The 1,078,091-nt window shown below is 39.5% G+C and overlaps 11 protein-coding genes and 4 long non-coding RNA genes across 49 annotated transcripts; 8 read left to right on the top strand and 7 right to left on the bottom strand.

Moving 5' to 3' along the window:
• The first annotated feature begins 10,027 nt into the window (after positions 1-10,027).
• On the top strand, positions 10,028-90,916 carry RICTOR (RPTOR independent companion of MTOR complex 2). Its single transcript, XM_080572866.1, has 38 exons — positions 10,028-10,230; positions 10,390-10,437; positions 25,759-25,856; positions 36,458-36,522; positions 40,932-41,063; positions 42,077-42,140; positions 45,769-45,895; positions 46,716-46,885; positions 47,131-47,198; positions 48,515-48,582; positions 50,194-50,276; positions 51,340-51,427; positions 52,472-52,562; positions 52,687-52,753; positions 52,874-52,954; positions 55,930-56,030; positions 58,306-58,468; positions 58,731-58,832; positions 60,834-60,880; positions 63,130-63,265; positions 63,829-64,028; positions 64,658-64,784; positions 69,253-69,417; positions 69,868-69,944; positions 70,054-70,132; positions 71,044-71,153; positions 71,289-71,376; positions 72,037-72,129; positions 73,035-73,141; positions 73,767-73,996; positions 75,006-76,032; positions 80,042-80,219; positions 81,462-81,546; positions 82,824-83,057; positions 83,870-84,022; positions 84,800-84,923; positions 85,849-85,987; positions 86,157-90,916. The coding sequence occupies exons 1-38, from the start codon at positions 10,182-10,184 to the stop codon at positions 86,229-86,231; spliced, it is 5,139 nt and encodes a 1,712-aa protein (XP_080428992.1). The 5' UTR covers positions 10,028-10,181; the 3' UTR covers positions 86,232-90,916.
• Positions 90,917-91,097: 181 nt separating this feature from the next.
• Positions 91,098-123,492, bottom strand: OSMR (oncostatin M receptor). 5 transcript variants are annotated; one of them, XM_080572891.1, is made up of 18 exons: positions 123,354-123,492; positions 114,435-114,532; positions 110,961-111,121; positions 108,280-108,439; positions 106,362-106,646; positions 105,598-105,727; positions 104,125-104,291; positions 102,881-103,017; positions 101,443-101,599; positions 100,839-100,915; positions 100,199-100,421; positions 99,387-99,587; positions 98,565-98,666; positions 97,955-98,134; positions 96,407-96,571; positions 94,838-94,916; positions 94,488-94,560; positions 91,098-93,120 (listed from the first exon to the last, which is right to left on the bottom strand). In XM_080572891.1, the coding sequence occupies exons 2-18, from the start codon at positions 114,505-114,507 to the stop codon at positions 92,671-92,673; spliced, it is 2,820 nt and encodes a 939-aa protein (XP_080429017.1). In that variant the 5' UTR covers positions 114,508-114,532; positions 123,354-123,492; the 3' UTR covers positions 91,098-92,670. The 5 variants fall into 5 exon arrangements, with proteins under 5 accessions (XP_080429017.1, XP_080429020.1, XP_080429021.1 ...); XM_080572894.1 differs by having other exon boundaries at positions 94,838-94,913; XM_080572895.1 differs by having other exon boundaries at positions 100,205-100,421.
• Positions 123,493-123,864: 372 nt separating this feature from the next.
• On the top strand, positions 123,865-133,137 carry LOC308185135. The gene is made up of 3 exons (XR_013943147.1): positions 123,865-124,002; positions 126,220-126,309; positions 130,854-133,137. It is a non-coding gene; the product is annotated as an uncharacterized lncRNA (long non-coding RNA).
• Positions 133,138-184,144: 51,007 nt separating this feature from the next.
• On the top strand, positions 184,145-275,325 carry LOC308185127 (leukemia inhibitory factor receptor-like). 3 transcript variants are annotated; one of them, XM_080572869.1, is made up of 21 exons: positions 184,145-184,353; positions 227,515-227,621; positions 240,062-240,216; positions 240,904-241,024; positions 243,095-243,246; positions 245,508-245,671; positions 247,084-247,258; positions 247,533-247,802; positions 250,638-250,767; positions 252,655-252,818; positions 254,034-254,179; positions 256,948-257,113; positions 257,260-257,330; positions 257,784-257,997; positions 260,835-261,014; positions 262,621-262,722; positions 264,306-264,473; positions 265,114-265,275; positions 266,320-266,413; positions 266,968-267,046; positions 267,666-275,325. In XM_080572869.1, the coding sequence occupies exons 3-21, from the start codon at positions 240,135-240,137 to the stop codon at positions 268,302-268,304; spliced, it is 3,279 nt and encodes a 1,092-aa protein (XP_080428995.1). In that variant the 5' UTR covers positions 184,145-184,353; positions 227,515-227,621; positions 240,062-240,134; the 3' UTR covers positions 268,305-275,325. The 3 variants fall into 3 exon arrangements, with proteins under 3 accessions (XP_080428995.1, XP_080428996.1, XP_080428994.1); XM_080572870.1 differs by lacking the exon at positions 184,145-184,353 and adding an exon at positions 218,718-218,892; XM_080572868.1 differs by lacking the exon at positions 184,145-184,353 and adding an exon at positions 218,918-219,082.
• EGFLAM (EGF like, fibronectin type III and laminin G domains) lies at positions 271,868-357,326 on the bottom strand. Of its 7 annotated transcripts, none has more exons than XM_080572871.1 (25): positions 357,030-357,325; positions 338,834-338,946; positions 336,774-336,857; positions 335,011-335,037; positions 330,670-330,787; positions 329,920-330,055; positions 323,280-323,446; positions 315,014-315,129; positions 314,447-314,783; positions 311,750-311,850; positions 308,692-308,792; positions 307,446-307,590; positions 304,774-304,963; positions 300,939-301,064; positions 299,920-300,163; positions 295,062-295,173; positions 293,317-293,433; positions 290,660-290,840; positions 288,762-288,785; positions 286,690-286,768; positions 285,840-285,872; positions 285,636-285,746; positions 284,238-284,321; positions 283,138-283,241; positions 271,868-282,644 (listed from the first exon to the last, which is right to left on the bottom strand). In XM_080572871.1, the coding sequence occupies exons 1-25, from the start codon at positions 357,145-357,147 to the stop codon at positions 282,490-282,492; spliced, it is 3,123 nt and encodes a 1,040-aa protein (XP_080428997.1). In that variant the 5' UTR covers positions 357,148-357,325; the 3' UTR covers positions 271,868-282,489. The 7 variants fall into 7 exon arrangements, with proteins under 7 accessions (XP_080428997.1, XP_080428999.1, XP_080429002.1 ...); XM_080572873.1 differs by having other exon boundaries at positions 338,834-338,943; XM_080572876.1 differs by lacking the exon at positions 285,840-285,872 and having other exon boundaries at positions 285,636-285,779; positions 338,834-338,943; positions 357,030-357,326.
• A 120-nt stretch (positions 357,327-357,446) lies between these two features.
• On the top strand, positions 357,447-368,982 carry LOC308185136. The gene is made up of 3 exons (XR_013943148.1): positions 357,447-357,672; positions 359,230-359,346; positions 367,853-368,982. It is a non-coding gene; the product is annotated as an uncharacterized lncRNA (long non-coding RNA).
• On the bottom strand, positions 359,340-522,816 carry LOC308185134 (uncharacterized protein). 11 transcript variants are annotated; one of them, XM_080572901.1, is made up of 6 exons: positions 450,643-452,237; positions 433,541-433,590; positions 388,310-388,342; positions 369,029-369,101; positions 365,598-365,802; positions 359,340-365,131 (listed from the first exon to the last, which is right to left on the bottom strand). In XM_080572901.1, the coding sequence occupies exons 2-6, from the start codon at positions 433,568-433,570 to the stop codon at positions 365,095-365,097; spliced, it is 378 nt and encodes a 125-aa protein (XP_080429027.1). In that variant the 5' UTR covers positions 433,571-433,590; positions 450,643-452,237; the 3' UTR covers positions 359,340-365,094. The 11 variants fall into 11 exon arrangements, 1 of the variants encoding a protein (XP_080429027.1); XR_013943138.1 differs by lacking the exons at positions 369,029-369,101; positions 388,310-388,342; positions 450,643-452,237 and adding an exon at positions 503,226-503,617 and having other exon boundaries at positions 359,340-365,802; XR_013943139.1 differs by lacking the exons at positions 369,029-369,101; positions 388,310-388,342 and having other exon boundaries at positions 359,340-365,802.
• LOC308185138 lies at positions 393,529-604,467 on the top strand. Its single transcript, XR_013943150.1, has 2 exons — positions 393,529-393,984; positions 603,264-604,467. It is a non-coding gene; the product is annotated as an uncharacterized lncRNA (long non-coding RNA).
• Positions 532,016-554,495, top strand: GDNF (glial cell derived neurotrophic factor). 3 transcript variants are annotated; one of them, XM_080572899.1, is made up of 3 exons: positions 532,016-532,771; positions 535,403-535,600; positions 551,555-554,495. In XM_080572899.1, exons 2-3 carry the CDS (start codon positions 535,429-535,431, stop codon positions 552,037-552,039), a joined length of 657 nt encoding a protein of 218 aa, XP_080429025.1. In that variant the 5' UTR covers positions 532,016-532,771; positions 535,403-535,428; the 3' UTR covers positions 552,040-554,495. The 3 variants fall into 3 exon arrangements, with proteins under 3 accessions (XP_080429025.1, XP_080429026.1, XP_080429024.1); XM_080572900.1 differs by lacking the exon at positions 532,016-532,771 and adding an exon at positions 533,168-534,154 and having other exon boundaries at positions 535,403-535,501; XM_080572898.1 differs by lacking the exon at positions 532,016-532,771 and adding an exon at positions 533,168-534,154.
• On the bottom strand, positions 576,404-714,410 carry WDR70 (WD repeat domain 70). Its single transcript, XM_080572896.1, has 18 exons — positions 714,317-714,410; positions 714,169-714,231; positions 713,842-713,925; positions 711,271-711,385; positions 705,821-706,010; positions 676,990-677,049; positions 672,346-672,479; positions 667,987-668,140; positions 665,672-665,748; positions 637,760-637,934; positions 614,384-614,483; positions 608,602-608,686; positions 607,344-607,482; positions 590,084-590,184; positions 588,578-588,657; positions 585,550-585,666; positions 585,033-585,195; positions 576,404-577,372 (listed from the first exon to the last, which is right to left on the bottom strand). Exons 1-18 carry the CDS (start codon positions 714,333-714,335, stop codon positions 577,288-577,290), a joined length of 1,941 nt encoding a protein of 646 aa, XP_080429022.1. The 5' UTR covers positions 714,336-714,410; the 3' UTR covers positions 576,404-577,287.
• An 11-nt stretch (positions 714,411-714,421) lies between these two features.
• NUP155 (nucleoporin 155) lies at positions 714,422-745,128 on the top strand. Its single transcript, XM_080572867.1, has 35 exons — positions 714,422-714,698; positions 715,492-715,629; positions 715,961-716,057; positions 717,185-717,255; positions 717,848-717,940; positions 718,831-718,997; positions 719,138-719,243; positions 719,504-719,577; positions 719,886-719,977; positions 720,111-720,208; positions 721,209-721,361; positions 721,852-721,952; positions 723,120-723,290; positions 724,303-724,413; positions 725,335-725,429; positions 726,963-727,051; positions 729,249-729,311; positions 729,422-729,572; positions 730,419-730,485; positions 731,357-731,475; positions 731,677-731,780; positions 732,834-732,967; positions 735,228-735,419; positions 735,806-735,944; positions 736,627-736,762; positions 737,185-737,338; positions 737,623-737,727; positions 737,863-738,017; positions 738,486-738,615; positions 738,857-738,970; positions 739,462-739,582; positions 740,356-740,466; positions 741,738-741,874; positions 742,686-742,786; positions 744,116-745,128. Exons 1-35 carry the CDS (start codon positions 714,563-714,565, stop codon positions 744,252-744,254), a joined length of 4,164 nt encoding a protein of 1,387 aa, XP_080428993.1. The 5' UTR covers positions 714,422-714,562; the 3' UTR covers positions 744,255-745,128.
• A 1,975-nt stretch (positions 745,129-747,103) lies between these two features.
• CPLANE1 (ciliogenesis and planar polarity effector complex subunit 1) lies at positions 747,104-810,984 on the top strand. 5 transcript variants are annotated; one of them, XM_080572854.1, is made up of 52 exons: positions 747,104-747,767; positions 748,322-748,468; positions 749,935-750,070; positions 750,263-750,382; positions 751,251-751,477; positions 751,799-751,905; positions 752,449-752,605; positions 753,416-753,519; positions 753,684-753,866; positions 755,351-755,600; positions 756,701-756,853; positions 757,531-758,291; positions 759,531-759,712; positions 760,383-760,463; positions 761,110-761,274; positions 762,009-762,182; positions 765,793-766,021; positions 766,254-766,393; positions 768,995-769,212; positions 769,555-769,719; positions 774,532-774,670; positions 775,017-775,126; positions 777,075-777,236; positions 777,392-777,500; positions 777,857-778,163; positions 778,612-779,545; positions 780,663-780,826; positions 782,283-782,419; positions 782,961-783,028; positions 784,010-784,092; positions 785,559-785,627; positions 787,201-787,393; positions 787,976-788,263; positions 788,461-789,213; positions 789,778-789,944; positions 790,952-791,078; positions 792,032-792,086; positions 793,482-793,586; positions 793,948-794,040; positions 794,955-795,067; positions 795,276-795,474; positions 795,734-795,975; positions 797,566-797,659; positions 798,649-798,807; positions 800,632-800,665; positions 803,718-803,883; positions 805,469-805,530; positions 806,098-806,262; positions 807,857-807,969; positions 808,314-808,397; positions 809,825-809,994; positions 810,422-810,984. In XM_080572854.1, exons 2-52 carry the CDS (start codon positions 748,388-748,390, stop codon positions 810,560-810,562), a joined length of 9,438 nt encoding a protein of 3,145 aa, XP_080428980.1. In that variant the 5' UTR covers positions 747,104-747,767; positions 748,322-748,387; the 3' UTR covers positions 810,563-810,984. The 5 variants fall into 5 exon arrangements, with proteins under 5 accessions (XP_080428980.1, XP_080428981.1, XP_080428979.1 ...); XM_080572855.1 differs by lacking the exon at positions 747,104-747,767 and adding an exon at positions 747,774-748,114; XM_080572853.1 differs by lacking the exon at positions 747,104-747,767 and adding an exon at positions 747,774-748,193.
• Positions 810,985-813,136: 2,152 nt separating this feature from the next.
• On the bottom strand, positions 813,137-816,829 carry LOC308185137. Its single transcript, XR_013943149.1, has 3 exons — positions 815,505-816,829; positions 814,722-814,780; positions 813,137-814,590 (listed from the first exon to the last, which is right to left on the bottom strand). It is a non-coding gene; the product is annotated as an uncharacterized lncRNA (long non-coding RNA).
• An 8,862-nt stretch (positions 816,830-825,691) lies between these two features.
• NIPBL (NIPBL cohesin loading factor) lies at positions 825,692-993,943 on the bottom strand. Of its 7 annotated transcripts, none has more exons than XM_080572858.1 (47): positions 993,804-993,943; positions 934,451-934,594; positions 932,170-932,335; positions 931,028-931,158; positions 923,704-923,803; positions 921,953-922,104; positions 920,316-920,476; positions 911,231-911,324; positions 900,848-901,480; positions 886,605-888,179; positions 870,978-871,160; positions 867,620-867,817; positions 867,352-867,423; positions 867,164-867,253; positions 866,020-866,123; positions 864,360-864,446; positions 862,469-862,700; positions 861,925-862,076; positions 861,461-861,541; positions 860,332-860,432; positions 856,165-856,303; positions 855,859-855,941; positions 854,747-854,879; positions 852,463-852,606; positions 849,580-849,669; positions 849,147-849,361; positions 848,932-849,034; positions 847,907-848,005; positions 847,656-847,802; positions 846,292-846,426; positions 844,769-844,867; positions 843,412-843,465; positions 841,262-841,370; positions 840,501-840,637; positions 838,681-838,821; positions 838,263-838,356; positions 838,003-838,157; positions 837,654-837,744; positions 833,833-834,006; positions 833,078-833,268; positions 832,216-832,323; positions 830,618-830,818; positions 830,039-830,185; positions 828,305-828,600; positions 827,802-827,976; positions 826,959-827,144; positions 825,692-826,395 (listed from the first exon to the last, which is right to left on the bottom strand). In XM_080572858.1, the coding sequence occupies exons 2-47, from the start codon at positions 934,512-934,514 to the stop codon at positions 826,030-826,032; spliced, it is 8,388 nt and encodes a 2,795-aa protein (XP_080428984.1). In that variant the 5' UTR covers positions 934,515-934,594; positions 993,804-993,943; the 3' UTR covers positions 825,692-826,029. The 7 variants fall into 7 exon arrangements, with proteins under 7 accessions (XP_080428984.1, XP_080428985.1, XP_080428988.1 ...); XM_080572859.1 differs by lacking the exon at positions 993,804-993,943 and adding an exon at positions 935,823-935,864; XM_080572860.1 differs by having other exon boundaries at positions 826,308-826,395; positions 826,918-827,144.
• On the bottom strand, positions 976,218-995,958 carry LOC308185178 (uncharacterized protein; the record flags this gene model as incomplete). Its single annotated transcript, XM_080572969.1, has 3 exons — positions 976,218-988,694; positions 993,050-995,129; positions 995,938-995,958. The coding sequence occupies 2 exons, from the start codon at positions 995,956-995,958 to the stop codon at positions 993,480-993,482; spliced, it is 1,671 nt and encodes a 556-aa protein (XP_080429095.1). The 3' UTR covers positions 976,218-988,694; positions 993,050-993,479.
• Positions 995,959-1,078,091: the final 82,133 nt, after the last annotated feature.

Raw genomic sequence — 1,078,091 nt, 5'->3', positions numbered from 1 at the left:
AGCTTCCTACCACCACATCTCTCACCAGTCCTTTTCTGTTCATGAATGTTCAGGTCTAGCGGAGCACCCCCTCTGGTAGGCTCACTAACCAGCTGAGTCAGGAAGCTGTCTTCCAGGCACTCCAGAAACCTTCTAGACTGCTTCCTCAGGGCTGTACTGTATTTCCGGCATATGTCTGGGAATATGAAGCCCCCCATGAGAACAAATGCTGGCAATTGAGCGACTTCTGCCAGCTGCTTATAGAGCACCTCATCGTTCTCTTTGTCCTGTTTGGCAGTCTGTAACAGACCCCCACCAGGATGTACACCTTGTTGGCCAACTCCCTGACCCTTATCCACAGGGACTCTACCTTATCATTCCCAGCCCAAAGCTCAACAACATCAAAACACTCTCTAATATAGAGAGCCACACCACTGTGCCTCCTTTGTTGCCTGTCCTTTCTGAAGAGCTTGTAGCCATCCACTGCAGCACTCCAGTCATGGGAGTGGTCCCACCACATTTCAGTGATGGCAACTAAGAACTTCTCAGCTTGGTGGCACAGCTTTGGGAGGAGATGGGCAGGTTGAGGAGCATCGGGGAGTTGGAGAAGGAGATTGACTGGTGGAATCATACCCTACCAACCATGAGAGAGATGTGTCAGCCAGCCACAACACAAGAAGGGAAGAGGATCCACTACCCTCTCACCACCAGGTAGAAGAAAGGGACCTAAGATAGAGGAGGGAATGGAAGCAGGTTTCTGCTTGGGGTGGCAGACAAATGCCCTCCCTGCCTACCTCACCTTTCCAGGTGCCCTTACACAATGGGCACCAGGCTCTGGAGCTTCCTCACTAGGGGAATGAAGGGGCAGGCGCTGAGCTCTGCTCTCTGGGGACAGAGACAGGACCCGAGGGAATGGCATGGAGCTGGGACAGGGAAGGGTCAGGAAGGGCGTTAGGGAAAGGTTCTGCATCCAGAGGGTATTTGGGTACTGGGACAGGCTCCCCACCTCATGGCCTCATGGCACCAAGCTGCTGGAGTTCAAGAAGCATTTGGACAACGTTCTCAGATATATGGTTTGGGTTTTTTGGGTGGTGTGGAGCCAGGAGTTGGACACAATGATCCTTCTGGGTCCTTCCAACTCAGGATATTCTCTGATTCTATGATTATTTTTTAGACTGGACTTGGGGGAAAGAGAGTATCTAAATAAGGCATTTCCATGCTAATCCATTGTAAAAACAACATCTATTCCTAAAGTGGCCAAGATCATTGGTGATGCTTGTAGTTGCATGAGCAGATAGCAAAACAAAGTAAAGTGAATGGTTGTGCCATAATAATAATCTCTTTGCACTTGCTTATATATGAGAACTCACTGGAAATCAAAAGTTTACAGTCAATAAAGAAGGCGATCAAGTACAGAAAATGAAAAGTGTTTGCAATGCATGATGCTTTTGCTGTTTTGCAAGATAATCAAAAAACTGTCACAACCAATGCGTCTGCATCAGTGCAAGTTCTCTAGGTAATCAAGTCTCTTGTGATCTTCAAGGGCAGTGAAATACACTATGCAAAACAGTACAACGTAGCAAGCTAGCAAGTTTAGCTTATAAATATAAAGAAAATAAAATTGTCTCTGTTTAAATCAGTGAGACATTTGGTCTCACTTTCAGTGGAGATGAGATTTCATCTTATGCAAGAGCCTTTTACTGATGGTTCTAAGTACAGTAAATTTCTAAAGAAGTATAATGTTATGATAACAAATGAAATTAATTGTAGAGATAATAGCCCATAAGCTGCTTTACACTGTATTTAAAATCACTGATAATATACTGAAAAGCTACATGCAAACTTGCATTTCCAGTCCTAAATTTGTTGTTCAAACTGTCTTCCAGGCATACAAACACCAGTTCTATGAGTAAACATCAGCACCAGCACACAAATTTAAAATGTTACATTTTACGTTAAGCACAATGAATCTGGCTGGCTAATGAGCTTCTGGTGGTTGATTTACTTTTGGGGGACCTTCTAGAGAGTATATGCATCAAACTAGTGATGTGCCAATGAACTGGAGTGAACTCTGGTTTAGAAACTTGCACATTCAGAAATATATGATCCCTTGTCAGTTAATAATAGGATAAAAATTTTCATGCTTTATATAGCTAATTATCTCAAAATGAGTTTGTGTTAAATTTCTAAGTATGTGCACAATCCTGTTTTAGTTTCAACTGACAGAAGAACTCCACGTGTTGCCGTAAAACCAACAAGGGAAATTCCCTGTTGTTTTATCTTGCATTAAAGGACCTCAGCAGAATATAAATCTCTTTTGTTCCCCTGCAGAGATGTAAATTTTATTCTTTGTCACATTTTTGGTTGCATATTTTGAATAGTTTTTCCAGTTTCTTAACCTTGATGTGATGTAGGCAACATGTTCCCTTACCTAACTTTAGACCGGTCTTATGATACATTAAATTATCACAAGAAATAATCATAACTTGCTTTAAGCTAAAAAATGTGCATTGTTTGATTTGTGCATTGTTTGATTTGTGTATTTTTTGACCAAAACTTAGTGTGAGAGGCACAGAGCATTGAAATGTATTATAAGTTAGCATACACAGAAAAATTACCTTCTTTCTTTCTTTTTATTATTATTTTACCAATGTCATTTGCTGGATACAATCTTTTTCTTCCTTCTGAATAAAAATGTCCTCACAAGACATGTGGGCACACCATCTTCTGCCAAACTAGAGCAGCAGTAGCTGAAAAATAATTTCTGGAAACTATCGCTTAGCAGCACAGTGAAAATCAACTTTATTATTGCTGCAATGACAGCACAGCTACAGTGCAGCATTTGTTTGTCAGTAATTGCTGTTCAGAAAATGAAATGTAAGCAGAAAAACTTCCAGACAGGAAAATCTATGCTTAGGCAGTTTAATAAAGACTATACTTAAGGGTTTCTCACCTGTAATTTATTGTATTATCTTTTCAAAGTCGTACAGAAATAAAAGGAAAGCTGTTCTCTCTCTTGACACTTTTCCCTCTCCTAAGTCCATCCTGGAGTATTTTACTGTGCCTGCTAAAATACTCAGCACTGAAAACAGCAACATATTGACATAAAAAGCGGGCTTTGGTATGGACACCCCAGTCAAGTTAAATACTACTGGTTTCCATCCATGTTGTACCTCTATGGTGCCCTGGTAAACAGGCTAAGCAAAACAAAAACTGGGAGGGTGAAAAGAACTCTTTCCTCTGATTCAGCAGCTTTAGAGCATTTTCCCTGCTTTGACCACAGGCCTTTTCCTGGGCAGCAGGAATGCCACTGATCTCCTGCGCATTCCTGTGTTAAGAGGTTTATATTTTCGATCCTCATAATTGCAGATCCCTTGGCTACTCCTCCCTTGGTGGTAACAAAACTCTCCTCTATGTGCGATCTGCTTGCATAATCCACCTCAACAGCAAAGACTGGTGCTTTACTATGAGGAAGGAAATTCAGTGTAGGAGTCCAGATTCACTGGGTTAAGGATTAGCCTTTAGCATCGCATTTCTTTACAACTAAAATGGGTGCACGCATGCATGTGTGCATCTCTGTGTGTGCATTTTATGGCAAATAAGGCAACTTCTCTGGAAACAGATGGATCCGTAAAAGGAGTCTTATGACTTCTGAATAGCAGCCACAGACCATCCGACAAGGAAAGGGTTTTTCACACACAGCTTCACTACTCAGTGAAGCACCCAGACACTAGAGAGGGCAAGAAATGAGTTTGTATTTGCGCTACCTCGGTCCTGCCTGCCTCTGTGGGTATGTCTTTAAATGTGTGTGCAGTCTGTAATTACCGGATGGCTCAGGAGTTTTTTCCACAGGATCCCCGCCTCATTTAGTGCATGGGCTGGACGAGAGTTAACAAAAAAGGCAGTTGTTCAGCCCTGTTCATTCAGTTTCTGGCCACTCCTTTCTTTAGTGCAAATCTTCCCCAGTCTCTGCTGCACCCAGAAGTATTAGCGTCTCATGGTATTCATCACAACGCTATCTCTGATTTCCATGAATAGGAATGGATTTTTCTTGCGAGACAAAGAAAATACTTTATCCTCATATTAGTGTATGAAAGGAAGGCACAAACAGAACAATTTGTGGCACATATCCACAGTTCTGGGTATAAATGCAAACTGCTAAATCTAGATTAATGACATTTTTAGTGCTTTTGTTTTCCTTATTACCTGTGGTTAAATATAAACCACATCATGCTTAAAAAGTACAAGCATCCAAAAACTTATATTTTTAATCCAAGTTTGCAGTAATAGAGGGTACTGATTAAAATTGATGAAAATAGTAGTGTAGATGATATTTTGGAATGTAAGAAACACTGGGGGCAAATTCTAGATTTGGATGGTCTGCTTTATTCCCTCTGCTTACAACATTTTCTTTCTCATGAGTCCCATGTCGACACCAAGTTTGCTGGCATGGTTTTGAGTCAGCTGTACAGCTTTGTCCAGAATTACTCCCTTACATGTGCATGCTCTGGGGACACGCCAGGCTGTGACACCCAGACACGTTCGGAGAACATTCACTTATTTCTCAGAAGTTGTTCATCCAGAAGAGCAACACAGCCCTCCACCTTGAATACTAAGGGAGCAAGTTAGTGGTCCCCCTGAAAGGTTGTCCATCCCAAGCACTTCTAGCACCTGTGCTGGCTGGGAGAGATCTCCATGCCACCCAGCTCTGCCGCAGCACTGCAGAATGCTGCCTGCAGCAGCATGACAGACCCAGCTCCCCTTCTTTTGCTTGGGTGAAGCAAAATTGCAATGAGCCCACAAAGCTTTTATTTTCTGTGCTCAAGTCTAGCTAGCTGGCTCCTGAACATACATGAATTTGTTAAATTTTCTGCCTCCTTCTAAAGCACTTTGAGAGAGAAGGTTAAGCTGGTTTTGAATATATAGAGTTTAACCCTCAAGGCTTTTGTATCATGGGCCTTGTTGAAAAGAATACGGGAAAGTTTATTTTCTTTCTTAATGCACATAGAAACACTGCTTAACCTTAATATGTTCACCATTAGGTGGCAAGGAAGCATGCAAAATGTCAACACGTACGTGAATGAAATGTGAATTAGGTGGATACTGAAGGTTTTAGGAAACACACTGCAATTTGCATTACTTCGCAATTTGCATTACTTCAGTAATATCGTAAAATCCTACAGCTCAGGCATCATGAGACTGACAAAGAAAAGAAAAATCAGCACTGGCTTTTTTTTCCTGGTTTTAATTCTGTTGTTTGGCCAGATTCCTGATTTTCAAGTTCTTAGCAGGAAAAGCCGCCTGCTCCTTCATTTGCACATGCATGTGCTGGAAAATGCACCCGAAACCCAGGAACGGGGTGCGGGGCTCCCATCCCCTCCTTGTGCTGGCTGAAGGGACACCCTGCCATGAGCCCTTTCCTTCTCCTGTGTCTTGGCCTCCTTCGCATGCTCCTGCCCCAGTACACTGCCCGGCTGTGGTGGTTTTACTCGGGTGGGCGGCCGAGCTCCACCATAACCGCTCTCTCACTCCCCCTCCTCAAAGAGGAATGGGGAGAAAATACGATGAAAATGGCTCAAGGGTTGAGATAAGGACAGGGAGATGGCACAGTAATTACCGTGACAGGCAAATGAAACTCAGCATAGGGAGATAGTAAGATTTATTACCAATTACTAACAAGCTAGAGAAGTGAAAAACAAAGGAAAGAAACCAAAAGCACCTTCCCTCCATCCACCCTCTTCCACCTCCTCCCCCCGAGCGGCGCAGGGGAACAGGGGAATGGGGGTTATGGTCAGTCTATAGCGCTGCTTCTCTGCCGCTCCTTCTCGGTCACTCTCATCCCCTGTGCTGTGGGGTCCCTCCCATGGGATGCAGTCCTTGCTGAACTGATCCGGTGTGAACTGCTCCAGATATGGGTCTGTACCACGGGGTCCATCCCTCAGGAGCGAACTGCTCCAACCTGGATCCCCCACGGGCAGCAGCTCCTGCCCGGTCACCTGCTCCTGTGTGGTCTCCTCTCCACGGGCTACAGGTCCGGCCCGGAATCTGCTCTGGCAGGGGTCTTCCACAGGCCGCAGCCTCCGTCGGTGCAGGTCCACCTGTTCCACCGTAGTCTCCTCCACGGGCTGCAGCGTGGAACCCTGCTCCACCGTGGTACTCCATGGGCTGCAGGGGGACAGCCTGCTTCACCATGGGCCTCACCACAGGCCGCAGGGGACTTCTGCTCCAGCGCCTGGAGCACCTCTCCCCCTCCTTCTTCACTGACATTGGTGCCTGCAGGGCTGTTCCTCACTCCTCTCACTCTCCCAGCTGCTGTGTGGTGCAGTGTTTTTTTTTTTTTTCCTGTCTTAAATATGCTCTCACAGAGGTGCAAAACACCACCACTTATTGGCTCAGCTCTGGTCAGCAGTGGGGCCCTTACCAAACATGGGGCAGCTTCTAGATCCACCCCTATGGCCACCTGCTACCAAACCCTTGCCACGTAAACCCACTACACCGGCTCACACAGGTAAGCCCAGCTTCTTCTTTCTTTATCCACCCGAAGACGTCCTGGGTTTTGGGGTGACTGCCCTCTTTTACCACCTGGGATACTCTCTGTATGCTTCCACTCACTTGTTCAGTTGCTTCCTCTTCCTCATAGTTATTCCTCTTTTCCTTGATCCTCTGAGACTGTGGTGTTCTGTCCTTCGCTTCCCTGCCTCTCCTGCCTCTTTCTGTTTTTTTTTGTTTGTTTGTTTGTTTTTTTCCTTTCTCTTTTCATCCTGTTGAACCCTTCCCCTACTTCTGCATTCCTCTCCTGGCACTTGCACTTTTGTCTCGTTTTTAAAAGCTGCTCTGTATAAATGCCCATTTTTGGACCCACTCTGTGAGTGACACCATCAGAGGTTTTATGACTCACTGACCACTGAGAGGACTTAACAATTCTTGTATTTTGTGTTCTATGCTGTTTTTCCCATAGCATTTCAAATCCAGCCAAACATACCTTCCTTCTGTGTTTGGAAGAGGTTTTTTTCAGTAGTTAAGTTGGACTGCTGTATGTAAGTAAATCTTACTACTTACAGCTTAAATAAAAATAAATAAATAGATCAATTTTAAATACATTCAAATATTTCCCAATGGATAGCATGACGTATAATAGTACTGCTATTAAAATGACAGCAAGCCTTTTACAGCCAAAGCCCAAAGAAAATGTTTGTGGGCTTCTTCAGTTTCAGAAAAGAGCAATGAAAAATTAAAAAAAAAAAAAATAATAAAAAAAATCTGCTGCCCTATAGATTTTAAATTGAGTAATGATAAATTATACTTATACACATAAGTATAGGGCTTCAGCCCTATAACTAGAGTTTATTTGGACTGAAACACTTAGCAGCTGTGTGTTTTTTATTTTTATTTTTTATTTTTTTTACTCAGGTCTAATTAATATGCTAACCATATGCCAACTGAACACCTGTTGCTTTTCACAGCTTCAATAGTATTATGCAGCACAGAATGCTGTGAAAAATCTGACATGAATGGGTGCCTAAATGTGAGGTTACACTAATTCACTAATTAACCATCTAGTTAGCAACCTGTCCAGTTAATCAGGAAGACTTGTTGCATCACTTGACATGCTGTTATTCTACAGCTGGTCACTGTTGCTTTAGTATGCTACTTATTGACACTCTTACATCATTTTCCGCTATATGTTCTGTGTTCATTTTTTAATTCTTTCCATTATTGTATACTTAAGAAATACTAACTTTTTACCCAGTTGCAATCATTTCAGCTTTTATTAATCATTTTTATTTCTAGCTGTATTTAAAGGCACTACATTCATGAATTAACTTAGATTGCATTGCTTTTCAAAATCAGAGCAACTCCAGAAACATGGTTACTGAGTTAAACATTTTGTTAGGAGTTGTCTTTTCCTTAGCCAAATCATTTTGCTTTTGCAAACTGTATTACTGTTAATTTAATTATTGGTTTGTGTTTTGTTTTTGTGTAACTTAAAACATTATTTATAGAACTCCTTTTCCGTAACAGTATATGTAGAAAGACACCTGTTGGACTGTATTTGAAAAGACTAGCATAGGAATGTGTTAGGAATACACCACATTCACCAGGCAAGCAATCACCTCAAAAAGCAAATCCAGTGAAAAAAAAGCCTCCCTAGGGAGCAAACAGCAAAATGCCCCTTGTTTTTTCTCCAAGCAGCTTGGTGAACATGAGACCAAAAGTTACGAATAAAGTTCAAAACAAAGCAGGATGTGGAGCTTTACATGCGTGGCTTAAAATTTCACCAGAAAATATTCAGCATCCACCTAAACCTCGTGGTGCCTTCACACACTTTCTGCACCACCCCAGTCTGAGCAGTCTGTCTGCCCCTTACCCATAACCAGCTGAAGCCCAGGCAGTGTGGCTGTGCCCGTACTAGTCACTTAAAACAGTGCCAGGGAGCAGCCAGTTTGGCCACCAATCCCCCTTTAAGATACTTTGTTCAATGTGTGATTGTTTCTTTATACCTTTATGCTTTATATGTGTTGACTATTTTTCTCGACAGTACAAAACAGCTCAGGTTTTACCCTGTCTTAAGCAGTCTGATGGGTTTCACATGAAGAAAAAAATTAGACAAATGATTGCAAAATTCTTGTTAATGGTATAGATAGCAAAAAAAAAAAAACCAATGATTTTTTCAAACCTTTTCATTCACTAGATTTTCAATTCCTCTTCATCCCATTGTCATTCGGGATTTAACATCTATTTAAAGCCGATTTTATGATATTGAAAATTAAGGAATATTGTTACAAATACGCTTGGGTAAGACAAAATGCTCAACAAGTACAAACCACCATAGCTCAGTTGAATTCACTAGGCTAACTTCTCATCAACATAGCTTGATTAAAGTTTTTATAAAGTTTATTAACAGACTCCTCATACTAGTTATGGCCATTATATTTTAAGTGCCAGGCTCACTTTTGCAACACACATTTTTTTATTTTATTTATTTATTTACTTTTTCTTGTGGAGAGCTCCTACCTAACTGGTAGTCAAAGCTAGCTCTTACTTGCTATTTTCCATGTCACCATAGACATTTAAATATATATATATATATTTCAGTCGTGGCAAATATTTATTACAACCCAAATTATCTTCAATGTACCCTTGTGGGTTTCCTCTTATAAGTGATGTTATGACATTATTTTGCATGTCGGTATCATAGACAACCTGAATTTTGTCTGTATAAGTCAAATGTAAGTGAGAGAGAGATGAAGCCCAAAGGGTTAAGTGAAGTATTTTGATTATTAAACAGTGTCTTCTGTCAGCAGGAACAAAATGTTAAAAGAGTACCCTAGATTTTAAACATTACTCCTTTCTTGCTATCTTTTTTTTGTAAGACGTTGTGGTTGCCTCAAAATGCAGTTTGTCTGACTGCTTATTTTATCTGTAAGGGAAGAACTAAGTGCTGTGTGGCACCAGCATTGAGTGCGAGGGTCCAAAGCATTCCATATGCAGATTACTGGCTCAAATACAACCCAGAAGTTTAAGACAGGGCCGACACTCAGAGGTGCTTCAATTTTTTTTAATGTGAATTTAATTAGTCCCAGTAGTGTTTTTAGAAATGGGGTACAGTACTACCACTAGAAGCAGCAGTTCATTTAGCATTCTTAGGAAGCCAGGGGCTCCCTGGACGTGAAATTTTGACTATCAGCCCTGAGGGAGGTTGATGAAACCACTAAAGCGAGTTTGTTGTGGTCCTGTGTTACGGACGGATGAGATACTATCATTTATACCTTGTAGTTTTGGGAACCTCGGTCCCTCAAGAACATTATTTTCTTATTTAATAAACAAAAACTGAAGTAAGGAAGTAGTTAAAATGAATGCGTTTGTTTGAACTGAAGGAACCCACTCCAGCAACCACCTCTCGGGGCGGGGACGGGGCCTCCCGGGGGGGGGGGGGGGAGGGGGCACTCTGTGTGGGGAGGGCGCGTGGCCGCCGCGTAAGAAGGGGCGTGGCCTATAGGGGGCGTGGCCTGAGGGAGAGGACGGGGGCTCGGGGGCGTGGCCTCCCAGTGGGAGGGGGCGGGGCTCCTCGCGAGGCGGGCGGAGAGAGGGAGGTGGTAGCGGCGGCGGCGGCGGCGTCGCCCCGTGCCGTCCCGTCCCGCCGGGCGTCTCCTCGCGAGATCGGGCGAGGTTTCCGGTGTTGTGACTGCGGGGCCGCGAACATGGCGGTCAGCCTCCGCGCCCGCTCGCTGAGGCACCTCCGCATCCGAGGTGAGGGCCCCGCGCGGCGGCGGCGGAGGCGGGGCAAGGAGGGGGATTCGGCCCCGAGCGGCCCGCACCCGGCCCCCGTTGTCCCCCCGCCGGTGCCCGCTGCCCCCACCCCGCCCCTCCCTCCGTCCTGACGCGCTCTCTTTCTCCCCCGTCCCGCAGGTCGCAACGACAGCGGCGAGGAGAACGTCCCGCTGGATCTCAACCGAGGTACGGGGACGGGCACGGGCCGGGGGGCGCCGCCTCCTCCCCCGCCGCCGCCGAGCAGGAGGAGGAGGAGGAGGAAGGCGGAGGCCTGCCCGCGGGTGGGAGCCTCGCCCCGGGGCCGCCGCCCGGCAGTCCCGGCTCCGCCGAAGGGCCGGGGGAAGGCAGGGGGAGAGGCGGCAGGTCCGGGGCCGGGGGGAGGTGCAGGGCCGCCGCCGTGCTGGGGAGCTCGGCTCTGCGAGGAACCGGGCGGAGAAGTGACAGGATCGGTGAAACGAAAGTGGGCTGCGGAACGTAAAGGAAGCGCGAATATTAGCGGTGGCAGTAACGTTTTCGGCTTGGAATTAGGCTGTATCGCACCGATTCCACCTCCGATTCGTTCTTTTTCCCCAGTACAAACTATTTTTAGAGTTTCATTCTTAAGCAGTTTTACCTTGGGCTGAAAATTATCTCTGCATACATATATCTTATTTACAATTGTGTTTTAGTTCTTGAGGAAAAGCTCTGAGTTTTTTTCAGTTTAAAGGAACAGGCTCTTTTCTGTCCTCCCACCCCATCTCCACATGCACATGGTTGCTTTTGTGCCTTTAAAATAAAAAACGAGTGAAACTTCGTCAACAAAATGCAGGACAAAGGCCTTAACAGTTCAGACACATGACACAGCTATTACTGTAAGTAGTGTTATCTGTTTATGAAACTTACAGAATCGGGATTTTAATGAATGTCTTTAGTAACCTTTTTTTACATTGTGTAACGCTAAATTGTTCTGATGTGACAGAACAATACACAAAATTTAAATGCTGGAGTTAGTGATGTTTAGATGTGGTCTGTTTGAAATCTCTTACTCAGGATTCAAAAGGTGACTGTCATTGAGATTGATTTTTTTTTTTCCTATGAGGTGTTTTAAGCCTCCTACTGATCCCATGAGACCTGTAGTAATAGCATTGTAACTATCTTGTGTATCCTGTTGTAAAAAAAAAAGTCTCAGTTAAGATGCAAAATGAGTTCTTAAAGCAAGGAAAAAAATATTTTGCACTGTGTAGTGCCTGTTTAAAAAAAAAAAAACAAAAAAAAAATAAAAAAACCATTAGTATGGTAATCACAATTACATAAGGTACAGCTTTACCTTTAGTCATCTAGCCCCTGTCAAAAATCTTTTTTTTTTTTTGTTGGAGGAACTATAACTGACTGAGCAGTAATTGGATAGAGAATTTTAAAGAAAAAAAATAAAAAATGTCTCAGCATGGCATTAACTAAGCTAGATGATAACTTGATTTCCCCACTGAACACACAATCACAATGAACGCTTATTTTTTCCAACTGTTACTATAGTTACATAAGCAATTAGTTTAAATATTTTAAATTGTTACACTAATTCTGTACTAGTAATACCCTGTTTTGATTCACTATGTTGAGCCAATCACATAGTTTTTCATAAGGCTCATGCTTTCAATATCTTAAAAGATTATTCTATTGTTTTTTTGTTTCCCCCAGACAATTGAATTTTGTGTTGATTAATCTAGAATATCTGTGTTGGGCAAAGTAGAGAGTTGCCAGAAACAATGCCTCAGCCATGTGCTTCTAGCTGCAGTGGTCTCTGTTACGAATATGTGAAATCAAATTGGTATTGCCTTGTTTTAAGCAGGTTCTCATTTAGTGATGGTTAGACAAAAATAACTTAATATACAAGTCAGGCCTTCAGTAGTCCGTAACTGTGGACTGTGCAAGAGGCCAGTGCTGTTATTAAGTATTTCAGAACTAATAATAGATGCAGGGAGGATGCTAGCCTTGTTTGTGCTGCTTTAGTTCCTACTTCTTCCTGGCTTTTTGTGCAGTAAGACTCCGTGAGCGCCTTGCTGCATGTAGAGCTGATGCACCTTTCTCTGCTTACTTCTTGTTTGCTCCTCACTGCTCCTTGAGGGTTGCCCATGTTTTCCCAGAACTCACCTTGTTGTTCTCTTGTTATGTGTTTTTACCACGCCTGGAACAGCAGGAGTTCCCTCTTCGGAGCTTTTTAATGCTCTGCATTTTCAAAAGTGATGTAATAAAGTTTATGAAGGGTGTTTTATGTTACAGTGCACTGCATGTGTGAAGTCTCTGTATGAGATTAGCCTGGTTAGAGATATTAATGTAAAGTTTGTGGTTTTCTGGGTTCTGTTTGTTTTTGAAACTTTTTAGCTGCTCAGCCCAGGCAGCGCACTGTCTTTAAAGATGATTCTGATTAATTTTATTTTAGGACAATGATTTTCTTAACCTTTTTTCCCTAGAAAATTAGTTTTCTGAAAACATGATCAGCTCCAGAAAAATTGTCCCCAACATGAATATATGTTGGACATAATGTTAGTACAGTCGGTAATGTTGTTACAGTAAGAAAAAACCCTAAAGATAGATGTTGAACTGGTCACTTTTGACTATTTAAGGCTATACATCATGTCTTCTGTTGGTTATGAAATTAAAATTGTTAATTGGGATTCACCGTACTCAGATTTTGGCCTTGTGTTCTATTACCTGCTCAGAATAGAACAGAAGAGGAAAAGGAGGACAGATTCACCACCAGCGCAACTCCCATTGCAGTCATCTGGAAGGAATTAGCAATGGGATGAGGCATACTGGTTTAATTAGACTCCTGAAATCAAGCTCATAACTTCTTAAGGCCAGAGAGGACAATTGGAATTATTGACCAAGTTATCGCATTTGGTAGGAATTCTTGCTTTGAGTCCGGTTGCGGCTGTGTACGTAACCGTGCCGCAAGTATGCTGTGCTTTTAGCAAAATTCGTCTTGGTTCTGACTATTTTGCAGGGATTCCAAGCTGAGCTGCAGAGCTGGTGTACCTCCCAGAGCCCTAGGCACTGTGAAAGGCTTGTGTAATCCAGGCTTGGTTTGCTGCAAAGTTCTTTGCTCCTGTCTGTAACTGAGTATACTTACCAACTGATTTTGAAAATTTGTTACTGCTTCAGTAACAAGTTATCCTGTTAGGTGACCTACACTCCTGCCTTGCTGGTGTTTCTGCTGCTGGCTTTGAACTGTGCAGGCCTGGGTGAGGAGAATCGCAGGCAGTGCCTTATCTGTCGACAGACACCTTTAAGTGTCCTTCCGTCAAGAGATTCCTGTTTCTTGGTGTATTTTTTTTTTGGTTTGGGATTGGTGGTGGTTTCTTTTTTTTTATATTCCTGTAGTTCTGACTCTGCATTGCCTATTAGGAACTATCCAGTTGATTTACTGAAGTATTTGAGATAAACAAGGGTGCAAATAGAACTGCTGATGATGGATGAGGACAAGTGCTGTTTGTGACTATATGTCTCAATTTCCTTCTTTCTGAGGGTAACAGTCTTCACTTCTTGTTATTGTGCTTTTTAATTAATTGAAAGGTACCTATCTTCAGCACTGATACTTTCATTTATTATTAATTAACAGGCATTGCAAGACACTACTTTGATTTAGCAGCTCTTTGTACATCCAATTTTCTGTTCTGCAAGTGTGGAGTCTCTTAGTTACAACAGGAGACAAATATGAATAAAGTAGCTGAGGACTGGCTTTTTTCTCCTCAAGAATGAGTTTGGCCCAGTGTTATGAGGAAAAAAAAATCTTTTTCCTTTTTTTCTTACTTAGGCATTGTTTGCTTCTAATACATAAGCAGAACTTTTGTGTCTAACTTCACAACTATACTGCTTTTTTTACTGTGCTTACATCACTTTAAACCATGTTGTATTTGATTCCCTGTGCCCACATGGCAAATTGCAGTGCATTGCATGCAGGGCAAATGTCTCAGGAGGCTATTTGCAGTTTACAGCCCACAAAAATGTTGGGCATTTTCAAGGGTTATTTGAGGGATAGTCAAAGAAGGCTAGATGAATTTTGTTTCCAAATTCAGCTTGAGATTTGGTGACCACTCCATTTCCAACTTTCTTCATCAGTAAAGAAGAAGCAGGGAGGAATGTTGCGCACCTGTCTAGTACTGAGAGTTCAAGTCATCGAGAGGGGGAAATATATTTGGAGTCCTTGTAGCAAGGCAGTAAGGAGGATGCAGAGATTCTGGTGGGTGTGTGCTTTCTTGGTGGCTCAAAGGCAGTGAGTGTTGCACACTGGTGGCAGGACTGTTACAGAAAGACTTCAGGCTCTTCTTTGCATGCTCTTGTGATAGGTGATCCATCTCGAAAATAGGGGGAAGTGGGGCTCCTCAGCCGCATAGAAATATTGCTTTAAAAATATCCAGATAAACAAAATGTGTGGGCGCCTTTACCCCTTCCTTCGCTGCATACCATGATTGTGATGGTTAACTGTAACAGGTAACTCCTATTAGAGCAAATCACACAGTGCTGTGTTTTACTTCCTTCTTTGTGAATCTGTAACAGAAACCCTGATAGGAGCAAGAAGGTATTTAGCAAGTTTTTATTTCAGTTGTTCTGGGATACAGACGGTGAACTTGAAAAACAGTTGGAGTCTTACATCTTGCTTGCCTTGCTGTCTGAGAAATTCTATACTGCAATTATTCTTGAATATCGATCTTTTGTTTTTTTTTTTTACCTATCTGGACTCCAAGGGGTACATGACTGCTGATGGTGGCCTGCTAACTTTTTAGGCAAAACCTACCTTTTGGTAGGTTTTAAAAGCAAGTTAGAGGAGCTCAGTATATGCACTCCAAAATTAAGGCATACGCTTAGCTTTTCTATCTGCACTTGTGCTTTAAATTGGCATTGTTTTCAAATTGTAAAGCACTCTAGCCTGGTTATATTGATAACATTTGCATACCTCTGGCTATGTTTCCTAGGTTATTACTACTTCTACAATCTTAAGACTTTTCAGAACTACTAAAATGGTATGTGCTTACAGTATTTTCACTTTCATTTCTTGAAAACAGGAACTAGATGTTTAATGAGGTGAAAATCTCATAAAAAGGCAACTTTAAACCCTTGCTCACCATTAAAGTATCTGTAGGAGCTGGGCACTACTATGTCTTTCAAAATCTGTGCTCGTGTTTCTTTAAAAGTTTTGTGTATGGCAACTTATTTTTTTATGGGTGGATTTTTGTATATTTTTTCCTGCAGTGGTTCAGGTTTGTCAACAAATGTCAGCACTTTTCTTCTGAAGGGCAGAAACTAAAACTACCATTCTAATATTTTGTGGTTTCTTTTTATATTTGACAAAAGGGGTTGTTTGGGGATTTGGATCGGTAAAAATAAGTTCTTAGGTGTTTAAGCAATGCTGTGTTTTCACATTACAGTTTTCTGCTGTTTTTTTGATCTGGTCATTTGAATCTTACAAAATGCTGAAATACCAAAATCTCTTGATTACTGCTGCCCTCTTGATAGGAGTTTCAGGTTTTTTTTTTTTTGTCAGAGTCCATCCAGGGTAGATGCTATGTAAAGAAACACACACCCTTCATCATAATTACAGTAAATAAGGAAGCTAAGTCAATGATAGCCTTTCCAGAAAGAAATGCATCAGACTTCTGCCCAATCTTGGAATCTTCCAGCATACTTTACCAATTAGCTGGGAAGCTAGAAAGTTTTTCCTTACCAGCATGTAAGAGATGCTCAATGTCAGGTGGAGTGTTAACAGTGGGAAGAAGTGTAATAGGTATACTGAAAAACATCTGTTTACAAACTAACTGGTTAGACCTATCCAAATCCAAACATTGAAGGAAAGTTCCAGGGTGGCTTGAGAGTTGATGTTGAAATTGTGGCTGATTGGTTTTAGGAATGTGGTGAAGAATTGTTTGTGTTTTATCTTTCAGGCTAAATGGGACTCTTCCCTGTGACTTTTTTTTTAGACATGAGTTATCCACCTTAAAACAAACTATTTTCTTACAACTAAGACATAAGCATGTGACATGAGGCTTTGACTACACAATAGATTGCATAAAATAAGGGGTGTGTTTTTCATTGGAAGCATGCTTTATGGCATGCAGGTGGGCAGGTGCTTATACCATAACACAGGTCACTGCATACAGCAACACTCACGTGGTATATCCTGATACAGAAGGGAAGGTGCTGTAATGCTATGAAACCAGTGCTGGCTGATAGCTGACAAATTGCTTTAACTGGAACACTGAGAACTTTCATAATGAAATATATTTTGCTTTATTGTAGTTTAGAAATCTCCAATATTAGTATATTCATGTATACTGCACAAGCAGTTTTTTTTTCATTTGCCAAACATTTGCTGTGGTGATGGAAAATTTGGGTAGAATGGGTCAGAAGAAAAGTAGAAGTTAGCAGAACTTCGGAACATTATTAATGAAGAGTGTATTTACCAAGTCCTTGCAGCTGATAAAGAGGAGGAATGCTGGTAAAGATGTAAAAAACAAAACAAAACAAAACCCTACTTAGCTGCATTTTCGTAGTTGCATAACTGAATTTTTATAGCTATGTAAGACTCATTTTGTTTCTCTTACATTCATCAGTGTGTAGCAAGCCACATCTAAACAGCGGCTTGAATATGTTTAGGTAATTAAATATTATGAGGAAGTGTCTTCACGAAATTGTGGCAATGTTCTTGGAATCCAAGTAGTTCATCCATACCTTAGGCTGAGTGAAAAGGCTTTTATGAAAGTTTTCTAAAAGGTGTGATATTTTTTTTGACACCATCCCTGGGGGTGTTTAAGGAAAGGTTGGACGTGGTGCTTAGGGACATGGTTTAGTGGGTGACATTGGTAGTAGGGTGATGGTAAGATGATCTTGGAGGTCTTTTCCAACCTTAATGATCCTATGATTCTACTTATTACTGTTTTTGTTGTATCTGATCTTTTGTTCAGGTAGCTAGCAGCTTCTCAAATAGTTCAGTGAGCTACTTTTTTCCCTTTTTTTTTTCTTGTGGAAGCTGAAGATATTTATTGTCCAAGGTGTAAAATAAAAAGCATAAAGATTCTGAATTCCATTTCCACTGAAGAAATGTTTAGTTAACAATTTCATGCTGTTTATCAGTGATACTTCGAACAAGATTGTCCTTGTGAGCCTAAGACCAACAGGATGGCAAAGATGAAATAGGACGGTTATCAACCATCTATCTGAGGTGGCTAGGGACAGTTAACACTTCTGGTTAAAATGAAGGAGGTACAATCTCTATACCTAATTTACATGGAATGTAATGGTTGTGAAATAAACTACAGCTGCTGATTTAAGACTACAGAATGTTTAGTGGGAGATCAGTTGTGCATAGACAAAAGGTATTTGAAACAAAACAATATGGTCTTGGTCTATAGAAAATGTGTAATTACAATGGAATATTAACAAAGAATAATTTTGTTAATCTCTTCATATAAAAATGTATGGAGGCAAGTATGTTGCCTGACAATTAGTGCTGTAAAAAAAAAAAAGAGTAAACCTGTAATCCGTCTTTTCCCTTTATTATCTTCTGAACACTAATGATGTCGGAAATTAGCGTTAGCAACCTCATATCTAGAGAATTTTAAAATCCGTTCATCTGCTTTATGTAAACCGTATGTGATTCTCATGGATGATTTAGTGGATTTTTTTCTTGAAATTCAAAAAAAGAAATGGAAAAAACATTGCTGTTGCCCTGTTTCCATAAATGTGGTGTTTCCAGCTCAGTTTTGTAGGTTAGCCTGTTACTTCATACAGGTAGATTTGAGTCAAAATGTAGCTATGAATTAGATCTCCTCTGTGCTTAAAAGGATGAACTTAAATTTTCTTGTTTATCGTATGTAAAAATTTATAATATAATCGACTTCTTCTGTCCTTTCTTTGAGATTTTTTTAGGAAAAAGAGCAAAAGGCTTGAATGGTCACAACTGTGGGCAGATGAGACTGTCCTGTTGCTAGCATGATGGGCTGGAGTTCCCAACAGTCTTCAGTCAGTCTGTGCGCTATTTTGAAATGTTCTGGTCATAAGATTTTGAGGTCAGTAGTTATCACGTCATACAATCACCGCAGTGTAAAGGTTTCCTGCTGCTGTTAGGGCTGTTTCTGAGTTACCTGCAGCTTACAGTTGCATGTACCTTTATTAGTGTTTCAATTTGGAGATGTTGTTACTTCGCTCTTTCCCTTTTACAAATTGCCCTTAGTGTCTTTGTCGGGAGACTGGGTGATCCTACATCTGATAATGGGGCTAGGTTATTGCTTCTTACACAGCATCTTATGTAACAGGATTTTTGGGGGACAGTGGCTAACTACTGACAGCTTGAACTTCTATCAGTAAGGGCCTTTTAGCTGGATAGTATTTATGTTTTGGCGTTCTTGAGCAAGTTAAGATGATGCAGAGAATAATCAAAATGCTAATAGGGAAACACGTTCTTAGATATGATCATGTTCTTCCCTTTCAGAAATTTTCTTCTAATCTCATTGATAGTATTCCCAACCTGCTTGTGTGCTCAATAATATTCAAAGAAATGCATGGTCAGAATTTTTGAGTAGTTTTGAAAGATTTCCCTGATAAACAAACAAAGAGTAGTTGCATGATGTGACGCAGTCAGTGTATATATTTTGTTTAAAGCAAATAGATATTGTGACTGGTCTGAATTTTCTGTTCAGAATTGTTGGCAAGAAATAAGAAAATGAGTTTGGAAGAACGAAGAATAAATTTTCTAAATGATTACAGTAACCCCGTGTCCCCCATTCAAATGCGATGTTTTCGATTTCCATACTGATTTGATTTCCATCCTAACATAGCCAGCATTACGGATCAGGGAAAGGCTTGTCCTCCAAGATTTTACCTGCTTTTGAACGCAAGAGCAGTTGTACTGGGTCACCCCAACCTTGTGGCCTGTCAGTGACAACAGCTGCTAATTGGTGCACAGGAGAGAGTTGCAGAACAAGGCAGGCAGGCATGCAGTCACACTGCCATGGAGCATTCCCCAGCCTCCAGCAGTTTATGGATCAGTTTGTGCTTTTTTTCCTGTCTTTTTTTCTTAATATGTAAACCTTTAGGTGTGTTAGAACAAGTTCTTCTAGAGTTTAACCATACATTCTAGAATAATTTATACCTCTATTTTACTATGAAGTGGTAATGACAGGAATTTTACTAGGAGACTGTAATTTCAGCTTGGTTTTAATCATCACAGTGTGCACTAGTTACAGGAATGTGTCTAATACTGTAGAAAGATGGAATAATATGTTTTTTTGGGGGGACGAGTAATATATGAAGATTGTACATCATAAGGATGATTGCTAAGGTTCTTGGCATTAATGTTGTATCTTCCTAGTATTTGAAGACTAGAGCAGGTATTCATTCTCTAAACTGACAAGTTACTTGAAGAATTTGCAAACCTATTGTGGTACGTTATGTGGTTCTAACTTGAAAATTATTTTCAGAACTAGTAAGTGAGGAAACGTACGTATGTCTTATACTACTATAAGATATCAAAATCGCTAAAAAAATGAGTTAAAGCATGAATTTTCAAATCAGTGTTATATTTTGGAATGGTCTTTGGTTATCTTTTACTGTGTTTAAAGTTTAAAGGTATTTTAAGTTCTCACCATCAATCAAAAAATTTGTATGTGGCTACTCTTCAGCTTTGTTCTGTGCTTCTGTTGGAGGGATAATATTGTAGCTTTAGATGCTATGAAAGTTGTTAACATTTCAACTATAAAACCTGTTTTTCAGGAGCTTTAGCAGTAAAGGAAGTCTGTCTACAAATTTGGCATACAAGATCACACACTAGGAGTAATTAACATAGTTCCAAGGGTGAGAATGTAAGTTTAGGGTGGCTTTTCTACATGTATAATCCCAGTGTGTTGGTTAGATACATAATACTGCAAGAAAATAATTTGGAAAGTGGTCCATTTTTTGAACTGCTTTCACCACTTCAAGCTGATTATAAAACCAGAATGTTATTTGATGTAACCTCTATCTCTACTGAGGAATCTTTTTAAAAGGAAAAACGAAAACATTTAATTTACGGTATTTTGTACAAATCTCCAAATGAGAATTCTATACAGTCATAATAGGTTTTTAAATTCTACTTGCATGTTTACTTACAGAAAGATGTATGTGTAAGTGTAGATCTACATATAGTAAGATATGAAGGGTTAGCTTTGTAAATGTAGTCCCAATATAAGACTTTTTTTTTTCTGAAATTGTAGCAATTCCTGGATCCTACCTTGGATATTCTGTCTCTTGTATCGCTTTCTACTTAAAAGACAATTTTGTAAATATGAAGCTTAATTTCTACCTGACTGATGTAAGCAGAGGAACGGTTCTTTTACTTTCCTTTCTAACTACAATGAAAGAGATGAGCTTTTTTTTCTGTATTACTGAGGCACTTTTATCTATTCATAACTTTCTTAAGCAGCAAGAGTGAAAGTAATCTGAGTTTTTTATTTCTCTCTTTTCATGAATATGGTTTACTGAATCTTCTAAGTTGTATTTAGACAGCAGTACTTTATCTATTGTTCATCTATGAAACGTGTATAGGAAACAACAAATTGCTGCTTACATTCTGCTGGAATCACTGGTTTTGGTCATTTCTACCTTTCAAGGGGATGTTCAAAGTTGTTAAACTTGTAATACATTCTCTTTTTTTCTAAATTTTTATCAGAAAATATAAGTAAAACTTACACATCATGCTATACCAGTGAAAAGTGTATTGCACCTTACCGATTCAAGGGTAGTAATAGACACCCTCTATGATTAGTGTTAAAACTTTTATATTTTTCAACATAATAGTAACTAAATAAATCTAACATAGAGATAATTTTCTGTAATGTTTTTACCTGTTTAATTCTCTGTTTTAAATACTTTAGATAATGTGTATTACTGTGTTTTTGAGAATGATAGGCTGAATGTGAATTTTTTTTCAGTCTGGCAGAGTTTGGTCTTTGCTGTGTTCAAATCAATAATTCAGAAGTGATCTCTGTGTCATGCAGTTTTCTTTCTTATGTAGCTGTCTTTTCTTCCACTGTTCTCAGAACTTGGTTGTTTTTCTTTTGTGCAGTTTCCACATCTTGAATTAGATGTAAATTAAAAATACTTCATGTTATGAGAGATTACATAATTGCCCTGATTTTTTTCAGCAAATTCATAATGGAAGGTTATGCAGTTTTCACTGGTGTTTCACTTCACTCTTTCAGATGTTGATAAAAAGTGTTTTAGCAGACTGATTACCTGTCGTCTGAGCTTGCATGGCACCTTCAAGTAACATATTTTAACAGCTTTCACTAACTGATAACTCATGGCTGCTTCAGTGGAAAAGGAGAACATTGCATTCGTGTTCCTAGTTGTTTCGTTCATTTTTGCAGCATGTAGTTTAAGAAGCCACTAAAAGCAACCTTGAAATGTACAGTTGTGTAGTGGTCAGACTTGAAAATTTTTTTATCTTGATTTTTTTATTAAACAGAGGTGTAAGTTAACCAAGGTCATCCGTTTATACTGTGATTCTTCCCTTCAGTAAGAGGAAGATATCTCTTGTGTCATTGTTCTTAGACAATTATTAAATGCTTAACTTACTGAAGTACAACTTCCTCCTCTAAGAGGAGTCTTTAGCCAAATTTAGTCTCTTATCTCACTTTTTGGCACTGTGACTCTAGTATGTGTGATAAGCAGCTACTAGCACAGTCTCTCACTTGTGAGTTTATTTACTGTATGTGTGTTAGTTGCTGTGTTCAGCTACTGCCTAGCATCTCAGAAGTGATGCATATAAAATGTATGCTCCTCAGTTTAACTTGTTATGCCAGACTTAGGAGTTACTGAATTGTGTGCTGAAGCCTGCTGTTCTTGTTGGCCTGTTCTTAACATGTGCATAACAGGACGGTGAATTGGCACGCCGCTAGCCTTGCCAATGTGGTCAACAATGCTGCTCTATCTGCCAGGATGGTAGGGGGGAAAGGAGTCGTCACTCATGCTAATATAGCTATTGCTAGTCCTGTTTCATCCCTGCATTAGATGGAGCACTGTTTGTTTTGTGTAGCTGGAGCTCTCTGGTGGTATTGTTTTCTCTCTGGAGAATGGGATCTGTCAGAACACATCATGACTTTCACTGGGGAAAAACAATGTCATGGTCCTGAAGGGGTGTAAAAATGAGTCAAGCCCTAAAAGGTCATTTGGAAGCAAACAAAAGTTCAGAAGTTTAGAAGAGTTTAGAAGCAAACAAAAACGACTTTGAAGATTTTTTTAATATATATGCATCTATGGATTACTTTAAGGTACACAGATGACTGAATTCTCGAGGCTAGGGTTTTTAAAACGTAAATATCACTATATGCTGAAGATTATCACTGTAGGTACTGGATGTTATTTGGTGCAAACAGCTGTGGATAAAGAACTGTGTTTTATGGAGTAGAAATACAAAGAACTATTTTGCCTCTTCAATGTGCTTGCTGTCCAAAAGGGAAAACGTATAGAAAATAAGAAGGTAATGATCAGCAAGCTAAGCTGTTGTTGCAGATCACAAGTGGTCTAGCTTGGAAGTTTTGTATGCATCCACAGGTTTTTAGATGATATTTGAGACTGTGGCTTTGTATGCATTAATCAGGACAAGTGTAGAAGTGCAGGTGGAAAAAAAAAGTCTGACTTTTCAGCTGAAAAGATTCATTAGGTAAGAGTGTGTCCTGATTCCACCGGTCTGCTTATGAACATCTCGATGGCGGAGATGCTTGTGCGCAGGTGCTTGTTTGTCTTAGGGATTCAATTTGATTCAGTAACCCAGCAGAAAACTAAAATGACCAAAGGAACAAAAAGCATTTTGCAGAATTGGTATGCAGAATCATTTTAATGTGAAGTTGATGTAGAACCAGAGTAGTGTATAGGGTAGAGGGAAAGAAAGTAAGGGAAGGGGTTGTGCATCTTTCAGCAGAGGAAAGTGCTAAGATCAGCTACATTGTTTTGCACAACTCCACCCTCAGAAGCACCATGGGAAAGAATGTGAAGATACTTTGTTGCTGTTGTGGGCCAACTCACAATGAGTCAGCATCTCAGTGATAAATGAGGTAAGTCAGGAAATAATAGGTTATTGTGAGGGTCTTAAAATTATGATGAGTAGCTTCTCTTTATCTTTTTCAGATAGAAAAGCAAGAGCCACTGAAGGAGTAAAGAATAAGGGCCTGTTAATCAGAGCTAAGAAATCTCTATGGCTTTAGTCTGACCTGGGGTCATCAAAAAAAAGTTTGTCCTTATCAACACTAACATATCCTGTTAAGCTTGACAATGAAAAGTTAGGGACATAATATTTCTTCTTTGGGGAGATCAGTTTCGGATTGTGTGCCATGTGTTTTATTTTATTTTATTTCTCGGCTAATCTGTGTTTTTCAGTGCTTTTGAATTGAGACTTCGTGGCAGGAAGATGAGCAGTCCTGGCTCTGATCTTTGATTAACAGACAGCCATGTTGATTAGACTAAATATATTCTGCATTCTCCCAACTATTTTAAGACATTTTATTAGAAAGCGTATAATAGCAAGAGACTATATCTGTGAAGTCACATCGTTTTGTTTAAATTCTTTTACATCTGCAACTCGTGCAGTTCTGTTAGACTTACATATCTTCTGGGATGGCTTTATTTTTAATAGAAATGAATTATGTTAGAGTATGAATAAAATTTCTGCTTTTTTTTCTAATACATGATACATTTCCAGAAGAGGGAAAATGGGATAGGCTCTTCTTGAAGTTAAAATGTCACAATCCTTTTGTTTGAACCTTCTTGAAAAAAATCTCTTCCCACATTAAAGCCAGGACTTGAACTGACACAGCTGACTGAAAAGGCTTCCATAATTTTAGTTCTTTCTGAGGACTTAAGCTATTTCTTTCTTTCCTGTCTTTTTTTGTTTGTATATTTTTTTCCTACAGTACTAGAACTGTTGATACAATCAAACTATGAGGAAAATAATTTGCTATATTCATATGATCAATACTATCAATTCAATTTGGTAGTAGAAATGTGTTCTTATTGTGTTCTAGATCTGTTGCTGGAGTTTTTGCTTCAAATTACTTTGAAAATGCTGGCTGCTCTGCTAAACACTACAAAGTTGGTTTTCATCTAACTTTTCTGACCCTGGAAATGAGGGTTTTTCTGTGCAGAAAGAGGACAATATTAGAAAAGTTGCTCTGACTTTACATATACATGTAGAATAAAATGGTTTTGGTGCACATTTTAATTGTGCAGCCTCATTATAAATGTATGTCATAGCTGCAGAGGTATTGAAATGGGACATGGGATGTGGTAGCATCATCGTGTTCCGGTTTCTTCAAATCCAGATTGGCCGCCTTTCTGCAGAGAACATGCTACTTGGTTCCAAGTTACACCCACAGCATCAGGCAACCAGATAGAGATGTTCTTTGCCAATAATATGTCAGAGATTGTCTGGCTGATCTCGTGTCTTTCCTGTCTGTATAGTGAGCTTAGTTTCAGTAGAGGTTTAACTTTGTGTGTAACTATCCACATGTTCAAAATTAAAATTTACAAGAATATTTCTACTTTGTGAAGTTATTGTTGCTGCTTGCTCTTCAGAGAATAGAGGTTGAACATTCTGAGACTGCTCACATCTGGTCGGTCTTGTGGTGTAAATGGGGATATGGTATGGGTTCAAAAGTGTTGTGATACGGGGATGTTCATACCCATAATTTTCAATTTTTATTGCTCTCTTAAATTTTTAAACTAGAGAAGCTAGTAATCAACTTGATTTGCTGTGTAGACAGGTGGTGAGAACCTGCTTTCTTTGGATCTCTGCTTTGGGTTTCGTTTAGATGATGAAAAATATACAAATATTCTTTCATACTAAGATACCCTGCATGGTAATATTAGGATATCCTTTCATACTAGGACGTTCTTCCATATTAGGGCCCTTAGGAAGAAAGTTAGGAGAAAAAGTTCCCAGTCACCTTGCTTACCTAGTATTCTTCTTCACATACTGCTTGAAACTCCCAGCTGTCTAGTAAGTTTACAGTGTTTGTGGAGAGAAATTCATAGGAGAGCAGAAGAGAGTCCTGTCTTCCCAAAATCCTACTGACCCTTTATTTATAGAGGAAAAAAGTCATATGGTGTTGTAGTAAACTGCTGTCTTTTTTACTTCTGTCTTTAAGTTTACTATTTGCCTTTAAAATACAGGGGGATTAAGGATAAGTGGTCAGCTATGACATACTAGGACTGGAGTTCAAGTCACTAAATGGATATCTTGTCAACTGTAAATCTAAGATTTGATTAAAATCTGTTTTAAAGTAGGAGTCTCTCTCCCCAGTGGACTTTAGCACTTCAGAACTTGGGTATACCTGGCTTGCATTCTAGACATAAATCCAGTTGGTGTTTTTTGAATGAAGATGATCTACAACCTTAAGTGAGATTAGCAAAATAGCATTTTATGTTTTGGAAGCTGCATGTTGAGTGTATGTTTATACTTCTGATTCTTGTAATTGTCTACTAATAACCTGTTTTCTTTTGCAGAACCCTGTGATAATATGAGAGAGATTCTCCAAAATGTGGCCAAATTGCAAGGCGTCTCAAATATGAGGAAACTAGGTCACTTGAATAATTTTACTAAGGTAGGTGCTTGAATGGTGTCAGAACATGTGATCATATGGACAAAATATTTTATGTCCTCTATCAAATATCTAGGAGATTCACGAAGCGGTTTTGTATAATGGAACAGTACATGTTGTGAGAAAGTAAGAGTAAACAAGGACAAGTAAATATGTGAATGCAAGATCATGCTGAAATTTGTGTTCTGCAGGAAGGATTGTTATAGTGCTTAGAATTATCTCCTAAGTCAGAGATTAAGTTGCATAAATAAAGCTAAAGGATTGGTTCCTAGTCCACAGGATTGAATCAAAAATTAGGAATGGCAGACACGTTTGATGTAAACTGGCAAAGTATGGTAAGGAGGAGGACTATATCACTGAGCAGGATTTTCAGTGTCTTGGGCACTAACAGGATAGGAACTGTTAACTTCTATTATCTTTTTTTTAGTGAAAAAGATCTAAAGGGTTGATTTCTAAAAACTGTATGGCTGATTTTTTGAGGTACTTTTTCCGATTGTAAGCTTCCAGATATTGAGAATGTGAAAGATACTTGCCTGAAAGTTTGATGGAGATGTTGGGAGCTTGCTGGAGGCAAGAATTAATAACTTACTGTAGAATGAAAGATGATAGACTGAGGAAAGAGACCATGAAAGGCTTTCAGAATGAGAGTAAAGACAGTTTTTTGGTAGATGAAGAACTGGTGAAGAAGAGCAGAGAGGCCAGATGGGAGGTGAGCAGTGAATTAGGTAAATGGTGTTTGTTGTAACACAGTGAGAGGCTGTAGCTGGACAGTGTTCCAGCTGTTAAGGTAAGGTAAAAGTAAGTACATTGCAGTATGTGAGGTTGGAGACAATGAAGCTTTGGTGTGCGTGTTACCTGAATTAATGTACCGATACACAGAAAAAGTTGGGGAATTGTATGCATCTCTGACAGTGTCACAGATAGGGCAACATGCCTGGAAATGAAACCCAACTTTCAGTGACACAGAATGGGTTCTGCACTGAGCAGTAGATAGGAAAGGAGGTAGTAATGGATAGTTTAGTGGGGAAAGTAAGGTTTAAATTCATTGTTGTATGTGATAACATTGAGTAAGATAAGCAGGAGGCTGCTTAACACTTCTGAGACAATCTCAAGTGAAGGAATGAATGCTGAAGAGCAGATCTGGGGGACCAGTTGATACGAGAAGGACAAACATAAATCATAATCTTTGAAGTAGGAATGCTTCTTGGCTGTTGAAAGCACTTGTAAGATTCAACAACATTTCAGTGGTAGTGTATGAGTTTCAATTGGCAGAAGAGTGAGTACAGAGAACAAAGTTACCACAGCAAGTCAATTTATCTTCTAGTGTTTTAGGAAGAAATCTGCGAGTGCTTTGTTTTCTGAGGTTTAGGGTACATGGGGGTACAAAGCATTTGCAGAGAATCGGATCTTATTTACACTCAAATCTCTTCTTTGTGTCATTGTTTTATTGCATCTGCATCCACTATGACAAACACTGCTGTTGTTACTGAGATTCTGAACTATTTCAAGAAAGTCCCCTTTAAGTTGCTAGGAAAGGCTGAGGCATAACTATATTTCTTTTTTTGTGCTGATATGGAAACTTAATTTAGGTACCTCCAAATTCTCTAGTTGCCTTACAATGAAAGAGATGGATTTAGGTTTGCAGGTGTGTGATTCCTAGCAAAAAGCTAGTATTTGAACAGGTCTTAAAGCAATATTGATTTTTCTACTGAAAATCATCACATAGTAAGTACCTGTAAATGTGGTCAATTAGTAGATATGCATAATGTAATTAAAGGATGAACCAAAAGTTCTTTTAAAATAAATTAGTTTTGAAAAAATGAATAGTATCATAATTAAATATTTGAAAAATGTTACTGCTCTTTAAACTGACCTAATGTGAAAATTGGAAAATATGCTCAAAAACACTAGGAAGGTTTTCGTAAACTGAACTTAAGACTGGCAAGGAATGAGAAGTTTCTGAAGGCAACTCACATCCCTAACTCCTGGAGACAAACCGTAATTCATAACTGGGCTTTGATCCTAAATCAGAGTGACCACATAATCATCCTACTCCTTGATGTTTAGCATTTGTTTAGCACTTACAAAGCAGATATTTCAGTGAGGCCAATATATATGTATAACTTGTACATTTGATTTTGAAAACTGTTAGTACTTTTGTCTGAATTGTGAATTCAGTTATGAAGATAGAATAAAAGTTGCAAAACATACTGTATTGTCTCCTTGGTGGTTGGAACAGTTCTGTGTTTTTCATTCCAGTGGTTAAGAGTGAAAGCATGGAGACAGGGAGAGATGGTTTTATTTCCTTTTTGCACTCCAGTCTAATACCATGAATTGACGTAGTCTCAGTTCCTTGTTTGTGAAATAGGAGTGTGGGGAAGACAGTGGGGTTTTGTGATGTTTGATATGTTAGCAGCTGAGGATGTTTGTATTTTCAGCTTGGAGGATATTGGTGGTGATAAACTTGATTTGTCCATTAATTCTTGTATTTCATTTTCTGTGCGAAAGGCTGCGAATTCGCAGAATCTGAGAATGGTTAAGGGTGGAAAGGACCTCAGGAGGTCATGTGGCTTAACATCCCCCTCATGCTCAAGCAGATCAAACTGGAGCCAGTTGCCTAGGACCATGTCCAGATGGCTTTTGTATATGTGTCCCAGGAGGGAGACTCCAAAACCTCTCTGGGCAACCCATTCCAGTTCTCAGTCACCCTGGTTATCTATTGTATGGGCAGGGAAAGTACCTTTGGAAAAAAAAATTATAGAATACTTCCGGTAAAATAATGTGGAAAAATCTATAAAACTTACCTCTCCTCTAGAAATATTACACTAAAAAAAAAGGCAAAACAAGAAGGTAGGAAAATGTCAGTACCAGGCAGTTGCTCACTACTGTCCTAGTTCTTTTCCTTCAAAGATAGCTCTCACATTTGGAAGAAATATTATTCTACTCTTCTGGTCAGATAAAGCAAAATACCTATATGCATGTGAAAACAAGTAATTTTAGCTAACATGGACTTTCATGACGGAGACTGTGGTAGACTTTGTTTGGCATTAATAACAAGACATCTGAGATACGTTAAGTTTGGGTTTCTTTCCTTGAAAGAGGACTGGATTTTTGATTCTTTTTGATTTTTTCGTATTTTTAATTAAGGAGAAGGAAAATAAATATCCTTTAAAAAAATCATTGAACTAGACTCCAGGATTTTATGCAGAAATAAAATAACGTTATGTAAATTGATTAAAATAACCATAGTTAGCAGTCAGCATGATTTCTTGCTTTATGTTCAAGAATGAAGCTATGAGGCACATATTTTTGTATTAAATTTGCACGTCAGATATATTTTATTTTCATTTTTCCTTCCCTTCAAGAGGAGTTTTAACTAGTGGTGTCTGAATCACCACTTACTGGTTCTTAACTGCGCGAAGTATACTGTATACATGGTATTTTTTTAGAAACTTGTTTTCATTCATCAAATATTAGATAGTACTTGTTTTTAATAATAAAACAATGTTCATATTCTTGGCTTTTTGAGTGAACGTGGGGTTATTCTTACCTAATAGTTGCTGTAACATTTACATTTTATTCTCAAAGACATTCGTATTCACAGTTCTGGTGATATTCAGACTATTGAAAAGTACATTTTATTACAAATTTTTTCTCCTTGTCTGCTGCTCATCAGCTAATGTTTGAAACTGGAGTTTTGTGGGTAAAATGGTTTATGAACTACTGCCTAGCCTGTATTAGACAAAAGTAATCCAGTTCCTTTCAAACTACCTGTCTCACTATTTAAACTAACCTGAATTTTGACCTGGAAACTGAGAATTTGACCTCTCGTAAATGGTCAGGGCCATCTTCGGTTATCGCAGCAGTTCATAAGGCTGGTATGTGCCTTTGGCTTCAGCGAGCTGACTAGGCTTAACCAATTTTCGTTTGTATGGCCACACAGATAAAGCAAGCACCTTGAAGTTTCCCAACTTCTGCTGATTAATAGCAAAACATGATGGTTATTTCTTTGGGTTTTTCCCCACCCCCATGAGAAGTAGTAAGTGATAAATTACTGAAAACCAGAAGGAACTGTATAATTGCATTTACCTAGTGGAAAATTATCTTTTGGATTTGAAGTATTCATTTAGAATCCTGTATTAAAGAAGGTTTATTCCACTCCTAGCTTCTGAGAGATTGTTTATACCTTTTTAACTAAAATCATATTTAAATAATACATTTTTTTAAAATGTTCACAGATGCTGTTAGATGTTTTTTATTAATTCAAAGAGAAAGTTTCTTCTTTAAGGATAAAATGAAACAATTCATTTTAGCTTGGCCCTAGCAGTTGAATAGCATCAATGATACTGAAAATTATATTTTCAGTCTGCTCAAGACTAATTCCATCATTTAATGAAGCTCTACTGCTCTGCTCTGTGTGTCTGTTTGCTTTTGACTATGCTGATGAATTCTGATAAGATGTGGATTGAGTTTGGGGCTACAGAGGTTTTTCACAGAGTTTCTCTATCTGATTCATAGTCCATTGCATGGTTTTATGCTCCGCTTCTGTTGTCATTTTAGGGTCTTGTCCATCCTTTGCAAAACCCAAATATCTCTGAATCTGAATGCAGTTGTTGGTGACTGTAATATTTGTCCAAATACCTATACCACTATAGACAAAACTTGATACCACTTCATAAACTTATGTAGCAGATAGGAACAGAACACCTGCTTAGTGGCATTCTGCTGCAGGACAAAATTGGAGAGTAAATGGGTCTAAATCTAGAGTCTATAGTTTTGGTAAAGTCTTATAGTAAGACTAGAATCTACTAGGTGTTCTACTCATAAATATTACCACTGGTGGATCAAACTATTTCTAAAATTACAGTGTAATAATTGCATTTTGGACATACGGAATACTATCAAAATTTACCTATTAATTGCTATGGCTATTGTGTAAAATGTAAAATTGCACTCAGTGTGCACTCAATTTGTGTGTGCTGTTGACCTCCTGTGGTTTTGTTGTTTTGAACTACTGTTTCCAAGACATGTTGATGTGTTACTCATATTGCTGTGACTCATCCAAGTAGCATGAAAAACTCATAGCTGACAGTAAACACACAAAAAACCTTCACTGTAAGTTAGTCACTGTCTGACCTAGAGTAAGGATCATTTTGTACTAGTATTAAATCATCTGCTCAAAGATACTCTGTGCTGTTCACATTCATTTATATGAATATCAAAAACTCTGAATTTTAGAGTTGACTTGCAGGCAGTTCAAACAAGCAAAACATATGTTGTGTTTGTGTACAAAATATAAGTGTATTTGCTTAATCCCATGAATTTTAATGATATGATAATCTATTGCAATTCTAGTGAATTATGGCAATATCAAGCCACAAGCAGATTGTAGTATTCTGGTACTGCCTGTGCCTACAGACTTATAGTACTACAAAATACATATTACTTGTTCAATATTACAGTCAAAAACATGACAGCTTTGTCAGGAATTGAGCTATCAACAAAAATCACTGCTTTTGGTCCATAATCACTAACTTGCTTAATGTTATTTGAAAGTGAAATGTAAAGAAAGTGGCAAGGTTTCGCCTTTAAAATATTTAAGGCCAGACATTTGTAACTGAGCAAATACCTAAAGTATGAAGACCAGCTGAACAGTATCCTCTTTATAGCAGCTTCCATGACTTTATTCCCTTTTAAACGTATGTCAATCCAGCCTTACTTTTGCCAGTCTTCTTTTTTAACAGACTAGATAAACCCAGTTGCTCAACCTTCATGGGTGTATTTTCTGCCTGCCTTGTATGTTTTGCTGCTGTACTTCTTCCAGTTTCTCCAGTCTTAAAACACAATTTGGGGCACTGCATTTTAAGAGTAGCCTGAGTAGAAAAATATCTCTTAATCTGACATAATGCAATCCTATTATTATTTCCAATGGTAAAATTACTTTTTGGAGATGACATCACATTAATTCATTTAGTTTATAGGTTACTGTAACTCAGATCTTGCTTTACTTTCAGAATTGTTACTGTATTTGACATTCTGAATGCTTTCTGGACAGCTTGTATTTCTCTGCTGGGCTCCTTTTAGTTTCTCTATGACTCTTAATGTGTTAACTTGACATGATACACTGTTCCCTTTATTTAATTGAATTTTATTACCCATTTTGGGCACTCCTTTTAAATCACTGTAAGATTTTGAATTTTGATCTTGCTGTCCATCTTTTAAATTGTTTTCTAGCTGGAAATCCTGTAAGCACACTACATTATGTAAGTTCTAAGGAAAGTCAATACTTAGGTAACTGGCCTCTTGGAATGAGAATAAACAGCCAGTAGCTAGTTCTGTATTTTTTCAGCCAATTTTGTGTTCATTGTCTCTGTGAGATGTTCCACATGCATGTAAACGCTATCATGTTTTGATAATGATTATCGCATTCAGATATTTGTATCCACAGAGCAATTAAACTTGAGGAAACTTCCAAAATACAATTAGGTTTCATGATTGAACTTCAAGATAAGACCAGGTGTATCTATCAATGAAGTCGTGCTTGGTGGGAGTACTCACATAAAGAAAAATAGTCATTACTGAAGAGGTAACACTGCATGCATTTGGTAAAGAGCGGTTACTTTGGACTACTTCTAGTCCAGCCCTGAGAACTGAATGCCCTTTAGCAGTTGCAGCAGGCTAGGTGTGTTCCTGGAACACATCTTCTGCTTTAGTTTCATTTTGGGACCACTGAAACAAAATGTGTGGTAAGCGCAGTGACAGAAGAGTTGCCTCAGAAGAGTGCGTGTGTTCCAGATGATAGGGCCAATGTAGTGGCACTTCAGAATCTGACCTTTGTCCACAGGCTACTGTTGTGTGCATGGCAGCTGCAACACCTCTTTTAATTAATGGAAGAATAAAAAAGATCTTGTTCCTTTGAAAGGCATGAGAGTACCTGTAATGACAGTCTTTTATCAGGACCAGTGATTTGTCACGTTTCATCTTGCCAATTGCCTTCTGAGTAAAATCTCTGCATTTTGTAATGATAGTTCCCTTTGCAAGTTAAACAGGAGTGTGTGTCAGTAGGGACATGTTTTGAGACTGTGGTCCATGGAACTATTACAATAAGCACTAAGTACATTTATTTTCATGCCGGTGTTTTGGACTTAGCGGGACAGAACCATTAGCAAGTACAAAAAGGTACATAACTTTGGCACATGGAAAACACTGGTGGGGGGGGGACACAAAGCAAAACACTTGATAGGTGCAATGAGCAAGTTACAGGAGGTTTTTATCTATCCATAAGTGCTGTTAGAATTAACAAAATTAGTGAAGAATTAATGGTGGGTGGGAAAATGATGCAGTAGGGAAAATAAATAAAATTAGATGTTCTTGGAAGGACTAAACTAAAATGAGAAGATGAGCATCTTTGCTTTTCAGAGTTCTGCTTAATGTACCATTTAAATCTAGCAATGAATGTCACTTGAGTAAGGGTGGGAAACAGATATGGGCAATGCACTTACTTTCCGATGTAAACTTAAACAGAATTTTCCGTATCTTTGCATTTACTTATAATTTATTCTGCAAAAGCAAGGTTTTGATTTTGTTCAATTTGGAGCAATGATGATGAGCAGTGCTTAATATTCTTCACAGTATAAAGCATATTGACAGTGTCTGTAAGGGTAAATACCTGTTACATTTTTAGTTAATTTCTGTTTACGTGGTAGTTTACCACCAGTAAGTATTAATACACACATAAGTTAGGGAAGAGCTTCAGGCTGCTGCTAACAAAGCTGAATGACTTCTTCTCTACTCCTTATCCCCTTGATATTTTGGTGACTACGGAACTGGTTGCCCTAAAGCGTTTCCAAGTCCTTGCTAAGCAGTCTTCTGACTTCTCTTAATTAAAGGCTACTTCTCTAGTCTATTTAGAAATAAATAATGCAGAATTGTTCTGCAGTTGTATAGCTGAAATTAAGTGTCATATTAGAAAGACTTGTTTTTGTGCGTTGGGTTTAAAGGCTTGAAAGAGTTGCACATACTTTCAGCTGTTGCTAAATTGCAGCTACTTTGTAAACTTTATTGCTTATCTTTTATTTCCTCAGAAAAGAAAGTCCACGTAACAGAATTACAATTCCTTTTTAATTTTTTTGAAATAGGAAAAAGGCTGTTGAAGATAGTCTGGTGTATGTTAAATTAGGATTTCTCATTTCTGTCTAGGATAGAATGATGGGGTGAGGTTAGATGTATAAATGACAAGCCTAAACAACTGTTGATGAGCCTGTCTGAAACTGAACAAAAGTGTTTTTACTCAGTCTTCTCACACTATCTTGCTTACACTCTGCCAGCCAATTTTTACAGTTCATAAGATGTCAATAGAAATGCTAAAGCAGCAGTGGTGGCCTTAGGCAGTCCAACAACATGGCAAAAATAGACTGATTGTAGGATATGACATATTGTCATGACTAGTTAATGCACATGATTGCCTAGTTTCATTTTGGCTGGGAAGCTGCCCGGCGGAAAGGGAGCTGAAGGTGTTGGTCAATAGCTGACTGAATATGAACCAGCAATGTGCTCAGGTGGCCAAGAAGGCCAACAGCATCCTAGTTTGGATCAGAAATAGTGTGGTCAGCAGGACTTGGGAAGTGATCATCCCCATGTACTCGGCTCTGGCGGGGCCGCACCTCGAGTACTGTGTTCAGTTTTGGGCCTCTCAGTACAGGGAGCACTGAGGTGCTGGAGTGTGTCCAGAGAAGGGAAACGAAGCTGGTGAAGGGTCTAGAGAACAAGTCTTATGAGGGGTGGCTGAGGGAGCTGAGGAGTCTGGAGGACAGGAGGCTTAGGCTCACTCTCTACAACTACCTCAAAGGAGGCTGTAGAAGGATGGGAGTCAGTCTCTTTTCCCAAGCAACAAGTAATAGGACAAGAGGAAATGGCCTCAGGCTGCAACAGGGGAGTTTTGGATGTTTGAAGGGGAAAAAAAATCTTCACTGAAAGGCTTGGGAAGCATTGGAACAGGCTGCCGGGGAAGTAGTAGTTGTGTCACTATACCTGGAGGTATTGAAAAGACATGTAGATGTAGTGCTTAGGGACATGGTTTATTGGTAGACTTGGCAGTGAGTGCCAGTTTAACAGTTGGACTTGATGATGCAGGAGGTCTTTTCCAACCTGTGTGGTTCTATGTGGTTCTCAGTTAAAATGGAAAGATAGAGTAGAATGGGTTATGTAATAACTTTCTTTATTTTACAAGCCACTGCTAAGAAAAATGGAAAATCAAAAATATTTCAATTAAGTCTAGATTATTAAATTGGCATGGATCATCTCCATATTTGGCTCAAATAATCTTTCACTGATAACTTTGGATTTCAGTATAATCTAAATCATATTTTTTAAAATATAAAAAATAATTTCCTAAAATGTAATGTCATCTTTGGAAGAATTTGTTCTGATTGAGCATAAACCTAAATACAGTTTGAATTTGAACCATCATGCTAATAAAATGAGTTTAATAATAAATGGGCATAGTGTTTGATAAATGTTAATAACTTCAGACCAGTAGTATTCACTAGTTGTACAAACACTGAACTTCTCACTGAGGGCAAACTGGTGATACTGCAGTGGCTTAGATTTGAATGCATACCTATTTCAAAAGGAGAGGACAAAATGTAAATCTGTTGCAATTGGTATTAGTCATTTGAGTTCTTGGAAGTGCTTTGTCTGAATGCTTTGACATTTGAATCTAATACTAAATTATTTTATTATTTTAGGTAAATGAGAAGACTAGGACCTTTGCAACCATTGTAAAAGAGAACAATACCAGTACTTCTTAAAGGAGAGACTATTGTTCTTTTCTTGAGAGGTTAAAACATGGCAAGCAGTAGATTGTTCCTTTTGAGATTGGCTTTGGACGTAAAAACTGCACGTGTAAGTCTGCAGTTTTGTGCTCAAAACTGACAGATGAGGCTGAAGTATTTAGAAATTGCTACAGCTTGTGGGTGTAAACTCAACCTTTGCAATGATTTTTCAGAGGTACCAAAAAAAAAAAATCACAAATCCTGTGGAATGGATGGCAGGTCAGGGTAAATGGCAGCTGTGGGACCCTTTCCACTTGCAACTACTTCTCAGTTTTTTTCTGTGCTTGTGCTGCTGTGGTGAATGAAACATTACAGTGGACCATCAGTGTCCAGCTTTACTTCAAAACTGTCACCCAAGCTGTATTTTTGAATGCAAATGTTTTATGTGCTTTGACTTCAGTCTCTTTTGTCTGCTGAGGTAACCAATTGCCTAATCAGTGCTTTTTCCAAAAAGAGCCTAAAGGCAGCAAAAGGAGCAATCTGAAGCATAGCTTCTGAAAGTAGAGTTAAAAAACTGACCAGTAGGCAACTTAGGCAGTTGTGCAAGTTCCTATCTACTAAGAGAGGCCAAAGGCTTGTGTGTCTGGTGTGTATGTAGGAACTGAATACTGTCAGCAAAAATTTTCAGGGAAATCTGAAGTTGGTACACTTCCCTCCCCTTGCAATGAATGAAATTCCTTGTGTTACTTCAGAAGCATTACCAAATATCTTAGGTTTTAAATAGTAATTGTTAAAGAATTATAAGTAATAGATGACTTCTTTTGTTTTCAGCTTCTTTGTAATACTGGCCATGCTGAAGAAAAGCTAGGATTTACGTATGACAGCATCATAATATGGTAAGTAATAAGGAACACTAGGATAATACTTTGGGTACTGTGGTAATAGTAGGGTACTTTCATTGTTCTAGGTACAATTAAATCAATTTTATTTGTACTTTTGAAACTGGAATTTTGTATTTCCAGTATGTTTAAAATGTCATAATGCAAATGCATACTTTACAAGTACTTTAATGAGTAAAATCAGAAATACATTATACACTTTCAGGAAGAGGGGAAAAAAAACTCCAAATGAAAGTGTAGATTTCTCTGTTGTATTTTCTCAGAAATGTGAAAAATATAACATCTCAGTACTTGCAGAAAGGACTTGTATAAAAATGTTCTCTTAAACAATTTGGAGCATACTCTTAATGTAGTAGAACTAAGATTTTAAAGATGAACTTTTTGTTAATTTCTGTGTGTGTGTATGCTTTGTTGGACTGATTTCCTTACTCCTAAAACATTATGTATATACTTTCAAATGGAATTTTCCTATGTCTTGTCTCAATGTCTGACAGTCAAAAGAACTACATGCCTGTTTCCAGAACTTGTGTTTTTGTGCAGACGTTGGTAAATTGGTCCTTAGGCTCAGCTTTGGTGGTAGAAAAAAAACAGATTTAGGATTTAATGTTTTAATATTTCAATATTCTGTTTGCGGTTTATTTTGCTACATAGGTTAGAGCTATTCTGAGAAATTTGCAAGTGCAGAATTTTTAAATTATTTTAGGAAGCGACCTTGAGTTAGGCTAAGTATATATATTCCTTTGGAAATAACGTGTAATTTTATAATTTGCTCTTCTGATTTTCTCAACATTATCCTAGATTTTCATATACAAATCTTCTTGTAGTACAGAACAAACTTGTTTTTCTTTGAAGATGAGAACGGTTATTTGGGTGCAGGAAATAGTGTACAAGTTTCTTCATTTGGAGTATGAATTGTTAACTTCAAAGCATTAGACTATAAGGGAATCAGTGACTTCAAGAAGAATTAGAGGTTTTCCTATAAAGTTTTGGGTTTTGGAGTCAGTAACCTTGATGGACAATTTAACCAAACTAAAGACAGCTGTAGTCTGCACTTTTCTGATATACTAGTCTGCAGTAATTGCAGTTATTCTTGAGTTAAAAGATCTGTTTTTTAGAACTCATTCTCTTTTCACTCCAGGTACCTGATTATAGTTTCTTCTTGCCAGCAGTTGGAGATAATAGTGACACATTTTGTTGTCATTCCCAGTGTAGATTGGTCTTGCCGGTTCCCAGAGCACCATACCATTGACAGCTGAGAGGAAGCCTTGAGCCATGAAGAAAATGGAGTGTTGGTAGGCCTCAGTAACTTTTGAGGTCTTTTAGTAATGTGCCAAGAGGCTTTAGCCATACCAAATTCACAATATATACAATTATCTGACTGGATCAGAGATCTGTCAAAACCATTGTTATCTTACTGTAGTGAGTAGATGAGATGATTTAAGAGAAAAGTTTAAGAATGAACCTGTAGTAGTAGGTTCCTGTAGTACCTACTAGTTAGTCAATATTCTTTCTAATTCCATCCTTTTAGTTTTTCCAGACTTTTAGCAGTATTAAAGTTTTCAGTCCTAATGCTGTCTTAGGTGGCACTTCTCATTTCTGTAGTGACACTGAAAATACTTGGACAAATTTGCTGCTGTTCTTGCATCGTAATACGTTTTCAGCTTTCAGACACAGATGCACACAGTGTACAGATCAAAATCATTTTCGTGATCTGGTGGCTGTTCTAGAATTCTGTGCATTAACTCACACTTAACAATCTTCAGTTTTCTTCATCTTGCCAGTTTTCCATAGGCATAATTTTTAAATTCCCTTGAAGATTCTTATAGCTCCATCCTTAAGTCCCTGTAATCCCCCCCATCCTTTTTTCACATTACAAATTGTATATTAAGTACTGTCTACCAAAGGAGACTGTGAACCTGATACTTAAATGGATAAAAATCAGGATAAAATTTGTCAGGATAAAAATCTACCGTTCATTCACCTCTGCTCCTTGCGTTCATCTTTTCAGATTTTGATTTGTGTGATTACTTCTCATCACTCTATAACCTCTTCGTATCCTCTAATACAATCTTCAGCAATACCTTATGTGAAAGTTTCGGGTTATTACTATGTTAGGAAAGTGTTTCCTTTTTAGTACACTGTTGTAATAACTTTCCAACTCTTTCAAAAGATTAGCAGAATATAGTTCTCATAAACTATTCTGGTAAAGTAGTTAGCTTTTTTTAAGAGGATATCTGATAAACTGTCATCTGGGTGAGCTTTGGAATCCTTTTTGTGCAAATGCTAGCAAATATATGAAGATAGCTCATATTAATGTTCTTTCCAGACTCTTAGATGTGAAGCTTGGTGGGCCAGTGATAATACTGATGGATTTCCTCCATTCTTCCACCATTTTCACTTCTTAGTCTGATACTTAATATATTAAAAAAGACTTTAGGATAGGAATCTCCACATGCATCTCCAAAACAATGACTTAATATGAAGAAAATATTTGTTTGTCTCATACCTCTGTCTCTTAATTGCTTTATTCTTTCTGTGTTGTGATTCATTTTTAAAAACTTTCTGCTTGTGGAGTTCTGCCTGAGAAGCCAGAACCTATGTCCATGTGTACAAACACACACACCTACCTTTAAAGATTGTTTGCTCTGCTGTTCAAAAAAGGCTTTCCTCTCAAATATAAAAGTAAATTTACTTTTCTTGATGGAGGGGAAAAAAATCCAGATGCTGTATTTGGCTATCCTAATAAGAAATGTCATAGCCACATCATTGTGTTCATGGGAAATGGGTATCTTCTGTCTTAGAATCTCCACTGAAGTGTCTTAAACTGGAATATCCAAACCAATTACAAATAGTGAGGTAAAAGTCCAAATAGAAAAATACTGCTGAGAAGGTGTGAGTCTTATGCTCATCTCTGACTTCCATCTCTACCAATCTGCAACACTAGAAACAAAATATGATTCATGATCTAAAGAATACCTGTTATCTGTTCAAAGCAGATGAATGGTTACTTACCTTTCCTTTGGTCTGCTTTTCTTGAAGGACTTGGAAATAACTTGCGTAGTTCAGCTCTTGTAAAGGAAGTTTTCCTGATCTCATATTTTTCTACTAGCTTAGCTTAAAGTTTTTATATGAAGAATCGTATCTGATATTACAACAGTGATTGTCTTCCTTGGTGCTGAAAGCAGTAATCAGTTTATCTGTATTTGCATAAAGTATTGCAGCCTTTCTTCTTGGTCTAGACATCACCTGGAAGTAGATTCCTTTTATAGTGACTCTTACATGGACTGACTAACTCATCTTCAGAAAGATTCAGAAGATCTTGGTCTTGGAATGGTTTATGACCATGCATGACCATCTTAGAATAAGAACAAGAGAAAAATCTATTTGTATAGGTTGAAAGTCAGTCTCACTGGCTGCAGTGTTCACATTCTCAGATGTCTACTGAAACAATCCTCCTAAAATATGTGGCTAAGTTTTTTCTTCCTTTGTATTTAAGGAAGATGGTAAAATCTTTTGAGAAACTTCAGAAGGACAGTGTGTCACTTAATACTCTCAAACTCTATTTCTGGAGGTCTTCAAGATCTCATTTTTTCACATTTCCCTTTTTTTAAACCTTGCTGGTGGATTTAGGGATTACATTATCACGTTAGGTTTAGGAGAGCTCATTGGTGTGCAAGCAAAACGCTTTCAAAATCTCTCTAAAGAGAAATATGTTTCAATTATATTTTGAAATGAAATGTGTAGAAATCCATGCTATATAGCGCTGCTTAAGTTACGTGTTTTCCATTGACATCCATGTTTCATGTAAGCATACTGATGTCATAATATCTTTAGACAGCAATGCATGTAATAGTTAAGGTTCAAATTTCATAGGATGGAATGGCTTGGGTTGGAAGGGACCTCAAAGATCATCTAATTCCAACCCCCCTGCCATATGCAGGGGTGAGTTTTGTCTCAGTTGTCTAGACATTATTCTGAAGATCTATTCTGAAGATCCATACATACGGATTAACAGTGCAGCAGAGTACGAAGTGCTTTCTGTCTGTTAAACTTTCTGAAAATTTTAACTAATCTGGAATACTTTTTCAGGACTAATATTGTGCTCAACTGTTTTGTCAAATAAGTCATATACAGGTCTTGGTCATATTTTGTTTCAGGGGTATACAGACTTCTAAAACAACAAAAAATCTGAATTTGTTCAGATTAATATATTGTCTACATCTGCTGGCAAGGTGAGGGTTTGTCTTCTAGACTGCACAGGTGAATTTCTCAAAGAAAATTAATACAGGATATTTCTCTTCAAAAATCTGACTTATTTTAAACAAGTTGGTAGTATCTGCATCTCAGATGGTGAAGTGTACCTGCTGCTGTATAATTGTTTGCCCCCTTTGTTTCCTTCATTGTAGTCTGCGGTTAGCCTTACTAAATGAAGCAAAAGAGGTGCGAGCAGCAGGATTGCGAGCCCTCCGCTATCTCATTCGAGACTCCAGTATTCTCCAGAAGGTGCTAAAGTTGAAAGTGGATTACTTAATAGCCAGGTAATTTTCCCTTCTTCTTGCAAATTGCAAAATTGTACTTATTATTTTTTGTTGAGAGAGGTGAGAAAACATGGTTTCATATCCTCTTATATTCTTCACATATGCTTTTATAAAAGTCTGTTTTTTTCAGTGTGAATAATGTACTTCTTTAAAAAGTTGAATAATACATCACACCAAATAAAATAAATAAAATGCTATTCTAGTACATGGCATCCTAAGGATAATCTAAAAAATTAGACACATTAAAAATGTTTTTGTATCATAAATGCCATTAATTGTAAATTAGTCTATGGTATTATTAGCAAATTGAAACCATAGTAATATTCATGTCTCTAGTTTTGTGGGATTTGTTCCAATTCTTAGTATCATCACACTGCTTTAGGGCCTCTAGTACAAAGTCAGGACGAAAAAGTAGTTCATGCCCAAGAATTTATAATCTAAGTATAAACCATGACCCAACACAAAGATACCAAAGGGCAAACTAACAATGAGATAATAAGGCCAGTGTGGTGACTAGATCTAATTATCATTTCTAGTGCTTCCTTTGTTAAAATTATCAGATTTAATGTTCTGATATGTGTTTGTTTTCATATATACACACATTCTCAGTTTTAGTGTGATAATAAATTTTTTAGTGTGGTGATAAATTTTCTTGGCAAAGGGATTTTTCTGAAAGCATATAAAAAAATTGAAATATTACAAATGCTTTTGTTTAATCTTATTTGAAATGACACATGCAGCTAGCTCAGAATTGTTGAAACTGTTATGCTTTGTCATTGTACGTTTGAGAGCATTCTAGTGATTTACTTGTAATGAGGATAACTGAAAATAATATAAACTGAAACCAACTGTCTAACCATGAATATGTTTACTGAAAGGCAGATTTTTAAACAATCATTCATAATTTATGTTCTGTTTATTCAGTTGTATGAATATTATTAATGTGAGATGTTAACAGTTAAGGTGAAAGTTACTTTTGATATAAACAAAAATGTTTTTTTAACTTATTTTAGGTGCATTGACATACAGCAGAGTAATGAAGTAGAAAGAACACAAGCACTTCGATTAGTCAGAAAGGTAAAATCTAAGTATATGTGATCTTACCAGGGCTGGTAGTCAGCTGTGTTGACTCCAGGTTTTCTTCATTAGCAGATCTTTTTCACAGCCTCTCATTTTATCATGTGAGAAGAAACTATAGCTGTCAATTAAAAAAAAAAAAAAAGTGCTGAGACTTATTTTGATTTTAATCTCTTATGACTGAGAATCTTGAGTGGTTTACAAAAATTTTCGTGATCTTTTCCTTTGATGGACATAAAACTGAGTAAGATTTGGAAACAGTTTATCAAATGATGAGTGCAAGGGTTATAAAGGTATTATTAAGTTTCTTCTTATGATTTAACTTGATTTTATAATATCTTTAAGCATCTGTGAATGAAGGATTCAAGATTTTTCTGCCACTCAAGGAATAAGGCAAATTGCCATTGTTGGAATAATCAGATCAAGTAATGGTTCTGGCCTTACTGCTTTATCCTTGGAGGTTAATGCTATCCATACTTTTCTCAGTTACACAATAAAACATACTTAGTCTTTGCTGGTTACTGTAAGCTGATCCCTGAGAAACTAGCATATTACAGCTAGTTTCTATTCTAAGAAGCTATTTGCTTAGGTAATGTAGTACTCTGCCTTTGTACTGGACTTTTCTATTCTTGCTTTTATTTATCTTGCTCATATACTTCTACTGAACACCTTAAAAAAAAAAGTTAATGAAGACTTGGGTAAGGTTTGAATTATTTGGAAGAGTTGTTACCGAGGAGCATAGTGTTAATTAGTTTGCGTGTATGTGTACATGTGTATATGTTTAGGTTGAAAATATGGAGCCTTGATATGCAATTTCTTCTCTCTTTCAGAAGAGACGATATGCTTGTTTGGCACAATTGTTGAAAGTTTTAAAGCTTAAAAAAAGGCAAAAAAAAAATAATGGATCATCTGTGTAAGTTGCAGAGGTCCTTCAGGAAGTCTCCATTTATAAATGTTCTTTGATAACCTAAAGAGAGCTTCAGTGTCAGGCTGTAACAACTTAAATCTGAAGATGGAATGGAAACACGTTTATGATTCGTTTTTATTTGGCTCATACTTGGTTGTGTGACACCAGGATCCCTAAAAGATTGTATAAAGGTATAGGAGAGGATAATGAGCAGCAAATATTACAATTGGGCAGAATTAATTAATTTACACAGAAGATGCTATTAACTAGTGAGTTGTGGAACTGGGTCTTGTCAGCACTTCAGGACTATACTTTTCCATTCTAAAGTCTAGACACAATTCTTTACTTCAATTTGGTAGCAAAAATGCCTGCGAATAGTATAGATACAGAATTTTAAAACATTGTTTCTTTTTTCTCATCCTTTTCATAAAGAAGAACAGCAAAATGTAAAATATTGGTCCTGTTTTCTCAATTTAAAAAATGATAATTATGTTTTTAAAGAAGTGCAGGTTAAGGTAGTGGAACAAGAGAGAAGAAAAACAACTTTAAACTTTTAAAATTTGGTTTCTGATTTTTTTGAGGGCTTTGAGTGCTTATATTCTCTATCAACTGTACTTTTGTTGGTAATGTTTTGTTCTGTCAGTGGTGTTTCCTAGTGAGAGCTTAGTAATTTAAGTGTCTTCAGCCATGAGAACAATGATCTGAAGTTACTTCAGGAAGCATTTCTCTATCTAATAGAAGTCATGGTCAAACTGTCCATATTTTAAAATAATTTAAGAGGCAGGATGTTTTATTTTTGAAGCAGAAGTGAGGGTAAGGTATATGAACCACTTTCCTTCTATTATTTTTTATTAATGAATCTTTAAAGACCTCACAGTCTTTGTTACAGACTTCATCATACATGCTTATAATTCACCTTGCATCTATTGTGCTTTGTCTTTAAAATTGTAATTAAGTGTATAGAGCAGAATGAAATGCAAAACTTGTGTTTACTAAAGTACTTGAAATTGAATATTAAAAAAAAATCTTTCTCCTTTATCTCTTAAAACCAAAAAAACCCTCCCACAATATAACATTCTTAAGATGTTGCTTGTGTCCTCATGCCAATTACTGTTAATGTCAGTAGAAAGAGTGGATTAGTACACCCATTCTGTTGCTAATTCTTTTTCTTCAATACTTTTTGCTGTTGTAAAAATGAAAGACTGTGTGGGTGGGGAAGAGTATGGGTTTTCTTTAGAGCCCTATCTTAAGGCTTCCTGTTTTGTGGGTAACAACATTATGTTTGACAAGAAGTTTCTCAAAAACGTCTTAAAAATAAACTTGATAAAGTGTTCAAATATTTGTCATAATAGTTTATCTCTTCTCACTTGAACATTGCAAAGAAGGAGGAAAGTTTAACCTCCTTTGGCTGAGCACATGTCTGTGAGACATCTAAGGGGGCTGTAAAACAAATGAGACAAAACAATTTTGGGAGAGTAATGCAGATAAGCCTAGTTTTGTTGGAAATGAAATGATGTTAAATAAAATCTCTAGAAAACTAGCTTGCAAACGTGTTTAGATGTTTGATGGAGCATTTTTTGACATCTTAATTTTTTATTAGTAGAAAATGTGATGTGGTTGGGGAGGTTATAACATTGTTTTTTCCCTTTAAAACTGATAAAAAAAATTTCCCCTTAGTAATATATCTGTTTAACTCCAATAAATGTTCATGTTCCATAGTATGCAGGAGATATGCAATTAATTAATTTTATCAAACTGAAAAATGTGGGGAAATATCTTAGTCTTTGTATTCAAAGCCTTATTTGGGCTGGGGAGTTTATTGTTTTTTTCTTTATTGTGTTCATACAGTCTTGCTCCTTTATCTTGTTTAAATTCTGGTTATCTTAAACTAGCAGCTGAAGTTCTCCATGGCACAGTTCTTCAGTAGTGCAAAGGAGCATTGACTGTTAAACTCCTTTATTACATCCCAAATTTATTGCGTTTTTTTTCTTGCTTTAATGACTATTGATTTATGAAAGCAGTTCTTAAACTGAAAAGCAAAGATGAAACCAGATGTTTAAGATCTGTAGGGTTTATGACGTACCAGTATAATTTATGGTAAAGCTGAATTAATGTGGCAGTTTTAACATCAGGTACTACACAAGAGGATTCAGAGGTGAATCCAAATACAGTAGCTGCAGCTTTAGTTTAGACTATCCTTTTTTTGTAGTCTGTGACTGTCTCTTTCCTCATGAAAGTCCTTAAAAAACATGAGATTTCAGTCTTGGCTAATTAAGCCAAGTTTAATTAAAGTTGAATAGATATTGAAGAATTTGGTGCAGTATGAATTAATCTTCTAGAAGAGCATGTAGACTACTTTTTGACAGTGGATAGATTGGATTCTTAGTGGATAGAGTGGATTCTCTGTTGATAAAGAAATTCTTGGAAAAGATGTGAAAAAGGCAGCAATGGTTCTGTCTGCAGCAGTCATCTTTATTATTTTATCTTAGTAAGTAACAAAATAAAAATATAAAAAGCAGAAGCAGGAAGATAATGGTAAATTAAGTTAACAAACAGTTTCAAGAACAATGCAAATAGTTTTAGCATTCCCAGGATATAGCCAAGTTAATCTATAAAATGGTTTGTCTGGTGTTATCTAGGAAACAGAAAGCTGGTGAATCTGTGAGTATATTTAGAGAACTATGAAGAAACCAGAGGGTTTTTTCTTTTTATTTTTGGCAGATGATCACTGTGAATGCTTCATTGTTCCCCAGCTCTATTACTAATTCTTTGATAGCAGTTGGCAATGATGGTCTTCAAGAAAGAGACAGAATGGTTCGAGCATGTATAGCCATTATCTGTGAACTAGGTAAGATAACTGGAATCTAATTAAGAAAACTTTACGTGAGTGTCCTCATTTTTTTAAGGAATTCTCTTCTGGGGGTTTATATTAGATTTTTCGTATAATAGAGGGAATTTGTTTAATAACTATTGAGTCAGATGTTAAGTGTTGTAGATATGTTGCATAAATTTAGTCATTAGGTTGATGTAAAACAATTTTTTTAACTTACACTAAAGATGTTAAGTGCCTGAAGATTCTAAGTACTGTGCTGTACTTCAATACTTGCCAATTTTTGTGTTATCTTAATACTCCCTTGCTACAGCTGATGTTTCTAAAAATGAATGGACTGGATGTCATGAGAACTCCATACATGAAGTGCTATCAAATGTACCAGTGTTCAGAGAACTAAATATATATATATTTTTTTTTTTTACGAAGGATACTGTGATTAGCTGTGTTTTGGAAATCAGTATGTGTCCATGTAAAAGTTACTTGAACAGTGACCTATACTAAATCCCTATGTTGGTGCTGATTTTAAGTATTTTTAGTTTTGTATCAGCTAGTGTGAAACAATATGGGCTCTGCTGTATGGAAACTTGGTTGGAAACAAGCTGAGAAATTGCTGTACAATGGTAACTTCTTGACCAGAATTTTAGTTGATAAATTAGTCTAAAGTCACAATTCATTGCTAATGTTGGTCAGTTCCATTAAAAGCCTTCTGTGTGCTTCAGCAGTGTTCAGGAAGAAAAAGGTATATATACTAAACAGACAAATTTTCCATACCGAAAGTCTTGAAATGTTTTCTTTCATATCACTCATTGAAGTTACGTATTTTTTTGTCATCTAGCACTTCAGAATCCTGAGGTGGTGGCTCTTCGGGGTGGTTTAAGTACCATCTTGAAAAATGTGATTGATTGTCAGCTAAGCCGAATAAATGAGGCTCTGATAACTACAGTTTTACACCTCATTAATCATCCAAAGACCCGACAATATGTGCGAGCAGATGTAGAATTAGAGGTGGGTTCAGTTTTACTTATTTAGTGACAGAAATTAAACATTGTATTGCTAAAGAAGATGTTTAATTTTTACTTCAGATTTCACGCTGTGTTAATGCCAAATACTTAAAATGCAACATTTCAGGCTAACAGCTTAATGATTTATGAAGAAATAATGTGACAAATTGGAGTGGGACTGATTAAAGGGCAAAACCCATGAACTGTATTCTTATATGAAAGTAATGCATGTCTTTTTTTTTTGTTTAGCGAATTTTAGCTCCTTACACAGATTTTCACTACAGGCATAATCCAGACACAGCAGAAGGACAGCTCAAGTAAGTGTTATTGCTGTTACTTGTGCTACTAGTTGTGTTCATATAACTATAATTAAACTATTTTCCTTTCCAAAGTGACAAAATAACAACAATGAACTAACACTAAACTATATGAAGCTGAACACAAGAGCTAGTTAGAATTCAAATTCCTAAAACATTGTTAGGAATTGAAGATTTAAAAGGGAGATTAGATTTACTCTTCTTCTCTCCCCTATTATTTCTTTCAATTAATATATATAAAAAACCAACTTTCTTCAGGTATAGGTTCCTTTTTATGTTGCTTTAAATATCCCAAATGGGAGTATATTTATGCTAGTTTCATGTTTGGTGTTTGTATGGTCAGACTCAGAGGGTAGTAGTTAAGGCACTGGACTGTGTGGGATCTAGTAAAAAGTAGAGTACTATAGGGTTTTAGCCTGAAGCCTATCCTGTTTAATGTCTTTACGAATAACCTGGAGGATGGGATAGAGTGCACTCCTGTGAATTTTACAGATGATAACAAACTGGGGGAATAACTTACAGAATCAAGGGCATCCCTGACATCCAGAGGGATGTGGTTTTTGTCGTTTATTTTCTGTGCTGAAACTCATGTAAACCACTGTATCCAGTTTTGGGTCTAATACCATGCAGAGGTTTTCAAGAAGATGTAGTCTAACCCTTCGTGTTGGTGCATGGTACGAGGGAATGAAACAGCAGGGAAAAATAGGGGAAAAAAAAGTTCCAACTTGATATAAGAAAAAAAATTTCTGTGTGGCTAGTTAAGTATTGGAACTGGCTGTCCAAGAGAAGTCCTGTAGCCTTCATCCTTGAGAGTTTCTGAGAACCGACTTGATAAAGCCCTGAGTATATAACTGGTCTCATATCTGACAACTTCTTTGTGTAGAAAGTTGGAATAGAGACCTCATCTCTATTGACTTAATGGGTTTTGGTTTTTCGTGTTTTGTAATTGTCAAATGGCAATAGATGCTTAGGTCAGTGTAACTGAATCAGTGTCCAAATCCTTAGGCTCCTACTGTAGTCTCCCTGTTTTCAGAGTGACTTCAGAGTGACTGATCTGATAGGCCAAATATAGGTATCTATTTTGTGATCCTCCTGCTGTAGAAACTCCGCTGAAAATAATAAGTATCAATGCTTAAAAACTCTAATCTTTGTGTGTGCATATTGCATATATATACACACAAAAGGTGTAAGATTTTTCTTACTCTTGATTTTGTCCCCCATCCAAAAATTTCTTAACTATTTTTTTACTTGCTGTATTAATAACACTATTTTAGAGTAATTAACTGTGTATTGTGATATTTGTTGTTTCCTGACAGAGAGGACAGGGAAGCACGATTCCTAGCTAGCAAAATGGGGATAGTGGCAGCATTTCGTTCATGGGCAGGTAAGATTTATTTGTTTAAGTTGAATAACTGGCAGGGACTTTTCAGTGTAATAGAATGGTTTATTTAGCTACAGAATTTCTCTTGTTTTTTCTATTAACTACCTTCCTATAATGATACCAAAATATGTTTTGATATTGTCAAATTAGAGGACATGTACATAGTTTTCTTTACCCAACAAGCTGCAGCTTTATTTTCAGTATAGAATACCGTGTCCGCTATACTTTGGTGGTGGTACTTCCTATTTGATCGGTGAAAGGATGCTGAAAATAGCATCATATCATGAGAATTTGCCTTTGAGATAGTTCTGCCAGCATGAATAATAAATTTGTTTATACAAAGAATTTTCAACAGAAAAGTTTCATTAGCACCTGCTTTTACCAAGTGTTATAGCTGAAGATAAATTCCAGTATGGAACTATTTTTTGATTTTTTTCATGTAGAAAACATTTCTAAATCAAATAAAGTGAGCTTTTTCATTTTTCTTATGCCCTTCCCTGTAATGTTACAGTACCTAATGTGAATAATGCCTCAGGGGATTTCTCATTCTTTTAGTCAAGTCAGTGTCTCACAATAAACTAATCAGATGATATGATTACCTACCAACATTTGGATAGGCTCTTCACAGGTTATACGTAGAAAAGATTCAGAAATGATAGAAAACTTTCCTGATTTTTTAAGACAACTTGTATTATTTTTTAACAGTCTGGAAAGGATCAGTAATCTTAATTTAACATCCAGGTGTCCTTCAAAATTGTCTCGTGTTCTCAAATGACTGGGGAGGAAGTTTGGAGAGTTTGTGACAAGTATGAAAATTCTGAGAACTAGTTTCTCTTAGGAATGTTGCTGCATGTTCCCAAATTCAGATGCTTAGAATTAATGCCATAAGGCTGAAAAGGTCAAGTGACTGAAGAAGCAATTGTCTTGGAATACATTACTTGCAGTGGTACTTTTACAGTGAGCCTTAAGCTGAGCCTTAAAAATCAGTGTAATGGTTAGCTTCAGGTGGTATTCTATAACATTTAAAAAGAATTTGAGGGTTTGCCCTGTTAATATTAAAATATTAAACTCATTGAGTGAAATACAGTATAAAAGGAGCAAATTATGGGAGAGGCTGCAAGATTCTATAAAAAAAAAAGTGTTGAAAACTATGGAGATAAGCCCTTCTCATTTGTGTAAAGATGATTAAAAATGATGGATAGGGAATGTTATTCCAATTATGTTTAAACTTGCTGTTTAGCATTCACCAGAGGTTAGAAAGAACTAAATAATTGGTTAGGTTAAGAAAGTTTTTGATGCAGAAAGTGCTCAGTTCTACCTATATCTTTCATTTTTAAGAATGAATCTTTATTTGCAATTTTGTCTTTTCTGCCATTTCTTCAATGCAAATGAATAACTTAAATTCTGCTCACACTAGAAAGGGCAAAAGTAGCTATAGTTCTTAGTGAGGGAACAGTTGTACAATTAGTTTTGTTAAACATTGTTCTGTGGTGACACACAAAGGTGAAAAATCTTTGTCATTTGTACTTGCAGTCAAACTAGAAATTAAATTTAACAATGTGCCTAATGCTATTCTTGTTTGAGTGATTATTATGTGTTTAATGTTTTCTCTAGGTATTATTAGTCTGTGCAAACCTGGGAACTCTGGGATTCAGTCTCTTATTGGGGTACTCTGTATACCAAATATGGAAATACGGGTAGGTGGTAAATATTTAGCATTGGAATAGGAATACTATTGGATGTCTTAATTAACATAAATTACATTTTTTTAAAAACTTAGTGGTCTAAACACAGTCTCCAATTGAGAGACTACTAGCCTCAAGTTTATTTGGCCCCCAAATTCGAGTCTATAATTCTTGTATAAATTTCCTGTGTGATCTTAAACAAGCGACTTGTTCTTTCTGTGTCCATGAAGTGTGAATCAAAGCACGCCCTGTATGTCTGACAGGAGGGAATGGAGAAGCAAAAAGGGAAAAGACATGGGGAAGTAATAAAAGATTTGTATATGCTCAAATATTTTTATCAGTGAAATAGATTATAGAATATGGGAGTAAATGAAGGGTTTTTTTGTTTAGTTTTTAAGTTCCTTTTCATTATTTTATGTAGATTCTGAATTAACTCTAGAATTGTATTGTTATTTAAATGAAATTAAAAATGTGTTAATGTACTGTGAAATGCTTTCAGCTGTTGTTCTTGGTTTTAGGTTCTTTAGTTTCTTGTTCATACTTTGTATGGTAGAAGTCTCTGGTCTGCTGATAATTACTAGAAGCAGAGAACAGGCATTATGAAAGTCCATCACTTGCATGGACTCAGACTAGATCAGTAGTGCATAAATTATTTTTTTGCTTTGACCACAGGTCAAAGCAAACTCATGGTAGCTGTAGTTATGCGTTTAAAGCATTGAATTTTAGATAAATGAATATGTTTCTTCCCAATTACTGCTTAAAACAAAGAGTTGATGGTCACAGCGGTGACTGGTCAAAAAAAAAAATTAAAAAATGATCAAAGTAGCCTAAGCTTCTGTAGGATTCACAGTTACAGTGCAGCACAATTTTAAAGTGAGTAAGCCCCTTCCCTACTTCTCTTTTCCAGATTCCCTTAGATATTAAAATAAACATGTAATCCAAAAAAGAAACCCCAAAATAGGCACCAATTCTATTATGCTAAAGAAATGACTTTCAAGTTCTTTTTTAAATAATGAACAAAAAGACCATTTTTAAATCTATAAATTTGCTGTTTTGTTTTTGGTTTTTTTGGTAGAGAGGTCTGCTTGAGGTTCTCTATGATATATTTCGCCTTCCTCTCCCTGTTGTTGCCGAAGAATTTATTGAGGCACTTCTCAGTGTAGGTAAGTATCTAGGACTAGTTCACACAGGAATTCTGTCTGTTAAACTCATAGAAATTTGAACACTTTACTGTTTCCTCTGTTGTGAATTATGTCAGCTGGTTGGCTGTGTTAACTGTTTCAATGTATTAACTGCTTCATCACTGAATTCATTGGGTATTCTGAAGTCTGGTTTAAAATCTCTTATCAACAGTTCAGCAGTGATCAAGCTACCAGTCTAACTTTTTCTGATATCCTTACTATATAATTTGTTTGTTGCAAGCAGTAGTGGAGCATAATGGAACATTTACCCAAAACTGTGTACAATACTAGAAATTAGTCATCTTTGGAGTATTAAAGGCATTGGTAGCATGGAAGTGTTGGTGAATGTCACAAAATTTATTACGTTTTCTTTTTCTATATATTGTGTATCTGCTAATTATCCACTCTGCGATTCAGCAGACTTTTCCTAGGGCAAATATGTATCCTTTCATGTCTATAGTAGAGTTAACCATTTATATTTAGAATTATTGCTTTTTAAACCTTAAGAGTATCCTCTACTTTGTCTCACAAAAGCATGAGACTGAAAGGAGCAAGTCTGTCCAGCATTATTCAAACTCTGGTTATAAATGTCTGTCATGGTTTGATTATAAAAGCTTAATCCTTGTTCCACTTGTAAGTAAGTTATTCTTTGCTGCAGACTTGTGACTTTGCTACATGTGGAATGTACATTTTAAAATGATATTTGTTATGATTTCTGTTAAACAAGTTTGTGTTTAGGAATTGGAAGTTTTATTTTTTTGGTTGATATTTAGAGTCCTTTTCGTAGCTTTGAAGTTAGCATCACTTTGTGCAGGATTGTGGTTTAGATGACTTGTTGGAGATTCCTTCTGAACTAAAATTTTCCATAATATCAGGACTGAAGAAACAGCTGTTGAGAACTATTCTCCCACAGGCTACAGTTAAAATAACACTGAAATCCAGGGTTATAATTAACCCTGTTCATTGTTTTCATATACATATTTATTGTTTATATATGTATTTATACATATATTTTTGTTGTTACAGATCCAAGCAGGTTTCAGGACTGCTGGAGACTCTCTGATGGCTTTGTAGCTGCTGAAGCTAAAACTATATTACCCCACAGAGCCAGGTCAAGGTGGGCATTTCATGAACTCAGTCTAAGCTGTTGATATTTGTTGTTGACAATAATTGTTTTTCTCCTTCAGAAATAATAAAATAAATGTATTTTCTAAACTGTTTACATACTTTTTTCCTCTCAGGCCTGATCTCATGGATAACTACTTGGCTTTAGTGCTCTCAGCTTTTATCACCAATGGACTTCTAGAGGTAATTAGTTGACTTTTAAGTATGAATAGATGCTTGCTATTTCCATCCTATAAACATTTAAATAAGATACATTACATACGTCCTATGTTAAATGTTGTAATTTTTTAAACTTTTTTGAAGGGTCTGGTTGAAGTGATCACAAGTAGTGATGACCATGTATCTGTTAGAGCAACTATCCTTTTAGGAGAACTTTTGCACATGGTAAGTAAGCCTTCTTGCTGAGAATACGTAGTATAAGTAGCTCAATGAAAATAGTTATTTTTCTAGTATAACTTTGAATTTTCTAGGAACTTCAAACATCCATTTTTCATCAAAATAATGGCTTATTTTGTATTACACCATATGTCATTTTATATTATGAAAAACAACATGACATGATGGGAAGGCAGTTGATCCCCAGCTCCCAAATTCTTACCAGTTCTCCTTGCCTCAGTATCCAGTAGTATATTTAAGCTGGAGTCCTTCAAACTCACTCATCTGTTACTGTGTTCGGGAAAAGTCTACAGCTGATTTTTGCTTTTCTTTGAGTGATGGTAGCTTTGGCAGCATTCTTAGCTTTCTGTCTCACAGACTGGGCAGATGAAACTTCTGCATTTTCATCTGGGGCATTTCATATTGCATTCAAGTGACTCCCAACTTGAAGTGACTCCCAACTTGAAGTTATCTTTCAGCATTGCTATTGGTATCCCCTGCATAGCACAGAGAAGCTTGAAGGAACCTCGCTTCATGCCTCCTGCTTCTCTCTAACATATTTTACAGTAGCTTCTCCTTTTCCTTTATGCTGCATCCCAACAAGATTAAAGTCTTTACCATTCCACACTGACAGGATTTATACTTCCACAGCTGGAGAGGAGAAGGAATTTTAATTTTATTTTACTGTATTCGTCTTGCTTATGTTGTGCTAGACTGTTCCAGATCAAAAGCAACCAACCAAACATCCCCCATCCCCTACTCCCCCCTAAAAAAAAAAAAAAAAAAAACCACTGCTTGAAAAATAGAACTTAACCTAATTCTTTTAGCTGTTAGTCATGTGGGTTGGTAGGGACCTTAAAAATCAGCTAGTTCCAACTCCCCTGCCATGGTCAGGGACACCTCCCACTAGATCAGGTTGGCCAAGATCCCATACAGCTTGGCCTTAAACACCTCCAGCGATGGGGCATCCACAGCTTTGCAGGGCAACCTGCGCCAGAATTTCCTCCTAATGCCTAATCTAAATCTGTCCTCTTTTATTTTTAAACCATTCCCCATTGTCCTTTCATTATCTACCCGAGTAAAGAGTCCTTCTACATCCTTTTTATAAGACCCCTTTAAGTATTGAAAGGCTGCAGTGAGGTCTCCCAGGAGCCTTTTCTTCAGGCTGAACATTCCCAGCTCTCTGGCTTTCCTCACAGGAGAGGTACTCCTGCCTTCAGAGCATGTTTGTGGTCCTCCTTGGGACCCACTCTAACAGCCCCACATCCTTCTCGTGCTGGGGGCCCCAGACCAGGACGCAGCACTCCAGGTGGGGCCTCACAGGGACAGAGCAGAGGGGCACAATCCCCTCCCTTCACCTGCTGCCCACCCCTCTGTTGGTGCAGCCCAGGACGCAGTTGGCCTTCTGGGCTGCAGGCACACACTGCTGGCTCGTGTCGAGCTTTTTGTCCACCAGAGCCCCCAAGTCCTTCTCTGCAGGGCTGCTCTCAATGGGTTCTCCCAGTCTGTGCTCATGTCTGGGATTGCCCCGACCCAGGTACAGCACCTTGCACTTGGACTTGTTGAACCTCATTAGGTTCATGTAGGCCCGCTTTTCCAGCCTGTCCAGGTCCCTTTGTATCTATCTCTTCTTCCTTTTGTATCAACTGCACCACTCAGCCTGGTGTTGACTGCAGTCTTGCTGAGGGCGCACTCAATCCCATTGTCTGTGTCACTGAAGATATTGAAGAGCACTGGTCCCAAGACAGACCCCTGAGGGAATGTGGTATGATTTACCTTACTTGACCAACAGTTCTTTCGTTTTCACGTATTTTCTTGCCAGCAAGAATATTATCTGTAGTGGAGTACTTTTTGATTAGGTTTCTTGGGGATTGTTTTGTCTTTTTTCCAAATAATCATGTTACTCCAGAAGAGATGGTAAGATATCAAAATAAGCTTTTTCTTACAAAACTTATCATACATAGTCCATATCTTCAAATTATTGATTCATTTCAGTGGTACAGAATTGGCCTCCTCTTAATACTGCAGAAAACAAGACCACGGTTTTCAAATACAGGATTACTTATTACCATAGTGATTTACAATATCTCACTTCAGCAGCATGGTTCAAAACCAGAATGAATCTGTTCTTCAGTCTTTTCAGAGATATTTTTCTTTAAATAATTGGCACAATTTCTTGAGCATTCGTTTAGCTATGTAGCTTAAACAGAGGAGTATGGATTAGCATATGCTATTTTTGTTGGTTTCTGGAATGCTTTTGTGCAGGATTGACTAGATAAACTGCAGTTTCAGTTCATGGTTTGCTGCAAAGCACAGGTATTTTTTGGATTTCTGAAGAGGTGATTAGTCTGAAATGACTATCAAAATATTGAACAGATACTTGTACTATTAAGAAATTGAAGTAACCCTTTTATCTTCATTATTCTTCATAGTTTTCAAAAATATTTGCACAACTATCTGTGTATCCTAAAGTAAAAAGAACTAAATATCAAGTAACTTGGTTAAGTTACTTGGTTAAGTAACTTGGTTCATCGGATAATTCTTTTGTGTGTGTAGAAACATTGGTAGTTGCATGTATTGAATGGACATCATCAGCTTGAATTGTTTTTGATTTTCACATAAATATAGATATATATCAGTACTATTATGTTTTAGTACTTTTTGTACATATGATGTAAGGATGGCTGTTATGTATGTTTCTGCATGCTTCTGCATGCTACCACTTCAAAAACTACTAAAGGAAAAAAAAGGCTCAAAGTCCTAAAATTCCTTAATTACATTAGATTGTGCTTCAGATTAAATAGATAAAAATATTGAAAATGGTATGTTTAATTATTGCTGTGATGTTATACAAAATACATTTTTGTTTTCATTCATTTGTGGAAGTATTGTGAAAAATAATAGGTTCTACAAATTCTGATCCTTACAAGATGGCTGAAAATGTTGTAGTGGGTTATTCTAACTAGTCGTCTTTTGTTGTTTAGGCAAACACAATCCTTCCTCATTCTCACAGCCATCACCTGCACTGCTTACCGACGTTAATGAACATGGCAGCATCTTTTGACATCATGAAAGAGAAAAGACTGTAAGAATTCCAATTTGTACTAAAAAGCTAAAATACGTGCTTTTTCCCAGCAATTGAATGAAAACCTACATTACAAGCTTTCTGTTAGTTGAAATCATTGCTGTCTTTATTTAAAAATAAATGCATCCACATAGAAATGCTCTTTGGCTCATGCACTAGAAACTTCCTCTAGTAAGATTCCAGAAGTACATTACCGTAACAGCTTAGGAATTTAGAAAGTTTTCATATTTTTTTCAGAACACTCCTGCATATGCTGCAATATTTTTCCTATGTAAGTTTCCTAAATGAACTATAACCTGCTGTTTGACCAAACAACATCTGAATCATGTTCTGTTTATTTAACATCTCTATTGTTTCACATTTCTTTTTTTGGCATTTTGATGCAATTAAACCTTCTAACCTAAGAATGCCTGTGCCAATTCTTCTCTTCAGCTTTTGTTTATCTATAGGTAATTAAATAATAATTGACCAAATCAGTGAATTGTTATAGGTGTGAGCAACAGTAAAAATATAAAATAGGTACGGCTCTGTTTCATGGATCCTTTTTTTCAGCAGAAAATTGTTATTGTACAACAGTACCTTTGTTTAAAAAAAACTTTCTGCTGCTTTCTTTATTGAAGTTTGCATTGTTAATTTTTTGTAGTTCTTTTAAATTCCACTTAAATATAAGAATGAATGAACAAATTTTATATAATGTAGTGCAGCATACTGCAGTGGCATGTTATTAAGCAGTATTAGGAACTGTTTGGAACTCGTTAAGTAAGAGGTATATGTAGGCATATGATTTGAAATGAATGTTTATAGAAGCTTCTTACTCCTTGGTAAACTAGAAAAGCCTGAACTTTTGTCATTTTAGAAAATGTTTTTTTACTTATTTTTAAAGAATTTCTCTATACAACTGCTAAGCTTGCAATTTAACCTCTGAAGTGCTATGTAATAAAATGCCATCTCCTGGGTACTAAGCATCATTTAAGCTACTTGAAGAAAGTCCAGTTTTTTAAATTCCAGTTTCTTTAAAATGTGTGCCTGCAACTCAGGGTTCTTATTTGCATTTCTTTTTAGGCTATTTAAATTATGTTTGTATGTGTGTTTTTCTTCATATAGTAAGTTATAGGAAATGTTTTTGTTATCTGGTCGTTCTTGCCATTCTTGATCTGGCTTGTCAGTTCAGTATTCTGATAAAGTATCAACTTCACATTTTCTTCTGTTGTGTTTTCAGTGATAAATTACAAAGTCTTTCCAAACTGCTGCTGTAAAATGGTAAATGCTGCTGCAGATTGCTTCCAGAAAGCTTCTGCCTGTTTTTCTGGTTTTGAAGATTGATGTCACCAAAAGATTTTGATATTTGAAGACACAGTCGTTTTTGTTAGAAGAAAAATATTTTGTCAATAGTATTTGTTATATTAGGGGATCCTGTTTTTTGTGATCACTGCATTGTTTCATGCTCTGAAAACCTGTAAGCCTTTTCATATATTAAATTTATATAATTTAGGTGAACAAATTCACAGGTACTTACGTATTTGCAAATGTACAAAAATGAAAACATCTTCCTATCCTATGACTTTTTTGTTTATAGGAAAGACAGGCTTACCTACTAAATTTTATACTTCATTATTTTATTTGCTCGGCAGTGTTTACTGCTAGCAGCGTTTTTTTAGGTTAACTGTTCCTGCCCTCATCAGCTGTCATTTTTGTTTCCTATCTTTTCCTGCAAATTTTCTTACCTGAACAGCTTAGCAACACCATGTATATGGAGGAAGAAGTATACTACTGATAGTACACTGTGTCCTCAGGGCTGGATTTCATGGGAGAGAAGAGCTTAAATATTTCATTAGACAAAGTCAAAGCTAGCCCCCTCAAACATATACTGCAGAATGTTGATCTACAATGACATCTTAAAATACTTTATCAACTTTAAAATTTGCAATATGTTCTAGATGATCTGTGTAGGTCCCTTTCAACTGAACTGTTCTATTCTGTTCTTCTGTAGAGTCTGAAGGACACCAGTAATATCAGGGTAGAAGAAAAGGTGTTAGTAAGGCTCATTCTTCAGTACCAGAAATTCTCAAAGATAATTTTATGTAATTTCAATACAAGACTGAAGTTTATGGATGTATGAAAACTTGCATCAGGAAAAGTATAGTCTCTTTCATGGCTTCAGAATTCTTAGTGAATTCTTTCTTGAGCTACACTTATTTAACTCAGTATGTAGCACTGGAGTTCTTTTAGTTGGATAACAGTTGTCAAATATTGATTATAGTCTTTTTTCTATCAGACGAGCAAGTGCCGCGCTGAACTGCTTAAAACGCTTTCACGAGATGAAGAAAAGAGGGCCTAAACCTTACAGCCTCCATTTAGATCACATTATTCAGAAATCAATCTCAACACACCAAAAAAGAGATCAATACCGTGTGCAGAAAGACATCTTTATTTTAAAGGTATTACCATTGCTGAGCTTTCAAAACTAATTTGATGTATTTTGGAGACTTAAATCCCACCCCACCCCCCAGCTTTACTTTCTCATATAATTCAGTAATTTATATCCTGTTGTTAGATTCATAATGCAGTACTACAACCATACAATTTGCTCACAGATGCAAGTTGCTTTTTGGTTGTTACGTGAACAGTAAGTGTATCATGTGACAACACAGACAACAATGATGCAAGGAAACTTAATGTAACTTCTTGTATGTGTTCCAGGATACAGAAGAAGCACTTGTAATGAATCTGAGAGACAGCCAGGTTCTCAACCATAAAGAGAACCTTGAGTGGAATTGGAATCTGATAGGGACCATATTGAAGGTGAGCATAAATAGAGCAGGATAGTATTTCTTACGGAATTGTTTGAAAAAACTGTTTCCCTTTCACATGTGAGCTTTGATTTCTAGAATTAATTCTATACTATATGCCATAATTTGTTCTATTTCAGAAAATTGGGTTGTTATGGATTTAATCAGTATTGTTACAGTCTTTGTTTACAACCCTTAAACTGTGTGAATTTTACTGTAGTGATTTTTCCACAGTTTTCTTAATAAGCACGCAAAACTTGTATAACTTTATTTGCACAGAAATAGACTTTATAGAATGAGATGATAACTTTAAAGTTACTAATACTTCAGTCCAAGCGGAGTACTGCCTTGTTCAGTTTCATAGCAGCTTTTTTTCATATAACATGAGCTGAAGCTTAAGGTTGGTGGTAGGTTATAGATCAGGCTTAAAACGTGTAGACCAAGCCACATATGAAAGCGTTGCTTATTCAGTCTTATAATTTTGAACTAATAAAATTAGTCCCATAGCATCAAGTTCATTACAAAATTAACTTGTCTGTATGAAACACTTCCTAACTGGAAATACCTCTGATAGGGACGTCTTTTTCTTACGTATATTTAGTGCAAAGCTTTTAAGAGACTCTTTTTGAACAGAAAAGTTACTTTGAGTACTTAGTATAGTCTTAGAGACAAAATAGCTTCTGTCATTCTGTGTCAAAGCTTTCCTTCTGTTGTTGCCCCCAAGTAATGTTTTTCTTAAAGTTTTTACTATGTTGTTGTAAATATGGTGAAAGTAGAAAAAAGTACTCATGATGACAGACAAAAACAAAAGCAAACAAAAAACACAAACCACAAAATATTTTTGCGTTTTCTTAGCGATTGATTGAGAAAGCAAGACTGTCTGCTATTAAAACCTGAATATGTAGCCTTGCTCTGCTGAACTTTGCCTGTTTACATTTTTTTACAGTAATATTATGAAATTTACATTAATTGGATAATACTTTTGACTTATTAATATTCTCAAGAAACTGTTCTTTGGAATCTCACATTTAGTTAGCCTGTGTAGTTTTTTCGATAATGGAAATTTTATGTAGATGACCATGAAGAAATATTTTTATCCTGAAATGTAAGAGCAGAAAAACTTCTAAGTCAAGCTGTCAGTTTCCCTGCTGTCTCAGACCTCCTCTGCAGTATATTTTACAGTGCCCTGTCAAACAGTTTTAATTGCCTCAAAATTAGGGTCTTCTGTCTTTCAGAATGAGTAGTTACTATGTTTTCTGGTTAAATGCTAACCACTTCCCTTCCTGCTGATGTTATCTTAGTTTACATTGATGTTGTATAGTTGATCAGAGCTGTCCATCTGTAGTCCCTGAATGAACAGGACCAGATTCCAGTGTTCAGATTGCCACCTCCTTCCTCCCAGCTCTGTCACAGTGTTATGGCTGTGGAGCATTGCCTTTCCTCCACCTTACTACTTACTTCTCAATGGTCCTTTACTGCCTTTTTACTTGCTTAGCTTGCTGTTTAAACTGCTAAAAGAACATTAAAGGTGGCAGTGGTCAGGATGGAGGGGATAAGACTATCAACAGAAGAGTTTAAAGACCATTTAAATAAGCAGTATTTAAGTGAATGGTAATTTCTAAAATAAATCAGATTAATAGTGAAAACGAGAACAAAAAGCCAAAACACAATTTCCCCATTATGTGTATCAAAATTGCTTTTTTATTTACAGAGAAGAAGCTGACCAAAGTTGTGTATTTTCATTAGCATGTCATAGTTTGCTGTTTTCATTAGAATTGTGGACTTGTACACATAGCATGCTCGCAACATTTCCACTCCTTCTTTAGAAAAATTAAAACAGTTACTGGAGCAAGAAGTGTGGGCTTTTCAATAAAATAAGTTTTTTTAGCTAATAGATGCAAAAAACTTACATCTGTAACAATTAGGTGAATATAATAGAAATGAGTAAATTTTAGTGACTAATCAAAGACTGATGTACAAGTTTGATATAATCCTATATTTGCTGTTTTTCTAGTGGCCAAATGTAAATCTAAGGAACTATAAAGATGAACAATTGCACAGGTATGTAAAAATTATGTAGACTTCCTTTGAAGAAAGAAAATTGGAAAAGCCTCGTTTTTATAATTGCAATAAGCTATTCCTTGGATATGTCACATTTCTAAAATTTAATGTGGAGATGAGCAACAAAAACGAAATTTAGATAATTAGGTTGTAATATTTTTGCATTAAATAAATCACTACATCTTAAAGTTACTTCATATTTATGACCCAACAAGAGTAATACAGGCTTCACAAACCCTATTTAATTCTAAATCTTAAAATATTACCTCTCTGACATTTAATACATTAGTGTTTGATGTCAACACTTGACAAATTTTGGCAGAATAGGCCTGTAAGTATACAGCTGTAACATTGCAGCTTTCATCAAAACCTAAGAGGAAGTTGTTTCTAGTTGCTATTAATGGCAAGGGAAGTGTGTGAGACTTGAACCAAACAAATGAGGGGAAAAAAAAACCAGCACAGTACAACTCAGGTTTCTTTCATGTCTGTTGGCATTAAGGCATTTCTATTTGTGCATGTGCGGTAATCATGTTATAAATTAGTTCCCGTTTGTCACTTTCAACATGTACATCAAACTGATTTATTTAAATAAATTTTTTTGAAGAGTAGTTCTGTATTGGTAGGCACGGAAATCCACTTTGCAGAGATTTGAGGAAAAACCTAAAGCTAAAATGTATCCTGAAAGGCTCACGCTGCTCCATTTTACTTTTTTAATTAAAAAGTAATTGGGCTACTTTTGTATAGTGGTCCCAGCATAAGTGGTACTCCCATTGTGTAATCATAGTCATAATTTAATTTTGCATTTGTAATTTTTTTCCTTTACCTGAATATCAGTTGCTAATCTGTTCTGGGTGTTAAGGAATTATTTATCAAATTTGGTGGTTTTCTAATGTTCTTCTCTAAATGAGTGTCTGTAGTCTCCACTTCTTTACCTACTTACTTGCCTACCTGGGACAGTATTACTGTTTGCTGTGTTTTTACTGCACTCAGGTATTGTTCAGTGAGAAAACTGGAAAACCTAGGATTGAGTTAGTATTAAATTTCTAGAGTTAGCTGATCCTTTCTGTAGGATTGTGGGTTACGTGCTTTAACAGCTGTAAAATGCTGTTCTTCATGTTCAATTAAAACTATACTCCCAAATCTTTCTAGTTTTATTGCTGATCATAAAGCTTTTTCTGCAACATTGTGTTTTTGAGGTATAAAATAAATTGGCCTTCTGTACCTTGATTTTTTAATGTCTTATTTTTGTTAGTGTTTTTGTGATGATCTTACAGCTATTAAAGTGAAAATACAGTTATTTTTATATAGATGCCTTCATTTCAGAGAGAAATGTTAATGCACTGTACATATGCATATATGTGTAAATATACATGCACTCATATATGTATGTAATAGTCATATGAATGCATGTGCTAATATCTATAATGCGTATTTCACTAATAAGGAAATAAATTACACTTCGTTTGACAAATTTAAAGAAGCTCTCAGATTTGCTTTATAGTTAGTTTTTGTATTGGACTTCAAACAGTGGTTTACTTTTTTAACTAAAGACAATGCTGTAGTTAAGCTTTCTTATGCTTGACATACCTGCCTTCAGACAAAACATTGTGCTCTTATAAAACACAAATGTTTGGTTTTTGACTAAGAATTGACAGGGGGAAGCTCTGCTGAAGATTTATTTCTGCAATGCAGTATTTGGGCTATATTGTTCAGTGTAATTTCAGGAAGTCAAAGTGACAGTCTGCATTTGCTATCATTGCATTATGTTTCAAATGCTTAAGTGAGGTGAATGAAAATACTGTTGCTGAATAAATATGGCAGAACATGACATTTTTTCACAGTAGTACTAACTATTGTAGCTGAAGAAAAGTCATGTAACATAGACATGTTTAGCTCTTTAAAAGTCTAATTAGAACAGTCTTTGAAGCTTGCCACAGGAAGAAGTACAGCAGAATAAATTATAAACATGAGTGAGAAGGAAGCTATGTTTTTGAAGAGCACAGATTTTAAGTTCCTGTCCTTAGTGTAAATCATGACTGAAAACACTTTATAATCTATGATACAGGTACATTTCTGAAATTGTCTGAATAGACTCATTACTGATGCCCGCTACTCTCTTAACTTCTGAAAAAAATTGTTGCCAATAAGCTAATTTAATGATAAAGTATCTTTAATACTGCCGTCATTTTGTACTCTAAGGGATTCCTTGTCTTACTGAAAAAAATAACATTCTTTTTTACTTTCCTTAGGTTTGTAAGAAGATTACTATATTTCTACAAGCCTAGCAGTAAACTATATGCCAATCTGGATCTGGAGTATGCCAAGGCTAAGCAGCTCACTGTGGTGGGTTGTCAGTTTACAGAATTTCTTCTTGAATCAGAAGAGGTAAGAAATTTTCAGCCAGAAGATGAGATAGAGTGAATAAGCTGCTGTGTGCCACTTACAGGAAGAACTTTAATTTTAATAAAAACTTCCGTAGACTTTGGGTATTAAACCTAAAATCGTCAGCATAATTAAGAAAAATAGCTTAAAATTGTTAATTAATGAGACACTGGGGAGGTAACTATGTCTAAGTGATTTTATTAAATACAGTTTTATTGAATGCAGCTTAAGTTTCATTTTGTTTTTTGAAATTTTTGCTGTGTCTATCTGTCTTTTCTTTACCTTCTTTCTTCTTGTGTGCTATGCCTTGGGCCAGAGGACTAGGTGAAAATGTCATTGAACAGTCCTTTTCCTAGAAAGAACAGAATTGCTCCTAAGATGTTTCCAAGCTGAATTTGTTTCATTTGCCTTGAAACCTTTTTTAGTCTGAATTCATTGCCAATAAACACTTCTATTTTGCACCTGTGTTGTTTTTACATTTAAAAAACTTAAAGTGACAGATTTTGATTAAAAAAAAAAGTACAAGTTCCGTTGCTAATAAATACTGTTGCTCTTTGTTTTGTTAGGATGGACAAGGTTACCTGGAGGAATTAGTTAAAGATATTGTACATTGGCTCAACACTTCTTCAGGAATGAAACCTGAACGCAGTCTTCAAAATAATGGGTTACTAAATACGCTTAGTCAGCACTACTTTCTATTTTTTGGTACTCTTTCTTGTCACCCTCATGGAGTCAAAATGCTTGAAAAATGTAATGTGTTTCAGTGGTGAGTGGTTTTATTCTGTTCGAATTGTGCTTACAAGTATAATCATTATGAAACCTGTAAACTGTGCATGAGGACCACTGTCTATAAAGTTGGAAACTTCAAAATTCTTGTGATTATTTTCAAGTAGAAACTCCCCAGTTGTGGAGTGGGGTTTTTTGTTGGTGAATGGCAGTGTGGAGTGGCTTCTTTTTGTTTTGTTTTCTGAAGATCATAGAATCATAGACCAGAGAAGTGAGAAGTAAAAGCAAACTGAAAACGCCATCCCCTCTTCTATTCTTCTACCTCCTCCCTGGTTTTGCAGTGTTTTAGAATGAGGAATTGTTTACAAAGCTTCATGAACATTTATTTTTGTACTCAAAATCACTAATTCAAGTGTGCTGACAACTGTTGCAGAGCAGTTACAAAATGAAAGTTTTTTTCCTTGCAGTTTAGTTCATTATTCTGTCCCCTTTGGCTGTAACAGATGTAACAGTTTAAAGTTATTCCACTTCATGTGAGAACTTTGTATTCTTCTGCATTTATAGAAGTGAAAGATTTGTTCAGAGTACTTAAGTTTAAATTGTTGACTGGGTAAATAATTGGGTTTAACTGGATTCAAATACTGATACATTTTTTTTTCCCTTCCCCAGTCTTCTCAATCTTTGTTCCTTGAAGAACCAGGATCACTTGTTAAAACTGACTGTTTCTAGTTTGGATTACAGTAGAGATGGCTTAGCGAGAGTCATCCTCTCTAAAATCCTGACGGCAGCTACTGATGTAAGTTTGATTCAATTTATGTACTGTTGTTGTTTGCAAGTAGATATTCATTTTGTTTTTCAAGATGCATGACTTTGTTTTTAAGATTTTTTTATCATAGAATCATAGAATGGTTTGGGTTGGAAGGGACTTTAAAGGTCATGTAATTCCAACCCCCCTGCCATGGGCAGGGACACCTCCCACTACACCAGGCTGCTCAAAGCCCCATCCAGCCTGGCCTTGAACGCTTTCAGGGATGGGGCATTCACAGCTTTGCGGGGCAACCTGTTCCAGTGCCTAATCACCCTCTGAGTAAAGAATTTCCTTCTGATATCTAATCTACACCTACCGTCTTTTAGTTTAAGGCCATTCCCCCATGTCCTATCAATGTACCCCCAACAGCTTTCCTGTAAGACCCCTTTAGGTACTGGAAGGTCGCTCTAAGGTCTCCCAGGAGCCTTCTTCTCTGGGCTGAGCAATCCCAACTCACTCAGCCTATCCTCATACGAGAGGTGCTCCAGCCCTCCGATCATCTTTGTGGCTCTCCTCTGGACTTGTTCTAGTACATGCATACCCTTCTTATGTTGGGGGCCCCAGAGCTGAATGCAGAACTCCAGGTGGGGTCTCACGAGAGCAGAGCAGAGAGGGAGGGTCACCTCCCTCACCTGGCTAGCCATGCTTCTTCTGATGCAGCCCAGAATATGGTTGGCTTTTCGGGCTGCAAGAGCACATGGCCAGCTCATGTCAAGCTTCTCATCCACCAGCACTCCCAGATCCTTCTCCTCAGAGCTGCCCTCAATCCATTCTCTACCCAGCCTGCATTTGTGCTTGGGATCGCCCTGGTCCAGATGCAGAACCTTGCACATGGCATTGTTGAACTTCAGAAAAGTTTTTCCATTTTGTCTTTAGAGAAAAGAAACTCCCGGTTGGTGTAGATTTTGACCTTGCAGTGGACTTCTCACATTTTACTGTATTTGTGCTCAAGATATTAAGTCATTCAAACAGAATTTTCTCTCATTTATGAAGAGAATTGAAGTCTTTAAATGTGTAAACCAAGTATAACACTATCGTCTAGGTCATCAGACATCCTAAACCAATCCTGAAGGCACTGTTTTCACAAACAGAAATGTGTATTTCTAGCAGTAATAAATAGGGTAAGCTTCTAGTGTTTTGATAATGGTTGAGATCACTGTGGTGGAACTGACGAGAAGCTATCCCCCTTGGATTAAGGGAGTGGTTTCAAAATAGGCAATGGGATTTGTACTTTTGAATCAGAGATGAGTGGAAATAATATACAGATGTAAGAAAGGAAGCTCCTGAACTAAAAGTTCAAGAAACTGAGAGAAAAGAGAATTCAATCGGGTGTAATGGTAGACATGCAAGCATTGATATCAAGGAATTGACAATTACTAAGCTTAAATGTAACTAGGAAACAACTTCCAGTACTTTGCAAGACCTGTTCTTCCTTCAGGTGGACAAGGCAGAATGTATTCTAGAGTGGATGCAAGAGGGTAGACACTAGCTTTAAAAGTCTCACTGTATTTAAGAAGAGCAGAGAGAAAGAAATCAAGGATGTTTCTCAGAGGCTACTGAAGACTTAGATTCTTATATGTAAAGAGAGCAGTATAGAAGTAATGTAGATAATTGGGTTTAAAGGAATACCTCAGTGAAAGAAGAGGATGAGAATTCCTACTGACTATTTTTAAGTAATCTTTTAATGAAGCGGTGATTTTGATATCCTTTTTTCCAAGGATATTTTTTGCCTAGTCTGAGCAAGGAAATAGAAATTAACATGTCGTGAGGACGGTATCGTTATGTGATTTGTAAGCTTCTGTTAAATGACTGCTAGTTGAGAGCAGTTTAGGCTGTAGAACCTTGAGCTGTTTCAAATGAGATTGTGTGTCAATAGTTACTGATGTCAAATCCTCTCCACCAACCTCCCAGATATTTTTTCTTTAACGTAAAAAGAGGGGAAAAAAAAAAAGGTGAGGCAAGGGGGAAAAAGACACCAACATTTCAGTTGCTTCCAAATGCATCTAGTTAATAACAAGGAAAAAAAGTACAGATATGCTGTCCCAGTCTCTTCAATGAGGTATATAGTTATACGGATATTTTTTAGCATTTTATTGGGAATTAATATCTGTGCTTTAGCCTTTGGGAAGATTTCTTGATTGTGATATTTAGGTTATGATGATTTCTGTTTTGACATTTTCAAATATCCAATACTTACACCAAAATTTTGGGTTGTTGATCTTCTTCCATGCATTCCATAATGACCTACTTTTCTATTTTTTTAAATGTTAGGAAGGGAAAACAAATCTTAGTAAGGGAAAACCAAACAAAAAAACAAGGTATTAAACTCTGTTGAAGATATCACTAGCTGTTAGCAGACTAGCTTTAAATGGGGTGCAGATACTGTCTGAACATACTGTCCTGAGCGTATACAGAGCCAGAGAGCAGTTGGGAAGCTACCATTGCTGTTGAGATGGTAACCGAAAATGTAAATTCCATTGGTCAGTAGTTTGGCGTAATTAACAATGGGTTAATAAACACTTGTATTTTACACATGAATAGGGTAGATGTCACTCCCTGGCACCTTAGAAGTTAAGAGATTGTGAAGCCTCCAGGTTTACACATTTCAGCTCTCGTCTGTTTGTGATTGCAGTAAGGATTAGAGATCATGATCTGAAGTGTAATAGATTATGATCTATTACATGATAACATGATAGATCATGATCTATCTACTGGTATTACCTTAAGTATTTAATGCTGAACCTTGATGTATGTTGAGGTTGAACTCCTTGGAGAAAGCTATGATACATTCTACAAGTTCAGAAACATAAGAACTCAAAGTTTGGAGCTCAGACCTAAATAGTTTTAAAGGTAGGGATCTATCTTTCCAAATACACTGATATCTTCTTGCATCAGTGCTGTGTTATGGCTACTGAGTTCTAATGATTTAATTTACCAGTCTGTCATTGGTATGTTGATCTAGCACTGTTGTCTAAGAAAACACGAGAGACTATGTAACTACCTACTTTTTTGTCAGTCTTTTGAAATATAAAAGAATAGGGTATCTCTTTACAGCTGGCTGACCCTGACACTTTATGTAATTAAAATACACCTTTTTTTGCATGTGTAGTGATTTTGGCCAATAATCCTTTATATCAGGGTTGGTTGTGCAGTCAGTTGTAGTAGATCTGTAACTATAGTAATGTCAAACAAGTTCATAGCTGGAAGGTATGGTGACTTAAATTCTGCTATTTAGAGTTCAATATTGCGCTGGATGAGAGTATCCTTGGTTTTTGTATGCTGCAATGCCATCAGAATCCCGTCTACATTACTTCTTGAACCTCTTAAACAGTCAGACTTTTTGATACTTCTTGAACATTAGATGATAAGTCAGGGCATTTTTGTTTCCTGATTAGTTGACCTGCTTGGAGTTCCTGGAATTCATAAGGAAATACTTTAGTCTTTTTGATCTAAAAGAGGGAAAACTCCAAATAGAATGGACCATCTCAGCGACCAGAAATGAATCTACATGTGCATCTACCACAGATGATTTCATATATTGATGATTTACTTCCTTAAACTCTTTCCCAGCCACATGCATTCTTATCGTGGTGATGGAACTGATGGGATTTTGAGGAGAAAATTCTGTTGAATACCTCTTGACAAAAAAGCAGAATGTTAACCTGTTGAAGAGTACTTTGGCAGTGCATGGTGTAAAGAATGTTGTCAGTACCAAATGGACAAAATGCCTATGTTTAGAGTTCCTGGTGTATGTGTCCCCAGTAGAAGATAAAAGTTTAAAAACTTTATTTTTATGCAAAGGCTAAAGTCTTTTAATTATTCTGGATTAGCTGTATTAACTGTAATTTAGTGGTATAAATGGTATATTTGAGCTACTGTAATTGGCAAAACGAGTGTCTTCCAGAAATTATTTATGAGGTGGAAGGAGTAGTCAGTTCTGAGAGGATAAGATGCCAGAAGGGATATGGAAATATTGTACTCACATATTTGCATGGGTGGTTCCATTAACTGCAGAGTAATTTGAAAGTAAATCTACTTTAGGTGTTAGGGGAGGTATTTGCCATTTTCTGAGGTTTATGGTCTGGGTTTCTGAAACAACATTGTCAAAATATAGTACTTGTTTTATATGTAGCAAGCATGATAGGGAAAAATAAAAATGTGGTCCAATTTGTACCAGTCACTCTTCTGTCCCATGGGGAGAACCTATTTTTAAAAATTATTAGAACTAGCTTGGACAAGTGAATCTTAAGAATAATGAACATGCAGTTCAGATTAATCTCAGACTTGCATTTTCTGTTTGATAAGATACAGTTCTCTAAAAGATGACAGTTTTAACGCATAAGGCATGAATTGTACTTACTTGCTGTAAAATATGGTCATTGAAAATGTATTTTCAGTAGTGATAAATCATTAATTACATTAGCTATTTTTCTTGTATTCTCCTTGCTTTTTGCAGAGCTGCAGGTTGTATGCAACAAAACACTTAAGAGTGTTACTGAGAGCAAACGTAGAATTCTTCAGCAACTGGGGGATTGAGTTACTGGTGACACAGTTACATGATAAAAATAAAACTATTTCTTCTGAAGCACTTGATATTCTAGATGAGGCATGTGAAGACAAGGTGAGCATCATTTCCCACATCTTTTCCCTTTCAATCTTTGTGGTATGCTACTTTAAGCTGTTCCTCACCTCCCCCCTGCCCCCCCAGTAGCAAAGTATCCAAGAAGGTACTGATGGTTTGTTTTCTTGGTTGTCCTTGATTGACTTCATAATAGTCATTTCAGCATGGGTCTACAAACTACACAATTAATGACAAGAAAAAGTAGATGTTTGGATTACGCTTACTATTAAATATTAATTCACATTAATTCAGCTATTTTAATCATACTTTTTGTAAGGGATATATATCTAATGCCAGAAGGTACCAAAAGTGGACAATATTAGAATGAGGTTAGTTTCACACACTTATTTATGTGATAAATTGTTACATCATTGCTTGCAGATTGTTGTAATTGTTGTAGTTTTCAGAGTGTTACAATGTTCAGATAAAACTTATTTTTAATTATTTTAGGCCAATCTTCATGCCCTTATCCAGATGAAACCAGCTCTTTCTCACCTTGGAGATAAAGGTTTGCTTCTACTCCTAAGGTAAATGTTGAATATGCTGTTTGACTTATAATGTGGAAACAAAGCATTTGGTTTGTATTCAAGTTCTGGGATTTACGTGGGGTGCTGATTGTCTGATGTTACTTTACAGGTTTCTCTCCATTCCAAAGGGGTTTTCATATCTAAATGAAAGAGGTTATGTAACAAAACAAATGGAAAAGTGGCAAAAGGTAACGCTAAGCGTAAAAAGTGTGCATTAGCTTGAAATTAGGAGGAGGAAGAGTTTGAATACGCAGGCTTGAGAAGGTCAAAGATAATGATGTTGTGCATTCATATAGGTGTATTTCTATTGCCAGTGCATTTATTGCCTCAGTGACTTAGGAAATTCCTGAAAAATATTGACAGGGACTTGGAGGTGCATAGCTGCTCTGTACATGCATGCTTTTCATTTGACAAGGCCTTTTATATAATTTTGACCTTTTATATAATTTTGATATTCCAGAAAGTACTTAAAGGTGTAGTGACTTAATGAATTTCTAAAATAGGTAGTTGTAAGGTCTTATCCAGAAAAGTATGGAAAGGAACACAACTTTTCAAGATAGCTGTCAACTCTAGCTGTGGCTAATTAAGTTAAATCCAGAGCTCATGAAGATAGAATTAGCCTATGCAGTTAGGAAGTAGATAAACGCAAGACACATTAAGAAAAATACATCGTTGTCAGACTAAAGTCAGTAGTCATACATCATTTTGTAATTTAAGTGCTTATTTTCCTAAGGTAGTAGTTAAGCATTTTGTAAAGGTCAAAATCCTATGGGCCATTAGGTAATTTTTGACTAATTTATAAGCTGTTACTTCTCTAAGAATACTGAAACGTGTGATGGTCTGAGATGTTTCAGGTTAAAGTAAAAAGTGAAATATTTCTTTCCATTTTTAACTTTCTCTGAAGTAATTATGGAATCAATTGTTGACTCTGCAAAATCCTATGTATGAAGTACAGTACTTTTGGTGAGCACTGCATTCAAATTATAAAGAAATTCATCCTTTATAAGGAAGGAACAATTGAAGTGCTTAATGAAGTACCTTACTATAAAAAATAAACCACCTAAACATAGCGTGTCAACATTTGTCTATATTATTTTAGGAATATAACTTAAAGTATGTTGAGTTGATTGAAGAACAACTTAATGAAGCACTTACAACATATCGCAAACCTGTTGATGGTGATAACTATGTTCGTCGGAGCAATCAAAGGTAAACACTAACCACAAGAATCTTCTTCATCTGAAAAAGATGAAGAGTAACCCATTGCATTACAATGCAGTGTAACTTACATTAAAGGAAAGCTTCAGAATTCCTGAAAAAGGGTATGGTTTTTCTTCCTACCAGATTACAGCGACCACATGTCTACCTTCCAGTTCACCTTTATGGCCAACTGGTGCACCATAAAACAGGCTGCCATTTATTGGAGTCTCAGGTGAGGATAGTAATTACTTAAAATTTGAATGATTTTAAAGAGTACTGTAACTCTTTTTAAAGAAATGTTTTAAGAGATGTCATTTAAACAGTCACTGCAAAATAAGTAGATTACGAAAGTCTCAAGTGTTTTGGGGCCAAAAATTTGTGAAAACTATCTTTCCATCTAATTTCATGTAAAATTCTTTCTGGGCACTGAAATATCAGAAATACCTTGCACTATTTTTCTTAAAATGGCTAGCAAAAAAAAAAGTGAAGCAGCTAGTAAAGCAGCTTGCAAGTAGGAATAATTTTTTATTCTGTGTATAAGAATCAGTTCCTGATTAATTAAATTGACTTTTAATGTGATTTTACAAAATTATGTTTTGAATTATATTTAATAGTTGAAAAAATCAAGTGAAAAGTTATATATTTTCCTGTATCAAGCTGATGAACGTTACCCATATAAAATATGAATTGACCTGATACATTCACTGGTTATGTTACATTTTTCCACCTTCATTACCATTGATGTTAATTTATGCTTACTATGCCACAACTATGACTGTTTATTTCAGGGTGTGTACTTCAAATTAGTTCGTTTGCTAAAAATGCAAGAGAACTTGTTTCACTGAGGTCTGTCTCTCATTTTTAACTTTTTTTTTTGGTTTTTCTCCTTCAGAGTATTGTTACAGATCTGAGTTACACTGTTCGTTCCCCAATGCTGGATAAGTGGGAAGGAATTAAGCAGCTGAAAGCAGCCCTTTGGGCCTTGGTTAGTAATAGGTTTACAATCTTTTTGCAGCTGTTTGACTTCTGTTACAACTTTTGATTCTGAAATAGCTAAGCAAAATCCTTTAAAAAACACTGTTTAGGTATTTTTCTCATAAAATGTGCAACTTTTCCCTCCCCCTGCCAAGCTGACATTCTGTACCATAACTGGAATAACAGATGAAGATTGTTCACTGCATCTGTTTTATTCTAAGCTTTTTGTTGTCACTTTTTACAAATATAAAGAACAGATTGCCATGTGCAACAACAGTATTAGTGTGGAGCCAGAGATTACAACTTGCTGTGTGATACATCTACTGTAGTATTCCAAAATTCAAAGTTTTTGGAGGAAGGCTTGTGCTGCTGTTGATTGCCTGTGAATATATGGTTATGACATCCTCGGTACTGGGGATAACCTGGAAAAAAAACAGTGTATGTGTCTATCCAATCTACATTTCTAAAGCTGTTTTGTCACCTTAAGTGTTCATTTGCCTTTTTTCTGTCTTCCCCAAAGTTTGTTTTGGAACACTTGTTCAGGGTGACTATTACTGGAAGACATTGTAGGTATGTAATAAAATGCCTGTTAAGGAGGAATGTAAAATAAGTTTTAAAAAAAAAAGTTATACTGCTGGTTATAGTAGAACTGGTAAACTGAGGAATACGTAATAGTTACCTGTGACAGTCTTAGCTGTTACAGTATCCTCAGTCCTTTACTGGATTTGGAGATACCCATGGCATGACTAGGTGATATTAAAAAGTAGGGAGAAACTGCTCAATTTTCTAATACCTTTGAGAGGATTGTGGATGGGAACTCTACTACTTGCAAACAAAAGTGTTGAAAACTTTACATCAATGGTGCTGCAGATCACATCAAAATCAAAACTTACTCGACAAACTATTTTATTGCAGGGCAATATTGGATCATCAAATTGGGGTCTTAACCTGCTTCAGGAGGAGAATGTAATTCCTGATATAATGACGCTTGCCCAACACTGTGAGGTTCTCTCTGTTAGAGGGTATGTGTATTTAATTACTAAACAAAATGTAAAGATGGTAGTTGCAGTAGGTTTTCAAATACCCGTGCTTTACTCACATGGGTATATATTTTGCCACTGATTTGGTAATCAATTATTAGGAATTATTGATGACAGGGTTTGAGAGGATTCTCAGAATTGTTTGGGAAATTCAAAAGTACAAGCAAATGAAACTTACGGGGGGAAAAAAAAAGTTATATTACTCATTGCCTCCTTTAAAAAGCAATTAAAATATGTAGCGTGTATCTCTCTGGAATTAATTTATTATTCCATCATTTTTATTTATTATCTATTTTGAGTCTTTAAAAGAGAGCATAAATAGGTGGTCTTTTGCCTAATAGTGCTACTGTATCAATGTTTTATTTTATCAGGCTTTTTGTAATAATTGAGTTTTATTTTTGTATAGTATATTTTTTAATGTGTTTTGGATATTTTAGCGTACTTAAGTTTCTACTGATTTACAAATGAAAATCAGGAACAGAAAGTGGCAATTTTGTGAAGTTTCTTCTGAACTGTTCTGAAACTTTCCTTTCAAAAAAGGAAAAAAGCTTAGTTAAATTAGATGCTATTATTGTTGCTCTTTTTTCTATATATACGTTAAATACAGAACGTGTGTCTACGTGCTTGGTCTAATAGCCAAAACTAAACAAGGATGTGACATTTTGAAGCATCACAACTGGGATGCAGTGAGACACAGTCGTAGACAGCCTTGGCCAGTGGTCCCTGATGACATGGAGCAGCTCTGCAATGAACTTTCTTCTATACCCAGTACTCTTAGCTTGAACTCTGAGTCCACCAGTTCTAGGCATAACAGTGAAAGTGAATCTGCACCTTCAAGTAAGTTGGAAAAAAAAAGACAACACATATTCTGTTGTTGTTATCAACTTCTTGTCAGGATGAGGTTCAGGCAAGTGGTTCAAAGGTGATATTACCAACAAAGAAAAGTGCAAGCCAGGGGACAGTTTTATCTACTTTCAGAGAGATGTAGACAAGTGAGAGACAAGAAAACAACGTCTTAGGTTTACGTTTGGCATTGAAGGAATTTTAATATTAATTTAATTTAATTAATTAATTTAATAAGTAATTTTAATATTAGGGGAGTTTACTAATTTTTATGTCAAGTCATAAAAATCAGTCAGGTTGGAAAAGACTTCTAAGATCATCTAGTCCAACCTTTAATCTAGTACTAAAGTCCCCCATTAAACCATGTTACTAAGTTCTACAGCTACTTGTTTCTCAAAGACCTGCAAGGATGTTGACTCAACCAGTTCTCTAGGCAGCTTATTCCAGTGTTTCACAACTCTTTTAGTAAAGAAATTTCTCCTAAGGTCCAAACTAAACCTCCCCTGGTGCAACTTGAGGCCATTTCCCCTCATCTTATCACTTGGATAAGTCATGGCAGTTTGCTGTAATACCCTACAGAAAACTGCATAATTAAGTGTACATTTACTTTCTTGTTGTTGATGTCTAGAAAATAGAGTACATATAGCATTGCTATATTTAAATTGTTAGTGTCATTGATATTTGGAATTTGAATCCAGAAATATAGCATATTTAGATATCATTAAAGGAGTGTATCAGTTGTAGTCTTTGTAGCTGGTTATATGCACTGAAATAAGATACTGTGGCTTTTCTTTTGAAGCACAGAAACCTTCAACTCAGCACAGTAAATGAAGTATCTTCATGAATACCTGAGTTCTGAAGAAAAAATGTTGAATTTAAAGTTGCAATAAACCACATGCTCTGCAGTTTGGGCTTTTATCAGATAGGTTGCTTTTGCATGATTCAGTTGATGCATGTTGAAGAAATGATCTTTTTCATTGACAGAAGTCTCATCTCATTTCAGGTATGTTCATCATGGAGGATGACCGTTTTGGTAGTACTTCAACTAGTACGTTCTTCCTAGATATTACAGAAGATGCAGAACAAATATTTTACGACAGACCTGGACCTTCAAAGGACAAAGACCGTAGTCCCTTTCCTTTCTTTTCCTCTAGCAGACTTGTGAAAAATCGCATTCTAAATTCACTTACTCTCCCTAATAAAAAACACAGGAGTAGCAGTGATCCAAAAGGAGGAAAGCTGACATCTGACAGTAAATCGGGCTTGAGGCGAAATCGTACTGTAACAGAACCTTCCAGTAGCATAGACATTCCTGCTGGTGAAGATTTCAACCCTGTTTTCAGAGTTCCTAAAATCCAGACTTTACGATTAGAAACTTCTTTTGTTGGAAGTAAGCACATGGAAGATACTGATAGTACCCCGAGTATTGGTGAAAATGACTTGAAGCTGCCAAAAGGTCTTGGAAATGAAATTCACCGGGAAAACACAAGCAGAGAAAGGCTAATAGGAGATGGTACTACACAAACACATTTCAAGAGCCGTAGCTTAAGTTTTAATACAGATACCACAACAAGTGGCATAAGTTCAATGAGCTCTAGCCCTTCAAGGGAGACTGTAGGCGTGGACACTACAAATGTAGACACTGACTGTGGAAGTTTAAGTACTGTGGTAAGCACAAAAACAGTTAAACCATCTCACTGTTCAACACCACAGTCTAACCACCTGCCTCTCTCAAAATCCAACTCTGTATCCCTGGTACCCCCAGGGTCTTCTCATACACTTCCTCGAAGAGCTCAGTCTCTTAAAGCTCCTTCTCTTGCTACAATAAAAAGTCTTGCTGACTATAACTTTAGCTACACAAGTTCTCGAGATGCCTTTGGTTATGCTACACTAAAACGCTTACAACAGCAGAGGATGCATCCTTCACTATCTCACTCAGAAGCCCTCGCATCTCCAGCAAAGGATGTGCTTTTTACTGACACTATTACCATGAAGTCTGGCAGCCTGGATTCTCGGCTAACGCCAAGCAGGTAAGAGATTATTTTGTGCTAATTTCTTTCTTCAAAGCTAGAAAAGCAACTAAATAAGAGACATACTGTTCTAATATTTTTTCCATTTTCTAACTTCATCTAAACTTCATCTAAAAGTGACAGTTATTGCAGGGTGCTAGATATCTCCACTGAGAGCAGTACTGATATTAAGAGAATAATAAGTTAATGAGAACTTACCGAGTGCTGTAAAAAAAAATAAAATAAAAAAACACCTTGCTGAACTTCCTTAGGTTCACATGGCCCCACTTCTCAAGCTTGTCCAGGTTTGTCTGGATGGCAGCTCTTCTTTCTGTTGTATCAAACACACCACTCAACTTGGTGTCATCTGCACACTTACTGATGGTGCATTCGATCCCCCTGTCTATATTGCTGATAAAGATATTAAACAGGACAGACCCCTGAGGGACACCACTTGTCACTGGCCTTCACTTGGACATAGAGCTGTTGGCTGACCCCTCTCTTGGTGTGACCTTCAAGCCAATTCCTTATTCACTGAATGGTCCACCCATCAAGTCCATGTATCTCCAATTTAGGGATCGGGATGTCATGTGGGACTGTGTCGAAGGCCTTACAGAAGTCCAGGTAGATAACAGGCTTCCCTTGATAAGGTGGCCTGTAGCAGATACCGACCATAAGATGTCCTTTATTTAGTGTGGTCCTTAACTTTTACCCACAAGCTCTCAACCTGTCTGTGGCTGTTTCTCAGAGGCAGCTTTTCACAATCAATCCATTCCCTAACACAGAGGGTAACACCCCCACTCCTCCTTCCTTGCTTGTCTCTTTTGAAGAGCCTGTAGCCCTCGATTCCAGTGTTCAGTATTCCTAGTGCTTAGCTGGTCATGATATCTCATGTGCAAGGATTTGAGCTGACCTATGTACCATTGAACCAAAATGACTAAAGTTGTCATCCTTCTGAGAAGGTTAAAAAAATTAGATATACATATTGCAAAAGATGGTTGTCTTGACTTAGCTACAGATATAATTGATTGGAAAGGGTTTAATTTAACCAGTTTGTATGTTTTCCTTTCTTGGCAACAGCATAGTCTATCCACTGAATCATTGTGTTCTGTTTAATTTTAGCATAAATTACTGCTTCCAGTTAAATATTGTCCTTAACTGCTGTGCAAGTAGTAAATTGGAAAGAGATTCTGTCCCTTTTGTCTTCCAAAGCCAACTTTCTGTCAGTCTTATGAAAGACTTCCATGCTTTATTCACAAATTCAGATGATCATAGCGGTCAATTAGCTTCAGTGATTTTTCTAATTGTTTCATTCTGTCAAAAGGTTGAAAAGCTTGTTTCTTTGCATATGTTTTGTAAGGCTAAATTTTCCACCTGTTTTTAAAGACCAGTCAAAAATGTCAAGGTGCATATGTCAAATCCTATCATAGTGCTCTCCCCCAATTAACTGCAGACGTGATTTCATGAAAACTTACCAGCACTTGCCACTATTTGTAATGTATCCGGTTGCTTTTCTAGGAGAAGCAGGGGCAAATGTTTAGGATTAATACTTAGATCTGGAATTTTGTAATGAGAGCAATTGTTGAATGTTTTATTATGAGATAACTAGTGCAATGAGTAACTATGTGTGTTTTGAAGTATGGCTTGAGTCTTAATGGCAAGTCACTGCAACTGTAATTAACGTGGGTCAGAATTAGGTAATATCGGGAAAACTAGTGATGTCTCTAATCTGTTACGCATTCTCCCATTGTATAATAGTGTCTTGAGCATCACAATGTCAAAACACAATAGTTGATTCTTATCTCAGTATAAATTTGTTAAACTGTTAAGGATGGGAAGATACTCTAATTGCATATCTAAACCAAAAAATTATAGGAAGTTATTTTTGAAGTAGCATGTCCAGCCTAAGAAATCAAAAGTTTGCTGTACTTCAGCTCCTAGCGTGTAATAATTTCAAGTAATTTCCTTCCTTCTCCCTTTGTAAATATTATATAGAATTGTTCAAATCTGAATTTTAATAGGATCGTTCAGCTGCTCTGCAAATAAAATTTGAAACTTGGAAAGCATGTAGAGATTCCTGTAGAAAATGTTTTTTTGTAAACTACTCTTTTTATTAAAAAGTCAGTATGTTTGTCAGTAACACTGAATTTGTGGCTGAGTTAGTGATAAAATCAACTTCTCCAAATTCATTTTCCTTGACTTTTTTTGCCTATAATTATGTTATTGCCTTATTTTACTCAATGTTTTCCACTTCTGCTGTGAATAAAGCAGTGCTCCTTTGGACAATTGTTTGGCCAATACATGCAGTCTTTTTCAGTGCAGTTCAGTCGTGTACTACATATTAAATGAGGCAGTAATTCTGCTGAATAAATAATGTGTGATTTTTGTAATTAAGCCTTGGTCATTGTGGTTTAGCCCTGGTAGGCAGCTCAGCACCACACAGCTGCTCATCCCCCACCCAGTGGGAGGAGGGAGAGAATCAAAGAGGTAGAAGTGTGAGAACTCAGGGGGTTGAGACAAGGCCAGCTTACCAGGTAAAGAAAGCAAAGGCGCTCAGGCAGAGCAAACCAAGGAACCCACTCGCTGCTTCCCATCAGCAGGAGGTGTTCAGCCGCTCCAGGACAGCAGGGCTCGTCGCCTGTAATGGTTTCTTGGGCAGACAAACGCCATCACTCCGAACGTCCCCCCTTCCTCCTTTGTTCCCCCAGTTGTTATTGCCGAATATGGCACCACACGGTGTGGGACACCCCTTCGGCCAGCCTGGGCCGGCTGTCCTGGCCCTGTTCCCTCCCAGCTCCCGGTGTACCCCCAGCCCCTTGGTGGCAGGGCAGCACGAGGAGCTGAAACCCCCTGGGCTCTGTGTGAGCACTGCTGAACAGCAACCAACCCATCAGTGTGTTTTTATCAAAAATCCAAACCACAGCATCATACAAACCTCTCTGAAGAAAATTAACTGTATCCCAGCCTAAGTCATGACAGTGCTGTAATAATTCTTATGTGCTGTGCATAGTTAGTATTTTTAATATTTGTCTTCTTACCTTTTCAATTTTAATTCTTTTTTTTAACATAAGCCATAATATGACTTTCTAGGTGTAGTTTGTTTTTTTCCTTTTAAAACCATTTTGTGTAGGAAAGGTGATGAAAAGGAGAAGTTTGTCATGGCATATTAGCGCCTATATGGTCATGTTGGAGTAGGAAGTTTTATTCCACTGCATAGACAATCTGCTTTAGTTCAATTAACAAGAAAGCATTTATAGGTCTTTAATCTTCAATGAGAACTAAAATGAGAGGTGGCCATGTGAGACTTTCATTACCAGGATTCTGATCTGCACTGAGGGACATGCTCTCCAACCTCCAATCTCCTGTCTCATTTTCCCAGCCTATTTTTTTGTTTGTTCCTCCAGTTACTTGTCACAGTCACCACTGCTCACTGTGCAGCCTCAAGTTTGTTCTTCATACTATTAAGTTGACTAAATTCATCTTCCACACTTAAAAGTCACCTACTGAGTCTCCTTTAGAGTACAGGAAAAAATGTTCCTTTTTTGTGTCTCTGGTACCTAGCATGTCCATTCTTTGCATTTGCAGGAATGTGCCTGCTTAGGTCTGAGTTTGTGAATATCCAGTAAAGGTACATTCTGTGTATAGATAGGTATGCTCTAAAAATGAGACTTTTAGCAGTTCAAAAGGCTACATCTTCACTGATTTGTTTCTGGATTATACATTTGCAAAGACTGAAGCTGGAGAAGACTTCTACAGGGTTGTTTTTACAAGGTTGGCAGCTTCTTAAGTTTCATCCAGATATCTTTCAGGTCCATGTCCCAGGGCCCAAAGATCACAGTTTTTTACCCTAGGAACTGCCAAATGATGCAATACAACATGAGACAGTACAAAAATGAGCCTAAAGCTTAAGAGTAACAGGCTCTGGGTTCCACAATGGGAAGGTGAGGGGTAGTCTTTGTGACCGCAGTCCTTCTAATCTGTAATGTGCAAAAAATGGCAGATCAAGATTATTATTATTTTAATGTTACAGGTTCATGAAAGCTTTAAGTTATGCTTCATTAGACAAAGAAGATTTATTAAGTCCTATTAATCAAAATACACTTCAGCGTTCCTCTTCTGTTCGCTCCATGGTTTCTAATGCTACATATGGAAGCTCTGATGATTACATTGGGCTTGCTCTCCCAGTGGATATCAATGAAATATTTCAGGTATGTATGTGATAACATAGTGGGTTTGTTCACACTTTCTTACTGAAAGGTAATGAACAGTTGCATTTCCATTAGAATAGATCAGATATATAGAAAGAGAACAGGATGTGGTACTCTTAAGGAATGCGTTTTGGAGAACAAGAGTTTCTTTTCTAACCCTGTTAACAGAAAAGCAGTAGTCTGAAAAGGGCTAGTCTGTTTTGTGTTATTAGACAAATAACAGAATAGGTTAGAAGAGCATTAAACAATATTAGCATGAATATACTTGCATGGAATTTTACTTGGCAGCTAGTTTTGGCAGCTAGTTTTGGCAGCTAGTTTTTATACTGAAATTAACATAGTCTATGGGCATTTTTAATATCTCTTTAGCCAACTAGTAGATAACTAGTTCAACTAGCCAACCAGTTCATTAGTCAACTATAAATTGTGTGTGTAATCCCACAGTAAACTTTCTGCTACAGTGATTTTGATCTAATGTGACTCTATTAGTATGTATATCATCATAGTATTAAATTGTATTGCCTTAACTTCACAGGTATGTATCTTTAACTTAAAAACTGATTACTTCGATGTCTTATCATTTGCCTTTCTCTCTCTGCCTAGTTTAAATACATTACAATTTAACAGTGATGCATGATAATTTTATTCATTTTAATATTCCGTTACATAATTGTCAAAGACAGGACATGGTCAATGTCACAGGTAAATTAGTGTCTTTCTCATTTTTAGTTTATTTAATCTTTGCATTTCATACCTCAATTCCGTTTTACGAATTGTAAAAATTTCCGAAGATAGAGCAAAGGCAAGATCTTCTATCATACTGGTTTGTTTCCTCTGTGAAATGACTTTCTCTTTTTCCTTCACTCTTTATGGTGTATTTATGTTGCTTCAATTCTACAGCATTTTACAGGCAACATTTAAATGGCCTGGGTGTTCTTACTTTGCTCTCCTGAGATCTCCAGTATTGTAGAGATCATTAATAGTCACTTCTGGGTCACTAATTTTCTTACAGCCTGTCACCACTGTTTGTCTCTTTGCTTTCTTTTTATAAGCTTTGATTATTACATTTTCATTCACAAATGTATGCTTTTTGTTTTCATTGGCATTTCTTTAGTACTCAAGGCCCCTTCTTCATTTCATCCTCTAATTTGATCTTTTTCCTGAAATTGTCCTCACAAAATCTTTTTCCTCTGGGTATGATTATCACCCATGCTAATTTTTATTATCACCTGACTATACCAGGTAAAGGAGACTCCATATTTCCAGAAGAAAACTACACCTCCATTTGATGACCGTGGAGCTAGGGTCTTTGCACCTGATGCAGGAGGTATTGTTTTTGTTCCTCTTTTGTACCTTTCTTTATTTGTACATGCGTTGTTTGGGGTGGGATGTTGGTTTGTCTGTTTTTCTTTACAGAGAAGGTTATTTGAGAGCTGTGTTCTGGATTTAGGGATACTGGACCATTAATATCATTTGTGTAGTTCAAGATAATGCGCTGTTGTTTCAACATGAACTTGATCTAATAAATTGAAGCATGTCTATGTATCTTTGACTGTAATATGAGCTAATGCTAATTGAAGGAAGACTGGAAGCAACAGTGCATTAGAGAAAAAAACAAAATTTAAGCTAAGAAAGAAAAATATAATGTCAAATAGAAATTGAGCTATTACATTTTGACTCCCTTTGATTACACGTGAGTTTTTAGGAACAATAAAGCTGTCGCGTATATTTTGGAAAGTAAATTTTGTCTTTCTGTGTTGTTTCCAAGACAGTTTATCAGTGGAGATGATGAAACATAGTACAACAGAAGTGCAAGTGCTCTGTTATTCTTGGTCTGTTCTGGAAAGGGTTTTCTTTCTACTTCAAGAGCAGACAAAAATCTGTAGGGCATCAATATGTCTTTTTAGTAGGGCAACTTAAAACATTGATACTGATTCTAAAGTAGTACAGAATAACTGTAGTCCTACTTCTTAGTTAACTGCACTTTTTATTACAAGATTATTTGAAGATCTTTTTTTGTGTGTTTTCAGTATAATATATAAAGCTGATTTTCCTGAAAGTGTGTTTCTGTAGTTTGAGTTTTGTTGTAAAATAACTTTCATTCAAAATTGTGTATGTTGGTACTTTCCATCCAAGAAAGAGCCCATCACTGAAGTTTCTTAGTCCTGTTTCTACATTACTGGGTCGAGTTTCCTGCTGTTACAGGCACTAAGTTAGTGTTTTTAAATTGTTTGTTTTCATTTGTTTGTATCATTTATACACCTGGTATATTCTACCAGTGTTGTTTGATACAATGAAAATTTATAACATATGGGTGTTACTATTGTTGATACAATGTTGGAATTGACCGTGCCTTCGTACAGTAGGTGTTTAGAGGTTGAGGTCTATCCTTTGCAACATTCTGTTATATAGTATGTAGCTGAGACTAAAACACGATGTTCATTTCTGGAATGCTATGGCGAATCTTGGGAATTTAACTATTAAAAAAAAAAAGGTTTAGATCTTTCTAGATCTTCCACTCTTCGCCTTAACAGGGGAAATTTAATTTAAAGAGTGTTCTATTAACTATTGGTTGTTTTTTTCCTGATATCTGCCTATCTACAGGTCTTCCATCAGGTACAGGTGATGTAGTCAAAAGTCCTTTTCAGATGCTCCGACAGCAGATCAGTCTCACAGAAATAATGAACACCAGCCGTTCTGATGCCTCCCAGTTTTTAGAAAATACAGAGGATACTGGGCTACAGGAGCACACAGATGAAAACTGCCTTTATTGTGTCTGCATTCAAATTCTGGGTTATCAGCCTAACAACAAAGTGAACTCTTCATATACTCGTACAGGTTAGTGCTTCTTTTGGGGAAGTGTGATAAAACTGAATGAGAAAGCTCTGGCTTGTTCATCTTTTTTAGTCCTCAAATGCCATGTGGAGATTACAAGAGAGCCAAGGCCAGGCTCTTGACAGAGTTGCAAAGCCAAAGAACAGGAGGTCATGGACATATGCTGTAGGGAAGGAAATTCCAGTTGAACATAAAGGGGAAAAACTCTTCACGATGTAACCTGATCTAATTTTGAAGTGAGCCATTCTTTGTTAAACGGGTTGAACTAGGTGGTCTCCCAAAATCCTGTCAAACCAATGTGTTTTTTTTTGTGGCTTCATTAAATGCACAAAAACTTAAAAGTTTGGATTTTATATTCATCTTTTTGCATCCAAAATGTCAAAGGCTTTGTGTAGTGAAACTTCCCAGAATAATCCTTGATTGTTACACCTTTCTGTTGAAGTCAGAGCTCATTCTGCATGACCTGTGACAATTATATGCACAAATTCTTAGTTCATATACAAAAACCATCTCTCTTATACAAAAAAGCATAGATATATCAATAAGAGCTCTACATGTGAATGCATTTTTTTAGACTTCTGTCAGTGCATAAGAGTTGGTTATTTTTACCAAAGAATTTTAAGATTCAAAAAGTGATTTAAAAACATTTTTAGCATGCTTTGTCTAAAATCTAGTTTTCATCTCTTTTATATGTTGACATTTACCATACTTAGTGCATCAGAGTATTGCATACCTAACATTGCTGAAAAATATGAAAAGCATTTCAGGTAAGGAAAAATACAAATAACAAAGATGTGACATCTTATTTCTGTCAGATTTTTCAGACATTCCATATACTGACTGGTGTGGGCAGACCATACACAATCACTTAGATGTGCATTCCTCCAAATTTTCTGGAATTTCAGGCTGTAGTGATGCAGTATCTCATGGTTCGGCTAGCAGCACCAAAAGTACAGAACTTGTACTAGGTAAGTTTGAAAACCTTATATTATTAGAAGCTATAGCTCTTAAAGTATTTTTAAGTGTTATGAAAGAATCATACTTTATTTGTACTTACTGCAATAATGTCCATTACTCAAAAACAAACACCAAACAACAGGAAACAAACCACCTATAGATGCCCTAATCATTATCCAGGAAGATAGATGCATTGCCTGTTATTACGGCAGATGGAAGGACATACTTTAAAACTGTTCTGCTTATGCCGTACAACATTTTGCAGGTAATTAAACAGCTCTGTGTCCTACCTTGCAATCAAAATGATTTTTTTACCTAACTGTAGGAAAAAGTTTTTAAAAACAAAATTACCGAATTTCTGTTAGAGAGACATTTTGTTTCTAGACTTGAGTTTTCTGTTGTGAATTATCATAACTTGTTATGAAGTAGCTGGTTGCTAGCTTCTAGGATTTGATACAAACAGAAGGTTTTTTTTTTACCCCAGCAACATGCTCTAGTGATAGAGACAGTGCTGTAGCTGAATCTCACAGTGAGTCTTCAGTTCTTCCACGTCTCACAGAATTTATGAAATGCTAGTTTATCTTGAAAAAAAATCTTATATTAATTTCTTTAATTTTAAGTTTTAATTAGAATATTTATTGGTAGTTCATAATATATATGTAAATCTGTGCACATGTGTGTATGTATGTGCGTGTATATAAAATGCCAAAACAGACTTGTGTGGCATAAGATTAGCATAATCAAAGACTTCCTGCTTGAACTTCGTATGGTTGAATTTATTTTTCCAGGAGTAAAATCAATCCCAGATGATACACCAGTGTGCAGAATACTTCTGCGGAAAGAAGTCTTACGTTTAGTAATCAATTTGAGTAGTTCAGTGGGAACTAAGGGCCATGAAACTGGACTCCTGACGTAAGTTAAATATATTTCAAATGTTTTGTCAATATTTAGTTGTATGTATTTTCTAAGTCTTCTGAGACAGTGGTTCACCTTATTCTGACTTTTCACAATCCTGTCAACCAGGTATTATTGTGGATTACTGGAGATAGCTGAACGTAGTGTAAAAGCTAAGGAAATTATTTTCCTTATATTTTTTGCTCTATCTTCAATGTCCTACTCTTGCCCACTCTTCTTCAAATCAGTAATTTAACTGTAACGATGTTTCATTGTAAACTCAGTATGTCCTGCATCTTTGAAAAAGAAACAGTAACTAATTCATGTTTATTTGAGCCAAGTAAGATATATCAGGTAACCAGAGTGACAATCTGAAAGTAACTTCTTGAGAAACACAAATCTGCTTTAAGCACTAGTGTAACTACTGGCATTAATTTGTAGGCAAAACTAATGTTAAAAATACAGGAATAATATATATGTACTAAACAGTATAATAAGTGTAAATTTCTTGACTAGTGATGTTGAAAACCATCAGACAGCTGCTAAAAGAAAATTCAGTAGTGTTCATTTTACTTATAAAATACAGGTATTAAGTTAGACTTTCCATATTTATTTTTAGTATTGTTGTACATGTGGGTGTGTTTTTGATATGCTGTTCTCTTTCAAATTCTACTGTTAGCCTTGGTGATCTCAGATACTCTGTACAACTTTCAAAGTATATGTTCTGTTTCATCTCATCAATATAGATTTCTTCCAGTTAGGTAGAAAATCATGCTGTCTATTCTGATTTTTCTTCATTCACCAGATCCAGAATTTATAATGTCTTATTAGTGAAGAGTTCTAGTTCGTTAATGATGACAATCAAAACTTAATTGAACGGTTTTTAAAAATATGATGGAAATCTGCTCAGGACTTTTAAAATTCTGTTTTTCCTGTTGATCAGAATTAAGGAGAAGTATCCCCAAGCATTTGATGACATATGCCTTTACTCTGAGGTGTCCTACTTGTTAGCACATTGTACATTTCGACTCCCATCTCGAAGGTTCATTCAGGAGCTATTTCAAGATGTGCAGTTCTTACAAGTAAGTGGAGGGTTGAGATGCTTTGAATTCACCAAAATGTGCCAAAGGGGTGCAGGTTTCATGTTCTGAGTAATAAATGTTTTCAGGCATGTATTAAAGAAAACCATTTTGTGATGTCATTCTGGTAAAATCTCTAACAACATTAATACTTCATCTGTCTGTCTTTTAGATGCATGAGGAAGCAGAGGCTATTTTAGCAACACCAACAAAACAACCTGTAATTGATGCATCAGCTGAATCCTGACGTCTGTCTCACGCAGTGCATTGCATACAGACTTTCTGAAATCCTCAGACAACCGCTGATTGACTGGAAAATAAAGTTTGGAGTATCATCTTCTAGACCGTTCCAGAAGCTACTGGTACCTGAAGAGTGAACCGATAACTTTCTTCCTCAACCAACTGCCCCAGTCTTTTGAGCCCTTTGGGGATATATTAAACATTACCATAGTTCTAATAATAGTAATTACCAGAATATGCAAGAGCCGAGCACTGAACACCTCCACAAGTTTTCATTTCATTTTTTACCATAAATTCAAAACAACAACAAAAAAACACAGAGACATCTTATATGATTGACTTGATTGACTTCTAATTCTGTTCCGGAGAAGCAGAATGATGCCTTGCTTTTTGTTTTTTGCTTTTGTTTTTTTAAACCCCAGCATACCAGGAGTTGGTGAGATGAGGGTGCATTCCGTTGTCAGCAATGGGGAGCCATGCTGTGATCATGGACACCAGGGGATAAATGTTAGCTCTTCTCTGTTGGCTTTTGTACTGTTTGTAACACTACTATGGGGATTTGTAACTTCAGACAGAAAGAAAAGCCTCTGTGAATCTGAGGTTTCCTTTAAGTTATTTTAATATTACTGTAGTTGTAAGTCATTTTATTAGCAGTCTCTCCAATTTCATTGCATTTACATATATGTATCTTATCTGAACCAGTTAAGGATTTTCACTACAGTTTGATTTAAAAATAACAAATCATTTAAAGCTAAAATGCTGGAATCAAATTGTTTTTCCTGAATGATATGCATGTATTTGCAGTTACTACACTCATGCTCATATAGTATGAATGTTGGTCTTATTCTTAACTAAAAACCTTTAACAAGCATGATTTGTATCAGATAAATGAATATTGTATAAACTAAACTTGAAGACATTAATCATTGCTGCTTTTGTGAAAAGATGTAATATGAGCAATTTTCGAAGTTCCATGGAAAGAGCCTTTTGTAAAAACAAAGGCTTGATTGAATTTTCAGTGGATGAGTAATCAAGCATCAGATAGTACTAATAATTGTAGTGAAAAGCCTTAAGTACAAATTTTGAAGCAGCAGAACTTAAAATTTTATATTGGTGTTTGAGACTTGTTGAAAAAGTTACATAATACAGTGACTGTTAATGAGTAAAACAGTTGACTATTACGCTACTAGTGAGGTTTCTAAAGTAATGAGTGCAAGCTTAATGAAAAAAGTAGAAGTCCCCATCACTCATCATGCATCTAAAGATTCAGAAGCCTTTGTACAAAGGGTAATATAAATATATGCAAATGTGTATATATATATACAGTAGCATGGCCACCTTTGTTAGAATGCCTGTAATAGAAGGGGTTGCCCTTTGATTTTGATATAGGTGAATAACTCAGCTGGACTGTACTAAGTAGGACGTATTTTTATCCATTCACTTTTACCATTTTTTATAATCGTTGATTAATACATAAGTGAAAAATTTATCCTGATACTCATAATCCCGTTCTTACTAGCTATGCTACTGAAGATTTCAGTCAGTTGTCTTGTGAACAGTAAAACATTATTCCCAGTGAAATAGGAAATTTACTTGCTCTTATTGGAAATTTTATCTTGCCACATAGGCACTGCTTTGCAGATATCACTTCACTGAGTTTTTATGTGCACTGTATGCCATCAGGGTCTCATAAAGCAGATCTGTTTAGTTGCTGCTCATAGCAAAATCTAATTCCTGAGACTGTCGTTTCACGAGTTCCCACTGAAAGAAGGAGCAAAAAGAAACCTATTCAGATCTTTTGTGGTCAGTGACACAAATAAATGTCTACATGTCAAGACATGTTTGAAATGTTCTGAAAACATACCACACCAGTAACTATTGGACTTCTCTGGTCATAAGGAATAAATGCTTCTGTAAAACCAAAATCTGTCAAAGTAGACCAAATAGTGGTATATACTCCAAAGGAAATAATGTAGTTTTCCCAAAAATGGGGCTGGTGTATCTTATACCGTAGTTTCAAACACTACCTCAGTTAGGCTAGAGTATGAGATTTGTTTTAATAACTAGATGGGGTTACATCAAACAACTCCATGTTATTTTTCTGCATTTAAGCAAAATAAACAAGTTTTATCGCCGGTATTTGAATAAAACACCCTTGTTCATTTGTTACCAGTTTAATAGCACTTAAAGTAGAAAGCGCAATAGGAAGGCCTCTGAAAAAGGTAAGCAAAAGCAACGTCAATATACTTTTGAAAGCTTCTTCATCTTACTTTTTTCTGAAATACTCGCTTGTTTGGGGATCTATGACAACAGAAACTTGATGTAGGAATTACTGCTGCAAATACAGTTTAAATGTTTTTTCTAAAAGTGTATGAGTGTCAGTAGATTTCAACATGTACGCATAAAGGATGTAAAGTCTGTACATAACATACATTTCTAGAATTAATTTACATTAAGCTCACATTAGTGTTTCATTTTAATTGGCAAATGAAGGGATACTATTATTGAAGGAATTTGATATTGGTCTAGTTATAAACTGTGAATTTCTAATTCTATCAATTTCTTTTTTAAAATATCCCTTTTAAAGTTCTTAGTTTGGAGCTTTATTTGCTTCATGATAAAACTTCCCAAAAAAATAAGTGCATATATTAATCCTAATAAAGAATTCTTCCATGTTTCCTAGAAAGGGTAGGAAGGGAAGCTGACAGACCACCCACTTCATATTTTTCCAGTCCTAATGGTTTGGGATATGGTCAGACAATTGGTAAAGCAGATAGTGCTCATTGACACTGTATAGAAATTCAGTTTGCTGTGGCAAAGAAAACTCCTGACTGATGGAATATGCTAATACAGAATATTCAGACAGGTCTGAGGTGAAAGCCTTCGCAGAAAGAAGAGCCTGACTATGAAAACAGTGGAATTTAGCCTACTAAATTATCTGGCTTGCTTTCTTGGTTGTCATTTACAGTCAGTGAAAAGGGATGGTGCTTTCCAAAGGGCAGAGATCTTACTAAAGCACTCTGAATTATTTCCTGGAGGACCTGTTTCTCTCCACTGAGTGGGGAGGAGAACAAAGCTAGGTGGTGTGAGTATCCTTTTGGAGAAAGGGATGTTTTTGGTATCTGAAATTGAGATGCTGAATGCTCCCAGCTGTCATAAATTGTAGATGGTCAGGCTTTGAGGTACTTAGCCTATGTGCTGGACCCCTGGCATCTTGTACTGGAGACAGTCACTTTTCCTCATATGACAGTTCTTATATTCGATTTGACATATGTACCTGGAAGGTGCTCTCTTTGTTTTCTTCGTTGTCGGATGTTTTTTCTCCCAAGTCACAATGTTCAGTAGTTAAGGGTGAGGTGGTTGGCACAGTGAGGTAAGCTGCCTTATAAACATTTTAAAAGGAGTAAGACTACCACTCATCTTTTTGTTATGTTTTAAATATGTCTTGAATGAGGGAGTTCTAACTTGCACTGAGAAGATTTAAAAAAAAAAAAAAAGTATAGCACTGTCACTGATTCACAGTGCCTGAAGAGAAGGATAGCTATTTTGAGAAATGCTTCCAAAGGGTAGATAATTAAAGCACAGTGAGAGATAAAGAGTTGTTCCTGCTTCTTAGTCTATGTTCTTGTCTTGGTATCTGGTTTTTTGGACTTCAGGAATCTTATGTTAGCTTGTGAGTATGAGCTCAAGCTGTGGAGTTGAGGTGCAGGAATTCATGTCAGGCTTTGGAGCAGTTCCAAGCTCTCTGTTCTCCTCCCACAGGGCTGCACCAAAGTCCTGTTACTGGGTGCTTTGCTGTGGAGCCAGTTGAAAGCTTCTAACTTTTTTACTTTTAAGTTCTATCTACTGCTATCATGTGCATATTAAAGGTGTGTACAAGGTGAGAGTAAAATCTGGGAACTATAAGAGACCTTTGGGAACATGCTAGAAACCATGTCTGTATCTTGGTAGAAGCTCCATCTTTTTTTTGTTGTTTAACTCAGTTCTGGTTCCCTGGATAGTTCTTTTCAAGTAAAGAATGTGTATTTTCTTTGGATTATTTTTGTAACGTAGATTGATAGCAATGCCACAGCATGCAGAAATTGCACATTTTGCTTGAATTGCTTTGTAAACTACACTATTTAATTTGAGAAATGTAATTTATGCCAAAAAGTGTAACATGCCATTTCGCCACTGAATGAGTTTTTTCAGCACAAGATGCAATGTCTTAGGAGGTAAAGGCAGATGTTTTATAGATTTAATTGAAAAATTGTTCCTATACTGGGCTGTCAGCATCCCTAAAACTGCATTACAAGAGATAATGTAAATTAATCATTCTGAGGAGGGGTGGGGATCAAGGAAACTCTCAAAACTTATTCTCCCTGTTTCACATTGTCTTTTTTTATTTAGTAATACGCTGCTACATATTGGGAGGTTCTAGTGTTTGTAGGTCACTGAACAGACATTGAAATCTGATTTATATTGTATACCTGTAACATAGAAAGAAAAAGTATTTATATATTTTCCGTAAGAATATTGCATTGAGCTGTGTATAATTTAAACAGAGGCTTGTCCCAAAATGGTATTGCCCACCTTGATTTTTTTGTGTTTTTTTGTATAGTGTGTACAGTTCATGTCTATGGGCATTAGAAGCCTTCTGAAGCGTAATCTTATCAAAGGGATGCATTGTTAATAAAATGTACTTAAACTTCTTATAGTTGTTCTGGTCTCATATGTACGTCTCAGCACTAGGAATGAGTTGGAACTTTATTTATATTTGTAAGTTACTAATTAACTAGAACAACCTGAAGCTTTCCAAATAAACATTTTTTTGTCAAAAGTATATTTTACATTTTTACTTTAAGATGTCTTGTAAAAATAGAGGGGACTCTAATAGTTTGTAACCATATTTATTTAAAAATTTTGAGTACTGATAGAGACTTAGTTACTTTCCATTGTGATTTTCATACATTTTAAGTGTTAGCATTTCAACAACAGCTGCAAAAGTTGAATTATAAACAAGACAGAAAACTTTATATCTTTCATTTTTAATTCCTTTTCAAGCACTAGTACAAGACAGGTGTTTAAAAGAAACAAAAAAAATACATGTCTCTCTACCCTTATGTCAAAAATATTTTTGTAATTGGTAGTGCTAGTGCCCTGACTGCCCCCTTTAACCTGCACAAAGGCTTTATCCCCCTTGGAACAATTTGTTCCTGTATTTTACAGCACAGGCAGTTTCAAGAAACAGCAGCCATCAGGCCCAGCAAGTAGAACATTTTATAGATAGAGGTGGTAACCTCTTCTCATGTCTCCAAGCAGAGCAGTACCTGGTAAACTGTTGCCTTGCCTCCAGATTATAAAATGCCTTCAGTGGAGGATCTCCCCTGGAGTGACCAGGGGAGCCACTTCTGCTGGAGCTGAGATGGGAACTCCTGAGGGGGCCACAGTGTCTCACTGCACTACGAAGGCAGTGCTGGCTGCTTCACCTCCACCCCCAATATCCCGCCCGTTTACTCACTCTGCTGAATTACTGCAGCCAAGCTACAGCAGCTCAGCTCAGATGTAGGAAATCATGCCTTGTTAGAGCCATCCCCTCTGGCATGACTAACCTGCACCATGCTGAAATTTAAAACGAAACTTAATCTTGACTTCTTGAGTTTCTGTATCAGAATTCCTTATACATGTAGCTCTTGATATAGAATATCTTTCAAGCCTTTTTTAATACTACTTTTTGAAATGAAGGTCTTTCAGATACAATAGTATCTAGTCTGCTTCATTAGAAATGTACAGTTTTTAAAAATCATAATGGAAGACCAAGTTTACCTCAGCCTACTGTATGGATTCTGGGAGTTATAACAAATCTATGGTACTCGATTCCTTTTCTGCAAATGCTGCAAGATAAAAAGTGTAAGTATCAAAAGGAATGTTTTGGTAAGTTTTAAAATTACAGCTAGCATGTCTTTCAGCGCTAGCTAGAGGAAGATTTTTTTTTTTAAACATGCAAACAGCAGTGGAAGATCTAACTGATAGGGATCCTGCATATGATGTTCTTCAGAAAGGGGATTGATTTATGTATGCATGACTACTGTGTCTACTTACCTACTTGTCTGGAGTTTGCTAAGTGCAAGTGTTAATGCTGGAAAAGGTTATGTGCCTTAGTAACACCTCTGCAAACAGCTGCTCTGCTAGAAAAGTGGTTCCCTCTGCTTGTTATAGGCCATGCAACATTGGCTTGCAAATTTTACATAATAACAGTAATTTGTGTTCAAACTATAGTATGCATCACTCCAGTGCAAAGTTGGTGTTTTTGAACTAGTCCTGAACCAACAGCTTTGAACAGTTAACAGAAGTAAGGCATCTGGGCTTGTGAAAGCCTCTGTCAAAAAGAGAAGCTGCAGTGGTTTCAGAAATTCCTGTTTTCATTTTGTAACCCAAACATCAGATAGACGATCAAAGAGGGTACATCAAAGCCTCCTCCCAATGCAGTGTACATCTGTTTGTGAAATATATCTCAAATTGGTCTTCCTGCCAGCTGCCTCTCTGGGTGATGAGGGAGCATCATCATTCAAAATACTGAGGTAGTACTGGGGCTGGTATAGCACTGCTGACACTTCTGCCTTGCTGGTTTCTAGCGTCTCTGGCAATTGATAGGGGTCAGATTCAACTGCAAGATGAGAAGAATAAGCCAAATTTTCAAACCAAGTATGAGTCTGTGGTGTAGGTGTGGATGTAAAGTTCCTCTTTTCATTTTCATTATGATAATCCCAGGAAGAATTGTGAATGTCAGTCTTATCTTCTGTTGGCGTTGAAGACATCAGGCTCTGTAGATGTAATTTCTGGGCTTCAACCTTATTATCCACTGCCAGGGTGTCAGGCGTGCAGTCACTTATTTTTAGAACTTTCTCAGACCCAATCTACAGGAGAAACATAACAAAAAAAATTACTTAATGAAATAAGCCTAGAGTAAAGGAAAGTGAGTAATTACTTCAAGCACTTCTAAAATTACCTTATAGATTTTCTGAGTTTGGATTTTTCATATAAACCAACATAATGGAAAAATATACAAAATGTTTGATGGAAGATGGATTTTATGTGAAATTTATCAGAGTATTTCTGATACAGAAGGAAACATCATTGGAATGGCAGAGAGGGAAGTGCCAGAGCTCCCAGCCCTGGAGGCATTTAAGAGACACATCCATGACACTGAAGGGACAGGGTTTAGTGATGGCAGTTAGCAGGCCAGGCTGATGGTTGAACTTAATAAAAACTATTCCAACCTAGATGAATCTATTATGTCCCTCTATTTTAAAGACTTTGTCAGTGTTTTTAATCTGTGCAGTTTTTAAGTAAGTGTGAAAAAAGGGGAAGGCAGCAGCCTATGGCTTATGTTTTAGACTTTTCCCGTTGTGTGGAATGAATAGCAGCAGCAGCCACCACACTTGCCAGGGTGAGGCACACTCATTGTTTTGTTACTCTCATTTTACACACGGTGTTGAGGCAGCAGCTCCTGGCTCAAGGGCCTGCAGGGGAAGATGATGGCCTTCTGCCATTTCCTCCCTGCCAGATCTGTCAATGCCTGTCAGATGCTCTCAAGGACCATCAGGTGGATCAATTACCACGCTCTCCTGTACCTTACAGTAGGTGACACATGCAGCAGGATGGGTGGATGGACAGCATTCACAGGCTGCATGCAGCAAAGTGCACCATGATGCGGTATGGTCTGCTGAGTTCAGACAGTGCTGTGTTTTGAACAGTAATACTGAAGAAGCACCTATTCTATCAAAAAATTTCGTTTACTCTTTGATTTGTATGATGGCAGGCTCTGATTTGTCTCTGGGGACAGCGAGAGGACCCGAGGGAACGGCATGGAGCTGGGACAGGGGAGGGTCAGGCTGGGGTTTAGGGAAAGGTTCTGCACCCAGAGGGTGCTCGGGCACTGGGACAGGCTGTCCAGGGCAGCGGTCACAGCACTGAGCTGCTGGAGTTGTTTGGACAACGCGCTCAGACATAGGGTCTGATTTTTCAGTGGTCCTATGTACATCCAGGAGTTGGACTCAATAACTCTTGTGGGTCCATTCCAACTCAGACTAAGCTATGTTTTTGGTTTCACTTTTTGCAGTAACAGACTGCAGAATATAAACTGATCACTAAATTTTCCACTAAATTATGATGTTATATTAATTTCTGTATAATGAGTATCACTCATTTTGTATGTAGCCATCAAAGGAAAACCTTCATTAATCAAGAATGCAAAAATTAAAAATATTTTTAGTGGCCTTACCTTAAACTCTTTGAATGACAGCACTTTGCTTTTGTTAGGACTAGGTATTACAGGACAGCAGCACTCCTTCACCCTGGAAATAAGACAGCAATACAACTGAGTTTTGTTTTCTCATCAAAGCACATTCTACCAGCAGAAGCAACACACAGATGTGCACAGGAACAGATGTAAATGATGAGTGTCTCATAAATGCTGCAAGCCAAATATTTCCAATGTCCACACAGACAGACAGTCAAAGGAAAAATGAATGGGGCCTTACAACAGGCTGGGAGCAACAAGTGGCAGCTGCGGCTTGTGAATTACAGCAGTTGCGTTCTCTGGCTACAGAAATAAAATGCATTGTAACTTACCACTTCATCTTCCAGACGCATATAGCTACTATTAGTGAAGGAACTATCACTAGCAGGACTAGAAGGTACATCACGTCTGCTGTGAAAGAAAAATACTTTAAAATCTTGTTTTCTACTTCTCACCTGTTATAGTCTATACAGCCTGATTTTCTGGAACAAAAATATCATCAATATGGGATATGGGGCCACAAACTCAGCAGTGAAATTATGTGTTCTGTGGTTGCAATATATTTTGGCTGTAAGGTCTAGGATACAACTGTATGTCTTTGGATATCGATTACCACAATTTAAGTATTACTAGATTCCTTCATTTTGCACTCAAGTTGGCTTCTTAATTGTAACTGTAAATTTTCAAGAGCTAAAGCAGTAGTAATCTCACTTAACTATTTGTTAAATCTGGTTTCCTCCCAGATTTCCAAAGACTTTTTTTTTTTTTTTTTTTTACAGTAAGGCAAGGTTGACATAAACTCTGTACCTATAACAAGATAGACACCAGCAGTGTTCCTCTTCTAGGATTTATGCTGACATAATCTCTGTATTTTTAATTCTGGTTATAAAACACAGCCTTAGAAAATGTTTTTCACAAATGCTTCAGGCCACTACATGCAGGCCCGTACAAAGAACAAGTACTCTCTCCCCATTTGCGCTGGCTCCTGCCATCTTGGCCTGTCAGCCAACTTGTGTGTCCCTACCACAAACCACAGCAGGAAAAGAAACATGTTACATTCTCCTTTTTATCTTTCCTGACTTACTTAAGCCAGTACAAATGTCTGTATCTGCACAAAAGAAGGCTGGAGCATGGAAGCTGGAACACAGGTGCAAGAGGCAGAACTGCCTCTGTGAGGGAGCCATGAGCATTTAGACGCCTTTGCTGGTTAGCATAAAACACGCAGTGTCCTTGCATGAGTCAACACCTCATCTTTCCCTCCCCATCCACCTTCACTCCAGGCAAGTTTTTCAAAATGAGATATTTCCAATTTGGGTTACAAGTCTCACGGCTAAGACTACTGAGTGGTGTTTTCAAGAGAACAGAACTACAGCCATGTAATTTCCTGCTCTGCTTTTATCTGCCCAGTCAGTAAACTACAATACTCAAACCAACAGCCCTCTTACTGGCTTATGAAGGAATTAGCTTGGCAGGGGATTTAAAGACTGATGAGAATAACAACCAGCATTAGAAGTTCAAGAGTCTGTACAGAAATTCTCTATTTGCACTCAGGTCTGTAGTTTTTCCCATAGCAGATAACGACTTAAATCGAAATGCAACTCTTCAATGATCTAACAAACAGGACTCACTAGTCCTGCAAATCTGCATGCATTATGCTGCTTCCAAGAAGGATATGAGATTTAAATGTCATCGTAAATTTCTTTTTATTCTAAATTAAAGAAGTAGCTACTTCAAAGTACCAAAATGTCATGATGGCACGCGTATTTCATTTCTCAATTAGATCCTTTCTCAAGTGCATTGAAAATTAAATGGTTTTCCCTTGAGAAAGGAAGGTCATTCTAACCTCAAACATCCTCCGACCTTTCTTCTAGGAGAAAAAAGGTCTTACTGCCAATACTTACAGTCAAATGGTGTGTCTATGTATGTGAAGTTAAGCTCGGGAAACTCTCCTCCTCCAGTGTATGCTACAACTGCTAATTTGTATTTCGTGTTTGACGTTAGGTGTTTCACAGTGTATCTCCTTTCTTCTGGGTTTTCGATTGTGTATTTACATAGCACTGAGCCATCTAAAATGAAACAGATGTTACAAATCAGCTTAACCGAGTTTGCTAAACCACTGAAATAACAGAACATTTAGTTTGCTTTCTTTGTAATCTGCACACTTTCTTCTGAGAAAGATAGTCATCCTGACTCAGTGCTGCTGGGCTGGGCTCACATCCCTCCTAACTGGACTCTTGCAGCATTGACCGTCCTGTGGTAGACCACCTAACAACCTCCTGTCAGAAGCTGCAACTGTATTTCCATTTCCTCTTACTATAGCTTGATTTGGTTTTTAGGCTTTTTTTTTTTTTTCCTGGAATCTGGTAGCCCTTAAGCTTAGGTGAAGTTTTTTCAAGATAATTGAAAGCAAGAAAAATCTGCCTCAAAAACAAAAGAAAACAAAAACTCCTTATTGTGCAACTCCTAGACCCCTGGGAGAGAAGGGTTAGCTTATTTCCTGTTTTCAGTCACACTCTTTATCTGCCAGATCAGGCAACTGGAAAACAGCAAATATTTGATTTAAACACTTTAAGTCTAAGTGGGATTACTTGCAGAACTGTGGTACTTCAGTATTTAGTTTAGTTTTGGCAAGAACTTCATAATACTGCTCCAGTTCAACCTATGTTTTTCAGTTTGGTAATCGTCTGCCGAACAGAGGAATCAGAGAGGACATGACCCAACTAAAAGAAGAGGTAAGGAAAAAAAAAAGGGGGGGGGGGGGGGACAAACAAACAAAAAACACCTTTGGTTTTGTTTGAAAACATCTGGAAATTTTAATGCAAATTCATCTGGAGCAGTTTTGCGTGTGAAGCAGGAAAAACAGAAATAAAAAGTTGAACATGGTTTTGTGCCACCCCATGGCTTAGTTCTGCTGCCTGAGGAACTCCATGGTAGAGCACAGCCACAAATACTTTCATTATAAAGAAATTTAAATGGGGAATTTCCACTGTGATCCAATTCTGACTGACATAAATGGCATTCCATCTGTTTCTAAAAGCCTAGTAAAACTAACATGCTTCTTACGACTCTCATCCAAGCAGACCACAAACAGATGTTTTGGGAATTCTCCAGAACTCAGACTGCAAGAGGCAGAAACTGACTCCTCCTGCACAGGAGAATCTTTTCCCACAAGAATCCTTTCTGGAGCTCACAATAAAGTTGAAGGGATCTATGGAAAACAGGACAGGAGGCTACAGGTCTGTATAAAGCCAGGACCCTATTTCTGCCCACTAACACTTCAAACATGTGGGAGGAATCGAAAACAGCAGGTGTTGAAATCTATGCCTTACCTATGGGCCAATTTGCCTGCCTAATGTGAACTTGCCAAGAGTCTGCAGTATCAGCCACAAAAGTCTCTTCACCTCTCTCAGTGACAGAACTTCCTAAATCAAATCCCAAGGCTCAGTTACCTGAATGAACATGTTTTTTGGATCCTTTCAAATTGCAATCCTCTTGCACAGGTGATACATAAATGTGGTAGCCTCTTAGAAAACCACGGTCTGTCTTGTTTGTGGGGCAAGGATCCCAAAATAGTGTAACTGCATGGTTACTCAGTTCAATGTTTTTCACCTCAGTGCAGAACTCGGGAGCTGGAAGAATGGAAATTCATATTACACTTGTCATTATCCTTTATGAATGTGTATTGTCCCACTTGAAAAAGTTCTAAATTCCCATGTGGTGTTTCTATCTCGCTCTTAAAATATGAACAAAGCCAAAGTGCTCCAAAAAATCTGCCACCTTCAGAGTGTTCACGTAGCCCACGTTATATGCAAAACAGTGACTGCTAATCGTCATTTAGTTTCGCTAGTCTGATGGGACTCAACATGTTAACTGCACTAGTCACATATCTTCTGTATTGGGCATGCAGATTGTTTTACAACTTGTAAATGTTTCTCTGATGATACAGAAACAACACAGCAATTACATGTCACATCTATTCAGATGAGGGCTGTGGAATCGCTCTGTTTGTGACAGACAAATTTAGCAAATACACAAACCCTAAATACACTGCCAACTTACGTTGCTCCTTGAGATAACCAGTCTTCTTCTCCAACAAGGAGGCTCTATTAGCAGCTGATCCATAGACACGAAAGTTGTATCTTACCCCCGGAACAAAAGCAGCTAGAAAAGAGTAGAACTGATTACAAAAATAGGTGAGGAGGCAGGTTACCCTGATGGCTTGTTTTGTTTTGTTTGTTTTTAATCAATTGAGGTGCAGTTTCTTTATTGCATACTGAAATGTGTTCTGTCAAATTTTGATCAAATGTGTTTCAATCCAAAGTGAAATCGCATCTGCAAGAGACTCTGGGAAGGCTGTATTCCCGCAGCTGCAGAAGTATATCATGGTAGCTTTCACATGGCCTGAAAGAACTGAGGTCAAATGGCCACCACTGAGATAAAATACACCCAACTGCTGCTGAGATGCTCTCTGTGCTACACTGAGAGCACTAAACCTCTCACTGTGTAGTGGGTGTTACCTTGCCTGAGTCTAAACTTCTCACCCATCTTATAGATAAGGCAGAGCTCCATTTTGTCTCTCTTCTGCTGAAACAGATTTTGAACTCCTTCATCAACACCACCATGCCCCTTCAAGACGTTACTTCAAGCTACTCAGAAGAGGTTTGCTAAAATATTGTTCTGATTTCCAGGGCTCAGTGGTGCTGACACATTTATGGTGTTTATTTCAGCTGCGGGGCAAAACGTGATGTCACATGCTATTACAGAACTGCACCTGCACTGCACAGACTTCAATATTCCACGGGTTTCCTAAATTCAAATAAAATCTACAGCATAAAAGAATTGCTCCACAGGCATCAGAAAGAAAAATTATTCTGCTTTCACCTGACTTGATTAGAGCACTGGAAGTGTTGGGCCCAAATCTCTCCCATTGCAAATCACAATGCTGTGACATCAGAAAGTTACACCAATCAATAACGTAACTGTCATACATAAGTCTGGGCTCCCAGGAAATCAAAATGCCATCCTCTGTACCATTAACCTTCTCTTCTTTAAGCTCTGAACCATTGAGCATTTTTTCAATGCCTAGGAATAAACAAAACAGAGTTTTTATTACTTTCCTGCAGGAGACCTGCAGAAATGAAGGTCAATATAGTTCCTGTGTTAAGTAGTTGTAATAATAATAAAAGGGTGGTGCTCCTTCTTGATCAGACATTTAGGCTCTTTCACCTGCTGAAAGCTGATCCCTTCATACGGTGAAAAACGACTTCTCAAAAATCATCCAGTAATTATTATTATCAGAAAAAGAACTCAGCTGCATAAACCTGGAGTCATAAATGGCAGTCACAAGAGGCTAATCGCATGCACAAATTTCCCTGCAAGGAAGGCTGCTCCTTCGGGGCCCTTCCTGAAGGTGTGAGATGTAGCTGAAGGCTAACCACACTTTGCTCTGCAGAGACTCTCTGTGGAAAACAGACTTTCTGTTGTGAGGGATGGATCAAAGCACTTAAGCTTAATATGAACACAGTTACCACCATACAGGTCAAAATACAGTAATAATTTCCAGATAGCAGTGATTTCAGTTATCAGGCCTGGTTAATTTATTCCCCCAAGACGATGAATTACCTCTTCACTTATAACAAGTGCACATAAAACTCTGATAACAGAAATCTAGGTTTAGCTGAAAATACTCCTACTGTTACCCGTAGCTCCAGGGATGATCAGTATTGAAGGAAGTGAATAATTAACGTTGTTCTTTGCCATGATAGTGATTCTGTAGGGATGGTTATCAATGAAAATCCTTGTGCTATTATAGGTCGATGACAGGGAGATGCATTCAGGTTTAGATCTGTCTTCTACTTTTTCCCAGGTTATTTCATATGAAATACTTCTTCCATTTGCTCGAAATCCTGGTTCTTGCTAGGGAAAAAAATATGTGAGTAGACTCAAATTATGTAGCAAATTTTGCAGAAAAAAATGAGAGGAACAATTAGAACTCTAAGTAACTACTTTAATGTAATATTTCTGCAACAATATAGACACTTGTTTGCATACACGCATAACACATACTGGTTGAAATGGAAATGCAGTATCAGTAATATCATTTATCATGTTATAATGCTTGGTAAAACAGAAGTATACATACCTGAAATGACAAGAAAGCACACCATCATACAGCTAAAAACATCCTGAAATAGGTTATAAGTAATATTTGTCTTGGATGACATTTCCATACTGAAATGCTATTAAGTGTACATAGACTTGTTGAAGTCCATGGGAAAAGTTTCCAACCCATTTATTAAGAGTTTTATTTCCATTTCTGTACCCATATCATACCTTCCAGAACAAGGTCACGTTCCGCCCCCTCAGAACTGGTGTAATTTCTCTCCAGATGTCCACTTTCCCTGATGGAGCTGGAATAAATACAGCAAAACAAAGATGTTCTAGGTGCAGAGAGAATATTTAATTGTTTGCTCCCATTTGAACAGATTCAGCCCCCAAAACCTCTCTTTCCCAATCACTCTCAGGTCTTGCCAAAACATTATCCTGTAACTTCTTGTTGTCTTCAAATCTTTTTTTTTTCCTGAATGCATGTGTGGTTCGTCTCCCTAAAAAAAAACTTTCTTTGCTTTCAGTTCCCAGATATTTGTTCCCATCACTGCACCATTCCTCTAGCCCTCACAGAACAATGTTACTCAGTCCATCCATCCTCCCAGTCATCTGGATTTCCCCCTGTCTACAGTGGATGAAATGGCAAAGACCAGTGCATACAATGAGAGTTGTTTACAAAGCCACCTTTTTAAAGTTTGCTTAGTGTGCTTCTGCTCTCATGTATGCAGTGGCCTCTGCTTTAGCAACACAGCAGAATAGTAGAAAATAACAAACAAGTCCCAAATGAAGAACATCTTTCAAGCTTCCCTTCTCAATACAACAGACATACCTGCTTCCTTTGTTCTGATGGTTTGGGTTTTGCTCCATTCACTCCATCTCCAGAAGTTCTTTGCTGCCCCACAACGTACTCTAGTGGTGTATTTAGTGTATGGCTGCAGTCCACCCAAGGTGATGCTGGTATGATGTAGCTGCGCAGTACCATTGTACTGCAAAACAGAACAGCTCATTTTGGCTTCATAAGAAACAGGCTTTTGTTTGAAAAACTAGTTCTACTTCTAGATACTACAATAGCCAGTAAATCTAGACTTGGAGAAGATAACAGAGGAACAACAGTTTAAAAAAAAAAAAAAAGAGAGAAAAGAGAAAGAGAAAGAAAAAATATACACGAGATCCAAAGACTGGAAGATCCAAAAAGAGTTCTGCAAGCTGGCTGTATGTAATCATCTGAGTATGAGGCACTCACCACCAGTCAAATTAATACTGTTTACTTTAAAGCTGAGGGAATTTACTGGGACTTTGTTCTCATCTTATCTGGGTCTCTTACTCAGCTTATTTAAGTAGGATGCTGCTCTCGACATATGCACAGCTGCCTGTCTTTCCATTTCTCCCAGCCTTTTGCTTGCTCTCTCCTAAGAAACAGGGTGAGTTCCAGTAAGAGTCAAGAAGTGAGTATGCTTTTAAGCCTCTCATCTATACTGTCTCCTGCAATGGCCATCTGCAGCAATGATTTGATCTAACAGCTCTTAGGCAATACTTACGACAGAGCACAGGTTGTTCCTGATCTTCATAATGCCCTTTAACACACTAAAGGCAAGCTACTCTCATAAGAAAAAGGCTACAAAGAAACCACAGTACACATGCAAAAAGTCAGTCAACTTCATTGTTTGTAAAAGAGGTGGAACAAGATGAGGAGCCTACTGAAACAATCTTCAAGGAGGTTGAAGAGAATGTAAAGAAAAACTGTTCTGGGGTTTCCTCACTAGAAATCATACACGCTACCATTAAGTGCAGCCAATAGTACAGAGAAAGCTCCTGGACTAATATCAAACAAGTGTGGTCCCTGAAGAAACCTCTCTACCATTTGTGTGTGTAAGACGACATCAGTTATAAAAACACAGAAAAAAAAAAAAAAAAGATCTGCAGTAGTCATAACGACAGCAATTATACAGCCTATAATTGTTTTCATCTACTCCAGCAGATCTTGGAGTTAGAGGACATTCGGCAGAGGACAGAGCCATGTATGCAGACCAGCCACACCACACACTTCAGGCAGCAGCTTAGGCAGTGTTGGAAGTACGAACTAGTGCCAGCAACAGCTGGCCATGTGGGCCACACAATGCGCATCAAGCTTCGAAGCAAACAAAAAACAGACACATTAGCATGCTCACAAGATTTACAGTGTACTCATATTGCTGAGGAATTATTTTTGTATTTCAAGTCAAAAAGATTCTTGCTATGTTTTTGTGTATGAAATGCAGTTTTCATACCAGTTCTGCTTTCCCATTGGATTGGAGCACTTCAGTCTGACAAAAGAGTTCAATTCCTTTATTCTGATGGTTCCAATGTAACTTGATTTCTGTATCCGTGCATTCTTCCCACAGCTGGAAAGGTGGTAGGGGATAAACTGCCAAAAGAAAGTCTGTGTTAGCTCTTGTAAATCACAATATACACAAATGTATTTTAAGGTATTTCAGCTGAGCAATAAAAGCAAATATGAAATACAGTCTAAAATTTCTCTGCCAGTCTAGAAAAAGCAGATATAAATTAGTAAAAATTAATTTCAGAATTAAAATGTAATTCCTAAGGTCCTGGGCAGCCTGTTCTATAGGTGGCCCTGCTTGAACATGAGGGTTGGACGAGATGACCTCCAGGGGTCCCTTCCAATCTAAAATGTTCTGTGACTCTGTAAATGTTATACAAGTTATACCAGTTAAAAAATAATAATAATAATAAATAAATAATGATAATAATAATAATAACAACAACAACAATACCTTGTGCCGACTTGGAGATATTTTAGAACATCATGAACAAAAGAAACAGTCAGAGACTTTTATTGCAAATGCAGTCAAATTCTATAATCCAGGGCCTGGATACTCTTCCACTTTCTTCCTGCTCCATTTCCTCCTCAAATAATCAAATAATCAACTTGCGTGTCTGAGAGACACTTAACAGATGGGGACATTTAACATAGTTTTGTAGAAGTCATGAGAAAAAATGTGTCTTGCAAAACTGAAATCAGTGTCTCTGAGGAAGGAAGCACTGCTAGAACGCATCAGTTACACCAGCAGCCTCCTGGCCCATGCGGCTCTCTGCTTCCGAACCTGGCAGAGCACATTGCCTCCTGCTTCTTCACACAGGCAAGGAGGCTGAAGGACCATGGCAGCACTGGGTTGGATGTGGTGGGGCCAAAGGACACAAAGAGGACTGAAGAGAACGGGAAAGACTACTGGAGATGCAGGAAATACCCAGGTGTTTTTAGGTAGGAATAGACAAGAACTTAAGGGACCTGGGGCACACTGCTGTACACGACAAGGAACCACAGCCGTAGTTACTACTCAGAGAATAACCTGCAACTGAAGAGACAGCAGAAAACTACAGCACAGAGAGAACTAATAAAACCTGAGAAAACAAAAAGACTTCTACTTCAAACTGGCATCCGATTCTAAGATCAGAAGGAGGACAAGGCCTTCAACAAAGACCTTCAACAAAGAAATAGAAATGGCCTTACTTCTGTGAGTTACATCAAAAGCTTCCGTGGCAGTTTTCCTTCCCAGTGCGTTTACAACAGTCAGTGTGATATTATAAATCCTCTGTTGGCCTATATCCCAAGAACATGAGCACTGCGAGGACTGCTCAGAACAAGTTACTGTGCATGGAACCAAGTTTTGGGAAAACCTATCAAAGAAGGGAGGGAGGAAAAGGGGGAGGGGGAGGGGGAGAGAGAGAGAGGCATTTTTCCATAATGTAGAATCAAGATAGATGTCAAAATCATTGATGTCCAACTAAAACATAGCATCTCAGAAAACAAGGCTAAATGTTAGTATGGGAAGCTACCCAGTTCCTTCCCCTAGCCCTCACTAAGATGAATATAGGTATCGTTACAATTAGACGAAAGCTTTCTTTAAATAAGTTTATCTTTTTAAGTTACAGGTAAATTGCTTTTAGGTATTTCATCACGGGGTTGCAGCTTTCTAAATTAAGGACTTGGTTTACTGAGAATTAAAGCCTTCACATGTCCACAGTCATGCTTTTAAATGAAATAGTAATTTCAGTGCATCTTCTAACCTTCCATTTTTAAATCATCATTGTATCCTCACAGGAGTGAATGATCCAGAGACCATGAAGGTACTATGCAATGAAAATCTGCCTTCTTCTGAGATCTTTTGTTGAAAGCTTGTGGTGATGATATGAGCCTTCTGTACTGTTTTATGAGTTCCCTTTAATCTTTTTTCTCTGCAGCCCCTTCTGTAAAGCTTTGCCTTGCCTCCTCTCCTATGGGTTTAGATGCCTCTGTGGCAAGGAGACAATGCATAGGTCTGATATGCCACTGACTTCGACCCAGACTGTTAAGAAAGAGCTGTGAGAAAGTTACAGAGAGATTTAAAAAAAAAAAAAAAAAAGTTAAAAAGAAGAAAGAAGCCAAAATTATAGACAGAAGTAGGATTGTTGAGACAGCTCAGGAATTCAAGAAGGGAAACACCAGCATAGGAAGTTATAAAATCATAAAGAAAGAACTAGTGAGGCTAATCAGGCTAACTGGGGGCTAGCAGGGTACCATCAATTTCAGTAAGCGTTAATGTCAGCAGATTGTGAACACACTAATACTCAGCCTACCAGCTCTTTATCTGTTAGCTATTTATTCTGTGTCACCCCATAAATTACACTATACTTAAGCTGGGCATATACAGCTTGCAGGGTATCTTCATATAGCTTAAAGCTATCTGAACAAGTTAACCCAAAAGAGCTGTTACAGCAGGCTTTATCAAGCAGGAGCTGGTCTAACAGAGCAACAACTTTGTTATAGGTAGTCTAATTCTGCACTACTCAAGCTTTGTTAAATAAGCTGATAAGTGAGTTGGAAAGAGGCAAGCAGCTAATTGCAACATGGATAAAAATATTCCCACGAATCTTAAAGGGCAGAAAGAACCTGACTGTTTTGTACAACACAGGCTAGAGTTAATATAACAGTGAGGAGACTTACTCTTCAAACAAGGTGTGTTTTGATGAATGACGTCCATAAAGGTAGGTGTCTCTTCCTTGGCTCCAAGTACATGTCACTGTTGTCATGTTTCGAGTTTGGCAGGAAAAATTACTAGGTGTATCAGGTGGTCCTAGTCAGAGGGAATAACGATAAAAAGCCAACAGCATGGCAGTCAAGGCAAAAACCTTCAATGTTCTTTATACATTAACAAACTAGAAATAATGGATGTGTACAAAGCCTAGTTTACTACAGATGTTGTAATTATATTTCAGTTTTACTTATTCAATGACAACTCTGCAGCAAAAATCAGGACTACACCATAAATTAAATGCAACCCAAACACTTCTCTATATTTTTATTTTTTGTTATACTAATACTTTAATTAATTGAATCTGTATTGTTTTTTATCTGTAAAGCTTACTACCAGTCTTGGAAAGGGGGACTGTGCTGAAATTTTACCACATGCACACGGACAATGAAGCTGAATTCAAAATGGGTAAGTATATTCAAAAATTTTTGACCTGTACTGGGATTGATTGATGTGATGAATCTAAAAATGTTTAAAACAAAGGCTTCTGTTCTGTAATGCCTTCTACATGCAAGTGTGCATACCTTAAGTCAGAGATTAAACACAGTTCAGCTAGCCCTAACAGGACAATGCCAAATTACAGCTAGCTATTTTTATTTCTCTCCTCATAACCCTTACAGCCGTTTTTGACTTAATAGCAATAGGAAAACAGAATTGTAATAAAGCATTCACTTACTACCCACAAAGAAAAGTGCATGAGCATAGCAAGGTTCTTCACTGCAAGGCTCTTTACAGTAGACACTGACATGTCGAGACGCTCCTCGAACTGTCACATTTGTCACAGTGAGAAGTCCAACTTGTCTGTTTGTTTTATTGAAATAATGAACATCTGAATCCAGAAAGAATTCCTTTATGATTTGGCCTTTCCTTCCAATGCAACAAAGAGTGATGCCAAAGCCTTCCTCTATAACTTTTTCTTCTGGAAAGATTTTTGGTCCATAACTATCTGAAGCATCCAGGCCTGTAAATTAACACATAATAAACCATTTCAAAATTTGCTTACAGGAGCAGCCTTCAACCAGAACACATAACTGACCATTTACATGAGAATCTGCTGTCGTATTACCATTCGTGTTCTTTTATTTCATGTTCTTTCCTATACAGAGATCAATTAGACATGTAGATTTCTGTTAACACCCATCCACATATAATGTAGTACAACAAACAACCTAAGGGAGGCCTAAATCCGTCTCACAGCCTTTCACATGGGGAAAACAAATTATTTATTCAAGAACTGTCTTTACAGATGAATACTGCTCCTACACCTATGAACAGGATGATGCTTACAGCCAAAATGCCTGCTTTCACAGATTTTGAGCAGAGGACTAGAAAAACAAAACAAAACAAAACAAAACAAAAAAGCAAACATGTTCTGAACCTCACACAGAACTCAGCTAAGCTAAACCAACATGGAACAAATCAAACTGATAAGGGGATACTCAGATTAGAATGAGATTTCTATGGCTTTCAATGTTGGACTCCCTGCTGGGTGCAAAATTTAGTAATATTTAAGTGAATCACACACTGTTGAATAGGTTGCAGTTAAATCTGCTCTCAAGGATCTGATCTAAAATCTGAAGAAATTTAGAATCACCTTTCAGAAACCTCTAAACATGTCTCTAATGCAGGATCTGCTTCTGACAAGGAAATAGTCTTTTTGATTCCTATCCAAATTCAATTAAAAAAATTAAGTCTCCAAGACTGTGGTTAGTAAGAAAGAATGCGTCTTATCTCCCATTAAATGTGAAGGAGATGGGCAATTAGTTGGCCACAATCCAAGCATACAGACCTGTGTTGCTTCTACTAACAGTAACTTCTCCCATAAATAAAAACCCTTGCTAATGCAAACAAGAAGAGTGTTTCTTTACAAAACCACTTATCTTTTTTTCTAAAACAGTTACAAATTATGTTTAACCCAAATTCTCTGCATAGCAAACTGCTTTAATAAAACAGGTTATAATCTGAAAAGTGTTTTGTTTTGTTTTGTTTTTTCAGCATCATTTGATTATATTATTGGTGCACTTCCTGTTTACTCTCGTATAATTCACAACTCATTCCAAGTGACATAAGGAGCTGACTTGCTCCTCTCTCTACATCCTTAATACTAATCAAAGGTATGATTCCAAGACAAAGGAAAAGCTGATGAATCTGATGAAGTAGCCACAGATATGCACTTTCTCCTCTCCTCTCCACCAGGGTTGTGTCTGACCTGGTGAAAGGCTACGCTAGAGCCAAGGCCCCTGACTTATGCAAGAGCTTGCATCAAGAAAGCAGGACAGATTCTTCTTAAATCCAAGTTCCCATACCGCTCAATGTACTGTACTGTTGTAATGTGCGAGCAAGAGAAGCCCTAAAACTTTTGATCTACTAGCTTAGGAAGGTAGTCTGCAAATTAGAACAAGGGCTGAAACACTAATATTATTTCCAGCTAAATAGAGTTGGTTAGTGCTTAGATATAAAAAAGTTCAAATGCATTCTTTCTTCGATGTTGTCTCTCCTGAGTTGGACATGATTATTAAAGTCATCCACACATTAAAATCTAGCTTTGTACTGGAAAAAATAAAGCCAATGTTGCAAGGTCTTGTTCTGCTCACCCAGGACAGTCTCCCACGGACTCCACCGACTCCAGATTTTTGACGCCTCTGCTTTACTCCTGATTCTCACTGAGTGTGACATACACTCCAAAGGTAAGTCTGAATCCCATATCCAATGAAGAGGCTTTCCAGATTTATCAAGTGTCACATTATGAAAATCCTATAAAGAGAGGCCAGTAAGGCAAATTATTGAAAACACAGCAGTATGTAGATACTCTGGAAGTATGATCAAGAGTGAGAGAGAGAGAAAAGGTTTAAATGAAGAAAATGGTTTTGATAAATAAGTCTCTGAAATCCCACCTGATACGTGTGATCTCACTCTAAGTGATAGATTACAAATCTGCACTAGCAGTGGTGGAGTGATGGAGACATTGGCAAGACTACTTGGTTCTAACAATGTAATTGTGTGGTGTGTCAGGCCCCATTTCTCAAGAAACAGATTCACTCTCAGGGACTTTCAGTGGGCTATATGTGCCCGCTGTTACATCACTCTGCACACATGCTGCTGCCTGCAGGTGCACTTTGTCCAATGCTCTGGATTACCTGTCTCTGGTTCTGAATTACAGCAAGCATCTGCACTGGTCAGTAAGGAATTATGCAGATATTATATAACTGTAGTTCTGAGGCACAGTGTCTGAGGACCATCAGTACTAGGCAGAGTAGGAAAATACCTGCTGATTCCCCCCCAGTGTTTGCTGTAATAAACATATGCAAGAAACATGAAAAAACACATCCAAAAGTGTTAAGAGCTCCACAAAGGTAATAGAAGTAGGATGGCCTAATATGCAAAACAGAGTTCAAAAATCATCAGAGCAAAACACTCTGTAACTTGTCAAACATTTTTATATTAAATTATATAAATGCAGGCAAAGAGGAAAAAAAAAGTTCTGCTGTGCTCTAAGTGAAAATATCCTACAAACTTCTCTCAGCACATACCTACTAAGTCCTACCTGTGTATTAGTGGGCTTCACTAACACAGAGCACCGCAATTCAAACTAACCAGGGCACAAGGTAGTAACACAGACAGATTAAAAGATAACCTGAGTATGAATCTTTGCTGGCATAACAGCCCATAAGAGGCAGGAAAAAAATGTCTCAAAAATCGCATTAGTCACCTGTAATTATAAATGCATTTCAGAACAGAACATACATTTCAGTACTTCTTAGAGCAACTACACCAGATTCTGAGCATACAGATCTGTGCTGCTCCAGTGAACTGTACCAGAGCCCTGACTCACCCTGACAGCTAGACAACTGCTCCCCATCACTGCTTTCCATCAGCAACACCTGCACTTTCATAATAGCGCCACTTTGAGAAGAACTCTGCAATCACTACACAATTTAATTTTTCATTTGAAGAGTGTTGACAGTTGTACAGTCTAACTTTGAAAGTTAGACAGACTGTATGCACTTTGGTATGAGCAGACTCTCAGGATTTCTTTATTGGCACACGGTCTTCAGAAAAACACGGAAACAAATATATTCCTGTGTTGCAATGACATTCAAAATATTCTGTTTATTTTCCTTGTCATCTTTATTATGAGTAACATTACAAACTCTGTCCTTGGATTCAAAAAACTTTCCTCTAACAAGTTAACAAGAGTTTGCTGGAAGGATACTATAAGATAAAATAAAATATAAAATAAAATATAAAATAAAATATAAAATAAAATATGGACAGCATAAAAAGCCCTTCTCAAGTCTATATAATTTCTCGAAAATAAGAGTTTGGAAAGAGTTGGAGCAGTTTTCTGTTTTTACTAAGTTTTAACATGTTTTTACTAAGTTTTAACAAATTTAATTTCATTCCATAGTTCAATCAGCAGATGACTCCTTTTTAGGAGTAACATTTAGCTATAACATCCCTAAGACATGCACTTAGCTCCCAAAAGATTCTGCCAGATCCAAGGAGAGGAAATTCTCTTGGGAGACAAAAATTCTCACATTGAAGTGACAGATTTCGGAAAAAAATCCAGAGCAGGCCTAAGCCATAACGATTTGGGTGATGGTATCTCCATCTCTTCAGAAAAGTTGGGTGTTTCGGGTGTTAAAGAAAGTTACCAGGACAGGGATTTCGCAAAGGAGACATAACTACCTTCTTCCCTAAACAGAAGGGTTCAATATAAGGTAATTGCTGACAGGGCCAAGTACTGGGCCAAGTTCTTAAAAGGCCTCAGACACATTGAGACTATGCTGTTTGGTTTGTAAGGTGAGAGGAGTTGCAGCAACACATGACTCATTCTGAATTTGTCCCCAGTGACACTTAGTAATCATGCTACAAAAAAGCCTGCCTTCAGGAGCAAAGAAAGATTTTTTTCTGGGAGACTGCTTAGGGGACCTGCACCTCAGAAGGGAATTAGATCTCCTAAGTCTGCCCACCACAGCCTCTAAATAAAGATATACTAGGCATATCTACATTCTTTACCTCTTCTATTGAGACAATATTTTGTTTTCACAAAAACTGGACATAACATTAAACCAAGTCTGTCACCTAGTGAAATATGGAGGTACTTCTAGTACAGTTTTGGAGATACTACGTTGTAAGTCACAAACCTATGAGGCAGAAAGATCTGTATATGCACCTGAGCATATGCTTTTCCTTTAGATTCTTTTATAATGTAAATATATAATATATCTTTAAAACAAAAACAACAACAAAAACAACAACAAAAAACACTTACTGTCCACACTGTAGCTTCATCTGCTCGATGGACTTGTATTTCAAAAGACATTGCTAGTTCAGCATCATGTGCTGACTTGTCAACATCCCATTCCACAAGCAGACGCTGAAGAGCCAAATCCTTGGAAATATTAAAGTATGTTACAGGAAATATAAGGGATCCTAGGAGCACAAAAAGGACACAAAAATATTAATGTTTATGTATGCTTTAGTCCTTCAGATGTTGGTAAGCTACAAAAGACTAAAAATTTCCACACTACCCTTTTTTGGGAGTCATTAGTAAAGGCAAAGGAATACAATGGAGAGCAATGGGCACAAACTGGAACACAGGAGGATCAAGGCCAATGCTCTTAATATCAAAATCAGTTATAATCTTTCATCTTAAGGCATCAGAAGGCTGAAACAAGGTTCTTGAATCTACTCAATAGCCCCCCACCATTATTTTGGGTGTGCTCTTTAGTTTCATTATGCCCTCAGTTTACTAGCTACTTTATCAGAATATCGATCCTTCTCTTTATAGTCCAATGAAGAGCAACAACACGGTACACTAACAGGGACTAAATCTCGTGAAATTCCAACACACAGCAAACCTCTAAATGTTAGGGCAGAAAATCCAGACTCATTTTCACTCTGTGATGTAATGAAGATTGAATTAGTTAATGCAAATGGACTTTGGGGGCCTGGGTTTAATTCCCAAGATAAACTACAGATTAGAAGTCAGACTAAAGTCCTTTTACTTGTCAGAAAAGGAAAGGCTCCTCGAGCTTATGCATGGTTGTTCTTTTTAGGTATCTGTTCTGTCACCACTACACAAAAATTAGAAAAATGAAAGCAAATGCAAAAACAAAACCATAAACAATTCTTGGAAGAGATGAAATATGAGTGAGAATTCAAGGTTTCATTTTTCAACCACTAAGTCTCAGAAACAGGACTGATGTTGTCCTAAAAAGTTTTCAAGAAAGTACGCATCCATACAATCCAAAGTTTGACAAAGTTGTTATGGTTGCCTCAAACAAAAGTAAATCATGGTTTTTCTATGACAGTTTTAAAACTCTTCCTACCACAGAACTCAAATTGGCATGATGCTGTGATGAGTGCAATTGCCGTGCAATTGAAACCTAACAGGTTTCTATAATCTGCCCATGTCTCCACAACAGCTCTTTCATGACAGTTCACCTGATCCAGAACAAGACTGCCTTTCCTTACCCTAGGGAAGAAACCAAGCCTCTGTCTTGTCCTAGTAAAATAGCTGAGCACTCCTCCTTTAGCAGATGTACACTTAGTGGAGGTACAGGAGAGAGTCCAGCCAATGGCCCCTAAAATGATTATGGGACTGGAACATCTGTCATACGAGGAAAGGCTGAGAGAGCTTGGACCCCTGGAGAAGAGGAGGCTCAGCGAGTGTCTTATCAGTGTATGCAAGTAACTGAAGGGAGAGTGCAGAGAAGATGGAGCCAGGCTCTTTTCAGCAGTGCCCAGTGACATGACAAGAGGCAGTGGGCACAAACTGGAACACAGGAGGCTCCTCATCAACATAAAGAAACAATTCCTTACTATGAGGGAGACAGAGCATGGGAACAGGAAGCCCAGAGAAATTGAAAGTCCTTGGAGACATTCAAAAGCTACAAGGATGTGGTCCTGGGCAGTGTGCTTTAGGTAACCAGACTGAGCAGGAGGTTGGACAGCATGACCTCCAGAGGTCATATTAAAGAACATAATGACTTAAGATACCAGAGTTCATCTGTTAACGAATGTAAGATGCCTTGAAGTCAGGCAGAAGAAAGTTACTGTATACCAGATCAAAAATTAGCTATTGCAACTACTGGTTGCTTGTAAAAGACTCCACAAGTACTAAATATGATGCAGTTTCCTCACACCTTTATTTGCCCCTTCAGGGTGCACTATTAAAAGAAAGACTTGCTTATCTACTGAGTTTCTTCTCCTCTGGGCAACTCTAGCTGTAAGTGTCACTAATGTGCTTATTACACTGATGATGTGCTTGCCTCTTTCTCTCCATCTGCATCTTTCTGTTCTAGCTAAAAATCTCATCCTGTTTCTCACCATGGAGACCTACCTGCCACGTTTAATTACTCTGCCCAAAACAAAGCTCTCATTTTTATTTATTTATTTATTTTTTTTCTCCATCTGTACAAGTGTCCCTCCACTATCTCCTTTTATTTGGATAACCTCACAGAACTTAAGATGGTCTACATCACCAGCCAGGGCTCACACACAGTACCAATAAAAAGCACAAACAATACAGCTATGGATTCTTCTAGAGCCCAAGATTTTGAACACCACTGAATTGCAATTTGGGAAATAAAAACTCCTGCAGTATAATATATATTTGTGCATATAGAAATGTTCGTAGCATTCACAGTTGCAACCTTCTCCTCCTAGGAAATTTAAATAATCAAGGCATCTTATGACTTGTTCTAACTGAAAGCTAACTCAGACTACATGAATAGCTTTATGATTAACAGCAGAGACTAATTCTACTCCTGAAAAACAGCATGTGAAAACAAGTGACTTAGCTATTGTAACACAGTAACTGTTTGGACTTGCCTGCATTGCAATGGTTTGCCACCCTAGGGATATTGGTAACTAAGTAACTGGCACCTTGTTGGAATGCAGTGTGAACATGTGAATTTCAACAATGGAGAGGGGAAAAAATCTGAAATACATATGTCACCTCTTTGGTATGATACCGAGTACATTCATACAAAAAAAATAATTGTATATATATATCAAAAAACTCTCTCCATCCTTAAACAACTCAGTTAAGGCAATATGATTTCTATTGTGAGGACTGGTTTGTTAAGTTCTGCCTCTTAATTGTGGTCATAGAAATCCAATAAAAATATTCATTATTTTTTTCCTTTAAATGGAAAATGACCAATACTACTGCCAGTAGCAAGCATGCAAGCAAGAGTTTTACCTTAAAATACACAACCTTCTGGAAAATTCCTTACATTTATCTTTGTTCCTTCAGAATAGGAATAAATGAGTATTTTTTTTCTCCATATTACATGCAGATGTGAAGTGTATGAAATAAAAATGTGGTCCTGAGATTTGAAGGCACGACTAGGAAAGAGCCTATGTAAGTCCTAATGTTTTCACAGATGAGAAAGACAGGAAAGCGAAAGTGAAGGGAAGGTGTAGAAAGCATATAAGTTGTCAGAGAAGAATTATTTAAAGATGACTAAGCACAGATCAAAAACATATGAGAGAGTGGGAAGAGGTATACAAATATAATCAGGCTTTGTGGCATTGCAATTAATTGATTCAATGGGAAATTTTGCATGGAGTTACAACAGGTAGTTTTTAAAGTTGCTTCATCTCTGTAACAAAATGAATAACTTGATTAGTCATGTAACATGTTGCTTAATCAAAGGAGAGTTACAAATGAGCAAGTCCAAAGCTTCAGTTGTCCTTAAAAGTTCATAGATAGCTTCCCAATGAAAAAGGCATTTACCTTGCTGTGAGTATGCAGTGTGGCAAGTCCTTAGGGGGAGCAATACTGCCAGAATCATGAAGTGATTCATCATTCATCTGCCTTTTCCTGCACACGACCTAACAAAAAAGAAGATATTTCTATTTATGTGTTTCTTTTAGGAAAAATGTATGCTAGACAATTGCCCAGATACTATTACTGCATGTAAGAATAAGTAAATAAATAAATAAAAACCCAACCACACAACACTCCAGGCAGTTTATGAGACATACAGGAAGAATGAACAAAGAAAGATAAGGAATGAAAAAAAAAAAAAAAAAAAAGACTTATTTTTAGGACCTGGTTACAGTGTAGTGAAAAATACATCACGCTTAAAAAGTTCAATTCAATCTAAAGAAATAAAACACAACCACACACAAATGTGGTTTTCCTCCATGTGTTCCCAAAGAATGTTAAAACTAAAGTTTGTCCTGATGTATTTTTGGCTTTCCTCTTGCGTAAGTAATGAGAGATCCACTCTAAAAAGGAAAAAAGAAGTATCAGAGGTGCAAAAGGTCTTCCAGTTTCTGCTGTACCAAGAAGCTTGGATGACGATGAATCCTGCAAACTTTGGCAAGCATGGTCCCTCTCAGCCTTTGCCAGTACCCAGGACACTATATGGAGGGCTATATTTAGGCTGGAGTTGAAATACATGCGTTGAAGTCTTAGCGCCTTCCATTCCTAAAAGTACTGTCATCTCCAGCTCCATAGGGCTCTACCTAGCAGTCTGTCTCCAGCTTTCACACTGTGACAGGATGAAACTCTGACTTGCACAGTTCAGTGTTGTCCTGAGGGACTGGCCATGTCAGACCTCATAAAACATGAGTACTGCCTGCACATTCCCCCATGTGGAAGGGAGAGGCAAACATTCAGCAGCAGTATGGTTAAAAGCACTCAGAGGGTACAGAAGTACAAACAACAGGAACAGGACTATTGGATACAGTTATCTTTAACTTATAGCTTCCATACTACATTTCTGGAGCTGTGTAGAATATTGATAAAGAGAGTTAACTTTCGTAACAGAAGTAGAAACTGCTTAGCAGGAAAGATAACCAGAATGACCTTCTGTCCCCACAAAAGCCAAGGACAGAATATTTACTAATTTCAGAGGTGCCAGGAATTTACTCCAGAATATCTTCCTGGAAGAAAACCTCCAATTTATTACCTCAGAGCTGCAGAAAATGACCCTGCCTTAGATTCACTGTGGTTTTGGAAAACCCTGAATTTCTCCAATGGCTAGAGGTAAAAGATTCCAACCTTTTTCTGCCAGTTTCTGAAGGTCAAAGGGAAAACGGGGATGAGTTGAGTGCCATGCAGCAGCCTCAAGTATCCTTGCTAGAGTGTGCCCCAACCTTCTCCTCATAAGTACAGATGCTTCACATGTAGGCCCCCAAACATAAATAGTGAGAGTTGCCTTCCTTAATGTATGCGCTTATGCAGCCTTTCTTGCTCATATCCTCAAGAGTATTTGGACAACATTAAAATCAACATGAATAAAGAATCTACGTAGTTTTGAGTACTTACACTTAATTCACATTGCAGCTAAGAGTGTTCCAAGAGCTATGGGCAATCAGCTTCTTCACGAATTCTCAAAGTTTAGACTCTTCTATTTTATTTTATTTTTGATCAACTGATTAAATTCGATATCTAAAAGGAAAAACCATTTGATACATTTTGTTGAAATAACCACTGCAGAATGGTTCTTTGCTATGCAGCAGAATGGCAAGTAAGTAGCACAGAAAGTTTTCCTGAAGTAGATTGTGCTAAAAATTCTGAAAACTCTTCAGTACATTGTTTTTATTTTGAATTATAGGAAATGAATACAAAGCCAAATCTTGCACACCCTTTCTCAGGAAAACAACAACAATAATAATAATAATAAATAAACAAATTGCCTTTAAAGGCAATTGAGTTGACTGTACCCTAAGACCAATTTCATGCAAGTGTAGTCAGTTAGGTTCAGGGGCATAACTCCTCACCTAATTATATTAGTGTGAAGAAAACGTGGTCCCACAGGACATTTTGATTTTGTAAACATTTTTGGGTTTGGACACAAATCTGTTTGACCTATTTGTCATGTATCACCTAAAAACTACATCCAATGGGAAAGTATTGTGGAAGTCAAAACATAGTAGAGTACTTGTTAAACTACTTCCTATTTGGAAAAAAAAAAAATCCTTTCCTGCTGTACAGAGGCATTGTCAGCTACTGTACTGAAATACCCGTCTAATTTAACTACCTCTGTCTGGTCATTTACGCTACCAGTTCACTGATGACACATCCTATCTCATTTCTATTGCTGCACACTACAAATACGGTACTCTACTAAAGGAAAGTGTATTATAATAAATGACCATTGGAATATAAACATATTTGGAATTTTACAATGCTTTTCACTATTCAGTGTGCTAATAGTCTCATTTAACACTGTAAAGTAAACTGTGATAAAGTGCAACATTGTAGCTGTCAAACAAATTACCATGGGAAAGGCTTTGAAATTCTCTAACAAAAGAGAAAATGACTTATATTGAAATTAAAAAAAAAAAAATTATTTAAAAAAATAAAAAAGAAATACAGTCCTTTACAGTACTCATAAAAGAAATACATGAGTAGTATTTTGACCTAAATCATCTTGATGCAGAAACTTCTATTCACGCCCATTAATCATGTACAGTAATTGCTACCAACAAATGTCAAGCGCTTACTCTGCAATATCAATAATTAAATACTGTTATAAAGCAACCATTTAAAATGTGTCTAAGTTAAAAAGATTAAAAGAGAATCAAAATATTTGTAGAAAACACATCATCAATATCAATCAATGAAAAAAAAAATAACATGATGATATTATGATTAACTACTTCTTTGCCAAAAGTGAAAGCAATTGAACAACAAAGGAGATGGAGTAAGGTAGTCAGGGAATGTTTTCAGGTATCTAAATTCACTACCCTGAAACAGGCAAAGCACTGCCTCTGAGAACTATTGAGCTACTACCAAATGCCACCAGAAATGTGGCAATGTCACAACCATCGTTTTGCCAAATAGCTTGGTTGTCTATTTGCCAATCTGAAAAGTTACAGAGCAACGTTCTTTGAGAAACGCCACACTTGTATGCCACAGTTCTTCATCTGGGAATGAATCACTGTTGACTTTTTCTTTGAAGCCTAAGAGAAGTCATGTGTTGTCACCACACTCCAGCCTGGAATGCCTGTGACACTTGCTTCCATGAACCGCAGGTTAAGAACAAGAAGTTCTTATGCCAGAGATTTTGAATATGGGCAGCAGACACACAGTTTGAATACTTTTTCCTTTCTAGTTACTTCTGTCATCAAAATAATTTTGCAACAGCTTTTCTCTAGAATCAGAGTCATTCACCCAAGTTTTGAAGAACTCCGAGGATGGAGAAGACACAGCTCCTCTAAACAACTTGTTCCAGTGTATCTATGTGAATATTTTTTCCCTGTATATTCAAACTGAATTTTCCTTTCTACAATTTGCACTGTTTCCTCTTGTCTTTCTGCAAAAGGCTTAGTTTTGTCTTCTCCATGACTTCCCATTAGTTAGGTGAGGACAGTGGTTAGAGCTGCCCTTAGATTTTTTTTCTCAAGCCTAAGCAAACTCAGGTCCTGCAGCTACTCCTCCTACGCGCGCTCCAGCCTCCAAGCCCTCCTGGTCACTCTGCTGAACTCGGTCCAGTCTGTCAATTGTCATCGTATCAGGAGCCCCAAACTGGACACATACGTGGCATCACAAGTGCCAAACAAAAGGAAATAACCACTCTACTTGACTGACCACGTTCTTGCTCAGTACGTGGTAAGCCACCCTTGCCACCGAAGCCCACTGCTGACTAATATGCAGCAGGTCCTTTTTTGCTGTGTGACTGTTCTCAGCTCCCTGACTGCCCTGCTCCCTGCAACTCCACCCAGCAGGAGTTTGCATTTGTCTCTGCTAAATTTCCTAAGTTTTGTCAGCTCTGTTCATCCTGGTTGTTGTTTCCCTATAAATTGCATCCTTGCCTGACAGAGTATCAATTACTTATATCAATTTGGTGTCATCTGCCAACTATTTAAAGACACTTTTCATTCCACTGTCCAGAGCGTTGATGAAGATGTTAAGCAGCACTGGCTCAAATAGGGCATCACTCCAAATGTCTACCAGACATAAACTTTGAAGAACTGATCCTTAAGACTAACAGTCCAGACAGTTTTTGCTCCCAAATAGTAGTCTACTAATTTATTGCCTTAATTTGGACACATGTATACTGTGAAAAAATCATTAACATCCACTGTTCTGCTCTTGTCCACAGAGCCAGCCATTTCAACACTGGAAATAAATTGTGTCATTCACATTTGACTTCCCCTTGGTAGATCCATGGCATCTGTTCCCAAACACTGTCTTTTCCCTTACAAGCCTGGAAACGGCTTTCAGAAAGACTTGCTTCCCAATAGTCCCAGAGATTGAAGTGAGGCTGACCAGACTACAGTTTCTTAGGTTTGCTTTCTTGCCATTTTGTGAAGATGGGTGTAACATTTGCTTTTTCCAGTCATCAGGGACTTTCCCCAATCTCCAGAACTCTTAACAGAAAAGACAGTGAACAGACTCTTAGGAGAACCACGGAATCGTTTGATGATTCTGTTACAATTCTGCTCTCTGACGTCTTACTCAGTGCCTAGACAGTTACTACTCTGTGTTTATATAAATTAACTAGCATCTTCAGATGGACACTGGGTCTCACTCGTGAGGAATTCTGAACAGTTTCACAAAAGTTCCACGGTACTTTAAAGCATGACTCAATATAAAGATGACACAATCAGGCCCTTAGATTTTGTATTTACACTTGAAGTGAAACATCGGTCTCAGACAATGTAAAGAAGGTTTAAAGTACGTATAAACAAAACTACACTAACAGCCACTTCTGCAATGTGAATGTAACATAATATACACAAAAATGAAGATAAGCCTGTTATTGTTTCTTTTAGAAAAATAATACCACATTAGTTTGTTTCAATTTTCCATACAAAAAATATTTTTCTTCAAATTATTTTCTATTTACTGACTTACATACTTACTATACTTGCAGAAAAGTATACTTGTACTCAGACAATACATTTGACTACAATCCAAACCAATGTTCTAAAGTGGTTCTCAGAAAGAAAAAAAAAAAGAAAAGGAACATCCTTATGCATTAAATGTATGGGGATCATGTGTAAGGAACATCCTTATACATGAAATGCTAACCTGTTTTCAACTGTAATTTTCTTATGAGAACTTCTTCTACTGGTCTTCATTCTACAGTTGCCCTGATGATTTCCTGCCCCCTCACCTGTTCCATTCAGTTCTCTCTCTCCTTGCTTATGCTCTACTTTCCTCATCCACCTCTCTCCTTCCTCAGGGAAATATGCAAATGGAAGAAAAGAAGATTAAATTACGCTATTGGTGACCTAAGAGATTTTACTCTATGCAGTGAAGGTTGTGGGAAGAGAATCATGTGAATGCTCTCAGCTAGGAGCCACCAGGCCTCGCAGATGTCTGGATACCAAAAGAAAGCATAGAAAAATAGATTCATTTCAATTACAAATGACATTTAGCATGACAGCACCTAATGAAACTTACTGACACAAGCCAAAAAGCAAGATGGCATCCAGCCCACTCCCCACAAACCATGCAAAATATTGCTGCTCGTGTTTTTTCTTGGCTTTGCTTTAACATGGGAAGGAGAGACAGTGGTCCACAGAATGCCTGGTGTTTTCAAGGGACACAAAGCAAAAGCAGTTGACAGTGACTTTCTCTGTACTGCAATGCACTTTCTCTACACTGCAGTACACATCTTCAAGTGTTATCTGCTGGCTTAAAACTACACAAGCTTTAAGCAAACTTTTCTGTTTCACCCCTCTGACTTTCTTAGGCAGTATTGTATCAGTGACAGTTTACCTAAGTACTCCGCCAGCTTCCCCAGCCCACTCTAATTCTTCACCAGCATTAACAACAGTATCTCCAGTTCTCATTTCTGTGAGGAAATCAAATTACTGGAACACCGTGTGAAATGATCTATAAAATCAGTGATAATACTAAGCCTTAGGCTGAGGATGATTGGACACAAAATGGTCTGTCAGAGCTACAAAAGTTAGTTGCACAAGAAAATTTTCGTTTTTACCCTCCCTTTCTTTTCCCCCTTCTAAAAGTTCTGTGCAGGAAATAAAGCAGACAGGTGTCTTGTTGGACTGTAGACTGCACCACTGATAGGTTTTTCCACTCATCAATACATATTCTACTTGTAATTCTTCTATGGGAAAAATTCCCTTTCCATGTAACCTGAGGTGTAATAAGACAGACATAAGTGGACTTAGGACTGCCCAGTTTAACTTGGAATTAATCAGTCCTGATAGATATATCAGTAGCGCAGAACCACTTTGGAGACCTGGCAGCAACTGCAATAATAATATGCAGCAACAGGAATTGTTCAGAGACCTGACAACTACAAGCAATCACTCAAGAAGTGGAGACAGCACGGGAACAAATTACCATGGGAAGAGATAAAATCTCTTCCTGCAGGTAATTTGTGAATAGTCTAAATAAATATCTTCAATTAAATTGTTTCTTCTTCAGAGAAAAAAGATTGTTTAGATGATTGCTGTAAGTCCCCTTCTGGCCAATGCTTTTATGATTCCACGGAAAAGAGGAAAAAGAAATTCCAATTATTCATCTCATAAATATGCTTAAGATAAACATTTTGACAAAGTTCTCTTCCAAGGCACTAAAGCACCGAAATTCAGCTGAAACCTCTTTCAGGATCAGGGTCATGGTATTCATGAGCCAGTGGCTGTGAGCTGGAGCTGTACAATGCACATACTGCTGCAGTGCCTGGAATACACGTGTGTCTAAGAAAAGGAGGTCCCTGCTATGAATTTCTATCATTAATTCACCATAGATTTGATCTGCCTTGTCTTTGTCACATCACAAATCATGCTTCATACGATTTTCATTTCTCAGCCACCCTTTGCTTGTTTAAGACAGCTGCCACCTGCAACCCAAATCCTGAAATGAGCCAAAGCTTGTACACAGGCTGGAAAAAGAAATACTTTCAGTTCCTATGATCCATAAAAGTTAAAAGGAGAATATTAGACAGGGACACTAAGCCGTAAGCACTATCAATCAGAAAAATTTTCCCAAACCAGATGTGGAAGAGGACTGTCAGTGACACAAATGCAGTAATAAACATTTGGATTCATACGACATTTTTCATCATATATTCCTATTCCCTCTTCTTGGCAGACAAACAGACTGAGGACAGGAATCACAATTCTTATCAGGCAACACTAGGTCACTATCGTAGCTGATGTGTTTAGCATCAAAACATATCTTTATAAACTCCTTCCACAGCCACCAAAGAGAAAGAGGCAGCCATAGAGAGGAGGACTAACTCATCCCCTGCAGGCATTTTTTTCTCTTAAACAGGCAGATAGATAGAAAAGTGCCAAAAAGATCTAGAATGCCCTAAGCAAACAATTTGTACAAAGACCCTGGACTGAAGTGTATTGCTGCTCTCCTGACTCTGCAATCCCCAATATTGCATCCTCCCTTGCAAATGAACAGTGCGGAGCTGACGTCTGACTGAGGCGGCTTTACTTGCCCTCGAAGTGGGGAGCAATGTCGAATCATCTGAAACTTTGTGAGTTTTGGTAAAGTAGCATCTGCCAAAGCATCCTGCAACTACACTGCTCATTCTTTAAAATAAATGTCACAAAGTTTATACAAAATGTGATTTGCAACAATTCTGAAAAAAAAAAAGTGCATATTTGAGATCCACAGCAGATGAACAGTGCTTTTAGTCCTTGCATTCAACTCTTCTTTCTCCAAGTAATTTTAAAGATAGCTTCAACAACACTTAGCTTATTTACAGAAAATACAACTGTGTATAAGACACTGAAAGCTCCTAAAAAGCCTTTGAGATCTAATGAGTGAACAACAAGATTTTAAAAGCTGTATATGGAAGAAAGGATTTTATATAATTAAGGTCTGATACACATACAATCACTTCATTACTTAGGGATAACTTTATCTCCTGTATTTTGATACAGAGAAAGCTCTTTGATGTTGTTCTTCCGAACAGCTTTGCCAAAACAGGAAAACATTACTTATGATTTGTCCCACGAGGGTTGAAATCCAAACAAAAATGTAATTAAACTGGGGGGGGGGGGGGGGGGGAGCGGGGGGAAGGGGGCCTTTTTTCAGTACCTGTGATCCAGAAAAGTTTAAAGGAGAGTGTTAGACAGGGACACGAAGCTGTAAGCACTCGCTGCCACTTGGGCTGCCACGGCCCGCACCTCGCCATGCGCTGCAGGCATGGTCTGCTCGCAGTGCGAGGAGCTGCGGGAGCAGCAGCCAGCCCTGGCACACAAAGTCTACATAAAAAGAGGGATGGAAAGGTTGCGCCCCAAAACAGCCCGGCCCCACCGAACACGGTGGAGCTGACAGGAATCCACGGTGTTTTCTCACGTACCGCGCTGTCCTCTGGATTACGGGTGCTTCAAAGCAAAGCAGCGCTTCTCCGTGCCACCCTGGCTCCGGAGGCCGGGGTTTGTCAGGCTCGGGGCGCACCTGGCCTTTCGGTTCCGGCGCTGCCTCGGAGCAGCGACCTCCGAAGGGAGCGGGCGAGCAGCGGCGGCATCCCCGCTCCTCCTGGCTCCGGTGGCGGGGGAGCGGCAAGGTCCGAAGCCCGTTTTGGGGGACGAGGGGGCGGCTGGAATAGCGGGGAGCCACCGAACCCCAAAATGATGAAATTGCTCCCGAAAAGCCGGCGGGGAAGGGGTGAACCCCCTCAGCGAGAGAAGGAAGAGGGGGCGGCTGCTAGGACAACACCGCGGCGGTGGGAGGGAGGGGGGGGAGCCCGCCACAACTCACCTGCAGCTCCCTCAGGAACCCGGGGGAAAACACGTCTACCCCCGGCAGGACGTGCCGGGAAGGGCGACGGCGAGGCCAGGCAGGGCGGCCCCTCCTTCCGCGGGCAGGCTGGGTGAGGAGCGCCTCAGGAATTTCCTCCCGGCTCCGGGAAGCACGGCTAGGCTCCCCTGGCCGCCCTCCCGGAGGCGGTCGGGTCCCGCCTCCCTCAGTTCCTCAGGGCCCGTCGCCATCTTCCCGCTCCTCGAGGGGATGGCGCCGAGGCGCCATGCGGGGCTGTGTCCCCGCGGCTCGTGTGCCTCCCTGGGCTGGCCAGGGCTGGGGGGCTCGGCAGCAGCCTGCCTGGTTCCTCCGGCTGTCCGCCCAAAATCCCGCTGGGGAACCAGGGGTTGATGAAGGGTATGGTTCGCCAGGCCGAACTCTACTCTCTCAACGCCATGGGAGGAAGACAAGTCTTTCTCCTCATCCATTTCCCGGTGCTTCAGGACCACGCCTGGTGAGGTGTGAGGTGTTCCGGGAAGGACATGCCCCAAGCTCATTGGTCACTGCTTCCATTGCATGACTGAACCATCAGAAGGCCTCCTTCAAGCCTAGCACTTGTCCTTCTCAGTGTGTTCAAAGTGAAGGTTTCCCCAGTTCGTAGCAGTTTTAGGTAAGAGAAGTCTTCTGTCTCATGATTCCTTTTTCCTAAGCTGCTTTTACATGTTAAACTTTATTCATGCATTCTGTCTGTTTTCATTGCTCTCCTCCTGATTGTTGCCAATTCTTGGAGCTTGGTTACTTTTCTCTCGGTAGGATGTGGACTGAGAAGTCCTCACAGCCAGTATTACTTTTCTACCTCCTTATACATATTTTACCTTTTTTCATAACAGCATAATGTTGTCAACATGTTGCACTGAGGCACCCTGACACTTTTCTTCCGAATTGTTCTCTGGACGGATGTTTCCCACCCTCTATTAAGTAACACCCTGCTGCTTTAGTCAGGTTTTCTTTCCTTTTTTTTCATGATGCTTTTACTTTATAGTCAAGCAAATGATCTCCTGTGAGAGAGTAGTCTTATTCTTCAGTGTTACCCTGGAGAATTACATCTATTTCACCCATCCTGTGCATGGTGAGTCATGTAAACTGAACTTTTCATAGATGGTCACTGGTTACTCATTTTGCATTGCCCACATGGATGTTTGGAGGCACTAGTACTAACCATTTACTGCTCCATCAGAATGCAGAGGGGTTAAGTACATGAAAGGTCATCTAGCTGCATAGTTTTACTGAAAATTCGAGTCACAGATGTCTAAAGATCAGATGCCAAAATTGTGACATGTTTTTTCTTTTTTTTTCCTTATGCTCGTTAGCAACTCACTGTAATATGTTAATAATTTCTGTCTTCTGATGTGTTTAGACAGTATAATCAGAAAAGCATACTGAAAATTTATCAGTTCTATATGTGAGAGTAGGCTTTGAATAATATGCAATAAATATAACGTGGGAGGTTCATACATTAAACAATCTGGTAGGAAAAATGACATATCACGTAATGAAAACTAAAGGGAATAAACTAAGACAGCTTTGTTCTAGCACTTTTTAAATTTTGAATGGGGGTATTTGAACTCCTTTTGGCCTTTTAGTGTAGGGGTGGAAAAAATTGTACATACTATTTTAAAGATAAAATATGTTATTTTCTGCTTTAAGACCCCTTGTCTGTGTGTGAAAGCATTTCTTCTTTTAGGCATTTACTGGAGATACATGTTAAAAAATCTGCCAATATACTTAAAGGCTTCTTAATCATTTCAACTCTGCTGTGTATTACAAGTTTTCAGCCTCTTCTCACCTGACTGTTTGGATAGCAGCAGTAATGTCTGATGCTGCTTTTCCACACTGATCCACATAATCCAGCAGTTCCAGCATAAGCAATGTAGTAGCTTATCGTTTTTGAACGCACCATACTTCTGAACTGGCTTCTCACTGCTGTCTAGGTACTGATCAGTTCAGGGTACTGTTTAGTATCTAAAAACCTAAGAAGTTATGGAATAATATTTATAAAGAATTTATAAAGTGTTTCAAAAAACAAGTTGCCAGATTTTTCATATATGAGGCAGGAAAACTGAAATAGAATAGAAAAACACACAGATAAATCTAAAAGAGAACTGGGCACTGCGATGTACAGTGTTACAATGTCTAAAAAACTTTAAGTCCCAAGTTAGGTCCCAAAGATCTTTATATACTGAATCATAGAAATGTAGACTGTAAAGGCATAGACAAAGACATCCATTCCAGCCTGAGATCCTCTTTAACTTCAGCTCTGAATTCCCCCCCACCCCCCCTTAGATGTATAGTTGCTCACATACATGTATCCAAGGCCCTGCTCAGGTATGACACAGCTGCATAACCTTAACCCAGACTGCTATGAGATAGTTGTGAGAACATCTGTAGAGAGATAAGGAAGAAGTACAGATAGAAGTAGGGCTGTTGACATGAGATCAATGGCACTTCAAGGATTTAGGAGGGAAAACACCAGCATGAAGAGTTATAAAATCCCAAAAGGAAAAATCACCTGGGGAAGGCTAGTCAAGCTAGTCAGTCTAGTTGGGGACTAGCTGGGAATCAATATGTCTTACCATCATTGTTGATGGAGCTGGTGGAGGGTGGCAACTGGGCGATGCTGAGAATCCTGTCCAGGGGAGCCATGGGAAGTGACCCTTCCCATTCTTCTTCATGCCTTCCTGCCCTGCAAAGGCTTCTTGGGTAAATTAACAAAAGTGGCAGGCATAGTAATGCCTAGTCTAATAGCTCATTAAACCCTAGCTAGCTTTTGTGTGTGTTAGCGAATAAGTAACTGCTTTTTTTTGAATTATGTATATTCTTTTTACAGAGTGTCTGCACTTGCCTAAAAGTGTCTGAACAAACTGACCAAGGAGTACCATAATACAACTCCCATTCAAAGCAGGCCTTTGCCTGTCTGGTAAGTCTGGAAAGCCTTCAAGAATGGCAATTTCAGAACCTTCCTGGGTGACCTGTTTTAGCTTTCCTTCTAGAGAAGAAATTTTCCTAATATTCATCCTGAGCATCTCAAAGCAGTTTCTGACTGTTGCCTCTTTCTATCTTTAGTTATTTGCCATTTCCAAGAAATGTTGCTTGTCCACTTTGTAACTGTTTTTCAGATAGACATAGGTTGCCTTTGCGTGGTCTCTTAGTCTCCGCTTTGGAAAATTAAGCAGGTTTGCAGTTCATATGCTCTAAGCCCCTGACAGTCTTGGTACCCCTCTGCTGTATCTTCTCCTGTTTCTCAACATCTCGCTTGAACTAAACTGCCTAGAACTGGACACAGTATTCCAGTTTCCTCACTGCAAATTAGAGGGACTATCATAGCTCTGCACCTGCACACAGGGCTCTATCATGACTCCTGTTTGTTCCCCATGCTGTATCACTTCAGGTGGGCACCCAGGCATGATGATTTCTCCCAAAAGTATGAGAGCTCCCCCCATAAAGCTTTCAGCTTCCTTTATGTGTGCATAAGCTTGGGGTGGCAGCCAACAAGTCCACCACTTCCCACTCATGTATAAATGTCTGAAAGGAGGGTGTCAAGAGGATGGAGCCGGTCTCTTTTCACTTGTGCCCAGTGACAGGACAAGAGGCAACAGGCACAAACAGAAGCACAGGATGTTCTGGCTGAATATGAGAGGGCACTTCTTTACTGTGAGGGTGACAGAGCACTGGAACAGGTTGCCCAGAGAGGCCGTGGAGTCTCCTTCTCTGGAGATATTCAAAACCCGCCTGGGTGCCCTCCTGTACAATGTGCTCTAGGTGATCCTGCTTGGCAGGGTCGTTGGACTAGATGATCTTCAGAGGTCCCTTCCAACCCTGGCCATTCTGTGATTCTGTGATTCCCTCACTTCATTGTCAGTCATCATCTCTCTCTCCAGTATTCTAGTTTAAAGATCACTTTGGGATGGCCAACTTGTTGGGAAAGATGTTTTTGCCCTAGTTAGTCAGGTGGCTCTCATCTCCCAGCAGTCCTCAGTCCTCAACAAGTGTCCCATGGTCATAAAATCTGACTCCTTTGTGTTGACACCAGCTGTGCAAACATATATTGACCCTCAGAAATCTCCATTTCCTGAAGGAACCTTTTCCCTTCTATAGTAGGGTTGGGGAGGCACCGCCTGAGTTCACATGTCCTTAAGCATCACCTCCAAGCCAAATGTTCACACTTGATACACTCAAGGTCTCCTCTCATAGCATCATTGGTTCCCACATGCAAGATCAGCATGAGATACTAGTGTCAGTACCAGGCAAGCCTTAGCAGTCTCTCTCTCCACAATGTCCTGGATTCAAGTCCCAAGATGTTTTGATGCTTTGTTAAACAGAGTTCCCAGGCCTTCATCTGCATCCAGGACACTGAGCCTATTCTGTAGCTGCACATCTGCAGGCAGAGAAGGAGCCATCTTCCTGGTGCCAGAAGTTGAAGATTCCAGCTATCACCATCATGAGAGTCTCCATTTCCAACCCAATGCACACATGCTGCTTGCCCTCCTTTCAGTTGAGGTTTCAGGCTCTCGAATTTGTAGGACCTTGGAGAAGTTCTGGTGAGCTGCACTTAAACAGGCCTCTTTCTAGCATCCTTCCTCTCAGAGGAATGTTGGAAAGAAGAACTTAAAACACCCTTTTATAGAAGTTCATAGACCGTTTTAAAAGTCAAGATACCCTGAAGCTCTCTCTGTCCTGAAGCTCTCTCTTTCTGGCAGTAGCAGGCACCCTGAAGTTCATGGAATCATAGAACAGTAGAATGGTTTGGGTTGGAAGGGACCTTAAAGATCATCTAGTTCCACCCCCCTGCCATGGGCAGGGATACCTCCTACTAGATCAGGTTGCCCAGGTCCACATTCAACCTGGCCTTGAGCACTTCCAGGGAAGGGGCATCCACAAATTCTCTGGGCAAAGTGTTCCTTCCAGTGCCTCACCACCTCTTAGTAAAGAATTTCTTCCTAATGTCTAATCTAAATCTCCCCTGTTTTAGTTTAAAACTGTTCCCCCTTGTCCTATCACTATCTGACAATGTAAAAAGTCACTCTACATCTTTTTTATAAGCACCTTTTAAATACTCAAAGGTTTATATGAGGTATCCCTGGAGTCTTTTCTTCAGGCTGAACATCCTCAGCTCTCCTAGCCTGTCTTCATAGGAGAGCTGCTCCATCATTTTTGTGGCCCTCCTCTGGACCCGCTCTAACAGCCCCACATCCTTCTTGTGCTGGGGGCCCCAGACCAGGACGCAGCACTCCAGGTGGGGCCGCACAAGGGCAGAGCAGAGGGGCACCATCCCCTCCCTCCACCTGCTGCCCACCCCTCTGTTGGTGCAGCCCAGGACGCAGTTGGCCTTCTGGGCTGCAGGCACGCACTGCTGGCTCATGTCGAGCTTTTTGTCCACCAGAGCCCCCAAGTCCTTCTCTGCAGGGCTGCTCTCAATGGGTTCTTCTCCCAGTCTGTGCTCATGTCTGGGATTGCCCCGACCCAGGTGCAGCACCTTGCACTTGGACTTGTTGAACCTCGTTATGTTCACATGGGCCCAGTACTCAAGCTTGTCCAGGTCCCTTTGGATGGCTTCCCTTCCTTTTGTTGTAACAAACACGCCACTCAGCTTGGTGTCATCTGCAGTCTTGCTGAGGATGCAACGTCTATGTCATTGATAAAGATACTAAACAGCACTGGTCCCAAGATGGACCCCTCAGGGACGCTGCTCATCACCGGGGCCTCCACCTGGACATAGAGCCATTGACTACAACTCTCTGGATGCGCCCATCCAGCCAATTCTTTATCCACTGAATAGTTCACTCTTCAAATTTAGAGAAAAGGATGTCATGTGGGACCATGTCAAAGGCCTTGCAGAAGACATCAGTCAGTCTTCTCTTGTCAACTGATGCAGTCACTATATCATACAAGGCCACCAGATTGGTTAGGCAGAATTTGCTCTTGGTGAAGCCATGCTGGCTGTCTCAGATCACCTCCTTGTCCTGCATGTGCCTTGACGTTGCTTCCAGGAGGATCTGTTCCATGATCTTCCCAGGCACAGAGGTGAGGCTCACTGGTCTGTAGTTCCCCTGGTCTTCCTTTCTAACCTTTTTAAAAATGGGAGCGATGTTTCCTTTTCTCCAGTCACTGGGAACTTCACCTGCCAGGACTTTTCAAATAAGATGGAGAGAGGCTTGGCAACACCATCTGCCAGTTCCCTCAGGACCCTGGGATGTGTGGCATCAGAGAGTTCAATGACCTAGTGGAAGTTTCCATAAGGTCTAGAAAATCTACAGGCAGAGCATGGAAACTGATGTGTAAACTGCTGTCTGTTGGTTGCCTCTGTTAGTTGTCATTGTTATGTCATGTCTTTTCCTTTGCTTTGCTTTCTGCAGATACTAATATAAGCAGGTTTCATTATTAGGAGCACTCAGGTGAGAAGTATTGAGCTTATGCTTTAGGAACGCAAATTTTGAAATGATTACTATTTAGGATACTACAGCAGCCTACATTGGACTTGTGTAAGAAACTTTAAGTGGCAACACACCAAAATTTGGATTCTAAATAGCAAGTCCATGGAATATATAACACTAGAAGATTAAATGCATCAGATAAGTAAAAGGCATAAAGAGATTCCTCTGTGTGTGTGCATCTTTGTTTTTGTGTCTTTCTTCAGACAGGGATTGTTGATAATAAGTACTAATGTTAGGAATTCTTCACATTGTCTGCCTACATATTCAGGCCGTGTAGGGTTGAACTCACTAAGAATTCATGTGGGCATGATTCTGGGGTAAAAAATAAACAAGTCAGGAAAATACTCAGATCCTTCTGCATATTTTGCAAATCCTCTTTGCTGATGTTTGCCTGGACAGAAAAAATAACCTGCTCTAAGAGAGAAGAAGAGCTTGATTACAATTCTGATACTGAGTAGAAAAACAGTCATGACACTTAATCTCCTTGAGATTTGCTACATATGTTGAATCTCTTATGCAGTAACATGTATGGAAAAGCTTGAAGTTCTTTCAGTTGTAAATCTATATTTAAAATAGTGTGAAAGAGTCTGAAAGGCCATCCTTAACCCTATAGCAGAATGAATCATGCCCACATCCTAATTCTTGGAACATTCTTTAAAACTTTCATTGCCCGAAATTCTACTGCTTTCCAAGACAGTCTAGCTAGAGCTAGAACCTAACTATCCTTAGCAGTAGAAAATTCTCTAATATGTAAACCAAAAATCCTTACTAGCTTTTTATCCCCACCACTTTCTGCCTACAAAGTCCAAAGACCAAATTATTCTCTTATTTGGCAGACGCCTCTGAAGTATTGAAGGTAAATCACAGGATCAGCTCATCCCTCTCTAGGTTGAATAAATTCAGTTCTTTCAGTAGTTTAAAGAGTACTGATTGTGATCACTGCTATCCTCATCACTCCCGAAGTCCAGTTCTAAAAGAAGAAATAAAGGACACAACACTCACACCTCATCAACACTGTATTTTCTTACAGATGACACTTCTGTTCCTACCTGTCTGTTTATTTGCTCTTTCTTCTGAAGAAGGATGTTGTTGACTGAAGATCTGCCTGTGATTTTCTGTAAGCCACAGATCATGTTGTCAGCTTCTCTTTATCCTGATTGTTCAATTGATTATTTCTGCTTAACACTACAACATTGCACTGTCCCTATTGATACACCATTTCTCTATTTTGTCTATTTTCAATTTTAATTCTGTTTTCTAATGTGCTTGTAATCTTTCATAGCTTCATACCATTTGGAAATCCAATAAGCATCTTATCTTTTATCAGATTGCTGAGTGCTAACAGACAAAACAGATTCTTTGCAACTCCACTCAGGACATTGTTCCTTCTTAACAGTGAACCACTGTTAACTGCTTTCTGCCTGCACAGTGATAACTTCAAAAACCCAAATAAAACAAACTACTATTTTCCATAAACAGTGTTCCTCATGCAAGATTTAATTTCCTCCAGAAACAACTTTTATTTGACATCAGTAGTTGCAGAAGATTTGGTACTGATTTGGAGCAAAGGACAGCACTGTGTTCTCAAGCTGAGCTGTACTGGACTGAAGAATGTGTATTGAATCAGGTGTACTATGTAGTGCAGCCAGAATGCCAACAGGATTTCAACAGTATTCATGGAGTTCCTCTGTGAGTAATTTTGGTCATCCCACAGCTGCAGAGGAAAGTCAGTGAAACTGTGTAATTATATCAGTGGTGGACTGAGCTAATATTCTTTGCCTCTCGATAGGCATCTTGGAGTCAAGCTGGGATTCTTGGCTGCCAACATGAACTGTGTCTGGAAATGTAGGAGGAATGGTCTGCACTTGTTTTGCTGGTGTACCCTGAGTATCCTACATAAATAAACTTTGTGCTTTCTGTAGACATTTCCATTCTGCCTGTGGGAGGTTGCTGTAAAGGGCCTGAGCTTGTATCAAATTGCAATGTGTGGTACACAAACCTGTGTGGCTCCAGCAACATTCTCTCCTCCAGGCATATTTCTTTGATCAAGTAATAATTGTGGTTCTTAACAAGAGATGGTGCAAGTGTTATATGTGTGTAATCTGATAACAATCTCAGCTAACATGTAACAAGTGTACGTCTGTTCTAAAAATGAAAAGCACAGTAGCGTAAGTAAACTATGGGACTGCTGAAGAAAAAAAATGATCATTTATTTGCCATTAACTAATAACGGCACAAAATTCATGATGTTAAACAATATTTATTAAGGTATTTATTAAGAATTAATATGTCACTTCAAGTCTCCATCTGTACAATCCTTAAATTCAGTCCTTTAGTCATCCTTTGAGGTTGTTCCAAGCAAGCGTTTGAACGTCTTTCAGCTGAGGATAGAATTGAATCACACTCTTCACTTACAAGTAGAGCATTGTGGCCAGTAGGCTGTTAAAAAAGGACTGTGTGCCTTTACTTTTTAATAGGGGGTGTCCTCAACATGTTCCTGTGAGGGACAAATATGTGCAACATGCAATAATCATAAATATTCATACCCTTAGAAATGGACCTCCTGGGCATTCCTCCACCTAGCTTTTGACCTCAGAATTGTTTTTGCAGGCTATATGCACCTCACACTGAATTCTGTGTGTGTGAAGTCTAAGTGCTCTAGGAATTTGAATGAAGAGACGCCAGTTGTACTCAGACTTCCAGATTAGTGTATAACTAGATGGGATTTCAGAGGGAGAATTGTTTTTTTGCCTAAGAACCTCTTTAGATGACTATATGCTTTACTGGATCATCCCAGATAGAATCGGCTCAAAAACATCTATTCGTTGGGACACAGGATATTTTCCATTAGTTTTTCCTAGGAGAAACTCTGTGCTACCATCTTGTGGTAAACTAGAGGAAGATACATCAAGAGCAAACATTTTTTTCTTGTACGGGTGTCATGGGTTAAAATGCATTTCATATTTGGATCATTAGACTAGTAAAATATGGAGAGTGTGATGGAACACTCAAGGACAGCAGAGTAAACAGAACTTAGGGTGCTGAGACAAAGTTGTCATATATAGAGTTTGCGTGCTCAAAAAATCATGGGTTCATGCTTTTTTGCTGTGAAAAAGTTTGCTAGAATGTAAAACAGGGCCCAGGATTTGTGTGTGTGTGATCAAAACATTATAGTGTTAGCAGAGCTGCTTGCTTTCCTTTACACTGGACTTATTCAGGTCATCTCTACTCCACTGTCTGTCATGTCCAAATACAACAGCACATGTTTAGTGACTGTATAATGGAGGTGGGCATACCCAGAAGCAGGAAGAGAAGATTCTCTGTGGATTCTTGCTGCGCTATGGACTTTTCACCCCAATGTAAGAACAGTTAAAACCCCAGTATCTGACTCAGAAATCATGTCTATTTCCCACTGAAGCCAATAACAGTAAAAGAGCTTTAGTTGATATGCATTTTTGTCCAGCATAGAACGGATGGAATCAGGGTAACCAGAGGAGATCCAGGTAAGAATGAGGTCCCAATTTGACCAACATTTGCAGAGCAAAAATCAAGAATTTAAGAGTGAATACTCCAAGATCAGATCAATGCATGGACATTGATGCTTCCAGATGCAAAAAACAGTATTCCAGTAGGAGACAGCAGCTAGCAAGAGATGACACAAAGGTTACTTCTCTGAAGTCTCTTTGGTGTCATGATACTAGCCTGAGGCCATTCCTGAGTTCTGGGACACACAGAGCAACTGACAGGATCTGATGTAACACTGGCAGGCTTCTCTGCCAGCTGGTTACACAAGTAAGGAGGCAAAGAGCAGTTTTCCACAGGGTGAGTATTGGCTTGCTGCAGAAAATACTTGTTTCTATAGGTGTTTCATTTTCCAGAATTAGTGCTATGCTATTCTAACCCATGAGAGAATTGTCCAGTTCACACACAGTTTCAGAATATGAGCTGTAGACTGAATTGAGAAATCTGAAATAGTGGTTAAGTGGGTTTGACACAGTGCTTTGAGACATCTATTCTAGTTATTTATAATGAGTGGGTATTTCCACTGTAGCAAGCATGAGGGTATTGGAGCAACTCTGAACAGTCCCCAGATTTCCTTTAAAAATTGTTCTCAGAAGTTATTTGGACTGAAGTTTAATAAAAAATACAGCAGCCTACAGTAGATAACTAGCATAGAAAACTCCAGCCCAAAAGAGTGTCTGAAATGTATAAAGAACTAGAAGTAGTATCTCCAAATGGTAACACTACCTTTATAAATGGTACTATTATTAAACCTGCTTATATGTCAGTTCACAATAGTCAATGAAATTAATCAGAAATTAGATTCGTAGGGCCCTTGGTGATGTAAAAAAAAAAAAAAAAAAACTTCATTTTGTCCCATTCTTTGGCTTTAGATACTTGTATTCAGCATTTTTTCCTGGGGAATCTTATTCAGTAGAAAGTTCATGGAAAGGAGAATCGAGATCTAGAAGAGGAGGTATGCATTCTCAGATGTTATACAACTGAAAGTACCTCAGCAACAATCAGAATCAGTTAGTGAGTTAGTGCAGGATTTCCTATCTGCCATGCCAAATAAAAGAATCACAGATTAGAAGGGTTGGAAAGGACTTCTGAAGATAATCTAGTCCTGGAAACCTGAGCACGGGGAATGCCCTGAAGAGACCATCGAGGAGGACACGATAAGAAACTGAGGAACAACTTATCACCTGCTAAGGTGAAAAAGAGCCTGGGAATGAGGAAATTGGCCCGAGAAAGTGGAAACATGCATGAGAAATCAAGAGATATTTAAAGAATATCAGGAACATCATCAGCTATTGGCTGTCCAAGGAGGATGATAGAAACGAACCGCATCTCTTGGTTACCTGAAGTGGTGGTGTCATCATAGAATCATCACAGAACCACAGAATGGGTAGGGTTGGAAGTGACCTCTGAAGATCATCCAGTCCAACCCCCCTGCTGAGCAGGACCACCTAGAGCACATTGTGCAGGATGGCATCCAGGCAGGTTGTGAGCATCTCCAGAGAAGGAGTCTCCACAGCCTCTCCGGGCAACCTGTTGCAGTGCTCTGTCACCCTCACAGTAAAGAAGTGTCCTCTCATATTCAGTCAGAACATCCTGTGCATCTGTTTGTGCCCATTGCCTCTCATCCTGTCACTGGGCACAACTGAAAAGAGACCAGCTCCATCCTCTCCACACCCTCCCCTCAGATATTTATACACATTAATGAGGTCTCCCCTCAGTGTTCTCTTTTCCAGGCTAAACAGGCCCAGCTCTCTGCCTGTTCTCATAAGACAGGTGCTCCAGTCCTCTCATCATCTTAGTAGCCCTCCTCTGGACTCGCTCCAGTGGTTCTATGTCCCTCTTGTGCTGGGGAGCCCAGAACTGGACACAATACTCCAGGTATGGCCTCACGAAGGCTGAGTAGAGGGGGAGGATCACCTCCCTTGAGCTGCTGGCAACACTTTTCTGAATGCAGCCCAGGATACCGTTGGCCTTCTTGGCCACAAAGGCACATTGCTGGCTCATGGTCAGCCTGCTGACCACCAGGACTCCCCGGTCTCTCTCTGCAGAGCTGCTCTCCAGCAGGTCAGCCCCCAGCTGTACTGGTGCTTGGGGTTGTTCCTCCCTAGGTGCAGGACCCTGCGCTTGCCCTTGTTGAACTTCAGGAGGTTCCTCTCAGTCCTACCTTCCAGGTTGTCGAGGTCCCTCTGAATGGCAGCACAGCCCTCTGGGGTATCAGCCACTCCTCCCAGCTTTGTGTTGTCAGCAAACTTGCTGAGGGTGCACTCTGCCCTCACCCAGTTACCGAGTCCCATGATAAATTCCCATCCCCCAGATGACTTCCATCTGTGTTGCTTTTTAGGATTTTTATTTTTTCCTTAAATGCGGGGCCTGGCCTGGCGGCTTCTGTGGTCGCCAGCCCCAGGCTCCTCCTGCTGGACCCTATGCAGCCATGACGTGTCCCCGGCGTTGGTGTTTAGTGGGGACCGGGGCCGTCTGCACCCGTCTTGCTCTCAGTGCCACGAGAAGCTTTGGATGAGCTGTCGTGGCGTGGAGGGGCTGCGCTCCCTGCGCCTGGGCGAGACGCTGCAGGACCGGTAGCTGGAGGGGCTCCTCCGCTGCTGCTGCTGCCGTCGCCCTAGCCCTGCGTTGCGTTGGGCCCTTCCCCGGGGCCGGCGAGCCAAGGTGTCCCACACGGAGCGTGGCACCAGCCTCACGATGGCTAGGATGGGCCACTGGCAGAGTGGGCAGGAGGCTCTGTGGGCAGCCCACGGCTGGATGCACTCCGTGCAGAAGGAGTGCCTGCAGGGGTCCAGCCGAGCTGCGTCAGCCAGCGGGCCCAGGCAGATGGTGCATGACTCTTCTCTGGGTGCCTCCACTCGCAGCTCCTGGCGTGGCTGGCTCATGGTGCCTGCCTCTGTCCTGGTGGCGAGATGCTTGTCCTCTGTGGGACGCTGCTCTGATGACAAGCAGGTATCAAGCACCTCCGGTCCTCAGCACCTCCCTTGCGGGTCGCTGGCAGAATCTCAGAGAGCCGCAGCTCTCCAGCAGTACCTTGATGCCTTATGCTCCACCAGGAAGACCTTAATGCCTTGCCTGCAACCAGAGGGATCTCAACATCTTACGTGGCACCAGAAGGACGTTGACATTTTGTGTTCCACCAGAAGGACCGGGGTGCTTCAGCTGTCACCAGAAGGACCTCGCATCTCTCGTGTCACGGGAAGGACCTTGACGTCTCGTGTGCCACCAGAACGACCACGATGTCGTGCCTTCCACCAGCAACACCTCCAACTCTCACACTCCAGCAGTAGGATCTCGACCTCTCGAGTGCCACCAGCTGGACTGGACGCAGTCTGGACACTCAGGGCACTTATGGCCAGCTGCCTTTTGTGAGGCCATAGGGTGACAGCGACTCTCTGGTGACATCACAAGGCCCTTGGGGTGCCCCTGGTGGCAGCACTTAGGGAATTAACATGACTGTTGTGAGAAAATGCTGACGTGAAATGGGTTCTCCACACTGACAGGAGCAATGTCTGCCAGGCTGGGGTCCAGGCCAGGAGCTTGGCCTTCGGCCTGGGAACTGTGCCTGGGAGCCAGGGACATCCTTGATGTGCAGCTGGACACATGAGCATGGGAGATGCCCTGAAGAGACCATCGAGGAGGACACGATAAGAAACTGGGGAACAACTTATCGTCTGGGAAGGTGAAAGAGCCTGGGCATGAGGAGGTTGGCCCGAGAAAGTGGAAACATGCATGAGAAATCAAGAGATGTTTAAAGAATATCAGGAACATTATCAGCTATTGGCTGTCCAAGGAGGACGGTAGAATCGAACAGCATCTCTTGGTTACCTGAAGTGGTGGTGTCATCATAGAATCATCACAGAACCACAAAATCACAGAATGGGCAGGGTTGGAAGGGACCTCTGAAGATCATCCAGTCCAACGCCCCTGCTGTCCACCAGGACTCCCAGGATTCTCTCTGCAGTGCTGCTCTCCAACATGTCAGCCCCCAGCCTGTAGAGGTGCTTGGGGTTATTCCTCCTCAGGTGCGGGACCCTGCACTTTCCCTTGTTGAACTTCATGACGTTCCTCTCTGCCCAACTGTCTAAACTGTTCATGTCTCTCTGAATGGCAGCACGGCCCTCTGCTGTATTATAAAACTCCTCTCAGTTTTGTGTCATCAGCAATCTTGCTGAGGGTGCACTCTGTCCCTTCATCCAGGTCATTGATGAATAAGTTGAACAGGACTGGACCCAGTACAGACCCCTGGCGGACACCACTATCTACAGGCCCCCAACTAGACTCAACACCACAGATCACAACCCTCTGAGCTCTGCCATCCAGCCAGTTCTCAATCCACCTCACTGTCCACTCTTTCATCCCCTTGTTGGGTTTAGCAGTGCTTCTAGGCAAGGCTGGAAAAGCCTAGCTTTTGCGGAATAAGAGCAGTTGGAAGCAGACCATGGAGCAGTGGACTGAGAACACAAAGCAGTCAGCTACTCTGTAGAGTACTGGGAGCTGAGGTCTCTGTAGCTGCTGATGCTGGTAACAATCATTAATAGTGGGGATGCAGACTCTGGAAGAAACAACCCTGAGAATATGTCAGCATAGCTGTTTGTGGCTACACTCACAGGTGTCCATGTTTAGGGGGATTATGGTCGTTCCTACACCAGTTATTCCAGCCCTGGTGTTAAATCAGCAATACTCTGAGGCAGGTACAATTTAGACTAGAGAAAAGTTCTGTTCTCTTCATTGCTCACACTGCTTCTCAGAGAAGAGTAAGTGCTGCCGACTGGTGGCTTTTCTGCTGATGTAAGGTGTGTGGCTGTGTGCCACGCACAAGGTTGCAATACTTGTATCACTTGGCAGTATGATTTTTTTTTTCCTCTTCTGACATATGTATAGTGCAGATCAGGTCTTACTCTACAAGGGTACCTTTTCTGATTTAGTTCTAATGCTTTTCATGCAAGAAACACAGGCTAGAAAAATATCACCCTCATGCTAGATTGTGTCACTCGGAGAGGTATTTCAGTGTGTACTCAGTATTTAAATGCACTTCTTGGATGATACGCTGTTCAATGTCAGCAGTTTCTAAGAGTAAATACCCTCCAGCCAATGCTAGGTGGCGCAGTACGCTAATACACTAAAGTTTTTCAGCTGCTTTAAGGTCTGTAAATTCCTGTAAATTTCCACAGCCTCATATGTTTACTGACGCATTGATACATTGATTAATGTGGAAGAACATCACTGCTTTTTGTGGCCTTCCTGATTCATGCATTTTCATACTCATCTAAGTAAAAGTCCACACAGAAAAGCATTCAAGATGCTTCCTGCCCCCCGAAAAAACCGCTCTCATTTTTTGTGTGGTGCCTTCCAAGCAGAAGTACAGCTGAGGGTAAACAGAGTTTGGCTGCTTCTAATTTGGGAAAATGGGAGTTTATTTCATTCTCACTGCCCTCTTAAGCACTGCAGGGGTGTGTTTATAGAAGTTTTGTATACTAATAAACCACTGACTCCAAATACTTACAAAACATTAAAGAAAGCCTCAATGTCAGCTTTTTCTCCCATGGAAAAGGAAAAAAATCTGAAAATGCACTATTAGAGTGCCCTCAATACTTTTGCCTCTTACCATAAAAAAAAAAAAAAAAAAAAAAAAAAGAAAGCTGAGCCTAGTAGTGAAAAAATAGCCATTTTGATTGGAAAAAAAAATATAAAAATAAATAAATAAATAAATGGGAACTACCTGGACAGTTTTGTGAAGATACTTAGTGTTAAATGGAATAATTTTTTGTTTCCAAATTGGGTTGTAGCCAACTGTTCGTGTCTCAGATAGAGAATAGTGTTTACATAAAAAGCTCAAGATAAGTGTCTGTCTCATGTATTCTGTCTCATGTATTGTTATTTGCAGAAGATAACTAAGTGATGATTAATGAGTTATTTATATTCTTTAGAAGAGGTCAGGAGATGAGTTATCAATATTTGAGCAGCAGTATGTGGAATTTTATATAACCCTAATTATCAAAAAGGTTGAGGGTAACGGTCAGATGGTTAATGTACTGAACATTTAGCATCTGCTCCTGTGAGGTGTCAAGTGCCTCAGCAAGGCACTGAGTGCACTCAAATTACATTTAAATAATGAGGAAACTCACTTCCTAGCAGGAGATTCTCAGCCACTGGCAGGATAAAGCTATTAGCATCCAGGCAGTAATGGAGAGTAGGAAAAATCAGTTTCCTTCTTTCAATTTTTTTATTTATTTTTTTTAAGATTTCGACTCCTGAAATGGCTTGCAGAAGTTACCGATGCTCTGTAAACACAAGGCTGAGCTGAGTGTCTGCAAGCAAAATACCTTCTGTCTGCCCTAAGACACAGAATAAGAGCAAAAGCTATAGACAACACAGAGAAATTGCACAGAGCAAGAGGCAATGAAAACCTTGTGTGGTGGATTTACACCATTCACCACGATTTAGTCCTATAGGAGGATAGATGTCCTATAGGTTATCCATAGGATATCTTCATGCATGTCAGTTTGAAGTGGCCTACTTCTTTGTGTGCAGACACATTGGTGTTAGCTTTCTGCTGCCAAGCTCTGCTCTGAGCTAGAAGTGCAATTGCTTAGCAGGCTAATTCTGCAGAAATCTCAAGAATCACAGCACATGGCTCATTTCAAGTCTCACAGCTCATATTTGTAAATTGTTCCACGTTAAGCTGCTTGTCCTGTCATGGGGTTATGAAAGGGGCTTCTTTAGGTCCAGTTTGGTAATGTTCTGCTAGGATACCTATTCTTGAAATTGCCAGAGCCATGCCAGCTTTATGTGGTGTTTTCATACACTGCAAAACTCTTTCTGGCAGGAGTAAACCAGAAAAAAGGTAAATGATAGTAGTATCCTGCAGGAAAACAACTGAAAGGAACTAGGTGGATATAGAAGTGTGAACCAAGGTGATGCTGCCTGAGAACAGCAAATATCTCCTACTTCGATCCACTGAACCAGTTTTACTGAGTCAGTGTCCACACACTTTGTACAGTGTAATAATAAGAGATACATGCAGAAAGTTTGAGTAGTAAGGCACTCAGATGAAAAAGCCAGCAATAGGTGATTAAATTATTGAGAGATCTCTCTCCTGAACCCTTAATCTCCTCTGTGCTAGGTCCTGCACAAATATTGGACAAAGTGTAAACCCCAAACATCTGTGGAAATATAACATAAAAGACAGATGATGATGATATGCAGAAAGGGAAACACAAAGAAACAATGTTTGTTATAAATTACAGTAACAGGATTATATGGAAGTCTCAACAATGAAATTTCAGTGACCTTATGATATTTCATGTGAAGGTGCTCTGTGGAAGCAAACAGAGTACATCTGGTTCTCAAACCGTTCAACTATGGCTTCCATGATAGGTCTATGCCATGTCAACAGGGCTAAGCTGGAGCAAGCTACTGAGTATTCTGAAGGAGTATCTGTCTGTGGGAGACAGTAAGCCAGCAGGGGTTTCTGGAGCTGGCATTGTGAGGTAATCCTACGACCCAGCTTAACCCCAAACCACAGACAGAACTGTGGGCCTTCTGGGGAGCCACTGTCATCTTTGTGTGAACTATGCTCTTTCTCTACTCAACTCTCTGAGGGATATGGTAAGTGTCTTGTGGCTCCTAGCCCTCTGGTTTAAGGGTCAACAAGGTTGCCTGTCTTTGAAATAGTCCATGGAAGACCTTCAAAGTGAAGATGCTTGATATCACAAAGAAGGGAAGTCAGTGGTGTGGTACAGGAAGAAGGGTAACCAGTCAAAATGAAAGACAATGACAAGATGCTGGCAATAGCATACTGGATAGATATGAGCATGTCAAACTGTGCAAGGCCGGAGAGGGGAATTCGCTAGTGACTGACATGAGAGATAAGAACCTTCAGAAGATGTTTAGCTAGCTATGTGGATAGAAAAGTGTAAGTTGTAGGAAAGCTATGTGGAAAGGATATTTAAAATTTAGACCTAGCCTGCCAGTAAAGACATTGGAGAGTGCAGTCAATGATAATTTCTAGGTTATTGATCTGAGTGACTAAGTGGAGATATCTTAGAAAAGAAGAGTGTGGGAAGCATAGCAGATTTCTGAGAAAGTTAAGAGCATCATCAAATTTATCAGCAAATGGTTTACAGGTGGAAAAAATTATGGGTGATATGGTGATATGAATCAAATACCCATTAAGAGAACTGGACAAATTATTAGTGTATCTAGGTTTATTCTGCTGAATTAATGTCACAGAGTGAGTTTGGTTTTGCTGATTGGGTAGTAGGCATTGGCTCATTCTTTTAGGAATCTCCTTTTAGGGATTATTCTTCATACCCTATGTTATATGGTAGCATCAAGATTATACCAGGGAACTCATCATTACTGGAGGTTTGCTACCATGGCTTATGACTCAGAATTACCTGTTGAACCCATTTAAATCATTAAAGTACAAAGTTTAACTCCGTGTTGACATAATCATAGAGAAAATGCTCTTTCACTTCCACTCAACATCTTTCTGCTCTTTACACTGTTTCTTCATGTGATTCTCTGAACAGCAGAAGGGCAATCCCTTCTGCGTCCTTACCAATCCACTGTTTTACCATCAACTTCTATATCCTGTCCCAGGCATTGAATGACCACCCAGTTACCAGCTTGTAATTTGATATGTATAATATTGTTGTTCTTATGCCTAGCAGGCATAGAGAAGAAATCAAGAAGTGCCCTCAAATTCATGTAAATTTCCTTTTATGCAATTGCAAGTCATACCTTTGGTATAAAAAACACATTTATTTTGCTTAATCATTCTTATGAAGCATTATCCCAGAAGAAATGGTAAGTATAAGAATGGTAAGTATAAGAACTTTACGTAATCAGTCCTCATGAGAATGAAATACTCCTGAGCAAACCTATGTTACCTCTAATTCTTACCATAAGGCCACCTCATCTACCTTCTCACCAATTCTATTCACCCAAAAAGCTTTCTGGAGGATGCATAAACCCTACGTGAAAATACATGAATGTCAACTTGATCTTATCAATTTTTTGTTGTTGTTTTGGCCTTGATGAATGTTACCTTGCAGCTATCCTACACATGCAATGTGAAAGAAAAATAGGAATGATGAAAGACCAGTCATCTCTTTCTCAAGTAGCTGACATTTTTAATCTTTCAAGCTTCAAGTGAGTGCTTAGATTTACTTTGAAGAGTTTGTGGTTGCACTGGCTTTGGTTCATTTTGAGTAACAGAAAGGGATCACAAGATCATGATAACTCTGTTGTGGTTGCCCATGGCTGCATGATTTCTTTGTGGTAACTTGGAGTAATAAAATGCCTTGAAAGCTACTATGAAATCTGCCCAGTAGCTCACAGAACAGTAGATGTTTATGGATAAATGGAGTGTAGTTGTGTGACTGATGGGCAAGGAAGAAACCATGCAGGAGAGACAGGAGACAATAAAGACATTTTAAGGTGACCAGCAAACAGTGAGGAAAACATCTGGTTTGTTTGTTTGCTTCTTTGTTTGAACAAGTAATTATAAGGAGAATTATATTCTATATCCAGAAAATTGTATATCTGCAGGGTTATATACAGACTTCAAAATCTGTATGACCTAATAGATGAAAACCTGTTAAATCTCTTAACCTCGTCTGATCCAAGTTTTACTGAAGCATGATTTGTATTTTGGCTAAAGTATGTCTTTATCTATCACAATCACCAGTCGCAATCTAAGAATATTAAAAGATCTTTTCTGTGTTGTTTTTCCCATGTCATTCGAATGCCCTTCAGGTTACTCTAGTATGAATAAACCATTAGGCTGCTATTACTACCATGGGTACTCATGGCATCTTAAAAAGTCACAGTTTGTATTCATATCCTTTGGAAGAGGTGAATGGATTCATATTCTGGGCTGCTTTCAGTGGCTCTATAATAGTGTAACAACTCCCTCAGTGTGAGATATTCCTACCACCAGTCAATGACTAAATAATAAATACATTGTAAAAACTTTCTAATTAGTGTCCCTATTCTTTATTTTTTTCCCTAATAATAATTTCTTCAAGTCTGGTAAATGAGTACTTGTGTGGGTCTATGTATGTATACAAGTTTAGAACTCTTCTTGTCTGACAAATGCTTGTCATAATGGAAAATAAGCAGGTCAGGCAAAGACTTCTAATCTCAGCTTCTAATTCAGTGATTAATCCTCTCTATTGTTTTTTTTTAAAATGTGATGAAAGGAGTTTGGTGTAAACTTCCTAAATTCTAACAATGTTTGCTTTGCATCTGCAGAAGGCATCTAGCATCCATCTTCTAACACAGCATACGTCTCTAGCAACAGTCTCCCACTAAATTGAATGTTTACAAAATGTTTCATTATAATTTTCTAGGATGAGCACTCCTTATGGACCTTCAGTGGTACTTTCTTCGGGGTTATATTAGTGAACTGATTCATATGCATATTCCTCTGTTTGAAGTTGCAGTAATTCCAGAGCAGTTAATCTCTTCTGTACAGGACTTTTCCACTGGCCCTACCAAAGTTACCAGGTGACTTTACATTTCAGTCATGTAAATCAACCCTGGAGACTGCAATTCCCTTATCCAGGAGAATTTCCAGTTCTGTTTATTAGTAACCTGGAGATCCTGCTTTAGCATGTGATTAGTTCAGGACTTTCTTAATATCATTTGCTACATAGATTCAGTTTCTCTATTAAATACAGATTTTTCGCTTGTACAGACAGTATTTAGTTACTTTTTCTCATCCTCTACATCTGCCCTTTTCACTGGTAACCAAACATATCAGGTGCTTCCAACAGCTTGAACAAGAAGGATTTTAAAGAAACACATTGGAAAAAGTGTTCGGGTTTCACTGAAGGAATATTAAAGTACAGGGAAGCCAGGTTCCCTGAAATTATAAACTCAAGCCCAAGCAAAAAATGCCTATAGTAAAAATCTTACCAACACTGGGCTGATTGTACTGTATGAGACTAGAGATGGTAAATTGAAATAAATACTGTATTTTTGTCCTTTTACTACAAAGATGCAGTGACAAGAGAAGCAGAGTTTTTCAATGGCTGTGTGCTTTGACACAGACAGCCTGGTAATAGTGAAGGAAAGTGATACCAGAGCTGATCAACTTTCTACAGGAGTTGAAAATCCAAACTGATCCGACACAGCAGCTATACATACAGCATCTTGTTTGTGCTTCTCAAGTGAGATATTAATATGGGCATGAATAGCCACAACTCTGTCTCTGCTAATCAGCAGCACAAATACTCAATAATCCCTGGACAAAGTGGGAAGTACAGCGCCAGTTTAATTGCTGGAATAGGGTTGAAGGAAGTGTAATAGTTCACCTGTGAATCTTCTGAGAAGTTAGGAAGAGTGCAGCCTGCCAGAAATAATTGAATTTTTCATCTGCAATAAAACTCCCCTGCACAAATGTCAAGTCTCATCTTTATCTGCGTGTGCATGTGTAAGCAGGAGAGATAAAAATGACCTTGAAGAGGCTACAGGATATGACTGTGGCTGTTCCTAAATTGAAAACTTTAAGAGAGAAGAGTGGTGCTGCCAGAAGTTGTCTATCTTGTGTGACATTTGTGTACTCAGCAGCTTTGTCACAAGTTGTCCAATCTCAGCATGATTGATGTGTTCTGGAGACTTCTAGCAATTGTGCCCAGGTCTTTACTTCAGCCCAGTATGGATAGCACAGCCTTTCTATCATTTTAGCTAAGGAAAATGCAGCTTGGTGCAGACACGCAAGAGTCAGGAATAGTAACTACTATACTTTGCTGTTCCACAGCAGGTCTTTGGCTACCTAGTTCAGCATCCACCCACATTTAGAATTTCAATTTTATGAGAAAGTGCATTTGTACATCTGAACTCGCTGTTTAATTTCCATACAGTTCCATACATAGAGCAGCACAGAACTCTCCAGTACTAAGAAAAAGCCTCCACTATTTTTCTATATAAGGTTTCAGTCACAGTCAGACAGGAAAGCCAGGGGTAGAAGTCCAATGGGCAGACATGAAAGGCATATCTCCTGTCATCTGTGCTCAGCACAAGATGAAATGTTTGTAGCCTCTTTGTACCTACCCTGACCTTACCAGCTCAGGGGATGGGTAGGGTTGAACAGGGAACAGGTAGTGCCATTCCTAAACTGCCCAAGTTCTGAGAGCTGCATGTGGCACAGAACTGATTTTGTCCTGTGCTTAATTTGTCCAACCTTTATGCTTGGAAAATGGGTTTGCAAATGCTGATTTTTGTAACGATTGTTCTTCTTCAATGTGCTGTAATACCTAGAGCTGTTTTTTAGAAGCATGTGGAGGAAAAGTGTATATAATGCTTGGGAATTGTATGTCAGATTTGAGGTTGCAGTGGGACAAAGTGTTCTCACAGCCCTGTTCTGACAGCAGCGGTACAGTTATTCAGCTTGCTTTTACTTTTAAGCATGCTCTGCATTATGATGCAGAATTTTTCACCATCAACAATTGTGAGATCACACCATTGGTGTCTCTTCTGGGGCTGAGCTACGAATGCAGATTTTTTTTCAACATGAGTCAGTTCCATTGTTTGAGAGATGCAGTCTGCCTTTTGAAGTGTCCCTTGTAATCACAGTCTGTCTTTAAAATAGCAGATCTCATGATAAAACATAATTGGCATCCTCGTGATCTGCTTTTGTTTAATTAGCCAAAATCCTCTGGCTTGCCACTCTTCCCAAATACAGTAGAAAATATTTCTGATACTATCAGCATCTTAAAACCTACTAAAAGAGTAGAGAAAAGAAAAAAAAGAAAAAAAAAAAAAAGAAAAAATCTTCTGGGCCTAGAGCATTGCAACAGGGAGTGAATGTCCTTAGTGAATGTATTTTTTTCACACCAGTATTTGTAAGCCAGTCATAAGTGGTCACTCCTGAAGGGCAGCGTGTAGGCAGTCAGCTAGGAGACTCAGGAATACTGTATGGGACTCATACAGGAAAAATGGTGACAAAAGAATTTGGTTTTCTTTTCCTATTGTTTTTCTTGAAAAATAAGAAAAAAAAAAAGAAAAGAAAACACATATTGGAAATATTTTCATTCATTGCAAAAGGCAAAAGATCATCTAGACCAATTTTTAATTATGTTGCCAACATTTTTTTTCAAAATATTTCCTGTAAGAAATGAATTTGATTTTTTTTTCTAATTTTACAGTGTTAGCTAGATACTATGCCTTTGCAGTAAGACCTACATGTTAAGTAAACCCATGTATCTTCCTCATCTCATTATAAAAATAATGCACATATATCTGTTGTGTTTATTTTCCATTTTTCCCTAGAAACACAGATTTATTTTGTATTTTCATTCTAAAAGCACTTTCTTCAGATTTTATTTTTGACCATATAGATATAACCTTTCTTTGTTAGTCGGCATTACAAAAACTTCCTTTTCTTCTAAGTCTTAATTTTCTTGCCTATATCAACATGAAAGAAATACACCCAAGTATGCAGCACAAATCTATCCAAAGTGGTAGTGTGGTCTTTGTTCATAAAACTATTCTATATATTCCTTTAATATGTCTATTAATACTTCTTGTGTGCTGACAACTATACACAATACCTTTCTGATTACTGAACAGGCAGGTAAAGTCTGATTTTAATTATCCTTTTACAGATTTTTTGACTTCCTCCCAACTGTCTGCACTTTCTTATGAGTAGAGGGAGAAAATCAGGTTGTATTTAAGCCTTGAACATTTTGGTATTTGCTTCAACTCTAATTAGGAGATATGGGCTGCCTTTCTTACATGACTGTAAGCAAGCTGCTTTGCATCTTGTTTTTAATCGCTGTCCTTACCCACAAAATCTCTGTAAAGTACTTAGGTTTAAGGGACCTGAAGGTTCTGACAAACACAGAGTTCAGGTTTTCCAGCAGTGCCTAGTACTGGGTTTCCAGATGTAAGCTCCACTTTTCCAGCATACTTTCACTGGCTGTCTGTGTTACGAACATGAAGACATAGTTATGTTCTTCTCAGCATGACAAATGTTTATTTTGCCTTGATAAATAGCCTTAGTTTCTGATTCTTCACAGCTATTTACAAATTAATTTTCTATTTATACCAAAGAAACCCTGCTACACTGGAACAGCCAGGATTTAGAAATGCTCTAAATGTCAAACTTCAGCAATTTCTTTTTCCAGTCAAATTCACTGGACAAGAGAGCAGCAAATGATTTAGCATGGGTTACTAAGAAAGCTAGCTAATTGATCTAGGGGGAAGTCGTCACACTTTCCAGTTTTTGTGAGCCTTTTTTCTGACCAACGATCAAGTTCTTTCTCCTTTTTTCAGTGACACAGTTTATCTGAAAAAGTACCTTGATCATTATGCCCTGAAGTGTTTGAAATCTGTTGCAGTGCAAGAAAAAACAATGGCAACTTTTATGCCTGAGTGTAATTTGTTTGGCAACATAGCACAAATGCACATTCCAGCAGCTTAACTGTATCAAAAGGATAAACTTGTTAATGGAACTACTTTGCTGTAGTCTTGCCAATTGACTCTTGATATAATGAGCACCATTCAGTTTACTGCTAACTGCAACTGGGTGGATTTGTTCAGACTGCGTCATAGTTCTGTGTAGTGTTGTTAGGTGAAGGAAGCAGCCTTCCTTACTCATCAGTGTAATTGGGAAAAAAAAAAAAAGAAAAGTGTAGGAACACCTTTCAATGGCTTTAAACATTCCATGGAACAGCAAATTCATCCCTGCTGTCCAAAGAGATAATCAGAAAAAACATGATTGAAATAAATTAGATTCTTTAGCTTCTTACTTTTTTGAAAGATATTTTATATCTTTCAAAAGAATAGGTGAGTGATTTAATGAAAATACAATTTATACAAAAATCTTGACAAGGAAGCTTTTCACAGTCACTCTGATAGCATCCTTGCATCTTTCATAGTTTGGACTGATTTCAAGGAACCACCACTCTCTTGAAGAGTAACACATAAGATTCAAGCAAAGGACAAATATTGGAAAACAGGGACAGCAGAATAGTTCCTAGTTCCAGCTCTTCTGTTTCTGTATAAGAAAGTCTTTGGAGAAAGTCTGGACTGAAGGTAGAGAAATATGAGAAAATGAGAAGAACAGCCAAGTTGTGTCTCAGTTGAGTCTCAATTCAAATTGCAGCTCACAGAAAGTCAGAATATGCTTTGCATTCTAATAGGAAAGCTTAGAGAGGAGAGGTGGCCTGAAAGAATATATCACAATGACTGAAAGCAACAGGGCACTGAGTGATAGGGGAGAGGAGAAAAAATAGCTCCAAAGAAGCAGACATTGAAGTTTGAAGAGATTAAGGATACTTGTAATTCCACAAGAAAAAAATAATAATTTGGAAGTTACCTGACCTAAAACCCAAGCCTTGTTCTTTGCACCTGAAGGCGACAGGCAAGGTGTCTCACTGGGAATAGCCTAGTGTGCATAAGTAAATATTGGAAAGGGAGATTTTAAACAAATCTCATCTTCCTTTGTAACATTCCTTTATAACAAAATCTTTATAACGTAGACTCTTGTGTTCTCAAAATCTCTAAGCACATCTTCCTTTCCGAGCATTTTTTCATTTTTAATACAGGTCTATCTTTTTTTCCAATATATTTTTCATTTGCTGTCAAATAGCTTACTGATTTTTTTTTTTTTGATACATTTTTTCCTCAGCTCCTCATCTGAGCAGATACGTGTACTTGCTAAGTGTCGCTGCTGTCAACATTTAGAAACAGGGACAATGGCTTGGTTAAAGTCCAGCTGTCATTAGAAAAATCTTTCTAAAAAGAGCTCTGTGGGATTTTATTTTCATTCCATCTGCCCTTCTTCATGACTTCAAACATACTAGTATTTCTAAGAGCCAAGCTAAATTCCTTCTAGGTCAGTCATGATCTCCAGCGACAAAAGTCAAAAAGGAAAGCTTTAGATGATAGCTTTATTGATGATATATGAGGCAGAACAGAATTCAGTGCTTTCTACAGCTGTGTTAGTTATGCATTGTTGACAATTAAATACTTTTTTTTTTTTTTTTCTTGTAAAGAAAGCTAACACAGTACTTAGGGATGATTTCTTATCCCTTGTAAAGTTCTTGCATATTGGTGAGCAGTTATCATAGCACATCAGCAGTGGATGGCCTTGAAAAAAGGATTTGTAAGGATGTTAAAGGAACAGACTTGCGTGATTGTATATGTAAGCTCAGAGTACGTGTCTGAAATTTGAGCAAGAGGTATGGAGACTGGTATTTCAAACTGGTCAGTGAGAATCAGCCCTTAGATACTGAAAAGGAGATGATGAATAAGGAAGAAACTTTTTAAAGGAAGAAAAACCTCTCACATCAGAGAAAAGAGGAAACTGTTGGAATAAATCTATAGGATGGGATGGGATGGCCGGCATACTGTCTGGATCTAAACGAAGCTAAAATCTGACTCATACAGGGGCTGATGACTCCACAGGTAATTAGGAAGTGATGACCTAGGGGAAGATGATGAAAACTCCAGTGGATTGCCTGGGAAGGGAGCGAAGAGCAAAGAAGCTCTTTTGAGCAAGACTGTACGTGGGTTGTATAGCTTCTTCAGGACTTGCACCAGGCAAAAGTCTGGAATTGAACTGGGGGGTTCTCCAGTGCCCAGAGATCAGGGGTTTGTAAAGCAAGGTTCTTGCAATTGCAGTCTAGGAATTAGCTTCTGAATGGATCCATGGGATACGCTTTATCACAGAATCACAGAATCACAGAATCGTCTAGGTTGGAAGAGACCTCCAAGATCACCTAGTCCAACCTCAGCCCTAACACTAACAAGTCCTACACTAAACCATATCACTAAGGTCTACATCTAAACATCTTTTAAAGACCTCCAGGGATGGCGACTCAACCACCTCCCTGGGCAGCCCATTCCAATGCCTAACAACCCTTTCAGTAAAGAAGTTCTTCCTAATATCCAACCTAAACCTCCCCTGGCGCAACTTTAGCCCATTCCCCCTCGTCCTGTCACCAGGCACGTGGGAGAATAGACCAACCCCCACCTCTCTACAGCCTCCTTTAAGGTACCTACAGAGAGCGATGAGGTCTCCCCTGAGCCTCCTCTTCTCGAGGCTAAACATCCCCAGCTCCCTCAGCCGCTCCTTCTAAGACTTGTTCTCCAGACATCTCACCAGCTTCATTGCCCTCCTCTGGACTCTCTCAAGCACCTCCATGTCCTTCTTGTAGCGAGACTGGTGTTAACAGAGCATGGCAGAAACTTGTAGCTGTTAGAAAGTTTCAAATCAAAATCTTCCATTGCAGTTCAGAAAGCAAAGAAGAACCATGACAACTGACAGCATTCCCACAATTTTCCAGTTCCACAAAGCATATTTGCCATAGGTTCCAGACTTCAGGAGGCATCAGAACCCATCCTGGGATATCACACAATTCTGTTTGAAACCTGGCATCATCCAGAGCAGTCAGTGATTTTCTGTCTGAAGGTGATGGAATCCCTGACACTGCTTCTGAGCTATTAGCTAGTCAGTAAATAGGACACACATCACTTATGTATGGCCTTAGCTAGACACTAATAAACATGCCACACTTCAGATCTTCAGAAGATCAAGCCTGTGTGCAGTGGAGCAATGCTACTGATACTCTCTGTTACTGATACTGAAGAAATTGTATTTTGAATAGAAGACTATTGAGTTGGACATAATATATACAAAGAGATACATAAAAATGTGATCTAGAAGATAAAATAGCTCTGTTCTGATACCAAAACTAGGCTGCAAGTGATAGCAAGTGGAGTTTTACTTTGTGCAGGCAGTAAGATGCCTCATTGTTTTTCTCTGGCATACAAAAGAAAGAGATTTCTTGTCCACAGAGAAAAGAATTATCTTTAATTATGTCAAATTTATTTACTGTTGAAGAAAATGATCATTTTGGTCTTTCCTCAGAGGCTGTGGCTGTCCTACTTGGGGAATGCGGTAGCTTCATCAGCCCCAAAGTTATGAATGAGAGCAGATGTGATAAAGTCTTTTGGGCACTGTCAGTGGTTCATGCTTTAGAGAAGGACTTCACAAGGGGATAATATTTCAATTTAAGCTTTCAGTGTAAAATTACAGTATTGTTCTATTTCAGGATTGATGAGCATTTCAGGATAAGCACTGAGCACTAGTCTGAAAAAAAAATAAATCTCGTAAACATGGAAGAGCTTAACTAGATTTCCCCAAACAGACCACATAAAAATTTTTCAGCAGGGCCCACATTTGGAGGTCCTGCTGAAAATCCTCAGATGCTTCTAGGGTAGCCATGAAGGGGATGATTCAGATAATACAGTGCATTCCAAACAAGAATTTTAAGATCAAATATTTTCTTGAAATTTCTAAGACTCATTTGGAGCTCTGAAGAGACTTGCACTTCTGTTGCCTCCAAGTGTATACAATCCATATCCATTGATGCTTGTCTTAAATACAGAAGCCCTCCCATATAAATAAGGGGAATTATTGCCGTCAATGAGGATGACACAGTATCATAAATGTTATCCCTTTGGCTTCAGTACGACATTTTATGGATTAGGCTGCTTCTCAGTGCATGCATAGGATTCCTATATCCTTTTAGTGCAGTTCTTTGGAGCACATTGAAGAAATATCTGTGTCAGTTACTTCTGAAATTTGATTTTCCCTGCACTGGGAAGAATGTTGTACCAGGCTGGGTATATCAATCACTGAAGCTGTGTTGAGTAGGCATGTCCAGACACTTTGATAAAGCAAACCTTGAGGGCTATATTTCATTTTGTTCCAGGGCTGAACTGAGTCTTTTCTTTGGGGCTGGTGTCTTTGAACTGTTTTCTGTCTTCACGCATAATGTTTCTAGGGATGGAGTCCTTACCTGTGATACTCTGCTGGGAAGGAAACCATATATTCAAGGTCACGACTGCAGTCTGAGTGTTTAGAGTTGATTGAGCACTGATAGTCTCCACTGATAGTGGAGGAGATCCTACCTTCCAAAACTCCTAAGAGCTCTGCTCATGAGTTTTTAGCTGTAGGAACGAACACCAGTTCTGGGTCTTCATTTTCCAGGCCTGATAAGTTATTGCTAACCAACACAATTACAGAAGAAATTGCACAGCCTTAGGAGACTTTTAAGAATCTGTTTTTCACTGCCATGACTGGCAGTAATGTTACTGTTAACACAGTGAAATGATATAGCAGTACCTTAATCTCAGTGTAAGTGTTTGATACTAGAAGGTGACTTTAATTTGCTGAATGATAGTTCTATAAAGCGAAGTTCTGGGGATAACTACCACTTCCAGCTTTCAAACATCTGAAGTATAATTAGACAAATCTTAAGTACTTCTGAGCACTCTTTCCCAGTATGACAGCCCTGATCCCATGTAAGAACACAACTAATGCAAGCCCCTACATATTGCCCTTGCAAAGTGAATAAAGTTGGCAGAAACATCAAATAATGATACTCATCTCTTGAAGCATCTTTTGGCTGTAGATTGTCAGAGCCTTTCCAAGTATTGTTGCAGCATATTAAATTACAGCTGATAAGTGCAGGTACCCTCTCCTTTTTCTCTTTTTACTGCTCTGGCACTGGCATTAACTGACTCACCCCAGGAAATTTGTTGCAGCCAGAAATCAAAGCCCCTTTCTGTTTACCCTCTGGTGGAAGAGAGCTTTGTTTAAAGTACTTTCTTGTTTTTAGAAAAGCTTGGAGCTCTTGATGACTCTGTTTGGGGAGGCTGACACAGAACAGAGACTGTTTTGTCTTCCATCAGGTTCCACTTTCTATTCTGGAGCAGGATGGGAGGGAAACCACAGACCAGCTAATACTAGGAATGCCTACATACAAATTCAGGAAATAATGTATAATTAGAGTCATGTCCTCCCATTGCATGTAGGCATCTGCATAGATCTTCTATCCCTACAGGCTTCTCTGCATTCCAGAAAACTCCTAGGAGTGCTTCAAGGTTTCTGAGAAACACTTGCAAAAGGCTTGTATCTCATGACTCCTGCAATGCACATCAGCTGTTAATACAAGTTTCAGTTCTTTGTCCTGAAGTTTTCTGAAAGCCATATATATACACATATATTTAAACAGTAGGTAAAGACCAAGGGGTTGATTTTCAGACACTCATCAAATTCTTTTCCAGTGGACCCTGAGGAGTAAGATGGTGGGGAGCTACATGGTAAAAATAGAAGTAAACCTTGAAAAAATTCAACTTTTACTTCAAAAGTAAGAATGTGTATTAGATTTCAACAGTTTACAGTGCTAATTCTCATCTCTACTTGATTCCTAATTTATTTCTGTCTTCTGCTTTGTTTCCTGAGTGGAATGACCTTCATCAGCATTGCCTTGTCCCCACCTGATTTAGCAGTTCTGACTATAGCCAAGAGAGTCAGAGCATGCTTACAATATTAGTATCTCAGAGCAAAAGCCTGTTTTGTCCTTAAACAGCTTCAGAAAGCTTCAGAAGTTTCAGAGAATGAAACACTGTTTAGAAATTGCTTCAATTCCTTTAGCATATACTGTTCCCAAGCGAGATTGTCACTGCTGTCACACAGTAGAGCTAACAGGAGCTTTGCCTGTAAGATATCTTGAGCTTTTCAATACCCTTTCCCTTCTTTGAAAAGCTCAGACATGTAGGTTCTTCTAGGAGAAATTCAGAACCATCCATAGGCTGCAGGAATTATAAACTCTCAACCAACTCCAAACTTTGGGCAGAATTTGCTGCTCCAGCTGGATGCTAGATTCTATGGGGCCCAATGAGATTCATCCCAGGGTACGCAAAGACCTGGCATATGTCCTTGTGAGACCTCTCTCAATTATTTTTCAATGGTCTTAGGGATCTGAAGTGGTCCCAGTTGGCTGGAAGCTGGCAAACATTGTCCCACTTTTCAAGAAGGGCAAGTAAGAAGACACTGGTAATTACAGGCTTGCCATTCTCACAGGTAAAAGTATGGAAAAGATTATTCTGGGAGTTACTGAAGAACACCTGAAAGACAACTCATTCATTAGTAATAGCCAGCACGGGTTCACGAAAAGGAAGTCTTGTTTAATTAACTTAATTTCTTTTTATGACAAGGTCACCCATCTAGTTGACCAAGGGAAACTACTTGATAGTCTTTTTGGATTTCAGCAAAGATTTTGATGTTGTTTTTCACAGTATCCTTCTGGACAAAATGTCCAGCATACAGCTAAATAAATACATAATAAGATAGGTAAACAATTGGCTGATGGGTCAGGCTTAAAGGATTCTAGTAAATGGGGTTGCATCAGGCTGGTGGCCAGCCACTAGTGGGGTTTCACAGGGCTCCATTTTAGGGTCAGTTCTCTTCACTGTTTTCATAAAAGATCTGTATGCATACTTGAATGCATACTAAGTACGTTTGTGGATGACATTAAATTAGGAGGAGCTGTTGAGTCCCTTGTGGGTAGAGAGGCCTTGCAGAGAGATCTTGACAAATCAGATCTGTGCAACCACCACCAATATGAAGTTTAACAAGATCCAGTGCTGGATTCTGCATCTGGGAAGGGGGCAACCCTGGCTGTAAATACAGACCAGGGGGCAAGAGGCTGGAGATCAGCCCCATGGAAAGGGATCTGGGGCTTCTGGTCAACAGCAAGTTGAACATGAGCCAGCAGTGTGCCCTGGCAGCCAGGACAGCCAACCGCACCCTGCGGTGCATCAGGCACGGCATTGCTAGCTGGCCAAGGGAAGGGATTGTCCTGCTCTGCTCTGTGCTGGTGCGGCCTCACCTCCAGTACTGTGTGCAGGTTTGGGCACCACAGTATAAAAAGGACATAAAACTATTAGAAAGTGTTCAGAGGAGGGCTACAAAGATGGTGAAGGGTCTAGAGGGCAAGATGTGTGAGAAGCAGCAGTCCCTTGGTTTGTTCAGCCCAGAGCAGAGCAGGCCGAGGGGAGGCCTCATGGCGGCCTGCAGCTCCCTCACGAGGGGAGCGGAGGGGCAGGCGCTGAGCTCTGCTCTCTGGGGACAGCGACAGGACCCGAGGGAACGGCATGGAGCTGGGACAGGGGAGGGTCAGGCTGGGGGTTAGGGAAAGGTTCTGCACCCAGAGGGTGGTCGGGCACTGGGACAGGCTCCCCGGGGCAGTGGTCACGGCACCAAGCTGCCATTGTTCAAGAATCATTTGGGCAACGCTCTCAGACACGTGGTCTGTTTTTTGGGTGGTCCTGTGTGGAGCCAGGAGTTGGACTCAATGATCCTTGTGGGTCCCTTCTAACTGAAGATATTTTATGATTATAAGATTCCATAAAAGGGTACATAATTTCTGTTGTACAGAAACATTACAATATATTATTAATTATGTTTAGTATGGTGTAGTCACAATATCAGAACATTTTTTTTTCTGCTTTTTTCTGTAGGATATCTAGAGCTTTATCCAAGTTTGTTCTGCATCTGAACTGGCAAAGAACTGATCCTGAGGGTTCTAGTAACATCACCTTTGGAAAAATGTTCCTTTTGGAAACCTGAAAATAATAATTTGCTTAGAAATTCCAAGACAAAGTCAAGTGAAAGTCATGAGTAAAAGCGAAGAGAGAAGAAAGAAATCTTGTGGTAAGGTCTCCTGGGAAAGACTTGTTCCAGCCACTGAAAGCAAACACTGTTTTAATGTGTAATGACACGTTTCCTTTCCTTTGGTCTGGCTTCCCACTGGTAAAACTTTCAGTGCAGCTGAGTGGTAAGGAAAAGAAACTGATTTTCTCAGAGCAATGTTTCTTGGCTTTTTGTTGTAGTTTCATACTAGACATGTGCACAGAAGTACACAAGTAGGATCTCACCAGTGCCACAGAAATGGAAATATCTTCTATCCACCTGCTTTTCCAGTGATCTCAAAGTCTTCTACTGCTGAAGACAGAAGAATTTTCCCATCTTCTGAATGCAGAGATAGCCAAACCTAAAATACATGAATCAGAAAATGGTATTTGAAACAACATAAAGCTCCCACATGTCTTGGTCCTGGTTCTGCTCTGTGCACATATTTTCTACTGTTTGTTCTGTTACAGTTGCCAAAGGGCTAAATCCAATACTCCACCCCCAAACCACACAGCACGACCAATGCTTCGTCTCAGAACTGTGTGTGTGTTTCTCTTTCCCCACTTCAACACCTTTAAACTCATTGCAGGCATGACTAGAACTACCTAACCATATAGCAGTGATGAACACTAATGTTTATCCATAATGAGAAATATTAGTGCACTAATATGGAAAAGGACAAGCATTGCAGGAAAAACTGTTAAACTTGACAAACCACAATAGTAAGGTTGAACTCTCTTCTCAGAGAGCTGGGAAGATGCCAGGGAGAAATTCTAAAAAAGCACTAGGTTCTTTGATCAGGTGTTCCACCTGAGAGCAGCTAAGGACTTTTACACAAATGGTGTATGCATCCAGGTACATCAAAGGTCAAGAGGTACTTGGCATTGTCAAGACTGCAGCTTCAGCTGTGAGTGCTATCAGATGTCTGTGCAAAGTCCCAATAGGTGTGTGGCCTCACTGTACCACATCCTACTTAAATGTATTGAGAAGATGATTAAGAAGCTCATGATGAGATGCAAAAGACGATTAAAACACATAAAATAGCAGGCTGGGAAGGAGGGATCAGCAACAAAAGAGCATGTTTTTAAACAGGTTGCCTTCACTGGGCAACCAGCTGAACCTTGGTGTATGTAAATTGCATCGTTGCAGGGAGTATTGTCCTTGAGTGGTTAGTGCTACCTTAAAGCCACAGGTGAAAAAGGTCTGAAACACAACCTAATAGAAAAGATGGAAATAAAGGTGGCTTTTTAGTCTGCAGGAGAAACAACTGAGGAAGGGGCAGGATACAGCTTCAAATATGTTACACAGTGCTGAAAGGAGGAAAGGAATAAAATGTGTTTTCATGCCCTTCACAGTGAGGACAAGAAGTAGCTGGTATGAATTGCGACAACAGATACTTTATAAAAGCATTAGGTAAAGTTTATTTAGTTTGTTTCTGGGATAAATTGCTTGGGATATTGTTGAATCCCCATCCCTGAACCTAAGTATGAATTAGACAATTATCACTGAGAGTGACACAGATACTGATGATTCTGTCTTTGGGCAGTGAGATGACCCAGATGACCTTATGCTTTCTTCTAGCAGTAGTTTCAGTTATTTTTGTGGTATCTCTGTGTACTTAATGTCAAGGCTGTGTATTTTAGAAGCTGTTTATGAAGGTCCTCTCCTAATCTTTAAGGCTTAATTTAAGCGAGCTGCACAGAATATTTTGCTCAGGAAAACAAGTGGGTTTTTTTTTTTTTCCCTCTCAACCTTTCTTCAACAATCAATAGTGAAGAGGAACACAGGTAGCTCTTATTTGCAATTTCAGTACTTAACATGGTGAAGAGGTTTATTGTTTCATCTCTCTCCTTGTGTTTGCATTGAGTTTGTTTTGCTAACATTGTCTCCAGGTTCCAAGCAGAGGGTCTAGAAGCAGAAGAAATTTTGTAAAACATTCACAGCAATCCATCATACCATATCTCTGGCTGCAGTATGAAAGTGGGCTTTTTGTTTGTTTGCTTTGTTTTTCTGTAATTATCAGGACTGTCTGTGAGAAACAAACAAACCACAACCTATACTCAGGACTCATCTAACCCCAACCAACAGCAGCTAGTCCAAATGTGTAATGGTTTACAGGGAGCCGAGTGGTAGAAGTGCCAAGGATCTGTCTAATTCTGCAGTAAAGTAACATACCAGCAGTACAGAACTGACAGCTTACTTATCACGTTAGTATTTCAGTAAGGAGAAATAGGTCTCTCATCTTTTCACCACAGTCATTTCCTGGTCCAGTACTGAGGTGGTCATTGAAGTGGCTCTGTCTCCCTGCTTCCCCTCTGATCTTGTCATGTGTGTTTATGAGACTTCTTAATATCAATGGTGTGACTTTTTGCTTAAGAATAAGGCTCTTTGCCAGCTCTGATTAGGGAAAATGCTAGAAGGGTTACAACAGGATGGAGCTTGCTTGTTTTACTTAGCTTGTGCAGAAATTTAGGCAGCAATAACCTAAGGGTGCATATACAATGCATTGCATGCAGAGACACTGGATTGGGAGCCAAATAACCTTTTTTACATGGTACTGCATTGTGTTCAGACCTAGCTCAGATGTTCCTAAACATTCCTACAAATGATATTTTTATTAGTTTGTGATTTTTCCAAATCTGGATAGATTTTCATGCAAGCAATGCAAGGTCTTATATTCCCTGATTGTCCCATTACCATATTGTAAAATTTAGTCCAAACGTTGAAGCACTTGACAAGGAAATCCTTTGAAACTAATTAATAAATGTAATGTAATCTATTTTCTCCTTATTCTTCTCAGGAATGGATTGTTTGTTTTGTTTTGTTTTGTTTTTGCCAAAACTGGAAGCAAACCAGAATAACATAGCAACATTCCTTGAATGGTTAATGTTTGGGGAAAAACAAAAAAAAGTGAAGGTGTGTAATAACGTTATTGTAACAACTTAATATTTCCAGTTGCCTTGTTTATGGTAAATTTCATTTAATTCTTCATTCCACAGAGAAGAGGCAGTAATCAAGTAATTGATTTCTGGTTCTTAGAAAATTTGATACTTTTATCTTGAAGATTATTTATTGGTCATGTGAAAGTTAAGCTTTGGATGTGGCATGACCGTTGCATTTCTTATAACAGCCAGGTAATCCAAAGTTATTAATAATGTAGTATTTGGAAATGCTGTTCTAGTTCTGGGCTGACAAGTGGCATGCACTCTGTTATCAGTTGGCTCTCTCCTGCATACCTTCTTAGGGAAGTAAATAGCTGGCACACTTGGAGACCTCTGGTTAAGATAATCTGGGGACAAGTATGAGGGAACTGGAGGTGTTGGAGATAGACAGACACAATATCTGGCAAATACTTGCCTACGCTATTTGTGGCCCTAAGTTTTGCTTTATAATGATAATAATAATAATTATAATAATAATTATTAATTAATTATATTATATATGTATAAATATATATTAATAATAATAATTATTATTAAGCAAAATATTAGCCCTGTTAAGAATTTTAGATAAGAAGTTAAAGGAAAAATTTAAGTGCAATTTCTTTTGCAGCTGATAATTCAAAAACCTAAACCATCTCCTTTAACAGTGTGACTCAGAGAAGGGAGAGAAGGAGAGAAAGTAAGCCAAAGAGATGGTGACCTTTGCTGCTAGACACTTAGAAAGCACAAGAACTGTATCTTGGTAGGTGCTCCAGTGAATGGCCTTCTTCTGTAAAATACAAAAGACCAAGAGTGTAAGTCACCAAAATGTTTTTAAAATCTAACCCAGCTTCCTTCCATTTGCACTATACTGTGCAAAATCAAGGCTATCCACTGCTATGAAGGACACAACTGTCTGTCCTCCAACTAGAGAAGTACATGTGGTTTTTATACAATAAATTTGTTCAGAGCTGAGCTTAGCATCATGGCCTCTCTCCTGCTCCACATACCAGATACATCTGGTTGACCTTGTCAGTGCTTTCTTAATCACTGATACCTCTACATGTGGTCCTTAGTGACATAATGGTTATAATAAGGTGTTGCAGCCAGCACAGAAAGAGGGAAGATGTCAGTAACCCATAGCAGCTTTGACACAAACGATCCCTGCCAGAGGCACACTCCAGAACAACATGCAGTCCCTGTCCCACTGTGTCACATGTTGGCACCTGTTTTTAAAGAAAACACTCCCCTTCGTGTTTCCTAGCATGCATCTATCTGTCAATATCAAACAGAAAGTCACCTGCGAAGTCTGCATTCGTCATACAGTGAACAGCTAGTTTTCTAAAACATTGAGTCATTCCTTTCTTCTCTCAGACATAGCAGTAGATCTACAATTTGCAGTAAGACCAGTATCTGACTTTGTGATGTCAATTGTACATTAGTTTTAGTTCCCCTATTAGATATGAGTTTCAAGTGCCATGTTACCCACAGGTTTTATTTGTGACTCCTGAAGCCTGAATGTGATACAACTAAAGAAGTACAGCTACTGAATGAAAAATGAATACCTCAACTTGTTCTGCTACAGGTTTTCTTAAACCCAAATCAGCAAGATTATTATAAAATGATGGAAATATATCACTACGGATAGATCTCATGTCTTTTGTTGTTGTTGTTGTTGTTGTTAAAATGACTTTTTAAAAATAACTGAAGTGAAAATAAAGTTAGATTATCTCTTCATAAAAACTTATATGCGTGTATTATCAAATACTGAAAGATGATTTTATGCACACCTATTTGCCTTGTCCCAGTACCAAGTAAATACCTGGAATAATTGCAAGAGTGCATGCATGTGAAAAATCATGACAGATTAATTCTTTAGTGTATTTTGCCTTTGGGCAGGGATTGTCTGTAAAAAGGTGATGATTTTCTAAAACTGAGTCATCCTTTGTATGCAAAACAGCTGAAAATAATAAGATTCTAACAGAGACTTTAAGATTACAACTTTTGTGTATTTAAAATCCTTTTTCTTCCTAAGAAGCCAGTGTTTCTAAACACATGAAAAACCCAAGAATGTGCCTGATAGTAAGAAAACACATTAATTTTTTATCCATTATGTGAAACTGGCAGCCAAATTTTCCCAAAACAGACCACCTCCTCCATGTTCTGGTTCCCAAAACAAAGTGGTAGGCATATGAAAAATGTATCTTTCCCCTCCTCCCCTTCCCTTGAAGATCCAGTGATTACTCTGACGGCTTCGTAAGAATTGTCATGCTGACAAGCATGTCAAGCAGGCAAGACCTCTTGCTCAGTATCCTTTCTCTGACAAGGTCTGGTAACAAGCCTATAAAGAGCTACAGTAATGTGACCTGCTGCCTGGTGTACTGTCCGGGCAGTTGGTCTTTGGTGGCTTAATGACTTCCCAGCCTGTGTTTGTGTCTAGACAGTTCTTAACAGCCACTGACAGATTCAGTGTAATATTCTTAAATCCTTTCTCGAGCCTGCAAGGCTCGCCTTGTTTGTGTACTCTCCTGGAAGAAGCAGGTCAGGCAGCAGAGAGGATGTCTGCTTTTGATGACTCCTGTCCAAGAGCACTGGAATGTGCTGACCAGGAGCAGGAGGGAAAGGTGGTGAAAGGCAGCACTTCTCACAGTGTGGGGTGTGGCATGCTGAAGACAGAGGTGCACTAAGGCTGTGTTTCTGTTTCAAAATGAGATGGGCTTAGAAGGGGAATTCAAAGTGCTGGGCTGCTGCTTGGCTGGTACCACGCTGTGGTACAGTTTTGGCCTGTGCCAGCTAACACCCTCCGAATACTGCCTGAGTATGGGTCAGAAGATAAGACACTGTGTGCCAGGCTATTCCTAACAAGCATTCAAAGACTGAAGCCCTACCCTTGAACACAGCTCTTTTTCTGTTCTTAGACGTCTTAAATTGAAAGAAAAAAAACATGCAGAAAAATGTTTTATAGCCATATAATCACCACATGGAGCACAAAGGAGACCCAGAGCCAGTTCTGCACAGTGCGGACACAACCATTTGGCCCAGGGCATGGGAACAGCCTCTGCCCTTGAGCTGCTTGTTAGTATGAATGTTTCCAGAGAAAATGGGAAGCTGATGAGAAGAGAAGGAAGCACACCGCCAGCCGACCTCGGAGGAAGTACAGAGAGCAGTTTATACATGAACCTGAGGAATTATGAGGAACTGGTTGCACATCAGAAAGTCATTATACTGCTGAAATAAGAACAAGCCTGAATCCACAGCAAGGTTATTAGAAGACTTATAAACTCTCTTAGTATCTATGTTGTCTCAGTATGAGCTCCTCTATTTTAAACCGAGTTTATTCTCCTTCTTTATGATCTTTTATCTCAAAACTGTTAAACCTTAGCCAAAATCAAACTGCCAATGCCTTCACACAGACATCATGAAGTCTCCATTTGGCCTGAGCTCTGATACACTCAGAAAACACTGACGTGAGCTGTACCTTTCAGACATCCCGAATAGGACATTTGCCACATTCCATAGGAAAAATAATAATAATAATTTAAAAAATAAAAAGAAAAAAAGAAAAAAATAAGAAAAAAGAAAGGTAAAATTGTGCAACCACTCCCCTGTGAAAGCTGTCACCTATACTTCTTCCTTTTAGTCACCATTAAGATCACATAGCATGGTACTCAGCAACAGGGCCTGTGCCACACAACCTCAGTAATGCAGTCATGACGGGCACTGGACTTTCAAATTACCTCTTCTAATAGTCCCAATTCAACCAAGCTGTGCCAAGCACAGCTATTTTTTTTTGTGCCAAGCACCACGCTATCTGACAAACCGCATGTAACTTCGGCGTTGTTCCCACTGGCAAGTACTATCTATATGGGTTTGAAATGATGTTGGTTCTTTCAGTTTCTTGCTTTCCGAGATCTGAATATGTTTTTCCTGGAAATCAAAAAGTTATCTCTTAGCAGACATAAGTTCATGTAATCGTGAATATCATCTTCTGTCATTGAATTCATATACTTTGCTTCATAATTGATCTCATAAAAGTTGATTTCTCAGGTATATAAAAAGAAATATTCAGATCATAAAAAAAAAAAACACAAAAGAAATATAAAATATTTAAAAGGAGATGAAACATTTGCTGAAAGGACATGGGTATTGGGCAGATGTATAACAAATACTCACACTTTCTTGCTCATCTTCTCAGTGGCCACTTCATTCCCGCAAAGGGTAGAAGACAGGCAGGATAAAGACAGACATGTAACCTGAGAAAAATGAGAAATCTTGATGGTGCTAAATATATTCCTTCTATAAATCACTTCAGATGCCTCTTTCTCTGAATCCACAACCCTGTCAGAGTGCTTTCCAACACTTCATCAATTTGTTGTGGAGAATGAAATGGAATGCTAACTTGGGAGGGTTCCTTTTTTTCCATTGGCATCCACTGGTGCCAGTAAATCACTAGCCCCTGAGGTTGTCACAGCTGAGAAGTCAACATATTGAACTTAGCTAGACAAACTGGGACCTATTTTGAAAACTGTTCGGCTGAGCTCTTATTCCACATGGGGAATATTCACTGAGTGAACACAGATAAATTTAATAAACATGATGACAAAAGGCCAAAACAATCCCTCGAGTGCAAAATGGAAGGGACAGAAGTAGAAGTATTTGCTTCCTGACCCATTTCCTGGTCCAGAATGGTTAACAACACTGATTATTTTTCTGTGCTGCAAATGTCATTTTCTAACATGCAGGTCAAAGTGGACTGACAAAATATATCCTCCAAGAAAAAGGATTTTAGAGATTCAGAGCCCATAATATGGTGAGTTCACAGTTTCCTCTCTCTTCCTCAGTGCACCTTCAGAAGCATAAATACACTCTTGATGGAGTACATTAGCAACTTGATGCACAGGGACTTCACACCATGACACCAATTAAACTTAATGAAAGTTCTGCAGCTGAATTCCCACATGCCCTCAGCTGAAAATGTACTTCTAATGATGTTTGAACTCTGTTTTTCTCTATGAGCATTATACTTTTTCTATCTTTTATGCCTTTAAGAATTGCAGCACAATTTCCATTTCTTGCAGTCACTGTGTCCACATGTTCTAATCACGTTTTTTCCTCATCAGTTGAATTTGAGTAAAATTACTGCACATACCCTAATGGATAGAGCAGAAAATATTGATATATTGCATTGATCTCTACTACCATCTTCGCCTGCCAAATTGGATCCTGACTTTGTTCATTCGTGCAGGTCCCATTAATTTACTTATTGCCTTCAGTTTTTCTGACCATGTTTTTTATCTGCTTTCCTATAAGTGTTTTTCTTTTCCCTCCTTTCTACCTACTATCTTGATTTTTTTTCTCAATGTGTAATCAACCAAGAGCAACTTCTCATTATATATTAATGGCCTGAATGTTCCCAAAGCTTTTATCAGATCTTTTTACCTGAAAAAACAAAACAAAACAAAACAAAAAGTGAAGCCCTATCATGGGTCTTCAAAGGAGATCTGTTACTTTTTAATTTATCAGTGACATATTCCCTTTTCATTCAAACATTTACATAGATAATATTCTGTTCTGGACAGATTCTGACTCAGTTTAGATGCCATTATATATAGGAGAACTTCATGCAGTTTCTCTCTTTTTACAGTTTAGATGCTGAGATTGCAGATGGCCCAATCTATTGAATAGAAATGTGCAAGCGTTTGTTGAAAGAACACTAGTTTTGGTTTTGATCTTACACGCACTCATTCTAGTAGGGAAGATCCCTAAAATCTGTCTTGTGTGTCAGGGAACAGCAAGAGCAGAGCCAACCTACAAGAGACGACAAATCAAGAGCAACCACAGCAGATTGTGTCCTCACCAGAACACAGTCCCATCAGAGCTGAGCAGGTAGGGCAGAGTTAGTATGCTGATAACTGGTTCTATCAACAGTCCCATGCAAGTAGAAATGATCAGCCAGGTGCAGGGTCCATCCAGGGAGCTTAGCCAGGAACAACAGGAGGTAGAACCATAGACAGGACTGTAATGAATTTCTGAATGAATTTCTTACTGCCAGGTGTTTTTTTTTTGTTGTTGTTTTTGTTTTTTTTTTTTTAGAAACCTGTCTCCAAATGATATTTAGGTGTTCAACACGTAAGAGGCTTTCAAGCAAACCACTGAAGTCAGTAAGGCCATTTATTTAGTTGGCAAATACATTTTAGCTTTAATCCCTCTGTCTCTTAGTGTTGTTGTATTTAAGATGGAGGTATTGTGAAGATTAAATAGTTCCAGTCTACATCGTATGTGATGATCAAAAAATTTCTACAAAGTGCGAACTGTTATGCTAAGGGTTACTTTACATGGAAATCTAAACATTAGAGTAGGTATTCATACCATGCAAGTTAATGATAGATGAAATCCAGAACTCAAACTTCTCCACCTTCATGTGCCGGCACTTTGATTGGTTTGTTCTGCACTAACAGGTGTGTGGAATGTTAAAAACACAGAAACATTTCCTTGTAGTGCTTCAGTAGGTGAGAGGGAGGAACAATGTTAAGGAAATATGAATTTCATGTGTGTGAGGTTTGATGGATCTATAATTCCTTGTATTAAATAGCTCAGAATCCCACGGTGTCTCATAAACCATCCAGGAGAGCCAGAACAGAGCTCATGAGAGCACAAGTACGAGCTCAGACTGAATGCACTTTGTAATGGGGAGGGACTGGTCCTCAACACCCAGGTAGCAGATCCTGTTGCACTGTTGATCTTACAAACTCCAAATGCCATCATCACCTTTGACTTAAGAGTTACAGCTGAGGCTTTTGGCAGGACATCTAGGACATATATGGGACAAAATGTTAAGTCTTACTTCAAAAGTAGAAAGGGTAGAGAGTACAGACCAGCCTCTAATACACTCCTTGACTTCTATATCTAGTAAATATTGTGCATCTATCTGTAATTTCCGAGGCTTATTTTGTATTTTTAACAGTTCAGTTATGTGGCTATATAGCTGGGTTGCTAATTTTGTAGTAGTGCTATCTTTGGAAGGTGAGCCTTTACTAGCTGATTGCCGTACTGGTATGCTGAGCCAAATTTACCCTGACCTGACAGCTTCCTTGAGGGCAGCCATGCAGATCAGTTTATGGGATATCCAGACAGTAATTCATATCCTCCCCATGCTGAACACTTTCTATTTCAGCTCCATATATCCAGGCTTGGCTCAAAACTGAACTACTCCACATTTATGCTGGTGGAACTCCTTTGGGTGAGTTGATATAAAGTGTCACTGTGGAGGAACACAGTGATAAAGTAGGCTTCCTATCTTCATTTTCAGAACACTAAGACTACCTCCCTAAAAAGAGGATGAACAGGCAAATGCTGTCTTGATTGCTGCCTCAGCACGTACTTTTCACTTACTGCTTTGGATCCTTAGAGCTTTTAATATTTGCTGTATGTTTCTGAGCATCCCTATTGGATTATTATGATTTGTTTTTTCCCATAGAAAACCTGAATTAAGTAGTCCTTTTCCCAGCAATAATAATCTCATTTACTATAAATTATTTGTAGTACTTTTAAGATACTCTAGTGCTTTTACATAATAAAAGAGACATTTATTTCCAAATACTTTAAAGCTTTTTTTTTCTCATTTTAATATGGAAATCACGGAATTTGATAGAAAAAGAATCGCTGTTATTAAAAAAAAAAAAAACAGTTATAGAAGTGTATGTTTAACCATGTGAAGCAAAAGAAACAAGGTAACACCTATTTCTTAAAACATATAAAGGAAAATAAGATCTTTGTACAGATAAATGAAATGAAAAGTACAAGAAAGAAGTAAACCATGCACTGGAATGAGCCTTCCACTGACATTTACATTAAAGGTGACAGCTGTCTGCATGAAAGAGATGCTGCTGATAACAAGGCAGGTTTTTGAAACTCAACTTGCACTAGCATGACTTTGATTTCTAGGCAAGTCTAGCTAAAAGGAGGAAACTTTAAAAAATAATTTTGAAGGGAGGGTGAGGTCATTGTACAGGCTAAGAATTTACATAATCCTTTTTACATAATCCCAGCAATAATGCAGTCACTTATGGCTGATCAGTGTACACTGGAGAGAGGATACAAAAGGTACTAGAGCAGCCTAAAAATAAAGGAAAGCAGTTTTATATTCCTAGTGTTTACAGAATATGTTCCAGATGCAGAATTATTCTATGAGCCTCTGGATGAGCCCTGAATACTTTTTAGAGCTTTTGACACAGCTCATCTCCATGGTTCCTCACAGCTGAGGATCTGGGAGCTGTTTGATATTGGGACTTCCAGGGTGTGCCTCTAAATAAGCCATCATCTCTAGCTACATGTATGACATCCAGGCTTGAAAGGATTTATCACTGTCCCAATAGCATTTCTTATACCCAGGTCAAGTGTAGAGCAGATATAAATGTTGGTCCTCCTGAAAGACCCTGCGATGAGCGGCAGTGTGATGTGAAGCAGAACGCCTGGCTAATGGACCAGGCAACAGGGAGGTTGTGGGACATCATGTGGAAAGGGTGGGCTGTGGAGCATAGGGACTGCATGGGTTCTGGGCCATAAGGTGTTATTACTTGTATATAAATGCCACAAATTTTATTTGCATATATTTATTTCAGTTCCTTGCCTTCAGTTCAAGGCTTGGGGGACACTATGATGAATGTGTGTAAGTGCATACAGCTGTGTGTGTGTGAAAGATTACTGGTGCTGTTCAGTAATGCACTTTGCTCCCATCTGGCAGAAACAAAGAACTACCACATACACAATTCAGTGGATTTGATGCTCGAGTTTTACAGAGTTTTGTGGTACCTTTCCTAGTTGAAGGGTATTGTCCCACTGATGGCAGTCATCTAGAATTCTTCCTTTGTGGAGGGCTAACAAAATGAAAGCCCTGTGGGTTGTGGCACACATTATGAAACACTTTCAAATCATACTATCAGAAAGTCTGCCTGTTCTGAACTGGCAGAAGGGTTTAAAGAATAATTAATTAAAAAAAAAAAAAAAGTAAAGATTCTCCAGGTTGTGATGACTTTGCTTTGGTAAGGCCACTTTCCTTTGACTTTGATGCTTGTTTCCTATGAGCATTTGACCTTTTTTTCTTTCTTTCTTTTTTTTTTTTTTTTTTTTTAAATGCAAGAATTGGTCAGCATTTCCAGAGAACATTGTTCTCGTGTATCACTATTATCTTCCTTTGATATGACTACTTCTTAAACAATTATTTGTGTATTTACAGTGCTATGTTACACTTACAAAGCTAAACGTTCTACATGAATTATAAAGTATAACTGGTAGAGTTTGTTTTCCTACATACTTAGAGTGGATTTGCATTTTTCAGCCTAACCATCATGTTTTCCTGTTAAAGAAAGCACATACAGAAGTAGTCAGGAGCAGTTTTAGCAGTGGGACTGAAGGATTTTCATCTGCCATTGGACTGGTTTGACAAATGCTTGCTGAAAATGATCAACGTTCAACAACCAGAAAGGTACTCCAAATAGCAGTAGAGATGCTTTTGTGTAGGAATGTGCAGTACACAAAAAATATAATCTCTTCCACCAACCCAGCAGTAGATACTGCAGATGCCTATACTGGGCTTTTTACTTTACGGAGTGCTGTTAAAATATGGTGCAAACCTTTACATTTAATATAGGCTCTGCAGTGATGCTACAATTAAGAGGAAGGGCCACATTGATTTTCCAGTAAGAATTCTTTTTTTTTATCCTTAGCTCACAGAGAGCCAAGTTATTAGCTAACAGTAGAGGTTGCAGGATGTTTGAACTCTGCTTTTTAGTGGCAAGAAAGAGAGATTAATGGGAGTTCTAGTGTCTCTCTGCTGACAAGAAGCCCATTTCCATTTTTGCTTTTAAAGGAAAGCACTGCATTTCTCGTAATTTGCAGGAGAGCCATCAGCTTGATATAAAGAAAAGAACATATATTCAGCCTCCCTTATGAGACATGGCATCCTGGTTGTCACGCTTACTGGCAAATAAGAATGCAAAAGCAGTGCACTGTTGTGTTTGTTGGAAAGACCAGTTAAGTGCAGACTTTAGTAAATTGGGACTTAAAACCCTCCCACCTCCCAGTCAATTAACCTGCATGTTGACTTTGCATTCTTCTCCTGGTCTTTTGCCTTACATGTTTTTCGTCTGTCTGCTGCAGATGGTTTCACAGAAATCTGTGCTGAAACAGGGTCAACCCGAGTCCTTTGTCAAACAGCTCTTCCCCAGTGAAGCTTGCCTTTGGGAGCTGTCGGCTGTGGGGAGTGAAACAGTGAACAAGCCATTCTCTGTCTCCACTGGTTTGTGTGGGCAGAGTTATAACACAGACTTTTATTTGCCCTGAAAACTTGTCTGGCACTTCTTGATTTATTGTGCAATCATTAATTTCCTCCTTTTCTTTTCCCAGTCCACACGTACCAGTGCTGATAAGAGTCTGCACAAAGCCTTTTAGCCTATGCAGTTTCTGTAATGTAGCGTTTAACTCCTGGGCTCCTAAAGTTATCTCCATATCTAGGTTGTCCAAGAATGGCTTGCAATATATTACTTAGACTGCAAGTTCAGCCATAGCTTTTATGCCAGTCCTGATCAGAGAGCATCCAAAAAATCCACTGTTTTTCACTGTAGAGAGCAGAAAGGAGCTGACTGAGGAGGAGAATAGTGAAACCAACAGTGTAAGTATGTTAGGGTAATTAAGGCCTAACGGTGCTCTTGTGGCCCTGAGAGCCCTCTAGGAATATGATGGTGGTAGTGGTAAGTGCTACCAAGGAGAGAGGAGCCGTGAGAGACATTGCAGCAGTGAAGGCAAAGAGTGAGTTGGGAAGAATGAAAGTGAAGTGGCTGAGAAGTGTAGTGGAAGGAGGCAGGCAGTAGGAAGACTTGGGAAGATCCTGAGGGAAGACATAGCCTCATGTTGAGGGCTTGAAAGCTTCAATAGCTGCAGAAAGACAGGGAGTCCATTAGGATTATCAAGGTCTGAAGTAAAGGCAACACTTTCTGATTTTGTTTCATGAAGAGCAGAACACTGGAGTTATGAAAAACAAAGCCATGTTCAGCCAAGTCTCCTTATTTCAGTACGTGTTTTCCACAGTCACTCTCTGCACTAATTTTAGCACTGTAAAACAATGGGAGAAAGAATGTACATGACAGAGGTTTGTCCACAAGGCAGCAGGGAGGCTTTTGGAGCATCCTCAGCTTCTGAGTCACAAATGGGATGTCCAAATTTGCTGTCCTTTGAAATCCTCCTCCTTGTTCAAGTACCGTTTCTCTGTCATTGAGCCTCTTGATTTTACTCTCTTGCAGGTGTTATTGCTACCACCTAATATATCCCCATGGTTTAATATATCTACATGATCTGCTTAACAACTGTTTCAATGCATTGTCCTAATGCATCTCTTACTGCAGTCATCTGCAGTCAAAGGGAGAACTGGTGTCAGGCTACCCCAACTTCTGTACTGTCAGGGTTTATTTATGGCAGTTATATTGATGCAATTCCCACCATGGGGAGAAGACACGTACACTGGCAAAAGAGTTGTTTTGGTGTTACTGCTTTTAACAGTTCCTGGATTCAGTATCTTTGATGACTTTTAGGCTGGTACAACTATGGCTTTAGACCTCAGGTCAGCCTCAGTGAAAGGGAGCGAAGATAATTCAAACTACCTTGCCTCTCATGGGGGTTAAGCATACACACATAGCTACAGTTATCCTCCAGAAACTTGTTTTGTCTATCCAAGGACTCCTTCAGAGTGCCTGCCAGCGCAATTGTTGGAGTGATGTGTGACGTTTTCCCCACACTTTTGACCAGCAGGGCTCTGCCAGTAAAACTTCCAAGTTTAGATTGACCGTAGTGTGAGTGCAGCTGTATCAGCAACACTTGTTTCTGTATTAGAAGAGGACAATGTTGTACCACTGTCAAGTAGTTTTATCATCCCTCTTATAGTAGGGACTCTATCAGCATAGGCACTTTGGTAGAAGTGAGAATTAGGCCATTTATCTACCACACACCCTGCTGCTGACGAAAGGCCTCAGCTACAATCAGCTCTGAACCTTGAAAACTGCAGGATTTGCTGACTGAGACAGGCTTGTACATCACTGCTGAGATTCACAGTGTTGTGCAGTTTTAGCTGTTGTTTTGAAAGAAACCCAGGAGCCAATAGTTACCATACCATCATGATGGGCTACTGCGCATTTCCTGACTGATGGCATCACCCTTGTTTATGGGGTTTGTTGAGCTGGCCAAGGCTTTTTGATCTTGAAACTTCATGCAGTCCTTAATGAGATATGATTCTGTAGCCTCTTCAAAGGCTTTATTAAGCTGCAGGCAAGACTACACCTAGATTTTATGCATTTTATTTTCAGTAGGGTTGGTCAAGAGGAAAAAAGGCTCAGTTGACAGAATGCTGGAGTGTAAGAACATCATGACAATATGTAGAGACGTGCATTAACCTTAAAATGTTAATAGCTTGCTTATGAAGAAATGGCCCTGTCACATCCAGCTGTGTAATCATGAAAACCTTCTTATGTTATGTCTCCTACCAGATGTTGTGGGACACATCATGTTTGTGCTTTTTATGCAGACTGTGAGGAGTTGCAAGGTATTTAAGAAGACATTCGGTGTACGCCGCTGCTGAGAGGGAACTGTTTTCTCTGTTTCCCAGGGAATTCCACAATTTCAGAAGTGTTTCCTTCCCAAAACAGTCTTTGTGTCAGTAGTACCTATCTGCCATCAGAGAAAGATTTCTAAGCCTCTTATACTAATTAATGCGTAGAATCTAGAGGTGATATTTCTGCTACTACCTGAGACAGCCCACCCAACCCTGTCTGCACAGAAAAGATAGCAATGCTTTCTTCCTTTTAATAATACTGGGAGGAATCATACATTCATGTGTGTAAATGCCTCACAATACGCAGTGTCCTGTGAAAATGTCAGAAAAACTCTCGTCTCTGTCAAGCAGTAGTAAACTGTTTTGGATGAGCAGCAGTAGGGTTTAAAGGCAAAGCTTTTGCAAACTTTATCCTGAACTGACAAAACTTTTGCCAAAGTCCAGGATGAAGCCAGACACAATCCTTTTCTGAAACAGAAAATTGTGAAAGAGCGTTTACTTGTCTTGCCTGACTCAGACTACAGGAGTACACTGCAGGCTACCACCTCGGCACCCCAATGCTAGGCTGTGGTGTGGTCAGGCATCTTCTTGCTTTGCTCACAAAATTAATGTAAAACAACTTTGTCAGGAGAGTTAAGGCAAAGTGAAAAGCTGAAACAGATTCCTTAGTGTTTCAATTGTGCTGTTTGCTGGTTTTGGTTATTTTTACAAGAAAAATATGACAGTCTAGTTCTCCTTCTTAGATATACCACCACCAACAAATGGTGAAGCCTCCACACTTTTTTCTTGGAACAGAAGCGGTGTCCAGCATGTACAACATCCTAATCTCTGGATGGGTCTTTCCATGATTTCAAGAGCAAACTTCTGCCCTGCCTTCATAAGCTTGCCTCAGAGCAGAGGCAGAGCCCTCCTGTATTTCTGGCACAGTCCTTAGCACCCATTGGGGGCCTCAGCAGCAGCACATGCCAATAGTCTATCACTAAGAATTGGCAGTTAACCCTACACTGACAGCAAGCCTCCACTTCTCCCTTCTCCTCCTCTGGACCTTTGCACAGATGGCTCACCTTGGTAGGAGCAGAGTTTTAGAGGTCATGTTGTTCCAGCCCTTTGGACCTCAATGTTCTGTGCACCCTTTGAAACTTTCTGTCCTTTACTCATAGCTTCCAACCTGTTTCCATCAGCACATTTGGGGTAGGAATCTGCTCTCTGTGTCTCAGTAAATACAACCTATCTGACCTTTAAAGATGAGGACATGTTTAATCTCAAGTTCTCCTGTCAGCTTTTCTACCCTAAACCCATTTCTCAGGGGACGAAGCGCAAAAAGCAGCAGCTAGTTTCTGTAAATGTCTGGAACTGGTCTGAGGAATTTGGTGAAATTTGGGGGATTTGAATATAAAGGGTATAGTGTGTTTTCTGTTTTTGATTTTTCTGCCTCTGTGTTCATCTATAATTTGTGGAATCACAGTTAAGTCATGTTAAGCCACTGACATTTTTGTATGGTGTAATCATTCCTGATTGCTGTCTCTGCCCTTTGCTAGCTGGTTTCTGTCTGTGGTACAGTTCTCTTGAGGGACCACAGTTTTATTTTATTAAAAAAAAAAAATACCAGCAAGAGCACTTTATTTTCACCTCTGAAAGTCTGAGTAAAGTAGGTTTCCCGTACAAAGTGAAGCCAAATGAAATGCTGAGAAGAGTTAAAACACCACCTTGTCATTTTTCACACCAGTTCTTTCCAAAACAACACAATCTTGATCTCATCAGCAAATCCTAAGAAGCATTGGCTGCTCAAAAGGAAGCAGTACACATCCTAGTAAGGCATCGGCCTCACTATCAAGGCAAATAAAGTCATTATTAACATGAAATCTGTCCTGCTTCTGCACTGTACATGTGAACTTCTCTTGACATCCCGGCAGACCCTAGCACATGTGCCTTGCCATTTCTAGTTATTTTCTGTGTGCCTGGGCACAGAAAATGGACAGGTTGCAAAGAAGGCCTGTCCACCCGTACAGACAATGCCTTCTGCCAATTCTGTCCTATGCTGGCCTCAAACAGTGCAAAAAGGAAACTGTTCTCTGAACAAACTATTGCTCGTAGTGTGAATGAAAGGCAGTGTTGTGGCCTGGCACTGGAATTGTCAATAGAGGCTAGCTAGCTGGCTGGGAAACATTGGGAAGCTTCCTCCACTCTGGCCATCTGCCCGAAGTCTTTACTGAGTTGAACTCCCTATCCAGATGCCTGCATCTTCGAGGTCAGAAAATCTGTAGACAATACTGTCCTAGAGCCAAAAGAGTTTGTTGCTTTGGAGACATTGCATAGAACATATGAGCAGTGCTGCAATAGGGTTTTTACAAAGGCATTCACTTTTGTATCACTGGCATATTGTCTCAGGTAGCGTTTACCCCAGGTGGGTTTTAAACATTACTACAGTATGTCTGGTTCTGACAGGACAAGACATAATATCTGGGGTCTTTCTCATTCTGTTTGTAAGAAACGGTGAGCTGTTTATGGGACCTTTTTGAAAGCAGAAAATATTCTTTTGAAAAAACAAATTCTGGCCAGTCATCTTGGCGATACTAACTCCATCTAAAAACCTGCTAGTTGCTTCCTGGGGGTAACCATGTCATCAGTATCAGATAATTTCATCTGATAACTCATTAGATGATTTGTTGTTGTTGTTGTTGTTGTTGTTGTTTGTTTGTTTGTTTTTCCAGCTTGGGTTGGAAGGGACCTTAAAGACAATCTAGTTCCAACTCCCCTGCCATAGGCAGGGATACCACCCACTAGATCAGGTTGCCCAAAGCCCCATCCAGCCTGGTCTTGAATGCTTCCAGGGATGGGGCATCCACAGGCTTCTCTGGGCAACCTGTTCCAGTGCCCCACCACCTCTGAGTAAAGAATTTCTTCCTAATATCTAAATCTCCCCTCATTTAGTTTAAAACCATTCCCCCTTCTCCTGTCATTGTCTGAGTGAGTAAAAAGTTGCTCTCCATCTTTCTAATAAACACCCTTTAAGTATTGAAAAGCCGCAATGAGGTCACCCTGGAGCTTTCTCTTCTCCAGGCAGAACACCCCCAGCTCTCTCAGCCTGTCCTCATAGGAGAGGTGCTCCAGCTCTCTGATCATCCTCATGGCCCTCCCCTGGACCCGCGCTAACAGCCCCACACCCTTCTCGTGCTGGGTGCCCCAGACCAGGACGCAGCACTGCAGGTGGGGCCTCACAAGGGCAGAGCAGAGGGGCACCATCCCCTCCCTCCACCTGCTGCCCACCCCTCTGTTGGTGCAGCCCAGGACGCAGTTGGCCTTCTGTGCTGCAGGCACACACTGCTGGCTCATGTCGAGCTTTTTGTCCACCAGAGCCCCCAAGTCCTTCTCTGCAGGGCTGCTCTCAGTGGGTTCTTCTGCCAGTCTGTGCTCATGTCTGGGATTGCCCCGACCCAGGTGCAGCACCTTGCACTTGGACTTGTTGAACCTCTTTCAGTTCACATGGGCCCAGTACTCAAGCTTGTCCAGGTCCCTTTGGATGTCTTCCCTTCCTTCTGTTGTATCAACTGCACCGCTCAGCTTTCAGGATCTTTTCCATGATCTTCCCAGGCATTTGTGAGAGAGGACTGTGGGCACTGAATAGAGAGGATTCACTGACAGCTTACTGTCAGTGGCCATGCATATGATCTTATCTAAATCATTAGTACACATGATTATCCATAAAACAAATGAAAAATGTGTATTTTAAGTTACTTCTTTCCAAGCATACATCTCAATATGCAGAAGCAAAGAAACAAACAAAAAGGAATAAAAAAAGTGGATAGGCAATGTTTAGGCTATTTTTTTTGTGTTTATAAATCAGAATCATTATGGCAGTGTTACCTTACATGCCATTCGAATCGTTTGTTTAAATAAAAAAGCTGGGACATCTCCTCATGAGCTTATCTCAAGATTTATTTCTTTAGCATGAATGCTCTGTATTCTACAAATACAGTCTTCAGACCTTTTTGCCATTTTGAGTTCTTGTAGATTATAATATTTTGTGTAAATTCTCAGCTGTATTATCTATACAAGAAGTTGATATGAATAATGAACCTTTCAAAAAATGTATTATCTAAGTCAACCCCATGAAATCTGAACATACAGTCAATCTTTTTTGTATACTGGTGCCTGTTACCACACAAATTATAGGGTTATGCAAAAATTTTAATGGTAACATAGGTCCTTATATTTGAAAATCTGATCTTTAATATCTCTTTTAGGTCTCATTTGTAGAAATTCTATGAGATCTAATTGGCCTCTGCAAATTTTTTGATTAATAGAATTCAAGTCTGGATGGGACCATTGTAATTATGTAATCTGATGTTTTGCAGAAGATGGACTGATACACAGAGGTTACCAAGACCAGAGGGAATTTATTTTGCTTCATACAGTAAAAGAATAATGACAATGTCTCTTCCTTACAGTTGAACTACACTCTATTTTCCAGAAAGTTAATCAATTTGAAGACTTCGTGGGTGAAATTTGTCTATCATAATTTCAGCTCTAGTATTTGATGACTGTGCAGGTTCCCTCTCTAGTCAACACAGAGATATACCCCTTTCAGTAGGCTGGCATGTCTAAGGAAGATGGGCTCTATCACATCCAAGAGCTGTCTGTCTCTCCCCACTGACTACCAGAAGGAACCTAGACAACTAGATAAGGGCAAGTTTGCATACAGCAATCCCATCGCAAGTGCTGGCATGGAGCTATGCCATCAACTCTACAAATGGCATATCATTTTTAATTTTTCCCAAGTATAGCTTCTCACCACCACCACCTGCCTGGGACTTTGGTAGATTAGCTTGCCAGCCAGGTGACTGAGAACTTCTCCCTGTGGCAAATACTGAAAGACAGAGTTTCTAATCTCTTTCACAAACTTAGTAGATAAAACTCTTTTAAATGTCCGTAAATTAAGGTAGATTTTATAGGCCATGAATCATGTCTGCTGAAAAACAAAGGATCAGAAAATAATGCCGAAACAAACTTTTAGAGGGACTATTCAGTCCTTCTCCTTTTCCCCAGGGCAGGATCGTCTCTTTCCTCATGACAGAACATTTGTCTGTTGTAACAAATATTTGCATAACCTGTTCATGAAACCTTCCAAAAGGGAAGATTCCACAGCTCATAAATAAGCCACATCAGAGCTTTACTCTTTTTTCCTACAAGAAAGTTTTCTGTAAGGTTTAAGCTTCATTGGTGAGGCTGCCATTTAAAGTCCATCATTGATGCCTTTTTAGTTTTCCAGTCTGTGGATATAGAACAGTAGAGGTTTTCTCAAGGAGAAAGGTTTTGTCCAAAGGAAAGGCTTCACTTTGCCCCCCTACTTTTTTTTTTTTTTCATCAAAATGTGAAGGAGAGTGAGTATTTGATCTCTCTCTTTCTCCCTCTCTCTCTCTTTTTTTTTTTTTCCTTTTAACCTCTGTGTGGAGTATATATGTTACCTGGCAATCAGTCTTTGTCTGTCTATGCCCCACCAAAATAAATCCTTGTTAATTTTATACCAGAGAGACAATGGGATATAGTACATCAGTGAAACCTTCCTCCTAACTTTGGGATACTAAGCATAGAAAAAGCATGACTAGCAATTCTTAATAAGAAAGGGCATGCTCAAAATGTAATCAGACAAACTGAGTACAGAAATAAAAGCCATGGCTGTGGGAAAAGCATTCTGCTCATGAGTTATAGTATAGTTTCTCCAGGTTAGAAAAGAGCATCAGACTACAGCAGCTGACAGACAATTGTTCTTTCTACATACAGTATCTGCACAGACAGGAAAGTGAGGAGATGGGTAACTAAGTTTTAACTTGCTTGCAAATTACTGCCAGAATAAACAAGCTTTCCAGATCATTTCCTAACAAGCAATCAGGGATATCATGCTACTTCAAGGATTTATGACCATCAGAAAGTTGCTGAACTAATGAATTTCAGATCTTAGTGTCACGCAAAAGGCCACAAGCAAAAAGAGTTGGAACTGTCCAGTGAAAATGATTGTAACATTCAGTATGGAAAATGCCCGACTATAACCAATGGAGGTGCACTTATATTGTTTGGCTTACCTTTCTGCAACTGCGTGCGGTGTAAATAGAATTCAACACCATTTCGTAGTGATTTATGACAGCATCCTTTCCCCTGTGACACTTCTGAGTGGAGCAGCAGCTGAAAATACATACAACAGGGTATAGGGGTATAGTAACTCTACAGGTCCGCAATTTATACATCATATATTAATACTTATATTTATAAATCTGTAAGTTCTCCGGTTTCTTACAGATTTAATCTATATGCATATTAACCTGTCAGAGAGTCTTGTAGGCCCATGCCAGACACCCAGTGCATGTATCACAGAAACACATGATCTTAAGAGATAGGTGCTTGGAAGCATCTTAAAGTATACTTGCATGTCAATAGATATGGGATCTTTTCAATTACTCAATTGTAGAACTGTATATTCTTGATTCTTAGTTTAAATCTGAATGGAAGCCTGAAATAACAGTGCTGACTGTGACAGCTAATGTGAGGTATTGGCTTGAGTAATTATATGGAGAGTCAAATAAACCAGACATGCTAGAATCACAGAATCACAGAATGGGAGAATGGGCAGAGTTGGAAGGGACCTCTGAAAATCATATAGTCCAATGAACCTGCCGAGCAGGACCACCTAGAGCACATTGTGCAGGATGGCATCCAGGCAGGTTGTGAGTATCTCCAGAGAAGGAGTCTCCACAGCTTCTCTGGGCTACCTGTTGCAGTGCTCTGTCACCCTCACAGTAAAGAAGTGTCCTCTCATATTCAGTCAGAACATCCTGTGCATCTGTTTGTGCCCATTGCCTCTCATCCTGTCATTGGGCACAACTGAAAAGAGACCAGCTCCATCCTCTCCACACCCTCCCCTCAGATATTTATACACATTAATGAGGTCTCCCCTCAGTGTTCTCTTTTCCAGGCTAAACAGGCCCAGCTCTCTGCCTGTTCTCATAAGACAGGTGCTCCAGTCCTCTCATCATCTTAGTAGCCCTCCTCTGGACTCGCTCCAGTGGTTCTATGTCCCTCTTGTGCTGGGGAGCCCAGAACTGGACACAATACTCCAGGTATGGCCTCACGAAGGCTGAGTAGAGGGGGAGGATCACCTCCCTTGAGCTGCTGGCAACACTTTTCTGAATGCAGCCCAGGATACCGTTGGCCTTCTTGGCCACAAGGGCACATTGCTGGCTCATGGTCAGCCTGCTGACCACCAGGACTCCCAGGTCTCTCTCTGCAGAGCTGCTCTCCAGCAGGTCAGCCCCCAGCTGTACTGGTGCTTGGGGTTGTTCCTCCCTAGGTGCAGGACCCTGCGCTTGCCCTTGTTGAACTTCAGGAGGTTCCTCTCAGTCCTACCTTCCAGGTTGTCGAGGTCCCTCTGAATGGCAGCACAGCCCTCTGGGGTATCAGCCACTCCTCCCAGCTTTGTGTTGTCAGCAAACTTGCTGAGGGTGCACTCTGCCCTCACCCAGTTACCGAGTCCCATGATAAATTCCCATCCCCCAGATGACTTCCATCTGTGTTGCTTTTTAGGATTTTTATTTTTTCCTTAAATGCGGGGCCTGGCCTGGTGGCTTCTGTGGTCGCCAGCCCCCGGCTCCTCCTGCTGGACCCTATGCAGCCATGACGTGTCCCCGGCGTTGGTGTTTAGTGGGGACCGGGGCCGTCTGCGCCCGTCTTGCTCTCAGTGCCACGAGAAGCTTCGGATGAGCTGTCGTGGCATGGAGGGGCTGCGCTCCCTGCGCCTGGGCGAGACGCTGCAGGACCGGTAGCTGGAGGGGCTCCTCCGCTGCTGCTGCTGCCGTCGCCCTGGCCCCCCATTGCGTTGGGCCCTTCCCCGGGGCCGGCGAGCCCAGGCGTCCCACACGGAGCGTGGCACCAGCCTCACGATGGCTAGGATGGGCCACTGGCAGAGTGGGCAGGAGGCTCTGTGGGCAGCCCACGGCTGGATACACTCCGTGCAGAAGGAGTGCCTGCAGGGGTCCAGCCGAGCTGCGTCAGCCAGCGGGCCCAGGCAGATGGTGCATGACTCTTCTCTGGGTGCCTCCACTCGCAGCTCCTGGCGTGGCTGGCTCATGGTGCCTGCCTCTGTCCTGGTGGCGAGATGCTTGTCCTCTGCGGGACGCTGCTCTGATGACAAGCAGGTATCAAGCACCTCCGGTCCTCAGCACCTCCCTTGCGGGTCGCTGGCAGAATCTCAGAGAGCCGCAGCTCTCCAGCAGTACCTTGATGCCTTATGCTCCACCAGGAAGACCTTAATGCCTTGCCTGCAACCAGAGGGATCTCAACATCTTACGTGGCACCAGAAGGACGTTGACATTTTGTGTTCCACCAGAAGGACCGGGGTGCTTCACCTGTCACCAGAAGGACCTCGCATCTCTCGTGTCACAGGAAGGACCTTGACGTCTCATGTGCCACCAGAACGACCGCGATGTCGTGCCTTCCACCAGCAACACCTCCAACTCTCACACTCCAGCAGTAGGATCTCGACCTCTCGAGTGCCACCAGCTGGACTGGACGCAGGCTGGATGCTCAGGGCACTTACGGCCAGCTGCCTTTTGTGAGGCCATAGGGTGACAGCAACTCTCTGGTGACATCACAAGGCCCTTGGGGTGCCCCTGGTGGCAGCACTTAGGGAATTAACGTGACTGTTGTGAGAAAATGCTGACGTGAAATGGGTTCTCCACACTGACAGGAGCAATGTCTGCCAGGCTGGGGTCCAGGCCAGGAGCTTGGCCTTCGTCCTGGGAACTGTGCCTGGGAGCCAGGGACATCCTTGATGTGCAGCTGGACACATGAGCATGGGAGATGCCCTGAAGAGACCGTCGAGGAGGACACAACAAGAAACCGGGGAACAACTTATCGTCTGGGAAGGAGAAAAAGAGCCTGGGCATGAGGAGGTTGGACTGAGAAAGTGGGAACATGCATGAGAAATCAAGAGCTGTTTAAAGAATGTCAGGAGCATCAGCCCTCTGGGGTACCAGCCACTCCCCCACAATACTAATGCTTACAAAGTTATATGCAAACAAAATCATGCTCCCAAAATCTTTGAAATTCAGAGAAAGGGAAAATGGTCTTTCATTGCATTTTTTTCCTTTGAGCTCTTATTTTCTTCAGCTTGTCTATGATGCAGTGTTACTTGTGCTTCTTCTGAAGAGAATCAGCTTCATTGTAAAGGCCGTGACTGAGTACTTTCATGTCCACCTTCCTCAGAGCATGCAGTAAAACTAGAACATGCATTATCTGTGACCAGTTGTAACATCTCTATTTCTGAAACAGCTTTTGACTTGAGCCTCCATCCAAATATTTGTTGATTGAAGTGCCTTCTTGCATGACCTATGACTGATCAAGCATGAACAGTAAGTAATACATCAGATCAGCTTAATGCACTGAAAACAATGGTGTGGTCTAAGAACAACGTAATAAGGGCACAGAGAAAGAAATGTTTTCTTTTGCTACTGAAAATGAATTGTCTTCCAATAATGTCAGTATGAGAGTGAACAGAAGCTGAAAAGAAAGCAAAGAGAGCAGCAGTGAGTAAAGCTGCTGCAAAAAAAAAAAAAAAAAAAAAAGCTAAGCAAAAATTCTATTATACAAAAATTACATTATACTTTTATTACATTAAAATTACATTATAGTTCCATTATATAAGTGCTTATGATACACAAATTTTAAATATTATAAATATTATACGTACTATATGTAAAACACATACTCAAGCAGATAATGGGTTTTGTTATTCATGATCACTGAACTGTGTCTTGCCTTGGGTTGCCCTCACCAAATCTGATCCTGATCCTGACCTGTGGATTTACGTCCTGGCTTGACCTCAGACTTGCTGTATCACCAAGAACTTGCCTGATGATATGTGTCCTTTGTTGAGCTTTGCTACCATCTCTGATCTGCCATGGTCACCTTTCTTTGACACTGTGTGGTCTGGGCCCTGGCTGAGGACACCCCTCCCCTTCCACCCTTGTTGTTATGCTCAGCTCCAATCTCCCCATGCTTTAGGGCGCTGCCACCCTCAGCCGTACCATAAAAAATGTCCCCAAAGCACAGTTACCACTGTTGCTTTTCCAGATGACTCTGTTCAGATTACAGCAAAGCTTAAAATATTTATATTTCAGAGGCCCTTTAAAAGGATGTGATATCAATTTCCTCTCTGTCTATTGTACTGTAGAGACTTTACTTACTGTGGTATATTTACATGTTTGGTTATGTATGTAGCATTTTTGGTGCTCTGTGACAAATTTACCCTGAGAATAGATCAAAATGACCAAAATCAGATCCAAAGTGACATCTGAATTCAGCTCCCCAGAATGTATTATGCTCCAATTATGCTCTCAACCACAGGTTGAGATCCAAACTGGAAGCTACTACTGGCATCTGATCTCAAAGGACGTACATACATATGTGTGCATGCATCATACAATGCAGCACCATGCAGAATACTTCTGCCTTCTTAGTAGTTCTTTCGGAGCTAAAACCAATGCATCCCAACTCTCAGTCCGAGAACCTGTCTAGGAGACACTAAAATAGCAAATCTGTTTCCTGAAATGTTTTTGTGTAGGCTTAATGTATCAGCTCAATGGAGCTAGCTCAGCTCTTTAGCAGAGGTTGTGTTGTGCAGACTTGAAATCCTAACTCTCCCCTTTTACCACGGGATGTACGTGTCAGGTTAGTATGTCATCATGAAGATCTCTCTAGCCAGATATCTTGAGACATGTGTTTACCAAAGACAGTCACAGGGAGGACTTGCTTGCTGAGGTGTGTGTTCTTTGCTAACAGATCTGCTGTAGAGATTTGTATGTGAATGACAACTTCCTGCATTGACGAGTAGCCACCGTAGATACTCACAGAAATGAAAATTTCTTTCATTTCTCCCAAAGAATGTAGACACGTTTCGTCTAGACACAATTTCATCTTTCTTTAGGTTAAAAGTTAGATCTGTTAATGGTAAAAGATTTCCAAAACCTCCTGCAAGAAAGGGAAGTTAAATAGTTAAACCAGAGGCCAGAGCAAAACAAAATCCAGATTAGCAGTGTCTTTAAGAATGACTGAAAGAATAGAGATCTTCTCAAGTTTTATTAGATCCAAAACAAACTCCATACAGTTTGTAAAAGAGAAAGAGGGAGAAAGAGAGAGAGAAAGAGAGAGAGAGAGAAAGAGAGAGAGAGAGAGACAGAGAGACAGAGAGAGAGAGAGAGAGAGAGAGAGAGAGAGAGAGAGAGAGAGAGAGAAAAGAAATTGATTCCATTAAAGTCTGTGTCATTCCACATTCCACAAGAGATTGTGCTTCAAGTTTAATCAAGCTACAAAATTATGGTCCTATGGAAGTACCCAAATAAATGCATGCCAAGTAGTCAATTTTTTATACACACATCCTTAGCCAAAATTGGCATTATTAAGGAAGTTACTCAAATGTAAATACTTAAATATATCAAGAAGTTGGGATTTGGTTGTAAATTTTCCACATATGAATAAAATTTTATTTTTATTTTTTCCCAAAATATAGCCACGTGTGTGTGTGTATATATACAATAATGCGGCGATGTTCTTACAGTCAGATTCCAACATCTGTAGTCATTCCTACATCTGTGATACCAAGAACTGTGCTTGCAGGGTGGTACAAGTTGTTCAGTTCAGAACAGGAATATGAAATTGGAGGGAGTCTACTGGCAAGTGGCTGAGCAAGCTACTGTCTGTTCTTGAAAAAGAAATTATGATACAGAAGCATGACAACATAGCTATTACCTTTGAACAGGGGAGAAAAAGTTTGCCTACTCCCTGAATAGTGTGTGACTATAATGGAAACATTCAAGTTTGAGTCTGAAAGCTGTGGAAACACAAAGTCATCACAAAATAAATAAAGAAATATAAATACACACATTCCCACACATGCAAGCAGAACACAGAAAAATAATAATAAAAAAAATACAATAAACACTGAGTTCAGTTTATTTACTCAGTTGTGAATGAAAGCCAATGTCACAATTAAGGACAACAGGGGCCTTGGATTGTTTTTCAAATAGGTGAGGTAGTCTTTTGGTTAAAATTAGAAGAGAAGTATTGGTTTAAGACCATGTGCCTCAAGAAATGAGCCAGACTTTCAGAGTGCTTATGCCCCACTTAAATTTTACTTAAGCCTGAGGCCTTCATTAAGCCCTTAATTTTACAGGCTTTACTGGAGGCTTCTAAACTTCTAAAGTATTTGAGTCTAGTAATTATCCAGAGACATTTGGGTCAATAGCAGTTTTATGGATTTCCCAAGCTTGAGGTCATGTCCTTAATGAGAGCAATTTAGAACCTAGGTACATATGCACAATAAATATAATATATATATATATAATGCATGTATTTCTCTAGAACAAAGCTATATATTATATACAGCTTTTCCCTGTCTACTAAACATTAGTAAAGATGCTTAAGTATACCACATCCTTTTTTTTTTTCTTCCTTTTTTTTTTTTTCTCCAAAGTGCTAAGGCAACCTATTTCAGATATGAACAATCACATTTCTGCAAGTTAACTATTACACAGTGAGTTATTAACTTTAAACACCCTTCATTCCTGAAAGCTAAGTGGTAGAAACATTTTAAGTTGGGGCAACTCCTCTTACATAAGAGAGTCTTTCTGCCAAGTAATTACCTCAGTTGGTCTTTACGTTGTAGGTGAGTGTTTGTACAGAGATTTCCACTCCTCATGAAACAAAGAGCTACAGGAGAGTTCACATGCTCAGTATATGGCACAAACAGGACCAAAGCAGACTTGTGCTTGGTAAAACTGAAGAAAAACCTCTCCAAAAAGTACAGAGAAAAGGAGAACATATGCTGAACTGTAATCCTGTCTCCTGTGGAGTCCTTCTCACTGCTGCTGCTTCCAGCAAAACCAGAGATATCTTGACACCTTGCAGAAGCTCGGGAACACCTGGCTGGCTCTCAAGGGTAAGTCCAAACTTGTCTATGAGCTCATTAGAAAAGCACTAGTATATTTTTCCACCTGACTTTTCAGTTTACCTAGAGAGGCTTTGGTCAGCACACTTTCTGCTTCTCAGAAATTCCACCAGACAAATGCTTGGCTTGAAATTTAAAGTGCCAAGTTAAGCAGCTGTCCTGAAGGTCTTGTGCTCCCTTGAGTGCCTGAGGTTTCTATGACCTTGCAAAAAGAACATAAAAGACGACATAAACACATACTCCTCTATTTTTCTCTTTTCACTGGTTTGCTGGTCTGGGGACAGCATGTACTAGCTAACAAGTTCTGCCCTGTTCTATTGTTATCCTAAATTGGTACTCTTTGGTCAGACAATTAGATCAGGCAATTAGAGGGCTTTGTTGTTAGGCTCCCTTTTAACATGTATTTAGATGATGGGCAGCCTAAAAAGATTAATGTGGGTGTCTAGCTAGATCCATACAATACAGTTTGGAATGACTCAGTCAAACTCACTTTTTTCCCCGCAGCCAGGAAAAAAAATAGGAAGGAGGAAAGTGAGGGGTTTGTCCCTCAGCTGTAGTCAGACTATTAAGGAGTGATGTCTATGAATGAGCTTAGGGAAGTCTGAGAATTCTTACAGAAGAAAACTGATTTGGTCCAAAAAAAAAGAGGTGTGAGCAAAAATCTTTCAGACTTTGTCTTGATTCCCACTCCCACTGGAGGAAGTGTGGATACCTGGAATTGATTTCAAAAGGAAAAAAACATGCCAGCATTTGCACAGAAATGCTATTTTTCATATAATTCAACATGGCGGGGGGGCGGGCAAAGTTCCGGCCCTTCTGTAGATTATGCAGTGAAGTAACCTCCAAGGAAAGGGAAAACTGGCTGCTATGTGGATGTGGAAACATTCATTAATCACTGGATCAGTACTCTAAACATTTCCTGTTTATATCCAGAATGACACTTCTTTAAATGATACTGCCAGCTCCAATTTGGCATCAGTATCTTATTTTGTAAAAACAAGCTGTTATCAAGTTTAACAGAAATAGAAATGTTTCCATGAAGAAAAGGATTGTGAATGGCCTTTGATTCAGACCATGCTTCAGAAAACAAACTTTCTTCAGTAGTTGGAATCCGGTCACCTCAGAATGAAAAATTGAAGGGAATGTGCTTGAAAACAATAAGTTTGGAGTTATGCTGTATTGCACACTTAATGAGAAAAAAATATATATATATTATTATAGAGATTTCTAATTTACTGGCTCGGCTTATGGTAAATGAGCCTTTGATGGATGTGCTGTTAAACAGAAACTGCAGTTGTACTGCTCACACACCCAGAAACATCCATTCTGATTCTTGCTGTTCGTCGCTCACACTCTTTCAGAATTGCCATGATCAACAGTTCTCTCTTTTTTTATTTATTTTTTCTTCAGACCTAACCTTACCTCTTCTTTGTGGTCAGGACCCTAATAACACAGAGAATTCTGCATATCTGGGGCCACTGCAAGAATGTATAGGAAGATTTTGCAGGGAGAGAGAGAGACAGAGGGAATTGGGGTAGGAAAAATGAAAAAAAAAAAAAAAAAGACAAACCTTTCAGTACTCCATTTCTACCTGTCATCTTCAGCATGGCAAAGCCAGGCTTCTAAGTCTGCATATATAATACCAAATTCCTATGCTAGGAAACAAAAGCATACTTTGGTTCTGAGTTTAACTGGCACAAAATAACTGTGCCAATTCTGTTAAACTCTTTTGCCCTCCAAAACAGGCTGGCTGAATCCAAATTACCAGTTGGGAGAGATTCCAAGGAGCATGCCTGAGAATGGTCTGGGAGAGCCCTACTTGGCCTCTATGTGGTAATCACAAGTGTCATCCTGACAGGGGAGTATCTACCTCCTCTTCCCCAGCTCATACCTAGCCAGAGAAGGACCTACACAGTAGGATGCAGTGGTAGTAGCAAGTTACACATACCCTAACAAAGATGTGGCTTACATGGAAAAGGGAAAGGTCTTTTTGCCTTTTTTAGAGAAGACAATGAAGAAATACACCCAGACGTCATTTTTTTCCCTTGCATGTGTGTCTGAGCCACCAAACCAATGCATGAAAACACCATTTCCAAATCTCAAACTGTTTCCCTTGGAAAATGGGTGGGTGGCTAATTCACCAGACATGGTTCTTAAAATATTGTATGTACCAGAACACTATGCACGTTCATTTCTTATCTGTTTTACTGCTTCAGCACATGAAAATAACAGGCTTTCATGGCATATAAACTGCTGGTGGAAATGTGAGTTTCTTGTCATATATTATGTGAGCAGCTGTAATTCTTAGAGTTGAGTTTGCAAGGTAAAACCTATTTAGCAGCCTCAGCAGAAAATTGTGCTGGATGCTTCAGTGTTTTGGCATTTCTAAATCAAGTCAGGAAAAAAAAAAAAGGAGTTAAGAAGACTGTAGTTTCATCCAAGCAAATTCAGTTCAGTTCAGAGAAACTGTTTGCAGGTCAGAGGGTCATATCAAAGAATGCTATAGAATTTCTTAATCTGGTGCTGTCAGTTAAGTGTTTATACGTTCAGGTCCCTGGCTAGCAGAGGAACTGCAAAACTTTTGCTTTCTGTTCAAGCTGTCCTGATGTATATTACCCACAACAAAGTATTCGTCCTTTTCCTATACAACAAAGCCTTGTTCTGTGGCAGGGCCAGAAATGTAGGAATGTGGATCCCAGCCAAGTTGGTAGGGAGAGAATTCCCTTGACCTGGAGGATTCCAGCCCTCTCCATGTCTGCATCTTTTGTTCAGCGTGTTGGGCCATTTGTAGTGCATGCTCCTCCATGCTGCCCGCAGCTGTTATTCCCCCTCCTGCATCTGTAGTTCCCACAGGCGGCCTGGGTGGCCACGCTGGGTTTGTGCACTGTGGGGTAGCCAGGATGTGGCTAATGAGAGGGCAAATGTGGGGAAGGCCAGGACTTGGGTATATGTGCATAATATCAAGTAAGTCAGTGTTCACAGGGTGGGAATACCACAGCGTCTGAGCTAAGGGATGCTCTTTGTTTGCTTTTCCTTGCAGTAGTGACTGGGTTACTTAAGCCTAATAGAAGACTCTTTATTTTATGCTCTGTGAGACTGAGCCATCACAAATCAATTACAGATCTATAGGAGATCTCTTTTCTAGCTCCTCCCAGGAAGGGCAGCTGAGAATGATTCCTGATGAATAAACTGGATAGTTCCAAAGAGGGTTGTGTTCCATGAGCTCTAAGCGTTTCCTTCTGTTTCAAACTCACTCAGAAAGAGAGATGAGCTTCAGGTGAGGTAGTGGTGGTAGAAGAACAGGCATTTTACACATCTTCATCAGCAGGAAGTTCCTGCCTGCCCCCCTGTTATTGTAACCTTAGGAAACATTCACACAGGGTCCTCCCTGAGGGTGAAGTCTTCTGCTGAGTATTCATACAGCTGCAGAGGAGCAGGGCTCTGGACTCTTGATACAGAGGTGGAGTTTTACTTCAGAGTTCTCCTTGGAGGCTGAATGCAACAATTTCTGGGAAGTTTAGGGTTAAAGAAGTGAGTGGTTTGTTCTGTTATAAAGACAGGAATTACTGTGAATTTAGCCTGTGACTCCGGTCCAGATGTTAAAACTGACCAAGGCCCACCTCTCACACCGAATTCAGTGGTAGTTTACAAAGGAATGAAGCTAATCAGCAAGGATTTAAATGACATCTTTTTCCAAAGTCTGTTTATATTATCTGCTTTAATCATACTTTCATTGGGCCAGCAAATAATAACATTGTAATAACATTGTGCCAGATAAGCCACTTTAAAAACAGGAAGAAATAGAAATTATAAACACTGAACTGGCAGAGAAGAAGACCACTGGAGATTGCCCAAATGGTGCCGCAGTGTCTGCAGACATTGCAGGGAGACAATAGGAGACAATACAAGGGGTTAGAAATGGGTTCTAGAGGGGAGGGTGTTTGCTCAGAAGATGAAGATCACAGCCTCTGAGATTTGTATTTGATGAGCCTTATTTTAAGAAGTATTTAAGCATCTAAAGAGCCAGGTTGGAGTCTGTGGGACTTCAGACAGGAGCTGGGAATGTAGGTGCTTTTGAGATCTTACTAGTCACCATTCTGCTCCTTTACATACTGTAAGAGTCTGGCTTTTTGAGCCTGATTTCTCAAAAGTGCTTGGCATTCGCTGAGAGATGAAACAATAAAGCTTGAGAGAAGCCCCAGAGCCTGCAAGCATTGAGGAGTCTCGATATCGATGCACACTGGTGAGATATGAAAATCCTGTCCTCTGCCTCAGTGCTCCCACGACCTGTTACTTAAAATTCCTCAGACCGTACATAGTCTTTGACCTCCGTGAGATTGCTCTAACAAGTAATGGTTTGTTGCCAGCTTTTTAATTATCCTTTCCACCCTGCAAGGGTGTTGTGATGCATAATTTGAGTTTGTAAATTGCTTTGGCAGGAAAGCACTCTGACAAGCAATATGTTGTGTGCTGCAGTGCCTGGTTTTAGTCCAAAGAGAGAAAAGCAGCAGAAAGGAGGTAGGGACTTTATTTTATCCTCTGTATTCCTGAATCCATTTAGCATGTAGCTAAAAGGGCCCAGAAATCTCCAGATGATAGACAACCTGTGAATATGCTTAGTTGCTCTTCATGAAACTGTATTGGAATTTTTCCCATGCCATTAATTTCTGCAGGTCCAACACATTTAGTATCATGAGAACTGAGAGAGAAGGAACAGTAAAGTTCAGACTGAATAATGCAGATTCAAGAGATGCTTCCAGTTGTAAAGGGTGGAGAAGTCCTGATGCCTTCACCTCTTTGGATATTTGCAAGTGCAGTGAGTGGATTAGTTCACAAGGGACAGGAAAAGATGCTTAGTTCTTTGTAGTGTATGATGGAGGAGATATGAAAGTTTGTGCAAGGGGAGTACTGTCCACAACAAACAACCTCTGACTCTTTATGTAGTTATTAGCTAACTTCTTTAACTTAAAATTTTCTCTTAGTTAAAGGGGAACCTTGGAGGTTTGGAGTTTGTACATTCTTGCATCATTTTAATGGGCTTAGGAGGAGATGTGTTTAAACTGTCTATGGAGCTCAAGGACTGGCTTTTTTTTTGTTTTGTTTTGTTTTGTTGTTGTTTTATGATAATTCAAACACTTGGTTCTTCTTTGGTTTTGTGCTTAACCAGTCCCAACTATTAAGTGCACAGAGATTGCTGCTGCCAGTCTTTGAATTTTCTGCTTATTTGTTATCTGACAGGATGAAGGAGGACCTGATTTATTGCCTTTCTTTGAAGAGCTCAGATGATTTGTAGCACAAATAAAGAGGCAACTGCTTTGGGAGAATGATCAGAGGGGAATGGGCTTATACATGGGGCAATGCAGTCATGTATGTTAGCTTGGAACTTGATTACATTTTGTGTGTGTGCATATATATATATATACATGTGCACACACGTTCAAGTAACAGTGTGACTGATAATGTCTATGCAAGGAAAAGCAAAGAGGAATTCATAGCTATGTACAATACAGATAGCCCGCAGATGAGCTAGTCACTCCACACTTCCTTGGAGTCAATGGTGAGAACCATTAGCAGAACACAATTCATCTTATTGTCTGAAATGAATCACATTTTTAAAAGCCTTTTCCTCTCTATTGCCTATAGAGGAGCATAAGGCAACCTCTTGGTCTGCAGAGAGACGTTGCACAAGGTGTAGCATGAAGTGAGATGAATCCCTCCTTTCCTGTATGAGCTCTCCAGTGTATTCCACATACATTTTACCATATTATATGTTGCTTATGAAGCTTTTTGTGTGCATGCAGTGTTTTCTTGCCAAAAGACAATCTGATCCGAATCCAACTGAGGATTATAACAGATTTCTCAATAAGACAATCCCAGTATTTGTTACAACCCCACTATTTACTGCAGTGGGGTAACAGTTCTCAAATGCAATGTTCAGTCTAAGAGATCTTCAGTTTTTGGAAGTTTCTTTTTAGAATTAAGTTAGTTTATTGAACCAGATTATAAAATGATCCCACAGATATTACTCTTAGCACAGCTTAGAGAGCTCTTACTGGTACTATGGGGCAAGGGACAGAAACCTCTTAAGCCAATATTTCTGCTAAAATTTGTATTTGGAGAGAAAGTGTGACGTACTGGTCTAGCACACAGTTGTTGCATGCTGAATGAATTTACTTCATCGTTAAAAAAGTAGAGTAGAGACATTCTAGCCAGGTGTATATTCTCCAGGAGGAGTTAAACTGTATAATGTAAATGTTCACATATCAGTAACTTAGACACTGACGAAAGTTGTTACATGACATAAGGCATGTCTCTGAGCTGCTTAGGACAGTTCAGGTTCAAATTATACAGCGAAAACATCAGATGACACCAGCCTGGTTAAAAGAAGTTTTTTGCCTATTTCTACACAGAGATAGGGGCGTAGATGAAACTCAGGGGTTATCTGAGGCACTCAGATCCACTTTACCATCATGATGTCAGCATCAAACATCAGATGCTGAGATGCCCACATCAGAAATCTAGCTGTCTTAAATCCCTGTGTGGTTAGTGGAGAGAGAAAGGGGTACTCTCTGAGATCAGTTCAGATTCATATTTAGATTGCTGTCTGTAGATGCCTGTCTGCTGACTGTAGAGGGATCCTGTAGTGCCTAAGCACTGAGTTTAGGTGCTCTGACTAAATGGATTAATGCAGGTTCTATTGCTGTTGGCCCCTTGGTAGTCACTGTACGGTATTCATAAGGTCTGTGGGAAGTCCAGAATCAGATCTGCATTTGGTAAGCAAGGGAAAAGCATTTTTCCTTAGTTACTCTAGCACAGATTTATCAGTCAGCAGCATGTTTCTATGTTTGCTATTAATCTCAGGATCCCTTTCCTGAGAGCGCTGACAGAAGCTACGTGGATAGATTTCCAGGCTGCACTACCTAGAGAACAGTGCTTACAAGCAGTTCATTAACTCCACTTGCATTAGGTACTTACACAGCGGATGTTTACTTGCTGTCTTGGCCTTAGTTGTAATGGTAAGTGGTTGCTAGGAGGCAGGAATGGATTAATTCTAAACAGAAAGGCAAGAGAAGAATCAGCTTTTGAAAAGGAAAATTTGTGTCCCCTTAAAAAGAGGTGAATGACATGCAAGTACTTTGTCCTCTAGGAAAAAAAAAAAAAAAAAAAGACAAGACAAAACAAAACAAAGAAAACCAACAAAACATGACACCCAGCTAACCACCCCAAACCTGGTGCTAGTGCTAGGGAAAGTCTGAAGATGTAACACAGGGAATATATCAAACCTTCAGGGTCCTGCTTTCATGCTTCCAGTTTTGATGTTGCAGTGAAAAATAAATAAATAAATAAATAAAGGCAATACTGTTTTGGCTGAAGTTGCAAAGAACCAACAGAGGTTCTGTCACATCTACTAGTCTGATTTTTGAGTCTGATGATATGTTGGCAGCATCTGATGCATTGGACCTAGGAACATATTTTTCTCTTTTGATAAATTCTGTAACTGGTTTCAAACAAAAGGGTATGATATCCTATTTGGAAACAAACACTATGTTTTCTTTGTTCGTTCTGGAGATTGTGTAAGGAAGACCTAGAATGAGGAAGTTGAGGAAGTTTCTGCAAAATAGTTTTTTTAGTCTTTTTAAAGGGAGAATATTCTCAGAGGTAATTTTGTGATTTTTTTCCCTATTTTGTTTGTTTGCTTGCTTGCTTTGTTTGGTTTTTGGATGGTTACTTGGTTGTTTTTTAAAGGCATTCTGTAGTGCTAGAGAGTGTACAGCTCCACCAGGGAATAGGAAGGCACCGTAACACTGTCAGGATGGATTAAAAAATGGAGTTCTACAAATCCTACCTCTTCCAGCACATTTGTGAAGGGAAACAGAATTTCACTGAGACCATTGGGTGCTCTTCGCTGTTGTTAAAAATAAAAAGAAGCTGTAGCTGGTAGTATCTATATTTTATGGGTCCCCCAATATGAGATCATAGAATCCTAGAATCACTTAGGTTGGAAAAGACATTTAAGATCACTAAATCCTATGGAGGTAAAGGAGAGGGTCAAGAGAAGGGCCACTAAAATGTTTAAAGGACTAGAGCATCTCTCCACAAGTCGAGGCTGAGAGATCTGCGACTCTTCAGCCTGAAAGAGAAGGTTCAGGGCAGACCTCATCAATGTTTATAAATAATTGAAGGAAGGGTGTAAAGAAGACAGCTGCAGTCTCTTTCCAGTGATGCTCAGCAACAGAATAAGAGGCAGTGGGCACAAATTGAAACACAGGAGGCTCAATGTGAACACCAGGTGACACTTTTTTACGATGTGGGTGACTGAGCACAGGAACAGGTTGCCCATGGAGGTGGTGGGTTCTCCCTCCTTGGAGATATTCAAAAGGCTTCTGGACATAGTCTGGGGCAAGTGGTTCCAAGTGGTCCTGCTTCAGAGGGGACGCTGGACCAGGCGACCTCCAGAATTCCCTTCCAACACCAGCTATTCTGTGATTCTGTGTATGTGGGCCTGGAGAGCAGCTATGGATTTGTGGTTGTTAAAGCTCAAGAGAAAGAAGCTGTTCTTGTGCACAAGAGAAGAGATCAGTGGGGAAGAGATCACTTTCAGCTTATCCTTCTCTGATTTTTTGGGTAAACGCACAGGCTAGCACTAATGCTTGCAAGACTTGAGTCTGTGGAACAAACCGAACTATGTTCCTTCTAGGCAGGGGGAATAGTTGAAACAAAAAATGTTTCATTGTTACCAGTATTTGTTTGTACAACCATGAGCCAGCTTTTTTTGGCTTCTTTTCAGCTACCAGCAATCAGCCCAGGCTGCCAGCAACCTGGTTTGGGTTCAGCTGATCTTTTGTTTACTTGTTACTTTAACTGCCATAGACACAGAAGGTTAAAAAAGCAAAGGAGAAAAATGTAATAGCAAGGATGAATAAGAGTCCAGATCATTAGATTTTCTTTCACGATTGAGGTCCTCGTAACAAAGCATGTTTGGTGAACACCTGGCCTAGCTTTCCCTACTGTGTCATGACTGAGAGAAGTCCTGTGCATGCAGGTTTCTCCCCTTCCTCAAAAGAGGTAGCCCATGATCCAGGACACATAGCAGTAATGAGTCCTGATGTCTTTCACGAGTGACCTTAGATTCTTTCCAGAGCTCCTTCCTTGCAAATTCATCAGATAAATAGTAGGCTATAATTCTGCCTATTTAATAGGATACATTTTCAAATAAGCTGCTATTGCACTTGTTTAGACTCAGCAGGAGAAGAGAGTTCCTGTGAAAATAACTTAGGGATAAATCATTTTCAGGACCCTACTAAGAGGGCACGACAATCTTATTATCAGAAGTAGAGTAAATGTTGTAGAACACCTCAGGTAATTAAAGGGAGATCTTGGTGATCCCTGAGAGATTGAGTTGTATATGGCTGAAAAAACTCTGCAGGTGCTGTACCCAAACAGCCCTGACACAACTTTGCTTTCACATTCAGATGCTCTCAGCAGTTACAGGTTTTGTGCTCCTGGATCACATCTGCAGCCTTTGCAACAACAGGAGCTTTTCAGCACAATACACCTGCCACATCTGAAGCTGTATTCCAAGACCTTCCCAGTCAGTTGTGGCAGGGTTCCCTAATACAGAAAATCTCTTTGAAGAGTGGGCAGAAGAGGTAAATGTTACGTGGGCCTCTGTTTTTAAAGCTAATTTTGTTTATATACATAATGTGGCAAATCTGGTCTTTGTGTAGGAACTGAGAACAGAAATGTTACTAAGGTTTGTGGAGGATAAATGCTTCCTGTTGGTATTTTAGAGAATACAGTAGCAGCCTTAAAATAAAATACCAGCCCAAGAAGTTCTTTAAATAGCGCAGGGAATATGATGAGCTCTGGGTCCACCAGCAACAACACAGGAAGAGGAAAGCCAGAGAACAGACTCTTGGTAGCAGGAATGATGGTGGGACAAGTTATTTCTCCAGATGTCAGGGCATGTTTGACCCTGGTATAAGTAGACTCTCACTAATAAAGAGGAGAGTCTACCATGATGGATTATACTCTTCGAATTATGGAGCCCTTTCTGTAATAACAGACAGAAACCACATGCTCACCTAGGTTTTGATGTCTTGCTGCATGCATAGTTTTAATGGTAAGCTTCCAGAGAAATAAGCAGAAAGCAGAATGGTGACTTGTAGAAAGGAACAATGCAGGAAAATTTTGTCTTGCTGTCTTACTTGAACACATTGCTCCACTAACAAAAACAAAACAAAACAAACAAACAAAAAAAGTGATTCTGGCTACTTTTTATAGGAATTTTGGCTTATAAGCTCAGCATTGAGATTCAATGCCCTTCATGTGCTAGACAGAAATTACTCTTGCTATCAGAGATTATTGTTCAGTCCTACAACTACAACAGTATTCCACATTATAGGGAAAAACAAACAAACAAACAAACAAAAAACAAAAAAACTTAGTTTTGTCACTGATACATTGCTGCTGTTAAAACTACTGCAGAGTCCAGCTCCCTCCCCTTTGTCTGTTGATCTTTATGGGTGTTGCCTCACAGAATTAGTTGATAATCTCATTATAGCTAATCCTGTTTTCTCCTTTTACAAAACAATCCTGTTGTGACTGACTGAGCTTCCTTTTCTTCCTATTTCTCTTTTTCCTTAGTTATTTCAGTGAAGTTCTCTAGAAAACATGAACTCAATGTGAATGCATATCCTGTTTAGTGGCTACTACTCCAGACTCATCAATTTCATCTCCCTGCCCTATCAATAAATATTTTCTTTGAGACAAACAGCGTACAAATATCATCTGTAGCTCCTTTATGTTCAATTTACCAGTGCACATAATTGCCCTATTTTGAAGCAATTAAGACTTCTCAAATGACATTTTAGGTTTACATTATCTTTTATGCCTTTAAAAAGTGGTCTTCTTTACAAGGTTTCTTTACAGGCGCAAAATACAAATGGCTTATAAAACTGCAATTGCCTACAAATATTTTTGGCCCTTGGATACAAAGGTGCTTAATAAGGTAGATTCACTTAATCCAAGACATTTCTAAAGCATAACTAATCATGAGTACATTTGTGCTCACCAGCAGCTGTTAGTGAGTTTACTAAAAGCATGTAAATGTTGTTTTGGTGTGTACAAGCATTAGAAGTATGCACAGAGTAAACATAACTTTAAACAGCAGTTTAGGAAGGTGAAAAGCTTCCTAGCAGGAAGGTGATAACCACACCTCATCTACCTGTTTATTCTGCCAAATGCTAACTATATTCAAAAATAGTATCCTTGAATTGGAGAAGATTTGCACAGATATGCTTTGTGTTTTTTATTTTCCTCATTTAGCGCTTGTGAAAAGTGCTAAAGAAGCCAAAGCTTTTGTTTTTATTTACATGACATAGACAGTGAATAATCCCATTTCCTGAGTTTGTTTTAATCAGCTAATCCTATTTGGGAATAATGACTTTCAAAAGTAGAGAAGATACTTCAGTACACCCTACTTACCACAGGAGGTTTTGGAGGTAAAGAAAGCTCACAAACTTACTACTGATTACTTTTATACAGTTATATAAACTATAATGCAGTTAGTTATACTGTAATTCTTCATTATTAGTTGTGATAGAATTTCTGCACTAAATGAGGCAAGGATTGTAGGAGAAAGCAGTGTCTCATTTTGTTTCAGCCTGGAAAGAACAGATAAGCTTTTTGGGCATGTACCAAGATTAGTTCCGCTCAAAAATCTTGCCTTCAAACTTTTGGACCAAAAAGTATGCAACAAGGATATTTACAACCTCAATACTAAATATGGCTTAGTTATATTGTACATTACAAAACAATTTCAGCATAGTTACACAAGCTGTCATTTCATTATAAAAGGGTATCTCAGGACTGCCTGCCCAGAACTGACAGGTAAAGCAATGAGTGTTGTTCATTCCTTACACTTATTTTTCATTCAGCAACACCTTGGTCTGGATCCACTGAGCAGACTATTCTTGCCAGGAAAATTTTTCACTCTAAATAGGAAAGATCATCTGATTGTGGCAATGCAGAAGTACTGTGATTCTTACCAGAGAGAGGATGGGGAGGGAAAAGGTGTGAGCACAGACTCTAAGGACAAGTGAGTGCCTATATGCTAGTGCCCACATATCACGTGGAAACATTGGTAACATACCATGTTACCAATAAGAACTTCTACAACAGAGTCACTTGCTATGTAGCTGTCAAGCTGCTTAAAATCTTTCAGTGTCTGACTTGTGCTTATAAACTTATGGCTTCTAACTTTTCTACCATTAGAGACATTAGGCTTCCGCACTGGGCTTCAACTCAAAACTCAGACAGAAATAGGTGGTTCATGTATATAGAGGAACAGTGTTTAACTCCTTACTCCAAATTAATTAAAGAGGAAAGAATTTAAATCAGATCCTGCCATCTCCTAGCTGAACACTCTAGTCACTGCCTTCTGACATGTTCCACATAGATATGTTTCAAACTTTTCTGTTCAAGTTTTTCTTCTTCTCATAAAACACAGAAATACTGCTTGGAGCAGGGATGGTAATCCCAGTGCTCCTAAATGGTGTCTTCAGCATCACGAGACAGAAGGAGGATGCCCAGGAAAGTCACTATCCCTGGAAGTATCTAAAAAACGTGTAGGTGTGGTGATTAGGGACAAGGTTTAGTGTTAGACTTGGGAGTGTTAGGTTAGACTTGGTGATCTTGGAGGTCTTTTCCAATGTAAATGATTCTAGGATTCTAGGAAGCAGTTTTCTTTTTCTTGCCCAAAGACTATTTCAGTAATTCATATGGAGAGGGTTAACTTCTACAGGAGAAACAGAAAAAAATATATAAATAAAAAAAATTACCCCACTTGACAATAGAGCACGCATAGGAAAAATCTGTTCTCAGATTCAAACCAGAGTTGGTCCTAGGTCACGGTCTTGGTACTTTGATTAACAAGTCATTAAGTTATCAAGGGAAAACAGTGTTTCATGAGAACAGATGATCTGGCCACAAATGTGTCCAGAGAAGATGTTGACAAGCAGAAACAGGAGGTACACGTACACAGACTCCCTTGCATGTGACATGAAACACATTTCCCACTAAGTGGTAGGTGTCAGGGAGAGGGGGGCTATGACAAACCTGGTAAATACACATCCTCCTGTCATTTCCTCTCAGTCAGCTCTAAGCCCTCCTGGATCAACGTTTTGGCTTCTAGGATGCCTGTTGTTTGGTCTGCCATAGACAAAAGATGTTGTGTGAGGCACCTGGATGTTTCGCCAAAGCCTGTTATTTCTCCTAGGTGAAGAAGGACTCACTCATTATCAATGTTGAGTGTTGTAGTATTCACCCTCAGTGACGTTCCCAAAGATTTACAGCTGTGGAAACATTAAAACTGAGACCAGCCCCCGTAATTTCCATGCTAACACCTTTCTCTCTACAAGATCTTCTTCTCTCTACTAATCTGTTGTCTTGCAGAAATGATTTGTATATAGGGGGCAGATTTGTATTCAAGTATCCTGTGGTGGTATTAATGTATAATAATTTACAATAAGAATCCATTAGAATTGCATCTATTAAAATGGCATAGGAAGTGTCCCAAGCACTTATCCATTTCAGAATTTTCTTCATTTTCACTAGTGTCTCTCCTTTATAATCTGAGAGCTTTTGTAGTGCACAATGTTAGCAGAGCATATTCCCTGGCTACTTCGGGATGTTGGCATGCAAGGTAAAGGCTTTTCCAGATAAATCCTTTTCCTTCTGCTGCCCCTCTTCCTAATGCTGGCCTGTTTACCTCATCTCTGCTTACTTTTACCTGTAAGAGTCATGCTAAACTCTGCACTGTTGAGCAGTCTTAGGATAGAGCCAAGGAAACACTGGACTGTCTTTTCCCACTCAGTCCTAGGAAATAAATGCTTTGAGATGCTCTTCATGTGCAACTTCGGGGTATAACTTGATTCAGGGCTCCGTAGGAAGACTTTGTAAAATTTTCCATATCCCACTAAACTGTTAGCAGTTTTGAGATAATGATGCAACAGAGCATTTCAGAATGGACCTGTTTTAATTCTTTTATCAAATCCATCTTTGTTCAACAAAGATACTGAATAGCAATTCAATTTAAAATTTGCTCATATAATTTGCTGAATGAGTACCTTAAAGAAGGCCTTCTTTTTCTTCACAGTGCTCTATTTCCTACTTTGTAGCTGCAAAGCTGACATCTCAACAGCAGGAAAGCGTGACCCTGATGCCATGCCCTGAGATTACAAACAATGGAATTGGAGAAAGAAACATTCTGAAGAGAAATTCTAAGTCACTGTTTCCTCTTAAGGGTTAAATTAGACCTACAGCAGCAATACCACCCTGCAGACATGCATAGGCAGACATAGATATATAGAGAAAGAGCATTCATGCTCTTTTCACTTAAAAGGATGCATAGGTTTTTTGTTGGTGTTTTTTTGTTTGTTTGTTTTTGGTTTTGTTTTTTTGCTTTACAGGAATTCTCACAGACTTCAAGACGCGACATTGATGAGAGCATGCTGTCTCTTGCCTAAACAATTTCAATTGATTTTATTAAGAAAAAGAAATCTTGGAATAGCATCTGCTTTAAAAGACAATATCTCTCTTTCTTATTCTGACATAATAAGTGCTGACAGAAAAGAGCACAGAAGTATATCTTCTGTGAGACGTCTCAAGTGTCTGACAGCTGCATTCAGTGCTGCATCTGGGCTGGAATTTTCAAGAGTGCAAAGACACAGGTAGTCAAATTCCAAGAGAGTTGGGGCCTTTGTTCTGGAGTTTGTTTTGAAGCTTAGACTTAATCCTTGCTGCAAGAAATATTCTTTGCTGCATGGTAAGCCTCACTGAACAACCAAGTAATGTTGTTACCCAGGCCAGGAGTACTCCAAAGTACAGTGGATCAAATATAGGATGACATGCACAAGATAGCCTTGCTAATTAAGTTTCTGAAATCCTTGCTGGTTTACTCAGAGAAGACAATCAACAAACAGTTTATTAGAAACAAACCCTATGGTGAGTGGTATCATGGCCATGGAAAGAGAGGTATCAATCCCAAGTCCCTAAGGGCTATGCCAAATGGAGGGAAAGATGCCCAAGGCTACTTCTGCTTCTTAGGAAGAAGTATCACCGGTTCTTTTAGTAGCAAGAAGGCTGCAAGAAGGTCAAGGATGAGGCTTACTGTCTCTGAAGATAACAATGAGCAAACTGGCTGTATGTCAACCTAGTGGGACAACTAGTATATTAGGAATGAATATACGTGCTCCCAGCAAAGGAATATCTAACAACATAAAAGATGAATGCTGTGCTGATTGTGATATAGTCTTCAAGAATCTTGCAAAGTGTGATATCAAAATAGTGGTGGATGGCTGCAGTGCCAAAGTAGAAAAGGAAGATGTGGAAGAGTGGAAGGGATCTAATGTCTATGACATAACAATTAACAATGACATGAGATTAACTGGTTTTGTAGCAGTTAAGGACACAGTTGAATAACACAGAAACTTGCTTTAAAATGTTATCAGGCATGTATGTCTATCTACAGAGGAGGTTTCTAGTAATCAGATTGTATATTTTGTCTCAAGGCAAAAACTGGAAGCCTAAGAATTGATCATAGAATGATAGCACAAACGTGATAAGAAAGTTCAGTAGACCAGTTACAGATAAAACACAGCATCCTGGAGGTATATGAAAAACAGGCTGGAAAAGGTAGCAGTTAAAAATAGACTTCAGAAGAAATCATGGCAGACTGAATCAAAGAAGATAATTCAGGAGAATTCCAAGTATGAGAAACAAAGGATCATTTAACAGCACGTGGGAAAGTAATTGGAAACTGACATGCAAAGTGAGAATACAACTTACAAGTTGGTCTCATGCTAAGAAGTGTGATAAAACCAAAAAAGAAGAACCTGAAGTACTTAGGTCCAGTAGGACTATGCAGAGTAAAATACATATAATGTAGGAGTATTTTATGAGAGCTACAACACATGGAGAAAAGAAGATCAACTGTGAGTGTGAAAAAGGACCGTGTAAGAATGCAGTTCTGGACAGAGGGAGGGAGTTCTTTAATGACTTTCTTAGTACAGATAGCTTAGCTGTTTGTAGAAGAGAAAAGTTTAAGAGGTTTAAGAGGCAGCTGGAATTCTCGGAAACAACAAGGAGAAAAATGTTGGAAATTTTAGAACTGAATTACTGAAATCAGAGAGATGATGGAAAGGACTTTGTGGGATGGTGGGATAAGATAGCTTAAAGACTATTTCAAATGACTTTGTTGGATTGGAAATAGTTTCTCCAGCAATTTTTATAAAGTGTTGGAATAGATTATGAAAAGGATCACAAAACTTCCTGCTCAGTACAGTTTATTAATTCCTGTTTGTGACATTTTATACACCCATCCGTTACAGAAAGGAGATAACAAATGAATAGCAATGTGGTTTCTGGAAAATAAGAGTGGGAGTAGACAGAAAGATTGACTCCTTCTTGTCTCCTTAAGGTGTCCTGGGAGTCATGGTACAATTATAAAATTTGCAAGAGGGACTGAAATTAGATGATTGTCACCAGTCCTTCTGATGTTACTAATGGTTTTACTGGCTGCAAAAGAAAGACAGTGTGATACAAAACATAGCTGGAGACTCCAAGGAAGTAGAAAGAAAAATGGGACTCAAGGTAAATAAAGATAAAACCAATTATTGACTGTTATCTGACAATGGGATTTTAGACAAGCTTCTTCAGCAGCTGACAACAGCAGATATCAAAGCTTTGATAGCAGTAGTACCTCAAAGCATCGACAGTCTGAGGTTATCAGAGTATCACTGAGAACACTTTTATTAATACAAATCTGAGGATGTAAAAGAAGTAGGAATGTGTTCCTTTGTTTTAAAATCTTTTTTACTTTCAGACAATGAGGAGGAAGATCAAATTTTAGTGTATAGGACCATTTTAGGACCATTGCAATGTAATAGATCTTATAATATTAGGACCCTTATAATGTTTTGTTTGTTTGTTTGTTTGTTTGTTTTGTTTATTTATTTATGTAGAAGTGAGACTTGGTTAGTCACTAAAAAGACAAAGAAAGAAACTAAATAACTTGAGAAGTAAAATACAGTTCAAGGATAATATTTAATTGGGAATGGTGGTAGGTCAATAGAGAACATGAATAGTGATCTAATGAAATCCCCATTGCTCCAAATGGCAAAGTGAGTGGTTAGAATGATACAAGACAGACAAGAAGCATCTAGGGAAAGTCCTTCCACTGCTGTTTGAGGCTGGGCAATCAAAAATAAGTGAAGTAGTAACAGTAAATTGAAATAATGTTCTTAATATACATGATCAGCTATGCAAAAATATGCCATAACAAGAATTTGGGGCAAATTGAGAGAATCTGTGAATCATTATCATCTCTAAAACCATTAAAGAAGGAAGGAAACAAGTATGTGGGAATGAAATGGACCACCAGCAAAGACTCATGCTCTGCAGGCATAGCCACATGCAATCAAAATCAGCCCTATAACAGGCAAGTACATTGCGATTATGGTCTGCCAAATGGTGAGCAAGCCAAATTGTAAGCCTTATCACCATTTACATTGCTCCTGAGTTTATTCATCTAGATCTTAAACAAAAATTGAGTCTCATATTCTAAGAGGTTCTACTTTGATTTGAACATAAGTTTGAATAAATTCCTTGAGTCCAAAAAGATGTGGGGAAAGTTCAGCTGTTGCTGATACAAGTGTGTTTGAGGTGAATGTGAGATGGATTTTAGGTGCTCATAATGCACAGTGTACTGCTGCTCTGGCCACAATATTGGAACTATTAAGAATAAAAGAAAAAACAAAGTAGTTTATTGTTCATTTGAAACAAGCTGCAGAAGCTGCACAAGGAGCTAATCTGCCCAGAATTATCAAACAGGCTTGGATTTCAGGATAGACTTAATTGCTATTAGGAAAGAAATATCTTTCCCACTTATTTTCTGGAGACTCTATCTTATTGTCTAAGTATTTGCAAACGCACATATTGCTGCCCTGAAGTACACCGTAGTGAATTCCTCCAGGCTCCTTTATTTAAAACATTGTCCCTGGAGCTGAATAATACCTTTGTAACAATTTGAGTTATTATAGAAGTGTACATTGGAAATTGTAGTTTTCCTAATACAAAAAGGCAACAAAGACACATTCCTAAATCAGGGCAAACAGCTGTTCTTTTGCTGTTGTTGTTTGTTTGTTTGTTTGTTTTGTGTTTTTGTTTGTTTTCCCTTGAAGATCACATTTAAGTTTTGGATGTTCGTGCTTGAGGGTTCTTCTTGATGTATCTAAAGCAGGTGTATGTAAGCTGTCCTTGTCCACTCAGGTGCTGTTAACCACAGTTGATGATGTGTTTTCATAGGACCTTGAAGAAAGCATTACCTCTGGACTTGGAAATCTAGAATAGGGTTTTTCTTTCCTCTAAGTGATTGTATAACAGAATTATTTTTAACTAGTAGTTTGTCTTCTATCTACAATTGAAAATAGAAATAAAAATTATACTGGGGATTTCTGGGAAGTCCGTGGCACAGAGAACAGAAATTATTTTACAAATATCTTCCAGATTTGAAGACAGAGTACAGCAAATGAGACCATACAAGCTGACTTGAATTTGAAGCTAAATCTATATTTTAAGAATACCAAAACAACCAGGGGTGAGTCACTGGATAGGCAAAAGCAACCACAACATTTGTGCACAGTCTATACAGTGAGCTTGACATGGTTTCCAAAACCTTTAATTTCTGTTGGTTTAGAGGAACTAAACACAACCTTTAAACAAAATGCTGTGCTTTTACAGTCTGTGCTTTGCAAAAATGAGAAAGATACTGAAAGCATTAATCCTTCAGTGCTGTAATCACAATAAAGATTGTGCATCTGTGAGATATTATCTAGACTGTTATCTTGAGTAAATCACTACGGTTTATGCCACTTTTCTCACCTAATGAGAACACATAACACCATCTTTGCAGATTCTTATTAAAATGAATGAATCCATGTCAGTAAACAAAAATTTCTGGCACGGAAACGCAAGCAGCATATCCAAAGCTCACTGAATTTAAAGGGAGCTTTTCCATGAAAGGGATTTGAATAAGTCCTTTAGTAGTAACACTTAATCCTGAAGAGAACTGCTGCTATTCTTAAAGACGTATTCTATCAGTGCCAATGTGATATCTATGCAAAGATATTCATTGCCTTCTGTGGAAGCACACTGATGAGAAAGCTATCATACCCCCCAACATATTTTCTGCATTATTTTGCATAAAATTAAGAAAACAAGAAACCTAGCATACTACTCCCCTAAAATAAATAAGTAAATACATTAATTAATTAATTAATTAAAATATTTACTTTTAAGAAGGTTTTGCTTAAAATGGCTTCATAAGAACAGAAGTTTGGGATTATTATAGCAATGAAAATGAATAAAGTGTCATAAAAATATCTGGTGTCCCTAACACATCAGATGAAATTCTCACCAATTTGCTTGAGCTGCAAGCGCACTATCCCCTTTCTTCACAAGGGGTGTGAAAATCTTTCACAGTTATTACTTCATTAGTGGAAAATTTTTATACGATTTCCTCAACAGCTAAGCAAGAACTGGAATTTAGTTTCAGCATTTTACTGGGAATATTCAGAACTTTCTCAGTATATTGTCAATGCCATAGGTGTATCTTTCAAGAGCACTTATAACTGCATCTTTCTCTTGTGTGTATTGAAATAGAAATAGTTCCCCAAAGTGTCCTATGCATTTTGCTCAGGGAAACTGCATACACCAGGCAGGTGATTCTGTAAGCAGAGTGTGTGACAGGACAATAGTGGGTTTTTCACCCCTTCTGTGAAAAACAAGTAAAGAAAGACTTCAAGTCTCCTCTAGCAGGAAAAAAAGAAAGAGCTTGAATCCTTAATGCATTAATTGAGGCACTTTCATGGACTAATGGAAACCTGGGTTCTGGTCCTGCTTAAAGGGCTATTTATGTGAGACAGTAACTGGATGCAGTGCATAAACGGTCCTTAGAGCAGGAGGTAGAATTCAGATCTCCCCTTCTCTTGGCAAATATCCAATTTAACACATTTAAATGCCATTCTCATCATCTCCCCCTTATTTTAGTCAGAATCCAGACATATCTATGACATTCTTGTTTTCCATTGGCTATCTTTAGGCATCTTTTTGCAGTGAGAACACTGACCTAAGGCAATTCCCTCCACTTGGAGCTCAGAGACTTGGTTATAAGAGCCAAATGCTCAAGGGCAAGGCAATGCCTGACTTTGAAGCATCTAAGAAAACAGCAGATATTGGAAACCAGGCTTTCAAAAAAATGGTTCAAAGTGTCTCCTGGCCTCAGGTTTGTTTATCTCAGTAGGCATATGAAAATAGCTCACAGCATCTGGCACAAAGTAATTTCCTGCAAATTAATATTCAGAACTGTAAATCTACATTTGTGTAATGTTACTACATGCATAGCAGTCCTTCTTATAAGGGTACTGTCTATTAAGGATAAGGCAGACAAAAAAATGACACAGATGCTGTTTAGACTACAGGAAAAAATATGCTGACATAGGTCATTATTTGGCTACTATCTATGTAATATGGGAGCCAAAAATGTTGAAAACAGATTATATCTTACTGTGTATATTGAGGAAGAAAAGGTTACCCAAGGTTTTCTATGCATTTGGCTCAAGGATGCTGCAATATGAGAACATGTGATTTGTTAGGGAAATCCTATGTGACTCTTCTACAGCAGCTAACCAAGTAAACAAGAAGTGAATTGGAACTTTCTGTACAAGGACTTTTTACTGGAACCAGTCAGAAGCTTAAGAATATACTCAGGATTCATTGGGAGGTTCTCTTTCTGTTAGATCTGCTGGTACAGGCATCATCTCTCAAAGAACTGAACTTTGAACAACTTAAGATTTTGGACTTAGAAAAAGGTATTCATCCCTTCACAGTTTAGGGTCATGTCCTCATAGCGATTTCTATGTGAGTTGATTTTTACAAAATACGCTCCACACAACAGTCTGTTTTTAAAAGAAACAGCATAAACATCATTTAAAAAAACTTTGACCATAGCAATCTTGCTAATAAACTTCATGTATGGTATGAGCATCTTTATAAGGTCACAGATGAACCTTTTGCTTATCTCCACATGTGGCTTTTCAGACATTCAAGCTGGCATCTGTCTGTGTCATTAAGTCTAAAATGATTCAAAACTTCCTTATTCTGACCCTTCATTTATGAAAACCACCAGTGTAATTCTTTTCTTGACTCCAATGAAAAGCATATGGGAATTACTGGTTGCTGAAAGCCCAAGTCTGTGATGGTCCAGTTACGCTTCTCAAAAGAAGTCAATGATAAAAACTGTTAAAAACTGACAAAAAGACATAAAGAATAATGATATTTGTTAAAAAGTTTTAACTAAATAAAACACCTCATCTCACTCTTTTAAAGGATTTTAGCCCTTATTCTGCACTGACATTTCCAGAGGCACATTCACGTCTGCACAGTTTCTGTAATAGAATTTGGAGTTAAATTATTTTCTTTTAATTATTTTCTTTTAATTATTTAAAAACATACTTCCCTTAACTGAGTGTGAACATGGTTGTATCCAGAAGCTGGTGAGAATGACATTTGGAGGTATTTGCACCTCCTGTTTTCCCAGCTGTTTCTTCTCACTTGGTTTTCTTTGTGCAAACTTTCCTCATTTCAGAGGGAGCAAGTATCTCAACTCAGGGCTGTTGGCTTGTTGTGCTTGCATTTCCAACAGATAAAAATAAGAATGGTGGGTGCCCATCACCTTTAAAATTCAGCTCCTTGTCTTTACACTGTTGGGTTAGTAACAATACCACAACATTTTATGCTAAAACTGGGGAGCCATTGAGTTTCCAAAGCCCTGTCCATTGCCTTCAAAATAATCCTGCACCTTGTGCCCTTAACCACTACAGTCCCATGCTTTCCATCAGCTTCCAATAGAGAAATCACCTGTGGAAATTATTTCACATAAAAGTGAAACATCACTTTGCACATTGAGCAACAGTATTCATCAGTTATACTTTGTACCTTGGACAGGGGATATAGGATATTTCTATGCTGCACGTATCCTATCATTTTGGATAGTCTTGTTTGAGCCTTCCAAACCTTATTGACTCTCCTGTTCCCCCTTTCATTTAGGCAACTAAGAAAATGCAGGCCGTTATAGATGATTTCCGTCAAGGGAAGAAAGCAGTGTCAGGCTGAAACCATTTGTGATGCAGTCTAGTTTACTTGCAAAGAACAGAGTAAACTTGTTTCCCTAGGTATATTGGGCTCCAAGAGCTGGAATCTCTTTCAGTACTTGTAATTCCCTTTTCCTTTCAGCAGAGCCTTCATCTAACATTTTTCTCATATCGCTGGGGCTAGCACTTCCGCAATACCTGGTATTTACCCACCACTTTTTCTTACTATTTATTTTTTTTTTGTCTCTCAGCTCTACAGACCTTGACAAATATATATTGGAAGAATCCTTCTACCAAAAATAAAACATATTTTAGTTGAGAACAGTTTCTGATGGTGTATTTTTTTTTTTTATTGCATTTATTTATTTATTTATTTATTTATTTTCAGATAGCAGTAGACTCACACTTTCCCTGGACAATTTTTGGTTTTAGTTCCATTGTTCCAAAGTGGTGGGAAACTGGGTAAATATTATAAGAATACTGGAATACCCCAAGCAGAACTGTGATTTCACCTGGAAACAAAGAACACAGCCTTTTATATCTTCACATGTCTTTTTACAAGCTGTGAGGTCAGCTCCAAAAGATGTGCTTTGTAGGGATTCCAAGCTCTTGTCAGCAAACTCAATGTCAGTAGGATCACACTCCAAAAAAGCACTTGAGAGGGAGAGACTGTAAATGCCCAAAGCAGGTCTATATCATTTCTCTTTTCTAGGTTGGGATCTGCACATCTTCTCTTGCTCTTCATAAGCCACCAGTACCTCAGGTTTTGTGTGATGAATAAGTCATACAAAGATAGTGTAACTCGTAAATGGAGATCCTCTTCTGCTCATGGAATATCATAGGTTCTTCATTATCTAGCTAATTTCGGATTATTTAAGTTTCAAAATCTGTAGATTCATTCAGCTAAAATGATTAAGCACAAATATGAGATCTGGAAGGTCACAAAATGCATAGACTGGAAAGTTAAAATTTTGTGGATGTAGATTGTTTGGTGTTCCGTTCATTTCAAAAGTAAAATTGCAAAATCAGAAATTGTGTTAATTAGGTTTGTTTGCAAGAGCAAGCATTAACACACCTCTTTTAAACAACATTAATTGGCTTTTAGGAATGAAATTATGGGGGAAGCATGAGTCATAGTGGTAAAATATCAATCTTTCTAATGATAATGTCACTAAAGTCATGTCCTCTGCTCCATTCATCTTCTTCAGGAACGGTTTTGTGAGGGCGGAGGTCATATGGTAGAGAGTTCAATGCTTTCCTCACTAAAACTGATAGCAAAGATTTGCATAGACTCGATCTGTCCCTGCATAAATCAAAGACAAGTTTTTCATACTCACTTTGCCTAAGCAGGTTTGATATTAAACATTAAGATAATAAAGATGGAGCTGTTTTATCCACTTTAATAAAACTTAGTGGTTACATAGCTTTATCTTTCTAAACTGCTGGGAGCAGAAAATGACTAGCTAAACACAAAGATAACCTTTACTCTCTAATCTTGAGAGTCCCATACTTCCCATTTGTTTCCAACACAGAGATTTCCTGTGAAAGTTATTTCTCGTACAGAGCTGCAATTAGCAGCAAAGATTTAAGGCATCTCTGGGAGAATATTTAGTAGATTGGTTCTGCAGTTTGTGGTTTATCTCAAAAGGTAGGAATAGCATCACTTTTGGTCAGTGACTGCTGCAGTATGAAATGAGGGCCAGCTCTCTGGAGATTTCTGTGACAGAGGGTAGCTCTCCATAAGAAAGTGTGGGAGTAGTCCTTTAACCTGCTTCAGAATAATAAAAGGAAGGAGAGAGAGAATAGGGAAGGGAAAACAGAAAAAAAAAAAGTACCAAGGAGAGAGAGGGAGAGTGGGAAGAGCATTTTCAGACAGTGGGAAGAGCTGTAGCAAGACATTTTTCTTGGTGCTTGAAGTGTTGCTGTCCCCAAACCTTTTTCTTCTTACAAGAAAATGCTTGTTTCTGGGTCAGACTGAGATTGTGCCAAATAGCTCCCTTTGGAAACTGACCTTATTCTTGTTCTTCCTCTTACCAGCTGTGGGAACCCACCCCACTGGTGATTTGGTACACATTCTCCCTGAAGACTTTTGGTACACTCCCTCCTTCTAGAACTAGAGCCAGCTGCAGTACCAGGACAGACTTCACATCCATGTGCAGTAATAAGTCAGCCTCTTTGGCAACCACTTCTTCAAAAAAAGCAGTGATTTATGCAACCACTGTCACCTGTGGGCCTTGCTGTGGAGCGTGTAAGCTTGTCTCCTGACTCTGGAGACTCACAGAGCTGTGGGCAAGAAATCTGTGAGATGCCTACTTTGGTGTTGCTGCAAGACATTGCTGTTCTGTTCTCTTAACTCAGCACAGTATAATCAGCTGTTACTTCCTGAGAGTCACATTTTCTGATGGCTACTGAGCTTTGGTTGGCACAAGCCAGTGGCAGCTATTGGTCCTGCTGGGGCTGTGTTACATGCAGAGATATATCAAAAGAGGGCATCATGCACCTTGGGGGTTGGTCCTGCTTCCTCCTGATGTGGAAGGTTTGGAGTACATTTTTACCACTTGTACCCTGAAAAAAAAAAAACAACTGTTACTGACACAACTTACATTAACCTTTAGAAGAAGTGGAAACTTCAACAAGTCTTTCCAACACAGCTCTCTTGTGTGGGTTTCTCTGTGGGAGGAATCAGGCCTTTCTGGAATAAAACCCCAAAGAGTTGTGTTCCTTCCTCTGAAGCCCAAGAAAGTGGTAAGATTGCACAATGTTGGTCAAGGTTGTTGCCTGTAATAAGGGACAGGCTGAATCACAGTGTGAGTGTCATGGGTAAATACAGGTTTCTTCCCAACTCACAGAGGAAGTCTAATTGTTCGTTGTGAAGAACACTTGGCTTTAGCACCTGAACATACAACTAATGCACAACCGTGCCCTGGAGTGGCAGAGAGAATTTTGCCTTTCCCCTCCCCACCCCTCCTCTCCAGGCACTGCTGTTGACACCATCACCCTCATTTCTGCTTCAGTCTTTTCTGTCCTTACAGCTTCACTTTTGTTATTTGAGGAATGGCCACGCTTCAAAAGTAGAGTGGACAGTGCCCTCTAGCCTAATGAGGTGGTCAGAGCACTCTGTGGACGCGGGAAACATCTGGAGCACCTTTGGCCATTGCACTCCAGCTCCTCTGCTTCCCAAACAAGCCTTTTACCACCTCTGGAGTTGGAGGTGATGTTTTCACTGACATGTGATGGCATCTGATGTTTCTTCTGTGTGACTATGGAGAGAGACCACTCTGTGGTGTTTAAATCCAGGAGAGGATTTCAGGCTAAAAATGCCATTTACGGAGGCCTGAGAATTGTGCGTGGGTAGCACAGGATGTAACACAAAAAATTGACATTGACATCTCCAAAGCTAGGAGACACTCCATCTGGATGTGATTTCACACAGTGTGTATATTCTACATCTTAAAGGTCAAGACTTTCAGACAGCTTTCTTTGGCATCAGTCTTGCTAATTATAGGCATAAGGAGGATGACTGTATGTATATATGGCCAGGGGTCCAGAATAAGGCACTGTGGAATTGCTGCCTGTTTGTGCATATCAAAAGAAGGAAGACAACAAAACCTCAGCTTACAGGGCTGCATAGGAAAGAAAACCTAAGAAAAGAAATGAGACAACAGTAATTTCCTTTTGCCTAGGAAAAATGCCTCATGCTTAGCAGGTTGCTTGCTATGAGCTTTTTCACATGTTCACTAGATGCCTGTGTGGGTTTGTAATTATACATTTTAGGTGCAGCAAAGAGTGTGTGTGAGCTTTGGTTTTTTTTGTTTTGTTTTGTTTTGTTTTTTGAGTTCTCAATTTTTCTTTTCATGAAGGAGAACTACCAGTCTAACTCAAGTAAAAGGAACATTAAAACACTGAGTACTGCATTGTCTAGCTGTTCTGCTCCCAGCTGCACTCCACAGAAACACTGTGCATAAAACAGGGAAGAAGTAAAGGCTGAAGGGAAGACACTCAGCACTTGCAACAGCCAGCTTACAATCACCAGCTTGCCAAAGCCAGCATGCCAAAGCAAAGCACATTTGCTGGGGCTCCACTGAAGTGCCTCCAAAGTTGGAATTAAAAGCCTAATAAGGTCTTTCTGGATGTAGGTTCTCCTGTAAGCCAGGTACTCCTTTCCAGCCAGTTAGTTCCCATGTTCTAGCGTGTATCCAAGTGACGTAGTTACAGCGGTTTTTGGAGGATGAGCAGCGTTCTCACGTGCTGAGGTGTGGACTCACAAAGAAAAAAATCAAGAAGATCTTTGCAATTAGAACATGGTTCTGCTCCCTCATTTGTCACTGCCTTTCTTCAGACAGTGGTCAAAAGGCAAGATCTCTTTTCCCTGCCTGCATTAGCGTCCTGCTCAGTCCATCCTGGATATTGTGAGTATGCTTGGGTCCCTGGCCATGCCTGAAATACTCCAGTCTAGTGACTAAGACACATACCTGAAGGATCATCACCTCTTCGAGCTTGAGGACAGCCTATAGCCCAGGACTGTGGTTTGACACATGACAAGAGTGCTGCCCTTGGATATTTATGACAGCTCCATAGCCCTTCAATCTTTGCTCTTGGCTGCTTATTCCTGTTTATTCTGACCTCCTACCAGCCTTCCAGTGGATTGACGCTTGTATTCAGTGTAACTGACAGCAGGGGAACTATCCAGTTAAAAAATACCTTAAGGGAAGGTTAATTAAAAAAAAAAAAAAAAAAGGAATTTTTTTCTTGATCTTACTGTGTGGCATTGCACAAAGATTTATACTAACACAATGCAGTACAGAATCATAAAAGTGACACAATGGATGCTCAAGCTCATACTGCTGGCAGCAAAAGTACCTGCCAAAACCTAATCTAGGCCGCTACATGCATGAACTCAGCCAGTGCATCCTGCACTCACAGTAGCTGTCTCAAAAATATGCTCTACTACCTCACCGGTGAGCTGTGCTTCAGAGCTGGGAGCACTGAACACAGCTGTGTGGATGTGAATCACTGCTTTAGCTCAGTGTTAACAAATGGGTGTCTGACACAGGGATGGTTGTTCTCTGCATCGCAGGTGACCCAAGGGGGGAAAGAAGCTGCCTAGACATCCCACTTGGCAAAGACAGGGCACAAGACTGAGCACGCTCAGAAGTACAATTTTCAGCTTGTAAGTATGTTCCTGGTGTCTGTGTTGCTGCCCACACATGTTCTAAGTGTTTTTCAGAAAATAGTTTTCTGCCCGAAGAAGCTTAATCTTACAGCCGTGATGATACAACAAATCGTTCCCTGGGTGGGCAGCCTCTTGGCTTTACTAGGGATAAGCAGACAGGCAGATGGAGATTGCTGCCAATCTGCAAGCTAGTGAAAGCAAAAACGCATGTTGCACCAGAAGGGAGGATGCGAGGATGTATGCAGATATGTAATTAAGTGGGTAGTAGGTTAGGATTGTACGTCATTCCTAGGGATGGTTTTGTACAAAAATAAACACACAGCTCAGCACAAAAATAGTTCTACCTTGATGGAAACTCCTGGAATGGATACAGAATTTATCTGAATGCTTGACCTAATGTGAGCAACCAACTTAACTTTATGAAGATATCTCTAAAGCTGCCTTTCAAATATGCCAGAATTACCTTCTTTGCTAGAGTTAGAATTTCTATTTATGCATCAATACAGACCTTTCATTAGCCTGCGAGAGAACAGTGGTTAAACAGAGCAACTGAGACACACCAAACAATAATATTTGTAAGGTCAGGCCCACAAAGGACAAAGCTGCTTCTAATAAATGGATTTTGCCAAGGCTAATCCTTAAGGTAGGTTATTTGTACATTATTTAATATGATAATATCCCTAGCCCTGATGCACTCTGCTAAGTAGTACTGAAACCCACAAGAAGTCCCAAAGACACCTTTTAACCCAATTTTTCTTCCACATGTAGAAGTCAGTGGTTACAGCTAAGTGCACAGTCCCACTCTTCAGTTTGGCTACCCTCCACAGGTTTCACATATTAGCCTGTACTGGGGCATGGTGCAGAACATACCCTGGCATCCATCTCTGAGGGACCATATGAGAGTTTGATACATTGATGTGGGGGCTATGCATGCTGCAGCCATGTCCAGCAGTAGAGATCTTGGGTTTCCTCTTGGACATGAGATAAATGCATTGAGCCATGAGGATAGCTGAACAGCAATTCTAGCAGAAAAGCATGTGGATCACAGGACTTACCATCCTTAAATGTGCTTTAGCTTGCACTTTCCACACAGGGAGCCCACAGGGCTTTAAAGATTGAACACACTGTATGGCCTCTGAAAAATGTCATGGAAAGACTGACAAGACAAATGCAATGACCTGGGTAAATACATGCCATTATACCTGTATTATATGCTCCTCCAAAGCATTCTCTAGGTATCTCCACCTCCTCCCTGGCTGATCTGTCTTTGTCTCCTTGCTTTTGTGCTGATGCACAGAAATTTGGTTCCAAGCAGTGAGTGGGCTTACAGCTCAGTCCAAGGATAGTATGGGAGAAGACATTTTTTTCCCCTGGATGTGGTTCAGTAGGGAGTGAGGGTGTTGCTGCCTGGAAACTTTGTGAACAGAGAATTTTGATGATTTTAGCCACTTATTCAGGAATCACTGACACTGGCTGCTCAACTGAGTTACAGGAATTCTGGTTGAATGGCTCCTGTTTGTGCAGAGGTCAGCTCTTGAGTGCATGCAAAGTTCGTAACAGCTGAATTATTGCTTCAAATTCATCCAACATTCATTAGACATGTTCAGGCCATGTACTGAAGAACAGAAAAGCTGAAGCATCACACAAGCATCAACTTATGAAGCTTTATAATATAGGACACATTTCTTTGTGGGAGCTCATAGAAAAAGAAAAAGTATGGCAATACCTGTCTGATAAACTGGTGAACAGAAAAATAAGACTGCCAGGAATGGCACAGCACCAGAAAAGGAGCCATCACCACAGTAACAATAATTACTAAGAAGGGAGCATAGCTGAAAGTTGCACAGAGCAAGGCAGTATGTTTGAATATGATACACTGGTATTGGGGAGACACTGGCGGGACTTGCAATATTAAGAGTACTTGTATGTCTGAGATGTTCTCAATATATTTTATTTGCAGATTTCCATGCTCCTCTGGCTATTACAAATCTCAATTAGCCTGTGACTCTCATAAATCCTATTTTTCGTGATGTAATTAGGCCCTTCCACTACTGTGCAAAGTAAGCCTCTTCAATTTCATATCCATAAATCAGACTTAGTTCTAGGACTGGTTCCACCAACCCTTCCACAGTTAGTAAGATTGTTACCATTTGCTGGTGTTTATCCTGTTCTTCAGAGATTTATATTTAGCTTCATTTTCTTCCAAGAACTATGCTGTATCTTATTTCACTGACATGAAGACTGACCTCTCATGCTACTGTATGGGACACAGCAACGGGGCTCATCCAACATGATGATTAAGCATGTGCTGAACTTTACACTGCCAGTATAATCAACTGCAGGATAGCACAAGTGTTTAGACGGGAAATGACTGCTAATCAGTTCACAGCACGCAGGTTGTTGCAGCAGAGCAACTTCAGCAGCAGGTCACTTCTCGGTCATTAGTTCACTGTAGCCACTGTGGATATTTGTAACCGAAGTATCAAGACTTAACTGCATGAGGTCCAAATGGAAATGCCTGCACGTGGAAGTATCGGAAGACACATTAGAGAAGCATGGAGAGAATGGACTTGAAAGACAGCAGTCAAAACACGAATGGTGAAGAGCACGTTGTTTACATCAAGAACAGAATAGGAGACCAAACGCTCAGGTTTGTTGCTCTGATAAGGCCACAGCATAGGCAATTTGTCGCACAAAAACCCATGCTCTGATAACATGGACCCAGATAACATCTTCCCAACAGGAAGACAGACAGTGGCCATAAAGATGGCAAAATGAGGGAATACAGCAATAGACAGCAGCTTTTCCTAAGGTTCCTGGAGGATATGGCAAGCAAGGATCTGCAGCAAAATCACTGCATAAAAACTGCTTGAATCGGTAAAATATAAAAGATCTCCTCAAAAAAGGGATTTGTTGTTGCCAGTCAAGACAGACCCAACATACCCAGTGAGGACTCAGGAGCTGGTGTCCCTCATCCTCTGTGTCCACACACAAGCGACCCGGTCAGGCCTCTTGGCCAGAGAAATCTTGACACTTGGCAGCATGTGGCAGTGATCCACCTGCTAGCATCTCTGTTCTGTGTGGGTGAAGCTTCATCTTCACTGCTAACCATAAGGGTCTTATTACTGGCAGTGAATCCAATATATTCCATGCAGCGTATTTTCAGGCATCTGAGGTAGATTTTTTTCCAGTGAAAGGAATGCAAGTGCCTTCAGTTTAATTGTTTTGGGCAAGTCATGTTTTTCTTTCCATTTCTTTTAAAATTCATGGCACTACCTAAGCTAGTGCAGGTCAACAGATCAAAGTCTTTCATTGCTTCTCCCTGCAAACGCACAAACCACAGCAGACTATATGGTTTTCCTGCTGACAGAGGAGACCAGGGAATTTTTTGAAGCCCTTAAACAACATATTGCCATCATGTCACTGGGGTTTGCAGGCATAGGTCCCTAATGATGAAGAAAATTCCCTGTATTTGAAAAATATTAATTACGAAGAGTTTATTTCTCCTGGGTCAGAACACTCATTTCCAATAATAGCTCTGATCCAGCCTGACAACACAGGGATGCTTCCACTGAGACCTCATAGGAAAGAGCTGTTGCTTTGTGAGCACACCAAAACATATTGCACTATCCAGTGTACTCGAGGTTATTCTTGGCATGAACAGAGGCTACTCCTCATCCTATCACAGCCAGCGTGAGTTTTGTTATTGGCTTTCCTGAATACATTCAGTCAGACCCAAATCTGCTTTGCTGGTTGTATTATATAACCATTTTTAAAAGAAAACAGGAATAGATAGTCCATAAACAGAACCATTGGCAGATCTCTCCGAACAATACTATGTATTTACAATCACTGGTGTAAAATCACTTTGTAAATGCAGGTAGGAGTACCACATTGCACACTTCTGGTTAAACTGCATGGTTTGTCAAACATGCACACAACTTCTCAGCAAAGGAAGTTCTTTAATATTCTTTATTGGCTGGAGGAAAGTGGGTGCCAAATACAACTGTGAAATGGGAAACAATGCACAAAGGAAAAGTTCCAGAACATCAACACATCCGTTCCTTTCCTCTGCCATAAATAACCAACACACCCTTAACAGCAAGACTAAATGGCTCCAGGAAACTCTCATTAATGAAAATGTCCTAGCTGGGCTTCTCACTTTCATTTGGAATTTACACTGCCCCAAGAATTGTGTTTTTTTTTTCTGACCTAGAGAGCAGATAAGTTGTTCTATAAGTAATACTAGGCACTGAGATAAACTAAGATAACTAAAACTAGCCTCCTGTCCAGAGAGACTTAAATCTTCCTCTCTCACTGCCCAAATATTAATGTTGAAAGGCACAGCCCTGCTGCTGTTAAAATCAATGACAAAATGCAGCACTAAGTCTATAAAGACAAAGCATGTGTTCCAGCATCTGTCCTTCAATTTTCTGGAAACCAGAGATAAGGCAGGAAACAAAATAAATGGACTGCGTATATGTAGTACATGCAGATAAGTTTTGTTGTAAAATATAGCAGCTGTGATATTTTACAGGGAGAGTTGCATGATGAGACAGGATGCATAGATGGCATATTTTCTGAGGATCAGAAGTCATAGGGAAAGGACAATTAGACCAGCTATTAGTCTATGGGACATTTATATTTAAGCTAGCATATTTCACTGTATAACAATCAGATAACTGAAACCTAACCATCCGCAGCTTTATCACCTTGAAACTTTTACTATACAGTCTTGTCTTATATAGCATCAGGTCAAAAAAGTTTCTTAACTTCTAATTGCGTCATTAAACATTGAGTCATTAAATACAATACCAAAGCCTTAAAATAACTTCAGGAACTACCCCTGCCTCTGATTTCTCCTGGCAGCTCCTTCTCATTTCACAGTCACATTTTCCTGCTCTAAAAAACTGAACACCTCTTTACCCAGTTCCTGTACAGAATGCCTGTAAATTACAGGGAAGCTGCCTTGCTAATCAGTAAGAGAAAATAGTAAAAATGAATACCGTTTGATTTTGTCTTACACAAAATGGGCCAGATCTTCTGCAATTACTTCTAGTACACATTCCTTGATCAGCAGGGCTTCCTGCCAAGTGAAACGCCTGTGAGCCATTACTAAGGGGAAAGTAACATGAGCTGCAGAAAAGAAAGGTGGTACAATTTCATTTGACATTTTCAGTGCCTTCAAAAGAGAGTCCTTGTGTCCCTTTCATCGATGGAAACCTGCATTTTTGGAGCAGTCTCCACAGCACAGGCACGAGCTGTGTCCTTCCCAGCCTTGGATGCAGACTTTGGGAAGACACCAGGCTTCAGTTCCTGAGATCTGAAACGGCAGAAAGGCAGAGGCACTCCTCCCTCGGATGTGTCAGAGCAGTGAAATGGCCACCTTCTTCTCCCCAGGCCTTCTGGTGCTAAGGACATTCCCAGCCCTGGCTGCTGTAACGTGGAAAGAGGCCAGGAGGACTTCAGGGTTAGAACAGGAACAAGGAATTAAATGCAGAAATGGTCTTAGGCAGCTGACATATCAAATCTCTTGGTGCCTGAACTGCACAGCAAAGTTCAGACCACAGAATTAGGCATCCAGCAGGCCTTTCCAGTGGGGAGACATTTGGGACTGTGAAGACCTGACTGACATGCTAGAAGGTAACTGCTTAAACCTACTGGTTAGAAGACCACTAAGGAGAGAACTCTCCAAAAGTCTCTCTGTCCTTGGAGTTTTACATGTTTCAGGCTATGTCAGGAGGAAACATCATCTTCTGCTTGGAATGCACAGCCCAGGGCTTCTCTCCAACCCTTCTTTCTCAAGAACAGTATGTGTATAAGGAGACTCAATGCTTCCTCTTAAGAAGGTGACGCAGGTCAACGGATAGACAACTGCCTCAGGATACAAGGCCCGAAGTCAAGCATGCTCTTGAGGCAGAAGAGACCTAACCACAAGGTTCATGCTTCTCTTGCTCTGGTCTACTGAAGCTTCAATTGTCTTTGCACAAGTGAAAACACTGGAAAGTGAAGGCAAGGTTGCAAGATTTCAACTCTACGAAACAGCCTATATTCACTTAGCCTGAGCAGGGAACGTGGAGGATGGCAGGAGGCTGTGGCTTTGAGGACCTGAAATCCATCTACATAGTCAAGACAAGATACAAGCCTGGTCCAGGACCTCTGTGCAAGCATACACAGTTCTTTATTACCTACATTCTGAGAAAAACAATCTACGACAACTTGGAAAACCTCCGTAGGAAAATGTAGGCAGAAAAATGCAGGGAAAACTGAACAGTTACTTTTTCTCCTGGTCTTGCTGTGGTTTACTGGGGAACAAAAGAGGAGCCACAGGCCTGCCAACTCTTCTGATTTTATGGGCCTCGTGGTATATATTTTTTTAATTGCCTGACTCTTGAGACTGTGGGATTGTGAGGATTTCAAGTTTAATTTAAAAGAGAGGCTGGCACGTAACTGTTGTGGCTTCAAAGAAATGTTGGAGGTCGAGCCCCAGACCTCAAAGACTAGAGGCAAATACAAGATAAAATGAGTCGAACGCCTCCCGCACTCCGTGCCCTGGGCCCAGCGCTTCGTGCCCCGGAGGGCTGGCGGTGCCGGGGACATCCAGAGCCCTTTCCTTAGCCGGGCGTTTGGCCTCGTCCCGGCGGGGACCGGGGACGATCAGGCCAGACCCGTGACTCCACCAGCCCCCGCAGCCCGCTCCCAACAGCCCGCCGGGGACCCGGCGGAAACCACCGGCCTCCCAAGCATCCCCAGCGGCGGCGCAGCGACCAGGACGCGGCGCTGAGCTCGCCTCAGGGCCCGCGGCCGCCCCTCAGCCCCGCGGCGGCGGCGGCGCGCTGAGCCCGGGGGGCGCCGTCCCCGGGGGGCAGGCCCGGGGGGTGCCGCCGCCATCCCGGGCAGCCGCGGCGCCGGGCGGTGCGCGGCCGAGGCTCCTCCCGCGGGCAGCCCGCCAGGCCCTCTCCTCCCTCTGCCCGCCGCCTGCCTCCATCGCTCCCTCCCTCTCTCCCTCCCCGCTTCCCTCCCTCCCTCCTTCCTGTCGGCGCTGCGCACTGCTGCCCGCCGGAGCTGGGCCGCCCGGGAGCGCGCCGCCGGGCAGCCCCGCGGCATGAGGCGGCGGCCGGGCAGGGCAGGGCGAGGCGGCGGCGGGTGAGCGGGCGAAGGGGGCACGGCAGCCCCGGGGGCTCGGCACGGACCGGGGACAGGTGGGGGCGCGGCGGGGGTCGGGCGCTGCCTCCCCCGGGGGGACGGCGGCGAAAGCGGCGGCTCCGCTCCGCCGCTGCCCGGAGCTTAAAAAGCGGCTGTGCGGCAGGTTGGTCGGAGCGAGGACGGAGCCGTGGTAAGTGTGCGTGCCTCTCCTCGGCGTGAGGGCTCATTTATTTGGTTGGCTTTGGAACTAACACCCTCCGAATATAGATAGATATATATATACGCACACATATATATATACACATATATATACACACACACACATACATACATACACACACATATATACACACGTATATATACACACACTATATATATACACTCACACATGTATACACTCACATATGTATACACATATATATACACACACATATATATACTCACATATACACACACATATATACAAATATATATACACATATATACTCAAATGTATATATATATACAAATATATATACACATATATACTCACATGTATATATATACACAGATATATATATACACACATATATATACACAGATATATACTCATATATATATATACTCACATGTATATATATATACACAGATATATACACACACACACATATATATACATGTAGATATATATATACACATATATATATACACATACACGTGAATATATATATATATATATATAATAGGGACCTTGGGAGGGGAATCTGGAGCCCTCCCTGTGGCTGGAGAGCATCCGGCTGTGCTGCGCGCCTCGCCGCACGCCGGCTGCGCCAGGGCACGGTGGCAGCTTGCCGTGTCTATTTTAAGGGGTTGAACTTGTGACGGGTTTAGAGGCTGGGGTTTTAAAAAGATCTCTCTAAGCCTCCAAGGTGGTTCTGGAGAGGGAGTTGTTCTCCTGTTGAGGTTCGGTGTGTAAGTAAATTTGAGCTGGGCGTATTGTGTTGGCATGCTGTGGGGTTGCTTCGGCAGGAACTGGTGATGTAGGTGGTTTTTCTGTTTTTCAGTCATAATCTGTGATGGATGCCTGGGGACTTCGCTATAAATGGGAGTCGAGCTCCAGATAAATATTGTAATCACCTAGTGCCAGGGAGATCCTGGCTGTGGCTATCATGTAGGAATTATTGTTTGAATTCTCTTCTACAGACTTTCACACTTAAAATCTCTGTTGCAAAAGCCATCATATATTCATTTTCCACAACCAAGTTGTCTGTGTCCTGTCAAATTCTGTCATGGAATCACAGGTACTGGGTGGCTTTCTGTTGTGTTTGAGGGCAGGTTGTTACTTAAGTCAATGTGACTTGTCTGTGACATCTCACCTGGGAGTCTGTTCTGCCTTTTTTCCTTACTGTAAAAGAATTCTTTAAATTCTTATTAAACCCTTAACATGTAGCACGAACCCAGACCGTTAATCAGACTTAGCAGGTTCAGTAGCTGTGAGGAAGATTAAGGTCCATGCCACCCCACGTTCCCTTTCAAATCATCATGTGGCAATGCCAGCTGAGACAGTATGTTGTTTAAAGTTGTTCCATCGGTGCACATGTGCTTTATAAATAAAGCTTTGCACATCCTGTAAGGAAAAATGTATGAACTGGTCAGTCTGCAGAAAGCCCGTGCTTGTCCTTAACTTCTCAACCACTGTGTGCTCTATGGTTTTGGTGACAAAGATGAGCATTGATTTCTGTACGCTTTTGGTAGTAAAGGTAAGCAAGCACATAAAAGTCTCCAGAATTGGGCCCTTGATGTGAATCAAGATCAAAATAAAAATAACGTTTGGTGAGGTGAAGGGTTAGGATGTGGGAAAGGCAGCAGCAAATGGAGGGAGTGGATCCACAGAGTGAACGGTGCCGTATCTGCAGCTAGTTGCTGTTGCTGAGCATCAGATGCCTGTCATTAGTTGAGTAGGCATCTGCAGGTTTCTTCTGAGACATCTTCTCAGGCTACTAGGAAAGTCCAGTGTCAAGAGACTGTGAGTCTGCTGGGATCTGTATCTAAACTGGAGAATGTTGTAGATGTCCACAAATCAAAGGCTTAAAAATCACCGACTTGGAGCTGGTTTAGAATATAGCTTTCAGATAGTCAATAGGTGACCAGATTTTGTTTGGTTTTGCTTTCTGTTTATTTAGTATACACATCCTTCACATCCTTTCATCTTATCACTGTTTCACCTATTCAAACTTTTATCAGTGTTATTAAATGATAAGAGTTCCCATTGTGCACTATCCAAACATACCATTTCAGTCACTTAGAGCAACTAGTGGCAAGCCCTATCGAGGAGTTAGATTGTGCAAAATCCCTTTACAGGTGAGCTGAGGAAAGGGCGAGACATAACCTTTAAGTGAGGGCATTCGCGTAGACTTGCCAAAGTCTGTGGAATATGCAGGAACAGCCGTATGGGTGGAGATGCTGTCCAAGAAAGAGAAACTTATTTTCACAGGTGGTAAAGCTGCTACTGCTACCTCAGCACAGAAGTCATAAGGCTTTATTTTTCAAGCACCTAATGAGTTACCGTCTGTTGCTATAAGGTCACCTCTGTGTCAACATCACGTGCTGCACAGACTTACTCTAAGAGCTTTAGTAAACATCCAAAAAATCACCTGAATGTATAAATCTCCATAAGTAATGCTAAAGCAGACACTGCAATCAGCCTGGAGCAGCTCTGTTAGAGCACGTGTTGTTTCATCCAGTGAGTGTCTGGCAGCCGGTTTTGTGCCATGTGAGAAGATGTATTTAAACACAAGGCTAGGTGTGTGTTAGTAAGAATTCTGCCTGAAAGATGAAATGGTACCTCAAGAAGAAAGTGTCTGGCAATCGAGATTTTTATAAATGCTGACTCTCTTGCAGAGTGCAGCACATCACAAGGCTGATGCGGATGGATTATGTTTTTCTGCAGATGACTCTATAGATGATGTGATCAGGTAAATGGGGTTCTTTTCCTGTTATGCTGTGTCCTAGTGCTCAAAGGAATGCAGAGGATGCTAAATTCAGCAATTCCTGTTGTGTAACCCATCGAGTGTTGATACGTTTTCTAGATGAAAACAAAAATGATCTTGTACATTTTTAAATGACGGTTTGTATTATCTTGTAATGAGCTTATTAGAGCTGTTGAATGGCAGCTGTTGGATAATGGAAGGGAAAACAGAAAAAAGAAATCAGGAATTTCTTGGAATTGGTTTTGTTCCATTTTCAATAATACAAATTGATCTAGGGCATGGTTATAATAGAAATACTGAGATCTTGTACTGAGGTCGATGTTGAAATACAGAGATGACTCAAGTGGAGGGATGTTATTTAGCACTGCAGGGGAAGGTTTGATGAGGGAGGTTTAAAGATACTTAATTAGGTGAAAGGGTTGAGAACTCAGACCGGATACTTGGTCTTGCTCTGGCTTAGATGTTGATCCACATGCACAGAGATATGGAGAACAGGTACAGAAGTCAGTTTTACTACTGTTAACGAAGTTAGCTAGAATGAATTGGAATGGTTTTTTTTGTTTTTTTTTTTGTCTGTTTTGTTTCAGTGTGTCTTTTTCTCTGAGATTTAGTTATGAATCCATTTTGGCTGTTGGGCATCTAATTTCTGTCTAAAAATAAGAAAAATAAACTACTTTCCTCTAGATACAGCTTGAGAGGTGATTGTACTCTGTGCCCCAAGGCCGGTTGATATACTTCATTCCATAAACAGCTTATTGTAAAAACTATAAATAATCCTTGGGACCAGGGCCTGGAGCCCGTGGTCCCCAGTCCCTCTCACAAGGGCACGTAGTCCTGCTCTGAGTCAGTAGATGCTCAGAGCCATCAAGAGAAATGCCATCTGCAGAAAGGCTGTAGAAGTCTCCATCCTGACTCGTCTGCTCATCTTCAGCATAGTCACAGACATTTCCCACACCCCAGCATGGGCTGCAGTCACTGGGCTGCCTTGACAAGGGCAGCATCACTGCTGCTTTCTTTTTCTGACCACATCTTTAAGCAAAAGTGATGGCTTCTGCTTTTGTTTGAGGAGCCCCATACTGGGGCTATGTGTGACACCTTCTGTGCACATTTTGCTGGCAGGCACAGGTGAGGGAATAATTGCTTTCTGAATGTTGAGTGTTATGTGTTAGGCAGGTGTTGTGGACCTATCAAACTGGAGACCATCTGCAGCTCTGCATCCTGGTGCTTACAAAATTAGCCATCACGTCTCTCCCTCTCTCTCGCTCTCTTTTTATTTTTTTTTTTATTTTTATTTTTTGCCACTAATACTTAGCTGCAGCTAAATGGGATTTTGGAACACGTTTGTTTTAGTTTAAGCATCAAAAGTTCTGGTTTTATAGGTGCTTAAATGTCTCCAGGGATCTCTTCCAAAATCTTGTGGATATCTTCCAGAGTCATTACTGTGGCAGTGATGGAGGCCATATAAATTCCTAGACGGCCAGAGCTACTTTCTTACCCCTCTTTGTAGTGTGGAGGGACAGCTGGGATACAGACGACCTGCAGACGCTAAGCTTCCCCTGTTGCTTGTCTGCTTTGCTTTCTGACTTGGAAGCCAACAGATATTAATTAGAATTAATGATATCTAGCAGTACCAAACTGACAGTAAAGATACCCAGGGACTGTTCTCTATAGCGGCTTTTTTGCTGATCATTGTTGTCCTCCTGTCCCCTGGAAAATGTGTAATGCCTAGATTTATAGACCGTGAGAGCCCTCCAGTTGTGTGTCCGCACGGTCCTTGCCCTTCCTGCAAGAACCAGAAGCTCTTAGCAAGGGCTTTTGCCACTTGGCTGCCGTCTGCCGTCCCTGCTGCTCCCTCTCGAGTCACTCCTAGTAGCGGGTTTCACTGCAGGGAGAAAGTGCTTTGGCTAAAAATAGCTCCCAACCCATCGGTATGAATGTTGGTCAGGGTGTAAGGTTTTGAAGGGCATATGTCTCCCCTGCTTTCCATGCACCGTCTGGGGCTGGCACTGGAGTGAAGTCAAAGAGCGTTGCTACAACACAAGCAGCCTTCCCTTATCCCACAGGCAGAGAACTGCTGAGTTGTCAGCTGCCGAGTCCAAATTATGCCTTTTACCTCAGGGAGCACAAGTTATAAAAGCACGTGTCATGGAAACAAGGACGGCACTGTAGCAATTCCCTGCTCCTTCTGCCTCGCTTCCTACCATGCCAAAAACCAGGCCCACAGCACAGCCAACAGCTGTGTTGCCAGCTTGGTGTGTGGGGAGCACGTTAGGCCAGGATGGCTCCCCCATCTCTTCGCTACCCGTGTTGGGGAGCAGAGTCTCCTTTCTCTCCTGTAATCCCTGGGATTGAGGGGCTGTAATCCCTGGGATTGAGGGGCTGCTTTCTGCAAAACCAAAGAGTGCAGCATTTCAGCCAGCCTTGGCCAACTGAAGTCTTAAGTAGCTGAAGAAGCTTCTTGGGTGGCTTTTTTGCTTTGGCATCTTACAGGCCAGCCAAAAAGTTTCACTGATGTTGTGGCATTGATTAGAGAATTAGTGTGGGTTTTTAGTTAGGTTGTGGTTGTTTTGAAGTTTCTATATTGATGAGCAACCTTACACCAGTGTTGTTTGCCAGTATAACTTACTGCATTTTGAACACCTTTACAGTCAAAACCACTTTCGTTTGTACATATGTACCTATATTCTTAAAATAGAGGTATATGTCTGTGCTTGCTGTATACCTGTAGCTGCACAGGTGATAGCTTTGTATCTAGGTGGCCTGGTATTTTGTAGCACATAATCATGAAATTTATATAAAGCAATGTATTTGTACTATTTCCATAGATGATGAACACCATCTGAAAATTATGCTGTAAAGTTTCTTATGCTTGCATAATTTTGTCATTATTACACAAATCGCTTAAAGGTGTAATAAAAATGCAATTTATAGAGGTGGTCGAAGGTGGTTCGCATTGTTGATCTGGCTCAGACACGCTCTGTGTTGTACTTCTGGGCCTCAGCCATCCATCTAAGCTAGTTTTGCTCCATGAATAAATCAATTGCTTCCCTCCAAGAGGAAGTGCAGGCTCATTTGACTGAGTAGCATGGTTAAACATTTATTCTGGATGGTGTAGGTATGACCTGTGGCAAGCTTGGCTAGCACAGTGAGCAGAGCAAGCCAGCTCTTTCCCAGCTGGTTTTATGCCCTCAAATACCCCTCACTTGCACCCTTGGGCATGCAGCACACTTCAGCCTAAAGCTTTGGAAACTACTTCATCTTTATTTCGAGAGCTTTGAACTGAGCAGCACGCAGAAAGATGGATTGGAGCCAGAGGCTGGCCTGGGCCGGTTGCGGTGAGGAGGCCTTGTCCAGACGCGGACATGTTGGGCCCAAGCAATGCGAAGGCAAGCCAGCCTGCAGCAGTGAGGCCGGGTGTGATCTGTCATGCTGTCCACCAGGGTGGTTTGCACATCTGTGATGCTGATAGCTGCTTCACAAGCTGTATTTCAAATTAAGTGCACATTTGAGAAGCCCACTGCACATCCCACATGTCTTGGAGAGCTGAGAGGACAGGCAGGTTTGGGCAAGTGGAAGAAGAAGCTTAGTTCTGCTCTGCGCGGGACAAGCAGCTGTCTTTTGGGGCTGTCTGGTGATATTTGCCTTAGCTTGGCAGCCCTCATTCGTTTCAGATCAGGGCTGAGGCCATCACCCAGATCTTGTGCCAAGACAGCTCTGCTGCTCATCACACGATGTAACCCTGTTTGTATGGCTGTCCATGTATTTGCCCTTCTTGAACTGGGTGATCTCATGGCCTCAGTTAACTATAAAATCAGTGAGGACAGAGCTACAAAATCTCTCTCTCAAATAATTGGTCTTAATAATACTGCAGGGCAAAAATGCTGTTTAAATCAAATGAACTTCAGCAGAAAATTATAGTGGTCAGTATTACAGGTTGGGCTCCTGCAGACTCTGAAGCACAAAGGTGAATGTAAGTTATATGTATTCCAGCTACAACTAATTTTCACAGTCTTTCATGTTTTGGATCAAGTTCAGCACTTGCAGCAAAAGAGAGATTTGACCTCTGAGGTTTTACAGCTACTCTGGAGCTAAAACTAAGGAGATAAGCTTTTAATGTTTAATCCTAGGTGGGGGACAGAGAGAGAGAAAGCAAAACAGAAGTGTGATTTATGTATATTGCAGACTTCAGTGTTGTCTTGAGCTAGTTGTAACAAGTACCAAAGTACTGTGGGTGAGATGCACATAATAGTCACAGTCTTTTTCTTTTACTTCTGTTAAGGTTTCTGCTGGTTCTGAGGATAATAATATCTGTTCCCTAGAGTCGACCTGTTCCTCTTCCTTTTCCCCTCCTTACCCCTGCTCCATACTCCTGCAAAGGTCATGGCTATGAGAAGCCTTCAGTATACAGGTCTCCAGGCACGTAACTCATAATTCATCTGCTGGAATAGCATTGTCACAATTCCCAATATAGAACAGCCATCTCATCCGAATTGAATGTGATTGGCCTGTTCTTCTCTGAAATGCTAGGAGTTTTTCAAAAGAAGGTATTTTTGACCCAATGTTGCCTTGTGTTTCAAATGACAGGATCAGTCTGGATGTAAATCCAGCAACCTGTGACCTGTATTTTAAATCTTAGCTCAAAACTGATAGTTTGTACATTGTCCTCCTTCAGTATTAGAACAGCTATAAGATCCATGGGATTTTTGTGCTAATCTAGGCTGATGGTGTACTGTGAACCTGAGAATAATAATACTGAACTTGTTTTAGAATTTTTTCAGGAATGCATCCAATCTTACTTTTAAGATTTCAAGCAGTTCATCCCATTCTTGAGAGGCTTTGCCAACATTTAATTAGCTTTATTTTTAAATATATGCACTTTTCATTGAAGGTCTGCTACATGACATTGTCTTTTGTATCTCATACATCATGGGCTACATTTAAATCATTTTTCTTTGTAGGTAATTCAGAACTGTGATCAAGTAACCTCATTAAACTAAATAGTCTCATTGTTTCAGGCTTCGCAGCAACAGATTATCTCTCGGACCCAGACTGCTCTATGTAACCATTTCATTCTGGGTATAAATTGACTCTGTACTGGATTAGACCATTTCCACTGCTAATGAATGTTTAGTATTTCTCTTGTGTTGTTAGATCAAATGCTTCTGTAAGGTAAACTCATCCACACAGACTAAGTTCTGAGCATTTTTATTGTCAGTAGCTTTTATGTAGGTTCACTTGGTCTGTGATAACTGTTACTCTGAAAACTGAATGTTTTCCAGTTGCTTCCCCATGTTTCAACTAATAAGCAGTGCAGCTGGTGTTAGTATGCAAAGAACATATCCCTGAAAACATTGGGTTCTTTTCTTTTACCCTTTTGCCCTGCTGTCTACTTGCTGGCTAATTGGTAGGTAGCTCTGTATTGGAGATGAGCTTGGACAGTGATTGTTGCAGACAATTATGGAAGCAAGCCCTCCACGTTACAATAGCTACCTTCAGAATTAGGTCGTAAACAGACTTTGAGTGAAATAGTGTTAGTTTTTCTCTCTACACAAGTAGACACAGAAGGTGTATTTGTCATTCCAGGTCTTTTGTGAGCGAACCTCTCGTGTAGCGTTTTTCCCCACTGATTCATACATGAATCTTTTAACTTCAGGTGCCTAACGTGACTGCCCGCTTCAGCATTCGGCTCTCCTGCACTGAAGAGTAAGGACTGAGCCTGCCACGGGCTCCTGCAGCTGGGCTCCTGCCAGCAGTGCAAATGTAAGTGTACGCATAGCTTTACTCATAAGATCAAATTAGTCATATTTGGGAGCAATATGTGTATGTATGTGGTTACTGAGATTTGTTTTCTTGCATCAGTCAGCAGTTATCTGCACAGTCACAAGCAGTGCTTCATGGCTTTGAAATGCCTTCTCATCAGAGGGCACAGGTGATTTCTGATAGCATTTAACTGCTTAGTTCATGGGACTGGAGAAAAAAGCTGCTGCATTCTGAGCCCACATATTTGAAGAACTGATATTCTAATAAGTATTTAACAAGTGTTGGTAAACGTGCATCAATTTTTACCATTCTTAATGACAGTTCATTGGGAGCGTTTTAATTTTCTTATTTGGAAAAAAAAAATTGTCATGTACATTCCTGATATGTATATGGACCTCTGATCTTTTTAATCTCTTCTGCTGTTGCTCACAAAGACTTTCTGTATATATTATTCTAAAGTCAAATATTTATGCCCCTGAGGCATATGCATTGTCATTTAAATGTATTTTGCAAATGTAATCCTGGTAAAGATCCAATTTATAGCTTTTTAGTACAGAAGACTGCAGAACTGGGAAAAGCAGGGTACTCTCCGAAGATGTTTGAGTTAGTGGTACTTTTAAATGGTATGTGAATTCTAATGACTTGCTTTCTGGTGGGATTGTCAGAAGCTTTTTAGAAGAGGATTTCACAAAAGGGAAAAACAGAAGTGAGATATTGATGTTTCATACAATAAAATTTATGTTAGAGGTTTTACAGGTCTCTTGGTTTAGACAGTAAGCTTTTAAGAACAGGCTTGGCCTTGTGAGTCATGTACTATATATCTGATTAAATGCTTAAACAGCAGATATTATCCTAAGGAATAAAAGTCTGGAATAGAAAGTAAAAATGCACTGAAGCAGAACATGCCATCTTCATAACTGCACCAAAGTGTTAGTTGTCCCATTAACTCCATCTTCTCTGCGGAATTAGGTTTCCCCATGCCCCCACCCTCTCCACCCCATGCCCTGACATCTCACTCTGCAGCCACTAGCGAGACCATTGAGAATTGTCGCACGTCTCTCGTTCCCACAGTCGGACTTGCTCAGCAGTTTAGGAACAATAGCTGTTTCATTGCTGAGTCGTGAAACAAAAAAGTTAAACATATCAGCAACAATGCATGAAAAATGGGATGAAGAGCCTTCCACAGGAAGGGATTTTTCCATGCCAGAGTGTAGGTACTCGGGTTTTATGGGAGACAGAATCTAATAAGCAAGAAATCCTTCTTATTTTGTACATCATCTGCCAGCTCAATACTAGGAGAAGTAAACCATAAGATTTACTAATAATAGCAGGAAGGAAGAACCCTGTTAAACAAAGACAGCAAAGTTGGATGACTTGCATGTGTATAATCCAAGGTTGTTTTTCTCTCCCAACAGCCCTTTTTTTCTTTAAACTCACCCTCGAGAAAAGAAGGAAAAAAAAAAAAAAAGATCTTTGGTGGTATAATCTTGCTTTCAAGGGAGGACTGAGGAAGAACTTCTGGAACTGACTCACTATGTCCTATTAGTAGCAGTCTCAATTTTCTGTGAGCTGCTGTCATTTTTAAATTAGGTGCAACACCATTAGCCTTACAGATGCTGCTGTCTCAGCACTTGCTGATGTGTTATTGACAGGGATTCAATTCACTGCTTTTGCTAAGTTCTAAAAGGAATGACAGAATAGCATTGCTCTGTTTTACACCAATAAAAAGTAATATGTATGGGTCCTAGCTATTTTACCTATTACTTTAAAATGTCTAGATCTTCCTTGTTTTGTTCCTTTTGCTGAGTATTATTTTAATGTTGCAGTTTGCTCAACTGTTTGATCTCCGTGCAAAGTACTTTATAGCAGTCTTTTCCATTCTGAGACTCCATGAAACAGCTAAGGAGCTGCTAATTTATACTTGTCAACCAAAGTCATTAAGCTTTCTAAGTTTGGTGAATTCAATCAACAGAAAAGATGTAAGCTTCCCATTTGGAGTATTCAAAACAAATTTGAGAATTTTTAGTATCTTTTTCACTCTCATGGACTGAGACATCTCAGTCTATGTTTGAATCAGATTTGAAGTCATCTTGTAGAAATAGAAACCAAAACTTGAACTTCTTATATGTCCTGTTTTAAAACAATGTTATGCCTAAACTGAATATTCAGCCTAAATTATTTGAAATGGAAAATCACATGTTAATTTAATTGTAAAACAACTGCATCTTGTTTCTTTAGCATTGCAACCAAGTGATTTCGTGTAGCATTCAGTTGAGGAAGTGTTGCTTGTTTTTAGAGCTGTGGATGACATGGAGCAGTATGCCAAAACTAGATTGTTGTCAGTGTCTCTATTTTCAGGGTGTCAAAGTTTGTTAGAGGGGTAGAAAGGGTAACAGGAATGAATTGGTTTATTTTGATACATTGGGTTGCCAGGTGTGCTGCTTTAAGAACTGGTCCACAAATAGGTCCCTTGCAGATGACTGCAAGGGCTGGAGACCTTTGTGAGAGGAGTTGAGTGGACAAAGGCGAGCAGCATTAGCTTCAGACAGCTGGATTTGATGTCTCTGCATGTCTTCTGGGTCCATGTTGGCAATGAAGGTTGTGATCAGCAAGAGAATGAGAGTACCAGTACCATGACAGAGTGACCTGGCCTGCATGTGGGAGAGAGAGAGCCTCCATTTCCAGTAACCGTGTCCCTGTGTACGTGTGCACAAGTGCAGGAGTTAATATTTATTCTTTGTAGTGTGGCAGTGGTCTCTCTTGGGGCCTACAAAAGTTATTTAGGAAGGAGACTGGCTCTGATGTATTTCAACTGTAGAAGTCAATATTTGTTTTTCTGAGTACTTAAGGTTAATTCATGCACTTTGCTGCCATGAAAGGATGCATGTGTATGCGTAAGTGCGAAGCTGGAGGGTAATAAAGTACAACTAAAACAGTATGTGAAAGAACAAGAACTCTCAAATAAATGCCAACTAATATGTGATTACACATGGACAAGCTTGTTCTCATAGTGTCATGATGTACTGTAGATCTTCCTTCTTTGGAGAGGCTGGAAGGGGAATGGCAGCAATTGAACACCAGCTTAGGAGTATAGTGGAGCAGAGAGAAAAGCATTCGGTCAACCCATTGGAAGGGAAGCCTACACCTGATAACATGCTGCACTATGCCTTCATGCAACACATCTGATTCAGAGTGGAAATACAGCAGGGCATGAGAGCTTTTAAAGAAACAAGAAAGATTAATACAATGGGAATTTATCAGAAAATATAGATTTGTAGTTTCAGGAATCCCTCATTCCCTCGATTACTAAAAAATCAATTTATTTCTCGTAAGTGACTCTCATTCCTTACATTCACACTGAAAGGATATTGCATAATTGTTGCTCGTTATTCTCAATATATTTAATGTGAAAGCCGCACTTCAGCATTTGATCTATTTATATGCTGTTCATACACATGAAGCCAGACTTTCTTTGGATTCAGTTCATTGTACCTTAAAAGTAATCCGAATACCACAGGTTTCATTGTAAACAAAGAAAGATTCCAACCCTCAGGTCATTGCCGGTTGTTTAAAAAAAAAAACACACTTGGAATCACTTCAATAATTATCAGTGTTCTCTTATTAAACTAAATAGGCTTTTCCTGTGATGGAAAGAAGATTAAAGGTCATATAGTTCAAAATAAGTTTTTGAACATTACCAGATTAAGGAAAATGAAATCTTTCATTAATAAGGTCAGCTTCTTTAATGTTTATCAGCTCATAAGGATGTACAAGCTGTAGAGCACCAGCAGGGACAGAATTATGTAGAAAACATAACTTGTCTGAGGAACAGCAATTTTTTTTCTGCATCCCTCTTTGTAAAGCCTGAGTAACAGTGGTTAGCCTTTAGCCTCACATTGAATAAAGCACAGCTGACAATGTGGGCAAATGAAGTTTTCCTCTGAAGAGATGCTGTCTTGAGAACTACACAGAGACTAACATTACGCTCAAAAATGAAAAGTGCTGTGGAATATTGAGTTTTATTTCAGTTATGTATCACTAAAATGCAGCAAAACATAGAGAAGAGGAAACACTTGTCTATGTAATTTCATTTGATTCTAGGTTTATGCACTGCTAAAAACATGGGTATATTTGTTTTTATGCTTTGTCCTGATAGTAAGAATCTAAAAGGCATAACAGATAGCTGTAGGCATTCATGGTAAGCTGTGTTTTGTATATATGTGAAGTAATCTGACTTATGTACCTTTGGTCAGTGTACTTGTTCCATGCTGCGTTGTGAAGTGCAAGAATTCAAGGAAGTGTGACCATGAGGTCACCAAATTCAAGCATATCAGGAAATGTGTGTAGCTGTATCAGATTTACGCAAATACATTAGTTGAGTCCTTCATCTTATTGCAGTATTAATTTGGCAGTTGTAGTAAGTATCAAGATGATTTTTGAATGGGTTAAAATACTAGAGTATAAATGACTCCTAGCAGTTTCCTTCTGCTGTGCAGCACAATAGCTAGAGGTTAAGTTTCTTATTTGGCTAATAGTGTCCCTTAACCTTCACCCCTCCGCTTTGTTCTTTGTTCAGATGATTAGGTGTTTTCCATCTGCACCTCTATGGGAGAAGAATCTGTGCTTGTTAATTTGAGCTGACTTCCTAAGGAAGTCAGGCATATTTGATAATGCTTTGTCTGTCCTCCTACCCCTGCCATAACCTTTGAACACGCTGCCCAGGTTCATTTCACTCAGAATGAGGAGGTAAGGTCTCAAAATAAGATGTCCTTAAAAGCTTTATGAAACTCTGCATCTGGTTGTAGAGACCCCACTGAGGAAATGGCTGCAGAGTGAAGTCAGCCTTCCTTGGACTGCGATCCAGGCCTCTCTAGCATGCTTCCTATGATGTCTAATAAGGCTTAGGGGATAAGCTTCAATCCATGTTAACACTTGGATAATAAGTAACAGCAATAAATCATGAACAGGCTTGTCGGTATACCCAAAAGTATTTAATCTAGTTTTGGTAGTATTAGGGTTCATTGTGTTCCTCAGAAGAGTTTGTTTTCTGTTGTTACCATCTGGAGAGCTGTGCTGTGTTCTAGCAGTAAAGGATATACCTGTAGTTAGCCACATGCTTGGTGGTAATTGATACGACCAGGAGTTAGACACCCGATTTTCTGTTCAAAGTGTCTTTGTTCTTCTGAAGATCCCACACTGGGAACATCAGATGCAATGTCTGGGTTGGGGACCGCGCTTGCATGGTGTGTGCTGGGCAAGGCATGGTAGATAACTCTAGGAGTGGTAATGGTTCCTGAATTAGCCTAGAAATTAATTGAAAACAGGAGTAATTCAGTGAGAACAGAAGGCAAAATGTACAAAATACACATTTAGTTTGAAAACCCCCCAAGTGCCATCTAATAAGTTCTTTTTAAGCTGTGGTAGAAATAAGCCATTGATTCCTACAGCATCTCATTGCAGTGCAGCCATTGCTCTGCCCAACTGATGCATCTTTCTTCTCTCCAGCCTGGCTATCCCAGCAGCGATGCTTTTCTCTAGTCTTTCTATAAGTCGTCTGGTTTGTTCTTGTGTGTTTGCATGCTGTTTTCTTAACAAGGAGTCTTTATTGTACTTCCCAAATCCTTTTCAAGATTATACCATTACTATGATTATACTATTTGACATCATCTTCTCCTGTATATTTTCATTTCCTTTTAAAACAGATCTGGGTCTCAGTTTTTGTACACGTGTTTGTGCTGTGCTGTCAAACAAGTACTAAACGTTTTCCTAAAATCAGCCTTGAATTGTGGTACTTGTTCACAGATTTCTTAATCAAATTACTTCAACACTTCCTCATCTCTGTCGTGCACGCAGTCTACCTGCATCACTCTCCCCAAATGAAGATGTCATTCCAAAGAGTTTTCTGTCATCTCCTTGCCAGGTGAGGTTGCTTTCTCATGCTAATTGCTGCCTGGAAGTATCCACCACCTCTCCCAGTGTGCAGCTCCCTTATTTGTATTTCCATAGTGTTTAACAGTATGGGGATTGGAAGTAAGGAAGCAAATACCGGAAAGTAGGTGCAACTGCTGCATTGGCCTTAGACTCTGATCCAGGTGAAATATCTGCTGCTTCATCTGGAGTGCACCTCTGCTCTCGTTGGTAAAGTCTCTTGCCCAAATGCTTGGCAGATGGTGCTGGTGACCAGCAGCTTTCAAAATGAGTTTGTGAAAGCATCAGTCCTTGAGCTGAGTTTATGTGTTGCATCCTGATGTATCACTTCACCCTGCAGAGCAGGAGCATCCTGGGGAGACTTCCCAGACTCTGAGAGATGCTGCTGCTGTTCGTCAGCCAGAGGAAACAGTAAGGGGGGAGTTTTGCTACTCGTGCTTGGCAGAAACAACAGCACGCCAAAGTTCGTCTCAAAGGACTGAAAATGTGGTCCTGTGCACTCCTGCACATTAACATTGTAATATCTTAACACTCCTTGTTTCCTTTTCCTCAGCTGCAGATTAGGAGGGTGCGTTGGTGCAGATAGGCAGCTTGAATTATTTTGTCAGCTTTCTGAAAGAGAAATGGCAGATTCTTAAATTAATTCCTCAGAACTGGGGAAAGCCAGATTCCCAAATGGGATTCAGCCTTCATTTGTAAACCATTTTTAGTGATTCATGCCGTGCAAATCTTTTATAACATGGAATGCTGCCATGTTATAAAACAGAGAGGGAAAGCCTGCATTCAGATTGCTAAAGAGAGATTTTTGTCTCAAATCTGGGAATTTTTTTAACGAGGTGGAAGAATGTACTCAATTGAAAAATAGCCCAACCCCCTCAAATAAATCTTGTTAATTTTACTTTTCTTCTTTATATTACTCAGTTATCTCTAGAGTCAAAGACCGAAGGCTGCGGGGTCACTAAAGCTGTTTTAAAGAAAGCCAGTTCATCTTCTGTTTCTGTGTTCATTGTCTTTACTGTCAGCTGTATTGGCAATTTGCTTTGTTTCCCAGAAATGCGTATTTCTGGCATGGATTTTCAGATAGGGGAATTCTTTGGAAGGTTTCTGTTGGCAACAGCAGGATGTGTAATTTGATAAATGCATATGAATATAGGAGCTTTTTCTCTCATTTTGAAGGTTAAATTAGTATCTATACTAAAAATAAATAAAAAAAAAAGTAAAAAATCTCAGAGCCAAGAAGAATGAATGTTCTCCACCTGCTAAGCAAAATAGTTTTATCTTCTAGCATTGAGGTTCTGGTCCTGACATATATTTAGCACCCGTGTTTCTGCCTGGCTGTATTTGGGATGACGGCTGTTCAGTATCTCTGAAAATTGAGCTTGGCATTAGTCTCTACAATTTTTTGGTGCTGTGCTACATGATCATTTTTGCTGAGAGCATTTAATGTTCCGCTTTGTGGTAAATTAGTATGATGATACCTTTAATTGTCGAGAAAAAAATAAATGTAATGTAACTTAAGAAAACGTACTGATGTACAGATTTGTTATGTTTAATGTGTATGTTTTTGCTGGTTTTGTGGTCTCATCTAGCATCCTCCATTTTCCCTAAAACTTTCATATAAGTTGACTTTTAACCTGTTCTTTTAAGATACCTGCTTGTGGACCACAAAAATAGGTATGAAAAGTGTAGCCACTGATCCTCAATTCATAGATTTCTAAACCAAATTTGGAGAGTTGCAATTGACATGTCAGACTGCTGGCAGGAAGCAGGCCTGAAAGACTTTTTGATTTTTTTTAAAATCAGTTTTGTTTGTTTGTGTTCAAAGTGGTTTCCAAGCACTTGACAATGAAATACATTCGGAGGCCAGAAAACAAAAAAAAATAGTTGTTTTTTTTTTTTCTCCATAGTTTCTTAATAGCGCTTTGGAGAAGTTCTACACTTAGAGAACTAAGCTGTTAGAACTGACTAAGAAAATTACTTCTTTTTCTTTTTTTTTTTTTTTTAAACAGAACCAAGCAATTGATCAGCTATATTTTATAATTAATACACAGAAACAGTTAAACCAAGAAATACATAATAGGAAATTTGGTCGGTAGGAGATATTCTGGTTATCTTCTGGTTTTCCCTTTGCAAGGTTAAGTCTAAAGAGGCTGGGAATGTCTTAGCTTGTCACTGTTAGACACTTGGTGCTACGCTTGTTTTCTCAGCATGTGACAGAACCTTTAACTTTCATTACAGCTGTCAAGATTTTGAAGCAAATTCGTACATAGATATTTTTCCAGGCACATTGACCCAGGAGTTTGTTTCCTCTCGCTAATCTGTCTGATCTGCCAGTAGGTACACTATATACATCACAACATCTTTTAAAACCATTTAAAAATCCACAGTTTGCATTGATCTTCTCTTGGCTGGCATGAGGCTACTTCCTCTGTGAGCATGCATGTGTGTGCATGCGTACATTGAATTTTGTAAGGGCTGTCACCCACTGACTTCAGTGGTTAAGAATCTGAATCTATTTATTCCTTGCTAGGTTATCTGCATAAAAAGCAGTTTAAAATGGCTGACCACAGGGACAAGGGGTCAGTTCCACACCATAGAGCCCTGAGCAGAAGTCAGAATACGTTCGTATATTGTAACTTTCTGCACAGTTACTGTGGAATCTTATTTTTAGCAGCTGATCTTAAATATGGGCAATTATATACTGAAGCCTTTGCTGCTGGTATGGCATAAATTTGCACACAAATATCTTTTGGATTCACACACAATCCTGAGCGTAGGGTTATGGAGAGTTTTTCCTTATTTTAAAATTTCAAAAGTGAAAGATCTTTTCAGGCAATTTTTTAAAGGAGAATTTATTGTGTGAATGTACTCATGCTAAGTCAGGAGGTTTGCAGTCCATTTGAGGATGAGATTGGAGTCTGAAGTACTAGATAAACAGCTACGTGGCAGCTTTATACAGCAGTATCCGGGGCTGGATCACAAACTGAAATTGAGTCAACAAGGTCTGAACGCTGAGAGAAAAGCAAATATGGCATGAGCTGTGTAAACACGTGCTACACATAGGTTTGCCTTAGAAAAGTTCTTTCATTGTGCTTGATAATGCTCGAGACCTCAGAGGACAGAAACGCTTTGAATGAATGATCAGGAATGTTACAGGAATGATCAGAAATCTAGAAACTGAGACTGGTATATGGTGAAAAAAGTGAGTTTTTAAGGAATGAACTAGTAGAAACCTGGTGTCAGTCATCTTCTGTGTAAAAGGCTGCTGCAAGGCAGATGATAAAAGTGCTTTGTCTGCTGGAGACAGGATGAAGTGATGTCCTTGAAAAGGAGCAAGAGATGGTTGTGCAGCAGATGGGGAATAATACTAAGGGTGGTACCAGTGAAGTGACATGAATAGATTGCCCAGGGAGATGAGGTTGTTATGGGACGTCCTGTCAGTGGTGGTTCTTAAGATGGACATCAGTTAAAAAAGATTTAGTTGCAGTTACTCTTTCTGGTGGAGAGACTGGGTTTACCTGCTTCATCTCGTTTTTAAAAATGAAAACTTAAAGGCCTTTACACTTACCAGCAGCTGCTCCTGTTGTGCTACAGCCAGCCTTGGTCAAGGTTTTGCCATCCCCTCGCAAAGCTCAGCTCTCTTGTCCTAAATTTATATCTTTAAATCGTATACAGCCCAATGCCATCTTAACAGTACCTCTACGTAGAGGGTAACATGCTTTTCAGTACTCTCCAGAGTAAGGAAAAACCTCCATGTCTTGTTTGGATTAGCCTGGAACCGATGGAAGGAAACTTTCATCCAAAGAAAGCGAACTTCCTATTTTAAAATTATTCCAATTATTTTGTAACTTTATAATTAAAACAAGCCTATAAATGGGGATCTTTTCTCCTGACTAATGGATTTAATTATTGGACATGAGTCTTTGAATTGCCAACTTTTCAGCAAGCTCTAGTATGTTTATGAGATGACAAGAGCCAGGGAGTCTACGCTTCTTACGAAAGATTGCGGTTTACAAGATACTCATCATGCTTTGCCTGAAAGTACATAGGTTCCCCTTGGTGCCTCTATCTGACTCTGAAACAGAAACTAAAACTGTGCTTGATTTAGGAGAAATTACTCAAATTTCTTGTAATTCACTGTGATAATGTTGCTACTGAAACTTCTGATGTGGGGGTACTATACAGTAAAGAGTGCAGAGAAGCAGGTTTTCTTGAATCACACACACATGTAGCTGCTGACTCTTCCTCGGAAACCTGGCATGACCAAACAGGTTTCGCACAGTCTTGTACAGCTGTGTGTTTAGAAAGTGAGTGGTTTGAGGTTTAATTAACTTCACAGTCCACAGTTTTCTCTGCTTCAAGTGGTATCGGTGCTTTCCCTTTTTTCTATTTTGTCTGTGGTTTCTACAAGCTAACAGGGCACTGTCGTCTAATTTTGATATACAGCTTGAAATTTTGGTTATGGACTTTTCTGCAAACCTGAAATGGCCTTTGAAGAAATACCTTAAGTACTGACAAACAAGACATTGTAATTTGCATATATATATATATATATATGTATATATATAAAGGAAGTCAGTCATTTTGTTCATGTAACTCCCAAGTCTGTCCAAGTGGTCTTCACATTCCTGCTGAAGTGAGAGAGTTGTGAGCAAAGTTTAAGCCTGGAGCTCATGTCATGGATTTCTATTAGTGACATGGACAAATACGATATGAGGCCCTGAAGAGATGCCAAAATGGAGTGGGGTGCATCGTCCATTGAGAGTATTACATTTTAAGTGCTGGCAGGTTCATAATTCATCTTTACCTGAATATGGATTTGTCAACCCTCACTCCTGATACGGCCCTTACCAAATTGCGTGGCATGGATATTACAGTTTAGGAATGTATAAAAATAAGAATTTAATGTGTCTAGGAGTTGTATAGCTTAAATTAGTGTATGTTTAGTGGGTTCTGAAGAACTCACTTGGGAACATGGTAACAATAGAATAAGTTGGAAGTTTTAAGGGTGTTTCTTCCTTCCAAATATAATATTGACCTTTACCATACCATTTCTATTAGCTTGTGTGCTGTCTGGGCCCTTCCCTCAGTGTGGCTATTGCAGACCAAGAGAAAGGAGAGAAGGGGCCATTTGTGAACAGGTCTGTATTGTTTGATGTAGTGCTGCTGTGTTTCTATGTTTCTCCTCACATAGTACAGACAGATTGGTGAGGGACAGAGGAGCATTTGTAGCATTCCCAGCTCATCCATGAGGGAGACTTTCTTAAGAAAAAATATATTAATAATAAAAACAAACAAACAAAAAAACACATTGAAGGCATGAGGAAACATCCTCCTGTTGACTGCAGAGGACTTTATAAAGGGAGATTTCTTTTAAAATTACCAGAAGCCTTTAGACAAAGCTTGTAATTCTGGCAGTGATGTGCATCTAGCTTTGGAAGAGACTTCTAAGACAAGGTCAGGTGCTTTTCCACTTGAGACATCTTTTGAAAGAACTAGTCTGAACAAAATGTGAGTTATAGAAAACTACCCTGTAGGACAGACTGGCTCGGCTGTATTCCTATGTGAAAATTTTCCAGCTCCTGATCTTTGTCACTCCAAGAAGGCCCTTTGATACACGGAGGAGTCTCTGAGAGGATGCTCATGTTTTCAAAGCTTTCAGGTGGTTTGGGAAACAATGCTTCAGGGACTGGCTGAGCTTGAAGATAAGCTTTCCTGCAGTTTTCTTTTTGAGAGCAAAACCTGATGTTGGCCAGTGTGTGGGTGGAACTGAATGCGCTCCTCAGATCCTGATGAACTTCTCATTGGAAAACATGCAACCCATTAATCTTCAAAGAACACATTAAACATAATATTCTAGATATTTTTTTACCTTAAGGTCAATATTTAGAGCAACAAGTATCCAGGGACACAGAAATGGCTGTCTTTTTTTTTTTTTTTTCCTTCAGAAATTATTTAGCACTGGTCTGAACCGGTGATCCTGGCTGATGAGCTCTGGTTCTGCAGTGTCTCAGGCATCCCATGGCTTTGAGTAGCAACAATATGAGAAGTGAGCAAAGGAAACTGGATGAACTACCCTGTCCCCTTAGACCTTTACCCAAAGCAGGGGATATTTGCATTCATGGTACCCAGGACCCTTTGTGAATGTGACACATGATCTAAATTGGAAAAAATAAAAAAAAAAAATCTGTTCTAGGGGTATATGCTGCCATGTCTATTCTGTTCTGGCATCAGGTAGTCCTGACAGAGGTCTGTGGACAGTTGAATTTTCCATGCATGTGATTCCTAAGGTTATCTTTGAAATGTCTTGCTGAAAAAGCATGCATCAAGGAAGTGGTTGGGGCAGTGAAAATAGTGAAAAAGGTTTGTTTGCCAGACAAAGAAAGGAAAGGCAATACTATGCCTGGGGTCAGCACGGTAGAAGAAAAATAGATGGAACAAAAAGTGGCGTTTGTGGAGTGCCAACTCTGGAATTTCAAAGGTTTTTTGTTTGTTTTTGTTTTTAATTTTAGAACTGACCAGCTTGTTAGAAGATGACGCTTATTCCTACTTGAAGCTGCCATTTGGAAAACAAACACTAGAAGAATGAGGAAGAATCCAAGCCTCCGCTGTCTTTTAGCACTAGCTATTTTATGTTTAACAAGCTTAGTACATAGTCAGGAGATAGGTGAGTGTATATAATTCAACAATTACTTTTTCTCTGTATCTCTATAGTGACAACACTTAATTATGTTGTTTTCCTAGTATATGTATGTTCAAAAATCTTCACCTCTGTGGTTCCCCACTGTTCTTAGGATAGAGGTATTGCCAGGCCTGGTCTCTGCTTTCCAGCAGCCAGTGGCATTTTGTAAACCAGTGCAAAGCTGGGTGTTAAGTTCTCCACAATGTAACTGTGATAGCCTGCATATGCACTTGGTGTAAATGTCTGCATTGAGACCTTCTTGCTGTATATGTCAGCTGTCTGCGACAATTTCACACATTATCATTAATTGCCCTTCTATCATTAATTGGCCTCCATGTGGGACAACAGAGGAGAGCAAAAAACTCATTAAGTTTATCATCAAAGCTTGCGGTTTTGCCATTGGCCCAAAGCCTGCTTATTAGGCTAGGCTAGGAATGGAGACAGCTGCCTGTGTCATTGCACACAAATATAAACCCAGATTTCGGGTACTTCTAGAAAGTAGTGTGGTTGTCACAGTCTGTGGTTGTCTGTAATAAGGCACACAAAAATCATTCAACAGTTTTAAAATACCAGTCAGACACGTATGCGGTAAACATGTAAAAATAATGGCTATAGATATGAACAATAGCAGTTGTTTTGCAGTTGATCACTGAAGTTCTTACATGATTTCAGGTTCTCCAGGGGACCCCCAGAACTTAAAATGTGTCACGCACAATTTACGTAAAATGGTCTGTACATGGGATGTATCTTCTAGAAGAAGACATGGACAAACTGACTTTTGTTACACCACCATGTAAGTATATATACCTGGTTGCAAACTACCAAACTGTGATGAAAGTACAGTTATGACTCAGTTGCAGCCCATGGAATTTGTGATGCTGCTGTTTCCTAAGAATCTGCCTGTTGGTTGTCCTTGGGTGGTACTCTCTTCAGGCAATGTTAACTCAGGCAATGGAGGGGTTTCTGGCAGTTTTTTTTCATGCTAACAGTTCTCTTGCCAAAATCTCCTGCTTGCTCTCTTCAAAGGGCTGGAAGATCCTCTCATTTACTCAGAGTTCTCTGTGTATCCACCTATCCCTTGCTCAGAGTTTTCATAAGGGACATCTTCATACCACGTTCAATCCAAAAGGAAATGATAGTTGGAAGAAGAAAATCCTGATGTTACGTGCCAAAGTGGTAGAATATATGACATAAGTGTCAAGATTCACATGTGGAAAAACATTAAAAATCTCTTGGTGGCTGTCTTATAACATATATAAATTTTAAGTTGTCTGGAGGTCATTGTGTTAGAGGTAATATGAAGATAAATCCACAATTGCAATAGCCTGTCCGAAGTAAATGCACAGCTGAAGATTTCAAGAAACATTAAAAAACTTGAATCTTCAGTGTGTTTTTCACTAAGGAGATCTACATCTGCAATTCCCCATGCCGTGGGCCTGCCAAATACTTATCATGTGCTAGGGATGAGTTCAAATCCTTTTTGCATCTTGATCCTGCCCCCAGTCCAGATATTTGTACTGTCTTTTTTCCTGTAAATTCTGCAGGCAGCCCAGACTTTTCCTTGGGGTCCCAGGACTTGGCTGCACTTCTTCCACCTACATGCTTTTCTTTGTCTAGTTATTCCTCCCGTGTTGCCAGCTATCATTTCTATACAAAAATTGCATATATGTGATACTGTGGCCAGAGTTCAGGAGTGCAGAGTTGATGAGGTACTGGCCTCAGAACAACAGCTAAAAAGCTGCTGCTGTTTCTCCTTAGCAAAGCAGAGCAAGCTTGGGACCCCAAAGCAGAGTCTGAGGGATGAGCTTTGAGCAGACCTCCCTGAGGGAAAGAGATTTTGTTTTTCAGTTTCCCAAACAATCTCTAGTGATATCCCAGTACAGAAGAGGAATGAGTGCTGTTCTGAGCACTCAGGTCTCAACTGGCTTTCACTAGTCCAGTGTTTTGCGTGAATCTGGAAAGCTCAGCTCAAGTTCTTGACTCTAGCCGATAGGAGTTCCAGGGTCCTGTTCCAGTTCATAAGTGAATAATAATCTCTCAGCAGGAAGTCTGGCATTGTTCTCTTTGCTTTCCTTCCTCCCATCATTGCCCCAAGAGGAAGATTTGGATTTTTCCAAATTTTTTTCCTTTCTAGTTGCATATCAATGATTATGAGCAACGGGAGTTGACCCATGCATTGTTGTTTTAGGTATGTATCTACGACCTCCAGACAAAGGCCAGATCACATTGTGCTGAGCACCGCACAAACATAATGTGCAGACTGGATTTCCATCTGGAATCTTAGTCGTTCTCTCCCCTACCCTCTGCTCTTCCCCTACTAGCTGAACAGCAGCAGGGAGCTGAAGGATTTGTTTTGAGATGGGGACACAGATGGGTGAACATGCGGTTTGCATCCATATGCCATCACTTAGGGAAGAAATGAAGGGAGAAGGAGTCAGGAAATATAAGGAAAGAGCAGGAATACTATTGGGTTTTCCTTTTTTAATTTAGTTTTTTTTGATATTTATTTTGATATTTTATTTATTTACTTTGATTCATGGTGACTATATGTTTTAGAAATGTGTCTTCTGGTTAAAAAGTCAGTTTTTCACTTTGAGGTGTTCTCTTAACAGCTGGGTAGCTAAATCATACAGCTAGTGCATGGTCTGCCACTATGAAAAGTCTTGAAAGAAAAAGGAATGCCTGTTAATCTGATGCTAACCAAAGCCCATGCAAGTGTTACTCCTTCATAAGATTTGATATGGAGCTCGTTTCGTTATATTTCAGGGAATTTGTGTTTTATTGGTATCCTAGGAACAAGACTTAACTTGTCTGAACTTCCTATCAGCTGAAATACCTGCTTAATCCTCTCTGTTTTTTTCAGTGACCACCCTCTTACAGAGTGTTTTAAAACTAAGGAGAAAAGGGTTGAGATTCCAGTCCCAGAGAGCTCCACCACCATTAAAATAACCACAAACAGCATTTCTGGAACTCCTTTTGCTACCAGAGAATTTGAAATTCGCAAGAAAGACATCTGTAAGTGTCAGGTTTTATGTACGTACATAAAGCCTTTATACTATGATTAAAAATGCTCTTCAGTTGTATATGCTTGCAGTTTTCTTTGGCAGTATTCCTGTATGTAAAATGTTGATGTGCTAAGTCCTTATGAATCTACGCATATATAAAAGGTTGTTTTCTCTCCTCCCTCAGGGAGAGAAAGAACACCCCTCTATGCATATATCCTAGCAGAGAAACGGGGGACAAATAGTGAGGAGGATACAAAGCCCAATGCTGTTACAGTCGCCTAATCAATCTGTGTCATTGTTTTCATTGTTACGCAGAAAAATAAAATAGTTACTACTGTAAATACAAATAAGTTTAAAAAAAAAAGTAAAAAAAAAATAGTTACTACTCTACATTCTGAAGTACCTACACAGAGCATAAAGTGCATTTGCTCAGACTTGACTTGCAAAAGGCAAATTAAACTTTCTAGTGCCCATTCTCCTCTCTGAAATGCTGAACCACTCCAGAATGAAGTAGTTTATTCCTGCAATTTTGCAGTACTTTAAGGGTAGTTATATCAAGTGTCACTCCTCACAGGCTCATATTTCCTTAATATATATTCAACTTAACCATTCTGTTCAAATGTATATGAAACTGAGCGAATACATCTATGCGTGGAAGCTGGGGTGAATCATATTGGAGTCAATGACATAGAAATTTTCCTAATTCCTTTCTTCTAAAGGTAGAAGAAAGCATGAAACCATCTCTAGGTTGAGGTGCTCTACACTCAATTGCCTCCTACCAAGATAATAGCACTGCGGCTTGGTTGGCTCTGAGGAAATTTCCCTGAGTTTGGTTTTCAGTGTTCAAAAGCAGATTCTCTTATCCTAGTCAGTATGTATGCTTGCAGCCTCCCTGCCTTGAGTTTCATTCAGCAAGTGTATGTACTTACACATTCTCCATCTTTATAGCTGTTTTGTTAAAATAGCAATCTCTATCTCCCCTCCCTACCCCAATGCAATCTGTTCCAATGGTTTTAGCCATTGGCTTTATGCTGTAGATTTCCGATTTCACCTTTCCCTGTTCGTCAGGTTTAGCATCACTAGCTGCTTCCAAGTATTTCTTATAGAAGCAGAACTTAAAACTTGGACTACTTGACAGCTGTTTTTTCCTTCAGCTTTATGTCTTTTGGTACTTCTCAGTTCCAGTTACAGCTTCACTAATCATCCAGGTTCATCAGTTGTAAGCTGAAGATAATATTGGCACCATCTGCCACACTTGCTTATAATTTAGTCTTTGTTTTTTGCTTGCCCCCATATTCCTGTAATGCACCCCAACTCTAAATTCAGTAGCCCCTCTTATCCATGGCTCAGTTTTCTCTTCCACTGAAAGCAGCTTAGAAACTTGAACAAAACAAAACTAAAAAATATGTGGGGAACAGACTGGGTCCCCCAGCATCTTGCTGCCTCGAGGCAGGATGGGCCTCTCCGGTTCCTCACAAGATATCCTGCATAGCGTGTTAATCGTGCTGAACATGTTGCAGGCTCTCAAAGCCTTGGCCAGGACCCAAGCCGGATAAATCACACATTTAAAAAACAGGATTTATCCTGCACCAGGCCCAATTCCACTTGAACTGCTATAACCTTGCCTGCTTCTCAGCCTCTTGCTTCACCACCACCCATTTGTAGAAGAGATGTTTCTGTTTAATGTCCCTGTCCTGTCCCCATCACCATGTCATGCCTTTCATATTTCTTGTAGCTTAAAATCATATTCCTCATGATCCTCTCCAGAGCCTCATGTGAGCTTCTTTCACACTGTGCTTCTGCTCTCCTATCTCTCTGGTCTTGCTTTTGTTGTGAATCCCCCCTTTTCTGCAACCCTCCCTTCTTTCTTTGGAGAATTTTACATCCTCCTCCCTAGTTGAATTCTTATGTATACTTCAGTTATCATGTACACTCTCTGTGGCATTGGTTGAAAGCTGTGAAAAATACCATGCCTTCCTTGCTACACATTATGAAGAGTTATATTCATGATCACTTACTCACATGTCTGCATGCTGAGATGTTAGAAGAAACTGCTACCTGGCGACTCGTCAGCACCTGTGCTTTCCTGGGAACTTTGCTGTTCAAGTAATGACAGAGCACATCTTGTTCTAATCACAGAGGTTGAGTTACGTGTTTGTATGGCTAGTAGCCAACTCAGAGCACAGATGTGCCTGTTAAACACCTGTAGGGTTAGTGTTGCTGACTAATAACTTGAATGTGGTTTTTTCCTCCCCCCTTCTCTTTTTCAAGCATTTATTCCACTTGCTCCACACATTCTTAGTTTAACACCTGACTTTCCAACTTCCACATTAACTCTGAAGTGGAGTGATAACGGATCAATCTTCCCATATGGACTGGATGCCTTTTGGCAGATTGAGATTCTCCGTAAGGAAACAATGGAAAAAGTCACACAAGTAAGTCCTTTATGAAAAACATATGTATGCAGTTTTTGCCCCCAGTAATGTAGAAGGTCATTTGAAGAAAGCTGAGAGTAATGCAGATTGTAGGGCTTTGCAGAACCTGTGTGTAGTCATGCTGCTGGTAGGTAACTTTTTGGTAGCTTTCAAAGCTATGTGCAGACACTGGATGTTAAACTGTCAGTACTTACACTTCCAGCATTTTTTTGCTTATTTTTAAAATCTAGTACTTTTTTTTTCTTTTAGTTTAGAACTTGCTTATGAATTTGACAGATATTTTACACCATTGTTTCTGCTTTATTTCTCCAGTGGTGTCTCAGGTCTTGGTGGTCTGTGAATGTTCAGTGTGCTTTTCATTGTGACTTTTCCTTGTGATACCTTCCCAAAAGAAAAGTTCAGATGACATAGCCAAACTAATCACTCAGAAGTTCTGTGCCTGTTTAAGTATAGCAAGCAATTTATTCAAAATGGGAATAAATTATGTTTTCCTCTGTCTCTGATGCATTTGTAAAGGGTATTCTCTTTGCAGTGCCTCAGTTTCTGGAGTTTTTAAAACTTTTTAGGCAAGGGGCTGTCATTGCTGTTATTTGTGCAGCATCTCACTTACAGGAATGGTGATAAATAGGTACCAAAATGAATATGCTTCTGCATATTATTTATGGAAGCTGTAGATTTTTCATATGAAATGGATCTTTTTTGTTCTGACGGTGAGTATTCAGGTTTTACTAATTTCTTCAAAATAAATAAAAAAGCCAATTCAAATTACCCCAGAACTGTTCTTTCAAACAATGCATTGTTTTTTCACCAGTAAATCACTAGATTCCTTAACCTTGCATTACATGAAAGAAACTCTTTTCTGAAAGATTATGTTTTGCAGGAGGTCATTAGGCAATATATATACACCAGCAGGTATCCTGAGGACACAGTTCAATATCATGAATTTAACCAGAGATCATCAAATGGAACCCCCAGTTTTTCTAGGTGAATTTGTAGCCCTATTCTATGCTTTTCAGGTTGGAGAAACTACAAAATACGTAGCCTGTTACTGAAATTTGGAAGAATTTTGTTTTGGAAATGTTGGAACATAGCCCAGTCTAGGAGAAGCCCTGTATTCTGAGGTGCAACATATACCTTTTGAAACGTATGCCTAGCTGCCTGCTACCCCTCAAATGTCTACCCTATGGTATTCCTGGTAGTTTACCTGGCTGGTGGGCTGTTCAGCATCTCAGGCTTTTATTAAAGTAAATTCACGAAGAAACTGAAAGTTAGGTGAGACAGCCTGACCACCTGCCAGGAGTTAGTTATTTACCTCGTTTAATTTGCCATTCCATTGACAGCTCTAAGATTGTATGTCTTTGTTAACAACTGTTCATAAGCTCTCTTTGTTTTTTGGGGGGAAAACTTTGTAGGTAACTTACTATTCAAAACTGACCCATGAAGACATCATTCTTTCTTGGAACTGGACATCTGATATGCCTTTGGAGTGTACGTCACACTATGTGAAGATTCGCTGTTACATTAATGTAACACAGTTTGTTGGCCACAAGGATTGGAGTGACTGGAGCCCAGTAGAAGAGTCCCCTGGTACGTTTGTTTCCATACGACCACACAGACATTGATGGCTTTATGAAAAGTAAACCAAAGTAAGAGGAAAAGGCTTTGATGACTTGCTGCTTGCGGGGGCATTTTGGATAGAGAAATGATGTAATCATTAGTTAATGAAACCTAGTAAACATTGATTTGAGTGCACTGATGTACTCCTGAGACATGCTTTAGCTGATTGACACCATATTTGTCGTGAATTGTTCATGTTTTGTTTTGGTTTTGTTTTTGTTTTCTTTTCTTCCTTCTCTGCTAGGAAAAGATACCGAGCCCCATGGGAGTGGGGTTTTTCCTCAGGATACTGTAGTGGCAGTGGGTTCAGATGTGACAATTTGTTGTGTTCATGAAGAAGGACAGCAGATAAAACGGATGACTTATGGACCAGAAGCATACCCACTAATACGTCTAAGCAGTCGGAGCAGTGCAATCAGAGTGCTAAATGCCAGTGCTTCAGATACCAGTGGGACAAATGTAGTGTGCAGTCTGTCTGAGGATGGGATGGATGGAACTGTCTTGTTTGTGGGATGTATGTATAATTATGTTTACTAACCTTATGAAAATCAAAATAATTTTGAGAATCTTAGGGTTCTGCTAGTAAACAGATGCTATTGTGGCTCCCCTGCTATTTTCTGGCTTTTAGTTTCTGAGGGTGAACTGGGATTTAACTTATAGTCATAGAATCATAGAATATGCTGAGTTGGGAGGGACCCACAAGTAAGGATCATCAAGTCCCGCTCCTGGCTCCACACCACCCAAATATGAAACCCTATGTCTGAGAGCATTGTTCAAATGCTTCTTGAACTCCAGCAGCTCTGTGCTGTGAGCACTGCCCTGGGGAGCCTGTCCCAGTGCCCGAGCACCCTCTGGGAGCAGAACCTTTCCCTAACACCCAGCCTGACCCTCCCCTGTCCCAGCTCCATGCCGTTCCCTCGGTCCTGTCGCTGTCCCCAGAGAGCAGAGCTCAGCGCCCGCCCCTCCGCTCCCCTCATGAGGGAGCTGCAGGCCGCCGTGAGGCCTCCCTGCTCTGCTCTGGGCTGAACAAACCAAGGGACTGCTGCTTCTCACACATCTTGCCCTCTAGACCCTTCACCATCTTTGTAGCCCTCCTCTGAACACTTTCTAATAGTTTTATGTCCTTTTTATACTGTGGTGCCCAAACCTGCACACAGTACTGGAGGTGAGGCTGCACCAGCACAGAGCAGAGCAGGACAATCCCTTCCCTCGACCAGCTAGCGGTGCCATGCCTGATGCACCCCAGGATTTGGTTGGCCCTCCTGGCTGCCAGGGCACACTGCTGGCTCGTGTCCAACTTCCCGTCAACCAAAACTCCCAGATCCCTTCCTGTGGTGCTGCTCTCCAGCCTCTCATCCTTCAGTCTGTACGTATAGCCAGGGTTGACCCATCAAACTTGTTTGTGGAAACTCCATCACATGGAGGAGACACAGGGACTGAGAGGATGAGGGGAGGGAGTACCCGTGTAACTACATATGAGATTCTCCTAGAAGCTGGTGTAGTGTCAGCTTTCCTTCTTGATATCCCTTCCTAAGGCACTTCTTCATTATCTGAAATACTCAGTAGTTTATTAACAGTTGAAGATTTGTTCTCAGTTTCTATCACTTTCGATTTACATCAATTTCAGTTTGGTCCTGAGGAAGGAGAGGAAAAGCAGGAATTGTAAGTGAAAAAAAGTATTTAGCAACCAGTCAAATGAAAGTAATAAAACAGACTTGAAGCAGTAACAGATCCTCCTCCAGGCAGTAGCTTCTTGGGAACTAATGATAGTGAAGGAATCCAGCTGACAATTCATCTTTCCCAGATAATCTTTTAAGTATTCTTTTAAAAATTTCTTTAAAGATGCTGAATTATTGTGTATCTTCTCTGCATAACCTTGCCAGCCTCAGAAATCTCTTCCAGATACAGCTACCTTTTGAAACAAACTGTTGAAAGTACATGGTTCTTCTTTCCCATAATTGGTCACTTCAGCATTTTGTGTATTTTCACCATAGTGGTTACAAGGGTTGTCATCTTCCAATAGCTCCTGTTCCCCATTGCACACACTTATGTTTGAACTTAGGGTCCTTGGGGTTGAGGAACTCATTTTAAAAGTGTGTTCTCAGTTCGAGGCTGTGCCTCTTGTCACCAACTTTGCATATTCAGTGTGATAGCGAATGCAAAACAGAATCCAACCTTTTATGATTTTAAAGTGAGATGCAATTTTTACCTTATTTGTGCACTGTTTGCTTTTATGCAAGAACCTTCCACATAAATAAGTCAGTGTTCCATGTATGAAGTCTGTGACAATCCCTTAGGGTTATCCATGCTACTGCATGTTTTTGCAAAAAACTTTAAGAGCTGGGATGTGGTGAATTCTGTTTCCTATCACTGTTTCTTGTACTTGCCAGCATACCTACTATGCAGGGAGGGAGAAGACTTGTCAGGATGCTATTGCTGATGAGACACATTTGGGGAAGAGAAGGTAGAGGAAATAAATGTGTATCCAAACCACTTAGCTTAGTTCTGGCAAAATAAGTGTTCTTTTTGGCCCTCTGCTCATGTTCTGAACTAAACCTGCCACTGTTGCCTCTTGTGTTAGTACCTCTTTGGCAAAGCAGCTATATGGATGCTTTTCTGCTATCTCTTGAGAAAAAGTGTACAGGAGTTCAAATAAGGGCTCTGCACAGCCTCACATCAGCCTGGTTACCTCGTCTCTGTTGGAAGCACTGTCTGTCTTCTCCAGGAAGGCAGTCAACAGTGGTATAGTATGGGAGAGAAGAACAAACTTTAAAAAAAAAAAAAAAAGGCACTTTCAAAGCAAAGGTGAAAAGAATGGGACATTCAGGGCTTGCTTTAATTTTCAAATTCAGGGTGGAATTCATGCCAAAGGGAACATCTTCTTAATGTGACTTGGCTGGAGAATTTGAAGCACTGGTGGGGATGGCACGTAAAAAAATGTGACACATAACTGACAGCATTTGTAAATTGCTCAGTGGCTAAACTGACGCTCACAATTTTGGAAATGTCTTGGCAGAATTTTAGTGAGACACTTCCAGGTCAGAGCCTAGAGCTTCTGAACATATTTGCATGTGATTTACCAGCTTACCCACCCACTTAGAAGTCTAAAGTCAAGTGTTAGTCAGTTGGGGCTGATAGTAATTATCCATTTATTTATTTATTTATTCATTTAAGAATGTTATTTATATGGTTGGAGAGTAAATATTACTATGTGTTGTGCAGCACACAGTCTGGACCCATTAGAAAAACAGAACTACCGGTGAAGCTTTCAGGAAACTAGCAGCCCAAAACTGTCACACTGGGTTGGGAATACATTGTCTAACTGATTTGGTTTCCTTTTATGCTACAGATGCCCCTGATATTCCCCAAAACCTCAGCTGTGAAACATCGAACTTTGAGTTAATAAAATGCACCTGGAAACCAGGTAGACCCAGTGGACTATACGGAAAACGAGGAACAAAGTACAGCTTATTTGAAAGGTAAAACAATTCAACATTGTAGGAGTGGGAAGGTAGAACTGGAATATATCCGTTGCTGCCTGTGACTAATTGCTCCATGTCTGCTTAAATGAGATAAAGTCTCCATTGTTTGGAGCCTAACATATTTTGTGGAAGCTGGAACTGAACTCTAAAAACAAAATTGGAGAACCCTACCCTAGTTTTGCAAAATTGCAATGGGAATTAAGGATGGCTTTTCCCAAAGACTTTTGCCATTATGGACTCATGACAAAATAAAGGGCTTATTGTGTCAAACTGCTGCCAACATCTGAATAAAACCAATATGAGAATACAGGGAGATGGAAGGATTCATTTACTCTTTTATTTATTTATTTATTTATTTATTTAATATGTGCTGCTTGTGTCAGATCTTCTTTCAGACATTTACCGAGCTTCTGCTATGCAGGATGATAGAAACTCACTGAGAAGCAGTTGTAAGACAGACCAGGGGGCATTTCCCAAACTCTACTAAGGAAAATAGCAATAAGCCTACTCCCATTCTTCTCCCAGCATCACAAACTGGAGCGTGTAGAGAAAGCAAAGCGTGCGTTACCTGGAAGACATTGAAAAGGAAAAGTAACACCAGCAACATCCACAGAGAGAAGTGAAGGCTGATTTTCTACTAGTTTGTCTTCCATGCTAGTCCATCTAAAGCCTTAAGAGTGAAAAATCCTTACTTTGGAAAAAATCATTACTTTTTTGGAATCCCACTTGCAAATGGGATTCCATGGTAGCTATGATTAGAAGCTGATGAGGAGTTAACAAAATTCCCGTGGTGAGGAGGGCTGCCCTTAATGCCAGAAGAGCAGTCAGGGAAGGGAGACAGGAGAGGCCTGAGTCACCCCAACAGATGGGAAATGGAGTCTCATGGTGGCTTTGGAAGCAAGTCAGAAGGAATGAGGAGTTATGGTCACGCATGTTGTCCAGGATGCTAGTGCTAAAAAAGTCATTGGGTAGGGTACAAAGAGGTGGATGAAACAGAGCAGATATTCAACAGAAAGAAGCTCCAGTCACTGGCTTCCCATATTTAGCTCATTAGTGAGGATGTAGTTCCAGCTTGTTTTGCACAGTCCAAAGCTGTGATGAAATGAATATGATGCATTTCGGGGTAAATATTCTCATCCTTGTCCTCAGCCCACACTGAGCTATTGAAATGAGAATGTGGCATGGAGAAAGCTCAAAACTCAGCTAGAACACACACCAATAGAAAAGCCCAAAGGAGGAAACTGAACTTGTGCAACTGAATGAGAGGTTTATGCTGATTGTAATTAAAGCAACTCCTATACATATACATACATAGACGTAGACATAGACATAGACGTAGACACTCTGGTTTTTACCCTTAAAGATGTAGCTCTAGTCTTGGGTGTTACCAGACTGCCTCTCCTGCTTTTGATTTAAAAATGGCTGAGAGTAGTGGATGTAACCCAGGCAACAAATCTTAGTTTACATTTGGCAGGGCCCATAGAAAGATGTAATATGTCATATCTCCTTAGTTCAGAAGGCAATTAAGAACATAATTCCAATGCAAATGTATGCTGATCTGAACAAAGATACTTCAAATCAGAGTCTTAGTCGTGGCTTGTGAGGTGGTTTTACAGGACCTACCCGTTTTCCAAGCCTTTGAGAGGTGAGAGGATGGAAATGTTATGCTAGTGAAAGAGGAGTTTCACGTGAGAACAGGGCAAGTCATGACTGATGCCACTTTCACCTGTGTTGAGGTATTAGATATGTCACTGCAATCATTCTGTAAGCCGTGTGTCAGTGAATCCATTGTTCTGTGCTGTTTTCAGTCTAGACTTCTGACTGTTGCTAGAAAATATCTTGTTAAAAAAATAAGTTGTTTCCCCACTTTTTTTTGCTTTGTAGGATATCTGGAAAAAATGTTTCCTGTGAAGTAAATGAAATGAACAAAGAGCGTGTTTGTGGCTTTCCAGTACTGGCTGATCAAAAAACCTACAATTTCCTATTAGGTGTCTCAAATCCTATTGGACAAACAGAAGCATCACTTTTGGTTGATATAAGTCAGAGAGGTAAGAGTTATAAAGGGAAAGAGATACGGTTACTGCATGCTAGACATTTGTTTGTTTGGGGTTTGGAAGAAATCTGACATGGTCTGCTTGTGATTATTTTGCTTTGTTGTCACAAGTATTCTGCTTCCTTAGATAATATGAACTTAAAAAAAAGAAAAGAAAGCTTAGGACATGTCCTGAGGCAAGATTAGGTGTACAAGGAGATTCCAGTACTCCCCGACAGTGCTACCAGATTGGATACAATGCTGTATGGATAAATGCTGCTAGTGATCTAATAATGAGCAACTGCTGTTTATGTGCTGCTTCGTACTCTATTATGCATTAATAATTAAAATTTAGACATAAGTTTATGAACTGTGAGTGACCCTGTATTTCAGTGTCTGCTTATACGGCAAAGAATTATTCAGGTTTACATCAGAAGCATTTGAAGCATAAAGAAGTGGATCTAAAAGAAAATAGCAGAAGCATTACCTGCTGTTGATAATAGCCTGATCATCTGCAGTTGTGAACTTACTTCATTGCACACTCAGTATAATCAAGGAGAGAGAGAAGATGACCACCTTTCTGGTGCTGACTCTCTTCCCCATCCTTTTCTGTCTCCACAACCACAGCTTAGTATTCAAGGGTTCACAATACTTACAGCGTTCAGCCAACTTATCTGAAAAACTGAATTTGCATTTCAAGTTTGTGCATTTTTTTGTTTGTCTCCTAACAACAACTACCTTGAAACTGCAATTGTCAGAGTAAACTGGCAGGTCAATTTAGCATGGAGGGAGTTTGGGACAAGGAGAGTTCATCTGGGAGTCCTTCCCTGTCCTAGTCTGCAGATTTTAAGTTCTAACTTGCAAAGTTCCCAAGGTTGGGTGAATTTCACGTGTCACTGTGGTCTTCTGAAATAGCCCGTGTTTCACTGTTTTGATGAAATAAGTAGAAGATGAAATGTTTTTCTGCATCTCCGGCTCCTTATCACGCATGCCCATAACATGCAGCTTAAGTAAATTTGTTTTCACATTTGATAACTAAGAAGCGTTTTAGGAATGAGGCTGCTTGCAGGTGTCTTTGAAGCACCAGCTATTCTAGGTGCTAATCAAATAATTTATTTATTCTTCTGATTCTCTTCAATCTTTTAAAAACATTTTTTTTCTAAACTGACATGATTTTTTCTTACAATAAGTGTTTTCTGTTGTTGTTGTTTGTTTTTTGTTAATTTTTAAGTTCATCCAAAAACTCCGGAAAAGTTAACTGTTTCTGGGAACAGCTCTACAAGCGTCCATCTGCGTTGGTTTATAAACGGCAGTTTTGCTGAAATCAGGCTTCTGTGTCAAATTGAAATTAGCAATGGTCACTCTGAGCAAAAACTGGTAAGTGTTGTTTTTACTGATTTATTTTTTTGGCTCAAATATTGATCTTTTTCAGAGCTTCATTATGGTCATCTTATTAAGTGATGAATACAGTAATGACTAGGAGTTCATCTAGTAAAATCAGAAAAAGTTGTCCTTGTCTCCATTGTTGCCTGCTTTCCTTATGTTGGTTGTTTTTAGGTAGTTTAGGGGAAGGTCAATTTAACCATGGTATTATTTGGTATTTTGAGAAGGTGTATTCATACCTTCATGCACAGTACTTTATGCTGACCCTTTAGACAACAGTCTTTGCCAACTGTGCAGACTGTCCTTCCTGTTGCAAGCTGTATTAACATGCATTCATTCCAGGTTTTGCTGCTGCCCTGCAGACTTCCACAGTGGTTGTTTCTGATTGCCTCTAGTAACCTTTAGTTGGTTTATTTTTTTCCCCCCCATTTCCCTCAGAGAACACTTCATTTGCTTGCTGTCAGCACTTGGCATGTATGTGGCTGTAATACAGAGTTGCTAAACCTACTTGTGTGTCAGTGGTGTAGAGGCAGGATAGGGAAGGATTCTCTCACTGGCGTATCAGTAGGTAAATCCCTGGTGAGGACCTCTGGGTAGGAGGTGGTGGTTTTGGGTGGGGTTCAGATTCCTAGTGTTTGGGTTTCCGGCTGCTGCCCAGTGTTGGTGCTCTGTCTCACTGGCTGGAGCCCTTCAACCTTATTGCCTAACTTAGCACGCGGTTGATCTGTGTCAGTGGGAAAGCCTAATGGCAAAACTGCCTGTTCAGCTATCCTGAGGTTTACCCCCAAATTCTTTGTTCGTGTGTTCAGATGGAGTGTCTCTGACCAGCTCAGGTAGGTGGATGCTGAATTACACAGTCTCAGTGCACAGAGCCTGAATTTATAATATGAGCACATTAACCTCAGAGGCTGCTTTTCAACAATGCTTATTCCTCAGGTCGATCTTTAGCAGGGGTGTTTTCTTACCCAATTGCACTTAATTGCACAGCCTTGAATGAAGTCAGTCAAGCCACAGAAGTGATGCAGCTAACACTGAACATAATTGTTATATATGTTGTCTCTAAAATAATAGGGTGGTAGTAAATGCATGCTTTATAAGAGTATTTTTAAAAAGCTTTTAAAGCATTTTCAGAGTGTGGAAGCCTTAAGCTTTTGTATTTGCTCTGTAATGATGTGCTAAGTAGTACTCAGAGACTAGGCACTGCAGAGAAAATCATAGATATCGGGAATTACCAGAGGAAGAAACTGGCTTTTACGTGTAAGTAACAGCTCTGACAGCTCTGCTGTGTTGGATTTTGGTGTGGTAGTGAGATATCCTCACTCACAGTTGTCTGTGTTTCTCTGCTCCCAACAGCTACTGCTTCTGGAGCAGTCAGCAGTGGAAACAAATGCTTGAGCATCACCCACCCCCAACTCAGCTCAAAATCAAAAAAAAAAAAAAAAGTAGTTTTACATAGTTCTGTTTAGCCTGAATTGCACTGCTTGAAGCCTGGGGTGCATAATTGCTTATGAGCACTGCTATGAGGTCAGTAATCTGGAGCAGTGAGTGATGATAAGGTCATCTGCTACAAACTTTAAAGTTTGCTGCACCTGCATCAGAGCCCTAAGTTACAGATATTTTGAAACATCACACACAGCTTGGTAGAAGCTTTTACAGCGTTGTTACATTGTCTTTGGTTGCTTAATAAAAAACCTCCGAGTGTCCTCTGTAATAAAAAAGTAGCTGTGAAATTGTTACGGGTTTTTACATGGCATTTTGAGGATGTTTTCAGAAGCTTCTCCATCCGTATGAGAGATTGTTGGCCTTTTTATATTTTTCAAGTTGTCGTTTGGCTGTAGAAATGCACAATTAGTTGCAGCTTAAAGTCACTTGGAGTCCAGTTTTTGGCAGCTGTGATGCACATGTGTTATAATTAGAATCAGTAAAACATATTCCCAGGCTTAGGGGTTTTTAAGAAGTCGTGAAACTGAAATGTTCTATAGACTTGCACCATTTTAAGAATAACAGGAGAGAGTAGTGCTGTGGTAAGAGCTGTGAATAGAGGTCAGCTGGGTAGGACTTGGATACTATGTTTTGAAGGAAGAAGGTCTGTCTAGCGTGAAGGTTGCATGATAAGCTTCTTGTGCAGATGGACTGCCTTTGGCAAGTCTTCTGTCCACCCAGTCTGCTGTGCACACACACAGTGTGAGTGCAGATTCTGAATACCAAAGGTGAAATCCTGGCTTGCCTCATGAGCAGCTTATAGAAGAGAGGGGGACTAGACAAGGTTGGTGGGAAGCTGCAGCTTGCTCCTCTGTGCAGAGTTCATCCTGTTGAAGGCTTACACTTCTAGGGAACAGTTATAGCAGAGAAAATGAAGTCCATGTTCTCTCTCTTTTTCATATTTTATATCTCAGAAGTGTTACTGACTGATATTTCATTTTTCTGTGCTACTTATGACTTCATTTTGACAGACATCTGAGGTGTTTTTCCTTTGTTTAGGGTGACTGCATAGGAAATACTTTCATATTTCAGTAATCTCCAAGCATAGTTGGGTTCTCACACTGCTTCTCTGTATGCTCTGTGTGTCTTTGGAGAGACTGCTTTCTATCAGTTAGACAAGCAACAGCTATGTAGGATTTGACTGCAGCTTTTTTTTTTTTTTTTCACACAGTCTGTATTCTTGGGGGAAAATACCACCTGTTTTAGGTGTTGGCTTTCAACATAATCTACAAACAAAAAAATATATACGTAGCATGTCAAATTCTGTAAATTTTTAACAGCACAATGTCTCCATGCCTGGTGGAAAATCCTCGACTTATACAGCTCAGCTGAACACACTGCACCCCTATACCAAATACTGGTTCAGGGTACGCTGTTCGGCTGCTGACCACTTCTGGAGATGGAGTGACTGGAGCAGGATAGAGGAGCACACAACACTGGAAGCCCGTAAGTTTATTCAATTCTTTGATGATAAAGTGTGGAACTTGTGAAGCCAAGTATTTTTAAAATCAGATATCTAAAAAGCCAGCTTTCTGATAGATATTAAATTGTCTAGTATGCAACTTGGAAAAAAAAATCTTCTTTTTTCTTAGCTCCTGCAAGAGGACCAGATATCTGGAGGGAGAGAAGTCCTTCGGGAAAAAGTCTAAAAATCTTCTGGAAGGTAGATAGGACACTTAAAGTGTTAATATATTGTGTAATCTAACTATGAAAATCTGTTTTCCTACAGATTTATAAATGAATGAAATTTATAGTAAATAGATATATATTTTTTAACTTTTTATATAACTATCCACTGAGATAAGTATTTGCCCAAACGGGAAGTTACTGAAGTCTTACAATGTAAAGTTTGCATTGAGAAGCATTTTACTGGAACAATTAAATTTTTAATACATCCCAGGGAAAACTAGTAAACTTACAAACTTATATATTAATTTCTAAAGTTACACTTGAATAACTGTCTTTTCTGCCTGGTAGTCCTATGCATTCATCAGATATGACTGAGACGTTACATTCATATTATCCTATGCCTTATTTTTGTTTGTTTGTTTGTTTTTGTTTGTTTGTTTGTTGGCTTTTCCATTTTGATTGTAATGTGCTCTGTGTCTGTTCATAGCCCTTATCCCTTTCTGAAGCCAATGGAAAAATAGTGTCTCATGAAGTTTCCTGCTACCTGCTAGAGAAACCATTGGAGTATAAAGAAGTCACAGAGCCCTCAAACAGTACTGAGATAAAACTTGGAAGAAATGACTGTGTAGTTAGTGTTGTAGCCAAAAATCATGCAGGCTCTTCTCCTCCTTCAAGGATAACAACTGTAGAACTTCCAAGTGGTGAGTACTCCCAATGGAGAGCTAAGCACCTTCAAAGTTTGGAGAATGTGTTGTTGAGTTTGATGATTGAAAATAAGACGATACTTGCTTTGTTTGTTTGAATTTGGTTTGTGTTTCTTTTTCCCACTCAGTTCTACTGGATGGGAGGAAAAAATTACTGCTTTGTTCTTAGGGTAGTGTCTCTCCAATTAATTGCGCTCTCTGCATAAAAGAAGGGTGATAGTGTGCAGCCTCTGCAGCTATGTTGCACTTTCCTGAAGACCTCCCAGGAACAACAAGGATGAAGCTTCAAAGCATTAGTGTAGTTCTCTGATGTTTATGGAGCTCGATTTATTTCTGTGCATTCTTGTTGAGACGCTGAAAAGTGTTAGATGCCAAAGAGAATCAGAATAAGGATTTGGTGGTGTTTTGTGCCTTTTTAAGAAGGGAATTCTCGGTTCAGTGCCTCTGAGCTCTGCAGGAGAATATTAATTGGGCTGGCCAGTAAAGTGTTGGCATCCTTGTGCTGGGAGCTGGGGTTTGAAAAGAAGGTAGGACTTCAGCTTCCCAATTAAAACACTGCCACTCTTGCTGCGGGCTTTTGTAAAGGAAAGTAGCTGAGCCATATAATGATTTTCTGCTCTTAACACTGAGCTTGTGGAGCAGATAATATCACATATTACTGTTGAGAGTCCATGCTTCTCTGCATGCCAGGAAGAGTGTAATCTCCCAAAGACGAAACCCCTGGCTCCTTTAGCTGGTTTGCCTGGAGGATGTATGGTCCTGCTTCTTCTTCCCCACCCAGAGAGCAGATATCGCAGTCACCCTTCTTGCAACTCAGGTTCTGATAAGAAAATGCCATCTCTTGCAGGAAGAAGCATGCTTTGAGTGAGATTCACAGTGAGAGAAAAACTGAGTTTGTTTTTATGCAAAAGAAAATCATTGCTCTTCATGTTTTTTGTGCTTCTCCAAAACAGCAAGACATAAAAATATATTCTCAATCTGCTCCCTGGAGGGAAAATTAACAGGAACAGATAAAAGTACAGGGCAGATAAGAGAATGAAAATGCTTTTGTAGCTCTCCTTGAGCAGAAAGAGGACTAGACTTTGGGAGCTGGGGAGGTCTCTGTAATAGGTTTGTGGTGTGGGACAGCTGATGGCAGCTGGAACTTTGCAATCATTTATAGCTTTCTCTTGGAATGAGCACTTGGGTGTCTGAGGTTCTCCTTGGTGTTACCCAACTTGCACTCGATGAAGGTTTGCTCCCAAGTTGGTATAGGAATTGTCTGAGTCACTGGCTGGAGTCATGAAAGATGACTCATTTACTGAACTGGATGACATTTCTACCCAAACATCTTTTCTGGCTGCTTCCTGTGTGCAGTCTGTAAGTGCTTTTAATGTCTGTAAGAGATCAGTGGCTCTGAAGCTTGAGATCTGTTGAGGTTTTGTGAAAACTGAAAACACAAACAAAGAGTACTCTGCCTTAATTTGTTGCTGTCTCTGCAAAGTGCTGTACAGAGTTTGGGGCACATAATCTGGCTGTTACAGGCTCCCCTCCTGCAGTAGTGCTGTAGTGCTGGTAGTTATTTCTACTACTGTAGATTGCAGCTATAAATACCCCAAAATGAGCAGTACTGTCCTGGGTGAATCTTAGTCTTCTGGCTCAGGAAATAATATTGAATGTGGTATATTTAAGCATTTTAGAGAGTCTGTGCTCACAGCCTTTAAAAAGTCTTCCCTGTAAATAGGAAAATTAAAGCAGTCTAATTAGAAATATGTTCTTTTCCAGCATCATAGAAGTGTAATTTCATTGGATGTGTAATAGCTTTTAGGGAAAAGTATTGAAAGATTCTGGAGTTGACTTGTCTTTGTTTAAGTATTTGTTTTTCTTGCCACGAGCAAACTAGAAAAGGATTGTACACTTAGCTGTATGCTAAAATTATTTAGAATAAGGCAGTCCTACAGCATTCACAGCTTGTCTGTGAGAGTGAAGTTTTCACAACATTGCTTCTTAAAAACTGCCCTTCAGCCTTCCATGGTTTATAGCTTTAATGACATGAAATAATAGACTCAATAGGGAGCATAAATGAGAAAAACTCAAACCCTGAGACTGTTTTTGAAGATCTGTTGTGGGGCCACAGCTGTTGTGATGGCCTTTGGAAAACATCCCTTAGCTCTGCAGGGTCCTGTCTGACAGCCAGCCATGGAGAAAAGCTGCAGGAATCAGAAGTCATTCCCATGTCTGATCAGTTCAAGGGCAGCCAAGCCTTTAATAATCAGAAACAAACAAACAAAAAATATGAACTAAAAGCAAGGCAATTTTTGTTTGTTTGTTTGTTTGTTTACCCTGGTGGTGAGACTGGTATCTCCGTAAAGCTCACCGGGGACTCAACTTTTGCTGTTGATTCCCAGTGAGTAATTGTTGTCTGTGATTGGGCGAGTGACAGCAAGACAGTCTGAGAGAAACACAAAGCAAACTGTTAGATGAAATAACAGCAGGAATTTATAGCTGCAGGCTCCTGCCAAATTGGTGTCAAGTCAGATTTGAACCTGCCATCTGCTGTAAGTCCTTACCTTGAAAAAGTGCTTTTTTAGCCAGTCCTGAGCTGCAGTACTTCTTGTCATCATACTTAAGACTGGCTGTGGGATTTGCTGCAGGCTACATCTGATTTCCAGCATTTCACAAAGCATAGCTGAGTGCACCGCTTCAAATTTCACAGTACCAGGAGTGCACTTCTTGTTCTTAGAAATGACTGCAGTTTATAAAACCTTTGTGCTGTGGCTGAAAGCCTTTCTTCCAGCCTGGACTACAGATAAGTGTCTAGTCTCTGATGGATTTTTGTGTCGTCTTTGTCGCAGACAATGTCAAAACAGATCGGGCCGTGGCAATGGGGAATGGAATTTATATTTCTTGGAATTCTTACCCCAACATGACCTGTGGCTATATAGTAAAATGGTGTCATTCATCTGGGTCTGAACCCTGCAGCGTGGACTGGCAGAAATTTCCTTCAAATACAACAGATGCAGTGATAAAATCTGGTAAGTCAGAAATCGTTTTTTTTGTGAGTCTTTCTTGGTCAGAGCCTGAACAGCAAGTGAAATGATAGCACTACCAATACTATAGATCAAAGATTGTTGCACTGCTGTGTGCTTGTGTATACAAATGAAACTCTTCTTAGCATTGCATTTATTTTAATTTCTTATGTAGCCATGCCAAAGCCAAATACCATCTCATCCTTCGTTTATTAACTATTTTGAAAATTACCTTTTCTAGCTACGCTGAACAAATTTTTAATTCATCATAACACATAATGGTTAATCTAGGGTCTGGGGTTTTATTTGGATTCTAAACATAAACAGCCTTGCTCAGGATGGGGGAAAGACTAATCCGTTGTTTTTACATCAGGCAGATTTTTTTAAGTGTGACCTCCATGTGTTGGCTTGCTGTCAGCAATTGAAATTTCCTGGAACAGGGCACATTCCAGGTCTCTAGATGCTGGTGGGCAGATCAGGGAAATGAGACTCAGCTGTGGTGGGACTAGTAGGAGCAGAAGAGGAAGGAGAGGACCCAAGAAAGATGATGGATTTTTCACTGCTCCCTAAAAGGATATATATATTTGCTTTCTGGAAGAGTTCAGCATATAAAGCCTCCATTAGAGAAATCAGCTTGGAACTGTGTGCATTGGAAAGTCAGGGTGAGGGTGAATTTTGTCAAGGGGGCAATATGTTTTCCTGCTTATAATTACAATGCAGTGTCCATGTTGTTTTTCTTTGTGCTGACTAGAGCTTGCTTTTTCTAAGCAGACAATACTGTGTCTGTCTTAAATGCACTGCTCGACTCCTGAGCTCTTTCCTGTGATGCTTCTTGCAGTGTGGAGCTTCCAGGCTGCAAGGGCAGGGCTCAAGCTGGCACATTTGCCTCTGTGCTTGGTCCTGCTGGGAGAATCTCTCCATCTGGACCTAAACTCCTGCAAGATCCACTAGACTTCTGTAGTGGTCCACAGTGGCATCATGTTTAGAAAAAGATTGATGGAGTCTCAGTGTGAAAATATTGACTTGCAGAAATCACAAGGAGTGGTAAATTATTTATGCAATGTATCAAACACCTATGCCTCCTTCAAAGACATATAAAGTGGAAGGTTGATGACTCTCTGGGTTTTGTGGAGTCATTCCAGACCTAGAGTTCATTGCTGAAGTGTTTCAGTATCACTTTTGAGAGTTCTCTGATTTTTTTTTTTGTACTGTTGTTGCAATAGGTCTGTGTATTTCAAAATGCATTTTTGTTTCTGAGGAGGAGGTGGGATCTACATGGCTGCTGTGGGTGGAAAGGAAAGAGATTGTTTCTGGTAATTTCAGTTTGTGTTTCCTCATGGAAAGAGCAATTTTTGCAGTTTGAGTAGCTTGTTTTGAATTCTATTTGTTTAGAACCAAAATTTCTCCAAGACCTATATTTCCTTACTGGTCCTAAACTACACCTGATGGCCTCTCTTTTATAAGAATTGCAAATAGGGATAGTGTTTATACCTAATGCTGTAGCCTAAGATTCATTTTTTATTACATATTTATATAAGTCTGTGCCATACAAAAGTTAAAAGCATCACACTTCATAAGTGACACCTTCTTACTATCGGGTTTTCTCTTACAGCTCTGTTTAGACCTGGAGTGAGATACAACTTTTCACTATATGGTTGCAAATCCAGTGGATATCAGTTACTGAAAAACATAACTGGGTATACGAAAGAGCTGCGTAAGTGCACTTTATCGCTCAGGATCTGTAAAATGAATTTAGACTGTGTCTATTTTTAGCTCAGTGTTGGCAGAAGATTGAGACCAGAATCCCCATACAGTGCTACTGACTTCTGCTTGTTCTCTGTGTATAGTTGTAATATTTCTTCAGCCACTTCAGGTCCCAGCATGAAATATCCCCCTGTCCTCCAGCTTATATGGTGGCATAGGGTTTGCCACCACAGAGCAGAAGTTTGCTTTGTACACAGCGGTCTTCAGGACTGAAGGCACAGTTATAATGTGAACCACAGGGGTGTGGTCACCTCTTCAGGAGAGGAGGCAGCTTCTGTTGATTTGTCAAGTCAAAGCACATTTGGAGTAAAAGATGTCCACAACATTTCTGCGTAAAAGAACTTTATAAACCAGAACTAGACCCTAGGGTACAAACCACTCTGAGAATTGCACTTCCCATACTGAGTTCACCGCTTTCAGCATACTGTGGTTGTGATACAGGGCAGGGCTTACTTACATGGAGATGCATTAGTGGCTGAATGCTTTCTGTTCCCAGGAATCTGAACTTGTCTTACTCTTTAACAGCTCCTGTGTAAAGTGTATTGTAACTATGGCACCCATTTTCCCTTGAAGTTTGATGTGTTTTCTGCTAGAATACTTTGCTTGGAAAATTTTGCTGCTGAACTAATCTGATCCCTTGAAAATACCATTGTTTATTTCATTCCTAAAGTTGAAGGTGAGAATAAGGCGATTTTACCAGAAACTCAGCTTTCAGCCAGTTGCATCTTTGTAAAAATAATGTACGGTCTCCCAGAAGGATTTTCAATGTGCATTCTCAACAGACTTGGAAGCTTTCAAGAAAAAAAGATAAAGGCTTTTGTGGGAATAAGAGTGCATTGGACACATGGAGGAAATTTATTAGAAACTGAGAAATGTATTCACTTTGCACAAGAGTATAGATTTATTCTAAAACATCAGATTTGCCTTTGGTCAAATAACCATCGAGACAAAATGGATGCATTCATAAACATGAGTTCAGCACCAGTAGTAACATCAGACTTGAAGTCCTGTTACGTGACCTTACACAACGCCTGCTGTAACACCTGTGGGGTCCAGGAATTGCAGTAAGGACTTGTAATACCCACTAAGCCTAGTTCTTTTAAGCAGAAATAGATTTCCATGGCAGCAATGTGAAGTTTGGAAGACAAGCTATGTGATCACAGAGTTAAGGCCTTTAAAAGCTAGGCAATTTATAACTTCTGAATGTTTATGCAATCTTCTGGCGTTTGTTGCAGGAAGAAGGGTATTTATGTGTATGGGTCTGTAGCAAGATGGCCCAAAAAGAGATTTTTCTTTCAGCTGCTGTTAGTAGGTAATATTGCAGTAATTAATAGCAAGGAGAGCAATAAACTTGTATCTTTGTAGTGTCACCTGCTCGGTGTTTTCGTATGTTCTTGAGAGTGAGGGAAAGATCTTCAAGAAAAAGCTGAACATGCAAGGCCTGAGATAAAATTTATGCAACACTTACACACATTCAGCATTTAGTGCTAGGGTTTATCTTACTAGTTTTCTCCTTCATAATTCTCCCTGCAGCTCCGAAACGTGCACCAAATTTTACTGTAGAAGAAACTTCTTCAGATTCAATATTGGTAAAATGGGAAGACATGCCTATTGAGGATTGTCAGGGTTTTTTAGAGGGATATCGTCTTTCCTTTGCGAAAGGTGAAAAAGATGCCTTGAAGCCTAGACTTTTGGAATCAGGTAAATGAAATCTATAGATGGTAACTTCCTTGCTTAAGCTTTTTTTTTTTTCTTCTTCTTTTTCTTAATACTTTAATTTCACTTTTTAAAAAATGTTTTTATCATAATTCAGTTGCATTAGTCACTGGTATAATTGGCCCCTGATATGTGACAAAGGCATTTGAAATAATCAGCTCCTTGTGTGGGTAGCACAGTTGTTTTTTAATATAACGCAAAAATTGGGGAAAAACACGGTTCACTGAGGCTGTGGAGCTGTGTAGTGACTAAGCGGCAGTGTGACACACTGCCCTGTGTACAGATGCCCCGGATGGACAACATATGGGGGAGGTTACGTGGCTATGTCTAATAGGTTATATTCCTCCAGTACCCATCTTGTGAGCACACTCTGTACAGGTCTGAAGCGTAACTCACATCAGTAGAAGAGGACAAGCATGAGAGTAAAAAACTTAACACAGGCCTGTGCTGTTTGCTGCAGTACAACCAAGCAGCGTGACCAGGATTCTCTGTTTCAGTTTTTCTATACACAGACAGTTCTCCGGATTTAGTAAGCTGACTTCAAGAATGTCTTGCTAATGCTGAGGCTGTCCCTCTGAATCCTTTCTTACAAGGTATGCTTTTCTTTCTTCTTCTGAACAAACAGGGAATCCAGAACTTAAAGTTAAGAATATCACTGACCTAACAAAAAAGTCTTTGAAAATACTTGATCTTCAAGGGAAAACAAGTTACCAACTGGATCTACAAGCCTATACGGCTGGTGGGTTGAGCCCTCCTAACAGCCTCTACGTGGTGACAAAGGAAGACTGTAAGTTGAATATCCCTGTTCATTGAAGTCCTTTAGCACAGGGGCTGTTCAATGTGTATAAAGATGAGTGTTTGTTTGTTTTCTGGTCCCTTTATGTACTTTGGGCCTGCAGCCTAATTTTCATTTTAATTTATTTAGTTGCTTATTTTTAAACACAAAAATGTTACAGTTCAGAGTGAGGAAAAAGTAATTTCCTATTACAGCTATCTCATGGTTTTTGGTAACCTATGCAAGAAAAATAACTTCTAAACTACTACTATATGGTGGAGCCTGAATTTACTCTTCTCGAGCAGCTAGTTGTTCTTGTCAAGTTTCCCATGATGAATATCTGCTAATACGTGATGGGAAGAAAGACATCGTGGAAATATTTACCAGTTTCAGAATTATAAACAGATGCCTCTCTGCTTTGAATTCAGATTTATCAATCCCCTGACAGAAACAAACCCAGAAAGACAGTTACAAAAAGATGTTGACTTTGGGGAACAAGAATTAAAAAAAAGTATTCCATGTGGAAGGAAGGACTAAACACTGGGGTGCAACTAAAATACACAAAAAAAAGTCAAATATGAAGGCACTTAACATCCATGAAGAAAGACAGTGGGAATGTATCAGAGAGCAACCCTGGGGAGTAGAAGCACTGTAAACCATTTAAAAGGCAGCACAACTTGTGCAGTGCAGTGCAGTTGGCCTGTAAGAGCCATTACCAGAGATTTGGCCAGCTCAAGTAACCTGAAAGTGCAATGCCAGTGCCTACTGAGAACAGTGGCAATCAGTGGCAATGGAAGCCTTTCACAATTAAGCATCAGAGAGAAGTATCTGCTGATACTGAAGTAGCTATGACTGAGTCAGCTCTATTTACAGATGGACTTTTGCCTTTCCAGCAAAGGTGAAGTTTACGGAATAGGTCACTGTTCGCAGGCCCTGTTGGCTGTTTCCGCTTAGATGAAATGGTCTGTACTCTGTGGGACTGTTAGGAAAGGCATAAACCTTGCTGGCAACTTTGGATAATATCTTTAATGTCTTTTTCTTTTTCTGTCCCCCCAGCTGTAGGACTAATCATTGCAATTCTCATCCCTGTGGCAGTGGTTGTTCTGCTTGGAGTGGTGGCGAGCATCTTTTGCTATAGAAAGAGGGAATGGTAAATGCCTGCATTCAGTTCTGATCTTCTGGTTGTGTTTGCTTCAGTGCTAGGGTTTTCCATTATTTGTGTTACTCTTTGTTTTCTGCAAATACCCAAAGGTGTCGTTGGGCTTTTACAGACCTTTGCATAAAAGGGGGTGATAAAAACACCTCATAGAAGGTGAGGAAGAAATTGAAATCAAGTTGGAAATAAGGGAGAGTTAGGAATGCAAAAAGGTTTTACAGGAGCCTGTCTCCCAGTGAGTACTGTTTATAAATAGTTCTAAAATGGAAATAAGCTGGCAATATGTTGTAATTTGTGAGCTACCCACAAACACTCAGGTAGACATCCCATCTTCAGCTTCTCGTAAATATGGCATATCAAGTTCCCTAGTTAAAAAAGTGGTTTGCTGTTCTTTCCATTAAATACTCAGCAAAAGTATAACACACTAAATTTTTATGCCAGATGTCTTCAGTATTCTGAATTAAAGGGAAATGTCCTGACCCCTTCAGTGTATTCGCAGTCTGTTTCAGGGCTTGGTAACTTAAAAGTTCTTTCTTTCCTCCTTAAAGGATTAAAGAAACATTTTATCCAGAGATCCCGAATCCTGAGAACAGTAAGGCACTGCAGTTTCAGAAGAACATCTGTGAGGTAAACCTGATTTTAAATCTAGCATTTTAAACTTCTAAGAGGTATTGTGAGTAAAGGAGACTTTTGCAAGTTTTGAGTCTTCTGCTCCAGTTGTAAAATAACTCTGTGGCAGAGGAGAGCAGGGCAAGACACTGCACGACTTCTGTCAGGCTGTGTCTGGAGCTATAATGTATTCCTGTCCTGCCACACTAATGGGAAGTCTCAGTAGATGGGTACATTACTCCTTACACTGTGACAAAGATAATAACTAACGAAGTGGAAAGTCTATGTGCCACATCTCCAACCTTCTGGTAGGCACCATAGTTGGAACTGAGTGTAACATCTAAAGAACCTTCTGGAATGGATTATACATAGCTGAGATTTGGGGAAATGGTTCTCAAACACTTACTGCAAGATCTGGATTCTCTTTAACTTGGCTGAAATGCTTTAACATGAACAGGAATTTGTGATGAGCCAGAAAATGAGAATTAAAACACTTTTTTTTAATATTGTACTAATGGCGATGGAATGAATGCAAGCCACAAGCCAGCATACTGGTTTAATTTGGGCAAGCTGTTGCTTTCCGGATGTCCAGGTCTTTTGGTTTAGTCTCTCCCCCTTCTCCTTTTTCTTACTTCAGGGAAATAAGACTCTAAAAACACTGGAAATGAACCCTTGCACACCCAATAGTGTTGAAGTGGTGGAAACACGGTCTGCAGTTCCCAAGATTGAAGATACAGAGATGATGTCCCCAGCAGCAGACACGGTTGTACCTGAAGATGGATCTGACTCAGAAACAGAAAATCATGTCGTTGTGTCTTACTGCCCCCCTATCATTGAAGAGGAAATCTCAAATCCCCCTATGGATGAATCTGTGGGGTCATCTCAGGTGGTTTACATTGACATCCAGTCAATGTATCAGCCTCAAATTAAGCCAGAGGAGGAGTCAGAAATAGACTTAGTGACTACAGCAGGCTATAAGCCACAAATGCAGCTGCCTATCAGTGCTCTGAAAATAGAGAGTCGCTCACCTGCAGAGGAAGAATCAGATAAAACTGCAGGTTACAGACCTCAAGCAAACACAAATGCCTGGAACATGGACACTCCAGACTCTCCTGGATCAGTTGAAAGCAACAATGAAAATGCATCTTTTGGGAGTCCGTGCTCTATTAATTCCCGACAGTTTCTGCTTCCCCCAAAAGATGATGAAGATTCTCCCAAACCCAATAACATAGGATGGTCCTTTACACACTTCTTTCAGAACAAACCAAATGATTAAGTGAGTCCACGTTGCACCTGAACCTGCCTTCTAAATAAGCTCTTATTCCTGATGTTGTAAAGAAAGGAGGAAGAAAAGTGCAAAAAGCATGCATTATTCTTGGAGACAGTCAGCAGAGGTTCTAGTAAGCTGAATGTTATCATGTTTAAGTTAGTGAAAGTGTTGATGTTCCATTTTAACAGAGGCTAAGTGGCCGAAGTTATAGCAATTTAGTTATTACTCTAGTAAAGTATATTGGATATAGGGGGTATTGAGTTTAGATCTCCTGATAAATGTAGTCAAAGAACTCTGCCTACCGTCACATAGTGTTCCAAGATCAATATGGTCTCATACAACTTATAACTTGGAAAGATTGCTTTGCTTTGTTGTAGTTGTTCTCAACCGTGCATACTCAAATAGTGTATCCCCAACAGATTTACTCACTTGAGGGTTTCATTTATCACAAACCTCAGCCTAATGCATGGAAAGGATATGGTTGGAAACTCTTGAGATCTTTTACCTAGTGATAAACTAAGAACAAATCAAAGTGCTACTTTTTTTTTCTCCCATACAAAAGGGTATTGTCACTGCTTAACACTTCCGAAGCAATGGCTTTTCGAATCTGTTGCTTTTTAACTAGACACTAGTTTCTGTACCTACTGTATGTTTATTCAATGTTTGACTCAGGGGTACAAACTTGGGAAAAAAGTGTAACACTGATTTAAACCTCAGCAAGAACTGCATGAAGTTTTAAACTTTTTTTTAAAAAAAACTTTGAATGCTCTATATTTTTTCTATCCTTGGGTTAAGGAATTAATGTTTCCTAATGTATTGCACTAATGCATTTTGTATTTTATAGTTTCAGCTCCAGATCTCCTGCCTCAAAGTGGTACAATACTCCATTCCCCCACAGTATTCAGCAGTCTTTGGACTATGCAGTAATGTAAGCCATGGGGAAGTCTGTCCACTAACACTAGTTGTCCAAGCAGTTTGGCACCAGACATTAGAGGTAGTACTATAGCTCCTTGAGAACAAATTGCTCTTTGGATGGTCTTTATTGCATTAGCTTTGCCACCTGCTGCCTGGCTGTTCTCCACAGTGTCTATACAACAGGACCTTCTCTACAAATCTTATCTAGGAGTACAAAGTGGGATTGCTCCAGTGGCATGGAGAAACCCAAAGAGGTTTTAGTGCCACTACTTCTACCTCTCCTTTACCAGACATGTGAAGCAAAGATAGCTTAAATGATGTAAATTTGTGTGCTTAAAGAAGTGTTCAGAACAATCATCTTTGAAAATTTTTGTTTTCGCATATGCATCTATAAGGCAGCTGTAATTGTAACATTTCACTTTGTAAACTTAAGACTGTGGCATGCTATGAGTTTCACTAGCTTACAAGACAAAGTGCTTTCTAATTTACCTGTTCCTTATTGCTTTACAGTAAGTAAAACACAGTGATGAGAGATCAAATGTTTAAATGCTTGATCAGAAAGGGTCTCCATACAGTCCTAACCAAACCTTATTTTTTTTTTTTAATTTTGATTTCCTGAACTAGATTGTGGCTTTTGGAATAAACAAGATGAGTGGATTTCTAAATGAGATTCCAAACCAAATAAAGAGGTTGAATTGGCTAAGCTGCTAGTTGTAAAGGTGTGTGAGCAGACCAGGAGGATGGCTAGCTTAACAGATGTTCAGTCTACAAAGCCACGTTATCTGGCCATCAAAATAAAACCAAGCATTAGGTTAAACCTAGTCACAGCAAGGGGTGGTGTGGTTTCAGATATTGGAAAGTCTCTGCCATCTCTGTAGAATGAAAATACAGAGGGATTTCAAGACGGACAGAAAGGCAAAACACTAAATAGCTTCCAAATCATCATCAGTAATAACTGCCTGTGCAGGCCTTCTGGAAGAGTGAAATGTGAAGACAGTAAAACCAGATCAGTCTGCCTGAAAGAACTGAAAGTGCAGATAAGATTCTGCTTTTGAGGATGAATCTTGGAATTAACAGAGCTGCAAGTGAAAAGAAAGGCAGTGTGAATAGCTGGTGTCCATCTGTCACCAGGCATCCCTGCAAGAGAAAGTTTCATGCCTAACCTATTACTGCCTATTATTCAGAACACTAAAATAATACAAAAAAGGAAGCAGTTCTGCTCTTTGCGCTTGATAGCTGGGCAGTGGCTGTATCCTAATACTAACCATGTTTTCTTTCTATTTCAAAGCTCACAATGCTTCATTTAAAGCTGATTTCTTTTCACTAAGGCAGATTTTTCTTAATGTATTTATCTTCTAAGATGAATTTTAGATTGTGCTGCCATATGCTTTTAATTGAAAGCAGAAGACGTCCAGAACAGAGTGCATGGATAGTGGTTTGTTGTGTTTCTGTTTAATGGAGCCGTTTCTCAGTGCAGAGGAGCAATTACTCTTGTATGGTGATTCGTAGGAAAAAGAAAACTCTGATCTAGTAGAACAACGGTGCTTTCTTATGGCTGTATATTGAAAGAAGTAACACCAAACTGCAGTTTGGGAGTACTGGCAGATTTTAACTCAGCAGACTAAAAGTCAGGGTGAATGCAGAGAATACTCAGAGCTCACAGAAAGCAGCCTAACACCCTGCACAGTGCTCTTAGGGAGAATCAGTTGAACACAACTATCACATATTCAGGTTTTCCTTCACACTGCTCTTCCTATTCAGTGAAGCCAAAAGCATTTTCAATTGCTTCATTTCTGAGGTAGTGGAAAGTTCCCCAAAGGTAGGGTCTGCCTCAGTGCTATCAAGGCACTCTAATGTAATTATCTGTCACTGCCATTTTTTTAATTTTTTTTTTTTAACTTTGAATACCTATTTTATTTGTCTGGTGTTCTGACTTCCATGATGTAGGGCAGAAGAGTCCTGTTAATATCAATGGCTTACCATATCCTTAATCTTGTATCAGTAGCACTATAGTGGGGCAAACAGGTGAGAGACGCAGGCTTGCACAGCATATGTAGCATTGATTACTGTTGCTTAATGGATACGAACCAGTGAGCAGTCTTCGTTCCAGCACTAGAAAGGTCAGTTGCTTTCACTATGTGGTTCCTATCGAGCCTATTCAGTGCTACCAGTGAGGACTCCTTTCAAACGCCTGTCTTTAAATCTTCTGCAGCAAATCCATGCACTAGATGGGTGGGGAGAGTATGTGTGCTAATTTAGTAACCAGGTGAAGACACCCTTAGGTGCATGTAGTAGTAAGAATGAGTGACAAGGACTGTCAGGGCACAGACTTACTTTTTGAGCCTGAGTGACATGTTAAACCAGTGAAGCATCTTTAAGAATGTCTTCCATACCAAATTCACTTGGTGCTGTTTAGCTTCTAGATGTACTGATATCAATTGTAAGACTAAAACTTTCGGCTTTAAGGGGATCAGACTCCTGATACTGGTGCCTTTGGACTTCCCAGTGAGCCTCTTCAGTCAAATTAGACGTGAATAGAATTCATTCCCCTTGACTTTAAAAAATGTATTAGGAATCTTGAAGTACTGCATTTCATAACAGTAATTTTCTGAAAGATCTTACTCCTTTATTGAACATCTATTTTGTTTTAGTCCTTTTAAATTTTTGCTTTTTTTCTAAAAGAATAGAAAGTTGTTTGTTTTTTTTTTTTAATAAAAAGAAAGAAAGGAAAAAATAAAAAAAAGAGAGAGAGAAAACTTCCAGAAGGGATACGAGCAGTAGAGATTGTGTCCAAAACACTCTTATTCCTAACTCAATGCTTCAGTCCTTTGGCTGGATCAGTGTTCAGAGATGCAGGGTGCCAATGTCAAACAATTTCTTTCCAAAGCAAATCATCAGTGCTGCTGCTTTTTTGTTTTGAGCCATGCCTGTCAAATGTGACAGCTGGGTTTGGGTTTTGTAATAGTTTTTTGTACTGTTCACTTCATGCATGGAACAACGGTCATGTTTGATGTAATATCATGCACTCTCCTATTTGACATGTTGGTTATTTTTGCTGTTCTGACTGACATGCAGGGGCTGATCTGGGATCTTGGTTTTGTGTCTTAAATTTGGGAGTTGTAGATTTGAATGTGATATACCTCACAGAACTACTAGTTAATATTTCAACAAAATAGTAAGCTAATATTATGGGCAGGCAGTGAATTATCTTCCCTGCTGTGTGGTGGCTGCATACGCAGACTTAGGACCTAATCACTGACATTTGCTGTTGTAGGTGTCTCTGTTATCCATAGCTGCTGCTTTCATGGGTAAGCTGTTTCCAAAGGGAACCAGTGGCTGTGTTGTCTGTCACGGCACAACTGGCAAGTGTAACGTGTTTCTTCATCTTTGGTTTATGTGGGGGACCAGAGCTTTCCTTTGCTGGGCACAGGGCACGCAGCAGGGTGCTCCTGCTCAGCTCGAGTTTCAAGCTGCTCTGAAGAGCCACATTCAAGCCTCCTCTCCCTTTCTTTCTCCTTCTCCCTTTTCCTCTCCTTCTCTCCCCCTTTTCCCTCCCTTTTTGGTAAGTTCAACTCTGTAAAGTTGAAATGGAGGACTGTGGGGTTCCCTCTTATGCTGTCCTCCTGGACACTCAGTTGAACATGAACTGTAGCAAAAATGAAGGCAAGTGGATGCGCTGGAGGGAGGTGATTGGATATCACTATTAAAAGGCAATGAGAAATTGTGTGGTCTATTTTTAGACAATTGTTTCTTTGTAAATAGAATATTTGTACCTATGAGTAGATAGAAATATATTAAAAGAATTTGAAATGCATAGGAAAAATATGGGTAGTATTTAAAGAATCAGATTGCTAACAAGGTTCTGTTCCATAAATATATCAAGAGCTTCCCATGTAAATAGCATCCTCTGCTCTACCATGACTTTGAAGACCTCAGATCAAATGACATTAGTATTTTTAACACTAAGTAAGGTCCAAACTCCTTAGGCAAATACGTGCTTGCAGCATTGTGTAACTAGGTGCGTATTGCAGAAGAAGTTGGCTTACAGTTCCCAAAGCGTGTTTTTTTGAGCCCTGTGCTTGAATAAATATATGCCTTCAGAGGTGCATTTTCGCCTAGAGGAAATGGTTGCCATCTGCACTCCTCCTACCATCCTACATGGAGTTTGTGCTGCCGTGCATTTAACGGTGACCTGTCTGGCTGATGTTCAGAGACAATGTCTGCAGTTCTAAGGATTCATTGTTGGCTTCTTCATTGACTTGTCCTTTGCAAGCCTGGGAACACAGTCCCAGACCCCAAATGCCAGATACTGAGATTCAGAAACATTGGAGTGTTTAAAAGCTCATTTCCTCATGCTTAGGCCTGTCTTAAATTTGTAAATGCCTTCTTAGAAGCTGGAAAACAGTTTCTTCCATAACAATTTTCTTTCCCCTCCTCTCCTATTTATATAACTCTGGATTTTCCCCAGTGTTTCTAAGATAGCCAGTGTTTATTTCCTTTTTGCATGTTATGCAAACAAACCTCAGATGATATTGGCAGGGTTTTCTGTAACTTTACAAGTTGTCCCAGGGTGCATAACAATGCTTTTTCCCCACAAAAATGTCTATTAATTTCTTTCTCTTTTTCAACAAAAAAAAAGTCTTCAGAGAATATTTGTATTTCAGATGTTGGGGGCTGAGCTTTCAACTGCAGGTGAACTGGCCTGTGAGCAGGGTGCTCTGTGAGGGATGGTGTTAATCCCTTACCAGACTCATCCTGCCCTTGTGCCTGGGTGACTCTGTCGTGAGCCAGAGCAGAAGCCATCCTTATTTCTTAATGTGTTACCTGATGGTATCTCAAGGTAGGATTTGGGACAGTCCCAAAGCTGCACTTCAACTGGAGTTACCTGAAAGCAAGCTGCAGTGGAAATAGATGCACAGCTTCCATGAGCCTGCCACACGTTTCAGCACCTTTGCAACTCACTTTGGTCTAATGTGAAAACCATAGTACCCAGAGAGTAGAGTTTAACCAGAGACCATGTAAAAACTGAAATGTTTTCATTTTCCTTATTTGTGCTGAAATAAACTCAAAAAGCTCAAATAGGGCAAAGTAAAACAGACACTGGTAAGGTCTCACACTTTTTAGTAGTAATACAAATAAAAAATAATTCTTGAATTTCACTGCAACAGTGTTTCCTTAATGTGATTTTAAGAATGGCTTAGGATGAACAGCACTGTATACTTCATAGCCTTTCAGAAACATTTGTAACGCAGGGAATGGCCAAAACGGAAGATAACTGAATCACCTCTCATCTGAAACCCTACTTGAAGGTAAAGATAGTTTGAACTTTAGTCAGGTTGTGGTACACAAAGCAGTGGAGCTAGTGAAGTCATGCAGGTCACCTGAAGAAAAAAAAAAAAGTTGTACTATAATGCTGTAACTTTCAAAATATATACTGTGAACAGGTTCAATGGTTCAATGGTTTTTTAACTCTTTTTATACCATATTTTTTACAGCATAAGTAATTTGTTTAGAGATGTTTTTATGTTATGTTTTTACAAAGATTTTAATGGACTTTTGTTGAATACTAGTGAAAATGTTTCCCAATTTGAAATGGTCATCTATAGAAATTAGTCCTGAGAATAAATCAATAAATCAAACTGACAAAATAGCCAACCTAACACACTAAACCTAATGTCATTTAACATATTTCTGTTGCTGAATGATACCGAAGTTTTCCAGCTTCCAGATCTGTTACGGAAAAAAAAAGATGTATTTTATGATTTAAACAAAATCATCACAATGCACTTTAATGAAGTTGTAGCATACCAAGTGGAATAGTGATTCAACAACATGTATCAACAAGAAAATCTGTTAGCTAAGCAATTAAACAAATGCATGTTTGAAAATGGAAGCATGGGACTGTGTTGGGGAAATAATATTCCAGTGGGGCAGATGACATGTAAGACTAACCTAACACTAAGATACCAACTTTGCATACATTTTAAGCCTAGTTTGCTTGGCTGTTGTAACTCCTGTTGTATTGCTTGTGTGTCTAAAAATACGCATGTATTTAACAATTTTACCATAGTATTGCCATGGAATTTAATAAATATATTTTCTTACACTCTTACATGTTTTGATATTTCTTGCTTGCATGTGTATTTTTAAGTAAGAAGTAAATTCTGCTCATGCTGTAGCATAAACAGAGATATTTTAACTTTGTGCCAGAGTAAATAACCACAGGATCTGGCAAGCACAGCCTTGGCTTCTTGATCGGCAGAGTAACACAAGTACTCTCTGAGCAGCTTCTCCTAAGCACGGCATTTTGTAGTGCATATGTTCATGGTTCACTGAAGTCCTCCTGGTTCATGTCATGCAATGTGACAAGAGGAAGAAGGGCACTTTCCTTACCCATGTCCTTGGCATGTGGTTCTAAGACAACGGGGTGAGGGGGGGCTGAGCCATGATTTCCCTGCAGGCTTGGGCTGAAAGCTTGAAGAAATGACCAGCCGGAGCTCTCTGTGGTGGATGGCTTTGCATGGCAGCCGTTCCTAACCGCAGCATGTAGCGATGCAGGAAGAAGGGGTCCAAGCTGCACACCATGGGGATTGGTTTGGCTGATATAGGACGCTTTCTCACGGTGAGATGATCAGCTTCTATGGTGTCTGTAACGTGGGCTTTACGTTGAAAGCTATTTATGTTACAGCACTGCAACTAGCAACAGTCAAGGAATCTTGTGGCTCATTTAACCACAGCATCTGAACCACGAGTGACCCACTGGCTTAGCAGTATGTGGACAGACAAGTGCCATAACACAGCACATCATAAAAAGCCATGGCTGCATGGCAGCCCTGCTGAGGCAGAGTTGGAGAGTCAATTTGTTGTCTTTGCCATAGCAGATGGCTGGTGCAGGTTGTTGATGTGACATGAACTATCTAGGATGTGTGAGCTCCACACAATGGTGGGCAGGTAAGAGACCAAGGGGACTAAGTCCTTTAATCAGTACAATGACTGCAACAATAGAGATGTGGAGATGAGGAAAAGTTTTGATTGTTCTAAAGGTGAAATCCCTAAGCTGCTCCCAAGCCCTGCAACTGCTTTGGCCAATGGAGGAATACCAGGGATGAGAGCAAGACAGGTCTCATTCCATCATCTGACCCTATGGCCTCGGGATTAAAAGAAGCAAAGGGGCGATAGCTTTGCAATAATTCCAAACAGTTCAGCAGTTGTTCAGACACAGGACATTCAAACCTTGGCAAAAACAGGCTAAGTCTGTTTGGTTCTTAGCACAGCTTGGACAGCTGGGGCTCACCATCCATTCACACTGAGGTAGCCATGGAACTGCAGCACCAGAGGAACATGGAAGTAGTGGGTTTCTTTGCAGAGCCAGAGCTGAGCCAAGTACATGAAGGACACAGACCAGCTAGCCTGGGCTGAGCTCTACCGCTACAGAGCCAATTCGGAAGAGCAGCTGAGAGCGTTGGCCCCAGAAGACACAAGGTGGTCTCTGACCTCCTCACAGCCCCCACCAGCTCTGCCCTGCTACAGGGAGCTCCAATGTGGCAAACAGCCCAGCAATGCTCCTTACTGTGCATATAACGTGCCCTCTCTTTGTGAGAATTCACCTCCAGCATTGTGTTTGTTTTCTAGTCACGAAGCCAGTGCAGATATCAGTTACTAACAATATCCTGTTGGGCTACATTTACAGCCACTATGGAGAAAATACCTCAAGCCAGCTGTGAGCTGGAGCTTTTCATTTTGAGTGCATTTCACACTTTATGAGCTACTTGGGAACTATGAATACAGGCACTTTTAAAAAAATAATTAAAAATCACAGAGCCAGGAATATTCTGAGTTTCATATAGTGTTAGGGCCTTCAGAAGAATATGATTTGTGCTGTAACAATGCACTGACCAAGTTTGAAGGTTGGGTAGTGATGGGGAGTTGGGATGGTCCATTCTTCACCATGAGGACATGGGTGCAGAGAGGGACTCAAGATGTCATTACTTCCTGTCCTCATTCCCACTTGTATCATCTTCTTTTGCCTAACTGTATTTCCTGCTTGCTGTCAGTGCTAGCTGCTCCTAACACATCACTGCCTATAGCAGTAGCATCCAGTGTTTCCCTGCATTTCCTGTTGCAAAAAGTTATTCTCAACACATGAATAAAAGCAAGAGTCCATGTGTACAAGTCATTCATTAGTACTAAAAAAAAAAAAGCAACTGTATTCTGCTTGTTTGAATGAAAGCTGGATGATGAATTGGTGATTTCATTTTTGAATTTGGCTTTGTTGATGCCAAAATTAAAAGATGTAGTGAGGGGAAAAAAATGGAAGTAATAGAAATTGTGAAGAAAATTTTAAATATTACCCCTCGGTATCTTCAAAAGATGGGAAAATTGAGGGAAACTCTTCTGTGTCCACAAAAAGTGACAACAAAAGTTGCCACTGTTGCCACTGGAAAATATTTAAGGATCTGCAATACAAACAAAAAGGTTGAAAGCCACTGTCTTGCAAGCCAGCCTAAACTTCTGCTGTCCTGTTTCTTCTACCCAGTCCTCAAACCCAAGGTTTTGTGGCCGCCAGTCCCGCAGTGACCCTTGTGACATCCCCGCTTCCCACTCCTGGCGTCTCGCCGCCATGTGCAGTGCTGGAAAAAGCGGCCAGTGGGGCTGGCGTTGAGAGAACGGCACCACTTTTTCCTCAGAGAGGAAGAGTGAAGGAAGCTTAAAAAAGACATGGGGAGGAGAGGAACAACGTTGTCTTTGTCCTGTGTACAATAAACAAAGAATAATGCTCCAACAGTGAGGGGAAATACAAGTGAAATGGGGATAATAGGCCTGCAACGCTGCCAGGCACTCTCCATGGTGGGGTCTTATGAGAGGGCAAAGACAAGTTGGGGCTGGCAGAGCTGAGGGGGGTGAAAAAGGGACTTGAAGAGGTGATCTTTTATATCATTTCACACACCACAGCCAGCGCAGGGCCCACCCCAGCCTGCTCGGGGACACGGCTGAGGGCCGGTGCCTGCAGGCCACCGGGAACAGCAGGCCCTGGCACCGCCACCGCTTACTCACCGGTGAGCCCGAGCACGGGGGTGGCAGCCACGTCCTCGCCCCTCCGTGGGGATCAAGGGCACCCTCAGTGACTCAAACCGCAGGAAAATGGGAGCAAGTGGGAGGCCTGCCCCCCCTCCGCCCCTGAAGTAAACTGCTGACAGACAGAAGTGTCCGGCTGATAGGATGGGGCTGCTGATCTCCATGAGTAAACCACGGCTGCATTTTTAATCCAATGTTTTAAAGTGTTTTCCCGAAAGCAAAGCCTGGGTAATGAAAAGCGTAACTTTAGCAGTCCCCTCCTCCTCTTCGCCTCAGGGCCAAGCTCGGGGGAGAAGGGCTCCTGGCCCCTCAATTTGACCACCCAGGACACACCACCACCAAGGCAAGGCTTTGCCTACCACAAAAATTTGACTACCCTGTCCTCAGCAGACTTTGTCCTTGTCCTTTGGTCTTGTCCTCAGCAGGCTTTTCTGCTGAAGCAGCTGGACCCTGGGGAGGTGGCTCGGGCTGGGTCACAGCGAGGCATGCTGCCCTGTGGGAAGGAAAGGCAGGGAGCAGCTCTCAAAAACAATCAGTGGCTGGTGGGCGTCCTTCCCCCCTGCCACCACCATCCCTTTTCTCCTGAATGCCCCCTGGGTTCCAAGGCACAGCCCAGAGCCTGCTTTGTCCCATCCAAGGCTGGCACCAAGCAGGGTGTTTACCAATAGAAAGGTAGTTTTTTTTTCAGGATAAATGTGGAAAATCAGGAAGAAAACTAAGAGTTGAGATTTAGAAAGGGGATTACATTACAAAGAGAGGCACGAGGACTTAGGGATACAAGCTGCATTTCCACGTCTCTTTGCTCTTCTGTAGATTTCTTTTCCTTTTTTTTTTTTTTTTTTTTAACAGTCTGCTCCTTGCCTACCTGCTCAAAAGCACACAGAGCCACCACTTGCCTCACAGGTCACTGCAGGGGGACTGGGCACAGCAGGGCCCAGGCATGGACAGCTGTCCCCTGGATGCCACCTCTGCTGTGGGGATTTGAAATGTAAAGCAGGACCCAATAGTGACAAAATCCACCAAAGAGCTACATACCAGTTCCCAGGGCTTCTGGAACTATGGTACATGTACAAAAGCCCTTGAAGTTGCCACAAATTCAAAAGCCTGGTTTTTGACCCATCAGAAAGTCCTGCCAGAGGTTGGGAATGGTGGCCATGTGGTGGGCAGTCTCCATGCCCTGCAGTTCACTCCAGAAAAACCAGGCACTTGCAGCAAAAGGACACAGGACTGTCAATGGGTGTGAGCGCATCCTGCTGCAGTGCCAGGGTTGCACTGAGCCTCAGATATATACTGGGTGATAAATAATAAAGTTAATAAAGAACGTTGGCGAGCAAGCAACACATCCAAGGCCAGTTCCTGGGAAAATGACTAAGTGCTCTGCCATGCAGCCTCCCCTTTTCCCCTCTCCTGCCCTAGCCTGGTTCCAGGGGTGGCTGAGCCTCTGTACCTGGTCAGATGCTCCTGAGCTCCTGGCACCAATGTTCTGCCCAGCCTGCTGAGTGGTGGAAGCCTGGGGGCATGGCCAAACTTTGCCAGGGAAACCACAAACGCACGTGCAGGGATGCTCCCCATCTGGAATTTTCTCAGGCTCTCTCTAAAAAGTCCCAGAAAACACTTTTTTTTTTTTTTCTTTTTTTCTTTAAAGGAATCAAGCCATCCTTGCTATTCGCCCCCCCGCTGGCGCCGTGCAGCTGTGTCACTTGTGCTCAGCCTGCGCTGCGGCGGGGCGATGCCGCCAGCACCAAATTCCCGTGCGGTGATACACACATTTGGGAAGAGGCGTTCGCAGAGCTGCAGCTTGCTGCTTTTCCTTTTCCACAACAACAACAGAGGTATTTCCTACCAGCTGCCCCCCTCCCTGCATTTCAAAGAGTAGCTTTTGTTCTGGAGAAATATTGCCTTGTACCAAAACACCAGCTACACTGCAGTAAATTATCTTAAAATAGAGATTTCTCCTGCCAGATGTTTGCCTTGGAACTGCTCTCCAAACCCTGCAACAGAAATGACAGGATGGAAATGGAGAGGCTCACGTGACAGAGCAGGGAGTGATGCAGTTTTGGGACTGGCACTGTCCCTGTCACCGGCATCACAGTGGTCCCGAGGACAAGGGGTCTGGCTGGCCAGATCTCTTTGCCTTGTGTTGGAATGGGTCAGGTCTTTGCTGCTTGGGAAAACCCATGTGCACATAAAACACAACTCTTTCCTCTCCAGCAGCCAGCAAGCCTCCACAGTTTTTCATTTTTTACCCCATTTCTAACTCCTAGCACTTATCCTGTTTATACCCAATAGTATCAAATTCCACTTACCTTCAGTTTAAGGACATGTCCTGGCCATGTACTTCAGTGACATTTAATGCATACATTATCCTGCTTTTTCCCGACCACACATACACCATACATTCACGACCATACACCTCTGTCCTTATGGGGTTCCCTAAACCAAAAAAAACTACTTTGTTTCTCCTGGGACAAAAGCCACGTGTGTCTCCAGCTCATCTGCTATCTGCTTATTTCTTCTGCAGTTTTTCTGCAGTGCTGTTTCAACAGGGGACAGAGCACAGGTGCACATGTTACATGCTGGCACCACCATATATTTTTCTGTTTCTTTCTAACAACTCCCAGCATCTCTTTTTGGCCACTGCTGCCAGGTCTGCAGGGAGCACAAGATCTTTACCCCAAGCAGTCAGGGTCTCCCTTCCAGAACGTAAAAGAGGGGCTGTGGTCTCCTTGGCAGCTATTTCACATGTGCTCACATCTAGCACCACCTACCATTTGTTCACTCCAGCCTGCAGCTGTTCAAAGCCAACTCTAGACGGGATGAGACTCAGAAACGTGTTTTGGTTCCCAGGGAGCACCCTGGGCACAGTGAAAAAGCAGCCAAATGATCCTGTTGCCCATTGCTTTTGCCACATCAGGTCCTCCGAGCATGTTGTCATTCAAGTGAGCCCATGCTGGCACGGAAGTCAGTGCTTCTCTGGCACCTCTGCCCCTTGACAGCTCATGGCTCTGCTTCAGACAAAGAGTTAACAAACCCAGAAATCTCTAAACTATGAAATTCTGGATCATTTCCTTACTGTCTCAACAGCACTCTTTTTGCCTGCTTAAATTACAGTTTGGCAATCAAGGTTGCACAAGTGTTGGTCCAGTGCCTAGAAAACATTTTATTTTAAGAGGTCTGTGACCTACCGAGGTCTCTTGCACATCCCTTTTCTCCTTTTTCAGCATTAAAAATTGTGATTTAAAATACCACAACAGCAAGAGTTTGTACTTTTTTCCTCCTAATCTTTTAATTTTTAAGCCAGAAAAACTTCATAATGTACATTTTAAACTGTCAAAATTTACAAAACAACAACAAAAAAAAGAGATTTAAAACTGGTTATAACTCACAAATATCTCCACCAAAACTGTATAATACAGACACTGAGCCTTCTGTATAACCAACTGAAACCACAGGTCACTTTGCTATTTTCAGGAAAGTGTGCAAAGAGCTAATTGTATAGTACACCTAAATGTCAAAAGTTATACCATGTAAGCAGGTCTGCTGCTGCTATAAAAAATATACAAGTATAAAATTACTCCTATAAAATTGGTTCATTGATTTTTGTTGCTTGTAGTAAAAAAGTAGACTTTAAGAACTTTCCTCCTCAACAAACAACAACATTTTGAAACCAGTCACTGCAGCTGTTATTTACACGGGATGAAACATAACTTAGCTAAATCAGAGCAGTCAGAAGAACTGCTGATTTGGGGACATACATTTGAATGCATAGATACGTTGCCTGCTCATGTATCTGTTGCACAATACAGTCGTTGTACCATTGCAAAGTGGAAGGTGGAATGAATGCAGGTGTTTAAAGACTGCCCTTTTTGACATTAAAAAAGACAACCTATGGACCACAACACAGCCACTGAGCTACTCGTAACACCACACAGTTCTCTGCTGTTTGCACTGACGCACGACCTTTAGCGCTTACTAAACACGCAGTGGGTAAAGGGGAGGGCTCCTACACAAAATACTCAGTTTGGTTTGGTCAGCAGAGGAAAGGAGGGGGAAAATGTTCTTTTTTTTTAGGGTTTCCCTTTGGCTCTGTCATCTTCTGATGGCGACCATGGTCCGGCTGTGGAGGGCTGCAGCAGCCAGCTCACTTTCATCTGCACACGCAAGCGCAGGATGGGTCCTCAGCTCCGGGGCTCCTCTCTTGTCACTTGGTCCCACACATGTTGATGTTCTTCCCATCAGCTGCATCCTCCACCAGCGAGATGTGGTAGTCGGTGGACAGCGTGAGGTGCGAGATGCAGCCCACCAGCCCTCGCAGGTACTGCCTGTTGGTGTGCAGGGCGATCTCCTTCATTCCACCTGGGGAAAAGGCAACGATGAGAAACTCTTCACCAACATGTGCTCCTGTTCAGCCCACTGCATGCCCGGCAATGTGACACAGCTTCCTAGCAAACCTCAGAGGTGAATTTTAACATACAGGTTGTGCTGTGTTTTAAAATACAGCTTTTGGGCAGTCAGAGGGAACAAGCAGAAGAGAACAAACATGGATCCTAATTACTTATTGCAGAAACTGTAGCAGCAATAAGCACTGGAAAACCTTGTGCCCAGGCTCCCACTAATATACAGGGTTTGCAGCTAATGTTACTTGCTGGGGACTACAGTGAGCACCTCGGTACTGGTCCCTTCTCCTACCACAGTTCCCTTCCCCTCAGAAACCAGGCTGTGGAGGACCAGAAGCTGCTTCATGGGGCCTTCACCTGGAGTCAGATGGAGCTGGGATGCCTTGGCTTGCAGCTTCCCTTGCAAGCACAAAAACACAGTCAGGTGCTGAACATGGACAGTGAGAACTCACCTACATAGAGATCTCCATTGATGTTTAGCTGCCTCATCTTTCCAGGGGATTTACCAGTCCTGGCTCCGTAATCATCCACAGTTACTTTGCCAGATTGCCCATCCCTGAAATGAAAAGCAAACAGCTCTTAGGCATCCAGCCCACAACCAGGTGGGAGGAGCAGCAGCATCCTCCTCCTGCCAGGAGGACAAGGGGACTCAGTGCCTGGTGGAGGATGGGCCTGATTTTAGGCAGTGACAAGCTATGGCAATCCCGACCCCTCAGGGTGTTTCTTTTCACAGACCTGCAAAGGTGGGGACACATTTCTGGAGGAGAAAGAAACTGGAAAAGAAGTAAGTTGCACAGCTAGGGGAGGATGGGCAGGTGCTGATGTGCTTTTTAAAAATCAGACATGATATAAAAAGTAAACTGCAGAAGCTTAACCAAGAAGGGTGAAAAAAGGCAAGGTGAGGTAAAACTTAAGTGCCCTGCTCAAATGGCCCCTTTCTTGCTAGAGCTTTTAGGCCACTTCCACTTCATAAATGGTTATTAACTGCTTTGACAGAAAAGCCACTTGTCGGGCTTTTCTCCTCACTGAATTTGGTGACAAGCTGTGCTAACATCAGTCTGTGATTTCCAGGGAATCGGCATCTCACGAGGAGAGAGATGTGTGCTTTCCCCACTGGGCACGCCGGCCTCCCATGAGGTAATGAGTTATAAATATGAGTTATATATACACTGCAAGATGTCTGCACCTCCCCCAAACAGAGAAAGTAGGCATACACGGTCTGTGCTCTAGCCCTTGTGCCAGTCCTCGGAGTGCTCACTAGGGAATTTCAGAATGCAGACGCTAAAGAGAAATGCAGTTAACCCGCATGGTATGGGCTGGAGAGATGGCCTGTCACCGCCTGGGAACAGCCCCGCGTGATGCTGGCAGCCTGCCTGGAGCTGCGCTGGCCTTCAGAGCTGGCACCGCCACCTCCAGTACAATGATCTCTGTGTGTGCCCTCCTGCAGCAGCCGAGCTGCTCACAGCTCTGCCCCGAAGTGATGCGAGAGCACGGAGGGAGCTGCGGTGGCTCCTCTGCAGTGCTGCCCCTGGGATGAAGAGGGGCCACTTACCGAACGGCCTTGACCCGGTGCCACCGGCCGTCGCTGAACGAGCCGTTCACCACTATGGAAGCAACGCCGCTGCCCAAATTGTAGCTGCAATTAAAAAAAAAAAAAAACAACACACGCCAAACCACAATGTAAAGTGTTACCACCTCCCTTGCAAAGACTGTCTCACCGCACACTGATTGAGCACCATTGCTCTGTGCCTCATAAATCTGCTCAGCCCCCAGAGCCCACCTTTAGCTCAGATTTTGCAGGTGAATGGTAGCTTCCTTTGGAAACCCAGTGCTGATGCACTTATTTTGGAAAGTCAGGCTCATGGAGGAACACACAAAGCTCCCTCCTGCCCAGGTCAGAGAGGGTATCGTCATCACTGGCCCAGGCAGCAGACAGAGGGCTTCTGCATAGCATTTCTTCCCGGAGCCAGGATGCTGTGATGGTCAGTTACATATAAACCCTTGGCCTAATGGGAGAGAGGTTGCTAAACTGGGTTGCTAAATAAACTATTACCAGTCAAATAAAGCATGCATTACAGAGAAGGTTGAGACCTGTGTTGTTAGAAAGGATGAAACCTAACGATATAAATACAGAGATAATCGTGAACCTCGTTGGTTCATTTGCAGATCAATATTTTTTTGCTGCTAATGAAATTACTCAGCAGACATGATGTCCCCATCAGGTTCACACTTCAGGCATCTTAATTTCAGACACCTGAGCCTACCTTCACAAAGGGGAGATGATGCTACCTAGAAGCAGGATCATGAGGAAAGATATGGCTTTCAAAAGGCACGAGTCCCATAAAGCACCATGCACAACATTGCACAGATTCTGCCTAAGTGTCTGCAAGGGTGAAAGCAATTCTGGAGAGCAAGAACAGGAGATCAGCCTGTTTCTCAATTTCTCAACACTCCTCTGCTTTATTTTTTTGACAATAATATTATTTGTTTCTTAAACAAGTGGTTGTGTTGGTGGTGGCAGTAACAAAGCCCAGTGCCGGCTGGTCTTGTTTCACAGGGAGGGTTATTCTGGGGTTTAAGAAGGTGAAAGTCCTGCTCCCATGTACACACCTGATGCCCTACACCTGGTCTACTTAATTGAGATAGCAAAAGCAATGCGGGGAGTTACTGACAGTGCTCCTATCCTCGTAGGGTGACTTTTAACAAAATCACAGTAAAAATATGATGTTTTAGGAATTGTTAGGGAGAGAGGAAGAGTGATGTAAAGTTGGCAGCATGTTACTTCAGTTTGTATCCTTTCCCAGACAAGAACTGGATTTATCACTGAACAAAACAAAAGTTGGTGGTGTCCCACAATGCACCAAAGGACAAGCACATTGGATGTGCAGTGGAGGCACCTTCAAGCACTGAGTGCACTGTGCGCAATAAAAATAAAGATGTGATAGTTTACCTGAATATTAATGCTCCTTCTTGAAGGCCTATAGAAATGAAATCACTATTAGGTCGCATGGGACTGTCTCCCCTCCACATCAAAAGACCTTCCTTCATTGTGGTTTTAAACCTCATGAATACATTTGTTCTTGCTCCTGATACCCTGTTTAATGTAAAAGAAGGAAATAATAGTAAAATATTGCACTGAGGCATGGTTTTAAACCTCATGAACACATCTGTTCTTGCTCCTGATACCCTGTTTAATGTAAAAGAAGGAAATAATAGTAAAATATTGCACTGAGACAGTCTTCTTTCAAACAAACCTAGAAGATGATGCAGCATTTCTTGTCCCTTAGTCTTACTGGATACTTCCTAGCAATTTGCCTACATTCTGATTTGTGAGGGACTGTGGTTCACAGCCCCATTTCCAGCATTTCCGGGTGGTGGAATTGAACTTGGTTCTCCAGAATCCCAAACACCGGGTTATTCCACACAAGGAAGAGAAAATACTTTTTCTCCCCATCTCATGGGAGACGCAGTCTAACAAGCAGACCTTGAGAACATCTGGTAGGTTGGGTGCCCTGGGAGGTGAGAGGTATGGAGCTGCAGGTGAGGACATTTGGGAAGCTACCCATAAGCAGTGGCTGAAATAGAGGCCAGTATTTGCTGGAATAAAATTTGCAAAATTTGCTGGAATTTGGGCATCTTTTAGAGAGCAGCCAAATAGAAGTTTGAGGACCTAAAATTTAGTCTAGAGTAAGAGTTTAAATCCTTAGACTAAGGATACAGGATCTGTATGTTCATTCTCTGTTCTCCAAAAGCACACACCAGTCCTCCTCCGTATCAGATGTATGCTGTGAATAGCATTTCTTCAAAGGCTACAATATGCTTAGCTATTGTAACAAGCTAAGCCATAAGCATACGAATAAAAAATATATATTTCCTGAAATATATACTATTATGGCAAAAATAGTTTAAAGCACTTAAATATACAACTTCCTGCCACAAGAGGCTCCCAACACTATAACAGTGAAGAAGCAATACAATCACTATGTTCGCAGTAGATACGTTACCTTTTCAGGATATCTGGATTATTGTATATGAGGTAACTACGACCAATAAACTGTGGGATTTCGATTGCTTCTGTAATGGCTGAAAAGTATTTAAAAAAAAAAAAAGTAAAAAAAATGTGTGTTAGCTGACATGGAAATAGAAGAGAAAAAAAAAAAAAAAAGACTGTTTTATTGATTTAGTCCTGCATTGACAGGTCCCTGATGGTGGCTAGAACCCAGCTGAACTCACTGACACTGGCTTCTGGAAAGGCACCATCAGTTTGTACGTAAATACAAGGGCAGTAGCTGGGGACTTTCAAACCACTGACTTTATACCATGGGCCTAATGTCTTGTTCCACCATAAACATTAGTAAAGGAAAAGATGAAGTATTGGTAAAATGCTGCTTATTTTGGTTGTTGTTGTTTTAATCACTGTTTTCATATTCCTTGATTCTCCATGGTGCAGTGGTGGTTCTAGCACCTCTGGGAAGCATTGCAGGAAGAGGATAGCTCTGGGAAGGACCTCCAAGCCACTCTTCATCATTTTAAGTATACTGGAAGCAACCAAGAGTATCCTAAAGGCTGTAGGACAGAGGCCGAACGTGCAAAGCCTGTTGGCCCATGCATTCAGCACGCACAGCAGCGCTGCCTGGCAGGATAAGTGTGTCTTGCCCAGACCTCACTGGTGTCCCCCCAGCCTCTTCCCCAGGGACAGCCCCTGGCAGAGCTGCAGTTTGCAGTCCCAGTCACCACTGGGAGTGCAGCCTGCATTGAGACCAGCACTAGAGCTGGTGTACTTCTTCCCACTGGGAAAAAACATTCATAAATTAACTCAGATGTGTAATGTAAATCACAGAACATAGTTGACATAGACCCACTGGCAGCCTGTGAGCGCTGTCCTGAACAGATTTCCTTTTGAGTGAGCATCCTACAACTTGCTGCTGAGCTCTCATAACTGCCTGCTGCATTAATATAAGCCAGTTTTATAAATTCCTTGAAATAGCTAACTTCATCCTATTTTCCTATTGAGAACTAATCCCTTCAACCCACAGCTAATCCCATCTATATAGATTTCAAGCTTTTCAGGGCATGGATGTTTGCTCTCTTTGTGCAATACTGAGTCTGGCTGGGCTTTAAGAGCTCACTGTAACACAGATATATAACAATTGCTGTAGTCTGGCAGCCAACAACAGCAATACAAAATTGAGCTTTAAGTGCCAAGAGTGAGAATTTTAGATAGTGACAAATGTCTGTTTCCATCCTTAGTGAAATCAGGAAAGCTGCCTAATGTGTCTAAAGAAACCACCACAGCCCGCAGCCTGCCAGCACTGCTGGAAGATTGCAAAAGATGCATTGGGCTTGGCCAGACACTGCTTGCTCGGTCTGATGCTTTCTGTGTTGGACAGCCTCCGACCACAGCGGATGGAGGCAGAGGGTGTCAGAGCCTTTTTCCTCCCTGTGCGTGTCCCGTGCTGGCAGTAACACCCAGCTGCTCCTGCCTGCCGCAGAGGAATGGGCTGGTTCCATGCACAGCCTTTGCCCTTTCTCTCTCACTGATTTCCTCTGCAGAGTAACACTTCACGTGCATTTATCTCTGCTTGCTCTTTGGTGTGCTCCTCACCTGCTGCACAGAAAACCAGCTAAATTTGAACAGTACCCTTAATGCGTGCAGGAGCTTCACAACTAGGAAGGACTAGGGCCGGTAGGGAGATGTTGTACCAAACACCTTCACTCCCTGCTCATTGCTGTTTGGCCGAGAGGCACCAAAACTCTCATGACAAGCAAGAGCAAAGTCTGAGCAGCTGCAGTGACCTGAAGGAGCATCTACCCCTGCAAAGCACCTGCCTGGCCCCACTGCTTTGCAAATGCAGAGGCCAGTGCTACAGCCACCATGCTGCACTTGGCAGGTGCTCTGGATGCAGTTTCAAATATTGACTGGACAAGGTTGAAGGAAGTACTATAAAATGCCAGAAAATGTTTTGGACTGTTGACAGAAAATTGCCAGACTTAATGGAAATCCAGCATCCAGCTTGCTAGAGCAGACACAGGCACACAGTGACAGAGCAGTTTTCATATCATTTGCAGTACTTACTGTTGAGGCAGTAGTTTCCACACTCTGCAGTGAGTCAGCACAAAACAAAACAAGAACATTCTGGTTTTATTTTTCTATAACATAAGCATCTCCCATCCACCGACCATCAAGTGGCATGCCCACCTTTCTGCAAACATGTGAACCCCACTTCCCTTTTGTATAGGCAGGTGTAATCAATTATGAAAATAGCACTCAATAGTTTTACCCCATCTACGTAAATTTGCCTGCTTAAAACATACAAAGGTGCAGCCAGCACTAAACCTTTCTGCTGTTTTCAAGTACGAGTGACTTACATGGCTTATGAATGGATCAGCTCTACCCAAGGGAAAGCAATGATTTGCCATTCCGCTCTATGTTACAACCGAGTACAACTACTTTTAACACTCACCACAGCTTGGAAGGAAGACACAAAACACAACAATGCCAGCAGAAGCTAATGAAATCCTCAGCCAATGATCCATTATGGTGTCAATCAATAGCTCATATCACATACCAGAATCATTTAAGTTGAATTTTTGTAAGTGCATGTATAATTCTGGAGAAGGAGGTGTAGTCCCACACAAGCAATTTGTTTTTTTATTCAGTGCCTGGGGTTACAGCCACCCACCAGCAAGCAGGATGGTGGCTGCACCTCCAGCCTCTCCCAAACCAGCTGAGTGCACTAACCAAGCCCTGTGCCAAAGTAGCAGCATCCATACACATGCATCCTGCTTTATCTGTGCCTACACACTACTGACAAGATACAGGTAATGATTATTTTGAGAAATCTGCTCTGGGCTCATCAGGGCTGTTCTGAATGAGGTGCATAAGGAGAGACATCCATGCTATCTGCACATCCGTGAACACTCAAGCTGCAAAGCATTCACTTGCCTCAACCCGCCCTAGAGACCTGGGTACTGCTGCAGATGCTGCCTCAAAGCCAGGAGCACAGCACCCTACAAAATCACAATTCCTCCCCACTGAGAAGTCAGGATAAATGACGTTCCTCCTGCTATTACTTTGACCACAATAACGTAAGCAGAGCAGTTTCTTGCATTGTTTTTTAAGATGTTTTTGTTCTAAGACATTGTCTTTTTTGGAAGAAAAGGCCAATCTATTCATCATGATTTAAACCAAACCACTATTTTTTACTTTGAAGTTTATGCCTGTGATAAATGAAAGAGTGGGTAAAGACAATAATGTCACTCAGCTCTTTTTAACGTTTTTGCTATTACATTGCAACAGTCTGAGTTTTTCAAAATCAAGCCTAACACAGAAGGGAAACATCTCCATCTAGTGGTAAAACCTATATTCCTTTGTTTAAGGCTTTTCATGCAGTCAGAATACTTTCCTGAGTCTAAGGCTTGAAACGTAGCAGTGGCTCTGAAGAAAGAAAAACAACATATGCCTGGGCAGGTTTTCCTCCTTGGTGGTCTCCATTGCGGTACCAAGGTGCAGACAATGAAATTACAGAGCAGTAAGAGTCTATAAAAGGATTAGACCTTGCTGTATATGAGACCCAAGTTTGTTGTTAGCTCTACGGAGGATAAAATTACAAGGGTTATCAATCCTCATGCTTCAGGATGTAAGATAATCACTGGCTGAGGGATGCTGGCAGGAATTCCCCCTTTGTACAGCACTGCGTAACCAGGGAGGTATATGAAGCGTGCAGTGCTGTCCACTGTGAGCAACCTGATAGTGGGCTGCTATCTGTGGATCATTGTTCTGTGCTAGGAAAACAGTTATGATATTCGTAAATAACAAAGCAAATTCTTCCCTGGGTAGGTGGACCATGCATGGATGAAAAGGGAGCTCTGACCTCCAGGGTTTCTATTTCAAGGAATGTGTACAACAGTTGTAGTTGCTAAATGTCTGCCATTTTTGCAAAGAACCCTGGATTGAGATGCAGCCATCGTTACCTTTCTGGCAATGCAGCCCATCGAAGCCCAGGGGACAGTCACATTCATAGCTGTCCTTCTTGGGAACGCAGCTGCCTCCGTTTGCACATGGTGAGCTCACGCAGGGGTGGGCTGCATTCGCTAGGTTGACTCCAAAAGTGAAATCATGCGCCACATCAATTGTCCGGTCATTCAAGATAATCTGGGTGTTAAAAACAAAGATATAAAGGGAGGGAAAAAGCATTCCAGGCTATCTGTATTGCTCTGCTAGTTAGAAGACTTCTCTGTGAGACTTCGGAGAAAGTTAACGCTTGAAATTTGGCCCACAATCTGTTCCTTGGGATCAGAATGTTTTTGAGGCACAGGTCCAACACACTCACCCTGACCCATTTGTGATGAAATTTCTTTTGTGTTTTGTGACACAGAACTAGACAACCCTATATGGAGAGAAGTGATGTGGGATTTACCGGTCTGGTCTCTGAACGCTAAGCCGTGATCTAGGACTGTAAAATCAGATGAGCACTGCTGAGAAAAAGCATTTCTGAGATCAGGAAAATCCCCAGGAGACCAGTGTTGACAACACAAATACTATGCAGAACAGCTTGTTTTTCATGCTCTTTATTGCTTTCTAGTACCTCATTTTGCCGGAAAGAAGCTAGAGTTAAGAATGGATGAAAAACATAATTAACGACTTCACAAAACTGTCTGTGTACAAACCAAAGAGAATTGTTAGATGTTGGGATTTCTCCAGTGTGTCAGCAACATATGTTCTCCAATAAAATTGTCATTTTAAAAATCTCAGCCAAGATTCAAAATCTCAGCATAGAAATTACATCTGTGTGTTTAGCTTCTGATCTCAGCTACATCAAAATAAGAAGTCCATTTTCCCAAATAAATAGATTTTAAAGGCAGAAGTGAAAATTGTAACAGTTATGTACCCTGGCTCCCACATAGCTCAGACAATGTACCTTAGGGAGGTTTATGTGGGGAGGGGAGATTGCAAGGAGAGCCTATACTCTGTTTCAGACAGTGTTAAGCAACTTCAACAGTAGAAAAACATCCAGTCCTGTCACAAAAATGGATCAGTGAAGAGCCCATTACCTTTCCAGCTTCTGTCTAACTTCCAGCTACATTGTGCCATGAGTTAACAAGCTCCCACTCAAAAAAATGCTTATCTTATTTCTTCAATTAAACTATTTTCAGCCTCCAGCCATTGTTTCACATTGTGCCTTTTTTGTATCGTTTCAGACAAATCCCATCCTCACGTAGAAATTAGCAAACCACAACAAAGTCGCTTCTTACCCTTATCTGAGTTGCCTAAATAGATTGAGATCATAGGTCTTCTAACACCTAAGATTGAGATCTTTCTATACCTGGCACGTTTTCCAGGACTTAGTGATGTTTGCAGCTTTATTTCTCTAACATCCTCCAACATCCCGCTGTGTTTGAACACAGCAGTCAACTAAGAGCCTCACAGTACCTGAGAGGCAGGCAGTACTCTTCCCCGACATCCCATCCACGTTCTTAACTACACCACAAAAATATGAGTGTATGCTCAGCATTTCCAAATTCTTATCAGTGCCTCTGTACTCTAGGGTACAGCCCCACACCATATAAGTATGACTTAAGTTCTATGTTCCCAGGCTCCCCATCTTGCTCTCCAAGCCACATACTGTTTAGTCAAGCCCATCATTCCAAATAAGTTCATGTCACTGACCTGTTTCTATGACTATTACAGACTCCTCCAATTTTCTTTTCGTGTTTCCTGTTAGATAACTTACAAAGATACTGAAAAAGGTGGACCAAGTGATGAAAGCAATTACAAGGAATTGCAATTACCTTTCTGTCTTGATCAATTAGATTCACTACTAGGGCTTTTTATTTGTTAATTATGTTTCATACAACAATTTGCTCATTTTAAACACCAAGGATTCAAGGCCAAGCTTTGAGCTTTGTCCAGATTATTTTAGGTACGCTAAATCTAGGGAGAGATCCTGTTAATTCAGCTTGAACTCTCTTTTGACTACTTATTCAAAATATTACAAATTTTTGTATTTTTGCTCTCAAAACTGATTACACCTAGGTAAAGCTGACTGTCCTGGAACATAATCTGTAGAGTTTGCCAACAATGAAAGAGATCTTCCCCATTCATGCACCCCACATAAAAGAGTAAGAGGGGAAGGTGGAGAGAAGAGCTACTCTTGGTTGGTATAAAAATATGCTAGCTGGACTGGAAGCCACTTTAATTTGCACCTCCTTTTCTGCTCATTATTGTACATTTAGTCACCTCAGTGTGTGTACACCTCTAAGTATCTGAGCATCTATTCTGTTCATTTATTCATATATTGTGTTAAAGGGCACTCCAAGGGCTCTAATCTTGACATAGTAATAGGCATATTTCTCTGCTTGCTTCTGTATGGCTTTAGCAAACTCATTAGTACAGAACAGAAATTTATAGGGAGAATGGCAGCAGTAACACTTGCTGGCTATTAAAGTTAGACAAACCTTTCATTGCGAGTATGTTTAAGCACTTTGTGGAGAGCTCCTGAGATGAAATCTTGGATTATTTTGAATATTGTCAATGCTATAAGGGCAGGTTTTCACCTAAAGTGTCCACTGGATAGGATATATAATGAGATGAAAATAAACACATTCAACATGTTACTCTGGGCACACACCTTTTGGATGCTCCCACTGAAGGGCCTGAGGATCCCTGAGTTCTTCTTCACTGTATCGTAACTGGGGACTCCGCCAATAAATATCTCAGAGCTGCACTTAATCTGTGTGAAAGCCCCCTGCAAGAAACATAGCAATAATATTTTATTAGAGTAGCTGGAACCATGCTTGTATCTTCAGACTGGCTTAAATTATATATTATAGTTTACTTCAATGCCTCGTTACTTCTGTTAATTGCATTTCTTTTGCAGTTCTCTCAGGAAATCCACCACAGGACACTGTCTACTTCCTGTGCTTTATCCTTAGCCAAGCTAGCTGCAAAAACCCAAGTATTTCAAAATGGGAAAACTGAAGGAATAGAGGAAGGAGAGTTCTGAAACAATAGTAAATTCCTTCTATCCTTACTTACTAGTCAATTCTCATTCTGATTGCTGTCTGCACACCTAACTATTTGCAAAGAGTTGAGGTACATGGATGCAAATCCAGGACCCAAATGAGACTCATGAAGTTAAAATCAAATCAAGGTCATGCAACCAAGACTCATTTAATGTTTCCAACATCTGAAAAGCAAATCCACAGGAAGATACAAGGCTGAATGGAAGAAACATTGTGCTTACTTTAGTTACTAGAAGGAGTTGCTCAAGATATCTGACGGGTCTACTCAGCTTCATAGTATGAATGGAAAGTAGTTTAATATCTAAAGACAGGATAACTGTGCAATCCCAGATCTAATTTCATTGTTGGCAGCTCTACAGCCAACCTCCGTCTGCAGCTGCACTGCAGCACTTACAGAAGAAAAAAGTGCCCTTACCTTTACCCACCTATCTAGAGGCATCTCTACTGCTCTGCTTGAACGTTTGCCACTCAAACTGCTCCTTACCAAAAATGTGCATTTCAATTAATTTAATTTTTAAAAAAAAAGTCTTTCCTTTAACTAGTTTCCCAGTTTGCAGGAAAAAAAAAAGAGGGAGACCCTTCTGCTAAAAGAATTTGGACTTTGTTTTTCTGACCAGACTTTCCATTAGAAAAGAATAAGATATTTTCTAAGAAGTTCTAGTCTGAGGCTGTTGGGATAAAAAAAAAAAAAAAAAGTACTTCTATACGCACAATTGAGTGCATCTGCTTTGAGTGAAATACCCTGCCTGGGTTCTTGCAAGCAGCATTTCATCTTATTAAAACTCTCTATGAACTCTAGGTTAGGGAAGAATAAAATGCAAGTCATCAACAATGTCAGTAGTCCAGCCTTTACTATACCCTGAAAACTACATTTGCAAGGACAAGACAAGGGAATAATTTTCTTTTGGCTTATCTATCCAGCATAATATTCAGAGAGAAGAAAAAAAACAGGACTTTGTGCACATAGTTTTCTGTTTCACCCTTCTCGAGATGATGCATTTCATGGTGCCCAACTTGTGTGACAGACTTAGCCAGAAACAGTAAGTACCAAGAAAAGAATCTCAAGAACATGTATGAACTTCCAAAAACGTGAGTTCAGCTACATAGTAAAAGAAGGTAAGGCCATGATTTCAGCTGCTTTTGTAGGATCCCTGTCCTAAGAGGGAAGACATCATGTGCAAATTTCCCTCTTCGGGCTTAAGAAAATATTGCCTTGACACGTGTTCTTTTTTGAACTCATAGTTTTGACAGCAGCCTGTGAAGCTTACCGTGCATTCATTTTATAAACTAACACCTGTATTCATATATATACTTAGGTATATATTAATCACAACTCATGCTATATGCTCACCTCTGCCATCCCTTCCACTGGCTTTTGTTTGTCCACTTGTAGGATACCATTCTTCGCTGTACGAGACACTCGCAGCTCATGCCATTGACCCAGACTGACAGGTTCTTCACTCCTATTTTAAAGGGAAGGAGAATTTTAAGTGTTTTACACTTCTGTCTTTCTGATATTTTCAAATATCACTGCTATGTTAATAGGTCAGTTCCTCTTGAACTGACTTTCTAAAAAACCCAGGAACAAACCAACAAAAAATCCACTGAGCTTCTTTACTTACAAGGAAGCAATATACTGTCTGAGCCCTTCCAGCAAGTGAAAATAAGATCATGTTCCTACAATGAACAATAAACACTCTAGTTTGTTTATAAAGGAAGTGCATTCTGATTATTGAAATGTTTCATCTACCTCTGAGCTACTTTTTCTGCTCAGTCATTTACAAGGCATAAAGTCAAATTTTTGGCTCAGCTATACATCCTCATTTCACAATGCCATAAGCCTACAGATAAAATTTTCCACTTAATGGTCAGTTTAGCCCCACATTCTCCACCCTCTTTTAAAACAGAAGTACTTTGTGATGGCTTATCAGCTCTAATTATGCAGTCTGTTACAGCAACGTCTACACGCATACACACACAGCCTGGCTGCCGTACATTAAGGGGAAGTAACTAAAATATGATACTAATGATGTGATGAGATGCTAAATAGGAACAATAATCTCCATTTGTGTAAAGCATTCACCAGGCAGCCTCAATGGAAGCCTTTGAAGACTGTCCTTACAATCCTTACTAGCTCAAAACAAATATGAATAGCAGCATAACTGGTAGGCAAAAATGCATCTTTCTTTAGCAGTTATACAGAACTTCGCATATTATTTTCAAATGTGCATTATTTATTACACCAGCTAAAACATTTTACGTCTAAATGTTGTCTTGTAGACTTTCTTCCAGGAGCTATGAAAACTTGTGTTTGATCCACTGGTCAAGCTGGAAAAATCAGAAACAGTGTTATTTCGGACACCTGAAGACTTTCTAGCTTTCTCTCCATGAAAAAAAAAATAAATATATATATATATATATAAAAAATTGCTTTAGGTGAAATGATGTTTTGTATTTTCAGGCTGACATAAATGCTAATTTTAAAAGGTGTATCATTTTGAAAATATGAAAATAACAATTTAATCTTTTTCTTTTTTTTTTTCTTTTCAATGAATTTCAGTTTAGAAATATTTTTATTGTATTTATGTTGATCCTTCAAATTTTCTCAAAGTCCATTTTCATCTATGGAAAAGACACTGGCAATATTACTTTGACAACCTCAATAAAAAAATATCATTCACTGAGCAATGTCTTCTCTGGTAGCATTTAGGGTTTAGTTACCTTGAGTAAATCAATAGCTAACAGAACTTCATCACCTTGAAGAGGAGTGTGTGTACACACACACATACGCACGCATGCACGCGTGTGCACACACACAGAGACACACACACACACCCCTTGCAAAGTCACTTGAGACTTACAAGCTATTCCTTGGATTCACAGGCCTTTTGAAACTAGTATGAGTTTGGTAGTGCTTGCTGCAGGCACTGGAACTTCTGTTTTTTCATGAACTGTATGGGGATAATGATTACTTTTTCCCAATCACCCTGAACCTTACAAAATATTCCAGATGATGAAGTTCTTGACTCTGCAATGTCTGGCCATGGGAAATCCCAGGAGACAGCAAATTCTCCTTTGACAAATTCTCTCATCTTGGTGAATAGCTCAGTGTTTGCATTCAGCTGTCCACTCAGCAGCCCTGCTCCTCCTGGAGCCTGCTGCACACACTGTGCTTCTTCCAGCCTAGCTCACTTGCGGCAAAATGCAGCCTTCACCAAGGTCAGCTTGCCTGCTGCTACTGCTGATGTACTGAAACGAGCTTGCTTCATCCTTAATTACAAAGCCATTATGGCTGCATTCCTATTATATTCTAATATTTAACAGCCTGGTTGTATGAAAGATATTCAGGATGACCAGAGCTGTACCTCCACTTAGGCCAAAAGGTTAAGTGTGAAGCATTATGACCAAGATCAAGGCAGACTTTTAAGTGGGAATTGCCTGAACAGGCAAGAAAAACAGGGAATCTACTTAACTTATTTAAGCACTGACAGAGCTGATGACAGTGTGCAAGTTGCCCACGTTATCCAGAAAAAGGAGCTGAACTGGAGACAGAGCTATGTGCAAAGAGGTGTATAGTCCATGAGGAAGTGAGTGGGTCCAGCAGCTGAGATTCGGTTAATTACGCCAGGATAAATGGTAACCTGATGTGCGTCAGCCAGGGCAAGTTTACTACAACATTCATAGTCAGTGCCTGAGCCAAAAATGTTACTGCCCTGCCTGAAGCTTGAATGTGTGCTTGGGAGTGGGATGGGAGGGAGAGAGGTGGCAGCCAGTTGGTGGGAGTGACGCCACGTAAAGGACATAATCAATTCCGTGCAAGACGAACCAGGATCCATGGGTTTTGTTTTACATATATAGGCTCAGAAGGATTGCACTGTGTGTCAGCACTGTGCCTCCTCAATATTACCTTGCTAAAAAAGACCAAAGCAATGGAACCACTGTAAAAAACAATGGTGCACAGGCAACCAGAAGCTTGGCGTTTCCTCATCTCAGTGCTTGGCCTTGCAACCTGCATAATATTCACCAAACGCAGGTGTATTTAAGTTATTGTTTAACAACATCTCTGGGGTGTGGGGCAATCCTGACAACTTTCAGCTAAGCTTGTCAGCCTCATGAGTCCCCCACATTACCCAGCTATCATACCACGCTCCTTCTTATGACCCAAGTATTAGCTGGCGTCCTGTTCTCTCTTGTGCTTTCCAAAAGAAAAGGGCAGTTTCCACCCTCAAACACATGCTTGTAGCTCTTGCTGCATTTTAAAAGCTCTATACATCTTGTCTGAACTTTAGTCCAAGGTGTTCTACACTACTACAGTATTCTTCAGGGAGTAAAAAAAAAAAGTCTATAGTTGCCAGTAACAGGAATTAGACAGATGTAATCAGGAAGAGATTGAAGGCTGTTGTAAGAGCCATTTTGGGTTGGAGCAAAGGTCTCTGACATAAGCTATTTCTGATGGTTTTCGGCCAGAGAAAAGAACAGGGTAAGTTTGGAGTGATACTTCCCTTGATGTATCCTCCCAGCTTCTGGCAACTTGTCATTTAGCAATTTCCTGAGTCAGAGGCTGCATCCGTACAAAAGTGTTTGATCTCTCTCAATGGATCTTTCTTCAAATTTGTCTATTATTTTTTATAAACCTATTTATAGTTCTGGCATATGTAACATGCTGTGACAATTAATTTCCACAACTTATTTATGTACTGTCTGGGAGAGGAAAAAAAAAAAGTCTTATTTTTGTTTATATCATTTGTTTTGCAGTTTTACTGGGCTCCTTCTAATTTTCACATATTGAAAAAATGCAGAATAATCATTCCTTATTCTTCTCCATGTCATTCATAATTTAAAAATCTAAATCATACTTCCACCAAACTGTTTTCCAAGTTGGAGGGTCCTGCTGCACTTGTGGAATTTGTTTCTCTCCCTTCTCTGGATATCAATGCTATTCCTCTTTTTTTAATTTTGCTTATTTCTTACAAAATGATGTGACCAGAACTGCAGGAAGTTTTCAAGACTGTGGATCATGGATTTTTGCAGAGGCATTTTTCTTTATTCCATTCCTAAGAATTCTCTGCACCATACTTGCAGTTTCGTATTTGTCTCCAGGCAGCTAGGAGTTGCTTGCGCATGGCTATCCATGATAACTCCAGGATCTTTATCTGACAATACAGCATCACCACAGCTGTGTATTGTTAGGATTGTACAATATTTTGCATTTGTTCTCTAGAAATTTCATCTCTCAGTTTGTAATCTGAATGGGCTTGTTTGCATGAGTCCTCATTCAGTGGAAAATCAGGATATTTCTCCCAATCACAGTATAACCAAAATTCTGGTGTCCACATGAAACATATGGTATGCAAGAGTTGCAGGCAGTGTATACATCTTTCATGAGCTTTATATAGATTATTTCTATATATTAAATCAATCTGATCAAACTGGCAGCCTCTTGGACTATAACCAAGATACTGAATGCCTCTGTTCAGATCATTGCCTTTTCTGCAGAGCACAGGGAACAACTGTCCAGGGACTAGGCACTCACATACGCAGACAGAGAAAAGCTCTTCTTGAGGCATATCACTGCTCCTGTCCTAGGATTTTATTCTAGGTCAGGATGAATCATTCCCAGGAGGTCTGTCTTTGGAAGCCTGGATGACTCATTTAAACCAGGTATTTATCTTTAAGACTGCTAAAGCTAGGTAAATTGGATATTACTCTTAGACCATCTGAAAAACTGCACTATGAGGAAAGAGGGGACCTGGAACTTCTTGTGACACTTCCAGTCCAGTACCTACCACCCAGAATTGGAGAACAGGGAGGATGATGTTCACAAAAGTGCCATTGGACAATCCTGTGGCTAGAAAGTGCAAGTATGTGTATAAAATAGTTATGGATCCCCTAATTAGCTGTGGCAAAACGTCACAGAGGTGTACGGGGAATTTCAGCAATACCATGCAGAAATAAAAACATCTGCAGTAAGATGGTGTCATGACATGGTAACACTGACAACAATGCTTTGAAACAAACTGTTGGGGGAAGAAGATCCTGTCGCCTTGAGTACAGTGATAGTGTTTCTGTGCCTCCTTACAAGAAGCAGGCACTAGAGAGATGGATGGGCTCCCATACATCATTACAGGACATTCCTCTTTCCAGCTTACTCCTTTCTGGATATGCACTCTGGCATCATTGGAAGACAAATACAAGAAATGCTGTTTTACCTGATGACAGCCGTTCCTGAGCCACAGTCAAATCTGAATTCCACGTAACCAGCCACCATGTTGATGGAGAGGAAGTCCTTGCTGTCTGTGTCGTAGCTGTACAAAAGGACACCAGTCTCTAAATCTGGACGAAATGTCATCTCAAACTCCATGAAGGAAAGGTAATTCTGTGGTTCCAAGGGCCAGGGTGTGCTAGCAAATGATCTTAAGGATTCGTTGAACTGAGGTATAGCCAAGGTGAGTGCTGGAAATCCAGAATACACAAGCAGGTCACTTGAAGCTCAAAGGTAAGGGAACAACTAACCTACCAACCAGTGTCAGTTCCCTCTCTTTTGTACTTTAAGGTAACACTAAAGAAAACAACCAAGGAATTTCATTATTTAAATTAGAAATATTTTTTATTGTAACCTACATCGCTTTTCTCCTTAATCTCTCTTTTTTCCAAGGTTGTCCATGTATTAAAAAACTTTCTGGTTTACTGTAACCACTACTCTGTAGTGATTTGCTGCAGTGTTTTTCAAGGTAGAAAGCATGCTACAATGGGTTGTGTCATGAAAAGCAATGTTCATGGTGTGTATTTGACAATTTCTTTGTATCTCTACAATTTCAACATGAAATTGATATTTTATCCTTTATACTTTAAAATAATCAGCTGACACTTGTTTAAAGGTATTTTTTTTTTGTAATGTTAAAGTGCAGCTGTGGAGTGGTATGTTAGTGTTAATTCTGAAAAGTGAGTTTGGGAAACTTAATCATAGTTAACTGAAATAAGAAGATAAGTTTGAAAATCACTGATTATATAGGAGCTGGATATAGGCCCAAACTGATTGGTGGGATAGGGTTTCACCGTGTGATTTTTAATAAGGTGAAATAATAACAAGTACTTGTCTTCTGTCAGTGTAATAACCTAAGACCTTCTTGGATGTCACTATTTGGAAAACACACTGAAAGCTAAAAAAAACAAACAAACAACAACAAAAAAAATAAAAAGAAATATAAGCAATCCAGCTTCCTCTTACCTTCTTCACAGTGGTGACCTTTAAACCCAAGAGGGCAAAGGCAAATGTACGAATCCGCTTTGCTTGCAGTGCAGGTACCACTGTTGATGCAGGATGCCTCGTCACAGATTCCACTGCTGCACTCACCTAAACCCAGTGCCACAACATTGATTTATCAGAGGAGGTTGTCAAAGATTGATTTGGCTTTTGATCATTGCAAGTAACCAAAGCAATTTGCTTTCCTAGCTAGGTTCTTTCCCCGTTTGTCAGGCCATGCACCGTTCAGACAAAGCAGGCTGCTTTTAAGCACTGGCTTTGTACCAGACCAGGAAGAAACATTTAAAATAGCAGAAATTAGCCCTCACTAACAAACCATGGCAGTCATACCTTCTAATCATTATTTTTCTTCTGCCCTCATTCCTATCTTTATTTTCACTTACGCATTAATTGAAAACTCTCTGGATTGTTTAGATGTGCTGTGGCTTGTTTTATTTCAGTTACCGTAAGTGCTTCTTTATTCACTGTAAATTCTTGCCTTGGTAGGCTTAGGAGGTGTTAATCATCAGCAGCTAATCTTATTAACTAAAATGAGGTTGTGAGCCCTCCTCTCAGCACTACAAGGAATCCATATCATCAGCATATGAGCTTCTTAATAAGTATTTCTACTGTTCTGGCACATTACCTGAAATAACAAATAAATTATTTATTCTTGATGGAGTTACACTGGAATTGTCATAGAATAAATAATTTACTTATTTTCTTCTGAAAACCACTGTCTATATAGTTAGATTTTTCACTGGTCGTGTGTACATCTGATAAAGTACTAGTTGATTTTATCTTCTCCTTTATTTTAGATAGTTTCTGCTTACATATTTCGCCCCTTATTGATAGTTATGAACTGATCTTAAATGTTAAGAAAGTCCACATAATACACTCATGGTGCACATGTGTAAGTACATCATTTGGAAGGGCAAAGTGCTTATGACAGACTATGAACTGCACATTTATTTTGAGGCTGAATTATCACCTCCAGGATGACATAGGTGTGCTAAGGAAATGCTGACAATAAGCTCTGGGGAATAGTTTTGTTATTTGAAGTGACTCAGGAAAATCTTACAAAACGTCTACAAGTAGGGGATATATCCTTTCTATTTTGTTTAGTGTAAATACAGTACTCTGATTGCAAAGATAATTTCCAGACCATGACCTTACAAAACTTCAGTAAGGTACTAGTATCAGTACAGCATCAGCGTTCCCATCCTACATTCAGGAAGGAAAGCACAATGGCACATTGAAGGATCTCGTGTTAGTGGCTGAGGCACTGGATCATCCCCATTACTGCCGCCTGAGGTGGAAAATCACCTTTCCCCACTGACTTGCAGAGGCAGGAATAACTCCCAGGACATCTGGTGTGGCTCATTGCCCAAACAGACCTTTCTCATATCACTCAGGTATAAATCCCGTGCCAGACCCGTGTCTTACTGCAGAGAGAAGGTCTGAGTGCAGCACGCACGGCGCAAGGCTCCAGGGCTCACACAAGGAGAATGACCAAAGCACACCAGTCCTCTGGAAGGAAATTAATTCTCCTTCAGCATGGAATTACCCCTTCCCAGCTGCAGGATCACAGGTGCTCACAATGCTCATTTCCCTTTCTACGTTGCCACAGTGAAATGGGGCAGGAAGGGAATGGACATCTTGTCACTGTTTTTTACCTAACTACTCTAGTGGGATTTAAAAGACAGTTTCTACAGGGTTTAAATAAAACCTTTCATACACAAATCCTATTTTCAGGTTTATTACAAAACAGAGAATGCTTTAATACAATAATCTGCACCTTTCCTCAAGGTCCTCTCCAGCCCTACTGATGAAGTTTTCCATGGCTACAAACCGGGATCTGGTCCAGGAGGTCCCTCCTGTACTCATCACTTATCGTGATGGCAACATTAACAAGCAGCACCAGCTCAGTTTTACAGATGGTGAAATCAAGCCAAGGCACGTGAGTGAACGAGAAAAACACTGAGTCTGAGATGTGAGCAGAAAACTTAGATGATGCTAATCTTTAGAGCAACTGCTGTAATAACAATGTTGGTAGTATTTTCAAAAGACCAAAGTTAAACAAAATCTTTAAGAACTAGAAGAGGACAAGGATGACAAGAACAGCTGGAAAAGCTGCAGACTCCCTGGTTTGAGGGACAGCTTGAGCTGTAGCTCCCTGGTGTGCAAGGGCAGGCTGCTCTCATGGCATCATGCACTGGGAGGCTCCTCCTGAACAGGGACAGTATGGGCCTCTCTCCTGCCCACCCACAGTCCTGTGGTCCACGTACCACAGCATCTCTGATTTATACACTGTACCAATGGGAAAGAAACAAAAGACTGGCTAGCAAAAACCATCCCTAAACCCTAGCAGAGTTAATTTATAATTTATTTATTTCAAGTTTAACATGCCACATGTTGTTTGCAAACCTCTGCTGGTACAGTATCATATAAAGTGTGTGCAGCCACGTAAGGATAGTAAGGCTCTGCTGCTCAGTTTTGAGTCACACATGGCAGACCCCAGCACTTATTTTCAGTGATGCTGATTGTTAATGCAGTAGTATGTGGAGCATTCATGGATGGGAATGAAGCCAGCTGTGTCCCAAAAGGCAATAGAGATTAGGGCTCGGAGAAATTTAGCAAGGCTTTTATCTATCTATATAAATTCCATAGATTCTCACTCTATCGTGAAATTACTCTCTGCCTCCAAAGTCTTATTCTTTTCAGCATCTATTTCTTGGGCTGCTCTGTTCCCCTCCTTGTATGCCATAGAAGTTTGGTCATGCTATCTAGAGAATACAGGGCAATTGTTAGGAAGTTTCTCATTAATCACTTCCTTCTTGGGATGACAAATGCAAAGCTACAGAGGAGAAGAAAGACGACTTTGTGGCTGAGGCATGGCGTGGAGAGTTCAGCGATATGGGATCTATTTCCTGCTTTTACCACTCACATTCTGACTCAGGGTTTACTCTTCCCTTTAAACTGTTTAGACTGGGAGGTCATTAAAGCAAGGATTTTATTGCCCTTTTTTCTGAGTGCCCGTTACATGAAGCAGAGATGAATAAATACATATAGAAGACAGGCCCAGTTAATTAACTCACCTTTTCATCTATGAAGGGAGACAATGTTACAATACCACCCCACAAAGATGTTGAAAGAATTGATACCACTTTTTTTTTTTTTTTTAAACATACTGTGATTCTGGAAATGGAAACAATTGATGGTCGACAGGCCTATGGATGGTCAATAGATGGTCAACTGGACTGAAGGCTTATTTGCCTCAGCAGTAATGGGGTTTCACAGGAAAAGCCCTTTCAATGGCCACAGCACTGCTCTGAAAGATCCCTGTATTGCTTTGGACAAGTGCAATGGTGCCTGTAGGCAAAACACATTTTGTTGTGTCCCAGCTGTTTTACAAAAACACAGCATGCATACTATTGACTTCTGATGATGACTGCATCAGTCAGGAGCATGGAGAGGTAGCCTGAAAGACGCTGGCAGAAACACTGGTGCAGACATATCAGCAACACTGAGTTTCCTGTTTGCTCATGGGAGCTGCTTTTACAATTGTGTTTGACAACTGTATCCACAAGGGTTTTTGGTATACCACATCAATATTTACATGCACAGTGTGATAAAACCTCCCTACTACAGACGCAGCTACAGCAACGCACAAAGGCACAGAGACATATCACTCCATAAGTCAAGACCACACCTCCTCCTCTCAGACATGAACCATTGCCCAATTTTTTCTATCACGCAAAAAAAAAAAAAAGTGGTTTAGCATTGATTAAAGTGCTAAGCCCCACACCACTACACTTACCCACATCGGCACCACTGAGAGCCTTCCCTAATGGCCAGGGTCTCATATCAATCATCTTCCCATTGACGCTGAGCAACTGAACGCAGCCCTGAAATCCTCGGTTGGTGCCTGTGGCTCTGACCAGCCAGTACATGCTGGGGGCACCGCCGACATAGAAGGGAGTCCGGAAAGTAATTTTACTATATTGGCCCTAAAGAGAAAACAGAGCACAGCATGATGTAGAACAGACATAACACAGGATAACTAATTAAGCCACACTGTGCATAATCAATTATTTTCTCCATGAAGACTTGTCCCAGGGGATATGAAGGCTGCTCATTGGTAATTCCTTTCCATTGCTCATTCCTCTGCTCCGTCTATCATCTTAAATGTTACTTTTTGTGCCAGCATCCATCATGATAACATGAGCTATTTAATGCAAAATAAAAAGCTTAAAAATCACCGTCTTCTAAGGATGCATTCTGGATATATGTTTTTTGCTGCAATTTCTTCTATTGCTTTGGCCAGAATTGTTGTCTTCTCAGCTCAGCCCTGGGGGACACAGACCAGTGTAGTACTGCTTGTAGTACTAAAAACAATACTGCTGTAGTACTAAAAACAATACAAAAAAAACTGATACAGCTACAACTTTAGTGGGATTCTGCTCACTTTGCCAGCTCCAAAATTTACTCCCAATGTTTTTTTATTTGACTTTAATCTGCTATGGAAACCTACACATAGAACTTTACTATTACCACTACAGTGCACAGGAAGGAACAATGTAACTAAACAGAATTTTTTTGATCACTGAATCAAACCTCTTCCTAATGTGGGCAACTGAGTCATAATTCCTTTCATAAATTGATCAAAATATGTCTTTCGCCTCCTACTCAAAGGCTGTTTCAAAACCTCAGTCCCGTTTAGAAGAAAACATTTACAATTCCTGCTTTTATTCATGGTGATTTTTTTACCAATGTGCCCTTCAACAATGATGACCATTATGCCAAACGCTTTCTGGATTTTTCACCACTGCCCTGCCTCCATGATATTTATAACAATAAATCTCCATAAATAACAATAAAGTCCCATGGGCTCTATTTGGCCAGACTAAGTGAGCCAAGGTTATTGAGTCTGTGGGTGTTAACTGCACAGTGCACTGCAGAAATAGATCAAATAGATCTACATTTCAGCATGAAATAATCCAGGTGGGGCCTGTGGCTAAAGAGAGTTTAGATATCCACATGGTTTCATGGTGGACATATCCCAGGTCACACAGCCCTCCAGCCTGCCTCTAGCTGACTGCCATCTCCAATTGCCTTTGATGTTCCTGCCCACCTTGGTCTGCCAAGTTCCACTTCTCGTTTAGGCTCTCTCTAACTTCTTCAAGTTAAAATGAACCAGGTCAGAAAAGGCTATCATTTGCTGATACTAATCTAGGTCATTTTAACTAGGAAGTTCTGGTGAAGAGCAACACCTGGAGCAATTAACTATTTTTCTGGTGTAATTGCAGCTAGAAAAGTGTGTGTTCACTGTTAGAATCCTCTTGCAGCAGACTCTTGGACGATAATCCACCTTCTTGCACCTCTTCTTGATCAGCTTTATGATCGAACCTATTTTGGGTATGGGTGATCACAGCTCTGCATAACCATATGCAATCTCACCAAAGTGTTACAAAAACAGCATTAGTCTCTACTGGACAGATCTCCTGTTTCTCTGTGAATCACATCTGCCTTTTGCATGGCCTCACAGCACTGGTAACACATAGTGACATGTGACAGACATTAAAATCCTTCTCCTCTGTCATTTCCGTCTGATGAGCACACAAAGTGCAGCAGAAGTTCTTGCCATTAGGCCCCAAGCATACAGCATTTAAGCTGACAGGCTTCACCCCCTTCCTATTACTCAGGTCCTCAAGATTATTTTTTTTCCCTTTCAGAGCCAGCACATGAAAGTGTAAAGTAATAAGATGTTTGAAGCCACTTTTTTCAAGGCCAGGGATAGCATGCTAATAGTGGTTATCAAAGAGAAGAGGAAAGACATCCAAACCAATTTGCAATTGTCATCTTTTCAGTGCCTTAATTTCATTTCTGTTCTCTGGTTTGGTAACAGATGAGCAAATCAAAACATCTCCCTCTATTATATTTTGGTCTCAAATGAAATTGTTGATGTTACCATAAGTCAGGACAGAATGTCTATCTCCATTACTGTCCTTAAATCTATGTACATGGTATACATTTGATTGCACTTTTTTATACAAATTTTGTGTGGCCATATGTAAATTGTACATAAATGTATACACATAAACACATGAGTAGTCTTCATCTGGCTGAGGGAGTGGAGAAGCTGAGACTTGCAAAAGAAAGCAATCAGACAGCAGCTGTAAAACCTGGCAAACTTCTCACAGCAGCTTGTATGTGAGACCAGCAAAGTGCAGCAGGAGGGTGCAGAGCAAGGAGGGAGCATGACAGGGGAACCTGGATGGGATCCAGCACTGGGATCTTTATCTATGTGATTTCTAGATTACGTATGTAGAAAAGTAATCTGTACTTTGATTCTGGTTCACTAAATGCCCCAATGCTGATAAATAAAAGCGAATCTTTTAAATCTGATCAGACTTCTACGGGCAAGAAAAAAACATCTCATTGCAATGTTGAGAGAGCCCCAGGTCGAGCTGCAAGTGCAGGATTACCTACCTGAGATTTTCCTGTGACCGGAGCATCATTGTCCATCCTGAGCCAGCCATTCAGCCCGTCTCTGAACAGTGTGACACTATGCCAGTTCCCCAGCTTTATTTTATTTTCACTTGTTATAACTGCAGCTCCAGTGCCACAGTTAAACCTGGCAGCAGGAGACAGAGAGGGCAGGGTTACAATTTTTCATTAACCAAATAACGAATGTTTTTAGACTCTGAATATTCCCTTCACTCCTGGGAATCTCTCCTTTTCACAATGCATATTAACAAGCAACAGGCAATTAGAAAGCAGGTCTAAGTATGATCTATTACATGTTTCCAATTTTATTATTCCCCTTTCTCCCATGGAGAAAGTTTTGCATCCTCTGGCCATATCACATGCATTGCAAAGCTTGCCCACAGCTAAAATTGTTTCAAGATGCAGGGTATTACAATACAAGTTCCTGCTATCACAGTAATTTCTCTTGGGAATTTCTCTGGCTCCCTAGTGAAAGGCAGAGCTGTATTAAAAACTCTGGGATTCTGTATGAAACTCATGTCTTTCAGTGCTGATTGACAAGGAGAACTCCTGGAGAGTCTCTGTGGATCTGGCCATGCACTAAACGTGCCATTTTCTCTAATTGCTGTTCAGTGCAGGAGGTGAACAGAAACAGAGCCAGGGCACGTCACCACTCTGGTTTTCCCCACTTTCTAAGGACTCAGCTTCCCAAATAAGGAGAGCCTTGAGATACTCCCTCATACACTTAGTATCCACAGCAATGCAGAAACCCCCTCCATTGTCACATAAAAAAATCTGCAACTCCCATCTAAATAAGGGGTATGGGATGAAGCTCCAGGCCCTTTGGTGGCATGGAGTCCTTTATTTTGCTACATGATTTGCTCCTTTTGCTGTGAAGCAAAAACACTGACTATGCACAGCTTGACACAGCACAAGCTCAACAAGTGAGTGGCTCACTGGCATATGTGTTGACATAGCAATGACTCCCAGACCAATACCCCTAAGAAAACTGATCGTTTTGCCTTTACACCAAGGTCTGAGTAAAATGAGTTCAGAAGGTCACGTGCCAACACACTGAGGATGAGAGAAGAAACTATTGAAGAACTGTTCCATGAAGCAATACTATCCATTCTGAGCACTATATAGTGCAAAAGTCAAAGACACAACAGATATTCATCACCAAAAGCAGCCCCTTCTCTTTAAATCAGATTTAGTGTGGAGGTGAGCCTAGTAAAAATCAATGTTTTACCTGAACTGGATGCTCCGTCGGATGATTGCCAGTGACATAAAATCACCACGGCCATGTTCATTTTCTCCACAGTATAGCAGCAAACCATCTTCTGATTCAGCCTGCAATGATGACGTAAATATGAAAAATCAAAGTCTAAGCCTCACAGTGACAGATAAACGCAAGTAGCACTGGGGGACTGTTCTCCAGAAAAGGTGCAAGATCTTTCAGATGAAATTTTAAACTTGCAAAATCAGAAACTGGTTGATCCATTATGAATCCTGCATTTGAAGAGCATAAAAAATACTGTCGTTATGCTTAAATGGTTTATGAACATCTGTTTACAGTATGATACCATCAGATCTAGCAACAAGCTTGAAAGAATAAAACTGTTAGACATGGAAAGCTGTGCAGAGGAAAAGGCTCTGGGGGTGCTGGTCAATGCTCGCCTGAACATGAGCCAGCAGTGTGCCCAGGTGGCCAAGAAGGCCAATGGCATCCTGGCTTGGATCAGGAATAGCACAGCACAGGACCAGGGAGGTGATCGTTCCCTTGTACTCAGCTCTGGTGAGGCCACCCCTCGAGTGCTGTGTTCAGTTTTGGGCCCCTCACTACAGGAAGGACATCAAGGCCCTGGAGCATGTCCAGAGAAGGGCTACGAAGCTGGTGAAGGGCCTGGAGCACAAGTCCTGTGAGGAGCAGCTGAGGGAACTGGGGTTGTTTTGTCTGAAGAAGAGGAGACTCAGGGGAGTCCTTATTGCTTTCTACAGCTCCCTGAAAGGAAGGAGAGGGGAGCTGGGGGTCAGCCTCTTCTCACAGATAACTAGTGATAGGACTAGAGGGAATGGTGTCAAGTTGCACCAGGGGAGGTTCAGGTTGGAAATGAGGAGACATTTCTTCTCAGAAAGAGCAGTCAGGCATTGGAACGGGTTGCCCAGGGAGGCGGTGGAGTGACCGTCCCTGGGGGTGTTTAAGGAAAGGTTGGACATGGTGCTTAGGGACATGGTTTATTGGGTGACTGGTGGTTGGGGGATGGTTGGACCAGATGATCTTGGAGGTCTTTTCCAACCTTAATGATTCTATGATTCAATGCCCCATGTGAAAACTCTGAGCACAAAGTCTAGCAAGGACATCCTAGCAAGCCTACTAAGCATAGACACATTAGACTTGCTGCACATGAATACACACACCCTATTTCACATGTTCAATGAGCCTCACACTCTTCAGGCTGAACAACCTGTGCAGGCAACATTTATGCATAGGAGCATAACAGCAGACACAGTGGCTTTTTACAGCCATCCTACAATCTGAGCTGACAAATTGCATGAAGAGCGTTGGATCACCACATGAAGCAACAGATCGCTTACTGCTCTAGTGAAATGCTCATATCTAGGCTGTGATGCTGGCCAGTCTGCCTTGCATGGCAGCAGGGGTGCAGCTGAGAGCTCATCTACAATGTGTGCTGGCCCACCTTCCCTACAAGCAGCCCTAACCAGCTCTGTCCTAATACACACACACACCAACACAAGCCTGTGTGAGATATACCCTACTGTAGTCAGTTTACATGGCAAGGTTTTGGTAGTGAGGGGCTGCAGGGGTGGCCTCTGCGAGAAGAATCCAGAAGCTGCCCTATGTTAGGTAAGGGCCAGTTTCAGCCAGCTCCAAAGGGACCTGCCACTGCACAGAGCAGAGCCAAGCCAATAAGTGATATTATTTGCGCCTCTTTGAGAGCATATGTAAGAAAGGGGAAAAAAAAAAAAAAAACCTGCTGCACAACAGCAACTGGGAGAGTGAGGAGTGAAAACCAGCCCTGCAGCCCCCCAGGTGAGTGCAGCAGGAGGGCAGGAGGTGCTCCAGGCAGGCAGCAGCAGTTCCCCTGCGGCCTGTGCAGAGGCCCCTGGTGCAGCAGGCTGTCCCCCTGCAGCCCACGGGTCCCACACGGAGCAGATCTCCACGCTGCAGCCCGTGGAGGAGCCCCCGGTGGAGCAGGTGGATGTGGCCTGGAGGAGGCTGCGGCCCATGGAGAGCCCCCGCAGGAGCAGGCCCCGGGCCGGAGCTGCAGCCCGTGGAGAGGAGCCCACGCAGGAGCAGGGGGTCTGGGGGGAGCTGCCGCCCGTGGGGGACCCGTGCTGGAGCAGTTTGCTCCTGGGGGATGGACCCCGTGGTACGGAGCCGTGTGGGAGCAGTTCTCGAAGAGCTGCTGGCTGAGGGACCCCAAGTGGAGCAAGGGCAGAAAGTGACTGTGAAGGAGCGGCAGAGACAAAGCGTAAGGGACTGACCACAGGCCCCATTCCCCATTCCTCAGCTCTGCTCAGAGCGATGGGGTGGAAGAGGGTAGATGAGGGGAAGGTGTTTTAAGTTTCTTTTCTTTGTTTCCCGCTTCTCTAGCATGTTAGTAATAGGTAATACTTTTTTCAATTCTCCCTATGCCGAGTCTGTTTTGCCCATGACGATAACTGGTGAGTGATCTCCCCGTCCTTATCTCAACTCTCCAGCCCCCACCATCATATTTTCTCCCCCTTTCCCTTTGAGATGGGGGGAATGAGAGACCGGTTGTGGTGGAGTTCAGCTGCCCAGCTGGGTAAAGCCATCACACCCACCACATAAGACCTATAGCTCAAGCAGCCCAGCATCTTGCAGGTGTCCCAAACTTCAGAGGTGGAAAATAATGCCTACTTATGTACTGCAGCTTAGGAAAGGAACTCTGGACAGAAGGCAGTCTTTTGCTCAGTACAAGAAGATTACCCGGCTGTACTTCAGCGTGTAGATCATTCACATAGCTACAGACCTGCCAATGTTCATTGCCACTACTCTGTAATGCCCGATATCACTAGTCTCAGGGACTCTGTCATGCGCTAACCATTAATAATGGGCACAAACATTTTAGCTCAGATTACCAAATTAATTTGCATTCATTGGATGTGAAGCCAGATCTTTAGAGATGAAGTTTACATATAGACTCACCACAATTGCATTATAAGTTATAATGAAGCTAAGTTACCATTCCACTGTCAGTAATATCAGAATAAGACAATAAAATTTGGAGCGCCTAACTGAGCTTGAAATTGCTTAAACTTACCCTGAATTCAAGGGTGATTTGAAATGTCTGATAGGAGTTTTTCAGTGGTTCAAATGTGATGTATGAGTAGCCATAGAACTGAGGATACTGGATAATAATATCTGAAAAGCAAAGACAGAAATGTGGTTTAGAAGCTTTCTCCTATATAAAAATCGATATACGCATTTAGCACTAAATAACATCAGGTGAAAATGCAAGGCAGAGTTTCTCCAGAGACAGCCATTAGTCAGTAGCAGTCAACAATCAGTTAACCTATTGCCTTGTCCTCCCACCACCTTTCACAACTAACTCCTTTATTCCCAAGGATCTGGTGAACTTGGAAATAAACAGGATACTAAGGGCCAAATACTGCTCAACAGTTTAATCATTGGCTTCAGTGGAACTTTCTCCAGATTTTCGTCTGTTAGAGAAGACAGAATCCATCTACTTTACTACTATATTTATCTCCTTTTAAGAATTCATTTATTACAGAGACAACAAAGTAATTTTCTGTTTTGCAGGATTACAAAAACATATGTGGGAAGTGTGCACTGGGCCAGGCTCCACGCCTCATTAGTCACTGCCGCTCCATAGCTGCTGTGTCCAGCATCCAGAGAATCCTTGGGTGGCTCCGAGGAGCCTATCAGCTCCCATTCAGCTCAGAGCAGACAGTCCAGAGAGGGGTGGGGGAAAGGGGGTCCCTGCAGGCATCGCTCCATCCTTGGATGTAGCAGTGCCCCTTCATATTGATTGTCAGCTGGCATCATCAACCCTCAGCCTTTGCTGTCTTATGTTACAACACCATCCCAGCTCCAGCACAGAAGAAAAACAACAGAGAGGTCTTACTACTACCTTTGTAGCTCATTTTCCTAATAAACATAGAGGACAGATGCAGTTTCAGGCCTGAATTTTTGCCATGGGTATAAGTCTAATGAGGCAGGAAGGATGAGGAGACTTATTCCTCTTTGCTATTTGAATATTCAGTGGATTTTACTTGCGTATTTGTATCTGGATACAGTTCTTTCAGTTTTTTTGTTATTAAGGCAAACAAATAAAGTGCTTTTGAGACTGAGGTGGAGAGAATTAGTGCTATAAACCTGAATGCAACCGTAAGCAGGCAGGATTAACTCATGTCCTGATCATAAACAGCACTGACTGGACCAGAGAGCCACACAGCTGTTGATTGTAAAGAAAAGTCTGTTTTCATTCAGATTTATATAGTATTTAACAATACTGGCTGCTGTGGAGAAATAGGGTACAAGGCAGTATTGGAATAAAAAGGAATAAAGGAATAAAAACCAAGGAATAAAAAACTCCCTTGTGAAAAATGGACTCACGTTAACAAACCAGTTCTACAGACTGTATACGGTTATGTCAGTTCAAATACATCCTTGACTTTTCATACTTGATCAAGGCCAAAAATCACATCTGCAGCTGTTCCATGTGGCTGAGTCACAACAGATTGTTTTCAGAATGAGCTCTGTCTACTCCAGCACTGGGAGAAGAAGCTCGAATACCCCCAGTGCCTGTACCTCTGATGCACAATATGGCTCATCAGGAATGTTCAGAACGAGCCTGCAGAAGAAATGCATGTTCTTGTTTTCCTTAGCTGGTGGGATGGCACTACCACCAGTAACAGGACAGATCCTCAGCACTGCTTGCATTCATCTCTGACAATAGCACACAAGTCACGCCACCATCCCGATTGAAAGGATATCATTTCTCTATCATTCTCCTCATTTACTTTTTTGCTAGTTACCACCATTGATTGCAACCTTCTGTTGTGACTTTTAGCACCTGCTATCAAGAGTTTGACACCTGATGGGGAAGCGATGCCTGGGATGCTGTGTGGCAGAGAAGGTAAGCCCACCACTTTGAAGGGCCATGACGGGTCAACTCAGCCACCTCATGTAGCTGCCCCTTTAGGGCTGAGCAGATCTAGGAGGCACAGCAAAGGTAGGTGCCTCTTTCTTCCTTCCCTCTGCACGGCCACACCTCTCATTTTCCACAAACTCTAGCATTCATCTGACCTCTTGGTCACCAAAGCAGCAGAAAAATAACTCCAGGGGAAAAAGAAACCACTGAGATTTTTTTCTGGCCAGCTAAGTGAGCTGAACGGGCTCATTAGATGATGAGCTGATGTCAGACCTGGCAAAAAAGAGAGGTTAGGTCTCCAAGAGGGCTAAATGCCCCTGCTGAAAGCTGGGGAAGACATGTGTGGACATTGCCAGGCCTGGGTGCCTACCACCATGTCTTGCTCCTTCTCCCTCCCACTCCCATATGGGGGAAGGAGAATTAAACTCCCCCTGCACAGCTACAGGGGGTCTGCATTAATCTTTCCCCACTTTATTAGAGTGACTTCTTCAAACTTACTTGAGGAAAGAAAAACAAGGGGATTGGTCTGAACTGGGACACGGAAGCTGCTGTTGTCCTTAGGGATCCATTAAACCCATCCAGCTATCCCAAAAATATACTTTTGTTGTTTTACCTCACAGCTGCTCCTTTCCTCAGACAAACAGAAGCCAGCAGGGGAGCAGAAATCCACCTCCAGCTGGTCTGCACCAGCCTGGACCACAGCCTGAGCCACAGCCAGGCCCTCCTGAATGCTGCTGTCACTGCATGGAGGCCACGGACATTTGGTCGGCCAGACCTGGAGGGACACTTTGTCTGGAAGCCAGTAATGAAGCACACCACAGACTGTCAGATGCAGATACCTACCTTCTGTGCATGTCTCTCCTCCTTTCCCCAAGTTGCAGTGGCAGCGCGAGCCTCCCCGGTCATAGTCGTTGACACAAAAGCTGTCTGCAGAGCAGATGGTCTCATCGCAGGAGAGATCAAAGAGGCGCAGTGCAGAAGACATGCCACCCCTTCTCGTGGCCCTGGCTGTAGTCGCCCTCGCTGTTGTAGAAGGTCGTGTGGTGATGGGAGTGGAAGTGGTGGGCTCAGAAGTGGTTGTAAGGAGCCGTGACAGGAGCCTGGAACTAGACCCTGGTGTGACCTTGGTTTCAACCAGAAATTTTCTGTTGCCTCCTTTGATAGCAGGGAGAGGTCTGAGCTGAAGGGAAAGAAACAAACATAAATTCAGTAAAACTTATGTTTCTACATGGAAATGAATTGAATGCTTTCCAAGACATGGATCTGAAGTAACAAATTCATCCTCACTGTAAAGAAAAAGAAGCAATCACATTATAATATCTGAGTATATAATATCTGTCTGACAAGACCAGACACTTTAAAAAGACTAAAAAGAAAACAGAAATGTCAAACTGGAGTCTTGAAATTTACCTCTTCTATGTAAATGTCATAGTCTGAGTCATCGACATCAAATCCATCATCATCACCGGTGACTGCCTCTGTGATATACCGATGCCCATAGCTTCCGCTTCCTAACTCCTCGGAGCCTGAAAAGACACAACTAATATACTCAGTTCATACTTTTTTTCTGTTTACATAAAATGACTCAAATCTTACTTCCCCCTGGCTCAGTACACTGAAATCAGAAATGGTGTTAATATTCATTCCGTATAGGCGATGCATGTGTCAACCAGATGATGGGATGTGTTGCACAAGTGATACACACACAACAAACCAAGTGAAGACCTCCATTTAATCACTTCTTGTGTTTCTTTAACAAAGTGGGAAAAACTCAGTTCTCCCACTGCAAACTGACTTTTATCTACCATTCCTCCAGGAGAAAGGCTCTGAATGTTTTTCAGCATGAACCACACTCTAATAACTGTACTGTTTTTAGACCAAACCTTTCCCTTTTATACATACACAGTCTGCTGTTCACCCTGCTGCCAACCAAATACTGGAACAGCACAGGAGGTACAGCTAGTTGGGGCTTTTCTGGCACACTCTGCTTTATCTGCTTACACTGGCTCCAATGCTTGTGAAATTAATACTCTAAGTGTATTTTTAAATTGTATTTTAAAATGCAATGTAGCACCTGGAAAACAGAAAGATGCACAAACACCACTTGCTTTTTGTGTGCACAATCTGCCTCTCCCTGGAGTGCTGAGCAGCTCTGTGAAGGACTTCATGTTAGGAACTGCCATTTAAAAACGTAATATGATCAATGCAGAAAATATCTGTGTTCTTCTGCACTTTACACAACAGATCTGTTTAAACATTGCTTTTTAGCTAGTAAAATTTACCTGAAGTCATGAGGAAATATAATAAGGGTAACTGCATCACTACCATTCCTTGACATTTCAGTAAGGGTAACAACATAAAACATATAGTAACCAGCGAAACAACGGCCTTCACACATACGCCTTTTCCATAAAATATGCTGCAGTCACTTAAAAACAGCACAGGTAATCCTTGCTTTACAGAGACTCTGTATGGGCTGACCACGTGTACTTGCTTATTTTAGCAGCCACAAGCTGCTCGAGTTTTCCTGAGAGTTATCAGGTCCTTCCCACCACAACAGGCAGAAACACAAAGTCCTGCTGGGCCAGGGCTGTCTGCAGGAAGGAGACCTGACAGCCCAAAAACACCAGCAAACCGCTTGGTGGTAGTGAGAGCTCCACTACCACCACTGGTGGAGCCAGCAAAAGATAACGAGGCTCAGCAGACTTTTTGGACAGTTATGTAATCAACCATATGCACACCAGATATGAGTGCGTGCCCTGGCTGGCTCATTGGCCACCTACCATATGCTCCTGCAGAGCTACTCAGCAATGGGGTTCATGTGTTACATCAGCACAAAAAAAAATGCAGAGCCAAACAAGCAGAGGTAATGAGGTACACACGTTTCCAAGCAAAGCAGCATGCTAGACCAGGAAAGAATATGTATAAGCCTCTGCACTCTAACATGTATACCTAATCATCTGTAAATAATACAATTTGACTGTATATTAAGTAGAAGTACACAGCATAGAGTCCTACTAATGGAGATAAGCAGAGAATTCATAATGTTACGGCTGGTGATGAGATGAGGCCAATTGGACAAACTACAGATGGATTATTTTTGCTAGTGACTGTGAATGCACAGGCAAAGAATGACTATAAGGGAAACTGGCTGCAAATTTACAAACTCATCCCAGTCCTGCAATCATTATGGAAAGAAATGGGTGTTAGCAAAACATGGGCACACTTCATATTCCCAGTATTCACTTGAAAAGTCGCTAAGATTAATTAGTACCACCAGATAATTTTACTCCAGGTAGTCAAGATGGCCACTTCTTTTCCATCCATCACTGCATCAGAATCTCTTTCTCTGGCAAATGCAGTTTTATATGACATTAATTTCTACAAAAGAATTTCAATATGTCCAAACAGAAACCTTATAAATGAGACTTGCAGTTTACTGGAAAGTATATTAATGAAGCAGAGCCCAGCACTAACTCCACTCTCAGCAGATGCAGCAATTTTCAGCTCACTGGAATACTCTTCCTTTTAAGTCAGGTCTGTAATATTACTTCTTGCTTTTCTAAGTAGAGTGCTCGCATTGCATGTCTGTATTTCAGTACTAATTCAGTTCTAATGGATGAAACTAATTTACTTAAGAGCAACAGAAGTAATAAAACTAAGTTGGGAAAAAAAAGAAAAGAAAAATTGCACATTACTGATCAATCATATGTCAAGGAAAACAAACTACTCTGTATTCAGGCTGTGATACATAACCTCAATTTTCTAATTTAAAGGCACAAGCTACAAAATAAACATCTGTTATAGTCCAAATTTTGCCACATTTTTTTCTCTTCTCTAGCAAATTTTCTATTAGCTTAATGGATTTATGTTCAGTCAGGATTGTAGGGATGAAGTAATACAGACAATGAAGTATCTGTATATTCACATGTACAAAAATATTTGTTCTTAGTTTTGCATTCAGATATGCAGACTAGCTTAAATGTATAATACATGATTTTAATGCCATGCTGTTTTGCTCAAGTGTAACTCTCCTGTTTTGAGCGAAGTTATCACTGAACTACATCAATAGCCACCAGCACACAATGAGACTTGGTAACTTAGGAGACATGGGCAGTTCCCCAAGCAGAAGGTGTGCCTCTTTCACCTGGTAGACTAAGATGTATCATGCTTTTCCAATGGAAGACCCTGGGGACAGCATATACCCACAATTTTAAGATAGACAGTGATTTTTTTTACCCTATTGAACTGGCAAAATATTCACATTCTTGAGAGAGCAAAGAAGGTACACCTTATTGTGTCTTGATAGAAAGGATTGATCTGAGGCCCTTCTTCAAAGACCTTCAGAATTTAAGTTTGGCATCACCAGCAAAAGTATAACTTAAGAAGGTGCCCTAATATTCATAGATCTCTAACATGGCCTAAAATCCCTCCTTCCCAGCTCCATCTAAGTTTCAGCCAGCACATGCTACATTACTCTACCTGCCAACATGAAAGCAGTTTTGTTAACACATATTGCATTTGGGAGCAAGGAAGGCAAAGAAGTTTGCTCCTACCTATGTCTGAACACATACAGATCAATAGACACAAAAACAATGAGACTATCAAACAACCCACTGTCTTCTCAATGGCTTTGGTCTGTCTGCATTTGGTGTTGGCTTATTGGATGTGACATGATACCCACATGCAAGGTTGCAACAAAACTACAAAACAAACAGAAAGCAGAGAAGCCAGCAGCACTTGCTGTAGACAAGACTCCTTGCCAGCCCACTTCTTGAGAGCACTGCATAGCTTTGGTGGCGTGCTCACCTGATAATGGGTGGCAAATAAACGAAAATAAAGCAAATTGGTACACTGAAAATGCTGAAACAACTCCAGAGATTATGTGTGCCATATTTCATTAAATCAGTGTTTTAGTGTACAAGAAGATGAAGTCTGTTTAAGACTCCCTTCCAGGTCCTATAATCCCGTTTTATAATTAATTGGAAAACTAGTGGGGGGTCCTGAACTGAAGACAGCTTCTTTCCAAATAATCGGGGGTTAAGTTATACCAAAGGTATCTTTTTCAAAACAAAGAGAAAGCCATACAAACTTCTATTTTGCCAATTAGGTGGCCACTGACATTCCGATCAGGAGACATACTGATCAGGAGACGCAGAAGAGGGTAGGAGATAAGCCAGAGCAAGCAGATTGAATGCAATGTTAACACACTGATCGCCCTCAAACATAAGATGTAACAGGTTTACTTCCAGAATACATCAGGGCATTTTTATCTGAGTTTTGTCCCTGCAAGAGGCTCAGAGCAAAGCACTGCGTATTGCTTGGCCTGTCCCTTGCTCTTTGTTCCTGCTTGTATAACGGAAACAATAAATACAAATGCAGCCTTTGTAAAGCCTTCGGAGATCTGTGGGAAACAGTTCTGTAGAAAACCATCCCCATCCACTATCTTCAGGACACATCACCATCACTTAAATCAAGGTCTGGGCCTGAGGGACTGCTCTTTTCCTGTGCCTGAGCCTCAGCAGACACGTCCAAGCAGTGTGCAGAATATTTAAGCACCTGTGCCAATGCCTTTTTCAGCATGAGCCAGAGCGTATGTATGGATGCCCCCATTTGTAAGAAGCCAGGCAGTGATGGCCAGGCCCAGAGGAAGGGATGTACCTGAATTAAGCATCCCCTTCTGTCATGTTAGCTGCGGAGACAAGCAGGAGGGTATTTTTAACAGAAGACACTTCCTCTGTGGGTCTGGCAAAGCTCAAGGCTGGTGACCTTCCAGGCACAGTGCAAAGCCCATCTGTTTCCCCAGGAGATGAAGGGTATTTAAGTGATGCAGGTGAGGACACTTTGTTTGATTCTTTGAGATAGTTCATTACTTTTGTTATTACTGAACTTGATATATGAAAACTTTTGTTTTCAAGTAAAGTGTTTGTGACACTTTGAAAGATTTGATATAGTAAAAAAAAAAACAAACCATGTAAGTGAAGTAACTATAACCTGTGTCTGTAATTAAGAAAAGCAACAATAATTTGATTTATTACATCATTTCCTTCTATTAAAAAAAAAGAAAACAAATCACAAATAAATGAGAACCCTTGGGGAAACTTGCCCTCTCTTTCCTCTGTGGAAATGGACCAATGTAACATAAACCAAGCATGCGTTTTTTTTACTAGGTAAAGGGTAATGGCTGATCATCAAGGACACATGTTGTACTTGCAAGGATCTTGGGAGGTCTGTCACGTTAGGTGATAGTAAGCAACCCTCCAGAGGAACATTTTAGCAAGCAAAGCCAACAGTTTCCTATGCTGAGCTGAAACAAAGTAGTCAGGAGTACTACAAATCCAGCCATCTTTGAAACCAAAGTAAGAGAATAACACATGAGAATGAGATAAGCACCAGCAGGAAAAATGGCCGGGTAGCATGGACCCAGTGTCTGCAGGACTCATTGCTGTCACAGCCCACCTGGAAGAGCCACAAGAGACTACACCATGCAACACGAATTCTGAAGGTGCACTGTGTTTGAGGTAGTGCTGGGAATTTTCTCTTCAGTTAAAATGAGCATCAGAAGGTTACTAATTATTTTAAAACAAGCAAAACATTCAGGATGCACAAAGATAAAGCTACAATTTTTTAAAGTCCAAACACACTAGACACCTGCTCACCAGCACTATATAGACAAAGTGCAGTGCAAAGGACCCAGACATTGTATGGATTTCTGACAGCTCCCTAAGATATTTCAGGTATTTCTGAAGAATACCCAGACAGTCAGAAAATAGCACCAAATATGTGTGGCATGTTTCACTGCTTACATAGTAAGAGGAGCCACAGCAATAATGAAGGTAGTAATTCCTACAACGGGCACCCTGGAGAGCAAAGATGCTCCAGTTTCAGACATGCCGACGTCGGTCTGACACCTTTCCAACAACAGTAGGTGACTAAGAGCTATCTGCTGGCACTTTGAGAGGTTCAGCCATCTGTTGCCATCTGAGATGCATTACGGTAAGTGAGGTATCCCCAGAGGACTGCAGGTGTCTGGGAGAGGTATGGGAGGCACATGCCCTCCTGCAGTGACAGCTGAAAACCAGCCAGTATAACCCAGAGGATCTCAAATACACCAAATGCCAATATCTGAGCAACAGAATTGAATGATTAAATAGGCCGAAGAAGGTAACTATTGCCCTTCTGGCTACTAGAAGGGGGAAGCTATTTTAGTACCTGAAGAAAATATGAACTAGGAGTGAGTATTACCTGATTATTCTTGAACTGAACATGCATTTTTCTGTCACATTAAACTTTTCAGCTTTTTAAATCACATCAGGTTTTTGTTTGTTTGTTTTGAGGGAAAAATAAATGATCAGGCTATGCACTGCTTTGGTCAAGAATATTTTTTTCAGAGCAAAAGTTTAGCTTTTCTACTAATATATAATGTACTCCTGTGTCTGGTTAACGTCAAACCACTTTCTTACGCAGACATCACATACTAAAGCCAAATGAGAGCTTTATATTTTATACTTCCTGAAAGCTGCAGAACTTATTTCCAAGGACATGCATCCTTTGCCACCTTTGAACACCACTTCTCGCTCTGCAAAAAGAAGGCTGTTGTGAAGACAGTTACCCAGAAAAAGATAGCACCAGCTTTAAGGCAGGGTGGCTGTTTTGAAGCCTATTTGTGAAGTCTGTCCTGGAAACCAATACTAGACTGAGAAAGCAGCCAGATTTGCATTCTCCAAAGGGACCAGGGCTTGCCAAAGAAACCCTGAGTTTAAGTGGCCAGGTATAGGGCTGAATGTAGGTGCAGGACCTGAAGGACATGCAGCAGCTCTGGGATGTGGGAGCTCTGCCTGTTCGTGAAGGTCTTCGCCAAGCACTGCCAGCCCTGTGGTGCTGGAGACCAACCTCCTGGTCTCTGATTCATCCGTGCACCTACCACAGACCAGCAAAGAGTTTCTGAGCCTGTTCATGGAGCTGTGCAACATCTATAGCATGGTAATTCTTCAGATCTGATCCAGATGCACTAGTCAAGCTCATGCCCAGTATGAACCTCTCCAGAAATCAGCATTTACATACAGTAGGTGTGAGTCTGACTCTAAGCCCTGCTGACAAAAATCCTTGGCTTAGAGCCATCTTGACTGGTTTCTGCAGAACAGGCAGTTTCCAGTTTTCAAACTTGAAAAGTGCCTTTCCTAGAGCGCTACAGCAATAAGTGCAGTACAAAGACTATTCCATGCTTATTAGCTTTATCTTTTCTGACCAAAGAATGCAGACACTCACTTCCAGATATAAACAGGATACTAAAGAGCACATAAGTGTGGTTGAGGCAGAGGGAGCTGAACCTTGAGGATCCAAAGCCAAAGAATCCCACAACACACTGCACCTTCATCATTTTTATAAACATTTGCTTCAGAAGTTAAACTGAGAGTTCAGCTGCCACAATAAACTTCATGCAGATCGTTCAAGGGATTCAAAGCATGGCAGAGGGGAAGAGCAGATGAAAAATGCCTTAAAGGGTCAATGAAGACAAGGGATTTCAATATAGGGAGGTAATCAAGATATAAATCCTGGTTAAATGGATCATTAAAGATGCAGTCCACATTTTTGCAGTATGCAATGCTGAGTTCACAATCCCATCTGAATATCAGCTGCTCATTTTCTACTGGTTAATTAGAAATGATTTGCAACTGGGTGTACAGGTGAGAAAAGAAGAAAGCCAATATTGTAGCTCCTTTTTAGAGTTCATTAATGTGATAAAACTATACCCAGGCATTTTCTTGCCTTAGTGTTCTATCCCCTGTAAATACCTTCAAAACTGCGGCTTACAATACTGAAGCCTTTTAAATACAATTAAAAAAAAAGTTTAGAAAAATTAAGGATATAATCTTGTTAGTCCACATTACCTACCATCTTCATAGCCTCCTGTATGGACTCTGCTTTGCCATACTGGTCTTGGATGTGGTCTATGTCAGCTTGGTTAGGATGCTCACGCACAGCTACAGCTCTGGGGGAGATGATGAGCAACAGCAACTCCAAGACAGCCCACAGAGATACGATCACTGGCAAAGGATTAGACCCTAAAAAGGCCATCAGGAGATGCGCACAGGACCTACTCATTGCAATGTGCATGGCCTGCATGGCTGCACAAATGTAAATGCAAATTTTGAATGCACTTCCACTTAATATTTTCCTACATGGCTTCTGATAAAAAAGGAATGGTTACCTGCTATATCATTATTTTCATGGTTATGCTTAGTAGTATAACAGCCTTACTACTCAGTAAATAGAATAGATTTGCTCTGGTCAGAGTTGTTTAAATTACGTATGTAATATATACAGTTCAAAGAACCGAATAAAAAAGATGAACAATAGATTTGTCTTGCTCATTTCTCCCCATGATATTCACTTGTAAGTTCTGCATGAAGACAGCAAAAAAGTCAGTAAGCAGCGATCCAAAAATATCTAGCAATGACCCCCAGAACAGGGAAACAGCATGAGAGCTTCACAGATCTTTGCTTGCAGCTCAGTCTTCACAGGATGCTGCAAGTGCTGTGGACAGGAACAAGACCAGGTGTTGGACCAGGGGTGCATGTGCACCCTTGGCTTGGAGAAGGAATCTTTCCCCAGCTGTCCACTACAGGCTGCCCCCAATACAGAGCTTTAATTAGAAAATGGTGGCTCTACTCACTGAATGTTCGGACAACGTCGCTGGGTGCACTGGAGGGGCTGGATCCGTAGGAGTTTGCTGCTCGGACGGCGAACTGATACTTGGTATTTGGGAGAAGTCCCTTGAGAACCATGGACTCCATCTGGATCTGCTCTCTTATTACAGTCCAATTGCTGTCAAGGTCTGGCCTTCAGGATTGAAATAGAAAAAATAAAAAGTAAAAATAAAAAATAAAAAAGAAAGACCGTAAGTAATTAAGGCTAGCTGTATAAATTCATTGCCTTTAAACTTTCCAGGGAAATACACAAAATAAATGAGGTATAAGTTTGCTAAATCTTGAATGAAATCCTTCATTCTTAAGGGGCCAGACTGTGCAACCACAAAAGCCTGTGAGATGGAAACATTGAACTACACGGTGATACAAAAACAATGTTCTGATTTTGCTTATAAACCCAAGGAGGTGTTTTAGAGGACAGTTTGAAAATCAAGTTCTGTTTGTCTGTTTTTATGGATTCGGAGTTCACAGTTTTCGAGTGGAGGTACATCACCAGCAGATCCCAATCTCCTCTTTGACTGTGTAATGCAATACTTTGAAATAGAGGGAAAGATTCTGAATTATTTCTAAAAGGTTGTGCTCTAATACCGCTGAGTCCCTTCAAACATACACAAGCACTAGCAGGATGAGAATTTAGCATTTGATTTCCCAGGAGACTAGGTTAATCTACCCACACTGGAAAATCTGGATCCAGACCCTTCGGCCCAGAAATGGAAAAAGTACTGAACAATAATGCAGAGAACCTGGTCTGTCTATGTGGAATCTGAAGATAAATAAATAAACAAATAAATAAATGTTAATTAATTAATCCCATAGCCTTTGGGCTATGCCTGCTTATATGCTGATCCATACTGGAAGCAAGCTGCCGATAAATGCCTGCTCTCTGCACCACTACTATCCAGCTGACATCAATAAAACCATTTACATGGCAGTTTCATCTCAACACCAACGTGGAAAAACTAGAAATGCTGAAGTTCAAATGCAGAGGAATATGTGAAAGTGAAAGGCTACTTCAAATACTTTGAGAGAGCATCCTGATGCTTTCACACCACTTCTGCTCTCACTAGAAGTGGTCTCATCAAGGAGGAACATGGAATGAGAAGGTAAATGAATGTAAACAAAATCAAAAAGTAAACATAAAATCCAGGCCACACAAAATATTCAAATTGAAGCTTATGATAGTAAAAAAGGGATAGAAATGACCTTTCAGAGAAAATTATTCTAGTGTCCTTTTCTAAGATAGCCTTGTGGTATTTATTACAGGAAATAACCTTGAAGTGCTCCCTGATGCTACTGATGTTTACATAGGACTAGCTGCAAATGTCTCCAACAGTCTCCCAACGAAAATTATAGCACAGGGCAGGCATTTCGTATTTGTTTATTTGCAGCTGGAAGGAAACGCCAAAGTCAATGTATGTTTTCTTTTATCAGTCAATATAAAATTTATTGATCACCGAGGTTTCATTTCTTTGTGCCAGCACGGCAAACACACTGACAAAGCTGTAGCTCCCAGCTGCCTGGCTGCTATGCAATGGCACACAGGATGCGAATATTGCATTCTCTCGCTAGAAATAAAATCAGACAAAAGAACAAGACGCAATGACAGCTATACAGACCATCTTCGGTCACCTTCCATCACCATTTCCTGGTAGACAAGAGGGCATTTATTTTGGCTGCTTTTTCATTGTTTCCCTCCCAAGTTTTTGATGCCCTGGCCAAAATGAATATGTATAAGTGTTTTCCAAATGAAAGCTGTTAATGTTGCTTCCGTCCACAAGCTTGCTTAGCAGCATGTTCTCAGTTTTCCTCCACACATCTTTTTTGGCTCTAATTACAATCCAAAGAATTCCTACTCACTCAAAAGGGCCTTGCAGTGGCTTTGCTACAGAGCCTGCCAGCATCAGTGCCCGACAGTGAGGGACCCAAAGGAGGCGTTACTCCCTGCAGATATTTAGGAGAAAGCATCACGACTCCACAAACCACAGACTAGTCTTCAACTTCACTGCCTCTCACAAGACTTCCTTCTACTGAAATGAGTAACAGAGGAAATGTCTGTGAATGTGTAAGCGCCTGCAGCTGAAGGAGAGGGAAAAAGAGATTTATCGCTTGACCTTTGCTATTTCTCCAGAACGTTCCCTGTGTGAACAAATCGGTACAAGACGATAAAATGGCAAACAGATGGGGAGAGGAACACAATGAACTCAGCTGGTGAATATGCTCAGGGCAGCCAACTCCTGTGTTTCCTAAGCTCAGAACATTTTGTTGAATTTCACTTCATGTCAACTTTTACACTAGAAGGCTCATTTGATGCCACTTTTCTCATCTTCTCACAGAACCACCTTCCCTGGACCAAGTACAGGTTTGCCTCCAGCTGGGACTGTGCAGGGCTGCTCCAGAGAACAAGGCATTTTCCGCTGTAGAAGGCACAGCTGTGCATCTCCATGCAGAAATGCTATGCAGTAAGAATCTTAACAGTGACAGTCAGAGTGTTTTTAAAATAATAAATGTAGGGGTAAAGTTGATAGGACTGGACAGATAAAAACCAAGAGTAGAATTCTGCCCCAAATCTGCCCCAAACATTTGGATTATTGCTTTATGTTGTGATCTGGGGAATCATTCAGCTCAAGAAGGGAAATCTTTCTGATGTGGCTAACAACAATTTTATACTTGCTTGAACTTCCTTTTAAAAATCACGTGGAAATGATTTAAGAGTAAAGCACCTGCTAATAATCAATTTTTAAAAGGTATTTGGTTGCTCTTTTGTGGCTTGTTTTTACTCATCTAAGTTCAGCTCTGCAAAATACTTTTTAAGATATGCCTACAAATAATAAATACAGTGACAAGTACTTATTTGGTGTGGAAAATACTGAATGTAGAAAATAATGCACTATAGGATGTTATTTTTAGCTACTATTACTGTTTAGCTTTATTGTGATGCTTTCTACAAAATATCCCAACTAATATACTAGGTCAACAGAGGAAAAGTAGACTATCTTTTAAACATATTCATTTGTTAAATCTTATATTGATAGTAACACTTTTAAATATTTCTTTAATTTCTGTATCTAATTCTCCTCTTTCTTCATTAATTAACTTTTCAGGGATTTAACCCTTCCAAACAGTGAGGTAAGTGTTTAAACAGATATATCTGTTCTATGAATTCATCAGGAAAACTGTATAAAAGGTGGGGGCTTTTTTTTTTTTTGGGGGGGGGGGGGGGTTGTCTTTAGGAGGTGTCTTCTCTATCAGAACCATTGTTTTGGGTTCATTGCAAATGAAGGCAAACATCGAACCACTACCAGCACTCATGGTCTGAAAGTTCACAGCTGACTTACTAAAAAATTACAATTCCTGCCCTACATGAAAGTGAAACTTTTCTGTGTTGAGCTTTTTTCCAGCTCTGGGATGAAAACTGGTACATTCAAATGATTTCTACTGGGAAAGAGACAAACTTTTCTTTAGATGGTTTGACGACATTTTAGCATGAGATATTCAAATATGACTGTCTGATTCAGCACAGCACCAGTGACAGATAGCTCAACACAAAATGGATTCAAGAATAAATCTTTTTTGGAGTGCAGACTTGAAGCTAATCAAGAAATCTGCCCATGCCACTATGCTGAGTCTCCTCCATCCTAATCAAAATACTGATAAATCTCTACAGTTTTATTGGCAGAAGCTGCCTAGTTCATGGCAGCAGAAGGCTCATGTCACTACTGAGATGTTGAAAAGTTTTTCCCATATGTCAGGATTAACAATGAAAGTCATTGACTCTATCAGCAGATAAAAAGAAAGCAACCTACTCCTTTTAAGGGATATGCTGCTGAAACACTTGTGGTTCTGTAGAAGACAACAAAAAATTGAATAAATTTGTCCCCAAGTTTAGAAGACTGGTAGGCATTCAATAGATTAGACATCTGGATATTCAGGTGAAAATACCTAGGGCATTTTTGAGAAGGTGTTTTTAAATTTATATATATATATATATAATATATATACATATATATTAATATTAATATCTTGCAAATAAAAACCTAAACTAAACCAAAGTCCGGGATGTTGTTATAGGGACTTCCATAAGAATGCTTTTTGCTGTAAAAGATCTCTCGGCATAAACCAATAGACCATTCACTCTGTGTCTGCAAGCTCCCAAAGACATGATGAGTTATTTCAAATTCAACATGTTTTTTTTATGGATTCTGTATGAACTGTGCTGATAGCAGTGAGACCTACACTCATCATCCTGATTTTATGCACTTAACCAAACTGAGAATGCAGAGCCTGAGTTATCCCAGCCCACCATATATCTGACATCACCCATGGCCTTCCACTGCCTACAGCAAACCAAGAGCTCCCAAGGGAAACCATGGTAGTGCCTAAGTAAGGGCCCAAATTCAGACCTTGAGCAGTAGGAGACAGCAGGTTAGCTCTGGTTCTGATGACAATCTGGTATGTGCAAACAATTAATGTATTGAATGTCCGTGAGGTTCTAATCCCTGATATTACAGCTGAAAAAATAAGCGTTTTTCCCTCACCTCAGTCTCCCAGCATTTTTTCTAGGGTAAAAGTAATAAAAGTTAGTTCTAAGGGGAGCAAAATGATTCAAATAATGTCATAGTTTCTAGAGATTTGTGCTGTACTCAAGAGAAATTACAGATTTGCATAAGACATTTATTAATTTTGCAAAAGCTCAGTATCAGAATTGTATTTCTTTGACATAAAAGGATTTATTTCTAAACTTGCTTACACTGTTTTGTTTTGGTTTCACATTGGTTTAATTTCAACAGCTTTATCTTGTGTTAATACACTTCACAGTAATTAAAACTACACGCAGCAAAAGACAATGAAGCTTAAAGTTAAATTTTTACCTCTAACTGTCATTAGGGCTTATGGCTCATTGAACTTTCTCCAAATATATACTCAAGCTTCCAAGTCTAAGAGAGTATAATCCCAAATTTAACAAATATACTTCAAGCTTAGCTTTAAATCTCAAACTAAACAGTGTAATCAAAACATTGTGCTGTTAGCAAATTCTTTCCCAAAGTCTAAAAACAACGAAACACTGAAATTTCAATTACTCGTATCTCCTGAGTTAAACAGTGAAAGCACCTTTCTACTCTCTGTTAAAAAAAAAAAAAAAAAAAAAGGTGCACTTCTGACATGCCAGGTGGAAATGACAATGCCCACTTCTTCCATTAGCGGGCCCCTGGTGCCAAGAAGACATGTATGTAAACCTGCAGGCTCCATATTCTGGCAAGAGCACAGAAGGAACAGACGTGCCATCAATCACAACCCAACAATATCCCTCTCCTATCCACTGAGTAAATGAAAGTTAAGAAATGGGGAGAAGAGAGAAATACTCAGATAATGATTATGCTGGAAAAATAGATATTGAAGAAATTGCATGATAATTCTACAGCAGAGTTTACATTATGGCCATAATATATCTTCAGCCCTCGTGTCCTGCCTCCCAGCGCAGTGAACATTGGATGGCTTCCCACTAAATATGGGGCATTTCAATTCAAACACAAAGTGCAACATAAGTTCACAAGCAGGCTTTCAGCCAGGGAATTCTTTTCATTGTATCAATATCTTCTAGATTGTAATCGTACTTTAAGCACTGAAAACCAATAGTTCTTTCTGTCTGTTTTTACAACAACTAATCTTTTTAAAAATGAATGTGTTTTTCTGAAGAGTGACTTTTTGACCTTTACAGCTTAGAGTAGTTAAAGAAGAAATTCTCTCTTCTTATCCAGGAACCTCACCTAAAACCTGTCACGATGTGTTCACCCAAAGGATTAAACTTCCCAAAGCTGAATTTTGCACTCACAGTAAGGGTAAACAGAGGGGTAAGCACATGAAAATAAATGGCTTTGTATGCAAATATTAGCTTCTACATGTATGTGAACAGCCAGGTACAAATATGTCTTTGAGCATCCAGATACAATCACCTGCTCCTGACCCTTTATATACATCTTATAAAAGCAACTTGCCTGGCAACTTTTCACCATTTAGGTCTATTACTGCAAAATTTAAAGGGTTCAACATAAAAGCAAAACCAAACCCAAACAACACAAAACATCCATAGTTCAAAAGAAAGGACAGTACTTCATGGACACTTGATCAGCATTGGAATAAAACAAGGCTGAGTCCTGCAAGCTCAAGACTCAAAAGGCTTTTGTCAGTTAAAACCATCCAACATACTGAGTTTGCACTCCCTGGATTTTTCCCTATAGCAGCCAAGGGCACATCTGCTCAGGGGGACTGCTCTGCCATAGACCCTTTTCTCACAGCATAATTCAACAGCGGTTGATGACAGAAGAAACTTAGAACTTTATTTATCCATGCTTTTTTTAGAGGGAACAGGTTAAATCAGGTGGTTTTTTTCTTCAATCAGAAGGCAGGACTTACTGGTGATTTTACATCAGTTTTCTTTGTCTTTAAAATGTCATGGTAATTCAACACACATTGAGAGTGAAACCTGGTGTACTGTGTACTGTAAGTAAATAACTAATGAGAAGAAGCTATACCCAGTTTGATAGCACAGCTTAGAAAAAAAAATGTAGTACACCAACACTGAAGTTCAGACTCCACTGGGAAACTTGCCTGATATACTCCACTACGTAGTACTGGATGGGTGAGCTTCCTTCGCTTGCCCCAGGCTTCCAGGATAATGCAACTTCTGAATCAGAGACGACAACGATCTGGGGCTGATAGGGTGGTGCAGGGGGCATGCAGTTATCTATACCAGAAGAAACAAAACAGCATTACAGGTGCGGATGGACAAATACACACAGAAACCCAACATTCAAAAACTTAGGAATCAAATCTATAGGCTTCTTCCTTCCCCTGTTGTCCCTCTAAAACCCCACATCTGTAGAAAAATAGTTCTGCTCATGACAGGGATTTATATGTGCATGTCCTGCTGTGTTAAAGAAGTGATACATGCTAGGTAGAAAGGTTTTCTCAAATGGTCTAGCAGAAATTTATAAGATTCATAAGGCATCCCAAATATCAGATGGCTGCTGTCCTTTTAAAATATTGATAATGACAGGATCATCTAGGTTGGAGAAGACCTTCAAGATCACCAAGTCCAACTGTCAGCCTGACCTACTGAGTCCCATCACTAAACCATGTCCCTCAGTGCCACATCTACACATCTCTTCGATACTTCCAGGGATGGGGACATGTTTCTGATCACTGCTATCACAGATATATCCTGCCCTCTGCTCACCCATGTCTTTGGGCAAATTGAGGTTATAACACAGTCTGTATTTATCTGCCAGTGTTGTGAAATGCCTGCACTGACCCTGACCTGCCAGCTTTGCAATAGAAAGCTATGTAGAGAGGCTTTACCTTGCGATAAGGTTGTCACATCTCTGGGCATGCTGGGCCGTCCTTTCCCTGCCCAGCCATAGGCGCCAATGCTAACGCGATGTGGGGTGCCAGGCTTCAAATTCCCAATAACAACTTCCTACCAGAGCCAGGAGAAAACAAGACAAAAAACATTGTGAAAGCTCTTCCACACAACTGTGAGCAGCACTGGGATCTGACATGGTATTTTCCATTCAGCCTTCTGGGAGGATTTTCCACCTTCCAGCCCAGCTTGGAGACAACCACCACAAACACCACCACGTGCTTCCTCGCAAGCTGCAGCTCCCCAGGAGAATCCATGGGGCTGACCTGGACCCATTTCTCTGCATAATTCACAAGGTTGAAGAGAGTTTGCATTCTCTGTCATGCTTTTGCTGATGGAGTTGAAGTCACATACTGTTCCCTCCCTTGAGCCAGTTGCTGGGCTTTGTAATCAGCATAATCGGGTGTTTTTTTGTTCTTTTCTTTTAAATGCAGAGACCATAGGAGCTACTGAAAATGAAGAAGCTTGCAGCCATGTCATCTGACGATCTTTAATTTCTCATAGAGCAGAGACATATCCCATTACCTCTCATGATATTCCTAGCCTGCAATCCTCTTCATGCTACCAGCCTCGACCTGAAGCAACCACTTCCTTTATTTGTCTTTCTGCCATAAACATGGGAAGATTAACACATAGCCAGCTACTGTAGGGAAGGCAATGTTAACCTCCACATGAAGAGCTTTTTCTGCAGAATATTTTTTAGAGGAGCCTGCTCATATCTCCCAGAAATAGCAAACGTCACCAAAAAATATATAAATTTCATTAGTGACTGTTTGACATACCATGGATCAGCTTCAGATGTTGAGATTTGGCCTTTAATGGAGCATGAGCACGTGTGTATAAAAAATCAGACTTCTTTACCTGTAATCTCTCTACAGATAGAAATCCTAGTTTTATTATTTCTGACAGCATATGCAAGTAAACAGAAATACCAGGTTCTATGCCACGGACTGCTATGGTGTGAAAAAATGCATTTATAGAAAATTGTTGCACAGAGATTTTATTTGGTTGTTTTTTATTCTTTGATATTAAAAACATTACTCACAGTGCATGTGAAAATGCAGAGATCTCCTTTCTCTTCAAGCTGGAACAGACTTTAAACCTACATTTCCAGTTGCAGTAAAATAGTAAACAATCCTAAAATTTTATTATCTGCTAAACGTCCTTATGACGGTCTTTTGGACAAACTCTCCCTTTCTGTTCTTTGGGGAACATATTTCATTACTACAACATCATTTAACAACACCCTGCCATCTGTCATTTCTCTAGCCATGGTTTTGGAGCTCCGTCACTGATTTCCTATTAACATGGACTGCCTGACCATTATTCTGTTTTTCCATCCTTCACTCTCTATCTGCTTCAATGATTTGGATTCATCTGAGAGAGATGATAACAGTGCTGAAAAAGTAACTGCCCAGAAAGAGGCAGCAAGAACATTCAAACCAAAATATTTATCTGCTTTCAGTCTCATAGCTGAGGTAACTGAGATCTTTCAAAACGTGATCTGAAATGACAGCTGCTGAAAACCCAGCACCTCTCCTGTAGACAACACTGATGATCTTGCTCCTGACACTCCACCTGCCATGCCACATATACTGTTCATCTGTATTTAAATTGTGTGCATTTGTTCCTGCAAGCATCCCTCTTTATTACACTAATTCTTCTAAGAAAAATCCTTCATCATGTCTGATTGCTTTCACACTTGGCTATCAACTTGGCCTCAGCAAATAGTATGGTATTGATGTATTTGCCTCTTAACTATTACCTCTCAACTCAAGACCACAACAATCTAAAAAGAATGAACCTCATTGACTGCAAAGCCAATCAAAATTAAAGTCCTATTGAGATATTTAAGTTCAGCATGTTTATCCTCAAAACCTCAGTAAACTGCTCTCTTGTCTAACACATGCTGAACTGTCTACCTGCCTCTTTCTTCCAGCAATGTCCTCTCCGTGGACAGAGCTGTTTGATGTATAGAGGCTATCTTTGAGATCAAGCACCCTGTAAGCTTCTAAAATCAAGACATCAGTGAATGGGTAAAAGTTTAGGACATCATCAAGCTACCCTGACCTGTGGTAATCTCAGGGTATTTCCAGATCACACCAGGGCAGTATCAAAGGAGATTCTGGAGAAGAAATATATCCCCGGTTACCCCACTGCCCACAGGCCTGAGAGTCCACTTTTCGTCTCTTCTTCTGCTTGTATTTATGAAAAGGGTCTTAAAACCAAGGTTTTGTCATACCTGGGGAGACAGCATCACCACAGATATGGAAATTTAGGTGCTATATTGAAGGTTTACTAGCACAAACTGCAATATCTTGTCTTACACAACACCCTTTATAAAACCCTGCAAAATGACATCTGGTATTCTCATTACAGATCTCACATTCTTGAACGGGGTGAAGCAATGTGATATCTTTGCTGCAGTACAGGAATCAGGTGTAGGCAGGAACTGTGTATCCCTCCCTGCCTTTTTGCACAGCCTGTGCTCCCTCCAGCTGTGCTGAAACTTTTTGTGAGGCTGTGCAGTAAGCTGCCTCACAGAAACCTGGTTTGCAAGATATTTTCCAGAGAACCCATTTTCCATTTTGTTGTGTTTTAATAAAAATAATAATATTAACAATAAAAACCCACAACCATAAACATAAAAGCATCTGAATTACAACACAGGTGTAGAAGCAGAGCTGTTTGTAATGTCATTTGACCCCTTAACCACTCGTTCCCTGGTCTCAGCCGGTCACTTTCCATTTTGTATCTTTGTGTTTGGTGACCTGATAGGGAGCATGTTGTTTTCTACAGCTTTGTGCCAGACCTAAAACCTCCCACTTTTTAACTTTGCTAATTTTTCTTGTCCTTTTTTTTTTTTTGTATATATATATATTTGTGCTGAACTTCACAAATATTTGCAAAGTAGGACAAGAGCCTTAGCAAATGGTACTGCTTCTGTGTTTCTCCAGGCTGCTCTCATGTATGTGTACTATATTAAAATATGATGTAATACAGATACGAGACGCTATCCACTTTGCTAACGCCCAGGCACATGCGCATACACATGAGCAGGAACAGGGCACCTCGCTATGACAGCCTCGCAGGTTCCAGAGAAGCTTCTGAGAAAGCAGCAGGGTCGTACCCACACAGGCAGAGGAGGCTTAGTGATGGAAACACAAATTATGCAGACTTAACCACAAAGCTATTGCAGATTTCTGTTGTGTTTGGTATGAATATAACAGAAAGCATTTCAGCAAGAACACCACTTCCTGAGGATTAATGACAGCTGGGAGCTGATTAATTCCAGTCAGTCATACTTCTCCACATGTTCTCACAAGTGTTATTTTTATCAAGCAGAAAAAAGGGCCCAGCGTGGAACCTCAGCTCCAAAATGCCGTAATCCAAACTCTTCTCTGCTGGGATTGAACCAGACAGTCCTGTTTCAAGTGCATCCTCAGGTCTCATCTGGGCATCAGCCTCTTACAGACCAAAACTCCCCTAGTTCTGACAGTGAAAGCTGTGCCGGATCCACCAAATTCACAGGATTTCTCCACTTTTCAAGTATCTCAGGAAAAAAAAAATAGTCTGCAAGAGGTTGTTGATGAAAGATTTCAGTTAAACACCAAAATCACTTCCCTTACCCTACCCCAAGGCGAGCAAGTCCTCTTTGCTTCCTCCCTCACAATAAGCCCAATCTGATGACTGCTCATAGGAATCAGAATGGACAGGACTGGAAATAATTAATGTGAATAATTCTGCAGCTGCAAACCCATTTCAGACCTATTTTACAAGAGCTTTTGGTCACCCACTCCCTCCTGCTGGGCATTGCTGCCCTCTCCCCATGCTCCTCCTCATCTCCTCCCACCGGACTGGCTCAGACTTCTTCCTCTCCGTCTCATCTCCCACTGCCATGCTGCTTTACTCTCCCCCATCCCCTTGTGTCTGCCTTCCTATCTGTCCCTGTTCCCTCTAAGTCTTCACCACCTGAATACAGCTCGCTTTTTCTGCTCAAGCCATCCATAAACACTTCTGCAGAAAAGGTTACCCATCTCTAAAAAGGGAGCTGCTGAACCTATACGTGTCCCCTTTCTTTACCTCTGGATTTTGAGTTTTAGCCACTATTTATGACATTCTGACTACAAAAGATCGTGTCTAAGTGCTAAGTAGAATCAAAGTTGGAGATCAATAGGGAGACATTTTTGAGTGTGAATCTGTGGAAAGCCCAGATCAGAGAAGTTCAGCCTTATTTTAAATCACAGCTGTGACTGAGCCTCATGTGAAGCAATACTTACAAAAATTGCTTGTCCTTCAAGCTGACCCTGGCAAAAAGAGAAATAGGTCTTGTTAATGAAGTAACATACTAAAAAGTGATGGTAAATACAGATAAATAATGGGTCAGTGAAGAAAAACAAGGCTAATGCTGCATCATACTGTATTCTTTGAGACTGTTATTAATCTCTGTGAGTACAGGGATGCAGACTCTGTTCTCCCAGTGAGAAAGAATTACTGTTGTCAGGATTAAGACGAAACAACAATGTACTGTTTGATCTTCGTTGGCACTACCAGCAAGATTTTTTTTATTTTTTTGGGGGGGGGTGGGATGAAAAAAGCAAGTAAGAAATACAGAGGTAAAGACCAGAAGGGAGAAAATAACGCATATATAAAGAAATAACATATCATGGCAATGAGGTGCTTTCATTCACCATGATCTCAGAAACCTACAGGAGTCAGAACCAAAACTGGGTGACCAAAAATTGCAGGAAATCATCACATCCCTCTCACCCATGCTTCCTACAGAGAAGGCTTCTGAGCAGTGCCCAGCATGGGTCAGAAAGTACCAGTGAATGCACATCACTAAGCAGCAGAAGGGAAGACTAAGGAAAGAGAGGTGAGAAAATAAAGAAGAAGGATGATGAGCAGAATAGAATGGAGAAAAAAAAATCAAATTGTGAAGAAGGATCACAAAATAAAGATCGCAGAAGCCGCCATGCTCTATGTGCACACATCAGCTTTTGATTCCTGTGCTGGAGGCGTTACTGTCTTATGGGCAGACTCTGCTCTTTGCAAAGCGCAATATGAAAGTGCTGCCTCACAGCACCCACCCCAAGACACTCCTTCACCCTCTGTCCAAGCAGAAGCTGGAAAATCACTTATTCTGCCTTGCTGAACTCAAAGAGCAGGTTCCCCCCCGACAAGATGCCTGTGTGTTTCAAGAACACCCTTTAAAAGCAGACAGTGTTAAAACTACCCAGAAGCATCGAGGCATTGCTTTCATCTTGGCATTAATTGCTAAGCAGTGCAGCAGAAGAGGACAGGCAGCATTTGTACATGAGTGGAGAAGGAAGGTGGGACTGGACAGAGAAAGGGAAGGAGGAGAGAGAAGGGGAGAGGGAAACAAGCAAAGTAAAAGTGTAAAGGACAGATAAAAGGAAAAACATAATTAAATGAAAGGGGAAAAATAGGAAGCAATGAGAGAAGTTAGTGCTTGTAAGAACCAAAAAAAAAAAAAAAAGAAGCTGAGAAAATCTTCTAGGAAGTGGACTTGCACAACTGCAGCTAAAACAGCACAACTGAATTTTAAATTCTGTACTTCAGGAGGCCACAGCCTGACACAGACACAGACATATAAAACAACCACTAAACTATTTGTCCTCTTTAACTTATACACTCAACTGTGCCAGATACCGCAATGCACTGATATTTAGGTTTCTTGCTGTGCATAACAGCAGAGCTGTGCAAATCCCCTTCCATGTGTGGAGGCTGTTCACTAAAAATGGACATTCACAAAATTTTCAGTAGATGCCAGAGGGCAGTGTTAGTAAGATGCTAGCAACTTCCCGAAGTTTTACATGATAAATTAGTCAGACAATGAGGAGCAAAAATGTATCACAGCTTTCTGCGTGGATTACTGAAAAGCTTTGTGATTTCCTTTTTGCTCCATGCCCAGAGCAGATCTCGGTGTAATTCACAAGCCAGCAGCAACCAGAGAGCTGCATTTTCCCACTTGCAAGCTCCACTTCTGGTGCTCTTACTGCTGATGAAAAGAAACACTCACCATGCTCAGCATATCCAGACTCAGGGGAACATCATGTGAGAGCTGCTTAACTGCTTTGTCACCTTCAACCTCTGAGTAGAAGACCTTGTGAAGAAGATACAATCAAGCCAGTTAAAGCAATACTACAATGCTTCACAATGATTTAAAAACAAGTGCAACTTTATCACATTGGGGACAGCACTTAAGCCTGTGATCCTCTTTTCAAATGCATGAAAAGTTAACACCCTTTAACATTTCCTTCATATTTGTTAGAAATTGTCAGCATGACTAAAAGACACAATCTTGTGGTGTTTATGCTCATCTGATGTGAAACACAGGCCAGCTTTAAGGGCAGACTTGAGCTGACAACTTGAATTGTGCATGATTTGGCTGTGATCAGCTCGGTCAGCTGCAGATTTGAGGGACTGGTCTGCACAAGTTTGGCATTCTATTTCATATAAGGAAGACATTATGTTATTATGCCATTATCAAAATTGCTGTATCGCAAATGTCTCTCCTCACGTCTGTTGCTGCATACAGAAGACTAATGAACCACGGAGAATTTGATTTCCTATGCACAGAGACACTGAAATGCCAGAGGGCCAAAAGCTAACATAAAGTGAAGATGGTTTGGGTATAGCTCAATCAATGCTAGGTTTGTCATTGCTTTAATTATCATACCATGCATGAGCTCAAGAGTTAGAGTTAAAAATAAGCTGAGGCTTGGATATTTGATCCACTAAATGATCAGAGAAAAATACTTACAATTTGTGACTATAAAGCAGAGTAACTACTTTGAAAAATATTATGACTCACAGAAACATCACTTAAACTGGTAGAATTTGCAGACAATGTCCCTCTCTTGGAGTGGATACCAAAACTGTTAGCAATATTCCTGTATTCCTCTATTCACCATCGCAGTGACATGCAGAGTATTACTGCTCCTCTGCTTTCATACAGAAGAATGAACCCAACTAGATCTAGGGCCTGGCTGAGTGGCAGCAAGTGCTTCTGTGTACAAGCACTTCCATAACAATAAAAGCAACTCTGCAGTTGGCCTGTATTAGTCATCTACGTGACCATGGAATGAAGGGGGATGTGTACCAAAAAATACCAATTTTGGGGAATTTGCTCACTCTTCCAGTCTCTTAGTGAACATTAATGCTAAAGGTAGTCAGGAGTTTTCTGTTCACACCTTTTAAATAAAACTGAGTTTAGGTTCTGTTTTTTTTTGTTTGTTTGTTTGTTTGTTTTTTTTTGTGTGGGGGGGAGCTTTTTGGTTGGTTGGTTGGTTTTTGCTTGTTTGTTTTTGGTAAAGAGGGAAAACAACCCATTCTAGATGATATCCCACATCTTTGGTGCTAAGTCCTGTCTAACTTCCATCTGGGGCATGAGTTTCATTGCCATGGAACACCTATGGAAGGGAAACCTAATAAACACCCGTTTGTCAACAACTGCATGGCAGATTCGTGCTTGCTGTTTTTCTGTGTGCACACTCAAATGGTACCCAATTTAGGCTAGTCACTCTGTTATTCCCAATAGAAGGGAATCAGTGGAGGCCATACCCCAATTTATCACAGGAATGCTCCTTCCCTGTACCTGCTGTGTGGCTAGGAAGGTGAAGAGGCACAGTCTGGAATAGTTAGTCCTGCTAAAGAGATCCTCAGACTGGAGGCACGAATTAAAGAGTCCAAGCTGCCCTGAAATCACCATGCACCTCCCTTCATTTGCACAGCGTAGTATCGACCTGCTCTGCTGTACTTCACTGCTTTATCAGCTGCAGAGAACACCGAGATGCTTGCATGAAAACCGCTGAAGAAAAGCAATCTATATCCTCTATAGAAGATAGCCTTTGGCATCCAACCCCAGTTCCCATTATAGCTTGCTTTTAACACACAAACCACTTGTTTCTTAAAGTTACAGTTCCATCAGCTCAATTCTGCCGTTCCCTGAACACTTTCTGAACATCGGCATTATTTTCTGAGAATGGGCTTCCCTGCCTGCTTCGCCATGCTCGTGCACAGGCCTGAGGCCAGGCAGAGCACTGCAGTTCCCTGCTAACAGCATGAGGGATCACTTACTGTATATCCCGTGATGGTGTTTGCGTGTTGCTTTGGCATCCTCCATTGCACACTGAAGGCTGTGCAGTTCAGTGAATCCAGCAGTATGTCCAAAGGAGGCCCCAGTCTATCTGCTAAAAAGAAGAAAACATTGCATCTCAGAAGCCATGGGACAGAAAAACACTCCTTTGTTCACATGGCACCTAGTACTTGAAGGACAGATGTGCTGACCTCTTTAAAACACTGTGAGACATGGACCACTACTTGCATTTGCACTGCATGTACCTTCTCCTCCTCCTCCCTGCCCCAAGGCAGCAGTGGGAGGGAGGCCAGGAGAGATGGGAGAGGAGGAACAGCTCCTCAGTGGTAAGGAGCTGTTAATCAAATCAGGACACCTCATAGACACCTTACCCCCACAGCTCCACATCCAACAGAAACGCCTTGGTGTGAGGAAAAACAAACCCAAACCAAACCATGTCTAATCCTCTGCCCTTTGCTGCTTTGGCACAGGATGGCAAGCCTCCTTTACTAGCCACCAAGAAGCCTCCTGATGACCACCAGCCTCTGAAGCCTCAATCCCTTCACAACACCTATAGATGGAAATGGCAATCACTTAAGTAAGAAGCAAAGTTTAACCCAATCAAAAGAGCACAAAGGACCTCTTAGTTCCTGCTGGCCCCAGTCTGGTTGCAGGCTATGGTGATGGGTCCTCTGGTCTTGCCATCACTTTTATGTGGCTATGTTGACCTCACAGTACCACCTCCTTATCTTTCTGTTGTACAGGCTGGCCTTTCAGCACAGAGGCTAATTTGGCTGCTTCAAATAAAAAAGGTGGGAAGATGAGAAAACCCTGAGTGCCACATCTCTAGTATCATGTTAGCAATTGTCCTCAAAAGGCGCAGGTGTAGGACCTTGTCTGCTCTACAGCTGGAGCAAATCTCCGGTGCAATAAGACCTTCACCTTCTTATGCAGGGGACTGAGACATTCCTCGGGGAGTTCCCAGTTTTCAAATATGTTCATAGAATATCCCGAGTTGGAAGGGATCCATAAGGATCATCAAGTCCAACTCCTGGCACCACACAGGTCTACCCAAAAGTTTAGACCATGTAACTAAGTGCACAGTCCAATCTCTTCTTAAATTCAGACAGGCTTGGTGCAGTGACTACTTCCCTGGGGAGCCTGTTCCAGTGTGCAACCACCCTCTCGGTGAAGAACCTCTTCCTGATGTCCAGCCTAAACTTCCCCTGCCTCAGCTTGACACCATTCCTGCAGGTCCTGTCACTGGTGATTACAGAGAATAGGTCACCTGCCTCTCCACTCCCCCTCATGAGGAAGTTGTAGACTGCGATGAGGTCTCCCCTCAGCCTCCTCTTCTCCAGGCTGAACAGGCCCAGTGACCTCAGCCTCTCCTCATATGTCTTCCCCTCTAGGCCCTTCACCATCTTCGTCGCCCTCCTCTGGACACTCTCCAACAGTTTAATGTCCTTTTTGTACTGTGGTGCCCAGAATGGTGCCATAAGTTTCAAATATGTTTCATATATTTCATTGATGGTATTACCAAAAACCCTTATCAATTAACTGAGGAATATCATTAGGTTTAGAAAAAGAAAAGCAAGTGTACTTTCTCTAGTAAAATAACGCTGGTTACAAAATGGTCATCCCTCAAAGTGAGAGAGGCTCTGAGAAGAAACTTCCATTTCTCAACAGACCTGAGGAATCTGTGCCCAGGGCCTCTCCTGTAACTGCTGTGCAGGCATGGGGCTGGTATCTGCCCTCTGCGGGCAGAACAAATGATGAAGGTGCTGCAAACATGGCATGGGGCAAGCATGAAGCTCTCCCTCGTGGAGAGAGGCAGCAGTGGCAATTGCAACTCTCCTGGCTGAAAGCACTTAGCCACTTGCTTGGAAGCCTCCATACAACACATCTCATGATCCAAGGGAGCGACCTCCCACCAGTGCTCTTGGGCAGTGGGAATCGTACTGGGTGTGACCGTGTTTGCATTTTGGGAAAATAACAGGCCAAAGTTTTCAGCATAAGTTCTCCAAACAGCCATCGTTCATGCTCTTGAAAACAAACCCATATAACAAACAGCTGCAACAGAGCACTGATTAAAATGTTTTAAGAGCAGCTTCATTTTTTTTTCTAGGCAATGTTTTTATTATATTTAGGTTTTTGCATTCTTTTACCTATGAAAATTGTAATTAAAGGCAAAGAAAAACGTTTTCTTCCCCACTAGTTCTGACAAAACATCAAGAGCAATCAAGCTACTGTAAAGGTCATTTTTAGATGTGAAGCAAGCCTACATCAGATTTACACTTGTCACTTCCACCAACGTATTTGATTTGAAGCTGAATACAAAACTTAGCAGCTTACAAACTCTGCAGTGTATCGATCAACATCAATACCTAAGAAATTAAACCAAGAACAGATCTGATATTCTGTCCCTTTTCAAGGTGATCTTGCATTTTCCCACTGATAGAAAGCCTTTTGTTTTACCACTTTCAAAAATTTCAACAAACAGGTGGGGTCTACGCCTTTCAGTTAACATCAATCCCTTGTTTTCCTGGTCCTTTCACCTATTTATTTCTCTTTCCCACTGCAAGAACTCCCAGAGAGTGCTACGTGCAATCGTGAAAGGATAAATATAAACGAGGTCTAAGAGGGTCAAGATTTTTTCCCTTTTATTCTTTATACCTGAAGCTTCAGCCATTCTTACTTAAAAATAAATAAATAAATAAATAAATAAATAAATAAATAAATAAATAAATAAATAAATAAATCCCTAGGACACCGGGTGACCATGTCCTGCGCAAGACTCTACAAGGACCACATCCAGCGGGCACCTCATCAAGAACTGTCTTTAAAAAATATATATTTTTCTTTCGAAACAATACAGGAAAGGAAAACTAACAAACGATACACCCTCAGAAAAAGGAATGACCAGCTGTATGTTACAGGTTTGCATTTTCTACACACGCCAAGGATCTTGCGTGTCAATTCAGCCTGGAAGAAACCCTGAAAACTAACACACTCTCATAGCATCTTGTGGATGTAATAGAACAATGCTGCACTTGTACATTAAGGAGGGAAAACATGCTTGCTGCTCTAACTGCATGAATTGTCGTTATTCACTAGGACGGTGTAAGCAGCGTTAATGCAAACATTGCAGAGAATTGCAGCCTGTGCTAGCAGAGCCTTACTCCGCAAACACAAACCTTCAGAGGCATTCCCAGACCACATCCCAGCACTTCCCATTTCCCAGGCAGTAAGCAGGGAGCTGCAGCCTCCTTCGGCCTCTTCCCAGGGACAGGTCAGCACCTCCCTTCACCCAGATCCCCAAGAAGGGACGAGGAGGAGCAAAACATGTCCTAAACAAACAACCAGCCAGTGCTTCAGGCAATGCAGCTGAGTAACCCACAGGCCTTTAAACTTGTTCCTGAGATGCCAAAAACTAATACATTACTTTCTGGGGAGGTTCGATCAGACAAGTTTGCTGGGAGGCACAGTTGCTGAAATAACAGATTATAACCATCAGTGGCAAATACTCATATAAAACAGCTTCAGGTTCATATTCTGAACACATTGTAGGCCAATAAAATTATTTACAGAAAGTATTTGGTGAATAATTTGGAACAACAAATAAATTTGGAAAAAAAAATGCAATCCATTTGCAGACTATCTGCAAACACAGAGAGGTAACATCTGTTGGTAAAGAACTGCACCATGAATTATTCACCCAGCCCTACTAAACACTATTATCTCTAGTTTGCAGATGATCAGAGCATCACAGAGAGCCAAATACTGACCTCATTTACACCAGCCTGTAGATTGTCACTGCAGGAAAAGTCCTAACTTATGCCAGTGAAAATGAGAGCAAGGGGCCAGAGAGGTTGATACTTCCATCCTCTTTGCTTGACTCTCCCTAAAAAAACTCTCCTCATGCTGAGGAATCAGGCATCAGTGCCTTTGGAGCCTGGCAGTGCCTCCAGGAGCAGCCCCGGCTGATGGCCAGTGGCTGAGCAATACCTGGGGAGTGTGTGGGATCACCCTGCCCAGTACCCAGCTTCCTCCTGAGTGAACCAGGAGCCAAGAGGAAAAGGGAGACCCAGCCCAGGCAAGGCACAGATGAGTATCTCCTGCTGCCTGGCTGTCCTCACAGCTTTCTGCGGTCACCACTGCCGACCTTGCAGCTTATTGATGGGCGTCTGGGGATTCAGAGATGCTTCTTGCTTGCCAGAGTCTGAATTTCACACAGCTCGGCAGAAAGCAAAGAATGTCCATTTTTGGATGAACGTTGCCTTTGTAACCATGACAAAGAGGCTGCAGGATCTGACACAAGCAATGTTTATGCCACAGAGATGCAGAAGATGTCAGGGCTTCCAAACAGCCATGCTGCAGCATTATATCAAAGCGTTTTGTCAGCTGATCACAACTGCTGCAATATGTTTTGCTGCTTTACTAACACATTATTTTGAGATAAATGTGTGCCTGAGGCATTTTGTAAGATTTTACTGAACATCAAGTAGTAAGCACACTAAAAATGACATGAAGGCTAATCTAAACATTTATGGCTGTATAATACAAAGATCATGCTTAGATTATAAAATACAGTAACAGTTTTCAAGGGTAAAACTCTTGTTGTTTGCAGCTCTTCCTACAGTTCAGGTCAGAAGTACACCTCTTCTCAATATTCAGCATGAAATCTCTGTTAGTTAATCTGGCAGCACCCTGCTCAGTGCAAAACCACAAGGAGCTGCTGGAGGAGAGCCTGCCTGCTGGCTGGCCACCGGCTGTCACTTTGCTGGTGCAACACGGGGCTGTGGGACACATCGGGAGCAAGGCACAAATGTTCACAGGTTCTCCTTGCTCCTGTCCCTCAGACAAGTTCATCTGCCTCAGCTCTTCCCAGACAGAAGGCGGGTCTCATTGGTGGTCCCCCCTGCAAATGTCCTCTGCAGCTGAATCCCATGAATATCTAAGAAGGCTCTGATCACAAAAAACAAGGTAACAGTTTATATAAAAATTAAATGAAACACATTCTGTCCAAACACTGTCATTCTCCTTTCCAGCCATCCAGGCACAGAAAGTTTGACATTGTCCAAAATGTTTTGATGAAACCAGTAACAGAAGCAATGCCTCTGGGACCAAGCAAAAAAGTCATTAACCAAGGGGGAGCGCTTGCACACATACTATGACTATATGCTGTAAGAGTATAGCAAATAAATACAAGAAGGACATGAGGACCCAGCTGTAGATGTACAGTGCCAAACTGATAAAGTCATATTTACTTCACCATTTACAGCTATTTAGTTTCTTGTTTATAGATCTATTTGTTTTTGTACTTCCAAAAATACACAAAAACAGCTAAAACTGTGAAGAAGTAAGCAAACAAGCTCTCCATGGGAGCTGAAGAATACATAAATCCTCTCTCTCGACTGGAGTTAATTTTATCATTATCTAAATTTCTCCTTCACAAGAGCAACTCTAATTAAAGATGGTTTAAAAAAAAAAAAAAAACAAAGAAATGAATAACCACCTTATCCCACCTATAGAGGTGTCATTCCTATTGTAGCTTTCTGTGCCCCAGCCCTCATTCAGCTCACCCTGCATTACTGACAGTGGAAACACTCCCGATGAAGTCAATCTCTAGTCAAAGAGCTGACAGATTCCTGGAAGTTTAAGGATGACATGGTCCACCTGCTCCCTCTCACTTGCCATGGGTGAGGGATGAGGTGCTGGTGGCCGTTCAGAGGGTGCTGACAGGAGGTCAGGATACATCCATACAAATCAGTGATGTGCCCAGCAGCACTTTGCTCTCCCCCAGAGGCCAACAGGCATGCTACTTGTCCTCTGCCCATGCATCGAACTCCTACACACCACCATCAGGGTAGCTACCAGAGAAGTGCCTACTGCAGCTACAGCAAGAAAACTGCTAGTGCAAACACCGGAAATTTCCTTCCTCCTCCCAGTCACAAGGTGACTCCAAAATCTAACTACAGAAAACAGTTTCTGAGAAAATCTGTTGAAAAATAACCTTTAAAACAAATACATTTTTCGTGTCTACAAGCTTCAATACCAAAGTGCTTCAGCTGAGTTGGATAAAGCTCATCATGTTTTAGTGGACATCTCAAATTTGATTTTCATTCTGAATCAGACTGGAAACTTAGACTGACTGATAACAGTGTTTTTTTAAAGTATTCATGAATTGAATATCTGAAAAGATCAGAGTTGTAATATTTTAGTTTAGAATTTTATTATATTATGCATTTGACCTTTTCTTTCCTTTTTAGCTTTTATAGTGCTTCAAGACTTGCAGTTAGGCAAAGGTACTTACAGGTCCTGAAATAATATAAAAATAATACAAGCGATACAAGCCACCTGCAATACTGTGCTAACTCGTTTAAGGGGAACAAGATGATTCATTTCATCTTTACTAGTTTCAACTTCAGAAAAAAAATAACATCTTTAGACTACGGGTCAATAAAATGAGCTGGTTTCTTCATTATTTTATTTTTCAATCTCTCTGGGTAACTCCTAAGAGGTACTAACTGAAGGATTATATTTTCTGGGTTGATGTGCCTCCTATGTGTGTCCCATGAAACAAGATAAATTTACAATTGAAATGCTGGCTGTCACTACAAACATCGTGAAATAAGGAAACAGGAATAAAAACCTTATGCAAGACAGTTCCAACTAAATCTCCAATGAAGTTTTCAGAACAAATCTTCTCCAGAAGGAGGAATTCCTTTGGATCTCTTTTGTTTCAAACTTCACTTAATTCATTTCATTAATTCATCAAAAAAATGAGTTTTATTGAAATGGTACTTTACCATGAAAAGTTGTTTTTGAGAAAAAAATCTATCCACTCCTAGTGTTGAAATGAAGTGTATCGTGGCCCATAATACACTCTCCCACTGAAACAACGATAGGGGCTTTTTTTCCTTTCTCTGCTCTTTACAGGCTGAACTAGGTTACGTAAACACCACAGCAGCACGAAGACAGCGTGACAGACCAAAAAAGGTCAGGAAATCCTAAATGAAAAAAATGTGCCATCTTTTCATCTCTTTGAAGCATTTTCCAGCTCCCACTGCTGGGTACATAAGAAAGCAAGAATCTCCCAACCACAGTAATTACAAAAGATGATGACTGAAATGGGGGAATCTCAGATGATCCCTCTTGATCCTGCTCGTGGTGCACTGAGCAGCAGCACCAACACGAAAAACATCAGGAAATGCAGAAGTCTTGATGGTCGCTGCTCTGCATGAGTCACCTACCAGAGGGCAACACAGAGGGGATAGATGTTGCACATGGGGCAGAGAGCTGCTAGCTCCTTTCCTAGTCACAGTCCTGGCAGAGCCCAGATCAGAGCACAGCACGTATCCTCACACCACTCTTAATCCATTGGATCCTGACATGAGGAGACCCACTGGATCATCACCATCAGCAGCAGTGCATACACTGCAGATATTATGGCCCTACAGAGGCAGCACGGTTGTTCAGCGATCCAGACCACACTGCAAAAAACCTTTGGAGTGATGAACCCCATCTCGGTCAGTTCTTGAAAATACTGTAATAAACCCAGCAGAAAACCCCAACATCATCATAATGAGAGGCTTGGACCCAGATGATGTTTTCCTGCTGCAGTATATAGTGTCTGTTATCCACCCCAGGTACACTTGAGGTGGTGCTCTTGGGAGTATTTATAACCCAAGGAAAAGGAAGGAAGGAGGCGAAGCTCCCGACAAGCTACAGTGCAACACAGGGAATCCCGTTAAAAACAAGAAGGCAAAATGTCAGTGGTGACTTCATCAGGGCTTTTCCTGGTTTGCCTTGGCCATGAAGACTGCAAGAAAGAGGGGCAGAGAGGAGAAGCCCCACTGCCTCCCTGAGCTCCTCCAGCCAGGCCCTGCTGCCAGCAACTCTGCATGGTGCGCAGTGACCCAGCCTTCCAGCTGTGAGAAGAGTCAGAAACTGTTTTTTTAAAGAATTTCTGAAGAGCTAGATATAAGAAAAAAAAATCTACCCATGGTTAGTTATGCACTGGCACAGCTTTGGGGGAATTCCTGGTGCTGAAGGCTAAAAGCAGGGTAAAGCATTATCTCGAAGTAAAGGTCTGGTTTGTACCTATCCTGCCTTTGTGAGGAGGGACAGACAGGGTAATCTCCACATAACTCTTACAACCTTGTGTCTCTGATAATTACTGAGGAGAAGCCTAAAATAATTGCATGAACTATAACAACATGTGAGATACTAATTCAAATAGTTCTCCTAATGGAAGTGTTTCCCACTTCCAGTACAGACATGGTATAGACACATTTTAAAAGCCCCACCAAGACACTCAGGATGCATAACCTCAAGTGTACTCCTGGAAGTCTGAGCCAAAATCTAGCACTCGCACCCTAAAACCAGGCTTGCACTTCATCTGTCAAAGCCCCAGCACTGGGGCAGGGCTGCCCTAATTCCTGACATCTCTGGTTCACACCGGCCTGGCAGACACCTTGCTGCACCCTCCCCTTCTGGGCTGCCTCGTGTGCCATCTGATGGAACCCAATCCACTTCCATGGAAGAAAAAATGCTGTTCTCTGTTCTCCTGTGGGCTATGTAACTGAGGTGTTAGGAGCATGACCATGGGATATTTTCCAGAAGCAGAGCAGGGCAAGTGACAGGACACCAGGACACGGGAAGAGACAGCAGGTGGGATGGGGACCCTTTCTAAGCAGATGTTCTGGTTCAAGACATAGCTTGAGCTCCCACCTCCCCTTCAAGTTACAGGCACTAGGAACCTCTCCACAGGTGCCCACTACTGACTAAATATGCAGAAGATTTAGGAGCTTGCTTTAGCAAAACTTTTTCATTAACCCTAAAGATTAAGAATGGATTATGTGCCTAAACTGAGCAGGTCACTCCTCCTGCTGTTATTCTTTCCTTTTGTATTTTAGCACAAGAAAATCATATGTCACAGTGTTTTAGTAATACACTCATCATCTTACACTGATAATATTCAGTCTGGTTTTGAATAATTCTAAAGATGTTTTCTTCATGTTTATAGCAAGCATGGTATCAACATGTTTGCCATATGCCACACTGAGACATGTGGCCCTCCAAACAATATTGGAAGCAGAAACCACAGAACATGAACAAAGTTGATCACTCAGTGCTTAAAGCTCGTAACCAACTCTTAGGCATTGCTGGTAAAAAATAAACTATACTAAGTAGACTATTCCTGTTCTGAAACAAAATGATAAAAATAAGGATGAAAGTCAGGCTGTTACATTTTTCTGAGTCCTTATGGGTAAATGCATAGGTAACCACATATCAAAGACTATATCTATTATCAAAAAAAAAAAAAAAGCTTCATATATACACATATATATCTATAAAGGCCTATAAAAAAATAAAAATGCCAAACAAATATCTTGAAATTTTATTTTCCCATCAACAGATAACAATGGTGTATTTTCTCAGGAGTTTACTATCCAAAGCTTCCCATCTTCAATGGGAACCACAGGAAAATTTTCATGCTACTTGAAAAATGCTCTCCTTGATGTCTCTTAATCTCTTTGCTTTATCTGAGACAAATTTCTCTCTCAATGTTCCTTTGATACAAAATGCAAAACTGAACTCTTGAAGGAGCAGTTCACTTTATACAAGAAATAAAATTCAAGGGGGGCTTGTGGAAAAATGGAAATTTGTCAGAGAGAAAAACCCCACAAGCACAGATATATAATGTACACACACACAGAGGCACTCATGCACAAAGATTAAGGTATAAAGAGGTCAAAGTTGACCATATGACATGCAACAGATGTGCAGGCTGAGGACAGGGCACATCAACCAGGGCTTCCCAGCCAGTCGGCCCCCAGCACATACTGGTGCCCACATGCCAGTTGGTCCTCTCCAGATGCAGGACTTCGCATTTCCCTTTGTTGAACTCAATGAGGTTCCTGTCAGACCATATCTCCAACCTGTTGAGATCCCTCTGAATGGTAGACACCATCAGCCAACTCCTCCCAGTTACGTATCTTCACCAATTTGTGGTGGTTGCACTCTGTCCCACCACCTAGGTCATTCATGAGGATATTTAACAGTCGGTCTTGCCAGCAAAAAGTGAGGTGAAGTCATTGTGCGTCTCAGCCTTTTGCATCCTCTTTGTCACCAGGTCTCCTTCCATCCTCATTTTCCCTACACTTCATTTTGCTGCTGAGACAACTATAGAAAGTCTTCCTGTTGCCCTTCATGTCCCTCGCCAGGATGGACTTTGGCTTTCCTAACCCCAATACTGCATGCTCCAACACTGTCTGCATTCCTCCTGGGCCACCTGACCCTGCTTCCACCTCTTGTATGTTTTCTTTTTATGCAAGTTTCCACCACAATGATGTCCTGTCTGCACATCCTTACTGGTGTACATACATTTGGGATGGGCCACACTCCCACCCTATTTTGCTGGTTTCAGGGTCCCACATCTGCTTTTCTTGTCAACCCGACCCTCCACTTCCTCACCTGTCTATGGGGCCGCATCTTCTCTCCCTTGTCATTCCTAGTTTGAAGCCCTACTCATGGGGATGTCCAACCTTCTGGCAAAGACGCTTTAGGATCATTATGCAGTGGTAGCTACCTGTGACTTGCTGCCAATGCACAGAAGTTATGGTGTGGGTTTAGTGCCAAAAGTTAGTAGGTTATCACTGTGCATTGGCAGCAAGTCATAGGTAGATATCACTGCATAATGATCCTAACATGACTGGAGAAGTCAGCCCAAGTGCAACTGTGATTTTATTAAAGGCTACAGGAGGACAGGTCAGGGAACAAGTGTAGCATCTTCTCAAGGAGCAGGAAATCATTCTCCAAGTCAGTTCCTCCATAAAATTCAGGACAATTTCACTATCTTTTGCAGACAGTAAGTCTCTCCATAAACTATTTTTATAAGTGAAAAATATATATATATACTTATATATTTATTTATATATTTATATATTATATATATATAATATATATATATATACATATTTGAAAATATTAAGTGACTAAAATGGAGTTTTTTGTTGTTGTTGTTTTTATTTTAACCTGAATCCCTGCACTAACGTAGCACTAGGGCACAGCCATATATCAGAAGAACCAGAAACAAGAACTGGTATGTGAAAGCAGGGAGAGTGACTGTGAGGGACAAAACCTTTGCTGCAAGAGACAATCAGACATGGAAATACATCCAAGTATAAGAGGAGACCAGCACCTCAAGCAAACAGCAAATGACCCATGCACAGCCACAATGCCTACAGAACTAATATCTAATACTCTCAGCTCCTCTCAAAGTGCTCCTTGTTCTGGTGGTTTCCACAAATTTTATACTCAAGTCCTTGGCCCTAAACCTCACCAGAGCAGCTGCCTCTCCGCACAAGCTGTGTCCTTCTCTTGGCATTATCTGGTTCAAATGCATCTTTCTTTACCCTTTTCTGATCATTTTAAGCATTGCCCAGTCCTTTGTGACTTTCTTCCCCTAATATATTGCAGATTTCTTTTTTCACCATTCCTATAATCAGTATGCCTTACTACTCCACAGATGTAGATGGCTCAAACATTCTCATCTCAGGCTACCACGCCAAGTCCATTAACCTATATATGGAGATAGTTGCAGTTCTTGACCATAGACCTCCCCATACCATAGTGCTGCCAGTATGACTGTTCAGTTGAAATGAAAACAGCAGCAACCTGCATGAAATGGGATCACGTAGGAACAGGAACGTCATGAAACAAGAACGTGAGCTAAAAATGCCAGCAGGACACTGGTCTCCATGTACATGGCTGGAGTACCAGCTGCAAAACCACCAGCTCTTAAAATACTTATCTTCGTAAAAAGCCTGCTTATTTTTAGAAAGATGTCGCCTTCTCCTGTGATTATCTAGAAAGCAGGATATGAAACAGAACTAACATTTCTGTTCCAAGTAACAAATCCTGGCTTCTGGTATCTCTAATTATATCACGAAAGTTTGTGTCCTAGACACTAATTTTCAATCATTTGCAGTTTATGGCCTTTGTTCAATTTTTTTTTCCTAAAATGATCTTCTAGCTGAAATTTATCATGTAAGCAGGAATTTAATTTGAGTGAAATTCTCTATAATCTTTGCCCTTACGTTTTTTTTTTCTTTCTTTTCAGAAGATTTTTAAGCTCAGCAATACAAAGCTGGTCTCGGTTTATAACTTTATAATGTGCAATAATGCCTCTGACACATCAGAAGAATTGGAATAATTTCTGTATTTGAAAGGTGCATGCTCAACATTCACAACATGCTCATTTCCCCTCATTTTAGAAAGGCAATTCAAATTGCAAGTTCCAAACGTACACAGATGTTGAAATTTGACTGCACCATCATCTTCACAGGTGTCAGAAAATTTAAGTGACTTAAAAAATCATGAGAGGTGTGCAGGATAATTTGCCTTGGGATTCTTCGAGCCTTGGAGATCATTCTCTGTGAGCTACACCAGCTTCACTATCCTCTGAGGACACTGGGAAACTCAGTGTTCCCTTTTCAGAGCTATTGCTTTTAACACAACTGTTATCTGCACTGTTTCAAAGGTGTTTATTAACACCAAGGTATATTAGAAGATAACCTATCAACACTTGGCATGTGAATCACAAAAAGCCAGAATGTGATAGCACCTTGTCATAGTTCATCTCTTCCAGGTCTAAAAATTATCCAGGATAACTTTTGGCAATGCTTGAATGAAAGATCTTCTTAAGAACAAAGCCAGTGCCTTTTGATTGTCCAATTACATGTCCAGCAAGTCACTGACAGAAAAAATGGTTTTCCCCACAGCCCACTAGCTGTCCTCTTCCTCTTGGATAAAATGTTCCCTGGGTCAACATTGTGTGGATCTCTTTCATTTCAAAGCCAAAATCTTTAAGAGCATTCCCCACGTGCACTCCTTACTCCTGGGTGTAATTACATGGTGCTCTGTAGAAGAGCTGCCATGAACCTGGTGTATTTCACACTACGCACTTCTCACCTGGAGGGTATTATGGATCACCACACACCATATCATTAGCTAGCTTTGAGTTAGCTAACTGCTTCAATGGAGCTTTCCCCCTAAGCCTCCAATTTTCAGTGGCTTATGCCGTCCTGAAGCAGTTTCTTTCAAAGATGAGCTCTGCTGTGATTTTTCTCAGCTCAGAGACCCTGAAAAGTCTGAAAGAAAAAAAAAGAACGTTCACATTTTCTGTATCTTGGTTGTTCACATTTAGGAGTTATGGGGATTCTGTTTTATATGAAAGAACTAGTTTGGTTTTCATGTGCAAGTATCTTTACCAAAAATAAAAAGGAAATCAATTCTTGCCTGTTCTTAGCCAAAAGTATTTCCTTTCAGTTGGAATTAATTGTGAAGAAAAGGCTTTTGGTTTTTGTTTGCTTTTTATTTATTTATTTATTTGTTATTCCCAGAAATAACATTTGTTTGCACAGGAAAAAAAAAAAATAGGAAATTTGAATCAGGATCACATAGTTAACATAGTCTCCTGCATGCCTGTGGTTTAGGAAGTCTTTTATTACATTATCACAGACCATTGCTACAGATTCACCAACAAACAGGGGACCAAATTTTGCACTTTAATGTATAAAATAATCAAATTATTAACAACTTCAAAGGGGCGTATGCCCTCAGTTATAGGCTGAGCCCAATATAAGTTTGATCTGAGGAATGGGAAACTCCCAGGAATACTCTGGGCTAACTGATGGGTTTGTGGAGCACTGAAGAGACCTCATCCATTGAAATTTTCTGTGCGAAGACAACAGGGTGTTCTCCTGCTCCTTGGGATCTCTCAGATGACTGGTACTCAGAATCCCTCCCATTAAGTTTAACTTTAAAAACACAAATCTGAGCATTGTATGCGTTCACTCATAAAGAGATATACACGATATATAGTGTGCCCTGCCTAGTCTAGTGTATCTGTTATTAGTGTAATTTCCATGCATCCTCCAGAGAAAAAGAGAGTTTTTTTCTGCAAGACACACTGGAAGATATGGAGACACTCACCTACACAATATTAGTAAGGTAATAATATTAATTAAGCCTATCAGCCTCGACTAAGATTGGGGTATAGCTGTGCTGACCAGCATATAAAAGTCTTCTTACACTTTAATGTGGCATGTCTGGAAAAGGATAAAAGTGCAAAATCAGTATAACTCCACTTTTAAAACAGAAAGCCTGGCCTGAGAAGGACGGGCAAAGCCTCAAAGTCCCTGGCAGCCTCAGGACAGGATGATTTCCCAAGGCTCGCTCTAGTGCCTTAACTCCAACATCACCCCTCTTCTCCTAAGGTTGGGGGAAACTCAACCTCTGGTACAGGTATAATTTCACCAATTTTAAAAATTCTGTTACTTAATTTTACCTTTCTGAGTAGGAGGCTGTACAGTAGTTTCAGAGGCAGCATCAGCAAAATGCTGCTAAAGAAACACACTTACCAAAAGTTTCCTTTTACAGTGGAAGATAATGATTTCAGGATGGACAGAACTGAACACACTGTGCTGCAAATAAGGCTAACTAAAATCAGAAGGCATAATTCAAAATGAGTGACTAACAGTGGCATACAAAGGAACACGCTAAACTGAAATAATTTTGTGCTTTCCCAGTTAAAAGGTTATTTTCTTTCCCAAAGGCCATTAAGAGAATGCTGGTAGCTCCCAAAGAAACACGTTCACAAGGAGCTGGTGGGATCAATCAATGTTAGCAAGAATTACCAGAATACAGGCCACAGAGTTACGACTGCAAGTCCAAGCAAAATGAAAATGTCACACAATGTCGTGACACTACTTGTACAAACACAATGAACACCAAATCCATACACAATTATTTTTTGTTTGAATTTATTGATGTTCAAGACATTGAACAGTGTATTCTGATAGCACGTTTTGACCTATGTCTGAAAAAATAAAAGAATGATATTAATCTCCCCCCAGATATATTATTCATGTGTTCTTTATTGTTTGTACCTCACAGATATACACTGTCTCTGTCAGCTCTGCAGCCCTAGCATCAGGAATCATCCCTCTTCAAACTCATTCCTTTTCTTAAAGAGATTTTGGATTCAGCAGTAGGTCAGCCTTATCCTTACATGCTTTACATGCGAGATTTAATAAGACAGAGATTTACAACCCATTCTAATATTGTTCCCCCAAATTTATTATATTTTAAAAAGTAAAATAAAAACCTTCTTTCCTAAAGACAGATATATTTTCCATATGTGTAGGCCTGATTTTCAAGGTAGCCTGACCTATTTTGATATCTAAATAGGGCTAGATTTTCAAAAGTGTTCCATATCCAGCAGCTCTTATTATAGCCAGATTTTCTAAAGAATTCAACTACTTCAGTGCCAAATTTTCTGGAAAAAAGTCGTATGCTGTACTGCTGACCTGGGACCTGAGCCCTTTCAAAAATCTGGCCCTGATATTGAATGCTACGCTCTTGTAAAGTCTTCTTCAGACTTTAATAGGTCTGATTCTTCCTGCATTTACACACCTAGTCAACCAGTATGGACATCTGGGAAACTGCTACAAGCTAGGCAATTCAAGCCCGAGCTTTGTTTATATTGATTGGTAAGCATAATAATAACAACAACAACAACAAATCTCAAAGCATTAGATATGAATATCTTATTTACTCCATGCAGACCAACTCATGGGTTTTAATATTTTATAGGGCTTTGGAACTTTACACTCTGATACTAAAGAAGTATTAACACAGCATAGTGCAACAAGTTCATGCAATGAGCATCCATGGGAAGTCACTTAAGGAGTTGGCTCTTTCCCCTATAATTCCCTAAAATCATAGAATCATTAAGATTCAATGATATATGTTTATATCAGTAATAGTGTTACACATTGAAGGCTAGGTTTAGGCTTTTCAGCGTTCAATCAGTTGACTGAAACTTGAAACAGAAAAATCTGTGGCTTTGCAGAAGGCAAAATAAAAAACAAAACAAAACAACACAAAACAATTTAAAAGCAGCAGCATGAGTGCCAGCTTCTGGGAGAACAAGATTTAGAGAATCCCAGCCTAATCTGTTCCCAACTACGCTGCTCACCACACGGTGTCTAAGGATTTGTTTTAAGCCCTTCCCAAAGTGTCTGGCATACCATTTTCTTGTCTCCAGCAAATGTATCATGTAACTGTAAATAAATGTTCAAATGAGTTTAACAGTCATCAGGATGTTTCAAATTTGAGCACTACAGCTTTTTTTCCTGAAGTTTAATTTAACAAGCTGCATTTATGGCAATTATCCTATATTATTTATTTTTAACTTCACTAATACATTTCTCACTCTGCTGCTTTCTTGGGATTACAAAATTGATCTTTGTAAGCTGAGCTCTGAATGAAAAATTTGGAAAATGGAGATGCATTAGGCTACCTTTTTTCTTTTGATGCACAAGACCTGCCAGCCAGCTCACATTATTGGAAACGAACTGGTTCTATCGCTCCTTTCTTGATATGACCTTTTGCTTGCACATCAGATACAACTTCTGTCCAAGACCCACTTCCACTGCTATTAAAAAGGCAAAGTGAAAGGGGGACAAGAAACATTTAAAAACTTTTTATTATCTAATCTCTTCTTCATCCACTACTTTTGGGTGTGTGAGTAAATGACGGTTCCCTCCTGCTCTTGGCTGTCGAGCGTATGACAAGCTGCAGGAACAAGACAGAGACGTGGGTTACCTTGAGCTACACCTGTTCTCTGTGCTTTGACAATGACATTACACAGCACAGACCCAGACACGGGATTTAGGGGAGCATGTAATTCCAATAGCCCTTGGCAGAATGCAGATGGGATTTAAATTATACACTGCTGCACAGAAGCTCTCTGGGAGATTTCCCTCTTCAAATCTTGCTACAAGTGGATCTTAAAATGTTTGCACAGGTTTTGAAAAATGCTTCCAGGTAAAACTGACTACTTCTTATATGGAAAAACAGATAGAAAATGGATAATTGAATCGATCAAAACCTGAAAGAACATAAGTTAGGAAAAAAAAATAATATGTAGCTAACAAAAGTAAGGTACACACAGCGCTGGTGTATTAATTCATCTCCTCCATAGTACTACAACTAATTTGTTTCCAAGCTTTAAACTATTTTAATTTAATGCACAGGAATACAATTCCACCAGTTTTGTCCTGGTGTGAAGCAAGTAGACCAGTATGTTAGAGAAATCTTTAAAAATATTTACACTTTTCCACCCCCATCTCCACAGATCCAGTATTTTAATGCAATCTGCTAATCGTCTCATTCACAGCTACCATCCACCTAATTTCCTCAAGTACTTAATGGTAGCTATTATGATCACCAAGGATCATGGGACTAGATCCCTAGGAGACAAGGTCAGACCAGTAAAATTAGCCATCTGTCCAGTGAGGACTTTAAGCTCAAGGCTGCATTTAAGTATTAAGTTTTCAACTGTACGGGTATATTTTTCCCCCGAGAGCAAGAGAACACACAAAGCTGATTCTAAGAAAAAAAAAAAAAAAAAAGCGAGAGAAACGTTTTATCACAGAAAGGGGCTCACCCTGAAAACATTTTGACAGCTAAGGCAACACGTACTAAACTTGCTAAACTTTCCATCGGGCTGCTCCCGCTGAAGGCAGCGACACAAACCAGCGCTGACCCCTAGGTTAGTCCCTGGCGCTGCGCACCGCGACTTCGGGGCGTGCAGAATGCCCAACTTTCACCACGCTCCGCGTCCCCCCTCAATTTAACCTCACAGGCTGCAGGCTGCAGGGGCTGTGGCGGCTGCCCAGGGTCCGGGCTTCTCACTTCTGTCCGCCGAGGACCGCGCATCGCCCCGCTGGGATGCGCGACCCCGAGGCGCGGGGTACCTGCAGGTCTGGGTGCACTTCTCGCCTCCCTGGCGTTTCCTCCCACTTTTGCCGCTCCCTGCCTCGCATCCTTCGCTACCCATGCCGCAGCCTCGCTGCCCGAGACCGGAGGCCAGAGGCAGAGGTCCTGCCCGGTGCTTCAGGGACCAGGACGGACAGACGGACGAGCACGAGAAACTTATCCCCGCAGTGCGCTCCCGCCCGGCCCCGCTGGCGTCCCGGCGGGGAGGGTGCTCCTGGGGGGGGGGGGGGGAGGATGCTCCGAAGCGGGGGGACTCTGCTTTTAAAGGGTGGCAAAACTTCCCGAAGAAAGCGAGCACCTGGGCAAACGGACACCCCAAATCCGCCCTCCCCTCCGCCTTACCTTGCCGGCGGGGGATGCTCCTCCGCGGGGCGGCCGCGCAGCCGATGCACGAAGCCAGCAGCAGCAGCAGGGAGGCGAGGCGGCGGCAGGGGCAGAGGCAGGGTCCCGGCACCTCCATGTGCTCCGCGATCCCCCGCCGCCCCCCGGGCCGGGGGCTGGGGGCCGGGGCCGGCGTCCCCCCTGTGCTCGGCAGCCGGGCGGGGAGCGGGGCTGGGGAGGGCGCGGCGGGGCTTTTACCGAGCCGGGAAGGGAAGCGGAGGAGGAGGAGGAGGAGGAAGAGGAGGAGGAGGCGGCGGCTGGGTACGGCGTTTTGATGGGATTACAGCCCCCCACCCCCCCCACCCCCCACCCCCCGGGGCGGGCGGCGGCCCCGGACCGCCCCGAGCCCCCCGCAGGGAGCCCCCGGTGCCGCCCCCACCGGCCCTGCCCTCCCCCTGAGGTTGGGGTGTCCTCGGCCCCCTCCCGGCCCCCGGCACCCCGGGATCGGCTGCCCCTTGCCCCGCTGGTGCTGATGCTGGGGTGGAGGGCTCCGGACTCGTCCCCCGGTTCCCCTGGGAGGGACGGGGCCGGGGAGGAATCCAAGCCCGGGGCAAGGTGGGGAGAGGACTCGGTGAGGAAGTTGTTGCTGAGTTAAGAGGATGAAGTGAGTTTAATCCCCGCAGATGGAGGCTGAGACCTATCCCGGCCACTCAGACTAATATAGAAACTCAGTGGAGATTGGAAGGGATGGGGGGAGGAAGGCAAGGAGAAGTCCTGGTATTCGAGGATCCCAGGAAAAAAACAGGAAGCAGCCCAGAGCATCCCTTCAGAGCAATATAACGTTGGTGGGACAAAAACCAAAACCCAGTATCCCTTCTTCGAAATTTAACAGACAGAGGGAAGGTGCAAGAAACTTCGCATTAGGCAGATGCAGGATTATCTGCCCCCCGCTTTAGGTCTCATCCTAATCTCGGTTAGTTGGAGATCAGTTTAAACCCCGAGTCATCAGAGTTGTTATGTCTTCAGGGTTTGTGTGGGCTTTGTTTTGGAAATGAACCTCATTTGTTTGTTTTGCTCTTCACTTTGATAGCTGCGAGTGGTTTTGATGTCCATATAAATTATGCATATTTATACAGACCCTTTCTGAATGTTATTAAATTCATAACACTGACACCGTTCAGTGAGTTCCAGGCTCTAATTTTATGGCATGGAATAGGGAGGGGTGTGTGGGGAGGGGGGGCAGATCAGAAGAAAAACTGTCTCTCTGCAGGAACAATGCTGAGACAGGAAAATATGGAAAGCTGTACCCTCTCAGGGTACGAGAGAAGACAAGGAAATGGTGATGAAGTCCTTTTGGACAAAAGATCAGAGGAAGGGAGTTGGAGCCCATATCCTGTAAAAACACTGTGAGAACCTCAAGCAGTTGTTTAAGGAGGAAATTAAAGTCCTCACCAGACAGTGGTGAGGACATACCTTGTGTCCCCTGGGGACAAGGCAAGGAGACAGAAACCTGGTCCTCCTGGAAAGGGCAGTCTTGGAAAGATCCCCATAGGGAGAGCATGCTCAAGGTTGTAGGAATTACAGCTGAGGAATAGTTCTGTTAGCGTATTTGAGATGCAGTGGTTTCTCTCTCACACCCTTATCAGCCTGCCTTGCAGGGCTGAAGGGATCAGTACATGTAGAAGAAGTGCAGGACCCATGGCAGGAATTCCCAGCTTGGTCACAGACTGAAATGTGTTGTGTGTCTGCACTTCACGAGGCAGAGAATGAACTCAGTCAGTGCTCCATGTCTGCCCTGACATGGATTGCTAACTTGTTGGTAAAAAGGGCAAAGAGATCATGGCAAGCAGCGGAAAAGAGGTCATGGCAAGGCGTAGACAAAAGTTAAGTCTGTCCTTTATATATTGTCCAAGCAGTTGTTTGGCATTTGTACAGTATACTGTCATTGCTACTTCTGTGTTTCTTCTTCCTTGAACTCCACCCATCCTTCTTTCACTCCCCTTTCTCTAGTGTCTTCTTCCTTCTCACCCTCTTCTGGCAGCATTCATATCAGCCACTATTGTAGTTTGTCTTCTTTCTCACATACACCTACCTACCAAAAGTAATCTGTGATAAAGTAATAGCTGGACATACTGAGGCCAAATTAATTATTACAAAAGTTCATACCTCTGAGTTTCAAGCTGTTGTCAGATTCAGACCGATTTTTTAATTTTAATTACAGCTTTGGAAGATTATCTCTGCAGCCATGCAAGCTGGAAGCTTGCCTTCTAGAAGGAAGTGGGATATTCAGTTTTGGGTTCGTGGACAGTTACTGTTGTGGAAAATCCTTCCAACAAAGGTAATCCACTGCAAGCTTATTGAATTTCCTCTAAAATACAGAAAGATTCCCAGTGGCTTTCTCAATGGTAAGGTTTTACTCTGTCCTCATTGGCATAGTCACTGGTTGTCTTCCAGTAGCATCCATGACTAACACTTGGCATAGATTTGTTATTGCAACCTCTCTCCAGAGGAAGACAAATCTTAGTGCAGTATCTAGAACTAAAACCTGGAATTAGATTTAAAAGATAAATATACACCTTGCTCATCCATCTCAGAGAAGATATGATGAGAGAAGCAAACCACGTACATCTGTTGACCCTGAGCTTTGGAAGGAATTCCTTTGCCAGTTTCAAACCAGTTTCTGAGGTATATCATCCACTTACAGACAAAAACGTTGCCTTTACTGTGGAGGACTCTGCTGTGTCAGAGGGGTGCAGCTGTCAGGAATGACACACTGTGGTGGCATCGTTGCTTCTCCTTGTGCTCACCTGAACTTCTGTTTCATCTGAATTCAACTTTAACCAATGGTCTGTGATTGGATCCAGCTTTGGAGCCACCTCCATGACAGTGATGAGATTTTTTTTTGCCATGAAGAGAATGTAGATGTGTAAACTACTCACTGTGTGCCTGGCTCACCAGTGATTGCATATAGTTGACAAGGACTGCGACACAACCTTCTGAAGGTCCATAAGCCCAGGATTCTAGTGCTGGGAGTGGAAGTGGTTTTCTGTCATCATCTACTGAACACACTCCACCAAGAAGACTCTAACTAAGTCAGCACGCTAATTTTGGTACATTAGACCTGTGTTCAGATGAGATATTTCATTTTTTTGTTCCATGCTGTACGTATGGGAGGGAACCAGGCTCCAGTCTCCATAGTTTCTTACTCTAGGAAGTAAGGGGATAAACACAGTGCACAGAGATTTTCTCATATATCTTTTCTCTAAGAGGGAACACATGGCCCATCTCTGTGCCCTAAAGGAACAGGAGTGCAAGGAACGATGTTTGAGGGAGCCTGGGCAGGCAGAAGAAACACTCATACTTCTGAGTACTCTGATGCTCTCTACGTCTAGAACAGCTGACTTGCTTCAGCTTGCAATTGCATTACAGTGGTATGCCACATGTAATTTGCAAGTGCTGAAATCAAGAGACACCCCTGTTCTTTGAAGAAACAATAGATAAAAATAAAATGAACATAAGGCACCAAATGTTCAAACATGGCAATAGATTCTCTTGCAGTTTTTGAAGGTCTGGAGTAGCACGACTTTATTATTTTTGTGAACGTCACAGTGGGCACATCAAGTCTCATGATGACAGAAAGTGTTTTTAGCAGTGACCTGGACCATTATTCATTCATAGCAAAATATATATATTAAATATATATATATTGCTATAAATTATATATATGTATACATGATACATATATATACATGATATATATATACACATATATATACAATTATTTTCAACAGCTAATTTTACAATAAGTCACTGATGAAGCAGTTTGCTGTTAAAGGAGCTAAAGCAGGATATCTACCCGAAAACTATTTGGTAAAAGCGCAGGAAGTTAAGCAAGCTGACTGGGAGCTGCAGAGAATAGGAGTCTGGCCAGTGGGGTTAGCAAGCTTTTCCATTGTGATTCATGGGGAAACAAATATGTCTTTGCTTTAGGGCTTGTCTTCACTTGAAAGATATTTGGGATAAAAGGAGTGTATGAATTTATAGCATTTTCCAGAGTAAGTCCATATGTGGACACTTTTAGTCCGGAATAAGATTAAAAGAAAATCAGTGAAGAAGTCTTCTGAAATAGAAGTAAAGAAATGGAGGCATCTATGGTGAAATGGGAGATATTTCTAGACATTTTCATTATGGCAATGTAGGGCTCGGCTAAGGAAGTTAAGAATAATGTATGTGTACATTTTCATAATTATGAATTATGGATTTTTTTTCTCTTCAACTAAAGACTCAAAAATTTGGAGTTCTTCCTCTTTTTTTTTCTTTTTTTTTTCCCTTAATAGTCTACAAATTTTGAAAAGATGAATTCTGAATACATAACATTATGTCAATTCAACCATAGTCCACTATACATTTTTGTCAGGAATTTTTCATAGATTCCTCTTAAAAGAAGTACATAAAACCCTCAGAGACCCTAGGAAATATTCACCATGCATACATAGTCTCTTGGACTTTACAAATGATAGAAAGTCAGAAAGGTTAACATAAAGCAAGCCAGTTCAGACACGGTGGCTGCATTTTCTGCTTATAGGTAAACTAGTCATTTATCTCATAGATTTTTTCTCCCATTCCTTCCAAACTGCAGCTTGTCTATTCCTTTTACTTATCTCTCCATTGTGATTAAAGTTTATGAAAGTTGCATTGGAACCTGCCAAATGAAATTCTGAGTGCATCACAATCCAAACAGGATGTTTTTATGTCATTTGCATAGAGATTCCTGTTCAAATTTTACCTCCTGACCTTCCAAGGTCTTCTCAGTATGCCAAGGTCATTGTACCTATTTTACCATTCTGCTACTAATTCCAGGATGAGATATTGACTATATCACCATATGTACGTAATGATATATAGAATTATATAGATTTGAGGATCTTTTTATTGACTTCAGCAACTTGGCAAATTTATGGAAAACAGAAGGACCATTAACTTACCATTTTTTCAAATACAAAAATGATAAATGTAAATGTCAGTTAAAACCAGCAAACTTTATTTTAGCAGCTCATGTTTAGTTTTATAGCAATAACAAACAAATCACAGCAATTTGTATCTTATTATAATTCAATTAGAAAACAGTAATGTTTCATGAATATATATATTTGTTGCTTCTACTAATCATTACAATAAATAATTGCCTAACTGGTAAAAAAACAAATAAGTAATTCATTAGCTTGCAATATAATAGCTGTTTACATTTATTATTTCATTTATCACTTACATAATGTCATAGATGCGTGTAGAGTGCATATTACAATATGTCATCTAAAGTCATAACTCTTCGGCGTACAACTTCCCTCTGGCTTAACTAAGTAGAGTGTCTTGGATAGAATGATTTCAGATTTGTGCACAGGATAGCAATTGAGAGTATTTATGAACACTTTTTGTTGTCCAGGGTACCAGAGAAGTCTACAAGACATACACAGAGCGCCTCCAAAATTCATTTTTTTTCCAGAGGGGAAAGTGGCACTACAGCCAGCATATGGCTGAACTGTTCAGAAAGGGAGTTCAAGCTACCCTGCAAACTTTAGGAGTGAGGGCTGTGGAAACAGCCCTGCAGAGTTGGTAGGCTTCCTTCTTAGGATATTAGTAGGAAACACATAGAGGCAAATGTAAATTTCATCTACTTTGAAATGGTGAAGGGATGAGTTTATCCTATTAGGTTCTTAACTTTTGACACCATCTACTTATTTTAGATCTGGATCTGAACTGAGCCTTCTTGTTCTCTCCCTGATTATTTTCCATAAAACTATGGAGACTAGACTTAGTTAATCTGGGGAAGAAAAAAAAGAAAGAAAAGGAAGAGAGAAAGGAAAAAAAGAAAAAGAAAGAAAAAAAGAAAGAGAGAGAGAGAGAGAAACAGAGAGAGAGAAAGAGAGAGAGAGAGGGAGAGAGAGAGAGAGAGAGAAAGAAAGAAAGAAAGAAAGAAAGAAAGAAAGAAAGAAAGAAAGAAAGAAAGAAAGAAAGAAAGAAAGAAAGAAAGAAGGAAGGAAAGAAAGAAAAGCGCACAAACCAAATTCTGCCTGCCATTTTTAATATATTAAAAATGATTATATATCAGAGACATACTACACTTTTTTAAGTGTTAAATGGTGAACATACAAAAACAAAGTAACATTATTTTTCTGTCTTTCCACTCTTAAATAAATATTTGCCACACATTTACTCACTATACTGGCAGTTTAAGCCCATTACACCTTCCCAGCATTCAGTCTTTCCTTCTTCCATTGCCTCTCATATAGATTGCCTGTGGCATAGCCAGAATTTCAGTTCACGTGAACATCACATACATTTGCAAGGGATACAGAAAAAGGCTTCTACTGACCACATCTGCATCAGATGAGAGTCTTTACAGTCTTTTGTCCCTTGATTTCTTTATGCTCTCAGCTCTGCCCCCCAGCTTCCCTGCTTCCTACTGTATTCCAGGCTATTCTTATTAACCACATTTCACTGGTTACTTCTACTTTTTCAAGACTTAAAAATTACAGCCAACACTGGTAGTTCTAGACACATCAACAAATAGATAACATAAAAATCCTTGTTGTGCCCAAAACTTTAGACCATGAAGCAAGTAAATGCTGAGAATACAGGGAGCAATGGGAGGATTATGAGCAACCAGATTAATAGTTACAGGCCTGCAGTTACCTGGCCACTATAGGCCATCATGTTGCTTATTATCTCGCTCTTCAGCCCTCACTCCTTTTCAGTTTTTCCCATACACATTAATGATTATCACATTATTGATTATCATGTTATAAAGTGTTCTTTCCTAACATGCTATATATTTTTATTAGTCATAGGATGATGCTTTGCCAAGCATCAATAGTGTATTTATAATTAAGAATTAGTATGCATTATACTGTTAAAACAACACTATTATACTGAATAAACATTAAATGCTCCTTTCTCCCACTTGTGGCCCCACTTTATTACTTTGTTTATAGTTTTAACTAAATATGATGAGCAGTGAGCACAATCACTCCTTTGTGCTGGGACTCCAAAAGTATGTTGTAGCCTATGTGCAGAAATACTGAAGTTTTATCCTGCATGCTCGTTTTTATAAATAGTTCTGTTCATTACTTGTATGGCAAATTATTTTACAGCACTTTGGCCATGGTTTATGATGCCAGTATGCTAAAAATGCTCAAATATAAGCTCCAAACATCTCCCATTCTTAACAAATTTAACCTCAGGATGGGCAGAACAAGGAGATATTTCATTTACAGTAAGGCTAGCAACATGAGTAGCTTGTAAAAGCCAAATCTTACACTCGTGGTTTATAAGAAAGTTGTTGGGTTATTCTTTCTATCAGTGTTTTTCAAGGATTTATAGGTTCCAGTTTTAATAAGTGTTTTCCTTCTCCTTTTATCTTCTATTGCTTGGTTTTGGTAAGGTGAAGAATTCGTTATTTTGAGCTCAGAAAACTCTTTACGTTGTCACTTACTCAGCTCACAAAGAACCAACGGAAGCACAAAGACCCAAATTACAAAAATTTGTCACCTAAGGATCTAAGTGTATTGTTATAAATCTCTCTCACCATTTCCTCTCAGGTCAATTATTTACAAGTTATGTTCATTGTGATTTAATGGAGCACATTCTTTTTGTTAGCAAGTGAATTCTTGCCAGACTTGGGACCTATGGTAAATTTAATGAAAAGCATCAGAAAGAAGAAATGAGCTCTTTTACAAACATAAGCATTATTTTAGACACTCACAAAACTTGCTTGCACCAAATATTACACATTCAGTATTTGGAAGTCTGGGAGGTGTTGGGCAAATGATGCATTGCCCAATATAGGCTTATTTTCTTATTTCTTTTCAGTTTATGATGATGATATAAAGAAAAATGAATGATCCACAGTGCTTTGGGGAGTTCAGAACATCATCTTTGTATTTGTTTTCCCATTGCAGTCTTACTGCTGCTCTCAAAAAAATATGACTTCAAAGAGTTACTTTCATTGTTTTTCTATTTAATGTAATATGTATGCTCTTCTTGTCCTCTCATGTGTCAATCTCAAAGACCGGTACATAGCTTGTGTTTATAACATAATCTCCTGGGGATGTTTTCTCTGATTTCTTGATCAGGATATCAGAATGAGGAAAAAAAGGACAGATCACGAAGAACCTATCCAGATTTTACAAAGAACACCATAAATCTTTGGACTTGCATAGTTTATTTACAGTTAATAAGGGGGAGAGGTAATGGATTCTGCAGAAACAAGTCATGAGAAGTACCAGAATTCGTGGCTTTTTCAAACTGGCTGTTAATTTCCATTCTGTTGGAAGGAGTACCCATACACTAGAGACAAGTGCTCTATTGTCTGCTTCTGCTTTACGTGCAGAAGGAATATCATTCTCATTAATCTCTTCTAGGGAAAAATGAAGATTGAAGGGGAGAATACTGCTCCCATTTTATCACTCCCCTCTTATGCTGATGCCATTTCTATGAGGCAAAGGGCAGCAAGAACAAATGTATGCAGCTTCATTTTCCTTACTCATTTGTGGGACCTATTCACTAATTCATTGTGCCCCAAGGAATTACCTGATTTTCCACTTCATGTTCTGAAATTCACCACTTGGGCTTGCAGGAAAGAGTGGTAATGGATGAATTTGCAGAAGGAATGACGTTCCTAGCAAGGCCACTGAAGGACAAATGGAAGACCACAAGATCTTCTGGTCTAGTCTTTTCTCTTCTCTAGAACAGACTCCGTCAGTCTCTTCTGCTCCTTCCACAGGGTGCTGTTGTGCTGGAGGAAATAGACAAAATTTGAAGAAGTTGAATTTTCTTTCTAAGTTGGAGAATCAAGGGAAAAACTTCAAAATGAGCAACAAGTACTTCGTGGGAGCCCAGTCATATTCCTGAAGTCTCCATTTTTGAACATGAGATCACCCTGTATGCAACATACTCCATCACACACCAGGTCACCTCCAAGACCTGACATTAAAAAAAACTTCTAGGCATCACATGGTCTCCCAACTTGCATGAATGTGAAGGATAAGAGGTCTCCTACTATTTTTTTTTTCACTGATTCATCTCAGATGTTCCTCCTATGTCTCTTCCCAAAGATCACTGAAAAGTTTGTTTGCCACAGATTAATTCATTCTGTCAGAAAGACAAAGGGAATACTGTAGAGGTAACTCCAGCCATCTTCAATTTGATAAGCCTCTAAGGAGCTTTTGAAAAATCATAAAACTTTAAAAAGATCCTTAAAAATAGTTTTTCATGTTTGCCCTGACAGAGTAATAATACTTTAAAAATAGCAGGTAGCAAGATCCAATCAATATGCCATTAAGATACTGGCAGCACTAGGATAGGATTACACAGTTAAGAAATTAAGAAACCCTTAACTTTTCCAATTTTGGCCAAGAAAACACAAGAAAGTTGCATTATTTATTTCATAAGACTAACTAAATAATCTTATCCTCTTCTTGGCATCAGAAAAGCCCCTTACATATGTAAATATGAAACTAGTGAGTTAATGATAAGAGATGAGGAGGCTCTAGGGAGGCCTTATCGCTCTCTCCAACTCCCTGAAAGGAAGGTGTGGGGAGCTGGGGGTCGGCCTCTTCACACAGATAACTACTGATAGGACTAGAGGGAATGGCCTCAAGTTGCACCAGGGAAAGTTCGGGTTGGAAATTAGGAGACATTTCTTCTCAGAAAGAGCAGTCAGGCATTGGAACGGGTTGCCCAGGGAGGTGGTGGCATCACCATCCCCGGGGATGTTTAAGGAAAGGTTGTGGTGCTTAGGGACATGGTTTAGTGAGTAATATTGGTGGTAGGAAGATACTTGGACCAGATGATCTTGGTGAAGTCTTTTCCAATCCTAATGATTCTATGATTCGATGATAATGAGACACCCAGTTTATCACAAAGTCATGGTTCGTATTCTTTGGGCCAAAAGATGTTTTACAAAATATATATAGTATTTCTTCTTGCTTTATCTGCATAGGTTAATACCAATTCCACCAAATTCCTGAGGGAAAAATTCATATGGGGTTATTAAACGATTGTTTGCACCCAGTTGCTGGCAAATGAACAAATCAGGCTGTTAATATATAAGAGCCAGGAGATTCTTTGTTTCCCATATAGCATAAGACCACTAACAAACCTTTGAGTAGCCATTTAGCAGAAGATTGTATGGGCTAGGAAAAAACATTATCCAGCTTCACTTTTATTCATAATGACTATGTAGTGGATTCATGTTTCAGGTCTCAACAGGTATTAGAAGTTGCAAAACGCTAGGTGGAAAATGGTGCTGGTCTGTGCACCATTTCCAAAGATCAGGGTACAATTTTGCTAGTTCAATCATAAGTTTGAAGCTGTTTGATGTTTTTTTTTTGTTTGTTTTTGTTTTTGTTTTTTAATAGAACAGCTGTATTCGTATTGTGTGCAATACCCAGTCTAGTGTATTTAAATCTACATGAAGTATTTGTTAGCTGTGCTGCCCTCTGGCCTGTTTGTTTGTCTCAATTTCCTTTGATTCAACCTTTGAAATACAAGGCCAGAGGTTTTCCACCACAGGTGTCTAATGCCAAGGATCAGTTTTGAGGCATGAACTTCTACTCAATTTTCCCATTATGGTGTGGGGTACTGGGGTGTATGACAGTGTGCTACTGCTTCCATATGCATCTTGAGCTCATTTTCCACAAAACCTAACAGCCCAGTTTCACTGTTGAGCTTCCTAATCTTAGCTTCTCTGCTGCCCACTGCTGAGAAACATGGCATCCTAAGCTCAGGGGTACAGTTACTGTGAAAGAGTGGTTTTAAACTCAAAGTTATGTTTGGAATTCCAGAAAAAGAACATGAAGTCTCTTCCCAGTATCACACTGCTGCCTATCCCTGTCCCGCACAAGAGACCATGATGCCACAGAACAGAGCTGAAAACTTCCTCACCAAGTGAAGATATGAGGACAGACATGATAAGCCAGCTGTCCCCTCTTCCGGCTCATCACCTTGAACGTGCTGATTTATTTTCTGAGAGAATGGATAGAAATGTATTTTCAGCTTGTAATTTGAACATCGGTTCTTCCTTTCTCTTAATTAGTATTTGTTATTATTGATCTAATATGAATAAGACACATTGTTTGTAACTCAGAGCACATAGTTCTGCAGACCTTATTAATGCAATAGCCTTACTGGGCTTGATCCAAAGTTAGTGCAGTCAGTGGAAAGACTTGTAGTGACTTCAGTGGACTCTGCATTTGTCAAGCGGATGTTAAGTGTTTGGGGCATAATTTATGGCACCCCTCTGACTGTGGCAACATGAAGCTACAACCATTCTGCTCCTATTGCAGGTGAAAAGAAAGGGCAGCTGCTGTAATATAGAAACTTCCCTTCCCATTTTCTGATCTATGCACATATGTAGCTACCTAAAAGTATGAAGGTCTCTGAACTACTTTGCTCTCAACAGCAGCTAGCAAAACTCTTATTGAGTCCAGAAATCTCACATGGACACTGGAAAAAGAACCAATGAAATTTACTTCCTAATAAAAAGCTAAAGAGCAACAAATTATGCTTCAGCTTATCAAGATGAGAGAGAGAGACAGAGAAGAAGAAGCTTATGATCTGAGCTTCTGTACACTGCCCTGTTCAGTTCTTCTGGTGTACATGCTACAGATTAATAGGCTCTCCTATAGACTGTAAAATCTGCACAGATATGCAACAAGCACAGTAAAGTCAGCTGAATTAAGTCAGCTGTAATACTGACTAAAATAAAAGATTAAAGGGGATTTTTTTCTTTTTTTTTTAAGACTGCATATTATAAGAACTGCGAGGGACTTCCTTACAATATGACACATATATTCAAAAATACTTTGTTTTACAATACTCAATAATATAATCATTTCATTGGTAATGTTGAATTTTTTTCCAAGTGTTCTTTTCAGAAACACATCTGCAGGTGGATTGTGTAGTGCCTGCTTTCTGCTTGTACAAACAGTATGTATACTAGATGTGATATGGATACTTACTCACAGAATATCCCACTTTGGAAGAGACCCATAAGGAATAACAAGTCCAACTCCTGGCTCCACACAGGACCACCTAAAAACAAACCAAGTGTCTGAGAACATTGTCCAAACGGTTCTTGAACTCCGGCAGCTCAGTGCCGTGAACACTGACCTGGGAAGCCTGTACTTGTGCCTGACCACCCCCTGGGTGCAGAACCTTTCCCTAACCCCCAGCCTGACCCTCCCCTGTCCCAGCTCCATGCCGTTCCCTGGGTCCTGTCGCTGTCCCCAGAGAGCAGAGCTCAGCGCCTGCCCCTCCACTCCCCTCGTGAGGGAGCTGCAGGCCGCCATGAGGCCTCCCCTCAGCCTGCTCTTTTTGGGCCTCTGGCAAAGGACCTCAGCCGCTCCTCATACATCCTCCCCTCTAGACCCTTCACGTTTTCCATAGCCCTCCTTTGGACACTCTCTAACAGTTTTCTCTCTTTCTTATACTGTAGCACCCAGACCTGCACACAGTACAGGAGGTGAGGCCGCACCAGCACAGAGCAGAGCAGGACAATCCCTTCCCTTGACCGGCTAGCAATGCCGTGCCTGATGCACCCCAAAGTGTGGTTGGCCCTTCTGTCTGCCAGGGCACGCTGCTGGCTCACATTGAACTGTTGACAGGAACCCCCATACCCCTTTCTGTGGTGCTGCTCTCCAGCTTCTTATCCCCCAGTCTGTATGTATAGCCACGGTTTACCCAACTCAGGAACAGAATCTGGCACTTGCTCTTGTTAAACTTCATATTGTTGGTGTCTGCTCAGCCCTCTGACTTGTCAAGATCTCCCTGTAAGCATTCTCTTCCACTGAGGGACTCAACAGCTCCTCCCAGTTCTAGTGTTGTCCACAAACATATCTCATATGCATTTGAGTCCTGTATCCAAGTCATTTACGAAAACATTAAAGACAACTGGCCCCAAAATTGAGCCCTGCAGAACCACGCTAGTGACTACCCACTAGCCTGTTGTTACCCCATTTACTAGAACCCTTTGAACCTGATCCATCAAACAATCATTTACCCATATTATTACGTATTTTTCTAGCTGTATGTTGGACATTTTGTCCAGAAGAATACTGTGATACAATATCAAAAGCTCTGCTAAAATCCAAAAAGATAACATCAGCCTAATCAGATTTTCTGCTAAATTAGAGCTGATACCCAGGAATCTTAGAAAAAGTCAATAAGTTCTTAAATTTTGCCCAGACAAAACTCCCAGACAGAACAAGAAAATACAGACAATTGGTTGCCTTAACTATATCTAGTAAGTCTACTTCACATTTATGTTCTACTAAGTGATTAGTTCTATCAAAAATTAGATAAATGACCTTCTTTGAAGAAGGAAGTAAATACAGACTTGTACAAAGCTTGAAAAATGAAAATACAACAGCTTATACCCAGAATAATCTATCCATGTCTAACTATATCAGTGGAGTTATTCTAGATTTACACTGCCATTTTTCAGTTCAAAATCAGTCTCAAAAAGAGCAGTGACAAAGAGCATATAAATAACTATAGACTAAGCACAATAAACTGAGCTATTTTTCAGTATTCTAATTACTAAGTGGCACTATTATACTCTTTTTAATTTTTATTATATTTATTTTTTACAAAAGGATGCTTCACATAAATGAGTCAAATCTCATGGTCACTGGGTGCAAGAATTCTAAGGATGTTGTTAAGAGGAGATACCGAGTCATATTTTGCTATATAACTCTCCAGTTCGTGGCTTCATCTAAACCTGCAATAGCAAAAAATACCACAGATGTATTTGTATGGCAGCTACCTTTCCAGCATTGCTGCTGCTGCTGAGCAGACAGATGGCCAGTAAGGATATAAATGTATGTCCTCTGTATATGAACCATGCTGTCTTTTGTAATATATTAACATCTGTTTAACCGGGATTTGGTGCACGCTCTGCAAGTTTGCTTATGACACCAAGCAGTGTGGTGTGACTGACACCGCTGGAGGGAAGGGATGCCACCCAGAGGGACCTGGGCAGGCTTAAGAGGTGGGCCTGAGAACATCATGGAGTTCAACAAGGCCAAGTGCAAAGTCCTGCATCTGGGCTGTGACAATCCCAGGCACAAAGGCTGGGTGGAGAATGGATTGAGAGCAGCCCTGAGAAGGACCTGAGGGGTGCTGGTTGATGAGAAGCTCAATGTGAGCTGGCAATGTGCTCTTGTTGCCCAGAAAGCCAATGCTGTCCTGGGCTGCATCAAAAGCAGCGTGGCCAGCAGGGCGAGGTAGGGGATTGTCCCCCTCTGCTCTGCTCTTGTGAGACCCCACCTGGAGTCCTGCACCCAGCTCTGGGGCCCCCAGCACAAGAAGGACATTGACTTGTTGGAGCGAGTCCAAAGGAGAGCCATGAGGAGGATCAGAGGGCTGGAGCACCTCTCCTGTGAGGACAGGCTGAGGTAGGTGAGGCTGTTCAACCTGGAGAAGGGTCTGGAGAGACCTTGTAGGCTCCTTCCAGTACCTAAAGGGGGTTTACAGGAAAGATGGGGAGAGACTCTATATTGGGGGTGGAGTGATAGAACAAGGGGGAATGGCTTTAAACTAAAGAAGGATAGATGTAGATTAGATATTTGGAAGGAATTCTTTACTGTGAAGGTGGTGAGGCACTGGCACAGGTTGCCCAGAGAAGATGTGGATGCCCCATACCTGGGAGTGTTCAAGGCCAGGCTGGATGGGGCCTTGGGTAACATGGTGTAGTGGGAGGTGTCCCTGCCCATGGCAGGGGGGTTGGAATTTGATGATCTTTAAGATCCCTTCCAATGCAAACCATTCAGTGATTCTATGACTCTATGATTAAGCCAGATCCTCTGTAGGTTTATGCCAGGACAGCTCCCTGGAGACCACATCAACTTCAGAAAACAAACAAACAAACAAACAAAAAACCAGTATTCTGCAGTGACCAGGGGTTTGAACTCAGCACATTAGCCTACAGCAATGTGGGGAGTAGAAATCAACAGCCTACACATGAAATAATATTTTGGTGTTTATGTTGCTTGTCTTTTCCAAACTTTTCCTCAAAATCCTCAACGTTTCTTTTCTCAGCTCATCGAGGTGAAAGGCAATGATGACCATGCCTTCTTAATATTTAAAGTATTCTAATGTTCTAGTGTGATATTTAACATTACAAACTATTTTGACTTTTTACTTTACAGAGAAAAGATATATGTGTGTTTGTTCTCCCTTCACCTACTTTCAGAAAAAGAGGAATAATTATTTTCAGAAGAAAGAAATACAAAACAAACTTAAGCCCATAAAATTTGTCAGATCTTTACAGGCTTCCAGATGCACTTTGTTAAGAGAAACAGTAGATAGAGGCTTGCATCCATTGTATCACATCTGTGAGGCATCATGCTGGTTCTTGGATGAAGCCGATTTAAAATGTATTGAACCCTGTTTTGCTGATGGCATAATGAGGTCTCTTCCCCCAAGAATATTGTTCTACAGCTTTCTGGGAAACGTTTTTCTTTACTTCTATTTGTGTAAGTAAGTCGTACTATTTTCTGTTGAGAGAGACACTTGGATCTGTCTGATGCTGTTCTCTTTACATGCAATAAAATTCCAGTTATTCCAGGGTCACTGTTCTAACCTCCCTGTCCAACAAGCTGTATATGCCTCCCTCTTCCGTAGCCTGTCAGTTCCTCCAGATCTTGATTAAACAGATCTGTTGGGTGTTGCCCATGTGGCACATAACTGGGAGCCTAACGTGGTTTCATCTTCATTTGAAGAGGTATTGCATCAATATTTACTGCCAAAAAAACAATACTGTAACCTTTCCGCTCACTATTAAACTGATACTAACTTGAAGCAGACTTTACTTCTAAAATAACTACTATTTTATGTCCAGCTCAACCAGAAAGCTGCAGCAGAAGGAGGGTGTTTACAGTGCCCTGCCTCCTCTGATCTCCCCAGGATGCTCTGGCATTGCACCACCCTTCACTCCAAGCTGCGGCTCATAGCCATCCTGCAACACCACTCGCTGCCGGAGCCCAGAACCCACAGCTCGCTCACAAACACATCCACATGATAGTAAACTGTTCTGCAGTCATGCCCCAAACTTTGAAGTAGTTGGGAAAGTGTGGACATCTGTACCCAAATGGCAGGACTATGACCTTCAAGTGTGATAGACTTGGTGTCACTATGGCTGTGGCAATCCTTCCAGACACGCTCAGCAGCTGGTTATAATCACATGCTGTAACCACTTCTCTTGCTATTTGCAAACCTATTGTTTATGAGTGCTAGAGAAACAAAAAGCAAAATTGTTTTAGAGGATAAAAATATTGTCTAGTTGTCTTCTTCTGAACAAGAAAGATTTCAAACAAAAAATGGGATGCAGTGGGAGTATGGGCTCATCTACACTTATGTGTACCCAGACATGTTATAAGCATTTAAATTCGCTACCTATGTTCCATGTACACAAGATAGTTTTTATGTCATGCAGAGTGATTAGTAGTGAAACTATAAACAGAACTTTTCAATTAGCTGCAGCAGGAGCCTCAGAAATCAGAATGCCAGAGTGTGCGGGTCTCTGAAAGCTGGAGGGGATTGTTTCTGTCTGTTTATTTATTTTATGGAGTGACATGCTGCTTGAGAACCAAATCATCACAGCCTCGATTTAGTGGGCCAAGTAAATAAAAGACATCCTTCTGCTACCATGAAAAGGAAAGTTGTGCCCTGCTTATTTAAGAAAAGTGGCAGCAAGAGAATGGAGGAAAATGAGTTGCTCCCATTCCTGAGCATACCAGCCACTATAGAGGGCTGATGGCAGACAGAGGAAAGAATTACACAGAGAAGATACAGATACTTGCTTTTCCAGAACACAGAGAGGAGCAGGAAGTAAGGCTAAAGTCTACACTTTGATCTCCACCCAAGGTGCTGCTCCTCCTCCTGTCCAGGTCAGTTCACACTGTAGATTCACAATCCAGCCCTAGGGGACTGCTCTCTTTTCCTGGGTTTGATGGGTCAGTTAGTCTCTCTCATGGAAAATCTTGGAGACGATCAAAAGGTTGGAAAACTCTGAGGAAATAAACCCCAGAAAATACACAGGACAGAAAGGGAAAATGCAAATGGATAATCAGCAAAATTATTGGACAGCTGCAGGCACCTGGGACATTTGCCTTTTCAAAAGCAGTTCTCATAAGCAAAGGGACTGACCCGTCCACTCGCTCCTATCCATGTAAATAAACTAATGGGTAAAGTTACAGTTTTCCCTCTCCCTTGTGGTCTGGCACCGCTGGTAGGTTTAGCTGATGCTGTCTTTCATCCTGACCTCCAGCCCAGAGTGTTGCAACCAAGTCTGAGATATAAACTACCCACTGTGATGGCTGCTCCTCCCGTGCTATGGGCAGAGAAAGGATGGGCAGAGATGGAATACCACAGCTAAATTTTCCCTTTTGAACTGAAGGGATTGCTAAAGAGAAATATGTCTATACCAGCAGTGGCAGTAGGGTTCCTCTCTTTCTCCCCAGAACAAGGGAGAACCAGGACTTTGATTAGACATCAATTTAGCCATGTTAATTTTGCCTTACTTGTATGATATCTCACCTGGAAGACAGTCTCCATTTCATCCATTAGAAGTCTGTGTAGCTCACTTACTACAGTTTGGTAAAAATGGCTGTATTTTCAGTTGGTGGAGATATGCAATGGATCACTTCTAGTGACTGAATGACATGATCTTCAGTGTAACAAGTTAATCTATTAAATAGTGAAAACTGTCACTGCAAAGCAAGATTAATATGCACAGTTGCTAAAATAGCGCATGCAAATATGCCTAATTAACAATTTGCATGCCCAATAGTGCATGCAAACATGCCTAATTAACAATTTGCATGGCCAATGCACAGTCAAGGTAATTCCATACCCACCATGAATCGCAAGGAGAAAAGAAAATAAAAAATACCAGTGAGGGATGCATGCAAGAAAATGGTTCTAGCATTCACAACATAATACTATAGTTACACTTATGTGGTATTTATCACCCAGAGAGTCAGAAAATGCTTGTCAGGGAAAAGTGAAAGACAGTCAGTTTAGCATGGTCTGTAAACACAGACACTGTACAAACAGAGACGATTTCAAAAAAAAAAAAAAAAAGGCAACAGTAGAAGAGAAAATCCACTCTGTTTGCAAGGCAAAGATGGAAGTACTTGGGTATAGTCCTGAAATGTGCTCAGCATAATCATAAACAGGAAGATTTGAGAGGCACATTTGAAAAGAGGATGCATCCTGATAGACAGAGGAAGTGAGTGCCAGGTGGGGCAGGACCAGTGAAGAGCAAACTCCAGGGCAAATGTGTGCAGGGTATTTAAGGTCAGAGGACATCGAACAAGACCAGGGAGCATGCTAGAAAGAAGCAGATTCATTCTGAATTAGATTTAAAGATAGGAAGTGAAAGATGAGAGTAAAGGAACCAGCTCAGAACTACAGTTCTCTTGAAAAAGCTACAGGGGCTCTGGATCTCTCAATTTTTAAAGGAAACATTTAAAGGAAACCATAAAGCCTGAATATCAGAGTGACTTAAGGTGGAATTAATATATATTTCAGCAAAGAAAAGGAATACATGCAGTGCGGTGAATTAATACTTCTCTCACTTTCCATTAAAGATTTTGTTAGAAGTGATTTTTTTTGCTTGCTGAAGAGAGCAGCATCCAGCAGTTCAAGTGAGATCGATCTGGATGGGAAGAGAGAGTGGCTTGTTTGGGGTAGGAGAAGGGGGTTATTAACCACCCGAACACGAGCAATTTTGGTACAGTGAATGGCTCAGTGCCACTCTACACCATAATACTCAGTAGAGAGACAACAGACTCTTTGTGGGAACCTTTTCTAACATTGCTTATGCACCAATCTAATAACAGCTTTTGTAGTATGCCATTTTCTGGGCTCCCATTTTACCCTCACTTTTTTCCTGGGTAGGAAGCACCAGACAGCTGTGTTGCTTCAACAACAAACCATTGACCAATTGGTCACCGGGGGCTGCTGTCTCACTGTGCTGCTGCCTGGTCTGGAGAGGATGGAAAAGATTTTACCTTTCTATAATGAAGTCCACCCTGTTTGTCAGCTTACCCTACTTTTTCATGTCCCTTGTAAAGCTCCAGCTCCTGGAGTTATGCAATTTTATTTATTTATAAAGGATTTCATTTTAAAACACATTTGCTCTACTTTCAATCAGAGGAAAAAAAATGTTATGCACAAGTCCTGAGGAATCCAACAGCAATCGGTGAGAAGCAAAACAATTATTTGGGGTATTTTTCTCACGATTTTCAAGTCAATATTATTATTTTTGAACATTCATAGCCCCTCCTGCCTAGTCCCTCTTTGAGGGCAGTCATAAAGAAGAGTAAGGAGAAACACCTCCAGCCCTGTTTATACCCCTGTACAGCCCAGCAAAGGCTGCAGCAGCCTCACCTTATGCTATAAAAATGAGTTTAATGGTGTTTCACATTGTAACAGAAAAAATGCACTTTAAATGAATTAGCCTGGTAAAAATATTGGATATGCAAAAGCAACACAACACCAACTAGAAAAAAAAAATCTTTAAAATCAATGTTGAATTTTTGTCCTTTTTTTTTTTTTTTCTTGAAAACACTCACTAGTTGTCTTCTGCGTAAGACATATAAGTAGTGCCATCTGGAGGAGAGTGTAACTGGCAGATCTCAACACCTGAGCTATCTTAATGTAAACTGAGTTTTCCAGTTCTTCATCTTTGATCAAGTAAAACACCCAGCAAGATATTTATTTTAATATTAGCTGTAAGGCCAGTCTCAGATTACTTGTCCTGGTAAACTTTAATAGCTGTCTTTCTCTGGCTGCAAATGAAATCTAAAATCTATACAGATAATCCCATAATTTAATACATATTTCTAGATTTAAAAATGCCCTTATATTTATTTTCTACTTATAGATTCTCTGTGTGTTCCTCAAGAAGTTTAGGAACTTTCTCATTGTAAATTAGTGTTTGAAGAAGCATCTTGAAATGTGTAAAGTAGTGCAGATCATCCTTAAATGTGAAATGATCTTTCTTGCTTCACCAGTACTTGAAATGCCTTTTTAGCATTCTGACAGTGACAGGTTCTGCATGAGAAGAGCAAAATGAATACTCTTTGAATACGACAGCCACATACAAACTTATACTGGGGAGGAAGTGGGGGTTCGCAAAAGCACTGAAACCTGCTGAGTAGGTTCTGCCCTATGCAGTAAAACTCAGTGCTTACCAGCAAGTCAGGAGCCTTTTTGGCTTCACAAGGAGCTGTTTGCACCATCAGTCATTGAAAGAGAATGAGTGAGGAAGACTGAGGGTGTCCAAGCGCTACAACAAACGTGCAATGGAGCCCTGAGAGCTGCCTGGCACCTGCACACCTGCTTTCACTCACAGGGCAAGATGACAGCAAAGTGCTGAAAAATGAACCTTCTTCCACTCCCTGAGAAAATGAGAAGTTACCTCAGGGTATCTGCAGCAACTGTCAATTCCGTTTGCTTCTTGGTGTATTCCAGGATAGCAGTCTTTATTTTCTACTCGGCTACCACCATCAACTGCTACTAATAAAGAATAAAAATGAGGTCCAGATGTGTGATTTCATGCTGTGACAGTACAAAGCCTGCAAACCAACATCCGAAGGAAAGAGGCACATGGTCCCAGGGGAAATCTGGGTTCTCCTATGCGCTAGAGAGTCAATACTGGCTTCTTGGCTGTAGTGGTCAGTGAAGCATGATATATGGGGCCATACTGTGCTTTCCTATCAGCGCGCTCAGGTTTAGTGGACACGGAGCCAAAGAGCCGGGTGGGGAAAGGAGTTAGAGATTAAAGCCTAAATGAGGAGGGATGAGGGAGGAACACAATACAGGATATGGGAAAAAGAGCGGCAGTGGCTGTGGGGCAGAAATTGTGAGAGACAGCTCAGAAGAAAACTGATTTCCAGGGAGGGATCAGCGGAACAATCCCACACCGTGTATAACAGCCTCTGCTGTCCTGTGCCCAGCCAGCACTTCTCTCCTGTCCTTGTGAACCCCCCTCTTCCAAAGTCTGATGTCCCAGTAAGCACATGGCTGCAGAGCCATTTTACAAAGGGAGAGAAACGTCTTGTTGCTACTGTGGTTCTGGTACCGTGGTTCATGCTCACATGGAGGCCATGGCTGAGAAGTGAGCTGGGCTTCCCAAAGGGCTGCAGGCACAAGCACAAAAGCGTTGACCTGCATGGGTTCAAGGACGGAGAAAGAGCACTTGCTGCCTGTGCTGTGGGCTGCGCCTGCTGCAGGTCCCAGAGCAGCGTGGTAGGAGTGGGCTGGAAAGCCACGTTTGATGACTGCCCACATTTCTTTGCTAAGTCAGGACCAGGGAGAGGTGAGGAACATGACAGTGTGGTTTGGGAAGGGATGAGTTAGCCTGTAAATTAATTATTTATTTTTAAAATAGACAGCCCTTGTGCAGTCCTTACTACAAGGGTAAACCCAGTATCTCACTGTCACCACTGAGGCTGACACAGTGATTTAAAGCATGGCAGAGCTTTGTCTGGCAATCATTACCAGCTTTGTCTTGCTGTTGCTTATCTCAGGGGTGTCCTTAACACATCCAAATGAAACACGTTGGTCCTCCAGATGAAAAACATCATTTAAGGTTAAATTTTGAATCTCTAGCTATGAAAGAGTTTGGAGCACCTGACCTATGAAGAAAGGTTGAGAGGCTTCTCTAGGCTATTTAGCCTAGAGAAGGCTTCAGGGAGACCTCATAGCAGCCTACAAGAAAGATGGTAGGGCCTCTTTATCAGGGACTGTAGTGGCAGGACAAGGGAGAATGGCTTTAAACAAGGATAGGGCAGATTTAAATCAGATATTATGAAGAAATTATTTACTATGAGGGCAATGGATGTCCCTGCCCATGGCAGTGCGGTTGTAACTGGGTGGGCTTTAAGATCCTTTCCAACCAAAACCATTACATGACTCTATGAAAAAGGAGCAGTATGAGACCAGTTTACTATATCAGACATCATAGCTGAGCTCCTAAGTTTAGCAAGCTTAGTATTAGCTCTGGATCCAGCACAAGGAGACCGAGTTCATCTGGAGCATGTATTCCTTTTCACCTCAAGAAAGCCTTCAGAAAATCAGACTCAGCACAGAGAAGTTATGGTCTTGAAGAGAGAGATGAAATCTATTAGCCATTACTGCTATGACACAGATGAGGAATTCAGCTCCAACTACAGCACCTTGGAACATGCTATAAAGGAGAACCTCTTTGGACTTTCTTCAAAGAAAAAAAAGTAGGCTACCGTAAATGTTCTAAGCTACCTCAGCTGGTAATGGGTGGAAGCCGTATACATTGGCACAGTAAATGCTACAACAAACTGTGCAAAACAGTTTTGATTCTCGTCCTTTCTGAGGCAAAAATCAGGAGATTTTTATCCTTAACACTGTTTTGGATCTTGCTCATAAAAGCTTGGAAAATGCAGAAAATGTGCAGTATGAAATAACACTGTACAGACTAGAGTTTATTCTTCATTCTAGCCATTTGATTTTCTTTCAAATACCTGCCTCAGCTTTATTCTCAAAAGTCAAGTAGATGAATTAATACAGAAGAGAGTTTTGTGCATTTGCTAATGTAAAGAATTCCCTTCCCTGGGAAAATATAAATGTTGAGAAAATACTTCAATTTTCCAAAACAACATTTTGAAACTAACCAAAATACTTCATTTTAAAATGTCAATGCTTATTTTGGAATTGCTGTTTTAACTCAGGCTGTCATTTAAATATCACTGTACAAGGAAACATCAATTTAAAGTAAAATGTTTCAGCCCAAAGTTGTATTTCTGGAGGAGGATTAATAGCAACTAGAGGGAAAGATTTACCCTTCAAGGACAGATTTATCAGTATCAATCCAAAATTTGATGGTATCATTGCAAACCTTGGAAAACTTTGCAGACTCAGAATCATGTTATTACTTACCAGTGTGGTTCAGCACAGTGTTTGAGCATCACCTGGCTCACTAAGCAAGATGATGCTGGGTGTGAAGATTCCACCATTCTCTTAAATTCAGGCCATCAAAGTCTGAATTCATAAGTGATGAACAATTAACAGAGCAATTGGATTTAAATTGCTAGAGAAACTTATGTGTTAAAACTTATTAGGAAAAAACTTATTAGGAATTAATCAGAAGGGTGAGCCTATGAATATGTTCTACTTCTCTGTTTTATTACAACACTTGTTCTCCATTTCTGCTTTACCTCCCTCTACCCTAGAAATGAACTCTTTACTCTTTTTTCTTTTTTTCCACTGAAGTATTCATGCTATATAAATCTCATCTGTCTCATATGTGTTATTCCACTGTATTTTTATATACTAGATTCCTCAATTCCCACATACAGTAGGTGAGACAGAGACAAAAGAGTGAATCCTATCCACAGAGAAACTTTCCTTGAATGCAAAGGGCCAGGAAGCTGTGGGTGGTATAATTGTGTAAATAATTTAAAAAGTAAAGAAAATAGATATGGAATGCAATAGCTGAAAATATACTTGCTGTCACAGATGGTTAATATTTTTCTTTAAGAGAATGAAGTTAGTTTTATTCTCCCTGCAAGCCAAGTTAAAAACACACACACACACACACACAAAGACACACGCAGAAGCCTATGATAGCAAAAAAAGGATGCATTTCCTGCATTCTTAGTACTGGCTCCAGCTGACTAACCCAACCATTGGTCATGTCCTTGACCAATTTTCCTTGAATTTCCAGTCATTTAAATACACTTTGCTAACAACTAGTGTAACTACTGGCACCAGGATGTGAAAAGTAGTTTCAATACCTGGGGCAACATCTGCTCTCTCTCCTCATCCTGCTGCTCCCCTAAAAATACAGGGCATGAGCCTGGGTCCTCAATGCTCCTGCCCTCCTGCGCACGGTTGCAGGGAGGCTGAATTTGTTGCTGTGTGCAGCTGCCTCTACAGTGTGACGATGAGCAACAAAGAAAAATGTACATAGAAAGCCCAGCCTCCAGAAACTAAAGTCTCTTTGACAGACCGGGACACCCAGTGCGCTTTTGGACATACAGGACAGATGGCTCTTTCTTTTTCAGCCTGAAGGAGTCCAGCAGCTGAGTGAAGACAACACATGAACACACCAAACCAGGAATCCTGAGGGGTCCCCTGCTGCCAGGATTTGTCCTCTTCAGTCATCCTCAAGAAAGTATCTCTGCAGACACCTGTACTGTGGTCTAGCATAGCCTACTAGAATATTTCATAGAATCATAGAATCATTAAGGTTAGAAAAGACCTTCAAGATCATCAGGTCCAACCATCACCCTACTACCAATGTTACCCACGAAACCATGTCCCTAAGCACCACATCCAACCTTTCCTTAAACACCCCCAGGGACAGTCACTCCACCCCTTCCCTGCGCAACCCGTTCCAATGCCTGACTGCTCTTTCTGAGAAGAAATGTCTCCTGATTTCCAACCTAAACCTCCCCTGGTGCAGCTTAAGGCCATTTTATCTAGTCCTATTGCTAGCTATCTGTGAGAAGAGGCTGACCCACAATTCCCCACAACTTTCTTTCAGGGAGTTGTAGAGAGCAATAAGGTCTCCCCCTGAGCCTCCCCTTCTCCAGGCTAAGCAACCCCAGTTCCCTCAGCCGCTCCTCATAGGACTTGTGTTCCAGGCCCTTCACCAACTTCTCTGGATACACTCCAGGGCCTCAGTGTCTTTCTGGTAGTGAGTGGCCCAAAACTGAACACAGTGCTAGAGATGCGGCCTCACTAGAGCAGAGTACAGGGGAATGATAACCTCCCTGGTCCTGCTGGCTGCACTGTTCCTGATACAAGCCAGGATGCCACTGGACTTCTTGGCCACCTGGACACACTGCTGGCTCATGTTCAGGTAAGCATTGACCAACATTCCCAGATCCCTTTCCTCTGCACAGATTTCCAGCCACTCTGCCCCAAGCCTGTAGCGCTGCATGGGGTTGTTGTGGCCAAAGTGCAGGACTCGGCACTTAACCATGTTGAACCTCATCCCACTGGCTCTGCCCATCGACCCAACCTGTCCAGGTCCCTCTGTAGGGCCTTCCTACCCTCCGGCAGATCGACACTTCCCCCCAACTTGATGTTATCCGCAGACTTACTGAGGGTGCACTCAATTCCCTCATCCAAGCCATCAATAAAGATATTAAAGAGGATGGGCCCCAACACCGACCCCTGGGGAACACCACTGGTGACCAGCCGCCAGCTGGATTTCACTCCGTTCACCACCACTCTCTGGGCCCAGCCACCCAGCCAGTTTTTAAGCCAGCCAAGAGTGTACCTGTCCAAAACAGCGGCTGACAGCTTCTCCAGGAAAATACATGGGGGAGACCATGTCAAAGACCTTGCTGAAGTCTAGGTAGACTACATCAATGGCCTTTCCCTCATCCACCAGGTAGGTTACCCGGTCATAGTAGGAGATGAGGTTGGTTAGGCAGGACTTGCCTTTCATGAACCCATGCTGACTGGGCCTGATCTCCTGGTTGTCCCACATACGCTGTGTGATTGCATTCAAGATGATTTGTTCCATCACCTTTCCTGGCACCAAGGTCAGGCTGACAGGCCTGTAGTTTCCTGGGTCCTCCTTCTTATACATGGGTGTCACACTGACAAATCTCCAGTCATCCGGGACCTCTCCGGATGACCATGACCGCTGATAGATGATAATAGAACCTCAGCCTTTTCCTTATCCTCAGTAGTCATGTTCCCCCCTGCATCCTTACCATTGGTATATTTGTGAAAGCTTTTTTTGTTTTTCTTAACCATAGTGGCCAGGTTGAGATTATGTTGGGCTTTGGCCTTCCTGATTTTTTCTCTGCATATGCTGGCAACTTTTTGTACTCTCCCCGAGTTGACTGTCCCTTCTTCCACATTTCTCACATGGAAAGTGAGTCATCAAATTCTAACAAGAATTCAGGAGCATTTCTTATGAAGAATGGTCCCTCTGAAGACTTCTGTCTCAATCTCCTGCCCTGGCTTAGAGAAAAAATAAGGAGACTCCCAAATACATTTCTCTTATCTCATGATTTATGCAGCTCTGATGCAGAGGCAAAAGTAATTTCTGTGGGATAGGTGCCGAAACCTGTTGTCAGATGTGGGCATTATATTATACCCCTGCATATACCATGGATCAATCACCTTTGCTGAGAAAGACACTTCTGCACAGCTCTATATCCTGCTATCCATCTAGAGCCAATTTCTCAGAAATCACTGCAGAGACACTATTCAGTGATCTTTCCTCCTACAGCACAGGGCTTCTCTACTGCAGAAGGATCAAAAGATGTGCTGTATCTGATTTACTGTGTCCTAAATAGGATAGACATATATTCTTTTCATGTCAGAACACTTCCTGTAATGCATTTTTGGGGCAACAGCTCTAACTGAACAGGTCTTTGCAAGCTGAGTTTAGCTGTTTCAAGATTTGTGCTCCATAACTAAGAAATAAAGTTTGTTCTCAGTCTGACTTTCCATGCCCCACTCCCCTTTCCGCTGTCTCCTATAGTTGGTAAAATGCATAGTGTTGTTCTGTTAAACAGCTCCTGCACACAGTCTGACTTTGTGTTCTGTACATCCATAGGCATCGCACGATGAGAGGGGGCATTGTGCTGCCAAGAGCTGCTGGCTGGAAAAATACTTCTGATCATGTGTAGTGCTATTGTTGTTCAATATCACTGCTTGATCAGCAAAGCTGTATCCTAAATTCTGCTATAATATTCAAGGGAAATACATATTTTAGCTAAATCCCTGATGACTTAAGAGCTGGTGAGTGACAGAGTCCCGTACAAGAAGCAAAGTTAACCTCCTTCTAAGGAAATAATGCACAGGAAGGTCTAGAAGAATTCAGAGCTTTAATTTCCTTTTCTGTGAACATCATGTCAGTGCTGAGAAGGCATGTACCTAGGGCAGTCTAAGACTGACTAAGCCTGGAGAAATGTCTTCTGTGAGAGATGGGGAAAAGACAGCAGCTGACCATAGCAATGGGCTCAGGAAGCCAGTGGGGGTTCAGAAGGGCAGTGGAGAACAAAGACAAAGAAGCTGTGAGGCAAGATCTAAGCTTTGAATTCATTTCAAACTAGGGGTGAGACATCTATACTAACTATGGTTAAAAAGAAGGAACCTTTGGAAGAATGGTTAAGCTTAGCAAGGAATGAACATAGGTGAAGGAATCATATTAGTAAAAACTTAAGTCAGTGAAATTTCTTGCTCCAAAATGTAATAACAATTCATCTGATCTTCATTTGTCCTGCAAGAGTATTTGCTTCAACCCATTGTTAGAAACATTACCATCCCACACTGAGAGCCACATGTGCTGGAATCATGAGATTAACCCAACAGTGCAGCTTACACTGAAGAGTACTCAGTTCTTACCCTATGCCATCAGAAGTAAAGCTCAGAAACATGACTGAAGGTAACTGATACAAATAGCCAGAAACAGTACTAATGAAGAGTATGAGCAACCTTATACTTCAGTGGAAGCCCTTACATGGCTGGAAAAAGCATCACAGGGTGTTATAGGACAAAAAGAGTTCATGAGTGATATTGGGTGATATTGGTGGTGATCTTTTGGACTAGATGATCTTGGAGTTTTTTTCCAACCTTCATTATTCTATGATACTATGATCCACTTACAATTTTTCCATATGCAAGTACTGGGCAACAAAGAAAGCTCTGATTCCCACAGTACTGGTAACGCATTTGGAAAATGCTCTCAGTCTGATTTTTGGGGTGTTCCTTTGGGGACCCAAGATTTGGACTCAATGATCCTTGTGGGTCCCTTCTAGTTCAGGATATTCTATGACTCTCTGATTCTATGACGATACGGTACTGGCTGCGCCTAGCTCTTAGATCACTGTCAGTGGGGCTGATAGTGTTTTACAAGGATGGCCATGACTGTTACACCAGCATAGCTGTTGACAAAACTGAGCTCTACAGATGTGAGCTTCCAAATGAAAAGCAACTGTGCAGGGTCAGAACTACTCAGTAGAGACCAGGTCTTTGGGGCCTTCTTGGTACGGATAGTCCATCTGCCCCATCTGTGCTACAGGAGTGGTTCTGGGCATCAAAAAGGGCACCTCAGAACCTGTTCTTTGTTGCATTGGGTTCTCCATCTTTAGCACAGCTAGACTCAAAGCCGAACACGCATTGGAAAGTGTAAATACGAATATTTGGATTCTTCATTTTCTGTAGCTTACTGCGAGGTCTCTACTGACTGAAAAGTCACAAAAACAGTATTTTAATCCATTATCTTGATCCTACCTGTGTCCCTTTTTCTGACTTTTTACTTTTTTTTTTTTAACTGACTATGCTCTGTGTTCTCCTATTTTGATAGTAGAACAAAAAAATCTCTTTTCAGCAAAGGCAATGAAGGGTAGATAAGACCACATTTGTTTAAAAACATGCACATACACACCGAAACAGCTCAAATTACCACTGGATCCTTTTGCTAGCAAGAATGGAAGAAATGAGCTATGGAAAATAATGTTGAATTGGAAAGGGAGTATTTTGTTAACTCAATTGCACCACCATCCAGATAACTATGAGAATGCTGATAATAGTCAAACAGAATTCTCAAGGCTTGTTTGGTACATGCTGCAATGACTGTGATAGCAGTAAGGAAGAGATTGTTCTAGCACATGTACTTCACCTGCAAAGATGTCACATAACTCTCATTTTCAAAGCTAGTTAAGTCAGATGCCTAAATTAATGGTCTGACTATCCAAAGTCATTTCCTTAATACAATTTAACTCCTTCCACCTCCATTTGAACCAACAGCTCATCACACCTGGCCATAGTGCAATCTCTAGATAAAAACTGAACTCAAAAACAAAAAGAAGGGCCTTATTCAATGGGAGCACAGTTCCTCACTTTTTCTTTTTCTTTCTTTTTTTTCTTTTTTTTTTTTTTTAATGCAGCAATACAACTATCTTATTTACTTTGTGGTAGATTATGGATGTGTGACTGCTAGCTACACAGTGCAATGAAAATTAAATCTTCACCCGATGGGCTTATATGGAACTTGCAGGAAGCAACATAAATAAAATGTATTATTCATTTCTTCATTGCTTATTTGCTGTTAAGGATATGAGAATTTGCTGTTGAAGTGGCTTATGATTTTTGAGCGCAATAAAAATGAAATCAATAGCCAATATGTCCAACATTTAAAAACAATTCCTTATGCTATAAAACTTTATTTCCTACGGTGCCTTTCATACAAACTATATCCCAATAGGTTATGCATACCGAAAGAATACAATTACAGAGATAAATAATAAATAGAAAAAGGAAAGTGCAATTAAAGAGATACCAGCAAAAGGAAAAACATAACTAATACACCATAGAGCAAATGTTTCTCTTGCTTAGCTTTGTAAAAGGATATTGGTGCATAATGATTAACTTGGTGGAATCCTGTTGGAAGTTATAAAAACCCTGACATACACCATTTTCAAAGGCTGCAATCAGCAGCAGTTTATCAACTGCTGCACTAGAGGATATGCTAATGTTTAAAGGGCATCAAATCAGGCCCATAAAAGCTAATGGAATTCTTTCCACTGCTTTCACAGTGTATTGGATCAGGCTTGAGTGTACTTATTAAACCAACAATATTCATCTTTTTTTTTTTTTTCATCTAGATCTCTACATCAAAAGAACAAAACCCCAACAGGCCATTTTCAACAATGGCAACAAATCACCAAAGGAACAGAAAAACTCTTTTAACTCTGGAAACTTGATGCTTTCCTAGCACTTTTTACTCAGGTGTCATTTTGCGAGATATTTGGAAGAAAATACATTTATACATTTTCAATCTGCAAAACAAACTCTGGAGAAAAAAAAAAAGGAACTATTAGGTTCTTCTGAAATGCAAAATGCAGTAATTGAGTAGTAGTAATTGACACAGTACTTCTATTAAGCATTTTTTTTTCTGTTACAGAAGTTCAAGACCTCCACATAAGATGGGAAAAGAACAGTCTGTAATGGTAGAAAATAACAAAAAAAAATACCTGCATAGAGAGCAGAATGCAGAATAAGAACCAATGGTAAAATCACTGTCCTTAAGCTAACCTACTCCTGCTTTAAAATCTGCTTTACAAAGGCATGGGGTAGATTTGGTTGTCTATCTGACAGAATAGATATGTTTACAGGTACTTAAAATTACAACTATAGAGCCACAATTCTTCTTAAATGTGTTATGCTGGTTTCACGGATAATCAACAATGGTTTTCAAACATCTATGAATGTACTAATTTAAATGGAAAATATTTAAGAAAGATGCAAAAACATAAATCCAAAAATTGAAAATAAGGACACAAAACTATAAAACAATTGACAGCAATATGGATGATCAAGAGAACAGAGAGTGCAAAGTAAACACTTCAAGAAAATGGATGAGAGAATGATTTCTGTGTATGATTATATTGCCGTGGTAAAAACGAGGGAGAGAAAAAGGCTATTTTAAATAAAGGACAGAGCTAACATAAGAAAAAAAAAATAGTTGCAAACAGGGTCAGAGCAAACTGAATGTGAAACTCAAGAGAACATTAGTAGCCAGCAAAGGAGTAAAATGTCTGAGCAAGTCCTCCAATAGGACATGAGGGAAGAATAAAGTAGTTTCAAGATACAGCTGGACTGAGATTAACTGAGATGGTGTCCCACAGGAGGCCAGACCTACTGACTGGGGAAGCCCCTTCCTGACATCGTCCCACCTTCCCAAAGTGCTGCTGAACTCATCAGCTCATTCAGGTATCTTCAAAACTTAAAGACAGTATTCTTTCCACTCCTGTCTAAAATATCTCTCCCAAGCTCTTTTCTTCCCACACTTTTCTACATTTCCTTCTGCCTTCCCAGATTTTGCTCCTTTCTAACTTGAAGATCAGTATCTAAACCACTTTCTCAACTGTTTTCTTACCACTACATGGTAAATCTCCCCTCAGTACACATTGTACTGTCAAAGTCCCTGATGCTTCTTTCACCCCAGGCCTGCTAGAAAGCCTCCCCTGAGATATGGCATAAGCAGAAATATGAAGTCAAAGAACTCCAGATTTTTGGCAGCAGCTGCTGAGAACAAGTTGAAAGTATGCATGGATTTTCATTCTCCAGAGGGAAGACAACTTTGTGATAGCCCTGGAAAAAGCAGGGAGCACTAAAAATCTTGTAACCAACAGCAAGGATGGAAAGCTGTTAGTCTATTTTATTTTGAAGCTCTGAAACACATACAAGTTATTGGGCAGATATTTTGGATTATCTGGATTTACCTGGTTATCTGGGCTCACACAGACACCATCACCCTTGGGAAAAAATAAAAAAAAAAAATAAATTATGATTTCAGATAAAGATAACTAGAGCAGACAACTCTCTTCACCTGAACTTTACCAAAAGCTCTACCAGGCAGAGCTGTGAAAATACAGAGATTTCCTCTTCCAACGAAGGAATATACAGGAATAAATACTCCTTTAAATATTTTTTATATTATTTTCTCTAGCTCAAATTGAACAGACACTTGGAGAGAAAACCATCAAAAGTTTTGAACATAAGCTTTCTTCCTAGTAATCTAAATTTGGTTTCCAGGCTCTTTGTTCTGCATTGTTCTATAAACTTGCACCATGTAGATAACCCTGATAGTTCTTAAAGTTTGTGACCCTATAGACCACAAACAATAACCTTATTCCTAGGCCTTAATATTGGTTCTGGTCATCTTTAGCCTAACATGGAAAGGCATAATGAGGTCTAGTGTCTACATAAAGCTGGATAAATTCAATGTGGAGAGGAACATACATTTTAACAATGAAAGTAATCAGTTACCAGAACATCACATACATGGCCACAGTGGATTTTCAGTTATCACTGAAGATTGGGTATCTTTCTAGAAACTATGACACAACTCAAGCAGAAGAAAGGTTTTATGCAGGGAAGTGAGTGAATTGTTTATGCCATCCCATCTGGCGTTAATCCTTTTGAATCCACTTCAGTATGTTTTGTTATTACTTTGGCAGCAGCACCCTCAGCTTAGCCAGCACTAAAAAGGCACTGCTGCACAAGCATCCCATATTCTTTGTTCCTCCAGGTTCAAAATTGACCAGAATGGTCCCCAACATGCTGCACCCAGACTTGGCTCTCATCCTGTGCTCGCACTCCATGGACATAACCCAAGTGGTCCTACTTTCTGCACCAAACTGCCATCTCCTACCTTTAAATGCTCCCAAATTTGTTGTGTGAGAAAACGCTTTACCCTGTGACAGGTTTCTATGGTGAGCAATCTTTTATCTTTAAAATTAGAAACTAAGGCATGAATTCCTTGGTCTATATAGTTAGCTGACTTTATTTTATTGGGACCAAGTCAAAGACCCACACATCTCATGCTTGGCTGTGTGCTATTCTGCACAAGCAAGGGTCACAGAGCCCCAAACAAGCAGCAGAACACCCCAGCTCAATCTCCCAGGCTCTCCAGACAGCAGGACATTGCTTCACCATCCAGTCTAGCCATACTGAGGCAAAATCTGCACATGTGAGATGCACAAGTTTGATGTTTATATATGTTTCATGCAAAATCAATCAATCAATCAATCAAGTAAGAAATTCAACTTTTCTTTTGAGATGATTAATCATTAGAACAAAACACTTCTGGCAAAACAAGCACTCCGCTCAACAGATCTAGAGGCCTTCCTGAATAGGTTCATTACCACTTGGACGGCTGCATCTCTGATCTGTATTGCAGAGGAGAACAAATGAAAAGTTTTTATGGCCATTTGCCATATTATTGGAAAAAACAAAAACAAAAACAAAAACAAACTTTTAAAGCAATTTCTAGAGAAGCATTGCTACTGCAAAGCTAAACTAACCAAAAAAAGAAAAAAAAAAAGAAACCAGAACCAAAAACCCTTTAACTGCAAATATAACATCAACTTTCAGAGCAGGGGCTCCCAAAATTTTCTGCCTGGGTACCATAGAAAGAGAATTCCAGGGCACTGTGGCAATTTTAGACTCAGTAACTGCGATGGCTTTTATCTTGTGCATCCAGCGCTGACATCTCTCTTGAAGCAGAATCAGCAGTTCTCGGCTATCAGTGAAAAAGGTAAGGAGCAGATCACTCCACTTCAAGCAGGGTAACTTGCAAGCAAGTGAGGACATTTATATTAGATCTTATATATGTTTAGAGAGAAGAATTGAAAGTTTGAAAGCAAAAGGCTTCCATACAAAGACAGCTCTCCAAAAACAAACAAACAAAAAAAACCCCACACCATTAAAAACAACGTGTTGTGACTGACTGTGAGAAGAATCCCAGCACTGAATTGCATTACAACCTGAGAAGCACCAGCTCCTAAGTTGATTTGTTCACTCAGGTCCACTGTGGCCCAGTGAGACATTGATAATCTCCTTGAATTGGATCCTTGAAGAAATTCCAGCTTCTAACACTAAATTCTAATGAAATCTGGACTGATAAATAAATGTTAAGCATACTATGTGGTACTATCCCAAATATCGGCATACACATAAAAAAAATAAAATAAAATAATATTTAATAAAATCCTTCATTTTAGAGACAATTAATAAAGCTTTGTATCTGAAAGAAGTGCAAGCTGAGCAGAATGACTGCAGTTCCGGGCTTTGTGTGACATCTAGTGGAAAAAAAAGGCTATTGTCACGGATATTCGGTCACTGATATACACTAATACAAGGAAAAAATAACCAGGAGATAATACCAAGGATGCACTCCTTCTGCAAGCTATAATCTTGCCTGTTGTTACACGGTAAGAACAGTGGTGAAGGTTCAGCAGCCCAGATGTCTGCGTGGGCTGACAATTTCAGCATGTTACTGGGATCTTTCATAGCCCATGCTCTGAGCTCACTTTTTCCTCATTGCTACCTCTTTTTGCCACAAGGTTGTCAGTATGCTATGGTAGGTCACACTGTGGACCTGCCCGTCTCAGCATCCCTCTCCAAGAACAGCCCCTGAAGAGTTACAGGCCTTCGCAGAGTGCTTTCCCTGCCTTTAGCAGATTCTGGCTCAGAAACACCCATAGCAAAGATGTTACTTTGTGTCAAACAGCTCTTGAAAATTTTCTAAATTATTTAGTAAAAATATTATTATGATGAGAATTTTTCATTTTCTTCAAGTATTTTGTCATATGCTTGAATCCACACTAACTTTCAGCATTCACAGACACGTCAATGTTTTCCACAGTTCAGAGTGTGTGAAGAACTACCTCCTCTCAACTTCAAATCTGACACTACCTTCCTTGATTCATTAATGTCTCCCAGTTCTGGTATTATCATGAAGAAGAGTGGACCATCTCCTTGTGTACCTTCTCTGTATTCTTCTTGGTTTTATAGTCATCTCATTCATCTCCCTCTCTAAATTATCTAGATTTGCAGGCAGCACAATACTTGTCTGTGTACTTCAACCTCGTACAGATGTTGCTGCAAATCCTTGGTCATCTTTGCTGCCCTTTGAAATACTTTATTTTTGTTCTTCTAAGTCTTGTCAGTGACAGGAGTTCTGCGCTGGAAAAAGTGGTTAGGATACAGTTCAGGTTTCTCTAGTAGCATAACAGTATTTCCTTTTTTGCATACTTTTTCTTTCCTTGTAATTCTTAATATTCTATGCATAATTGACTCTACAAAGAGAGTTGACATTTTTACAGAAATATGTGATGAATCTCTTTCCTGAGTTAGTAACTGGTACTAATTCCATCACTGTGCCTGTGTTTTTGCCTTCTTTTTTCCATATATGCATCATTTCATGTTTGGCAGCACTGGATTTCATTAGGTATTTTACCCTCCAGCATGAGATCCTCCTGAGAGGCAAGTAATCCTCCATAGCTGTTTCTAGTTTCAAATGCCCTCTGTAATTTATTATCACAAGCAGACTTTGTCACCCCCTTCTCATTCCCTTCTTCTACATCATTTATGAGTATGTCAAAATATACAGGCCCTAGGACAGATCCTAAGAGGACTCCAGTGGTGACTTCCCTACACTAAAAGCTGACTTTTATTCCTACTCTTTGTTTCTGCCCATAACCAGTTATTAATCCATGAAGAACCTTTAATTTGTTCTGTCACAGATGAGGGTTTTCTGTGAGAAACTTTGTGAAAAGTCTTCTGGAAATCAGCAGGAATTTAACACGATCACATTAACAAGAGCTTCTTCAAAGAGTTCCAACACATTCCTGAAGCATTATTTAGTTTTTGTAAAGTTATACCCATCCTTTTCTGCACACATATCCTTCATACACATCCTTCTCTTCTCTTTAAACACAGCTTCCTTTAAGGTAAGGCTTCTTAGTACTTACTTGTCTGTTGTTCCTCAGCTCCTGAGCCAGCAAAGTATGTTCTGCTAATGTATTTCCCAAATACCAGATACACATATCTCATAAAGGGTTAATTACCCACCTCCCAAGGACATGCAAGCATAAACCTCAATCTCATTCCACTGAAAAAGTTAACCAATTAGGGGTTAAAACAAGTTTAAATGAACATGAGAAGCATAATGAAGATGAAAAACTTCTGTCTTTATAGCATCTTTCTTGTGAATCAGAAATAACATAAAGGCCATTTCACAGTGAGCTGCCTGTGCTCTCTGTTCTGTCACAATCTTTTATATTGTCCCCAGTCCATAGCGGTTGCCCCAGGCAAGAGTGAAGCCACTCTTGGGAGACATAACAAGCCAAGAACAGTGACAAAGGGCTTCTACAGCCGGTATCCAGGCTACATTTAAGAAAGATATTCCTAACTGAATATATATTTGATGTACATAATCTCTCATCCCTTTAAGGTTCCCAGTCCTTGTCACTTAGAAATAACTTGTCATCAAATCCATGGTCACCGGGAACAACCCTACCTAGGGACAGGAACTTTTCCCCTGATTTCTGTGAACTCATGAAACATACCTCAGGTTAAACACAGGTAAAAGAGAACAAAGTAAAATGAGAGACACCTGCTTCCATTCTTGACCTCACATAATTCTTCTTTCCCTCTTGTAAATCCCAATTCTCCTGCCCCTAAATCTGTCTTCAAACACAATTCATAGAATCATAGAATCATAAAGAACCATTTGTCCTCTTCAGTCATCCTCAAGCAAATATCTCCGTAGACACCTGTACTGTGGTCTAGCATAGCCTATTAGAATATTTCATAGAATCATAGAATCATTAAAGTTGGAAAAGACCATCCAGATCATCTGGTCCAACCATCACCCTACTACCAATGTCAACCATGTCCCTAAGCACCACATCCAACCTTTCCTTAAACATCCCCAGGGACGGTCACTCCACCACCTCCCTGCGCAACCCGTTCCAATGCCTGACTGCTCTTTCTGAGAAGAAAAGTCTCCTGATTTCCAACCTAAACCTCCCCTGGTGCAACTTGAGGCCATTTTATCTAGTCCTATTGCTAGCTATCTGTGAGAAGAGGCTGACCCACAATTCCCCACAACTTTCTTTCAGGGAGTTGTAGAGAGCAATAAGGTCTCCCCCTGAGCCTCCCCTTCTCCAGGCTAAGCAACCCCAATTCCCTCAGCCGCTCCTCATAGGACTTGTGTTCCAGGCCCTTCACCAACTTCTCTGGATACACTCCAGGGCCTCAGTGTCTTTCTGGTAGTGAGTGGCCCAAAACTGAACACAGTACTAGAGGTGCGGCCTCACCAGAGCAGAGTACAGGGGAATGATAACCTCCCTGGTCCTGCTGGCTGCACTGTTCCTGATACAAGCCAGGATGCCACTGGACTTCTTGGCCACCTGGACACACTGCTGGCTCATGTTCAGGTAAGCATTGACCAATATTCCCAGATCCCTTTCCTCTGCACAGATTTCCAGCCACTCTGCCCCAAGCCTGTAGCGCTGCATGGGGTTGTTGTGGCCAAAGTGCAGGACTCGGCACTTAGCCATGTTGAACCTCATCCCACTGGCTCTGCCCATCGACCCAACCTGTCCAGGTCCCTCTGTAGGGCCTTCCTACCCTCCAGCAGATCGACACTTCCCCCCAACTTGATGTTATCCGCAGACTTACTGAGGGTGCACTCAATTCCCTCATCCAAGCCATCAATAAAGATATTAAAGAGGATGGGCCCCAACATCGGCCCCTGGGGAACACCACTGGTGACCAGCCGCCAGCTGGATTTCACTCCGTTCACCACCACTCTCTGGGCCCAGCCACCCAGCCAGTTTTTAAGCCAGCCAAGAGTGTACCTGTCCAAAACAGCGGCTGACAGCTTCTCCAGGAAAATACATGGGGGAGACCATGTCAAAGACCTTGCTGAAGTCTAGGTAGACTACATCAATGGCCTTTCCCTCATCCACCAGGTAGGTAACCCGGTCATAGTAGGAGATGAGGTTGGTTAGGCAGGACTTGCCTTTCATGAACCCATGCTGACTGGGCCTGATCTCCTGGTTGTCCCACATACGCTGTGTGATTGCATTCAAGATGATTTGTTCCATCACCTTTCCTGGCACCAAGGTCAGGCTGACAGGCCTGTAGTTTCCTGGGTCCTCCTTCTTATACATGGGTGTCACATTGGCAAGTCTCCAGTCATCCGGGACCTCTCCAGATGACCATGACCATTGACAGATGATGGAAAGTGGCCAAGCAACTCCTTTTAAAACCAGCTCAAACTTCACTTCTGCAAATTCTTGAGTTCCCCAGGGTAACACATCATAACATCATAGAATATCCTGAGCTGGAAGGGACTCCTGAGGATCATTGAGTCCAAATCCTGGATCCACACAGAGTAACTAAGAGTTAAACCGCATATCAAGGAGCATTGTCTGAATGCTTGTTCAGTATTGACAGGCTGGGGACCATGTTTGTTTGCCCTCATGAAACAGCTAGTAACTGAGGATAGAGCCCTTAATTTTGTGTAATTCAAGTAAATGCAAACAAACAATTTATTCCCTCATTACTTGAACATGTTCTACAAAGTTCTTCCACCCAACCCAACTTAAAAGTGAAACACACATGCAAATGAAACAGTAGTTTACCTGATATTTTAAATTATCACTGCACTACTGATGTTCTTTAAGAAATACTGATACTTTAAAATTAATCAAGAGCACAGCCTGAAGGATCGCTTTTGTACCATGCTTTGAAGTTTAACAACATCTGGCTTTGATGGACTCATCCCAGAGAAATTCTGGGATGGTTAACAGAGGCTGTCTTGCCTCCAGTTGTGACAAATATTCGTTTGTAGACAGCTAGCAGCCGCAGAAGAGAATAAAATGTTACATCTGCCTTCTTGCCACTAGTCACAAAAATAAAAAATAATAATAATCAAAAAAAAATTGGCCATGAGATGTATTCAAGTAGTTAATGGAGCACTGCTTGTAACAAGAAGAGACATAAGAGGTTTTTTAATGCTAGAAGCTAGCCATGCTACTGCTAGGGAAGGGGAATTCAGAACATGCCCTCATACATCAAATCCCTGCTATGTTGTTTATGAGCAGCAATTTGAGATCAGGACTGGATTTGTAGAGGTATGTGAATTGTAAACAGTTTGCAGAAATGGCAACCAAGATTCCAGCATGCTTACTGTAGGCCTGGAGAGGTTTGCAAGGCATTATTGTTCTTTAAACTTAATTACCAGGTACAGTTAAATCCTAGCCCAGATTTTTATCTTATACCATGCAAGGAAGGCTGAATTTGATCTTTTGGAGGCATGTCAGTCAGTTGCTGGGAATATCACATGCATGGTCAGCATAGGATATGCCCACTTATGCTATTTCAACACTGCTAAAGGAATCCTTCTAATATTTTATGTTCAACTCTGAGATGAATTCAAATAACTACAGCAAGGTCCTTTCTTATAGGACTGTGCAGAGGGCATTTCAAGCTAACAAAGCTTCAGCAAGAATGGAAAAGAACAGCTCTCTTACAGTGGCTTGGAAGAAACAAAAATAGAATCATAGAATCACAGAATCACAGAACTGGTTCTGCACATTACTAAGATATCAAAACATGTAACCTCCAGAGGTTTATGATTTGGACAAGCAACGAAGCCTAGCTGTACAATAAGATCACTTCAATCACAGCAAGTGCAGCAGTTCAGGCTCGCGGTTCATTGAAAGAGCTCTAAGGAAAACAGGACTGTTGCCAATGGTTTTAAGTCACAAGTGAAAGGACCCATATATCAGAAAAGGCTGAAAACTCCCATGTTGACTTATTGCCAGACAAAGAAGCCCAAGAGCAAATATCCCAATTGAGGTCAACATTTCCAGTGTTCAATGTCCGAAATTTTGGCTCAACGCAAACCTGCAGCAATTTCTAAAGATATGAGCCGCCTAAGAAATTCAAACCAGCATTCAGAATTCGGGTTGCACTGAGTACAGCTTTGATCAGAGGCTCTTAGCACTTCCCGCCTTTGTAAAAATCTACACAAGTGTATGTGGCAAGAATATTCAGTCAATAAATAGGGATTTGTAGGTTTAAAATAGCATCAGCTGAAATAGTAGGCTCACATCATGTAAACGTTTTTGCACTTTAAATTCTGATGTCAGGCATTTGGCCCCTAACACGGCCAACATTTTTTCAAGCCGCTTATATAACGCAGGGTAAGTACTGGACTTAACGAAAAAGCCTAAAATGAATTTGACAACCAAAAACCATTACACTGCAGCAGATGAAAGAGACCTGCAAGCAACTCTGCGCCCACCCATGGTTATGATGGGGGTGGCCAAAACCTCCCTAAGGCTCTGCGCCGTCGAGCCAGCCGACAGCAGAGCTTCGAGGCTGTGTTTGCCGGTCGCACGCCGCGTCTGGAGGCAGCCCGGGGCCGAGATCGGGGCCGTGCCCCGCCGGCCGCCAGAGGGTGCCGCTGGCCCGCGTTCCCCGCCGGGGCTGTACGGGTCCCCGTGCGGCCGGGCTCGATCGTCCTGGAGGGGCGAATTGACCCTAAATCCCGCTTCCTGAGCACGTTTTCCTCCTGTTTGTGCCGTTTTCAAAAGCTGGAGGGGGTCACTCTGAAAGACAGAAGGTTACATGAGGTGGGAGACATAGAAAAAAGTATATATATAGAGAGAGAAAATATGAGAAGGGTGGGAAGGTAGACCCTGCACAATGCAGGTAAAGGAGCAAAAAGTCAGAGCAGTGACGGAGGGGTGCCCGATCATGACAACAGCTCCGAATTTAGCCTAAACTGCTGTTTTCTCATCTCTCATTCTAAGTAGAGACAAACACTAGTAGAAAACCAGAGCAGTGTTATTATGGAATGTTTTAGGATGTCTGCTTTCAGCTATTTCTATCTTACAAAAATATTACCCTTTGTTCTCATTTTTCTTACATTCATTAGAGGGGATTTTTTCCTAGGAATCTGATGAATTGCTGCTGACTGTTTGATGAGAGCACTTCAGATATTTTACATAGGACTGAATAATTTCAAGATGGTTTGGGGTTTGATTTCCCGTTGGTTGAAATTCTCATGTTACCGACACGGACTGTATTTTCATTATAACTTGTTCAGAATGAATGGAATTGTTCCAAATTAAAATGAGTTTATTCAGAAAAAACAAAAAAATCAGGTCTTTAAGCTAGAAAAATAGAATTATGAGCAGGATTTTGTGTGTTCTGTTCTGTTTTTCTGCTTACAGAAGGATCTTACGGGTCACAGAATTATGCCCTCCATGATCCAACTTTTTTTATATGTAACCCTTGCTGTTCTCAGGAAATGATACTGGAGTTCACAGCTGAGTAGTGCAAAGATATCTTCTGAAGTTCTTAAGGGCTTTTACCCACAAATGAACTTAGAAGGTAGTTCTCAAAGGTGATAATTGCCCTATTTACTTCAAGAGGCTGAGTCTAAAATCGGCTGTCAATACCTAACTTCATGAACTAATTTCAGTGCTGGTTGTTTTAGAAGAAATAGTCAGCAATTCTGCTTACCTGACAGTACTTGAAGTGCCAGCAGCACTACCTGCCAAAAAGCATCCAACTCTACCTCTCTGGCTTTAATGCTTAGTAATTTGTTTCTAACACAAAGATACCTGGGTTTACTATACAATCAGATCAGTCTGGCAAAACATTGTGGAGAAACTAACTTAGAGGTAGTATTACCACTGAGGATACAGTTCAGTAAAGTATTTTGCTTAGGTTATGCTTAATTTGAAAGCCTGCAAGTAATCTTAAAATCTCACGGTAGTTTATCATATAGTTAGCTGCTTCCTAAACCTGTTTTTAATTTAAAAGCTCTGAAAACATTTTTATTTTTTTTTAAATAGATTGAAACTGTAATAAAGACTGAAAGGACTGTAGAAGCACAGTCCTAAATATATCAGGAATGTCAATAATGCATTATGTTAATACTGGCTTTCACAAATATTTGTGGTACCCATGCAGCTGAAGTCCCTTTGAAAAGAGCACAGAAGAAACACCGGATACAGCCTCTGCATGCATTGTCTTTCTCAGCCATGCTGCCCACTTCAGTCAGTCTCAATTTTTTCAAATGCCAATTAACAGGTGTGAGAAATGCTACTTCTTACCCAGAGACTGATGTCTGCAAAACAGCAATACTATCTTGGCAATCCAGTTCGTAGCATAAATATCATGGTGTTTGAGCCCTTGGGGCCTGTGGAGTTTACAACTATGCTGTCAAGATCGCTTCGTTGGGATAGTCCTTGAAGTCCTGCCAAGACGTAGGGGACTCCGGTGCTTTTATGTGCTCCCAAACACAGCTCTGGCTCCAGGAGTCAACACTCTCGTCAGGCTGAATGATGGTGTGAATCTCAACCCGCGAGCTGAGATTCCAGCAGGGAGTGTGACAGTGCATGCTTGCATGATGATGCCAAAGAAGCAGGTGACACTGGCTGATAGCTGCAAGGAATAGTAACTGGATGGCTTCTTGTTACATATCCTCAGAACTTCACAGGATGGAATTAGAGAGAGAGGAACAGTTATAAAATGAGGTTACAAAATCCGGATGTCCTGATCAATTCGAGACAGTTGTAAGGTACCTAACACTGCATGCACAGGCAAGAACAACATTCAGCACTGGGTCAGGATCTGTTTGCATCATATTTTAACTAATCCAAGGATTAATCACATTGCAAGTCAATGAGCTGTTACGCTCTTCCAGGCACTCTAGAGACTGCCTGGAGAGAGAAAAGAAGGGTTTGGCACATCAAAATGGTGATACGAAGAAGTGCAAAGCAAGTATGTTTTCCTTGTAACAAAAAACTACACAGAAATAAAGCATTTCAACACAGCTTGGAAAGAAAAACAAGAGTTAAAAGGGCAAAGTTTATCTCGGCCCCATCACAAAAAAGTCAAGAGAGTTGCATCAGTTACAAATTTGGCCCTTCACATCTATAATAAATGGAGAGCAAAGGCAGCAGTTTGGAGTCTGAAGTGCTTCATTTCTGGAAGTTCTCAGGAATCACAAAAGACTTCAAAATTAACACCACTCTTGCAAAACATGGCATCATTGAAAGGTTTCTGTGCATTATGTGTATTTCTGCTGCTGTTAAGCCTTAAATACTGAGATAGCAGCAGATCTGCTCCTCACCTGGGCCAGAATTTAAAGAGAGATCTAAACAGAGCATTTAAATGCCAGAGTATGTTCTGCATTTTGTAATTATCCTCAGATGTACTCCCTACCACAAGTAAATAAGATAAAATCTTTTAGCTTAACCATGGAAGCTCTGTTGAATGTCAAGCAATTTTGTCACCTGCACGTCACTGTCTTGGCTTTTAGAGTATTTATTCAAGGGTAGCATACAACCCTGTTGTGATCTTTACCTGTGTCAGCACGAGAAACCAGCCATGCAGTTCTACAATGGAAAGAGAGGCTGCTAGACCACTGCTGCTTCTGAAGAGCTTTTCTCTTGTGGTTCTCCATTAATAAAAGGCACAGTATCCAGATAAGGCAAAAGTCAACAGCAGAAAGTATGTTTGAGAGGTGTCATTAATGGACATACTGTTCCTACCTGTGTGTTGACCTTAGGAACAAATGAATTCAGGTGAGTGTTCATTAGAAACAGTTTTTGCAGTAAGCAAGGAAAAAGGCAAACTAGTTAGGTGTTACTATTTATTGTTTTCTATTTCTTCACTCAGAGGGTGGTGAGGCACATACACTGGCTGCCCAGAGAGCTTGTAGATGCCCCATCCCTGGAGGTGTTCAAGGCGAGGCTGGATGGGGCTCCGGCCAACCTGATCTAGTGGGTGGCATCCCTGCCTATGGCAGGAGGGTTGGAGTTGGATGATCTTTAAGGTCCCTTCCAACCTGAGACATTCTATGATTCTATGATTCTATGTTACCAATCTCTTTTAAGACACTATGAAATAAATCCATGCTCAAGGTCAGTTCTGCAATTTACTCAATATCCTTAACCTCTGGTAGAGAAAGACTGTGATACTGAAACACTTATGACAGAATTGTCCAGACACTTTTTTAATGTTCAGTAATGGAAGGTGCTGAGCATACTTCTGTTTCCTCAAAGTAGCAAAAATTCATATAAATTTCAGGTTCAGAGACAACATGCTGTATTCTCTGGTAAGATTTATTTTGAGCTGAATTCTGCAAGGTATTGCCTATGTACTGGAAACTGGTAGTTAAAAGTACAGAGTTGATAGCATTAAATAATGTGGCAGAGATTCTTAGTCCCTTGTACAATGCAGCTCCTATGAAAAGCAATTTAAGTGCTGATCTTTTTATAAAAAGGAATAAAGCAAAGTTGAATTTACCTGTCAAAGTGGTTCTTCTATAATTCATTATGGAAAATTATTAAGTTAAACCCGTGAACTGAAATCTGTATTGTACTGTTCAAAGATAATGAAAGTTATACCATGGTTTTGTACACATACCTCCTAAGCCTCATTTAAAGGGAACTTTTTGTGCCTTATCACATGGTTCCTAATGAAACAGTCACATTTCCTCAGACCCAAGATGGAGAGAAATGTAGTTACTGATTCCCTGCTCACAGTAAATCCATGTAGGCTGATCCTTAAATGTTGGCTTTTCCCATTGACCATTTCTAGACAGGTTAGTTTACAGGACTCAAATTGAAAGAGTGTCTCCAGCACTCTGGGAGATGGAAAGATGAGTTTACAAGCTGTGAGTGTTTGCTAAACCCACATCTTCTGAGAAGTCAAGCGAACAGATTTGGCCTCACATATGCCTGTTTACATGCTCGTGGAGTTACGGTGCTGATGTGCACAGCAAGGAGCTGCACAGGACCAAGCAGCACTATGTCTTCCCACTGTCATTTGCTCTCAGGCTATTTCTACCTGCCCAGTGCAGCTCCAGAGCTTGCCACATCCCATCTGCCCGCTCTGCTTTTATATCTGCAGTGAACAGAAGGCTGCACTGTGCTGAAATATACGGAACAGTGCTCCATCCTGCAGGAAAGATGTATTTAACCTGTTCCCTTCTACCTTTAAAGAATTTTATATGGAAAATATTTTCAGGTTTGGTTTGCTTAAAGATGTTCACAGAGCAATCTGTGCCCTGTAATTCCTTGAATGTCCTCTTGGCAGTATATGTATTTATTAATATGTCAAAAGCATTTCCTTAAGTTTCTTGATCACTAGCTGTTGCATTCTATTTCTCTGTGCTAAGTGAAAGATACCAAATACGAGCTACAGCAGCCTATTTCCTAACACAGGAAAATTCCTATTTCCTCATATGAGCAGCAATTGCTTACGGCCTCGGTTGGCTGTGACCAGCAATCTGCTCTAATCCCATGCCTGTGTGGATCATAATCTTGGGCAGACACCTGCTACTAAAGCAGTTCACTGTGTGATGTGGTGACTGCATCCCAATGGCAGTGGGTAAGCGATACCGCCACCCACAACCACCTGTTCTGCCCACATGGCAGCCTGCTACCGAGGTGGTCCGCAGAGACACCGCGGCCACCTCCAACTGCAGGGCTGTGTGCCTTCTGGAACAGGGGCATGTCTGTCTGGTGTTAAGCGGTTGTTAAACATGCCAGTCTGCATTTCAGTTCAGATGTCCAGTTCATAATGCAACCTAGACCATTAAAAATGTGTGTGCCACAAGCTCGGAAATGCAGATGAACGAATTATCTGCAGCAATGCCTGTGAGGCTGGAGATGCCATGGCTAATCTCCATTTAGGGTCCTATTTAGGTCTTGAAAGTCCTGGTCTTCTTCTTAAGCTGCTTTATAAGACATTGTTTATAATTGCTGTGCTTCTGACTGTCAGGGCAGAGTAAAGTTGTGTTGGTGAGACACCTCCAAGCAGGTGAAGCTGAGCCAAAGACACTGCTCCTCCCTGCCTTAAGATCCTTCACATATTTCTTCTGTCAAGAGAACTGGAAAAGCTATTTCATTAGAGACAAGGGAGTACTGTGACAATCTCACCACATCAGTTCAGATGTGCCCAAATGTAGCGCAAACTTGTTCCCAAACTTGTTCTTTATTAGGGCATGATCCAGAAATTTGTTATTACTAAGCTTTGTCCCTGCTACCATTAGATGTACTTCTGGACCTAAGTGGAAAATCCACATTATTAAGGCTATACTCCCACAGAAAATGTTTTCAGGATTCTCTTTAATTAGGTCTTATAGGTCAGAAGAGTGAATACTGTAAGACAATGATTAATTCTTTCGTCAAGCTTCTTTCACCAGATACTTTCCAGATACTATATTGGAAGGGGAAGGTGTATGAAAAAGCATTAGCTTCCCAAATGAACAGGTTTTACCTTCAGATACTTCAGGCTGCAGTTCCACAATTTTCCAGACACAAACATAGAGTTTTTCTAGTGCTGCCATAGGCAGAGATCTGGGTAAGGAGAGGAAAGCCAAAAGCTAAGGGTGAAATAGAAAGTGAAGAGGAGAAGTTAAGGACACTGGGAATTTACGTCTGATGATTGTACCAGTGCAGTGTATTCACCGGAGCAAAATAAAGTATTTGGAGATGCCTTTTATTCAGCAACTGTTCCTAAAGTTTCAAATGATATCCCTAGCCAAAATCTCTTTTCATCCAGCTGTGGCTGAGCCTCTGTAAGACAGTATTAACCAGGGAGGATCATATAACTGCAATTACAGTGGCTGACGTTACTTCCTCTGTGCAGGTGTGCAAGGTGCTCCGTCAAACCCGTCCAACCCAGCTTGGTCTCATTCTCAGCTCACTGGGAGACTGCCTTCCCTTAAGAGCTGGAGCAATCTTCAGTTTTAAACTTTCCTAAGATTGGGTGAGGACTAGGGGATTTTCTGGACTAGGAATTTGATTTCAAAAGCAGCCAAGCAGCTACAGAATTTGGGATCTTCAGGCCACACCTGCCATTACTGGACACTGCAGAGGAATGGTCAGCTGATGGATGGCTAAAAGTTTGCTCTAGAGTACTGTGGTGGGGAACAACAACTTCTTTCTTACTAAGAAAAATCAGCACTACTGCAACCCTGCAGTTCCCAACACAAGGAGAGTCCTTTGCTTTCTAAGCCAGATATGTTTGGTATTTTCAGAGCAGAGTTATTCTCCATACCATCTGCTCACTGAGCACACTGTCATGGGGAGTTAATGCAGAGCAGGAATGCAACACAAACCATGCACTACCTCAATATGCAGTACTTTCCTTGCCTAGACCAGCCCTCTGCTGAAATAGCTGCCTTGCTGCAGTCAACCTCAGCAGTTAGCTTACGTTAGGTGATCAGGTCAGGAAAACAATCTGGGCTGACCACAGAGATGGTGAGAGCAGCCTGGTCCTTCATTACAGACAGATCTAGACAAGGCTGTAAGCTTAGAATTGAAGTTTAATCTCTTAAGTAAATAAATACATATATACAACTGGAGTGAATTACCTAGGATAAAAACAGATATCATATCCACAGTACTAAAGACAAACAAAAAAACAAACAATTCCTATCACTGAGAAGATGAGGCACTGACTCATTTTGTGCATCCAGAAGTAAATATAAATCAAGTCTTTTATTTACCTACCTCTGAATTATTACTATTTTTTGTCTACTATGTGTAATCCTACTGTGGTGGGACATTTAATTCTCATTTCTTAGAAGACATGAAAAAAACAAAACACAACACAACAACATCATCAACAAAAACCACCTCCTAATTCAATTTTCCTACTACTTTAATTCGGAAATTTTCATTCAGTTCCCAGAAGTGTTCTAGATTTGAGCTTTCACAATTGAAAACTTGAACTTTGGAAATTCTTTGCATCATTAGTTTTAACAGATGCACAATACAGTAATCATCACGAGTGCTGAAACACTCATGAAGCTGGCATTTTATAAAAAATAAAAAATAAAAATAAAATGGAAAGATACAGATGGGCTAATCCCTGCAAAGTGCACATGCATCACCACGGATGACTTTTTATTCTTAGGTCACGGTGCCCAACAGAACAAATGTGTGGGCATTAGTGATTTCCCCCACAGTGTGCTGTGTTAGGTCATCACCAGACACTGTGTTTATCCTTGAATAAAAAGCTCTGGGCTAGTCACATCCAACAATCTACAAGGTTGGTAGAAGGGGCTTTTTTTCCATTCTAGAATGCACCCAAAGAATCATTACTATCTGCACACATGCTTGTCTGGAATAGCCCCGGAATAGTAAAGTTAATGCACAGGCACTGTACAAATGCTCAGATCGTTTGTAGAGCTGATGCTGTGATTTTCAGACATGCCTACTCCTTGTAAGATATACAGCAGGTATCAGTTGTACTTAAGGATATCGGGTCCATAAAAAGTAGAAACATGAGTTAAACAGAGGTGTTGACTTTTTGTCTGACATTGTGGATGACACAAGCAGCCAGATCACTAAGTGAATAAACAGAGCTTTTTATTTTCCCTGCAGCTATGTGAGCTCTGGTTATTTCTGACACACCTGCAAAGCCTCTGTGGAGCTTAAAATAAGTGTCTCACAGAGAAAGTTTGACTTAAACACACTTTTGCATGTGGGATCTGATTTTTGGGAGAGATGGGCCAACAGTGCTATTACAAAGGCATGCCAAAGAACTGTAAGCTTGTATATGTACCAGTTAACATCAAATCCCTTGTTCATCAGGGTAAGTGCATGTGAACATTTCTCACAAAAAATGGGACTGCATATTAAAGCAGACAAAACTCGGGTACAGCCTTCTTTGCTCTCTATTTCTGAAAATATTTGGATAAAAAGAGGGAATCTCTGTTTTACCCTGTTGCCTATTCCACAAATAAAATCATCACCACTTGCATGAAGACAAGTAGAAGAGCAGCAGCTTCACTGCTCATTAAGAGCTTCTGGAAAATACTGGTACCATACTCAGCGCATGAGATGCTGCTCCAACCCGGAGCCATCCGCCAGCACACTGCACTACTCTTTCCAGCACAGTTCCTAGTCAAGCAAGGGCAGGGGGTTGACCCTAGCTTGGGAACAGTTGTTTCTTCTCCTTCACTAAACACAGATTTGAAGGAGTAAACTGAGCCAAAAAGAGCTGAACCTACTACACTGGATTGCCTGCTCCTTAGTATGCCAGAAAATGTACTAGAGGCCCTCTTTCTACAGAAAGATTACCAACCAATATATCCAAAAAGATCTGATGCCAGACAAAGTTTTTTTCCCCAGTCATAAGGGAGAAAATTCCCTTTGGACTTGCTTACTACAGAGACCAATCAGCTTTGCCAGCAGTAGTAAAAGGCAAAAGCAGCTTCACGCTTGCATTATTCAGTTCCAGTTCTACCATCCAGACATAAGAAGGCTTTTTAACAAGGTAACAGTTAACTAAACTTAATTTACCCAGTAAAGCCTATGGGAAGCAGCTTGAGCAGGCAGAAGGATTTAGGTTCATATAGGCTCAGGTGAAAATGCTGCTGATGCTAGCTCCCTTCTCATCAGATAAAGATGTGCCACCAGGAATTTCAAATGCAGTGGTTTCTCCATTTTCACATTCATACCTTAGAGACTAGGCTATGAGTATAGTCAGGACCTGGGGCGAGGGGGGGACACACACAAGCCTTGAAGTGGTGTTAGCTGCAAAATCACAGCCCTTCTGACAGGCAGACTGAGACTTTGTCCCCTGCCCACCCTTAAAGCTTTAACCACTGTGTGTAAATGTCAGGTCCCTGAGAGTTTCATCTACTGCCAGCTGAAGCCAGTGGGAGCTCTGCTGTCATTACAGACCAAATGCCCTGTGTAGGAGTACTTAGTGTGGCTTTATTCCAAAAAAAAAAAAAAATACAAACTGTCTCTTGTCTTCCCCTTTTAAATATAGCCTGGCAATGACCTATCTTCAAGGGAGGCAGGCAGTACTGCCTGTGAGACCAAACCGGTTGTGACTGAAGATGAGCAAGGAAAGGAAGGCTTAAGCCAACTGCAATATTCATTCCCCGGCACTTGTACCTCTCTTCCAAAGTGTCTGTTATTAAGAACTTGGTATTTTCATAACAGCTGGATAATGGACAGCGGGTGTTTCTGTGGCGACATATTGAGAGCTCAAAGATTAATGTGTCATTTTACTATTTTCATTCTGATACTTCTATGCTGATAAATGCTTGGCAATCTTACCATCCCATTAGTAATATTAAATACTGTAAACCTGGGGTTTGGGGAGATATAAACCATTTTAAAATTGATTGTGACCAATAAAATGTTCTCTGGGCATTTTTCCAATGCAAACACTCTCTAAGCTCACTATCAAAATACAGCACAGAAAAGAGCTACTAGATATTTCTTTCATAATCAAGGCTAAGAGATGTGAGCCTTTCAGGGTAGTCCTTTATGAACATGCAGAGAGACGAACATGCAGATACTTCTGTTTTCAAATAATATTACAACATGAATCAGTAACATTTGGAGGAGCTTCTTTTAGATTTTCCCATCAATGTTGGATTGAATCTTTGGCAGATGGAAACCTCTCTCCTATATCACTCTGTTCTGACAAACTCTGCTCCTCTCATCCATAAAAGATGGCATTGTTTTCTTCAAAGAAAACTCAGAGTAAAGCCCAGTGAACAGTGAAAATAGCTGAATAGGACTGGGGAGGTGGTGTGGGGGGTGTATCTCTTTGACACAGAAGCCCTTCTTTTACCCATACAAGGCTGAGATGAGTTAGTCACTAGCCTGATGAAGTCAATCCCTGTTCTAGTACACTTTCTCTAAGGTCACGCAACGAGTCAATAAGCAAACTGGGCTGAGAACATGAGAATCCCATCTTGCAAGAGCAATAGTGCCACTATATTTACTCAGGCTCTTGTGACTGTTATGGCTTTTTTCTTTTTTTTGTGGTGAACATCAACAGGCAGCCTGAAACTGGCACTATTTTAGAGTTCATACAAAATAACGTATGTAGCAGGTCAGCGTCAGCAGACAGGGAGCAGAGAGGTGGGGGTGCTGCAGAGGGCTTTGGGAAGGGCACAGAAATTCATCCAAGGCTCACAATGAACAGTAACATTTAAACATTTGCTGAAGGGAGAAAGAAAAAAAAAAAAAAAAAAAGGATTCAATCCTCAAATGAATGGGACTAGAACGCGACCCCGGGAAAGGTCACTAAAGCACAGAGGCACTTTTCCACTCTGTTTGGTTTAGGCACTAGAATGCAATCAGGACGCTTGGCAGCTCTGAGCTTCTACAAGCACCTTAGTAGCATTACATTTAGATGTATATATCCTGCTGCCTTATGTCTCAGCCATAACAGGATCTTTTCTCAGCCCTGAATAAACAAAGCCTGATCTTTTCCTACATCATTCCTATTTCAATAGAAATACAGAGGTCTGGTTATTGGTCTTGACTTCAGAAAGCTGCTTTCCTCTACATATGAGCTGGGACGTGCAAAATGCTGAGCTGCTTGTGGAAACAGCCTGAGCCCTGGACTTAAAGTGACACAAGCAAAAGTGCTCAGCCCCACTTTGTAGTGGCACTCACATAGGAAACACATAGGAAACTTCAAAAAGAAGAACAAGTGATTTGAAGCAACCCATAGAGAACCCTGCAAAGCACTGTCCACCACACACTGACTGCAATACCAGTGAGGTTTGATGGTGAGTGTGAAGGTGATGTGCATGGAGATGAGATGGAAATATCTTAGCAACTCAGCTGCACTTAGCAAGTTTAAGCAGCCAAGATTTATCTTCTCCTCTCATTTATCCTCCTTTATAGTCACGTACTTGAAGGTCTTTACGTGAAAGTACAGTTTGTTGCACTAAGCCCTCAACAACTACAGTTTAAGAAACACCACTGATGGGAATAAGAAAACAAGACACAACAAGAAATCTTGCACAGGCTCAAAGGCCACTTAAAGAAAACTTGAAATTTGTTTATCATCACAGGATATTTTAAAAAGGGAAACGAATAACAGCAATGTTATCATTAGTACACATAAAACATAGTTTGAGTCCAAAATTATCCCCAGAAGAGCTGCCAGTCTGGAAAACCATTACCATAAAATACGAGGTCATGTGGGTGCTAACATGTCCTTTGTCCCCAGATGAATAACTAAACTGGGAGCTTCCAGACAGGTAGACAGGTAGATCAAGAAGTCTGCCTGATTCTTCAAACCCACGATATTGTAGGGTGACCAGACATCCTCATGTCCAATGTTACTCTTTAGGAAGGTTTCTTTACAGCAGCTGGTGGGAAAGGTTGTCGGGAGCCCAGCAGACCTGCTTAATCTTCTCCCCCTTGTCTTTCTCTAGGACATCCTTCTACCCTCTGAAGATAACCCTGGGTATCACCTATTCAGGCAGTAGAGTACTCTGACTTGGCATCTGCTGATAACATTCAATAACAGTTTCCTCTCCCGTGTCCATAAGTCATTGTTCAATGAGGATGTAAAGAAGGCAGTTTCCTATTTCCTCTTTCCATGTTCTTGTTCATGACCTGTGAACATGAATTGATCTGATGGCCAGTTTAGCACTTTTCCAGAAGTAGGTGTCCCCAGTGCTGGCCTCACCCAGTCTCTTCCTCTCTTCTTTTAAAACATGGCTGCGAAGGCCATGCAAGCACTAGTACTACACATGGAAGAGGTCATGGGTGACCTCACAGCACATCAGAAGAGCACACACAAGGCGATTTCTTACCTTATTCCTCCCTCTTGAGGACAAAAAGTGCCCAGGAGCCAGGTGAGCTGCCACAAGCCAGGCTCAGTCTGCTCTGCCAAACCACCTCGTGGCAAAATACATTCGATTAAAAACTGTGCAACACACACTCAGATGTACACAAATTGGCTGGGACTCAGGAAGCCCTGAAGCTAGGTTTAAAAACCTGTTCTCACAGCTTGAGAGTAATGCTCTTAAACCTAGGGACAGTGTCAAATGGGGTCTGATTAGCAGAAGTTCAACACTGACTTCGGAATGTAATTGCCTTGTATAAGTAGAGGTTAATTTCAGTTAAATAGATCGTACTGATATCCCTTGAGACTAGGTAAGCTGATCTAAGATGAAGCTGCCAGTTCGGTGATTTAAAATTAGAGCAATGCCCTCCCTTCTTCAGGCCTCCCAGCATCATTCTTGCTGCCACATGCTAACCCCACTGCAATCTGATGCTGTACCCAACTGAGAATTGCTGTGCTCAAGTGGGAGGCAATGAGAGCACAAGCACCACTGTTACGAAAGTCAAGCAGGATTTCCTTCATTGCCCCCAGGATGAACAAACATGAGGGTCCATTTCCATGGCACCGTGATGGCACTGTGAACATCTTCCATGTACCACCATTCTCTGTAGGACAGGAATATGCCCTCTCTTAAGGAAAAGGAGAATTCTCCAAAAAGAGTGGAATACAACAGTAGAAAGGGGCTCCCTACCATCTGGGCAGACAGGCACTGAAGGTCTCATATAGGATCACAGCTATGTATTGCTACCCTGTTCAAAATGCTAGTACTATTTACTGATCAAAACCTCAATTAGAATATGCAACCAATGCAGATAACTGATTATCTTGTAAAAGACTCTTAAAGAAAGTTGAGTTTCTGGAGTCTGGGGGCTGGAAGGTACCCTCAGGACAGAATAGGTGTGAAATGATTCTGGGCAGCTCTATGGTCGTCCTTTTTGTAACTTGTCTGTTATAACCAGCAATCTAGAAGGGACTTTCTAAAATTAGAAAAAGACATCCACATGAATGACATACCCACTATACAAATAATTAGTCATTATCCAGGTGTTAAGAAATTTCAAATATAAAACCACTGGTCAGGTCCACACATGGGGAATCCCAATTCATATGCACCTTCTGGTTCCCCCTTCATTAAAACCAGGTAGCAAAAGAAAGGGAGGTGAAATTTAAACATTACACTCAACTATCATCAGTTATTAATGTCCAACTGGCTGAAAAGCAACTCTTGCTCAGGCTTGTGGTGATCTTATTCTCAGAAGATGGCTCCAGAGCCCTTCTGCATGAGATCAAAGCCCACATCCTCTGCTGTTCAGTATTTGCTCACCCCTGCCCAAGGAGCCCACCTCCGCGCACCCACAGGTAAAACAGCAACATCACGGTTGGTGATTTTGGCTCTGCAGGTTTACACCTTAAAACCACAAAACTGAGTTTTAGCCATGATAGAAAAGGCTCCTGGGCAGAATTCGGGTGCTTTTTCAGTGGGACAAAAAGCCTTTTATTTTAAATGTTGGAGCTCAGCATCTTGTATCTATGTATGCAGACATCATACAGCAGAGCTGTATCCAAATGCCCCCAGGTACATTAGACCAATATAACACAGGTACCACTGGCTTTCGTGGACTCTCTCCATTTCCTGCTGTCTCCGTGTATGACAGATCTTAAACTCTCTTTAAGCTCTTTCTTTAGAGTGTCAGTCCAATGCAGTCTGATAGGCTCCCAGGGTAGTACACACCAGTTTGATTCACTATGTTCTCTGCCACATTTTAATACAGGTAACAGCTCCAAGTGCACCAAAAGTAAAAAAGCAATGAGAGACCACGTCATATACACAGCTAGGAAGGGAATCAACAAACTGTCACTCACATACCACTCATATGGAGTCAATCTTTGTGTTAACACATCCAAAAAGTCCATCCAGCTTTTTAAATGATCAGTAGTAGCCCATTTTCAATGATCACAGTTAATAGCCCTCTAGCAATCCTAGATAAATCACTTCCCTTTTCCCTTTTTCCTCCCTAAAACTTGCAAACCACAAGCACTTGCTTTTGTGCTCTGCATCATTTTTAAGGAAGCAATTTTACTTTTCTCCATAATGCTTTAATTCTGGATCCTCAAAAGAACTATTTATTTTTGTCTGCTCCACTACCATTTTCCTCTACACCCAAATTTCTTCCCTATGTCCCTTTAAAACACTCATTTTTAGATGATTTTCTGTCACCTGGTCTCACTCAAAACTTTACTGGGTTCATCTTGAAGTCCCTTGATTCAGTTCTACTCCCATGGAGATATATGCATTGCAGTCATTACAACAATATAAAACTGTTTTGAGAGAAGAGCCAGATGGAGAGAGACATGAATCCTGGGCATATGAGGACACACTCACAGGATTGACCCTGAGGGGTTTCAGAAGAGTTAATGTTGTCACTGGATTGAAAACTCTGTTTTATGCTAGTAGCACATAAAGCTTTTCACTGGTCTGTGTGGTCGCCTGCAACTTATCAATAAGTATGCATTACCATGCATTTTTTACATAAGTGACCTTCATTCTCTCAGTTCAGCATGCACGGTAACAGCTTGTGCTGCGAGAGGTATCTGTTGTTTAACAGAGCTGTTGTTAGCAGCCATCTGAGAAATACGTGATCACGTCCGCTGTGTAGAGCCTACGGGGGATACAGCAAGGTTAATGGTAAACCCTCCCCACAACTTACATCAGAAAAATTTAATCTGTGATCTTAATGTTACCTTACAGTACTTTAGGTTTTTCTACTCCCTTCAGCTACGCATCAAAGTACCTGTTCCCGACAAGAGGAAATTTGGCCATCTCAGCCCTATGTCATTCTGATGCCAAATGGAAGTTTCACAAGAAGAAGCAGCCAGAAATCTGTGCCTCACATCTAAAATGAGGCAACTCAGAGTGGAGCTGGGCATTTCTCTTGCATTCTCAAAACAGTCTGGGGAAAAAGGTTTTACTTTCTCCCAACTCTATCAGATGAAATGCAGATGCTGCTGAAGGTGTCTTTGACGGGAAAATATTTCACATTGAAATTGAAAGTGGGTCATCTGCAGTGCTGGAAACTTGAATTTCAGTTACATGTAGCACAGCACTGGGGTGTAGGTTGAGTCCACTTTATTTGGATAGGTTCTCCTAGGACTAGCACTCAGAGACATCAGTTATCATTTGCAGAGCAGTCCAACAAGGCTATATGGGGGCAGAATCAAAGGCAAGCCGATGCCTTGTCCTGAGAAATGCCTGCAATGTGACACTCCTGCCCTGCATTGCCTGGAGGAGCTCCTTTCCCTGACGCCAGGGTCACATTTGCCTAAGGTGAACTCATCAAACAGTAGAGCTGTGCCAACCTCAACAGGATGTTTGTTGTCACCTCCCAGCCAGACCTTAGTGGTGTACAGTTGTACTGCTGTTCCTCTCTCCTAGCTACGGGTGTGCAAGCCATTAGAACAGCAAGAGCAATTGCCCAAAGGTGCAGGTCTTTACCCAGAAGCCCTATCTCTCTTCTTGTCCTCCTTCTGGGCACTAGAGGACTCTGACCATAATTATTGTTATGGAGGAGTTTGAATTTAAAGCATGAATATTTCAGAGCTCACCTTCCCGCAGTAACATCTCTGGTGGCCTATCATCAATGGTAGCACTTCAGTGCATAACTGAACATGCCGAAAGCCATAAGACAACAGATCACACATTTCTGAGATATTCAAAGGGAAAACGGGATATCCACTCACTTGATCTAGGCACTCCAGGCACATGCACAAGAGAAGGGATGAAGTTATTAAAGGGTTAATACAAACTAGTTAGGATATTATTTTTGGACTGCCCTTTGTGAAGAGACAGCATATTTTCCCAGCATGCCAGTGACCTTCTCTTGCCACATGTATCTAAGGTTGTGCACAAACCTATGCTCATGCAAGTTATCACCGGAGCCTTTAAAAAGCCCATATACCCAAACATTACATGGAAGATGGGACACTAAAAGGAAAGGGTGAAGGATTTTGTTAACTGATTCATCACTAACACCGTTTTGGCATGTGCTAGTGACACAAGATAATAAAATTTGCACAGCACTGTTTTATGTCAGAGAAATTTACTGTTTGGGAAAGCTGCCGTGGGAACAGCTCTGAAGAGACCTACTCACAAGAGCAGTGTCTGCAGAGTGGTGCAGGAGCCGGCCCTGGCCCCAGCAGCCGCAGAGGCTCACCGCAGATGCTCACCGCAGGCAGGGTGAAAGCTGTCACCTGCCTCTGCTGGGCACAGGGAGCAGGAATCAATGACAAACGAGGTGTGACTTCTGAGGAACAGGCTGGGACCAACCACAGGGTTAATAATTCAGGAACTAATGTAATTGTCCCAGTACTATTGGACATTAATGGTCTTCAGTCATTACCCAAACTTGCTATTTCAAGTTGAAAAGTCCCATGTCACATCACAGCAGAGTGGTGATTTATATCAGCTCCATATGTAGCAGGGACAACTGATGGGAGTTTACCACAGGATGATGTTTTCAAAGATGCCTATGCTATCTCGGAGACTAATGTAAGAAAAAGCTGGCCTCTGTTCACCCATATTTCCAGAGATCATCATTCAAGTTTAGTTGAGAAGGCTTCAAATTCTGTTTCAACAGGATTTAAACAGTATTATCCAGCAACCCCTCTGAATGCAAACAGGCATTTAAAAGATTTGAAGATTTACTTGTATATAGAGAAACAATTCTTCCATTGCAAAATTCTGCATGCTGAGTAAATCACATCGTTTGGTGATTCATTTTGCAATTTGTCTGGATAACAGATACAAAAGACTTCCAGCTGACCACACACCAGGAGCTTCTCCACCATAACCCACAGTGGGTGGCAGCAGAGGCCCGGCAGACAGGACAAAAGCAGCCAGAGTCACTGAGATGTTTATCGAGACAAGCAGATGTTACAAAGGGTGACTTCTTGTGTTGTTTTGTCCAAACCAAAAAAAAAAAAAAAAAAAAAAAAGGAGGGCTTTTTTTGTAATTAAAACAGAAGAGAAGACAGAATCAGTTGACAAACACATTCCTGTTAAGCATCCCAGCCAAAAATGCTCGTGTACTTGTAGCAATGTGCATAACAGTCTGATTTGTCTGAGCACATGTTACAGACTGTAGAGGCTTGAAAGAGATTGTACCTGCTATGTAATGGGAGATATCTGCTTTTACACTGTTTACTATTTGATGCAGCCTGCAAAGTATTCAGACTTGAAAAGAAATGCTATAGATGGCAATGATAAAAGTTGTCTCCGTGTGGACAACTGATTAGCGGTAGCAAGATATCAGGTAGCTGCTATCAGATGTTAGGAAATTATTCCCAGGTCTTTTCAGCACAGCTCTGAGATTTTAATGAGAGTTCTTCCCAAGGCATCCCTAAGATAGAGTAACTGTTAGAGGGAAACCTGCACTGAAGTCAGTGCCCATCAAAAGCAAGGCCTTTAAATCTCCACTGAGCACAGCTGAAAACACAGAGGTAACCACTGTTGACTCACAGATGCCTTCAGGTTTCATGCTCTAAAGCTTTTGACTTTTTAAACACTTTTGTTCAATTCCAAACAATACCTGGCCTCTCCCACCTCATAGGAAATGCAGAGGCAATCTTCTGCATTTGCACAAAGGACAAGGTAAAGGCACTGTCATTTTCTTCAGCCAGCCATTTGACTGGCAGCCAGGAGGGCCAACCACACCCTGGGGTGCATCAGGCACGGCACTGCTAGCTGGCTGAGGGAAGGGATTGTCCTGCTCTGCTCTGCGCTGGTGCAGCCTCACCTTGAGCACTGCGTGCAGTTTTGGGCATCACAGTAAAAGATGGACAAAAAACTATTAGAGAGCCTCCAAAGGAGGGCTACAAAGATGGTGAAGGGTCTAGAGGGCAAGATGTGTGAAGCATCTGAGGTCCCTTGGTTTGCTCAGCCCAGAGCAGAGCAGGCTGAGGGGAGGCCTCATGGCGGCCTGCAGCTCCCTCATGAGGGGAGCGGAGGGGCAGGCGCTGAGCTCTGCTCTCTGGGGACAGCGACAGGACCCGAGGGAACGGCATGGGGCTGGGACAGGGGAGGGTCAGGCTGGGGGTTAGGGAAAGGTTCTGCACCCAGAGGGTGGTCGGGCACTGGGACAGGCTGCCCAGGGCAGTGGTCCCAGCACTGAGCTGCTGGAGTTCAGGAAGCCTTTGGACAGTGCTCTCAGGCATTTGGTTTGGTTTTTTGGGTGCTCCTGTGTGGAGCCAGGAATTGGACTCGATGAGCTGTGTGGGTCCTTCCAACTCAGGATATTGTGTGATTCTATCCTTCTAACCCAAGTACCCAACAGATTGTTTTGATGTAAGCACATACAATTCCTGTACTAAAAACTGACTCTAACAATGAGTGAAAGGGAAAAGTGTCTCAAAAATCACTCCTGGTTCCAGAACATGGTGACACACTTGGGTTTAAGCAGGCACAAAGAAAACTGGTATCTCAGTGAATCACAGTGATGTTGGCTGCTAAACCACTTTTTACAAGGAGCTGGTTGAAGTTTATCAATATCTTTTTTTAGTAAATCATTATCATTTTAGTAAATGACTTCTACGTTATTTGCATGCTCTCTCTCTCTAATGTGATGGGATTTTTTCAGAATTGTCAATGGAATTTTCTTTTGTGAATAAATGTTACAAGAATCACATGAAAAGCCCTTTCACCCCCACCCCAAACTACCGAAATTTCCTATTTTAACTCCTCCTTACTGGGGTGCCAATCAAAGCCAGCATTTGAAAATATATATATATATATTTATATATATAACACTAAAAAGATGAATAAAAATAGAAAGCATTAACTATCAAGTGTCAACAGTAATCCAAAGAGAAATGTCATGTGTCTTCATAAAAAAAAAATGTTTTTCCATTAAACACCCATCAGAATATGTTGCAGCCAGCACAAACTTAGGTCAATTAAAATCCACTGCAATAAAAAGGCACAAATGAAATGTGATCTGAATTAACAAAATATTTGTCCTTCAATGTCCTTCAATTTCTAATCTAGTAAAATTCATTCTTATTCCAGGATCAAGCATGGGTGTTTTTTTGTGTGGTTGGTTTTTTCTTGTTTCTTATAAGTATATAACAGTAATAAAGTTATCTTTAAAAAAAAAAAAAAAAAGAATCATCATGTGTTTGAAATTCTACAGGACAGCTCCCAGTACCTAGATATTTGGTGAATGTAGTTCTACTTCAAATGGTACATTTGGAGGTGACTTTGTGGAAATTGTGCTGTCAGTGTGACTGAGGGGAAAAGCAGATTTAAAATGATTTATATTCTGACTGTTCCTCTGGCTTTTGGGACTACAAATCTCAGTAGAAATTTAACTCATTTATATGGGTAAAAACATTGTGGATTTTTTTTTATTTTTATTTTTTAGACTCTCATCTTAAAAGTTTTGTAGTGAAAAAGGAATAAAAGGCAACTTCCAATCTGTTGCTTGACTATTTAGGACTTTTGTGCTGCCAAAGTCCTGCATTCTTTTTTAACTGCTTACACATGTACCCCAGATGAGTTTATTGGTGAAACCTAGGTTATATTCTTGAGGATATGGCTATAAATTAAAAATACAAAATAAAATGACAGCTTCCTCCTACTCTTGCATGTTAACTTAATCTACTAACTAAACTATTTTCCTTTTGAGCCTCTCTGTTTAAATTTGGCCACATAGGCTAAAAGTCCAAAACTGATGGAGATAAGGGAACATTAGGAAAGAGTTTCAGTTAAGACTCATGAGTTAAATTGGAGTAGAGATCAACTGATGATAAACGAGTTAACAAATGGATTTTTGCAAAACATAATATATATTATTAAGCTGTCTTCCAACTGCAGGATCCATGGCACTTGACAACATAAGGAATCTCAGGCTCTGCTCTTTCTGGAACTGCCGCAACCTTGCGAACTTTGTACTCAATCAAAAGAGGAGTAAGTTTTTAAAAACTAAACAATGGGTAAAATTTATTCATAGTGCAGTTCCATTTACTTGTCTGAAGTTAGCCTAGTAATGAATTGTAACCATATATTTCACCTAGAGGATTTACTGAGTGAAACTGAAAAGGCAGCTTCAAAACAGTCTATCAGGTCAGGCATTACAGGAAAGACCACACAGTACTGGAAACTCACACATGGTCTCCTCAGCCTACTGTTTGCATGTACCCAGTAACAGAAAAATCTCTCCTAAAAATTAACTATGGGACTTTAGCCAAAACAGCAGTTATAATTATCCACTTGAACAATTTGTGTAGGAATATTTGCATGAATTCTCTCCTACTTGAAGTTTTTCACCAGCGTCCTTCAGGCAGATACACCTGAGTTGCATGCTTAAGACAAAAACTGATTGAGTAAATTCTGTGACTTGTGCTAAGCAGTTCATATAGGTCATCATGAAATCAATAAAGATCATGAATCCATGGTGTCATGATTTTTTAAGGCAAACAGTTCGAGAAAACCTCTAGAGGCTGGCTTCATCTCTCCTATACCTTGTCCTCTGAATAGTTTCATCTAACTCCAGAACAAATCCCACCTACGTCATAGCCATCTGAACTTTTCAGGGATGTACAAGTGCTCACAAGGCACAAAAATAAAAATGGACTTGGAATGAATCATATCGGATTTTCACCAGGGTCGCAAGAGAATAAGACATAGACTCTCCCAGCATGACAGAATGTGTCCTTCCTTTGTCAGCTCCATGAATGATGGATACATGTAGAGTTTTGTGGAAAAGGACTCAGATGTTACACCATAATCATGCACAGTGGAAGAATAAAACATTGGGGCTTTATTCTTCCAGAACAGTTACATGTGATCACTGAAATGTCAGCTACTTTTCTAACTCTTAAACCATCTATGACATTTAACTTAAAATAAGGTGTATTGACATCTATATCACGAAGTCACGATTAAACTTTAATGAGAGGCTTAAAAATTTACCAGCAGAATGTATTTTTTGAATGGGTCACCCACATCAAAAATGCCATATTCCATCACAGAGATAATATTTTAAAAATAACTTCCTAGATTCACATCCTTCCAAAGGATGATTCAGGAAGGGAGGAAAATTATACAGGGTTCAGTCTTGACAAGGGCAGAGAGTTCTTCATTTGTGCGCTAATAATGTTTGAAGAACAGATTAAATTGTGGAGGAGGACTGAGAAACAGAGGCCAGTCAGAAGAAAAAGAAAGCTACTCTGAGTGAGGACAACTCTTAGATATGCCAAATTAATTGAATGACTAATTAAGACAGTAATTCAAATCAGAACCAGCTGGCAGTTTAACATTCCTCAGACCCTTATTCAGCAAAATTTTTGAGTGTTTGCCTGGTTTTAGTCCCACCAAAGTCAATTAACAATCAAAGAGTGCCTCAGAGAGTTTGAAACCTGAGAATCATTCCCCCTATTTTTTTATATATTTTTTTGAGACTGGTAAATTAAAGATTTCTGGGGTTTTGGCCTGGTCTTAGCTAGCAGCATCCTGTGCAAAGGTTTTGTACAACAAAACCAAGCCACCACTGCATCTTGTATGACCTACATATAAACACAGCAGCGCAACACATGGAGGAAGATTTTTGCCTCCATGAATCATCCTGCTCACATCTTGTTTCCAATGGTGACCAGAGGCACTGTTCAAGTGCAAGAAATCCATTCTAAAGAGACACAGTCACAAGAAAAGCTTATTCCTTATTCATTAAACATTAATCCCAGGAAATAAAGAAGCTAAGCAGGTCTGCACAACTCCCTTCCAAAAATCCTAGCATTAGTGCAATGGTAGAAAGTCTCTTCCTCTAGCAGAGTCCTTCAGAAGAGCTTTCAAGTGAGTCATGAGTCCTTTTTCCTTAACTGTTGCCAAGGACACAATGCATCAGAGTCATAGAAAAACTAAAGTGGTTGTTGGCAATACCAAAAAGCTCCACAAGCTTTAGCAGAAAGTTAAAACCTTTCAAACTACTGCAGATGAATAACCTGCATTCCCTCCTGCTATTTCAGAACATGGGGGAATCACACCTTTCTTTGATGGTCTCTTCAGGTCTGTTTTATTTTAGGCTTTGGACCTGGTATTTCTGCAGAACGATTTGTGGTGGTTTTCTGACACTGATAACTTACCAGAAATTTAGACACATCCTCATGTTATTTCAAGAAACTTAGACATATCCTAAGGAGTGTATCCATTTGTACACTGGATGGGTTTCATTGCTGTTATTTTGGGGAAATATTTTGTATTTCTCACAAAGTTGTCTTTTCTGACACATTCACAAAACTGTTGTATGCAAATCCCCTGCTGCATTCCAAATAAAGGTTTATTGATGAATTGTTCTGGCATGCACAGGTTGCCATGATCTCAGAGCATGAGACAATGGACACAGTTCATGGAATACTGTGTTACATGTGCAGGAAATAGATCACACCCCAAGTTCCTTAATGTCTGTTTCACAGTGAGGTATGTGTGTCTTACTTCTTCTTGTACAAACACATGTATGAATAACAAATATTCTTAGCTAAAGGGGGAAGATGTTTGTGGGAGGTAAAATTCCTTCTTGGCTTCCTGAAAAGGTTTGTATGAATTGTCTGAACAGTGATCTGCAACCCAGCAAACACCTTGCTTTTCCACAAGATTAAGCTCTGCAGGAACATATTCTATTCTAAGAGCAGGGAGCAAGAAAGAAAATAACCTTGCAGTATCCTTTAAGCCTTATCTAAACAAGAGTCAGGATTTTTTGTAAAGTGACTGATGACTGTAGGTGCCTTGTGACTCCATAAAGAGGTCTGATTTCTAGGGCTTAGGGTGTTGTCTGAAAACAGCAGCCTTGCTGGTGCCTTGTGTTAGCCAACCTCATAGGGAGGCAGTCAAACTCACTAGAGCTTTCCCTTACATCAATTTCCAGTGCAACTTATTGGTGAAACTGTGTAGCAGATAACCCACAATCTTGGTGCTTCGGAGAGTCATCCATGCTTCATTTCCTACCTAAGCCTAAAACATTTGTCACAGCTCTGTGAATCAAAACTGTTACAATCGAAATTGTCAGGGATGCTTGGACATTCTCAAAACTGAGGTCTTCTCTACTTCCAAACCCCAGGTGGGAAGAAAGGGAAGAGGAGAAAATGTTGGCCCTTTAGATGTCAAAGATAACCTCCAAGCTGTAAAGCAATCAACTCCTGTCCTGCAGAGACCTCAATCAGACACACTAAAGCAATAACAACCAAGGTGCTAATTTCAGCAATTGATCTCCAGGCCAGTGTTTACTTCAAAGGATACTTGTGATCATTTGAGTGTTAACATTTCCAAACAACTAGTACAAAAAGAAATGTCCCATACTGAGTCAAATGACTTTTTAAAGGAGTGTAATTCATTCTGACTGATGAACCAGGGAACATATGTTAAAAATAAAACTCTGTGTAGCATATGAACTGTTACAATTAAAATAATGGGAGCCCACCCTCTAGGGTAAAAATGAATCTGCCTTTACCAATGATAGAAAACAGCAGTGCAGCATTTGGAACCAGAAAACTGATGTTCCTCCACCGCATTTTGAAAGGCACCTTTAGACCACCTTCAAGATGGGATCCCTTGTCTGTGAAGGTTTTTTCTCCCCATCTTCTTCTGCCTTGCAGTTTTGTCCAGAATTTGTAAGGCTTCAGGTGACTTAGGACAGCATTGTGTGTGTATGAATCGTTCTACTGCAGTTATTTCCAGACTACTCACAAGACCTAGGAGGACAGGGGATAGGAGACATTCTGTGTTGCAACTGGAAATGTTTAGGGCCTAAAACTTCATCTATATTGGCCAGCATGGCATGATCTTTTGCCTCCTCTCTAACTGTAGAATTAGGATACCATGTACTGTAATTGAAATGAAGGGAAACCATATCTCTAGTCAACCAGAGTCTGTAAGTCCTGTGCAATGATATATCTTTAAACACAGTAAATAGGTTTGAATTAGCCACTCATATTCTGCTTATCCATATAGCTTATTGTTCTTCTGTCATGGACATGTGCAGAACAGAGAAAGTAGCCTACGAACACAGGCTAACATTAATAGATGAGCAGTTGTCTGCCACTTTTCCCTAGTCTGCTCTTCTGGAGCTGAGTTTTTCATGCTAGAGAGTCTGTGTATTGAGACCAGAGAGCAGAGACTGGGATGGATTCCTGTCAAACCACACTAATAAGGGCATATTCACATTGGCCTGGGTTGAGGCCAGGTATCAGACCCAGCAACTATTCACCACTCAAAACTCTTGGCTTTAGCTAGGTCATGTTTTCAGGCACCCCAGAAAGTTCACACTTCCCAGACAACCAAAAGCCTGCCAGGCCTACAAAGAGTACCTAAGCTCTCTGTTCAACTGCTGTGTTAATTGTAAGGTGCTCAAGTGCAGCGTCAAACCCCACATTCACTTGTAAGACAGCTCAGCTAAGTTACTTTCCAGCTGTACATTTCCAGTTCCCAGCTAGGATGAGACAAATGCTCTATGTACTCTCGGCCCACTCAGAAGAAAGTGGAACAGTTTCAAATCAAGTGGCAACAGAAGTGACACTGTTCTGCTCCTGTTTCTCAGCTGAGAAGAGCTAATTGAAAAGCTGGAAGGCCCCAGCCGGTAATTTTAGTCACCTCAGTGTTCACTGCCTTTGGATGGAGATGTACAAATCAAAGCTCTCCCACTTCCAGACTTTTTCCATTGACTGATACTATGGAAAAATGGCCTCTGATCAGGCTGCTCCTGGGCCTGGGTGGACTAAATCACAGCCTATTTTATGTGCTAACACCAGAGCAGCAACACTTGATGATGAAATACATGGTCTCAATCCACTGGTCAGGCACTAAGATTACAATGCAGAGAAGCCTCACACAAACAGGTGAATAAGTGTATAGTAGTCTGGAGGTAATGGAAATTAGGAAATACTGTTGACAAGTGTCACTAACTATCTACCCCTGGCATGGCCTGTACAAATGCCATGGTATATGTACTTTATTTGTTCTCTGTCCTGAGTAACATACACAGAGTGGATAGGCTTTACATTTCTGATTGGCCAGTAAGCACTTTGCTATGCTGGTAACCCCCAAAAAACATTTTGTAAAATGTCAGTATTCAGTCTGAGCTTTTCTATCCACCTTAGTATGTGCTTGGTATCAGGATTTCTAAATATTCCTTTTAAAAAATACTCAGGCAAATAGGTCAGCCTTGGCCTTCTGGAACAAGAAATCTTTAATTTCTTGGAAATATGTTAAGTTGTATCCAGAGTCCATTATATACAGTATAGGACATTGCTGGGCCTCAGCTGGCTGACAGCTCCAAGCTGGCTGGTCAGTTCAAGCTGTAGTTGGCTCCAGTCCCGGGAAGAGTGGAAGACACTGCAAAACTAACGATCTGCTGGTTCCATCACAAACATCCACAGCTGAAAGCCCTCTGCAAGCATAAAAGACTTTGTGGCACTCTAGTGGCCAAAAAAAATGCATGCAGAGAACCCCTGTTCTGGAAGGAAATGATGTCTGATTTCCACAAGAGGTTTTCCATGGTACTTGGTTTCTGTAGCACGGCCTTAGTTACAATATCATCTCTTCTCCTTGCTACTTCCTCTGGATGCCATGCTAATACAGGATGCCCTACTTCCTCCTCATAACACATTTCAAGAACGTCAGTGCCATAACGTATCATAATGCTGTAAAATAATGTAAGATAATGACAACCTCTGTATGAGTTTCAGGTAGATGTTCACAGTTGAATCTCTGCTCGTTCACTTATGAAGGACCCTACCTCACCTTCTTCCTCTGATACAGCTCCTCCTCCATGAAAGGCTCAGAGTAGAGAAGCCTTTCTCTTGTCCATCACTGAGTTGCACACAAGAACCCAAATAATAATGGAAGCATCCTCCAGGCTAAGTTCAGTTCTACTGCTTTGCTGCACACAGCAATAACTGTCCCTTACAGATACAGACAAGATGCGCTTGGCATACTGCCTTTGCACTTCACAGGAGCAGAGCCTTTGCTGGTGTCACCCAAGCAGACAAAATCTTCTTTCTGGACACAACCTCTTGCTCAACAATGGTCAGCAAAAGGGAGCAGCTTTGGTTCTTTTTCTAGATCACTGGGCTGGGATCAATGCACCAAGAAGACGAATTAAGGCCAAATCAGTTGCATAATGTAAAATACACACAAAGCCAGGAGCAGACTTTGTAAATATTCTCTTCTTCTTGCAGAATGACCTACCTATTGGGCTTTCCTCTGGCTGGCCATGCCCTCACCAGTTTAACAGCACAGAATTAAACAAGACTATATTAAAAGCATTCAGCAGAAAGCTGCAGATACACTTCTGAACTTAAGACCTTTATCCATCTCTTCGTCACTCTTATCTTCTTTTTCTATCTCATATCTTGTCTTCTCCCTTCCCCCTTCCCCTCCCAGTCAGCATTTTTGCAGTTTATATCATACTCAACTCTGGCATTTCAGCAATGCACTTGGAAGTTGTTCCTAAAGGCTAAACTTTATTCTCCCGTATGAGTTTTTTTGTTCCTCTCTTGAACAGGCATTTCTTGGAAGGGCAAGTACTCACAGAACTATAGCACACGGCAATCATACTACATGTCCAGATGGTATGTAAATATTAATATTCACAACAGCTTTTGTATGCACTGAAGATTACAAGATAATTAGGGGCTATATAACCATGTAACTCAGTTTATAATGAGTATGACAGTTATAGGACTAAATTCTGTCATTCTTCCAGGCCTAACTCTTTGGAATCTAATTTTTCCTTTGTTTATGAGGAATTAATCATTTGGAGCCTGATCCAAAAGGCTCTGAAGTCAATGTAAATCTTTCATTGACTGCACCAGGTTTTGGTATAGATTTCTGTTTAAGTAAATTCCCTCAAGTCATTTGCAGCCCAAATCTAAGACACATTATAGGCCTCCAGCTACCCCACCTCTCAGCAGCAGCCCCACCCCTGAGATTTGTTCCTGGTGAGCATCAGTAGAGGATTACTGTAAATGCTGTGAGTTATCAGAAACCTGCCAAATGAGATTCACCCTTTGGATCAGATGAGAGGCTCAGGTGAAGCCTTTCATTTGGACACTGGATGCATACGTCTTTGAGCATGCTAGTCAAAGAAGGACAGTGTCATTAGCTTACTGTGTCTATGGGCCCACTGCCTGGCTCTGCTCCCACCTGGGAACACCAGGCCAGATCCTGCCAGTCAGTGACTCGCACGTGGACCCCAGAAGAAGGACCGTGCCACAGCCAACTCCCTAAAAAAGGAGCATGGCATGGGAGCTGTAAGAATGCAACATGAGCGCACGTGAGCTTTGGCAGGCATAGCACCAGGAAAGTGCTTCCAGTTTCCCTCTCTCCTTCCCCAGCCACCATGGTTGATAAGACTTCACTCTTTCTGCCTTGCTAATTACAGAGTTAGTCAAACCACTTTACCATCTGAACACAGCCCGTGGTGGATTTGGACCCTACTGCTCTATGTAAGCTGTTTACAGACATTCTGCTTTTTACAGATTTATTCCTTTGACTACTTTGCTGCTAGCTGTGGATGGTAGAAAATATTGCAGGGAAGAGATGCCAATGGACAGATTTCCTCTCAAGCGTTGTAAAAGCCTTTCACAGAACCAAAATGTCAACAGACTGTCTCCCTTGCTAAAAAATGGTTATATTTTAAACCTGAGGAAAACTGACTGGTGAATAGCAAGCAATAAATAATTAATCCTTCAGTTCATGCTGGCCATTTTTGTTCTTAGCAAACCATGGAAAGTCAGTTCTTAGTTAATTATGTTCACAAAGAGGCATTTCAGAGAAGTTCACAGATAGGTGAAGAACAACAGCATCACTCTGCTTGAACAATGAGACCTGCAGTAACATTTTATGGTGTTGCCCCCAAAGAACCCTCTTACAACACTCTCTTATTGTATTTTGCACACACATGTTCAGTAAAACACTGAAATATTACAGTAAAATGTTTATAAGTCTTCTGAAGTGAAAGTGTTTCTCAGGTAAATGCGTATGTTCTAGGTGTTTATTATTACAGTGTATTTTGAAGCTGTCTCCACCCCATGTTGTTGTATGCTATCATGCTGGAAGACTGGATTAAAATAGATCTTATTTAAAGTCATTATTTCACTATCAGGCTACCCCATGGTATACAAAAGAAAGCAATCCATAAAGCAACATCTAAAGTAGTCCACATTTCACAACAACAGTTATATATTGTTTCTTCCACTACCCATATATGTTCTATGCTCTGCAGGCTGTGGTTTCACAATACAATGACCTGCTGTGCGCCAGCAGCTTATTCCTCACAACCTCTGCTGTGCCTCCCTGCTTATTTGTGTACCCAGCAGAACAAGCTGGCTCATGTTTGGGGTAAAATTTCCTCAGCAAATAATGCCTGAGCTACAAATAGTTTGTAAAGTAATAGGAATTACATTTGTAAATACATGATTTAAAAGCTCACATTGTAGTGCTAGAATATCGATTGTGGAGGTTTTCTCTTACTAACCTGCTATGAAAACTTTGTAGATATCCATTGTAGGACAAATTTCAAAACAATACCATTGACTGCAATTTATTAACTGCTTTTTGAAGTTATTTTAAAAAGGCAAGCCAATGTGTCATTCATTCACATAAGTTTTTACAAATAGCAGTCTCCCATTGATCCCTGAAACAAAACACAGAAAGCAGGCTGAACTGAATTTCAGCTTTGATGTTGAATAACTTAAACAAAAAGGCTTACTGTTGTTAATTTCCACTACTACATTTTCATTTGTATGTAAATGGTCATGATTCAATTTGATAACTACCAACTGTGCAAAGCTAATAAAGAAGTGATCTGAATTACCTCCACGCTCCCACGAAAAGACACTCTTCCCTGACGCCTTTAGCCTGTGCCATGCAGTCAGTGAGGGACAGGAGGCAGCCACCAACTGCAGGCTCCCTGCTGGACTCTCAGCAGTCAGGGAAATGCAGAAAGAGTGGTAACCAAACCTTTGGAGAAGCACTAGTTGGACTTCACATCTGTAAATTCAACACTACAGTGAATTTCATCTGGATTGTCCACAAGCTGCCCCTGCTCCTCTGAAAAGCAGACCATCTAAGTTAAAAAAAAAAAAAAAAAAAAAAAAAAAAAAACTCTATTAGCCTAAAAATTAGGCTCCAACTGTAGAAGTGGTTGTTCTGGGTTCTCACAAAAATTATGCTGCAATATATATCTAATGGGTCATAGTGTGTCGTCAGGTCATTTTTACAAACCTCTATAAATGATTAACTGAAGTCAGTCAATGCTATCAGCTGTAGAACAAACTCTTACTGAGAGATATTTTATGGTTGAAGCTCACTGTAGAGGTCAAGTAGGTTACAGCCTTGCAGTTTAGAAAAGGATTTTTATCTTTCCACCATGTAAGAGCAGTCTCAGCCTTAGAGTGAGGCATCAGGACATACAGCAAAGAACACAGGAATGAAATCTGGGCAAGGAGGCATCAGTGGACATTTTCACCAACTACATACTCAAAAAATACAGTAGTTCCCAGAATACATGAGAGCAATGAGCCAACCACTCTGTTTCTTTATCTTTACTTCTTACATTTATTGGCATTTTTGGGGCATATTTGATGGACAGGAAAACTATCAACTGTGGCTTAGGACAGTGGATCAAGAAATGTCATAAATACACTTTTTGATGATTTTCGTAATATTCACTGCAGCTGACGACCCAATGCCTTACCCAAGGAGACTGCAGCAAGTATTGCCAGAATGCCTGCACGAGTGTTCTTGGAGAGCATGAAGTGCTCTGTCCCTCTGTGTGCAAGAATGTCACAGAATCACCTGCTGTTATCCAAATACAAAAGAAAAGCTTCCTAATTACATCAGCTCTCAGACCCTTTAGGTACAACAACCCTGTAGGTACAACTTTTTTTTTTTTTTTTAATAACATTATCTCTGTATCTTACTCAGCCTTGTATTTTGAGGTTCTCTTAAATAATAAAAAATGAATTATCTTCAAGTGGACTGTATCATTGTTGAAGAACCTAGCCATGGACTGTCTCTGACAGAATAAAGATCGATTTTTTATCTGAGTAGAAGTGAATGTTAGATTGTCTTTTGAGGATTAAATTTGGCATGGCTGAGCACCTTACAACCTTTGTTTCTTCCATGTTGCTGATTATTCCTGTACTGGGTCTCAGTCACAAGCTAGACACCATCATCACAGATCTTGTTTATGGGTCTAACGCAAGTACATTTATTATTGTACAGGTTGGCAGGAAACGCAGAGGCACAGTGGGTGGAAACTGTGAGCCACAGAAACATACACACTGCCAGTTCTGTTGCCAGATGAAGAACTAAAGCCGCAGCACCAGTCTGAGCAGTGTAAAATCCTTGGAGGACATACGATAAAGCTGTCTACACCTGAGGGTGAAGGGAAGAGTGATAATAAAAGGAAGTCTTCCAGAGAGCTTCTACAGAGCTGATCTGTTCTCCCAGGACTGGGCTGGCCCCGAAGAGCACTCCCTGAGCTACAGATATGAAAGGCAGCAAAAACCCTGATGAGGATTTTGGGGCGTTAACAAGTCAGCTGAAACCCAAAAGATCCTGAGAGATATGAGCTTTCTGTGAGTAGATTAAGCATGCTCTTTCTTTCATTTCTTCACCTACCTCTTTTATAAACATTTGTAACTGTGTTGCCTATATTGGATGCTGTAAGTACTTCTCCTGGCACTCTTCCCAAAACTTTCCTTTAATTTAAACCAGTCTAAGGTAGCTGGCTAAGATCAAAGTGTTTTTCATCTAGACTACAGCAAATTTAAAAATCCAAGTACTAGGAAATCATATCAAGTACCCAGCTCCCCACCATGATACACCAAGACAGCCAAAGGGTAAAGGACCTGCCCTTACAAAAGCTATATTGGCCAATTCAAGACTTGGCACTATTAGGAAAGAGAAGCAATCCTGTGACCCTAGCCTCCTCTGGCATGCAGCAAAGTGTTGAGAAGCAGTCTTGAATACCAGGAGCCTCCAGGCAATACAGGAGATATTTCTAAGGGGATTTTTTTTTACTTTATTTTCCATGCTTGCCAAGACCTGACAAGTTTTCTAGCACTTTCAGAATTGACACATACCCTTTACTAGCAAAGGCAACCCTGGAAAATCTAAGTACAGCTGTAGAAAACCTGGTAAAGTCTTGAGTGGGTAAAACCTGTGGTTTTACAGCCCAGCCACAAAATCAAGCCACTGTTGTGTCAGAGTGGCTTGATACCCCTTTCAGTCCTGCAGTTTTTCAGTTACGGTTTTCAAATAGGGACTTGAAGTACAAAAAAGTAGCTGTTTACACAGTTGTATTTAATCTGTATGTTGGATTTGTGTGGTCAGTCATTATCCTAGGGAATTATCATAGGGAACTTTTAGTATCAAAAGCAGCAAAATCTTTGACCACAGAGTTAGGTTTTGCCATATGTTTAAGCCAGCAGGCTCCATCCCCAGCTGGATTCCCAAGACACTATCCCACAGCAGACTGAGTTTTTTGTTACTTATCACCTCCATTTTGCCTTAAGAACCAAGAGAGAGATGGAAAGTGAGGTTGTGTGCTAGCTGTTGCACGAAAACAAGAGCAGACTGGTCCCACAGGAGTTTATAGTTCAAATAGAGACCTAAGGGTGGTAAACGTGAGCCTTTGGATAGCTGTATTGGGTTTACATGGCATGGGATTGATAGCAGGGAGCAGCAGGGGTGACCCCTGTGAGCAGAGCCCAAGTGCTCTATGTCAGATCAGAGCCAGCTCCAGTTGGCTCCAAAAGGGATCCACTGCTGGCCAGAGACAAGCCAGTGATCAATGCTGGTTGGGCCTCTGTGACAGCAGATTGGAGAAAGGGAAAAGAAAAAATAAATAAATAAATAAATGCTGCACAACAACAGCTGGGAGATAGGAGTGAGAACCAGCCCTGCAGCCCCCAAGGTGAGTGCAGCAAGAGGGCAGGAGGTGCTCCAGGCACGCAGCACAAGTTCCCCCGCGGCCTGTGTAGAGGCCCCTGGTGCAGCAGGCTGTCCCCCTGCAGCCCACGGGTCCCACACGGAGCAGATCTCCACGCTGCAGCCCGTGGAGGAGCCCCCGGTGGAGCAGGTGGATGTGGCCTGGAGGAGGCTGCGGCCCATGGAGAGCCCCCGCAGGAGCAGGCCCCGGGCCGGAGCTGCAGCCCGTGGAGAGGAGCCCACACAGGAGCAGGGGGTCTGGGGGGAGCTGCCGCCCGTGGGGGACCCGTGCTGGAGCAGTTTGCTCCTGGGGGATGGACCCCGTGGTACGGAGCCGTGTGGGAGCAGGTCTTGAAGAGCTGCTGCCTGTGGGCAGCCCCCCAGGCTCAGTTCGGGAAGGACGGCATCCCGTGGGAGGGACCCCGCGGGGAGCAAGGGCAGGGAGTGAGCGTGAGGGAGCGGCGGAGACGAAGCGTCAGGGACTGACCGCAGCCCCCATTCCCCATTCCCCTGCACTGCTCAGGGGGAGGAGGTGGAAGAGGGTGGGTGGGGGGAGATGATTTTAGTTCTAGTTCTCACTGCTCTAGCCTGACAGTGATAAGCAACAATTGATGTTAATCTCCCTACACTGAGTCTGTTTTGTCCCTGATGATAACTGTTGAACAATCTCCCCATCCTTATCTCAACCCTTGAGCCCTTTCCATCATATTTTCTCCCCCTTTCCCTTTGAGGAGGGGGAGTGAGAGAGCAGTTGTGGTGGAGCTCAGCTGCCTGGTAGGGTAAAACACCACAATATCACAACATATGCGAAACAGTAATTCCTTGGCATGGGAGAGGGAGATCGGTCAGAAGGTTTAGCTGATGAAAGGGAGAAAGCTACCATAAAAAGAGGTAGGAAAAGGGATAAAAGCAGCAGTGAGCTAAAGAAGCTGAACAAAAAGGAATCGGAAGGTAAATGCAAACAGCTGATCAGCACAGGGTAGCTGGAGTCCAGGCAAAACTCCAGAGAGTCCTCTGAATGCCAGAGGTCCTGGGCTGGCTGCAGTCTCTGGCCAGCTCCTCTTCACGTTTCCTCGAGGGCCGGGCTGGGGAGCACGGAGAACGAGGCATCTGGGCAGGGTCCTCCCCTGCACACTTTTGGGTTCAGAAGGTTGCTGGCAGGCCCCGTCTCACTCCTTCCCCTCCGTGCAGCAGGCCCGGTTTTGGCGGCCCTCGCAGCTGCAGCTGTTCCTACCAGCTGGAATCAACCGTCCTGGCCCTGTTCCAGCCCTAAAGCAATTACATTCTTGCAAGTGGATATTGCAACTTCCTGTCCTAAACAATCATGTACTGTTCCTCTGCACTCTTAACCAGCTGCTGCCTTCTACCCAGAGATGGCTGCAGGCACAGGGTGGGGCCCTGGAAGAAAGGTGGTGGTGTATCAAGTTGAGATCATTCCTGTGTAGGTTCGTCTCAGCTTTAGGAAGGTCAGGGAGTGCTTCCTGACAGCCCCGTGTGCCTGCAGATAGTGCTCAGTGCTCAAGCGCTGTACGGCTGATGAAGAAAAGTATCATCTGGGCTAGACACTGCAGCAGGAGAGTGCTTTTTCTTGGCCCAAGTCTTCCATGGGAAATCTTCCTCTGTGCCTCAACTTCGTAAAACAAAGCATCTCCAACAGCCAGCGCAAGAACTCCCTTGCCTTTGCCAAGCATTTAAAACCAGAGCCTGGCCCATAACACCTGGAAAAGACTTTTGTAAAACATCTTAGTGCAAAAGGTGCTGGAGGCAGCCAAATGATTAAGTGGGATTACTGGTCCCAGACTAACATATGTAGTTTCCTGCAGTTACTCTTCTAAAAACCTTCCCCTTAATCTCTAGTTTCTGTATCATATGTACATGAGAAAAAGAGCAGATACATATATGCCAGAGAAGAACCAGCATCTGTCATGCAGCTCAAGGCATATTGCTCCTCTCTAACTTTGCTATGCAAGTGGCGTGGATCTGAAGTCATCCTAAGACTTTGTCTTTCCATAACTTTTTCCACCTCCAAGTTCTTCAGAGGCATTGATTAACTTAGCTCTCCACTCCAGTGAAGAAGGTACACACACATTAACATGAACATAGCGCAGAGAGAGGCGAAATACCCTGAACAATACAGTAAAACACATGGGGAAGCTGGGAAACAGGCTCCTAGGTAAGAGGCCTTGGCTGTGATTCTGAAGGCTGGGAATGTCTAGGGGACTGCAATTCTTGCTCACAGAGGCAGCACCTCTTGTAACAAACAGCAGACCCACACCAGTACATCAGGAAAGTTAAACTACTCATTTAATCTGACTATTTGACTAAGCATCAGGGGAGGGGTGGGGGTTTTAGATATTACTGATATTTACTTCCTTATTTCCCAGTGCCTAGACCTTGCTGTCTCTAATACCATTGGCCTGGCAATGCACCTGGGAATTACGTCTACTCCATGTCACTGAGAAAAAGCAGCAAATCAAGTTAAAGAGAGTTGCAGTGAAACTCGCTGTGGGAGTAACTATTTGAATGTAGGTCTGTCATGGCTTGGGGAGGCACCCCATCATCTTACCTTTACTCTTGTATGAGGTTCTGCTTGTAAAACACTGCTGAGCACTGTAACATTTGACAGTAACACAATGCATTTTGCCTTGATGGAAATACCAATATTGCATTAACAGAACAACCCCTTAACATGACTAAAAAAGACTGATAGAATTTTCTGAAGAAACTGCACTAAATGGATTTCCCATACACTTTAATAGCACAACACCAAGTGATATACTGACAAAAGAAGCATTTTGCAAAAACATGCATTTTTTTTTTCAACTGCCAGTCACATGGTCTTTCCAACTAGTGTTTTAGATTTGTGATAGGCTGTCTTGGCTGACAGCCAGTCGGTCCTAAATATAGTGGAAAACCAAATATTTAAGTGTAAGTCTGAACAGATAGATTTTTCTTCTTTTAAAAAAAAAAAAAAATTCCCTTCAAGTACTACAAATTCTGCTACAGATGCAGCTATAGATGGATATTTTTCCTCCAAAGGAAGTATTGTATCGCCTGGATTCCCAAGGTGATACTACAGGAGAGCAAATACTGAAGTACTATTACGTATTGCTTTGAGTGTCATAATTTATAAAAATGTCTCAAAGTGTTGTATGATACAGAAAAGAACACAGATAAATCATAGAAGCATATACATTAGGTACTGTATACTTTCAGCATGTGTTGACTGCCAGCTTGTAACATATACACCTGCATATGGGAGTGCTAGAAAGAATCGTATTGAACATGATTTATTAACTATGGTATCAGAAAACTGCCTGTACCTGCATGTAGCTCTTGAACACTCCACTTTGCACAACCATAGTCCATTACCCAGTTACCTCACCTGTATGGTAATACCTGGGCAATACTCTTTGAATGGGAATGAAACAGGTCTACTGCAAAGAAACCATAGACAAGGGCATTTTATTGAGTTTCTACAGTAATTCACAACATCCAGGTCTGACCTAGGATTTTGATATTCTTCTCTTTTCTGTTTCTCAAGTAACTGTGGTCTTCAGTTTCTCCCTTCAATGGCTTTGTGCTGGACAATCTCCAGCCTTTTTCCCACATGAGAACATCTCACTTGCTCCTTCACAGGGCAACTTTTGTCTTTCCTCCAGCTCTGTTAATAGGCTCTGAAAAAAATAATCATCTTGCCCCAGGAGACATTCTCAGCACACTAAAAGGAAACAATTGTACTACTGAACCAAAGAGTAGATCTCCAAGAGCTTGCACTGATCGCTGGCACAATATATCCTGCGCAATAGATCACCGGCTCTAAGCCAGAACTGAGGAAATACTGTCATGTAAAGGCTACTAATAATAGACCCAATCCTGTCAGCTGGGAGCCAAGACGAGATGACATCATTTGTTCAATTCTCCTGGCAGAAGGTTGAACTCTGATTCATAACATGGCCCTTGAGCATCAACTGCATGGTCATCACCGGCTCGTCACTGCCTTTAGCTGTTTCCTCAAACTTGCTTAAAGGTGGTTGATTTTTATTTCATTTTTAATTTTTCGATTTTTTTAATGTGAAGGCTTTGGGTTTTTTTGTTTGTTTATTTTGCTGTTGTTGTTTGTTTTTAAACTAAATACTGGGAAAATTAAAACAAACCAAAGAGAATACCCTTCCCCACTGTTGGCTTCACACTGTTACACCACTTCCAATGCTTGATGATATCATTCTGATACATATCCTGATTACCAATCTCCTTCCAATCCTCCTCCAAACCTCCTTTCTCACATAAATCATTCTGGTCTCATTTCTATCACTTGAATAGCACATTTCCCCTCTTCATCACATGTCGGCCTTTATCTTGTCTTAGACACTTCTGTCAGAACTTTGAGTGTGACCCATTCTACCATATGAATAAAAGGCAATTTGAAGTAAATTAAATTACAATTTTAATTTGATAATTGAAATTTAAAGTAATACCTTAGTAACAAACAAACAAAAAAATTACATAATGTGAAACTTACCGTGGAATATGGAATTCCAAAGAGATCCATCCTTCTTAGTTTTGAAAGTCCTGGTAAACAAAGACAAATAATTAGCATGTCATAATAATAATTAAGACAATTTTCCTTTCATAGCCATGAAAGAAATTCCTCCTTTTCTTACTGTCACCTGTGCCTTCCCTGTCCCTTCGGCTGCATTGCAGTAATCACACAGACTGAAAAGCTTTTGATTTGTTTTTGCACTTGCACATCTATTGCACTAACTTTATTGGATGCCACATGCATTATTCTCTCGGGAATTAAGACTGTCTTTATTAGTTGCCCATTAGGAACAACAGATGATGTTGATTAACAGTTTAAAGAAAACAAACACAATTCTGATTATTTTTTTTAAAGCTTTCCTTTGAGTGCCATATTTAACTAGTTCCTTGGGGAATGCTCTTCAAAGCCAGGCCCATTTAGTTGATAAGTGTCTGCTACTACATACCAAGCATTCAACTGAGCAGAAAAGAAATTACTGGGACTGTGAGCCTGCCTAATTTAGGCAGATGCTCCCGTCCTGTCTACGATTACAGGACATTTTATTTTTCCCCTGCAACCTGATGAGCAAAAAAAGAAGGTTCAGGACATGACATTTTCCAGGGTTATGCAGCTGTGTTAAATCTATTGAACGGCAGCTAAGATCCGTATACCTTACCATAAATCAGTAAATACCATACAATGGGAAAGAGAGTTTTATAGCTATTGCTTTTACTTTGGGCTGCAAGTTTACAGATTTTCAGATTTGGGAAGAGAGGCTTTGCTCCAAAGTCATTATTTTTCTGTCATTTTGTATGCCAAATATAAATGCTGGATGCTCTATTCCCAACTCAAACCACGATCATGTATACTTTCTCCTTCGCTGCCGATGAAGAAGCAGAATACTTTTAATCCACTACCACTTAAAGAGTTAGAGTGATGACAAATGAATATCACTTGTTGACCCAGCACCTTCAGTCAGGTGCAGGGTAATGAAATCCCACCATACACTGCTTTCCACAGCAAAGCCAGCTCCCTGTGTTTCCTGATGGCTTTGTTCTCAGAGCAGAGAAGCTCTTTTTTACCATCTCTAACCCTTCTAAATTTTTGTAGAAGATGTGGCTTGCTAATTAAATGAGACACGGCTTTACCATATGAGTTGCACACATACTGTAACTTTTCTCTCTTCACCTGCCGCATTTAGCATGGGAGAGGCTGATGTTCTCTGTGCGGCCAATGCAGTCAAAGATTAGCATGTGGCCAGATGGAGGCTTTACAGGACAATGTCCCTGAATAGACCGGGGAACCTTCCACAGAATCACAGAATAATTCAGGCTGGAAGGGACCTCTGGAGGTCACCTAGTCCAACCCTCCGCTCCAAGCTGGGCCAACTTCAAGTGTAGATCAGATTTCTCAGGGTGTTCCAGTCTCGAAATGGGCTGGTCTCTGACAGTGCGCAGTAGTGGCACTTCCCAGAACAACAACCATATATAGCAGCTTCCCAGTAAATTAGCTACAGAACAAACAAATTTAATTCCAGCCACTACTCTTTCACCGTTTGGTAATTCCATGACGGAAGACACTTAACACTTCCCTAAATATCTGTCTTCCCCTCATCCCTATAGAAGAAGGGCAACCAGCTCTACAGAAGAGTGGTTATAGAGTATTAAAGACTAGAAGTTTGGTGCCTTAAATCTACATAATATTAACACATTAGTATCCCCTCTGCAACACGTCCAAGTCACCTTCAGTTTGTCCCATCCCTGGGACATTAAACCAGACTTTCTTCTCAGCAACCAAATAACCATTTGTACCTATGATGAATACAGCTGAAGTATTACCTAAATCAGCCCATAATATTTTTTGTTGCAGGTTTTTTGCACACTGAAAACTAAAACAAAATCCTAAAAGAAAACAAATATATTTAACAATGTCTGCAGCATTTGAGGCCTCAGGCACAGAGAAGTACCTTGTTGATACAGCTGTGGTTCCCTTAGGGCAACTAATTCTGGCTGGCAGTAGCACATTTCCAATGAAACCTAGAAGTCTTCCACAAGCATGCAGAATTTCCAGTTGCCTTTTCACAGAACACTTTCTGTACCTTACTAGACAAAAATCTCCCAATCTAAGCAGCTTTTAGATTAACGGATAAGCACACAGGAAAAACACAGAAAAACAAACAAAGAACAACAAAAACAACAACAACAAAAAAACACTAATAAAATCATCACAATGGGAGGAAAGAGTTATAATAATTAGAAAAGAAGTTCAAATTAAGATATTTTTCTCATAAAGTCATGCTCTTCATTCAGGACTTTTTTTTTCTTTAATTGTTGTTGTTGGACGGGGGTGAAGGAGATTTCTTTTTGTCCAAAAGGGAGAGAAAATGCAAAATCAAAGTTGGCTTGATTTTCAGGTTTCCAGAACTGCAGATTGTAAAGGCTTATCCTTTAGTTTCAAACAGCACTAGGGGAAAAAACAAACAACCCCCCACACTTAAAGCAATGTAGGTATTTCTGTCCCTACTTTTCAGAAAAAAAGCTTAGTGTATATTTTCATGAGTGTGAGAATAAACCTGGGAGAAACTTAAGTCAGGATGACTTGAAGGAAGAGAAATGCCAGGCCAGATGCCAATTATGTTATTAATGGCAAAATTAGAGTTTGTTCCCTTTAAATTCTCCTACCACTATTACTCTCATTACTACTACAGTACAAGGATTTTTATACAAGACAGCAGTGTACACTAAATCCATGCATAAAACCTAGACCACAGACACTTGCATCCTAATTCCACTTTTATTATTCTCAATAAAATGGAGTCTTTGAAAACCATAAAGGATCAGTGATGGGAACAAGTACATTGTCCAGCTGTTTTAGACATAATGACTAGCACACAGGTAAAGCAGTTAGAAAACTGAAAATAGTTTAATTATGTACAGACCAGCGATGGCCAGTACCATGTCCATCTCTTACTATACTAAAAAAGGCATCGTAAGACCACTGAACTTCTGGGAGGAGCAAGGTAGTCTGCAGTCTCCTGCAAGAAAGGCAGGTGTCTGCCCATGCCCGTTCTCCATCTACAAGGCCAAGATCTTTTAGGGATGCTGTAGTGTGGCCGGGACCTGCGGCGCAAGGAGGTGCGATATTCCCCCTCCATCTCAAGGACATGGAATCACCTCAAGGAAACTTTCCCATTCCCTGCTTACCCTGACCCTGAACAACTCCCCTTGTGAAGCAGTTTTGTGCAAGGGCTTTGCTGGGCCAGGGGAGGATCCTCACCCCGAGTGGAAGCTGGCAGGCAGGCAGGCAGGGGGCAGCTCAGGTGAGGCAGGGGACGGGAAGGGCAGCGGACAGCACAAAGCCGGCCCACACCAGGGCATCCCAAAGCAGGAGTCAAATGAGCATTCAGGATAACATCAGCAGCTCATCAGTTTGATATAGTTGACCACACATGCTATTTGGATGGCAGTACTCCAGTGGTATTGGTAGATCAGCCACTACAAAGAAACTCTTGAAGCAGCATGGAGAATTTAGACACACGGCTCCCATGAACTTCAGCGAGAACGATGCATCTGTCTCCGGCGGTAGCTTTGAAGCTCTCGGCCAAAAGTATTCTTAGCCCTACTGTCATGCATGTCCCCAAAGAGACAAAAAAAGAAGGTGTGAGCATATGAGACTGAGAACGGACGTGGTTGAGGAAGTGAGAGACCAAGCAGAGTCTGATCTAGGAGCCCTGCAGAGACGGATCATGTCCCTCAGGCTTTATGTTATCAACACTTATTTGGAGGCAAAGGACAGGGTTTTTTTTTCTCAGCGGAACGAGGGAGCCAGTCTGGCGCACTGGGCTGCCGTCATTGAGCCTGCTTTCGTGGCATTCCCAGACCACTGAAGTTACCTCAGGTATCTCAACTTGACACTGCAGACCCAGAAAATAGAAGACGCAAGGCAGAGGAAATGACAGGAGGATACAAAGGGGAGAATGCCTTGCAAGAGCTGAATTTGCAAATGTTCCAGATCAAGTCTCATCTCTGTTTTTGAATTGTCTGTATTTTCTTAGCAAATATGTGGACGTGAAAAGAGAAAAACAGATTCTATACTGGTGAAAACAACCTCTCTTCATCAGTGAAGTTCATCGTCAATGCACCTCCTTGCTTTGCATTGGTACACACAGGTTTTTACTCTGACTGCTGCACAAGGTTGAATTTCCTTCCACAACTGCACCTGCCTCCTTTACTTTGTGTGTGGCCTCTTGCTTTACCACAACGCTGATATCATCTGCTTCTAGTTGAGAAGGCCTAGGTCCAGCTCTAGAAAGGTGTGGCTAGAGCACATTAATAACAAGCTGTGAATCTTAGACTTTCCTGGAGTCTGGTATTACTTATTCTGTGTTTTTTGTTTGTTTGTTTGTTTTTTTAATGTGGAAAAATTAACTGCAGACTCATTGGCACAATTGTGTGTTACTCCATTCCTATCCCCGGTGAACTGAACCAAGCAGTCAGAGCTCTCTGTGATGATTAGGAGATACGGGGAGCAGCTTTGAAACAACACTCTGTACCTAGCAAAGGCAATTTTTGGAGAGGAGACAAGAATTACAGTATCTTAGATGTGGTTTATGTAGGCCCTAGAAATAAGAAAGATGTCTGAAAGTTTGGTTAAAGTCAAGGTCAATAACCTTATATGCTGAGAAATTAACTAGCAATTCTTGCTCTTTGTTGCATCTCTAAGGACAGAATGTTAGTCCATAGTCTGAACTCAACCAAGCATAACACTGCTATCGTATGTCCTTTATCAGCTGCAACACTCCTTGGAGCTTGACAGTTTGAAACTACATTTTCATGTTGGTGTTGTATTTTCCACAAATCCTGGAAGTCAAATACTCTTGGAATAACAGAGGAGATATGAGATTGCCAACTAGAGTGGATATTCATTTTCATTATTTGTTCCTATAAATAGGGATGATCTTTTTTTTCTGGAACATAGTCTCATGTAGAGCGATACCTTTTCCTGAGATGGCATCAAAGAGGTGCAAAGCAAGTTTAAAACTCTCACTACTCCACCTCCCTCCAAAGCTGCACTCACTATAGACAGGGCGGATGCAAGGACTTGTAATCATGCTGCTAGCTACAAGCCCCAACAAATCTGAACTTTGCAGGTGTAAAACCAGAACCATGAAATTTCCTTTCCACTTGAAAAGCCATTCCTACGCGTTAGGTTGCCTGTGTTTTGTCTCTTTTCTGCTCTCCCAAAATAAAAAGTAGACTTAACAAATGCAACAAAGACTACATACAGAGAACAGGAGTATTTCCACAGCCACCAAATGCCAAAGAGACTGCCAGCTTTAATGATTCAGTTAACGACACTGATGACATGCATGTAACACATTACATGAAATGACCACCGGGGCTTTCTTTTTGATGGTATTTCATTCTTTGGAATTTTAGCTTAGCTTACTTTCAAGATAGCAATGTATATTCTTAGCTGCATAAGTTTTATTCTGCATCACTAACCATTGAAAAATCACAAGTTAGGGACTAACATCATAATTGGTGTCAATGAACTTTGAGCCTGAGAATGCTCTTTCCAAGTCTTCCTAATTACATGCAACGTAAACTCACTTTAAAAACTGGCACATTTTAATTCTTCTGCAAGCCTAGCTCCAGAAGCTCTGGTTTTAAGAAAAGCAGATAATGCCCATAATTAAATCAAAGGTGAATGAGATGATAGACAGTAACCCTCTCCAAATTTTGTTTTGTTTTTTGTTTTGTTTTTAATATACAATAGACTCTGAAACAAAAGCAACAAAAAATGAGAAGTAAATCCAGTTTGACAGGATTCTTTAGATTATACATCCTGTAGAGCAGAGACTGGCTTTATACAACACTTGGCACTCAGAGCCCAGGTCTTAGTCAGGACCATGATATATTCCAAGAATTTACGCACATTCAAATGGAGACTGAAGATGGCTGAGTACGGGGTTTCTGCCACTGAACTGCAAAAGTCCAAATACCCATTTATGCAACAGGATTAAGGAAAGCAGACATGGAAACTAAATTCTTTCCAGTCAGCTGTTTCAAACTGAAATGTGGTTAAATCGTTAATTTCATTAAAATATACTTAGCATTAAAAACCTACAGGAAATACTGAGCATGGCAGCCAGCAATGCAAAATAGAACAGAACATTTCCAGTGCTATTGTAAAGGAACTGTGTGGGTGTCACTATTTTCTCTTCAGAGAAGAAAAAAAAGAGTGAAATAGAGAAAGAGAGAAAGAAAGTGAGAAAGAGAGAAAGAATCGGCTGTATACAAATCAGTGCTTACATAATACATAACAGTCCTGCAGTTTCTCACACCACATCTGCCCCCTTCGCTGGAAGTTGCCATTAAAATATCAGTCCCTACAGATTACACCACGGCTCAGCTCCTGTCAGTGTACTTCAGACTTCTGAAGTATCACATATGTTAAATAATGCCTAGCAATTTCATGGTTTCTGAAATTTAGTGATTTTTTTTTTATATTAATTTAGGGTATTGTAAAATTTACTGCTTATATGTTCTCTGGGAAATACAACGGCAGCTGGCTTTATTCACTTCTTGTTCAGTGTTCTTCAGAAGCAGGCACAACCTTCCAGCTCTTGGGAATGTTGCAAGGGTACACTACCCCGTATTTGAGGACACCTGCACCAAAGCAACTTCATTCTGTGCCTTCATCACTCTTAGGATCATTCTACTGAAAACCATACTGATTCGAATTCAGCAGTCTTTTAGGACACGGGTACTACTTGGTGGGGAGAAAGTGGCAGGTAGGTTTTCCATCTCACAGTCACTGGCACACTGTGCATCAAGCAGAAGGACCAGTGCCCTCCCTCCCAGACGGCCATTTGTTTAGGAGATGGAAACTGAGCTAATGCAACAAAAGGTCATCCTCATGTGGCAGCTGCCATTCCCTGGGCATGAGACCTACACTAACCTTGACAACGTCAGAACTATCCCAGCCCACCATGGTTTGACCAATAGCTTAGTTCACTTGTGGGTGTGGCTAGATGTATAGACATTTATAGAACTATGAAGTTCATTTCAGGTCCACATGGGCACTTCCAAAATTACATCAGGACTGCTCTGCACAGACAGCTATGGTCACTGCCTGTGTGAGCTCCTTCAGCCAACACAGGTACTCAGACTTTTTTGCAAATGAAGCTAACACTACCATTTTGACGTCAGTAGATAATCATGCATCAGCTAAACTTGAAAACCAGGGACAATTTCTTAATATGTTTAAGATTTTATTCACCCAAATGAGCTTGCAAATAACTTCTAAAACTGAGACAGCACAACTTATGAACCATACTGTAAAATATGAAAACAGCCTGCAACTCTGAAGCATCCTGGCCTAGAAACAGGAATGAATTTGTCACTAGGATGCATGTCTTGAAGAGGAGCATGCATCTTCCTCTGAAAGATTTCCACTCCTCCATGAGTTGTGCTTTATTCTTAAAACCTCTGTCAGGGGAAAATAAAATTTGACTTCAGGGATTTGAAGGTTGCCAGGCTGCCAGACCTGTTTAAATAATTGACACTGGCTAAGAAAACAAGCTCCAAATGTACTGAGCAGTGAGCAGTCCTGTGAAAGTTGGAGCTGAGGACTGTTACGCTGCTCTGCATTTGCAGTATTCAAGCACCAGTGCATCTGTGTTGCAGCCTGGAGTGGTGACCTCAGCTTGGGTGCAAGGGAGAGACATACCCAGGCTAGCCTGGACACTCGAAGCCGTTAGGTTGAAGCAGAACAGGTCTCAAAGAGGACTGTCCAAAACCCACTGTGTATAGCTACTCAACACTTCACTGATAGCTCAGGTACAGCTACACAAACCATCAGACTTGGAGAGGCAGCATACACAAACCTTACCAGTTCTGTTCCAGTTCTACAGCAGCTGTATTCACAGTCCAGGTGCATAAAATTACTCTTGATGTGCAAAATAAATGGGCAACATTGCCAGCTGCAAGTTACATACTTAGGAGAGGCTTTGCCCTCTCAGACAGCTGCAAGTACAGTGCCCAAAGCATCTCTACAACCTGGGCATGCTTGGCAGCTGTGATACCTTAGTCACATGCCATTACAGTCAAGCAAGCATGTTAGCTGCAGAAGACACGTGTTTTAACAGCAGTGGAGACACCAGTGGTAGGCTGGCATGAAGGAAAGAATTTTAACTGGCAAAAGTAGGGATGAGACTACCTTTTAGTCATGGCATCTGTACTGACAGGTTAAGGCTCCCTCAAAAAACCTGCCAGTATTTACTGTATGCACTCATGCTGAAGGACAACTATTTAAACAACTGCCTGAGAGTGCTTTTAAGAAATCAGCCAGAACTAAAGTCAGTGAAAGGAGAACGATCATTAAAACATTCTCAAAGCTTCCTAATATGTCTTGAAATAGTGTTCTTGCATATGGGAATGCTAGGAGATTAAGATCCAATATCTCATGATCTACTGTGTCTAGGAACAAGTACTTTAATACTATTGGAAATGTGCCCTCTTGGATTTTTGACTACATATTGTTTCCATCTGTAGCTGTAATAAGTGTCAAAGTCCCCTCTCCTAAGCCATTATTGTTTGCCATACATGGGTATGATTTTGGCTTAGAAGTCCACATTTTGAGGAAAAACAGATTATTGGTTGGTTTTGTGCATTTCTGTTTTAGGACGACACCTTTTAAATACAATTCAGAAGACTGGCATATTAGCATACAACAAGCAGCTTCAGAAGTGCAATTTATCAAAGAGCCCTCTGGATGATGGGTGTAACTTACTCAGCTTTCCTAAAATGTGACTGTATGTGGCAAAAATGTTTTTGCCACTCATTTGGCCATCAGTACAACACACACAAGTCCACTGCTTATGATTAATGGCATCACCCCAGTGCATGCCAGTAAAAATTTGTAGCTCATCACAGATCCTGTTTATAACAGTGTTTATCCTTTTTTCCCAAAGTTCTCCTACTTAGTTAGTATGAAAATGTCAGTATGTCTAGCACAATTTATTCCCAAACACTGGTTATTTTGAGAGAAAAATCAGCAAACACCTAATTGCTAGATTATTCAAGTCTATTTGTCTTTATGAAAAAAGTAGCTCTGAGACAGCTTTTTAAACCCAGCTCCACCCAAACTTTATTTTGGATATGCCAGTTGAGACTTCCAGTAATTTCTCTTTATACGCCTCACAACATTCATCCACGCAGCCCCTGGAGCCCCTTTTAGAGGACTTCAGTGACCAAAATAACACTTCTTAGATATTAATTACATGGGGAAAGGCAATTTTCAACATCAGTGTGACCATGGGATTCCAGAGACCTCACTGATCAATAACAATGTCAATGAAATTTTATCACAGAATCACAGAATCGTTTAGGTTGGAAGAGACCTCCAAGAACACCTAGTCCAACCTCTGACCTAACACTAACAAGTCCTACACTAAACCATATCACTAAGTGCTACATCTAAACGTCTTTTAAAGACCTCCAGGGATGGCGACTCAACCACCTCCCTGGGCAGCCCATTCCAATGCCTAACAACCCTTTCAGTAAAGAAGTTCTTCCTAATATCCAACCTAAACCTCCCCTGGCGCAACTTTAGCCCATTCCCCCTCGTCCTGTCACCAGGCACGTGGGAGAACAGACCAACCCCCACCTCTCTACAGCCTCCTTTAAGGTAACTGTAGAGAGCGATGGGGTCTCCCCTGAGCCTCCTCTTCTCGAGGCTAAACAACCCCAGCTCCCTCAGCCGCTCCTCGTAAGACTTGTTCTCCAGACCCCTCACCAGCTTCGTTGCCCTTCTCTGGACTCGCTCAAGCACCTCCATGTCCTTCTTGTAGTGAGGGGCCCAAAACTGAACACAGTACTCGAGGTCCAGCCTCACCAGAGCCAAGTACAGGGGGACAATCACCTCCTTAGACCTGCTGGCCACACTGCTTCTTATACAGGCCAGGATGCTGTTGGCCTTCTTGGCCACCTGAGCACACTGCTGGCTCATATTCAGCCGACTATCAACCAGTACTCCCAGGTCCTTCTCTGCCAGGCAGCTTTCTAACCACTCCTCTCCCAGCCTGTAGCACTGCTTGGGGTTGTTGCGCCCCAGGTGCAGGACCTGGCACTTGGCCTTGTTGAACTTCATGCAGTTGGCCTCAGCCCATCGCTCCAGCCTATCCAGATCCTCCTGCAGAGCCTTCCTGCCCTCGAGCAGATCAACACACGCACCTAACTTGGTGTCATCTGCAAACTTACTGAGGGTGCACTCGATCCCCTCATCTAGGTCATCGATAAAGATATTAAAGAGGACTGGCCCCAGCACTGAGCCCTGGGGGACTCCACTAGTAACCGGCCTCCAACTGGATTTGGCTCCATTCACCACAGCTCTCTGGGCCCGGCCATCCAGCCAGTTTTTAACCCAACAAAGCGTACACCAGTCCAAGCCACGAGCAGCCAGTTTCTTGAGGAGAATGTTGTGGGAAACGGTGTCAAAAGCCTTATCATGCTTTGGTTATGTTACCTCTTAATGCTCACAGTGATCTGCCCAGAAGCTCCAGCTCTGAAACTCTTCCAAGACATGATTCCAGTTCTAAACTTTTCTACTGGTAGCTTGCATCAAGAGAAGCTGGTCCAAACTTAAGATCCAAATGACCATCATCTCTGCTTGCACCTAGGTTTAACTAAACCCACACATTTTCAATTTTTACCGAACCCAAAGGTGAAAGTGCCATTAATTTGCCACCATAGCTACCTCCTTCAATTACATGCACTGACCTTCCTTTCCCTGTGTACTGACAGCTGATCCCATAGCTTTCCGGTTACTTTATGTGCAAGACAAAGGATAAATGGTGCTAAGCCAAGTAGGGCTGGAATACAGCACACTGTGACTGTAAGAAAAGGGAAATAATCGGTTGCTTATCATCTTCAGTCACTGTACCCATCCTGCCACTACAGATGTGATCAATAACCTGGCTGGAGGTTTAAGGAAATTCTGCTAAGTTTCCTTATGATCTCCTCCGCTGGCTTTGAGAGGTCAACAAAGGTACAAGAAAGTCCGGATTTGGTTCTTAGCTGCCCTATGATAAACATATTATTAACATTCAGAACTTCTCTTAAAATCTTCTGTGCTGAAACAGATAGCAAAAACATCTCCCAGCTCTTCCAGGCTAACTAGAAGAATAGAGCCATGTCTATTTGGCCCTTGTATAGCCACTTGGCAAACCACATGATTTCAAATCAGCTGAATATTTAACCTTGGTCCATAGTCCACTCCCTGCTCTTTTCTTCCCTGAAGATCTATGGTTCTTTCTTTCCTGCAAATGTTCAGTTTTGTACAAATCTCTTACAAGGTGTCCCAGTCTCAGATATACCCACAGCTACGGAACCTTGACTACCTTTCTGTTGGCCCTCCTACAGGGGGCAATTATATCCACCACATTAATGGAACAGACAGCTGGTGCAAGTAACTTTGCCATTTGCCACACCTAAACTTGACAGAAATCTTGAAAATCTGTACAGGCAATCTTTCAGCACAACTCCCACACAGAGGGGTCAGGTAAGCATTACCTCTTACTGTGTTGGGACTGGACAATGCAGAGGAATCTCGAAAGGCCAGCAAGTCACAAGTAGTCAATGTGTGTGTGTTGTTTACTGCCAATTATGAAGTGATCTAATTCCCATATCTATATGTAATCTGAAAAAAGCAATAAACACACCAGCAACTGAAGCCTCCTGGATACAGTCACATAAACTATGTCAGCCGTGGCTATGACAATGACAAGTGGACTTCTTGTCACAGTGCAGTTGTAGCTTGGTTATTGTGTGCAGGATGCCTGACTAGCCAAACTAGGGGAAAGGCACACTGAAGTGCCAAGAAAGGCGAGCAAATGAGAAAGAGCTTATGTGGCTAAGCCAGGAAACAGGTAGAGGCATTCTGACAGGAGGCAAGAGCCAGGAATACATGGTATACTGAGTGTTTAATGGGGTATATGAAGCGATTGTTTTCAGGGAGCTTCAGAGCAGTTTCTGAGAACTGTTCCAGTGCATGTTACATCAACGATATGGAGAGGTGCCCACCAGACAACCACAGGATGAAATTCACTTTTTTTCTGCTACTGCTAACATTGCCACCCAGTCTGGTCCTTTCAAGATGACATGAGAATAGCGAGAAAAAAGAATGGCAACCAAAATTTGTATTGCACAAATCCACTGCTTTACTAAGAGTACGGCTTCAAAGAAGAAAGAACACAACTCTGTATCTGCAAGTACAACACCTAACTACAACATCACACCAAAAATGTCCAGGTGGAGGTCAGTGACGAGTGGTGTCTCTCAGGGGTCTGTTCTGGGACCAGTACAGATTAATATCTCTATCAATGACATAGACAGTGGGATCGAGTGCACCCTTGGCAAGTTTGTAGATGACACCAAGCTGAGTGGTGCAGTTGATACAACAGAAGGAATGGATGCCATCCAGAGGGACCTGGACAAGCTTGAGAAGTGGGCCCACATGAAACTAATGAGGCTCAACAAGTCCAAGTGCAAGGTGCTGCACCTGGGCCAGGGCAATCCCAGACATGAGCACAGACTGGGAGAACCCACTGAGAGCAGCCCTGCAGAGAAGGACTTGGGGGCTCTGGTGGACAAAAAGCTCGACATGAGCCAGCAGTGTGTGCCTGCAGCCCAGAAGGCCAACTGCGTCCTGGGCTGCACCAACAGAGGGGTGGGCAGCAGGTGGAGGGAGGGGATGGTGCCCCTCTGCTCTGCCCTTGTGAGGCCCCACCTGCAGTGCTGCGTCCAGGGCTGGGGCCCCCAGCACAAGAAGGATGTGGGGCTGTTAGAGCAGGTCCAGAGAAGAGCCATGAGGATGATCAGAGAGCTGGAGCATGCCTCCTATGAAGACAGGCTGAGAGAGCTGGGGGTGTTCAGCCTGAAGAAGAGAAGGCTGAGAAGGTGAAGAGAAGGTGACATTATTTCAATTCTTCAGTACTTAAAAGGTGCTTATAAAAAAGATGGAAGGTAACTTCTTACATGGGCAGATAATGATAGGACAAGGGATGATGGTTTTAAGCCAGAAGACAGGAGATTTAGACTGGATATAAGGAAGAAGTTCTTCACTCGGAGGGTGTTGAGGCACTGGAACAGGCTGCCCAGAGAAGCTGTAGATGCCCCATCTCTGGAAGTGCTCAAGGCCAGGCTGGATGGGGCCTTGGCCAACTTGATCTAGTAGGTGGCATCCCTGCCAGTGGAAAGGGGGTTTGGACTAGATGATCTTTAAGGTCCCTTCCAATCCAAACAATTCTACGAAAAACTGGTTCCACCATTTGAGCAATGAGAGTGTGGGTTACTGAAAACACTGGACATTCATCTGCGTTGAAACAGTTTTGTGCTGCCTATTTTGTGAAAGTCAGAAGGACGGAAAATCAATTTTTATTTTTTCTCCCCTAAGACGAAAGTAAAACTATGCAATTAACTTATACGCCTATTGATTACATAATGAAAAGTGCAATTAGATATATTGCTTGCAAATCCTAACGTAGTCAATGGGAGCATGTGAAATCAATGCAAGCAAGTGGGTATATTTGAGTGTAGGCTCTAGATGGAAAGCAACATAGAAGAGGTAATCAAGTTAGTATTAAATACAGTTACACCGGTTCCGCTAGACCATACAAATCATTTCTAGAACACAAATAACAGCTCCACAAGTGAATGAGATCATTAAAGCCAATATACTTTTAAAATTTATTTGTTGAAAGCATGGCACGGAAAGCTTTACTTAGAAATGAAAAATCTAACAAATTGGCAAAAAATGTAGCATGGGAAGGAAATAAAAATAAATTCAGAACAGCAGGCACACCTGTCACAGATAAGAAAAAATAAAAGCTAGAAACTACTCCCTGACAGCTAAAAATTTACAGCAGTGCAAAGCACAAGTGACCACCCTCAGGTTAGTTCCACTCTGTAGAATACTCAAAAGCCTCTTCTGAAAATAATTATCATTTTCAGAATTAATCACATACATTTGAATGTGTGTGGACTTCCTAAGTGTACTCGTACAGATTCACTGGTATCTATTTTTTTTTTTTTGCAGAAGGGTTTGGAAGCGGTAAGAACAGATTCCCCCTTGTGCACCTTTTTCTTGCTGGATACAACAGTTGTGTGGGTACTCCAAGATGTATGTATTTTCACACCCAGAAGCACTTTCGTGCCAGACAAGTAACTTCCAGAATTCAATGCACAGGAATGAACATACAAAGATAAATATCCAAAAGAAAATAATTGAAAAAGCTAAGCTGCTCAGACCCACTTTCTTTCAACTGTACAACATTGCTTTTTTTATATCCTCTTTTCCTTTTTAACTGTGTTCATTAATACATTTCTGCTTATATTACATATATACCATAATACACACAGGAAGTGCAAAGGTATACAGCTTTTTACTATCCAGACTTCTGTGTATTTAAATGCATGCAGTTAACATTTCCTTAAATGCAGTCAAAAGTAATTCATAACAATCGCTTGACAGGATAGTAACAGACGAGAAGGTAATTAGTATGGAAACCATCAGGAATCTGTTTGCAAAACCAGCCAGCTTCCCTTCAACCAGCTGTAGGAGCATCAGCGAAGTTAAAAAAGAATCGAGGCCATTTTAGATCTCACATTTCAGAACAATTAATGCTGAATAAAAATCCCACCAGTGCTGTGTCTTCTATTAACAGTCCCCATTACTTCTGTACTGCAAAACAAATGAGGAAAAGATTTATGCAGGTACAATACCACTGCAGTGTAACCGCCCCAGAAGATATTAGCTTTACTAGGCAGAAGCTGTCACATGAGAGAATGAGGGACTAAAACACTGATGTGTCTGCTCCATCTGGTCCTGTTTTTATTGTATATACAAATTACATTTATAGGGCAAACTAGTAGCTGGTGGTAAGGTTCAGTAAGGGAAAAAAAAGGCCTTTTCCCCAGGAAATAATATTTACAAGAAGAAACTTAAATAAGCAAACATAACTCAAACAGAAAAATAGTAGATTCCCCTGTCTGGAAAATAGGCTGAGCCCACTGGTGAGATCCTAGTACCTTCCTGTATAGGAAGGGCATTTCTTCTCAGAAGCTTGTTTTGCCTGTCTCAAACAAGGCTGGAAGGGGACTCAGGCACAGCAGATAATTAACTCCAGACTTCTTCTTAAGCTTAGCTAGGGCTGAACACTAAAAATATCTAGCAGAAGGGCAGGATCTTTTTGTCCCACCTCTCAAGACTATCCTCATCACAGAACAAATGTGGTAAACATCAACCATCTTGCATTGTTCTCCTCCTGTTTCCTTGGGAAAGCAGCACTTCATCTTCTGCATGCTCCAAAGGCAGCCAATGTCTGATTCAGCTGGCCATGTCAGAAAATCCCTTCACAGACCCTTGGAGGCTGCCAAAATCAGGTGGAAGTGGGAAAGCTAGCAAGGAGGAAGAGACAAAGCCAAAACACAAGCAAGATAAAAAAAAAAAAAAAAAAAAAAAAAAAAAAAAAAAAAAAAAGGAAGCCTTGGACGTCTTCAAAGCCTCAGTTTAAGGTTCAGTCTCTTGCCAAAGAGAAATAACAGAGAGGACGACCAGAAGATGCCCCTTCTGTGCTCTGACAGCACCTATGAAGCAACGCAGCTGGGAAGTCTGAGCCTTGCTCACTCGCTCAGGGGAGAAGACTACTCCCCAGCCCTCCTCAATCTGTCTTGTACCCTAGGAGATTCTTTTCACAGGCTAATCCTTTCCCCTTGCAAGCAGGAAGGAAAAACTGCGCTCTTGTTTTCGCTTGCATGCATTACGCCCTATTACACAGTCAAGGTATGATTTTCTTTCCCACACAGTTCTGTCCCCAGAGTAGAGAAACAACAGGTCTGCAACACCAGCGGTACCTCCATTCATCCCCACACCCAGCTGGGCATTGTAACACTGCGCTTCCTATGAGTCCAGGCATATCTCACTAACAGATAAGCAGCGTGTAATTCCATCTAAAACATAAGAATTTCATTACAAAAAAAAAAAAAGGGGGAACTATGCCAAGGATGTTTTCACTACATCTCTTACTATTTGTTGTGATTTTGACCATCTGACATCCTGATGACAAATAAATCCAGCAAAGTTAAAAAATATTCTCCAAAATAAAGACAATATTTTGTTTTGTCCTGACCACAGGGATTTTGACTCAAGAGGGAGCTAGGTAGCTGGTTTTAGAAGCAGAGTATTTCCACATTTTTACCCATTTACATTTGAAATTTAAAAAATTAATTAAACCTGCCTATGTTCACAATTGATCTTGTTGACAACAAGACAACTAAGATTTATTTCCTACAGCAAAACTGATGACTGCATACTGACCGTGACTTTCACTGAGAGATCTCATACTACTTAAATTCAATTGTGCTATCTTTTCCTGCAAATTGCAGAAAAGCATTCAAGAAATCCTTCATTTTCACCTCCTGTTATCGGATGAGGATTCAAAGGATATTCAACTCCTCCCAAGCAGAGAAAAGTAAAAGTAGATACAAAGCCTAGTTACATCATGCAGGTATTCTTTCTTTCCATTAGAAAATTGCCATGGTATGTGATATATTTTCCTACATAAACATAAATTTTTAACTAAGCAAAAGTAACCACTCAAGCCTGATAGGTTTGTCACATAGCTGAGTCCACTATACATTTTCATACAGTTTGTCAAACAGGTGTTATTACCAGATAGAAAATTTCAACAGTAGTGTGGGGCAAGATTTGCAATTTAGCAAGGTGAAGGATCCACTCTTGACCAGGGCTATCTGTGTGACAGCCTGTCTGTCAGTGGTAATGCACAAATCCCCAGTGGCTTTGGGGCTGCCCCAGATATTTTAAGAGAAGAGTTACCTCATGGGATGCACCCACAGCTTCTAACTAGCTATACTCTCCAGCCCTGGAATTCCCCATGGCCAAGGAGGGAATGTAGCACACTCCTCCCACCAGCCTGCCCATGTTTGTTGCTGTGCATCAACTATTTGCATTCTTTTATTTATTGAATAAAAGGTGGAATGAAAAACAAAGACCGTTCACAAAGTATGGCTTGCATTTACCTGTGTTATGTTAAAGCAAAGAAGAACATCTCCAGCGGGCTGCCTGAAGAAGGTGCCTTCAGCTTCTCCCTGGCTAATCAGCACCAGGCCAGGGCTGGGATGAGGAAGGAGGGAGGGGAAAGCCTCTTGGCCATCTGGCCCTACCCTTCTGGCAGTTGTGTTCCTTTTTTTGTCACTGAACTGTAAAATGGGAAACAGTCACACAAGATTTGTTCCTTTCACAAATAAGGAGGGAGCTGGAACTGATTTATATTACGTAAGTTTTACAGTAAAGGCTTTACTCTCTTAAGTGACAAGGAATGCTAGTATGAACCAGATGAATTGGTGAAAACTTCATGTCTGGACTGAGTCTACCAAACCAAACATGTGACCCCACGTCTTATCACCCCCACCCATAAATTCAAAGCATATGACACACAACCATTGCACCACAGTCTACGGAAGTTGTTTAGTTAATTATATTAAAGTTTATTTACGTATACTCATTTAAAGCAGAAGAGAAGGGTTGTAGCTAGAGAAAACAGGCATTGCTCCATTTCTAAATAATAGTTGTACAAAAGCATGTAACAAAACTATTGCTTAACTAAGTCAAGGGTTAAACCTCACTACCATGATAGAAAGATCCAAGATCATTCTCTGCTGTAAATGAATCCTACTGCAGCTCAGTCTTCCTGCTAACAGGCAGTATTAGTATAACTCAGAGGAAAATTCTGAAATAACCTTGTTTGCCATAAATGCATGGAATTGCACATTATAAGATCAGTGTTTCCTTCATTCCAGCAAGTGTTAATTAGGCATTTTCTAAGATAGAGAAATGTCAAACTTTCAGCCAGCCAGCATCAAAACTAATCGTAACCCAAACCTTTAGCAGCAGTGAAAGTAACAACTAGAAAATGAAAACGAACACAACCACACTTTAAAGCATCACATAAAAAGCATCAAGGAAAGAATTAACAACATTCTATCTCCTTGTTAGATTCCTGATGAAGAGCCACATACATTGCTAAATTACAAGTTACAAAAAACACTACAAAAGTGATCCAAGCAGGGGCATGCAAGAAGGCTCCTGCTCTTAGATGCCCCAGGTGAGCAACCACTGCCTGTGAAACAGGAGCCTAGCAGCAACAAGCCTGCTCACTCAGGAGAAAAAGAAATACAGCTGAAGGGCAGCAGAGGACAAGGCACCAGGAGGAGACCCTATGCCATGTGCCAGTTGGCCCTGTAGGTCTCTTTACTACAGCAGCTATGGAGTTCCTAATCGACATTGATGTGGCTAAGGTAGTCTTTGATCTCTGATAACACCTGTGAATTCCCCAGTGGGGATTTAGCTATTCAACCATCCTATTTAACCTAACTGAAAGTTGACTAAATAAAGCAATTTCTCTTTCAGTGCCCAAGCATTCAAAACACTTTGTATTCTCCTCATTGTTCTTGGATTATGAGGGAGAATAGACACGTGCATTCACCAAGCTAAGCAGAAGCATACGAGAACTCAAAAGCCTACTTTTTTAAAAAATACAAAGAAATCTTTTGTTTAAAAGTAGACAGTTATTAAAGCTGTAAAAAAATGGAGTGCAGTTAGAGCTATGCAACAGAGCTCTCCGCTGGTTTTAGAAAAATACAGTCATAAACACCATGGTGGAATCACATTTGAGGCTGACATAGCCAATGATCAGTAGACAGCCTAGTCTCTGCTGAAGTCAGTCACAGCTCCTGCAGGTATTCAGACCCAGGCCCAAACATGAAGGTTCTTAAAAGTCTGTAAACATATTATATTTTTTTTTATATTTACCTTTAGGGTTTTAATTAATTTGAAACTGGTTTAAATTGAAACTTAAGAAGTGTAAAATGTCTGATTTAAAATGACACCGGGGACCCAACACATACACAAGAAGAAAGGAGATTATATTAAGTGTATTGTTTGATCTTCAGAGAAGAGGGAAGAAACGTTTTGTATTTTGCAGCCTTAGAGGTATGATATGCAAATCCCTACATGGAAGCAGCAGAAGGAATTGCCTCACCTTCAGGAAAACAGCCATAAAACTTAGTAAACAAAATAGTTATAACAAACATTGCCATTGTAATCTTGCTTATTCTGAACAAGTCAGTCAGTTGGCAATAATACTCCAATATCCCTCTTTGATACTGCAGAAGTTGATGCTCATGTAAGCACATGGATGTGACTTACCCTGCTCTCCCCATCCAAAACAAATCAGCAGCCTTCCAACAAGAGGGGCACAAGCACAAAAGTTCCCTTCATTTAAGGCAGAGCTTGGAAAGCTTAGGAAGGAGTGCATTTTAAGGCACCACCTGCAGTCTTACCCAGCCCAGCAGGTCCCTTCCAGCTTTCTTTACCTTCCACAGGGCCCACAACCACCTACCCGGATACTGCAGCTTGAGGAAAGCAGTTGGTGCTTCCTGGCACAAGACTCATAGTCAGAGCAGTCACAGATTACACCCTCAATTCTCCAACTGGACTGAAGAATCAGCAGCCTGCCACGAAAACCAATAGTGCCCCATTTTCCCAGTAGCCACCTCTCAGTTAATCAACCCAAAGGTTTGCTGTCAGCCCTCAAATTTATAACCTCCTCCCCGAGCTCTGATTGGTTCCAGTTTCTGCGACTGACCTGCACAGCTGTCAGAAGACAACTGCAAGGGACCCACTCCACCGGCCTGCCTGTCACCTGCACATCTCTCCATCCACTAATCACTGCTGGATCTTTCAACTGAGCACTGCCCTGCAGAAATACAGGACTCTCACAGGCTTAAAAATTACCAACTGCTGCAAAAGAGACAAAAGAGTTTTCGGGACGTATTTTAAGGCAGGTTGTTTAGGAACAGCTGATGAAGAAGAAGCAACATGAAGGAAAGGTTGCAAAATGGGATATTTTTCATGCTGCTGGTGCACTGTCACATGGAATGGCACTGCCAGCTAATTGATGATACTTTTAAATAACTGTCATGCACCTAAGGAGCCAATTGCCTTGGACTTGAAATGGCAACTGGACTTTTGCTTATGTTTCTGTTACTGATTGTCCAACCTACTTGACATTCACACTGCCAGGAAGCAAGGCAACGTTCAGGCTTTACGTGACCTTCAGAGTCATCTAAGAGACAGGAAAAAATAGGCCTATGCTACACCTTAGCATGTGTGTGCCCACCAGCTCCTGACCCAGTATCCTTGCAGCACATAATTTAACCTGAACAGACAAGATCCAAAGATCAGAACCAAAACTAGAAAGGATGGATTAAAAAAAAAAATGTAAATGAGTGGGGGGAAATAAGATCACTTGGTCCAAGCAGCTGAAGCCAGAAAGCCTAAAATCAGCTAAGCACGCAAACTTGGATAGGAAGCCAGATGGGGAAACATTTGACCTGGTACCATTATTCAATAGGCAATTCAAAATACAGCATTTAAAATTCTTGCTTGCTCTAGCCAAGTATTTTCACTCGAATATCTCCAGGAAAAAAAAAAAAAAAAGAAAAAAAAAAAAGCTAAAGTGGCAGAAAATCATAACTGATCTCCACCAATTTTTAAACCACAGTTCATATTTACAGATGCTATGTTCAATACCTGCCAAATTCTGGTTAAAGAATCAAACATGAAGCTGTGAGGTAAAGGGATTATATGTTTTAAGACATTCCTCGTACATTCTTCCTGGAAGCAATGTCAAGGCATGTGCAGGACAAGGAGGTGATCCGAGACAGCCAGCAAGGCCTCATCAAGGGCAAATCGTGCCTGACGAATCTTGTGGCCTTCTCTGATGGAGTGACTGCAACAATTGACAAGGGAAGACCGACTGATGTCATCTACCCGGACTTCTGCAAAGTCTCTGACACGGTCCCATACAACATCCCAATTTCTAAATTGGAGAGAGATGGATTTGAAGGGTGGTCATTTTACTGGATAAGGAATTGGCGTGAAGGCCGCAGCCAAAGAGTTGTGGTCAATGGCTCTATGTCCAGGTGGATGCCGGTGACAAGTGGTGTCTCTCAGGGGTCCAATTGGGACCAGTACTGTTTAATGTCTTTATCAAGGTCACAGACAGTGGGATCAAGAGTACCATCAGCAAGGCTGCAGATGACACCAAGCTGAGCGGTGCAGTTGATACAACAGAAGGAATGGATGCCATCCAGAGGGACCCGGACAAGCTTGAAAAGTGGGCCCATGTGAACCTGATGAGGTTCAACAAGCCCAAGTGCAAGGTGCTGCACCTGGGTCGGGGCAATCCCAGACATGAGCACAGACTGGCAGATGAACCCGTTGAGAGCAGTCCTGCAGAGAAGGACTTGGGGGCTCTGGTGGACAAAAAGCTCGACATGAGCCAGCAGTGTGTGCCTGCAGCCCAGAAGGCCAACTGCGTCCTGGGCTGCACCAACAGAGGGGTGGGCAGCAGGTGAAGGGAGGGGATGGTGCCCCTCTGCTCTGCCCTTGTGAGGCCCCACCTGCAGTGCTGCGTCCAGGGCTGGGGCCCCCAGCACAAGAAGGATGTGGGGCTGTTAGAGCAGGTCCAGAGGCGGCCACAAAGTTGATCAGAGGGCTGGAGAACCCGTCCTATGAAGACAGGCTGAGAGAGAAGGCTCCAGGGAGACCTCAACGCAGTACCTAACAAATGCTTATAAAAAAGATGGAGAGCAACTTTTTGCTTGGGCAGATAATGATACGACAAGGGGGAATGGTTTTAAACTAAAAGAGGGGCGATGGAGATTAGAGGTTAGGAAGAAGTTCTTCATTCAGAGGGTGGGAAGTCACTGGCATAGGTTGCCCAGAGAGGCTGTGGATGCCCCATCCCTGGAGGTGTTCAAGGCCAGTTTGGATGGGCTTTGAGCAACCTGGTCTAGTGTGTGATATCCCTTTCCCTGGCAGGGGAGTTGGAATAGGGTGATTTTTATGGTCCCTTCCAACCCAAACCATTCTGTGACTCTATGATATGCTGGAGTTGATTAATGTGACTACTCTGCACTCAAGTCCACATATTTACCTAGAACTATGCACCTTCCAAAACTGCATATTAAAGTAACAGAAATTCAATTCAGGTAGTTTTCAGTTTCCTGTAGTGACCCCTGAACAAGAATACTTGTCTGTAGACAACAAATTGAATTAGGAGGCTTACTGGAAGCAGTGGATGACCTGCCCCATTAAGCCAGCTGACATTTTATTGTAATCTCTGACTGAAGGGTCTATTCATGGAATTCTGCTTTCATTTCAAGGTTTCTCTTACTTAATCCTCTGTGGTATATTATATGTTCTTCCTACAGGAAGGTTATGCTACTAGGATTTCTTTGTATGAAACACAGCTGGCATTTGCCATCATATAATTTTTATATGGTCTCTTCAGCCAAACCTTAAATTAAGATGCATTTTTCTCACATAGAAACACTGGGCCCCATATATAAGAGTCACCTAAATAAAGCTCTGTTTGTGAGCAGCACACTCTACTGGGACTGCCAAGATTTGGTCTCTTCTTCATTATCTTCTCTATCAATATTCTTTGACATAATTAACTCACTTCTTAATCTGGCATGTGCTCTGTGCTGTTGAACTCCAACATGTTTTGATTTGATATAGTGTAATAGACATTTGTAATACTTTTTTCCCAGCACATTACATATAAACAGCAATTCTCTTGAACTAAGCCTGTAAAATATGGCAAAATAATAGGATACAAGTCTTCATGTTCACTTATTTTAGTCTTCATGTTGATCTACAATATATTATTTCTCATTTATGTAACTCCATAATGTGTTTGGAGCTTTGTCTGTCAGACTTATGGCCACACAAACAGTATGACTGCGTCACCCAGATACCTATAAAACACGTATTGAGGAATAAAGGCATGCTCTTGGGGTTAGCACAGGACCATATTGGGTTAAGTACGTTATTTCTCTGTTCTCTTTTGCTATTAGAAAATGTACTGCATTACAACAATCAGAGTCCTTATCTAAATGACAGGGCATTAAAACCCTTCAAGAAATACATTGATCATATTCCTCGTTTATCCTACTTAGAGGGATGGCAGAGTAGAGCAGTTTGATTTCATTTACTCTTTTTTTAAAAACTGGTATCTTCAGTCTTTGTAAACAAAACTGTCTGTCTACTATTTGCTGCTGCTTTCTTTTTTTTTTTTTTGCCTTTTTTTTGTTGACTGCAGCCCATCTGTCTTCAAAGTAAAAAGTAAGTTAACCCTCCCACTACATTTCTTGGAATGTCTTGGATTGCTCCTGTGAATTTGACATGTCAGTTGACTTCAGTGCCTGGACACCTTCTACTGGATGAAGGACAAAACAAAAACAACAACAACAACAAAACTATGTAGTCTGTGTTATGATCGTCTCCCAGTCAGTGTTCTGATAGACATGAACATACTAGAGTTTTATCTGCTAACACAAAACTGCTTCCTACATCAGGGCTCAGCATATTTGCCATATGCTATGCCCACCTCTTTGGAGACTTGCATTGTTTTCTGTCTTTTCCCTGGATGTAAAAAATAATAATAAATAAATAATAATTTTAAAAGCCTAAACTAGGGTTTTCCTTACTATTTCCTTACAGATTACTTTCTTAGGCAATTAATTTTGTCTTTCACTCTGCCATCCTGATTGCCACAAATGCAGTTCCTCGCTAGGAGAGTGGCTCTGGAAGCCCAAGTGCGTTGTGCTGTTCAGATACCCTGCAGCGAGCAGGGGCCTCACTGACTCAGAAGCCCAGAAGTGGTATCTTGGAGGAGGCCCAACATGAGCAAAAACTAAGGCCTCTGACATACTTCTCTGCTTGTTCAAAGAACAGTTGGGAGTGCTGTCAAAGGTTATTCAAGGATATCCACATCTCTGGATTGGCCAGACTACCATATTTATTTAAAATCCATCCTACACACATCAAATAGTTTTGTTTCAATATTTTGGAGGAATATTATGTCTCAGGAAACTATCAGATTTCTGTGCTTTCTCACCATATGTCTTCCCTACCTAAAATCTCTACAAATTTGTATCCATTGAGCATGGGGTTCAGCATAAACCCTTAGTGAGCAGCTTTTAAAAATGTCATTGAGAGAACTGACAGAGAAAGGGCACTGGCTTGCAGATCCCTGATGATCCTTCCAGCAAAACGTTTAAACAAATCCTTAAAGTCCACTTACAAATATTCCAAAACCAACTGTTTTATTCACATATTTGGGATTAAGCAAGTTCTTAAACGATCTATAAGATCAGGTTTTGAGGGGTCTTTTTTTCCTTTTTTTAAAGAGTTCACTAGATAGTTGAAAAGATTTGGTTTTCCACTTGCAATTGTTGCACAAATTTGGCATGAACTGCACTCAGGCAACCTGACACAATTGTTATTCATTATTCTAGGAACCCTAAATGCTGACATAATGTGGTAATGTACAGGTTATTTTCAAGGGGAGCAGACTAGAGAAGGAGAAGAGGGTTCAACCTCACCATACTTAAAACCAGGGCTGACTTCAGGTTAAATACTGAAGTTCAAGGATGTCTTTGCTAAAATCAGACGCCTATATACACTTGTTTACACATGGTCACACATAGTCAAGCTTATTGTGGAACTTACAGGAATGAGACTAAAATTCTATGTAAGTCAGCCCCTAATCAATGGGCAACTGGTCACATATGCAGGTGGTCAAAGGCATTGGCTGTGGTCCGTGCCACATGACTGTGTTCAGTTGGTTGTGGAAACTGAAAAAACTTAACCATACTATTTAAAATTGCCGTCAGGTCAAAGCAGACCAACCTTCTGTAAATCCTAAAAGCAGAGGACAGCATTTCCAGTTCAATTACTGGGAGATATACTGGAGCTGTTACGTCAGCTCAATTCCTTAAACAGCAATCTCTGCTCCGCTCCCAGGTGGTCTTTGCTGAACTGACTGCATCTTAAAAAAATATCCTTAAGCTGGGCTTGAATTTACCACCTGGCTGTAGCTGGCAGCAGAATCTCAGTAGCAGACAAAGCTGGGTCTGGCCAAATAGTCTCTGTATTTACCTAGTTCCTTGGACATGTTTAAAAATGGTGCAGGTGTGTCAAAGAACTAGAGGATCTGTATTAGCAAGAGAACGTTTTCATAAATGCTTTGCTGTAGCCAGAGTTAAGCATATTCTCATTCTGAGAATGTACAAATTAGATCCCAACAGTGTGTCCTCAAAATCCTTTAAAATACTACAGAAAATTCTTTCAACTTTCACAAAAATTCAATTTTGAAATCTGTAGTTTCTACTACGTTGACATATGGAAAACCTCAACCAAATGCTGTCAAATAGTATGGCTTCTAAGCAGTCGATGGGACATTTGTATCTGTATTCATCTCTGCTCACTGTAATGCTTTCCTTCCTTGGACACACTTAGGATCACCTTCCAACCTCCCAAACAATCCAGAAAACAGATTTACAAGCATATCCACATATCCACAAAAGATGCACCTGCAAAAAAAAAAAAAAAAAACTAGTGGTCTTTCCTGAGCTCTATGGCAATTCAGTTTTTACCAGGCTGGAGTGAGAAAGACAGCTCTGATTAGATACACAGATACAGATTTTATTCTGGAAGCCAAGAAGACTTTATACTTGACATCTTTTAGACTTTATGCAGTACGTGCTGTACAAACAAGTACTGAGTTCACTAGAGGGGAAGATAATAATGGTAACAGACTTCTGGAAATGTTTTTGTTGAATGCTGTATAAATTAAGGGGTTTAGTCTAAGGCCAAAAAGAGATACAAGTGGAAGACGATTCACAGGGAATAGGGACAAATCAGAGGTGACAGAAGTAACAACTTTACTACTTATACAACTAGAACTGACCACAGAACAGAACTGCTAAAGTAACCCACAATAAAAAAATTAGGCAAAAGGCTTGACCAAGCATGCCTAGAAATAGCATGATAAATTAAGTACATCCACATGCCATATTTGTAGAGAAGCACTGAGAAGCAATCTCATACATTAGAGGTTAGATTTAAAACAAAACAAAACAAAAAGCACTGGTATTTGCCTATTTCACGTTCACACAGAGATTCCCTCTTGGAGATGCAATAGATTCTCCCTTCCTATCAATTTCATATTTAAAGCCCACCTACTACCCACCTATTAGAAACTTGCTTATTTTTTTAGCATCATAACACATAGAGAAATTTAAATATATAACTATATTTTCTGTTTATTTTATGCAGTTGTATTGCTTAAGTATTTATTTCCTGTAATATTTGCATTGTGTCAATTAGAATCATTCACATAAATCAATAATTTCAGTAAATGCCTTTTAAAACTGGTTCCTTGGAATCTCTTGTTTTTCTGGAATTGGTCCCTTGAAGTCTGTTGCTTGCCAGCTCATGTTTGAGTGTCTACAGTCTCAGCTCCCCATGTCTACTGCCTGTTCCAGCATGTGGTACTCCAGCTTGTGATGTGGTCACAGCTGCCCAGCATCTGCTAGTAGATCAAGGTAACTGTGCTACTGACCCAAGGAGCTGGAGGGAGATCTGGGCCATAATTTGACCACTCACAAATTTGCAGTGGTTCTCTAACCAACCTGCACTTCTTCTGTGCTTGAATATCAATAAGCACACCTAGAAAATGAAAGCAAACCTCCCTCTGATATAAAGTCTCTTTTCAGAATTTTTATAAGCAGCTCAGTTATGGAGGTAACATACATCAGTGAAATCCATTTTTGCCTCCTATCTTAACAAATAAATTAAGATGATCAAGAACCTCCTAGGATTTTGCAGACTGTAAGTTATGTCTAACATCTTAATGTTTTAGGTTGTGGAGCTACTAGTATTAGTATCTTAAGAGTTAGATGTGTCTTTTTCCACTATAAAATCTACAATAGTCACAGAGGACATCTCATCTAGGCAGGTAGACAGGTACTTCCAAAAGAAAATTATCTGTTTCTAAAGTAGGTATCTGATACTGACCATAGAGGGAGCCTAACTACCACCTAAGATTGGATGTCTTACTTCTGTGCAGCCAAGTTGGGTGAGATGAAATCCCCTCATAGTACATAAAGACAATTAAATGCAAAGCTTCAATTGGAGGTCTTGAAAGTAGAGGAGATGTCACACAGAGAGAGGTCCTGATGATTCTCAGCAAAACAAGATGACACAGATTAAGGGGAATGTAGGAATTCACAGCCAGTGCTGCTTTAGCTGGAGCAGTGTCCAAGCAATCTGCCATACAGCTGTTGTAAATGGTCCCAAATCCAGTAATACCCCAAAGAGAACTGAAAACTGTAGTTCAAGACACACCCTGGTATTCAGGCTGTGAAAGGCTTACATATCATGAGGCCCTTCTTTGCAACAGGAGTAGGGGCATGTTCATGGCAGATGACGGGAATCAGTGGGAGACAGCTATTTGAGTATCTCCAAACACAGGAGCTTAACGTGACTACAAGGATCTTTTTTGCTGGTATCCTGAGACACCAAATGTCTACACAAGCAGGCTGTCTAAACTCTATAGTGACTGATGCATTGCTAGTTTATAATTGTCCATGGAAGGGTTAGGATGCTGCAGGTAAAGGTCCTGGATTAGAACTTGATAAAACAGCTTGGAGACTGGGTAGACCCTTCGTTATCCAAAATAGGGATAAAACAAAATTCTCATTTCCATCGTAGTGAACAACTTACAGCAGAACACTTGCTGTCTCGAGTCTGTCAGAGCAGCTCAGCCAATACAGGTAAATCAGACTATAAGGGGACGCAAGGAATGCATAACATTTCCAAGAGACATACATACTGTGTCAAATAGCTGCATCCCAATCACTGCATGCCTGCTGATCACAAGCAGGCTGTTACCATTTCCAACTGCACTGCCATCGGCCCCTCACACGATGTCTGCATCTGGCTGGCAACTAACTCAGCTCAAAATTACTTGTGGTGCAAAACAGTTTTAGTGTGTCATCTCTTAAAATTAGGAAGAAAGCAGCCAATTTCTCAATAATGGGCAGAAGGGTGAAGATAAAAGAGAGTAAAGTCTCTGAGCCCTTGGAATTTCCAGCTTCAATGTCCCCCAGAGATAACCTACAAAACTTTACTGCCTTGCTGCCTTGAATGTATTTGTGAGCACACAGGGATACCCATGTTCGTGCGGCAGAGCCTGGAAACTCCATAGCTGCAGCAAGGATTATTTTCTAATATAAATAAAACAATATTCTAGGACTCCCTCCAGGGCCATTAAGCTTTCCTCTGCTCAGTTAGTTTTGGCTTTGGATGATTACAATAAAAATATATATTAACTGTGGTTAATATATATTTTCTCAAGCATTTGGGAATTCTGAGGGACACAAAGCAAAAAGGGAAAAAAAACTATTAATTAAAAATTCACATATGTATATATATACACATATATGACACTTAAAATGACTTTTAAATATTTTATATTACATATTGATCTATCTATATATATCTAGACAATTAAAATGCAGAGATATCTGATGACTCAGTCACATCAGAGCCTCCTCATCACCAGTCCTCACGTATTCATAGACTTTCTGCCCACCTGCTTCAGGTCTGACAATACAACTCCACCAGAACTTCCTCTAATGTGCCATGTTGGACTAATGTGCAATTAAATGTATCACTGTCTGAGCTGGGAGCAGCTGGCATGAAATGATGAGTCTATGTTATCAAACCCACATTGCCAGCAAGCTACTTACTGGGAGTGAGCATTCTCTTGTAATAACTCCCAAACCACACAGAGTTTGGGAGAACTAGCCTGGGCAAAATTCAAGCCTGGGATTGCTTTAACAATTAAACAATGCAGATGATCAGGGTTCAGTACCCAGCACTGTTTCATCTACTGCATAGACATAGACAGAAGATCTCCCAGGAAAATCCATTCTACATCACTGTCATTAAGCTAACTGAGTTTCTGCAGCAACATCAGCTGTTCAATGGAGTTACTCTGGCTTCTGAAATTCTGTACCTCTGCCACTGGTCCAATCCCTGGCCTGAGGTCTCTTGTGCAGCCCCTCTCATCCATCTCTATGTTTGATCTGGACAGGCTGGAGCGATGGGCTGAGGTCAACTGCATGAAGTTCAACAAGGCCAAGTGCCAGGTCCTGCACCTGGGGCGCAACAACCCCAAGCAGAGCTACAGGCTGGGAGATGAGTGGTTGGAAAGCTGCCTGGCAGAGAAGGACCTGGGAGTATTGGTTGATAGTCGGCTGAATATGAGCCAGCAGTGTGCTCAGGTGGCCAAGAAGGCCAACAGCATCCTGGCCTGCATAAGAAGCAGTGTGGCCAGCAGGGCTAGGGAAGTGATTGTGCCCCTGTACTCGGCTCTGGTGAGGCCGCACCTCGAGTACTGTGTTCAGTTTTGGGCCCCTTGCTACAAGAAGGACATGGAGGTGCTCGAGCGAGTCCAGAGAAGGGCGACCAAGCTGGTGAGGGGTCTGGAGAACAAGTCTTACGAGGAGCGGCTGAGGGAGCTGGGGTTGTTCAGCCTGGAGAAGAGGAGGCTCAGGGGCGACCTTATCGCTCTCTACAGTTACCTTAAAGGAGGCTGTAGCAAGGTGGGGGTTGGTCTGTTCTCCCACGTGCCTGGTGACAGGATGAGGGGGAATGGGCAAAAGTTGCGACAGGGGAGTTTTAGGTTGGATGTTAGGAAGTACTTCTTTACCGAAAGGGTTGTTAGGCATTGGAATGGGCTGCCCAGGGAGGTGGTGGAGTCACCATCCCTGGAGGTCTTTAAAAGACGTTTAGATGTAGAGCTTAGCGATATGGTTTAGTGGAGTACTTAGTGTTAGGTCGGAGGTTGGACTCGATGATCTTGAGGTCTCTTCCAACCTAGAAATCTGTGATACGTGATACTGTTTTCAACCCCTGACGGATTTCTCAATGTCTGGCTCAAGTGAGTGGCCAAAGCAAAGTTGGATTCAAGAACTCCAACCCTGTTCACCACAATAAGGCTTCTGATCGCTGTAATGGAAATTTCTGCCCTCTCCTTGTCACACAGACCTGACCAGAATCCACCACCCATACACCTTGCTAGAGCTGTACATCCCACAGCCTTTCCTGCACAGTTCCTTTTTCCTTTCCAGCATTCACACACAGTGAGTCTCTGACCACAGTTTCATAGTCAGAACATTGACAAATTCCAGCTGAAGAAAGAAAGCCCAGTGTGATGAACTACAAATAAGAAACAGTCCAGGTCCATAAATGCTGGCAGGCACTGGCCTTGCTTCTGTCCCACAACAAGGGAGGCCAGAAGTTCTATTCTTCGAAGCCCGTCAGTTCCTATACAACAAATTAGAGTCTCTTTGCGAGCAGAAAAACTGCTAGAGGGATGCAGGCAGCCAAGCCTGAGAGTCTTTCACTGGCTGGCCTTTCTTTAGAGAGGCAGGATGCTGGAAAGTGGGATCTGAATAGCATCCGAGCTCACACAGTCAGGCTTCCTATCTTGGCCTCCACGTGTATTCTTGTAACCAAAGCCCTGATGCAGCTACCTAACTGCGCACATGAGATGCATGGCCTGGCTCACCTATGGAGGAACTGAGAATGGGCTCTTTGTCCTGAGCTGACAGCAGTACGCACTGATCCAAATGCACCCAGATGAATGAGGAAGCCATTGCTGTGGAGAAATGCTGTAGCTCTTGCAAAGGAGGTGCAGTCATAACTGCTATTCCCCATTAGCACCGGGCAAAGTTAATATGCTGCCGTGCACCAGGCAATGTATGCATCTACCCAGACTGCAGGGATCTGTGATAACAGGCACCAGACAGTGAACTATCAGCACTACAGCACAAAACTGTATTGTCTGTTAGCAGTGAACAATGACTACATGAATCTGTTTTCACAAGCACAACAGAGATCCAATCAGCTGCAGGCTCTGGAGGACTGGAAATAAGCAAAAGCTTCCCAAACACAGTCTGTGAATAAAAAAGAGCCCAGAAGGCAGGAGCAGTCTATTCACCACAAAGAAATATGTCCAATGAACATTAACACCCTGAGAAAATTAAATACTGAGGATTTTTTTTGGCACATACTAGAAAGCTAAATGTATTTCCTTAACTGCAAATAGTTATTAAACACAATAGATTATACAAATAGATAAAAAAGCAACATTTCATAACTAGGTATATCTTTGCTCTCAGAAATGTTCCTGTGAAATTAAAGAGACTTCCTTGCTGGAGCAACAGGGTGTTAAGGCACCTGCAATACATTTAACCACTTCAGCTGCCTAACAGTGCTGTGCTGTGGGAAAGGCACCTTCCCCTGCTCATGTTGTTCAAGTGCAGTTTATTGCTGTAAAATGCTGAACTGTGAAGTTTCAGAGGAGTATTGCACAAATGCAACACTGACACTGCAGAAGCAGCACATACATTTCACTGCTAACAAAAATACTCTTGAAATCAGAATCAAGCCCATCAACATTAGTAGGAAGTATAACATAGCTGGGCATTTACTTATATTTGAAGGAGAACTAATTATAGCAACATAAAACACCAGGATCAGACTTTATATTTACTAATAGTGTTTGATTTACCGCTGACATGTTTAATCCAGAAAGGGTCTCAACCTGAGTGGGAAGAATCCCAGAGGTACTATGTCCCAGGGTGTCCTTGACCTTCTGTCAGTTCTGAAGACCTACTCAAGGAACTAAGGATTCCTTATGTTGTAATCACCTGCACTACAACCAAGGCTGGTTGGCATCCTATTGCACCAAAGTGTCAGTGCTAGTTATCTCAAGGGTTAGCAGGATTTAATGTTATTACTCCAGCTAGCCAACTGCATCTTTGAGGACTCACCCTTCAAAAGCTGTCTGCATTTACCTGCTTGATTGTGCTTTCCAGGCAAAAGTATGGTCCTCTCAAACCAGACATAAAAGTTATGACCCAAACAAGATGCAGGTACAAAGATAGAAGCCCTAGCAGTGAAGCCACCAGTGAGTGAAAGCCCCTGAATATCACACTTGCACAGCATTCGATTCCAATTCAGTACCTATTGTTGTACAAGTCGTCAAACCCCTGGTCCTCCTTTATGCAGGAGCAACAATGATGTAACTTTGAGCAAGAAATGTGAATCTTTAACAATTAAAAAAAGTTAACAGACTTGTATTCAGAGGGCTGCAAATGAGTTTCACATTCTGGGAGGAGACATAGGGATGGAGTCCAAACTTCTGTATATTCATCACTCCACAGGTTTCAATGGGAGTCAGGATTTCACCATCTTCTATTTCCTATTTTAGTTTCAGCAATGAACAATAATTCTATTATTATTGGTTAAAACAGTTCTCATCTCATAAGCTGTCATTGCTTAAGAAAAAAACAGTATCACAGCTGACAGCAGATTTTCCTCTATTCTGTTGTTCTGCTTTTGTTTCTGAAGAGGCAGAAAAGATGATGATTTGGACTGCAGAGATCCCTTTCTTTTCCCTGGAGATACTGATATGGATTTTAGCACACTATTGATTTGTTTCTGAAGATATGGACCAATGTGAGTTGCAGCTTCTAAATATCATAAAAAACAAACAAACAAAAACAATAACAAACCCCTCTACTCTTAGCAGGCAATTTTGATCACATATGTTCAGTCCATTGTATTTTCAGACCTGCTTTAGAAATACAAAACACCATGAGTCAGTGGAAAGGACAATGCTCCACAGTGCCACCCCTCTGTCATTTAACCAGTTTAAACCATTGTATGGAGCTCTTACATTCTAACCGTTCATTTGGAAGCTCATTCTATTCTTAATTTCCCTTCAAGTACAACTGGCTAATGCTGCATGGATGTTCAGCCGTCTCTGCTGGGAGGAGCCCTTTCCTCTTTAACCAAGACAAGTGCCAGTTTGAAACAAGAGATCTACTTTGCTATTATGATGGCTATGGGATGTCTTTTGTGACCAGGACGACAAAGATGCAATTAGAGTATTAAGTGTGGATGCTCACATTTCAAAGTGTAAATAAATGAAAACACAGAGAGAATGTGTCCCGATTTAAGAAATGGGACTCTATAAGAAAAAAAGCAAAACAAAACTATCTGAGACTTCACTGAGTTTCCAGGTATCATGTTGCACTGGACATACCTGATGAATAAAGCTAATGCACTGCAAGGCACAGAGGTTTCTAAGGAACCTTGTGAACAGAAAGCCACATTCATCTTGTCACTATCAGGCAACAGAAGTGAACAATGAAGAAAGCCAACAAAAAACAATGGTTAGTATATATTTGGGGCTTTTAAATATTTGCATTTCAATAATTGAAAAATTTGGAGCATCGTGTTGAAAACCAATATTTCAAAGTAATTAATATTTTCAAATTGAGATTCTCAGTGTTCTGTTATAATCAGTACCTAACCCTTACTGACCTGACTTTTAGGTTGTTTGTTTCTTTAAAGAAAGAAAATTCCACCCAAAATCATGGGCTAAAAATTCATGTAACTAGGATGATGTTTATATGACTGCTCTGCTGTTCTGCTATTTTACTGCTCCCTTTTCCCATCTCAGGTATTTAGGCAGTCAGCTGTTTGTGATTGCCTCCTGCTCTGCTTACCCAGGGCACAGCATAACCCAAGTTAACAATAAATAATGGAGTTTGCTTTTCAACATTTCAGATTGTATTTGACCTACATTTCATCAATCCGTGTTTGCATCAGAAAATGCCTTGTGAAAATGGACACAACACCAAGTTATGCTGTATTGAATGTTACAGGAAAATGACCTTCAAGTGCAGGTAGAAAAATGGATTAATTGCTCTTCAAATACCAAAGAACAGTGGAAATCCAAACCAAAATTCAATCTATTCTTGAAGCGCTTCTTGTTTGATTCTCTACAAATTAAAATAAATTGGGATACATAGAATCAGGTTTTTGGCTTCTGTTAATCTATTACAGTCTGCTTGAGTGGGGAAGAGAGAGACAGTAAGTGCTAACAAGGTCAGTTGGGTTTTACAGTCTAGCTTCATGCTTCACTTGCATCCATTTCCAGAAATGTCTGCATCCTTCTGGCTGTCTTAAATGCCTTCCAAATCCCTGTTGCTTTTCATGTCTGATTAATTACCAAGACTAGAGCTGCAATCACTGAGATGGAAGACCAAAAGTCAATACAATCACACTTTAAGATCAGAGTCAGAAATTAAAATGATGTGAAAATAATTGAGCCTTGACCTCTTCACCAAAAAAAAAAAAAAAACACTCTGTTGTAGGTTTTGGAACTCTCACATGTCAATTTTCTCCCTTGAAGATACAATGTTCTATACATACAAACCACTAAATTATGTGACAACAATCCAAAATAATGTCTTAATTACAGAGATTTTTTTTCCATCAGCATCCATCAGTAGAAAGGGTTGATGATCTTAAAAAAGGTAGTTAGTCACCACAGCTAATAGAAATAGTCAAACTGGTAGTGTACAGTGTGTTGGTATAGCAGATGGAATTGTTGGACAGAGTTTCATTGACAGAATAAACTGATGAGTCTGTTTTTATATATAAAGAAAATCAAATTGTCTAGTATGATTCATAACAGTAACAAAATACATTGGATTTGTTTTCATTTCCATCAGAAAACAGGAGAACATATTGCTGATGAATTTGTGTGGTTGAAAAGTCCTGAAAAACCATCTTGTTCTCAAATATTCAGAAATTAGCTGTCTGTCATAAAGAATACATAATCTCATACTGCAGCAGCATTATAGACGGGGGCGGAAAAGTGCGTGCTCCTGAGAAGAGAAACAACATATTCATCTGAAAGAGACACTGAATGAGAAAGCAAGCATTCAATATTAGCAGACCCAGCCATGGAAGAATTTCCACTGCTCAGAAATCTGGGAAGCAAAGTACCACAGCCTTCACTTCTGCTCCCCAGCCTTGATACAGAGACAGCAACAAAGCCCACTTACTTTGACATGCAACCTTCTTAATTCTCATGTTTAAAGATCACTGAGGAGGCCTTGCAAGGTCTCCCTTCTTAATCACTCTAAGAAAGATTCACTTTCACCCTGGTTCCTAATTCTACAATTGCAAACTTGTAGACAGCTGCAAAGTTGTGTACACAGAGCTGCCCACTCAGGCTGGATGTTGTAACAGCCTTGTATAGCAAATGGTTATTTCTGAAATGTATCCATGCTCATCAAGAAGATGGTATGAAAAATTTTAACACTCATAATATTTAAGGTAACTTTAGTGTTTTGCAACTGCAAAGCACCATATGAAAAAAAAAAAAAAAAAAAAGGATTGCTCCCTAAGACTAACTGATCCTGCTGTGTTTGTATGTGTTCTTTCAAAACAGAAAGAAAACTTCATAATTCAAATTATGGTTCAAGGTACACATGCTGCACAAACCGGAATGGAGAGCAGTAAAACAAAGTCTCCACTGAATGTCTATGGTTGGGGAAACATATTTTCAAGATAGCTTTAAAAAAAAAAAAAAAAAACACTTGGTTCTTGCTGTCAGACTCCATGCTACAATTTGGCTGCCTCTTCTGGCAGAAGGGAAGGTTTTAAATGGGATCCTTGCACTGCAGCAGTGAGGCCATGATCTGCCTTTGCTTTGGGCAGGGTGAGGATGTCAGCCCTGCCCTATAATAACCTCCAAGACAAACAAACCATCAAAACACAAACAAACAAACAAATTCTGCCCAGACCATGCGCACATGGAATTCATATCCAGGAGAGTATTTTAAAATCAAATCAGTGTAATGCCAGCAAAGTCACTGGAATTAATGTGAAAACCAGTGCTGGTGACAGCAGCCAGACCGACGCTGGCTGGCTGCAGCTCTCTGCACTGACTGTAGTGACACTGCAGGATTTCCTTCCAGATCAGGGTAATGCTGCTGAAGATAAAGAGTAAGATTTCCCTTCAAACAATGAATTCTTCACAGGTTCATGAGGCCAATGCAGATTATGGCAACTGCTGAAATATGGGAGAAATATGGGAGAATCTCCCCTCCCCTTTGCACCCTTTCTCAGTGCCATTTTACTGCATGGACCCACAGGACATACAGGATCATGCTCAAAGTAGACTGGGCATGCAGTACACCAAAAGATCAGTGAGTACATTCTAGATCTGCGTTGCATGTGCTACAGACCCTACTGTATGTAGAATAGGATCATGCCAAGCTCAGGGCCTCTGGGCTACTCCATACAGCCTCCTTTCTCTGAAAGCTCATGCCGTTCTCATACTTTAAAACATCTTCTTACTCCATTTCAACCCTGCCATGCCCAGGACTTTTTTTTTCTATAAAAAGCCCAGGACTGCAGCTGACCCAATAACAGACCTCTGGCAGTAGATGGATTTCCACTTTCAAATTCTCTCCCACTTCTTCCTCTTTCACCTTGTAACAAGCAGAATAACCCAGTGAAAAATCCCTGCCTACACTCAAAGCAACTCTCGGTCAGGGGGTAGGAGCTTCTGCTCTCACTGCTGATTCAAGAGATATCCCAGACAGATTCAGCCAGGACATAAGCCTGCCCTTGGAAAGCAGAGCCAAGCCCTAGCCCATAAAAGTAACTGTACTGTGCTTTACAGTCGCTTTCAGTGGAGGTTAGGGCTTCACTTTTTATTCCAAAATTATCTATTAACCTGTGCAAATACAAATACAGCATCAGGATTTTATCTTCAGATAATAACAGTCCCTTTTTTTTCTTCCTGCTTTTTCATCCTACACTGTAAATCTGCCATTTCAATTAGCTCTCCCATTTCTCCTGTGCATTTTCCTCCTGTGTTTTCAGGGCTGTTATTTTAGGAAATGGGAAGCTTCGTATGCCACCTCTGCATTAGACAGTACATCCCATATTATTAACTATTGCCCACATTTTACATACACAGGCCCAAGCAATAGTTCTGGAACCTTTCAAGAAGTTATTTCAGTAAATGTTATTTCTGAGCATGTAAGCAGTAATGCAGTGGGACCACTAACATATTTAACTGTCTTGCTGCACAAATTTCATTTTTATTGTTGTCCTATTTTAAAAATTAAAAAATCATAATATCTTTGATTCTGAAAAATACCGTTCCTCAAAAAGATCACATTTCAATGTATGACAGAGACTCTGAAATCCAGAGCAATTACCTTCATGTTAACAGCTAGCATTTCAATGCAGTTTTCTTTATTTTAATTCAGTTGATATGCCTGTGTAAAGATTAACATTAATATCTAAATGATAATGCCATTAGAAATACACTCACACTATATTAGTCAAGCATATTAAGCATAGATGGGGGTACACCAGTGTGGACCACGGTGGAACTGGACTGACTTTCAGGAAGAAGACCAACTCTTTGAATTTCTAATTATTTTCAATTGCCTTCCAAGCAATTGAGTCCAACCCAATATAATCACCCTAAGCAATGGGAGAGATTTCTAATTGGAGAGCTAAACAATTACTTCTGCTGTTGTGACAAGGTAAGTGGTGTATATGGGTATCCCTTTATGTATTTCTCATGTGTGCTATCAAGCAATAGCAGACTCAACTGGCTAGCAAGCTGACGTGTCAACTGCATCTCTGTGCAAACCATAAACAAGTGGTTATACTACTATTACTATTTGTTTTCAGAGGATGCTTACACGTAAGGATGACTTACAAATAACAGGAATGAAAACAGCAGCAAATTCTAAGAAGCTTATACACACACACAGGCTGAGCAGATCTACTTCACAGTTAGTGTCTAGCTGGATTTGTCTATTTAGAAAAAAAAAAGAAAGAAAGAAAAAAAAACTGTTAGTCATTGATAGGTTCAGTTAAGGCTGCAGAATGGCATTTAATGCAATAGATTTCTAAAAGATAATCTCATGAGTTTAACTCAAGGAAGTAAAACACATAAAAACAGGATACACGCAATACCCAATACATTAAGCCTCTGTTTTAGTCTATGTACTGAAGTAGTTCGAAAATGATGAGTGCTGCTGTAAGCATTTTTCAGATCAATGCTCTTTACTTGGAAAGTCTTTGACTATAAATGCACAAAATCAAAGTGAAGGTTTTGTTTTCTTAAGAACTGGATGGGGAAGGAAGTTTTACCAAACAATATTTCTACTCAATTCGAGAAGAGCAAAATGATTCCTAGCTGAGGAGGCAGTTGTGAGGAACAAGCACCACATAAACTGTATCATAAATCCATGATGCAATTAGTTGAAGATGCAATTACCCAAAGAACTTCAAAATAATATTAAAGTACATATTAAAATATAATGTAGCACTTGGAAATCCCAGCTGAACAGAATTTGTTCAGAAGTAACAACCTTTGGGCTGTACACATGAGTGGTAAAATTAAACAATGGATCACCAGGACACTTTCTGTAAGTAACATAAAATAGTTTCTAAATCCCAGAATTTTAAAAGCAATTTTACAACTCTAAATGGAAAAGAAAACTTATTTCCAATGACCAATTTTAACACGAGGGGTTGGTTAGGTAATCCTTTCAGGAATATTTATTTTGTGTATGTTTGTCTCCCTTTCTACAGAGAGACGTGATGTACAGCAAGAGTTTCCTGAATTCGTCAGAGGACAGTGCTGATAGTCAGGAACCCAGGAGTTTACTCGAAATGGAGCAACTTGCCCAGACCCAGGAGCTTTTTTGAGTGTCATTAATTTACGATGCTTCATTTTTTTTCAGGTGACGTGGAAGAAATGCACAGATAGAATAGAAGCTCTTTGGCCTTCTGGGAGCGCAGCCAATGAAGCAAACAGATAACTGATATTTGTTACATTTGCTTTCTTTTGGAGAATTTTTTAACCCTTCTAGCTCAACTCCTTAAAATCAACTTCATGTACAGAAACAGACCACACCTACAGTCCTACCAACAGTCCCTCTCACCCTCTGCTTGCTCCATAACCAGCTGCAATCCAGATGCCATGTGACTGCATCAGTGTGATGCTGAGTCCAGAGCAATAAATCCTGCCCTCCCAAGAGCAGACATGCAGCTGTCTGTACCATGCAGGAGTGTCCTTGATGTCTCAGGACTAGCTCATCAGTAAGCCAAGGACACTGAGGGACCCAGCGTGTGTCAGCACAGACAGACTTGCTGGGGAAGGCAGCTAACACCAAAGGCAGGGTTAACATCTTACATGCAGTATCTTACACACAATACTGTGTCCTGTCAGCTGCAGACATTCTGGACACAGACACCCGTGGGTGCACAGCCTAAACTCTCCTGCTAGCCCCTACGCACCCAAGATGAAACGCAGCGTATACATCACATGAGGTGGAAGAGGAGAGACCGCTGCTATGCTAACTCATCTGAGATTTGTTTGAGCACAGGACCTGGCACTTCAGCCTCCTGCTTACCCCTAGGTCTTCTTGTATGGCATGGGTGGGTCCTGTCTGGACTCACAGTTCTTTGTATCCTTTAAGCAAAGAAGTTTATTTAACTTACAAAGTCCAGACCTTCTATAATTATCCTTAAAAGTACCAGTTCTGTATACATTAAGTCTAGGAATATTAATGGCATCACAGGCTGAACTTGAGTGTGTTTGAACACTTTGGTTAATTCAAATACTTGGGCTCTCTCTGCTCTGGATCTCATAGATACGTGGGACTCACCACAGCCACATATTGTTCACTGCAGTATGACTTGCCCTCCAGTTCCACAAGCTTAACTTCAATGGTTAGGTTTATTTCTTTAATGTTAATCTTCACATTCAGTACACTTATTTTCTGTTACTGATTAGAGAGAGAACTGACCTGACCAGCTCTCAGCCTTCCTTTCACTCCCATTCTTGGCCTCTGTCAATGCCCTTTCTACCAGCATGCATTAGTGCTATTCCAGAAAACCCAGAATGCTTCTCAACTTTGACGAGACTGTAACATTCATCTGTGTGATCTACTAGAAATGCATTGCATCAGTTAAACATTTCATTGCCTTGTTAGCAGACATCACATAATCTCACTTATTGTATCAGAATAGTGTAAAACGTTATCAGCCCAGGTAATCTAAGACTTTGTACTACTGCTGTGTAATGTTATGTCTAATAAACGTACAGCTGCCTTACCCTGAAGCTTGCAGTTATGTAGTTTTTGAGAGCTGCTTTAGAATGACAATAATGAGCTTAGAAAGACGTTTTTAACTATTCCCCAAAGAGGTTTGACCTGCCAAGATCAAATAAAACTCTGTCAAAATATAGATTAAGCATGCTTTTTAGGTTTAAATCTTTTTCCATCAGTGACCTTGCAATCTGTAAGCCAGAAAGCTATATGAAGACCATACACTTAAATATTCCCAGTAGGAAACTGAAGTAAAATATGCAAAAACTGACTGAGGCCTACTGCAATCTCACGGTCCTGAAATGAGTATTTCCCTCAGTAGTCAAATCGCTAAGCAATGGTATAATGGTAATTCTACTTTTTAGTTACAGCTGTGCTTCATTGCCTGTATAATTGTACAACATAAAAAGGAAGGAAGCAGGGGAGGCATTAAAGTCTCTGAATGTTTTTGATGGGGTCTCTTTCTGGCCCAAGCGTGGGAGGTGAGAAAACATCAGAATTTCGGCTGCAGTAAGGGTAGCTAATGACACTCAACTGGATGTAAAATGTCTTTTAGGGGGAGGATGGAAATACGGCCAGGGCAAACTGTTTTATGGACAGATGGGCAAAAATTTCTTGGAAAAAATCCATGGCAGCAGAGTCATGATTTAAAAATAGTTCTAGTGGGATTTAGTTTTCATTTTAGTTTTAGCTCTTCTCCATCCAGAGTTTGTTACTGCAGCAAGATCATTGGGAATTCTGACAGAAGTGTGGAGGAAAGTAAGAGGAGTTTTTTTGTGCCTTTCCAAAGCCTGCTGAGGTGACTGAGAGTTTTCTCCTGGACTCCTGAATCTTTTGTGAGTCCTCGGCGAGAAGAGGGTCCTTTCCCTCAGAAGTAATTGTACGTCTGCTGTATCTTAGACATCAACACTGACCTGCTGGACAGCAAATGACTGCCTCTGCTTCTATGTCAGCAGTATCACAAAGGTCTTCAAAGTTTCTCCGAGAGATTCCTTTCTCCTGTCTTTGTATGAAGGACACCGAATTTTGTTTGCATGGGTGTGCTTACTCCTGCCATTTGTATTTTTGCACACCCATGTTATTATAGGTTAAATAACTTATGATTGTGATTATTATTGCTGTTATTATTGATTCAAGTAGTTTATAATACAGAATGGTGCTCCACCTTGCCTAGGGAAATGATATTTATTTGACCGTGATATGTCTCTGAACATGTCCCTATCAAACTGCCTCTCAGGTCTCCCCCCTAATACTACCCAGACTCATTTACCCATTCCAGCTGAATTTAGCAGAAAGAACAGCACTTGCCATTGACAGAAAGAGCAGGGGTGGGAGAGGGAGAGATGAAGGTGGGAGAGGATGCTGTGGATATTGTGCTGCAGGGGAGAAGCTGAGAGTTTGTGGTGCTCATCGAAGCAAGGGACCAGACCTGTGGGTGTTAAAGAAGCAGGGAGAATGGGGAACTGGGCAAAGCTGAGGGCACACCAGTAACATTGTACAAAAGCTGACAGGGAGAAAGACAGATGTATGGCAGGGGATGATCTGGGGCAGGGGCAGGGAGAAGGAACCAGGGGTCTTGCAGTAGGGCCAGCATTGTACAGACAACAGATCATGAATTCGTAGGAATCCCCAGTTCCTCTGTTCAGAGAACAACTTGTTACGAACACTCCTAATAGCATATTTGGTGTAAAACTGCTTACATTGGCACAACACCAGAATTGTGGTTTTGCTGGTATTCTCTGAATTCAAGGGTAGGCTGACCTTCTATTTCCCATCTTTTTCTTTGTATATATTCAGATGTACCAACACGCCAGTTTATGGGAAAAAGTTGGTCTTTTCAGTAAAACCAGAAATTTTAGCATAAAGGTTAGAAATGGCTTCAAAACAAACTCCTCATAGTTTCTAAGAAATCCTTCTTCTTTTCAGCTAGTGCTACCCTTTCTTGATCTCTCTGGGCATAGAAACATCTTTTTTTAATTGTTAAACAAGCATTGAGGTTTTTATCTCAGTATTTTTTAGAAGTTACAATTTTGTAAGCCAAGTTCAAAGTTTGATTTGAAAATGGTTGCTCTTGTCAATACTGGGAAGGAGTTGGGTGGGACAGCTTCTGTTCTCAGCTCTGCCAATGATCCCTCATGGGATCTAGCCATTGAAATTTTATGCTTTCTCAGTTTAACCCATCTGTAAAATGAATGCAATAAGCAACCTCATGAATTTGTTGGGAGGCCTCTTTAAACGTCTGACAAGTATGTTGATGTCATCCCATGGTTGCTTGCACATGCAGACTAAGTGCTTTTTAATTCTTATTTTCCTTTCTCAGTCGAATCTTGTTTTTCTGTCTTACTCTTTGCTGCAGCCTTGTCACAAAATGCTCTGAATTCATGTGGAATCTGTTGAATTTGTGCTTGATCAGGGACCAGAAACGGGTTTGTCTTTTAAAGCGCGGATACCATATTGCATGTTTTCCAAAGATATATCTCCTTCTCAATTAACTTTTTCTGGCATTTTACCAGATTTTAGTACTGTAAAATTTAAAGAATCTGGAATCTACACTGTACATGTGTACAAGGTTCATTTAATTAAATGGAAAATATGCTGCATTGACTCTTTTAAAAACTACATGAAAACCAGTCTTACAGTAGATTGAAAACAGGTTCACGTTCCATGCAGAATATTTCAGAGATTATATCCTCAACCCTTTCCTGTGCAACTTCAACTCCATATTAGCTACTGCAATTGACCCATCTTTATTAAATTAGATTTGAAATAATGACCATATCCTAAGAACAAGTTAGCTGAACATACTGTAATTCCACATCTTGATACCAAGCATAAAACTAATTTTCTTGACATACTAAACACAAAATCTATCCCTGGATAATGCTAAATCTGCAACAAACAGAGAAATCCAAGAAAATGTGAAGTTAATGCTGACATTTTCTCCCTAGTACTTTTCAATACATCATGCTCCTAAGAAATCTTTCTTTGATTTCAATGAAAAGCATGTTTCCAGGTGTCTGGGTGAACAAAGACCTAAAACAGGCAGTAAGAACAATTCCTTAATTCTTTCTGTGCAAGCTGGACTACAGGTTACAGCCATGAGTCTTATCAAAGGACAGAGTCTGCCTGCTCAGAGCACAGCTGATATGGATTAGACTAGAAGACTGTGATTTAAAGTATTAATAAAGTGGTGGGAAATACAGGCCCTTTCCTCCAGATCTGGGAGTTGTAATCCCTTTGGAAGTCAGGCATAAAATATAATCTACATGATGGTATTTCTTATTAGTTCCTTGCACAAAATGCTGCCTTTAATGAACTCTACCGTTAAAAGTCTCAAAAGTTAATACAGTATTAAGGTAACAATATGTATACACCAGTCACCTTTTATAAGATGGTATACAATTTCCAATTTTATTTGTTCTGCATGGTTGAATATTGAGACAAATGGAACAAGAACATGGGATGCCAAGAAAGAAAATGTCCTCTAAGATCCTTTGGGTACCATCTCCTTCAGTAGCGAGGCATCAATGTCTACTTCAGCTTGCACAGATTGTCAGCCAGCATGATTTACTTCTTAACTTTTCTAAATCTCTGCACTTTCCCCAATAGTGCATCTCAAACACACTCTAAGTACAAGCCAAACAACCTGTTTTTGCTGTTTCAGATCATTGTTTGTTCTACACTTTCTACCAGAACTTCAATACCATTTGGGCATAGGTAAACTAGTGTGCCACAACCATGACAGCTCTTTCTGTTTTTTTACCCTATATTTAAATCTGAAGAGTGTTTTGGTGTGGAGAGAAGGTTTCTTCTGCTATGCACTCTAGATCTTGATGTTGAATATCACCAAACCCTACTTGGATATCCTACAAGAAATTTCTCAGAACCATTAGGACATACTGCAAAACAATATTTTCAAGTTCATACTTGAAGGACCTTGAAGAGATGTGCACGTACATGCAAAATTTAGGATTTCAGTGCTCTAACAAGCACCTTCTTTTTGCTCAAGAAGAGGGCCATGTTCTTGCTGTTGTACTGTCTCAGGGCACAAACCATATCAACTATCATATCTGAGTGTATAAGAGATGCGTGTCTGCACTGTCCTGTATATTATTAACCCTGAAACAACTCTCAGGTAAATCCATTTTTGCTGCTGGCAATACACACAGCTGCATAGATAATGACTGTACTGTGCAGCTCATTTCCTGCCTCAGATTTAAAGCATGGTCTAGGATTTCACATGAGGTGGTCTTTGAATTTCAAAGAAGAAAGCATTCTGTAAGCACACTTCACCACTCACAAAATGGCACGCTTGATGCCAGAACCACCCTCATTTTTAGAAGCCTGAAGACACCTAATAAAGTACTAAAGTACCAGCATGAGATGAACCAAATTCAAGGCCACATGAAGGACAAATTGGAGCAGAGATATGAAGACAATTTCCAAGAAAATTATTTAACCATTAGGCTATTGGACATTTGAAGGAAAGCTGTCTCTCCTGTTGAAGCTGTTGTGACACTGGAGCGAATGAGAACAGTGCGAATAACTGATTTGGGATGGTTTGATGAAACAAAAGACCACCAGACTAAAGCTAGATAATCACCTATTTTTGCATAGATAATTAAATATTCACTGGAGAAGAAGCTTGAACATTATCCTCCTTTATTTCAGACAGATCTCTGCTGACTGAGCTATTTGCCAGAAGTACAAATGTACCACAAACTCCTTCCCCTCCTCCTGTTCCAGCTGTACTTTATGTGAGAAAGGCCCGGCCACCCACCTACTTGCAGGAAAGGATTCGTAGCTGCGAATGCCAAGAAAAAAGAGAGGCACCTTCCTTCTGACTTAGCTGCCTAAGCCTCTTTGAGAGACATAATAGGATGAAAGGTTTCCTATATCCTCAGCTTCTCCACTCAGTTCCTTGCTTAGTGCCCTAGGTTAACATTTCTGTCCTTTCCTTGCACTCTGGGAAGACATCTCTAGCTGCCTTCACTGGGTCTGTGAACTCTGCTCCCTGAGGCAATGTCTAAGAGATGGACACCACAACATCAAGGCAAGAAGACTAATACTGCCCTCAGAGGCTCTTCAGCAGTGCAAACTTTTGAACTCATCCTATGTGGATTATGAATACTCTAGCATATGAATAAGAAAATTTTGACATCTTCATGACATGAAAGCTAGATTTATAAAATTTAATAAAAGTAACATGTGGCTTCAATGCTCCATTTAGGCTAAGCATTTTGATAGGATAATATTTTATTTACCAAAAGGTCACTGAGATAAAAGAAAAACTATCCACTCGTAACATTATTTTGTAACATTTACATCTAAACCACCCCAGGATAATTAAATTCCTATTGGAAAACAAACAAACAATCAACTAACAAATCAAGACAACCTTTTCTTTAGACATCATCTTCTTCCCATGACAGCCTAATTCTCTGACCTATGTTATTGGACGTGTTGTACAGCTTACAAACCTTAGTCCAAACTACAAGGATGTGTGTGATACAAAAATAAAAATCAGGCTGATGTCAAGCGATGTCCATGTTGCTGTTGTTTTTAATTAAAAAATATAACTAATTGTCCAGAATTAATTGTAACAGGTGTTCCAAGTAGAAAATGTGTTTATTATTGATTGATGATTTTGTGGTTTAATCTGGCAGGCAGCTAAGCTCTACACAGCAGTTCACTCACTTCCCCCAGATCAGCCAGATGCTGTGATGCACAGTGCAACTGCTCACCACCCACTAACCTTCCCCAAGCCCAGACCCTCCCCAAGCAGTGACTCCCCTCCAATTTTATTATTCAGCACAATGCCAAATGATGTGGGACAAACCTCTGTCCAGTTTGGGTCACCTGTCCTGGCCCTGTCCCCTCCCAGCTCCTGGTGCACCCCCAGCCATCTCGCTGGCAGGCCAGCACCAGAAGATGAAATGTCCTCTGATCTGTGTGAGCAGTGCTCTGCAACAACTAAAACATCAGCATTATTCTCATCCTAAATCCAAAACACGGACCATACGAGCTACTAGGAAGAAAATTAAATCCAACCCAGCTGAAAACAAGACATGCATTTTTTGCCTTGAATCATGAAAAAATGCATATTCATAACACAGTATGACATTTGCCATCCATCAATTTTATTGCACATTGTTTCACACACATTCAGCAGATCAGGTACCGCACAATCCACAATCACTGCCTCTATGCCCACTTTTAAAAACCAGTTGAAGGAGCAGGAGGCTACTGTAGTCTCTGGGCCACCCACATCCATCCACACACAGACCCACAGTCAGCCTAGAGAACGCCTGTAACCTGCCTGTCTGAGGGTACACACCATGCAACTCAACCACGAGATCTGACATTTTCCAGCGGACATTTTCAATTGTACATCTGCCTTACAGAGTGTGCTCTAGGTCTGATCTCGAAAATGTCCACAGCTCCCCTGCAAAATGTAACTTGATATCTAACTTAGCGAAAAGATAACCTTAGCCATGAAAAGATGCTGGCATGATGGTTTCACAAGAACAAAAGCCACACAGACACCTGTACACTCACAGTGACATGTTGCTGCAGGGATCCGGTGCAGACATACGCAAGAGTCTTTACCTTCACCAGAACGCAGCAGCAGAACCACAGTGTACAGCAACTTAGTGCTTTTGAGTAGATCAAGGTGAATAGTGGATTTAGGAGAGCTGGGTAAAAGAAAAAAAAAAAAAAGTCAGCCCAAGACAAAGCCTTCTACTTTTATCCAACAAAGCAAGCAAAAATGTCTTTCAGGTGATACAGAGCTCTTCATTGCCAAAAGAAAGGAAAGCTAACCTTTGGGGTTTTTTTTCGGTAGCAGTCAATCCACGAACTTTCCTGATTGGAACATGTCTGACTGCTGATTTTTTTTTTTTCCTCAGAGATATCAAGCTGCAAAATTTCAACACTTTCCTAAAAATATTGGCTTTCCTATATAAAACAAATAGCTGAATTCTAGATGAACTTGTAAATAATATTCAGGCAACTGAAATGTATGAATTTGACAAAGAAATACCACTGATAATGGGGCTGTTCCACGCACTAAACCAGAGGATCCTAAAGGTTTTAAGAACATCCCAAAAGGCATTCGGTTCTGTAGAGACTCAGGCCTTTACAGTAGCAGCCTGAGCCCTACATCCTAGTGGATGAACTATGTTCCACAGTAACCAAAGTCATCGGTGATGAAAAGATGTAGCTCCCTCTCTAGTATATGTGGGAAATACCTGTGTGGCGAACTGGAAAATCAAACAAAGGCTTGCTTGGACAGGGGGAATCATGACTTTCCAAAGCTATTACAGCCAAGTTCAGCCAACATTTTTATATTTTTATCACTTTTTGCTAAAATGTTGTGATTGTATTACCATCATGCTTAATGTTTTTATTTTCCTAAAGGGTACAAAAACTCTAATTTTCTAGCAAAAATACTGTTTTCAAATGAGAAGTGATATAAAATGAGACCTTATCCGTTATTCATGAGAGACAGATGTTATTTTTGGCTGCACTGTTTAATGAATACCATATTATGCTCTTTTTAACCTTACACCAGAAATAACATACTTCTAGCATTCATGAACTTCAAGCCATTATCAGTAAAAGCTTCTATTAACATCCAGAACTTTTCTCAGTTCTCACTGCAAAAGCTTTAAGCTGTCAGCTACAGTCCCTATTATAGAAAGATTTTTTTTCACCTATGAAAAGATATTCATGCAAAAGATATAATCCTTGGCAGTCAGCTAGCTGATGTTGAAAACAGTCTGCAATATTTTTCTGTTGTATTCTTTATGATATTGGATTTACACACTTGATGTCTTGCTGTATTTTTTTAGTGCAGGCGTGTTTTGTTTTCTAACCTTTTAAAAAACAAAGCACTGCACCCTTTAATAAATACTATCTTGTTTCTGCTTATTTTCACTGATCTGGAGAAATGCCTGCCAGTAAGTATCAGCTGAAACTAATTACCATCAGTACAAAAACTCCAAGCTGAACTGGGATGCTAACAAAAACGCAACAAGAAAATGAATAAAATGTTATTTGGGAAGCAGAGATCAGTTTTGCCAGCCAGTGACTACAATGAGAAATAAGAGCCTGCATACAAACAGTTATTATTAACATTTCATTTTTGTATGGATAACTTTCTTTACAGAGTAAAGGCTGTGGCTGATTCAAACAGCTTGATTTAAGACAACTATAAAGATTGTGCGATGCCTGCATGGCAACTGTGTCAGTGTGTGCAACGGGATTTTTTTCCACTGAATCAAATACGATAGCTTGAAACAAATGAGGCTGTTCTAAGGAAGACCCTTAAAATCTAAGGCCTTATGCATCTGTCTCAGTTTCCTACATAAGGGATAGTTTCCAAATATATAGGGACAACCTGAGGTTTCACCCTAGCATGAAGTACAAATGAGCAAAGCCCAGGAGCTGGCGCATGAAGAAAACAAGTAGGATACCTTTACAGCCTACCTCAAGCTGTAAAAATGGCTTCCCTTCAAAGTTTGGAGTAGGAGTGTCCAAATTACCGCCTGCGTCCTCATGGACACGTGGAACCATTCTAGCATTCACAGATCTTGAACACTTCTTTCCTTCTGCCACAGCAACCTGCTGCTCCGACCTTTACATAGGAGCTCACCAACCAGAGTGTGGAAGTCAAAAGCTGATCTGACAGCTTTACTAGGGAAGTATTAAGTTGATAAGAGACAACAAAGGAACAGGATAAAATGAAAACAACAAACTTATGAGCAAACCCTGTCTCATATTGCACAATTGGGCTGAGGGAAAACAGAGCAGCACTTTCATGGCAGCAGGCAAAAAGACAAATTTCTGGCACTCCGGTTCACCTCATGATTACCCTGGACACAGCAACAGTCAGCAGCTCACAAAGCAAAATGCTGTGATCAGAGCAAACCACATGTCATTACTGTTCCCACAGAAGCTGACATATTCTTTGATGAGATAACAGAAAAGAGCTCAACAACACACTTCTTCCCAAGGCAAATGGAGCCTCAAGCTGTGAGGAGCACACCCCATGACAAGAGCCATAGCAGGCCACACATGATAAATTCTGCAAACAGTAAGGAGAACCTCAGTTTATGCAGGCAGCATGTGAGCAGGACGTACTACATCTTGCCTGTGCTGATCTTAGTGCTTGGCATCTTAGTGCCCGGACATCTTCATGCTCTTTCCTTTAATTTCTTTTTCTGAACAAAATAATGGTCATAATGACTCAAGCCAAAAGTCCTTCCACGTCTGTATCTTGTCTCCGACAGTAGTCTGGCAATCTAGCAAAATAAACGATAGCAGTAATACCAGTAATTATTTGCACTTTACATATTGTCAATGTGAAAAGGTAATCAAATGTGAAGTCTTATTTACCCTTAGGGAGTCCACATACTTAGCATCATTGATTAGCAAAAGAACATATCCCTGAATGCATAAGCGAAACCCAGAAAGAGAAAGTAATACATTACTGACAGTAACAAGCAGAGCTCACTGGTCAAAGCCATAGTAAAGTGATTTTAACGCAGCTGAACAGAAGACAATTTATGGTGTTTAGACTACACCAGTGCTGGCACTGACAAATACTCTAAGCAGGCCAAAAAAACACTCAAAACTTTTGGGTAAATTTAAATATGTCTGCACATGCACATGAATGACTCAATGCTTTATTGTAATTCCTTCCTTTCCATTCTTTTTTTTTTTTTAAAAGTATTTCATACATAGTATAATTCACCGTCCTGACTACTGACCTGGAAATTTAAATAATAAAATGCCTCAAACTGCTTTGAAGTTACAGATGTCAATGAAAAGTGCTCATAAAATGCCTTTGACTTTTTATTGTTGTTTGTACTCTTTTATCTCAAAAATAATCAAATTGCCTTTTTCAGATGTCTTCAGACTTCCTTGTATTTCCTGCACTCAACTTCTGATGGCCAGGTTTTATCCAAAAAACCATTTTACAGTTCCATTAAAATTTAAAAGAAAGTTAGAAATATAGGGTTAGGGTATGCTGATAAAGAAAGGTTTTAATCTTGTAAAAGGGAAAACCAGCATATTTCTGTGGGATAATACTGCCAAGAAAGAGTAGGATATTGAACAGAGAACAGCAGTATTATTCCTTCACAATGCAGATTTGCATCAGACAAGCATTTGTTCCCCACTTTTTTTTTTCCTATTGAATATTTTCCTTCTATCCAAGTGTTCCAAATGTTTGAGGGAAAAATGTGAGGTGTGGGAGCCAAAACACTGTCTAGAGAGCCAGCAGTTCCTTAAACCGTTTCATCACGCTGTCTCCACTTGGGAGACTTGGGACAAAATTCTTCCCTGGTTGACTGAGCTGATGTAAGGATTAATCTACCAGTTTTAAGTATTTTCAAAAGGACAAGTTTCACACAGATTATGATCATGCACAAATCCAGTTTCTAGGCCTGTAGTTTTTATTCATGGGGTTAAATTATATAAATAGCCTAATAAGGGGTCCCATACAGCCTTAGATGATTGCATATCAGCCATCCCTGCAGTGTGACGGCAACACCTTGCTGTAAAGCATTGGGAGCCCTGTTTCATGAAGACCAGGCTGTAATGGATTGGCAAATAGCAAATAGGACAGACAGATTCTCAAAACAGTTACGCATTTAATTCTCAGTGATTTCAGGAAAATAGAGGTTAAGTCTACCCAGTGCAACAGAGAATGAGGTAGAGGTCTCTAAGCTAGAACCAGATTTGCCAACATGTAGCCACAGAATGGGGCAAAGCTGTGGAGAAATGATACCTTGGGCCCTCAAACCAGACAACTTCCTCAGCCTGGCATGGGCCTGGCACTAATTAGACTGGCTGTGAGGCTCACAGCTGCAAAGTTCTGCATCAGAACAGCCACATTGCTTCTGACTGCAGTTTCCTTAATCATCAGGTATTTCGCTTCACTGTCTTAGGCACCCAAAATCTTCTGTAAATACTTCCCAGCACCTCTAAGCAGATTCATGTGCACAGATTTTAACCCAGGATCAGTTCCAGAGCCTTCACAAATGCCACTCCTTGTGGTCTTAAGTCACTCACAAAGCCATGTTTTGCTGAAACAAAATTGCTGAAGACATACAAATCTTCATATGCCAGAGGCACAGAGGAGAGGTAAGGATAGAAGATGCCAGATGAAAAGGAGAAAACTATTTTCAAGTCAGTTTTAGGATCTGGCAGGGGTTACAGACTGTGTAACTTATCCACCTGCATCTTCAGAGAAATATTTTTTTAAGCCCAGAAGCAGTTCTTGATGGATGGGCAGTTATTCTAGCTGGAAATGCTTCCCACAACAACAGTTTCATACCCTCCCTTGGCAGCTGCCTTCCTTGTTCCACCCCTCTAACATACCCTCCCTGCTGAATTTACATTTTCATTCCTTTTCTGTCTGTAATTAGTTCTGCCATCCTCCTGGACGAGCATGAACAATGGTGCTGTTCCTCCTTGTAAGAATGTTTTGATGTGAGACAGTCAGGTCCTGTGTTCCCATCAGTCACCTCTGATTACATATTCTCACTTCTTTCCACATAGGTCTTCATTTCCAAAATACCCGTCATATTAGCTGCTCTCCTCTGATCTCTCTCCAGCTTGTCTGTGTCTTTTTTAAAATATGTTGCCCAGAACTGAACACAGTACTACAAATCATGTGTTGACTACAGCAAACTAAGAACTCTTGCCTCACATTAATAATACCCTTGGTAGTAAAATGAAATACAATAGTAGGTATTTTTCTCATTAGTGCTGCATTGTTTACCAACTCATACTCAAATCACCATCAGCTATAATCCCTAGATACTTCTCCATGTCTTATATATATATGGCCTAAAAGATTTCCCACAATCTATATTTATTCTTTCTTATGTGAAACACACTATGTTTGCATTTGAAACTTTGCTTGATTGACTTCAGTCCTTTTCTACAGTTATCACCCAGTATTTTTAAGCCCTATTCTCCAAAACCTGTTTGGCTCTTCTTAGATTATATTTTAATGAGAAGTTAATAATGAAAGTTCTGAGTAGCACTGAATACTCCTTGAGTATGGGCTCTTCATACATCAGAATATCTTGACAATAAACAAAAAACTAATTACCAAATATATTTGTTTAGACCAACCTTAGCTGGAAAAGACCAGTCTTACTGCAGCAACTACACCTCCATCACATTTCTGAGCTTTTCAGAAAAAACTTCACCCAATTAAAAAAAAAAAAATATATATATATATATATATAATGGGCACTGCATTTCTTTCACTCAATAAAATGACTACCAAACACATCATTTAGCTTGTCATGAGTCATTTGTAATAGACCCACATTACCTTCTCTTCATTGTCTTACTTTCCTCTGTTAAGATTTCCCTCTGGTCTCTGTAAGTGCAGTATTTAAGGACATCAGTAGGTGAGAAATAACATCTTTGAGACTTCCTTCTTCTGTCCAAGCCAACAAAAAGTGAGGTAATTAACCCAATGCAGTGTTCCATCTGTTGATCTCTTTCAGCACTTGAGCTGGCATGTGCAAAGTTACCTGCGTATCTCTACACTGTACTCCAGTCTGGAACACATGCAAAGAAGCTCATTATCCTCAAGTACAGACGCAGTACACAGAATAAAGCAGATTTCTTGCAGTCATTGATGGGTAAATGAACATCCCATAACAGTAGGGGAAAAAAAGGCATCCCCCTTTACACACCAATATCCTGTGTGGGAAAAATAAGACTACAGTTAAACACACCTCCAGCTCCTCTCTCCTCCCATCATGACCACCACCAAGTTAAAAGTCTCCAGAAAATGGAAAACTTTGGAAAGCATTTATAGGTTTCATTCTGTATCTGCCAGCAGAGGGGTTCATAAAAAGTCAAACTTCAGAGAGCAGCAGTTTCTGAAGCACTTGTTGTGTTCATTGATTTTCATTTTTTTTCTGACAGAGAAGAATAACCATGAAACTGTGCTTAAGAAATATGAACAGTTCTGCATTACATATAAAAATGAAACATGTGAGAGAGGACCTTTAAAACAGAGTATAGAAATAAGGCCAACCTACAGAAGACTTTGGGGCTGATGTAAACCTGAAGAACCTGAAGATATAAATATCTTATAGAGAAAAATGAAGAGGAGAAAGTATAGGAGGCTGGGTCTATAACACAAACCACATTATCACTGGAATCAAAGTCAAAAACTCTAGGAGAGAGATAATTGAAACATTTGACATATAACCTTTAACATAGAAGTTATGATCTGCCATATGAAGGAAACCATCCACTCTGGATGGATGAGAACAAGATTTATAAATGATGGACACGGCTATTATACAACAGACATGACAACAGACCCCAAACCCAACCTCTGATGTGGTTCCTTCTTTTCTGTTGCCAACTCTTTTCTGCATACACATCTTGACTACCATCTCCTTCACATCTTGTTTTCCTTTGCTATGTCTCCTTTTTTAGCCATCTCTGAAAAGTCTGACTTAGATAGCCCACAGTGTGTCTTATGTAGCATTGATGTGATTCAGCATCTTCAGAGGCAGCTAAAAGCAATGTTCAGTGAACAAACTGATGCTAGTAAGTTTGCCAAGTTTTGAAGTAACTCTGTGTTTCTCTGAGAGTCAGAAACTCACTCTGTGTTTGCTATTTCCAGGGCTCTTTTCTGCATCTTTGGACTGCTTATCTTGCTTTGCTTTCAGGGAAACAGTATCAGACTTAAATAGAAACAACCTCAAGTCCCATTGCAGAACCCATATCTTTTCTTTTTCCCAAAAAGGAAAGATAATAACTATTGCTGCTACCATCTGAAAGACTACTGAACAACAGATTTACTTATGCAAACTAAACCTTCCACACTTTAAAGGAAAACGAATATAGAATACCATTGAAAGAAAGCTTTCTTTTACTTTGTAAATGATCTAGCTACCTTCATTTTTCTCTTTTATCTTTATTGAAGTCAAAAAGATTTTCAGAGGCTCTCAGCAAATTGAAATGTCTGTACTCAAAGACTTCAGAACACAATGTAGTGCCACGACAACCACTTTGGCATCTCCATGTCCGCTGGTTTCCTCAGAATTAATATAACATAGGATACTGCAAAGATTAATTGAACAAGTTACTAACAAGTTTAATTATTCGTTTGGACTTAACTATTTGCAATAGTCTTCTACTGCACTTCCTCAGATGTTGTTATTAAACTTCAGATTGGAGAGTGTGTGCTGTACTTGGGTGGCAAAATAATCCTGGTGGTAAAATTTAAAACCAAAATTTTCAGATGACCTAGGGCCAAAACCATCTATGATGTACTAAGGAACTCCAAGAGTGGGTGGGGAAACTCTAGTGGTAGTGCTCCTGAGCAGTCTCGCTGCATGACAGCTGCATACAGCTCCAGATTCACAGGCTGGACACTCTGCTCAGGGATAGTATTCTCAGGTCTAGACTTCATGGACTTTGAGCATCTCTGCAATGAAATACAGAACTAACATTGATTCACACTGATGTGGCCAGTACTGAAGTGTAGCACCAGCCAGTTATGCAAGCTCATTCACAGATGCAAAGAATGATTGAGTTGGAAGGGACCTTAAAGATCTAGTGCAATCCCCCCTGCCATGGGCAGTGACACCTCCCATTAGATCACAGAATCACGGAATGGCCAACGTTGGAAGGGACCTCTGAATATCACCTCGTCCTAGAGCACATTGCATAGGATGGCATCCGGGCGGTTTTTGAGTATCTCCTGTATCCTCTGTGGAGGAGACTCCACAACCTCTCTGGGCAACCTGTTTCAGTGCTCTGTCACCTGCTCATCTGATCAAGACGCTCAAAGCCCTGTCCAACCTGACTCTGAACACTTTCAGTGCTGGAGCATCCACAATTTCTCAAGGCAACTTGTTTCAGTGCCTCACCACCCTCTGAGTGAAGAATTTCTTCCTTATACCCAATGTAAATCTACCCTTTTTCAATTTAAAACTGCTGCCCCTTGTCCTGTCACTGCAAGCCCTGGTAAAAAGGTTTTTTCTCCATCTTTCTTTCAAGCTCCCTTTATATATTGAAAGGACACAATAAAGTCTCCCTGGAGCCCGCCACAAGATGCTGCTGTTCCTGAGCTAACCAGCCCTGGTTTTCAGCAGTATCACACTGTGTACTAAGGCTGGCTCACATGATCCTGCTGCTGTATCTCAGCAATTTTGCTCCATCTGCCTCTGTCCCAGAGTTAGCTCTTGGGTGTCTGTGCAGTGGCTGTAGATTTTTGCAGGACTGTACGGACATGACATATGAAGATCTTGCATACACCCAGTATTATCCAGAGCCAGACTGAAGCTGAAGCTAAAGCCAGGCTGAGAAAAAATCTTCTCTTTTGCAAACAAGGGAGGAGACAACATGCATGTTGACTGACTGGCCCATCATTATTTCTATATTTATGTTGAGTTCTGCTGTGCCTTTTCTTTAAATAAGCTGTTTGTAATCAGAGACTGATTCAATGATTTTGTTCTCACCTTCTGTTACCCTTTAGTTCTTATTCTCTATTCTCCTGTGGTGGTTTTATTCTTTGTAACTAAGTGAACTGCTCAGAAGGGTGATGTGCAGAAAATCCTTATCCCCTTTTTAACACAAAATTATATTTCAAAACATTCACCAATTTCTCGCTACTGTAACAACAGAAATTTTCATTTTTACTGCCATACCATCTTTTTTTTTTTTTTTCCAATATCATTACAAAAATAAAGTCAAAATGCTTACTTTCTATGTAATCCAAACCCACCTGGAATTAGACCTCAGAATTAGTGTCTCAAACATATAGCATATTTCAAAGCTCTGGCTTTCAGTGTTCTGCAATGTAAGTGACTTTGTGCTGTCATGTATATTGGCTCTGTTTTAAAAACCTACACTTCCTGAGGACCAGGGCTCAAAATTAATATATAAAAACATTATATTTGTATATTATTGTATTTATTATTTTCTTGCATGTATCTTCTGTAGAAATACGGTTTAAACATTGTAGCCAACTTATCTTCTGAGTTTCCCACCAAAATACCTCATCTGCTCCGTGGATCAGCAGTCCACAGGTTGTAACCAATGGTTTTATGTTTGTTTCTAGAGATTGGAAAGGATACAGTTCCTAAACAAAACCTCACTGCAGTTAATGAGATTCTTTCCGTTTCTGTAATATTTCTGGAGCAGCGTCATTACCAAGGCTTTAATGCTTAGATTTCCTCTTTACACAATATGCCAACATCAAATCTGCTGCAAATTAGTATAATTCTCGTGAATCCACGTTGCCTACCAAGATTTAAAGCATTCCTTAAGATCACACTAACCATTGAATGTGTGACAATAGGGTGTCGGCAAATACCTCTGTTGATCAGGTTAAGTTTCCACACACTTGTGAGACCTACATTTTCCAAACATGTAAATCCTACATCTTTTAAAAATGTAAAAATCAAAGGAAATTACAGTTCAAGAATAATAATAATAAAAATAAATAATAATAATAATAATAATAATAGTAGTAGTAAAATAGTTTATGCAACACTTTCTATGATACATTTCAACCTCATGAAGCAAGTTTTAGATAACTATCACTGGGCAGCTTTAGGAAATAAATCTAAATGGCAGCCCAGTTAGTACATTGTATTCCGAGTCGATCCTCATAACCATAACCTCTAAGCCATCAGAAGTTTTTGGTTTTAAACAGATAGCATTCCACTGATGCTTTACATGTGAATAAAAAAGAGCACCTCTAAATAAATAATCCTCCAGATCTTACATAATGGGAAATGGTAACATGGGAGATAGATGAGTGAGTAAAGATTTCAGACTGCATGGGACATGACAGAGACAAATATCCACATTGTGCAACATTTAAAAAAAAATAGTTTGCTGGTTACGTTGAATTTTACATAACAACAATTAAAAAAAATCAGTAAAAATCACAGGAACTTCTGTAACATCCCCATAAAAAGCTGAAAACAATCAACCTCCTATTCTCTATTTTTTTAAATCAAAGTGAAGAAAATATTAGGATGCATAAAAACTGCTATGGAAAAGAACTGCAAATACATTCTAATGTTGTTACATTTTGGTATGACATGCTCCCACTTGGAGTACTGTCTCATAAACTTTCTCTTTGGTTCCAAATTACACTTTTTATAGCCCTTGACTGGGACTAATGAGACTCAGGTGAACTGGTTTCCAAAACAAGTGAGACAGATCATTCTCCTCAAATCTGAGATATGTTCACATATTCCTTCACTGTTTGGGGTTGGAAGGTCTCAGACTAAAGTTCATAGGTTATCCATTATATCACATCTTCAAATCTTAAAACCGTTCTATAAAATGTTCATCCCAGTACTGTTTCAAAACCTTTAGTTAAATACTGCCTTACATTAAGCTAAATCTTCACTCATTTCCTATCATTGTGGCCTGGAAAATACATGCTGCAAATTGATAGCATTTCTCAGTTACGAAGCAACAATGATAATGACAGCATTTACATCTGACAAGTCAAATCTCTCAGTCAGGAATTCTCCATGTACCTTCTTGAAACGCCAGTGAAGATCCTGTCTCCCAAGTGTTCCTAGAAACCCCAAGTTCCCAGAAGAGAGGGTCCAGCCCCCGAGTGCCAAATGAACTGCCTCATCCAACCCAGGGAAGCAGACTTCACTTGTGCCTGTGAGCATCACAGGCAATAGGCAACTGAGCAGGGTATGAACTGGAAAATAGAGGAAGAGGCCTACAAGTGTCCCAAGACAAGCATATGTTTAAGGAAAGGTTGGACCTGGTGCTTAGCAACATGATTTAGTGGGTGACGTTGGTAGCAGGGTGATGGCTGGACCAGATGATCTTGAAGGTCTTTTCCAACCTTAATGATTCTAACCTTCTATATGCAGGACAACCCAGCCTCTGCCACTTCTGACATGCTATGAACCAGATTAGCGTGCCTGATCCATAAGGGTGTGCTCTGTGCCTCGCACGGAGCCCTGTGCATTGCCCCTTAGCCCCGTGCTGGTGCTGTACTTTTGAACCAAGAGCATCAGGTCACCATGTTGGGGTCAGGACAGCACCAGCCACCTTCTGTGTTCACATTCTGGGTACAGCTGAGGCTGCTGTGGTAAGGGCTGTGTGTGCCTCTCTGCAGGTGGCCCTGGTCACCACAACCACACCATCAGCAGTAGGGCAGGCACACACCCCGCCCAGGAGGCAGCCGCCATTTCATGCAACGCTGTTCCCCACGGCCCAAGATGGCGCTCGCAGCCAAGCCCCCTGATTGGTGGGCAGGCAGCCGGTTGCTAAGCGGCCTCAGCCCACCTAGCAACCCAGGCCCAGGCCAAGCCTGCAGTGCCCAAGTGCAGGGGGAGCCATAGGCCCCAGAGAGTGGCCCCAGGAGGGGTCCCAAGTGGTGCCCCCACACCTTGCATCTAGCCCTAGCAAAGGTCCAGGAGATTCCTGCATGATGCAGGGTCTGCAGGATATTTTCTAACACTTTTAAAGTGCCACATGTGTGCGTGCCTTCCTAATGGAAATGGCAGCTCACCAACATTCTTTATGTGCACCTAGGTTTTCTGCACCAAAACCCAGATCTTCTCCCAGCAATGGGGTGTGAATTTTATTCCTGTTGACTCACAAGGTTGGAAAGCTTTCTACGCCCCAGGCAACACTCTCTCTTCACTTCAGTCATCTCAGGATGGGGCTTAGAGAAAACCCAACATTAAAAGCCCAGGTGGCAGGTAGAAAACAACACTGTATCAAGTGCAGAAATTAGGAGCAATTTGACTGACTCTCATTTCTATGGTTGTCTCCACATGTAGGTGGATGAGCAGAAATCCAGGCCGTGATGTGAAGTCTTTGCTGTTCTTCCCCCCTATTAAAATTGCATTCTGTCAGCCCAAGCCCCCAGCTCTCTGGAGAAAGTCTCATTAATTTCATTATCAGAATACAAAGAAGTAGATAATCACAATGCAAAACTCATTAGCAAAAGTTTAGGGAAAAAAAAATAAAAGAAGGAAAGGAACTAATTTAAGCAACATTTACTGTTCTCTCTACAACACGGTTCTTAGTCAATTTAAAATCAAGGGCAAATGAAGAAAATATTGCCAGTGGGGGAAGAGAAATTTGCTGCATGCAGTTACATTTGCCTGTGGCCTTCCAAAGCAGAACCTTTCCCTCGATGCACACTGCTTGCCTGGGCTTATCATTTGAATCCCCACGCGTGCCTGCACAAAGAATTGCCACAGACCTATATATAACCATTTAAAAATGCATGCCGGGGGGAGAGGAGGGGTTAGGTTTCCATTTCCTACGACATCTAATTGGAGCTGTGATCCTCGAGGTCAAATTCCTGCAGGTAGATCCAATAAAAGAGTTAACCCATGCAGATTAGGCACTGAATACCTGGCTTCTAAGTATCTGGCTCCTTCTGTGAAATTCAAAACCCCGAGGTAGGTGCTAAGCCTCCCCATTGAGGGCATGCAAAGTTAGACCTCTCAGAAGAGCCATCCAAGAAAGTGCATGTAGAGTGGGAGCCACTTGGAGCTGGAAATGCTAATTGCAGGAACGTGGCCGAATTCTTGTCCCCTCTCCAGGGCTGCGGCATCCGCCCGTGTCACAGCTCCAAATAGAGCCTGACCCTTCTCCCGCCAGCGGGCAGCCCTCGTGAGGCTTCTGTTTTCTTTCTAAAACCCAGCCAGGATGTTCAAGCAGTGTCGGCATTCATGTCTGCATTATGCCCTGACACTGGCAGCACCCGCCTGAAACAAGGTGCAGGGCTCTTCTGTCACTGGTGGGACATCTCCAGCCTCCCTGTAAACGTGGAGAATGTGAATTGGATTTCTCTAACTTCCCCTGGAAATACTAACCTGAGTGAAGACTCTAGCAACAGGTCAAAGTGCATTGAATGCACTTGCATTCAGTGAAAACAGGTGGACCTCTCATGGCCACCCTGCTATTATTTGAGTTTGCTACGAGCTTTCATTTGCTTCTTACAAGCATCAGATACACCATCCTCTTTCTAGGAAAGATCCTAGAACGATCCTGCTACCCATAACACAGGTTTCAGCCACTAGAACTAAAATGCACTCTCTCTGGATTTTGTCCTGTTGTATAAAGGGATAGTATTTATTGATGATTTGGGACAATCCACTCAAACACCCTGTGGCCTTTGTCAGTTGTCTCTTGCTAATTTTACGGTTTTATCTTACAGCCACAACAAACACACCTGTATAGTAACTGCCATGGCATTTACAAAGGAATATATTTTATGACACAAAACAGAGTTAAGTAAAAGCTAACCTGTCATAACCTCCAAGTTAAAAAGAAACACACATTTAACAGTGAGGTTTGATGTTAAACATATGTCCTTAAAACATATCACTTCTTGAAAAAATTTCTTTTAGCAATGAAATTAATTTTGGCCAATATTGTCCCTGAATTTGGAATAAATAATAAAAGGACGTAGTGATCTTTTTGAAAAATATTAATTTCTTGTCTGTCAGAACTGAGGTCCACAAATATTAGTGGTAAAATACTGTTCTGAAGTGTAACACTAGCACGTATCTTTGATGACATCATGTTTCTGTTTTTTCCCTTTGCTTTGAGCACCTGCATCCAAATTCCCTATCGTAAAATCAGTTAAAGTTGGTATAATATAACAGGTAATTATATTTAGACTCAGAAGGAAAATACTGAGATTCAGATTACATGGCAGAAAATAAGAACTCCCATTAGAACTGAATCATTCAAAATAAAAGCAATCTTTTTAAGTCTTAAAGCGTGGAATTGCATTACTGGGAGACCTTTTCTGCATCTGAAAATACTACTTTAAGCATGTAAGCTTTGCTGCATTAGAAAAAAAAAATCTGGAAAATGAATTATGATTTACACCCTGTGGCATTGCTATAAACAAGTAATTCAAGAAGCTCCACAGAAAACTCAAACACGTAATTCCGAAGTAAATTGCATGGAAATGGAATTTAGCAAAATATGTTCCCTGACATGTAGGGCACATACCTCCCAGCACTGCACCAGTTGCAAGTAAGGACTCAAGGACTCTTACTTGTCAGAGACTTACAGTGCAACCTCAAGCTAATTAAAAAAAAAAAAAAAAAGACTGAAAGGAAGTGAAAGCCAGTGGCAGAACATGAAGAAGGAAGATGTCCTGGTTCAATGTTCAATTTGTAATAACAAATCTAAAAGGAAAATGCTAGCAAATTCCTGAAAATTTGAGTGCAGGCTAGAAAAGCAGACTGTTAGACAGCTGGGACACGGACGCAAGAAGCTTTTAGGCAGACCTGCCATCTAGAGAGTGCTGCCTGCCACTGACATGTGGCACTACACTTGGAGAAAGAGATACTCTTTCCAGAAGGCGACTGTCTTTTATTTTTCTATAAAATGGCATAAATGTGAAAGTGTGTATTTACAAAACGTATTTACAAAAAATTGGGCAAATGAAGTGGTTACAACTAAAGGCCTCAGCATCTATTCTTGCATAAGAGAGCCACTATTTTAGATTGTTCAATCCTTATGCCATTATGAAAATTTTTCCAAGTACTCTTTTTCAAAGCAGCCTCCTGCAAATATTGTATCAGTTTAATGCTCTGCGCTATTCATATCTGCCAGCCTTTCCTTATCTGGAGGCCTCCTCTGACTTAAATGGAACGAAAGAAGAAAGCCAAGATATGCACAGGATGTCTCTATCTGAAAAAGTAGGAGCAGGTAGATAACTTTTATCACACATCCAGGCACTGAGCCAAATTTTCAGTGCATGTAAACAAGTATAACTTCGCTGAAGCTGGTGGAGGCTTGCCAGTAGAAAACCCAGTAAGAGCCTGTCTTTCTCCTCACTGCAGTACCAAGCTGGTATGCTGGGATAAAACTTGAATTCCTCAGGACAAAATAAATTAATGAAAATCAATGGTTGGGATGAATAAGTGTTTGAAAGAAAATCAGAACGTTGAAACTGTAAGCCCTCTCCTTTACCTTGATATAATCTTTTTAATGAATACTGCCTTTACCCTTGGAAGTTTTAGTTAAGGTAACAGGTGATGTTCTGCATACACGTGACTCTCTTTTATCAAAGCCATAATATTATCTCATGATGGATGAAGCTAAAGAATTGTTTCTTCAAACGTAGGGATAAATTTCTCAGGATGGCATGGCTCATTTATGTCGAATAAACTGAAATCAGCCTTGCACAGTTGTGACTCACTTCAGATAAGTGAGGACTGATCTTGTGTCAAAGTACTTTCACACTGCATCTTGTTTCCATAAACTGAAGGCACTTATGTGGCTGAAACATAAATATACCAAACATTCATATATGTTGGCAAGATTACTACAGAGAAAGTAGGTAGATATACAGTAATATAAAGAAAAAACCTGTTGTCTTGGTTTTATATAAGACCATGAGCATACAAGCTTAGAAACAAAGGTAAAAATCCATGCCAAAATTTTATATATAAAACATATGAGTACCAGCATCTTTCAAATATTTGGGAGCTAAGTCCAGCATACTGTGAACCTCAGTAAGAAATTTCTAGTCAAGAATAAATGGTACGTATTACTTAATAATTGATCGGTAGTCAGGGTGGGAAAATTACTTATCAGGTTATATTATTACTTAATTCATGCAAAAATCATACAGAAATAGAGCTTAAATTAAGAGAAAAGGTGTGTCTTTTGTTTTGTTTTGTTTTGTCTGGTCAGTGTAAACAGCACAGGAAAGTAAATGAGTAAATGTGTGATTTCTCTGTCTGAATGCACCTGTAAGAACTGCAGTACCTAAAATGAGATATATTTTACGGTAAGGTCTCAGTTTTCCCAGGGCCTAGCACACTGAAGATGACTCATCTTGTAAATTAATACTTATAAATTGATGTCGCTATTGCAATTGTAATAACTTTAATTGTAATAACTTTACTTAAAATGGAGCAAAACAGTTGGAAAATGCAAACAAATTTGTAATGAGGTTATATTATTTTTTTCATTTACCACATACTTTCTGAGCAGTTCATTAGCTTCTCTTTCTTCTACTTGATATGTGCCTGTTGAAGATGCAGAAATAGATGCCTAGCTCACTATGAAATCTCCCAATAAACTCTATTCTGGCACAGGGAAGTTTATATGAGCAAAATGAGCAAAGACCTCTTGTGTCTCTAGGTTTTGAACACGCACACCCCAAAATATACAGTGTTGATTGAATCAGATTTACAATGCATACAAGAAGAGCCAGACTGCGTAAGTTTGAGAAATTCGTCCTGTTTACTAGTCCTGTTGCAGCAGGCTATTCCTATTATTTTCTGGTTAGTGCGCAAGGTTTATGCCCCTGTGATAATTTGTAGAAATATAGTAATTAAATTTACACTTCCCCAGTCTCTCCCATGCAAAGCAATGATCAGATTCAGGAATTAAACACTGAATCTTTCTCACTCTACCTCTGATTCAGTTTATACACGATTTTTTTCTATTAACATTTTTCACAGGACAAATACTTCTCCACTGAATAAAGATTTATATTGCGGTTTCCTAGAATAATCCTCAAGAAGGAAAAGGTATTTCCTCCCTCACAAATCCCCTCACTCTATGCACACACTACAGCATGCTCTGAATAGGACGAAGAAAAATTAGTGAGGATACAATTACTTTACTAGAGAAAGACTGCTCTCCTCCCGCGCCAACAAGATATTATAGGTCAAGTCAAGTAAGGTCAAGTGAGTTCTTGTCATGTCCAGGAACCCTGATTTATTCTGTCAGCTGTTCACTGTCATGCAGCACGATGGGGTGAGTGTCAATACTGAGACATTGCAAAGCAACCGAACATGTTGATTTTAACGAGGGTGGCTCATGTTCACTTGAGTCCTGCTGGGTGATTATGGGTGTCGTGGGGAGTGTGGGATGAACAGTATATTAGCACACATAATTTATGTACACGGCTTTCTTTGCCTTGAAGAATGCAGCCCCTGCAACGGGGAAGTCCCTTGGGTTCTCCTGAGCCGTGTTATCCCTTAATGGACAAGAAGATACAAAGGAAGCAAAAGCAGAGGAGCGGATGCCTTAAAACCTACAGCTTGTCCTCTTTACAAGCTCTCTGCTTTTGTCTTTGCTTCCTGAACATTTCAATAAAATGCATTTGCTTTTGTAGAACTGACTTGGTTTTATAGGGTACCCACAAGCACAATATCTAAAATGTTTGCCAATGTAGATTTATTGTTGCAGTTTTTAGGTTTGGTAGATAGGCATCAGGGAAGGGCAGTACTTCTTATACATGCAGCACAAAATTCATTCTTGCGAAAGACAGACTATTACTTGGTGTCATCTTCCAAGCCCTAATTTAGAGTCCCCAGGAGAAGACTTGCAGTTGCAGAGCTTTCAGAAGTGACACGTTCCCCAGGAGTCTACGAAGAAGAGGTTGAAAACCACTGTTCTGGGTCAAGGTGCAGTTTTATCAATTTACAGAGTAAATTGTAAACATTGTATTAGTAATACTAATAAATACAGTGAGGCAAGTACCATGCAGTAACACATTGTTTGCATTTTGTAACTGCAAACAGGAGGAAACAAACTGCATCAAGGGTCAATTGAATTTCATCTTAACTGGCTACACCCAGGATTTTAAATTACAAAAACTGATCTGAGTGAACACGCTCAAACAGTGCAGCATCATATAGCCCAGCACCTCTCAGTCTGAGCAGATGCTTCAAGAAACTGCTACCTGAGCACCAAGAAATGCCAGCCATAGCAAAGACAGACAGACTACAGCCTGGGACATCTGAGCACAGTTTTGACTTTGGGGGAAGTTCAGCACCCTACCCAAGGTCACACAGCAAGACAGAAATACAGCTGGGACCCGAAGCCTTGAGTTCCTGCCTGATAGCTACCTGCCAGCACAGTGGGGTGTAACACTTTGTAGCTCCTATTAAACTATATTTTCAAGGGCCAACATTTCCATTGAAAAAAAAAATAAATGAAAAAAAGGTATATGTGCAGAGTTGTAGTGCTGCTGTTATGCAAGCAAATTATGGCATCAGCCCTGCAACATTTTTTTCTTTACTTTTATTGGTAGATTTTTTATTTTTGGCAGTCCTTTTATTAGGGATTAGGCATATTTATTTATGCTGATCTTTTTCACTCCTTTTTTATAAATACACATTTTCTGTGGGCAGAATGCAAAGCGGAACAGTTGCTGAAAGGGACGTGATGACTATCAGAACATCCTGCACTTTCCTTAGAGCACTACTTTTTGGTCGCCTCAGAGTTTACAGGCATGTTGTTCAACAGCTCAGGAGTCAAGGGCCTCACTTTGAATGGCAGCTGCAGTCATTCATCAGATATAGAGTGGAAGGTACTACAGTTGTATCCAACGATTGTGTCACCATCCAAAACTTCAATATGCTAGTAAGTGCATATGAGAACTAGATTATTTTGTATGCATACATTTTTGTTCATTAGCACATAAAATAAAAAAGTCATACAGGGTGTTTTTAACAAGTCTGGAGACACTATGGTGTAAGATACCTGGAAACAAGGTTACCTGAAAGACACATTACCATATACTGTAGGAAAAATCATGGCTCAGATGAATTCAGTGGCAAAGCTTCCGCTGACATCTGTGTACACAATGTTTCTCATTTTGAATAAGTTATTAAGCAGGGTTTAAATGAGAGAGGATTGGAGCAATCAACTTCTAGCTGTAATATACTACATTTTTGTCTAAATGATACTGATCCAGACCTGCCCAAAATCTAGCATGTTTCTGCAGAGTTTAGTGGCTTTTGAGCCAAACCCTTCAATGCCAAAGTCTGCATTTCTGTACGGTCTTCCCTGGGAGCTGTGGTGGAGCACAAGGCTAGGCTGACACTTTGATAAACACACTGAACGAGCATCTGCTCTGTGGAGTAAAGGGAAGGGAGGAAATGTCAAAATAAGAGGAAACTGCTAAAAATTACTTTTCTTTACAGATTTTGATACTACTGGAGCCAAAGGAGCTGAATATAGCCAGGTAAACCAGACGGGACTTCAATGCCATGCTACATTTCTTGCTCTGCACACATTTCCAGTGGTTTCTCTTCTTCACAGAACTCAATCTCATTTTGAATTTCAGGTTCAGGAAAGAATTTTTGAGGCTTCCATTTCCATTCAGCTCCTGAAATATCCCACAACTCATTTCTGTTGGATATCAAAACCATTCAATAACATTCAATTCAAAACAATAACTTTTCCTGAAGCAAATCAAAAGGCTGGGTCCTTTTCTAGGAGGACTCTCTAGAATGCTGTCTAGACAAAAAAGCTGACTGCCATTCTCCTTTTTGGTGATTAATATTTAAAGTCCTTCTCCATGGAAATTCAGGTTTCCAGACCTGTTTTTATTGGTTAGGGCTGCAAACAGCAAAACATTCAGGCATATGCATAACTTTAAGCAACTGAGTAATCCCAGCGCTTTGGGCTGCACTGCTGAAGGGAGTGGGAGTCTTGCCATTGAATTTTATAGGAGCATTATCGGACCGTAAGTGCTTTGCTGGTTCAAGGCCAATATTTTCTCAGACTTCAGAGGAAGCCAGATTGGGCCCGATCGCTACACAGCCTCTCCTAGAAAGACCAAAATAAAAACAAATGATACTAAGCAACAGGAATGCACATAGCATAGAGGAAAGTATCACTGAACACGAGACAAGCCGAGCAAGCATTACTCATTGAAATACTGGTGTATGAGAGAATGGTAGCAGGTTGTTTTCTTCAGAGTATTGTTCATGCAGAGTTTTACAGACAGACAGTTTGTCCAAGTAGCAAACAAGTCAGCATCTGTCTGAGATCCAGACAGACAAATAAACCTGCTGCAGAGCCAGAGCTGCAACATTTCTCCAGGAGAAGGTTATGCTACGGGCTACAGCATGCACTAACCAAGCATTTCTCAAATCTATAGCAACAGTGAGCAGGATCAGCCCCAGATGTAGGCAGAGAAGACACCTACCTGGGACAGCAGACTTCCAGCAGTAGCAGAATGACCATGGATCCATAATACATGTCCATTTGACTAGTTACACTAGCTCTGTACAAACTGTTTGGTGGTATGGCCTTCCCCTCACATTAGAAAATTCTCTCCACTTCAGGAATTATGAAAACACCTATTTTTTATAACCCATGAAACTACGTATGTACTCAAGGATTAGTATGTTCTATGAATGATTCGCTACAAGTTTTCATGTAGGATCTGCCATGAGGAGACACAATCATGGCCAGTGATCAGCATAGCTCCTTTAAATGGGCTGAATCCTGGAAGAACACAGCCTCTCATCTCTGAGACCATTGACTGATACACTTGGACTTTAACTTAGGAATAAACCAATTTTTTTTTTTTCTAGAAAATATTTTTATTTGTTTTTCTTGGTGTGGCTGCTTTAGATAACGTCTCTTTAGGTTAAAAATAGCAGGTAAACACTTCAGGTCTGATTCTACTACTCTGTTAAGAGTAATCCAGTTACAAGCATTGCTACTCCTACTGAAGTCAGTATGATTATTTTCCTGGGTAAGATTTATCCCTGCAAAGCCACAAAATACAGACAAAAGTTTTTCTGCTATATTTGCTTCAGTGGGATAGCCCATGCTGGGAGAACATTTATTTACTCCTCTCATCCTGTTCAACCACACAATTAGCCTACTCTTTCAGGCATGTGCATCCTTTTTATGAAATACAAATCAACTACCAAATGCCCTGTTGTTTCAAGCCAATTAAAATCAGTGCTCTACAGAGCATATGAACAACTCAACCCCATGAAAGGCACATACCTTGAATTGCTAACCAGCTCTGGATAGATCAGAGAATACATTTTAAATGACGATGTCACATGCAGCTTGTGAGCGAGTAAGAAACTATGCCACTATGATGTCTGGAAATAAGCACTACTGTTTTCCCTAGACACTTCATGACCTTGTGTGTTGATCTCAGTCCATTTTCCAGGACTGTAAATAAGAGCACTTGGAAAAGATTTTCTGTTCACACATTTGTAGTTACGAGGGAGAAGTCCTGAATGGAAGCATGGCATCCATCAGGCAAGCACAGCAGGTGGCACAGGGCAGACTGCATTAAGCAGATCCTACAACTGGGACTTCTACAGCATTTTATTATGGCAACAACTGAATATATATTTATCAAACAACATTAAATAGAAAAATATTGTTCCAATGCACATTCGCGAGCTGGCAAGTATCCAGTCAGCAGTTTTACTGTGGACGCCACAGGGAAGTCACTTGTTGGGATCACAAAACTGCTGAGAATCTACAGCTATATTTATCTTAGTTACCTGGAATCACTTCACTGACCCAGTAAGGAACTTCATCTGGATACCTATATACTTCCAGAGGAACTCAGATGTGGTAGAAAGATAGTCAGGCTGGTTAAGCTGAACTGTTTATTAATAGTGTTGTAAACACACTATAAAGGTGACTTTTTACCCCCTTTTTTCAGTTTCACTAGTGGTTCTGCTTTCTCTATTAATTTATACGTGCATTGTTCTGTTCAGGGCTATCCATGCTGAATGACTAAGAATCAAGATAGATTACAAAGTAATTTATATCAATTACAGGTTTTTGTTGTTGTTTTGTTGTTGTTGTTGTTTTTCATACTGTCCCTACTAGTGCAATAGAAAAAACACAGATTAGTGTCTGGATGCTGATGACCTGAACTACAGCTCTAATCCTGGAGGCAGAAAAGAGCCCTCAGGAAACCACAGCCACACTATCATTCCCACATAAAGAAAGAACCCCAACATGAAAACAACATTTACTGGATAGCATATGTGCTAAACATGCTGCCAAAATGAGGAAGCACTAAGTCCTCTACACCTGTACCTATCAAAAACACTAATGCAATTATAGTGAGTGCATTTACAGTTTTAAAGAAAAACTTCCATCATCCCAATCATTTCTTGGCATCACCTTTATTACTTTCAGACACACAGAAAAGAAGAAAAAAATTGAAGCAGAAAGGAGTAAATGGGAGACAGCCGTGATTGTTGGCAAAGCTTCTGCTGTTTTCTTCCTGTGATCTTTATAGATTACATCACCTGCACATTGCTCTGTGTGATCACCTACAACTCCTTATCTGCACTTTCTAGACCAGTCACTACCTACCCCAGCTTGCTTTGCATCTCCCATCCCATACCAAGAGATCAAATGAAACAAAGGAGATGGGCCCTTCCTACCAGCCTTCCTTCAGACTGCCATAATTCACTGTCAAATTTCTAAACAAGTACCTTCTCCTGCCACCCACTTTGTTGGTCCTCACCCTCAAGAGGAGCTTTCTGCAAGAAATCACAAAGCTGCCTCACTGTCCTCCTTCAAACATCTCCTTAAAATTTATGTTTTGGTGATGTCCACCAAGAGCTGACAACGGCAAATCATTGAGGCAGTGATTTAGCTCCCTCTTCCCTGTCCTCATATAGCAAAAATATCATTGGATTTTATATTAAGAGTACTGTTTTTTCTCACCAAGAAATAAGAAATTTTCAATGTCTTCACCAGAAATTACTCACCACCGGAAGCTGAAGAATAGAATCTTTGCCAGGAGGAAAATGAGAAATTGGAAAGATAAGCCAGAGAAAAGGCTAAAAATAATGCAAAATGAGTTGTAAAGAGAGAGAGTTTAAAATGATCCTTACATACTGCAGACGAAGGATGTCTTCTCTGTAAAGATCTTCCTCTTATTTTTATTAAACTCCTTCCTAGCTTGAAACAGGTACCAGCCTTGCAGCACAGCATGGAAAAATGGCTGAGAATTTTGAGACAGAAAAATTGCACTGAAGAAAATGCAGAAGTTCAAGTAGCAGTCTAAATAAAACTGGCTTTGCTCTGAAATTCCAGCCTGATACGTTTAAATTTTTATCATCCTGTGGCATTACTAACACTTCAGAAATGTGGCATTTTAGCCCATACTCAGTAACAGGGCAGGAAGGAGGAGACTGCCAGTAACAACACTGAAGTAAGAACATGTCTTTTCTCAAATCATCCAATGTTTGAAGTTCACGTAGGACCTCCAGCCAAAGTCACTTCTGATACTGAGACCTTGTCCATCAATGCCATTAGGTTTCTCCCTTCTCATTTAGAAAGGGAGACCGATAGTCATTTTTAATCTCCACCAAAGACATGTTTTCCTATACAGTCTTTTGAGCTGCCAAACCATGAGCCAGACCTTTCTATAGCAACAAAGCACAGTAGGAGTCATCCCTTCTGGAAGCTTGGAAGGACAGGAAGAGAGATATGCCAGGGTATCTCTATTTATACCTTTAAAGCCTATGAGGAGACTGGCGGGGCATGAGGACCGTGGCCAGCTAGGAATTCCTTGCAGTGCTAGTATTGCTAGCTACTCTGAACCTAGATTTCTATGCCTAAGCTAACTACTACTCAGTGGAAATTACAATTACAGCTTGTGCTATGCAAGTTTTTTTAGACGAATATAAGAAAGATATACTGGAAGCTAAGGGATCCTTGTTGTTGTTGTTGTTAATACATATAGACATATTTTTAATGACTTGCTTAAGCCACACAAAATAATCCAGTAATTGTGAGATTTAAAAAAAAAAAAAAATGATAGTAAAGGGTTCCATCCTGGAACTACTGGAAACCATGGAAGGGTCTACCAAGTCTGCCCACAGATATGGGCAGTTAGCGGAGGGGCAGCTGAGTGAAATAAAATTGCATATTTAATATTAACAAAACCAATTTACTATACAAGGAAAAATGTTTATTTGATCAAGATCTGTCACATTTGATAAGCGTTTCTTGGTACACCAAGTTTTTCCAAAATGAGTCAAATACTAGCATGCAATGTTAATAATGCACATAAATAAATTAATTAAAAAAAATAAAAAATAAAAATTTGTTTCTGAAAGCTAAGAGAGGAAGGAAAAAAAAAAGTCCTTTCTAAGAGGTAACCTGTTTAAAGTATAGATCAGCATACAATAAAATAAAAACATATTCAATGACCAAGCAAATCTGCTTGCAATTTATTGAGATAAAACAGAATTTGCTTTTACACATTCCAAAATAAGAATGTCTGTTAGGTAAGTCACAAGAAACTCATTTTAAACTCTATTTTTAGAACACTTCTTAATAGTTCCCATGGAAAAAAACATCCTTTCAGTATAAATTCTGAGAAACTTTAAGCAGATTATTTAATTTCTGTTTCTCTTTTCAGCCAAGCTGGTTTTATTTTTCATTTTTAAGATTGTTTTATTGTTATTTTTTTACCTGAAAGGGTCATATCAGTCTCTAGTGTAAAAATCAGTATACATCAGGATTGAACTTGCTCTCTTCAGCCCTTATCAGATAAAGTTTTGCAGCTTTGACTGTCACAATGCCCTCATTGATCAATTTCAATGGTTTAAGTTGTTGCACAAACCCAGAGACTTTTCCTCGTTTTAACTGTCTCATTAGACACTATTACCTGGTACAGGATTGTCCACTCTTTTCCTTCCTTCTTTAGTTTTCAAAGATTCATAGAAGGGTTCAGGTTGGACGGGACCTTAAAAATCACCTGGTCCCAGCCCCCCACCATGGGCAGGGACACCTCCCACCAGACCAGGCTGCCCAAAGCCCCATCCAGCCTGGCCTTGAGCACTGCCAGGGATGGGGCATCCACAGCTTCTCTGGGCAGCCTGTGCCAGGGCCTCACCACCCTAACAGTAAAGATTTTCCTCCTAACCTCTAATCTCCATCTCCCTTCTTTTAGTTTAAAACCATTCCCCCTTGTCCTGTCATTGTTTGCTCAAGCAAAAAGTTGTTCTCCATCATTTTTACAAGCACCCTTTAAGTACTGAAAAGCTGCGATGAGGTCTCCCTGGAGCCATCTCTTTTCCAGGCTGAACATCCCCAGCTCTCACAGCCTTTATTTATAGGAGAGGTACTCCAGCCCTCTGATCAACTTCGTGGCCCTCCCCTGGACCCGCTCTAACAGCCCCACATCCTTCTCATGCTGGGGGCCCCAGACCAGGACGCAGCACTGCAGGTGGGGCCTCACAAGGGCAGAGCAGAGGGGCACCATCCCCTCCCTCCACCTGCTGCCCACCCCTCTGTTGGTGCAGCCCAGGACGCAGTTGGCCTTCTGGGCTGCAGACACACACTGCTGGCTCATGTCGAGCTTTTTGTCCACCAGAGCCCCCAAGTCCTTCTCTGCAGGGCTGCTCTCAATGGGTTCTCCCAGTCTGTGCTCATGTCTGGGATTGCCCCGGCCCAGGTACAGCACCTTGCACTTGGACTTGTTGAACCTCATTAGTTTCATGTGGGCCCACTTCTCAAGCTTGTCCGGGTCCCTCTGGATGGCATCCATTCCTTCTGTTGTATCAACTGCACCACTCAGCTTGGTGTCATCTGCAGCCTTGCTGATGGTACTCTTGATCCCACTGTCTGTGACCTTGATAAAGACATTAAACAATACTGGTCCCAATTGGACCCCTAAGGGACACCACTTGTCACCAGCCTCTACCTCGACGTAGAGCCACTGACCTGGTACCACTCTCTGGGTGCAGCCTTCAAGCCCATTCCTTATCCACCAAATGGTCCAACCTTCAAATCCATCTCTCTCCAATTTAGAGATTGGGATCTTTTGTGAGACCATGTCGAAGACTTTACAGAAGTCCGGTTAGATGACATTGGTCAGTCTTCCCTTGTCCATTGATGCAGTCACTCTATCATAGAAGACCACCAGATTGGTCAGGCATGATTTTAGTTTGGAGAAGAGGAGGCTCAGGGGAGACTTCTCTACAACTATCTGAAAGGAAGTTGTGGGGAGCTGAGGGTCGGCCTCTTCTTGCAGGTAACCAGTGATAGAACAAGAGGGAATGGCCTCAAATTGTGCCAGGGGAGGTTCAGAATGGAAATTAGGAGATGTTTCTTCTCAGAAAGAGCAGTCAGGCATTGGAACGGGTTGCGCAGGGATGTGGTGGAGTCACTGTCCCTGGGGGTGTTCAAGGAAAGGTTGGACCTTGTGCTTAGGGACATGGTCTATTGAGTTACATTGGTGGTAAGGGTATGGTTGGACCTGATGATCTTGAAGGTCTTTTCCAACCCAAATGATTCTATGATTTGCCCTCGGTGAAGCCATGCTGACTGTCTTGGATCACCTCCTTTTCCTGCATGTGCCTTGACATTGCTTCCAGAAGAATCTGTTCCATGATCATCCCAGGCACAGAGGTGCTCTTCACTTACTCTGGGAGGGACTTTGCTCCCCCAGCCATCACCTACATGTCCAGGGAAACAAGAGACATGGGAAGCCTGACTAGCAGCATAGACCAAGGCAAAGAAGTTAAGCACCTCAGCCTTCTCCACATCTGTCATTACCGGTTCTCCCTTCTCATTTATCAGAGGGGGCACACTTTCCTTGGCCTTTGTTTTCTGGCCTATGTACCTACAGAATCCCTCCTTGTTATTCTTTGCATCCTTTGCCAAGCTCAGTTCCATCTGTGCCTTGGCTTTCTTGATCCCATCCCTGAACAACCAGACAGCATCCCTGTACGCTTCCCAGGCCGCATGTCCCTGCTTCCACTGCCTGTGCATTTCCTTCTTCTGCCTCAGTTAGACCAGCAGGTCCTTGCTCAGCCATCCCAGTTTCCTATCCTCCCTGCTTGATTTCTTACACAAGGGGATGGAGAGTTCTTGTGCTCTAAGAAAAGCATCATTAAAGAGTCACCAGCTCTCTTGAGCTCCTTTGTCCCTAAGGTCAGTGTTCTGGGGATCTCATCAACTAGGTTTTTAAACAGCTGGAAGTTCACTCTTTGGAAGTTCAGGGTCCTGACTTTGCTCTTTGTCAGTCCCATATCCTTCCACATCACAAACTCAGCCAAGGCCTGGTCACTGCAGCCCAGACTGCCTCCAATCTTAACCTTTTAATGAGTTCATCCGCACTGATGAGCACCAGGTCCAGTAATGCTTCTCCTCTGGTTGGTTTGTCCAATACCTGGATGTTATACTCACTACATTCCAGGAGCCTCCTGGATTGCTCACAGCCTGCTGTGTAGTTTTCCCAGCAGACATCCATGTGGTTGAAGTTCCCCATCGGGATGAGAACGTGCAAGCGTGTTGCTTCTTGTAGTTGAAACAAGAATGCCTCATCAACAAGCTCCCCTTGATCAGGCAGCCTGTAGCAGACCCCAACCACAAGGCATCCTTTATTGGTGTGGTCCTTAACGTTCACCTACAACTCCCAACCTGTCCGTGACTGTTTCTCAGAGGCAGCTCTTCGCAATCAATCCCTTCCCTAACACAGAGGGCAACACTCCCACCCCTCCTTCCCTGCCTTTGTCTTTTGCAAAGCTTGTAGCCCTCGATTCCAGTGTTCCAGCTGTGTGATTCATAGTTTTAGCCTCTCTCCATTTTTCAGGCTCACATAAACTTGCTGTTTGCACCAGCTTAGCAGTATTCTCCATGATTCAGCTGTGTTCTTTATTGGTACAACTCGAAAATGCAATCCAGAGTCTTCAAATAATTTGCCCTGTTCCAGTTCTGGGAACAGGATTCAAAGGGCTGACCAAGAGCTTCAAAGCATCTTGTATGCACTGTATCTCCATGCCTCTGAGCAGTCTGGCTTCTGCACCTATGATCTCCTTCTAGTCTGTCCCCTACAAAGAGGGAGGGCAGCAAAAGGCCAATGCTGGTTTTACGTCTTTGAGACGTAAAAACATATTGAGAAACTTCAGAAGACTTTGAATCAAACCTTTGACTGAAAAATATTTCTGATTATTCATTACCAACTTACATTCTTCCTTCATGTGCTCATTTTTTAGATATTCTCTGGCAAAGACTCAATATCTCTGATCTGTTGATTCATAAATTTCCTTTTTGCCTTCACATTTCAAACCAGGTTCAGCTCTGCAGAGGTTTATCCAGGAACAAAACAACACTTTTTCTAAAGAAGACATAGAAAAGCTCCAAATGGGTGACCAGCTTGTCTCAGGAATAGCCATTATCATCATGAATAACAACATAGCAAGGAAACTGCTCTTCAAGTTAGGTCCTAATCATCCAACTGTTCCATGATGCACCCATAACAAGGGCAGGACTTGTTAATGCAAATGCAAGGGGAATAATCCAGCAGCAAACAGATGGAGCAGTGATCCACGTCTTATGAGAGGTCTCATTCCAGTCCCTAATTGTTAGCAGAAATAATAAGATGCTATTTATTACATGCTGCAGCATTTTGTCAACCTAAAGCTTCCACCCTCCCTTTTCTTCTTAATTAGTACCTGGCCTTTACCATCTGCTGAAAAGAGATATGATAGCAAACACCAGATTATCTTCATGAGTATTTGATACAGCTAACTGTTCCATGTCAGAATTGCCTAAAATGTTTTTCACTGAAGGAAATGATAAATCACAGCCCTTATTTTTCAGCACACATTCCAAGGCAATGGTTTCCAAACTGTTTTGGACCTTGCCCTACTGTCAACTCTCAGCATTACTTACACACCATCAATCACCATTACTGTCAAACATTTAGCCGAACTCCTAGGAAAGCATGGCTTTGTGTGCCAGCTGTAAACCATGCCCTCACAGGCCACTGTTTGGGACACTCTCCCACTAACAAACAGGTTTATACACAAAAACCACAGTGAAGCCAGGACCAAGCCACCACTATGTATGAGGGAGATCTGGGACAAGAGAAGATTTCTGGGGACAAGAGAAGATTTCTGCCTAAGTCCCATATGAAGGACAGGAATAAGTGACAGCCCCATGTTCAGAAGAGATAAACAATCATAATTTTCTGTGCAAGCTGGAACATTAATGACAAAATGCCTTTTCTCTCCACAGAGCACAACACAAAATATTGGAAAGTATCTGGTAGGAGTCCACTAAGAGAGAGCAATACAATGGTTGAGGTGCCTGGAAAAGACACGAAGGGAACCTTTCTCACACCTCCCTTTGTGCATCTAAAATGAGCTCACGCAGCATGTGTACATCTGTTACTCGACTGGAAGCTCCTGAAGGTGCTGGTGCCTCCCAGACACTCTGGCATCATGATGATGAAGTATCATCCCCATCACAACACCAGCCCTACCTAGTTCTGTGAGGCTGCATCCCCCTCGTTCACCCTCTCCTTTGCAGGCCTGATCTTCCCCCATGCATGGAGGTGCCAGCAGCTCCAAGGACCTGAAAAACAAAACCCTTTGATTCACTTAATTATGTGACCCTGAGGCGCTGTGTGCTCCCAGTCTGACTTCAGATTTAAGTTCTATGAAAGTAACACTGAAGCCTGCCACCTGCTCAAGAGTTGTGGGGGAGGGCTCACGTTGTCTGCTCCATTGCTGAAACCTCAAATTTTGATGCTTCCAAGCTTCCCCGGCAAGTCGTTTTCCAAACTTGAAAGCTATGCAAATGCTTGAAAAGAGGAGAGACAGGGAGTTTCTTTGCAGCTGACTGTATGAGGATTTTAACTTTTTGGCCTCCAGTTAGCAGAACATCTACCAATTCATGTGAAGCTATAAGTATGTCATCAGGATACCACATGCTTTGATAATTACTGTAGCAGGTATTAAAGTTAATCCTGTGCTGTAAAGATCACTTACAAAACACAATAACTGAACCAGAAGTCCTTATGTGAGACAGTCATAAAATCAGCAGCTAAAAGTGCCAGTGCGTCTCCGACATGTCCGGCACAAACTGGAACCCGAAATTCCTGCCTAGAGCAGCCTGTCAGGAATCCAACTGTCCCACGATTATGAAATCTGAGGCATGACAGAGCAGCTTATGTCAGATCTACTGCATATCCATGAGCCTTAAACCAAGACTTGTGAATATAACCCATGTGCTTCCTGGCTTGTGAGAAGGGTCATGAGCAACTGGTGAAATTTCAGACCAAAATAGCCAACGCATCATTTGAAGGACCCAGTTCTTCTTCCTTTAAAGACCAAACACCCATCCCAGATGCACTGGTCCTACCCAACTATGCTCCTAATGTGAAATATCCCATTCTGGAGAAAGCCTAAAAAAAAAAAAAAAACACGGCCATCTATATTCTAAGCTGTCTCAATCTTGACTCAATTCAGGACACAAAGCTAAGGTCACCTTAACAGGCATGATAGAGAGGGACAGGTATCCATCTTCCTCACCCTAACACTCTTCTTCGTGACCTCCCTGTAGCAGCTGACATGTTATTGTGGTTTGATTTATACAAGTGGTGAAAGTCCTGAGAAATATGCTAAGATAGTTTCAGTCTTTCCCAATAGGAGTAATTCAGTGAACTGAATAATAATGGGAAACAGCATGTCTTTATAACATTTCCCTTTGGTCAGTATTTTCTCTGTTTTTTTCTGAACCCCTTTGTATCTTACCCCACTGAATAATAAATTCAGTACACACGCGGGACTCTAAACAGTCAGCATCCTGCATCAATACCAAATATCACCACTTGCTGCCATCAGAACTGTCTGGCCAAGACTGGTTTAAAAGTGAAGAACAATTATAACCCAGTAACACTGCTTGAAGGTAATTTTATCTTGAATCATTTGCAGGCATAAAAGTATTGTTTTGCCTGAAGATTTCCCAATAGCAGAGTACACTGTGGTTGATCTGCTGTGTCCTCTGAAAGTAGCAGCCATGAATTTGTATCCCTGCCTAGACACCAGAACCTTCCTGTATCTTCGAATGGGAGCTTCGGCTCTTAATAAACACAAATCAATCCAAACAGTGCAGTAGCACAAGCTGTTAGAAGAATATCAAGCCTGTGCATGCTATAAATTGGCTCAAGTCCAAGGTATTGATCATCATCTTCAAGGCTTCCCCCCCTCCCAAGTCTAGGATATGTAAAAGGCAATGTGTTAAGGGTGAGTTGGGGAAATTTTCTAAAAGACCAGGACTATAACCCTTCCAGGAATATAACCTCACTACTCACAACTCTACACATATGACTTCTCTGACCTCATTGTCCTCTGACAAAATCAGAGAAATATCCAGTTTTAAAAAATAAAAAATCCTTGCTAAATTAAGATATTCTATAGAACTCATTTCTCTTCAATCAAATAGCAAAGAAAACATAACAGAACCTGGTCCTTAGGCAACAAAACATGGAATAGATGTTGCTTTGCAATAAACTCACCTAGAGATGCAGGGGGAAGAAGAAAAGGCAACGGAGGGCAAGGAGATGGAGAAGACACAAACAGATTGGCTGTACAAAGAGTGGCTGGCAAAGCTGAAGGGTGCAGTGTCTTTGAGGAGCAGACAGAGGAGGTGGCTTAATATGACAAAAGGCACATGATTCCCAGTTTTGTATATGACTTTAACAGCTAAGAGCCAGGAGGAAAACCGTCTATTTTTTTAACCATATTCTTTACCAGTGCTGTTACCACTAGTCTTAATTATTTTAATCAGGCTCATTATCCTATTCATTAACCATGAAGTAGAGGTAATTCTCAGTGAGCTTTGAGTTACAAAGCTATTAAGGCTAAATGGCTATTAACATTATTAATCTAAATGAGACTTAGAAACTAGTCAAACAGAGGTTAAAACCAGAGCAAATAGACAAATTAACAGGAACACTGAAGTTAAATGGCCATTTTTGTCAGATTGTCAAACTGAGATGACAATGAATAAATCTTCATAAATCCTTAAACAGGGAGTTAAAAGAGGTAGTTATTTAGGTAGTTACAAATCATATGAACAACTTTTTGCCTGCAGCAATAAAACCAAATTTCAGCTTGGTGTATATTTTAGTGCTGGAACCAAATTACTGTTTATGTCTAGATCACAATCTCAAGACTAGCGAAGGCTTCCTCTCACGGTTTGTGTTGTATGGAGACTAATCTGTTTCCTTCTACCTTGCAGCAGAAATTACGGACTTCAGCAGAGCAATCTTTGAGAGAAATGTCTAGCATCTTGCATGCCCAAATTTGAGTGTATATAAATACACACACAACTGACAACTTAATTTCTCTGGAAACTTTCACAAAATGAAAGACGAAGATTTCAGTCTGGGATTTAAACTATAGAAATTCAAGAGTTTGAACTTGGTCTCCAGGTGAGGTTCCTGCAGGAATTCATAAGAACGGAGCAGCATCAAGCTGCTTAGCTTTACCAGGCTTCATAGGATGATTTGCCATCCCAAAAGATCAGGCCTTCATCCCACCCTTTGGCCCTCAGCTGGCCTCCCCACAGCATCTCTGCTGGAGCCTCCGGGCAGCATGGAGCCTGCCTTGAATTCAGACAAGTACACAGACCAGGCAGTTCAGTCTGTGCTGCTGAGACAGACGTTTCCTTAAAATAGACCTGTGATTATGGTAAGTAACAAAAGCAGTAAAAAGGAAGGTGTGAGGCATTCCCTGAGCCCTCCTCTCTGCCATAGGTAATCAAAGCATACCTTTGATATTACCAACATCTGGTTGAACTTCTAAAATGCCAGAAAGAGCCAAAAAGACCTCTGAAAGTGAACAGATCACAGAGGTACAGCAGCAAGAATGAAGCAGAACAGGTCTGTGTCCTTGCAATCTGGCATTGTCCACCTGGGTCATTCACCCCTCTGGCATAAAGCAGCAAGGAATGGACAATTTCTCCCATTTCCTGCTCCCAGGCTTGCCAGGAGAGTTTAAAAGATAAATTCTCACAATCAGTGTGTTTATTATTTCTCTTCCATGGAAGAGATCTGGAAAACTAGGTGTATAAACAACAGGAGTTATTAAACGTGAAGGTGTACAAAATATCTTGGTAACCAAACTCACATTTTGTTCTTTTGCTTATCTCCTAACACATCTGAAAAACATGTCCCAGAAAATATATTAATGACCAGAAAAGAAGATGAAAAAGGAAAAAGGGGAGTTTTCAGTGATAACTTGGAAGAGCTCTATAGCTTTGCACTGGCTAAAGAGCCACTCTGCTTTTGTTCTTGCCGACCCAACCACTAGATTATATTGAGGAAACAATTATTCCCCTCTTAAATGTGCCTCATCTCCTGCGTAGATATGACTTCATTTGTCCTGCCCCATTCATGCACCATCCCCACATCCAACCTGTGATTCATATCCTTTCCCAGGGTGTCCTCTAAAGATTTCTGGCTCTGCTCGCCCTAGGGAGCCTTTTCACCTTCAGGTCCTGAAACAAGTTCTGCTATCCCGTGTGTTGGTAAGGGGTATCTCTGCCTGACTTTCAGAAACAATAGCAATTCTGGAAGAATTGTTAAGGCTGAATGTCATTCACCTCATTAGGGCTGCTTCATAGGAAAAATAGCTTGGCAAGAATAAGCACCAAGTGGAAAACAGATGCTAAAATTAGTTGGTCAGTTCCTCAGCCATCTACAGCTCCTCTGGAAGGTGTGCACAGCCTGCCCTGTAAGACTGGATTTCTATTCCAGTCCCACACAGCCAAACTGCAACAGGATCTTCTATCATTTTTCAAATCGGAAAGCAAGTCTATCATTTTTGAGGCAAAACAGACAGTGTCCTATGTTAGTCACGCAGCAAACCCATTGGTGACTGAAACTTCTTTCTCCAGCTTGTTGATAACTTTCCAAACTGAAGCTTTGAACAGCTTTCCTCATTTTAAATGAGCTCCCCTCCACACACGCATCCAATGTGGCAGTGTGATTGTTAGGGGATTTTTGAGTAGGTCTCAAATTTCATTACTGTATGCAGATTATTTCAGAAAAGTGAAATCAGTCTTCAAAGGTAGTACAGCCTGCTAGCATCCCTCTTGTCCAATTCTTGCTCCATTCAGTTGAGTTTTGCGTACAGAGGGAAGTGATTCAGAAAAGAATCATTTTCTGTGGTAACCAGTGCTGGAAAAGCATCAATGAAATCACCACCACATCAATCAGCACTCATTTTTGCTGGGCCCTGCTCCACACTTACAAACTCCTCAAAGCAGATGCAGACAGAGGCAAAGCACACTGCTCTGTAGGAGCTCAGGGCATAGGACCTCACAGGAGGGCTGCAGTGTTGATCCCATAGCGTGAAACCATCTGATCTGGCCAGATTTAATTTTACTTTATTATTCAGAGGAGAGGGGAAAATGCACCCAACTGACCCATCAGTAAGCCAGAGAGAGTGCATGCTTACCTACACGGGAAGGACTTTTTCATGAAACCAAGGATCACTTATTTTCTTGGCAACACCATTTTACTTACGTCCTTCTGCACAAATTAAATAAAAACACTACGCAAATACTTCCTACGCTACTACATGCATAGCCAAAATATAACTTACTATTTGAAGATATAATTTTAGACCTTGCACTCAGCATATATTAGAACATACAGTTTTGTATATTTATATCATTTTCTTGATTCACAGATGAGTGACAAACTGGAGAAATGTTATTTTTAGTGAAAAGAGAGGCAGGCAGAAAATTTCATATCAATATCAATCTCTAGAAGACGACCACACTTGAGATCTTTTTCAAGAATTACCAAAGAACTACATTTGCCATATGTCCACAGTTAAAAGTTATGGGGCAGAACCGCATTAGGCACCAGCTGCCCAGTAACCCGTGTGACTGCACTGCTTATTTCAGCAAGAGACATTTTGCTTCTTTATGGCCGGCTACCAGGCAGGCATGGATGCAGGTCGTGCTCCTTGGAGAATCTTTGCAGGCATCCAGTCCTAAGAAACAACACAATAGTCAGTAGCTAGAGAGGATGAGGTAATAAAATCTTCAGTAATGTCATCATTCCAAATATACAGTGCCCAGACTGGGGACAGCATGAGAGAAGGACTCACTGGGCTCACCCAGGTCTTATCTGTGTCTTTGCTTCCCAAGCTACTCTTAGCTGAGCTCTTAAGGAATTCGTTTATGTCATTGAGATAGCATGGAGCTGTCTTTGGTCTCCCAACTCGGTTCTACAAATTCTCTCATTAGCCTTGTTCTTTATCTACCGTCTGTCTCTTTTCCTTTTTCTTCTAGGTCTGACTGATGTGGCTATTACTAGACAACTTCTTCATTCCATAATGGGAATTTGCATGATTGTCCACATTATTTTCTTAGTGAATTCCAGTAGCCCAAAATAAAAGGATCAGATTCTGATATTGCCTAAGCCTATATAAGGCTGGAATAACTCTGCTGATTTGAGGAGATTTTGCCTGGATTTACATTGGTATGAGTAAGATAAAAATCTGGGCCGGAGTTTCTCTTCCGTCACTCAGCTTGGACTTTGCCACTCATACAACCCCGGCTGCTAATAATTTGACTAAAACCGGAGACAGGCTTTTCCTCAGAGGTTGACACTCCATGGTCTTTCCAGCTATAGGACCTCAGCTGTCTGTCCCACAAAGCTTCTGTTTGCTGAAGAAATTTAAACCTCCAGCCTAAATTTCAGTTAATAACTTGAAGCTTTTACGAAAGCACCATCAGAGTTTTTAACAATCTGTAAATGCATAAAAAACTTCAAAATCAGCAAACTGCTACTTGTTTGGGTTCCAAGTCCCATATATAAACTAACACAGCCATACACTGGTTGAAAATTTTTGCAGTATCCTCCCCTCTGAGGACTTCTTGTACACTCCAGAGGGATATAGAGTGGCTTTACTGTAAGTAAGAACTGGGCACTTTATGTTTAGCATTTCTCTTGCTGTTTATTGTCAGTAATTCTCTGCAGCACAGTGATTTCATCTTGCAGATAAGATGCATATGGTTGTTAATTGGCTTCTGCTATTGAGATTTTTGTCCTCCCTTGACTCCGCCTGTCCCGGAGCATGCTACGCTGGCAGCGGCGCTGCACAACGAGCCTTTCCTGACAGTTCATTGTTGCACACAGTTTCCCCCCAGGGCAGCGGCAATTGTGCAGCAGCGAAGACCGCAGACACCAGGCGGTTTCTTCTTACGGGTCACTGCCGGCAGCAGACGCAGTAACACTGCACAATCGAATGCCACTGAAGCCAGCGGGACCACGGATGGGCTCTAGGTCAGCAGAGCCCGGGCAGCAGCTCATTCATCCCGCTGTGTTACACAAGGTCCGCTGGCTGTGCAATGCTGGTGCACGGGATGATATTTCCTGCAACAAAGTGGCTTTCCTTGCTGGTGATTTATCTAAAGCACTTTGAAATCAGTGGAAAACCTGTGACACCCTGCAGTTTTTACTTTAGCTGAGTGGCGTGGCCATCAACAGAGTTTAAATCAAGAAGCTTACTGTAGCTGAAATTATCTAGACCAAGATCCATCATCAGGGTAATATCATTTTTAGCTTGCTGCCTGAGGGCACATAACTGACATTTTGTGTATATAAAGTATTGGCGTTCCTCATATGCCAAAGTTTAAACCACAGAAAGAATCTTCTGGCAGATCATAACAGACGCTCCCCAGAGGCAGCTGAAATGCTCCATTATCTGTGCGTGCCTGTGTTGACTAAAAGTTACACATAGGCTGCACTCCACTGTCCAGCCAGCCAGGGCACAATGCAGGCCTTATCCCTGCCGCTTCGGAGCAGGAGATCCCACCAGCATCGGCGCTGCGTTCCCACAGGCGCCACGGGAGCCCAGCATGGGGAACCCCCGTGCCCCCGCCAGGCTCTGTAGGGTCACCGCGCTGGGCACGCCGCGCCAGGAACGGGGCACACAGGGAGACGGGGTGACACGTGGGGTCAGCTAGGAGGCGATTCCAAGGGTTATGGACTAGAAAGAAGTGGGAAGTCTGTGAAGCAGCTTGCACAGAGAATACCGGGGTGTCTGTTCCTAACTTCACGCACCAGATTTTCCTCCCCCCAGAGCCCTAGGAGGAGGGGAAGTTTTCATCAGCACTCATTTCTTAGGGCTGTTTGAATGGGCTCTCTTCAGACTTTAGTATTTGTTTCTCAAATCCCCACTTTCTTACTTATAAATCTAGAATGGAAATAGGAAAAGCTACCAGAGTGAGCAGTGTTTATCTTTGCGGCGGTTTTTATAGAAAGAGATTGAAGGTCTGTTTGCAGTAGTAAATGTTGTGATTTTTAATTATGAGAAAGCCAGTCAACATAGTGTCATTTCAGCTCTTCCATTTAAAGCTGGAAGATGAAAGAGAGCAGGAATTGTCTGTTTAACTAAGCCTCTCTCCCTAAGTAAAAATGGCAACATTTTAGAACAAATAGATTTGTGTTACCGAGACGAGTTTATGTTAAGTTTTCTCCCTACAACTTTGTAATTCATACCAAATCCCTCACCACTGTTTCTGTGGCATTAGAAGAGTCTTAAATTCAGTGTAGTTGTAATTTAGACCCATTGAGAATTTTATTTGTATTTCCGGTCAGGCTCATGTCAAGGAGGGTTTGCCACTGCATAACTCACTCCTCAGACCCTGGCTCAGTCACACTCTGCCACTGCAGGTAAAGCAGTTAAGTGTGTGCAAAGTTTAGAGATACTCAATAGGCCAAAAATAATAGTTATTACAAATGGCTGAGCTTTGATCCTTTCCCATGGTATTTATCAGATTCATGCTTCATCCCATTTCCAGTGTTACAAGAAATCAGCACTATAAGGGATTCCTACCTCATCTACAAGATTTCCACATATTCTGATCAAACACTGCAGGAGAGTGCAATAATTTTCTGTAAAGGTGCATACACCTCTATGCAATAATATAACCAGTTCAGCCAGCCAACGTTTTCCCCATTGTTCAAAGCTATGATTCTGTTTTCTGCCTGTTCCCGTATTACATAGCTGCTGCCTTCCCTCCACAAACATTAAGTTCATCTTGAGGGTAGGCTCAAGTGGTTGACCTATAACAAAGTAAACACATGTAGCTCAATCACATGAGCTCAACGCATGCTTGTGTGAGGTTGCTTGACAGTCTAGGGTCTGTGAAAGCAAACGTGTAGCTGCAGCAGTGCAGGCTGCTCCAGAGGGGATAGTTTACACAAAGGCAAAGCAGAGTTTAGATGAATATGCTCTGGTACGGAGATGTTGCAACCTTGGCCAAGATCACTCACCTCACAGAGCTTCATTTCACAGCCCCCACGGCAGTGAAAATCACATTTTCCACTCGCTGGAGTGCTCACCTCTGCCCGTCAACAGTCTGCCCCGACACTTCCCTCTGTTTAGGGACTATCCCTGGCTGGTTTTGCTTTGGCCAGGCTCTCAGAAGCACCAAGGCTGAGCACATCAGAGCAGGAGGAAGGAAAGGTTGGAGTGGCTGATCAGAGCATCACATCACCCCCCACCCCCCACCCCCCCCCCCAAAACAGCAGGGAGGACACCTCCCCGGGCCCAGCAGAAAGTATTCAAGTGTTTATCTTTCCATGCAAATACATTGCCTCAGGAGGAAAAACACCCACAGATACCAGACACTACATTAGGAAGTATCCGTGAGCCTCAGTGATATATCCTGTAACCAGACAGGACATCCGCTGCCTTGAGCTACATTCCCACCCCACGCCAGTTCCAGCTGCAGCACCCACACATCCCTTCACCCTCTTCACCATCTCCCTTCTCCCTTCCAGCTAAGCTGCTGCTGGCCAGCCTTCCTCCCCACAGGGAGGGGAAGAAACACAACTAATACAGTAGTTGTGGCCACAGCATGGCTCTCCACCTGCATATCCCCTTATCCCTTTCCTCTGTGTCCATCTGAGGCATTTAGGTCCTGTTCCAAAATTCAGCAGTCAGCCCTGCAATAAGCTAAAAGCACCAAAAATGTGAAAGTCAAACAAACACAAACAACACTTTTCCCCACCATGGGAATAGTTTGAAAAGACAAAATTCAAGCTGTGCCTGCATTTAATTAAGAGACAAAAGTTTTCAGACAGCAGCTTCCTCTGTCGTGGGGAGCAAACCAAGCAAACAGCCACTGTGTGCACAAGCGTTGCGGTGTCTTCGCACCCTAAGTTGTGGCTGCAGCTAAGGACTTACTCCTCAAGACAGTTGCAAACGTTGGAATTTCTGCAAAAACTTCACAAATAACTGTATGACAGTAGTGCCACACCTGATGAAGTCAGGCTAAAATTTTGGTCCCAATGACATCTGCATAATGATTGGACCTCTGGTAAGTCTGGAAGAGCAGAAAAGTTCATCACTTCTCTAAAATGATTTCTCTACATGCAGAAAAATATCTCTTTTCAGCATCTAGTGTCATTAATACGTGTCACTGGTTGTCCACCAGGGTTCTTTTCAAGTGTATGGAGCTGATCAGAATGGAGCTGTGAACATCACACATCGAATCAGAGCTCTTCTTTATTTTTCCTTTTCGCCCATTTTCACCACAACATAAAATAATTGATTACAATAATACAATTGCCTTTGGTGTCATATTTCAAACCCACCAGACGTCTCTCTGCTTGTGGAAGAAAAAAAAAAAAAAGAAAAAAACCTTAACTAACATAGTTTTAAAACAGTTTTACTCAAAAAATAATAAATAAATAAATAAAATGAGGGTATGATCCCATGGTTAACCACCACAATTATCAAGAGCTCCAGTTCACAGCTTCTCCAGCACACTTGCTAGGGCCAGCATTCCAGGTCAGACCAGTAACTTCCAAAACCTATTGGATTCTCTCTTAACACACCAAAGACACATTTTTATGCTAAATATGCAGAAGTAGACAGCACCCTAACAACAGCTAGACTGTCTAGCTCTTCCCTCTGTCTTCACATAGCAGCTAGCGTAAGAGAAGCCTACGAGCTCTTCTATGCAGATCCTGGATGGAGAAACAGGGGCGATCCTGCCTCCCGCAGCAGTGGGGCACGGCAGCCGATCCCATGCCCTTCAGGTGGTGTTTATTCCTGCTGTCAACAGCAGCAGCAGCGTGCTGACAGTGTTACTAAAACTGTTTTGATCTCGTTGCAGAACGAATAAACAAACTCACTGGACTGGGACCAGCCCTATACCTATCCTCTTAACAAAATCCATCCTGCAGCTCCCACTGCATTAGACAGGCTCCCATCCGCATGTGCGTGTATGTGTGTTTCTGTCATTCCAGCACATTTGGCAATTAGTTTCGTCACTGGACGCGTAACTGTTGAATTTCTAATGGCTTGGACTCAATTGAGAGCTAAAGGTCAGTTTGCATCAGGTTTTGTATTTAATGAGTAAAACTTAAGTGCTCAAAAATGCATCTCATCCAAATGAAAGTACTTAGCCTGCTGAGTTTATAACAGTAGTAATGCTTTGAAAACCCACAAGCATGATAGTTACTGCCCTATAATCAAGAAAATCAGACCCCAAGTGTTATCCCAAGAAGTTTTCAGGATTTTATCACCACCACAAAAAGGCAGCAAACATTCTTTTAAAAGAATTGCCCTTAAAAATAGAAGAGCTATTTAAATCAAGCTTCTGGGCTGCTTTTTCTTGCCACCTGTGCCCAACAATGAAACACTTTTTTCCTTTAATAGATATGTTTCTTAAAACACCCTGATCATGAGATACCTTTGGTGTTCAAGCAGAAAGTCAGGGACCTGTTCAGCCCTGCTCCTCCTTGGGTCAGGGGGAAGCCTGCCACAGCTTCCAACACCATGCACAGGGCTCATCCCTGCAAAGCCCTCTCAGCCCCCTCCAAAGGTCATGGGTGAGGGGGGGGTCTCAGCCCCTCCGAGGACCTTGGCCGGGAGATGCTTTCCAAGTGATCCACAATACAATAGCTCGGCACGCAGCTGCCAGCTGACAGATGAGAGCTCGGTGGGATAGAAGCTTTCAGTTTTGATTTAAAGAGTGAAAGGACAGCAGTATCTCTGGCATCTTTGGGTAGGGACTTGCGGGGATGAAGAAGCAGCTGCCCAGTCTGCATAAATTTAAGAGCTGGTGAGACAAGCAGGCTGCTATCTGCTGGCCCTTTGGAGGGTGGGAGGTGTGATTGGAGAAAGAGTTCAAGCCCTGAAGGGCTTCATAGAGTCAGCAGAAAGCAAATTGCCTCAGATAAAATACCGAAACTGAGCATCAGCAGAGAAGGAGAGTAGTATTTGCTAGCAGCTGGTGCAGCCCTGGAAGCATGTGCAAAAGAAATTGTGACATTTTGTGTGTGTGTGCAGGAAGCCAGCATGAAAGGCATCACAGAACAGGTTAGAAATATTTAATAAGCCTGTTTGTTGTTGTTGGAGAAGAGAGCACTGACAAGATAAACAGTATTTCATTAACTTGTGTCCAGCTTGGGAAAATCCCCCTTTAAAAAAAAATATCAAAAAATAGTTTTTAGTCGTCAGCTGTGAGAAAACTCCAATTGAAATAAAAGACTTACTCTACTTGTTGTGGTGATTATGTTTTATCATGATACTTCCGTGCCCAAACTACTTAAGTCTCCCAGTGCAGCAGCTAGGAGAAGCAATTATTGTTTAACTTTCAAGAATTACCATATACTGAATATAATTGAAAGCCATCTTCTTATCCTAGTCAAAGAAATTACTATTCCATTGTAAGGAAGGAGTTTCAGCCAGCTTTATTTACTAGAAAATATCTAGATGACACGAATGCAGAGTTAAGCACTTCAAATGGAAGAGATGCAGGTCCAGGAGACAGGGTGATGATATTTCTAAAAAGTTTGAAGCCAGAGATCATACCAAGAAAAAACAATTACTTGAAAATTAACTTTCCTCCCGCAACTGCACTTCAATGATATAGGTGCTTAGGAGACTACACCAAACACACAGGACAGTAGAAAAGGAGTCCCAGTCCCCAGACAGGTGCTGGAGATGTAACCAAGGGCAAATTTCTAGGCGCTCTAGTCCCTGACAGTGCAGAAAAAGAATACGGGTTTTGAAACACAAACAGTGACACAAAGGCTCATGAATAAATATCAGCTAACACCACATCAACACACAAAGTCCTGGGTGAAGCACAAATAGACCTGAGAGCAGAAGCCAAGCAGGTAGGGCACAGGTCCTCACAGGTAGGGCAGCCAACAAACCTCCCTCCCAACACAGGACGCTCCGGACCACAGGGAAATAGATGTAACACTCACAGCAGAGAGCAACCAGCTCCTCTGAACTCTGCCCCAGGCTCCTCAGAGCATAAAAACAGCCCTCACACACTCTCTGATTTTCCATATTACAAAGGCTTCATTACAGAGCAATTCCCCCTGCAGAAGTTTGGGTTTAGGTCTCTTCCTGAGTAAGACAACAACCGGACTACAGCTGTTCACCATGTTTTACTGTAAGAATTAATATTATCATTAATGACCACAGAAGACAGTAAAAATCCATCTATTAACCAACCTGTACAGTCACCTCCAAAACCTGATCAGCTCTTTCAGACCATTACCTTTGCAGTCATTCCCTCTCTTCACAGGCAGGGAGTGACAAGAATACCCTCGCATGGTTTATATTAAAGTTTGCTAAAATTGCTTGTGCTGATTTAACTCCAAGTCTTGCAGGAAAACTGATATAGCTGTGATGGAGCCAAGGGGGCGGGCTACTCCCATGTGTTTTCCATTTCCTAGTCAGCACAAGCTGCAGCAGATACACAGGGAGCAGCCAGAGAAGCTACGCAGAGCTTGTTTCGGCTTTGGTGTCTGTACAGACAGTTATTGGGACCGTGGCTGCCCAGAGCTGGAGGTGCTCCTCTTCCCAGCATCATTGTCTGGGAGCTGATGTCCTTAGGAATCTCACCTGAGAGGTGGCAGGCTCACAGCACCAGTGTCAGCAGTTGCCCTTTGAGGTACCACCAGCTAGGTAAGGCATCACTAGACCTGGTGGTTCTTAAATGATTCCTGCTGCGCACGGTGCCCCTGCATTGTCCTAGTACCTGTGCTGTGTTTCCCTGCTGCCAAGGAATGAGCCATTAGGTCAAGATCTGTGTTTCACCTTTCTTCTTCTGAGAAGCTGGCTGCAAGCTTTCTGCTAAGGAGAGCTGACAGAGCCAAGGCCAGAAGCAGCACAAGCTGTCCCCCTGTCCATTGTGCTCCAGGGAATATGGAGGAAATGCTACCTGTATATTGGATGTGCACATGGAAATAACACCTGTATATTGGACGTGCATATGCAGTGCATGCACGCAGCAATGGGCAGGCAGGAGGAGCATCATCCCAGGGCACCGCTCAGGGAGAGTGGTGGAGGAAAGTGAGGTGGGAAACATCTGCAAAGTTCAGAGGGAAGGGAAGGGAAGGGAAGGGAAGGGAAGGGAAGGGAAGGGAAGGGAAGGGAAGGGAAGGGAAGGGAAGGGAAGGGAAGGGAAGGGAAGGGAAGGGAAGGGAAGGGAAGGGAAGGGAAGGGAAGGGAAGGGAAGGGAAGGGAAGGGAAGGGAAGGGAAGGGAAGGGAAGGGAAGGGAAGGGAAGGGAAGGGAAGGGAAGGGAAGGGAAGGGAAGGGAAGGGAAGGGAAGGGAAGGTCTTGGCTCCCTGGACTGCATCAGGTGTGTGAGTTTCCTCATGGATGCAAGTGCTTACATCAGCCAGCCCAGGACACAGAATGAATGCTCTTTGTGGAAAAACACACCTCCAACAACACCTATCCAAGAGTCAGATAGGTCCTCATGCCCCACTCACATCACATAGGCCTGTCCTCATGTGAGTTCGTTTTGTGGAGATGACCCTGCCATTACACAGCTTCCCCCAGCATCAACAGAAGTCACAGAGCTGCTGCTCAGGCCTCAGGTTGCCTCCACAGAGGCCACACCTTCCCCATCAGCTATGGAAAAAGCCCGTGACAAAGCAGCTTCTCATGTGGGCAACCAAGCTGCTGTCAGAAAGTTAGGTGGGGAGCAGCTAACCTGCAGCACCTCAACCTCCTTCAGTGGGCTCTTACAAAAATAAAGTAAGACAAAAGGTGCAGAAGGAAAGGAACATCTCTATTTTACTTCCACTCCTTTCCTCCCTTCCCCCCCTCTCATGGTTTTGGCTGGGATAAAGTTAATTTTCTTCATAGAGGCTTGTATGATGCTGTTTTGGATTTTTAATAAACAGTGTTGATAGCATACCAATGTGTTAGCTGTTGAGCAGTGCTCACACAAAGCCCTGGGCATTTCAGCCCCTCGTGCTGCCCTGCCAGTGATGAGGGGCTTGGGGTGCACCAGGAGCTGGGAGGGAACAGGGCCAGGACAGCTGGCCCAGGCTCGCCGAAGGGGTGTCCCACACCGTGTGGTGCCGTGCTCGGCAATAACAACTGGGGGAACAAAGGAGGAAGGGGGGACGTTCGGAGTGGTGGCATTTGTCTGCCAAGAAACCATTACAGGCGACGAGCCCTGCTGTCCTGGAGGGGCTGAACACCTCCTGCCGATGGGAAGCAGCGAGTGGGTTCCTTGGTTTGCTCTGCCTGAACGCACGGCCTTTGCTTTACCTGGTAAGCTGGCCTTGTCTCAGCCTGTGAGTTCTCACACTTTTACCTTTTCAATTCTCTCCCCCATCGCACCTGGGTGTAGTGATTGAGTGGCCATATGGCACTGAGCTGCCTCCTGGGGCTAAGCCACAACACCCCCTTCACAAAAACAAAAAACAACAACAACAAAACCAAAAGCCACAAAACAAAATAGCTCATTAAAATCATCGCCACCTTGGTACATACTGGGGAATGTGATAACAACTGTTTCAATTCCCATAAAGAGAACAGAAATGAAACGAAGCATTCAGAGGATTCAGTACTAAATTTTTTTTTTTTTTAAATGATTGTTTCCTCTCTTATGGCCAGCAGAGCAGTGAGCAGAGAGGACCGGTGCCTGCCCCATGCCTCCACGGGCTGGGCTGCAGGTGGCCCCGGCTGCACCCGTGCTGGCCAGTTCCTGATAGCCACCAGCCCCAGGACACAAGTCCTTCACGGCCTGGACAGGAGTTCACAGCATCACAGAATGGCTGAGATCGGAAAGGACCTCTGGAGGCCATCTGATCCAAACCCCCTGCTCAAGCAGAGCCACCTAGAACAGGTTGCCCAGGCCCTTGTCCAAGTGGTGCATCATCAAAGGCTGAAGACTGGGTGAGAGAGGATAAAATACTAAGTTTTAGGCACAGCCTCAAGAAGGGTCTGTACAAAGGGATGGGTAAAAACCGATGCAGTGGTCAGGAGGGAGGAGCAGGAGGAGGTGCTGCTCGCAGTGCCTGGAGGGAGCAGGAAGGGGAGCGTGGTGGTGGTGCGGAGGGGCACAGATGGTAGGGCTGGTGTACCAGAAGAGCCAAACGTTGCCGAGATCTTGACTGAGACCTGGGCTTGATACTGTGTCCTGGGTTGTCAGAACGCCAAAACCTCCTTTATTTCAAGAACAGGAATTTTGATATCTTGGAAATGTCTCTGCATTAAGGAACCTGTTGATGGTTTGGAGGAACTGATTTCACATTAAAAGCTACCTTGACTAAAACCTTCCTAGATTTTCCCCCACCCATTGTACTGGGCTGACATCTGACATGCACGAACACATACACACACAGAGAGAGACACCCCAAAAGTCTGTGGTTTCTTTTCTGAACAGAAAAAGGAAGTGTCTTACAACATGGGTTCATCTCCCCTCTAAAAATGCAACTGTGTCTGTAAAACACACCAAGCTAAAGTAATTGATTCCTTGAACCAAGGGCCTCTAACAGCTCCCCCCACGATACCACCTGCTCTTCCTGAGGAGATCTGCCAGTTTTGCCCTGGCTCTTTTCTAAGTGTCCCAGAAGAAAAACTCCAAAGGGAAACACAATGAGGGAGGACCTTTTACGCATTCCCAGAAAATGGAATTCCCCTGGATCTTAGCTAATTATGATAGTCTTAAATCCTGCACAAAAGTGAATTTCTGCTTTCAAAAATAAAGAAAGTCTTAATGTGTCTATATCTCATTTCCATCCCTTCAGCAAAACCAGACGTTCTCAAAAGCCTGGTACACTGATTCAGAGAGGACAGGTGAGATACTTTATAGAAAGAGCAATGCTGGGAAATGATCTGGAAAGGAAAGGGCAGGAGTAAGGGGGTGACATAGCTCAACAGTAATTCTCCATAGGAAATAGCTTTTGTCCAAGCCTGATGAAGCTGTCCCTCATCCCTCCAGCAGCAGTCAGTCTGTCAGGAAATCATCACTCTGAAGCCAATGGAAATACTGCCAGAGTAGAAACAGAAGAGAGAGTTCGCAATATGGACTGTGTATTGACTTTTACAGACCTAAGGCAGCAGATACCTGGAAAGCTTTGTAGAGAATCTACCCACGGTTATCTGTGAAGCCTTGTATATCTTGGGATGGTATGATGTTAAAATCTGATTTTTTATATTGCTTTGGTGTTTTTTTAGAAGGTGCATTGCAAACCGCAAATTTGCTGACATTTCTTTCCAGCCTAAAAACAACTGATGACATCTCTCCTGGGCATTTGGGATTCTTTCACAGATTCATGTGTTTGCTCACCTCTACGTTCCTAAATGGTTGCACTCTATTTCAGTTTGCTGATTAATACTGTCTATTTTTCCACCTCACCCTCACAAAAGCAGCATAAATATAACTCTATGCTGAGACATTTAAAGATGCAGGAACCAATTCAGCAAGAAGCCTGCATGTGTCTAAGTATGCTAATCATCCCTGGCTCAAAGTCAGCGTTTCACTGCTTTGCTGAACTGAGATGCTGAATGCAGTCTTCAGAGGAACTTCCTTGAAGATCACCTACTTCATTTCTCTTCAAAGTCCTGCTGATTATGGAGAGCTCAGAGATGTAGACAAGAGCACGGTACAGTACCCTATGCTTCTCCTTGCTGAAGGAGACAGAGGTCTAGGCATAACCCATGTGAAGACTTCATAAAAATCAAAGTGATAATGAATGGTTCCTACAGAGTGACTTTTAAATGAACCTGTTATAAATAAAATATATCAGTTTGCATTTTTGTCCCAGATTACAGCCATGAGTTTTCAGAGTTTTTTTCCTAACGGCTGAAGATGACTTTCAGATGGGGAAGTTCACAGCCCTATTAATCATTGATGTACCTATTTTGCACGGGGGCTATTTCCTCTGAATTTGAAACAAGACATCGTAAGTCTTCTGCTCTGAAAGTATACTCAGGAATGCCTCTTTCTGAGTACGGAGACCAAGTAAATGTTTTCAGTTCCATTAAAACCAGAGTTTTCTCAATGTAAACCAGCCTGTTTAAGCATTGCAAGCTGACAGTCAGCACACATTATAACTGTTTTACATAAATTATTTTAAAACGAAAGTTGCCGTAATTCCACATTCACACAAGAAGGAGAGAAGGAGTAGGAGCACCATTTAATTGTCTGCGACATGATGAAGGACACTTAAGCAAGGAGCAGAAGACGTAGATTCGGGTTGTTCTTGTAAGGGATCTCAATTACCCTGTTTCTCTGCTCGCCGTACCAAAAACATCTGCCTCACCACCCAGGCTAGGGATAACCACTGCTATCTGACATTCCAGTGATTTACAAGGACAACGCAATTACAGCTGCAACTCTGGTATAAGCAAACAGCCAGCTACTCTGCCAAATGCATCTGCAGTCATTCAGACTGTGGAGATGCTTATTTCCATCCTTAGTAACAGGCTAGAAGGGATGTTCGGCTGAAAGAGTCAGGCTTCTGCTACGTATCTTGTAAAATTCAATGATTTTTTTGACAACATGGCCTGGCAGAAGTTAAGTTCAACAATCTAATGAATACTTCTGAATGACCTTCCTTGTGTCTTCCACTGACTTCTGGCACTGAGATACAAATTCAGAAATACGGAAAGAATCCTTGGGGGGGGGGATCTGGATGGAAAATCTCACTAGTTTTACAAAACCTTGCTGCTGATTCCAGTTGTCCCTCTGCATGGCTCACTCTTCTTGGCTGCTTTCAGCACAGATTAGTGACCTTCAACCCTGACAAATATGTTGCCCTCATGCTTTTATGATCTCCTAATCTCTCAAAAGGTGACACATTCTGAGATTACAGCAAACGCACCAGGATCCCAGTGGGAGCACAGTACAGATGCAGCTGTGATGAATGCCAATTAAAACAGTAGCAGCATGTGACAGCTGTTTACAATTACATTTAATTAGCAAGTTTTAAACACTCTGTTATCAGACACGTCTTTGAAGTATGCAGCAACAGTGGGCCCTGAATCTTTGATCCCCTTACTCTGTGGAGTAGCCTTCTGCCATGCAACTACTGCACGAAGGGCTTTAGCACAAAAACTTTGTTTGGTTTCCTAGTGTCTCCCTAAAAATGTCCTCCTAACGGATAAAAGAACCTGAAGTTTGGGTGGAAGGGAGGGAGGGCAGTAATTTGGGCATGGGACACTGCCCAGGTGGCTAGTGGAACACAATTTACCTAGAGTGTTCCCTATCCCAATAATAAATGTTGAACCTTCTTTATCAATACAGAAGCTAAACTCTAAAGGCAGGTATTTACAATAAAGTTCTGCAAATACCTAGCCAAAGCCAAAGCCAAAGCCCTCTTTGCCACATCTCAGACTGATTTCAGACACAGGAGGTCTTCTCTCCTCCTTGCGCCCCAGCAAACGAAGAGCCCCTGCTCAGAGCCTGTTTCCTTTGCACAGAGCAGGCGGAGACATGCCAGCTGCACCTACCCCGGGCAAATAAACAGCAATGGGGGATGCTGCCAGGCCCAGCCACTGATGCTATCAGGACGGGAGAGCGGCCACTGGCATGCTGGGGCCCGTGCTGTGCCAGCAGTCCTATCCCTGGGTGGCTGCAGGCATCCACAGGGACCGGGAGCCCCTCTCCGGGTGGGATCGGGACGGATGTGGTCAAACGACTGCACTTGGCCCCCAGGCTAAAGAACAGGCCCTGGCACCACTCACTGCAGCTCTCATAAACACAGCAATTAGCTCCAGCCTTAACTAGGTCACTTGAGCAACAGCAGATAGTCTGGGCTCCAGCACAGGCTGGGCATCCAGATAAATCCTCAGGGCCCCAAGAGGCACGTGCTGCCCAGGAGGGTGTCTGTGCCACCATGCTGTCACTCTGCTTCTTGTTTAAATGAAGGTCTCACCCCGTGCTGGCAGCGAGTCCCCAAAACAAAGGTACCACGGGAGCAGGTCCAGCACTAGGTGCCAGCATGGAGCAGGACGACCACCCGTGTCCCCAGAACACCTACCTCTATACCAACCTAAATCACCTTAAAGAAAGGGAATAAATGCTCAAAATTGACTTTCATGGCGATGGCCTGATCCCACAGAAGCTCCTGCAGGTCGAGGGATGACCAAGGGCTTTCGTTACCAGGCGGGGTGAGGCAGCTGCAGCCCAAATCCGCTCTGCACGTCTCCCTGTTCCTGGTGTGACTTCCAGGGGAACTCACTTCAACAGCAGTGTGACCTCCTCTTCTCCTAATTCCAAAGGAACACCTGCTTATTGCCCGAGCAGTCATGCTGTGACTAGGAAATCATGCTTCGACTAGGAAATCATGCTTCATATTTCAAAGGTAACTTGGAAATTACAATGTGGAGCGCTTGACATCTTAAGAGATCTATACATCATGTTGACACATATAAACAAAAAATGAGACCATACTGCATAATGTCAAGCAGCTTTTTAGCTTGTTTTAAAAGAGGCAACCTTTACAATGTAAAGACACACTTTATTTAGGTCTGAATGGGTCATTTTTCTTTTTCTTTTCCCTTTTTTTTTTTTTTGACAGCAGCAGTTCCTTCTTTTCTTCACCATTTTTTTTATCTCAAGCAGCTCCTAAACACTTGTGCTTAAAACTTCATGTTCTCTATGCAAAAAATATAATCAGTTCTCAAGATTTTTTTTTTTAATAGCTTTTGTTAGCTTTTAATAGAACTATGGACATTTTCCAGCAACTACATTGGTTTCCATGAAGTAGGAGCACGCCAGGCGTTCAGTCACCCTCCTAAGCCCTGGGACCGGCAGAGGCGGTGCAGGGGAAGCAGGTACATTACTGGCGTGATTAACAGCCAGCAGGTTTGCTCCCCATTTATTTAGACCGTCCTATCAGCGCAGCGAGGACATCTGCATAACATTTCCTTTTGCTGTGACTCACGTGAGCTAAATAATGCGCATGTTAAAACTGGGCTCTCAGCAGCTTACAATAGTAAGAAAAAATAAACTCCTGCAGTATTACAGATACACGGTCTCTGTCTTGGCTTCACCACCTGATGTTATTTTTAGGAAATTAGTGGCTTTGCACTGACAAAACCCACACAAAGGAATAACACATTGAGCTCATTTTATCCAGTACGTGCAGCGAGGGTTTAGCTAATGGTCTCTCAGTTAAAATACCGGGACTCCTGTCTCAGTATGTGTTAACAGGGTAATCAAGACATTCGTTCAGTGCTTCCCAGTCCTTGACCCCTAACAGAGGAGCCGCATCCATCCCTGAAACCTCTCTGTTATGGCTGGGAGCTGGGACTGGCTTTGTGTGCATCCAGCACTTTGGGCACAGGGTGCTCTGTGCGTGCAGCTCCAGCAGCATGTGGCACGTGCGGCCATCGCCCACCTCACATCCACGTACAAACAACCCTCGTGGCAGGGCGAGCAGGACCTGCGCAGTGCTGCCGAGCCAAACCGGCCACTGCTTCTTGTAGCGCCTGCTCCTGGTCCCGTCTGTCTGTATATACAAACAACTGCATTTATCAGATGCCTGTGTCTTTATTGTACAGATACCACATATACCATTTCTTCCCGCATTGCTCCGTCATGTTCCACCAATGCATTGATGTCTGTGAGGAGGCTGCACTCAGAAACTTTTATTCCAGGTGCCTACCAATGGATTGTCCATACTGGAAAAAAGTTAAGGTGACTGATGTTAAGACTGCTGATGTGCAATACTGTTCCAGATTTACCCTGGGAGCTTACATATTCTGGAAGTGTTTTACTCCTCTGTTCTTAGACACATCTCTGTTGTGCAAATTGATATTTTCCCAAACGGCACAGTTACAAAAATAAATAGCCTGATTTTTTTAAAAAGCTAGTAAAGTAATTCATTCAGACATTATTTGAGTAGCGAGTGCATTGTCCCTGTGGAGCGGGGGGCACATTCCCGAGGAATGCTGCCCCCTTCGTCACAAATCCTCCATGTATCAGAAGATAGTTTTGAAATTCCCCCTTCGTGCACTGACGACCACGGTGATGGCAAAGCCGTGCTGCCCGATGGGCTTCAAGGGGAGGCTTGCATTCATCTCTCCTTCTGGCCATCTGATAGAAATTTGGAAGATGCCACCTTCAGAAATATTTGTCCTGATAACCCGTCCAAATGACATTAGCAGACCTCTCCAAATTTCCCTTAAATATGACTCCAGAACTTCACTGCAGACTGCAGAGGGCACAGGGAAGGAACCTCGCACCCATTTCACCCAGTGGGGTACCCGTGATCCCCTCTGCAGCCCTCAGCCCGACATCCCCACCAGACCTGGGGCATCTGCACCTTGCACACCGATGAAGTAAAAGCCAGAAAGCCCTGCTAGTGCCCGCAAGCCTGGCTCTGGAGCCCATACCCAGGGACCTCACCCTATTTCCTAACCAAGGGGTCAGGGCTGTGCAGCTGGCCCTGGGGCAGGCAGGGGAGCGGGTCTGGGGCTGGGCTGGAGGGAAGGGAAGGGAAGGGAAGGGAAGGGAAGGGAAGGGAAGGGAAGGGAAGGGAAGGGAAGGGAAGGGAAGGGAAGGGAAGGGAAGGGAAGGGAAGGGAAGGGAAGGGAAGGGAAGGGAAGGGAAGGGAAGGGAAGGGAAGGGAAGGGAAGGGAAGGGAAGGGAAGGGAAGGGAAGGGAAGGGAAGGGAAGGGAAGGGAAGGGAAGGGAAGGGGAAAAGAAGGAGAAAATAAAAGAGGAAGAAAAGAAAAGAAGGAGAAGGGAAGGAAAAGAAGAAGGGAAGGGAGAAGGGAAACCTGAGGTCCTCGTATCCCCCTCCGCGCCCTGCCGGACCTCCGGCAGCCGCTGTGGCCGCCCCTGCCGCAGCAGCCGCCCCGGCGGATAGGGATGTGGGCTGTGTGGGGATGTGTGGGGATGTGTGGGGCCGGGCACGGTCCCCGTCGGGGCGTCTCGGGGTCTGCTCTCCTTCCCCATGAGAGAGGGGCGATCCGGCGCGCACACACCCGTGTGAATGCACAGCCAGAGCCGCACGCACACCCCGCGGAGGGGGGGCTGGCAGGATCCCGCGGCCGGGCGGCAGCTTTCGGTGACAGCTCTGCCGCCGGCCCGGCCATGCCCAGCGCGGGGCTCGTCCTCCCGGTCCCCCCCCGGTGTCCCTCGTCCCTGGGCTCCGGTGCCCCGCGGGGTCCCGCCGCCCCATCCCAGCCATATCCGCACGCCAAATCCAAAACCCAACCAAACAACAATAACAACAACAACAAAGAATCATAAAAAAGGAAGAAGCGCGGTGCAGACGGAGCGCTTTATTGGCCGGCGCGCAACCCCTGCGCTCTCCCCAGCCGCCCGCCGCGTTAATTTCATAGCACCGGCGACATGAGGACCTCATACCTCCGGACAACTGGGTGAGTCATAAATACAGGGCGCGGGGCTGTAAGCCGAGACTGTTTACGGCCACTTCGCCGCGGCCTCCCGCGCGTCCCCCCGCCGCCGCCCCCCGCGCAGGGGCCGCGCAGCGCAGCGCGGCGCACCCGGGGCACCTGCGGCCGGCGGGGGGCGAGGAGGGGGCGGCGGCGGGGCCGGGGGGGGGCCGTGCCGGGCCGGGCCGGAGCCCCTGCAGCCGCCGCGGCTGGGTGTTGGGTTACTCCGGCCCGGCACGGCCCGGCACGGCCGCCGCGGGGCCAAGCGGGTGTCCGCGGGGCTGCGCCGCCGGGCGCGCAGCGTACGGTATGTCGGGCCGGTGACTTCAGCCGGGAGATATTTGGAGGCTCCGCGGGGTCCGGTGCGGGGGGCCAGCGTGTGTTTGGGTCTGAAAGCGAATCAGCGGAGGGCGCGTCACTGCCAAAGGGCCCTATAAATCCATCTGCGGCGCAGAGTCGCCCTGGCAAAGCCCCGGCGTCCGGCTCCGCGCTCCCCTCCGCCCGCGGGTGCGGAGCCCCCCGCGCCTCGCCTCGCCCCCGACCCCGCCCGCGGAGCCCCGGCGGCTCCCGGGGAGCTGGGGCGAGCCCCGGCACCGGCCCGGCCCCCCGCCGCTCCCCGCTTGGATCTAAGCTCTCGCCGCGACGGGATCCCCGCTCTGCAGGAGGAAGCCTGGCTGCTGCTGCTGCTGCTGCTGCTGCTGCTACCGGCGCTACAAATCCCAGCGCCGGCCTCTGATTCTGCCAGCAGGCTGAGGGGGGTGGTGCGATTTTAATTTTTTTCCCCTCCCCTCCTCCTCAGCTGCTCTTATTTTTTATTTTTCCCGTTTTTTCTTTTTTTTTCCCCACTCTTTTTTTTTTTTTTTTTCTCCTTCCCGCCGTTGCGTGCGTGTCCGAGCGGTGCGCGGCTCCCCGCGGTGCTGGACCAGCTGGCGTTACAGGAGCCCTGATGTCTTCATCTGACTCCCCGCAGTTGTTGATGGAGTGTCTTTCTCAGATTTCCAGGCAGGGTCCCAAGAGCAGCACCCAGAGCCAGCTCCCGCTGCCAGGCGGCGCTCCCCGCGGCTCGGGCCGCTCCCGCCGCTGCTGAGTGCGGCCCCGGGGCCGCAGCGGGCACAGACCCCGGCACCGGCCGCGGACACAGCACCTGCGGCGGCCGGGGGAGGCCGCCGGGGCTCGCTTGTGCTGGCGGCTCCCCTCTGCCTCCACCCAGACCCGCGACCTCGCCCCCCTACCCCACGCCTGCCCCCACCGCGCAAAAAGAGGGTCCCGGCGGCCGGACCCCGACCTGGCCCCCCATGCATCGCCCGTCCGGCCGCTCGGCTCCCCGGCGTTGATGTCCGTCTCGGGTCCGACGAGACCAGCTCGGAGGTGAGGGCGAGGCGGGGGTCGCGGCGGGGCGGGAGGGGTCCCCTCATCGGGATGGGGGGCACAGGGCCGCCCCCCCGGGGCGCCCCGGTGCCGGCGAGGTGCGAGGGCAGCGCCCGAGCCTGGACGGGCTCCGCGCAGCGGCCCCGGCGGCGGCGGGCAGGGGTCGGAGCCCCGCGGCCGGAGCCCCCCGCAGAGACCCCCTCCGCTGCCGCCCAGCGGGGCCGGGCCGGGCTGAAGCGGTCTCGGGGCAGCTGCCGGCTCCGGGAGGTGGGTGTCGGGGTGCGGGGGGAGCGGGGAGAGGGGAGGGAAAGGGAGAAAGGACGGGGGGAAGGAGAAGGGGGAAAGGAAAAGGAGAGGAGAACGATAAGGAGGAAATGGAGAGGAGGGGAAAATGAAACGAAAGGGAAATGGGGGGAAAAAAAGGAAGGGAAGGAGGAAAGGAAAAAGAAAATGTGGAGATGGAAGGGGAAAGGGAAACATGAAGAGAAAGAGAAAAGGCAAAGACGAGGAACGGGGAAAAAAAAAGCAGGAAATGGAAAAAAAATGAAAGGGAAAGAAGATAAGGGAGAAAGGAAAAAGGAAAGGAGAAAAAGGGAAAAGGAAGAGAATGAAAAGAGGAAAAGGGAAAGGAAAGAGAAGAGAGGAAATGAAAGGAGAAAAGGGAAAAGGAAAGGGAAAAGGGAAAGCAAAGTTGACTGGGAAAAAGAAAGGGGAGGAAGTGAGGGGGAAAGAGAAAAGAGAGCAGGAAAGGGGAAAAGAAAAGGGGACAGGGAAAATTAAAAGGCAAGGGCAAAGGAAAAGGATTGGGGATGGAGAGAGGAGAGAAAGGAAAGTTTGACCTTAGCACAGCAAAGCTGCACAGCCTTGCACCCCCGGCCAGCCGGGTCCACCCTGTCCCAGCCCCAGGACAGGTGCCCGGGTGCTGGGGGAGGATGAGCACAAGGTGACCTGGCAGCCAGCACGGGGACATGGTGACACCCACCTGGCCCTGAGCGAAGGCCCTTGGGACCTGCCAGCCTGCCCCCCAGGCAGCATGACTGGGCATAGAGGGGCTGGTGGCCACCCCGCGGCCCCACTCCCACACCGGGAGGTCCCACGAGATGGGGACAGGAGGGTCTGGGGGGGCACGGTTGGGCGCAGGTTGTTGGCCCCTGCTGTGTCTCCAGGGTGTCTCAGGGCAGGCAGGGAAGGGACAGGGCTGGGGGAGCACAGCAGATGGGAGCTAACCCGACCTGTCCTCCCTGCCAGGGGCCCGTGTTGGAAGGAGATCTAAGATGAAGTTATGGGATGTTGTGGCTGTCTGCGTGGTGCTGCTCAACACGGTCTCCACCTCGCCCCTGCCCACCGGTAAGATGCCTCCCGAGGGGCCCCCTTCAGTGGTAGAGGGGCCTGAAGACGATCTCTCCCCCATCAGCCTGCCGCCTCCCTATGCTGTGCACAGTGACTGTAAGAAACATTCCCCTTTGTAGCCACCACTGTCTGTCTTGCTAAACCCGCTCCCCTTTGCCCAGGCATCAGGGTGAGGAAGGGACCCCCCCCCCCCCCCGCTTTCCGCCCCGCATCTCCCCAGGTAGGGCCACCAGCTCTGGTCTGGCTCCAGCAGCTCCAAACCCAGTCATCCTAAAAAGCTTGGGGCTGGAGATGGCAGTGATCCCCAGTCCAGCCCTTCCTTCCCAGCAGTGTTAGGAGCCCTTTGGTTGAAAAACCCTGAGAGATGGGGAAGTTAGTTGTGTGCGAAGGAGCCGTGGGAGGGTCAGGCACCATGCAACACGGGTGCTGAAACTCCCTCCCCGCCACTTCAGCCTCCTCTCGCTGCTCAGGGCTGCCAATGCAGTTATTCACTGTCTGCAGTGGGCACAGGTCCTGGTGGACACTGCGCCATGCTGCAAGGCACTGTACACATCCTGGAGTGCTGCTGAGTTTCGTTAAATCCTCCTTGGATCCTTATCCCAAAAGCAGTGTGTCCGCATGGAAATTTACAGAAGAGTAGCAGTGGTGGGGTTAGGAGCTTGGTGCAGAGCAATCCACATGAACCAGCTCACAGTAAGACAGCTTACAGTCCAAATGACAGATAATAATAATGCCTCGCTAATAATAGGTCTCCTACAATAGCAGATGCAGGATTTTAACAGTGGTATGTGAGTGTTACGCTAACACTGGTGGCTTTTTAAAGTGGGAGTTAATATGGCTCAATAAGAAGCAGCAAAATACTCACATGGATTGTGGAGATGTCCACTTGGCAAAGGCAGAGACACAGCTCGGAGGTTGCTCCCTTTGCCCTTGCTCATCCCGTTCCCTCTAGCTCGTAGCAGAGAGAATCCAGTGACTGAGGCTCACTTTTATCTCCTTACCGGGAGGCATGTCCTTCCCTGCGGCTGTCGCGGCTCTGGCCATGGGCAGCCCCGTGCTGATTTCCCCGGGAGCAGCCGGGTTAGTGCAGCGTGGAGGTGCCGAGCGGGGAATTGTGCCCCGTGGCTCCACTTTGCTCCTGTTCTCCAGCATCCTGCACCTTGTTCTCCACTTGGCCTCCTCTGTGTCCTCTCCTTGCTTGTGTTTTCCCCCTACTGGGGCTGCCACCTCCTCTCCAGTCCCAACCCCGATCCCCTGCTGCTCGGCCGTGGTGGGGAAGGTACTGGGACACTGAGTCGTCCCACCAGAGGCAGGGATCAGCTTTTTGGGTGTTGTGCTGGTGATGTTGGCACGGTCTGGCGGCGACACCAGCTCTCTGGTGAGAAGAGTGCTAGGGAGGAGGCAGCACAGGGCAGGAGAGCATTAGTGCTCCCTCTTTCCAGGGAGGATGTATTTATGCAATGCCACTTCTATCTTAAAAGTTACTTCTGGGAATGCGGTTCCTTGTGAGCTGGTGTCTCGCCAGCAGCTCAAGGGGATGGCTAGCAGTACAGAACTTGTCACTGTTTCCTCCTTTTTTTCTGTGGAGTGGGTAAGCAAGGAGGAAGATGAGCTGTGTTAACCTGTGTGGCGGCAGTGTGAACAGCCAGTCTTGTCCCAGAGCCTCTCCTCCCAGGACAGAGAGGGCTTCTAGGTATCGCCCAGGACGGTCCTTCCAGAAGGGGCTGGTAGCTCGGCCTCCACCTCCTAATGGATCCTATGGGCCTGGCTGTGAGGGGAAAATACCAGCGCTGCTCTTCACAGCAGAAAAAACCTGGAAAAACCCAGGGTGTTCCTGTGATCTTTGCACAGCAGCAGCACAGCACGCTTGCCCAAACGCTGGAGACTCTTTTCTCAGCCGAGTTGCCAAGCCGAGTGAGTCAGGGGAGACAGGCAGCTGTAAGAAAGTGCTGAAATACTTTGATTCATTTTCGCACTGTTTTTGTTGACTTAAAAGCGTGTGGTGCCTGAGGAGCAGGCTGCAAGCACGTAGCCCGTGAGGCCGATCCCATCCAGGCCGATCCCTCCCAGCATGGCCGATCCCATCCAGGCCACCAAGGCCCTCACACCCTGTTGGAGTAACCACAGCCCTGCACTCGGTGCACTTGTTCCTCTCTGCTCACCAGGGTGCCACACACCCTTCGTCATGGGGAAGAGACAGAACAATGTACACAAGAGGGGTGGCAGCTGTGTTGTGTAGACCTCCTGGTTTTTCTCCCAGCATCGGGCGTGCTCACGGCCTGCTGGTGGGCCCGCCATGCCTTGGTACCCCTGGGGCTGGCAGCCAGCACAGCACCTTTGCAGGAGGCAGCTCAAAAACCTGAGCAGGATGGGGTGCTACATTTTTGCGTTTGAAGAGGGGTGCATGATTCTGCCCTAAAGTGGTCCCCATGCAGGCTGGGTGGGGTAGCTCAGGTCTCTGATACGCCACAGGCAGCAGGGGGTTGTGAGATCAAGCCCCACTCCTAGGGGAAGGCCAAACACCTTGCTGGAGCACCAATCTGTTTTCCCAGGCTCTCAACACCTTTCTGCATTCTCATTTGATGGGATTGCTTTCTCTGCAAAGTGCTCTGCGGTCACCTGATGCTACCCCATCTCTTTCAGGTTGGCTGGAAACCTTCCTTCGTTCCAGCCTACAGGCAAGGTCCTCACCTCCGGGGCTGATCAGGTGTAATGTGCTGACCTTTGTTGTTTAGGACAGTAATTAGAGAAGGCAGAGAGTGTTGGCAATTGCAGTCTTCTGCATTTTTCATTGGACTGGACGCTGGGGTGAGAGTAGCCTCTGTAACTCTAGTGCATTTGAGATGATCCCAGTGTTTCTAAGTGTTTTAGGCATCAGTGCTCACGGGACAGCTTATTTCACGTGAAGGAGAGTACCTGGGGAGTCTGTAAAGGTAGAAAGCACTTCCTTTTTTTCCCTCATGCTACAGTCCGCAGGTAGAAGGACATAATTAGCTTAAATAGTGAGTGTGAACAGAACAAATATAAACCAAATAACTGTAAAAACACTTAGTTTGACTTTTATGTGTTTCCCAGCAAATATGTTTTTTAATTACTTGCCCCTGGATAGCTGTAATCAGCATGTGTGAGGGTTGGAGTATCCCAAGATCCAGGACATGGCATGTAATCTCTTGATCAAGTGGGCATCTTGAGTAAGAACTAGCAGTATATATGCAAAAATCAATGAAAAATCTCACTTTTTAATGGAAAGAGAAGATATTTCTCTGAATTATAATGACCGAGTTACTCCATGGCCACAGGATGGTGAATTATTGTTAGAATTCCTTTGTCACGCTATAGCATAACACACCATGTTACATGTGCGTTACACCTCTGTTAAACATTCTTCATATCCCTGCTCCTGGGTGTTTAATGTTAAGGTTCTACATTTAGCTGGAATGGAAGTATCTAGAATGAACAGTGCTATTATAGGGCTTCTAAAGGCAAAAACAATATTAAATTATACTTCCAAATGATTGCATTTCCTTTCCTACAGTACTTATTAGACAGATTTTGTGTTACAAATCAGAACTCTCAGTCCAGGTTTTCCTGCCCAAAACCCTCACAGTGCAGCAGATGTGCTTTAGTGCAAGACACCCACAAGCCACAGAGGCAACCTGCCCATGCACAGTAAATGCAATGCGTCGGAGAGGTTTTTGTCTGCCCCAGCCGAGCAGGTGCCACACTCGTCATTCGATCTGTGTGTATCCAGTGCAGCCGGTGCATCCAGCCACTCTCAGACTGAGTGCGCGTATGTCACTAGGCCAGCATATATATAGTAAAGTTTGTGCATGGGCACGCCCAGGTTTTCTAGGCATTTAGAAATCTCAAGCATTCAAAGTTGTCTTCTTTTCATGCGCACAATTCTAGAAGACATGTTCTAGGGCACATCTGGGTAAATCCAGATGCGTGTAGCCCTGGAAGCTGTTCTTGCTGCAGTCACGTATACCTCCTGAATATACTCCCTTGAAGGGTGTTCAGAGACCTAAGGAGAAAATGATTGAAATGCAAGAGAATCTGGTTTTATTCTCATTTTAACAGTTATCCTTTGTTTAAGTTTTATGTCTTTGCTCCTTTTCATTTTAGGGGCCTCAAAATTTTTCCAGTGGAAGAGCGGATCCTTTTAGATGTTTTGCAGATGTGGGTTGCTAGATAACATACCTCAACATGCATTTCTTGGTCACCTTTCATAGGCCTCTTGAATGTATTTAAGAAATCCTTGTCAGCTCTGTGATGGCTGTTGATGGCTTGCTGGGAGAGGCGTTATTTGTCCACTAGAGCAGAATCCTCAAAATGATAGGCTGCAGTGACTTTGTAAGTTTTTGTATTCCTGCATAAGGCAGATATAGAATATTTAAAGTTACAGAAGCTGAGAGAAGCCGTTGGGGTCATCAGATCCCATCCACCAAAATCAATGCTCGCCTGAACATGAGCCAGCAGTGTGCCCAGGTGGCCAAGAAGTCCAACGGCATCCTGGCTTTATCATTATTAGTTTATCATTATCATTATCATTTATCATTATCATTATTAGTGCAGCCAGCAGGACCAGGGATCATCCCACTGTACTCAGCTCTGGTGAGGCCACCCCTCGAGTGCTGTGTTCAGTTTTGGGCCCCTCACTACAAGAAGGACATCAAGGCCCTGGAACGTGTCCAGAGAAGGACTATGAAGCTGGTGAAGGTCCTGGAACACAAGTCCTGTGAGGAGCGGCTGAGGGAACTGGGGTTCTTTAGTCTGGAGAAGAGGAGGCTCAGGGGAGACCTTACTGCTCTCTGCAACTGCCTGAAAGGAAGGTGTGGGGAGCTGGGGGTCAGCCTCTTCACACAGATAACTAGTGACAGGACTAGAGGGAATGGCCTCAAGTTGTGCCAGGGGAGGTTCAGGTTGGAAATTAGGAGACATTTCTTCTCAGAAAGAGCAGTCAGGCATTGGAACGGGTTGCCCAGGGAGGTGGTGGCGTCAACGTCCCTGGGGGTGTTTAAGGAAAGGTTGGACGTGGTGCTTAGGGACATGGTTTAGTGGGTGACATTGGTAGTAGGGCGGTGGTTGGACCAGATGATCTTGAAGGTCTTTTCCAACCCTAATGTTTCTATGATTCTATGATCTAGTGCAAATATCCAGTCTTCATCCCTCCCCAACACAAACACACGACCAAGAAACTGTAACTTAAAACTTGGAGTACACAGACCAAACCCCACATAATGACACTTGCTGAAGATTCTCATACTTCCGTAGCAATAAGTTAATGACAAGTAATAAATGAGAATACTAAATATTGTGGCATAACAATGTTCAGGATCATCAGACATCTAATGAGGCCACTGACACATTAGTGCTGGTAGAATGGTTGACACTGCAGGATGGTCATTTTTTTTGAGATAAACAGCTGTAGTTTCTGAGCAAATACTACTCGGTAAGGGGAACCAAAGGAAAGATTTCAATGATTGTTGGCAATCCAGTCTTGCTTACAGAGGGAAGAAAGAAAATAGAATCAAAAAGATATATTTGAGACAGGTACAAACAAAGCATTAAGATACAAAATATGTCTGGTTTTAAGATCAAGGACAGAAAATGAATTATGTAAGACATTTCAAATATCAGCATTTTTTTAAGGAAAAAAGCCACAGTGTATGACTTAGCAGATATTTAATCTTTTGCCTTGGTCTGTATCTATTGGCACAGCACTTATGCTGAAAACTGCAGGCGCATTTCTTTGAATTCAGTGGGACTTGTACAAATGCTTTAATGATTACTGAGGCTTAAAAAGAAGCAAATGCTGGATTCAAAATACTTGTTTTTCTGCATGTGGGCAAGGCAGTAGTACAGCAGGTATGCCAGAACTTCTCAGGTGGCCACATTTTCTGAGGCAAGCTGGTCTTATCCCCTTCATCTAACAAGCTACGTACAAATATCTGGACTATCTCTGCTCCCATCCCAAACAGATTAGATTTCTTTGACAAAACCAGCAATGACTCACAAAATTTCTGACAAGGAGGCATGTGTCCAGCATAGTGGATTGGAAGGAGGCAGAGCTTTTCAGAGACTCGCTGCCTCTGAGCAGCCACCAACCCCATCTGATGGGTTGTGGTCCACACATCCAACTGTGACATCTCCTGCAGCAGAGCAGGAGCACCTGCTTGAGAGCCATGAACTGATGAATATAATAAGAACATTTTCAAAACTTTAATGTTAAAACTTTACATATCATTTGTATTGCAAAAAGGTTGAAATACAGGAAGCAAATTTATCATTTGTAGGCCAAACCAAAATCTGACAGCAGCAGAGATTGTCCCAACAGGTTCATCAGTCATGGCTTTGCCCACATGGCTGTGCTTTTCTGCTCCAGGATAGAGACAGGGACAGGACCCCTTCCTGCTGCATTGCTGCCCATGTTTGTTCCTTGGCACAGCCCTAAAGCCAAGAGATGCAGTGTAGGAGCATCCCAGGTACAGCTGCTTGGTCGGAGTTGTGTTGAGCTGTTGTGGAAACAGTGCTTCTACTGTTGTATCATTTGTGCTGCTCAGGTTCAGAGAACTGGCACCGAAGTGGTGCTGTGTGACCCATGTGGGGTTTTACTGGTGCCATGTGAGGGCTGGTCTGGGTCACTTCTGCACCAGGAATGCTAAAGAGAGTTTCTTTTTATTACCAGCAGTGTTTCCTCCGTTTAAGTCTCCATGCCATTCCCGTTAGCTAGCTGCATGCCCTGTTGCTAGTTTCAGGTCCCAGTACTTCTTTAAGGCTTCTTGAAGGCTGTCTCAGGGATGGAACAGAACCAAGAATTAAGCATAAACCCAACTTATACTGGGAAGCTATATATTTGCAGCATGGTACAGATCTGGAAGTGTACGAGGCCTTAGTGAGGAGATTTGGTGGGCAAGGTGTGTTCCTCACCCAGCCTTGGCTCCTGCTCCGTCATTGGCTTCAGGCAGAGGGCATCCACTTTGCCTCTTTTTTCCCTTTTTACACTGTTCATGCTGTAACTTCTTCAGGTGCAGAGACTGCCTTGTGTGCGCTTGAATACAGCCTCTGTGCAGTAAGACCAGGACAGGGTCCTAGCAGCTACTGAAGGAGCTGTATCAAAACCTCAGGAGCAAGTGCTGAAGGGCTGTCTGTCCTTAGTGCCTCAGAGCTGGTTGTTCAAAGCTCTCAGTCAGAGGTGAGACCACATCCGCCTGCTGGTCCCTTGCTACCTGACTGCAAGATGTGACAGCCCCAGGGAGGCCAGCGGAGGTGCTCAGCCCCAAAGTCAGGCAGAAATTCATGAATGACTCCCATTTGGACCAGATTAAGAGTAAGAAACTCTTGTGGACTGGTCAGCTTGCAAGACAGCTTCCTTCACCTCACCCAATTCACCTGGCCTTGCTTTTTTTCCTGTTACCAAGCCATTCCCCCACTGGGAGCAATTTTGATGGTCTTGTTGTTTCTACCTTATCTTCTCCTGCTGGGAACCACAGAGTGAGGTTCCTGGGGAGACTGAGCATCTCATACCTGTGAGAAAGCAGGCAAAGGATGCAAGGGGAGGCACCAAGCATGGTAATGTGAAAATATGAAGTACTCTGCAGGTTCAGCAGTGTGACCAACATGGGAATTGGCAGTGAGCTGGTGAGCTACAAACTGAAAATTGTCTGCTCCATGTGGAACAAGTACATCTTGTTGAACCCTGTGCCTGTTTCCAGTACTGCCTTATCATACCTGACTGCTGTGAGTGGCCCCAGGTTACTTAGCCAAGTTACTTAGCCCTTTTTCCTGATGAGAAACAAGTGATACCAGCGGGAGGCTCCATTTCTGAGACCTTTCTGCATGTGAGCAGGGATGTGGTGTTTCCTGGGAGCTGGCAAGGCAGGGAGCAAGGCAGTGAACCAGAACTGTACTAAGATGAGGTGACCTGCTGTCTTTGATGCTCTGTTACCTAATGGACACAACCAGCTGGTTTCCATTTCACTCTTAGCCTCGCAGATTTTCATGCAAGGCATGAAAGTAAAGTCGTTCCTCAAAGAGGTGATGTTTTAATTGTTTAAATCCTGAAAACTTTTTAGTGTAACTAGTTTTAGCAACTGCCTTTCATTTGAAGCCGGTGTGATAAGCTTTGTTTTCATGAGAAGTACTTCATTAAAATATGTAAAATACATATTTTATTCCCATCATAGTTCACACTTTCTTTACAAAGCAGAATGATCATAACATGAGTATTTTTGTCTCACTAAGGTCGCAATTCCACAAACAGATTACTCCAGGGGACCCCTAAAATATGCCTTTGTGGTATGAGATGGAGAGATTCAGTGTTTTAGGGCTTGTCCACTATAATGAGTACCTGGAAAAATTACAACAAAGCAAGCTAAGAATAAAATAATTGATGAATAAATGGTATAGCAGAGTCATCTTCATAAGCAGTGAAAAAATGAGGCTGGTTCATTGCAGTTATAATTAGAGGCACATGACTTGTATGTTTCCCACTAACAAATGATCTAAGAACAAACATCTTTGTGATTATAACTTTGGAGGAAACTTAAAATTAACCAGGAAAGAAAGGAAATTAAAATATTTTAGTTAAGGGCCCAGATGAAAGTACCAGAACTGTTTTTGAAAAAGGGCCATTTGATGTTAACACAGATCTGGATCTGGGTTTTCTAAATAGTGCTTATCATTATAATTAGCTGGATTAAATCCCTTGGACTTTGAAATCTTACTTTAAACAAGAGTCTGAATGCTGCTATTTGAACCTCTCTAATTGAAAGACAGCTGTGTTTAAGTGAAATATTATCCTGGTAATTGTATTAAATGTTTAGCATGATGTTTTGATGTAGTCGTTACACAATACCACAAATATAAGCATAAAAGATACAATGTAAAACAAAAGTACAATTTTATCGTTTTTAGTATACCTTATGTGACTTTTATTCAATCACTTTTACTAAGGATATGCAGAGCGTCAGCTGATACTGCAGTGACATGCTTATGTTTTCCCAAGATCAGTAGAGAAAATGATGCCATAAATACAGTTCCCAATACCTTCAAACTTCAAATTTTATGAGATTAGAAATAAAAAGGAAAACCTGCTTCTATAATTATTATTTTGCAGTTAATAGAACTTAAGCCTTTCTTGTAAGCCATAATAAACAGCATGGTTAGAAAAGACTGTAGTTACCCTTTTAAATCCATAACCAGGCACCAAAATGAGTAACTTGATTTTTTTTCTCAAAAGCTGAAGATCCATCTGTTCCCACTGAAACCAATTTGTGGTCAGGTACAAACCGAGGGTTTCTCGCTCTACCATGCTGGGTTACTGCCACTGCAGGGGAATATTTGGCTTTAAAATAAATCTGTTGCTAGTGAAATCAAAGGAATAGTTTTACGAAATGTAATTTTGATCCCATTTGAACAGACAGAAATAAAACGTCCATTTTTTCCTTAATGGAAACAGTTTTCCTGAGAATGCGACGAGCTTGCTTTGGATATTCATTTAGACCTACTTTATGTATGAGTCTGTCTGACCACTGTTCAGTGTTCTAAAAAGCGCAGGCACCAGATCCCTGTCCCACTGGCACATGGTGTCTCGAGTTAATTGGAAATGCAACAGCAGGCTCTGGAGCTGCAGCAGAGAAAGCACCCAGAGGAAGGCACATTTCCCTGAGTGCCCAAAGCAGGGTTCTGGGTTGGCTTTCTGCAGGGACTGGTGGGGAGCTCTAGGGGTGTTTGCTGCAGAAACCTGCACCCATTGACAGCTTTTACAGTGCCCAGGGCACAGGGACCGGGCTGGGGACAGGAAGGTCAAAGCCTCAGGTTCTGGCGAGCAGCAGTGAAGCAAGAATTTTGTCATGCATTCAACAGGGAAGTTCCTAACCTGGGTCAAAATGGTAATCCGACTGTGCCCTACAGGTTCAAAAAAAAAAAAGCCGGCAGCTTGCAGACAGCAAGCAGAAGGTGCAAATATTCTTGTTTTCTAAGCATCTTATTTTAAATGGGTCTCATTTCTTTACTGTTGTTTTACTTCCAGGTTTTGGGATAGTTGTTGTTGACCTCCCAGCCTGGTCACTTTCCAGATGGCTGTGTTTAGCAGTCCTGTGGTGTTTCATTCTTTCCTTCTTTGCTTTTTTACCATTTTTTCTGATCCTTTGAGAAACATCTGGCAGATCAACAGCCCTGGTTCAGCTGGACATGGAAGATAGAGTTGCCCAAAAGCAGAGTGGCTGCCATTCATAGCCCCTGCTCTTGACATTCCAGCACTAGAAGGCACGCTCATGCTGTGGTTGCCAGCAGAGGAGAAGGCTCTGCCTCTTCCTGGCTGAGAGGTCAGGTCTTTGGCACAGCATTGAAAGAGGGAGCTGCAGGAGAGCAAGGTGTGGATGCCCCATCCCTGTAAGTGTTCAAGGCCAGGCTGGATGGGGCTTTGGGCAACTTGGTCTGGTGGGATGTGTCCCTGCCCATGGCAGGGGGTTGGAACTGGGTGATATTTAAGGTCCCTTCCAACCCAAACCATTCTGTGACTGTGAGCAGGACACGTGCACTTTGCCACAGCTCCTGCTGGGGCACCGCTGCCTGCCCCATGCTCCTGCTGACGGGGTGCTAGGCAGAGGTGATGCTAAAGCATATCTATAACTGGAATGCGAGAGGGTCGAGAGAAGAGAAAGAAAGACAAGGGGGTTAATGCCATGGGAAGGAGAATCTCAGTGGGGTGGTATTCTGAGAGTTCAACAGTCAGGAAGCGACTCTCAAAAACATGACGTAAACCCCAAACAAAATCTCATGACTTTACACTGGTCTTGTGAGTGTTCATGGCACCCTGTTGTAAGTGATGGGGCTCAGCCTTATCACACTGCCCCCCTGGGGTCTGTGAGCCCTTCTCCCATGCTGTGAGCAAGATACACTGAGGCCATGTGCCCACCACGGGAAATTTTACATGTCCAGGATGCATGGTCTTTCCCTCAGGGAATGCCTGCTTTGAGATGTGTCACACTGATATACATATGAGCCAACCGTACTAACCTGTATTGAGCACATGCTGTTGTGGGCTATCCTGTCCCATCTTACCTTATCCTATATGGCTTCAGATTTTTCAGTTTTGATTCTTTTAACACCCTGGAGCCAGCGACTAGGAACTGCTGCTCAGAAAAGATTTTGCTGCTTTTGTTGCCGTAGTGTCTGAGCATTTTCTGCTGGCACTTTGTACAGCTTGACAAGCATCTGTCATGTTTGTTCTCTCAGCTTTTCCACCAGAAGGGAGGTGTTGTCAGTAAATCAGTTTGTTTTGAAAAAAATGTGTGTGTGTGTAATTATATATATTTGTACATGTGTATGTGCAAATATAACACACACATATGCACGTGCCAACTGTGTGTTTTATAGGTAGGGATAATGATTGGGTTTTTTTTTCGCAGGGATGTGAAGTCCCCACAGAAAGCCCTTCCTACTGCACAGTTAAGCCAGCACGGTCCATGCAGTGTTGTGTATTAGAGAAGCAAAGCTGCCAGGCTGTAGACTTTCATTCTGAGAATATAAATGGTTTTCAAACTGTTTGCAACAGAGGGTTAACTAGATAAAGGAGAACATGGCTGAATCGAGTGCCCTTTTTCAGGGCACAAACCAGCACTGGATGCCAAGGCAGCCCCTCAGAGTGTGCTGGTGTTCCCTGGCTGCACAGCCCAGCACCCCCTTCACCGCCAGCATCACTTACTGCAGTTCATGGACCAAACAAGTGCTCATCATGCAGTGGCTGTGATGTGGGGAGCTCTCTCAGCATCCCTGGAGCACATCTACTGAGTGCACCTCAGGCTGGGATGGTCCTGCTGTCTGTCTTCACCTTCCCTGCTATCTGTTAGCCTCACATGGTTCTTAGTCCTTGGTCAGTGGTTATTGCTTATTCATGTATGATGTCTGGTGGTAACTTAGCACTTAGCTCTAGTGCCTTGTTTCAGCCCATCACAGTTTTTGTTAATGAGAGCATTTCTGCTTGGTTGCCCAGAATCCCACTTCAGCATTTTTTTTACAGGCTGTCCTGGCTGTCAAAACCCTGCAAGCCACTCTTAGTGGATATGCAGAAAACTAGCGCCAAGCCACTCCAGTCAGTGTAATTCCCACTGCTTGGGCCCATCATTTAGTGGTTGCTGGGTCCAGCTGCACTTGATGCAGTACCAGGGGCACAGGTCCATGCCAAAAGGCACATCGCTGCATTGATAGTGACAAGTTTGGGCTCCGCAGGTAGAGGGTGTTGTTGCTTATGACAGCTTGCAAGGATTCAACACATGGCCCAGTAACACAGCTGCCATTGCGTTTAAAACCATGTACACACGTAGTCCTGTAACAGCATGTGCAGTGGTAGGTAGGCAGACCCTGTCCAGGGCTGACAGGTCCAGCACATTTCCTCAAGGTGGGCCATGTGCCCACCATTCCCACAGGTTCCCAAATATCACCTGCATGCCTTTTCTTTCCTCCAGTGATGTAATCCCCAAATACTGAGGGTCACTGAAGGAGTCCTCTGGACTGATTTGGATATCTGCTTGGCATGTTTTCCAATTCCCCGGGCTGAAGGGGAAGTCCACCCGTGAGATAGAAAATTGGCATTCATCATACTCACAGTGCTGGCAGACCTCCCAGTGAGTCTCCCAAGTGGCCTGATGTTGCAAGAGGGGATGAGCTGAGCAGGGATCTCCAGCTCCTTTAGCAGCATTGGCCATGCACGCTTCATCCCTGGTTACAGCTCGGAGTCCTTCCTGTGTGGTTTATGTTAGAGCCCTGGTGAGATCAATGGAGTCAGTCATGCTGCTAATTACCCCCTATTCTGGTTGCAACAAGTCCATGTGCATAGGTAGGGCTCCTCTAGTCATTACCTTGTTGGCTTGGTTATTTGTCTGCTTTTTCCCTTCTGCTTCCACCTTCTCCTGTGTTGACACCCCATGCCTGCGTTAGTGTTGCATAGGTCTCCTCTACAATGTGTTTCCTCCCTCTTAATATCACAGGCCACTTTGCAGTGCAGAAGGCTCTCAGTGACATTAGCTCCCTTGGTGCAGCTGGGGTCGTGATCTTGCATGAACCAGGACAGATGTCAGCATGGGCTCCGAATGGGGTACAGTCCACAGCATGGGCCTTTTCCCCTCTTTGTCTACTCTCCAGGGCATATTTCACTGGCCTGGGCAGGACAGTGCTTCAACCCTTTAACCATCAGATTAACATTAGTAGACCAATTAGACTCCTGCACATAGCACTGTCACAGGGGTGAGTGACGTCTTTGCACCTGAACTGCAAGCAGTTTAAAAATGATATGCCCAGGTGGGTTGTTATTTCTTCAGGTAACCCACAGTTTTGCTAGTCCCTTCTTAGGTGGGAGGAAACACTTCCCACGCTGCATCAGCAGCATACCAGGCTTGAGATAAGTATGAGGCTGAAGGTTTCAGACAAGGGTCTCCAGGCTGGGTTTCCCTGTAACAATCTCTCATCCTCTTCCTGATGGTTGACTGCCGCATGGGTTTTGCTGAACCCTGGTATGCTTCCCTGATTGTTGTGTTTCGGTCTCGTTGTGTCACACTTGCTACAAGGGTTGGGCCAGGAGTATGTGACATATGCGTGGGCTGGGGTAGTCACAGTAGTGTGAGTGGGGTAATTTCAAAGTGAGTGTAGAGAATGGCACAGACAGAGCTATCTCAACAGGGAGAGATATCTTTCCCTATGGAGTCATGAGTTTCTGTGTAAGAAACCTAGAGACCAGCCAGTCCCACAGCAACAAGAGCAAGTGCCTCCTGCCAGAGCCCTCTCCATCCGTATCTGTGCCAGGGACATGCTTGTATTTCAGCAGTGGGTGCTGGGCCATCTCCAAGTGGGTTGTCTTTCTTGACTGGGTCTAGCATGGAGCCTACCTCTTCTTGCCTAAAAGAGGTAGCCCACCTACCACCTTGACCAGGACCTTTTTCAGGAGGGAAGTATTTATATGGTGTGGACAGACCAGCCTGTCCTGCAAGAGCCAGGCAGTGCATTCAATGGATGCACCTACCCGTGCTACCCCCCTCCAGTAGGTATGGCTCATAGTGGGTGTTTTGGTACCTGATACAGAGGTAGTGGCAAAGGAGTGCCCGAAGGGTGCACTTGCCATTGGTGGACAAGACTATGGGGCTTGGCACAGGACCCTGCCTTGTTCGGGTCCCATATGGCTGTGTAGGTAGCAGACATCCCTTCTTTGTGTCTCTTCAGAGCCACTGGTCTTAGAGATTGTTGCCTTTAGCATGGATACCTGTAAAACAAAGTGGAATTCACTTTTCCCAGGTCAAAACTCTTCAGTTTATAGGATCCTGCTTCCCATGTGTCACCCTTGTTATGTGAAGATACACAATCACCTGCCTTCATTACTCTTACCAATCTGCACTATTTTGCTGGAGCCATCCGTGAAAAGCTGTACATTTCTGATCCATCCCTCTGTTACTGTGCAGAAGGGTGCCACTGGGATGTGGCTGCTTTGGGGAGGGGTCCGTACTCATCCTTAAGTGCAGACATGCTGTGTTTCAGCAGGTTTTTACACTAACAAAGTTCACATCTTGCCGCAATGGGAGGCAGCCATTATCTTCCCCACTTCTGTGAAAAGGGTCAATGCATTCACATGTGGTCTGCGAACATTTGCTGCCTGGTCACCCACCAAGGCTCCTGTCTGTTATAGTGCTCATTAGGGAAATGTGGCACAGAGCTGTTCCTTGCAGAGCTGTTCCTGTCTCATCTGTGTGACAGCCACTGTGGCCTAATGCATGCACCAAGCCCTGGCGAGGCACAACACATCAGGCACATTTTTTCCCAGTATTTGCAGTTCTTGGGACATTTGTAGAGGTCCTTTTGGAGCCCTTTTACACCCTTCTGGTGTGTGAAACCAGTCTGCTGTGCGGGTGGGCACTTAGGAGTTAAGTACAGAAAGAAGCATCCTCTTATGTTTTCCTGCAGAAGAAGTGAGTCTTCAAAGACTCGATTTTTGGCAATAAGAATGGGAGAAAAAAATCTTAATACTGCAACGTTATTTAAGTATTTAAGATACATTCATTAATAATACAAAATAAAGGCATCTAGATATGGGCCCCTGACAGCCTGACCTGTCATTAAATCACTGTCTTCACTAAAACAAATCACACTGAGGGATTTACTCCATGGGAAGATTTCAGATGTGATGGTATTCCAAATCATGATGAAACACTGAAATCTCAGAACATTTCAGAAGAACATATTCAATTTTACCCTCCTTGAAGAAGTTCATTCTACTAATGTCAAAACATTTCATTGCCTTTAACATTTAATTTACTTGAATAATTTGTCTCTGGTAGAGTACGTATCAAGTGAAAAATGCAATAGATAATTTAACTTCATAGAAAGAAAATGCATTAATAAAATTTCCCTTGAAAATTAACATAATACTTCTATTCCAACCTATTTCTACTCAGTCTAATAAGCATCTGGTGGTACAAAATAGTTCTACAAGATAATTTTCAAAAGCTCTGATAGTAATTATCCCCTAAAAGCATTAAAAAGCAGGCATTCAGCCAAGAATAATAGCTTAGCCTGGCGCCGCAGGAAATTCCTCCTTGTGTCCTGCCCCAAACCCTCATCAATAGGTGGCTTTGGCAATACTAACCACTGCTGGTGTGAAAAGACAACTAACAATTACAGTCACAAAATTGCATCAAAGAAACCTCATCCCTTTGCTGCTTGCTAGGAAGAGCCTGTGTAACTTTCTACAGTAGCTTCATCCACCCAACGACTAATATTCATAACATGACATGATTCTCTTTCCCTCAATTTTGACAGGGTTCATTCAATACTGAAAGAAGAGCCAGAGTGCTACCAAGCATAAGCAGACACCTACAGAGATACATACATATCTCATTTCTTTTTCCCCAAATGAGTTTCCAAATTCCCCTCAGTTTTAGCATGTCTGAAGTAGAGGGCAGGGCAGCTTGCATGTGTCTTGTGTGTTTGAGCCACAAACTGACAAACTTCTCTTCATGACAACTGACATGTGACAAAGCATTTTCTCTCTTTCTCAAACAGCTAATATGCCAGAGGATTATCCAGATCAGTTTGATGAGGTAGTGGACTTTATCCAAGCCACCATTAAAAGACTGAGGAGGTCGCCAGATAAACAGACTCCAATTTTTTCTAGGCGGGAGAGGAACCGGCAAAACGCAGCCATGAACATAGAGAATTCCAACAAAAAGGGGAGGAGGAGTCAAAGGGGCAAAAATCGGGGATGTGTCTTAACAGAAATACATTTAAATGTGACTGACTTGGATTTGGGATATGAAACCAAAGAAGAACTCATCTTCCGGTATTGCAGTGGATCTTGTGATGCAGCTGAGACTACATATGACAAAATTTTAAAAAACTTAACCAGAAAGAAAAAACTAGTCAATGACAAAGTGAGGCAAGCTTGTTGCAGACCCACAGCCTTTGATGATGACCTGTCCTTTTTGGACGATAACCTGGTTTACCACATACTGAAAAAACATTCCGCAAAAAGGTGTGGATGCGTCTGACACTTGCTCACTGGAGGCGGCTCCAGTTTTGCATTCCTGCCCTGATGCAAAGAGAGGGACCAAGGTTCCCGGGGAAGCGTCTGCTCAGAATGGAGAAAAGAGGACCAAGAACGCAGAGCGAGGGGGCATGGGAGCCCAGGGGAGCGCGAGGCTGCCTAAAAGATGGAGGCTTTTGAAGTCTGACGGGAAAGTAGATAAAAGCTCGGGTGGAGATGCCAATGGCTGGATGGCGTGCGCGCTCCCGTTCCCATTTGACACAGTCCACCACCAGTGAGACTCGGATCCATGAGGAATGTGCTTAAAAACACAACCCTGCAGTACCACACTGCGGTGCGGTCACCCCCACCCGCACCAGGAAGCTGAGCTGAGGAGCAGCTTAGGGGTACCCTGCTCATCCCCTGTGCCCTCAGCTCTACCGAATGACATGTTGCGCTGTTGCTCGTTGAAGGGTGGTTCCTCAGCGCTTAGGACCACTTCTAAACTATAGTGAGATTAATCTAAGATGGTATCGGCCAAAAGTCAAAATTCCCAGGCTCACGTTCTGCAGGTCCAGTATTGGGACAAAGCAAAACAGTTCCACTTACTGGTTAAGTCTGGTTATTTCCATCTCATGTTTCTTCAAAGCAAGCGTAGGATTTCATTCTTCTGCTACCTATGAGAACAAGTTGAGTTTTTAAGCACTTCTTCCTAGTATAGTAAGAGAAACAACAAGCCTGGCCTACACAAAACGTGTTTCTTTTGGTTTACAAAGGACTAATGTTACTTGGGTAACTACATTTGTATTTGGTCATTGTGAGTGAGCAGAGACTACTTGATGCAATGCATCCGTTCAGAGACATAAATATACAGAAGATATTTATTGAGATTAAGTTATTGTTATTTATTACAGTTCGGTAATGAGTCTCCTTTCCTTATTTATTAAAGTTTCTTTTCAAAGGTGCCAAAGTAGAAGGTGCTTGGAAGATACAGAGAGACAAATAAGTTGGGAACAATGGTCCATGCTTTTGAAAGTGTTAACTTGAATGCAAAAAATCACTTACTTTACCTTTTTTGCTTTTAAACAAAAACCTGATTATGTTCACAGAATGTAGTGTCAAAGTCTTCAGCCCTTCCTCCTGTTCACCAGCATTTCTGAAAGTGACTACAGTCATGCCAGTGCAGGAGCAAATACAGCTCTACATGAGTGAGGGTCGCAGGACTTGGCTCAACATTAGCCATTTGTTAGACAAACTAATTCTAGTCATATTTAAAATGTAGCCACATTTTTTTCTCACACTTTTTGCCAACTGACCTCGTATAACTATTGACAAATGGAAATTAATCACATTTAGCCTTATAATTTCTTGTTGTATTTATTTAAGCTTTTCCTTCCATATTTCCATATAGAAAAGGTTAAATCCCTCTTATTAGTTAGCCCTGGATTTAATATAGCCTGCAGATAAACAATTGTGTTAAATAACCAAAGAGTTTTATATAATTTATTTTAAAACATTACAGGATCATACCCAAGCAGCAGAGCAGTCCAGAGCAGAGTTTCCTTACAGTGAAGGGGATAGTACAGCAAAGGCATTTGTACCTGACCACTCGTTCTGGAGACTATTTTCCTTGAAGGAGCAGCAGTGCAGGTCACTAGACATACCTGACAATCAGTGAAGCATCAACTCACACAAAACCAAAAAAAAAAAAAAAAAAAAGGAAGAAAAAATGATCCCAATTGAAAAACAAAAAGGATGGTCCAACCTTTTATCTCATGCATGCAATGACTCTCCTCACTCGTTTTGCCCTGGGCCCCTAGGGCACCAGACAAGAAGGCTCTAGTGGTCAAAAAAATTCAGAACACACCTAGAAAGACGTGCAGTGTCTGCAAAATATAATTCAGCCCCGACCTCCGCTGCTTTCACAGAATCACAGAATCACAGAATTGTAGGGGGTTGGAAGGGACCTCAAGAGATCATCAGGTCCAACCCCCCAGCTTTCTTGGGCTGATGGAGGCAGCACAGAGACCACCCGCAGGGCCATGGGGATACCTCAGCCCCTGTGCTGGGCAGGGCACAGCTGAGATGCCACCATCGGCATCGGCGTGATTTGGGCGTTATCAGCCCAACCTGCCAGGCTGGGGCTGAGTTGCTCTGCAGGGTGGTTGGCTGGGTGCAGCGCTCGGGGGTGTGCAGCCCCCGCTGCTCAGCACTTTCCCCCACAGCATTGTCTGCGCAGCTCAAAGAGGCTGCCACCAAAGTAAATCACTATGTTCAAAATACAAAAGGGTAAAGTTTGTGATTTTTTTTTTTTAAAGACCTTATTGAAAACAGGAGTGTGCTTCTCTGGAGTTTTTTTACTTCACCTGCAATTTATGTCTCAGTCATTTGTGTTAATCAACCAAAGTTCTCTACAGACTTTATTTTTGTACAATATTCATTTTATAACTTTTTACAAAATAAAACTCATTTCTATTGTTACCTGGCTGTTGCTTGTGCTTCTTCCTCATTGTACCACTCCTGAGCTAGGGCACTGCCCTGTCCCCAGCTGTGTGGGGTAATGCTGGAGAAAAAAGAAGTCCTCTCTGCAGGGGAGCTTTCCTCTTCTGTCTCACCACCAGTTAGTCAGAGACGTCTGTAACCTCTTTGTAAAACATAACATCAATGGGTGATGTGACTGTAATACGTGTCTCCAAAATACATGGCACTATAAGAGGCCAGGTGGCAGGCTTGAAGCCCATCATTACCCGGGCTGTCCCTTCCCTGTGCCAGGCTGCGGCATCGTTGTGGTGGCCTTGGCTATGCACAGCTGCCATTCCTGTGCTCAGGGGAGATTTGCATTTTGCTTTTCTAACCCGGGCGTTGCATCAGCTGGACTAAATTCCATCCACTTTGGCAGTCATTTTCCCTTCTTCTTTAAATAGGAAAATACCACTTGAATTTTTCTTTTCCACCACCATCATGGAAAAGATGAGGGCAGGTTTTACGGCTGTGGCCAATAGCTTTTTCTCAACAGTTTTAAGTGCTGCAGTTCCCATCATAGTGTCGATAAACACATGCATTTACAGGTTTTGACACTGGGCTCCGTGCGCTCCTCGAAACTGCTGAGGAGAGGAGGAAAGAGTATGTGAGCAGTGAGCCAGTGAGCAGGAGGCTTCCAGGGCTCACTGCAGATCAAACACTCTTTCTCTTAATGTACAGCATATGGATGCCTTGGTTTCATTTGTGCCGAGTGAGGCCATGCACGCAGCTCTAGCACAGCTGCTGGAATGCAAAGCAAGGCTCGGCAGCACTGCGGCTGCGCTGGAGGCACGCGGAGCTGGAGGCATGGCTCCTCACATGCCACTTCCCCCATGCCTTGCAGCAAAAGCCCAGCCACCGTGCACAGGGGCTGCTGACTGCAGTCTGGCCCAATATAGCTCACATTAAGCTTTTAGCATGGAAATGACCTGCAGCATTTTGTTTAGTGGAGATCGTGCACTTCCCCAAGAGCTGGAGGGAATGTCTATGTAAAACACGATGGTGAGATGCTTTGATAATGGATCTCTGACCTTATAGCGCAAACCTCCCAGCTCCTCTTATGTGGATGGGGAAGCATGAGGCCAACGAAGAAATCCTGTTTGGCCTTATGAAAAGCTTAGACTGAGCTATGTAATAGCTGGCAAGACCAAACCTGCTTGCATGCAGATGTTTCATCCTCCTTCCTCAGCTTTCATCCAAACTTTGCAATGAGGATAATATTACGGAGAGCAGATGAGGTTTTGCTGTTGCAACCCTAGGCTTAACATGGCTGGGCTGGCACCATCAGCCTCCTTTTCCGATTCAAGTAAGGACTGCAGTATTTCCCTGGCACCCTGCATGCACCGAGGCAGCCTGAAAGCTTCAGCTGCCAGGTTGTGTGAAGGATTATGAAACAGACAGTGGGACTGAGTGCACGCTCAGCAAGGTTGCAGATGACACCAAGCTGAGAGGTGCAGTTGATACAACAGAAGGAATGGATGCCATCCAAAGGGAGCTGGACAAGCTTGAGAAGTGGGCCCACATGAACCACATGAGGTTCAACAAGTCCAAGTGCAAGGTGCTGCACCTGGGTCAGGGCAATCCCAGACATGAGCACAGACTGGCAGAAGAACCCACTGGGAGCAGCCCTGCAGAGAAGGACTTGGGGGCTCTGGTGGACAAAAAGCTCGACACGAGCCAGCAGTGTGTGCCTGCAGCCCAGAAGGCCAACTGCGTCCTGGGCTGCACCAACAGAGGGGTGGGCAGCAGGTGGAGGGAGGGGATGGTGCCCCTCTGCTCTGCCCTTGTGAGGCCCCACCTGCAGTGCTGCGTCCTGGTCTGGGGCCCCCAGCAGAAGAAGGACATGGGGCTGTTAGAGCGGGTCCAGAGGAGGGCCACGAAGTTGATCAGAGGGCTGGAGTACCTCTCCTATAAATAAAGGCTGTGAGAGCTGGGGATGTTCAGCCTGCAAAAGTGAAGGCTCTGGGGAGACCTCAATGCAGCCTTTCAGTACTTAAAGGGTGCTTATAAAAAAGATGGAGAGCAACTTTTTGCTTGGGCAGATAATGATAGGACAAGGGGGATTGGTTTTAAGCTAAAAGAGGGGAGATTTAGATTAGATGACAGGAGGAAATTCTTCACTGTGAGGGTGGTGAGGCCCTGGCACAGGCTGCCCAGAGAAGCTGTGGCTGCCCCATCCCTGGAAGTGCTCCAGACCAGGCTGGATGGGGCTTTGGGCAAGCTGGGCTGGTGGGACCTGTCCCTGCCCATGGCGGGGGGGGGGGGGGGGGCAGGACCCAAGCCAAACCATTCTGTGATTCTGTGATTACAGTACAGTGCTTAAACTTTCATTGTCACTAGGTAGTGCCATTGCCCGGAGAGATGTCATGTTGCTGCTTGTGCAGCAGGGTTGGCAGTACCTGGGATCCATTCTGCAAAGAGAAGATGGGTCTTAAGTTAGATAAATTACTTATCCCAGGAGAGAGGATGCACCAATTCTACATAACTGTTTGCCCCACACGGACCAAAATTCTGTAACTGATCATAAAATCAGGAGGCTGCAAGTTTTACTACTCAACAACTTGATAAGGGATTTATTTTTGTTTTGCTATGGGTTTTGTTTAATTTTTTTGTATCAGTTAGCACTGAGCAGTCAGACAAGAATGACTTACTAGACTTGGGGCATATTATGAGCAAGTGTCTGGTAAATGCAGGTAGTTTGAAGGATGGGATATTTTAATGGTGCAACCTGGTCCCCTGCAGCAAAAGGGGTTGTGGCTCCATGCATCTTGCAGCCACCCACAGGCAGGGCAGCAAGAGAGAAACTGTGAGCATGTCAGGTCCTTCTGCAAGCTCTCAGTGCTCTCCACCACAAGCTGTCTGTTAGCATTGGTCTCAGTACAGCGAGGATGAGGTAGGCAAAACTCTGTTTGATTTTGGGTTGTTTCACCTCTGCCTGCAAAAGGGGAGAGAGTCCAAGGGCAGCCAGTGGCTCATTCTGTAACAGAGCAGGAGGAAACCAGCAGTAGCCTTGCTCCTTGCAATCTGGATGGCTAACCAAAAATACAGAGGAAAATATCAGGATGAAGAAAACAAATGGAGCTGACACATTGTATAAATAGGTCTTCAAATGTCATGTGTGGCTGGAACAAAGATGTTTTGTTCCAAAGCAAGAGACAGCTTCAGATGGCTCAGTAATACACATTGAGAGGTTTGCTTATTTGGAACAGTGCTCTTCTAATGAAAAGGTTAATTGTGTTGCAATGGAAAAGAAAAAAGGCTAAGCAGAGGCCAGGCCTGCACTCCTCACCCTAGCAAAATCTCCCGCTGGCTTCAATGGAGATTTTCTATAGCAAACATCGCAGGACTGAACCACAAATGGGTCCATAAATTATACAGTAGGTATATTCAGGGGTCAATAAAAATAGCTAAACAAACCATATATTCTAGCAGCATTAATCCCACTGGGTTTCAGAAGAGCTGCAGCAGCAGCCAGAGAGAGAAGCCTGGTGCTCAGCAGGCTGGCCCCGGGACCTCCCCGCCCGCACACCGAGTGCCTGTCCTCGAGGTGTTGGCACTCGCCATTGGCTTTTTCACTCAAACCACGACATTTCATTCCCTTCCCCCAAAAAAGCTCCCTGACCCATGTGGAAACCTTTCTGCCTTGCAGCTGAATAAGTGGGGACAACTTCTCTGTCCCTGACAGCAATCCCAGTCCTGGCTGCAGGTTTCCTCCTGCTGTCCCAAGCCTTCGGTCTGCTGTCTGCCAAGTGCAGTGCTCTGCCTTCTCTTTCCTCACAGAGAGCATATGGGCACCAGTCCCTAGCCCAGGCCTGCGCACCTTAACCCTCAGTAGCCTAGGAGGTCTGAAGCCACCAAAATCCGCCCTGGAGCTTCTCTTTTGACTGCTATTGAGTTACTCAGGTTTTGCAGGAGTGCAATAATTGCTTCAAAGCTGTTGCATTTGTTGGCAGTGTCCACATTATACTATAAAACAGGATCTAAGTATAATTCCCCTAATCTCTTTGTTTCTGTTCCTCTTAGTAATTGTGTACTCAACTTGTTTCATGCACCCTGGGGTTTCCAGAGCTTCAAGACCTTTTACTGTGCTCTTACCATGTTGCTAATTTCTATTTCTTTTCTCCCTCTTCTTTGCTGCTCTCCCACAGCTTTCTCTTCATTTGCTGTCTCATCACTCCTGCATTAATCTCTGGCCCCACAGATGCTGTAAACATGTCCAAATATTCCCTTACTTCAGGTTTTATTTCAGGTTAAAATCATTCCCCTTTGAGATACAACAGGGGCTAACAGGCATTCATTGCTAGAATTTGGTATTATTTTTAATAGCAGTTTTAATCTGGAGCTGAAATGTTTCCTTCAAACAAACAAACAAACAAACAAACAAAAACTTAGAGATCAACTTTGGTTAACTAAGAGTGACAAAAGACCCAGAAATCATTTTACTGCAGGAGCAGATGGGTCCTTTGTGGGGTGAGAGTGGCTGCAGTCAGGGCAAGGCTGAAAATCTCCCAATACCCAGTTTCTGGCTGCGACTCTCAACTGGGAAAGGAAAGAATAGAACAAAAATGCAGATTCAGAGTCGTATTTTCCCTGGAAAACCCACCCTGCTTCCAACAATTTGCAGTTCAGGAACTTCCTGAGCCAGATGTTGTACTGGTGCCTAACAGCACTCAGCAGGTCTGTCATTCCCCGGAAAGGCACCCAACGCCTTCTGTGAATTTATTCGTTCAGGCAATTTAATTCTGTACAACGCAAGCAAGCTCTTCTCTGCTGGATTTAAACCTTTATTTCATTGATTGCCTGCTCATTCTTGGGTCCTGATGAGCCTCCAGTTCTGCTCCACCTTCATGGTCTCACCAGTCTGAGGAGCCCTCCTTTCTCACAATATTCACGTCTCCCTTCTCTCTTCCAATCAGACCACGTACCCCATGAGGAGAAGATGCTCCTATCAGGATGCTGCATGGGAACAAACCCTGGTTTTCCACAGATGTGCATTGACTTTTCTGTTTTGTTTCCCATTCTTTTCCCAATAAGTCTTTTCAGGTGTTGGATGGGGAAGTCATCAGAAATATGACTTCAGAGATGGCATGTTGCATCCTTTTGGCAATCCCCTTTGTTAGACACTAAACATTTTGCCAAATGTTAGGTACGGATCTAATGCCAATTTTATCAGTCAATACAAGATATCTTCTGTCAGATGAAATAAGATCTCATCTTACTGCTGTGAATGCATGTGTGAAGCAGCAGTGGAGTCAGAAGGTATGGCCCCAAGGCTGTGCCACTGTGTGGTACCAACAGACATCCACTGCACAGAGCTGCCCATTTACAAAGACCCAAAGTGTCCAGGTTTGAGGCAGCCATCTGCTTAGGGACAGATCTTGGGTCTCGTTGTTCACTGTAAAATTACCAAAGGGATCCTGCCTTCTGGGAGCTACACAGAGGGCTGCCTTAAATCAAAAAGGATCATAGACGAAGATCTGGCCCTTCCTGAGAACAGTAATTTCTGGAGGAAGGCACACGGGAGTAGCCCAAGGACAAAGGGTGACCAAGGGTGGCTGCAAACAGGGAGTTCAGGGACTGCAAAAATGTGGCACAGGCAATCCCTCCAATCTGTGATGATAAGTGCAAAAGTGTTTCTATCAAAACAGGAAACAAGTGGGTAAATGTAAAAATGTACATAAAAGAGAAAGTTCTTGTGGCTCCTGTATGGACCGGGGGCCTACCACAATGAAGTAATAAAGATGCCCTAAGGGGCAGGTGTTTGGGAAGAGTGTCTCACAGCAGTATTTTCTGGTGTTTATATAAGAGATCAAATTCTGTTAATGGTGAATTGTTTCCTATCAGGGATATCTGGTTTCATTTCATCTGCAAGTGGGAACCTCATTTAAAAACTCACAGTAAGTCAGCAATAACAAGGCATTTTTGCAAGGAGTATGAAAACCTCCCTTTCTTATTCTGACAACTAGTGGAACAACATTTGGAATAGTTAAAAAATAACTCCTAAAACTTGGAATCTGTTCCATTAATCTGTTAAGAAAATCTTGGTAATACATTAGGCTGATTTCTTAGTGTTGGTAATATGTGACTATTATAGGACAATGCACATAAGTCTCAGTAGTAGACTGCAATTTATATTTGACTGTGAGTCCGTACATTACATGTTAGTATGAATCCATGAAGCACCTCTGTGTCCTGATATCTCTTTGGCTAGCTGCTCTGGGGAGATGGCTTTATCCCAGCTGATCCCATTGAATGTTTACCTATGTTTTTGGAATAGGTGTGATATTGGCCATGTTTAATGTAAACGAATCCCTCATAGGTTTTCACTACATGACATCAGCGATGCTTGTTTTTGGATAAGGTGAAATAATGAACAGCCTAAAACTGTCTCCACAACCCCATTATCTGAAAGATAAACAGAAACTAGCAGGAGTGCCCAGAATCAAAGGTCACAGTGATGCTATTTTATCTAGGACAAGAAAGTTCTTTCAAAGTTTCATGTATGGGATTAATTTACCCATCTCATGATAAAACATAAATCTCCTTTATCTTCTTTGACGCTGTCTAACTATAGACTCAAAATCACACCATGTGAAGATTTTTGAGCAAATATGGTAAAGCCTCTCTTAAAAACAAAGGTAATCCCTCTGAGTCCGCATGGTCTCAGTCATGTTTATTCATCTCTTCCAGTGTTATAACTCAATAAATACTGCTATGGCTTAGCTAGGACAGCCACTAAATGTATAGTTTTATGGCTGAGTCTGCTCTCTGGCGCTCATTTAATCATGTGTTTTATTGTCAGCTCTTCTCAAACTGTCAAACGTTGTTCCTTATGAAAGAGAGACCTGCTTTCTGTAACACACATCCCCCCTAGTCCCACTTATCATTTAGTACTATTGCCTTTCTTTTCTCTAGGCTGTTGATGACATTTATGGCTGTTTTTTTTCCCAAGAAATAACGTTGTTGGTTTTTTTAAACAGGGCCTCTTTTTCACTTTTTAGTGCTTTGGCTCAATAATTTCTCACACACTAGAAATGGCCCAGCTGATGTGTTGATCTTTATATTCATCCCCATCCAAGAGTCGTAAGCAGCAGTGAAAACACACCGTGTGTGCTGGCTGTGCCTTACTTCGGGAGGCCCCGTGGAAAATCCCGTTCTGGCTCTGCTCAGTGACACCACAGCAGAGGCCACGCATGCCGGTGCTCGGGCCTGGCCTCTGCCACCCCTCCCTGGGAATGGACACTGTGACCAGGGCAAGGCGGTGGAAAAACACACGTTTGCCCATGGTCTCATTCAGTAGAAATCTACTTTTCATGTGAACATGATAGAAACTACCAGTGGCTTGGCACTGTGCATTGGTGGTGTGTAAATATGTGGTGGCCTCTGCAGTTCCCGTGCCTTACTGACACCATAGGGCTACCTGTGTCCTTAGGCAGCTTTGTCCCAAGAGCAGTGAGAGGATTAGGGGCAGAGATACACTTCAGTAGGTACCAACCTCATTGAGACCTACAGGGACTCACAGAGGCAACAGTTACAAGTAGAATCCAGGCAAATAATCTCCTGCTTGGACTTTTAAACATCTCCACATACATATATTTAAAACCAATAGTAAAGATGGACTATTTTCCTACATTTTTCAGGCTCAGCATTTTGTTTCTCCACCAGAAAATGCTGACTTAGCAAAATGGAAAGGTTTTGTTGTAACTCACACATCCACCACTTCCTATGGCAATGGATGAGGGGAGCTGCAGCCTACCTCTCCTGCGTCGGACTAAATGGCAAAGCTGAACCAGAGCGCTCTGGCGCTGCAGAGATGAAATGTTCCCTACCAGGTGTTGAAAGAGATCCTCAGCTGTCCCCTCCTGCCACTTTACCTGTGGCCCACACCCCCTCTTTGCCCTGTGTCCAGCTCCCCAGGCACAAGCCTCACAGGCCACAGTTGCCACTGGGTTGTCACCAGTCAGCCCAGGACCCTCTAGCAGTGCCAGAGGAATGGCTCATTGACAATGCCAGATTAGTTTCCAGGTCCAGACAGGTAGTTCAGCCTCCCCTCTGCTGAGCAGACACCTCTAGAGCAAAGCTGTGCTCCACCAAATTAGTATGTTGTCAGATTAGTATCCTCCACAGGCAATGCAGTGTCACAGGAGCAGAGGAGAGCAAGATGCCCGGCCCCTTGTAGGAGCTATCCTGTTTCATCTTCTGATGAAATATTTAAATGCAGAAAGGTTTTGGAAGCTCTTCTGTTAGTAAAAAGTGTCATTTTTCAGTCCAATACTGGTCTGCAAGTAGATTATGTCCATTCTGACATGTTCTGTGATCTCAGCACAAGTTCCATGCCAACTAATGAATGTTAATCAGGGCATGCATATTCACACTTTCTGAGACTAGGTGAAACAAATAACAAAGCAGAAAAAAAGCCAGTCCTTCTCACAGCAAACCATTAATAGAACAATGATGAAGGAAGATAACAGCTCTCACATCATCCGCTTAAGCAGAAGAATATAATTTGAAAAGAGAGTCCTAACACTGTGTCAAGCTGTACAATTTTAATCTCATTGCCCATGCGCTTTGTAAGTGTACAAGAAGTATGTGGCTGTTCCCCAAAAGCCTGACCCGCTCCAGGCTCCCTGTGTTGCCAAGAACTGCTGAAACCACTCAGCAAGCAGGACCAATAAGGACGCAGTGAGAAAGCAGAAAGGTGTTTGGAGCTGGGAGGCTGGGCTGCAATATCACCATTTCCATCCAACTAAAGAAAACTTGCTTTTTGAAATCTTACAGAGAGCAATAAATGTGTGTTTCCTGACCTCAGCAGGGGTCTGGCTGAGAGGAGCCCATTTCAGTTGCCGAAGCCATGCACATCAGCTCTGTGGACTTGCCAGCTCCCTCTGCAAGATGGCCTGTAACGTGTACACATAATATCTGGCAATAATAATACAGAGAAAATGAAAAATGCTTCTCATTCATTGCAAACAAATGGGTACAGTGCAATCCCAAGCAAACTTTCCTGAAGCTAGCAGCCTTCTGGATTGAAAAAGAAGCAAGTGAAAAGGGAGTGAAGGGGCCTGGGGGACCCTTGACAGGAAATGCATGGGAACTGTTACTTCAAAGAAGGGATCAGACATCTAGGAAAAGAGAAAGTTTTCACATGCAGCCTTTTCTTTTTGCTCTGGAAGAGCAGAGTTATGCCCATGACCAGCATGGGCACTTGCAATGCCACTTGTGTGCTGCCCAGACTGTGCTGTGCAAACAGCGGCCAGCAGCATTGCCCTGCTCCCAGTGCAGACACTTGTTGCTCGTCTACAAGTTATCCCCAAAGCAATCACTTCTGGCATATAATAGCCCAGAGACTCTGCAGGTCTGGGCACCTTCAGAGAAATAAACAGTTTTTCACTCGCTTCTACTCTAGGTTTCTTCCTTTTAGAGTCTTTATCTGTCAGGACCTGTGATACCAGCACTTGAGGTTATTTAGAAGAACAAACCCACGTTCAGCTGAGACTGAAGCAGTATTCCCTGTGGATGTGCTGGCATGGCAGCCCAAAGTTCACCTGAACATCATTGCTCTGGCTCAAAGTACCAGAGCCCTGAAACAAGCAGCTGCTGGCAGTGCTCTGAGCTGCCTAGCCACACACAGTTTGAGAAACACAACCTGGCCGCCTCTCTGTCCAGGATTTTACCTCATAGTCCTCCTTGTTCCTTTCTGATACAAAATTGGCAGCCACCCAAGAAAAATGTTCAGCAAACCAGGTGGAGAAATGTATGGCATCTATACCACTTCTAAGTGTGAAAAAGATAGAGCAGGCAATGTAAAAGAGCAAATAAAACAAGAAGTATGGTAGGATCTTTGATTTGGATTATTTCTAGTGTGAAAGCTAAGGAACATTGTTATGTGTGGATAAAATACAGTTCCCCTTTTACTTCTGGCATACATGTATTTATTTATACACATCAAAGAAGTTCATGAATTGTCTTGACTATAGGACCTCAACACAAACATAACCAATTTCATAGTCAACATACAAAATGCTAAAATCAATAGCTAACCTGATCTCTTCAAACCAATCGCACACCAATAGATCCATTGTAGCAATTCCATTGTCGATGGTTTAAGAGCTATAAAGCTGCTTTCCTGAAGTTTTACGTGGAATAACAGTTGGCGGCAACGTCACCTGGGTCTAGCCAGGGTGGGAGACCTTTGGCTGGAAGCTGTTTTGCTTTCCCTTGTAAAAGCTCTGTTGTGTTTACTTCACTAAAGTTTAACTTGGCTATGATTTCATGACTACTGAATTCACACTGTCCCCAGCCAAGCCATAGAATAGCTAAAGACTCAATAAAGATGAGTGACATCATTAACCCAATACAGTAGCTATTCAGATGTACGCTGTGGTCTCCTTACATAATCACCTAATTTTAGCTACTGAGTGAACAACATACAGTACCACAGTGTATTATGAGCTCTGAATAACTGTCAAATATCCAGATGCTTTTTTCAAGGTTATTTTATTTTCCTGGTTTAAAATTATTTCCCTACGCAAATCTCAAGGTGTTATTTTCCCTTCAGCAAGCCCTCTCTTCAAAATACGTTGAAGGCTTCTGCTGCTCCTGATCATCTTGACACATCATTACCTGGCCATCACAGTTGTAATAGCGCTCGTGGCACTCATGTACAGCACAGGATCTTGGGATCTTATAATAGCTGCAAATAAGAACAGACCTAAGAAAGCAGTAAGGTGATACAAGCCATAATTCTAGCACCAGACACACACATGCTCAAGTAAAACCACCTGGTTTGCTAAAAGTAGCTGTTTCTTGAAGTTTGAGAAAACATTGATTAATATACTTTTTAGCCAGAAACATTTCTGAGCAAGGACTTCTTTCAGCTACATGCTTCAGCTGAAGTGTCTCCAGGCCCTGTTTCCTGACACCAAGTCACAGCAGACACAGGCAGGTTTGATGCAATTTGTAGGTTCAAACTCCGGATACAAATTAAATGTGCTGGCTTAAAATCACTAGCTGTAGTGTTGGAATGTCCCTCAGATGGATCCCCTTCTTGTGAAAGAGCAAAAAAGGCAGGGCTCTCATTTTGGGAATCCCACATGTGATTTGCAGGCAGGCGCAGTGCCCAACACTACACAACAAGTGCCCCATGCAACCAGGCTCTGTAGATTGTGCCATGGACAAAGACAGCTTAATGACCCTATTTGATCTGGCTAGACTTTCTTAAGCTTTTTTTCTCATATTTTTATGTAAGTATGCTCTAACAATGAAAACCATAGCTTTAAACGTCTCATCATTTCTATGATGTCTTTTGTCTAAATCACTTAAAGCACTAAATCTCTATGTATTACTCAAAAGTGCCTGTGCCTGCAGAAACATATCGAGAAGAGGTTGGATTTCTTTGCAATTACAGAAAAGATTCAAGACTCTCTACAGTGCTTGAATCAAGGCACTTTATTAAGTAACATGCAAAATGAGTGATTACATTGAAAAGCCATCTCCTCTTTTATGATCCCTCAAACCCCAGCTCTGCTAATCCCCCCATCCCCATGCTGGACATTTGGCTTTCTCTCTCTGCATACTCTCCCTCACTGCTGCCCTGAGCCGTTCTCCAGCCGGGAGAGCTGGCAATCAATCCCAGTCCCTTGTGTAATCAACTAGCTCACCTCAGAGATATGCTCACATCGTGCTGGCGCAGACTCACTTCTTCCACTTTGCAGCGCTACGATCTGCAGACAGAACTCTGGCCCAGATTTCTCTATAGTTAAGACAAAACTAGTGTCTTTGTGACAATTTCTGGAAAAACAAACATGCAAAAACCCAAGGCAACATCCTCCGCTGGCTTAAGTGAGTGTAGCTCCTTAGCACTTGTTTCCATTAGCAGAGGTGCTGGCTCCCGAAAGCCGTTTTGCTCTGTGCTGCTGGCACATTTCTGATTGTGTTGTCAGCAGGAGTCAAGCAAACCACGTTAACGTTGGGAGCTGTGTCTGTGCAGCTAGCTACGTATAGCTTTCCACCCCGCAAGCATCTGACCTATGTTAACGACATTGCAGCAGCTAAAATTGCAATGCAACAATAAAATTCTCCGTGTGGTAAAAAACAGCTGTAAAATTCCCCATGAAAAATCCCACTTGATCTATAGATTAAAAACGAAACCGAAGCCCAGCCACTCAGGAATGCCGAGCACCGCAGACGGGAATGCTGATCGTGCTTCGGGACGTGGAGGGCAGCCTGGGATCCCGCTGCGGTGCTGCCTCTCCTCCCCGGCGCTCACAGAACTGCACAAGAGAAAGAGCCAGGCACGACTCCGCACAGCACCCTGTGGGATCACGACCTCCACGCTCATTCTTGCAGGCAGAGGGCCCTGCGTGTTAGATTCCAAGCGTTTTTAATTAAAAGGGACTGGCTGTTGACAGGAACAGCCAAGGATCAGTATCAACAGGGAGGCTGGGTAGTGGGGAGCCAGTGCAGCGTCCTGTGTCCTGAAGAAAGAGGATGTTTTCTCGGCTGTGTGCACAGGACTGAGTGCCAGAGACCACAATGACGCTGGAAAGCACAAGGTGGAATTAAGTGACATGCTGCTCAGGGTACATTTCCAAAGGAGCAATTTCAACAGGAGCTGCCAGTGCAGCATGCCCACCCTCACTGGCATGCAGTTTCTCAAGACAACCAAATGGCTGGTGATGCAGTTACACAGCTCTGCTTGTAATTCAGACAGAAAACCACAGGAGCTGGTTCACAACCATGGGCTAAGAGTATTTTCATTCAAAAAGATGTGTTACAGGCTTCCCAGCTGCAGAAAGAGCCTGGTAAGGAGCACCAAAGGAATACTGAAATAGCTGAACTATACTCTTGATCTGCCACTAATCTGACTTTGATTAACTCTCCCCATCTTGTATTTGTTTCCTCAACCCCGTAGTAATTATTGTTTTCGCATTTAGATTCTTAGAGTAGATACCATCTCTGATCATCAAGCTGAGAGGTATCTAAAGAGAATTTAAAAATAACTTAAACAGAATAAAAGCCCAGACTTAAACAAGGGTTCTTATAGAGCAGCAAAAACGAAAGGCAGTAAGCAATGCAGGGATACTTGGTAGGATTTGATAACTTTTTTTTCTTTCAAGAAAAACATTTAACAATTTACAGAACTGCTTAAAACACAGTTGTTTGCTAAAACAGAGCAGTATGCAAGACTGTAGAATAAGTAATTAAAAGAAATAGACAGAATATATACCCTTGCGATACTTATCTCACAGACCTAAAGGTATTTTTTTTAGTGTAAACATGAGTTGAAATCCAGTAAAAATTAACAAAAGTATCCTACAAATGGACATTTTATGGGGTCTTAACCAAAAAGATTATCACTTCATGAACAGCAAAACCTCTCCCTGCTTTTGGGAATGTGACATGTCACATTCATTGAAATCCTTCTTTCATTGAATTTAATTTCACTGAAAACCTTTTCCCTTTCCAGTACTTAGAGTGTTTGTAAAAAAAAAAAAAAAGATGCAGGGCAACATCTTCCATGGGCAGACAGTGATAGGACAAGGGGGAATGGTTTTAACCTAAAGGAGAGATTTAGATTACATGTTAGGAGGAAATTCTTCACTCAGAGGTGGTGAGGCGCTGGCACAGGTTGCCTGGAGAAGCTGTGGATGCCCCATCCCTGGCAGTGCTCAAGGCCAGGCTGGATGGGGCTTTGGGCAACCTGGTGTGGTGGGAGGTGTCCCTGCCCATGGCAGGGGGCTGGAATTAGGTGGTCATTAAGGTCCCTCCCAACCCAAACCTTTCTGTGATTCTGTGATTCTTCTGTAATCTTTCTTGCATTACAGAATGATGTGTTTATAAAACATTGTGGAAACTTTGAAAGTTGATTCATTGATTTTGTTATGACTACAGGCTGTGATGCATAGGCATCTCAACTAGACACTCATTATCATCAAACAAGAGCCTAGGGAGCCCAACTGCCAGCCCCACTACTTGAGAAGAGGTTTCCAAAATGTGTCATTGCAACAAGATCCTGTAAGCTGGAACTTCAGAGTTAAGAATAACTAGAAATGGATGCCTCAGCACTGGGGAAAATCTCACCAAGACGGTAATTTCTAGCACGATGTCGCTCTTTTTTTTTTTTTCCTTCCATTTTCTTTTTCCATTTTTGTGACTCTCTGGGGAACTCTTGGAACTTTTCTCCATTCTGCAAAGGGTTACCATTGGTGTTTTGGACCCCAGCTGGGGTGATGGAGAGGTCTCTCAGGGTAGAATACTTACCATGGATTCTTCCACTTTGCCCCTTCTCTCACTCTCATTGAGCCAGCTTCGGTTCCTCTAGTCCTCTATGTTTCACATAAGATACTACCCTAAGTAGGATAAATATTCCCCAAGATAACTGCTCATCCACACAATTAATGCAAAGGATCCCACTTTGTGCCAAGCAGATTTTCAGAGAAGAGCCATCCTGACCATTTTTGTCCTCCTCAGCGGCTGTGAGACACAATGTGCAACAGTCCTGCTCCAGGCCTCACTCAAGCTGCTCGCTTGGGAGCAATCCTTTTGGCAAAAGCTCCACATGGAGCTTTATTTGGCTGCCATGTCAGAGGAAATGCAGAAGTGCAAATTGCCATCCAGCAGGTCTGGTGAAGCTGAGAGTGCCCCTACCACAGAGGCAAAAATAATCTGCATTTTAAATTATTGTTTTCCAGATGTATTATTTTGCATTTGTCAGGGTGACTCCTTTTGTTATTTCCTGTTTCTCTTTTTTCAGTGGTGTTTGCAGTATTCATCTGCATCATCTGCTAATTTCATTAACATCCTGTTTAATGATCTCAAAGGGGGTACTTTAAAATATTACATAGAACCGGACATAAAGCCCCCATTCCTGCAGCATCCCACCAGCCACCTCCCACTCAGCCCTGTGCCCTGCTATTCAGCATGACCCGTTTCTTACTCATCTTGAAGACTTATACCGTGTCTTCATGATGTGTCATAATTTTAAAATACTGCTGAATCATTGGTACTTACTTGCTTAGTCAGGGATTGCCACCGGTTTTCCTTTGACTGCTACATTGTGCCTTTAAGGACCGAATGAGATTTCTCTGCGATTTTACAATAATAGCACAGTTTTGCCCCAGTTCTGTGATGCACTAAGTTATGGGGCATGGCTATGGGAAACTTTATTGTTAAAAATTTGCTGGATAATAAACCAAAATCAACAAATTACAGCAGTATGTACTACTGCACCAAGCTCGAAACTTCACTTTCTCCCTAAAATGCCATCACAACAAATCCACATTTTTATTAGTCCATAACTCAGCAGCATCATTAAAATACATATCAAGATATATTTATTCTGTGAAGAATCAAGGAGATCTTACTGTAAAAAGTTACAACAACTTAGAGTCATTGTTGGCAATATTGCTTGCAGAGGCTATTTTGAAGATGCTGATGTCTTTATTTGGAAGATTCTTGATGTTAGCCTCTGCTTAGTCAGGTAATTTCAAATGGAGAGCCAGTTGCAAACTACACACCAATTTCATCACAGAGCAGCCCACTTGCTGATGCCACACATGGTAGTGTTAGAAAATCATGTTTGTTTGGTAAAAGATGTCTTTTATTAGAATCACATGCAAATTCACAAGCTTCCTGAGTTCTGTTGGAGTCTTTCTCTTTCATAACCACTGTGAACTTAGACTTCACCGCACTGAAAAGATGCCACCAAGTAACAAGAGATGCAAACACACCCAACTAGTATAGAAAGGCTGTACTGCTATTTGTGCAGTTTATGTGGGCTAAAGAAGCATGCCAATATACAGTGCCAAATATATATATATATATATATATATATATATATATGGGAAAAGTCTTCATAAAATTAAAATTAAAATTGTTATAGGCACAATTCCTAGCACATTCTCTTCTCACCCACCTGCTGTCTCCCTGGGTACTGACGCTCAAGCTGATGGCTCCAGTCTGAGGGGCAATGGGAAAGACAGGGTGTTGCAGCCAGTGGTTAGCATCCACAGCTCTTTCCCATGAGATGGGTGTTGAAGATGAAGCTTTCTTCCTCACTGTAGAATACCCATAGGATTATTTTTGTACATTTTGCAAGACACACTGACCCTTTGCTCTTCCTTTGTTTCTCTACAGTTCCATGTTATGTCCAGATTTACTATCCATGGCCTGCTTTGTATTAACGACAGTTCATTTTTTTCCCCTCTTTGCTATTCCTAACACCAGCCTACCCTGCTCCCAAGGTTGGGTTCTCTGAATGACTAGAGATCGATCACTGGTGAGTTGCTTCTAGCCCCAGTGTTGGTTGGTGCAGTCTCGTGTACACACCTTCAAAGTCTCTGTCATCCCTTGCCTATACTCCTCTAACTGAGGCTGCACTACAGATTCACATCATCAAGGCAAGTAATGCAGGATGGGATGGACCAGGAATGCAGGTTTCATCAAGCATGAACACTGCAGAAATCAAGATGAAACAGCAAGAGACTATTTCCAGCCTAGAAACAACAGAGCCCCTAAGGATGTGAGAAACAGGGACACGGGGTGGTCACTGGCATGCACATAATACAAGAGAAGAGCAAATAGTGCCTGAAGACAGACTTCCAGAGATGTTCTCTAAAAAATTTCTAGTTCCTTAGCATCTGAGTGCTAAGGAATTCTGCAAACTAATTGTCATCTGCTACCTGCAAGCTACGTGTTTGTGTGCACACCTATGTTCTTAAGCCAAACAATTTATTTGATTCTAGAGGGACTATGAAGTCAGCCACAACACAGTCCCTGTGATCTTGACAAGCATTGGGCTAGAAAAACTAGACAAAAATGATGAATTTCAGTAAAACCTTCTTGATGCCAATACTAGAGCAGATGGTGAGCAGGAAAGCCGTACAACAAGAAACATTGATGCTTCAATCACGCTTAGAGTTTTGGGAACTCAATGGGCGGGCAACAAAATCACCACAGGCAAGGCAACCAGAGATGTCATTGCAGTTTCACAGCTTTTAGCAGGTGGGAATTTTGTAATTCAATCCCAGAGTAAATCAGAGCAGATGGACACCTATAGGTGTATGGTTAGCCCTACTGCTAATTCATAGATTACATAAGGTTATAGCAGATCACATTTTTTATTATATTAGAAAAATTAAAGAAAGGGAGAATTCAGTATCCAAACACCTAACTGGGATAGGCTGGAAATATGTTCAGAATGTGGAGTATTGAAAAGCTGAGAACAAGGACGTCTTGTGGCCTCCCACATCAAACACCGTAAATGTCAGAAGGATTCCTGCTGGACACAAAGTGACAGAGCCATTAAAGAAATCCTGAAACCAAAGGACATGAAGGGAATCCAGCAATTTCTAGGAAAGACAACTGTTTTTCCAAATATTTCTGAGTAGGCTTGCTAGAAAGCTTATGAACCCTTAAGAAAATTAATGCTATATAAAACATTTCCTTCCCATGCATATGGGAAGCCTTATGGATCTGCCACTAACCAGCTATTTCAGTGGCTTAGCTGAATGAGGAGAGAATTCATTAATAACATCCCCTGACAACTGGAAGCTGTAAAAAGCTGCAAGTACTTGGGGATCAAGAGAAAATTCAAAACAAACTTAACAAAATGGAGATACATTCTGAGAAAATGCAACGAAACTCAGTACAAAGGACAAAATGCGATACTGTAAGAATAATACAGAAACACTAGACAGTGAATTGGCTGGGCAGCAACCCTGCAGAAGAGGTTCTGGAGCATGGGGGGGATTAGGACCCGAGCACAAATCAATAATACCAAACTGCAGAGAAAAAAAAAAGAGTGTAGTGAGACATACAAGCACTTTCCATGTTCCAAAAGCACTTTCCAGTAGTTCCAGAAGAGTAGCTTCGTCTGAAACACTGAATACATGGCGGGCAAAACACTTCAAGAAATATGTGGACAATGTGAACACAGCAGAGAAAAACAAAGAAATGGTATGTTAGAAAGCAAAAATTAAGGGAAAATTAAAAAAAAAAAAAAAGAGAGGAGAAGATAGAAAACTTCAAATATAATAAATAGCTACTGTAAAATGGAAGGTCATAAACTGATTTCCATGGCTGCTGGAAATGGGCTGGAAAATAATGGACTTAAATTGCTGCAAGAATATTTTTTCTTAGAGACTATGAAAAATATTGTGGTGCTATGAAGAATCAAAAACTGGAACAGATTGCTTAGGGAGACTGTGGAATCTCTACCATGGTAGCATTTAAAAATCTGATCCAATAACCATGCCAGAACTGGTTCATGTGTATACCTGTAACTTGGGTCAAGGATGGACTACATAATTTCTCAAGCACTCATCTAGTCCAGTTTACCTACTGCGGGTGTTTAGCTGTTGCATCTATTATTTCATCATGCACTGAGGAAAGGCCAGAACCCACAGGAATATCTGTCTGAAAGACTAAAAAAATCTTAAGTACTAGCCCTGACATACAACAGTTCTGCAGAAACACAATGATACCTAAGGTTTAAAAACGAAGGCAAGGGAAGGGGTTTATTGACTATGCTTTCTGCATCAGCCTTCTTTTCAGTTATCTCTTGGAGTAAAAGATGAAAACGCTATCTGACCATCACCCATTAGAAAATATCATAATGTATTGCCAAGCCATTCAAGCAACACTTAGGTTATGGAGATTCCAACAAGGTATTTTAGTATAGGACACTGCTGCCAAGTGGGAGACTGTCAGCATGCCCCATTACCTTCGCATGTAGGAAGGGAAGCCTTTGCAACCAAAGCAGATTTCAACCAGGACTATTTGCTACGTACAGGGAAATATCTTGTGTTTCAGATAGTCTAGACTGCATGAAGCAATTAGTTACTGAGTCCCAGAGGATGGATGAAGCACATATTGTATACAAAATTGTGTTTAAATGAGATTAGCCAAAAATTCTAGCAATTTGAAAACTGATGTAATAAGATGATTTCAAGCTTCAATGCCAGGCAAGCATAAGGACATCTCTGCTGTCCAACTCTCTAACTTTTCATTTATCTGTGTGCATGAGATGGTGCAACAGATGAGAACAGCACAGGGATAACAACAGGGGACAGAATCTCACGTCCTAATCTACCCATGGTAAAAAGTCACAACCAGTTTGCTGATTTTTAATGAGCTGAGCTGTGGGTCTTTCAGCAAGCTCCCATTGCTGAGAGGCAGGCTGGGAGAATACACAGGCATTTAACATGACCAGGAAACAGAAGAGGGATTTTGCAATACTGTTGTGACTAACAGGCCACAATAAAAGACATCAAAATTAACAAATGATTCAGTACTAAATGAGGTTCTGAGATACAGATGTCTCAAGTTAGATGCCCACAGAGTCATCAGAGGTCAAAGAAATTAATGGACAAAGATCCAACCAAGAGGATGCCACTTCTTCTCAACAATGCCACTCATTGCGAAACATTCCACAGGGTCCAGCAGAGATTGAACTGATAGGATAAAGATTCATGGTTTCTCTTCCCAGAAAAAACACTTTTTTAGAGCCCAACAGAGAAATGCAGGCATGGCAAAGAATACCAAACTAAACATGTAATCATAAGCAAAGAGACAGTGACCAGGAACCTCTGATCACAGATTCACGGTTCTCGTTAACGATTGCAAAAACAGAGGCTAAAAAATATAACTAGAGGCTATAAAATATAACCTTCGGTAAATTACAGGTCATAGGAAGTACTTGTGATGAGAGGAATTTAAGCAACCATAAAGCAGTTGCAAACAGTTAAGAGAGAAAGTGCCAGGAAAGAAAGCCTTAGCAATCACCTGACCTGTTGCTGAAGACGTTAAAAGTAAGATATGTAAGCAATTCAAAGGACTACAGAGTCAAAATAAGACTTCTACAGCAACAGCAAAATCATAAACAATGAATGTGAAACTGGGCAACCCACCAAGTGATGGGCTACAAAGATCTGGCAAGAAAAGTCCTGGCCCTAAGGACAGGCGAGTAGTACTGTATGGGTCATCAGCACAAAGGCCAGAAATCGGTGTAAGGAAACATTTAGAAGCTGCACAGAACACGGAAAGAAATGTTCAGGTTTGGGAATGACACCACAGAAGCCATTCTGCTTGCCAAAATGCTAGTGATGATTGTGACACCTCTGTAATGGAGTAAAAGTAAGCAAACAAACAAAAAAAGCCCACCTTGTTTCAGAAATAGTGAAGCAAAAGCCCATCTAGACGCCGGCTACATTAGCACTCGATATGGACACATAAGAGACCAAAATCACAGCTTGGCAGTGACTAAAACCTAGGTCCCAGGTAAAGTTTAAAAGAAAATTAGGTTCATAAAAAAATCAATACAAGTATTGTTTCTAATATTCCAATTTGCATGTAGAGGTGTATCTTTCATACCAAATATTTACTCATGTTGATATTTTGCCTTGGACAGTTCAAAAAGGTGAGTCAGAGTTTGTTATACCAAGTATGGTCAAGCAGACTGTTCATACTCGTTCCTGACCAGATTAACTCTTACGATTAAATAGTTCAATATGAAAAATTGCTTTTAAAAATGCATTAAGATTTGCCTTGTTGGTGAACATGCTGTCTGGATTCAGTGTAAAGACTATAGGAAACAAACGATGCCAGGAGTTGAAGAACAAGGACATGTACAATTTAAGTTAGTTTTAAAACTTTTAAATACATTTCTGCACAGACGTTATTTTACATTTTAGGCTGCTAAAACAGTCACTCAAGACAATTGGGAACTTAATCATTGTAAGTAACAACAACAAACTCTTAGACTAATTCTAACAGAACTTCTGCAAGGCTCATTTGCAGAACTCATTCTTCTAAGAATTAGGAAACAAGATCTAGATGATCTGAATAAATAACATAAGAGAAGAAGCTTCCCTCAAGCTCAGAGAACAGTTGCAGCATTTTTCCTCAACTGCCTTTCCCTCCTGCTCTGTTTCCTACTAGCCACATTGTCTCAGTGAACAATTTCTAACAACAAAAAAAAAAAGATTAACTGTTGTTATTCATCCTAACTCCATGGACATATCAAACCTTTAAAAACATTATTCAAGATTTTACAGAAATTTATTTGAAAATGCTTTATTTTCTAGTGAATTATATGGAAAAAGAAAAGATAAAAAATAGCCTTAAATGAAACAGTGCCATTTGACGTTAATTTGCTGTGGGAAACATTGCACAGTGAGGTCTTCAGCAAGTTGCATTGACAACTGCTGCTTTTCATCTTCTACTTCTTTTTCTCCTCTATTTACTGCTTACCTAGGTATTAAGTCCTTTGTTTTACATATTACAGCTCTAACTGTAAACTAAGCATTTATTTGCTATTCTAGATAAGTATGTACTAAAACATTTTTTTTACAAGGGAAAAAGACAAGTTGTGGATTATTTAGTGAGGTTTTGGGAATGTTACACCAATGCTTACAACACTTTTTGAGGTCAGGTTTATTTTCCCCTAATGTATAGAAATGTTTTTTGAGAAAAAGATAAGTTTGGAAAAAGAAATCATACAATAAAATTGTGATGCAGAACAATGCTGTAAGGAAAAAAAATCTAAGCTCTGCTGACTCTATCAGGACCACACACTTTTTAGTTAGGAAGGTGATTAAGTGCTGGTTAAATATAGCCTTAAATTATGCCTTCAAATCTATTCATAATTAAGAAAGCTTGATTGTTATGATGTCTCTTGCTCTCTACTCTTAGTGCAAATGCAGAGCACTCGCTATATTGCATACTATTCTAATCACAATACTTATTATATATTATTATAATCACAATATAAATGCCTAAATCTAACATAGGTTCATTTCTCCTTCTCTAAAGTACATTGGTTTTAAATTTGTCCTTCACTTTATTAAATCCAGAATTGCAATTCCATGTTAAAAACTTCAAACTTTTAATACTTATATAAGAGACTTCATAAAGGATAGTATCAGTTTTCAGAGAGTGTGAGCCAAGATGTACATAATTCAGGCATACAACAATATCAATATATACGAAGACTGGGTAGTAAACAGAAGTCTGCTCTATCCTAATGCTAAGCAATATAAACTAATAGGGACAGGAAGCCTGAACAAAATCAACTAGGAAACAAACGTATGTTGTTTTTATTAAAACAAAATCTACAATTATTCATTCCTATTTTACAATTTTAAAAAATAAAAGCGATACAAATTGCCTACTGCGAGACACTACACATACTTAAAAGGAATGTCATTTATTTAAGGATAAACACTATTTTTTTTTCTAAAATTTAAACACAAGTGAAGTAAAGTGGACTATTTCACATTAGTAAACCTAAATGAAAGCGTAAGCTTTCTTTATTTGGGATAGCTTATCAGACCTTCCCAGCAAAAATAAAAAGAAGCCTGAGAAACTGTATTATTTTATTTATATACTCAAAATCATTGTACACTGTTGTGACACAGCATTAGTAAAGTTGGCTTTAAAAAAAACATTTGGCAAAACACTGGACTCACTAGAGTTCTATTAAGAATTAGAGAGACAAATATTTTTCACTTAAATCATGAAGTTAAATAACTGACAGGGAAGAGTTCTCCTTTGCATAAAATAAATCATTCCTTATTATAAATTCAGATGTGGGATCACAATCCATTGTAATACATTCCCTTTTATACTGTAACAAGTTTTATTAACTGAAGTATTTTATGCTTTCAAATTTTGACCCAATAACCAGAAAAAAAAAAGAAAAATGTTGCACTTTGTTTCAAATGCTTTTGAAGTATTCGTTATAACAAATTCTTCAAATTTTACGTTTTTTCCATTCTGGCTTGTCTGTTTCATCATCTTCTGGTTCCACTTCTGCAAAAACTGTTTTTGGCTGTGTTCTAGAAAATATTAAAAAGATTAAAATAATGATTAGGCTACAATTCTTTAACAGAAACTGTATTAGACATCCATTAAACACAAATGACATCCCTTATACTTAACAAAAAAGCATCCTAGGCTTACTTGTTTTCTATTCTGAAAAAAAAAAAAACCTGTCAACTAACCTTCTAAGAGCTGAAGGAACTTTCAGCTCTTGGGCAAAGAGCAAAAGTATGAAGAGCAGTATAACAAACACATCTTCTGCAAGTATTATTTCCTCATTAGCCTTCAATCATTATGTGTTTATTCCATGAATAAAATTAAGATAGATGAGAGGAACAAGTCAATTCAGTAGAATGCCAGAAGAGTGAAGCTACAGCTCTTCTCATTAAGTTATTCAGAAAAACAAACCTCCATTTTGATTCACTGTAGTATGATGGGAGCCAGTAAGTGAAAACAGAACAACATGGTTTCTGGTTTAGCCTATGCATGAAAAAAACAGTTTTATCCTCCTGAGTCTTTATCCAGCACTACCGTAACATAATAAAACTAATGATATTCATATGAGAACACAGAGTATCCTACAGCCAAGCTTGATGGTATCTATTTCTCCACTGTTTACCTGTATTTTAAATACCACAAACTTTGTAAAAATAATTATGGATTACTTTTTAAATGAACTCAGTATTAAGTAGCATTTTAACAAACTGTTTGGACATTCAGTTCCCCTGTTTTACAGTTTAATCACTGCATGGTCTCCTTTTCCAACCTAATTCTTAGCACAATCATTGTGGAGCTGATGCTACTGGATTTCTGAAGTTGGCTGTGCTCAAATTCTCATTACAACAAAGACACAAAAAACTATAAAAAGCAGCCAAGGCAGTCATCGTCTCATTAAGTATTAACTAATGTTTTCACAGCAGTCTGAGAACATGAAGCACTAACTATTGTTATCACAACTGTTATTTGTCAGACTACAAGATGCATAAAGCTTAACAAAATTGTGTCTGCCTTACTTAACACAACAGGCATAATTCAATGTTGCCATCACTTTTGAAGAGTAATACAATAGCATGCCATCTGTCATTAAAGAAAAAAAAAAGATTCTCCAGTTGTGTTAAATAGGCAGCGCAAAGTAGATATAAAGGTACCAAAACTAGTCAAAGACAACTTGCTTTATATACTGAATCTTCCTACTGGCCTGCCTCCTTCTCCATCCTCCAAACTTGCTACGGAGGTAAGGACAGACCCAAGATGTCTCAGAGACAGTCCTGTTGAGGAGATCTCTATTAGCACGTGTTTCTCTGATGCGAGCTGTACATCTCATTACACGCAAGTAGGCCTTGAACCAAGATGAGGACCTGAACTACTGTAAGTTAGATGAGTCATTCTGCTCTCCATGGAAAGCTGATTTACAAGTTAAAACAACAACAACAAAAACAACAACAAAATCCCTAACGTTCTCCGAATTAAAAATCGTCATTGGAAAATAGTTACATGAACTCTACTTAAGCAATCTCTCAAAGAAGACTCAGAAAAAAAAAGTCAATATGAGATCCAAAACAGCCACCTGGGATGAAGGCTTTATTGGCTCTAATACTGGATTCTGTTGTCTGCTGAAGATATGGAATGCCTGGAATCTTCTTGCTCTCATATTTTTTCAAAACCTGTTGATGATAGTTTATTTAGCCCGTTTTAGCAGTGTACCTTCCTTTTAACACAATATTCAGATGAAAGATATCTAAATTCGATACAGGATCTTATCAGGTCAGCATTGAGTTATTTGTTAGTAAAGCACAGCTTCTCAAGTGTAAACCAATCACTTCTGACCAGGAAAATTCAACTGTCACAATTTTTCTCAGAAACTTCCATTCAAGAAGAATTACTTAATTCATTGAACAAGCACCAGAAGCTATGTATTTTCCGTGATATAAGTAGTACAGTGAAAAGTTTTAGATTTCAGTAAATATTAGTAAGCTACTCTGAGTCCAGTAAAGATGTGGGCGGGTGGAGGGGGTGGGGGGACACGGATGACACTGTAGCGTAATCTAGCCGTAACCAGCTCAAGAGAAAACATGCAGAGGAAATTAAGTTTGCTTGCTATCTTGTTTTTTAAAATTAGCATGAAACGGCTGTAGCCTCAGCTCAGCTGAAATGTAAACTGATCCACCTCCACAAGCTATACAGCAGTAACTGGGACACCTAGGGTAATTCATATGCCTGACCTGATAAACACACATTGTTCTGCTTAGTAACTGCACTAGAGATTGCCAACGTAGTAGGAGTTTTCTGCATGATTAATATTTATACAAAAATTATCAAAACAGTTCCACTACTTCAAAATACTTTAATTTCTGAGGGCTAAATAAAACATGTGGAAAGCTGTATTCTTTTTCTCCATCAACTCCCTCAATAATTTTATTTATCTTTGTCCTTAGGAGCTATAGAATCAAATATCAAACAGCCCAGGTTCAAAGGGACCTCGAAACACCAGGTCCAACCTCTTCTGGGAAAAGAGACCCTATATGAGATTATCTAGCATCCTGTCCAATCACATCTTCAAAACCTCCAGTGACATGGACTCTACCATTCCCCTCATCACCGTTGAGAAATCATGATGATCAGGAGAGGTTCCTGATGACTTGAAAAGACAAAATATTCATCTTTATGAAGGGCAAGAGGAGGATTTGGGGAACTACAAGACAACCTACCTAACTTCCCCTCTACTCAGCAGTTGTGAAATGACATCTGAAGTAGCATGGCTATTTGTGGGCTCTCCAGTACGAGACACTTTGGCATACAGAGACAATGTCAGTAGTGGGCTATCCGGTTGGTTTGAGAACAGTGGAAATCCACCACGAAGATGGTTAGGGGGCTGGAGGACACCATATATGAAAAAAAGCTGAGAGAAGTGGGTCTCTTTAGCTTTAACAATAGAAGGCTAAAGAGGGATCTTACTGCTATCTGCAACTACATCATGAGAGGCTAGAGAGAAGAGATGCAGTCAGAATCTTCACATGACTATCAGAGAAAACCAGTATCTCATACACTGACAAATGCAGTCATATTGTAGGTTACACTGAAAGGTCACAACAAAAAATGGAAAAACAAACTAAGACAATTTATTCCTATTAATTTGCTTGAATGTCTTTGTGAGCGCTCATATTTACCTCACTGTTTTTCAACGTATTCAGATATGCAAACACAAAAAAAAAATCCAGTGGCCATGCACTGCTCTACAGTCACTATAATCCCTCTGATTATCAGCTGTTTTAATTAGTTACCTTTTAAAGATCCTGTAAAAGTAGCCCATTAACAGCTGTGATTCACAGACTAGCAGCTAAAAAATACTGCTTTAGTTAAACCAGCTGGAGATGACAACGGCATATCACAGCATGTGACTCATGTCACAGCAACATTTGAAATTTGTGTTTATTTTGCACTGAAGCAAATTAAAAAAGATAACTTCCAAGCACGCTTGGAAACCAGAATAATGTCAGAAAGGCTACTTTCACACAGAAAAGAAGAGGTTTTTCAGCATCAGGCCGCACTGTATTCCTTACCGAACCAGCTAACCTGACTCTTCCCTGAATCTCAGGGACTTCTTTCTCACAATTAACAATCAAAATTTACCACCATGTGTCAGCAAAATCACTGTTCTAAAATGATATGCCCAGTCCTCCTTCTTCAACTAAAGATTCGTGAGCCACAATATAACTAACACTTCACACGCTGGTACTGCCATTGATGAAAAGAACAGTGAACACAGCAATGCTACAGGTTGCTGCTTCAAGTTATTCTTTTTTGCATATGACAAGCAGCAATGACAAAGACAGCAAAATACGGGCATCGTCACTGTACTGTAACAGATTTTCTAAGAACTGTGGTCCATTTTGATGAGGAGGGAAGTTTCACCCTCACCTTCTCTGTGGCACAGAAGAAAGATACATCTGGGCCTGATTAGGCCCTCAGCTACAACGCTTAGTAATTCCTGCTGATCCTTCAGAGGGAAATCTGAAGTCATTATAGTATCTCTGTACAGCTGTGTTAAAACAAACAGCTCACAAAGAATGTAATTTTCAAACATTTACAACTGATGCCTCAAGTTCCTTTCCTGTAGTTCTTTACTTGAAATCTTCAATCTGTCCTTCCTTTCCTTTCACTCCACTGGAACAACTCTTGCCAAGGTCTCTAACAAGCTTTTTCCTGAAAAATCTCAAGGTCGTCCTCATCCTTTTTTTTTTTTTTTTTTTTTTTTAAAATCGTCATCCAGACTTCTCTGCTGTTGATCACATCTTTTTGACAATTTATTCACTTTGGCCTTCTGTGATATGTCATCTCCTGATTCAGCATGTACTTCTTATCATTTCCCAATATCCTTTTCAGCAACATCTGTTTTTTTCACCCATCCTTTTGCGACTTATGTACTTCCCCCTCCTTTTCTGGTTCAAATTACAGGAGAAACAGAAAGGTCATGTTAACAATAACAAGCTTGAAAAAAATTTCAAGTGATAAATAATGCAAATAACTACTTGGCTTCAAGAATAGATTACACACCTTAAACTCCAATGAAAAGGATTTTTTTTTTAAATACATTGTATAAACTAACAGTAAAAGTCATGCTACAGGTATTTCTTATGTGAATTGCTGTAGTGAAAACACAGTTGAAAACCATGAAATCAGTTATCTGATTTAGAATGACTTTTTCACTACGATTCGGGACCAGATCAACTCTAACCCTGTCACCACAACCAAAGTTATAAAAACTTTATTGATAAGAAAATGAATGTTTTTAGTCTTTTTGGACTAAAATTACTTTATACCCACCACAGAAGAAAATAAAGTAACAAACTTTTTCTAAGACATTTTCTTAAGAAGGAAAATGGAAAACTGTATGTGAAAAACCATCCATGGAGATAGTACACAAACAAAAGCCTTGTCAAACAAAAGAAATGTGGATACTTTTATGTCATATTTAATTGAAAAGTTACCACATACGTGGAAAAATTGATAGCAGAAAAATAAAGTGGTAAAAAGAATAAACAGCACTGAAAAAAATGAAACATACTGGTTGTATATTTCCCAGGTCTCAAGGCAGCACGTAATTTTAAGTATATATCAGAATATTACCTTTCCTAACTCTTTAGTTTATCTTAGGATAAGGGTGAATGGCTTTAAACTAAAAGAGGGGAGATTTAGATTAGATGTTAGGAAAAAAATTCTTCACTCAGAGGGTGATAAGGCACTGAAACAGGTTGCCTAGAGAAGTTGTGGGTGCCCCATCCCTGGTCAACACCAGGTTGGACGAGGCCCTGGGCAACCTGGTCTAGTGGAAGGTGTCCCTGTCCATTGCAGGGGGGTTGCAATCTTTAAGGTCCTCTTCCAACCCAAGCTGTTCTATGATTTTATGATTATGCTATAATAGATACGTTATATATATCTAAGGGAGACAGTTTTCTTACATTTGTATACTGCTTATTATCATGAACCCCTGATTTTTACAGTGTCACTGGGGACACACTTCCAACACAACATTCTGTGATAGTTTACATCAATTACTTGTACTTAGCACATTTATTAGATATGCATTTGTAAGGAGGTCTGTAAAATACTTTTTACACAAGGTAAACGTGCACACCCTGCAAAGTCAGGTATCAACTATAAAATTAACACATCTCTATACATTACGCGCATGTGCAGGCAAGCAGTTAATGAAACCTATGACTGTCATTGGTCTGTAACTTTTGATGCAGACCTCCATTTCTGAAAGATAAGAACTTAGCAGTTATAAAGTTTTTTCATTTCAGTGTCTTAGCCTGTATATAAATATTAATAAAAAGTAATAAATAATAATACTAATAACAATGAAGCTTTAAAAAGCTCTTTGCATAGGGTGCATCTTAAAGTCAAGTTTCTAAAGCAAGGATAGCGGCAGTTTCCTTGGCATGAGATTTATCAGCTGACAAAACTGTCAAGGCAGCATGTCGCTGGCTGCAGCCCAACTCCCCCACATACGTATCACCTTCTGGTGCGTAAGTTAATAGCAGTCTGGATTTGCTTCCTCCCCATTTCTCAGTCAGCTCTCTTCTTTCCCTGAAGCTACATCTTTTAACAAGAAACCATAATGAGATCTGCCCACCTGACACAGTAAGCCTTCTGTAATGTAGCTAAATTTTAAAACTTTCATGTCTACTACATTGCAGGTGTGGGGGTGAAACTTGCTATACAGTCAATGAAGTTACTGAGCCAAAAATATACTGAGGTATCTGTCTACCTGACGGAATGTGTGACTGTATTTACTTTTGAGAATGAATACTTGTACATCCTAAACAAAAACAGGTACCTGCACATTCACAGTAAATTTCATCTCTAGGAAACATAAACCCTCAAACAGTTATAAATTTATCCTACTCATTAATACAACTGTTACAGAAGCAGGCTTTGTCAAACCTTTCTTTCTTTGACTTCATATCAAGAGTGATATTGTATAACACATTGATTTGATGTACTTCACAACAATGTCATACTTATTAATTACCTAGTCAAAGCCAGGGTGGGTCAATAATGTTCTCAAGCTGCTTTGGAAAAGCTATTGTGGGTCAAGTTGGAAAATAAGTGTCACCACAAGAAAGAGTTACGATTATTAATATACTCTGAGTTTCTGGAGAGATGTGATTTTTTTTTTTTAAGGAGCTAAAAACTAATAACAAAAGTACAGTAAATAAAGTACCAATGAAAGTACAGCCTAGAATATAACACAATGGGCTGCAAATTTAAAAAAAAAAAGACTGTTACTAGCTCTGCCTGCTCTGCACAGACCATTTAATCTCTTCATAACCCTTCCTTATGCATTTTGAAAATACTACTCCTACTAGATTACTTTGTACAACAAAAACCATCAATGACAATAGCAAAATATAAAAAAAAAAATACTAATTTTTAAAGTGGCAGTTTCTGTTCCTTAGTATGAAATGCATTTATTTAGTATGTATTTTAGTACTACCATGAAATTATTTAGTGTTTTGAATTGTACTTACTCTTAGAAAAGGAAGATATTTGGTAGAAACCACTAAAGCAGCATATTGCGCAGTTTTCATTTTAACAGATATGGACAAATACCACACTCATACATACAATTTAAACTGAGTGCAGTTATCAGTGCAATTTTTAATATTTAATACCTTTAAGACCAAGTTAATTCAAGCAGTACTCAGGTCCCAATTTAGGAAAAATCCAAATTATTTATGGCACCTAAGAGATCATCTAAAATATGTTGTCATAACACTAAGCAAATATTTTTGAAGGTTTAACCTAAGGCCCAGTCAGAGCTAGAGGGTATATTGGAAAACATCACCCCGAAGTCTGTCCGTGGGACAGTACCTTATTAAAAGGTATATTACAATTTCTAATACCGATTTGTAGATGAAAAGCAAATTTAGAAAGCTTTAGAGCTTTCTAGCACTGACAGTCAAATTTTAAAAATGGTAATGTCATATTTTAAAAATTTAACCTCCTGGAAACTCTTATCTTCATATAGGAGTGTGACATATTCTTGGTTTACGTATTAATGGCAACAAGCCAGAAAAGGCAAAGTATACTGTTAAAAATGTGTGTCTTCTATTTTTACAAACTCCCACTGGTCTCCAGAAATATTACTTGTATTTTTAATTGCTTCCTTACTTAGCATATGCTGGAGCAACCCAGTATGGATTCTCCTCTGCTTCCTTTGCATGACGTAAAATAGCCTCTCGAGGGTTGCTATCATCTGTCTTATCCAGAGCAATATTCTTGACGATGTATGATGACAAGGTACCTCCGTGTGTTCCAACACGGCCACCACGACCTGTAGCAAAAAAAATTAAATGACTATTTTAAAGAAAAATATTTAAGAAATAAATAGAAAAATGTTGTATTTTTTCTATAACAGTGATCTGATACACAGAAGCTATATAGTATTATAGGAAGAGCCTAATTTAAAGCTGCATTCACATACGCATTTTACTGATTACATAAAGGAATTGTGATTATTTTTGGCAAGCGCTCCAAAGACCAGTGTCTAACAGTTCTGGACACTGCTCACACATATAGTAGAGTCCCCCACCCAAAAATGTTTGAATGCAAATCCAAACAAACACAGAACCCGAGCATGACAGTCTCTTTGGCATACAACAGTATGAAGTGATTATGACTACATTACCTGGTCCTGCTACTGGAGGTTCAGGTTTGTGAGACTTCATGGGGTCCAGCCTATCCTTTTCCAGCTGTTTTCTGGTGCTTCTCTGTCGTGGTTCACGGAACATGGGAAGTGCATGGGCTAAAGAGTCACAGTTTGGAGATAAAGAAATGTCAGAAATTCCATTATCTTTTCACTGTTTTAATTGCAAGGGTGGAGACTGCAAGGATTTGTTCACACAAAGGAAAGGGTTAAGGTTAGTGTCATTTGTTCATACAAAAGGAAAGGTGGCAGAAGCAGCCTTCCACTTTTACTGTATCCAAGCAATGGTTTACTGAGGTGTATTTTAGAGAGCTTCTTCCTGATGAATTTTTCAAACATGAAAATAGCCAAATTTCCACAGTTGTTTCAGGTAGCAGTCTTTCATCTGAAATACTGTTTGTATAGTATATGCACATATAATCTATACCTCTGACATTGAGTCCTCAACATTAGCATTGTGACCAACTGGTTGCTCTTTTCTGAATATTCCATTTTTCTACAGCACTCTAATACTCCAGCAGTGTAGAAAACTCTACATGCATTTTTGGATCTGAGACAAAGAAAAGAGGAATCTCCTCAAAGATCCAAGATATGGTATTTCTCCATATAAAGTCATATTCATTTTTTTTCTTAAATTATGACACTAATCAAATTTGGAAGAATACCCATAATTGAGACAGTTTGACAAAACTATCAGGATTTAAAACCTCTTTTTCATCATAAAATTGCTGCAATACCTGCAGGCATAATGATTTACCTATGTGCTGTTTCTGTCTGCTCAGACAAGAGGTACTTTTGTCAGCACCAAAGAAACACCATGTTAAGGGACAGTGTTCTTGTGGTGAGGCAAAACACTGCCATATGATTGCTGCTGTTTCCCAAATTGCAGGAAATTGTGTTGGGGTCAAAAGACCCAACAAAGACAGAACCAAAACAAACAAAATCTTAAGTGTAGAGGAACTGGCTCTACATTTAATAAGGAAAAAATGAAGTTCGCATCCAGAGACCTCTCACTTTGATTTTCCAGCTTACTTACAGAAGCCTGCTCAGTTTGTTAGACCATGTAAAGTCACAGCCATATGACACAGCAGTAGATCTTTGGGAATACGTGTTTACATCTTATTTTTGCAGATTTCATAAAGTACAACAACAAATAGCCCCAGGCATTTCAAAGCAATGAAGTTGATTGGTTTGCATAGAGCATCTCAGGTGACTAATGCACAGATCCAAGCTTTTACCATATGCAGAGTCAAGGTTGTCCAAGGGAAACCCAAGCTGCATATTCCTGTGTTTTAAAAGTAATACCTAATCTCTCAGAAAATATTATTGCATTTTAAGCAGTTATTATAGGCAATCCTAAGATTAAAGAGCAGCTACAAGTTCAAAAAACAAAATCAAGTAAAGGAGGATGAAAAAAGGGTTGGTCACTTTTGGAAAGGACTTCTGAGATCTTCAGTTCTTTCTAGTTCTATCAGCAAGCTTCAAAGACAGAAATATAACCTCTAAAAAATTTCCAAAACATGCAACAATTTGTAAAGCAAATCCTTAGGTCCTCTTCACTACCAGCTCAAAAACATTTTTACTGCTTTCCTGTATATGAAGTATCTTTATTTGGTTTCAAAACGATCTGGGAAGATACAGTTAAGCAGCTAAAACTCAGTGATAAAGTTCTGAAACTTTGCATTACTTGAAACCTGAATCTAAATCTGTGTATCTTTGAATGGTATTTAAAAATATCACTGGATACATAAGGATACAGAAATTGCATTGAATTTTAAGCAGAATTTAAAAAAAAGAAAATCACAAGAGCTCTTTAAAATATAAACATTAACACAGCACACACAAAGTATTTAGACAACAGACTGTGTACTAATACAAACAAGGTTGTAGTAAGGATGGAGTGAGAAGGGCACCCAGAGGAGATAAATGCCTCTTACCTACACAAGCTACAACTTCACTCACTGCAGCCCAACAAGTTGAGCTGCACATTTGCCACAGTGAGGTAAGCAGGAGACAGCTGTGGCTGGAAGGTGCTTGAGACAGGAACCTAGAGTTGAAGTGCTCTGATAGAGACCTTGCTACACTGCCCAGACTTTCTCATTCTAACCATTGCCCAGACTTTCTCATTCTAAACGTTGTTTATTATGCTGCCAAGCTACTTGTCTGTTAAATAATAAATGTTTTATCTATTTCTAAGACCAGGTCTACCGGAAAACAGAGCTTGATCCTAACGCCATTGAGCTGGAAGAGGAAGAAAAGAAGGACAGCACAACCACGTGACTGCTCTCACTTCACATGAGGAAACACTACATAGGGCAGTACTTCTTGGGAGGGCCAAAATCTCTCAATCCCCTCATCCCCTTATAAAATTTGCCCTTGGGAAAATGCAGGTCATTAAATTTTCTACAGTAACAACAGTAACTATTTCTTATGCATCAATGAGTCTTAATATGAACATGAGGTTTTACAGAAGTACAATCCATAAGCTGGAAAGATATTTTAGCTATTTGAAAACCCATGCATCTCTAGACAAGTTCTAAATCTTGAAAGGTGGCTTCTTCAACTCATCTCTACTCACCAATTCACCAATTTAGTTAAGTAAAATTGAAGATTCAATAAAGGAAGAAAAGAATCTTGGAGCATAGGGTGTTGGGTTTATTTTGTTTTGTTTTTTGGTTGTTGGTTGTTTTTTCTTATTGTTGTTTTAAAATACAAAATGCTTGCAAGAGGTCATCCCAACTTTTTAAAGCAGTTGTCCTTTCCAGTGCATGAAACTTGCACCAGAATCTAGAATCTAGACAACCACCATTAACAATTTTACAAGGCATACCAAATACATCCCTTTTCAGTTTTGCAGGGCTATTAATAAAGTTTGTATGTAGCACTCAATACTTAAGGAATGATTGAAACTATTTCGAGGGGAAAACATAAAAGTAAATCATCTGCAAGTAATATGATAACTAAGAAAGAGCTAAGAATGCTCATATAAAGAGATGTTTAAATTCCTTACGTGTTATAATGTAATCCTGAGTAAGAGTCTCTGCTTGTCTCTCTTTTCTTTTTGTTTTGACCACGCATAATTTTGCTCCCCTAGGAGAAAACACACAGCAGTTCAGTTGGTCAGTTTATATCAAATACAAACCATTTTTTATTGAAGACATATTCTCAACTAAATTATACAGCACGTTAAATATTCATGACTGTGTATATCTTGGTACGTCCATGCACATGTGAAGGAGGGCAAAAAGATTAGTGCTTTTATTACAGATCAGTTTATATGACTGGTGGAAGTATGGGTGGAAGATTCATATCACACTTCATTTGTCCACAGTACTTGTCGCATGCACACAGGAAGTGCTCCTCTCCAAATATTGGCAATGATTTGCTCCTAGTACCCTTCCTAAGCAGCCTGGGTTGTTGGTAGTTATCTAGTCAGACGAGTTTGTAACACTGTACTGGGAAATTCTGCAGAAGCCTAGTTGCAGCAAGACTCATTTAAACTGCTATATTTTTCCTTATTAGTAAGTACTAGGAAAGAAACTGGGTACAAAACTGAGCTAGGGCTCTTGTGGTCTTTGTATAGGAGACTCAGGCTGCACTCTGGAGAGAGTCAACAAACAATGTTGACTAACTTCCCTCCTATTCTCTAAATTGACAAAGAATAGAATAATAATAGTACTTATTTCTAACAATCTTATAAACCAGAATTTATTTTCACATTCCTATCTCCAGGCCACAGTAAGTATCCAGAACTATGAACTATAATACAGTATGTTTTTGGATGCAAGTGAAACAAAATCAAGGGCATATAATGGAAGAACATATTCATACCGCTCAGTATATACATGAAGTACACATTTTTCCTCAGCTGATAAAGAAGGAAGTACCCCAGCCAATCCAGAGGGTAAAAGCAAGTTAATTGTGTAAGTATTTATAGACTAGTTAAATCCTCTTCTTTTCATTCTAGGCTGACAAGTCACCTTCTGATGAATCACTGCTACCCTTCCGTTAGATACACAGGCAAAATCCACACGTGACAGGAGAGGGTGGGAAAGATGGCAAGGTCTCAAACTGAGTCTTCTAACATTATTTTACGGACCTGGAAGTTTAAGCTAACGTTTCCAAACAACATTTGTACTTCATAAAAAATTAAATATGACAAAAATATTACTAAATTCAATAAGTAGCCTTTCAATAACACCATTTCAGCAGCCTTCAAGAGGTCAAATGAAAGGCTGGTTATTCTTACAGAAAATTAAATACAATTCAAGAATGGAACTGTTTGTAAATTCAGGTAGAACTGCCAGCATACACCACCACAAAGAGCCTGGAGGAAAATGCACTGCTTTTCAAGTACAAACTTTTGTGTTTTTTTTTTTCTTTTTTTTTTTTGTAACTAAGTAGCTAAAACTGCAAAACAAATGCTACTAACTCATTTTTTCTCATCTCTTAGTATAATTACAGCATCAGGCTAAGTTTGAGAAATCTTCTTAATTATAAAGCACTAATTACATACCTTTGGCTTTTAACAGGATCATAGTACACTTTTGCCAATCCATTTCCTGTACCAACCATGATCTGATTCAGCTTGGGATGCCAAAGGCAACGCACAACACTCTGAAATAAAGCAACATATTGACGGTTAGTAGTAGGTCATTCATTTAGATTTTAGAATTAATATTCATCTTGTCAAAAAGCAGATCCTACACTGTAGTACAAACAAGCTTGAATACATGAATGAATGTGACTACATGAATGAGTAAAACTTCTTCTCCAGAGCAGAACACAATGTAAAAGGAGTGACAACACATGGATGTAGGCAGAGAAGGAAGTACAAATGGGCGGTAGTGAGAAAAAACAGTGGTTTCCACAGGCTAACTGCTCCGGGGTCTTTGTGGGCATAATGGGAATGGAACACTAAACAGGATTTGAAAGAGAACAACGAAGTGCTTCAGATACAGCAGTCCAAGCCTTCATGACTCGTGTTTTTCTTTTTAATCCTTAATTCTTCCACCCTGTTCCTTATGTTATCTATTTTTCTTTCACATAGCGCTGACCTTTCACCTGCTGACTGCAGAACAGACAAATGTCTGATATTCACTCTTGGATCTTTTTTCCCCTAAAGATCAAGGAAAACTTGGTATTTGAACCTTATGTCTCACAGCTCTGTCACCCTTCTAGTCTGTACAAGTCATTTTCAGACATTAATAGTACTGTTCTTTTATACATACAGAGTGGCTCTCCGTGTGACTGATCACTGCACTAAATCTGAATCAGCAGGTCAACCCAGAAAGGCTGCAAGACTGCCATGATTTATGAGAGAGCCAAAGAAGTGGTCACAATCTGCCATGAAGGACAACACAACTCAATACTAACAAAAATTATATGTACATCTAACTGAAAGAAAAAAACAAAACCTCATAACAACTGTTTGTTAGATATATAACAATGTTTTGACAGTGTTTTCGTTAGCTGCATAATAAACGTATCCAGAACTAGCAGTACGCATCGTGTTAACATTTCACTGAATGTTGATTTTTCTAGACTTTTTTCCCTTTACCTTTAAAAAACAAAAAAGTACATTAAAAATACAAAAAAGTTCATTAGTCAAAATGAACTAATTTAATATTCATCCACTTACATCTACCTATCATGAAAGTATCTGTAGTTTATTTACTCATTTATTTTACATAACACAGTACATGAAATTCACAACATGGAAACCACTAACGCCTTACCCAGAGAAATAAACAAAGCAAAAATATACTTACGGGGTGCAAATGAAACAAAGCCCTTTAACTTGGGAGGTGACAACCACGTAATCAGAAGAGAATGATTATGTATAAGCTCTATTGAATAGTGAATCACTCTATCACTCTTCCCACTTCACATTCCTTCCTATCTCTGGTTTGGTTTACATACCTTTTTTTTTTTTTTTTTGAATGTTACAAGGCATTTAACATTAAAAGTACTGGAAAAAAATCTGAAGCCCACTCAGCCATCATGAATTACACTTTCATTTTAGTACAAGATGAAGGATGACTTTTTTTAGAACTGTTTTTCTGCTTGGTGTTCTTGTATAAATGAAAAAAAAATGAGTGAGATGAGTTTACATGAATCAACTGATCGGTCTTTACAAGGCTGCTCTATAAAACATCCTGCCCATTACATATAAACACATACAACATTACACTTTCCCCTGTACTTACAGGTACAAATACATCTTACTTATTAAGAGACAACAAAAGGGCAACAAACTTATACCTCAGAGTTATCTGAAAAGAACAGCAAATTTCTGGCAATGCAGTATTATCCCTGCCACAAGACACCAAAATAATCAATACAATGTTGTTAATAAGTTGCTTGATTTGAATAAGAGATTTTTACATACTGTTATGTAATGCTATTACTCAAAATGTTACTGTAATTCTAAAACATACAAAGCTAATAACAAGCATTGAAGGTCAAAGGTGGGTGGCCTTTTCTTTTATTAATATTTATTGCATGTGTTTAGCCAGCCTTTTAAAACTTTGTAGTTAATGTGGTTCTCCACTTTCTACTGTCAAGTAAATGTATTTTATAGCATGGTACTGGATACCAGCCAACAAAAACAAAGCCTGAGACAGTGTGGCTAAGCACTGATGGGGATTGCTAAGTTTCTAACTTGTCAAACATCCATAGCACACTTAAAACCACCATGGCACGTGCTCCAGAGCAGGCAGAAGAAACTGCCATAAAATGCAGCACAATAAATCTTCTAAAACTGTAAAACGTCCCCAGAATATAATTTGTTAAGAACTAAACAAATACAAGCTCTGAACATGCAAGTAATTTCACTAAGCCACTGGCATATAAACCTACTTTATAAGAAATAATAAAAACTACTTACAGAGATTTTCAGACTATTTTAGAAACAGGCAATACTTTAAAAAGAGCAAAATACTGAATTCCTGAACTGAATCCTACTAATCTTTCCCAATCACATAATCCTAAAGAAGTAAAAATTCTAAACAACTGTGTAAAAGAGGGATCATTGTAGACTAGGTTTTAACATTGAGAGTGAGGGGGGAAGGGGAATATTCATCATACAAAAATAACTGATTCCTAAAGATAGTGTTTCACTGCCATTACCACTAACTTTCCTGCTGTGTATAGTTAGAATAACTCAGGTAGGCATCTTTATCACCGGAAATGTGAAACATCAAATTCCAGGTCAAAAAAGGTCCTGCTTCACAGCTTTCTATGGAAGTAAGTGTGTTTATAGCAGGCAAACAACTGTTTCCCTGGCCTGATCTGCCTAGGCACATAGGCACATACCCACATACCCACCTACAGACACTGGACATTACAGAATCACAGAATGGTTGACTCTGAAGGCGACCTCTGAAGATCATCTAATTCAACCCGCCCTCCTCCGGGCAGGGCCAACTACAGCAGGTTGCTCAGGACATGAGCTTCTTGCTCCCACTTTCTGCTTCTCAGAGACGGAAAGTGGATTTACTTTGAATACTAATTCCAATTTACACAATGATTTTTAAGAATAGCTCATTTCGTTTTTAGGTCGTGTCCTGCAATGGAACCCCAAACGAACAAGGTGGTACTTAAGGTACGCTTCCAGTTACATCCCTTGAGATAAGAGCTTGGGCCAGAAGCAACAACCTCAGCAGGTAAAAGCTAACTGCAAGTTCTTGTTGCACTCGCCAAGGTGGTTTCATGCTTTTTCAGAGAAGTAAAACAGGAACATGGAATCAAATTGCCTGACAGTACTTCTTGAAAACCTGCTGCAAAAGACTTGCCTAACCACAAGTACCAGTTTACAGAATTCAGTGGATGCCAGTGTCAAGGCTCAGAAAACACAAATACCAGAGTTACAAATTCAGTTAACTAATTTTAGATTCCACCATTCAACACCGAAAGACTTGTTTCTGTTTTTTTTAAAACAATTAAAGCTAAAACAAAGGAAAAGCCAGGTAAGTTCCGAAAAATCATAAAATTCCAGGTCATCCCTCAGCTTTGCAAATGGAAAATTATGTTTTATTGTAACAACTAAGAACAATAGAATTCAGACTGTATCATCATGTAACATCTTCAACATAAAAAAAAAAAAAGGATTTCTGTAATAGCTGGAGGTACTGGACAGCACATCTTTACAGGATGAAGTCCTGGAAGCCTGTCATAAAAATAGTAAAAATAATTTTATCGGTGGACCTGAGCTGGCCAGCTTTGTAACCATAAAACTAATCTATCTTAAAATACAGCACTTACACATTACAATTAGCGATAACGATTCAAAATCTGTTTGTTACTTCTGTTGTTGTAAACATATTAAGTTCTTCAAATGAAATCCATCTGAAAAGACTTTGGCAAGATCTATTGCATATACAAATGCATTAGCCTGCATTAGGAAATAGTGGGAAAAGATTGTGAAAATATTTCTGTGAAATTAGGCAGGGAGAACACTAAAAATGTTAACTGAAAAAGTGCTTCATTGTCACTGTGAAAGAAGTCAGGACTGATTCAGTGGGATCTAGATTAAAATGTTTATTTCCTTAAATAACTGCCTAAAGCTAGCTTTACTGTCTTTAATTAATTACCTGAATTCAATTACCTGAATGTGCTTTTTAAAATTTATTTTTAAACTAAGCAGTACACACACCTCAAGCTCCCAGTTCTTTGAAAATAAAGTTTTTAGTTTTAGAAAATGTATGTGTAATAATGTAAGAGCTTAATAGTAGGTGGTAATCTTCAACATAAAACTTGAAAGTACAAAGAAAGGTGGCAGGCAAAGGTGATTATATGCCTTCTTCCTCGTGTGCTATTCCACCTGCATTTCTTCTGAGACAAGCACAGTCCCAGCTCACGTGCAGTTCTGAGAAGGCTCCTAAATAGCCTCAGCCCTGATAGTCTGTTCTCACCTGCTTGTTTCTCTTTGTATCACACTGGCAGAGCTGCTAGTGCAGGTAAACAGTAAACTACATTATTTTTCTATTAGGTTATTTTCCATCTGGGTTAGCTCAGTAGGCAACTACCCAAATGGCTTTGCTGGGACTATGCACGTAACTGTCCTTTGACAGGACTGGCCTCTAAATGTGATGCTGAAGCCTGAAACAGGATTCTCTGTAACACAGAATGTAACATTTACTCTGGCCTAGAAATATACTCATGTTTAATAGGCAAAGTGAATAATTACTGAAACAGATTTCTCAGCAAGTAAAAGCTAATTACCTCAACTGAAACTGTCCAGAACACTTGGGCTAACACCCCTACAGGGGTAAACAATACAGAGAGGGCATTTTACAAGGTCAGCAAGAAAAGATTTTAAATGATTTGTTGCATAGGAGTGGAAAATTTACCACTATGATGAAATCATGAGACTGGTAAGGTCATAGTACTGCAGACTGATGTCAAGGATTGAAAGAATTCTCCTGGATCTTTGGTTATAAAGTCAGTTCAAGACTGCAGCAGTGATGGCAAAATTCAGTTCCCTGGCCCATATTTCAAGTAAAAACATTTAATCTTACAGCATAGATAGAGCAGACCCACGATGGGATGAGCAGTCTGAGAGGGGTAAGTGCAGGCTGCAGGGAGGAAGGTGAGGAAAGGCTAATAAATTCCAGCAAAAGGTACTAGTAAGGGTCAGAGAGGTTTCACATGTGGCAGTTCATCGGGGTTGTGAGGACCTTCAGCAGGAATGCTAGTAAGGTGTGTCCCCCCCTCCCCCCCGCCCCTTGCTGCACAGGCCTGCTCCCCTTGCAGACCACCCACCTCCTACTCTCTTCTGTGATTTACAGATTTTCCCATACCTGTTGTAGTCTCCTATTCCTTTCTTAGCTCCTCTACTTGGCACAGTAACAAGACCTTCCCTACAACCCCAGCTGCTGGGAAGGGCCCATGGTATTCTCCTTACTGAGGGACACAAAAGGCTCTTCTAGAGACCTAAAAGCTCTTCTAGCTTCCTGCTCCTGCAGCCACCCAGCACAGAGGCGAGGCAGTCTGGGCTGACACTCCCCTTGTCCTCTGGACAAACCTCTAACAGGAAAGTGAAGCAACCGGCTGGGGGCATTAAGGACAGACGCAGCTGGAGCAAGGCTTGCCAAGTTGGTCTATCAACATATGAGGGCAAGGTTTCATGAGATGATCAAGCCAGTGTTATAAGCAGGTCACTCCCACTTCTTCCCTGCTGTATAGCCAGTAGTCCTGGCTTTTGTCTGACTACAGGCAGTTTCTTCAGAGTACTGAACGGGCAGAACATAGTTTTTATTTTTTCTCATATAAGACTACACAATTCATGTTTTCCGTTTCCCTGAAGTATTTAATATACCCCTAAATTTCCTACTCTAAGGGGAAAGCAACTACAGAAAACATACACAAAGCGTAAAAAGAAAAAAAAAAAAAGAGCAAATCCAGCAAGTCTACCTAGTTTCTACTATTGCAGAGTATGTATGGCCTTTACCTAAACATTAATTCTTACACCTGGAAATAATGCCACATTACAGAGCCTGGGGAGTCACTTAATCTCACTAGTATCTTTTTAACCTACCAAAATGTAAGGTTACCTGTTATGCAACAAAATAAGGACGGTGCGTATAGAGATTGTCTCTAGAAAGTATTCATCTCTATCCTCCTTCACTCTCTTGCAAGACAGCTAGGGAAAATTAAGGGTTCCCTCCATTCCTGTCTTCTTTTATTCCTAGCATTTGACATGTCTGTGAGCTGACGTTGTAAAAAAAAAAAAAAAAAGAGTAGGATTTTTTTTCTTTTTGCACTTCAGTCAAAAGTTTAACTACCATCCAACAGAATCCAGCATCCAACTACTTTTATATGTACAGAAACCCCAAGATAATTGCTGATCTTCTGTTATTAGCAAAATTTCATTAAACAGACACATTTGTGTGCCTGTATGTATGCATATGCTGATCTCCTAGAGTACGGAGGTCATCATTTGTTGCACTACTGGCATGATATCAAATTTCACCATTTTTCAAAACATTCCAAGGACATACTTTTGGCATAAATAGGAATAACCATACACTTCTGCAACACTCAGCTCAGAGGGGCTATATTCTTTCATTGCTACTGCAAAATGAAAAGTAAATTTAGATGGGGTCATATTTTACAATGATGTTTTAATTTCTTTTGCCTCCTTAAGGAGGTCTTACTGTTTCTCAACCAGGCATTGTTTTCTTTGGAATCAACCCCTTCTCCCTAAAGACAGTTAAGTTTTAAGGTTAAATACCATACGTTTGTCTTTGAAACTGAACATTTCATCTGAAGTGCATTTTCTGATAATGCATGATAATGTATCAGGTTATTGAAGTTCACTGGTAAAGATCCTCCTGCCGTGCAGAGAAGAAAAAGAAAAAACATGTTTACACATCAGTTATGCAGTGTTGGAATAAACCTTTTGAATTTTTGTTTCTCTTCACTTCAGGTACAGACTATCATTCCATTCTGGCAACTCCACAATTCCAGAATTGATCATTCAGCTATACGGAGCTATCAGACTTTTAAGTTAAGTTCACTGACTTCATGTCTTCTCCCATGGCTATTAGCCAAGAGAAAACTGAATGAAAGCACCGACAAACAAAACTGGTAAGTGGAGAAGACGCATCTATTTTCACAAAACAAAACTATGCTCAGAGGGCAGAAAACTCTGCTGAATGATGCTAACATTTACTACTCCTGTGGCAAGTGTGCAGCCAACATTCCACTTGTAAGGTAGAAAGAAAAAAACTGATTTTCTCGCAAGTTATTTGCCTCACGCTGGTAATTTACCACTAGAAAAAAAGATACTGGTAATTAGAGATCAATACTGAAACTGGAAAGGAAACATGCTAATCCTAGACTTTCACACATTCTAACTGTTACAGCAACAGTTTAATTAGTGAAACTGATGTTTTCACTAACTTAAAAAAAAAGTTCATTCAAATATAATGTTCTGCAATCATAAGGTAAAACTGCTGATGTTTTGACAATTATGTTTGGAAATCAGGTGCAAGTAAGAGAGCTTACACTTGAATCTTATCTAGAACAATCCCTTCATGTGATGGCAGGATTTTCTCCTGTCCTGCTTTAACTTTCCTACAGTCATAAATTCTTAAATCAATGGAAATGAGTGCAGAAGTAACCTATTGTCTAACTTTGCCACTGACAAGGTCAGAGCAAGAGAGGTGAAATGTTCCAGTGCTTTCGCAGGAGAGAATCAACACCAACAGAGGGAAGCAAAGATCATAGGTAACACTTACCTCACCAAATTTGTCTACAACTCTAATCTTTACAGGTCTACTCTTCAAATGTCCACAGCTTTTCACTCCCTGTACAGTTAATGGAGAGAAATAAGCATATATTACAGTGACCTTCATCTAACCTATTTTAGATATCTATTTTAGTATGAGATAATCATAGTCTAGATGTGTTTATTTTCTCTGCTTATTAGAAAGGGAGCCCAGGGTGACTGGATCAGCTGTAGACATCTATATTTGGTCAGGTGAATCCCCTGCAGCCTACAATGGCCAAAATAACTATATAAGAAAAACAGAAAACTAAATGGAGCAACACAGAGAGGATCTATGTTACAGTATGTTAGGCTACTTACATAAAACTCTGCAGTTCAAGGATAAAGGATTCTGAAAGCCAAATCAAATACTCCTAGTGCAGAATGATAAAGCAGATACAAACTCCTAGAACTGTCTGACAAATCTTCAGAATCTTAGTTTAAATGATCAGGTCTAGCTCTGGAGATGCTTAAACACTGAACAGGGATAAAATAGAAACAAACACAGCCTACACTCTGCCTTGCTTCTTCCCCCTCTCTTAGCCAATAATCCAATAAATAATTTCCTTCAGAATCTGTCCTGTACAGACAGCATAGCAACAGCAAGAGTTGCTGTTCTGAGAAAATATTTTCAGTTAGGAAAAGAAAAACTTAAACAAAACTTCTCTTTCCTATGTGCAAGCTCTGCTTCAGTGGCCATGACGGTATGTGACGGGTGCTGTTTGAACAGCGCTGCTCGGATTTGCTGCACTTGGCTGTCCAGATAGCCAGATAAGCAGCATGTCAGCAGGGAAGAATCTGAACATGTAAAATTACATTCTGACCGTGGTCGCGGACTCTGTGAGCACAGGTCACTACAGCAGCAGACAAATGGGGCTTTTCTGACTGAACTGAATATTTATTTAAATTGTATTTTTACAAATTCTGGCATTTCTGAAAGAAGAAAGAACCCCAGTTTGCAAATGCAGTGTAAATATGCATGCAACTTGTTTGCATTGCTTCTGTCTTTGATGCTATAAAAACACGATGCATTCCTGATGAAGAATTGCTTGTGGAGTGCAATATCTTTTAAATATGTAGGAGCTTAAAACATGTATACTACTACTTAGGAAGCCTTACTGGCTTCGTATTAGTATTTTTTAAGAAACAATAATTACCTTTCAAATTATCATTACCCATTACCTAAGCCTAGAGTTACGTTAAATTATCTTTACATTTGAAAAGGATAAACAATTTCAAGCTTGTGCTGGAGTGAGGGATCAAATCTCAGTGTGCCTTCCAACCTGATCTTCCATAGTTCTACCAAGTTCTATCACTTCAGTGATGCCTCTTCCCAAAAGTGAAGGGAAATGTACAAAGTCATATCTGAAAAGAATAAAATACTTATTTCAAAAGATTTCTATGTCCTTAAATAAAATATTAAAATGTTTGTATTCTAACAGCTAGAGACATCTTCCTAATAACACAAAATCCTTCAACAACTGTTCCCCTATCTCTGTCTCTGTCTACTTTCCACCTTTAAGCAACTTTTGCAATTAGGAAAGATATTAATGCAGTGGCATTCAAGCCTTTCCTTTTTTAATGAAGATGTATGTGGCTCTGTTAAAAAACTTCAGATACTTAAGACTGCCGTACCAGGGGATACAAATCTGGTGTTCATCCAAATCTTCACAGGCATATTCAAAGTGGACTGACTTTCACAGACAGAAAACTTCTCTGCAGGTGCTTATATACAACAAAATCTCGTAACATTGGGCTGCAGCACAGGCCTGTACACATTATAACTTAAAAAGCAGCAAAGCTATTCCTGCCCATTTTCAAGATCTGGAAGCTTCAGAAGGAAACGCTTCCTCCATCCCATGCTTCATATTCTATAAAGTTCAGAAATGGGCCTAAAAGGTTTTTAAGAAAATGTTTCAGCACATTTGTCACCAACTGTACAAAAAACATATTTTCTCTCCAATTCTATGCAACTGGAACTGATGGGAAAATTCAAAACATTAATCAGAAACTCAGTATTTTTATCCAAAGATAACGGCAATCTTGCCCACAGAAATACTGCTTTTTCTACATAATGATCAGGGATTGTTAATAAAGATGGTTGATACGCCCAATGGCAAGTAAAATCAGCTGACAGAAGTTAGAATAGAAAGGGAGGGCTTGTAGATAAATAGGTCTTTCCTTCTATAGTCACCTTGATTACTCTGCAGAAGGTCTGCATGAAACATCAGTCAGCTACGTTAGCTGTCTGCTCCCCTCCAAGAACAACAGAAATTCTGCCATAAGGATCATAGAAAGATAATGCTGCTCAGGACATAAATTCCTACTGCATGCTCTGCAATCTCTTTTTGCTGGTGTCTTACAGCACAGTGGTGATCCAGAAGCCAACAATCTGGATTGCCATGCTGCTGGATCTGGGAAATTCTGGTCTGCCTCCTGGCTGCACCCACAGATGGAAAAAATGTAGACTGAACAATTCTTACAAAACTGCTGTATTTTTAATTAAAAAAAAAAGATTAAATAACAGTTTTAGAACGAAGCCATTTCCAAATGTCTGCAAAGCTAAACAACAAATGCTATCAGTTTACTTCTGCCTTTCTTCTTTTGGGCAAAAAGATGGTTAACACCCACATGTTGATACTATGCCTGTTCTGATCCAAAAAAAAAAAAGGCTGCTTACACAATAAAAACATTCTAATATTATATTAAAAAATATAGTTTAAACCCCAATTGCAAAAATCTTCAGATTTGAGACTCCCCTGGTGCTTATCCAAGAAAAAGAGCCAAGTATAATAAATAAGGTGGGAGGTTAGGGAATATCTAGAACGTAGTGACCTGCTATCATTAGGTTTAAAATACTCATGAGAATACAGTAGTAGAGGAAACAACACTAATGTTTTTCCCTTGTGAAACATGACTTAAAAAATGTGTGGAAACATTCAATAGGAAAGGGATCAGAATTGGATAAAAATTACAATTTTCTACGTAGAAACCAGAAATAACTTAAAAAAAATTTTCAGAGGCCAATAATTTAAAACAGGATCGCAATGTAAAACATATGGATAGCAATGCTGCATCATGTACCTTTCAAGCTACAGCTATAAAACATTCTTAGAAGTGAAATGAGCTACTGAATAATGCCTTTTTTTTTTTTTATAAACAGAAAAGGACTTAAAATCAAGGTGGCAAACAGTTTTTCTTGTAATTCCAAGGCAGAATATTTTCAAGCACCTGCTCTGTGAGAATTACAGCCACATTTTCAGCACAGTATATTGCAGAGGCAGACAACCCTCACATACAACCTCCCTGTTACAGTGAGGAAAGCTGCACAGTTTATCTTTCTCACACAGCTCAAACCTCTAGTGACAGCTCCCCTAAAACAAATTAAGTGCTGCTGCAGCATATAAGAATGGAAGGACCACATTGACTTTACATATATGAAAGCAGAGAATGAAAATTGACAAGTTACCTCACTAAAAAAGAAAACATTTCCATGGTTCACATTTTACAGTAACCGTTGTTTACTCTAATTAGCACAAAAACTTAACAGACCTTAGATATTGGATTTATTTGCCTATGGTGAAAAAATGGATTTTCCTTTCAAATAAAAGAAGTGCCTTGAACAAACAAAAAGAAGTAGCATGTTGATCTCTTTCAGAAGTTAATACAATTCGTTTTTCTTATATTCAAAAACTTTAAATCTTCGTGAAACAGACCACAGTGGAAAAGTCCTTTACCATATTACTGCACCTTATAAATAGTCAATGGTATCATTTGAGGTCAAGTAAAGAAATACTGCAATCCTATATCAACTGTGCCTGAAGGGTACTGGAAGTTTCATACTCCTTATTCCTTCTTTCCTTTTCATTCTTTAAGCTAAAATGAAGGTTTATTTATAGTTCATCTCAAAACACCTTCCTGAAACGTCCCTTAGAGAGATTTTCAGAAGTACTTAATATTTTAACTTTTGCTTATATTTGAAAAACTAAGAAAATATTGAAGAAATCTCCTAATAGAAATTAGTTTCTCAAAACAACCATAAATACATGGTTTTGGATTGTTGCTTATCTACAAAAACCTGTGGGAAATTTTAAAAATTTGCACATTTCATATTTTAATATACATAGCCTCATCTTTTTTGTTTGTTTGTTTTACTTAGTACTCACATTTTGATTTAAAAATAGCAATTTCTGTAACTGTACAACATACTTTTTTAGTGCCCACTCTTGCCTGGCAGTAACGGGGTGTACTTTATCTCCTTTCCATATGGGGAAAATGACTGCTCTACTGCTGCCAAAATCAATCTTGCTTCTAATAAGGATAGCTACTGGTTGATATGTCTGAACCAGACAAACGAATGACAGACATGTGAGAGTGATTCAAGTGGCTGTTCACAGCTATTTAAAATTAATTTAACATTGCGGAAAATGTTGTGTACCCAACTCTATTTCCCATACACTAGGTATTTATAACTGGTTCCCATGAAGATCTCATACTTGCGTAATCAACCCAAGAATTACGATTAAATCCTCCTTGACTGGTGCCTAATGATGAAATCTCCCTTCCATTACAAGCAGAGAGTCCATTACGTACATCCTGAAATATGAAATCTTATAGAATCATTAAGGTAGGAAAAAAACTCCAAGATCATCTGCTCCAACTATCACCCTGCCACCAATATCACCCACTAAACCATGTCCCTAAGCACCACATCCAACCTTTCCTTAAACACCCCCAGGGACGGTGACTCCACCACCTCCCTGGGCAACCCGTTCCAATGCCTGACTGCTCTTTCTGAGAAGAAATGTCTCCTCATTTCCAGCATGAGCCTCCTCTGGTGCAGCTTGAGGCCATTCCCTCTAGTCCTATCACTAGTTATCTGTGAGAAGAGGCCGACCCCCAGCTCCCCTCTCCTTCCTTTCAGGCAGTTGTAGGGAGCAATAAGGTCTCCCCTGAGCCTCCTCTTCTCTAGACACAACCACCCCAGTTCCCTCAGCCGCTCCTCACAGGACTTGTGCTCCAGGCCCTTCACCAGCTTCATAGCCCTTCTCTGGACACACTCCAGGGCATCGATGTCCTTCTTGTAGTGAGGGGCCCAAACCTTAACAGAGTACTCGAGGTGTGGCCTCACTAGAGCAGAGTACATGGGGACGATCACCTCCCTGGTCCTGCTGGCTGCACTATTCCTGACACAAGCCAGGATGCCACTGGACTTCTTGGCCACCTGGACACACTGCTGGCTCATGTTCAGGCAAGCATCAACCAACACCCCCAGATCCTTTTCCTCTGCACAGATTTCCAGCCACTCTGCCCCAAGCCTGTAGCGCTGCATGGGGTTGTTGTGGCCAAAGTGCAGGACCCAGCACTTAGCCATGTTGAACCTCATCCCACTGGCCTCTGCCCATCGATCCAACCTGTCCAGGTCCCTCTGCAGTTCCACTGAAGGACATTGTTTAATATAAACCTACAAAATGTTTAATTTAAACATTTTCTTGTGGATATTTGAGTTGAGGGCAAAAGAACCAAGACTGTTACGACAAAATATCAGAAACAGTGACATAAAAAATACCAAAAAGACGCATGTGCATAGCAGGATGAAGACCTGTTTTTTAAAGCTTCATTTTTGTTACGAGAAGAATTCTATGTATTTCAGAATATACAACCATGTTTACAATACAAAGTTTTATCATTTCCAATCACTCTTGTAGACATTGTACCAGAGTAAGGCTGAAGCACTGTACAGAAAACATCAGCAACCTTACAGGAGTGGGAAAAGCAGTTCTGACCCCAGAGTTTTGATTTAATCTGCAGCAAGTAAACGACCCTGCCATCATCCTGCAATGGGTGCTTCATTCCCTGATAAACTCATGGAAGAAAAATCCACTGAGTGCTCTTAATTTTAAAATACCTATGTCTGCGTCAAGATACCTCCAAGTCACAGATCACAGGAGTCAGAAGAGCATAGTTGGAAAAGCAACACTTCTGCTCTTTTCTGCCCACTGTGCTCTCTTCACCTGTTCTGCAGGCACTCTGCTACCAGCCAAAAAGAACCCATGGTCTACACCACTTTTGACATTTAACAACCAGTGTTTAGCTTTTCTTCAAAAATTATTGCTATTTATCTGAGAAGCTTGAGTTCTGGAGAAGTCTCAGTGCCTACATAGGCTACTGGTGGGATGCCGTTCAAGAGTGTGACAAAAACGACTAGTCACAGACTGTGACCAAAAAAATACCCCAACCCTAACGTGAAATGGAAAACAAATTAATATTCTATATCCAGCCACAACAGCAGAGACTAATCAGGCAGTTAGTCTATTAGTAAAAGCACAAGGTTTCACTCCAGCAGCTCTGACGCAGTAATGGGTTTTCCCATGAAAACTTGAAAGAAAAGGTGAAAAAAAGATTTGTGAAGCATGATGGAAAGGAATGTCAGACACAGCTTTGTCCATTAAACTTGTCCATTAAATATTCACCCATTACTTCCTAGGTTCATTCACAGGCCAATTGCACTGGCTATTTACCAGGCTGGTAAATTTACTGGTTATTTACTGCTGTTTTTCAATCTTCTAAGCTTACTAAAAATTCCTTTAAAAAAAAAAACAAAAAACTTGTGAAACAAAACAAAACAGCTAAATGTTAATAGTTTGTTTTCTCTTCACAGTACACTTTTTGTTATTCTGATTATATATGTTCTGTCACTAAGCTAGTACAAAATTGCTCACAAGAAGTCCTATTATTTTAATTTCATACTCAAAAAAAATGACTAATGATGTCCTTTTTCTTCAGCCATTTGGACTAATTCCATGTGAAATCAATGAAATTTTTTTTAATGAGGAACAAGAGCAGCCCTAGCTCTTTGTAGAGAGATACACTAGTGTACTTGCGCTCTTTTACTACACATATTAGCGTAATGTAACTTCATATACATAATGTCTAAAAAAACAACATTGCAATTACATATTTAAGCACTAGATAACACACAAAAGATAAAGGTTTGGGATATTTACTTACAGAAGATGAAGTCTTAGACAACAGTATGTATTTATTTCTGATTTTACTAACCGCTCTATCTGTACCTCTGAGAGAGTATAAGGAAAAAATGGAAACCAAGAAGGAGGTAAACAGAAATCAAGTAATTAATTACTGTGCTGCTGAAAAAAGTGCTTTGATGAACTAGACACAAGATATTAATCTATCAGTTTATAGGCTAACACTCTTTCCAACAAATAGCAAATATGGCTTATAAAATAAGAAAGCCTACCTCTTTAAACATCATTTGTTTTTAGCATGGCTTTTTTCATTTACAATTCATCTAACACTGCCATTTGAGAAGAAAATAAAAGAAAACTGAAGAAAAAGTCAGAGATACAAACAATAGAAAGATCTTGAAAAAACATACTACTTTGATTTTAAAACACCATTTACAGTAATTTTTCTTCTTTTAGATTTAGGTTGATTTATTTACCTGTGTTTTTCTTAGATGTGTAGTGCTGAAGTTGGAAGCTAGACAGTGATTATAGAGGTATTATTAATGTAAGCTCACTGAAAACTATGCCGTAACATCAGCATTTATACATAACAATTCTTCATTTATTTCCATTTTTTTAATTTGATCTAGTATATTATATAAAGCAGGAGAATGTCAGTCTTAAATTTTATAACTACAAATGAAGAAAAAACAGCAGCACCAAAACTCCATAGGCAAAAGTAATTTAATACAGTCTTTAAAAGTACTATATAATTATCAAACACCCATATAAATTTGCAGTGCAACAATTATGAACCTGCTGAGATTTCTATACATACTTAAATTTTTACTGTGCAAGTGGCCCCTGATGAAGTTACTCATGAGCCCATAATTTTGCTTTTCCAACAATTTTCTACTGCTGGTTCTCAGCTCTGTGTCTCTTCCACATTTTGAAGCAGGAGAACTTTATCTCACAATTCTGAGAAAAAACAATAGCAGTATCTTCTGGACTCTCCCACTGCATTATCTACCTCAGCAAGTAAACAGACCTTCTATTTCAAAGCAAATCTCACACCTCAGTGTAATCTTTCTGTACACTATTACCAACTTCACCACCACCAAATGAAGACGCTATCATGGTGCTTAGCTGTAAGGTGTCCATATTCATTATGAATGGAGTTGCTTAGGTTATTCTGTTTCTTGTGCACCAGAACAGAAGAGCTGCCACAAGAATCTGCCTCCCTCACTTTATCTTGTGTAGTTTGTTTTCTTTGATCTGTCAGGGAGTTTCAGTGGGAATACTGAGTCATTCACTTATTTTTCCCCCCACAAAACAGTTATAAACGCTTGCTTATGATACTGGTATCAGAAAAAAACAAACAACAAAAACAAAACCCACAACTGAAACAATCAATCAAAACAAACACACAATCGAAACAAACCATCCATCAGAAATGCGTACAAGTTGAGGACTGGTATGTTCCATAGAAGGAAAATTTAAAATCCAGTCTATGTTATCTTTGGAGAAATTCTCTAGGACTGAATAAAAATTGCAGTGTAGTATAAAACCTATATATAGAATATATCTGTTTAAAATAGAAATATGCCTCCTCCAGAAAACCACATGCTTTCTGCTTTACCATGAGATCTTCATTGTTTGATTTGCAAGACTGCTACCACAGAAATGATGGATATAAAAAATTCATCCATAAGTAGAATTTACTTTAGGAGCAAATTTAGAAGAGAAAATTAGACTTGGAAAGAAAAGTATATATAAATGTAAATTCTGTCTAAATGAGCTCAAAGCACAAGGATCTTTGGCGTGCTGTGCTAAGAAAGACTACTGTGCTCAAGAGGTGAGTTAAAAAGTGCAGGATAGAACAATATACTGCAACACTATAACACAATAAAGATGTGGCTAGTTGACAGATTCTAATAACTAATGGGAATGTCTCATAGTTAAGCAACTGCAATTCTGTTTGAGCGTCTACCACTACTGAATGTTATAATCTATATGTTTATTTATTTACACTGCAAGGAAGGAACTTTTTCAGCTATGACATTAATCTTTTTCCTTCTGTACAAGGAAATACTTCTGCTTACTGAAATGCATACTATAGCAGCCGTAAGTTTAGTTTCAGAGACAAACAGCATTGCTTGTCATCACAAAATTGCACTTCATCATGAGAACTAGTGGAATGAACAGCATAAATGTGTATGTCAGAATTTTCAGATTTGTGCCTCACTTCCCAGCTCCAGAATGGTGCACGGCAATCATTAAGCAACACATTGATAACACCAAAGCAGAGGTCTATTAGTGTTTATAGACCTTGTCTAAAGTTTCTATTTATTTATTTAAGTGAAAGGAGAATAGCAAAAATAGCACTCTACCTGTAGTCATACTTCTCTTAAATATGGAGGAAAAAAATAATTACAGTAGTAGTAGAAAGTCACTGTGTCTAAGGTGAAAAAAGCATATGAATATGATTTCATTCATATTTGGAATAGTGGACAGAAGAAAACTAAAATAAATACCGCATCTGTAACTTCTATCTCATACAACTTTTGAAACGTCTCCCGATCAAAGAAGAACAGCTTCCCACTGCCACCACCTTTCTTAACGGAGGTTCCTGTGACAAGTATTTTATCATCTGGGCTGAAACAGCAATCAGTCCTGTTGAATAAAAAAAATCATCATACTGGGCAAACCAGTAATAATGTATAATTAATTTATAGATTACATTCCTTACAAATAATTCTTTCTATTTGTTAATCCTTTCATCACAAAGCTTAAAAACAACTTTTGTCAGCTGTCATCTATTACTATAGTTATCAGGCACAGTTCACATTTACAATTACAGCTGTGCATAGAATATGAAAAACTGGCAAAACCAATAAAAATACAAAAATCCCCCTCCTAGCAAAATTTCTCTTCCTCTCAAGTCATGTGAACTTTTCACATAGGAAACAAAAAAAAAATCGTTTTAAATCTGGTTATAATCATTCATAAGAAATAACTCAATCTTGAAATCTGTTTTTGCTGATGATACATTTTTCAGTGCTGCACAGCAGTTGTGTTTATTCAGTTGCCAAGAATGTTTGTGTGTTTACTCTTCGTGTATGTTACAAAATAGAGTGAGTGCTTGTGACTTCAAGTTTGATCTGTCCCTAACCTTCCTTTCTATGATCTTATTTTGAAATTGTATATTGTGTCTCTAGAGTGTCTTTAGAGTGTCTCTAGAGTTCTACAGAGGACTGCGCTACAGGTACAGAAGTGTAGCTAACACCTATAAAAATATGAAAAACAATACTTAGCAATATACGTTACTATACTGTACTTTAGTACCAAGTAACAGTAATCAGCAATTCTAACATCATAACTTGAATTCAGACCATGCACCTTTATGTTATGTCTACTTTTCAATCCAGATTTTTCTTTTAATTAATCATAGACCAAATAGGAATGAGGCTTACTTGATATATCTCATTACACAAGCATAAGGCAATGAACTGGCCTCCTCCTAAAAGTTTCTAATCTAATTAGGCAAAAGATATATGAGTCTAAAATATGGCATAAAACAAACAAAGATAGATAAGAATTATCACATGAAATAGGAGATATTTGAAAGCAATGTTAAACCCTAAAATAGCCAAGAACCTTATTGCACAGTCTCCTCCGTGTAGTTCTTTGTGCACTATTCTGTATCTATTGAGAAACATCTCTGGTATACTCCCTCCTGCTCAGCACAACTACCACTGTTTCTTCTAGCTGGAATAACTTAAGAGTACTTACATTGGAAAGAAGCTGGACAGTCTTTCAGCTGAATGAAGAGGCTTTTTAAATTGTCTTATATCCCACATCTTTAAAGTATCATCCCCTACGAAACAAAAGGAACAAAGGTTAGCAAGAAAGAATTTAAGCCAAGAATTTGGACATCTGCAGAAAATTTCATCTTCTAACTCAGAAACAGGAAAAGGAACAGAATGATGTTGTAGAAACATTCAAAATGGGGATGGTTTGGAAGCTTTTTGTGCCCAAATGACTATGAAAATGCAAGGATGAAAAATTCCACCTGCTGCACTCCAGTAGATCAGAAACTTCTGCTCAGTGACTCAACTCTATCATAGCAATTCCTCCTGCTAAGAACCATTACCCCCAGTGGAATCAGATTCCCCAAACACCATTTTATGCTGTTTATGTGCTTTGGTGCTTTACTGTTAGGAGGAAATTTAACTTTTGCTGACGATATATATTTAAAAAAAAAAATGTTACCACAGATGGACTAAATCAAAAGCTAAACAAGCTTTACGTGTCTGGTTTCTACCTGCACTGGAAAAATGATAAGGAAGGAGAGAAGGCACAAGAAGCCCTCCTGCTTCTTCGGCATGCAAACAGAAACAAACTGCAACTTCAGTATGAAGAATGGGCCCTGGAATCAGCCAGAAGTGCTCGGGTAATGGGTAGAAGGGAAGCAAACGAGTCCATGCTTGCTGTGAAACCTTTTCACACCCTTCCACAACACCTTTGGCCATAAAAGCCAAAGTTGAGGTTACAGCAAGACATTTATAGCTATTCTCATCTGTGTTTGATAAACATGGTGTGACTCCGTAGGCCAGTAAAAGTCAGGCTGTTTATTCCTTTTCCAAAAGTTATGACATATTAACACAGTGAGTACCAGGAAAAAAAAAAAAAGGAAGGAAGGAAAAAAAAAAGGTAAGAAAAAAGTTTAGTTAGTTATTCTCAGAGAGATCTGTATCTCTCTGCTAACCTTCCCCCTGGGATACATATTTTCTGCATGAGAACTTGAGCCCTGAGGCACCTCTTGCAGACACCTAGACATCTTTTTGTATTCTACATCAGTGCCTCAGTGATTTCAAGGGCAAAAAGAAGGACTTTCAAACAATTCTCCTTGAAAACATCCAGAGATTAATTTCAGAAAAAAGTTACAAAATATTCCTGACCTAACTGGTGAGCAGGAAAGTGATTAGCAATCAATGGACCTGCTTCCTTGCAACACTCAAACCTTGTAAGGAAATATTTTTTATTTTTATTTTTAAATCATCTAGGAGTATTCTGTGTGTTTCCAACCTTTGAGATTAAGAGCTCAAAGCAAAGCTTGGAAATAAAATGCAAAAATAAATAAAATAAATAAATACACAAACAAACATATCATGCCATAACAAAAGAAATCAAGGCAAGCAGTACCTTTCACAGGGAAAGCAGTAATGTGTGGCCTCATGTATCACGTATGTTTATATTAAAGACCAGGATAATGCCTAACTACAAAATATTTCTAAGAAGTGGACAACTTAAATAAATGATGTCTAGGATATAATATATTTCTTTTCATTGGAAAACTAAGAAATGACATGAATGAAAAATGTTGCCTTCCTATTTTGGGAATATCTGTTTTCTTATTCCTTCATAGTAGACACCATCCCAAGCACTTCAAAGCATTTGGTCTTGTAACGTGAGCCCTCCCTTTTCCCCTCCCACTTTGAACAAAAAAAAACCACTTATTGTCTAGATGTTATATCTAGAGCACCAGCACTTTATAAATGTACGCAAATGATACCATTTGGCTGCTCTGCAAATCTCTTGCACAGGGACAGATCTAAGGCTAGCAGCCAAGGCTGTTCTGTTCCCAGTGGAATGAGCCTTGACATGATCTTCAAGCTGTAGTCCTGCCAGGCTTTAGCAGGAGAGATGCAGTCAGACATTCAGACACAGCTCTCCTTCTAACAAGAAAGTGTATTCTTCTGGTTTAAAAAAAATCACAAGACTCCAGATGGACTCAAGGAGTTTTGGATGACTTCAAATCAGCATTGTCTTAGATGGTGCAGAAATAGTAGATTAAGTACTTGGAAAGGGAGGAATACTAGTAGAATAACTTGGCCAATGCTGTGAAACTCTTACCATCTTTAGTAGTATAAGATTTCCAAAATTCATCTTTAAATTCAAATTTTCTGTGCTGTAAAAATGATATTTCTGCCTGAAATTAATTTGCCTTGAGTTGAAACCACTGTTACTAAGAAAGCAGACATATCAATATGCCACAATACCATTTTTTTTTCCAGTTAGCAACCTTCCATCAATGCCTAATGAGTTTCTTTATGAGAGCTGTAGCAGTACTGACCTATTTTTAACTACTTCACATGTGGTCAAAATAATTACCCTTAAACAAAAATATAAATGAACTTGAGAGGTGTGCAGTTCAGTATAAAGCATTCAAAATAACCCACTCTTAGATCATTCAGTATTTTTCTTGATGGCAGACTTGGCACAATCTTTAAAAATGTTATAGCATTTCAAACTCTATTCGTTGCCATTTTAATTAGAAGGATACCAATCTAGTCTGATATAAACAGGCCAGACACCATTATGTCCATCCGAGGAACGGGTTTATCAAGAGGAAACAATTAGGTCCTAGAAAGAATCTCTGGTGAGCCAGGATAGGCATTTTGCACTTGGCTTTTAGTCAAAGTAAGGTCAGTGCACTGAGATTACAAAGATTTTTCTTTTTTATTTTTTCTCAGAAGATACTGACCAGGAAGACAATTAAATGGATGCAAATGCACCCCAAAGAAGTAAAAACACTGCCAAAGTAAAGCACTGCCAGAAATTCAAAAATTCTAAAGTCAACAACGCCCTTCAAGAAGCTCCTATTTTAAGAGGGAGTCCTATGTTGAAAGCAAAGCTCAAGGACAAAGATCACTGGGGAAAGCAACGAAACAAACAAAATGATATTTTGAAAAGCAAAATACAGCAAACGAAAGACATAGTACAACACAACTTACAGTGAGGAAGTATCAGAATACATCATGTTTATAAACTCAGAACCTTTCTATGAAGGCTGGTACTACAGGAAGCGAGAGACACCTTACAGAGCAAGGTATGCGCTTCTGCATTCTGCTCTGGTTCAGCATGAGGAGCTGCAACAGTTCAAGAACAGCCCTCTGAGGCACCACAGGTCAGTATTACACTCACCCTGAGCCAAAGGATTTGGGAGAAGGAATCCTGCACTTAAGCTTGGAATAGCTATCACCATCACCCAAGCCATACCAACCTGGAACTCTTATACAAACTGATTTTTCCACGTATGTTTACTGACGAACCAACAGACAAATAACTATCATGAGGTTCATGGAATTAATGAAATCATTGTTTCTTATTATTACTAAAATGGATTCTGTACAGACCAGGAGTCAAAAATTATTTTTACAATAGGACCCCAAATCCTATTGATGAACAAAGGAAACATTCCCATATCCTATCTTTACTGTACGTAGAAAAAAAGACTTCCACAGTTACAAGTGTGTAAAAATATCACTTTCTTAAGTTTCTGTCAAGTCACTACCTAATACCCAACAAAAATAAGACTGGGAACTCTCATAAGCATCTCCTTAGCTTTTCATTTTCCCTTGTGCGTGCAGCTGAGCCCTGCCTCATCTCTCTCATATCTGACACAGAATCTACATCAGATGCAGGAGAGTCCATCAGGCTTTCAATGAAAGTCCCCACCCAAGCAGCTATCTGCCCTTTGATCCTCAGCACTTGGCAGGTGTGTTAATCTATGAATGCTGGATCTACATCTGCTTTTACTGGTACAGATCCAAAGCAATACTCATATTAGAGCACTAACCAAACAAGTCAAAATAAGGTATGAATCCTTATTCTTCAACACAGCATACAGAAATTAAAACAAAACCAACCAAACAAAAAAGCCACGAGACAACTGTAGCTCTTGTAACCACATTAAGGGGCCAAATGTCTGTACAGTCATATATTCTGCAAACTATCAAGTTCTTATACAGTTTATACCAGAGTGAGGTAGAAAGAGCATAAGTACGTCAAAGTCTGTTTAACATAACACAAAATCTGGAGACAGATGAAGAGCAGGCAAGCAACTGCCACAAGCAATTAAAATATGCAAAGGTCATTTCTGTTATCTCCATTCATAAATGCAAAATATAGGAGAATTTACATAAATTGAGGTTTCAGAACAACTCTACTGAATATTCCTCACATTAGTATTATTCTTGTTTGCTGTGGATATTTAAAAGGCACACCAGTGTTTTTTAAAGTCATTTCAAGTATGCTTGTGTGGATTTTGTGGTGGCAACACCACTGGCAGGCAGAAGCAGCATTTTACTTAGCCCAGAATAGACAGACAGATGGTTCACCTACTTTCCAAGGAGGAGAAGGTTCTCACATAGCAAGTGTTCTGTTCAGTAAGGACCAGCAGGGTTGAGACTTTTTACCTCAACCACTTATGGAGTATCAGGAGCCTGAACAGCAATCAGGAAACAATCTAAGCACCAGTAACATGTCCTAGTAAGCCTAGGGCTCTTAAGGACAAGCCTACCATCATTTTACTCTGCAAGATGTGATCAGGGGAACATAAATGTTTGGAATCATAGAAACATACAAAGAAATGAGTTAAGTAACATCCAATAGCAGCTGCATATTCTTGTAAAAGCCACCAGTTCCGCTCTACTCATCAGGGACAGGGCAAGGGGAAAGACAATTGCAAGCTACTCCCCTCAGCTTGAAATCACAGCTCCTCTTTCAGGGAGTTTACAATCTATGAATACCTCTCTCATGGTATTTTGTATAAAAAATCTCATTCTGTCTACATACCAAACTGACCAGATGTTATGTACATATGTCAGGCACAATACCAAGGCTACATTAACATACGCTGCCTCTCCCTAGGCCTGTTTATTTGGCCTTGAGGCCATGCTAATGCATACACACAGCTCCTGGTTACAGCTGGTTTCCATCCAGACAGCTCGGACTGTATGCTTGCACCTGCCTGCAAAATGCTGCGTACACAAATCCCTACCTGAAAAGCTATCTTAAGCAGACACCATCCCAATCGATACATCTAGTAACGGAGTGAATGAGTCTTCCTAAATGTCTTTGCCTTCTCAAGGCTTGGTCTGTTCTATTAAGAGACTTTTATAAAAATGTTTTACCTTAAGTTTTAAAAACTTTTTTTTTCTGTCCTGTAGACATTTCATTTTTTGCTTCTTTCCATTCAAGTACAAATTGGCCTTTTACCTCCAGTCATCAACGCTTGATGCTTATAATTTAAACTACGTAAAAGTTTCAATTAGAACATAAAGGTACACTGCATTAGAAAGCTGCTTGAGGAATTAATAACTCTACAACAGATAGACTCTTACTGAGAGGCAGTAACCTTACCAGAAAGAATTATGTAATGAAATCTGTCTTAATTCTTAATTAAGCTAATAATTTCCCTTTTGGTGAATTATCAATGCTAGGCAACAAGACAGATCAGGAACTATATAACATAAACAACAAAGTTCTCTTAAAATATTCCTTAAGTGCTGTGAAACGCACTTTCAGGAACACATTATTGCATGGTATATCAAAACAAAAGACGTAGACTGTGAAACACTTCAGGTTTATATCTGATTTTACTACCTTACCTCCATCATAAATAAATTACATTTAGAAATGGTATGATTTAAACATTTGGGGTTTTTCACTGAACCACATTAAGACTGTCTTACATTCAACACATCTGAGGGTTCTTTCAGTCACTTACCTCCCCGACTGGCAAGGGCAGTACCATCATAGGAAAATGCCAAGCAAGAAGTGTCAGTGCCTGGAGCATGGGCTTGTCTGCAGTGGAACTTTGTATGTACCTGTTTGTCAAACAAATAAAACATCAAAACCCCTGTTTATTTCAAGACTGGACAAACATTTCTTTATAGCATTTTGTGTACTTTGCTGCTATTCCTAAATTTAAAAAGAAAACCCTGCAACTTTAGCATTAACAGATAAAGAAGTTACTAGCTTCTACAGCCTTTTTAAAAAGTCGTATAGGCTTTATATGGTCAGAATAGGCTTTCACAATAAGTGCTTGAAAGAAAAATACAAATTTTGCATAGATTCAAGTATACAGAATAGCATCAGAGCTACCGGAAAAATCCTACTACCACTAAATAAAGGTAGTTAGGCCTGGTTAAGATAAAAATACATTTTAAGAGAGTTCTTATCACCCCCCTAAGCAGGCTTATTGTTTAAACAAACAAAAAAAACAAAACGAACAAAAAATACAATATACGTATTTTGGAGAGGACTTAAAAGAAGGACAGGAGGAGGTTGGACGTGGTGCTTAGGGACATGGTTTAGTGGATGACATTGGTATTAGGGTAATGTTTGGACCAGATGATCTTGGAGGTCTTTTCCAACCCTAATGATTTTATGATTCTATAATTTAGTTTTGCTAGATTTCAACCATGCCAAAATTCATAGCTTATAGATTAGAAGAAAGCTTGGATATGCTGAGGTTTGTGTTCCATTTAGCTGCAACAGAATTCAAGGCTGGGAATCATTTATGTTTATTTTTAAGTGTATTTCCCTGGTTATTTTAGAGAAAGACATCACTTTCAAATTTAGATCTTATTCTTGTATAAAGATCAGTTTTTGTTTATTAAGTCACAATTCAGTAAAATCCTTAAAAAATCTCTGTGTTAAAATGGGAGAAATCTGCAAAATCTCAAATTAAATTTTAGCACTTCTGCAAAATCGAGCTTTCCCACTTCCCAACCAAACCAAAGGCCTTGGCTTTGATACCAAGATGACCTTTCATAAGGCATCTTGCTGGTTAATTCAACTCTTAGTCACTGTTGTATCAGTAACTACATATTTTATCTTCAATCACTGATGGAGACTACACCACACATGCCTGCTGTATGAGGGTGACCAGTCACGTTCCCCGTCAGAGACAGAGAAGTTCAGCAAGACTAACAGTTGACAAAATGGGACACTGAGGTAAAGGATGAGTGATCTAATTTATTGCAGAGAAGTGAAACAGTGGCAGGGCGAGATTATTCTGTGACTAGGAGTCCAGCGAGTCCAGACTAGCAACGAAGATGAAAGGCAAACTGGTTGCTGACATGGACAGATTAGAAGTAACTTGTTGAGAGGAGTACTAAGTCCCACTGAAGGAGTGACAGTGAAGTGAAATAGAAGAATGCAGAAAGGGAAAAAATAATGGAGAGAGGAGACAGCAAAGCTTTGTAAAATACCACAGAACACAGCAGATGTGGCGAGAAGCTACAAGACAGGGATCGTGCACTGTAAAGGAAAACTGGAATTCACTAAGCGAACAGACATGAAGAATTATTTCAGTATATGGGGAAATTCTGAGATTGGATAAGTAGCCCCAAAGCGCTATGGGATAAAGCAAGTAATCTAAGGGGGATTAATTGGAACCACATAGGCATTTAGGAGTGAAGAGGGAAGCAGGCCAAAGAGGAAGACAGAGACAAGGAAGACTCAAAACGGAAACATGAAGGGAAAATGGAAGAGGAAAAGACAGACTCAAAGGAATTTGAGACAGTTAAGTCCTTCTTGAACACATAGGAAATTACACTTCTCTTTTGCCGACTTTTCCTAGCAAAACGAAATCTTACAGCTTTGAAATGAGACATTCAAGAATTTAAGGTTGCGTCTGCAACCATATCTCACCTTCCCATCTGCAAGATAGAGAATAAAGCATGCTCTTCCTCTCACAGAGAAAAAGGACTTGGAAGTCCTTTATTTACCATACTGATGAGCAAAACAGGAAAATACAGAGAAGAATGTATTTTTAGAGAAAGGTTTGAACAGTTTGCAGTCAGACCTAGAACTGTTCCCTGATCAGTAACAGGACAAAATAATGAGCATCTGCTTAGCAATTACTAGCCACTCGATATATTAAACGATCCCCAGTTCTACAGAATGAAAAAGGAGATTGTGATCACATAATGCAAATGCACAGAGAGACTGATTTAAGTTTGCACAGGAATCCTCAGTTATTTTATCTTCTAATTTTTGACTAGGTACCTTAACTAAGGCTCCTTTAATAGGCTATTTTGTATGCAAAAGACCTAAGCTAGTAAAGTAATTAATATTGTTTCCTCATTCAAATGTCTGTTCTGAATTTGGTCCAAAATCTAAAGAATCTTTCTGTTATGATATTAATAATGACTGAAAGCTTATTTTGATGTGCAGATTTCGTTAAGTTTTCAGAGGAGTCATATAAGGCATTCATTCCACAAATGACTCTTCGACAAACAAAGGAGGACTTCAAACATGAAGCAAATGCTTCTTTCAGTATTTGGAGATAGAACACCATTGCCTGTATTTAACTACAGCACTTTTTTTGAAATTAGTGTCTCTTTGAGCCAACTGCACATATTCTGGAGAAACTCTATGAACAGATTGCAATTTACAACTGTAAGTCTATGTCGGGGTGTTTATAAATACTAAGAAACATATTTTATGCATCCAATTACAGAAAATTTTCCAAATACATGGTAACGTATAGAGGATAAACTGTGAATTAGTTATCAGAAAATACAATTTCTGTAATATTTGTTAAACATTGACAAGCAATTAAAATGATGTATATTCATCTAAGAAATACCACAGACACTTGCATAAACATGATAAATTATTAATATTCACACCTAAAAAAACAGACAGAAAGACTACAATATGGTATTTATCTATTTAAATGAATTGAAAAAAACTTCTTTTGCACTACACACCACTTGTCAACCCTCTGTGACAATGTCACATTGACACACATGTTAAAATAACTTTTTTTTTTCGCCATTTTACTGCAACTTTAATGCAAGGTCTTATGTGCTTTTTTTTTCCTTTTGTTTCATCCTGGGTCAATCTGAAACCGTCCCTCACACACCTTCTTTGTTTGTTTGTTTTTGTTTTGTTTTGTTTGTTTGTGTCCCCCCCCCCCCAATATAAATTAAAATAAAGAAAAAGATTTTGGAACCAACCAAATACTTTTCTTTGATGCCTTACTAGTGGGTGTGGGTGTATACTTAGAAAGTGAATATATAGGGTACTGTCCCTCTGCCACCACATAATGTTCTGAGAGTTCTGTACCTCCCTACTTTTACCTCTCTACATTTAACCAATTCTTGCCTTTTTTCTGCTGTTCCATAGAAAACAGAGAAACAGCAACACACTGATATTCAAGACTCAGATATTATTTGTCCCTTTATCCAAAAAATGAAATCAATAGATCAACTTTACCTCAACACTATCCCTCTTTGATGCTTTAGACATTTATGTAATGCAAGACTCATCTGTAAGACAGTAAGATTGCATCAGCAATTCAGTTTATCTTTAAAAATCAATTTGCACAGTTTACCACTGAAAAGATTGTTTTCCTAACTTTGAGCTCTGCAAGTTTGTCCTCCATATATTACTGTGCAAAGAAATATAACCCTGAATTGTAATACTAAATCAAATATTTTAAAATGATTGAAGGTTGCTCTAAAAATGAGAGAAGGTTGAACAAGAAGTTTTAACATACACTGGCAAGTGTTCTTTGCAGTTTTCAAAGAAAATTATGTGTTTGGCCTCTGGCCTTTTAACATATTTAACAGATGTCTAATCTTGCTAACAAATCATTAGCAAAAAAATTGTTATCAGAATGTTTCTTGCTGGAAAGACATGAAACAACACAACTAATGTACACATTTCAGACATTTGATTCAGGAAGGGAAGGAGAGAGCATTGAAACACTAGATAAAGCTATAAAGATAACTAGGGCAAAGTGTGTTCACATTTCTCCTTCCCTTTTGTGGCAGAAGTACCCGCTATTATAGAGTATTACTCCAGTACCCTACAAAATTTGACAAGTTGATCAATCCTTAAATTTTTTCAAAGGTTTTCCTATTTCAGCAAATTCTGTAATAATGAAGCCTGTCTTTTGCTTGTTTGAAACCTTTCTACAAAATAACCCCAGCAATGCAAGCACTTTCTAGCTTTATATTAGCACATATATTTTTGTAAGCAATTACAGCTGACTGGACTTGTGTGCAACATGAATTGACAGGCAGAAAACATGAAGCACATGTGAGAAGAAAGGCAGTTGCAAGTATCAAGAAAACTAGGATAACTGCTAAACATGAGAATTTGCAATATTGTTACAGTCCTCACAGAGACAATGAGAACCAGAAAATAAATGGAAGCCAGAGAAAGGATGGAAAAAAAAAAAAAAAGAAAAAAAAAACTACATGAATGGAGCATCAGTAATGAATATCCCTTCTACAAAACTCTGGATGGGTTGATGAGGAACAATATGAGAAACAAAGACAACAGTGGCCACACAAAGTGTCTATCACAGATTAATGACGTATAACAGAGCCGCTCTGCGTCACACAAACTTTTCTCCTTCCCCAGGATCCCAAATATGACATGCTCTATGAAAAACTGAAGACCGACCTAGGCAGTTTGTTTACCCAGAAATCCAAGCTACATCCATTAGATATGTCAACACTCTTAACTAAAGAAATTTTTGAACTTTCCACGTTGTTTTGAGGATACAATATTTCAGAGGAAGCCAACATTTTCCCAAGATTGCATGCTTCCCACACACACTTTTATTTTTCCTTAATGAAACAATGGTGTCCCAGCCAAGACATTCTTCTTCCATCTTGTTTCTAACATCTATAAGATATTTTTAAAAGCAGAGGCAGTAAATTAAGATAGGCAGTGGGGACAATGAGATCTACAAAGTAGCATCGTGTTTCTGCTATATATTTCTCTGTATTTACAAAAATTTACTCATTCATTACTGTAAACACAATCAACTCTTCTACTAATATCCCACTTACAGTCAAAGAAACTGTCCAACACTGAGTGTGCCATTAGCAACATGCAACCTACTCAGGTTTGTTTCAGCACATGGAAGGTTTCTGAACCGGGAAGCTCATTTCCAGGCAGGCCTCTCATACTTGCTTACCAGCTGTTCCCTCTTTTTCACAACAAGAAGCATCGAAAATGCTTCTTGAGAGAGCTGGAAATCAGGATTCACCCTGATTTCTAATGTAAGGCAGAGGAGCAGGATGAGCTAGGCAGAGCTACCAGAAAGACAAATCCCAAACAAACCATGTATGGCTGTCTGAGACTTAAACAACTGATTTCACCAGACCAAGATACTTAGAGCAAAATAAATAAACTGATATGCTAATATTCACTGCAAAAATGATAGTTTTTAATAAGCATAAAAGCATTCCAAGATAACATATCATTGTTGTCCAGTTTCAAGATGACAAAAGGCATGAGCTATAAAGCTCGGGAAAAAAAAACACACCACCATCACCACCAAAAACAAACCAGAAACCTTCTTTTTAATCACAACTGAGCAAAGCTGTCAGGACTTGTGTTGAAGGTGATTGTATCAGAGATGCAATCTCAGAGCTGGGATCACAACTGACAAGACAGACACATTCTCAGCATGCTTTCCAAATTGCTATTTCCCCTTCCCCTATTCATCCATCTTTACTGAACAACACATAAACGCATGTTCACTTTGTTCTCAATTATAATCCAGAAAAGAAATTTAACTGTACCTTCTGGATTTAGTGTATCACTTACAAATTATCAGGTCTACATATGTCAGCTGAATTCAGAAACTGCTCCTTTTTTCCCTGAGTAGGTAGTTACAGACTATAATCAGATGTTTTTCTTAAGACTCTGTAAACATGATCCCAGGGCTTTCAAATTTATCTGACAGCTCTTCAATACCACTTCCCGTGGCACAGAAATTGATGCTGTTTCACTAATGAGCACGCTGATGCAAAACAAGATTAACTGGTGAAATATGAGGTTTTAGCTTTTATGTGATTATACTCTTATGTGATTTGGTCTTCTGTGTGATTTTCTAACTCGGTGACATTTTCATGTATCACTAGCAAACCTGAAACACTTCTTTCCCTTCTCTCAATCCTAATTAACTAATTATGAACACAGTAACCTAACTTTATTTGCAATAACCAGGTTGTCTAACTAGCTATTGTATTTAACTGTTCTGCATCCATTACATACTCATCTGTTGCAACAAAGGCCTTTCCCAGGGTGCGGGGATTTTTCAGGGAAGAGGCAATTCTCTGGGATTTCTTTTTTTTTTTTTAAATCTCATACATTCAATATCCCCCAATAAACTTTAACAAGTATTTTATATAGAGGATTTATAGTTAGTTGCAATTACTGAACAAACAAGACGACCTTTTTTTTCCTTTTTTTTTTTTTTTAAAGTATAATGCAGCTTTTCTTAAACAATTGTATGGTGAGGAAAAAAGCACAGAATCAGGAAAAAAAGTTAGAAAAGATAAGGGTTCTATTACTACTTTTTTAAAGTCTATACAATCTTCAGTCCCTTGTAATAAATAATGCATTTTATCATGGAACTATGAATCAAATAAAAACATAAGTGTATAATGCTTAGTCGGAAAATACTGGTATGTTATGGAAAATGACATTCGTAGGAGAGAAGCCGTGCAGCAATATAGTCATGCGAAAAGATCGGTGCCTGTCCCTCTGCTCCCCTCGTGAGGAAGCTGCAGGCAGCCACAAGTTCCCCTCTCATCTAGGCTGAAAAAAATCAAGCTACTTCAGCCGCTCCTCACACACCTTGCCCTCTAGACCCTTCACCATCTTTGTAGCCCTCCTTTGAGCACCCTCTAACAGTTTTATGTCTTTCTCATACGGTGGTGCCCAAACTTGCACACAGTACTGGAGGTGAGGCCGCACCAGCGCAGAGCAGAGCAGGACAATCCCTTCCCTTGGCCATCCAGCAATGCCGTGCCTGATGCACCCCAGGGTGCAGCTGGCCCTCCTTGCTGCCAGAGCACATTGCTGGCTCATGTTCAACTTGATGTTGACCAGAACCCCAGATCCCTTTCTGAGGGGCTGCTCTCCACTCTCATTCCCCAGTCTGTACTTACAGCCAGGGTTGCCCTGTCCCAATCCAGAATCCACCAATGGCTCTTGTTAAACTTCATGTTTTTGGTGACTGCCCAACTCTCTAATTTTTTAGATCGCTCTGCAAGGCCTCTTCACCTGGGAGGGAATCAACAGCTCTTCCCAATTTAGTATTGCCTGCTAACTTACTCAAAACACCTGCATCCAAGTCATTTATAAAAACATTGAAGAGAATTGCCCCAAAATGGAGCCCTGCACAACCCCACTAGTGACTGGATACCAGCCTGCTGTGACCCCATTTGCTATAAGCATTTGAGCACAACCCATCAGCCAATTGCTCAACCATCATATTATGTTTTTATCTAGCTGTATGCTGGACATTTTGTCCAGAATAATACCATGAGAAACAGTACTGAAAGCTTTACTGAAATCCAAAAAGATTACATTGACTGGATTCCCTTGGTCAACCAGGTGGTTGTCTTCGTCATAAAAGGAAATTAAGTTCATTAAGCAGGACCTTCCGCTCACGAGCCCATGTTGGTTATGACCAATGACTGCATTGTCTTTCATGTGTTTTTCAATAACTCCCAGAATATTTTTCTCCATAATTTTACCAGGTACTGAAGTGACTGGCAGACCTATAATTACCAGATACAGTCACAGTGAACAATTATTCAGCATTTTTAATAATGGCAATTGATATACACTGATTTCTATAAATGAATTTTAAAAACCTACATTTATAGAGAAGACAATGAGGCAATGAACCTGATGCATTTGATTATATGCGCTTTATATACAACAAGGAAGCAAGCAGGCTGACTTGCCTTAGAGGAGTTTATGAACCAGTCCAAAGTGATGAGGAAGCCCTTCCTATCTGCCCATGCTTCCATTATCACTTAGAGCTTTTCATTTCTAAGAATACTGTTGACCACAGAAATAATTTCTTCTTGTTTAAATTAATTCATAAAGAAAGATTTCAGGAAACCATTTTAGAAAGATGGCTTCTTAACAGCACTGCTAAATATATGCCTAATGATTTAAAAATTAAACCCCAATTGAATGTTTGGCTGCACTGTCAAACCTCACATTTGAGAAAATAATCTATCTTGGCCACAAAAAAAAATGATGCATATTGCTAATAAAAATAGCTTTTGGAAACTGTTCAGTTGGCATCCTTCGGGGATTTTTACACTGCATGTGAAAAACATACAAGGATGCAAAATAAATGTTCTTTTGTATCTTTTCATAACTTATCTAACCCATCCTGTTATATCCCAGGGAATTTATGGTTTTCCTCCTTTTTACTACCACAAATATGGCTTCTGTAAAGCAAAATATGCCCTCCTGCATATTCCTTCAAAAATAAATTATTCACTGAGACTTGCCCAGCTGCTGAAGGTTCTTCTGCCTTCTCAGAAAACACAGAAATCTGAGCAATTTTCTTCTGCAAAAATTTCAGTGAAAATTTACAATTATAAGATTTAATAGGATGCCACTGATAGTCCGCACTGCTGCAAACTCTATTATAGAATTATACTATGCTTTGTATCAATTAAAAGTAGTCTTTTGCCTACTTGCAATAAAGTAGCACCATAGGAAAAAAAAAATCAAGATGAGTCTAAAAGTCAACTGCCACAAAGTTATTCCCACCATAATTCAATATAATTTCTAATAGTCAGTCTGCAGTAATCCCAAAGCTTCAGACCAATTATAATCATTTTATGGGTATACTGTGCAAATGGAATGAAATCTGACTGAAAATACAGACATTTACATTAAGCTATCACTTCTCGTCTGGTAACACTTCAGTCAAAATGGTGCGTTTTGCAGTGAAGTATCAAAAGTGGTTTTATAACAAATTTAATGTTAGAATAAATAGAATAGTTCAGTTGGAAGCGACCTTCAGAGACCATCTATTCCAAATGCAATTGCTTGACTTAAGTTAGTTACTTGTTGAAAACAGCAGCTAAGTTAAAATACTTATTCCAGCAAGAAGATTGCATTTCTCTAAGAAATGAATAATTACTTTTACTAAATTTCTTGTGACATACAGTGAATTATTTCTACATTATTTGATTTTTCCCATAAAAATGTGCTGCAAATTGTTCTACTGTATTTTCTTTTTTTATTAATTAAAATAATATAGATTTTTTAAAAATGATTTTTTTTTTTTACTTCATTGGAAACACAAACGAAGAGGAGTGCCTCAGTTAAGAGGATAAACTATCTTTTGCTACATGAAATATTTCAGTGATAAGATGAGCACTTGTAACTCAAAACCTCAGCAGTTTATAAATAATGGCTGCAACTACTAGAATAGAACAGAACAGAACAGTTGGGAAGGACCTTCAAAGATCATCCAGCCCAAATGCCCTACCTCTTCATGGTTAACCAAGAGTTAAAGCATGTTACTGAGAGTCTTGTGCAAATGTCTCTTGAACAGTGCCAGGCTAGGGGCATTAGCCACATCTCCAGGAAGCCTGTTCCAGTGTTTGACCACCCTCATGGAAAGGAAAATTTTCCTGATGACCTTTCTGAACATGCTCTGGCACAGCTCCATGCTGTTTCCTCGTGTTCTACCATTGACTCCCAGGGAGCAGAGACCTGCACCTCCCTCTCCACCTTCCCTCCTCAGGAAGCTGCAGGAAGCACCGAGCTCACCCTTCAGCCTCCCCCCCCAAGACCAGACAGTGCTGCAACCCCAGCCTCTCATCACTGGCCATGCTTCCCAGCCTACCCCCTTTCAGACCCTATCATGTTAGCTATATATATAACAAATATATAATACATATAAAATAAAAGGTATATAACGTATAATATCAGCTATTATACCCCACTGTATTATATTTCAGATGCCGCAATATTACCTCAAGGATTTTCAAGGGCCATACATATTTAAAAAAAAAAAAAAAAGGCTATACAAACCAAAAAATATCATCATTCATTAAAGTATGTTGCTGGTTTTGAGAAATTAAAGAAATCTCTTTCCTATTCTTCTGTTACAGGTCAATGGGGCACTTGGAGGTGGGTGGGGGATCTGAGGTTTTTTAGTAACTTAAGATACATTACTTCCTATCCAGAAGATGCAGAGCTGCTAAATGCTTTAATTTCAGTTATCTCTAACTCAGCATATTACCTGATGAATTCTGTAACTACAGGATTAAGTCCCAGAGTTATGTGGAAATAAAATGTAAAAGTAAGAATTCAGCTGAGTTACATGGTTAAAATAAATAAATAAATAAATAACTCAAGCAACCTTTATTTTCTTTTCAAATATTATTCTTATCTCAATTTCACGATTACTATCTTATTTTTTCCTTAAATTTATATAATTAGCTAGCTAAATAAACAAACAGACACGAAAACCTACACATTTATAAGCAAAATCCTGGCAAGCTGAAAAAAAACTTTCATAAATGGTTTTCTACAAGTAGTTTACACTAACTGAACACAGTTTCCCACAAAGAAATATTGTAAATTTCACTTAGCTTCAGCATTTGTAAAACCAGAGTTACAGAAAACAAATGTACTGGTTTTACAAATAAGATACTACAGTGTTAATCACTTTCCGTAGATATAATACACCACAGTTGAAAGCTTTTTTGACCAAAAGTTTTTTTTGTTCAAATATAACAAATTACAGCTGAATACAGTACTTGAATTCACTTGGCATGTAGCTCAGAAAGAACATAGTGTCTTAACTCTGGCACATCAAGTTTTGGGGAAGCATCAAACTCAGCCTAAAAAAATTAAAACCTTTCATGATTAAAGGCATCTTGTAATATCAGTTTAAATTTAAAACCAAGATTTCAACCCTTCTGAAGGAGGATGCTCAAGTGTCTTGGATTTGATTTCTGACAATACTGAAATGACTTGAAAAAGTATGTCTCACTTTTAAGACAAACTTAATGTTCACATACCTTTACACTACGCAATGCTCTGTCATATCAAGTTTCCAAGCTAGCTTGCAATCAAGCATTAGGCAGAGCAAAAAGACTTGTAATAACTTTCAGAAAAGCATGTCTTGCAGTTCTTCTGTACAATCCCTGAATAAATTTGAAACATGAATGGCGTTTTAATTTTTTTTTTATAGGAAATGCAAACAGTACTGCTTGAAGTAGTGTCTTTTCTGAAACTCTGTAGTAACTCTCTTGACTACAATTCTCTTTTCACCTAGCATCCCTAAAATTCTTCTCCAGTCAACAAAAGAAACGAATTCTCCAGTGTCTCCAGTGTTGTTTTTTTTTTTCATCATAGCCTTCCAGTTCCATTTCAGCACAATACTTCACACTCATGTCTGACAGTTTTATATTTCCCCTACATCAGCAGTGGCATCTTCGGACCATAGGGAAATATGCGAATTGCTGTTTGTAAAAATAGTATCTCAAAAATCTCAATTGCATGATCCCCTTTTTCACCAAATAGCTTTGTTTCTTTCTCCATTGCTCTTCTTCAGCCTTTTCATCCACCACTGCTTTCTCCTGCATCCATATTCCTTCTTTGTCAATTCTACGTGAATTCCTTCCTGAGTCTCAACAGGTTTATCCCTGTGAAAGCCAACAATGATACCCCATCATTATTCTCATCAGCCTTTGAAGAAGTGCCTATTCTCTGTTCCCCTTATTCATCTTCTTTTTTTCATCTGCTGTATGCCTTCTACATGTTGGCTCCATTCTTCACTGTTCCCTCTGGTGTATGATTCTTGTTCCTTCTCTCACTTTCACTGGCTACTCACCATCATTTAGAGGGAGACACTTGATCTCTGAACTTCCCTCTCTACAGGGTATTTTTACAAACCTTATTTACAACCACAATTGCAAATAATTTCGTGCCATTAAATTACCTTTCAGGAAAAGTTACTTTATCCTCTATCTGCTTAGCTCATCTTAGTTCACCCTGACATCACTTTGTGAATGTTTAACTGGTTCAATATATTGAAAGCTGTTCCTGACTACCATGTCTTTCCTGGCTAACATATGTTCCTGGCTACCGTATCTTTCCTCCATTTCCCTGGAAGATTTAACCTCTTTTTAATCACTCTTCATAAGAAAGATGTCGTTAAGCACACCACAACGTGTCATCTCCTTTCTATCATATATTGTAAAATACACAATAATAAGTCCAATCAATAACATTATTACTTTGACTTCTTTGCCTTCTTTCTACTCAACTGCCTTTAAAATGGTTCTTTACTTTCAGTGTGCACTGTCAGTTCATTTTGTCTTATTTAACAGCTGTATTTTACCAATGAGCTAAATATATATTCTGCCAACAAAAGTAATTACAGACCATTCACTTAATCCTCAAGCACATCTGTGTTTTTCTCACATAAAGAAAAACAAAGCCAAAACCAGCAAAACCACCACATCTCCATTTTCCGTAATATATATGGACATGCTTTAAACTATCATTTAAAAACAACAAAAAAGGATGCAAGTGGCAGTTCAGTTTGCTCACTGCCTTCTCTTTGTTTCTTCTTACCAAACTAATGCCAAAGGGTTTATTTTCTGATTTAGCCATATTTGTTTCGGAACACTCGAATCTGACATTTGTTTTATACATACAGACAGCAGCACACGCTAACCGAGCCCTGCCTCACTCCTACCTCAATGCAATAGCCAAGTAACAACAGTGAACTGTTTGGAGTACAGAAAACATTCGTGCACCCCTGTCAACTCACTCCAGCATCCTATTCAGCACCGGGCTTCCATACACAGAAAACCAACTGCACATTTTCGCAAATTTTGCCAATTGACAAGCCAATAGCTGGCAGTGTGATGCTTTCTGCTGATTAAAACAGGAGACCTGACTTGCTCTGAGCTTCTCAAAAATCACTCAGGCTCTTGAAGGAGGTCTTGAATATAAACCAGTCCCCCCAGTAAGAAGTCAGGAATATGCGTGTACTAACTATGCTTTTGCAAGTCCTGGTGAAGCTGAGCCCCTGTAAAGATCACAGCAGCACACTCTGGTGACCTCTTGGCCTCAATCTGCTCTCCAAGCAAGACTACAGGTGCGCACACTGGTGAGGAGAATGAAACAGGCCACAGAGCAAGGATACAGTGCTGTTTCTGGGCTCTTACCAAGGTGTGTGCTGATCACAGCAGCCACATTTGGCCGGCATGCATGGAGCTCTTGGTGTCCATAAGAAACATAGTCTGTGATTACACAATGAACTAGATTTTTTCAGAATATTTCACTGTATATTTGAACTAGCACAGTACTTTCTAATTTGGCTATCCTATCTCAACCTTAAGAACAATGTATTACACCAAAAATTAAATGTAAATTAAGTTTTAGCACTTAATACAGGTAACTGCTTTAACGCGTAGCCAAATCTGGAAGTGATACATATACATGGAAAAAAGTGAAATACCATGTGTGTACCACGTGGTTCACCAAAGTGAACCATAAAGGCATTTTTTCAAAACCTTACATGTTGCTTAATATGAACTAAAATTACATGTTGAATGATTTAAGAGTACTCTATTTAAATAATCTAAACACATATATATTCAGGAACTTTATTAAACTAGAATTTCATTATAAACTTGTGTGCACACTTAGACACACAGAGACATGCTGTGTATGTATGCATGCACAAAGTGTGAAATATATATGTGTGTGTATGTATGCATGTGTGTAGTTATGTATGACTCCAAATCTAGTTCTCCATCTCATGAGAAATTCTTCCTTGGTTCAAGGAAGGCAGCTGTTCAATGGATGTATCTGATTTCAGTCTGTGTAGTATCACTACAGTCATACATTAAATAAAACACAGCTGGATAATGCTCCACCTATTTCACCACCCTCTCCACTAACTGTTTAGCGCCAACATCTGTTGAAAACAAACTTTATGAAATAGAGATGCCATAAAAAAAATCTTTATTTTAAAATATTTGCACTTTAAGAAGTTCTGCTTGTTTGCAAAGAAAGCCTCATGTATACTCAGATTTTAATTATGAGATTTATATGTAGAGCTCAGAGAAACTCGCTCACTTAAGCCTGTCCTGCAAAAAATATATTACAAATACTTTTCATTTCATTGGTACAGTCCTGTAATTGCTGCTAAGAGATGGTGTAGGTATGCAGTTCATCTTCTTATCTATAATCACATGAGCACAGATATCTTACGGATTTTCTACAGATGCCATGCAAAATTTTTAATTGAAGTTAACTAGACTTATTAAATGTTTTTCAGGAACTAAGGGCACTTTCGGTATTATAAGGGCATTATGGCCAACTGTTCAATTCAAGCACATTTAAAAGTGTATCCTTACAGTAGCACACGTTTTAACAGACACAGACAGGAAACAATCTTTCTCTATGTTTGTTTGTTCTTCTTCAGACTTTCTCTGATTCAAGTGATTATTTCTACAAATAGTGTTACATACAAAAGCTATGCTTCACTGTACTTTATCTTTTTTTTTTTCACACTTGCCAATTTCTAACAGACTCATGGCGAATATTTTTGTATTTAAAATACAATTTCTTAGTAACATATACTAGAGCACATTTCAAAATAATTTTTGCTCTTATTCTACTGAACTAAAAAAAAACCACTTCTGTTTCTAAGTTTAATTTTTCTAAATCAAAGTTACAAAACAGTTATACACAAACATCAGACAAAATTAAACTATGGGTTTTCTAAGACGGTATCCAGTTTCTGATAGTTGTCAGTGACACGGGTATACATGACAATCCTGCAACTATTAAATGGGAAGGATTTGTTATTCATATTCTACATTAGATCTCTGGAAAATTTAGAAATTTTTTAATATTTAAAATATTTAAGATGAGGTGAATATTTTAAACAATAGTGGCAAAAATTAAGTAAAAGAAAAGTTTGCTCTACTACATTAATGAGAAGAATCAAGAAAACTGAACAGAACAGCTCTCAGTATTTTCTAAAATTCACTTCATAATATTCTTTATGAATACCCCCAAAGAGAAAGCTTTTTAAAAGTTATGAATTGATGATAAGTGCTAAGTCCGCCAGAAATACATCTAAATATGAAGCTGAAAGGAGGTGAAGGGCCTATAAATTAACCCAAGAGAAAAAGCAAGCATATGCAGACAGAACGTACCTAATCTTCAATCCACAGATTATGATCTGTTCCACAGAGTAGAAGTCATTATTTCCTACTTTTTTGTTCTTAAATAAATCTATTTGATCAAGTTGTAATTGCTTTGCTTTTGTAAGCATTCTAAAATACGGGACTTTTAAACTTCTCTAATAAAACAAACTTAATGACTACGAGTTGCACAGAAATGTACTTTTCACTGCTTCTATGAAATTCACAGTATAAACCTGCTGTCCATCTCCTCACTAGCCTCAAGTGACATACTATAAACCACAATGAGAAACATTTGGACGCCAAAAGAGCTTACTAATAAACATGCCAAACACAAAAAATTTTTTCTAGAGTTACAAACCCTATCAGGTTCTAGATAGAGAGACAGATAGATACATGTTTTCAGCTTGCTTGAGCAGTACACATACTACAGTATCTAAAAGCCACTTCTCTGATAAGCCAGATGACTACAGAGCTCACTTGTTTGAATGAAACACAGCATCCGTCCTTTAAGATATTGTCTCTACATATAAGGAACATTGTATTTTTATTATTACTCAAGAAGTTATAAAATACATAGGAAAATTTTCTGTAAAATAACAGAAGCTAGCTCATGAAGGCTCTTCTATTTCCATTTAGAAATAATTCATGTCAGATTAATAACACTACAATATTAATAAAGCAAATCACGTTTTTAATTAAAGCCAATCACTTTTTTTTTTTTGTACTGTTATTCCTCCAAATAGTAACCCAAAGATAGATACATAATCCTTGTGGGGTAAGCCTTTTTTTCTTTAATCACACATGAATCTGAACTAAAATCCTTTATGCTATTTTCATCAGGGTGTGACAGACTAAGATTTAGAATTCCTTTCATCACTAGATTAACTAGTGCAAACATTTAGATAGTTCTTAACTATAAACTGTTTATTACATAAGAGAGAAATGCACTTAGAAATATAGCAGGGCCCATTTTATCTTAGCATATGACTGTCAGATTCTTTACTGCAGATAGTTTCAGGGTACAGATAGTGATGTACTGACTAAACCAGGCGTATACAAAAAGGAATAATATATGAATCTGTTAATATTTGCTGCTGGCAAGCCTGTGTGTGATTTCCAGTTTCTGGAGCAGAGGTCTGGCACAAATACATATGGAATGAAAGGGTGGGACATTATGGATATGGAAAACTTAAGGTAAGTTTGAAAGGGAAATATAGTATATTTGGATATCTTTCATCTCATATTTACACAAGAAATTTCCAGCTGTAGCCAGACTGCCCTCTTCAAAGCATGAAGCATGTTACATACTTGGGGGAAATTGAAAGATTTGCCTGATGTTTAGCTGCAGTACTCATTTCAGCAAATTTAAGAATAGTGATTGTAAATTGTTTCTATTAAATATTGACATTTCATTGGAGTACTTTTAATGCTGTGGAGGTGCCCAAAATTATAGGTAAGCAAAACCAAAACAAAATATCCACGGCCAAAGTGATGAATAAATTTTAGCTGGTGTGAAAAGAGCATAATCCTGGAATGCTGTAAACCATCAGATGACAAAGACACATTACAATCTCTGGCTAGGGGAACCAGTAACTGAGTAAGCATAAGCACAGTAATAAAGCTTTTTAGTAGACTGACACAAGACATGCATTTCAGGAATTCAGTACTGGGAGCTCTGTCTATGTCACCATATAAGAAAAGCAAGCTGCAACTGTGCAAAGATCCAGCACTGTCCTTCTCCCAAAGCATGGGCATAAATCCCCTCAAAGAACTTTCCAATTAATGGAGAAAATATTTACAGCAAGTCTCAGATCTTACTACTAGCTTTCACTACACTGTCTGGCAGCATCAGCTGTAAAATCAATCAAGAACAACAAAAATTTTACCAAAAAAAAATCCAAATAAGACTTGGGCTTGGATTCCCATTCTAAAACAAAAGGGTCACCTCACTCAGGCCAAAAATAAGTATTTTACATGATTTTTCCGTATTACCTGAATCTGTGTTTTCAGATGTACAGTATTTCTTCAAAATGGCTCCACTATTTGCAAAACTTTTCACCTCTGAAAACTCTGCCTTAAAACGTCTCTGCAGTTATACTGCCCACTACAAAACTAAAGCTTACTAAAACCCTTTCAAAGCAGAAGATCACTAAATATAGAAATGTATTTATCTTCCATCCATAAATCATGCAATTATTTGGAAAATACTTTTAACATGACTACCAGTAATTAAAAAAGGTACAGAGCTTAGATCTGCTTAACTTCAGAGCATACTGCAACATCCCACTATTCTTCCCTTTATTTTTTGAGGATTAGGTGGTTTAAGGGTGTGTGGAAAACTGGTTATTAGGATTACTGCTTAATCACACCACTTTTGGGGATATTCATGTGGGCAGCCTACTAGCATAGTGTTGAATTTCATTATTATTGTGCATTTTAAGTTCTGTAAAATCACTTAGAGCTTTAGCTAAGTAGTTTAAAAGTGATCAAAATACGTGAATTATTCTAGAAATTCAAAATCAAAATAAGGTTTGAAGACCTGGAAAAAGAAAACACTGGCAAAGCAGTAGTTCAGCAGTACCATAGGAGATGCTTGCTTTGAGCAGGAAATAGCTTAAGAAATAGAATGGAGTAAAACATACAACCAAGTCTTTCATGAAACAAGAAAGAACAAAAATAAAGTTTAGCACTAGCTATAACATTCTGTCCCTAAGCACTGAATCAATTTATATTTAGTATTATGTTGAAAATTATAAAACCCTGCAACTGTTCAGATTTGCACTACATAAAAAGATAAACCTATTACTGATATATCTGTCAAAGTTAATTCCTTAATACTTACAGCACAGTCTCTAGACACCTAAAATATAACAAAAATTACTACCCAATTTTATATAGCTAAAAACAAATAAACAGTGACAACAAAAAACAGACAAGACTTTGTGTGCATAAGCTGTTCTTTTGGTTCTTGAAGGCATATAAAAGACATCACTGCTCCTGACAAACTCTGCCTCCCTGACATCCTTATCAATATTTTTGTGTCATATAACAATATTATCTCCAACAATATTACTGCTTACAATATTACTGCTGCAACAATGTTACCATAAAATACATGACGTGTGAAACTAAGAACCAGGATTCAGACTGTCATGTGCAGTGAAGCTGTTTATGCAATCCAGAGCTGAATGCAACCAGAAAAAGCTGGAGGGAAAATTCACATAACTGGTAGCTTCATCAGATGATTTGAAAGACTAAAAAACAAGGTTCACCTTCCTCACCCTAGTAACTCCTATTTGACACTGAAAAACATCTTGATCCTTTCCTGTTTAGAGTGGAAAATGAGGAGAGCTTTTTTGTTCATGATTTTGAAGAGATTTTAATCAACTTTAAATCACATTACACTTTTAAACTATATATCTGGTATACTAACAGTCTTTACAAAAATTACTTCAGTCTTTAAAGACACCTATGAATGAGATACTCCTATTTCTACACAGGAAAACTGGGGCATAAAGGTTTACTGATTACAAGACACACTTCATTCTTAATACTAAACACTGGCTCCATGGATCACCTTGTTTGGCAATATATATCACTATTGGTCTTTCAGAAATCTCTGAATGGGCATGCATAAGCAAAGATGAGGAATCTGAACCTATTTGAACTGCAGGTAAATCTAGTGGTTTTATTGCACTGTCCTACAAATCAGTATTTTTCAAGTTTCTGTCTTATTTTTACCACTAATGCTCTCCAGTTATCCACATTTGCCAAACACTTCTCAATGTCTCAGAATATTTAAATTGAGTGTTCTAATGTGTTATGTTATGATTGACTATTTCACACTATTGTTTCCACTACTCGTTGGAAGTTTTAAGGAAGTTATTTTTTATGTCCTTTGAAGCTGTTATTTTAAGCCAAGTTGACAGTGTTCATAATATTTCAAACAAGCTGACAGATAGTTCTGCTAATGTGCACTGTAAATGCACATATACGTGAACCTTAAAGAAAAACCATGCACTGACTAAATAACACACATGAGAAAATAATACAGATTTATGACAAAACGAAAAAACCCTCTGAGGCAGGTGATTATAATGGATCATGATCGTGCTGAGGAAGTTTGGAGAAAGGCAAGGCAGAGCTGGAATGCATTTGGCTAAGTTCAGCATTAGCAAGTTACCAATGTCAGTGTAATGGAGACCAAAAAAAAAAAAAAAAGTGTTCCTCCAAAAGTGTTTTTACTCTCACTGCATACAGCTGGGAGATTTGGAATTGCACCAGAAAAACAGTGGAAGCAGAAAAGTGAATGAAACACTTATGGTGTGTGCTACTAGTCAGAACTATAGAAGGAAAACTGATCACATACTGAAGTCATGGCCCTACGTACCGCAACACAATTAAAAAATGGCAGATACCTAGATGGCTCTAAGTGCTTTGGAAGAAAACTAACTCATGACCCTAACTTAAAACAAACAGCTACTTTAGTTTTGACAAGGACAAGAGAAAAATATATATATATTATTTTTTTAATTAAAATATATTTATACATTCAAAAAGATAATTTAACCGCACCATTCTGGACTGAATTCTACACTACTGAGAAGTAAATATAAACGATGCCAGGCTGGTGATGGGAAACCCACTGTAAAAATCCACTTTAACTGCAGTGCTCCAGGGTTTACAAATAGTGATTACAATCCAAATCCTGCTCAATATGGTAAGTCAGTGCACAATATAAACAGCCTGTTTCCACTGCCAATGTTTCAATTGTTTAAGTATTCCCAAGATGCTACCACATATCATCAGGATTTCTGTAAGTCAGTTGTAAAGGCATCAAGTCAAGTCTGGAGCACAATAAACCTGTAACCAGCAGTCAAACTAGGGCTTCAATGGAAAGGAAGTTTTCTGGGAGCTTTGTCAGGCAACTCCTGGCAGCTTGTACACAGGCATAGGCTTTGTGAGCCACGGGAGGAAGAGTGTTTCCTACCAGCACTGCAGCAACGCGCCTGCTGTGATTGAGGCCAGGGAACCGAGTACCCCTTTTGTTCTAGGGGAGAGCATTATTAGACCCTCCTACCTAGCAGTGATAGTCACTTTTGCTCTTGGTACTATTGTTTTCATGACTCTTCTCCTGTGGGAAAGCAGAGGCCTTAAGTTTTTTTGACAAAGAGAAACTTCCCTCTACCTAAGTTGGCTCTGCTTGAGGGTTGGCATTTCTTTATTTTTATTTTTTTTTAACCCTTTTTTCTGCATCTTAAATAATTTGGCTGGAGCAGGTCAACTAACATAATGGTGTCTGTCACAAATAAGTCTGTCTAGAAACCTTCACAGACTCTGGAGTAACAGGCAGTATGGATAGTACATGGTGTGAGCCACAACATCTGGTAAGAACACCTTCCTAGATTTAGTTAGTGCTGTTACTGTCTCACATGGGAACAGTGGTATGGGTTTTCAATAGCAGTGGTGAAATGCTCTTTATATTTGCGCTTAAATGTGAATATGAATTCAGAGAGTCAAAACAGGCCTTTACTGTATCAGCTCTGGCATGACAGTATGGTGAACTATGTATGTGCCAAATCCATAGTTAACATAATGGTGCCAAAATCATTCCTAATTGATCAAGGATAAGAAATTACAGCAACTATTTTCTGCTTTGAAACACTGGTGGTTTTTGTTACAGACTCAATTGAGTCTTCTCAAGTTAAACACAAATGCTGTCTTAATTTGGACTTCAAACAGAGCTGGTATTGTACTACAGTAAAAGCTGTGTACAGAGTTCTACACTTGTTTCGACAAAGTCAAAGGATATTTGATGGATGGGCATTAAAAATTTTCTTAAATCAGAAGTTAATATATCTGTTATGCATTTTTTCAAGCAGCTTACTCCTGTCCTACTTCACAGCTTTGCCTTATCTCTCTGTGTTATCTAAAGCTGCTTGTACCCCAAGAAGTGCACCACTTTGTCATGACTTACGTTTTCTTGTTTGCCTTTGCTAGAATCTCTGTATCCTGTCAGGCCAGTAAATGCTTTCATCATTCCTCTGCAAGAGTCAATCTCATCCCCATCCTCCTTTTTCAAAGTCCTATTTTGAGCACGTTCCTTTTTTTTTTCCTTCTTCTTCTTCTTCCTCCTTTTTTATCCCTTCCCATTGGCAATATAAGATGGAGGCCTTTTCTTTTAATTATTGTTATTTCACCAAGGTGCGTTTTGAAAAGTCTGATTTTAACTACATGCATAGATTTCCAGTGCGTACTAAGAGTTTTAGCTAAGAATGCCACAAAAAACAACCTACACAGCCCATTTACATGAAAGTCTTGTACGTTTCTTTATTATGACAACAAAAGTGAAGGCAAAAATTCCTTGGGCTTTAAAAATGGAAACTCAAGGACACTACCAACTTCATTTCCACTAGGAAATGACTTTAGTCTTGCTTTGGTATACAGGGGTCGCCAGTTGGAAATTGCACAAGATGCACAGGATACATCTTTAAATTATTCATAATCACCTTAAACTGCACTCAATCAGCATTGCAATATGTCACCTTATAGACACACTAAAGTTCAAAAGGAAAAGCACATGAAAAAGCAGACTACCAAGAGCACTATTGTTAAAACTACACCAGAAAGCTTAATATTTCAATACTGTATATGTTAAAATAAACAACATACACAGGTGATGAAAGCCAGTCTCTGAAAAATTTATTATTCTGTTAGAACAAGTTTACACTTAGGATGAATTCTCAAGCTTCATGCCATTAGGAAGTTTTACTGGGTTTATAGTGGAAATAAAAACAGAAATAAAAATAGATGACAATCCAAAAATACAGGCTGTACTTTGAATATGATCAACAGACTTTCTTTTTTCTTTACATCTATACATTTCCCCTTGCCTCCAAAGATCAAATTTGATTCAACCTTTCTGAAAAGCTCCCTAAGTTGCCTGTTTGCATTTTTAAAATCAAATGTTTTGAAAGATGAAGTTGAACAGATTAACACAACATGTATTAGTTCAGTAATATTTCCCTCAAACCATCCTTTCCGAATTGTACACTTTTCAAAGATTTATGATGTCAGTTTGATTCTAAGGATTTTTTCTCCCTCCACCCCTGCCCCGCAATTTCTCTATATTCGTACTTTGCCTTTCAAACAAATTGACCCTATTCTCAGTTTCTCCTCCTATACATGCCATAAATATTGATCCCATTGACATCAAAGGGATTGGGCATGAATTCCCTGGGTAAAATGGGCATACAGTGGATATTTAGTGATTCATTTAAAAAGCAGTAAGGTTTTGACTGGTGAATTTGTGCTCCACTTTCCAAAATTAAACCCTTGTAACTGGACTATTTGTAGACTACTACACAAAGCAAAAGCAAGCAGTGATAGTTCTAAACTTCAAGTGATAACACAGCAGTAAGAACTGTATGCCTTCTTTGTCAGACTCATTAACTGCTTGAAATTCATTTTTAAGTTCAATATGAACAGCAGCAATTACCTACAGGGTATATTTCATAATTTTGCACATTCAAAGAAATTGAAATAGTCACAATTCTGACTTTTTTCCCTCATTCCCATAAATTGCTCAAATTTGCCTTAGTATTAAATTCCTCATTTTGGACAATTTAATTTTCTGCATTTGGCATTTAATGTGTAGCACAATCCTTGTCTTCACACATATGGATGCTATTCTCCTCTGCCTAGTATCTGAGTGAATACCTGATTTTGGTATGAAGTTCTACAAATTACTGCCTAACGTATACAACACCTCAAATAAAATATGGAATCATATATTTTAAATTACACAAGAACCAACAAAGTAGAGCTTTTTCTGCAGATATTATATCTTAATTGAATAACATTTCAAATACACACATGTGGCCAACAGTTATTTTTAAACAGACTGCCAAGAGTTTTCTTAGTGTTTTGTATTGAAGAGCAGCAGACTGAATGGTCATTTGTTACAAGGCAGGGGAAATGTTAAGTCTTACCTGTGAGTTATTTAGTTTTCAGGGGGGGGAAAAAAGGATAAAATATCAAAATTGATTTTATCAGCTGCAACTTTCAGCCCTTGATACATTAGAAGTTAGTATTTTTATTATGTATATATTACTTACACTCATATTCCTATCCCAGATCTGGATGGAGCCATCTTGACAGCCAGCTGCAATAAGTTTACCATCTCTGCTGTACGTACAAGTTGTAGGAATGACCCGTTTACCTTGAACTGATCGTGGCTTAAATACACTTTTGTGTTTTTTCTCATTGTTAACATCCCATGTTCTCACAGTTCTGGAAAAAGGTTTAAAAAGAATTGTTTTAGGTAAAGTTAATGGACATAATAGAAATAATCATTTTTATGATACCATCAAACACCTTTCCCAGCATAAATAGCATATTATATTATTCAAATAAAGTTGTAATGACAAAATAGCATTTAAGATGTGACATAGCAGTCATGAAACTACAGTGTAAGAAATCTTACCAAGTAAGAAACATCATATTCACAAACAAGCACATGAAAGTTAAAAAGAAAATAAACTAAATCCCATTCTTTCTCATCCCATTCTCTCCCTAGCTTTCATCTAAATACACGAAATTATTTCCTTCTGGAAAAAATGACTAAAGGTTAAAACAAAACTCCATAGTCTGTGCTGTCATTGGACATCAGGAAGATAAAAGTATTCAATCCTTTACAAGAATGAAGACTTCAGGAATCAGGCATAAATGCTTATATAAATCATTTATTAAGCAGATTGTATTAATTGTTCTGACATGGCAACAAATGACAAACCTACTTTAAATTGGCAGACTGGGTAGTTATTCTTCAGGCTTTCCTTTATTTTAAAAAGGCATTTTAAATTATTAATTGCAATGGTATTGTAGTTCTTTCACTAATACCGTAGGTCTTCAGTTCTGAGGTAAAATTGTTCTTCAAATACTTTACAAAGAATTTTTGATGTAATATTGTTTTGTTTTTTTTGTGTGTGTGTGTGTTTTTTGTTGTTTTTTTTTTTAAGTTGAGCTTTTCCCACATTATTAACAAAATACATCATTTTTCTTTTTAATGGAAGAAGAGTATCTGGCTGGATCTTCAGTGTTTCTTAGATACACAAAAACATCCAAATGAGAGAGAACTAAAACACTGAGATACAGGTGGACTCTTTAAATTGTCTTAGATACAAATGTTTTCTGTCCATTTAATAACGCTGAGTTCTTTCCAGATAAAAATTCAAAACTCTTCTGGCATCTAATGCAGAGAAGAGTTTCAGGATTTGGCAAAGGAAGTAAGATCATTAATTTAGAAAGAAAGAAATCACTAAGTTCTCAGGACAACCTCATTTGTTTAGACTATACAAACATTGCCTATGATCCAACAGCACGTAATTCACTGGTCTTTACTAAAGCAAATACCACTTTAACAAGGCTGCCATTTTTCCAGAATAAGACACTGCAGCACAACATTAGCAACTTCCACCAGAGCTACAAGACAGGCTATAAAGCTGACATTCATAATTCTAGGATAAAACGGACAAGAAAATCAGATGGAAATAGCTCATGGAGTTATATATAATTGCACTTTTAATGACAGTAATGAGACATCAGTAACCTGAAATAGAATGAATCTCCAGTTGTCCATAATAAAGTCAAGATTAGTGTCATTTTTTAAAAGTTTCCAAATCTGGTATCTGTAAGGCATCATTTTATTGTTCTATTTGGAGCTTTAGCATAAGTCATTCAAGTATTCTGATGTTTTGTTCTTGTTTTGTTTGTTTTGTTTTAAAAAAATGTATTACGATGTATTTTCTAGGGTCTTATAAAGAAACCTATGTTGCTATATGGAACAAGTTGTCTAGCAAGGGCACGGAGTTGCCATTCTTGCAGATATTCAAAACCTGACTGGACATGGCCATGGGCTGGGGCCTAGGTGACCACTGAATAAAATGATTGAGCTAGCTTTGAACAGGAGCGTGGGCTTAGATGACATTCAGAGGTTGTTTCCATCCTCAACCATTATATGATTCTGAGATTCCCCTCTTCCTCTCCTTGCTTTATCAGTAATCATCTTGACGCCCTACCTTACAACCTTTTTTTTTTTTTTTTTTTTAAAGACTTCAGTCCTCCTCTTTTTAGGGCTCAACATCCTGTCAAAACCTCAACAACTTCAGAATACCATAAAGCATATTCAGACCTTATTCATTTTACATTTCAACTGTCAAGAAAGAACTAACACTTGTATAGTTCTGCCTCTTACGTAATATAAGACTAAAAACAGAAATGGTTTTGATCCCTAATTCAACTGTAGTGTCAGCAGATCGGAAGAGAAATCCAAGTTTCTTGCACTGCTGCTTCTGCTGCAGACGATTGGTCATACGCCCCCACATGTGAATTAAATGCCCTGTTAAGAAGACCCACATTGTCTAAAAATTATTTTATAAGTGTTTTCTTAATGTCCCTTCAGCGTTTTCCTAATGTCTCCACACTGAATATGTTTACTGTTGCCTTGCTGCTATTGGATCTAACTATAAAACTTCACTAATAAAAGAATCTTTTATAAGAAATCACCTATTATTTACAAACAGATCAATCATTCCCAGAGAGCCCTTAACTCTTGACCTAAGCCTGAGCCCTTTATTTTCAAGTCAGACCTTTTAAGCGTTTTCATTTTTTAAAGAAATTTTTCCAGGTTTTATTAAAAAAATGGACATCATACTACAAAAATACAATGGACAAAATTTCAGGTTACCACATGAATCACTGTGCCCGTACTATCTGACTGAGTCACCGCAAACCACAACATTAGGAATCTAAACTATACAAGTTTTATATTTTCTTTCAGACCATTGACAAACTAGAAATACAGGACTCTCCGAAGGATTCCAGAGACACTTTCTCTGCTGCATTAGAAGGGCCTTATTGCACAGTCTGAGTATGATGTAGACTAATTTGTTCTGACATTCCCCTTTTACTCTCCATGCTCTGTCAATAACCATCTCAACGTCCTGTCTTTTCTTTCAACAGGCACTTTGATGCTTTGCCCCTTTGTACTGTTTACACTTGAAACTTATTTGAGTCTTTTTCCAGTCCCTTTTCCTCAGGACATCTAATCCTTCTCAAAAATTAACTCCTCCCATTCTAGCCAGAAGCAAAGGGGATAAACAAGAAAGGAAGCACAGAAACCCAAAAAATTTATCTTTAGAAGTATGTCTTTAAACCAGCAATATGGCAAACAAATGCTAATTGACATTGCTTCTGTATTTTCTCTCTCCTTCTGCTCTTGACCATCAGTCACTATGCCGCAGCACAGCAAAGCCAGAGAACTCAATTCTAGAATTTGGAATGTCTTTGTTTGTTTGTATGTTTTAGAGAATATTTTGGACCATTGATGCCTCTTCCTCCTTCTCAGACATAACAAAGTAATAACAGAGATTGCATTACTGAATCCTGGGGTCAAATCTAATTTTTGTACTGAAACTAATAAAAAAAATTACCATTGGGTTCAATCAGATCACTTCTAGGAGACTCCTTTTGAGCTGTTTTAAGAATATCTCCTTAGGCCTATAATAAGTGTGGCTTGAAAGAATAATGTTCTTTTACACTCTAGGTTGCAGTACTAGGAGAAGTTTAAGACTGGTAATATTTACCTATTGATAGCTATAACCAATACATTTTTTGAACTCCACTGAAAACAAAAGGCAAACACTTCCTGAACGAGTTTCTTAGTCCCTGTCTGTTCTCCCCCTCAAAATAAACTATGTTTAACCAAAATTTGTCCATTAGCAAAAACACTTTTAATTGTTCCTCCAACATATAATACTGTTCTTTCAGCACAGCCAATTTTTATATACTGAATGATATACACAGTCATAAATCTTTTTAATTTCTCCTTCAAAATTTTCTTTTCAAAGAGAACTTCTCTGAAAAAGGCTCCAAATAGGCAAGTTTAAATTTAACTTTCTAAATGGTGGATTCCACATCTGCAAAACAGATTTTGTAAAGTTTTTATATTTGCCAAGAGCAATTCAAAGCAACTTAGAAAAGGATGGGAATGTTCTTTTGGAAAGGTAACATGGATATTTTCCTGACCACCGAGAAGTTAAATGATCCATACTTAAATAAACAACTAATTTAATTACTGGGATCCATTTTTTGGTATGTTTTTTTTTTTTTCCCCTTCCCACAAGTAATTTTTCTCTCTCTTTTTTTTCCTCTAATGCTCTTACAATGTTATGACTTAGTCAAAATTTCTAGTATAATTAATTATTGAGAATACTGCTGTTTTACACAAATTATTAAAGCTCTTTATGTAGCTACGTATCCCAGCCTGCAACCATGGAAAATGTCTCTAAGTCTTGATTCATCAAGTAATACTATTCTAACAGTCTACTGAAATTCAGGGAATTAACCAATTTAAACATTTAAAAACCTAACATGTCAAATTCTACACCAAGCTTCTCTGCCTATCCCATCCCTTTCTCCATTTCTACTGGACTGCAAATCTCTCTTGCACACTATTGAATGTTATTAAATTTATTTATAGCAGTAGAAGTCTATTCTTATGAAACTTACAGCACAAAAAAGCAACAGAATTCATTACTACTACAAGTACAGATAAACTGGAATTTAATGCCAATCTTTGTCATAAAATATAATGCCTTCCTCTATGATAAAATTTGACCAAAAAGGCTAGCTTGGAAAGCTATTGGTTAGTTTAAAACCACCATATAAATACTGCTACAATTGAATTTATAAGCAGAACACGGATTTACAAGTCACCTTAATCAGTGATAGAAAATACATTTTATAAAGGAGTTAAATTTAACACTTAAATCAAAACCAAAAAACAAGCAAGCAAGCAAATAAACAAAAAAAACTGATCTTAAAGCAAGACTTCCATTATCTTTTTTTAACAACATAAAGCAACTCTACCTACATAGAAATGAAATTAAGAAGCTTAAACAATATGTTGAAAAACGATCTAAAGTAGAACATGTAAAAAGAACAAAGAGATAAGAAATAGCTGAAAAGCTCTGTTAAGATTCAGCACATATAGTGACATAAGAACATGTCAGCAAGAAAACCCTGAATATTGTATTCTCTTTGCCCTCTTTCAGCGGAAGTAAGTTATAGCCTTCTTCTGTTGAGCACAGGAGACACAATGAAGGTTGAATCACCTGCCAGATACCCAAAGAAAAATGTATACACAAGCAGATAGAGAAATACAGAGAAACTTTCCATACTTGTTTGGCAGAAAAACTTGAAATAAGCTACCTACTCTCAGCATCTGAACAGAGTTAAAATAATTTAAACCAGAGTGAACGAGAGTACAAGAAAAGTCATATCCAACATAAGTAAATTCGTAACTATGGAAGAAACTGCCAAGAAAATAGGCACAGCATTGTAATTGATAACAATTATTCTGCTTGTTACTTAAATTATCCCAAAATGTTTAAAAATAATAATAATATTTTACCAGAATAATAAACTAAAACGTCACAATTTTATTTTTGTGATGTGCAGCAAATAGATTGAAGCAATTATGAAACTATTTTTCTGTATTTCCAAATAAAATTGGATATTCTGCCACCATTCAGATTATTACAGATAAATTATAATTACTATTTGGGGGTGGTGAAAGTAGATTCAAATCTAATGACAGTGAATGGGAACTATCACCATTGTCTAATCTATATGAATTAAAAAGCAAACCACCTCAAAACTGGAATGACACATATGTGTGACTGTTTGCATGGTGAGCAGTAGACTCTGAATTACTAAGCAAAAATGCTGCATCTAGCCAACATATGCAAGATGTGAGGAAAACTTGATTAGAACAGGAGATAGAGAAAAACAGACTATGACAGGGTTAACTGTGTAAAGGAATCAGAGCTCTTTGTGGAGGTCACGGACAAGAGCAGAGATAGAAAGGAACAAACTGGGTGAGGAAAATACAAGCATACCACCGAAACGCTAGGAAAAGTGAGGTAGCAACAGGCTTGGTTGGAGAAATTTTACAAGCCTCGGGGAAAAAAATGAAAATAAGTATTATGGGAATGAACATACAGATAGCAAAAAAATATTCAAGAAAGAATTTAAAGTGAAAAAAAAAAAAAGACCAATCGTGAAGAAAAACAAAAAATGTTAACTAAGCTAAATGGACAGAAAGCAGAAAAGCAGTAGCCGAGGGTATGCAGGTATGCAAGAACTATTCTAGCACGAGTCCATACATCTAAGGAAGAAGGATTAGCATTTCATATTATCAGTGCTGCTTAGAACCCAGAAATTCACTTAGAAATCTCAAAACAGTGATTATGTTTTGAATACAGGATTACTGTCTGAGGGGAAAAAAAAAACAGCTCCAAGAACCAATGCACCTGAGTGAATTACATAAAAGAAAAATGATGTTAAATAAACCTTTAGATACTACTGAATGGAGAATGCACTGCACTGAGCACAATCTTTAAAACATTCAATTTCTGCAGGAAGTAAATTTAACGGCAAATCACGGAGTTGTTTTAAAAAAGGGAAAAAAAATAAAAAATAAAAAACATGCTCTGGAACACTATCTAGATTCCTAAAAGAGTCATATAGAAAAAAGGCCTCTTCAAACTAAGAAAATGGACTTAAAGGCATATACTGAAAACAGGTATTGCAGAACTCATTGGGTAATCAAAATAATTAATGCAGGTGATCCAAACTGCGTGGGGGTGTGCTGATTTCCTTCTTGAATAATTTTTCTTAGGACAGTTTAACTCAAAATTGTTACAATGAATTCAAGGTATCTGAAAAAAAACTTTCCTAGTCTACTTTATAGGCAAAGACTGATCATGCCCATTGGTGCCCAAATTCCTTGTAAACCTTTCTCCCTTCTCAGCACTTTCCTAAAATGCTGAATATATTTGATTGCATTAGTGATGAGCATTTGGGCAACTAGACTACACTAAGGGAAAAAGCTTCTTAAAGACTTTCCAGCTGGTATTGACAGCTGATTTGCTTTGCTTCTTGTTGATGAAGTCTTCACAAAACAAATCTAATGGAAGAAAGGTCATTTTTCTTTTCATCAGCCATTAGGCTGGTAATCATGAATGCCTGCATCTAAGCATATTTCTTCTTCAGTTCAAAACAGCAAAGCATTTAAGCAAGCCTCCAGAAAAGCATTTATGGGTTAGAGAACAATCCCCCAAAGATCTTCTCATCTTCTCATCCAATAAGTAACAGGTTCAGTGATTTCAATAAACTATAATAAGCATATGAAAAAGTTTGTGGTTCTAGTGCTGAGCAGTTCTTTCTGCTTGCATTCTTTCAGAAGAGAAGTTCTTTCAGCATTTGGGTGACTTCCAAACTATCTGTTGGCACACAGCGACAGGAATACATGCAGTCACATCAGGAGCAGCCCACTTTCATAAGGAGACTAGCATGAACAAGTGAGCACAGACCCAACACAAGCAAGCACAGCCACGTAAAGAAAAACAAATTCTTCAGAAGGTGGTGAAGTTTGTACATTTTCAGCATTATCATTCAATTGTAAAGAGTTCCATATACTTTTGAATTAATAATAATTTGGTCTTTGTTATGCCATGCTACTTCAAAAACCGAGAATTGGTATTTTCCTGAGACATTGCAAACAAGAAGAAAAGTCCTTCATTTATTATCACAGCAACATCTAACTTCAATGTTATTATTTCTACACAGAACATCAGCTGAATTGGATGTATTAGATGATTGACTTCTGAAAGCTGTAACAGTAAAAGGAGGTACAGTTTTATGCCATTTTCCAAACTGGGCAAAAAGGCAATCAACTGAGATCTCATCTCCTACATAATAAAGATAAGAGTGCGATGTAATCAGTCTCTCTATGGGGTACATCAGATTAAGATCAAAGGGAAAAGCTTCGGGTAAAGAACATCTCCACAGTTCAAGTTACCATCACCTGCATCAACTGAAATGACTCAAGAGCAGTCTTGCATGCTACAGCAATAGCAGCAAGAGAAAATCACTATGAAAACAGGATGCTTTCTAAAGAGCTGATTAGTCACAGCTATAAAAGAGTTAAGGTTCACTTGGATCTCAAGTTGTCCTTCACCCCAATAAATAACTGACTCAAACTAACATTCAGCAGCACTCTCCATTAAAACAATGAAAAAATCAACTGATATTTAAACAGTTAAGCAATGTAAATCTCAAAAGCAACACTTCTCAGCTGATACTATAGACATCACAAAGAGTCTTTGTAACCGCTTTTACTGACTTCTTAGATCTCACTCAGGGACACGTTTTTTCTGCAGCTCCATTAGCAACAAACAGCAACTGAACAGAGGTAAAGAACAAAGGTAGCATATTGTTTTTTTTTAAATGTATTATGATTTTTAAAGTTAAATTATCTATTCTAAAAAAATGCAAGTTTAACTCAGTTATACAGATTAACTACATCTACAGCACATGAAAGTGTAATAAATTACAAACCTATGTATTTATCATATTATCTGAAATACACACCAAAGTATAAGATACTTCCTTCCTCATCACAAAAATTAAGAAAAGAAGGCAGCGTATTTTGTAGAGAGGACATATGGTTTTTGTCATGGTTTTGGCTGGAATAGAGTTAGTTGTCTTTACAGAGGCTTGCATGATATTGTGTTTGGGATTTTTGATGAAAATAGTGTTGAAAACACACCAACATATTAGTTGTTGCTGAGCAGTGTTTGCACTTAGTCAAAGATGTTTCAGCTCCTCGTGCTGCCCTGCCAGCGAGGGGCTGGGGGTGCACCAGCAGCTGGGAGGGGACAGGGCCAGGACAGCTGGCCCAGGCTGGCCGAAGGGGTGTCCCACATCGTGTGGTGTCGTGCTCGGCAAAAAAAGCTGGGGTAAAGAGGGAAGAAGGGGAAAGGAGGGGGAAGGTATTCAGAGTGATGGCGTTTGTCTTCCCAATAAGCTGTTAAGCATGATGAGCCCTGCTGTCCTGGGAGTGGCTGGGCAACCTCTTCTAGTGCCTCACCACCCTCTGAGCATACAATTTATTCCTTATATCTAATCTAAATCTACCTTTGTTTAGCTTAAACCCATTACCCCTTATCCTATCACTACACACCTTTGTAAAAAGCCCCTCTTCAGCTTTTCTGTAGGTCCTCTTCAGGCACTGTTAGGCCACTATAAGGTCTCCCCAGAGCCTTCTCTTCTCCAGGCTGAACAACCCCAACTCCCTCAGCCTGTCTTCATAGGAGAGGTGCTCCAGCCCTCTGATCATCCATGTGGCCCTCCTCTGGACTCACTCCAACAATTCCATGTACTTATCTTCGGGGGCCCCAGAGCTGGGTGCAGAAATCCAGGTGGGGTCTCACGAGAGCAGAGCAGAGGGGGACAATCCCTGCCCTCTCCCTGCTGGCCACGTTGCTTTTGGTCCAGCCCAGGACGTGGTTGGCTTTCTGGGCTGCAAGTGGACATTGCCAGCTCATGTTGAGCTTCTCATCAACCAACACCCTGAAGTCCTTTTCTGCAAAGCTGCTCTCAATACATTCATCACCCAGCCTGTATTATGCTTGGGATTGTCTCAACCTAGGTACAAGACCTTGCACTTGGCCTTGTTGAACTTGGTAAGGTTTGCATGGGCCCATATCTCAAGACTGTCCAGGTCCCTCTGGATGGCATCCCTTCCCTCCAGCGTGTTGACAGTACCACACAGCTTGGTGTCATTGGCAAAACTGCTCAAGGTGCACTTGATCCCACTGTCCCTGTTGCCAACAAAGATGTTAAACAGCACCAGTCCCAGTATGAACCCCTGAGGAATGCGACTCATTGCTGGTTGGATGAATCAAGCCGTTCAAATCAAGATCTTGACCACAACTCTTTCAGCGTGACCATACAGCCAATTCCTTACCCACTGAGTGGTCCATCCATCAAATCCATGGCTCTCCAATTTAGAGACAATGATATTGTGTGGTACAGGGTCAAATGCTTTGCACAAGTCCAGGTAGATGATGTCAGTTCTTCTATCCACCAATACTGTAACCCCATCATATAGGGCCACCAGGTTTGTCAGGTACAATCTACCCTTAGCGAAGCCATGTTGGCTGTCACCAGTCACCTCCTCATTTTCCATGTGCCTTAGCAAGGTTTCCAGGAAGATCTGCTTCATGATCTTGTCAGGCACAGTGGTGAGACTGACTGGCTTGTAGTTAACCTGTTCTTCCTTTTTTTTCCTTTTTTTAAAAAAGGGGGTTATGTCCCAACTCTTGTAGTCAGTGGGGACTTCACCAGACTGCCATGACTTCTCAAACATGGTGAATAGCAGCTTAGCAACTTCATCTGCCAGTTCTTTCTGGACATGCAAATGCATCTCATCAGGCCCCATGGACTTGGGCACCTTTCAGGTCCTTAGATTGTCTTGAATCCTACCTCACCCGATCCTACATTGGGTAGTTCTTCATTCTCCCAGTCCCTACTTTTGCTTTCTGTTACTTGGGCAGAGTGGCTAGAGCCACTTGCCAGTGAAGACTGAGGCAAAAAATCATTGAGTACCTTAGTCTTCTCCATACCATGGGTAACCAGGTCTCCTGTTCCCTTCTAGAGAGGAACCACAGTTTCCCTAGTCTTCCTTTTTATCACTGATGTACCTACAGAAGCCTTTCTTGTTACCCTTGATGCCCCTGGCCAAATTTAATTCTAACAGGGCTTTAGCTTTCCTAACTTGATCCCTGGCTGCTTGGATTATTTCTCTGTATTCCTCCCAGGCCTCCTGTCCTTGCTTCTATCCTCTGTAGGCCTCCTTTTTCTGTCTGAGTTTGGCCACGAGCTCATTGTTCATCTATGCAGGCCTCCTCGTGTTTTTGCCTGACCTCCTCTTTGTTGGGATGCATCACTCCTGAGCTCAGAGGAGGTGATCCTTGAATATTAACCATTTTTCTTCAACCCCTCTTCCCTTCAGGGCTTTGTCCCACAGTACTCTACCAAGCAGATCCCTGAAGAGGCCAGTGTCTGGTCTCCTGAAGTCCAAGGCAGCAAGCTTGCTGTGTGCCCTTCTTGCTGCTCTCAGGATCCTAATCTTCACCATTTAGTGGTCTCTACAGGCAAGGCTGCCTTTTGAGCTTCACACTCACCACTAGACCCTCATTGTCGGTGAGCACAGCACCTCTCCTCACTGGCTCCTCTATCGCTTTGAGAAGGAAGTTATCATCTACACATTCTAGGAACCTCCTGGATTGCCTACGCCCTACTATGCTGTCCCTCCAAGAGATATCGGGGTTCTGGAGGACCAGGTCTTGTGAACATGAGCCTGCTCCTGTCTGTCTACAGAGGGTCTCATCCTCTTGGTCTTCCTGGCTCAATTGTCCTCTTTTTCATACAGTCATCACCACCCTTTGCTCACATTGTAATGTTACTACTACTACAGAAGTCACTACATTCTTCTCTGACCTTTGTATAATGCTAAAAGTCTAAAGCAGAAAGTTAGTGGACAAACCAGCATTAGATTTTATCACTTCTGAAGATGAAAACCAAGGGAATTATTCTCTCTTATCGGTTATGTTCTCCACATGGGGGAAAATTTGTATTATTGTTTTGCTGGAGTTGGAAATGTGTAGATTTAAAAATACTGAAGGCAGGAGATAAACAATTTAGAAAACATTTTAAACAATCTTTTTTTCCTTTTAAATAAAAAAGAACAGAGAAATGACTTGTTTCAGAGCCCAAGGCGATAAAACATTGAGTATCTCTAGAGTTGGAACATGTTCCTTTGTAGTGCTTTAATCTTCTGTCTGCCTTAAGCCCTGAAATTTCAGTCTTCAGAAATTTGCCTTTTCATTTACTACACAGACTTGTAGTAGTCATTTACTACACAGACCTGAGCAACCTTTTCTAATTTGGCCCTACTGCAAGCAAGGATTGAAACGGATGATCTCCAAATGTTCTTTTCAGCCTAAGTTATTCTGTGACTCCATACAACTCAAAAAGGGTGCTTTACAACATCTTTAGAGCCTAAGAATATTCTTGGCAGGAACCTACATTTCTTCTGAATATCTAAAATGCTACAAACCAGCATAAATCTGCCCAAAAGCTAGTAAGACGAGAAATAAATCTGAAATAGCTACAGGGACATGCAAATAGCATCAATATCACTGACTTCAAGAGCTACTGGGAGAGGGACTAAAATTAACAATGGATATTGGGAAACCTGCGGAAGCTTAAGCTGATGACTTATGTCCCTTGTTCCTACATGTTGTGCTATGTCTTCCTTCTCTGCTCCTTTCCTTACTCACAGGTTCATGTGCTTAGCTAACAAGCAGCTATCCCCACACCTGTTTAGATATTCCACATCAATCAACGTTTAACTCCCTGAAAGTGCTCCTACGCAGATCAATCAAGTAGCAGGTAAATTCTCAACTCTGGTTGGTTTTTAGTTTGTTTGGTTTTGTTTCTTCAGCATAAATGCTCACCTCTAGCCTTCCTTTTTATTGAGGGAAGAAGCAAAATTTTTATTTCTTTTTTAATTTCGTCAGCAAAAAGCAAATTCAGAGCACCTTTTATGTTTAGCTTTTTCCAAATACAACAAACACAGCAAAGAAGTTTTTCCAAAAATAAGCCATTTTTGGAATTCAGTTTTTAATTTTTGTAGGATTTCATGTTTAAAATCTAAACGTGTTTTCTCTTGAAGAGAAGGAGCCCTCACTAACATAAACAAACAGGTCCAACTTGGTCCCAGATTGAAATCCCTTCATGATTTCATTAGCCCTGGCACCCTCAATTTTGTGGATTGCTAACATGCCTTTTAAAATGGCATGAGATGTCAACACCTCTTCTTGCATCTATCTGTGACCAGTTGTTTAGACTCACAAGCCACTGCTAATGTTATGAAGTCCAGGATAGAAGTTCTTAAGCTGTCATTCATGTCTTATACTGAAAAAGTTGAACCATCTTGTTAGAAATGACATATAGCCACTGCAGAGAAGTCAGTGTCAGAAGTATAAATTCACCAGGTCAGCTGCTGGTGAAATACTGCTAAGTTGTAAACTGAGTTTACAAAAACAGTTTTATTTCCAAATGGAGGGTGTTTCCATGTGTTTCCAAAGTGTTTCCATGTCACCTCTGATGGAACATGAACAACTTCACGTTTAATAAAGTCACTGTGTTTATACACACAGAATATATGTTTATTTCAAACGACTTCAAAGGAACTACAAATTCTTATCGTTCACCACCACTCATTGCATTTCCTAGTTTTTCCTGTATGAGTTTCTCTGTCTTACAAGGATAAACAGAATGAGCCTCCACTATTCCATATATAAAAAACCAAACCAAACCAAACCAAACCAACAACAACAACAAAACACCAACAGAAACCTGGGGGGCTGTGGATAGCATGGCATTCTAAGTTTATCATTTCAGAGAAGCACACTGATCTAGTCTTGGAATCAACAAATAAGAGTAGGAGCAGAATCTCAAAAATAAATTGAAAGATCAAAGCACAATGCTTAACAAAAAAATGAGTCTTCAACAAAAGTTAAGATTTACATGAGCTGTAATGTCAAAAACACTTGATTAATCAATTCCATTTCAACCATGTAATGTGGAAAGTAGAGTTGTGTGTGTATGTGTGTGTGTGTATACATGTAATATGCCTAGAGTTTAAAATTAAAACCATTCCATAGGGTCTAGGGGCAAAGCAAAAGCTACACTTCCACAGAGTCAATACAAGAGCAAAACTTGCTTAAATAAATAAGAAACAAAATTTTCACAGTTTGAAGTGACATGCTTTGGTCCCCCATTTTCTCTGCATTGCAACAAGAACTTTTTAATCTATTTTAAATCTTCGGTTCTTAAGACAGATAATCTGAAACTGTTTGAACCCCTTAAAAATTGAGTTATGTATTAAAAGCGTCAGTTGAAAAAGCTCTCAAATGCAAGCTCTTACAAGTGACTGCATTTTTTATTGCAGCAGCTAACATTTTAATCAAGAAAAACTTCAGAAAAATATTAATATAAACGTACATAGTTTATAAAGACGAAAATAGCTTTACTAACCCTTCTGTAAACATAGAGCTTTCAGCAAGGGCCAGCACAGTCATTATTCAAACTCCTCTTAACCAGGCCTGTTCATTTGCTGTGCTTTCTTAATCAGCTCTGCACTGAATATATCTATAAATAGATAAGTTAATCCAGGAAAAGACATCCTCATATATCTGGAGTGGACTTCACACCTTTACACATATCAAGACAAAAAGCAAACTACTATGCCAGTGCAGAGCATGCTACTAGACACATGCAAGATACTGGCAATTTCTTGATGAAGGCTTTCCTGTATTATGAATAAATCTCTAGAGGTGATTTTTCTAAATACTTGTTATTTTGACTAATCAGATGAGACTTACACAAGAGCAACAGAAGTATACCCCAGCACAACCACAATGCAACCTCTTCCTGCCAAATACCATGCTTACATGCCAAAGGATGAGAACTAAGCTGCTTCAGGGACAGAAGTAAGAAAAAAGTCACCAGAACTAAACGTAATTGAAACATGTAATTCCTAAGCCACATTACCGGAAACAGCTCAATTGCTATGGTCGAAATAAAAATAAAGATCAACTATGTGAGGCTAGATATGTTGGATATACAAATCCTCCTGTGTAACTTTATTTTCATAAATGTCAATTCTGCTTTATTTTTATGTCATGCAAGTCTTGAGAACAAGGTTTTAGATACTCCGCACAGTGTTTTAATGTAAGTATTTAAGCAATAACTCTACAGTACACAGGATGTCTCATATACTGGTTAAACCAAGTTTGTGTGGAAGAAAGTTATATTTTACACAGGTAATAACTGAGACAAACACCTAAATCTCTCTGTCATGGGGAAAAAAAATTTACTCAAAGACTTAATGTATCTTGGGACCAGGTACCAAACTCTCAGTTCCTTATTCTCTGTATTTATTTACACACATCGTCACAGAAACATTTGGTTTCCTTGAAGCCAAATAATTTTCTTATTTCATATACCTCCAACTTTCCTCCTGGTTTGAGTTTTATGAATGTAGCACTAGTCACATATATTTGCTATTCAATTCTAAATAATATCTGGAATAGTTTGAGAGTGTCTTTTTTTAAGCTAACTGCCAATTCAGTCATTACAATAGATAAAGCTTGTAGGGCTCACTACCTTAAATTCTTCCTATATTATGACACTGAATATGCATGGAATACTGTTTTATAAAAGCATGTGTATTTCCAAATAAATATGCAAATCTACCAAATCTATTCTGCTTTTAGAAGCCCTGTGGTATTTTACACTTTCCCACGACCTTAAGCTCTTGAAATTGGTAGGCAGTACGGGTACTTTAACTTTCACTCAAAAGAACTGCAAGGAGCTTGAAATATTAAGCTAGGCTCAGAAACAATGACACAAGTAAGCAACCTGATAAATATTTAGCTTATTTGCATTTTGAACAAATGGATGTTATTACATATCCACTTGAAAATCCACTTGGCATTGCCTAAGGCATTATCATCAGGCAGTTTCAGCGCTAAATCATTAATTTCATCTTAACCTGATGAGGTAGCTCTTTAAACCAAACCACTGCTCATCTGCTTTAGTAGAAAGTTAATGTTCACATAACTCATTCCACCAATTCTATAATAAGAGTGCTAACCTTTAGCAGAGGATAAAAAAAAAAAAGCGAGATTTTAAGTGAAACAGCTGCTTGACAAGTGATTGTTCCCCAAAATATGTGAACCTGCAAAACCAAACAATAATGCTATCACTTTTCACATTCAAAAATTAGCCATTCTAGAGTAACTGAGATAGCTACTACTGGGTGGCTAGTCCTCATGTAAACATATGTGGAAGTTACTAAGTGCACTAGACATGTGGAAGTTACTAAGTGCACTAGACATCCTTTATCTACTTGGAAAAGTTTCTACAGCGAACAATCCCTGGCCATGGAGTATGAGCACACTCTGGTCCTCTGAGGTAGTCTATCTGCATAGAAGTGGAAACTTATTCCACACTGTATTTAAATGGCAATTTTGATGTAGTAGTCTTCAAAAGACAACTACAAAAACATGTTTTTATATCTGCACTATATTTGCTCAGTATCCTTAAAAATTAACAAAACAAAAAAAAAAAAGAAAAAGCACTTCAGACCACAGACACATATATGTTGGGATGAAACATCAATTCATAGATTAACATCCATTATCAGAATTATTATAAAAATGATGCAAAAATAAAGTTATTATTAAAAAAAAAAAAAAACTTCCTGAAAAAAAGTTTGAGAATTTCAGCCCAGAACAACTCTGTTTAAAGTTAACTTATTCACCGGGGTTTACAATAAAAATGCTGATAGAATAATTAAAGCTCAAGTGTGTATCACCAAAGAAAGGGAAGAAACATTTTTTTCTTCTCAGAAACACTTCTGTTATCTGTTATTCTGTTAACTATCTATTTAATTCACTGTGAATCACAAAACAGAAGGAAACTACACATGTGTATAAGTAAATTATTTATTTTGAAGAAAGAAATGTATATGGTCTAGTACGTTTACGATGACAAAAGAAGATCTGTATCTTATCTCACCAGAAGTTCAACCACAGGAAACTGAAATGTTTGCCAGCCAGTTTTAAATCATGCAGACACCAATGAATATAGATCTTAATTGGAAACTTCCATTTAAGAAGTTTCCACTAACATTAGTGAGCTAAACTGAAGAATATCAACCAGATATTTTCTGTCCCAGCAAACACATTTCACAGATTACAGGTCTGGAAACATTTCAAGAAAGAGATGAAAGGTTACCAAATCCAAACTAATCCCCCTCAAAAGAAAAGCTTGATTAGCGAATATTGGAATGATAAAATTAGCTTTAAAAATTGTTATTGCCATAAAGGGATTGTAAAACAACCAATTGGGGAATAATTCAGAGATGGTAAGAGGGAAAAAAAAAAGGTCAATGAGAAATTGGTTGATAACGCTGTGAGGGCAGATTGATTTTAAAGAGGTAACATGCAACCAAAATAGGATATTTTTTAATTAATGTACAAAAGAGAAAACCATTGGGTCCATTTCTCACCAACAGTTTCACATGGACAGCTTTGTCACCCTCTAAAAGATCACGTGTGGGCTTCTTCATAGCTTCAAAAAGTTGAATAACTTTAACAGAAATTCACAGCTCAAGCCCTAAACACTTACCCGTAAGTAATTAAGTCACATGTATGAATTGATTAGATTTTTTCTCCTTCCACCAAGAAATCTAGATGTGCATCCCAATCCCAGGTGTATTAATTGGTGTTTTTTAAGCTCACTGGTTTGTTTGTTGATTAAAAGAGAAATTTAATTCACCATTTTTTATGCAAAGGCCACAAATGGTTAAAAAAAATAAAATACTGCATTCCTTCCTTAATAATCAGTTCTACAGTCATGTAATCTCTCTGCTGAGAAAAAAAATATTTTTCTTTCCTATTCAAGCCTTGCTTATCAGCTTCCAATCACTAGATCTAGTTATGCCTTTCTTTAACAATTTAAACGAATTTCAATGGATGTTTTATCTCCATTTTAGTATTTTCCTTTCATTGCAAAGTCTCTTAATACCCTCTTCAATAACTGAGTCATATTCAGCTCTTTGAATCTCTATTAAATGCAGTTTTGAGATTCTTCTCTGAAAATTTTCCTCTTTACTGTCTTGCAACATCCTCTTTAAGCTTTTGTTGTTGGAACTAGACAGAACTCAGCTGCAGTCTCAAGGATAATTACTGAACAAAACATTAACAACATACCCTTTAACAATGTCATTACTAAAAGTTAATTCTTTGTGTACACATTTTTTATAGATGTGAATCTGTTCTTCTATAGCCTCATACTAAGAGCTCACGTACAATTAACCCTAAATAACTTTCAGGAAATGGGTCAAATTTTGAAAATACTCATCTCCATGTCTGACCTCGCATGCTGTTCTCTTCACCCAGTTTACCAACCAATCTACTTTCATTGACAGTGACTAATACTTGGTGATCCAAGTTTACTAGAAATAGATTCATGATCTCTCAGGTAAAATATGCTCTAACTTATAAAAAAATATATAAAAAATTTGAAGCAATACTAAAATCTTACGAAACTGCATTAAAAACATAGTATTTTGTTTACTTCAGATTATCAGTTTTAAGCTCTTTCACTAACCAATCCAGCTTATATAAACCAAATGTTGAAAATGTATTTACAAAATCAATCCTTCAAGTCTAAAACAAAACTCACTTCACTTAACAGAAAAAAAAATCAACAGATTGTAATTTAATGCTTGTAATGGCTAAAATGTATTTGTTTTTAAGAAGTTTGATTAAATAAACGACAAGTTTCTCTCACAAAAAAAAATCATATAGAATTCTGTGTGGTATATTCTATCACTTGTGAAATGGGATTTATCAGCCTTAAATGGAATTTTTTGAACTGGAAGTATTGTAGACCAACCAGTATCCAATGAAACCATACACCTTTGAAAAGACTGTGGATTAAGGAAAGCAATTTCAGTCTACTACAACTCATTCAATGAAAAAAAAACAAACACCCTACGTAGCTCTCTTATATGCTAAACAAGTAATGTATCAGTGAGATTTTAGCTAAAAATCTATTTATATAACATGAAGAGGAACAAATTAAAATTTTATTATGCAAACAATGAAATTATCTGTAATTCCAACTGTCAAAAAGCAAAGCAAATATTTTCCCCAAATTTCAAGCTGTAGGATATTAACTATCATTAGTCATTACTGCATAATTTTAAAACAGAATCGGCTTTGAACATTAATGGCGAGAATTTAATTTCATTTTCTTAGACAGAATACATGTTTTATCTTTGTAAGCAAATGCGCCAGAATAAATTCCTGCCTATCCTACTTTAATTTCTCATTATCAAACCAAAACATTTGAGTTTGGTTTACTAAGTCTATTGTACTTCCAATTATTACTAGAATTATCAGAGAATTCTTATCATTAAAACAAGATGTGTATCTCATGAGAAAATTGTCTTTTAAATTGAGTTATAGGTTAAAATTAACCAGTGAATACTTGAGAGGAAAGGATTTCATCTACATGTAATAAAAGACAACCAATTTTCTCATGGGAGAAGACAGGAAAGGAAATTGCCAGAGTGAAAGCTACTTGTAGAACAAAGTTATCACAATGGAAGTGTTTGCTTATAAATCTGTATACATCCCAAAACCATGGGAAGTTTCCTACCAATTTTAACACAGCAAATTCCTGCCCCCTTTCCTATCTGATATCAAACTGAACTGATGGAAATATTAAAGCTTCCAGCCTCCTGTCAGTTCTATCCTGCCAGAAGTTACTAACCCCTCCAGTCTGCTAACAAGGTTGCTCAAAAGTATTATCCAACCCATTTCTGTCAAAATGAGTCAAGACCAGGAAAGATGTAATAATTCAACAGTTTTTGCAATATGTCTTATTTTGACAGAAAATTAGGAAACAATTTCCAGTGAAAGCTCATCTATATAACCTAAGTTGTGTATAATACAGGTGAAGAGAAATACTACGTGTTCTAGGACGAGAGAAACAAATACATGCATTGAAACTATTGTATTCCCATACTAAGCTAAGAATCTTAAGACATTTTGATTGCTTAGCAACAGACAACTTCCTTTGAAAAGGCTGTCCCTTCTTCTTGTGCTCCCCCCACAGTTCAGGAAACATTGAAGTACTATGAATATCTAAATAATGTGCTTGACAGATAAACCAATTTTAATTTATATTTTCATCTAATGCAAAAAAAAAAAAAAAAAGGGACTTTCAGAAGTTCAACCATAACAGAAGACACCTTAATCTCTGTAGGAATACAAGTATTTCATTATAGCTGAGTTGTATCCTTCTGTGTTCAAAACGAATTCCAAAAACATGCTAAAACCCTAATATTTTCCTGAAAAAAGGTCTTTAAAATCTTGAGGAAAAAAATTCAAACTTCAGAATTTCATCTTCATATGGAATACTTTATATGAAGTGCAAATATGTGTATACATACACTTATGTACATACATGCTTGAAAATTTGGCATGATTTTTTTTTTTTTTTTTGGTTCCCAGGATGGAAGTCCAAGCCATAATACAGTGCTGACAAATTTATTTTTTTCACCACAATATAATTTGCATTCTCTTCCCTATAAAGCAGTCTGTTGCAACTAGACACACATCAGGGTGATCTTTTTGGAGAGTAATAACTTTGGACATCAAAGCAGGTCTTATGCTCTACAGTATGCAGCTTGTTTTAAGAAGTAAATCCAGGAATCGCACAAAAGCACAAGCCAGAAACTGCAATTAAACAAAGATTTTTAAATGATTCCCTAGATAAAGGCAGAATGCTAGCAATTAGTTTCAAGTATGCTTTGCCAACTAGTCTTCAAATTTGTGAACACAGATGCAGCGTTGAAGTCTAGATTCTAAGGAAAAGTTTATACAAACATCTTGGTACTGGCCTTGGCATTGTTATCTTACTGCTCTCTGCAGTTTTCAAAGCTGTAGACTGAACATTATTAACTGTATTTATTAAGCACAGAATGTTTAACACTGATGCAGAATGCATTCAGACTAATAATACTTATCCAAATCTTTCTTCAGTGTTATGCTTTGCTTGGTGCTTTTAAACAACAACAACAAAAAACGATGTCACATGTATTTAATTATCACATTTCTTCAAACCCATTATCCACAAAATCTATAAATTCTGCATAACAATAATTACACTTACGCTGAACTACATAAATCCACATTCTACTCTCACCTCTGCTTTCATATACACAGAATAACTGATACAATAATTGATACTTATAACATTCAAGAACAGTAAAATTGTAGATTAAGCTCTCAAGCTGTTAACGAAGCTATTCCTAGCCTTAATAGAGTTCAAACAAACTCAAGGGTGGTATTCACTTAAAGAGTGCTTAGTCTGAGACACTATCAACCTAGAGTGAGCAGACAGTATGTAACCTGACGACTTAATTTTATAAATCAAGGAGAAATGACATGTAATTCCAGTATCACAGCCAGAGGAGTTTTCCTTCACAGCATATGGCCAAGCAGGTTGATAACAAATCTCACCCTCTCCTTAGAGCCTACTACTATGAAAAAAACAAAACAAACAAACAAAAAAAAAAAACTAAGGAACAAGAATGTGAGCTATAGTATGACCTGGCTCTGAAAGACTGTGGGACACAAATCTCATCAAATTATGGGAAACAGAATCCTGTAGGCTGAAGGGAGCTTTCCAGTTCAAGCCTCTTATAATGGCATCATAAGAGAAAAAGCAACTAATTGCTCTGTAGGCAAGAAACTGACTGCTGGCCATCTTCAGTAGTACTATTCCAGACCTTTTCTGACAAGCTCTCAGATCTTTATGCAATCATGGGCCTAACCAAAGGAACACATGCCAGAAAGCAATGAGCATGAAGTCATTTACTGATAGCTACCACCTACACAGGAAAAGAAACAAGGCGGTAATCAGGAGGAAGATGAGACAGCAGCTGGTCGAGACGAGAACCTGGTTAATAGGATGGAATTGGCTAACATATTAAAAAAAAAGCAAAAGTTCTTTGGGGATGAAACTTATTATCAACTAACAAATTATCAAACTTCAAAAGCACCCACAAAGCATCAATATCTAAAGCTGTATCTACGATGTAACAGACATCCTAAAGGAAGGAAACTCTTTGATATGGCAATGCTTCTCAGCGCTGGACAAAGTTACACAAAACCACTATCTACACCATTTGTCCTTCACAAATTATATTTTGCATACTTGAAACTGCAAATCATATTTGCAAATTTGATCAAACTTACTGTTAACTGTTTCATTAAAAAGGTAGTTGACATACCTTTGTCAAACAGTTCAAATCCTTCCTTTCGGATTAAAAACTATTAAGAACACATTCACTTTTCTTTTCTGAACACTATTGCTATCATTTACACTTACAAGCATCTAGGGCTGAGATCTGCCCTTTTTTCCTATTCGTTAATGGAAATCATCTATTAGGAAATAGTATTGCACTTTATCCCATTCAGAGATTGTCTTTTAGAAAAATACATAAACATATTTGACATGGATTAGTCTAAGGATTAAATTGCACATTAAATGCAAAATTTTATTTCTGAAAATTTGAAGCTACTTCACTGAAAGATCTCTGACTATTTAACTGGAGATGCATTTATCCTAAAGCACAGTTCATCCTGAAATAACTTATTAAAAATGTCACTCAAGGATGGCAGTCAATATTCTTGAAGATACCTTTTGAAGGGTAAGAACACTAACTTAACTTGCTAGATTAATTTGAGAGAAGGAAGACTTACGAAAGGAATTTTCTAGAGTAAACCAGCTGTTAAGCAACCACAGCAATGGTTGCAGCGACAAACCACAAAGTTGAGGACTGCTAAATTTCAAGTTTGGCTGCAATTCTACTTCTAAAAGGAAAAAATACATGAGAATAGGGACATATAACACCTGTTGCTGGAACATTTAATATCACTGAGCTCTTCTGCTTACAGAAATACCTATCACATTCATGATAAGAAAACATCCAAATAATAAAAACAGTATTATCCGTTTCCTCTTCCTCTGTTGTTTTAACATAGAAGTCAACTGATATTTCTGAATGATATAAGCAAGGTGTTAGTTACATCTTAAAACACACAGTATTTTTTTAAGGCATTTTGCTCAGGTATATTTCCAGAAAGTAATTTTTAAAGTCTTTCCCATTTTCAAAATTTTCTTTCACTTTCAGACAATGCATTAATGTTGACATTAATGTTCCATAAAAGTTAGTGCATTTCTGTAGACATGCTTGATATACTGCTCATAGATTAAATAGCAGCTCACTGAATTAATAAATATAGTTTCCAAATAAGCCTGAATAAAGTGATAAAGGCTTTATGGAAAAGACAAAGATGATGCTGATCACCCTTTAAGCACAAAATATTTAACACATTAATGCAGAATGCATTCAGATTATTAATAATTACCCAAAAGCTTTCTTCAGCCTTACCTGGAAGGCAATAGGTACATGCAATTAAAAGGGACTGAGAGGTATTCAGAATCTTTCAAGCTGTAGGGTATTTAAGGTTCTAGTAATAAACAACCACGAATGAAAAGATCAAGTGATAGCTTGGACAAGAATAAAGTTTAAATCAAGTTAATACCAATATTAAAAAGAGCTTTGGATGTATGCTTTAAAAACTGGGAAAGGCTGATATAAATTAACAGACAAGTTAGTGAAAATTGAAATAAACTGAATTTCTGCAAGGCAAACTTTTAAAGGCAATTTACTGCAGTCTCATGAAAAAGACAACTGAGTTTCTATACCTGCTTTTTTCTTTTGATAAAATTTCATTCTTATCACTTTATATGTTGGAAGGTTAACAGAAACAATACTACATAGATCTGAGAATATGCACAAGACTTATCCTATTTAAAAAATACATTGAAACAAAAAAACTACTTTGCTAAAGCTGTGATTAATTAGTGTTATTCAGACACAGACTTAAGGCTGTATTTTTACAAAAGCAAGGTCCGTTTTTTGATTTTTTTAGAGCTTATTATATCCAACCCGCAAAATAAACAGTACGCTATTATACATTTTAGCAAGCCATCATCTGGAATATTTTCTAGGAAAACGAAGTGAGCTACTCTTAGCTACACATATTCATTAAGAATCACATGAGCAGATAAACTTATACAAGTTAACAAGAGGACTTTTCAGACTTGTTCTGCAACTCTCAGGTCTCAGGTCTGGTTCATTCCAGTGTGTAAGTTGACCAGTTGCTGTTTATCTCATGTAAGAGTCAGGGAGAAGGAGCTGTCTTATGCGTTTTTTTTCCACATTCAACGCTACGTGCTTGAACAGTCATACAAAACACACTGAGACTCCCTACTGGTAACCCATATATCTGCAGTCTGAAACAGTACATTTACACATATCCTAATAACCACAAATTAGAATATGTTATAGTCGAAACCTACTCAGGGGATTTATTAGGAAAAAAAAAAGTAAAGCTAATTTGAATTCCATGAATAAATCACAAGAAACAGGCCATCTTTCAAAACTTTTCTTTTATAATACCAGTCCCTAAGAGTGTTCATTTAAATTACTGTTTAGTTCAGCATATTACTATAGCCTTAATCACCTGAAATCAACAGAAACTGTCAAGTGCATAAAATGACTATCCCCAAGTAATAATTTGAGTTACAGCAGGTTTACACTGAAAGGAAAATATATGTATTCAAAATATTTAAAACACATTTATTTAAAACATATTTGAAGTGTGTTATTTTCATTTTAGTACACAAGTGAACTTGCAAAGTTTTCTTTTAACTTCTGTATGCCTCACCACAACTCCTCAACGTACCAACCTGAAGATGCAACCCTTTTTCCTTATTTTATCTTTAAGCTGTGTGTGAATGACAACCCTTCAATTACGGAGACAGACAAGACAAATACTATCGTAGGATAAAATATACACCACTATGTTGTAAATTTTAACAGCATTGTGAAGTCTAATATTCAATTTATGAATGATTATTTTCCCTAGAGGTGGTGGACAAACATCCCTGTGGTACAAGCACAGAATATACAGAGTAGTATTTAACAGTACATTAACACCCCTGAGGTGCTCCCCTGCGTCCTCTTCACTTCCTGCTTCCTCATACATTGCTGTTCAGCAGTCCTTTAGTAGCATGGCACACACGCTTGAATTGCTACTTTCAGCGGCTTCTAAACCTGTAGATGATAACTGAAAACCTTTACTCCTTTTCTTGCAAGCATCTTTGAAAATAAGTGTTGGCTCAGGCAAACAGCTTTGTGGCGCACAGAGGCTCGCCACACAGAAACACTGATCAAACCAGTGAAGCAGTTTCAGTTTAAGAACTAATCCTGTATTTAGCATCCTTGCTTTAGTACTCCACACAACATTCAGCAGACTCAAGTCAGCAAAACTGGAAGCCTTCCTTCATGCCTACCACAGGCAACACTGGTTTCATTGTCCTCTATCTGTACATTCAGAATTGAACCTGCGAGGTGTCCCACTTTAGTGTTACCATGTAAGATGTCTTTCTCCACACCAGCCATTGTGGCAGTTACTTTTTCCAATGTGAGCAATCTGCAAAAAGGCTGCTTTGCAGCAGCTTTTTACCTTGAGAAGAATCCACATACTACTCTTCCTGAAGTTACTGGCAGATTAGAACATCATCAAAACAAACATCTGATTACATCCAAACATAGATTCATCTAATCCACTAGTTAGTCTTTAAGAGCAACAACTATGCTGACCTAGTCTCATCATTATGGTTTATTCCCTTCCTTGTCCCATACTATTCACAACTGTTGTATAAGGGATGTTAGAAAGGAATGCCAGAAAGGAATGCCCATTGCGTTTCCTGTTTTTGGGCTCTCCTCATCCCCTCTCAAACCTGACAATGCAACCTCCTGGGATAGCATATTCCATATTCCAGAATATATTCAGACAATATCCAAAAAGAAGTATTTTCTTTTATCGAACTTTGCCTATTTCAACAAATGCCTCTTAGTATAAAGGTGTTTGACAAACACAGTTCTGCATTCAGATCATCCATCCAACTTCAACATTTTGCAAACTTTGACCACATGCTATCCCCACTTAGACCTCTCAGCAACAAACTGAGTCTTCTGGTCTGTCCTGATAAGACCATAGGTCCAAAGTTCAAGTTCCATTTTAGATTTTCTTCGCTTTGCATGCAACATAAATCAAGATTTCACATAAACTTGTCTCATATTTCTGCAATTATTTCATTAAGTACAAACCTATTGACTCACAAAAAGCCAGCTTTACAAATCAATGAAATACAGTCTTTCAACACAGAAGAGTCATGTGTAAATGCTGGAAAAAATATAAAAGAATAGATAGACAGACAGATGTAACACTTAATCACATCCATAACTAAATTTTATGCAAGATGCAGAATAATAAGCATAAAGTACAAATTTCCTATTTTCTGGAATTTTTGGCATAAATCCAGCTTTTTTACTGCTTTTGCTTGAAACTTAGAAAACCTTTTTTCTTCAAGCAAAATTCAATAGCTGTTCTTAATTCTCTCACACATAGTGCCTATTTTTCTTTAGTTTAAAACATCTCTGCTGTGAAACCAAAGTATTCTAATCTTACTTTGCTAAGTAAAATGCTCTGCTAAATTACAGCAGCTATTTTTCCTCATGGAAAAATCACTAGACACTACCCTAATTTCCACTTGCACATTATAAAAGCAATGGCAAAACCCAACCAAGAAAACTAAATTAGAAATTCATCCATTACTGTACAATATCAACAACTGTTGACATTCACTAATGGAATGTACATTTTCAGAGGTGTTACTCATGAACAAAACTTTACACGATATAATACATAAGAACAACACCTGAATATACCTCTTTGTATTAATTAAAGTTTTTCAAACTTATTATACACTGGCATAATGAGATGACCTTCCCTACTCAGACTCCTATTTTCTTTGTGTATAGTACCAGTATTATATTAATTACTGATGAAATTTTGGAGACTTTATAACTCATTATTACTGAATTCCACAGATGGAACACTGTCTTTAACATTTTAATTCCTGTGTTGCAAATTAAACAATCCAAACTGTTACTTTTCATGACCTGTCCAAATCCTGGAAAGACCTGTCACTAGCACAAAACAGGATGAAATGGATTTAGAATGCTTCTCCTGTAATGTCAGCCACGTAGTGTCTCTAAAAATGCAATTATGCATCCAGTTATAGCAGTGCTTATCTGGATTTTACTTACTTGACCAGAGCATTTAAATTCACCACAATTCAAGCATCAAGGATGCAGTGAATCCATACTTGGTATATTAGTTATACAGTTGTTTACACAGTACAGAATTAGGCACTTCGACAATCTAAAAAATTTATAATGTCTTGATATATTTCTCAACATCTACAAAGTATTCAAACTAATGAAGAAGTTTTACTACTCTCTCTACTTTTAAAAAAGCAACATACACTTAAAAATATTCTAAAACATAATAATCATTTTCATTATTGAAGCAAAATTTATGTCTGCAAGCTGAAAAAAAAATACATACAGCTTAACCTGCATGTATTTTTATGATTGAACCACTCCATAAAGTACAATTTAGTTTTGTTTTGTATTTTTCCCTTCTGGCACAGTTTTACCAGAAACTGTCAGTTTTCTTCTTAGAATCATTTACTCGTGTATCGTTGTGTTAAACTGGTAAGCTGGTTCCCCTTTGGGGAAAAAAAAACAGCCATTTAAAGTAATTGATAATTGGAGTCTTAGGTCTACCACTGACCAGACAGATGAATTCAGGGCCAATTCAGTCCTCTCACTTACACTTGAGCAAAGGAGATTGCATTTTTAAAATATTAGTCCAAAAACCATTCACGAACTTGCTGATGACAGCTGCAAGTAACTTTATTGATTAATGCAACTGCCACAGTAACATTTTGCAGTTTGATTTTTACCACAAACATTAAGAATGAAACAACAAAATCATTTCTAACAGTCTCCTCTACACTTGTCAAACAACATCAATCAATATTCAATTACAGGTAAATTTGCAGCTTCCAACTAAAATAGTCTACCTTCTCAGCGAATTCATTTACATGAGCCTCTACACAAGAACTATTCTGCTGTCAAGACATACTCTAGGATGTTAAAGGGGGCATTGAATTTTGTCCAAGAATTTTTGTAAAATGAACCGACTCCGTGTAAAACTTTGTAAAAGTAGCCAGCTTTTTTCATGAAATATCAAAAGCTATTTTAAGGTACAAAACTAAAGAAAATACAGACAAAATAAATCAATTATCCAGAACCTAAAGAATTACAAATTTATGCCTCCTGAGCTTACCTAACTTTCTCTTGAGCACTTGATCAAGATTTAAAAGGTAGGTTTTTAAAGCAAATTAAGGCATAATATTAAAATACAAAAGCCAAACAAACTTCTTGAAAAAAACTGACAAAGATAGGTCTTGATACTCACCCGTCATTAGAACATGTAAGAAATTCTTCCTTTATTTTTGGATGCCAACAGCCTGAATTAAGCATTGCTGTATGACCCTAGGGAAATAAACACAAGGTTGTCTTAAAAGGTTTTATAAGAACTCTTAACAGATTTTGTAAATTTTACTCCAATCCATCAAGGAGAACCATTTCAAAGACTGAGAGCAGAATCCCTTCTGATCATACTGAAATTACAATGATGTAACAAATTTTATGTATTCTAATCCATTTCGTTCTTGCTTGTTTTCATTTTCAAATTACAAAAACACTAATATTTTCCTTCTTTTTATATTTTTTCCTCTCAGACTATGGCACAGAATGACACTTGTCCTTTTTATCTTGGCAGAACTGTAATGCAGAAAAAGGATGAAACAATATGCATCAATATCATATTATGCAAATTGTTTCAAGCTACAGAAAAAATAACAGCAATGACAAGAATTATCAGGAAGGATACGATACACATATTCAATGTCAAACTACACTAGCCAAAAACCATGTCGGAGAGACTAAGGAAATAGAATTCTAAGGGCAAGATGGATTTAACTTACGGTGAGGTTTTCATAAAAAGATGTTACAATGCAAATTGTGTAGTGAGTTCTTTTGCTTTAGGATGAAAAATCAGAAGGAAATTACTTTAGCCAAATGAACGAGGCTGTCATTATGTTTACTATAAAGATAAGATGTCTTTGTCCAGCTGGCTTTACATCTTTGAAGTACAGACACATGATCATTGACTACCTTCAGAGAGAAATCTGGCAACTACTGCTGTAACACTGGAATTATTTCAGTTTGCTTTAAGCACAAATGTGGGGAGAAACACTGAAAAGTTAATGGGGCAATATAACAAATATTTTAGCATTTTGACTGTCAGACCACAATACATTGGAATTCCAGAAGTTTACAAGAGAAAGAAAATCTGTATTATTTTTTAAGTAAACAAGAACTAAAGCAGATGTTACCATTTGATGGTTCTATATACATATCACTAGCCAAAAGAAATAGTGATCTGACAAGAACAGCCTCAGGCAAAACAGTATTTAGCCCAGTTATTTGGCAATACACTTTACAAGCAATAAATAAATCATCTTTATTATCAGCTTGAGCAGTAGATGTTATCATTACTTTTTTAGGCTCTTCAGCTATTTATAAAACTGACCTGAATTTAAATCATCTATATAAACAGAATCCTTGTCACATATAGTTTGTGGTCGTAAGGACATAAAGTGCTCAAAACCCAATCAAGTTGTTAAAATGCTTCACAACTAGGAATCAGCTGTTCGCCATTTGCATTTTCAACTACTGTTAAAAATGTGCACATTGTTGCTTATTAGTCTTTTACACTCATGACATGCAAGTAACTATAATGTTAGTTACTCTCTCCTCTTACCCCTGCCTTGAATGGGGTAAATTGGATCAGCAAAGGATGAAAGGTAAAAGAAAGCAATAGACTAGATCAAATCAATAGCTTCTGTTTTTTTTTTTGTTGGTTGGTTGGACAGCAGTAGGGGGGAAGCTGGTGATTTTTACAAGATACACTTTTAAAGAGATGGATTTGTCACAGCATCATAGGTACGTTACTTGGAAGAGATCTCCGGAGTTCATTTAGGCCAACCTCCAGCTCAAAGCCAGATGACAGCCAACATCAGAACAGGTCAGCCATGGTTTTATCTAGCTTGAAAACCCCCATGGACGGAGGTTCCACAGCTTCCATGGGTAACCTGTTCCTATGCTGCAGTACCATTCTACTGAAAAATGTCTATAGTGACAAATCACTAGAGACATCTAGGCTAAGACTCTTGCTGTTTTAGAAGCATTCGGCTACAACACCATTTTGTCTTTTCCAGTAGCTGTATGCTGTTATTAGATTGCCCTCTAAACTCCATCAGACTAAAAGAGCCCAGATGCCTCAACCTCTCTCATAGCACAAATGCTTTAGACCCCTGGCTTCCTTGGAAGGTCCTGGACCTCTTCCAGTTTCTCCAAACCCACCCTGAACTGAAAAAAAAAAACAAAACTGCCTTTAATCTGCTGACACACGCATCTTATTGTAGTCCAGTTTGCAGTTTGTCTCATTTACAATAAAATTAAATTGTTAGCTCACATTCAGCCCAGCATCCATTGTAACCTGTGGTCCTTGTCAAGCCAGTTAGTACCAAGCATGCATCACTATAATGGGACCATCCCAACCCAGACTGGGGGCTTTGCACACTTATTTATTAACTTCATGCTGTTTCTCATAAAGAAATGAAATAAATGACACAAAACTGACAATACAGTGGTTTTGCTCTTTACCTTGGTGTTTGTCATATCCACAATGTATTGGTCTCCTTTTATGCATTCCATTACTGGGAAACCATCTCTGTCAAGCACCTTTGCCTGAGAGTTACCAGAGACAACCAGAATGACATCTCCTGTGCTACTATACTGTAAAGACTTGATTTGGTGACTGAAAAAAAAAAAAAAAAGCCAGTATTAAAACAGAAGTGTCAATGGTGAGAAAATGCATTGCAGAAATAGGCCCATATACATTCCTGTATCAGAAAGATGGAAAAAAAATCTAAGAGCAAAGGATTAAAGCTTTTTATATTCGTGTGTGTGTGTTTGTGTCAGACTTCCTTCTTTAATGACAGAGGACATTGTACAATAATATTTACAAAGTTGGCACCTAAAATGTCATTTCTGGCAAACATATTTACTTTAAGAATGCTTTGTAACTCCAAGTGAAAAATATCATGCCAGATTCAGCTCTTCAGGGCTCAAAATTCTTCCTCACCTTCTCAAAAGCAACATCTGGATTTACAGTAATCTATAAAGTACTATAAAAGGATGCTGTACTCCTACACAGAAATCCGTTATACATTGTACAGAAGGAAATTCATCATATGTCAGCACTCTCCCATCATTTGCTATGTTCAAGGCTACAGTTTCATCAAAGATTCAAATAAAGATAAATATATATACCAATGAACCTAGAAAAATATCAGTAGGTAATAATCTACTATGTCTTAAATGATTGCTCATTTGCTGCAAAAGTTTTCTTACATACATCTTCCCTTGACTGAAAAAGCTTGGGACAGAAATCATTGAATACCAAGACAACAAAAATGATTAAATCAAAGTGGGATGATGGCAAGTGAAGCAGAAATCCATTTCCATCCCCAGTGACAGCTTCAACATCTTCTCTCAGCATTCTGCTTTATGTACAAAGCTCTCTGAAGTCACTGTATCCAAAGCAGATATCCTTTTGTTTCCCTACCAGACCACACACTATCACAAGGATAGCTGAGAACAAAAAGTAGTGTATTCACCACTCACCTGCCAGAAGTGATATCCTGGCACATTAACGGAAAGTGTACAACAATGTTAACACTTCAGCTCTGCAGTTAGATTAACTGAAAAGCAGAGATCACGATGTGTTTGCAATTCTGTTTAGATTCTTACGGCCTCCAAGCCATGTTCAATAAACTGATCATCACAAAAAAATATTGTTCAAGTGCATCAAGATATAATATTTTTATATCAAAGGAGTATATTCCATTTAGTGAAAAACATAACCATGTGCATTCAGATTCTAATAACTTTAAGAAAACTATTTTTTTAACATAAAATTTCACATCAGTAGAATTAACACTCAGGTGATCAATGAAACTGAGTATGCAACTTGTAACTTAATTTAACATTTTATGTCTTGCATGGTATTGAATTTTTAACTGACTCAGCAGGAGCTATTATTTGTTAAATCTCTCCTCAGACTGAGATAATGTACAAAATACATAAAACATTGTAATACATATTTTAGAAAATCTGCATTGACCATAGAAATGTAAACTAAGCATAAGTTTCTCATTCAAAAAATGTTTGGCAAAACTGATTACATTATGACTCAAAAGCCAAAAATTGCTTCAAGCACCCTATTATGTAATACGAACTGGCAGCCAAATTGGCTAAAGTATTATAAACTCTAATTTTTAGTAGAAAAGAGACACTCAAATCTGGGAATTTCCGAAATAGATCACAGGCAATGTCTGAAAAAGCATCCTGAGCATAAAGACCAAGAACGGATACTTGCACAAAAGAGAGGAAAGAAGGCCAACCACATTAAGCTCAGAGGAAACACTGAAAAAAAAATAAAAACAAACCCACAAGAGAAACAGTATCTATACTCTAGAATATTCTCTGCAGACAACTGTTAAACTAGACTAAAGAATCTATATCAGTGTGTTTGAACAAACTTTGCTTTCAACTTTGATTAACATTTTCCATCTTCTAACATGGAACATATCCTGATTTTACAACACCTAGTACAATGGGAACATAATTCTAATAATTAATCAAACCAGGAACATGGGGGAAAAAAAATACAGTCTGAGAGAAAAGGTATTTCTACAACTTTTAGATGAAGGAAAACAATAACCTCCTAACAGTGCAATACTGGCTTAAAAAATCATATGCAGAAAGTCATAAGGTATTTGTACGACCCAGTTATCCAGTTATTGTTTTTCAGATGTTTACTGGACTATTACCAAAAATAAGGCTCTGCAGAGGCAATTCCTAAAAAAACCACACTTTTGGTTCTTTTTAATGTTAAAGCAAAAGTCTTGGAAAACTTACACAAGCAGTTCACTTCAATAGGATTAATCCAAGTCATTTGGGTTTAAAGCTGCCAAACCAGCATAGTACTTTCTGCTGGAAGCTGCAGCATGTACATTGGCAGAGCTGTGACACAGTTAATTTCTACAGATTTATCACTGATTTGCCTTACACTTGCCCTCATCTTTAATGCTGCGGTGTGGTTTGAAGGTACTGTTTTTTTTCCAGGCTCTCTTTTTCTTGTTCTTATGTCTCAAATTCAAGGAGAAATTAACATAGTAATCTGATATTATGCTACAAAATGGAGCCTGGACACTGTGTAATTGTTCTCAGGCTTTTTATTCTTCACAAAATGAAATTAAATATATGACTCCAGAACTCGATTTCTGCTAACACCTAAAGCTTCCATACCAGGATTCCTCAAAAGTCTTTGAAATTAAGGTCTGTGAATGCAAACAGTCCTTGCCATAAATTCTGCAGTGAAAAAATATAATAAGAATATATATACACCTGAACACAGGTTATATAAGAATCCTCATAGTGCTAACTAGTACTAAGACTACATTTGCATCTTATACCATTATTACCAAGTACTACTAAATTTGAATTTACTCTTCTGCTCGACATGGAAGTGCTTCAGTTAAAATAATCTCATCCTGTGGAAGCAAAGACTGTTGGCTATTTCTCATTGCTAGTTATGACAAATGAGAGGAAAACACCATTTGTGTTCTGCTACACACTTGTGCAAGTGAAATTCATGTCAGAAAAGTCTCAATGTGTATTTTTTTCCCCTCCAAAGATGCATGTTTACTAAGTCACGTTTTCACAGTAAATGCACTATTCTTTGGTTTACTGTAACAAAGTAAGTCTTAGAGATCAAAATCACATAAGGAATCACAGCATTTTTTTATTGTTCTGATTCTTCACATTTTAAACCACCAGTAGAATCTCTTTTTAGTTTGCTCCTTTTCCGGTGGCCTCAACTTTTTGTTATCTTTCATTACCTAGAGTCCTGGCACATCTACAATTAGTCCCAACCTTCCAAACTGACCAAAATTCAGTTTTAGTTTTGTCTATTTTTAATGATTATTGTCTGAAATTCTAAGGACTACTTATTGCACATCATAAACTTCAAACCCTTTTAAGCATACCAAGCATTTTATAAAGTGTACCTCATTAATTAACCATTGGATAGTACTTTTCTAGAACAACCATGCTATTTTTATTTTTTTTTAATATATATGAGTATTTGAAAGTTAGCTGTGCATGAGACATGGCATTTTGAAGGAGATTGATATTCCAGTTCTCTGGACGTAAGTAAACAAAGCTGGTTCATTTACTGGCTGTATTGCCAATGAACTGTACAAAATCACTGTATAAAAAAAGCTTTCCTGCAAATACATATTTATGTATGCAAATACAAATTTAAATAAATATACTCTTTTCAGACACTGTATCTGTTTTTCTGTGTGTGTGTTTTTGGTGTTTTTTTTAATATGTACTACATAGCCATTTTATTATTAGTCCAGTGCAAGGGATCACTACTTCCAGAAACAGAGGATTTAATGAAAATAAGATCCCCTCAACAGCCTTAGAAACACTGACAGTGACTACAAAAGTTATGGCCTTCCCATAGGTTTTCCACAAAAGGTTTAACTGCTTTAAGTTTCTTCTCTGCCTCAATTTTATATATAAAATTAATTTAAAAAATTTAAATTATAAGCAGAGTACATACGGAAAGTGTATTCTGTTAATTTCAGTTATAATTATGAACATCAACCTGTGCCTTTGAGATGTTCATAATCTATTTGCAGATATGTTATTGACAATTCCATCTGCAAATTCACCTATAGCTTTCAAAAAGAGAAAAATATATAAGTCTGGATAGAGCATGAAAAGACATGAGATGACAAGTTCTTGGGTTCATTTTCCATTTACCACAGAAAGTGCAATGAGATATAAAAGCCTTTCAAACTAGCTATCTTACAAGGCTTTTGTGCATTTTATTAGAAGACTAACATAGCCAATATCTCAGGTGAAAAACGAAGTCTTTATGCATACCATTCACAAGGCTGGAGTGACCGAAAAGCCTGGAGAGAAGCATCCATTCCAGCAAAATCCCAAAATTTAACATCATAATCATATCCACCAGTTATCAAACGGGCACCTGAAGGATCCAATCCCAAAGCAGAAACCTACACAGAAAAAAAGATCAAAGTTTTTTATTTCTCTTTTTTCTGCAATTCTTCTGAAGGCAACAAAATATAAAATATTGCTAAAGTAAGAAAAAAAATTAATTCAGTGTGGTAGTTATCTATGTTTTGTTTTTGAATTTTCACCACCTTGTACAATATCTGAGTACTTCAAAAAGGGCATGGAAAATAAAATTGGAATTACATAATCTGAATACAACACTGAAGACTACAGAGAACAGGTAGTTTACATTGTTTTCTTTCTGATTTTCTCAATGCTGAATTTGGATATGTTTCATTTCCCTGAAGAAAACAAAACTGTACTCTAGACTTGTTTCAGAAGTACAAGTAATAGTTCTAGCAAGATTTTGAAATGCTATTTAATATCCAGTAGTTTAAGATTTTGCACTATACTCAACATAGTTCATGTGTCCATATATGCACATTGGTTAAATTTGCCTTCTGAAAGAAAAAAATATAGAAACTTAGTTTAAAAAACAAAAGTCACAAATTAAAAAAGAGATCATATCAACTAAAATAACTAAAAAAAACTTCCAAAACCCATCTGTTTGACGTACAAAATTAGCTTCATAAGGCTACTTAGAACTTTGAGTAAAGAATGCTCCTGTTTATCATCCTCAAAAAACAGGTGATCCAACATAAGATGTGTAATTATTAGATCCATAAACCCTTTCATTTCAAAGAAAGCAGTCCTCAGCACAATAAAAGAAAGTGGTAATAATGGAAAGAAAATGTTCTAGAAAATGCCTGAAAAGTGATTTAAAGTGATGAGCCAGAAAGTTCTAAAAAAACAAGGATTCAAAAAACCTTATACTCCAAGAACATTTACACTTTTGACAGTTCTTGGGAACAACTACAACAAAACAACAAACAAACAAACAAAAAAAAAAACACCACAACTGTATGCATGATAAAAAAAGGGAAAAGCTTACTTTCTGAGTAGAAGATAACACATGAGAATAGTGTTACGGCTACAGGTTAGCTCTGCTAAACTTTTAGGATAAAAAAAGATCAAGCCAATTGTTTCCTGGTGCGTAAACTTTATTAAATATTCCAGATATTCACGTGAAAAAAATCTAATAATTTGCATACACTGCTGCTGCTCTGTATCTACTCTTTACAGAGAGTATATGCATATATAGATTATATTCATTGTCTATACATGAAAAACAAAAATTTTGCAAAAGACATTCCCTTTTCAGTGTCCAGTTGAATAAGCAGCAAAAAAATGTTTCAATAAAAACAACAGTTAAGAATTGAATTTATCCTTTAAGATGGACAATTTGTTTTTGCTAAAATTAAGGTTTTCTTAAATGAAAGGGTATGCATTTTTTTGTTTCAGGTAGAAAAAGTTAATTTAGGTATTCCTTATTTTATCAAAAATTCATCTCTAGTTGCCATTTCCTTAAGGCTCATGCTGCTCCTTATGCTGCTACCTTACTGCATTTCAAACTTATAATACCATAGTATAGGCTACAGTTTTAAGAAAATACTTCCAGAAAAAACAGGAAGTTGCAGAAACAATGCTGACTGCTGAACAAACAACCAATTTCTTCTTCATCTAGGTGTCCTGCTCTGTTTTAGATGCACTTACTTGCAGAACGCTTATGTTTTAGAGAAGATCCAAAACCTTATTCTTCTAAAGAATCATCAGTCAGGCTAATCCAGTGCCCCCCAAAATCTAGTTCACACTTGCAAATAAATCCAACTTTTTAATTTATTTTTTACTTCTCTGAATCAAATGTTTACATATACCGCTTTGTGCTAACCTTAAGAATGAACTAAACTCCACTTACTTATTATGTCACAGTGACTTACTTGCCCTACAAACGAAACAGATGCAATCCCTTATGTCCTTCCCCCATCCCCCGATTGCCCCTTTTTATCACCTAAACGCAAATTTTGAACCCCACCCATTTCATTCATGATTTCTAACAAGCAGAAACTCTGGGCATCTCCAGATTAATCATGCATTTGAATTAACAGATTCAAGTACTCTGTTCCACAATAACTACTATAGGAAGAAGCAGCTGTGATATGAGAAGTTCAAACACATAATCAGAAGTATTCTGAACAGTGTGCTTTCTTTCTCATACCCACAATGTATCAAAAGAGTCAAGAGAAATATATATATATATATATATATATATATATATATATATATATATATTCCTGAAGTTTCACTGGGAACAGTAACTCCTATTACAGTGTGCAAGCCAGGCAAGCGGGAAATTAATCAGGTTTCTGGAAAGACTCCAGCTTGGGAAATCTTTTCTGAGACTTTTCAGCTGCACAGGAATACAGTCATCATCAAACCCAATTTCACTAGATTGAAGAGGTACAGATGGGACATAAGGTTTAGCTGAAATCCAGTACACTGTATAAGACAACGAGTGTAATTTAAAATGTTGGTGGAAAACACTGATATCAAGATATCAAGTTGCTCCCATCTTTATACAACTGTCATTTTTACTGTGTAATGACATGGCTGAGTAGTCTCATAATTTAAAAACAAAAGAAAGGCATGGGGGGGTGGGAAGGAAAGGCGGGGGTAGGAAAGATAGTCCTTCTACAGAATAGCTGTTTTTTTCCAGTGATATATTTAATTCCCTGCATCCAATCTAATTTAACTGTGCTATGCATATCCACATTATAATTCACCTCTGCTCTAGGTGATGACAGCTGTATTCTAATGCAGTCAAAATACCTCAGAAGTCTTCCAAAATTGTAACTTCCCCCCTTACAAAGCCTTTTAGTTAGAAATAACATGAGCTTACACTTTCGGAAACCAGTAAAAAATCAAAAGATTTACTGGTTTAATATAGAGAGGGGAAAAAAAAAAATCAATGTTTCTTCACATAATAAAGATTGTTCAGAAGTATATTCAAGAAACATACTAGAGAAGCAGTTACTGCAACATGGAAAATGAGAAGGTAACTTGCATTAGTATGCAAATAAATTAGTACACAGAGATATTACATGCACCACGTAAATAAAAATTGTACTATATTTTGTTTAAAGTGTAATAAAATGCATATTTTACAGGTTTTAAAATTCACAGAGAGTATTTTTATATTTTCATTAATAATGTATTTGTTACTTCTTTCTTCTCCTCCCACTATGTCTGCACGTCAAGTACGATGAGAAAACAAATGAGTAGGTCTTATCACTTCTCTACACTGGAAGATACAGTGAAAGAAACTCCAATACAAGATTAATGAATAGGTGCTTCTGTAAATAACTTCTTCTGAAAGCTTATAAAAACATTTATGATCTTTACTGTCAAATTTAAACCTCCAGTAAATTCCTTTAAAATGTGTATAAATGATCAAATTATTAAATATTCAAATATTAAATTCAAATTATTTATGTTTAATGTTTAACTTGTTAAAGATGTTAAAAATTTACTAACTTTATTTAGAGAAATTATTTAATACCATTGAATGCTGAATTATTAAATGTATGATTACATTAATTACAATTAAATTAATTAAAAATACATTTCTTCAGATTGTTTAAAAGCTCATCAAAAGGCACTTTTCTCAAAGGATTTTTTGCTTTAATTTTCTTACACCCACCCTACTCAGGAAATTTTCAGGATCGCTCTCAGTGACAATTCTATTAACTAGCTGACAGTGTTGTCACAGGGATATGATAACAATAAAAGGAATTCTAATATTATTTTCTCCCTGAAACTTAAATCATAGCCCAAAGTGAAGAGGATAAACAGCAGCAGCATATTCCTTTAAGACCAAAGAAGAAGATGGGGAAAGGATTTGGGAATGGATTCAAGGCTAGTCATAGCCAGAAAATTTTTTATTCTGTAGAAGCAGATCTTGGATCAATCAACACATAAAAGCGTTTGAATGTGTGTTGGAAGATGAAATTACCCAGAAATAAAAGATACTGAGAACAAAGACACAAGATCCAAGCCAGAAAGTGTTTCTTTAAAAGAAAGTGAAGGAGGAATATTTGAGATGAAAACTTAAAAAGATGCAGTTAAAGACAAGGAAGAATACAGTTTCAAGAAACTGAGGATGGCTTATAAAAGGCACTTAGAGATTCAATGAAAATGAAGGAGACCTGTATTCTGCTACAGAGAGGTCGTTTTAAACTTCAGCAATGACACCCTCCTTGAAAAGCATGAAAAGTCAGAGAAAGGTCTAGATCAGACCTGTGTCTAGACTAGGAAGGTGTAGAGGGAAGTCTAGAGTAATTCTATCTACCAATTGTAGAGTATGTATTTGCCAAAAAGGAAGAAAAAAATGAGACAATGGTTCAGTCAAATGACTTCAAGTTTGGGTTTTTATCAGAAAGGAAAGGTGCCAGTCCAAAAGCACACCTTCATTGCAGTAAGAAAAGAACTAGACTAAAATAAAAAATTAACTTAAAAGATTAGCTTCTTGATTTTTTTAGCTGACAATAAATATTCAGTAACTTGTTTAATAAACTGGATCAGTTCTAGAAAAAAATATGAAGTGTTACCACTTACTGTTTTTGTCCCGTGTTGGAGTGTAATTTCATGAGAATCTGGAATTTTCTTGACAGGGTTCTGGAGGAAAAAAGACAAATTTAACTCTGTGAAAACAGTGTTACAACAACAACAAAAGACTGAAATATATATAAAGGTAAAAAATGTTTCCCCTCACACGCATGATAACCTGAGGAGGGAAAGGGGGGGGAAATCAGAAATAAAAGACCAATTCCAGATGTTTATTTTCGTGGTTATAGCCCTAAAATATGAGGAATAATTAAAAAGGAAAAAAAAAAAAAACACCTTAATAACGACTGAAAACAGTAAAAGATTTCCTACTTTTCCTCTTTAGAAAACAGTAAAATTCTCTTTGGTTCTTAATCAGCAATAACTAATGATCTTGAGCAATGATTTAATCAATCCATCACATTATACAATTGCTTTTCAATTAGAAGGAATCTATGAAGTTAATGATATTAATTTAAAAAATCTACAAATTCAATACAGAAGTTAAATTATCTACATTTTAACTGAGATCATGGATTAGCTTCCAAATTCCACCTCTGTGATTATCTCCAGCTCTCACAGGACTTCATCACTGCTGCTTCAATGGCAGTCATAACACAGAACAACATAAGTCAGTGCATTTCACTTAATGGCAAGATACAGACTGAAGACAATTACAGTTTAAAACATCACACTAACATCTGTAACACAAATACAAAAATAGTTACAGAGAAAGAAACTTTCTGGAAGTATTTCAGTGACTGGAAGGTTCTACAAAGGTCATTCGAATCATTATTCTCAAAATATTCATGTCTGGTACCACTAAGTTTCCTAAAACAGACACAATCCATCATTTTGATGCCAGACATCTTGGTTATAATTTGCTGTTGCCAAATTATAATTTTAAGATAATTTTTACGCACACTTCTAAAGTTATATTTCTCTCCTTATCCGTCTTTGCCAATTCCTTCCCTTTTTTCACTCCTCTGCATAAAGTCACTAAGGCATGAGGCTCTTTTCAACTGTTGTTTTTTCCTCTAGTTCTATCGACTTCATTTCTCTGGTAGAATTGAAACTTTCTCCATCTTTGATTTAGCCAAAGCTACCATTCTTCTAACTCTACCTTTTATCACTGACAACATCCCTGATTCTCAAACCAAATGCAGTTTCTCCGCACCTCTCTCTCCCCCTCCCACTCTCTCCCATGTAAACCCAGCACAAGACTCAGGCCTGGTGTTTTCACATTCACAGCATACGCACATCTTTGATAGTCACGAGCATTTGAAGAGAACACCAGTATTAGCACGGAAATCTTACACACGCACTTCAGCAAAAAAATACCCATGGACTCTGGGTCCACACAAAGTCTGAACAGGTAACAGTAAATGTTTACATACAGCTACACACAACACTGTGAAAGGTACAGCCCGCACATCGCTATGTCCCACTTTCACCATCTCACAGGTTCACAAGTTCAGAAACAGGTGTAAATTGAAATTCGCAAATGAAGCTTTGATTATGAAATCCAGCTTATCATTCACTTGGCACTATAAGTCACCCAGAGAAAGGTGTAATTGTAATACACATGCTGTTTTCCATGCCTGATAATTTGCTATACTATAAATTGGTATTTGCTGTTGTAGGAATGCAAAAAACTGCTCAGCAGCCATTGACTGTACTTGCTATCTAAGCGCATTTCATAAAAACAGAAGGAAGCGTGAAAAGGAAACAACACAGTTTCAAAGCTTCATGTTGTTATCACCCAAAACAAAGGATGCATCACTTCTGTGAATGAAAGACTTTCAGAGAAACTTCATCTACTGCTGCAAGGAGAAACAGCACTGTGGTCATTCTCATCTTAATTGCTTCAGGGTTGCTAATTTTATATTCAAATCTGCAAAGGCAGATTTTATTCCTATTGTTTTAGCAGTACGTTTAATTTTGAGAGTATCTTAAGTACTTTTAGAGTTCTTTTTAATAGTTCGAACAGAAAGTTCTCAAGAATATCCTTATTACAAATAAAGCAGCTAAGAGCGCCACAATTACAGAGAGATTACCATCTACAATAGCAAGTGACAAGCTCAACTGCTTTCAGTCACATCTTTTATTTTTCTTGGGTAGTACCAAATGAAATGGTTTAGATGTTTTTCACTAAATACCACCGAATGACCAAGAAATAACAGCTGAAAAGCCTAAACAAACAATCATTTTCACACAACTCCTCCAGATTAAAAACCAAAATGTGCTTAGTTAATTGCTAGCTCCTCTAGGTGACAATAATCAAATCTCTTTTTTAATTAGAATACTCAAACACACAAGAAAACTTTTATTTTACAGTGCACCCACATCAAACACAGTTCTGGCTACTTATCTTTAAGGGAGAACAACAGGAATGAACACATTCTGTCACCTGATAAATCAAACAGCCTGACCCTGAAATTCAGACATTTGGAGAGAGCAAGCAGTGCTACATTCTGCCGTGTCCAAAGGATGCCTCACTGTTCAAACTATTCAAAACAAAAATTAAGATAACAACCCCCAGGAACATATCTTGGCTTAACATCTTCAAATCAGCAAAACATTTACAAAAAAAAAAAAAACAAATTGGGTTATTCTATTTTAGTAACTATAAACTTCCTAAGCTATTGCAAATACTATAAATGTCTTGCATATATTGGAGCATTACCATAGGTCTGACTAATCAGAGAGGTAGAGCTCACCCAAAATGTATTCACACTGCTGGGTGTTTGCAGTTGCTGCTTGGATTTCAGCTTCTAGTTTACACAGAAACATTTTAATATTTTTAAAATGCTGTTCTGCACATTTTTTTATGTAATTAGATTAAGATGAACTGAAATATTATAAAGATTTTTTTTTACCCTATCAAAACAAAGATGACGATAAAACTCTCTCTTTTTTTCCAGTTTTGGTGTTAACATATCTCCTATTACTTTTTACAAAAAGTCCCAATTCCCCTGGCTTTCGTAAGATTAATGTGCATTAAGCCTGTAAATTAGTGTATTGTAGGAATTCTCAATTTTACTCAAAAATTAAAAGCAAGCCTTACCTTTTAAATAATTTCTGCAAAGGGACAGTGCAAGTCAGGAATGACATCTGCAGTTTCCTGTTACATTTTTCCAGGTAATTCCACCCCTAGCTGACTGTTAAGCTCCTGTGCCTGACACCACTCTTCCATTCACTGCGTCCCGCTGTCTGTAAATACTGCATTTTTATTTGCCTTCTTTTTTTTTAATTCCTTTTGGGAGCTTCCTTATCCTCAAGCAATACTTTTAAAATATGCCACTAGAAACTACAGGCTGAAACTAGGTCGAAGTCTCCAAGATCTCTTGAGAAAAATCAAAGAAAAATGAAAAAGAGATAATCCAATAATGCAGATCAAAACAGATAAGACATTGGAAACACAAAGGCAAAACTAGTTAAAATCTGGATTTCTATATCATACAGGATATCCTTAGGTATTCTTACGGATAGCAAATATGGGCAGTAATAATCATAGAGGCTTGACATAAAACAGAGGGATACAAGAAGTGGGAAAAGAATGGGCCCGTTTTTAATAGCCTTGATGTTTGGCTTATAGAGAAAGTTAGGTCCTTAGAAAAAAAAATCCACTAAACAATATCACAGACGCAAATATACAATGAAAAAACACCTCAGCCGTAACTATCTGTTAGCCTTGCAGAACCATCCAGACCATTCATTTTAGACGTCTGATATATTAGATTATGTTCACAGTCTTAAATGGGTAAAAGGAAAGAGACAATGAAATGGAAAATGTAAATTCCATAATGGCACTACAAGGCACAAATCCAGGAGATACTCTGCTGATCCCACAAACACAGTAACCATGAAGCGAACATCATGGGGGGGAAAAAAAAATTATCTACTGGAATCGTCCAAAGCGTCTCCCAAAAATACCACTCAAAGGTAGAATATAGGTCCTCAAATGACTTACCTTCTCATGGCCAAACCAGAGAGAGTCAGAATGATGCATCTGTCTAAAAATACCTCTACTGCTCTGTTTCTAGAGATCTGTACTTCATTAAATGTAAACAATCTTGCATGAAAGAAACTTCCAAGCTATAGTTAACATTGCATGCACCAGGCCCTTAAATAAGAACTTTTCTGGGCACCCACAAAAATACAATTTAACAGAGGAAACAATTTTATTTTTTTTTTCTTTTGTCTGTGTTGGGAATTGTCCTCAGATTTCAGTATAGGGGATTCTGCCTTCCTTGGAGATTTCAAGATCAGATGCTGCACTGGAAGCAAATGTGACTTTGCTTTTCTGGATAGCTCCTGTGTGCTTAGAACTCTCCCAAAATGCTGACTGACTAAAAGAATTGAAGAGACTTTCCATTGCAGGAGCAGAGCTATGCTACAGCATGGAGGAAAACCATGCAAACAGTTAAAATAAATGTAAGCACTTTTCCTGTCTAGAGCAGGGAAAGAGGTTATAGTAGGCTTGGCTACTACTTACTTTAAATACCTTAAGCACTACACTAAAAAAAGTCCTTCCTGATTGATTTAATCTAGCAAAAAATGTGTAAACACTCACTCCCTGCTCTTTTGGGTCTTGATTCGGTACACTCCAAATAGCAGATGCTGTCTGTTCATGGGCTAGAGTGAAGAAAAGGAGGCAGGAACTACATTTTACAGAGATTTCTCTATTTCTGGTGACACTGCAGGTTTCGTAAAGTAAATTGAACAGAGGTAGCCTGAGACAGAACTGCTGCCTCAATAGAAGAGGGATGGAATAACAGGGTTAAAGACAGCAAGAATAGCTGGTGGAAGTGAGAGGGCAGTGACAAAAAAAAAAAAAAAAAAGTAGCATCAAAGGATGATGGAATTACCTTTAACTGATGTAAGTAGCAGCAGCAATTCAAAGTCTCAACTGAAGGACTTCCTACAGAAATTCTTGTTTAATAACCCAAATCCCAGGCCCTCTGGCATTTACGATTTTTTATTATTTTCAAGCATTTGTTCAAATGTCATGTTTGTGTTTTAAGTTATCTATTAAAGCCTCCTCTCTTTCTCTCCAAAATGACTGAATTGCATGGAAAAGCAAAAGCCACACTGCAGGGAGGTGAGCAGGAGAGTCTGAATGCCTTTGAAAAGCATCTACTTTGGACTCCAGTATGAAGACTGACAGCACTAAAATCTTCTTTCTTGTGACCAGGCAAGAACAATTTTCTACTTATTCTATTATTCTCCACAGAGTTCAAAAAATTGAAAAACAAAAGGTAATCAAAAGTGACAGAAGTAATCGAAGAGAGAAATGTGTCTCCTAATAAAAATGTTCGTACTGTAAATGATGTAACACCTTGAAAGAAAGTGTTCTTAAGAGATTTTAAGTATAAAACAAGCGGGCAGATTACTCATCAGTAATCACAACTGAAAGGATGGGATTTCTGACATGATAGCTCCCAAAGTGGAGAGGTATATAAGCTCCTCAATCTAGACTGATTAAAAAAAAAAAAAAAAAAAGCCATTGCATTATGTAAAAACAACTGCCCCTGTATCCTTCCACAAGGATATACTAATCTCAATGGTGGAAGGCTGTAAATAACTTTTATTTTAAAAGTAACATTATTTTTAAAAGTAAAAACAAAGGAGCAACTTATATTCAATGTTACTCCCTAATTTCTGTATCAAATATGTTCAGACTACAGGTCAAAGTAATCTCTCTTTGAAACATCACCTAGTAACAGAAGTTCAACAAGCTTAACAGGGAGACATTTGCAGTTCTTTCTACCTTGCATTCAATTTGAACTGATACTATGTCTGTAAATGGGTGAAATTCAAGGAACTATTCTAATGATGGCAAACAGAAAGAATAGAATCTTGCTCCATCCTTTGACATTGAGTCTTGAAGTGTTATCAGACAGATATAAAAATGTTGGGAGGAAGTATTTCACAATTTGAAAAAAATACATATGTTTCAGTCCTCTTTTCAAACTATAATAGCATCTTAAGCTGTTGGGCACCTAGCTGGATTTTCCATGACAGCAGTGAAAGCTGAAGACAGTAATAAAAGTTTAAATTGTCCTTTTTTTTCCCTGTTTATTTTAAACCCCTTTTGTAAATAAACACACACTGATGTTCATGCTTTACTCTGCAAGTTACCCCTCAGACACTAATTAGAATCATACTACTTGTAAAATCGGAAGTTTTTCCACGTCCTAGTTTTTCATTATTTTCCTTCATATCTTAAACTGAAACTACCTGTCTAAAATGTATACTAAGGTTGTACAAGAGTACACTCAAGAGAAAGACGGAAAGATGAAAAATATAACGTGAGAGATGGGTAAGATATTTTTTAAACAGCAACAGAAAGACAGAATGTTTTCTGGTTTATAGAAATACATTATCCACAAACTTTCATGCAGAAGGAAGCATCCATAGTTGAGAAGACATTTCAACACCTTTTAATTTCCTCTTTTAGTTATTTCCTCTTTTTAGATATTTTTTGATGCAAACTTACATGTTATTAAATTCAGTTTTGTCCAGTTTCATATAACTACATTTACAAATTTGATGCAGCTAAATATGGAAAACAGTTACCTCAGACTTCCCAAACAGTCTTAAAATATAGACAACTAATTCCAGAAGAATAATCTGTATCAAAAAGAGAATAATTTGTATCATGTATCAAAAATCTGAATCATCTGGAGACCTCTCCTCTTTATGACCTATTCACAGAGTGTAAGGTGAAGAGGTAGAGCGTTCGGGGAACTTCCTAACAGAGGTGCCTTGGCTTGGTTGGATTAATCAGTGCCTCTGTGTGTGTGTTTACTATCTAATATTTTGGCTTGAAAAAGATAAAGAAAAATGAAAATATTATGCAAAACAGGAGGATTCACATAAACACTGCTATGAATCATCTTGGCCAATATTCCCATGAAATGCCCACAGTATCTGTTACTCTTGGAAAAATGTAGATAACTCATAAACTCCATGACAAATGCTTCAGCTTTCAAAACGAACAGAAATATTATAAGGGCCCTACAGACTGTGATGTCCGCCAGTTACCATTTTCAATTTTGGTAGCACTCAAAACAGCACAAAACTTACTTCTCGAATTTTAAGTATTAGAGAACTAAGGAGAGATTCTTTTCTTTAGCAAGTTAAAATGCATTACTCTAGGCTGCATCCAAAAATTAAAGAGGCGTTTAAATAGCTAAACTTCCTTTCTAATGCCTAAAGGAAATAAATGTATTTATTCAATATGTAAACAGTACTGTGGCTAGCTTCTCTCAACATCTTCTAATTCACAGCCTTGTGATTTTTTTCCTGTGATCTGAACCAGAGTGTTTTGTTAGATTTAGCAAGCAAGAGAAAATACCTTGGATTAAATCTTCATTCCAGCCTAAGACTTCCTAAAACTACAAATTCACAACATTATTCTAGGTCAGATAAAACATACTTGATTAGATGACGGTAATTTAGAGACTGTTCCCATACACAATAGGTACCATGAATTAAATCTCTTCTTCTCTTTCATGCCACTTCTGAAAAGACTCCAGCAGCCTAGCAGTTTACAAAAGCTATTGCAATTAGGGAGTCTCAGCACAGTTGGCAAAATATATTTTTAAAATATAAACATCATACTTCTAAACGACACCAAAAAGCCTGTCTGATCTTTCTCTTGGGAGTTTCAGATAGATTTCAGGCGGTTGCTATTTTTCACCTACACTCTAAAACCCCATTCAGATAATTTCTCAATTTGTAACAAACCCTTGATTTATGAAACCAGAGTTTGTATTAATATTTATGACCTGGAAATTGTTCTTACAATATATACAAGAGAGATTCTCTTGAGCCTTGTCCAAAGCAAGTTGTAATCTCTGATAAAACTGATGTACATCTATAATTGTGGTCATTCAAATTTCTTTTGCAGTTTCTGGGAGAGCAATTTACTTAAGCTGAGTGTTCTCGTGATATTCCGGATATGTTATATTCTGCTTACATAACCACCTGTCTATTTCATTTTTATCATCTCAGTTTCAAATGTGTATAAATATACCTCACATTTGCTAGAACAGTATGCAAAACTGCCACATACCACCAAAAAGCACCCACATTCTGTCAAGACCTTGCTTTACTACAGCAATAAGATGTGCAAAATGATTGCCACGTTGAGAATTGGGGGGGGGGGGGGGGGGGCGTGGAACCAGCTAGCATTTTCATAGCATTTTCTAGAGACATAACCCTTAAGATTATTCTTTAAAGCTGAATAGAACATTTCATTTTGACCTAAAGGGATACTGTTATTTATTCAGAAACAGTAAAATACCACACATAACCATACACATAACCATAGATCAGCTGACAATAAGGAGAAACAAAACAAACACACAGTTAATATCTATTCTCCTCTCTGAAAGCTCTTCTCATTCTAGCAGGTAAAAGAATAAGTAAATTCTGAAATCACAAAGGGAAAATAACTGAACTTTCATCTCTCTAAAGTGTCAAATGTTCAGTTTAGATACAAACCAGTCTCACTTTGGCATCCGCATAATTCACATTCAATTTTGTAAGAGTTTCTGTACCATATTGATTTCACACGTGACTTCTAATGCAGGGAATATAGCCCAGAAAACATATATGTAAGGATACAAGAACACAACATGAGACACAGCATCAGACTGAACCTAACTTTTCTTAATGTGGCACATCTTGCAGCTTGCTAACTAGCTGAGAATTAGTTAAATTAAACTGACTCTAAAACATACTTCCATCTAAACTTCACAGAGACTTTATCATATCACTTGTTGGCAAACTTAAGGAAAAAATTGTATAAAGTTCTTTCACTTGACTTACCAAGTAAAAACATGAAAACCAAAGTTACATTAAGAAGACCAGAAACAGTATCCTAGCTTTTAATATTTGGAAGGTTTTTATACGTTTTTCCAGTCATTAAATCAGCTCCACCTTCTCCAAATTTGCATTCTGTCTTAAAATAAAATTACAAAGATTCGGATTCGAACCACACCTCTAAAAACTGAAAGATTCTTTGGAAAAAAAAAAGCCACCCCTCTATATAAACCTTTCAATTACAACCTTGTATTATTTTTATAAAAGTCAGTGATACCATTAAGTCTCTGTAATTCATTCAGCAAAAGGCAATTTCAGTTACATATGCTTCTATTGAAGTATATTAAAATAACAATATGGAAGTATATTGAAATTACGAGACCAATGCCCTAAGACTTCTGGTGATCACACTGGCATAGAGTTTCATAAACATCAAGATGATATTAATAAGAACCGCTACACCAGTATAACGGCAACCACATTACTGAGGCATCTTCTTAAACCACGTAAGTTTTAACCACGAAAGTTAAGGCAATACAAAATTTAGGTGTAGAACAAGCCATGACCTCTGACTTTGTGCAATTTATTTCATTCCTGCACACCCTGGTTTCCTCATCTGAAAAACCTGAATAAATAATATGTATCATAAAGAATCTGCTACAAGGGTTTATTCAACAATGTTGATGAAGTTCATCAAGGTCCTCAGGGATCCTGTTATTCTTAGCAAACACACTACAGTCAGCAAAACTAAACAATCACATCTCTAGAGAGAGAGTTGTCTGCACACTCTACTTTTCAACAGTTTTCCAATTCTGATTGTAAAAAAGTGTTCTTTACATGAACTTGAAAAAAGACATCTATGCACATTGCCTCAATTAGTGACAAACATTCCAGTTGTCTACAAACTTACTAATCAATTAGGATAAGGAACTAAAACTGAGGAGGTGGGGGGGAATCATTAGGCAAGTCATGCAAAGAAGATCTACAACCACGGGGTAGGAATAGGAGGGGTGGGAGTTAAAAATTACAGTACGTCTAAGTTACTGCAGGAAGGAAGGACAATTTCCTATCTAGCTCCCACAGCTGGTTCCAATTCTATTACTGTTTCGATTACTAATTCTCCCATGCCACACATAAATTACCTTCAAAACATTAACATTTAAGCTGTGTTATAGCAGCAGAATTTTATGTAATATGACATGAGAAAAAATTGCTAAGTGACTTTATGCATCTGGAAATAAGAAAAGATACATTTATATTGTACACATGTGAGGTCCATCCTTGGAGGAAACACCTCTCTGCATGTGTTACTAAGGTATATTCCTTTAACTAAAGCTGTTATGTCAGAGGAAGGTAGTGCATTACGGTCAGTTTATGTACCCACTTTCTTAAAACCACTGTAATACCCATCAACACTACAAATAATTTTCAAGATACTCAGTGTAAATACTAAGCACAAGTTAAAAATCACATGTGAATCATTTGTTTTTAATCATAAAACCCATCATTTTTAACTGTCGTGCTCAAGAATTACAAAATATGCTTATCTTATGTGCATTTATATAATATGCTTTACTATAACATCTAAAAAAAAGAGAAAAACCTCCAGCACACTGTATCAAAACCACTGATTTTTATACACATAAAGCAGTCTCTGAAAACTCCAAATGACTGCAATTAAACCTGACAAGACATGCAACTAAACAGACAGCCATTCATTTCTATGTAGCAATTAAACAACTATTATTCACTATTGCTCAATTGTGTAATATATGGAAACAGAGCAATGACCTCAACATGTTTTGGAATGGAACAATGCCCACATGTCAAACCCAACATTAAAACTGTCAATCCACAAGGAATTTGAGGTATATAAATGTACAGAAGCAATGCGCTCACTTTTTAACTCAGACTATGATAAAGATCTATTTTCTAGACAGCATACAAAATTTTAGCTGCGGAAAAAGAAGACAAAAATTTAGCAACATCACACCTTACTGAAATGCCTCATTCCGTAGACTTCTACTGATATTATGTTAAGCCCTCCTATATATATTTCCTACTTAATAACTATTAAAGAATGTAGTGTATTAGATCTTTCTTCAAATTATTCAATAAGCTTTTTGTTCTGCTCCATAAGGAGCTGTTTCAGATACTCCACACTACACAAAGATTACTTGAGTTACCAGAATGGTCTTCTTATATTTACAATTTAAAATTTAAATTTGTATGATTCGGATTAAGTCACTATTAGTCATATACATAACTTCAATCATCTAGCTGAGATGGATTAACAGTAACATGCATCTTCAACTTGGTCAGCATTATTGACAGCTAGTGAGATATTTTTCACTCACACTCATCTAGTACAGAAATGACAATTTTGGATGTTCATGTGAAACATCATAGAAACTCTATGAGCACTTTCTTTTCAAGTCAGGAAGAAAAGAACAGTCCTGGATATAAGGAACCACAGCTTTCATACCCCATGTGTACTACTTATCTGCTGTGAGACATCGTTTGTGTGTCTAAGTATCATGTCTTAAATGGGATAAAAATGTCCCACTCTGCATTTGTGCTACAATGATCAATAAATAAGGTAGGTTTGCTCATACCTTTGAGCTGCTCAGGTTCTACCACGACAGAAGCCATTAAAAGTGCCTATTAGTAATACTCTAATACCCCAAGTCCTTAAAAAATCATTTACAAAATAAAGTAAAAACAAAGAACATTTCAGAAAAAAAAAAAAGGAAAAAAAACCCTATCTGAATAATGCTCATATTACGAGCAATTTTGCAACTGTTGAGAAAACATATCTGTAGTGTTTCATGTCTTCTGGTTGACTGGTGAAGTTGCAGGGGAATGCAAAATTCCGTAACTACTGTTTCCATAAACAAGAAAGCTGAAAAAAACACCCTTCAGTAGTTCTTCCTCTGTGACATAGGGGAAGAACATATGCTTGAACATAGCTCCAACTTAGTATTCTACCAAATGAGAAACGAAAGTACAATATAAGCCAAAAACGAGCGTGAGAGAAACAGCTTATAAACACTTATTGGCTTTCCAGAGGAAAAGTTGCAGTGGTGGGAAGGAATGTATAACCCATAAAATCATCTGAATCAAAAGCAGTCCAAGAATTTTGGCTCAGATTTGTTCAAATTCCCTACTATGGACATCTTCCAGGCAACTACAAAAGAAGCCAAAACAAGGATTCCCAATTTTGCACAGTTTGCTGAGCTAGGGCAGAAATTAGCTGCCATTTCTGGAATTTGTTCTGTAGGCCTGAATTTTTCACATTAACCTCATGTTTGACATCCACCTTGGATGTGTGGCCCATGAAGAGATATGGCTTAGTTCTGAAACTAATGCTATCTCACATTAACACCTACTGTTGTCCCAGTCTTGACTGTTTTCCAGGACTCTTAATAATTTACATTTCATCTCTTGGGAGCCACATGAAACGCACAGTAGATAAGCTTACAAAAACTATTTTCGCTAAGTTTGTCATTGCCACTAATCTGCTTTAAGGATAAAGTGCAAAGCATACTGATCACTTGCTTGCCTTTTAAGCTTACCTTACTTTGCCTGGACAACCTTCAGGTTCACCTTCAGGTACTATGGATCTGGCTGATCAGACTTCATCTGGCTACCACAGGTTATATCCAGTCTAAGATACCAAAAATGGACCTCAGAGTAGAGAATGATGGCATCCTCTTGTGAGGTTCCTCTCATGAGATCCTAATAAACCTCTACAGATAGGGAGACACTCCTCCCCTGACACCTTACTAGCTGAAGTTTCTCTCGTAAACCAGTTATTTCAAGCTGAAGTCAAACTACTCCGTAGGGAGATATATTAAAATTAGAAAATTCTGACACTGTTGGCAACCTGTTCCTACCTGTGAAACAACTTGTCCTTTGAATTTCAGTGCATTACAAAAATATGAAAACAGAGAATGCAAAAGAATCGTGCTCTTAAAATACAATCATCCGTTTGGCACAAACTTGTACTATTATAATCATTATAATACTATAAACATACATTTAATCTATTAAAATGCACCATCAGCTATTCACGCATTCTCAAATCCTCACAGTCACTCTGCTACTGAACAATTCCAGCACTGTGGCATATAGGTGAGAGAACCAGCTAGCAAGAGTGAGCAAGCGCATATAAATAGATTTTTGCAGTTGGTTGTGGGTATCAAGAGCTTAGGAGTATCTATTAATACAGATAGGCACAAGACAGATACACATTGCACTGTCAGAAGTTTGCACAATAAAGGCGGTGGGGGAGTTCTGGCTAAGACACTGGAATTTTTCATAAGCTTAGATATTTGCTCTAAGACGGTAATTACTGTTCAAGTGATAGGCCTGTTTACAAACTTTCGCTTAAAGAATTCAGATAACTCATAAGCAGTATTGTCAAATGCAGGCAAACCAACCTATTTACCCCAATGGATGAAAGTCCTGAAATGACCTCCTTAGAAATTGAAATCAAAACAAGATATGGTATGTTAAGCCTAGTGCTTACACAGTAAGCCCTTTTCATTTTAAAAGTGCCAAGCTGAGAGATTATTGTCAGTGTGCTTCAGAGCTCCCAGAGTTTCTCCTCTAAAACTTTTCAGCAAGAACAATGCCACAGACAAGAGCTCCGGCAGTGTATTGCCAGGGGTTGCCATGCAGTGCTTTCAAAAAAGCAATGAAATCTAGAACTGGGCTGAGTTCTTTGATGAGACAACTGGTCACAGATTAAAGATAAAATAAGTATTATATTATTCAGCTAATTTCAAATACAAATGTACTATATATTTAAACGTTCGGATTCTAACATCAGTTCCTGGCCTGCAAGATGTATTTCCTAACCAAGAAACCTTAGTTATCTTTCTTTTAGTGTCTCTGTGCCTCAATCATTCTTGATTTATTTATTTTTTTTTTAAGTCTGCAGAAACTGCATTATGCACAAACACTTTTGAATCAAAACTACTTATCAGGAAGTTCTCTTGCTCAATTTAGTTCTGAATATCAGCCAATGCTATACATGGTTATGCAAGTCCTAGAGAAAACATAGCCTGAAGATATTTTCTTGCCCAAATATAAATTGGGCTTATATTGCTCCAAAGAAGTTTCCAAAGGCAATTTATATTATGAACTACACTAGTTCAGAAAGGTGAGACACCAGAAAGCGTTAAGAAACACTAGAAAAAATACTCTTTACTATACTCACAAGCACAGAGGTTTAATACATATGTAACTAACAGAAGGAAAATGAATCTTCACCACCCCATGTTTTCAGTATTTTTTCCTCTCAATACTTTTCACAGTAACACAAATTCTTCTCTCTCCTACAGTAAGCAGAGGATCCACATTCTGTTCTTATGCCACTAACCTCCTCTACAGTTATTAAAGTGCTTTCTCATATTACTGGTTCTTATTTGCCTAATTAATCTCTATATCCTCTAACTGCTGCGTATGATCTGTGATGAAGTGTACTATAAAAGGTCTGCTATCTTAAATATGACTGTACACAGTACTTCAAGATGAAGCTAGATACAAAATATTCTCCTCATCAGCCATAGAAGTTAGGTAATTTCTAAGATACTCTGCTACCCATCAGATTTGGTTACAGAGTCCATTATCTGTTAGTCCCTGAAAGCATTAGACAGGGTTGCAGCTTCCATTAGATCCTACACCATGAGAATACTCCCAAGAGGCAAAGTAATGCAAAATTACATTAAACTACACAGAATTAAACAACAGCTGACAACTATTATTTTTTGACAGGATAGAACTAGTTTTCAGAACTATCATGCGATTCAGACATGCTCATTCAAAATAGCATTTTAAAGCATAGTTATAACTAATATAGATTTAGTGACATTCATCTTACTCTGGGGAGTTAATACTCTGCTGAAAATGCAGTGACTTAATTGACTACTGCTCATTGTGCATTCAAATACTGATTGCAGATTCTTGTTTAGACTATAAGGCTTAAGGGAATCACAGAAAACTAACTTTGAACCTTCTCATAAATCCACTGTATATTCAGTGTATCATAATTGCCTTCCCTAAGAAAAATATTTTATGGACAGCAATTGTACTAAGTCTGGTGTTATTTATAACCTTAATTTAGAAATAATTGAAAGAATCTGCCTTTGAAATTTTATCTGTTAAATGTAGAACCTCCCTTTATTACGCAACTACTTATGGGTTTGCACTACCACAATAAAAACACACATATATATAGGATAATATATATATATATAATGTGTGTGTATATATATATATATATATACACACACAAACACACATTAAAAGAAAATAAAAAAACACTTTAAGTGATTCTTTTTCAGAAAGGAGAAAAATCTCACATGGAGTCACCAGAGAAGGAAATACCAGCAGGAAGAAAACACAGAGGAGAAACAGGATGCCTTAGCCCTACTAAGCACCCTACAAAGACATATCAATTACTACAGAGTACAGTTTGTCATGGGGATGCAGGCACTGGTGGGGGGAAGCCACCACTACCACCACAGAAATCAGAGAACAACTACAACTGGCTGTCCTTATCAAAGAAATTGTTATATAAGGCAGCAGTTAATCCTTAAAGGGAACGACTCTTAGAAAAGATAAGCAATACATTCCAAGTCAAAACAAAGACTGTCATTAAAACAAGTTACTATATCCTTGTCAGAAGAGAGGTCCATGTCAGATTTTTATTAATATTTTCTGCAGAGATAATCTGTGAGGATTACTCTGGCACCATTATTTCTAGGATGTCATTCCAGATGTCACACATACTTCTATCCACTGAATTCAGTCACAAAATTACTGCACATTTCTCTGTTGCCCAATATTCCATGTGCCCATTTATGTCATCCAAACAAGGCAGGAAAAAAAAAAACTTTGAAAAAGTAAATGTAAAGAATAAACAAGAGATAGAAAAAGCATCTAGCACATGGGAGTTTACATCTTCCGCAGAATTTTATTTTTTTCCACAGAAGAAATCAATGGAGTTACAAACAATCTTTATTTTATTTTTTTAACTTTTAGGTTGTCTTAAAGCACAGAATGCTTGCAAAGACCAAGACTACAAACTGTAGAACAAGAGGGGGGTGTCTTTATAAATGATTCAGTACTCTGTGTCACAGTGGTCTTGCAAAATAGGTATGTGCAATTTGTATACATGGAGTATGATTAAGATAGTTATTGTTTCTTTTGAATTTCCATTCCTGATATTTGTTTTTTTGGTGCTCAAAAGGTAGCAATGCAGTTAATCTCCTTAAAGATGGAACGTCACTGGAAATATGTTTATTTTTACATGCAAGACAACAAAAGCATGGCACTTGCTCTGCAAGAAACATACACCAAGTATTTGCACTGAAAAAGATTATGAAACCAGTAGCACGGAAACCCAGCTGATCCCTGCAGATGTGGTTATAGCCTGATATGCAGGTTTGCCTTCTTTGCAGAGAACAGCATGTTACAAGACAACTGTGTAACAGGTTTGTCAGAAAATAGCAGATAAATCTCAGTAAATCCAGATGATGCATGAAACTTGGAAGATTACTGACTTGAAAAATAAGCTAACAATTCTATGAGCCATCATAGAATCACAGAATGGTTTGGGTTGGAAGGGACCTTAAAGATCACCCAGTTCCAACCTCCCCTGCCATGGGCAGGGACACCTCCCACCAGACCAGGCTGCCCAAAGCCCCATCCAGCCTGGCCTTGAGCACCTCCAGGGATGGGGCATCCACAGCTTCTCTGGGCAGCCTGTGCCAGGGCCTCACCACCCTCTGAGTAAAGAATTTCTTCTTAATGTCTAATCTGAATCTCCCCCCTTTTACTTTTAAGCCATAAATCCTTGTTCTATCACTCTACCCGCTGACAAAGAGTCCCTCCCCAGATACGATTATTCTCACCCCAATTTACATTTTAAGTGAAGTCTAGCAAATTCTTTATATATATAGAACTACATTATATAGTATCTTAACCAAAACTCTGAAAGATTCTAGTTTGAAACCTGCACTAAAATGCAAGTGCCTTAATTGTTGCCAGATATACTTCAAAAGTTTAAAAACTTAATCACTATTTTCCCCTTCTACTTAGAATATTCCTGATATGAAGAATGAGAGTTCACCTTTTCCAAACAATTGCAAATTCAGCTTGAAATGTTAACATGATTTGCCTTTAAAATTGATCTGTCTGTATCAGTGATTACACTTATGGATTATTTCTTAAATGAAATCGGATCTTTCACTCTAGCCCTTTCAGTGCCATGAACCCAGCATTTTCACCAAATTAGCTTTGTGCCTACACATGTGTAGCATAATAGCAATATTTGCAAGAAAGACATTTATTCAACCTAAAGTAAACATAAAGGTAGGCTTCCATGCAGGCCCAGAGATGAAAGCTCAATAACATGCAAAAAACATGTCACTAGTTTTTGTTAGTTGTCATTTGAATACATGGACTAACAGCAAAATAAGCAGACAGCCTCTCCTTGTTCTGAGCAATCTGAAATGTTTCATGACTTTTATTTCTGGTACTTCAAAACAGGCATGAACTAGTTGTACACTGAGAGGTCAAGGAGGCACCAAATCCCTCCAATTAACTTTCACTAATGAGACAATACATATTTGCAGGACACAGCAGCGGATGTGTACTACTTACAAACCCCTTTTTATTGTGCTTACATTTGTCCTGCCATGAGATTTGGTTTGCTCTGAAACTCTGGAGATTTATAACCATCATTGTTTTCACAAGAACCAACAGGTAAACATTCTTACTCACAAACACATGGTCAATAAGTCTCAGTAATCTGGCTAAATCTGGAGAAAGATGTCCCATTTTGGCCCCCATCCCTCTGTTTTCTAATAGACCACTGGACAACATAAGGTCTGTTGGATTGATCCACTTTACACAAGGCACACTGTGGTTCAGCATACTTGGTGTCACAGAGACCGACTATGTTTTGGCCATGGGACAGATTTTTTCCTCATACACACACACAAAAACCACATGACAGCAATGCCCTGTCTTCCAGCATGTTCATGCAAACAACTCACACATTAGTGAAAACTCTGGCTTTGACTTTCATTCCAGATATGCTTTTGATGATTTAACTGAATATTTTAATTCTACAAAACTTTTTTTTTCCCACAACAAAAGTTTTGGTCACACATAAAAAACTAAGTTCTATTCCTAATTTCTGTAGCTCTTCCAGGATTTATTTCATGAATTCACACTCATATGAAAGATGATCAGTGGCACCTGTGTACCGTAAAACAGCCAGTGTGAATGAATACTGCCCTTACTCCTGACCTTGTGTTTCACTACCTGAAAATGAAGACCCACTTAATGAAATTAATTCTATGCATCTAGATAATCCCAATCAAAACCTTTACATAATATTGTTTACTCTGAAAACTGTTTCCAAGCTAGTTCTTAAAGATGACTGCAGAAACTATGCAAGACAAAGAAGTTCTTAACAGGCTGGTGCACATCTAAGATGGTTTCGCTGCCCCCTAGAGACATTTTGGGGAAGAAAATAAAAAGTACATTGATAGCTGGCACTATGTGGATTACAGGTGTATCAAATGGGCAAGTTTTGAAGGCAAATATTGACTTCATCTCATCAATGCAGATGAATTCAAACTTGTGTATCAATTAGGTAACTCAGATATAAACAACAGTGCAGAAAGAACAGCAGAGAGTGAACAACCTGCCTGTGCCCTGCAGCGCGGTCCTTCGCAGCCAACCTGCGCAGAAAGCTGTCCCTAGCTGTCCAGAACACAGGGTGGGTTATTGTAGGAGTAAGTCATTGCTCTCACACAGACACATGCAAGACTACTTAGTTCCACCAACTCGTATTTGTGTGAGAAAACACTTTGCTACAAAATGTCATATATTTTTATTTACTTAACACTGGTAAATGAATTAAACCTGGAAGTCACAAATCACTTTCTTTCTCTTATTAGCAAACTCTATTTTGTCTCTTCTTCTGTCTCATCAAGAGTGTAGAAGTGAATGCACAATGCTGATAGTCCCACTGAAGATGTGTCCTCAGTCCCACTTGTAAAACTGGAGGTACATGTATGTGTTGAGTGAAGTCACCAAAATTATTTACACAGAAGATGATCTAATTCTCCAACCTTAAGTAATGAACCCTCCCATGACAGCTTCATGAGATGGATCTTTATTAGCTATTTCCATTATGGCACATTTTAGAAAACTGAATGGAAAGTTCTTTATCCCTATTGCATAGAGATCCCTCAGAAACTATTTTTTTTTTTTTTAACATTGGAAAGGAAAAGTTTCATAATTTATCACCTTTTCACTACTCTTGCACATTATGTTTATGACAAGAAAGTAACTTTTTCATTACAAAGTAATGTATTGATTCAAAACCAAATGCAATGTCTAGGTCACCTGACTTACATTAGGTCCTTATATGAATAGATGTAAGATCATAAAGGCAGCTCCTCCAGTTTTCTTCTTCTAGCTTATTCCTCATTAAGTAGGTAGTCTTTAGGACATTTCACATTATTTTAAAATTGAAAATTATCAGTGTTTCACATCTGTTGTTTCTGTAGAAAAATAAAATACTTCTAGTAGAATAAAATAATAAACAGTTTTTAAAAAAGCAACAAGTGCACTCTCTGGAATTCTACTAAAAGCTTTAAACACATTTCAGAAGCCTCAGACTGGACCATGAAAGGGGATGGCTAATAAAAAAAATCATATGAACGATTTTTTATGATTCTTCTGTTCCTTTGGAGAAAGTAAGTATTTTGATTTATGACAGGAAATCAGAAAAAAAAATATTCCCCATAACTTTTAGTTCTATGAACGTTTATCAATCCTCAATTACAATGATGCAATTTGAATAAACATTTATAAACAGTAGACAAGGTAACTCAGCAAAATATTATTCAAGATCCTAGTAATTTGAAAACAATTGTATTAGATATTAAAATACAAAAAAGATAAGCAGGACTAAAAGAAGGAAGTTCAGTACAATTGTTTTGTGATCTGGACAGTGTTAGCATCAGGTATGTATAGTCCCTGTATACTGCTAAGTGCCCAGCTGCAAATACGAGATGCCATTGCAGCAGTTGTAAAACAATACATGTGGTAGTCTCATGTTCATAAAAATCGAAAGCCATCTTTTAAACAAACAGCAGACATTCCAAAAGTCAACAAAATTGCTCTCCAAGGATACGACTGGAGCAGTCTGTAGTTCCAGCAGTTTAACATAAATCATTTAATCGAAAATCCTGTGAAGACTTGTTTTGGAAAGGAAACCTAACTTCATGTCACTTACACCCTTCCTTCAAATATAGCCCTTCTAAATTATTTTATCATCCCCATCATAAATATTTCTAATACTTGTTAGAATCCACTGTATTTTCTACTCATTCAAGAAAGTGTTCTCCATATCTGTATTTCTCATTATTCTGTTTAGAACATAAACAGCTTGTTCAAAAAGATAACATTCACATGACAGATACGAAGAAAATTATCTTCCATTTATGTATTTCACAGTGTGATACTATCAGCAGAGATTATTACTGTTAGCTCCCTTTCCAAATTTAGAAGTATTTTATTTATTTTAACACTGATAAATACAATATGCTATCTGTACTTCTTTGTAGAAGTACATTGGATTTTTTTTTGCAATTGCCAATAAAAGCACCATACAAGAATGTAGTCCCCACTTTGCTTTGACTATGCAAGTCTTTTAGGCTCTCAAAGAATAAATTAATTTTAATCCCTTCATCCCCAAATATTCTAAGTTCTACTTATAGTAAAGAAAGTGATACTGAGGATCATACATTCACATGCCATTGCATGAATGGCATTTCATAACATTTACAACTACATATGCTTGTTAAACAATACTATATGGAAAGTTCAGCCTTGAGACTGAGATAGAATGTAGACAGCATGTAGAATATGTGTTTGGAAAGCTTTAGAATTCTTTTTCTTCTCCTAAGAAGCAGATCACAGTATTGTACAGCCTCAAATTTACCCGTGCCTCAAACAATGCAGGCAGAAAACATTTTTGCTCTGCCTAGAAGGATACTACAGGACTTTAGCCTCCACAAAATCTTGTGACTATAAAGAAACCAAGGGTCTCAGAGATGCCAGCACAAGGACCCCATGTTCTCAGCGCAGGAGCACTGCAGCCACAGTGCATCTGGCCCAGACATGAAGGAATACTTGGCATCTTCCTTAGCAGTTCACATTTCAAATATAGCAGTGGTACCAGCAGCTCCCAAAGGAGTTTTCTATAGGCTTCATCAGGTCTGGTACCTTCTCAGAGACCCTTCAGGTCAGCCAAAGAGTAAAGACAGGACTTAATTATTGTTACGACTTTCTTTTTTAGCAAAGCTTAAAGATCTTATTATGTTATGCATAACATTTTCTTTAACAATACTAAAGCGACCTCAGTCTAATTTTAAAGTATTTGAAAGTCAACTAATGTATGCCTGTTAATTGCATCATAAAATAGGTATAAAAGCACTCATAGGACTAAGTATCTATCTGTCTGTAGGAGACAGCCTAGAACTTCTCATATTCAGATAAATTACTAAAACCAGTATCATGCTGGCAAAAAGGTGTGCACAGCATACAGCAGAAAAGTCTTGGCCTTGCTATGCTCTAAAGAACTGACAAATAGAGATTTTGTAAGTACATTAGTTTTCTCTGAGTACAACTTGTAATCATTTACTTTTAAGGCAGTGCGTTAAAGAGGGGAAAAGCAAATACCCATGCCTTTCTGTGAAAGACAGACATTCCCTAAGGGAATTACAATGTTAGCTTCCTCTTGCTCCCAGTTTTTTACTATACATTTTCCTTCTCTTCCAGCTTCTGATTGATTCTCTCAAATATATACACTGAGTTTCATCATACTCAATTTTGGGGGTTGATTTTGCTTCCATTTTGTAAACTTTGCAAAACTTTTTTAACTCACCTGAGATGGTCTCATTCTTTGCAATACCAGCAACCACAGTGATGATCTTTAACAAAAATTCCATTACTTGTTTCATGTATAATGTACAGAAAATACATTTTCCTGATTTTTATAGTAGAAATGCTGTCAAGACGTAAGAATATATTATGCATAGCTATGACAACAGTATTTTCCTCCCAACCATATAGGAAGGTAACACAAAATAATATGGAAAGCAATGCTAATTACTACCTATTTTTCATCAACATATCAATGACTTGAAGTTGGTCAAGAAGAATGCCTCTCATGTTCAGAACTTCACTTTTCTGTCTCTGTTGCACACACAGAAACTGCTTTGTTCAGCTTACTTCTCTTTGTCTTCTTTACACAAGAAAAAAGATGACTGGGCAAATAATATTAAATACTTATTAGGACAGACAATCCTCAGACTAAATGTAAAAACTCCATAAAATGATTACAAATTCCCACAACATTTATTTTTACAAGACCGTGATTTTTAGTGTGGTACCATAGCCAAATTGTAATTGGAGTAATTACAGCCTACTTAAATTCTCCATCTAAATCAGCAGGAAATGGCTTTCTTCCATTCTGAACAAATGAGTATTACTGGTATGTCCTGTCAAACCTCTGCAAAAATTTAAAAGTGTCTCAAAACAATTCTAAAACTTGGAATAGTGTTATGCTATCATTTTGGAAATGTGCCCAAATCAGAATACAGCCTTGAAGAGGTCCAAGGCTGTACTTCTTTCAGGGACGTAATTACAGCATGATCAGTATCCTTTTGTTACTGCAGGGAGAAATAGGTCTTAATTCCAAAGAGGAATCAACTGTAACCAACTCCCATACAGAAAATAAAACCGTACAGATGCAACAAATTCTTTCAACCACCATCCCTATACCTGTTGCTTCAATGAAGAAAAAAGTGCCACAAGTTTTTAGTGCTCCATCAAGTTCTGTTAAAGATCTCAGCACATTAATCACGTGTAGAGGAGAATATTCATAAATACACACTCCCTTACTAATGTATTTTAATAGATGTCATCCATTACCTTGAAAAATGCACTATGTTCTAGATTTAAAACTGTCCACCCAAAAATCCTGATGTGACTGTTTTGGCTAGTCTTTTGTCTGCCTCCATCCAGACTTTTTTTTGATCACATAAACACTAAATATGCTTCCAGTGCGTTACACCCAGGCAAAAAGAAGCTGTCAAAGACTAGTACATCTCCCAACCTCAAAATTTACCACATAAAATGCTGCCCTTGTTATGCATTTGCCCTCCAAGAAATAAGTCATTCTCTCTTCTAAAATATCCCTCTTTTGGAAAAAGAAGACCTTCTTCAAGTTTTCCAGGACACATAGTTTGGGAAATAGAAGCCAAAGATGAAAAGCTTCAAGACTACAGAGCACACTGCTTCCTCCTTATCCCTTCAGCTTACAACAAGCACTGACAATCCAACTGGGCTTTTAATTCTCTAAGGGGAAAAAAAAAAAAAAATACTACAGCAAAGCACTGATCACACTTCAAATACTCATCATCTTTCTCACTTCTCAAATTAATGCAAGTCTTCTATATTAGAAGGAAAATTGTAACAAGAGGAAAATACCAAAGGGACTTGACACCAAGTGTAGCTGCATACTCTATAAAACAGCGTCTCTTACAGTACTACAAAACAAGCACTGTAAAATGTTTGCTCAAGTCCTTAGAAGCATATTGTGCCATATTAAGAATCATCACTATTTGCACAAATGAAGGTGAATTATGACAAATGGATAAGTCCTTGAATCTAAATATTTTCTTGTTAATAGTATTAAGTATTAATACTTAATCAGTATTAACACAGAATTTAATCAAGCACAGAAAGATGCTTTATAACAGCTACCATGAATACTTGAGTACATAAAATGAGCTTACATAAATTTAGAATAAAACGTAACTCAAATTCAGTTCGCATCACATGTAAATGTAAATTACAAAAATTCACAGTATTTATAAACTGTGCTGATTCAAAACATTACAAGGCAAAATGTTCAGCAGTTTATTGTTATTATTAATTTTCCCAAAAAAGCTCCAATAAGGTATGAAAAATTCCCAACAAAGATAAACACCAGTCACTCCTTCTACACTGATAAGTAATCAGTGTGAGTTGGGCAGTCCTGAGACAATCCTAGAATCAAAAGATGTTTTTCTCATAGCAGACAATTTTGACAAATGTTGACAGTTTCATACAAGAAAGCAAAAATGATCAAAAAATGGCAGAAAAAAAACAATCTCCTATAATAAAAAACACATGTAAAGTCAAGCCTGAGAGACAACAGCAAGCTACCAGGGCGAAGCCACTATTTTGATGCATTTTTATCTGTTGCACAAAGTTTACAAGACTCTAGAGTACAGAACTCCAATTCATATAACTTATAAAGAAAAAATTGTTTCTTTCAGGGTCGAAAATATGGATGCTTGTGTTTTGAAGTTATAAAAAAAATACAGTAACAAAAGAGAGACTGTCTAACAATCCATCTGGAAACAAAACAAAATTATTCAATGGAGCTTTCCATCTCTCCTCTTCCAATTCTGCCCCCATGCATACCAACCACAGACTGAAGTACAATCAAGAAAAAAGGAATCACAGAGTCCTTGTAACATTAACACCTGCTTTTTGGGGGACTCACAGGATCGTACTGTGATCACCAATCGATCAACAGGAAATCAGGACAGCACAGCTGTTTCCTTATTCCCTTCAGAGGAAAGAAAATAACTGAGTTCATGAGCAGAAGTAAGGAGAGGCTCTAGACCCCAAAGGCCTCTGGCATCCATGCTGACACAAAGTCTTCCCAGTTATAAATTAACTGTTTAGACTTAAAACCCACAAGTCTCATATTTCTGCCGCTCTGCTTATTCTCAACCAAATCTATTCTAGACTGTTTTGTAACTATTGTCTTAAGATCAGACGAACTTAAATCACACAAGTCTGCAAGTTACTTTTCTGTCTGAAACTTTTCATTGGGGTCTTTTAACTCTAGTTTCCAGTTACTGCACTTTATCAAGACAGTTGTAGCGTTACTCAAATATTTTTATACATATTTTATACTTACATATTAAAATATATGTATTGTATAGGTATACTTATATATAAACTAATACTATAATGTTACTAGAAATTAATACAGTCAACAAACAAAGTGAAAACTGAGAAACACTGAGAAAGATAGGCTGAAGTAAAATCTGTTTCTGCACATTGTTTTCACCTTTGCATGCCTGCAAAATTTACAGATCTAAAGCAAGTATTTCACTAGACAAGACACCAACTGCCCTTTGGAGAGAGATAATGGAAATAAATTATACTCAGTGCTCAGAATCCATAACTCTGAAATTTATGCAAGCAATTATGTAAAAAACAACAAAACACCACATATCTTATTGGCACATGTCAGATACCAAGTTACAGCAACGATGCAGCTGTTTTTTCTAAAACAATTTACATATATAGTGTCTTGTATTTTAGAGATTTCAAAGTGCAAAGCCTTACTAAGGTACAGCCTTCTTTGCTGGAGGACAACAGACAACAGGTACACAGCACACTAACACACAGATTAAAAAGAAACAAGTATTTTCTGTTTCGTTGCCGATAACTTGCTCTTAACTTCATAAGCTACCTCTACTACTGAAAGTCTCACCCTGTTCTGTCAAACATACCTATTGCCAAAAATATATTTGTTTTTAACACTTAAAAGATTTTTATGAATCTTCCCATAATTTCTCAATTATTAAACAAACAGTGCAATACTACCTAAATGTGAGTACTTATCATTTAGTTACTTTTTCCCATAGGACCTCATTCATTCCAGAAATATGAATGAATGAAGGAGTCTGCTACCACTTGGCACTAATTTGAGGTTTGAACGTGACTGCATTTAGGAATTCATATAGCACTCTCCACTGATATGGAAGAGATAATTATACCACAAACTGGAACAGTAGTGTATATATATAAGACTTTTGATTCATGTGAAATTAACAAAATCACATGACAAAAATTACTCAACAAAAGAGGTGTCAGAGGATGCCAACCTTTCACTGATGATGCAATAAAACAGATCTTGAATATTTAGTGTATTTATATCATAGCTTACTTGACCAATATGGTTAAATTTATCTTCGACACAACGAAATAATTCTGCTAATTCACTATGTGTGAGAAAGACCACTGCCAACACACTTAAATGAAGTGTAAATATATATTTTTTTAATTAAAATTTCAGAATCGAATTACGGCAGGCTAAACAAACGATGCTTTCTTCCAACTGCATAAAGTGATGTCTCCATAACAGACTATGGTACCAGAGGAAAATCTTTATTTGCATCAATTCTCACTTTCAAAAGAAAACCCTAGTAAGTTCTGGCATGAGTTAAAAGAAAAATCTAGGTATATAAAAACTAACCACAATTACTGTAGGTAATCTGATGAGCGTGACTTGTTTTTAAGCAAAATTCTCCGTGATTTTGCAACACATACAAAATGCTTTTGATTATTAGGAAGAACAATTTAGATACATTAAGTTTAGAAATCAATTTAATTCCTTAAGGCCCTGACAAGAAGACTATAAATCCCGGCATTCTACTGAAATATAACTTTTTTCGTTTAAGGACTGTTTATAGTTCTGGTGCTTTCAAATCTCATTTGTTGTTTAAAAAAATAAAATGGATGTAAACAAGTGAACACTGAAACAAAACAATTAATAATAAAGTGTGTGCAAAAGGTAAGGATGAATAGCCAGAGATTTCTGATGCAAAGTTTTTTGTAATATTTCTGTGAAATATTAGCAGACAGGAGGTTAAACTTTGCGTTTAATCAAGAGGATTTACCGTGATTTCAAGTTTACACTGACACTGTTTTATTTTAGTGTCATATACACTGAATTCCTTTGAGCATCTTGGAACTTTTACTCTGCCAAAGATTAAAGATACCTGCAGGACCCTGTTCCCAAGCCTGGTTGCTTCTCTATGTGTGGCTTCAATTACTCAGTGTTATATGCAGTTACAACCTTCAAAAGTGCTGACAGCAAAGCAAAAGATCATTTTCTCTAGGAAGAGAAATAGGGACAGATAGGGAGACCTGTGATGTAGAAGGGCATTCTGATGAGGCCCCAAAGAACAAACAGAATACCTGTGCAGAACAAGCATACTTTTTTGAGATTTACCACTTCCTAGCATATGCATGCACGAAGTTACCAGATATTAATAGATACTTTCAGACATTGTTCTTCTTTGTACTGAACCCAGATGCATGTCAATTTGAAAAAAAAGTCAATACATAGGATTTACACAATCCACACTAACATGCTGAAAAAGGCTGAAAATTATTTCACGCCCAAACTGAAAAAGAGGAAACACTTCCTTCAACATCAATACATTTAAGTACTTTTCAAGACAGTAACTGTTATTCTGATTATCTATGAGAAATGCATGTTTGATAAAACTTCTGGATAAAGTACTGTATTTTCAGATCTTACCATTAGGTAAAAACATTTAAACAAGCAGATCTGAGGTGGGAGAAAAGATGAAATCTGACAGAAAAGAAGTAGTGACTTCATTATGACATGACCCACAGCAACCAAAACCTGCTGATCTATGATGTTCTCAGGAATATTGGCTGACTCCGCAGTGCCATTACAGCCTGAAGTGAATGGGATTCCTGATACAGATACAAGTCATAAGTTAACTTAAGGCACTTATGACTTACAACATTCTCAAAGATAGCTTGGGATCTACCAACAGCTGGTTCCTAAGACAAAATGAGTCATGCATAGGGTACAGATGAGATCACAGGAGATATGGCCCCACAATGTACAGTTTGATAATTAAGAAAATCAGTAAGCAGATCAGACAAAGCAATAAAAATCCTCAAGCATCAGAATTTCCCACCACTCAGATCCCAGGGTGGGAGGGGGGGGGGGGAGGGGGGTGGAGATGGGGGAACACTAAACATTGCAAAGAATTATCATACAAGGTTAGGCTCCCTCTAGCAATCGGGTAAGTTACTGATTAAGAAGTTTCTCTCGTTCTTTTCTCGTTCTTTTTCAGCCAGCATTCTAAACTTTAATATTATATTTGACATGATTCAAGGTAAGAATTTACAGGAAAAGCAAAAAGATGAACACCTGGCCAGAACTGAAGATGAACTGGAAAGAAATTGCTGAGACATCTGAGAACTGTTTTTTTGGGGATTAGACTTGTATTTGTGTAATAAGACATATCAGTTTTGTCCACTACCAAATGGTTCAGAATAGCATTAGCAAAACTGTTTTTTCCAGGATTTATATCATCGCTGCTACAAAAAAAGCACAAAAACCATCACACAACATCCACTACCATGATACAATCAATCCATGAAGGTCTAGAGAAAGAAGATCAAACTATTAAACTTCTAGCTAAGCAGAAAGGCATTTATCAACTCACTATCTACGATATCCAAGTTAGGCTGTTTCTGGTTTTCTCCTTACTTTTAATATACAAGAAAAGAGCCTAGGTTTGCTCGAACAAACCAGCCTGGCATTTATTTAAAAGCAAACAAACACACAGAAAAAACACCCCTCATCTACACCTGTACATTTTCTCAGAGCAATTTTGGCATAATGATTTTCGCTAGACTCTAAGTCTACCTCTACCTCTTCTTTCCTGACAAAAATTCTACACGTGCACTAGGAAACAAGAGAACTAAACTATTTATATAAAATATTTATTTGTATAGTTCTTTTATACCATGGAAAAAAGACAAGAAAAGGAGTAAATGAAATATGGTAACTGATGATGAATTTCGGTTGAGACTCATATGTTGTAAAAACATGAGTATTTTTCAATGAAAATAATTGTGTTTGTTGAATAACCATTAGGAAAAAAAATACAGAAAAACTTTATTTCGAATAACAGCCATGCTTCACCTGAAAATTCAATCATAAAGGAAAAAGCATACTAACAAATTAAGAGTTTACTCACAGTGTTAAAACATTAAAGACAAACAAAATACTTACATTATCTTCCTCTTCTGTATCATCATCATCACTATCCTTGAACCCAGGTGGAAGCGGTGGCCCAATGAATTCTTCGTCATCGTCATCATCACCACCACCAACTGGACCTTGAACAGAAGTCTGGGATTGCATGGAAGGACCAGTTAACTCTTCATCTGAGCTGTCTTCACTTTCACTGCTATCTGTGTCTCTGCATGTAAAATTTAAAAATATATATATATCTGTATTTTAAGAAATTGGCACTTCCACATGAATTTCAGGTCAGAGATGTTCAGCACTGACATAAATTTGCAAACACTGAAATTAGGAGCAAAACGTAAACTCATTTTTATTAACATAATGTAGGCCCACCATCATCTTGAAAGCATAAAAAAAGCTTTAAACAAAAAAGGAATAACATAGCATCAGATAATTAAAAAAAAAGGCAGAATACAAAAAGAAAAAGTTAGATGGAATGTAAAAGTAACAGTGCCACACCACTAATATGAGTTTAAAATACTTAGATATGTTTATATCTAAAATACTTAGAAGCCAGCAGTACACACTGATACACAGCATCTCCAAGCCGCCGCTACAGGTTGCAGCATACCCAAACACTCTGCACCTCCCTCAGCATAGTGGAACTCAAAAGAGTAACGATCCAGGCTCACCACCAGAGCGAGAACACAAAGCATGGCACTTGCTTTTTAATGCTGGTAAAGAAGTACAGGGAATCAAGTACTGTCAGCCAAATATTTCATGTACAGTAACCTGTTACATGTCTAGATTCTAAAAGTTGTGTTTAAATTATCATTTCACTGATGTCTAAATCAATTGTTTTAAACACATTGCTTTTGGCATTGGAAAATTTCTGGAAAGAAAGTAGAACTATTTATTCCACGTTCATTCAGTTCATTCGAAATAAATGGGCTCCCTCTGCTGGTAGTTATCAAGTAGGCGGTATTTTAACTGGTACAAGGTCTAAAAGGGGTAAGCACAATTTTTTACTTTTTTCCTAGGCTACAGTGTATGACTCGAGTGATACTTTGCAATGGAAGTCAGCTGTTCCTTTCTGATCCGGTCAGATAAACTCAAGTTGCAAGACATGCTTTGGGAACTTACATTTTAAGAGAGAGTATGTGAATTTAAAATTGAGCCAACTGCAAAAGATACTTAATAATGGAAGGCAAAAGAAACTACAGAGGTGTTTCCTTTTTTCTTTTTCTTAAAGTCTAGGTTATCATTTTAAAACTATAATGAAAACAAACAAGCTCAAGAACATAATAAAGCACTAACGAAAGAGATTCTGAAGTGTGTGATTGTGACAGAACACACAACCTCCCTAAAACAGCTGTACACCAAGCAGGTAATAGGTTATACAGCAAATATTTGTCTTGGATAAGCAAATGGAATTCTATTTTAGGAAGAAATCAAAACACACTAAAACCAACGTGAATTAGGTCCTCGGATGTCACAGTGATGAGAAGGGCTTGCATGCCTGAAAGCTTGTCTAATTTTTCCAACTATATTTACTAGCCTAATAAAAGATATTACATCTACATACAAACTTTGTTTTGCATAGTGATGAGAGACATTTAAAGACCTAGGTCAGGATATGACCGTACAATAAATCTAACTCAAATAAAATGAGCTTCTTTCACTCTATAGCAATGGGACAATCAATGTCCTTTTACCGTAAGAAAGCTTTTCCAGTATCTGAGGAACACATTTGGGTCCTTCAAAATGCTTCAAGTTCAAGTAACCAAAGTTCAAAGTTCAAGTAACCAAACAAAGTTCAAGTAACCAAAATGAACTATTTTATAAGACTGAATCATAGAATATCAAAGTTGGAAGGGACCCAACAAGGATCATCAAGTCCAACTGCTGGATCCCAAAAGGACCACCCAAAAAAATCAGACCCTATGTCTGAGAGTGTTGTCCAAAGGCTTCTTGAACTCCAGCAGCTGGGTGCCATGACCACTGCCCTGGGGAGCCTGTCCCAGTGCCCGAGCACCCTCTGGGTGCAGAACCTTTCCCTAACACCCAGCCTGACCCTCCCCTGTCCCAGCTCCATGCCGTTCCCTCGGGTCCTGTCGCTGTCCCCAGAGAGCAGAGCTCAGCGCCTGCCCCTCCGCTCCCCTCGTGAGGGAGCCGCAGGCCGCCATGAGGCCTCCCCTCAGCCTGCTCTGCTCTGGGCTGAACAAACCCAGGGACCTCAGCCTCTCCTCATACATCTTTCCCTACAGACTTTCCACCATCTTTGTAGCCCTCCTTTGGACACTCTCTAACAGTTTTATGTCCTTTTGATATTGCGGCACCCAAACCTGCATACAGTACTGGAGGTGAGGCTGAAGCAGCACAGAGCAGAGCAGGACAATCCCTTCCCTTGGCCAGCTAGCAGCGCCGTGCCTGATGCACCGCAGGGTGCAGCTGGCCCTTCTTGCTGCCAGGGCACACTGCTGGCTCATCTTCAGCTTGCTGTTGACCAGAAGCCCCAGATCCCTTTCCGTGGGGCTGATCTCCAGCCCCTCACCCCCCAGTACGAGCCAGGGTTGTCGCCTTCCCAGATGCAGAATCCAGCACTGGCTCTTGTTAAACTTCATACCATTGGTGATTGCCCAGGTCTCTGATTTGTCCAGATCTCTCGGCAAGGCCTTACCACCCTGTGTGTGACAGAGTTGATCTGAAAAACTGACACGTTCCCAGACTAGCAAACCACATAACTTTTCCCTAAAAGCCAAAAAAATTATTTTGGAATGGAACAAAACATACCATGTAGCTGCCAGTTAAAGTGTATATAACACAATGACTGAAGGAGGCCCTTCCAATCCCAGAGTCCCAGACTTTTACATCTTTCTATAGACACTCAAGAACAATACCCAGCTTCCTCCCTAATTGCCTAACCCTATAGTTTCGTTATTTACTAGGTAGAATCAATGCATTCAAACACTTCAGCATTTTGAGAGGCTATGCAATTATTCTTCATATTAAATGATCAGAAATTCAGTGCTGTTTTTCACCACGCTCCAAGCTTGGCAGAGACAACCAAGGATTCCAGCTACAGCTGCTAGTTTACTCTGTTCCAACAGGAAAGGCAATCAAACACGAGAACAGCCCAACACAGACAGGCCAAAAGCCCATCTAGCTGAGTAACATTTGTCAGACAGTGACAAGGGGTTCTGGCAGAAACGACAAAACAAGAGAGCAGACATATCATGGCATTTGTTTCAACTTTCAGCTATACAGTCTTCCTCTACCAGATGCTGCTAAAGGAACCCCTTTCCCACAAATCAGAGGCATATAAGGAACTGTTTTTTGCTTTCTCTCATTACTTCCTCAATAAGTAAAACATGCTGTTAAGAGGAAAACAGAAAGCTGGAATAGAGTACACATGGCACACAAAGTAACGAAAAACATCCTGAGAGCTGTGTATGTGGGCATTACCCCGCTCCGCCCCATGCATTCTCTCACCTCACATCATCTACTGTAATTTCTTTGACTTTTTCATATACTAGCAGATGCTAATTGTGGATATTGTGGACGCTCCATCCCTGGAAGTGCTCAAGGACAGGTTGGATGAGGCTTTGAGCAATCTGGTCTGGTGGGAGGTGTTCCTGCCCATGGCAGGGGGGCTGAGACCAGGTGATCTTTAAGGTCCTTTCCAATCCAAACCATCCTGACTCTATGCTTTTCTTTGACAAAGTGTAAATACTATTGTTCTTATGCATATTTGTGTAAATACTGTAACTATTGCAAACAGTTCTCTGAAGCAAATTAATTCAAAAAGCAAAAAGAATCACTAGAATCACCTTTTTGTATTAAACAACCCCTTGTCAACAATTGTAAAATTAGTAAGAGAGCTACTAAGATAGATGAATGTACTTGGAATTTAAAGAAAAAAAGTAGTGTTGCCATTTTCAGAGAAAATAATAAGTTGTAAATTCAATTTATAGTAACTAAAATCTACATCATAAAAAAAAATAATACCCTTGAGTCCTACAATTCAGATTTCAACAGTCAGTTGAAGGATTATCCCACTGAATTTAGACTGAGGCACAATGGTGTGTCTCCTTCACTAGCTTTATGTTTTAAGCAGTAAGTTCTAAACTGAGTGCCATAATTTACAAGGAAATATAATACTGCAAGTTAACATGTTCAGCTTCCAGTTCTGTGAGCTTTTCATGCCAGTCCTCAGTTAAAAACAAACAAACAAAACAAAATAAAAAAACACTTATTATAAACAGGACCTTAGTGAGTTACCAGAGCCTCCTTTGTAACTCATAATGCTGATAGGTAATTACTACTTTCTTTTATCCAAAGAGCCTAGAGTACTCTTCTCTCAAATCCTTTAGTGAAATGATAGAAAACGCTCTATATCACCTGCCTACTACTTATTTTAATTGAATCCTTATATTGAAGTCACCCGTATATACAAAGCACACAATCCCATTGCATCTAATTCTTGTCAGTCTCTATTGTTTCACTAGGAAGAGCATCAAAAGTGAATGGGAGCACATACTTTTCCTTTGTCCGTAAGACATAACACAGATCTATAGGGAAGTATGTTGTGTAACCAGTTATTTCAGTGCGAGTCCACAGCTCATTTGAGCTTTCCATAAATCAACAAGCAAAGAAGAAATTTTAGAACAGAAATTTGTTCGGTCTGCAATGCTACAGGCTTGTCTGTAAAAACCTACCACATACAATCAGCCTAGGAGACACATAAGAGTATACCAGAGTAGCTTACAGCTTGTAAGACTTCTGTAGACAGAAAGCCCTACAACTTTAAAGTATACTGATGTCAACAAACCCTGTCACACAAAGGAGTGATGTGGCCTCTGTTACACGTTGCTACTTTTGATTTTGCAGCACTGAAGAATCTAAATAGTCAAACCAGTAACATCTGCTATTTGTCAATGACATGCAGACTTTGAAAAGTTGTGGAGTAAATTTCAGACTGAAATCAAGTCAGAATATTTATTCAGCCATACCACTACTCCATACAGTGTGCACACAGTCTCTCTACCTAACTTTGCTATTCTTTTCAGGCTTGAACAAGTATATCCTACTTACGGGTGGGAATTTTGGTTGCTAATAAAGTCAGCACCTGTATGCTCTATATTTGACCATATATTTTCAAAAAATATACAGATAACATTGCTGTTTAAAAAAAAAAAAAAAAGCATGCCAAACAGGGTTATGTATTAAAGAACTATTAAAATTAACTATTAAATATACACAATTGCAATATTTACAAATACTGACACATCCAAGAAAGTACAGATAAATAACAGCATTTCCACTCTAACACTTCAGATAGCATAGGCATGTTCACACAAGTTAAGAAATTATCATTCCCCCACCCACCCTCACCCCACAAAAAAAAAAGAAAAAAAAATAACACCCCAACCAAAAAAAGCCCTTTCAGATAAAAAAGTTGCTAAATGACACCTCCCACCATAACTAAGTACCTTGGTTTTAATGCAGACCCAACTCCTGTTGCACTTGAGGCTGAAGCTGATGAATCAGTGTGTCGACTTTTAAGTTCTTTTTCAGCCTGTTCTTCCTTTTCTCTTTCTCGAGCCTCTGAGTATGGAGAATACATAAGTGACAAATAATTAAGATTTTTTTTAAAAGATACAATTAGATGCCTGCTGAGGACAGTAAAACAACTTTCTTCTTTTCAGATCTATACAAAATGACAGAATAGAAAAGTTTGGGTTGGAAGGGACCTTAAAGATCATTTAATTCCACCATCCCCCAGCCAGGGGAAGGGATGTCACCTGCTAGACCAGGTTGCCCAGGGCCCCATCCAACCTGGCCTTGAAATCCTCCAGCAATGGGGCATCCACTGCTTCTGTGGGCAACCCATTCCAGTGCCTCACCACCCTCACAGGAAACATTTTTTTCCTAATATCTAATCTATATCTACTCTCTTGTAGTTTAAAGCCATTACTCCTCGTCCTATCACTCCACTCCCTGACAAAGAGTCCCTCTCCTGCTTTCCTGTAGGCCCCCTTTAAGAACGGAAAGGCTGCAATGAGGTCTCCCAGGAGCCTTCTCTTCTCCAGGATGAACAACCCCAACTCCCTCAGCCTGTCTTCACAAAAAAGGTGCTCCAGCCCTTTGATCTTCTTTGTGGCCCTCTTCTGGGCTCACTCAACAGGTCCATGAGCTTATGTTAGAGGTCCCATAGCTAGGTTCAGGACTCCAGGTGGGGTCTCACAAGAGCAGAGTGGATGGAAAGAATCATCTCCCTTGACCTGCTGGCCACGCTGCTTTTGATGCAGCCCAGGACACGGTTGGCTTTCTGGACTGCATGCACGCATTGCTGGCTCATGTTAAGCTTCTCATCAGTCAACACCCCCAGTTCCTTCTCCTCAGAGCTGCTTTCAATCCATTCTCTGGCCAGCCTGTCTTTGTGCTTGGGATTGCCCCAGCTCAGGTGCAGGACCTGGTTCACATGGGCCCATGTCTCAAGCCTGCCCAGGTCCCTCTGGATGGCATCCCTTCCCTCCAGCGTGTTGACTGCACTACACAGCTTGGTGTCATTGGCAACTTGCTGAGGATGCACTCAATCCCAATGTCCATGTCAACAACAAGGACATTAAACAATGCCAGTTCCAATATTGACTCCTGAGGAACACCGCTTATTCCTGAACTCCGCATGGACACTGAGCTGTTGACCACAACTCTTTGAGTGCAACCATCCAGCCAGTTCCTTACGCGCCAAATGGTCCATCCATCAAATCCATGGCTCTCCAATTCAGAGACAATGATATCGTGTGGTACAGGGTCAAATGCTTTGCACAAGTCCAGGTAGATGATGTCAGTTCTTCTTCTTCTATCCACCAATGCTGTAACCCCATCATATAGGGCCACTTAACTTTCCCTGCAGCAGCCCATACACTGCTGTGCTCTGCTCGCGTAGCTAGAACAGCAGTGGTATCACACCAGTGTTGTGTCTGCTGCTGAGCAATACTGGCACAGCATCAGGACTCCCTCCAAGCTCCCCAGAGCCAGCAGGCTTGGGGTGGGCAAGAGGTGCAGAGGGGACATCACCAGGGCAGCTAACCTAAACGGACCAAAGGGATATTCCATACCATATGATGTCACACTCAGCAATAAAAGGTGGTAAAGGGGAAGGAGAGGGGGGACTCTCATTATAAAAACATCTGCCCTCCCAAACAAACGCTACGCTTATTGAGGCTGTGATTCCTGGGGCATGGCCAAACATTGCTCATTGACGGGAAGTAGAGAGCAATTTCTTTTCTCTCTCCGGGCTTCTGTGCAGCCTTTGCTTTTTTTTTTTTTCTTCCATCTTCCTTTTCCCTTTAATTAAATTATCCTTATCTCAACCTGTGAGTTTTGGTGTTTTTTTTTTTTCTTTCCAGCATTCTTTCATTTTCCTCTCTTCTTCTAAGGGGGGGAATGAGAGAGATGTGGTGGAGCTCAGCTGCCCAGCAAGGTAAAAAAAACACCACAAACACAAGTGTCTCCCTAAGGACCATCTTTGGAATAGTTTTTGCTTGGATATAGTCAGCAAAACATGCAATTTCCATCATTATTTACTCTCAAGCCACCACCTTGAAAACCCACCCACTCCCAGCACAACAGAAGAAAGAAAAACTTGCAGGCTGCTATATAATCTGCTGTATGTCGTAGGACACATTTCATTTTTTATTCCGTGCTCTTTGGATTAAAGCTCTTTGTGTCCAGTTCCCTTTGAATTTCGGAAGGGAACTTCCAAAATTTCAAATAAAAGAGTCTTTTATGTGAATCCAACTTTTTGCTGTGTCCAAGTCCCATGCCACACAAGAGGAACCTTGTGCAGGCAGGCCTCTTGCATGCTCTAACATATGTAAATTAGTAACTTGCCTACTTATCCACCTCCGAGTGATTTAGGACTGTCCTTCTTCAGCAAAACCACATTTATCGGCTTTCTAAATATCCAGTGGGAGACACCTCACCCATCACCCCAACGCACAAAAAAACAAAACACATTTTACGATGCACTAACTGACAGCACCCACATTCCTTACCCAAGACCTTCCTGCTCCTTTCCACGGCGGTCCTTCTTGTCTGCTCAAACATGGCTTCAAGATCAAAAGTGCGAGCTTTCTTCCCTAAAAAAAAAAAAAAAAAAAAAAAAAAAACGGAAAAGGGATTAAAAAGGAGACTGACTAAGGCTCGCCCTGGTGACAGGCAGTGCGGGAGCTGCAGGGGGGGATCCCAGGGCCGGGGGATCCCAGGGCTTGGGGGGGGAGCACCCCAGGGCCGCCATCCCCTCACAGCCCCCAGCCCACCCCAGGGACACCGCCGCCCCCCGCGGGACCCCCAGCCGTCCCCAGAAGCCCCCCGGGACTTACCGAAACCGGAGAAGCCCATGGTGGCCGCCAGCTCCGGGTCGGTCCCCGCCAACATCTCGGCGTCTGCAAAGAGAAAGAGGGGGGAAGGTAAAAGCGGTCAGCAGAGGGGCGCGGGGCCGGCGCTGCCCGGTCCCGTCCCGTTGCTCACCGCCCTCCGGCGGCTCCATGCCGCGGCCGGCCCGGAACCACAACAGCGCGGGGAGGAAGCCGCGGCGCCTGGCCACCGCCTCCCCGCCGCTACGCCCCTGCTGTCCCCGCCCGGCGGAACGGCGTCAGCAGCGCGGGGACCGCCGGGATTTGGCGCGGAGAGGCGGGCGGGCAGCTCCCGGTACTGGTCCCGTACTGGTCCCGGTACTGGTCCCGGTCCCGGTCCCGGTCCCAGCCCGGCCCCGCTATGCCCGCCGCTATGAGCCCCGCCGCGCCCGCCGTGCACGAGGCGCTGGAGGCCGCGGGCCGCATCATCGACCGGCAGATCCAGGACGACCGCTGCTACCCGGACCTGTCCGAGCTGCTGGCCGTGCCGGCGCCTGGTGAGCGGCCGGCGGGGCCCGGGGGGCCGCGGGGAGGTGTCAGGGGAGCGGTTCGGTAGCCGGGGGGAGCGGGCCCGGGGCTGGCCCCTCGGCCACGCCAGTTTCCCGCTCCATGCTGCGGGGTCACAAGGCGCCCAGCGCCGCCCTCAGAGCCGCGGGCAGCACGGAAAGCTCTGAAATGCTGCCCCGAAATGCTTCCATTTCTCGGGAGCGCTGCGCCACGTGTAGTTGGGATAGTGCTACCCAAACACGCCTTTTGTCCTCCCTGGGGCTGCGAGCAGCCCGAGCTGTGGTGCCAGCTGTCCGGCCGGGGGGCTGTGAAGAGGAGTGTTGGAGCTCCGGGCGGCCTGGTCGGTGTGCTGCCAGCACATGCCTTCAGATAACAGCGGCTGTTTTCTGTCACGATACCATCCCAACCGTGGCCAAATTGTAGCTCCCTGTGTCATTCTGCAGTGGCATCCCATAAAGTAAAGTGGGAACATGGGAATTTTAGATTGGTACTGGGAATGCAAATCAGGTTTTCTAAGTAAGCATGCTCCTGGCTTCTTCACCTTACGTATTTAATGCCTGGCCATACAATGGAAAAAAGGCTACAGAGTCCCATGGAGAAAATGGGGTAAAGAGTAGGCTGGGGGTGAGATGACTTATTCTAAGAGTTTGTTTGCAAATCTATTTTCACAGAGTAGGGAAAAAATCATGAAAAGATAGAAAAATAGATTTATTTTTTTCCTTAAGCATCTAATTCTTTATAGGAAGTCTAATTTTTGTGTGTGTGCGCTGTTCTTAATTGCAGGTAGCCCTACCGTTTCTGGTATGACAGATATGGATTATCCTTTGCAAGGTCCAGGTCTGCTGTCAATACCTAATCTTCCAGAGATCAGCTCAGTCCGCAGAGTCCCGCTTCCCCCAGAGCTAGTGGAGCAGTTTGGACGTATCCTAATGAAAAATAATGTGTTAGGTTTTGTACGTAATAATAATAGAAACAAACTTCTGCTCTCTCATAATCATTTTTCTCCACTAGTTCTGTCAGACTCCTAGAAATGAACCTTGGTATTGTTTATGTTCCCTTTTTAAGGGTCCAATAAGGTCAGTTTGTATAGAAGTGCTGGTGGAATTAGTTCCTGTATGAGGAACTTCAAATGTTTATGCTATATAGTTTGTGTGCTTCTGTGTGTAAAGCAATATTTTTTTAAAAATGTTCAAAGGAGATTTTGCTTTTGCTGGTCAAAATGCATTTAGTCCTTACATCAGCAATGCTTCAGATATGCAATGCAATTGTATGATGGGAGTATTTCCAGAAATCAGCAGAGCGTGGCTAACCATTGACAGTGACATTTTTATGTGGAACTATGAAGATGGGTACGTACAAACGCATTCCTGATGGTATTATATTGGAATTAAGTAATTATAGTAGTAGGAAATTGTTTACTTGTAGCACAGAGGAGTGCTATTCAGATGAAGTTATCTTGATTCATTTTAGGTTTTACTAAAGCTTTTAACTAATAAGTGTTTATGGAGTTTTAAAAGTTAGTAATAGTGCTCCCAAATTATGTAGAGATGAAAGAAGAGAAATTGCATTTGCTTAGGATTTGACACAGCTGATGTCCTGAAGTTGTTGCTGTATTATGGCTAGGGTTTTCATTATGCCCCAAAAGAGTAGTTATACACTAATTGCCTAACTAACCTAAGTAGATTTGGTAAGTACACTGATACATGTACAGCAACCCGTCATTTCCACAATGATAAATAATATGACCTTGGTACCTTGGCTATATACGCTATTTTTAAAGTATTGTGATTGAAGCTTTCCTGTCTAAAGGATGCATAAAACTGAAAATAATTTCAACATCTTTTCAAATGGCAGTTTATAATTTCCAGGTTTGTTTCCTTATTTGTCTAATCCTGCTTTTTTAAGAATTATATTTTTGTAAGAATTTTCATAGGAATTGTTTTATAGAATTTGTTGAATTTCTTAAGATTAAAGTTAAGAGTGCTCCTCGGATAGCTCCTCTCCATACATTTACATTGTGTCATAAAGTTTAAAATACATTAATTAGATATATTCACCAGATAATGCCACACATAACAGCATTAAAGGTTAGGTACTATGGAGGAGGTAGATTTTTTTTATTTTTGCATTAGATGTTTTTTCATGTATGTTCCTCCCTTTAGGTGTTAATTCGTGTTGTAGGTGATGCTGTGTGTAATTCAGAGTAGAATGCATGAACTAACAAAATCCAAAAATATAAAATACTACAGTTTGATTTCAGGTTTGAAACTCAGCTATGGCTCTGTCATACCATTCAGCTGGACCTGTTTTCACCCATATCAAAAGGTGTAGATGGCTTCAGCATGTTCTAGTACATATTCACAATACTACGATAACTATTAATAATTTTTAAATATACGCTATCTGACTTTATTTTGTGAGTATGTGATAGTATGTAACAAATCTTATGCGGTTTTTTTTCCTTGTTCTTTGACAGGGGAGATCTAGCTTATTTTGATGGCCTCAGTGAAACTATCCTTGCTGTGGGTCTTGTAAAACCAAAGGGAGGTAAGGAGTGACCATGACTAGACTGCTAATGAATTTTCTGTATATGTTTTTTTATATCTGTGTTACATCTATATATGCAAGATAAATGGTTTGGCTTGTTTTTTAGAAATCTCACGAAATTAAATTACAAGCTAAAGATAGTGTTTAGCTTAACAATCATTTACTCTGAGCTTGCGTTTTTTGCAAGCTCATACATCATACTCTAACATTTGTACTGCTTATAAGTTGTCCCATTTGAGTGACAACTTCCTTGAGATCCTGATTTCTAGCACATGCAGTTCTTTTGATAGCTACTGCTTAGATAACATCAAAGTCAAAGTTGCAGTGGTAGTAAGATTGAATGTAAAAGAAATAAAAGAAAAAGAAAACAAGAATAAAATGTCATTTTTAAATTCTTCTATTTCATGAACTGGAAACTGAACTGCTGACTGATACTGTTTTGTAATTCTAGAGTTTCACAGGTTCTTAGGTCTTAAATATGACTGTTCCCTCTAACCATTCGCTATATCAACCTCATGAATACAGTGGATACAGTCATTGTGAGTCTGAGAGTTGACTGCAAACTAAAATCTAATTTTCTTTCGCACTTTAGGTATATTCCAGCCTCATGTACGACACTTACTTATTCTGGCAACTCCTGTGGATATTGTGATTTTAGGGCTCAGTTGCTCTAATATACAAGCAGGTAGTTCTCTCTTTTTTTTTCTCTTCCATTTAGGTAAATTAAAGAACATATTAGGGTAGTATTCTCAGTTGTGAATTAACAGCTATATAAATACACAATGGCTATTTCATTAATAGCTATTTAAAAAAAAGGAAAGAAAGAAAAACAAGAACATGTCCTTGCTAATTTTTAAATCATGTTAGAAACATGGTAAAATAGTTCCCTTTTCTTAGTGTGTGCACCTGCTGTATCCAGGACTCCCATAGAAGGGTTGAGTAATATTATTCACTTGTTTGACATGAAAAGAACTTTTGAAAACAGATACTCCTGTTAATTAAACCACATGTTCAAGAGGGAAGGAAGAGATGGGTATGAATCTAGATAACAGATGATGAAAGCAGTTTGTTAACCTGATTGGCATTTATATTCTAATCCCAGAAAACAAGAACCTGATACCAAGTTTTTCATTCCATATATAGCAAGAGGAAACAGTATAGAATTGTTTTTTAAAAAAAAAAAAGAGAGGATTACAATCCTCTCATTTTGTTCTCTTTTTATCATGCTGTGAAAGAGAAATGCAGAAATTAGTTTCAGAATTATTGGGATTTAGAGAAGAACACAACTCACAGAAAATGTGACAAATGTACAAAGAATATTACAAAAATATTGTACTTCCATACTTTGAGATCTATAGAGTGTATTTGCTTTGTTTCTTTAAAAAACAGAAGATTGATTACTCTACAGTTCACTTACAAAAATAGCTTTTCCAGATCTTTTTTACTACCTATAAAATCTCCTGTAATTTTTCATGTTTTCTGAAATGCTTCTAATCACAAGCCAATAATGTTTACAAATCTGTAACATTTCTAGAGCTTAAAAACTGAAAAGTTTTATTTATTTGTTAATTTAAGGTACTGGGTCACTCAATGACAGTATGTCTGGAGGAATGCAGCTGCTACCGGACCCTCTCTATTCACTCCCTACTGACAATACGTACATTTTGGCAATAACATCCACTGATAATGGACGTATCTTTTTGGCTGGAAAGGATGGCTGCTTGTATGAAGTAGCTTACCAGGTAATTATGGGTTACACACAGGCATTTAGATTTTTGTTTTCATAATTGTACTGTTAATGATTTTATTTTTGTTTTAACTAATAGTTTGGCTTGGTTTTTGATTTGCCTTTTTTCAACAATGTGTCTGTTTTAAATTATAGGCTGAGGCCGGATGGTTTAGCCAGCGGTGCAGGAAAATTAATCATTCAAAGAGCACACTGTCTTTCCTTATTCCTTCATTGCTACAGTTCACGTTCTCAGAGGATGGTAAGTACCGATGCTAAAGACTTAGCCTATAATTTAATGTAAATTTGAAATAATTACACTTTTTTGCTCAATTTTCTTTTAGTTTACTAATAGTTGTGTGAAATTGTTTGCTCTTTTATATCATTTCCCTAAGAGTTCTCTGGGGCTCTTGCAGTTTTTGTTGACTTGCAGTTTATTTTAGTGATATTCTGACTTAAACTTGTTTTCACCGATTCCATTGTTAATTTGCTACTTCTCCTTTTTCTTTTCCCCCTCCCAAGATCCTGTAGTTCAAATTGCCATTGACAACTCGCGAAATATCTTATACACCCGTTCAGAAAAAGGAGTGCTGCAAGTATGTTACTTATTCTTAATGACTTTTTGCAATGTTCCTAATGTGTATACAAATATTTTATGTTTTCCTGGGTACCTAGAAACTCTCTATAGTTGTATCAGGATATTACGCTTCATCTTTCTTTCACAAAGTGTTTACGCAAGACCTAAAATAATTTCTTCTGAGGCAACAGTAGCCTTTTGATCTTCCCTTCAGCCATACAGAAACATGATGATGGTGTGAAAGTAGTGTTTGAGTTGCTGCATAATAGATGAGGCTGTATGAAGTAATGCAGTTTTAAATCTCTAAGCTGTATTATTAAATTGCAGGTTTACGATTTGGGTCAAGATGGTCAAGGAATGACCAGGGTTACTTCTCTTTCACAAAATGCTATAGTTTCTGCTGCTGGGAGCATTGCCAGGTAAATGTATGATAGGTATAAAGTAAAAAGATTTTATTTAAGGTCAATAATGTTGTGGTATATTTTTTGAAGAAAGTGTTTTTGCTTGTTTCTTTGCATTGAGAGTACAAGTATTTTTTGTTTTGTTTTCTAGAACAATAGATCGTTCTGTATTTAAACCTATTGTTCAAATAGCAGTGATTGAAAATTCTGAATCCATAGACTGTCAGCTGCTGGCAATCACACACGCAGGTAAGAAAGAAATGTGATTTACCCCCCTTTTTAACAGATAAATGACATCTGCACAGCTTAACAAAATTAACAGACATTTTCCTTTTTACGTATGTTCTGGTTTCAGCTGGGTTAGTCAATTTTCTTCCTAGTGGCTGGTATGGTGCTGTGTTTTGTATTTTGGATGAGAATAACACTGATGATGACAGTTTTAGGTGTTGCTGAGCAGTGCTTACACCAAGTCATGTACTCTTCAGCTTCACTTACTGCCCTGCCAGTGAAGAGGCTGGGGGAGCATAAGAAGCTGAGAGGGGACAGAACCAGGACAGCTGGTCCCAACTGGCCAAAGGGATATTCCATACCATATAGCATCATGGTGAACAATAAAATTGGGGGGGGAGGGGGTGGCTGGGGCAGGGGACCCACTGCCCAGGTTTTGGCAGTGGGTGGTGAGCAATTGCATTATGCATCATGTGTTTTCTGTATTCCTTTATCATCACAATTATCATTTTCTCTTCCTTTTCTATCCTATTAAACTGTCTTAATCTCAATCCATAAGTTTTACCTTTTTTTATTAATTTTTTTCCTGATTGTCTCCCCTATCCTGCTGGGAGGGGGAAAGTGAGCAAATGGTTGTGTGATGCTTAGCTGCCTGCCAGATTAAACTACAACAACATAACACAAATTTTGGAAACATTTATTTCATTCTGGTATGTTGTTGTTTTACATAACCAAATTGCTTTGACATTTGATGCAAGTATAATCTGGTCACACAAATTATTATCCATAGTTTATAAGAAAACCAGCAGAAAGTGGTGTGACAGAAGTATTCAGGAAAGTAGTGACAGAGCTAGATTAATAACCTTTATCTTCTTGTATCTTAGCAAGAAGTGTAGTAGTGTCTGTGAAGAATTTCTTATGAGTCTGAAACTAGCTTGCTGTCAATTAGTAGTAGCAACAATGCTTTAGTCATAGTTATGTAAGATTGCATGTAATTGACCTTCTTTTCCCTTATGTTTAGGTGTCCGACTGTATTTTAGTACTTCACAGTTTAAGCACCCAACAGCTCGTCCCTCTATGTTAACACTGGTTCATGTCCGTTTGCCACCTGGATTTTCAGCATCTTCTAATGTGGAGAAGCCCTCAAAGGTTCACAGAGCTCTTTATAGCAAAGGTAAGCAGTGGAACACAGCTCAGAAGAACAGTAGGGTTTTTTTTATTATTTTTTGTGTGTGTGACAGCTACTATCACACTATTTTATATCAGGTAATTTGAAGGAATGGGAGGACACACAGCAGTGTTGCTGACCCTTTCAGTCAAGTATATTGATTTTATGTTTGAAGTAGTTTCCAGATGGTTTTCAATATAGGTTCTCTTTAAACATCTCATTTTTATGAGGCATTTTCTATGTACTTTAGGCTCATTTGTTTGTATCTTTCAGAGTAAAAGGTAAAATGCTGTTGTTGATAGTGGCCTACTAATAACCATATGATACAGAAAACCAAGAGATATCTGCTGTTCAAATTGTGTGGTTTGGACTTAAAGATTGATTTTTGGTAAATAAGGAATTAATGAATTAGAGTGGTATATTTTGGTATATATTAGTAGGTGTGATACGTGATTAATCGTACCTAACACAACCTTAATATCCCTGTTCTTGCTAGGGGTCCTGCTGATGGCAGCCTCAGAAAATGAGGATAATGACATCCTGTGGTGTATCAATCATGATTCTTTCCCTTTTCAAAAGCCAATGATGGAAACACAGGTACTAAAGTAAACTTTCATGTAATTTTGATGGATTTTAGATTTTTTTTTCTTCCGGAGAACAGATACTTGAATAATACTATCTGCAAGAAATTAGTAGGTTGATGAAAAACTTACATGAGAAGTTTAGAAACACTTACAAAGCTACTAATCAATAAGCTTTAAATTTAAAAAAAAAAAAAAAAGTTTAGCAGGCATGTTAGACAGTAAATGGAAACTGGTATCTTAGTAGGAATTTCCAGTTCATCCATACTGTATAGCTTCATGCAGGCTATGTATGAAAACCGATTGCTTTGACCTCTAAGACGACTTAGAATTAACATATTGGAAAAAGTCTTACTTGTGTCATATTGTTGTCTGTGGCATGCTGCATGCTACATACAATTATGTACAAGGCATGATCCCCAGTGCAAAGTGGTGTTCATTGACAAGTATAAAATTTGGCAAGGAGGTTTGTCTAAAATACAGATGGTAGAGATACTGGAATTGGATACTGGAATTCTTTACTTAAACAGATATGTCACATATTGATTAATTTTCAGGCATGATCAATTTCTGATCAATCTCTTCATTATTTCACTCCTTTTTTCCTTTTTTTTTCCATAGTTGTTACAGTAGTTTGTAAGAGGGGCTTGGTTTAGTTGCCTTATGCATCACATCAGAGAGAACATTACATGTATTTCAGCACTGAAGCAAGACTAGGCTCTTCTGCTGCTTTTTAACATGTCCAAGAAGAGTATGGGGCAATGGTAGAATCTCTACCATTGTGAAAATCTACTAATGTGAAAATCTCCCAAACCCTTATGATCAGTAGGAGTATGTTTGGTTTCCGTAAAAAATAAATAAAATTCATAATAACTTTGGTATTTGATTCTGATATGTTTAGCAGATTGTCTCTGTTTATATGGTGGCTTCACTAAAAGCACTGTACGAGTTGTTTTACCCTTAAAAAACACTGTCCCTATCCCACAAAAGAAGCAATATATAGCTGCAAATTTGCTGATAGTCTGCTAGATGATGCAAGAACTTGCTCATTTCCTCTGAGATTTCTTGTGTCAATAATAGTTTCTTGCCTGTGTAATTTTAAATTGTAAATAGTAAAATATCTCCACAATGTACAAAATCCGTAACTGTTATCAAACTTTGGAGTTGTTTATCTGTTGTTCAGATGACCACCCGTGTTGATGGGCATTCCTGGGCTCTTTCTGCTATTGATGAATTTAAAGTTCAGAAGATTGTGACACCTCTCAATAAAGATATTGTTCCAATAACTGATTCCCCTGTTGTTGTGCAGCAACACATGCTGCCACCTAAGAAGTTTGTTCTGCTTTCAGCCCAGGTGAGTATTGCTCCTCTTAATATAGGAAATCAAAAGAATAAGTATAAAGGTGAAAGACTGATGCAAATCTGTAAATGTTTATTCATAGTTTATTGATTTTGAATGAATTTTTATGATTTTGTTCTGAACATAAAAGGAAAAGAGGAATATTGCTGAAACTGTCAGTACATATTATAAATTGACTCAAAGCTATTGAGACAGCTTCTCTTGTACAGTGCATTAATCACTTCTGTTGGCCTGAGGAGACAGAACCCTGGTAGATACAGATCATGTGAAACATTCTTTTAACCTTGTTCAAATTCATGGTTGTATAAAATTGAAACAGAAAAGGGCTGACCAGAAAGTATGGTTTGAGTAAATATGGTTAGAAACTGAAATTTGAACAAAGAATTTTTCTTTGTTATCGAAGTCCAGAAAAGTTTTTTTAAATTGTTCTTGTTTGTTTTTTAAAAATAAAGCTTCCCGTTTCTTATTACATTCTCTAATATTTTAGGGTACTTACTTTCTTAACAAATAAGGAATTTTAAAAGATGTTTAATAAATCATTAATGTTTTGCAACCTTTAGACTCCACTTCCATTTATTTCATGGTAGCTAGTCAGACCCTCTCCCATTAGTGTGGATGCAGGCAAAATAGTCTTACCACGCTTTTGGTCCTAATTTTTTTCCAGGCAATTTTGAAGATTTATGAGATACATAGAGCAAGCATATAAAGAGAATGAAAGGCTTTACGTTTGTGTTGTGTGCTTCATACTAGGTTAAGAGGAGCAAAACTCTGTTTTTGGGAGGTATATAGCCATTGCAGTATTTTATTTTTTTTTGCCTTCTTGCTAGAGAATTTTCAGCATTTGAACGGGAGCTAGGCTTTAGCTACCGTTTATGTTACACTTTGATCCAATAGTGTAATTGAGGAAAACTTGGAGAGCAGTAAAGTTAAAGATTGTTGGGAAAGGCGTTGGTATGACCAGTAAAGTGACTTTATTCTAACTTTGTATTATTCTGGGTATTTTTAGGGGAGCTTTATGTTTCATAAACTCAGACCTGTTGACCAGCTGCGGCATCTTCTTGTTAGCAATGTAGGTGGAGATGGAGAAGAGATTGAAAGATTTTTCAAGTTGCATCAGGTAAGAATTTTTGACTTGTTATGAAATACAAGATTTATAATACTTAACTGGCATTACTGGAAATCTAATTGCATTCTGTATTACGTGTCTTTTTTGTTGTTACTACGAAATTCTAGTTAACTTTTCATTTATTGTTTCAAGTATTAGCTTTTCCTTCTGTATTGTCTGCATAAAACAAGATTGTATACTGAGATATAATTCCTTATTTTATGATATCTAAAAATTGAAGCGTAGATCACTTTTCCTGAAATTCTTGTATGCAGGAGTACAACGCAGTTCTTAGTTTAAGAAAGGAGTTGAGCTAAGACCAGAGGAGATAGTTTTCTTTAAAAAAAAGTTGAATCCATACCACTATTAGAGGTTTTTACATTTTGAAGGCCAGTACAACTGTCTAGAATTGGTCTACTTTTTGCTTAGGATAAATAACAAACAAGCAGGAAGGAAGCTATAGTGAATTATGAATTTAATTTGACTAGTAATGATAGTACCTGTAATGAATGTTCACAGTAATCTATTGTCTTGTGCTTTGATTTAAGACATACTAAGTGATATTTTAACAGTCCATTAGGATATGCCATCCATTATTACTTGTATAGATCTTTTTCTTCAAACAATCTTAATTTGTGTCTGTAGAAATTTCATAACTGTTACTCATAATTAGGTGATAGACATGGAGATTGTTTCCTACCAGTAACCATACTGAGCTTGCAAAAGCTGTGTATAACAGAAGTTTATCCTGCTACAGTGAGATGTCTCAATTTAATTCACTTCATTTCTGTGGTGGGAAAGAGCTGATTTCCTTGCCTTCTAGATAAAATGATGCAAAAAGTATTTCCTGTTTAGTTATTGATCAATAGAACATCTTCATATTTCTTAACAACTTGATATAAGCTGCCACACTGACAGCATAATATGCTCTAGGAGGATCAGGCCTGTGCCACTTGCCTTATCTTGGCCTGTTCTAATGCTGCATGTGATAGAGAAGTATCTGCCTGGGCTACGCGAGCATTCTTCAGGTAAGTTTCAACTGGTGTGTGTGTTGTTCTGAACAGTATGCTCAGGATCACTACAGCCACTAAAGAATCATACAGTCTCTTTAACCTGCTCCCTGAGTAGGCATTGTTTTAAAATGAGCATAGACTATTAAACTTGGTGGAATACACTTCTGCACTATTTAGGTCTTGCCAGCAAAGGAAGCTTCCTGTAGTTGGCAGTTCTGGATAGTTCCTCTCCTGGATGCTTTCAAGTCATGTATTTCATGTGCAGAAGTTATTCAAAATGTAGTTTAATCTGCTTGAAGTTCACTTATCTATACTTCAGAGTATCCTGGTTCGTTGAAGCAGGGTGTGTAAAGAGAAGTAATATATTTAATCACACCGTCTCAGTTGGAAAAAGAACAGACAAATTTAGAATCCCCAAGCCGTCATTTGAATTGGAGATAAAAGACAACATGCTTAAGATTAAATACAACATGAGAACTAATGTTCATTTTACCAGATAACCTAAAAGGTAATTTACTTGATGACTGCAGAATCAATAGGCAATCTTAGCAGATCAAATAGGTGGTAGCATGATTATACTGTACTGAGAAAGTAGTTTGTAACTTTGAAATAGAAGATGATAAGGTAAATTATTTCTAATATAGTGTTTCTTATGCATCCTGGCACTTACTAGGTAGTAAACTTATGAATTCTTATGTCTAGGTTATTTCCAGTAACTTCTTGAACTGTTTTATCAGTCTAGTTGAAGATTAGATGTTATAGAGCTGATTGTCTTGTGGTAAATGTTCTCCCACTAGCAGCTAGGTATTTTTGTTCTTTGTGAGTTCTAATGATATGTATGACTTGTGTAGCTGTATTTCTTTCAGTATAGAACTGGAGAGGCTATTTGATCACTTCTTAAAGTATATTATATCCCAGGAAACATACATGAAGTGTCCAAGAATTGGGATAGTATTGTTGTAGAATTAGTTCTTGTGGCTTTGAAGATGTGTTGGCAAGTTGATACTTCAGTTGCTTTGCCATAGCACAAAGTTTCAGGTGCTGAAAAAAGGCTAGGGCTATTGAGTGAGGTTTCCCTGTCATTTAAGGAGGTGTCATGAATAGTTGCTTGAGGGAAAATGGTTTGTAGCCTTTTAGGGCTCGTGTAGCACTGTAGGAGCGAGGTGGACAGAAATTACTTTTGGACCATAGAAAGATGAGCTTGGGCCATCTCAACTGTTTTCTTCCAATGTTCATGTATAGGCAAACTTTAAAAAGATACTAAAGCATAAGCCTGTTTTGAGGAGTGGTAAATTCATCTTTAACCTCTGATCATATCGCCATAGAACATCCATGAAGAATATGACTTTGTTGTTCATTTAACTTTGCAGTGTTTTTATGTGCCAAAATGAGTATCTCACAGTCACAGATATTTCTGAAAAGTTGTGCTGATATTTTGTTCTTCATTTTAAAAGAATCCCAAAATTGCAGCTAATTTTCCAAGATACAAAAAGTAAATAGAGTATGTATGAAGTGTGAGGAATCTTTTTCTTTGCATATAAACTTTAGGTATGGTGGAGAGGCACAAATGAGATTTCCATCAGCTCTGCCTACTCCAAGCAACGTTGGACCTATTTTAGGTTCTCCCATTTCTGCTGGTGAGTAGCAACCATTTCATGGTTTTGGACGAGTTTTGTTTTTTCTTTTAAATATCTTGCATTTTGTCTTCTTACAAGTTCCTGTGTTCAAGATTACTTGCTTATTACGTGGCTGTATCAGAGTACCTTGCAGTGTCATAACAAATTAGTCATTTGTGTGATTTCTCCCTGTAAAAGCTCAAGCTTCAGCGCTTGGTTTCTGCTCAGGTCATCAGTGCCACATAAAAATGAGAATAGTACCTAGTCTTCCTTGAACATCATATGTATTGGAGTCCCTTCCATATTATCTGTATCCACTTAGATTTTGTCCAGTCTTCTACAATTGCTTAAGGAAGTTACCTGCTGACATGTTAACTCGTTGAATTCCAGATCATAGGAGTTGTGGTTTTTTTAAAAGCAATTAATGATATATTTGGAACTCTGATTAAACTAGTGAATTTATTTATTTATTTTATCAGGGATTACTTAGTTAATTTCCAAGATCCTTTAAGCATATTTGACGCATGGCACTGAATTTTACATACCAGATTTGGGAAAAAACTTGATTGCCTGGAATGCAAAGAAATTCAATTTTAGTACTGGTTTTGACCTACATCCAAATTCAAACATATCAGAGAAATGTGCACACTAAAATGTTTTAGATAAAGTTTTAGTTGATTCTCTTTCAGAATTCTTAACTGTGATTGACATGCTAAGAACAGTGGCTATCTATAGCACATCAATTACATCACTTTCCAAGCTTTGATAGTGTGGAATAATTGCAATGTAGGCAGGAGGAGAGGCAAGGCATAAGAATGTAAAATTAAATAGGACTTAAAGAAGACAGCAGGTACGGAGAGGACAGGTGCTAGGATCAGAATAAGAGCGAAAGAAGGGTGTGGGGGAAATGCTAGAAAGCTCTTTAATCACTGAAATTTACTCTTACGGGAAGTAAATGCATTTTTCCCAAGTCTAAATGTTTGTTTGTTTTTGTTTTTGTTTTTTAATAACTGGCAGTCGTATATACCCTTTTGAAATGTAGTGTCAAAGTGTGTTTTTTTATTTTGCTTCAGCGACAGGTCCATGTGGAAGACAGCACCATTCTTCTGCCACTGCTCACTCTATTTGTTCACAGGGTAGAGAACTGTCATGTGAAATTTATATTCTGATATTGTGGATAACCCATGCGGTGGGTCAGAACAGTGCTGACAGAATATTTTGAAAACACCTTGAAACTTTGCATGTGAAACTACATTAAGATAATGTTAGTGTTACAAGTCCAGGCCCCTTGTGTTCTCCCTGTTGAAAGTCTAGTCAGATATTTGCATGCTACTTTTCTTGCAAGATCATGCTTTGCTTTGGCACACAGGAGAATTTGCTTTCAGAACTTGGATTGGTCAGTGAAAGACTTTATCTTTTGCACTGTAGTATGTTGCAAAGTTGAGAGAACTGTAGTGAATAAGGCAAGAAGGACTGATTCTTTGATACAAACCAGTTTTTCAGGGTGAGAGTTTTGTTGACCTTTCCATGTTGTATCATCTTACATGCTGCTGGCACATGGACATTTTCATAGGCGACCACATGTGCTCATCATACTTTGTAGTTTTAGGTCAAGTATTAATTTGCAGAAGAGTTGAAAATCCTCAACTGAATATGAGTCCATGTTCACTTGGGGAAAAACAGACTCAGGACATGTCAAACTGAGTGTCCCAAGCAGTGTTGCTGTAGTGTGTGTCCAGCAGCAACACGTAAGGTGTAAAAGTAAAAATAGCTTCTTCCAGTTTAGCGTTTCAAAGTTAAAACTGGTATTCTTTGAAATGATCTAAATGACTCAAAGTGAATGCTTTGAGAGTAGGTGCCTATATCAGGAACAGGAGCAGTCAGAAGATGAGCAACAAGAAAATGCATGTGGATAATCAGTGCAGAGAGCTGATGGTGTGAAACAAATCATACATGAATGCTGAAAGCAAAAATGCTTAATAACTGTTGTTGAAAGAATCATATCTGTTTGGTTAACTTACAGAGTGTTGTGTCCAACAGAAATTAATGCAATTTTTTATTTACCTGTAATTAAAAGCTGTTTGAATCTGTAAAGGCTGTGTTTTCTAACTTTAAAGTACATGGTTTGACAACTTTGCTGCTTTTGCGTAGGGTTTCTGTGGATTGTATTTAAAAAAAAAAAAAAAAAAAAAAAACTTTTTCTTCTCTTCCTTTTTAGTTTCCCAGCTGACTGTTGATACTCCATATCCTAATCCTAGCTTTTTGACAACACATGGGCAAGGTAACTACTCTTTCTCTGCTGGAGGAATGGAGGATTTTTTTCAAGTAGGCTTTTTCTTCTTTATTTTCATCCAAAATAAATGGAGTAATATTTGCCTACCTTTATCCTAGCTTTACAGTCTCCTGGTATGTCAACCCCCATGTTTCCTTCTGGGAATTCCATGTCTCACCCTGGTACATCTATTAGCGGTATGATGGGTCCGGAGATAGTATTTTCTGGAAGACACAATGGCATCTGCATATACTTTGCTCGGATTATAGGGTGAGGTGTTCATGTAAAACCGTCACACAATTCATTTCATAATTTTTCTGTCCTGTAACACTTGTAGGTGATGGATTCTCTCGTAATAGCATGTAAAGATAAGACTAATAAAGTACATTTATTTTGAGATTTCTAAGCAGCTGTTGATATAGCAGATTCTCTTTACAGCTCTATTAATAGTTCTACATTCAGTGAATGGTTAGGACAGGAAAGTTGCTTAGACGTTGACCTTGCAATATGCACAACTCTGAGAACTTCCGTTTTATTTTTTAGTCCTATGAGTCCTGCAGAAATGCAGGACTTGCAGGATCAGAATCCTAGCTTGAAGTCTTTTCTGTTAGGAAGCTTTAAAAACAGTGTAAAAATCAGAATGACAAAGCCAGACTAAAGAAGATTCTGTTATGTGGATGTTGGGTCATGTGTTTCTAAACTCTCCAACCAAGAACAGAGCTCTTCTTATGTTGGTTTTCCCCCTTTGCTGGGTGGGAAAGATTTGTTATGACATTTGTTATTTGTTTTTTGGCACTCGTTTGCCTACATTATATTTCCAGAGAATAATATTGACCCATCTATAAATTTTTTGAGAGCATAAACCCTCATTAGATTTAAGATTTAAAATTTGAATTTTTTTAATTGTCTATACATGTGCTATGCAGAAACATACAATGCCATCGTGGGTTGCTGTTTTTTTATTTATTTAATTTTTTTTTCAATGTTTAATTTTCATCCAGATCTTTGTTAGACCTTGAATCAAAAACATTCCTATTTCTTTAAGAAATTCTATGTAGAAAATGTGCAAACTTGTGATACTTGTGGCTTTTAACACAATTCTGGTTTATATTGCAGAAATATTTGGGATGGCAGTATAGTGGTGGAGCGAGTTTTCAAAAGTGGCAATCGAGAAGTTGTTGCAGTATGTAAAAGTTTGTTGTATTTTTAAAAGTTCCTTTCAGAATATCTCTGAAGCCCTTTATACATTTATTCCCAATTAAAAACTTACCAGGAAAAAAAAACATAATTCTCATTGTAATGTGTTTTTTTATTATATTTAAGTGCTTAGCTATGAATTAGTTGTAAGTTAAAATCTTTTTAAGTTACTATTTTGAATGTTACCTGTTATCAATTGTCAATGGCCAGTTTCTTCTGTGTTTAGTGATTTCACTTCCTTTATTTCTGCATACCCCATCCAGACAAAGCCTAAAAATGAAATGATTTGGTGGATTAGAATAAACATTGCAGTTATATAAGTACATAAGACAGTTTTCCAGCATCTTCCTCACTAATACCTTTGCATTTCACTTTTTGTTCATGGTCAAAACAACAAAATGTTTTCTGACTTCGAATGTTAATATAATCCTGAACTGAGTAACTTCAGCAATGCAAAAGTAACTGTTACATAAACCTTCCTCCTCCAGTTACAAGGCAACTGGGAGACTCAGGAACACCCTGGCAGTTACAGTTTGTCTTAGTGATGCTCAGTCATTGTGATTCAGAGTTGGAAATGGTAAAACACAGCTGATTTGTCTATCAGAGAGTCAAAGAAAGTAGTGTCTAATATTGTATGTCTTAGGAGGACTACGTCCTTTTCACACTTTCCACCCCTCCCTAAGAAGTGTGGTATAACTGATATGGTGTTATAGTGATAGCATTACTATTGTGCAGCTTATTTGTTGCACCCTCTTTGTATTTGTCTTTTTAGTGGCTTTAGCTTAAAATTGTAAACTTTTGGAGAAATGTTTTGGAATGTCTAAGCCTTCTGTAATGAAAATTGCTGTCTGTTGCAGGTAGAAAGCAGTGTTCCATCCCATGTGCTGGAATGTGTACTACAAGAACTCAAAGGTTTACAAGAATTTCTGGATAGAAATTCTCAGTTTGCTACAGTAGGAGCTCTTGGAAACCCAAGGTATTATTCTGTGTGTTATGCTAGTCGTATTTAATGTCCAGCTCTTGAAAATTAATCCATGCACATCTGTTTGTTGAGTTGAAGTCTATATGGTCTTCAGCTTCAACTATTCAGATGCTAAAAACAATGTGTTGGATTTCATCTCTTTAAAATATTCAGTATTTGTCATCAAATTACTATCTCTCTGTTTTGGAATTGCAGTTTCAGCACACCAGCTAATCTCCAACAGAGGCTCCTGGGTTTCATGAGGCCTGATGGTGGAAGCTCTCAGCAAGTGCAACAAGAACTCCAGAGGAAATATCACGGTATGCAATTACTTTTAAATTAGAAGCATAAGGGAATTGTGCATCTGGATGTTGAAGGGCTGTAGAACCCTTCCTATGAAGACAGGCTGAGGGAGTTGGGGTTGTTCAGCCTGGAGAAGAGAAGGCTCTGGAGGTACCCCATTGCAGACTTCCAGTACCTAAAGGGGGCCTACAGGAAAGCTGGGGAGGGACTCTTTATCAGGGAGTGGAGTGATAGGGCAAGGGAGAATGGCTTTAAACTAAAAGCGGGCAGATTTAGATTAGACATTAGGAAGAAATTCTTTCCTTTGAAGGAAGTGAAGCACAGGCACAGGCTGCCCACAGAAGCTGTGGATGCCCCGTCCTTGGAAGTGCTCAAGGCCAGGCTGATGGGGCTTTGGGCAGCCTGGTCTGGTGGGAGGTGTCCCTGCCTGTGGCAGGGGGGTTGGAGCTAGGAGTTGTTCTTAAAGGTCCCTTCCAAACCAAACCATTCTATGATTCAATGAAAAGTAAAGACAAAAATTGTTGCAATTATGTTCAACCCATGTAATAAGTATGCCCATTATATTCTTTCAGTGAATATAATACATCTTGCTAGTTTTCAGTGTAGTCATTTCATTCAGACCTGAGCTTTAAAGACAGTGTACGGTGTTAACCAAAGATGTAATTATAATAGTTCTTTTTAAAAGCAAATGCAGGTAATCAATAAGAATAGAATATGTATGTTTTTGTTTTTATTTATTTTATATTCATTATAATACATATATAAGAAATATTTATGAATAATCAAGGTAAAACTTGATACTGATTATGGAAATCCATTGCAGTCACATGAAGCCATACTTTTCAGAAAAGACTCCTCCTAGTTTGCAATAAACGTGAACAGATGGTATTTGTTTGGGGGAAATGTTAACAAGGAACTTTCCTCCAAAAAGCTAAAAAGCATTAATCAAGAATGGAGGAGAAGAAACATTGGAAATTTAAGAGACTGTTTTTGTAAAACCTCAAAAATCGACATACTAATTCAAAACATGTAAAACATAGTTACTTGTTGACGTTCTCTTGCTTTTTCAGCTGAGGCACAGTTAACTGAGAAAACTTCACTTCAAGGCATCCAGCAGCTTGTTCGCAAAACCTGTCAGGCACTAGCTTTATGGAAATTGCTGTGTGAGCACCAATTTAATGTTGTTGTGGGTGAGCTTCAGAAGGTATGATCTGAATTACCTGACTTTAATTCTTACATATTTAATAAGCCTGAATTTCTTTTTGCTATGTAAATACTCCTAAAGGGGTATTACTTTAACTTACTGTGGGGCAGATTATGAATTTTAAACTGGATATAGATTTTTATTCAGGATGCAAGTGTTTATTTTTAAGAGACTTCCAATAGTATTGATCTCATCACCCAATTTTAGCTAACTGGATGTGTCACTAACATTTTTTATTAAGTGTGTTTTAAAAATTGGTATGCTGAAACTTTGAGCACATTCTGCAAGATGTGTACTGAAAGGAGTAGACTAATGTTGCCCAGCCTAGAGGAAATTGTTTGCTTTACTGTTATTAGAGGGTTTTTTATGGTGGAAAGCAATAGTGTTGTAGAGACTTCAGACCCTGCACTTAAGAGTGCAGAGGTCTAGAATGTGTCACAGAACAGCTGACGTTGGAAGGATCACCTGGAGATCATCTAGTCTGCCTCCTGCTGCTCAAAGTAGAGTCAACTCTAAAGCAAATTGCCCATGTCTAGTCAGGTCTTGACTAGACATCTCCAAGGACAGAAACTCCACAACCTCTCTTGACAACCTGTTCCAGTGTTCAGACACCCTTACAGTAAAATAACAATAATAATAACAAGAAGAAGAATAATATATCAAGGAGTTATTTCCTGTGTTTTAACTTCTGTCCATTTTATGTTGTCTTGTTACTGGGTACCACTGAGAAAAATCTGGCTCTGTCTTATTTACACCCTTCTACCAATTATTTACAAATATTAGGAAGATTTCCCCCTCCTCCCATCCCAAGCCTTCTCTTCTCCAGGCTAAACAAGTTCTTTCAGTCTCTCCTTGTTTGTAAGGAAGGAAACTTGCAGAACTATGGGTGCTACTACTCTGTACCCTCTGCTAATCTTGGATTTGCATCTGTTAATTATATGAAAATTCAGCATTCTATTCTAGCACTTCACAGAAGAATTTATTATTTTAAAAGTTGTTTTCTTTATCACTAAAAAGAACAATTTTTAAGTTTTATAAATGCCCAAATGTTGAAGCTTTTCACATTGTCATCTTGGGAGTTAACATGATTTCTCACAGGCAGCTTTTCCCTTGTGATGAACAAGGAGTTAACTAATCGTTTAACAAGTAAAACCTTTTTCTCTCCCTACAATAGTTTTAGAGTTTTTGTAATAGTATTTTATTTTAATCCAGTGGTCATCAATAGACACTACTGGCAGCTAGCTGTATATGAGCAAATGTTCCTAATAATTTCAGAAAGATGAACAACTTTCTGTGTAACTTAATATAAAAAAGCAGAAAGATGTTTTTTATAAAGCATTATAAACTTCTAAAAAACATTATAAACTTTTTTAAAACTTCCTTCTCATTCTACATCTGTTGTTGTTTTCATCTATGACCGTACTCAGATGGTTCCCGTTATTAAAAACCGTCATGTACTCATTTTATAGCATGTGCATTCTGACAGTGCCCTGTGAAGTACAGGAAAAACTGCTTATTCCTTTCTCACAGAGAAGTGACACACAGTGTAGGTAACAGGAAGATGTATAGAGTTCTCAGTGTCCTTTGGCACTTGAGAATCTAGTACTTTTCACTGATCGTGCTTTCCTCTCTAATACTTCCCATTTTGCTATATAAGATGTATTTCTGTGCTGTCTATAGTTTAGTCCTTGGAGCTTTGCATGTGTTTATTTTCTGGAACCAGATAACTTTGGTGTAACATTTTGTGTCCAAAACATTGTGCCCAAAGAAGGGCAACAAAGCTGGTGAAGAGAAAGCTTAAGAACAAGTTTTATGAGGAGTGGCTGAGTGAGCTGGGGTTTTTTAGCTTTGAGAAAAGAAGGCTCAGGAGAGACCTTACTGTACTTTACAATTACCTTAAAGGAGGTTGTAGTGAGGTGGGGCTCAGGCTCTTCTCCCAAGCACCAAGTGAAAAGATGAGGGGAAATGGCCACAAGTGGTGCCAGGGGAGATTAAGTTTGGATAGTAAGAGAAATTTCTTTACTAAAAGAGTTGTGGGGCATTGGAATAGGCTGCCTAGGAAGTGGTTGAGTCACCATCCCTGGAGGTCATCAGGAAATGTGTATATGTAGAACTTAGTAGCTTGATCTAGTGGTGGACTTCTCAGTACTAGGCTAAAGGTTGGACTAGATGATCTTAGAGATCTTTTCCAACCTGAATGATTCTATGATTTTTACTTTCAGTAAAATCTTTGAGCTAATGAAATTCTGTCTGTTTTTAGGAACTTCAAGAACATCTAAAGATTACTGCTTTCAAAGACTTGGTAATTAGAGACAGAGAGTTGACTGGAGCACTCATTGCTTCTCTTATAAACTGTTATATCAGAGATAATGCTGCTGTGGATGGTATCAGTGCCCATTTGCAAGATATCTGTCCTCTTCTCTATAGCACTGATGATGCTGTCTGTTCCAAGGTAAGTTCACTTCCAGATTTTATAGCACCAAAACACAGCATTAGAGAGTGTATTAGAATGTAAATGCAGCATGGGATCAAGTGCACCCTCAGCATGTTTGCTGACAACACCAAGCTAAGTGATGTGGTCAACATGCTGAAGGGAAAGTGTGCCATCCAGAGGGACCTTGATAGTCTTGAGAAATGAGCCCCTGCAAACCTTATGAAGGTCAACATGTCTAAGTACAAGGTCCTGAATATGGGTTGAGGCATTATGGCTATTATCAGCTGACAAAATGAGGTTTTTTTGAGACGATTTTTCTATTGTTTCAGCTGTGAAGCTTGGCATAATAACCTGTTAACTCACTCGATGTGAATAATTTTCATTTTCCCACCATTTATCTGTAGGCAAATGAACTGCTTCAGCGATCTCGACAGGCTCAAAACAAACTGGAAAAAGAGAAGATGCTAAGAGAGTCACTGAAAGAGTACCAAAAGATTAGCAATCAAGTAGACCTTGCTAATGTTTGTGCGCAATATAGGCAAGGTAAGAGGCAATCACTGATCTTTTTCTGCTAAGCAGTTTCTGTTATATCATTTCATGACATTCTCTTGTTTTGTTTTGTTTTCTGACTTCTAACTGATCTTACAGTGATGTTTTACCATAAACAGTTTCTTAATAACTCTCACAAATAACATATATCAACCTGTTCTTGTTTAAAGCCTTTCTAGATTTCACCAGCAAACAAAAATAAACACTTCTGTATAAAAGTATTCCTATCCACTTCCTCTGTTCCACTTTCAATTTTTTCCATGCATGTAGTAAAATGTTTCTAGCAAAGTTGTTGGACTGAATATAAGCAGAGGGTAAATGATAGTATTTTGTGGGGTGAGTCTTTATACAATATGAGCTCTTTGAAAGATGGTTCTGAATCATATCTTGTGTAGCAGAAGCTAGTACATAATTTAAAGGAGATATAACTGTCTTAACAGTCAAGATTTCAGCCTTTGTTGTACAAATATGTAATTTCAAACTTAGATATAATCCCAAAGGAATAGGCATAAAACTTTATAAGATACAGACCAGAGTGAGTAGGGTTTATTTTTTCTTGCTTGATAAAATGAGTAGTGTTTGTTGTCACTTAAAATTTGTCATAAATTTAATACAATATCGAATGATGTTATTTGTGGGTTTTGTTTGTTTGTTTTTAATTTTTATTTATTTATAGTGCGTTTCTATGAGGGAGTAGTAGAACTGTCTCTTACTGCTGCTGAGAAGAAAGATCCCCAAGGTCTTGGCCTTCATTTCTATAAAAATGGAGAACCAGAAGAGGATGTTGTTGGACTCCAAGCTTTTCAAGAGAGGCAAGTTTTCATGATATGTTGTTAGCTTTATATGGGGTACTTGATTTCAAGTGACTGGAAAAGTAGCCTTTTGGGGAAGGTGTGGAGGGTAATGACAAGCAAGCATTTTAGAATAACAGACACAATGTAGAGGGTTTTGCCCAACGTACTTTCCTAGAATATAATTAATATGACACCAACTTAATTTGGAACAGAGGGTAAACTGAAATACACAGAAAATATTGTGATCTGAACATTACAGAATTATTTGTTAGAAAGATAACTGTGAATAAACTAGATTGCACGAACTAGCTGATAATACTACCTGACCTTTTTTAATTTTAGTAATTATGCCTACTAAGGTATAAAATAAAAAAGAAGTAGAACTTCATAGATAGTTACAATGAAAATTGTTAGGCTTTTTTGTTTTGCTCTATTTACAGACTTAACAGCTACAAGTGTATCACTGACACCCTTCAGGAGTTAGTGAATCAAAGCAAAGCTGCTCCCCAGTCTCCCAGCGTACCCAAAAAGCCAGGTCCTCCAGTGCTGTCATCTGACCCCAACATGCTAAGCAATGAAGAAGCAGGACACCATGTAAGAAAACTGAAAAAAAAAAATAGTGACTACACTCAGAAAAGTGTGATTAGAAGTGGTGTAGAAAGTAAAAAAAATAATAAATAAAAAAGGACATTTGGAATAGATTAGCATAACAGATAAAAGTTAAGGTTTGTCATGAATTGGCTTCTGTGTGGAATGTTAAAAAAAATGATGATATACCACAGGAAACTAAATAACTAAAGATTGACATGTACATATTCAGTACTTGATGTAATGTAACCTCTTCTGGAATAACAGTTTTGGTCTTTCTTTCCCCTTAGTTTGAACAAATGCTAAAGCTAGCTCAACGTTCAACGGATGAACTCTTTAGTATTGCACTTTACAACTGGTTGATACAAGTTGATTTGGCTGACAAACTATTACAGGTGAGCTCATCTGTATTCAAGGAAATAATTTTTTGGAGGGTTCCACTGGACTAGAAGAGTTAATTGTAATAATGCTGATGCTTTAAAAGAGAGGAGAGAGCAAGCATATAATTGTTGTCTTTATGACCTTTGCAGGTGACTGCCCCCTTTTTGGAACCCTACCTTGTGCGGATGACCAAGATTGACCAAAACAAAGTCCGTTATATGGATTTACTGTGGAGATACTTTGAAAAGAACAGGAATTTCAGTAACGCAGCCCGAGTCTTGGCTAAATTGGCTGACCTACATAGGTATGGATTATATGTGACTTAAACAAAAATCTTGATGTATAGATATTTTAAGAAAAGGCCAATGCCCAAGGCATTTGCTGGAAAAAAAAAAAAAGTGAATGAATGGAATATGTTAGTTTTCAATCTGGGGCATTGAAAAAAATGAAATGTGTATTTTATGTATTATGCATTAGCTTGCAATGTAATTCCTGTTGTAAGTATAGTGTATGAAGTGGTTATTTCTGATGCAGAACTTTATAATGCATTTATAATGCATTTGTGTAACTGTAGAGCAGCTGATTGAGAATCGCACTGTAACTGTGCATGCACAAAAAGGGGGTTACATGGTTTGGGTATAATGTTTTGCATGTCTTAGTAAAATCCAGGAGAAGACACTCGCTAACTTTTCCAGGGTCTAGTTAGAGTATGACTAACTCTGATATAATTATACTTGATACCTATTTTGCACAGTAAATATTTGTTTTGCAGCACAGAAATTTCTCTACAGCAGCGTCTTGAATACATCGCACGTGCTATTTTGAGTGCCAAAAGTTCTACTACCGTATCTTCTATAGCCGCAGATGGTGAATTCCTACATGAACTTGAAGAAAAAATGGAAGTAAGAAAAACTACTTATTTAAGATACATTGTGTCTGTATTACAGCACTTGGTCCACACATTGCACATGGCATTTTTATTACCAAATCTGTAGAAAATTTTCAGTATTTTTAAGTTATGCGGTTGATACTCTGGGATGTAAGGCAGTAACGTATCTACATTTAAATAAGGTAATGTTAATACTGGGTGTATTCGTAAGATTTGATTAAATTAATCCAAGCTTGAAATTGTTTTTACCCAAGGTTGCGAGGATTCAGCTTCAAATACAAGAAACATTACAACGGCAATATTCCCATCATTCTTCAGTGCAAGATGCTGTCTCCCAGCTTGATGCTGAGCTGATGGATATAACCAAGGTGGTTACAAATTTCTCTGTATTAAATGTCAATTCATTACATTTTGGGATTAAGGGGGCATGCAGTGCAAAGAATGATCTTACGTTGAGTATAAAAACTGATAGACTGTTTAGCATTCCTGGTCTCAGAGTATTTATGACAGCCTAGACTGTCTTTTTCTGTGCTTTGATATTTCTTCAGGCTTCAGTACTTTGATTTCTTCCATGTGTTGATATTCTTTCTTAAGCTTCTTAGATTTCTTTATTTATTGGAGTGTCACATTAGAAAATCATCAGCATTAATTACGGCTTCATATAAAAAATGGGAATTATATTTAAGAAGTTAAACTAGATATATTAAATAAAAATCGTTTTCATGTAGTATTTGACAACACCTGTCTGTGGTGCACCATTTATAGTCTGATATCTACCGTGTAAAGTAAAGAAAAATTGATTTTAAAAATTTATTCTTCATTCTATTTGAAATGCCAAACCTGGTCATTTTTCTTTCAGCTATATGGAGAATTTGCTGACCCTTTCAAGCTTTCAGAGTGTAAGCTTGCAATTATACACTGTGCAGGTCATTCTGATCCTATCTTGGTGCAAACTCTCTGGCAAGAAATCATTGAGAAAGGTAGGTTTAAATGGACTAAGATTGGTTCAAACTAGAAGTATAGGAAAACATTATAATTAAAGCTTTTAAGACTGATTATGTGTTGCTACTGATAACATGGTTCAGGTGTAGTGCATTTTTTCTGGAATATTCTGTAACATATTTGATAGATGTAATTGATGAGCAATTCATTAATGTTTGTACCTTTGGTTTGTTTGCCTAAAGGAGAAAGTCTATCCTGACAATGACTAAAGAGTCTTAAGGGAGTTCAGTGCTTTTATACCACTGACAGCAGCAGAAGCTTAAGGATTTTTGTCCATTTATAGAGAAGCAGAGTACTGGGCACATCTCAACAAGTCTAGCCACTCAGTTGTGATAATCTGTCTCAACCTTTATCATGAGTTTGTAATTCACTCTCCTCCTGTTTTTTTTCTTCTGTTTTGTGCTCAAGATTGCCAGTGTGCAAACATTGGCAGTGATTTGAGAGAAAACATTTAGTTGTAGTTTGGGTTTTGGTTAGTTTTTGGTGATGGTATTTTACTGTGTTTTTTTGTATATTTTTCTTTTTAGTAGATTTACTTGCATGGAACTTCAAGGAAGCAAAAATCTGTGAATATACGTGCATGCTTACCAGAAAGGGCTGAATTTTCACTTTGATCTGTTGACTATGTGCTGACATATATAGCATACGATTTTTAAGGTGTTAGTAGTAAATTTATCTCAGTGTAGTTGTGTGTAAATTTGGAACTTTTTTTTCTGAAATTCTATTTGAAATGATTTCTTTTCTCTTTCAGAGTTGAGTGATAGTGTGTCTCTGAGCCCTGCTGACAGAATGCAAGCGCTTAGTCTAAAGATGGTATTGCTTGGAAAAATATATGCTGGCACACCTCGTTACTTTCCTTTAGGCAAGTGGTTTAGCCTGCATAGTGAATAAATACTTGCATTACTTGAATGCGTCTCGCATTTCTTTCCAGCATCTTTAAAAAGGTTCTAACCTAAGAAATGTCTGTCTCTTTAAAAATCTTATAAAAGGAAAGAAAATTGATAATTTTATCTCCTCCAATGCTTGTGATACTACATAATTGCTGTAGTTTCTTGTGAAATTTTTCACTATAACTGGACCAACGTATTACTTCAACCACCAGTAGTAATGGAGTTGATCTGGTGGTACCTGGGAGGTGCTTTTCCTTTTTGTCCAAGGAATTAGTAACAAAAGCATTGTTCTTGTAACTTGCTCACTGACTTTGACAAGGAACTTAGGAGAGGAAAGCAGAAGCAGAAATAGAAGCAGAAATAGAATTCATAATTGCCTCAAATCTTGTAAATGTATTATAATTGTGTGTTTACAAAATCATTATGGCTTTTACAGATGCAATTCCTAGAATTTACCTAGGGATTTAGCCAGAATATACAGATCAATCTTGAACGGAAAGTAAATGAAGCCTAGAAGGCAGCAACAGTTGCTTTTGGATAGCTGTGCAAATCACAAAGTAGTTAAGTTTGTATTGAAGTACAAAGTAAAAATACAGTTTTACGCATGTAATAAGATTATAGGCAAACACATTTATCTGTTGTCTATTGAAGCATCCACTGCTGCCTGCAGGGGCACATTCAAAAACAGAATTCAGTAGATCTCTGTATCCTTTTGGACCTTCTTTCTGTTTTGGAGGTGCTCAAACATTCTGACAACGTGGTATTATGTAAAAATCTGGAAAATGTTTTCTAAAATAACATTGGTACTGTAATAATACTAAAATATTGTTACTGACACTTAACCATGATAAAGATGCTGTAGTGTTGAAGGTAAAGCTAGTTAGTCTAGCAAATGAAATGATACTATGTTTTGTGCTGAAACAAAAGGTAGTGTAATTTTCTTAACAGAGCAGTTCCATAGTAGAACTGTAATAAGGTGTCTGAATAATCCCTCTCGTGTTGCTGATAGCTTAATACCATTTTTGGTAATACCATCTTTGGAGGTAGTTACATTTAGCATATCCTTTCCCCTGTGCAACCTGGGAGAAACTGTTGCATCTGCTTCACAAGTGAAAAGTGCCAACAAAGGTGTGGAAGACAGAAAATCAAACTTAGAGCTAATAAATCACTTTCAAATGACCTTCTTTGCTAAACTGCCATTAACAAGTTGGAATCTAAACATCCCATTTTATTTTTCCTCCAGATTTTTTAGTGCAGTTTCTAGAGCAACAGGTCTGTGCTTTGAACTGGGATGTAGGTTTTGTAACATATACCATGCAAGAAATTGGAGTGCCATTGCCGAGGCTGCTTGAAGTATATGACCAGTTGTTCAAAGCACGGGTAAGGAAAATAGCCACACACAGAACAAAAAGGAAAAAAAAAAAAAAAAAAGGGTGGGTGGGTGGGAATTTTTTTCAACTACTATCAGAATTTTTGGCAGGAAATATAAAGAAATGTAAAGTTGTGATATATCTAAGTATCAACTTCATAGCTTTTTTTATTCAAAGAGTTTTAGTGCTGTTTTTTTTTCTGTTGATTTTATTCACTTGAATCCTAAAGTGTGAGGAAAATTGTTTAGATCTTGTTAACCCTTTTACTTCACCTAAAGCTGATTTTGTATTAAGTAGGATTAGAATTGTTATATTGCAGAAGGAACATCAAATTTTGAATACGCTGATTTTATTTCTTTCCTATTCTTGATTCACATTTGCTATATTACTGTCATCAATATAATCAATGCAACAGGCATAAATAATAGTTAACTTTTGGTTATGCAATCAGCATAAAATTTGTAGCTCTGGGGTTGTAGAACAGGTTTTCTGAATTAAAACAAAGAACATCGACTTGGTTCATTTTATCCAGATCCCTCACAGTGTAAGAAATGCAGAACTTCCTAAAATCTGTTATTTCACAGACTTAGGTAAAGGAAAACTGAGTTAATCTCATGTACGCTTTACTACTCAAACCTCATAATATTACTCAAAATATGTATCGAATATATATAAGATAGAATTCGTACTTCTTTTACATTGTTGTTACAACTACCAAAGCTGGCAATTTATATGCGTCTGTTGATTCTACCACCACCACCCCCTTTTTTTTTTTATTTTCCATTAATATGTATCTTAATATTTTGGATTTTATTTTTTAGGACCCATATTGGAATAGGATGAAAAAGCCTTTACACCTTTTAGAGTGTATTCATGTGTTATTGTCAGGATATGTACAAGATCCAAGCAGAGTACTTCTGAGGTAAGTGGGGCAGCTACATCGTAAGGAAGTATACAGTAGAATGTACAAAATATCCTAAAGCAGTGCACTTGAGCTATTCTCAATGTTTTTTTTGAGGGGGGTGGGAAGGGGCAAAGAATTTAGTGTTTGTTTCCACGTAGTAATTACTGAGACTCCTAATTTTAAACTAACTAGTAGAAACTTGCAGGGTTCTCCCCATAAACTGCCTCAACAAAGAGTTTTCTTCACTGAAAATTTGGGAGAAAAATACAGGATTATTTTGTAATTTTTTCAAGAATATATTTAGGAAGTAGTAAAGACAAATTTAAGGGAATCTGGAAAAAGTGGGGAAAAGTGAGAATCAAGTCTTTGTTTTGTGAATGAGACAGTGAAATCTTTCATGAAGAAAGGCTAGAAGCACAAAGGTTTCTGAATTGTAGAAAGAGAAGATAAATACGTATATAAATCTTCACAAATTGTTCTTAAAAGTTCGGTGATTAATCACTTTCTAAGACTAAAACTCAGCTTAATCCAGAACAAGAAATAATTTAGATTTGATATTAGTAAAAGACTGTAGCTAAAAGAATTGTTACATACTTGAAAAAGTTGCCAGTATATTATGGAATCTCTAGTGTTGGTAATTTTTATGAATAGACTATGAAAACTTCAGTCAGAACTATACTGTCTCAGAAACAAGGGGCAGAACTAGGCAATGTCTTCATGTCTCTTCTAACCATAAATTGCTGTAATTATGTTGGAAAATATACATGCAAATATCCTCTCTTCAAATACATTGTTTACCTCTGTCTTCCTTTTTTGGTTTTATGGTAAGCCAATTTAAGTATTATGGCTTATTAGAACCTTAAGTGAATATTGTCTACTTTTAGTATCTAAATTAACATTAATTTATGTGGATACTATGTATTAAAATCAAAATAAATTAACTTAGGGATTAAAAATAGTGATTTGCTATTAATGTTTGATATTAAAGTTACTGTATAAATTGATAATGTATACATTTGTTTGTATTTATATCTAAGTATTTGAATATTTGTCAAGTAAATAATTCACTTTGTTATTAACTGTATCATATTTTATCATACGTAATATCAGGTAAATTGTAATGATTCGTTTATTTTCCTATTACACCTCACTCACAAGCATTAAATTTAAAAAATATTTTTTTCTAATAAATAGTTAAATACTTCAAAGTAGCTGACCTATCTTGCAGATACATTATTGCATTAAAACCTGAGGCTTGCTCACTTTATATTTCAGATAAATTCTAATATATAGAAACATATAAAGGAGCTTGTTGTTATTCAATGTTTTATTCTGTTTTCTTTAAAGGCGACGATTCACAAATGTTTGCTTGGATGCTGTTAGTTGCTACCTGGTTGAACTTCAGTCTATGAGCCCGACGCTAACAGTGCAGACTACCATTGGGAATTTTAAATCACTACAGGCTAAATTAGAGCGGCTTCACTGATTAACTAATGTAATTAAAAAAAAATCGTTAGCTCAGATAAAATGAACTATAAAATAAAAGTTCAGATGTCTGCACTGAATCTCTGGAAGAACAAATGAAATGAAATTTTAAGAAAGTTGCATCTCCTGCTGCAATTATCGATTGTGTGGTCTGTATTCCTGCTCATCTAAAGGTATCTACAAATTGTAGGATGTAAATGTGACAAATTGAGTTTCTTTTGCTACTACCAATTTTTTTAATGATAGAATGCTCTTTTTTATACTGTTGAAATAAAGGACATTGTATGGTCTTTCCCTTCAGAATTAAAAATATTTGGTAAATATTTTCCTTTTTCTTTACTTGAAAGAATGGGAAAAATAAGTGTTAGAATCTACTTTATTATCTGTTTCACAAGTATCAAAACAAGACTGTTTGGTGGAAGGCAAGATGATGATAAAAGCACATGTTGGAGGAGTCATACTATAAACATGGTCATATCAGGGATTAGTGATGCACCCATAACTCTAGCTGTGTTGTATTGGCAAGTTTCAATAACAATGAGAATTGTTTCATAACTGTCACTTTCACTATGACCTATAAATAGTATGTTTGGAATGAAACTGCAGCAATTAGCAACCTGATATATACTGAAAGAACAGTATTAAAAGCCCCTCAAATTATTTTCCCTATTCCATTTTAATGAATTTGTTGAATTAAAACGAATTAAAATTGAATTAGATGAACTAAAATTAATTAAAAATGATTTTTTAATGAATTTGTTGTATCTGTTACAGTCAAATAAAGAAGTCAAGAAGTGACTTCTGTTTACTTTCTATACTTGCACACAAGCCCCAAATTCTGTATATTTAATAAAATGAGAAGCAGTTGTGCCTTATCCTGCCTACATGTTTCCCAATGTTTAAAATCTCATTCTATAAATACACGTATGTTTTGTCTCTGTTTTACTGCCATGCACTGCATATAAATGTCCAGTGACATAAACTGTGTATGCCATACACAAGAAAATAGTAGTTTATGCTGGACTTTAGTCTTCCTCAAATTTTTTCATGCAAGTAAGTCGTCAAGGAGTTTGGAGAGATTTTTCAAGGGGAAAAGAAGCAAATATATTTGTACATGCATACACAGTAGGTTAATGTAATTTTTCCAGGAAAATGAGTAGTTAATACACTTACAAGAAGTGTTCCAAAAAAAAAAAAAAAGATTATGGATTAAGGCATTTATTTTCAAGCAAGTTAACTACTTATGACCTGTACTACCCGATCTGATTATTATGCCCTAAAGTTTTGTTTAAAGTGCAGTTGTTATATTTCTTTCCCTGTCAACTGCCAGCTATGTTCTGGTGGTTTTCTGTCAGAGATTGCATGCAGGAACATACTATGTAAGTTAGAGTAATTCTGGTTTTTTACCTCTTGTTAGATCAAAATAAAGCTGAAATCTTAATATTGGCTTTTCTGTCAATGTTGAAATTCACTAGTGAAGTATTCAAATAGAGGAACTACATTCTGTCCTTGGAAAAAGAGGCATCTTTCCATATAAAACAGATGATATAGATGTTAGAAAATATTTTTTGCAGGAAGCTGTGTTTCACACCAAGCAAATCTTTTATCCTTACCCTGGTCTAGTAATTGTGGTTCTGGTTATATCCCATAAAATTGACATTCAACAACCTCATGAAGTTCAGCAAAGGCAAGTCCAGGGTCCCATGCCAAGGGAGGAATAACCCCAAGCACCAGTGCAGTGCAGGCTGGGAGTTTATCAAAAGCTGCTGGAAAGCAGCTCTGAGAAGCAGTGGGGGTGCTGGTGGACAAGTTAACCATGAGTCAGCAATGTGCCTTTGTGGTCAAGAAGGCCAATGGTATCCTGGGCTACATTTGGGAGAGTGTTGCCAGCAGGTCGAGGGAGGTAATTCTCCCACTCTACTCAGCCCTTGTGAGGCCACATCTGAGGTATTATGTCCATTTCTGGGCTCCCCAGTACAAGAGGGAAATGGACCTTCCAGAGTCCAGTGAAGGGTTGCTAAGATGATAAGAGGACTGGACCATCCCTCATACGAGAGGTTGAGAGAACCGAGTCTCTTTAGATTGGAGAAAAGACTGAGGGGAGTTCTCATTAATGCATGTAAATACCTGAAGGTAGGGTGTGTTCTAGTTAGATTCCAGGGGCTGAAGCTGGTTCAGCCCAGCAAGGATCAGACAAGAGCTCTACCTGTATATAACAAGCAAGCTTTATTATGAGCTATTTATATACATACCGACCCCAGGGTGATGACAAGGGTGACGACAAGCATGGTGCTGTCCCCAGTGATACTTAGCCTGGTCGTGATCAGCATCCTGTCAGTGTGGTAGGTGTCAACGTCTTGTGGGTGTCCCCGCGAAGGCAATGTTGTCCTTGGTTGATGTTCCTGCCCCACTGACGCAGAGCAACTTGCTGTTACAGGTTTTGCCCCTACATGCTCCCGAGCCCGGGGCAGCACACAATTAGTGGCCCCAGCCTCAGTGGAGCACTCAGCAGTCCTTGATAGACTGCTGTGATCAAGCAAAGCTGCATGGCCAGCGTGTGCTGTGTGGATGGCAGCATTGTCTCATGCCGGGTGACTTGTGGCCTGGTGCCGTATCGCTGAGCAAGCAATATGTGTCATTGCAAGGTCAGAGATTCGCCTTGCTGGTCTTACAACAATGCCTGTTTCATACTGGCCCAAACTTAACAGTTTTTAATACTAACACAGGGTATCAAGGGGACGGGGCCAGACTCTGCTGGTGCCCAGTGAGAGGATGAGGGGCAACAGGCACAAACTGAAGCACAGGAGGTTCTGGCTGAACATGAGAAGACTTTTTATTTATTGTGAGGGTGACAGAGCACTGGAACAGGTTGCCCAGAGAGGTCGCGGAGTCTCCTTCTCTGGAGATATTCAAAACCCATCTGGATGCCATCCTGTGCAATGTGCTCTGGGTGATCCTGCTCGGCAGGGGGGTTGGACTGGATCATCTCCAGAGTCCCTTCCAACCTCACCTATTCTGTGATTCTTGATGAAGATGTGGTGGTTAAGGGATGGTGGAAAGGGACTTGTTCTGAAGTGTTTTGAGGCGCAAGAGCCAGGCTGAGCAAGCGGCCTATTTAAGGGAATCAAATACATTTCCCCAAGGTGACAAGACACAAAGTACAGGGGTTCTAACTCCTCATGTTGTATTTCACCTAAATTCCCATACTTGATCAGGAGCGTTGGCTTGGCAAAGTGCCACCTTACTGCCGCCCCAAGCCGTCACCGTATGTGCAACACGACTCCGGGCTCTCCCCCCTGGGGCTGAGGCGTTGGTCAGGTATCCGCGGCCAGCTTTCTGGAGCCGACGGACATTGCTACGCCATGGAGCGACCGACGGCCCCAGTCAACGAAAGACGCGACCGCCCCTCCGCCATGTCGGCTGCCGGGGCGGTGCTGCCCGCTGGGCGGGCTCGGGCTCAGCCCCGCGCTTGCGCCCTGCGCTGTCCCGGCACCGCCTCGGCCGTTGGCGGCGGGTGAGCGCGGCCGGCCCGGGGCAGGGGGCAGCTGAGTGTGGGGGGACGTGGCTCTGCCCGCGGCGGTGGGCGCTGCATTTTGTCTGCGTCCTGAGGGCTGGGGACAGCCTCAGTGCGCCGCCCCGGGTCCGCCAAGGGTCCCCTGGGTGATGGGGTCTGCAGTGTGCCGCCCCCCGGGTCTGAGGCGGCTCCGTGGTGATTCTGGTGTCTTGCACAGAAAGGAAAACTTCATGGTTTTCCTCGCTATCGGTCTTCTTGTTAGTGCTTTCACCGAGGTGTTTTGTCTTGTGGCTTCTTTCTCTCGATTCCTTCTGAAGTATGTAACCTGTGGATAGCCAGTAAACCATGTGAGTGAAAATAGCCGTGAATAGCCAGTGAACTATAGCGTATGTGTGGGTGAAAACAGCAGTTACTGTGGAGATGCAGGTAAGGATCGGCTCTGTTTGTGTTTAGCTGGAAGCTGCTACAGTCAGGAGTTTGTGTTCTCATTCCTTATCCTTTACCCACCCACAAATACTGAAAACTTTTTTCCTTTTCTTTCAAATTCTCTCTAGGTGTGTGAAAAGGCCATTATTACACACTTATATTTTTAATTATGGTTACCTACCGGTTTTACGAGAATGGAGATTAAGCTAGATGTTCTCATCTCTACATCTATCAAACAAAGAAAACCATGGACTCGCATCTCCTGGATTGGACAGGTAAGTGTAAAGAACACTTATTAAAATAAAATTCTGCAAAGAATAGATATATTTTGATTATATAACACTTTGCATTTCTGTCTTCAAGGAGGAGGGTAAATGGGAGTTGATTTGAAAATACCATGCTTAACAGTTCTCGGAAAAAAAAGTCATTCATTTCAGTCTTCTTGGCTTGATGCTGGAGCAATTCAAGACTGCTCAGATAAACAATAAAGAGTCAGTTTTTCAAAACATGTGCCCTGTACGGAGTTTGTTGTTTTGATGGTTTTAGTTTTTCATAACTCTTTTTACAGTACATCATTGAAAACTGTGAACAATCCCCTGCTGCGTTTGTTGAAAGATGTGCTTTCTTCAGCCTTGATAAAAGGAGACTTATTTTTTTTCTTCTCTTATAATATATAATTTGAGTTCAATTATGTAACTGTTTAAGGGCCATTCTTTCTACTGAAATAGTGGCAAAAATATGACCGAATTAGACATTACAACATGAGGTAACAAGTGTCTACTCTTGCATTTGTTGGCATGTGGTACAATTGAGATACTTTGAAGAACTTCTTAGTAATGACTATAAGTCTGATTTAATAGTTTAAAATCTGTGAACCAAATACATCATCAGTGTAGGGTAATCCTAGATATGATGTTGTACTGTAAAGCAATTATACAAGCACATATGCAGGCTGGGTGGAAAAGGAATTGCAGGCAGCTCTGAGGAGGACTTGGGGAGGACAGCTGATGAGGAGCTCAACGTGAGCAGTTAGTATGTGCTTGCTGCCCAGAAATCCAGCCATGTCCTGAGCTGCATCAGAAGCAGCATGGCCAGCAGGGTGAGGGAGGTGATTGTCCCCCTCTGCTTTGAGCTCATGAGACCCCACTGGGAGTCCTGCATTCAGCTCTGGGGCCCCCAGCATGGGAAGGATGTGGGGCTTTTAGAGTGAGTCCAGAGGAAGGCTGTGAGGATGGTCAGAGGGCTGGAGCACCTCTCCTGTATAGACAGGCTGATGGAGTTGGAGTTGTTCAGCCTGGAGAACGGAAGGCTCCGGGGAGACCTTACAGCGGCCTTCCAGTACCTAAAGGGGGCCTGCAGGAAAGCTGCGGAGGGACTCCGTCAGGGAGTGGAGTGACAGAACAAGAGGGAATGGCTTTAAACTAAGAGGGTAGATTTAGATTAGACACTAGGAAGAAATTGTTTCCTGTGAGTGTGGTGAGGCCCTGGCACAGGCTGCCCAGAGAAGCTGTGGGTGCCCCATCCCTGGCAGTGCTCAAGGCCAGGCTGGATGGGGCTTTGAACAACCTGGTCTGGTGGGAGGTGTCCCTGCCCTGTAACATATTTTCTTTCTTTCCCATCAGTATTTTTCTCTAAGAGTTTTTAATGTCTGTCTGAATTACTTTGCAGGCTTACATAGAAAATGTCATTTTTAAAAAATCACTAAAAACATGAAATGCTCTTTTTTTTTTTCTTTTGTCAGGAAAAAGAGGCTGTTTTTCTTCTAGATGATAAACATATAAATGAAATTAACTTGCCATCAGGGAAAACAAAGAAAAAAATCCCTCGGCTGCAGTCACTGTTAAAAAATGTAGTTGTCTTAACAACATCAGGAAATGGTTAAGTATAGTATCTTATGTATTATAAACTCATACTATTTTATTTATAGTTGTAACACTTTGAAAAGATACAATACCTAAAGTATTTCTCAGTTTACTTTCAACTTTAGAACTGTGGCTAAAAAGCAAGGGAAATAATTTTAAGTACTTCACAATAAATGCTTCCAAACATCTCTCCCCTAATGAACACAGGTGCTTGGTTGGCAGGAATACTTACAACAGGAGAGCTATTTCTTTGGAATAAAGATCAGGACTGCTTGAAAATCATTCCAGCAATTGAAGAGTCTAGGAAGGTTGTTGCAGCAGCACAAGGTAAATGTTTCCGGTTTGTCTTTTGAAAATGTTGTAGATGCAAAATGTTTTTCCTGTTTTTATTAGGTGTTATTGCAGAAATAAAAGGCTATATTCTTATGTTGGTTTGCATTTGTATAATTTGTTTGTTAGCGAAGCTTTGAAAAATGTCCTTTTCATTACGTAAATGAAACATTTTTTTTCATTTAGAAATCTGAAAACTAATCCATTTTAAAATGCAATATATATTTTATTTATAATGATTTTCTACAGTTGATAACTAATCATTCCTTAGGTTATAAATATTTTAGAGAAGACATACATTTAAGTTAAACACTATATGCATCATTTTAAGTGTATTTTCTAGGTAGGGTTTTATGACATGCTAACTGGAGAAAATACTGTGAAGTCATATAATTTATAAATCTAGTACTATTTAAGTTGTATATCATTGTAAGTGTCATTTATTGGATATTTTAACTGATACTGTGTTACAAAGTGAAGTATTGTACAAGCAATCCGTGATTTCAGGGAACATCAATAGTGCATTTAGGAGTTGAAGGTAGTAGATAAGTAGAGTACTTGTGCATGTATTCATAGTTCTCATGAAAAGATGGATTTCAGGGAAGACCATCTCAGGAAACACCTCTAATGGATGAGTCCTACGGGAAAGATGATTCATAAAATCCATACAAATGGTCATCCCATTTGACATTACTGCTGCCAAAGGTCTACTATTAGTGATTAAGCTGGAAATGAAAGACACTTAAGGTGGCAGCTTGGATTTGTTGTGAAAGAGATTAAAATAATTTTCCTGTTCTTTTTACTTTTTTAATCTAAATCCAGCAGAAGAGCAAAAATTATTCTGGCACGTTGTTGTTTTTTCTAGAGCGTTTGATGAGATTGTACTTGTATGTGTCCGGAGATGGCAGAAAGGCGCTGTTAACTACTCCTACAGCATGTGTCTTTCTATGGGAGAGCACAGAACATGAAAATGAACCCTCTTATAAAAGTTCTTCTGGGCGTTGGACACAAATTTTGCCTGATGAATCAGTGATGTTACCTTCTACTGAAGAAAAAGAAATTGGAGTGCATGCTGCTTTCGTACAAAATGAGGTAAAAAATGGGACCTGAACTGATCATGTAATTTCCTAAATAAATTTGAGCCACAAAAGCTACAGTAAGCAATGTCTGCCTCTTTGTTGTTTGTAGGCTTAATCATTCAGTTTGTAAGAGATTTAATAGCAACATAAAAACAGCCATACTGAATCAGATCAAAGTTCATCTAGCCCCATATGTTCTTGCCTGCCTTAAATTCCTCGAATTTCTAAATGACAGCATTATGTTGTAATTTGGATAACTACTGAGCTAAATATATGAGTAATCATGTACAACCACGATTTAGACTTTGTTTTGTCTTTTTTTTTTTCCCCACAGATACTGGGTGATTGCTGTTTGTGCTCATTTGTGTTTTACTCTGAAGAGTGTTTGGTACTCACATTTTTGATTCTGCGATGGCATGAATATAGCTTTAAATATGTTAGGTATGTTCAAAGTTATTTGAAGTTGCATTAGCTTAAGAGGAAGGTTTTACTATGAAATACTTTACAATGGGTTTTCAAAGCTGCATGTGAACATGTATTTATATTGAGGTAAAATTAGCTTATGTAATCTCTCGTGTTTTCTGTCATGTTTTGAATCTTCTTACTCTTTTATTTACAACAGTTGATTTCCATTTTCAAACTCTGAATAATCCTGTGTTGGATGACATTATACTGTCTGAGGAGGCTGTTCCTGGCTAGAATGCGGGTGTCTTAATTCTGTGGCGTGCATCTCTCTATTTATTTTCATGTTCTGTACATATAGTCAAAACTTTTGACCCATAAAAATCATTCTCATCACTGGGACATAAATTTAAATTCATATAAATACTTCTAATTTGTAAGGTTTCTGAAGAAAACTAGTGGGCTTTTTTATTGTACGTTTCATATGTCTTTGTCTTGCGTGGTTTCTTGTATGATATATAAGTCATTCCATTCAGCATAACTGAATTATCTCTCTTTTTTGTGGTCTTTTTTGGTATTCAGTTCTTTGCCATACCAGATCCACTGGGTACAGCAGACTTGTTCTCTTGTTAATTTGATTCCTCAGTGTGTATCTGTAAAGTCAAGAGGAGCTTTGCTATCTGCATTTGCAAGAGATGGACTGTTACTTGCAGTAGCTGTTAACCAAAATGATCCAAAGGTATGAATGACAGACAGTATGTCACTGAAGTTAGTAGTTCAGTTTGCATGAAGTCTGGTAACAAGGATTTAATAACACGTTTTAGAACTCATTTTCAGCGTAAATTTCAGCGTAAATTTTCAGCTCCTACAGGAGCAAGTCCATATTGCTACACGTGATTATATTGATATCCATAGCTAAGAAATTCTGCCACAACTTTTTGAATGTTGTTGTTCAGTTGAGAAATCCATGACATCTCTTATCTCTAATCTCCAAGAAATACAATAATAAAGAAATTAAAGTAAGTTACTGCATTGTGTCTGTAAAGATTATGGATGATTCTCACTCAGGCTTCAGCCTAAAATGTACAGGAGGTTATGACCTCACTTTATAATGTTACTCCTTCTAACAAATCAGAGGCCAAATCCTAATGCAGTTTTTAGTGTTAGTGGTAACAGGGAAATTGACCAGTTTACTTAGTGTACAAGGATGTTTTGATGCTGTCCTTAAAAGCTCCAGTTATTCACCAACATTACTGGAGAAGAATAATTTTACTTTAAGGGTTTTAGATAAAATATTAAAAGGAATATCTAAATATATGTTTGGTATGTAATAATCCTTAAGTATTTTTCGAATATAGAAATGGGCATAGAAACTAATAAATACTCTTAACTACTAAAAAATATCGAAGTGCAAGTCACTTTCATATGGAGTAATGTTTCCAGGATATCAAATATAATGCATAACACGCTAGTAGAAATTACTTTTACAATATTGACGTTTTGATACAAACATTAACAGTTTATTTACATGTGCTTTTTTTCATTCTAGGCAACTCAGATTTTGTTTTTAAACACCCTGAATTTTGTAACTGTTTCGGGTAGCCTTAAAGGTTGTAGTAGCAGGAGTAGCACCGTTCCATCCAAGTTTATTAGGTCAGTAATTGATGTTTCTGCAGTTGTCTTTTTTGTTTTTGTTGTTCATTGTTATTGTTTTTCTTGGAGGGGGGCGGTTTTGTTTTGTGTTTTTTGTTTAAATAAAGTTAACCTAATGTTTGGTACAGAGATTTGACAGAAAATATCTCTCCTTCCCAATATAGATCCTACTGGGTCAGTGATATGAGTTGGACTGCTGATAGCCTTTTCTTGGCTTGCATGTTAAAACGTGGGTCTTTGATTTTATTGACTTGTATGGGTGAATTGCTGACCTTGATTACTTCTGGCTGCTCTGTAGAATTTGGACCAGCAGAATTTATTCCGTTTCACCCACTAATAACATACAGGTAAAAGGGTTTGAAAATGTTTATACATCCTTGTCTTATGATTATATCTTATTTTCATACATACCTTTTTTTTTTTTTTTTTTTACAAATTTAAGCTTCATCTTTCAAGTTCAGTCTTTTGATTTTCATGTGTCTTTTCAATGTTTCTCATTCATAGTTGTATTTCTTGTAATGGGTTTGTTATAATGAAAATTGGTATTGTGATAGCATAAGTATACATTGTTTGACTTTTTTTTAGTGTTTGGATTTAGTAATTAAAAATAGCATGTTTTTATGATGTAGGAAGAAACTAAATTTACACAAATATTAAAATTATACACTTGTTTTAATCCAGTCATATTTCTTTATTCACTGTTTAATTTTACTTACAGAACTTTATCATGTTTCTGTTTCAGATCTTGTAAATAACATATCTGTGTGGACAAAAACTAGTTAGATGTTCAATTTTTGGAGTACCCCTGCTGTTAATGCTTTTGTAGCATAAGTTGAAAGTTACAAAAAGTAATACATTCTGAATACTTAGAAGAAACAAACCAGAATCTAAACATTACTATATTGAATATGTGTGTTACATGTATATATACATATATATGCATACATGTGTATATATATATATATATAACACATTCAATAGGTGTATATTCAATATATATATATGTAACTACTACATATATATATATATCCTACTATTACTACTGAGTGACTAAACCTGGATAGCATGTAAATGTAGTGCATTATACCTTCTAACACTGTCTGGTTGAGAAATCAGATAGTAAAATGTATTAAAATATGTCAGTTAGGGTTTATTATTGAATATCTGCAGCTACTTTGTTTTCAAATAATCTACTCAAGTTTGGACTACTAAGATACAGAAAAAGAACAGTAATTTTACCCAGTATTTCAAAGTATTACGGGTTTAGCATTACAGGACATACAGAACAGTTTTCCAGAACTCCGTAAGGATTTATTTTTTGTAAGAAAAGACTTTGTAAGACCTCTTTTGTTAAAGAAGACTTATTTGTTGATTTAAAATCTTTGTGTTGAATGTCTGAACTGATTCAGATCTTGAGGGATTTTTTGGTTTTCGTATGTGACTATTAGAGGTTGAATAGGATTTCATGTTCAAATGCTTGTCATAGACTGCAAGACCTAAGTAAGAGAGTGCGATATAGAGATTTAAATTCAAAGTGGGGAAAATGTGTAATATTTATTAACAACATAATATGGAAATATTGAAAGCTGTTTTATTTTTCTAAAATTCACAAAATCACAACTGCAGAAAAACAGTGGCATTTTGCAAGCACAAACAGTGTTACGCAAAGTTTGCTTATCTTGAGAAAATTTAGACACTTCCTTAAAACTCTGAATGGGGCCATTGGGATGGTAGTGGAGTGGTATAAAATGTTCTAAAGTTATTTCTTCTCTATTTTATTCATGATTACCATATGTGATATTTGCATCTTATTTTTTGGTATGTCTTTCAGACAACACCACTCATTGTGCCAAGACTCTAGTCAGACTCTTGGTTCTTCAGCCTCTGAAAGTGACCTTATGAGACAGAGATTCTCTGTTGCTTCACACTCAAGATTACCCTACCTCATTGTCTCTGATGGATACATGATAACAGTGCTAAGACTTCCTAACAATCTTTCACCAGCAGGATTTTTAAGATCCCTTTTGCTTGACTCAACCCAACGGCTGGAAAATGTCCGAAAGAATTTAGTGAACTCCAAGGTAGGGTTATGGATATTTGTGTGCTTTAAGTAAAATAAAACTTCTTACATATAAAAATGCACCTTTTCAAACAGAGTACCTCAATTTATTGTGAAATTAATGTAAATCCTTTTGAAGTAGGAAGCAGTTTTGAGAATGGCGTTGAACTGAAAAACACCAAATATATAGTTTTATTTGAAACTTTATTCCTGTGAAGTCTGGGTAGCATTTCAGTAAAATGTAGTAAAGGACATGGACATAGCCTTAACTGTTACTGTATATTCTTTCTGAATCTGTGATAGAATGGGGTGGATTTCTCTACAGAGTTGCTTCAGAGCATTGACTGGTATTGTGCCACTCTGACCAACTCATCTTTTCGGAATGATGCAGAAATTATTCTGTAAAACCACTGTCTCTCTAGGTAGGTGTTGTTCTAAAGCAGTCAGCAGCAGTCCCAACGGTGCTGTCTGAATTTATATTAGGCCCTTAACTGATGTTGTTGGCTAAGGCTTGTTAAAAGTTTATGGGTTTATTTTTCTATCACTTCTCAATAGAGCTAAGTCTGGGAAAATGGAAACCTTTGAAGGAAAAGGTTTTGCAAGTGTTACCAACCACCCAGCTCCTTAAGAAAATAGGTATTGAGAATTTTTGTGTATGCCATTGGAATACCACTTGTCTTCAAATGGCTATCGGTTTGTCTTTGTTTGTTTTTTGTTTTGTTTTTTTTTGAGAAATGGGATATTCTGGTATTTACGTATAAACCAGGAGAGTGGGCAAGAATTTGAGGCAACATTGAAAGATATGTTGCTGTTAAGAATGCAAGAAGGGCCTAAATACTAGCAAACTTGTAGGATCATTTGAGGGATCAAGAAAGCAGGTTCGTTCAGCATGAAGAAATAGAGTTGTCAAATACTGAGCAAATTCAGAGTTCCAAAGCATGGCCAAATGATAGTTTGTTTCTATGCGAATGTATACCTGCTAACCTGTTCTTCCTTTCTGTCTGGGACTTTAAAGCTGAAGCTTTTTACATAAGAGACCAATTTCCTTGTTTTATTTACCAAGTATCTGGTTTGATTTTGCTAGACACAAATAATGATTTGCATTGTTATTGTTTCTTTTAGTCTAAAGGGAGATATCTGCATATACGGTCACTGTTGTCGTTAAAAGCTAGCCTTTTAAAACACACTCAAAATCATAACTCCATCAATCCCAACATTCCAAAATTTCTGGAAGAGGACACAACGGAAATGAGTGAGAAAACTGTGGACTTACTGGTACTTAATAGCATTTTTCCACTTATAATTATACAATTTATTTACTTTTAAGATATTCTAAATTAAAAGGTGTTGCTTCACTATATTAAAAGGTGTATAGCTTCACTATATTAAAAAAAAAGTATCGCACTATAAGGTATATTAATAGAAAGTATAATATTATTATCCTAAGAATGTAAGCTATTTATCCTCAATTTTAGAGGATTCAAAAAATCTGTATATCTCTTTTGGAAGAACGGCACAGTAACTTTGATCACAGAACAGTCTTCCGATTCCATTTCACGCCTTTGGTTTTTTTGTTTGTTCTTTGTAGTTTTGGAGCTTTTGTTGAGTGGCTTTTATATTTTACAAATATCTGGCAAATACTCCTCCTCAAACTCTTTGCTTAATAAAGGACAGGTGTTTATTTTTTGATTTAGACACTCTTGCAGTCCCTATAGCGTAAGTGATTTTTTTTGTTAGGGAGTACAATTTCTACCTGCACAACTATTCCAAATAACCGTATTTAATTTGAGCTCTAGGTGAAACTGATAATGAAGTAAACATATTAGCAATTAAGTGAGTTACTTAAGAATAAAAGTTCCATTTGTGAAACTCATTAAATGGTAGGTTGCAGACCAAGCTCTGGCAATAGGCTTGAATTAAACTGTTGTCTTTTTTTTTCTTTCCTGGTTTAGGATTATGAAGAAGAATCAGATGATGAAAAACATTTTCATAATAGCTCTTCCAGCTATGTTAGCCAAAGAATCACCTCATTTATTGGTAAAGCTGATCAAGGCCACTTAGAATTTGCATCAATGTTTGATACTATTCATGCAAAAGACAATGCTGAAGAGAAAGATAACTTATCAGTGGAACTGCATTCCATACAGAAAAATCTCCTTGCTGCTTGGCAGATAGGTGTTTCAAAAAATATGCAAGAGAAGGATACTTTCCTGAATTATACAGTAAGCTGCATTACCCATTTTTTCAACATTCTTCAGTTTGTGAAGTGTTCTCTGCTAAATCAGGATGCGCTTTTATGCAAGTCCGTGAAGAATACTCAGTGGATTCATTGTGTTTTAAAATATTTTCAACAGTACTTAACTGTCTTGCACTGGCATTCAAGAGCCAGTCTTACTGGGCATGTGGCAAAGCTGACATTGCAAACTTTAAAGCTGTTGCTCGTTCAGCAACAAGATCTGTTGTTCTCCAAAAACCTTTTTGCATGCTTCTGTCTTTTGAAGATGGTTTCTAACACTCTAAGTAGCGTATGCGTACCACAGTATGAGAATTTTTTTGCATCTCCTGGTGTTCATAGTGTTGTGGAGCTTGACTCGCTTGTTGTACCTATTTTCCTACTTCTTGATGACAGTGCGACTCAGAAATTCAGCTCACTGAAATCTCTGCTTAGAGAGCTTCCTCAAGCAGTAAACTACGATGAAAAAACAGAAAAAAGGTATGAATTAGCTGCTTTGCCTGGAAAAAGTGTTGTAACAGCTATTTTATTTTTTTAAATATACAGTAATTGCAACATCCTTTTGTTTCTTTTATAGCTCACTCCATGGAAAAGCATGGTAATCTATTAAAGCATGCAGATGGGGGCTCAAACCTGTAGTTGAATATAGTTCAGTTACACTAACTTAACTAATAACTTTCAGTTGGTTCAGAGATAAATGGTGGGGTAACAGCTTGCACCAGATTTTACAATTCATGTTGTTTTTACTGCATTATGTCCATTCCCTCCCCTTCCAAGCAGAAGTTCTGAATTCCGTGGAGCCAAAAGGTGGCTCATATGCAGTATATCTATAACATGTATTTAGTCAGCAAACTTTGGATGTGATTAAATATATATGGTGGCCTGGAGCAAGAAGCAAAACTGCAGTATGTGGAAACATTGAACTATCAGCATTTCTGCTTCGAAGTTTTACACATAGGCTTGAAAGAAACTTTCCTCTTACTACAGTGGAATATATTTCTTCAATAAGCTGAAAATATAATGTTAGGTTCATTGTAAATTTGATAGGCAATTGTCTCTTACATGATGATCCACATTCTGGGTTAGTTGTGCTCCAGGTATTGAGCGGTGCATTTATTAATGTGACTGGCTATGCACACATTAGTATTGGAAGCAGAAGTGCTAGAGAACAAGATGCAGGTGTATTACGGTTTTGTGTAAGCTTTCTTAGGACTGTGGCAATGCGTATTTGGTTGTTATTGGCAAGTTTATTACCTATCTGAGCTGGTACACTTAATAGTACTGTGCTAGGCTGCAGGGACTTGTTAGCCCTAGGTTCGTTCTCTGCAGTCAGCTTTCCCCTGACTTCATTTTTCTGTTATGCTTACTTACATCGTGTATATTTCATCAATCTTCTTTACAGAGTCACTGATAATCTGTTCTGAGATTTATCTGGGTTATTTCTTTTCCCTATTGTTTGGATAGCCAGGGATTCACTTTGAAGATGGTGTTTGGGTACTTGAAGGATCCTAATTCTGCTGAATTTTCATAAACATAGCAATGTTTATTGATCAAAAAACAAAACCCAGGGCAAAATGTGTTTATTTTTCCCATTGTTGCAGTGTGGAAAATAGTTGTTAACATAAAACATAATTGTGTTTTTAAATTCATAATGCAAAACAAAAAAAAATAAATTGAACTGCTTTGTCTTCTTTTCATATTTTACTTATTGAGCTACAGGTTGGTTGTACTATGGCGACTATTGTATAAGAAAGTGGTTTGGTATCAGATGCAGCTGAACAGCAAAGCATACAAGAATGCAGAAGAGTCTGTTGTCTCATTGCTCTTAAGTCATATACAAGCAACTCTCCAGTCTTCAGGAGTGGCCTTAGAACGACATTTGAAGATTAATTCTGTAGCTGGTTAGTACTTTGTAAAGAACTACAACTGTTAGGTAGTTGCACAGTTAACTGAACACTAGAAAATTAGGTCCAGCTTAATGAGAGTCAGTAACTGTCCACCAAATTAAAAAATAAGTTAGCGTTGGGCTTCTCTTAAAATTTGGTTAGAACTCTTCTAAATACTTCATGTCTACACTTGTACATACTATACTTGTGTTATCCTATACAGCTTGTTGAGCTAACTAAAAAAACTATTAATTTTGCTTTGAATCATGAGCTAGAGAATATGAAAGAAAGATCTGAATCCTGCTCTGTTTTATTTCTTCTGAGGTAGATTGGCATCACAATGCTTATCTTGACTGGATTTCTGTTTAGAAGTCGTGCTCAGTCTGTGTGAACACTGTGGGCATGAACACATCATGTACATAAATGCAGTCAGCCTCAACTAAGCATCATTAATGTAGCATAATGGACTTAATCTAACATATTTATTTTGCAAAAAGTATATGGCTGTAGCTTAATTTCCTATGCACTTGTGTCTGGTGCTCTATCTTCCACACTGTGTGTGTGTGTGTGTGTGTATATATATATATATTTTTTGTAAATCATACTGCAGTAATTGTGTGTTTGCAAATGTAAAACTGTAACTATGTAGAGCTTTTAGTGTATTGATATGTGATTTTTTTTAAAGGTGAGGAGAAGTTCCTTTTAGGCTCATACAGAGAATCTGTGGATGTTTGGAAAAGATCTCTTTGTGAAATCAAGGCAAAGGGTAAGGGATAAAATATTTTCTTGATGGGGGAAGGGTAGAGTGTGTATGATTACTTTGTGTAGTTATTTGTGATTCTCTGTTGCCTTGTCAAAAAAGAAGGCAAAAAAGATGAAGGATGCATGTTTGAAATTAAGCTGGAGATTGAATAGACAACAGCCAAAACTTATGTTTGATTGTTCCTTGAGAAAAGCCTATACATTTCTACATTGATATCAGAGTTCTCTTGTGACTGTAAAGTACTTGGTACAGGAAGGATACATTGTGCAGAAAGAACTCAGGATACTGGAAGACTAGTGGATCTCCAAGCAATTTCTTTGTACTTTAGGCATCTCTTCTGTAAAGGCTAGACTACCTCGAGCTGTCCTGTTTGTCTGTCTTAAGTTATACGCTATAGTATTTTGAAAACTGTCATATCTCTTTAAGTGAAACCATTATGGATTACAGTTAACCCACTAGTAACTTAGAGGTTGACAGAGGATTGTATCTCCTAAAACAGCTGCTCCTGATTTCTTCTACTCAGCTTCTCAGAGTAGGTATTTGTGTAGATACCTTTCTGGAGTAGGAGGAACTTGTACTTTCAGATTTGCTCTCTCTGTTTTCTGTGTTTGTTTCCTTGTCTAATGACTTTCCTTCTCTTTTAATGCAGGAGGAAAAAGAGCATGTTTTCTTCAGACTAGATACTACCTTGCTATACTGTTCTGCCATCTGTATCACTATAACTTGTGTGAGGCTCAGGGACTCTGTGATCATCTAGTACAAGAGATTCTGAGGCGATCACAGGTCTCAGTGAAGGAGATGGAAAAATTTTCTGGTATGTTTGTATTGCATAAAACTGAATGTGTATGTTGATACTGTTTGAGTAACCTAGTATCTGATTTATATGCCATCACACACACACTTGACATCATGCTTTTCTCTTTACACTGGAGTGAAGCTGATGTCAGACTGATTTCTGTTTTAAGTGACCTTAGAGATCTTTTTCAGATTCTCAGATGCCCTTTCATCTGTATGTGTTGGAGTAAGCATTCAGGCAGCTTTCAATGTACAATTGATAGTGAGAACTTGTCCTGTTTAAATATCTCTAGATTCAAATCTGCTTAAGGAAAGTCTTTGGATAAGAAAAGTAACAGGGAAATGATGTGATATTGATTCTGTACTTTTATGATACAGTATGGTGAAGTAGTTGATTTAAGATCGGTGAACAGTTGATAGGGGATTTTTTTTTTTTTGAAAAGTTTTGTGTTGTTTTTCTCCAAAGTCATAACGGCATCTAAATTTCCAAATGTAAACAGTATTTTGACTCAGTTCTGGTCTAAATTTTGATATTAGAGGTCCATTTCTCATCATTAGAACCCTAATATAAAAGTCTTTTAATATAACGTGTAATTAGTGAAGAAGATTTAGCTATATCCTAAAAAATTGTCAATAAATTTAATATCATATTTTTAGTAGTAAAAAATATATAGAATTTGATTAAGCAATTTTAGTGTTCAAATTTAAAATAATTTTCCTCAAATGTTCAAATTTGACATCTGTTTTTTTTAGACACCAGGTATTCTCAGCATGAACTGTGGATGATAACCAATGTTCATACTGAAACTGCTATGGCTGTGATTCGATCCATGGCACGATTCATGGCTGCTTATTTCACAAATCAGCTGCTCTATATCTTTCCACCCCACAATGTTAACATCCTACATCCACTCCACATCGAAACAGGTATTTTTCTTAAAAGCAGTTTAATTTTCTGTGTTTAACTCTTATCATTTTTTCTTGTTTATGTCAGTGTTGTCTATTGTGCTTCAACTTGGTGATTGATGGTTTCAACATTATTAATTGTAAAGATAAAATTATTTTTCCAGATATTTTTTTGTCGAGGAAAATGTGTGTCTCTGTGTGAGATTAATTTTTCATTTCTTGATTATTGATAATTTGCTATTTAAAGTTAATAGTTTGTGGGCAACTGATTTATGTAAACCATAGGTTTTTGTTGGTTTGGCTTTTTATATCTTTTTTCTGTGCTTTGAAGCAAATTATCAAAGTGTGATACTAGATTAGGCAAAAGGATGATGGGATGAGTTGTTTTTTTCTCACCCAAATTAAGCAACATTAGAATTTCATGGTTCTTAATACTACTTTTGCCTAGACCTATGGCTCTGACTGACTTTGATACTCACAAAAATGGGAGAAAAGCAGCACTTAAAATACTCAAATTGAATCTGTGGTTTGGTGTGTCTCGAACTGAAAAGCCACCAAAAAAAAAACAACCACATTTTTTGCTTATTCAGCAACCTCTTGGAAGTCAAAATGCTTCTGACACCGGGACAAGTTGTAATGCCAAGCTAGTATGTCACTGAACCCAAGCAGTAGTTGTTAGTTTAAGTCCTGCTTTCAGTATTTTTCTGAGAATGACTATTCATCAAAGTCAGTGGCTTATTTTTTTACTGCAAAAGATTCTGTTTAAAGAGTTGGGTTATTAGGAAATTTTTCATAGGATCACAGAATGTTTGAGGTTGGAAAATATCTATGAAGGTCATCTTGTCCAACCCCCCTGCTCAAGCAGGTCCACCTAGAGCTGTTTGCTCAGGACCATGTCCAGATGGCTTTTGAAGATCTCCAAGGAGGGAGAGTTCACAGAATCATCTAGGTTGGAAGAGACCTCCAAGATCACCGAGTCCAACCTCTGACCTAACAATAACAAGGTCTCCACTAAACCATAGCACTAAGCTCTACATCTAAACGCCTTTTAAAGACCTCTAGGGATGGTGACTCAACCACTTCCCTGGGCAGCCCATTCCAATGCCTAACAACCCTTTCAGTAAAGACGTTCTTCCTAATATCCAACATAAACCTCCCCTGGCGCAACTTTAGCCCATTCCTCCTCGTCCTGTCACCAGGCACGTGGGAGAACAGACCAACCCCCACCTCACTACAGCCTCCTTTAAGGTACCTGGACGGAGCGATAAGGTCGCCCCTGAGCCTCCTCTTCTCCAGGCTGAACAAGCCCAGCTCCCTCAGCCGCTCCTCGTAAGACTTGTTCTCCAGACCCCTCACCAGCTTCGTTGCCCTTCTCTGGACTCTCTCGAGCACCTCCATGTCCTTCTTGTAGCAAAGGGCCCAAAACTGAACACAGTACTCAAGGTGCAGCCTCACCAGAGCCGAGTACTGCTCTGGGCAACCTGTGCCAGTGCTCTGTCACACTTGCAGTTAAAAGGTGTTTCCTGATATTCACATGGAATCTTTTGTGTTGCAGTTTTTACCATTTGTCTCTTGTCCTATCACTGGGCACCAGTGACTGTTCTTTGCCCCCTTCTTTCACATATTTATAGACGTAGATAAGTTCTGAGTCTGCTCCTACTCTTCACAGAGTCACAGAATGGCTGAGGTTGGAAGGGACTCTGAAGACCATCCAGTCCAACCCCCCTGCTGAGCAGGATCACCTAGAGCACATTGCACAGGATGGCATCTAGGCGGGTTTTGAATATCTCCAGAGAAGGAGACTTCACAACCTCTCTGGACAACCTGTTCCAGTGCTCTGTCACCCTCACAGTAAAGAAATGCCCTCTCATATTCAGCCAAAACTTCCTTTGCTTCATTTTGTGCCTGTTGCCTCTTGTCCTGTTGCTGGGCACAACTGGAAAGAGACTGGTTCCATCCTCTCAACACCCTCCCCTCAGATATTTATACACATTAATGAGGTCTCCCCTCAGTCTTCTCTTCTCCAGGCTAAACAGGCCCAGCTCTCTCAGCCTGTCCTCGTACAACAGGTGCTTCAGTCCTCTCGTCATCTTCGTAGTCCTCCTCTGGACTCTCTCCAGTAGTTCGATGTCCCTCTTGTGCTGGGGAGCCCAGAACTGGACACAATACTCTGGGTATGGCCTCACCAGGGCCGAGCAGAGGGGGAGGATCACCTCCTTTGAGCTGCTGGCAACACTTTTCTGAATGCAGCCCCAGATACCATTGGCCTTCTTGGCCACAAGGGCACATTGCTGGCTCATGGTCAACCTGCTGTCCACCAGGACTCCCAGGTCTCTCTCTGCAGAGCAGCTCTCCAGCAGGTCAGCCCCCAGCTGTACGGGTGCCCTGTACCCCACACTTGCCTGTGTTGAACTTCATGCGTTCCTCTCAGCCCATCTCTCCAGGCTGTTGAGGTCCCTCTGAATGGCAGCACAGTCCTCTGAAGCGTCAGCCACTTTTCCCATTATTATTTACCTAGATAATGTTACAGCCTCAACAGTAAACAGGTGGAAGATGCAACTTAGTCCTTAGAGTTAATGTTGATTGGCATCTTACCAAGCAAACCATTAAATAAAGCCTTGGAAAACAAGTTTAATCCTCAGGAAACAAAATGGTTCTAAACTTGTTTTCATTTTTTTTTCTCAGTAAACTCTCTTAAAATAATTTGCTGTTTTTTCCTAAAAATGAATTGTATTTTTTTATCCTCTGCAGTAAAAACCGTAGTGAGTAGGACATCGAGGCCCTGGAGCGTGTCCAGAGAAGGGCTACGAAGCTGGTGAAGGGCCTGGAACACAAGTCCTGTGAGGAGTGGCTGGAGGGAACTGGGGCTGTTTAGTCAGGAGAAGGGGAGGCTCAGGGGAGACCTCATTGCTCTCTACAACTCCCTGAAAGGAAGTTGTGGGTAGCTGGGGGTCAGCCTCTTCTCACAGGTAACTGACATGACAGTGATAGGACATGAAGAAATGGCCTCGAGTAGCGCTAGAGGAGGTTCAGGTTGGAAATTAGGAAACATTTCTTCTCAGAAGGAGCATTCAGGCATTGGAACAGGTTGTCCAGGGAAGTGGTGGAATCACCATCCTTGGGGGTGTTTAGGGAAAGGTTGGATGTGGTGTTTAGGGACATGGTTTATCAGGTGATATTGGTAGTTGGGTGATGGTTGGACCAGATCATCTTGAAGGTCATTTCCAACCTTTATAATTCTATGCACAATATGGGTACAGTAGGAAAACTCTCAGAATTTCCATCTAGCTCAGGTGTGCCCTCTGGAAGATTAGACACATATGTAGCATGCTCACAAATGTACCATCAATGTGATTAAATCTTTAAGTTAGAATAACCCACTAATTTTGCATATGGTTTCATACCCAACGTTGCTAAGCAGGAAAATAGCTTGTTCTGACCTCAGTAGTATATCACAGCAGAAGCTGCATCCATCTGCTGCAAATGAACCCTGAAATATGTCTCTATTAGAGTAAACAGTAATTGTACAATGAAATATCAATCCAAAACCAATGTGAACATATGAATTCTATATTATTGATTTTACAGCATGCAGATCTATTTAAACTTTACATCTATTTTTGTGTCTCAGATATATCCCCCCGTATTATTCCACTGCAACACTGTCTGGTTGCCAGAGCTGTCAGGGACCAGAACCTTTCATCTGTGTGGACAGCTGAATATGCTCTTGACTTGTTCTTTATTGGTGGACTCATTCCAGAGGCTGTGTGGTTGACACACAGACTGGGCAACTGGAAACTGTCTGTTTCAATTGGTGTTGCCTACCATCTGTATTGTCAGAATTCTAATGAATTCTCAAGGTAAATCTGAGTTTGAAATTAATACAGTATGTTTTGTTACTGAACAGTATTTGCATGAACTTAATTTTTGATACAAAGGATATGTTGTTAAAATATGTATTCTCAGATTCCTTGCAGCTGTAAGATCTAACATGTTACAATTAGCTACTTTGTGTTAGATATTCATTTAACAGTTTCATTAGATTATGTACAATTTTAATTGTTAATGAACAGTTGCTTGGTATACTTTCAGACTGAAGAACACCGAGCATCATCTGCCATTAAGCATATCACCAGTGCAGACTTTTAAGGAAAAGTTACAGTCTTTGTTAGGACAACCAGTAACTTCTGAAACATCAACTGAAGGAAATGTTAAATACAAGCAGTTTACAGGTACATAAAATTATGAATAAGTGTGGTTTTTTTTTGTGTTACTTCACTACATATTCTGTTATGCTGTCTTAAAAAGAAAAAATTATTTCATCTTCACTGTGTGCATTACTGTTAAGGCATACAAATATTTCAATTCTATAGGGGTTTCGTTTCTTATCATTCTAAAAATGGACCCTATCATCTCTTGACTCTAGTTTGAGGAAAACGTGACAGTTTCATTCATGGCTTGCACACAAAACTTTTTTTTATACACCATCTTTTGCCATCTTTGTAAGGCTATATATAAGATCCTTCTTCATATATGCTAGCCAGTACCTTATTTGGCTATATCTTAGTTTTCTTTGAACCTGAAATTAAGCTAACACCTTATTAAAACTAACTACCATGAAGCAAGTGCATATATATTAATAGTGTGGAAAGTATCATCATACTTAGATCAAAATGATGTTTTATGTTTACCATTCCTGTATGTCAAGGGAGGAGGGGGAATAAGGCATATCACATGACATTGGTGACACTCCCATAGGTCCATCAGGTCCAGCAGCTAGCAAGGATGAGGGTTTGTGTCTATGAGACACATACACAAACACACATTTACAACACTTGTCTGTGGTTTGCCACACTCATAATCACCTACAGCCATGCTTAGCACTTGTGAACAGCGCCACCAACCTCTCTTGCTGGCGTCTGCACAGATGAATGAGTCCCCAAAACCCCATCTTCATTCTGGTTTCTGGTACAGACCCACTCATTCACAGACATTGCTGTCCACCCGCATGCAGTCTATGTGTACCCTTGTAGCCAGCCTTGGACTTAGAGTCCAGCCAGAGCTAGCTGGTGTGAGGTGTGAGCTGGTGTGAGGTGTTCCTGCCTATGGAGGGGGTTGGGAATTAGATGACCTTTAAGGTCCTTTCCAACCCAAGCCATTGTTTGTGTGATCCCTACAGTAGCCATCTCCTCCTTTGGTATTACCAGTAGAGAGACACACGTGTGCTGGCATACATACAGCCTCTGTAGCAGTTGGTCAGGACTTTCTTGGTTCCTCCAGTATCCAAATACCCTTTTCTTGCCCTTACTGACACAGTCATCCAACTCTCCCAGTTGACACACAGATCCAATGCTCTCTCCAGCAGTTGGCCAGGACTTCACTGGTCCCTCTAGTAACTGCCAGCTGTGCCATGGTCCTGTGGCTGCTAGCACTTGTTTTGACATACTTCCATCTCTGGAGGTGCTGGCATCACAGATGCAGGCTGTTTGACCTGCAGTCCTACCCCATTTGCTGGCACTTGAACTCCCGTACACTGACACACAGAATAGTGCCCTTCACACAGGAAAATATGTATGCGTTGACAGGGTCCAACAGGGGTGAGGCTGGCATAACTCCATGCCATGCCTTCATTTCCTTTTATAAAGGTCCTATAATGAGCCCTGTGAAGCCTCAAGACGTTCTTCCCCTGCATCCTGCAGTGTGGCATGTCCCTCTTGACAGTGAACTCTCTCAGTCCAAAGGGTACTTAAGAGAGCTACTCCCATTTACTCATCTTGATGGGTTTCACACCTGAACACCGGTGCTGATTGTTCTCCTGGGACAATCACAGGAAGAGCACAGATAATTTTTCCATTTCCCAGTGTGTGTAGCTTTTTATTAATTTTTAATATTTTTTTTATTCCTGTGATGGTTCTTTGAGTAGACTGATCTCAGTATTATTCAGGTTCCCTCACCTACTGTCGTCTCTCTGCTCCTTTGTACAAATGCACATGAGCTTTTTATCACATAACCTAACTTAATGCTTTACTGCTAAAATTCTTCCATTTAGCTAGATCAACCTGTCTGTGTTACGTTTTATAGAAAGTTTATTGGAGCAGTCTCTATTCTTTACTCTTTTTATATTTGTATTTTTGGAAACCACATTTCAGATTGCTGTCAGCAGATGGATGTTAATTAATCTTTACGTGAGTGCTATCCTAAACACTGTGCAGATTCTTCTTTTATACTCATTCCCAAGAATTTTGTCTTAAAGACACATACACGTGTATATAGTGATCCGTAAGCGTGATAGGTGGCGGAGAGATTTGGCAGCATATATTTCAGGACAAGCAGGAGGAATAGAAATGGAAGTAGAGCAGTATAGTATTATGCAAATTTCAGGGACCAGTTAATGATGTATGTTGAAGTTCCTGCTACTTTCAGAAGATGTGAAGAAAATGGAGTAATATGTAAAATACAGCAAGCAAATATATTTCCTTGTCCTTGAATGTTATGCTCACAGATAAGAGAATTGTTATGGTCATTATTAATAAGATGGGCAATTTATGCCTGCTTGATGAGAATGATTTGCCAGAAGTTTATCCCAAGCAAATGCATGGCTGAAAATTTCTGATCTCTAGAAAGGCAGTAGCTTCCCCCTTAATGTGGAAAAACTAGAATTAGCAATTGAGTCCTATTTTCAAATGCAGAAAATCTTATCTTATGCAAGTAGTTGAGATGTATGCATTGTATCAGGTAAATGAGAATCCTGAGAACAGAGCTACTTGATTTCAGAATGAAGGCCTTGTGTTGAGTCAATTAATTTACTGATTTCTGTGTTTAATATTTTATAGATCCCATTGAAGAGGAAGATGTGAATGTTCTTTGTAGTTCAGTACAGGACCTACTGAAAGCTGCTGTTATGGCAGATGCTGATATTCTCTCAGAGATGTTTAAGCTTTTGATGGATTCTGCCAAGGATCTTAGCAGAAAATTATATGGTTTAGTTCCAGATGGGCTTTATCTTCCAGCACCACCATTATACTGTCCTCAGCCAGCTTCTCTCAGTGAAGTAAGTGTGCCCAATAGAAGTTTTTTTGGTCCCTGTTTGGATGTATTTATAAAATAATTATAGTATTAATGTATTTATAAACTAATCATGATCTGTATTTTGATTCCTCTCAGCTTGTCATTCTGTCTAATGTTTTTCCATGTCCATTCATTCCTTTGAGTATCTACATGGTGATAAGAAAGTATGTGTGCCTCTCTGTGTTTTTTTCCATAAAGAAGTTGTGCTTTAAAGAGAAAGAGGAGATATTCTTTTAGGAACAGAAAGGATGTTTTCTTATTTTCCTTTCTGATACATGTTCTTTCTAATTTGTTTGTTTTTGGCTTGGATTTTTTTATTTTTCAGGAAGACTGCAATGACATTATTTTAAAAACTGAGAGAGAAAGTCGTGAGAATGTATCAGGAGTTCTTCAGCGAATTATCTTGCTCTTCCAAGCTGCTCATTGTTCCTGCCCTGCAGCACAGTGGTATATTTCACAACTGAAATGGGCAAGAAAAATTATGCAAAAAGTAAGCATTTAACTTGTAGGGTTTTCCTCTGTAGCTTAATTATCAGTAGTAAATATTACTGACAGGCTTGAAATTGCATTGTGGGAGCATTCAGTCTCGTCTGGACTTTGCTGAGTCAAGTTTTTAACATATCTTCTCATAATTTTACATTCTTGTGTTTAATTGTTTCAGAAAACTAGAATGTAAACTTCCAAGGTATCAACTTCATAGAGTTGGCTCCTTTCTGTACCTACTTGATAAAGAACAAGCACCTTTTTTTCTGTATTGGAAAGAAACAAGCTAATTTTAATTGGAAATTGCAGCTGCTAAGTGAAAGCAAATTCCAGATCACACTAGGGTTGAATATGTACCAGAGAACACAATGCTCCCTTCAGGTAAAGTGTTGGTCTTAGTACACAGGGCTTATAAGATCTTGTTTAATATTTTGTTTGCACAGAACCAAACTCATAATATATTGACAAAGATGTCCCAGTATTGACCCCTGAGGAACATCACTCATCGTTAGTCTCCACTTGGATATTGAGCCGTTGACTGCAGCCCTTTGAGTGCAGTCATCCAGGCACAGTTGTGAAATGCTTTGCGCAAGTTCAGGTGGATGGTGTCAGTTGCTCTTCCCCTATCCACCGATGCTGTAACCCCTTTGTAGAAGGCCACTAGATTTGTCAGGCACAGTCTGTCCTCACTGAAGCCCTGTTGGCTGTCACCAGCCACCTCCTTATTTTCCATGTGCCTTAGCAGAGTTTCCAGGAGGTTCCATGGAGGTTCCATTGTAACAAGGACCTCGCGCGGATCGGTTGCCGCGAGGGCTCCTGGCAGGTAGACGGATGGAGTCAACCCCTAAATCCCCCCCCAGAAAGGTGGGTCAGAGCCGCACCCCGGCCCCCCCACCCAGAGCAGGCAGGAGCTGTTGACGTGCTGAGGGCAGAGCCAGGGGTGACAGCAGCCAACCCCCTGGTGCTATAAAAGCAGTCCCTAGGGAGCCCTGCGAACAGGATGCGCAAACAGGACTGGCTTGGCAGTTAGCGCAGGCAGTTCACGTGGGGCAGTTCAGGCAGGGCAGGGAGGAGTGTGAGAAGGATCCTTTCCTCCCATTCCCACCTCCTCGCCGCGCCTCGCTGCACCTCGCCTCCCCTCCCCTCGCCTCCCCTCCTCTCCCAGAATTCTGCCTCTTAGAACCTAGAATTCACCATGGTGGACACCTGTCGCAGCGGCCGGTCCAAGGCAGCAACCCAAACTGAGGAGATACGGCCTCTCTGAGCTCATGTGGGCGCTCAGGTGAATCCCCTGAGGGGTGAAGTGGCAGTCCAGACTGGAGACTGCGGGGAGCTCTGGAATCTGGAGGCCCCCCTGGGTCCTGAGGGAAGAGAGGGCTGTCATAGGTGCAGGTGTGCCCTGTTCAAGGAACTCCTAGAGCAGGTGGCTGGGCTGCAGCAAGAAATCGGCAGCCTGAGGGGCTCCTGGGAGTCTCTGAGGGAAACAGATAGGAGGTGGCAACCTGCCCCTGCTGATGCCCAGCAGCCCCCTCCTAAGTCACGCATGGGGTAGGGACTGCCCAGCTGCTCACCTGCAGGGCAGAGGGCTTGACCACCTGCAAGAGGAAAAGGGCTGGACCCGCGTCTCAGCTTGAAGCAGAAGGAGGCGTCTGCCCCCGACATCCGCGGTGCCACCAACACCCACAGTGTCCCTGGGTAATAGATTTGAGGCTCTCGGGCAGGAAAAGGAAAAGGTTGAGGGTCTGGACAGTAGTTGGAACCCGGGAAGCAACCCCGATTGGTACATCCCTAAGAGTAGGAAATCAGGGAAGGGGGGCAGGAAACCTGCATGGATGAGCAAGGAGCTCATTGACAGGATCAAAAGGAAGAGGAAAGTCTATGAAATGTGGAAAAAGGGCCTGTCCTCTTGGGAGGAGTATAGAAGTGTTGTCAGGGCCTGCAGTGACACGATGAGGAAGGCTAAAGCCCATCTAGAGATGAGGCTTGCAAAAGAGATAAAGGATAATAAGAAGGGTCTTTTTAAGTATGTAAACAGTAAAAGGAAGTCTAGGGATAATGTGGGTCCCTTGCTGAATGAGGGGGATGTCCTGGTAACGGGAGACGCCGAGAAGGCAGAGATACTGATTGCTTTCTTTGCTTCAGCCTTTGCTTCAAGGACTACCCCCCAGGACTCCTGGACCCTGGAGGGAGGAGAAAGGGTCTGGGAAATGGAGAGTTCCCCCCTGTTTGACAAGGGAGTGGTTCGGGAGCATCTGAGTGGGATCAATGCACACAAATCCATGGGCCCCGACGGGATGCATTCACGTGTGCTCCCTTAGGAGCTAGCAGAGCTGATCGCCGAACCGCTCTCTATCATCTTTGAAAGGTCCTGGAGAACAGGAGAGGTGCCTGAAGACTGGAGGATAGCCAGTGTCACTCCGGATTTCAAGAAGGGCAAGGAAGAGGATCCGGGAAACTACAGGCCAGTCAGTCTCACCACTGTCCCTGGAAAGGTGTTGGAACAGCTTGTTCTGGATGCCATCTGCAAGCAATTGGAAGAGAAGAAGGTTATGAGGAGTAGTCAGCATGGATTCACCAAGGAGACGTTGTGCTCGACCAACCTCATTGCCTTCTATGATGGCATCACCAGCTGGGTAGATGAGGGGAGAGCAGTGGATGTCATCTACCTTGATTTTAGCAAGGCTTTTGATACTGTCTCACATGACATCCTGATAGCAAAGCTGCGAAAGTGTGGGATAGAAGAGTGGACAGTAAGGTGGGTTGAGAACTGGCTGACTGGCCGAGCTCAGAGGGTGATGATCGGCAGCGCAGAGTCCAGCTGGAGACCTGTGACTAGCGGTGTTCCCCAGGGGTTGGTGCTGGGTCCGGTCCTGTTCAACATCTTCATCTACGACCTTGACAAGGGAATAGTGTCTGCTCTCAGCAAGTACGCCGATGACGCAAAGCTGGGAGGAGTGGCTGACACTCCAGAAGGCTGTGCTGCCATTCAGCGAGACCTGGACAGGCTGGAGAGATGGGCAGGAAGAAACGAAATGAGGTTTAACAAGAGCAAGTGTAGAGTCCTGCACCTGGCAAGGAACAACCGGACATATCAGTACAGGCTGGGGGATGACCTGCTGGAGAGGAGCTCTGCGGAGAAGGACCTGGGGGTCCTGGTGGACGACAGGTTGGCCATGAGCCAGCAGTGTGCCCTGGTGGCCAAGAAGGCCAATGGGATCGTGGCGTGCATTAAAAGGAGCGTGGCCAGCAGGTCAAGGGAGGTGGTCCTCCCCCTCTACTCTGCCCTGGTCAGACCTCGCCTGGAGTACTGTGTCCAGTTGTGGGCTCCCCGGTACAAGAAAGACAGGGTTCTCCTGGAAAGAGTCCAGCGGAGGGCCACAAAGATGATACAGGGCCTGGAGCATCTTCCCTATGAGGAAAGGCTGAGAGACCTGGGTCTGTTCAGCCTGGAGAAAAGAAGACTGAGAGGGGATCTCATCAATGTGTGTAAATACCTGAGGTGTGGGAGATGGAGGGATTTGTCCAACCTCTTTTCAGTGGTTTGTGGGGACAGGACAAGGGGCAATGGCCACAAAATGGAGCACAGGAAGTTCCGCACCAACATGCGAAAGAACTTCTTCACAGTGAGGGTGACGGAGCACTGGAAGAGACTGCCCAGGGAGGTTGTGGAGTCTCCTTTTCTGCAGATATTCAAGGCCTGTCTGGACGCCTACCTGGGCAGCCTGCTCTAGGGAACCTGCTTTGGCAGGGGGGTTGGACCCGATGATCTCTTGAGGTCCCTTCCAACCCCTACAATTCTCTGATTCTGTGATTTCGTGATCTGCTCCATGATCTTGCCTTGCACAGAGGTGAGACTGACTTGCCTGTAGTTCCCCATGTCGTCTTTTTTGCCATTTTAAAAAAGGGGACTATGTTTCCCCTATTCCTGTCAGAGGGAACTTCACTGGATGGCCTCAAATGGATTTCTCAGATATGATGGATAGTTACTCAGCAACTTCATCTGCCTGTTCCTTCTGGACCTGCAAGTGCATCTCATCAGGTCCCATGGAGAAGTGTATCTTCAGGTTCCTTAGGTGGCCTCAAACTTGATCTTCTTCTATAGTGGGTGGTTTTTCATTCTCCCAGTCCTCACCTTTGTCTTCTGTGACTTTGGCAGGGTGGCTAGAGCACTTGCTGATGAAGAATGAGGCAAAGGATTCATTGAATACCTCAGCCTTACCCATATCTTGGGTAACCAGGTCTCCCATTTCCTTCTGGAGAGGACCCACATTTTTCCTAGTCTTCCTTTTATCACTGACATACCTATAGAAGCTTTCTTTCCTCAACCCCTCTGCACCTGCATCTGGCAGAGAAACAGATCAGGAAATTGTCTTTTGAATAAATACTGCCACCTTATAGTTCATTGCATGATTACACAGAGGTTTAATGCTTAATGCACAGGGAAGTGGCCAGAAGTAGCAGCTGAAACAGGAGTTATACATTGTTGCTCCTGTATTTATTTCATCATACTCATGAATTACCATGCAAACAAAAACGTTTTATTTGTCATAGCTCATATGGAACATGTTCTTTTAAATGAATTTTCAGAATACTGATTTGAAGAAAATGGAAAGCGGGCTTAAGGAAATTTTACTGATCTTGACAGTATTCTGCTAATAACTGAGAGGCTAGCACATCTAGCAATGGTGTATAAAAAATTTTAACTGATTTTTATTTCCATTTTGATAAGCAAGAAAAATTGTTGATACATATATACATTTCCTAATCATATCTAAATAATTAAGACCATTGTTTATTTACTTATTTTTTCTATCTATAGATTCGAATGAAAGAATCTCTTCCTTCAATGAATCCGTTCCCAGAGACTTTGCTTCATTACTGCAATTTCCGTACTGTTTTCTATAGCTCTGCATCTTCTAGAGACCATCAACTTGATGATATTTCCTGTAAAATTTTAGGTCTGTATGCAATAATATAGAGTAATTTAGAGCTGAAAAAAGAGCACAAGAGATTATCCACAGGTGTAAAAAAACTCTAATCAGCATGATTTAAACTGCAGTGTATGCAGGAACACTTTTTTTTCCTAGCTTTTAATTATGTTAGTTATCAAATCTCTTAATTCAAAAGTTCCTGTGCTAGAATGTGTTACAGATGTGTGTTATAGGGGCACTACTGAAAACTGAAAAGAATGAATGACATTTTTCTTGGATTACTGTTAAAATAAATAATTAATTTCTTCTAGCTGAAATCTCAAGCTGTTCATTTATTTAGCCAGTCTCATCACATTGCATGTTTATCTCATAGGTTGGTTCAGAGAGCTATGTGCACTGTGTTGGATGTTACATGTTCGTGAAAAATTATCTGAAAGCTGTAGGCGGTACCAAACTGCAAGGGAAAATACAAACATGCATAAGGTAATTATATTACTAATATAATAAAGAGACATTTTAATTGTATAAAGCTGTAAGAAGAATACTAAAGATCTGATGCATGTTTCTCTGAGGACTCTTTATTTGCATAGTAGGACAAAATGATAAAATGTGCAGTAAGGACTTGATGCTACAGAGTAGTGCTGTTGTTTGTAAACTGCAGCTTCCTAAAAGTATTTCTGATGGGCTTTGATTCTGATCGATGTTTATTTAATGTACTATTTTTCTTTGCATGCAGCATGTTTTATGATGAAGGTTGGGCCTTGGTTTTCAAAAGAATAATGAAAAATATTTAAATTTTCATATGTTTTCTCTGTTACACCCTGATTAATTTATGTAAAAGGTTAAAGAAGAAAAAGAAACTGCTGGCATTATAACATTTGTCTTATATACCATAACAATACAGATGTAGATTTTTGTTGTATCTAGTTTAGTAACTAAGCTGTAAGGCTTTTGACACCGTTTCCCACAACATTCTCCTCAAGAAACTGGCTGCTCATGGCTTGGACTGGCGTACGCTTCGTTGGGTTAGAAACTGCCTGGGTAGCCGGGCCCAGAGAGTTGTGGTGAATGGAGTTAAATCCAGTTGGAGGCCAGTCACTAGTGGCGTCCCCCAGGGCTCAGTACTGGGGCCAGTCCTCTTCAGTATCTTTATCGATGATCTGGATGAGGGGATCGAGTGCACCCTCAGTAAGTTTGCAGATGACACCAAGTTAGGTATGTGTGTCGATCTGCTCGAGGGCAGGAAGGCTCTGCAGGAGGATCTGGATAGGCTGGAGCGCTGGGCTGAGGCCAACTGTATGAAGTTCAACAAGGCCAAGTGCCAGGTCCTGCACCTGGGGCGCAACAACCCCAAGCAGAGCTACAGGCTGGGAGAGGAGTGGTTAGAAAGCTGCCTGGCAGAGAAGGACCCGGGAGTATTGGTTGATAGTCGGCTGAATATGAGCCAGCAGTGTGCTTAGGTGGCCAAGAAGGCCAACAGCATCCTGGCTTGCATAAGAAGTAGTGTGGCCAGCAGGTCTAAGGAGGTGATTGTCCCCCTGTACTCAGCTCTGGTGGGGCCGCACCTTGAGTACTGTGTTCAGTTTTGGGCCCTTTGCTACAAGAAGGACATGGAGGTGCTCGAGCGAGTCCAGAGAAGGGCAACGAAGCTGGTGAGGGGTCTGGAGAACAAGTCTTACGAGGAGCGGCTGAGGGAGCTGGGGTTGTTTAGCCTCGAGAAGAGGAGGCTCAGGGGAGACCTTATCGCTCTCTATAGGTACCTTAAAGGAGGCTGTAGTGAGGTGGGGGTTGGTCTGTTCTCCCACGTGCCTGGTGACAGGACGAGGGGGAATGGGCTAACGTTGCGCCAGGGGAGGTTTAGGTTGGATATTAGGAAGAACGTCTTTACTGAAAGGGTTGTTAGGCATTGGAGTAGGCTGCCCAGGGAAGTGGTTGAGTCACCATCCCTGGAGGTCTTTAAAAGGCGTTTAGATGTTGAGCTTAGTGTTATGGTTTAGTGGAGGCCTTGTTAGTGTTAGGTCAGAGGTTGGACTAGGTGATCTTGGAGGTCTCTTCCAACCTAGATGATTCTGTGATTCTGTCCTCAGCAAAGTTTGCTTTCTTTTTAAAATGAGTCCAAAATTCTCTTCACTAGAAAAATCAAGCTTCAAATAAACAGGATGGCTCTTTTGATCTTTCTATGTGTTTTGCAGCAGTGACAAGTGACATAGAAACCACTGATAGATTCAACATACCCCTCCCCCTTCCCTTCCTTTCCCCATTACAACTGTGATCTGCCTCCTACCGTTGTATATTTCTCACTCTGAAAGCTGTTAGCTGTTTTTATTTCATGTTAGCTGGGAAAGAATCATTGTAGTTTGCAATGTTTGAATAGCTTAGCTGAAATATATTGTTCGTGTCAATTAATGTTGATATAGCAAGTGTTTTTTAGGATCTAAAGAAGAATGAATATGGTACCTCCACAGTTGATCATTGTCTGAATGCCGCAGAATGGGCTTGCCGAATGCTTCCCTTCTGCAGGTTCATGAATGTTGAAGAAATAGTTCAAGATGTCATTTTGAGCCTACTTGGAGAACTGCCACCAGTCAAAAAGGTAGAAGAAATTAAAAATAGAACAAAAGCAATAGAGTATAACGAATGTTTTTTTCTTGTAATGGCTACTAGTTAGACTTTTTGCTGATGTAACTTCTGTTTGAAATTACACCTCACTTGTCTGTTAGCTACTGAAGAAGAAACTATATTTTGCAGGTGGCAGAAATTTTTGTAAAAGCATTTCCTAATCCTGAAGATATAAGGGTTCCACTAAGAGATAAATATCATGGTCTCCAACAGCGACTCAGACACTGTACTGTTAAAGGTAATGTGTATCCTTCAGGAAATATTAAATGAGCATTCTTTTTTACCCTGCTTAGTTAATAAGTTGTGACAATCCCTTCTTTCATACCCCCCGCAAAACAGTTACTATAGTTTTTAGTTAGACAACTTTAAGAGGGTTTTGTGGCAAAGTCTGTATTTTATTTTTGATGTGTCTATACCAATAACAGGATATCATGTCTTCCAAGTTGAGGGTTTTCTTTATAATATTTGCTGTCTGGATTTCTAAATGGCTATAATTATGGATGATATAAGGGTTGTTCTTATCACAACTTGAGACAATAAGTCAAAACTGAGTAGTTTGCATTTAAAATTTCTTGGTTTTCTTTCTTTGGGCAGGTCCTGAAAGTGAAGAAATGATGTCTGTTGTTATACAGGCTGCAGAAAAATCTAGAATGAAGGCTTTGAGACGTGTAATAAGGAATATAGGCCCCATAGAAGTTAATATTTGGGAGCCAACAGAAGAGGGAGCTAATGAGGAGGTGGAACACTGTTACGACCAATTCTCATTAGGCACTAGTCTAAGCAGAAGCACACTTACTGATCTTGGCAGTCCTCAGTTATACAGTGATGCTGAAACAGCAGATACACTTTCTGATGCTTTGGTTACTGAAGAAATGAGAACTCAAACACCTCCACCTCAAAGGTATGGAAAAAAAGGCAGCAGAAACCTTTCCATTAAGAAAGAAAATTAGTTGTCTTATTGGGAAAACAGTATTTTCACTAAATATGATAATTGTCACCTTGAATAATATATCAAATGAGAAATTACAAATGTATCAAATCTTATAACTGTCAATGTTATGTCAGGTACTAAGTAACTAATACTGTTATCGAAATGTCAGTTATTATTAGCCATGACCAGATTCAGATATGATACTTCTGAGTTACTGTCTCTGTAAGAACTATGGATTTAACCTCTGATGATTAATTTGCCACCTTAAAATTGCATTAATATAAGATTTTTTTTTGTTAGCTATGCATTTTTAACAACAGAGGAAGAAGAGGAAGTAATGTTGCATTTACTTATTTTTCCATTTAAATCTTCTTTGCATTGATTTTGATGTTAATTCTGTTTGTTTCTCATCTAACAGGGATAATGAACATCAGGGACAAGGAGAAATAGGGAGCAAAAATACTACCTGCAAGACAAAAGCTCTTAATTGGAAAACAAAACATAAGGAAAAAGTACATGGAAAGGGCACACATAATCAGTGTAATTTACCTATAGTTGGTGCATGGGAGTTTGAACGTGATGATGATGAATATGTTATTTTCTTAGAGCTTTTTTTGAGTTATATTCTTGAGAGAGACCTTATAAAGTATAGTGACCTTGGAATTCCATTTCTTACTAGCTTTTCTGGACTTCTTCGAGAGCATGAATTAAACTCTCTCTTTTTTGATGTTCATACAACATTAAAACGTCGACAAGTCAAAACCAGAAGCCGAAGTGTGTTTAGAGCAGGTTCTTGCTATACTGTCACCCTGGCATCTTGCAATCCTAGAACAGCTTCTGTCCATAATATAAACAAAAATGTTTTGAAAAATCCAACCATTGTACAGTCCATTGCACAGACAAGAGAACCCTGTGTGCATAACCTAATCAAAGGGCTTAAAGAAGGATTATTTGGTTTAAAACACAAATCAATTTACAGAGCTCAGGGTGACAATCAAGGAGTAACTGTTGCATCAGCAAGCCAGACCATCCCTAAGCATACTTTCTCTAGTTTACAAACTTCAGCAACTTCTAAATACATTTACAAAACTACTGATGTACTTGATACTGTACCAGGAGAAGACCTAGCTATAGAATTGTTGGGTAAATTTAACAATATTGCAAAACTGCTTGAGTGGTTGATCAGATGGTCTGATAAGAAGCTGCCCTGTGGTTCCAATAAACAAGATTCCACAGAGGAGAGTTTCCCAATGATACATGTGAAAACATCAGCAGCTGCTGTCCTTTCTTCTTTATGGCTGATCCAACAGTTGTATGGAGATGGATCACAAGCAAGGAGTACAACATATAAGGTAAGACAGGAAATGGAATAACTGTCAAAGTAATGTGTAAATCATCACAAACAAAATCTTACACTTCTTTTGTGTCATCGTTTGATTTTCAGTAAAACATAGAATGCTGATCAATAGCCTTTCCTTTAGGACTTGCTACAGAAAGAGAATTCCAGGAATTCTTTAGAAAGACTCCGGTTGGAAATGAAAGTCCTCTTTGGAAGTCCTGTTTAAAATCAGTTATCTAGTTATCACAGTATTTGAGCAAATGTTTAAAAGTTAAATCACTATGTCTAGTTTTCGACATTATCTTTAAAGAAAGCCAGAATTGGAGATAGAGTATTAGAAAAACAAAATAAATAATAGAGTTTCTAAGAGAAAATGTGAATGTGGATTTATTTGTCTTCAGAGGACAGTACAGATGCAGTTTGACTGAAGCTAGCTGTGGATTGGTGAATAGTGAATTTTGAATTTCCAACTAGCACTGTTATATAGAGTTAGAGAATGTGCATTAATACATAATTGATTTGCCAGAAGAACCAGATACAATGTTGCTTTATTTCATACTGGATCATTTATCTTCTTTAATTAAAGCTACATGAAGGTGGGGAGAGGGCTGTGAAGTTTTTTTCAGAAGGCTCTTCTCACGCATTGAAAGACATTTTGCCTTGTGTTTGGTTTCTGTTTTCTGTTTTCTTACAAGTACCACGTGTATTTTACTTACATCTTACTACCAAAATTTTGTGTGTGCTTCTATCTATGCGTGATTATACTGCCTTACAGTGATAAGAATTTAAAGTAGGTTAGTATTACTGGTGCTAAAGGCCAAATATTGTATATCTTTATATAGTGTATATTTAATTGTCCCATAGCATCAGTAACAAAGGAATCATGAAACATATGTTATTTTATGATTCCTTTAGATAGTTCAGAGGACAATTGCTTTACTTAATGCAAAAAGGGGCAAAACTTGGGTTCTACAGGTAGCTGTAAATCAAGAATTTCTTAGCTATGTGATGGTGAAAACAACATGATGTTAAGCAGAAATATACTATATGACATACATTTTTGTTTGTTTGTTTAAAGTATCAAGTATCTTTCTTTTCTAAAACTAGTGAATTTTTATTATTATCGATAGAGTCCAACTAATCAATGTCTGGAAGAATTTGCATCTCTATCAGAAGCCCAGCCTAGTACAGAGAAGGAAAGTAGTGTGGATGAAGGCTCTTCTGTACTGGCCGATCCTCCACTTGATGTCCAGAATGTACAAGCCTATGATGACCTTTGTGAAACCAGTTTGGGGTAATTTTATTTTTAACCTAAGAAATCTAGTTGGATGTAATTCCCCAGCTAATCAACATATCAATATGAAAAGTTGTACTGTTATTACATGTTATATGTTTTTTAAATTTTGAGCGTAAACTCAAACTTACATGAATATCATTTAACAGCTGCAGGTAGTCTATTATATTGCTAGAAGTTATTCCTAGAGTATTATCATTAATTATTATATATATTCCATGTGTGCATAAGTTACTAATTCAACTGGAAACTTTAAGGAGTTGTCTTCTATACTGTGATATGTTATCAATTTTGTAAAAGAGAATCCAAATTTTTATGCTTCATAATATCACGTGTTTGTGTCAGTTCTCAAAAAAATGACCAAATTTGTAATGCAAAATATTCATGAGATCTTAAAGATTTTGGTGATTCTATTCTGTGTTCCTCTTACTTTTCATAATCATCAGAAAAAATCTTAAGTTTTCTCTTTAAACACTACTAGCATTACCAGTACTGTCTTTAATTTGTCACATAGCTGTTATAAGATTTCACTTTTTATAGGACTTCTGTAATGAAGATTACATTATGAATGTAACTTTACTCTTGAGATACAGAAAAATAACCTCCGCGTCTGGACATACTTCTACATAGCAAATGAAGTGGCTCTTGAATATGGATTGAATTGTTTATACACTTAGTGATGTAGAAATGGGATCTACACTTCTGATATAGTTGATACCATGGCTTTCTCAAAAAAATCAAACCACCATTCTTTCCTTATGCTGAGACAATAGTTCAAAATGTTAGTTGTTTGCTTTTCTTTGCGGGGGGAGGAGGTTGTTGTTTTTTTTGTTGTTTTGGGTTTTTTTACCCCTTGGATCTGGGATCTGTAACCCAGCTGTGTTCATATATACATATGTCAGGAAAATAGATGGAAAAGGCAGTAAATATTTTATTTGTTAATATCTTGTATACTTCTGAAGATGGAGATTCCATAACCTGAAGGCCTTTCTGACATGTATCTTCATCTTCTGCTGTACTAAAGAAATTTAAAGATCTTTGTCACTAGTATTTACAGACATTGTTGTGTGTCTCCTATGACAATTTTTTAATGAAGGAAGTTCCTGTGAGGGAGATAAATGTATTCTTAGCCACATGATTTTGAAGTCATAATGCAGTTTATAATTTCCATTTTCTTTTTGGTAGGTCATACGTGTTGTTTACGTTTTTCTGAAGCCTATCTGAAAGATTGTGGTGTTAATGTCAGTAAAATATTTTAGGTATTCCAAAAAGTAATATTAATCTTGGTTTAAGTGAAATTCCCAGAGAAAAGTTCATATGAAAATTCATAATATGACAGCAGCGTTTATTTTACAGCCTAGGCTGCAATCTGAGATGGACAGTATACTTAAACTGTTTAAGACGAATACTGAATTTATTTTTATTGTTAAATACCTTTTTTAATTCCAATTACCAGAATGTCTACAAAATCAAAACATTTTGATAAGAAGGAAATTAATTGTGGGAATTATTCTCTACCTCATTTGACTAAAGATTTTAATGAAGTGGAACCATTTGTTCAGGAGGAGTTACATGTAACATCAGAAAGTGAAGGTTTGTTTTTATGCTATATCCTTTTACTATAGTCTGACATATAAAAGTTAGAGTTTTTCCCAAGTATGATTATATGTTCTTCAGTTTATTTAAACAGAAATGGAAATACATTTTCATTGTTCTATTGAAATTATTGTATCAGTTCTATATTATAACTAAATTTTATATTATTTTTTTCTCAATACTTTTTCTGATCAGTTTTGCACTATGTAACTTATTTTTACTGCAGAAATTGGATATATTAAAGTATTTAATTCTCTCATTTACTTTCATTCCAAAATATCCATGACAACATACATAAAATATGATTTGAAAATCATAAAAGAAGCAGAGGTTAAATTTATCATATTCCTACCATGGAACTAAGCTTTTTTTTTTTTCTTTTTTTTTTCTGACACATATGATCAGTAGTCATAGCACGACTTTTGAATTTGCTGAGAGGTCTCTCGAGTGGAGTAATGTAACCAGCTGACAGAAATGACAAAACAGTGCTCTATGTCATGTAGTTTTCTAATTTAGAATAATTTTGTTTATTTTATAGAGTTCTTTGAGGAGCCATATGAAACTCCAAAGAGCTCCAATAGCTCTGTCAGGATCAAACCTGGAAAGGTAAGTTACCATCTTGCATAGAGGAACCAAATTAATATGAATACTCTTCTCAAAATACCCTGAATTCCTCCATATACTTAAAAAATCACAGGCCTAAAGGATTTGGAATCAGTGAAAAATTTCCTTAACTAAATCAATAATGAAAGTCACAAGTAATTAAACAGTAGTAAAACAATATCTGCTGTAAGCACTTTTTAAAACCGATTTTATGCTTGTAATGCTAAATGTGTGTATGCCTACATAAACAGATATATAATTATATACGCATAAAACTATATATAAATATATACAATTTTTCATGTACACATACATATACAAAACTAAAAAAAAAAAGTCTTCTGGCTTATAGAATTTTACATGTATTTTCTTTACAATAGCTAGCTGTATTAACAACTTTTTTCTTTAAAAATTTGTACTGACTTTGAAGCTGTCACAGGGTGACTAACTAAAAACTCTGTGACTTGTTTGCTTGCCTGCCTGCTTTTAAATTACATGTATAAAGGTGTGTGTTTTGTTTGTTGATGTCTGAAAACTTGGTTTAGATCTGTAAATAAACCTTGTTCTTATGCATCATCTTCAGTCATAGTTCTCTAGCCTTTGAAATAGGCTAAAGACTACTATGTTGAAATGTGAATTGCAACAGCATAAGCGTAGTCTCTGGAAGTACTCTAGATTTCAATTTCTTAGTTTATGAATAGTTTGCATATATAAGGGTTGTTTACCTATTTTCATTCTTACCTAGGAGGTGCAAGACTTCATTTACACAGTGCTATATGTGGATATGAATTTGAAAATAAAAACTCGTAATACTGACTTGGAAAAAAAAATCTGCATGAATCATTAAGATATCTCCATATTTCTGAGCTGTAGTGGCTGAGTAATCAAAAGTGTATTTGCCTTAGGCTAATAAAATAAGAATTCATTGACTCAGAAGGGGAATATAAAAATTGACATGTTCAGATGCATCTTTTTATATTCCAGCACGTCTCCATTTCAGATGTAGATAGTCTACAGGACGATCAAAAGGTGGAAAAAGCAAAGGAAGGAAAGTCTAAACATAATGCGTGAGAGATTTTGTTTTGTTTTGTTTTTATTTCCCTTTTAACTTTGTTTAAAAAATTTAAAGTAGTTTTGTTAATTGTCGAATTCAGTCAAGTCTTAATGGGTTCTTGTTCCTTATAGCAACAAAGTCATAACCTGAAAAAAACATTCAGTTATGTTCTATTCCACATACACAGGCATTTCACATAAACAAAGTGCTAGGTGGATGAGTGGTTAGTTTAGTAATGAACAAGTAATAGAGGCATGATTTGTGGGAAGGAGTAGTATTTTATTTCCGGACAAAGTACATAACTGGAGAATAGCTGGAAATAATAGCTGGAAAAGCCTTCAGTTTTTCTTCCATCTCCAAACTAGGGGCAGTGGCTTTGGATTAAACACTGCTGTTTATTTTAAGAAATTTAACAGCTAAATTGTAACACAATTTAGAAGAAAGAGAGATTGGTGTCTAGGAGGGAGAAGGTGAGATAAAAATGGTTGTGGATGATAAGCACATTAGCTCTTGAGAAAGGGAGGGAGACATTTTGCACAACTTAAAAACTCAAGAAATTTGCATCGTTTTGGCATTTTTAAAATTTCATGTAAGCTACATGTAAATTTTAAAATATATCTACATTTAAAATATAATGTACATAAAATTATGGAAACAGTTCATAAATTTGACTGTCACGTCATCAGTTTGAGTTGTTTACTACTTAGTTTGATTTCTCTGAAGGGAAGAAGCCTTCTATAAGCACAACATTTTTTTGTTAATCATGAGAAATATTGGTGTTTTGAGATTTTTTCATTTAATGAGGGAAAATTATCTACCTGTTTTTATTATTTTGAGTATCTTTCTTTATAAATCCACCAAATTTGTTTATAATGAAACCTTTGTCTCTGATATACAGTGCCTAAATGTCTTAATATTTTTTTAAATCTTAATTATAATGTCATATAAATCAATACTACTCTGTTTGTAATGTTTGTTAACAACTATAAAATGGCCTAACTTTAGAAAATCTGAGAATACAATTTCAAGAATAACTGCACATAAGATGCTTCTCAAAGGTTCCTTGTGATGCTGGCTTTTCTTTTTTAGGAATACAGGTTGTAATCATATTAACAATATTGCTTAAATAGGATTTTCTCTTCTTTTGTCAAATCAGATCAACTTAGTTTTTGCCTGCTGTTTGTGCGAACAGCCAGAACTTTTTCAGTGCTTTTGTTTGAGTCAGTTTCTGATTGCTAGGGAGACAAAGCATGAATGTCAATATTTGCCAGCTCAAATTGCAGCATAATGCAGTATTTGAAGCAATGCAGTTCAGTATAGCTCTGATCATGGCTTAGAGGTATAATTTTATATATATATTTTTAATTTTATATATATATATGCATATATACAAAAGTGTGTGTATATGAAATAAAAATAAGCAGCACATTATTGTAGTATTGTAGTATTTACAATACTTTCTTTTAAAATTTCTTTTAGCACAACTGAGGTAGCTACTAGCACCATTTCTAAATCATTCTCTTTAGAACAAGATTCAGAAGTTCCTGGGTAAGAAAAACCTATAATGTTTTATACAGTTAATAATAGACTATGCCTATTAAATTATCAGCCTCAAGTAACATGTGTAGATTTGATTACAAAGTATTTATTCCTGCAAACTGTAGTACTGAGTAGCCTTTCCTGAAATGTTTTATGCCATAATCCTTGAGGATCACATACTCTTACATTTTTTTCCAGAATATCACATAAATCAAACATACTAAAGTAGCAGTTCAGAGGTACCAGGTTTCACAAGAAGCGATACTCTTTTTCTTTTGGTTATGGACAGAATATTTTATTATTATTATTGTTATTATATTATAGTGATTCTATAAGACTACTATAGATATATTACATAAAACATGAACAATAGTATTATAAATATATATTTTTGTTAAGTGATGAAAACATGCATGTCCTTCGTCAACTGCTAAATAGAAGTATTAGGTTTATGCTTATGCATGTAAACATGGAGAATGTTGTAAGTGGGAAAAGGCATCAATAGTCAGCTTTTGTTTCTAGAATAGTCCTGTATGAATTATTTCAGCTTACAGGAAGATCAGATGTACACATCCCTTTGTATTCTGTTTTCTGTCTCTAGTTTCATTTCCATTTTAAGTTTTTCATGACTTTTTTTTTTTTTTTTAATTAAAAAGCTTTCTCCAACTTCAGGATTTCATACTATGGTTATACATTCCAATTGTCTTCCAAAAGAAGACATTTCCTTTGCCTTTTCACACCTATTACATATCCAAAACCTTTTCAATATTACTTCTTAACAAGTGCTTTACACTTCGGTTTTATTTCTTGATATTCTTGGATGCCATCCTGTTCAGTTGTGAGAAGTCCTTCAGAGTACCCCTACCAAAGACAGCAGTCGAGATAGTTGAGAAAGAAAGAGTTGTGTTGTGGGTTAAATTCTGATGATATGGATGAAGCCCCTCACTTTCTTTTTAATGTCATGTAAATCCTAACCTTCTCTACTTCATTTAAGTACTTAATCTACTTAAGTCTTTACCTTCTATAAGATCTAATTATCTCTGTGAGTAATTGGAAAACTAACTATATTGTATCATTTGGTGCATGCTATTTTAATTGTTTTCTTATCTGCAATTTTGTTGTTGGCTTTAATTCCAGATAGATAAAAGCACATTTAATCATTTAAATGAAAGTAGATCTGCCATCTCTCACATTTTGGTTAATAATGTCCTTCTCCATTTTCTCTCACCTTTTTGGTTTTATGATTAACAAACCCATTTTCTGTCACAGTATTATCTTCTGCCTGTATCTCTAGCAAAGTTAATGTTTCAGATAACCCTGTGACTAAGAATCAGGTAAATCTTATGTCTTTACTACTGTTTTTTGACTCATTATATTAGGAAGCATTAGGAAAAAAAAGTCGTATGTGCTCTCTAACGAAGATTGGGCAGTATTAATTGTTAAATTCTTTACTATAAATTAATTATGCTTTAGAAAAATAATGATTTTTTAAAAATGTTCTGGATTGATTTAAGAAAACCTAGCATAGGTTCTGAACTATGAGTGTTTCTAACAGTTTTGGTTTTTTTGTTCTGTTCTTTAGTAATGTAGAGGTTTCTGTAAGTCATAGTCAGCCTTCTCTGGCTGGTATGTCAAGTACATCAAGCGTTGTCTCCAATACTTCCATATGTGCAAAAAAGCAAGACATCAAGAAAGAACTCCCTACAGAAGAGAAACAAAACACAACAGAAACTGTCAGGCAGATGCTTCAAGATGAAATGTTTAAGTTAGTTCAGGTGAGCATCTAAATACTGAAAATGGTTTTCACAGTATAAAATTTTATCAAACAATGGGAATAGTTACTGTTTTAAGGTATTTGTTCCCTTTAAAAAAAAAAAAAAAGGCAAGATTTCCAGTTCCAGGTAGCTACTGTGAAAACTTATTTGAGGGTTATTTTTTTTGTTTGTTTTTGACTCAAGAAAATGAGTAATATAATAAAGCTCAGAGTGCGTTCTAGTTCACATAATTGCATAGGTTAGGAAAGATTCTGAAACTGCAATAACTTTGTGGCTGTGCTAGAAATTAATTTTTGTTAGTACATTCAAAGAATTCCATGTAAACTTAACCTAAACTTCAGAAAAGAAGTGAAGGAATTTGTCTGGGTTTAGCATAACCTTTCTGTGGCAGGTATAGTCCTGTTCAATAAAGTATCATGCGAATGAATCATCATTGAAACTTACAGATATTGTTTATTTTGACACCTATATTAACAAGATAGTGAACAGTTAGAACATAGCGTAAAGGTGTTATTTTTGCCAAGATCCCTGTTAAAGTTTTTTTTTAGCATTAATTTTGTGTGTGTGCGTGTGTCTATCCAGCTACAGCAAATCAACTTCATGAGTTTAATGCAAATAGTCCAGTCATCCTATGCCAACTTGCCAAATTTGCAACAAATTTTACAACAGCATCAATCTGTTCACCTGGAAGGAAGCCAGACTGTACACAGGGCAAAAGGAAATGGCTCTGGAAGATCTTCATGTTCTCCTAACGGTTTTCTAAAAACTGAACTGCCCACTCAAGAAGATAAAGGGAAATCTGATCAAAAGAGCTCAGATTTTCAACCAAGGGATAGTTTAAGAGATGAAAGCAACAATGGCAACATAAGAGTAAGTAAATCAGTGCGTCATTTATGAAGACAGTTCTGTATATCTGATATGTTATCTGTCCTGTTAAATTACTAAATCTTTTTGTAGTGATGGCAGTAGACAAAAAAAAAATATATATATATATACCATTTCTGTCCATACATAATGCATGGCCGCTATTTCGGGGTACTTTTAAATGCTTTTTTCTTTGCTTTTAGAATCATCTGGATATGTATGTTTCTTTAAGCCGACTAGAAAGCCACAGCAGAGAGACAGGATTTATGCCACCATCTCAAGATTTGCATTCTTCAGCCCCTGTTAAACAAGTTCATCTCCTAGCTCCTTCCTCAGATGTTCAGAAAACACCCAGGCTTATCCCTATTGCAAAAACCCTGAATTACTCAAATGAATTTCCTTTGCTTAAACTTGAATCAGGTTATCATTCCAAACCAGCATTTTTATATCCACTAGAGATGTCATCAGCTTTTGGTAGACCACCCCGAACACCACGAGAAGCCTGGAATTCATCAGATTCTTTATGGAACCATCAGTCATCATGCACGTCAAGAAAGAACAAGTCAACAGCACATTTAAGTATGAGTAGATCTGACCCTGAGATCCCAAGGCAAATACATGAGGAAGAGAAAAGGTGGGCAGAAACTGTGCATGAGCCACCTCCCAAACACCTAAATACAAATCAGTATGAAGAGCAGCAAGAAGTATCATGTCAGCAGCAGTTCTCTGGTAATGTAAAAGTGGGCAATAATACAATGATCACCCAGAACCTGGGTGGTATTCCACTATTGCACTTGCAGCTTGACCCAGTACCTAGACTTCCGCCAGTTATAGGACAGCCAATCACAACTGCTTTAATACCTGTTAAACCTGTAACAAAGGAGACTGAGTGCAGAGAAACATTCCAGCACACAGGAATATCACTGCTTCACGCCAATTTACTTCAAAAAAAGAAGGTACTAGATTTAATAATAGATTTTTCTAAGTTGCAGGTCTTTTGCAGTTTCATGGTTTCTAATTAATCAAAAATAAATTAATGTTTCCAGATTACAGCAGTTCTTTTGTACGGGCAGAAACATAGTGCTAAAAGGCTTGGGAAGAAAACCTTGTCTTACAGATATTGAGAACCTGATATTTTGAAAGATGTTCTGACAGAATCTCATACGCTCATCATTCCATCTGAAAGTAAATGCTTTTCCTTGAAATCTGCTTCTTCAGTCTTTGTCCTCATTGCACACTTCCTACCTTCATCCTCAACCAGAGACATTAGCAATGAAAATATTAGTGAAATACATGCTGTGGAGAAAATTTGTGTCTTTTAGGTTACTTTCTGGAAATAGTTTACACATGTACATGTTACCTCTGGTTCTGTTTAACATCACATTTTCACTCCATAAATTGAGTTGTGTTTATATAACTGAAATCCCAAACAGGACCTGTTCAGTTCATTCAGGATAACTGGGTTTCTCCCTGATTCCTTTATCATTGTTTCATTTTTGCTTATCTCTGAACACTTCCAGGTGCCAAAACTCATTCCACTTCAAGATGTCATTGCATTTGAGCAGCGCCACCACCATCATACTTTGACCAGTACATTCTATGGACAGGGCCAAACCGAACCTATCCAGTTACTAAAAACTGATATTGAACCATTTGAACCAAGAGATGTGCAGAACAGTAGAAAAAGGCAAGCCAAACTTTTAAAGTGGGTCTTAATTTTGAAAGACTGTCTGTATTGCGTATCATTATTGTTAGTTATAATCTTCAAGAAGGAAAAGGTTATACTGTTTTAATAAAAATTAAGATACAGGCTCTGATTATGACTCCAGACAGTGGCCAGGAAAATTCCAGCTGAAGGGATATTTTATTTTGTTTTACAAGCTGTCTTATTCATGAATTTTGAAATTTGATTTATACTTTGTTAATTGACTTCACAAGCAATTACAACAGTTAGTTTAAGTTGCATGTAACTTACTGTTCACTTCTTTTATAATGTCAATAGATACCACACATTTCACAGATCTGTGCCTTCCCTGAAAGAGTTAATGGCATCATTGCATCTAGAACAGAATGGTTGCTTCTGATTATGATGCTTTTAACTCTGGTAGTTGGAAACAGACTCTAAGATGAATGTTTCACACTAAGGTGAAAAACAACCAATACGTAGGTAACTGCAGCTGCAGTTTAGAATTTTAGTAGTTTTGATATTATCAGTTGAAATTCTTAAGGCTACAGTTGTCTTATAATCTACTCATCAGATACCAAAGACAATTGCAACTTTTTAAGTAAAATAGTTCATTAGATAGCTTGAGTAATAACAGAGGTTTGTTTCTTGCTGGAATATTTCTTAGAGTTTCATTACAGACATTTTGTTTTGTAATGATTTTTTATTATTATTATACACAAAATGTAGGTACTTAATATTATCCAGTGTGTAATATTTGGTATGACTAGCTTATAGCACCTTTAACAGATTTTGGTCTAACTGTTGAATGTTTCTGAGTTCTTGCAATGATTTCAGGTAGATTTCTGGTAGGGAAAGTCATACTTTGAACTCTGTGCAGCAGTAGTATTTATCTTCTCCACCTTTATTTCAGTGTGTATTTCTAAATAGTAATATTTCTTAGAAAATTACAGATATTCCTATTATTACAGTGTGGTTCTTATTTTTATTTGTAATTAATATGTTGGCAGACAAAAGAGGCGTGATGAAAAACAAATGAAAGAGGAGGAAAAGAAGAAACCAACTGTGTCCTTCCATCCAGATGACTCCATTATCAGTATTAATGATACAGTGATGGTTGTTGAATCAGACACTGGGGTATAGAAAAATGTTTTTTCTTTGCCTTTTTCCATTCAAATATTAACAGAAAATAAAGACAAAGGAAACTAAACTAAAACAATCATGTATATTTCTTCCAGGCTCTCCCCTAGAAACAGTATACATTTTTCATTTGTATTTCCTGTAAATAACAAATTTGTGATGGAAAAAGTATTCCAAGGTTGTTTTTGTTTTTCCTGGGACATGACCTTTCCTATTTAGAATGGGTTATTTTGACATTTAAAATTAAATATACACACAAACTCTAATTTCAAAAAAAAAAAAAAATAGCATAGCAGTACTTCCAGGAGAGATATCCCAGGCACCACTGTTTTCACGTGAGGCTAAATGATGACAATAGAAGAGTCAAGATCGCGAGCAAGAATTCTCATTTCTGTCTTAGCCAAGCCACTGAGAAGAGAAAAACCTTCCTCAAGCTGGGTTTTAATTTATGCATTTCTGTTTGTTTACCTAGCTTTTTTTAATATGTTTTAATATCTTTGAGGGTTATCCTTGCCAGTACCAGATTTAAAGCCAGGCTTTTCAGTACCCAGAACAGTAAGCTTTATTTCTCATCTATAACATTCCTTCTTTAAGACTTCTCTGTTTAGCACAGCAACTGGAGAGCATCCCCAGGGCTAGGAGATGTTAATTATGATACAGCAGAGATAGCATATGCTCAAAGAAGAATGAGGAATTTATATTACTGTCACCTCACAATTACTGCAGATCACCCCAAAGGTATATATGGTAATGAATTTTGCATACTCTTTAATTCCACTAAAAAGGAATGGATCAGAAGAAAAAAAAAAGAGGGTAAGAAAAGTATGCTACAATGATTTTGTTAAAATCATTACTCAGGGGAGGTATATTGGAAAATTAACAGCATCAAGAAAACCTTTAATTGGGACAGGAACTATCTTTTAAGTTAATTCTTTTTCTCCTTTTATTAGGATCAAGAAGCAAAATCTACCTCTCACCTTCAAGATAATGTTTTCATTTCAGTAGGCAAGTATAAATACTTGTAATGCTTTGAGTGCTTACAAAAATCAAGGAACAGAAGTTTGTTAGATTTCAAAGAAAATTTCTATATTAAGTCAATATTAAAATGTTAATAAGTCAAACTGTGTAGTCTTTATAAATACAAGCTACATTGTGTATTTATGGGTTCTTTCCCCAGAAAATTAGGAAATCCTTTCAAGGTGCACAATAGATACTCAGTCGTCTTTTGGGTTAGTCAATTTTAGGGAATAGGTGTAGAGAGAAAAGAGGGCAAATTTAAGATTAATACCAAGTACAGAATCACAGAATGGCTTTGGTTGGAAGGGACATAAAAGATCATTTAGTTTAACACACACACCCCAAAATGGACACGAACACCTCCCACCAGACCAGCTTGCCCAAAGCCACAGCCAGCCTGGCCTTGAGCACTGCCAGGGATGGGGCATCCACAGCTTCTCTGGGCAACCTGTTCCAGTGCCTCAGCACCCTCTGAGTGAAGAATTTCTTCCTAATGTCTAATCTAAATCTACCCTCTTTAGTTCAAAACCATTCTCCCTTGTCCTATCACTATACTTCCTGACTATGTGTAATCTCAGAATAATTCTTCTGAAGATTCTAGAGGTATTTTAAGTTTTCTTGAAAATAAGTGGTAATGTTTTATTTATGCCTATAAACAATGGACTGCAGGAAAGAGTAAAAGTATGCTGTATGAATATTAGTAACTATTGCTCACAGTGATTTCTGTTCATGTAATTAATCAGCAGAATGTTGTAAACAGTGATTTTATGTTCTAAATGTTTCATTTGTTTTAGAAGGTTCTTCCAGTTTTATTTGGCAGCATATTCTAATTACATGAAACTTAAGACTCCTATATTTAAAGGAAACTCAATGTATACAGTATTTCTAGCTTGCAAAAAGAAGATTATGGCTATAGAAAGAAGATTTGCTTCCTAATACATTAATTCGGCACAATATTTAGTCCTACCAGGGGAAAAAAATGCAATCCATTCTCTGAAATTTGGCCTTAGAGAAATGCTGCCCTGCAAAGCTCTAAAAATATCAGAAATAAAGGTATACATGTCATAAATATTTCCATCTTTTTGAAATACGAAACGAATGGTTGTTGCACAGCATATTAAAATATTCAAAGACTACACATCCAAACTGAGCCTTGATTTTAATTCAGTGTAGCATTGTAAGTTTTGGAACAGTTACATATTCGCAGAAGACAGATAGTACAAACTTTTCTTAACACCATTCATAAAGTATACGTAGAGATAAGACTATCAGAAGTGCAAAGAAAAATCTATTGGGTCCCCTAGTTCTGAGCTAAAATCATTGCTTTTATAGATTTCTAACTAATGCACTAATAGGCAACTATTGTGTGTTACTGCATTTTAGACAAACTGGAGGAAGCAATTACTACTCCAATAGATCTACATTACATGGCTTCTACAAAAAAAAGGCCAGCAGAAACTCAAGATGCAAGTACAAATACCCATCCAGGTAAGTGCTACCTGTGTGGGCTTTAACGTTTTATTACCAAAAAAATGTATTAAACTAGAAGATATTGGAATGTAAATAACAATATTAGCTAAAATAGTTAAAAATGTTACTAATGCAATTGTGTAAGGGACTCCACATGCTTCTGTAAGTCACTTCTGCTGTGACTTTTTCTGAGAGCTTTTTTAATTGCCTTTATCTAAATATATTTAGACAATGTTTCACATTTGATTGAAATCGCTTCCCTACCTCTTCCCCCCAGCTTTGCTTTCATCATGAGCTGGTAAATCAGAAACATAAGTTCAAATGATGCCATAAGTGTCCTTCCTTAGATTCATGCATTTTGTTTTCTTTCCCTATCAAGTGCTCAAAACATATAAGGATGTTGGAATCAGTGCTGGAATTGAGGTTTCTGAAGTTCGAAAAAATGAGTCAACCACATCTGTTCACATGCCAGGTGTGGCTTCAGGCTTTGTCTATTTCATTTGTTGTTGTGGAAGTCTATAAAAATGTTGCCATCTTAACATGTTTTTTATAGGAGTTAGCTTAATGCAGGGTATTGATAAGATTCTAATTTATCCTATTTCTTTCAACCAAACATTAAATAATTATAATCCTGTTTAGGAAACATTTGGCTGTGTCTTCTTTAGTACAATGTACCTATGCTTTTGTATTTGTTTATTAGGAGGTATATTTACAGGTTTTAGATTGGTTTTAGTGCTGCTCAATCTTGCAAAATTTTACTCCAGTCAAATTTCAGTTCAGTTTGTAGAATACAAAGTAGAAGGTAATTTTTATTTTGGGCTAAATAATGTATTTTGTTTTGTGTTTTGCCCACACAAAAATCATAAATCCATGATAAATTGTGCTAAATAAGATTAATTACCTAAATATTTTCCTCATGCTAGCATACAAACATATAAATTTTTCATTTCTTTTAAAATTCAACAGCATTGTTCCATTTGGAAGATTATTTTACTACATAGCATACTTTGCAAATAGCTAATTAGATGTCTTTCTAGCTAAGTAGTGTCATTTATTTGGATCAAGTCAAGATACAGTGATTTTTTCTAACCATTTAAGGTAGAATTGGAAATGAATAGCAATTTATACTGCAGCATGTTACTCTGATTTTAATCTTTTGAATATTTTTCTGCTAATTTATCACCAAAATGAAAAATAACTAGTGATCAATTTTGTTAGAAGCAAACATTAAAGAAATCTATTGATTTATGTTTTTTATTTTCATTTAAGAAAAAAGCTAATCAAAGCTTATCTTGTCATTTAGAGAACTCAGACCTATTTCCAAATAGTCTTCCAGAGTTTCATGGCTTTTACTGCAAATATAATACTATTATTCATTTCCCATAGAATCATCTAATGTCCCTGAGTTATTACCACCAGAGATGTATATAAACCTGAGGTTCCCTGGTGAAGTGAAGGAGAAACCTTTACCATCCTTTCTGCCTGATGCACCTGACTTGGTTAGTGGCCCAATTTACACAAGGTTTAATTATAAATATACCATTTGTCTTATCTCAGTTGTGTAATACTGTGGGGAAGATTGTAGTAATTTTGTCTCTGAAACAGGAAGTCTCAACTCAAAGTGGGAAGAGTAGACACAGGGAATGATTAAAATGTACTGCTCAAAACACATGCTGTATAATTCTTCATTATCTTGCTCTTATTTAGAATGAACATGAATATATCAGTGTGATTGACATTGAAGGCAGTGACATCCTTAATGATTTACCCATGATACCTGAGTCAGCAGAAGATATAGGTACTACAGAGCAAATTGAGAAGTTTGAAATTCCATCTACTGCAGAACTTCACCACAGGGCAGCTTCTGTTACTAATGCAATTCCACCTGAGCTGCTACAGAAGGAAGGTAAACCATTGTATTTTTAATCAGAAAAAAAGCTACGCATTTTTATTATAATATCTTGCCTCCCTACAGAAAATACTCAGCCTTTCCCAAATCACCTCCTGCTTGTTTTCTTATACATCAAAACATTTATAAATTTGACTTTTGTGCTGATTCCTGCCTGCTATAATATACTATGTATAGCACAGCTATGCCTAATTATTTGCAGTACTTAAATGTTTGCATTTCACTTGATGATGTTCATCCACTCTTTTCCTTCTAGACAATCATCCCAAAGATATGTCAAGCCAAGTGCAAAAGGAAGATAAACCATTTTCTTCTAGAGACAATGTAACTTGGAACATAGTACATGAGGATGCCAGAACTTTTCCTTCTTCAGGGCTGCTGTCTAAAGTAGTTAGCAAAGAACACTTTTCCACAAAGCAGCAAGAAATGGATATGCAATTACAGATGCTGCAGAATATAACAGAAAATATGGAAGAGGATTTCAGAAATACCAAAATGGTGAGTTCAGACTGCTAACTCTTGTGTCTGAAATGGTTTACTTTTTATTTCATTTAACTAAAGACAAAATCTAAATTTTCAAATAATGTATTTCAAAATTGCATAGTATATATTGAGTGAGAATAAAGTACTGTTCTTTTCCATTTAGTGCTGTATTTGTTGGTAGACATGACTGCTTACAGTGATCCAAATGCTGGCCAGAATTGTGATATTATTGGCTGAATATATTTAATTTCCCTATAAGTGGGAAAGCAAAATAGCACAAGACTATGGGCTCAGTTGGAGATCACCTTGGCAAAGGTTTGGCAAAGTTTTGCCTCTGCAGAATATTATGTGACTAATTCTGGAAAATGTTCCCATTGATTTAATCAAATATTTGCATTTTTAACATCTTTATAAATCTAAATAGATATGTAAATTAAATGCATTTTGGACATAATGTGTTCAGATCATCTTACGTAATTCAAGTATTACAAGTTTGTTAGGTCATGACAAAAGTCTGATGTTAAAACTTCTCAACAGACTCTGGCTTATTAATTCTACATCTAGTTTTTAATTTGACTAAAACTTCAGATGGGGCTGACTTTAAGTGTATACTAAGTGGCGAATATTGGCAATTATTTCTTCATATTACTTCAACTACTTCAACTTCTTAATCAAATTTAAAGCAAAGTGGGAGTAACCGTTCTAAGCATGAGCCAGTAGGTTCTGATTTTATGTATTGAGTAAAAAAAAAAATTATTTGCACATCAGACCTGGCTTAATACAGAATGAATTCAGTATCACTCTGTAATTCCACAGCATCTTTTTTTTTTGTATAGTAATTCAAACAAATACTCTCCATTGCTTGCTCTCCCAAATAGTCACCAAAATATAGGACCTCATTGTATCACCTATACACAGTTATTACATTAAGTTGGATTATTTAATCACTTCTATCCTTCCTCCATGGGATCATCTAAGCTAATTTTTAAGTGTGTGGTGAAAAACATCTTTGCTTGTCTTCTTTACTTCAGCATTTTATTGCATTTTGTTTTTTAAACTTTTTCTGAATATCTAGCCAAATCGTGATCCTTGAAAATGCAGCGATTTTTCCTGTTTGCCTCATGTACATGGCAATTAGTGATTCCTTTTATAACAATTTCTCACATATTATAAATAAGTTTTGACACTTGTTCTTTGTAAAAATGATCAGTAGAATGTCTCAACCTAGGTTAGTCAGTTTTATTTTTCACTATTTTTCAACTTCAGGAAACTTCTGACTTACGAAGAATGTGGAAATATTTTTATTTCTATGTTTTTCAGATAAGATATGTTAGGAAACTTCACCTTTTTATAAAACAGAATGTGATTAACAGGATTAAAAATTCACAAATATAATACAGTTCATATCTTTTTCTCAAAGCAATGTTCCAGAAGATCAAACTCTTTAGACAAAATAAATCTACTCGAGATACTATAGTCTTGATGTTTATAAGATTCTGAGGAAAAAAAAAATATTTAAAGCAAACTGCATGAATATCTGCTATGTAAGTCTCATAAATGCTTTGGAGTTGATATTGTTACTTAGTTTTTGTGTTGCATTTATAGCTAGTGAAAATAATCGAAGATTTTGAAATGGCCGCCAATTCAGACATTAATGCTCATCCTTCATTCTCTGAAGATGCTAGCATCATTGGTGATGGTATGTGTACAGTTAACAGAAGGAGAGTAAATTTTGGATTGTATTTTAAACTTACTTTTTTTTAACCGTGAAGTTTAATGCAATTCTGAAAAGTGTTACCTAAATATGAAAAAAAAAAAAAAAAAGAAAAGAAAAATACGAGAGGAAAAAAAACAACAAAGGTAGAGAATTTGAGTAACATTATGGATACTGCTTCAATGTAAATACATTTGAAAGCATTTGTGTACTTTGATCTTTTCCAAAACCATAATGCAGGACCTAAGCATAGGATTTTAAAGATAATATATATTTCTGTTGTATCATAAAATGAAATATGGTGCTTTTGAGGGCTTTGTTTGCTGATATAAAAGGATATGAAATTTGTTCAGTTTTCCCTATGTATATAAGGCAAATACTTTTTACATGACTCTTGGTGGCTATTTAGTTATAACATCTTCTGATTAAGTTTAAAGCCTATATCAGCTCAACTGGCTGCTAGGATTGATGCACTGAATATTTTTTATATATATATATATAATAATTGACTATATGTTACATATTTACTTGTAGCTACTATAGTGTGCCAAGGAGGAATGTGTTAGGGGTACATGCTTCAGGTCCATTTTACATTCATACCAAAACAGTCTAATCTACTTATGAACTTAATGCAAAGCCAAGTGGTAGAACTAAATTGTGGCTATATCTGTATTTATACATAAGATTATATTTAAGATGTCCATTAGCCTCACACAAAGTAACTCGTAGTTTAGCCTTTTTGTTCATATGTGCAGGCCTGGTACATATATTGCAGTTCTCACAGAGCACTTTCATAGGAAGGTATGACTGATCTCTCAGTAAGTGTATTAAGCTGCTGAAAATTATAACTTAGAATTGTTTTAGGCTGGACGCACAAAATAAATATGCCACTAACATATAAGAGTGATTGTTTTTGTATTGTGTTTTTTTTTTCCATTGGCCTGTATTAATTACTTTTTTTTTCATTGGATCAGAACACTATGTCAGGGCCATGATTTCTGAAGATGGGGGTGATGAAAAGGAGAGCTTAAGACCTGAACATCCTATACCCAATTATACTGCGTTGGAATTGTGCTCTTCTGCTTCTACAGCCTCTGCTTCTAACTTTCCCAGTGGCATAAAGTCATCTTCTGGTATAATTTTTAAAGTTTACTTTTCCCTTTTCCTCCATTTAAAAATAAGCAATCCCTTTCTTCCTCTTGTAGTACTTCCTTGTTGCTGTTATGTAACGCCAGTGAGCTCATAAACGTCAGTTCATGGATTTTTATTCTGGTGGATATTTATTATTCTGGTCAGCATATTTTCCAGCCTTTCTAAATTGCAGTATTTAGAATAGGCTTCATGGATGTTCATTGATAATGAGTTTATATGTCACCTGGCAATGCAGTATCCCCCACTTATGAAGATAGTTTGCCAGTACACTACCCTTGCACTTGATTTCACCCTGTTACTGAAAGAAAATGAATAACTTTGGGTCTGTTTCAGAAACCCTTCACTGTGCTGATTTGTGGTTATTTACTTAAGTGTTACCCTGAGTCTAAATAGGCACAGTGCCACAGAACACCCATACTTTCCTCCCAAAGCTGTCTTTATCACCTCTGGCATCTTGCTGTGTTTGAGAGAGGTGAAATTGCAATTAAACCCAGCCCACATCAGAAAAATAAATGTTTTAGGGGCGACCTTATCGCACTGTACAGGTACCTTAAAGGAGGCTGTAGCGAGGTGGGGGTTGGTCTATTCTCCCACATGCCTGGTGACAGGACGAGGGGGAATGGGCTAAAGTTGCGCTAGGAGAGTTTTAGGTTGGATATTAGGAAAAACTTCTTTACTGAAAGGGTTGTTAGGCATTGGAGTAAGCTGCCCAGGGAAGTGGTTGAGTCACCATCCCTAGAGGTCTTTAAAAGACATTTAGATGTTGAGCTTAGTGTTATGGTTTAGTGGAGGCCTTGCTAGTGTTAGGTCAGAGGTTGGACTAGGTGATCTTGGAGGTCTCTTCCAACCTAGATGATTCTGTGATTCTGAGATTTTTTTTTATCACTATATGGTAACTACTGTTTATGTCCTAAAGCGTTATCTTATGAGGTCCCATTTCATTTTGCAAACTGACAGTATGTTGATTTTTGCAAGTCTGAAGACTACAGTAGCATTAGAGGAGGAGTAAAAATCAGTACTCCCTATTCTTGATGTTTAAAAGTGTAAGATGTCATATTTATCTCAATGTTGCCTGTATTGTTTGTTTTCAAGCTTCTAAAATTTATATATATATTTTTACAGACAAACATGTATTTGACTGTCACATTTGCAGCAATCTTTCTTAATAAAGAGTTAAACATGGTTCCTATATCTGCATATAGCAGAATCAAATATCAAATGATGTGCACAGGCACACACATTTTATAAAAAATAATACATTTTTAGTTTTCCTCTTTAAGTATAAACTTGTTACTTGCAAGCTAAGAAAACTCTAGGTGATTCTGAGTTGCAATTGGAATTTTTTGAGAGATTACAGGTTAATTTAGGAAGGCGATAGTGTTCTTGCTTCCAAGACATCCATGCTGTTATTTAGCCACATTTCTTGAATTCCAGCAGTTCTTACCCTGGCTTTTTAAAGTAAGTGGAAATCATTCATTTTCCATAAAAAGTTGTACAATTAGTTGGAACTCATTAGCCTCATTGGGGCAGGGCTGAAAACTTACTATAGTGACCTTGTCTTCCTAGCAAAACTACCTCTGTCAGTCAGGTTAATAAATTAATAAATGTTCTCTGACGACTGTCTGTTAATCTGGTAGTAGATGACATGCTCTCACACAGGTTATTAGGCCTAAGTATGTAATTAGTTTATTTTTAATGTCAGCACATTCAGGTTGATATATATTATCCCACAGGCTGTTTAACATATGTTATTAGCCTGTGTACAAGTGCAAGGTTTTTATTAACAAAGGATGTTTCTGTTTCAGGCTTTCTCATAAGTGGAGAACTACGTGATGATAGGTATGTATTTTGACACTGGTTTTGTTGAAAATTTGTTTACTACCAATAAGGGAATTGTCCAGGTGGAACTGTCTCATAAAAATCTAGGCATTTATTTGAGAATGGATGAAAACTTTTGTGTTAATTAGTTTGAGGCATTTGTTCTGACATCAACAGTGCCTGTTACATTTGTTTAACACGAAATCTACAGAAGCATTGAAAGTTGCTTTCTAGTTGCAAGTAACAGAGCTGTTAATGTAGATGCTGCTAATGTCTATGCATGTTTATTATTCCTCCTATCTGCAAAATAGTTTTGAATGAATGCATGTAACTGCTGCTAATAGTCATCTATTGAGGCAAGCTCTCACTAGAAAGTTTTTGGAGAGTTACTGTATCAAAAATGTGAAGCATCATACTGAAGATTTCAAAACTGGGTTGATCTTACACGTTAGGTAAAATGGGCTGACATACATATTTTTTTGTTGCTAACTTCTTTAATCTTCTAGATTCAGCTTTGCAGTAGGAAACAGTAGCTGGCTTCCCTTTCTTCCTGGTCATTTTGCTCAGTTACCTACCTACCTTTATCAATTTTTTCTTCAAGCATAGCAGTAGAACGAATGCCTTAGTTTATTATATAAATATTTAAAGTCAAAATGCTTGTTCTGTGTTGTGAATGCAGATTAGGGAGTGATTGCATAACCTGGAGGATGCGTATGAGGCAATAAATTTTAGTACATGGTGATTTTACCCAAAGGAGTCTTTTGAATTTACTGTAGCATGTAATGGTAAACTACGTATGATTTAGTTTTTATTGAAAGGAACTGATTAAAAGAGATGATAGAAATGAGCAGAATTTAGGTAAAACCATTCTCCCACTCACACTGATTCTTGCTTAGAGAGTTGGGTTTGGAAGTTGAGAGTTGGGGTTCCTGAAACAGATAGCATCCCACAGCTTCATCTCAGCATGCTCCTGGATTTCTGAGTTGCCAGTTTTAGCCTCCTCTGGACTAGCCATGTGGAGGTCAGGCAATCTGTCTCTTGATCCATCATGTTTCTTGATGGTTTATTCAGACCTGTCTTTGCTGATGTTAGTCAGGTCTCACTCATTCTGCCCCGTTCACCTTAGGGAGAAAGTTGGCAAAGTGCACATGCTGGCAGTGAAGCTAAGGTGATAGCTGGTAACTTTTTAAAAATAGCACATCTATACACATTATCAATGTATTCCTTGTTTGCACTAACACAGTGAGATGTAGGAGAAAGAAAATTGTCTAAAGGATTCTGGTAAAACAACCTGAGTATTCTCATTTTGAGCGTAATAGGAAGGATTTTAGCTTTTCTTACAGGCATATTCTATTTCAAATCAGTAACATTTTTTCTGCTGCCTAAGTTCTTTAGAAGATCCCTTGCAAATTACTGATTTGAATGGTGCTACTGACATCGTTAGTGGTGTTGTAGTAGAAGGTGACATCTCTCCAGTGGAGCGGGGCTTTACAAAAATGGCAGCTAAGAAAATCTCTAGGTAATAACGTCTGTTTTTCATTATCTGTTGGTCAAATAATTTTAACCCCAGTTATTCTTCTCATAGCATACACCCTGTAAACAATGGAAGCAAGCATGTGAGTTGAGTTGGTGTCAATGGGACTTGTAATAGAACTGTTTAATGACCACTGTTTTACTATCCATTATTGTCAAAAGTGCCAATTTTTACATATTTTTTAAAATTCTTGGTTTTACAATTATTTCCTTCCTACTCACTTGTTCCTTCTGCAAGTGATAAACCGGAGCATAGGTCTCTACAGACATCAGAATCAGCTCAGCCAACGACAGGAGCCTTCTAAAGCAGCTCTGATAGACAAAATAAAAATTTCCTGACAGTGGCAGAGCAGTTTCAGAACTTGAGCTGGTCATTCTTGCCTCCATGCTGGAGATTTCTCTGCCTTTCTAGCTATTAGTTATAAAATCAGCTGTGTTCTTTCCTGATATAGATTGAAATTGCAGCTCTTTCCTACTCCTGTTTATAATATTAGTTGCTTACAAGGCAAAATTACAGCTGTTGAGGATGACAACATGTCCAAACATTTCTTGAACTCTGGCAGTTGGTGCTGGGACCACTGCCCTGGGGAGCCTGTCCCAGTGCCCGAGCACCCTCTGGGTGCAGAACCTTTCCCTAACCCCCAGCCTGACCCTCCCCTGTCCCAGCCCCATGCCGTTCCCTCGGGTCCTGTCGCTGTCCCCAGAGAGCAGAGCTCAGCGCCTGCCCCTCCGCTCCCCTCGTGAGGGAGCTGCAGGCCGCCATGAGGCCTCCCCTCAGCCTGCTCTGCTCTGAGATGGACAAACCCAGGGACCTCAGCTTTTCCCGTACGTCTTGCCCTCCAGACCCTTCACAATTTCTGTAGCCCTCCTTTGGACACTCTCTAACAGTTTTATGTCCTTCCTATATTGTGGCACCCAAACTTGCACAGTACAGGAGGTGAGGCCGCACCAGCACAGAGCAAAGCACGACAATCCCTTCCCTTGTCTGGCTAGCAGTGCCGTGCCTGATGCGCCCCTGGATATGTTTGGTCCTTTTGGCTGCCAGGGCACACTGCTGGCTCATGTTCAACTTGATGTTGACAAAAACCCCCAGATCCCTTTCTGCAGGGCTGCTCTCCAGCCTTTCGTCCCACAGTCTGTACATGCATCCAGGGTTGCTGCCCTGTCCCAGGTACAGAATCTGGCACTTGCTCTTGTTGAACTTCCATATTGTTGGGGATTGCCGAGCTCTCTAATTTGTCAAGATCTGTCTGCAAGGCCTCTCTACCCTTGATATAGTCAACATCTCCTCAACAGTTTCAGCACTATTACCTGAATGCAACTAACAAAGAGAATAAAAGTTTTAGGAAACATCTTGGAAATTTCTTGCGTACCAGTATTTATATGAAGTAGAATTTTACAGAAAAGTTTCCCATCTGGGCAATTTCAGAATTGAGTCAGAATTTTGAATGGATTGCAGTATTTTTTTGTCATGTGTGGCTGTCATTGTTTGCAATTTAAAGAAAATGCTAAGTCATTTCTCATTCACATGTGCTTTCAGGATTCATGATTCTGCTTCTGGACGTTCTAAAAAAACAGAAAAGGAGAAGAAAGAGATACAAGCATGGATGAGAAGAAAGCAAAAGGAAAGAATGAGAGAATATGTGAAGAAACTTGATGAACAAAGACAGAAAGAGCGTAATCCATTCAATTTAAGAAAGAATATGGTAGGAACAACGGGTATCTTGAAGAGTAACTGTTATATATTGCACAGTTGTTCAGATTAGGTTAGATAAAGGCTGTCAGTATTTTTTTCCCATTTTAATTTTGCTTTTTGTATACGTTTTATTTTATTGCAACTGGCTGTATGCATGTTAGAAGTGATCAGTGAGCAAATTCACCAGTGTTCCTCATAGTCGTCAGTAATGATGGTGGCAATTATGACCTGACTGCAAGGTCAAGATTCAGGATTTGTTGACCCCTGACTGTAATGGAGACAGCTGTAACATTCACTGATAAAAGATGTATTTTGTTAGGGACTGGGAGCTACAGGAGTTACAAAGATATGTTTAAGTCTTGTTTCATACACCACCACTCCACAAAAACAAACAAACAAAAAAAACACAATGAGTTTAAAAAGCAGAGTTCAGAAGGTAACATCTGTTATGACAGTGAGACAGTGATAAAATATTGAGGTCAGCCATCCTTGTCCTTAACACACACAGATGTTTGTGCAATTATGGAGGGTCAGCAGAAATGTCAGAATATCTTAAGTACTTAATGAATTTTCTTTGTCAAAGGCTGTTTTCAATACAGGTTCAGAAAACAACTCCTTCCCTTCCAGATTTTTTATTTTTTTAATTAATAAAATCACATTTATGGCCTGATGCATCTCTTCTGAGCTGCACTGTGCTGGCAATAACTGAAAAAAACAAAGGTTAAAAGTAGTTCAGAAATAATTTTCCAATCTGTATTAAGTCATAAAATAAGCATTTGTCACCTAGATACGTTCAGGACCTGAAAAGACACAACTGAGTAGGGGGAATCTCCAGGTTTATAGGAGATGAGACCTAGCAATAGCAATTGTATCCCATACTTTTTACTGATAAACTTGTTGTAAATTCTTTCCAGGTGAAGCTATACTAGGTTTAACTCCTGAGGAGCAAATAGGTAACATGCAAAGGTTTCCCCTTAGTACATGATTTTCTACTGACTGTTAGAAACAATAGCAGATCTCATCAGAGTTGTCCCAGACTTCTCTTTTGTACCTGTATAAAAAGAAGTGATACAAAGAAAATGTGCATTGGCTTACCTGTACTTCTCTCCCTCTCCTGTGTAGTCAACCCGTAAATATATACTTGATGCTTCCGTTACAGACTTTTCCCTTGAATTCATTAGATGGACAAAGTCTCAGCTTTGTTTATTTTTTCTTAAATTGTACTCCAGCAAACAGAACAAAGTGCAACCCTGTCCTGATTTTTTAAATTAAGTACTTTCAAAAAAATAACTGATTTTTAGGAAGCTGAGTGCAAGGACAAATTTTGCGCCTGACCGTGATGACATCTTAGGATTAAGGCATGAGCTATGGAATGTGGGACTGCTGGCTTTCAATGTATTTTTAGAGCTTGGAAGTTTATAGGGGCAATCTTAACTGAATCCTGTGGTTAGGGCCATATGCTTTCACGTTGTTTTTCATCCTGGAGAGTGTTTTAAACAGTAACTTTCAGGTCAGGTAGATCTAAATTTTGAGGTTGATGGAATGGAATGAGACAATACAAAATAAGTTAATGATTGTTGTACTTTCTTCCACAGCATTGTAGTCTTACTTCCAAGGATATTAAATTATTCAAGAAGAAGAAGGAAGAAAAAGACAAGTAAGTTTCTATATAGGTAACTTTTGGAATTCTTATTACCAATTTTACAGTCTTAAGAAGAGATAGTTTTAACTACCTGGTCTGTGTGAAATTTCAGGTACAAATGGCATTTCAACAAAAAGTGTAAACAATTCGTGTTTGCATTACCATTTAGGACAAGTCTGAACATTTTTCATCCTTGCCTGTATTTTTAACTTTCCAAATATATATATATATTTATTTATATATATGTATATGCGCATATATATATGTACACACACATATGATTTTTGCAACACTGACTTTCCGTCAAAACTATTATTAATAAATGCTTTAGCTTTTTGCAAATTATCTTGAAAGGGTTAGTATATGTTCTCTGAAACTGTAAAAATATTACTTTTTTTTTTTTGGTTACCAAGTAGGCTTACAAGCCTCACAAGCCAGCTGCAATTAAATCATAGAAACATAAAATGCTTTTGGTTGGAAAGGACTTTAAAGATCATCTAGTTCCAACCTCCCTGCCATGGGAGGGGACAATGAGTGGTAATATGAATTAATACATAATATCATGGTTCCATTTTTCCATAGAGTGCTGTTTTCTGAACATCACAGTATGAGAGTATCACAAGCGCTTTCTCTGATGAATGAAATATTATCTGAAACAGTGGTGTTACCTGCAAGTGAACACAGACCATTGTCCAGGACAAGATCACCTCAAGAGTGTAAAAAAAGGCACATGATGTCTGCTAGAGGGTAATGAATTCTGAGCATTAACCGTATACTAATGTTTTAGCTTCTCTACAACACTTCACATTTGTCTGCAACTTGTAGTGCTTGTTATAGGGATTAGCATGAGAGAAGCTTTATGTTCTGGCAGAATCAAAGATACACTTTGGCTGGATCAGAGGAGTCTTGGCTTCCTGTACCAATCTTCTTTAAAGTGCCAGAGCAAATCCTGGAGGGAGCCTTAAAAATGCCTTTTGGAGCATAGTATGAGCCAGCTCTAGAGTCAGAGCTATAATCAATGTCCTAACCCGTTCCACTCAGCAGCAATCAGGTACCTGGAATATACCCAATAACATAGCTATTGATCTCAGTAGCATCCAGTAACAAGGAAGAAGGAAATAAAAATACTACTGTGCGCACACATAGACTAAATAAATTAACGTTTGGAAAACTCTAGATTTACTGGCTTCCTTTTTAATTTAGGAAATCAATTTGTCTAGAGTTTTAGCTATTCTTTCTTTTGAACACAGGTGCTTATTACCTTCTGAAGAGATGGTGGTATTTGAGTATTACAGATCGGAAAATGTATTCTTCTTGATGGCTTTAACGTCACATATACGTAGAATCACAGAATGGTTTGGGTTGGAAGGGACCTTAAAGACCATCTAGTACCAACCCCCTGCTATGGGCAGGGACACCTCCCACCAGACCAGGTTGCTCAAAGCCCCATCCAGCCTGGCCTTGAGCACTTCCAGGGATGGGGCATCCACAGCTTCTCTGGGCAACCTGTTCCAGTGCCTCACCACCCTCTGAGTAAAGATTCTTCCTTATATCTAATCTAAATCTACCCTTTAGTTTAAAGCCATTCCCCCTTGTCCTGTTAGTACACTCCCTGACAAAGAGTCCCTCCCCAGCTTTCCTGTAGATAGACACCCTTTTAGGTACTGGAAGGCTGCTATAAGGTCTCCCCGGAGCCTTCTCTTCTCTGGGCTGAATAAGCCCAACTCCCTCAGCCTGTCTACATAGGAGAGGTGCTCCAGTTCTCTAAGCATCTTTGTGTTTCTCCTCTGGACTTGTTACATCATACAGGTGTATATTGCAGTATCCTTTTTCTTCCTCTATTGCTTTGTTTTCCAGAGTAATAGGAGGAACTGGGTACAGTTCAGATAATCCTGTAAATTCCGGACTTAAATATTTCTGCATTCTTTTTAAATAGGTAAAGTTCCAGGATAGATCATTCAACTGAATGCAGTCGGTGTTGTACAGAGCCTCCTGGTGTGTAATGGTTTAATGGTACCAGCCCTACCAAAATCAGAAGTGCTATGGGAAGTCATACAGAAAGCCACCTTAGGAATGGCAGTAACTTCTATTAAATTAAAGTTTTTTGTTAGACCTAAACTGGTTCTTTGTAAAGCTAATTTGGTTGTCTTCATTGCACTTTGGACTCTGTTGGGGCTTACTGGCCCAACAAACACTATGTGATGTTGATGCTCAGCTAACTGGGCTGTGATTTGTGTGTCCTTTCTGCCTTGTCTGAATATGCTCTCCGAGTTGCGGTTTGTGTAGATGAATGATAAACGGTACGTATTTGTGTGTGTTGTATTTTTTTTTCTTACTGTAGAGGGCATCCAAAGAGTCATGTTCTTTCAGAAAGGAGTAGAGCTGCTGCCAAACCCAGCTTTGGCCAAAAAGATCATCATTTTACCCCAACTCTTGGTTTAACACAGCTTAAGGGTAAGAACAGAGCTGCCTTAATGAAGGCATATACTGCAGATCTTTTTAAAAGTTACTAGTGGATTTTGGGACGGAGGAGTTTTAATACCCATGTAGAAAATCATACTCAAAGTGCTGGCAGTTTCTTGTCCTTAGTATTTTGAAGCTGTACTCTCATTGACGTGTCAAATGATAGGCATTGCCTTTCCTTGTCATCTCTTTCTAAATCCAAAATAGCTTAATTTTGCTACAGCAAGAGTACTGTGTAATCCAGGAAGGAATTTCATAGATGCAAATTTTGAAGCATCTTTGGGTAGATTTGACCTATTGCATCTAATACTGGAAATGTTTCTTTGTATTTCCAGGACATGGCTCTCTACTTTCACAGAGAAGTACAGTCAGAGGAAGAATGGGAAATGCTGCAAACTGTCCTGTTAATTCCAGATGCTGTAAGTTACAAAGAGCAATGACATAGTGCTGTTCAGCTACATAATGCAATGGAAAAATAAGATACATGTGTATACCTGGATATGATTTACGCAACAGAGGCCTTAGATACAGCATTAGTTTTAGAAGAATAAAAATTCTTTTTTTGTTGTTTTTTTGCCACATACAAACAGTTTTTAGTTGGGGTTTATGAAATACTTGAATTGCCCTTGTTAATCTACTGAAAGGTTTTAGCCAGATGGCAGTTTCAAGATTCCTAAAGCATATGTGATGGATTTCAGTGATTCCCTGAAACAGTCATTAGGAAAACATGAGACTCGGCTCTTTTTTCCAGCTAAAATCCACAGAGCATTAGCAGTACAGTACACAGGTATTGTGCTACTTCCTTACCTTTCTATCCTGCTTACTTTCACTTTCTGAGCTCTCTTTGAGAATTCTCTCTGAGGATTCTCTTTGCTGTCCCTCTGTAGCTTATCTATTTGAGGTTTGGTTTGGGAGTTTTGTTGACATAATGTTAATGGAAGAATTGGGCTGAACTTGCTTTAAAAACGTAAAATTTTTAAATTTTAGTGATCCTTTTTCCTTTATGTCTATCTGCATAGGTCTGTATCCACAGAAGAGTTTCTTCACATAAATGTTTCCTCCTAATCACATTCTTTAAATGACTCAAGACTTGATTACACAAGCAGAATTTCTGAAAAGACAGAAAAAGATTAAGGAAAGAGTTTATTAAGTCTGAAACTTAGGAAATACTGTGGGTAGATTTCATTCTTGCCTACACCAAAGTTAGGATAGTGGCATAATAGAGAGCCTATTAGGCTAGCCAAATGTCAGTTTATTTGTTGTCAGTGCAGGAAAGCGAGAGAAGCAGTGGCAAAGCAGCTAGGCATTTTTCCTGAATCGTTCACTCATCTGTGGAAAATCATTCTCTTTTCAGACATTCTCTTTTTAAGCTCATTCTAAAAAGTACAAGTTGATCTGTCTCTGATTTCATGTCACCTTCTTGACTGTGTTTCTCTGATACATCTCATCACTGCTAAGGGTTTCACTAAAACTTTATCTACTAAGATGCTTTTTTTTTTTATTTAAAATCTGAGTTTTATGTAGTTTTAGTCCTCTGCTAAATAAGGTAGCAATGTCCCTTTTGAGGGATTGCACTACAGAATCTGGATGCTACTGCTATGGTCTTATTCAGATTCATGTTCTGCACTGGAAAGACAGGGTGAACCTCGGAGGGTTCAGCAGCCACCAGGAGGGGTTCTAGCCACCACATCAGTTCAAGATAAAACGGCATACTGTTGTTATGTGTGTTTACACACATTTTCACTTCTTAGAACTTGGAGCTTCAGTTCTTGGGGAAGTTTAAAGACATGCAGAAGAAAATAGGAAGAAATGTTACAGTGTTATTGTTGGCTTGTTTTCTCCTCAGCTGCTGAGTACAGAGTCAGCAGAACACCAAAACAAAAGCCTCAACATGTTGCCACAGCGGTTCAGACAGAAGGTCTTGATCATGAGTCTGATCGAGATATAGAAAGCCCTTGGACTGTGCCTGATGACATCCAAAGAATACTTCAAGATACTCGTGACACCTTGTTTCAGGTAAGAGGTCTACTTATTCTAGGAATGTTGTGATACCTGCTGTGTAGCATTTGTCATTTGTTACTTCTGCTCTATTTAAAATGTGGTTCTCTGTCCAAAGTGTATGGGTGGGATAGAAGCAGAGGGGGCTGACGGTGATTCAACAGACCTAAGTTGTGTCTCTACAAGCAAGTAATTATCGTGGGCCTTCCAAATGAACGTTCTTTATAACAACTGTAAGGCAGGTTGTCTGTCCAGGCTGCAGACACTAGGGAGAGCATGTAAGCAGGATTATAACTGGTGTAACTGGTGTTTGTTGCAGAATGATCAGGTACATAACTTGATTAGGTCATGTTTGAAAAGAGCAGAAACATTTCTACTGGCTGCACAGGGGACTTGTCCAGGAATGATACACAGTGTTTCAGCTCATCTTCTTTTCCTCCAACAGGACTCTGCACTTCATACTGTTAGTTTCTCTCCTGTTGGCGTTAACGACACCGATGATGTTTCTGAAAGCACAGAGAGTATCCTCAGCAAACTGGACTGGAATGCAATTGAGGCTATGGTAGCAGATGTGGAAGACACATGAAAAAAATTTCTCAGCCATTGCACAATTTCAAAGCAGTTGCTGGTGTTTTGTATTTTTTTTTAATAATCACTGTTCTACTTAAAATGGATTAAAGCTTTTATTGATTATCTTCTAAGCAGCACAGAAACTCACTGCTTGCAGTCTTGCCTGGATGAAATTCAATTCCTTAATTTGTAGTTTGCTTTCTAATGTCTTCAACTCAACAACAACTAGATATAGTTGGGAAATGCAGACCTGTGGTCTTAATAAAAAAAAAATCTGGGTCAGATATTTTGTCCCTCTCAAACACATAAAAAGTTTTGTTCTATTCTAGAGCACTGCTGTTTTACATTTGTATTTTAATATTTGTCATTACCATTGATGAAGTGAATTTTGTAACTCAACAATTGTGATTAGCTGATTTAATAAAAGTGAGTTTATTAGTTTCTGGTGTAAAGTAATTTACACACAGAGCACTGTTACTACTGTGTACCACTGACTCCATATGCACTACTCTAATATTTTAAACCCAGCTTACTCATATAATAGATTGGAGAAATCTTAAAACAATTTGAATGATAGACATATAAATAGGCAGCAATAAAGTAATATAGACATCTTTATAAGACACTACAACGGACAAGTTAAAAGAAAGAAAAGTAAAGAAAGGTAAAGGAAAAAAATAGCCTTGTATAGTATGGATGAACAGCAGTACTGTTAGAGCTCTTTTAACAGTTACCAGGTATTTGTAGAAAAAATTCCCCTGTGTTCAGTGCCCATAAACTATTTGTAGTAGCCCAAAGAGGTGTAGTTGCGTTGGCTTTTTCACAACAGCAGCAGTTTTTATTTCTGTAGTGAAAATTTTTGTTTTTTTCATGGAAGTTAACAGTGTGCTAACTTCCAGTTGTTAATTAACCATCACCCAATGCTATAATTGTTTAAAAAATGCATAATTATTGCCTGTTTCAGAGTACAGCTGCATCTTGGCAAACATCAAGAAATGTGCTTCAACGAAAGCCTGTTACAGGATTACAGACATAACAGGATAGAATGGCAGTTTCTGTATTCTCAGCGATCAAAATTGGCTGTGTACTCTAGGAGTCCCCAGAATCTGCATCAGCTTGTTCCAAGGGGCGCCCAGAGTGCAAGACACAGTGCAGGTAGTGACCATCTTCAAATTAAAAGGGCAAGTACTTTCAAGGAGCCAGTCTAAAGTATGAAACTGTGGCTTTATACTAAGTCTCAAGTTGTCCTTCCCCAAGGTGGCATTAAGTACATTATCAGTGCAAAAAAAATTTTTCAAAAACCTATTTTAGCCAAGTATGAAAATCTCAGTATGGTCACAGCCACCTGTGAGAAGGAAGAGAAGGCAGTCAGGGACAAGACAGTCCCTCATAAATTGTGTCCTAGAAGGCTTTTGAAAACTGTAGCAGACTCAGCCATTTTTCAGATGCTAGTTACAGCACCACATCTGTTAAATGCTAGTGCATAGGCTGCAATGCACAAATGTATTAAAAGCCATGATAAAAAAAAATCACTCTCGTCACAGAAATGGATAATCAACAAATGGAATGGTTTACTAGCAGCTGAGTTATACAGGTTACCAAGACAGTGCACCTGCTAACCCCTAAAAGGGCTTTACTTGTTTGACAGTAGATCAGTGAAGATCAAAACGTTAAGATGGGGGAATGGAGTGGGGAGAGAATGCAGAAACGAGCCATAAGAATTCATTTTATAAGCAGGCTATTGAAAATGTTCAAAGGAACTTTACAGTCTCTTTGCATTTACCTTAATACTGTATTGGGTTGATGTAGCAAGGGCATGGTAGCAGGAGGGTGACTGCAGGGGGTGGCCTCTGTGAGCACAGCCCAGCAGCTGCCCCATGTCAGATCAGAGCCAGCTCCAAAAGGGACCCGGAGCTGGCCAGAGCTGAGCCAGTGAGCGACACTGGTTGGGCCTCTGGGAGAGTGGGTTGAATAAAGGGGAAAAAACTTGATCCTTGAAGTTATTGAAGTGCACCTGGGGGACAATGCAGTCATTGGTCCCAGCCAACATGGGTTCATGAGGGGTAGGTCCTGCCTAACAAATTTGATTTCCTTTTATGATAAGATCACCCATCTAGTCGATCAAGGGAAACCAGCTGATGTGATCTTTTTGCACTTCAGCAAAGCTTTTGACACGGTTTCCCATAGGATCCTACTGGACAAAATGTCCAGCATACAGCTAAAGAAAAACATCATACGATAGGTGAGCAATTGGCTGACGGGCAGGGCTCAAAGGGTTGTGGTAAATGGGGCCACATCTGGCTGGCGGATGGTCACTAGTGGGGTCCCTCAAGGCTCCATTTTAGGGCCAGTCCTCTTCAATGTTTTTTATAAATGATTTGGATGTAGGACTAGAAGGTGTTCTGAGCAAATTTGCCAACGACACCAAACTTGGAGGAGCTGTGGACTCAGATGAGGGTGGAAAGGCCTTGCAGAGAGATCTGGACAGATTGGAGAGCTGGGCGATCACCAACCACATGAAGTTTAACAAAAGTGAGTGCCAGGTCCTACACCTGGGATGGGGCAACCCTGGCTATACGTACAGAGTGGGCGACGAGACGCTGGAGAGCAGCCCCGCAGAGAGGGATCTGGGGGTTGTGGTTGACAGCAAGTTGAACACGAGCCAGCAGTGTGCCCTGGCAGCCAGGAGGGCCAACCGTGTCCTGGGGTGCGTCAAGCACGGCATTGCTAGTCGGTCGAGGGAAGGGATTGTCCGGGAAGTGGAGAGGCAGGTGACCTATTCTCTGTAATCACCAGTGATAGGACCTGTGGGAACGGTGTTAAGCTGAGGCAGGGGAAGTTTAGGCTGGACATCAGGAGGGGGTTCTTCACGGAGAGGGTGGTCGCACACTGGAACAGGCTCCCCAGGGAAGCGGTCACTGCACCAAGCCTGTCTGAATTTAAGAAGCAGTTGGACTGTGCACTTAGTCACATGGTCTGAATTTTTGGGTGGCCCTGTGTGATGCCAGGAGTTGGACTTGATGATCCTTATGGGTCCCTTCCAACTCGGGAGATTCTATTCCCAGAAGCTGGGAGAGGAGTGAGAACCAGTCCTGCAGCCCCTTGGGTGAGTGCAGCAGGAGGGCAGGAGGGGCTCCAGGCAGGCAGCAGCAGTTCCCCTGCGGCCCGTGGAGAGGCCCCTGGTGGAGCAGGCTGTCCCCCTGCAGCCCACGGGTCCCACACGGAGCAGATCTCCACGCTGCAGCCCGTGGAGGAGCCCCCGGTGGAGCAGGTGGATGCGGCCTGGAGGAGGCTGCGGCCCATGGAGAGCCCCCGCAGGAGCAGGCCCCGGGCCGGAGCTGCAGCCCGTGGAGAGGAGCCCACGCAGGAGCAGGGGGTCTGGGGGGAGCTGCCGCCCGTGGGGGACCCGTGCTGGAGCAGTTTGCTCCTGGGGGATGGACCCCGTGGTACGGAGCCGTGTGGGAGCAGGTCTTGAAGAGCTGCTGCCTGTGGGCAGCCCCCGCAGGCTCAGTTCGGGAAGGACGGCATCCCGTGGGAGGGACCCCGCGTGGAGCAAGGGCAGGGAGTGAGCGTGAAGGAGCGGCGGAGACGAAGCGTCAGGGACTGACCGCAGCCCCCATTCCCCATTCCCCTGCACTGCTCAGGGGGAGGAGGTGGAAGAGGGTGGGTGGGGGGAGATGATTTTAGTTCTAGTTCTCACTGCTCTAGCCTGACAATGATAGGCAACAATTGATGTTAATCTCCCTACACTGAGTCTGTTTTGTCCCTGATGATAACTGTTGAACAATCTCCCCGCCCTTATCTCAACCCTTGAGCCCTTTCCATCATATTTTCTCCCCCTTTCCCTTTGAGGAGGGGGAGTGAGAGAGCGGCTGTGGTAGAGCTCAGCTGTGTATCAGGGTAAAACCACCACAAACACATACTTTACTGTTTGGGGTGGTGCAGCACTCTCAGATAGAAGTGAAAGCAAGTATCATTCCTTACTGAGGTTTTGCAGGAGTAAGATGGTTCATCTACCTTCTTCAAGGGATACATCTTCAGGTGCTAAAGAAAGAAAAATGCAAACATTTTAACATTGGGAAGAAAATCCTTTAACTCCTGATACATGGCATCCTAAATCACTAAAACAAGTGCAGGGAGACAGTTCAAAGACCTCTTAACAACAGCAGCCTTACCTCTAAACTTCTCCTTTCTCTGAGACACAGTGGAGAACAGTGCCTGGGCAAAGCTGAACCTGCAAAGTCACGGCAGTATGAAAAAGCACACCTACGCACAGGACTAGGATCATGGACACTCATCTATCTCTTAACCCTGCTGCTCTCACAGACTCAAGAGAAGTTTTCTTGTACATTCTCTTTTTGTATGATGACTTTCTTTTTCTTACAGCCCACGAGGAAAATTTTAGTAGGTCTTTTTCAGAGCAGAGCAGACAGGTACTCTTTTTTCCCCCTGCAATGACACTCTAAAGGAAATTTTAAAATACACTTTAAGAAATAACTCCAGTAGGTGTCTGTTCATAAAAGCTATATAGATCAAATAAATCAAAACCCTTTACAGCATCTCCTAAAATCATTGCATTGTTTTAGAAACAAATTTTAAAATATTTTTTCTCTGATGTCTCTGTAAAGATTTCTAGATGAAATGCAACTGTAAGTATACATACAAATCCCACCTGGTTTTTGTTTTAGTTGCCTTACTATTATCTGAAATTTTTAGGATCAAAGCTTTGTAAGTCTTTCTTGCAGGGTTGAAATAGAAGTTAATACTTACAGTCAAATGCAAAGGGTTAAGATTCTCAACAAACCCCAAACTCCAGAAGCTAAAACTTTGGAATATAACAGGGCAGTTGGCAAATATCTTTTTCCTTCATTATTCAGCTTGCTCCTTTTCTGCTAGTTTTGTTTTGAATGCCTCATATTTACCATGCATTTTTTTTTCTTTTTCTGTCAGACTCTTACCTGTTTAGATATAAGTCCTCCTCTTCATTTGCAATCTGATATTCCTTTGTGAGGCTTCCTCTAGGCTCAGTTTTCCTATATAATTCTCTGCTACTGGCTTCCCATGAGTTCTATAATTGCACATTCTGACTCACATAGGCCTCTCTCTCCTCCTGCCAGCCAAGAAAACAGCGATTTTCTTTCTTATTGATCATCAGATTCTCCTGCAGATGTGACTTCCACAGGGCAGTTTTCCAAGAAATGCATGATTCTCTGGGGAGTCTCTCTGGGCCCATAACAATACCAGCACAACTATGTCCTGAGGACAGGAAATAGGAAAGAACAAAAGTAAAAAACCACGTCAAATATATTAGAGGAAAACAGAGCAATTGACAAGCATTTCCAATAAATAATATCACAGAATCACAGAATATCTCAAGTTTGAAGGGACCCACAAGAATCATTGAGTCCCACTCCTGACTCCACACAGAACCATCCAAAAATCCAACCATGTGTCTGAGAGCATTGTCCAAACACTTGAACTTTGGCAGCTCGGTGCCGTGACCACTGCCCTGGGCAGCCTGTCCCAGTGCCCGAGCACCCTCTGGGTGCAGAACCTTTCCCTAACCCCCAGCCTGACCCTCCCCTGTCCCAGCCCCATGCCGTTCCCTCGGGTCCTGTCGCTGTCCCCAGAGAGCAGAGCTCAGCGCCTGCCCCTCCATTCTTCCCCACCTCCCTCCAGATTATTCCCTAAAACTTGGCAACAGCACTACATGCAACTCTACTAAAATTTAGAAATTGTTTCACACTTTTGTTTGCAGACGTGTCTCTGTTGCACGTCATACATGGAAATGTTCTTTCAACAGAGGAAGGACAGGCAGAGAATCAAAATAAAAGTAAGTTTCCTTGTAACAGCGATTTCCTCATTTGCTAGTGTTCCTGGGAAGCAGAAAGCACACATTTCTCATTTTCCCCAGGTTAAATATTAAAGGTAATGATCCTGAACAGCAGTAACTGGGCCTGTATCTGGAAATGCTTGCACAGAAATAGTACATTTAGTATCCCATGCCTAACAAGCTTTACACAAACATCAGTGATTCCATTTAGGCATGGGAGAAGTACAGCCTGACACGTGCTCTCTTTCATGTAATTTCCAAGGTAAGGGAATTTCATACAGCTTGGGTTTGGGATTGTTGTTTCTGTTATTTTTGCTTTCTTGGAAGTGTTCTTACCATGGGAAACTTTCAATAGATTCTGAAATTGGTTGCTTGTTTCTTTAAGGAATACAAATATATAATTCCCCTTCCCTCTCTGAAGATAAAAAGAAAAGCTTTCAGTGCCCATGAAATAGCTCTCTCACACGCAGCAGTTCTCCAGATAGCAATGTGTTGGTTGATAGCCCAGATCTAAGAAAAGTGTAGATGAAAGATTTCAAAGATTTGTTAGCCTCCCAAACTTATATCCTTAATGGTAAATGGCCAGGACACTAGGAGTGAAGACCAGTGGAGGGAGAAAACTGCCTAGTGCTTTGCTTTCTTCAGCAAGGACACCAAAAGAAGTTTTTTGTGACTGAGACTTGAGGAAAAAATATACACAAATTTCTCTCTTGTGCACAAGAGAGGCACATCTCTTAAGAAAGATCTTACGAGTTAAGCCTTGTTTTTGTTGTTTTGTTTTCATAGTAGTAACTTGTCATTTCTATTTTATTGGATACAAATCAATTCAGAGTTGTGATGCTGTGAACAGAAGCTCTTTTTGCAAAATGCAGCTGACAAAATCTTCCCCAACCATGAGTTTTCAAAGGTCATCGAGAGAAGAAAAATATGGCCCAGTGGTAAGTGGACAGAGAGGGATGCAAGTCACCATCTGTTATTCTCTAATCAGAGTAGAGCAGGTCCCTACAGTCAGAATCTTGAATGGTGCAGGAAGCTTCCGTCCATTGTCCAGGCTGTTGACAGAAGAGGTTCGTTGTTTTAAAACACGCTATGTGTTTTAACACGTGTAAATGTGGCTCCTCGTGTAAGGAAACAGGTATTCACTCTAACAAGTCTGGCATTCCCAATTTCCAGACATTTGGTGAAGACCATTCTGTGCCTCAAGAGCTCTATCAGCAACACTTAGATGTTTGCAGATGCTTTTGTGATGGAGACGGGCTACTCTTACTTAGAAATACAAGATGCAGCCACATCTACAATGTTCTGCTGACAGGAAGTTTAGGATTATCTTAAAATCCTTAATGTGAGGAAGGTGGTTACACTGGTCTTTCTGATGAGTGAGGGGCAAGAAAAATTCTCTTCAAGAGGAAGATTGTAGTGTCTCTGCAGCAAAGAGTGCTCCTCGCCATTAAAAATCCTTATCTGTAAATGAATTCTCTTGAGAGCCAGTTGAAGCAATTCTTTTTTTTTTTTTTTTTTTCCCCTGAGAAATGCTGATGTAATTGGATTTCTCTCTGGTATCCCATGAACAAAGGGAGGTACAGACTTAGCAGGAGCATAACACAATGCTTAGATGAACAGGAACACTTCTTTCTCTTCTGACACGTAGCAGGAAAACTAGAAATTAAGTTTGGAAAGATACCTAAAGGGCTTTGCAGAGGTATTATACTGCCTCTGGGTACAAAAAGAGAGCAAAACTGGAACACTTCTGACAAAGCCACCAGCAGCAACAGCATTGCTGTGAGAACAAGCATCCCATTGGTCCTACTAGAAAAATTAACAGAGACATTGTGCATCTGTGAATAGAAGAGCAGATGGATACCCACGTGGCACCTTGCATTTGCTGGTGCTTGGACTGGAAGGGGTAGCTCTGAATTCTACTATGTTCTTTGAAAGTGGCATCTACGGTAAGAGATCAGCTCCGAGTGTCTGCTGGAGAGAGATGCAGAGAAAGAAGGGAAGAGCAAAGATTATTGGTAGCACACAGTCTTGTGTTCATGAGAGGATTTCTCATTTATCAGTTTGTTAACCAAAAGACTTCGCACATAAGCCACATAGAGTATGTTTTGAAACAGATCAGATGCAGCAAGATGAAAGTATCAATTAATTAAGAAAATACATAGCAAAATAAATACAGAGGAGCAAAAATTAAGAAGTAGATTGCATGTAATTTCTTGCATACTAAGAAGAATCTGGTAGAAAAATGAGAAATGGAAGAAAAGTATCATAAAAAAAACAGTTGAGGTTCAAGTGGGTTGATTCTAGAGATGCTTAAGTGACATAAGCTACAGCAGTTTTCATTTTTCTAAAGCATAGTAACATTTTTCTTGAGTTCCACTCAAAGAAACCTAAATGTATTTTACTGATCTAGTATTGAATCATTCGCATTTGACTCCCAGGTAAGGAAGATTTACAGCTTTAAGCATAAGATGATTTTATTGAGTTAAATCATTTAAATGGGCTTAGAAAATTTAATGTCGATCTTCTATAAGAATGACTGCTTGAAACTATTTTATCAATATATTGTGCTTTATTACTGTGCATGCAACATCTTATATGTTATGGTCTTTGGTTTCTTTTGGTGTTGCAGCCGGAAAGTTTGAGAAATAAAGGGGGGAGGCCACTGAAACCAACACCCACAACCAACCAAAAGCCTTCAGGGATATAATAGAATTAAAATAGGAAGAGAAAAAGGACAAAGCTAAACAAATGAGAAAATTATAATTTAATGATCATTAGTCCTTAATGTGGAATCTTTCTTACGCATTAAATGTCAGTAATAAAATGGTACTTACCTGTCATTGACTGTTTTTAGATATACATCTTCATATTTTATTTTGCAGAAGTCTGCCTCTTTGTCAAAGTTTTGGCTGGGATACTAAAACTGAGGGACTACTGAAGAGATGTCAAGTTATGTGAAAAGACAGCCTTATATCTTGTATATCTTATATCCAGGGCTGGCATATATGCTCTATTTCCAAAAACACTGTCACAGCAAAGAAAGAGAAGTAGGTATCTTTCATGAGGAACATACAAGGAAAGTTAAATGGATATTATACTTCTTTGCTCCTCGAAGTCATGCTCATACCTTCTGAAGATGGAGTAGGAAGTGTTTAGCTGTGCAGCAAGATCCTATACGGGCTTCAAAACAATCAAAAAAATTGTACTTGGCACTGCACCATGTACAGAAGATGAAATCTGCCTACAATTTGTAAAAATAAATAAATAAATAAATAAACAAAAAAAACCACAAATCTTTACTAATAGCTACTACCCACACAATAAATACAACCTGAAGCTTGCTTTTGAAATAAAGCACAGCTTTATGTAAGGCATCAGCAAACTACTCTGATCCTCTGTTGGAATATCGTCAAATAAGATAAAATCACAGAATGGTTTTTCTTTTTCTGATACTTAGAGACGCGAGAAATAGAAGGAAGGTAGGCTCACAAAATACTCAGAGTTGAAAAGGACCTTTTGAAAGAAATACATGACTTGTGATGGTCAGCTATCTGCACCCATAAAGATATTCAATATGACATTTAAGGAAGTAGCCTGTTCAAGTGGGTTTCTTAGCATCATTTAAAATTGAAGCCAGGAAGAATGACTACTACCCATGGAGCGACCAGAAGTAGTCATAACTGGCCAAACAGAATGAGGTTACGCAGAAGACTCTACATGCCAGAACCACGGCTGATCTAGAAACAAAGTGAGATTTGGTCTGGATGACTGAAAGAAAGCTGCATACACTCAGTGACAGCTTCTGCCCCAGTTGGTTCAAATGAAATTCAGTGTGATGGGATGGAAAGGAATCCTCTCTCAAGTACAGCAATACCATCAAAGGAAAGTTGATTTCTGGATCAGGAACATAGCATGCACACCTTCTGGAGGAATAAATTATATAAGGAATAAATTTATGGCTTTCCAGAAATCTGTAACAAATGGACGCCAACATTAATCAAAACACCACAGATGTAGATTTTGACAAACTAATTTCTAAAATAATTTGGGGTTAAAATTCGGAGTTTTACAACCTGAAACTGTGCTGGTGAGAATTGTATAAAAAAATAAACATGTAACAGCTGTTACATTGCTAGAAAATGTGCATTTTTTCCTAACCAGCACATTTGGGCAACCACTAAAGAGAACTGATGAAGGGTGATCAAAATCACAGAGAACTTGGTATTACACGAATCTGAACTGCAGAATTGTATCTGGAAATGAAGCATCCCTGTTCAGAACTGCAGGGATACATCATACAGGTTATGTTCGAGGCTGACCTTGAACCTGAAAATCCATCTCCACGCAGAAGTATTCAGAATGAAAAAGGTTTTCTCATGAATCTGAAACAAATAGCTTTTGTCAAGGAATCATTATACATTGTTTGCATGTGTTCACAGCACAGGTAGTTGAACGTGGAAGCACAAATCCATTGAATTTCTCATCCATGCATGTACTGCTGGCTTGCAAGGATTTAAGTGCAATTCAGGTTCTGTATTACTCTGTATAAGCATAAACTGTAGCAAGAGAACTAAACAACTAAAACGTTTCTTTCTGTAGAAAATAAACATTTCCTTCTGTAGAAAGAAGGCTGCAGTCCAAAAGAAGTGAGGTCTTCAGGCTGTGGTAGAGAAAAAAAATGAGAAAGAAACAGATGATCCCCTGTACGGTCTCTCAAAACTAAATCAACTGCAGTGACACTTGGGTTGTTTCCAATGAATTCTGTAGCTTTCTACGTTGGACAGAGCATTGCCAGAAAGGAGTAGATAAAACAAATTCAGAAGCTGTTTTGGGTGAAGGGAAATGAGAGGAAGTGCATTGCAAATGAGCTGATTCACATTAAATAATAATAATAATGAAAGGATGATTGGAGGAAGGGGGGACAAAGTTTATATCCAGAAACGGCAGCTGAAGAATTGCCCCATTTGATGTGGTTTAGTGCTCAGAAGTACTATTTCCAAAAGACGTTACACTGCAAAAGCAGAGGTGTTATCCTCTTCAGTAGTCAGTTTGCTGGCGGGGTGGTGGGTGGAGATCGGCTGCGTCACCATCAGAACATGTACACGTAGGAGCCAGGATCTTTGTTTTCAAAACAACAACAAAAATGAGCCTTTCAACACAGCTTTGCTAAGTATGGTTATGCAGAAAAGCTCAAGTGAAAACAAAAAGTCTCTAAATAGTCACTGAAGTAGTGAGAAATACTTGCCCCTCTGTGTCACAGAGAGTAACTGGGGCAACTCTGGCGTTGTAGGTTCCCTGGCCTGGAGAGATGATTGCTAAAATGGATGCTGCTGACTTGTACACCCACTAAGCCAGTGTGTGTTTGCCCGAGCTCATGCTGTTCCCCACAGGATCCAGTTGCCCCCTTTAATGCCCCCAGAACTAACCCACAGGCTAAGGGTTTTTGTGGATGTTTGAGAGAAACATTTTACAACTCGGTATGTAATTACTTGAATGCCAATGACAACTATCCCTTCCTAATACAACTCCAAAACCAAGTGGGAAAGAGCACGTCTGAATCATGTAGGAATTAGAAAAGATGTAGATGTGTCTGATGGACTGAAAAAAGAACGGCAAGAATTCTCTCAGAATACAAAAATAGATTCCTGATGTGCCCTAGGCATAATTTGAGCATTATGAGCACAGTGAGAAAGGGATCAATGAAGTGTATGTGCATTTTATGATAAAGACTTGCAAATGTCATCGTGCAAGGGTCCAAACTGAACTTTAAAAACATTTATTTTGAATAAATGAAATATGAAAATACTATGAATTTATTTGAATTTAACAGTAACACTTTAATATTAAGCCAAGGAACCATGAAATCTAAAAACTCACCACTTACATTAGGAACTCACTTACCCATTACAACACGGTACTTTAATGACAAATTCTCAAGGGATTTGGAGATGCTTGCACGGTTATGGCGCAGCTCCTTGGTGAGCAGGAGCCAGCTAAGCTACAGGACTTGTGCCTGGAGCCCTGTTTCTAGCGCACGAGACTCAGGAGCGTTCAGCCAACTCCCTCAATACCTGTGTGGGGCTTGGAGTTAAAAATCTATTAGCGTTACAGCAAGGATCAATGGGACTGATCCATTAACCTGAACGTTAACGCCTGCTGATTAACCTGCTGTTTAACTAGCACCAGACAAGTCAGACTTGATTACAGACTTTTTGTCATGAGCCACAAATACATTTAGGAACTATTGCAGTGCTACAAGGTATTTAAGGTTATAACTGATGTTCAGCACAACCAAATTATTCTACATTAACAATGTTCTCACTAGCGACATCACAACGGCAAGACAAATGCTAAGGTTTGACTCAGATTTTGAAATTGTAAATAACTTTTTAATGGCCACACCTCACTACAATACTTATGCTGAGTACTGCCCTTTATACATCAGTAGTTGATAGAAGCAACCTCAAAAAAATACAAAAGGGCATTACCGAATCATTTAAAAAAATACTTATCTGTAATTAAAGTTTTGTCAAAAACTATTGTGATCTTTTATAGCTGCAGATAATGAAAATACTCAAGAATTTTTCTGGAATTTTACAGTACTGAGGTGGAAGATTAAAAATAACCATCTCATTCTTATTTAGATTGTGGAAGTATCCATGCTTTCTTAAAAAGTACAATATGGCTAGTGTTAATTCTAAAAGCTTGAAAATATCCCTTTGTTATGCAAGCTACCACAACAAGGTTCCTTGTACAGAATTTGTATGCAAAGGGAGAAATCGGGAAGAATAAAAAATTCAGTAATTGTTATAGTTATGTATGTAAATATCTATAGCCATACAGTGAAAAAATACTACAAAGCTATGTTAAAACAAAGGAGTAAAATCCTGTTATTGTATCAACTACTGCACTGCAGCACTTTCCTCCCCCCACCTTTTTTTTGTTGTTGTTTAAAAATTAAAGTAAAAAACCCTTACATGATTTTGCCAGTAACATGGTTCGTGTTGGTAAGCCCATGGCTGCAGCTCAGAGGCTGAGCACGGCACTGATTTCAGCTGCAGCCTGGGGCTGTTCTGTGTTGCTGAAAATCATCAGTCCGCATTACACACTGCGATTTGCTTCCCCAAAACTAACCCTGCTGCCTTTTTCTTTCATGGCAAGAAATCTGAATGTTTGTGATAGGCAAAGCAACACTAAGTCTTATTATGGATAGTACAGAAGGGGAAAATTCAACTCTTAACTAGTGAGAATCTTATTTATTTAATTATCTATAATTAGTTTTATAAGTCTGTATTATATTATAGTCAACAGATCCCATCAAGGAGCATATATGCCCTTTGGCATAGCACACAATATCGTAATAGTCCAAATCCTCTCAACTAAGACAATTTTAGACAATTAATTATAATTTTTCTCATAATTTTAGTCTAATAAATACCAAAGTGATAAAAATAATAAAAAAACACGCACACACAACTCTTTGCTATTGGGAAAACAACATTACTAGGAAAAAATGGTTTATGAACACAGAAATGTTTGTGATACCTATTAAAAATATGATGCTTTAACACAAATAGCATCAGAAATGTCTAACAGGCTAGCAATATAGCTTCATTTGAGACTGCATCTCTATGTGAAATTCTTGTTTTTTTAATTTGGGAGTTTTCCCTTGCAAAGTATTTTCACCTTTCTACTAATAACTTGTGACAAGTCATACAACCCCACTATTTTCAAAGTGAATATATGAAATTCCCACTATAAAAGCTGCTCCTGGTCCTGAGAAATACAGTATTTCATTATTTGCTACAAAAATGTTCTACACCCAGAGCTGCAGGGGTGATTTCTACTTTTTCTACTTCTCCCTATTTTATCAATTCCTATCTTAGCCTGAGATGTGGCTTTTGTACAGTGAAGAAAACAACATCAACAGTGAAGACAAAAAGGTGGTAAAATATTTCTGTTCAGAAAAATTCCAGTGGTGAAACAGCAAAAAGGCATTTCCCATAGGAACAATTACTATCTAGATTCTGAGGAGTTATTAATCATTTCAGTTTAATGTTATTTCTGTACAAAAGAGTATTTTGGGATACTGTTACTATTCCTCACAAATTGAATAACGTATTAGAGTTCTGCATGCCAGTTTCTTAAAAGCAATGTCCTACCATAAATTAAGTTTGTAATAGAAAATAAACATAAAGAAAGATTTACTTATTGAGGAACATCTGTTTTAGATAAATACATTTGAAAACAGAGCAGGGTTTAATACTCCCTTAGAAAGTTAGCTGTTTTAGATTTTTTGTTTGCAAATCTGCTGCTTTTGTTGCTATCTAGAAAGTCAAACTGCTTATGAAAGGCTTGTGGCAATACAATCGAAGCAAATGCTTCTGAAAGCTTTCAATAGCATTTTTTCAATTTATAAAATGTGAAAACATCTTTCAATTAGTAAAAAAAATAATCTAATATACAAACTTTTTTTAAAAAAAATCATTTGTGAAGGAATGTAGCATAATGACTCAGATTCATACCCATTCACTCCTCAGATACTGGTAGCTATCTCCTTTTGACACGAACCTCTACATATTAACCCAGAGAAATGCATACATGGCCAGTTAGCCCAAGCAGAATAGTCATTCAGCTTTCCCAAAATTTAAACTATCATGAATTACCATTTGGACAGCATTAGAAAGAAATTGAAGCATACAAGGAATAAACTATAGTTTCTTTTTATATCAAAATGTACTCTTGAAAATGTGTTTGGCACAGTGCTAAATCATATAGTTAATACTAAATATTGCAGGATACAATAAAACCCTGGAGTTAACTTGTGTTTACACCCTTTAAGGGATAAAAATAAAAAGATACCAATTATTCAGAAGTCAGCCTATACAAATTGTATAAACAATATCTTATGTCTTGTTTTGAAAACCACTGATATAGTAAATTTTACATAAAAGACTGCAAAATAATATAAATGGATTTAAACAGATCTTTACAATAATAAATTCAAATGGAAACAGACAAGTAACAAAGAGAAGTAAAAAAATTTATTGCAGTATTTGTTCCACCAGATTTGCTGGGGATCCCTTTTCTTGTATTATTTCAGGGTGACCTAATACATCAAAATCTACATTTACAAAAACTCCTCCTGCAGATAGGTCATAGATACTGCATGCTTTTTTTTTTTTTTTTCCTCTTTTTTCTTCAACAGAATAAATTATATATCCAGGAGGTTCTGCCATTTTACAGCCTGGAAAAACAATGCTTCCCTGGAAACTGGGCTAAGCTAAAGAAAGCCATCCGCTGCTAGGTTAAACTCCAAGAACACTTTATTAAGAACATTAACAGACTAATTTCCAACATTCACTTGTTTATTTTTTTTAAACAGAAAGTTTTTTTTCAAGATATAAACAATTTTTTGTTAAACTATAATACAGTGGGAGTAAAAATGAACTGAGAAGTTTCTGCTGCACAACAGCGAAGGAAGCTCCCACAAAAATGTTTACCAAACATTTCCTTCTTTTTTTCCTGCGTCCCAGGTTCCATTCTTACTCTTCATTTAACTGATTTTTTTTTTTTTTTGCCAGAAAGTTGATATTTCAAGTTTTTCTGTTATTTCAATTCCTGTAAATTTGGCTGCATGTACAAATTCATTAGCTGGAAGTTCCATCCTTGGCGGCATACAGCGATCGTAAAGTCTGAACAACTTTATTAGTCAGCTTATTAGCACTCGTTAGAGCAATTTTTTTGTAAATAATGTCTGACTCTTTAATAGTGTCTACCCAAGGCACCAGTTTGCGGCCATCACGGCGCTTAGCCTCAGTCCAGGAGCCACTGTAGGAGCCTGCCATCCACTGAACACTGAAGCCATTGCTGGTTTTCTGTACTACTCTTGCAATTTGTGGTCGGTCTTTGTACTTTGGACAGCAAATAGCGATGACATCCATGACATCAACACTTTCATTCATCTGTGAAGCCAACTCCGTAGAGTCTGAATTTCGTTTTGACCTTCTCAATGACTAAAACATTGGGGGGAAAAAAGACCAAGTGTTACACAAAAGAACTTTAGTGAAATTATTGCTTTTATTGCTTTTAATCCCTTGACGCCGGGAGTTGGGATTTCCCGGCACACATTCCATTGCCGGCAATGAGACGCACCGCGACCGCCAGCGCCAAGGGGTTAACATATCCTTGTAAAACCACATACTCTTAATTTGTACCCGTGTCTTTATCTCTTATTGATATATAAAATTATATATACACATGAATCATAAAGCTACATAAAAACTTGGCAACAATAAAAAGGATAACACACAGTACATTCCAAAGGAAAATTAATAACTTTTTATACTGGATAAATCTCATTTTCTAGTTTGTTTTTTTTTTTATTGTCTTTTCTGTTAAACTTTCTACAAAAGTTGTATAAACGGTTAAGTAGAGAATCTCTATCTACAAAATGCTTTCTTTCATGTGGATTACATTACTTGGTGTACATTTAATATAATAGACTGACATTTATAAGCACATAAAAATCATTTTACGTAATACGCTGCGAAATACGTTGACTCCTCCTCCGCCTCACCCCTGAAGTGCCTCCTCCTCTATCCTCCCCATCACTTTCATCGTCCTCTGTCTCAGCTGCATTGTTTTTAGGGCTGCCTCCTCCAAGCAGCGAGGTAATTGCTTTGTTCCGAGCATTTGTGCTAGCTGACACCTCTCCATCTTCTTCTTCTTCATCAGGATCCAAATGTTCCATAAGGAGCTTGAACTAAAAAAACAAACCAAACCAAACCAAAATAAAATAAAATAAAACAAGAACAAATCACAAACCAGATCAGTCCATATTGTAACTTTCAAAATAAATATTTATACGACACTACAATATTAAAAAAGGAAAGATAAAGAAACACAGTAAAATGAATGGCAGACAACTTGAACAATTCACATATTTTGTTCTACACTTTCCTCTCATTTTCTACTATATTTCTAAAGCTTCCTCTATTCCATAGTTTGAAAGTTTTCTCCAGTTAATGTTTTAAAGAATTGCCAAAAAAAAAAAGAAAAAGAAAAACTAAATCCAGTAGATCTAATCTATGGCCCTCTGATGGAAGCAGGCAGGATTAAAGGGAACAAATTACAAAGGAAAGGTATACAGAATGGATGCTAAAAATTAGAAAATATTTTGTAAAGATGAATATCCTTTAGTTGAAATTATTTTTGTTGTGTTTACATTTATTACAAGACTTTGAAAGATGATGCTGCTAGATATCCCAAAAGGAAGTTGTGAGTTATCAAAATATTGATTACCAGGAACACAGCATTTTGAAATCCTCATTCGATTTGTTGAGCATCTGCTTTCAAGTTTGTCTTGTGTTAGTTAGCTTTTAGAAGAGTTTTAGATATTCTGCAGAGCAATTTTACTTACATCTAAGTACTGTTTTACTATACTCCTCTTCACTTCTTCAGTGATCTTGGAATTAGCCATATCGCTCCGCAGAAAATCCAGAGTTTGTTTTGGATGGAAGTGCACTCCTGTCTTCCTGTTTATAGTTTTATCATAAACTTTTGCAGATTCAGATGGAGAATATTTCTGAATTTTACTGTTTAAACAAAACAAGAGAGAAGAGCTTGTTCAAGGATTTCACGGAAATAATCACAATTTCAAGGAAAAGCTTTTAAAATCTTCAATACAAGCAGTCATATTTTCATCATTTCATATACAATAGACATCCTGATAAGAAATGAAATCACTGCTTTTTCTAACTCAAAGTTTGTTTCATTGCATTTAATTTGTTACAGTTATGTTTTTTCTCTTATACAAATCTATGGTTTAAAACAACTAGTTACAGTCATTAAAAAAAAAAAGTCCAAACTTAATCCTTACAAAGAACTCACGAGATGACAAGATCAGACTATAAGTATCTTTACCTGTCAGAGAATCCACAGAGGTTCTTTAAATGCTGTTTCAGCATCAAAAGTAGTAATATGCCTTGGGAGACATTTGCAAATTCAATTAAAGGAGCTGAATTTTCTGGTAAACATTTCATCACAGCATTTATATCATTTTCTTCATCAGAATCTGAATCAGAGTCTACTCGTTTCCGTAACCTCCGAGGCTTAGAAGCTTCCTCTTCACTTTCACTCTCGCTACCACTGTTACTGTCACTCTCAGTCTCCTCATCTGATGAAGGCTTTCTTTCCTTTTTTTTGTCTTTCACCATAGACTGCGAGAGAGAGAAATTAACACACATTCCAAAATTAGAGTAAAATAGCATCATGCATATTTCTAGAACATCTTTCCAAAATCATCATTGGCTGAAATCAGCAAGAATTCCCTGAGCAATATTATTAATTCATAACTAAATATTCTAAGATTGGAATTATTTATGGCAAAAAGATGCTCAATTCCCCCCTGACCTCCTCCACAAAAAAGCTCATCCAAAGAACACATTTTTTGCAAAGTGGGTAAAACAGAAGTAAGTGAAGCAACAAGTACTCCACAGCAGTCTTAAAAGACTACTCAAGTTTGTTAGCAGTGTCAGAAAAAGGCCTTAGAAGGCTCCCTACTTTGCCATTACAATAAATTGATAAGAAAATTCCATTTTCTGTCACCTGGATATCATTTGTGTGCATTACATATGTATTGGTACATATTGGTACAGACTAGTCCAAGATGGTTTCAATGCTTGCCTCTGTTAAAATTCTGTGATATTAATTACTGCTGACCAGGGAAACCCCAAACAAATACACAGAGTTACTAATAATCAGTTCCACTACTTAGAGAGCTACAGAATTTCACACTTGTATTATCACTGCACCTACTACGATCTTCCATAACACAGAACTTTAAGATGTCCCAGTCAGGAAATCATCCTCACTGTGTAGGGTGCTACACACTGGTGTCCAATCTGAAGAATGTACTGTCCTTTTCTAGCAGATTAAAAATCAGCTTTGGTGGGGATGAGAACTCAAAGCAGCGTACTTTGCAGGCATCAACACCAACTTGTACTTAGTAATCAGACTGGAAATTCTTTAAATGGATTTGCTTCCTAACAGCTTTAAACTTTTAACAGTAAAAGTTGTCCAGGAAGTAGAGATGCTGAAGTCTCTGAGAAACAGAGGCCTTCTTCTTACAGGGTTGTGTATTGCCGTAACAACAGATACTATAGGATGACTGGGGTTCTTATATGCCGCCTTATGAAATTAAATATATACACTTGTCTTGAAGTAAACAATGTAAAGGTGACACACATGAAAATGCCAGCAGCTACTTGACAACAAAAGAAGTTAAACAGCAAACTGGATTATTATTAAAACAACCACAGTAAATCAATGTTTATGTTCCAGGTTCATGTATTTCAAGGTTCATAATTTTTTTTTTATTATTCAGAAATACTAGGGAATTTTAGGTTTTTAGTGTTAGTATCTTAAAATTCTGCATTCTTAATAATATAAGCAGCAATGTAAGGAAAGTTTTTAATTGGCATCTTCCAGGTCCAGGCCAGAACAGAAAAGGATTGTTTGTTTTTTAACTACTAGTTACAAAGTAATGCTGCTTGTCCGTATCATAATAATGGTACTGCTGTCTTGAAAAATTGACCAGAGCGTAGAAAAGCTTATGTTGCCACTGCAACAAATATATTAAAATGTAAAGGCACATACCTCTTTAAATGACTGTAGTAGGTTGCTACCAGAAACTGATAGTGTAATATCTATATGATGCATTATAAACAGTGGCTCTTCTTGTGTTTGATAAGGAAAACAGGCTAGATTGTCTGCTATGTACAAGAGCATATTCACCTCTGTTTTCTGGAATTTAAGAAAAAATTATGTAAGTGTACATATAAATATACATACATTAGATTATAAATATAAATACATTAGATTTATACACTTGTCCTGTGTTCTTAACAGTCTAGAGCAAAAAATGTGATCACCGATTTTATTCTAGATATACCCCACAGCACTCTAAAGACCACTTGCAATATTTAGCCATACCTGAAGATACATAATTTCTGATCAATCCAAACTTGGTATAGAAAGATATAGAATGATGCAACAGTAACAAAGGAATTCTACTGTATAGGTAAATAGCACATATTACAAAGCAAAACAAAACACAGTAGGGAAATACTGTTATCAAAAATTATAGAATAAAAATACACTGTGAAAGGAGAATTAAGGCTTGTAATGCTGTATTTGATTATTTTTTTTTTTAGGTGAAGGAAAATTGATGCTTACTGCAGTATCATCAAAGAGGTTGAGTAAAGAAATTAGAAATGCTCGTCTGTGTTGACGGTTCCCCCGAATCATTGAGTAGAGGTGTGAACACAACGCACTGGATGATTCATCATGTCTAAAACCTCTTACAGGATCCTTTGGACAGGTATTGATTGCCTGTTGTACCTGGTAAGACATCTTCATACCAGCCACTGCTTTCATCTGAAATGGAAAAGTATTTATTTTATTTTAACAATTGCTTTCAAGCAGTAAAACTGAAATGAGCAAACAATTTTTTTTGCAGTGGGAAATTAAACAAATGCCTGTTAACAGAAACCACTAACAGATCTCCTAGCTTATTTCCTTGTAAGTGGTGCTCATCTGAAGTTTAACATTCCAACATGCACTACAACGGTACTCCCTCTTGAGCTGGCAAACATTAAAACAGTATTTGTAGCAGAGATCAAAATGTCTTGCAATCTTTCACCATTCATTCTATGTCAGAACCATACCGCTAGTCTGTTCATCAACTGCAGCCAGTTATTCCAATTTAAACTAGTTTCAAAAATACTGAAATGTTCATACATGAACAGAATATTTTACCAACTACATATGCTTGTATCAGCTATAGTGAAACCAATACTGAGTTCATATTAGTGCAAATAAACTGAAAGAAAATAAGGTGTTTTTTTGTATATATGATAGAATTTTCAGCTGATTCTACTTGCTTCAAGGCTGCTGTTCTAGTTTCAGAACAGACAGAGTTTTTAGGTAGACTGCATATCCAACTCCCCACATAACATCTCTGCTTCTTTTCAGCATAGTTACCTCCTCATGTATACATTGTCTTAATTCTGAGCTGCCTGCAGAACACATCTCATCTGCTAGTCTTCACCTACTGAATTAGGTATGTGTTTGTATACCATGAACAGTACAATGTCCCAATCTCAGTGGAATACAACCAGGTTTGGGAACTCCCGTAATTAGTACATACACTGAACCAAGAATGGGATCTTCTGAAGGAAGGTAAGCATTCCGCAGCTCAGTTTCACATCTTAAGCAGAACTAATGGCACTAGGCCATAACTCCCCAAGTCCTCACTTAACCCTCATATTTTCCTTTAGCAAGATCCCCCAGTTCTAAACACCTTCCTATGCTCCTTCTGTTCAGATTACAATTCATAAAGCCTCAATATCCTAAAATTTTATTGCATATACACTAAGGATCTCTACTGTGAACAAGGAGTTCTCTTCCTTAATCTGCTGATATAGGTAAGCAGCTGCTGAACATGAAACAGCTGTCCTTATCTTTTATCAAATAAATACTCGTATATACTACTCAGTGTGGAAAACATTGTGAATTATAAATGAAGGAAAATCTTAGACTGGAAGAGATGCTTCAAATGATTATATCCTATTACATCCTTTATGTTTCTAATAAGAGAAATCTGTGAGTAGGGGAAAGAGTCAGGATCTTCTTTACAACTGCTTATCGCTATTGCTTATTTGTTACATTATATTCTTTTTCTGCACCTGAGGCATATTCAAGCATTAAACCATCAACAAACTGTATTCTGTAGAATTTTAAATTCTGTAGAATTTTAAATTAGAATAACTTACGTGAATGAACCCGGCATATTTTTTGTCTATTTCCACCAACTGCTGGTCGGCTTTGTTTCGCATAGAGGGCTCTGGATCTGTGCCCATAGCAATTAAGTATGGCACACACTTGAAAAACAAATGAAATGATTATTCAGAGTCATTGTAGTACTACCTCTTTCTTAGTGTTTATTCTTCCATCACACTGTTCTTGTATTCTGACTACTGCAGAAACTAAAATAGGAAGCTATGCAATTTGATCACCTCACTATTTTTTGCAAGCAAATAATACAATATACAAGAGAGACAGCACTATAAATAATAATACAAGTTGTGCAAGGTTTCAGGCAAGTATTCCAATTTCTCTCAAACTCTAAAAAATAACATTTAAAAAAAACCATAAACACCACTTATGACTGAACATGCATGATGGCTGCAGCATTAAAAATAATTATAGAAAATATTATGTAAGAGTAATGGAGATGATGTTTGGAGACAGTTCTGATGCTGGAAGATATGGGTATTGAGGTGGAGGCAAGATGACACAATTTCCAGTATGCAGAATCAAAGGAAGAAAAAGGCCTGGCATACACCTGAAATTTATTCTTTTAACAGATAAGTAATATGTCTACTTGTAAGTACTCTGTAGGCACTGTCTGGACTTCTGCAGCTTGATCCAAAGACAAGAAAATATGATGCTTGGAATCTCACTGGCTAATCAACATAGATCATATTTCAAAGTATGCTTTCTGTAAAGGCCCCTTGCTACGATAAGAAATGACTTTAACACAACAGGAAGAGAAAAACTGGAAATTTATCTAGCAAGCATAAAAACCTCTGAAAATTAACAACCCTCCCTTCCCATCGGAGAGGCCTGCCGTACCTGAACAGGATGGATGAGACCCTGGTTTAATGTCAGTGCAATGACATTTAGAGCAAAGTGGCGTACATTGGACTGGGTATGAAAGAAAGCCTCAAGGACCTGTTTGAGATACAGCTGCATGATGGAACTACTCATCCCCGAAGAAATATCACCCATTTCTTTCAGGTCTTCCTGTTTTGCTACTTTTTTCCCTGTAAAACAGACAAAAGCAATAGCACACTCACCACATTATAATCATTTAATTTGCCATTAATTGATACATACTGATCTTTAAGCTTTACTATCTGTACACATTTCAGCTGTCTTAGAATGGGTATTATGATCTCATGAAAAGTGTAATAATCTGATCGAAAATATTCTTCAAGAAAACTAAAGAGATACAAGCTAAATTAAACTCTTGTTCCTTAAAAGGTTTTTCATTTTAAAAAAATCCTTATTATTTGTTATTTTGGATCTGAAAATTAACCCTAGAGAAGATTTTCATGAAAAGTATTACTATCATCCTTACAGCACTGACATATTCTGGATTGCTTCCAGGATTTATACATCTTGAAAGTTAATAATAAACTACATGTCAATTTCATTTTACTTCAATTTATTTATGCACACGAGTTTTGAAAATTCTTCCAGGATACTTTGTATACAATATTATACATAGATAACTATCTTGAGTGACTCAGTTCACATAAATAGTAATTGTATGCAAGGAAGTTAGATTTTGCATGCCTCATAAGCACGAAGAACTCAACACTTACAGTCTCTGTCTGCCTGCTGCATACGTGTATCCTCCTCCTGCAAGTACGTCTGGAGGTTTTTTAACACCTGGATTTTTAAGTTTACTGAACAGTTCTTATCTGAAAGAATGCTGTTGTACAGAGTCTTTACTTCCTGTTCAAACATTAAGCTCGGGTGTTGTATAAATGCAAATCCTAAGGGGGAGAAAAAAAGGAAATGTTTCACATTATCATCATCTAGAAATTTTATTTCTGTTTTTTAAGTTTGCTTCAAAATACAGGTATGAAATTTATTGCCTTGCGATTCCTAGAGCAGCATAGCTTTTTCTAGTCCAAACAGAATTCTTTTCTCATATGGACACCATCCAAAACTTGTAAGGAGTTCTGTCAGCTGTGACAGCAATACTCTTGATAAAGACAAGGTGCTGACCCAGTGCAGCTCCCATAAGAGGAGTTATACAGGTCTGGAAGCACAACCAGTGTAGTGGCCTGCATCTGAATGATTAGGATTAGAAGATAAAGTGAGGGAAATTACTAAAAATAACCTCTTGTTCTTGTTACATTTAGATAAAAACATTGTGCCAAAACTGTTAAGAGCTGTTCATACAAAGGCAAATCAGATGTGGAAAATTTGATAAATATCAAAAGAATTAAAAAAAAAATCTTAAAAATAACATAGTGAACACAGTAAAATAAAATTTATACTTTCTGCTGTCATCTCTCATACACCTATTAAGGTCTCTTGAAAACGATCTCAAGTGCTCCCAAAACTACATCTGGTGTAAGATACATACTATAAAACTGGTTTTAGCTGCAGCTTTACCCTTGACAAAGAACTGGTTATTCTTACTCAGAGAAGTCTTTATTTCATTAAAAGTGTAATCTAAATTAGTGACAATGTATACCATTTTAGATCATGACTGTAGATGTACAGGGGGCTTACAGAAAGCCTGGGGAGGGACTGTTCATCGGGGAGCACAGTGACAGGACAAACAGTTATGGCTTTGAATTAAAAGAGGGTAGGTTTAGATCAGATATAAGAAAGAAATTCTTTACTTATGAGGGAGGTGAGGTACTAGAACAAGTTGCCCAGAGAAGCTGTGAAGCAGTGCTCAAGGCCAGGCTGGATGGGGCTTTGAGCAACCTGGTCTAGTGGGAGGTGTCCCTGCACATGGCAGGTGGTTGGAACTGGGTGGTCTTTAAGGTCCCTTCCAACCCAAACCATTCTGTGATTCTATGAACTGCTGCTAACAAACTTTCTTGCTGTATCACAAAAAACAGTAACAGAAATATTTCCCAGTTTAAACTATGTTTTACTAGTTGGTTTATTTTTTTTGACTGTTCTAAGTAAAGGAGACATTAAATGTCTTTTTTTGTGTCCACAGGAAAATAATATTCTGAATGAACAAATGGAAAACATATAAAGACAAATGGCAGAAAAAAAAATGTGAGAAAAAAAACCAACACAATGTATAAAAATAGCTGTAACAAAGGCAATACTGAGTCAGATTTTTAAAAATGGCTCTGTGCACAGAGAATACAGTATAGGCAATGTCTGAATCCAAGGCAAGACCTGAGTGTGACTGACCTCATTTCAGTCTCAAAACAAGGAAAGGAGAGAAGGCAGGGGATGTGAAGGAGAAAGAGGAAAAAAAAAAAAGAATGATGATGGTCTCTGAATTACACAGTATAATTGCATCCTCTGTACAAATGTATAATGTATGATGTTTATATGTATGATGTTTAAATGTATGATGTTTATAACTTGACCACCTCTGAGCAAGTTCAATCTATTTTTAAGGTTAATTTGAAAAAAAAAACAAACACAAAAGCATGTGCATGTATGTGGAATGACCCATAATCCATTCTTCATTCACTTGCTTATATGAGTTTGTAATTCATATACCAGGATTTGCAGGGAAATTCTTATATTCCGTCCCCAGTAAGCAGGGAAGAAATCTTATTTGGCATAAGAATCTCCCATGGGAGATTAAAAAAAAAAAAAAAAAAAAGCGTCTGCTGTGTTCTTTTAAGGACTGACTTCACATCTTGGGCTGCAGTCACACTAATTCTTTTCATACTTTTATTTTCACTCTGTTAAAAGTGAGCACTGAAATTGGCATTAATAAGACACTACCTGTTAGAAACTTACAGATTTAGCTAAATTCACTGCCTAAATTTTATATACTTGACCTGCCTTGCAAGTACACATTGGGAAAAGAACTATAAACAGGCCCCAAAAGACTTATGGTTAAACTTAATCCCTCAACAGGAGTGACATATCCCAAAGCAAAGACTAAACCTGTTAACTGTCATTACCAAAAGGACACACTAATAATTACTGATAGAAAAGTATGCATTCTTCATGTGGCACATTTACTGTGTATAAATGTTGAAATAGCTTGCTACTCTTTTTCCCCTTATTGCACAAATGTTGAATGATTTGACAGCTTGACTCAATTACCAGCCTGTAAGGTAGACCTTTGCCACTGTCTACATCTCCATGCATACAACAGCTAACCCCAAAATGGAACCAGTATGTAGGTGAGATCAGTAAGTCACTTAAAACAGTTGTCTGAGGTTTAATTAAAAAGACTGAGGTACTTAGAGGCAGAGAGGAGAAGATCTGAAAAAGCCTACTGATAGCCACTCCCACTTACACCCCTTTCTCTGAACTGATTACACTTCAGTCCGTAATTTAGCAACATTTTTGGCTAATGCAATGTTTTCAGCATCCATGAGTAAAGCAATCGTGTATGGTTAGCAAGGCAGACCCTGTTCCACGTAATACCCAGGAAAAGACAATTCAATTGGACTCAGCTATGGAAGTGCATGCACCTTGATGCAGTGCCTAGAAAAACTCCAGGTAATCCAGAACACCATATCATTACTCCTGCAACTGAGGCAACTCTAAAGCCATTAATCCTGCTCAGCTGTCTGAAATGGTTTCTCACAGAATACCAAATCAAGTCTTGGTCCCTGTCCTCAGAGTCCTTCCTAGCCATTGAAAAAGCCATCAACACAGCAGCATAAGGAGGCAAATTATTGACCATAGTGAAACTATATCTCACAGTTAAGTGATAGCAAGCTCACACGCACAAGAGAGAACTTTCTTTAGACTAAGCCTTAATCATGAACTGAACTCTTCCAGAAACCAAGGTCTATCTACCCAAACAAGGTTCTCTCACACGTACAGTTTCTGTCCTGGAACAGAGTATGAATGAGATAAAGACCACACTCAATGGCAGCCCATGCAGTATTTCAAGTCACTGAGATACCACACTAATGCCTTCAGATAAAGAATTTAAAATTGAAATACAGCCAAAATACTAAAAGAAAAAGTGATATTTAGGCATTGGCATCATCTCAGAGCCTAGCGAATTCATAGTTGGTACAAAATAAACCCTCATAGTTGGTACAAACTACCAGAGTTCTCTTGATTGTTGTGGAAGATCTGGCCCTACACTTAAAATGCTCAAGATTCTTCCAGCATTTTTTCTAGTTATTCTTTAACTATGCCTTGTGGACTGAAAAACAAGATTTGGAGATATAACATACCTGCATGTAGGGAAAAAAAGAACATCTCCATTATTTTGGAAATCAGCTGCTTTTTAAGACTTGGACACACATCATAAGAGCTTTCTCTGTCAAAAGCATCTGTTCTGCTGCAGATGTAAACAACTAGCATCCCTTTGACTACATTTCTCTAGCAATTTCTCAAATAAAACATGTAGTGTAGTTTTTCCACAAGTTCCCTTGCCACTATAGAAATACATGAATTCCTGCTAGAATGCATAGATGTTTTGTATAGCAAAATAATAAAAACTATTAATATTTCTTACCCAGGCCAATAATGGCTTTCGTCTGTACTTCTTCATCTGAATGCTTTGTAAAATACATCAGCAGTTCAAGTACTTTATCCTTGATGTTAACCTAAGCAAATTAAAGCAAGAATAATACTTAAGATAAAACAGATGTTTTTAATCTCTTTCAAAAAAGATAATTATTAAAAAGAAAAGAAGAAACAATCTTCCTGCACGGACTTTGCACATACTTACAAACCCCAAAACATTATTGTATGCATTTTGAAAAAATATAGCTTTGAACAGCTAGGAATACAGTGCTTTCAAATAAAACTGGAACATTCAGTACATGTAAGACTTGGAGAGTAAATACAAGTTTTTTTTTTACCTTACTGTTGCCCTTAAAATCTTCCTGATCAAAATCAAAATGCCGACACAGTGCACCAACAGTGAAAAGTGACCTAAGGAGTGCTGGTTTATTGGCAGTAAGTATTGTACTGTTGGGGTCTTCTTGATGTTGACTTTTTAATTTTGAAAGTGCACCTACAATAAGATAAAAGTTTTAACCACAGTGTTTAAACATGGTGCATTCCTAAGACTTGTAGCCAAAACTGAAAAGTGAAAATTACATGTTACGACTTTACTTACCATAGTATCTATTAAAACAGGCCCACACAAACTTATAGTTCTGGGTGACCTTGTTCACAACAGCCCCAAGACAGCTCACACAATGCTGAACAACCTAGGAGCAAGAAAGAACACATGAATTACATACTTAGAATTTAAAATTGAGGGTTCCATAGAACAATACAGAATTAAAACAAACTCTCTGACAGTCTATCTCCTAGACTGCTTTGAAAAACTGCCCAAACTCATAATTGTTAAAATATAGCAACAACATATACAAACTCCAGTAAACCAAGAACATAGCCTTTTTCGTGTCTCATGAGTCCCATGACCAGCATAAGCAACTTTGTAATGAAGACAGACTTTCTTTAAGTCAAAACCATGCATTTTGGAATGTGAAATTGAATCAACAACTGGGTATTAGCAATGAAAAGCTTACCGTCATGCCATATTTGATGATGAGTTTCATGAGGTCTTCCTCAATAGTGGCAAGGAAGGTCTCACTTGGGTGCTCCATTAGTGGCACTACAAGCTCTAAGATTTTTGCAACATTGCAGATCACCATGAAATCATTCTGAGTCTGAAAAAGAAGTGTTTACAGCATTTAATATTTCCGGCTATGTTACCTATTAAACAAGTATTATTAATATGAACTGATAGTGAAAAATCACAGCTCTTACATAAGATATGACTCAGGTATTTAGTAAAGATTTAGAATGCTATTTATATTATTTAGATTTGATATTACATTACTAATTTTTATGAAACCTAGTTCCTGTTTTTTATGGAACCTCTGTTGAAAATCTGTTGAAGCAGAACTTCAGCTTTCATAAAGGCTATGAGCAGACCTGAAAACTTATCAACTCTTGGTCTTGGCAATTTTATTTATTTTTTCTTTCTTTAGAAGTCCTACAACAAATTTACAGAACACTTTCTGACACATGCTAGAGAACACACAACATCTGGCAACAGGTATCAGCAACAAACAAAGTTGTGTTACGGCTGAAGGTGGCTTAAACAAAATAGATAATTATGTCCACTAATGTAGAAATTACAATTAAAATTATTATTAGTTTGCATAATCATGACTATATACATGTTGTAAGTGAGGAACCTCTGGAAAATACTTTAGATATGAAATATACACCCTGGTAAAAAAATTACTTTTTTTTTGACAACTCAGGCTCATTTAGCATAATAGGATAATTTTCATATGCTATTATCAAACTATTTACATATTCAAGCTGACAGTGGTGAACTAATTCTACAATTTATTTCAACCTATGTAAGTACAAAATGTATATAAACTGCTAAAGAGATGCTGTAGCAAGTATAATCAAGGGTATAATCAGATACCCGTTTCCTATACTCTTTGATCTGAAGCAGCTCTAAAAGTCTTTTGTAGATGTGCCTAAAGAATGATTCAGAGCTGAACCCAGAAAATGTTTGGATATACCTACAAACTTATCTGATAACAAGACTCTCAAAAACCTGCCTTTCTGTGGGCAACTGACCTATTATGATGGGATACTGCCACCTTCTCAGCCATGCTCCTCCTTTAGCCGTGGCTGCATGATCTGCCCTGCTCCTTCTGCCAGATCAGGGATTTGTTGCAGCCTTCACTGAGCCCACTGTGCTAATCAAAATGGCGGAAAGCCCCACAGTATGTCAGAGGCAGAAGGACATTTAACTGGAGTGTTTGGTTTACCATTGTAACTCCATAACATTTTTGTGAACTAAACTGTCTTATAGAGAGACACAAAAAAAACAGAGCTGCGTAAGTGGAAACTAGAGAAGGAAGAGGTGAAGTGCTAAAGGACAGAGTGGGACATTTTCATTCTGATATATTTACTATACGTTTCAAGAAATCATAGATTAAGCCTTTAGGCTTAATATTCATGTATTAAATCTTAAATACTTTTAAGACTGTGACTGAAAAACAAAACAAGTTTAAGAAATGATTTTGTAACAGGTGAAAAAGTGATTTTCAGTCCTCAACAGAAAAAGAGGCAGTAAACATTTCAGTTTCATTTGGCTGTAAAATGTGGAGGAGAAGGTGAGGAACAGCATCTTAGAAGTGACACAGACCATTAAAATGACCTAGTACCTTCAGAAGGTAGGATGTTCAGGAAACAGAAAGACAACTTTATTTCTCTTTTCCTACCTTCAATTTTGTTAAGCACGCAAAATAGCCATTAATTTCTATGATTAATTATCTGGGGAGAAAATAAGGCTGATATTCTAATTTTCTCTACTTACACTACATTTAGTGGTGAGGTATGGCTGCATGGTCATGGCATGTTTGACCATTAGCTGGGGCCTGATTTTGCTGAATAAGAACAAAGTGGTTATGCAAGCAACCAAGCGACCAGAATTCACGCCTTTGTTGTCAGAATCTGCAAAAATTAGAAAATATACAAATGATATGAGATCCAAGTATTACTTGATCAATTAAAAACATATGGCCTAACTATCATATGAATATCTTTTCCATGACAATCTCTTCCATGAAATATCCCTCAATATAAAATATGCTTATATATTCTTATTAGATAAGAGCATTAGAGATGATAACATAATGTGTTAGTATTTGTATATGATCACAAAATATGTGCAATAAGAAACAGGGATGCTTCAAAGACGTTATTATTTCATAAATACTGTATACAGAACACTGGTCCAGCCAATGATTCCTATTACAACTGCAGAACACACTTAGGCAAATAAAGTTTTCTGTATCTGTTTTTGTTTTTAGTGACCTAAAACTTTTGACAAATTACTTTAAAAGTAATTCTGTTATTGTGGTTAGTTAGGGAAAATTAGGAAAACTTTATGTACTTTTGAACACTGTATAATAATAATGAACTTGTATGCAAGAATTCACTACAACAGGTTTTGTAATAGGAATTCTCAAACAGTAATTTTTCATCACATTGATTTTAACAACCACTCTTACAATATTCATTTATTTGTATTTAAAATGCAAAGTGGATGAGCTACTGGATTCTAAATAATATTACCTGATAAAGATTCCTCATATTTAAGGATGTGCTCAACCAAATTGTCAACAAGCTGAGTACAGGCTTTCTTCACAGGTTTATATGAGGCATCCTCTTCTGACTTCAAAAGCTACAGCAGATGAAACAGAAATTGATTCAGTAGAAAGGCTACATTCATAAAATCATAGAATCTCCTTAGTTAGAAGGTACCCACAAGGATGAACAAGTCCACCTCCTGGCTTCACCACCCAAAAATCAAACCAAATGTCTGAGAGCATTGTCCAAAGGCTTCCTGAACTCCATTGGGCTTGGTGCTGTGACCACTGCCCTGGGGAGCCTGTCCCAGTGCCCGAGCACCCTCTGGGTGCAGAACCTTTCCCTAACCCCCAGCCCGACCCTCCCCTGTCCCAGCTCCATGCCGTTCCCTCGGGTCCTGTCGCTGTCCCCAGAGAGCAGAGCTCAGCGCCTGCCCCTCCGCTCCCCTCATGAGGGAGCTGCAGGCCGCCATGAGGCCTCCCCTCAGCCTGCTCTGCTCTGGGCTGAGCAAACCAAGGGACCTCAGATGCTTCACACATCTTGCCCTCTAGACCCTTCACCATTTTTGTAGCCCTCCTTTGGAGGCTCTCTAAAATTTTATGTCCTTTTTATACTGTGGCACCCAAAATCTCACACAATACTCAAGGTGAGGCCGAAGCAGCACAGAGCAGAGCAGGACAATCCCTTCCCTCGACTGGCTAGCAATGCCGTGCCTGATGCACCCCAGGGCATAGTTGGCCCTCCTGGCTGCCAGGGCACACCGGTGACTCACGTTTAACTTGATGTTGATGGGAAGCCCGAGATCCCTTTCTGCAGGGCTGCTCTCCAGCCTCTCATCCCACAGTCTGCACGTGTATTCAGGGTTGCCCCTTGTCAGGTGCTCTTGTTAAACTTCCCTATTGTTGGGGATTGCCCAACTCTCTAACTTGTCAAGATTTCTCCACTAGGCCTCTCTAGCCTCATTCATTCATATACATTGGATAAATACTGGTTTTATAATAATTACTACAAGTAAACAAGGATTTTGTATTACGAGATAATTTTTTTAACATCTCCATAAAAGCTCCATGGTGAAGAAAAATTTAAAGGAAGTAAAAAACCATCAAATCAAAATGTAAGAGAATCAAAGAAAAACTACGTGTGACAAAAGGATAGATGAGAGCAGTTCTACTGATGTTTTCACGGGGATGAAAGCTAACTCTGTGCTTCATGAACTATGAGGAAAATATTAATTTAGTCATACTTGCCGAGAGTAATTAATAGAAGACTTTTCAAAATGCTTAGGTAAAAAATAGGGAAAAGGCAAAAGGATTTTTTTTTGTCATTAAACAAAAAAATCAGTCTAAGATGAAACACTTTTAAGAACATAGTAATCAAACTTTGGGTACTGAAATTGTATTCCTTAAGATCCTTTAATATCTAACATGGATTGAACCCCCAAACTATAGTCTTTTTTTCAGTGTAAGCATTAAGCTGATATACTTGGCTAACTATTTTCTTGGCATTCCAGGCTAAAGTAAAATGTTTTGAGACCTCTTTGATGATTTTGTTAATTTTGCTTTAAAATTCATCAGTGCATACAAGAATTAGAGGAGAAAGATACTACTAATCTAATAGATATAAACAAAGCAAGCTCATTTCTTAGAAAAAAGAGGGTAAAACATAATGTAGAAGTAAGCAATACTTTATTCACTGCTTTTACAAACTGTGTAACAGATATATTAGATGTGAAAATATATGTATCTATCACTGAAAAAAATAATCTACATTGAACCAGATGCTCATTTCAGAACTAAGTACCTTAACTGTGGATTTCATGTTATGCCACTCATTATTGAAGACATCAAGAAATTAAAAAACAAAACAAAAAAATGAAAACCTCCCAAAATGAAAACCAAAATAGGAAATATTTTTAGAACATTTTTTTTACATGGAAATAGAGAAACTAGTGTCAGAGACAAAGAAAACTGCAGCAATAAAGATTAAAAAAAAAGTAAGGTGTTTAAAGGGCATTAATTGAATTTGTCTATTGTAAAGGATTGCTTCTGAAGTACCCCTCCAATGCATTTTAGTATCAAAAGAAATATTAATATTCTTACAATGATTATGTCATACCTTAAAATTTTGTTACTTACATTTTGAAGAAGCTGTTCAAACCAATCATACCCTGTATCTCTACAAGCTGCAACCTAAAAGCAGTATTGAGAATAAGCTGGTTAAAACAGGAACCCGAAGAAATATTACTTCAGTGCAGATGTCATCTTTAAAGAACAACAAATATGCAACAGTAAGATGATTTTGTATCTTTATAGATTAGAAACTGTTTTCTACATTAAAAAAAAAATTCTCACCGTTTCAGTAGTACCAGAATTTATATATATTCCATACAATGCAAGGCCTACATATTTTACTGGCCATTGCAAATTTTGGTTTTGTAGAACAACATTTTTTTACACATTAAAGCATATCAAAAATGAACATGTATACACATATGAAAATGTATATATGTATATATATATATATACACACACACATCTTAATAGAAACAAACCAATCCTTAACTCTCATCATGTATCTAGATCAGCTCACAGGTGCTCTCAAGCAGAATTAGCAGAAGATGGAGTTAAGCTCAAGTCAAATTGACTGACTTTTCAGCCTGGAAAAACGCACTCTAAATTTTTATCTGGTAAAAACATTGAAAAGCAGGATAAAGCTGCACACAATTTTAAGTAGACTTACTTGATCTTTACATCTTTGTTAAATTCATATTAACACACCTTCTCAGCACAGTGATTTTACACAACACATTACCACTACAAATGTATAAGCATTTTATTGGAAACAGATTTTTGAGACATGCTGGTTTAAATCACTGTTTCCACAAAGTAGATAAAATTACGCAGTTATTAGTTTACTCTAGGTGAGGACATGACCCTGTATTTGTAAAGAAAACTTATTAATCTTTCAAAATAAATGTTATCAATTGTTTGTGAATTTTTACTTCTAAGAGACCATTTCTCGCCTACCTGGGCAACCTGCTCTAGGGAAGCTGCTTTACGGAACCTGCTTTGGCAGGGGGGTTGGATCCTATGATCTCTTGCGGTCCCTTCCAACCCCTACAATTCTGTGATTCTTAGCTAGGCAACTATCTGCTGCTACTAGCATTTGCTGGGAGATATCATATATAGTAGAAACTTAATATGTTTTAACTGAACAAGTATTTTACACAACTGGAATATAAGGTGGTCCCAGTTATCATTGGCAGCGTTATTTGTGAGTTTATGTTTCATGAGTTGAAGTTTCAAAAGCTTGTTCCATCAGATGAATAATTCTCACACACATTCAATGCCAAGAGATACATAAAGAAAACCATCTGATACGTTAGTTAGTTGTGTATTTTTCGCTTTCTAAAAGACTACAGATAATGTTTCAAAGACACTAAAAATATAATCAATTTCTGCATATAACCCAATTCAAATTTGTATAACATACCACATCAGTGATGTTTAGTATTTTCCTGGTCATTGCTTCTTTGTCATGGTGTGGAGTTGGAGTAAACCAGAGCTTCTGGAATGTTTCATTTACTAATTTCTGAAGGGGAAAAGTAAAAAGTATTAGCAGAAATAAATAAGCCGATCTTGGCACATAAATGTTATCTCTCATATGTCCATACAATAGATTTGCTGATGATACATGCCATTTCATGAGGAATTGTTCAAACTATGTGGAACTGTTGTAGAGAAGGCTATCAGAGGCAGACCCAGATCAAATATTACAGGAGTTATATACTAGCCTCTAAACATTTCACTGGGAAACGATGCTACAGAAACCATTTTCTTTACAAATGGTTACAACTTTCCTGCTCTAATTTGCATTCCTCAGGAAAACATAGCACCCTGAGAAAATAAAAACTAAACACAAGATTATGATTTCTACAGCAGAATTAGCAGCAGTGGTAGATTATTTTGGAGTCTTCAGAACAGTTGTGATAAGGTAGGGAAGAGAGAGAACCCAAGTCTCTCTAGCCAAACTTAGAAGTAGGTTCCCTTTCAATGTTTTTGATGGTGGAAAAGGTGGAACAGAGGGAAAGGGAACTAAATTATTTCCGCATTGCTTACAAAGTATACTGTTTTAAGTATATCTCCTTGTCCATGGAGGCATAAAAAAATACATTTTAGACACCACCTCATTTTTATGAGGTTGTTGTAAAGGAAAGGGAATGAAGGAGAGGGAACAAGGTCAACCTCCTTTTGTAGCCGCACCTTTGATAAACAGTCTTCTCTGAAAGCCACTTGGTATTAACATGTCTCAAGTGGTAAAAATACATAGTGCAACTTTAAAGTTGCAGATTTCAAATGCCACTGAAAGAGTGATACAAAATTATTACAGGTGTATTCTTAACTACCCACCTATTCTAAAATTATTTTGCTTAGTCAAACAAAAACATCAGTGTCAGGTTAATGATTTATCACATAATCTTACTTTTGTGCCCTTCTGCATATACAGTCCAGAAAAAGCAGAATGTGAACACATAAGTAACATTTCAGGGCGAGTAAGTGATTAATAAAATGTTCAAAATTAATGCAAAAAACCATACATAAATACCTCAGACCAGAGAACTTACATGTCTGGTATATACTAAGTTCAAGCACTTGATTTTGTCCTAAAGCTTATTTTGTGTGCAGGAAGGATTTTCATACACCGATTTTACTTGTTAGAAAAGTACTATACGCAATTCTTGCAAGCAGAAAAAAAACCCCAAACCTCTAGAAAATAACTTTTTTTTTGATATTTTGACTGTAAGTAAGAACTTGAAGAAAACAAACAAGAGAAAGAAAAACAAGTCAGCAATGTAAGAAGTTAAGATACTTACTCTCTCAAAAATTAAAAGTAAATAAAAATCACAAACTTTACAAACAAGCAATGTAATATTATTTTTTTAATTATTTTTGTCAAAAAAATAGAAACACCAAAACAATGATAATTAAAATCCTGAGGGATATGTTTTACTCTACCTTAATGCCTTCTTCATCATTGACTCTTCGAATCATTTTCACACACATCTCTGTAATTTTGGGAAATGTTGGTTGTTCAATGCAGATATCCCTAAGTATCTTTATGACTCTTTTTCTGACACTGATACCTGTATCCTGTGAGGATAATAAAAGCATTACACTCTTGAAAACAATTCTGACGTATGAATTAATTTGTGTTATATGAACTAATATTTGAAGATCAACCAACTTTGCTTACAAAATGTATTTAGAAAAGGCAGCTAAAATATTCTAGAGTGCATTTATATGAAAGGTCAGCATAACTTGCACCACTTTATTTGCAACAATTCTAAATGGCTGTTTGAGTGCCCTTTATGTTGAAATGCTTCCTTCACTTACACCGTCTTCTGTATAGGAGCTCATGATATTGCATATGTGTAATTCCACTCCATGATTTTAAAAGCTAGATGTAGTGATGCTTTAACTATGTTGTTCAAACACACAAAACCCCTGTAGATCTGGACAGTAATACTTCAAGCTTTTGGACAAAGCTTATGGATAAGCCCTATGCAGCAAACCTTTTCCATTTTCCTAGGCTTTGTCTGAGGTGGTGGATGAGGAGTTTCACTTCATATGATCATATTCAAAACCTGTTTATCTGAACATCAGCATGAATTATGTCATGCATGCTTGTAAGCACAGGGAGCCAGCTATCTCTAGAGCCCCTCACAAACATGTTTTATTATATAAGTACAGTAAATGAGTGGTACTTGACTAAAAACCTACATGACATGGATCCTAAAAGCTAATGTTACTTTATAGTTAAATTAACATTGTATTTTATCTGAACATCCAGACAAAAAACACTTCCTGTACAAAACCTGAACTTCTAACACTACTAAAACTAACTTTCTAACAGGAAACCTTTTATAAAGCTAAAATACAGCATAGAAAAGCAAAGTAGTTTTATATTTTTTTCTTTTGGATTACAAATGGAAACTTCAGAATACTGTGCTGTCGATCTTTCTTCATTGTCTCACACTACCAATTTGCCTTCAGTAACCTATTTCTCAAAATCCAGAGATATGGAATTCCTCTTCTCACATAATCTGCGTCTTAACAGTGGAATTAAAAGGAACACAATCCTGGTTCTGCTGCAGTACAACTTTCTGCGTATGTTTACTTTCTGATGCCAAAAAGCCTAACTGGAAACAAGTGATGTGTTTTACACGGTTGGTCTTACAAGGATGATGTACCTCATTTAAAACAATGAAATGTAATACACTGTTGGGTTTGTAATTCCGTATTACTAAACATACAAGCTCTGCTGAAAGCAAGTTTCCCAATGCCATTTACTTTATCATAAATATCACAAGTCACCATACCAATATTCTTTCAATCAGCATGTCATAATACTGCTCAGCAAGCTGAGGACGACACAGCACAAATCGGCCAAGCAGCTCCACAGCTGCTTCTCGTACACTAGTAGAGTTATCCATTAACCGCCCATGAACACCTCGTTGCATATCCAGCTGAAAAGAACAAATACAACACAAATCCAAAATAAGAAATAAGGATTTCTTCAAAGTATGCATGTGCATGATGGGATTTTTTTTTTTTTTTTTTTTTTTTTTACCCTGGCAAGAATACTGGGGTCTACAGCAACAACCTCAGACAAACACTTCATGGCTTTTGTTCGAACAGCAATTGCATTTTCACCAAGTACACGCAGAATCTAGTAAGAGAACAAAAAGAAAATTTCAATTGCTTTGGGAAGGCAGTAAACAGGGCTTAATAAAGGCAAAAATGCAGAAGAACAACACGTATGCTATTTAACTAAAATAAGAGTATCTGTCTACTAAAAATTGAATACATTTTCTCAGACAGTAAAGAGGTGCATGTAAATGATGCTCCATAGCACTGATGACTTCAGCATAGGTATTTGCCAGGATTTGCTGTATCTCTAAGACTATTCCAAGCAAGATTCATACAAGGTCCATATGTTCACTCCACGTCCCTTTACTTTAAATTGTACTTTTGCCATTCAGATGAGGCTTTCACCATGCTTCTTTTAACAGGAAGGTTGGATTTGGACACTGTAACTCTAGAACTGGCTACGTATGTAGATCAGTATAAGTAATGTGGCCTAAACCGTTCCTGGAGTTCAAACATGTCACCATGCCAACATTTTAGTCCTCCCAGGAAAAGGAAAGAAACCACACTGTCAAACACCTTCTGAAGCGAGTGGGAGTAACATGCACTTGTACAAGCAAATAACCATGTTGACATGTATTTTCAAATCAAATTAAGATACATTTAATGGGTTAGCACTACCAAATGAGCAAGCATCTTACAAAAACTGTGGAAAAGATTTCAACATTCTGTAATTAACCCTTTACTGTGTGCATTTAATATAATCATTTTGCATATACTTACACAAAGAAAATCACATAAGCACAATATGACGTATAAAATGCATGCAAGAAAAAGAAAAATAAGCACTTATTTTCCATCAGTACAGAATATGAAAGCACGTGGTGTCATCATCGCCTCACAAATACCTGTGCTCAGCAATGAGCAGGTATTGCACACTACCTCAAGAGTGTTTAGAATCAGAAACCAACTCTGTTTCACTGTACTAATACTTCTGGCACAGTTTACCTGTGTCAAATAAATATCGAAGCTCTGGGCAAACGGCCTCATAGAGGCCAAGTAGCGAACAATCAAACATGCATCTTCATAGTCCACGGTATCAGAATTCATCCTGCAACAAATTCAATGCAATAATTAGGACATGTTTATCAAAAATAGCTAAAAGCATCAAATAAGATGCCTTAATAAAGGTTAATAAAGAAATCAGCAGTAGTGAAACATACTTCAATGTACTGAACTGAAACGGAGCAGTTTTAATGATGCTGCGAAGAAACTTTTTGCGACTTTCTGCTCTATGCATGATTTGTCCTGTGGTCTCAACATCTTTTGCATGATGAGTTCCTTCAGATGAATCCTCATCTTTCTGTGATTTAATTGCTTTCTCTGTCTCCATAGTTGTATCACGGAACCACTGAGCTATATAAAACTTCCGAGAAAACTGGAGACATACAACAGGATGCATAGAAAAGGAGATAAAACAGTGAAATTAACAGATTTATAATGAGATTAAGTGAGTCTAACGCATCAACCATATTTTGGAAAAGACAACAGTGTATGTTAAGGTGTCAATTTAACTGATGCACGACTGAAAGTCATTTTATTCAGTCAACATGTTATAGAAATTATTTTTATGTACATCAGAAAGCTGAAATTTACCACTAGTGATGCATCAGTTTCTGTGTTCTCATCCAGGTAATCCAGCAAAGCCTTTTGTAGCTGTTGAATTTCATCTTCTCCTCCTGAAACCTGTCAGAAGGAGAAAGATAGATATAAAACAGAATATTGCTCAGTGGTAATTATTATCTGACAATCTGCGTGTCCACATATAAAATAAAGTGTAAGTGTTTTGATAATTGCAGAACATTAACAATATTTTAAGCAGTTACCTGTAAACTGCATACAAACTAAAGCAAATTAGACTTTGTGACTCCGAAGTCTAAAAAAGATTAAAAGCAGTTTAAGACTCGTGTTAAAACTTATTGACTGATATGATTAATTCTCCTTCTATGATCTTGTGTTAAGATACTATGTCACTGAGGAAAAAAGAAAGGCTGAAATCACACAGAGCAGACTGACACAAGGTTTAACATTTAAAAGTCATTGTTAGTTATCTTACAGACAATAAAAAAAAAAGAAACAGTGACTTCTCAGGCATAGAAGACACAAAATGCAAATGAAAACAAATATGAAAACCACAGACAACAGTAAAAAGGTATGGGAAAAATTAAAGAAATAAAAATAACTTATTCCGTATGCCAAAAATATTTGGCATAACTGTTACCAGGGATAAAGCACCTCCACAGAGAAAGTGCAGCAACTGTGCTCAATGTATCTAGGGAAAGAATTTACGGAGGATGTTACTAAAAACCTCTGGGATCTAGCATTAAAGTATCACACTCTCTGCGATTAAACTAAGTTTCTGTGCACATAATGGTGATGTAGGTTCATTTGTAAACATTTAGCACCCTCCTATATGTACAAATTATAAATTAAATGTTTTAAATGTTAGATTTTGTGGATAACATGCTTAATGAACTCTAAGTATTTTCAAACAAGTAAAAAAAATACAAAAGAACAAACAGGGGAAAAAAAAAGCCCATAAATAAAATCATATTCAATACTATAAAAGTAGAAAAGAATAATTCCTGGTTTAATCTTCTTCAGCTACAAAAAATTTTCTTCTTCAGCAATAAACCTCACAACTTAATGAACTTTAACCTCTGCAGGAACAGCACAGTTTGAGAATTTTGTCACAAGTGCAGTAAATAATATAGCTTGCAAGCATGAGCAAGTGGAAAAAGATATGGTCACAGTCCAGAGGATCAGAGTATAAAGAGAGAAACTAATGAATAGATTTTCTCCTAAATCTGATTACACGGTTCAAGAGTCCAAACCACAGTAGACACTTATAAGCATTCATCAGTCCTTGGGGAATACCCTGGTGGCAATATCAGAGGGTAGAAGGAAACATCAAATAGTCTGAGTGTTCAACTCAACAGGAAAGAACACTCTGTAGAGGTGTAAGCCCCTTTCTGATTGGAAACAATAATTTCCTGATGACTAGAGCTATGTCCACCAATGGATCCTCTTACTGTCTTTCCATCTGAGTAATAAACTCAAACTTAGCTGTTACACAAACATTTCCATGTAGTTATTTTTTCTTATGTTATAAATCATTTATAAACAACACACTGTCTACCCATACTAATCGTACTGTATAATTTATATTTCCATAATGTATGGATGGTACTGTCCACCATCAATGATGTTAAGTTCTTGAATAACTGAAACCAAAATCCTGTTAGCACTCAATTGCCCAAAGCAATTTTATTTTCTGCAGATGCCAATGCCTAGTTACTGCCTGATCTTGTTAAAAAAATAAAAATCAGGTTACCATTTGCATACATATCTTCCTGGAATATCTTTCAATACCTTTATAACTTCTGGAGATAGGGAAAGAGATAGGGGTCCTTCTAAAACATTTCCCTACAAAATCTGATGTAGAATTGTCAGAATCACTGCCAATAGAAGAGAATAATAATTCACTAGCACACAGAAGTATACATTATATTAAACCATGAACATGAAGATTTGACACTCTATATAGTACAATATTCTAATCAACAAAAGTTACGGCAATTATCAGTCTCACAAAGGAGTAGATGAGCTTTGATTTTTTATTTGAATGCCTGTGAATTGTGGAATTGTTTCCTCCAGCATAGATCTGTAACAGTCGTTACAGAATACACGAAATAGATCTGGATACTTTTTCAGGCAACCGAAAGGGAAATTCTGATATAGTGAATTTGATATGACTACTCAACTTCAGATCTGATCACAGTGCAAGCAGGTAATAGTTCAAAAAGAAGCATATAGGCCCCATAAGAAATGTGCAAGTCTGTATTTTTAGAAGGACACATAAGACCTGATGGTTTGCTCATACTATGTGCAGTAGAGAATTCAAAAGCACATATCACTTTGATATCTGTTGCCACCCTTGCAGATTTGGAAACATTTTGATAATCAGCATCAGCAGAAATGCACATGTGCATTCTCTAGTGAAAGATATATGCAAGTCCTGCATGTAAAATAAATACGACCAATACCAGACACATCATATAAAATCTAACCTTACAGGCTGAAGACTTGAACTCTCTAAAACCCGTATAAGTGCCATAAGCCCAATTACCACATTGTGACAGCAAATACTTACATACACACATATTTTTATTGCCTCTGAAGACAGAATTCAACTGTTGCTGTCACTCCATTATTTCCTCTATATTTTTACAGTAAAACTGGTTTTACCACTGTAATTAACCACTTAATATAACCACGATGAGTTAAGAAATGTGATACTTATAAATCAACGGTTTAGATTTCTGGAAAACGATGAAAACTGATTCTTCACATGTTTTTTGTTGGAGATATTTTTTGTTTGCTTTTTGCTTTTTTAAATAAATCTTTATAATTTTCAAAGATTTCAATGGACGCATCTCAATCCAGCTGAATCCAGCTGGCATGGGATCTCTCACACACCTGTTTGAGGATTCTGGCTATAGATCCTTGATCCATTTTGCTAGTGACTGCATCTTTCCTCAGTCTTGCAGCTACAGTTCCAAGATAGTCAAGCGATGCAACTCTTAAAGCCATTTCTGTTGATTTGTTACTGAACTGGTGAACCTAAGAAAAGCAGAATATATACTTTTTAAGTTTTTATTTTTATAAATGAGATTCCTATCACACAATACTGGGTGACCTTATTAAAAATTCTACCAAACCTCCATATTCAGTAAAATTGTCATTTACTTTTGCACCAGATACAATCCTTATTTTGTATTACTGTTTTTTTTTCTTTTATTGTCTCTCGCTACATGTATGCCTGTTAGAGGTTTTTTAAATATACACTTTCATAAAATAAACCAGACATCTAGCATAGCATAGATCTTAACCATCAAAATACATCTTCCTCATTATTCCCACAAGTGTAATGAAAGCTACATCTTACTAGGAACAGACTATAACATATTCAAAAAGAAAAAACAAAAACAAAACAAAACAAACAAACAAAACCCACCAAGAACAAATACCCAGATCAAATCAGCTGTTAGCACAGCTAACAGAAACAACCAACAGATGCAGCCATTTGTGCAGCAGTCTTTGGCCCTGCTTTGGGAAGCTTCAGAAAACTTCAGAACTTTCTGTGTTCAAGGTCCATGAGCACTGGGGAACTCCTGGCAACTCTCTGAGGAACTTGAGGTTGCCTGCTGCTGTTAGGCAAGGACAAAGGTAGGGGAGACCAGTAGGGTGTGGGCCTGCAGAAAGTCTAGATGCTCCTAATGAGCTCTAGGGGTTTCTAACAAGCATCATTAGACAACCCCTGACCTAAGACGTCAGGAGTTTCTGTTGCAGCTGCCCCCCCACTAAGGGAAGGGGTCAAGTATCCCTTTAGCTGGTGCCTAGCTACTCTCTGAGGAGAGGCCTTAATAAAGGCCTAATCTAGAGCACATGTCCCAGAGTATAGCTAACAGAAGCGTCCAACAGATACAGCAGTTTGCATAGCAGCTCACGCAGAAGGGTGCATTGTAGGCATCAAAGGAGGCCCATGGCTGATCTCAGGTCCTTGCTACATTCTCTGACATGGAGATGGATCCCTGCCCAACTGTGCTGGGGGCACACCCAGCTGGAAAGCAGCTTAGCAGAAAAGGATCTAGGAGTCCGGGTAGACACCAAATCAAACATAAGTCAGCAATGTGCCCTTGCCAGTAAGAAGGCTAGTGGTATTCTTGGCTGCATTAGGCAAAGTATTGCCAGCAGATCAAGAAAGGTGATCCTTCCCCTCTACTCAATGCTGGTGAAGCTTTAAGTTGAGTACTATGTCCACGTCTGCCCCATGCAGTACAAGAGAAACATGGACATACTGGAAAGAGTCTGACAAAGGGCTATTAAAATGATCAAGGGACTGCAGTGCCTGTCCTATGAGGGGAGGCTGAGAGAGCTGGGACTGTTAAGCCATGAGAAGAGGACGCTCACGGGGGAATCTCATCAATGTCTACAAACACCTGAAGGGAGGGTGCAAAGAAGATGGAGCCAGTGGTGCCCACTGACAGGACAAGAGGCAATGGGCATAATCTGGAATACAAGAGGTTCTAAATGAGTATCAGGAAGCACTTCTTCACTGTATGGGTGGAAAAGCACTAGGACAGGCTGCCCAGAGAGGCTGTAGTCTTTCTTTGGGCATCCTGCTCTAGAGGTGTCCTTGCTTGAAAAGGGGGATTGGACCAAATGACCTCCAGAGGTCCCTTCCAACCTTAACCATTCTGTGATTTTGTGAAATTACTGTGTTAATTACACTGTAATTAATACTGAAGAACAACTCTCTTAAAACACATCAGCAAAAATGTTCACATTCTGTAAAATTTCATATTCCATAAACAAATTGTATTGGTACAGGAACTACCTACCTATCTGTTTTCAGATTCTGTGCTGAATGAACAGTCCGGAGAGGATATTTAACATGAATAGTTACAGCTATTAGTCTGAATTTACTCTAAATGAATATCTGGTATAGAATGGCATTTTTTAAATATGGAAAATGTCACTGAATAGTAGAAGTGTACTTCTATGAGAAACAATTTACGTATGGCTTTTTCCAAGTTGCTTATCAATGATCTTCTTACCTAAACTTTATTATTTACAGTAAGTGATACATGCAAGAAAATCCTTAGATGCTGCATGTCTGCTCCAACTATCTAAAAACATTCCTGTAATAGATGGAGATGAAATAGACAAGTCTTCACAGTTAAAAACAAGAATCCCTTACCAATAGCCTTCCTAACAAGCTAAGTAGCAACTCTGCAGCTGGCCATTCTGGTTTATTGACTGTGGAAAGAAGATCTTGAATGAAGTTCTCAAACAGTGGCCTATAATCTTCTTCCCCTTGTTTACTGCCACACCTGTTCAAAAGAATGCATTATATAAGTAAATCTTAGAGACATTTAAGCGTTTCTTCTGATGTAAACAAAAGCAATCCTATGGTTAATCAGAAAAAACAAGTTTTAAGTGATTCTAAAAGAAAAAGAATTTTATCCAGTAAAGGACAAATAGTTCTAACATTCTAACATTCCCTAAGCTTTTTCATTTATTATTTTGAGTTAAAGCCTGCATGAAAAGGATGGATGAGGTAGGTAAAATTCTGAACCTCAGGCTGGAGTGGTGTATTTAGGAGGTATTGATTCTAGACTCTTTAAGCCTGGTCTGACTTAATTCAGAGTGATAAGACATCTCAGTATTATGTACTTCAAGGTTAAAATCAGAATGTAAAATTCAAAAGATAACATACCTGATATGTTTCAGTTACATGTAACAGTCTTAACATCTTTAATGATATTAGAAGTATGCAGAGAGATGGCTAGATCTTTAAACAGCCTCTCAGCTTAACAGTGGAAATTAACACAGTAAAAACCTCAGGACTCTTTTTAAAAAATGCCTACTTAGGTTATTCAGGTGTGTGTGTGTCTATATATATATATATATATTATTTTTTTTCTTCCTGTTGAGCTATTGACATTCCTAACTTTGGCTATATGAAAGTGATTCTAGGTTCTCTCTATCTTAGTCATTCTGATGACTGAATGAATCTGGTTTCACCACTTAAATATTTGTTCATCCTTCTCTTACATGCTTCAGATGAGTAACAGACACCTGATAAAAGTATCCTATATAAGCTGCCAGATAGTTCTTCACACAATTTCTACGCAATACATTTTTTTGTCCAGGAAAGTAACTCTGTTAGGGATCTATGAAGTACATTGCTATAAGTAACTTCACTAGTGGGTATTTAGCACAGTTAAGAAATTAGGTTTGTCCTGAGGAGTGACAGACTTTATTCAGAGTTGGCTTCATCAATACACTAAAGAACATAACTATACTTACTTCTTAAGGAAAATAGAAAGGAAGTTTTGTGCTGTTCTCATGGCTGTTTCATATGAGTTAGTAATAAGCACATCTTGATCCACCTAAAAATAAGAAGATTTGTTAGACTAACACTTGAGCATACATAGAAATATTATTTCCAGATCAGTATGTCTCATGCAACGAATAATTACAGCGAACAAAATTACACCGTCCAATTACTAGACCACCGTCATAAAACGTTATACCCACAAACACAGTCATTCCTGAAAAAAAAAAAGAAAAAAAAATTAAGAAAATAGGATTTCTTAAAACTATCTTCCTTACTTTTTTGTTCGATTCCTCCTCTGAATTAGAATCTTTTTCTGCAGATGGTAAGTGCACAACACATTGAATAAGCTGCAGAACTAGTGCTGTTACCATCTGAATATACATGGGCTCTCCATCAGTGTCACTGCTATTTAACCTGTTAATATGAAAAGGACAGCATTAACACTAAAATAAAACAAAACTATTATTTTGAGCCCTAAATAATTTTATGATTTATAATGCTTTTACCACAGCTAGAAATCTATATTCTAGACATTTAACTAGTCATTTGCTTCTCTCTTATGAAGTGAAAGAGTGGATCTAACAAAAACAATAAGTATTATTCTTAGGTAGGAGAGATGAACTGAAACAGTCCACAGATGACTACCAGAATATCTGTGAAGCTCAGGCACTGAAAATCTACAGAAATATTTAATAAGTTAAACACAAGCTCAGGAAGTGGGCCCATGTGAACCTAATGAGGCTCAACAAGTCCAAGTGCAAGGTGCTGCACCTGGGTCTGGGCAATCCCAGACATGAGCACAGACTGGGAGAAGAACCCACTGAGAGCAGCCCTGCAGAGAAGGATTTGGGGGCTCTGGTGGACAAAAAGCTCGACATGAGCCAGCAGTGTGTGCCTGCAGCCCAGAAGGCCAACTGCGTCCTGGGCTGCACCAACAGAGGGGTGGGCAGCAGGTGGAGGGAGGGGATGGTGCCCCTCTGCTCTGCCCTTGTGAGGCCCCACCTGGAGTACTGCATCCAGGGCTGGGGCCCCCAGCACAAAAAGGGTGTGGGGCTGTTAGAGCGGGTCCAGAGGATGGCCACAAGGATGATCAGAGGGCTGGAGCACCTCTTCTACAAAGGGAAGTAATTTGATATTGGGTTCTTTCTTGAAGACAGGCTGAGAGAGCTCAGTTTGTTCAGCCTGAAGAAAAGGAGGCTCCAGGGAGATCTCACTGAAGATCTTCAGTACTTAAAGAAGGCTTATAAAAAAGACGGAGAGTGGCTTTTTACTTGGGTGGATAATGATAGCACAAGGAAGAATGGCCTTAAACTAAAAGAGGGGATATTTAGAACAGAAATTTGGAAGAAATTCTTCCCTTAGAAGGTGGTGAGGCACTGGAACAAGATGCCCAGAGAAGCTGTGGATGCCCCATCCCTGGAGGTGTTCAAGTCCAAGCTGGATCAGGTGCTAGGCAACCTGATCTAGTGGATAGCATCTCTGCCCATGGCAGAAGGGTTGAAACTGGATGATCTTTAAGAATCCTTCCAACCCAAGCCATTCTATAATTCTATAAAACACCTACAGGCTAAGCTACTTAAAATAGGCTTATTATTTATAATGCCATACCAATTTCCAACATAGCATAAAAAAGCTAATGAACTGTTGCCCTAATAATTTACTACTTCTGTGTTATTTAATATATGTGGAATCCGGAGAACTTTTAAACAGGAAAAAATAGTCATCGTGACCTGGACTGGCTTCTACAAGAGTTATACCTATGGTAATATCAGGTAGTGTAACAGACTTTAAACTTCAGAATGCAAGAGTGTCTTTAAGTTTCTACGACCAGTGTGAATACACCACAACTCACATTTCTCCCCTTCCAAGTGATTTAACCTGACAAATGGTATGGTGTTTATCTACCCATATACGCATTAATAGCACCTAATATTACCCTCTGCAATATGAAAAAGGTCATAATCTCTGACATCATTCTCCCTATATTATCAAAATAATAACTGAACACAAAACATTGCAATTATTCTATTTAATTCAATTACTGTAAGTTATTTTTGACTACATTTACAAAAAAAAAATCTTTCCATATGAAATTTTGCAAAAGGTGTCCCCTTCATGACTGTAGCCACAGATAGCAAATGCCCTTTAACAGACTAGAGCTAGGATTTTTACAGATAAGTAGTGTAGTCACTGTGAACTTGAGATGAAGACTTTGTTCCAGCAAAGATCCTAATTCAAAGAGGCTATCCACTAGTTATGGTCCTATACCTACCACGTTCATATTTATTAGATGTCTTTGATGACTATAATGGAATCACACCGGTTAACATTTGGGTTACTGAATTCAACTTAAAAGTTTCAGTGTCTGAAAGTCCAGCTGAAGCACTTTAAACACATTTAACGTAAACTGAACAGTTCCTAAATGAAACTCATTTAAAGGAGTATTAGTTTGATACCCTGGAAAGAGTACTCAAAGACATTCAGCCAGAAATCTCCTATTAGGTTTTAACAAGGAAGAAATTACCTAACTACATATAAACAAAATCAAAGATTTTTGAAACTAAGATCCTTTTGAATGCACACTAACATTACACTTTAGAACATCACTCCTTAGTGAGAAGACTAACCAGATATTTCAATTATTTTTGTAACCAAGCATAAACATGATGGCGTAAGAAACAGTGACTATTACAAGATATGTTTGTCAGGGAACTCTGCTCTCGCTGTAGAGAAAATTCACAGAATCACAGAACCATCTAGATTGGAAGAGACCTCCAAAATCACCTAGTCCAACCTCTGACCTAACACTAACAAGTCCTCCACTAAACCATATCACTAAGCTCTACATCTAAACATCTTTTAAAGACATCTAGGGATGGTGACTCAACCACTTCCCTGGGCAGCCCATTCCAATGCCTAACAACCCTTTCTGTAAAGAAGTTCTTCCTAATATCCAACATAAACCTCCCCTGGCACAACTTTAGCCCATTCCCCCTCGTCCTGTCACCAGGCACGTGGGAGAATAGACCAACCCCTACCTCGCTACAGCCTCCTTTAAGGTACCCGTAGAGTGCAATAAGGTTGCCCCTGAGCCTCCTCTTCTCCAGGCTGAACAATCCCAGCTCCCTCAGCCGCTCCTTGTAAGACTTGTTCTCCAGACCCTTCACCAGCTTCGTTGCCCTTCTCTGGACTCGCTCGAGCACCTCCATGTCCTTCTTGTGGCGAGGGGCCCAAAACTGAACACAGTACTTGAGGTGCGGCCACACCAGAGCCAAGTACAGGGGCACAATCACTTTCCTAGACCTGCTGGCCACACTGCTTCTTATGCAAGCCAGGATGCTGTTGGCCTTCTTGGCCACCTGGGCACACTGCTGGCTCATATTCAGCCGACTATCAACCAGCACTCCCAGGTCCTTCTCAGCCAGGCAGTTTTCTAACCCCTCCTCTCCCAGCCTGTAGCTCTGCTTGGGGTTGTTGCGCCCCAGGTGCAGGACCTGGCACTTGGCCTTGTTGAACTTCATACAGTTGGCCTCATCAACCCATTGGTCCAGCCTATCCAGATCCTCCTGCAGAGCCTTCCTACCCTCGAGCAGATCGACACATGCACCTAACTTGGTGTCGTCTGCAAACTTACTGAGGGTGCACTCGATCTCCTCATCCAGATCATCGATAAAGATATTAAAGAGGACTGGCCCCAGTACTGAGCCCTGGGGGGCTCCACTAGTGATCGCCCTCCAACTGGATTTAACTCCGTTCACCACGACTCTTTGGGCCCGGCTACCCAGGCAGTTTCTAACCCAACGAAGCGTACGCCAGTCCAAGCCAAGAGCAGCCAGTTTCTTGAGGAGAATGTTGTGGGAAACGGTGTCAAAAGCCTTACTGAAGTCAAGGTAGACCACATCCACAGCCTTTCCCTCATCCACCAAGCGCGTCACTTTGTCATAAAAGGAGATCAGGTGCCTTGCATAAACCCATGCTGACTGGGCCTGATCGCCTGGTTGTCCTGCAAGTGCCACTTGATGACACTCAAGATAATCTGCTCCATGAGCTTCCCTGGCACTGAGGTCAAACTAACAGGCCTATAGTTTCCCAGGTCTACCTTCCGGCCCTTCTTGTAGATGGGCGTCACGTTTGCTAGCCGCCAGTCGACTGGGACCTCCCCTGATAGCCAGGACTGCTGATAAATGATGGAAAGTGGCTTGGCCAGCTCCTCCGCCAGTTCTCGCAGTACCCTCGGGTGGATCCCATCCGGCCCCATTGACTTGCATACATCTAAGTGCTGTAGCAGGTCGCCAACCATTTCCTCGTGGATTGTGAGGGCCACATCCTGCTCCCCATCCCCTTCCACCAGCTCAGGGTACTGGGTATCTAGAGAACAACTGGTACACATACAAAACTGTGAATGTTTCCATCTACAAGTTAGCGATCTATGCAAAAATTACCTGAAGTTTCTCAAACTCCTCTTGCTAGTTGGTAGTCTCGCAAGGGAAGTGAAAATTTCTTCTAGTATTAGCTGTCTGTGTTTTTCATACCTGGAGAACACCTATTTAACAGTTACAGAATTGTTAAAATGTTATTATTAGTTACATACAATAGTGCTTGCTAAGTCTATAAAAATTAGATGTAGTAACATATACTTCACTTGACTTTTAATGCATACCTTGTTTTTAATGCATTACTTTATTTCTTCAAAGCAAGTATTTCTTTATAAAATAAACAAAAACTTTTTCAAATAAAGATTTTAAAAGTATTCTAACAACACAGATGTCTAACAGCTCTTAAAAATACCGTGTATCTTAAAGATTTCTGTCAATGGTAGAAATACACTGTGTAAGTCAAATAGTATAATACTAAGCTTTCAGACTCCAGTATATAGCAAAGCTCTACAGTAGCATAAATTAACATGAACACATACACAGTTACAAAATATATTTGGCAATCCAGTTTTATTTCATATCTTTGTCTTTAATATTTGCCTGACATGAAATATTCTTTAAATTTACGGTTAAGATTGTAGAATTTGCTTCTCCTTTTGTTCAGGCCGTTTTTATAAGTTCAGAAGCATCTGATCCTTACAAAGATGAACATTTTCCACTTAAACAACCACATATGTTACACTACATTTTTCCTGAAATAGTATTTTATTTGCCCCATGAAGTTTTCATATACCCACTACTTCCAAGGAAAAGAACTTATTCTATTATAAAAGTATCCTGCTAACTCTCTAGCTTATTCCATTGCATAAATTCATATCTTAACAAAAGAAATGAGGAAAACCATGTTGCTAAGATTTTTTAAACAAGAGAGAACAGGTAAGAGAGAGGGGTTTGTGTTTAGACTTTAGACCACATAACATTCATTCATTAAATTCCTTGCTTAAGTTGCTCCTCTGCCAATAGGAGCAGCTCAGGTAGATTTAATACTATTCCTAGCTTATAATACCGAACTGTAAAAACATGAAAAAACAAGATTAAAGCTCTAATTCTCTACCAGCAAAAAATAGAGCCTATGTATATGTCCTAGTAACTTGGACACACAGGAACATGAAATTGCATATTAAAAATTACTTACTGCGGTCACTAATTTGATGGCACATAACTGTAGCTCACTGACATTTTCTACAAAGAAAGGTGTTATTCCCATAGATGATACCTATCAATGGAAAGAAATTATTGTAAGTATACTTGATTGGCAAACTGATATTCATGCTATGTTACAAGCAGGCTACTCATTCATCAGATAAGGTATTCAAAACCACATTAATTTACATTATTTGCAAATTGAGTACAATCATGCTAAACTGTTCTTAGGTGTACAATAAAAGCCCTTAAAGACTGAAGAAGAGAACAGGAAGATAACATACTACACAGAGACCTGTCAGCCTATGTGAATACGTACAAAAAATATGTACTGATTTCATATTTCATGTCATTGACACTTTACAGTCTCTCTGGGAAAGTAAAAGGAACAAAAATAAAACCAAAACAAACAAAAAACCCCACAACATTCTCAGACATTCTTCAGACAAAATTTACCTGAAGAATAGTTGTATCAGTAAGAAGCTGTATCTCTAGCAACTCTGACAAACTGCTGACAATGTCACAAACTTTGTTATACAACATCACTATGACTCTTTGCTTGTGGGTGGAACACTTGGCACGCTTTGCTTTTGAACTTAAAACACCACCTAGAAAATCAAAAATATTTTTGTTAATTTTTTTCAAGAAAAACTTGAGACAAACTTCTTTATACCCTGGTCCAAATGGTTATACTGAAATGATAGCTATTACAGTAAAACTAAACATTAAAATGACCAAGTTATGCAGAGGATGCAATTAATTCATTGTTACTTTACTCTACATTTAATTATCCTCAATATAACATAAAGCATTAATTCAGAGGCTGTATATGATATGAAAGAACTATCAGTATAAAAAAATATAAAAATATTCTGGGAAGTCATATCACTTGCATCATCACGCAATATATATATATATGTATATATAAAGCGTATGCATATATAAAGCAAAACATAAATCTAATGTGAAAAGATATTTAAAAATTCTTTAGTATACTAACCACCATGAGGATCCACTCTATATACAGGGTCATACTGAGGATAGAGCGTGTTCTGCAAATGAAATTTTGTGTATTGAATAACTCTTTCTATTACATCCTCAATATATACAGCTTTAGGCATATTTGGTGATGTCATAATATTGATAGCAGTAAGACAAGCATCTGCAGATTTTGTCACTCTTTCCATAATAAGATCTCTCCATAATCTCTCCTCATCTTCAGTGTCATTGTTCTGCAAGAGGCAAGAAAAGCAGGACAGTGTAAACAACAAGTCAAATATTTAGCCTTACCAAGTACAATATACCAATGCCATTTTAATATACTTACAAACAAGCACATTCGTTTATGATACAACGATAGTTTGTTTTATAAATCAACTGGTTGTTTTACTAGCAACAAGTTTGCAGTACTTCTCCTTATGCTATAAATCTTCAATATTCCACTGTATTGTTCTGGTAAAACACACAGAAGCTTTCTGTATATCATAGGGAAGAACTATGAAAGAAGATCGCTACATTCTCTACCTAAGACTGACATACTTAAAGCAAAAACTGAACTCATTCATCTAGTATCACCCTTAGTGGTCATTATTTGCTGCTTTTACCAGTCTAGTTTTTGCCACTAGAGGGAACTCTCACACAATCAGACTATTAAAAGTCACATTAAATTCATGAGAATAAAACTTTCCACAGACCAACTCAACTATTTAGTGAGTTTAAAAATATGTCTTATCAAATATATCCATTTAGTTTTAGCACTGGGTAAAGAAGGTTCAATCATGTTGCAACAGGGCAGAAAAAACAGTACTTCCTATTCACTTATTTTTCATATTACTGAAGACATTCATTTTCAAGTTCATATTCTTCTTTTCCAATATACATAATCTCTCTCAATTTCTGCAGATTAAGTTTTTTCTGTAAAACTCAAAAACACTATTCTTGTTAGCATATTGTTTTGTCTAGAATGTGTAAAAATAAACATATATGAACTATGGTATTTCAACCCCACAAAAACTCAAAATCCAGACGCAGATTTAAGCATAACAGAAAAAAAAAAAAAGAAAATTGTAGACTTCCTGTTAGTTTTGTTTATGCTGATGACTTTAACTTTGCAGCCTAAGAATGGACCTAAATAAATGTAACATAGGAAGGATATAACACTTGGATAAAACAACATTATATAAAAAAAATAAAAGGATATATAAAATATAGAAGGATGTAAGAAGGATATATAAAGTATGTCCAAAGAAGAGCAACAAAGATGATGCGGGGTCTATAAGGGGATATGTATGAGGAGCAGCTCCCCAAGGAAGTGGTCATGGCACTGAGCTGCCGTAGTTTTGAGTTTGGACAATGCTCTCAGATGCATGGTTTGATTTTTAGGTAGTCCTGTGTAGAGCCAGGAGCTGGACTCAATGATATTTGTGGGTCCCTTCCAACTCTGGATACTATGGTTTAAAATGCCTCCTCAGTTCTTAACGCTTTGGGGAGGAATATGCTCTACATGAAAGCCATCCTTTCTACCACTGTGTAAGGGAAGTTTTATAGAGAAGTAGCAAAGAAATTTGCACTGGTGTAAGTAATACCAGTTGCCACAAATATTTCAGACTGAAACTATTATAAATTTAAAATTAAGTCAAAAGATAACTCAACTGCTCCCAACACTCTGGTTTGTTAGCAGTACTATAGTAAAGCATTTAGTACAAAAAGGATATAATCAATTGAATTTTACTTCAAATCTTAAAATTTGACAATATGTTAATCACATACATGTAAAACCAGAAATTCCTTTCAGGCACACACCAAGCATTTGAAATTATCACTGAATGGGACTCAAGTGAAGAAAATCCTATGCTGAACAGTGTTGTGAATTGATGTAATTTGAAACTCACATGGTTAAGTAATGTAGAAAGCTTTGATCCATCTTGAATATTCTTCTCCAAAATATTCAGGACCTTTACTGTTTTATCTGTTGAGAGCTACAACAAGAAAACAAACACATTAAGCAGCTGTAGGAACGTAAAGGCTTCCAAATTGCTGAAAAAATGTCCATGGATGAAGGAGAGAACATTTTATGTAATTGTAGCATTAAGCTTAAATTTTAAGTATTTTTGACATAAGGATCTGATCTTGACTTGTCAGTTTCTGACAGAACATGATTGATAATGCTGATGATACAATTAAAACTAGTGAAATACGTTCTAAGATTGCAAACAAACTGTTTTTTAAACCAACAAAATTTGTAGGAATAGATTGAAAACAGAGTATCTGCCAATAATGTTGTATAGTTACACATTCTTGACTCTGGAAACTGGAATTTACCAAATCCACTTATGAATCATATTCTGTCTGACCATATAGAGACTTATTAGAAGAAAATCCGAATCTTATGGAAAAGCAAAAATAAAATTCTCTGAGTGCTAACACAGGGAAAACGTACTCTTAGTAATTTTCTTAACTTTGAAAAACTAGCATGATGAAAAAAGTAACTCAAAATCGCTTACTGATGGTTCTACATAATTACAATTGAATAACCTGCAGAATATGCTGAACTCCAGAAGAACTCATCCAGATAATACTGGTGCTCATCCTTAGAATCAACTAAATTCTGATTTTACATATACAGGTATGGACTTGTTTATAAAAAACATGGAACTAAGGTTAAGGGTGAGAACTATCAAGAGGGCAAAACACTCAGGTTGAAAACATCCTCCTACAGATGAAGGTAGGCAGGACTGAAGAAAAAGTCAGAAGAAAAATATAAATCTTGGGTTAAAGATAATCCTTCAGAGTGACTTCTTTAACAAGTGGCTTCACAGACACTTCATAAATATAAGCGGTCAAGAGCAGGCAGGGTAAGAAGGTAGCATAAGGCTGCCCAAAGCCAAGATTTCTATGAAGATAAGTAAAGCAAGAAAATTGTTTCTAGAGGTGTAATACCAACAGTTTGCACCAACACACAAAGTTGCCTTGAACTGAAGTCAGGAAGAGTACAGCAAAGACACCACAATATGCAGTTTACAGAAAATGAATCTTAGCACCTATCTTTTAAGTTTGAAAGGGTTTTCTGGACAGAAAGAGGAAATAAGCAATTCAGTAGTGTGTCAAATGGCTACCATATATTTACAATGATTTGATAGCTTATATTAGAAAGGGTAGATTTTTTGACTGAAGGTAGGTTCTGTTTTACTATAGTTGCTCAACACTATCTGTAAGGAGCAAAGACTATGGGTTGATGTGCTTTTGTGAAAATAGATTATTTTAGATTTTACTGCTCAGGCACATGTGCTATATATTGGTACACAATGCTTGCAGTTACCACTGACACAGAAAGACTATTCAGCAAAAATACCTCAGTGTCAGAGGCAGTTAACAGTTGTGATGTGGTAACTTTTTAAGTACTTGAGCTCAGTTCAAGCATAAGCATGCCTGTTCATGGTATGTCTCATGCACAACTGAAGAGGATGAAACATTATTACAGGGGGACATTTGTATTTTGCAATTTTAATGAAATTAAATGTTCAAAATGAGGTAAAAACTATGAAGATGTACCTTGTCCATAATGCCCATTGCCTTGATTTTTGCAGATTCACTACCCAACTCACTAAGCTGATGTTTTCCCAGTAGCAATTCCTGTGGAATCTCATCATCATCACCTTAAAAAAAAAAAAAATCATCACTATTTCTAACAACATGTCAAAGAATACAGTATTTACAGCCAATATGAAAAACCAAATGCAAGAAAACTTGCTAAACAACTGATTTTCCAAATAGCTAACATCTCATAGTTCCATCTAACAAAGAAAGATGATGATTTTTAGTTGTGACAAAACAACTACTTGTTCGATGTAACTGATCACGTTCTTAAATATCGTTTAACAGCCTAACATCGTGCATCCATTTCTGAAAGTCATCAACTAAAACTATTTTTTATATAGCAAAACCCATTTATTGCACCTCTTGCAGTACCATCCTCATTTCAGCAAAGCAAATCACAAATGATTGTAGTTCGAATCTGGGACAGAACAGTAGTTGAAAAATGCGTATAATACTAAACACATGCACACAAAAACATGACGTTACAAAACACAGAAAGAGCCAATGACTTCACTTTTAAAACCAAGCATACAGACAAGATTGCTTTAAAAACTGTACTGATTTGTTTGCTATGCTCCCCCCCTTGTTCTAATCCTGTGATAAAGATTGTAGGGAAAAGATTATTTGAGTTTTCCGTTATCCATTTCAACTGAAAGTCATTTTGGTTAGCCTGAACTACTTTGACACTGGAGCTAAGCTTGCTGATTTTCAAGTGAAAGGACTAAGGACTACACAGAGATTCAGTAACTCAGCCGTGTGTAAGACACTCTGATGCTTGTGTTGAATAATCAAGCTCTGTTAGGTCAAAGGCCACAGCAGATGAACTCCAGTAGACTATTATTTGTTTCATTATGATTTATGACCCTCTTGGATTCTGCAGGGTGGAGGAAGTGAGATCTTCTGCCTCAAGCAGCAAGTAAAATTGGAAAGGTTAAGGCTCCCACTCCAGTTGGAAGCCATATAAACACAACATACCCTAACATATATCACAGGCAATTAAATCAGTCAGAAGGAAATCTGAAAATACTGAGATGCAAATTTTTTGGCTTTTGTTGTTTTCCTATTTGGGGAAGCAGTTTGAAAATTTGAGCCATATTACCAAAAGCTGTAAAATCCATGTCTTCCAGATTTTCCAAAATATTCTCTATTGAAGCAGTGAACCTTTTGAAAGTTGAAGAATCCATCATTTCTGGTGAAAAAAAGAAAAAGAAAAAGAAACGTATGTATAATTGTTTCACATACAATACAGAAAATACAAACCGAAGAAAATAAATCTTCTAAAATCACCTTCAGGTGTTAGTTTAGGCTCATAAGCTTTCCTCTTCTTTTGTTTTTCTTTTTTCTTCATTTTTCTTGCCACTAGTTAAAAGAATAAAGAGTAAAATAAATACTTTCTCAAAATGAAATAAAGGTTTACATTTGTTTGACATTTGTTTACATTTCTTATGCTTATATTAAATACTGCATGTAAAGATGTTTATTTCAAAAAGTTCAACTTATCCTTTAAAAATGCACAAGTATTATGTAAGAAAATTTGATTTTTTTTTTCAGTTACCCTCACTGAGGCTAGGAGGAGGAGAATAATCATCCATATCAGAGTCATCGGGACTGCGATTACGGTATCGACCACTACCAGAAGTCCTCCTTCCTTCATGATAATGACCACTTCTCCTGTGGTCACCAGAACTTCTTCTGTCATGTTCTTCATACTCCCAAGCTTCATCTCTATCCTTTTTATGTCTTTTTCGAGAAGCTAGAAATGAAATGCATTTTCATTCTAAGTGTAAAAATTCAATTTTTTATAGTTCAAAATTATATGTTTACAAGTAAAATGACTATATATAGCTGTACCATAAAACAAGTGAAACACTCTAAAACACTCTAAATTATGGCATTAATTTAACAGTTCATTTTGAATTACATGAAAATCATGCCTGAAATCGCCAAAGACACTAGCAAATACTTAAGAGATGAATTTAAAGCACGCTTGTCTTTTTAAACAAAGGAGAGTGAAACAAATCAAAGTAATTTTCATCCTTTCCTTTCATGAGAACACTGACATAATTTCTTCAGTTATATAATTGTGACTATTATTAGGTCCAATTCAGTGCTCACTTTGCCCATCTAACACAACAAATTTCAACAAGACTTAAAAATCTAGCTGTTTAAAAATATTCTGTTTTGCCAAGACACCCCAAAGCTTGTCCTGAAATATTTATGGCAGTTAATTCAGTGAAAGGAGAAAGCTGGAGTCACAATTCTGCGCTAAGCAGTGAGTATATACCTCTGAAGGTTTTTATAACCAGTTTTCAGTCAAGACCAATAAACACAGCAGAACTGATTCTGAAGAAATTGGGATACAAGTTCTCTACAGAAACAGAGATTTGTTGGAGATAAGATATTGTGGGGAGAGGAACGGAGAGTATTCTGTTATTTTTAAAGACAGTCTTGTACATCTTTAAGGGAGAAGGTGCTAAAACATAATACAGAAAGGATATGGAGGAGGATGTAGTTGCATCCATGAAATTATTTAATAAAACGGGATGACTGGGCTAACAAAAAGATGTCTAATAAGGGCTGTACTGTGAAGATCAAAATGGCTCCCAAATATTCTATACTATTAGAGTTTATTATTGTTGTGAAGCAGCATATAACTGCCCTTACATATGTATGTCTCTACCAAACTCTCCTGAAGTTTAGAGAGGTATGGCTGTACATAGGGTTGCTTTTGAGCAAAATGGCTCCAAACATTTATAAAAAACTGGAAGCAAACTGATAAATCATTTCCACAATGCCAGCTTACTGAGCATCACAGTAAAGAGACTTTTATATATTTCAGGATATAGCTAATAAGCAGCCCAGGCTCAGTATGAATAAAAAATGATTGAAGCCAAGGTGATAATAATGTTCATCACTCCACCCACTTTTCCCACTTCTGAAAACACAGTATGAAATTTCTGCAAAGAGGTGGTCCAATACTTTAAGATAATTTAGCTTGGGTTTTGCGCTGTGTTGCTTCTGGATCAGACTTCCTTCTGGAGACAAAACAGTCATATTAACAAAGTCTGAACTACTAATGGTTTCAGTTCTAAAATGATTGAGTTAACTGCAACTGAGAAAATGACTGGCTATCTGGGTTACCTGAACTGCATGCGTTGGATAAAGAAATGAGTGTTTAATGGAAAAAAACTTCATACATCTTAATTGCTGCTTCTTTCCCTCGTGAGACAGTATTCCCTCATGAAACAGGTAGATGAATTCCGTCTCCAGAGCTTACACATCACCAATAGCTATTTAAATGCCGTCAGACGAATTCTGACCCCAGCTACATCTCCATGAGAAAAGTAACTTCCAATATCTTTTTCCAGCTGAAAATTAAATTGACCATTTTATCAATGCTGCATGGCAAAACAGAATGTGTTACAGCTTTGTTGGTTCTGAAAGGCAAATAAGATGATCATGCCAACAGATTCTCACAATCAGACGTTGCTCTAAAAAGTTTACTTCGAAGTAAGTAAAACTGACTAAAAATGTAAGCTTCAGTAACATTAAAAAATATTATTAATTTTATACATAAATATCTGGATTGTAAGTATCTCATTTGCTTCTGAATTCTGCCAAACATTTATATAATAACACATTGATTACTTGCTGTATGAGAAAGATTTCATCAATTTTTAATTTCTCATCATTTAATTAAATGGAATGAGATAATAATAAAAAATCATCTATAACAATTACTGTGTCCATTTTTAAGTTTACATTTAGATAACCAAAATAACTCTGAAATAGATATTTGTAACAATACAAATCTATTCAGTGCATTTGTTACAAATTTTACATTTTCTTGATCATTTTGTCTCTTTTTTAAATTCAGTTCTACACTATTCTTTGAGAAATATTACAATTCATTTCTAAATCAGATGTCCTCACTGAATTGTTTAGAATCTGTTGGCCAGATCTCTTGGCTGTACATAATAAACCTAGAGTAACTTACAGCATATAAGTACTGTGAATGTATTTCTTAATTTGCATTATTTCATCTTTAAGAATTTCAACAGCCACTGTGACTAATAGCTCTGCTAAAGTGTCTCTGAAATTTCTGACAATCATCTCCATTCCCAACCAACTTAAATAGTTTTGCTTTACTTCTTAATTCCCTGTCCCAGATTATTAACACTATAAACTGGTGGCATTATATGATAAAGAGAGAATATAGAATCCTGAATGAAGCAAATCATCATTGATATTTTGCCATAATGAAGTCTGATTACAAGTTACCTCAAGATCTGTTACTCATGGTCAAGGCAGCATTATTCACTGTATTTTACAGAAAAACAAAAACAAAACAAAACAAAAAAACACAAAGGGATATTCTATTCTGTTTCTTTGATAAAGATCAGAGATATTACTACCACAATTTCTATGTGTACGTGTGCATGAGCCCTGCATATCTGTTAGAGGAGAACATATTAAAAGATATTAAAAAAGCAGGATAAACCAATCTTTCTCTTTTGGACCATAAGACTAAGAATCAAAAGAAAATCAAAAAAACTTTGTGAGGTGCCTTCTCTGGTTAGCAGTAATAGGCACTTCTGCTGTATCCCTATATAGGTAATGCAGCTAAGATGGTACTCAGACTCAGCTGATTCACTATGTTTCAGTGGATTTTCTTTTCAGTGCTGGCTAACTGAACTTCCATATTTACAAACTAACTATACTCTTATTAAGAAGTAGAAAATCCCTTCCTAACTTAAGAGGTGTATAACACCTCTCATTTTGACTCTCATGAACGTTATCTCATCACACAGCAAAATTCTAACTATAGATAGCTTCCTCTATCCCTTTGAGATCACTTAATTCAAGACTAGCATGACCAATAAATACTATTTTGAGAATGGTGTACTACTTACATTCAAAAGCGCCTTCACTGTCATTGTCTTCATCAGAACTGATTTCAGCGTATTTTGGTTTCTCATTAACTGTGCTACGTTTGCGCTTGTTCATTTTCACACGTTCACAAAGTGGCATGGTGGATTCAATTTCTGCCAGGAGCTCAGGAGGCAACTCCTTTAACACTGACTGATCTATGCTACCTATTAATGGAGAGTAAGAAGAGTCATGTGAACCTGAAGATTAAAAAAAAGGGACCAACACTACAGTCCTTTTTCAGGAATTGCTTACAGTATACCTAGTAACAATACCATGGTTTGATATACCTGGATGTATTTGACAGGTCTTTGTAAAACTGTGTATACTGTTCACACTGCAACTGGGAATTAACATAATAAATTGCATAGACATCACTTTCAACAAAATATTTTGTCAGGCATATAAATAAAAACAAATCCAAATTGGTGAATTACATTAGTAAAATGACATCCCTGCTCTACTACCACAACATTTAATCTTATTTTTTTCATCCTCTGCATTTAACAGGTTTTCCTGAAAGTGTAGGTAAATTAAGGATTCATTGTGTCTCATTAAGTTCTGCTTATTCTCATATCACTTAGTGTATACATGACAGTAAGCAATCTTTCCTTTTCCAGTAGGTAAAATCTGTGGCAGAATTTTCAGGTTCTTATCCCTAAATATATGCCAAATGACTGACATCTCAAACTGTTTCAGATTTACATCCTACTAATAACTTTACAACTCAGCCTACACTTTTTCTTGATTTTGCTACAAAACAAAGTTGAAAGATTTTTTTTTTTTTTTAGTATCGACAAACATCAAGCTGGATCACATCAGGTTTCTTTACCACTGACACAAACAGACAACATTGCACCATTCTCATCACATTTTGAAACTGTTAGACACATATGCAGTCAGTATGAAGGAGATTTGCAGTCAAATTTTTTAGAAGTGACAAGGAAATCAAAGTAATTCAAAATCATTTATTGGGGTTTTGTTTATTTGATGTCATCATTATTTACCAAAGAGCTTGTTGTGGTTTAACCCGGCTGGCAGCTAAACACCACACAGCCGTTCGCTCACCCTCCCCCCTCCCTCTCTGGGATGGGGGAGAGAAACGGGAAAGTGAAGCCTGTGAGTTGAGATAAAGACAGTTTATTAAGACAGGAAAATAATAATAACAATAATAATAATAATAGTGATAATGGTAATAGTATTAACAATAATAATGTGTAAGAAAACAAGTGACGCACAATGCAATTCCTCACCACCCGCTGACCGATGCCCAGCCTATCCCCGAGCAGCCGGCCCCCCACCCCGGCCAGCCACCCCTATATATTGTTTAGCATGACGTCAGATGGTATGGAATACCCCTGTGGCCAGTTTGGGTCAGCTGTCCTGGGTCTGTCCCCTCCCAGCTCCTGCTGCACCCCCAGCCTGCTCGCTGGCAGGACAGAGCAAGAAGCCGAAAAGTCCTTGGCCTGGTGTAAGCACTGCTCTGCAACAATTAAAACATCAGCATGTTATCAGCGCTCTTCTCATCCTAATCCAAAACATAGCACCCTACCAGCTACTATGAGCTACTTAACTCTGTCCTAACTGGAACCAGGACAGAGCTTTATGCACAGACTATCTGTTAACTTTTTCCAGCAAAGAATAACTGCTACTGTCACAAGTGCTCCTCCCTCCTTCCCCAAAGTATACACGATTGTTTAGATACAAAGGAAATCACCTGCCAATTTTGCTAGATATATATGCATATTATACATGCATATTATATATGCATATATATATAGAAACAAAGTCTTTCAAGATATCATATTCTGGATGGTTTTTCATTTTTAATTGCATTCACTATATCAGTAACATAACTTTCAAAAATTTATTTCAATTTTTACACTAATATCCCATCTCCTAATCCAAGTTTAAAGTATTTTTTTTCCCTTTTTAAAAACCTTCAGCTGGAATTAGAAGAGCCTTAATGCTAGAAAATAGTTTTCAACAGTATTTTTTAATTAAATTTAAAAGTTTTTTATACTTCTGGTTTCAACATCTGTCTATGCTCAAAAAATTGTCTGTAAGCAATGAAACTTACAATCAGAAAATTATTTTTCTCAAGTACATTCAAGCAAGTCCTCTCAGTTAAGTGCATTTCAAAAAAAAAAAAAAAAAAGATTTAACTTAAAAAAATTAATTACTTTGAACATTTTTGAACTGAGGTAGGTAAATATCTATCAAATAAAGCTGTTAGTGAAAGTTGTCCCTGATTCCCCCAGACTATGGTCACATTTATTTGCCTTAAGTTGCGATCTCAGGTACTCACCACCTGCCAACAGTACCTAAATTCTCAATATTGTTTGCTACAAAACATTTCACAGCATGGTTTACCATTGTGCTATGAAATGATTATTCCTTGTGGGCTAGGCATTTGAGCAAAGATGGGAAGAGAGGTATGCCAGCACAGACAGATTAGTTCCTGTGTGTGTACTACCAGCTGACTGGATGCCAGCCAGGTCTAATCTGGAGGTTGCACAGCTGTCTATGAGCAGTGGTGTCCCCACCTAATACTCCATGTCCCTTTGTATACCTCTGCAGCATCTGGGGAGAGGTGCAAGAAGGACATTTGCACGTAGTTGTTTTAGGACAATTTCCACAGGTGCAGACCTGTGGGCCTCAGATCCTGGCTCTCAGTTTTATGCACAGTGGTTAAATGCACTGAAGTCAGCAGGACTACTCATAGACAATAAAATTTACAGTAAATCTGACAAATGAAGGCATTGCTAAAAACAGTTACAAGTAAAGGAACAAAAGGTGCATTAAAATTCATATAGATGTTTTAAAGCTATACGCCAACAGGAGTACTTTCTAAAAATGCTTAAGTCTTTCCGAGTCTACCATGAACAGTATATATATAAAAGCAGAGTAATTACTAAGATCACTTGGGGAGGAAATGAGAAAAGGAAACAAATCAGTAATGAATTGTATATCCATTGGCAAGTCTTCTGTGACTTAAGACACCTACTTAATTTCAAAACTATGTCTGAATATTTCACGAAGCAATATTAAGGTTCCTAAGGCTTTTAGGAACTGTTAGAACAGAATTTGTTCTTTATTTTGCTTACACTGTGCACAAAGAAAGTCTCAGTATGATGAAAGGTGGTGTTTTTTGCATAAGAAAACCCTTAAAAACAAAACAATAAACAAAAACCACAGCCTACTATAACTCATAGGAACATCTGTTCTTGCTTTCCTTATTGATTTTGAGAATTCTGGGAACAATCTTTAAAAATAAGTCAATTGCCACCATGTTAACTAGACATCAATGAAAGAATAAAAATGCAAGTACTGTAAATATTTGGAAAAATAACTATTTCCTTCTCAAAAGTCCCAAGTTGTTTTGTTTGTGTTATGTTCTCCAATGCTAAACTCAAATAGTTGCTTGAACTGCACTCTTGCCAGTTACAGATATTTCAGATGACAGCATATAAAATATATAAAGCATTCTTTATTCAAGAAGGGAATAGCAGAAAAGAAAAAAACATTTTAAAGGTCTCTATAAGTCATCTTTAAAGATTTTGTATCTTTCACAATCTTCCCTGGAGCAAGTCTGCTGCATGTAGTTACCTTAGCTGCTGAGGATTGTAAGTAACCGAATCTAAAAAGAGTTTTACTCATACAGTTAGGCATGACTGCACATGTATCAACAATTCTGATATACATGGAAAAGGACTGCTCATCATTTTTTAAAGAAATTCAGGGATATTATTTACAGTGGGACTCCAGTCAGTAATATTTTATTTTACAATGTATGCTATATTGAATCAAGGCAACCCAACCTTCACTAGAAACACCTTACTAAATTCATTTTAGAGCTCCATATTAAAAACGTACTTCTTATTTGTTCACGGTAGTAAAGAAATACTTAAGAGAATCCAGTTCATCACAAGAATCCAGTCACACAGCAACAAACATTAGGCTGTAAGCCCCATGCTAATGCCTTTTCAGTTTACAAGATCCTTTTCAAAAATGATTAGAAGAATATATAATGCAAAACCATGTGAAAGCATATACAAAAACATGTGTGATCACTTGCAGTTTTTCAATTTGTTTGGTAAGTTTGCTAAGACGTTGCACGTCATTTTCCTGCTTCCACTTTTACTGGTTATATTTGCCTCTAGTTTGCATGGCTTTTAAAATAGCAAAGGAGAAAGTAACTACTAAAAAGTTACTCTGTAAGTTAGTAAGAATGCACCAGGAAACAGCAATGTCTGCAATTGCTAAACACAATATACTTAGACTGGACTACAGGCATCAGTGTTCTTCAGACACTTACACACACCCTCAAAGCTGTCACTAATATAAAACAAATAAACAAGTAAACAAGTAAAAAAAAAAAAAAAAACAACACAAGAAATGGCCACTGTAACCAGATCTTTACTCTATTTTGTAAGGAATCTCAATGCTGGTACACTCTACATGAGCAAATCTGACGGACTGAAGGACAGAATAGCTGTAAAAACACTTCATCTTTAAGAGCTGAAAACATAAACAACTATTTCTTCTTCAGTGCTTGTCCAGACCTATACAATGCTGTTCATGACTTGTATACTAGTTGCTTGCTGGTGGAAGAAGACAATGTTGTTTTAGGTCATGCATCATGACCAAAAGGTTTCTTAGAGAAGACACTCAAGAGTCTTCAGTTGTTACTAAATATCCACTGACTCAAGACACTTGTTTTCTCACCAGCAATTCTTGACAAAATGACACACAATTAAAAAACAGCTAGAGAACTTCAGCTAAAACGGAATTAGTCTGTAATCTTCTTCCCATATTTAGTAAGCTTTTCAAAGGGTCTTGACATGTATAGTAGAAAGTGTTCTACAAGCACTAAAATCTTAGTGAATATATTTTTTTCATTTCTTCACATATGGCTTAAAAAAATAGAAAGGCACAGATCTGATTCAAATGTTCAGCATTACCGTTTGTTCACAGCTTGATATGTGGCTTCAAGTTTGTTAAACAACCTTTAACTTTAGCTAATACTTTCAGAAACTTAATCTTTAGAGGGATCTAAGCTCATTTTGCCTTGAATTTTTTCAGCCAGGTAGACCTGCCTGATTCAGGTAAACGTATCCATTACCAGCATTGCCTTCAAGTGAGGAAAGGCAATATCATTATGGACATTTATTGGATCCATTCAATATGGACAGCAGCGCTACACTTTGACACAACAGTCAGTGTATTCAGACTAGTTTCACCCAGCTTGAGGCAAAAATTTCAGACAAGCAGGTATGGAAAGGAAGTGATGCTTGCTGATGCATTAGAAAGCCTTCCAGGATCAGAAAGGCTGTTCATGCCATTAAATCAAAACCAATGCTAATAAACTCTTATCTTGTTTTGATAACAAAGACAATAACTTATCTTTACTTTCCAAAATAGGGAAAACAGATATATAGTTTACATTTTGGTGCTATTTCCTATGAACTAACCAGCCACAAAGATTCAAAAACATAAAAAAAAAAAAGCTACTTCCATAACTATAAGAAGCTATTAATAGAGTGGAAGCAATCAATACCAGGCTTGTTTATATTGATAAATGGCATGGAGCTGGGACAGGGGAGGTGCAGGCTGAGTGTTAGGGAGAGGTTCTCCACCCAGAGGGTGCTCGGGCACTGGGACAGGCTCCCCAGGGCAGTGGTCACAGAATGAGCTGCCAGAGTTCAGGATGCGTTTGGACAACGCTCTCAGACATAGGGTCTGATTTTTGGGTGGTTCTGTGTGGAGCCAGGAGTTGGACTCCATGATCCTTGTGGGTCCCCTTCCAATGCAGGATATTTTACCATTCTGTATTCATAATATCTAAATGACCTGTTGCAGATACATCTATTGCAGCAAATTAACAAGTGCTTGAAGAAAAATGGCCCCTGAAATTAATTTCAAAACTTAGGTTTATGTTAATGAAGTCTTTTACATAAGTTAGTCTCCCATATATATTGTCTTCTCAATTTTTGTGTAATAATTGGTAATAAGCAAAACTTACAATTAATAGCATTTCATATTTCCAATCTCTATATGCAACTTGCATTTTAAAACGTAACTTTTCCAAGTACCAAGACATTGTATGAAAGAACACAGAAGAGCCTAAGAGGGAACAATGCCACTTGTTTGGGGTGGGGATATGAATCTCAGCTTTCATTTCTCAGTGTTCAGAAATTTAAATTTAGCCACTCTCCGCATTCTGGGACTTCTACACTAATAAATTGTCATACACTTTCATTTGACATTAAAAATGAAAACAGACTACAGATAAATTTTTTTTGGCCACATGAGCCATTACCTGACTACTGGACTCTTCTTTGCTGATGACTAGTATATTCAGTCTTGCTGTTATTCTACAGAGGCCAAGCTTACTTCCCTTACATTCCCTCTCTGAGCATTTGATAGATGATGTTCCAGTGGTTTTAATATGAACTGAGGCTTTGGATTTACATCTTTTATGTATCACCAGCTTACTTTCTTATCATTCTCAAGTCACCCTGGGTCACTGCAGTAACTACATGGATAAAACATCCTACATTAGACGCATATGTAGGAAGGAAAGCTGTTTCTTTCTGGCCTAGCTCAAACAACCCTCAAACTCTTGTGCTAAATTGAATAAAACACACTGTTACTCCATAATAAAACTGCTTTCTTTCTTGTTCTTGGATAGCCGTATCATTGTAACTACAATCGTATAGACTCACAGCTTAATTCTATTTTGGATGAAGAGCTAAAAGAAAAAAGAGGGTATGAAAGTACCTCCCCACTGTACAAAGATGTTTGGAAAACAAACACCCTTTAAAAATAGTTAAGTACTACTAGAGTATAGCACTCAAGCACTACAGTGCAAAGGGACACGTCACCTGTGAGTGATGAACAGCTTACAGGTTGAAGCTGTAAACTTTCAAATATCAGTGTGCAAATTTAACAATATCCTTTCCACTGCTATTTTACTTAAAATGTTCCACTATGTTCTTTATATGGTGCACGGAGTCCTTGGTAATCCAAGTCCCTCACCCACTGGCTTCACACTCCTCCATATAATTCTGTGCCCAAGACAGGTTTAAGAATGGAAGAGGAAACACAGGCAATGGCAGCCCTTTTCTCAAGGAGGAATTTAAGGCATTGGGAAAATACATCTGCTCTTAAGACAGAAGTTCCACTTTTATCTTGATACTGTATCATCAGCTGAAAAACACATAGCCAAGATGAATGCTGACCGAAAATAATCTTAGTAGTCCATTTACTTCAGTGGCTTTCATCTTTGCTATCCCACTCTATATTAAAGTTTGTGGAAGTGTATACAGCTATATCTTTTAAGCAGGATATAGACCCTCTATCATTTATTTAACCTCACCTTTTGACTACATACATGAAGGGACAACACATGAGATCAGCACACCCACACAGATGGACAGCAGGAGACTCAGATCCCTCACTACCACTGCCCAAGAGACTTACAGGAGCCCACAGGATTCTCTGCTGCAGAGGATCTGGCAGGAGGGAGACCTAGTGCCAGGAAGAATTATAGAATCATAGAGTATCCCAAGTTGGAAGGGACCCATAAGGATCATCGAGTCCAAATCCTGGCACCACACAGGTCTACCCAAAAATTCAGACCATGTGACTAAGTGCACAGTCCAAATGCTTCTTAATCTCTGACAGGCTTAGTGCAGTGACTACCTCCCTGGGGAGCCTGTTCCAGTGTGTGACAATCCTCTCAGTGAAGAACCTCTTCCTGATGTCTAGCCTAAACCGCCCCTGCCTCAGCTTGGCACCATTCCCGCTGGTCCTATCACTGGTGACTAAAGAGAATAGATCGGCTCCTTCCCCTCCATTCCCCCTCATGAGGAATTATGTCCTGTACCATTCCATAGAACCTGCTTGAACACATCTTTCAAAATAATTTTTCTTTATCTACCCTAACAATGACACAAAGGGAAGGTTCCCAGACTCTGGAAGATTCTGAAAAAGGAGGGGCTCAGTCTCCCTGTTAACATTCCAGTCTTCAGCTCTGGCCTTCCCCTGTACTCTGCTCTGGTTAAGCCGCACCTCGAATACCATGTTCACCTTTAGGCCCCTCACCACAGGAAGGACATCAAGGGCCTGGAACATGTCCAGAGAAGGGCTATGAAGCTGGTGAAGGGCCTGGAACACAAGTCCTGTGAGGAGCGGCTGAGGGAACTGGGGCTGTTTAGTCTAGAGAAGAAGAGGCTCAGGGGAGACCTTACTGCTCTCTACAACTGCCTGAAAGGAAGGTGTGGGGAGCTGGGGGTCGGTCTCTTCTCACAGGTAACTAGTGATAGGACTAGAGGGAATGGCCTCAAGTTGTGCTGAGGGGGAGTTAGGTTGGAAATTAGGAGTCATTTCCTCTCAGAAAGAGCAGTCAGGCATTGGAACGGGTTGCCAAGGGAGGTGGTGGAGTCACCACCGTACCTGGGGGTGTTTAAAGAGAGGTTGGACGTGGTGCTTAGGGACATGGTTTAGTGGGTGACATTGGTGGTTGGGGGATGGTTGGACCAGATATCTTGGAGGTCTTTTCCAACCTTAATGATTCTATGATTCTAAATGGGACCCATCAGGCTGGTTGGTCAGAGAAAAGCCTGGACAAAGCAACTGAGTAATTCCACCATATATTGGAGGTTATCGCTGCCCCCAGCTAAGCCCCACAGATTCAAAAAGGATTTTGTAATAGTACAAAACACTCTTAGAAGCAAGAAATATTTTTTGATGCAGGGAAGAGATTTCCAAAGAGCATGCTGAAGGACCCAGGCAGAGAGCAGGGAATACAGCCAACACATCCCCTCCAAAAACTGCCAAGAAGCATCAGAACTTGCATTACCTTAGTGTGAATGATTACCTCAAGCTATCCAATTGCTGCAGCAACTATATCACAAGTTATTTTGTTCCTTATTGCTATTAACTGACTTCTCATCTTTATAAATTCATAAAAGGAACCTAGAAAGGTCTAGTTTTGAAAGATGCTTTACGAATAATACAGCATTACTCAGAGTAACGTGGAGCAAGATCAGCAATTGAAATAAATGCAGTTCTGCACAAAGAAACTCACTTTTATGAATGAAAGTTGTGAGGGAATTACTTTTCCAAAATAGAATTTCACTATCGTTGCTTCTGAACATAGGCATTGAAATTTAAGCTAACTCAATATATTGTATTAAAAAGTTAAGGTGTTTTGCACAGATGCAAAACACAGATTTTGTTTTGTTTTGTTTTAATTACTACTGTTAATCTTTCGAATTAGAAATCTATGGTTGATGCACTTTCCTAGCTGTGTATATCAATCAATTTAAAAACTGAGCCATGGGGCCTCACCTAGGAAAAAAGAGCATTAAATAAAATAAAGTTACACCTCAGAATTTTTCTTCTCATAAAAGAAATACTCCCATTTAAGCAATATAATACAAACAAGATCTTTGCAGAGAACAAGCAAAACAAATGCCATGATTTCTAGCTGATTTTTGACTATAGGTACAACAAGATCTGTTTTTATCTTGCACTAACATTTTTAGCCTTTACCGCTGAAAACATCCCAGGAAGCTACTCTTGTTTTGCTTCTTTAAAGCAACTTAATCACAAAAAAAAAACAGGCTGCTGATGCTTTAGCTTTTAATATAAAACTGTTGCTTAGAAGATAATAAATGTTGCTTAGTAGATAATAAAACAGTAAGTATATTTAAGAAACCTTTATTTGACGAAAACAAGACTTCAGTAAGTTGAAGAAAAAAAGGTCTCATCCTTTCCTTATGTTCATTCTTAATGTACCCACAGATCAAAAAGAAACTCCAAATTTCAAGTTAACTGTTCACATTTTCTTGCACAAAAGCACTCACCTAAAATGGGTGAAAATGTTGAGCAACTGAAAAGTTCATTTACCAGAAACAAATGTGAGACTTTCCACTATTTGCTTTTTGTCGAATTTACCCTTTGCTTAGAAGAAAATTCAACCCAAAGATTTTGATAACATATCCCTGCACATAAACTGAGAAATAACATCCTTATTTAGATGTTTAGGTAAATGAACGAGTCTGCATTGCCTAGTGCCCTGCATACATTGTAATGTCAGATAAATTGCTGGCCCTCATTTTTCCATATTGCAATGTACTGTTGCAAAAATTATTTATGGAAAGTAACTTTAGCTTTTCCCAGAAATAAGAGGAACCTGATCAAGCATCCAAGCCCATGAACCAAAGGCAGTTTCAGACTTTCAGTGAAGAAGGTTGATTGCTCTGACAAATTAGGTAACTTTGACACATGTAGTAAGAAGAATTTATTATCTTTCAAAAGTGAACTAATTAAATCATACACTCCTAAATCTGCAGACAAACCATGGTAATTTTGATGAACAAATGTACGACCAAATTAGTAGGTTTGGTGAAGTTTATTGTTATTGTTAAGAACTAGATGTGCAATATGTGATGTTCACTTTTGTTACCCAGAGAAGACTTGAGAACTATGAGCACAAGAACCAGAATATTTACCTTAGTGGCAAATATACGAGTAGGAAATAACCCAAGCAGCTTCTAGGCAAAATGATGTGCTGAAAATATCTCCTATCATACTGGTACCAGATCAACACAAGAAAGGACTCCAGTGTGCAGCTGCTGAATTTATCCAACATTTATCCAATTTATCCAAGCTTTCGAAAAACTAACACCAAAACCAAAGACCCCAGAGAGTATGTACAATGCCAATATGCATCCCAGCATACTTTTCAGGAGAGGACAGATACAATGTTCCAAAAATGATCAATTCTGGTGCAAAGCATGCTAAAGAACTGAGACCTTTCTAGGCTATTAAATTTAGCTCATTATATATAATTTGTTTTTGGCTTTTGACTAAATGATGCCTGGAGTATTTTTCAAATTGTGATCCTGTTTACAAGAACGTAATGAAAGAGAAAAAAGACTTAGGGCTAACAGATTCTTGGTAAACCCAGCACATCTTTAAATACTTCTAATGCCATGAGGAACAGCCAGCTGCACTTCCAGTCTAGTCAAGCTGGAAAGCACTGGCCACTATTGTATCAGGCAACATGAAAACAGAAAGACTGTAGAATTCTTATGAAAGTGATACAGTTTTTCTAAAAATCCAGTTAACTTTAGAGTTTATGAGAAGCTTCAAAGTCTTCAGCTCAGAAGAATTATGAAAAACTCCTTGCTGTAAACCATGAAACATTGTCCTTTGCTTCTCTGAAATGCTGTATAACTTACAAGAGAACTTGAGAGAAAATTATATTTTGCTCAATGCACCTAGCATCACATGCAACTTGCAAGATGCTTAGTGGTTTATTATTCCCTTGTGCTAACGCAGCTTCTACCAGGAACTCCAAGACAGTGATCCCAAATTTCAGATCTGTGGAATTAGGGACTTTCACAATGGTAATCTTTATGTCCTATACATGAAGGATTTCACCAAGTGTTTAAAATTAATACTCCCTTTTTGTCCAGTTTTCAGCTGTACTAGAAAATATTGGTGAGTAGCTCCGCTGTGCTGTCAAGAAAACTGTGAGAAGAGGTACAAGTTGGCGCAATGAGCCAACACAATGTGGATACAGTTTTTCATCATGGAATATTCACCTTCTTGTCATTCCTATGTAGAAGATGAACATCTAATCGATCACTCAGCTTGACAAGCAACACAGTTTCCAGCAGTGCTAGAACTCAGAGATGAAGCAGCATGTTACCCAAAGCCATAGAGTGTTACACTGCTATAGCTTATCAGTGACTACAAACTGTAGTTATTATAGGTTCTAAAAATGTCATTTGAATTAAAAAATAGCAACCAAGTGCATAGGCATAGAACACAGGAAAATCTAGAAGCATTGTTTTAGCTCTACGACATGAAGATGATTGAGCTGCAGTGAAATTTTTAGTTGCTCCTGTAAAAAATGGATGAAGAACACCTCTGAAGAAATAGTAAATCTTCATTCAAATTTCAGAACACAGCAGCAGAGAATGCAATGTATTTAGGAAGACTTGCACTGGGCAATCAAAACCTGTCTTCACAGTTGTATTGTAGAGATAACGAAATCCTATAATAACAATCTACACAATGAAGGAGCAGGATGTGGTATTCGATTTTTTTTTTTTAAACACAAACTTTTTTAGATGATACTTGAAGACCCAAATGGCATTTCTGCACAAGTCTTAAAAACACACACTCTTTTGCCCTAAACTGAAACTGACATTACATATGTACTGTTGATTTCGGGAAGCCAAACATATAATAAACCACTTCAGCCATCTCCTTACGCAGAGTTACATTAATCATATCTATTTCGTACTTTATTAATTTTTTTTCTTGTCCAGAATACATTAACTGTGAAACTGGTAACAGCTCCCATCAGCTCCCATATATCTGACCAGTCTAGCTATAAGAAGCAGCAGAGAAGGTATTCACTGAAGCTCTGAAAAGGAAGGACAGCACACGCAACCTCACAATCACAAACTTGAGTTCCATGGATCTCTTACAATATATATTTGCATTAAAACCAGGATAAATGGCATTCACAGACATTAAAACCACAAGAAAGAAGTGTTATAAATTCATTCTGACCTTTACAAAACAGGCCAGCATAAGACCCCTTAAAAAAAAACAACCACTAGGACGGTATTTCCACAGCTTTCCTCTGAGACGGAGTGCACCTTTCAGAAAAGTGTTCAAAGATTGTAAGAGAGAAAAATGTTATTTCTCCCTTGTAAATGTCAAAAGGGACTGTCAGGATGATTCAATCATTAACAGTCACGCACTATGGCTACCCCTCCTATTCATTTAATAGCTTATAAAATTCCAAACCTGTCTGTAAAATATGGTAAAAATATTTTAAGTGTTTTTACAGAATAATGAAGGCACATGCACAATAAAGACATGACTTTCAAATTTAAAATTTATTAAAACTATATATAAAGTTATATAGATTTCTGGTTTACAAAACATTCACCTTAGCTTAAAACAAGTGATTTTCCTGAGTTTTATAATGAATTGGCACTAGTCCCTTAAGACAGAATGACTATATAAATGATGTTTTGAACTAGCTGAACTAATCCTCTTTTAAACCAGATTTAAGCTGAATCACAGCAATGATGTTGAATGTGATAATACCAGAAGAAGATATTTTCTTGTGGAAGGGATGGATGACAAAGGAAAAACAAAGGACAAGAAATAAAAGCAAGTAAGAGAAGGAAAGAAAAATCAAAATATACTAAGCTATATGAAGTAAGAGGGATGGGAGAAGAAGTGAAACAGTGATGCTAAAGGCAACACCAGAAAAGGTTTGCTACAATCTAATAAGAAATAAGGGATGAACTAAATAAAGAATGCTTATGAATAGTACTTTTTCTAGTGAATTAAAATGTTTATAACTAAAAATGGCAGAGTAAAGCAGTGAACACTATTTCTCTGAACTGGAGTGAGGACATTGTGGAACTCACTTGAATACTTTCTGTATCAGTCTGCTGTTTTTTGATAAGTAGACTTCAGCTTATAAAAAGATAGCTTTATGTATTAGGACCCATTTCAGACACTGGAGTTGACGTAATTATTTAGCATAAAATATCCTAGGAAGTAAGTTATCAGGAAGTTGGGCAAAAAGCATAAAACTAAAAATACACGTGAAAAATATGAAGTTCAAAGACACTTTCTACAAAATACACGTCTGAAAATTCAAAATTTGACTTGAAAGAAAATGTAGTTACAATATTATTCTCTCCACGAAACCTATTTCTAGTATCTTTGTAAGAATCTTATTCTGGATACAATAGCAGAGACTGACAACACATTATTATTTTTTTTTCCTGGAAAATAAGTCCCAAGTTATTGCAGAATATGTAAGAAACATGTATGACTTCTCAAAACATGAAATATACAAACTTTCCAGAAAGGTTATAAACCTAAGCTTGAAATGAATGCACTGCTCATGTGTACTACAGCTACTAGAGTCATGGCAATTGGACAAGTCCTTTAATCCTTTATGCATTACTAAAACATATTATTAAATAACCACATACTCTAGGCTACAAAGTCTACTTCGGAAACATTTTAGAAAGCATGTACGCACTGTATATAGCTCTGAGGGAGCTAGAACACCTTTAAAAAGTACTAATTCTCTGCACATAGAATTGTATGAATTCATAGCTTATCCTTTTGAGGACAGCACTGAATTCCATCTCTATCAAAAACATACAGGTTTCATGCAAAATCTTTAGACAGCAAAAAAGTATCATAATTTTATGTCCAACTTCAGATAGCTATTACTGTTAGCAATGGACATCTTGCCTGTTCCGAAACTCAGAAGGAAGAAGGGAAATGTTCATATTTTCAGGATTAAGAGAAAATATTGCACAAGGAGGTTCATATTTTACCAAAAAACATGTAATACTCATACTGAATTAAGTCTTTAAAAGTCAATACAATCAAGTTAGTAGAAAACAGATTTAGCACAATAAATTCTTTATACAAAAATCAGTCTGTACCCATGCACATAATCCATTATACATTCACAAAGTTGATTTCCACATCACTTATCTACATTATTTCTTAACTTTGCAAAACATTTTAATCTCAAATTCATGAGCAATGTTATACCTGTAACTGCATTCATAAATAATCCTGCATACAGCTGCAATCCTCCCCCCTGCCACTTGTTCTATTTTTGAGACATGACAACTCTGTAAACACAACTATGTAAGAAATGGAAATGCTTTAAATACTAAACATTAAAAAAGTAACCCTGACCAGTTAGTAACATTTATTTCACAATGCGAGATGACCTACTTCAGTTTGAAATCAAAGAAACCAAAATTATAGCACAAAGAAGAAAAGTGATCATATAAGAAGTGATGAATCTGTAGAAGCAACAACCAAATATTAAACCTACAAACTATACTGAAAAATATCCTGTCCATATTACTAACTTAAAAATGTCAGCTAGTTGTTTACCAGTTCCATTCCTCTTTCCACCTACAGTAGACCTTAGAGACAACGTCTAAATTCTCCTAAAGACAAAACCTTTTTGTAAGTTTGTTACACAGCGTAAAGTGTGGAGGCTCTCCAAAAGTGTGTTGTATTTGTACTGTAAAAGGCAGGTCATATTTTTTAACTCTTGTTATGGTTTATTGTAGAACATTTCTTGGAAAACCACAGTTCAGTCCTCATTAGAAATGTAGAAGAATAATCTTAGGGCTTGCCTAAGTAGTATTTTCCACCACTCCAGCTATGGATTTATTTACAATAGTATCAGTCCCTTATACAGACACACTTAAAACCAGTTTAAGTAATACATTTATCAGTCAACGTTTAACTAGGTAAGTTCCCAGACTAACTAATGTAGCCGAAGTACAGTTTAAAACCATTTAAGTGTCCCCACATTAGGTACTTGCACCAGAGTAAATAAATCATTTCACTTACACTGGAGGAAGATTTTCAGTAACAAGCTCTTAAATGAGTTTCAAAATCACCGTATAAGCAAGCATATCAAACTTTTCTGTTTAATTTCTAACCACAGGATTAGCAAATCTAAAAGAAAAGGAGTGTACAAGCTATAATGCAATTAACAAAAATAATCTTACCTTTATTAGATTTGGATGACTTGTTCTTGTTAGGTTTAAAACAAGAGCCCCTTGATTTATCTTCTCTATCCTTAATAAATTTCTGCACATCATCCAAAGAAAGCTTCTGAAGGACAACTACAGGCTTAGCTCCTTTATTTAGATCTTCAACTAGCCCAATCTTCTCTACTTTGTCCTTATGTTCACCTTTGAATTCAGTTTTCCTTGACTCCTGAGTGACATTGCCATCTTTATCACGCTTGATTTTTGGAATGACAAAATGTTTTAATGCGCCAGATCTTGCCCCCAACAAATAACTGGGAAACTCTGCTTTATTGTCAGCATGTGCTTTATTACTATCTACTTTACTCTTATTACCATCTGTCCTTCGTTCATCCTTGCTGTTAGGTGATTTAAAACCAGGTTTATCAGGTCTTGATTTACTAGAATCTCCTTTACCTTCCTGTTTAATACGAGGGCTGTCAGGCCTTGATTTCTGATCCCCAGAAGAAAACCTTTCCCTCGATTCACCAGACTCATGTCTATGTTTCCTTTCAAATTTCTCAGTTTTTGAACCATCAGATTTAATACCATGCTTAGAATCATGCTCATTTTTGTTTGAGGATCTCAAATACTCAGGCCTTCTAATCTTGGATGGATCTCCTCTGAATCTCTCTGACTCACCCCTCTCCTCAGACTTTTGTTTTAGGCTATCATAGTCACGCCTTGGTGTATCAGAAACTGAACGCCCATCAGGCCTTTGTTTTGCTGGATCTGGTCTACTTTCAGGTTTTATCCTTGAAGGATCAGATTTCACATCAGGCTTATGCCTGGATATTTCAATTTTCTTATCTGACAATGGTTTACTGGAGTCCCTCCTATTATCATGCCTATGTTTTGGCGTTTCGGGCCTGCCTTCACTCTTCTGTTGTTTTGGTGTTTCAGGCCTGCCTTCATTCTTCTGTTGTTTTGGTGTTTCAGGCCTGCCTTCACTCTTCTGTTTGGGCGTTTCAGGCCTCTGTCGTATTTCCTGTTTGCCGTTATTTTGTTTTCCCTCATTTTGTTTCACCTCCATTTGCCTGCTCTCATTTTGTTTTGCCTCTGTCTGTCTGTTATCATTTTGTTTCAGTTCCAATTGTCTTTCATGTTTGCTTTCATATTTAACTTCTACTTGTTTGTTCTCATTGTGTTTACTTTCCAACCTTCTGCTCTCATTTTGCTGAAATTCCATTTGTCTGTTTTCATTTTGCTGGATATCTGCCTTTTGACCCTCAAAGTCTGTCTTTTTCCTAAAAATCTCCGGATGGTTTTCAGGTTTAAGTTTAAGAACTCCAACAGCGTCTTCTTGGGTAACACACATAAACCCATCATTATACTGCTTAATTTCTTCAGGCTTTTTGATGGCCTCCAAATCCTGAGTTACTGTTGCCTGAGAGTCCGCTCTTCCTGCTTGCTGAAGATCAATACTAACCATCAACGCTGGCCTGGCCCCATTTCCTGCAGAACCTGTCTCCTGAGAAGCTGGTCTACTTCCTCCAGTAGCACCCCCAGCCTCCTGTGGTTTATTTTCTTGTTTTCGCTTTTTCAGAGGTTTATCTGCAAATTAAAAGAGAAAAATCATAAATGATATATGTAGAAAGAGAATAGATATTCTAGCCAAAGTATCCACTCCCACAAATCAAACCCGCTCAGCATGTATGTGCACGCACAACAAAACTCATTGGATTTAAAAGCAAGAATAGAACTTGTCTGCCTAATATTTTTAACATATTCATCGACTACTGTTCATTGTCAGTCTACCACAGGTGCCAATTAATCATCTTTAAAAAACACCCTGAAAACACATGAAATCCAAGTTCCAGAAAAATTTCCAAAAGAACCATCTAATAAAGAAGCTGCAATGTATAATGGCAAAAAGAAGCAAACAAAAAATTTAAGGTTGAAGCAAAAGTCTGCAAAGACAAACTTCAAGTGCACCTTCGTAACTGCTTTTTGATGAATACTACTGTAAAATTTTCTCCTCTGCAGATTCAGCCTGCTTCATTGTACATGAAATGAGCAAGGATCTGCAATGATTAAGCCAAAGGTTCTTCTTGCATGGTTCAGTGCCTCAGCTGGACTTCATGCATAGTATTGCCAGGGATCACAGGACCAATGTACAAAAAAGGATTAAATTAACTCCAACACTCCATGCTTCTCTGTGAAGCAAAACAGTACACTAAGAGTTGGAGCTTATACCATAAGACATATATATTAGGTGGGGGTCCAATACACACTTAAAAGCTTGAGTAATTTCCCTTTGCAACCGTAACACTTCATGGATAAAATAAAAAGTCCAGTGATAATTTTACGTAGTGTCAAGAGCTTTCTTCTGCAATAATCCTTTCAGTTTGTACTAAAAAAATCATCAAGATTAGAATACAGAAAAATAAAAAGTGAGCCAACCACACACGTTGTAATTTGGTAGAATTCACAGAAATTAAAAGCACATGAAAATATCAAAAAGAATATGTTCTGTTCATTTCAACTATGGGCTATTTATTTTCCCAACATGGTACTATAACCTAAAATTAATTACTGCTGTTAAAACTAAAAGTCCTGCCTGCACTAAGGCTCATATTCTCATTTGTCAACTATCACTATGTAAATTGTTTAAAAACAAAAACAAACAATTACTTTCTCTGTAATCAGGGAATATGATTTTAAGTCTAAGGAATGACTACACATAGGTTAGAAATTCTGCTGTAGCTCTATTGTCAAAATGTCCAGACCACAAATACAATATAAGAAAAATAATTTATTTGGTGCCTATATTTGTGGTGCTCTATCACTAGAGGCAATTGGTTAGCTCTCTTTTTGGGAGCAGGTAAAGTGGTAAGGAAACAATCAAGGAAGAAATAAACAAACTCTAAGAGTAAAAAAACCTCTCAAATTGTAAACCAGAATTATAACACAATTTCTAATTTAATCTATTTGCAGAAGATTCTTTTTTCAGAACAATGAAAACTTTGAAGGATCATCTCTGAAATATTTGAAAAAAATAACATTACAACACAGAAACCAGTAGTGACATGGTCAATTCCAGTGATGTGAACAGGCTTTTTTTCTCATCATTCTCATTCTCAAATCTATTTGCACATCGCTAACTTTCTAAAACTCCAAAATTATATACAGTATTTAATGGCTAGACAACAGTAAAGATAGATATAAAAACTCTATGCAGAAAATGGTCAACTGCAAATGATAAACTTTTCAAAATTCAACAAAAACGTGTAGGAAAGCCTGTCAATTTTATGACAGGCATGAGAAGCAAAATAAATTTGCCACATGGAAGGTGAAGCTTTTTAGCACAGAGATTTTTACTTTTTCTGTAGAACAACAATTTTGGTATTCATATGAGAACTTATATAGATAAATTTCTCTATACCACTGATTAATTTTTTTTTTTTAAGCCTTCATGCATTGACAAAAAACCTTTTTCTCCCTATGACTGAGGCCTTTGACCTCACTAAACTTCACAGCAGGTGTCAGGAACGTGAGGAAGCAGAAGCCTCCGAACTGATAGGTTTCAAATTTGAATTTCCCTTTCCCTTTATTATTATTTTTAAATACACATGCATACACACACATCACTACCTTATTTCTCAATTAAAAACTCCACAAATTTTGAAACACAAATTAAGAAACTTGTGTTTCTTAAGTCAGTCTGTTTCTTCATTTTAACTCAGAAATATCAGCCACACCAAAAAAGTATCATATAGCTCAGATGGTGGATCTAACAGTAGCCTTTAAGACATTACTGTTACCAGTTATCTGCCCCATTCCTTTAACAGAGGTTATCACCTGTAGCAGAAGGGAACACACATTCACATTTCCACAAGTGTGTTTCATTGTCCAGAGCATCAGCTTTAGGCAATACTGAAGATGTTTTGCATTAACCTACCAGACTGAACAAGTCAGCTAAGAGCCAAGCAAATGTTTCCTTCTGCTACCCTTACTGTGGGAGCAAGGCAGATGGCCAGGAGCTGTGATGCCTTAAACTGCTGTAGCTGGATCAACCAAAACTCACCTTTCAGAGCCCTCATGCTGAGGGCTCCAAGATTAAACAACCAAAACAATTCAGGTAGGACCACTTTTCACTCTTGAACTTCCATAACTGACCAGGCTCAAAATGCTGCTCATCTTCCTCATCCAAAATGTCAACTTGTAAGTTGAGAACATATAGACAGATGATCACATCACAACTTGGCATATTCCCTCTAAACACAGAGCTCCTTTGATGGACCTTCTTCATTTCTCTTGACAACTGAATACTGACATTATAGTATGTTGTTATATCCACAACCTGTTGTGTTCTTATCTGAGAAGAAAAAGATGCCTTCAAAGTTTTCTCTTCCTAAAGGGCAAGGTGATTGCAGACAGAGTTACAGATTACTCACAGATTTCTTCGTATTTCCAGTGCATCTTGATGGTGAACTTCAGAACAAGACTTGGTCGTTACTGTTTTGCCTCTAAGAGATTTCTGGATCTAGGACAAAAAAGCTGGCCCAAGTATAGGAAAATATCATACTGAATTAGGGCAGAGAAGGTAGGATGAATACATAGTACCACCATCTTCATTGAGTATAATGAAAAAAAATCCATTGAATGAGCACAAAACCATTTTAAGTTGCCACAACTGCTGCAGAAATATGAAAGATGAAAAACACCATTGTTGGGCTTCAAGGGCTTCATCAAATCTTGGACTTGCTTTGAGCTATATAAGAATAATCAATAGAGTATTGAGGAGAGAATAATTAACCTCTGCAAACAGATTTCTTCATGTCTTCTCTTTTACAGTCAAATAGATGCAAGTTTGTATAAATCTACCTTGTTAAGGCAAGAGTCCCAGGACCCAACAGGGTCTTGACGAACATACGAACTTAAGAACTTTAAAAATATCCATTCAAATACACTTTGCATCCTCCAAGGCATAGTTATCCAATCTTCGTCCACTTCATTCCACAGACAGTTGACTTTCTTTTTATTATCAGGAACTAGGACTTCGTGAAAATATCAGAGCTAGGTTCAAAGCTTGCCACAATTCTGAACAGGTATGCTGACAAGCTCTTGAGACCAATCAAGTGTGATCAGGATCTTTTTCTCCAACTCTTTGCAACAGTTTTTCTAACAAAAGGAATATGTAGTTAGCCACAGAAGAGCTTTCTGACTGTATTTGAGACTGGGTATTCAAGTTTGTTTTCAGATTCTTTTCTTTCTAGAACTATTTTTTCTTTCCCCACCCATACTCCAAGAATGTAGATACTTCCAAAATGTTTCCTTGAGCAAATTTATGATGGTTCAGAGTACTGTCTGATCCCAGTTATTTTCCTATGTATGCATCTTTTTGGTTTGGCAAATCCATACAGATGTTCTCTTTACATGGCAGCATGCTCACCAAAATGCAATAAAACTTGGCAATCAAAGCAAGATTGTAAGCCACCTCATTCTAAAACATAGTAGAGATGATGTGTCAAATTAAATGAGTCATAGTGGTGCAAGGAACTAAACATTACAGGAACCACAAGTTTGAAATTAAAAAAAAAAAGTTAGCTGGATTTCCAAGTGGTTATGTCTCACCTGTCCTGTTATGAACAAGATTCCTGCAGATAGGTGTGACCTTCATCTTTGGAAATGTCTATGTGTCATCGTTTGGTGAGTACTTTCACGTTTAGAAATTGTTTAATTACTAAGGAACATTTGCATAAAAGCAAATTGCACTGGAGTAACCACAGATATCTCCAAATACATTTCTACTGAAACTACAAGTCAACCACATGAAGAACCTCCATCCTGAAAACAGGTGAAGTAGGAAGCTGAGCAAATGTTAGGGACAGAGGCTGGATGAGGGGATTTGGAATAAAGAAATTTCTCCATTCTTCCATTTAACATGAAATCTTTCCAAAGCAGCAGTCAGAACATCACTAATGATGAAGTCTCCAATGTTTCTGCTTCCTTCAAATCCAACAATTTTCTTAAGTACTAAATCAAACTCTCTCAGCAAATGAACAAAATAGGACAATAGCCTAAAATATTCTGAACTTCATGTTCTAGCAAATTGAAATGGGTCTTCTAAAAAATACCTGTGGAAAGGTAACAAGTCTAAAAAAAGAACCACTTGGATGCAGAGCTTTGTTTTAGCAGAATGGTAACATCCTACTCTTAATACTGTTTTGTAGACACTGAAATCCAGAAACTTCTGACTGATCTTGAAGAAACAACAGTTAAATTATCACTTCCCCATTTACACCATGTAAGGGATTCACTTGGAGACTTCAGATCACAGATGGTTAAATGAGTATGTACTCCTCTTCAGAACTACAAAGACGATTAATCCTCAACATTGAATTCTGGATGAACCATTTTGATGACTCCAGTAAAGACTACAATTTTTTTTTTCAAGCATAAAAATTTAGCCTTACATTCTTACATTTTAAATTCTCACATTCTTTAGAGATCACAGGGATATGCCTCCATTCATTTTAAATGCCACTGATTTGCATTATTTAAATCAACAATGAATGCATTTATTCCAAACATATCAGTCCTAAACGGTTATTATTTAATATCAAGCCTTCAATTTTTGAACAACTTCACAGACAAGTGAGCCAGAGGTCAATTACAACTTTATCTTATTTAGGTTACCATTCAAGACAGTTTTCAGCAAACAGCACACAACCATACTCTTAAAAAACATTTTTTTTTTTTTTTTTACTGACAACTGTTTCACTTTTCCTAGTTATTTTTCACAGATCTCTTCAAAGGTGCCCAAAAAACCTTGTCCCACCAACCAAAAGTGTTTTGCAGACCACAAGAACCTAAACCACTCAATGCAATCTGGCTATAAAGAAGTTTTAAATATGAAATTACTTTAATGGTACTGATGAATGACCTGACAATGGTGTGAGGGCACTCATTTTCTGTTTCTACTTCTTCATAAACATTCAGTGTTACTGACCATGAGTTTGCTTTCACCTTACCTCCCCCCTAAAAATTTGTTCCAAGAACCAAAAAATGAACAATTAAAGAGAACCCTTCCAATCAGTAGAAGAAATTCCCACAGAACTACTTCTTTGCCTTGAAGGAGAGACTGAGCAAACACAGGTCTGCAATTTTAGTCTCACTACTTGCTCCCTTACAGAAGAAACTAAAAGGGCTCAGGGATGATCTTGATATAGGAAGCCTTTCAGAACTGAACATAATTCCAAAGGCTCCAAAATTAACAGAGACCGAGGAACTTTCAGCTGCTATCATTCAGAGGAAGGGATTTCTGAGAAACTGTATGGAAACAGATGTTAATTTTTAGCAGCTCATCAAAAGACTTTATCAAATCTCTGGTCACTGTGCAAAGGAGAAAGCCCATCAGGAGGGACATGCAAACTCTTTCAGGACAAAACACAAAAAGATTAAAGCTGGCTCTGACATGCCTTACAGTGTAGCAAACTTCAGAATCTCCATTTTTGTAAAGTTTGGCTCATTTTCTTAAGTATGAAGATAATGTAATTAACATAGCTGGAGAATGAAATATGATCTTAGGAATCTTTCTGCTTAAGGATGTCTTGACTCATTATGCTCTGTCTACTACAATAACAGTGAAAAAACTAATACAGAAAATAAGAAGAATTGAACTGCAAAATAATATAATGAAGCATCTACTCTTCTTTAGAGACTGAAAACCATAACTTAAATTCCCTGAATTTATTTTTGCTTTTACAAATAATATTAATTTATGTATAAGGTAGGTTTTTCTCATACAGATGCTGGGTATTATGCATGTGATTGCTTTGTAACGAATTATAGTTTTCTAAACTCAGTTGTTAAAAAAAGAAAAACTGAGCAAAACCTGAAGTGCAATTACTTTTGAAATACACAGCAGAGCACTTAATTTCACAAGAAAGAAAAAAACAGGTTTAATGAAAAACTACTTATTTTATGTATCAAAGATTATGATGTTGAATTAGTTTTTATTAATCTGTATGAACAACAAACTTTAAAAGTGACCAAATGACTTTAAAATTTATTAGTGAACATTTTAAATCTCCCTTTCAGATGTTGACTTCATTCTGACATCATAAATTACATTCAAAAATATGTTCAGTTGACTAGATCCAGTAATACTTATGTAGTATGATCATGGAAAAAAACCTGCAGCATCATAGGTTGATGTCAGAGTGAACTAAGTGACTACAATCTATAAAAGTGCTGGGCTTGAACTCTTCTCAAGCTTTATTAATTATACATGCCATTTCTTTATCAAGAGTTAAATCCATCATAGAGAAACAACTATCTCAGAAGGAAATAAAGTCATTACTGTGTAAGTAATGTTAAAAATCCTCCCTTCCACCTAACAGGTGCAATCAAGGGCACATGCTATATGCAAATTACGTTTAATTTTATAATCTTAGTTTATGCTATAGATAAAATCAAAATAGACTTCCTATTCTGTGAATTTTCGCTTTCATGTTCATAAGAGCACCAAATAAAAATAAACACTTTTAAAAAAATATATAAATGCATGTTTCACTCAATCTGTTTTTCATTCTTTAAAAATATATATACATACAAAGTACTTTTTCCTACATTGATGGAAATTTTCCAACACCTTTTTGCAATTTCTCAAGATAGAAGAAGAATTTCTTCCTCTTCCATTTCTTAAACATGTCTGAACACAAAACAAAAGAAATCTCTTAACTATAGAAATTGAACTTGATAAACTGCTTTTTCTTTGGAGAGCCAGTTTCATCTATTGCTTAACACTGCAAAATGCAGACCTACCAAAAGTTTATATACACAAATCATATAATATCTAATTCTCACATTATCCTACTACATCAAGACACAATGATTTAAATTTTACACTGTTTCCTCTCACCTTCTTGTATTAGTCACTCTAAATTTCCGCAAGATTACTATACAAATACCTACACTTGTATCTCCAGTTTTAAGAAAATAAAAGCCCTATAATGCATTTTTGGAAATTAATGGTAATATACTGGTTATAATTACACATTCTGTCATTTCATTCATTGGCTACATAAAATTAGACATAAACAAACTATTAATTCTTAATAGTGTTCTAATATTTTTCTCTTCAGGAGACTTTGGGGGAGATGGGGAAAAGGGAGAAAGGGAGAGGACCTGGTTACGAACTTAAAAGGTAAGAGAAAAATGTTACTTACCTATAACTGTAGTTTTGATAGTTTTGCTCCGGCAGATTCACACTCTTGGGATGTGTGTCTCTGCTGCTATGGGCTTGGAACGAACTAAAAAAAGAAGGGCCCACAGCAGGCATCCAAATGCCCCCTAACTGATCCAATTATTGGAAATAAAGTTATTACAACTTCACTTCCTAATTCAAAGAATCCAGAGTAAGATTCCAAATAACTGGGTGAAGTGGATCCTCAGAGATAAAATACGTAGGGGAAAAAAACACAGATACGAGTAGGTTTGTCTCATTTAAAAAATGCTTCTAATGCTTTTAATGCTTTTCAGTTAAAAAAAAAAAAAAAAAAGCATTAGCCTCCCCAATAAAATGGTTAGTGATTAACGATTTCTTGACTATTCTCACAAACTCCAGAGAACAGCGCCTTTTACAAGTAAAACTCCTTAGACTCTTATGACTAGTGAATTATACAAAAACATATTTGAAGCGGCCTAAAATCTAACAGAGAACACAAAATAATACTATATATGGAATATCTCAAATAAATCTGAATTTTAAAAAATCTAAAGCAATTTGAAAAAGAGTCAATGAAAAAAGATGGTTTCCTTTCTATTTTTCAAGTAATTTTCAAGGTTATCTTCCCTTTTCCCCTTTTAAAAGGCTCAGGCTGTCTTTTAACATTAGTATCTTAAATATCTTGTATTTTTGATTTGCAGTATATTTTCTTTAGAAACATGAAAGATCTTGTGGTAGAAACTTTGAACACAAAAATTAATTCAGTAGCAAGTCTAAATCTTGAAGAACAAGAAGATCTTATTGTAATGTTCTGGGAAAGGTTAGATGACTAGCTTTGAGCTACCTAACTATGCACAAAAATACCCCATTTGTATCTGAAAAGCTGCAAAGCACAAGTTAATACAGAAAACTGAGGTTACCAGAAAGCAATTTCTCCCTCAACACCACCCACCTTGCCCACAAAGAGAAAAGGGTTTCTGAGAAGCACAGAAATTCATGGGACATAAGTTTTTAAAACTCAACAGGATTTCCTGTACTTTCTTGGAGTAGTCAACTTCTGAATGTGAATTAATTACAACTCCAGTTAGGTGAACAAATGGATTCAGAACACCGATCTCTGCTCCTTTCGGAAGCATTGAAGAGCACCAAGTAGTACAGGAAATGGGACTAGAAATGGTGATTAGAAGAGAAGGAAGTGTACATTTCATTGCCTGTCTAAAGAAACTAGATCATAAAAATACCTTGATGTACCTAAGCTGAGGATGCTTAACTTCTTGTTGATTGCTGTTGGAAAAGATAATCCCATTCTGTATTAACCCTTCAGAATCATCCACATCATGGCTGTTCTTTTCTTCTACTCAGATAATATGGATCTTGATACTTGGATCTACCTGTGATGTTATACATCTTTTCAAAACAGATGATACGACCTAGCACTGATTGACAACTTGAATCGGATGAGAATATAGTGGCCTTTATGGGGGAGGGGGGCAACAGGAACTGAAGACCTGAGACATGACATGTTCCAGGGACTTATTAGTATGGTGTGAAACTATTAAACATAATAGGCATATTAGAATGAAACCTCTGGTGTTAAGAGCCTTGCTCTTCAAAATCTCCAATTATTCCTTTCGTTAACAGATACAGAGAAGTTACTTGCAAAATTAATCAATACAGAGAGACTTCCTTGATGGAAAAAGTAGGAAGAGGAGGTGGAATATTGTCCTTCCACACAGAGGTCAAGGACAAAACTAACTTCTACCAAAGTTTGTTCCCCTCTATCATGATGGAAAGACCACATAATCCACTTAATCCAAGAAATCAAATAGACCAAAAGAACAGAATGACAAAAACAGAGCTCTGAAAGGCACTCAATTATGGAGGCAAAAGGTCTACATTATAAAATCTCTCCTTACACATTTTTGATAGATGTTTTGGTCAAATCTGCCAGATTTTGCACGAGTGACCTTTTCACTTTTTCAGAAAGCAAAAGCATGACAGTCAGGTTTCAGAAAGATATGCTACTTTTTGAAGAAGACAACACTTCAGCAAAACCTGGTGTTTCACCACTGGGCTGGAGATTGCCTCCCACTTTTAGAGACTTTGTTTGGTGGAACATAAAAATATTCTAACAGTTTTATAAGAAATGAGGGTTTATATTATAGAAGGCACTGTAATTTTCAAAGGGCTCTGAATCCCCATTTCCCACCTGTACTGAACATTACAGAAGAATCTTAGCATAAAAAAAAAAGACCTTAGTACTGCCTTAGGCAAGTGTAGCTGCTGTATAATTTTTGGCAAGAACTCCCAGAAAAAAATATTTCCACCTCTTCCCTGGACTAAAACGTTCCACCATACTCCTGGTTCCAAACATCAGAAAACAAATCATATCTATCTAAAGCCTTATTATCTAAAAAGAAGCAAGTGAATGTCTTTGATGAAGCATTGTAATGTAGAGATTTCATATCTGAAAAAAATGGTCTGAAGAGACCACTAACCTGCTATTAAAACTTGACCAAGTACAATTCCACTCAAAGTACTTTATGGAAGACAATGCATACACTGAAAGTGTAATGTGGCTGCAGTTACATTCCCTCGCCTCAATCACAAAATCAGCAAAGATGCTTTCATGCAGATTTCAGCATGGGCTAGCATCTAAAGATCTCTAGAGGGACGCTTGCTATGTATCAGCTAGGGCTACACCTTCCCACTTTAATTAGGCTGAGTACACGCTATAGTCAACATTATTTTCTGGACATAATATGATCTGAAGATACCTTGTATGTACTAACATGCACAAATGCCATTTTTTTTTTTAATGCAGTAAGCAGCTTCTCAAAAGTTCACGACACGATTTAGGAATTATTGGGTGTATTCCTAACAGACATGTTTCCATAGGAACCATAGAGGAACCTTCCTCCTGCAGTCACACCAAACCAAATGGTTATAATTAGAACAATCTCTGAGCATACCAACTTCTACAAACTTAGAAGCAATGACAAAAGCGTTACCAAAAATAAGAACCGTATTTCTCTAAGGTATCAAGTTTTTAGTTAATCTGACATGACACTGGTAAAAATTCTTCTGTTCTTATTCATGATTGGAACTTTGGCTGCCAAAGAGAAAAGAGCTGCTGTCTAGGATAGGGGCAATTTAACACCAGTGAATAAATGGTGATCATTTGTCCCAGAATCAGGCAGCAACTCCTGCACTTGATCCATAGCAACTGCAGGAACTCGGAAAGAACTGAGACCTGGCAGAGGATGCAGGCAGAAGTGAAGCATAAGACTGAAATCCTTATTTGGCAAGATGCTTATCAAGCAGTAATCAACAGGGGAGAGACTGCAATACATAAAAATCACTCCTTTCCCCCCAGACAAACAAATCGGTCTACCCGTGGTTATGTAATTATGGTAAGCAAGCTTCACAACTAAAGCGCGTAATTTCCTGAAAGCCAGAACAAAAAAGGAAGAGTGTTTTAGGCTTGATCTAAGTGTTTGAAGGCTACAGTACACCAATAAAAAAATACACCACATTTTTCCAGATGTTTCTCAGCTAAAACATGTTGCAGAATCTACCCCAGCAGTGCAGAAACAAAAGTAGCGTTTGTAGAAACAAAAGTATTAGGAGACAAATCACAAGCTCTCCATGACTAAATTTAAAGTTAGTCCAAGAGATGTAAGCACAGCAGCAAAATCCTCCATTTCATTAAATCAACATTAATGAAGTAGAGATCTCTTTTAAGGTGAACAACCAATTTTCTCCATGGATTGACAAACAACTTTTTTCTAACATGACTTGTTTTAGTTACCAGTTAAGGAATATCTATAGTTAAACTTTTTAGTAATCTCAGCAATTATATTTACACGCACTCACAAACACACATACTCTCTTTTTGCAGACATCTTTAAAAACAGAAATAAGATCTTTGAATAGGGAGAAAATGTGCTCTCTCTGGTGGTTAAAAACCCAGAGTGTACGTAAATACAGTTGCATCCTTGCAAGTATGTCCAAAATTGACCATTTTCAGCTGTGAGATTCCAAAATTAGAACATGCTCCATTTACACTTCTGTAAGATTTTTCTTGTAAGTATCTAGTAAATTAGCATTATACTATAAAATATTTTTTCTCAGAAGTTAAACATAGTGCAGAGGAAGCTTTTGAGAAGTACTTATGTTAACATATCACTACCTACTTTATAAAAACACATCTTATTTTCAAGATATACATGTGGATTTTGAATCCATTTTGAGATTTTTGAAGCCTAAAGACCATCAAACCAGTTAACAAGAGCAAAAAAATAAAAGAGGATAGATTCAGTGAGGTCAGTTAAGTCAACAAGTTTAGCTACTGAAGGGAAGAGAAAAGTTTCCAGATGCCCATCTGGTTCTGAGTTAGAGACCATACAGATACGTGGTAGCTCTCTAAAACTTCTAACACCTACATAATAATAAAAATTCAGCTGAACAAACATTGGACACAATATAGTAGTATATGTTAACCAATCATTACAGTGCCTTTAAAAGAATAGATGTGATTTTAATCTAACACCTCCTTCAAATGGGTTCAAATAGGATATGAATAGATGGGGATAAAATTTTCACCAATTTTCTGAAATTAGGCAGCATACATAGTTAATGAATAATTCAACTACCACAGCTTATTAAAAATTTTGACTTATGGTACTACTGGAATTTTAGAAACTTTATAAACGCCGTTAATTGTACTTCATTCAGTCTCATGGTTCAAATAAGAATAGGCTAAAAAGAATTTTGAAACATAAGAACTTCACTTTCCATACAGTAAGAACCCAACTAAAGAATATCATCTATAAAAAATATGCATGTATGAGAGATTACAGTTCATTGTTGGAAGGGAATGGAGATGAATGTCAGAGAAGAACCTACACTGAGTAAACAGAATTGAACTTTGTGACAATGAAAGGAAGTTTTTTTAATATATATATATATGGGCTTTATAGGCATATATATATATATATATATTTATATAATATAGAGAGTGTATACACACACACAATCCTTTTACCTTTATCTTGCACTTCTTTTGAAAATCGCTCCCTTTCAATAGCTGATTCCCGTTCTATCCGCTCAATTTCAGCCAATGCATCCAATTCTACTTCATCATATGACGTTATAGTTCCGTGTTGCGAAACCTGTTGCTGTGTCTGTACCACAGGAGTTTGAGGTTGTTTTGCAGCAACTGAAGTGTTCTGTTGTAAAACAGGCACTTGTTGTGCCTGAAGGAAAGCTGTCTGTTCATGCTGCGGCAAACACTGAGCAGTGTTTAGTGGGCGGTTAACATCCTGTGGAGTAACGGGTGTTTTGGAAGTCTGTCCTGGGTACTGCACATTAAAAGGAATATCACCCTCTGACACACTGCTGTTTTCCAAACCAGAAAGCATATCATCCTGCTGGTCCATATCCGAAGATCTTACACGAGAGAGTCTTAATGTAAGCTTAGTGGAGTCCTTGGAAGGAGAACTAATGATATCATACATTGCAGCTTTTTCAGTCTGGTCTTTTTCATCCTTGCCTAACTTCATTTTCTTTTGTTTCTTTTGCTTTCTTTCTGGAGAATCTAACAATATGTCTGGGGGAACATCTCTAGGTGATGAATAAGGTGGAGGTTGAGATTGTAGGATTAAAGGTGGTCTTGATCCTAGAATAATAATTCAGAAAAACTGAACAGTTATGTTGTTTCATCTTTATATAAAAACACACTAAATATAACCTACATAATTTTAATGTGTAGTTGTACATATATCTGTGTTCACAAAAAGTCTAAATAAGATTGGTAGGAAGCACATCATTCCTAGATCAAGATGCAATCTAGAAAGTTGCATTGTATTTCTAGGAGTTTTAGCAATCCACTGCAGGTGGAGAAGGGATCATTTCAGAGAAGATGGAACAAAAAAACCGCCACCAAAAAAAAAAGTATCTGCAGGTTCAGAATATCAACTGTTAGAAAATAGTCAGTGAAAGCAAGTTGAATACAGAAAAAGATCAGAATGATCCTTCATAAGGTCCAGCGATGAAGATTTATTGATCAGCATACTGACATTAGCCATTTCAGCTGCAGATTTTTAAATAATTAAAAAAAGGTGGGGGGGGGCGGGGATTGAAACACATAAAAATGTTGTTTAGGGAGGGTTTCCTAACTTACATGTCCATAGAAAGATGAAATTAGAAAACATATTAAAAGATAAATCCATCTTTCCTTCTTCCTTAACTTTGATTCTGATGGTTCATTTTCAAACTCTTTTTCTTTAATTTCAGGTCAAGTCATTCCACCCCCTCCCCACACCCATTACTAATGCCTATTGTCTTAAGGTATTTTTCTGTTGTTCCCTGCCTTATCTCCTCTCTTTTGTTTCCTTTTTTAAAGGTATGAATTTTTACTTCTACATGCACTCATTCCAGACTTCATCTACAGAAATTTTAAAAAGAGGACATGTTTCATTAAAACATTCTCCCAATTCATCACATTTAATTTTTTTTATTCCTCAAATTAAGCCAGCTCCCCATGACTGTTAGCCTAGAAAAACTTTATAAAACAAGGTACCTTTTCAACTTGTCCCAACTATGATTTTAAGCTACAATTTTTGGCTTAAAAAGGAATACTGGTTTAAAGGGTAAAAAAAAAGGGGAGGGGGGAGGGTGAAAGAGAGAGAAAAAGGGTGGGGGAAAAAGAAAAAGTTGGGGAAGGAAAAGTTAGGGGGGGAAGGAAAAGTTAGGGGGGGAAGGAAAAGTTAGCGGGGGAGGGAAAAGTTAGGGGAAAATCTGATAGGTGGAGAAGGAGAAGAAAAAACAAAGAGGAAACAGAAAAGAAAAAGAAAAAAATGAAAGGACCAATAGGCTTCAGCCTGCTCTTGTTTAAACAAACAAGCATTTCTCTGATCCCATTCATCTGCTAAGGAATACTGCTCTTCAGAAAGCAGTGACTGAGATTATTATTATTATTATTAGTCATTCTGTTTTAGGTCACCATAAGTCAATACTTCTAACAACACTCAAAAATTTATTGGAAGACAGGTCCCCATGTGCTTCAATCAAGAAACACCACTACACAAGCAAGTACCTTTATTCTTCATCTTACATGTCCACTATGTATTTTAAGAAATAATAATCACTAAACAATGTACCGACATGGAAAAAAACCCAACAAAACAGATACATCTAGCAAAGCTTCAGTTCAAATGAAAGGCGTTCATTTACTGATGACTTTGCATAGGCTGCTATACTTTATTTTCTCTCTCTAGTACATTCTGTGAGATGTCCTGCCTCTGTATTTAGAGCTGGGTATAAAATGAGTTTTTCTTACCCATTTCTCCTTGGCCATGAGAAACAACTCCATATTCTGCCAACAATATCTGCAATGTTGTTCCCAATTCCTGTTTTGACTCACCCTGATTTTCAAGATCTTTCCACTACTTTATTTCTCCTACTTATTTTACTTCATTTCAAATGAAACACTACAATTGATCACCAGTACCAAAGTCCTGACTATACCCTACAAAGCTCTCTCACTTGTCTTCCCATCACAGATTCCTTTTCTTGTGGTGCACATGTGCACACACACACTTCTCCCAATTACTGTCTCTTTAGACAACAATTTACAAGATTTTCTCAGCATATTGTATGAGTACCACTCATTGGAAATACAGGCTGCATTTTTCTTTCTACAAATATTAGAAGCAGCTCAAAACTTTTCAGAGAACTTACTGACATCTTACTCTTGAACTATCACTTCAATAAATACTTCTGAAGTTGCAATATTGGAACACTTACTGTTCTACACAGTTACACTTCAAAGACAGGACAAAGATTTCATTCGCCCTTGCCCTAATCTTTTAAGTAAATATAACAAGATTATTCTGATTTGGTATTAATTTGGATTTTTCATGCTGAAAAATAACACTGCACCAACAGATAAGGTGGTTCTTTTTTATCTTTGAGTGGACTTGAGGAGGTCAGAAGGATTTCACTGCATTCCATTGAATGTACTTTGATTCCAGTAAATGAAGAAACAAAGTACAGTTTTCACTCTCCTAGGCAGCACTACGAATAGATATCTTCCTCCTGCCGGAAATTCCTGAAAGGCATTGATAGTAAGGCCTATAAGCTGCACTTTAAGAGCACATGTTCTGTCACTAATTTCACATATTTCTGAGACGTCTAATGATGGTTAAGCCTCTAGCAACGATTGGACTTAGAAGCTACAATACCTAGGTATTGAGGTAAAAAGAAATTGAAAAAAATAAAGTACTCTGGAGCAGTTTCATTCTACCAGAGACATTAACAGTGCTGAACTTCTATCACATATTGAATATGTACCACACTCTTGGATGCTTAAACTTCAGACAAAACATAACTCATTAGACAAAGAGAGTTTTGCCTAATACTGTTGAAGTCAGTCTGTAACACTTCCTATGTGAGAAGGCTTGAGACATTACGTATCTGAGAACAAAGTTGTCACAAGACTTGCTGATAACAGAAGAAATGTTTTTGTGGAAAGAATACACAGACAGACAGGTAGATATGATCTGCTGGCTGAAGCAGTCAAGATTCCAAGGTTGAGAAGGTAAATGCTCCCAATGTACTACACTGTATGACGATCTTTAGAAATGATCTTTGTGAATGACCCCAATTTTAGAATATTCTTTTAGAAAAGAGAAATATGTAGGCAGCTTTCTAGTTTAAATCTAGAGATGTGCAGTAATTTAGGAGAATAAAAAAAGTCTGATTTGCTATAGTTGATCTTCCATAGTAGCAGTAAAAGAATTTTGTCCAAACTTTTCTGTGTGACAAGACTATACAAAACTTGTGAGATAAAAAGAGACTCTTTACTGATTTGGGAAGGTCACTGTATCATTGCTGAACAGCAAATACTGATGCGATGTCATCCAGATAATGCCCAGTATAACTGACAAGCAGGTAACATCATAGGAAATAAGGACTCTACATTGAACAAACACAGCCATAAACAATACCTCTATAGCCGTTCAGTAAAAGTCATCCTGAACACCCAGGATAACCCTGGGATTAGTTCTCCATATCAGTTTTCTTAGTGATTCATGACATTGAGTATAGAAAAAGTTTTATGAACTGCTTTTGGCAATTTGTAAACACCTTTTTTTTCCCCCCATGACTTTTGACTGATTTCTTATCACATCCTTTATAATGCAAGCAACTATAAAATGCATTGCATTAACAGTGACTTAGCCATCATAGAATTGAAAGTTTTAAAAATGCATCTTGTTTACCATGAAATGGCTTCACTTGCCCATTGTGCATCAGCAACTTGGGTAGCAAAAAAGCTACTGTCCAGGAGGTTACACACATCACTGACATCTAAATCTTTTATTTTTCGGCTGCACACTTTCTAATCATGCCATAGTACTCACACCTTATTTAACCATTCATGATACCTTCTCTGATCATCTCTGAGCCTTTTTAGAGTACAGACCACTTGCCTTTCAAAGCTGATGCACCAAAGTCTCACCAGTAGTCACATCCTTTGTTGTGATCCATGTGATTAAAAAACAGTTATTAAGGTAACCAGGAACTTAGGACTCTCATATTTAAAAGAATTACTAGCTTTTCACTTGCACAACAACTTCAAAAGAATCATTCCAAACAGTATCTTCATTTTCTTTTAAATCCCTTGCAGGTAAAGGTTCCCAGATGTTGTAAGTCTTTCACCAAACCTACATGCTCTTTTGCAAGAGGTATTGTTCCCTATCCATGAAAGCCAGAAAAAAACTACTAGTGAACAAATGAAGACTGATGGATAATACTTTTTTCATAGCATATTGGAGAGATACACCACAAACAATCAAGCATTATGCCTTTTTAAATTCCTAACAAAGTGATCCTCAAGACTCCATGAACATTCTTTATGAGGCTACCAAATTGTTATAGGTCAAACCTGAACACAGTATTCCAGACTTTTTTCTTCTGAAAAAGTCTTTGGGAAGAGAGCCTTTAGCAAATGCATACAGTCTGCACGCAAACTGTTAGACTTCACATCTGAGTAGTTACATGGCAAATTATTTCTCCAAGGCAGAAATTGGAGAAGCTGGAAGAACAACCAGAGCATCCATATTGCACTGGTACTGATGTTTGTTGGGAAAGCTGAGAACCTGGTGATGACAGAACATGAGGAATATTCACACATTACTGCCAAAAGACTTTAAGAGACAGCAGTTACACTGTGTAAATGAAAAAAAAATATATATATATTTTATCATGATCCTAATCACCTTCATGTACATTGAATTTTTATGAAAATGTGATCAGATAAATTCGCCCTGAAAACCTCATTAAACCAGTCGCAGTTGGTAATAATCATCTTGAGAATTTGTGCCTCCATCACACACAAAAAGCTAAAACACTGTCTTTTCAAAAGGAAGGCAAAGGACTGTCCAGAGTATTATACATAGTCTGTATGATTTCAGTACGTGCTAGGAGAACAATATCCCTGAGAATAATGAAGAGGTAATACTCTGAAGTGAGTTTGTTAAGAATAAGTATAATCAAATCAAAATAATTTCATTCAATAAAGCAGTAGGTCTTGTGGATTGAAGAGAACTGAGTCTTTGGACTTAAGAATGGCTTTCTACACAGTGTCTCACAACAATTTCATCAACAAGCTGGGGAATTATGGTTTAGGCAAAAATACTGTAAGATTGCAGTACACTCATTGTAAAAAAATGTTTTCAAAGAGTATCAATTGCTCTTGGTAAAAATGGGTGAACAGAGTACAGGTAAAGTGCAGCTTTCCAGAGCACAGTCTTAAGAATAGCAGTACTAAAATATTCATCAATAGCAAGTACTCATGTAACAGAATTAGAGTACCTTCATTAATCTAATTATGATAAACTTTTGATGTTGAGTGTTTTGGAGAGGCCTGCAACCTTTTTTTTTGTTTTTAACAGAACCAAAATTTACTATTATCTTTTCTAATTGGAATAAACTTTTGAATCAAAAGAAATTCACTAAGAATAAGCACTAACTTCTTACCCATCTGAGAAAGAGCAATTGTAATAACATAACAGGAAGACAAACTCTACAGAAAGACAGCAGCATGTTTACAGCAGCTTGCAACAAGAATCTAGTCTATTATCAAGGAGCAGCTATTCTCTCGTATACAACAGGAGTATAATACAAAAAGTCACCTACAGTACTTTTCTGACTACTCTTCCTCCTAACTCTTCAAATTGTGTTGTATGTATGACTGAGGGCAGTACATCAAGACATGCAGACAAATTAGAATTCAGATAAGAGCAAAGACAATTAGAAGCTTAGAAATGCTGAGTTTTGTAAAGACGATAGCAAGATGCAGCACTGTTCAGTCTGTAGAAAATTAGATTGGTGGAAGACATGATAACAGCCTTTGATATGTAAATGAAAGCTATACAAAAAAAAGTACGTGAATATTTTTTCCTTGCCTACCAGAAAGAAGTCAAGAAGCGTTATACCTAACTCCAACAAAAATGATTCATGCAAAACATTCAGATAAAAGCTTTCTAGCAATAGGAATCAAACAGGTTGCATGGCAAGAGAAAGGAAACTATTTCTGAAATTTTAACAAAAGAACGCATAGATGTTACTGGGAGTAATCTGGGCACAGCTCATCCTACATGAGGGTAAGAAGATGAGAAGCCCCCAAGTCTTTTCCTGCTTTATTCTCTGAAATCTTAGAATATTCCTCTGGAAATCTTTCCAAGTTTTGTACTGGATATAAAGAAATTATTATTTATTTTTATTAACAGACTGCATTGTCATTTGTTTTTAAACAGCATAACTTCATTTAGAATTCAAACTTCAACAGATAGCATATGAAACAGGTAAAGAAGAACATATATTTGGAACAGACTGTATTCACTTTCCACGTACTCTTTCAACAGATTTCAGGGAAGAGTCCCACCACTTTCTCCGTCGCTTCAAATGCCATATGAAAAAATCAGCTTTGTCTGTGGTATCTTAGAACAACTGTATTCAGAAGCATCTTTGTGTAAAAAGGTAAAACCTGAAGAAGCAAGAATGAATGCCTATTTTGGCCTTGTCAGAAAACACACTGGATTAAATTTCTTCCACCTTTCTTTCAAAGGAGAGAGGGAGATGGCGTTTTTTACTTAACAAATACCTTTGGCAGCACTGAGGTCTGCAACAGAGCTTTGAAAATATTCTTAGTTCTCCTTGAAACCCACTATATGCAGATACCAAGTATAAAAGAATACTGGAGAAGTCTTAAAAATCCCTAAGAAAACAAAAGTCATCTTTCCAAGTTATTCAGAAAATAATCAAGCACCCACACTAATTTGGAAGATAATATCCTCTAAATAAAATATAGTTATGGCTGTAGTTTTCACTGTCTTATAAAATGTTGGAAGGCTATTGTGATATATTTCCTGTAAAAGAAAGATTAACAATTTCTGGAGGGAATATAACTTAGTTCTTGAGGTGAGAGGGATGGGACACAGAATACTATAGTTTAATAAGGGCTGTTGTTATTCCTTACAGATGTTTCCCAAGGAGTTCAGGAAACTGTATGGAAACAGAACTACAAATATTCTCTTTGGAAATCAGTGGACTAAGAACCTCATGGAAGACTTTTCTTTCTACACATCTTTAGAAGTTGTCTTTAAAAAAAATGTTTTCTGAAGTTCCAGAGTGGTAGGAAAGTAGAACAAATAGATAAAGGATTTTAATAAGTAATCCATCTTGGGTAATGGATTCAATAAAATATTTTATGAGATCAACAGAAGGAAATTACTCCTCGCTAATTCTTCATAGATGAATTCATAGAAATGAATTTTCCATGAAAGCAGATGAGATAATAGATGACAGCATGAAAGCAGAGCTGCTATTCTGTGTACATAGCTAAAAATCTAAAATTTACATTAAAAAGAAAGGAATAGAGTCCAGCCTAGAACTTTCTGCATAAAACTGCTGCTGCTCTATTACCATTACAAGAACAAAAGAGTTGAAGCAATTTTTGTAACAGAGAAACTTTACTCCATTCAGTACGTGAATAACCAACCAAAAGAGCAAACATGATTTCTGTCACCTCTCAAATATTTTCCTGAGTTACAAATAAAACTTCTTCCCCAGATTCTGTCAGACAGCTATTGTTCAGTCTTGTTTCAAGACTGTGCAACCACATTCTCCAAATCTCCAGAAGTCCTTGCAATTTCCATGTCAAAAGTACAGAAATGCGGTCTGTACCTGTATGTTCAGTAATTGCCTCATGTTTCTATATATAAAAAAGCTTAGATATTGTAATACCCTTCCCTGAGATATTACTCTTGATTGATGATACCTAGTGCCATTCTTTTCATCCTCCCAAACAAACAATTACATGTTTTGCTGATGTTCTTTATCAACATTTGCAACTTGTCAACCAAACTTTCAAAGGCTCATGACAGCAGCCACAAAAAACTTAGTATAGGTACTTGTTTGCTCATCACTGGAAAATTTACCAGCATAACCAACCACTTTCACTTCAAAGCAAAGCCAAAACCTCACTGTCAGGAATTATATATTCTAAGCAATATTGTAATTATCTACACCTCTTCAATACATTTATAAAGTGCTTGATTAGAGGAAGTAATGCAAGGTTCTTGCAACATCAAGAACTGGCTCTCTCAATCAAGGTTCATTAATCTCAAAGAAGGCACAATGGTATCACCATTAATAACAGTATTTCATTCATGTGCTTTATCAATGTAAATCTAATATACAGGTAAATAAATCAAAAAATTCCTCTTGCACTTTTTCAGCCCCTCTAGTGCTGAAACTTCACAATCTGAATTGCACAATCAGATTGTTTTCAGAAACAATCCACAGAGATATCCCTTCAAAAAGGGTTCTGAGACAACCAATTGAAACAGCTGCAATTTAAAAAAAATATATTCAAATATTCTTCTGGCTGAGTGGTAATCATATATCTGAGTAGAAGTAGCTCGGATTCACAATGATCTGAATGTTCTATGAACAGATTTTGTGTAATTAATTGTGAGTTAAAGAAAACACATTTAGTCTTTGCCATTTTTACAAGTCTTAAAACAAGTCCTTTAGCACAAGACTGACTAATATAATGATGCTGCTGGCATGCTATACCAATACTCCTCACTTGCATTTGAGCCACATTTTTTCCATCACTGTCTAACACAGTATACGTCTAGAGAAGATGAACCATAGAGATCACTTAGCAGTCACAGGATAATAGAATAATACAGTTAAGAAGGGACCTTAGGAAGTCTTTAAGTCCATCCTCCTGCTCCAAGCAGGGTGAACAAGGTCAGACGATTACACAGGGCTTATCCAGACTGGTCTTGAAAACCTCCAGGAAAGGAGAATGCATAGATTCTCTGGGTAACTTTTTCCAAGGGTTAACTATCCTGATAATGAAAAAAAGTTCTTATATCCACTCAAAACCTCCCATTTCAGTTTATGTCCATTGTATCTCATCCTTTCTCCACACCACTGCGAAGAGCCTAACTCCATCTTCCTGATAATCTCCTTATAGGTCTGGGAAGGCTGCTCTAAGCTCCCCACACTCCAAAGACTTGATTTATCCAGGCTGACAAAGCCAAACTCCCTCACCTGCTCTGTAATCTCCCCCATTTTCTGTTCTCCCTATCAACCTAACCTGACCATCCACAAAGATCGTTTTGTTCCAGGGTTAAAAGAAAAGCAAGCACCATTGCATCTTTTTACGATTGGCATGAAAATACACAAGCACTGAAGACCTGTACTAGAAAAAATGTGCCCAAACCCCTACATTGCTAAGTATCATGCATCTCAGTCATTGCTTTGTAAGGATAATATTATAAACAGAAGTATGTGTTCTAGATTTTAGCATAAATAATTATTTTGAGCAGATTTTTTCTGTTCCATTTCAACTGATATTTTGCCCTATTCCTTCTCCACAGCTAACGTTTTCAGGCTTTGTTTATACTATATGTGTATAGTGTTCATTGAACTACTTTTAATTTCATGTTCTTTCAATTTGATGATTGCAATTAATACAACAGTTGTACGTTAAAATACTTTTGAGCTAGTTAACAGTTCAATACTCGTAATGCTGCCTTGAAACCATTTGTTATGCAGAGTAACTGAAACCATTCTTATAAACAATTTAGTCTTCCTATTGGAAAGGATTTAAAATCCTTCTGTCCTCCATTAATTTGAACTACTTTTTGAAGTATCATTAGTCAACTTTCAGACCTTCAGAAATTTCTGCTGGATCAGGGCTCAAAATAATTTTGTTACTGAAATCTACTGACATACTCTCTAGTACTATTTGAAAACAGAAGTCAGAAGGACTAACTAAATACCTCTTTAAACTCTCTGTTCCTTCAAAGTGGGAAAAATACATTGATATATATGACTGCTAGACTACCTTTAGGGGTTCCATCACTTCCAGCTGGAGAGCAGACTGACTGTGGTGACCTCAAGGAAAAAGATGCAGCATTCCTTATTGAAGGATCGCCATCCTAAAGTGACAATGATAAAAATTAACATTATGAACATGAACATTTCATAAAATAAAGTCTGAAATTAGTACATACACTGATAAAATGGGTTCGATGAAAAATCATACAACAAATATTAGAAAAATATTTATTTATATAAAAATCTTTATAATTTTGACTGCTATGCAGGCAATGTTCCAGAGCACAAGTGTCCTAAGAATGTATCACCTGAATATGCACACAAAAATAAATTTATGTACATATCTTTTAGCTGAAGTAATCGCTTTTGGCTGACATTAAGATTCCATTTACAAATTTTTTGTTACAAGCACTTGAAATAAAAGGCTAATAAGCAGAAGGATGAACTCTATATAATAAAAACAACTGATACTGAGCATAAAAAGTATATTTTTAAAACAAACTGAACATCTTCTCTACTTAGCCTACCCTTAAAGCTTATCTTGAATACCATCGTACTTTTACATTTAAGCAAACTTTGTATTTACCCTCTCCAGGATACATACATCAGGACTGAACAAAATCTGTAGCATGCCCATTGCAGCAGGTGAGATAGTCATGTGTATGTCACAACTTAAGTAATTTTATCAAGTGATTTGCCTTCCTTAAGAGTTAGACAGGAAACAACTTGATGGCAATTCAGAGAAATTTCCCAACAGAGCAAAAATAAGTTCTAGTGTATTTTCAGTTTTGCACAAAACAACTTGCTTTAATGGAATTCCTAATTTCTAACAAATTTCACAATATATACCAATTACAATGTAAGGATGTTCATCCTCTAACTTTAAGAATGTAAATGTGACTTTTTTCCTCACACTACCTTAAAATAAAATATGAAAGCCCCTATTCAGATTCCCATTTTAATAATTTTTTTTTCAGTCTATTTCATGGTGCCCTCTGCTGGTCAAGAGCATACTAACTCAGTCAAGGACCTTACTACATTTAAAATTTTATAGAACAGTGTTTAAAAAACAATCCTAACACTATGAAATAATGTCTACAGAACATTTTGGGGAAGAACAAGTTAACAACCCTTATATCTATGAAGAGACCATTTCCGCAATTATTAACAAATTGCAAAAAGTCTATTTTTTAGAGTAAAGTCATGCAAAGTCATTCCAAAGTGGTTTGTTAATATTTTTCCTAATAAAATTCTGATTCTTGGTTATTTCAGTAGCTAATATGTAATGTGGCTCATATTGAGGTACCTATGCAGACACACGTAGTTCTTTCCTATAACTTTTTTTTTCTTCACTTTTTTTCTACCCTGAATTCTCTGCCCTAAATACTTTTTATCTTTACGACCATTTTCAACTTAATTAATTGAATGTTATAAGGCTCAACTGTAATTAAGTTTCTACAAGTTTCTATGAAAAAGTTAGCAGCAGGCAGTAAGCCAGAAAGCTAAACTGTCATTTGAAGGAGACAGAAGCCTGCATAGACAGTCAACCACACACTCCCTTTGGCAATGGTCAAACAGCCAATTTTCCTATGCTTAGCAGCAGACTAGACACCATACATGTTACATCTTGTGAAGGCATAGTTCTCACTGCTTAGAGCAAAGGAATGAGTTTGAAATTTATGGATTGAAGGTGCTTATAGAGCATATAATATGAATCAGCAAGAAACCAAATTTCATTAGTTTCACCGAAAACACTTCCATTAGATTTTTTTTGCCCCCACAGCAAACTGAATCTAAAACTCATGCTGTACTATTAAACTTATTTTTGCAACACTGCTTGCAAAAAGAGTTGTTTCCTCACATGAAGAAAGCCTCATGTGCAAAGGAATCTAATATTCAGATTCAACACAATAAAAAGAATTACACCTTAAACTTACATGTGTGTGATTGCTAGTAAAAATGATTTCATATCCTGGCATGTGAATTACTGATTTACTTACAACTTTAAAAAAATAGCTTATTAACTCTTTAGTGTATATATTTTTATTAAGACAGGAAAGGCCCTCTACCCATAATCACCAAGGACATGGGCAAAGACATCTTTCATCAGGTTAACTAAATATATTAAGTAGGTAGATAACCTTCCAGGTACAAATGGCATTCCTTTTCTAGCTGATAACTTTTCAGAAGCACTCATTTGCTTTTTCATAGTTCAGAGTTTCATCAAATGGTAAAATGTAAGTACAAACTTACATTTGAGGGATGCTCCGAAGTTTTGCAAAGAATGGTCCTTAAATTGAGTTTATGTGCAATGAACTTCAGGGGTCTATTTCCTGATTCTGTATACATCATGTATTGCAAATACACAACATCCTGTAACTATTCACAATTTTTAATGTAATAAATTCCTTAAAGTAAAGGATTATTAAAGCTATTAATATGTAGGATTTAATAATCCTCATTCGAAACTGTATCTATACCAAAGATCACAATGCTTCTGAAAAGGCTGCAACATCATGATTAAACTTATTATTCATACACAGATGCAAAACTTTAATTACTCCAAATTCTTCAAACTGTTTTCTATATTATAGCTACTAAAATCATCTTTTAAAAGTACAATTACAAATAAAAGTGCAAGTTTATACTTTTTACTAGTCACAGATCATTCTGAGTTGCAAGGGACCCACGATGATCATCAAGTCCAACTCCTGATTCCACACAAGGCAACCTAAGAGTTAAGCCATATATCTAAAAGCACTGCCCAAATGTTTCTTGAACACCAACAGGCTTGAGGCCATGACCCTGCGGGGCCTGTTTCAGTGCCTGACCACCCTCACAGTGAAAAACTTCTTAATATCCAATCTGAACTTCCCCTGGCACAGCTCTAAGCTATCCCCTCGCATTCTACCGCTGGTCATCAGAAAGAAGAGATCAGCACCTCCCTCTCCCCTCCTGCTCATGAGGATGTTGTAGACAGCAGTGAGGTCACCCCTCAATCTCCTCTAAGCTGAACCAAATATCTTCAGCTGTTCCTGGTAAATTGTGACCTCTAGTCCTTTCCCCACCTTTATTCCCCTCCTTTAGCACATTCTAATAGCTGTACATCATCATTATATTGTGGAGCCCAAAACTGCACGCATTACTCATGGTGAAGCCACACCAGTGCTGAGTTCAACAGGGCAACCATTTCTTTTGACTGCCTATGAATAGTGTGCTTAATGTACCTCAGGAGATAGTTGGCCCTTTTGGCCACCAGGGCACATTGCTGACTTATATGGAGCTTACTATCAACCAAATCCCCTAGATTCCTTTCTGCAGGACTGCACTACAGTCACTTGTCCCGCAGTCTGTATGTACATCCAGGATTACACTGTTCCAAGTGCAGAATCTGGCATTTGCTCTTGTTAAGTTTCATACAGTTGGTGATTGACCTGTGCTCTAATCTATAAAGATCTCTCTGCAAAGCCTATCTACCCCTAAGGGAATTAATGGCTCCTCCCAATTTAGTATCATCTGCACACTTAGTTGGTGTGCACTGAACTCCTTTGTCTAGGTTATTGATAAAAACATTGAAGAGAACTGGCCCTAAAATTGAGCCCTGGGGAGCACCGCTTACTGACTTGCCACCAGCCTGATGTTCCCACGTTTACTACTTCTCTTGGAGCTTGACCCTTCTGCCAGTTGCTCACCCATTCTATTGTTTATACAATGTCTAGCTGTATACTGGATGCTTTGTCCAGAAGGATATTGTGAGAGACAGCATCAAAGGCTTTGCTAAAATCCCCCCCCAAAACCATATCCACTACTTTCCCTTTGTCAACTAAGTGGGTAACCTTGTCATAAAAGGATGATTTTCCCTTCACGAACCCATGCTGCTTTTGACCGATCGTCTTTCAGGTGTTTTTCAATAACTCCCAGAATAATCTTTTCCATAATTTTACTACACACCAAAATGAGACTGACAGGTCCGTAACTATCAGGGTCTTCTTTCTTGCCCTTCTGGAAAATTGGAGTAGCATAAGCAAGCTTCCAGCCAACTGGAACCTCTCCAGATTCCAAAGACCATTGATAAAAAACTGAGAGAGGCCTTACAGTAACATCGTCCAACTGTTTCAGTACCCTGAGATGAGTTCCATCCAGCCCCATAAGACCTATGTGCATTCTGTCACAGCAGCAAATCCCACACTAGTTCAACATCATCTGGGAGCTTATCACTCTCACAGCCACAGTCCTCCAACCCAGGACTCCAGATATCTTAGGACCAATTGTTGGTGTTAAACACAGAGGAAAAGAAGACATTAAATGTCAATGTCTTCATCCCTATTTGCAGGTGTGACCAACAATCAAGTAGTGGACCAATGTTTTCTTTCAGTCTTCCTTTTGCTGTTAACATATCTTAAAAAGCCTTTGTTGTTGTTGTTGTTGTCATCCACTAAAATACTGGGCAGTTTCAACTCAGCTTTGGCTGTATGAGCTTTCTCCCTACAACGGCAAACAACATCTCTGTACTCCTCTGGCTTAGGCTGACCTTGCTTCCCAAGTCTATACAAATTCTTTCAATTTCTTTTACACCTAGGTTCTTAACGGAGATCCCTCAACAGCCAAGCTGTCCTTCTACCCCACTCGTCTTTCAATACATTGGAATTACCTGCTTCTGCACTCTTAAAAAATGGCTCTTAAAAAGTGACTACCATTTATGGACCCCAATTCCCTCCAAAGCTGATTGCCAGGAGACCTTATTAACCAGTTCCTTGAGATTAAAGTCTCCTTTCCCAGATTCCAGTGTGCCTAAAAGTTTTTCTTGTACCAGCAGAGATTTTAAACTCAACCATTCCATGATTTCTGTGGCAAAAACGGACGCCGATCATCACTTCATCCACAAGACTGTATCTATTTACAAACAACCGATCTAGGAAGGCACCCTTCCTTCCTAGTCACCTCCCTTAGTACCTGTATCTAAAAGTCATCTTCTATGTGCTTCAGAAATTCACAAGACCTGTTTGTGTCTGCTTTATGATAGTCTCAATTAACATCTAGGAAATTGAAGTCACCCATAATGACAGGGGCAACTGATGTAAATATTTCCCTTAATTCTTTATAGAATACTAGATCAGTGTTATCATCCTGGTTGAGTGATCTATAGACTCACACATCTGCTTTATTAGCTTTTCTCCTAAATCCTAAACCCCAGAGGCTCTCAACTGTGTCATCCAAACAGCAAGCACTGTACAGTCCAACCCCACCTTTATATACAGAACTACCCTTCCATCTTGACTACACTGCTTCTCTCTCCTAAGAGCCTACAACCATCCATCACAGTGTTCCAGTCATAGGACATTTCCAACCAAGTCACAGAATAATGAATGGTTTGGGTTGGAAGGGACACTTAAGGATCATCTTGTTCCAACCCCCCTGCCATGAGCAGGGACACCTCCCATCAGATCAGGTTGCTCAAAGCCCCATATCCAACATGGCCTTGAGCATTTCCAGGGATGAGCAGCCTGTTCCAGTGCCTCACTACCCTTCCTCATAGGAATGAATTTCTTCCTTATACCTAATCTATCCTCTTTTAGTTTAAAGCCATGACCCCTTGTCCTCTCACTAAAAGCCCTTGTAAAAAGTCCCTCCCCAGCTTTCCTGTAGGCCCCTTTACATACTGGAAGGCTGCTATAAGATCATGCCGGTGTCTTCTCTTCTCCAGGCTGAACACCCCCAACTCCTCAGCCTGTCTTTGTAGGAGAGGTGCTCCAGCCTTCTGATCATCTTCATGGCCTGCCTCTGGTCTTGCTCCATCAGGTCCATGTTCTTCTTATGTTGGGGGCCACAGGGCTGAACACAGGACTCCAGATAGGATCTTATGAGAACAGAGCAGAGAGGGAAAATCCCCTCGCTCACCCTCCTGCCCACACTGCTTTTGATGTAGTCCAGGATATTGTTGGCTTTCTGGGCTGCAAGCAGACATTGCTGGCTCATGTTGAGCTGCTCACCAATCAACACCCCCGGGTCCTCCTCAGGGCTGCTCTCAATAAAGAACACAGATAGCTGGGGAGTCTCACTTGTGCCAGTAATGTCATAGCTCTGAGACAGAGCCAAAGCTTATAGTTCCTCTTTATTCCTCATACTGTGTGCATTGGTATACAAGTGTTTCAAATGTGCTCCAACGTACTTGGTACATTGTGGAGCAGACTGAAGGTTCTCATCAGCACACTGCCCCACATTGTCATGCCATCCCATAGTTTATCACTAGCAAGCTTGACTTCATCCCTTTTCCCCCTTCAAACCTACTTTAAAGCTCTTTCAAACCAGCCCCACTAAATGATCAGCAGAAATACTTTTTCCCCTTTGAGGATGGAGAATCCTGTTAAGCCTCAGGAAGAATGGTGTTGCATAGACCATCCCAATATCAAAACCCCCAAAATTCTACCGGTGACATGAGCGTTGGAGTCAGGTATTGATAAGCTGTATCCACCTTTTCCTTTTAATATCGTTCCCTACATCTAGAAGGATGGAGAAAAATAATACCTGTGTTTCTCATTCCTTCACCAATCTACCCAGTGCCCTGAAGTCCCTTTTGATTGCTCCTGGACTCCTCATTACAACTTTGTCACTACCAACATGGAAAAAGCAAGACCAGGTAACAATCTGAGGGCTGTACCAGGCTAGAAAGTTTCCAGGGAATGACCTTAACCTAAGCCCCAGAGAGTCAGCAAACTTCCCTAAAAGACAGATCTAGATGGCAGACTGGACCCTCTGCTCCCCTCAGGAAGTCACCTATGGCAATAACCCACTCTTTTTTTCTTTATGGTGATGGTCATGATGCAGGGGATTAGCTGATCTGACCTTGGTGACTCCTCTAGCACAGATGGGTCATCAACCACCTCATCATATCCCTGAACTTCCAATTCCAGAGCCTCACAGATGTGTATATGGGCACCTGGGAAGCCAAGGTAGACAAGGAGGAATTTCTCACATTGCCCTAAGCACAGACTTGTTTCCATTCACCTCCATCTGTCATCACTGCCTTCTGCCTGGTGGAGAGGCCACAGGCCTTGTCGTCTGCTATGCATGGTTGACATTTCTGTTCCAGTGATGACAGACTGAAGTTCCACCAATTTCTTTCTCAGACTCCTGGATACTCCTCAACCTGTCCACCTCCTCCCAAAACTCAGCTGAGCAGTTCTTCTGCCAGGGCACACCTTCCCCAGGTATTCTTGCTACTGCCCTCAGACACCAGTAGAAACCTCAGGCACACACTGCAACACACACTGTGGCCTGGATGGCTGCGTGTTCCCTTGGGAGTTCTGTCTGGACAGCCGCATCAGTCCCAGTGGGTGCTAATATTGGAGGGTACAAAGACGACATAGCTTGGAGTGGTCATCCTTGTTTCAGCTCCCTGGGAAGGGATTATGACAGTGGACCAAGGGTGTCAGGAATGAAGAAACACTCTTGGACACCCACCAGGTATCTTGCAAGCATCACACTCCTCCTAGCACGTAGCAGCTACTGGTATGTGCCTCACCTGGTTTGAACCAGCAGGGGAAGCAACTGGCAGTGCCCAGCTCTCACCTGCCTCTCTCTTGAGATCTGCTGCCTGCCAGACAGTTCCTCCTCACACACAGCATGAGGGTGCTGAGGCCCAGAAACCCCCTCAGAACCACCACCACCACCCCAAGTGCCTTGCAAACCTCACCTTCTTCTCAGCAGGTGGCAGCTGCTGAGAAACTTACTGCTTTTTACCTTTAGCATTTCACCAATTAAACTGAACAATGATGGTATGTTTCACGTTTTCACAGCCTGTAAATTCTGAATGAGTTTCATTTCTAAGTTCTCTTAAACTTGGATGAGGCTGCATTGTTTGAATGACAAATTAGTGAACATTTTTAAATATCTTGAAATGTAAACACTAAAATAAATTATCCTAATAAGTTTTCCAAAAATTTTGTCTTAAAAGCAAAATTCTGTTGATAGTGTACCTTTAACACAGTTAGGGAATATATGCATACTTAATACCAAGAACAGCTTCCTATTTATAAGAATTTGCACTGCTGAAACAAGGACTGGGGAAAAAAACATCTGAAATTGTGTATTATGATAAATTCCTTCAATACAAAATTATTTTGTTTCAAATACTACTTCCTAGCTAATAATTTTATTCAGCATAATAAATCTGTTTAAAATAAAATCAAGTCTAATAAAACTAGTGACCCTCTCAGAGTTACCCACAGTTTTTGTAAGCTAAAGAAAACACTTTAAGGGGGGGCTATTTGCCACTAACTTTTGATGAAGCTTTTTAACTACTGCTATGCCTACTGTTGTAGGCATCATTGTGACCACACTGTTAAGACAGATGGTCAAAAACTTAAGTGCTTTCCCCTTAAGAGATGATAAGGGATTGTGTCAAGCTTGTAAAGAAGAACACCCCATGAAGCTTCATCTGCAGGATGAGATTCTCATTAAGATGAAAATTAATCAATAGTTTAAAAAACAACAACAAAAACTGTGGGAGAAGTTCGCATTCAAGATTTCTAAAAGAATTTCTGCTGCAAGAACTATAGTCACTAAGGGAAAATTTCTTTAAAAGAAACCAGACCACCATAAAACACACGTAGACCAGTAAGAAAAAATGTCCATAGGAACTCTTGCCGTTGGCAACACTACAATGCTACCCAATACATTGTTCAAATACGTCAAATCTAATTGAGAATTACAGGGGTTTTCAGAGAGACAAATCAACTATGCACCTATCTAGAATCCAGTATTATTTGCATCAATATATTGATGTAGAGTAAATGTAGCAACATTCTACCGTTTCTTTAATTTTTTTTATGTGATAAACTCGCATATATAAAAGATAACTTACTTTCATAATTTCAACAGAATTAATGTTAAAAACTGTTCTAAAGGAAACAGGTATCTTCCAAATAAAATAAAGCCTCACATGTTGAAGTTGCACAGTTGACCAGACATGTCTGAAACTTAACAATGTTTTCAGCGGTTTTATACATCAACAACAGCACAGTAAAATATCTGACTCTTAAAGCAGATTAACACATTTGCTTTATCAAAATAAATCAATTTAGGGAACATACATCACTGCTTAGTCTGTGCACCATCTGTAGGTAGTCTTCATTTGAGCCATGTCTAGAATTATCAGCATGATGATTAGCTGAATTTCCAGACAACTGACTTGAAACTTTATTTTCATGGAGATTCCTCATCCCAGCTGTGACAATGGGACTGGACACTGAGGCTGAAATATAAAAAATGTAAATAATTATACTGATACATGCATACTCTCATTAACTCTTAAAGGTTTCACAAAAAAGCAACATAATTGTGGATATTAGTGAGTTGGATACAAGAGGTCTGGAATCTGAACAAGAATAATTTTTACTTGATTTAATCCTTTTGCCATAAATACCTTGAATAAAATCAAATACCTAAGATCTGAATTTTCAAGAGGACTCAAAATCTAAATTCCATGTACAATTAGTCAGGCTCTCTCCACATCTATCCTAATTACTGTTAGTATCAGTTTCTCAAAGACCATAACAAACTTTATTTTCTTCTATATAATTTGTATTCAGTACCTTTAGTATACGAAACTTCCAAGGTATTCATGAGACATGCAACACTGCATACAGAACAGTGATATTCGTATATACACACGCATATATATATGTAAATATTCCAAGCACACTACTAAACTTTAAAACAGATTATTTAGAAGAATCTAATGAGAATTCTACTTAACAACAACAACAACAAAAGACTAGATATTTAACAGTGTTCATGCTGTTCAAGATTGTATTTAGAAAAGGGAAGAACACAGAAATCCATTTATTCTGAAGGTCATCTTTGACAGTTACTGTATACCCTGAGCATAATTCTAGCCAACTTAGTATTAGTCTAGTCTATATTACAAAGTTTTGGTAAGGCTAGATAAGCTGGCAGCAAAACTTAATTACACTGGCACAAATGAGGTTTTTGCTAGTACAGATAAATGATGGCTATAGCTATCAAATTTTTTTTTTGGTTTGTTCTGATTTTCTGTTGTCACACATACATGATAACTACGCAAAATAGCTGTACATAGGGGAGCAATGTCTCCAGATATGTTTTAGTTTTTTTTCTTCCTTTTTTTTTTTTGAATATACTGTAACTCTTAAAGGAGACTGATTGGTGACCTCATTGCAGTCTACAGCTTTCTCATGAGGGGGAGCAGAGGTGCAGGCACTGATCTCTTCTCTCTGCTGACCAGCAACAGGACCCGAGGGAATGGCATTAAAGCTGTGACATGGGAGGTTCATGCTGGATACCAGGAAAAGGTTCCGCACCAGGAGGGTGGTCGGGCACTGGAACAGGCTGCCCTGGTAAGCTGTCACAGCACCGAGCCTGCTGGAGTCCAAGAACTGTTTGGACAATGTTCTCAGACATATGGTTTGATTTTTGTGTGGTCCTGTGTGGAGCCAGGAGTTGGACTTGGTGATCCTTGTGGCGCCCTTCCAAATCAGGATATTCTACGACTCTATGATACTCCACACAGTTAGGTTAACAAAGCTATATTAAAAAACAAACAAACAAACAAAACCACAACAAACCTCTATCAACGCAAAGATTTGAATTAAGCATGTGACTCCTTCACAGAGATTAAAAGCCATGAAAGATGCACATGAAGGTAAAACTGACGTGATATAGTAGAATATAACAAACATCACATACTTACCTTGCTGCAACTGAGGATGTGGTGTATAAGTTGGAGGATGTGAATATGGCATGTATCCTGCAGGACTTTGAGGAGCATATGGACTAGGCACTGGACTGTTCTGTTGTGCCAAAAATCTGTTACCAGAGCTTGTCTGTGGTGGCACAAACCGGCTAAAAATAAAAGTTGAAAAGTTTTTAGAAGTTGTAAAAGCAAATTTAGACAATCTTATTATTCCTTTTGAAATATTATACCTCTGGAACATTATAAATTCTGGAAAAGACATAAAATTCTGAAGCAATCAAGAACCCCCTTCAAAAGTAGCATTTAATTCTACCAATGCCTTCCCAACTTCATTTGCTACTTATGAGCCACAGCTTAGGTATTGTATTAGTAAAAGGAAAGAAAAGAATAAAAAGCATTCAGAAGATCTCCACCTAGTGAAAGGAAACAACAACGTAAGTTATAAATATTTACTAAAATAAGGTATGCTATTCCCAAAAGTTAGTTCCACCTTAGTAGAAGGTTGAATGAAAATGACAGCTCAGGTTTAATTATCAAATAACAACAAGCTTGCTAGGATTAACCAGGAGCCATCTATGTGATTTTTCCAGTACGATTTCAGAAGAACTGTATCTAACATGACAATAATGCCAAGATATAGGAATGCAATGGGCAGATACGTAGAACCTGACAGAAAGTCCACTGAACACAACTTATGCTTTCATCGCCTTTATCTTCAACTGATCTTAAAGATAGGATACCATAAAAATCCAGCAGGCTTGTGACAATAATGTATGTTACAACTTACATACTTTCTTGTATCAGTTTTTAAAATAAAAATAGAATAAATACATGTTCTGAATTCTAAGATAGCACTTATGAAGGTAAGTTTCTACAGAAGGAAACAGCAAAATATTAAAAGCAAGGATTTTGCAAGGATTTTGAGAAGACATAGCACATTGTAATATTCACAATTCATAAAACCTTCTTCAATATCAATTTTAGATATAAAACTAAAAGTAAAAACAGAACACCACTCTTGACAGTGTTGTGAGTTTTGTACAAAGTGTTTTATTTGCCAAAACAATTATTACACTAACTTGAAATGAAATGTGAAATAAAAGTTTATTTTAATAATGATGTCTAATAACTGCAGATTAAATCTATTAACACCCAGTAATGGGACTAAAACTCAGTTTTTAGTCTAGAGTACTTTATTATGTTCATAGAGACCTAGATTATAGGTACATCCTACTGGCTAAAGTTTGAAAAAGAAGTTGAAAGTAGAAGAGGAAAATGTTGGCCAAGCTACTGGGCCTGCCCTCCTATGTGTGGCCTTTTGTGTAACTGTTAAAGCAGCACTCCATGCTTTAACAAGTCTTCTTTCCCACCCTCCTGTCACACTAGTACATAAGAGACACATACCCATACATGCCAATCTGCCACAGAGAACAACTAGAGGGGTGGGAGGAGGCAGATGGACAGCTTACGCAGGTAAGAAAGTCTGCCAAAATTATGAGGAGAGTATGGAATCATGACCTCTCTTTATAATACAAACATTATTTAACTGGCAAAAAAAAAGCAAGTAAGTGCTATATTTGACTTCTACAGCAGTAGAAACTCACCCTGCTGTCAGACAAATGCAAGATTTATCTTGATCCTGATCTTCTTACTTCCACTCACATACTTGCAACAAGAATTGACTGTCATCGTAGAAAGCATTTGAATTTTGCTGCCCCTCCCTCTCCCCATTTAAAACATTGCATTACCTGGAAGGACTATGTGAGATAGTGGTTTGTTGATAATTGGAAGATGCAGGACTACCACGCATGGAATTCTGAGAAATAGTAAACTGCGACATCATAATCCCTATTAAAAAGAAGAAATCAGTGTTACTTTATATGCATTTCCTATTTAATCAAATAAGTCTCTCATATCAGAAATGATTATACACAAAGAGATTGGTAATTTTGTGAGTAGATGTTAATATCTTTAACTGTTAGAAAAAAATAAAAAGTCTAAAGATGTCTGTTTTACACCGTGATACAGAAAAGCACTCCCTAAAGCAGTGTTAATTCAGTTATAAATTTCAACAAGGCTTTATTCCTCTTAAGTTTTTTAAGCTTCCTAAGGCAAACCTGCTAGTAAATAGAAACACAACAGGACATATACTCACATCCCAGACTAGTGTGTAGGTATTGATTGTGCCAATGAGTAAAAGATTTGGGAGCTTCACAAGTCAGAAGGATACAGAAAACTTATGTCACTTTTTTTTGAGAAAAGAGAGCTAACTTTCAACTGCAGTGCACCACTTGCAGACTCGTACAAGATACCTTCTCTTCCATAATGCCCAAGTGGTTTCTTTCTACCCAGGAAGAAAATCTTTCTATTCCACCTCCAGTACACTTAGAAAGAATATTATCAAAGAAGGTGCTGAAAAAATTTATCACAGAATCATAGAATCATTAAGGTTGGAAAAGACCTTCAAGATCATCTGGTCCAACCATCACTCTGCTACCAATGTCACCCGCTAAGCCCTGTCCCTAAGCACCACACCAACCTCTCCTTAAACACCGCCAGGGACGGTGACTCCACCACCTCCCTGGGCAACCCGTTCCAATGCCTGACTGCTCTTTCTGAGAGGAAATGACTCCTAATTTCCAACCTGAACCTCCCCTGGTGCAACCTCAGGCCATTCCCTCTAGTCCTATCACTAGTTACCTGTGAGAAGAGACCGACCCCCAGCTCCCCACACCTTCCTTTCAGGTAGCTGTAGAGAGCAATAAGGTCTCCCCTGAGCCTCTTCTCCAGACTGAACAACCCCAGTTTCCTCAGCCTCTCCCCACAGCACCTGTGTTCCAGGCCCTTCACCAGCTTCATGGCCCTTCTCTGGACACGTTCCAGGGCCCAGAACATGTACACATACTGAGGGGCCCAGAACTGACCACATTACATTACAAAGCAGGGGGCAGGTGCAGGCCTTCCTCAGGCACTGGCAGAGAAAGGGGACAAGGATAGGCAGCAGAGCAGAGCCAAAGTCCCACCTGTAGACTCCCAGCGACTATAGAGTTTTACGGTCACATTCTGGAAATTCAGGAGTTGTACTACCTGGCAGGTCACAAGTATTGCAGTGCTTGAAACTAACCCGCATCTTTATTATGGAGATACTAAATCAATTTTTTTTTTTCCTTCCCATTTTTCAATGCAGGTATAAAGAATTTGCTAACAACCACATGACATATTGTGTCCAGTTCTGGGCACCTCAGTTCAAGGACAGGGAACTGCTTGAGAGAGTCCAGTGCAGAGCCACAAGGATGATTAAGGCAGTGGAGCATCTCCCTTATGAGGAAAGGCTGAGGGAGCTGGGTCTCTTTAGCTTGGAGGAGACTGAGGGGTGACCTTATTAATGTTTGTAAATATGTAAAGGGCAAGTGTCAGGAGGATGGAGCCAGGCTCTTCTCAGTGACATCCAATGATAGGACAAGGGACAATGGGTGCAAGCTGGAACACAGGAGGTTTCACTTAAATATGAGAAGGACCTTCTTCACGGTGAGGGTGACAGAGCACTGCAACAGGCTGCCGAGGGGGGTTGTGGAGTCTCCTTCTCTGGAGACATTCAAAACCCACCTGGACACGTTCCTGTGTGACCTGATCTAGGAGTTCCTGCTCCAGCAGGGGGACTGGACTAGATGATCTTTCAAGGTCCCTTCCAATCCCTATCATTCTGTGATTCTGTGACTCCGGAAGTTGAAATGGTGCAAGTACAAATAAATTTACACGACTTTCAACCAGGTGATTTAGTAATAAAATCAAATGTCTCATAGCTAAACAGCATCAAAATCCACATGCAAATTGCAGCTTGGGAAAAGCAAATGACCAACGGAAAGCTGACAGTAGTCCACAATTCAGAGTGCCTTCATCAATCCTTGAACTGCTATCACTGATTTCAATTATTGCAATATTTGCACACGAAAAGCTTGTTTCAGAAATCCTCCCTGTCACCCTCTTTCCCCCCTTTTACCAGTAGAGATGTGATAATCCCCCAGGAATGCAGCTGTTACTACCTTCCCAGTAGGTGTAAAGTGCTGCATTCCAACCAGATTAACACACACAAACTATCCCAGAGTAGGAGTGAAAGTCCCTAGTTGTCTTGAAAGAATCTGAGACCTCCATATGTCACTGAGAAGGTCATTTCATTGTCCTGAGTAACAGAAGGGGACACATCAACTCCTGCGAAGTTTGCTTCAATGGACAGTGGTTGCCTCGCACAGAGGCAGGTGGCAAGGTATCTCCCACTCACAGGTAAAAACCACAGAGATGCCCTTGCAAGTCATCCGTCCCCCAGCCACTTCTTGTAGTGTTTTTTTTGCTGCAGGAAGTTCCCTGAGTCCACATGCTCCACAGGTTCACATGTTGGAGACGCTCTATCCAGAGGTTAGGATACTCATCAGCTAGTTACAATTTTTTTTTTTTTTTTGGTGAAACTACTAACCCTTAACTATGAGTGTGGTGAGGCCCTGACACAGGCTGCCCAGAAAAGCTGTGGATGCCCAATCCCTGGAAGTGCTCAAGGCCAGGCTGGATGGGGCTTTGGGCAACCTGGTCTGGTGGGAGGTGTCCCTGCCCATGGCAGGGGGTTGGAGCTAGATGGTCTTTAAGGTCCCTTCCAACCCAAACCATTCTGTGATTCTGTGACTAAAATTCATACACAGAAAGCTGACAGAACGTGCCCATATTAAAACTAAACAGGTACCATGCCATTTTCTATGAACTATACAGGTGAAGGTTCATTTTAGGTTTAAAGCAAAGGATGCGCTTTTAAAATACTTTAAAAACATATTTGTTTTCTCCTCCCTAAATTTAGAAAACATTTTGAACCACACATGTGACATGCATTGGTTTGAAAGAATTTTTTTTTTTTTAAACATGTAATTTAAAAGAAAAAGCTACAGGTTATTCTGTGGCAGACAGTTCTCACTTCTCTATCAGGAGCTGGGGTGAAGGGCGACAAGGAAGGGTGGAGGAGAAATAAGAGGGTGGTGGCACGAGGGGGATGCAATCTAGACAACTTAAAAAAAAAGTCTTTCCAAAGTAATGAAGTAATGATGAAAATGAGGCCGGCATAAAAATAAGCCTCAAAAATTTAGACTAAAAAGGATCTGAAAGTAGTATACGGCCATTAATTCTAAAATATCTTGTATGTATTTAAGTTCTTGTCATATCACTATGTAGCAGACTTATGGCTGCACTGTGTATGTACATACCTGAAATACTTTAAAATTTCTTTTAACTGCAACTTCAATTTTGGAAGTTGGTAGTGTTTGATTCTAAGAAAACATTATCCCAGTAAAAACACTCCTCTAATAAGTTTCCTTAATATATACTCCCAATTTTGACTATTTTTTAATTTATTTTTGGCTTGGAGAAGAGCAATACACAATTCCATTTCGGCATTCCAACTAAATGCCAAAGAATGCATTACATAAAAATGCAGCTCAAAGTCACAGAAAAAGTCTGTGATCTATGATTCAAGTGTATTACAGCATCATGTATGTTTAAGCTAGGACTGCTGAGCTACAGGTGATTTTTCAGTAAGACAGATGCTCATTTGAAAGTGTACATCCGCAATGTTCTTCCCTTTTATAGGCACACATGAACTTGCATTCTTGTATAAATGGAAAAAAAATCTAAGTAATCGACACTTTTGGATAGAAGCACAAAATTTTTATCCAAAAAAAGTTGTGGTAAACAGTTCTAAGTGAATTTTAAGACCTTTCTGAACCCTAAGCTACGCTATGAATACTAAGCTTTAGCAAAACATTATTTCAGTTTACCTTCCAACACGTATCTCTGCCAAAAGACAGAGCCAAAGTGTTGAGAGGGAAAATTGGACAGGGGACCAAAACAAAGAAGTGTCCACATAATACCTCGTTCTTGTGCTGTTCACAGAATCACAGAAGGGTTGAGGTTGGAAGGTGCCTCTGGAGGCCATCTGCCCCCTGCTCAAGCAGGGTCACCTACAGCAGGTTGCTGAGGTCTGTGTCCAGGCAGCTTTTGAAGATCTCCAAGGACGGAGAACACCACAAGCTCTCTGGGCATCCTATGCCAGTGCTCTGTTACCTGCACAGTACAGAAGCGCTTCCTGATGTTCAGGTGGAAACTCCTGTGTTCCAGTTTGTGCCCATTTGTCCTGGCACTGGGCACTGCTGAAAAGAGCCTGGCTTCATCCCCTTCACACCCTCCCTTCACATATTTATAAACACTGATGAGATCCCCCTTGAGCCTCGTCTTCTCAAGGCTGAGAGTCTCTCAGCCTCACCTCACAGGAGAAGTGCTCCAGTCCCTTTATCACCTTGGTGGCCCTCCACCAGACTCTTTCCAGTACGTCCATGTCTCTCTTGTACTGTATAGGGCAGAAGTGGACACAGTACTTGAGCTGCAGCCTTACCCGGCACTGAGTAAAGGGAAGGATCACCTCTTGACCTGTTGGCAATAGTTTGCCTGCCTAATGCAGCCAAGAATACCACTAGCCTTCTTAGTGACAAAGGCATGTTGCTGACTCATGTTCAACTTGGTATCCACCAGGACACCTAGGTCCTTTACTGCTAAGCTGCTATCCAGCTGGGTGGCCTCCAGTATCTACTGTTTGGGGTTGTTCCTCCTGAGGTTCAGGACTTTGTGATTCTTCTTGTTGAATTCCATGAATTCATCAGCTCCACCTCTTCCAGCCTATTGAGGTCCCTCTGCAAGGTGGTCTGCTTAGTTTTGTGTCATCTGCGTATTTACGGAGGGTATACTCTACCCCATCATCCAGATCATTCATGAAGATGTTAAACAAGACTGGACTCAGTACTGACCCCTGAGATACTCCACTCCTGACTGGCTTCCAACTAGACTTTGCACCATTGACCACTACCCCAGTTTTCAGTCCACCTCGCTGTCTCCTCCTCCAGCAAACATTTCAAGAGCTTCTCTATGAGGACCTTATGAGGAACTTATGAATTCCTTATCAATTTACAAATACTGGGCCACAGTACTTACCACTGACTTTACTGTACACTAGACCCAATAGAGAGCAGAAAAATAATATTCAGAAGGAAGGCAGTAAAGAAATCAGAAGAGATGAGCTTGAAATACTAGAAGAGAGTCTAAGATTCATTCTTCTAGCTGGTAAAAAGCATTATGTAAGATCTCTAAAAAAAACCCCAATTGTTCTATAACTTAGGACTATGCAGAGATTCGCAACTGCTCACAAAACAGCAGAAAAAACAGCCTTTCCTGACCCGATACAACCACATAGCTTCCTTTCGCCTTGGAGATCTGAATGGGACATATTGATGCGAATAAGGCTACCAAAACTTGCTGGTATTCAGCTTAAAGACCTACCTATTTCAGGATAAGAGTGTGGCCTTTTTCCATTGAAAATGACATAGCACTTTGCCTAGCTATTCCAACTGTTTATTCCAAGACCTTTTTCCTCTCAAAATCATTTATCTACATCTATGAGCTTCCCTTCTTCCTCCTTTCTCTCCAGTTTTCTGATTTCAGACTTACATTGCAATGCTTGCACTGGCACATGTATTCAGAATTAGGCAAAATACAACTAAAGAATCAAGGAATTTTAAAATTCTGATCTGCCCTGATTCTCTGAAACGCTTTAACTTTATTAAAATAACATCAATTATTCTTTTACGCTTCATATTGAATTATTTTTAATTCCGTATCAGTATCTTCCTTCAAGCATAGGCCAAGGCATATTTACTAAAGATAGAGGTGCTTTTATTTCCTTAAGGATTACTCATTCTTACCCTACTAAATCAAGCTACAAAAGCATTTCTCCCTCTGAACCACAGCATGAACAAAAGTTAGAAAGAAATTAACTAGCTTTGTTTCCTCTCTTTCAAAATTTTCTAATGGAACAAATAATTGCCAAACCAATGTCTCACTTTCACATTGGCAAAAAATTATTTTACCCTACAAAACTGGTGCAAAACTGATTCAAGCATATGTTCTTTGTGGTACCACACTGCATACTATCAGGATAGTCACAACTCTTCCCACCACTGGAAAAAACATGTTTTGCCATGGCTGCCAAAGAACGCAGAATCTGGAGGTTGTTATCAGAGCTCAAATTTCAGGATCAGTGAACTTCTAAATATATAGCACTGTCCTTAACTTTTTCATTCAAGAAAATGCCTACACTCTTTCAAAGAACATTACATGTTCTGTCCTAAGCAAGTTCTTTTCAAATACTATAAGGCTTTTTACTGAGTAGGCTAGGTGAATGAACGTAAATCATCTATTTCTTTTTTCCTCCGTACAAAAACACTCCACACTTTCCATCTGCTGTAAACTCCTACAACTATGTATATTTCTACAGTGCTAGCAAAACTTTATCCTCACACTGCAGAAACTGGAAATTCTCCTACTCATTTTATACTTTAGTATTTAAAGAATAGATTTCAGGTGCAAGAGAAAGTATCTTCGGATTTGAAACTATCATCTGTCCAACTAATCCTTTGCTTTGTGTCTTCCTTTATCCATCTTTGCTATACAGCAGTAAACACCTTAGAAGAGAAATCAGCTGTCAGAACACTACAACCTGTATGGCATTATGAATTGCTGAGAAGAGAAATGGCAGCGAATAACTTATGTATGATTCATTCAACCTTAATCCTTACCCAAGAACTACCACTCACTGCAACGATAAACTGTAGTTTTACAGATTTTCAGTAAGATCAAGGCATAGTTTTCCAACTGCAATTAGTTACTAAGACAAATATATGAACTTAGCATGAAAGAAATTCAAATAAAATGTTTTCAAAATAAAATTCAATCAATCCTCCTATAATTACATTTCTGTGGGTAAATTAAACATTATTTTTACAAAAATACCCCATAGAGTTATTTCAATGCTTATCCCAATGCAAACACTTGTTGAAGATGACAAGATACATCCTTTGTATCAGTATTAGATACAAGGTAAGGCATAAACATCAAAGATGTAGTCCATATGTACTTGTTGTTAGTATCAGTCCCTTTAACTTACAGAACAACATAAAATACAATCAGTAAGTAATCAGAAATCCTTACCACTTTGTACCCCATATCTGTTTTGCATGCTTTTCTCCCTGAAAACATTAGGATTCCTTGCCAGGATGGCCTGCAGCAAGACTGGTATATCTCCTTCTGGATCATCGCTGCCAAGGTTATCTTTCAATTCTCTGCAATTGTGGAAGTAAGCAAATAAAGAAGCAAATGCTCTTTCAAATTTTAAGAAAGTATGGTCAAGTAAAACAAACAAACAAACAAACAAAACAATTAAAATAATTTACTGCTAAAATAAAGGAAAAAACAAGTCTGCAAAGCACTGTTCCCTGCCTCTATTTTTTTCTCTTCTTTAAAGAGTGGAAAGAAAACTATTCCTACCAGTCTTCAAAATTAGTTTCTGTTATTAAGCACATATATCCATGGCTGTCAGTTTCAAGATATTATAAAAGTTTCTTATGCCCCCTTTTGTATTTCTGTAACATCAAGAAAGTATTGTGGTAGTGAAAATAAGATATACATGAATGTATAATATTCAGGTGGTATATTTTATTACAAAAATTGACATCACAGAATTCCCTCTGAACTATTAAATATCTAACAGATTTTCTACAAATGCATCAGTGTTTTCATTTATTGTTTGTTTGGGGTACTTTTAAAAACTATGTCCATTTGCTCAAGATAATTTATTGAAATATGTAGGAAAAAGACAGTGCTGTCAACATAAGAAAATTCAAAGGACAACACGCAAAACCGAACAAAACAAAGTATACTTAACAAAAAGTGGACACTTGCTGATTCAATCCTTACAGTGCTAAAGGTCAACACCTGATCAGGATCTTACCAGTAAGTTTCTTTTTGTGTATTACTGGATATATAATTTGTCTATATGCATTATTCACCACACTGGAATATAAGTAACTGTTGCACAGCCAACACCACCATTTGCGCTCATAACTAGCATTATGGAACAAGCAGCAGATCCATAAAAACACACGGTTATTCTTCAGGGCTACTTGACTGAAACAACTGACTCTTACACAGTGTAAATCTGCTAAGAAAGCCTAATAAAACAAACTGCATGTTCTGATCTTCAGATTCTCACAAACATCCCTCTCAATCCAATTCATTTTAATCTAAAGGAATAAGGACAGTAATGTGATATAGCTTAAGTTCAAAATACATACATGTGATCTGTTGACACCTGATTGAGACTGTGGACAAGCTGTGAAACCAGATTTTCATCCCTGCAAGCCAGAAGGCAGTTCACCTCTTCAGCTATCCGTCCATTGAAGAGTAGGCTTTTTGTTGTTGTAGCAGGTAAAGGTGATGGAAGAGGCAGCTGGTTCAAAACTGTTATTAGAAGACAGAAAGAAGTTCTGAATCATTTCACAGAACACAATCATACAAAGATGTACAACCTCTTGGTTCATTCTTTTCCTGTTGTATTCACTTCTATGCAAGTTGCCTTCTCAAGAAAAGGTTAGTGTTGTTGGTTGGTATGATCATTACGGCGTTAATTCACTCAAAATATCTATACACAAATCTTGGTTAAAGGATTTATATGTTTAATGAAAGACCCATCTCAGTATTTCAGTTAGATTACAAATGAGCATATGACACTTACAGAGTGCATTCTTAGCTCTACATGCATAAGAAGGACGTGTATCAAATCATAAACCTTAATCAAATGATTGGTAGTATTATATACACAAGAGAAAAGTAAGCCGTAAGAGGACAAAAAGCAAGCTATAAGATAAGTCACTTTCATGGATACAAGAAAACAAGCTGACCCAGACTTCCCAGGGTGATTAAGGCTCTGAGATAATGGTTTTAACTAAACAATTAGAAATAGTTTCAGAAAAACAAACAAACAAACAAGCAAAAAACTAGATGTAATATACTCTTTCAACTTTTCTTTGTATTTTATACTTTGAAATTCTGAAAGGAAAAAAAGAGGGGGAGGGATTCCAATTTTTTCTCCTATGCAATGTATGTCTATTGTATTTAGAAACATATTTTAATTCAAATGAAGTGCATATTAAAAATTGCTTTTATTAATTTCTCTATATTACCTTGAATGTACCAGAAACCTGAAAAAATTAACAAGATCAGCAAAACATACTCATTTATTACTACAGAATAAATTCCAGCTAGTGAACTGAGCCTATTTTACCGCCTGTCGTCATCACACCCTCCATATTTTTAGGAGAACGTGTCTTGTCCATTCCACTTCCTTCTTTTCACATAGACAAAAATAAGGGGAAACAGACAAGCTGTTCTTTTTCACCTACTCCAGAGTTTCTAAACATCAGATGAATACTACAGATAACAAAGCATATACACAACTAGTACAAGGGATGATCCACCCACCATAGTTCAGTATTTCAAAAACTTCTGTGCAAGGAGTTTGGCCATTGACTTCTACCAATTATGTATTTTGACTTTCTTTAGAACCTTTTTGGCAAGTGTTTAATGCTGGAAAATTTCCCGTAGCCCAGAAACTTATGATTTGCATCCTTATGGCCCACTGTTAGATGCAGATACACATACATATATAGGCATATGCATATATAACTAGTATCTTCTTCCAGTTTGACATTTCAGAATACCAGAAAGACACAAAGAAGAGCGTTTTTTTCTTGAATACATCTGCTCTTTTTTTTTTTAATTGTTTTTGTTTTGAACTGTAGGCAATTAAATTCAATTATTGGTTATATAACTTCAGTTTCTCTTAGAAAACTTTCCCATATTTTAACAGTACGGTAACAGTCATTTTCCTTTCCTTGCATTTTGTCTTCCTGATGTATTTGAAGACAGCACACAAACCTCACCTGCTCCATACATAGGCTGAACATGTGGCATCCCTGCCTATGGCTGGGGAGTTGGAACTAGAGTATCTTTAAGGTTCCTTCCAACCCAAACCATTCTATGATTCTGTGATTCTATGAAAAAAGAAGCCTCATAGGCTGAGCTGCTTAGTTCCATTCTAGCAGCCCCTATTTGCAACTATTAAGTAGAGCAAATTTTATACCTTGACCAAAACTAAGGAAATATTTTTCAAGTATATTCAGCATATTTCACAGCTCTCTTTGCTGAATATATGTTCTACACAGGTATTTTATCATTCTTTTGTTTTTCTTTTATTTGTGGGATACCCAGAAATGTTTCTGAATGATTAACTACATTTTGAATAACTTAAGCATCAGGTTTACTCAAAGTTGATTTCTTTTTGTTTGTTTTTAAATCTAGAATTCACTACATGTTAAAATTAGCATTATCTTATTTGAATATATTTTTAAAATTCACATAAAGGAAAAATTAACCTTTTAAATGCCAAACCTAATTTCAGATTTACTTTTTTAAAGCAACTTTTATAAAAAAATATTTTTACTATTTTTAAATACAGGTATTTGCTGAAAAGGTTGAAAGAAATATATCAAAGATGAGGAAAAGAAGAATACTTACGGTCTGTAAGACTAGCAATCCCTGCAAGAGTAGTGATGGGAACATGAGGCATATCCCCATTCATCCTGAAGTTCTGGGATGGTAGTGCCTACACAGATATTTTAGTTCAGGTGCCAGCTATCATTACTTCCCATCTCCCAAGCACTAAAAGAAAAAAACAAAACCAAACAACAATGTTTAGTTTACTTAAAAGTCTTTAAAATTCAATAATATAGATGAAATTGCAGACCATAACCTCAGCTGTATACTAAGTACATCTTGTTAAGAGTACGTAGAACAATGTGGAATTTCAATATCAAATGGCATTAAACAACCAAAAGGCAGGCAAAAATGATGCAAGATAAGGCAAAAGAAAAAAAGTTTCTCAGGATATACAGCACTAAACCAATAGTCAATATATGGTTATTAAATGTACACGGACAATTAAGAGTTAATAAATTTTATACCTTATTTTGAAAACAAGTCAAAAACCAAAAAATCAGTAGCAAAACTTCTGTTGGTTCATAATACAGTGGAGAGTATTTAATCCATAACCAGTTTAACTAATTAGCTGCTATATTCTCTTCTCAATTTTGGAGAAGGAAGTATTTTTCACACAAGAGATGGCTACCAAAAATAAAAGCAATAATATACATACGCAAGAATCAAGGAAACAATGTGACAAATAGAAAATCTTACTGAATTTTAAAAGAGGTATCTATTTCAAAATTAATCTGATAATATGTCTTTAATATTAAACATCCTCTGGTAAAACTGCTGCTTGGAAGCGTATCCCCCATTCCACAAAAATAAAAGGCTTCATCCCACTAAACCAGATTGTTTGTTTCCTGTAAATGGTACAGTTTGTATTCAACTAAAGAGTAAGTATTTGTTTATTCAGTTTTCACTAACTGTAAAGATTCCAATTGCACTGAAGTCTACACTACTAAAAAAAAAAAAGACATCATAATAATTTCAATTTCAGTTGCAAAATTACAAAGTTTACAAAGATCACACGTTACAGTCCACTATTATTACACTAATGACAAAAATTGAGCATGATACACCCTAAAGAGAAACAAAATAAATTAAAGGAAAGGAGCTTGATTATGCATTTATATGTGTACCTACTATAGACAGGTATCTGTATTAACAGTGTTGTGGTTTAACCCGGCTGGCAGCTAAACACCACACAGCCGTTCGCTCACCCTCCCCCCTCCCTCTCTGGGATGGGGGAGAGAAACGGGAAAGTGAAGCCGGTGAGTTGAGATAAAGACAGTTTATTAAGACAGGAATATAATAATAACAATAATAATAATAATAGTGATAATGATAATAGTATTAATAATAATAATGTGTAAGAAAACAAGTGACGCACAATGCAATTCCTCACCACCCGCTGACCGATGCCCAGCCTATTCCCGAGCAGCCGGCCCCCCACCCCGGCCAGCCACCCCTATATATTGTTTAGCATGACGTCAGATGGTATGGAATACCCCTTTGGCCAGTTTGGGTCAGCTGTCCTGGGTCTGTCCCCTCCCAGCTCCTGCTGCACCCCCAGCCTGCTCGCTGGCAGGACAGAGCGAGAAGCCGAAAAGTCCTTGGCCTGGTGTAAGCACTGCTCTGCAACAATTAAAACATCAGCATGTTATCAGCGCTCTTCTCATCCTAATCCAAAACATAGCACCCTACCAGCTACTATGAGCTACTTAACTCTGTCCTAACTGGAACCAGGACAACATTTAGTGAAATAGTAAGAATTTTTCCGTAAGCATTTATGTTGGCTACTAAAGGTGCTGAAATCACAATTTGCTTTTATTACTTTACAAACCAACATTTTTGCGAATCACATACACAATACATACAAAACAAAAGGATACTGGCATTTCCTTAATAATTCTTCTTTCTTTCTTTCTTATTCCAACACCAATACCAATATACAGGACACCCCTGCTAATAAATACATACAGATTCTAAGCAAGAGAAGGAAACTGCATATTTTAAGTCTTCTATTGAAAGTTTTTGTGAATCACCAACGTTAACTTTTCAGTTTCCCTATCTACATGCAATTGAATTCTTTGAAAAACGTACCAACACTGAGGTTAAACAGAACTGATAAAGAGCTGACTTCCTTTGTACACCTGCTACAGTCTCATACTTTACCACTAGAATACATTTGTTTATTAAAAATATAGTACATTACAGGTGCAAAATCTAGCTAAGGAAACTGCTGCAGACAGATATACTCTGTGGTTTGGGTTTTCAGGGTTTTGTTTTGAACCAGGAGAAAACAGCTTTCATGCACCCAGAGCAGCTTCAAATACTAGTCAAGGTTCTTTACCTGAAACTAACACCAAGATACGCAGAATTTCAGTGGTTTCCTACTTCCGTAAATAAGCAATTCTTTAAAAAACAAACAAACAAAATCCCTACAAACCTACAACCTAACTTTTTCCATGATGAGTCAGCAACATCAAACTCATGAGAGCTGTTAACACTTCTAAATTAAATTATATGTTCAACAGAAAGGCCATGTCTGATAATCTATTTCTCCTGACTGAAACCATATCAACACTGACTAAAGCCGTAACAGTAGGTAGTATTATTGGAAACCCTGTATGCAACACAGAAGCAAGGAAAAAAAAACCTTATCACTTTCACTTCCTGATAGCCTGGGGAAGGTGTAAACATTGGAGGCAGTCACTATTAATGCAAGTTCTTTCCCGGTATTACTGCCACAATAATTAAATTATATAGATATTCAATAGGGAAAATTCCTCCCAAACCAGACAGATTAGAAGCCTCCACAGCTACACAATAAGAAATCCAAGCTGGCAAGGTCCAGACCTGGGACTGCAGCAAGCTAGGATGGTCAGGAGAAGGGCAAACTTTCTTTGTAAGAGGAACATAGAAGGGATTAGTTTGTTTAGCTAACAAAACAAAGGTCAAGAGGGAATGTGGTTGCTCTCTATATGGCAGTCAAATGAGGGTGAAAAGGAGGAATGCTAAAGGCCAATGCTAACACAACAATACGTGGAGGAATGAATGCAAGCAAGGGGGAAATCAGAACAGAGCTTCTCACCATGAGAGCAGCCACTTTCTGGAACAGCCTCCTCCCAGCAGTATAGACAAGTAATACCATTACTTTAAAAATGGATTGTGCAGATGTTACAGAAGGGACAGGATGTGGTTGCCTGCACCAGCAGGGAACTAAGCATGGTGATTCAAGAAGACTCTTACAGGACTACGCTATTGTAAGTGTGATGATGTGAGTAAACAGATGAGAATAGACAAAAAAAAAAAAAAAAGAGATTGATGGGATTAAGCAATGAGATTAGTTTGTACAACAAACACAATACAAAGAAACCACATGGGAATATTTGGGTCCAAATATTACATCTGTTGTGTTGAGAGTAAAATTGCATCTGTTATACAACTGGCAAAAAGGTGGAATTCAATTCCAGAGCTAGAGGCTGAGGTCCAGTGAAACTTAATATTAGAATTTGTTGTCACCAAGAACATTAGTAAAATCACTCATTTAAGGAATTCAAAATATCAAGCAGTTAGGGAAGAAAGAACTGACAGCTCAAGACAAAATAGGTTTTTTCATACAAACCAGTGGAACTGCATGCAACAATTAATGGCTTGACTGATGAATAACTCTGTTTTATATATTTTTAAATTCCTGAACTATAATGAGAGTTAAAAGTAGTACATTATAGCAGCTTACAATCAGTCAAGCAGAATCAAAATTTATCAATATTTAGATATTATTATACACTATCATCTTTGTACAGTAGCTTTTACAGGCGGTGCAAAAGTTCTACCTCTAGACGTGAAAAAGCTGAACATAATTAGTATCGGTTGACTTAAGGAAATTAAAGAACTGCTGCATTAGAAAACTTTTAAACACTGAATCAGAGCATAGCAGTTGAAACAGAGAAATACACGTCCAATTTACACGTATGCAAATCAGGTATTGCATATTCAGTATATACGTATCTAGATTCTTATTCTCCATAAAACAATGGATACTGTAAAAGACATTCCAGGGAGGAAGAAACTACAGAGCACAAAGAAAGTTATACAAAGAACACTTTAGTGAAAGGAAAACAGTGAAAGGGCAGCCTGTATTAAGAATAATATATGAAAATATATCATCATAATACACAATAAAACCAAGAAGCCAAGGCATGACAGCAAGGAAAATAAAACTGAAAGCTTATGCTATAGATAAACTATTTTTTTAAACTACACAATTAAAGTGCTACTTCAGTATGTTTCCTCCCCCCCCCCTTTTTTTAAAATTTTGTTTTTTACATATTGCAGCACCCGACTCTCAAAAAAACTGTAGGACTCTGACCGCTGGTTATCACACAAAATTCAAGTCCTGCATTTATGAATTGCTCCCCTTGGTTGAAACATGTTCTCATCTCCTTAACAACAATACCAGTTTTTCCATGGCTTAGCTATGTTCATGCATGAGAGTGGTAGAAAACAAAAAGGGGAATGTCTGCTTATATACAGTAACATAGAGGCTCAGCAGAAAGGTCCATAACCAAACTCAGCATTCAGAAATTTAGTATGTTTGTTTAAATATTTCATTCTTCATACTCCAGAGTATTCCTTATTATATCCTTATATTAAAAAAAAAAAAAGTATACATGACTGACCTAATATATTTCTGAGAAGATTAGAGATAAAATTAGGTGAATTAAAATTAAATCTTAAGAATGGCTATAGTAGAGTAGGACTCTATTTTTCTTTTTAAAAAGCATTCTATTAAATAGAACACTTTAAATACAGTAATTGAAACTAAATGAAACGTAGTAAGTCTTTTAAATATTTTCATTCTAACTAAAAATGCAGTTAGTGGTTTTCATTTCTTATATGTGGGGCAGTATCGTATTGATATAACCACAGCACCATGATTAAAGCTGATTTCTGCAGCTGCACACTCAAAAGTAAACCGGCACAGCTCATATATTAACTGTTTTATAATTTAAGTGGAGCAGTGGAGTTTTTCTTTTCTTTCAAATCAGCAAATGTGCTACTATAGATCTAAGAATCTTTGCCTCATATTTTGTTTTAAACTTCAATACCTTGCAATAAACTACTTTTCTTGTTACTACATATAGATGAATCTCTCCCAGTTACCAGTCTACAAGCTAATCCCTATAGAAAAATAAATAAATAAATAGAATTCAGCAATGAGAGGACAGACAGACAGAATGAATGAATGAATATCCTCTAGTTCTCATTCAAGATCCTGAGCAGAGTAAGTAATACAGACATAACCCACAAGAGGGCAGACTTCTGGTTTCAAAACCAGAGCTACAGTTTAATACAACGATAGCAATTCTGTTAAAAGTTTCCAGATCTAAACGCTTTAATATATATTAAGGAAGGAGATACGGTTACTAAAACACTGTCTAACGTTTAAGTTACATGAAAAAAAACTAACACATTCATTCACAATATCATTCACAAAAAAGTTCTTACCACTAACTCAATCCTTGTAAAGTCAGCATTAGAAGTGATTAGTTATTGATCACTGATAGAGCTGTCTTAAGGTTAAAATAGTAACTCAAGGAACTATAAAGCCACCTGATAGGAACCTAACTTCAATTACCAGATTAGGGCTGGGAGTGTGCGGCAGCAAGGGGAGGGGTGGGGAAAAGGGTGATCAGAAATCCAGAAAACTCATCATTAACAATAAAAGCCTGTGAAAACACACCAGCCCAGGAAATTCACATTATATACAGAATAGTTTCAAAAAAAAAAAAAAAAAAAAAAAAAAAAGTAGATACAGAAACCAAATCCAGATGAAGTTCAGTGTGTTAATGACATCTGTATGTTTGGTTCATCAGCAAGTGGCTCTGAGTGACGCTGACAAAGTAAGTGAAAGGTTAAGAAGTTTGAGATAAAAATTATCAAATATAATTCCTAAACCAGTTTAAATGTAATGGGTTTTCCTAAAGCAATTCCAATAGTAGCTGTTCAAATCACTACACATAACTACCATAACGAAAGAAGCCTTAGTGAAAAGTACTGTTCTGGGCCAGCTGTAAGTTGCTTCTGGATATAGAGCTGCCTTTAGAAAAATAAATAAATAAATAAATAAAATACAGCAACCAGCTTCTTCCTGTGCAGCTCCTTCCACCATACCCTGCTCTCCGCTGCTGTAACGAATAACAAGGACATGGATGCCTGAGCTGCTGCCCACAAGCTGCTGGTGGCAGGGGCACACAGTAAATGGCAGCAAACACCAGTAAAGGTGGTGGAAGCACCCGGAGCATGAGAGGTCTGTGGGTTCAAGGAAAGATGGCCCTTGGTGCAGGAGCACAAGCACTGCTTCTACCAGGGTAAACTACCATCAAACGTAATTGTGCTTTACACCCCTAATAGCACTTCCTTGCAGGGGATGGGAGTTGACACAATCAGACCAAAACATAATAAATAAATTCAATAAATTTAATAACAACAACAATAATAATAAATATAAAAAACACAGCCCATCACCAAAACCCAGATGAAGCCACATGCAGAGAGCAAATACCTATGGGTAGTGCAGCTTCCCTGATCTACACTACATGAATGTCTAGCAGGAAATACTGACTTTTCTTGCTACATTGCAAATACAAAGGGTGAAGATTCATTCGAAGCATTTCCTGAAAAGAATGAGTAGGTCCCTAACAGCATTAAGATTCTGTTCTGTTAAAGCCATTTCCTTCTTTTAAACACAAGAAACTTTTCCCATTTGTTCATTTTTATATATATAAAAATTAAAAAGGACTTATAAACAGTGTTCTCCACTTAAAAATAACATCTTAAACATTTAATTCAGATGCCTTAAGCTAAGAACTCTTTAAAAGGAGCTTCATACACAAATATTTAAGTACTATTTAAAAGCCTATTCACTCAGGCAACACAACGTTTCTCAAGAAATCACAGAAAACCAAATTGTATTTATGAAGTGTTGTGATGATCAACAAGTGTAGCTTATTGCAGCCAAAGAGGAAGCACCCCTCTTCACAAGAGAAGTCATACAAGATCGAGTCACTGATAATCCAAACCTAAACCAAGTGCTATACTTCGAAAAATTAAATTGTATTGTGCATGAAAAAATATTGTGTATTTTATAACTTTTAAGAGCTACTAGACATGAAATAGCTCAGTAGATTAGTTATGTTCACCAGCTCTGCAAAATAAAGCAGCTAAAACTTCTGTCTGGGAGAATACAGTTATTCAGGGAGCTTATTAGTGTTCCTTTTACATCTTTCTAAACGTAAACCATAAATATCCTCTTTATGAGCCTCTCCCTTCAGGTGAAAGATTCAGACCCTACTGAGCGCTACTGAATTATTTTTGTCCTTCAGAAGCAAACACAGAATTAACGTGAAAAAATAACTTTGCTTGGAAGAAGGAGTCAGGAGAACTTAACAAAGGGAAAACCTGCAAAACTTAAGTAGTTCATACAACTTATTTCCCATCTACGCTACATATTCTACTTAAAATTTTCATTGCAACTTACAAAGTACATCTGTAGTTGTGCTTGATTCACTGAGCACAGCACTTTTGCTTGCTTAGACACACAAGTAACCTCTCAGATACAGGTAAGAGGCAATTAAAAGGGTTCGTTCGGCAGGTCACCACTGTCAAAGACAGAGAGCACTGTAGGATGCAGCACACATCTTTGTTACTGAAATAGTTGTGACAGAGGTATAAGAGAGCAATTACTAAATTGGTTTTTTCCAATCTTTTCTTGAATGTCTCGTTTCGTAGCTGGTAGCAATGCTGCCCTTTTCCAAAAACAGCTGTGCACTTAAATTTATTTGTTTTACAGACTTTTCTTTCTTTAATTAAACTAGATCTTTAACCAGGGATGGCTGAAAGCCAAGTGACCAAAAATATTTAATTCTGTTTTTTTTTTTTTTTTTTCAAACTTTTAATCTTGCATTTCTGTCTTTGAATTCCCTCAGTGATTCATAAACTTTTATTAAACAATACTGGGAAGAAATGGGCTGAGGCTTTCCAAAATTATTCGAGTGAGGGACAGAAAGGCTTGATCATTTGGCAGAAAATTATTAAATAATTCAGTGTTTTTACTAACTATGTGCAGAACCACATAAAAAGCTTCATTTGTGCTGTCCTATTGTATGCATTTGCACAATTATTGGTAACAGTTATTTTTGTAGTTATATAGTATTCACTACACAAAATTTGCTCTGGTTTTTTTTACAAGAGGAGTACTGCTCATGTAATAGGCAGATATAAGATAATCTAAGAAAAATACGGTTTCTAACACTAAAAAAGATTACAAAATAATTCATGGAACTTAGCATTTCAATTAAAATTACTAACATTTTGCAAAACCACACTGCTTGGAAAGATTAAACATGAGAGCAAAAGTAACATCAAAAGAAATAAATGCAGTGTTAGTGTTTAATAAATAAATAATAAATAAATTTATTACTTAACAGTAAATAATTGTGGAAGACTTCAAACATGAAAATTTTCATCTCAATAACTGATTTTAGTTAGTGTTCATATTCTAAAACTGAGTATTTAATACATTTTTTTGTGCACACTAATTTAGCAATCCTAAATGTAGAGCTCCACGATTCTAGACTAGACTAGAAAAGTCTAATTTATGTCAGGAGTCCCTGACTTTTACGTTTGTTTGTTTGTTTTCTTTTTTTTCTTTCTTTTTTGAAACAGAATCCGCCAGATAGTCATTCCTGACAATATTATAAATAAAGAGAATGTCAACAAGCACGTAAAACAGCATCCCTACTCAGCCAAGATATCGCTTTTTCCCAGCTGTGAAGACTTCATATGAACACTATAGTTATCTAAACTTTTGGAGCACAATAAACTCAAAGGCTTATCATAGGAAACAGAGTCTACAGTTGTGAAAGCATGCATATTCAAAGTTATTAATAAGCCCCAAGGCATGCAGCACACGACCTCTAGAGGTACTGTGTTGGAGTTACTGTTAAAATTAACTCAAATGATTACCTGCTCACCAGGCACAACTGGGGCTAGATGGTAACAATCCCGTCTCTCTCAACAGCTAGGAATATTATTATATTGGGGTGTGGTAGGTCTGGGGAAGGATTCAGACGGCTGACCACAGAAGTGTCCCGTGTCACCCTGAACTTTTGCTGCTATTGCTGGTTTTCCTATGCCTGCAGTACAAACACGAGAGAAATTTCTTAAGCTCACGAACCATGCTGACAGGAAGGATGCAGTCATGAGAAAAGCATTTCTTTAAAGCAGTGTCTTTTTCACCTTACTGGCCATCTTCCATATCCTAGTGTTGATAAGCTGCAAATATCACAAACGTAAAGCAAAGCTACCTGGCAACTGCAGCATCAGTTTGCTAAGCTGCTCACAGGCTATGATCACTTCAGTTAAACTTGAACTCCCCATCTTCCAATTTTTTCAAAAATACCAGTGTCATAACATAAACAAATATTCCATCGATAACAATCAGGTGGAATATGAAAATTATGATGTCCGTGCACAAAAAGGCTTGGGAGCTTTCAGTGTTTGACCTCACCATGTTAAGTGTTCTCAGCTCATCTCCATTGGGTACTGAAGGAATAGTTCAACAAGTTACCAAGCCCAGCAGCAATACAAAGGAATACAGAGTAGCTGCCAACAGTGAAAGCATATTTGCAGAACTAATAATTTGTAGCAAAACAACAGCTAAATGTTTGTCTGGGTAGGACTAATACAAGCCAGTTATTGTAAAAACAACTACAATAAGGAACCTACTTTGAAGAAAATCTCCTTATCCATAGAAATTCCTGAAAACACTAATCTGATTTATTTATTTATCTGTTTTAAAATCAGATTTAACTGTCTCAGATCAGTCTAGAATTTTTATTCAAACTTAAATATAGTTCATCCAATGAAATTTAGCAGTAAAATAAAAACACCTGAATTCAAGCTACTAATTCTGAATAAGAAATATCAACTCAATGTTTAATGTAGCTCAACTAATCCACTTTAAACGAATTCCTCCTGTTTACATTAGATACCTTAAGTGTCTTGTAGACAAGGTTTGAGCAATCCCTTTATTTCTAATTATTTGGACAAAGTTAGGCACATCTTCAAATAGTGTATCTGTAATCTAGTTTCAACTTCATTTTTCCATGGAATAAGGAAAAAAATTAAGTTTCACATTGTAAATTTCTATCATAACTTCTGGTATAAACTTGAACAGAAGAAGAGGGTAGAACAAACAGAAGAAAACAGAAGCACTGTGACATTTAGAGATTGAACCATTGCTTATCTTGAGGGAAAACAATGTCAAAACCAAGGCAAATCACCGGAGACGAAGTGAAACACTCCAAGTCATATAAAGAGATTAGACTGTAGGTAATCAATAGCAGATATATATATATATATATACACACACACACACACGGACACATATATTTCACTTAAAAGAGCAAAGCACAACCATAATTCATGACACACAAAATAATTCAGAAACTTTCCCTCTGAGGAGCTGCACTAAAATTATATATTGATATAAAATAGTATGCTTGGCATCACTATTTAAGAAAACTTCTGCAATGAGTACATTATCTGCTTTCATGTGCCTCATTAGTAGCACTTGCATCAGCTGAAGCTTTTGTCTGTTTTCAGTAACAAAGGCATTTGCTTTATCACTTCATTTGCAGACTATTTTGAAAATACACAGAACACAACAATTGTGTAATAGTCACTCGGACACTACCTGCACAGCAATTCCAGAATGCACAAGGCATTGCTTACAGAACCGCCTATGAAACTTACTGTGACCACTAACCAAAGAAGTTATCCTTCTCTGCCCTTTTCCCTCCACACCCAAGATTTAAGTTTATGTCTTTTTATTCTAGTCTGGTTTTGTTCTACTCCTTTAGGTCTATGTTTCTCCAGTTGTCCTTCACAATTCCCAAGGACGTCACAGAGATGCAAAGGAACAACTTAGCCTCTCAGACAGGTGTGCGTGTGTACATGCAATCTGCACATATACAGACTGGAGAGGAAGACAGAAGGAAGAATAAGTTTAAATATGTAAAATCAATAACTACAGCTGGTATGCCTTTGCTCATACAGAATGGGGCTTCTGCTGACTCAGGACAGCACAGAGACAAGCCGGAAAGCAAACTGTTACACTTCACCAAACTTTTCCAAACATAGGTTTTAGGTGAGTGAAGGAAAACAACAGGCAATCTTACTGTTTCCTGACCTGCCTCCCTCCTGCCTCTATTTTTTATTGTTTTCCTTGTGTACAAGATTTATGTATTAATTCAGTTCCTCCATAAAATGTGGTCTGCAGCCAAGCAGGTATTTCTGCAGAGCTCTCTTTTTCAGTATGCAACACAATGAACAGCAGAAAACGAGTCACTTAAATTTGACAGGGCTAAAAATTACCATCAAGCTACTACTGTAACTACTCTCCACTACATGAAACAATCCCTTTTAGTGCCAATTAGGTACACAGACAATGGCAACAAATACAGCAGAGCATGCACCAACAACACTGCATATAGTTGTTCTTCTCTCTCCCCTCTGCCCACACAAGCCCTTGGAAGAGGGGGAAGGAAGAAAGGGTCTTCATGCATCCACAACTTTGCATATATTACTATTTTTCTCCGTAAATCATGGAATCAGAATTTTTGAGATTGGAAGGGACCCTGGGAGGTCATCTTGTCCAAACCCTTGCTCAAGCAGCGAAACCATAAGTAGACTGACAAGAGACTCGGAAAAAAAAAAAAAAAGTCATTATAAGGTAAAAGAGCATCAGTAATCCACAAATTGCACTGTATTTTGCTAAGAATTAACCTTATGCTTAAGTTTACCAATCTTCCAAAGCTATTCCATGTTGCAGCTTTTACTTTGCCTTTTAATCTTGTTAATGTGTTACTTACGTTGAAGGAAAAACCAAAGTTAGTTTCATGAAGAGAACTGACATGTACAACAAATACTCACTTTTTTTTTTTTTTAACTCTTTTACTGTTAAAGAACCATAACAAAAACAAACAAACAAGAAAGCCCCACAGAAATAGGGGGGAAAAAAACAATCAAAAAAACCAACACAAAATACATCAGTGCCTTTATAAATGCATCTTGCAACAAGAAATGGGTAACAACATCTCCAGCTCAATGATCTTTTAAAACAAAGTTAGAGGTATCCACAATGACGCATGTATTTCTTCCTATACAATCAGTAGAAGCAACAAAGCCATCACTATTCTATTCACAGATTCATGGAACTGAAAAAGATTCCACTTCCAGATTTTAACTATAACTATTACGACTCTATCTGAGCCATAGGCTTCTTATTCCTGCTTTGTCAAATATGAAGACCTTTCAATAAAAAAGCTCTCTACAATCAGATGAAGCAGATGAACTGGAAACACTGGACTCACAGATCGAACTTTTATACTTCCCCAACCATACTGTACCTGTAGTTTAGTATAACCACTACAGTTATTTAACCAGGGCAAAAAAGATGCATGTTCATCCCCAAAGAATACATTACCAACCAGCAAAGCTGTACCCTTTCTAATTGCAGGGGAAAATAAAGTTGTAAAGCAGTTGTGCACTAAATTATCAGTCTGCATTTAAACTATCCCAAAAGTTTAAATATAAAACTTGTACTTTGTTGAACTCTCATTTAATACACTTGCATAGTTTTACTGATGATAAACTACCCTAACTAGGACACAATGCACTACAAACTGAGGCTTTAACTTCAGCATAACATGACATTCCCATTACATGACGTTAGCTTTGATTAGCTTCATCTGCTTTATCTGTTTTAATTTCACCCTATTCCTCTTCTCATGAAGAATACATGATACAGTTTGCAATTGTGAAATTGTAATAAATAGGGCAAAAACTTAACTAAAATGCCCCAAACTTTGTAATGAATAGTAAGAGAAATGAAGAGTTCCAGTAAGATCAAACCATTTCCAGTAGGGTACACTGCTGGATACAGACACAAATCTAACTGTTCCTAAGATCTCCCCTTTTCCCCCAGTAACCCTTCTCTCAGATAAAGAAGTACTATGCCTTTGACCTGCTGAAGTAACCATTACTAACAGACACCATAAGGATTCCAGAGCAATAGGTTTGCTTCCCAAGCTTAAAGGAAGCACAACTTAGTCATTTGGTCAGTTCTTCCAAACTAACTTTTACTGCAGGTGACACATTTGAAACTTCTCTATTTGATTCAAAGCACTGGTTACAACCCTTGCAACAGTGGTAGAAATGTATATGGCTGCTTGTAATGACCACCTGACTCCCCTCAATTCAGTCCCGTCCTCCAGGAAGACTGTGCAAGCAAACTCCTTCTCCTCACGGGAAACTATTCTTGTCACACAAAACCTGACCGTACACAATTCAAAGCTTGAGTGATGCTGAAAAGTGCATCCTAGTATTTGAACAAACAAACAAAACCAACACACACACAAAAACATGACAACAACTTCTCAAGATACTGGTTCCTAGAAATGCCTTTATCAGACCTCAGTACTTCTTTGAAGAATGAAAGTCCTTAACAATCACTCTTTATTGTAGTTTCTGAAGCTAGAAAAAGGACTGGGACTTGCTGTATTCCCCAAGATGATTCCAAGTTCTCTCACTTCAGAAGGCAATTTTGGTATCTAGCCTTCACAAAGCATGTAAAACCTCTACAAGCGCTACTTCACAAAAGATATTACGTGAGACAGGCACTCTTGGAAAGCTGTAAGAAATCACTTCAATAAAATTTCCATTATGTTTTTCTACCTCCTTAGAAGTAAATTTCCTAAAAAAGACCTCGCTGCTTATTAATGCATAATGGACAAAAGAGTTTCTAATATTAAATTCCATTACATATCATACAAGAAAAAACTCTTGCTGGAAATCAATTTGAAATGATAATTTGAGGAAACTGGAAAGGTTCACACTACCAGTCTCCAAAGTGACAATTTGCTCTGTAGTCACCTAGAGCACAGTTCAACTCTGAAGATCTAGCTTAACATCTTTTTTTCCAAAACAAGGTTGAAAACTGAAGCAGTAAGTCACAGGTATATTTACAGATTGTTTTACATGCATATATATTAACTATATCAGTAAGTAAAAAAATTAAGAGTATAGCCACTTATGAAGCAAAATTTTTATGAAATGTTAAACTCCAATGAAGTAGAACAAAACCGAAGACAAATTTCAACAGTTCAATAGCAATTTATTTACCTATTTCATAGCATTGTTTTTGAGAATCACTTTGCAACTTTCCTCAGTTTCCATGGGATATCAGTATCATCTTTTATAGTTGTCATTTCCTTTTAGAACTGATACGTCTACTGTGACAGGGAAATCCAGCATAATGGATTTTTAGCAGAAGTCTAAAACGAGATTCTTGTTACCATATTTATTCCTTAGAACGAAGTATCAATGTCGACTGCATGCAGAAGGATGGTGGAATATGGCCTTTAAGCTCAAAGCACTGTTTTTCCTTCATGGGTGAAAGCTGTCATCACAATTTCCAATAACGCACCCAAGAACTTTAAAGCTGATACTTTAAATCAAAATTCTGTTAAAGAAACTTGTTCTATATCCTATTGACTCTGAAGAATCCAATGAAAACAGATGGTCAGCAGCAGTTTAGTTACGAAAAAAGTATTCTTTATTGCAAAGTGGTTTTTATATGCTCACACTGCACTGGCAACTTTAAAGCAGAAATACAGACAAAACAGAGCCCCCACTAGCTTATCAAATACTTAATTTTTCCAAGGAAAAATAAGAGGGGTGAAAAATATTTTAATTAATAAAATAGCAGATGTGAAATGGAGTATTTTTTAAAATCGCCACATGCCACAGAGCTTCCTATTTATGTTAATGCAAAAGCATTAAAAGTAAAAAGGTTGATAAAGTTTCTAGGCAATAAATCACCATTTCTGAAATATCTGTGGGACAAGAAGCAGATTTTGCATTTTTTGGCAATAAAATGTATGTGAAAGTTACTGAAGTCAGGAAGTGATGCTATAAAAGAATTCCATAATAGATAGCTGGCACTTAACAGCCGTGATGATTTGCACAACATGAGTAAGTTTTTCTGTCTTAAGGGAATTATGTATGAAAAAGAAAAATCATAGAATCAGTGAATGGGTAAGATTGGAAGGCATCTCTGGAGGTCACCTATTCCAATCCCCCTGCTCAGAGATGGGTCAGCTACATACTACAGCTACTTGCTCAGGGCTGGGTACTGTTGAGTTTTGAGTAACTCCAAGGACGGAGACTCCATAACCCCTCTAGGCAATATGTTGAAGTGTCTAACCACCCTTAGAGAGAAAAGGTTTCTTTCTATGTCTAAAGGGAATTTCTTGTGTTTCAGTTTGTGCCCATTGTCTCTTGTCTCATTGTTGGACATCACTGAGAAGAGTCTGGCTCCTTCTTCTTTTCTGAATTCCCATCAGGAATCTTATGAATACATTGATAATGTTCCCCTGAGCATTCTCCACCTCAGTCTGAACAGTCCCCGCTCTTTCGGCCTCTCCTCAAACACTACAAGTTGCAGTCCCTTACCAATATTCATGGCTGTTTACTAGATTCACCTGGGTATGTCCATGTCTGCCTTCTGCTGGGGAGCGCAGAACTGAAGCCAGCACTCCAGGTGTGTCTCACCACTAACGAGAAGAATCACCTCCACTATCTCCCAAGCAGCACTCTTCTAATGAAGCCCGGGATGTTAATGGTCTTCTTGACCACAAGGGAATACTGCTGTCTCATGTTCAACTTGGTATCTATCAGCATCCCCATGTCCTTTTCTGGCCAACCTGCTTTCCATCTGGTTAGCCTGTAGCCTGTTCAGGGTTAACCACCATGCATGGGGTTATCCATCCCCACGTGCAGAATTTGGCATTTCCCTTTGTTGAAATGACTGATGTTCCTGTCTACCCAGTTATCCAGCAAATCAGGGTCCCTCTGGATGGCTGCACACCGAAATGTTGTATCAACCACTCCTCCCCATTTTGTATTGGCTGCAAACCTGCTCAAAGTATACCCTGTCCCACCACCCAGGCCATTAACAAAGATGCTAAACAGTACCGGCCTCGGTATCAACCCCTGGGGTACACCATCGGTGACTGGTTTGCAGCTGCAGTTCATTCCCCCTGTTAACAAAGCCCAGTTCAGCCCACTTTTGATCCACCTCACTGTCCTTACCTGGTCTGTACTTCATTGGTTTGCTTATTAGGATGTTATGGGACACAGCATCAAGAGTCTTACTAGAGTTAAAAATGAACATACCCTCATCCACACTGCCAATCATCTCATCACAGAAGGCTATCAAGCTTATTAAGCGTGATCTCCCCTCCATAAATCTATGCTGGTTACTCCTCACCACCTTCTGTCCCTCACGTGTTTAGAAATAGCTTGCAGGATTAGTTGCTGCACCATCTTTCCAGGGATTGAGGTAAGATTCACTAGCCTTTAATTTTCCAGATCCTCCCCTCTTGCCCTTCCTGAAGTGATGTTTGCTTTCTTTCAGACCTTAGGTGCCCCACTCACCTTGATCTTTCACAGATTATTGACAGTACTCTCACAATGACATTGGCCAGCTCTGTCAGTATCGTGGATGCATTCCATAAGGTCCCATGGACTTGTGCATGTCCAGTTTTTTTCAGTGTTTTACCTTCCTCCCCCACCCCCCAATTCTCTTCCCCATCCCACTGACAGAAAGGAGAGTGAGTGAATGGCTGTGTGGTGTTCAGCTGCCTGCTGGGTTAAACTACAACAGGCTATACTACAAGGCAGCCTGATCTGTGCCCCACGTAACAACCAGTGCAACCAAGAAAAGGCAATGGGTGACAGCAGTAGGCCGCCTTCTGAGAAGTACAGAGGCACCTGTTTGCTGGGAGTGGGTCTGGTCAAGAGAGGTGTGTTGCCTACCGGGGGTTTGTATGAAAGACATCTCCAAAAAACTACCAAGCTTTGTACAGCCTGCACACTACTATCCACTGCTCTCATTTCAAGCGGACACCACAAACACTGTCAAGAGCAGATTGTGATATATCATGAAGGACCACAGAGCCCTTGTTGTAAAAGACTGTGGAACACAGGTGGCCTCTCTTTGATCCTACTGGTCAAAGGAACAGGCATTGAAAGGGTGAGTTGAATCCAGTGGATCGACGCGTGGTTGCAGGACTGGTCTTACAGCCAAGGATTTGGCTTTTTGGACCAAGGGACTCTCTTTGTGAAACCTGGTCTGCTACAGGCTGATGCAGTCCACCTATTGGAGGAGAGGAAGAGCATCTTTAGCTACATGCCTGCCACGTTGGTGAAGAGAGCTTTAAACGAAAGTTGCCAGGGTAGAGGAACCTCAATCCACCTGACTCTTACCAATCCAATGTCAGTATCTGCAATAGATGCCCAGAGTCAGGAAAGGGATCAGAAGTCAGAGGGAGAGTACCTGAAGAGGAACACAAAGGAATTCCTTCCATCCACTTCAACCAATAAAACAATTTAATCGGGGGCCCAACAAATGCCTCTATGCAAACGCACACAGCGTGGAGAACAAACAACAGGAGAAGTGCACACAACCGCAGGGCTATGATCTTACTGGCATTATAGAGACATGATGGGATGGCTTCCATAACTGCAGTGTTACAACGGAAGGACACAGACTCCTCAGGAGGGGGAGATGAAGACAAGGTGTCACCCTCCGTGTCCACAACCAGCTGCAATGCATGGAGCTCTGCTTGGGGACAGATGAGTTGCTTACTGTTAGCTTATGGGTTAGTATTAAAGGGGAGACAGGGCTAGGTGGCATTATAGTGGGGGTCTGCTCCAGGCCACCTGACCAGGAAGAACAAGTGGATGAGGCCCTTTACAGTCAGATAGGAGCAGCCTCACATTCATAAGCCCTAGTCCTCATGGGGACTTCAACTACCCTGGTATCTGTTGGAGGGACAGTACAGCAGGGAGGTTCCTGGAATGCACTGATGATAACTTCCTTCCCCAAGTGATAAGAGGAGCTAACAAGGAGAGGTGCTGTGCTGGACCTCGTTCTCACCAACAAGGAGGGGCTGGTGGGAAGGGGCTGCCCTTTCTCCTCAAGAAACTGGCTGCTCATGGCTTGGACTGGTGTACGCTTTGTTGGGTTAAAAACTGGCTGGATGGCCGGGCCCAGAGAGTTGTGGTGAATGGAGCCAAATCCAGTTGGAGGCCGGTTACTAGTGGAGTCCCCCAGGGCTCAGTGCTGGGGCCAGTCCTCTTTAATATCTTTATCGATGATCTGGATGAGGGGATCGAGTGCATCCTCAGTAAGTTTGCAGATGACACCAAGTTAGGTGCATGTGTCGATCTGCTCGAGGGCAGGAAGGCTCTGCAGGAGGATCTGGATAGGCTGGACCGATGGGCTGAGGTCAACTGCATGAAGTTCAACAAGGCCAAGTGCCAGGTCCTGCACCTGGGGCGCAACAACCCCAAGCAGCGCTACAGGCTGGGAGATGAGCGGCTGGAAAGCTGCCTGGCAGAGAAGGACCTGGGAGTACTGGTTGATAGTCGGCTGAATATGAGCCAGCAGTGTGCTCAGGTGGCCAAGAAGGCCAACAGCATCCTGGCTTGCATAAGAAGCAGTGTGGCCAGCAGGGCTAGGGAAGTGATTGTCCCCCTGTACTTGGCTCTGGTGAGGCCGCACCTCAAGTACTGTGTTCAGTTTTGGGTCCCTCGCCACAAGAAGGACATGGAGGTGCTCGAGAGAGTCCAGAGAAGGGCAACGAAGCTGGTGAGGGGTCTGGAGAACAAGTCTTATGAGGAGCGGCTGAGGGAGCTGGGGTTGTTTAGCCTCGAGAAGAGGAGGCTCAGGGGAGACCTCATCGCTCTCTATAGGTACCTTAAAGGAGGCTGTAGAGAGGTGGGGGTTGGTCTATTCTCCCACGTGCCTGGTGACAGGACGAGGGGGAATGGGCTAAAGTTGCGCCAGGGGAGGTTTAGGTTGGATATTAGGAAGAACGTCTTTACTGAAAGGGTTGTTAGGCATTGGAATGGGCTGCCCAGGGAGGTGGTTGAGTCGCCATCCCTGGAGGTCTTTAAAAGACGTTTAGATGTAGCCCTTAGTGATATGGTTTAGTGTAGGACTTGTTAGTGTTAGGGCTGAGGTTGGACTAGATGATCTTGGAGGTCTCTTCCAACCTAGACAATTCTGTGATTCTGTGAAATGTGAAGCTCAAAGGCAGCCTTGGCTGCAGTGACCACAGCACAATGGAGTTCAACATCCTGAGGGCAGAGAGGATGGCACACAGCAAGCTCACAAACCTGCACTTTGTGAGAGCAGACTTCAGCCTTTTCAAGGACCTGCTTGGTACAGTCCTATTGGATAAAGTCCTGGAGGGAAGAGGAGGCCCAAAAAAGCTGGTTAATATTCAAGGATCACCCTTCTCCAAGTTCAGGAGCAATGAATCCTAACAAAGAGGAAGTTGGGCTAAAATGCCAGGAGGCCTGTGTGGATGAACAAGGAGCCAAAATCAAACACAAAAAGGAAGCCTACAGACGGTGAAAGCAAGGATGGGTAACCTCAGAGCAGTAGAGAGATGCTGACAGAACTGAATATGGCCAGGGACAACAAGGGCTACAAGAAAGGCTTCTACAAGTACATCAGTGATAAAAAGGCAACTAGAGAAAATGTGGGCCCTCTCCAGAAGGAAACGGGAGATGCAGTTACAAGGGATATGGAGAAGACTGAGATACTCAATGACTTTTCTTGCCTCTGTCTTCATGGGCAAGTGCTATAGACGCTCTGCCCAAGTCACATAAAGCAAAGGCAAAGACTGGGAGATGAAGAATCACTCGTAGGTCATCATCTAAAGAACCTGAAGGTGCACAAATCCATAGGAACTGATGAGATACATCTGAGAGTCCTGAGGGAGCCAGTGGATGAAGTTGCTAGATGACTGATAATCTCATCATATTCAAGAAGTCACAGCAGTCCAGTGAATTTCCCACTGACTAGAAGAGGGAACTTTACCCCTAATTTTAAAAAGGGAAAAAAGAAGATCCAGGAAACTACAGGCTAGTCAATCTCACCTCTGTGTCTGGCAAGAGAATGGAGCAGATCCTCCTGGAAACTCTTCTAAGGCACATGGAAAATAAGGAGATGACTGGTGACAGCCAACATGGCTTCACTAAGGACAAATAATGCCTGACTATAAATTTAATATTCATTCCATGAATAGAAAACATCTGAATATATTTAGCCTTTAGTTTACAGCAGCACTGATGAGCCCTGTACAGAAATATCAAAGTCAGAAAGATCTCCATGACTACCTGGATTTTACACCACCACTAGTCTTGACAAGAACCATTTCTCACGTCTTAGCACTGTCTATTGTCAAAAACAGGAGACCATCCAAAATACAGGAGCTGCTTCAAGCAGTGTGATTGAGCTACTAACCTAAAGCAACTACAACATAAATTTGAGATCTGTGACAAGCCAAAATGATATTGCAGGCATAGAAAGAATTAATTGTTTTTAAATTAATTTTAAGAATTAATTAATTTTTAAATTTTAATGTGAAAGAGAAAATTATGTTTTTAATGCTGAGCTTACAAAAGACTGCTACATAAAATTAACACCCACTGATTCCTGCTACAGATTAATTACATAAAACCTTCATATAAAGGAAAAATTGTAAAATATATATATATATATATATGCATGTTTGCGTGTAAATATTGGGCTGTGTATAAACACTAGCCACTATATAGCCAATATTAGTCATGCAAATAATGTAATTTAAATTTCAAAGTGGCAATTAGAAGACCTGAGAAACAACTAGCCAAAGATACATTAAAAAGTTCATTAAGTAGAAAGCAGTAATTCTCTGAAGGTAGAAAGTGCTGAATACATGTAGTACATGCAGACTACACATTAAAAAAGAATCACATGATAGCATCTGTCTATAGAAACACAGAAGAAAGCAAAATACTATCTGAGAAACTTTGAAATAAGAAACATGCTAAGGGTAATTATATTTCAACTCTTTTATGTTTTATATACAGTAAGTGACAAGCATTTGGTGGCATTCATCCAACAGTTTTGAAGGGACTGAAGATCATCAAGCTGCAAACTGAAGAAGTGCAAATGATCAAGAACAGGTCTCTCAAAGGATGCATAGCAGTCAAAAGCACACAGCTCTTTCAAAAAGGCACTAATGACCTTGTGGTTTGAGTATCATCAAGTCCTACTTTCAGTATCTGAAAAAGTAGTGTAAATGCCCGTTAAAACTTAAAACTAATAAACATGCAACTAGGAAACTCAGATATCAAACTCAACTACTCATTAAGATTTAAAATTATGACATTTAAAATCCAGTAATTATGTAAACATGATAAGTATGGCTACAAATGATGCTTGCAAATATATAATTTACACACAACCAATTTCAAGTAGTTTCCAGAATAAAGGGTAAGAAATGTAGTAATAGAAATTGGTGATCAAGCAGAGGGAGGCAAATAATTTACAAGCTGATTAAGGCACAAAAAGTGAAGAAAGAGGAGTAAATGATCAGAGCTTAGCACAGACACTTATCAGGAACTCAACCATGTTTTCAAAGGCATTATCAAAATACAGCACACATTGCTATCTTATCTTGCTTCAACTACACCATTCAATATTAAATGTTTTTCCCAAACTAAAAAAACTGGCAAAATGACAGCTGGAGATCAATACAGAAGAATAATAAAAAGTCAGGAGAAGTCTAAGTAATTTATATCAACTAATGATTAAAGGACTGAAGAGAGGAGGAGATGCCCTGTCCTTCACTGCTAAAATCTTACGAAGACTCCCTCTTTCACAGTCCAGTATTGAAGAGCATAGAACTTTCCAGTCTGTCTTTAACTAGAAAAAATAGCTACAAAGTAAGGAAAGAGACGTCATTATGACTTGTTTTTTAAAGAGCTGGCAGTCAAAAACTAATTAGTTTTTTTCTGATTACTGCTTCAGTATGTATTTAGGATATAAAAAAGCACAATTCCATACTTCAGTATTTTCTGTTAAGATCACATTTTTGATATGTTTTATATCAACTCACTGACAGAAATTACACAGCAGCAAAAGCTGTACCTTTACTAGGACCACCAAAAAAAACAACACAAAAACCACATTACAAATATAAAAATATGTAACAAATGCATCTGCAATTGGCTAGTGCACACTCCATCTTAGTAAACTGTATGACGAATTAATATTGTCTCCTTATCTGAAATACTATCTCCACTTGACGATATAGTTTTACAGAGCAAAGAAAAAGGCCAAAATAAAGTTATAACCATGAGAGAAAATTTAGTATACATGGAGAGGGTATTTGTAGATGAGACCTTGCAGAGGTAAGCATTTACGTAGAGTGAAATGCAGCTTGGAACTGCAATAAGCTTATTCCATTAGAAGCAAGATGGTTAATTAAAAGGGTTAACAAGTAGTGTTGATTTAATTCATTAAGGTAGAAAAGCAAATATTACACAAAACTGAAGGAGTTAAGAATGAAATGCTCATATAGTTGCTTTTAAATTTGTAATTTTCAGTGTTATTTTATATACTGTAAATTTAAGAATCAAGGGATCATAAATTGATGAAATGACTGTTCGTGTACAGCGATGTACTACAGTAGATTTTTAAAACTTGAAGGAAAAAACATACTGAAATATTCAGTTCCCAAAATAGAAAATTCCACCCCTCCCCCCCCCCCCCCCCAAAAAAAACACCTGAATTATTGGCTTGAAGAATTAGCTGTAATAGAGGAGTTTTTATTTTTCAGCCGACCGATGACACATACGTGAACTACAGAATACCAGTATAGGTTTACTGGCTCACAGAACAGTTTTGTTATAACAATTGTAACTACAAACCATGCAGCAGTCAGGACCTCTCATAGCCCTGTTACACAATTCAGCAGCAAAGAAATAGCAAGGGCAGTGTTCTTAGAGAGAAGAGCCGATAAATAAGTTAGAAAAATGCAAAAACCTACAAGAATACACTGCTATCCAACACCTCTTTATCCACTACTTTATACTTGCATGCTCAAATGTTTAGTACTGTTGCTCCACTAATCAAACTCAGTTTCACGGCTGATTTGGCTAGGTTTGACAGAGAATTTGTCTTGTAAAAGTTAATATAATGGGAGGGGGAAGTGGAGGCCAGTGTGGAATGCAAAGGGACTTCCCAAACACACACAGTTTAAATACAGAAGGAGGTATCTGTGACACAGAGGACTGAGATGCAGGAATATAAACAGCAGGATCACAGATCTGTCAGAAATGTTTGCTTTTGAAAATGAGCCACTGGTACATAATCAGAGAATCACAGAACAGCTTGGATTGGAAGGGACCTTAAAAATCACCTGGTCCCAGCCCCCTGCCATGGGCAGGCACACCTCCCACCAGCCCAGGTTGCCCACAGCCCCATCCAGCCTGGCCTTGAGCACTGCCAGGGATGGGGCAGCCACAGCTTCTCTGGGCAGCCTGTGCCAGGGCCTCACCATCCTTATAGTAAAGATTTTCTTCCTAATATATAATCTAAATCTACCCTCTTTCAGTTAAAAACCATTACTCCTTGTCTCCTCCTTACTATCTGCCTGAGTAGATGTTGCTCTCCACCTTTTTTATAAGCATCCTTTAAGTACTGAAAGACTTCAATAAGATCTCCACAGAGAGCCTCCTTTAGTGCAGAGAACACCCCCAGCTCTCTCAGCCTTTCTTCACAGGAGAGGTGCTCCAGCCCTCTGGTCATCTGTGGCCCTCCTCTGGACCCCCTCTAACAGCCCCACATCCTTCTTGTGCTGGGGGCCCCAGACCAGGACGCAGCACTGCAGGTGGGGCCTCACAGGGACAGAGCAGAGGGGCACCATCCCCTCCCTCCACCTGCTGCCCACCCCTCTGTTGGTGCAGCCCAGGACGCAGTTGGCCTTCTGGGCTGCAGGCACGCACTGCTGGCTCATGTCGAGCTTTTTGTCCACCAGAGCCCCCAAATCCTTCTCTGCAGGGCTGCTCTCAATGGGTTCTTCTCCCAGTCTGTGCTCATGTCTGGGATTGCCCCGGCCCAGGTACAGCACCTTGCACTTGGACTTGTTGAGCCTCATTAGGTTCACGTGGGCCCACTTCTCAAGCTTGTCCAGGTCCCTCTGGATGGCATCCATTCCTTCTATTGTATCAACTGCACCGCTCAGCTTGGTGTCATCTGCAAATTTGCTGAGGGTGCACTCAATCCCACTGTCTCTGTCACTGATAAAGATATTAAACAGCCCCGGTCCTGCAACAGACCCCTGAGGGACACTGCGCACCACTTGCGTCCACCTGGACATAGAGCTGTTGACCAGAACTCTTCAGCTGTGCTCATCAAGCCAATACCTTATCCACCTGATGGTCAACCCCTCATATTCTTCTCTCTCCAATTCAGAGATCAGGGTGGCATGTGTCAAAGGTCTTGCAGAAGTCCAGGTAGATGACGTCAGTCCTCCTTTGTCAACTGATGCGGTCACTCCATCAGAGAAGGCCACCAGACTGGTCAGGCACGATTTACCCTTGGTGAAGCCATGCTGTCTGTCTCAGATCACACCTCCTTGTCCTGCATGTGCCTTGACACTGCCTCCAGGAGGATCTGCTCTATGATCTCCCCAAACAGAGGTGGGGCTCACTGGTCTGTAGTTCCCCAGGTCCTCCCTTCCAACCTTTCTAAAAATTGGAGTGATGTTTCCCTTTTTCCAGTCACCAAGGACTTCACCTGACTGCCATGACTTTTCAAACATGATGGAGAGAGTCTTGGCAACTCCATCAGCCAGCTCCCTCAGGGCCCTGAGTCTCAGCTTCTTCATCTTTGATGAAGACCTCATATAAATCTTTACTCTTAGCATTCTTGCTACTTCATTCCAAACATGTATGTTAACATTGCCATCATCATTGGCATGATATATATGACAATCTGATAGGTAAATAAGACAAATCACGTCAATAACAGGTGAAGACTGAAAAAAAGAGTAATGGTCAGTCATTCTGTGATCCATAAGTCTACATCTCTCTTCTCTCTGACACTAATTCTTACAAGAGAAATGTTTCACTCTCAATTACACGTCTAGTTTTTCCACTTTTCTGAAACATCCTCAACAAATAGCAGGATACGTTTACAGCAGAGAAAATACAGCACCCCCAGCACATAGAGCATGGTCTTTAGTTCAATTAATAATGCCTCACAGTTAAGAGGCTAACAAGAAAAATAAAATAGAGGTCAAATTGTTTCCTCTTAGATCTTGGTTGAAATGATAGAAAAGCATTATAATGTCTCCTGCTTAACACTGCAACACACAAACAGTCCTGTTTGCATCAGTATAATTTCTTTAAATACGCAATATTTTAAAAATCCAAGCTTTGAATGGCTGTGCTTTCTAGAAAGCATCAAGGTGCTTTAAAACCATGTTTAAAAATCATCAGTTATTGGTAATTTGCTGTTCATATTTTACAAGTTGCATCAAAGAGGCATAAAAGCACGAGCATATATTGCATAGCTCCAAACAATTAAAGTGATTTATCTTTCAAAGTACCTTGCTGAGTAGAAGCGTTAAGTAATAGAAGCCTTCCCTTTTCCCCACCAAAATAAGATTTACATGTTTTAATTTTATTTTTTTCCTTAAATAAGCTCCTCTTTCTGATGTCTTCCTCCCAAGTCAGCGGTCCACGTGCCAAGATTTTTTTCATTGAAAACTTCACATTAAAGTATCAGTTGTTTGAGAAATCTACTACTCACTTGGCAAGAAAAATTTCATCACCAGTTCCTGCAACAAGAAACCATGTACCTAGTTCTGCTGAAATTACCATATGGTGCATGCATTGCACAAGGTGTTATTTCACACAGGAAAGCAAGAAGTAGGAAGGAAAAGGGCATATGAATTAGGAGACAGTAAAGAGGCATAAAATCCTACAGGTCTTGGGCTTCTTCAGCAGCAGAAAACTACTCTCTGTTCTCCCACCTATTCCTCTCTTACAAATGTCAGACAGACCTTGCGCGTTTTTCAATGAATTCCCATCACAGATACCCCCCTCAACCCTGCAAAAAATGGTACCGCTGTAAGTAAGTAAATGCTGCCAGAATGAAATAAATGATGAGACAAATTTAAAAGGTACATGGAATGAATTTTACATGGTTTCTTCTGAGATGGACATCCAGTAGATCACCCTAGTTTCTTGGAGAAATTAAAGAAATTGAAATATATTTTTCCTTGACTGTCAAACCAAAACACACTTTTATTATACCACTGAAAGTTTTAAATTAACTTTAAGAATGTATTTCAGTCCTCCACCTTTGCTAAGGTACCATAAACTTCCAGCATGAAATTTACTTGTGTACTGTATAGTAAGGACTTTCCAAAAATCCATGGTAGTCAGGGAGAGGATTGTGGATGATGGCAGTGGTCTAGCAAGATTATACAATGCAAAAGATTATGGGGAATACACTAGGGATCAGAAAGTGTTCAGAAAAGCACAGGGTGCTGTGGGGCTTTTTTTCGTGTGTGCTGAAGGGCAGCAGTTAATAAATTCAGTATTTCCATGTTGCATGCTAAAGATGCAGGAAAATCATATTCACACTTTCCCCCAAAATAAAAGTTCTTCAACCTGCACTTAAATGACCTGCATTACAAAAATAATAACAACAAAAAAATATATAGCTAGAATAAATACAATCAATACCATCTGTTTGTAGGTGTAGATGTTGAAAACTTTAGACATTACCTACCTACTAGCGAAGGATGATTTTTGATGGAGGGACAGAAGAAGGCTTTACCCTTTAACCCCTTTAACACTCTAGAGCTTTATTTAAGCTGGGATATGTTTCCCACAGTATCTGTGTACTCGCTCTTGGAGGATACAAGCTTATCCCATTACCTTGAGGTTATATTTACATGTGTTTTCCACAGTTTTCAACAGTTCAAAGGGTTTCATTTCACAGGAAATGAAATTTAAAATAAAAAGGACTCAGTTCCTTTCTAGTGACCTGAAAGTGCTATGACTCCTCACGCTAATTAATTCACCTGGTATCATCTGAATGAGGTTTACATATTTAACTTCCAAAGAAAGGGTTAGATACCTCATTTAAATCGCTAAAGCTTTGTTTCTTACATCAATTAAAAAACAAACAAAAACTAAAAATCTAAACTGCTAGAGTAGGTATTATTTTAAACAGTCAAAATCTGTAACAGAAAAGAAGTGTGAACAACATCCAAAATAAGGAACCTCTGTGCAACCAAATTACTGTTTCTTAGAAAATACTAGAAAGATACAATTTTAAATACTGCTATGAGGTGAGAGGAAACTTTACAATCTGTCAGATAGTGAAGAGCCTCAAATTGCTTTGTCTTCACTGCTGAACAAGATGGGTTTCAGGGGCTACAGTAATTGATTTCAGGAACAGAAAGAGGTATAAGGAGATAGTGATGATCCTATACAGGAATATGCACATCCATCAAATTACTTGATTTTTTAAAAATTATTTTTATTTAGTTTACATTAATAGGAAGGAAGCAACATGATTTTTATTGAGAGCAGTGCTGAGGAAAAGGAGTTTGGGGTGTTGGCTGGTGAGAAGCTCAACATGGGCTGGCAATGTGGGCCTGCAGCCCAGCAAGCCAACCTTGTCCTGGGCTGCACCAAAAGCACTGTGGCCAGCAGGGTGATGGAGGGGATTGTCCCCCTCTGCTCTGCTCTCTTGAGACCCCAGCAAGAATCGTGCACCCAGCTCTGAGACCACCAGAAGAAGGAAGACATGTAAATATTAGAACAAGTCCAGAGGAGGGCCATGAAGATGATCAGAGGGCTGAAGCACCCCTCCTATGAAGAAAGGCTGAGGGAGCTGGGGTTGTTCAGCCTGGAGGAGAGAAGACTCCGGGGGACCTTATAGCGGCCTGCCAGTGCCTAAAGGGGGCCTGGGGAGGGACTAAAGGAAAGCTGGGGAGGGACTCTTTCTCAGGGGGTGGGATGATAGGACGAGGGGGAACAGCTTTAAACTAAAAGTGGGGAGATTTAGATTATACATTTGTAAGAAATTCTTCACTCAGAAGGTGGTGAGGCACTGGCACAGGCTGCCCAGAGAAGCTGTGGATGCCCCATCCCTAGCAGTGCTCAAAGGCCAGGCTGCATGGGGGGCTTTGGGCAACCTGGTCTGGCGGGAGGTGTCCCTGCCCATGGCAGGGGGTTGGAGCTAGATGGTCTTTAAGGTCCCTTCCAACCCGAATCATTCTGTGATTCTGTGATTTCAACATTCCTCTCCCAAAGGTGTTCCAGCCCTGAGCTAGATAAAACTGCATGAGAATAAACTTTAACTGTGGACCGCATAAAATATGCCCAAACTATACTCAATTGAAGCTTCGGTTAGCAGAAAAAAAAAAAAAAATGAAAGAAAGAAAGAAAAACAGCCAAGATGTTCCTTTCCAGACACGTCTACCATTTCATGAAAATCACACATGCAAACGTCCAAGTAAGCCTATTAAAAAGTCTCTGCACATGTACAATGTAACATCCTCTACCCTATAAAAAGTACATCTCAGCTCTTCAAAACAACAGCATGAGACTGAACAAAATTAGTTCATATATATTTTTCAACAGTGCTGATTCAGAAAACTTGCTCTCTACAAGTGATTGTTTTTTTTAAGGAAGACTTCATGCAAAGTGACAAGCAAAAAATACGCAGGGGGTATTACGCAGGAAAGAAACTGGTCTCCCAAATGCAGTCTAAGGTGTCCTCAAATGCACATAACAAGTATTTCAAAAGAAGAGAATCCATCACAATGTATAGCCTTCAACTTCTCCTCTATGTCCACCAAGTTCTACTTGACTTCAAAGCTCTCACTATTTATTCTTCTGATTAGCTAAGTGAACGAGGGAAAGGATGTAGATGGCTACCTAGATTTCAGTGAGGCTTCTGACACGGCTTCCCTCAGCATCCTCCTGAAGAAACTGGCTGCTCAAGGACCGAATGGGTATATGCTTTGTTGAGTTATAAAACTGGCTGCATGCCTGGACTCGAAGAGTTGTGGCTGGACCAATGGACTGATGAGGCCAACTGTATGAAGTTCAACAAGGCCAAGTGCCAGGTCCTGCACCTGGGGCGCAACAACCCCAAGCAGAGCTACAGGCTGGGAGATGAGTGGCTGGAAAGCTGCCTGGCCGAGAGGGACCTGGGAGTGTTGGTTGATAGGCAGCTGAATATGAGCCAGCAGTGTGCTCAGGTGGCCAAGAAGGCCAAGAGCATCCTGGCTTGCATAAGAAGCAGTGTGGCCAGCAGGTCTAAGGAGGTGATCGTCCCCCTGTACTCGGCTCTGGTGAGGCCACACCTCAAGTACTGTGTTCAGTTTTGGGCCCCTCGCCACAAGAAGGACATGGAGGTGCTAAAGACAGTCCAGAGAAGGGCAACGAAGCTGGTGAGGGGTCTGGAGAACAAGTCTTACGAGGAGCGGCTGAGGGAGCTGGGGTTGTTTAGCCTCGAGAAGAGGAGGCTCAGGGGAGACCTCATCGCTCTCTATAGGTACCTTAAAGGAGGCTGTAGAGAGGTGGGGGTTGGTCTGTTCTCCCACGTGCCTGGTGACAGGACGAGGGGGAATGGGCTAAAGTTGCGCCAGGGGAGGTTTAGGTTGGATATTAGGAAGAACTTCTTTACTGAAAGGGTTGTTAGGCATTGGAATGGACTGCCCAGGGAGGTGGTTGAGTCGCCATCCCTGGAGGTCTTTAAAAGACGTTTAGATGTAGCCCTTAGTGATATGGTTTAGTGTAGGACTTGTGTTAGGGCTGAGGTTGGACTAGATGATCTTGGAGGTCTCTTCCAACCTAGACGATTCTGTGATTCTGTGAATGGAGCTAAATCTACCTGAGGCCCAGTCATAAGCGGTGTCCTTGAAGGCTCAGTACTGGGGCCAATTTTCTTCAATACCTATATCAATGATCTGGACAAGGGGATCAAGTGCACCCTCAGTAAATTTGCAGATGACAGCAAGTTGGGTGGGAGTGTTGATGTGCTTGAGGGCAGGAAGGGTCTACAGAGGGATCTCGATAGCCTGGATTGATGGGCCAGCACCAACTGTATGAGGTTCAGCAAGGCTAAGTGTTGAACAATAACAACCTCACTACAGGCCGGGAGAAGAGTGTCTGTAAAGCTGTCTAGCAGAAAAAGACCTGAGGGTATTGGTCAGTAGCCAAGAGCATCCTGGCTTGTATCAGAAATAGTGCAGCCAGCAGGACCAGGGAAGTGATTGTCTCCCTGTACTTGGCCCTGATGAAGCCGCACCTCGAGTACTGTGTTCAGTTTTGGGACTCTCACTACAAGAAGGACATCGAGGCCCTGGAGCATGTCCAGAGAAGGGCTACGAAGCTGGTGAAGGGCCTGGAACACAAGTCCAACAAAGAGTGACTAAGGGAACTGGGGTTGTTTAGTCCGGAGAAGAGGAGACTCTGGGGAGACCTCATTGTACTTCACAATTATCTTAAAAGAGGTTGTAGTGAGGTGGGGATCATGCTCTTCTCCCTAGCACTAAGTGATAAGACAAGGGGAAATGGCCTCAAGTAGTGCCAGGGGAGGTTTAGGTTGGATATTAGGAGCAGTTTCTTCACCGAAAAGGTTGCATGGCATTGGAATAGGCTGCCTAGGGAAGTGGTTAAGTCACCGTCCCTGGAGGTCTTCAAGAAATGTGTAGATGTAGCATGGTTAACAGTGGACTTGTCAGTACTAGGTTAAAGGTTGGACTAGATGATCTTAGAGGTCTTTTCCAACCTGAATGATTCTATGATTCAATGATCACAGTTATTGTACATTTTAATTACTGGCCATGATCCTGAGGCACCCAGATTCAATGTTCTATGCAGGAAAGCAACAATGCAAGCTTCGAAACAATGAAACCATATATGAAAGTGAACATACTGTGAGCAGAATGACTATCTACAAAGCCTTGAGATGAGGAGGAGAAGGAGAAGAATATGTAAAGCAAAAAAAGGAATCAAAGCCACTACTTTCAATTTTAACATCCCCACTTACTCTAAAATAGGGATTTTGGCATAAACAGAACAGAATTGATATTTAGGTGGTAAACTTCAGTTTCTTAATTGTTTAAAAAATGTAATGGGTAACCAGAAAGGAAGAGGTAATACAGCATTAGTTGCATTGGCAAATAATGAAATCAAACACCATAAAGACTGAAGAAACGGTAAAGACCTCTGCAACATGGATGAGATCTTAGGCTTTAATACACCAAAAATCAGACAACAGAAACCACTGTGAAACAAATGCAACACAAAGAAACATGAGATATAAAGAATATCATTAAAATATTTGACTAATGATATTGACTCAATTATAATAATGTGCTTTTCAAAAAGAAGCATCTCTCAGAGCTTATTCCATTTTACAAATTAGAATACTAAATTATTTTGTCTTATGATTCATGTCCGCTCTTACACAATAGGTACACAATTTCTAATTGTAGATAAGTGCAACTTCTCCAGTAATTCTGGTTGGAAATGTAAGTCATTTAGAAGTTTGGGAGTAATATTACTACCCTTCTGAAAAGTGAAACAGAATTAGTAACGACCATGAACAGCCAGGATCTCAGTGTAAGATTTCTTCTGAGCCACCAAACCTTTTATCATAGCTTTTCCATGCAACTAAAATGTTGTCTTCAAAAACCTCTATGAAATTAAATGATAGATCCTTTAATTTTTTATTATCTACTTAAGTTCAATTTCTGAACAAAGCACCAATTGATTTCTTATCTCTTCTGATAAAGAATCAAGTGTCTCCTCAGGTTTGATGCCGATTGATTTATAGTGTAAGCTCCATGCTACATCTTTCAGGTATCAATTATCTACGGATTAACAAAATGTTAAATCCTTCCAACTTCTGAAGAGATAATCCCCAGGATTCTTGCATTAATAAATGTCTATCCTAAAAACCACTGCACTGCCTGAGAAGAAGCCTTCTCTGGGTGTGGTTAAAGCCACCAGAAATATTTTAAGTCGATAAATTCAGATATCCACTTATGATTGCATTAAAAAAAAAAAAGTCTCCGTATGTTAAGTAACCAAGATAAAAACTATGCACAATCCTTTTATACTTATTTTACACGCCTCCTACCAGTTTCTGCTGGAATTCCTGCCTCTCAAAGCTAAACAAATACTCACCTTTGCAAAACTTAAGCATGATAGTTCTGTGGTTATATTGTTTTTATCTAACTACTGAGTAAACCAAGATTCTATTTCAAATGTTAGCTACAGAATTTCTGCATGCAAAGATTTACACTATTAACTGCTGGACTGATGCTTTGTTCTGCCTGTATGACACTGAGATGTACTGACACAACTGAATATTCTACAAATTATTTTGTACTTTTGACATTAGTTCAGTGATACTTTGTACACAAGAAACTATAGAATTGACCAGTAATCAGTACAGATTGATAATTTTATGGTTTTCCCCTTTACCAGATTAATAAGGACTAAATCAAAAACAGCTTCTTGCATTTTAAATATTCTAACATAACTGAAGAAAGATTTCAAGAATACAGTATAGCTTTATCATGCTGGAAATGCAAACAAAACACAGCATTTGCAATTCAACCTTACGTGACAGCTAAGCTGGATTCAAACTATTGATGGCACAGATGATAATGACAGTGGTGAGTATCTACCAATGATTCATGAAGATTTTGGATATGAGGGAAGACACTGTTAGTGAATCCACAAGTCTTAAGTCATCTGCTCCCCAAAAAAATCAGCTGTTGTGCATTGCAGTCAAAACATCTCAACCTTCACCTTGTGAATGCCACAAAATTCATTCTTGCTCAAATGCTGGGAAGTATTTCAAACACTGTGAGAACTTGAAGCACTTGCTTTTTTGCATAGAGTAAGAAAAAATATAGGCAAGTCAGTTTGCCTTATAAATTACCCTTTGCCACCAAAGAAAACTCAAGTAGTCACTTCTGCAGATGTGAAGTAGAATGGATTTTTACCACATATTGAAGAGTTTAAGGCAAAAACGTACAAGTTGAGCAGAATTGTGTAGGTAAAAACATAACTAGAATAATGGAAATGAATGTCTTCATAATTCAGAAATGTTTCTCTATTGTAAACTCTATATTATCACAACCTAAAAGGGATTCTTATTATTTCAGAAAGCAAGTGGGAATTAAAAAACTTTATTTCTGCAAAACTGCTTGGGGGGGGGGGGGGAGGAGGAGGGCAGACCATTTTGCTCTGTAAGTGTACCTCCTAGTAAGAAAGTAGCCTAAAATTGCAAGATTTGCCATCTCAAAAGTGGTATCTCAGTACTTCCACAGGAGTTTAAAACAACTGATGTTTAAATGTGTAATCTGAGAACTCTGGAACACTTTATCATAGAATCCAAATATTTTGCCAGGGATGAAAAGAACTAAAGCTTTATCATCAGAAGCTCTAGAAATGGCACAAGGCACTTGCTTCTCTCTGCTTTCTTCTCTGCTTCTCTCCACTTTCTTCTCTGCTTCTCTCCCTGTTATAGAGAGATACAAAGATTAAATCGAGCTCTTCCACATGCAGCAGAATGAGCTAGAGCTTGTACAGATTTGTATCCTACACTCACACTAACTTGAACTTCACTCTTTAACCCTTATCTATCAGGTTTCAGATATACTATATATAGATACACAACATCTTTCTTATTCCTAGCTCAGTGCTTACATGGATGCTGGTCAGTGCTACAAAGTAATGACTCAGTTATGACTGAGTTTATTCTCAGATAACATGGCAGGGGAGGACTATTTAGGACTTAAACCATATTCACTCAAGTCAACCTTCATGAAGCCTGTAATAACACATTTTCTTAAAAACCTAAGTCTTGCACTCCTCTTCCAGATACAGCTGATACTGGCAAACAAACAAACAAAGGTTCAGAATTTGATACTACTGCTTCTTTCAGTCAGAAATCAAGCTAAGGAGTCACATAATGCTAGGAATCACAATCTTAAGAAATATTTATCAGTAGATGAGGAAATACTACAGTGAATGCAATACAACAGTCAGCAAGTTGAACATACCAGCAGTTTAACTCCAAGTTAGAGCTGACTCATCAAATCCCTGATTCAAAAGAGCAGGGCTCATGATGAAATGTAGTTGCAATCCAGCATGTCAGGAAATGAAGGTGGTATATTGGCAGGAGTGGCCGACATGCCAGAAGGCTGTGCTGCCATTCAGCGAGACCTGGACAAGCTGGAGAGCTGGGCAGGAAGAAACCGAATGAGGTTTAACAAGAGCAAGTGTAGGGTCCTGCACGTGGGAAGGAACAACCGGACATATCAGTACAGGCTGGGGGATGACCTCCTGGAGAGGAGCTCTGCGGAGAAGGACCTGGGGGTCCTGGTGGACAACAGGTTGGCCATGAGCCAGCAGTGTGCCCTGGTGGCCAAGAAGGCCAATGGGATCGTGGCGTGCATTAAAAGGAGCGTGGCCAGCAGGTCAAGGGAGGTGATCCTCCCCCTCTACTCTGCCCTGGTCAGGCCTCACCTGGAGTACTGTGTCCAGTTCTGGGCTCCCCGGTACAAAAAAGACAGGGTTCTCCTGGAAAGAGTCCAGTGGAGGGCTACAAAGATGGTACGGGGCCTGGATCATCTTCCGTATGAGGAACAGCTGAGAAACCTGGCTCTGTTCAGCCTGGAGAAGACTGAGAGGGGATCTTACCAATGTTTACAAATATCTGAAGTGTGGGAGAGAGAAGGATTTGGCCAACCTCTTTTCAGTGTTTTGTGGGGATAGGACAAGGGGCAATGGCCACAAATTGGAGCACAGGAAGTTCTGCACCAACATGAGAAAAAACTTTATCACAGTGAGGGTGACGGAGCACTGGAACAGGCTGCCCAGGGAGGTTGTGGAGTCTCCTTCTCTGGAGATATTCAAGGCCCGTCTGGACATGTACTTGGGCAGCCTGCTCTAAGGAACCTGCTTTGGCAGGGGGGTTGGACCCGATGACCACTCGAGGTCCCTTCCAACCCCTACAATTCTCTGATTCTGTGATAACCAACAGGTACCTAGAACTCTAAAGTAATATAATCAGTCTCACCCAGACAGCATTTATTTGTAGCTTTACTTCACTGATACAATTGAATCTGCTAATACGAACTTCTAAACTTTGCAAAGCTTGGAATTTTGTCCAGTTTTATATAAATTTTATGAACTTCTTTCTGTAAGTGCTACAAACTTAGAAGTTTGTTTGTTGTCTTCCCCCCCCTACCCCCCCCCCCCCCCCCCCGCCCCAATCCAAATAACTCCCAACTAAATCAAAAAAACTTATGGGGAAAAAAGCACAAGAGAAGCAGTTGGCACTTTGAAAGTTTTCATACTTTTTCTACTGCCAGGGACAGAAATCATGTATCAATGGTTGTAAGTGGTTCAGGCATGATGAGTAATACTATCTGAAAATTTCTTTCTATTAAAACCAAGTAAAGAATAATGACACAGCCAAGTATCATGATGCTATTTACTCTATTTAATAAGTTGTTGGGATAGAGGAATTGAAGAAGTGTCTTTCTCTCATCAGCTGAGGAGCTCTAATCTTGCTAGAGAGAGAAGAAGAATGAACACGAGGAAGATTCACCACCAAGTCCTTCAGCCTTTGTTATAGGACTCCAGTCCAAAGTGGTAATGAAACTCTGGTTCTCTCCCATATTCGCACAGTACAGGTTTCTGTATCATAGGCAATGCATTCTTTAGCTCCCAGCATTCAGACTGAAATCATAATAAAAGAACGGGGCTCCAAAACTGAAATAGGAAGATCCCGATTCCTTCTTTGGCTATCCATTCATTTGCCATGTGATTTTGACCTAGTCAAATTCACTGCTTGGTACCTTAATTTTCCTTTTGTCTTTATCTCCTTAGTCTATGCTTCTTTAAAATTGAATAGACATTGAATGGTACACATGCTCGAGGCTCTAGGCACTTCTGCCACAAGCTAAACAGGCAAGAGAACACAATAATCCACAGAGTCCCTTGTCTCCTTCACACACTTGTATTTCTAAAACTTATCAAACATCATCATTCACAAAAGTATTCACAAAGAAATATCCCCTCTGAAAAGTCCTAAAGATGAGTCTTAAATGCAGTTTACAGATTTCACTATCTTGGACAAAAAAATGAAGTAGACAAGCCTTTGACACTAAGGAACATCCAATGCAAAAACCTCAGCAACAGAAATCATTTTGATAAAAAGAACAAATAAAGCTTAGGGACATGGTTTAGTGGGTGATATCGGTGCTAGGGTGATGATTGGACCAGATGATCTGGAAGGTCTCTTTCAACCTTAATGATTCTGTGATTTAGAAAGTAAATTTACCAAAACAAAGCCTTCACTACAACTTTGTGAATTAAAATGCCATTCTCATCTCTCAAACGTATCTCTTACAGCAGCATGATTTCAACCAGTGCTATCATTTATGATGGCAGGACAATTTATTTTGTTTAATTCAAAGAAAAGGCAACATGCAAAGCAAGTAGGCTGTCTTTTCAAATGTCCACCTATGAACACACCATCAAATCAGGTTCTTCCTTTCAAGCATACCACTTCTTTAGGTTCAGCATTATAATTGCACAAGTCGTTAAAAATGTTTGTTTCATTTCCACCTTAAGACACCTGAAAACCTATTAGCACCAATGATGAGCAAAGTGAGGGTGACAAATTCATCTCACCTTCCTGAAGCAACAATAACTACACTCCCAACAACAACAAAAGAAATTTTTAGCCATCAGTGTAAAACTACAATGTTCATAATACGCTTAAGAAATACATTTGAATAAATTAGATAACTTATAAAGTTCCTTGTTGAAGAAAGGTACAGTCTCAAACTACCTGGAGATGGAGGTGTAGCAGTGATTACCTAACACTGGCTGTACCTAAATACAGCAGTCCTATAATTTAGGGTTTATATTTTTACATGAAATACATAATAAATTGTTAAACAACTTATTACACTACTTTTTTTTCAGATTAAAATTATTCAGTCATCTTATATTCCTATTCCATCTTACATTCTTGCATTGCATTTGCCCGTAGCTCCTTTATTTTCCAGATGTGAACCTTCCTGTAATATTTAGACAGCTTATTCATACCATCCCTCAGCAACTCCCTAAAGATGGAGCTGTGGAACATATGCAGTTTACAGATTTGACAAATTTCAATTTAAAAAGCATGCTTACAAGCTCGGAAATGGAAACAGAGAAGAAAACCTTGGGAACTGTTGCATGAATAAATTAAATACTGAGTATCACTCAGTAAACACTGAACTAGTTGGATACTGAAGCCATGTAAACAGGTTAATCCAGACTGCAGCACTAGTATGTTACACTGAAAATATTCTCTTACAAAATAAGTTTTCACATAAAATTAAGCTGACATTCTTATTCTTTTTCTTCAAGCTGCAGCTTCCAAATCATTTCAAGTGGCCCTCTGTCACACTTGCTCCAGCTTGTCAGCATCTTTTTTTTTTTTTTAAATGACCATGTCATTTACTTTCTGGTTTCGGATGACCTGTTTTGTCTTCACAGGCCACAACATACTTCATTTTTACACCTGTCTTCAGGGCATTTTAACCTTACCTTTTCTTCTTGTCCCTTTAACCATGTTCCATCTCCATCCCACTACCTTACAGCTGCAAAACTTTCTTTTTCCTCATCAGATGCTACATATCTATTGTCTCATGCCCTGTTCCTTTCCACCTCCTCCACACTGTAAGTAAGGCCAGCTCCCTCTACCATTGGTAAATTTGACACTAACATCCAATGCTTTGGTTCTGTCTTCCTAGATTCATTCCAATTATTGTAACATTTGGTTTTAGAATGCAATTACAGACTTGAGGTAATGAGTTACTCTTTCAGCACTTTTGAAAACTGCTTACTTCGGGAATGAATTTTATTATTTTCCTGATGAATCTCTGAGTGAGTTTTAATTTAGTTCAGTGCAAGAACTGTGGACATCAAGACTTTCTCTATCCATATGTTGCCAGTATATTGGCCTGGGGCTCTTCAGGCTAACCTGCAGTTAGCTGATGCACAGAACTGCATGTGACTTCCTGCAGCTTTGCAACTGATAAATAGTAGAAGTGCAAATATGTCTCTGTCAATATATGAAAGAATTATGCTACCATGCATTGACAATTGAAGTTTAGCCCTTGAAAACATGTTTTATACATCGGAACGCTTTCTGTTTCATTTAGTTTTGCATTAGCGTGGTTATTTTTATCAAAATATGCATTTCATAATTCACGTTTGGATTAAAGAACAGACACAGAAACAAGAGTCTGAATCACCCCACTGTTACTCATATATTTTTAATATAGACCGTTCACTATATAAATGAACTGAAATCGCTGAACACCTTTTGTGAAGAAAAATCAGAGCAAAAAGTAGTATGCTGACAAATATTAGTTGCATATTTTCTAAATTAAGGCATCAGAAAACAGGAAAAGTAAACAGAAATGAATGTGTATGTATAAACAATAAATGTAGCACAACCTGAGAATCAGAGATGCTGAGGGAAAGTAGCAGCATTAAAGATGCTCACAAAGTGCAGAATAAAGTTCCATACAACAGCTAAACTGTTTCAGTGGCTTACTGACACCAAAAGCTGCTGTTCTCAGAGCACTACTGCCAATTCATTGTTCACCTTAAAGAAAAAGAAAGATATGATACACAAATAAGAGTGTAAGAATGCGATGAACTAATGTTATACAGAAAGGTGTTGCTCAAGAGCTTTGTATTTTAAGTTTCTAATGCAAATAAGAGTTGGATTCGGGAACAGGAAAAAAGTAATAATCGTTTCTTCATTTCCCTTTGCCTCCTCCCTTGCATTTTCAACCACTACAGCAAAAACAAATACGCTTCCTTCTCTACTACTGTTTCTACTGACAACTCTTCAAAAAAACTATTTTGCAAAATTCCTTCCTCAAATGCAAGCATTCTACGTATTACTGCTTTCCTTCTCTGATTTGTATTCCTTAGCCATGTTTCTTTCCAGGCTGTCCCCAGTGCTTCATACAAAGATCAAGAGGAACTATTACTACAGAAACATCAAGAAAAACTATGATCAATCCTCCTCCTTTTGCTCCCTCAGGCCAGGTGAACACCACTGTACTGTACTCTACCATTAACTATTAGTAGCATGTTAGTGGTGAGAAAGCAATGGAATCTCTGAAAATATAGATGTGCTGAATTCTTCTGTCCAGTCTGCCAATATTTCCAATTTCTTAAATATTATATCATAATAATTTCAACCTGAGAGGTATACCTGACCACAGATACGCAGGGACAAAAAGGAAAAAAAAAAGGGTTGGCAAGTGGAAAATGATCATGGGAACTTAATCACCAATGATGAAAATAACTCTCTAATGAAAGACCTCTCACTTCCAAGTACTACAGAGACTATGTAGTGATCTAAAACTTTTTTTTTTTCCCAACTGTTGATGTTTTCACCACCTCACCAACAATTAGTCTGCCTGGGGAAATACGTCACTTTTAACACTCACATTCAAATGCTCAGCCCACTGTCAAACACCCTACAGAGCCCACGCACCACAAAGGCCTTCAGCTATTCTAGCAGAGCTGTACCTTTACCTGCATCTCTCGCGGGACAATTATGCAGTGATAAGCATCACTGTGTCAAAAAACACATGTAAGAAAAGCGTAAACTCACTGGATTCAAAATAGCATGAAATAATTTGTCCAAATCAAAATAAAGACGTACAATCACTAAAACATCCATTCAAATTTACTTAGGTCACTGAAGAATTTCTAACATACTGTTCTGCAGAATCCAGGAATCCTTACACCTTCTGCAATACAGCAGCTTAATAATTATACTGGCAAAACCTGGCCATTTTCATTGCTTCCACTGTAAAGAAAAACATCTAAGCATTAAACAAGTTACTTCTTCTACAGACTAGGAAGTCAGCAAAATTGTAACAACTATTTTTATACTGTGCAAGAAAGAATTACCCATGGTGGTCTCCGGAGAACATTACTAATATCTCAAACACCAGCTGATGTTTCACTTGCCAACAAATCCACAGCCGTTCATTGGAAGGAAGTTTTCCTCTACTGAATAGACTGACTGAAAACAACTCACAGCTGACGTCTCAAACATCTGTGTGTATGTAGATAGTTAACCTATTACGTAACATTGCACAGACGGCACTCATTAATGTAGTAACTTCAAATTTAATCCTCACTGAAAATGCCTCATTTTTAACAGGTATAGTAGTAGTAAATACTAGAAAATAACTAGCACTTCCATGAACAGCTGAGTAATGCCTGGGCTTCAGTAGCAGTGTTTTTTTTTTTTGGTTTGATTTTTTTTTTTAAAAAAAACTTTTGTGGGTACTGAATACTTCTGGCCTGTGAAGGAGCAGAAAGTTTTTTTTAGATTTTAAGAGGCTGTATGCAAAGATTACTTAGATTTCATCAATGAATATAAATATCTGAGGGGAGAGTGCTGAGAGGATGGAGCTGGTCTCTTTTCAGTTGTGCCCCACAACAGAATGAGAGGCAATGGGCACAAACAGAAGCACAGGATGTTCCGGCTGAATACGAGAGGGCGCTTCTTTACTGTGAGGGTGACAGAGCACTGCAACAGGTTGCCCAGAGAGGCCGTGGAGTCTCCTTCTCTGGAGATACTGAAAAACCCACCTGGATGCCATTCTGTGCAATGTGCTCTGGGTGATCCTTCTTGGCAGGGGGGTTGGACTAGATCATCTTCAGAAGTCCCTTCCAACCCTGGCCATTCTGTGATTCTGTGCTTAATGATCAGTACAAGATAAGGTGGAATGGCACCTTTCCATTATACTAAGAACAAGCATTTCCAAATTTCCTAACTTCTGATATGGTTTCGTTTTGTTACTTTTCTTCCCTTTCATTATAAAAGAGATTATTATAAAATATTTAACACTGTATTTGCAATCTGAAAGTTGTAATATTAAAAATGGAGAAGAAAACCCTCTCATTCTGACTGTTCAGGAAAGAAAATAGTAAAGAAATAGTAAAGAAAAATATTGCACATAAAAATGTCATAGTGTTAAGAATTTAGAGTGCATTCAGAAAGAGCAAAATACTGGAAACAATTCTTAAAGCAAGGTTTTCCTGAGCCCGTATGTTTACTTCCCTGATTTCTGCTACCCTTGTCTTCAAAATCCTTTTTTTTTAAGTTCACTTCTACAGAGATTTCCAAGTGACCAAAGAACTGCAGAAACAATTCTCTTGCACAGGCAGTACATAACTTCCAGTGATGTAAGTGAGTTTCTGCAGGTCAATACCTCAGCAGGCTCCGTCCCACACCAAAGTCTGAAGTACACTTCCTCCACCACACTGGAGTGACGACATACCAGCAGTATGCTGGTGGCCACCGTTTTTTGTTTTGGTTTTGGTTTTGTGTTTTTTTTGTTTAATGGCTTCTCTTTTCCTTATGTTATGTCTTCTTAACAGCCCTGCAGAAATACCATAAAGGCCTACATTAGCGCAAATTATGGTAACTGCATCATATTGAGGCCAGCAATTTTCATTAGCCTTCCTCTCTATTCACAGAGAAACCTTAGGAAAAAAGACTGCACTATCTCACAGGAAAAGAGAACACAAAAAAAAAAAAAACACACAGAAATGGAAATTCAAACATAATAATCACAGGACAAAGCCAAGGAAAATTCCCAAAGAACTTATATAACACACTAATAAAGGCAAATGTAGTGTATCATAGTTTGATGGGTTTAGATATTTTCTTTTTTTTTTTTTTTTACAGTTGTACTTTTTTCTTAGCAGAATTCTTGTTGTGTTCTTTGTTTTAAAAAAAAAAGTCAAAGCTGTAAGCCACAAGTGTCAGAGGTAAGAATCACCAATTCAAAGTAAATCATTTATTTCTAAATTTGCCACTCCACCTAAGTAGCTAAGTGATTTCACTTTTAACAAAAGACAAATCAAGCCAAATTGAGTTATCCTACCCTAATCTGAAGGATAACGGCCTGTCCACACCACTAAACTAAAAATTACTAATAATTTAACACCACAGGCAGTCTCCACTCTAAACAGCCTTCTCACATTCTGAATAAACACCTCAGCACATGACTAAGGAGCAAAGATAGAGCTATAACAGTAACTTTACAGAGTACATAATTCTCATCTCCTTGCATTCATTTTACATAGGGCATCTGAGAAAAAATGGACTGTACCAAACACATTAAAACTGTAAGTTACGGATATTATAGAGTAAAACTTAATAACTTAAAGGACCTGCCTTATAAGCAGTAATTTATATAAAAATGTATTAATACCTATAGTTGATCACACTTTCTGGATTGCTGTTTATAGCATGGCATGTTCAAAACAATATTAATCTTTCACACTCCATAGGCAGTAAGAAGTAGGACCAACAAACTTCAAACGTATCTGGGCACATATGGCTTAGTTCCAAAATTATGACTGCTTAACAAAACTGTATTAGTTCAGCAAATTATTTAATCATAGACTGTGTGAGTTTTTATACTATTCACGATCGGATACAGCTGCAGTAGCAACAGAGTTCAATAAAGAATAGATCCCACATGTTAGGTAATGCACAACACAAAGGAAAACGCCCTTCTTATCCAAAAGCTTTTCATTAAAATATTTTTTCCATTCATTCTTAAACTTGTAACACTTGTTTGTGTTTTCTGTGCCTCAAAAAGCAATTTTCATTGCCTAGGTCAGCTAAAATTCCTCTACCTTTTATCAGAGCCTGCATGCTCCAGCACCTGGTGCTTCTGAAAAGTAAGCAAGCATCAGTCTTAAACAGAACCTTTGAAAGAGCCTAGATCATGTACTACTGACAGTTTTGGAGATCAAGGTGTAATTTGTGTAAGGTATAACCTCACACAGCTGTTCATTGAGACCTACTAGTAGCAAGTGGCAAATCCAAAGCTAACTTGCAATTGTATGTTTAAAGCAAAGCTTAACAAACAGACTATGAGAACACATTCTTTAAAAATACCAGTTTGTATACAATTTCCCAAACACCACATGCTGCAATTGTAGAGATTACCACCACCAACAAAAAGTACCTAATTGTCAGAATTTCTGCCACAATGTGACCAAGACCTCTTGACCAGTAGGTGGAAAAAGGCACTTAGATCAGTCATCCAATTTCAAGAGTCTTAAAGCACAAGCTGTGTATGATAACTGACTAGATGAAGGGTGCAGAAATGTTCTGTGCTGATAAGGTGCTGATTTTTTTTTTCTTTTATAATAATACCACCTTCTACATCATTTTACTGTGTTTTGTCCACTTGCTCTTCAAGCTAGGAACTTGAAAAACTAACAAATCATACTGCACGGGTAACCTGAAGAACAGAGATGAATTATTTGATTACTATTAATATAAAGGTCTGGTTTTGTACAATCTCAGTTGTTTAATATATTAAGCCAGATGGGAAATAACTTATATTTTCCTCATAAGGATTTTTCTATGTACTGAGACATACCCTCCATAGTTTTAGAAAACACTGTAACTCAACTGGCAGTATTCTAATGCTTAACTGAATGAGAAGGGGTGTGTGTGTGTTTAGTCTCCTTTCTAGTACTCAAATTGTTTTTCAAATTAAGATCTTCCACTTCTCTTTGTATTATATATAAGCACACACTCACAAATAACACAACCATGATTAATTATATGAATTTGATCATGAGAATTTCTGGCCAGTGACATCTCCCCCCATAGCAGTACCTAAATTAACAACAATTTCAGTTTAAGAAAACTAAAGCTATAGTTACAGGAGTGGCCGGACAATAAGTATCAAAATTATGCTTAAGAGAAGAAACCCTATAAAACTACAAAATGATGAATTTCAGGTTCCATGGGTGTTTTTCACAGTTAAACTCTTGCATATGACAATCTATTTGGTAACATGGTAAAATAAAATAAAAATAAAATAAAAATTAAATTAAATTTTCCATCTTAAATACAGACCCAGGGGATGGGGAAACAAATAATCCAGAATGGACTCTTAAATCCATTTGTAACTACTGCATGCAGCAGCACTATCACTGACTGTCTACGTTTTTAATCTACTTTTTAAAGCCTGTCCTTTTCACAGGTATAAATTAAACCACACTATTAAATAGGGTTCTTACCACAAAAAGTAAATAACTTGATGAAAATGTTTTATTCATCAATTTTTACTTAAAGACATTTTTCCTTGATTTTCCTCTTTTAGAATCAGAAGATCATAGCCATGTAGCTCAACTATTTCTCACTACAACTCAACAGTTTTGAATAAACTAAACTTATACAATTTTAATACCTTTCAAAGCTCTACTGTGGATAAAGGATTCCTTTTTAGGTAAACAGAATTTAGGATGGGGTATACAGTGACTAAGCATGGTCACCCCTAATAAACCCCTATGCTCTGAAAACAGATAGTAACTTAATTTCTTGTAATCCACAAAAGGTTTTATTAATAGTCTTTATGCTCTGCAAGTACTATACTGTCCAACCTGTCCAACAACGATTTATAACAAAAGAAATTAGAAAAATTTACCTATAAAGCTATTCTTCATTGTCTGCCATAATTCTCCTAGTTAGCCTTGATGCAATCACTGCATATGCAATATTTTTTTAAGCTTAAGGAAATTTAGATGTAGCAGTCTTGATGATGTGAAGCTGTACAGCCATGTGACCATTCCTATCACAGAAACATAGCCAAAAAGGGTTATGGGTGAGAGGTGACAAACTGAACTATAGGCATCTAAACCCCCTCAGTCTTCTGTTTTCTAAATTCACACCTGGTAAACAAGAGTTTTTGTCAGCTACAGGAATAATCAAAAAAGCCACATTAGCACCACAACAACTGAACATATTCCAAAAGTTCTAGCCTGTAATGTCTTAGAATACTTGCCTATTTAGCAAAATTTAAAATCATCCATGAGATCAAAGCTGTCTAAGGCTCTCTGAAGTGGACTATAATAGGATCTAGAAAATAACAGGAAAATCAAGAAGCAATTGCAAGATCCATACAAAGTCTTACAGCTATTATCCCGCAAGTGTACAAAAGAGAAATAGACACACATTTAGAAATATTACTCGGATTACACTACAACATATGAAGTCATGTAAATTAAGTATAGGGGAGAGACACTAGTGAAAATCTTACTTCCCTCACCATCAATTGCTAGAGAGACATAAGTTATGTGAATCCTTTCTCCCAGAAGTTGTTCATTAAATGGAATGGAAAATATTAAAGCTTGAATTTTTGCTGAGAAGCAAATACTAGGCCATGGACACAGTTCTAAGATACTGACTGAACTGCCAAGCTGCCTACAATATGGGAAGGTGGAGAAGTCCCAGAAACTGCTCCATGATGGTTATATCAGCCCTTGCAGGATCAAGCCAAGACAATCCACAGCGAATCCTTCTTTCCCTGCCTGTAACCAGCCTTTATCCCCTACATTCTTTATTCTTCAGGCACTTTACTCTAAATGATGACCATCTTCTACATGCTTCTTTTCTTAAGGATCTAAAACTCACTACAGTGGAATAGAGGGCTAATTATAGCCCTTAATTTCTCTAAGGCATTAATACCAAGCCTTCTACTACAGAATTCAGACAGCAGTATTATCCCAGCTGTTGCTAAGGCAAAGGTGAACTGTGGCCCATATACTACAGAGACATAAACAGCAACCATAATTGACCATGCAGATGAATCAGTACATAAAATGAAGACTAGATTACTCAGTGATGCTTGATTTTCTAATATTAATAGAATGTACACAATTCTGTGCTGAACACTTTATTTAACCTGTTCAACTGCAACAAAGCACTGGTTTTCTCTAGGAAGGGGATGTATTTTAAAATACAGGTAAATTACATTATGTCATGAACAGTGCTGAAAAATCATTAAAAAGCCACTGAAATGGGATCATCATATTTTTCAATTATTTAAAAACTAAAGATTTTAAATCATACTAAAATAAGAATGTTATGTATTTCAGGTTATCCTATTACGAAAAAGATACAGTTATTTGCCTGCCATCCTTAACTGGCCAACGAAAATTAGTACGTGCAATGTAAGATGCATTGCTATACGTATGCATGGCAGTACCCATAAGGCAAAGCTAAAGATGTTCTCTGCGGTTTTCCTTGGGATGCAGGTGATACACATCCACCTTTTAGAAAGGCAGCTCACCTTTCTCATGTGCGACACTATTTCACGAGTGTCGCAGGCTCATTTTGGAGAAGATCCTCAGTCCTCCGTAGCTTTGCTATTGCAGAAGGAATAGAATCAATTTGCTTTTTTCCAAACTGGAAATTACTTCAGCACAACGAGAACCCAGAGGCTACACATCCTTATGGGAAAATTCTGGCAATACAGACATTAAAAATGAACCATGACACCCTGCTAGCCTGATTCACATGACATTGAAACAGAGACCAGAAGCAGCTGAAATGGATCAGGCCTCAACTACTTTAAACTGGCATCAAGACTGATGCATACACTCAAGCGCAATAAGTAGCAGCTATTCTCAGTTTCTTGTCTTCCCTTTTTACTTCAGATGCTGAGGTACCTATACAGACAGGGACACTGTTCTTTGCCAGCCATTTATCCAGCACTTCAAATTTCTGAGTTCCTGTCCTCTCTTCTACTAGTGTTGAACCCACCACCAACCTCTGTGATAAAACTTACAACTGAGAGGAGAGCAGCTAAGTAGAAACAAGGAAAGGATCTGTTCCTGTGGCAACACAGACACTCTCCTCAAAAACAAACAAACAAAAGAAAACTTTTAACTCACAGGACATGATCCAGGGACACATCTCAATTCATAAACCTTTCTTCTCTTTAACAGTTGCCAGGGGAGACCATAAATTGCGACGTGCAGAACCACAAACGGCCTTCCCAGGCCACATGTTTAACATGACTGTCTGCATGCTTTGGCACACATGATAATATTTGTATCTGAGACAAATTTATATTGGCAATAGTATTCTGTATAGTACTAACTTGCTATCTCACATTATCCAATATTAATTTACATTTGTGTTTACCAACTTCATACTACAAAGAACTTGAGCTCCCTCCTCTGCTAATTATTCCTAATGTTTACTCATAGCAAACATCTTCTAGATCTTCTATAACACTGGCTCTCAAGTAGGTGTTTTGTTTTGGTTTCGGTTTTTTAATTCCTGAAAGACTTAAGGCAAGGTTTTAAACATGACTCTACCCTTTTCAATGGAAAAGTATATGGATTATTATCCAATCATACATAAAAAAAAAACAAAAAACTTTTACACAGATGATATAAATTCTACCAAGTTATCTGAAGTCAGTTAACATCACATTAACAAACCACTGATTAGCACGTTAGTAAGCTACAAGAGTGCTGAATTCATTAAACTATGTTCAGAATTCAGAAAATTACTGCAAAGAAACCACAGACGTGAGAGCCTACTGTTACATCTTAGCAATGAGCACTCCCAGCCACAATCCAACACCCTCTCTTCCCCATACCCTCCATCCCACAAGTCTTTACCTTATGAAGTTTAATAAAATGTTTAACAATTGTTATAACAAAAATCTAATTAACGACAAGAACAATACTAAGCAACTAAGATGGAATCATTAGAGTTACTGTTGGTCTTAATGAGGTAAATCTAATTTATATAATGATTATGTATTATTTAAATAAAAATAAAAGCACTTTAAAATAGCCTCATGTGTGCCAATTTAAAAATCATTGAGCTCAGTGACTAAATATTTTACTATATTTGAATACCCTAAGATTTAGGGACTAACCTATTTAAAGTCCAGCTGAGAATTCTAACTTATTTCAGGAAGCAAATATGTTGACATGTATCAATTTCAAATAATTATACCTGTATAAACACACTGGAAATGAACATTTCCACAAGAATCATTTTAAACCACTAATAATGCAACCCTAATAATGAGCCCATATGCAACTTGATTTACAGAATATTTTATTCATCATAATCACATACATGAAAGTAAAATGTACTCTATCAAGACGAATATCATTCTCCTAATAAAATCTCTAAGTCTTCCACAAGAAAAGTAAAATACATTCATCTTCTTGTTTTTGTTTCTTTTTCATTATAAACAGCGTAAGCATGTAAGCCTGATGATCATAGAACAGTTTATGTTTTTCTGTTCTTGCCTAAAATAGTTAACTTCATGTATGTTTAACAAGTTTTATGATATCTTCTAACTGGATTTTAAAATTAATGTATCTTAGAATGAGATATTTCATCCATTTTTACTATCCTTCTCAAAAAACTTGTTCAAATTCACACTCGTATCAGTAATTAGGTGTAGATAGGAGACCTTCAACACTTTCGATTCTGACAAACATTGTTTTCTCTCAAAATTCACACAGGATTACATGGACTTTTAGCCACTTTTATGCAAGTTGATTAGCCCAGACTCTGAAGTTACTGTTCATCAGCTGACTTTCAATAATTGTGCATATACACTTAGCCCATGAAAAACGCAAACTAATTCAACCTTTCTTAGCCAGCAATGAAACAGGGTTAAATTAAATCGAGTTATGTGCCATTGCCACAGGCTACATATACACAATTGAACATTCACTGTAGCTGAACATGCAATAACTTCAAATTACCAGGACTTAACAAGTTATGTCAAATCTTCAGAAGTCCATCTACAGAACTGTTTTATAAGACTTCATTGGCTATTTATTTATCAATATGTGATTAAGAACTTGCTGAATCCCAAGACACCATATGTCTAATTTGAGCCTAGAAAAAGGATTTGTCAGAAATAAAAACAAACATTTACAGAAAGAGAGAGAAATCCTATTTGAAGTCTACTAATTCAATATAATTTTTAACAGGGCACTAAATTAAATAAGTAGCTTTAATTTTTTTCCTCAAGGTTGCAGACTAAGATTACAATGTGATATGAAAACTGAGAATGTTTACCTTGTGGTATTATGATGGTTTGTTCATGTAATAATATTTAGAGAATTACAGACAAAACAGTTTTTAAACCAAACCACTTTTATTGCAATTCCTCAAATATTTTAATGATATATTCTGTGGTAAAAATAAATGATCTACTTCTGTAAATAACATGACTAACCTTTACATCATGCTAGATAGAAGCAGATGGAATTACTCCAGTGAGTAAATATGCAGAGCCATAACTCTAAATAATCTTTCATAATAGTGACCCTAGAGTGCATAGCATGTTCCTACAACTCTCCATCTATGCCATTAGTCATCTACATTCTCACCAATAAAAGCTCACCTACAGCTTTGCTTCAGCATATTCCGGAACTGCCACTATTTTTGCAGAACTAAAAAGCTCAACACCTGTTCTGCATCTAAACCAGGGCAAGATCCTCAGAGTAGGAAAAGTCCTGTTACACACACACACGTTTTGAACGCACAGCGAACTGAGTACTTCACACCACATACTAGCCACTGCCTTCATCCTTTCACCCAAAATCTCAGCTGCACGAAAGACAACTTGCCAGATACCCAGATTCTAACATCCTCCTCAGTAGCAGGTGGTTCAAACATGTATTTGTCACTATCCATTAGACTCTTCCATTATCTCTAAGACTTTATGAGGTAGCAGGCATTCCCTTCTTTTTGAAGGAGTAGTAGTATATCATGCCACCTTGCAAAGAAAATTAATTAGAACAGGGAAAGAGCCTTAGAGAGAAAATATGAATATCATATAAATTGATTTAGACTCTCTTTTAGGAGGTAAAAATCTCTTCAATGTTTTCTCTTGACTAACCTATACGGGTAACTTGCTCAGCACCACTGGAGTTACGAGTTCCATTTGGCATGCTCACATCTCAAATTTGTGACTGACACAAGGGGGCCGACCTGTTCAACAGCAGTATCACAACAATGAAGCCCCTTTTTGATCTCATTCTAATTCCTTTTTATGATACAGAAATCAAGTTTACAATTTTGCTTACTATACCGTGGTAGTTTACAAGGCAACGCTTAAAAAGATATAGTAGGTATATTCCAGCAAACATTAGAATTCATACTTAAAAATGTTGAAGATCTAACTTTAAAAAACTTTTAAAAACAGAACATTCAACACAGAAAAGAAGTCAGCCTTCACATCAACAGATACTTAAACATCACATTATCTGTATATCCAGTCAAATTCAAAGCTTGCTGGACTTCTATCAGGAAATCCCCCACACCTGGGCTAAAAGATCACATTTGCAAAGTCAACCAAAAGTTAATAAATGCCTCTTGCACTCAGGAATTCTGTCAGTCTTTTGATTATATAATCGTGTAACATTCCCCTCCCACCCATAGGCCCAATCTCCTCCCACTGTACAGGAGGGATCTGCCCTGGAGATGAATCAGAAGCTATTCATAAGGCTATAAGGTCAGTTGTATCCATGACTCTTCAACTTCAAGTAAAAGTGAAAGAAGTATGAAGCAAAAGAGGCTGTAGATCAGACTGCAAGAAAAAAAATGCTGCTCTTGGGAATCTGATTCCACTTCTATTACTAACAGTAAATATTTCTGTGTTTCTTTTTTCCTGCGTGCTCTGACACCTAGTTTGAAGAAGCACTGATTAGCTGTATTGTAACCAAAATTAATGAAATGTGCTATAATATTATCACTTGTTACGATAAAAAAAGCAGGTTAATTTAAACGTCAGGTCCTACAGCTGCTCTAGTTGGACTTCCGGAGTTATAAAGCTAATGACCAACTTTTGCATCTCAGTTCCTAACTTTTTAAGATTATATTCTCTGCTCAAAAACATTTAAAAAAAGCATTTGTGAAGCATTCCAATATTCCAACACAAGCCACAGAAAAGCCTGTGAGGAAATTCTATCTCTGGAGCAGAGTTTAATGATGTGAAGTGATTAAGGCAAAGGACTATAGATTGAACACCAAAGAGATATCAAAATATTTAAACTTAAAAAACAGGACTGGAAGCAATCTCAGGAGTCTATCCCTTTCCCCAGGACAGGATCAACAATATCTAAAGACAATCCTATGAGACATTAATCTAATCTGTTGGTTTTCTTGTTTTGTTTTAAATCTCTATTAAGGAAGCTACTTTTATTTAACACAGTCAGTGAAATACACATCTTGTCATAGGAACAGTGACAACGGACTTAAGGACTACCACAATGCATTCATAAAGGTGCCAAATGCAGGCTACACAGATAATCTGTACTACAGACTTCCCTACCATTTGCAATTACAAGATGTACTCCACATTTCTGAGCTTTTTCTTCATTATGTGATTTCCTCAGTTAAAAAAAAAAATAAATAAATTCTAACAACAAATTCCTGTGTGTGAAATAATGCTTCTTTCCCCAGCCAATCCTTGTTTTGTAGTTTTGGCTTCTCAGGCAGTTTGCTCCACCTCCCCTCGCTGGCCTCTCTCAGAAGATACTTCCCACTCATTCTCACCCCTACACGGCTTCCCTTGACTCTACACCCAGTTCCCGACTACTCTCGTCTTAGTTTCTTGTTAAAACTCTTTCACAGCTCTTCCTGTAGCTTCACCAAGGACACTTGTACCTGTCCCACCAGCTCCCATACCCAGTCCTGTCAGGCAGTCATCATTCCCTTAGGAACTCCAAGCTCCTACCCTCCTCCCAAGTTCTTGCCCTTCAAGCTCCCATTCCCTCCCCATCTGTGTAAGTTCTGTTCCAAACCACCCCTCTTCTCCTCCACGTGTTCACCGTTCCAAACACCAGTAACCTCCCTTCTCATCTTTTCCACATCTGAACAAATCAACACTGTTGATAAGCACTGAAGAGCCACCCGCAAACAAAGCAGTCTGCACCACATCTCAGGGCTTATAACCAACCGTACTTACTTGGAGAAGTCCTGTTGTGCACACAACATTTTTCAACTTTAGTATTTACAATCAGGGAAGCCAACTAATTTTTCAGACACCAGTAACTTGCATAATTTTTGATAGATTTTCAAATGGCAACAAAATGCACATTCCTACTGCAAAACTCTCCTCACTCAAATTTTAAGGTTGTCGCTCAAAAAATGGGGAAGTTCAAATGACTTGAAGAAAAAGTCAGAAATTATTTTTGAACATTTTTTTCTCTAGCCTGACCCTTAGAATCCAATGAACATTTTTTAAGCTTTATTAAAACAGTTGGTCACTATTGCTATTAATGGCAATCACCCCAGCATGGACACTTTCAGCCAATATGACTGAAGTTTAGCAAAGTCAGAAGTAAAGTCAGTGCCTTTTAATAGTGCTAGAAAACCAAGAGGAGTCACTACCAGTCTCATCTACACAAAATAAGTAGGGAGCAACATGTATTTTAGAAATTGACCAGCAACACTTAAGCCATATTTCAATTGCTTATATAATTGCCAAATTCTAATATAAAGTTTTTTTGCCAGAAAGAACCGATCATCACTGAGCATGCTACTGGAAAATAATTCAATTCCCATTATTGAAACAAACAAACAAACAACCCTAGCATCCCTTGCAATGAAAAGCAATCATGTCTACTAGCTTTTCAGTGAGAAATTTGACAAATAAATAATTGGGCGGATTTTTAATTTTCCTTTCAGAAAAAAACAGAACTTTAACTGGTTTTATATCGCCACAAAGTACTCTCCACGCATCCTTACAACTCTTCTTTTATAGTCTTACCAAAATTTTTCCAACTTTTAAATTACAAAAAACATGTTCCACCTTATTTTTCCCAAAGCTACTTAAGTATCTGCTGTGTAGCATCCAATGAGAACTCTCTGAATTCTGCCTCTCCTTCCCCCTCCCCAGTTAATGACCAGAAGGCATCTCTGAAGAAAAAGTGATAGCTACATATCTGAATGGAAGGCAACATGCAAGAAGTGTTACAGTCTAAGACCTGAAAATAAAATTTCAGAGACAAAGTATCTGTAACTTCATCCTTTCCGAGTATCTGGTCAACACAGAGGAGAGACTGTTAGCTCAGACTTAAGAGATAGGGATTGCACTGTCTCAGACACGTGCTTACATTCCAGGAGTTCGATAAATTACATTAACCAAAAAAAAAAAAAAAAAAAAAGAGGAAAAAAAGGTTAGAACTATAAAGCCAAGCATCAAGGTATTAAGAAATGTCAGAATTATGGTTGCTTACACCTACAATTCAGTCCCTTGTGCATTATGATAGTCTTTCATTAAATGATCGTATCCTGCTTCTGTTACCCACTGCATCCCTGCTTTATACAAGTTACACAACAGATGATGGTCACAAAGCAAGTCAGAGTTGCATAGCAAAAGGAGATTCTCTCTGAGGGATGTTGCATTTTTATTAATAAATTTCAATAACATACAGTTAATAAAAACAATTAAAAAAATCATATCCAGAAGATCTTCTGCTGGAAACTGCCAATTTGTCAAAAACAACTCTTATTACAAAAAAACAAACAAACAAACAAACAAACAAACAAACAAAAAAAACAGCTTATTTTCATCACTGGGAAAGTAGAGTAAAGAAAAAAAAAGAAAAAATACTTAGAACTACATGTTCTACCTGTTCCATAACATACCCAGAGCCTACTGGCCATAATTAGAGCAGATGATTAGAACATAAAAATCTATATGCGGGGGAAAAAGAGGTTCAGGAACAACTCTGTCTAAATACAGATTGAAGTTGGGCTTCCTACATCCCAAAGGCAACATTTTGGCTAAGAACACACATGCTATACCTAGAATGGTCCTGCTTTCCTAACACAGCCATACAATTCAGCATAAATACTAACCGGACAACAAACAAACATTGCAATGAAATGGTCTGACCACTAGGCTGCAGAAGTTTCCATTCCATTTCCAGTTTACATGAACTACAACAATTACCACTTTAAGAGGGAAAGTGTCATCCTTAATGGCCAATAGCCAATGCTTAGGACATTTTCCATGGTTGCTAGCTCCTGCTGGAAGTAGCATTCTGAATGTCTCCAATACTGTGGACAAGCTATTAATCACATGCAGGTTTTGGATTATTATCTAGTTGCTGTCTCTGATGTTCCTGTAGAGATTTTGGGTTCTTCACATTATGGAGGGAGATTCTTTTCAACTTCTCAGGACAGGAAATCTATTTTTGGAAATCTTGGCATGATCGAGACAGTTGAAACTGAAAAGATGTCTAGGCTATCAGTGAAAACTCACTCTATACTTCTCAGGGATGCAGCATGAGCAACAATGGGCCTGCTACGTTGAAGTGTGAGACACAGCTACAAATAAAATGAAAGAAAATAACGTTATGAACTCACTACATGCTGTAAAATAAGTAAATATCTCAAGAATAAAGCATATCAATTTACACACAAGATTTATAGGCACTTTTAAAACTCAAAATTTTGATTCAGTCTTCCATCTGAAAAATTGAAATAAAATATTATGGATAAGCTAAAGACAGGCCCTCTAATATTTGTAAAGCATATATATGTATTTTGATGATAATTTCCTGATGAAAACACCTCAGCATTCATTGAAAGACTTGAATGCAATGCAGCAAGTAATAAGGCAGCAGGCTGCACACTGTATGACAAAGAAAAACAAATACATAAACCGGGTTATAACAGTATACTGGTCAGTTGGCATTTCCCATGCACTGTGTGAGGCACTGAATATTGGCCGTAAGGGTAAGGGTGAAGTACAATAATGTAGTTAAAGGCCCAGTGTATGGCATAGGGGGCTGGATCATGTTTGTTTCTTAAGTCTTAGCCTGTTCCTTCCTTATCTGAGCGCCTGACTTTACAGCCTGACATTTTTAACACAGTTCCTGTAAAATGCATTGCATGTCTACACATACATGCTGCTGCAAAAAAACAAAGTGTGTCATATCGAACTGTAGCAATGATGTGAATGGGAATATCTCACCACATAAAGAATTTCGAGATCTCCGACTGAAAAACCACTTAGAACCAGCTGACATAAACACTGAAAACAATATGATAGTCTTCTAGAATTTGTTCTGACTGAAAGCCTTTACCATAAAATGCTCCTCAATGTTAATGTTTATTAAAAAGTTACTTGTGTAAACCAAGTAGGTACCTTCATGTACAGCACCAACAACTACATTCAATTTGACTGGATTTCCCCTTAGTTTCTACGCACAGCTGGGCCAAAACCCTTTCTCCACTCCCTTTTGCTAGTGAGATTTTCCACAGTGAACAGTTGGGACAGGAAGTGAGACACAAATGATAGGTTCTGTACAATATCCTCAAACACAATGTCCTCACTCCTGAGGTGGAACAGACATTGATATAAAGTACTTCTCTCCCACGTATTTGCACCTAAGGATCATCTACTAAGTATGGCTGTAACACTAATAAAATAAAAACACAAATATAGATTAATTGTATGAAAAGGTTTTATAATACTGTCATTTCAAAAGTACTTCCTTTTTTGGCTGTTAAAGAAGACCATTATTATATGGGGTTATTACCAATAATATACAGGTATCATCAATTTTAAGCATTTCCTTGTAGGTTTCTCAGCTTGTTACTGCTGATGGCTGAAAAATCAGAAACTAACCTAACCTGTACTATTTCTAATAAAGGTATACGTAAAGGAATACTGAAAATAAGTTGTATTATATTGAAATTGCCAATGCGTTTTTTTTTTAAATGTTAAATATTTCTAATAACATATTTTGTGACAATCAATAGCTATTCTAACACTGGATGATCTACCTCACATCTACCGGACACTAACCTCTAAGGTTACCCTACCTCATATTTTTCCAATTAAGTATGCCCATAATTGCTGCCAAAAAGTCCACACATTGTTGAATGTAGAATATATTCCTCTAGAATAATTTCTAGAAAGCATAAAGTTCTGAATTTGAAAATAATTTGTATCTTAGCTCTACATATTCAGAATATTAGTATAATTTCTCCTAGCTACTAGCAACTGTCCACTAACTTCACATTTATTGTGTAATATTTATAAAGTTAATATTAATATAAATTTAATTGGATGACTTTAACACTTTGTAATATAATACATACGTAAAAATACCACATTTACTGCTGAACACACAGAAAATTGCAATAGGAAACTCGCTATACCAGTCCTTGGCTCAAATCAATTCACACTTTCAACGTTTTCTCATCTAGTATCCTTCAAGATATAGTAAACTATGTTATAGAGGGATATATACACAAACCATTCAGGATTAAGGTTGCAATCTCTTTTTCATTATATAAACAACATAACGTGGTTCTAACCAAAAGGCATTACTACATATTGCCTTGATTCTGCAAGAAGAGTCAGTCACATGAACACTATTGTTGATCGAGTCCCAAACATGCAATGAGGTTGCACTGGGATTCAGGTACTCATGCAGAACAGGGACATGCAAATGATTTTATTGGTGTAATTTTGTTTCTCTGATCCTTCACTTTGTTTCTCCCAAATTAAAATATAAATTAAATAAAAAAATAAAAATAAAATAAAAATGTTTTTAGTGGTATGCCTATTTCTATGTCTTTGTACAAAAAAGATAAAAACAGTTCTACAAGATAGCAAAAGCTTCAGGGAAATGTTTTTTTGTTGGAATAACTTCAGGGAATACATTCATGCAGTTGAGTTGAAAAGTAGAAATAAAATATGTACATAAGAGAGAAATTCAAAACATACAAGGTAGTCAAAAGCACAAAGTAAAAGATAACCAGAAGAAAAAAAAATCCTCTTTTAGTTAAAATAATTGCTACAACTAATACCTCAAGAAAAAATAATTTTGTATTTCCATAACATGCATAAAGTAACTAAAACCTTAAGCAGTTAGATGTTATGACAAGCAGTGGATCAGTATAAACTCCTAACGCTAGGGAAAATACGGTATGAAAGTGAAATAGTCACGTTCCCTCCCCCTACAAACACTTAGATGTGGCCTAAATAGTGAAAAAAAAAATGTTTTAAATGTCATCTTACATTTCTCCATTAAATACTTCTGCCTTAAATAATTCCAAAAACATGCTAAAACAAATAATTGAGGATTAACCATGTATAGCTCAGAAGAACAAAAACAAAAAGCTCACTACAAATCACAAATAGCCAGCACCTTAAATTTCCCTCTATAAATACGCCTATTTTTGGTATCAGAGAAGTGCATGCTTTCTGATAAAAAAAAAAAAAGCTGTAAACAGAACGCTGGAAAGATAAACTTGACAGGAACTACATAACTACAGTGGCTAATTTCCTGTTCATATCTCATATTTCAGTAAACCTCCTTAAATGAAGGACAAGCCAGAGAAGTTCACTACTATTAGCTTAACAAACGCATTTTCGTTAAAACGAGAGTTGTTTTAAACGACTAAAGAAACACTACAGCTAATGTCGCTTTCTGATGATGAAAACTACCCAAGAACTACAAGTACTTCTGCACAGTCCTTTCTTTCCTGTAAAGCAGAGTTATACTCGGCCCCTACGCATGCTACGGATCAAAAGAAAACAGCAATTCAGCTACACGCAGAGACAGGGACAGTTCGAGACAACTAGTGGCTCCCTCTGCGATTCATAAAGTTTAAAAATAAAAAGCTGCTTTTTCGGAGCGTAAATGGTTCCTCTCCACGCACGTAGGCCTGAGGCCCTGTTGCAAACAGTGTCTAACAGGACCAGGCAGCACAAAGACAGGAATGGGAGATTAGTGGGAGGGAGGGAGGCCGGGATTGGGGCTCAGCAGGATCTTCAGGCTTTTTAAAATTCAAACTGCTCCCTGACCAATACAAATCACGGACACGCTACTGACTACTACACGGATTTACAGCATTAAAAACACGCCTTCTACGTGACAGCTATATTAACTTCACCCCTTTAAACATGTACCAGGGCACTCGGAGGCACCCTAGCACAGTTTTTAAGGCTCTAAACCACAATACCCCAGAAAGTTGCTTTTTTTGATACAATAACCAGTTATCACTACAACGTATCTGCTCAAACAGCTTAAAAACCTACTTTAAAAATAGATAAATTATAAAATGTTGCTACTTGTTTACCATTTGCAAATTCCTTTTCTATATGAAAGGAGAAACTTGGTATCTCAAAATTTCCCTCAATTATGTAATTTCTGAAGGAGTACTTTTACAAGTTCACAGGGCGTTTGTTTTACATCTACTTCAGTTTTTAACAACACTCTCAACTCTGCCACACAGTAAGTCCAAGATTTTCCTTACTGAAAATTAGCTACCGTTTATGTATAAAGGCCTGACACTTAATCAACAGTCATTTACAAAACACATTTGACCTGTTAAAATGACACCTAATTACATATTCAAACATCATGGACACAAACAGCCAATAACAACCTCAGGATCTCAAAGTGATATGGCCTGACAAGAAAGGATGACACTTTTCAACATTCCTCACTTTTCACTTGATTCAATTTATCTTAGATTCCTGAGTACTTAGGGCAAGATCTCATCTTCATCCCAGTCCCCGACATGTCATAAACGTACTGCTTTACACGCGACCCCTTCCCCATTTTCTGTTTGTTAGAAGGCACGAAACAGCATTTCTTGTGAATTTCATGTGTATTCCTCTAACGTCTACAGCACGTAAACATTAAGATTGCGTGGAATACCTGACGCGATACACTTGTCTATCTGTATTTTCTGGGTCTGCAGGTGTCCGTGCCGTGTCAATCACTCCACAAGGTCTAGTTTTATGCTATAAATATGCAAAGTGATTAATGAGCTAATCAGTCGCTTTATTATTTGGAGATCAAGCGTTTGCATGTTATAAATCCATCTCCACGCGAACTTTTGCGTGTTCGGTACAGAGTTGGAAGGAGAAGAGAGTACCAGAGACGGGTATTTTTGTTTCTGGGCTATTTACATTGTCTCTCTTCCCCTATTCCTCCCCTTACTCCTTCCTCAGTTCAGAGGGCTGTCTGCGCTGGGACCTCGCTTCCTCTCCCTGGCGAAGTTGTAAATATGGCACGGGATCAGCGCACATTTGCGGCTAATTGCATTGTTTCCTCCTCCTGCTGCTCCTCTCCGGGTTGAGGCCTGTCACCGAGGAGCCGCTTCGCCTCTCTTAATCCTCGAGCTGGAGTAAAGGCGCTGGCCGGCGGGCCTGCGCTCTCCGCCGGGCCTAGGCCTGCCGGCAGCCCGGGAGGAGCCCACCTCCTCCGCCACGGCCGAGCCGGCAGCAAGGGGGGCTCCGAAATAAACACCTCGGCTCGCCGCCCGCTCCCCTCCGCCCCGAGGAGCAGCCGATAATCCCCTCCGCTCCCGGCAGCGCTGGGCCGCCGGGGGCTGGCAGGCCCGGCCCGCTGCCGGAGAGGGCAGGGAGGGGAAGGGGAGACGACGACGGGGAGGGGGGGGGGGAATTACCTGAGCAAATCGGCGTCTGAATCCGACGGGGATCCGGGAGAGGGGGCGAGCAATCCGCCCCCCTCCCTCCTCAGAGGAGCCGCCGCTGCTGGGCCGCCGCCGCCGCCGCGGAGCAGGAGGAGGAGGGGAGATAATATAACAACAATAATCCGGGCCGGGAGGGGGGCTGGCTCCTCTTCCGTCTCCTCCTCGGTGCAGCGAACATGTAGAGCCGGAGGGGGGGGGGGGTGAGCGGCCGGCGAGGATCCCGTCCCCCTGCGCCCGCCTCACAACATGGGCACGGGCCGGGCCGAACCGGTTCCGAGAGGCGCCCCGGGGCCGGGGGGGGGCGGCCGGGAGAAGGAGGGGTGGGGGGTGGCAGCGCTGCCGGGGGCCGCCGCCGCCGTCGCTCCCTCGGTGCGCGACTGCGGGAGGCGGGCGGGGGAGCAAGGGGGGGGGCGGCCGGGGCACGGCGAGTCGGTACCGGGCGGGGGGGGCGGGGGGAGGAGGAGGAGGAGGAGGGGGGGGGGAGGAAGGCTCCCGTGCGTCGCTCTCGCTCCCTCTCAGAACAAAATGCCGACCGGAAGTGCAGCGGCAGGAATGACTCCCTCCACCGGCGCCAGGCGCCAACAGCCTCCCCCTTCCCTCCGCCGCCGCCGCCTCCTCCTCCTCCTTCTTCTCCTCCTCCTCCTTCTCCTCCTCGGCCGCTCGCTCGCTCGCTCCGACGGCGCCGCTTCCGCCGCCGACTCCGCGACGACGCGATAGCCCGCCGATAGCGCGACGACAGAGCGCCGGCAGCGCGCCGCTCCCCTCACAGCGCCGCCGCACGCCCGGCCTCCCTGCGCCTCGCCCGGCCGAGCCGCCGCCGCCCCGCTGCCTCCCCCCGTCCCCACCCGCTGGAGCTTCTCCCCCCCCCTTTTTTTTTTCTTCTCTTTTTTTTTTTTCCCTTCTCCTTCCCCCGGCAGTGCTCAGATCGGAGGAGAAGGCGGCCGTTGGGAAGCGGAGGCGTTTGGGGGCTGTTTCCGTCGGCCCCTGAGGGAGGCAGGCCGGCAGGGGCGATGTGGCGGAGCGGGGGCGCTCCTCGGGGCCGCCGCCGCCCTCAGCGTCCTTCTCCGGGGGCTCTACGAGGCCGTGTCGCAGGAGCCGAAACTCCCGGTGCCGGGGCGAGGGATCTGCAGGTGGACGTACCCATGCGAAGGGAGTTTTTTTCTGGACGAGCACGGGGGGAAAATGCAGGTGTTGAGGTGTTGAGCCTCGCTGGAGGGTGATGTTCCTCCGCCCCAACAGCAGGTTTACTGGAAATATTTTAATCCTGGGCTGTGATGGACTATTTGGAGAGAGAGAATCCTAGTCTGAAAGGTTTTACGTTTTTCCTCTGTACAGGTAAAACCGTGAATAAAACATAAAACAAGATAAAAGCAAAGAAGCTGCTACATCTAATGCATTAACTGTCTTCTCACAACTCACTTCTATTGTTTTGCTCCTTGATACTGGGACAAAAATCACATTTAGAGGAAGCCTTGCTCATCTGTGGACTTCAGGATTCACCATACAGTTGGACACAGCTAGCTAGCTGTAAATATCCTGTGGCATAAAAACACACCCTTTCAGTTCTGGATGGATATTTTTTGCAAAAAGAGATAATACCATACACAAGTGCACTTGAATCTTGAATCCAGGTCTTGCACTTGAATCCAGGTCTTAGGATTTCCTGAACAAATGCTATGTCTTTAACGCAGAGTTAAAATGCATCTCTTAAGCTTAAACTATCAAATTCCTAATGTTGGATGAATCAAAGTTTGTTTTACAAGTGTGTTTATTTGAAAGTACAGAAATGAAGATGGCACTGGAGAATACGGTAATTCAGTCCTTCTATCTAATGGGTGTGCGCTCATGTAAGTTTAATGGAGACAGAGTAAACCAGGCTCTGAAAGAAATGTATTACATACCTGTGTTCCAAGTTAATATAAAAGGTCCCAGTCCTACAACTGTTTATGCATTTTCAGATTATCCATTTGAAATAAAGGGAAATAATTGGTGTAGTAGATAAACCATGTTCATAAATCTTTGTCCTTATTTTAATAGTTCAACTCTGTAAGTCAAGGGAGAAAATATATATATATATTTTGTAATAAACTAAAGTTTGATAAGCTACCTGTTTAGAGTTCCCATACATGTATGTATGTGGACATACACACCTGTGAATTCAAAGGAAAATATGATTCTAAAATGACAAGTTGGCCCGGTAATACTACTTCAATCTACTTCTAACTTAATGTTAATAATTTTTGTTGTTGGAGTATTTATATATATATATTTAATTGGTGATTCACTGTATAAATAAAATGTAAATACTGCAATTTTGTTTTTTATATGCAGGGGTCTTCCATATCAGATATGGTTTAGCCAGTCCAAACATCAGTATAAGACACAACAGAATTTTCCAGTGAGAATCTCACCGTCCCATTTTATGCTTTTATAATCCTTTTTAACTAAAGGAATTTGTAGAAATGGCTATTTTGTTTGATTACTATGACATTACTACCTGCACAAGAAAATAACTCATTTAATAGTTGTTTTAAAAAGTGTTACTGTAACACTTAGAAGTAAATGAGGATTTTCTTTCTTAAGGGAAATCAAATTAAGTAGGTTTTATTCCATTAGATATTACTGTAATCCACTTCTAAAAATGAAAGGTCAAATTCTTTGACTGGATTCAGACAAGTGGTTCCCTGTGTTACTTTTGTCTTCAAATTGTTGTCTTCTCAACAATTTATTGCAGAATGAAAGCTCACATGTGTTCCTACAAATATTTAGTACATATGGGTGTATCCCATTATATGTGAACTGGCCAAGAAATGGGATAATAACAAGCATCTCAGCATATTATCAGAAAACATATTAAAAGATACTTTAAACCTCATTTCTGCTCCAGGCCTTAGTCATGGGGTGGAGGTAGTCCTAATCTGTATGGGAGGAGCTATGCAGTCATACAACCATGACTGTGGCACACTAAGGAGCGAACACTGCACTAAACAAAGCTGGTAGCAGTGCGGAGGAGGGCAAAGCTCTCTGAATTCTCCTGATAAATCCACACCTATAGAGCTGTGCAAATGAGCTGCAAATTTCAGGGTGAAGTTTTAGAACCTAATCCTGCTGCCTTTGAAGTCAAGGGAGAACATGTCTTTTGCTTTAAAGAAATGACTGGGCTCTCATAAATCTAAAGTATTTTGCACAGTCAGTTATTCTGAGACTCATTACTTGCCCTTCAAAGAGAACAAATAATTCAGCATTTTTAATGTAACTTTAAAAAGCAGGAATTAAAGATTTTCATGCATACAGTACTCTTTTCAAAACATGTTTCTCAAACCCTTTTCACCAAAATATGTTAGTTGTAGGTATCACTTGCTGCTGTTTATGACTGTGTACTGAGATAAAAAGCTTTCCACTTGCAAAGACAGTATGCATGTGTATACTGTTGAAAATAGTGAAGAGTCCTTTCTGCCCTCTTCATTCTGATGTTAACCTCCCTGACAGCTACATGTTGTTATTCAGCTTCATAAATTATAGACAGTATGTAAAATAATAGTAAAAACACACTGAGCACCAATGTTTTCTTAGAGGTTGCTTGCTGCCATTAGATGTTGTCTCTAGAATCAATGAAAAATGTACTGTACTTTTCCACTTTTTGTTTATTTAATGGCTGGTTTAACATACAGTTGCATGTCATTTTAATTAATTAATCGGATGCACAAACATTGTTACATTCATCTCTTATTAATTGACAGGTTGTATGCATTTCAGGACAGAATCTTTAACTAAATGCGATGTGTAAGTAAAATCAAAAAATATTCAGATTATTGTATATTGCCCAGAGAAGCTGTGGATGCCCCCTCCCTGGAAGTGCTCAAGGCCAGGCTGGATGGGGCTTTGGGCAACCTGGTCTGGTGGGAGGTGTCCCTGCCCATGGCGGGGGGTTGGAACTGGGTGATCTTTAAGGTCCCCACCAACCCAAACCACTCTGATTCTACGGTTGTGTATTTTTCAAGTAGTCAAAGTTTCCTACACAATGATGGGAAATCACTATATAGTAAATTGTTAGCTTTCATCCTAAATTTAAGCATTGAAATTATTGGGAATTTTGTGTTAAGACTGGACTACAGAAGTGAGTAGAATGAATGTAATGACAAATGCTGTATGACAAGTAATACAAATTTACATTCTTTGCATTAACTTTAGATCACAGCAGCAAATAATAGCACCACATAATTAATTCACTGGGGAATATTCATCGTGAGTAAGTAAGCAGCCTGAATGTCAGATCAGGCCTTAAGTGGTAAAGGTAAAATAAAGAGCCAAGGAAGCCTGCATACTGAGGTGTAAAATATCTGTACGATTACATGTTGCAAGTTTACAACTTGATGGTGACTACTTATTTTTTTTTCCTTTTTGGTAAGCCAGATGGTGGTAACATTTTTCCCCTCATTCTAAGTATTTAGCATAAATTTCCAACAAGAATTTCACAACATGAAATAATACCATTTCATTTTTCAATTTCTTCTAAATTATAAGCTTGCATCCTCTCTATGGTGTTAAGAATGTGCTTCTGTTTGTACAAGGACAGGATATGAATTATTTGGCACATACATCTTTTGAAATATATACTAGTAATAAAGTTTTCTGTGAAAGATAATGATAGAAGATTTAACCCAAGTATTTTCACTTGAATGTTACAGTCAGTTCCTGATTATTCAAAGCACTAGAGATTTTGAATAAAGTTAAAATACAGACAATGTGAAAGACGTATTTTAAACTATAAAATATAATAGTAAAATGTACTATGTAACAGAAAAAGAAGTCACTGATGGATTATTCTTCTGGACAAGTAGCCTTTCCCAGTATTGTATAAAGGCCACAAGAACAGACCAAATAACAGTTGTTTTTGTAAGGATGATCAGTTATCATACATTGTCATAGAAAAAAACCTGAAACCTGAAGAAAAGAGGCTCCTGAGAGACATTTCTGTGGATACGCTTCACCACAAATGAACTTCAGAAAGGAAGCAGGTACTGATTCCTACAAATTCTTTTTTCTTTTCATTTTCTCTCTTAACAAACAAACAAACAAACAAACAAACAAAACCCTGAACCTCATAACTTTAGTCTCTCAAAAGTCTCGTTTTGGACATGCACTGGGAAAGCAACTTAATGCAATGTTTTATAATAGAGACATAACTGCGTGTCAGTTACATAACAAATTCTGTACAATTTCATAGGAGCTGTGAAGGCTAACATGGATTATTTTGAGAGACAAGGATAAAAACATTTATTTTTGGTGTTGTTTTTTTGTTTGTTTGTTTGTTTGTTTTCTTCCAGTTTTCAAGGTGTAAAGGTAAATCAATACTGCTGTCACGGGCCACCAAGTCAACATGGACATTCATCTTCTGGCAAAGGACAGAAGTTAAAAATTGGCCTAAAGGACAATTCAGCACAAGCCAACAGTCACTCATGTATGGATTAAAGACATATGAGAACATCTTATCATGCTTAAAATGCCTTGCCACTCCCTTTTTAATGAACTTGCCAGTAAAAGTAAGATTTAAGACAGAGAGATGATTATCTAAATAATGTATGTTAAAAGAGCTTCTTGGGCTTAGGCCTCTAAAAAGTGCTTCTTTCAAAGAAAGCAGAACTTTTCCATTCCTCAGATACTGAGTGCATCTCAGCCAACATACTCAACAACTACCTATAAATAAACTAAAAGGTTATATGTATGCCTGCGAATGCTGTCTGGCATTGAGGCTAATAGCCACATAATACTTCATGCCTACGTTACTAAATTCCTTAATTCATCATAACAGGATAGACACATGCATCTACTGCCCATTGGGAATGGTTCGTGACTCACACTAACTCCCAAACTGTGCCCAGGAATTGTTTGGGAGAGTGCACGCTGGCATGCTTTTAGTCTGTGCCAAGGTCTGTTTGAACACTAATACACAGTTTTTAGACAAATTATTTCCAGTGTCTCTGAATGTTTTGTGGCAGTTTCATTTATGTAACATTTTAGAGACGCACCTAATGCTGTCTGCTCAGAATGATTAGTCAAAATGAAGGCAAGTAACAGAGAACTGTGGTGCCCCACCTAGAGATAAATCATCTTTGTATTTCCAATTAGTTCTTTACTTAAGTAATTCATCATCTAATATTTTAACCACGAAACATCACAAAAAAAAAGTTGATTGGAATTTGGCCATCAAGTCATCTACTGGTTCATCTGAAGACATGTGGTTGCTAAAAAATAGTAAAATGTAATTCGTTGCTTTTAAGCTAAATACGGAAAAGGAGTAAAGATAAATACAACATCACTAGGTAGTTTCCAAATGATGAATATTCCTCTTACACACTCTTTTCTCCAAAAAGCGGGAAAAAAAAGGATGTTTCCATTTTATAACTGGACACAATTGGCAGCTTGATTCCCAGTGTGGCCATAGGGACAAATATCAGTCCATCTGCTTTGTCAGCACTTCAGAAGATGTGTGGGTGCTTCATTAGTGGGCCAGAAAGCAGTATTAACTTGTCACAGATTTAATTTCTCACAGACTTCCAACACCAAAGGCACAAAGCCTTTTTTTTTTTTTTTAACTTCTGATGGGGACAATAGGTCGTCCAGAAAATTGAATTGTTGACTTGGAGAAGCTGCCTAAGCTTTTACAATGCAATTACATACTGATAGATATATCTGCCTAGGTGATGCAACTCTGTTGCAGGAAAAAAAAAAAAGATAGAGAGAAGAATATACCTTTTAGGAATAGTTAACATGGAATTTAAGTAGACATAACTTAAAAATCAAGTCAAAACAATCTATTTATGAAAAATGTCCTGTTCTGCAACATGATCTATGATTCTAGTTTTTCAATGTTTACATTTTTACATTTGTCCTCTATCTGTTTTAAAATATCTACGTGACTTCCCTTAGGTTCCCTAAACATAATTCATACTTTCATCCTCGTAGGAAGAACAGCATAGAAAATCTTGGCCTAAGAGATACATGTTTGGAAAAACAAAATGATAAGCGTGCACAGTTTTCTGAGAGGTTACAGATAAGAGGAAATTGTTTACAAATCTTGACTATAATGAAAGAGCACTGGAGTGAAAGAGCACTAGTACGTACAGAATTGTTAATTTACGTTAATTTATAGTTTTAAGTTACTACTGAACATTTTGTGGATTCGCCTACTTTATCTGCTGTATTCTTCATAAAGATTGCAATCCTGTGTAAGTATTGTACTTGAAAAAAAGACATAGACTTGAATAAAAGAAGACATAGTGACTGTCCTAAACAGGCTGTGCTATGTATACCTGTGCTTTTGCTTGTCTGTTCTCCGTGGAGATATTTCAATACGTTAAGGTAGCCTGTTATCCATAGTATTGATGCTAGATAAAATATATTGCAGCTAGTGGTCACGAGCAGTGCTCTTTAAAATCACTGTAAGAAGCAGTTAAACTTTGTTGAATAAGAACAGCCTCCACCAGAATATGGGTGCATGTCACCACCCAAAACAAAGGCACATGTGGGCGGCACATGTTTTGTTGGGTATTATTTTGAGGATAGGCATGTGTGAGAAAAAAGATGTAAAATGCCATAGAAACAGATGCAGAGAAGACACAGAACCCCAGACGCAGACCGGAACAAGCACTCTCATAGCTCTAAGTAAAATGGAACTAGAGAGATTTAAGGTGACTATCAACCAAAAAGGACTTGAGACTTCATGAGTGAAATTTTCCCTTGGTTTCAGAGGAAAGGCACAATCTTTGTAAATAGAATGCATCCAAATATTTGATGCTATCATATAGTTTTTCTGACAGAGACAATCCACTAGTCAAAACATGTAATGTATTTCCAATTTTAAACACTGAATGGATCAGCCTTCTGAATGGATCCATAAATTATAATAACCTCGCAACATTCAAAATATAAATTTTCCTGACAGGAAAATATATATACATGCCACATAAAACACTTTTTAGACTTCCATCCACTAGATATTTTCCTGAATTTACTCATTACTTTTGTACTTTCTGTGGTTCCATTTCTGTTTCTCTGCATTTCCAGAGTTAAGCCAGTCTTACTCCAGGCTACCCTAGTGATCACTCTCTTCTGGTCAAAGTGTTTGTTTCTCCTGCATTTCCTTGGGCAATGTTTATCTTTTCTCTGCCATTAGACTGTTTTCCCTAATGTATTGGAGCGGTTTCCTTCTCACTTGCTCCCAAGCATAGAGGCAGCATATAAAAGCCCTTATTTGCCTTCTTTTACTATCTTGACTTTTCTCATTGGGAAAAATAATTCAAAATCTGAATCCCTTATTGTTCCTCTTAAAGAATCTACCGTCTTAAAAGGTAAGCTATGATCTTACCAGTTTTATTATTTCTGGTAATTGTGTTTACAGACTAGTTAAACGCCCCAAAGAAGAATGTGTATTTGAGTAGAATGGGAACGTATAATTTGTTTTGGTGAGCATGCCATTTTAATTCCATTTTGCCCTGCAGAATTTATACAGAAAATGTATTTGTGTTTGAATAATGTCTGCATAAAGAAGTCCGTTAAATAAGGGATAACACATCGGTAAAGAGATTAATTGTAAAACTCACGTTATAAAACTCATATTTAAAGTATAGTACAGCATAAAATGTACTTAAATGAAAATAGGTTCAGAAAGATTGTTATATATGCGTAGACTGAATTACACTTAAAAGTATGATCTTTCCATTTAAATTTTTTTCACACATAGTTCAGGAATCCTCACTTAGACTACACAGTGTAAATGTTTCATTTATTTTATGATTTAAAATGTAAATGTTGTTCTGTGTTTATAGTTGTGAAGAATTTAGCTCATTACTTATACTATGAAAAACTGGATGTTCGTACAGAAACTTCAGAAGTACTAAAGTTGACTGTCCAGCCTAGAGGAATGTTGAGTCAGGATATACAGGCTATATATTTTGATGCTATCCTCATCTGAGTTTTCTTTAAGTAAGCAGTTTAATGAAAAATGTCTTATCTAAACAAATACTAATAGAAGTTTGGAGGGTTTTCGTTTGTTTTAGAACCTAAATTAATAAAGGTGAATGCAGCTTTTTCTACTCCATTTGAATTTTGAATGGAGAACATCAGGTTTTATTTTACACTTAGTCCTGTGATATTCTTCTGATCACCTCATTTCCTAAATCTTCTCATTTATACCATCTAGAATTTCAAAAGAGAAAAATGCTTAATATTCCTATGTCGTTGGTGACTAACCCAAAAATATAATATGCCCTGTGAGGAAAGGATTGTCATGTATGTATCTTATGGCCCTTCTGTAAGTTTTTTTTTTTTTCATTATTCGAATATTGTGTAACATAACACTTTGATGACCTTTCACAGCATTGTGAATTTAGTATAAAACTGCAAAACTCTTGAACATTCAAGATCTATCAACCTGATTATTTTTAGCAGTTACTTAAATAATTTTTTCTCTGTTTCAGTCCTCCTTTAAAAATCTTCTTCCCTTCCCAAAATAAAAACGATGTGTATGAAGGTTTTTCTTACCAGGCTTCTACCACTTTTACCCTCTTCTAAAAGCAGTTCAGAGATGTCTGTTTGAAACTTCTTTATGGATGTGGCTCTTCACATGTAATAGATATAACTTGCCCAGTACCCCAAAATTTCTTTCAAAATGCTATATACTGATGCCAATATGCCTGAAATAGAAAATTTAATATGTAAGTTCAGGAAAGTTATAGAGCGGTAATAATCTGGTAATAGAAATAAAATTACATGCCTAGGTAGCTGTAGAATAATAGCTAGTTCTTGGCTTGGGAATGTTTTCTTCGCATTGGCAAAGATTTAAAGGCCAAGTTCTTGCAACTGTTTACGTGCCAAGGAAAAAGTTACAGTACAATTAATCTAATAGGTTTCCTCTTGTATACACACTTTCCTATACACACTTTCCTTTGACTGCAAAAAGATACTGCAGCCTTTTTCTTAATTAAATGCTATTTTTGGTTGTATGTTAATTTAGAGCTCAAGAAAGGTTCTGGATTGCTAGTTTAGTAGATTGAAGTCCTTATTTATCCATAAAAACAAACAGAGCAGGAACAACAATTAACGCATTCTTCCTTGTGCTGTTTCACTATTGTGCCCCAGAAGGACCACCACCAAGGTTATAATACAGTTCAATCTCTTCTCTGTTGCAGGTGTAGACTCTGTATATACTTGTGTTATGACAGTATTACTGCTTATACTCTAAGTTGGTATGCAAAATTGGGCAGACAAGAAATGTTCTTATTAACTATATACAAAAAAATATAAACTAGAAGAGGGGGGAGGGCCTTCCCAAAGATTATACCCTTCCCGTTCACCTCGTTTTAGGCTCTTGTTTATTCTGTGTGGTTTCGATTTGCTTTTAAGTTTCAGAGTTTCTCAGAGGAAGTGGGCTTGGCATTTTATATTTGCCTGGGAAGCATTGCACATGCTTATGACTCTACAGAAATATTTTCAGTATGATGGAAAGCTCTCATGTTTATCACTAATAAGTTGCTCTTGTAGCAGCTACTTCATGACCATTTTAAGTGGCCTCCTTTTCTTTCTAACTAAGCTCAGATCAAAGGACACTAACTTTCTTGGGAAATCCTTATGAAGACTCCACACGATAATAATTTAATAGCAAAAAAACATTTCTGTGTAACATTTCTGCGTATGCATTCTTCCATTTTAAGCAGATCTACGGGAGCAGAGCCACCACAACCAAGCGCCCCAGCCCCATCACCCAGAGGTCTGGAGGCACTGGGTGCCTCAGCGTGCCCCGGGAGGGTCCCAGCTCTCGGTGCTCAGACACCTGCTGTGGGACCCGCAGTTTGCTACACCTCCACTAAGCAGCTTTTGGCTCAGAAGGGCAAGTTAGATTCCTGTCGGCACTACAGAAAGCCTCCAGACTCCTGACTGAGCAGCAGCACCCTGGGCTGCTCCGAGGCGGCCGCTGCCCGCCCTTTTGTCACTCCCAGCCCCACTGCTACCACCGCTCTCATGCCTGCCCATTTCTCCTCTTTTCTCAGTCCCACGCAGGTAACCGGGGACTGACAGATGCAGCCCGTGAGGAGGGAAACTCCGGTGATGCTGGAGCAGGAATTCAAACCGGCTCTAAAGGCCCCTACAACTCTGGGCCGGCCCCAAACGCCCTACCGGGAGCCACCGCGCCTCCTCCCCCAGACGAGGCTGCGACACGGCCCGGCCGCCGAGTGGAACTGAGGAGACACCTGCCCTCAGAATTTTACCTCAGCTTCACCTCTTTCCGTTAACAGATCCCCTCCTCGTGATTTATAGACACTATTTATCCCTCTACCTTTGAAATTTTGTCACGAATTTTAGAGCGAGTAATTAACAATGTGGAAGCAGGCTCCCCCCTCCCCGGGTAATGGAGCAGTCCGCTGGGTTCCTCAGCGCCGACTCTCGGCTTTTAACTCCTTTTCCGCCAAACCCCGACCCTTATGTGTAAAAGGTTATTTCTTTCAGACAAATGGCTCGGGTCCTGCCTCGAGCCCCGCCGCACTTAAACATCTGGGAGAGCGCGGTCAGGGTGGTAAGAGCCCTCTCATATGGACGGTGCAAAACGGTGAAAACGGCTACTGGCTCCCCAGGTGGACTTAGATGCCACCAGGTAAAGTCACCCATCGTGAGTTGCTATGAAGTGTTGTGGAGATAAGTGACAACGCTTAAATATTGATTGGGTAAACGGCTTCTTCCTTTTTCTTTTCTTTTCTTTTCTTTTCTTTTCTTTTCTTTTCTTTTCTTTTCTTTTCTTTTCTTTTCTTTTCTTTTCTTTTCTTTTCTTTTCTTTTCTTTTCTTTTCTTTTCTTTTCTTTTCTTTTCTTTTCTTTTCTTTTCTTTTCTTTTCTTTTCTTTTTCTTTTTCTTTCATTTTCTTTCTTTTCTTTCTTATTATGATTTGCAATGTAAACCTCTGTAGATCCTGCTTGTTGGCTACCTGCCATCGAGGTCAGTGATCCTCCCCTCTCTGGAAGACATGCCGCAGTCAAGAGAGAGCGGTTGCTCCTCTCAGGTAGGTTAAGTCACATTCCAGAAACAACATTTTTTTTTCTCTTATCTAAGTTGTAACTGGAGATAAGGAGATGACCCAACCTGAGACCTGGGGTCCTACCCTACAGTTCTCAATTTAAGCATTTAAGTGTCTGTGGTGAGACGGATACAGGTTTGGTCTTTCCTGATTACAATTTCTAATGAATTAAATAAAATTGTACCAAAAGTACTTACATTTTAAAATAATGTACCATGAGGAGTCTTAGATCAAATTTCTGTTTCTTCAACTATTCTTCCATTTCTCTATTCCTGCTTCCCTTCAAGTGGCAATTCAATCCTTCAAAAAGCTTCAGTTATACTATATAATGCTTACGAAAAACCTACTGACTTCTTTTCTGTTCTCAGCCTCTTCAGTCTCTTGACTGTATTGAACACTAGAAACCCCATTTCCCTTACTCAGAGTCTCCTGTTGGATTCAGAGCACTGTCTCCCTCTGGTATTTTCTGTGCCCCTCTGCAAATGTTCTTTGGCTGCAAATGTTTTCCTCCTGTTATTTTCTTTCTCTTATATCTTTGCTGGATCAGGATCTTTCTTTGGACCACATTTTTTTTTCCATTATCTTTCACTCTCTAATTCCCTCATGATACTGTTCTGAACCATACTCAACAATATGGTAAGAACCATTCAGCTTTTTAAAGTAAGAAATGGGGGAATATGGCTTGAACTAAATGCAGAAGAAAATTGTTACTTTTACAGCAGTTTATTAAGATTATAAGGGATGTGCTGGTAGCAGTGAACATGTGGAAAGAGTTCTGGTAGAATTTTTGCAAGTTCATGTCTCCTGCACTAGAGAAAGCAAAGAATTTCTTTAGTGCAGGAGACATAAACTTGCAGCTGTTCTTCTACCAGAGCTCTAGTGCAGGACACACTGGAGTGTGAGGACTAGGAGACTACACTAGTGCAGGAGACACTTTTCCGGAAGCCTCCTAAGTTGTATGTATGGATGCACATGTGCCAATTCATAGAGTGCTTAAGGCCAAGCAAAACAAGTTACTTATATTGCTGTCTGATAATTAGTGGATACTGGTATCACATTTCCTATAACAAACTAGCATTAGGATATTTAAATTTATTACAGCTTTATAACTTCTTGTCTGAAAAGTGTTTTACACATTTGGTTTATATTTCAACATTAGGCCAAGTTTTCTAATCTAGAAGGCACACAACTGCAACCACAACCCTTAAAAGTAAAAAGAGAAGGAAACCATTTTGCAAAATAACAACAATAAATTGCAAGATTTTGATTAATACAATGCATAAGAGAAATGTCTGCTTTTGCTTAGGGAACTTGTACAAGTTTTTTTTAAAAAAGGGTAAACAAGGGTATTGTATTCACTCTGTGAGTTTAGTTGTTTGCTTCTCTTCAGTCAAATGTAGAGTTTTTCCTTTTCATATGAAGGGTTGGGAGCAGTGGGAACTTCTGAAGTTGTGAAGTTGTGGTTGATTGAGTTGCACTCCAAATTTCTCTGTTAGACTACAAAGAGCAGCTCTTTTCTCCCCCACTACAGTCTCAGAAATGCTTATGATTTTTATTTATTTATCTATTTATTTATTTTGTAAAAATCCACAGCTTATTTTTCTTCCTTCTTTTTTGGGTTCAGTCTTAGTCTTTTCAGAACAGCCATAACTTTTCCTTACAGTAGGCACCTTGACCTTCTGTTTGTTGATATTTCAGGCTCCCCATACCAATGCTTTTTTTGCAGTGCCTTAAATTGAATGTCCCTCATGGCATCTGTAAGCTTCTATCTAGTTCTCATGTCAAGAAATTTAGTATTAGGATTATATTTGCAGTAAGTTTATTTAGGTACAGAAATACATAGCTAGGTTAGAAGAAGAAATCATGACATGTTGAGAGAGAAATGACACTGTTTAATCATTTAATTCTGGTTTGGAAAATACCGTAAAATATCCTAGCCACAATAAAATGTCTGAATTACAATTCCCCTTTGATGTCTGTGAAAATACCAATAGATCTTTTACATTTTAGCACTATTTTATGTAAAATTTGTCCTGCAACCCATTTTTCCTGTACTGCTTTGATAGGATTATTGCTTTATAGATGCAGTAGGAGAAAATGTTATGTCTTCGTTTATTCTGTGAATTTCTACCCTAAGATATGTTTTGCTGTAGTGTTTTTCTCTTGTCCTTATTTCAGGGGTTGAGCAAATTTTGTCCAGTTGTTCTATTTCCATAAAATAATCATGCCAGTTTTGTGGCTTGTTCATTTACAAGAAAATATCATTTGTAGAGAATGTTCACTCCCCATCACAGCAAGGCAATAGTTTAATTTTTAACCTACAAGAATGGAATTTATAGCATTTGAAAATATCCTGATCGTTTCTGTCTGAAATGGTAAAAGGTTAAGACAGGCAATGTATCCAGAGCTGTTGGACTGTTTTTGTTGTTTGTTTGTTTGTTAGTTTTTAATATTTCTGGTCTAACATTCAGTCTTCTGAGAGAACATCTGGCAGGATAAAGCAGGTAATGTGAAATCCTTCAGTTAGGGCATTCAGTCAAGGATCTTCTTCCGAACCAATGAAGTTTGGAAGCATTATGTGTGCATCTGTGGAAAGTAACAAGTGTATTCCTAGGCACTGTCCTCAAGAGCAGGATCGACAGAAAACAGCTATTACCACCCGTCCACAGCCTTTGCTCCTATGCTTCGTATTTCCTCACCACTAGATGGTGATATAGGAAAAGCTCCGTCTTCCCTGTTTGAAGGAGAACGGGTTAATCTCCTATGAGCTATCAGAAAGCAATACGTTCAGTCTTACGTAGTCTTTTAGACCTAAGTGGGCAATTAAGTGTGCTCTCAAACAAAACTTTTCTCCTGTTTTGTAGAAGGTGCAGTGTATGGTAAGATTAGGAAGAAAGATGAACTTAGCTCATATGAGTCTGAATAATTAGTATATAAATACATGTGGTGATAATACTAATGTGCAAAACTTATTAGGACACTTTCGAGGAAGATATATTTTAGAAATTTGACTTTGAAGCTTGTCTAACTTGAAAAGAATGGTTTAATTCAGCACGTAGCAATCATACAGCATGACTGACTGTGTGAAAGGCCCTAGTTGTAATCAGAGAGAACAGTGTCTGGAACTGCTTGTGATACAGGGACTTAGATGTGTAAAGACAGAAGCAGAAACTGGAGCTATGTATACATTTAGAAGAACTGGCATTTTTGACAAAAAAAAAATAGAAACGGTACAGCATTAGACAACTGGATGTTACAGAGCTGTGCAAAAGTAATAGTACATATGGAAGGTAAATGGTGACAATTCAAAGTATCACATTTCTTTCTGAAATGGGGAACGTCAGTTTCTTAAAGAGATGAAAATACCCTTCACTATAGCAGTTTATAAGTGTGGGTCACATACAGAATATTTACTCCACAACTCTCACTCCCCAGTAATTTTTCTGCTGCTTTCTCTCATGCTCTATATGTTATCTGAGTGCTTATTCTCAAGACCTGGTACTTCTAAAAGGGTGTGGGTTTTCAGAGGTGCAGGCTACCCCCTTGTAAATATAAGGTATGGTATACAGGGGCAGTGAATAATAAAATTAATTTGGAAAGCCTTTTCTGGGGACAGAAGGACCATCCTGCATCTGAGTAGAGGAAAAATCTCTAAGTACAGGCTGAAGTTGAAATTATCATGATCAAAGGGCACTTTAAACATGTTCATCTCTGAGACATGAGTATCATTCACTATTTTATAAAGGAGTGAATGAGAGAAATTTTACAAGACACAAGCAAGTTTTGAGATGCTACTCTGATGTGGCTCAGTGTCTAAAATACAGAGGCAGGACTTATTACTACTTTGAAAAAGAAATCTGAATCCTGTCAAGCAAATAACAGAGACATTACTTTGCCTTCCTGTTTCATAAGGCCTCATATATAGCTAATATTTATGCTGTTACATTTGTATTTATGTAATATTTGTATTTATAATAGTGACAATATATACTATATTTATAAATTAGTTGAAGTCTGAACTGAATATTTTAATAGTTAGACAATATGTAACTGATTTCAAAATACTAAACTTCAAAAATTAATAGAGGAGAAAGCTAGAGATAAGTACATGTCACAAAGTTTGTGTTTTTGTGGTATTGTAATCATTAGAATTAGGTTGTCTGAAATACTTTTGTTTAGATAGAAGATTTTGTAATATCTTAGTTTTCATTATCTTGGCTACAGAAAAATTAAAAATACCTGAAAATGTCACAGAAATTATTTTCCTCTTAGTATCCTGCTGTCTGAAAATCAGTGGGTTTATCATTTCAGAATTAGATACATACACAAAATTGCTGTTATTTTAATTAATGTTTTCTGTAGATAACACTTTATCTGTTACTCTAAGAAAGATTTTAAGAAGTTTATTAATCATTGATAAGTTAGATTTTTTTACAGAGAGACTCAATGAATTGCTCAGAACAGTTAACTAATCAAACAATTGCTTCACTGCCCACACTGAAAAATGAGATTTGCTGGTATGGATTGTTTGGTATGGATTTTTTATGTTGACAACCTGTCTGAACCTGAGTAGTTCGGACCTTCCTTTTGACTTCATTGAGAGTACCTTGAAGTTATCCATCATCCCATCTTATCATATCTCTTATGATTACAAGAATGTCCTCTTCACAACATTGATACTTATTATCCCATCTTTACAGGGACATCATAATGGAGAAATCTGTAAGCATTTCTCTTTATTACTATTGCTCTGATCAGGACCGGATGACCTGCATCCTGCCTACACTGTAGCTTCCACCATTAGAAACATCAGTAGAGCTGCATTAGTGGAAGGAAGACAAACAAACAAAACCCCATACAGAGATTTCTTTAAGACTGTCCTACGTTTGCTGGAATTTCCATATGCTATTTCATTTTCCCTCTTATCTTGACTGAGACAAGTGTTCAGGCATTAGCAACTGCAGAAAGGTCCTGTCCACCTTACTCTGGGAACACATATATTTTTAGCACATTTTTCTAATGCCTTACTTGGTTCCCACAATCATTTCAGCTTCTAATCTGAAGTTGCTGTCTTCATTTTTACAACATACCATAGTCTTACATTTAAAAGAGACTGCTAGATACCCTCTATTTAAAAAATACAGATAAAATCATTATTTCACAGTCTCATAATTGGTGTGAATGATTTTTGGAAACACAGTATTAGATACTAGATTTCCAAATTTGAAACAGGAAGACTTAACATAGCAAAAAAATAGTGGAAAAGTGTAAAAAAAGTGTAAAATAGGAAAGTTAATAAAGTGGTAAAGCAACAGCATTATCAAAGTAGTCAGTGCTGAGCAAAGAAGTGATTTTTTCCTTCTTTTGATGATGCGTGTCAGCCATCACAAAGTTTGGGTGTCTGCCAGAAGCTAGCTGAAATTTGAAAATATATTTACTGTAATGTAAGAAAGGATACGAGAGCATTCTGAGTGAGGAATAGATGGGAACTGGGAAGACAGTGTAATAGGAAAATTAAGAGCTGAGGTACACATTGGAGTGGTCCAGAAGATCTGTGAAATGTGATTTGCCTCTAACAAGAGAGGTTCATGTTTTCCCCTATACCTGTATTTATCCTTGTGTCCATTATTTGTATGGCTTAGTATTATTTCTACCAATTTGCCTGGGGTGAACATCAGACTTTCCATGCTGTGTTTCTAGCTATGGTGGGAAAATAATTAATAACAGTAACTTTATCTGGTGATGACTATGTTGTGATGTGGGAATTATAAGAGTTTTACAAGAAGGAAAGAAGAGAAGTAATCTAGAATCATGTCTTGAAATAAACCAACTAACATCATCACATTTAAGTGATAGAAATAATGGCTTTAGAGAAAAGTTTACAGAAATGCACTGAGAATCGAGTCTTAGTCCAACCCACTTAGTGGTGAATTTATTAATCAACACAAGATTTAAAATGGTGGTTATATATCATAACAGGTAGACATAGCAAATACTGACACTCAAAACTAACAACCAGTTTATGCTGCCCTGGAACATGATTTATGTCTTGATTTTTAAGACTCACAAATGTGAATTATACTTTCTTAACTGTGTTCCTACAAATTCCATACATACAACCATGAAATAATTGTTCTCATAGTGTAGCTATTCAGTTTTACATCTAATTGACTATTTGCATGAATGAAAAACTGCCATATCATGTTTCTCTCCTGAACAGAATCAGGACATGCCATTGTGCACATAGTAATTTTTAAATTCAAACCATAGAATCTGATGGTAATTTATTGATTGTACAGTGTCTTCAGTAATACACACATATTCTTTATTTCCATTTTGAACCAAGTCACTAATTTCGTAGTACTTTTGGGTAACCTTGACATATATAATTATTTTTTTTCCAATTGAAGAGAAGAAATGGATTGCACTGCAGAAAAAGTTGTCTGTAAAATAACTGTGTCTCAGACTTTGTGATAATGCTGAACTGACTACTGGAAAAAGGACATCCCTTGTTTGAGACCCAGTCACTGTTGTCTGTTGTACAGTGTTACTCTAAAGCTTGGAATTTTCTTCACAGCAGCATTTGGCTTGGGCAATTTCAAATATATGGGAGCTATATAGTACCAGATTTCTAGTTAGAGACAGTTAGTTTTCTGAATAAGAGCTACATTTATGCTACAGTGATTCGTGTCTGATTTTCAACCCTGTATGTGCCTTACAGTCCTTTAACATTAGCTTCTCCTCTGTCCTTTTGTTGTTTCTTGCCATTGTTGCCACTGTCAGTTTTTGTTCATTAACTCCTGGGATATGAATCTTCCATCCCTTCCAGCTCAGCTAATTTTCTGTTTTCTGAGCTGAAGTATGGAATCTGTATGGAATTCTAATCCTCATTCTTGATTGCTAAAAAATCTAGTGACTTCGTTTGAAAGAGAATATATGTGTTGTTGTTTATAACAGTCATTTGTTAGTGGAGAGCGCCAGCAATCTTCACTGACAGATACAAAAGTGAGAAAACAACCCCTCAACCAAAATAGTTTGTGGCTTAGATAAGCAGCTAAGAGAAGAAGGATTGAATGAGAAAGAAGGCAAAAGTAGAACTGAGCGGTTTGTTTAAATTCTTTTGTTTGTTCCCTGATTATTAATTTATTTGCTTAGTAGTTTGAAAATGCAGAGTATTTTGTTTCCTCTTACTAGTTTGTGAATGTTTCATTGTAAGGAGATCTGACATCTCTGGGCCTTTAAGACTATAATCAAAATATTATAGAGGAAAAAAAATCCTTATGTTCTTCTGTTAGAGAACTTAAAAAAGATTTGTGTTGCAAAAGAAAAGCGAATGTTTTTAACAAGCTATTATTGTAAATTTGGAGAAATAATCTATTGATATCAGTACATCAGACAAATCTCATCTCTGCAGAGTATTACATTATTCAACCTTGGGATGGGGGCAACAGTTACTTTAGTGTTCACTATGAGATTTTCATTTTTCAGAGAAACTTACTCTTTCAAAGAATCTTTGATATGATTTATGTACTCTCCTAAGTTGTGTAAGATTCTGCTAATGCAATTTAGAGCAGATGCATTCTCTTGATAGAAAGTGTGACAGGCAAGAGTAAAAGCATTTTAAAATTGTCTGAAAGCATCATATATGTGCTATGCCCCACATGGATAAGACTGCAAATACTAGGACCAGGGCCAAGACATAACCAAATATGTTTCTATTTATGGTAATTTCCATACCAAGAATCTTTTGCAATCACATCAAAAAGATGAAGAAAGCTTCCCCAGTAAGATCTCAGGGAAGGTTAATGGTGCAAGTACTGCCTGCTTTCCTGCAAAGATGAATCATTCAGTGGGCAAAGTACAGCCTCAGCTGGAGCAAAGAAGTTTAATTTGCATACTGTATGCCTGCAGTGATGAACAGCTCTCGGAATTTGGAAGAACAATGTGGTGTGTCTTTTCCCTTGGAAAAAGCTTATTTGACAATTACTTTGCTATGCTTTAGTAGCCACTTTGGACAGTGTGATTCCCCTCAAGTCTGATCAACAAAAGAGCTCATTAAATAATGACATACTGCTTTAATTTTTATTTCACTGGTGAAGTATGTATCCTGCTAGGGAATCTTATGGACTTAAACATGGATTTTCAAACAAATTTCTTGCTCACGATTCTGCAGCCATTTCATTTTCCTAAGTTTCTTTAGAACTCGGTGTGACTATTTCTCCAGACATAACAGATGTCCTGTACTATTATTATTAAATCATATTATTTAATCTCATATAATTTTCATAAATGATTCATTAAACAAGGTATAAAATTAAGTACATTAAAATAAAAAATACATTAAAATGAAATTCAGATTAAGGTTTACTTTCCATGAAAGACATATTCTAATTTATAATAATAAGTGAAATATCTTACTAAAACAGTAATTAAAACAACCATCTGTAGGAGACAATGGTCTTAAAAGGTTGTCTTGCTAGGTTATAAATGGTCTTAAGGGAAATTAAGTGTGAATGTAAGGGGACTTCTGAAATTGTGTCAGACAGTCCTGGTCTGGTGTTTAGTGGTGCTGATATATTTTGGAATTACGGGTCTATAAAACAACTTCAAAATGTTCAGTATTTTTTTTCCTGTGGTAATAACACCATAATGATCTAAATATATTTTCACACTGGGACAGGTATTTGGTTATAGGCTAATAATGACATTACCATAGCTTGACATCATCCTGGCGTTACTGAGCTGTTGAAAAATTTTGCATCTAAGATTTGCATCATACATTTTGCATTAAAATAAATAGTTCTATAGCTCACAGTAAAAATGTTTATGTTGATAATTTGTTGTAGTGTTCGAGTTTGTCAGTTTTAAAAGGACATGCTAACATTTTGCACTGTTTGGAAACCCAGTCAGTAAAGCACTCGTTTGTGCAGCAAGTATCAAAACAAATTAAGCAGATAACAACTATACCAAGATAAACTAAATTAAATATAATAGGAATAGGATTAGATTTTATTTACAAATGAACATCATAAGGCATTTCATCTAGTAAGGTGTACTTAACAAAAAGTATCAAAATAAGGAGGAGGACCTGCAAATCTTATTCCCTAATCAAGACTATGATCTGTTTGGCCTGTCTGACTTCATAGGATCAGTCTCATGACTGAAGTACGAATAAAGAGTGCTAAGCCTTATTAGGAAGGAAAGACAGAAGAAGAGGAATAAGATATTTGGCTGTATACTGAGGCATACAAGCTTGGTCTAAGAGGCAGAATCTGTCAGGAGATAAACCTGTTTAAAGTCTGTTGTGCCGAAAATAAAAGTACAAAGACCAAAGAAAAATAACAAAGGTGCCTTCATGGTTAAATATAGTCAAATACAGAACATCAGTCCAAGGCAATGGGGTAGATGAGATCATTTCAGACTTGGCTGACCTTTGGTAGTATTACAGCAGATAGCAGGATGTAAAGTAGGAACAAGTCTTTGGAACACATTGACTTTTTTTTGTTGTTGTTGTTTAATTATTATTCAAACAGTAAGAAGAAAAAACAGGGTGAAGTGCATCTGTTGTTGAAATCATATACAGAGTTATCTGAGAATTTGAAGGTGAAAAATAACAACGGTGAGTGTAGTCAAGAAGTTATAGAATTCATGATTCCTAGGAAGAGATTAAAAAGAGCATTTGTAAATAAAATCGCATATGAGAAGATTCTTACGGAAAAAGGAGCTCAGGAATGCCAGATACTTAGGAAAAAAGTATTAACGTCAGAGATGAGACATATTTCAATGTGAAGCAGGTTAGAATAACCAAATTCAAAATGCGGGGTTGAAAATGTCAATTATGTAAAGAAAAATCATGGATTACTAGTAGCTGACTTGAATATGTGTCAGCACTGTCATGTCCAATAATAAAGCACGATATTCAGATGCTTAAGTAGGAGTTTCCTGAGTAAGATATAGGAATATGTTCACTGTATTTGAAACTGATATAGCCAAAAGCAGAGTATTTTGTTCAGTTTTAATCATTGTGTTTCAAGAAAGTTGTGGACAACTGGAGAAAGCCTACAAAAGATCAATGAGAATAATGTCCTGGAAGGAATGACATGCATAACAACTTTGAATGAATTCAGGCTGTTCAGCCAAAAGAAGGAAGAGTTTTTCTTGAGAAAGCTCTTAGAGCTACGTTCAAACATCCAAAGTGTATCCAAAAATAGCAAGCGGTACAACGTTTGCTCTGGATGAGACGAGAAATAACAGCTTATTTTGTAGAAAGGAAGATTTCAGCTAAGCGTTAGAGAACAAAATGTCCAACAGTTTAACACTGTGGTAGTTAAATACAGGAGTAGATGGCCTTGACAGGTTGGAGAATCTCTCTCACTGAAGGTTTAAGGACAGGTGCTGTGAATAGCTTAGATTTTGCCTTTGCTCAGGACAACAGACTAAATGAGTTCCCTGTCAATTCTGTTTGATTATTAGATTTTACTTTGTACTACTTTACAACATGAAGTCAGCTTTGAGAAGAATACAGAGTAGTGGAAAGGTAAATACATAGTTTTTATCTGAATGATTGTCCTTTATTAATACATATAAAATATATACATTATTATTAATTATGCATTAATAAAGGACGATCATTCAGATTTTATATATTTTTTCAGATATATGCATCATATTTGCTATGTGATTTTAAAAGCAGAAGACCTGCATTTTTTGGTTCCAGCTGGAATGTCAGATTGCAAGAAAGAATATAACCAAATTTCATCTCTCTAATGAGACACTGATGATGAACATGGTTTGTAGTAATTCACTATATTGTAGGCATAACGGGATTTATGCCTATGTAAGAATACATTTCCTCAAAGTAACCTGTATAGGTCCAAAGAAATATAAGGAAAGTAAAGGCAGAGTTCTTTCTCAAGGAGCAGTGATCTGATCTAGTCTTTTGATTTAAAACCCTTTAGATTATACTTATCTTAAAATCATTTATTTGTAATGAACCTCCATTAGGCAACAGCTGCAGAGCGTCACTCATGAATCTGATCCTTGGCTGCTGCAATGGCTGTCCTGAGGCTGGTCTTGACAGTGGTACTACATTTAAAATAGACTATATTGAATGAAGTTTAAAGTACGGAGCTGCAGTCAAGAAGCTCTTCGGCTATTAACACTATGTTCATTAGTGAAAAAAAAGATTGTCTCTTATCTTTTCTTATTGTTTGTTTTCTGTTTTGTTTCTTTTCCCCCCAGAGTACAGCAACTCGGAGATGAAACAAGTCCTTCTCAAGTTGAAAACAGTAAGGAGTTTGCTATTGGAAATTGTCTTTGATTAACCAGTTTTCTGTTGATACTTCCTGCTTTATCATTATTTTGACTTTATTACTCATGAGCTACTTTTAAGGTACTATAAGAGTAGTGTTCTAGCCATGGTCGTTTAAGGATATAAGTAAGACTAGAATTGTCCAAGGTAATCAGGGGTTGTAGATGTTAAGTCTGATGGTGATGACCTTCGCGCATAAGCATTTTAAGTAGCTCCCATCAGTTAGTCAACTTTTTTTTTTGTGTGTTCTGTAAATTATATTTCAAAGAACATATTTCAGTGTCTTCTTTGTTTTAGTTACAATGTGTATTATGGTTGTGGTATAGTTTTTCTCCATGTATTTGATGCATTTGCTTGATGAATCGTTCAGAGATAAGAGACCTGACGTAAAATCCAATACTGTCAGTAAGAATTTCCTTTGCACTTAAAAGGAAATAGAACTAGGCTCTGAAGAAGTTACCATGACTTTCATGAGCTGCTATTATTCCAAGAAGCTGTTATAGTATTGCTCTCATGTCATGTAATGCAGCCTTTGTAAGTTGGTAATATTAAGCAAGACAACGAATTTTGGGATTATCTCCAGAATAGAAACTCACTTTTTCCAAGTAAATGATTTAATTTTGGTTTTTAATGTTTTCTAAGGAAGTGTGACTAGAAAAGGAAATCCAGACTGGTTTTGTTTCTCTGTGTATTTGGTACTTTTCTTTTGTTGTTCTGACAGTGACCAGTTGATACAAAATGACTAGGTACCCATCTTTAACTCATTTTGTATTTTACCTATCACAAGTGTAGGGGGTTCATCTTGAAGAAATGCAGGAGGAAACATTTTCTGGAGAATTATTTAACAACTCAGTTCCATTGCATTTTCCAAAGTTAAAACAAAAATGTGGACAGTATTTGCAGGTCATATTCTTTTAGGTTTTACTTATGACAATAAAAACAACCACTGTTTTTTCTCCAGAAGCTTTATTACTAGTAGCTGTCCTGCTCCACTGGTTTACAAACATACGGGAAAGCTGATTTCAGTCTTCACCCCAGCAGCATCCACAGTCTGTACAGCCTGGCAAGCAGCTACTCCTTCAGCCAGCATGCATTATGCTTCCTCTTTTCTTGTACCTGTGATTGGGAAAAAATCTGTGACAAAAACACTGAAGCCATTGCTTTCACTATTCGTTTCCAATTATTTTCCCATAATGCCTATAAAGACTATATCATGATCATTTTTAGCATGTTACTACATTATGCATAGCTATTTCTTGTTTAACTCTTACTTTGTTGCCCCTTTCCTTGCATCCACCTTATCTATTTCATTTGCTTGTATTTGAGAGTGATTATTTCCTCTTTTGAAACAACTATCTTCTTTATTTCTCTTTATTTTTACTTATAATTAGTTCATGACCTGTCCCTTTACCATTGAGTGGTAGATAATCCAGATAATAATAGTGAACAAGAGCAGAAATAAATAAAAAATAAAATAAAAAAAATAAATGCTTTGTTGATTTCAGTAGAACTCCAAATTATGCTTTACATGATTTTAACATCTGGTCTCAAAAATTCCTTAATCATACTTCTTTTGGGGCATCTGCAATGGTTTTCTGGGGTTAAAGCTAGTAAGTTTCGGTGCATAAGCACTTAGTTCAATTTGGTTCTAGTTAGTAAAATCTGTAAATCCTAAAGTCACATAGAATCATAAAATCATTAATGTTGGAAAAGACATCAAAAATTACATATGGAAAAAAGAAAAGTGTTTCTCTCTAGAAAGGCAGCACACATTTGAAAGCAAACCTTGATAAACTCTGTCGGGCTGAATTTCCCATCTTCATCTCTTGATTTTCTCGATGTCTGTAATCCTATTCCTTTAGGGTGGTATTTCTTTAAAAAAGTGCTTACTACAACACTGTTCTATCAGTAGATCAAGGTATTCATGCTAAGGTTCATTATTCTCTTAGCACTATCAAATTAATGAAAGGCACATCTGTGTTTTTCAGTTTTCAAGCAACTATCTCACAGGGCTTTGGTCTGCACTGCAAAACAGTCTCAGAGAATGTTAGTAGCTTTTCATTTAGATGAAACTGAATGAGGATGTGCAGGCCAGTGCACCTTTAACCACTAATAGTCATTCAGTTCATGGCTCCAAGGCCTGCAACACAGATAGAAAGCACATTGATCCTCAGCACCAACCATTTTGCTGCATAAATTGACTTCTGTGGCATTGTTTTTCTTGCTAACATATACAGCGATTACATCTTCCTTTGAGGTGTGCCCCTTGTTTGGTAGAACTTTTGGCCATAATTAGTTCTTTTGTTACTGTCATGTAATTGTTAACCCATCTCATAAATTACGAGGTCTGAAATACTAAAAGGGTAAGAATTACAACTGTGAACTAATCTGATTAATTTAATCTTGGTCTTCCTAGCATTTTTTCATGTTTATTTGAAGTAATATAAACTTTTCTTCCTCCTTTTTCTGCATTATTACTATTGGATGTAAGCAACTGTCGTAGTAGTTTATAAGAAAATTGTAGTCTCTTGTAAAGAAAGGCAAGAGGAAAACTTTACTTCAGAAAATGCCTGAATCAGATGTTGTGGTATTTAGTCTTTTTTTTTGTTGTTGTTGTTGTTGTTCCTAATCATAAAATTCATTTACTAATGCTTAACTGATGTTACACTTTGTTTGAAAGTATTTCAACATTTATCTATTCATCCCTGCAATGATTTTGGCTACTCAAAAATAAAGAACATTGTTACATGTAGTAACTGTTGAAAATAAGTTTGCAAGGCTGTGAGCTGAGAGGAGGAAATGATTTCAGCTCCCAAATTCTTTGTTTTCCATAGGGTATAGACAAAAGTTTGTAGTTCATGCACAATCGATTAATTGTCACCATTAAACTTCATCACTTCCATCACATTTAAAATATCAATTCCACCAATACATACTAAACCGAAGGGCAGCCATTTTAAACACTGAATTTTAGCGTAGGAAACAAATTTTTAGTTTTGATGACTGTATTTTTTACTGTGCTGTGAAATGATTTTGGCATGAAAGGTACATTCGAGATAAAAATGGCGTGTTTTCCTTCTGTTACTGTAGTCATCTCAATTTACTTAGACTGACATCATTGTAATTGTGGGATGGGAAACAAAATCCCTTGAAGATAAAAGACTGAATCCATGTCATGACAAATGAGGTTATGAAATGTAATTACTTTGCATGCCCAGTAATGGTTTTCCAAATGTACATATATGATTATTTTTTAATACAGTGAAATGGCTCTCTCTGTAAACTGCTTGAAAATGTTACTACTTACAAATGTAAGTTCAAAACAAGAGTTTATTTTCAACTCAGTAGGAAAAAACAGAAATGTGGAAATCTATACACTGCTTTTAGAAAAGAAAAAAAATAATCTGTACTAATATTATCATGTTATTCATGAAGCCCCAGACTATTTTAGAGTATTGGAATATTACAGGCTGCATAGTGGGCTTTAAAATAGAAAGGCAACATGGCCTTAATTGCAAGAACGTTCCATGCATTATTATAATAACAATTTGCTCTGTGATTCTCTTCCTAGTCATTAAATCTGTCAGTCTATAGCAGTGGATAGCTGCATTTGTAATAATATATTACTTTTATTTAACACTTCTAAACCAGAATGTAGTTTTCTTATTCCTAATAGTTCAACAGGAATAGATGTAGGCACTTTTGGGATAAAATCTGACAATGTAACCAAAGGAAGCAATGCTCCTTAGGTATCTTTAATACATGAATAAAGATGCTTGTAGCATGCATCAAAAACTGCAGGAAGAGTTTTGGTAGAAGTGATCTAATTACTTGGGATAGAATATAATGAAATCACAAAATGAAGGTGTCATTCTGTTCTTAATGATAAGATTTGCTTTAAGTGCAAATGAAACAGGGATGTCAAAGAAAATAGAAACATTATTTGTAGTACATATATTCCTGAGATTCCTCTGATTCAAAGTCTGGCCAATTTGACTTAATGTAGCTTCTCATGTAACCTTGTGATAAAAATACAAGAGTGAGAGTGAAAAGGCATTTGATTCATTCCCACTAATTTTTTTTTAAAAAGTAAATTTTTGCTTGCAGTGATCAACAATTCAATTGATAGCTACATGTTTCGTAAGAGAGAGATATCTAAATACGTGTTCTTTGCATGTAGCATTCCAGTTATATACAAGGAACATTATTGTTGTTTAACCCCTATTGCTTTTTCTGGTTGCTCTATTATGAAAGTTTTGGCTAATAAGTACATGAGAAATGAAGGTTCTGATCTTTTGTATCCCTACTCTCAGTCATCTGTGATCATATTAATGATACTATTGAAACATTAAGTCCCCTAAATGTTCTGTTGTTCAGCATCTCCATTTTGTATTTGCTTATTTATCCTCTGGACTACAATTAAAATCTGTGGAGTCATAATGCTTCCACTTCTGCTGCAGTCTTTTTTCATTCCATGATTATTTCCTACTGTCAACCTTGCAATTCTTCCTTTAAAACAATTTTAAAAAACAAACAAACCAAAACAAAACAAAAAACACTTTTCAAATTTTGGAAAAAACAAACAGACAAACTACTTAGGTACTCAGGGAGACTGACTGACTGTATGAGTTTATTTTATCTTCCTGTATTTTTGTAGAGTACTGATTTTTTTTGAATCCATATAACGTGCCCCCATCCCAGGTTTTGTATCCATCTCTAATTTTTATTCCTTCTGCTTCTCGGATCTTATCCTCTTCTCAGTAACACTTATATCTGCGAGAGAGAAGATGTCAATAGTGACAGTGCTTTAGTCTCTAGGAAACTAAATCTTTGGATTTCACTTTAGATCCTTCTGTTTGTCTTAGCCCTTTCCTTATTGTTTCATAATATTATGAATATCATGAATATTATAAAACTGCAGGGAGTGTATGAAGGGTATGTTATAATACAAAGGTAAATTCTATGCCTAGATACATAGGAAGGTTAAATTATCTGTTAAAAAAAAAAAAATCATGTTTTTTTATTGGTCGTTCAGTGCCACCACTGGTAATGTCCAATGAAAATGCCTTGGCAAATGAACCCCTGATATTTCCCTTGTTGTGTATTTTTATCAATAATACAATATTCCTGTAGTTGTTTTATTATAATTTATATAGAGATTACTACAAAGGAATTTTGGAAGAACTTTGTTAATATTTTTTCTACCATCATTTTCTAAGAAATAGATTTATTCAGTTTCATCTTTTGAAAAGAAAAGAGATCATTTTATTTTTAAAGACAATATCATTTAATTCAAGAAAGTATGATTTTTCATATATAAGCTGAAAGCAGAATACTTCCTATCTGTTCATAGCTCTTCACAGAATCACAGAATGGTTTTGGTTGGAAGGGACCTTAAAGACCTTCTAATTCCAACCCCCCTACCATGGGCAGGGACACCTCCCACCAGACCAGGTTGCTCAATGTCTTGAGCACTTCCAGGGAGGGGACATCCACAGCTTCTCTAGTCAACCTGTTCCAGTGCCTCACCACCTCTGAGTAAAGAATTTCTTCCTGATGTCTAATCTAAATTTACTCTCTTTTAAAAAAAGACATTCCCCCTTGTCCTATCACTACACTCCCTGACAAAGGGTCCCTTCCTAGCTTTCCTGTAGCCCCCTTATGTTACTGGAAGGCGACTGGAAGGTCTGCTCAGAGCCTTCTCTTCTTCAGGCTGAACAACCGCAGCTCCCTCAGCCTGTCTCCATAGGAGAGGTGCTTCAGCCCTTCGTGGCCCTCCTGTGGACTCATTCTAATACTTCCATGTCCTTCTTGTGCTGGGGTCCCCAGAGCTGGGTGCAGGACTCCCAGTGGGGTCTCACAAGAGCAGAGCAGAGGGGGAGAATCACCTTTCTTGCCCTGATGGCCACACTGCTTTTGGTGCAGCCCAGGATATTGTTGGCTTTCTGGGCTGCAAGCACACATTGCTGGTTCATGTTGAGCTTCTCATCCACCAATACCCCCAGGTCCTTCTCCTTGGGTCTGTTCTCAGTCCATTCTCTGCCCAGCCTGTATTGGTGCTTGGTTTGCCCTGACTCAGGTGCAGGACCTTGCCCTTGGCCTTGTTGAACCTCATGAGGTTTGTACAGGCCCACCTATCAAGCCTGCCCAGGTCCCTCTGGATGGTATCCCTTCCCTCCAGCGTGTTGACTGCACCACAGTTTGGTGTCAGCAAAAAAAACTTGCTGAGGGTGCACTCACTCCTACCATCCATGTCACTAACATAAAGATGTTAACATTTAGATGTTAGATGTCAGTGCCAGTCCCAATACTGACCTCTGAGGAACACCACTTGTTACTGGTCTCCACTTGGACATTGAGCTCTTGACCACAACTCTTTCAGTGTGACCATCTAGCCAGTTCCTTACCCACTGAGTGGTCCATCCATCAAATCAATGGCTCTCCAATTTGGAGAAAAGGATATCATGTGAGACAGTATCAAATGCTTTGCATAAGTCCAAGTAGATGACCTCAGCTGCTCTTCCCCTATCCACCAATGTCGTAACCTCATCATAGAAGGCCACCAGATTTGTCAGGCACAGTCTGTACTTAGTGAAGCCATGTTGGCTGTCACCAGTCAGCTCCTTATTTCCCATGTGCCTTAGAAGAGTTTCCGGGAGGATCTGCTTTAGTACCTTTCCATGCACAGAGGTGAGACTGACTGGCCTGTAGTTTCCTGGATCTTCTTTTTTCCCATTTTATCCCTCTTCCAGTCAGTGGAGTTTTCACTGGACTGCCACAACTTCTCAAATATGATGGATGGTGGCTTAGCACCTACGTCAGCCACTTCACTGAGGACCCACGGATGTATCTCATCAGGTCCCATGGACTTGTGTACCTTCAGCTTCCATAGCTAGTTTTTAACCTGATCTTCTCCTATAGTGAGCGGTTCATCATTGTCCAAGTCCCTGCCTTTGCCTTCTAGGGCCCAGGCTATGTGGCTGGATCTCTTGCCGGTGAAGACTGAGGCAAAAAATCACTGAGTACCTCAGCCTTCTCCATATCCTGGGTGACCAGGTCTCCCATTTGCTTCTGGAGAGGGTCCACATTTTCCCTAGATTTCCTTTTATCACTCATGTACTTATAGAGGACTTCCCTGCTGCCCTTGACCTTCTTGGCCAAATTTAATTGTAACAGGGCTTTAGCTTTCCTAACCTTGTCCCCAGCTGCTCAGACAATTTCTCTGAATCACAAAATGGTTGAGGTTGGAATGGAACTCTGGAGATCATCTGGTCCAGCCCCTCTGCCAAGCAGGGTCACCTAAAACACATTGCACAGAATGGCATCCAGGCGGGTTTTGAATGTCTCCAGAGGAGACTCCAGAGCCTCAGCGGGCAACGTGTTCAGTGCTCTGTCATCCTCACAGTAAAGAAGTGCCCTCTCCTATTCAGCTGCAACGTTCTCTGTTACAGTTTGTGCCAGTTGCCTCTTGTCCTGTCACTAGGAACCATTGCAAAGAGTCTGGCCCCAGCTTCTTGACACCATCCCTTCAGATATTGAGACATACTAGTAAGATCCCCTCTGTCTTCTCCAAGCTGAACAGGCCCAGCTCTCTCAGCCTGTCCTCAAGTGACAGGTGCTCCAGTCCCCTAATCATCTTCATAGCCTTCCACTGGACTCTGTCCAGGAGCTCCATGTCCTTCTTGTACTGCGGAGCCCAGAACTGGACACAATGCTCCAGGTGTGGCCTCACCAAGACTGAATTGAGGGACACTGCTGGACATCCCACTGCCCACTCACTCATCTATCCCATGCTTCCTGGGGTTGCCTCTAAGGATGTCGTAGGAGATGGTGTTGAAAGCCTTGCTGAAGTCAAGGTAGACAACATCCACTGCTCTCCCCTCACCTACCTAGCCATTGTTTGCTTTCTCTAAAGTGTTAGAGAAGGCCCAATCTGGAAAAAGATAATACGAGATGGGAACCTGTTTTTTATGCTCTTGTTTTCAAAACGTTGTCTTCAGACTGCAATTGGAACTGTTGGGAAAGGCCTGCTCAGTAACAGGAATTACATTTTCAAATTATTTATATTGAATTCTGTGTAGTTTTCAGTCAATGGTATATACTTAACATGTATTAATACCGTATTTTTCCAACTGTAGATACAAATGTTAAACCAAACGTGGTGTGCTGTGTAGTAACTGAACTTACAGACTACATTCGTACAACTATGGATGCTGATTGATTGTGCTTCTACGTGACTTGGTGTCTGCTTCTCTAAAAGGAAAAGAAAAAGGAAGGATGTTATAGGAGGTAACATTAGCCTGAAAACCTGTAATTGTCAGACTACTTGAGAGTAAACATTTGTGTACTTTTTACACACAGTTAATTTGTTTAAAATTGGGTTGTATTATTATGATGATGATTATCAATAATAATAATTTATATATTTATATATTTATATTTATTTATATATATTTATGTATTTATATAAATTTAATAATAATAACAATAGTAATAACAGTAGTAATAACTACAACAACAACAACAACAATAATAATAATAGTAATAATAATAATCACCTTGTTCTGTCAAGGTCAGGTACCCCCCGGGACAGAGATTCCACGGCCTTTCTGGACACTTGTTCTGTATGAGCACCCTTGTTGGGAAGCTTCATTTTTCTGTCTGGGACATCTCCATCTGGAAGCGTGAGCCTTGGAACTTCTCAACTTTCCACCACAGAGCACCTCTGAGAAGACGCAGGCTTCATCTTCTCTACTCCTTCATCTACCTTGACTTTGGCAAGGCTTTTGATACTGTCTCCCATGACATCCTGCTAGCAAAGCTGAGAAGGTGTGGGATAGATGAGTGGACAGTAAGGTGGGTTGAAAACGGGCTGACTGGCCAAGCTCAGAGGGTGATGATCGGCGGCCCAGAGTCCGGCTGGAGACCTGTGACTAGTGGTGTTCCCCAAGGGTCGGTGCTGGGTCCGGTCCTGTTCAACATCTTCATCGACAACCTTGATGAGGGAATAGTGTCCAGCCTCAGCAAGTACGCCGATGACGCAAAGCTGGGAGGAGTGGCCGACATGCCAGAAGGCTGTGCTGCCATTCAGCGAGACCTGGACAGGCTGGAGAGATGGGCAGGAAGAAACCGAATGAGGTTTAACAAGAGCAAGTGTAGAGTCCTGCACGTGGGAAGGAACAACCGGACATATCAGTACAGGCTGGGGCATGACCTCCTGGAGAGGAGCTCTGCGGAGAAGGACCTGGGGGTCCTGGTGGACAACAGGTTGGCCATGAGCCAGCAGTGTGCCCTGGTGGCCAAGAAGGCCAATGGGATCGTGGCGTGCATTAAAAGGAGCGTGGCCAGCAGGTCAAGGGAGGTGATCCTCCCCCTCTACTCTGCCCTGGTCAGACCTCGCCTGGAGTACTGTGTCCAGTTCTGGGCTCCCCGGTACAAGAAAGACAGGGATCTCCTGGAAAGAGTCCAGTGGAGGGCTACAGAGATGGTGCGGGGCCTGGAACATCTTCCGTATGAGGAACAGCTGAGAAACCTGGGTCTGTTCAGCCTTGGGAAGAGAAGACTGACGGGGGATCTTAATGTGTACAAATATCTGAAGTGTGGGAGAAGGAGGGATTTGGCCAACCTCTTTTCAGTGGTATGTGGGGACAGGAGAAGGGGAAATGGCCACAAAATGGAGCACAGGAAGTTCCGCACCAACATGTGAAAGAGCTTCACAGTAAGGGTGACGGAGCACTGGAACAGGCTGCCCAGGGAGGTTGTGGGGTCTCCTTTTCTGCAGATATTCAAGGCCCGTCTGGACACCTACCCGGGCAACCTGCTCTAGGGAACCTGCTTTGGATGGAGGTTGGACCCGATGCTCTCTTGAGGTCCCTTACAACACCTACAATCCTGTGATTCTGGGATTCTGATTCTCTCCTTACTGCTGATCGAAGGAGTTCCCTCAGCCTGCCCTTGTGTGCCGTGTGCCCTGGCCCCTCACTCCCTCGAACGCCCTGGGCTGGGCCCACACTACACACATCAGTACCTTTCCTGTACTGGGGAGACAAGAAGGGGACGCAGGAGTCCAGATGCAGTCACAAAAATGCCACCAGCTAAGAGAGGAAAGTTGTTTTACTGTTATTGGTGGTGGGTTTTTTTTGTTGTTTGTTAGTTTTTTAAATGTTGTTCTTCTTATTGCAATTTGTGGCCCCATCTTGGAAAGAACTGGTGATGAAGCATCTTGAATGGAATTAATGGTGTGCTCCAGTGCTTCTTCCTGGCAGACGTGATGTCTTCTGCGTCTTGAGAGGAACAGCTGTCTGCGTCACTGTTTTGAGGGATCCGCTGCTGTTCTCTGTGCACTGCCATGGAGGGCGCGGCTTCATCTGCCAGCACCTTCTCATTGGGCAGCCTTCTCGTCCTCAGGCTGAGACAGCCAAGGCCCAGCACAGCCCTGTGAGTGGGGCCTCCTGCTGCCCCGGTGCAGCAGCCAAAAGGAAGCCAAGTGTGCTCTTGCCCTCTCCTTGGGACCCTGTGCAGAAGAGATGACATGTCTGCCCGAGAGGTGGGGATGGGGAATGGGGGATGTGAAAAGAGGCCATCGTGCAGGCAAGCCTGCTAGATGGTTCAGGGATGGCCTCCTCCCAGCTGCTGGTGGGGGCAGAGGCTGTGCCGTGTATACGGAGCTTTCCAGGCGCTCCTGCAGTAGTGATGTTGTCTTGCAGGTGGGAGCCCTGGCACGATGACACTGTGCCCAACCCCGTGGGTTGGAGGCGGATCCACCTCCATTGGTTCTTTGCCCTCTGGAGCTAGGTCTACTTCCGTGGGCTCCACATCAGCAGCCACGGTCGCTCCGCTTCCGTTGGCACTCCTCCGCCTCCACTTCCTCCTGGGCTCCATGAAGCGCTGAGACCCACGGAGTTGTGGGCAGCCCTTCTCCCAGGACCTCTTAATTGCAGCCATTGCTGGCAATCGCTAGAGGGCCTGGAAGTTTAGTGAGTGGTGGGCCAGGCGCAGGGGGTTTTATAGGGGCCCAGAACAAACTGGGGGGCAGATGCCCTTGTGACATCAGGAAGCCTCAGTGATGGCCCCTGTGATGGTGCGCCACGCCTGAGGTGAAATATGGCCGTGTTGGGAGTGGGCTTCTGTGGCCTGATAGAGGCCCTAATGTGGAAGGAGGCCTGGAGGTGTGGGGAAGAGAGGGAGGTCACTCTGAGGTCCCCCCTTGCTCTCATCTCTAGTGTTAAGGAGGAACCTTCTCACCACTTCTGTCATAGAATCATGAAGGTTGGAGGAGACCTTCAAGACCTTCAAGACCATCTGGTCCAACCATCACCCTACTACCAATATCACCCAATAAACCGTGTCCCTGAGCACCACGTGCAGCCTTTCCTTGAACGCCGCCAGGGACCATGACTCCACCGCTTTCCTGGGCAACCCATTCCAATGCCTGACTGCGCTTTCTGAGAAGAAATGTCTCCTCATTTCCATTCTGAACCTCCCCTGGTGCAATTTGAGGCCATTCCCTCTAGTCCTGTCACTAGTTACCTGCGAGAAGAGGCCGACCCCCAGCTGCCCTCTCCTTCCCTTCAGGCAGTTGCAGAGAGCAGTAAGGTCTCCCCTGAGCCTCCTCTTCTCCAGACTAAACAACCCCAGTTCCCTCAGCTGCTTCTCACAGGACTTGTGTTCCAGGCCCTTCACCAGCTTCGTAGCCCTTCCCTAGGCCTCGATGTCCTTCTTGTAGTGAGGGGCCTAAAGGTGAACACGGTACTCGAGGTGCGGCCTCACCAGAGCAGAGTACAAGGGGACGATGAGCTCCCTGGTCCTGATGGCTACGCTTTCGCAATTCAAGCCAGGATGCCGTTGGCCTTCTTGGGCACGTGGGCACACTGCTGGCTCATGTTCAGGCGAGCATCACTTAGTGGCTTCTTGCTAACTCGTTTGGAGGAAGAGCTCTCCCATCTGTTTGGGAGACTGCAAAAGGAAGGCATACGGAGCTCCGTGCAGTGACATTTTTGGAAGAGGCAGTGGAAGCTAGAAACCTCATGGGGAGGTTGTTTACATTACGTGGAGGTGTAACCTGGATGCTGAAAGTTAGACTTCTTGGTCAAATGAGCCAGCATATTTAAAAGCAACCCAACCAAACAGAAAGCAACGCTTTGACAAGGCCAAAGCTTTCAGGAGGTGTTCTGCGTTGAAACCGTGAAACGAGGCACCCCCAGCCACATTCTGCTAGGCGTTTATTAAGAGTCTCTTCAAGGAATCACAGAATGGTTGAGGTTGGAATGGACTTCTGGAGACATACTGGTAAGATCCCCTCTCAGTCTTCTCTTCTCCAAGCTAAACAGGCCCAGCTCTCTCAGCCTGTCCTCAAGTGACAGGTGCTCCAGTCCCCTAATCATCTTCATAGCCTTCCACTGGACTCTGTCCAGGAGCTCCATGTCCTTCTTGTACTGCGGAGCCCAGAACTGGACACAATGCTCCAGGTGTGGCCTCACCAAGACTGAATTGAGGGACACTGCTGGACATCCCACTGCCCACTCACTCATCTATCCCATGCTTCCTGGGGTTGCCTCTAAGGATGTCGTAGGAGATGGTGTTGAAAGCCTTGCTGAAGTCAAGGTAGACAACATCCACTGCTCTCCCCTCACCTACCTAGCCATTGTTTGCTTTCTCTAAAGTGTTAGAGAAGGCCCAATCTGGAAAAAGATAATACGAGATGGGAACCTGTTTTTTATGCTCTTGTTTTCAAAACGTTGTCTTCAGACTGCAATTGGAACTGTTGGGAAAGGCCTGCTCAGTAACAGGAATTACATTTTCAAATTATTTATATTGAATTCTGTGTAGTTTTCAGTCAATGGTATATACTTAACATGTATTAATACCGTATTTTTCCAACTGTAGATACAAATGTTAAACCAAACGTGGTGTGCTGTGTAGTAACTGAACTTACAGACTACATTCGTACAACTATGGATGCTGATTGATTGTGCTTCTACGTGACTTGGTGTCTGCTTCTCTAAAAGGAAAAGAAAAAGGAAGGATGTTATAGGAGGTAACATTAGCCTGAAAACCTGTAATTGTCAGACTACTTGAGAGTAAACATTTGTGTACTTTTTACACACAGTTAATTTGTTTAAAATTGGGTTGTATTATTATGATGATGATTATCAATAATAATAATTTATATATTTATATATTTATATTTATTTATATATATTTATGTATTTATATAAATTTAATAATAATAACAATAGTAATAACAGTAGTAATAACTACAACAACAACAACAACAATAATAATAATAGTAATAATAATAATCACCTTGTTCTGTCAAGGTCAGGTACCCCCCGGGACAGAGATTCCACGGCCTTTCTGGACACTTGTTCTGTATGAGCACCCTTGTTGGGAAGCTTCATTTTTCTGTCTGGGACATCTCCATCTGGAAGCGTGAGCCTTGGAACTTCTCAACTTTCCACCACAGAGCACCTCTGAGAAGACGCAGGCTTCATCTTCTCTACTCCTTCATCTACCTTGACTTTGGCAAGGCTTTTGATACTGTCTCCCATGACATCCTGCTAGCAAAGCTGAGAAGGTGTGGGATAGATGAGTGGACAGTAAGGTGGGTTGAAAACGGGCTGACTGGCCAAGCTCAGAGGGTGATGATCGGCGGCCCAGAGTCCGGCTGGAGACCTGTGACTAGTGGTGTTCCCCAAGGGTCGGTGCTGGGTCCGGTCCTGTTCAACATCTTCATCGACAACCTTGATGAGGGAATAGTGTCCAGCCTCAGCAAGTACGCCGATGACGCAAAGCTGGGAGGAGTGGCCGACATGCCAGAAGGCTGTGCTGCCATTCAGCGAGACCTGGACAGGCTGGAGAGATGGGCAGGAAGAAACCGAATGAGGTTTAACAAGAGCAAGTGTAGAGTCCTGCACGTGGGAAGGAACAACCGGACATACCAGTACAGGCTGGGGGATGACCTCCTGGAGAGGAGCTCTGCGGAGAAGGACCTGGGGGTCCTGGTGGACAACAGGTTGGCCATGAGCCAGCAGTGTGCCCTGGTGGCCAAGAAGGCCAATGGGATCGTGGCGTGCATTAAAAGGAGCGTGGCCAGCAGGTCAAGGGAGGTGATCCTCCCCCTCTACTCTGCCCTGGTCAGACCTCGCCTGGAGTACTGTGTCCAGTTCTGGGCTCCCCGGTACAAGAAAGACAGGGATCTCCTGGAAAGAGTCCAGTGGAGGGCTACAGAGATGGTGCGGGGCCTGGAACATCTTCCGTATGAGGAACAGCTGAGAAACCTGGGTCTGTTCAGCCTTGGGAAGAGAAGACTGACGGGGGATCTTAATGTGTACAAATATCTGAAGTGTGGGAGAAGGAGGGATTTGGCCAACCTCTTTTCAGTGGTATGTGGGGACAGGAGAAGGGGAAATGGCCACAAAATGGAGCACAGGAAGTTCCGCACCAACATGTGAAAGAGCTTCACAGTAAGGGTGACGGAGCACTGGAACAGGCTGCCCAGGGAGGTTGTGGGGTCTCCTTTTCTGCAGATATTCAAGGCCCGTCTGGACACCTACCCGGGCAACCTGCTCTAGGGAACCTGCTTTGGATGGAGGTTGGACCCGATGCTCTCTTGAGGTCCCTTACAACACCTACAATCCTGTGATTCTGGGATTCTGATTCTCTCCTTACTGCTGATCGAAGGAGTTCCCTCAGCCTGCCCTTGTGTGCCGTGTGCCCTGGCCCCTCACTCCCTCGAACGCCCTGGGCTGGGCCCACACTACACACATCAGTACCTTTCCTGTACTGGGGAGACAAGAAGGGGACGCAGGAGTCCAGATGCAGTCACAAAAATGCCACCAGCTAAGAGAGGAAAGTTGTTTTACTGTTATTGGTGGTGGGTTTTTTTTGTTGTTTGTTAGTTTTTTAAATGTTGTTCTTCTTATTGCAATTTGTGGCCCCATCTTGGAAAGAACTGGTGATGAAGCATCTTGAATGGAATTAATGGTGTGCTCCAGTGCTTCTTCCTGGCAGACGTGATGTCTTCTGCGTCTTGAGAGGAACAGCTGTCTGCGTCACTGTTTTGAGGGATCCGCTGCTGTTCTCTGTGCACTGCCATGGAGGGCGCGGCTTCATCTGCCAGCACCTTCTCATTGGGCAGCCTTCTCGTCCTCAGGCTGAGACAGCCAAGGCCCAGCACAGCCCTGTGAGTGGGGCCTCCTGCTGCCCCGGTGCAGCAGCCAAAAGGAAGCCAAGTGTGCTCTTGCCCTCTCCTTGGGACCCTGTGCAGAAGAGATGACATGTCTGCCCGAGAGGTGGGGATGGGGAATGGGGGATGTGAAAAGAGGCCATCGTGCAGGCAAGCCTGCTAGATGGTTCAGGGATGGCCTCCTCCCAGCTGCTGGTGGGGGCAGAGGCTGTGCCGTGTATACGGAGCTTTCCAGGCGCTCCTGCAGTAGTGATGTTGTCTTGCAGGTGGGAGCCCTGGCACGATGACACTGTGCCCAACCCCGTGGGTTGGAGGCGGATCCACCTCCATTGGTTCTTTGCCCTCTGGAGCTAGGTCTACTTCCGTGGGCTCCACATCAGCAGCCACGGTCGCTCCGCTTCCGTTGGCACTCCTCCGCCTCCACTTCCTCTTGGGCTCCATGAAGCGCTGAGACCCACGGAGTTGTGGGCAGCCCTTCTCCCAGGACCTCTTAATTGCAGCCATTGCTGGCAATCGCTAGAGGGCCTGGAAGTTTAGTGAGTGGTGGGCCAGGCGCAGGGGGTTTTATAGGGGCCCAGAACAAACTGGGGGGCAGATGCCCTTGTGACATCAGGAAGCCTCAGTGATGGCCCCTGTGATGGTGCGCCACGCCTGAGGTGAAATATGGCCATGTTGGGAGTGGGCTTCTGTGGCCTGATAGAGGCCCTAATGTGGAAGGAGGCCTGGAGGTGTGGGGAAGAGAGGGAGGTCACTCTGAGGTCCCCCCTTGCTCTCATCTCTAGTGTTAAGGAGGAACCTTCTCACCACTTCTGTCATAGAATCATGAAGGTTGGAGGAGACCTTCAAGACCTTCAAGACCATCTGGTCCAACCATCACCCTACTACCAATATCACCCAATAAACCGTGTCCCTGAGTACCACGTGCAGCCTTTCCTTGAACGCCGCCAGGGACCATGACTCCACCGCTTTCCTGGGCAACCCATTCCAATGCCTGACTGCGCTTTCTGAGAAGAAATGTCTCCTCATTTCCATTCTGAACCTCCCCTGGTGCAATTTGAGGCCATTCCCTCTAGTCCTGTCACTAGTTACCTGCGAGAAGAGGCCGACCCCCAGCTGCCCTCTCCTTCCCTTCAGGCAGTTGCAGAGAGCAGTAAGGTCTCCCCTGAGCCTCCTCTTCTCCAGACTAAACAACCCCAGTTCCCTCAGCTGCTTCTCACAGGACTTGTGTTCCAGGCCCTTCACCAGCTTCGTAGCCCTTCCCTAGGCCTCGATGTCCTTCTTGTAGTGAGGGGCCTAAAGGTGAACACGGTACTCGAGGTGCGGCCTCACCAGAGCAGAGTACAAGGGGACGATGAGCTCCCTGGTCCTGATGGCTACGCTTTCGCAATTCAAGCCAGGATGCCGTTGGCCTTCTTGGGCACGTGGGCACACTGCTGGCTCATGTTCAGGCGAGCATCACTTAGTGGCTTCTTGCTAACTCGTTTGGAGGAAGAGCTCTCCCATCTGTTTGGGAGACTGCAAAAGGAAGGCATACGGAGCTCCGTGCAGTGACATTTTTGGAAGAGGCAGTGGAAGCTAGAAACCTCATGGGGAGGTTGTTTACATTACGTGGAGGTGTAACCTGGATGCTGAAAGTTAGACTTCTTGGTCAAATGAGCCAGCATATTTAAAAGCAACCCAACCAAACAGAAAGCAACGCTTTGACAAGGCCAAAGCTTTCAGGAGGTGTTCTGCGTTGAAACCGTGAAACGAGGCACCCCCAGCCACATTCTGCTAGGCGTTTATTAAGAGTCTCTTCAAGGAATCACAGAATGGTTGAGGTTGGAATGGACTTCTGGAGACATACTGGTAAGATCCCCTCTCAGTCTTCTCTTCTCCAAGCTAAACAGGCCCAGCTCTCTCAGCCTGTCCTCAAGTGACAGGTGCTCCAGTCCCCTAATCATCTTCATAGCCTTCCACTGGACTCTGTCCAGGAGCTCCATGTCCTTCTTGTACTGCGGAGCCCAGAACTGGACACAATGCTCCAGGTGTGGCCTCACCAAGACTGAATTGAGGGACACTGCTGGACATCCCACTGCCCACTCACTCATCTATCCCATGCTTCCTGGGGTTGCCTCTAAGGATGTCGTAGGAGATGGTGTTGAAAGCCTTGCTGAAGTCAAGGTAGACAACATCCACTGCTCTCCCCTCACCTACCTAGCCATTGTTTGCTTTCTCTAAAGTGTTAGAGAAGGCCCAATCTGGAAAAAGATAATACGAGATGGGAACCTGTTTTTTATGCTCTTGTTTTCAAAACGTTGTCTTCAGACTGCAATTGGAACTGTTGGGAAAGGCCTGCTCAGTAACAGGAATTACATTTTCAAATTATTTATATTGAATTCTGTGTAGTTTTCAGTCAATGGTATATACTTAACATGTATTAATACCGTATTTTTCCAACTGTAGATACAAATGTTAAACCAAACGTGGTGTGCTGTGTAGTAACTGAACTTACAGACTACATTCGTACAACTATGGATGCTGATTGATTGTGCTTCTACGTGACTTGGTGTCTGCTTCTCTAAAAGGAAAAGAAAAAGGAAGGATGTTATAGGAGGTAACATTAGCCTGAAAACCTGTAATTGTCAGACTACTTGAGAGTAAACATTTGTGTACTTTTTACACACAGTTAATTTGTTTAAAATTGGGTTGTATTATTATGATGATGATTATCAATAATAATAATTTATATATTTATATATTTATATTTATTTATATATATTTATGTATTTATATAAATTTAATAATAATAACAATAGTAATAACAGTAGTAATAACTACAACAACAACAACAACAATAATAATAATAGTAATAATAATAATCACCTTGTTCTGTCAAGGTCAGGTACCCCCCGGGACAGAGATTCCACGGCCTTTCTGGACACTTGTTCTGTATGAGCACCCTTGTTGGGAAGCTTCATTTTTCTGTCTGGGACATCTCCATCTGGAAGCGTGAGCCTTGGAACTTCTCAACTTTCCACCACAGAGCACCTCTGAGAAGACGCAGGCTTCATCTTCTCTACTCCTTCATCTACCTTGACTTTGGCAAGGCTTTTGATACTGTCTCCCATGACATCCTGCTAGCAAAGCTGAGAAGGTGTGGGATAGATGAGTGGACAGTAAGGTGGGTTGAAAACGGGCTGACTGGCCAAGCTCAGAGGGTGATGATCGGCGGCCCAGAGTCCGGCTGGAGACCTGTGACTAGTGGTGTTCCCCAAGGGTCGGTGCTGGGTCCGGTCCTGTTCAACATCTTCATCGACAACCTTGATGAGGGAATAGTGTCCAGCCTCAGCAAGTACGCCGATGACGCAAAGCTGGGAGGAGTGGCCGACATGCCAGAAGGCTGTGCTGCCATTCAGCGAGACCTGGACAGGCTGGAGAGATGGGCAGGAAGAAACCGAATGAGGTTTAACAAGAGCAAGTGTAGAGTCCTGCACGTGGGAAGGAACAACCGGACATATCAGTACAGGCTGGGGCATGACCTCCTGGAGAGGAGCTCTGCGGAGAAGGACCTGGGGGTCCTGGTGGACAACAGGTTGGCCATGAGCCAGCAGTGTGCCCTGGTGGCCAAGAAGGCCAATGGGATCGTGGCGTGCATTAAAAGGAGCGTGGCCAGCAGGTCAAGGGAGGTGATCCTCCCCCTCTACTCTGCCCTGGTCAGACCTCGCCTGGAGTACTGTGTCCAGTTCTGGGCTCCCCGGTACAAGAAAGACAGGGATCTCCTGGAAAGAGTCCAGTGGAGGGCTACAGAGATGGTGCGGGGCCTGGAACATCTTCCGTATGAGGAACAGCTGAGAAACCTGGGTCTGTTCAGCCTTGGGAAGAGAAGACTGACGGGGGATCTTAATGTGTACAAATATCTGAAGTGTGGGAGAAGGAGGGATTTGGCCAACCTCTTTTCAGTGGTATGTGGGGACAGGAGAAGGGGAAATGGCCACAAAATGGAGCACAGGAAGTTCCGCACCAACATGTGAAAGAGCTTCACAGTAAGGGTGACGGAGCACTGGAACAGGCTGCCCAGGGAGGTTGTGGGGTCTCCTTTTCTGCAGATATTCAAGGCCCGTCTGGACACCTACCCGGGCAACCTGCTCTAGGGAACCTGCTTTGGATGGAGGTTGGACCCGATGCTCTCTTGAGGTCCCTTACAACACCTACAATCCTGTGATTCTGGGATTCTGATTCTCTCCTTACTGCTGATCGAAGGAGTTCCCTCAGCCTGCCCTTGTGTGCCGTGTGCCCTGGCCCCTCACTCCCTCGAACGCCCTGGGCTGGGCCCACACTACACACATCAGTACCTTTCCTGTACTGGGGAGACAAGAAGGGGACGCAGGAGTCCAGATGCAGTCACAAAAATGCCACCAGCTAAGAGAGGAAAGTTGTTTTACTGTTATTGGTGGTGGGTTTTTTTTGTTGTTTGTTAGTTTTTTAAATGTTGTTCTTCTTATTGCAATTTGTGGCCCCATCTTGGAAAGAACTGGTGATGAAGCATCTTGAATGGAATTAATGGTGTGCTCCAGTGCTTCTTCCTGGCAGACGTGATGTCTTCTGCGTCTTGAGAGGAACAGCTGTCTGCGTCACTGTTTTGAGGGATCCGCTGCTGTTCTCTGTGCACTGCCATGGAGGGCGCGGCTTCATCTGCCAGCACCTTCTCATTGGGCAGCCTTCTCGTCCTCAGGCTGAGACAGCCAAGGCCCAGCACAGCCCTGTGAGTGGGGCCTCCTGCTGCCCCGGTGCAGCAGCCAAAAGGAAGCCAAGTGTGCTCTTGCCCTCTCCTTGGGACCCTGTGCAGAAGAGATGACATGTCTGCCCGAGAGGTGGGGATGGGGAATCGGGGATGTGAAAAGAGGCCATCGTGCAGGCAAGCCTGCTAGATGGTTCAGGGATGGCCTCCTCCCAGCTGCTGGTGGGGGCAGAGGCTGTGCCGTGTATACGGAGCTTTCCAGGCGCTCCTGCAGTAGTGATGTTGTCTTGCAGGTGGGAGCCCTGGCACGATGACACTGTGCCCAACCCCGTGGGTTGGAGGCGGATCCACCTCCATTGGTTCTTTGCCCTCTGGAGCTAGGTCTACTTCCGTGGGCTCCACATCAGCAGCCACGGTCGCTCCGCTTCCGTTGGCACTCCTCCGCCTCCACTTCCTCTTGGGCTCCATGAAGCGCTGAGACCCACGGAGTTGTGGGCAGCCCTTCTCCCAGGACCTCTTAATTGCAGCCATTGCTGGCAATCGCTAGAGGGCCTGGAAGTTTAGTGAGTGGTGGGCCAGGCGCAGGGGGTTTTATAGGGGCCCAGAACAAACTGGGGGGCAGATGCCCTTGTGACATCAGGAAGCCTCAGTGATGGCCCCTGTGATGGTGCGCCACGCCTGAGGTGAAATATGGCCGTGTTGGGAGTGGGCTTCTGTGGCCTGATAGAGGCCCTAATGTGGAAGGAGGCCTGGAGGTGTGGGGAAGAGAGGGAGGTCACTCTGAGGTCCCCCCTTGCTCTCATCTCTAGTGTTAAGGAGGAACCTTCTCACCACTTCTGTCATAGAATCATGAAGGTTGGAGACCTTCAAGACCTTCAAGACCATCTGGTCCAACCATCACCCTACTACCAATATCACCCAATAAACCGTGTCCCTGAGCACCACGTGCAGCCTTTCCTTGAACGCCGCCAGGGACCATGACTCCACCGCTTTCCTGGGCAACCCATTCCAATGCCTGACTGCGCTTTCTGAGAAGAAATGTCTCCTCATTTCCATTCTGAACCTCCCCTGGTGCAATTTGAGGCCATTCCCTCTAGTCCTGTCACTAGTTACCTGCGAGAAGAGGCCGACCCCCAGCTGCCCTCTCCTTCCCTTCAGGCAGTTGCAGAGAGCAGTAAGGTCTCCCCTGAGCCTCCTCTTCTCCAGACTAAACAACCCCAGTTCCCTCAGCTGCTTCTCACAGGACTTGTGTTCCAGGCCCTTCACCAGCTTCGTAGCCCTTCCCTAGGCCTCGATGTCCTTCTTGTAGTGAGGGGCCTAAAGGTGAACACGGTACTCGAGGTGCGGCCTCACCAGAGCAGAGTACAAGGGGACGATGAGCTCCCTGGTCCTGATGGCTACGCTTTCGCAATTCAAGCCAGGATGCTGGTGGCTTTTTTGACCACGTTCTCAATCCTTCTCACTGTCCACTCTTCTATGCCACAGTTCTGAGGTTGCCTTTGAGTATGTTGTGATTGACAGTATCAGAATTTTCAATGTTGGACTGTATGATCTTAGAGTTGTTTTCCATTTTGAATGGTTCTGTGATTCTATGGATGACTCGCTGAAGGAAAGGTATACAACATCCACTGCTCTCTCCTCATCTATCCAATTAGTCACCCCATCACAGAGAGCTATCAGATTTGCTAAGCATGATTTCCCTTTGGTGAAGCCATTCTGGCAACTTGTGATTACCTTTTCAGTGTTCTTGTGTTTGTGGATGACATTGAGAATGAGCTGTTCCATCCCCTTTCCAGGGGGACAGGGCCCTTTCCAGTGACAGTTCTTTGAGAAGAGACCCCAAAGTGGGGAGGGAGTAATAACATGTACAACATTTTACCCCCACATACTAGTTTGAAGTTTTCTGTGGAGGGATTGCTTGCAGATTTTGTTGCAGGTTAGTGCTATTCCTTCCTACCCTCCCACACTGCCAAATGCTGTACACAACCATAAAAAAAATTGTGGTTGCATGTAAGAAACACTTCTACTTAGGGGCTGGGAGAACCAAAAATTGATCCAATAAGAAAGAAACATAATTCTTCATGATAATAATCACATTTATTTTTAGATAAATTTGATTTTGCCTCACTAAAAACAGAGTCATTTTTCAGTCTTGAAGTTTTGATGTACCCCTTTTTACACAACTTTCCCAGTGGTAACAGGTCCAAGACTTAGAAGGACTTCATGAACATCAGGTAAATATCATGGCAGACCATTGTGTTTGTGTAAAACTTCTGTGACAGCTTGGTATGTTATGATTCTTCTTATGCTAACCAGTGACCAAAACTCCATGAACATCAATGATGTAATCCAGAGCCATAAGAAGACATTTAGAATCCTAGTTGATTTAGAATCCTTGTTGATTATGAATAAGTCTTTGTACTGAGCTCCACTGAAGACTCGCATACCCTTTTTAACTGGATATTTATTCAAGTAGAATGTTACAGATCTTCACATATTTTGAGTGGCAGCTGTTTTAATGTGGAAGGGTGTTTCTCGGAAGTTATTCTAAGACAAGTTGTACAGAAAGATTTAACTGCATACAGTGTTAATATAAATCCTACTGTATTATTTACTGCCTTGTGTTTACTATCTTTATTTTGTAACCTAAGAAAACTACATTATTCAGTTTTTCTTTTCAGATAAATGTAGTATCTACCTTCTAAAAACCTTAGTCCTTGAAAATATTGTTGAGAAGTAGATTACTTTTCTGTTTATATTTAAAATTTCTAACTTTCATATAAATTAACAAGCAACTTTATTTCTGAAGATTCTCTTGCTGAGCCTGTAGCTCAATGAAGAAGATTGTTATCAAGAATAAAATCATTCTGTTTTTCAGCTATGTGAAAAATTCTGAGACAGTTTACTAATGTTTCTTCTTCTATTTAATTATTCAGGCAGTAAACACACCTTCACCTTGAGAATTAAAAAACAAAAAACAAAAAACACAACAACAACGACAAAAAGTTTCATGAGACACTCTGCATTGGGTTTATGTGGCAAGGTTTTGGTAGCAGGGGGCCATAGGGGTGGCTTCTGTGAGAAGAATCCAGAAGCTGCCCTATGCTAGATAAGGGCCTCACTGCTGGCCAGAGCCGGGCCAATAAGTGATGTTGTTTGTGCCTCTGTGAGAGCATATTTAAGAAATGGAAAAGAAAACTGCTTGGGAACAGCAGCTGGGAGAGGAGTGAGAACCAGCCCTGCAGCCCCCCAGGTGAGTGCAGCAGGAAGGCAGGAGGTGCTCCAGGCAGGCAGCAGCAGTTCCCCTGCGGCCTGTGCAGAGGCCCCTGGTGCAGCAGGCTGTCCCCCTGCAGCCCACGGGTCCCACACGGAGCAGATCTCCACGCTGCAGCCCGTGGAGGAGCCCCCGGTGGAGCAGGTGGATGTGGCCTGGAGGAGGCTGCGGCCCATGGAGAGCCCCCGCAGGAGCAGGCCCCGGGCCGGAGCTGCAGCCCGTGGAGAGGAGCCCCCGCAGGAGCAGGGGGTCTGGGGGGAGCTGCCGCCCGTGGGGGACCCGTGCTGGAGCAGTTTGCTCCTGGGGGATGGACCCCGTGGTACGGAGCCGTGTGGGAGCAGGTCTTGAAGAGCTGCTGCCTGTGGGCAGCCCCCGCAGGCTCAGCTGGGGAAGGACGGCATCCCGTGGGAGGGACCCCATGGGGAGCAGGGGCAGAGAGGGACCGTGAAGGAGCGGCGGAGATGATGCGTCAGGGACTGAGCGCAGCCCCCATTCCCATTGCCCTTCATTACTCAGGGGGAGGAGGTGGAAGAGGGTGGATGGGAGGGAAGGTGTTTTTGGTTTCTTTCATTTGTTTCTCACTTCTCTAGCCTGTTAGTAATAGGCAATAAATTTTTGTATCTCCCTACCCTGAATCTCTTTTTCCTGTCGCGATAATTGTTGAGTGATTTCCCCATACTTATCTCAACCCCTGAGCCCTTTGCATCATGTTTTCTCCTCCTTTGGTTGTGGTGGAGCTTGGCTGCCGAACCGAGTAAAACCACCACACACTCACATGCTCAAATCTTGAACATAATGAATCCTATCACCAGAACAGAGCATTAGCTTTCTAACTGGACAAGATTAGGTGGAGTTCAGCGTTGAAGGTCCTGATTATGGCTGAGAAAGTCATGTAATCTGCTTTACGTGGAAATTGCAGAAAAGATTTAAAGATAAAGTGCCATGTCTATGTAATAGCACGGAACATAATTATATATATTCTGAAATGCATGACAAAATAATTGCTGATACCAATAGAAGGAGAACTGAGTCAATAACTTGTGAACAGCAAATTTTTTCATAGATATTTTATACGTAGCTGGCACTTGTATTTGCAAAGAAATTAAACTTACAGGAAGTACAATGGACCTTTGTCAGGGAGTATAGTGATAGGACAAGGAGTTATGGCTTTAAACTAAAAAAGGATAGATTCAGATTAGACATTAAGAAGAAATCCAGCCAAGCAAGATGGGGCTTTGGGCAACCTGGTCGGGTGGGAGGTGCCCCTGCCTCTGGCAGGGGGGGTTAGAACTGGGTGACCTTTAATGTCCCTTCTGACCCAAACCATTCAGTGATTCTGTGACCAGTAAAAAGTTATCTTTGATTTAGGGTCAAAAAAATGTGAAGCAGAATAAAAATATTTTAGTCATATCACTTTCTGATGCTCTGCATTAGGAAAGTATGATGATTCTCTTTCATAGTTCAAAGGAAGAGCCTACTTTGTATTCCTTGTAGAATACAAAGAACCTACAAAAGCCTACTTGCAATTTTCAGGCAGACAAAAAATATCATCACAGGTTACAATAGTACCAAACTAAAGTGGCAGAAGTGTGACCTGGTCTTAGCTGTGGAAAGAATACTGTAGCTTTTCAACATCAGTTATTCTTTTGGAACAGAATTGGGATAATGAAGTATATTTGTGATTTTGGGAGGAAACACATTCTTTGGGGGACTGGCTGAAAAATTTTGCTTTTATACTTTATGTTGTAAAGGAGAGACGTCAGTTTATTTAATATGAGCAGTTTTACAAGTGGGTAGGCAAGCTACCTGAGAAAACTAAAAAGTACACTACATTTTGTGATTGGTTGCTAATAAATGATACATTCTCATTACTAACTTATGTATTAAGTAAGTAAGATGACTTGCTGTGTAGAAGAGGATACAAAATAAATTTTGGTAAGTGCTATGTTTTAAACTGAAGGAGTGGAAAGACAGAGGACTTCTGGGTATGTTTACAACACGATTCTTACAGACAGATATGCAGTCAAGTAATAGGAAACCCAAAATGAATCGCATACACTTTCCTTTTACTGCTACCCAACATGCTTTTTTAATGCAAGCATATTTGCAAAATGAGATTCATTTATTATTTCCTTTCCTTTCATTTATTCCTGTCACAGAACAACACCCTTTCAGTATTCTTCCCTTCATTGCATTAGCATTACCAGTTATAACCCTAAGCTAAATCCTACTGATTTGAACAATAGCAAAGTGCTTTTTGTAATCAGTCTTCTTAAATTCTACTTAAATTTGTTTGCTTGTTCGTTTCTATAAGATCTGCTGGGATGCATAACAGATTATATTTAGGAGTGGGACTATTTAGCACATTGAAGAGAGGCATACTGCTAAAGATCAAGAGCCTTTGAAGTGTCCAATTTGCCCATTTAAATCACATTATGGGCTGTGTATCCTAAACTGTGAGATTTATGAATTACACCATATAAGGAATGTCAGTTTACATTTCTTTTTGTTTTTGTGATTAGGAGGAGTTCATTACATGGATTATAGCAATAAACTGAGACTCATTGGAATAATACTACATTTTGTCTCCACCCGCCAGAGAATTATGTCAAATATCTGACTATTTTATATGTTGGGGTGTCTCATAGTAGTTATAGTGAATGATGCTTTCATTTGGGAGAAGTAAAAAGAAAATGGAAAGTCTGTAAGTGGCTCATGTTTTTAAAATATTTGCCATTTGTATTTACTCTTTGCAAAATATATAGCCCTTGGACCATCAGTTGTAGCACAGAAATCAGTACATGCCTTTCATTTCAGAGCTACTGAAAAGTTCCAGCTTAACTTGTTTCTTCCAAAGCAACAGAAATGTTTGAGGGGACCACAAAGTTCTGCTGAAGTACCCTGTCTGTATGTGGAGTGTTTTGAAACTGTTATTTTGACTTTCTATCCCTCATCCTTCTCATCCCCACTTCAGACACAGTGTTTTTTTTCTTTTTCTTTTTCTTTTTTTTCTTTTTCTTTTTCTTTTTCTTTTTCTTTTTCTTTTTCTTTTTCTTTTTCTTTTTCTTTTTCTTTTTCTTTTTCTTTTTCTTTTTCTTTTTCTTTTTCTTTTTCTTTTTCTTTTTCTTTTTCTTTTTCTTTTTCTTTTTCTTTTTCTTTTTCTTTTTCTTTTTCTTTTTCTTTTTCTTTTTCTTTTTCTTTTTCTTTTTCTTTTTCTTTTTCTTTTTCTTTTTCTTTTTCTTTTTCTTTTTCTTTTTCTTTTTCTTTTTCTTTTTCTTTTTCTTTTTCTTTTTCTTTTTCTTTTTCTTTTTCTTTTTCTTTTTTCTTTTTTCTTTTTCTTTTTCTTTTCTCTGTCCTGTTTTTCCCCTCTCCTGCAGCTACTACTGCAGACAGTGTTTGCACATGTCATTCAGTGGTGAATGGTTTGTGATTATATCCCAGCTGAGAGAAAGGCTGAGAATTGATACATGGCTGTCTCAGTCAGCAATTAGAATGAAGCTTTGTAAAGCCAGTGTGTGTCATTGTGTTCTCAGCGTGGTGAATCAGAGCTTGTGGTTGCACTGGATAGATGTGATACATGTATTGCGGTATGAGGAAAAATGGTTACATATGAGAAGAGTGCTTGTCAAGCTCCTGTAGCCCAGACTTTCACCATTTACCTTGAAGATTCAAGACACAGATATCTCATAAACTGTTATTAATTGTTATCCAGTCCACATATAGACACACACAGAGAGCACCCAAATATGAATGTGTACACATGCATTCAATCTCTTAAGAATTAATGCTGGAGTTCTGCCAGATCTTTTTTCTCTCTGCAAATGGTCTCTGGTGACATCTTTAAGCCAGTTTGTAAGAAAATGACTGACGTGTGCAAGGAGGATTTCTTTTTTTTTCCCAGCCTCCTACAGTCTCCTTTCTTGTGACTGAAAATAAACATTTTGGGTGCTCTAAGAGAAAAAAGATTTTTTTTTTGTCACATTTTCAAGGTATATCCATAAACACTAACTTCAGAAAACAATATTTATACAATATCTGTAGTACATGCTCAGTTCCAAAGATCCATGGAAACAGCCACCTGAATGCACATAGTGATATTTGGGATGATGTGAGGCTTCCTGGACTACTTGTCTCAAAAGCACAGGGCCTGTGCAATAAGCTCTATGGGAGCCTTTAGCATTTTTACATTTTTATTTTTTTTTAATATTTATTTATTTTTTCTAAATCCCTGACGACCTTTCCAAAAATTAATCTTTAATGTATTGTATTGTTCAAACATGAGGATATGTCAACAGTTATTTTGAAATGCATTATACAGTTTAGACTAAAATAACTGCACTACCGTCATGGTATTTGTTGACTGAAGTTTGGGGCAAACAGACAATTAAAGGTTAGAGATCTTTAATGATGAGTATTATTGCTTTTATTGTTTTCTTTGATTGTTTTTGTTTTGTTTCCATGCATGATAGTGGTGCAAAAATTCTGAGAGTGCTTATAGAAGAACTTGCTTCCAAAGTTTGACAGCAAAAACGACTCTCAACATTTAAGATTCAGATGATTAAAAAAAAGAGGTTTGTAACAGTTGTTTATAAGATGACTTATAAACATTTTTCATTAACTTTTCATTATACCTATGAAAAAGACGGAAGTTAGCCTGCCATACATCAGATAAAGCATTCCCTACAGTAATAGGGAATAATTAGTATACAAATACAGGACACTTTTGAGCCCTAATCTGGGCCACCCTAAGCATGACTAGCCTCCCATATTTAAGGGAAATGACCTGAAATAGGAGAAAATTCAAAGGTTTTTAACCACTGAAGAAACAAACTTTTATGTCAGCTTTCTAAGAGCAGAGATGGTAGTGAGTAACCTGTCTCCTTTTAAAGCAGAGCTTGGTAAATGTATGAGAGAATATATGTTAATACTGAATTTGAAATGACACTTTTAAATGGACATCACCATTTCCTTAGTGCTTGGACTGTGGTTATGGTGTCTGTGAAGCTGTAATTTTTCTGCAAATATCCCTGAGATTTTATCCCAGCCATTTTCAGTGCTGGCATTTTATTCTTCTTAAGCAGTTATTGATGTAAATTGATATACCTGGAAAAGGAATCGGTGCACTTACACATCTGTGAGACTTCTATAAGCACAAAAGAAATCTCTTCAAAGAATACATCTGAATTTGGGACAAAGGCAGTTTCAGAGTTGTTATATGAAAAATTTAAATAACTAACCAAATTACCTTTGAATTTCCCTGTAACAACTTTGAAAGATTCTGCCTTTGTCATGCATTCCGACGGGAGAAGCATTCCAGGAGTCCCATGCACTCCATTAGTCTGTCAAAATGGCACCATCCTATTTTATTGCTAATTACTCTTTTTTGTTATACAGTAGCAAAGACACTCTGCATGTGATTTTAAAGTGATTTACTCTTCTTTGTAATTAGATGGTATGATTAAAATATGCTTTATGTTATGTCACTGTTTCTTTTAAAGGATGACATTTATGTTGGGGGAGAAGCTCATAAAATAATGACAACCTGCTTTGATATGATCATCCCTTTAGTGAATTCTTATGGTATCAAAAGGCCAATAATTTTTTCTTTGTTCAGAAGTCACACTGTAAAAAGACAATCTACATTTAAATAGTGTACTGTAAGTTATTTGAGAGCTTACAGAAATGCTTGTAAGATACTGACTTTATTATCATTCTCTTAGGAAACACACCTTAAAAAGGAAACTTTTTTTGGCATTCTCAGCTGGTTTACATGGATAGGTATTTTCCCATGAATGACTCATTTTCTGTAGTTGGGACTAGTTCACAAATATTAAGAGATGAATGAAGATATCTGTTAGGCAATTGTACTCTTTGTTGTTTATTGTTACATTTATAATTTTTCACTATTCTGCATATACTATATATAAAACGTTTCATCTCTTAGCCTCTCCCAACCTTCCACTTCTGGCAGTAGGGCACTATGCTTGATTTCAGACAAGATATTTCTCTAAAAATTAATTTTATCATGTTCCTATAGAAATCCTATTAAAGATCTCTGTACTTGGTTTTTAGACTAAGATTTCCAGCCAGATAGCCTCTAAGTCAGTTAAATGTTAGCACAGTCAGTCTACAAAGTTTTAGCCAGTATGACGTCTGTTGAAACCTGTACTATCACAGCAGGAGCTGGAGGTGCAATGGAAGGAGGTGTCTCAGTAGTTCACTCATTCACCAAGTGATTGGAAGACCCTCTGCTAGTTCAGTAGGCCACAAGGAAAAAATGAATGGCTTTCTAAGGAAAGAACTGATCCTGATCTGAAGGACTGTTCATATATCTGTTCTTGTAAGGCCTTGAACATGTAACTCAGGGTGGCGTCAGTAATACTAGTGAGAGTTTCTTATCAAGGTCATAAGCACACTATTCTGAGGGAATTAAATGGATCACTGGCTGGAGAATCCTAGACGGGAACATGAAGCTAGAGCATGTTTATTTTCTATTGTTCTATTCATGAATTGTAGTCCTCAGCAAATTTACCTACTGCAGCCCTGCAAGGGTATCTCTGCAGGCCTTATGGGTTGTTAGGGGTCCAAGTCCTCACATTCTTATCACTTCTCCATGGCTGTAGGCCATATCTTCCAGAGGGCTCTGTAGAAGTCTATGTCTAGCAGTCCACAAAGCAGTTATTTTTACACTGTGTCTGTGAGCTATAGTGCTGTCACAAAGCACAATCCTTGAGATCTGAGCTGTGATTAAAGTGTGTCTGGACTGAGCTTGGATAGAGCTCTTTACTGCTGGGAAAGATCCTAGACGGCATAGGTGCTGCTCTGAAGCTGGAGATCTTCACATGAACTGACTAACACCAAGTTCAAGAAAATCAAGGCTGCATTATATCTACAAAGAAGATAAGAGTTCAGCTTACCTGCCAATTCTATGACAAGTTGCATGAGATACTCAGCAGGGAGCTGAACTTTGAACTTCTGACCATCCAATACCCTGTGCTTTTGGGAAATGCGGCTATAGGTAACTGATACCAAGCAACCTAGGATATAGGGGAAGGACCTCATTGCCAAACCACTGGAGTCCATGTTATCTTCTTCACCATCAGAGAGACTGGGCAGCTGAGAGCAAGTCTCTGGTCTACCAGGAGCCTAGATTTAAAACATTTTTTTCATACATAGCTTACAGCATCCCAAATGCAATCCTATCCAGGGAAGAGGATCCTGGCAAACACCTCATGCAGCAGCTAACTGTAGCCCAGTCAGGATAGTCCAAGGATATTAGCACATACCACTCTTAAATCCAGTCTAGGTAGGGAACATATGTCATTCATTATCTGCCACAATCAAGTGATCCCAGCTATCAAATCTACTTTCCAGAAGAGCACCTGAAGTAGCAGGAAGTTCTCAGTCTGTTCAACATTCCTATCGGTGCTCTAAATATGCAGGAAGGAACAGCCAGTGTAGCATCTCACAGAGGAGTTCTCACATAGGAGGCTGCATGCTGTTGGTTCTCAGCTAAACTGAAATGATGAGCTGAAATCACTTCTACTGAGAAATAAGGGAAGAGGAGAGAAGTTTTCCAACAGCATACTGAGGACTGGCTCTTGCTGGTGAAGCACAAAAAGCCTCATGTTTGTTTCTGAAAATCTTAGCACTAAATGCATGTAGCTGAAGCATCAGTGTGGAGGACATACTGGCTGTTGGAGTCAATAATATGGGTTATCAAAACTGGACACATATAAGGCACCCTCATATATGATGTGCTATAGCAAAGAAAATCTCTGTAGTCAGAGATGTTAGCTGCTCATGATTCCCAGAAAGTGATATAAGCAAACATGGGTAACAATAGCCTCTGAAGGAAGGTAGCTATTGATCTGTTTTTATCATGACTGTTATAATGATTACATTTGTTGATATTTTAAATCACTTTAGGCTTTATGAAAGAAAACAATTTCTCATAATGAAAATGTGAATGGATTGAAAACTGCCTTTCTGAAACACTGAAAAGGACAAAATCTTTCAAACTCTTTAACAGAGTGAAGCTTCCTGAGAGACTTAGGTATTAATGTAAAAGTAAAATATAGAGGAAAACTGGAAATGAATTTGGAAATAGCAAGAACTTGCAAGGACAGTGAGAATTCTGCTTTGCAAATAAACATCTGTGAGATACAAAAAATGAGAACTGCATCTAATTAGAACATGAAAGAAAGAAGATCGGATACAAGGACAAACATAGTTTCATTAAGAGATGAAGAAATCACAGAACAAGTCAATGCTGTCATACAAGAGAGTTGTTGTTTCATCCTTTTCATAAAAGGAACAAAAGCATAAAACTACCTAATTTTCTCCACAGTTTTCCAAGCACTGCAGAATCATTGGTACTGAGCAATAGGGCAAAGCTCTGATGAGCCTGGAGCAAAGAAGGCTTGGATGAATTTCTTAATAGATGTGTGGAGTTTGACTAATGAGTGGTTTGTGACTCCAGAAATAAGCTAACTGAAACTGAGGTAGGTAGTTTAGGTTGGCATAAGTTACCATTGCCAAAACAAAGTTGTCTGCTTCTCTTAATTCATTGCTGCTATCAGCCCCTTGTCTGTCCTACCACAGGGGTTCAGGGAACCCTATCAGCCAGTGAACTAACATTACTTTTGGCCTGTGCTAGTCTTGCTAGGTACTTCACCTCCTGGCTGGGAAAGAGCTTGTACCAGGACAAGGAGAGTGTTACAGAGGCGGGAATGACAAGAAGGTAAGACTGCTTGTTTGGCAGTGTTGCTGGCTTATTTGGCTCGAGACATGCATAAAGTTGTGTTTTGTGTCTCCAGATAGGAAACCAACCAAAAAAAAACCAAACAAACAAAAAAAACCAACAGGCAGAGACAAGAAGATTACAGTTGTCCAAGATGAAAGGGTTTTTTTCATACAGTAACACAAAGACACCCAAATGTAAAAGGAATTTAACATGATTTCAAAAGAGAAATCCCATGCTTTTGAGTGGGGAGATGTAAAATATTAGCACAGTCTTATCCAAAAGACCTAGAATTTGCCTTGTTGTCTGTACAGGGTGCAAAAAAAAAAAAAATAAACATTTAGGATTGGATGTCTTTAATAAACCAGGATATATTCCATGGAACATTACATGTCTCAATTAACAAGGATTCCAATTGGGTATAAAAAGAATTGAAAATCTTGTAATTAATTTCTTGGTGCTACATTAAAGTCATGTGAACTACACGTAGTGTAGCACCAAGAAATTAATTACATGATGTTCAAATGGAACCAAGAAATGAAAACATCTCTGTGTTTGCTAAGATATGAGACTACTATTAAACAAACCTGCCGCAATATTACTGGACAAACATGGTAAAACCAGATATGCTAAGAATTATTATATACAAGAATTTCAGAATAGGGTCTTTGAATGTGAGCATTACATCATGAAAATTGCTCAGGGTGTGATTTTCAGCTGTGCATGAAAGCAAAAGCTTTTGGAATCATCAGTTATGTGGAAAGAAAGAAAGAAAGAAAGAAAGGAAGAAAGGAAGAAAGGAAGAAAGGAAGAAAGGAAGAAAGGAAGAAAGGAAGAAAGGAAGAAAGGAAGAAAGGAAGAAAGGAAGAAAGGAAGAAAGGAAGAAAGGAAGAAAGGAAGAAAGAAAGAAAGAAAGAAAGAAAGAAAGAAAGAAAGAAAGAAAGAAAGAAAGAAAGAAAGAAAGAAAGAAAGAAAGAAAAAGAAGAGAAAGAAAAGAAAGAAAGAAAGAAAGAAAGAAAGAAAGAGAAAGAAAAAGGAATGAAGGAAGGAAGGAAAGAGAGAAAGAAAGGAAGGAAAGAGAAAGAAAGAGAAGGAAAGAAAACTACACACAAAAATTGCAGTTTCAACTTCTCTTTTATATGTTTCTGTTTGTGTGACTTTCCTTCTTTATTGCCTAAGTAGCAAGACACACTGACAGTACTTTTAAGGTAAAAATAAATATCAGTTAATTCTTGGTATGTGATGAACTTGATGACAATAGTGGGCTGTGGAATGCTGTGCTAGGTATGAAAGAAAAGAGCTTGTCAATGAAGAGGAGCAAATGCCACAGGACTGAATGAGATTAACTTGAGACATGCTTAGCAACAGAGGCACAGGAGAAAGGTGAAGGGTATTGTACATGTGGAAAACAAGAGAGATTATAAAAACTTCATGATACCTATTAACTTACTACAGTTAATTCATCCTTTATCTTTTGAAACTAAGTCCTTCCCTCAACATTCCTTGCACTGGCTTTACAAAATAAGGTGATTGAGGTGAAAAAGAAAAACACTGGATGAAACACTGTTTTAAAAATAAACAACAGCAGTGTATTCCAAACCTATTTTGAAATAAATCAATAATACACCTATAATCTTAATCAGTGTAAGCACATGCAGAATGGAAGTCTTTTTCATAACATTGTCTAGTTGTTTATGTTTGCAGAGCACTGAGTAAAATGGAAAAGATTGCTGAAACAGGAAAATTGACAGTTTTCAAGTGTCTTCTTGGATCTACAGTCACTGGAAGTCCCATTACACTTTTGTAATGCACTATACCCTTCAGAAAATGATAATGTCATTACAGAATTTTTTGCTAAATGTGAAAAGCAAGCGCAGACAGGAACCTCTGAGGCTTGTTTTCAGCTAACTACAAATAGTGAAAGCAAAGAACTGCTTGAACAGGAATCTGAAGGGAGGATAACTTAAGACCTCCAATTTTTCTGAGCAAAATTTGAAAATCTTAAAGGAAAACTACCTAATGATTGTAGATGGATGCTCAACAGAAAATTTCCCAAGCATCTGGAAGCAGAGAAGTGTACTAGGGTTATTGAAATGAAATTGCTCCCGATTATGGCATTCTGTACAAAGTAGTATTCACATTTCACAATTCCCAGGAAATTGTTGTAAGGCTATGTTATAGTCGAAAGCAACTTCATTTCTGTCAGATTTAAATAGTCAAATCAGGAACTTTCTGTACCAATGAATGCTTTGGGTATATTGGTCTGGTTTCTCTAATGGATTCTTATCTCTTCTGACAATAAGACTTGGAAAACTACTGTATCACTGGAAAAGAGGATTCTCTGTTCTCAAAGTGTACTGCTAATTAGTCATTCCAATTTAATTTTGCACTCTTCTGAGCAGACACACCCAGTCTCTTGTGAAAGATTCAGGAAGTCCATCTGACTTGCAAGTTCCTGTGTTAGAAATATGCTTTTAGAATTACAACTAGAATATGTTTACAGCAGTGATCCATTCTTCATAAACAGGAAGGTCATTTTCATTGTCAGGGTCTTGTTCAGAGGGTTATGCGAACACCAAAGTCATCTTTTCAGTGCTCCGTTTTAGCTTTATTCAGAGGATCTTAACTGCAGTAAGTGTTCTATACACAGATATATCTGAGTTACTGAGATACATGATAGCCATGCAAGATCTACTGTCATTAGTAATGTCTCTTGTTTGTTTTTTAAAGATGGAAATACCATTCTCCACTTTATAAAATGGGATCTACACTATAATGAAGAAAATTCAGTGAAAGAACATAACAGCTTTATTCTGGGTTACAAGCTACTCCTTGCAAATACTTGTACCCACATTTTTTGTGCAACAGTAGTGTTTGAATATGACACCTCTCCCTTTTGTCATGTTTGAACTTCAGAAGTGTCAGATTCCTTTCCTTTCTTTTTTTTTTTAAACAAACAAACAAACAAACAAACAAACAAACAAACTGTTTTCTAACTGTTGTGGTTTAACCCGGCTGGCAGCTGAACACCACACAGCCGTTCGCTCACCCTCCCCCCTCCCTCTCTGGGATGGGGGAGAGAAACGGGAAAGTGAAGCCTGTGAGTTGAGATAAAGACAGTTTATTAAGACAGGAATATAATAATAACAATAATAATAATAATAGTGATAATGATAATAGTATTAATAATAATAATGTGTAAGAAAACAAGTGATGCACAATGCAATTGCTCACCACCCGCTGACCGATGCCCAGCCTATCCCCGAGCAGCCGGCCCCCCACCCCGGCCAGCCACCCCTATATATTGTTTAGCATGACGTCAGATGGTATGGAATACCCCTTTGGCCAGTTTGGGTCAGCTGTCCTGGGTCTGTCCCCTCCCAGCTCCTGCTGCACCCCCAGCCTGCTCGCTGGCAGGACAGAGCGAGAAGCCGAAAAGTCCTTGGCCTGGTGTAAACACTGCTCTGCAACAATTAAAACATCAGCATGTTATCAGCGCTCTTCTCATCCTAATCCAAAACATAGCACCCTACCAGCTACTAGGAGGAAAATTAACTCTGTCCTAACTGGAACCAGGACACTAACCATTTATTAGGAAGTGCTAATGTTCAAGTTGTTCTTTGTCCAATGCCTTCTGTCTGGATACCAAAATAATATGACAGCAGGGTGGGGAAGCATTTTGTATTTTGAGTATATGAAGTGCATCCTGCAGATTTTCATGGATAAGGTGTAGAGAAAAACTAGCGTGATGCACAAGGAGGAGGTACAGAGAAACATTGCTTCTTCATATGGGACATCAACTGCTGCTTTTTATTTTTTTACAGCAATGGTGTATTATCATGCCAGTGTATACATATCATACAGTCCCCTGTCATTTTGTAAATTAAATGTTGATATATCTAAAACCTTTAAGGATGTCAACATTTATTTAAATAGTAAGTGGCCTACCACATCCACATCAGCACTACACAAAGGCATCATTTTAATATGCTACTTTCAGGAGATTTTGCAGTGAGATTTCTGCTTCAGACATTGCTGCAATCTGCATACAATGAAATGACATACCGTTGATCACCACTGACCAGCCTGGATATTTGCAGGTCATTTATGATAGGAGAGGAAGACAGTTTCATCACCAAAGTGAGTAATGAAAGAGAGAAAATGTAATCTTGATAGATAATCCTGTTAAGAGGGAAATTGGAAAGTATTTAAACATCCTGCTTGATACTAATAGGCAATTCTTTAGGATTAGATCTGAGATTAATACTCAGTATTCATCGACATAGTTTCCTTTGTAGTTACAATCTCTTGAATCTAAGGTGACTTGCTTTTTTGAAGATGATAAGGACTGAGCTTCATCAAAGCAAAATCACATAAGCTTTTAGAAAAAAAAGATATCTTTTTTTAAGGAACACCTAATAATGTTTTATTCTATTTGTATTCCATTTTGAAGATACAATTGATTTTCTATCAAAAGTTGACATAGATAATAATTTTCTTGAGAGTCAAAAAATGAGTGCAAATTGTCCAGTTGTAATGAAGGCAAGGTACCTTTCCTAGGGAGCCAGAGCTAGGTTCTGTTTTACAGATGAATAGAGAAAAGAATGGTTTGGGAGCTGGACTGCCTTGGACAGCTCATGAAAATGCCATATTGCAACCTTTTTCAACTGGGGTGGAAAGGGTTACATCGCATTCCTGCTCTTTACAGTGGAACAACTCTGTAAGCCGTCATTAACAGATTAACTCTCAGTGTTGTCTTGGGTCTATCTCAATATTGGATCTATGCTAATAACAAATCTATAAATATGTAGGACAGTCATTGTTTTTAACTGCAGCTCTTCATTCTTCACTAGCGTAACAAAGATTACTGATTTGGTTGAAATCTGAACAGCCATTTAGGTAGTTGAATGCATCCATCAGACTTAATTGAACTATATAGTTAAAATAAAATGTTTTGGGGGGAACAGTTGTTTCAATCTGCTAGCTTTTATGAGTCCTAATAATTAAAGTAATTTTCACATTTTAACTCATCTCTTTTAACTACTTCAGTGCAAAATTGAGAACTAGAGATTCATGAGAACAAAAATACCTGCAGAAGGACATTGCCAGTAATAAGTACCACATTCTATTACAGAAATCTGATAAACTGAATTTTGAAATATACACTTGAGATTAGAGGCATATTTTTAGGAGAACTGTCCTGTGCAATCTGTGCAGTTGAGTTTTGGAGAAAAATACAAATACCTATGCAGTAACAACTTGATTATTGACACTATACTGAAAGACCTGATTCAGTGTAAACCAATGTACGTTTGATCCCATGTACTTTGACTTACTCATGATACACTCCATTTATTTTTACTTTGCTGAATCAAGACCTGATATACAAACAGAACAGGCAAGAGGGAAAGTCTTGGAGAGTCTTAGGTTGTCAGCCAGGGGAGTAAGAGATTTTTTCAGCATAGATGTGAGGAATGAAGTGAGAGGTCTGGAAGAAAAGAAGGAGGTTGTTCAGAGTGTACAATATCCAGCATGAATAGCTGTAAGCATTATGCACGGGGAAATATTCAGATACTGGAAATAAAGAAGCCTGGCAGAAGAATTCACAACATTAAATGAAATTACATTATATGAGAAAACACTATAGAGATGACAAGGTATTGGTAAAATAATTTAACTACAGATATTACTGCTTTTGTCTTGCATTCATAACTGAAGCATTTTCTCCTCTTCTTCCTTTTATCATCTTCTACTCTACGCTACTTCCTGCTTTTCTTCTTTTTCTTCCTATTGAACATAGAAAATATTTTCTAATATGTGATTTATGTGATTTTATGGTATAATGTGTTCCATATATTGTGTTGTTAACATATTTACTGAATGTTCATGTGCATTTTTACTGAAAATGGAGTAAAAACAAAAATATGTTGACCTATGGATGGACATATTGGAAATGAATATGGGATTCAGAAATTAGTAGGCTCTGAAGGTTCCAGATGGAAAGAATGCTGTCAGGCTGCTCAAGGGAAACTGGCGTGGGACCTGAAACTAAAGAGCCACTGTAACCTTCCACCTCGAAACAGGAGATGCAATACAGAATCCTTTCATGAGGTTAAGTGTTATGTTTCCTGCAGACTTGAAACAAAGAGGTATACCTGGATAAAGAGAAGAACAATAATAACAGAAACTGCAAAGCTTCAAAGAGACACCACAATGAATACGTTTATCTTTATGCTTGCAGCTACCCTGCATTTACACAGGCTGTGCAGCAAGTCTTACATATAATCAAGCAACACATAGGGCAGCAAACAAATACTTTAACCAATGCCACTATACTTATGGAAACCAGCAGAATATGTTTTGTTTTTTTTTTTCCCTCTGGGGATAAGAAGAGGTAAGATTTAAGGTATATTTTGAGATAGGCAAGTGGAGAATCACTCTAGCATGGGAAATGAAATTTTTCCAAGCACTTGAGGCAGTATGATAACAGTCACTGAATTTCACAAGAGACAAAGAAAGATCTGGAAAGGGGAGTGGGCAAAGCTTCAGTAATACTGAAAAAAAAAATGAATGCAAATAAATTTCCTTGGCCTGTAATACAAAAATTGATCCAGCTTCTACTCCCATGTATTTTTAATTTTGGAGTTGAAGTCTGAGGAGAATATCTTTTTGGTGGTTTTAACTTCTGCAGCACAAAGTTACAAAGACAAAAAAAAAAAAAAAAAAGGTGTACCATAGATGAAAACAATATGGTTAAAGAGAGCCAAAAGCATTTAATTTCATTGTGAAATGGCTCATTCCCAACACTTGACTTAGGATAACAATTTCATCAACAGTGAACAGGGAAGCTGCCACACATGCTAGCGTTGCAAACTCATTTCAATACTAAGAGCTGAGGTGCCTGGTGAGACATCTTACTTCCTCAGGGAAAGCGGACACAGATGGAAAGGGTAGGAGTAAGTTCAAGTTCTGATGATTATTTACTGAAAACAACACTCTGAATCATTGGTGCTGAAGATCTCATCTTGAACCAAGACAACGCTGCAACCAGGAAGTCCCACCAAACATTCACAAGTGGGAATACAGACCAAACGAGCAATTTCTAATAATACACACCTTCAACACACTGAGCTGTAGTGCAAGCTAAATGCTTCCAAAGTTGACTGGAGCAGGGAGTTTATAGTTAGCTCATTTTACCAGTGTTCTACCAAAATGTAAGCATTCTGACATCATTAGTATCTTACACAGATTTTTTGACAGCACAATTACAAAGAGAACATTGAAAGAAATGTATTCTCCTTTCTTCCACAGTGATCAGGGAAGATAGTCTGGATCTAGCTAGCGGAAACTTTGCATTCTTTCCTTGCTGGCATTGTAAAAGCCACATCAGACCAAATCCACATTTAATGTAAATTGGCTTAGTTTCTCTGAAATTAATGACACTGTACAAAGGCCTTGTACCCTATATTATAGATGATGCCAAAGAGTCTGTCAGTGCTGCTTGGCTGTTTGAAATTGGTTGCTTTTGATGAGTGATGTATGAACATTACAAACTAATACTGATGCTTTAAATCCTGCCAAATTGCAAGTTTGCTTGTTACCTCTGAAGTATAAAAAATAAGGAGATATAAGGCATGCATAACATCAAATCCATTTTTTTTAACACTCCTTCTCCCCTGGTCCTAAATAAAATAAAATAAAATAAAATAAAATATGAAAAATTGCTACAGAAATGCAGTTAAAAATCTTCTTTAGTTATAGCACAAAATGAAAACAAACAAACAAAAACCTTTGAATGAAATTCCCTTTTCTTTAGTTAGCTCCCAAAAATGTTTACATTATTCTATTAGGATATATGACTCTGATAGCATTCAGTATGAACGATGGAAGAATCTGACTCTTAGCTAGTTTTGAACCACAAGCATAATAAAACAAATTAGTCTTGAAGATAGTGTAGGGATTCTAAACTACTAATTACAGCATGAATATTCCAACATTTTTCAAGAGATATAAATAAGAGAATAACCAATTCACTGGGATTATAGTTATATGGAACACTTACCGCTGTAAAATAATCATGTGGGAAATAATTTCAAAGGCAGATCTGGGAAACAGGTCTGTTTTCACAGACTTGCTGTTACAATTGGATGTCAAATTGAACTCTAGACCATCCAGAAGAAAATGGGGATGATTTTTTTCATTGAAGGTGGGGGAATAAGAAACCATAAAAACAAACATTTTATTGTTTACTAATACTAGATTAATAGAAAACTCTGAATCTTTGAAAAATAATTTCTCATATTTTCTAGAGAATTTGATGGAACAGGATGAGAATATTTGAAAAATTACTAGCTGCTGTTCAATTTTTAATATTTCAAATTATTATAAACATAGATCTTCAATATTTGCACTACTCTGTTGTCCATAGTGTATAAGCCTACGTATGAAACGACTTTTAACTCTGGAGGAATGAAAATAAAATGATAGTTGAGTTAAGAGATATGACATCAGAAAGGACTTTCAGTTCATTTAATTCTTCCTTTCTTGATTTAATGGTTTTTTTTTCTGTATTTACAATAGCTCTTATATAGAACTTTTCATCCATAGATCTTAGAAGACAATGAATAAAATTGTCTTTATATAACTAATTATGTGGATGATATGCTTAGTCAAACACAAATCACTGATTTTAATGTAACGGTCCCTTTGGCCTTAAAAGTCATGGGATGTTTGTACTTAGTTTACAAAGGAAGGTACAGAGGATGGAAATGAGTCAGCAGAGTGAAATGCAGCAAAGCCGAGCAGAGATGACATAGCTCAAGCCCCTGCCAAATTTAAACAGAAACGAACTACTCTAACAAAAGCTAATGTGACAATTAAGGCCTCTGAGTGGCACAGATGACACCAGAATCTCACCTTCTACTTAGGAAACTAATAACTTTCAAGCTGAAAAGTGGCACTTCCTACAGTCAATTTTGTCAAAATCCAATTGACAACATTAGGTTTGGAGATCAATAACACGGAAGACCATAACTACTCAGAATCCATTGCAGTCTGTGGATCAATAATGTGTTGTTTGCTGACAGGTTGTAACAGTTAGGCAGGCGATGTTTTTATTTGTTGTACCAAAGATGATAGCATCAATGACTTTATAAAGTTCCTTGGGCTGTTATTATCTATCCAGACATTGACTGTGACAGCTGGATCATAATTTTGCTGTTGTCCCTGTACACATGCATATTGTGCGGACTAAATGCAGACTAGTGTACATTTTTTAAGATAAGTCCTGATTTTATCCTGTACTCTAGGGAGTCATTTGTGTACAGGTGTTCCCCATTAGCTCTCTCTTTCTATTACTTTCCTTGTGTTGACTGAGGAGATCCACGCTGCTCTGTAACAGCTAGCAGGCATCACTCAAATCTGTTTCAAGATGCTTGATGAGGAAAGGTTGCTCAGGTGCTGCTGGTACTAAGGCTGAGGTACCAAACTTCATAATGTTGGGTATGCTTAGGGTAACAAGTGTTTTTATGCATGGAGATGCCTGTCTTTTTCTCTTCATCTCTCTGCTCAGTACTGAAAATAAGCAGGAGTCTTTTTTTTTTTTTTTAGTTAATTATTATTATTTAATTAAACAGTTGGTACCTAGAACAGAAACTGGCAGTCTGCAAAAAATGTCATGCACAGCAATAAAAGCAACATAAAGTTTAATGGAATGCCGCACACTGAAACTTAGTTGCTTTAGGAGGTCCTAAAATATATATAATTTAAGTAATTTCCACCACATTACAAAAGCACTACCTGCCTTGTATTTGAAAACATCTTTGATTAATAATTCTATAAAAGGTATTATTATTAGTTTCAGGAAAGGGTACACAAATTTAAATAAATCACATACATTTGCCCTTTCTAAGGTCAAAAGTAAAGGGAGACCAGTCTTCCCCAAAACAATTCCTGTCCCAGTATCTGCAAAAGATGATCTCCTAAGGTGATCTCCTGAGGAACTAAAAAGAGGTCATTCATTGAGTCTAGATATCAACACAAACTTTTAGTCAATTTAGAATAAGCTTATATTGTGAGTGGATGTCTCTTGTGGAGAATGAATAAATAACAGCATCCTTACGAGTCTGAATAGGGAATTGTATCTTAAGAAACTATCTGACCTTAATTGTCAGACAGGTCAGTGATAGACAGGTGATATCTTACACGATTTGTAAGATCGCATAGAACAGAAACTCAGTGTGGAAGTAAAGAGGAAGTCATTGTAGCAGACAAAAATGGCTGGCAAATTGTAACTTTGGCTACTTATAAACCCTCACTTAGTGAACACCCAGTGATCTCTTTGTAGTATTATCACTTCAGTGTCTTAAAATGTGTTTAGTGCAGTCACCTGAAGTTATTCAGTCCAGATGTCAGAGGAATGCGGAACTGAAGAAGCTTTGTAATGAGAGAAGAAGCCTACAAGAGATGCCAAGAGATGTGAAAATAATTAGAGCTACTTGTGATTTGAGAAACAACTTGGATCTAAGAGCACATTGCAACTCAAGCAATTATTAATGGAAGCTGAAGGCTATGCCTGTCAAATGTAGAATATTGTTATGCAAACAAATGGCGTTACTATAACCATGTTATGCCTCCTCATTCAATCATGCTTAGGAAATAAACTTTCAGCTGGCTAATTACAGACACTCTCTGTGATTTCTGAACAGAGAAAAGGGTCTGTATTTTGCGTGATGTGCAGCATGACCACCAAAACTTTGTTCTGTTTGCAGGCAGAGATGATCCACAACTGCCCAAGAGCAGATTGGCACTTTGGAGGTACATGAGTGATGGAAGAGCCATCCTGCTGCCTCCGTGCGGGTCAGACTGCCTCAGAAACATAACGGATAGACTGTTCCTTAGGTGAAGGCAGAAAGGTCAGAAATGAAGCTATCCTTGCCAAACCTGAGGCATAGTCAGGTTCAGACTGGCCTTTTTGATTTTCGGTATTTAACTTGGCAACGGAAGGAGGAGAGGGAAGGGAGTACATGTGCACTATAGCCAGTGCAAGGACACCAGAAGCAAGGGAAAGCGATCTTGCTCACTAGGCAGCTTCTGGAAAATGGATCCTTGTCTTTTATGTAAAAGAGTTTGTGTTGTCACTACCTGTATTTGTACCTGCAAGTACCACAGTTGCTTGCACAGGTTCAGCTGCATGACTGTGAAGAACATATCTTTAGTTATGGTGTTTACGTATGTAAATGTTCATAAGAACAGCAAGGACATTTTGAGGTGAGAACAAAAGTGAGAAGTATGCTCATAAGAGAACTAAAGTTACTAATTTTTCTATAAGCCCAACAAAAATATACTAAGCCATAAGTTTCTGAGAGTTCTTATGTATGAAAAAAGAAACTTAGGGCACTTGGATTTTTTTCCCCAGAGTATATTTTCTATTAATTCCAATCTCATTCTGAAGGCCTTACTGTTACTGTTCTTCAGTGTTATTAAATAACTTTATACTTAATTTAAAATACTAGTCCAGTCAATTTAATTCATACCCACACCTTGGAGAGAGACCTTTGAGACCTTTTAACTTCCACTAAGATTTCTTCTGTTGATTTCTGTTTTTCACTTTGATAACACGTTTTTATAAGCTCTGATTTCTCCAGTCCCTGTTTTTTCTTAGTTGTCCTGCACTTCAAGAAGCAGAGGAACACTCTTCTAGTAGCTGTGCTGGGTCACTACTGTGGATCAGTATCACTGCAGCCTTGTCATCTAAAGATGTGGGATGGAAGAAAAGCAGGACTGAAAGTCATCCGCAGAGAAGACGAGGAAGCTAGAAGACCTGCCAGGATCAAAGTGGATTAGAGAGTTCCCAGGGTCTTTTCAGTCAGGGAAGGAAGGATACGTCAATGAGAGAAGGTCCTGAACTAAGGAAGAGGTGCCGTGTAAATAGTGAAGGTTGTGGTCCTGACCACATTACACAGCCAAAAGTTATGCCTGGGTAGGAAAAGGGTAGAAGTTGGTCAGTACCTTCAGGATCTGTGCACTGCAGCTTCTTTGCTAGAACCTTTGTTAGGAGTATATTGACCTGGTCCCCTCACTAAATTAAATCGCAAGCTTGAAATATTTCCATCTGTAGACATGTGGAGACGTCCCTACATTTGTCATGCTAATAGGAACCTCAGTAGACACACATCCTCTTGCCAGGAGAGTGAATTTAATACATCATTCATTATGATATTAGTAAGTTCAGCATCTGGATTTTTGTAAGATTTGCATTGTATTTAAAAAAAAAATATTAATATGGGTGTCATAGGATTAACAGTGTCCAAAATAATGTATTTAAAGGTGCATAAGCTCTTAGTTACTTTCCAGTGTACCATAAAAGCAGTTATTTCCATAACTAACGATTGGCACAATCATTAGTTATGGAAATAATAATGACACAAACAAATTGCAGTAAGATAGCATCATCCCAGAATGACACCAAGGGGGAGAGATAATGCAAATACACATCTACTACATGTTTTTAACATAGCAGAATTTTTAATGTAATATTGCTGTTCCAAAAACTAGTAATCATGTTCATTATGTGGGTACATGCTTGCATGACAAAACAAAAACCCAACAAAGAAGGCCTGAGGTCACCTATACGACATCTCTCAGACTTATCTTCTGGCAAAAAGGTAGAACAGGTTAAATTTTTTTCCCTTACTTTGCCTAGTAAGAGACCTTCCCTGATATACATTCACAGCGGCTACACTTTGAACTTTAAATGCAAATTCATGCACTTTGGTTTTTAGGTTGCTTTTCAGCCCTGTTAGCAGGTGGAGTCCAGCAGATACTTTTGTTTCTACAGTGAAGTAACTATAGCATCTTTGGAAGAAATATTTCCATTCCCTCTCTGTCTTTTCCTTTTCACTGTGAGATTTAAGCAAGCACAGGTGAAAATTAAGGCTGTCATTTACAACTAAAAATGCATACGGCTCTTGTTGGTGCTGTAGAAAAGTAGTCATTAAAAGGCTCATGAAGGTACAGTACAAAAACTAGGAAAATATATGCTGGTCAGGAGGGTGGAGCATTTGCAATATCTTTGTAATAGCTGCAAAATCTCATTACTTGGAGTGAGAAACTATCTGTATGAATCCCAAGCATTTAAATTAGCATATGATATAAGCAGGCTTGGTCACCTGACTGAACATGATTAAACCTCAACATATCTTTCTTTTAGGTTTTAAGTCCAAAATCTATTCCAAAACCAGCCATAGACTACTACACATGACAAAAGTCTCCAAGCAGCCTTGTCCTCAGAAATTCTGGAACCTCAGGAAAATCTATTCCATACTTTCTCCATCTCTTTCACTCTCACGCACACCATTGTATATCGTTTTTGTTGCGTCTTACCAGAGTATCTTTTTTATTATTATTTATTTATCCATTAATTTATTAGTTAGAGCTACATATTGCCTTTATGCTCTGGAGAGAAAACCTCTTGCAAACACAATAAATAAATAAATAAATAAAAGTGTTGTCCTGTTATGTAGTGACATGTCTCCATTCAGTGTCCCTGCCACACATTACCATAGTGACAGGAGGTGTTGCTAGGAAGTTTTCCAGTGGTTCTCAGGATGCTGACCTGAATGTTTAAACCTTAAAGGTGCTGCTAATGTGTGCCTTTACAATGAGAAGTAAAAGAAATGAAATAATTCGTCAATACTAACATATTGTTCTGTAATGCTTTGCAATGAAAGGGGTTTTGTAACAAGACCCCAGCAGTTGTCCAGGGTGATGGACTGGTTCTCTGCTCTGGTACCCTACAGAAGTTTATAGAGCTCAGAGACAGAATTCAGACAACCTGTTTGTCAAATCACAAATCTTTGCTGTGCCACTAAAGAAGATTTTCTGTTTCCTCTAGATAAGAGGAAACTGGAAAGCCTTGTTCCACATGTAGGGAAGTTGACCAAAAAGCTCATTATCGTATTTATGTCTGTGTCACAGCCCAAGGCCTGTATTTGTCATGAGTTTATCTAACAACTGAATAAGGGCTAAGCTGAGAACACATTAATATAACAGGAGGAGAATGAAGCAAGAATGCAGAACAGGAGCCCTACATGCCTCATCTACCTTATTCTAGCCCAGAAAATATTCTAGCCCAGAAAAGGGATCCATTCTGTTGGTCACGATTACTCTTTGAGTTTTCAACTGTATTGGCACTAATTGGCACTTTACAGTTAATGTAGTCACAGTTAAAATTTTTAAACTAGAAAGTATAAAACATTTCTTTAACTATATTGCTTAGAAAATCAAAGCTGAAAGTTTTGTATCTTATTTCTTTTTTTTTTTTTTCCCAGATATGTCTTGAAAAATTAAAATAGCTTAGCTCCTTAGAGACTATGTACATAAAAAAAACAACAATGCATAAGTTGCAAAATCTGTAGGGATTTTTTTTTTGTTGTTATTTTTTTTTACTTTAACACACTGTTCTTCCACCTGGAATAAAAAATACCATTAAAGCATTGTGATAGATTTTGTGTGTATGTGCAAATTTTCTCTGATAGTTTTTGTGTAAGTTCTACAAAACCCAGAATCTAGGATTCCATTTAGCTCAACAATTTCACATTTAAAATATTAGATAATATAGTGTTTGGAAATGTAATTTAAAGAGGGGTAATCTAATTATTCGTGTTTTATTGCAGCAACATACAAGTGTTGGAAGCATTTAAAAGAGAAACTCCTAAGCTTGCAGACAAGCTGATAGCAATACCATCTGAAATAACAAGTGCTAAAGCTTGCTGCTTTTACATGCTAATGAGAAGTAACAAAGCAGTTATTCCACTGTAGGGTCCAAAGTTAGTATATTAGGCAGGTCCTGCAAGAAAATTTGTAGTTATGGAAGGAACAGTGAGCTGGATCATTTTTCCATTCTTCCAATCTTTTATTTTGACAAGAGACATCTATGGCGGAGGCCTGTGTGACACATTTCACAGAGACATGTTTTTGCCTAGAGGTTACTGAGCATCTTCTTCTTCCAGGTCCTTTTAAAATTATGTAATTCCTGATTGAATGACTCTCTCTCTCAGACAGGCTGAGAAAGCTGGAGTTGTTCAACGTGGAGAAGAGAAGGTTCCAGGAAGACTTTATAGTGGCCTTTCAGTACCTAAAGGGACCTGCAGAAAAGCTGGGGAGGGACTCTTTGTCAGGGGGTGGAGTGATAGGACAAGGAGTAATGACTTTAAACTGAAAGATGGTAGGTTTAGATTAGACATTAGGAAGAAATTGTTTCCTAGGAGCACATTGAGGCACTGGTACAGGCTGCCCAGAGACGCTGTGGATGCCCCGTCCCTGGAAGTGCTCAAGGCCAGGCTGGATGGGGCTTTGGGCAACCTGGTCTGGTGGGAGGTGTCCCTGCCCATGGTGGGGGGGTTGGAACTGGGTGATCTTTAACGTCCTTTTCAACCCAAACCATTCATGATTCAATGATTGCAACAAAACTGCATCATGAATTAATTGGTAAGGTTAGGACTGGAAGAGAGATTTGGGAAGAAGGAATAGGTACAGTCAGGTTGTCCAAGTTTAATTAAGCTAAACCGACAGTACAGGAGAACCTTGAAAGTGCACTTCTTCATACTTTTACTCAAATAGCCTTTAGGTCCTGTTTGCTGAGAGATGTGGCTATTCTGCCAGGATCACAGGAAGAGATTGGAAGGGTTAAGCAATACTAAGGGACATAAACACCAACTGGTACTTCAAGCAAAGGACTTTAGGTCTGAGTTAATTCATGCTCCTTGAGTTGCAGGTAGAGTATTCTTGTAGATTTAAAGTACAGGTTTTGAAGAGAAGAAGCTGGGAAGAGCTCATAGTTTAAGATTTATTTCTTATAAAGACAGAATTTCAAACTTAGGTTGTCCTTGGAGGAAGAAATGTAAAGCTTTTTAACAATTAGGTTCCTAAGTAAAAAATCAGCTGAAATCTTGTGTGTTATTGGTACAGGTCCTGTTCTTTGTACTCCTGGTCCAGTTATTGTCATGTTCCTTGTCCTTAAAAATTCTGAGACCTATCTGATCAGTCACGGTGACTACTGTGAGACATGCATAGTTCACCTCTGGTCGGACCATTTAGATGAGAGCTGGTTCAGTACCTGTGAGATTTCTGAACTTGCAGCCATAAATATACTATTTGCATATGGCTCTAAGTGTTGGCTAATTTTTCTTTCCTGCTGTCCCTACAATCTTGTTGCTACTAACAAGTAATCTGCCTCGGTGGCCCTCTCCTCTATTCAGACTGGTGATGTGACTCAAACTCTTAACTACTGCAAGGCTGACATTGAGAAAGAACTGTTAAGTGTGACAGAATATGCCTTTATTTATATACAGTAAATCCTGGACTTTTCTGAGGAAGTTTTGCATTCAGCTGAGGGACTGTTTATATGTGAAAGAACAGAGAATAATTTCAGGTCCAGATCCTTTTAATAACTGCTTGTCTGCTATGTATGTCTTTACTCATCTATAGGAGTCCTGGCTACAGGAGACCTAGCACATAGCCAGGACAATAGAGTATCAGGAGCCTCTTCAGTATTGTAGTTTTCTTCTCCAAACAGACTTAAAGAATAATAAAAAGATGCTCCTGTCAAACAAAATCAACAGTACTTGGAAAGGGCATCTATTATGCGCTATTTTGCAATAATAGGACTGCAATTTACTTTAACTGTCCAATGCTGTGTCCCGGAGGTAAGAGAGCATCGTCAACACTCTGAAATAAAAGAAACTGAAGCATAATGCTTCAGTGCCTTTATGGCCCTTAGAGCTCATTATGAGCATCATCTAGGACAATTCTGACCTTTCACAACTGCTGTGTATCACCTTTGAATATTTTGGTTTTGCATTTGAGAATTACTGTAAGGTAGTGTGCTTTGGCCAGGACAAAGGAGTTAGCTGCTGCAACTACCACTGCACTGCTATGAAAACATCACAAGCTGTTGTCTAGTGATTAAAAATGAGGAAGTACTTGGGTCTGTCAGCAGTTTCTTACTGCAGTATCTCCTGAACATGCACCTGTTTTGACCCTAGCCCAAGTCCTCAAACATTGAGTGGTGGTAGAATTCCAGGTACACCACAGGTTTCCAGATCACTTTCCTCCTTTCTCCCCTTTTCCTCACATGCTTTTCATGGCCACCAAATTCTGCTGGACTGAACTGAAATCTGAAACAAGCATGGAGCACACACTTGAGGTCAGACTTCCTTTTGAGCTGCTGCAAGTTTTGGTAGCCTTACAGTGACAGATGTGTTCTGCAGACATGGCACTGCAGAACACTTGCAAGCCTTCCTTGAACAAGGGATCAGTTCAGCTTTCTGAAAACCTGCTGAAGCCTAGGCAGAGTCTGAGTGTCAGGTGACCCCTCCAGAACCTGAAAGTGCTTGCACTGCCCCCACAAGTGACTCGAAAATACACATATTAATGTGTATTTTACACAACAGCTAAGTAGAACCTCCTGACAGATGCGCATTCAGTTTGTGCAAAATACATTTTCAAATCACACAAAACAATACTCTAAACAAAACACTGCAGTATGCAAAACACTCACCTCTTGGTGTAACTGAGAGCCCAGTAGGCTCTGGTTTGAGTAGAATTAGCTTCTCTTAACGACAGTAAAATGAAAATGTTGTAAGAAAACAGTGCTCTTCAGAAGATAAGTAGTGAAAGAAGCACTGTCTGGGGAGCAGATCAGGTAGCTGCAGACATGAATTTCTGTCCCTAAAGCGTTATTTCATGGTGTGATCTTGGCTAAATCAGATTCTATGCCTTCATTTCCTCAGATATTTACCCACTTTTAGGAAAATGCTTTCAGATCCTTAGATTTAAGATAGCATCTGAAAGTAAAGCATCATTACTGCTGCAATTCAGTTGCCTTCTGAGCTATTTCTTTTCTGATTCTCTCTGGTGAGCATAGTCTGCTGTACTTCCACTGAGCAAAGCTTGCAGTCAATGTCATTATGGCTTTCTTTCTTTTTGATTGACAAGCAATTTTCTAGAAACTCTTGTCTGTCTGTACAAAAAAGGCACTTAGTATCAGATGTTTACAAAATGTGGCCGAGTTTACTGGGCTTTGGGAACCTTGCAAGCCCATGAATGGAACGTGCCTTCCATCCTCCTTGATGGCAAACTCTCCCTGGATCTTACATTGTCATTTTATAATGCAGCCCTGCGAGTTACAGTTTCTTAAGTTTCAGAGAGGGATCCCAGCCTGTTCTTTGGGACTTCTTAATTATATTAGTGTAAATGTTACCATACTGAAACCAAATAGAGTTTCATTTCTGTAACAGTTTTTGTATGTGTGAAAGTTGTCAGTTCCTTTTGGATCTAAACACTCTCAAACTTAGAATAACTCTAAGTGGGGCTTTTGTTCTTATGCCTGTACCCCTGTGGTTTCAAAGGAAGCAGCCTAGAACTTCCTGCTTCTGTGGGTCTTGATGGAAAGGTCCTTCCTTCCTCATGTGGACTGCATGATCTTAAATGGACCTCCAGACTGTCTAGATGTTGGTTCTGCATAAAATCCTACTTTCTGAATTATGGTAATTCTGTCTTTCTTACAAGCATCCTCTTGCAAGCATGCACAAAATGAAGAATTTAGTCTCAATTTTGTAAAAATAAATAAGCAACAGCCCCCAATTTCTATACTTTTTTTTTTTAACTATCAATTTCCCTGAGTCATTTTAATAAGTAATTTTATCACATATCAGTATCCTTAGTTTTAACTGAATAGCCAGCTCTGCAATAAACATGGCAACATGGCTTCAGGTTTGTTCTTCAAGGAAGTATTTGGATATAGGTAATTTGAATAGATTCTATATAGACTTTTCATGCTAGTGGGAATAAAAGCTTCATGTGCTGTTATACCTGATTGTTGCAGATCAACAGATGTTCAAAATTACTTTGTTCGTCCTCAGTTACAGTTAGTTACACACCTTTTTCTGCCTGAAAATGTACTGAAAGATCATAGTTATTCCTGTGTCTAGATCCACAACATCCCACACCACCTCAGAGTACAAATTCAGTGAGTAGAAACAACAGGCATTGTTGCTCATGTTCTCTTCTTTTTTTGCCATAATTTCCAGAATGCCTTCTTTCACATATTCTGTTCAAACCTTGGTATATTTTTTCATTCATATATTGATGTGCAACCCAGTTTCCTGTCTTCTACTAAAATTAGAATGATGAAAATGTTGAATGGAATAATATATTTTGAGTTCTGTAAAAGGCTCTTTCATATGCAAGAGGTTTTCCCTTAGAGCCCACTATTTCTTCATAATATACCTTGTAAAATCAACATCATTACATTGCCCTCTGGTGGTTTGAGTTGGTAAAGTACCGTATGTACTGTGAGGGAAATAATTGCCTTGAGGAATTAAACAGATAAAATTTAGTTAAGGAAGCAATAATATTATAGTTCAATATCAGCGTAGAATTAAACAGCATTTGAATACACCACCATTTAACTGATAGAGATGAGTTTGATTAGAACAATAGCAAACATAATTTTGAAATAAAGCTGTAGTCAGTTTGTTTTAAGAACTTCCAGTATGCTCCTTTTTTCTCAAAGTCTTCCAATATGGTGTTTTAGAAGAGAAGATTGAATTTTAAAGACCAAAATTACAAGAATAATCATCCTTTTTGATGAGCACAAACAATATGCTTGCAATAAAAAATGAATAGACATAATGAGAAGAGTCTCATACTATTTGTGTAAAGGACTTGAAGCTGCAGTAATCTATCTGTTGCAGACAGATTTCCATTCTCATGAAGAACTCGCTATAGATTATGACTATAAGGTCAGTATTTTAAGCTGTTTTATTTTAACCAGAATCCTTTTTGCCCACATGAAGCTTTCTAGAATGTATAAAAACAAAGAAATAATGAGCAACCAATGATAATCTGCCACATCCATTACTAAATCACAGTTTCTTATCATGACCCCTGAATATGATACGTTCTGCACAAAAGTCTAGGAGCATGCCTAGGATATTACCTATATGATTTTCTGTGAGAAAACAAAGTGGAATTTTCTTCTATAATCTGAAGGTATTTGATCTGTAAAATTTTATCTCAGTGTTCAAATTACTTGGCATACCCGTGTACTCTCAGGATGCTGTTTCTGTACCTGCATCGGTACATTGCTTTCAGTGGGTTGCCTACTTTTTTTTTTTTAAAGGGAGAGGGTGGAAGAATTACGTGTGCCACATTCTTCTCTGCCACAACATGCTCACAACCTGTAGCTGAAATTAAAACCTCTGCTTCTCTCTCTCAGCCCAGAAGCAGAGACTTCGTGGTGTACAAACAAAACATCCAGTGTCAGCTATGTTTTCTCATCACATATTCACATATTGGGGCAACTGCTGAACAGCCTCTCTCCCCCTCACCACTCCTGCACTCAGCCCCTGCTTGCAGACCATGACTGTGTGTGACTAGGGTTCATCTATAATATTTACTTTATATGTATATATATATATATCTTTAATATATAATATATATATTATATATATATATATATCTGTATCCATTTATATATATATATATAAAATACATATATTATATATGATATATATATTAATGGATACAGATACTTAACAGTAATGGGCCATACTTTCACATACACTGTTTCTTTCTTACCTATGCCATGGAAGGAGAAAGTTGGCATAGGCAGCTGTGCAGGGATTCTCCCAGGAGAGGCGAATGAGCTTGTCAAGCTTATGCTTTGGTTGTAGAAATGCATTTCAGTGGCTCCCACGTCTTCTCCTCCTGCTGCTAACTGCATCTCACCTAGTTACAGTGCGGCATTGCTCTTCCCCTCCCCTCCTGCCCCGTCAGGGCTGTGCGCTGACGACCTGCTGTGCCCAGCAGACCTCCCTTCACAGGGCACAGGCAGTGTGCACGACAGTAAGCTTGCTTCCTCCTTTTCCACCACACCCCTGCTACTTAAGTCATTTCAGGCAAAGCCGCGTCTACCACATGACATCCTGTGGCCTGATCTGTGATCTTGGCATGCCAGCGTTGTGCTTTACAAGGTCCCCACATTTTCTTGCTGCAAGCAACATGTAACCATTAGAAAAGAAACACAACTTGACCACTAGCTATACCTGATAAGTAAAAGTGGATTTAGAAGCCAAATTATGGACAGAAACAACTAAAATTAGCCTTTAGATTGCTTTTGCCATGGAGCCTTGGGTCACAAGGAACTGAAAATTTGCTTATGTGCCAATTAAGTCACAACCTCAACTGATGGTTTTTAGAAATGTATCATGTTAAAACATCAAGCAATATGTTGCCCATCCTTATTACTGAGCTCTGAGCTTTTTTAACTTGTTCTTTCCGTGTACAGGCAGTGGGTAAATCCTCTTCTCCAGAAAGAAGAACCATAAATCTAAGCATGGAACTGTTCCAGAAACTATCTTCTAAAATCATCCAAATACATGTCCACCTGGGAGTGAAAGTGAAACCATCAAAGCAGCCAAACAAAGATGACACTGATCTTAGCTCTGATTAAAAAGGTGCAACAGTTTTGTACATACTTCAGATTCTTGTGTACAGAGCTCAGCAAGTTAGTTTTTCTTTAATAAAAAATGAAAATATTTATGTCATCTAGAAGAAATTCATCAGATTATTTCTCATTTCTCTTAAAAACAGTAAAGGCTACTGTACCCAAACACATTATTTTTGAGGCTTGCTTAGTGATTTTTCTCTTTCACTGTCAGTTATGAAAATACTGACTTTAAAATTAGAGAAAACAGGGTTGAAATCACAGGATGCTTGTGCCTGTGGCCAGGTCAGGAGGTTGGTGTGGATTTAAGTTATATTTATGGTTTTTGTCCTCCTCATAGATCACTCTGGCCACCAGTTTGGTCACCACAAATCTCCGCAGTGGGACTGGTGTCAGTGGAGCCTCACAGCACACGGGGGAACCAAACACTTCCAGGCACCAGTGGGGGGTACAGGCAACAGTGCAAGACTTCTGGCCAACTCATGGCTGCCTTATGACGTGCCACAGGGGCTCTAACAGGTGAGTTTCTAATGATGCAAAGTCAGTAGACATCAATGTGCACTTCCAGTGTTGTCTTTTAGGACGAAACTCTGAAGATAATGGAAATAGCCATAAAGTTGCCATACATTTTTGTGAGAGAGAAAAGTAAGCCTGTTTGCATTCCTTGTAATTGCTTCACCTTTTCTAAGTCCTTTCTTTCTACCTGTTTCTGTTACACTGAAAAGTGTAGTTAGTATATCTGAGGTAGGTGGAGGAATGCAGCAGTGTTGCATCAGACATAACTGGAAAAAAAACTTATCCTAGTACTTGCCGTGAAGCTAAGCTTTTTGGAAGACTACTTTAAGATTATTGGACCAAATCTGAAGATCTGTTTTCAACCCTCCAGCACCTTACAAGCTTGGGCCTGCAGGAATGACATTTAAACTCTCTTTGGAAAGAACCAAACAACTAACACCATTACACAAAAAGCACAAATAAAGATGATTTATTTGACGTAACAAGTGCAACAAGCAGACCAAAATAAACAATCCTGTCATTGGCAGCCATTCCTTTTTGCTAGCATTTGCCTCCTACTTCTTCTGCCCCATTTTCCTCTTCTGAAAGTTAGGAACATGGCTACTGCCATCTGGCTTAAAGCCAGCAGGAAATTTCCATTGTATCACAACAGATGTGTTCTTCTCACTTTCTCTCTCCTTTCTCCCTTCACCTTCCCCCACTCTTCCGTATTTTTAATGAGCTTTGCTTGGCCTGCTGAATGCTCAGAGCTTTACCAACAGCAGAGCAGTGCAGCCAGACCCTGCTCTGGCCTGAGACACCACAGATCCTATAAAGCTCCTGATTCCAGCTGACCTCCTGCCGACCCCTGTAGCCTGAACATAGTACCCCGTGTCTTATTTCAGCCCAAGTACCCCAGGATTTACCACAGCAGGAGGTTAATCTTGCCTGTGGGCAAATGGCTGTAGATGCTGCAGATAGAGTAACTTGTCATCACTGGCAGGACCCTTAGACTAGAAAGACCGCTAAAACAAGTAGATCTGCATTGCTGAATTTCCTGTACTCTTGGTTTCTGTGGGGTGCTTGCATTGGATTTGGGTAAGGAGGATTTTATCTAGTGATAAATATTCTGTCCAACTACCATGTTTTGACACCATGGATGTGCATTTGTTCTCTTCAGCAGATGCACAATGAAAGAACCATGTGGGCTTTTCACAAAAGACACCACTGTGGCAGCGAGTGGCAGACACCGGGTGTGATGCTTGCCCATTTCTCCTCCTTACTCTATGAATTGTGCATGCTCAGTGCTCTGAGCTTCCTCCCAGAAAAAAAAAAAAAAAAAAAAAAAAAGAGGACTCCACCCTCAGTCTCCCATGCAAGGCAGGACACACTGGAAGACAATCCTCAAAAAGCAGATCCTTTACTCTCTGCATCTAAAGCTCATGGAGTTGAGTTGCAACAGAATGATGCAACAACAGGAGAAATGAGACATGGCATGTATGAATGCTTTCTTCTGATCTAACGCATACATAGTCTTAATCTGATTTTACACTGCTAGGGTAGTAGAATTGGATTATTTATTTATTTATTTATTTATTTATTTATTTATTTTTAGTAGCAGATAACCTGTCTTTTTGATTATACTGTAACTTTTACATGCATCCATTTTTTCTGGGTATGTTGCATGCTATTATTTATCCCTAATGAAGAAGACGAGACTCCCAGTTATGAATCTGGAATACACCATGTTGGCAACATTGTACTCAAACATTTGACAAATATCTGTCCCTGCCCATTGGAAACCAGCCTCTCTGTAGCATTCCTCCTACTTCCATAGACTAGTCTTTGGTATGTTCTTCCTGTGAAGTATTTGAGGAGTTGGAAAGAACTCTAGAGGAAGAGCATGTTATACACCTAAGGGGTTATACATGCTTTTTTTTTCAGACTGCCAAGGAAAACCTTGCTTTTCCAATATATGAACTTTATAGCACCTGTGTAAGTTCAGCCTGCAGTGAAAGAAATTTAACCTTACAATTGCATTGCACCTTACAATTGCATTGCACCTAGAGCATTCAGTCATTTCCTGCAGCTCACCCAGGGTGCAAAAACTTGTTTGCCTTTGTCCACAGGAATGATGTTACTGCAAAATTGATCTAGATGCAAAATATGAATTCTCTTTTCCTGCATGAAATCTGGGCTGAGAATCTTGTGGGGAGGACAGACGTAATTGAAAAACTAGGCGCAGAGCTGCACAACAGTAATTACAGGTTTATATTGTGACCACCGTGGATTATAGTTTTGTTGTTCACAGTCTCTCCAACAAGAAAAACAGACCCCTGATATTATTGTATGTGTAGTTTGCATCCCCAAGATTCTCTTTCATGTGAAGCAGCCTACGGGATCAATGTTGTACATAGGTTGATGAGTAGGGACAGGAGAGTGTTTAAATCATTATTTGAACAAAAGAGCAAATTAAACGTCTCTCAGGGCAGAATATATACTGTAATCTCACTAAAATCAATAGAGGCTGGAAATGAGCTAGACCGTAGATGAACTCAGTGCTTTATATTTGTAATATTCTAATCTCTTAATTAACAAGATGCTCTTAACTCTGCCATTTCACTTTTTGGTGATCTTAGCTGATGGTGTATCTTCAGATTCTGTCTTCATATTGATAGATCACAAACCAACCTGAGTCCTTCTGATCCACCATCCTTTCATCCACTCATTTCTCTCCTTGCTTTCTTATGAAGTTAAATGTTCACACACTCTCAGCCAAGTCTCTTTGTCTTTGTTCCCAAGCTGTTGCTGCTCCCCAGATATCCACCCATTGCCATTATACTCTTTCTGCTGCCTAACCCCTCATAAGCCACATAAATGGGGGCTGCTTTTACTCAGCTTGCAGGACTTCTGGTTTCTTGGCGTGAGTGAGGCATAGCTCCACCAACTGCTAATTATCCTAGGGGATAGTTTGCATATCACCGTGCTGTTACAGCACTTCTCTCATGTGGCCAGCAACTATTCTGCAGGCTCCAAGTGCAGGTAGTTCAGTCAGCCCACCACTGTTTTATATTCGCTCTGAAGAAACTACTTTGCTCTGCACCATGGTGAATTTTAGAGGCATTGGTAGAGTTATATCAGGCTTTGTGCACAATCCGGACCATAGAAGATAGGATCTTCTGCTAGAGATCTGTGGGATGCAAAGCAGTTGAGTGCTTTTGGCAAGGCTCTTTCCCATGGATGTGTTCATTTATAGTTTCTTAGCATTTAATTCTGAGGACAATAATAGGTTTCCTGTAGCCCTAAGGCAGAAGGAAGTGCTGCTGGAGCCACAGACTTCCCCTGGGCTACAGGGAAGTATGCCAAAGTTACATAGCTGTTCTCCTTGCTCAGACGACCTCCGTAAATTCTTCTGGTTCTGACTGTGCCAAGGCAACCCCAGAGGTACTTTCTGTGATGATGAGGGTTACATGGCAATAACTTACCTGGCTCTGCCTCATGCTTTGGTTTAGTTGCCCTATTTGCATTTTTCTTTGCCCATTTGCAGAGCACACCTCTGTGTCCCTCTGTGAAGGGAGTGGAAGGGCCAGATTTGATCCTTAATGTTCACAAAGCATTTCAAAGATGCCAACACACGACTGCTGTTGCTTTTTAAAAAATGCATTTTCCTCCCCTGTCATGCACACCGTACTGGGCACTTGCATGTTTTGGGGATGTTCCCATCAGAATTTAGTGTCCCATGCGGCAGCACAAGGTGCTGCTGCCCTGCTGGGCCTGCTTACTGAGCCATACCTTTCTATGTGACTCACGCATCTTTATACTGCATGAATAATTACTCTCTGAAATTCAAATTCTTCCAACCTATTTGTGACAGAGATTTCTTACTTCAAATTAACATTAAATGTTGCATGCATGAATCCTGTATGGACTGGAAAGGGAGGGGTGGGGTTGCTTTGTGGCATCCACTTCCAATGTCAGATGATAGGAAACTAATAAATGGGTTGGTGACAGGAGCTGGATTTTCACAGACTGGCTAGAAGTGCAGTGGACAATTTTTACTGTGGGGGAGCTGTGGCTGCAAACATGACTTGGGCACAATAACCTAAGAAGACATTGAAATACTTACTTGAGCAAGCTCTAAAGGCTCAGACTGAGGCAAATTTGGTGTTTCTGGCAAAAATAGATTCCCCAGGAGACTTTAGTCATTTCAAGACATCTGCTTGTAGATTTAGAGAGGGGATATTCTTAGTTTAGAGAACTCTTCTCCACCTGATCTCTCCTGGTATAAATGCCACTTACTTCAAGCAGGAAACCAGAAGAGCTGTGAAATGAGCAAACAACCTGTTCAAATTGCTAGTTACTTGCTGCTCAACAGCACAATAAATACTTCATTGAAAATCCCAGGTCCCAAGCAGAAAAGTGAGCACACTGTCCTGGCTTAAAAGTGATGCTGGATTTCACCTCAGGCACAGGGGCTGTGTCTGGCCACATTCCTTCCCAGTTCACTGATGTTCTTAGGTAAAACCTTACAGTAAGCAGGAGACATGTTCCCATGGATTTTGAAGATTTACAGGTAGATCCTGCAGGAACACCCATGATCCTACATAGGTTGGAGCACAATGTCCTTATTGTCCACTCAGCACTTTGAAGGAGTTACTCAGTTTGTTGCTGAAGCCAGATGATTTATTTCCCTTAGAAAGTTACCAAAGGAAGGTCTGGGAAGGTCCTTGATCATGTGCAGGGAATTCAGCATAGTCCTCTGCTGCCAATGACTCTGGCAGGGCATAAATAAACTTAATTTTCTATCTTGCTCTCTCCCATGCTGCAAAATGTCCTGCAAAACATTTCTGCATTCCCTTTCTTACTTTCCCAGCCCCCCTCCCTTTTATTTCTCTCCCTCTGCCTGATGCTCAACCTGGTTTTAATGAAGATGCTGCTGCCAGTAAAACAGTGGCTATATTTGTTTAATGAGCCTGTTCCAATGTGTTGTTTAATTGGTCCATTATTTCCTTTGTCAGCACTCTGGATAACAAAGTTATTGGTATTTGACTAATTTTTCATGCTTGAATTAAAATATATCAGTAAATACAATGTCATCTGCAAAGAGGAACTACCAGCAAACTATGGGGACTTAGGGACTTGGTTTTTCCTCTCACTCCCTGAGCGGTAATTACTGAGATAAATGAAACTTCTGGGTACTGTTATTTCAAATTGAGATTTAACTGCTTGCTTTCCAGAAGGGAAGACATCTACTTACTGTTTGAGTGAAGCATAAACAAGACCAGGTGTGGAGATACTTAGTGAAGGACTCACAGGGAAGGCAGACAGTGGGATGTTTGTGCTAAATGTTATGTCCCTCACATGTAGGTTAAAAAACAAATTAAATTAAGGAACCACTACTAATGTAATGTTTTTATTTGGGACAGTATCATCTCCTCCTCTAAGGAGGTGTACTCACAGAGCACTTCATGTCCATTTTCCAAAGAGGGAAAGGTTTATAGCATAATCACTGGGAAATGAGAACTCAAGGCTCCATGAAGAAAACATGTTACAGTCCCTATGGCCTGAGCTGTAAGGGAGAGTATAGACCTCGCTTCTATCCTATGACTTCCTTCCCCACAGAGCACCTTTCTGACCTGCAAACATCTCTCCAGATGGGAAGGGAAGGGAAGGGAAGGGAAGGGAAGGGAAGGGAAGGGAAGGGAAGGGAAGGGAAGGGAAGGGAAGGGAAGGGAAGGGAAGGGAAGGGAAGGGAAGGGAAGGGAAGGGAAGGGAAGGGAAGGGAAGGGAAGGGAAGGGAAGGGAAGGGAAGGGAAGGGAAGGGAAGGGAAGGGAAGGGAAGGGAAGGGAAGGGAAGGGAAGGGAAGGGAAGGGAAGGGAAGGGAAGGGAAGGGAAGGGAAGGGAAGGGAAGGGAAGGGAAGGGAAGGGAAGGGAAGGGAAGGGAAGGGAAGGGAAGGGAAGGGAAGGGAAGGGAAGGGAAGGGAAGGGAAGGGAAGGGAAGGGAAGGGAAGGGAAGGGAAGGGAAGGGAAGGGAAGGGAAGGGAAGGGAAGGGAAGGGAAGGGAAGGGAAGGACGTGATCCATAGTGATATCAAGCACAGCAATCAGAAAATGATGAGTGCATAAAAGCAGCTTAAAGGTCTGTTGACTTTTTGCAAGAGGATACTTTCAAGTAGGAATGATTCTGAAATTATCTCAAGTAACAAGACAGGCTTTCCAAAGCCTTTTAAGCTGCAAACGACAATAGTTTCCCTTCTTGTGCAAGCCCAGGCTTCTATAACCCCTTGAGACATCCTGTCACTGATTAGCGTAAAGCATCAGAAAGCCAGAAACTTGGGAAGCTATCTGGGACTGGAACACACCCTCATTATAAAACTTGTGATTGCTGCAGTACAACATCCCTTCTAGCTCGTTTCATTTAAGCACAGGACAGCAAAAGTTGAGAGGAGAGCAAATCACTGAAAGTCCTACTGTCAAACTTAGCATAGTGAACAGCAGAGGAGATGAGGAGACTGGAAATGATGATTGGAGCTTCTGCTGAGACAGATAAATGTAGGGGTTCAGGTTAAGATGTGGTAAATCAGGTACAGATGCCACCTGGGGACAGTGCCCTTGCATCAGATACTCAGGTACTTTCATCATGGTTGTTCTGACAACAAGACTGGAATTCAAGCCTGTAAACTGATGCAATAGTGCTTACAAAGCAGGCAGCAGGGGATTAGTTACCTCTGTGATGGAAAGAAATAAAAGAAAAACTCCTAAACAAATATATTTTAGGCTCTGAATTATAATTAGAATACAAAGAATACCTCCAAAGAAAATCAGTACTGCAGAAAAAGATGTGTCAGATAGTTGAAATTATCCTAGCTGTCAAAATGCTACATTGATCTTAAAAGATAAAATCTAGAAAGTGCCAGTACTTTTCTAAGGTTTCTACATGGGGAAAGAATACAT

Source organism: Anser brachyrhynchus (genome assembly GCF_964034855.1).
Source record: "Anser brachyrhynchus genome assembly, chromosome: Z".
Lineage (NCBI taxonomy): Eukaryota > Metazoa > Chordata > Aves > Anseriformes > Anatidae > Anser > Anser brachyrhynchus.
The sequence above is the reverse complement of the archived record's forward strand: the minus strand, read 5'-3'. Positions and strand labels throughout refer to the sequence as shown.

What these genes read in the sequence shown, in the direction of transcription:
- RICTOR (XM_080572866.1), top strand. Translation starts at nt 10,182, where the DNA reads ATGGCGGTCAGCCTCCGCGCCCGCTCGCTGAGGCACCTCCGCATCCGA. An exon ending in CCCGCTGGATCTCAACCGAG is followed by an intron (nt 10,438 to 25,758) that starts GTACGGGGACGG and finishes TTTCTTTTGCAG; the next exon opens with AACCCTGTGATAATATGAGA. An exon ending in TCTCGGCTAACGCCAAGCAG is followed by an intron (nt 76,033 to 80,041) that starts GTAAGAGATTAT and finishes TTAATGTTACAG; the next exon opens with GTTCATGAAAGCTTTAAGTT.
- LOC308185134 (XM_080572901.1), bottom strand. Translation starts at nt 433,570, where the DNA reads ATGGATCTCTTTGGAATTCCATATTCCACG. An exon ending in GTGTGAGCCCAGATAACCAG is followed by an intron (nt 369,102 to 388,309) that starts GTAAATCCAGAT and finishes GTTTGTTTTTAG; the next exon opens with GTGGTCCTGTGTGGAGCCAG. An exon ending in CAAAGTGGGATATTCTGTGA is followed by an intron (nt 365,803 to 369,028) that starts GTAAGTATCCAT and finishes TATTTCCTCCAG; the next exon opens with CACAACAGCACCCTGTGGAA.
- GDNF (XM_080572899.1), top strand. Translation starts at nt 535,429, where the DNA reads ATGAAGTTATGGGATGTTGTGGCTGTCTGCGTGGTGCTGCTCAACACG. An exon ending in CTATGCTGTGCACAGTGACT is followed by an intron (nt 535,601 to 551,554) that starts GTAAGAAACATT and finishes TTTCTCAAACAG; the next exon opens with CTAATATGCCAGAGGATTAT.
- EGFLAM (XM_080572871.1), bottom strand. Translation starts at nt 357,147, where the DNA reads ATGGAGGTGCCGGGACCCTGCCTCTGCCCCTGCCGCCGCCTCGCCTCC. An exon ending in TACGTAGTGGAGTATATCAG is followed by an intron (nt 323,447 to 329,919) that starts GCAAGTTTCCCA and finishes TCAATCCTGAAG; the next exon opens with GCCAGACCTTGACAGCAATT. An exon ending in CGACGGAGCATCCAGTTCAG is followed by an intron (nt 307,591 to 308,691) that starts GTAAAACATTGA and finishes TCCTGCTGCCAG; the next exon opens with GTTTAACTGTGGCACTGGAG.
- NUP155 (XM_080572867.1), top strand. Translation starts at nt 714,563, where the DNA reads ATGCCCGCCGCTATGAGCCCCGCCGCGCCCGCCGTGCACGAGGCGCTG. An exon ending in GCAATCGAGAAGTTGTTGCA is followed by an intron (nt 730,486 to 731,356) that starts GTATGTAAAAGT and finishes TGTCTGTTGCAG; the next exon opens with GTAGAAAGCAGTGTTCCATC. An exon ending in AAATTGGCTGACCTACATAG is followed by an intron (nt 738,018 to 738,485) that starts GTATGGATTATA and finishes TTTGTTTTGCAG; the next exon opens with CACAGAAATTTCTCTACAGC.
- OSMR (XM_080572891.1), bottom strand. Translation starts at nt 114,507, where the DNA reads ATGATGAATCACTTCATGATTCTGGCAGTATTGCTCCCCCTAAGGACT. An exon ending in CCAATGGGAAAGCAGAACTG is followed by an intron (nt 101,600 to 102,880) that starts GTATGAAAACTG and finishes TCTGTTTTGCAG; the next exon opens with TACAATGGTACTGCGCAGCT. An exon ending in CCCTGGAGCTACGGGTAACA is followed by an intron (nt 99,588 to 100,198) that starts GTAGGAGTATTT and finishes GTTTATTCCTAG; the next exon opens with GCATTGAAAAAATGCTCAAT.
- LOC308185127 (XM_080572869.1), top strand. Translation starts at nt 240,135, where the DNA reads ATGAGGAAGAATCCAAGCCTCCGCTGTCTTTTAGCACTAGCTATTTTA. An exon ending in AATTCGCAAGAAAGACATCT is followed by an intron (nt 243,247 to 245,507) that starts GTAAGTGTCAGG and finishes CTCTTTTTCAAG; the next exon opens with CATTTATTCCACTTGCTCCA. An exon ending in GCCTAGACTTTTGGAATCAG is followed by an intron (nt 264,474 to 265,113) that starts GTAAATGAAATC and finishes CTGAACAAACAG; the next exon opens with GGAATCCAGAACTTAAAGTT.
- NIPBL (XM_080572858.1), bottom strand. Translation starts at nt 934,514, where the DNA reads ATGAATGGGGATATGCCTCATGTTCCCATCACTACTCTTGCAGGGATT. An exon ending in AGGAGTTTGAGAAACTTCAG is followed by an intron (nt 856,304 to 860,331) that starts GTAATTTTTGCA and finishes TCATATTAACAG; the next exon opens with GTTAAATAGCAGTGACACTG. An exon ending in TGCTGATTGAAAGAATATTG is followed by an intron (nt 846,427 to 847,655) that starts GTATGGTGACTT and finishes TTATCCTCACAG; the next exon opens with GATACAGGTATCAGTGTCAG.
- WDR70 (XM_080572896.1), bottom strand. An exon ending in ATACAGAAGAGGAAGATAAT is followed by an intron (nt 677,050 to 705,820) that starts GTAAGTATTTTG and finishes TTTTTCCTCCAG; the next exon opens with AACCCTGTCAAGAAAATTCC. An exon ending in TCAGGATTACATTATAACAC is followed by an intron (nt 585,667 to 588,577) that starts GTAAGGAATTTA and finishes GTGACTCTTTAG; the next exon opens with CCCATGCACTTCCCATGTTC.
- CPLANE1 (XM_080572854.1), top strand. Translation starts at nt 748,388, where the DNA reads ATGGAGATTAAGCTAGATGTTCTCATCTCTACATCTATCAAACAAAGA. An exon ending in TTAACCAAAATGATCCAAAG is followed by an intron (nt 752,606 to 753,415) that starts GTATGAATGACA and finishes TTTTCATTCTAG; the next exon opens with GCAACTCAGATTTTGTTTTT. An exon ending in GTGCAGAACAGTAGAAAAAG is followed by an intron (nt 789,945 to 790,951) that starts GCAAGCCAAACT and finishes ATATGTTGGCAG; the next exon opens with ACAAAAGAGGCGTGATGAAA.